The sequence below is a fragment of the Prionailurus viverrinus genome, chromosome C1 (assembly GCF_022837055.1).
Source record: "Prionailurus viverrinus isolate Anna chromosome C1, UM_Priviv_1.0, whole genome shotgun sequence".
Lineage (NCBI taxonomy): Eukaryota > Metazoa > Chordata > Mammalia > Carnivora > Felidae > Prionailurus > Prionailurus viverrinus.
Genome location: NC_062568.1, coordinates 209,112,496 through 210,216,048, shown reverse-complemented (window position 1 = coordinate 210,216,048; position 1,103,553 = coordinate 209,112,496). Strand labels below are relative to the sequence as shown.

Sequence of the window (1,103,553 nt, the reverse complement as noted above, 5' to 3'; positions counted from 1 at the left end):
TAAGGCTTGAACAAGTATAAGCTTTTTAGGTGACGTTTTTTCTTGGCGCACTTGTAAGTGACACGGGGCCAGACGCCAAGAATCTGCTCCACTGTGTTCCTGCAGGAGTTTCAAACTTGACTAACTCGGTCATTAACTTTCGTCAGCGTACAAGGCGCACTTCTGGTTGCCGATTCATAGAGACTCAGGCTCCAGAGCTGCCTTCTGAGGGCGCAGGCCCGCGCGGGCTCGACCCCCAGGCTCCTCGCCCCCTCTCCTGGAAACGGACGTGGGGAAGGCAGAAAACTTGAGGGTAGGAGACCGCCGTGAGAATGCAGAAGAACGTGCTATTAGGTTGAACAAAAGGCTCAAGTACCCGAAAATTATAATAATATAAATAATGTAAATAATTCCGGCGAAAGCAGCAGTTTTTCCCATTCCAGGAGAGGGGACGCTAGGGGCCTGGGGACACTGCCTTCAGCTCAAGGTCAGACAGGGGACTGCCTGAAAAACCAGGGATGTGGGCGTTCAGGAACGTCACAGTCACTTGTGGGGTGACTGTGAAGAAAGGAATCTTCCTTATTGTGGTTCCCGTGAATACAATACCAGGACTCCACTTTCAACGTAACTAGGTGAAAAAAATTCCCTCCCTTGGAAGCCATGTTTTTTCTTTAGCAGACGCTTTGCTCGGTTTTAGACAAGACTCCAGTCCTTTTGCTTCTCAGAAGAAACCTGGGTTTTTGTTATTTAGTAGCCCCCACCCATGCCCTGTGGGCCTCGCAGAAACATTCCTGGTGAACGCCTCACCCACGCGCCCACGTGTGTCCCAGGGCGGGCCAGGCACCCCGGGGTTGCTGTCATTTCTTGGTTCCAGCTGAGTGGGCACAACCTTTGGAGAAGACATCTTGTTTTTCCTCCATCTCTGAAATGCGAACTGCAGGCTTTCTCTTGTGCTTTGAATCTCACCATCTTGCCATGAGAATGTGTCTGGTCCAAATTTCAGCATGGGAAAGCACAGGCCTGAGTGAAAAAAAACATTCAGGTACCCAGGCGGCTGCGTGTTGCCCATAGATGGACTGTTCACACAGCTATTAACGGCAGCGGCAGCATTCCTGGGCCCAGGAGCCCGGCCAATAGCTTACTTGCACAGGCTTTGTGACAAGAGAGTCTGAGTAGCCAGGAAGTGGGATGTTTGTAGGGAAAAGTACTACACTCCCTCTGGGTCAGAACTTGTCCACCTTGCAGAAAGCAAAGCTTTCATGAATCAAATAACGTTGCTCTGGTGAAGGACGGAGTCCAGTTTTGTGTACTTAAACAAATCAGCCTTACTGTGAAGTCCTGAAGAAATAATGATGCATATATTTATTGGAATAAGATATTCGTGCTACAGTGTCGAGCAAAAAATCCGATTACCCGTAGTATGGCCCAGTTTGTTGTCTGTGTTCATATGCCCACAAAGCAATTGTGAAGGTAACACATTCTGAGGTGGCGAGGTTTCATTGTTTGTGCTTGCCTGTGTTTTTCTCTTTCTGTACTAGATAGACATACTCTGTTTGGTGAGATAATAGTTGAAAATACAATTAAGAATTCAGTTCTTGAGAAAAAAAGGTATATTATTAATATCCTGGACCTAAAAGGGGAGCGTTCGAAGCCATGTGTACATATCTAAGGCAACATAGGAATGTGGTTAGAAAATAAAGGAACAGATTTAGACCCATCAGCTGTGTTTGGAAATTTGAATCGCCCACTACCCCAGGCATGCTATCTAGTTCCTTTTCTCACTCATCTGATCAACCATAAGAGTTCAAGATGGGGGGGGGGGGGCACCTGGGTGGTTCAGTTGGTTAATAGACTCTGTTTTGGCTCAGGTCATGATCCCAAGGTTGTGGGATGGAGCCCCGTGTTGGGCTCCACGCTGAGTGTGGAAACTGCTTCACAATCTCTTTCTGCCCCTCTCCCCTGCTGGCTCTCTTGAAATTAATTTTTTTAAATGTTTATTTATTATTATTATTTTTAACGTTTATTTATTTTTGAGACAGAGAGAGATAGAGCATGAATGGGGGAGGGTCAGAGAGAGAGGGAGACACAGAATCTGAAACAGGCTCCAGGCTCTGAGCTGTCAGCCCAGAGCCCGACGTGGGGCTCGAACCCACAAACTGCGAGATCGTGACCTGAGCTGAAGTCGGATACTTAGTGGACTGAGCCACCCAGGCGCCCAATGTTTATTTATTATTGAGAGACAGAGAGACACAGAGCATGAGCATGGGAGGTGCAGAGAGAGGAGACACAGAATCCGAAGCAGGCTCCAGGCTCTGAGCTGTCAGCACAGAGCCCGACGTGGGGCTCGAACTCACAAACTGGGAGACCATGACCTGAGCCAAAGTCAGATACTTAACCGACTGAGCCACCCAGTGGCCCCTCTCTCGAAATTAAAAAAAAAAAAAGTTCAAGATGGGAAAGTGAGAAATTCATTCACTTAAGTATGACAATATATGATCGAGCCAGCAAATTCTTCCAATGTCATTCCACATCTGGGCACGGTAGAAACACTAGTGTTCAGTGAGAAAGGTGTTAACTCTAGTCAACAACCCATAGTTCGGGGGGAAATGTTTGTATTTAAAGATTAAACTTCTGGGGGGAGGCTGGTGAGGCAGGGGACACAGAAAAAAAAATTAAATTTCAACCATGAAAGTTTTTAAAATTTACCTCTTCCAATATCATGAAAATGGTCTTTGTCTGAGAAAGTAATGTGATTTAACAAATAATGGTACCATTTCATTTCTAAAAATTTAAACTATGCAATTTTGATATTTAAATTCTAATTTTAGGCAGACAGGACAAGAGGTCATGGAGATCATTTTATAAAAGCCGGTTATCCTGGGTTTTTTTTTTTTTTCCTTCAGGAACATTTAGAAGCACATACTTACACATTTATACCATTAAAAAGAGAGTATGCCTTTTCTCCTATTGTACACCCAATTCTTTACTGATTCTGAACCATCTCAAGTGTGATTTGTAATGAACTTACTAAACTTTCCTTTAAGGAACGCTATAATATTCTCTATTTATTAAGTACGTTATTATAAGTAAATGAGATACAGTAGGTAAAAACGTTTATTTTTATTATTAGTTTTTTAATGTTTATTTTTGAGAGAGAGAGAGAGCGCGGATGCCTATGAGTTGGGGAGGGGTAAGAGAGAGAGGGAGACACAGAATCTGAAGCAGGCTCCAGGCTCTGAGCTGTCAGCACAGAGCCCCACTCGGGGCTCAAACTCACGAAACCTGAGATCATGACCTGAGCTGAAGTCAGAGGCTTAGCCAACTGAGCCACCCAGGTGCCCCTGTAGGCAAAAACTTACGAACAATATCCAGCACAGTGTTAGCTATGAATCCTTGTATGAGAAGTTCATTTGACTTATTTGTGCATAAGTTATTTCCCTCGCTATATAAAGAGGTGACAATACATGGTATAAAAATTATTTATTAATGACTTAAGATTATTCACATGTATATATTCATACAGTGGTCAAGGTACTAAAAGTTAAAAACAAGATGATTTTGAGGAAGTTTTACTTTTTTTTTGGTCTCTTGGAGATGGAAGTCAGAAAAATCAGAAAACGGGATGGGAAAGATCCACATGAATCCCTAAGAATATTCTATTAAAGCTGAACCACCAAAAAGTCATTCTGGGAGAAAGAAACCTCTGGTTATGTTCATACCCACACTCAGGTACTGAGTTATAATGGTAGGCAGAAAGCTTTCCAGAATGTTCCCTAAATGAATGTGGTATAGCTGGGAGATTTAGAAAGGTGAAGCTATATTTGGTAACCCAATTAAAATAACTACATTCTCAAGTTACTTACTGGGAAACTATGGTATTCTTAGTATTTTAAAACTTGTCACAACCTGTGCTAACGTTGGCTTTTTTCTTCCTCTTTTCCAAATAACTGTAATAATCAGCAGGTATAATAATAATTTTTTTTCCCCTAAAGGCAGAAAACAAGGAATCACAGCCTCCAAGTATCTGGCTACTGTGGCTAATGCTCTTCATTAATCCTTGAATTCCAAATTTGCCCCCTGGAGCCCAGGAATAGTACCAGGACACCTGAGAAATAAATAGACAAACCAACTACATTACTTCAGTGTTTGTGCTTGCCTATATTTTCTGCCTTTCTGTACTAAATACACATAATCTGTGTATTGATGAGATAATACAAGTACATATTATGCTACTGACTTTGGGTCAATTATTGGTATTATAATCCTTCCTTGAGTCTAGGGAAGGGAAGGTAAATATTCATGTCTAAACCTCCTCCAGAGGGCTAAACTTCTAAGAGGAATCAAAGGAAGGAGACCAAGAAGGTCCTCCAGGAAGTTTTTGGGAGTGGCAGGCGGGGAAACAAGCAGACATCAGGAAGTACTGGTCATATCTGTGTACCAAGAACTACTGTTTGTTAATAAGTTATTCAAGAAGTATCTATCAAACACCTATTCTGAGCAAGAATAATCCCTGTTACATGACACAATTCAGGTTTGGAATTTTCTTTCCTTAATATGTCTGAGTGATTCCATTCAATATAGATCCCTGAATTCTAGGCTTTTGTCATCAAGTCCATTAATATTACCAACAAGTTCTTCACTTCAATTTCTTAATAGGAGGAGGATTTAATTAACATTTACTCTATGCATTTACTATGGGAATAATTAGCAGTTAAAAAAATTCCCTTTTCGTTTACTTGGACTTCACCTCCAATTAATACTCTTTTTGTCATTTACACTTTTAAACCAACAAAAGAATAATATCCCTTCCCGGCCCTTTTTAAAATTTTTTAGGTGTTTATTTATATTTGAGAGAGAGAGAGAGAGTGGGGAGGGGCAGAAAGCAAGGGAGACAGAGAATCCCAGGCAGGCTCCATGCTGTCAGTGCAGAGCCCCATGCAGGGCTCCAACTAACAATGGTGAGATGGTGACCCGAGCGGAAATCAAGAGTCAGACTGAGCCCCCCCAGGAGCCCCGGTCTTTTCTTATTCAGGCAAAACAGGTTGCTGCTGGTAATCTGACCCTGGAAAACACTGGCTAACCTCAGGACATTTGCTCTGGCCATAGTGATCAGTTAACATTCTAAATCCTGCTAAATCACCTGAATGTGACAACTGGGTAAGAAGCTGTTGATGATGTTTCCACAGGCCAAGTTCAACGTCTGTTTTTAATCTAACTTCCTAGATCACCTCATTTTGTTATCGCCGCTGTGGCTCTCTCCAATCCGGGAAGACATTGCTGAAATTACATTAAAAAATAACAGCAAAAATAGTAAACTATCATTTTTTGAGAAAGGAACTGTGATAAAAATTTTAGAATTTAGAAAACTGTGGTTCAGAAAAGCATTTCTAAGACAAACCCCGGTCCTTTACCTACTAGTTTCCTTCGGAATTATTTTAACAATCTCAATAGTGATAGTCAACCAACATAGTATTCACTCCCTCAGAAATAACCTCCAAGAGATTCTTCCAATCATCTTTTTCGATTTAGTGAGTCAAGGAGTCGTTTTTGTGATTCAAATTAAAAATTTTATGTCACTCCTCTTTAACACAGTTCCTTTGTCTTCGAAGCTACCAAACATGTTATTGAATCATCTATAGGCTTTTTTTTCTTTTAAATGCTTATCAAAAATGTTCAAGAACGATCAGGCCTCCTCTGGTAATTTTATCAGAGCGGTTAATTTTCAACTAAGTGTTCAGAGTCAATCAACCTTCAACATATAAAGTTGTAAAATACTCAGCGGTCCAGCGTTTAAACACCGCAAACTTCTCAATTAAATATCAATAAAATCAATGTCAATACCAAACATCTTTACTAGGTTTCTCCCTCACCTACTGTTGTAATCCTGTAAGAATATACTCAGAAGATAATGCCATTAAAGTAAGAAAGCAGGGGCAGTCCCAAGATGAGGCAGAGAGGAAAAAAGAAAAAAAAAAAAATCTAATTTAAGGCTAACATCTTCCAAAACATCGATGATGCTAGTACAGTTTCTAAAAACGCAGTAACTCGGCACCCCAAAGTGGATCCTACAGATACCAGGAGGTCCTCGGTCCCGCCGCCCCAGGACCCGTGGGACAGGAGGAGTGGGCCAGAATACCCCCACCGCGAAAACAAGTTCGCACCGCCGACCCGAGCCCAGGGGCGGCCGCGACGTCAGCGCCCGTCGCCCCCGCCGCCCCCAGTCCCGCCCGGGCCGCGGGGACCACGGTCCCACAAAGGGGCCCGAACCCCAAGTCCAAAAGGAGACGCCAGTCGCCGCCCCCGCCCTCCTGGTCCAAAGCCGTCAGCCCCGCCCCCACCCCACCCGCCGAGGCGACCCCCGCCCCCGCGGAGACCGCGGCGCTACCGCTCGCACCGCCCCTCCCCCACCGCCGAGCCGGAGCAAGCCTCCGCACCTCCCCCGCTCCGGCAGCCTCTGGTCCCGGAGACACCGCCCCCAGAAACCGGGCAGTCGCCGCGGAGCTCTATGGGGCTTGTAGTCCGTGAGGAGCCCTTTGTGCGCCTTAGAGGCGGAGCTGGGACCACTACTCCCACAACGCCCCGCGCCCGCCCCCGCGCCTTTGGCTTCCCGTCGCCCACAGACTACATCTCCCGACAGCCCTCGCGGCTCTCCCGCCCTCCCTCCCGAGACACGAGCCGAACTGGGCGTCAGGTCGGGGAGCGGGTCGGGTTCCCGCTCGCCGCCGCCACCGCCCCCCGCAGCGACTCTCCCGCCTCTCCCGCCGCGCCGGCCGCAGGAGCTGCATCGCCAACTCTGCTCGGCCGTGGAGCCGCCGGCCCGGGAGCACAGAGCCCGGGACGCAACACGCCGAACCCCTCATCACCTCCAGCCGGGGCGACCCCTCCCGGGTCCGCCCTCGTTCTGCGCTGCCGCCGGAGCCCCCAGCCCTGAGCGGCTCCGCGGCCCGGCGCCCGCACCCCGGCCCCTGCACTCCCGTAGCCGCCGCCCCCCACCCTGAACATGGACTCCGACTCTTGCGCCGCCGCCTTCCACCCGGAGGTGAGTGAGGGCTGCGTCCGGATCGCCCCTGACCACCCCCACTCCAGTCCTGGCGCTCCCCGCAGCCGGACCCCCGCCGGCCCAGCGCCGCCCTCCCCTCCCCCGGCCTTCCCTCGTCGCCCCCTTGGGCGCTCAACCCCGCCCCCCACTCGGGCCCGCGCCCGGTCCTCCCAGCCGGCCCTCGCCTCGGCGTCCCTCCCGCGGGCGTCCGCGTCTTCCCGGCGCCCGCTTCCCTCGGGTCGCCGCGCCCACCCCTCCCCGGCCTCGCGTAGCTCCGGGACCTGTCTGCGCCCCCGGCCCCTCCCCGCCGGCTTGGCTTACTCCTTCCCCGCCCCCGGGGACTCGGTCCCAGCCGCCGCCTCGCGTTCCCGCTTCTCGGACGAGCCCCCTGCCCCCCCTCCCGGAGGGGCTCGTGGTCCCCCTCGGACCGGGACTCCGCTCCGCGCGCCCCCGCCTGCTCCCTTAATCCCCAGGGCCCGGTAGTCCGCGCCCCGCCCCCTGACTCCCGCGCGGCCCCCGCCCCCTCCGGCTCCGGGGGCCTACTCCTGCCGGGTCCCCACCCCCGCAAACACCCGATTCGAGCCCCCCACCCTCCGCGCGCTCTCCTCCCCCTCCGGGGCCCCCGCCCCCCGGCCGCGGGCTCTCTCGCCCCGCCCCGGCTCCCCCTCCTTCCGGGGATCGGCCCTCGGTTCTCCCGGGCGGCCCCTCCGGCGCCCCCGCCTCGGTCCCCTCTCGCTCCCGAGGTCCGCCGGGCTCGGGTGCGGGTCCCGGCTCGAGCGGGTGGGGGAGGCGGCGGCGGGCGCGTTGGCTCGCCGCGCTGCCGCCTTGGGGGTTCGCGGGGCCCACCAGCCCCGGACCCCGAATCCTGCCCGGCCTCCCGCGCCCCCTCCCCCGCGGGATGGGCCCCGCACCTTCCGGGGCCGAGTGTCGGCGGGGGGCGGCTTCCGCGGAGGGCGGGGAGGGGGCCGCACCGCCATCTGCTTTTCCTAAAGGCGGCGGGGCGGCGAGGCAGGCGGGCGGGCGCGGTGGGGGCGGCGCGGGTCCCTCCGCCCCGGGCCCGAGGGCGCCGCCGCCTTGCGCTCCGCGTCCAGGCCCCTGACCCACTTTTGCGCGTTCCCCGCCGAAATAAAAGTTCGCCCCGAGAGTTTGAGGGCCGAGGGCCGCGGCCCTCCCACCGTGGCCGGAGCGCGGGCGGTCAGTGCTTCCCGGGGATGGGGGCAGGGTCTCTGCGCCGCAGGAAATGCCGGGTACCTCTCTGAGGCGGGTGCTCCGCCGACCTGCGCGCCCCTCGGGTCCCAGCGGCGGGGGGGGGGCGGGGGGGGGGAGGAAGGGGTCTGCTAGAACCAAGTTGAAAAAATACGCGGAGCCTTAGGAAGGAAACCTGCGGGCGGCGCGCCGGTGCCGCGCCGCTTTCTGGGCACTCCGTCCTGGGGAGGGGCTGGGCTGGGTCCAGGAACCCACCCCCCAGCTTCCTGTCCCGCTTTCACCCTAGCAGGGTAAGGGGGTCCCTGGGTTCTCGAAATGGGAGCTGAGCACGTAAGGATGGGGTTGGGATGGGTGCTAAAATGCCTGAAGGAAATCTCGGTAAATAAGCTAGCCGAATAAACCAAAATTAAGGAGAGTTGTTTTTCTTTTTAGCAAATAAAGGTTCTTTCTCCCCGAGCTGCTCTTTTTCGGGAGAAAACCCCTTCTTGTTAAGGACGTTTCTAGATTGAATGGAGACAGGACACACAAGCCAAAATCCTCTAGTATTTCATCCAGTATTTCTTCTCCCTGCAAGTTAAGCCTAGCAACAACGTTCCTGGTTTAATTTCTGAGTCGGGGAGCATTTGGGTGCTGGCCCCCTGGACGCTGGGTGTTGCAGCAGCGGAGGGCCGAGCGGAAGTGGCCTCTCCTGGAGGAGAGCGCCCAGGAGGAGGAGGAGTTCCTCCCTGGCTGGGGAGGGGTCAGACCTGAGTTGAGTTCTGAAGGGTAAGAAGTAGTTGACTTTGAAATCACTTAAAAATATTTGGATTATAGCTGCAGCTGGAGTTTATTTTCAAAATGGAAAATCTGTAGCAAAAACACCGTTATTAGAGCTCCTGATAGGCCTGCAGACAGTGATAATGTTGGAAAATGCCACAGGAGCACAAGAAATAGATTCTTGTGCATGTTGTTATCTGCCCACCAGTGCCCCAGTGTTTGCCCTTGGCAAAACACCACAATACCCTTCTTTCAGCCTCCTGAGTACAGTGCTATTTCTCGGACCCAAACCTACCTTATCTTGTTTCTGGAGTGTTTGTACATCTAGCCGTGTATTTTCAAGTGGTTGACGAGAACATCTCCAGCTGGCTTAGTTTTGTTTCTGTGGTTCCATCTCCAAGTGCCTACTTTCAAACACACCCCGTTTTCTCGCCTGCTAACAGGAGTGCTCCCCCAGTTACAAGAGGCGCAGGACTGTGGAGGATTTCAACAAATTCTGCACCTTTGTCTTGGCCTATGCTGGCTACATTCCTTATCCGAAGGAGGTAATCTTCAGGGCCACCCTTCTTGCTGGCAGTGAAGCCAGTGGCAGGGTGGGGGTCTGGAATGGGTGGGGTGGGGGGACTTTAGACGGCTGTCAGGTAGAAATCTTTCTAGGAAGCTTAGACCTGTCTGGGAGGTGGTTTCTAAAACTTGGATAGAAAACATAGGCTTGTCTAGAAATGATTTAATAAACTTTAAGCATTTGCTTGCAAATAACATGTTTCCTGTCCGCCCGCTCTGAATGTCCGGTGCAGATGCAGTGCCTACAGTGGCCGGGCGGCGTTCTTGGTCTTTATGATCTATGAGACAGGCGCTGTTATTTATCCCCATTTTAAAGACGAAGACGCTGGGGCACTCCTCGCCCTGGGTTCCAGGCTAATTACAGTGGCAGAGCCTGGGGTTCAGCCGGACGGTTAGGCCCGGTCTACACTGTTCTTCTGGTGAGCAGCTCTCCACTTGCTTTGCACACCATGTTACAGTGTCTTCAGGGACTTGTGGCCCAAATCCCCTGTGTTTTAAGGGATTTCTTTTCTCCTTGCTAAGTAACTAACGGGCAGAACTGAGGACCACCATGGTCATGGTGTTCAAGCTTGTATTAGGTCTCAAAAGAAAGGAAAGTTTATTAAGAGGTCAGAGTCCAGCATTGGCTTATCGTTTCTGTTTGCCGTGGACGTGGATAAGTGTGTCTTTTGTACCACGCAGAATGTTGCCACTGTTTGTAAATAAAATGCTTGACTGGTCTGAAGGAACCACAGAGATTAGCTCATGGCTTTGGGGCTATGATTACCTACTTTGATTTTGCAGTATTTGGGGGGATGTCTCCAGTTTTGAAGAAGAGTGTCAGCAAACTCCCAAAACTAATTTAAATTCACTTAATTAAAAGAAAAATACACCCCTTGGGAGGACAAACAGACAGGAGATATTACAATCTGGGAAAGATAAGGGGGTTTGAGAGGGTGTCCTTGGCACTTTTCTAGATACTTACTGGGCATCGAATGAGTTCCTGGCTCTGGTCCAGGGGCTGAGGGTTCAGCAAGAGAAGGTTTTCCTCCTTGGGGGTTAACATTCTATCTGGAAGGTCACGGTAGAGTGCTCATGACACCATTCCTAAAGAGTACTGCCTGTGAGAGCCGAGAAGGTCACGGTTCTGATAGCCCTGGTCTGTAGGCCTGACCTGGCTGCGACACTCTGCCTGTGGCTAGCTCTTGTTGCCGGGGACCGGCCGAAACACTCGGACCCCACGCCTGTGCTTCTGTCCTTTCAGGAGCTCCCTTTGAGGAGCAGCCCCAGCCCTGCCAACAGCACCGCTGGTACCATCGACAGTGACGGCTGGGACGCTGGTTTCACCGACATGGCGTCCGCGGTACCCTTGCCGGTCTCTGACCGCTGCTTTGGCCACCTGCAGCCGAGCCTCCTGCAGCGAGCCAAGCCCAGTAACTTCTTGCTGGACAGAAAGAAAACGGACAAGCTGAAGAAGAAGAAGAAGAGGAAGCGGAGGGACAGTGATGTGCCTGTGAAGGAGGGGTACATGGGGAGCTTGCTGAAGCTGGAAGCCGCTGACCCATATGTAGAGACCCCCACAAGTCCCGCCCTGCAGGATATCCCCCAGGCTCCCGGCGACCCCTGCTCGGGCTGGGACTCTGACACTCCTTCCAGTGGATCTTGTGTCACGGTGTCACCTGATCAGGTCAAAGAAATAAAGACTGAAGGCAAACGGACTATTGTCCGGCAGGGAAAGCAGGTGGTGTTCCGGGACGAGGACAGCACCGGCAATGATGAGGACATAATGGTGGATTCGGGTGAGTGGTCCCCGGAGGAGTGCCACGCGAGTGGCTGGTGGTCCGAAGAGCAGGGGATGTAGGCAGGAGTTTTGGAACGGTCCCTTCCTGGCAGTGTGACAGCAGAGTGTGCCCCGCCATCTCTAGGGAGGAAGGGAGAAGAAGGTGGACACTGAGATGTTTAGGAAGTGGTAGGGGAGGGGGTGGTTGCGGCTGGAGACAGCTGAGATTCCAGGACAGGCCTCCAAATACAAAAATAAGCTAGCTTCTAAGTCCACCTCTCGTGGTTAATTCCTGGTGCCACACATTTCAGTGGCTTCGTTCACGCATTTGCTCCGCTTTCGGAGAGGGGAGCACTTCCGAGGGCCCTGCCGGTCTGATAGCCCTGCCCTTCGTGCAAGTTGAAGTCCGTGCATTTGGTGAAGATCGGGCTTTACTGCAGCTCAGCTGCCTGGACCCACTGGAGGAGCGGGTGGGATGGGGAGGGGTCGCAGGAAGGTTCTTCCCCTCCCCTTACATGTGTCTCCCCTTTTCAGATGACGACTCCTGGGACCTCGTCACCTGCTTCTGCATGAAACCGTTCGCCGGCCGCCCTATGATTGAGTGTAACGAGTGCCACACCTGGATTCACCTGTCCTGTGCGAAAATCCGGAAATCCAATGTTCCGGAAGTGTTTGTCTGCCAGAAGTGCCGGGACTCCAAGTTCGACATCCGCCGCTCCAACCGTTCTCGGATGGGCTCACGGAAACTGTTTCTGGACTGACTGTCGGTGCGCGAGGAGACCATGGGCGAGGAATCGGAAGGGACGATGGGCTTTTTGGCCCGTCTCTTAGTTGAGCACAGAACTCTCAGCTCTGGTGCGGGCAGACCCCTGCCATTCAGGTGCCTAAGCAAAAGGACAGGCTGTCCAAGGTATACCCTGTATATAGCCAGTGACTGAATAAAATCCTCGTTGGCCAAAGCTGCTGCCAGAGCCGTGTTCTCTGCAGTGGAGGTGGACTCAACACTCAAGTACAGTGGGTTAGGTTCAGCTGAAAAGGAGGGTACGTGGTAGTGGTGAACCCTTGCTGTCATTTTGTTAACGAGCTCCCTCCGCTGGGAACGGGTGCGAGCTGTTACCCGCTTCCGCTGTCTCGGGAGAGGAGATGTTCGGTTTCCCGGGCCTGTTAGTGAACAGCCATACGTGTAAGCTTTCTCTCGAGTGTAAGTCTTTGACCATAAGTGTCTGTACAGCAACCATCAAGCTGCCCCAACCTTCGTGGTCTGCCCTCTCTCCCTGCTGTGGTTGCTGCTGTCCCCCCCTCACCCCCCCCCCCCCCCCACTGCTGGCTGCCAGCTAGAGTCCTCTGGTCTTGCTCTGGGAGGAGCCCTGGGGCAGAGGCCAGCTAACGATCCCTAGGTTTCCTTCTGTTTGTTAAAAGGGACAGTATGTGGCCACTTCTCGGTGGAAAAGGGGTTGGTTGGGGGGGTTGAGGTTGGCCCGTGTTCATAACTCAGTTTCCTGTTTTGCACGATGTAAAAAACCTGTCTTTTTGCACGATATAGCCAAAAGTATTGGCAGTTTTCTGCCTGGGTGCCCTTTTCAGTTGGTGGATGAGGTCCTGGGGTGCCCGGCAAGCTGTTCTCCAGCGAGAGGGCCCTTGGTTCCGGAGCTCCTCTTTCCCTCACCTTACTCCAGTAGCAGCAGGAAGGTTAGGCAGTCACTGGGGAATGGTGTTCCTCTACATAATGAGGTAAGGAAAACTTGAGGGGAGGCCTCTCCTGTGGTTGATTCTCAGTATGCTCTCACACAGGCTGGCCCGCTGGTTTCACGGGGCAAGGTTAGGATTTGAAGCCTTTTTTTTTTTTTTTTTTTGGTTTGAATTGGTGTGTGAGTGATAGGGCAACATTGGTCTCCAGGAATATACCATTGGACGGTGCAGACTTCCTTAGATCTGAATCAGGACCCTGGACTGGGGAGACTCCTGTGCAGGCCAGCTCTGGAGAAGCCAGGGAGTTTGCGCCTGCAGCTCCACAGGGCTCTGCTCAAGGGCAGGGGACACGGGTGGCTCTGGGGCCTGGAGGGAGAGGAAGGCTTCCGCTTTCTCTGAAGTTGACAGTGCTCTTGAGCAGTTCAAACACTCTTCTCAAAAATGTTTTTTTTTGGTAAATGGATGGGTGTGTTTTCATACACATTGTTTCTTGTGAAGCATGAAAAGGGAAGGATGCCCAGCTTGGTGGGTCATACTTACATTTACAGTGGGGGTGGACCCCCCCAGTCTCTCTGTGTGTGGGGGGGTTGTCTCCACGTGGCACCCTTGTGTGGGGCCACCACGGACGGGGACTCTTATTTGTATTCTCTCCCTTAGGCACAGTGGGGGGAGGTTGAACTCGAATTGGCTAATCAGAGCCCATTTTCTGTGCTAGTATCTTTCATGCTTCACCAGCCAACTGCCTTTTGTTTTGTTTTGTATTCTGTTGCGCATATTAACACAGAAATAGAAATAGTTTCTGAAACCTAGTTTATTGTGAAGATCCCCAAGGGGGAAGTTCTGCTGTAGAGAAAAATAGTGAGAAGCGGGCTTAGAACCAACCTTCTCCCCAGACAACTGTCTGGCTCTGATGAGGGCAAACGTCCAGGAAAAGTCGGAGAGGAATTTGCCAAAGATCTGCCCCATGACATTGCCTGTCCAGTGTCTTCACCATGAGAATAGCCAAAGTTCCAAAGTGTTTTTTTTTTTCTTTTTTTAAAACTCCACAAAGTTTTAAAAGTGCATTTAAGAATATGTGTGATTTTACAGTGGGACTACCAGCCTGGGCGACTGCTGTATTGCTTTTAGAAGGTTCAATGCCTGGTGACGCCTCTGGAAGGTACTTAATACTCATTTTGATCTGTTTCCTTCGTTTCCTTTTTGTTCTTTTAACAGATCGATCTATCCCTGTGGCTGGTGTCTAGGAAGTCAAGACACCTTGGTTTTTGTGTTAGGTTGAGCTGGGCAGCTGCAATCAGCTTTATGCAAATTAGGCATGGCCCATCTAGGGGCTCCTGGTTGGTGGCTGATAAAGGGAGGGGAGGGAAAGATGTCACCCCAAAAGTAAGCCCCTCGCATTGGCATTGGCCAGGCCAGACACTTAACATCGTTTACATGGTTCTGTGTAATTATAAAGTTTATGTGTATAAAGCGAAGCTGTTTCTGTGAAACTGTATATTTTGTAAATAAATATATTGCTACTTTGAGGTTCCTGACTACCTTCAGGTGTTTGTTTTCTGTGCTGAAGGGCGTAGCTGTGGCTGACCCCCGCCCCCCCCCCAACGGTGATCACACAGAGACTTGGGGAGGTGAAGCCTGAGTTTGGTTTGGCAGGATGAAAAGTGCCCACAACGCTTCATATACCTCTCTAGTAAATTCTCCAGAAACAAACCGCAGTATGAATAGCTTTCACCGTTTCATCACACCGTGTGCATCAGCCTGAATCCCCGTGAGTGATTACCTGCTTTGTAAAAACTGCAGCCTCCCGTGAGGTTCTGCAAGTGGGTTTGCAGTCTCCCAGGGGTGCTTGTCCTGCCCCTTTACGCTCTGGGGTCCCCATAGCCTGCTCCTTCTGTCCGCTGTGTCTGCCTACCTCTAACCTGAGACCCAACTGGTGGTCAACTAGTACCTCCAGTGACTTTGAGCAGCCCAAATCTACGTTATTAACACCTGTTAAAACCTTAGAAATGCTGGCCAGCTTGGGCCGCGAGCCCTTCTCTGGTTTCCAGGTGTCCAAGGCTGTTTGGTGGGTGTGTCGATTCTTCAAGGAGGTGAGGACCACGGGCTTTTCGCGAATGGGTGGAACTTGCACCCGCGGCGCTTTTGGGGTGTCGGGCCTGAGCTGGGTCCGGGCGCACCCCCTTAACGGGGCACCCCGGAGCCCACCTGACTCTAGCGAGGCGGGCGGCAGAGAGAGCTCGCGAGGCGGGCCCAGGAGCCGAACAGAGGCAGGCCCGCCTCCGCCTCCCGGCGGTCCCGCCCCGCTCCCTGGCTCCACCCCGCCCACAGCCCAGCTCTGGTCCGCGGGCCCGGCAGTGCCCTGGAGGCCCCGCCTCGCCACGGTCCCCTCGCTGCCCCCTGGCCCCGCCCCGCCCCGCCCGCAGGCCAGGCTTCGCCCCGCAGGCCCCGCCCCGCTCTCTGGCTCCGCCCCGCAGGCCCGACGCCGCCATCTTTGTTAGGGGCACCTGGGTCTGGTGTTTGGAGATGCCGAAGTCGTGCGCGGCCCGGCAGTGCTGCAACCGCTACAGCAGCCGCAGGAAGCAGCTCACCTTCCACCGGTGAGGGGCGGGGGCGCCGTGGGGCGCGGGGGCCCGGCCGCCGACACCCCTCGCCCGGCCGACCGGCCGCGACCCCCCGCCGGAGCCCAAGGCCTGGCGCGCTGGGCGGGGACGCCGGAGCCTCTGCCCGGCAGCCGGAGAGGCCCGAGGGCGTGTAGCGGGGCCCTTCGCAGAGGGGCCGGCGGCCTGGGGACCGGCGGGGTCACCGGCGGCCCTGTGCCGCCATAGCCGGCCTCGGCGCGTGGGGAGACTGTCGGAGAGGCTGAGCAACCTGCTGAGGGCGCATCGGGAAGGTCTCGAGCAGAGGGGTCCGGCGTGGGCCGCCCCTCCCCAGGCCGCGCCCCGCAGCCCCTAGCACCCTCTGCAGTTCTGGTGCCTGTCGTCCCCGGGTCTTGGTCTTGTTCGCGGGTGCATCCTGGAGCTTAGGTGCTCAGTGTGTACTGGCTGAATGCATTTCCAAATGAATGAGTGATGGTGACGGCCATCGGGTTTGCCTTGAGCTGGCCCCTTCTTAGCCCTGGCCAGACCTCCTGTCGTGAAGGGAGGGTGGCGTGCAGGAGTGAGAACGCTCCAGGGTGTCGGGGGAGTGGGGTCTGTCGCCGCGCTCGCAGCATGTCGGGCCTGGTGGGGTACCGGCTTTCTGCCCAAGAGAGCTCAGGTTCCAGCCACTGCCCGTGTTTGTGCTGCCTTTCGACGACCCCGGGGCCAGCTGGGCACACTCTGCCCCCACTTCCTTTCCTATTATCATTTTCCTTTTCAAAGTAAATCTTTTTATTGAAGCGTAAGACCTACAGAAAAGCGCACAAATCCTCCGCAGTCCGGCCGTTTCCACGAAGTGAACGTGGCGTCACTGCTGTGATTCATAATCTCACCAGCCCCTAGGGAACCCCCAGCCGCACCCCCTCCCTCCCCTCCTTCCCTCTCATCCCCAGGGATGACCCATATCCTGCCATCTGTCAGCGTGGGGCGCTTTGGGCTGTTTTGAACTTCACACGTGGACTCCACTGTGCTTTTCTTGTGTCTCCTGCTCTGCTTGCCGCTGGCTGTGAGCCGCCCGCATGGAGCGCGGTGCCTTCCTCTCCGTCTGGAGCAGCGCTCCGCTGAACGAATATACCAGAATTGACCTGTTCTACAATGAAGGGCATTTGGGTGCCTCCGGTTTTTGGCCATTTCAAGCACGTCACCGTAGACGTTGCCGGGACAGGTCTTCCCCGTGCCCGTATCTGTTCCTTTCAGCCGGGCTTACGCCTGGAGTGGACTTGCTCCGATTCTCTCTCCAACTCATTCAGGCTCTTGCCGCGGCCACTCCCACAAAAGTGCCCTGCCAGGTCCCCAGTAGCCCTTGGTGGCGGCCATCCTCATCTGCAGCATTTGGCCCAGCTGACCACTGACCCCCGTGACACTCTCCCACTTGGCTTCTAGGGCACCCCATGACCTCTTCCTCTGTCACAGTGTCCCTTTTCAGACTCCTTTGCTGGGTCCTCCTCGTTTCCAACACTAGCCTTGGAGCCCTTCGGGGTGAGGGCCGTGGTCTTGTACCCTCCCCATTCCCTCTTACTCCCCAGGGCTCCGATCTCTCCCAGGCTTATGGCTTTACCACCCTTTACATAGGGATGGCCCCCACATTGACATACATCTTCTGACACGTGTCCCCACCACTCCAGCGGGGACATGTAAGAGGTGCCTCACGTTTAACAGTTAACATAGAGAACCAAAATTCTGGTCCCCCAAACCTGCCCCCTCCCCCTCTACAGTACCTCCCTCTCCCATCTTAATCCATGAAACTCCTTCCTTCTCTTTTATTTTATGGCCCACAGGCAACCTTTGCCACACAGCTTTCAAAATACATCCCAGCTCTGCCTGCCTGTCACCCCTCTGCTGACATCCTGGTCCCGGTCACCAGGTGCCCTCCCTCTGCCATCACCCTCTGCCCACAGCCCCCACCCCCCTCCCACCAACTGCCCACCTGCCAGCCAAGCCTGCCTCTGACCACGGCCCCATTCCGGTGCCTTTGCTCTTAGCCCTTCCCTCAGATATCCACGGGCTCACGCTCCTGCTTCCTTCCGCTTCTGCTCAAAGGCCGCACGGTGAGGACCTTCCCAGGGCTGGGTGGCCGCTGTGTTACATTCAGACCTTATCCTTTTTTTTTAAGTCGATTTTGAGGCGGAGCGAGGGGCAGAGAGTGAGAGGGAGAGAGAGAATCCCAGCCGAGCTCTGTTCAGCACAGAGACAAATGCGGGGCTCGAACTCATGAACCGTGAGATCATGCCCTCAGCCAGAATCAAGAGTCAGGTGCTGAACCGACTGAGCCACGCAGGTGCCCCTCGACCTAGTCCTTTCCTTCCGAGTGGCCAGCCGGGGCCTGAGAGCTGTGGTCAAGGCCCCGGGGGCTGTGCCGCTGCCGCTCAGGGCCCACTCCGCGCCGGCTGAGAGCTCTGGCCAGGGCAGCGACGGTGGCCGCAGGTGCAGCGGCGGAGGGGGTCAGGGGCTGTGTGGGCAGAGATGTAGAGAGAGAGGACAGGGGCACGCTCACGAACAGCATCAGCTCACGTCTTAGGAAGCCTTCCTGACCACTTCCTACTCTTTATTCCTACACAGTCCAGATCTGTTTGGTTTACCGTCTGTTTTCCTATTCTCGAAGGTTGGCTCTATGAGGGTGGGACTGTCCTATTCATTCCTCCCTCCCAGTGCCTGGGGCAGGGCCGCACGTGGCAGGCTCCTGAGGGAGCTCACACGGGCTCACCCTGCAAGTATACCGTCAGAAGGTTTTCTGGCCACGTTCATGGCCCCAGGTTTCCTAATGATGCCATAACCGGCCCTGACAGAAGCCTCCAGAAATTGGATGTGGTTTAACAGAGTGAGATTACGGGAGTTTCCAAGCTGTCTGCTAAAATACCTCGTGGGATTTTTCAGAGTTCAGAAGTCTACAGGGCCCACATCAGCTTTGCAAGTTCCTTCCTGTCTCCCTCCTTTGCCTCCTAGGTTCCCGTTCAGCCGCCCGGAGCTGCTGAAGGAATGGGTGCTGAACATTGGCCGGGGCAACTTCAAGCCCAAGCAGCACACGGTCATCTGCTCCGAGCACTTCCGACCTGAGTGCTTCAGCGCCTTTGGAAACCGCAAAAACCTGAAGCAGAATGCTGTGCCCACAGTGTTTGCCTTTCAAGACGCCGCACAGGTGAGCACACGGGGGACCGCCCAGCACGCGGGGTGGGGGCGTTTGTAGGGACAGCAAAGGTGGAGGCTGAGAACGAGCGAGCACAGTGCTGTCAGGCCTCCAGGGTTCAGAGCCCAGGGGCCCCACTGGCCGTGACCTTTGCTTTAGGTAATTTGCAGTTTGGAGCCCCTTTAAAAATGGATCACGCTTGGGGCGCCTGGGTGGCCGAGTTGGTCAGGCGTCCGCCTTCGGCTCAGGTTGTGATCTCATGACCTGTGGGTTTGAGCCCCCACATCGGGCTCTGCAGTGAGCGTGGAGCCTGCCTGGGATTCTCTCTCCCCCTCTCTCTCTCTGCCCCTCCCCCGCTCTTGCTTTCTGTCTCTCAAAAATAAATAAAAACTTAAAAACAAATATATATATATATATTTTTGCGACCAGAAGCTGTTGAAGCAGCTAACTGGTGGGTGTGCCAAAAAGCTTGGTCCTCGATGCGTTTCACGTGTGCTGGGCTTGAGGCTGCACGGTGAGGACCTTCCCAGGACTGGGTGGCCGCTGTGTTACATTCAGACCTCACCCTTTTGTTTTTTTTTTTTTTAAGTTGATTTTGAGGCGGGGCGAGGGGCAGAGAGTGAGAGGGAGAGAGAGAATCCCAGCCGAGCTCTGTTCAGCACAGAGACAGATGCGGGGCTCGAACTCATGAACCGTGAGATCACGCCCTCAGCCAGAATCAAGAGTCAGATGCTGAACCGACTGAGCCACGCAGGTGCCCCTCGACCTAGTCCTTTCCTTCCGAGTGGCCAGCCGGGGCCTGAGAGCTGTGGTCAAGGCCCTGGGGGCAGTGCCGCTGCCGCTCAGGGCCCCCCCCCCCCCCCCGCGCCGGCTGAGAGCTCTGGCCAGGGCACCGACGGTGGCCGCAGATGCAGTGGCGGAGGGGGTCAGGGGCTGTGTGGGCGGAGACGTAGAGAGAGAGGGACTGGGGGGCACGCTCGCGAACAGCATCAGCTCGGGCCGGTCGGGGGGTGGCAGGGGCTGGATGGTGCCGGGCCTGGATAGACCGTGGCTTGTTGGGGGAGGCGAGTGGGGACGCGGCTGTGGCAGGCTCCCTCCGGCCGGGGCCTGTGGTGTCGCAGGAAGGTGCAGGTGGTCGCCAGAGCATGTGGACTCTGCAGACCAGGAGGTGGGGCGGGGGGAGGGCAGTGCTTGCCGAGCCCCTGGAGGGTGGGGCTCCCGGATGAGGCGGGCCCCGTGCACCCAGAGTTTGATTTCCCGGCGAGACACCGAAGGGCCGTGCCTGGTGGCGCCGGACGTGCAGGTTCGGCTCAGGAGAGAGCTCGAGGACCTTGGGACGTCGAGGCCTCGAGGGGGATTATACTGAACTTCGTAAATCCCAGAGGTGTCCCGAGTCCTGGAGTGTGGGCCGCACAGCGGGCACCCGTGTGAACCGGGAAGGCAGGGTCGTGGCGGAGCAGAGCCGAGGCCGACCCACCCGACTGCTACGCGTGCAGCGGCTGCTCCTGGGAGCGAGAGGGAAGGGAGTTACGGGGTGAGGACGCGTGAACCCGTGTGCGGCCGTGTGCCCGGCAAGCCCCGCGTCGGGGCCTCTGCCCTCACGTGCCCTGGAGGGACCTCCCGGCCGCCGTGTCCCTTGCCCCCCACTGGCCTTCCTTCCCTTTGGGCTGACTCCCTCGGGCACCACCACCAGCTGCCGCACTCGGCTGAGGGCAGGGATTTGTTTCACCAAGACTGTGGCCTGAACAGACTAGGTTCCTTCTTTCTTCTTTCTTTCTCTTTTTCTTTCTCTTTCTTTCTTTCTTTCTTTCTCTTTCTCTCTCTTTCTCTCTCTCTCTTTTTCTCTCTTTCTCTTTCTCTCTCTTTCTTTCTTTCCTTTCTTCCTTCCTTTCTTTCCTTCCTTCCTTCCTTCCTTCCTCTCTCTTTCTCTCTCTTTCTTTCAAGTTTATTTTGAGAGAGAGCGAGAGTGCAAGCTGGCATGAGCGGGGGGGTGGAGGTGGGGAGGGAATCCCAAGCAGGCCCCGGGCTCATCACGGAGCTGACGCGGGGCTCGAACTCACGAACCCCGAGGTCATGACCTGAGCCAAAACGAAGAGGCAGACACTTAACCGACTGGGCCACCCAGGCGCCCCACAAAGTAGGTTCTCCATGCGTGTCTGTTTTTTTGTTATTTCAGCATGGAAGGCCGTTTATTTTTGTTTGATATATATTCAATTTTGACTGGTAAGAACACTTAATGTGTGATCTACTCTCTTGACAGACGTAAAAAAAATTTTTTTTTTTTAACGTTTATTTAATTTTGAGACAGAGAGAGAGCACAAGCAGGGGGAGGTGCAGAGAGAGAGGGAGACATAGAATCCAAAGTAGGTGCCAGGCTCCGAAGTGTCAGCACAGAGCCCGATGTGGGGCTCGAACCCACGAAGTATGAGATCACGACCTGAGCTGAAGTCGGACGCTTAGCCAACTCAGTCACCCAGGCGCCCCTTGGACAAACTTTTGAATGTACAACAGAGTACTGTTAACCACGGCACCATGTTTGTGCAGCAGAGGCCAGAATTTTGTCATTTTGCTTGACCCAAACTTTGTGCCCTCTGATCAGTCACCTTCTCCGTCAGTGCGTGTCGCTGATGGGAGTTTGACAGCTTCGCACGCGTTCGTGGTAAAAGGTTTGCCCCTGAAGTGACATTACAGTTTAAAGCTCGGGGGACGTCTGTGAGCCTGCCCCTGGGTGCTGTCCAGGCCCGGGGCCGGAAGCTAGCGTGGGCAGCTGGTTCTGGCCCCGTGGCCGGTGGCTCGGCTCCGTGGATGCCCCGGGACTGGCCGCAGGCCCTGAGTTGGATGTTGTCTCCTACGTGGCTGCCACTCAATGAGCCAAATGTGAGTCACCTACTACCACGCGCCTAGCATGTCAGGCCCTGGGGTGACACGTAGGAATTCGGTCTGTGGCTTCACAGGGCCTGTCCATGGGCCTCTGACCTAAGATTCGGGGAGAGAGAGAGACAGATGTGGTGATGACAGCTGGGCCGGGTTCAGAGCGTCGTTTGAACACTCAGGGCTGAGCAGTGGGGACAGATGCATGCGGCCGGGCACCCAGTGGGGTTCTCGGGGTCTCCTTGGCCTCCCAGGAGCAGAGTCCGGGGCCTGTGTCCACTGCTCTGTCTCTTGCAGCTGGTGAGGGAGAACACGGACCCGGCCGGTGGGGGTGCAGATGCGGACCCAGAGAAGGAGGAGGTGAGTCCGCGCTGGCACCCCCAAGTCAGGACCCCGGCCTCGACAGGGACACTGCGCAGCAGCACCTGCCCCCGGGCTGGCCTGCAGGGGTCTGTCGCGCGCTCCGCAGAAGCCAGGGTTGAGGATTCCAGGTTCTCCTAGGCCTCCTTCCTGTCTCACTGCGAGCATGGCGATTTCCGAGGGCCCGAGTCCAGGCCCCGAAGGGCAGGCTGGCTGTTAACTGTTTGCACCGGTCCCCTGGCCGCGGCCGTCCCCCGGGACGGCGTGAGGGGATCCCGGGTGTGCTGCCCGCTTCCGCCCTGCTGTCCCTAGGTGGTCTCCGAGGCGGGGCCCGCGGAGTGTGGCCTGGGGAGGAAGACGGACGCCGCCCTCGAAGCACTGCCCCCACACGCCGGCAGCCCCGTAGAACAGGTAAGATGCGGGGCCCGGGTACGAAGGCAGCATGTGGTCGCTCGGGCTCCACACGGGGGTGGGGGCTCCCTACAAACAGAATGAAGCAATCCGGTGCCCAAGTGGGAGCCCCACAGCCCGTGGCCCCGATCTCGGACCCTCCGAGTAGAACGGGCAGGTGGGGACGTCAGGGGTGCTGTGGCATCGAGGGCCGGGCCGGGCCGTGTCCCCGCCCGCCACGGCCCTGGCTCTCGGCCCTGGGCCCCGCCTCGCCTTCACGCGCTGTGTCCTCAGGTCTCGCCGCAGAGACCGCAGGCAAGCCAGGCGCCTGGTCAGCCGGCCAGCCCCGCACAGCCGTCCGATCACAGCTACGCCCTTTTGGACTTAGATGCCCTAAAAAAAAAACTCTTCCTGACTCTGAAGGAAAATGAGAAGCTCCGAAAACGCTTGAAGGCTCAGAGGCTGGTGATACAGAGGATGTCCAGCCGCCTCCGCGCCCACAGAGCGGGCCAGCCGGGACTCCAGGCCAGGCCGTCGCCAGAGCAGCAGAGCTGAGCCGCACGGCCAGGCTTTCCTGTCGGAGCCTCTCTGGGGGGTGGGACGGTGGCTCTGGGGCGCTGGCCGCGTACCTTTCAGTCCTGCCGCTGACAGGCAAAGGGACAGTGAGGCGTGCCGGGTCAAGCCCGTGGTGAGGAGCCCGGGCCACTTCAGGGGAAGTTTAGTGGCATCAGCCCCAGGACAGGGCCGGACCGTGATCAAGAGGAGCTCGGTGCTCCCGGAGGTGACAGCTGTCCTTTTGACAAAAGCTTGGGCGGGGGTCTTCAGAGCCACTGCACGGGGCGCCCCCGCTGGGGAGGAAGTGCACTTCCTGGCGGGGCAGCTGGGCCCAGGCCCTGGGTCACCTGGAGGACGGCGGCTCCGAGTGGCTGGGCCCAGCCTCCGAGATCAGGCGTGCCTCCTTCCCCCCTTCCCCGGCCCAGTCTGAGCGAAAGACATAATAAAGCGTCTTCCTACGCCACCGGTTTTCCTTCTTTACTTGAAAACCAGTGTAGGAGTTCTGTTTCTCGAGAGCCTGGGTTACACCGTTTGCTTTCACAGTCGACCTGCATCAGTACCTGCTTTCGCTAACCTAAAGAGGTCGGAGGAGGATTTCCACTCTCGCGAGAAAAGGCGAAAAGCAGAACCAGCAACCGGTGTTGGTTCTGCACCGGGCACTGCCGGGCCCCTTCCCGGGAGCGAAGCTCGGCTTCGAGCCGCCGAGCGCCCAGCTGTCTGCGAGCCTCTGTGCTTCAGCTCGATTTTATGTGTCCGTTAGTAAGATGTGGCCTAAAGTATCTGAAAAACCTGGGATGGTTTTTTTGGACCTGGGAATGCTCAGAACGTTTCCATACAAACGAACAGTAATTGCCTCTTCGCTTTATGCCATTGTGGCTTAGGGAAGGTTTCACAGGAGGGCTCTGTGTTCAGAGCGGTGGGAAGAGACCTGGAGGCACTGGCTGGAGGCCCTCTCTCCTCCCGTCCTTTGTGGCTGCTGAGAAGACTGACTTCGTGTTTCCTGTGGAAGCGCAGGAAGGGCAGGGCATGACCACCTTTGGCTATGATAAAGGTGACTTTAATAAAAACAAAACCAAACAAAAACAACCAACGGGAAAACGATCCTAAGTGATGTCCTGACTCCCGTTTCCTGGGCAAATGTCTAATGTGTAAAACTGAATCATGGCTTCAAGTTCGGCCTCACGGTTAAAAAAGTAGTTAAAGGGGTACCTGGGTGGCTCAGCAGGTTAAGCATCCAACTCTTGATTTTGGTTCAGGTCATGATCTCACGGTTTGTGGGATTTTCCCTCTTGCTCTCTCTCTGCCCCTCCCTGGCTCTTTCAAAATAAAAAAGAACTGTTAAAAATGTGGTTTAAATAACAAAGAATAAAGGATGGAATGAGGCCTGGGGGGGGGGGCACTTACTTTATTTTGCCCATCCCTGAAAATGAACACACAAGATGCATTAAAACACTATCCCGTTTTCAGGAAAGATTTATTACGATAAGAGAGCGCCTTCCGTACAGTCCGTTTCAAACAAAATTGCGAGAATCGGTGCCCTGACGAGCCACCTGCCGCGGAGGGAGCGCACGGCCGCGCCCCAAAGTCCGATGTTTCACACCACGCTTATTGCACGATTTACATTCAGAGCAGCAGCTCAGAGGAAAACTTTTTGAGAGAGAGATAAATATTACAGAATTGGATAACCTGAACTGTTTTTGAAAACTGGAGGAGAGGGGTGTTAGCGATTACTCCGGTACCGGCGCTGGGGAGTGAAGCCTGACTTCAGCGACAGCTGCAGGGGGCTGTCACGGCCACCACCGTCCAGGGGGGCCTCTTTGCTCAGCGGTGACTCTTGGTCAACACTCCGGGCTGTTCAGGAGCATCCCGGCTCCTAAGTATTCTGCCTCCACAGAGCGAACCGAGTGAGGGAAGAGGACCCAGGGGGGCGGACACCGGACCCCATGAGGAGGTGTGGGAGCAGCAGCGCCACCTGCTGGCTGTGAGTGAGAGAGCAAGCGAGGCCCGCCTGGCTCTCCCGGCGCTTGGGATTTGGCACGTACCTGGGCCAGGGTCTCCGCCCGGGCTCCCCCTCTCCTCCCCGCTCCGGTGCTCCAGTGTGGGGGGCAAAGGCAGGTCAGGCTGAACCGTGGGGGGCAGGGAGTGGGGGGGGCAGGCTGAGAGGGATGGCGGATGGCTTAGCTCGCACCTGCCTCTCTCCACAAGGACACGGGTGGCTCCTGGGAGGAAGTGACCTGTGACAGGGATGGACCCTGGGACCGGGGGTTATACCGCTCTGTCCCAAGCCATCTGCCAGTGGAATGATTCGAGAAGTTCTGGGAGGGGGGAAAAAAGACACTAATTTCCAAAACCATTCGTTCTGAGATAAAAAGCAGATTTATAAACCCACACATTCCTCTCCAGATTCACTGAATGATATTTCAGCAGGAAAAAGTGGTTTTGGGGAAGTTGACCGGACAGACGCTCACTTGTTCTGGAGGCCTCTGCTCGTGAGACTCATGAGAACACCTTCCTTCTTTTCCATTTTGTTTTCCATGCTCTGTGGATGTTAGGAAAAGTAGTTCACAGTCCTATGTGTGAGGCAGGACATTTCATAAATACCTCAAGACAGACTGAGAGCTACTGGGTGGCTGCAGTCAGCCCTCGGGCTCAGGAACCTGGGGATGGGCTGGGGTGGGGGCCGAGGGCCCTTCCCTCCGGGGACATGATCCTTGGGAAAACAGCCACAGGCCACGCTGCGGCTCTGGTCCAGGTGGGGCTGCCCGAGTCCTACCTACAGCACCCATGAAAGCGGGGTGTCTGTGTGTCCCTCCACATAATTGATACGGTACCACCTTCTATAGGAGTAATATAAAATAAACACATCTGATGTCTGGGTTTTTTCCCTGCTTCCGAATTTGTAGACTCCCGGGAAAAGATTTTTTGCAGCCTCTTGGAAATCTGGTTTCTCAAGCAGTTTATCCGTCTGTATCAATCCTGTGAGCTGTAAGAGACAAACTGAATGTATCAAAAGGCAACTGTCCCCACGCCCTCCTTCCACTGGGGGCTCTGCCATCCGCTGCCCAGAGGCCGCCTGGCCTCCTGCTGAGCAGCGTGCAAGGCGCTCGACAATCAACCGGTTCCGGAGCACAGGAGCAGCTAGGTTTGCTTCCTACCCGGCCACCCAGGCTGCAGCTTCCAGGCCACGGGCTCACTCAGACCCCCCCCCCGGGGAAGGGCCGCCACCCCTCCGCCGGGCAGCGCGTCCCAGGCTCTGACAAGTCATCGCTCCCAGGCGGATAACAGAGGGAAGGTGGCTGTCATCCACCTCGATGTCCCGGTCCCCATCAGTGGCTGAGGGCCTCTCCCTGGCCCGCGCCGGCCAAGGCGCAGCTACTCACACTGCTTTGGTATCCTAAGCGCCTCGCTGTCTGGCGCCATGACCTGGTGCAGGACGCCGCGGAATTGGTAAAGCACTTTGAGGTTCTTCTCCTCACCTACACACGGGTCATAGAACCCGGGCAGCCCGGCCTGTAACAGACACAGTCTCACTCGAGTTGACTTGAGGTGGTCATTTAAAACCCAGCACCGTGGCTGTCCGCTGCCACCTGAAGGCGCAGTGTGGACGGGCCTGGACTTTCCCTCAGGAGCCGCCCACGCAAGAGGCAAACTTTGGTGCCTGAGAATGTCAGAAAGCAGCCTACGTGGGCCTAGACTTCTCTCTCAACACAGACCCCCTGTCCCACGCTAGCTCTCCCGTCTGGCCGGAGCTAATTGCATTTTAATTTGCCTTTACTGTCCCCGTCCCGGGCTCCAGGGTGAGTGTCAAACGTGCCACAGGAGAGCTCACGCTCCTTCTGGAAAAAGGCAAGGGGCACGCAGAACGTAGGCATGAAGGCAGGACGTAGATTTTGTTCACTGCTCTACCTGCCACATGGTAGGTGCTCCATAAACACTAATAGACACTTGCTGCGTGAACGAACGAAGGAATTAGCTCCAGTGTAAACAGAACCTGGGCGTGGGCCGCACCCCGCACAGCAAGTGCCAGCAGCACGAGGGATTCCGCTGCGATGGAACGGCCGCTCCGAGGCGCCAGGCTGGGCCCCCTCCCCAAAGGCCCTTCCTGACCGAACCCCATGGGCGCGTGCTGTACCTTGGAGGCCTCCGTGAGGATGAGCTTCGAGTCCTTCACCAGGCACTGGAGGGGCACAGTCACGTCGATCACCTTCACCTTCTCACTCTTCTTGCTCTTGTCGTTGACGAATTTGCCGTACCAGGCGTTGACGATGATGAGCCCTGAGGACGGGCTCAGTCTGAGCAGAGGCAGGTCTCGGCCGGGCACCCCTCGCACAGCTGGACCGTGAGAACACGGTGCTCCTTCGAGACCCCCGGCGCCCACCCTGCCCCGAGAGAGGCCACGCCTTCTCACCCATTCTGGACTCCTCCGCCTCAATTATTCTTCGGACAGATTCTTGCATCAACCGGACCTGCAAAGAACAAGGATGGCCACCGTCAGCGCCCTCCCCGGGCCCTGCGTCCCTGTGCAGAGCTATAGTCCCGGGCCTGGCTGCGCTTCAGCCCCTCCTCTGCTCTCGGAGAACCCGACGGTACCCCTACACTTAGGCTGGGAATCTCTGTGAGGTCACATAGAAACAATTCACGTACAGGGAAGAAAAGGAAGACAGTACCTTCCAGTTCTTAGAAAACCTTGTTATGCCTTTTGAGGGCAAGTGCATCTAATCTGTAGGACAGGGACTGAAGTTCCCGGCAGTGCGTCCCATAAGCAATACAGAGACTAAAATGACCAGTGAAGCCGTTGGCCCTGGAGGCCCACACGCAGAGCGTGAGGTGATCCCGGAGCCCGGGTCCTAGGCGTGCGGGCCGGCAAAGGGAGCGGGGCCCGCAGCGCGGTCTGCTCTGTGCGGCAGCGCGGCGACATCCGGAGGCCCCTGGAGCAGGAGGACTTCCGGCTCGTGTCTCTACGGCACTTACGGCAGCTTCCGCCTCTTGTTTCTTCTGGAGAATGTCAGTGGCTGTGCTTTCCCTTTGCTTTTCCAACTCCCTCAAGTGAGAAAAACACAAGGCACATGTTAGCGTGGAGGGAGGCAGGAGAGCCCCTGGCTGGCCCGGTGCCCAGCGAACAGTCGGAGATCTTCCTGCACGCCTCGTTCCGGAGACTTAGAAAATGTTTCCAAGACAGTCTCAGGCAAGTCTGTTCATTTTAGGCCTCTGCAGCTTCCCCTTCTTTCGTCCCTGGACGGCTCTGCCCGCCCTCCGCACCGGAGCGCCCGGGAAGCCCACTGCTGTGCGAAGAGGCCCCCACCCAACAAGAATCTCAGCACAGTGAGCGGCCAGAGAGGCAAGGGCCACGGGGGATGCTGCCTTCTGGACTGCTACGTAACGCTCTGGGCGGGACAATACTTACTGCTTTGGATACAAAATATACTTTCTTGCAGCAAAGCACAGGTAGCATACACCCGTCCCCTCAGAAGACTGGACCCCACACGATCTTTGCTCGAGGAACCTCCTGGGGAATCAGGGCCCCGAACTCCAGTGATTCAAATGCTAAGAGGGGCCCCACAGAGGAGAATCTCTAAGCTCAATGACTTACTACCTCAGACTGGTGTAAGTTACGAGTCTACACCACCTCTCAGACTGGGTGTAATGTTCCAGTGGGTTATCTACAAGCAACTGCAAAACAAATAAACGTTTCTGTAACTTCAGAGACTCTGGTCAATGTGCGCCTATATGTAAGAACGCAAACCCACTCCTCCTGAACTCAGTGCCACGAAAAGATGGGGACCGGTGGCTCTGTCTCCTGTGCTGGTGGTGCACAGTCTGCACAATTTTGTAAACCAGCTTCCCTTTCTGGAAGTAGGAAGGAGGAGCGATGGGCCCGTGGCAGCAGTACCGCCGTGAGAAGAGCCAGTACTGAGCACTTACTACGGACCGGACACCATGCTGGGCCTTTACACGGATTAGTTAATGGAATTTTCCTAACAACCCTCTGAGTAGGTTCTAGTATCATCATCTCCGTCTAAAAGGCAGGAAAACCGAAGCACAGAGTTGTCTACGGACGTGCCCGTGACATGCTCTGAACTCACTTCTCTTTTTGAGCCCTGAGGTACGGCTTGATGACCAGGCGGTGAAGAGCGAAGTAGACTACGAGTGGCCCCACGGTGGCATAGAACACGGCGCTGGGAAGGAGCTGGTCCGTCAAATGAATAGGGAAGAAGTAAGTCTGACTGGCCCTGTTTAACCTGAAAACAAAAACAAAACAGAACGCTCAGGAGGAGTCACGTTTCCAGGGCAGGGTTACGGAGACCGCAGTCACGGAAAGAGACGCACTGAACACCACCAGTTATAAGGAACCCGGGGCCCACTGGCTTCGTGAGCGACACACCTTCTGCTCTCGATTTGGAATCTGTGACAGAAGAAAGGTCACACTATCTACTAACCTCAAGGGCAAAGCAACGACAACCACGTGACCAGAGTGAAGGTGGCCCGAGAAGACGGGAGCGCGCACCTCCAGGGGTCCTGGAGGCAGGGTCATCTCAGCCCTCAATTTATCGAAGTGAGAGAAGCTTGTGAAGATTTCTAAAGGTGGCAAGTTCAAGAGCTTCCGCGTCCAGTAACGGTCAAGTAGCGCCTCTGGGAGCAGTCACCCCACAGGGAACCCATGCGAACTCCGGCCACTAACAAGATCTCTGGGCAGAGCGGTGGGGACACAGGACCCTGAAAGTCTAGAGCAAGGAAGAGCACTGGGAAATTTCCCGGTTTTCGTTAACAGCTTTTAGCCTGAGGACAGGTCTCGGCGGGCTACCGGTGGCCAGGTAACATTGGAAAGAACTCTGTGGTTCTAGGAGATTGCAGACCCAGCGCTCAGAGTTTGGAGGCAACCACAGCAGATGGGAAGAGAGGCCCTCCAACAAGGGGAATCAGAGATGGGGAACCCCAAATTCTTGGTATATATGTGGCACAAACCCCCAGCGGTCCCTGGTCTATCCATGGCCTTAGCGGACAGTGAAATAATTGTGCTGGCCTAGCTGCTGCCACACATGCGAGTCCCAGTTTGCAGTCTGACTTCAGCCAAATTAATTACCTTAAAAAGGAAAAATTAACGCTTCTTTGGGAATCATAATAGACTACAGAGTCTCTACCATGTACTGTTCACAATACCCACAGTGTATTTGTATTTGTTTTTAATGTTTTAATTAATTTTTTAAATTTTATTTATTTATTTTTAATTTATTTTTAAGAGACAGAGACAGGGACAGACAGAGTGTGAGTTGGGGAGGGGCAGAGAGAGAGGGAGACACAGAATCTGAATCAGGCTCCAGGCTCTGAGCTGTCAGCACAGGGCCCGACGCGGGGCTTGAACCCACGAACCGTGAGATCATGACCTGAGCTGAACTTGGCCGCTTAACCGACTGAGCCACCCAGGCGGCCCTACCCACAATAATATAAACCACTCTATACATCTAGATATACAAGAGAAAGAGATAATGAACTAAGACCAAACCCAGACGACCCAGATGCTGGAACTAGCAGATAAGTATTTTATTGTTTTAAAACGTTGTTTATTTTTGAGAGAGAGGCAGTGTGCAAGCAGGGGAGGGGCAGAGAGTGAGAGGGAGACATGGAATCTGAAGCAGGCTCTGGGGTCTGAGCTGTCAGCACAGAACCCGACGTGGGTCTCAAACTCACGAACCATGAGATCACGACCTGAGCCGAAGTTGGATGCTTAACCGACTAAGCCCCCCAGGTGCCCCTGGATAAGGATTTTAGAAAGCAGCTTCTTTATGCTCAAAGACAATATTCAGTGCATGGCCTGAACAGCAGACTGCAGAGGACAGACATCTGTGAACTTGTAGACAGATCAACAGAAATTATCCAATACAAAGAACAAAGAGAAAAAAAAATACTGAAGACTAATGGGCAGAGCCTCAAGAGGTTTAGAGTTTAAGTAATTAGGGTCCCAGAAAGAGAGTGGGGCAGGAATAAATATTTGAAGAATTAATGGCCTAAAAGTTCCAAATTTCACGTAGGAATAAATTTACAGATGCAAGAGGTTTAGCAAACCGCAAGCAGCATAAATATAGCAAAAACACATGTAGGTACATTTTAGGTGTGGACTGTTGAAGAACAAAAGTGAAAAACAAACAACAAAAAAACAGAACAGAAAGGTGAATAGCCAGAAAAAAAAAAAAAAAAAGACATCACATGCAGGGGGATAATGATTCAGATGACCACTGATGTGTCATCAGAAAGAATGGAGGCCAGAAACCAGTAGAATAACATCTTCAGAGCACTGAAAGAACAAATCTGTTAAAGGACAACATCCTTCGGAAGAAACGCAACTCCAGAATTGACGAAGAACAGGCAAAAAAAAAAAAAAAAAAACCCGAAAAAAAAAAAAAAGAGACCAAACAACCCGAAAACAGACAAAAGATCTGAATGAAGACTTTGCTTAAAAGAAAAAGAAAAAGAAAAAAAGGACGGATGGCAAACAAGCACCTGGAGATGCCCAGCATTGTGGGGGTCAGGCAGACACTCATACACCTGCTGCAGCAGCGAGTGCTCGCAAGGCGAGCGGCCCAGGCGGCGAGGGTGCGGAGCGGCCGGAGCGCGCTCTCTCTCTCTCTCTCTCTCTCTCTCACTCTCTCACTCTCATGGCAGGCCACTGCTGGGGAAGTAACATGAAGCCACCACCTGGAAAGTAGCTGGCTACTTTCTCACCAAGTGGAACACACACCTACTTTCGGCTCAGTGGGTGTGCTCCGAGGTGTTCACCCAAGAGAGATGGAACCTTCTGTTCACACAAAACCTGCATCTGAAGGTCCGCTGGCTTTATTTGCAGTTGGTAAAAATTGGAAACAAATGAAATATGTTTATTAAAAAAAACCCTTTTTTTAATGTTTGTTAATATTTGAGAGAGACTAAGAGTATGAGCGGGGGAGGGGCAGGGAGAGAGGGAGACCTTGAATCTGAAGCAGGCTCCAGGCTCCAGGTGTTAGCACGGAGCCCCACGCAGGGCTCGAACTCACGAACTATGAGATCATGACCTGAGCTGAAGTTGGATGCGTAACCGACTGAGGAACTCAGGCGCCCCCAAATGAAGTATCTTTAAACTGATAAGCAGATAAACTGTGGTACATCAACAATGTCATTCCAAACAGCGATAAAAATAAAGGACACACTACTGACGTATGCAACAGTAAGGGCAGGGGCGCCTGGGTGGCTCAGCTAGTTAAGTGTCTGACTCTTGGTTTTGGCTCAGGTCACGATCTCACGGTTCTTGAGTTCGAGCCCTGCACTGGGCTCCATGCTGAGTCCCAAACGGGACAGACCCTGTTTGGGATTTCTCTCTTTCTCTCTGCCCCTCACTGGCTTGCTCTCTTTCTCTCTCTCTCTCAAAAAGTAAATAAACATTTGGGGCGCCTGGGTGGCTCAGTCGGTTAAGCGTCCGACTTCAGCTCAGGTCATGATCTCGCGGTCCATGAGTTCGAGCCCCGCGTCGGGCTCTGGGCTGATGGCTCAGAGCCTGGAGCCTGTTTCTGATTCTGTGTCTCCCTCTCTCTCTGCCCCTCCCCCGTTCATGCTCTCTCTCTGTCTCAAAAATAAATAAACGTTAAAAAAAAAATTATAAAAAAATAAAAAGAAAGATAAAAAAAGTAAACATTAAAAAAAAAGAGAGGGATTCATTAAAAAAACAAACAGGACAATGTCAAAAGCACTATACTCACGGCAGAAGCACAAAAAGCTTCACACTGTATGGATCCAATCTATGACATTTTGAAAAAGGCGAAAATATAGGCAGTGGAAACAGAGCAGTGGTTGCCAGGGCCTGGGAGACCACACAAAGACCAAGAGGCAATTTCTGGACACGATGGAAATGTTCTAGGTCTTGACTGTGATGGTGGTTCCAAAGAGCGCTGCTCGAGATAAAATACACAAAGCCAAAACTGACTGGGGAAGAAACCGAGGATTCCACACTCATAGCAGGACATTTTAACACTTTCTTAGCACCTGATAGAAATCTGCCCAAATCCGTGAAGTCCTAGAACTTCTGATTTCTGGCGAATGTTGTCAACCCCCCTGACCCACGGGTATTTAAAGAATGCTGCATCCAACTACAGCAGAATACACGTTCTCTTCGAGTGCACATGATCACCAAGGTCAATTACATGGTGGGGCATGAAACAAGTCTCCATATATTTAAAATGACTGGAACCATACAGAATATTCTCTGACCAGAACATTCTCTGACCAAAATAAGATTAAACTGAAATCACTAATCGGATATACAGAAAAACCCAAATATTTAGAAATTAAGCAATACATTTCTAAAAGTAAAATTAGAAAACAGTTTGAACTGAATGATAACGATACAGCATATCCAAATTTGTGGCATGGAGCAAAGCAGTGTGTGAAGCCTCAAAAGTTTATATGAGAAAAGAAGGAAGATGTCAGATTAGTAACGTAAGGCTGGGCTTTAAAAAGCTGGAAAAAGCAGCAATGTGAAACCAAAATACGTAGAAAAAATAATAACGAATAAAGAAATAGAAGACAGATAAACAATAGAGAATATTAACAAAGCCAAAGCTGGTTCTTTGAAAGTTAAATGCCCCGGCCAGACTGGTTACAAAAAAGGTAGAAAGAACACAAATTACCAACGTGAGGAATGAAGGCTCATCTACGGAGAACTACAGACATTAAAAGGATAAGGGCATATTATGAGCAACTTCATGCTAAGAAATTCACCGGCTGAATTCACCGACAAATTCTGAAAAACACAGTGACAAAGCTGACATGAGATGAAAGAGAAAACTGGAAAAGCCCCAGATTTATTAAAGGTACTGAATCCATTCTCAGAAACCTCCCTACAAAGGTTCCCTACAAAGAACCTTCAGTCTCTGCTCATTCCTCTAGTGAATTCTAGGAAACCTAAGGAATAAAGCATTCTTACACAAGCCCTCCCGGAAAACAGAGGAAGAAGGAACACTTCCTAAGTGAAGTGTGACACTTCCTAAGTAAAGTGAAGGAACACTTCATTTTATCAGGCTGCCATAACTCATCCTAAAACCTGAGAAACACATAACAGAAAAAGAAAATTACCATCAGTGTCCCTTAACATAGATACAGCGGTGCCTGGGTGGCTCAGGTCACGATCTTGCGATTTGTGGGTTCGAGCTCTGCATTGGGCTCTGGGCTGACAGCTCAGAGCCTGGAGCCTGCTTCGGATTCTGTGTCTCCCTCTCTCTCTGCCCACCCCCCCGCTCCCCCCCCCTCCCCGGCTCACACTCTTTGTCTCAAAAATAAATAAACATTAAAAAAAACTTACAAAAAAAAAAACATAGAAAAATCCTTAGTAAGATATTAGTAAACCAAATCAAGCAATATATAAAAAGTATTATATCGTGATCATTATGATATCATTATGATATCAAGAATTTTCCTCAGGAATGTAAGGTTGGTTTAACATTCAAAAATTATTGTCATTCACCAAATAAACAGAACATAAGAGAAGAGTTAGCAAAGTCAGATCACATGTTATTGCTGAACTCCAGGGCCTTCTGGAAAACTTTGGTTTATACAACAATACAGTCTGGACATTTCAGCCTGCTGACACGGGGAACTCAGCTGAAACAAAATGAAAATGTTTCTTTCCGAGAGGCAGAGCGGCACTCTTGGGATGAGAATTCAGATTGTGTCATGTAATACCTGCATGGGACACATGTTTAAAAACAGAAACGGAATCAGAGAACTGTCTCGTCAGCGGTCCCAATTTGAGAATAAAATTCTGTCAGCTCTCTGTGTGCTCTTTATTAAGTCTCAGGGGGCCTCAGATCGCTGAGAGGAGAGAGGCCCGACGCGGCTCTGATACTGGTGGCCCGCTGTGGCTCTCCTCTCCCACACCGCGATGAGGTATATGATCTGCTTCCTGTCTGTCTGTCTCTCTCTTGCAGAGTTTCTCTCGAGTGCCAGGCTGTGTTCTAGGCTCTAGGAGTACCGTACAGAATACAACAAAGTTAAAGAGGTCCTGATGAGGGCCGGCGAGGTGGACGGCTGATCAGAGGGAGGTGGTGCAGTGGAGGACAGACAGGGTTAAACGGAAAAGGTCTGCCTGGGGCAAAGTGAGGGGTACAGCTCTTACAGGGTGATGAGGGATGGTTTTGCCCAGGTGACCTCTGGGCAGAGCCCCGAGGGAATCAAAGGATCCAGCCGTGCTGGCATCTGGGGACCAAGGAAGAGCAACTCACAGTCTGGTTGCAGGAGTGGGCTTGCTGTTCTCTGGAGCGGCGCGGGGACCAGGGCGGCTGGAGTGGAGAAGGGGTATATGGGAGAGGAGGGGTCAGCAGGAAGTGAGGGCCTGATCACGGAGAGTCCTGAAGGACTCTAGCTTTGGCCAGGGATTGAGGGAATCACTGACGGTTTGAGCAGCGAGTGACAGACACTGACCTACATGCTCTGCCCGTGTGGAGAGCAGGGTCACCAGGGGGTGAAGGACGTGGGCCAGGAGGACAGAGCAATAACTCAGACACGAGACAGTGGGAGCAGAGAGCATGTGAGGAACGGCCCCACTCAGGAGATGCTTCCCGAGGACAGCCCAGGTGGGTTTTGAGATACATTAACTTTGGAGTGTGGGGAAAAAGAGCGGCCAAGGCCAACTCCAAGGTTTCGCACAGAACACCTCGAAGGCTGGGGCTCTCACGACCGGCACAGGGAGGCTCTGGGCAGAGCAGCTTTGGAAGCATCGAGAGTCGAGACAGGATGTCCGGGGGATGCGAGCAGTGATCTGGGATATAGGGGCTGCGGGTGTGGGGGAGGGCCAGGCTGGGGCTGCAAACATGAGCTGTCAGTGCAGGAAGGTATGCGGCCACCTGCGGAGGGAGTCTGCACAGACGGAGCCTGGGGTCCCCCCCCCCCCCCCCCCCCCCGCCGACGCTGCCATTTAGCAGCAGCCAGCCGGTCAGGTGACCGAGGCGGCAGGGAGAGGCTGGAAGGAGCGCCACCGGAGCAGCGGTGAAGGGTGTGGGCAGGCGGCAGTGCTCCGGTACCGAGGGAGACGCGGTGCCGCATCCGCTGATGGCGACCCTGTACGTGTCACACGTGTGACCTGTCGACGAGTGGGCGGGTGGGGCCAGCACGGGGGCCTCCGGGGAGGGAGAGATGCAGGCGGGCCACGGAGCACGTGGACGGTCCCTGACCACAGACTCAGACCCTGAGCGACTCCCTGACGTTTGCTTACCCGCCCGAGACAGAAGCAACCGTCTCTCTAAGAACATAATCACAAAGCAAAGTCTCTTTCATCCTTAAGGTGGGTGAAGCCCAGGTGAGTTACAAGTTGCCAGATAAGCCTGGGCCAGAAAGATCCAGTTCAACTTACTTGACTTTGAGAGACACGCCCTGAGGGACTCCCACGCTGACAGCCGCGCCCAGGACGCTGTGCCTGGAGATTTTCCTCTCCGCTCCGTACTCCACCACCGTCCCGAAGAAGCCGGCCCTGCAGGGAGCATGCGGCCTGAGCAAGTCGGGCCCCTCGAGGCCACCCCACCCCCTCCTGTCCTTCCCTCTCGCCTTCCCCACCCCCACCCGGAGGGGATCACGAGTGACACCCAGGGGCGCAGTTCTTCCACGAGACTCAAGTTCCTCAGGGCGGGGACCGCGGGATGGTCATGTCCGGCCCGCCATTTGGAAGCCCCCGTACCAGGCCTGCTTCCGGTCAGCCAGGCCAGGACTTACTTCAGGGATCCTTTCACGCGAGTCTGATCATCATCCTGGAATTTGTGCTGATAGCTGATCAGTGCAAAGGAGTGAGGAATTCCCAGCTGGGAAGACACAGGGAGAGAAGGCAGGGCTAGCGGCCGCGACTCTGCGGGAAGGTGGGTATTGTGCGCACACCGGCCGCGGAGCTCCCTTCCCGGGCAGCCTCTCAGGCAGGGGCCGCGGTCTGAGTGTGATTTATTAGAGGCCAATATTTAAAAGCTGGGCAGTTCACTTAAAAACCCAGTTTCCCGACTTCTCACGGAAAGAAAACGTTCTGCGACCAGGAGCCTGCATTCTTACACGGCAGCAGGTGGTGAGCGCTGAGGGGGGGCGGGTCCTCTCACACCCTGTGCCCCTGCCCACCACAGTGGCATCTGAGTGCATAACTCTGCTGCTCTGGGGGGTCGCTTCCTAACCTGTGCTCTCTCTCACCCTGATTCTGTGGGCTTCTCCTACTAGAAGATGTGAAAAGGGCATTTTGCTTTAGGGTAACTGGAACACAGTTACCCTGGGAGCCTGAGAACAACAACAGCATTTCGACACTGAGTGCGTGTGAACAGAACTTGCCCCCCAGGGCCCCCACGGGTGCTCAGATCCGGGTGAGGGACGTAAGGGACACACGAGGGGGCGGCTCTGTCCTCACCTGCAGGGCCACTGTGAAGTGGCTGGTTTTGGTGTCCCGGACGATGCTAGTGTTCATGGCCGACTGGATACCCCACCGCCACTGCAGGTAGCCCACAGTGTTCTTGTCCAGGTTCCGGGCCAGGACGGTGGTAAGGCCAGGCCGGATCCCACGGGAGGAGAACTGCAGAGCACAGTTTGTCGTCACAAAGCTGGGGGGACACACAGATCGAAAGGGTCCTGGATGACACACCTGGTTCTCAGCCGTTCTTGGTCCCTTCCTCTCTGCCAGGCTAAGACCCTGCTCACCCTCCCGTCCATGAATCCCCGAGCCAGTGGCCCAAAGGAAAGCAGGACACTGAGCCTGTCCTTGAGAGAGAGAGAGAGCGAGAAGACGCCTTGCTGTAATCTTCCTAGTAACCCTCCCTGCTGATGTGTACTGCCCGCCCCATCCTATGCTGTCTGTAACTGCAGCCAAAGAGTCCCCTGAATGTCCGCGTTCTGAAAACCAGTGGGTCTAATCTGACTGCAACTGAGAATCATGTCAGGGCGGGAGCAGGGGAAGCGGAGGCCGGGGCGGGCGGGCAGGTCCCACAGCTGGCTACACACTGGAATCACCTGGCCAATCTAAAAAGTACTGATGGTCAGCTCCCATGCCCCAGGGAGCTGATTTACAGGCCTGGAGTGTTTTTAAAGCTTGCCAAGTGATTCTAATGTGCAGCAAAGTTAGAGGACCCCTTACCCAGAGACCACCCCAGACCAATGAGGTCAGAGTTTTGGGGTGGGGGACCAGGCATCAGTGTATTTTTTCCAAGACTGCCCATGTGACTCCTGTGTCCACCCATGGCCGTGCACATGAGAAGCCAGTACAGGAAACGACTTGCCCTGAAAGGCCTCGGAAGTTGGTTTCCAAAGGAGTCAGCCCCATCTTCTGGTTAAAAAAAGGTATTTCATTTCAAAAACAAAGGAATTCACACTTTACCCAAAGCATTAAAAGGTGAGCAAACAGCCGTTCGACTCAGTAAACAGCCCAGTATCTACCAGATTGCCAAAGTCTCTTTCCTAAGCTTGCAAGGCGTCACTGTTGCATTAAGTAATAATAAACGTGACAGCTGTGATCACAGTGTTCTTGCAAACTTTCAGTAACCGCTCATGCCCAAATGAATTAAGAACCTACTCCTCCTCTCTACAGGGCCCCTAATCCAAACTTTCCCTGGCTTCTCTCAAGTCACACCAGGTGACAGCTGTGTTATTCTGCTTCAGCCACAGCGGGGTCAGGGGAGGCAAACGGGGAGGAGACAGACTAAAGCCTAAAACAGTGACAATTAAAAGAATCAAACTGTAGGGGTGCCTGGGTGGCTCAGTCGGTTAAGCGTCCAACTTCGGCTCAGATCACGATCTCATGGTTCGTGAGTTCGAACCCCACGTCGGGCTCTGTGCTGCTAGCTCGAGGCCTGGAGCCTGGTCTGTGTCTCCCTCTCTCTCTGCCCCTACCCGGCTCATGCTCTGTTTCTCTCAAAAATAAATAAATGTTTTAAAAAAATTAAAAAAAAAAAAATAGAAGAATCAAACTGTAAAGACTGAGATTCCTGTTTAATTAAAGTAATACGATTTAGTATTTTTATCCAGCACGTCCTACACAGAGAGACCAATTCGAGACAGAGAACGGCCAGGCAGGCAGGCAGGCAGGCAGGCACTGGGAGATGGAAAATACTCCACAGGCCGTCTGCCTTTTCGGGGCTGATTCTACACCCCAAACCAACCTTCTGATCGCTAGTCTGGACTGCAAATAGCCCGACCCTAGGATCAGGGCACCCTGAAGAGCAGACACTGCATCAACGCCCTGGTATCCCTGTCTACACATTTGCATTCTCAAGTCTCATAAACTACTGGGCACTATGATGAAATTTAGTTTCCAAACCTGTAACGGCTGGTAACCAGCCAGCCCTAGCCCCCCTCCCTGGCGACCACTCACTCTGAGGCTCAACCAGAATGAGATGGCCAACAGATTTCCCTCAGTGAAGTGTCTCCTAAGTGCGTCTGATGACCTGGGTGCTTGATAAAAGTACAGATTCCTAGGCCTCTCAGAGGACCTGACTGGTGTGAAGGGTGGGGGCAGGAATCTGTGCTCTGGGTTGGCATCAGGGGTGACAGAATTATGCAGACAAGCTTAGGACGGGTCTTCCCCTGAAGAACCTGGTGGGTGTGCAGATAGACACCCGACTGCAAGTAAAAACCTTGCTTTGCAAACACAGACTATCTATCTCAGGGCTCCTTTAAAAAAATTTTTTTTTAATGTTTAGTTTTTGACAAAGAGAGACAGAGTGAGCGGGGGAGGGGCAGACAGAGAGGGAGACACAGAATCCCAAGCAGGATCCAGGCTCTGAGCTGTCACCACAGGGCCCGATGTGGGGTTCAAACTCACGAACCGTTAAATCATGACTTGAGTGGAAGTCGGATGCTTAACTGACTGAGCCATCCAGGCGCCCCTATCTCAGGGCTCCTTTAACTGTTTTCTCCTCCAGAAGAAAGAGGTTTTATTTCACCTTCCACCCAATTCTTTTATCTGAGCTCACACAGGTGGGAAATAAGGACATCTCTGTGGTTCTAGAAGGGGAGTGATGTACAGTTCTACGAGTGGGCCTTAAAGTGCCAGCATGTGCACATCTCACTGACTGCCAGGCAGTCTCACAAGTGCTCAGTGTTTTGTTCTGAGACAGTGAGACAGAGTGAGAGAGACAGAGACAGGGAGAGAGAATCTTAAGCACACTCAGTGCAGAGCCCAATGAGGGGCTTGATCTTACGACCCTGAAATTAAGACCGGAGCTGAAATCAAGAGTCTGATGCATAACCAACTGAGCCACCGAGACGCCCTCTCACTGTTTAATAAAGACCCTTTTCAGAACTTGAAACATTCTCAGGACAAAGAAACGATCCCCACAAGTTCATAAATATTTCAGGCCACTGGCCAACTTCCCCATGAATATGCTTTCCCTCCAGTCTCTCTCTCCCGGTCCTCAGTGCCCCTGGTGCGTAGGCAGGGGCCTCATCCCCACAGAGGAGGAAACCTCGGAGCATGGAGTGTTAGCCTGGCCCGGATGGGGACGAGCAGCAGACGACCCCTCCCCGCGCCGGCCAACCCAGAGCTCTCTGCAACAGGTACCCTGCCTTGGTCCCACGCCAGGGCCACAGGGTCTGCCCCCCGGTGACTTTGTATGACAGAAAAGCGAAGTCCGGATGACCTTGGCAAAAAGAACACACAGGTTCTAGTCTCCTAATCCACAAGGACCAACAAAGAGGATTTCTCTCTTTATATTTACCATCTTGGTGTGAGATTACGGAACAGCTTCAGACCAAATAAAGGTCCCTGCAGATCCCCTGCTCCAAATTCTAACTGTTCAAAAGAGAAAAAGAGAAGGTGTTAGTGTTTTCTCTCACAGCAGCAACCCAGGTCTCAGGTAAGCACCTCTGGTTATAATTCCTTTTCATTCACTGCCATCGGCCTTTGCCAGGGCTCTAAGAGTAGGAGCTGGAAGACTCTTAACACCTCTTCCTCACCTTTGCCAAATGGAGGACTGTTTCCACAGATCCAAAGGAGGCACGTTTCAGAAAGGAGCCCCTCTAATGAAAACGCTGCAGGCCTCTGCTGGTCACAAGGGGAGACTGGCTCCCTGTGGCCCTCACGGCCATCTGCACAGCTGCCCACGGCGGTCGGATGCGGGGGAGCCCCCACCCCTTGCGTTCCCGGTCTGCTCTGCTTCACTGCCTGAGGGTCTCCTGGGTGACTGGAGAGAGCCCTCAGGTGTCTGGAGCTAAGTCATCAGTGGTCCCTCACTCAGCCCTGGAGGTCCAGCCGATTCTGGCTGCCTCATTTACTTGTCTGGGTGACTTTCAAGGCAACTCTTCAGTGTTCATTTGGCACAGCTCAATGTGCTCAGCAAAGCTGGCTGTTAAATGACCGCCAATCAGTGGAGCAGAGCATGGACACAGCACCTGCCTTCTGAACTGGGCAGGGGGCGGGAAGACCCTACAGGTTTCTGCCAGAAGGGAACAGAGATGCTGAGTTTCTCGAGGCTGGATTTCTGTAAGGTGGCATCTCAAGGGAGATCTTGCTGCTCTGTCCTACCTCTGAGCTGTCCAGCAGACAGAGGATTCCTTCTCAGGCACGAGACAGACTTTTCTCTTGGGGACAGTCAACTCATGCAAGTTTGACATCCACCTTTTATACAATGATGAAACCAACCCAGGTCTTTTTGAGGGTTGGCATTTAGAGTATACATGTTCAGAAATAAGACTTTGCAGTGGACAACATGATCCCGCCAGTCAACATTCTTACCTCTCCCCATCCCTTTGCGGAAGTGACTCGTCTAAGTGCGAAGTTAATGGAACCCCCTCCATTTCCATTCTGGGTTGAGAGGCTTCCGGAGAGGATGGCTGTGTCTGTAGCTGTCAAGGGTGCCTAGGAAGTGAGATTTGCTGGTAACGAATGAATCAAAGCACTAGGAAGCACAAGGACGGCAGCCTAATGAATACGCTATATCTGCCTGGCCAAAGGTGCAAGTGACCTACAGCTCAAGTGTACAGGGATGCACGGTATGACCTCAGCTGGTTCACTTCTCTCCCACTTTGCCATCTGAACTGCACGTGGCCACCGAGGTAATGTTTTACAAAAGTGTTAATGGGCAAATTAGAAATAAAACCAGGGAAAGACAGGGCTACATCCTGGTTCCCGGTGTACCGATGGCATCAGACTGCACAGTGACTGCCTCATGTGTCTCTCCTCCCATCGTGGGATGTCTGCACCTCTCCAGGTCTTGCTCACCACCGGCACCATGGAAAGGACTGAATCCAGGGCTGTACTAACCCTGGAAGCTCCACCAGAGGGGCCGGTTTCCCAGAGTTAGGACTTCATGTGATGCACTTGAGGATAAACATAGGAGTTGAGGGGGCAGAGAGACCTACTGTTACCCTCAGCAGACTGGCCCACCAGTGCCACATCCAAATCGTGGGTAGAAAGACGACATTTTAGTGACCCTGGGTTTAGCTGAATATTGCGTTTTCTGCACACAATAGAGTGTGCGTTAAAACTAAAACTGGTTCTTGGAATCCCATGGAGGTCTGTTTTCTCGCCCCGAATCATCCTGAATTTGGCCGCTACTTCTTTTAGACTGCTCGCATTTCTGCTGGGGGAGCCCTACGACCTTGGAAGCTAAGCGTCCCCTGGCACTCATGTTGCTAACACGTCAGCAAAGCAGTAACAAACAAGGTTGTGCCTGGAACTCTCTCTCTCTCTCTCTTTTTTTAAGTGGCTAATTACATCCTTTCATAAATAAAGATGAGAAAAACCACAGCTGCGCAGTACGTTGTGCCTCGTTAACCTGAGCCTCACTGCACTGGGGGGCGGGATGGGAGTGGGGGGAGTCTGGGCTTTACCTCAATGGACTGGGATATGTGCATCTTGTTAATTTCAATCTGCGGAAAGCCACTTCCGGACACATCTTCGTACTCTTCCTCGTAGCGATCAAAAAGGTCAGTGGCATCGATGCCAACACTGATGGTCCCCTGGGGCAGAAAAACAAGCAGTCAGCAGCAGGGGTGGTATTTGTGGAACGAAAGACAATCTACGCTTTGGCACCCGGCGGTTCACTGAGTGTGGGCAGGACTCCACCAGGAGGCCCGCAGAGCATGAATGTCACAGTTCACACCAACCAGCAGCACAGCTCCACCGAATGCGAGGGTCAGAAAAAGGAAAACAGTCTACACAATTTGATTTTTAGAGCCCAAACAGGACCCACTTCATGGCTCTAATTTTAGATCATCTCTAGATTTAACCCATGGATGCAGAAACCTAGACATAAGCCACGTGGACCGAGCATGTTCATGTTTGAGTCTAGACACTCTTAAATCATACAACTACCTCAAAACTCTTTAAAACTTAAAAATAACTTCAGAGATGGGGTGCCTGTGGGGCTCAGTCACTTAAGCGTCTGACTCTTGGTTTCGGCTCAGGTCATGATCTCACGGTTTGTGAGTTTGGGTCCCATGTTGGGCTCTGTGCTGACAGCCTGCTTGGGATGTTCTCTCTCAAAATAAATAAACTAAAAAAAAAAAAAAAAAAAAAAAAAAAAAAAAGTGCACACAAAATCAATTGTGGACAAACGGGAGATTGAAAAACTCTTCCCACCTTCTAAATCAGGTTTTGTTTTGTTTTGTTTTTCCAGAGCTAGAGAGAGTGAACAGGGGAGGGGCAGAGGAAGGGAGAGAAAGAGAAAGAGAATCCCAAGCAGGCTCCGTGATCAGTGTAGAGCCTCATGCGAGGCTCCATCCCACGACCCCTGGGATCATGACCTGAGATGGAATCAAGAGCCAGATGCTTAACCACTGAACCACCCAGGTGCCCTTCACTTTCTAAAATTAATCTGAGAATTAAGTTATGAGAAGTGGAACACCATATTCTCTCAAGTAATGTGAAGCTAAAATTTGCTGACTGATATAAAATGCTCCACACTCAGAAAATCAATGTTTATTATTTTATTGTCATAAGATTTTTCAAATGGGCATATTTCTTAATCCCACATATAAATATCTGACCATGCACACGTTTTTATTCAGTTCCCTGCAGCCCATTAAAAAAAAAAAAAAACTGTTTTGAGGTTTTCTTTAAAAAAATGTTTATTTATTTTGAGACAGAGGGTGCGAGCAGGGTAGGAGCAGAGAGAGAGAGAGAGAGAGAGAGGGAGAGAGACACAAAGACAGAGACAGACACACAATCCCAAGCAGGCTCTGCACCATCAGCACAGAGCCCAATACAGGGCTCGAACTCCTAAACCGTGAGATCACGACCACGACCGGAGCCAAAGGCAGGTGCTCAACCGTCTGAGCCACCCAGGCGCCCCCCCCCCACCCCCCGCCACTGAGGTTTCATTTACATATAATAACATAAACTGCACCCGCCCAAAGTGCGTAGCTCAGTGAGTTCTGACAGACATATAGACTCGCAAAACCACCTCCACAATCACGACCCAGAACACCTACCACCCCCGAAATAGCGTGGGAGCATGTGTTTCTGTCCCTGAGAAGGGGACATGCGAACAAAGGCGGGAGAGGGGAACGAGGGAGGACGACGCTGGAGCACTAACAGCACAAGGCTTGGGAGGAGCTGGGGTTGCTGCCTGTGGCTGATCTGTGGACATCACGGGGAGGGAGCGGGGAGATCCAGGAGACGACCAGCCGAATCCTGCAGCTTTGCTGGTTTGGCAGTTATCCCAGATTTTCACGTTTACATAACGTACTACCATCACCATCACTAGTATTCTCCTCGTCAGTGGTTGACTTAAACTAAGAAGCCAGACTGGGTTTGGTGGACAGGCCTTCACTCTCCACTCCTGACATCTGCCACAGTCCCCTCTAGGGGCGTGTGGGGTGCACGGTGCGCTCCCCGTCTCAGTGTGGGTGTGAGCCGTAGGAGACACAGGCAGGTGGCTTGTGCCTTGGCCCGGGACATGCGTGAAGCTGCGGTCAGCCGTGTGCCTGGACAGCGGCAGGTGCATGTGAACACGGGCGGAGACAGGCGGCCAGTCCTGCGGTCCTGCTACGTGGAGAATTTATCAAAAAAGAAAGTATCACCTCCCGCAAAATAACAAAACCCCTGCATATTTACATCAGATGGCAGCCTGAATACTCTCGCCAGTGTTTTCCTCCTACTGAGTGGTATAATCAGGCGGTGGCATACTTTCAGTGAAGGGCCACGGTGACTATTTTAGGTGTTGTGGATCCTACGGTCACTGTTGTAGAGGAGAACAGCCCACACCCAGCTGACCCCGGCTGTGCTCCGGTTCCAGTAAAACTCTCTTCATTCACCTTGAAATCTGAATTTCATACATTTTTCATGTCTCAAAATATAACTTTTTCTTTTGATTTTTTTTGATCATAAAAAATATAAAAACCATTCCTAGTTCATAAGTCACTTAAAACTGGGCAACTCCTGATTCGGTAAATACGCAGGGGTTTTGTTGTTTTGGGGGGGGATAATTCTTTCTTGACAAATTCTTCAGGCAGCAATAAAATTAAACATAGTGTATATTTAACAACAAAAACAAGCACTCAATTTCCATTTTCTCAGTAAGTCGATGAATTTGTAACTTGTATGAAATGTTTTTCAACATCGACCATCCATCCATAGTGCTAACTCAGACCACATGAAAATTAAGTCTAAACTCCAGTGTCTCCTTTAATAGTTAGTTCATTGTTCTTTAAAGACCATGCCCAGAAGTGAAGGGTAGCAGCAGCAGGGATTTAGAGATTTCACTATTTTTCCATTCTAAGGTTTGTAATGCACACATGAAAGATAAAGCCATAGCTGTATGTGTGTTCGTTCTAGTAGCAAAAGAACCTCTCAGCTGCTAATGATGCCACTTTTATGTGAGTGTTAACCAGATGCTTCAAATAGAAAATCAGTTAGTTAATAATTGTTTGATTAGAATTATAAATGTACAATGCTGTGAATTATAAGAAATGTATATTTGGTCATCTGAATGACTAAATGTATTATTGGTCTTCATCCACAAGGTTCCAGGCTCACAGCTCCAGAAACCCTAGAAATTTCTGGTGACGAGGGCGATAAAAGTGTCTTCTATTATGTTAATGAAGGCGACTTGTGGTCTCCACCCAAGGGGGGGGGGGGGGAAGCCAGAGGCTGAATCAGCCAATGGCCAATGACTTAGGTCAGTCTGACTACGCAATGAGGCCTCCATAAAAATCCAAAAGGACTGGGTTCTGAGAGCTTCGGGTTGGTGAACACAGCGGAGGTACAGGGAGAGTAGGGTGTCTGGAGAAGGCACAGAAGCCCCCGTACCCATTCCCCAGACCCTGCTCTGGCTGCTGATTTGTAAACTGAAGTGTTTTCCTGAGTTCTGCAAGCCCCTCTAGAGAATTAAAAGAACCCAAGGGGGCGGGTGTTGGAATCTGCAGCCCTCAGTCATAGGCCTTGGGCTCGGGACTGGCATCTGAAGTCGGGGGTGGGAGCAGTGTTGGAGGACTGAACCCCTAACCTGTGCAATCTGATGCCGTCTCCAGGTAGACGGTGTCAGAATGGAGTTGGATTCTCGGACGCCCTGTCGCTGTCCAAGATTTGCTGGTTGTGTGCTGCCCTCATCCTCGGTGTGGGAATTGGGGGAACTCTATGAGAAAATGTTACTGTAAACTCCAGTCAGAATGTTCCACTATGAATGTAAAATTTTGTTTTTGTGGTGACACTCAAATACCAGTTTTGGTAAAGTACAGCGTTACAGTACAAGTATCTTATTGAATCAAGAGACCTATGGAGTAGAAACAGTCTTGGATTAGTTACAATGCACACAGATGCATAACCGTGTCAAAACCTGGGTAGCTCAGTCGGTTAGGCCTCTGACTCTTGATTTCAGCTCAGATCAGGATCTTGAGGTTGGGGAGTTCGAGCCCCGTGTTGGGCTCTGAGCTGACAGCAGGGAGCCTGCTTGGGATATTCTCTCTCTCATTCTGTCCTCCGCTGCTCGTGCTCTCCCTCTTCTCTCTCAAAATACATAAACAAACTTAAAAAATAAAATAAAATAAAACAGACAAAAAAAAAAAGCTGTGATAGTCTACTTATGGAAAAAAAGCTAAAGTTGTCAAAATGTACAAATATTTTTGTGTATGCAGAGTACCAGCAATTTTTTTTTTGTGAAGCTGATTCTGAACACAAAAAAATGTGGCGTGCCAGTGCATTAAAAATTGAATATTAGGAATGTCTGAGTCTTTAAAGGACTCCTTTTTAAAATGGCACAATAAACCCTGTAGCTTTTAAAATATTTAAGAAATTGCAATCACTGGAATTAAGCACGTAACTCTGAAATTGAGTTCCTGAGGAAGGACAGACTGCATAAGAGAGCCCCAACAGTTTTTTTCATTTAGAAATTCCATAATGGTATTTTGGAATATCTCAATTTTTGGTAAGAATCGTTGGGTGGAGCTGTCATCTTTAATTAGTTAAATTTATCTTCTATCCTGGAATGGAACGAAAAGGCCTTGCCTGCAGCTTTGTGGCTGGCATGTAAATTTGATGAAGCAGTCAAAAGATCATAAATAAAGACAGTTTATACAAAAAAAAAAAATGTGTCAAAGAAAAATATTCCAAATGGAGGCAAAAAGACAATATCTATGAAAATACTTGGGCCAAAATATATGCTCCACAAGGTAGAAATTTAGAATTTAGACTATTTTCTTCTCAATTAAGAATACTATAGTATACAGAGAAGAATCAAATATGTTAAAAATTTCAAATTTACTAAATACAAGTGTAGAAGATGGTAGGCAATGTCATGAAAGAAAAAAAAAAACCACTAAAGGTACATTCTTCGGAAAAACAGTGGTGCCACAGTGAGGGAGTAAGAATCCAAAGAAGGCCTCCCAGTGGGTCCTGCCTGCTGGCATGTGACCCTTGCACAGAGCCCTCTCCTTGATTCTGCACAGGACTGCGACTTGCTTTTGTCCAACAGAGTGCAGTGGGTGTGAAGGTGTCGCCTTCAGAGCTAGGTCACAGGAAGACTCGAAGCTTCTTTCAGGCCTTTGGAGGTGCTTTCTGGGGAAGCTCACTAACACAGGACAATCTATGTCCCCTGAGACTGCTATGCCGTGAGGAAGCCCAAGCCAGCCGGGGTTAGGGGGAGAAGAAGCAGAGCCACCTGGGAGGCACAAGAGTGCAAACGTCATCTTCAATGTGACCCAGCTGCCACTGGACTTCACCCATATGAGGAGACCCCCCCAGGGAGAACCATCCAGCTGAGTCTGGTCAACCACAGGACCAGGAGAGAAAACCCAATTGTTCACGCGAGCCACTAAGTTTTGGTGTGATTGGTTATGCACTGATACATAACCAGAATGCAGACTATCAGAGACAAACACAGCTGATATACGTATGTGAATGTGTGCCAAAAATGATTCTGCTTCTGCTACTTTTATTTATTTTTTTAAGTAGGCTCGACATCCAACGTGGGGCTTGAACTCACGATCCTGAAATCAAGAGTCGCATGCTCTACCAGCTGAGCCAGCCAGGCGCCCCGCTTCTGCCACTTTCATGTTCACATAATCAATATAATTTTTAAAATCTGCTTTAATATACACAGGTATGTGTTTTTTTACAGGAAATATTTTATTTTTGAAAATAGGTTTTAAATAAACCATTTCATAGTTTCTCCAATATAATAAAATCAGTGTTGATCAATAAACATTTCAAAAAGCTGTAAAATTTTAATTATTTTAAGTACCTCTTTTTCTCTCTCAAAAACGTCCTGGGGTTTGGATGGGGAATGATGGTCACCCTATACGGGCCACTGTCAGGATGCTGGCTCATAATGAATGATATAAGCCACTGGAGCGCCTCAGGCAGGATGGCGTGGTCCCACCCTAGTTTTGCAGGCTCAATCGGGCTGCTGTGCTGAGGCGAGGAAGGAGGCGGGGAGAACGGTCAGGGGAGCCTCTTTGGTGGTCCGTGCGGCAGGAACGGTGGCAACCACGGTCTTATCTCTGGGGGTTTCCTGACGGGCCGCCTCATTCAACTTGTTGGTCTTGGCAGGTTTCAGTTGGTTCTCTAAGGACAGGCAATCATATCCTACACAAAAAACTACAGCCCTTTCAATATTTATTTACATCTCCTTTATTATCTGTCTAATTGCATTGGGTGAAAACTTCCAGAATGTTAAGTATGGTTTTCTTTCCTTTCCCAAAGAAAAATTTTAGAATGATACATCTTTGTGTTAACTTCACACTGACAATCAGCCTGTGTACCAAAGGGTAGAAGAGCCCTTAAAAGCCAAAAATATTGCCCAAGTCATCAGTTTTTCAACTATTTTGTTGTTTCTTTCCTTTTAATTTAAAAATTTTTAATGTTTATTTTAGAGACAGAGAGAGATCGAGGGAGACAGACAGACAGAGTGTGAGTGGGGTAGGCGCAGAGAGACAGAGACAGAGGGAGACACAGAATCCGAAGCAGGCTCCAGACTCCGAGCTGCCAGCACAGACCCCAACGTGGGGTGTGAACCCACCAATTGTGAGAGCATGACCTGGGCTGAAGTCAGACGTTTAACCGACAGAGCCACCACCCACGCGCCTGAGCGGTGACTTCTGAGATTCAACAGGCTTTGGTCTGAGTCTATGGAAAAGGACTCACCCAGAAAGGTCAAGAGAGCCACTGTACGGGATGTTAGGCTCAAGAGCCAGCCACACCCGATGAAACAGACTGTCCCAGAGCATGAATGATCACATCATTCTGGGTGTACAAGGACATGTCTCTTAATATTTTCAAGAGTGGTTTGGATGTCTGCCTTCTGCTGTTCTCCCATTTCAAGGCGATAACCTTTTGAAAATGGGCTGGTCACAGTACCAGAACCGGATAGCTTTCTTCTCCGTGTGCTAATGAGGTATTTGGTGGCAACTTACCAACTCACTTTCAGGAACTTTCAAGACAATATGCTTTTATATGAGAAGTCACAACTTTGAGGGGTGAAACATCTGAATTCTGACAGAAGATCAAAAAGATCAAGGAAAAGAGAAAGATAAAATAGATCTAATGCCGGGTAAATTAATGAGCCAGCGCTTTCCCAACAACTTTTCATCCAATGTATGGAGGTTTGTGTCCTTTTATTATTAAATTGTAATTAAATCACACTTTTCAAATAAAAAGAGTTTACAAAGGAAAATACTTGCACACTTCACTTTAGTTTTCTAGAGCAGGGTCATCGAACTTTTTCTGTCAAGGGCTAGATCACATTTTAGGTTTTGTAGATGGTTATGGCTGAAACCACTCAGTCTGTGCTGTTACTGAAAGCACAAAAAAGCCACGGGTCATACTTAAATGAATGAGCTTTGCTGTATTCCAATAAAACTTTATTTCAGAATACTGAAATTCAAGTTTCATTTTTATTTTTGACAGAGAGCGAGAGAGAGAGAGAGCGAGAGCGAGCTCGAGCAGGGGGCAGGGCACAGAGAAAAGGACACAGAATCCAAAGCAGGCTCCAGGCTCTGAGCTGTCAGCACAGAGCCCGGCTCAGGGCTTGAACCTATGGACTGTACGACCATTAACTTAGCTGAAGTTGGACGCTTAACCGACTGAGCCACCCAGGCACCCCAAGTTTCATATCATTTTTATGTGTCACAAATCCTTCTTCTTCCTTTTTTCTTTTTTTTTAAAGTAGGCTAAATGCCCAGCATGGAGTCCAGTGAGGGGCCTGAACCCATGACCTGGAGATCAAGACCTGAGCTGAGATTAAGAGCCAGATGCTCAACCAACTGAGCCATCCAGATGCCCCTCTTGTGATTTTTTAAAAACCATTAAAGATGTAATAAAAACCATTCTTAGCTCACGGGCTGAAGAAACCTAGACAGTGGGCCACGGTTGGCTGAGCCTTGTGTTAGGGTACTCAATTCTGCCATCACAGTATAAAAAGAACACGATGGTAGTTATAAAGTCCTTTACATGCATTCATGATACCGATGAAACACTGTCAGTGGGACAGGCAGCAGCTACAGATTCCCAACTAAGACCTCTGTGATCTGTTCTGGAGATGGAAGAATCAGTCTGTCGCGTAGGGCAGTTTCCGCTGCCCAGACCAGAAGCGACTGGGCTCCAGGGAGGACACTCCCCGTGGTTTCAAACCATCTTCAATCAGGCCACGGTAGTGAGAATATAGCACGACTTAGCAAATGAATCTGATTTACTAGTTTCTCAGGTTTTGAACTACTTAATAAAAATCACCAACTCTTAAGATTCAAAGGTTCAGGGAGGTAAACATAGGAGGAAGAGATCACCTTTTAAGCATCTATTCCAACCTCTAAACTACAACCACACTGGACCACCAAATGAACCATTCTTAAGTCAACCCTGTTTTCTTTAACCATGAAATAAAAATAAGCACTGTGAGCAAGATAGCTTTTTGCCCTCACGCCTGCAGACTACTGCAGCAGCTCCAAGTCAGCCGCCATCTGACCTCCCTGGGAGCCTGCTAGTTTAGATGCAGAGTCCCCGGGAGCAGCCTGACAGACTCCTGTGCAGCTCCTCTGAGAATCTGCAGTTAAAAAACAGTTTTTTTTAGTGTTTATTTTTGAGAGAGAGAAAGACGGAGAGTGAGCAGGAGAGGGGCGGAGGGAGGGAGACGCAGAATCCGAAACAGGCTCTGGGCTCCGAGCTGTCGGTGCAGAGCCCGATGTGGGGCTGGAACTCACGAATCCCGAGATCACGACCTGAGCTGAAGTCAGATACCTATCCAATTGAGCCACCCAGGCGCCCCTCTTCCCGACAGACTTTCAAACGAAGAAGCTGTGGTTGACAGAGCTGTGGCTATTTTCTTTTTTTTTTTTCTTTTGTTCTTCTATCTCGATGATGACGGACAAACCAAAGGCTTCTGGTACAATTACGTCCAATAACCAATGTGGATTTTTGGTTAAACCAATAGTATTGTTGTCTTGAAACCCTCCTGCCTCCCAAAGTGAGGCTCAAGGAATAACAGAGGTGATAGAGAAGAGGTGCTAACCAAGCCTTAGAAACTGGAAAAGGATGGAGATGGTCACTGAGCTGAGGAAGCTGAAACCAGGCCTCTGCTGGTTGAGGCACTGGAGGGACCAGGCATCCCAGGAGTTGCCTGCTTACTAAGGGGACAAGTGACAGAGGCCTGATCTTTGAAGACATCAAGGGAAGGCATGCCAGGTCTGGCGGGAGGGGTGGGGCAGGCCCTGGAAACAGGGTCATCTCCCAGCCCGCTCCCCCCACGCCCCTACCGCAGCTAGGCCAGAGACTGGGGGTTTCCTCTCCAGAGAGCAACCACCCGCTGAGTAGAAGAGGCCTTTCAACACTAAGCTCCGTCGAGGATGGAGGGAGTTAAGGCCGCGAGTGACAAACCCTGCCAAGCCTGGGCTTTTCTGCCTCCCTCCTCGGGAGCAGACAGCCAGAGATTATTACCACACGTTCGAGGGAAATCTCCAACACGGAAGTCGGAAACCAAGTAAAGATCAGAAAGAAGGAGAAAGAAGCAGAGAATACAAACGCCAAAGAAAATGGCAAACAACCTGTAAGGAATATCCTTAGAAAAATAAGAGATGTTGCGTTAATCATAAAAAACAGCGTGGTGAACGCTATGTGTCAGGGACTCTCCCAAGTGTTCAACACGTGTTCCGCTTCAGCTTTTCACTGACGACACCGCCACTGTCTCCACTTCACAGATGAACACGCCGAGGAACAAAGAGGCGAAGTGTCTGAGATGGGATGTGAACGCAGGGCGTCTGTCTCTACAGCTCAAAGCACCAGAGCCCCACTTTGCACCTTCCCATGAATTAGAAAAACAACACATCTGAGAAGAGGAAACTTCGTGGATGTTAAAACATAGAGCAGGAATATTCACGTTAAATATGAAGCTGTAACTAAATAGTGAGGTAGACTCACTTCATAACACGTGTCTCGACACACGTATACTGTCCAACGTATGCACACACACGCTTTATACTTAGCTGAGGATAAAGATACAACCAAGACTTTCTGAGGTATGCAGAGTCTGGAAAGCAAGGTGGCGACATCTCTTAAGAGCTGAACATCAATTTTATATCTAGGTGTTCGTGGACACCCCTGCACGTGTGTGCACGAGGAGACAAGCACGAGAACACGCGGAATGTTCTTTAACAGCAAAACCCCGGAAACGAGGGTGGGTGAGCTGGTTTACAGCAACGACAATGAACGAGCCACAGCCTCACGAGAAGCACACAGACTCCAAAAGAGTATGAGGTGTGGGTAGAAAACAAGTCCCAGAGGACTACTGATAGCATGGTAGCATTTTTATAAAGCTGAAAAATAAGACCCCAAACAGTGTATTACTTAAGCCTACATCCTTTTTTTTTTTTTTTTTTTTGCTTATTTATTTATTTTTAGGAGAGAGAGAGAGAGAGAGAGAGAGAGAGAGCGCGCACGAGCGGGGGAGAGGCAGAGAGACAGGAAGACAGAGGATCCCAAGCAGGCTCTGCAAAGTCAGGAGAGAGCCCAGTGTGGGGCTCGAACCTTGAGATCAATGACCCGGGCCGAAGCCGGACACTTAACCGACTGAGCCATCCAGGCCGCCCCAAGCATACACACAATTTATGGCAAAATTTAAAAAGCAACACAAGGATGGCCATTTGGATTGTGTTTCCTTCTGGCAGGGAGGTGGGGCAGGCGGGGGCCATGGAAGCGGATGCAAGGTGTGGGCAGTACTCTTGTCCTGGGGTCAGGCGGTGGAGTCCTACATGTTCCTCACTCCTGTTACGGTTTATACATTACACGTAATCCTTTGTATGTGTATATATGCGTAGTCCTTACGTTATTTTTTCTTTTAAAAGACTTAGAGCAGAAAAAAAAGGACAAAGAAATTTGCCTTCCAGGCATCTTTTATAATGAGCTACTGGAGGATGCCCAAAAAAGGATCAATCAGGAAGACAGGGAGGCGGAAAGCCAACCCAGGAAAGGGTTGGGCCTCCGAGCTCCTCGAGGACAGGGAGGTTCTGTTTGGTGCAGCTCAGGATGTTGACTGAACGAAAAGGCATTCCTAGGAAGCTGGTGAGGAAAGTCCTGGGGCCCCAGCTGTACGCAGTCCTGGAAAGCAGGGTCCAGACTGGAATGGGAGCAGGGAGGATGAAGCGGGGATCCTGGGGGCAGGGGGTGCCACCAGGATGGGTGAGAGTATCTAAGGAGTGTGATGGAAGGAGGAAGGTTGAATCCAACAGTCTGGAAACAAGTAGTGACAGATTTATAGAAAGCTCGTCAAAGGAACCTAGGGAGAGAGAGAGTTACTAACACCGTAAGGAAAAGGCCTTTCGAGAAAGGTCTGGTAGTCGTGGTACACCCGCCTGGCTCAGCTGAGCATTTATTTGGTGAACCTTCACTTAACCCCAAGGGCGATTATAACCGCGCTGGGTGGACAAGGATGCTGGGGAACTGCATCCTTATCTTTACTGACCGGGGGAAACCGGAAAAACAGAACAGTGTAAATGTGCAACTCAGGAATACAGAAGAAACGTCTCAAGCAAGAGCTCAGGGGGCAGCAGAGGCACGTCCCTCCTGGGTCAGGTGGGGTGGGGGCAGGAGTCAGGTGGGAAAGACGGGTGCTGGGAGGGGCGGCTGCTTGTTTCTGCAGTAAGCCTGGTACCCGACTCGTAAACTACTTACGCGTATTACTCTGACCACAAAAACCTGCAAAAAATTTCCCCACACCTTAGACTGCAAAACTAGCATCTACTTAAAAATGATTAAAATCTTAGAAAGGTCTTACATGCATATTTAAAAATCCGTCGACTTCTTGTGCCGCGGAGTCTCAGAGGCCTCCTCTTCAGGAGGAGCTAACATAACCAAGGGACACCACGACTCCCAGGCAGGGCCTGGAGACCGCCAGAGGTCATCAAAGCGCTCCAGCCGGGACGGAGCACCACCCGCCGGCCTGGCACCCACTCCCACACTGGCTCTGTGAACAGCCGGGAAAACTTATTTTTATCTTAATTATATAACTGCCCCCCTTCCCCCCACTTGGAAGACGCAGGTCCCTGCTGCTCTGTGTTTGGGACGAGATGGTGGATGAAAGTGCGGTTTCCTTCAGCCCCCAGCAGCCCACCTCGTTCACTGCTCCTTAGACGGAGCCAAAATCATCTCTGTGCTGTCGGTTCTGTTCTCTCGAACTGTCACAAATTAAGGCCAGTTGCTGCTTTTCAACAGGGAAATGGAGATGTGCCTCTTGGCCCTCAGCTGCTAATAATTTCCACCATCACTGTTCCAGACACACTGGTCTCTTTGCCTCTATTCGAACATACCAGATCCAGTATCCCTCTGCACTGGCTGCTCCCTCCATCCAGAAGGCTCTTCCCCGATATCCACATGGATAACTTGTCTCATCTTTGTTCCAATGTTATCCTCTCAGCAAGGCCTGACCACCCTATTTCAAATTGCTTTCCTCCCCCCGGACCTTGACCTAGCTTCCCGCCATAGCACGGTCACGTTCTAACGTATTATATGCTTGATGCATTGTGTTTATTGTCTCTCTCGGCTAGTACCCAAGAGGGCAGGGTCTTGTCTGTTATTCTCTGCTGCACGTCCACATCTGGCACAGGATCTGGCTCCTCACAGGCACCCAATTTAAACTGCTTTGTGAATAAATGAATCATCTTTATCGTACTCATTCCTAACCTGCAAAATACTCTAAACTGTTGTTAACACTGAGTCAAATAAAGACCACCATTTCCTCGTCTCCCCTTCTCTTAGCTAGCACGTCTAACCTTGCCATTCTAGTTCACTGGGATCTTTTAGAATCTTGGTTTTGTCCTTCGGCCTTGGGTCACCTGTGAATATGACAAACACATCTTCACTGACATCATTCACAGAAATTCTGAGCATGACAAGTTACAGCCTTTCTCCCATGAGGAGAAGCTTCTCACCAGGATGGGGATGATGCATTAATCAACCCTCTTTGAGTAGAATCAGGTGTCCATTCAGCCAGGAATGTTTCATTCTGAATTATTTTCATGTTTGTATTTTATCTGGCCATAAGGATAATGTGAGAAATTTCTGTCAAATGCATTCTCAATTACTAACTGAAAATTCCACCCAAAGAGGCAATTGCTTTAAGAGGCACTGTGCAGTTTGCCTGTTTTATAGCTGACGAGCCCATGGTGGCTCTTGTGAGATGGTCTCTGCAGATTCATTCTGGGATCAAAGTCAGAACCCATGTTCTCTCATGTTGGAGGATCAATCTCAAACTTACCAGAGTTTCCAAGGACGCCACCCCCCTGGGCCGCCCTCCCTGCATAAACTGAAGTCTAATTCTGACACCTTGTTTCTAAGTGGTTATGCCACCAGGATGGGGACAGCAGCCGGCCCTTCTCTTCTGCAAAAGCTCTGCTTTATCCAACAGCCTTCTCGGACTCGGTCCCCTCTTCCGTGCCAACTTCCCAATTTCTTCACTCTCGACAGCTGCCCATTTCTGCACACATTACGTCGCCCCTTCCTGACATTGAGCGCAACCAACATATGGGCTCGAACAGCTTTTCTTCTGTACGACTTTCCTGTCAGCGAAGCCGAGTCAGTTTATGACATCAGAGTCATTTCCACCGAACAGACTGAAGTCATAGCCACAGGCTCATTCGGATGCCTATAATCATTAGCCATGGCAAGTGAAACACGGCTTTTCAAAAACCCTTTAAAAATAATTGAGTAATGTAATCCTGTGTCTTTATGAAAACACGCTGGGATTTAAAAATATTTTTACTGTTATAGGTCTTCCTTGATACATTTTTTAAATGTTTCCTGATACAGCTGGATTCTATTTTTAAGCTATTACAGGAACCAAACCAATAAGCTGGCCTTTCTAAAATCAGAAAGGAGGTCTTGCCAGGGAGTTTACGTTAAGCTCTGTACAGCGAAAGGAGAACGGAAGGTCCAGGAAATAATGTGCCGATCTCCAGGAACTGTTATGTAAAGGGGTCAGAAAGCAAGCAGTCCATACCCCCAGAGGCAGATAGTGACAGCCCCCCAACATTCTTTGACTTAACAGTGTGCTTCACACGGGATGGGAACAAGTTCATTAGGAGGCAGTAACAAAGTCCCGACTGCGCTGCCTGAGACCTGTCATCTTTAGACTCCCAGAGTGGCTGCCGTCAGAGAGACAGAAGGTTTATGGCCATTAACAAAGAAAGGAATAAAAATAATCAGTATGAAGTGAACATGGCACAGAACAACCCTACTGCATCATCTTAAGTCTCTGAAAGTCAAGACGTGTCGATGGATAAGCAAATAAAACCAAGATCTTGAAGAGGGAGGGAGGATGGCCATGGCGGTCCAGTCAGAGTCCAGTCACGCACGGCGCACTCGGTGTGGAGGAGCCTCATCGTCTGGCCGGCCGCAAACTACCCCCTACGCCTGCTCAGTGTGAGGGCCTGGGAGATCCCAGGACACCAGCAACCCAAGCCTCGCGTTTTCCAGCAGGGAACACGACTCTACTCTCACGCAGCAAAGACAGAAAACAGGGGCAATTAGACTAAGGACTTTGGAGTCTCTTGACCCCAAGCAGTGGGCTTTGTGGCAAACCTTTCATTTCACCCAAGAGGAAACAGAGCGAAGACTGGAGAAGTGACCTGACCTCGGGCCCAGAACAAGAGGGTGGAATCAGAATCCCAGTGCAGGGCTCCGGACTCCAGGTGGAAAGCGCTACCGTGCTGCCTCTGGCGTCTGGGCGTGTGTGAGTGTGCGTGTGCACGCGTGCCATCGGTGGCTCCCACGCGGGAACTGGGGATTCTGCTCATCGTTTCTAAGCACCACTGTGCTTTCCAAAGCTCATTTCACACAAACCAAGACTCACAGGTAGCTGGCCACACCGAGACACCACAAGGCCAAGACCACGGGAGAAGGCTGACGGTGTTGTCAGAGGGCCACTTTGAAATCCCAACTGCCAGACCCCATCCAAACCCAAATGGGCCCAGAACTACCTGACCAAACCAAGTATTTCCCACGCAGTGCTGGAGGAGACACAAAAACAAAAGTTCTTAACCTCGATGGTACCTAATGAGTACCACTTTGCATCGACCCAGCACGTTTGTCTGTTTCCAATAAATTAACACCTATTTCCTATTGTTTCAATCATTTCCCAACTTCGCACGGTAGTCAGGAAGGTCAGGCGGCTTCGTTTTACAGATGAGAAAACTAAACACAGGTCACGCGCTTTGCTTCGGGTCCCGCATCACCGTGTCGGAATATTTCCCATCTACCATTTTTTCCCACCTGACCTCTTTGCCCGTTCTCATACATACATCCCACCGGCAGATCCCTGCCCAACAAACTCTTACTGGTAACAACGGAGAGAAATGCCCATCCAAGTCTCAGACAGCAGTGCCACAAATGTGCTCGCCTGCCAGTCCCCTGTGACAACAGGTCGGTGCTGAGCCCGATGGTCATCGGCAGTGTCCTTCCCCTGTGGCCTTAAGAGAGGAGATCTCCCCTTTCTTAGGATGAGAACATCCCAAACCTTTCCACTCATCATGAAAAGCAAAACCCTCAGAAATGGAATAAAAGCTCTCCTCAAAATGCGGCATGGCCAAACATCTGGTTATCACTCACTATTTCTGGATAGAAAATGTCTTATTTATTTGGAAGCAGTTTATGGAAGTAGCAAAGTATTAGGAATTTTACAATAACTCGCACGCTTGTGTGAAATGGTCACAGCTGTGCTCTCTCATTCCACGGAAACATGGCCCGGAGACACGTTTCCACAGAATCCCAATAAGCAATCACTGCGCGCACCCAGATGGCCAATTTTATCGCAGGACACGGAGGCTCAGGCTACTGTGACGTTCTCTTTCCCCTTCATTGCTCGGAATGCAGCATAACTCCAGCCAGAACGGCAAAGATTCCACAGCAACAGCTTGCTCCCGCCAGGCCCCACCCCGTCTCCTCAACCCTCACTCCATCTGCCGACACCGACTTTCAAACCAGACCTCCCGCGGCGCGTGGCCCTGAGCACTGGCTCCGCGAAGGGAACCCCCGAGCACGGCTCAGGGCGCCGCAGAGACCTTTGGTGCTCCCCACCGTGTCACCCGCCCCGAGTCGGTTCAGCCAGCGTTTCGATTCTCTGCTCTCCTACGACCGTAAGACGGCCCCGCACCACTGACGCCATCATCTGCTGCAGGGAGGCTGGGCAGGAAGGAGAGGTGTCGGCATTTATAAATATACTTTGAAATGCAGGCTTCAAATAGATGGGAGTGTTCTGAAGATACGGTCCTCTAAACGCTGTAGGAGTCTTGAAAAAAAATTCCCCTTTCTAGAATGTACTTGATCAGAAGTTCATATTATCACAATGCCCGGGCTGTAAGCCAGCCTCTGTTCTTTCTCTTTAGGAGATCTCAGGCTGCCTGCCAGGCCATCGGGCCACACTGAGGGAGTCCGGCTGCTGAGGGCCCTTGTCAAGTGCAGCCGAACAGGACACCGGGGCCACATTCGACTAGACATTCACACAACCGGCACCTCAAGTTGACGGAGACACCCCATTTGCCACGGGGCTGGCGCGTGCACTCTGGACAATCTGCTTCTCTAACAGATCAGAGGAAAAGGTATCATCCACAGGACCGAAAAGTAGCTCTCAGACTCGGGCCCGTCACTAGGTCACGGGACTCAAAGTCCCTTGGGGACTTGATGTTGTTAAAGGGGGTCACCTCGTTGCCAGAACAGCCTGGTGACTGGTGTTCACGGCACCGGTGTCCAGGCAGATCAGAGCCGGGGCCCCACGTAAGGCAGTTTGGAAACGTCCCACACCCCCAGTGCTGCAGGGAGTCCTGCTGCTTCGGAGCAGGGTCAGGTGGCTGCTGACAGTGTCCCTTGACTGTCACCAAGGGCTTGGGCGGCACGACTGCAGGAAAGGGTCTCAGGGACCTTGCCTGTGCTGCCGCCTGGGAAGTCTCCTCGGCTCGGGATTGGTTTGGTCTTCCCTGCACACGGTTCAAGGGTTCAAGACACTTTTCTCCAGGTCCTGAGCCGAAAGCCACCAGGAGCTGCTCTCCCGAAAGAGGCTGCTCTGAGATAAAATACGCACGATTTTGTTCCACCAATTCGGTCCGCTCTCACCACTGAACTCAGGCCTGCCGCCTGGCAATGAGGCCTACGCCATCCTCACCGCCGCGGGCCCGGCTTACCTTGGGGTTGGTGCGCTGCTGCAGCCTCCTGTCCTCCCTCTCTCTCTGCAGCCGCTCAAACTCTTCCCTGATTTCAGCTGGCGTTCTCCTCCTCTCCACAACCTGCAGGCACAGTCAGGAGGAAGAGGCAGTTAAGGACCCAGAAAGCGAGGAAAACATACACCAAGAGTGGACATTGCTAACGCGGCGCATTCGCGTGGCCCAGGTCCGGCTGTTCCTCGCCCTGGGATTCTGAGAGCAGCAATGACACCCCGACAAGCCTTTCTCCCACAGACCCAGGCCCTGGTGAGCTCAGGCTCAGGGTCGTATCCGCTCAGCTCTGCCCTCCGGTCATCCCCAAGGCGATGCTTCCCCTCAGCTCTCCAGAGAGACGTAAGCGTGGTTTCCTTCGTTTCGGGAAACTTCTCTCTGACGCTGCAGGAATCTTACAGAGAATACGTCGCCTTAAGTCTCGTGGTCTAAATTTCCTAATGAGTCCCAGCCCAGTAATAAACGTTGAAGATGAAAGCAGAGGACGAAGGTGCTCACAACTGCCCTGTCATCTCTCCCCAGGGTGCTGGAGCCATCGCTAGAGATGCCTTCTGAGCTTCAGCCATCAGGCCTGGGCGTTTTTACACCGTGGGACTCCTCCCCCTTCAATATGATACGACCCTGAGAATGTATGATGCCAGATGGGCCTTAGCATAAAACAGTACTCAGGTACCAAAAGGCAGTCCACAATACTACTCAGGGATGCACAATGACAAGTCTATGAGAAAATAAGGCGTTCCGTTTTGGCTTTTCTTAGCTCATCACAAAATGGAGATTTCAAAGAGGCAGGAAAAGGCCACCGTGGGCCTCAGGCCCCACATCTCTGAAAGAGGGAACTGCACCACATGATTTCTAGGGGTCCAGGATGCCATGGCCTGGGAGAAACACCGAGAGTGGGGGCAGGCCGACAAAGTCATGAGATGGGTGGGGGACAAACCCAGAGAGCACATTCCTTGTATCAGTGGGAGAAACACAGAGGCGCCTCGAGAGGCTGCTCACAGAACAGCTAAAAAGGGAGGTGATGTGAGAAGAAGCAATCCTGGAAATCACAAGTTTAAAAAATTGTTTAAAAAAAATACATGCTTACAGCAAAAAATCAAAATAGTACAGAAGGATATAAAGGAAAAAAGTACAATTGGCCTATAGCTCACTCCCTCTTCTCCGCCATCCTCCTTTTCCCAGGCTGACATCTAGTTTTTAATGCATCTTCCTGGATACCCTCTGTGCATACACGTATGTGTGTGTGCATTCTCACATAAACCGGGTCACGTTCTAGGTTCTGTGTCCCTTTATTTTATCATTCAGCAATATAGAAAAATAAATACAAAAACTGGCTTAGCCAAAAGCATACTGAGAAATGTGTTTACTATGCTTTCAGGAAGTAAAGAGGAAAAAATAAGGAAAACAGCATTTCCACCTCTAATAACCAGATGTAATCAATAATTCTAAAATAAAAACACGGGGCGCCCGAGTGGCTCAGCTGGTTAAGCGTCTGACTCTTGATTTCGGCTCAGGTCATGATCTCACAGTTCATTAGATCAAGCCCCGAGTCGGGCTCTGTGTTGACAGTGCGGAGCCTGCTTGGGATTCTCTCTCTCTCTCTGCCCCCGCCCCAGTCATGTGTGCACTCGCTCTCTCTCAAATGAATAAACTTCAAAAATAAAATAGAACACTTAAAAACCATCCAAGAACAAATGAAAGTCCTAAATGGCACGCCAGTGACTGCTTCATTACCTCACAACAACACCCTTGGTTGTATTTAACTGACTCACCTACTTCTCCAAAGATGAGGGCGTGAGGCACCCACCCACCTGAAGTCCCTGCCCTGGACAGAGCGGAAGTGAGGCTCAGTGCTTCAGTTTCCAGCCCCCCCCCCCCCCCCCCCCCCGCCGCCCCCGCGTCCTGTCAGCCTCTCCCTTCATCACAGAAAATAAAGACAAGAGAGCTTCAGGGAAATATAAGTAATCAACTATTCCATTTAACCGTGAAGGTCAAGATGGATCAGGAAAAAAGGATTTAAAATATTTTAGGAATTCTTTGTGACCTTGGGACCCAGATTCGGTGGGCCTGTGACTATGGAACCTACCAGTGGCGACCTACGTGACGCATTACCACGGCCAAGGGGGTCTGGCTGGGAAGCGGAAGAGCCCCCTCCACGGGTCCTGGAGCAACTGGGCTGTTCTATCTGGACGAAAAGGCTTCACGCGGAGTAGTCTGCCCAATGGGACGCTGGTGTTGAGAGTGCAGACTGAGCACGAGTCTGACCAGCCAGACTTACCCAGCGACACTGACTCCGTGTATGTGGTGTATGTGCCTCTATGCTGTTTTTTTTTTTTAAGTTTATTTATTTATTTAGAGAGAGTGCGAGTGGGGGAGGGGCAAAGAGCGAGGGAGAAAGAATCCCAAGCAGGTTCTGCGCTGTCAGCACGGAGCCCAATGCAGGGCTTCAACTCACGAAACCGGTGGAGAGATCGTGACCTGAGCCGAAACCAAGAGTTGGATGCTTAACCGACTGCGCCACCCAGGCGCCCCTATATTGGTATTTTTAAAATAGATTCGTAAGATTCCAGGAATTAAGACCAGAAAGTGTCAGGCTCCACAGAGGCCAGAGCAGAACAAGATTTGTTTTCAAAAACTCTATAGCTGCCTCACCTCTGCTGGCTGGATCAATAGGTACAAATCCCTTTCCCTCTCCCACACTCCCTGGTGAACTGAAGAGGCAGATGCTCTACAGGGGTTAAGTCATCCCATTTCTAGTCAATTTTACAGGAGTTTTGGCAAAGAGCTGGCGCATAATCAGAGCTAACTGCAAAGTCAGGACGGCTGGCACCTCCCGAGCAGTGAGGGGCCGGGCAGGGCGTCTCGCTCCAGCTTCCAAGGCCCCCGGCCTTTATGCTCTCCTTCACACGGTGTGCACTCTGGTGGGGACGGAGGAAGACCAGGCTAGGGGCAGGTCACCGTCTTCCATCTTGGTCACCCTCAGACATGTGCCCTCCTGTACACCCAGGAGCACACCTTCCTGAATGGCACTACAGCTGGTAAATACCAGACGTTCTCGATGACAGAGCGTATCATGTGCAGCCCGTGAATCCACACACCTGGACTGTTCGCCTTAACCATCCATTCACCAACTAGTTCTGTCCCTGCGTTAGCCAGGAAGACTGACTTCCCTTGTGGGAGAGGGGACAGGGACCCTGAAAAGCAAGGCAGCCTGGCGAAAAGCGGGCTGTCCCACACTGCCTCTAACCTCCTGGTGGCCTCAGCGGGGGTCCCCTGATCTCTCACTTCAGATCCCTGCTATAAACTACAGGATTCCCGAGGTACCGTCTGGTCTGAAAATTCTGATTCTAGCTACCTGACTTTTGTTTTGGAATAATTCTAGAAGATTACTTAGAACTTTAGAAAAACGACAAAGATAGTACAGAAAGTTCCTGTACACCCTTCACCCAGCTTCTCCCGATGTTCACACCTTACGTAACCACGGGACGGCTGCCAAATCTCAAAACCAACCTTGGTGCGCTACCGTGAACTGAACTCAGACTTTCTGGATTTTACCAGTTTTTCCACTCGCATCCCTTGTCTGTTCGGGGATCCGGTCTAGGCTCTGGGACTGCATTCAGTCATCCTGTCTCCTTGGTCTGTGAGAGCTTTCAAGCCTTTGTTTTCATGATCTTGGCCACCCTGCAGCTCTTGGTAATGCAGGTTACCTTCTTAGACACGGTAAGACTGACGTCTAAGAGAGCGGAAGCAGTGAAATAAGAACAAAGTAAGGGGCTGCAGACAAAAGTAGACAGTGAACGGTCTGGGCCAAAGGACACGATGGACTGTCTTGCCAGGGCTACTGAGGCATGTGCTCTCCATTCCGCTGGCGAGCTGTTAGCAGACTGAGCACCACCAAGCGTTCCCAGCTCAGGGTGAGCCTTGCCACTCTGAAGCCAATCTCATTTCCAACGTGGGTATCCACACAAACCCGCTAACCAACTTGGAAAACTGAAAGGGCTGGCTTTGCATGTGGGTGTGCCTGAACCTCTGCATCTCGTTCCCGTGGAATCCTGCCGGAGAATGACAAAGCCTCTTGAAGGTTGAAAGACAAAAACAAGGGGGGGGCGCCTGGGTGACTCAGTCAGTTGAGTGTCCGACTTCGGCTCAGGTCATGATCCGTGGTTTCTGAGTTCGAGCCCTGCCTCGGGCTGCTTCGGATTCTGTCTCCTCCTCTCTCTGCCCCTCCCATGCTCATGCTCATGCTCTGTCTCTCAATAGTAAATAAACATTAAGAAAAAGACAAAAACAAGGAATGAAAACTTACCTAATGACTGAATGCAGGGTACTTAGTGCAGCCCGAACAAGCTCCCATTTGCTCCCCAGCGGCCACCAAAAGAAGGGGGTGACCCCTCTGCTGGACAGGGAGTGGCCACTACGCCTGGGGTGGGCTCTTACATCTCTGGACTGAAGGCGCTAGGATTCTGACAGCACCCTTTGGCGACTACCCCATCTGTTCAGACTAACAGATGTGGGGCAAATGGATACCATCAGCAATTAGAAAATAACACCAGCAACAGCATGAAGGGAACTCAGCTTCCTCCCTGGGGAAGCAGCTCTGACTGATGCAGGAGAGTCCTTGTGTGAACCAGCCAGCAGCGGGAGGGGTCTCCTCTTAGGAGTGGCGATGCCAGCCCCACAGAGTGCTCCAGAGTTCACTGAGACTCTTCATTCACAGCCTGAATGAGGGGCTCAATTTTCCCCTCATGTGTTAGACACGGATACATCTCTTAGTGCACATCTGGGAGGGGATCTTCAGGTGTTCTTCCTTGAAGTCATTTTTATATTCAGTGAAGGCTTAGAATCAATGCAAAAAAAGCCAATTCTGATCGATGAGAACTTGATTTTCTTAAAGTAGCTTACTAAAATATATGCATATAAAAACTTACCCATTCACCATCCATGACTGCCTACATACTTGTATAATCACTACTGTGCATGCGGTTTTGCTTTGTTGCTAATAGGGAGATAATTTGGTTTGGTGATAGGAAACCACACAATATTTTGCCAGGAAGATGTTACCCCACCGCTCCATTAGTTGGGATGATGCTGCTGGGAATGAACAACCCTGACTCTGAAGGGAGGGGCATGTAAGAGAAGTCTGCAGCCTTTCTGCGGCGCTGACTGCTACCACGAAACACTATAACCGACCCACGTCTTCAAAAAACAAGGGAGCTTGAACGTGGTGGACACAAGGTGAGGAGAAAGTCAGTAAATACAACAAGATTCTATTTTCCTTTTAGGATGAAAAAATGCTTAGCTATTAGACCTAACGCTTTGCTACGATGAGCTAATGTGACCTGAAGCACTGCTATTTCCATCAAACCAAAGGCCAGAAATCGACTGCCTGCTGGAGCCAGGCAGGACACGCGGATGAAGGGCAGGCCCGATGTAAGACCACGGGAGGTGCTAAGTGTCGGGAGGGCCGACGGCACAGCCTTGCCCATAGGGCAGAGGCTCAGGAGATCTGGTGGACTGCTGTTCCTCGCAGGGGAAGTCAGATACACTGCTACCAGATTTTCTGATTTTTCCAAGAGAAGACAGACAACCGGACTTTTATGCAAAATGTCCCGAGTTTTAAATGATAGCGACTACAATTTGTTGCGTGGGCAACCAAAACATGGCCGCGGGTGGAACATGGCCCACAAGCCACCAATATTAAGCAGCAGTGGAAAGGGAACCAGAAGCTGTCTCGCTTCTCTTGTACTCTTTATCCCACGGTCTGTAGAAGGTTTTAATGCTAGTTAGAGGAGACAGGCTTACAGGCTTGAGATTCAATACCACAAGAACATCAGGGGTAATTTATACAGTGATGAGAAAGAAATCAACAATGGCCAATTTAACATTAACAGCCTCCTACAATTTCTGGGGCGTCAAAACCCAAGTTTCTTTAATGAAATTAAGTACTAACACCTATATGTTCTTACAGCAACTTAAGGGTTTTCCCCCTGGTTTTCGTATTCATCTTCCCCTATCTTCCCATCTGATCCTCGTGCTGCCCCTCCCCCTCCCCGCACTCGTAACATGGACCTGCTCGAGGCTCTGTGACTAGTCAGCGACAGAGCAAAGGGAGAACGGAAGCTTGCGTGAATGTGAGTAACTGTTTTTACACAGCATGGCTGCCAGGGGAACATTTTTCCTCCTGGGCAATTCAATCCAGTAGTTGTCAACTTTTCTGTGTTTCCATTTGCTCACACGTACAGCACATTACCAACACAAACATGTCCCAAATGCAGTCACTCGTAACCTGGGGCAGAGGGAGCGGCACAGAACGGTGGAGGGTGGCAGGAAATGCGTGTGGAGACAGAACCGCACCCCTACGGAAACTGTCTTCCATCAGACCCCCAACCAGCCTGTTCCCTCCCGGGGGTTAGAAAATACTGGTACAGCCTATGCCCCTGGCTTTTTACCTGACAGGTTAGGAAACAGAGGACAAGCTGGATGGCTGACCTGCTTGAGCACACGGAGGTACGCAGAGGCATAGCCAAGCCTAGAAGTCATCTCTTACACCGAAATATGAAGCCAGGAAGGGACTCTCGCGGCTTCCAGTATTCTCAAGCACGTGGTCCCAGGCTGTGGGATCAGGGGGTTGGTGCTCTGCAGATGTTTAAAGACTTTCCTGGGACGCCAGATGCACAGGTTCTCTTACCTCCCATCCTTCCATCTCCAGGCCTCTCTTCCCATAGATGTCATAGATGGCCCTGGTCTGGGGGTCGCTGAGCACTGCAAATTAAAAATCACACGTTTACAAAGCACGGAATTCACCTTTCAGAGCTGGAAACAACGTCGTCAGGTAAATCCACCTCCTCCCCTTCCTCCCTGTCCAAGCACAATCTCACCGAGAGGCACTCTTCACCCCTGTGCATCTTTCCCCCTAACTGCCTATCTGATCTGGTCCAGGATGTGCTTAAAGGTGGGACACAAATGAGAAATGTCGGATTTTTTGTGTCCGAGCAATTCTTCATTGTGAGGTGCACCTGGTAGGAAGCTGCACTCTCAGGCCACTGGAGAACAGTTATTTTTTAACAAATTTGGTTAAGTTTCTGCCACAGTCTATATAGTAGCTGGGGATGAAAGAGTTAATTTCAGGAGTCGAAGAAACGAAACAGATGAACACAGAGGAAGGGAAGGAAAAATAAGATAAAAACAGAGAGGGAAGCAAATCTTATGAAACTCTCAAAGACACAGAACAAACTGAGGGTTGCTGGAGGGGAGGTGGGTAGGGGGACGGGCATTAAGAAGGGCACTTGTTGGGATGAACACTGGGTGTCACAGGTAAGTGGTGAATCACTGGGTTCTACTCCTGAAACCATTACTGCACTATATGTTAACTAACTTGGATTTAAATAAAGAAATAAGCAAAAAAAAAAAAAAAAAATACAGTAAGCAAACAAACTAAAAGAAAGAAAGAGTTAATTCCAGTTTCTAAAGCTTATTCAGACAGGCTCTGATCGTAAAATCAGATTTTTCTACAATCAGAGCCTGTCTGAATAAGCTTTATATATATACCTGTCACCTGTCACCACGGTGGCTGCCACATCACCTAAATAAGTACATCAGAAAAAGATTTTTCAGCGAGGGACAGAGCTACTGGAAGGACATCCGAACAGAATGCAAGTGTCAGGAAAGCCAGTGGTCGCTCCCTTCCTCACCTCCTCTGCCAGTTTCTGTGCAAGACCTTCGAAACTTCTCTCCCTCGAGACTTCCCATGTATTTTTAGGCCTAATTAAAAAAACGATGTAAATGATTGTATCCATACGCAAATCCAACGGGGAAGAAAGAAGTGCTGACCACTGGAAGACGTGGGAGGCAGACTTCTTGGGCTAATCTGTAGGATTTCGTAGGGACTTATCTGTTCACGGCTTTCCCTTGGTCTCCCCATGAGGCTGAGCATGGGGGCGGCTCTGCTGCCACAGCACTTCCTCAAGAACCGTTCGGGTTTTCTGTTAACTCTTCCCTGAATCTCCAGGACAACACAAGCTGGCTACGGGGGTAATTTAGACAATGGTAAAATTCACACAGCCATTCAGACAACAGGATTCGATAAAAGGAACAGGCTTCTGAGCAGGAGTTAAATCTGCTAAAGACCCAATGCTGACCACAGACGTGGATCGCGCACTGCAGCCCGAGTTTTCCTCATCAGTAAAATCCAATTTTTTGATAAAACCATAAAGTGAAATATGGCATATGCTTTTATGTCTGTAACAAAAAGTCTTTAAAATAGATTAAAAAACATTTTTTTTAATGTTGGGGCACCTGGGTGGCTCAGTCGGTTAAGCGTCCGACTCCGGCTCAGGTCATGATCTCATGGTTCACGGGTTCCGACCCTGCATTGAGCTCTGTGCTGACAGCTCAAGAGCCTGGAGCCTGCTTTGGGTTCTGTGTCTCCCTCTCTCTCTGCTCCTCCCCCACTCACGCTCTGTCTCTCAAAAATAAATTAAAAAAACCCAAAAGTTAAAAAAATTGCTTAAAAATTTTTTTAATGTTTATTTTTGAGAGAGAGGGAAGGAGGGAGAGAGGGAGATAAAGAGACAGAGCACAAGTGGCAGAGGGGCAGAGAAAGAGAGGGAGACACACGATCTGAAGCAGGCTCCAGGCTCTGAGCTGTTAGCACAGAGCCCAATGGGGGACTTAAACCTACAAACCGTGAGATCATGATCCGACACTAAGACGGATGCTTAACCGACTGAGCCACCCAGGCACCCAACAACGAGAAGTCTTTATTTCATAAAGAAACACATTATCTAATTTTTGGTCTGTTCAACTAAGGAGCAAATCACCAATCTGTTCCGGAATGAATAACTTATTTTACTTGGCATATATTCTAAGAGTGCATTAATATTTTTAAATTTTTATTTATAAACCTGTGGCAGAATATGCATAACATAAAATTGATTTCAGCCACTTTTAAGTGTATACTTCAGCAGCATTAGGTGCATGCAGTGTCGTGTAACCATCACTGTTATGTTGCTAGAGCTTTTCCACCATCTCCAACAGAAACTGGACCCATCAGTTACTTTAACATTTAAAAAATTTTTTTAATGTTTATTCTTGATTTTATATATATAGAGAGAGAGCACAAGCAGGGGAGGGGCAGAGAGAGAGAGGGAGACACAGAATCGGAAGTAGGCTCCAGGCTCGGAGCTGTCAGTACAGAGCCCGATGCAGAGCTCGAACTCATGAACCTGAGCTGAAGTTGGACACTTAACTGGCTGAACCACCCAGGCGCCCCGACTTCAATATTTTATACACAGCTACGTCACAAAATTTTCCTTCTGAAGTACCTAAGATGTAAGTATAAAAACCTGAATTACTTGATTCTACTTCCTGTTGGCCTTCCTAACATCATTTTCTTCCTTTTGTTAGAACCTTTCCTTAACCAAATGCTCCGGAGCCAATAAAATGATGTCCAAGTAAAAAAAAACATTCTTGTGAATGTTCTCATAAAAAAAGAGAACAAAGAGGGCCTGTCTGAAGCGATCAGCCTTTTACCTGGAAGAGCTCCCTTTAGAAGAAAGCCAGTGAGCGATTTAGAGCCTGAGTGCTCCCTGCAGCCCGGCCCCCGTCTGCTCTGCTCACACTCTCATGTCCCACTGACCGGACACATTGATTCCAGGGCAAACTACCACTCTTTCAAAGGACCTGTCAGTAAAAAAGCACTAACCTAACCTCCTCTCTCATGCACCTCTAAGGACTCTCTTTCTGTCCTCTACAAATCAAGCCTCTTAAAAATCGAGCAGCTGCTTTCCAGGGCATGTGCGCGAGGCCTAGCCCTTTGCTGACCTTCATAAGCCTGGTGCACAAGGTTAAACAGCCGCTCCGCCTGGGACTTGAGCTCCGGGTCCCGGTGCTTGTCGGGATGGTAAAGCATGCACAGCCGCCGGTAGGCAGCTTTCAGCTCTTCCGAGGAGGCCTACGGAGAGAAAAATCCAGTTAGAGAACAATCAATGCTGCTTGAATATTATCGTGATCAGAATCAGCCTTGAAACGGGAACCTGTCAGCCACTCTCCAATGTGTTTGCTTTCTACATTCTGGACATAATGAAGTTATGCTTTATGGCTTCAATAAGGCTTCTTTTTTCCACAGTTAATAAAGTGATCAATTATGTACATCAACAGCAATTGTGTTTTGCTGGGAAATGCTGCTATCAGATGCGTCTCTATACTGGCTCAATGTGCTCTGAGCTGAAACTAAAAACGTCACAGAGACCCGCTTACTTTCTAACCCAAGTTATTTGAAATAAATCACGCGGAGGCACTCTCAACAGAAAACTGGTTCAGACAGGAAAAAAGCTATCTACCATCAGACAGAAAGGCCATGCATTTATCCAGTTTTCTGACAAAGGAACCTTGATGAAGATTTACCCATAAAAACCACAAATAAAATTGTAAAACCAACACAAGCCTCCGATTCAATCTCTGATTCTAAAAGGGAGCACAGAAAGTGGGCAAAAATGCGTTGCTATCCTATAGAAACAAAAGCCCTCCCCCACAAACCCAGAAGACCTCCCCCCAAGCATTCAGCTCCCCAGTCCTCACATGTCCTCAGTTTGAGGGAAAACATGCACCATGGGAAGAACAGATGATACCAAGTAAGTACAATGGACTGAGTGTATTTTAGCCGCACAGAAGGTGGGGGGGGGAGGGGCAGGGAGGATAAAACCCACACTCTGCTTTGCCTGCCGCACAGCCACCAAGATGTCCTCAGACACAAACTCCCTCAGAGGCCCTAGGAACACCGAGCCACCAACCTGGCCAGCCCCTTGGCTCTATTTTGGGGAAACATTCTGTGTGATTTCATATCAGCCTCCGGGACCGTTTGGGTCTATTCGAGGTGATGCTGAACAGGCAGCTCTATCCAGATGACCGGTCAAGTAAAGAACATTTTGTTTTTGGGAGGCAACCCCCTCACCATTTTGACAATAGAAGCCCACTTCTGGGTTGCCGATGACACACCAGAGGGACCAAAAAACCAGCCATGCGGGCAGAGAACGGGACCAGGTCCCTGGTGAGAATGCCAGGGCCGACAGTGCACTAGGAACAGGCCTCAGAACACGTGTCCCCAAGGAGAACCAGTACAGGGACTGATCAAGGGATCAAGGTTACAAGGGAAAACGTTTGACCACATTTTTCTAGAATTTCCACAACTTTTCATTACCTTCCAGTTCCAGGACTAATGAGTTTTTTCACTAAGGAAAAAAGGAAAAACTTTACTGTACTTTAGTAATAACTTTTCGGCATGAAATTTATTTTTATTTTTTTAAGTTTATTTAGAGAAAGAGCATGAAGCGGGGAAGGGGAAGAGAGAGAGAGGGAGAGAGAGAGGGAGAGAGAGAATCCCAAGCAGGCTCTGCGCTGTCACGAACCGTGAGATCGTGACTTGAGCAGAAATCAAGAGTCAGATGCTTAACCGACTGAGCCACCCAGAGGCTCCAGGCACAAAATTTAAACACTTTATGCAAAACTAAGTTCTTCAGATGTTAGAAAACCAGCAACGTTGGGCAGGTTCCCTAGAGGTTTTAAACAAGGAGTTCTGAAGCACTCCAAAAGAAAGACACTCCATGTGACTGGTAAGATGTCAGTCACACGTGCCCGAGAGGAGAGGCCATGGGGAGGCCTGGTGCCCGTCGGTGCCATCAGGACGATGCCTTCACCTCCGGGCCCTCGGCTTCTTTGTCTGGGCGGGGAGGTGGCTGGCTGGCTGACCTCTACAAGCCCTACTAGCTCTGACTTCACATGATCTGTTACCCGGAAAAGAAATACCTACTATACCCGAGACACTCCGCCTGTCCTTTAAACCAGACACAGACCATTGCTGCTTGTTTGGACAGAGGCTCATTTGCACACAGTTTTACATCAGCAGCTTCTTGGAAGGGGGTCAAAGACTTGGCTGACCGAGCAGCCCCTTGCCAGGCAGATGTCTGCCCTGTTCCAGCACCAGTCTTCCGCCCTCCCTTTGGGGCAGCCCCTGAGCGTTACACTGTTGAACAACTTGTAGCCGGCTGCCTTCCTTCCTTCTCTCCACTGGCCTCCGAGGTCAGTGGTGAAGAACATGGGCTGGGGGCAAATGAGCTTTCGGACCCTTAGCTCGTTCATCTGCAAAGTCTCAGGGATGGGGAGACAACGAGGGGAGAGCAGACCCTACGGTGCCTGCTTACAAAGGGTGGCTCTTGTAAAACCTTTTCCTCGTTTTCTCAACTTGAAACCGCGGACTGCGGGACCTCCCTCCTCAAAGTTACTGTGAGGAGTAAATGAAGTAGGACCTGTAGAGCACTCAACAATGCTGTGTATTCCGAAGGGGTCCGGGTCCTTGGCTGTCCTGTCACAAGTGAAGCTCGACATTCCCGTGGCATCACGCACACTGAGACCGGAACAGGACACGGGGTACTGGCATAGGGTAACAGGAGTGCTCATCCAGGAAGCAGTTCATTTCTGAAAATTCACTTAGGACACGTGCCCTTTGCTAGATGGGCACTCCGTTTCAGTAAGGACCATGAGACCCCATAGCAGAGATGTGCCTCAACAGTCCCAACTCTGCAGCTCTTTCTTCTTTCTCCTACCACAGGCTTCTTTCCTGGCCGACATCAAGCATGCGACGCATTTCTTGCCACATTTACCAATATGCCACCTGTACCAAACCTCACTGTTTTAAGCAAATAAGTAATGGTTAACTAAATAAAATAGATCTTCTCCAGGTAGGTTTACTTATGTAATGATGTAAAAGGGGCTTGTTCCTTCCAAGACAGCAACTACAGATTATTTTCTTTCTGCAAATTGTAAGTGTTCTTTCCAGTATCTCATAAAAGTTACAGGCGCATGATTAGACAGATCTGGCTGACTCTAGCTTAGACTGCTGTTTCCTGGTTGTTAAACTAGATGACAAGGGGGCAGAATATCTAATCCGCAAGACCTTCTGTAATCATATTAATAAATGGCTTAATGTGTTATTGATTAAGTAATAGAAACGAGGAGTTTCATTTTTAATAAATAGCATGTTCAATAAAAGGTTAGATTGGGCCTTTCATCATATCTGAATAGCTAAGGTCACTGGTTCAATATTTCACAAATGATAAACTCTTTATCATAAAAATACTGGTATCATTTCAAAATCTGCTATCATTAAAAATGAAACCTACAGTTGCACACTTGTTTCTAAAATCCTATATAAAGTAAGGAGATGTACTGTGCCTTAAGTCTGAAAAGTTCCAGCATGTCAATCATCTGGTTATATTTCTAATTAAAGTAAATTTATTATAAATCCAGCCTTAGTGATCATAACATTCACAGTGGAAAGGTCCTTTGTGACCTGACTGTAGAGTTTAGTGGTCTGTTGAAATGGTTGGATTCATCGATGCTATACAAGACAAAAATGAAATTCCTGTGGTAAGGCACAAAACTAAAAGGCATACAGATTACAAGGGAGAAGGTTAAACTTTCTGCATTTGCAGATATCACCTATGTGGGAAATCATAAAGCACCTACAAAATGGCTGCTAAGTGACATTAGTGAGGTCACGGGATATGGGGTCAATATGCAAATATCAATTTTTTTCCTACATTACTAAAAACTAAAATTTAAAAAGACAATGCACTTAGAGTACCATCACAAACACGAACTGCTTAGGGATGGACGGGACGAGTGCGTGCAGGACGTGTCCATGGGCAGCCACAACACAACTCTGACAGTGAAAACGATGGAGGGACAAACCATTTTCGTGCATCGGAAGAGTCAACATTATTAAGATGCCACATTCTCCCAAAGCATGCTACAGATACCACGCAACCCAAAACCCCACCAGGCCTTTTTCTGTAGAAACAGACAAGCCAATTCTAAAATTCATGTGGAAAAACAAAGGCTATGGAACAAAAAGGTATGTTACTTTCCTAGTTGTTTTATCAGCCAGAATAGCTGAAAAACAACTGGCAGACTTATGTGGCTGGATTTTAAGACTTAGTACAAGGCTATGGGAATCGAGACAGTGTGGTACAGGGGAAAGAACCAATGTAAAAGTCAACGGCACGGTAGTGAGCCCACAAAGCGACCCCTACATACATATGGCCACGTGATCTCCGACAAAGAGGTCAAGATGGTTCAAGGGGGAAAAGATAGTCTCTAATACATGATGCTGAAAGAGGGGAACATCCACATACAGAAAGGAGAACCTGGACCCTTATCTTGCATCAGACAAGAGGTCACGCAAAGACCTCCGGATAAACAAAAGCGGATACACAGAAGCCAAGGGAGTTCATTACCACTAAACCTGCCCTGCAAGCGAGCTCCAGGGAGTCCTGTGGAGTGAAATGAAAGACTGCAACTCAAAGCCATATGAGGAAATATAGGTCTCAGTAAAGGTTAAAGACAAGTGCAAGTATAAAAGCTAGTGTTAACCGCAAAAACAGATCCTAACTCCACATTTTGTTTTCTTAATAATTTAAGTGACTAACACATTAAAAAAGCCTGTCAGACTAAAAGCTAGTCCTTTGTAACTTTGGCTTGTAACTTCACATTTTGTTTCTACATCATGTAAGAGGCTAATGCATTAGGGAAAACAGTTATCAGGTTATTTTTTGGAGACGCAACAGATAAAGATGTAATTCTATGACCTCGATCACTGAAAGGCATGGGAAAGAGTTTTTGTATGTTATAGAAGTTAAGCTGGTATAAATTCAATTAGAGTAGTAGGAAGTTAAACGTAGTTTAACACACTAAACCACAAAGAAAACAGAATACATGTGAAAAATGAGGGAAGAATTAAAACGTTTCACTATTAAAAAATGGCTAAACACAAAAGACCCTAATTTGGAAATTAAAGGACAAAAACAGATACAGGGCATAGAAAGGAAATAGCAAAACAGCAGAAATAAGGCCCGCCTTATCAATAATTACTTTAAACTCAACGGGTTGAATTCTCCAATCAAAAGAGATTAGCAGGATGAATTAAAAAAACAAACAAACCACGACCCAACTATTTGCTCTCTATAGGAGACTAGCTTTAGAACCAAAGACACTAATATGTGAAAAGTAAAGGGATGGAAAAAGATTCCCTGCAAATAGTAACAGAGAGAGTAGGGTGGCTCCACTAATATCAGACAAAATAGACACTAAATCAAAAAAGGTTGCAAGAAACAAAGAAGGACAATATATATTCATAGGAGGTCCAATATAGAAAGAACATATTAATAATTATAACTATTTGTTACCTAATAACAGACCGTCAAAATATATGAAGCAAAAATTGACAGAATTGAAAGGAGAAATAGACAGTCCTACAATAATGGTTGGAAATTGCACTATCTTGCTTCAATTATGTAGAGAATAACCAGGCAGAAATAAAGAAACAGGACCGGGACAACACAGTAAACCAAGTAGATCTAACAGACATATGTAGAATATTCTACTGTGACACCAGAACACACTTTGGGATGTGTGCAGATGGGATGTCATGTATGTAGGAAATCATAAAGAACCTGCATAAAAGCTACTAAAGGCTCTTAGCAAGGTGATGGGATTGGGGTATCAACAAAAGGTTCAATACAGCAAGATATATATTAAGCCACCAATGAAGTCTCAATAGACTTTAAAAGAGATAACCTAAGTATCTTCTCCAACTACAATGGGATGGAGTTAGAAATCAGTAACAGAAAGAAAACTGGAAAATTCACACATTTGTGGAAATTAAACAACACATTCTTAAATAACCAAGAAGAAACCACAAGGGAAATTAGAAAACAGATGAATGAAAAGAAACAAAATATACTGAAACTTCTAGGATGCAGTGAAAGCAGTGCTGAGGGGGAAATTTACAACCATAAATGTTTGCATTAAAAAACAGGAAAGGGGAGCCTGGGTGGCTCACTCTGCGGAGTGTCTGACTTCTGCTCAGGTCATGATCTCACAATTCGTGAGTTCAAGCCCCACGTCGGGCTCTGTGCTGACAGCTCAGGGCCTGGAGCCTGCTTCCAATCCTCTTGTCTCTCTCTTTCTCTCTCTCTGCCCCTCCCCTGCTTGCACTCTTTTTCTCAAAAATAAAGAAACATTTAAAAAACAAAACAAACAAACAAACAAACAAACAAACAGGAAAGATCACAAATCAATGCCCTAATATATAACTAAGAAACTAGAAAAAGAACACACTAAACTCAAAGCTGGCTAGCAGAAGGAAATAATAAAGACCAGAGCAGAGATGAATAAAATAGACAATACAAAAGCAATAGAATGAATGAAACCAAAAGTTGGTTCTCAAAAACAAACAAACAAACAAACAAAAAAACACACACACACAAAACACAAAAAACACAAAAAACAAACAAAAAAAAATCAACAAAACTGACAAATCTCTAGCTAGACTGCCTAAGGAAAAAAGGAGAGAAAATTCAAATTATTAAATTCAGAAATTAAAGTAGGGATAACATGACTGATTCTATAGAAACAAAAGGATTATAAAGGAATACTATGAACACTTAATTGTCCACCAACAAGCTGGAAAATCTAGATAAAATGGACAAACTTCTGGAAATTCAAAACCTACCAAGATTAAATCATGAAGAAACAAAATCTGCATAGACCTATAATTAGTAAGGAGGTTCAATTACTAATCAAAGACTTCTTGACAAAGGAAAAAAAGCCCTGGACCTACCTGCTTCATTGGTGAATTCTATCAGAAATTTAAAGAACTAGTATCAATCCTTCTCCAACTTTCCCAAAACATCAAGGAGGGAACACTTCCAAACGCATACCAAATCTGGACAAAGACACCAAGAGAAAACTAGAGACCAATACACCTTATGAATACCAATGCAAAAATTCTAAACAAAACACTAGCAAATAAAAATTTCACATTCTAAAAGGATTATTACACATCATGACCAAGTATAATTTATTTCTGAAATGCAAGGAAGGATAGTTCAACAAAAATCAATCAATATAATAATATACTACACTAAGAGAATTAAAGAAAAACAAAGCACCCCACACGATCATCTCAATTGATGAGGAAAGAGCATGTGACAAAATTCAACACCCTTGAGTATAAACACACTCAACAAACTAGGAACAGAAGGAAACTACCTCAGCATAATAAAAGGCATAAAGAGCTCTTACAACTGAAGACAGACCTACGGTGAACATCACTCAATGGTGAAAGACTGAAACAACTTCCTCTAAGATCAGGACCAAGGCAAGGATGTCTGCTTTGGCCACTTCTATTCTATACTCCTGGAAGTCCAAGCTAGAGCAATTAGGTAAGAAAAAGAAATAAATGGTATCAAAATTGGAAAGAAGGAGTAAAATAATCTCTTTTCCCAGATTGTATGATCTTGTATGAAGAAAACTAAAGATTCCACACACACAAAAACTGTTGGAATTAATAAATGAATTCAACAAAGCTGGAGGATACAAAGTCAACACACACAAATTAGCTGCATTTCTAGACACTAAAAATAAGCATTCTGAAAAGGAAATGAAGAAAAACAGTCCATTTACTATAGCATAAAAAAAACCAGTAACGGAACTAAGGAGGCAAAGGATTTTTATAACGAAAACTATGAAACACTGCTGAGAGAATTAAAGAAGACATAAAAAAATGGAAAGACATTCCACATCAACACACTGGAAGACTCAGTATTATTAAGATGTCAATACTACCCAAAGCAACTAAAAGATTCAAGGCAATCCCTATCAAAATCCCAAAGACAGTTTTTGCAGAAATAGAAAAATCCACCCTAGAAGTCACATGGAATCTCAAAGGCTCCCAAAGAGCCAAAACAATCCAGAAAAAGAACAAAGTTGGAGGATGCATATTTCTTTATTTCAAAGCTTACTGCAGAGCTACAGTAATCAGAACAGTGTGGCACTAGCATAAAGACAGGCATACGGACCAACAGAATAGGACACAGGACCCAGAAATACAAATTCACATATACGTCAAATAATTTTTGACAAGGTGTCAAGACTACTCAATAGGAAAAAGACAGCTCTTCCAACAAATGGTGCTTGGGGAAACTGGATGTTCATATGTAAAAGAATGAAGTAAGACCCTTATTTCACACCATATATAAAAGTTGATGCAACTGATTTTGTATGTTGACTTCACATCCTGCAACTTTGCTGGATTCATTTATTAGTTTACCCACTAAAAATAGATGGGTGCTCTAAACATAAGAGCTATGAGTGTAAAACTCTTAGAAGAACACATAGGGCAAAAGCTTCATTACATTGGACTTGGCAATGATTTCCTGGATATAACATCAAAGGCACAGGCAATAAAGGAAAAAATAGACAAACTGAACTCAAGAACTTTTGTAAATCAAGGGATACTATCATGAAAATGAAAAAAACCACCAAAGAATGAGAGAAAATATTTGCAAATCATATCTTTAATAAAGGATTAATATCCAGAATATATGAGGAACCCCTAAAACTCACCAAAAATAACCAACCTAATTCAAAAATTGACAAAGGACTTGAATAGACATTTCCCCAAAGAAGATACAAGAGTAGCCAATAAGCACAAGAAAGGATGCTTGATATCACTAATCATTAGGGAAATGCAAATCAAGGCCACAATGAGCTATCTATCACTTCACACCCATTAGGATGCTATTATAAACCAAACTGACAATAACAAGTGTTAGCAAGGACGCGAAGAAATTGGAATCCATGTACACTGTTGGTGGGAATGTAAAGTGGTATAGCTCTTGTGGAAAACAGTATGGCAGTTCCTCAAAAAACTAAAAATAGATTTATCATATAATCCAGCAATTCCACTTCTGGGCATATACCCAAAAGAACCGGAAGCAGGGTCTCAAACAGATTATTTGTAAACCCGGTTCACAGCAATATTATTCACAACAGCTAAAATATGGAAGCGGCCCAAGTGTCCATCAACAGAGGATTGCTCAGCAACAAAATGTGGTAAAAACATACAATGGAATACTAAGCCTTAAAAAGGTAGGGAACGTTGACATATGCTACACCAGGGGTGAACCTTGAAAATATCATGCTAAGTGAAATAAGCCAGTCACAAAATGATAAATACAATGTGATTCTAGTTAGCTGAGGTACCTAGAGTAGTCAAAAAATCACAGGAAAGTTGAATAATACTTGCCGGGGAGCAGGGGAGGGGGAGTAGAGAGTTACTGTGTGATGGGTAGAATTTCAGTTTTGCAAGATGAAAAGACTTTAGAAGATAGGTGGTGGCAATGGTTACACAACAATATGTATGCACTTACCACCACTGAACTGTACACTTAAAAACGGGTAAGATGGTAACATTTTATGTTATTTGTATTTTACAGTTTAAACAATTGAAAAAAAAAACACCTCAAAAATGGAAAAAAAAAACCCCACCTAAATGTGAAAGCTAAAACCATAAAACTTCTAAAAAGAAAACATAGGAGATCATTTTTGTAACCTTGAGTTAAAGATTTCCTGTCAGAACAATAAAAGAAAAATATTTGTAAAACATGTATTCAATAGACTCGTATCCAGAATATACAAAGAGCTCTTACAACTAAAGAAGAAAACCCAATAAAATAATGAGTAAAAGATTTAAACAGAAACTTCAACCAAAGGTGATACAGTAATGGCTAAAAAGTACATGAAAAGACATTCAATATTATTAGTCATTATGGAAGTGCAAATTACAAACAAAAGTAGGTATCACTACACAACCGTGAGAATATCTAAAATGACAAAGACTGAGAATATTAAGTCTGGGTGAGGATATGAAGCAAAATAAACACCAAATTCAAAAATATGAACAAAAGCTTTGTCATCAGCATAGAGATAAAAGTGGCCATCAATTCTTCTGGTCAAAATAGGCTAAAGAAATGAGTCAAGTGCTAGGTTTTTCCCAGTTGAATTACCTTTAAAAAACCTTTATTCTTATTAGAAAAGTATACATACTCATCATGGATAAAATGAAAAGTACATAGCACCAGGCTGGCTCAGTTGGTGGCAAGTGTGACTCCTGATCTACGGGCTGAGTTTGAGCTCCACATACAGCTTACTTAAAAAAAACAAAAAACAAAAAACAACCTAAAAAAATAAAAATAAAAATAAAAATGAAAATGAAAATAAAAATAAAAATATGGGGCGCCTGGGTGGCTTGGTCGGTTAAGCGTCCGACTTCGGCTCAGGTCATGATCTCATGGTCCATGAGTTCGAGCCCCACGTCGGGCTCTGTGCTGACAGCTCGGAGCCTGGAGCCTGTTTCAGATTCTGTGTCTCCCTCTCTCTCTGCCCCTCCCCTGTTCATGCTCTGTCTCTCTCTGTCTCAAAAATAAATAAACGTTAAAAAATAAAATAAATAAAATAAAATAAATAAATAAAAATAAAAATAAAAATAGGGGCACCTGGGTGGCTCAGTCAGTTAAGTGTCCAGCTCCTGGTTTCAGTTCAGGTCATGATCACAGTTCCTAAGTCTGAGTCCTGCGTTGTGTTTGCGCTGACAGTGCAGAATCTGCTTGGGATCCTCTCACTCCCTCTCTTTTTGCCCCTCCCCTGCTCACATGCACTCTCCCTCTCGAAATAAATAAACTTTTAAAAATAAAAGAAAAAAATTGTAGACAAAATATTTGTTTTTCTATAATTTTGTCTTTTTTTTTCTGTTTAAAGGTCTTTATGAGGTTTTGTTTTTGTGACTTTTATTGGTCTTTAAGTATTTTCCACATCATTTCAATTTTTTTTTAATTTTGAGAGAGAGTGCACAGGCATGTAAGTGGGGGAGAGAGAGAGAGAATCTCAAGCAGGCTCCACACCCAGCGAGGAGCCTGACCTGGGGCTAGGCCTCACAACCATGAGATAATGACCTGAGCCAAAATCAAGACATTGAACTCACTGAGCCATCCAGGTACCCTGAAACTTAATTTAATTTTTATTATGACTATGAAAATATAGCTCAAAGCTGAATGAACCAGATACTATGACTGTTATTTCTTTTCCTGAACTACTTTTAATTTTTCCTGGAGTTAGTAACTGCCTAACTTTTTTCCATTTGCTTTAGCTTTCTAGGTATCTATCACAGATTCTTCTCCAACTCCTCATAGTAAAGCACTTATAAGTAGAGACTTCTAATACTCTTCTCACTACAAAAATACAAAATAGTTTACCAAGTCCAAGTTTTTCTTTTTTCCTAAGAGGTATCCCTCCCAGAGATCTCTGCATTGTGTCCAATGTTAGGCCTGCTAGACAAACTTCATCCTAGGATTTCCTGTCACCATCCTCCAGGGTATCTTCTTGAGTCAGTCTCTTGTGTTCTGTATCCTACACCCTTTCTCTTTCCTGGTTTTCTTCTTTATTTTAGTAAAGCTCAACCTCCAGTAGTTTCCTTTACAAAGGTTGGCTAGGAGGAAAAATATTTTAGACTTTGCAGATCTCAAAAAAAAATTTTTGGAGGGACGCCTGGGTGGCTCAGTTGGTTAGGCAACCGACTTCGGCTCAGGTCATGATCTCACAGTCCGTGAATTTGAGCCCCACGTCGAGCTCTGTGCTGATGGCTCAGAGCCTGGAGCCTACTTCAGATTCTGCGTCTCCTCCTCTCTCTACCCCTCCCCTGCTCACACTCTGTGTCTCTCTGTCTCTCAAAAATAATTAAACATTAAAAAATTTTAAAAAAATTTTTTTAAGTAAGCTACACCCATCATGTGGCTTGAACTCAGAGCCTTGAGATCAAGAGATGCACGCTCTACTGGCTGAACCAGCCAGGCACCCCAAAATGTTCTTATATTCTGCCTTTATATTTGATAAGTAGTTAGCTGAGGCTAGAATTCTTGCCCAGAAATATTTTTTCCCTCAGAACTCTTACTGTATTGTTTCATTGTCTTCTAGTTTACAGTACCACTGCCGAGATTGGTTAATGTCATTCCAATTTCCAATACTTTGTGATCTATTTGGAAACTTTTAGGATGCTCTCTTTAACCTATGATTACCCTCAGCACAGGTCTTTTTTCTTCCACCCACGGTGCTAGTTACTTCATTGGCCCTTTCCATCTAGAGTCTCATACTTTTTGGTTCTGAGAATCTTTCCGATAATAATTGTTTAATACTGTCTTCCCCTTTTTACTGCCTAAGAGTTGGTCTTCTAAGTTTTAAATTTTACTTTCAAGGAGATTTCCTCATCTTCCAGCCCTCTATAGAGTTTTAACTTCTATCTTATTTTTAAGTTCTGAGAGTTTCTTCATTTGTATATATTTCTTTTAAAAGTATCACCTTGTTCTTATTTCTTACACGTAGTATCTTATCTCTCTGAAGACCATCTAGTTTTCAAACTCGCTGCACTGCTTCTTTCATTCTCTTCTCTGCATGATCTTAGAATTTCAGACTGGAGCATTCCTTCAAATATTTGATGGTTCCTTAATATCAATGTATATGTGACAGTAAGATACTAAGAAAGTATTTGGAAGCCCTATGTGAATAGGCCTTGTCATCTGATGAGCCTCTCTGTGGAATGGCTGGGAGAGGACCAGGAAGGGAAGTTTCACTTGGCAGTGTTTTCTTTTTGATAGGTTAGTTTTTTCAGGAAAGAGCACAGAGAACAAATGGGAAAAGCTGTAAGTCTCACCATGCGGGATACAATCGCTTATGTATTCCCTGCTTTTGTAAGGGTGCCACTCTCGCCCTCCACTGCGTCGAGGTCTAGGCTCTGAAGCTTTCCTGGTTCAATTTCTCCAGGGAATAAACGTCACGTCTTCTGGCTGGGGGGGGGGCCAGCAGACCCAGCATATCAGCACTGAATGTTACCATAAGAAAGGAAACAATCTTTGTCTATCTGGCAGACAAAAACGGGTACCCTGTTTTAAATTACATGTTTGTTTACATTAAAAAAGGGGGGGGGGACCTGGGTGGCTCAGTCAGTAAAGCATCCAACTTCGGCTCAGGTCATGGTCTCGTGGTTCAGGAGTTCGAGTCCTGTGTTGGGCTCTCTGCTGGCAGCACAGAGCCTGCTTCAGATCCTCTGTCTCCCGTTCTCTCTGCCCCTCCCCCACTTGCTCTCTCTCTCAAAAATAAACATTAAAAAAATTGCACGTTTGTTTACTATTGAGGGTGGATATTTTTCCATGTATTTATTTGCATTTTAGATTTCTTCTTTTATGAAATAACCTATTTGTTTCCTTTGTTTTGTGTTCCTATTGGGGCATTTATCCCTTTTTTTTTTTTTTTTTTTTTTTTTTTTTGCTTAACTTCCAAGAGTTCTTTATATACATTGGAAATAGATGAATTGTTGATCAAATAAATATACTGTATACTCCTTTTGAGTTTTTAAATTGTGTTATGGGTTGTTTTTTTTTTAGGTTTTGGTTTTTTGTCTTTAGCAAACACAGAAGTTCTCCACTTTTACAAAACCAAACCTATACATTGTCTCTCTTCTGATCTCTGCTGTGGCATCATCCTCAGAAAAGTCTCGGACTCCAGTTTCATCCTATTTGCTTCTGTTGAATAACGAAGCCACTGAAGAAGCTACTACTACCTCCACCTACCCAAAGTCTAGGGAAGACCATCTCTGGAATCAATGTGATGCACACACTCAAAGAGCATACTGCCACTCTGCTTCTGTTTTCTATTTTCATTTAACGAAGCAAGTGGAAATGGGTGAGGAACACCCGGATGTCTGAACGGAGACCTTATCGGTCATGATCGGGGAGGGCAGCGGTTCTCGGGGTGTGGCGTGGGGCCCCCTGGGGGTCTGAAAACTAGTTTCAATAAAACTAAGCTACCGCTTGCCTTTTTCTCACCGTGTCATGCATACAGTGGAATTTACTTAAGGCCAAATGATATGTGATGACATCACTGTTTTGATGGTTAACAAAATGTGTACTTGTGTATTGTGTTTGCTAGTAATTTCTAAGGTGGTAGTTTTACAGCACAAATATAAGAGATTTCAGAGATTCGTTCAACTGGCTCTCAGTTATTTCACTGTGTAGTTACTAGATATTTTTCATTTTATCTGCTGTGATGTCTGTATCTCTGTAATTTCATTACTTTTCAATACACAGCTATTTTGAAATCCTTCAGTCTTCCTGTGCCTTACTGAAATACTAGTACACTTTATGTCTCCTTTTATATTTTATTAATTGAGCTTTAATTTCTTCTTTTTTAAGTTTATTTATTCTGAGAGAGAGAGAGAGAGAGAGACAGAGACAGAGACAGAGAGGGAGAGAGAGAGAGTGCGCACTCATGTGCAGGAGGGGCAGAGAGGGAGAGAGAGAGAATGCCAACGCAGGGCTCAGACCCATGAACAACGAGATCACGACCTGAGCTGAAACCAAGAGTCGGATGCTTAACCGACTGAGCCACTGTGGTGCCCCTGAACCACTGCCAGTCTCTAAGGCAGAGGGAAGGGCAAGAGACAGAGACTCTCTGGCTCTCACACCAGCATTTAAACCCCTCAGCCTGAGCAGGACCCACATCGCTTCCACTCATATCATTGGCTAGAACTAGTCACAGGGCCTCGCTCAACCACTAGGGGACCAGGAAGCGTAGTCCTGGCCGGCAAGCAAAGAACCAATAAACGGCATGCAGCACTTAAAACTAACGCAATGACGATATTTAATTCAATACTTTGAAGCACGTAAGCGGCAACTTACACCTCACCACGCTCATTTTAGGAAAAGGAAAGCCACTAGGTCTTTAGTTGCTGAAGCCTATACTTTCCAGCCCAAACCTCCAGGCTGCATCTATGTTGCTGTACTTCCGGAAGGAATTCTCCACAAACTATGTTCTATTGGATTTTGGGAAGTTTGCCTAATTACCACAATTGAAGATTCATTATTGTCCATAGGTTCCATGACAATCTGATTGAAATCAACTGCATCAGCTAATAAAACCTGTAATTTTTTTATGATACTTGGTGCTCATACAACTTAAAGGAAAAAGCAGATTTCAGAGCTAAGTGACACCAAGAGAGTCTGGGTTCTTTGTGCTGAGTAAGAGCTGCTTCATGGAGGAGGGCTGTTCCAGATCACTCGGTGTCACTGAGGAGAGCAAGTCACGTCCTCACCAAAGCACTACACCGGACTTGGAAAAATGTCCTACTTCATTTTGCAAAGGTTCCCACTACGTAGCCCGAAACTCCACACAATAAAACCACGCTCACACACAGTCCTGCCATCTTCTACTGTCATCCGCCCCACTCAACACAGCCTTCTACATTTTCATTTGGAGGGTCTGGAAACAAGCTGGGGTTCATCCGCAAACAGCAAGACTCCAACGGCGCACGCGGACTCACCCTCAATCTCAGCCGTGGTGCAGACTCATTCTGCCTGGCCCACCTTTACAAGAGCGTCTCAAGCAGAACAGGATCTCAAGGGAGACTAAACCCGTGTTGTCCATCCTGAAAACTGAGCTCTGACAAAAGAAACTACAATCGAATCCACCTGAAACGTATTTACTTTTACCAATATCATCGCTGACGCCAGTGCAAGAGATGAGAAAGAAGTAACCGGTTCCCCCTGCAATAAACAGAAGAGGAACAGGGTGTCTCCCAGGTGAAAAAGCACCAGCCCAGCAGGACAAGCCCTCGTTCCTCTCCCGGCCTGGTACCCAGTCTCCGCAGGGAGTGAGCTCCAAGGCCTGCATTTCAATTTGCTCTCTTCCTCCTGCATCTGACTTTGAGCAGTTTTTATCAGTGAAAATTTAGAAATGCCAAGCTGATAACTGATAAACTCCTTCCAAAAAATTCCTCTAGAGCGGTTTGTTGCCAAAACCGCAACGTGATCTTCGACACAGGTTTTCCACAAAGTAAAACGTGTCTAGACACGTGAATACGATGTTAGTAAATACTGACCTCTTCGAGTCAGTCCACTGATCGAGTGTCAGCCCTGTCCTAAGTACCACAGGAGGTACAACAGAAATATATTAAGGAGTTTACAAACTAGGTGTGCGTGTGGATGTGCGCTTCCCCTAAAAAAAACCCCACATGTGTGGATTTAACTAAACGATACAAGACAGAAATGCTAACATTAGCTGGGGGGAAGTAAGTTCGGGGCAGTGAGAATGCGAAGAAAACTTCATGGAGGTGGAGGGACCCAAATGGGAATGCAAAAAGGTGGACTGTGATTTGCTTTGGTATCTAGGACGGGCTGGGGCATTTCAGAGGAAAAGAACATCCTGACGAACAGGCCAGTGTTGGGGACAGAGACAGAACACTGACCAAACTGACAAGAGCTAAGCAGTATAAGCAGGAGGCTGGCAGGAAGTGAACTTGGACATCCATCCACTTGCTCGTTCATTCAGTAAACATTGGTAGGTACTTATCATATACCCACACTGTCCAAAGGGATATAACGGGGAATCAGACAGCTGTGGTCCCAAACCACATGACGCTTACTTTGCAGTGGAGAAAAGCAGAACATCACCATACGGTAGGCAAAAAAACATAAAACATCTAATTTATAAGGTGCTTTAAAACAGAGCTGAGAGTTTGACCCTGACCCGATAAACAATGGGAGGTCATGAGAGGTTTCTGGGCAGGGAAATAATGCGATTGGTACTGTTTGTTGATATCAGTTTGGTACAGTCTGACTAGAACTGACAAAAATCAAAATCAGAGAGACCTAAGGAAAAGTGCAGCAGAACCACAGGGTTGAGGTTAGAGGGTTGGTTGGGAGCCCAGAAGTCAGAGTGGAAATGAAGGATCAGAGTTGGCAGGGGGTCAAGGGGAGGCTTTATGAGCTGAATGCATTTGTGGGACAATTAAAAGGGGCTCAATACCATAAGGAGAAACAGACCAAAAAGCACTCCAGGAGTTCTGGCTCAGATGCATGGGTTGGGGAAAATTGGAAGCATCGGGCTGGGGGGGGAAGGTGAATCTGACCACCACGTACAGCCCAGAAGGCACACAGAGATGCAGGAGAAGCAAGAGATTTTAAAAAGAGCCAAGCTCACGAGGCCCAAACCTGGGGGAATTCTCAGGACGGAGAATGAGCACCTGGCAAGGTAAGAAAGGAGGACAAAGGGAGCATCAGAGGAGCCAAAGCCGAAGGGGACTTCAAGGTGGCACACAGGCACACACGTGGTGCACACACACACTTGCACAAAACACTCCCACTGGTATTTCCTCATTTGGTGCTTTAATACTCACAGAACACCTTGGGGCGCCTGGGTGACTCAGTCGATTGGGTGTCCGGCTTTGGCTCAGGTCATGATCTCACCGTTTGAGAGCTCGAGCCCCGCATCGATTGGACTTGCTGCTGTCAGTACAGACCCCACTTCAGATCCTCTGTCCCCCACTCTCTGCCCCTCCCTCATTCGCAGTCTCTCTCTCAAAAATAAATAAACATTAAAAAAAATACTCACAGAACACCTTGAGATTGGTATTGGGACCTCCATTTAAAAGGAGGTAGGGGCGCCTGGGTGGCGCGGTCGGTTAAGCGTCCGACTTCAACCAGGTCACGATCTCGCGGTCCGTGAGTTCGAGCCCCGCGTCAGGCTCTCGGCTGATGGCTCAGAGCCTGGAGCCTGTTTCGGATTCTGTGTCTCCCTCTCTCTCTGCCCCTCCCCCGTTCATGCTCTGTCTCTCTCTGTCCCAAAAATAAATAAACGTTGAAAAAAAAATTTTTTTAAAGGAGGTAAACACAATGAGGATCAGAAAGATTTAAAAGTGTGATCTGAGGTGGAGAAGGAGTTTCCCTGACCTTGGACCCCTGACCCAAAAGCTGGCTAGAGAGTAAGCGCCCGTGCACCCTGGCCGGGACCACACTGTGGTTCATGAGAGTGAAAAGCTGCAGAGCGGGGACAGGTATTTACAAAACATCAATCACACAGCAGGCTCATCCAAACTGTGTGAGGAACTCTGACAAATCAATAAGCACATTCCTTGTTAACTTTTATGCTCACGATACTAATAACAACATATTGACATTTACTTTACATAATAACATGCCCATTACTATGCTGAGCACTTACATGCATTCTTGCTTAATTTTCCCCAAAGCCCTAGGACAGTGAAATTATTGTCTGGAGTTTATGGGTGAAGAGAGAGGCTCAGAGAGGCTAACCGGCTTGCCCCAGATAAGGCTGCTACAAAGTCAAACTCAAATCTGAGTTCAAGGACTTCATCTTTCGAAGCTCCACCACCATCTCTGCCTTTTCAAATCATCACCGACAAATGTGCACAGGGGCTTTCCATGGAAGGTGCTGGGCTCAGTGGCCCCAACTGTCCTTCTCTTGAACCCCTGAACACGGCCACAGCTTTGTAGAGCACAGGGGGCAGGTGGATACAGTCCATGTCATGGGATTTTGAAGAGTCAACCTCCTACACCCATCTTAGATGCTGCTTCGGGAAGGTGGGCTTCAGAGAGAGAGAACAGAATCACGAATAAGTCAGAAAAGTTAAACGGGGGGTTGATCAAGTAACTCCAAGACCTAAGTTGTCTTACACAGAAGGAAAACACTTACAAAATCTACACAACTCATTCCCCCCAAGATGGCAATATAAATTCAAAAACAGAATAGGCGGTCAGTAATGACAGAAGTCTACATACTAACAAAGAAAAAGCAAGCCCCTGGTCACCTTCAAGGTTCATGGGGCGGGGGCGGGGGCGGGGGGAGGGGCTTTCCTCCAAGCCCACCTCTACAGACCACGGAATGTGAGGACAAAGGAGCCAGTGGAGCAGAAAGTTCGATTCCTGACCAGAGGTCATTCCAAGGGCTGAGGGGAGATTTTTCTGACCGCTGTACAATTTGGTGCTCATTTCTCTTCCCGGTCATGTCCATATGCGGTTTTGGTGCCCTTGAGACACAACAGGAAATAAAGGCCAGCGTCTTAGAGAAATGAGCTCCGGTTCCTTTCTGGGTCAGGAGTGATGGTTCGGATCCTGTCTTTGCATCAAGAGCTTGGCTTATTTTTCCCTAAAAGCCTGACCTTCTACTTGCTTTCTCCGTGTCCATCTGTTAAATCCTGCCCACTCACGCAGACTTCTTGTGGTTGATGTCTGCTGGCATTTTACCACTGGAGAATGTTCTGGCTCTTCCAAACGAGGGAGGGAACACTGTGCACTCGTCGCATGCAGATATGGTTCTAACGGTACAAGAGCCAAACGGGAGCCGGCCGTCAGGCTATGAACTTGGAGGAGGCTCCAAGCTCCGAGCTCCTTCAAGGGAAAAAGGGACCTTGATAACTCTGATGATAAGGCGGCAGTGTTCCCGACGGTCTTTCTCCCAGTGGGGCCCCCTTTTAAACTCTTATGCCCTTGTATTTATTCATTCCTGTTAGTTGTCTTAAATCCTTTCTTGAACAAGGTAGGGTATAAATAAAATAAAAGTCAAAGTTTAATAAAAGTTAAACACTAAAATTCCACAGCCAAGGGAAACGCGAAAACATGTTGCTCCCTTGTCCTGTATTCTCTTATCCACTGTTTTACTACTGAACTCACAGCAAATATAAAAGCTTTCAACTGAATTCTCCTTAGCAAAGAAAAAAAAGAGAGGTATTTTGGTAGATAATGCAGAACTAAGCATTAAAATTTCAAGAAGCAATTGTTTGAAATGCCTGAAGCAGAAAGGTAATAACTAGCCTGTGGTTCATTAAAGAAAACACGTTTTAAAATTTAACCTCACGGTGTTTGCTAATCATATTATGACACTGGAACCAACTGGGTATCCTAAGAGCTCCCTCTGCACCCAGAAGCCTCTCTGAACTCTAGCTGGGAACTCTCCTGACCCCAGTGCTCTGTCTTCTGATCAGGGAGGTCCTCCCCTTCCTGCCTGGGCCCTTAAAGGCCGACAGCTCACGACAGTTATATTTTTGGGTCCCTCTGCGCCTTTACCACAGATACTGTCTTTCTGGATTATCCCTTTCACCCTACTCCCACACTTGGCTCCACCTTCTGGGAACCCCTCCCCACTCAAACTCATGACTTTGCAGGAAGCAGAGTTCAGAGGGATAACTGTCTTTTGAAGAGAAGAAACTTAGTATTTTGAACAGAAAGAGAAAAGAAAACTTTGGGAATTCATAACCTAACACTGAGCACAAATCCTGGCACTGTGTTTTTTATTTTATCAATATAACAGACGAATAGCAAACTTAGCCAGGATGAAGCATATCGAAGCTTTTCTATGTTCACGCATGTCCTTTTTTTAAAAAAAAAAAAAAATTTTTTTTTTTAACCTTTATTTATTTTTGAGACAGAGAGAGACAGAGCATGAACGGGGGAGGGTCAGAGAGAGGGAGACACAGAATCCGAAACAGGCTCCAGGCTCTGAGCTGTCAGCACAGAGCCCGATGCGGGGCTCGAACTCACATACCACGAGATCGTGACCTGAGCCGAAGTCGGACGCCCAACCGACCGAGCCACCCAGGCGCCCCACGTATGTCCTTTTAAAATAAGCAAAACCTCATGCTTTATCAAAATTCAAGAAATAACAATAAATATTAAATGAACATCCACCTGTACAAAGGCACTGTGTGCATATCCTCATTACCTTGCCAAACTCCAGTATATGGCATGCTGGCTCACAGTAAGTTCCTAATAAATTATTGCCTGTCACCTACATTTCAACATCAAAGAAAATGGGAAGCAGGAAGAGTAAACTATTGGCCCAGAGGCAGGAACCCGCTCCTGCCAATAGGAAAATGGGGATTCGAACACAGGACATTCTGGCTGCAAAGCTACAGTGTTGCCTCTTTCTACTCAATAACTCTGAAGTACTATAGCACATGAGTAAATGGGACACTTTAAGAGATTAAATGACTTGTTAAAAAAAAAAAAAGAGGTTAAATGACTTGTCACTCAGGGGCAATGTGGGCTGAGACTCCAGTTTCTAATGACCTTCCTCCTCAGCCTCTTACAGGTGACCTTAGGGATGTGATCATGTGGATAAGACAGGTTTTTGGACAACCAAGGCTTAACACTACTTCCTGAATGCACATGTTTTAAGCAGAGTCACGATTACAAAGTATGGTAACTTTGAACATAGGAACAACCTTCTCAGACCTATCTTGATATCCCTCCTTAAGACTAAATTAGCTGCTCATCACAAAGTTAGATAAGCAACGGATGAGTAAACAACACCTCCCTGCTTCGAGGACTGGAGTGTGCGCCTGGCTGAGCCCACACCACCACACTCCACTTTCTAGACGGCCAGCCAAGCCATCCTGTTGGGTTGCGTGACATCCCTCTAGGTCAATCCGGACAGTGGCCAGTAAACCTTCCTCTCCTGCTCTAGCCCTTTCTTCCCATCTGCAGTCCAAACTTGAATGTTTAGCCCCACTCTGTGACTCTCATCTCCAGCCAGAGAAACCCGGACAACCAAAAACTTTGGAAAGAACAGCGTGCTCTAAACCAGGGAACGAAAAAAAGTGCAGGGACTCCGGGGAAACTTTTTATTGGTAGGTGACAGTTTTGCAATTATAGTTTCAAGGCTAGTGTAGAAGACTGACCTCCATGGGTGGATTAGCAAGGAAAAAAAACTTTTTCACGTAAGTTTATTTTTTTCCTTAACTGTCTTTTTAAAAAGTGTTTAAAACTTGAGAAGGAGATTAGCCCCTTGAAAGCTAAATTGATTGGGATCAAAGATCTTAAAATGGGTTAGGAACACTGCTGAAAGGCATGCGTAAAAATGACAGAGCTTCTTTTAATGGTAATGCCACATTGATAAAGCAGGAATTTCAGTCACTTACTTAGAAATAAATTCAGCTTAAAAAAAGGCATAAATTCAGTGTAGAATGTGTCAGTTAAAATGTCTATAAAATGTATAAAGATCAAAAAAAGTTCACTGATTGGTCAGGAATTCTTTCTCCAAATTAAGTCCTGGAAAGTCATCCCAGAAACCTCAGATCAGTTAGATTTTAGGCACATGATGACACATTTGACTACACTAAACCAAAGATGCCAATCTGGTTTCAGAGTGCCGGGTTAATGATAAATTACTCCCTCCTCAGTGTGATAATGGCTCTACTCTGCAAACAGGAAATCCAGAACACTGGAGAAAAGGGAATCATTAAAGATCACAGAAGTCTTGTTTAGAGAAGAATCTGGTCCTGTCTAGCTGCCTGCTTCACTCTCTGAAATACAATACAAGTGGATATTTTGAAGTTTAAAACCTGGAAAAAGAGATTTGTAAGCTGGTTTTTGACATTTCTGTATACTCCAATTTTAACTATGTATCAGGCTTGTAATTTTTCAAATTTTAAATAGAATTCCCCGGTTTTGGGTCAGGTTGCTTCCATTTGAGGTTTCTAGGGAAAAGTCTCTGAACTTCCTGAACACAGAGTGTTGAAGGTACTCTCTGGAAGGTACTCTGAATAACTGGTGGGAAGAGGACCTTGCCTCCTACAGGTATATTTAAATGGCGTCAAGCTGCAGAACTGACAGCAAATAAACAGGTGTTATTCTCTCCTTCCAACCACACATGTAAGAGTTCAGATTACTTCTATTTTCCTCTAACTCTCCAACGAAATCATGCTATTTCAACTTCAGGTTGATTTCTGATTTCACAAAACAAATCCTAGTAAATATCAAGTCCAGAGATCACCTTCAGAGCTTCTCTTCCAGTAGAATCTTCAGAGATAAAATCTGCACACACTCGGTAACATTTTACACAGAGCTTGTGGACACAGGGAACACAAAGTGACTCTAGCAAGAGAACATGTTTCACAGGAATTTCACCTACAGCCATAAATATGAAAAGTGCCTGAACTCATTGGGAAAGATAAGACTTTTTTTTTTTTTTTAAGAAATAAATATTTGGTTCCCACTCATCAGTCCAATAACAATGACAAGTCCTAAGACCCCAGCATTTTTAAGGTATACCTCTGACAAATGCCCACCAAAGACTCTGGCCAAGTCTATTATTCTAGATCTTTTTGATCAACTGCAGCTGCCTAAGATTCAGTAAGCCTGGAAAATGGGATACATTGTTGCTCAATTACTGATAAGGCCGACTATAAACCAGTGGTAAGAAAGGCTGGTTTCAGAAAAGCTGGTTTCATATACTGCTTTGCTTCTAAGAACTGGAGAAAACTTAGTAACTAGCCAAACGCTTCATTCAAAGGGAAAGAAACCCAAGGCCAAAGAAGTGATTCACCCCAAGCTTTACTGTTTATGACTTATGAGAACCTCCAGGTGCCTATGGCAGATGATAACATGACTTGCAGTTCCCCCCAGACAGTTCATTGTTCATAATGCATGGTGGCTAACACATTTGGGGGGGTTTTTTGTGGGTGCCCAGGCTCACAGTACCAGAACTAGCAGCTCTGTAGTCTGACTAGTCACGACCGCAGAGCGGAAGCTCCGCACGGACTTCCCAGGGATGAATTCAGGCTCTCGCACTTTCTACTGATGTGACTCTGGGCAAGTCACTTAACCTCTCTCTGCCTCAGTTTTCTGAGCTGTAAGTCAAGGATTATCATAACATTTCCCTTAGGGGCTGGGGTGAGAAATGAACAAGATAATGTAACATAAAGTGTTCACTGGGCACGGGGCCCTGCACAAAAGCAGTACTCAAAAAATGTTGGCTATTACCGACAGACACGATGCACACCAACATTTACGCACGACACACATTTGACTGGTTTTGTCTAGAACTTTGTCAAACTTGGCTAATTACGATCGCTGGGAAAAATGAGAGAGGGAATTAACGGTTCTCTAGCAGGGCTGGGAAGACCGAACCCGGCAGCTTAGAGATAAAAGATCCACCTTATGACCTGACCTTGGAAGCCTTCCTGCCCTTCACGCTGATGTCAACGGGGCTGGTCAACAAGAAATGAAACTTCCTGGGCCCCTACTACGTGCCAGGCACAGCGTGAGACCCTATCTCTTACTGGGTGAGGAAACAGGGTGCAAACACTCGGCGTGTGGAAAGCGGCGCGCGTGCTGAGGCCGTGCTTGGGGCACCGCCTGCTTTTCCTGGCTTTACGGCTTCTTCCTAAACTGAGGCCTCCGAATTGAGGCTGTAGGTACGGGAGGCTCTTCCTTCAATTTCGGGACAGCAGCTCAGGGGACAGGAGGGCACAAGCCACGTGCCTCGGGGCCTGAATTCACTTCAGAAGCCGGACGTCCCCATGGATACTCGGGAACCGGACAGACCCCCGTGGGAAGGTTTGCTGGTGGCTTTGACCTTGGTGCCTGAGACTCAGTTTCCCATTCTGCCGGCCGGGGGCGATGACCTAGCCCCTCAGCCAAGGTGAGTTTGTGAGCCGGACGAGGCACCGGGTCCTGGAGGGCCGGGAACCCCACTCCAAGAGCCTCCACCTCGGGGAGCCTTCTTCCTCCTGCGGGTACCGGGGCCTCTGGCTTTGCCAGGACGCGGCGCCCCGGCCGCCGAGAGCAGGGGCAGAGGCCGGCGGGACACCCCCAGTGCAAGGGTCGGGGCAGTGGGGACCGCCCGGTCGGCGGCCGGTCGCGCATGTCGGACGGGGTCACGCGGCCTCCCCCGCCGGGTCCCGGCCGCCCGTGGCGGGGACGGAGCGGTGGCCGCCAGCCCGGCCCTCCCGAGCCACCGGGCGCGGCCTCCGCCCAGACGGCGTCCCGCCGCAGGCCTCACCTCCCTGCGCACGTTCAGCAACGAGTAATAGTCTTCATTGTCCAGCTCCTCCTCGCTCAAGGCCGTCGCCATCTTCGCAACCTTTCACCCCGCCAAACCGGCAAGGCCGTGCCCAAGAGGGACCGGCGAGCCGCGGCCCCAACAGCGCGGGCCAGCCCGCCTGCGCCACAGCGGCCCCTGGCGGACCGGAGTGGCGTCGCCGCCGCCCGCGCATTGCGGCAGCGCGCCTGCGCCCTGCGCCCCCGCGCGGCTGAGGGCGGGACGCGGCGCCGGGGGCCAGCCACGTGCTGCTAGCGATCCTGAAGCCAGCCCGGCTCAGCGGGGACCGGACCGGGACGTTGCGGTCACACCTGGGGACTCCCTGTGTGCCCCACGACCTCTCCCTTGTCTCACCACCCCCTCCTCCCGCCGGCTATCGGTGCGGCGAGCATCCTGTCCCAAACAGCCCCACCGAGGCCACCCCCGTGAGGCCACCCCGGCCCGAGACTCCTCGAGGCCCCACTTGCTGGCTCGTCTTTGCACAGGAAACCCCCAGAACGGGATTGGCTCCTGCCTCCGTTGTTCTTTGTCTTTTCTCGCGGCCGTCCAGAACCCTGCCCAGAGGACCAGCCTCCTCATTATCGTTTTTTATTATTGCCCTATATTTAGGAGCACCTGACCATTTTTTCTGCTTCTTAACTGACGAGGCAATACCCATTTGGTTCCTAACATAATTGTCTCTGGCAGGCATATATACCTTCAGTCCCTATCCCAGAGCCGTCCTCTTGTAAATTTCTACCTTATAATTTAGCGGTGGAGTCTAATTGATTTCAACCTGGTGCCTGCTGTTTGGTGCATTATTAAAGACGTCTCGGTTACAGTCATCTAAATAATTTAAATGTCTTCGAAAGGATGCAATTATCAAGAGAAGGTGGACAGCAGAGCTCCCATACTCTTGCCACCTGTTTGGTTCATGCGGACCTGTATCCATTCCTCATTATTTCTCAGGAATGTGTGTCGTTCCTTAACTAAGGATCAGTTTAGAACCATCCCTGTCGCCCTTCCTAAGCAGGTCCCCTGGGAAGCCCCAAACACCTGTCTGTGGATTTGAGAAGTTGATTTCTTTCTCTTTCTAATTTTTGGCCAGATGTTCACCACCTGGGCCTGTGTGTGGTCCCTTCCAAGTCGCCCACACCTCTCAGGGTCTTTTGGCATGAGACACATAGGTGTGCTGAGGCAGGTTTATTGAGTCAGTCTGGAGCCGACCTCTGCCCCTGGGCTGCAAAGGAAGAGCTGTTTCTCTAGCTGTGTGAGGCTTCTCCGCAATAGCTTCCGCAGACCCTCACGTTCCGCAAGCGATCACAGCGATTTTTTACGGTCTTTCTTTTTTTCTCCTTTGCAGAACAGTGATTAGGGCTAAGCTGCTTGCTGACATTTGCTGGTCTTTAAGAATTTCTTACAGAGAGGCTGGGGGGAAAAAAAAGCTACAATGTTGAGACATTCCTTTTTTCCTTAGGTTTGTAGACGTTAATTGGGCCATAATGCTCAGTTGGGTAGAGAAATTCCTTGCTATCCTTCTTCTGCTTTGGAAAACACCGCCTCTAGGAATTATATAAACAGAACCTAACATATGTTTCAGAACGTTCAGGTCTGCGTTTCTATGATTGAGGATGACCTGGTTTTTATCATCACCCGAACAAAATAAATAGTGACTCGGGGATGCTCTGTGTTTGTCCTCTCTCGGGCCCATGATGCTTTGTAGTATGGTTACTTGGAAAGTGGTTGTGACAAATGGAAAATAACTTAGATACACCACAGGCCTGAGAGTAAATTTATTTCGGAGGTTGGCTGTTTTGTTTCTCCCTCCAAAAATCCTAATCTCTGATGGGCAAAATAATGGAAACCAGGAACAGCACAAATTGATAAGTTACCACACCCATTCAACCGTTACTCATGCCAGAGCAACGGACGAAACTCAGCCACATTAACTCATTGCCTTGCATTTTTTTAACTTTATTTATTTATATGAGACAGAGACAGAGAGAGCAAGTGGGGGAGGAGCAGAGAGAGAGAGAATCCCGAGTAGGCTCCATGCTGAGAGTGCTGATGCAAGGCTCAAACTCGAACTGTGAGATGATGGCCTGAGCTGAAATCAAGAGTGAGGCATTTGAGGTGCACCTGGGTGGCTGAGTCCGTGAAGTGTCTGACTCTTGGTTTTGGCTCAGGTCACGACCTCATGTTTTTTTGTTTTTGTTTTTAAATTTTTTTAACATTTATTTTTTACTGAGAGACAGAGAGAGACAGAGCATGAGCAGGGGAGAGGCAGAGAGAGGAGGAGACACAGAATCCAAAGCAGGCTCCAGGCTCTGAAGCTGTCAGCACAGATCCAATACGGGGCTCGAACTCACGGACGGCGAGAGCATGACCTGAGCTGAAGTCGGACACTTAACCGACCGAGCCACCCAGGTGCCCCATCGGGTTTTTTTTTTAAAGAGTCAGGCACTTGCCTGAGCCACCCAGGTGCCCCACTGCCTTGCATTTTTGTTTTCTCTTTATTGGGTAAAGCCACAAACCAGTTTGTAATTTAGCTGCAAAGCCCAGCCTGGTATACTTATGTAATATATTTATATATACATGTGTATGTATTATATATGTATATATAATCATTTTTGAATTCTCTTAGCTATATTTTAAAAAAACACTTTTTTTTTTTAAACATTTATTCATTTTTGAGAGACAGAGAGAGACAGAGAATGAGTGGGGAAGGGGCAGAGACAGGGAGACACAGAATCTGAGGCAGGCTCCAGGCTCTGAGCTGTCAGCACAGAGCCCGACGCGGGGCTCGAACTCACAAACTGCGAGATCATGACCTAAGCCGAAGTCGGATGCTTAACTGACTGAGCCACCCAGGCGCCCCAAATTCCCTTAGCTTTAAATAGAAAAGATAAAAACCTTGACCTTCACCACCATTTGTTTTTTATTTTTAATTTTTTTTAATGTGTTTTATTTATTTTTGAGACAGAGACAGAGCATGAGCAGGGGAGGGGCAGAGAGACAGAGAGGGAGACACAGAATCTGAAGCAGGCTCCAGGCTCTGAGCTGTCAGCACAGAGCCTAACGCAGGGCTCGAACTCACAGACTGTGAGATCATGACCTGAGCTGAAGTCGGATGCTTAACCGACTGAGCCACCCAGGCGCCCCTAACCTTTACCACCATTCGTATTCAGAATGACCCGGAACATGTGGCCTTCCCAGGACTGCCTATCGGGAAGCTTCCTCTGTTTAATGGCTCTATCTAGTGCTGGGGCCCTCCTTTCTAGCACTAAATACAGGACTCAGTTAGATTTGAATTTCAGATATGCAGTGAATAATTGTTAGGATAAGTATACTAATATTGCATGGGGCGTATGCATATGCTAAAGAAATCCATTGTGTGTCTGAAATTCATTTGGACTGGGAGCCCCGTGATTTTACTTCCTGCTCGCGGCATCCCCCAACTGGAACCCCTTCACTCCTTCCCCCTTTTCCTGAGTAGGACTCCTGAGAGATGAGGTTAGCAGCCTGACCCAACCCTGCACAGCTGGTCTGGATCCACACCCTTTCTCTATAATTCAGGAGGAAAAAATTACCTCTAATCTTTTTTATTATTCTCTTGTCACTGTGTCCAGATTGGGACTCAGTGCCTGTTTGCCATTCATAGCCTGTTCTCTCTTTTCCTCCTGAACTCTGATAACCCTGTTAAGAGGAGTTAGGGGGAAAATATTCCTTAGCTAAAGAAAAGAAGGGAAAGTCTGCAGGCACTCAAGGATTAAATTTTCTTGATGGTATCTCCCCCCTTAGCATTTCAGGGACGTGTCATTTACATCTTTAGCCAAGATGACAATTGCAGAAGGGTTGAGTCGGCCAGAGGAAGGGCCACTCCTGCAAGAACTGAGACAGTCCCACACCCCAGAGGCAGCCTGTGGGGGGAGGTGGGGGGGAGGGTCTGGCAGCAGTGCAGGGACGGACAGGGGGTGGGGAGGTGGGGTCACGCCTCACCAGGTTTAGACCTCACCATCCCGACGAAGTGTGCCTCTCCCCAGTCTCCGATTCAGAGCTCCTGCCTTTGGAACTCAGCATTTCACCTGCAAGGTGATCCATCCATTGTGCCAAGGGTACCGGTTTCCCTGCCGTTTGCAACTTTAGGTCCCTGGTCCCTGTGTGTTAATCCATCCTAATCCGTCAGCACTCAGCTGGGGTCCTTTCCGAGCTGCTTTCTTGGTCATTCAGCGATATCAAAAATCCTTTGACCTTTGGCTCTGTCCACCACATCCATTCTCCGGTTGGTTCTCTCCCTTTTTGCGCCTCTCCCGGGCTGTCGGGAGTAGCTGGGGAAAGTCTTGGAAAACACACAGTTGATGCTATCTGACTTCAACGAGCCCCCAGTGTTACTTGGTAAACCTATTGCATTCACCTCTTATTAAGCCTCTGTGAATTCCCCCACAGTGTCTCCTCAGCTTATCTTTAAGTTGGAAGGCAACATCCAGGAAAGGGCACTGGCGGTTCAGCAATTCACGAGAAGGACATGTTTTCTGTTTTAGTGGAATTAACCCTCCAAGGGGACCGGGCAGGGAAGTGGAGACAATAAACCAGTTACTTAATAAACAAGATAATTTCTTGGGGCGCCTGGGTGGCGCAGTCGGTTAAGCATCCGACTTCAGCCAGGTCACGACCTCGCAGTCCGCGAGTTCGAGCCCCGCGTCGGGCTCTGGGCTGATGGCTCAGAGCCTGGAGCCTGTTTCCGATTCTGTGTCTCCCTCTCTCTCTGCCCCTGCCCCATTCATACTCTGTCTCTCTCTGTCTCAAAAATAAATAAACGTTAAAAAAAAATTAAAAAAAAAATAAACAAGATAATTTCAGATGCTGAGTGCTGTATGGAAAATAAAACACACTGATGTAACGGTGGGACATCGCAGGTGGGGGGAGTTCACGTTAAGTTGGTTGGTCATGAAAGATCTATCTGAGGAGGTAATTTTGAACTGAATGACGGGAAGGATCCAGCTTGCAAGACCTCGGGGAAGAACGTTCTGGTGCAAAGGCTCAGAGACAGGAAGAAGTTTGGTGTGCTCCAGGAACAGGGAGGGTGAAGCATAAGACTGATCGTTCAGTGAGCATGAAGCGTATCAGGTGGGGGCGGGGGTGGGGGTGGGGGTGGGGAGGAAGCGGTAGGAAAAGGTGTTAGAGAAGCTCGGTTAGGGCTCATGGAGGGCAGTGTTCAAGAATTCAAATTTTATTCCAACCACGATGGGGAGCATGGAAGGATTTTAAGCAGGGAGGTGACATGGTCCTATTTCCACCCCCCCCTCCGAAGGATTATTCCAGGGGGATGAGGCTAGAGGGAGCAAGAATGGGAGCAGCCCCTCCCCTCCTCCCCTGTTAGAGGCTATCACAGTGTTCTGGAAAGAGAGGGAGGTGGGCTTGCACTAAGACAGACGGGGGCTGCACGGGGCTGGCAAGCATGGACCACTGGTTGCACTGGGGTCAACAGGAAGTGACGATAGGTTGGGTCTGGAGGGGGTGGGGGTGGAAGAGTGGAATCGGTGGGTAGCTACTCCTCCATTTTGGTTTGCGGTGCCACGGGGTGAGGCCATCTGTGCTCCCGAGGAAGCTAGGGAAGCGGCAGGGTTTGGAGGGAGTAACAAAAAGTTCTACTTCGGAGAAGTAGACCTAAGTCTTTCTGAGACCTCCACGTAGAGGAGGTACCTGCTGCTTCTGCTTCCTTTCCGCTCACTCTTTCCCTTCTTGCCATCAGACCCTCATTCCCATCCTTCACTAGAATTCCCTCCTCAAAGTTTCCAGTGACTTCTTGAGCCCCAGAGCCAATGGCATCTGTTTCCTCGCCATTGGCCTGGACCCCAGGCAGCATTAACGGCGTTGCCTTCTTTTTCATTATAAGCTCTCCATCCTCCACTGCTCCCCTTTCTCTCTCTCTCGACCTCCATGTAGCTCTGTATCCATCGTCCTTACTTCCTCCTGCTGGTATTCAGGACCCGTGTGATCTAGGTTCACTCATCTTTCAGCCTTATAGCTCCTGACTTTCTTCATGGAGCTTTGGTTCTAGCCAGAAAAAAATTTTTTTAAATCTCTGAACCATTCTTGAACTTGGTTCTGAACCTTTCTTGCATCTCTGAGCTTCCATGAAGGGTCATTGACCTTCAGCTTAAACAAACACCGTGTGGAATTTTTTTGAGTATGGGGTCTGCTGTTGAACAATGCTCTCAACTTTTGTTTATCTGAAAAGATCTTTATCTGTCTTTATTAATATTAAGGGATTTTTTTTTTTCCGCTCAGGGTAGAGGAATCTAGTTTGACAGTTCTTTTGTTTTCCAGCACGTTGTTCCCAATATGGTTTCACTTCCTTTAGATGTCTGGGATTACTGCCGTGACATGATTCTCTTGTTTCTTTGGGGATCTCAATTAAGCGTGTTAGACCCTCTCAGTGTATTCTGTATGCTTTTTATTCTCTTTTGTATCTTCCTTCTTTTTGTCTCTATGGCTTCTTTGTGGATAGTTCTCCATGACCTGTCTTCTACTTCTCTATACTTATCTCATTTTCCTAAAAAAATTTTTTTGCTACTTTATTGGAATATAGTTGACGTGCAATAAAACGCGCATGTTTAAAGTGAAAAATTTTATGAGTTTGACACATGTATGTGCCTGTGAATCCATTACAGTAAATAAGATGATGAACTGCCAATCCGCTACTTATCATTGTAGATTAGTCTGCGTTTTCTAGAATTTTATATATGGAACATACAGCCTGTCCCACAGCTGTCATCTTGCATCTTCCCTAGACTGTCACTGTAGGATGACCCACCCATTCCCTGTCTTCACTGTTGGCACCCCTGTTCCTGAGTGCCCTATTTCCTATTTGTTTGTTTCATTCCCCCTTTTTTTTTTTAATGTTTATTTTTGAAAGAGAGAGACAGAGCATGAGCAGGGGAAGGTACAGAGAGGCACACACACAGAATCCAAAGCAGGCTCCAGGTTCTGTGCTGATGCAGGGCTCGAACCCATGAACGATGAGATCATGACCTGAGCCAAGGTCGGACGTTTAACCAACTGAGCCACCCGGGCACCCCTCCTTGTCTTTAATGGAGTAAATCTTTCCAGGTTTTTGAGAACTTGGATACCCTTATCCTACCTTTATATTTGATAGTGAGTTTGCTAGGTGGATAGTTTGACTGGGTACAAAAGTCTAGGTTCTAAAGATTTTTCCTCATAATTTTGAAGGCATTGGTTTACAACCTCAGTTTCCCAATGTTGCTGGCAATAAGATGGACCCTGTTCTAGTTCCTATGGCTTTGTAACTGTTTTTTTTCTTCTTTCTTTGGAAACATTGTTTTTATTCCTGGTTTTCTGAAATTACATGATGATGTACCTTGTATAGATCTTCTAAAATGGATTGTGCTATGCATTCAGTGGGTTCATTTCTGTCCATTGGAGAAATATATTCGTTTGTTTGTTTGTCTGTTTGTTTTGAGAGGGGGGAGGGGCAGAGGGAGAGAGAGAATCTAAAGCAGGCTCCACACTCAGCACAGAGCCCAACATGGGGCTCGAACTCACAAACAGTGAGATCATGACCTGAACTGAAATCAAGAGTTGGACACTTAACTGACCGAGTCACTCAGTCAGAAATATCTTAGACTGATATATCTGGATATATCTGATATATCTGGAGAAATATCTTAGACTGATAACTTAATTCCACTTAATTGGTTTTTTTGGTTTATTCTTATTGGAGCTATGTTTATTGTGATGCCAGACCTCCTGGACTGATTCCCACATGCTTTTATTTCCATCCTTTTGTTCTTTTAGTCTTTGTTGGAGATGCAACTATATCTATCAGTTCTTCTATTGATTTTTGAAAAATACTTGTCATAATATATTTTTTAAAAATTTCCAGGGGCACCTGGGTGGCTCAGTCAGTTAAGCGTCTGACTTTGGCTCAGGTCATGATCTCGTGGTTCGTGCGTTTGAGCCCTGTGTCAAGCTCTGTGCTGACAGCTCAGAGCCTGGAGCCTATTTCAGATTCTGTGTGTCCTTCTCTCTCTGCCCCTCCCCCGCTCACACTGTGTGTGTGTGTGTCTCTGTCTCTTGCTCTCAAAAATAAGTAAACATTAAAAAAATTTTTTTTAATTTTCCAGAGCTCTTTCTTGTTCTTTGATTATTTTATCTTTAAAATAGGTTTGTATATGCAACTTGTTCTCTTGTATTTCTGAGAACGTATTTAAGTTTTATTCTACCTTTTCACTTTTTGTTTTTCCTCCTAGTTATTTTTCCTCCTGTTTGTTTTGGCCTTTGTGGGTATGTGTGGGTGGGTGGAAGGGACTTTTCTCAAAACTCTGGTGATCCTTGGCTGTCTATTCATGGGAGCTCCGTGTACATGTTCAAGACTACTCTTCAGGGGGGCTCTTAGAGAGTTGTCAGGTAAGGTCCCCCACATGTCAGATCTGTAGGTCTTTTCTCTTGGGTGTATTGGTTTTCCCAGGGAGGAGTCCTACTTTTCCCTCTGCCTGGGGTAGGTAAAAGCTCTGTAGGAAAGGGGACGGGAATAGCATTTCATTACAATATCTGCTATCTAGCTTTGCTTTGTTATCTAGACTCCAGGGCCTTTCCTGTCGAGCCTCAGCAGATAATAAACCCCCTACAGGGTGCAGGTGGGGCTGTAGTTGCCTGACTGGCTAGATTGGGGAAAGAGTTGGGGTTCTAAACTATCTGCACATAGACTAGCAACATGCATGTCCAGCCTCCAATTCCTGAATCACTCCTGGATCCTGTAGCACAAACCAGCCCACTTTTCAGTTGTCTTCCCTGACCTCACAAGCATTTAGCCAAGTGGAGAAAGCTGTAACCCAAGTTTGTTACAAAGGGCCCCTCCATTTTCCGTCTTCCAAATTTTTGTCGCATCTTTTGTCCAATGTTGTCTCTTACATGCATTGTGTCCTGTGTATTTATACTTAGTTCCTTTGTTATCCTTTCATTGGGATTTCTGGAGGGAGCAAAGACAACCTCCTATCTGTGTCTCATCAGGTTTAATCTCAGTCCTTTTGTACAACGTAATGTCCATTCGTACCACTTATATTCCACTGACAAATTTCCATCATTTACACGTTTATTTCCTCTGTTAGACTGTAAGCTCTGGAGGCAAGTGCTTGAAATAGTTTGTATTTTATTTCCAACAGCGTTGTGTGTCTGCGTGTATTAAGAGCTTAACGTACATGAGTGTATTTAACGTGCACTGAAACCAAGAGGAAAGAGAGCTCGAAGCAAAAGATGATGGAAGTGGGGAAGCAGAGAGATGTTTTCATCCACTGATAGGCAGGGCGACAGAGCTCAGGCTGAGGTGCCAGGGACCCCAGGAGCCTAGCAGAGAGCCAAGGGAAACTCTAAGCCTTTCTGAATTGGGGTCGGTCAGCCTTCTTCACAAACATCCCTGATCTCAGGAAATACGTGGTTCTGTAGTGTGATAAGCTGCCCAGCTCCCTTACCCGTCGTTTCTTGGGAACCCCAAGGAGAGACAGGTGGAGGTGGCTTTGTCACAGAGGGGACCCGCTTTGACCATAGAGTCACGCCGGGTTTGAAGAAATGTCTTCTTTTTAAACTTATTTGCTTTTTTGAGAGAGAGAGCACAAGTGGGGGAGAGGGGCAGAGGGAGAGTGAAAGAGAGAACCTCAAGCAGGTTCCATGCTCAGCACAGAGCCCAATGTGGGGCTCAATCTCAAGACCCTGGGATCATGACCTGAGCCAAAATCAAGAGTTGGACACTCAACTGACTGGACCACCCAGGTGCCCCAAAGAGATGTCTTCTTTTGAATTAAGTGCCAACTTTGAAGAAAAACCTATGGGTATTTTGTTGGTTGGCTGGTTATTTTAATTTGTTTTTACATGTTTTCTCCCTGAAACAGAAGTTATTATCTAGCAAGAAGCCAGGGGGTTCCAGAAGTAGATAGATCAGCAGCTCAATGATACCAAGGAAGAAGGCACTTTCCAAGTTGTCTCTGGCATTCTTGGGATTTGTGTCTGCTTAGGCTAGATCCTCTTACAGTGCCTGGATGGCTGCTGTAGGTCATCAAAAAAAACACACATGAGTATTTTATCTTACAGAGATAGCAGGAGTCCTTGTAGGGAGGGGAGATGAAGAGTTGTTTAATGGGTGTAGAGTTATAGAGTTTCAGTTTTGCAAGATGGAAAGCGCTCTGGAGATTGGTCACACAACAACGTAAATGTACTTACTCTATTGATCGGTATACTTAAAAATGCTTTAGGTGGGGGCACCTGGGTGGTTTGGTCAGTTGAGCATCTGACTCTTGATTTCAGCTCAGGTCACGATCTCATGGTTCATGAGTTCAAGCCCCCCCTAGGGCTCTGCACCGTCACAGAGCCTGCTTGAGATTCTCTCTCTCCTTCTCTCTCTCTTCCCCTCCCCTGCTCTCGCTCTCTCTCAAAATAAACAAATAAATGACAAAAAATGGTTTAGGTGGTAAATTTTATGTTATGTGTATTTTATTACAATTAAAAATTTTTTAAAAATATATTGGGAGTCTTGATCTCTTGACTTTGGGTGGCTTTTAAATCCAGAAGATTTTATCCTTGATTCTTGATTCCACTGTTGTCAGGAAAGCCAAGCAGTTAGCAGAAATGTTGCCTGCCAGAGATTGAAAGTTCTAGAACTCAGGGGCGCCCGGGTGGCTCAGTCGGTTGAGTGTCCGACTTTGGCTCAGGTCATGATCTCACGGTTTGTGAGTTCGAGCTCTGCGTCAGGCTCTGTGCTGACAGCTCAGAGCCTGGAGCCTGCTTCGGATTCTGTCTCCCTCTCTCTCTGCCCCTCTCCTGCTCACGTGCCCTCCCCTCAGAAAAAAAAAAACATTAAAAAAAAAAAAAACTCAAGACGCTTCTAGAAAGGTCAGAGCAGGGTGTCCAACCTCAGTGCTATCAGCATTTGGTGCTGGGTAATTATGGGGCTGTCCTGTGTGCTGTAAGGAGCTTAGCACTACCCTGACCTCTACCCCCTCGATGCCGGTAGTACCCGTCCCCAGCCGCAACAACCAAAAATGTCTCCAGATATTGCCAGAAGTCCCTTAGGGGACAAAATCACCCTAGTCAAGAACTCTGGGTTAGAGGTGAGGACACCGGTCATGAACCACAAGGTCATGAACCCCTCTTCTCTGACATTGGCTTCTCCTACTTTCCGCGCGCAGGAGAAAGATTTTCCAGCTTCTAGAATTAAATGGATTGAAAAAGGAAAATATTTAGACTACCATTTATAGAATAGTTGCCATGTGCCAGACACTGTGCTAACGGATTCCTCTCATTTAATTTTCCAATGTAATTACTGATAGCTTCACTTGACAGAGGAGGCAGCTGGGCTCAGGCAGGTTCTCGTCCCAGCCCTCAGAGCTCGTAAACCTCAAAACGGATTCAGACGCAGGTCTGTCTCCTTTTAGGACTGCCTTTACGTTCAATCGTTATTTCGCTCTTAGACTGATTTGTATAATGATGTTTCAGAGGACCTTGAGCCGTACGTGTGGTGACGTCAGTTTTGTCTTCTCCTTCCCTCGGACACGTGGTGTGTGAAGATGTTATCAGGGACCCGCGAGGGCGGGGAATGTTCTCTTGCCCACTTAACAGCTCTGACTCCAACATGAAGTGTCTGCGAGTGAGGACACCTTGCATCCCCTGGCCAGGCAGGTGGCTAAGGGACCCAACATCATCCCCTTCCCAGTCAGAACGCTGCTCGAATGTCCCTTAACCAGCAGAGGGCAGACCTGTGGTCCCGATCGGCACAAGTGGGCAAAGAAAATTGTTCTTGAAGGTTTGGAACGGAGGGGGAGACGTTTCAGGAAAATGGCAGCTGCAGCCCTCGCTTGTCCAGAGGCGGGGCTGTTTTTCTATTTTTGTGGACAATGTATTTAGTCGTCCTGTGCTCTCAAAAATGCATAACCTCCTTCGGTAAAGATAACGTAAAGTTGCCAGACCACCTCGACTTTGCTTTCCTACTCCTGACTCCTCACTAGTACGCTGATCTTGGTCTGGAGTGTGGTGTTATAGGAGCGAGAATTGCCTCTGCTGTGAAACACCATTAAGAAGGAGGGGGTTTTCCTCCGCATCCTCCTATCTGGTAGGCTCTCCAGAGGGCTCACTGGGGCCATGTGTTCAAGCCCCAGCACGCTCCCCCCGGCAGGACGCTGAATCCAGAAGGGGACGGATGCATTGAAAGAGTTCATGAGAAAGGAAATTACCCACAGGACCTTTTGCCAAAATTCTATCCGGGCTGAAACTCTGACGAATCCCCCCAAATCTTCATTTTTACAAGCTCGCCTGCGCGAAAACCGCAGGAAGGGTAAACAACAACTTCTCCAAGTTGGTGCAGTTCCCCGGAGAAGCGGGCTTTCACCCGCTGCCTGGCCCTTCTGCTCCGTGCCTGGCAGAGCCGTATGAATCATGTTCATGCAGAGGCTTTTCCCTTCCCGTCCCTGTGACCACCCGCATTTCTGGGGGGTCGAACGTTTTCAGAATCTCTTTTGCACTGGCAGGGTGGGACGTGGTGAGGGTGAGGAGGAGCATTTATTTCCCCTTCCCACTGGGCTGTTCTCCTCACTCCCAGATGCGTCCGATTACGATGTGCCTGATTATGTTCAACGTTGTGACTGAGACTAGTACAACGGTCGTCTGGGAAAAATCCAAAGAATGTCACAGATTCTGCTTGTCTGATGAGGGGAGAGGAAGGTCCCCACTCTGAGCAATGACTTTCCTGCAGAAACACTCCACCTCTCACATTCCTGTGCTTCCAGCGAAGCTTCAGTAATTAGTTCCTTGCGAACAATGCAAAAGGACAAAAGTTTCAAGGTGTGGGATCACCATGGCAACGACGCAGCTTCCCCGCCGGGCCCGGGTCTCAGAATGATAGGAACTGGTCATGGCATTCCTCTGAAATTGGCCAAAGCCTCAAGACCCGCAGGATCGCCAATTCGGGGCCGAGAATGTGAATCTGCATCTCCCCGGGCACAGTGGGTGTTGCTGGGTGGCACAGAGGCCCCCAGAAAGGTACGTCCACGTCTTCATTCCTGTGAATGTGACCTTACTTGGAAACAGGGTCTTTGCAGATGTCATTAAGGATCTCGAAATGAGATCATCCTGGATTTGGGGTGAGCCCTAAATCCAAAGGCAGGTGTTCTTACGAGAAAACGTAGAGGGAGATTTGAGACACAGACACGTGCCTCCACGTGAAGACGGAGGCAGAGGCTGGAACCACGTGTCTGCAAGCCAAGGGACGCCAGGAGCCCCCAGAGGCTGCAAGAGGTAGGAAGGTTTCTTTCTCCCCTAGAGTCTTCAGAGGGAGCGTGGCTCTACCCATATCCGGATTTCAGACTTCGGCCTCCAGGACTGTGAGAGAATAAATTTCGAGTCTCGAAACCCCCCCCCCCCCCCCCCGTTTGTGGTACTTTGTGACCGTAGCCACAGGAAACTGATACCATGGGTGATTTCTGCTCCCTCCATCCCACACCTTCCTATGCTTGAGTTACAGCAAAGAGCCCTTTCCCACCCACTGTAGAACACGCTTTTTGCATTAGAAAAGAAGAGGAAAAAGTAAAGCAGATTCGGGCTGGGACATGTAGCCGGCCAGGTCATCAGAACCAACTCTGGGGTCTGTGGGCTCTACTCGGGCTACCAGTGCTCATCCTGGGGACCCCGAGAGTGCTGCTCTCCCTCTAGTACGGCTCCATGGCTTTTCCTGTCCTTCCCTCTGCCACAGGCTTACTGGAAAGCTAGTTTTCAGGGCTGCTACTCCTGTCTCGCTCTGGTCAGAATCCCCATTTCCGTGTGTGTGGCATCATGAATGGTTTCCATGGAAACGAAAGGTTGAGCTAGAGCGGTGCCAACGCGCATCTAAACTTCAGAACTGAACAGGGGCTATTGTTTTTGCCAGCCATGGGGTTTCATTCCTTCTGAAGATGTCACGGGGGATTTTGGAATGTGCGCCCATGACTTCCTGGTTTTCTCTCCTTTTCCAGCCCACCTGGCTAACGAAACATGGAGTGACTGACGCGGGAGCGCCTCGGATCCTCACGTTCCTAGCTCTTCAGGCTCTCCCTTAGTTTTGCATGTGCATGTAAATGGTGACGAGTAAGGTGAGATTTGCTGTAAATAACCAGATGGTCCCCACAGGGTAGGCTGCAGGTGAGATGGAAATTCTAGCAGGAGATCTCACAGCCCAAACTTTGCCAATCTAAACTCATCTTTGGTTTAGCGTATCAGAACCAGCAAACAGAAGGGGAAAGTGGACCCAAAGCTCTGTGCTTGCCCTCATGACCCTGAGGACAGGGGCTGTGAGTTGACACCTGCTTCCTGTCAGTACCAGAGGCGTGGCCTCCGATGGGCACAGACCTTTCCTCCTCGGGTTAGTCACGGGGAGAAGCAGACCATCCCCAGCCCTCTAACTGGCTCCCGGTAACTGGTGGAGGAGCCCAGGTACGGACTGTGTGGATCACTGAAGCTCCGCACCCCTGCTTTACAGGAGACGCCACCTGGTAATTCTTACTGCAGAGTAAGTAAGCGTGGAGTGGGGGGTAGGTAGGGTGACCATATTGTCAAAGTGGAGTGCGTTTCAGAATTTAAGGAGCTGCTGTTAATCATCTCAGACCCACAGGCACAATCTGGACTGTCCCTGGAAGAGAGAGCCATCAGGTAACCCTACCTTTAGGCTAACCTGTACCCCACTCCACTAAAGATCTCAGTGTCGAAGTGCCCTGTGACTCAGTGCTTGGACCTCTTTTTCCTTTTATTTATTTATTTTTAATGTTTATTTGTTTTTGAGAGAGAGAGAGACAGAGAGAGAGAGAGCAGAGGAGGAGCAGAGGCAGAGGGAGACACAGAATCGGAAGGAGGCTCCAGGCTCTGAGCTGTCGGCACAGAGCCCAATGCGGGGCTCGAGCTCACAGACTGCGAGATCATGACCTGAGCCGAAGTCGGACGCTTAACCGTCTGAGCCACCCAGGCGCCCCCCCCCCCACCCCCTTTTAAAAAAAATCTTACATAGTCCCCATACCGGTGCTGTCCAGTGGAATTGCAATGAGGAAAATGCTCCACATCCGTACTGTCCAATATAATAGCCACTAGTCAAATGTAGCTGTCGAGTACTTGAAATGCAGCTGATGTAACTGAGTAAGTCAACTTTAAGTTTTACTTAATTACATTAATTAATTAATTAATATACATTTAAATGGCCGCATCTGGCTAGTGGTTACTATCCCGGACAGTGCAGACCCAAATAATTTTTTTTTTTTTCCCAGCCGGGCTCATGGCTTTAAGTACCACCCACAGATCCTGACCCCCAAATCTGTCTAGCCACCCCAACCTCTCCCCTCACATCCAGATCCATATATCCAATTTGATGTATTTACTTGGATGTCTAATAGGCATTTCAAACTTAACACAGGCAAAACTAACCTTCTGATCACAATATGATACCACTTCAAGCCCATTTAGTAGTGCTATTAAAAAACAAACAAAGAGAAAGCAGCAAGTGTTGGCAAGGACTCCTGCACACTGCTAATGGGAATGTAAAATGGTGCAGCTGCTGTGGAAAATGATAGGGCAGTTCTTAAAAAATGTAGACAGAATTATCATATCATTGAAGCATTCTACTCCCAGGTATCTGTCCCAAAGAACCGAAAGCAGGGACTCGAACAGACATTTGTACGCCCGTGTTCAGAGTAGCGTTATTCACGATGGCGGAAAGGTGGAAGAAGGCCAAGTGTCCATCCACGGACGAGCGTGGTCCATACACACAATGGAATATTGTTCGGCCTTAAACAAGAAGGGGATTCCGACATGCTATAACGTGGATGCACCTTGAAGTTCATCCGTGATGCTGAGTGAAGTAAGCCGGTCGCAAAAGAACAAACACTGTGAGAGCCCACTGACGTGAGGTTCCTAGAGCAGTCAACTCACAGAGACAGAGTAAGGCTGGTGATCGCCAGGAGCTGGGGAGCAGTGGGGGTGTTTAAGGAGGTCAGCGTACCTGTGGGGAAGATGTAAACATTCTCGACATGGATGGTGGTGATGGAGGCACAACACACGTATCAGGTGCCCCAGAGCCGTAGCATTAAAAGGTGGTCAAAATGGTAAATTTTGTCACGTAAAACACCCGAGTCTTCTCATTCCAGTAATTCCTGATCTCGCTTCTGATATTTCCTTCATACCTGCTCCTTATGCAGACTTCTCGTCCCCCTTAATACCACCTCGATTTTTCCATTGGCGGGAGCCAAAGACCCCTTTTTTCTCTTCCAGGCCACCTCCGGCCCACCACTAAAGCTCAGCTGCGCCTTCAGATATGCGCTCAGAACCTCGCCACAGGCCCTGTCACCCACCATGCTGGGCCAGGGGTCATCCCTCCACACACGTGTCCGCTGATTTTTCGTGTCACCAGGAGCGCCAGCATGTCTTTGCTAGGACCCGGAAGCCCCGCCTTATCTGTCCTGTTGCACAAGCCTCTTCCTGTTCCTCACACATCCCAGGAATGTCCCTGCCTGCAAGGTCTTTGCTCCAAATCTTTGCGGCCCAGCCCCCAGCCCCAACTTCTTAGGTGTGTACCCATATCTCAGTGAGCCCTTCCCAGGCCACCCTGTCGAAAATTCCAGCACCTCTCCTGCCAACGCTTCCTGTCCTCCTTGCTCGCTTTCGTCTTGCGCTCATCCCCTTTCATCAATATCTAAACATATTATATGTTTTATTCATCTTGTTTATTTTCAGCCTCCCCGCTAAAATGTATGATGTTTAAGGCAGGGGTTTCAAAATCTCTTTCGTCCTCTGCTTCTCTCACCGTGCCCAGTAAATGCGTGTTACATTAATGAAGGAATGCAGACGTTTAGGGGACTCCTCAGGACCCATCTCTTTCAGGGACTCTTCTTTGATTGACATAGAACTACCCTCAGCTCTTTAGGGTTCAGTCTGCATGAAGCACCTTCATAAGCTTGGTTTACATTTCACTGAAGTCATTGGTCCTCTCAGGGCGACGTTGCCCCCTCAGGGGACCTTCGGCAGAGTCAGGAGACACTTTTGGTCGTCAAAAGGGGCAGGAGGTAGCTACCTGTACCTCTAGTTGGTAGAGGACAGGGATTTTGCTGAACATCCTGCAATACACAGGACAAAGAATTACCCGAACACGATGTTACTTGTGCAGAGGTCAAGAACCCCTAATTCAACCCAATCGTATGACAAGTTATCTAGTCTGTGTGTAATAAGAGATGAATTCCTTGAGGGCTGTTTTAGGCTGAGTTGTGCCCTCCAAAAAAGATACGTGGAAGTCCCAATCCCTAATACTTCACAATGTGACCTTACTTGGCAATAGGGTCTTTAAGTTGAGGTCACGAAGATGACTTGGCAAGAGGTCATCAAGTTGAGATGAGGTCATTAGGGTGGGTCCTAATCCAATGTGACTGGCGTCCTTATGGAAAAGGGAAACCTGGACACAGACATGCAGCCAGGAAAGACCACATGAAGACAGAGGGAGGGGTGGCCGTGCGACTGGAGCCCTGTAGCTACAAGCCTAGGGTCACCAAGGACATCCGTCTGCCATTGAAGCTGGAAGCTACAGAGAAGGATCCTCCCGCCCCCCCCCCCCCCCCCAAGGTCCTCAGGTAGAGCTCAGGCCTGCTGACTGTGAGAGAAGAAATTTCTGTTGCTTTAAGCCACCTAGTTTTTGGCACTTTGTTAGGGCAGCCCCAGAAAGCTAATACAAGGTCAGAGCCAGTGCTAAATCCGAACCTGATACTAATGGGGTTTATACCCTGTGACAATTAAATTAGTGTCTTGGAAAAATGAGAGAGTTCACCAGGATGGTGGTTAGATTCTCATACGGGAGGAGAGACAAGGATATTTAGTCTTTTGGGTATTATGAAACTCATGACCTAGAGTTGGCCAAGAGCACTTGGATGATAGATGTTCAAAGCCACCAGTCGCCAAAGCCTTTCATGGGAAAATTACCCTAGCACAAAGTGCTTTTTGCTAATATTAACTTTGGTTCCATTTCAGATCAATGGAGGCAAAAAACCAGGAGATCCCATAAATCCCGTCGAGCTCGTCACAGCTGCCAAATTATGCCCTGATAAAGCTTTTGGTGGCTAACGATATGGCCGTTCACCCGGAGTGGATGCGGCTGGGAGGGAGGTTTCTGGAGAGCGTCTGGCCCACGGTGGAGACACTTGTCATGAAGCGTTATCTGAAGGCCCTCTGGCCCTAATGAAGGGTGAAGCTTTGAACGTGATTATTTCTAAACAAATAAATAATAAGGATAACTTAAAAATAAACAGAGATCTCGATTTAAAGGCTACTTATTGTCTCAGGACCAAGATTAACAGTGAGTGGCAAGTTTTTGTGAGAGATAATGTCTTTTCACATATAAAAGATCCTATTGATTTCCTGTTGGTATTATCCCGAGAATGTGCAGTGTGCATCTATGGAGCAGAGACAATCTTCCATCACTTGCTTTATGGGAAGAGAATGGTTATTGTATCTCTTCCCATAAAATATAATCTCTTTTCCTCTTCCCCCCCCCCAAAAAAAAAAAATCTACCTGTTCCTCTGGGAATTTCCAGTTGTAATCTGGGGAAGTGAATTGATTTTTTTTTTCTTTTCTTTTGCATGTGCCAGGATTTTTATATTTGGCTTCTTTGCATTTTCTCATTGTTCTCTGGAGTCTGGCTTTTCCAGATTGTTATTTGAGCCCGTCTAAAAATTCCTTTAAAATCAGTGCCATTGCAACACACGTGATGGTAGATGTCAGGTTCCCTGTGACTTGCTTAGAAGGGGTGCCCCTCCTTTATCCTCCAACCAGGGGCTGGTGTGAGTGCCTGGGAGGGCTTTGGAGGCAGTGAGAACTTGCCTAGTGTGTTGCAACAGGATAAAAATGCAAAAAAAAAAAAAAAAAAAAAAAGAACCCAAAACCAAAACAAAACCCAAAACCCAATCACTGAAGGAAGGAAGTGTTCTTCCTGAGGATGGGGGCTCTCGGCATCACCTCCGGGCATGTCTTCAGGATCAATGCAGATGTCAGGGCAAAGTCCTTCCTACTTAAATATCGTGCTCTGAGAAGCAGTGGCTTCCTAAGCTAATGAGTGTGGCTATGTCCAGACCTCACACATGGAGGTCTGCGAACTGTACAGGCAGCTGCAGAGCCTGTCCTGTGGCTCTGCCTTCGCCTCTTTATTAACGCAGACCCTCCCCTCATTGGCCTAGCCCAGCCCTGCCCACCCTTCCAGGGTCAAGTCCCGCACAAATGCCCGCCACACTTTCTGCCCTCTATACTGTTCTTCCTCTCTTGCCTGAACTCCTGTGGTGCTCTGGAATGCATCCTCCCGCGGGCACCAGATGACAGCCACCTCGCCTTGTACCTGCGCTGGGGTGCAGCTCAGCCACGGGGGCTCAGAGCCTGGAGCCTGTTTCAGATTCTGTGCCTCCCTCTCTGTCTCCGCCCCTCCCCCACTCATGCTCTGTCTCTCTGTCTGTCTGTCTCTCAAAAATAAACAAACATTAAAAAATTAAAAATAAAAGAGAGAGAGAGTGTGTGTGTGTGCTTTACATTATAAATCTCAATGTTATGGGCTGAAATGTGTTCCCCCAAATTCGTACGTTGAACCCCTAACCCCCAGCACCTCAGAATGTGACTGTATTTGGAGATGGGGGACTTTGAAGAGGTGATGAAGTCAAATAATGAGATCATTAGGGTGGGCCCTGACCCAGCGTGGCTGTTATCCTTCTCAGAAGAGAGGAGACACACACAGAGGGCTGACCGTGTGAGGGAGAAGGTGGCCATCCATAAGCCAAGCAGAGAGGCCTCAGAAGAAATCAGCCTGCCAACACTTTGCTCTCAGACTTCCAGCTTCCAGAACTGTGAGGAAATAAATTCCTGTTGTTTAAGCCCCCCAGTCTGTGGATCTTTGTTATGGGAGCCTTAGGGAACTAGTCTAATCAACTAGTCACAGAGCCTAGTGACACAGGACAAAGGCCAGATTGCTTAGCTTGGTATTCAAGACCCTTTATAACCTTGTCTCCTCCCAAATTCCCAATCTGTCTTCTTCCTTCCTATCGTATCATCCCAGGCACCATCTCTGGGTGACTCCCAGGCTCCTTCCGCCCCAGATTCCCTCCCATCCCTGCCCCTGGCCCTCAGTGCATTCTCTTCCCAGACAGCTTTCTCCTGGGCCAGCCCATGCAGACCCAAACCAAGGCCAACCCAAGCCCAAATCCTCTGGAAGCTTCAGTGATAGTCCATTAACTGGGAAAGAATCGTGGAGCTCCATTGTGGATTGTGCAGTGGTTTTCAAACTGTGCTCCCCAGGATCCCCCCAGGGGCTACTGTGTGTAACAGCGGGGGCAGGGGTGAAAAGGGTCAGCCCCTCCTAGCCATTCACCAAGCAGAGAGCCGCCTTTCTTCTGGGTGATTTCCAGATATTTCCATAGATTACTTTAAAAAATAAAGGGGGGTTCTGTGGGGTGCAAACGGTGCTGGAGAACGCCACTGAACATCTTATTCTGGATGTAATGACAACAAAATGTCCAAAAAAGTGATACAGAGCTAACGGTCCTTGTTCAGGAAATACTTAGGCAAACAGAGCCCGTAACACTTTTATCTAGATTTCCTAGAACTGTACTCATCACAAGGGATAAACTCAATTATCAAAACTCATTGACTCCGAAAATGTAAGTTCCATATACTTCTGCCCATTCCAATTCATCAGACCGGCAGCTGTCGTGTTGTTAATGTGATCGTGACTTGCCTTGTTATTAATCTATTTTCTAAGTACGAAAGGATGGCACTTTGGATTCTCTGATACAGATGTGGACATTTGCCAGGTCACATCTGGCCAGGGGTTTGTTGAACCATGACTTCATGAGAAATCAATTCCCGTCCCCTTCGGCTGACCTTAGGGCGGTCTTCTCAGGCTCGCTTTTCTCTCTTGTAATCTAAAAATTAAACTTCAGTCTTTATGATTTATGCGGTGCGATTTCTTTCAGATTTTAACAGCACATCCTGTTATGTTAAGGAGGTCTCAATGAGGCAAGGAAGGGGAAAGTCTGTAATTCTGTCCCTCAGAGAATTAAGCTAATGTCCCCCTCCAAAGTTTGGAGCAAATTTCCTTGGACCTCTTTGCTTCAGAGTTCTGACCGCAAGATTTTTCACCCACGGGACCTAAGGCTTTCTTAAACCAGCCTTTCAATATCAAATATCAGTCCGTGAACGTGCAGTGGGTTTATTGAATGCCTGTAGGATAAGTGAATCAGGAAAGTGTGGCTCAATTTTCCCCACAAAAATAGGCAAGTTCTTCCTCATGCCCCATCCCCAGCCGGCACCAACCTGCCAATACGCACGCAATATCCCTGGATATTTTCAGAGAGAAAGGCGAGTCCCTTGGAATCAAGGTGAGGTTATTTATTCTGACGTAGATGGATGTTGTGTTGAGAAGCGAACCCCCTTCCTTCTCCCTCCTCTTCTTTTTCTCATAAAATTCCGTAACTAGATTCATAAGTCACTATCATCCATCTGATTACTCTGTCTCATCAGAGATTCCTATGTCATAGATTTCCTATGTTTCTGATCAGTTACCATGGATATGGTTTTGGTTATCAGCGTTCTCAGTATCTGCAAGCCGTACTTTTGCGGGCTTTACCCACTGCAAGGACTAATCTGTGCAAAGCTCTCTGGATAAACCTTGGTTATTTGTTTTTAATTCTTTTTCATGGAAGTGGAAGGATTACAGATCCAGGGGAAACAGTGGGGAGGGGAACCGGAGAAATTTGCCATATGCTTGTTTTTTACTCAATATTTCCATCTCACGCTGGCTCAGAGCATCCATTTCGAACGTGGTTTAAGCTTTGGGGACACTTCCCTCAGAGAAGGAGGAGTCTGGGGACTCTGAGTCATTTCCTTCCTCTCCCTATCATCGCACCACAGGGTAATCACTTGCTCACCTGTCTTGTCCCCTCCCCCAAGGCCACACCGAGGTCCTTGAGAGGACCGGCCGCCCATAGCGTCCCCAAAGCCTGGCAGAGTGCTTGGCTTGGAGTTCTCGGTGCGTGTTGAATGAATGAAGGGCTCTTTTCTTGTATGTCTCTCCTCTTAGCTGAAAAGTGCAGTTAAACCTAAGATCCTTGTTTGAAGCAGGACTCTTCTGGTTGTGAGAAAACCTACTGAGCGAATAGAGGAGAAGAACGAGGAGGGCTGGCGAGGCTGGGCAACGCCACCAGAGGCTGGACTGCGCTCAGGCCCTCGGGAGCAGGACTCTGTGGGCTTCACTCTGGGGCTCCGCCAGGCTACTCGGGGCCTCCGTTCCCCCACTCTCCTGCTTCTCACCTTTTGCTCAAGATCTCTACCCTATGGCTTCTGCTGGACCCGGATCTTGTTCATGATTTTGGTAGCACGAGACCCTCTGTGGCCTCCCTGACTTCTTTTCATGTCGTAATGTTTAAACTTCAGTTTTGAACATTAACTGGTCCTCCTTCTCTCTGAGTCCTATGGTTTCTTCCTTCAAATGCCCAGAGCAACAATCTGGTCTAATCCATCTTTCTATACAGGTCAATATACAACCGATCGGTTGTTGGTCCTCAGGTTGGGGCACCCGTGTCCCAAATAGATATGGCTCGAGGTCAATGTCATATGCTAGAGAACATGGCAGCTCATGACAGCTTTCACCAAGGAATGTGGGCAGGGCACTGGTGCAGTCATGTGGATTTGTCTCTGCAACACCCAGCGCAGCAGCAAGGTGGTCTGGGGGCTGAGCTCAGCTGGATGGGGAGGGGGCTGTAGCCCCCTTTCTTGCTAGTTCTTGGTCAAAGAATCCAAAGTTGGGTCGGTGCACGGCATGTTGTGCACAGTTGGGGGGGCCCCGATGTGCAGCCATTCTTGCTTCCAACCTGAGGATGATGTCATTACCCAAGAGGGCAGAACCCAGAGCAAGGCAGGGAAACTGAGTCACAGCCAGTGCATTAGGGACGTCCCAAAGCCCAAGCTTTCTCTTGACTCTCAGTCATGGCACCCCGTCCATTTCCTTGTTGCTTAAGCCAGTTTGCTTTGGGTGTTTGTACTTCGCAGCTGGAAGCACATGGCAGGGGGTGAGGGGGAGGCGGGCATGGGAGACAATGGGTGGTACCTATGCCTCAAATGGTAAATTCTAAATCTCGCAGGAGCAGGGCTACTTACACAGGTGGCTGACCCGGGCAGCCACAGAGCGTCCTGGGCTTGGCTTAATGTTCTGTGGTTGCCATCTTCAAACTCTTAAAAATTAAAAAAAAAATTTTTTTTTAATGTTTACTCATTTTTGAGAGACAGAGACAGAGCATGAGCTGGGGAGGGTCAGAGAGAGAGAGAGACACAGAATCCGAAGCGGGCTCCAGGCTCCGATCTGTCAGCACAGAGCCCGACACAGGGCTCAAACTCAAGAACCGCAAGATCATGACCTGAGCCGAAGTCGGACGTTTAACCGACTGAGCTACCCAGGCGCCCCAAAATTCCTAAAAATGTTTAAATGGGGCCTGTACCAGCCCCACAAATTATATTAGCCAGTCCTGGGCAGGCGATACAATGAACGGAAAAGGAGTTGTAAACTGGAAAGCACTATACAAAACATTCTTTTTATTATGTATGAGCCTCCTGTCCTTCCTCCCAGGGACAACAGTGACTGTGTGGACCTCCTAGGTCCAGTGACCGGTCTTCCTGCCAGGAAACCTTCTGTTCGACAACCCTACTCTCTGCTACCAGGCCCCCGATCACCTGCAGGGGCGGTGGGTGGGCTCAGACCCTCTGGGCTCCCTTGGGAACATGGAGAGAAAGGTCGGCAATGATTGCTGATAGAAATTTCTTTTCCATTTCTAGAAGTTTGGGGAAGCATATGGCCAAAGGTGAACTGATTGTTTAGCTGCTAAACAAACAAGCAAACATATACACACATGCACACGTGCACAATTGCACACGCACGTGCACACACGCACACACACATTAGCTTTGCTGGGCCTGCATTAAGTCACCTGCCCCGTGTACAATCTTCCCCCGCCCTGCGGTGACCTATGTTGGACCCACAGGCCGAACCGTCCTGTCCCACCCTCCGCGTGTGCACATACGTGTATGTGCTCACGTGTCTCAGGTAGGAGGATTGGCTGACTGGCCCAGCCTGCCCTTTCATCCTGCTGATGTTGTTACTGAGCGAGTGTTACTTTGGAGATAATTAATGCGCCCCATTTTAGTGCAAAAATATACCTTGTCTCAGGTCACATGACAAATGTAACCATAAAAAGTTTAAAATGCTATTATTTAAAATTTATTTTCTCGTAAAAAAATGGTTCCTGAAATGATCATAATTTGAATAACTTACTCCATAGTTACGATCCATTACACCCTGGCCCGGGGCCAGGTTTGGTAATCTGGGAGCCGCGTGCGATCTCAAGGGCTGTGGCCACGGTCTCCATCATCAAGTCCTTCCTGGGAGGCTCAGTTCTGTGTCTGCCCCATTTTGCATCAACCTGAAACTCAAGCTGCACATCATCCATTTTATACTCTTTCCTCCCCACCCTAAAATGGCATTTCTTTGTGAAATTATTGTGGAGGTATACAGATTTTTACAAAGTGGGCTTTAATCCTTAGGTGAAAGGAAAGTGCGTGATGCTGGCTGGAACCCTCAGGACTGAGGTCCTCTTTGCTTCATCTGTGATTCTAAAGCCTTCGCTTTGGGGATCCTTCTCCGCCAAGCTTGTCTGACCTCTAGGCATCGGAGGTGCTTGGAAGCAGGAAGTCCAGGGTCACCACTTAGTAATGACCTCCCTGCTCCTGGCCAGGCTGAGGGTGGAACATGAGCGTCCCCCACCCCCACCAACAGCTGCAGCTGCCTGAGTGCCTGGCACCGTGCTAGGAGCTGCTTACGCAGTTTCATGAATCTTTACAAACTTCCTGTAGAAAAGCGTATTTGTTTCCTATGATTGCTGTCACAAATTACTGCATATTTGGTGGCCTAAAACAACAGCAGGTTGTTGTCTTACAGTTCTGGAGGAAATGGGTTGTGTGGGGTTAAAATCAAGGTGTGGACAGACTTCTGTTCCTTCCTGAGGCCCTGGGGGTGGGGAGTGGGAGAGTCCGTTTTCTTCCTCTTCCTTCCCTTTTCAGCTTCTAGAGCCTGCCTGCATCCCTTAGCTTGTGGGTCCTGTCTCCCCCACTCTGAGCCAGGAGCATAGCACCTTCAAATCTCTCTCCCTGACCTCTACTGTCCTCACTGTGTCTTCTTGTCTGACTGAGCCTCCTGTCTCCCTCTTAAGACTGGTGATGACTTTGGACCTACCTGGATAATCCAGGACCTTCTCCATAGGTCAAAGTTTATTTATTATTTTGAAAATGTTTATTTATTTTGAGAGAGAGGGAGAGCGAGCAAGCAAGGGAGAGGCAGAGAGACAAAGAGAGAGAGAGAGGGAATCCGAAGCAGGCTCCACACCATCAGCATGGAGCCCGATGTGGGACTCGAACCCATGAACTGTGAGATCGTGACCTGAGCCAAAATCAAGAGTCGGATGTTTAAAATTTTTTTTTTTCAACGTTTATTCATTTTTGGGACAGAGAGAGACAGAGCATGAACGGGGGAGGGGCAGAGAGAGAGGGAGACACAGAATGGGAAACAGGCTCCAGGCTCCGAGCCATCAGCCCAGAGCCCGATGCGGGGCTCGAACTCCCGGACCGCGAGATCGTGACCTGGCTGAAGTCGGACGCTTAACCGACTGCGCCACCCAGGCGCCCCAAGAGTCGGATGTTTAACCGACTGAGCCACCCAGGCGCCCCAAGCCACAGTCTTTAACCATAGCTGGGAACACCCTTTAGCCATGTAAGGTCCCACAGTCTCAGGTTCTGGGGATTAGGATACCTACTTCTTTGGGGGCCATTGTGCTGTCTACCACAGAAAGGTACCATTATTCTCCCCATCTTATTTTATTTTATTAAAAAAAATATTTTTAGTCTTTATTTTTGAGAGAGAGAGAGAGAGAGAGACAGAGTGAGAGCAGGGGATGAACAGAGAGAGAGGGAGACACGGAATCCGAAGCAGGCTCCAGGCTCCGAGCTGTCAGCACAGAGCCGGATGCGGGGCTCGAACCCACGAACCGTGAGATCGTGACCTGAGCCGAAGTCGGACGCTCAACCGACTGAGCCACCCAGGCGCCCCCCTCACCCCATTTTATAGATAAGGAGACTGAGGCTCAGAATGGCTTGCCCAGGGTCATGCAGCTGAGGTAGAACATCTGGGGCTTGAACCCCTCTGTCACACTCCTTGACTTTCCCAATCGGATCAGCGTGTACCCTCTCTGCAGTGACACTCTTCCCCTAGTGGATAGTGGGTGCTTGCACCCTCCAAACCCACAGGGGTCCCCAGCAGTGCCTACGCTGAGGGAAATTCTCACATGTGCTGGATACAAAATCATGGGCCTTCGGCTCCAATGTCGACCTGCACGGACAAGGTCAGGATTTAGAAAACATTCACCTTCCAAAGCAGGAGCTCACCACACCTGAGTAACCTACCGCCATTAGCTTCACCCCCCCAACCCCACCCCTGTTTGCTCTCTCTGCCTGGTGGCCTTTCCTTTCATTCTTGGTCTCTGAGCCAGCGGCGGCCGCATACCTGAGCACCTGTTAGAAGTCAGGATCTCTGGCCCCGCTCAGACCTGCTGAATCAGAGCTGCGTTTTAACCAGCTCCCCCCGCTGAACACAGGCAGACTGAAGTTTGAGAAGCACGGGTCTCCAGGGCCAGACCCCTTTTGGGCCACCCCCTCACACACCTTCATTTCCTTCCCACCCACGCCCTGTGCAGGTGTCTGGGGCTTGGACTCCAGCAGCTTGGAGGAAGCATCAGGGAAACGTCTGTGTTGCTCTTTCTGTCTCAGCTTCTGTGAGTTGGCAAGCAGAAAAGGCACCGCCTGGCAGGGCTCAGCGAACCCTGCAGCTGGGTGGGAGCGGGGACTGCGGCCGGCCTGCCAGTTGGGGGGGGCATTCGTCCTGCACCTCCTCTCTCCTGGGCAGCGGCTCCGGGCAGCTGGCTGGGGCGGTGCTGGGCGCCTGGTCCCTCCTCCTGCGCCCCAGGCTCTCGAGAGGCAAGAGGCGAGGGGAAGGTGTGAAATGACTTTGACCTTCGTGTCTAGTCCTATCCCTCGCGCTCTGAAAGTGCTTCTTCTTCATGTTGGCCTGGTACGTTCTGAGCGCTGTGGAGTTTTGGCAGGGTGTCCGATAAGTATTTTTAGTTCCTTCCTCCTTAATGTTTGCCAGAAAACCACAGTCATTACTCATGAGCAGGAAAAATTTCTTCCCTCCAGGTCTCCAGAAGAGTTTGGGTCTGCCCTGCGATGCCCACGGAGGGTCCCCCACCCTGGCTTCTAAAGCCGCCTCTGAGATCAGCATGAAGCTAACACCTAGCAGAAAGCACAACGCTGTGCTATTTTTTTTTTTTTTGCTAGAATGAGCCCTAACTTAACGTATTTTTGAAAATCGTAGTAAATATATGTAACGTAAAAATGACCATTCTAACCATTTTAAGTGTATGCGGTTGGCATGAAGTACATTCAGAATGTGGTGCAGTCATCACCACCGTCCGTCTCCGGAACTTTCTCACCCTCCCAAACTGAAACTTTGTTCCCGTGAAACGCTAACCCCCCGCCCCCGTCCCCCAGCCTCTGGCGCCCGCCCTTCTTCTCTCTGTGTCTGTGAGTCTGACTCCCCGAGGGACCCCACAGCGTGGATCCCACCGTATTTATCCTCCTGTGGCCGGCACTTTCCAGTGAATAAATGTTTTCAAGGTTCATCCACGTCCAGCATCCTAAGCTTTTAAATGAATCACTCATCTAATAAGATAATGCTAAATGAAAGCACAACTCCATTTTTTGTTTTAAGCAAGTAGTTTCTTTCTTTCTTTTTTTTTTTTTACATTTGTTTATTTTTGAGAAACAGACAAAGCGTGAGCGGGGGAGGGGCAGAGAGAGAAGGAGACACAGAATCCGAAGCAGGCTCCAGGGCTCTGAGCAAGCGGTCAGCATAGAGCCCGATGTAGGGCCAGAACGCACGAACTGTGAGATCATGACCTGAGCCGAAGTCGGACGCTCAACCGACTGAGCCACCCAGGCGCCTCTAAGCAAATAGTTTCTGATCAGCCCTCACCCGTGTCTGCTAAGACAGGGCAGCTCTGCGTTTAGGAAAGGGATAGCAAACGAGGAGGATGCCAGACGCAGACCACCCTTGGGCTCCTTCGTGGGAATGGTCTGGGGAAAGCTGGCTTGGCCCCATCAAAGTCTACAGGATTAGGGCTCAGATCTTTCCACAAATGCCAGGATGCCAGTTACCTCTGCCAAGGGGAAAGTGTCTGAATCCTCAGCATCTTCAATTCTGGTTCCCCATGTGGATCTTATTTTAATGGCAGTACCTTCCAGACCACAAGGGACAAGGCTCCCTCAGAAAAATCTCACCATTGGTGGAGGGATAATGGCCCTAAGGATCTAGTTCAGTAAACACAGGATTCTTTGTGATGCACTTTCCAAATGAAGCGCACACTTTGGGATTAATTAAACTCTTTTCTAGCTGCCTGCCAGTGTAACCTTTCTTTTATGCTTCTTAGGGGGGCACACGATGTAAAAAGTCAAATCTATTATGTTCATGACTCGGAGGGAAAGATCTGGGACAAAATTACCTTACACTCTGTTATGTTTTTTTTTTTTTTTTTTCACCCCCGAGCGTGGGATCAAATGGAGAACTCTCTGAGCTGTGTGGTAGCTGAACAACAGGTTTGACCCAGAAGAAGAGTGACTTGGAATGAAAGCCATAGAGACCACCGGTGACAGTGTGAACCCCCAATTTGCTGGCACACTTGGGGGGCTGTTCAAGAGATTGGAGCGCTAGCTGCTTGAGCCACAGCCACGTTCTTGTTCCACTCTGGCTGCGATTCTGATGCATGACATTCAATTAATTTGACAGCTAATTCTTTTCACTGTTCCTTCTTTGATGGTGTCACTGTCTGATCTCTCAGCTGGTTGGGAAAAGTCTGTATCAGTCATTACCCTTGCTGGAGCCCAGACAGGGTCATCTGGCCGCAGCGGGAGGCCGCAAGGAGCAACAGCAGGTGTGCGGCAGAGACGAGATTTCAGCACGAGGACGGTTCCTGGAAGAAGCTCGGTCCAGAAGCTCCACCTCCGTGTCCAATGAGTACCTTGCAAAGCTTCCCTTTCCCTGGCCTCGATCTCCAAGAGCTTTGAAAAAAAAAATGCTTGCATTTTTAAGATTTTTTTTCTGTTGTGTCAAAATCACACACACACATACATACACGCAGACAGCAACAAATAAGTAGAAAAGAGATAACGTGGCAAAGCAGCTTTCTTCTCCAACACTTCCCAGCCCTCTCCCAAAAGTGACTTTACGTTCCTTGTTTTAATTCTTCCAGAGCTTCCTGTGCTGTGCTAGGGTCACACCTCTACTGTTTGATTTATCATTTTGGGGCTCTTACCTTTTGACTCCTAACTGGAAAGATAAGGCTTTAGTTCATCATTTTCCCTTTGCTGTCTTCTTTTTTTTTTTTTAAGTTTATCTATTTATTTTGAGAGAGAGAGAGAGAGTGAGCACATGAGCAGGCGTGCACACACACACACACACACACGCACACAGGGGAGGGGCACAGAGAGAGAGGGACAACATCCCAAGCAGCTGACAGCACAGAGCCCGACATGGGACTCGAGCTCATGAACCGAGAGATTAAGCCTTGAGCCAAAATCAAGAGCAGGACGCTTAACCGACTGAGCCACTCAGGTGCTCCCCCCTTCTGTCTTTTATGTTTATAACTGCTTTCTTGAGCTAGCATTCACATACCATAAAATTTACCCTGTTTAAGTGCGCGGTTGAGTGGATTCTTAGCGTGCTCACAAAGTTGTGCAACCACGTTTAAAGCCGGAACATTTTGTCCCCCGCGAAGAACCCCCATATCCATTAGCAGTCAGCCCTCATTCTTCCCTCCTCCCAGCCCCTGGCAACTGCTCATTTCTCCACATCCTCACCAACACAAGATATTTTTGTCTGTCTTTTTTCTCATGGTCATTCCAGTGGATGTGAAGTGGTTTGTGACTGTGGTTTTTGTCTTGTATTTTCCCTAATTACTAATAATTCCGAGCGCCTTTTCATGAGTTTACTGGCCATTCATAGATCTTCTTTGAAGAAATGTCTATGCAAGTCTTTTGTCTTTTTAAATTGGATTACTTGTTTATTGTTGAGGTGGCAGAATTCCTTATGTATTCTGAGTAACTAGATCCTTATCAGATATATGATTTGCAAATATTTTTTTCCCCACTTTGTGGGTTGTCTTTTCACTTTCCTGATGGTGTCCTTTGAATCACAAATATTTTACATTTTCACAGTGACCGATGCAACTATTTTTTGTTGTTATTGTTCATATTTTTGGTGTCATATCTGAGAAATAATTGCCTAATCCAAGGTCAGGAAGACGTACTCCTACATTTTCTTCTAAGATTTTTATAGTCTCAGCTCTTGCGTTTAGGTCTGTGGGGGATTGTGTTGAATCTGTGGGCCGGTTTGGGGAGTTGCCATTTTCACGGTTAACTCTTCTAGTCCATAAACAAGGACTCCATCTTTTTCAGTCTTCCTTAATTTCTTGCAATAATATTCTGTGGCTTTCAGCTTTTGATGTCGTTGTAAGTGGAATTGTTAATTTCATTTTCAGGTTGTTCATTGTTAGTGTATGAAAATATAATTGATTTTTATATATTGATTTTGTATCCTGTAGCCTTGTTGATCTTGTTTACTGGTTCTGATAGTGTATGTCTGTGTGTGTATGTGTATGTGTGTATTCCTTAGAATTTCCTATATATAAGAGCATAACATCTGTGAATTGTTTTACTTCTGTTTTCCCAAACTAGATGCTTTTTTTTTTTTTTTTGCCTAATTGCCCTGCATAGAACTTTCGGTTCCATATTGAATAGAAATGGTGAGAATGGTCATCCTTGGGGCGCCTGGGTGGCTCGGTCGGTTAAGAGTCCGACTCTGGCTCAGGTCATGATCTCATGGTTCATGAGTTCGAGCCCCGCATCGGGCTCTGTGCTGATGGTGCAGAGCCTGCTTGGGATTCTCTCTTTCTCCCTCTATCTCTGCCCCTTCCCTCACTTACTCTCTCTCTTTCAAAATAAATGAACCAAACCAATTTGACAATAAACTTCATATTAAAAAAAATAATAAATGAACCAAAAAAAAAAAAAAGAGAAGAAGAAGAAGAAGAAGAAGAAGAAGAAGAAAGAATAGCCACCCTTGTCTTATGCTGATCGTAGAGGGGAAGTGTTCAGTTTTTCATCATGAAGTATGCTGTTAACTGTGGGCTTTATATAGATACCTTCATCAGGTTGAGGAAGTTTCCTTCTTTTCCTAGTTTGTTAAGTGCTAGTAATGTGATGGAGTATTGAATTTGGTTAGTTGCTTCTTCTGTGTCTATTGAAGTGCTTATGTAGTTTTGTCCTTTACTCTATTTTTTTATTAAAAATTTTTTGTAATGTTTTATTTGTTTTTGAGAGACAGAGAGAGACAGAGCATGAGCTGGGGAGGGGCAGAGAGAGAGGAAGACACAGGATCTGAAGCAGGCTCCAGGCTCTGAGCTGTCAGCACAGAGCCCAATGCAGGGCTCGACCTCAGGAACCATGAGATCATGACCTGAGCCAAAGTTGGACGTTCAACCAACCGAGCCACCCAGGCACCCCTGTCCTTTACTCTATTAACATGGTATATGACATTGGTTGATTTTCATATGTTAAACCAACAGTGCATTTCTGGGAGAAATCCCACATGGTCATATAATCCTTTTTATATGTTGCTGGATTTTATTTGTGAATACTTTGTTGAGGATTTTTGCATTTCTCTTCGAAAAGGATGTTGGTATGTGATTTTGGGGGTGATGCATTTACCCAGTTTTGGTATCAGGGAATGCTTGCCTCAGAATGGGTTGGGAACTGTTTCCCTCTTGCTTTATTTTTGGGAAGAGTTTGTGAAGGGTTGGTATTAATTCTTGTTTAAGCATTTGGTGTAACTCACCAGCGAAGCCATGTAGGTTGGCTTGTAGGGGTGGTGGGGGGTAGTTTTTGATTACTAATTTAGTCTCTTATAGGTCTGTTCATATTTTCTATTTCTTCTTGAGTCCCTTCTTGAGTTTTCCCTCTTCTCTTAATGTTTGACATTTACATTATTATTAAATCTTCTAAAATTTTCCTAACTTTAAATAATGGGCTTATGGCTTGATTTCTTGTGTATCAACTGTCCATAATTTCGTTTGATCCTTCACTTTGTCAGGTAAGGATATTTATACCCACCCTTTCCTTCCTCCTTCCTTGTTACAACTATTAACTACATTTCACAACATCAAAGTTGGTAATATTTGCATTCTGACAACACAACCAAATCTTGGATGCTATGTCTACAGTTTGAATTGAAAGGCTAAAAACCAATGAGTGGCTTTACATTAAAACGACATCCCCGGGCACGTTTGATGCTAAGAGCAAACTCTGTGCCATTTTCCCAAATATTTAAAAAAATCATATGTTATATTCCATGGACGACTTAAATTTATGACACATCTTGCTTGCTTCTTTTTCTTACTTTCTGTTGTTTCTCCCTGAAGGTCTAATTGCCTGCCCTTCTCTCTTTCTTTCTTTCGAGTGTGTGACTTGTCTTCACCCTACTCTCAACTCCTTTTCAAGCTCTCAGTTATTCCATTTATTTTCACCAGAGATCTTCTTCCTGGAGCTCCCTGCTTTCCTGCTCCGAACCGGATGGTTGCTAGATTCCCAGCAGCTTTTGAAAGCAGTTTTCTGCTCCAGCCCTAACCATGTGGACCTCCTTCTCTTTGCCAGGTAATGTCAGCTCCTCTGATCTCTGCCTCTTCCCTCCTTCCTAGTTAAGCCCTTCCTGAATCATTTCTTCCTCTGATTTTTCATCCTGTCACCATGGAACTTTGCTCTAACTTGGTTTTCCTGTCTCTAAAAGGAAAAGTCTAGATCTTTCTAGAATATGACTTCAGCAGAATTTAGAAGAAGGAAATGAGCTCATATTGAAAATCTGCCTCAGAATGCCCAGGAGAAAGAGGCGTGACACAAAATCAAGGAATTGATTTCATTGTTAATTTCTTGTGACTTTTTCCCTGCTTTTGACTAATTATCCATCCTGCAGGCTAGATTAATTTTTGAATTTAATATCATTGTATAGCGTTCAATCAGAAAAAGGGATAATCAAGGTTAAAATTGTTATACAATTAAGTCATAGGTTTCCTTTCCTCCTAAAATGGAAAGATTCAGAATTTACTTCTTTAACATTAAAATTAAGCCCGGTATTGATAAGTCTATCAGCAAGTTTTTGAGGAAGATAATTTAATGCATAATCCTTGCTGAGTACTTATTAAACACAAGACTGCCTACTTTACTGGGCAGAATTTGTATTTGAATCAGGTGCTTCACTGGAAATTTTTTGGCTAACTTCAACACGTTTTTTAAAAGGAAGAAACAAATTGGATGTGCAACTCTTCTTTGTAAGAAGACGGAGAAATCATTTTATTGTGAGCAGTACATCAAGAAATCAAGCTTACACCTATGAGCTGTAGGGGTAGGCTGAGCGGACACTCCAATTCTGACAGACCTCATGGTATCTCGCTTCATATTATAAAGCAAATGGCAGTGATCAAGTTTTTCAGCTTGCATGAAAAATTCAGGCCAGAAACAAATCAAGGTAAACTGGAGAACATCAAAATCGTATAGAAATTAAGATATTCGAGACCACATGTGACTTTGAAGATTTTTGCAAGGTACTTTTGCCTTCGTCAACACAAACCTTTGGGCAACCATTAGATCAGACGTGCAAGTATAAGAAAAATTGCCAACTCGTAAAATGTTTTCCTCGCGTGCCAATCCCTCACGTGGTAAACAAGGGGGCAAATCTTATCTTTTGCCACCTTCCCGGCCAAAACAGTTAAAAGTTCTAGGCAGGTGGGTCAGCTGCTGTTTGTGAAGCAGATTTGAACAGATGCCATCCCAGAGATAATGCAGGTCACTTAGGACTTGAAATTGACACAGCGTAGGTTTCCCCCCTTAATTTATAGTGCAATAAAAGTGGTAATAAATGTAGGTGCACTCCACCTTTGCGAAGAGTTACCATTTTTACGATTTTGACAAGTTCACACTCCTGGCTTTACCCTCACACTGTCCTAGGTTCAAGTATTTAATATTTAACCATCTGTATTCTATAAATAATAGATGTGCCTGTCTTCACAACTGAATATCAGCAGCAGATTTTATTGTTGACAAGAGTGATAATGTTCTTTCACCTTCTTAACTTTCTATATTACTGTTAATTTTCCCTTTGTGGCACAGAGTTGAGGGAGGGCCTGGGTCATTCTGCAGGAAAATGAGCAGTTATAATGCAGTTGGAACTGAGCACCAGGGGAAGCTTGGGTAACCCCACAGCCGTTTCAGTGCTTTGACATCACAGACACAAGCACGGGTCTCGTGGAAACGGAAGGCACCCCAGCCGTCATCCACCGCCTCCCCACTATAGGGAGGCAACCCAGAGTTTCATGTAACACATGCTGGGCTCAAGCTTACTAAGCGTAAAGAAGATTCTGTGGGACAGTCGACGGTGAAGGAATTTGGTCAAGGTCATATGGCTAATATTGGAAGAGTGGATGAAATTCAATTCACTTCAATAAATGGTTGGAAACTATTGGGAACAAAATCTTGACTTTGCAAAAGTTTAGATCATATGATCTCCCCTGCTGAAAATACTACAAATAGAGCTTCTACTACACATAGAATAAAATCCAAACTCCTCCTCAGGGGGCCCAACAAATACCCTTCAGTTCCGGCTCCTTCCTTCCCTGTCTGGTGTTCCTATCAGTTCCTCAGACCAAGCTCATTCTCTCCTCAGGGCGATTGCACAGACTATTCCGTGTGCCTGATATGCATTTCTTCCAGAGAGTCACAGCTCCGGTCCATCCGCTGTCCTGCACACCCAGGGAGGTCTTCCCTGTCCCATTTCCCTGATTTGTTGACTTTTGGAGCACCTGTCACATAGCACACCACCTTGTTTTTTCTTTTGTTGTCCATCTTGTTCTGTAAGGGCAGGACATGGTCTCTGTCCTTTCCCACTGTATCCTTAGGGCCAAGAACAGTGCCCGAGCTCGCACAGAAACACAAATATTGTGGGGTCAATGAATGACAACAGAGAGAGGCAACCTTTCTGAGAGCAATCACGATGCTGTGGGATGGTGATGCCCATTCAGCCTTCAAGGCCCATCTTGGTCAGCCCTCTCCTGTAAGGTGGCCCTGGTGTCCTCCATGGAGGTGATCTCTCCTTTGTTCTCCCCAGCACTTAGTGTGATATTCCTTGGAATCCTTATGTCGTAAAACCATTTAGTGACTTTGATAGTTAATTTTACATGTCAACTTGACTGGGCCAGGGTGTGCCCAGATTATACGTTATTTCTGGTGGTGTCTGGGGCGGAGGCAGGTGTATTTCCAAGTGACAAGAGCATTTGAATGGGAGGACTCAGGAACACAGGTTAATTCCTCAGTGTGGGTGTATGCCATCATCCTTGGAAGGCTGGAATAGAATCAAAGGCAGAGCAAGGAGGCCTTCGCCCCTTTTTGCTTCCTGCCTGCCTGCTTCAGTTGGGACAGCTGATTTCATCTTTTCCATTGCTCGCACTGGGATTTAAACCATCAGATCCCTCATTCTCAGGCCTTTGGACTCAGTCTGAATTACACCACTGGCTTTCCTGAGTCACCAGCTTGTGGAAGGCAGATCATATGACTTCTCAGTTTCCATAATCACACGAGCCAATTCCCATAATAAATGTCTCTGTCTTGGGGCACCTGGGTGGCTCAGTCAGTTAAGCGTCTGACTCTTAGTTTTGGCTCACGTCATGATCTCATGTGCTTGAGTTCTAGCCCCGTGTAGGGCTCTTCACTGACAGCATGGAGTCTGCTTGGAATTCTCTGTCTCCCTCTCTCTCTGCCCCTCCCCCATTCGTACTGTCGCTGTCGCTCTCAAAATAAATAAATACGTAAATAAATAAATTTAAAGAAAAATAAAGAAAGAAAATGACTGGCTGGACAGACACCCGCTGCAGATCTGTAAGCGATAGAGAGCAGATGGTAACTGTTGTGCCTTCCATTTGTATGAAATATCTTGCATTTTATTTTTTTATAATTTTTTTTTTAATTAAAAAAATTTTTTTTCAACGTTTTTTATTTATTTTTGGGACAGAGAGAGACAGAGCATGAACGGGGGAGGGGCAGAGAGAGAGGGAGACACAGAATGGGAAACAGGCTCCAGGCTCCGAGCCATCAGCCCAGAGCCCGACGCGGGGCTCGAACTCCCGGACCGCGAGATCGTGACCTGGCTGAAGTTGGACGCTTAACCGACTGCGCCACCCAGGCGCCCCTATTTTTTTATAATTTTTTTTAATGTTTATTGATATGAGAGAGAGAGAGAGAGAGAGAGAGACAGAGTGTGAGCAGGAGAGGGGCAGAGAGAGAGGGAGACACAGAATCCGAAGCAGGCTCCAGGCTCTGAGCTGTCAGCACAGAGCCCGACGCGGGGCTTGAACCCACGAACCGCGAGATCATGACCTGAGCCAGAGTCGGATGCTCAACGAACTGAGCCACCCGGGTGCCCCAGAAATATCTTGCATTTTAAAATAGAGTTTATTTTTGAGTAATCTCTATGCCCAACATGGGGCTCGAACTCACAATCCCGAGGTCAAGAGTCACATGCTCTACCAACTGAGCCAGTCCAGGTGCCCCTGAAATAGCTTTAATTTTCCGAAAACCTTGTACAGATACTCTCTGACACTCACGACAGGTCACGGTGTGCCACAGTAGGCACCATGCACGTTTTCGGACGAGGAAACCGAAGCTCACAGAAGCCATGTGACTTGCCCAGTGCCGCTGTGTCATTTTGGCTGAGTCAGGCCATTGGTCCGGGCCCCTTTCTCGGATGCGCCCAAGTTGCAAAGCGGTGCTGGGAACAGTAAGGGAAACCAAGGACTTCTGTCGATACCCAATCCTGATGGCCCAAGAGGAGTTTGGAAGCAGACTCCCTCGAATTTTCTCTCCATTTCCTTTCCAGTCTTGCGCATTTACTGCTAACTATGTGATGGTTTGAAGAATTGCACTTGGTGGAGGTTCCAGCCTGTCTTGTTAGATAATCCTCTGTAGCATTTCATGGTGTCTTTGGGGAGGCCCGGGTGCAAAGCGGGCAGGTGCCCGAGGCCAGGGTCGTGCAGGTGCAGGGCTGGTGTCTCTCTTGCTTCCCCTTCTTCCTGGGTCTGGCTTTGGGTGCCCATTCGGCTCGCTGCTGGAGGCATGCTGGGAGGGACAACACTGTCCCCGAGCATCAACATTTTAGGCTCTGGGAGGCTCATCCACATCGCCCCTTGGTATGGGCGGAACCAGAACCGGGACCAGCCTCAATTTGTCCCTTGATGAGGAAGAGCTCTGACAGAGGCCTCCCCCCACCTCTTCCCAAAGCTGGTCATAACTCAGGACTATTTTTACCTACAGAAAGTATTCGCTGAGGAATGGCATGGAAAACAAGGGAATTTTCCCCTTGCCTTTGACACAGACTCTCCGTGTGCACTGGGACAGGCTGACTCTCCTTCCCATGCAGGGCTTCTGGCTCCGGAAGGTGGGAAATAATCCGGTGACTTGTCTCATCAGGCTGGTAGGAAAATATACACCAAATCAACGCTGACTCAGCACCTACTGCTCATATAAAATTCCTGGCATAGCTGTTTTCCTTCAGAACCCAAGAATGTATCAGCGAATGGTAAGACAGTCAGGTTAGATGGATGGGCCACCAGACTGAGGGGCTGTAAAAAGGGATAGGAGCCCCACCCCACCCCCGCCGTGGTTCTGAACCTCTTTTTGGTAAACTTGGCGGGGTCTCCCGGATTGCTGTAAGGACTCAAGCTTCTATTACAACGAAGAAACAGGACCATTTGTTATGCGTTGCAGACTGCAAGGTAGGCTGGTTTACCAGGGTTTCCCCTATACCCTATTTAGAAAGAGCGGTACATGAGAAGATGCTAGCCAAAAGAACAGTTGGTTTTATCCTGATCACGCAAACATTGAAAAAGTGAGCCTCATGTTTGACTAGCGTTTGAAAAACAACATCATTTGGCATTTTTACCACTGTTTTCCTCTGCAGAGAAACTTTGTAACTGGCAAAAGGTTTCAACATTGCCCCGCGTACAGGGAGGAATTGGAGAAGTCATCTGGTTGTGTTAGGCTTGCCAGAGCAACTGGGCACATAGGTGTGCGTGTGTGTGTGTGTGTGTGTGTGTGTGTGTGGTTGAGTGCCCATGACGAAATAACTGGATGTGGTCCCCGCTGCTTACATGTGCGCGTCTTAAATAAGCAGAGACCATCTATAAAGAAAACTCCAGATAGGGAACCCAGAAGCTAAAGGCATAAAGAAAAGTCTCTCTCTTCTTGTTCCGACTTCCCAATGTCTACCCCTCCCGAAGGCAGGGATTAAAGGGGAAGGGGGGTGTGGTCGTCTGGAAAATGCTTCTCAAGGCTCAGCGCCCCTCAGAATCATCTGGGGAAGGGGCACCTATGTGACTCAGTCAGTGAAGCGTCCGCCTTTTGGATTCGGCTCAGGTCTTGATTTTGCTGTTTGTGGGTTCGAGCTTCACATTGGGCTCTGCATCGACAGCATAGAGCCTGCTTGGGATCCTCTGTCTCCTCTCTCTCTCTCTGCCCCTCCCCTGCCCGTGTGTTCCCGCTCTCTCTCTCAAAGTAAATAAATAAACTTTAAAAAAATATATTTAAAAAATCACCTGGGCGGGGGGGTTTGTTAAGACACAGAGCACTGGGCTCCTCTTTTCTAGGATTTTCTGACTCTGTGGGTCTCGAATAGTACCCCAGGATCTGCATTTCTCCCAGTTTCCCAGAAAATTATGGACGCAGCTTATCCAGGGACCCCCACCTTGAGGACCACGGATCCAGAGGTGTGCCCTGCCAGAAAAGGGCGTGCATTACTCACTCGGGGACACACCCACTGCTAACACCCCTGACTTCTCAGTACTCTGAAGGTAGGCAGGTTTTTACAGAACCGTCCACGTTTAACAAAGAAACGTGGAAATCAATCTTTTACTCTCCTGACGCGTATGCCACATCGATGGTGACTCTGATAACCAAGAAATGACAGGGCTGTGATTTGGCTGCATTCTGGTTCTCTAGGAAAAGGAACGGGCTACCCAATCAGTCACATCTTATTCTTAAATTATTAACATTTGTAACAGGTTCATTCTCCACCTGGCAGGATAGATGGGAAGTAAACTCTGGGTTACGAGTTTTGCCACATAGTAGAGAAACTCCAAGCTCACATGTCTTAGGTGAAGCCTTTGGGATGGTGTTGGGAAGGAGCTAGTGGGGCCAAAGTCCTAATGTTGGTAGCAAAGCCACACCATCAGATCTGCTTGCTCACGTCTTTAAACGCTGAGCACATCTCCCACTGTTTTCCTGTGCTCACTCAAGTGCAACAGTTTACCCTCTTGTTCTTCCTCCAATCCACAAGGGAAATGCCTGCCTCAGGGCCTTTGCACTGACTCTCCCTCCTGCCTGGGATGCTCTTCCCCCAGAGACCCACAGGGCTTTTCCTCATCTGCTTCGATTTTTGCTCAAATATCACCCTGAGGCTTGCTTTCCCCGATTGCCCTTTTGGAAATTGAAATTCCATTCCTCACTCATGCTCTCTCTTTTCCCTATTTCAGGACTTTTTTTTTTTCCTATAGCATTAACACTATCTCACATATATACTTAACTTTTAAACTTTGTTATCCGTCTCCCGCTGCAAGAATGTTAAAATCCACAAGCAGAAAGGCCCTTCCGTGCCTTGCTTCAGGGGATGCAACATGGCAGGTGCTAATGAACAATGTGTTGAGTGAATTCTGATGTCAAGTGTAAGGGTAGGTGGACCGTGGCATGGGAGCATTGGGAAGACCGCACGGGGGAGGAGGAGGGGATCGAACATAAGTCTGCGGAGGGGAGGTGCTAGAAAGCGCATTCCCCTTGTTGGTCTCAGCCAGTAAGGAGCCGCACATGGGCTCTGAGACCCCAGGAAACATGTGCACTAGGTGATGTCTTCTGATGGTTTTCTCCTTCCCCTTCTTCAGGTAGGTAGCTGGCTGTGCATTTCATTGCCTCTGACAAGCTCTGGGACTAGCAGATTGTGGGGGGAGCTGCAAGACGCTGGCCCTCGTTTCTGAAAGCCTGAACCGTAAGAAAACTGAAGAGTGTTCACAACGGAGGGGAAGGGAGGAGCAGGCTGGCTTGGAAGAGGCCAGAGGGTCCCTCGGAGTGGGCACGGACAGCCTCCCCCTCCTACCTCGGCCCCAGCAGTGATCCTGGAGCCCAGGCCTGTCCAAGGGAGCAGAAAAGTCCAGGGAGGGCTGAGAATGCGCCCCCCCCCCCACTCCTTAGCCGCCACCCCACCTTTCTGCCACCTTCTATGGGCGCCCTGTCAGAGTCTTCCTGTCCTATGCTCTCTCATTTGGCTTCTACCCTTTTGCCTTCCCAGACGCCGCGCTCATCGAAATCCCTGGTAACTGCCCGGCTGGACTCACACCCATCCTGTAACTGGATGTTTTTGTTGCGGTGGCAAAACACACGTGACGTGAAATCTGCCATGTTAACCAGCAGTTCAGGGGACATCAAGTACATCCTCGTTGCTGAGCAGCGGTCCCACCGTCCACCTGCAGAACTTTCTTTCTCACGTTTCCCAGCTGGAACTGCCCTCGTGAAACACTAATGCCCCAGGCTCACCACCCCCCGCCTTGTATTACACAACCTCTGTTCCACTCTCTGTCTCCTCGAACTTGACTACTCCAGGGGCCTCACGGAAGTGGAATCGTACACTATTTGTTCCTGCGTGACTGGCTTATTTGCGACGTCGCATATCGTCTTCAAGATGCGTTCGTGCGGCAGCAAGGTCAGAACTTCATTCCTTTTTAGAGCTGAATGACATCCCGTTGCGCGAATACCACAGTTTGGTTATCCGTTCATCCAGGGATGGCCCTTTGGGTTGCTTTCACCTCTCCCTATTGTGCATGATGTTTCTACAAACGTGTGTGTACGAATGCGTGTGAGTCTCTGCTTTGAGGTCTTCAGGGTGTAGGCCTGAGTGTAGGAGCGCTGGGTCATAGGGTCATTCTATGCTTAATTGTTTCAGGAATCGCCACACTGTTTCCCCAGCAAGAGCCATCCTCCAAGCCCCCTAGCAGCAGCGCCCAGGGTTCCGATTCCTCCATCCCATCCTGACACTTGTTACTCTGTTGTATTTTATTTTTCTTTCGATGGTAGTCGTCCTAGTGGGTGTGAATTGGTTTTGACTTGGCTTCTCTGTGGCCTTCTTCGATTCCTCCTTCTCTTTTCTGCTTTTATGGTTGTTTCTTTCTTTCTTTTTTTTTTTTGCTCAGTCTCCAATCCAATCACTTCATCAATGTTAGCATTGCCCAGGGTTGCATCCAAGGTGTCTCACCCTGAATATTCACAAACTCCATATATTCGTTACTCTATATATTCACGTACCCAAATACTCTATATAACTCATATGGTTCATATAGCCACATATTCATGGAACTCATATAGTTCATATACTCATATACTCCACGTAACTCTGATGACTATCATCTGAATAACGATAATGCATTAATTTTAAAATAGGAACTGTGGCTTTTAAAAACAATGCGTTTTAAAAAACAGGTACTCCATATATGTTTTGAAAAATCGGGTCATACAGGAAGGTTCATGGTGAGAGGTCTCCTTCCCATCCCTGTCTCCCAGGGCCCCAGGTCTTTATCTCCGAGGTAACCCCGTTACGGGTTTCCTTGTATGACTCCAAAGTGTGCTTGGCATTCACGAGCATTTATAAATACCCACACGCCCCCTGCTTTTTTTTAAACAAATGGTAACACCTTGTTCTGCACCTGGATTTTTTCACTTTGTAATATATCTTGGCAATTGTTCCCTATCAGTACCTGGAGAGCGGCCTCATACATCTTCATGGCATACTAGCACTGCTCCAACTCCCCCCTCCCCACCCCAGTACCCGGGACGACAGAAACACATAGGCAGCAGCAAGGACACATTTTATTTGAAATCTTCAGTTTTATTTGCGTTTCATGCCAATTTTTTTGTTCTGCTTCCTAATGCATCTGTGCTTATTTTAATATAACGATCATATTTTAAAACAGATGCTCTAGAAAGCTGGACTTGTTTATTCTGAGATTTATACACCTCGGCGGGCACATGTAGCCGGTTGGACACATAAACATGACATTGTGAGATCATCACAGTGATACTGTGAGGCAGGCAGGGCAGGGACGATCGGGCCCCTCCTGCAGATGAGGGGGCCCTCAGCAACGTCGAGACACCTGCCAGGCAACAGCCTGCATGGGCAGAGCCAGGAGGCCACCGGCACCTGCTGACATATCATGCTGCCTCTCAGGATACGGACGAAAGAAGAGAGGAAGGAAACCAGGATCTTAAAAGACAAAAGTACATCAGGGTTTACACTGAAGGGATACTTGCATAACATGTTTTGGATGAAAGGCCTGGAGAATGTAGCCCCAGCTAACAGGGCAGGAAAGGAGACCAGTGCTCTTTTGCATTAAGAAGCACCAACGTATTGGGGGCGCCTGGGTGACTCCGTCTGTGAAGTGTCCAACTGCGGCTCAGGTCATGGTCTTACGGTTCGTGAGTTCAAGCCCCATATCAGAGTTTTTGCTGTCAGCACAGAGCCCGTTTCAGATCCCTGCACCCTCTCTCTGTCCACTCCCTGCTGTGCTCTCTCTCTCTCTCTCTCTCTCTCAAATATCAATAGACATTTTAAAAAGTAAGTAAATAGGGGCGCCTGGGTGGTGCAGTCGGTTAAGCGTCCGACTTCAGCCAGGTCACGATCTCGCGGTCCGTGAGTTCGAGCCCCGCATCGGGCTCTGGGCTGATGGCTCGGAGCCTGGAGCCTGTTTCCCATTCTGTGTCTCCCTCTCTCTCTGCCCCTCCCCCGTTCATGCTCTGTCTCTCTCTGTCCCAAAAATAAATAAACGTTGAAAAAAAAATAATTAATTAATTAAAAAAATAAAATCATTATTAAAAAAAAATAAATAAATAAACGTTGAAAAAAAAAAAGTAAGTAAATAAAAAAAAGATTGGTACCTTGAAGCCCTAACCCTTGGTGCCTCAGAATGTGACTATATTTGGAGACAGGACCTTGTAAAGGGTGGTTCTATTAAAATGAGCTCAATAGGGTGGGTCCTAATTGAGTAGGGCCGGCTTCCTTCTAAGAAGTGGAAATTGGGACTCACAGAGACACCAAGAATGCTTGTGTGCAGAGGCAAGATCTTGCAAGGGCACACTGGAGGAGACAGCCATTTACAAACCAGAGAGAGAGGCCTCAGGAAGCACGAAACCTGCCGACCCCTGCTCTGTGACATCCAGCCTCCAGAATTGTGAGAAAGTAACTTCTGTTATGTAAGCCCCACCCTGTCGATGGCACAGGGTTATGGCTGCTGGAGCAGATTAGCACAGCATCCACTCAAGGGCTACCTTTCCTGCCTCTCTATGTGAATTTCCTGCCCCCGAAACAATGTGGTTCCTCTGGATAGGGCTGGGCTATTCATTCATTCATTCATTCACTCATTCTTCATTCATTACTTATTGCTCAGGTCCCTGAGCAACGGGATGTGATGAGCCCCTGTTATCCTGGACTTCCCCACTAGTCTCCCATCTCCAGAACAATCCGCGTTCCAGCTTCCTCCCCGGGTGAGACACTATAAACATGTACCAGGGAACAGGGAGAAGGAGGTGACATGAAAAGTAAAGGAAATGTCCCAGATGGATCCAAATGTTTGTTTGTTTGTGTTTGCTTTCCCATGGAAGTGTCTCTTGTAGATTGCCTTGCTGAACATGGGTGTGGAGGACAAAGTAGCTGAGGTGGGATCATGGTTCGGCTTCTTCTCATTTCGAAAGTGGTTCAAAGCGCCCAGCTCAGCCAGTTTGGAGGCTGGGAGCTCTGACAATGCTCAGAGCTATTAATTTCCTTGCGTGTGTTTGTGTGTCTCCAGAAACCACCCAGATTCAGAGAAGAGCTAGGATTCCCCCGGCACCGGTGAGGATCGTTTCGGCTGCTGGCGGAGGAGACGAGGGGTAAGATGGGACGGCCAACCTGTGGGTCAGCCTCTCTCGCCAACGGGGGTCCCACCAGCTTCCTGGGCCCTTTGTGCCACTGGGCGCCAGAAAGAGCTGGCGTCACCGCAAAGCCCGGCCGTGACTCATCCACCTCCCCAACTTCGCTCTTAAAATGCGCTCTCTGGACTTTTCCAGGAAAGCCTGAGTGGCTCATTGCAGACACCCATCATTAACGTGCCTTTCACGCTTCTTAATTCCCTCCCGGGCTTTAACAATCATTGCAAACACGAGCAGGGGATTCTTCTCAGAGAAAGACATTCATCATGACTGTACCCAACCTCCGTCTCCAATGCAGGAATTACGGCAATCGCCAGTGGGGAAAGGGAGCCAACAGGTATTTTTAAAGAGGCTCTATCCACTGGAGGATCGAAAAGAAAATATCCCCTTTGAGCATTTAGTCACACACATCAAAGGAAACAACACTTTCAATCTTCATTTGCATCGTACAGGCATTAGATGTGGTCCAGTTACACTGAGCTCCGCTTGAAAAGGCAGAAGTGCCAGTCCTTTCCAAGCCTTGACGGAGACAGAGAGAAAATGCAGCCAGGCAAATAATATATCACCCTGCCAAGGCATTTTCCATTTTTAAAAGGACAGAACAATTTTACATTATTTCTGGAGCCTCTTTGCAGCAAATATCCCTTGACATTTATTCTAGCACCCTGGCCGGCTGGCCTAAAAGCCTGGCTGCTCTCGGCCTGCTGTTCCTGTGCGCTGGGCACCGCATTCTGCCTCTTGGGCTTGAAGCTCCAGACGTGAGAAGGGCAAGTGGCCCGGGTTTTTGAGCACAGGCAGGAGGAGGTTGGCTCTGCAGGAGGGGCCTGTGAAGGCTCCAGCCTGGTGGCAAGATCATGGCGTTTCAGGTCACTCGAAGACAGTGAATGGAGAACCAGCATTCAGGGCTCAGAGCCTCCGGGTTGAAACCCCACAAGGCAGGCTTGGGGTTTGTCACTGATAAAACAATGAAGTGTGCTTGCACTTGAGGGGGAGGCCCCTTGGGGAAGTGGAGAACAGGCCACCAGTTCTAGAATAATTAGCACCAAATGACTTCTAGTTAGGGTGACAAATGAGCACATTTTCCAGATCTGGAGAATCAGGACTGGGCTATTTATTAGGTGAAATTTTCCCAACCGTTTTTCTCTTTAAAAAAAAAAAACAGGGGCACCTGGGTGGCGCAGTCGGTTAAGCGTCCAACTTCAGCCAGGTCACGATCTCGCGGTCTGTGAGTTCGAGCCCCGCATCAGGCTCTGGGCTGATGGCTCGGAGCCTGGAGCCTGTTTCTGATTCTGTGTCTCCCTCTCTCTCTGCCCCTCCCCCGTTCATGCTCTGTCTCTCTCTGTCCCAAAAATAAATAAAAAACGTTGAAAAAAAAAATTAAAAAAAAAACAAACCAAAAAAAAAACCCAAAACTTTTTTAACGTTTATTTATTTTTGAGAGAGTTGGAGCACAAGTGGGAGTGGGGCAGAGAGAAAGGGAGACACAGAATCTGAGGCTCCAGGCTCTGAGTTGTTAGCACAGAGCCCGACGTGGAGCCCGAACTCATGAACCGGCTCATGACCTGAGCTGAAGTCGGATGCCCAAACGACTGAGCCACCCAGGCGCCCCTTTTTTTCTTTTTTTAAAAAATTTTCTTTTTTAAAAAAAATTTTTTTTCAACGTTTATTTATTTTTGGGACAGAGAGAGACAGAGCATGAACGGGGGAGGGGCAGAGAGAGAGGGAGACACAGAATGGGAAACAGGCTCCAGGCTCCGAGCCATCAGCCCAGAGCCCGACGCGGGGCTCGAACTCCCGGACCGCGAGATCGTGACCTGGCTGAAGTCGGACGCTTAACCGACTGCGCCACCCAGGCGCCCCTAAAAAATTTTCTTATGTTTATTTTTATTTTTGAGAGACAGAGTGCAAGTGGGGGAGGGGCAGAGAGAGGAAGACACCAAATCCAAAGCAGGCTCCAGTCTTTGAGCTGTCAGCACAGAGCCCGATGCGGGGCTCGAACTCACGAGCTGTCGTGACCCGAGCCGAAGTCAGATGCTCAACTGACTGAGCCCCCCAGACACCCCCAAACTGTTGTTTTCTAAGGTGGTTTGTGGTCCACTCCTTGCCAAGTGTGAGGTCCTTTGTCAGAGGGTGAACTGTGGATTTTATTGTTTCGAATCCTCAGCCCCGGCTGGCCTGAAAAATCTCAGGGTGCTGAATGATTAATTCCAACCTGCCCTAGAAAACGTTAGTCAGCTGGCAAAAGGAAATAGCCCAACACGAAGGCAAAAAGAGCAAATTGACTTTATCTGTGAGTGATTATGTTTGACAAGATGAAAAAGAAAGAAATCTTTTGTCACAGAAGAAAATTGTGCTGTGAGAAAGCTTTGCCCAGGTCTTGAGGCTCTGCTTTACAGTTTGAATTAAAATGGAAATAATCCCAGCACCGCCCCCCACCCCCAACACCAACAGAGAACAGAGAAACGAAACTTCATTTTTCTACGTTTACTATCGCAGAGTTTTAGAAACCACATCAGGAGTTCCGGGTCTACTCCAGAGCAGTGCTTCCATTAACCAGCAAATTCTCTTTCGAGAAACCTATGTTTGAATTGCTATTTACTACTAAAAGTTTAATTTTTCCTCTAAGTATTTGTCACACATGCAGTCAAATTCTTTGTGGGTGGGAGAGCAAGGCAGATGGGACTCCTCTCCAATGAGAAAGAAGAGCCAATTTTCACTCTGAAAAGGGCGAAGAGATCAGGACTGTTAGAATCATCTTTCTGATTTAGCATTTATCTTGTACCCACGGCATCACAGTCTGCTTAGAATCGGAAAGAAGGCGTCGCCGGCAGGGAAACAAACTGTTTTGGCTCAATCTATGACTCAAATTTTACTGCTTACATTTTTTTCCTTCACTAATTAAAAACAAAATTAACCTTCTTTTTTAAAAATTCCAAATATGGGGCTCCTGGGTGGCTCAGTCGGTTGAGCGTCCGACTTCGGCTCAGGTTGTGATCTCTCACCGTTCACGGGTTGGAGCCCCGCGTTGGGCTCTGTGCTGACAGCTCAGAGACTGGAGCCTGCTTTGGATTCGGTGTCTTCCTCTCTCTGCCCCTTCCCTGCTCATGCTCTGTCTCTGTCTTTCAAAAATGAATAAACGTTAAAAAAATTAAAAAAAATTCCAAGTGCTTTTTGTCTTTTAAGCAAACTTCTCCCTGATATCCATGAGGTTAACTACCTCAGCTCTTTCAACTCTTTGCCCAAATGTCAATTAAAAAAATTTTGTTAATGTTTATTTATTTTTGAGAGAGAGAGAGAGAGAGAGCAGGGGAGGGGCAGAGAGAGAGGGAGACACAGAATCCGAAGCAGGCTCCAGGCTCCGAGCTGTCAGCACAGAGCCCGATGCGAGGGCTCAAACTCACAGAGTGTGAGATCATGACCTGAGTGGAAGTCGGACACTAAAGTGACTGAGCCATCCAGGTGCCCCGAATGTCAATTTTTTAAAATTTATGTATGTATGTATGTATGTACGTATGTATGTATGTAATCTCTACACCCAGCATGGGGCTCAAACCCATAACCCTGAGATCAAGAGTCCCATGCCCCACCGACTGAGCCAGGCAGACTCCCCACTCGTCCTGCCAAGGTCAAGTTCACGATGATATCTACCCTGACGCTTTCTGTCAGCACCCTGATCTAACCTGCTGAGCTAATTGGCCTTTGACCTGACCATTTCTATTTCAAACTACATCTCCCCAACTCTGGTCCTCCTGATCCCCTCTGACCTGCTCCACTTTTTTTTTTTTTCTGTACCATTTATGGACTTCTCACATACTATAGATTTTCTTTATTATGTTTGTTGCCTTCCCTAGAAGGTGAGCATCAGGAAAGCAGAAATATGTGTTTTCTGTTCAGTGATGTACTTTCATTGCATTGAATGGTGCCTGTCACTTAGTAGGTGCTCAATAAATGTGGAATCACAGGAACAGGAAAGGTTGTCCAAGATTTGGAAATGAGCAAGATTGTCCTTTTAGCAAAGCCTTGGGCATTGCCTGGGGGACCCTCTGGGGAGGGTGTGATTCTACCGGAGTGAGCACCTTCATAAAAAAATGTTTATTTTGAGAGGGGGAGAGGGGCAGAGAGAGAGAGAGAGAGAGAGAGAGAGAGAGACAGTCCCAAGCAGGCTCCCCACCATCAGCACAGAGCCCAGTGTGGGGTTCTATTCCACCAACCGTGAGATCATGACCTGAGGCTGAGATCAAGAGTCAGATACTTAACTGACTGAGGCACCCCTGGAGTGAACACATTTAACTGCCTTTCTGTGGACCTGGTAGGAGCAGAAATCTGTGAAGAATACAGAAGATTCTTACCCATAGACACAACTGAGTTCTGCCCTCAGGAAAACATGACACTTCATTGCGCCATAGGATATGAACCACTTTTGCATCTTGGACCACGCATTCCTGCTTGCCTATAAACATACCTCTCTTCTTCAAATTCTTCTTCCAACTGGTGTCAGTATCTTACTGGTTCCCCCATAACCTAAGGAGCTAGAGACAATTCTTGACACGCACTCACTGTATCTTTGTGTGAGGGTCATAATTTTTTTAAAGCTTATTTATTTTGAGAGAGAGAGAGAGAACTGGGGAAGTCAGAGAGAGAGGGAGACAGAGTATCCCAAGCAGGCTCAGCATTGTCAGCTCAGAGCCTGATGTGGGGCTCGATCTCACGAACCGTGAAATCATGACCTGAGCTGAAACCAAGAGTTGAATGCTTAAGTGACTGAGCCGCCCAGGCGCCCAGAGAGTCATGATTTTTATAAGCTTTTTGAAAATGATGAGTAAGAGAGTAAATTATACTCCCAATGCCCTAGGAAACCTTCATCAGTCCCATGGTCTTAGATGCCATTGGATGCTGATTGCTCCCCAATTTGTATCTCCAGCCACAACCTCTCTGTGCCTCACATGCATATATCTGGTCGTCTTCTTGATGTCTCCACCTGGATATCTGATATGCATTTCAGAATTAACATGTCCTAAATGGAATTCTGGATGCCTCTCCTAAACTTGCTTCTCCCCAATCTTTAAGTGGCAACACTTACCAACTCAATTGCTGAGGCCAATATCCTAGGAGCCAAACCTTGGCCCAAAGCACTTCTTTCCTTTATCCTTCATATCCTATGCTTTAGCAAAACCCAAGCAATATCTCCACCTTCAATACATATTCCAAATCCACCTCTCTCTTAAGTCCCCCATCTTGGTCTATGACCTGCCTCCTGTTTTTGTAAATAAAGTTCATTTGGAACATAGCCATGGCCATTTGTTTAGATATTGTCCATGGTTGCTTTTGCACTGCCACAGCAGGTGTAACAGTTGAGTAGTTATGACAGAGATTACAGGGTTTGCAAAGCTTAAATATTTACTATCTGGTCCTTTATTGAAAAAAAAATGTTTTTTTGCTAACCCTTGGACTGAACAATGGCCTCCAAAGATATCAGGTCATAATCCCTGGAACCCGTAAATGTTACCTTATTTCGAAAAAGGGTCTTTGCCAACATGGTTAAGGATCTTGAGATGGATGGGGCGCCTGGGTGGCCCAGTTGGTTAAGTGACCCACTCTTGATTTTGGTTCAGGTTATGATCTCATGGTTCGGGAGTTCAAGCCCTGCATTTGGCTCTGTTCTGACAGTGTGGAGCCTGCTTGGGATTCCTTCCCTCTCTCCTCTCTCTCCCTCCCTTTCATGTTCTCTCTGTCTCTCAAAATAAACAGACAAACAAACAAACTTTACAAAAAGGATCTTAAGATGAGTGAGATGGTCCTGGATTATCTGGGTGGTCTCTAAATGCCATTATAACTGTCCTTTTAAGAGAGAGGCAGAGGGAGATTCTGTTTCTCTGTCTGTCTCACACACACACACACACACACACACACACACACACACACAAGAACAATGTGGAGATGAGGCAGAGAGAGTTTTGAAGATGCTGGCCTTGAAGATTGGAGTGATGTGGCCATCAGCCAGTTAGAAGCTGGAAGAGGCAAGGAATGGATTTTCCCTGGAGCCTTCAGAGGGAGCACAGCCCTGCCAACACCTTAAATTTGGCCCAATGTAACAGATTTTGGACTTTTGGCCTCCAGAATTGTAAAAGAATAAATTTCTGTTGTTCTAAATCACTAAGGTAATTTGTTACAGCAGCCACAGGAAACTAATACACCTTGTTTGAGCCACCATCAGATCCTGACTGTAATAACCGCCTGCTGAGTGTCTCTGCTTCCTCTCTTACCCCCTTAGAGCCTATTCTCCACCTCATGTCAGAGTGATTTAGTTATTTAATTAAAAAAATGTTTATTTTTGAGAGACAGAGCACGAGCTGGGGAGGGGCAGAGAGTGAGGGAGACAGAATCCGAAGCAGGCTCCAGGCTCCAAGCTGTGAGCACAGAGCCCAACGCAGGACTTGAACCCACGGGAGATCACGACCTGAGCCACCCCGGTGCCCCAGAGTGATTTTTCTAAAAACACCACTGAAGTATACTCCCAGCTCAGTGCTCTCCATAGACTTTCTAGGACCCTCGGAATAAAGTCCAAACCTTTTACCATGGATTCAAAGTCCTGTGGGATCTGGCCTCAGATTCCTCTTTGGATTCAAGTCCTGCCCTCTTCCCGAATGGCCTCATTACAGTCTCTGTGACACACCAGGCGTGCATTTGCCACAGGGCTTTTGCACCTTTGGGTTTCTTCTGCTTGGGATGTTCTTCTACCTGGTAACTGCATGGCTCACTCTTACTTTCTTCGGGGACATCGCCCTATCTAAAACAGCCCCCTCCAGGGGCGCCTGGGTGGCGCAGTCGGTTAAGCGTCCGACTTCAGCCAGGTCACGATCTCGCGGTCCGTGAGTTCGAGCCCCGCGTCGGACTCTGGGCTGATGGCTCGGAGCCTGGAGCCTGTTTCCGATTCTGTGTCTCCCTCTCTCTCTGCCCCTCCCCCGTTCATGCTCTGTCTCTCTCTGTCCCAAAAATAAATAAACGTTGAAAAAAAAAATTTAAAAAAAAAAAAAAAAAAAAAAAATAAAACAGCCCCCTCTTGTCCTACTTCATTTTTCTGTAAGCATCTATCATTCTCTAACCTTTGATCATGTATTTGCTTATCATCTGTCTTTCCTCCCTCGGTGCCAGCTCCACGAAGGCAGGGGTTTTGTCTGTTTTGTTCACTGCGGTATCCCCACACCTAGAATCAGTAGCTGGTATATCGTAGGCACCCAATAAATATTTGTTGGGTAGATGCACATGGTAAGAAAGACTTAAACCATATCAAGTGAAGAGTAAGCCATCTTTCTTTTTTCTGTTTTACTCCCAAAGGAAAATTTAGGTAGTACTTAGGTTTCTTGTTACCCTTCCAGAAATGTTTTCTGTACATGCTAGAATATGTGCAATATTCTATGTACAATAGATGTTATGATTGTGTGGTATGAGAGCAGTATACATCATGCCCTGTGTCTTGCTTTGCTCCAATTCAACAGCTAAGCTGGAGAAACTTACGTGGCAGTACCATTTATTTATTTATTTAGAGCATGAGCACAAGCTGGGGAGAGGGGCAGAGGGAGACAGAGAAGAGAGACAGAGAATTCCAAGCAGGCTCCACGCTCAGCATGGCGTCCCCCACGGGGCTCGATCCCATGAAACTGGGATCATGATCTGATACAAAATCAAGAGTGGGACGTCCAACCGACTGAGCCACCCGTACACTGCTACCCCCATCTTTTTAATGGCTGCATAATATCCCACAGCTTAATACTTAAAGAAAAAGAAATCGGTGACTTCATTCAAAAAATGGAGAAGTTCATGACAGTTAAATGCCTGTGAGTCCATGCTGTGCTTATGGGCTCTGGTAGATGGCAGCAGGCTGATTTTTCTTGGGTGCGCCTCAGTGCCCATCAGAGACAACAGTACTGATAGGTAATCAGGAGCTTTCTCCTTCATGTGTTTTGACAGGTCACTTTATTTTCAACAACTAATTAAAGTTTCCTTGGAAGACTGAAAGGCAAAATAAATTACAATGGAAAGTGTTGAGGCAAATAAGAAAACAAACAAAACCTAGGAACCTTCCAGATACTCTCACCAGCCTTCAGTGGTGGCCAGAGGGTGATGAGCAGCCCTACCGTCTCTATTTGCCTCCTGGAACCATACAAATAGACAATGAATGTGTAAGTGGGGGTTGCAGGGCAGATACTAAGTACTTTCGCCCCTCCCTCCAATTAGACTGCTGCCCACAAGTCCTTGCTCTACAGAGAGTCTGGGGGCGCCACTGATATCTCGATGGGTTCCAGAAAGCAGAGGTAGCTTCCTGGTCTCCTAAGTCTGTTAGCTTCTGAAGTCGTTAAGTTCTTTGCGTATGTACCCTTCTGAACCAGCAAAGCCTGTCTCTTTAACCATTTCCCTCTTTAAAAAAAAGTAGCCATTTCTTTGATCCTGAGTTCAAATTCAATAACAATGGATTAGGCCGTAATACCAGGAAGCTCAAGAAGGAGGGAAGAGACTTTAGTTTGAATGAATGAATGAATGAATGAATTTAGAAGATTTTATTTTTTACTTAAAATTTTTTTTTAATGTTTATTTTTGAGGGGGGGAAGGGGCAGAGAGAGAGGGAGACACAGAATCCGAAGCAGGCTCCAGCTGTCAGCACAGAGCCTGACTCGGGGCTCAAATTCATGAACCGTGAGATCATGACCTGAGCTGAAGTCAGATACTTAACCGACTGAACCACCCAGGCACCCCTAAAAGATTTTATTTATTTAAAAAAATTTTTTTTTCAACTTTTTTCATTTTTATTTTTTTATCTTTGGGACAGAGAGAGACAGAGCATGAACGGGGGAGGGGCAGAGAGAGAGGGAGACACAGAATGGGAAACAGGCTCCAGGCTCCGAGCCATCAGCCCAGAGCCCGACGCGGGGCTCGAACCCACGGACCGCGAGATCGTGACCTGGCTGAAGTCGGACGCTTAACCGACTGCGCCACCCAGGTGCCCCAAAGATTTTATTTTTAAGTAATGTCTACACCCAACGTGGGGCTCGAACGTACAGCTGCAAGATCGAGTCACATGCTCCACGGACTGAGCCAGACAGGTGCCCCAAGACTCTAGTTTTAAAGGGAAAGTCTAGAAAAAACTGGATTGATTTTTTAAGTAGGGCATGACGATGACAGACATCCTGTCAAAGGCACTTAGCTGTTAAGTCCAAGGAGGGTCCGTGGAGAGCGGGTGCACTCAGGCCTGTTTTATGCAATAGCTGGGTGATGTGGAAAGGTCCCCCCACCCCCGCCAACTTTTATTTAAATTCTAGTTAGTTGTGGGAAGGTTTTGCAATTAAAGCTGTCGTTTAGATAACATCTCTTGGAACCACTATCACAAGGATTATGTTCTATTCTGGGTTCTAATACTAAAAGGAAAACAAACCCACCAGAAGTGGTGTGGTTGGTCCTTAGCCTTAGAGATCCGGCCCCTGCTGACTTGGCTGTACTTTAGTAAAGGAAATAAAAAGAAAATGTTCAAAATTTCAACAGATTCTTTGTCGACAGAGCAGGACTTTTATGTTCAAATTACATTTCAAATGAGCTGAAATTTAGCCCTACTAGGCCTAAAGAGCTCATTATGTGTGGACTGACAAGCCTGTACTTTGCTCACCGAGAGCAGACTTTTCCAGATGACAACGGCTGACATTCTGTGCGTGGAGGCAGGCAGGTTGTAGAAAGGAGGAAAGATGGGGGTTTGCAGGATTGGAAAAACGGGATATCTAGGGAAAAAGGTTTCTTCTGCTAAAGCTCACAAGTTTTCATTATGTTTTGTCTTAAAAAGGCAAGGGGGTACAGGATCTCTTGTATTTTTTCTTACAACTGCTTGCAAAGCTGTAGTGATCTCGAAATAAAAAAAAATAATTAAAGAGAAAGCAAGGGGAGAAACTTTTTTGGAAGTAGAACTTTAGGACAATATTACTTTGAACAATGTAGCCCTTTCAAAGCTAAGGAGTCATGGGTAGAACAACTCAACTCTTCCTTGTCCTGGGTTGGGAAAGAGTGAGCAGGAGTCTTTAAGCCTCTGAAGTGGGTTCAGTATATGCTTTCCTGTGTCAAATCCAGTAACTTCCAGTTTAAGGAAGCAAGTCCTGCCACTCTTTTTTTTTTTAAAAAATTATTTATTATTATTTCTTTTGAATTTATACCCAAGTTAGTTAGATATAGTGCAATAATAATTTCAGGAGTAGAATCCAGTGATTCATTCCCTACGTAGAACACCCAGTGTTCATCCCAAGAAGTGTCTTCCCTAATGTTCCTTGCCCATTTAGCCCATCCTCCCTCCCACAACCCCTCCAGCAGGCCTCAGTTTGTTCACTATATTTGTCTTTTATGGTTTGTCCCCTTCCCTGGTGTTATATTTTTTGCTTCCCTTCCCTTATGTTCATCTGTTTTGTATCTTACATTCCACATATGAGTGAAGTCATGTATTTGCCTTTGACTAATTTCGCTTAGCATAGTACATTCTAGTTCTATCCACATTGTTGCAAATGGCAAGATTCCATTCTTTTTGATTGCTGAGTAATACTTCATTGTGTGTATATACACACACACACACACACACACACACACATATACATACATACCATAACTGCTTTACCCATTCATCTGTCAATGGACATTTGGGCTCTTTCCATACATTGCCTATTGTTGATAGTGCTGCTATAAACATTGGGGTGCATGTGACCCTTCAAAACAGCACATCTGTATCCTTTAGATAAATAACAGTAGTGCAGTTGCTGGGTCGTAGGGTAGTTCTATTTTTAATTTTTTGAGGAACCTCCATATTGTTTTTTTTTAAATTTTTTTTAATGTTTATTTATTTTTGAGACAGAGAGAGACAGAGCATGAACGGGGGAGGGGCAAAGAGAGAGGGAGACACAGAATTAGAAGCAGGCTCCAGGCTCTGAGCCATCAGCCCAGAGCCCGACGCGGGGCTTGAACTCACAGACCACGAGATGGTGACCTGAGTTGAAGTCGGAGGCCCAACCGACTGAGCCACCCAGGCGCCCCCCTCCATATTGTTTTTCAGAGTGGCTGCACCAGTTTGCATTCCCACCAGCGGTGCAAAAGAGATCCTCTTTCTCCACATCCTCCCCAACATCTGTTGTTGCCTTAGTTGTTAATTTTAGCCATTCTGACTGGTGTGAGGTGGTATCTCATTGTGGTTTTGATTTGTCTTTCTGTGATGATGAGTGATATTGAGCATCTTTTCATGTGTCCGTTAGCCATTTGAATGTCTTCTTCTGGAAAAGAGTCTATTCATGTCTTTTGCCCATTTCTTCACTGTATGATTTTTTGGGTGTTGAGTTTGATAAGTTCTTTATAGCTTTTGGATACTAATCCTTTATCTGATATGTCCTTTGAAAATATCTTCTCCCATTCTGTTGGTTGCCTTTTAGTTTTGCTGATTGTTTCCTTCACCGTGTGGAAGCTTTTAATTTTGATGAGGTCCCAGTAGTTCATTTTTGCTTTTGTTTCCCTTGCCTCTGGAGACGTGTTGAGTAAGAAGTTGCTGTGGCCGAGGTCAAAGAGGTTTTTGCCTGCTTTCTCCTCTAGGATTTTGATGGCTTCCTGTCTTACATTTAGGTGTTTCATCCATTTTGAGTTTATTTTTATGCATGGTGTAAGAAAGTGGTCCAGTTTCAATCTTCTGCATGTCTCTGTCCAGGTTTCCCAACACTATTTGCTGAGGAGACTGTCTTTATTTCATTGGCTATTCTTCTCCTGCTTTGTTAAAGATTAGTTGGCCATATGTTTGTGGGTCCATTTCTGGGTTCTCTATTCAATTCCACTGATCTAAGTGTCTGTTTTTGTGCCAGTACCATACTGTCTTGATGATTACAACTTTGTACTACACCCTGAAGTCTGGAATTGTGATGCCTCCAGCTTTGGTTTTCTTTTTCAAGATTTCTTTGGCTATTCGGGGTCTTTTCTGGTTCCATACAAGTTTTAGGATTGTTTGTTGTGGCTCTATGAAGACTCCTGGTGTTATTTTGATAGGGATTGCATTGAATATGTAGATTGCTTTGGGTGTGTTGACATTTTGACAATATTTGTTCTTCCTATCCATGAGCATGGAATATTTTTCCATTTTTTAGTGCCTTCTTCAATTTCTTTCATAAGCTTTCTATAGTTTTCAGTGTATAGATTTTCCTCCTCTTTGGTTGGGTTTATTCCTAGGTATTTTATGGTTTTTGGTGCAATTGTAAATGGGATCGATTCCTTGATTTCTCTTTCTGCTGCTTCATTATTGGTGTATAGAAATGCAACCAATTTCTGTGCATTGATTTTATATCCTGAGACTTTGATGAATTTATGGATCTGTTCTAGCAGCTTTTCGGTGGACTCTTTTGGGTTTTCCATATAGAGTATCATGTTGTCTGCAAAGAGTGAAAGTTTGACTTCCTGCTTGCCAATTTGGATGTCTTTTATTTCTTTTTGTCGTCTGATTCCTGAGGCTAGGATTTCCAATACTATGTTCAAGTCCTGGCACTCTTATCTTCATCACCTGTCACGATACACAATCACTGTAATTATGCTGACCAGGAAAGAACACTCTTTTAGAATGATTTTTGAGATGAGAAAGCGATCATTTAATATTCCCCTTATTTACCTATGTTCATCTGTTCCTGGACAGTAGAATTCTTTCCTTGAAGAACATTGGGGCCAAAATGGGCAAGGATTCATAGGGTAGGGTGTCCAGCATTTCTCCCGACTCCTCTCCTTTATAAATGGGCTCATTTAGCCACTTTCTAAGTGGCTTCCCAGACTGGAAATGCCCACCTCTTGGTAACCTCTCAAGCAAAGACAAACACCAGCTGTTATGGACTGAATATTTTTGTCCCTCCCCACCCCCCAGTTTGTATGTTGGAGCCTGCCAGTCATGTGATGGTATTAAGATGTGGGGCTATGGGGAGATGATGAGTATTGGATGAAGCTATGAAGGTGGGGCCCCATGATGGCATTAGTGCCCTTTTAAGAGTCATGAGGGGACTTGCTTCCCCTCTCTGGTTTCCATAGTGGGAGGAGGCACCCTGATCTCAGACCTCTAATCTGTGGGAAATCAATTTCAGTTGTTACAAGCCACTGTTCCTGGTCCCTTGTTACAGCAGCCTGAACTCACCTAGACGACAGCACAGCCAACCAGCCACAGCCTACCCCCAACATCTCATCCTCTGGGCCAGCCGTTCTCAAACCCATTGATCTCGGATCTCTTTACACTCTGAAAAATTATTAAGGACCCCAAAGAGCTTTTTGTTTGTGTTATGTTTATTTATCACGTATATACTCTACAGCAATTTAAAAAAAAATGTATGAGCTCATTAAAAAAAATAAAACATTACATGTTAACATACATATTTTTTAGTAACTAAGTTTTCCAAAATGAAAAAGTTAGTGATAAGAACAGCATTGTTTTATGGTTCTGCAAATCTCTTTAATATGTCACTTAATAAGAGACAACTAGATTCTCCTAGCTGCTTCTGCCCTCAGTCTGTTTTGACGTCATGTATTATGTGACTTCTGGAAAACTCCACCGTACATGCGTAAGAGACTGACGTAGTATTGTTAGGAAGACGGTTTTGACCTTGTCGACCCACAGAAAGAGTCCCAAGGATCCTGTCACTTCCCCAAGGTTTCCAGGTTGCACTTTGAAAACTGCCATTTCTGCCCGAGTCTAAGAAGCTTCCCCACAGGTGCTTTCTGCTATGACAGCCTTGCTTATTTCAAGTTCTGGTGACATTCATGACCTCCATGTCGTCCCCACTGCAGCTTGACTTGTGACCTGTTGTTTGTGTTTGTTAGCCCCTGCTAGGCTGCGAGACCTGTGGAGGGAGACGCTCAACTTTATTCACCTTTACATCCTCAGAACCTAACAGTGTCTGGCCTCCATTAGGCACTGGATAAAATCCTGTTTTAATTTCAATACATGTTTCAATTATAAAAGCTGTATAGTTAGGACATGTTATAGATAACAGAGACAATTAAAAAACAACCCCATTCCTCATCGCCTGAATGTTATTTCTTTAGTGTATTTTGTATTAACCTTTTTACAAAATCCAGTTTTTTTGTTTTTTTTTTTAAACTAGAAACACATCATATGATAAATGAACAGTTTCCCCCTCACCTAGCAATGGGTAAACTATTCTGAGGTCTGTGACTACCATAATGCTCCATTGTGTGGATATAAAACAATGTACTTACTAAATACCCAACATTATTAGCATGTTTAGGATGCTTCCAAGTTTTTGTTGTAATAAATACAGTGATCCTATGACGAATACCTTCACACATATAGCTTTTTTGGCATTTAGTGTTATTTCCTTAGAATAGATTCCCAGAAGTAAGATTACTGGGTCAACAGATGCAGACGTTTTTTATGGCTTTTAATACGTACAGTAAAATTGCTTTTCAAAAGGGTTATACTAATTTTCAATGCCACCAGCACTTTTAAGGACGTTTCACTACTCAAATTGTCAACATAGGTACTATTAAGAATGCCGATCGATAAAATATTGCACCCTAGTTGTTAAATTTTTGCATTTTTTTTGAGGTTCATAAAATTAAGGTTTGTTGAAGAACGAGTGTCTAATACAAAGCATTCTTTTGGGACATCTTTATTCCTGGCAAACTTAAATTTTTACTTGTGAACACCACAAGAACGCATGTTAGGCTTGGCACAGAATTCACTTTGGCAGTCAAATCCGAACGTCAAAATTCTCGAACGAGGACCTTTCGCTGATTCTGCTAGTCGTCTTCAACGGTAGGAAGGGGGAAAAAACCTAACATCTGAGGAATGAAATGTTCCCACTGCAAGCCACGCAAGATCCACACAGAGGGGTTGGAGCTCTGCTTTCCGTTCAACTTTTCTTCCTTTTTCTCTTAAACTTGGAGGGCTCAGCCCTTTCTTTGTTTCCGGTATCACCTGCCCACGTGCGCCAGTGCCGATTTCCCTGGGAGGGGGCACTCCGGACCCCGCCACCCCCGGTGGCGCCGGTCCCCCGCGTGCGCACAGCCCTCCGGAGCGGCCGCGGCGGCGCGCGTGTCCCCCGCGGGGTGCTCCTGACCTGTTTCCAGGCTGGCCTCCCACCCCGCACGCAGCGCGGGCGCTGGAACATTCGCTGCGAAGAACCACGACCCTACACCCAGGACCGAAGGAAACTTGGCCTGCCTCGCCCTCCGGGCGGGCGCGCCGCGGCGTAGCGCTCCTCCAAGGTTTCCTTCGGCGGCCTCATCCTGGGACAGGCAGTTATGAGTCATCGGCTCTGTGGGTCACATGGCCAACGTGACCAAAATAAAGTTTCAGTATTTTAAGCCGCCAGAAAGGGGGACAACGGAGCGCACCGGGGGTGGGGAACGAAAGGCGGGCACCGGCGGGCACGGGCGGACCGGGCACCCGCGCGAGGGGCCGCGGCTGCGCGGGCGCCCGGGCGTGGGGGGGGGGGGGAGGGGCGGAGCGCCGGGGGGGGGGAGGGGAAGGGGCGGGGTTTGGCGGGAGGCGCGCCCCTCCCCCACGGCCGGCAGCGACGCCCGGGCTCCCGGGCCGACCGGGCTCCGGAGCGCGGCGCCCGGCCGACCCCGGCCCCGAGGCCCCGGGCCGCGGTGTCCCCCGGCAGCGGCAGGCCGCGGGATTCCGGAGATCCCGCCGCGTCCTCCACTGCCACCGGGACCCCACGCGCCGGCAGCGGCTTCCCCGGGAACGTCCTTCAGCCCCGGGAGCACGCGGGAAAAGCCCCAGCGCGCCAATGAGAGAGCGCCTTCCTCCTGACGGTCACGCTCGGGGGCGGGGCTTCCCTTCGCCGCTCCCGAGTTCCGGGAACCCCCTTTGATTGGTCTGGACGGCCTGGGAAACACTGTAGTAACGCCCAATCAAAGCGCCACGTCTCGGCCTCGAGGAAATATTCGGTGTCGGCCGGGTCCTGACTGGGCAGTTCTTTCCGACTCTGACCACTGGGAAGCTTTGTTTAGGTCCGGAAGGCGGGCTTTCCTGGGAGTGGGTGGGGAGGGGGCGTTGATTCTTGACCAATCCTTTCATTCCGTTGGGTGGTGACCAGCCAATGGGCCGGGCGGATAGGACGCTCCTCCCGGAGAGTAGTGAGACCCCTGGTGCGGGGCGATTGGTGGCGGGCACTATGAGTGGCAGCCGCGCGGCCCAACGGGCGCAGTGCGTGGGCCGCGGGGCGGGGCCAGGGCGGGTGCGCGGCGGCGGCGGGGTGGCTGGGCCGGCGGCGGCGGCGGTACGAGGCGCGCGCTCGGGGTCCCGGTCGCGAGGAGGAGGAGGATGTGGCGCGCGGAGGGGAAATGGCTGCCGAAAACAAGCCGGAAGGTAAGAGCCGGCGCGTGAGGGGCCGGGGGTGGCGCGGCGGGCGGCGGGACCCGGCCCCGCCGGACATCCCGGGCATCGGCGGCGCCGGGCGGGAGCGCGGGGGCGCGGCGGCGGCGGGCGGGCGGGCGCCCCGGGCCGGGGAGGGGGCGGCGGGTGGGGGGGCGGAGCGCGGCCGGGTCCTGAGGTGACTCGCCGGGCGGCGGAGCGCGGCGCCGCACACCCCCACCCGGGGGCGGGCTGGGGCCGGAGGGGCGGGGGGCCGGCGGGCGGGGGCCGGGCCCAGCGAGGAGGAGGAGCCGGCGGAGGGAGGGCCGGCGCCTCCCCCACCCGGACCGGGCATCCCCGCCGCTCCCGGGCCCGCGGCGCGGCCCCCCGCCCCCCGCGCCGGGCCCGGTGGGGGCCGCGGGGCGGAAAGTTTATCCGCCTCGGGCCCCCTCCGGCCCCGCGCCCCGCTGCCCCGGGCCGGTCCCTGTCGGGGGCACGGTCGGCGCTCAGCCCCGCCGCCCCTGGCTCTCGGGCGGCAGGGCCAGGCGGACTCCGTCCAGCATCACCCTCGAGCCCCGTGGGCGCCTCCCAGAGCCGGCGGGGGTCCCCGTGCTTCTCCCCGCCAGGGGGACCCCCTCCTGCTGAGCGTCCCCGGGCCGAAGGGCCTCGTGTGACCCCTCCCCCTTCCCTTCCTGGGAAGGGGGCCTGCGCAGCATCCCCGCCCCTAGCAGTCGTTCCCATCCTACTCCTGCCCTTGCACCCCTCGCAGCCAGGAGGGTGGGGTCTCCGTTTCTATGGCAAGTGAGGATCTCCATACTCCTTGCCCTTTACCTTCTGTGACCCTGATCCTTCTTTGGCAGAGGGGTCTGTCTCAACCTCTCATCTTCTCTGGAAGCTTTTGGGGCCTCTGCACACCGTCTAGTGACCCTTTTGCCAGGACAAGGGGACTCGGGCTCCCCATGTTCTTCTTCCCTCCTCACCCAGTGGGTAGTGGGGGCCTGTGCAGCTCTGAAGTCATTTCTAAATAGGAAAGCAGATACTTCTTACAGATTATGCATACTCTCTGCTCACTTTCCTGGTTTAGGGTGAGCTCATTTCCTGAATACCCTTTGAGTTGCCCTCTTTTTCTTAGGGGAGAAACTGGACGTTCCAGAGCTCCTTTCCCCATTTGGCTGTCTCCCCTAGCGTGTTCTCTCTCCTCAGAGTTTCTTGTGTGGGTGTTGGTGGGGGCCCGGGATCAGATGTAGGGCAGGGCTTCCATTGTGCCTGGAACCTGAGTAAGAAGGGGTCACGGTGATTACTCCTCTGTGTCTGAGCAGAACCAGGTCTGTTTTTGCTTCCGGCCTACTCTTGCCTCCTAGGCGGGGGCAGCGCTCACCAGTTGACACCACCCCACCCGCAACATGGTCACGTGCCCTTGTTTTTGGCGGTCCCGTTACTGTCTTCTGTGCAGTAAGAACCTGACTTTGTGCATTCTGCGTTCAAGAGTTTTTGAACCTTCCCTGGAAATAAACTTCCCATTTCTTTTTTAGGAGAGCCCATATCCTTGCGGCTTCGGTTTCCCCGTCAGCCATATTTAGTGAGCCTGTTACCTTGACTTTTTCTGATTTTTCTTAAATTGTATTCATGTTGGCTGGGTAAGAAGAAGCCATATGCCTTTCCATCTAGAAAAGGGAGTGTAGACACTCATGTCGCCCACGTGCCATTCGGGAAGGGGTTGCTAGTGTGCTTCTTGTTGTACTAGAACCTTCCTTTGGCCTCGTGTTGTCTCTCATGGGATCTGAACATTTTTTTTTTTTTTTTTTTTTTTTGATAGTGTAGCCTTCAGGTGAAGGGGAAATTTGGATGCTTTCTATTTTTTTACTGCTCTGGTTCTCTTTTTGCGAAAAACATGATGCCATGCATTTGTTTATACGTACACACGTGTACGTATGCATTCAGACAGAGTCACATCTGCTACGTGTACGCGGTAAGTTGGAAGGGTTAGATGGCTAGCTGTGCGTTCTGCGTGTAGGTGGGGACCTTGATGTGTACAGATAGGGACATACGTTACTGTTGTCGGTAACTCTCTAACCTTAGAGGAATCAGAAAACTCACTGATAAATGGCCAGTTCTTACCACTCTTTCATCTATCATTTGTACTGTATGGAGTAAGCAGAGTGGCATCCTGAGCGTTCACCAAGTCCCCGAGTGCATGAAGTGTAGAGTGCTTGCTGATGCACACTGAAACTTAGGCATTCTGAATTTAGGGGTAGTAACCTCTGCCTGATTCTTTGTAGGGTGAAAGGTTCTCATCTTGACCTCTTCACTGCTGTGTAGGGGACAGAGATTTCGTGTATTTGGGGCATTGAGAGGAGGGGGTGAGAATATGTGTTTCTGTGACAGAACTAGGAATGAGCAGCCGTAAATATGTCGCTGTTTTATTTTGGCCATTTAAATAATTGAGAGAGGTTGTGCACATTAGGAAAAGGTACCTTTGGGAAGGCCGGTGACACTTCATCATCGGGTGGGAGGGACTGTTGTCCATGTTTGTCCTGAGTATCACAGTCTGCCCATTTGGCTCTGGGGCAGGGCGATGGTGGAGCCGCCTCTGGCGCCCCCAGTCCCTTCCCTCCCTGAGCTGGGAATGGCTGCTGGCTGCTGTCACTCAGCAGCAAAGTCTCACTTTTTGACAGGCTTAGTGTGGAGCCTGATCCTCCCCAACAAGCTCTGTCAGACTCTGAGCATTTGGACCTTTAAGCGTTTTTCTCGCAAGGACACTCTCCCTGCCCGGGTTACTGAGGAAGGAGGCAGGGTGATCTGGAAGATTGGGCCAGCGCTAGGCTTTGACTTCGAGACTTTGCCCTTCAGGTCACATGGAGTTACCCGGTGGGCACAATACCCGCTGCCCCAGAGTAGCACTTTTTATCTCCATTTCCAGTTTTTTAAAAAAGTTCTCATGCTGTTGTCATTCTGTCTGTATTTATACTCAGCTTGATGGAATTGTGTATTTTTAGGGTGTGGTATTAACGAGCCTTGGAAAGCGAGAGTTGAGTGCCTGCTGTAGATGTTGGGGTGTGCCCAGGAGAGTGAGCGTTCCCATCTCACTTCCAGTGGTGGATCCCTTCCTGTCCTGCCTACCACCGACTGCCTTCCCAGGTCTCCTGCTAATCGGGGTGCTCCGTACTGTGGGCAGCGGAAGGAAAATGGTAAGGGTTGGAGGAGCACACTTGAGGTTAGCGTGTAAAGTTGGGCTCTTTGAGTTCAAATGCAGTTGTGCTCTGTGTGGCTCGTCCACTTAGATGATGGGAAGTCCACTTTTCCCTTACTCTGCCAGTGGACAGTGTTCTCTTGCAGCTAGTCAGGCTAGACGGGTTCCCTGAAGGACTTTTCTTTCTCACATCTTCTTGTTAGAACATCCCTCTGTCCTCCCCCTCAGCGCTGCCGCCCCAGCTCTTCGGACAGGGTTGGGTGATTCATGGGACATCTCTTCCCTTGTCTTCCTGAAGACTTACCTTGCTGTTAAATGTTGGGTTTCTCCATCTCCTCATTCAGTGGATTTGGAGTGCGGATGCGTGGATAGCATCCTCTGCTCAAGGTCAGATTGGTTCGGGTTTTCCTTTCCAAAAGAGTAGGGTTGCTCTTGTGTGTTCCTGGAGATGTATTCATATGTCCTGCTTACCTGTGTTTTTCCATCTTGTTAGTTTTAGGCTTTTTCTCTAAAATAGCCAATTCTTTAGTGTCAGGTGGTGTTATTTTAATTCTCTGTTTATGCTGGGTCTCGCCCATGTGCCTGGTGGGATTAGACTTTTTTTCTGATTTTGAGGGAGCCCATTTTGTAGGTTAACTTTTTTTTTTTTTTTTTTTTAACTCTTCCTTCATTGCTTTGGGCCATTCTTCATTTCCCATTTCCCTAGGTTCCCTAGGTTCCGGGAAATCCTCGTCGTGTGCAGTTGTACTTCTTCCTGATTTCCTTATGGAAAAAGCAACAAAAGGTGATTCTCCTGCTCTCTTTCTTTCCCCTCGTGGTTGTGTCTGTTGCCTCCTTTGTGGGACCTTTGAATTTGTCCTTCGCAGAGGAGTTGTTTTTGCATCCATGTTCCCATCACTGAGTGCGTGCATTCTGGAGACATTCACTGAGCTTCAGGGATCTGTGGGTTATGTGACTGTGCTTGAGACCTTTTAGTATGAATGACATTTCAATGAGTCTTGTGTTTATCTTTTTCTATATTCTTTCAAGGAATTCTTTTCTGGGTTTTCATTGTTTGGATTGTAGTCTTACAAAAATATACTCTGAATAGTGTACTATCCCCCAGAACTCTTACCCGCTCCCTGCAGGAGTGGGGGTGTGGGAGAGGGTGGAGGGCAGCTTTCCCTCAGACTGTGTGCAGGGTATGTGTAGAAAAAAGTAAGGTCAGTCTTCTATTTAAATGGGTAGGCGTAACTTTTAGGTCACTTAGATACATGGTTGGTGGGAATGCTTGTTTAACGCTTGAACAGCAGCCTACCAGGTATAGTATAGAACATACTAGGTCTTGTATAGTACAGAAAATCAAATGCATCCTTTGTAGAAAGAAGGGGCAGAAAACTAATTTCCTCTTATGACTGACTGGTATCTTTCATGTCCTCAGATGGTAAGAACTGTATGAGATGCTGTTACACTTTTGCTGCCAGAACGTGTTCTATGTAAATTTAATGCTCAATCGTGGTGACCATTCTTAGGCTAGATACCTGATATAAATTACCACTACTCTTGTTTGTTTCGTGACTTTGAAGATTTTATACTTTTTCAATAGTACTTTTATTTGTGTCTTGTCTTTATTTTTTTTTTAAATTTTTTTTTTCTTCAACGTTTTTATTTATTTTTGGGACAGAGAGAGACAGAGCATGAACGGGGGAGGGGCAGAGAGAGAGGGAGACACAGAATTGGAAACAGGCTCCAGGCTCCGAGCCATCAGCCCGGAGCCTGACGCGGGGCTCGAACTCACGGACCTCGAGATCGTGACCTGGCTGAAGTCGGACGCTTAACCGACTGCGCCACCCAGGCGCCCCATGTGTCTTGTCTTTAAAAAAAATTTTTTTTAATGTTTGTTTATTTTTGAGAGAGAGAGAGAGAGAGAGAGAGAGAGAGAGAGTGAGTGAGGGAGGGGCAGAGAGAGAGGGAGACACAGAATCCGAAGCAGGCTCCAGGTTCTGAGCTGTCAGTACAGAGCCGGACGCGGGGCTCGAACCTACAAGCTGTGAGATCATGACCTGAGCTGAAGTGTGATGCCTAAACCGACTGAGCCACCCAGGTGCCCCTTTTGGGTGAATAATAGTCTCTGATTGTTTTTGGATGTAGGATTGGTATACAGAATGATGACAGTAAGAGTAAAGAAGTAACCTGACATGCACTCTTTTTTCCATTCTACATTAAATCAGATTTCCCCATTACAATGTCTGTAGAAACCAGTTCTGCTGGTATTTCACTCTTAAGAACTCTTGTTTAGGGTTGTTGTGTGTGGTTTGGCAGTGTCCTTTATTCACGTGAATATGTGACTGAAGAATTTTTGAGGTGACAGGTGATGTGTGTTTCCATTATAACAGATCATTTTCTAAAGTGTTCCGTATCTTCTAGAATCACTTATCATGCCAGTTTTTGATGTTCTAGATGACCTAAGGCCTACCTCCCTTTCCTTCCCACGTGAAGAAGTTTCCTTATTGCCCTTGTCGTTGTCATAAAGAGGTATTTGCAGATCTACTGTGTTTGTAGCCTTTCGGTTTTTAGTTAAGGGGGGCGCCCACCATTCCTCTCATCCTGTAGCGAGAGGCAGTATCCCTTCTGTCTCCCGAGGGACAGAGGGATAAAACGGGCTTCAGGCCACAAGGCTGGGGTGATAGTAGTATTTGTAAGTGGAGACCGAGCCCGGGTGAAACACTGTGTCCTTCTGGCGTCTGGGACTCCTCACGTAGGATTTTGGAAATTTGTTTTTGCTGCATTTAGCCAGCTTCCTTCTGTCTCTTTGGCTTGGTAATGGTAAAATTCTTTGGGCAGAGCCAACAAATATACTACGTTTGGGACCTTGTTCACAAGGAGGTGGGGTCTTGTCATGTTACTGTCATGCTAGCTATGGTCCTTTGTGTGTTTAGGGGTGAGAGTAGGGAGTGTTCTTGTGCTCTGCTTCTTTGGCCACATAACACGAATAGGGCCGCATGGTCATTCACTCTCCTTTCCAGGGTATAGTGTGTCATCTGTCGTTCTCTTTCTTCTTCTTTTCTTTTTCCTTTTTCTTTTTTGCACCCCACATCAGGTTCAGGATACAGGTTGACCAGACACTATCCAACCCCCGTATTTTGTGCCGTCCTCGGATGTAGTGCCCTTCTCCTGTGATTAAGATGCGTTGCCATTCTGTCAAACGCGTGCTCGTCTTCCATTCCGTGATATTTGTCCCGTATTGGTAAGGAGAGCGTTTCCCTGTATCTATTGAGAATGGACACCAGTCCCTGATTTTTCATATGGTGGGACGAAGTAAAAGGTGGTGTTTTTTTCCCCCCATCAGTATGCTGGCTGTGTATTTCTCAGGTTGCATTGCATCTTTCTGCTTTGAGCGCCATTGCTTGTAGAAGGTCATGGGCCTCCTTGTGTAAAGATTGGTAATGCTTCCTGAGCATTTTTTAGCTCATTACCCTGGACTAAAAAAGAAATATTATGTACCCCACTGCAAAGAGAAGCCAAGTGTCAGCCACATTACTTTCCACTTAAAAAAAAAATTTTTTTTTTTTAGACGATTGTTTGTTTACTTTCAACTGATGTTCGCGTCATAAGATGGAATGACCGGAGGTATTTTTTGAATAGCTCTTCTACATTCACCCCAGTATTTTGCTCCAGTAGAGTTGCATGTTCTCTTATACACGAGTCCTTTCCCCCTTTTTGGAAAAGTGCAGTCACATTTTATTTATTTATTTTTTTCCGATTTAGCCAAGCCTTTCAAGTCACATAAGGTATCCCTGCCTGAGACTTCGCAGAAAGGCTGGGGGGAGGATGCGCAGGAGTGGGGCTGTGTTCCTCACTCTGCTGTGTGCAGTGTGGTCTTGTAGTTACCAGGGGACAGAGTAACATACTTTGAAAGAGATGTTTGGATCTGAGTTCTTAATGGTTTTAAACTTCTTACTGCTTGGAGACTAATTGAGTAGCATTACTCTCACCACTAATTTTACTTCTAATGTCATCTGGAGTATCTCCCTCTACCTTCTCTGAAAAGGAAAAAAAAGTCCCCAAACAGCAATTACAACAAAACCCCAAAAGCGAACCGTGAAGGCGGGCTCTGACTGTCCCTATTCTGCAGTTCAGTCACCAGTTTGCACGTGTTGCTTAATTGATACTTTTTATGTGCACAGTATTCACTGGGGTGGACATGTGAAAAGCCTTTGGAACACATAGCATTCGGTCATCTAGCGGACCCCGCATCGTGTCTTTTCGTTTTTCCTTCTAGGTTACCACAAGGTAAGATTGTGTACTGAGTTTCTTAAAAACACTTGCAAAGTGGGTCGTTTTTCCTCCTTCATTTCTATCTAACCATTGGAGTGAAAACTGGGGTTTGCTTCTCATAAGAATAGTAAGTTACCGTGTTCCTACTTTCATGTTCAGCATCTACGAGAAAACGGGGAGTCAGCTCCCGGTAATGGCAGTGCGACTAGTCAGGACTCAGACTTTCTCTCTGTAGCCTGTACGTTATTGTGGAGGTGGTTTGTATACTTTAAGCTAAATCTGGTGTCTGTAACACGTGATAAACCAGATGTTTAAGTTTATTTAGTCTTTTTTACAGTATGCATTTAACAAGACGTATCTGTGTTTTATTAGAATTCTACGCAGATACAACCAGAGGTAGTCCTGCAACTAAAAACAAAGAGAAAAACAAAGCCTTTCTTTCTAGTTTTGAAAAACAGGTGTTATCTGTTTTCCTTCATTGGGCTTGATTGAGATTGCCAGGACGCATTTCTGAAGGTATAGTAATACGATCAAGAATTAATATTTTTGAAATTTAGATTTGGTTTTTAATCCTCGTCTGAAAAGTTATTTCTGAGGATGTACGTGTACGTGCCCCATTGGTTTTCTGGGGCACTTGGATATCGAACCATTCGGAAGCCATAAAAAGAGATTGGTATGAAGTGTGAAATTATCAAGTAGAAAAAAGATGCAACAGTGAAGAAAATAGCCATTTATTATTGAAGCTAATCTAAAGTGGTGATTGGGAGTGTAAAGTCAGATATTCTGAGGAAGAACGGAATGCTGGTGGGGTTACCACGTTGAAATTGGCTCACATAGCTATTGTCTAAAGGACACTCCCCAACATGGAGATGCTTGGAAGATGAAGAAGCCTATGGGATTGATTATTTTAAAATGTTAAGTGTTTCTTCTCTTTTTGAAAAGTAATTGGAATAAAATAACCCTTCTTAGTGAAGAAAATGTAAACTTTAATGGAAGTTCAGAATGAAATATTTAAAAAGTGAACATAAAAGATAAGGATTTTTTATTGCAAATCCACAAGGGGGTAGTGATGTTCTATCAAAGATATTTGTGGTGGAAATGTGAGATGATCTCTTTGAACGTTTTAGATTTACAGATAAAACCGGTATGTTTGCATTTTAACTTAATAAGATCTTCTTTTTAAAATGTTTATTGGCAAAATTGTTTATTGCTTAAATTAAAAAAAAAATCCCATTTTGGGTGAATGGCTATTTAAGCCGTATGAATGGTAAAGAAGAGACGATGTCCTTGTAGTGTTGGGCTCTGGAGCAAGGTTACCAGGGATTCTGGGGGTCGCTGATTTTCTAAGGATGCAATAATCTTAAATTTCCTGGGAAGCATTGGGCATCTAGGAACCAGTTCCTTAAGTGTCCTTCGTGAAAGGATTTTAGGAAATTGTGTCTAAACTTTACAGAAGTTTGTATCGCGGGTTGTATTTTCAGCCCTGGCAAGAGATGAAAAATGTGAACAGTCCACACCACCAGCCGCTTTTAATAGTTCTAAGTAAATCAAATTTTTATAATCTCTTTTTTTATTAGTTTATATTACATCATTAGATAAAAGCATTTTTTCCCCTTGCACATAAAAACTCCAGTAGCTTGCCTGAGGTCATTGAGTCCCACCCCATTGTATTCAGAATTGCTTAAAATTAGGTGGGGTATGTGTGGCAGTGCCAGGTAGTTTTCAGGAAGAACTAAAACTGTATTATGTGCTCTTTTTTTGAACGTGATGGCATGTGGTAGGAGGAAGATTGAAGGTGGGAATAGGACTATATTCTACTTACTTAGAGATGCACTAACTGTATCTTTAAAAAATACTACTTTTAACGGTACCATGAAACAGTTCCATGGTTTAGGAGTTACGCTTGTTGGTGGCATACGCATCGTGTATTTTTCATTTTTGGTCTAAGGAAAAGGTTAATCCAGCCTCTTCTCTTTCTCTTTTTTTTTTTTTTTTCCACCCTCCCGGTTCTGAGCCAGGGCCTTTTCTGTTTTATCTCCTTTACTAAATGGCTGGCGATTTACCATCCCAAAAGGTACACTGTTTCTTCACAGACTACCCTGAGCTCTGCCGGGAGCTGAACTATGACGTCAGCACTTTCATTCATGAATTTGCTCTTCTAACTCTCTTTTCTCCTTCTGTATTCCTGAACTGACTTCTGGCACAGGCACAAATCAGTTTACCATTAGTCAGCCCATAAATCAGCGATAAAAGGTAAAACAAAAGATAAGATGCTGGGGTTGTTTCGATAGAGCTGTAGTTGCTCATGCTGATTTGCATCAGTGTCGTTTGGACAGGATTTCTGGTGAAACAGATTGAAACCTAAAAACAGTCCGTTTGATTACTTCATGATTTTGCGGACTGAGCGGTGTTGCACGCATATCGACGCCACGGCTTTGCTCCTCCATGAAGTTCAGAGCCCTCTGCTGCAGTTCCTTTGTCATAAAGTCGCATTTTGGTTGCAGTTTGACTAAAGTGGAGGAGCTCCTGTAAATTTGGAGAGGTGAGGCCTGGATATTAGGTTATGTTCCACACAAATTGCTTTTGGAATGCTTTTGGATTTCTTTCTTTTTTGGGGGGGCGGGGCATTGTGTTGGCCTTGAAATATTTTCAATAACTGTTGCTTGAGACTTCTGTTTTCAGTAGGTGGTAGTTAACTGTCCTGTAAGGAGCGTGCTGCCCCCCCACTTGCTGCTACCTGTGTCTGAGCAGGTTTTCTGTCCCCCCCCAACCCGCCCCTCAGCTGGATGGCGCAGGCCCCTCCAGTGTCCTCTCTGTAGCCCTGAACACCCGTTTCTCCTGCAGGGAGGTCACTGCAGGGAGGTCACCGCTTGTAATTTAGTACTGCGTGAGAGCAGTTCTGGAAGAAATCTTATTTGGAGTTTTCCTCTGCAGGGCCGAGTTTGAGGCTGAGCCTCCGGCGTGTGGCATCTTTCAAGCCTCCTGTAGTTGATGAATGGTGAGCTTTAAAAAAGTTCATTTTCTCTGCTTTCTCGGGGGTGTGTTGACTTTCTAGATATTTAATTGCCAAGAAACATTTAGAGATAAAGTGTGTTATATTTAGAAATCATTTTAGCGCAGCTACAATTTATGGTGAGAGTAGACGATTCGAACTGCAGCCATTTTGATTGATAGCCAGTGTTGCTCCTGAGATGACTTTTTAAACCTCCTGGCAACTCGGAGAGACCGTCTCCTCCCGTCCTGAGTGAAATGAGAGCTTCGCGTTCCTCTTGTTCCCCAGAGAAGCGTGTGGTCTCTCGCTTCTCTTTGCCCTCCAACTGGGTGCTCTGTGAACAAAAATAAGAGCAAGTAGATGTGAATAAGCGTTGGAAGATGACTTAAGTGATGTTTGTTATTTTCTCTGAGAACTAGGTCGTTTTAAAATTGTTTAAACGTAACTTCTAGGAAGGAACCTAATCGTAAATACTACCGAAGAAAGGAATATTTAGTGGTGGAGGGTCTCTGAACATTTGCTCACTTTCAGAACTGTGTTCCACTTCAGATTTATGAAGAGTTACGGGTTTTGATCTCGGATTGCAAAACATTGGGAAGACTTGCTGTGGTTTTGTCATCTGACCCAAACAGTGTAATATTCGTCCTCTGGCTCGAAGGCTTAGGTTTCCTACGTGGCTTTTAGCACAAGCCCACTGTGACCCCCTGCTCCTGCTCCTCTCTCTTAGAGCCAGGAACCTGGCAGGTAGGACCCAAGGACTCCAGCTAGCGGTGTATTTGCTGCCGTCCTTGCTGCCATGTCTGTGCCACGTGCTAGAAGCCTCTTCCCTGGGCCTCTGCAGCCTTCTCTTCTTACCAGATTCTTCTTCATCACTCTTGGTTCTGGCCCACTTCCCGTCCTGCTTTCCCTCGACTTTGGGTCTTGTGTACTGAGTTAGCTGGTGATAATTTTGAGATGATTCATGTGTTGGGTAAAGGGTTGTCCTAGTGATGATCTCTGAAGTTCCTTCGCATCCTCACTTAGGATGGACAGAAAGTGAAATTGAATGTATGGAATATGTTTTATGGCTCCTTTGCTGGTTTGCAGCTCTTCTGTGTAACTTCATCTCTTCTTTTTGAGGTACTTGCTCCAGGTCAAGAATTAGTATTTTTGGCTCAAGCTGTGCAGGAGGAGTTTGAACTATAGTTACTGATGTCCTTCTTCCGGGTGTACGAAGAGAACTTAATTTTTTAGGTCTAACACCTGTCATGAGTATTTACTTTAAAAGATGTAAAACATTATTAAAGTTGTTAAAGATGCGCAGCACAGAGATGTTCCCTATGCCACATTTCAGCTCTTTATTCTGATGTGGAGGAGAGCTCCCAGTGGTGGAGAAATAGACTGACATATCGTACGAGTACAGATGAAGATGTGGCTGCTAACCTCAGACTTTTTGTGTTTAAGGTAGTCTTACTTATATTCATTTAGTTGTGTTTTCTGGAGTTGGTTGATACGACGTTTGTGAGTATGTATAGATTGCTAGTAGTTCAGTAAATAGGACTCTTCCTATTAAGAAACTCATGGATTTGGGGTGCCTGGGTGGCTCAGTCAGTTAAGTGTCTGACTCTTGATTTCGGCTCGGGTTATGATCTCACAGTTCATGAGATTGAGCCCCACGTTGGGCTCTGCACTGACAGCACAGAGCCTGCTTGGGATTCTCTGTCTCCTTCTCTCTTTGCTTCTCCGCCCACTTATACTCTATCTCTCTCTCACAAAATAAATAAACATTAAACAAAAAACCTCGTGGATTGGGGAGTTAGTTTCACTAACTGATCACGTAGGATCTTCTCTTGGGCATGCTCCCCCATATGCTACAGATACGGCATTTGGAGAGGCCTTGAATGTGATTTGTATTTTAAACTTTTTTTCATATTCAGAGGTACTGAGGGGAACGTTCAAGTTTCTGGTCTTCTTGTCAACATTCTTTGCCCTATCCTTTCTGTCTCTGCTGTTAAGAAATGTGCTGGTCGGATCATTTGCTTTGACAGAGTTTCTGATGGAGGTTTCTTCCTGATTTAATTTTATCGATAGATGCCATTGTGCTTAAAGAGAAAGCTAATCATGAGCCGAAGGTGGTGCGTGGGCACCCAACATTTTTGAAGTACTTGTTTTTCTTCCTAGGGGTCCTCCAGAAATTGACCATAGATTGCTTGGCCAGATTCAAGGTCCAGAGATTTATTCCAGGCATCCTGGGAGGCAAGGCACATCAGTCTTTCTCCACTGAATCTGATTATTCTACATGTGACCCATTGCCGCCTGTCCAGGTGTCTTCTGATGCAAATCTGGTGATAGTGGCAACCTTTCTAACTGGCTGAGTATCCTTGACAGCTGTTATCTATCCTGTCCAGGTATTTTTAGTCTCTAGCCTCTGTGGCCACGTCTAGAGGAACCGAGGATGAATTTAGTTGCTCTGGGGCTGCTCCAAGCTGTTGGATGTTCTCGGCTACCTGCCTCACCAGCCTGCTCAGTACCACCTCAGTGAGGTTCTTTGCCCTTAGCATTTGATGAAGGAGCATAAACAGAAATCACCTGTTTAATAAGAATGGAAAATTCCTGATTTTCAGGATGCTTTTCAAAATAAACAATAGCGGGATGCTTGGGTGGCTCCGCCGGTTAAGAGTGTGACTCTTGATTTCGGCTCAGGTTATGATCTCCTGGTTGGTGAGGTCGAGCCCCATGTTGGGCTCCGCACTGACAGTGATTGGGATTCTCTGTCTCCCTTGCCCTGTGCTCCTCCCCTCTGCGTGTGCATGCGCACGCTTTCTCTCTCAAAATAAATAAACTTGAAAACACCCAGACAGGGGTGCCTGGGTGGCTCAGTCGGTTGAATGGCTGACTTTGGCTCAGGTCATAATCTCACAGTTTGTGAGTTCGAGCCTTTGTGAGTTCGAGCCCCGTGGTGGGCTCTGTTGTCAGTGCAGAGCCCACTTCGGATCCTCCGTCTGCCCTTCTGCTCCTCCCCTCTTGTGCTTCCTCTCTCTCTCTCAAAAATAAATAAGAAACATTAAAAAAAAAAAACCCAAAATAAAAACAAACAATGGTGAGTGATGACGTCGTACAACAATGAATGTGCTTAATGCCCCGTATCGTATACTCAAAGTCATTTGGTAAATTTTGTGTTCTGTATATTTTACCACACACTCCAGATGGATTTAAAACCTAATGGAAAGAGTAGTTATAAGGTCTTAAACAATAAATATTTGACAATATTTTTATTACCCCAAGGTGAGAGATTGTGCCTTAAATAGTGTGTCAAAATCTCTCGCACGCAAACATGCACCATAAATAAATGATGGTAGTCAGGCCCTGAGGTTTATTTCTATAAGAAAGTAGATGCTATGACACTTGAGGTCGGGGAGAGTAACAGGCCCTACTTTAGTTAGAGCAGTTTTTAAAAAGTAAAAAAAATTTTTTTTAATGTTTGTTTATTTTTTTTTTAATTTTTTTTTTCAACATTTATTTATTTTTTGGGGGACAGAGAGAGACAGAGCATGAACGGGGGAGGGGCAGAGAGAGAGGGAGACACAGAATCAGAAACAGGCTCCAGGCTCCGAGCCATCAGCCCAGAGCCTGACGCGGGGCTCGAACTCACGGACCACGAGATCGTGACCTGGCTGAAGTCGGACGCTTAACCGACTGCGCCACCCAGGTGCCCCAATGTTTGTTTATTTTTGACAGCATGCGAGAGAGACAGCATGAGTGGGGGAGGGTCAGAGAGAGGGAGACACAGAATCAGAAGCAGGCTCCAGGCTCTGAGCTGTCAGCTCAGAGCCCGACGCGGGGCTCGAACTCACGGACTGTGAGATCGTGACCTGAGCCGAAGTCGGACGCTCGACTGACTGAGCCACCCAGGCGCCCCTTAGTTAGAGCGGTTTTGATGGCAAGGGACACAAGCCATTCAGGTTGGTTCGGTGACGGTGGTTTATGTATAAGAAGAGCTAGAAGCACTCTCCAGCCTCCCAGGACACACTGAAGTGCAGCTAGACGGTCTGGGAACTGCACCTGGAGACTCTGAGGTAGTAGACTTTTCTTCTAGAGACGCCTTGGGCTGAGCCGGGGTCTCTTCTGTGACACCACATGTCCCAGCTCTGCTGTTACCTGTGTTTCTCCTTGCAGATGAGATTTCTTTACTTCTGTGTGGCTTCCTCGTTCCACCGTAGCCTGCCACGGCCACCGGCGTGGCTCCTGTATATCCTCGCTCTGGTCCTGGTGCTCGCCATTGAATGGCTCTGGCCCCGAAGGCTCGTATTTGGAATACTTCAGACAATTGGACTGACTGCTCTCGGCCAGGTGTTCATCCTGGTCTAGTCGACAGCGAAGGAGGGTTGGTTACGGTCCATGGACCTGCTGACCGTTCAGAGGGGGCAGAGGGAATCGTGTGAGAAGGGTTCGGTAGCGTGGGGTCTTGGCATCTTATACTCTGCCTCCGATAGTGCGAGAGAAGGATTGACTCCACCGTGGACTTACGTTCGGTTGCCCTAGGGAGTAAACTGCAGAGGAAGTGTTCACTGTAGCTACAGGTAGGAGGCCAGGTGTCCTTGGCTGGCCAGCCTAGGTGTGCACAGAGGAAGTCAGCAGTGTGAATGAGTGACTGCCCCAGGGCTTGTGCTCTGAGCGTTGGTGATGCAGGCAGGACACGCTGGAACGAGATGGTCTCTGCAGTGTTTGCCGTGTGTGGTTCTCAGGTAGAATAAGGCAGTTTGGGGATGCCATTGGCATCTGAGGTTTTCCACAGTTAGGATACTTGGGTGGGTTTCCTTAATTTTCTTGTTGCTGTGGAACTTGGTAAGTTGGAAACACACATCCTAAGTAAGAAGAGGTGGTGTGCGGTGAAGAAAACAGCAAATAGCCTCTGTTGAAGTGCATGTGGCCACGGGTAGGCACGCTTGTTTGGCTTTTCCTTGGTATGTCCTTCTTGCCTCTACTCTGGTTTTTCTTGATTTTACAGGGTAGGCAGGTGGAGGTAGGTGAAAGGCCAGTAGATTGGGGGTACTGTGTAAAGGGCTGATCGTCTGCACAATGAATTTTCTGAATACACAGCACTTTAGTGATTGATGTTTTGTAGTGGTGACCCTCGAGCATATGGAGAAAAGCAACATTTAGTGTGTTCTGCTTAACAAGAGAGTAAAGAATATAACATTTTAAAGAAACACAACCAACCATCAAAGTGGTTTTTAGGAGTTAAAGCGATTAGATACATTAGATACGTTTCTTTTGTAGTAACAGCTTTATTGAGATGTAATTCATATACCATAAAATTCAGCTTTTAAAATATACAATTCAGTGGTTTTTATTATATTCACACAGTTGTGCAACTCTCACTACTGTCTGATTCCAGAATGTCTTCCTCACTCCCAAAAGAAACCCCTACCCGTTAGTAGCCACTCTGTGTTCCTCCCTCCTCCCAGCTCTAGGCCATCAGTAATCTACTTTATGTATTTGCCTTTTCTGGACATTTCTTAGAAATGGAATCCTACGATGTGTGGCCTTTTGTGACAGCCTTCTTTCCCTAAGCAAAATGGTTTCAAGGTTCATCTGTGTTGTAGTATGTATCAGAACTTTAGTCCTTTTATGGGGAATAATACTATACTATATAGATACGCTACATTTTGTTTATGCATCAATTGATGGGCATTTGAGTTATTTCTACTTTTTGGCTATTGTGAATAATTTCACTATGAACATTTGTGTTCAGGTTTTTGTGTGGACATGTTTTCAGTTTTCTTGGGTATATACCCAGGAGTGGAATTACAGGGTCATGTGGTAACTCTGTGTTTAACTTTTTCAGGAACTGCCAGACTGTTTTCCAAAGTGGCTGCATCATATTACATTGCCGCCAGCAATGTTTGAAGGTTCTAATTTCTTCACATCGTTGCTAATACTTGTTATTATCTGTCTTTTTGATGATAGCCATTCTTGTGGATGTGGAGTCGTATCTTACTGTGGTTTTGATTTGCATTTCCCTAATGACTGGTGATGCCTATCATCTTTTCCTGTGCTTAGTGGCCACTTGTGTGTCTGCTTTGGAGAAATGTCTGTTGAAGTCCTCTGTCCATTTTTAAATTGTTTGTTGTTTGGCTGTTGGGTTGTAGCTGTTCTTTGTATATACTGGATATCAGTCCTTTATCAGATGTGCGATGTGCAGATGTTTTCTCCCATTCTGTGGATTGTTTTTTCATTTTCTTGATAGTGGCCTTTGAAGCACAAAAGCTTTAAGTTTCAAGTTCAATTTATCTGTTTTTTGTTGCTTGTGCTTCTGCTGTCATAAGCAAGAAACTACTGCCTAATCCAAGGTCATGAAGATTTATATCTATGTTTTCTTAAAAATTTCTTTTTTAACATTTATTCATTTTTGAGAGTGAGAGAGACAGAGCGTGAGCAGGGGAGGGGCAGAGAGAGAGGGAGACACAGAATCAGAAGCAGGCTCCAGGCTCCGAGCTGTCAGCACAGGGCCCGACATGGGGCTCGACCTCATGGACTGCAAAATCATGACCTGAGCCGAAGTCGGATGCTCAACCAACTGAGCCACCCAGGCGCCCTGTATACCTGTGTTTTCTTAAAAGAGGTTTGTAGTCTGAGCTCTTACATGTAGGTCTCTGATTCATTTTGAGTTAATTTTTGTAATTTTGTGACATATGTAGGCTGCCAACTTCATTCTTCTGTATGTGGATATCCAGTTGTCCCAGCCCCATTTGTCGAAAAGAGCATACTTTCTCCATTTTAAGTTTCTTGAGATCCTTGTCAAAAATCAATTTGCCATGAGTGTGTGGGTTTAATTTTGGAGTCTCAATTCTGATCCATTGATGTGTATGTCTCCCCTTACGCCAATACCACACTGTCTTGATTACTGGTTAAGTTATAGTTAACTCTGCAGTTATGTTTTGAAATTGGGCAGTGTCTCCCTCCCAACCCTGTTCTTCTTTTTCAAAATGGTTCTGGCTGTTCTGAGTCCCTTGAATTTCCATATGAATATTAGGATTGGCTTGTCAGTTTCTACAAAAAAGGCAGTTCTGATATCAATAGGGATTATGTTAAATCTGTGGATCAACTTGGGGAGGTTAAATCCTTTTTATGAATCCGGATCTGCTGTTTGCTTTGGGAACGACTGGTAACTCAAGCAGCCAAGCATCTTACCTTAAAAGGAATATTGTTGTTTTAATTTATTAATATAGTAGGCTGCTTTGGTTGAAACACTGTAATTCACTTTTAGGCTGGAATTGGACTTCCCAGGTTCCAAGAGAGCAAATAGCTATTCGTATATCCTGTAGTTTGGTTTGTGGTGTGTGTTCTTCCGACGTGAAAGTTTGCTGGTACCATGCTTGTTTGCAAAACATGTGGTATTCTGCTTAACACTGGTTCTGATTAATAAAGAATTAACAGATTCCACGTATGAATATTTAATTGTCAAAGAGAATGCGTTACTATGAAATTGTGATGTTAAAATTCATGTAATTGTTATTGTCAGATGTGTCAGAAGAGAGTTTAGGGTCTTGTATTCCTGTGGGGGCCCTGTGACTATCAGTTATTGTTAATACCCTAAAGTCGGGTCATTTACGTGACAAGTAATAATAAAGTGCCAGGCACAGAGAAGGAAAGACACTGCCCCTGTCCTCATGGAGCTGACTGGGAAACTGACAGTAAAAGTGCCACGTGCCACGCAGGGCTCTGTGTCGTGAAGGCGAGTGCATGATGAAGGGATTGACTGACCCTGTGGGGCTGGGGGAGGCCTCTTGAGCTGAGCTCTGAAGCAAAGTGGGAATTAATTGAGAGAAGAGTGAGGAAAATGTTTCAGGTAATCGGATGAGCTGGTTAGTGAGATGTGCGGGGATGCTCTGGTTATAGTCTGGCTTTTTAAAGCTTCTGAGAAAAAGGATGTGAAGTGACGACTTCACATGGCTCTGATCTTTACTCTGCCCCTTAAGTGCCCTGTGACTTTGCACAAGTAACTTTTCTGAGCTTATTTACTTAATGTCTTTTAATCTTATGAAGCAGTGCATAACATTTTTACTTAGAGGTATTTCTATGAAAATGTAAATCTAGGCTTTTGATTGATTGTATTTATAGAATTCAAAAGTAATTACTTTTTCATGATCTCCCATGGTTGGTTACTTAGGAATGCAGTACTGGTAAACTGAATATTTTCCTGAACATTTTTCCTAGTCTTTGGAATTGGGATTCACTTCAGTTCATACACACCCCAGAAGCTTCCAGTCTACAGAGCAGCAGATACGGATGTGACTCATTCAAGGCAGGTCATAGAAAATGCTTTCAGCAGGCACTGGGGGGACCTGAGAAGACTTCTTAAAGGAGGTAGAATTTGACCTGGCATCACTGGTTTGCAAACATGGTAGTTGGAGGAGAAATTCCAAGCAGAGGGAATGGAACAAAGAAAGGCACAGAGCCAGGAGAGTACAAGGTGGCTGGAATTCTGGGCGCATGTGGGTAGATGAGCCTGGAGAAGTAGGTAGGGGTCAGGTTGCAGGGGCTCGGAAAGTCAAGACCGAGGAGTCTGGATTTTATTTTGTCTGCTCTGGGACAGAGGCATTTACAGCCTTATTATTTTTCCTTAGCATAGGAGTGGGATTGACTGGATAAAGTCACTTCTCCTTGAAGGTGCTAAGAAGGGCCACCTGCTTACGTTTCCAGCTTCTTCTCCATTCTCCAGCCGTGTTGAATTTTTCTAGATTCCGATTGGCAGGAGCACCATGCTTTCTCTTGGTTTTAGGGCTTGTACCTTGCCACTGCCTCCGCTTAGAAGGTGCACCTCCCTCTAGAACACATGCATAAATCCCCTTATGTGTGCTCTGCTTTACTGACGCTCCTTGTCCTCTGGGCTTCACTCTAAATGAGACTTGTCCAAGAAGCCTTGTTGACCTTGCCTCTCTTTTCAGACTGGAATGTATGCCCTTCCTGTGTGCACCCACAGCACTTTATGGTTTTCCACGTTTAGGCATATTTAAGTTTGTATGGGAGTTGCTTGTTTATTTCTTTTTCTCTCTCCATTAGGTGTACAATCTAGAGTCAGAGACTTGAGTACCTGGCGCTTCGGATGGGCTTAGTAAATGTTTGTTGGTTGAATGAGTGAATGAACGAAGATGAGGGACTGGAGTAGGGAGGAAGAAGCTTCTGGCAAGAATGTGTGTAGAAGTGGATTGGATAAAGGAGTGAGCGTGACTGAGTCTGTGTGTGTGAGAGAGACACAGTGTCGTGGGCCTTGAAGGATGAGCATAGTTGAAGATGACTCCTAGCTTTTGAACCTCCACAGCTGAGGTTAGGGAAGGCTGCTAACCGGGATAGGCAGTCCAGGAGGATGTGTTTTGGAGACTGGATGCAAATGTGTCGGTTGTCTTTTAGACTTAATACCTGTACAATATGGCATTCCAAATATGGGTCAGAAATTAGGGGAGTCATTCTTGTCCCTGTGTTTTTTTCTTTTTCATTGGGTACTTTCAGAGGGCAAGTGGGCTGTGGTGATGGGAGTCCTTAGAGAGTAGCCTCGTTGGCACAGGGCAGGGTGGGAGCAGGGTAGTGAGTAGACCTGGAGGGGTAAACAGAGATACGTTTGCAGGGCCTCTGGTAGAGCATGCAAGCTTCATGAAAGTAGGGACCTTGTTTGTCTTGTTTATTGTTAATATCTCTGCCCAGAACAGTGCCAGTTGGTTGAATGAATGAATCAGCTCAAAAGAATTGGAAGACGTAGTAGTGAGTAAAATTGTCATGGGAGAAGAGAAGGGGCATGAGGATGGAAATGTGTCACCAGAGAGCAGAGGACCAGTGCACACTGAGAAAGAATGGTCAGGGGTAGTAGAATAAGAAGAATGTAAATGCAGAGGGTTGCAAGGAGGTTATCAGTTGTGATGCTGCAGAGAGTTTGGGCAGAATGAAGACTGAGAAGAAGCTATTGATTTTGTCAGTTTGGTAGTGAGTTGAGAGAATGAAAAAGAGGTGGTAGGAGAGCAGATAATTCCTTCAAGGACTGTGGTGATAAGTGCAGAGTGCTGGTGAACACGGTAGCGACATGATGATTGAAGTCTCTGCTGAGAAGAGAGGTCACTGGGACCTGATGGACTGTGGGTGTGCTTGTTATCGGTTGCTGCTGTAACAGTTACCATGTACTTAGTGGCTTAGAACAGGATATTGTTATTATCTGATCCTGTGGGTCAGGAGTTTAGTTAGGGCTTTGCTAGGTCCTCTGCTTCAGGGCCTCACAAGCCTGCAGCCAAGGTGTTTGGCCAGGGTCGGGGTCTCATTTGAAGGCTCGACTGGGGAAGGATACTCTTCCAAGCTCACGCAGTTCGAAGGATTCACTTCTCTGTGGGTGGTTGGACTGAGGGCCTCAGTTCCCGGCCTCACGGGCCTCTCCAGCACAGCAGCCCGCGTCGTCACAGCCAGCAAGGGAGAGAGTCTGCGAGCAAGACAGAAGGCACGACTGTATCACCTGATGATGGAAGTGACATCCTGTGACCTGTGCCATGTCCTGTAGGGCGGGAGCAGGTCACTAGGTCTGGCGCACACCCACGGGGAGGAGTTACACAAGGGTGTCTTAAGTGTTAACATCAAGAGATGGGGTCATGGAGCATCCGCTCATAGAGTTTGTCTTCACAGAGGAGAGTGACGATGGCAGTGGAAGGCATAGGACTGTTCTTCAGAAAGAGACCCTGTAGGATGCAAATGACAGAATGGGAACTTTTAAAGAGGGAAGTTTTGGAGGTGAAGTTCCAGGTGAGGGTTCAGATCTAGTCGCGTTGGTGACATTTCTCAGGCAACCTTCCCTGGCCTCTTTCTTCGCCCCCTGACAAGGTGGGCAGGTGCCTCTTGAAGTGCTCATTCCTGTTAAACCAGTTAACAGACTGTATTATGATTGCCATTGACAAACCCTTCTGCCTTGCTAAAATTGAATTATGTACCAGCAAATTTTTGGTCAGTGGATATATCTGTCTTGTTTGCCTTAGGATGTTGCTGAGGACCAAATGAGGTAATTGCTGTGCAGGTATTTTTTTGAATGTAAACTGGTGTGCAAACAAAGGTATTAAATTGTGTGTCCTCTCCCTTGCCCCCACGTTCAGTAGAAAATGTGGACTTTAATGTACATTTTACTTGTTAATGTGGGTTTATTATGTTGTACCTAAGTTACTGAACTGGGCTTTATTTAATACGGTGCTATTTTTAGGGCCTTTTGAGTAGTGTTTGCTTTTATGATGAATGACCCCAAACTGCTGTACCTTTCAAGCCCTTGTATCCAGTTTTTATTGTGTGTAAAAAAAAAAAAAAAAATCTGTTCTTGCTGTCCCTTGTCACTCTTGCTTCTCCTGACCTGTCAATTGCTAGCTATCCTTTCTCCTTCTGATTTGTTTCTGATCTTCCATGGGCTTGGCAACCTGATAATTAAGCTTATTGGAACTGTGAGTAGTTTAATAGTAATCAAGCTTAGGAATATGGATCAGAGAGTCCTCCTCACAGTGAAGTATGGGAGCTTTTGTGCATGGACTTTGTAAAAAATCTGTTTTGGCCTCGGAGCATGTCTTGGCTTCCTTCCTGGCTCTGGCTGTGTGTGGATTAGGTGAGGTTCCCACGTAGCCTGGTTCCATCCGGGGGAGTGTGGCTGCCATTTTCTTGGCCTATGCCTCATTGCTGTGTTACGAGACACGGTGTCATTCTCCCCTTTGGTTTTGATGAGGTTTTAGTCCTTGGGCAGTAGCAAGTAGTGACAGGTGATGGGTGGTCTGTAGTTCACGGACCAGAAAATGTTTGAGAAGCCCAGAAAATCTTCCCACCAGATCAACGTCTAGGCCTGTGTGGTAGCCTTGCAATATCCTTGTTAGCCTTTTCCTTCAGGATGCTGAGCTCCCAGCCCAGGTACTCGATATTCCTGGATCTCCCTCAGTGTCCGCACTTGCTTTGGCTTTTCCGTCAGACTGCCTGGTCTACTTGCTCTGCCCGAACTTTTCCGTGCTGTGTCTTCGTGGAGCAGTGTTCTGCCATCATCGGGGAGAGCGCCTTTGAGCTCTTCTGGAGACCACATGGGCGTGTGTGGGAAGACCTGCTCCTGGGTCTTGCTCTGCTCCTTTTTGGCCAATGGCCTTGTCAAGCGTCTACCCGTGCTGTGGTGTCTCCCTTTCTAGAAGAGGCGTCGTGTCTTCTCTGCTACCTGCTGGGACCAAAATAGGATTTTAGGTATGAAAGTGCTTGTTACGTGTGCATAGTATCAAATAGAATGCCTAGGGGCGCCTGGGTGGCTCAGTCGGGTAAGCGTCCGACTTCGGCTCAAGTCATGATCTCATGGTTTGTGAGTTAGAGCCCTGCGTCGGGCTCCCTGTGTCAGCAAAGAGCCTGGGCCTGCATCGGATTCTGTGCCTCCCGCTCTCTTTGCCCCTCCCCACTCGTGTTTTTGTCTCTCTTCCTCTCTCAAAAATAAACAAACATTGAAAAAATAAAAAAACCCAAATAGAATGCCTAGTTTATCGGGCTGATTTTGTTGATATTTTATAGTGCTCTGTCTTTGAAGAGTTAAAAACCATTGTTATCATTAGTGCTAGTAATAAGTGCAAGTAAAACAATGTAATTTTAAATTTCATACAGTTTCTTTCCGGATGTGTTCTGCTAGAATCTATTTGTGCAGATGTGGACATTTAATAAGCGCTCTTTGATTATTTTCAGAATATTGAGTATACTGGCTTCCTAGCCAAATTAAATTTATGAAAATTCTAATGATACTGTGATTCATATCTAGAAAGGATAATTTTTTTTTCATTCTGAAATCACTTTAAATACGCTTTACATGAATCTCTGGTAATAGCGAATCAATTAATGTGATTTCTCAGGTCATAAATCAGGCTTGATATATTGTTCCTCTGTAAGCTTCTTAGGACTTCAGCTGTTTTGTGGTCTGTTTTAGCTAGTTGTTTGCTTTTGAACTCAATTCTGGGTGTTGAACTCAATTTGAGAGCCTAAAATGGTTTGTGCCCCAATTACCTTGGAGGTTACCACTTCACTTTTTTATTGAGCCTGCCTTGGTAGTAGGGAGTCAACCACCTATCAGCCGGTTTTCCTTTTAACTTGAGTACATACTTTAATTTTGTCTCTGTCCCATAGGAATGTTGGGAAGGTTATTATAGTAGTGCCTATGGTATATTTTAAACTTCTTGAAAAGAGGTAATATGTGAGCACAAAAAATTTTTGTACTGTACCGCCTAATTTTTTTCTCCACTAACCTTTTGTGGTTCAGAAAGAAAAAGGATAAAGTTACTTGTGTTTAGGGGTACACTCTCAGAGATCATTAGCCCGATTTTACGGAGCGTCTCCAGAGCATGCCTTCGCCAGACCTCGTGTTCCTTTTTGTTCAGCAGACCTGTGCTCTCGCCAGAAATGTTAAGCATCGGGCCTCTTGGTGTCTTGTGAACGCTGTTGAGTATTTTTACCCCTTAGTTCTTCTGAGTTGGTCTAAAGTAGCTTTCGTCTTACTGCTTGCTCGTCATGGGACCAGAGGATGGGTGGCTACTCAGGGCAGCATTAGGGGAGGGAGAGAGGGTCTTAAAAAGGCCGATGGCTACAGTAAATCCCACCCACACCGTCATAAGACATGGGGCCACTCTCTTTTCTTTTCCACAAGCTCCCGGGAATGTCATTCATCTGGGAATTCAACAAACATTTGCGCTTCTGTTGTGTGTTAGACATTAAGTATTAAGTACTGGAGATACCGGGAATAAGGAGCCTGACATCCCTTTAAGGATGCCCTTGAGATCATCTTATTTTGAGTATATTAGAAAAATATTTGTCAGAGAAGAAAAGCTACTAGATTGGTTTTAGATGCTGGATAGCCTTAGGGATTGAAGGTGGAGTTGTAGGTTAACAGAAGACATTTCTGAAAGGAGTGATTCTTCTGTAATTAAAAACACACACACAAATGGCATTGTTCAAGGGACTGGTAGCTGATCAAGAAATCCATCTCCTCTTCCTGGGCAGGTAGCCAGACCACATTTCCCAGCCTCTCTTGCAATTAGGCGTGGCTTTGTGGCCAAAGTCTAGCCAATGGAACGAGAGCAGGGAAGTGTGCCACTTCCAGGCTGGCCCGTAAAACCCTCCAGGCATGGTTATCCGGGAGCTTGCCCTCTTTGCTGGCTGAGGCAGAAGAGCCCAGTGACCTGGGAGGGCGCCTGCCACGGGATGGAAGGAGCCCGGGTGCCAGAGCCGCTGCTGGTAGGGGAGCCCTCTACTGATCAGGATCACCCGTTTTGGACTTTACACCAGCAAGAAGTAAATATTTATAGTATTTGAGCCATGGTACGGTTTGCTCTGAGTAGCCTCCCTAACTGATCCAGGCGTACTGCCTGGAACGCTAGGCAACACTGGTGAGTTGAGCAAAGGTGCTGAGAACTTCGGACTGCGCTTTCATTTCCATCACTTGTATGTCATGTTATGTGAAATGACCAGCTAATTTGCAGAATCGATGTGAGTCATGCTAAAATATGTGGCAAAAGTTTTTTAATGTATCGTTTCTAATTGATGCAAGTGGTTTATTGCGTTCAGTGTGGCCTCTCTCCTTTGATTTAATGAGCTGTGTGGGGCCTCAGCTGGCTTTAAAGGGACTCTATGGAGACTTAAATATTCTGAGTCCTTATTTCAAAGAACTTTAAATACAGTTTTCATCATGCAACTTCTCTGTTCAAAAGCCTGTAATCACTTCTTATATAGCATTTTGCTTAATTTATTCCAGCATCCAAAAAGTATGTGTCACACCCTGACCTAGGTTCTCTCCAGGGAGCCCATGCCTCCAAAGACCTTGTGCTTGGTACACAGAGAGTTACTGAGTTTCTGTACTGCCACCATCTGCTCATTTTAGCCCTTAATAAATCATGTATTATTTTTTCATTACATTTTTTTAGTATCATCTGCAACTTGATAGAGTACTTTCTGAAGTCAGGGAATACATTTTATAGAGCTTCTGTGTCTCCCCTCTTGGGTACTTCTGGAGATGCCGGACACTATCCCTGTAGTTTCTTTTAATTGTCTTGCTTGGATTTACTGGGATGGTTTTTTATTATAGTTTGTGTTAACAGACAGGCATGCTTTTTTAGTCTGTTGGGAATTCATAGAATTCTGGAGGAACGTTAGGACTGGAAGGATCTTTTCAAGCCAATTCCTGATCTTTTAGACCATCTGCTTCCTGATACTCAAGGTATGGCCCTGAATCATGGCATGGGCATTGCCTGGGGGCCTCTTAGAAGCACAGTGTCACAGGGCCACACTCAGACCTGTGAATCAGAACCTGCATTTTAACAAGGCCCTCAGGTGACCTGCGTGCACATGAGAGTTGGAGATGCTCTGTTGAAGGTCAACCCCCTTTTTGCTCCTGAGGAAGCTGATTAAAGTAGTGAGTTGCCCAGAGTCACATTGCTGGTTTATCTCAGTGGTTCCCATCCTTGCATACATCTTGGGATCACTTGGGAACCTTCAGAAAATACTGATGCCTAGGTCCCAGCCCTACATGTTCCAACGTAACCTGGTCAGGGTTACAGCCTGTGTATCAGCATTCAGAAACTCTCCCTGGACTACCGACATGCAGTCATGCTAAGAGCCGCTCGTCTGGTTGTTGAGAGAAGCCAGCTTTCCTGATGCTTCAGTCAAGGAGGCCTTGTACTCCACGTATGGATGCACGTTCAGAAATGGTCTTTTCCCTACCTGATTTCTCACTGTAGCACACCATCCATTTTATATCCATGACATTTACCACACTACCCCCCCTCCCCCCTTCCCCCACGGGCTGGTACCCCACAAGGGTAGGACCTTTGTCTTTGTCTGTCTTGTTCACTGCTAGGTCCCAGCTCCTAGGACAATGTCTGGTACACATTAGGTGCTCCTTTAATAATTGTAGAACAGGTAGAAGGAGTTACAGAGAGGGAAACGCGGGCTGCTCGGATGGCACCGGCAAGGCTGCCTAACTCGGTCATTGGAAGGCTTCTTGACGGTTGAGCTGGAGTCAGCCAGGAAGGGCAGCATGGAGACGGGCAGCTGAGGGCGGACTTGGACCCAGATCCGTCTGCCCTTGAACTTGTGGTTTTGCACTTAGAGCATTGTCCTGGGGACAGAGAGGCCAGCCGTTTGCTTTGGACCTCAGCAGTTTGTGGGACTGGGGTACAGTCAGACCCTCAGACCGGTGCTCCTTCCTCCCAGAGCCACCTCTGGCTTTGTGCTGTGAACAGGCTTTAGAAATCCTTGTAAGGGTCCGTGGAATGAAAGTGCCTCGCCTGGAGTCTGGCCTGTGGGTCTTCAGTGTCAGGTAGCCATTTCTCATGGAAGTTTTCTTGTGATTTAGCTTCTTTCCCTTGAGCACCCAGCGTTTTTGAGGATAGAATGACTTGATTTCACTCTCAGTGTTTGTGAAGGAGTTTCTTTTCTGGTTAACTATTAAGACTTCATTATGCCAGTGCTGAAGAGAAATCATGGTTGACTGTTCGTGGTATTTCTGTTACTTTTTCCTTTTTTAGTGTTTAGTTTTTCTTATTAGTTATTTGGTACATTTTACCGCTCATTTACCTATTGTCGAACTTTGAAGTTAGGTGCATGTAAAAGCCCTTTTTTATGAAGCCATTCATTAGTGCATCCCACTGTACATTAGTAATTTTTGGATCTTTTGACACTCAGACCGTTGTTAAGGTGTCTTGTTAAGTGTAAACTTATACTATCTGTTTTTGGTAACAGGAAGCCAGAAAATGTTAAGCTTTGAGTGTAAGGCATTCTTTTTAACATATAAAATTTCAAGTTTCCATTCTGAAACATTAAGATGAGAGGTTGCGTTATGTGGTTAGAAGGCTGTGGCTGGCGGCTCTTGCAGACGTTACTCGAAGTCAGACTGCTGCTGGCTTTTACATCAGCCACTCCTTATAATGCCCTGTAATTCCACAGTCACAGTCACGGGAAGAGATGAATGTTGGTTTTTCCAAAGGATGCGTGAATTCTGAGCTTAGTTGATAGTGTATGGGGAGAATCCCTGTGTTACCACAGGTTGCTAATCAGTAGGTACCATTGTTGATTAAATCAAACAGAGGAAGGGACGGTAAAAGTCCTGGATCGAGAATTTTCTAGAAACAGTAAAGTAGGGAGCTGATGGTTATTCTGTTTGCTAGCAGTCACACTGTGGAGAAAGACCTTATCTCTGGTGAACCATTTGATCATTGGTATAAGGAGAGAAATTGAAAATTCACAGAGGTCAAGTTTAGTCAGATTTCAACGCTCTCTTTGGCCCCCCCCCCCCCCACAATTGAGGCAACTGGTCAGTTCTTAGAAAGTGTTAACATTGTTACAGATTATTCTTACTAAACACGGAAACAATAGCGCTCCATATTTGTGTCGTAGTTTTGAATTTAAAGCCCTTTTGTATGCATCACCCCATGTAAGTTTCCCGGGCAACCCTGCGAGAGAGGTGAGAGGCTCCGTCACTGCCCTTTGTGATGAGGTCATGCAGACGTTAGTTTACTTTCCCAAGGGTAGCTGGCAAGTGAGAGAACTGAGCTTTTCACATTTTAAATATAAGATGTTAAGGGTGGTTGCTGAACTTATAAACTGTCCTTGGTTTTCTAAGTATATAAATATGCGGTTTATAATGCAGGATGAATAATCTAAAAACTTATTTAATACTGTAACCGAAGAAGGATATTTTTAGGACCCAAATAATTGACTGGCAAGACTCACAGAAATTTTTTCCTTTTTAAAAAGTTACTGTTATATAGTTTTCCTTACATGAAAACTGTAATTTTATCTACATGAAGCAGCCTGAGAGCAGAGACCTGGTCTTCCAACTTCCTCCTGACTCACTGCACCTGCCACACTGTTAGTTGGACTCCTTAGGTCCTTCCAAATGAGTTGGGGGTCGGGCTCACTGTTGGGAGATGGTTCGCATTGTAACTGCAAAATAGATATGGCATTGGTTCTTCTTAGCAAACGTTTCCTGTCTGTGCAGCACATATGGTCCCTATTAAAAAAGTTATACACATAGTGTGTGCTCACCAGCCTGTATCTTTTTTTACACACGTGTAATTTAAATTTTGAAACACTCTTAAGCCTACAGAAAAATTGCAGGTGTAGTGCAAAAGAGCTCTTTTCCCCCTGAACTGTGTGAGAATAAGTTGCTGATGCGTTTCATCATCCTCAAATACTTGCTTCTGTGTTTTCTGCAAATGAGCGCATTCTCCTCTGTAACCACTATGTAGTGATCAAAATCAGGAAATTAACACTGGGACATTTCTACCCTCTGATCCTCAGATGCTCCTGCAGCTGTCCCAGGTGACCCTGCAGTGACCCTTGTAGAGAAAGGTCCAGTCCGAACCCTGGTCCATACTGTGTTGTCTCCTCAGACCCGTTTGCTACAGAACAGTTCTCAGTCCTTTCTGACTCTCATGACCTTGACACTCTTGAAGATTACAGGCCAGTCATTTTGTGGAATGTTCCTCAATTTGGATTTGTTTGATGTTTCCTCATGATTAGATTCAGGTTTTGCATCTTTGGCAGGAATATCACAGAAGAGCCAGTATATATCTTTTTCAAAGATTAGTTTTACATTTTATTTTCTGTTTCCTTAGAGCGTTTCCCAAAGTGTATTCTGCGGAACTAGCACCTACTGTGTTCTCAACACCGTGCCACCTCTAGAAGGTAGGATTCGAAAAGCTTTTGACTTACAGGAAGGGGTGGGCTTGGCAGTGAGAGTGATTCCATCCTCGTAGTGCAGTGGAAATAGCCTGTGACCAGGCCTTGGGAGACCTGGGTTCTGCCTTTAACTTGCTGTGTGATCTTAGATGAGTTACTTAATCCTTCTGGGGGTAGCAAAACAGTACTCCCTTCGTAAAGTTTCTGTGGGGGTTCAAAAAGGCAAAGGGTTTAATCACATGGGAAGTTCAAAACACTCTGCAAATGTTAGGTACTAATACAACAGTTTTAGAATTCTAGTGTCCATTTCCCGTGACTTCGAGTAGCTGCGTGCTACTGTGGGAAAAGCCACACTGAGTCACTCACTAGCTGCGGCTCCTGGGCAAGCTAATCTGAACCTTGGGTTCTTCATCTGGAAAATGGGAGTAATTATGCCCTGGTGGGTCATTGTGGAAATTAAATGAGAGAACACAATGTAAAATTCTTTCTGACGTAGAGTCCCACAAATGTTTACTTCTGAATAAATAGTAGAAAATAAGTTTATTTGATCACATGTAGCTCAAATTGAAATGAAATGAAATGAAATGGAATGGAATGAAGCAGGAGAGAATGCCCCAAAACCCAAATTGAAGCAGTTGATTGCAAGCCTCCGTTTGCATATTTTTAAATGGAAAATGTAAATGCAGCTGAATAGTGAGAAGTTTATTGAACCCGAGTTAGGAGTTGACCTAAACCTGGACCAGAGATTTTGGTAGTGTGATTGACAGGGAGAGGGTAAATCTGGGCCGCCTAAAAAAAGAAAGGGTAAGATGTGATGATCACACACTTGAAGAAGAGGAATGGGGTTGTTAAATAGCAACATTAGGTATGTTTTCTTCAAAACAAAACAAAACTTTATTGTTTTTTTTCAACTTTAGAAAGTCTTTCGGATAATTACAACTGAGTTCAGTTCATTTTGGAGAATTTCTTTTAGAGAGATATCATACCGATGCTTGGCACATAATTAAGCACATTGGTGCTTAATTAATATTTATTTTGGATGAGTAATGATTTGAAGGTCTTAGGTTACTAACGGTGGTATTTGCTACTGTGAGCGCTGTGCTGACTTGAATATAACAATATGTGCTTATGTTTTCTGGAATCAGTTCCTTTCCTACTAATTAAATCTAAGCACATAATAATTAGAGCAGAACAGAAACATTGTAGAGCTTCCTTTTAATTTTACCACTCCAAGTTGTTGATCAAATATATTCCCAATAAGATTTAGGAATTGGGTTCACTGTTATACCAACTAATTTTGAACAGTTTGGTCTAGAGGTTGAGAGATTAATCATAATCAACTTGATTGAATAACTGTGTTCATAATTATTCACCAAAATTATTTAATTTTTATTAATTATGAATCAAAATAAAATGGATATTATCATTTCCAGGTTAGAGTTAATGTAGTTATAATTTCCCTTGCAGAGGCCAAAATGTGTTCCAAGGAGAGAGTTCAAATACATATCTTTGGAAAGGATTTGGTGATGTGACTTTCAGCTTTTAGAAATAAAACATGAAAACAAGAATTCCACTTTTTGCCTAATTAAGCGAATGAGCATTTTCGCACATTTTAGAGAGTTTTAGTTAAATTATACTGTGCCTCTAAAATTATTGTTTGGAAAATATTTGAAGGTTGTCTGGAAAAGATGGTTCATTCTCTAGAATTATAGCTGTCAGCCAGGCACATCATCTGTCAATTTCAAGAGCTTCACTAGTTATTTTTATTGTGAAGTAGGTTAGAAAATTATTTTGCGAAGTCATATATCATACACGCATATTTTGCCAGATAATGATAATGAAATGTTGTACCGTATTTGGTTGACACTTCCATTTTGCAGTGTCAAAGTTTAACGATTTGGATTAAATGCTGAGATGGAGCTGAAACCGGTGTAAACCTTACTTTTACCGTTAACTCAAGATTCTGTTACAGTCTTAGTACTGACGTGGAGATTTGAAAACTGGCACATGTATTTATCTAATTATTGTATCCTGCATAGGCATTCCAAACACACTAAAAAGCCGCTTTTAATTGAAAAACACAGTTATACAGTTTAGCCACGTGAGCAGTTCTTTTCCTGTAAAAGCAGTTACTCTTCATCACACTATAACCGGAAAAAACGAAATTTGAAAATATGAGTTTCAAGATTCTGCCTATTTGAGTTCCTAATATTCTTTACCCAGTATTAAAATTGCCATCTTCATAATGCACAGTGGGAAAATTTACCCATTGTTGTGTTTCTAAAAAACATCCAATTTATATTCGGCAGGAACCTAAAATTCTGGAAATAGCACAGTTTAAAAACTGATTAAGGGGAACCCATTGGCCTGTCATACTCCTCTTCCTTTTGAACCCATGGCTGCACATCCCCATAAAATGCTATATTTGGAATCGTGATTGAGACCATGCTTACACAGCCATTCTCCTTTTCCTCTTTAAAAGCCTTTGGGCCGATTCACCGCTGCCTGATTTGGTATCAGAGTGGAAGACAGAAGCGTTTTCTGTGGCAGTTAGTTGTGCTGTTGAGAAGAGTATCTCTTTTCTCTCATCCCACGTGTATGCACACACACGTGTGTATACCTACATGTGTGGACGGACACACATGTACACGCAGGCAGCAGCACACACCTGTCTGTGTGTACATGCATGTGTATACACATAGGTAGGAGCGTGCACACACACACACACACACACACACACACACACACACTCATATGTTTTATAGCCATAGGACAGCTGGGTCCCTCAAGGAGGCTTAAAAGAATAGATAATTAACCTCAGGTTGTGATCACAAACATAAAAATAGAAGCCGGGGTTTGATACTATGTTCATTATTGTTCAGAATTATCCTTTAAATAATAGTTTTCTCAGAGATACAACTAGTCCCATACAGTTCAGAGTAAGCCTGCTGATTGAGCACTGAGGGTAGTACTGTTTGCATAAAAGGCATCCGATAAATGGGGACTATTTGAATTGAGTATAGATTTTAGAATTTCACTTCTGCTTTCAGAATTGTACACATCATGGGAGATTTTTTTAGAAAACGAGAATAAAACCACTTTAGGGGAAGAGAGAAGGGAGGTGAAGGCTCATGTGATTTGGTATTCTGCGCTTTAAAGTTTTATGGCCCATGGTGCCTCCCTCGGGAGGATGAAGTGCAGGGAGCATGCATAAGCGCATAGCATTACACCGGTTTATAGTGGGTAATTAATACAGAACTTTCTATGAACATTCTCTCAGTCGAACACTTCGTTTTCTGATTTCATAGCAAGATTTTTTTAAAGTTTAATTTTATTTTGCTCTTAAAATTTTGGATTCTTAAAAGCCGTCAGCTTTTAAGTTTTTCAAGCTTTTATACTGCTTATAGAAATAGAGGATTGGGCATTATAATTCAATTGGTTGTGTAGTTCATGGACCAAAAAAGATTTAGTACGCTAAAATTCTCTTAAGTTCCTCCCTTTAAAATATTTCCATGTGATGTAGTAAATTTTTTCAAATTCTTTCTGTGCCCAATATTTTTCTGTTAAGATCTTTTCCTTGAGAAGAAATGTCTTAATCAGATGAAAAATGTTTGGAGAGGATTTTATTGTGACGGTGGAAAGTTTTTTATTCTTTTATGGTTTTGACGTGTTCAAAAAATAGGCTATGCTAAACAGAATTACAGGAAATGACTGGAAAAATATATTGGTGTATTTCACTTTTAATATTATTAACTAGTTCCTGTATGCCTATATAAAGTTTTTTAGTTGTAAGGCATTTAAATTTATTGAATGACAGTAAATTTCCTAGGGATTTATGCCTGGAGGAGAATTGGAGATTACTTAATTCTCCTTGATTTAGAAAACCAATGATATTAAGTAACTTACCCAAGGTCACACAATTAGAAAGTAGCAGAACTGGGTCAGAATTCTGGACTCTTGATTTGGAGTTCAGTTTATACCTTTTAGTATCAGAATAAGTTATTTTAACTATGACTTTCTGGAGCAAATTCAGTCTTTAGTATTTTAATGTATTGCTCCTAGTACCTGGTTATGCATTGCACTCTTTGGATATTGGGGCTTCCATTTTGCATTAAAAAAACAAAAAACAAAAAACAGAAACCAGACTGGGTAATTTGAAACTTTGACCTAAATGTGCCAGAATGGGCAAGAAATTTTGAGCCAGGTGAAGAGACTTTTGTTACGGGAATGAAACAAGAAATGATCTGTGAATGAATGAATGAATGAATGAAATAATACATAAAGGAAATGATCTCTTCTATAAAGTATCTGGGAGACTGATTATCAGATAGTCAGACATACCGTCTTGTCTGAAAGTAATGAACTTTTCTATCACTGATTTAGAAGAGTTACTTTTTGATGAAAGACATTAATTAAATAGATATATATATGTAAATCAAGTTAATTAAGATGGTATGTTTTTAGATTTAGGCTAGAAGGACCAGCCTCTGTATTTACCTAGGTAGCTAACTGTAGCTTAGAGTCTTTATATTGATAAGATTTGTAATTTGCTTTTGAAAGGATAAGTCTCATTTGTATTCAAGGGGATGAAATAGTATTAGTTTATGAATAAAATAGTCATATTTTATTCTAATTCCTCTTCCCTAAAACACTTAAAACTTTTTCAACTGGTTAGTAGAAGTTTTCAGGGTTTTGTGAGGTTAACTCCTTTTGCAATTTGGATGTACTTCATGGAAACCTGGTGGGAGAACCTTTAAAAGTAATGTTCTGGTTATGGGCAGCTGCTGGGATATTCCCTGTTTCTTCGCTTGTCACAGAGCAAAAGCTCGATCTTACGTTAGAGCCTCTTGACCAGATTCCTGCTGCCACCTATCTGATCAGTGTGTAAATGAGCGTTGCTAACCAAGAGGGATGGTGCTCTTGGTCTCACAGTGACCAAACTAAGCTGCCATTTCTGACCTTGCCAGTATACTTAAAAGGAGATTTTCTCTATTATTTTCTCTGAATCTATTGTTTTCTTCTTTATAGATGATCATGGGAACAGCAATAGTAGTCATGTAAAAATCTTTTTACCGAAAAAGCTGCTTGAATGTCTGCCGAAATGTTCAAGTTTACCCAAAGAGAGGCACCGTTGGAACACTAATGAGGTAGATAAATTTCTATTTTTAGGGGTATAATTATATTAAGGGCAAAATTGTTAGGTCATTTTGCATAGTACTACTTTTTATTAGCTTTAAAATCAAAATACTGAACTAGGAAGTTGTAAATGAGAAGAATATTTTATCTGGGTTTAACAGAAACCAACATGTTTCTTGAACGGTCTCTAATCTGCTTGGCTTGTGTTGAAAAATCTAACGTGCACGCTGACTTACTAAGTAAGGTAGCACGAGCTACTGTATTTGTGTTTTCTTGCATTTTGGCGGCTTTTGCATTTGGTGGTTAACTCTGCTTGCATCTCAGTTAAACACTAGTTCTTATGTCGTCATGCATTAATAAAGATACAGCCCCAGTGTTCCATAGAACATGCAGTGTCTTGACAATGTGAAGTTTCTGTGGGAAGGGCAGGTTTCTTATTAGCAAAACAGCTCCCAGTCCTCTGTGATGAAGGGTTTGCATGGAGAATTAATGGGTTTACCTTAATGATAGGAATTCTTATTGAGAACGGAGGCCGTATGGTAGATTGTATATTTGGCATCCAATTAGAAGATTTGGTAAAGGAGGATGAATGAAAGGATCTTCTCGGAAGAGGTTTCTTTTTTTGGTGAATCTTGTCTGGGAGTCTTGATATTAGGCATGGATCCCTTTGTCATCTTTCTTATTTTGAAATCCGAGTATTTCAATTTAGGTAGGGTAATACCCATTCATTGTTACTGGATGAGAGCTGGGTATGTGTCCCTCAGTTTGGGAATTCTATTCCTTTGATTCAGATGGCTGTGATTACTCGTTTTCCAACCTTGCTCTAAGTCAGTTTGTGTTGCTGGTTCGGCGTTCACTTCCAAGTTAAGTTAAATACGCACCCTCTGTATTGGGCTCTCGGTTTTGTTAAAAGACATAAGACAAATAGTGCTGCCTGTTTACCTTATTTTTGCAAGATTATTTTGCTCTAACTTCTTGACCCAGAGTGCTTTTATTTTGAGTTTTAAGAGGTTCTGTGGGTGAGAGTCTCTCTACTTACTCCAGTTTACAGATTTAAATACTCGCTAGACCCTCATAGCTTTGTTTCCTTGTCTCCACTGATTTTAAATTTCTTTTGAGGTACGTATATTTTGATTATTTGCATAAATTATATTTCCCCCTTAGACAGAACACTGTTACCTTGACAAACATTAGCCAGTTTAGAGGCCTGTTGTTTTAATCAGTCATTGATTAACTATTGTAAATGTGAAAACGAAGTAAATATGCTGAAAATTAGTCTTAATCATAGATCATTACTCTCTAAACAAAATAGTATGATTTGGGAACTGTTCAGTAGGTCATAACTAGGTCATGAATTATTTAAAACCTCAGTATGTTTCTTAGTTCTCCCTGCAACATGGATCTGCTACCATACCATTATACATTATCTCCAGTTTATTTAGAAATGAAATAAAACATGTAATTGGTATGTATTTCTTCCATATTACGTTTTACGTGAAATTGGCAATTTATTTTTAATTACGTTTTGAAATTATATTTGAAACCAGAACCAGCAAGTGCTTAATTAAAATTCGTGGTCTTAAGGGTCTTCTGAAACTGGAGTCATGGTAGCCAAAGCCCACTTGGTAGACTGGATCTGTGCACAGGCCTTCACTTTCATGTTTATTTACCTCCGGTGGTTGACACATTCCACTCGACTCTTACTTCAGATCCGTTATAAAATACCTAACAAACAATTTTTGTCGATGATGAGCTTAAAAGGAAAATACAGAGCTCTTCTGTATTTCCTTCTAGGACGCTGGCCCCCATTGCTCCTCAGAGACCACAGTGTTGTGAAAGTCCGCGTCTAGCGGGGAGACCATGGTCCCCTCTCTGGTGAAACATACACCTGGGGCTCTGAGACCCGCGGATGGTTCACGCACGCTGTCACTGCTGCTGAAAACATCAGTGAACAAAGCGTGGTCCCAAGGGTGGCTGGAGGCAGCAGGGGTGGCTCAGCCCACAGGGGTCGAGGCGCGCACCCTCTTCCCTCGTGACCCATTGTTCTCTCAGTTCTGTGTCAGCTCAACACCGACAAACACTCTTACGAGAGAACGGACTTTAAAGGTTGGCCCATATTTCATTTCAATGCAGAGGACATCGGCTTTCTTTCTTGTTTATTTTTGGCTTTGGGAAAAATAGGGGAATCTTGGAGTGACAGCTGAAGTCTTAGGAGTCCTTAATTCTGCAGTGTTATGTGGGGATGGTAACCTGCCTTTTTTTTTTTTTTTTTTTTTTTTTTAACTGGCTTGGCTGATAGGAACAAAACAGTCAGTACTTGTGTTAAAGCGCCTCCTTTGATCTAGCTGGGTACTGGCATTTCCCTATGCTCTTCAGCCTGCCAGCCTGCACGCTGACACTGGACCCGATGGAGGTGTACTTTGTGGACTTGACTCTCATTGGGGCTGTAGGCCCTGTGTACGGCAGAGGCACGCTTAGTCAGAATTGCCCTTGGGGCCTCTCGAGTCGCTCATAAAGTGTAGCCATCCTGCCATTAGCAGGGGCCCGTTTCCCTCTGGGGTTGGAATAGGTTGCTGTGTTTTGGTGGACGACTCAGTGAAGAAGCTTGTATTTAGGAGTGGTATTGTACAAAAACTGCTTTAGATCCCCCTTGCCTGGGATGAAGCGCCCCCACTGGGAGAGGCTGGAGGGAGGGAGAGTGGCGGCCTGTTTTCCAGGTACCTGCGCGGCCCGTGTGCACGGCAGCCTGGCGGCCGGAGTTGCCTGTACCAGGTGTCTCTGTCGCCCACGCTTGCTCTCTGCTGGGTGTGTGCAGTGCACGTCCTGGGCATGATGGGACTCCTCCGTACTTTTGAGAGATTCCTTTACTCACGTCGGTGTTGCAATATTGGTGATTATTTGATCAAACCCAACTTCTGTACTGTGTGCCGCGTATTTGTTGCGAGAGGGAGAGTAAGGTTGTGCCCATTCAGATGTTGCCATTTATCGAGCCTGTGTTCCTTGCTGGTGGCCGGCACTGTGTGTAATTATTTCTAAGCCGTATAATAACATTACAAGATATGCAGTATTTCCTTTTACCGTTGAGGGTATGTTGGTAAAAAGTGGTTGACTAATTTGGTCAAGCTAGCACACTTGCAAGGGCCCATCTCTCTCCGAGCTTAATTTCTTGTATATTGTTTACTAATTCGTAGGAATGTTAATTCTGTTGTGTGTTGTCTTGGCTTTTACTCAAAGACCCATGACTCTTAACCACATTAGTGTACTTGGCAAATCCATTCTGTAATTTACTTTTGGAGTAAAAAGAGTTAACATAGGATTCATCTTGTGGGTTCATGTGCAAATATTTGTGAAGTGAAAGTCACTAAAAAGGAAGACTACCAGAAGGTAGGGAGGTCCAACTAAGCTACTTTAACCTTTCTTACTGCATTGGAATAGGTAAAAGCTCCTGCCCTTCTTGAATGTTACTTGCAATTGCAAAACAAATGTTGTGTCTAAAAACAAATCAGTTTTGGACTATGCTTTCTCAGCCACACACACCCTTTGCTCAGGTTCTTACAGGTGACAGAGGAGGGATGATGATGATGATGATGATGGTGGCAGTAATTATGGCAACCAGCATTGAGCCAGCATCTATCGTGTGCGAGGCACTGGTGGGTCCTTGATGTGAATAATCGCATTTACTCCTTGAATTCATCCTGTGAGGCAGGTTATGTGATTATCCTTATGGTATCGATGAGGAGATTTGAGCCACAGAGATGTTAAGTAATGTGCCCAAGAGTGGTGGACTTGGGAAGTTAACCTTGCAGCCTGCTTTCAGAGCCTGTTCTGTCTACAGTTTGGTCCCAAAGAATAATTTCAAATAGACTTTCTCAAGATCTTGCGAGCTGTTTAGTGACTTCTAATCTTCTTGTTTTCTAAAATTGTTTGGCTTCTTTATTTACATCTTTAAGTATTATATATAAACTCAATGTGTGTTTGTATGAAGTTTTTTTTTTTTTTAAATAGCACCCCTTTCCTAGGGAAGTAGTTTTGAGTCTTAATGAATATTAATATGTAGGCTCCGGATAATGGAAAAAAATATTAGAAGTAGAAATTTTGAATCTGTGTGTAACTTGAGGGTTAGGTTTGATTTTTATATCCAGGGCAGGAGAGAAGGAATGCATTTAAACAGAGCAAATTTGTTAAAGAACCAGCTCTTATTTCATAATCAGTTTTGGTATTCACATCTTCATTAGGTGCGCTATTATAAGGTTTCTACATTTTAAGTTAATATTTTTAAGGCCCAGAGCCAGAAATAATTATGCTAATGTAACTTTCTGATTGCACAAATGACTATTCGTAATTACACATATTAGTACTCTGTGTATGTTGTCCAGACTGAAATTTCTTTTGTTTAGTCATTAATTAGCTGTTTGACTTAAAATATAACTACTGCATCCCCCCCCGGCCCGTCGCTGGATCTGGATTTCAGATGGCATTCTTCCAAAGCCAAACTAATGCCACACCAACAAACCTTTTATAATGAGAATGTTCTCCTTAAATGTTCAAACCGCTTTTGGTTGGTACTATTTTTGAACTATTAATGCTCTTTCTTTTGTTTTTCCTCTAATGCAGAGTTTCTCTAGAGTAAGCAAAGTGGAGTTCTAGTTTGTACTGATCTTAAAGTTGCATCGAAGGTTTTTAAGTTGGTGGTAGCTTCAGAGATCTTCATATAAAACGCGTCTTCTTTAATCCTAAAATGTCGGTAGAGAGCCTATAGCTACAGACTGGTGCATTCTAACTCAGGCCAAGGAACCTGAGGGTCCCTGTATAGGGAGAGAATGACACTTTTAAGTCCTGAGTATTTTTTGTTTCCTTCAATTTTTTATATTCAGGTCAGGAAAATAGGCTTTAAGACTGAGATTTATGATCTACTTCATTTCAGTTGTTTTATTTTAATTAGAAGCCACCTTTTCAAAATTCCTTTGCTCATTTTTTTTGTGTTTGCATATATTCTTGAGTGTTTTTTGTATTTTAATTTTTCTTTTGTATACCTTATAGAATCATACATTTAGGGCTGTAATTTTTGCAATGATTGGTTTTCCTAGTGAATATATATGTTGTTTTTTTGAAATATAGATCCACATTTTGGGGGGTGGGGGATCATTGAGCACCCTTCAGACTTCCATGATGGGAGCTCAAAGGAAAAGCATTAGCCTTAGGAAAGTGAGTGAGGTATTCATCGATGACTCAGAAGGCTAGTTAACCTGAGCTTGGCCTTTGTTTTGTGTAGCTTTTGGCTGTGTGAACAGTTCAAATGTTCTCAGGTTATTCTCTGAGGCCAGGCAGGGCCCTCCTGGTTAATATGCAGATAGGCAAGTGCAGATGTGACCATGACAGAGAGTGAAGTTTGAAGAGGGAAGCCATTGAATTTTGAATACAATGTATGGCATCAGATGTCAAATTAAATGTGACAATTTTGTAGCAGTTGGGCTAACTATAATTCCTCTGTTTAACTTAGTAGTATGAGGTGAGATGAATGGATACCAGAATCCAAATGAGCGTGCAAATCAGTCAGCCTGTATCAGTTTAGCATTGGGAGTAGCAGAGGGAGATTGGATGTGCTGAAATGCTGGGGGCAGATGTCCTTCCACATCTGTGGGGCACGACAGGTGAGGAGAGGTCAAAGCAGGCGGGTTTGGCTCTGAGGAACGGCAGGAGAAGCAGCTCTTCCATGCAGAGAGTTAGAGTAATGTTTATGATATTTGGATAAGATGTTAAAGAAGTTTTTTTAATTTATTTTTTATTTATTTATTTATTTATTTTTAAAAATTTTTTTTTTTCAACGTTTTTATTTATTTTTGGGACAGAGAGAGACAGAGCATGAACGGGGGAGGGGCAGAGAGAGAGGGAGACACAGACGGAAACAGGCTCCAGGCTCCGAGCCATCAGCCCAGAGCCTGACGCGGGGCTCGAACTCACGGACCGCGAGATCGTGACCTGGCTGAAGTCGGACGCTTAACCGACTGCGCCACCCAGGCGCCCCGAAGTTTTTTTTTAAAGGAAGGAAATTCCTGCAGACCTACCTTAGTTTTCATCCAAATGATTTTTATTATATAATATTATTTCAAAATGTAGCATTTAGGAGAATACTTGGCTCATAGTCTGTACAATAAGTATTTGTTGAATGAATGAAATGGGTAAAAACGCAAAAAACTCAGTATAAATTTGTGAACTCTTGGAGTTCTTATGCAGATATAAAACTCATATATATACGTATGTGTATATATATATACATATATACGTATATATATATATACACATATATATATACATATGTACACACACACACACACACACAAAGTCTCTTGCAACATGAATGTAAGAGTGAGTGTTCTCAGGCAGGGTCTTTTGAATTTGGCACGTGGCACTATCATGTGCCCTGCAGTGACCCCATCCCTCTCTCCGTTGAACTATTTAGAAACTGATTTTTGCTCAGCAAGCATTTCTAGAAGTCTCTTGTTAGGCCTTGGTACAAATACATGATTTAGTCTGAAGTTCACTTCTGCTTTTTCTCATTAGCCTGAGAACATCTTAAATGGCTACCCAGGCAGTTGTAATTATAGACCACGAACTTGAGCAGTGGATCTGTGTGGTAGAAAGATTTTTTTTTTTAAATGTTTTATTTATTTTTGAGACAGAGAGAGACAGAGCATGAGCAGGGGAGGGGCAGAGAGAGAAGGAAACACAGAATCCGAAGCAGGCTCCAGGCTCTGAGCTGTCAGCACAGAGCCCGACGCGGGACTTGAACTCACAAACCGCAAGATCATGACCTGAGCCGAAGTCGGATGCTTAACTGACTGAGCCACCCAGGCGCCCCAAGATTTTTTTTTTAATGTTTCTTAATTTATTTTTGAGACAGAGAGAGACAAAGCGTGAGCAGGGGAGGGGCAGAGAGAGAGAGAGCAAGACACAGAATCGGAAGCAGGCTCCAGGCTCTGAGCTGTCAGCACAGAGCCCGATGTGGGGCTTGAACTCACAAACCGCGAGATCATGACCTGAGCCGAAGTCGGACGCTTAACCAACTGAGCCACCAGGCGCCCCAGAAAAATTGGTTTTTAGGTTTTATTTTTTTCAGGTTATATTAAATTAAGATGTGAAATGAAAACTTTCGTAGTGAACTCAAGGACCACTGATACCTGGAAAGGGTACAGAACTGACAGTCAGGAACTGGTTCTATCTAGTCTAGTCTTGACTCTGCCACCTGTTAGCTGAGTGCTGGGTGAGCCACCTGCTTGGCCTCTATTCAGTCTTCACGAACGTGCTAAGTCACCTTCTAGGATACGTTGCAAGCCCAGTTCTCCAGTTTTGGAGGCTCAATCACTGTTGCTTTCAGAGTTGTTTGGGAGTGGAGGACGTTCAAGGCAGGCTTGGGTCCAGCTGGGGTATGTGTTTATTTATTTTTTTCTGTTAATCATCCTTTATTTTTAAAACATATGGTTCAGTGACTTTTACTTTTTTAATTTATTTTTTTAAATGTTTTTATTTATTTTGAGAGGGAGAATGTGCACTTACGCACACACGTGCATGCACACAAGCTGGGGAGGGGCAGAGAGAGGGAGAGAGAGAGAATGCCAAGCAGGTTCTGCGCTGTCAGCACAGAGACCAACACGGGGCTCCATCTCACAAACCCTGAGATCATAACCTGAGGCGAAATCAAGAGCCGGATACTTAACTGACTGAGCCACCCAGGCGCCCTGGTTCAGAGGTTTTTAGTATAGTATATACACAGTTGTGCAGCCGTCACCACCGTGTAATTCTGTAACATATTCTTCACCCCAACAGCTTAGGGGTTTTCCATCTCCCTGGACTTAGTGGAGTTAGCACCCTCAAGGTTCTTCTTTGGTATCTCCTCCCAAGCTTTGATACCTGTCTGGCACTGGAGCTGAAATTTGAATAGATTGTCCTTTTGCACAGGTCTTAACACACAGCTGTTTCCTGAGATTTTTAAAATGTTCAAGTACCAGTGAGGATCCAGTTGGGGCCATGTTTTTCTGAGGGAAGAAGAGGGCTTGAGTAGAGTTTTCAGTTGCATTGAAACTCTGTATACTCTGTGCACTCCGAGCAGTGGGTCTCATGGGGATAAACTGCCCTGCGCTATGTAGTAACGGTGGGAGACTTTGGTGGTGATGACTTCCCATAAGGGAAGCTGAGTCCTGCTGGAAAACCAGCTGAGATGGAAAAGGGAAGGATACATGGAGAGGTGGGCATTCTTTTTAGCTCCGTTGTATTCAAGCTGAGCTGGCATCAGAATCACCTGGGGGGCTTGTTAAAAACACAGATTGCTTGGCTCCACCCCCAGTTTCTGCTCCAGTAGGTTCGGGGTGGGGCTTAAGAATGTGCATTTCTAACAAGTTCTGGGTAGAAACTTAACCTAGATGAAGAATCTCAGCCCCCTAGAAGTGTATTCTGATTAATTTCACTTGACTTGAGTCCTAGCTCTGCTGCCCTTATACCTCTCAGGTATATTTTGGTGTACTTTGGCTTCATGGGATACAATTGAGCTTTCTAGAATCTTTTTCTCTTGTACCTAGAAGTAAGAGAATGCAGTTTGTGTTTTGGTATTTATCTAAAGCATCTGTTAATATCTTGTTATATAGGAAGCCCTTTTAAAGTACAGGTGGTCAGGGGGGCCTGAGGGGCTCCGTTGGTTAAGCATCTGACTTTCGGTTAAGCATCTGACTTTGGCTCAGGTCATGACCTCATGGTTCGTGGGTTCGAGCCCTGTACCGGGCTCTGTGTTGGTGGTATGGCGCCTACTTGGGATTCTCTGTCTCCCCCACTCTCTCTCTGCCCCTTCCCCACTTGCACTCTGTCTCAAAATAAATAAATAAACTAAAAAAAAAAAAAAGTACAGGTGGCAGTAGGAGTTATGTGGAGGCATATTCTAATTTTTGTGACCTTGTTCTGAAGAGGTAGCTTGAAGGATCATCTCCACTCTCTTTCTTTCCCATCTCCATTTGGCCCAAATAGCTGAAAACAGCAGATTCCTAAAGCTGAACCTCATAACACCTACTTACCTACCTGTCTGTCCACCTTCCAGTCTTTTTAATACTACCTACCAAATGTTTCTAATGATAAATTCTGTATTCTTGGTGATTATGAAGTTCTGTTGAAGATTTTAAGAGAAGTTCCTAAAATATAACCCAAGTTTTCCAATTTTAATGCTTTTAGAAAGCTGGAAAAAAAAAGGAAAAAGAAAAAACACACAAAGAAATCCTTTCTAGATGGCTGAGAAACCACAGATGGGCTGGGGTGGATGTGATGAAGATACATTTGTGTTTGGGAGAGTGTTTTCTCTGTAGGGGAGAGTATTATGGGCAGGATGTGTGGATTTCTTGAGGCTTTCTCATATGCTTTGGTGCTTGTGTGTTCTCTGGTCTGGTGAAGGGTGTAGAGTTGAAATAAATGTGAAACTCAGCCAACCTGTTGTTTATGCCTGGGGAGAAAGGAGGAGAGGGGAAGGGGCTGCGGCTCTGGGGAGTTGGGCAGGACTGAGCAGGGGTGCGTGCGCACGTCTAGGTGGAATTCTGAGTTCTTAACCTTGAGTTCGTTCTTTTTGGATTCCCAAGGAGTTTCTGGGGAAAAAAAGAGAAGGTTCCATGTCCAAGAAAACAGGAAGCTGAGAGGTAGCTTGACCTGGTCTAGAAAGTAGAGCCTCTTGTGCTTGAAGTCAGAGGGAGCTTATGATGGAGGGCATGGCCACCAGAGATGCTGCAACAGGAGCCCTTGAACCCAGGCCACCCATTCTACCTTTTCTGTTATGGAAAAAAAAATGTTTTTAAATTAAGGTTTAAATTTTTTTAGAGCAGTTTCAGGTTCATAGCAGATTGAGAGGAAGGCACAGGGAGTTTTCTCATACAACAACCCCTGCCCGCAAACATGAATAGCCTCCCCAACTACCAGTGCCCCCCACCAGAGTGGTACCTCTCTTACAACTGACATACCATCATCACCCAGAGTCCCTCGTTCCCATTATGGTGCACTCTTGGTGTGAAAATGTCATTTCATGGCTTGGTAGCTCTTTTCTTTTTAGTGATGACTAATATTCCACTGTCTGGATGGACCATGGTTTGTCTGTTGATGTACTAAAGGCCATCTTAGTTGCTTCTAAGTTTTGGCAATTATGAATAAAGCTGGTATAAACATCCGCAGGGTTTTGTGTGGACATAAGTTTTCAACTCCTTGGAGTGTGGTGGCTGGGTCCTATGGTAAGAGTATGATTAGTTTTATGAGAGACTGTCAAACTGTCTTCCAAAGTGCCTGTCCTGTTGGCATTCCCAGCAACACTGAGAGCTCCTGTTGTTCCTTGTCTTTCTGGCATTTGCTGGTGTTGGTGTTCTGGATTTCGGCTGTTCTAATAGGTGTGTAAGGGTATCTCCTTGTTTTAATTTGCATTTCCCTGATGACTGATACATGGAGCATCTTTTCATATGCTTGTTTGCCATCTATATCTCTTCTTTGGTCTGTTAAAATCTTTAGCCCATTTTTTAATCAGGTTGTTTGCTTTCTTACTGTTGAGTGTTACGAATTCTCTGTATATTTCGGAGAGTTATCCTTTATGACATGTGCTTTTGCAAATATTTTCTCCCAGTCGTTCTCTTGACTTTGTCTTTCACAGGACAGAGATTTCAATTTTTTTTAAGTCCAGCTTAACAGTTACTTCTTTCATGGGTCCTGGTGGATCGTGCCTTTGGTGTAGTAACACTATGCCCAAGGGCATCAAGGTTTTCTCCTGTGTTATTTTCTAGGGGTTTTATAGTTTTGCATTTCACATTTAGGTCTGGAATCATTTTACTTGATTTTTTTGTGAAGGATGTGTGATCTAGATTCTTTTTTTTTTTGCATGTGGATGTCCAGTTCCAACACCATTTGCCTTTTTTATTTAAAAAAAAAAAAATTTTTTTTTAACGTTTATTTATTTTTGAGACAGAGAGAGACAGAGCATGAACGGGGGAGGGTCAGAGAGAGGGAGACACAGAATCCGAAACAGGCTCCAGGCTCTGAGCTGTCAGCACAGAGCCCGACGCGGGGCTCGAACTCATGGACCGCGAGATCATGACCTGAGCCGAAGTCGGACGCTTAACTGACCGAGCCACCCAGGCACCCCCCATTTGCCTTTTTAAAAAAATTATTTATCTTTTATTTTTAATTTAAATTCGTGTTAGTTAACATAGTGTAGTATTGGTTTCAGGAGTAAAATTAATGATTCATCTGTTACATATGACACCCAGTGCTCATCCCAATAAGTGCTCTCCTAATGCCCATCCATCACCCATGTGGCCCACCTCCACCCCCTGCCCCCTTTTCCTCCGTCGACCCTCAGTTTGTCTCTGTAATAGCCTCTTTGGTCTGCCTCCCTCTCTTTTTTATCTTACTTTATTTTTCCTTCCCTTCCCCTATGTTCATCTGTTTTGTTCCTTAAATTCCACCTACGAGCCAACACCATTTGTTGAAAAGACTGTCTTTGCTCCATTGTATTGCTTTTGCTCTTTTGTCAAAGATGAGTTGACTGTATTCATGTGGGTCTATTTCTGGGTTCTCTGTTTACATTGATTTGTCTGTTTTGGCAATACCACACTGTTTTTTGTGTGTTTTTTTTAAGTTTGTTTATTTTGAGAGAGACAGGATGAGCGGGTGAGAGGCAGAGAAAGAGAGGGAGAGGGAGAATCCTAAGCAGGCTCCTTGCTCTCAGTGCAGAGCCCAATGTGGGGCTTGAGCTCACGAGATCATGACCTGAGCTAAAATCAAGAATCTGGACACTTAACCGTTGGAGCCACCCAGGCACCACCCACCTCTGACTTTGATCTTGTCCTTCAGTATTGACTTGGCTATTCTGGGTCTTTTGCCTCTCTGTATAAACTTTAGAATCATTTTGTTGCTGGGATTTAGATTGGGATTACATTGGATCTGTAGATCAAGTTTAAAAGAATGGACATATGGACATCTTCAAAATAAGTCTCCCTATCTGTGTATATAGACTATGTCTCCGTTTATTTACATAATTATTTGATTTTATTCATCAGAGTTTTATAGTTTTTTTCATACAGACCTAGTACGTATTTTGTTGGATTTATGCATAGTTATTTCACTTTTTGGGGGAGGAGGTGCTAATATTGTATTTTAAAATTCAAATTCTACTTGTTCATTACTGGTATATAGGAAGGTGATAGACTTTGTATAATTGCTTATTAGTTCTAGGGTTTTTCTTTTTTTTTTATTTTCTTTTATTTTTTTTCAACGTTTATTTATTTTTGGGATAGAGACAGAGCATGAACGGGGGAGGGGCAGAGAGAGGGAGACACAGAATCAGAAACAGGCTCCAGGCTCCGAGCCATCAGCCCAGAGCCTGACGCGGGGCTTGAACTCACGGACCGCGAGATCGTGACCTGGCTGAAGTCGGACGCTTAACCGACTGCGCCACCCAGGCGCCCCAGTTCTAGGGTTTTTCAAAAGGCCTAACATCTGCAGAGCAGACACCTGTCCTGTTTACTGATGGATCCATAGAACTTAAAACAGTGGCACATAGTGGGTCTTCAGTGACCAAAAGCCTTTGGAAAAAGAGGGACCATTATTCTGTGTGTAACTCACTTGTGAAGTAGTTCCCTTTTAAAGAAAGGGTGGGTAGCACTTCAGGAAAGGGGGAAAGTCCCAACCGAAGGTTAAGGACAGAGTGAGAGAGGCCACACCCTCTTCACGTTCCTGGTCCCCGACAGGACGAATTCAGAGAAGCTGGCCAAGAAGAAAGCTATCCTGTTGGAAGCTGCGTTCTTATTTAGAAAGGGCTTCAAAAGCTGCTTTCTCAGAAAGAGCAGGGGAAAAAACACTTAAATATATTTACCTTTTTAAACGTTAAGAAAGATTTGAAAGGGACAGTGCCATTTGCTTCCCATTTCTGAGAAAGGATACATTAAAAAAGCTTGAAATTAAGCAGGATCTATAAAATTGAGGTCAGAGTAGAGTCATTTCCCATTTTTCCTGTGTTTAAACCATGTAGCGACAGCACCCCTTTCCTGGCATCAGAAGACAGTTGTTAATGTGAATGCTAGAATGCTAGAATTTTACTTTATTTTTGTGCTGTTGAACAACATTTCGACTCCCTAACTCTAATTGTTTTAAGAATTAGTTTTGTTAGATGCTTTAGTCATTATTAATCACAATTTTTGTATTTATGCATTTTCCAGTAATTTTTAACAATCAGTTTCTCAAGCAATTCAGAGAACCTGCTGTGGGGTGATTATGTATTTTTTGTTTTGCGAATGAAGATGGTATGAGATCTAAGTGTTCTAGAATTAGCATGTGACATCGTCTCATAGACTGTATAATTTACTTCTTATCGTGTGTTGTCCGGCTGCCCCTGCTAGACTATAAGGTCTAGGCGGATGGGAGTCTTCCTCTGCCCTGTTTACTGGATCCAAAGAGTTTAAAACAGCGCCTGGCACATCGTGGGTGTTCAGTGACCAACTGACACGGTTTATACTTTGTCTCTGAACTATCCAGCCTGGGCTGGTATTGGTGATTGGTAGTGACAAACACATCCATGGGAGTTACCCCTGAAAAAATTCTGACATGGGAGAGAAGAGCAGAAAGTGTGCTGCCTGTGTGCGAGCTCCAGTTCCCAAACCCATGGAAGGAAGGAGCCAGGCAGGCACACTCAGTTCTTTATCTCAAACTCAGCAGTGAGATAAGTCACTCCTGTCCAGAGTGGGAGCAGGGTTGAGGTGGGAAGCCAAGTCTCTGCTTTGTGGAGTAGCTCTTGCCTTATGGAAAATGAAACTGGAGGGAGGGACAACCCACTCACCACCACCTCCCTGCCGTCAGTTCCCACAGCACGCGGCACAGGTAGAAAGGTGGGCAAATCTCCCCAAAGTCTACCATCCGGAAGAAACAGTTGATTTTTTGGGGCACCTGGATGGCTCGGTCAGTTGAGCATCCAACTTCGGTCATGATCTCGTGGTCCGTGAGCTCGAGCCCCACGTCAGGCTCACTGCTGTCAGCCTCACTGCTGTCAGCCTGTCAACGCACAGCCTGCTTCAGATCCTCTGTCCTCCTCTCTCTGCCCCTCCCCTGTGTGCACTTTCCCAATAAATAAATATTTAAAAAAAAAAAAAAAGAAAAGAAACAGTTGACTTTTTGATAGATGTCTCCTCAGACATTTTTCTGTGCTGATGTAGCTGTATATTATATTTATTAACTCAGAATAGATATACTGTGTATGTAGTTTTGTAATCTGGCTTTTTCTTGCTATGCTGTGTGTATCTTAGGACTTTGACAGTGATCCACAGCATCATATTTACTGACTGCATAGTAGTATTCCATTGCATTTTATGCTCTCATTTATGCTTAGCAATGTTTTTGAGGGCCTCATGTGTGCCATGCACTGGTTGAAGATGATGAGGATAACAGACAGATAAGTTTGTGTTCTCATGGAGTTTAGAAGGAAAGACAATACCCAAGTAGACAAGTAGACAAGAATTTCAGAGAGTGCCTAGAAGAAAATACAGCAGGATACTGAGGTATGAGTACTTTACTTGGGTGGTTTGACTTTCCCTTTTTTTTTTTAAATTTTTTTAAAGTTTATTTAATTTTGGGGGGTGGGGAGAGGCAGAAAGAGAGGGAGAGATAGAATCCCAAGCAGGCTTGCACTGTCAGCACAGAGCATGATGTGGGGCTTGAACTCACGAGCCGTGAGATCGTGACCTGAGCCGAAACCAAGAGTCAGACGCCCAGCCGACTGAGCCACCCAGGCTCCCCAGTGGCAGTTTGGCTTTGTTAGGAAGTGACCTTTGAACTGAGACCCGAATGATAAAAGAGGGCTTGCTGCTTGAGGATCTAGGAGAAGAATGTTTTAGACAGAGGGAGTAGCAAGGCCGGGAGGTAGAAATGCATTTGGTTTGAGGAACAATAAAAAAGACCTCCTGGCTGGAGCAGAGTGAGCCTCTGGAAGGTGAGATAGGGTAGGCAGGGGCTAGCTCTCAGTGTCTGGTAGGCAGAAAGACTTGGAATTTTATTTTAAGAGTAACAGTAAGTCACTGGAGGATAAGCTCTCAGGAAGTGAGTGACATAATATGGATTTTTTTTTTTATTTTCAAAGTCTTTCTCTGGCTGCTCTGTGGCCAACAGGGGAAGCAGAGAGACCAGTGAGGAGGCTGTCGTAATAACTGGAGATCTTGGGAAGATCTTGGGAAGAGGAGAGGTTGAAAAGTGGGATGCGTTTTGGAGGTGGAGGTGTTAGGACTCGTGGGACTGGACATAGGAGGTAGGAGAAAGGAGAAGTCGAGAACGATCGCCAGTGTGTGGCCTCAGCCACGACCTCCTTGCTGGTGTTCATAACAGAGACAAAGGAGACGGAGGCGAAGGGAGGGTAGGGCTGGACGTATTGATTCTGCGATGGCTGTCAGACCCTGAAGTGGCAGCTGTCTGGGAGTGAGAGAGAGGAGTCCTGTCTGGAGATACAAATTGGAGAGCCATTAGACTAGATGAGATCCCCCTGGGGGCAAACGATATTTAGGAGAAGGGACAGGGACGAGATAAGCCCTGAGTGGAGCGGGAGGCAGCAGAGCCGGCGGAGTCGTGGTAAACCACGCAAGTGTGCGGTGGAAGCCCCGGGAAGAATGGGTTTCAAGGAGGGTGTAGCAGTTTCCTTTTTGCTGCTGTAACAAATTACCACAAACTTGGCAGCTTAAAACAGCCCAGCTTTATTATCTTAGAGTTCTGTGGGTCAGACGTTCGCCGCTGGGCTCACTGGGCTAAAATCTAGGCGGAGACAGGGTTGTGCTCCGTTCTGTAGGTGGCTAGAGGAGAATCTGTTTCCTGGCCTGATCTACTTTCTAGAGGCCGCTCACATTCCTTGGCTGTGGCCCCTTCCTCCATCTTCAGAGCCATCAACCTAGCGTGTCTCTGACCCTGCTTCCGTCGCCACGCGCCTCTCTCTGACTCTGACCTCCCCTGCGTCCTGCTTCCAGTTTTAGGGACTCTTATGATTACATTGGTTCCATCGGATAATTCAGGATAATCTCCCGGTTTTTAAGCTCAGCTGATTAGCAGTCTTAATTCTTAATTCCACCTGCAACTTTGCCATGTTAACACAACATATTTCCAGGTTCTGGGGATTAGGATGTGGCTATCTTTGCTGGACCACTAATCTTCCTACTGCAGAGGGTATAATCAGAGGCCACTGAGAAGTTGAGTAAAGTGAGGATGAAGTCACCATTGGGTTTGGGCCCCTGGAGGCCCTTAGTAACCCCGATGAGTGGTTTCAGCAGCGTGGTGGGCGCCGAGGCCCGATGGAATGGGAGGACTCAGGGCAAATGGGTGAGGATGTGGGGGCTGCAAGTGTTAGTGACTCTTGGTGGGAGTTTTGCTGCGAAGGAAAGGGAATTGTGGTTCATTTTACAAGGCAAGCACAGATCCCAGCGCCAGGAGAGTGAAGTGGGGGCCGTCTTCGGTGCAGAGATTCAGGGAAGACCTCTAAGGAAGGGGCTGAGTCTACTGTCAGCTGGAATGGGTTCCCTGAGCCAGGAACCTAGAGCAAGACCAGGAAACAGTTTATAGACTTGGAGATACCCAGAGAAAGAATTAACATGGTTATTTACAATAAAGCAGAGTGTACTGATGACTCATCTGGATGCCCCCAGGTCCGTGGACAGAACTTTTGTCAGCAGCCACTACAGGGTCCGCACCCACCACCTTGTCAGATGCTGTCGTCATCCTGTCGGTGGTTGGCCAGATCTCTGAAGTCCAGGTAGAACATCTGCCTTTCATTCCCCGGGGACCTGCTGCGGTCTGGCCACAACTCGGTGCCACGGTGGAGAGTGCGTCCTGCATACAGCACAGAGCTCAGCCCTTTCCTGCCTCGGTTTTTCCTTCACTTCATTGCGTTTTAATAACAGTCATACACAGCGGTATTTATGGAATGCTAGGCTCTGGGCACAATAGGCATGAACCGAACGGATCCCTGCCTTGTGGAGCTTGCATTCTAGAGGACCCATCTCATAACTGACAGGTGCATCCAAAGCTGTCATTTCCAGGAGGCAAGGCACTGAGTTTATGAGCTCCACTCTTCTGGGGCCCTCGGAGGTCACTTGCCAGCCAGCTGGTGGACCGTCCGTGGTCACTTGCCAGCGGGCCAGCATTTCCTGCCGTTGGCAGAGTTCCTCTCCTCACCCACAGCTGCCCACAGTTCCCCTCACTTCCCTAGCGTGTGACCTTCGTGCCGCTCACACACGCCCTCCTCGGAGGGGCCTTCCCTGCACCTCATCTGCATGCGTCCTCTCTTCCCTTCTTGTTTTCCCATCCATACTCCATAGTCCATAGTCACTCTCCTACAGATGCCCTTAACTTTCCTGCCCTTCTCTCCTGCTGTCACACCCAACTGGACAAATCCCTGTTCCCGGTGAACCCTACCTATCTCCTGGCTTGTGTGTGCCCACACCCAAGCAGCTCAGTGTTGCCAGAGAAAAACAGGATAAAGAATCAGACTTCTGTCTCTGTTAATTCTGATTACCAAGTGAGCACTTCTCACCACCCACAGTTTTCTAGGATTCTCCACCGGCCCAGCCTGTTCCGGCTTCATGACCACTTCATACTTTCTGCGTGTTTCTCACTAGACCAACACCCCCGCCTCTCAGCTGCTGAGCTGCTTCTCCGGATCTTTCCACCATTAAACTGTGTCTTCCTTCCCTCTGTCAGAGGCCAGTCTGGTCACAGGAGGTCTGGACGCCAACCCCTCTCTCCTGCAAAGGGCTGGAGTCCGGCAGTCGTCCTGCATTCTCCTGCATCCTTGGTCCCTCCATTTTACCAGATCGTCCGGATTAATGTCCACAAAACCCAGCTTCCCTTTCCATCAACAGCCCCGTTTTTAAATCCTCCACGTTAAAATTTCTCAAGCAAGCGATCCGCTTATTTCCTCTACATTCTGACTTTCCAGTTACTCTTCAGTTCCTGCCTGCACCCTCCACCGCTGCTCCAGTGAAACTGCCCGTCTTTTCCAGTATCATACAAGTTGCCAAACCCGGCAGACGCTCTGCAGCCTCTTAACAGCTTTCAACATCGGTGCCCTTCCTCCCCCAGACGCTTCTCTGTGCTCGCGATCGAGCGTCTTCTGGGGTGCACTTTCCTCTAGGGCCACTGCCTCTCGGCCCCCGGGCACCTCTTTCTGCTCATCCAGCCTGTCAAGGGTCAGCCTCCCCCAGGCTCTGCCCTGCAGTCTCTGTTCACACGCTGCGCTGTCCCATGTAGCGATGAGTATTCTCATCTGGCGATGCAGCTCAAGATAGCACGTATGTCCCAAGCTGTGGGCCCCGACTTTTCCTCGGACACCTACTCAGATGCTTTTAGGCACCTCAGGCAACTTGTCCGGAGCCGAACTCTGGATCTTTCCCCAAATCTGCTGCCCCTGTAGTAGTCTTTATTTTTACTCGCTCTCACCCCCTGAGATCACCAGGCCTTACCGACTCACCCCCCGCCCAGGGGTTTCTTGGGGTTTTTTTTGTAGCAAAGAAGCCAGTGGATACTTTCTCAGAACGATGTTTCATTTTTATTTTTTTAAATGTTTATTTCTGAGAGAGAGAGAGAGTGCATGCGTGTGAGCGAGTGGGGGAGGGACAGAGGATCCGAAGTGGGCTCCATGCTGACAGCAGTGAGCCTGACATGGGACTCGAACTCACAAACCATGAGATCACGACCTGAGCTGAAGTTGGACGCTTAACTGACTGAGCCACCCAGGCGCCCCTCAGAATGATGTTTTTAAAGCAAACCATTTCTGGGATTACAAAGGAAACCAGTGTACTGAAATAGTTATCAAAGTCTTAATATATCGCAGATGGGACTTGTGGCAGGACAACATATGTACTTCTTAAATGTCCTTAAATAACAAGATCTAGTGGTGGGTCGGTAACTACCATAAATTTGAAGAAATGATAAACACAAGTGCTACTTTGGATCATGACATGGGTGATGGGGATGAAAACCATCTGCGATTTACAAGTCACAGGTGCAGCCTGTGTTGCTGAGGTTTGCTGCTCTGCTCACAGTTAGACACAATACTGCATTTCACTTGGAGTTTAGGGAAATGAGGATGTAGTTCTCTCATCCCACCTCATGAGCCCGGTTCCGTCTTCACTGTGACCCTTCCATTTTCCCAGCGCTGCCATCACCGCTGCTTTCCTGGACCCCACAGGAGCCTCCTGTGTGCCTCCCTTGCCTCTGTTTTGAATCTCCTCCGGTTCATTCTCCCCACAGCAGTCAGAGTTACCCTCTTAAAATAGAAAATGCGAATCAAATCATGTTTTTCCTAGCTTTACACTCTGCAGGGGCTTTCCACTGTGTTCTGGATAGAAATTGAAACACGTTAAGATGGCCGACCTGCTCCCTGCTCCCTGCTCAGCCTCGCCGCTCCCTCTCTCCAGCCTCATCTCAGGCCCGCATCCCCGCTTTGGTTGAGCTTCAGCCATGTTCTTCCAGCTCTTCGGTTGTGCCTTGCTCTTCTCACTGCAGGACCACGGAGTGTGCTGTTTCTGTCCTTTGTTTCACACTGTGTGTGACCATGTTACCATATGCGTCGTGCCTTTAAACACCATACAGTTCCTGTCTCGTAGTTTTTGTGGGTCCAGTGTCCAGGCAAGGCTTAGCCGGGGCCTCTGCTCTAAGGTCTCCTGAGGCTGCATTCAGGGTTTTGGTCAGGATTCTCATCTGAGGGCTTGATTGTGGAAGAATCCTCTTCCTGGCTAATGGGATTGTTGGCAGCATTCAGTTCCTGGTGAGCTGTTGGACTGCGGGCCTCAGTTTTTTGCTGGTTAGCAGCTAAAGACAGCTGTCAGCTCCTCGTTACTTGTGCCTTCCTAACATGGCTATTTGGCTCAAAGGCGGCAAGGGAGAGACAGTCCTAATGCTGTAGTCTTAACTGATGTTATCACACGTGTGATCAGCCGCATCCCATCATGTGGTTGTGTTTTTTTGCTTAGAAGCAACTCTCGGGTCCCCCGGTGGGTCCTCCTGCCCACACTCAAAGGGAAGAGGTTTACACTGGAGGCCAGGATGGCGGGAGCCATCCTAGAGCTCGCTGGTCACCCCGCTCCCATGTCACCCTCCAACCCAGGCACATATCCTTGAAAGAAGAAACAAAATTTCCACATGCCTCTCAGAGGACTGCCTCTCAGACAGAATGCCCTGTGGTCACGGTGCGCCATGCCACCCATGACGTGTCAGAGCTGAGTCTACCTCTTTGCAAATGTAGACTCAGCTCCTGTGTGCCCTGTGTTTCTCAGTTGAATACTAGTACTTTGGAACGGGAAGGTCTGGCAGTTTTCAAACCTAAAAAATGTCTTTATAACAGCTGAACCATTTTTTTCAAACATAAACTTGTGGGGAACCTAAATGTAGAAAATAGACGAAAGTAGAGATGGTTTGGGTGAAGCTGGGGGGCAGGACTGCACTCTGCCTGCTCAGGCTTCTAGCCTCTACAGGCAGCTGCCACAGTGAGGCCTGGGAGCCCAGGGTGTCGGAAGCAAGTTAGAGCGTGTCGGACCAGACCCGTGGCTCAGGAAACTGATGCCCAGAGGGGTGGACCCAAGTTAGCGCAGACCAGACACGTTCATTTTCTGGGCCAGTGGCCCTCACGTGGGGCTGGTACTGACACTTTAAAGGGTATTTAGAAATAGGGGGGAGCGCTTTTTGGGTGTCATGGTGAGTGTATATGTGGGTCTTCTCTGATTCTGTACAAAATGGTAAAAATGCCCTCATGGAGAAGCTCAGACAAACCGGTCCCTGCTCTTTCTCCCAGTGCTCATTCTTTATGTTGGTGGTTCTCACCCCTGGCTGAATATTAGAGTCATCTGGACAGCTTTTTAAATATATCAGGGCCTGGGTCCCCCCCCCCCCCCCCCCATCCACTTAAATAGAGGTCTCTGGGATGAGCCCCAGGCTGGGGATTTTTAAAAGCTCCCTGGGAGAGTCTAAGTGCAGCCAGGGTTGAGAATCACCACCTCAACTGTACTGTTGACTGCTTTCAGAAGAAGCCTTCGTTGTAATTAAACACACTGTGGTTAAAAGTAAGCAGAAGGAAATCTGGAGGGGAACATTTGTAATAGTCAAGTGGACTTTATGAAATGTGCAATTACATTATTAGAACACAGATCATTGGGACCAGCTGACACTCCCGAATTTGGACTAAGACTCAAGCAGTGGATAACATTCAGAGTCTGGTGTCTGTTTGGACAGAGGTGATCTGTTTCTGCTTTTCCTGTCGCCTTCTTTATCCTTTTTCTTTTCTGAATATTTTAGCCTAATGTGATGAAGCATTTGCTTGTAACAAATTATTCTTTCTACTTTTCTTCCCATAGCCCGTCTCCATCAGTTAGCTACTGTTCTCTGTCTATACCGAAAGGCTCTTCAGTGTTCCATTTTCCATCTAATCCCAGAGCACTGTGACAGTGAGCCTTCCAGATAAAGTGCCCGCCCAGCCAGTTTGGAAAGACACCATATTTTATAAGATGATCAGTTTTTGAGAAACTTCGGTTGTCAGAAGACTGATGTTGTTGGCTTCGTCAGGGAAAGATCTGGAAAAAAGATCCAAGAGGTTAGTTCAAACCTTATGTAGGGAGTTCTCAGGGTAGGTACTACCTACTGATGGTCTCTCGTAATTGTTCCATTGCGGGCAGTCTTACTGGTGTGAGAGTAAGTACAGCCATCTGCACTGTGTATTTCCACATTTCCTTCACTGTACTGTTCGTCTCTGACACTGACATAAGTGCACCATGACAACAAATTCGTATGGCTTTCAAAATACTTTACTAATATGTAGTGAAGATTAATCTCACTTGGCTTTCTTTTACCAAAATAGTTGTTTTCTTTCAAACCCACTCATTAATTTTCAGTTTTCTTACTGTTTGATTTTTTTTTTTTTTTTGCATTATTCCTCTTTACCACTAAATTATCTACTTGTGATTTTCTGTGAATTGATGCTGGTGTTATTGGTTTAGCCCTGTATCTTCTCTTTCTTTCATGAGATTGCATTGGAAATACAATTTAGTCTTCAGCCAGGTTGACTTCTTTAGTTTTGGAATGTGGACTAGAAACGTTATGTGTGTGTGAATAACTGTTACATGTATGTTATGTACGTGTATGTGTGTTCTGTGCACATGGGTATTGTTACATATATGTGTATGGGTCAGTGTTTATGTCTGTGTATGTAGGTAAATGTTATATGTATGTGTACATGCCTGTGTTCTATTTATGTGGGTAAATTTTATAGGTCTGTGTGTATATATTCTGTGTATGTGGATGAATGTTTACATATATGTGCTATGTATGTGGGTAAATGTTAATAGGTGTGATGTATGCGTGTGTAACACGTGTTCCCTGTGTGTGGCCGAACGTTATGTGTGTGTGTATGTGTGTGTGCTATGTATGAGGATTAGGTATGGTTTGAAGAGCGCTCTTGGTACAAGTTGTTTATTATACGATGCTAAGGTTATACGAGGTGGCTGGATCTGGCAGCCTCCTGTTCTCCTGTTGAGTGCACCTCCAGCACCCTGTGCCTCCAGGATGATCCTACTTACTTTTTTTTTTCCAGGTTTTTTTTTTTTTTTAACGTTTATTCATTTTTTAGAGACAGAGACACAGTGCGAGCGGGGGAGGGGCAGAGAGAGAGGGAGACCCGGAATCCGAAGCAGGCTCCAGGCTCCGAGCTGTCGGCACAGAGCCCGACGTGGGGCTCAAACCCACAGACTGTGAGATCGTGACCTGAGCTGATGTCGGGTGCTCAACCGACTCAGCCACCCGGGTTCCCTGTGATCCTACTTACTTTTTAAGAATGGTTTGGAGGATCCCAGGAGTTAACAGATACAACAGCTAGTAACATAATACGTTATAAAACATTAGTTCAGTTGCTTGTATTTAAATAAATACTAAATAAAATACAAAAAGCACTTAACTTTATGTAAAATAAAAGGTTGAAATGTTGGATTACATTGGAAGAACTGTTTATCAAAAGACACCATCAAGTACATGAAAAGTCAGGCCATAGACTAGGGTTGGCCAACAGAGGCCTGTAATCAGAATATTTTGAGGAAAAGACTGACAAACCCAATAGAAAATGAGCCAGAGACTTGAACAGGCACTTCACAGATGGTCAGCATACATAGGTCCTCAACAGTCATTGGGGAAAAAGTAACTAAATCCGTGGCACCGTGCCATCATACGCCCAAATGACTAAGTTAAAAACAGCATCAGGTGCTGGGAGGGAACAGAGCAGTGGGAACTTTCGTACACTGCTGAAGGGCATCTACGTTAGTGTTGGAAAACTAGAATTACCTATCAGAGTGCAAGACACGCACGCCACGTGTCTCGGCAGCTCTCCTGCTTATGCATATTCCCAGCCGAAATGCGCGTATGTATACCAAAGATACGTACAAGAACGTTCTCAGGAGTGTGATTCCAGATTCCCCCAAACCAGAAATAGCCCAAATGCTCACCAACAACAGAATGGAAAAATTAATTGTGTTATATTCATATAATGTAAAATTGTGCAGCAATGAAAATGAATGAGCTTATTCTATATTCAGGCAGTGGATAACTCGCAAAGTGTGGTATGAAGGAAACCAGACTCTCAAATTATATTGTATATATTGTATGCTTCTGGATACAAGTTCAAAACATTTCAGAAGCAGGAAAATGAACTTACAGGTTGGATGTCAGAAGTAGGTACCTTTGGAGAGTAGGGGAGCCAGTAATGTTCTGTTTTTGATTATGGATGTGATACGTGTACACGGACACATACGAATATACTTGTGATTTGTGTTTTTTTTGTTTGTATATAATATTTCGATAAAAAGTTTGTTGAAGTGGCATATAGTATAAAATAGGTTATTAAAGAACAATGAGAAATGAGCAAAATACAGCTCCATGCGGTGGCAGGGAGGAATCTCGAAATGTAATGTTTGATTCTGTTTGTGTGAAGTTTGAAAAGAGCCAGTGCTCAGCCAGTGTCAAGGAAGACACGTAACTCTGGGCGCTAGTCAGGGCAGCAGAAGCACCATGAGTGTTACGGAATAAGGGATTTATTTGTTGGAAGAATAGACTGTATGCACCTGTGGGAGAAGCTAGAGCAGGAAGAGCCCAGAGGGAGAATTAGGTTAGAGAAACATCGAGAAGCCCCTCCTGAATCTCTGGTTTGGGGGTCAGGGGCAGCCTGCAGGGTGCTGGGAAGCCAGGCAGGAAATGCTGTCACCTCTGGCCAGCTGCTGCCTGGCATGTAGGCGTAGGTGGAGCCGGAGGTGGGGCCGGGAAGTTCAGGAGGCAGAGTGTCTTTTCTTGGTCATCAGGGCTAGCCATTGGGGAACAAAGCTAGTGTCCCAAGAGGAAGCAAGTAGACAAGCTGGAATCCTCTGGCCCCCGTTTCTGTCTGCCCCCACTTTCTGAGAGCTGAGGCTGTTCCGCTTCCACCTTTAAAAATTTTTTTTTTTTCTTAACGTTTATTTATTTTTGAGACAGAGAGACACAGAGCATGAACAGGGGAGGGGCAGAGAGAGAGGGAGACACAGAATCAGAAGCAGGCTCCAGGCTCTGAGCCATCAGCCCAGAGCCTGACGCGGGGCTCGAACTCACGAACCGCGAGATCGTGACCTGAGCTGAAGTCGGACACCCAACCGACTGAGCCACCCAGGCGCCCCTCGCTTCCGCCTTTTAAATCTCAGGCGGACTCAGAGAGGGATCCTGGGAAAGTCCAGCTTGACCAAATCCATAGAGGTAAAAACGGCCACAGCGATGTTTGCACAACCTTGTGAATATCCTAAAATACTCTTTATTGTATGTGAATGAATGATATCTCTGTAAAGCTGATATTTAAACAAAGACTGCAATAGGTTGAAAATCCCAAAGAAAAGCAAGGGAATAATGAGGCCAAAAATCTGGGTAGTAGTTACCTTTGGGAGAGAAAGGAGATTTTGGAGATTAGGAATTCTTTCTTGCTACGGGTGAGGCCTCCACAAGTGTTTGCTTCACGAGTGCTCAGTCTTCCGTGGGTACGTGTGGCAACACGCACACACAGGAGACGGAAATTCACAGCCAAGTGCAGTAGGTGGGGAGTCTGCGGTTTATCAAGTTGTGGGGGCTCAGTGTGCTCTAGTCTTTGATTTCTAGCTTTTTAATGATTAGAAGATGTTAAGGTGGATGATTTAAATGTCCCGGCTTGGGATCTGGAAGTCTGAGGGTAGTCTTCCGCGTCCATGTAACTGTGAGGCGTTATTCCCGGGGATGCAGGGATGGGCATCGAGGCCTCCAGGGCTCCTGAAAAGAAACATCCATGAGTAAGTTTTGAAAATAGGCTAATGGGATATTTCTATCACTTTTTACTGCATATGTTTGATTTTAAAATTTCAACTAATATTTCTTTGTACTTAAAGTGAGCATTCGTAACAGATCTGTTCTGATAATGAGAAATCAAAACATTCTCATCATCTAAAACTTACTTTATCTACTCTTCATTTTACATGGAGCCATTTTTTTATTTGAATGTTTGTTATGGTTCTTTTTATCCTCTTTGTAATGAGGAAGCAATTGCCCAAATAAAGAAAGCTCTGCAGCTTTCCTGCCTGGGGCTGTAGTTGTACCAGAGTGAGGAAATGGGTGTGAAGGTTTTTACAGAAGTTCAGAAACAAAGAGTATCTTGTACCCTTCCTATGTAAAGGCCAGATAATTTTCTGCTGTAGTTATGTACACTTTTAGCTTTATGTTCTTTTGGTGTAAGGCATACATAGCCAGTTTTTTGAATGACCCATTTTAACTCCTTAGCTAACCGAAGTCCCTTAACCATGATTTCTACGTGGGTTAAATTTCTTTCTTCTTCTTCTTTTTCTTTTAAAGTTTATTTATTTTGAGAGACAGAGATTTTGCGTGTGTGAACAGCAGGAGGGACAAAGAGAGGGGAGAGAATCCGAAGCAGGCTCCTTGCTGTCAGTGCGCAGCGCCCTGTGGGACTTAAACTCACAAACCGTGAGGTTATGACCTGACCTGAAATCCAAGAGTTGGCCTGACGAAGCCACTCAGGTGCCCCTAAATTTCTAATATAGAACCTTGTTACTGTTACTTATAGTGCCTCTGGACTATTTGCGAAACTTCAGAGATACATTTGTTAAATAATGAGACTCTTAGGGTTTTATTTTGAATCAAATGTCACTCTATAGTTTTCCATTAAAGAAATAACATTTTTGCTGGGGGGCCTGGGTGGCTCAGTTGGTTGGCATCTGACTCGTGATCTCTGCGTAGGTCTTGATCTCAGGGTCATGAGTTTAAGTCCTGTGTTGGGCTCTGCTCTGGGTGTGGAGCCTACTTAAAAAACAACAACAGCAGCAACACTTTTGGTAATTTCTCTAAGCTAGTTAGTTGAGCATTTTGTCTGTTAATCTATTTGTTCAGCGATCATTTTGAGTGCCAGTTGTGTGCCCCAAACTCTGAGATAAGTCTAGCCATTTGGAAGGAAGGGAAAGGTGGTCACAGTCATGTAGAAAGACATAGATAAAAAGTAATTGCAGTATGGTGCAATAAAGCATATAATGAAATTATGAAGTATGTATGTACAAGGTAAATTTGAGGCATATAAACGGTGGCCGTTGTATAAAAAGTGCAGATGAAGTTTTGAAGATGGTTAGGAGTTTGCTAGGCAACGAGAATCAGCAAGAAAACTTTCCAGGCAGAAGGAACTACTTGTGTAAAGGAGTGAAAGCAGGAGTGACGTGGGTGATCAGGAATGGCTGGCACAGGGTTTGAGGAGAGTGATGGAGGCGGTAAGGTTAGAGAGACTAGTGGCAGCCTGCTCACAGAAAGCCTCGTGTGACGCTGGGTTTACATTTTTATCTCATAAGTAGTAGGGATCAACTGAGAGATTTTAATCAGAAAAGTAAAATGATCAGGTTTTCATTTTATACAGCCACTCCTTGGACAGTTTAGAGAATGGTTTGGAGGGAAGCTGGAAATCTGGGGAGGAATCCATACCGGGGACAATGAAGACCTGTCTCTAGGCCATGGCAGCAGAGAAGGAGCTGACCTAGAATCAGTAGGATTTGTCGTGATCTCTGAGATGTGATGGCGAAGCAGAGGAGAAGTGACTAAGACTGTAGTTTGAATGACAGTGGTACTGTAGATAATGGAATATGGAGAGAAGAGCGAGTTTCAAGACATTGAACTTGATATTTGTAGAGTTGTGCTTAGAGCATCTGTGGAACATCTAGATAGAGATCCTAGAAGGCAGTTGTGTATAGATCTGGGTGCTCGGGAGAGAGCCTGAAGAAACTGATGTTATAGGTGACACGTCCCAAGGAGAGTAGGGAGAATCAGGAAAGGGGGAGGTTTGAGAAATGAACCATTTTCCCTCATCCTGTCTGGAAAGTAAGAGAATGAGGGGAATAGGACGGAAATTGAGCTTATGAAGGAGACTCAGAAGGAATAGCTGGAGAGGAAGGGAATTGGGAGGATCACAGAAAGCAAGGGAGGACAGCGTAGCAGGGAGAATGAGCAGGAGGGATCAGCAGAACCACACTGCAAAGAAAACTCCTATAAATATTAAGACATTGTTTTTTAATTTTTGTGTGATTGAGGTATCATTTAGAGGAGGAAATGGAGGGTTATTTATGTAAATGGAATTTGGACAATTGGCTTACCAATTAAAAGATAGATAAGGTTAGGTCTGTCCCTTATACCTGATACAAAATGACTCTAAAAATTAGGTGTAAAAAACAGAGATAATAAAAATACTAGCCCCCTGTTGGACTCCGTGCTGACAGCACGGAGCCTGCTTGGGATTCTCTCTCTCCTTTCTCTCTGCTCCTCCTCCTGCACGCTCTGTCTCTCTCATCTCTCAAAATAAATAAACATTAAAAAGATAAAACAAAAATACTGGAAGAAAATATGGGTCCATATTTACACAGTGTTCAGTGTTCTTAATGACACCAAAATTAGGAAAAGGCTATAAATTGGACTGCATATAAATTCGCCATTTCTGTGTGCTAAAAATACCGTAAAATTAAAATATAAATGGCAAACTGGGAGAAGTATTTGCCACATATTTGACAGTGGTTTAATATCCTTAATATATAGAAGATCTATTAATAAAATGAGTAACCGGAGATAACTGGTTAAGCAGTTAGTCATTGAAGTGGATTTATCTCTACTTCCTTCCAAAAGTTTGATAAAATGATAGAAGAGAATCACAAGAGGTATAAACTCCGAAAGATAGAAAATATGGGAGTGGAGAAATGGTAGATTAAGTGGTTTGACCCTCTTTCTTCCAAGTAGAAAAGTTGGACACAGCTTACGAAGGTAATGGGGAGCTAGAAGATGGTGAAGATTTATTTGTGAGGCCAAGGTCTGTGGGAGGAGGGCAGCTCTAATAGATATGCAACCAGATTTGAATCTATTCCTGCCCTAGAGGAACTTGCTAATTCAAGAAGAGGGAGGCAAACAAGAAGCTGAAAAACTGAACAGAAATTTTGATGGACTCAAGGGATTGGAGGGTGGAGGACAAAAATGATACTTTGATACAGATCAGGGAGGAGGGACCCTGGAAAACTTCTTAGGCTGTGAGCCGAGGTCTCAAAGGCCTGCATGCTAGGAATAGCAGTCTCTCAGAAGTGCTGAAGTTTAACTTCAAATCCTCTTAATTTTTGACTGGATCAAGGTGATCTTGATAGAAATAAATGTAAATCCTTTCTGGAAGAAGATAACATTACCCAGAACCTCAAATGATATCTGCATTTATTTACAACTGGCACTCATCCGATAGATGAGATTTTGACACTTTGGCTGAAACCAAGAGAAACAACAGACTGTGGAAGAGGAGCCACAGGGTTCCAGATAATGACATTTTAGAAAAGGGTGATATACACAATATGTTTAAAGAAATGAAAGACAAGGGGCGCCTGGGTAGCTCTGTTGGTTGAGCTTCCGACTTGGGCTCAGGTCGTGATCTCGCTGTCTGTGAGTTCAAGCCCCGCGTTGGGCTCTGTGCTGACAGCTCGGAGTCTGGAGCCTGTTTCAGATTCTGTGTCTCCCTTTCTCTTTGCCCCTCTCCCACTCATGCTCTGTCTCTGTCAAAAATAAATAAACATAAAAAAAATAAAAATAAATAGAAATCAAAGACAAGATGAAGAATCAGGGAACAGGAAATTTTAAAAAAAGGAAAAAAAAAGATAGAACCAGATGTAAATTCTAGATTGAAGGATTGTAACTGAATTGAAATGCAGAGGTTAATTGATGGACTTAACAGTAGATTAGTAGTAGCAATAAATTGAAAAGAAATATTCAGAACGATGAGAAATATGGAGAAAGATGGATAGGAAATACATCAGAGAATGTATGTATGATGTGAGTCAGTGAAAATGTTGAATGAGCACGTATTTGAAATCCAGTAAGAGAGGAAGGAGGAATGGTACCGAAGCAGTATTTGGAGAGAGAATGGCCGAGAATTGTCTATAACAGACAAAAGCATCGGATCACAAATTCAAGAAATACCGTAGACCCTAAGCTAGATAGATAAATTCAGATAAAATCTCGCTGAAACATAAGATTGCTGAAAACCAGAGATAACAAGAAAATCTTAAAAGTAGCCAAAGAAAAATCACACATTACATTCAAAAGAGCAGTAAGACTGACAGCTAATTTCTCAAAAGAAGCAGAAGTCAAAGACGACGGAATATTTTAGAAATACAAACAAGAAGGTGAACTGCTGGCCTAGAATTCTATACCCAGCAAAAAAACTTTTAAAAGTGAAGACAAAATACCATCTTTTTTTTATCAACAAAAAATGGAAAGAAGTGATCCCACCAGACGTGCACTGGAGGAAGTAATAGTAAAGATTTTTCTTTAGGCAGAAAGAAAATGATCCTGCATGAGAGCTTTAAGGTGCAGGCAAAGTGAAGAACAAAGCAAGGGTGGATGCAAATGAATCGATGTATAGGACAGCAGTAGTGTCTTGCATGGTTTATGATATACATAGAATTAAATATATATAGTAACGGCATATAAGTTGTGGGGATGTAAATAGAGTTAGCAGCCTGTGGTTGTGCATTGTCCAGGAGGTGGCAAAAATATTAATTTACTTAAGACTGATAAATCAAGGATGCATGTTGTAATCTCTATGTATTCGTTAAAAGAATAGTAAGAGAATATATACCTATCAGACTGACAGAGGGGAAATAGAGAGGAGGAGGAGTTGTCATCAAGTAAAACTTGGTTAATCCGAAAGGAGGCAGGAAGACAGAAGAAGAAACATAGAACATTTGGGACAGACAGGGAGCAAACAGTAAGAAGGCAAATTTAAACCTGTGATATTAGTAATTATATGAAAGAAAAATGAACTACAGTTTTCATTAAAAATACAAAAATTGACAGAGCAGTTTAAAAAATAAAGTGGAGCATAACTTCATGCTGCTTACAAGGATGCAGATAGGTAGACACTATCTGAAAGGAAGCTTGATTAGATTAATAAAGTAGAACTTCGGGCAGAGAAGCATTGCTAGGGAGAAGGAGAGACATTTCATAATGATAAAATAGTCAGCTCAACAGATCTGCATCTGTATGTACCTGAAAATAAAGTCTCAACATACGCAAGGCAAAAATTGACAAAATTAACAAAGAATAGACAAATCCAAAATCACAGTGGGAAATTTTAATGCATTTTATTAACTGATAAAGAATCAGGGTATAAAATATCTCAATTACACAATTAAAAACTTGAGTTAATTGATCTTACTGGGTTTACTAGTAGATTAGACCCGGTGGGACAGAGAACAAGTAATCTGAAATAATAAATATTAAAAATGAATAAAATGAAATATGAAATAAATAGGACACTGCATCCAATATCTAGAAACTGTATGTATTTTTTATACAGTCATGGAACATTTATCAAAATTGCTGATCCCCAAAGTAATTCTTGACAGATTTCAAAAGGTTGAACTCAGACTTCTAAAGATAGGCTTCCTGTTTGAAAAATCATTATAAATCACCAAGTTAATAAAGTAAAGCAGAAAAATAATGTGATAATGTCAATAGATACAAAAATTGCTTTTGATAAAATTGAGCATCCATTTAAAATGAAATCCTACAACACATCATGACTAAATCGTAACAGTCCTTAATTTGATAGAGATTATGTAGCAAACATCATGTTTAATAGTGAAATGTTGGAAATTTTCTTTCTGAGCTGGGGAAGAAATTAAGTTACTTTTACTGTTACCATTTTTAATCATTATTTTACTAGAAGTCCTACTTAGTTTAATAAGACCAGAAAAATAAAAAGCACAAGTGTCTGAAAGTAAAGAATAAAACTGATTTTGTAGATGACATAATTGTGTACGAAGAAAATCCAGAATATTTCCTTATAAGTTAATTATGATTAATAAGTAAGGTTGCAAGATTTAAGGTAATGCTGGACACAGTCTCAATTTTATATACCAACAACTAACAAAATGTAATAAAAATATCACTTGAAATAACATCAAACTTTTCAGAATTAATCTGTAGAAACATGAGGTATCTATACAGAAAACAAATATTGAGAAAAGTTAAAGATCTAAATAGAGAGATATACCATGTTCATGGATTAGAAGACTCAATATTGTAAGATGTTGATTCTTCTCAAATTCATCTATGCATTAAAATTTTTTTTTTAAATTTTATTTACTATTTTTTAGAGGGGGGGGGGCGGCAGAGGGAGAGAGAGAATCCTAAGCAGGCTCCATGCTCTGCGTGGAGCCTGACAGGGGGGCTCAATTCCATGACCTTGGGATCCTGACCTGAGCTGATACAGAGTCAGACACTTCTCCAGCTGAGTCGCCCAGGCGCCCTCATCTATGCATTTAATATGATACCATTGAAAATGCCAGCAGTTTTTTTTTTTTTTTTTTGGTGGAACTTGACAAACTGATGTTAAAGTATACATGGAATTGTAAACAGCAAGGAATCGCCAGAATAATTTTGAAGAACACCCTGAGCAGACTTACTGTCCTGAATAGTGGGACTGATTATCAAGCTATGGTAATGAAAAGAATGTTGTGTAGACAGGTAGATCAAATGACCAAACGAGTTCAGATACAGATCCGCTTGATCTGGAAATTTGATTTATTGCACAGCAGGCACTCCTGAATAGTAGAGAAAGGACAGTCTTTTGAATAGATGGTAATCTAGATATTCATGTGGGAAAGAAAAGAAATGTGACGCCCTACCGTACAAACATACAAATTAATTCCAAATCCATATCAGTCTGGATCCAGTCAAGAGAAGTCAAACAGTAAGTTGAAAGAAAAAGTTTACTATGAAGAATTTTTAACTGTAACAGGGAATTGAAGTAGCCAGAGATGGGCTAGCAAGAAGTAAAGAGAACTTGAAAGAAGCTTAGAGTAGCAGATACGCAGAGCTGCTGCTGCCTCTAGGGCTGAGAGAGAGAGCTCCTAGGGGAAATGCCCCTGGCCCCCAGGAATGAGACCCGGACCTTGTCCTGAGGGCACGCTATGGCTTACCGCAAGGCCGAGAGGTGGCTGAGGTGGCTTTTGGCCTCGTGCTGGTGGAGCTTGGTAGGAATCTATCCTCTGAGACTTGGCCGAAGTGGCTCTCTAGTACATCCTAGGAAAGCTTTTTTGTGGGGAGCTCTCTTACTGGGGATACCCTGCTGCAAATTCCCCCAAGGTGGCGGTGCCGGGGGAAGCTGCTGGCCGCCAGGCGTTGCTGGCCTCTGTGTGCCACATTGTCTGGAGGCCAGAGAAGCTGCTGGTTGGGTGCTGGGAACTGCACGTGCTGCAGGAACTGGATGTTGGAGAAGCCAATCCATGTTGCAGTGCTTAAGTGAAAACATCTGGAAGGCTGTATAGATTAAGATGCCAAGATGATGCCGGTGTTTTTTTTTTCCCTTGGCAAATAAGACTATGGTGTCTCCCCTTCTTTGTATGTGTTCAGCATTTATTTAATACATGTTGTTAACCATTCTGTCCATGCCAGACATAGAAATGTGCATGTTACCAGATAGTTGAGTGGACAAAATAGACACTGAAGCCTAGTAGGATAGCCCACCATTCTGTCAGGCAGGAGCTCCTCCTGAATCAGGCACTGCTCCAGTCCCTGGGGATGGGTGTGTTCAGTGGTGATAAAGACACCCTTTGCCTTCAAAGGGAAACAGCCATTTAAGCAAATAGTCATAAGAATATGCACATATTTACAAAGTCCAATAAAGGGGTAATGAAGGGAAAGTGCAGGCTGCCATAGGAGAGGAGGGTCTAATTTAGATTGGAAGCCGGGAAGACTTTCTTACGAAGTGATATTTTGTTCTTTTCATGACTTGAGACAGGAGAATGAGGAAGAGTTAGCTTGATGAGGTCAGTGATCAGAGAGGAGGTTCTGGACTGAGGGCAGAAGAGCCCTGGGGTGTGTGAAGAAGTGGGCAGGGAGGCAGGGAGTGGCTGGGGATGAGACAAGTTCGAGCCCCCAGGCCCCCAGGCCCCCAGGCCCCCAGGCCCCCAGGTCCCCAGGTGGAGTGCAGACCACAGCATACTGCAGTTCTGTAATTGCTGTTAACTTGAAGCTTGGCTGTAAAGCGGAAGGTGGGGGTAGGGTGTAGAGCCGGGAACCTTGTGTTTTGTTTTACAGAGGTTGGGAGAAGGGGGGGACAAGTGATTTGTGTTGGGAGGGAGAGACCATAGAGAGAAGGCAGTCAGGTAAACAAATATTGGAATGTCTTACACCAGGCAGTATTCTCCACTCTTGGAATACACATAAAACCAAAAAAGAAATCTGTCTTCAGGGGGCTTACATTCTAATGGAGAAGACTGAACGTAAACAAAGTAAGGTGCTAAATGTATTGTAAAAAGGAAAACAAATAGAACCTATTAACAGGGAGACATAGGAGCTGAGGTAGGGTGGGCAGTGGGATGTAGTTTTAAGTGGTACGGGCAGCGTTGATGGATTGGATGTCACTGGAATGCAGGATACACCAGGGTAGAGATTTTTGTTTTATTCACTGCTGTACCCCTAGAGGTTGGAGTGGTGCGCGGCGCATAGTAGGTGCTCAGTAAATGTGTGAACGATGAATGAGACAGGATCCTGGGGATCGGAAGGAAGGAGTTGCGGAAAAACTCAGTCCTCCTGTGTCCCCCTAAAATGCTCACACCCCGGCCATGCTCCTAGCGCTTCTGACACTGGATGTCGGAGGCGTTCTTTGCAGCACCAGCTGGGTGTCCTACAGTTGAACTCCATTCTGAAGCTGTGTACCTGGAGATAGCATCAGATACCTCCGGTTAAAGGCTCAGCCCCACAAGACCACTCCCATCTCATCTGATGCCAGTGGCAAGTCCAGGTTCTCACCTGTACTTCTGATGGGCCACAGATCTGAGGTTCCCATGACACCCTCCTCGGGTTTGATTAATTTGCTAGAGCAGCTCACAGAACTCAGGAGAGTTCTTGTAGAAAGGAAAACTTGTGTCTATCAGTTTATTAAAGGACATGATAAGTTTCTTTTTTTTTTAACCTTTATTTATTTTTGAGAGACAGAGAAACAGAGTGTGAGCAGGGGAGGGGCAGAGAGAGAGGGAGACACAGAATCCGAAGGAGGCTCCAGGCTCTGAGCTGTCAGCACAGAGCCCGATGCGGGGCTCAGACTCATGAACCACAAGTTCATGACCTGAGCCGAAGTCGGATGCTCAATCGACTGAGCCTCCCAGGTTTCCCTATTAAAGGACACGATAAAGGGTACAGGTGAATAGCCAGATGAAGAGATACATAGGGCAAGGTCTGGGAGGGTCCAGAGCTTCTGTCCCTGTGGAGGTGGGGTAGGTCACCTGCCATGTATGGATGTATTTGCCAGCCTGGAAGCTCCCTGAACCCCATACTGTTGGGGATTTGTGGAGGCTTCCTCGTTATCAGTTGTTAACTCCCATTTCCAGCCCCTGTTCCCTCTCTGGAGGGTGGAGTGGGGCTGAAAATTCCAAGCTTCTGATCGTGGCTTGGTTTTTCTGGTGACCAGCACCTTTCAGGAACCATCCAGGAGGCAATGTGAAGTTGCCTCATAAGAACAAAAGATGCTTCAAGTGCTCTTGTCGTTTAGGAATAGACAAGGATTTTAGGAGCCCTGTGTCACAGATAGGGTTGAATGCTAAATATCGGAACAAAAGATAATCTTACCATTTAGGAGAATTATAAGGGTTTGGGAGCTTTGTGACATGCATGGGGCCAGAGACTAATATACATTTTCTATTATCTCACATTGAGGGGCCAAGACGAGATTAGTCGTGGATGAAGATACATTGTAGGGAGGGTCTGCATATTGTAGGGGGATAATTGCTGATACCCCCAATTCAGATTACAGCAGTCACCCCTTAACTGTGGTTTGCTGTTTGCGGTATCACCTAACACACAATCGGATGTGGTCTGGTAGCAGATGATCCTCCTCCTGACATTGTCAGAGGTCAGTAGTAGCCAAACGCTCTGTCATGGTGCCTGTGTCGTTCCTCTCACTTTATGTCATGGTGTAGGCATTTTGTCATCTTACATCATCACAGCAAGAAGGGTGAGTACAGTACAGTAAGATATTTTGAGAGAAAGGCCACATTCACGTAACTTTTATTGCAGTATATTGTTACAGTTCAATTTTATTATTAGTTATTAATCCCTTAACGTATATATTAAGCATTATCAGAGAACATATACATAGGAAAAAACACAGTCTGTAGAGGGCTCAGTTCTCTCTGTGGTTTCAGGCATCCACCGAGGGTGTTCCTCGCAGATAAGGGGGGACTACTGTAAATTATATTTGCTTTTAGAGGATTTAACTATATTTTTAGAGGGCTTAATTATATTTTGAATTCTTTGAGTTAACTTTGTTTCATGACATTAGTTTTGTCCACTGTATGTTTCTCAGTTATATTAATAAAAATTTACATATCTCCTCATCCTCCGGGGTATTACCCAGGTGAAAGGTGGCTGTTTCTAGTAATTTAAAAATCAAATTGGTAGTATATATTGATTTATATATTGAAATTCTTTTACAACCTGTCTTGCTCCCTTAAAGTGGTGGTGCTGGTGGTGTGTGTGTGTGTGTGTGTGTGTGTGTGTGTGTGTGCGCGCGCGCGCGCGCGCGCGCGCGTGTATGTGTACGTGTGCGGTGGCAGTTTTATGCCAGTTAAACCAGTTTAGCTAGAGTTCAGCTGCAGCGCTTATGTATTGAGTTTAAAGTTACACTCCTTGCCGTTATTCTTCCGATCAGTTAACTGGACCCATCCTTCAGTGAGTGTTTCATGTAGCCTTTGCTAAGTTTCGCCTTGTGGTGATCTTTTGTTTGCTTGAAATCGTATTGACAGACCATAACTCCTTCTTCTCATTTAGGTATGCATGAAGATTGCCCTTTATTTGTCAAGTCTTAGGCTTTTTATTTGAAGATTCCAATGCCATATATAATGTTGTCCTAGCTCAAGAAGATGTAACTTCTGACTGATGAGTGTAGGGCATTCCTTTGTTGAAAAGAATTTGATACAGATGTTTTAAGACCATTCGGTCATAGCTGGAAGCTGGCTTATATTCAGAGGACTGTGAATGAGGAACAGGGAGCATACTAAATCGCCTACATCCTTTTTGCCATAGGTAATCTACCCCTCCCAATGAAATCACTTTATTAGATTTCTATTATAAATGTATACAAACATATATTTAATTACCAAGTTAATCAGTGATCATTGGAAGCATGCTAACAACAAAGGAGTGTAGAGATTAAAAACTGAAACTTTTTCTTAAAATTTACACCTCAGGAGATTACCATTGTCAACAATTTGATTTATATCCTTCCCTGAACGTTAAAGGTGCATATGTAAATCATGTATGGGTGTGTAATGAATATGCATACATATGTGTGTGTGTGTTTACGTGTATATGTATACGTGAGAACATACATCCCCCTTCTCCCACACACACACAGGAGGAATCACGCATGCCTCTTGCCTGGCCATTCTTTTGCCCATGCCACTCTCTGTTGTGCTCATTTCCCACGCCAGAGCCATAGCCAGGGATGTTTTGTAAAAATTTAAAGGAATCCCTTATGGATTGTCCCAGCATTTGGCTCATGTAATCAATGATGCACTTAACATTCTTGTTCTCATATTTTTGCACACTTCTCCAGTTATTTCCATAGGAGAGAGGCCTGCCAGTAGTTATTCATCCGAGAGTGTAAACATTTGTCATGTGCCCTCTAGAAAGGCTGTACCAATTTGTATTCTCAGTAGTTGAGTATGAGTGTCCATTTCTTCAAACCCTAACCAACACTTGGTTTTGAAATTCTTTTCTCAGGTGAAAAATTACGTGTCTGTTAATTTGCATTTCTTTGTATGTTCCTAAGATTTGGCATGTTTTGGCTACTTGTATTACTTTTTTGACTTTTCTGATCATTCTTCTGCCCTTTTCTTCATCTTTTTCTTTCTGGTTTCTTCGTTTTTCTGTAAACAAGTGTGTGTATCATTTTTCCGTGGCTGGTCACCTGTATTTCAGTCTTAATTTTCTGAACTCGTTATACATCCCCTGGCAGTCCTATGTGTCATGCACTCATGACTCTTTCTGGCCTTGATAGTGTGCCTGGGACAGTCTCCCCACCTCAGTTACGTAGTGTTTTCCCTAGATTTTCTTCCCTGTTTTGTGCTTTTATCCTTAGATGTTTAATACAAATAAACGTGTTCTGTAAATGGGTAGATAGGTTGAGGTAGATCGCTAGTTTCATCCCCCCCATGCATGCTTATTATTGAATCCCTGAGCCTTTCATACTGATTGAAATGTTGCCTGATTACCTTGTGCTAAGTTTCCACAAGCACGTGGTTCTTTATCGTGATGCCCCCTGTTCATTGAGCTCTTTATTGTGTCTTCATCAGACCCACACTGTGTGCTCTTCTTTCCTTACACACTTACTTAATTTTGATCGGTCTGATGTATCATGATTATTATTACTCGTATCTGTTCTCAGAGATCTTTCAGAAACCGGAGTGTGACTTCATTGGCTTCTCTGAATGATCTGAACACCAGTTTCTGTAAGCTGAGGTCACAATCTCTTTTTGCTTTTGGCAGCAAATGTTGTGGGTTGATGAAGAAAATGAATTAAAGCGACTTTTCTTGCCCCTGAGAGTAGAATTGAAATGATCGCTAACCTTCATTTCTCTAGCTGTTGATTCCCAGCTTTCCTCCCATCTGGGAACACATCCAAAAATAATAGTATTTCCAGGGTATGCTGGGTTAGTGGGTGAGTTCTCTTGAGGTCACAGCCCACCGGGCAGGGCTCTGGGTGGCCTGGGCCCCTTGCAGAGCCTGAAGGGCTCAGTGCCTGTTACCCGTGTATCATGGGTGGCATGTCATGAGGGAGTGCTGACCTAGGCTAAGGTGTTCCAGCGTTAAGTAGTTTTCATCATAGGTCATCATAGCTTCATATGGATTCAGCATTCTGAGAGCCAGACTTGTTTTTAAAACATTTTAATCATGGTAGATATATAGAACATAAAATGTATCATCTTAGCTCCATTTTTAAGTATACAGTTCTTTGGCATTACCTATATTCACGTTGTTGTGTACCTGTCCCCAGCATCTAGCTCCTGAACTCTTTCCTCTTGTGGAACTGAAACTCTGTTCCCATTAAAAAAATTTTTTTTTTAATGTTTCATTTATTTTTGAGACAGACAGCGTGAGCACGGGAGGCGCCCCCCTCTGTTCCCATTAAACAGTAACTCCCATTCTCTCCTGCCCCCCAGCCTCTGGCAAACCTCTGTTCCCCTCTCTGTCTCTGTGAATTTGACTACTAAGTTCTTCATAGAAGTGGAATGATGCAATGTTTGTCTTTTTGTGTTTGGCTTGTTTCACTTAGTATAACGTTCTCAAGGTTCATCCATGTTGTAGCAGGTGTCAGAATGTCCTTCCTTTTTATAGGCTGAGTGATACTCTGTTACGTACACACTGCACCTAATTTCTCCATCCGTCTGCTGATGGACACCTGGCTTGCCTCCACTGTTGGGTGTTGTGATTATATTGCTGTGAACAGGGTGTGCAGGTCTGAGAGCCAGACTTCTTAGAAGAGTTGTCTTTCCCCCCACTTTTGCCTCTGATTCAAATACTCCAGTCTGATTTTAGCTTCCATTATTCTGCTGAAACTTCTTTCTTAGGTCACCAGTAATCTCAGAGTTGTTTAATATAAGGAGCATTTTTTTGGGCTTATCCGATTAGGTTTCTCAGATATAGTCAAGCAAGTTGAACACGCCTTTTCCCTTGGCCTCTGGGATGGTGTCTGCTCCTTGGCTTTCCTCTTGATCTCTACTCAGCATCTGAAGGTGGAATTTCCTCGGGGCTTGACAGTAGACCTTTCCTGTGTGACTGTTAAGTGTGGATTATTTCTGGGAATCTGAGGGCCTTTACATCTTGATTTCCATTCTTTATCTCAGTGACACCTCCCTGCCTGCCCCCGCCCGTCCATTCCACAGATTCGGGCCCATCCAGGCTCCTGTTTGTTTTTTTTTTTTTAATTTTTTTTTTCAACGTTTATTTATTTTTGGGACAGAGAGAGACAGAGCATGAATGGGGGAGGGGCAGAGAGAGAGGGAGACACAGAATCGGAAACAGGCTCCAGGCTCCGAGCCATCAGCACAGAGCCCGACGCGGGGCTCGAACTCACATACCATGAGATCGTGACCTGAGCTGAAGTCGGACGCTTAACCGACTGCGCCACCCAGGCGCCCCTCCTGTTTGTTTTTGAGCCCAGCGCTCTCTGCCGAGCTCCACGCCAGAGCTGCCTACCTGATGTCTCTGCTGGAGGGTCTGACGAGCTTCTGCTTCGTGTGTCTGAAAAAGAATTGATTGTCTTCCTCTCTGTCTCTCCTGTCTCAATAAAGGGCTCCAGTCAGACCTGGGGCAGGGGGGCAGTTTTAAAATAAACTTCTGCAGTCTCACAGTAGGTTTAGATGTGCAGAAAAGTTGCAAGAATATTTCAGAGGGTTTCTGTGTACCCCCTGCTCAGTTTCTCTCTTAATGTTACTTTGGTACACTGGTCCCATCCAATCTGTACTGATGCATTATTATAAACTAAACTCCACCCATTATCCAGATTACCTTGGTTTTCCCCTAAAGTCCGTTTCTGTTCCAGGACTCCATCCAGGATGCCACATTACATTCAGTCAGGTCTCCATAGGCTCCTCTGGACTGTGACAGCTTCTCAGACTTCCCTTGTTTTTGTTGGCCTTGACAGATCACATATTTTGTATGTCCTTCAGTTGGGTGTGTCTGCTCTTTTCCTCACCACTAGGCTGGGGTTATGGGTTTGGGGAAGGCAGACCCCAGAGGTACACTGCCATCCTCGTCACGTCCTATCAAGGGGTGCCTGCTGTCAACATGACTCATCACTGACGGTGTTAACCTTGATCACCTAGCTGAGGTGGTGTTGATCAGGTTTCTCCTCTGTGCGTTACTATTTTTCCCCCCTCAGAGGCCGTTTTGCCTCCTCTTCCTCCTTTTACTCCAGCCTGAATTCATACCTCCTGGTTCTGTTTGCAGATAAATTTCCTTTCTGTCCAAATCACTTTTTACAGCCACCACTGCCGTCTAAGCCACCATCACCTGGGCCCAGACTGCTTTGAGGGATCTCCTGGCTCCTGTCCCTACTTGTACCCTTGCCTCCTCCCGACCCAGTCTCCACCCAGACACCAGAGTGGTCTTTTAAACATGCAGCAGGGTTACAGTACCCCTTTTCTCAGTCCTCTAGTTGATTTCCTGTTGTACTGGAGATGTCATCCCAACTACTCAACATGGTCTGTGAGGCCTGTGCGATCTGTCACCCTCCAGCCTCCGGCCAAGCCCCTCTCCCCTTGATTCCTGTTCCGTCCCCTGTTTCTTTTCCCTGAGTCTCTCCTTCTGCACTGTCAGCTGCTTCCTGCTCTGCTGCCTTTTACATGTCACTTCCGCTGCTTAAAAGATGGTCACTCTCCACCTTGTCCTTCGCATCTCTGCTGTATGTTATTTCCTTAGGGGAAACTTGCAGGCCCCCTTGAGAGCTGCAGGGACACCCCTGCAGGGGTCTGCACACGGCCTTGCACTCCTTCACTCTGCGTGGTGCCCTGTGTGTGGGAGTCCTCACTCGCAGGCTGAGGCCTCTCTGCCCTTCACTGTGTGCCCCTGGCACCTCTTGTACTGAGCCCGCCCCAGAGTTAGGTACTCAGTAAGTATTTGTTGAATAAATGGATCTGTCTGCTATTAAAATTAAAAAAAAAATTTTTTTATGTTTATTCATTTTTGAAAGACAGAGAGACAGAGCACAAGCAGGGGTGGGGTGGAGAGAGAGGGGCACACAGAATCTGAAGCAGGCTCCAGGCTTTGAGCTGTCAGCACAGAGTGCGATGTGGGGCTCAAACTCACGAGCCGTGAGATCATGACCTGAGCCGAACTCAGACGCTCAACCAACTGAGCCACCCAGAAGCCCCTAAAAAAATTTTTTTTTTACTGTTTATTTTTGACAGAGAGAGACAGAGTGTGAGCGGGGGAGGGGCAGAGAGAGACAGGGAGACACAGAATCCGAAGTAGGCTCCAGGCTCCAAGCTGTCCGGCCCAGAGCCAGACATGGGGCTCAAGCCCACGAACTGTGAGATCATGAGCCGATCCAAAGTTGTATGCTTAACCGACTGAGCCACCCAGGCACCCCAAGATCTGTCATTTATTTACAATAGTGGGTAGAACTGCAGAGTGGAAAACAGGTTTATCTTCCTTTTTTCAAACATGCAAATATGCAAATAAGCCTTTGAATTTAATGCTATCATTCCACTGCTGTAAATCCTATCTGTATCCTTTAATATTTTTTAATGTTTATTTTTATTTGAGAGAGAGACAGAGACAGAGAGACAGTGCATGAGCTGGGGAGGGGCAGAGAGAGACCAGAATCTGATGCTGGCTCCAGGCTCTGAGCTGTCAACACAGAGCCCAATGCGGGGCTCGAACCTACCGGCCATGAAATATGACCTGATCTGAAGTTGGATGCTTAACCAACTGAGCCACCCAGGTGCCCCCCTACCTGTATCCTTTTGCATTTTGTAAGGTCCTGTGATGGGTACAGCAGTGGATCTGGAAGCATGTATTCACCTGAAGGACCTACCTATTCATTTATTGCCTTTCCTAACATGTGCAGAGCCCTGGATGGGGTAGGGCCAGTGGGAACCTTCCATACCCTCTGGTGCTAAGTCATGGAGTAGGGCAGATCTGGACAGATTGTAGTTTGAATTCCAGCTCTACCTTTTTAAGGTCTATATCTTGAACTTAACCTTTTCTGCCTGCAGAAATGGGAACCTTTTCCGCCTGCAGAATTGTAAACCTTGGAAAGAATGAGATAAGAAAAAGGATATAAGATGATCAGGATCATAATCGTTGCAATCACACAGCTAATGTTGATTGCTTTGTAGGTCCTAAGCACTATACTAAGCAGTTTATATTACTTACTGTCACTCTCACAGTAACCCTATGAAGTGGGGGTGTCATTATCTTCATGTTGTCAATGAAGAGAGTGAGACTCAGTGAAAATTTAAATAATTTGTCCAAGGTCATGGAAGTATTAAGTGGTAGAACTGTTACTGGGAGCTAGAACCACGTGACCTGGTTTCAGAGCCCGGGAAGGACTGACTTCGCTGTGTCTTGTGAAGCCACCGACCTTTCAGTGTAGCTTCTTCATTCTTTTGGGTTTTAAAGACTTTTTAGGGATCAGTTGGCATTTTAAAAATGTTAATAGTTTTGGGAGGGAGGACTGCCTTAAAGCTGTTATCAGCTGGAATTTGTTCCTTAACTGTCCACTTTGGCAGCTCTGACATGGTGACTGACACCTGCCTGTAGGAGGCAGGTCATGTGTGGGGCTGGAGGGGGTGGTTGGACCTACCTGGGCCCTGTTTCTTACAGTGATGATTGTGACTGTTCTGGTCCGACTCTCCTGGTGCTTTTACCAAAACTGCAGTCTGTGTAGTTCCTCGTTTGACGCACTGGGTTGTAATCTCCCTGTGACAGGACTTGGGAAACCATTTTTACAAATGACTTGGTTTAAAGAAATAAGACTTACTGAGTTTGAAGTCTGAGCATCAGTGAAAAGAGGAGAAGGCAAAGGTCGGAGTCTTAATGATCCTGATTATCGTGCAGGAAGCCATGGAGCAGTTAAAGGGAGCGTGGGCATGCTCGATCAGTAAACTGAGGAACAAGTAAGATACAAGTAAGGTACGCAGTGGACCAGCCTGTTTCCCTTTTGTTTTATTTCTTATAAATTTGTATTTGGGGGAATTTGGCATATGTTGTGTTGCTCTTTTTCCCTAGTGGGATAGTATCAGAAAGGAATGGGTGTTGGCTACGGCAAGTTGACGTAAATTTCAAATCTGAAGAAAAAAATGTGAGAATATTCGGTGAATTTACATGTCATTTGCAAAGCTAGGAGTATGTCTAAAGCTGATTTCATCATTTCGGAGAAACGGTCAGGGTTCTCTGATTTTCCATTTAGAAAATGTGGTTCTAGAGTTGGGGTCCAGCGGCTCAGCAATAAGTGGTTCCCCCACACTCCCCCTTGGCTCTCAGCCTTCTCTGCACGGGGGCCACAGCACGGCCATGTGGCTCAAAGGGTGTAGGGGTGGGCAGAGTCTCTGTCTTGCATACCCCCTCATTCTTAAGTAGCTTTTTCGAGGTTTAATTGGCATGTAATAAATGGCACGGACTTAAGTGTGCAGTGAAGGGTGTGCACGTGCCCACACCGCACGGCCGTGCTCCACCGTAATGAACATATTCATCACTCTGAAGAGTTCCTGGGGGCTCTTTGCTGTCCCTTCCTCCCACGCTCTTCATTCTTTCCTGAAACCTTTGAAGCTGTTGGGGGGGAGGTGGGTGGGAATGACATTGTTGAGGGTAAAATCATAGGTTAGAAAGTATTTAACCTGTAGTGTCGGCCTTTATTTTCTTTCCGAGGACTAGTGGAAGTAAGGTGATGATCGTAGGTATCGGTTGCTCTGTCACTGATAGAAAGTTTGGAGAAAAAGACACACAAATCTCTTTGAACAGACTATCTTTGAGAAGCTTGGCAGAGCTGTATTTCCGGAGAAGTTGAAGAAATGGTAGAGATGGTGACTGTTGTCGGAAGGGCACAGAAGACCAAATGCTTTTTGTTCTCTTAGTTTCTCAGTAGATGGTATTTCTAACAAACCCTATCATGGAAAGGCGATAGGAATATAATCCCCACTTAACTGAAGGATATACTTAGCTCAAGTGCATTTTATTTCAGTCTGTTTTATTGAATGACATGTTGGTGATTTATTCCTTGTATTTATAGGTAAAGATTTGTTTTTTGTTTTTGTTTTGGCTCACACTGTAAACTTTTGGCTGGCCATTTCTCTTTTTCATCTCTGAACATACTTGCTGAGGTTAGTTTCTGTTGTAGAAAGCATTGTACTGTTGAGTTACTAGACATTTTGTAAAGAAGTAAGATAGGGCTCTACTGTCATTTGTTGCCAGCTGTCTCCTAGCGTCCTGACTCTGCATTTTCTCGGCTCTTTATTTTTCATTTCTTTTTGGTTCTTCCATGTGTTTTATTTTGTAAGTAATATGCTTGAGGTGAATGAAAATGGCAGCATTTGTGTTATGATTTAATTAACCTCATTAGAAAAGATGTTCTTTGTCCTGTGTTTATTTAGTTGAGAAACGAGCCAATTCTCTGTGCCTATAAATGCTGGCTGGTCCTTGGCAAAAATAAGTAAATAAGTAAAAATTAACTAGAATACAAAGTGTGTTGGAAAACACGTCTCTCTAAAAAGTGGTCCAGACATTGAGAGCTTAATTAATATAGGTGAGGGTTTCCCTGCAAAAAGTATTCTTCACCAGAACTCTGATGACCTGATGGTCTTATGAAAATGAAGCTTGGTTGTTTATTTATTTATTTTTTTTGATGTTATTACTCTGCACTATGGCAGCATAGTTTTCCAGTTTATGGATGTCTTTTTTTTTTTTTTTTTAATACTTATTTATTTTTGACAGTGAAAGAGACAGCACTAGCAGGGAAGGGGCAGATAGAGAAGGAGACACAGAGTCTGAAGCAGGCTCCAGGCTCCGAGCTGTCAGCACAGAGCCTGATGTGGGCCTCGAACTCACGAGCCATGATATCATGACCTGAGTTGAAGTTGTCCGTTTAACTGACTGAGCACCCAGGCCCCCCAAGTTTTCCAGTTTAGATTGAGAATAGCGTACATGTTAGTTATACCCCTCAAGTTTTAGGAGGTAGTAGGATTTTTGAGCATTTGTTGTTGAATTCAGTTACTGGTAATCATTTTGGAAGGGAACTGTCTTGTAGTAGATGAGCCCTCTGTGTGCCCCTTGGTGGAAAAATGCCAATTCTACCAACGAGAGATTTGTTTTGGGTTGAAGAAGCCCCCTTAGTCTTTGCATGCACCGGTTTGTATAAATTCAGTCCGTTTGTTGTCAGCCAGTAAACGGCCTCAGGGAAGAAAAGGGGGTTCCTGGAGGAGATCTGAGGATGGTAATTGGTTCCTGAGCCACTCTGTCTGGGGTCCAGGAAGGGGGCTGGGAAGATCTTCCTATCCATCAGGTTTTGGCTTGGGCCAGTCCTTTGAACAAAAAATAAAAAGCTGCTCAGGCCCCATAGCTTCTGGAATTCTGAGCCAGCCTGTCGCTTCACCAGATTTCAGGTCAAGTAGACAGTTGCCAGATTGTTTCTGTGGGAAAATGTCTGTGTGCTCCAAGTGCCTGGCTCAGCAAAGGGGCTCTGGTGACAATGTGTGCCCTGCCCCTGAGCCCTCCTTTTACACATGAAAGTATGTTCCAGGACCCTTGGGTACTAGGGATGTGCTGACTCCTGGTGGCCTTTATTCTCCTCCACCCCAATTAAAATCATTTGAAAAACATTAGCTCAGGTCCTTCATAGATTTCTTGAATCACCCAGAATTTTATTTATTGGCACAGACTTACTCAGAGGCGCTTGTTTGTCAGAGCTTGCAAGTATTTAGCTGGGGAGAGTTCTGTTTGTGTTTGTTACTTAGGCTGTGATCATATCTGTGGGAAAGTGCTTGGTTGTAGCGAGAGCAGTTCCTTGCTCCTGGGCGTCTGTCATGTTGGAATGGGTTGGTGTGTCTGCAGCTTTGGCAGGGCTTAAACTGGTAGAAAATTTGGGCTAACGTATTTTTGTGAGTTGGTGAATTTTAGAAGTGATTTAGAAGACTTTAGGAAAAGTCTCTATAAGGACTCCATCCTCTAGTTTTAAGAGGAAATTAGTTAATAAATGCACGTGTCTTGGTGATGAAGGGGTAGATGCAGATACTTGATCAGAGTAGATGCACCCTTTGTCACTTTATTTATTTAAAATATTTTTTTAACATTTATTTTTATTTTTGAGACAGAGAGAGACAAAGCGTGAATGGGGGAGGGTCAGAGAGAGAGGGAGACACAGCATCTGAAACAGCTGTCAGCACAGAGCCTGACGCGGGGCTCGAGCTCATGGACCGCGAGATCGTGACCTGAGCCGAAGTCGGACACTCAACCGACCGAGCCACCCAGGCACCCCACTTTATTTATTTTTTATTTATTTATTTTTAGAGAGAGAGAGAGAGAGAGAGAGAGAGAGAGAGCAAGGGAGGGGCAGAGAGAGAGAAAGAGAGACTCCCAAGCACGCTTCGAGGTGTCAGCACAGAGTCCGACCCAGGGCTGGAGTTGAACGCCTGAACTGCGAGATCATGACCTGACCTGAGCCCCAGTTGGAAGCTTAACTGACTGAGCCACCCAGGCCCCCCACTTATTTTTGTCATTTTAATAGATCTTCTAGTAAAACAAACTTGACACAGCGCTGGCTTCTAGCCTTCTCCCGCAAACCTGAGCACCAGCCCCTAGAACAACACACGCCTGTGTTTGATAGGCTATCGATTCCTGCTGCAGGGCTCCCAGTCGCCTGCATGCCTCCCAGCAGCAAATACATATGTGACAGACTTTCCATGAGATGAGCATTCCAGAGAAATGAAATGCTAGTTTACTTTTCAGTAGCTATGGAACTTAAAAAAATCGTGTTTTTAGAATCGTGGCCTTAAGGCACTAACACACTGGTGTCTGGTGCATGCAGCTCTCTGCACGTCCTTTGTAACAGAATCTAATCGGGGGAACCGAAATCTGATGTTTATGGAGTTTGTTTAGTTATTGATTGCTCTCAGCCATCAGAAAGCATATGCCGTTCCTTTTGATAAAATCCTTTCGGGCAGTTGTCTGTATTTTAATATGTAAGTGTCTTTGGAATTTGATTTGAACAAGGTAAACTCAGAATGTCAGATACTGTGGGGTGCAATGCAACTAGGGGCCTGGAAGAAGGGCGGTGCTGGCATCAGGTCCTTTGTGGCTCCCCACGGAGCCTGTCACTTACCCTGGAGCCACTGTTTGCACCGCCTGCCAGAGCCTGCTGTCCAGGAGGTGCTGTGGACTGTGGGTCCTGAAATCAGGGAGTGTTCCCTGTTAGAGAGCAGACGATCTCGATCATGGTTGTGTTCACTTCCTTCAGTAGTGACAGGAGTATGGGAATTACTTGCTGTAAGTGTTAATTGTCATGCTTGCTGTTGCCGCAAAGTGGGTTTGTGGTGACTCAGGTGGTAGCCGCGTGTTGCAAAACAGAACCTTAGCTCTTGCTGTCCTTTTTAAAGCCGATGGTTCTAATCTGTTAATGAGGAAGATGAGTAAATAATAACAAAAAATTGAAGCCTAACCTGTCAGGTACTTTTTTTTTTTTTCATTGTCAGATACTTCTCTTGTCCAGCTTCTACTAATTCTGTGTAAATCCATGAGAACTAGCAAGTTATTTTGCCTAAAATGTGTTTTCTCCCCTCGGTGCAGTGAAAGTCGAATGTGAGAACAGATCTTAATAGATGGAGTTGCACAGTTTATTTCATCATGTATCACTTTATTGCTATCTTCTAGAACATTGTTACACTAAATGTTCCAATAATGGAAATTTTATGCAGCTACTTCAAATGAAACAAATTTGCAAAAACTCAATTTTGGAACTCATTCCTTGAGGAGAGGAAAAAAACCTCACCACACTGTGACCAAATTAGATTTCTGATCTATTGGCAACTTATCAAACACTGTAATTTCCAGAAAACAGGGTCTGGGGTCCAGTGGAAATGTCAGTACTTCACAGTCACTTATGATCGGAGATGTTTTGGGTTTTAATGTTACACGGTTAAATGTCTGCAAAAATTTTGTTGGTAACAGGTAATTGAAATTTGGTTTTGTGCCTACATAAAAATGGCTCTACACGGAATCAGGAATGACTTGTATTCAATTACAGGGGAGTCTTCTTTTCAAGAACTTGATTTTAAATTCTCAGAGATACTAGTTTTACTTACTAGAGCTCCTTTGTTTTGCAGAGATCATGATGCAGCCGTCCTTTTGGATTTCTTTTTAATAATGTGTGACCCTTCACCTTTGATCCCCTGACCTGCATTACCTTGGTAACCATTTCATTTTTTAATTTAATTTCATTTTTTAATTTTGGTGTACAAGCTGTAACATTTCATCTCTCAAAGTGTAACACGCTGATTTCCTCAAATAGAGATACCCCTTTGAGCGATAAATTTGCAAAATGCTGTCTTCATTTTCTGTATTAAAATTCATTTCAGTTTTTAAAATAAAGTGTAATCTGTGTTTTCATCCTTCTAAAATTTAAGTTTAGTGAGTGCCTCTCCCCGTACAATATTATCTCCTTTTCTATTCGTGTTTTGCAATAGCTAAGTTAACTTGGTGATCACACATAACTCACATATGCAGCAGCCAGCCACCACCTCCTCGTTCCACATACACCCCTTCCCCATCAGCACATACCCCACCCTTTGCAGATTACCTCCTCTGTCTTTCAGAAATAGTGGCGACTTGAATTTACTAGTCTTAGTTGCCACATTCTACAACCTCAGATTACATTTTATGTTCTCAAGTATTATTGGGTCAGAAAATTGAGCCCCTTAGTTCCATGTATGGGCTAGAAGATAAGAAAGTCGTCTTTTTCCCAAAATGTACCTTTCCCCTCCTTTAATACTTATGTCATTATTTGAGGCGTAAGTTGAGAACAAGCAACATTTTTAACATGATCAGAAATGTCCTTTTGTCTCTGCTGAAGCCTGGGTGGTCAGCTGCAGTGGTCTGTATACCTGATTGCTTTATGACATATGCTATTTGGTGACTGTTGTTCAGACATTTTTAACTGTATTCTGTTTTTCAGAAAATTCTTACTCAGAAGCAAAACAAACCAAAGGCTAAAAATAAAAGTCAAACTTGAGTTAATTCTTTGAACTGGCAGGATATTCCTAAGAAATCATGTTCCTTAAAAAAAAAAAAAAAAAAAAAATCATGTGAAATTTCTTAGCCTGGCCTGCTGAAGCACAGATTATTTTTTAAGTGTCTCATTATTTTATTCTCTAACATTTAATGCTGATGCTTTAATGGCACACAGCTGAAGCTGCTAAATGAGCACTGAAATGGATTTAAGTCCTCTCTGAGCTTTGTCGATACCTATAAAAGTTTATGTCATTCATTAGAACCACAAGTTAAAATTAGTTGTAGTGAGCTGTTCATTGGAGATTGGAACTCTCATGAACACTTCTTCAGGCTTACTGGCTTGTTTTTGTCTGTTACACTTACATACCTGTAAAACTGCCTGTGACCTTGGCTGTCTTTTCACAGAATTGCAAAATACCAGAGCTGAGAAATATAAATCTTGTGATTACAAAGCCAGGAAGTGCATGGAATGAACGTCCCAATAGTTGTGAGCAACTTATTTGTCGCCTTGCATTTTAAGGTGTTGTTGTTGTTTTTAAATGAGAATGCTTTCAAAGTTGTGTAGGAATGTTTTCCAGATCCTACCCATTACTCGTTCCTCTGATGTGACATCCTTCCCGCACCGCAGGAGTTGTGCCCGGCTGGAGTTTACCCCACGGAGACTCTCAGGGCTGAAAGGGGCCGTGTGGCCCTCACAGCCACCCAGCCCCTGTGGGGAGCGGGCTGCTGGTCCCCAGAGGGTCACATGCTCCCTGTTGACAGAATCAGGGCCTCTTGACATCTTCCCCGTAGGCTGCCATGTCTCCTAGAGACAGTCAGATAGTTTATTCATAAGTCCAGTAGGAGCTGGAGAGGCATACATAGGTGCCCAAGAGAAATGCTTTATTGTGATATTTTGTTTTGCAATTAGGTCAGTTAGATTTTCTTTAAAGTTTTCTGCTAAGTGCATTTTAAGATAACTTCATTTTTCAAAGAGAGCTAGTGTATGGACATATTTATGATTTATTTTTAATAAGCGCTTATTTGCGTAGTATTTAGGAATTCTAGTAAGTTGTAAGCCGCACGGATGTGGTTTTTTAAAGCATGATTAGAGAAGACTCTAGTCTGGAAGTCAGGAAAACCTGCTTTTGACTAGCAGGGTATGTGGATGTGCCGTTCTTGTCTTTTAAGGTAGTTGTACAAAACTAAAGAACTGGAGTAGAAAGACTTCAAAGACTTTGATGTGATGTTATTAAAAACAGTGAAATCAGTTGTTCGGCTTAACGGTGTAGGAGTTTCTGAAACATTATGTGGATTCTACTTCAGTTTCCTTTTATGTGAAATGTAGATGTTGTTATGTCTCCTACTTGCTTTTTAGGGTGGTTGGCAGGATAAATGAAACACTGTATGCTGGCCGCACTGGGAATCCGGGAGGAAGGTGCTTTGAACTTAAACTTCATCCTGTGGCTGTCCTATTGGCCGCAGCCATCGTCATGCTGAGAGGCGGGTGGAGTGGATTCTGTACTGAGTGGCTGGGAGCACGGGCTCTGGGGCCAGGTTGCCTTGGGTCCAGTGCCACTTCCCACCTGGGTCCCTTAGGGTGGTTTGACATGTCTGTGCCTCAGTTTCCTCCTCTTTGAAATGGAGATGATAGGAATAGCTACCTACTCAGAGGGTCATGATGCATCTCTGGGGAGTTGATGTCTGCACAGTACTTAGAGCAGGGGTGGCAGGCAGGGTGGCAGTGGCTGTGGCATCCAGGCCAGATTCTGCACGCCAGGAGAACCCCAGGCAGGATGGGGTCTCAGTGACACGGAATTCTGAGGGGAGCACACACCTTGCAGGAAGCGAAGCTTCAGAGAGCTTCCCCGTTAGTCTTCTGACTGAGAGAGCTGGACGTGCTCCCAGGGAGGGGAGCCGGGACGGGACGCTTACGGTTATGAGGCGCCTCTAAAGCAGGTGCCGGTTCAGGTGCATAAAGGTACCTCTGGGCCCCTGACCTTTAGGAAGAAAAGTTTAGATGATTCAGAGCACTTAATCCTTTGTTGATAGGTCCCTTTGAGTTAGCGGTTTTTGGCTGTGGAGATACAAGAAAAGAGACCCCTCATCTTTCACTTAGTTTGGCACGGATTCCTTCTCCTTTAGCTTCGACAAGCTGTCCGGTGGGCTCCCAAGGAGTCAGAAAACCGTATGAGGCTTCAGTGCTTCCTTCTAAGTCGAAAAAGTGGAGGCAGTCACTGTTTGGGGGTGGGGGGAGGGTGTCACATGTATTTTCGGGTCACTTCCATGCATTTTAATCATCTACATTTTTCTGAGGTGGGTGATGGTTTGCACCAGAGAACACTGATGCTCAGGCGGTTGGATCCGCCTTCACGGGTCATACTCCTTGGAAATCACAGACCAGGGACTTAAATTCCAGGTGCTGTCCTCCTGGCACCTGCTTCCTTGGGTTTCCTGGCAAACGTGGCTGCACCCTGACCAGAAATAGTTCTGCTGTTTGGTCACAGGGGACTCAGCTGTGTGCATTACTGTCCCTCAGCCATCAGCAGCCCTGACTTAGTAAGGACTCCGGTGACCTGCCTCCACCATTGCCGGGAAGACTCCATCACATGTGTGGTCCTCACAGGGGCTCCCCAGCAGTGGCTTCCACTCCATCTTGGCTGCACATCCAGGATCACCTGTTAGCTTTATAAAGTACGGAGCCCTGGCCGTGTCCCAGCCTCTGATCTGGCCTTTCTAGCTGAGAGCCATTGATCGCTGGGTTCAGCAGTCTAGGGAGTTTATGTTATAGACAGAAAATAATGTAAATAATTTGTGCACGTATAGACTCATGCTTCCAGAACATGGCCCAGTGCTATTCTATAGTTAGCTATTTTGTAAGTTAAATGGGCCTTTGTGGGCCAATTTAGTAATTCAGCCATCTGTAATCAGCACCCTTTCTGTGGGAAAAGTCCCAGCCGTCCACTCCACAGACTGTAGTTCTCTGGAAGTGGGCGTCTGACCATCCCCAAAACCAGGTTTGAAGTTAATCACAGAACTGAATGCAGTTAGGGGGCTCTGCCTTCTTCCTCTCTCACTTCTCCTTTTTTCTCCCATTTTGTATCTTTATTTTCCCCTCCTTTCCTCTGGCTCCCAACTCCTCCTCCTCCTGTCCTTCCTCTTTTTTTTTTCCTCCATCCATCGTCCACATGCCTCTGGGCATTTCTGTCGTCAGACGGCAAAGCACTGGCAGTCGTCCAGGGGGCGTAGCACCAAGTAGGTGTTCACATCGACATTCCTTAATTTGTCTTCACATCGATCTTTCTGAGGAGTAGGCACTACCCTTCATTAGCCTGAACACGGTCAGCTTTTGTTTGTGATTCACTGAGTAGGACAGAGTGTGGGATACTAGGATGGACTTGACCGTTGTCGAGGCACCGGTATCAGGCTTTTAGTGTATTTGCTGCATAGTTTCCAGAGCTGGACACGAGCGGATTCCACAGGCGGAGCGCTCTGAGGGCGAGCAGTGGGCCTCCTCGTGGCCCCCATCCGGCCGCTGAGGAGCCGTTCTGACGGAGATTAGCCCTTCTTCAGGCATTGAGGAGGCCAGGGAACGCTTGGGACAAGGATGAGATGTTCCTGCCATTCCTCAGTGGCCGTCGGCCGTAGCCAGAGAGGGGCTAGCGAAAGAGAGGCGGTGGCGGTGCGGCTGCACCGTTCGGGAAGTCACGGGAAACCTCTCCTGTTAGCTCTAGTCTTTGCTTCTGGTTTCCCTGCGAAACGGGCCACGGTTACCGTGGCTCCGTGTGACATGCTTCGGAACCATAGGATTTAGACCAGACTTGCCACTCTCCTCATGAATCTTTCCCCTGGGTCACCAGTACACGGCGTGAGGACACATAGCACATCCGCCCGCCTCAGGACTGCGGTGAGTCGGGTTCGATTGTCCAGTGCTTTTGCTCTCATCTGCGCTGATCCTTGTAAATACTTGACCCCCTTCGCCCTTCACTTTTCCAAGGAGAATCCTGAGTGTTTCACTTCTCTCGTTATGGTGGCAAGAGGACGGGCGGGGAGGGCTGGAACTCTGGGCTGGGCCGTTTGACCCGGCACTGCCTGCTCGTGTGATGCCACAGCGTCCGGCCCGGGGGCTCGCGCATAGTAGACGCTCAGCAAACACTCCTTCTGTTCTCATTAGCGCAGGTAATTAAGAGCAGGAGCTGATAGACTGCACGTATCTGTGCAGAGATATATCTGTAATTAAAGTTTTAATTAAAGAAACACCAGACCAGGCAGATGGTTCTTATGCCTGTATCCTGTAAACCAGGCAGTCATGGCTTTTCGATCTTGCAAACAAGCAAAGCAGAGACCCGCATCACTCGTGGACGGCACGGGAGGGGAGGGGTACTCTTATTAACCAGCCATAATCTAATCTTGGCAGTACTCTGTGTGATGCCAAATCCAGGGATGATCGTTGCAGTTTGAAATGGAAATACAATACATCAAAGTTCTGTCCCTACCAAAGCTTTTAAGCCTCCAGTCAAGGGCATTACCACAGCCCAGCTGGTATATCACAAGGCATGTGGTTTTGTGCTAGATCACAAAAGCTGACAAAGGGTTATGTAGGATCGTCAGCTAAATACAGTATTAAATTAGAGTGCTATCATCCTGAGCTTTCGGGTTTTGCCACCGTATAGCAGTGCAGCGTTGGGATATGGGACGTGTGCCTGCCTGGCTCGTGCAGGCCCTCTGTGTTGTTTATGTCACAGTGACCTTAATGGCCAAGTGCAGAATTTAAAAAGCACGACAGCCACCGGGGATAACCGAAAAAAACTTACCTCGGGTCTTATCACTTAGAAAAACCTCTGCCCAGGGAGCCCCATTCGTTTGTTCAGGTCAGGCCACTGTCAGTAGGAGGCCCGAGCAGTGCAGAAAAGAGGCTTTGGGAGGTCCGTGCCAGTTCACCTTGACCTCTTGGGATGCATCCTCTTGTTAGCCCCCGGTTTCTTGCCCTTCCTCGTATCGTTCGCCCATAATGCTCGTCTGGCATTGCTGCACTGCCCGTGGGGTTCTGCAGCTGAATTATATGCCAGCCAATAAAGGTGTGTTTTTACCGCCTACGTCTCCCTCATGTTTGTCTGTTTGGTAGAACCACTGCTGAAGATGTTCGCTTTCCATCTCGTGGTGAAACATGGTAGTTTTGAGGGTTAGGAGAGTTGTTTCTACTTTGCTTAACTATAGGTGACCTTGTCCCTGTTTCTTTTACTTATTATTTTTTTAATGTTTATTCATTTACAGAGAGAGCGAGAGCGTGCACGAGCAGGGGAGGGGCAGAGAGAGAGAGAGGGAAAGAGAGAAACCTAAGCAGGCCCTGTGCTCAGTGTAGAGCCTGACGGGGACTTGATGTCACGAACCATGAGATCATGGCCTGAACTGAAATCAAGAGTCGGAGGCTTAACCTGGTGAGCCACCCAGTCACTCCAACCCCTATTTCTTTGAAAGGAAGTAGGGCTCTCACCTGAAAAAATTCGTGTCATACCAGGATGTATAGGTATCTTCCTATCAAAGACCATGTCACAAAATAGTAGAAACCAGAACTACTTTATTTATTTATTTTTTAACGTTTTATTTACTTATTTTGAGGGAGGGGGAGAGAGAGGGAGAGAGAGCGAGCAAGCAGGGAAGGGCTGAAAGAGAGGGAAAGAGAGAAAGGATCCCAAGCAGGCTCCATGCTACCAGCATAGAGCCCAATGTGGGGCTCAAACCCACAAACTGTGAGATCATGACCTGAGCTGAAACCAACTCAGCCACCCAGGCGCCCCAACCCAGGAGTACTTTTTAACTCGTCTTCATACCATCTGTAAATCAGAACTCAGTAATTCTAGCAGAAGTGCCAAATCCACGGACCTGTGATGCACGCTGAGTAGCGCATGTGTCTGACAGGTAGAGATGTTTTTTCACCATCTTTTTGCTTGGGGAAGACTTTCGCTATTTGGCAAGATAGTCTTTGTTTCTAGAAAAAGCCAGTTGGGGGCGCCTAGGTGGCTCAGTCGGTTAAGCATCCGACTTCAGCTCAGGTCATGATCTCGAGGTTTGTGAGTTTGAGCCCTGCGTCGGGCTCTGTGCTGACAACTCAGAGCCTGGAGCCTGCTTCGGATTCATTCTCTCTCTCTCTCTCTCTCTCTCTCTCTCTCTCTCTCTCTCTGTCCCTCCCCTACTTGTGCACTCGCACGGTCTCTCTCTCCAAAGTAAATACACATTAAAGAAAAAATGAAGCCAGTTAAATGTAAGCTTTGAATAAATGGTCTTTGATGCTTGTGTCCAGGAATTCTCTTGGGACCTCTCTCTCTCTCTCTCTCTCTCTCTCTCTCTCTCTCTCTCTCTATATATATATATATATATATATATATATATATAAAACTGTGCTCCTAGGTAGTAAGGTGCCATATCATATGCAGAATTTGAACCTGACCGGCTGTGACATCTGTTTATTGTCTCATTTGGCTGGAGATGTGAGCATGTAACCCAGGCGTATGCAGCACAGTGTGTAGGAGGCTTCCTGGGAGGTGACGTGTTGCTACCCCGAGGTTGGCAGGGGTGCCTTCCTTCGGGGTCTCAGTTGTTTCCCCACCTCCTCAAACATACCCGCCCGGAGTAGGAGATTATCCATTTCATTCTGTGCTGGGTTTGAAGAGAGCTTTTGCTCTCCCTGGTGTCAGTGTATGGCTGGAGCAGGGGGTAGAGTGTTGTCTACCCTCAAATGACTTAAACTCAAACGCTCATTTGCTGAGTATATATTGTATTGAATGTCCGGTAGCAGATGTCGTCCTCGTTATCAGGAATAACCAGGAATAACCAGTAAACAAAGAAGGCCATTCACCTCAAAAAGCTTATTTTCTGGCTGGAGGGAGCTGTCACAACCAATAAGTAAACAAAAAAACCAGCAATGGGACACTTGGATGGCTCAGTCAGTTAAGGGTCTGACTCTTTGACTTCAGCTCAGTTCATGATCTCATGGTTTGTGGGATTGAACCCGTGTTGGGCTCTGCACTGACAGTGTGGAGCCTACTTGGGATTCTCTCTCTCCCTGTCTCTCTGCCCCTCCCCTGCTCGCTCTCGCTCTCCCTCTCTCTTTCAAAATAAACATGAAAAAATTTTAAATGGTTAAAATGGCAAATTAAAAAAAACAAGTACCAGTAATTGATTGATTATATGTACCTTACCTGTTATTACATTTATTAGCTATTTACTCCTCAGAACACCGAGGAAGTGGGTGCTCTTGTTATCCTCGTTTTGCAGGGGAGGAACAGAGTGGTGACTATAACCACCCAGTGTCACGTAGCAGGACGTGGTGCTGTGGGTCTTTCCCCCCAGGTAACCTGCCTGCTGGTTTCCTGCTCTTACACACCCTGTGACTTTCTCTTTTAAAAACGGCCTGTTGTGTTTATTTCTACATAAACCATGGAAACGTTGATGACAGTAAGTGTGATGAGGAGCCAGGAAGCAAAGTAAACCATTTAGAGGGTTCCTGGATGTCGGCCCGGGTGGGTGCATGTGTGTGCTATTTAGCAAGTGTGACTTGAGCCGGTGTCTTTCCTGTACGGTGATTTGAAGGAAGTGACACAGTGATCCAGGTAGTATCTGGAGTAAGACTGTTCCAAACAGCAGAAGCAAAGGCCTGAAGGTGGATGTGAGTTTGGCAGGAGCAGGAGAGAAGCCAGGAGAATAGTGAGGAAGCCAGTGTGGTCACACTGAGTGAGGGTTGGAGCAGAGGAAGACGAGGTAGCCAGGAGCTGGATCCCGCAGGGCCTGACAGGTCATGGTAAAGTCTTTTGATTTTAGTGAATGAGAAAGGAAGGCATCTGAGAATTTTGGAGCAGGGAGACGACCTGATGTAAAGGATCACTCTGAATGTAGCGCAGAGAACAGTCTAGGGCGGGGGTTGGCAAATGGCCACCCGCAGGCCAAATCCAGCCAGCCACCTGTTTTGTGCAGCCCGCAAAACTAAGATGCTTTTTACATTTCTAAATGGTTGAAAAAAATAAGGTGAATAATAATAATTTGTGATACATGAGAATTCTGTGTAATTCAGATTTCAGTGTCCATTTGAGTTCTAGTTTTATTGGAATCGAGCCACGCTCATTCGTTTGCATATTGTCTGAGTCTGCTTTTGAGCTGCAACAGCCAAGTTGAGTGGTTGCGACAGAGACCATCTGGCCCACAAAGCCTAAAATATTTACTATCTGGCCCTTTAAGAAAAAGTTTGCAGCTCCCTGGTTTAGGGTGGTAGGAATGGAAATAAGGAGACCAGTGAGACCGTCCAGGGCTGAGGGTGGCCTGGACGAGGGTGTTGAGAAGCGGTCAGATGCTGGATGTGTTTCAGAGGAAGAGCTGACAGGTTGTGTGCAAATATGAGGAGTCGGGGTTGATGCCAATGTTTTTGCACTGAGCAGCTGGAAGAATGCAGTTTCTCTTTGCTGAGATTGGGAAGCCCGTGGGAGCTGCAGGTTGGGGAGAAAGGGTGAGGAGAAAGCAAGAGTTGTGTTTTGGACGTGTTAATTCCAGGATGCCAAGTGGAGGTGTTGACTAGGGAGTCACATAGAGGAGTTGTAATCTAGAGGAGGAGAGGCCTAGGCTCAAGCCAGACTTTGCAGTCTTTGTAGCATATAGAAGGTTCTTACAGCTCTGGGACATGTGAAATCCTGAAGGGGGTATGGGTAGGGAGAGGCGTTCAAACACGGAGCGCTGGGGTGTTAAGAGGAGGAAAGAGAAGGAAGCAAAGAAGAATGGAAAGGAACAACCAGAGAAGGAAAACCAGGAGAGTGGGGTCTCCTGGAAGAATGTGTTTCAAAGCAGAGTGATCATCGATGTCAGATGCTGCTAAAGGTCAGGTCAGATGCAGACTGAGAATTGACCGTGGCTCTAGCGGCATGGAGGTCATCGGTGACTTTGATAAGAGCTGGTGGAGTGAAGTGGGGAGACAAAAGCCCGATTCCAGCTGGCTCGAGTGAAAACGGGAAGGACAGGAAGCAGAGCTGGTGCCTTCAAAGAGTTCTGCTTTCTGCTGCCTAGATGCAGGCTGTGAGAGGGCAGAGAGGAGGATTGAGCCCGGGGTTGGGATTTTGCCGGGGGAGTATCCTGGTAGGGAAGGGGCAAGGGAGCTGAGTGCTGGGGTGATGATGGACCCCATGCTCTAAGCTAGGCGGGTAGCACAAGGGAAGCAAGAGGGAAATGAGGGCAGCAGGAGGCCATGGTGTCAGTGGGATTCAAGGAGTAGGATCAGGAATGGTTGGAGTAGAGATCGTCAACTAGAGGGATGCTTGGATTTGATACGGAAGGGGTACAGTGTGGGTTGACGTCAAGGCCTAGGGCAGTGCAGTCCAAGAGAAGTATAATGTGAGCCACGTGTGTGATTGCTAATGTTTTAGAAGCCATATTTGAAGAAAGTAAGGAGAAACAAATGAAATTAATTTCAGTGATATATATTTATATTATTTTTTATTTATATTTAATGAATGTAAAACTTATTGAGATATTTTACATTTATTTTGTACTGAGTCTTTGAAATCCGATATGGATTTTATACTTCCAGCACCTCTTCATTCAGACCCGACACAATTTCAAGTTCTCGGTCTCCACACCTGGCTCACGGCCACCATCTCGAACAGGTTGGGGATGACCTTGGGGAAGTATGGTTCAAGGTTATTAGACAGGAATGGGTCAAGGAACAGGCCAGTGTTTAGGAAGAAGGATTGTCTCCATGGATCTGAAACTGCTTATGACTCCTGATGAGAGTAACAGAGGTTGGAGAGGCAGAAGGGGGGTGCTGTGGCTGTTAGTAGAATCTGTACCTCAGTGGCCGCGACTCTAACCTTCCCCCACCAAGGAGCATTTCCTGACCCCGATCCTGCCCTGCTTCTCAAAGCATCTGTGAGGTTCTGAGGGATCGTTCTTGCCTCATTTCAAATCCAGGTGGTACCTCCTTGGAATCAAGATTTCTGAGTCACAGTAAAATATCAGAATACAGAACCATAATTTTGACAAGTTCTTCCCAAAGTGGCAGCTTTTCACTTGGTTTTTATTTTCATCCAGAAGGCTTTTCGCTGAGTCGCTAATGAAAATGTTAACTCCATGTGGGCAACTCATTACAGTCGTTTTTTTTGCCCCCAGGAAAAAAGTATCCTTTGGAATATTATCTTTATTTTGTCCTGTCTTTTAGATTTCGATCTTTATTTTGGCATAAACCTCGACTACCTCAAATTCGGCTCCTAAATGTATTTGAATTCCTACAGAAGCCAGCATTTAGTAGCTTCGAGGCGGTCCCATGTGGTGCAGGGAGCAGCATACAAGCCCTGCCTGTCCTCACCCGATGCTTTTGAAAGGGTGGGCACGGTCAGCCTTTTACCACGCGGTAGATTTTTACATGTCTGGTCCCCGTGCACACTCTTTGTCTTACCTGTATACACAGAATAACTTCTGCAGATAAGTTCGTGTATTTGGCTTTGATCCACAGTGTGTCTTTAAAGATTAGTAAAAAGTGATGATGAAGTCAGAAGCTGTTTTTTTTTGTTTTTTTTTTTTTTTTTTTTTGTTTTTTAGCCTTGTAGCCCAGGAAAATCAAACTAGTTTGAAAGGGTGAACAGGAATGCCTCCTGCGCTCACGTGCTCTTGCTGCTTTCCATACCCACAACGAGCCCCAGGGAAAGAGGTGCGCAGACTCCCTCAGTCTGGGCCTAAATGACTTCGGATCCTTTTGTTTGTTTCCTCTTCTGTTAAGATTAACAATAGCAACAACAAAAATCCCACCAGTCCCCATATTCAGGAAGAGTCTGGAGCCATGTATTTGTCAATTTCTTGTTCTTGGATGGCTTCTGTTTTGAAGGAGTAATTGCTTGTTCATTTCGTGTGAACTAATGTCAGGAGAATGTGGGCTGTAGTTAGTTAACATCCAGACTTTAGTAATCCCATAAGAGTGTCCTAGAGTCCACTTGGTCACTAACTGTGCACCCTCTTAAAAATAATGTCCTTCTGATGCCATTGTATTCATGTAAGAGAAAACTCAGTAAACACAATTTAGTGATAATGAAAGCTTCTTATGTAAGTTTTCTTAAACTCTCTTTATTCTAATTAAAATGTTTCCATCTAATGGGAAAGTGGGTGAATATCAAGAACTGGAAGTTAAGCAAGAAATTGAAAGAACATTGATGGCTTTATTGCAATTTGTTTGGAGGTTTTGCTCTCCACTAAATGGTGTTTTGCCTATAAAGTCACTCCTTCACGTGTAAATCTTTATGACGAATGGCCTGGAATTTCAGCAAAAGAAGAGCGATTTTATGATGCCACGTGTAAATGATAACACATGTTATATAAGAGAACCGAAGCGTTAGCTTTTAAAAAGCATTGTTAGTGTGATTACTTAATTCGGTCCACACGCAATGTTGGTTTCTTGGAAAGTGAAGGTCAGTGTGTCTAGGAGACTAGGAAACTGAGCATTTTGACACTTGTTCATTGTTTCTTACTTAGATCTGGGTCACTAGCATGCTCTTGTTGTAATTCTTGCCTCAAAAAAACCCCGAAGCATAACATTTAAACTTGTACTTTATTCCTTCAGAAATTCACTGCTGACACTGAAACTTGATCCAGTGTGGCCAGCATAACCCTAACGAAAGCAGATGCTTGGCCTTCAGTGGGCAAGCACTTGGCCTCCCTTGGCCTCCCTTGGCCTCCCTTGGCCTCCCTTGGCCTCCCTTGGCCTCCCTTGGCCTCAGGGTGCATAGAACTCCCATGCATGCCAGCTCTCTGTAGGCTTCTCTGTGTTGTCATTTGGATTTGCCTTTACTAATAAAGTATTCACGAACTGCAGACACCCATCTCTGCATGTCGCTGTAGGTGGAGGGAGGTATTTATGGGCGAATACAACCTGCCTCGCCGGCTCCCTGCCACCGTCCTCCTTCTCTGCTCCTCCCTTCCTGGTTTTGTGCCTGGCAGACAGGGTCTTTCTGGAGGCCAGCCTGGATGTCACTTCTCCATACACCCTTTCTACATGGCCTGTCCTGCTGGCTCCCTTTTAATGAGCCCTTCTTTCCATGTCTGTCTGAGGACCCTTGTCACAGCATATTGTAACTTGTCTCTTTATTGGTGTTTTGAATCCCCTAAACCGTGAGCTCCTCGGGGCAGGTGTGAGGCCTCACCTGTTTCTCTTTCCCCAGAGCCCAGCCCAGCCTGTGCATGTGGCTGAGTAAAGGAATATGGGTGGATGAAAGGGGAGGGGACAGTGAGGTAATGTACCTCCAAGCCAAAATGGTAAACTTAATCATTGTTTTTGGGGGAAGGGAATAAATATACTGTGTTGGTTTATATAGGTCTGAAGATTTAGGTAGCGGAAAGCACATGTGCACAGGGCAATGAAGTCAGAAGCTGCGGTCTGATTCCACAGAGACAGTCCTGATTCATGTTAAAGAACGTAGTTTGCATTTGTTTTTGTTTTTTTTTAATTTTTTTTTAAATGTTTATTTATTTTTGAGACAGAGACAGAGCATGAACGGGGGAGGGTCAGAGAGAGAGGGAGACACAGAATCCGAAGCAGGCTCCAGGCTCTGAGCTGTCAGCACACAGCCCGACGCGGGGCTCGAACTCACAGACCGGGAGATCATGACCTCAGCCGAAGTCAGATGCTTAACCGACTGAGGCACCCAGGCGCCCCCGTAATTTGCATTTGATTGCCTCAAAATCTTCAGTTTGTTGTTCTGGGGTCTTAATTAACTGATTATTTAACTGAGTAACAACTAGGGAAGTAGGTCATAAATGTGAGGACTTTCCTTGTAAGAAGCTCACAGCTCTTTTTTTCCGTGATGTGTCCTTTCTAGCACCATCCTCTTGGCCCGTGAAGCCGACCTGCCTCTCTGCACTGGACACATGCTTGAGTATGTTGGCTCTTTCATAAGTACCTGGCTCCATGGGAATTCACTAGTTACGCTTCTACTCAGTCGATGAGAGGTTTGGTTTGGAAATCATCCCCAAAGTAGAAAAACAACGCAGCATCACAACCCTTCCCCTGCCACGGGCTCACACCTTGCCCTCAAAGACTCATTAGCGTGGTGTTCAGTGTTTTACCCCAAATCACTCACTTTATGGTTCTTCCCCTCCAGTAGCACCTAAAGCAAGGGGAGGGGAGTGAGATCAGAAAGAACAGACCTCCTGTGGCTTCCTTCGGCGTCAGGATGCGTTTGGTGGTTTCAGGGCCACTGTGGAAGTCACCTGTAGCTTATTAGGATCTTCCATCGTTAAGGAAATGTTGGTTCTACTCCTCATTCAGTATCGCTTCGAAATACGGCATTCCTGTAGCACATGACGCTGTTTGAAAGTAACGCGTGTTGGTGCTGGGGATGAAATCCGAGGGGTCCACCTTCTCAGGCCTGTGCTTCACCGGATGGTGTCTAGCAGGGGAGCCTCTCGAAGCATTGTGTTCTGTTGCGTCAATGTGTACTTAGACACGCTAATCTGAATTAGAGAGCTGATTGTACATAATGACTCCTTGGGGATGCTATGTTAGAAAAAAAGAAAACAAAAACTTGAGTAGTTTACTGAATATGCATAGTCAGTAAAAAAATTCTTCTAAAATTAGTGTTAATTGAATCTCAACCTTGATCATTTTGAACCGTTAATTTTTAATTTGATCCTTTAAAAAACTCCTGTGGCCTCTTAAAGATACATCCTACGACCGATAAAAGTTATGTTGTGAGGATTGTATAAAGGCTGATTGTAAAAGACCCACTTTTGAGTTACCGTAGGCAAGTGAGTCACTTGTGTGTGTATGTATGTGGTACATTTATATGTGTCCACATACACGCAGGTGTTGAATGTATCATGTAGTTTGGCTTTATTCAGATGTGTGTGGTGCATTTATATGTGTACATACACATACATTTTATGTATTGTAGTTTGTCCCAATTCAGCTGTGTGTGTGGGGTACATTTCTACATGTACACACACGTGTGTGTTTAGTGTATACTGTAGTTTGTCTTTATTCAGATGTCTCCTTCTCTCTCTGCCTCTGGAAATGGGGCACATTTTCTTCAGTTAAAAACAGAAATAGAAGCGATGGTCTTGACCCATTTTACACTTATTTATTTCAGGCTCTCGCCACACACTTGTTCATGGGCGCTGCAAGACGAGGGACCCACAGAGCTGGAGCCGGGAGGGCTGGCACATTGGACTGAGGGCTGGCAGAACTCTTAGGGGGATCTTGCCATCCCGCAGCCCCACGTCTGGCTCCAGGAGAATTCCGTTAGTGAAGTGATTGCACTTAAAACCCAAAATTAACTTGAACTGAATGTTACTGAAAATGAAATAGGTTAAAGTGCCCCGCTCCTGCTTCATCCGCAGTCATTATGAAGGAGATCCACGGTCTGACCTAGCTTTGGGAGAGCGGGTCTGTATCCACATGCCCCCTGGTCACAGAGGTCTCCGTGATCATCCTCATGCCCAGATGCCACTCTTGATCCCCTTCACAAGCTTCTCTTTTTATAAGAGCACTCACCTCCAGAGCAGTGATACAGTTACGTGTTGGTCACTGTCTTGTCTCCTACGAGAATGGAAGCTCCACGAGGGCAGGACCTCCATCCTGTTCATCCTCGTGTTTCCAGGGCCTGGCACCGTGTACAGTCTAAATAAATGCTGCTGAGTGAATGAATGGATCAACTGGCATTGCATCCTTTCTGAATGTTTCCTTTTAATTTGTCTTTTACATATAACTTTTAAAAATGATAAACAGCGAAACTTGGTAAATATAAAAAATTTGTTGTGATTGCAGTGAGTGGCACAGCATGTTTATGAGATGCCAGAGAGAATCAGGACTTTAGAATTAGGAATTACACATTCATCCTCTGTTCCGGTATCCATGCCTCCTGATGAAGACGTAGAGGATAGAGATGTAGGAGAGACGTGAGCCACATCTGTGGAATACAGTCACACCTCAGAGATCTTGCAGTTCTGGTTTCAGATCATTGCAATAAAACGAGTATCACAACAAAGCGGGTCCAATGAATGTTTCTGTTTCTGGTGCGCATAAAAGTTAAGTTTATACTGTGGTCTCCTAAATGCATAATAGCCTTGTGTCTAAAAAAAAAAAATGTACGTGTCTTAATTAAAGAATACTGCTGAAAAATGCTAACCATCATTTGAACTTGTAGCAAATCATAATCCCTTTGCTGGTCTTGGAGGGTCTTGCCTCGATGTCATGGCTGCTGACTGATCAGAGTGGTGGTTGCTGAAGGTTGGGGTGGCTGTGGCAATTTCTTAAGAAAATGGTGAAGTTTGCTGCGTTGATTAACTCTTTCTTTCATGACTGATTTTCTCTAGCATGTGATGCTGTTTGATAGCATTTTACCCACAGTAGAGCCTTTTTCACAAATAGAGTCAGTCCCCTCAAACTCTGCCACTGCTTTGTTGACTAAGTTTATGGAATGTTCTAGATCCTTTGTTGTCATTTCAACAGTCTTCACCAGGAGCAGATTCCATCTCAAGAGGCTCGTCTCTAAGAAGCAACTCCACATCTGTTCAAGTTGTATCCTGAGATGGCAGCCATTCAGTCCCATCTTCAGGCTCCAGTTCCAATTCCAGTTCTCCTGCTGTTTCCACCACATCTGCAGTGACTTCCTGTACTGGAGTCTTGAACGCCTCACAGTCATCCATGAGGGTGGGAATACGCTTCTTCCAGACTCTTGCTCATGTCGATATTTTGATTTCTTGTTCCAAGGAATCATGAATGCTTTTTAATGACCTCTAGAAAGGTAAATCCTTTCCGGAGATTTTCAGTTTACTTTGCCCAGATCCATCAGAGGAATCACTGCTTATGGCAGTGATGGCCTTATGAAATGTATTTCTTAAATTACAAGTCTTGAAAGTCAAAATTACTCAGGATGGGCTGCAGGATGGATGTGGTGTTAGCAGGCACGGAAACAACATTAATCCTGTCATCCCATCAGAGCTCTTGGCTGACCACGTGCATTGTCAACGAACAGTACTACTTACAAAGGGATCTTTTTTCCCCGAGCAGTAGTTCTCAACAGGGAGCTTAAAATATTCAGCAAACCATGTTGTAAACAGATGTGCTGTCACCCAGGCTTTGTTGTTCCATTTATAGGGCACAGGCAGAGTAAATTTAGCAGAGTTCTTCGGGGCCCTGGAATTTTCACAATGGTAAATGAGCATTGGCTTCAGCTTAAAATCACTGGCTGCGTTAGCCCTTAACGAGGGAGTCAGCCTGTCCTTTGAAGCTTTGAAGCCAGGCATTGACTTCTCCTCTCTAGCTATGAAAACCCTTGACGACAGCCGCTGTTGCGTGCGGCCGCCTTTGTGAATTCTACATCCGCTCCTGCGGCTTCACCTTGTGTTTTCACGTCATGGAGACGGCTTTCCTTAAACTTCACGAACTAATCTCTGCCGGCCTCAGACTCTGCTTCTGCGGCTTCCTGGCGTCTCTCAGCCTTCAAGAATTGAAGAGAGTTGGGCTTGCTCCAGATTAGGCTTGGCTTAAGGGAATGTTGAGGCTGGTTTGATCTTCTGTCCAGACCACTCAGACTTTCTCCATGTCGGCAAGAAGGCTGTCTGGCTCTCTTATCAGGCCTGTGTTCACTGGAGAAGCACTTTTAATTTCCTTCGAGAACTCTCCTTTGAACTCACCACTTGGCTGTTTGGCGCAAGAGGCCTGGCTTTCGACCTGTCTCGGTTTCCAATGTGCTTTCCTCACCGAGCTTGGTCATTTCTGGCTCTTGATTTAAAGTGAGGGGTGTAGGACTCTTCCTGTCACTTGCACACTTAGAGGCCATCGTAGGGTTATTAATTGGCCTCATTTCAATCCTGTCAGGTCTCCGGGGCCAGGGAAGCCTGAGGAGAGGGAGAGAGACGGGGCAGCGGCCGGTCAGTGGAGCAGTCAGGACATGCGCAACATTTATCCGTTAAGTTTGCCGTCTTACGTGGATGTGGTTCCTGGCGTCCCAAAGTAATGACAATCGTGACATCAAAGATCGCTGACCACAGATCACTATGAAAATATACTAAGGACAAAGTTGGAAATACGGTGAGAATGACCCAGATGTGACCCAGAGGCCTGAAGTGAGCAAATGGTGTTGGTGCCGACGGGCATGCTGACGGGCATGCTTGGCACAGGGTTGCCACAGACCTCCAGTTTGTAAAAACTCAGGTCCTGTGAATCACGGTAAAGCAATAAAACAAGCTCTCCTTTATTTTAATATCAAGATGTCTAGTGAGAGTCTAGAAAGAAGCAATGAGAAATAATAAATAGGTAGAGAGTGGACATACGTAACTTTTCTTAATGTTTAATAATTTAAAATTGTAGATTTTGGCATCAAGTAAATAAGAGAAACCAAAATATTTCCTAGATCGGAGAGGCAGGAACGAAGGCATAGAAGGAGCTTGGAGGCAGTTATTCAGATGGTACTAACAAAAGTGCTTTTGTTCCAGAATACCTAGACGTCGCAGCTGCTCTGTCTTTGTTCCTTGTGTGCTGGCACAGTCCAGAATACCCACATGTTCTTGAAACCTTGGAGGAGGATTGCTGGTTTTGTTTTTAACACAAAGGTCAAAAACAAAATCTGAAACGGATGTGACGTAGGCCGTGTGTCACGAGTTTACGGGGGCAGTAACTTGTAACGAATTGTGTAAAGAACCAAAACTTCTCGGGGTGATGCATTGCATTTGTCAACTTTTCTTCATCTCATTGGGAACTTCAGTTATTTCTTGGACGCTGAAAGAATCCACTAAAACCAGGAAAACCAAAAACCCAGTCGAGCTGGAATTCTGTTTCACCTAGAGAAGCAACCAACGTTTCTGATCGAATCAGTAAATATGTTTCACTTCCTTTTAAATAAAGTGTGAAAAGCCAAGAGCAGATTTTTATGTACCACAAAGCAAAACAAAAAAACCTTTCAGGGCATAATGCATTTTCATTAAACTTCCCGCTGAACTATTTTGATTATGTAATGTCATCCTCCCCATGGAAGTATGAGAAGTGTGAATTCTGGGGTGAAGAAATAATTGCAGAAGGTGGTTAATGAGGCAGAACTCACAAATCTGCATTTATAGTTTTGTGGGCAAATAAATCATCAGTGGAGGATACAAATGTAAAGAAAAATTCTTGATTGCGTTCAAGAAATGCAAGGTTGAACTTTTTACAAAAATAGAATTTTGCAGCCTCTCAAAGGAATGTTGTAAGTATGAAATAAGTATGTTGTGCTCAGAATAGCAGCCCAGGGCACAGTGAGCCCAAGCAAATGTGTGCTCTTTATTTCTTAGAAGGATTTTAGTAAAAAAGGCTAAATCATATTTTAATCATGCATAATAAACTGCTGTAATTTAATGTGGTGAATGTCCACTTTAACTCCGTCCAGAGTAGCTTTAAAAGCAAGGGGGATCCAGAGATGTTTTTCTTGGGGCTCTTGGGCGCGACGTGCACAAGCCACCGGGATGGGTGACCCACACGACAGCCCCAGAGCCAAGAGAAGCAGGAGCAAGTGTGTAGCTCTCAGTTTTATTTTGAAATACATTATTTTCATAAATCTGAAGACTTGGTTGACTTATTTTTTTTAGCACACCCTGTTGCTGTGTGTGTACGCCTAAGTTTTATGGAATTAAATGGAGATTTATGACCGGCAAATGCTCAAAGCCACTGTCAAAATTACATACCCAGCCCTTCATTGCTTTGAAATCCAGCTTTCATTCAACATTCCTGCAGTTTAAAATGTGACCTAAGTGTTTCAAGAGTGATTCCATGAGTTAGTGCCCTCTGGTGGCACGCAGAGGACATCAGGCTGAGAGGGATGACCCATGAGCCTTCAGATAGCTCTTGAGGAGGGGCTGCCTCGTAACTGCTTGTTTTCTTTCTTTTTTATTTTCAGTTATTTATGAGAGAGCGATATATATGTGAGAGTTATATATGTGTGTGTGTGAGAGAGAGAGAGAGCACGTGTGGGCAAGCGGGAGACAGGCAGGGGGGAGAGAGAGAATTTTAAGCGGGTTCCAGGCCCAGCACACAGCCCGACATGGGGCTCGAACTCACGAACCGTGAGACGATGACCAGAGCTGAAATCAGGAGTCGGATGCTTAACTGACGGAACCCCCCCAGGTGCCACGTAACTGGTTCTTTTCTGAGTGGGTTTTGAAAAGGCCCATGGTGGTTGGTTTGTGCCTGTCTGTCACTTACTGTTCACGTGTCGGGTGCTTGGCAGTGGCCTCCTCCGGTGAGGCATGGCCCGGGAGTTGACTGGGAACAGCTAAGCTTACACGGAGTCGTCTTTAGCAGCCTAGGTTATGATGCATTTCTGGGTGAGAGGACTTTCAGGCGAACTCACTGTGAGGTTTACCAACGTTGAGATTCTCCGAGGGGGATGCATCTCTTAATTTGCCTTTTGGAGAGGAGACTGTGTCACTTGGTGGATTGCTGGCCTTTGGCTGACTCACTGGTACCCTCGAGACGAACCTGGCCGGTGGGTTAGAAGTCAGTGGGCCCTCCTCGTCCATTTTAATCCTCCCTAGAGGGCAGCCCCGCCTTTCCCACCTGGGTCCTTCGGCCACACCGGGTTCCTCGTCGGGCGTTGGGGTCAGGCAGACCAGGTATAGCATCCCACCTCCACCTCTGAAAAGCTGTGGGACCCTGGGACAGTGGCTCCATCTTTTAGGAGTTTCTTTAGCCGTGAAATAGTGCTGCTGCTGCTTCGAACCTACTGTCAGGAGATAGTTGTGGCGTGGAAACGAGTTTCTATGTGAGAAAGTCTTAAACTTTGTGCAGGTTGCAATCACGTAACATGTTCCTTTCTTTCTCTTCCCCCAAAGCAAGCTCCTTCCCTCCCTTTTAATGGAAAAGATAATTTAAAAGATAAACTTTTAATCTTGGAGTAATTTTAGAGTATCAGCTAAGTTGCAGAGGTGGTACAGAGGTCGCGTGTTCCCCGTATCTGGTTTCTCCTGCGAGCCTCGCTTTGACACTCTTGAGTTTTCCTGATAACTTTTCATATATGATCCCTGTGAACTTTGATCACATTTGGCTTTAAGTGCCAATTTAGCACGTGGCTAAAGCTGAGATGTTTGCCTCGAGTCCCCGAATTCCACTGTAGATGTGGCCTTTGCTTCTAGATCATCCTTCTGTTTTTACTTTGGTCCCTGTCTGTGGCCACTGGACACTGGAGTGGTCTTTGATTTTCCAGGATCTTAACACCTAGATAGTTCCCTGTTTAACGAGCTGTGCACCCACAGGGGAGAAGAGGCAGGCCGTTGGTGTCGGTATGTCACCGAGACGCGTTGACACTCTGAGCCACGTCTCCCACCGTCACAGTTTACGTCAAGGTAGAAGCATGTCCATTTCCCAGAAAACTCCCAAATTCCAACAACTCTTCTTACATTTAGAAATACAGAAAGAACTGACTAGACTTTCTACTTAAAAGCCCACCGGCTGGTTTTAATATAGACACAGCCTATATTTAGCATATGAAAACTAGTAGCCGCTCACGTCATATATGCCTTTACAGTTTAAGAAAATGATTTCACAGACACGTCTCATTTAGTTTCTTAACCACCCCGAGAGATAGGCAGGGAGGGCTTTGTCACTCCCTTTTCATGAAACTGGGTAAAGTCAGGGAGGCCAGGGCGGGACCTGATGGAGGCCACCTAGGAAGAGTGAGAACCCGAGTGCATTAGAGCCTTTCTGCAGGCTGCTGAACCCCTCTCGCCCGGACCCTCCCCCAGCACTCGTGCAGTAATGTGGCTTTGGAAATGCTTTTTTCCCTCCTTTATGTTGGCTAAATTCTACCCCAGTTAGCCTATTTGTGTTTCTAACACGCACAATGCTTTTTCTGATGCCTAATTGACAATTTTCATATTTTGCTTCAACCCAGATCCTTCCTGGATGTGATCAGATCAGCATTGTTAGGCTTGATTTAACAGAATCTCCCCATCCGGTGCCTTCAGGGGCAGTCCCTGTCTGTGCAGAGAGCGAGCATCCTCTGGCTCTGGTGTACCTGTAGCCCCCCCTGAGGTGGCGTCCTGTTTGTGATCTTGGGGCTGCTTATCTTGCTGGAGGTAACCTTGGCATTCAAGACACATGGGACGTTTTTGTTTTTACAAGAGCCATGGAGATATTTGAGCAACAAGACGATATAGTTTGAAGCAGTAGTCAACGGACCAGGTTCTTGAAAAGCCAACAGTACATATTATTTAAACATTTAGATCTAATCAGAAAATAGAAATGAGTCTCCTAAGAAGAACATTTGGCAGATATGGTGGGAGTAGATACTTTTATATAAATTCTAATTTCTGTTTCTGTGGTATAAAATTTAATTTTGTTGTCATTTGGGTTTTGGTTAGGTCTCTATTTCCAACAGCACCTCGTTTAACCTCTCTGACGCCATGAGTTTAGAGGAACCCGGGTGCTGGTGGCTGTAGTGGCAGTCACTCCTGGGCAGTTAAGTCTCACCACTTCGGTGACTTTGGTGGGTAGTTTTTCTTTTGTGTTGTCGTCATTTTAATCAATAGCCTAGACCAAACTACAAAGCCAAAGTCAGGTTAATTCTTACGAATTAAGATATATTTTAATCTTTTCAAGTTCTAAGAGTCTCATTAAAGAACCATCTTTGAGTGGTTGTGGTGCTCCCTTACAGCAGTTCCAGATGTCACGTGGGAGAAATCTTTGCTGTTGTTTTGGTTGTCCTCTTGAACTTGGCGCTTTTGAGGGAGTAGTAAAACAGATGGGGCTGTCCGGCTGGACAGAGAGGTTGGGTGATCCTCGATCTGAGGTCGTCGTCCCTGCTGATACGTTAGCAGAATTGAAGATGAAGTTTTAGCTTTGTGGGCACGTCGTGGGGGAGTGGACTGTCACACCAGGCCATGTCCCGTCAGGGGGAGTGCCGTGGGACCGGATCCCGAGAAGGTTAGACTGGGGGCTGCAGGGCTTTCCCCTGCTGATGGGCTTGGCTGTGGGTCGCCCGAGATGCTTACCACTCGACCTTCTCTGTGAGTGGTGGGTCTGTAACCTGGGCCGCCAGTCTGAGAAGGGGACGTTTTGTGTTCACTCGTGGTTTTCTGACATTGACTAGAAAGAAGAGTGAGACTTTGGTTGTATAATTTACAATAATGACCAAAAACATGAAGCCCGCCCCCCACAAACCATCCCGTCATCCAAATATTTATTCAGATTATAAGTTTCTTTCAGCCATAGGGCACTTCTTTCCTTGTCTCTCTCCGTCCTCTTTTCTTTCCCCACCAGATAGATTTACAGTGAAAAATCAGACAGGCTCCTGTCTTTGAAGGAGTTGTTGAAAGTTAAGATCCGCGCCCAGAGGCACCTCGTGCTAAACTCAGGGAAGGAAGTGGAGAACTGGGGCAGTTGTTTATTCGAAGGCTGTGGTTGCGACATACGAATGAGCCCATCTTTTTAATACCCACCCATCTGTCTGGGGCTGAAACTGCCATTTGGAGTAGGTTTTGTATCTTAAGTTCAATTTTCAGAACCACCCGTTCGCAGTGAATGCGAAGTTGCCGGGAAGTTTGTTTCAGAGATGATGCCACCCTCTATTTCTGTGAGCCCAATAAAAATAGCATGGAATAAAATTTAATTATGCTATACTGAATATTTCATGTGGAATTAAGGGGCAAGAGTTGCCTTTACAAAGCATTAAGTTTGGAAAGAATAAAGGCTTTGCAGGTTCTTAGGAAGATACTATAATTAAAAGATTTGCTCAAATGTATTTTTCCCTTTTTGAAGAGTTTAAAGAAATCCCTCCCTCCCTTCCTAAATTGATTACCTCTCAGACATCAGCCCAGCTTGGCAGTAAATGCGGGGAAGCCGCTGTTGCTCTGCTGATTTGACGGCTTCTTTCTGTTAAATGTGAAATAGGTTTTTAATCTTCTGATTTAGATGTTTAATAGAAAGTAAATGTTTGACTTGCTTTGGTTTCGGCTGAACCTGTATTTAAATCCACACAAACAGTTTGAATAAAGTGAAAACATCACTGGACTAGCTATTTTAAACATTTCAGGATGTAAGAATGCTAAATGGGGTTCCCTTTTAAAAATAGAAATGGCTGCTTGCATTTACATAATTACTGCTAACTAGCACAACATTTTAAATGGTGACAAACTCCGGGTAGAAAAAGTATCTGTTTAAAAAAGCCTGGTGAAAGGAAGCTGAAATGCTCTGTGAGCAGCTGCTTCAGATGGAGGGAGGGCCTTTGCAAAGCCAGGAAAATGAAACCTTTCAGTAGGGAGGGTGATGTCACGGGAGGAGGCAGGTAGCTCACGCGGCTGCTTATAGACGCTCGTCAGCTGTCCCTTCGGCCGAACTTAACAGACCTTGCGGTCGGAAGCAGGGTTGTAAGTATTCGTCTCTAAATCGGCTTCCCAGTTTTAGAGAAGGTACAGTGTTCTCTGTCCACTTATAAAGGTGTCTGGGGAGGTCGAAGTTCAGTGTCGGTGAAAAGAGCGTGGAAGGATATTTGTGAGAATAAAGACCAGCGATGCCTCGTACGAGTTGAGCAGTACATCAAGCCAGAAGCTCAGGCGTGTCCTTGATTCTGCCCTTCTTTCTCTGCCAGACGTGGAATCCACCTGTAAGTTCTTTCCACCTTCTAAGGTGGATCCTGCTGTAGTCATCTCTACAGCTACCTCCAGAGTCCGGGCTGCCCTCGTTTTCTTTGCCCGCACATCCATCACCCCTTCCTGTTTGGACTCCTGTCGCCAGTCTTGCTCCCTGTGCAGGGGCCAGGGTGATCTAGTAAAGAGATAACTGGGGTGAGCTCACTAGCTTGCTTAAAAACCCTACAGTGACCCTCTATCCATTTGGAGTACCCACACGGAGTGCCGTGTGTTCTGGTCCCTGCCGTGCTCGGTCCCTACCGTTTGCTTTTCCTTCTGGACACATCAACCCTTCCCGTAGCTGGAACACACCAGGCGTGCTTCTTTGCGTGAGCAGTTTCCTCTGCGTGGAGTGCTGTCCCCTCCTACCCCACGTTTGTGTGCTGGCTTCTCCATGCCACTCAGGTCTTAACCTCAGACGTCGTCTCCTCGGGGAGGTCCTTCCCAGACAGCCAACCCCTAGTAGCTCTGTCACCTGGTTATTTATTTATTTTTTTCATAGCCTGTCTTACAGTCTGAAATTTTCTGTTTCTTCCTTTCCCTTTTCCTGGTCTCCTCCCCGCCCTACTGGGATGTGAACTCTTTTAGGGCAGGGACCTTGTCCGTCTCTCCAGCTGTATTCTCAGCAGCTACAAGTGCCCGTGAGTGTACAGATTGTCACTGATTGCAGGAGAGGAGCCCTGGAGAGCTCTCCTGTCCAAGGAGAAGGCCACACACTGGTGGGACTGGGCACCTAGAAGGCCAGTCCTGACGTCCTTGTCCCCGGGTGGTTTTGGGAGCTGTTTGGGAAACACCTGTCTAAACCGTGCACTTTGGCATCGGAAGTTGACATTTGGGAGATTCCGAGAATGGCTGTATTTAAACAGAATCAGCCCGTGTCCCAGGACGTTCAGGGCCCTCACTCGCATGGCTCCCTGAGTGAGATGGAAAGTCAGTGTCCCCAGTGTCCTTGGTTCAGTGGGAGCCCAGCAGTAATGGTTTTCCTCCTGGCCTGGGGAGGGGCACAGCACTGGCGGACTTTGCCAGAGACCGAATTTGAATTCCCCCACACCCGCTTGAGAACCAGACCTCATTTTCTGTGATTGCTCCTGTGGCATCTTTCTTATGAGCACTTTCTACGTTCAACGTTCTTTTTGGGGTTAGGGACAGATCTCCTAAGGCACCAGCGTTTGCAGAAGTCTAGACTTTGGTGAGTAGCTTTTAGCTTCCTTGGTTTTCCTCTTGGCTGTACCTCAGGTTTTTAGGAGGTAAATGTAGGGAGGCTACGGATACCTGGGAAGTTGATGAGAGAAGTAGTTCATTGAACCTTGTGCGTTCAGCTTTCTTAGAGAAGAAAAGAATCTCATTTCCAACTCGTGGCATCTCAGACATCATCTGCCACTGAAGCCGTCTGTCAAAGTATTTCCTTTGGTCTCAGATATGCCAGCTGGGGACTGGGTTGTAGACCTCGGGAGACCTGTCTGCTTAGCAAACGCTCCCCTGTGCAACTTTCCATTCTTGCCGCTGTCTTTACTGGGACGTTATTACAGTGTTGGATTGTTGTAGTAAAAACACTAACTTCTCAGTGATTTTATCGTGAAATGGACCTTCTTACAACTGAGACCGAGGGACAGAGCGCTTGAGCTGGAGCTTTTACATTGCTTCTGATTGAGCATCAGCTCGTTAGATTGGAACTAAGTGAATCCCTTCTTCTCGTGCGTGACTGGAGCGTAGTGCCAGCCACGCAAGGTGCCTTGACGGCCTGGTCCCCTGCCTGCCTGGGTAGAGAACAGGCTTGAGCTAGAGGGAACAAACAGAATGAGGCCAGGCAGAGTCCAGAAAGGGTCTGGGCCGCTCAAGAGTGACATGTGTGAAATGGAGGTGGCAAGACAGGGCTGGAAAAGAGGTTTGGACCTGTTTACGGAGGGTCCCGTACGTAAGACGTGGGCAACCACAGCAGGGCAACCACGGCACAACCCGTGCTGCCGAGCTGGTGGACCAGTGCATGCGTGGGAGAAGGTACCAGTCATTGGTTTCCTAGTTACTGGAACTCATAAGCCTGTCTTTACTGGGAGCCATTTTCCTCCAGAACAGACCCTGTGAGAGGCTACCGCGTACCCCTGAATTGTATCACTTTTCTGATTGGGCCCTTTTGGTCGATTGCTTTTGAAGTTAAGGTGCTGGCTTAGTCAGCTGAATATTCTAAACATACTCCCCTACATCTCTGGCTGCTAGTGGCCAATGTTGCTGGTAAGTATTTGAAGAGTGATGACTTTCCCATGTGGATTATTAGAAATCCGTGTGTGCAGCCACATGACAGTGTGTGTGACACCCACTCGGTGTAGATGGTGGTCGTTATTTAATTGTTTGGGAGTGAAACAGGGTGCCCCGGTCCAGCCCCGGGAAGCGAGGTTGCCCCTCTGGAAGGGCATCCTGGCTGTGCTTTACTGGCACCGCGTGTCAGCAAGGGAAAAGCACCCATTTACTATGGCTCCCGTCTCCTTTCCCAGCCTTAAGAAAGCAAGAAGGGTTTCCTGCCCACAAACTGCTTGGTTTTCTTTTTCTGGTCTTTCTTTCACGGCCAAGGTATTTGCAGAAACTTCTGGCCAACCGGCTGTCCATAACTTCCCTCTGCATTGCAGACCATCGCTAGTGGTACCTGAAGAGCCCCACAAATCCAGTTGTTGCCCTGGGAAAGTTGAGATTCCAGGGGTTCACCCGCTGAAGCGCAGTTTTAAATTCCTTGTCTGATGGTGTTGGACTCATCCAGTGTTTCGAGTTGGTTGAGAAACTTAAATATTTGTTAAATTTCATTGTGTCCTGACTTAGAGAAAACTAATTACTATGTATACTTTATAAGATTCACGTTTTTGCCCATTCCTTGGGTTGTAGTGATGGCAGGAGAGGCTTATACATTATGTCCTTTAGCAGTCAAGTTAAAGCTTGTAGATGGTGAGAGAAGGCGCTAGGAGTTGGGAGTGGTCCCCCCCCGGGTGGCACTGGGCTTGCGAGCCAGCCCCTCAGGATGGTACACACAGTCTCCAGGGAAGAGTGCGGGAAAGACACTGGAAAGGGATTTTCCTAACTCTCGTCTCAAGTGGAATCTCCTTTTTTGCTTCAGCTGGCCAAGCTTAGCTGGCTCAGCCGGCTTGATTCCCAGAAGGACTTCTAAGCCTCTCGTCACATAGCGGACCTCCAAACAGGCACCTGGTTGACATGGATCCCCTGGTTTGTTTGAACTGTCTCTTTATAACGGAGAAGCGGTTGACCTGGACCGGGCACCAAGGTTCTCCTGCCTTCCATCCCCTTCCTGTGCCTAGGTGCCCACAGCTTGCCCTCACCTGGATATGTAGGGCCAACCGGGTAGTCCTATAGGGCCCGAGAGGTCATCGGCACTGTGGGTGCTTCTCCAGGGTCGGGGAGCGTTTGCTGTCACCACGGAAGGGTGCCCAGCATGCCTATCCGTCTGTGATGCACCCCGGATGATGAATAATAATCACAGCAATATGATGGCTGAGAGGCAGACTCCAGCCAGCCTGTGCTGGGTTCTAGTGTTTTCCTGATGGATGGAGCCTATTCTGGGAAGCAGCTTATTGTCTCACGTGAACAGGCTTTCGAAAATAAATGACTGCTTTCTTAATATTTTGAATCATTTTCTTCAGCACATGTTTTGTAGCTGTGGTTTGAAAGCTTGCCAAATATATGCCTTCGCACAACTCCCTGTAGGGCTGGATATACAACCAGACCAAACAGTGTGATTTAAGGTTGAACATAATTGGGAACTCAGCAATCACTTGCCTTGCATTTGATAGAATGGCAGCAGAGTGCTCTGGATTTATTTCTCTGTTAAAAAATTATATATATATATATATATACATATATATATATATATATATATATATATAAAACACACACACACACACACACACACACACACACACACACAAACGCACACTCATATGTGGTTTCACCACCTCCTAATAAAGAAGTCGTGTCGGAAACCACTGGCCGGAAACAGTAGTGTGAAAATTATTACTTGGCTTTTGTGATGGAGGCAGGAACAAGCTTCAAACTGATCCTAGCAGTCGATCCCACAGATGTGCCTGTGGACCTTAGTCAAATTACAGAAAGTTACAGGACGGAGAAAAATCAGATGGTGGCAGAAGTACATTTTATTTTTTTATTTTTTATTAAAAAAAAATTTTTTTTTAACGTTTATTTTTGAGACAGAGAGAGACAGAGCATGAACGGGGGGGGGGGGGGGGGGGTCAGAGAGAGAGAGGGAGACACAGAATCTGAAACAGGCTCCAGGCTCTGAGCTGTCAGCACAGAGCCTGACGCAGGGCTTGAACTCACGGACCGTGAGATCATGACCTGAGCCAAAGTCAGATGCTTAACCGACCGAGCCACTCAGGCGCTCCCAGAAGTACATTTTAAACGCAAGCCCCTGTCAAGACTTTCATCAGGTGATCTGTTCCTTGTTTCTGTGTACTTCAGTAATTGAGCCATGAACTTGGAGAACTTGGTGCTGCCTCCCCGTTAAACCAGGGGCTTTGGGTGTTGCATTGCAGGCCCTGTTTCGTGTTTGGTATTGTCGGACTGTCGGTGTCCTGCAATTGAGACCTTTTCGTGTGCCTCTTGTGCGCTGGGAAAAATGCTATTTGCAGCCCCACTTCCCGGAGCTCTTTCAAAGACGGAATCGAGTACCCTTTGAAAAGTCACAGGTGGAACCCCAAGTCTGCTTACCAGGCCGGGAGAGAGCGTACTGGCAGCGGGCTGCGGGGACTCTCCGGATGACAGAGGGCGGAGACGCACGGGAAGGCCGCTTCCCTCCCTGGCCCACTGGCTCCTTCGGGCGAGCCGTCAGCCCTGGTGCCGCGCCGGAGGAGGTGTGTGGGGAGGGGAGCTGTGTCTGTCACCGCCACTGTGGTCCCCTGATGGGGACTCCGCCACCCCTTGTAAGAGGGTATGAGGTAAAAATGCTGTCCTCTGAACTTGTGCAGTTAAAGGGAATTTCTTGCAGGTTCCCCCCGACCCCCCCGAAAGTTTGGGCACTTTCTAATCATTGAAAGGCACCTATCTTCTAGAGTCTCAGTCAGGTTAACCTAACTCCAGAAGTTAACTTTTATTTGTAAACAGTATGATTATGAAAAAGATCCACCTATAAGAATATGTGAATTCAACAAGATACAAGATACAGAGTCAACTGTATTTCTGTATAGGAGCAAAAGGTGACGTTAAAAAATTAGTATCATCGGCAGTAGCTTTAGAAACACCCAGTGCAAAACACCAAGAATGCGTGTCCGACTTCTGCCCTGAAAGCCGGCACATGGGGCTGAGGGAAGTGAGAGATGCCCTGAGCGGATGGAGGCCGTACTGTGGCTTGAAAGACTCGATATTGTTAAGATGCCTGCCTGTTTTCCCTAAGCTGAAGTAGGGATTCAGCGCCATCCTAGTCAAAATGTAGACAAGGTGATTGTAAGGTTTACGTGGAAATGCAGAGGACCTAGAATAAGCCAAATCGGTGTTAAAAAAGAAAAATACTACAAGATTTCATTGTCCGGTTTTCTTGAAAGTCAGAAAAGCTTCTTATAAAGCTACAAGAATCAATCCGTGGGGTATGCAAAGAGATAGACACACAGAGCAGTGGGGCAGAAGAGAGAGGCCAGAAATAGACCCACGCGTACAGGGGCAGTTGATTTTTGACAAGGGCACAAGGCAAGTCATTGGAGAAAGGATGGTCTTTTAAACAAATGGCAATCGGAACCAACTGGACATCTATGTAAACAACGTGAACCTTGGCCCGTACCTGGTCCCATGTACAAAAATTCACTCAAAATGGATGATAGATCTAAGTTTAGAGTCTAACACATTTATAAAACTTCTAGAAGAAAACACAGGAGAAAGTTTTTGTGACCCTGGAATAAGCAGAGATTACTTACATACTAAAAGCACAATCTATGAGAGAAAACATATTTTCATACTTTATCAAAATTTTAAATGTTCTTGGGGCGCCTGGGTGGCGCAGTCGGTTAAGTGTCCGACTTCAGCCAGGTCACGATCTCGCGGTCCGTGAGTTTGAGCCCCGTGTCAGGCTCTGGGCTGATGGCTTGGAGCCTGGAGCCTGTTTCCGATTCTGTGTCTCCCTCTCTCTCTGCCCCTCCCCCATTCATGCTCTGTCTCTCTCTGTCCCAAAAATAAATAAAAATGTTGAAAAAAAAATTAAAAAAAAATTTTAAACGTTCTGTTCTTCTGGGGCGCCTGGGTGGCTCAGTCAGTTGAGCGTCCAACTTTGGCTCAGGTCATGATCTCTCAGCTGGTGAGTTCGAGCCCTGCGTCGGGCTCTGTGCTGACAGCTCAGCTCAGCTGCCTGCTTCAGATTCTGTTTCTCCCTCTCTATCTGCTCCCGCCCCCCCCCCCCCCCCCCCCCGCTCATGTACACTCTCTCTCCGTTAAATATAAATAAACGTTAAAAAAATATTAAAAAACACACAAAAGTTCTGTTCTTCCAAAGACACTGATAAGAGAATGATACTGCAGGCCACAGACGGGGAGGATGTGTATGCACGGCATATGTCTAATAAAGAACTCGCATCCTGAATGTATGAAGAACATTTAAAACTCAGTACCGTGAGTCCTTAAAATGGCCAACCTAAAAACCTGCAAGAGATTTGAGTAGACACGTTAAGATACACAGATGACAGCTGAGCATGTGAAATACATTTGGGGTCACAGTTACCAGGGAAATGAAGGTACAAGCTGCGGTGAGATACTAGTCCACACCTATTAGAATGTTTTCCAAACAACAAAAACCTTGGTAATTCCAGCCCTCCTACCTTGCCGGTGGGAGGGCAGAATGATGCAGACATTTTGGAAAGAAATTTGGTAGTTTTCTCTAAATCTGCACTTAGAAGTCTTCAATCCGTACTTCCAGTCTGACCCAGAAGTTTCACTTGGAGGCATTTACCTAAGAGAATGAGAGGCTATGTCCATACACAACCTTGTGTGTGAGCGGTGGCTTTATTCATGACATCCCAGAGTGGGAAACCCAGCGTCGCTCCATGGTCACAGTGCTCCGTGAGCTCGATGGAGCACTACTCAGCAGTGGGAAGAAGCAAACTGATACAGGGTGGATGAATCCCGCTTGCCTAATGCTTAGTGAAAAGCGACTCAGAAGGCTGCATACCGCCTGATGCCGTTTATAGGACATTCTGGAAGAGGTACAAGTACGTGGAAAGAGAACAGTTCAGTGGTTGCTGGGGTTGGAAGTGGGGCTGAGTTGACTATGGATGGGCAAAGGGAACTTTCCTCTGTCTCGATGACGTGGTCGTGGTTGCACAACTGTACATGTTTGTCAGAATATGTAGACCGGGACGCTTAGAACGGGGTCCTTCACGAGAGAAGGTCTATGAATGGCCGGTTAACATATGGAGAGGTGCTTAACACCCCCGCCCTCGGAAGGGAGGCACAAATTCACACCATTAGGTGCCACGTCGTACGTTGCTGGTGGGTGCATGACACGGCACAGCTTCTTTGGACACCCGTGTGGCATTTAGTATGAAATTGAACATCTGTGTTGTGAACCGGCAGTTCCGCCCTTGAGTATTTTTACCTTAGAGAAATGAAAATGCAGTAATCCTCCCTTACTCGAGGATTGCTTTCTGCAGTTTCAGTTACTGGGAACAGATGACCCTCGTCATCTGATGCTTACATCAGAGGGTCAGTAGTAGCCTAACACGTTGTCCCCTGCCCACGCCATTCACCTCCTTCATCTCCCATCATCCAGGAAGAAGGGGGAGTACAGTGAGAGGGAGACCACAGTCCCCTAACTTTTATTACAGTATATTGTTATAATCGTTCTATTTTCTTAGTTATTGTTGTCAGTCTCTTACTGTGCCTGATGTACACACTTTATCACAGGTATGTATTTATAGGAAAAAACATAGTGTATGTCAGGTTCAGTACTGTCCGTGGTTTCAGGCATCCACCGGGGATCTTGAAACGAATCTCCCGTGGATAAGAGGGTGCTTCCGGATATGTTCACAAAAGGACTTGTACAAGAATGTTTACATAAAGCCCCAAACTAGAAAGAGCCCCAGCACCCGTCTTCTGAAAAACGGATGAACACATTGTTATCACGGCGGAGTACTCCTGAACAGTAAAAAGAGTGAAGTGCTGATAACAACCGTATGGTTAGATCTCGAGAACAAAAGAAGTACGTACTTTATGAAACCACTCTGTGGTGATGGACAGTGGTTCTTGAGTGCACAGCGTGGGGGAGGGAACTGGAAAGAAAGCAAGGAAACTTTGTAGGGTGACGGAAGAACCCTAACCCCCAACGTAGGGTGTGATTGTGTGGGCACATGTCATCGTTAAGACGTTAAACAGATTCAGATCCGTACATTTTATTGGATGTTAATTATACTGAATAAAATTCTCTAAACTCTGTTTTATAGACATGTTGTTGAATCCTTTTTTTTTACACTACTGTTTCTGTTTGGTCGTCACTGCGTGCATTTTGCATAGCACACGTTTCTATGTGGTCCGTGTTGTTGACATGATGCGGTATCCCGCTGGTGTGGGGGGAAAGGTTCAGCTTCCGACTGCATGGTTTGACAGGCTCAGAGCTTCAGAATGTCAAAGAGACAGGTAAGTAACCCCATGTTTTTTGGCTCTGTGTCCTGCAGGGTCTGCTTTTATTTACCAGCTCACCATTTATCGGCCCTCAGTGTGGAGGAGAACTTGAAGACTTCCCACGTGCCTTCCTCATAAGGAGCCCCATCTGGAAGCTAATGTGGCTGGAATCACAGCCCCGTGGGCTGAGCTGGATGCGTGGAACTAGGTGTTGGAAAAGAGCTCTAGCTTGCTTCAGACATCGGGGCTCTTGCTTTGGTCTTTCTTCTCTTGTTCCACTCTCCGTGGGCAGTGTCGTCTGTGGGCATGGTTTCTGCCATCTCCAGTCTGTTGATAATTCCAAGATGACCTGTGGCTTGTGCTCTTCTTCTGGGTCAGAAGTATCTGAATATCCCTTCTGTGTTGTTCTCCTCTCTGCCCATAAATGTGCCGTTACTCACATTTTGTATAAAGTTTCTCTCAAGCCTTTCCTGCAACTCTTTCTGCGTTTCGCCTCCCACCTCTCGTCAACCACAGAAGTTGGGCACCCCCACCCCCATCCCGTTCAGTAGACTCTCATGTTGGGGTTCACGGAGGATGCTTATTACTAACTCCTGTGGCCGGGTTTCCATCCTCATCCTTCCTAGGATCAACATTCGTTGAAGTCGACTTTCTTTTTCTTCTTGGAAAAAAAGAAGCCTTTCTCTCCCATGGCTGCGGACACATTTCTCTCCTGCTTTGCTGCCCAGCCCTTGCTGTCCTCCTGGCCATCTTTTGAGATTTCAGTGCCGCAGATTTGTGTCCTTGGCCCTCTTTTCCTCCGTAAAAGAACTCTGGCCTGTGTTGTGTTCCGATGGCTTAGATGTCCACTTCTACACCCATGGCAGGCACCACATCTGGGTCGTCAGGCCCTACCCCTCTCTTGAGTTTCATGTCGCATACCGAACACTTCAAAGTCACTGCATCCCAAGCCAGATCTATCATTTTACCCCTACTGATCCTTTGTTTTGGGGTGTCCCCTGAGACCACTGGCTCAGGCTCATGGCTCTGGCATCTTCCTCGATGCCCGCTGGTGCGCCCTGGAATCTGAATGGCAGGTTCTGTCTGTCTTTTCTGTCTCTCCCAACCAACTACTGCCCCACGAGGTCATGGCGCTCATAACCCCTGGACTATTCCTGGGTCTCCCTGCCTTGATCTCCCTTTCCCTGCAAACCACTTGTGCCTTCATCCGAAGGCAGTTACTGCTATTCTTCAGGATGAAGCCTCAGCTCCTTAGGATGACGTCCTTCCTGCACCTGGGTAGTGGGAACATCCATAAGTTAAATTCTCCCTCCTCTCTGTATTGTCCCCGTACCTCAGCAGGATGACGCGTTCCCTCTTCTGGGTTTGTGTGGCGCTTCGCATATTTCTTTCTTAGTTTGTGAATGTGTCTGTCTCTCCACATTTTGGGGATCCTACCTGGATCTCTCACGTGTGTGCTCTGGTGCCAGACAGCCTTTCTATCCCTGCCCTGGACCTGTGCGCCCACACACTCTCCCTGCTCCTCCAGGTGCCCCAGGGGAGGCGGGGCTGAATGCCGACGCTCTGGCCACAGGAGCCCGTTCCCTGCTTGGGAGTGTGGGCCGAAATGGCCCACGGTTTCTTCAGACCAGCCAGGAGGGACCACTCTGTGACCTGGAAGCTGACCAGTGCTGTGCCAAGAAGAGGGATTTCCTCTTCCATGTCCTGTCCAAATGGTTCTGGTGATCTGGCTCTCCCAGGGCTCTCCTGTTCCTGGGGAGGGGTGGGAGGAAGCGGGGGAGAAGCCTACGGCCTAGGGTCTTTCTACAGGAGACGGAGCTGCCGGGCGCCTAGCGGAGGACCGTGTCTGCCGTGCCGGATACGCGCGCTGTGTCTGGGCTGCTGATGCTGATTGTAGATGGCAAAAAGGCTGATCCAGCCTCCTCACTCCCAGCAGGGCTGTGGGTGGGCGGCGATCCCTCTGCTGACCTTAAATCAAGTGGCATGTGGACCCAGAGCAGAGGCTTTATTCTGGACCGGTTCTACCCCACTGACACAGAAAAAAAGGGTGGCGGCAGGTGCCGCAGGCGGGGCGGGAGACGTGCCAGGGACGGCGGCCATGGGGACGGCAGAGTTGGGCATCTTTAATTGATGCCTTTAATAATTACTGTTTAAGCAACAGAAGGCAAAGTGAGATTGCTTCAAAGGCAAATCACAGCAGCACGAGTTTTGGGAAGTTGGCTCAGAAATGCATGCATCCCATCGCTGCTCTGTGGCTGTTATTTAAATATATTTTTTATTTAATTTTCCCTCCCCCTCACTTTTGAGTGCAGCAGTCCTTTCCCTAAAGGGAGTGAGAGAGGAAGGTGCTGTATGAAATACTCTCCTGCAGTTGCTATTTGCCTGGGGCCAGTGCAAGTTTCTTCGGCAAATCAAAATACTCCTTTTAGCGAAGTTGAAAACCTTGCTGCCTGAGCCGCTGCGGGCAGCTGAGGACCCACCTGGGAGGCAGTTGCTGGTGCCGTCTGTGCCTGTGACACGGCCTCGCTGTTGTCCAGCAGGGTCCCTTGGGTCTGAAGAGGAAATGGAGATCCAGGGTCAAGATAGACTTCAGTTTCGGGCCTCGATATTTAAATATTTGTGATTTGTCTGTTCTAATTGCTTTTCAGTTTGTTTGCTTTTTAAAAATCCGGTGTGTGGTTTCCACTGTGTCCTTGAATTGGTGAGACAGTAAGAGTTCTAGGGTGTCCTGGAGCTCGAGCAGCATCGTCAACAGTCACTATTTGCTGAGTCGCCAGACATCTGGGCTCTGGGACAGATACAGGGACGTGGTCCCCGGCCTGCGGGGACTCTTGCTGTCAGGGCACACGACGGGCTGGCCCTGCAGGCTCGGCGGCCCCCTCGTACCTTCCCACATCCCCATGTTTCTGGGAGGGGTGCAGAGATTTCAAAGGACAAGAGTCCGTCTCGGCAGCGTGGTTAAGGAGCTCTTCCTGAGTAAGGCGGGGCCGCAGAAGGGAACTGAGGGGGTCCTGGCTTCCTTCCAAAGAGCCGCGCCGGGACCCTCACGCCAGGGCACCTCCCAGGGCTCACGCCTCCTGCTGTACAGCGAGCTTGTACTGTCCCTGGGTTTGACAGTCTCTTCCTGGTGAGACACCGAAGGGTCTGTGAGGCCAGCCCAACAGGGCGGTGTGGGTGGCCACCCTAGGGGCTGGAGCCGTCCTTTTGTCTGGGCAGAGGGAGCTGGGAGTGTCCTCAACTGCCCCAGGGCTGCCCTCGGGCACGTGGTTCCTGGCTTGTCAGAGCTCTCCTGGGGACCGGCTGAGCGGCCAGCCCCTCTGCTCAGACCCCGTCACGCTTCCAGTAAAGTCCAGAGACCACCGGTAACTTCCAGGCCTCAGGCGGTCTGGCTCACAGCTCCCCCGTACCCCGTGCCTGTGTACTTCGTGTTCTTTCTCCCTGGAACCCCAGACTGTTCTCACCCGTTTCTCCCCTCAGCTGTGCTCAGATGCACCGTTCGCGTGGCTTCTGCCCCCACCCTCTCTGACGAGCACCCTCACTCTCCCTGCTGCCGCCGCTGTGTACCCTCTGTCTCCCCTGTGGCAGGAAGGAGGGGCTTTTGCCGTCTCCATTACTGTGGCCCCTGGCCCTCCAAGCCCGGTGCAGAGTGGGCACCCGTGCCCGCCGACGATGCCCTGCCGCCCTGGTTGGCGTGCAGACCAATGGCCAGGCCTCCGTCTTGCACCCCCCAGCCAGGCCTTCCACCCACAGCTTATCTGTTTCCTGGCACAGGAGACGCTGTTCACTGCTCATTGCAGATGCTAAGCTAGAATATTCAAGAAGCGTATTTAAAGTAAAAGTTTAGTGTGTTTTTCCCAAGAAAAGGTTTTTGTGTCAGCAATTTGGCAACTGGCTCACCTCCTGATTCTCCTCCATAAATCCAGGCCTCTCAGGACAGTGGCCCTGTCCCCCTGCTCCAGATTGGGCATGGGGTTCATAATTGTGAACCATAGTCCTCAGTCATTTTATTTTCTTGGGGTGGAGAATCGGAAGGTGGACCTAAAATTTAAAAAAATACACTGATTCAACGTTGCCAAAATCCTGTTTATGAGGCGCTGGGGGTCCGGTATCGTGAGAGCAAACTGCACAGCTGGCTGGGGCTTGTGTGCCAAGGTGTCCCTTGCTTTGCAAGCCCCCCCCCCCCCCGCCCCCGCACTGCTCAGTGGGACAGTCTTCGCCCGGTTCCTGAGTGTGCAGTTTTTCACAGGAGTCGTTATTGACAGGTAAGTGTGCAATAGTAATTTAGCCAGATTCCGTCATTTTCAGAATCGCACATGAGCATTGAGAAATCATTACTGAAACTGCTCAATCAATTTAAATTTAATTAAAAGGCGTTGAATCAAAAAATAACATGGTAAAGTACAATCATAACCACAAGCATCCTGGTCATTTTAGATCATAATCCTTTTCCCATTTTTTCAATGGAGGCAGGTAGGATTAAGCAGGCTGACTCACCACATTCTTTTTTACTCTTCAGGAAAACAAAGATTGCCTTGCCTTAGGAGAAAACTCAATTTATTTGTCTGCTTTGGTCATCTGAAATGTTAGATGCAGACTGGAGAATTCTTGGGACTTTTAATAATTTAGAGGAAAGGGCACACGAAGTAAAGTCACCTAATATTCTGTATTTGGATAGAGTATTTTTGAATTAATTCAAAAAACACGTGAAAGGTCAGTTTCGCCTCCTGTTCTGGCTGCGTTTGGAAAAAAACCCTAGAGCTGTTCTTTCTAAGCAAAATCATAGTTGTTTCATTCTGGGGCACTCCCCAAAAAACAACACACAAGGAAATGCTCCTGGCCCCTTAGGGTGGGTTGGGAATAGGCATCATCTGGAAATTTGTAGCCAGAAAAAGGCCCATCTCCGGACTGCTGGGTCTCAAGGGATCTCCAGCGGCGGGGTGTGTGGGGGGCGGGTTGTCACGTGAATGGGGTCCCCACCCTGAGGTGAGCCCCAGAGCAGACCCTGGGGCTGGTTGACATGTCTAAGGGGTTGGGCTCTATGTGGCAGGGGCGTACATGTGTGGGAGAGGGAGAGAGCACGTGGGGTGGAGAAGGTTCTAGTCTAAAAAGCTGGTGAGGCTGGAGTGATCTCTGAGTATGAGCAGGTAAGCTTAATCCGTGTGCACAAAAAGACTTGTGAAAACCACCCCTCAGTGAACTTTCCAGGTCCTATTTTCAGGCTCAGCTCTTGAGAGAATGGCACTAACTTAGCACCTTTCTTGTGCCAGCGGCCTAGACCAACCCCCAACCCATGGCCTCTCTCAGTGCGCCATGGTGGATTCTGCAGTGGTCCCATTTTGGCCTTTGGCCTTACCTGCACATTGATGAGATCGTGGGGTCCACAGGCCCTTGCTGCACACGTGCCTTGTGTTACCTGTTGGAGGGCCCAGGTGGTTGTGTAGTGGCTGAAGGGGTCACTTTGTTTATCTTCCCTATGTGGGGTCATAAGTAAGTTTACAACCCAGATGGTTCCAAAGCTGCCATGGCTTTCCAGAGGTGACCTCTGGGTAGGAAAGAAGAGCTGCGATCTCAGAACTCCAGGATGGCAACATTTCCCCCCTGGCTGCCTTCCAGCTTCTGCATGGGTCATCGCCTGGGTGGCCCAAAACCTGTGTGTGTCTCTCTTGACCCAGGCCAGAGCATCACTCTGCAGGGTTAACCCTCTCTACGAAATGTTTCTGCAACATCAGAGGTTTGCAAGAAAAAGCAAGCTTTTTTTTTTTTTTTTACAATGCTGGGCTTGTTTTTTTGAAGGGAAAATGCTAATATGACTTGATGTGTGCTTGAGCTGTTGAAAACAGCTCTCTGCATGCCTTGTGTGCCTCCGACATGTCACGATTTGGGAAGGTCATCATGTCCTCACAGCCCATCTTGTGCCTTCTGTGTTTACAGAGCGCAGCAAACAGGGTCAGGAACCCCTGCTGAATGTCGAGTGAGGAGATGCCTAAAAGAGGGAGGTGGGTTCTCCTGTCACCTGCTAGGTCTCTGTGTGGGAAACTGTGGTTGCCGAATCCGAGGTGCTCTGGACCTGGCTCCTGGGCTGCCGGCCTTTCCAGCGCTGGCTTCCGGCCGCTCGGAACCTTCTGCTGGGAGCACTTTGTAATTGCCCAACAGTGAGGAAATTGAAGTGGCGGGCGAGGCACGGACCTGAAGGGAGCTGTGTGTCCCCATTGCTGTCCTCCAGGATGTCATGCTAAATTGCTGTACATCTGCTAATGAGGAGACAAGGCGTTACCTTCCGTTTGGAGCAGCTGCATTAATTACATCCTCGCAGACATCCCCTGTGCCTACCACTCCTGGCCAGCTTCCTGTGCTTTAAATTAATAGACCAAATTAGAGGGAATTGGGGAGGGTGTCCCTGGAGGCCAGATGCCCTCTGCTCCCTGGATGTGGATGATGACTCCTGCTCAGGACCAGGACCTGCGGTCCAGCTCTGTGAGGCGGTCCTAGGAGGGACTTGAGGAGCCCAGGAGGCCACTTTGTATGAAGGTGCCCCATTTGAGCTGGAGAGGACACTGCCTGTTGTCATTTCCTTTGACTTTTCATGCCAGTCGTCCTGCCCGTTGGCAATTCTTGTCCATCCGGAGAAGGAGACATGAGTAACAAGTCTAGAAGCCAGAGAACAAAGGCCCTCTGCTCGGTGTCTTCACAGGTGCCCTGTTGTCTCCAGGTACCACAGGGGCGGCCAGGCCCCTCCCTTTGCCGTGCCCCTGCCTCCAGCGGCCTGGAGAGGCAGGTGAGTCCGTGGTCCTGAGCTGCTGAAGGCAGTTAACTTCCCTGAGTGTTTTCGTCTGGAAAGTGGGCACAGTGGCCCTGCCTCTTGGGTCTGTCGTGAACATAAATTCACAGCTTCATTATTTCCCTCCACTTCCTTGTTTGAGGTCTGCATGCTCCCTGCCCTGAGCCGGGTGTCGGGCTCGTTCCTGGCACACACTGGGAGCCTGGTACATATTTGTTGAGCAAATGAATGAGGCAACGATTTGCACAATGATAGCTAAGGACATCCCATCCCCCGTCTTCCTCATTTCCTGCCCCCCACCGCCGATGGCCCAGATTTCAGAATGCCCGGGTTGGTGGGGGGCTGTACTGTGCCAGGCCTGGAGAGCCGAGCCGTATGAGCCTGGCTTAAGAAGAGTAAGGAAGGTTTTGCCTCCTTCAGCTCAACAGGTTGGCTCTCGATCCCAGATTAGCAGGTTTCGTAGGAGGCACCCAGAAGTCTTGCACTCTTGAGTTCATTGTGTCGGGTAGCCATAGCCCTGAAGGTCAAGTCCTTTCTGACTGGCTGCCTCAGGATACTTAGCAGGCCGGCAGGGTAAGCAGCAGTTGTGTCCCCGTTTGTTTCTGAATGAGACATGATTCCCAAGAAGTCACCAAGTGTGAAAACGTGTGTTGTCTTGCTAATGGGACACTAATGAAATATTAAAGCGTGTCTCTCTTCCTGTCTCCTGGGGGCCACTCTGGCCTCTTGACTTTAGTTATCTTTACATAAAGAGCCCCCGGGAATTAACATTTCTTAGTACTTTTCAGAATAACCTTGGTATTTCTGCTGCCATAGGAGAGAAACTTATAATGTACATTCGATGAGTGGCTGCGCTGAGGCTCTCTCCCTCTGCATGGTGTGGGGGCTCGGGGGCGGGGAGTGCGGGGGGATATACCTGGGGAGGGTTCTTCTGGTGGTTCTACCCGGGGCTTGTCTCCCCCCACCCAGGCTGACCCCTTCTTTCACCTTCCATATATCCCACCTCTGCCTCCTTTCCTTTCCTTTCCTTTCCTTTCCTTTCCTTTCCTTTCCTTTCCTTTCCTTTCCTTTCTTTTTTAAGTTTATTTGTTTATTTTGAGACAGAGTGGGAGAGGGGCAGAGAGACAGAGAATGGGATTCTGCTTGGGAGTGCAGAGCCCAACGTGGGGCTTGAACTCAGGAGCCGAGGGATCATGACCTGAGCTGAGATCAAGAGTCTCTTAACCGACTGAGCCACCCAGGTGCCCCCTGCCTCCTTTTCAATAGAAGACTCGACCCCAGTTCACGGGGGATACTCTGTCCTAGCTGCTCTGGACTGAACCGGGCCCACTGCTGGTCATCACGCGTGTGTCACAGAATCCTCCCAACTACCCAGTTGGGCAGCTGGGGAGGTGTTTCTGTTCCCACTTTGCAGGGGAGGAAGTTTGGGTTCAGTGGGGTTGTGTGGTCTGTCTGTGGCACGGCCCTGGTAAATCACAGAGGCGGGATCTGAACCCAGCCCAAGTGCCATGAGTGCCAATGCCTGGGCTCAGAGCCACCTCCTGTCCCCAGCCACAGACCCGACCTCCCCGGGTGGCCATCGGTGCTGTGGCCTTGAGTGAGTCACCTTCAGGTGCCCTCTGTGAAGGGACCCAGGTGCGGTCCTTCCTCTCATGTATGTGAACCCTCCTGAGGACAAAGCGCACTGAGGAAAAGGACTAGTTTCAGGGACTAGTTTCTCCCGTCGTGCTCTAGATCTGTGCCATCATCTTTGCCGCGGCTGCCATTGCTTGGCCCCGCTCCCCCACCTACCCTGCCCCCGGCCTGGGTGCCGGGAGGGTCGAATTAGCCACCCCGTGTGGCTGCGAGCTCCCCTCTCACACCCGTACTCCTGTGACTTCCACATGCCGGTCACCGGCTCTGTCAGGTTGTTCAGTGCTCTGCTGAGGGGCCTGTGGAGTCCTGCTTCTATGGTTGCCCATCCCTCCAGCTGCATTGGGGTGCCCTCCCCAGAAGAGCACTGTCATAGCACGGGAGTCATCCTGCCTGGCCCCCGAGAGCTCTTGGCCAGGCCCTGACCCCTGCTTCGTGTACCTTGCTTCCCTCCCTCCCCCGACCTCAGCTTCCTCCACCCGAGACGCAGATGGGCTTCTTCCTGGAAGCTTTCTGGCAATCAGCTGGGTTTTTTTGCACTGAAGTTTGCACTCTTCTCTTCCTGAGTGTTTGTGCGTGGCTGAGCATTTCTGTGCCGGGCCAGGCTGTGCACTCAGTGCCCGGGCCGGCAGAGGAGAGAGGTGGTGGGGAGAGGACCAGGGGGAGCTCACAAAGGAGCTGGTGTGGAGCCGGGCTCCAAAGGCGGAGTGGGCTGCTTGAGAGAGAGGGATGAGGGCCTCCCTGGTGGGAGAGGCAGCGCAAATGCGGGCATGGGAGCAGGCAAGGATGGATACGGAGGCACATGGATAGTCCATTTTGCCCGAGGCATGGGGCTCGTCAGCATTCTGAGAAGGAGGCAGAGAGGCTGTAGGAGGGCGAGGGTCTCTGCTCACATGGTCTCATACCGCTTTTGGGGTGCTAAGCACAATAACATTTCTGAGGGGTTCAGAACTGCCTCCCCCAGTTGAATGTAGGTTGCACAAAGGGTCCACGTCTGACCTTCTCACTGACCTTCTCTCTGATGTTAAGACAGCGCCTGATATATATGCAGGTGCTGCATGAAAGCTCGTGGATGAGTGGGTATGCGCGCGAGTGAAGGTGAAGTTGCACACAGAGCTACACAACGCCCCAGCTGGTGGCCGCCCATGGCCATTGTGGCCCCTGAGCGGTGGGCGGGCTGTCTGGCCACTGTCTACCCTTTCTCAGGTTCTGGTCCCAGACAGGCCCGTGGGGGGCGCTGGCACACGGGTGCCGTTGGGTCACGGACCTTTCCCTCTTTGAGATGCAGCCAGGTTAGACTCGGCTGGAAGAGTTGGGGCTTTTAGCTCATCAGGTCTGAGGAAATGGGGAGCCCGTGGTGTCAGCGGCCACAAAGTCTGGGGCACGGTTCCGCCCTCTCTCCTCTCCCCAGGAACACATTCTTGTCTCCATCTCACCAGCTTTTTATCTTAATTTACGAGCCTGCTGTAGCACCAATGAAGACATACTGTACTGCTGAAAAAAACACAGTGGAATTCTAATTCTGTACGATGCAGAAGCATGCCTTTGGCTAGCCCTGCTTCAGAAATAAGAGAAGCAGGAGACACGGCCTTGCTCCCACTTTCTGGGCTTGTCAGGGGCTTCATCCTGGCGGCCTCTCATTGGCCTGGGGCTTAATTAAGCCTTCTGATTTCGTTTTCAATTCATTATTTTTTGAAAAAAGAAAAGCTGCTTTAATGGAAGCTTTTAAAATCCCAGAGCTTTGGATTTCTCTACTTTGTCAGGCAAAAGTGGATTCATTTAAGTAGTTTTGTAAAAAAAAAAAAAAAAAAAAAAAGAAAGAAAATGCATATATTTATGAAGATTTCAAAAATTAGATGTTTTACTCCTTCCACTCCAGGAACCTTAAAATCAAACTTGGAAAATAATTTTTGCAATGGGGTATGTGCATTCACTCAGCCAAGAAATACAGCAATTTTATAAGATCTCTGAATTTCTGTGTTTCATCATTCGGCCTGTCCAGTCCTCGTGGGGACTTGGCCTTGAACTCCCTCCCCACCCGGCCTCCTGACTGGGGCTCCCGTTTGAGAAGTTTCACAGAGAGGTGAAGAAGAACAACCCAGTGGGAAGAGTTTTGGTAAAGCCAAATAAACCTTAATTTTCCAGATGGGAGAGATCAGTGCAGCCTGCAAGGAAAGGGAGGGGTCAGAGAAGTGGTCTAAAAGGAGAGGCTGGCTGGAGGAGGGTCTGCAGGGTGGAGCAGGGCCAGGGTCAGGGTCAGGAGGAGGCGCCCAGGAGGTCCACATGGTGAATCACGAGAGAAGCAGCAGCTGGCCTCTGGCCACCAGCTTCAGCGGCCATGGCGACCTGGCATGGTTGGAGCCACGGGTTTGAGAAGGAAGATGGAGTCAGTGATGTTCACGGTCGCTAAGAAAGGGAGCATCCAGCCCTGCTGCTGACCAAGCCTGGGGTCTGGAGGCAGGGATGGCCCCTGGCTACTCCCAGACCCTCTGCCCTACAACCGAAGGTCTGATCCCACCATCAGGCCCGCTCCAGACGCTGGCACCGGACTGGTCGCTGGTCTGTGCGTTCCGACTCTTCGGGTGTGGGTCCTTCACGCTGGACGTGGGCAGTGGAGCCCCAGGGTCTCCAGGGCACGCCCCGTGAACACCTCCTCTCCCCAGATCCAGATGCCTCGGAGAGGTCAGGAGGGGAGCCAGGGCACACAATGTCTGTGTTCTTCCTCCGCGCTTCTCCCTGCCCCGGGGGGAATCCTCCTGGCTGGACCGCATCCGGTTCCCCCAGCTGTCAGCACAGAGCCTGGGCCTTCCCCAGACCTCACAGAGCAAAGAGCCCATCCATTTTCCAAGCAAGGACGCTAAGAGAGGTGGCCAAATTGAGTTAGGAGTGCCAGGAATCCAGATCTGCGAGCAGCGCCGAGTTCCTGTAAGGCCCGCCCTGCCCCTGAATTACAGCTGCTTCGGAGCGTCTGCAGGGAAGCCGGGCAGCTCTCACCCTGCCTTTCACAATGGCTTGATTTACAGGCCTGCATGTTGGCTGCACACTTCACATCAATTCTCTCTCCTTCTTTAAACTTTTAAGCCTTTGCCTTATGAACGAGGCCACTGGTTTTCTGGGTTCCCTGTGCTTTTATGAGGCTGTTTCCTTTCTTCTTTCCTAGTTTCTCCATAAACCTGTTCTGAACAGGTCTTGCTCTGCGCGAGACCATGGCAGGCTCCCCAGGGGTGCAGAGATAAAGTCGGGGAGGTTGCATTCTCAGAAGGGATGGGAAGAAGCCCAGTGGGCAGATAAGTTCTCTGCTCGGTGCAGCCGCTGTGAAGCTGTGTGACAGAATCTTACTCTATGCTGACGCCGTGGGAGGTGCCGGGGCCGCCGTGAGGACGGAGGCCGGTGTGGACCCTGAGCTCACCCTGGGGGGAAGGGAGAGGTGTGTCAAGACGTAGGAGGGCAGAGTCACAGGCTGCTCCCGGAGCCCACAGCAGAGAACCACAGGTGTGGTTCGGGTTGGGTGCATCGGGGAAGTTTCTCTGAGCGAGTGATATTTAAGCTGACACTTGGGGGACAGGTTAGCCAGCTGAAGGGGGCTGAGAGAGGGAAGATTGTTCGAGGCAGGGGGAGCTGCCCCGTGAAGCTGTGTCCAGGGAGCACGGCGTGTCCAACAACTGTAGGAAGGCCGGCGAGTGTGCGGCTTGGGGAGCGAGGGCGACGTCTGCCCGGGACGGGGCTGGGGCTGTCTGTAGGTGCCCGGTGGTGCAGAGTCTGGTCAGCTGTGGTGGAGCATTTACGTGACACGCCTAGGAAAGCCCTGGAAGGCCCAGGGGCGGCTGACAAGAGCTCTCGGAGGGGAAGGCCAGGCTGGATGCGTGGAGAGCTGTTTAGAGACTGTGAACTTGCTGTGATCAGGTGACCTTTGGGCCGAAATGGGGCAGTAGAGCTGGAGTGACAGGTCCGGAGGTTGTTAAGGAAAGGAATCTGTGGGAGCTGGTCATCGATTGGAAACGGTGGATGAGGCCAGAGAGGAGTCCGTGGTGGCTCCAGGGCTTCTGTGCTGGCCAGCTGGGCCAGAGGAGACCAGATTGGGCCGTGCGGGGCCCAGGGGAGTACAGAAGACTGCATTCGGAGGCCCCCAGGAGACACCCGTGAACAGTGGGGTCTGAGAGCGTGAAACTCAGATGGGTCTGGAGAACACAGGTTTGGGAGTCCTCAGTGGCTGAAGCCCTGGAGATGGATGGAAACCCCAAGGGGGAAATGGAGCGAGAGGGAAGACAGCCTTGCAGAGCCCCAGAAGGCATAGCACTTAAAGGCAGTTCAGAGGCAGGGCCACAAAGTAGGATCAGGGAGGTCTTCATCAAGGAGACATTTGCACCCCTTTGTGGTGTTGAACGGTGGCGGTTCCTAGCGGGTGGAGACCATGGGCGGCTGGGGAAGGCGGTCCAAGTCACTGGACTAGCACGCAAGGCACAGAAGGAGGGAAGCCTCTGTCTGCCTGGGACCTGGGCTACGTGGGGCCCCACGTGCCGAGGCCTTGGGCCTTGCTCTCTTGGCTCTAACTTTCCTGCCGTGGCTCCCGGTGCCGAAGGCCTTCTTGGCTTCTGTTTGCTAAGTTAGGTGATTATTCTCAGCAGCCCTGACGCTGAAGAGCAAAAACATGTTGAAGAAGGAGAAAGCTTTCACCCAATCCCGAGCTGCTACTGGAGAGTACTGCGGAAGAATAATATTTTTTTAATCTAAGAGAACTTTACATTTATGCCTGACTGAAGCTCAGACCACATTTGTCCTGGGAGCCAATGGGAAGGCCGGGTTTGGGTAATCTATGCAAAGGCCCCTCAGCTGCCCTGCATCCATCATCCCAAGTGACAGAATTTACATCATTAATCATCGGCGGTAATAGAAAAGTCATTGGAATAGAATGTTGTCACAGGATAAATGTCTCCCAATTGCATAGAAATGTCTGGGCTTTACTATACTGTTTGTGCTCAAGAAATACTGTGGCTTCACAACGGTATTTATCTGGCATCGGGAAACCATCAGCGCTCACCGGCCGTGCCCCGCAGCCTCTGCCGGGGAGGCCCAGGGGCATTGCACACACCCCTGTGCCCACACGGGCTGGGCGGAGGGCGGGGGCCGGGCTCTTGGGTGCCCTTTGGTGGACAGTGGGGGAAGCCAGATAGGCTCAGGTTCAGGGACCCCACCGTGTTAACCCACGAGGTTTCCCTGAGCTGCAGAGATCTGCACCCTCCTCCTCCGTGGCCTCGGACCGCTTGCTGCAGAGGAGACAAGGCGGAGACCGTGGCCCAGCCTCGCCCCGGAGCTGTGGTGGCTCCAGAGGACCGCAGGCCGCAGGGAGGCCAGGTGAGACCCCGCGAGCCAGAAGCCAATGAACGAAACATTTCAGGCCGCTTTACCATTTTAGAAATGAAGTCCACAGCATTTTTTGGCTGGCGTCTTTCTGTTCCGTGACCTGAAAACACTCCGTTTTTGGAAAGTGCAGATCTGCTGACACCTTTTTCCGGAGGTTTGTTGTGTTTCTGTGGCGAGCTGCCCTGCCTCGGACGGGCCAGATGCTGCTGGAAGAGGCACTCGGCTCATGAAGCCAGGCGTTCCGTGCTGGGGTCTGGAGGGGTTGTTTCTGCCCGAGCCTCAAGCTCTCCACCTGCTCGGTGGCCCCGGGGCCTGGTGGGGCCCAGCAGGAGGAGTGGGTGCCGTAAGTGGAAGCCGGGGCAGGCCGGCCGGAGGCTGGTGCCTTCGGGGGACTGGTTTGCGGCAGCCTGTGAAGGACCTGTCACATGACCCACGAGCTGGGTGAAAGCAGAGCCAGGTGTCTGAGCTGATAAGCCCTGGCAGGGCTTTGTAGAGTGTGTCTGGTGTGAGAAGAGGTAGCTCCCTCTTCCCTGTAGGGAATTTCATAAATCACGGCCTATCAGATGCGGAAGTGATCTGAGGCCAGCTAGCCAGGTGGGTTCCCTGACGTTGGCCGTCCCAGACTGGTTCATATTTTAAAAACCTATAATTCGACCAGTGAGGCCATTAAAAGCCAATCACCAGCGACTCGATCTTCATTTCGTAGAAGGAAGAATATTTTAACACCACTAACAGAAGAAGGATGTGATTTCAGGATAAAGAATATTTCTTCGGATGGGATGAATTTTTACCTTTAGGAAGAATTTGTTCCACTGTCCTTGTTCTTGGTTTTTTCTTCTTTTTTCTCTCTTTCTTTTAAAGGCTGACAAAAATCGGTTCCTGGTCCCCAATTCCCTCACTTCCGACGAGTAAGGCCCCGCAGCCAGCGAGGTCTGTGTATCGTCCCAGCAGTCTGGTTTCATACCAGATCACAGATGAGGCAGAACCATCTCTTGGTATCACTTCCGCCGGTTGTGCAGGCTGGCTGGGCGTCACCAGGTGGCTCTCGTTTGGGGTCTCGTGCCATAGTGCCGTTGCAGCCAGAGGGCAGCCAGGCGCCTCATCCCGGGTCTGGGAAGATGCATATTGCTAGGCACACTGGTGGGGGCTCCTTGGGCTCCCCTCCCCAACCATGGTCTCCATGGCCACTTCTAGACAACCAGATCACACATGGGCACCGGAGGTGCGTGTCCTGAGAGAACTAGGTGGACCCTTGCAAGAGCCATTATTTCAAGCAGAGGGGACTTACACTCCTGATGGGAGGGATCCAACGGCTTTGCAGACATGTTTTGAAAGCAGTGCATGGCTCCCCATGTCCTTGGAAAGCTGGGTTTTAATCTGGGGCGCTGGGATCTTGGGAGACCCCCTCCCCTTCTTAACGTGTTTCCGGAACAAGTCAGGTGGAGGATAAAGCAGGTGGCTCTCTGGTGATGTGTGAGCGAGCTCTGCCTGCTGGTCCCTGCTTGTCCTTCCCTGGAGTAATAAATTCCATAGGTAAGGTAGATGCCATCAAATGAGTGTCAATTAAGCTCTTTTATGATCATAACCAAGATGATGAATTAAAGTGAATCTAGAGAAATAACCGGTAAAGGAGACTTCAGGAATCAGGCGTGACCCCAAGCACGCACGCACTCACTCTAAGAAGGCAGGCTTCGGCGCTGGTTGAGCACCTGCTGTGGGCAAAACACTGGACTAGTATGTGGGGGTCCAGTGGTGTGCCCAGGCGGGGCAAGTACAGTCCATGGTCAGATTGGGAATGTCCCTGCGTCACCCCATCAGCACCAGAGTGCAGGAGGGGCTCTGCTTGGTGTGGCTAGTGGGCTAGCTGGCTCACTCAGAGGTGCTCTGGAGGTTCCCCCCATTTCAGGAGGTTTAATGTAAGGGTCCTGAGAAGGGGAGGAGGGATAACAGGCCATCCCCACCAGCCACATCCTCCCGTGGGATGGCCCATGGCCCGGTCCTCAGCATGGCGCTGGGAGCCCTCACTGGTCTCTGTCACAAGGCCCGGACTGTTCAAGGTCGAAGGTGTGAAATGGGGCAGGGAAATAGGTTTCAACCAGCCTGGGAAGGGTCTCGTATGCAAGAAGTGGGCGACTACACGGTTGCTTCCCGTGGTGATGAGCTGGCCCCCTGGGGTGTGTGTAGGGTCAGCTGGGGCCGGAAGAAGAGTGGGAGCACATGCCAGTCATTGGCTTCCTGGTGACTGGAAACCAGGGGCCTCCCCGTGGGTCTGGCCCAACATCCTGCCCCCATGGTGGTCCAGGCTTCCCTGCTGCTAGCTACCTTCTCTCCTCCTCTGGCCGCCCAGCTTCTGTGTGAAGCCTCCTTGAGTGTCCCTCACCTCTGCCCCACTGGCTGTGTCTGCCCCACATGCCTCCCTCCCTGTGTGGCAGAACCCTGGAGACTTTGATGCTTTGAAATGTCTGAGGGAAACTTCTGGTTCCCGCAGGGTGACAAGCCCCATCCCTGCGGGGCCTCCAGAGCTGGCCCTTCTCTGTATTTCCTGTGGTTCTTTGGGAAAATCGAGCAGGGAGCCTTTGCATTTCTGCCCTGCCCACAGCCCCTCTGAGAACATTCTTCTGGAGCAGTGGGTCGGCTACGGACCCTCAGGACCCCCAGGACCGCCTGGCCAGACACCCACCAGTGGCTCTGCTGCGGGTGCCCATTCATGGATAGTGATGGAGCACCTGTCATGTGCCAGGCACTCTTCTCTGTCCTAGGGACAGAGCAGTGGACAGCCACTCTTCCCTTCCCCATAGGACTGCCCAGAAGGACTGTTCCTTCTCTGAGTTGGCCAGAACTGCCGAGTTTGGTGGGTAATTGTTTTATGCCACAGCTGCTGCCAAAAGGAAGGGGGAAAATGAGCTCCCTAAGGTATAGAATTCATCAGAAACAGGGACTCCCTCCATTGTGACCAGACAGACTGGCCTGCAGCCTCTCAAATGAAGGGGTGACCTGCCCACCTGTAATCGGTAACAGTGCTTCGAACATAGGCTAAGTCAGGCCTGGCCACACAGGCACAAGCCTGTGCATCTGATCAATGTTGACTTATCATGTGCCAGGCCCCGTTCTGGGGATTGGGTGTGAGTAGTGGGCCCAGAGGGAGCTTTGCTTCCAGCTGGGGAGCTGGGGAGATGTGTGAAAAAGCCAGCTGCTGGGGAGGGGAGTGGGTCGGGGAGAGCTAAGTGACACTTAGCTAGAGAGCCCGGAGTCGGGGCCTGTCCCCCTCCAGAGCTGGGACACGGGCTCGACGGCGGTCACCTGCCCGCCACCCTGGCCCTCTGAAGTGTGGGAAGGTAGCTGGGGACCGCCCCTCCCGGGCTGGCTTCTCCCTCCTTCAGCACCTGGGTGTCGACTCTGTTTTTCTGATGTGGGTGCCTGTGAGAAGGGGATATATATTTAGGCTCTTCTGTACTTTCCGTGGTAACAGGCGCTTTATTCCTGGTGAAGAATGAGGAAAATAGGTCGGCTGTATTTACTAAGAAGCGCGTTCCAGCTTCTTTTCCGAGGCTATTTATAAACTTTAAAAAATGTGAGCTAAGTTTTTACATCTTATTGGAAGCCAGAGCGCCTATGAATACCCTTTCTATTACTATACCGGGGAGTCTAGCCCTTCGGAACTGAAATGATTCGAGCAGGGCAGATAGAAATCTGGCAAATAGTGATTCTGATGAACTCTGGCAGCCTGGGTTTGCCTCTTAGTCCAACTTCTCTGGGCGTTTTCTTCATGTAACACAGTCTAGTGTGCTTGGGTGTGGTGGGGGCCCTGCACGGCACTGCAAATATCAGACCCAGGCCATGCTGGGCCCTTGGTGGCCACAGCCGGAGGGCAGGGTGGGCTCCCGAAGCCTGAGGACTTGGGGAAGCCATTTCGGAACCTGCTTCTTGCGTTCCTCTGTGGAACGGGGCCACTGGGCTGCTCCGAGGCAGGTCCTGCTGGCTCAGCCTACCGCTCCCTTTCTCCCTCATCCCTCACCTTCGATGCCTTGCCCGGTATGTCATGGGGTCACATGGTCACTCACATGTGCCTCTGTGCAGAGAACAGGTAGTTCTTTCTAAGTGGCCTGAGCTGGCTTGTGAGAGAGGAGGGTAGGGTCCTGGATTTGGGGTTCACTCTGGTGAGTTTATTCAAATGGCTTGCCGCAGCCCCTTGCGTTACTGTCTCTGCCTGGCTGTGTTGGGCCCACGTTCATTCTTTCTGAGTGTCTCTCAGAGGCTCCCTCTGTACCCTGGGGTATGGGGAGCAGTGTGTCCTTGGGACCTGGTAGGAGCTGAGGACGAGGGTCCCTTCTGCAGAGAGCTGCACTGTTGAGCCCCAGGAGCACTGGACATTGGGGGAGGACTCCTCGTAGGTCTTAATCTTCTCCAAAGGGGCCTTTCCATCCTGACCATCAGAGGCCTCAGCCTTTCTGCATCCTCTCAACAAGGCATTCAGCTGTCCTTAGCCGATCTGTCCCCTCGGGGATGGTGCGTGGGGGAAGGGGCAAGCTGTGGACACTGCTCCCCTCACCAGCTGTATAGCCGTGGGGACCTTCCTTCCCCTCTGTGCCCCGCCTCCAACAGATGTCATGTTGACAATAAAAGTCATAAGAATATAATTGTGATGACAGTCGTTTTTGACTGACCTCTCATTCTGTGGCAGGCTGTGGTCTGCACTTCTGCAGCCAGCCAGTCACTTAGTACAACACCTGATGTGTTCGGTGGCAATGACTACTCATTATTGTCCATCCACCTGCTCTGTGTTGGGTCAAGTCACTCCCCCCACTCCCCGGAGCAGAAGTTCCCAAACTTTCTTGGTTCTTGGCCCCCCAAGTGCCTCAGTGTTTCCCTGGGCCGCAAGAAATAGCTCACAGTTCTGCTTATTGAGTAGTTAGATCCAAAAACCGTAATAAATATTTGTGTCCTTAACAACTTAATAGCTGCTTGAAAATATAGTACTCATAATTTTTTTATTTCATTCTTAAATAACCATATTAGTTACTAATGGAGTACGTGCCCATCGGGTGCTGGACAACTTCAAATCCTCGAATTGGTCTGGGTGCCACCACCCTTGTTCTATACGGATTTTGTGAGGCACTTGCCTCTTTTTTTTTTTTTTTTTTTTTAATTCATGCTAGTTAACATATAGGATAGTCTTGGCTTCAGGAGCAGGACCCAGTGATTTACCTCTTACATATGACACCCAGTGCTCCTCCCAACAAGTGCCCTCCTTAATGCCCATCACCCATTTAGCCCATCCCCCCACCACCTCCCCTCCAGCAACCCTCAGTTTGTTCTCTGTATTTAAGATTCTCTTATGGTTTGCCTCCCTCTCTGTTTTTATTGTATTTTTCCTTCCCTTCCCCTAGGTTCATGTGTTGTGTTTCTTAAATTCCACATATGAGTGAAATCATATATGTGTCTTTCTCTGACTTATTTCGCTTAGCATAATACCCTCCAGTGCCATCCACATGGTTGCAAATGGCAAGGTTTCATTCTTCTTGATCGCCAAGTAGTCCATTATATCCATTGTGTATAAACCACAATTTCTTTATCCTTTCATCAGTCAGTGGACATCTGGGCTCTTTCCATACTTTGGCTATTGCTGATAGCATTGCTATAAACATTGGGGTGCATGTGCCCCTTCCAATCAGCATTTCTGTATCCTTTGGATAAATACCTAGCAGAGCAATTGCTGGGTCGTAGGGTAGCTCTATTTTTAATTTTTTGAGGAACCTCCATACTGTTTTCCAGAGTGGCTGCCCCAGTTTGCATTCCCACCAGGCTGTTGTCTCTGCAAGCACTGGAAACCCAGGTCTGCAATGAAATCACTTGCTCAAAAGGGATGTAGGGTGATCTGTGGGGGAAAGTGGAAACCACCCCAAGCTATAGTTCCAACAGTTTTCTGCCAGATACTTAGTATTGCCCAGTACCTGGAGATATCCTGTTGGCCTTCTGGGAGTTTACTGAGGCTCCCCAGGGTGCCTCGGTGCACACTTTGGGAACAACATTTCTAGAACCTGTGACTTTCTTCAGATCATTAGCCCTCGGGCTCTCAGAGTCCTACATACCTCTCTGGGGGTGGTGTGGAGAGAGGCTGAGGATGTCACGTCCCACCTTCTTCCTCTGCCTCCCCCCCCCCCCGCCCCCCACCTCTCAGGACAGGCAGGGGTGGGTCCCACACTCTTGCTCCGTCTGCTCCTGTTCTCCTGCCTTGGGCAGCAGCTGTGGGGGGCGGGGGGGGGGTATGGAAAGGCATCTTCTCCATGCTCATGGAAGGACCTGATGATCTGCATCCTCCAGGATATGAATTCAGAAAACCCTCCCTCTCAACAAAATGCTTTCCAGTCTGTGGCCATGCTGCTGATACTAACAAAAACTACCCTTGCCATTCAGAGCTGACACTAGTTTTGGTGCGTACGTGGTCTTGGCCTGAAATACTGAAATCTGTTGCTTCAGTGGGCGGGGAGCCCCCCAAACTGCTAGATTTACAAACAGGGAGTCTGAAAAGGTTTTTAAGTTGCTGTGCCCACTATACAAGTATCAGACCGGGAACCAGAGGTTCTTCAGCAGGCACCTGTGTCTTAGGTACAGACCGATTATAAACCCAGGTGGGCAGGGCCATGTTGTGTTAAACAGGTGCTTCACCCAAAGGCCTTTGTTTCTTCTCTTCTGGTCCTCACACAGCCTTCTTTTCTACCTTTGCTCCCCTCTGAACCCTCCTGAGGGAAGAGTTCATTACCTCTGTCTGCCCTGGGAAGATGCCTCTGGCTGTCTTGTTCCCAGACAGGCCTTTACCTGTGGTTCCAGCCGAGTGCCACTGCACTGTCTCTTCCTCACTGGCCAGACCAGATCTGTCTGGTCTAAGATCTTACCCCAGGACCTTTGCACTTGCCACCCCCCCTCCTCTCCCCACCCCTACCTGGGACCCTCTGTCTTTTGCCCTTCCCATGGCTGGCCCCAGCTTATCTTCCAGGTCTCATTTCACACGTCACTTTTCAAAAAGGCCGTCCGTGAGGACCTTGTCTCAAGAAGACCCCCAGGCCAACTGTTTACTCCTACCAGCCTTTTGAACACGAGCTCTATGCAGGCATAGGCTCTGTCGGCACCTGTGTCTGTATTGTTCACTGTTGTTTTGTCCACACCACCTCTCAGGCCTGGCCCATCAGGGGCACCGAGCAGGCACATCTTGCTGAGTGAATGTTTTCACATAGCCGTGTGTTTGTTTTTTTTAATGGGAGGGACTTACAGGATCATCACATTTAATTTTGCCAAGGAGGACTTAGAAAAAGTCTAGTGTGTATCATTAACATTTCCTGAAAGAAAAGTTGGAAGGATATATAGTCTCACAATAACGGACAGTTCTTTAACTGGAGTAAATTTAGCTTTTATTGACAGTGTGCTGCATTGTCCTTTTTCTCATCTCGTGGAGGATGGATGAAAACCCTCATGAAAGATGGAAGTCCATCAGTGAGCACCTGGGGGATGCCACGTCCACCCCTTGGGGACCTCAGCGACCACCCCCACGCCCCTTTCATCTAGCTCTCATGGCATGTGTATCTCCTTCACCAAGTTGTAAACTCCCTGCTGGGTGAAACCACTTTTAGACTTAAGCTGACTTTGCACTTGCTTCAAATGCCCTCGTCGACCCCTGGAGACGTCCAGATTCTGCCCAGATGCTCTCTCCAGAAGCTTTGTGGGACAGGCCTCACTTTCTCTCGCTCCAGATATCCTGTGACGTTGTCCTCCTCTGTCTGCACACCTGTCTCCTGGGTGGGGGGCGAGCGCCCCAGCACAAGGTGCAGGTCTCCCTCCCTCTTGTAGCTGGGGCCTGGTGGGCTGTGTTCCTCGCTGTGTGTGCACGGATTCAGTACGTGGAAGGAGGAACTGGCGGTGACCACGTACAAGTGTGTAGCAGGGACTGACCTCGGGCCACAGTCCAGGGGTCCGTGACACAGAGCTTTCTCCCTCTCCCTCTCCCTCCCCCCACCCTCTCTAACTGAATTTAATTGCTATTTCAATCCTTCATTCCACCAGGCCACAGGAACATAATCTCACTTAGTTCTGGGGGTTCTAAGTCAATTTAAAGCTTCCCTTAATCCATTACTGGGTCTGTTGGTATGAGAGGAGGGCATGCGGGCCACGGGGTCCTCAGTTGCCTCGGGTCCCTGGCTGGCACCCCACACGGATCGCTGCTGTGCCTCTGACCCCAGGCAAGGCCTCTTTAGGGCCAGGTCCTTTTCCGCTTCTTCTGCACCCCTTTTGGGGGGGTGAGGAACCCTTGCCTGCCCTGTGCCTCCAGCAGCCATCTCTGTTCTTTGGGGCGCAGGGTGAATGCTGTCAGCTCCCCTTGAGGGAAGAGGCCCCTGCAGGGAGCGTGGGCCTCTGTGAGATTCTTGCTTCACCCCTCACGAGGGCGGGGAGGAGGTGGGATCTGTGCCCCACATGTCCAGCCCTCACTGTCCCTCCAGCTTGGCTTTGGGCAGGAAGAGATCCCCGCAGTGGGGGGGGGGGGGGGGGGGGGAGGGGCGGGTACCCTGCCCCTCTTATGCATGTGTCTAGGCCTTGGCTTCTGAAACCCAGAAGTCGTGGCTTTGATTCTTCGATTCTCCGTTCCACATAGCAGCCCTTTCCCCGGGCGTAGATGCCCTCAGTCTGGTCAGAGTAAAAGGCTGCAAGAAATGGGGGTGAAGGGAAGCCTGTAGTCCCACCTCCGACTGCTGCAGGTGAAGGTTCTGATCTGGGCTCTTGCATGTGTGTGGGAAGGGCTTCTAGGAGGCCTGAGGAAGGGGAGAGGGTGGGGGCTCAGAACCCACGGGGAGCTTGCCATTAAAGCGTGCCCCAGTAAATACGGCTTTCCAGCTCACTTGTTCATTTGTGTATTTGTATTTACTCAAAACTTTCAGTTTTCAAGGGAATACAGGAGCGGTGAGGAAAAGTAAGGAAATAGAGAAAAGCAGATAGAGTCCGAGTCATTTATCTCAGCCCCCGGAGACCTCTTTCTATCTTGGTGTATGTCTCTACAGATAGTGTAGTGATACAAGTAGAGATAATTCTAGCATGAAATGTGGCTCACGCTGACTGAGTGCTTACAATGTGCCAGGCAGCCTTCTAAGAATCTAAGAAGATGTAATTTTGTTAAATCATAACAACTCCTTGAAGTGGATGATACTGTTATCCTTCTGTTAGAGGTGAGGAAACCGAGGCACAGAGCACTCGTGTAATTTGCTCAGTCAGCTCAGTCAGCTGGGAGCCTGGCTGTGTGCTCACCTCGCACACCTGCGCGGATCTATCTTATGGCTACGATAGAGAACAGCCAGGGTTCCCATCCTAATTTCCTTCAGGAGAGTGACCCTATCTCTCTGTGTGTCCTCAGGGCTCGGGACACCCGTTTACTGAATGAGTGAGTGAATGAACGAATGAACGAATGAGACGGGATGTTTTGAATTCTAACGCAAGCTCTTTCACTAGTCAAGGGCAAATCACTGTTCCTTCTGTGGACGTGTTTTCTTTTCTCTCCTGGGCTCGTGGCACCTGCACATCCTGGGCCTCCTTGCACAGCCGCGGGGGCACCGTTCACATGCCGGTCTCTGTCTACAAGCAGTGTCATTGAGCCGTAATTGACATAGGCTACACTGTGCATATTGAAGATGTTCAACTTGGTGGGTTTTGGCATCACCATCGCTAACTCAAGAGAGTCAGCGTGTCCGGCCCCGACTCTAGAAGTGTCTTCGAGCTCCTTCATAATCCCTCCCTCTGGGCCCGCCCTGCCTCCCGCCCCCAGGCAGCCGCTGTTCTGCTTTCTGTCACTAGCGTTAGTTTGCATTTTCTGGAGTTTTACATAATTGGAATCGTACAGTCTGTACTCTTTTTTTGGTCTGCCTTCTTTCACTCTGCACGATTATTTTGTGACTCATCCGCGTTGCGTGTGTCAGTTCATTTCTTTTTATTGCTGAGTAGTGTTCCACTGTGTGGATATGACAAAATTCGTCCATTCACCTGTTGATGGACTTTTGGGTTGTTTCCAGATTTTGACTGTTAAAAAGCTGCTATGAACATTTGTGTACAGATCTTTGTAAGGACATACGCTTTCTTTTCTCTTGCGTGAATACCTTGGAGTGGAATGGCCAGATCCTATGAAAGCTGCTAACCTGCTTTTCGAAGTGGTTGCCCCATTCTACGTTCCCGCCGTCAGGGTCTGAGAGTTCCAGGTCCTCTGCGCTCTCCCCGGCCTTTTGCGTCGTCATTCATTTTAATTTTAGCCGTTCTACTAGGTATGAGGTTGCACCTGGTTGTGGTTTCAATGTACATTTCCCTAATAACTAATGACCTCCATATACTTACTGGCCTCGTCTGTATCATCCTGGTGAAATGTCTGTTCAAATCCTTTGTCCATTTCAAAAAAAAATTTGGGTTATTTGTGTTCTGATTATTGAGTTTTGAAAGTGCTTTATATATGTTCCGGGTAGTCCTTTAGCAGACAAATGTTTCACAAAGATTTTCTTCCAGCCTGTGGCTTCTCTGCTCATTCTCTTAGCACTACCTTTTGAGGACCTGGAGTGAATTTTGATGAAGTGCAATTTGTATATACTTTTGTTTTGAAAGGTGGTACTTTTGGTGTCATGCCTTTGCCTAATAGAGGGCCGTAGGTATTTTCCCTTATGTTTTCTTCCAAAGTGTTACAGGCTTTACACTTGGGTCTTTACCCCATTTTGAGTTAATTTTTGTATATGGTGTGAGGTAGGAGGTAAGGCCCACTTTAATTTTTGTTGCCTGTAGATGGCTAGTCATTCCAGCACTATTTGTTGAAAGGCCTCCCCCTTTCTTCACTGAATTGCCTTTTGCTGCTTCATAAAAATCATTTGTCTGTATACATGAGGGTCTGTTTCTGGACTCTGTTCTGTTTTGTGGTTCCGGTTGTCTATCTCTACGCCAGCACCGTGCTGTCTTGACTACTATAGCTTTATAACAAGTCTCGAAACCCTTTGAATCAAAGCAGAATCAGCTCTCCGACTTCATTCTTCTCTTTTAGATTGTTTTGGATACTCTGGGTCCTTGGCGTTCCCATATGGGTGTTAGAATTGGCTCTCCGATTTCTGAAACAAAGCCTGCTGGGATTGAGATTGGGATCCAGCCTCAGATTGTATTCTCTGTGGGTCCTCTGTTCTGGAGTTGTCACCTGGCAGCACCCCACACCAGGCAGCTGCGGGGTCGAACGGGTGACTGGATGAGAAGGCGCTCGTAGTCCGTGAAAGGGGAGGATATTTGTATTTATAATTGGAGGCCCTTTGTATTGACCTTAGGGTGTTGGGATTTGGGTGGGTTTTTTTTTTTTGTTTTGTTTTTTGTTTTTTTGGCTGAGCCCAGGTCCCTGCTGAGGAAGGCAGAGCTGACAAATTCAAACATGCTTGTGGAAGTTTCCATTGCTCATGATCCTGGGTCAAGGCTTGGCAAGGAAGCTGCCCTTCCTTCAGGAAAGTGTGAGTGGAGCTCTTTTTCTTTATTCTGCCCGAGTCATCTGCCTTTGGCCTTAGGGCGTGAGGTTCTATAGGTGTGAACGCATGTTGACCCTGTGTGGAGCCTCAGGTGACCCTGATAGTGGGCACTGGGCAACGCTTTCCTTTCCAGAACATTCCTTGGAGAAGGAAAGAGAAGACGACTTGGCTACTCGTGGCCCTGCCCGGGCTGGTCATGTGTCTGTGTGTGCTCCTGACCGTTAATGTGTGCCGTGGAGTCCCTCACCTCCTTCCAGGGGTGCTTTGTGGCTGGCGGGAGCCGTCTGAGGCCCCACGGCAGGTGCCCTGGCTTCGCCCAGACCTGCTTTTCAGTGAAGGTATTTTGCAAGAGATATGTTGTCGGAGAGGAAGGAAAGGCTCTGAAGAAACTCTGATGTGCCTTTTCAGTGGGCTTTTCTGAGGACCGCTCACTGGAGGCCGCCCCTGGGGAGAAGGGGCTGTTAAATTGTCAAAATAAAAAGTCAACCAAACTCCTTAGGCCAATTGAAAGCACTTAACTCAGACAACAGGCAACAAAGACACCAGATTTCCCTTCAGTGGGTTACAGGGGTGGGGTGGGGTGAGGGGAGAAGGCTATTGAGGAATTTAAAGAATGGAGGAAAAGTTTCTAAAATATGGGAATATACCTAGTCAATAATACATTAAATTTGGGATTCATAAAAAGAAATAGTGGTGAAAATCTCCCCAAATAAGTTTTTATTCTAGAATTTGATGACAAATCTCCTGGAGCACTGGTTATCCCGTAGGTGTGGTATTCTGAAATACAACCCGAGGCATATATATTGTCAAATAATAAAGTATTATGAAACCAATCAGCTGTGAGCTCCCCACTTGGCAGTTTGGAAGTAAAACCCTTTCTCCTTTACAAGGCCAAGTGACTCTTAATTCCTCCCGGGAGATTTCACGTTCAAATGTGTTCACTGCCAGCTGACAAAAGAGGCGAGTCCAGATTTATTACCCTGGCACCTGCAGCAAAAAATGACGGATGATGAAAATATATTTAATTATCATTCCATGCCACATCTCTGCCTGCTCCAGTCGCGGGGCTGCAGCTGTTGGCACACACTTTATTTTAAAGTCAATGTGCTTATCTGGAGCGAAGGCTGCTCTCCCTGAGTAAACTGACTTGTGGGAGGAAGGGAATGGCGATCTCCTCTAGACCCAGCTGAACAAATGCAGATTTGTATTCCGCGTGCCTGCTTTAATTGTCTAATCCGCCCCACATCATATTAGCTTTGGGATTTGGCTTTTGTAAAGAAAACATTTGCAAGAAGTAAACTTTTCCGTGGCCTTTCTGAGCTGAAATGAATGATTTTCCTTCCTGGATTGTGAAATGCCACCTGACGGTGGACGCTCACGTTTCTGCCGTGGCCGTGGAAATCACCGTTGGTTGCATCTCAGAGGGGAAGGGCCCTAGATAGCCCCTCGCTGGGCCTTCTCTGTCACCAGGTGGGGACCCCGCAGACCCTAGAGGGCGGGCTCGGGGCCTCAGCGGGTAGGAGGCCTGGTGTGGAAGCCGCTGTGTTTTTGTGACCTGGGGCTGTGGGCCTTCTGGCCGCTTGGGGTGATGAGCGTCAGCCTGGAGGATGACCCCACAAAACTGCCCTCCTAGTTGTCTTGCATTAAAACCTTCCGGAAAGCAAAACCCTGGACAGAGCAGCGGCACTCTGACTCGGCAGAGTGCATTGGATTTCGTGGAGTGAAGGCCGTGGGGAGTCTGCCCTGGCCGCTAGGAGTCTGTGCCGTTAGCTCGCGCCTAAGATGATGCAGTTTTCAACAAAAATAGCCCAGATAATAGGCAGTATCTAATGTGGCAATTTTCCTGCTGTATCTCTTCTTATCAGTAGAAGCCACTCGATGTTTTGTATACGGTGGGATTTAGTACAAAGTGATGGAATTTCCACTGCAAGTAAAATACAATAACTGGCTTAGCAGTTGGGATCCAGGGAGCGATGATGCTGAGTGTTTCTGAAGGTGCCGGGTGCTGCCGGTGGCCGGAGGCGGATGCCTGTGGATGGGGCGGAGGGGATGAGGTTTCTGTGAATGTGAGCTGGCACGGGGAGGGGCTCATTTCCTCTGACCTTCCCTTTGATGAATAAGGATGCACGATCGCATCTGCTGAGGCTGCAGGACCTGGGGCTTGGGGGAGGAAGGAGAGCTCTGGCTTACGGGTTGGGGCGGTGAGCAGAGCTCGCTGCAAGGTGTTGCCTGCAACGCAGAGAGAGGGGTCTGCCTCCATCACGGCCACCAGTGTCTCCGCGATGGCATCGCCACATTCGTCATCACACCGGGCCCTTGGCTGAGTCCGCTGAAGGCATCCTCTCCTTTAACCACCCCCTGCCCCGCCCTCCCCACGCCCAGGTAGATATTATTCTGTCTGTTTTGCAGATGAGGAGACCCGAGTTCAGTGAGTGGCGGAGCTGGGCCCCGGAGCTCGCTCTCTCAGTCACATGTAATACATGTACACATACATTTAATTTTGTAGGGGTAAAGGAAGGAGCGAGAAAGCCAACTCTGTTCTTACCCAGGAAACAGTTTGAGGATGTCAGCAGTCTCGAGTTTGAAGACTAGTACTCAGGGATTCCTCTTCTCAAGTGGCTGACACCCTCTTAGCATCGGGGACCAGGGCCCCTGAGACCACCGAGAGCTTCGAGGGGTCCCCGACGATTTGCTGCGGGGTCCCGGCCGCAGGACCAGGGCAGAGTTGCAGCTGGCTGCGGGGTGCCTCCGGGGACGTGTGGCCTCTGCTCCATCCTGGCAGCACTGGGGCCACTGCCACTGGGGTAGGATGGGGACGGGGCCTCGCAGGCTTCGCTGGCAGGCCTTGGGCACAGACACTCAGCCATGCCATCCTCCCAGGTCTCCTGAGAGGTCCCCCGCCACCCCTCACAGCAGTGTGGTCCTGACCTTTGTATTTCTGGTCTTTCGTGCCCTCCTCTGGCACCCAGCGGCCCACTGGGGCCCTAGCTTTGATGCCTGACTGTGGTGCCGGCTGGCCGGGGTTGCATGCAGCCACACACACTCCCCGCTCTGCCGCCACAGCCCCATACTCACGGCAGGATCTCGGGGCTTCCCCTGGCTCCCCGCGACCCCTGGGCCTGCCTGCTCTGAGTCTCTCAGTGAAGAGCTTTCAGCAAACAGTAACAAACAGAGTCTGCTGCATGCCAGGGAGCTGTGGTGGCCGGCCGCCGTGTGCACGCGTGTCATTACCAGACCCGGGGGCCATCAGGACTTGAGGTCACTGCCGGAGGAGCAGGTGTCTCCCACGTGGGTCATATCAAAGGTCGAAGTGATGAGCCACGTCACCACTAGCTTATCAGGGAAACTATGGGCAAAGAAATTAATACCGATTTTATTTCCAAGTGAGGCTGATGACTCTCTTTCCGCATTAATTTTTATTAAGCATTTTACGTATTATTCCAAAGCCACAGAGTGTGCACAGACAGTTTAGAACACATTATGGGCTGTGCGTTTTGTAATTATCATATGGCCTTAGTCCAGAATGTAGAAGAGAAAATAAACACGATTGTTTCCCGATGGAAGGGAATCACCATGGTGATGTATGTGTGGGTGTCGGAGCCAACAGCGCCGCCCGCAGGCTGGGCTCAGGACCCAGTGCCACCCCCCCCCCCCCCCCCCCCCCGCAGGGAATGTGGAGCTACCCCCCTCCTGGAGCAGTGCCTGCCCCCTCCCAGCCCCCCGCCCCCGCCCCCGCCCCCGCGGGAAGGCCCTCCCGCCTGGCCCTCTGCTGTCCACGACTCTGATTCTCTGTCACTGGACACACTGTACTGGCTGCTCAGGCCTCCCCTCAGGGAAGCCTTCCTACCTGCCCAAAGCAGGGTAATCCCGCTCACTCTGGATCACTTCACCAGGTTTCGTTTTCGAACCTTGGCCCTCACGTACTCTCCGAGGGTTTTTCTTCGTACTTGTCTCCTCACTCGCACGTGGGCTCCAGGGGATCAGGAAGCTTACCTGCTCCTCCCAGGGTCTCTGACGAACAGTGCGCAGCGTGCAGCAGGCGTGCAACGAATATTTGTTGAATGGGTGGGTGGATGGAGGAATAAGTGTCTCCTCCCCTGAACCGTCAGCTCCTCAAGGGCCGGGAGCAGCCCCACATCAGCCATGTGGTCAGTGCCAAGCATCCCGGTGGCTTCACCTATGTCTGTATGGGGCCTTCGACATTCCAACCGGAAGGTGGGACGGAGGCCTGTTCGGGGCCTGTGCTGGCCTAGGGGCTGTGGTTGCTGAGTATAAAGAAGGGATGGGCTTTCTGGGGAGCCAGGGGTCCAGAACGAGTAACAATCCAAGGTCTCCAGAGGCAGTGGAAATCAGGGGTTTGGCAGTGGGCTGTGGATCATGGCAGGGAGGACAGAGAAGGCCACAGCAGGTGTCCACTCTGCAAGTGTCACTATCGGTTTTGTCTCCCTCGTCAGTCACCGTCATCACTCCTGCCTGCCAGGGGCATCTGTGGGACATCCTGACAAGTGGGAGTGGTTTGTCTCACTCTCCTGCTGTGGGGCCTACTGGGCCAGTGAGTGCAGGGCGGGGAGAATTCTAGAGCCTTCTCCTGCATCCGTTCCCTGCTGCCTCTCTGGGTGCATCCTTCCAGGGGGTGTCTCACAACTGTATGGGGGCTCCCAGGAGCCCCTCCCAAGCCGGCGTCCATTGGTGTCCATGGACACTGGGCGCTGATGTGCGTGAAGCCACAGGATGCCTTTGGGAGACGGTGGTGTCCCCACGAGAAAGATGCCTGCCAGCCCCTAGGCCCTCCCGGATTGCACTCGTGCCCAGCTCTCCAGCAGCTCTTCCCTGACCCCTGTCCCTCAGGGATCAGATGCTGGTGTCTATTCCATACCTGGAGAGAGTACAGGGACTTGGTGCCTTCATGTGGCTCCCCTCGAAGCTGACCATGAGGCACAGATTTGGTGCTTTTTGGAAGGTAAGCAGGTATCACTGAGCTCAGAGATGGTGGGAGCACAGCACAGAGCAGCTCCAGTGGGGGGATGACAAAGCCAGGGCATTGGTCCACCAGCTCATGTCTCTCCTAGGCTGAGAGTCACTCCTAGGGCGTTAGTGGCTCGGCACTTGCGGGCAGGCCTGCAGGCCGACTGAGCCCAGTCTGAGAGCGGTGATCAGAGGCTCAGAGTGGTCTGTGGGTGACCCCCTGGTGGGTGGAGGCAATCCTGGTGGGCCACATGGCTCTGTAACCTTGCCCAGCCAGGAGATGCCTGGGATGGGCCAGAAGCCAGGCGTGGCCATTCTGTACGTGGCCAGGGCTCTCTCCCAAGACTCCAGACGGAGAGCAGGGAGGCTTGCATCATGGTAAATTCATGCCACTAGAGAGCCTGAAGAGGCGGGAGGCATGTGAATGAGCGAGGGCAGAAGCCAGCCTCACGGCCACAGGGTGCAGATGGGGCCGTGCTGCCCTCCTGGGGGCTTTATCCATGCGGTTCAGCGTGTGAATCCATGGCTGCACGAAAGTCTGCCTCTGTGCTCTGATTCTCTGTTCACCTGTGTGTGTGTGTGTGTGTGTGTGTGTGTGTGTTTTAAAGAAATCTCATTTTACAAATGGTCTTCTGCATATTACAGTGCTGCTCACAGTGCTTACACCCTGTTTCATAATTGGCCCATACAATACACCCTGTTCAGAATTTTTAATCAATTCTGGCAAGTTGCCCCGGCAATTTAAATAAAAAGTATATAAATGAATTTAGTATTTTAATATTACAGTGACATTAGCCTTATATATGTACTTAGCAATTTCATGCAGTATTACAATTTTATAAAATATTCCTCCTCATTTGGCTGGTGGATAAACCTCAGAGTTAAAACCAGGGGCTCTTTGTGCAACCAGCAGAGAAGGGAGTGAGCTCAGAAGGCAGAGTGCAGTCTGTAGGCTGTACCGTCCCCAGAGGCCCAACGGCTGCCCCTTTCCCAGTGATGCCAGCCTGCCCACCTGGCGTGGGGCCGCAGGGGGCAGGTGCTGCGTGTGCTGGTAGGTGGATGACAACTGGGTGGTCTTGGGCCTGTCCTGCCTCAGAGTCATGCCGACGGCCAGACTCCACCAGGGACGCTGCCAGGAAGCACCTAAGCGGCCTGCTCCGCGCTGGCCGGGCCCGAGATGCGCCCCGCGGCAGACCGAGAACGTTAATGCAGGGGGCCCAGCCCTCCCACCTTCCGGTAATTTCCGCGGAGGCCCTCCGTGTGCTGGGCAATGTGCTGACCACTCTGCAGGTGTTAGTCCTTGTCAAGGTCACGGCGACCTGTCCGTGGCCGATGCAGTGGCTCGTCCTTGTGTCACTTGACCCGCCAGAGCACTTGACACAGCTGATTCCTCCCTCACCGCCAGAGTAGCAGTGGCCCTGCCTGGCCAGCAGGTTACCTCTCGCCTTGCTGGCGGCCACTCCCTGGTCTCCTCTGGGGGCCTCGGGGCTCAGCTCTGGCCCCCTTCTCTCCCGCTGACTCCCTCTGGGCCGCCACACACTGAAACGTGGCTGCTCCCAAGGTGGAGGGGAAGAGGCCAGAGGACATCGAACGCAGGTGACACCTACCCGCGGAGGGCACCTCTTCAGACTCAGCCCGGCAGCCAGAGCGACTCTTTTGTTAACGTTGTGTTTAATTGTGGAAAAATACGTGTCATGTAAAAGTTACCATTTTAAGTGTGCAGCTCGGTGGCGTTGAGTACTTTCGCCTTGTTCTGCGGCCACCCCCGCCATCCGTCTTCAGAACTTTCTGTCTTGCAAAACTGGGGGGCTGCCGCCATGGAACACTAAGTCCCCTCCCCTCCCCCAGCCTCCACACCCACTGTTCCACTTTCCGCCTCTGAATTTGACTCCTCTCTGTTCGTCATATAAGTAGGATCTTTCGGTATTTGTCTTCTTGTGACTGGTTTATATCCCTGAGCGTAATGGTGTCCTCACTGTTCATCCATTTGTAGCAGGTGTCAGAACTTCCTCCCCTTTAAGGCCAAGGTCACAGCCCATTGCATGGATCTACCACATCTGGCTTCTCTATCAACGGACGCTTGGGTTGTTTCCACCACTTGGCTGTTGTGAATAATGTTCTGTGAACACGGGTGTACAGATATGGAGTGATTCTTTTAAGACACGTCAGACCATTGGGGCACCTGGGTGGCTCAGTTGGTTAAGCTTTGGACTCTTGGTTTCAGCTCAGGCCAGGATCTCACGGTGTCGTGAGTTTGAGCCCTGTGCCCGGCTCTGCACTGGCAGGGCGGAGCCTGCCTGGGATTCTCCGTCTCCCTCTCTTGGCCCCGCTTCTGCTCATACTGTCTCTGTCTCTTTCAAAATAAATAAACTCAAAAAAAAAAAACAAAACACAACAAAACAAGTCAGACCATGACAGTCCTCTGCTCAACTGTGGCCTTCTAATTCTTGCTGAGGAGCCCATGCCCCATATATGAGGGCACGTGAGGACCCATCTGGCCTGCCTCTCTTACCCCATCCTCAGTCCACGGTGGCCTGCAGCCGCAATGAGCTCTCCTTTCTTCCTGAAACACACGGGCTCACTCCTGCCTTGTGGCCCAGGCACGGGCTGTTCTCTCTGTGCCCTCTGCCTGGGGCGCTCTTCCCTGAGAGCTTCTTGGCTTCCTCGGGCATCTCCCTCAAGTCTTTGTTCCAATGACACACGCGCCCAGATCACCCTGCTTCATGTTGTGTCATACACCCCTCCTCTGCACTTCAGATCCTCCTGGCCCACATAAAATAGCATTTATCACCTTCTACCGTACCACATGATTTACTTTATTATGTTAATTTTCTGTCTCCTACTCTCAGGGGAGAGGGATCTTTTCTGTTTTGTTCGCTGATGTTTCCTGAGCACCTAGAACAGTGCTTCGGACATCATAGGTACTCAATAAATACTTGTCGAATGAATACATGCTTCCTTTTTTGGAAACAGCTTTATCGTGATATAATTCATATAGCACATGGCTCACTCATTAGTCATGGTTCAGTAGGTTTAGCATAGTCACACAGTGGTGTAACCACCAGCACTGCCGGTGTTTGGACACTTCCATCCAAAAGAAACGTCCGAAGAAACCCTTTAGCTGTCGCTCCCCAATCTCCCTGGCCCCATGTTCTATCTGTATAGATTATGCTATCCTGGACATGTCACAGAAATGGAGTCATGTAACGTATGGTCTTCTGTGACGGGCTTCTTTCCCTTAGCATACTGTTTTCAAGGCTCATCCTTGTTGTATTGTAGCCTGTTTCAATGCTTCATTCCTTCCTGTTGCTGGATATATCATATTTTGTTTATCATTCATCAGTTGTGGACGTTTGGGTTGTTTCCACTTTTTGACTATTATGAATAATGCTGCTGTGAGCATTCATGCACAGTCTTGGTTTGTGTGGACGTATGTTTTCATTTCTCTTGGGTATATAGCTAGGGGTGGAATTGCTGGGTCATGGGCAACTCTATGTTTAACCATTTGAGGAGCTGCCAGATTGCTTTACATTCCTGCCAGCTGTATAAGAGAATTCCAGTTTCTCTACATCCTCACCAATGTTATCTTTCTTTGTGATTATAGTCACCCTGTTGGGTGTGCGTTTTGATTTACATTTCTCTGATGACTAATGATTTTGAACATCTTCCATTTGCATATTTGTATGTCTTACATTCGATTATCTTTTTTTTAAAGAACTGTCTATTCAGGTCCTTTGCTCATTTTTAAAAAAATCCATTTATTTTGAGAGACAGAGAGAGAGAGAACATGAGCATGAGTGGGGGAGGGGCAGAGAGAGAGGGAGAGAGGGGATCCTAAACAGGCTCTGTGCTGTTAGCGTGGAGCCCAGCATGGGGCTAGAACTCACAAACCATGAGATCATGACCCGAGCCCAACTCAAGAGTTGGACTCTTAACCGAGTGAGCCACCCAAGTGCCCCTCCTTTGCTCATTTTTAATTTTAAATTTTCATTAAAATTTTAAATTTTAGATTAACTTATTTGTCTTGTATTACATTTAGGCCTTTGATCCATTTTGAGTTATTTTTGTATATGGTGTGAGGTAGGAGTCCAACTTCATTCTTTTGTGGATATCTGGTTGCCCTAGCACTATTTGTTGAAAAGACTATTCTTTCCCCATTGAATGATCTTGGCACCCGTGTTGAAAGTCAATTGACCATAAATGGGAGGGTTTGTTTCTGCACTCTCTGTTCTATTCCATTGATCTATCGATCTGTCTTTCCGCCAGTACCACACTGTCGTGCTTACTATAGCTTTGTAGTAAATTTCCAAATTGGAAAGTATGATACTTCCAACTTCGTTCTTCTTTTTCAAGATTGTCTTGGCTATTCTGAATTCCTCTATTTCCATATGAATTTTAGAATCAGCTTGTTAATTTCTGCAAAGAAGCCACTTGGTATTTTGATACAAATTGTGTTGAATTTGTAGATCAGTTTGGGGGAATATTGTCATCTTAACACTGTTGAGTCTTCTGCGCCATGAGCATGGATGTCTGTTTATTTATATCTTTAATGCCTTTCAACAGTGTTCTGTAGTTTTCAGAGTATACATTTTGTACTACTTTTGTTGAATTTATTCGTAAGTATTTTATCCTTTTTGATGCTATCACAAATGGAACTGTGTTTTTAATTTCATTTTTGGACTTGTTCATTGCAAGTGTATAGAAATGCAATTGATTTTTGTATATTGATCTTGTATCCTGCAACCTTGCTGAACTTGTTTATTAGTTCTAATAGTTTTGTTTTTTTCCCCTGTATGTTGATTCCTTAGGATTTCCTATATCTAAGAGCATCTCATCTGCAAATAGAGATAGTTTTACTTCTCACTTTCCAATCTGGATATCTTTTATTTTATTTTCTAGCCTAATTTCCCTGGCTAGAACCTCAAGTAAAACATTGAATGGAAGGAATAAATGAATATTAATTAATGCTCACATCACTCCAGTATAGTAATGATAATGCTTATTCCCATTTGACAGATAGGCAAACTGAGGCTTTAGAGAGATTAAGAAAATTGAGGTTACACAGCTGACAAGCGATAGAGCTTGGGACTGGCCCAGAATTGCTCCCTATAGTTCACTTGTTAGAGTCCTTTCTCATCCAGTTGTGTCATCCCTGTATATGGTGGCCACTTGGAGACAGACCAGGGCCAACCTGGCTGATGACATTCAGATGGTTCAATAACAAGCTTCCCTCACTAAGCTCCTCTCTGTGTGCTGGGTACTCCCCATAGGTACCGGTATAGGCCAGACAGCAAAATGGAAACTGTAGTATGTATACATTCTACGGAAGGCTTCCTCTTCTAGTATCTCACTTCAGTTTCTAGCAGCCCTGGTAGATAGCAGGGATGAGTCTTAGTGTTCCCGTTTTACTGATGAGGCCTGGTACTCAGAAAGCTCGGGTGACTTGCCTGGGCCCTGGGAAGTGTTGGTACGGTAGGGGTGGGGTGGGATGTCCTGTGGATTGAACATCTTCCATGTGCCAGACACTATGCTGGACGCTTTACATACAATGTTCTATTTAATCCTCACTCAATATCACTACTTGCTATTGCTCAGAAAATTGATGGTTACAGGGGCTAAGTGGCTCCGCGCACACCTCTCATAAATAGCAAGATCTCCCCTCAAACCCAGGCGTTTGACCCCAGGAATTGTACCTGCTGTTTCTGCACCAGAAGACCTGAAATGATTAAGGAAATTCATTAAAGGGAAACAAACATGGAAAAAGCAGGATCCCCAGAAGGCCAGCCTTGCCAGGTCTCATCACTTCTGGAGACGCGGCCCCTTGCTGTGGCACCTTCTCTCCCCTCCCCCCTTTGGCCTAGCTGCTGCCAAGAGAGGCTGGATAATCTTGCAGGGAAAAGCAGAGACCTGTTCACACAAACTCCGGCCTTTTCTGAGAGAAGTCTGACTAATCCAGTCCCTGTGACTAATCCACTCCCCGACTTTATCTTTAGAACTGATGATTAACCGGAATGGGTTAAGTCCTTCCCATTTCAGCCCCGCACCTGGGTGTTTCCTGCAGGGGGCGGGTCGGGGTGCGGTGGGGATCTGTGACCCGTTGGGGTCCCAACGGTTCCGGCAGGCAGGGCTGGGGCCGGGTCCCATGTGGCACCACAGCCTCTTCTGCTGGCGTCGCGGGTGATCCCTTCTGGATGCTCGGGGCAGTGCCAGCTACCATGGGGTCAGGTGTATGGAGGGTGGTCCCCTCTGTAGAGACCTCGTGGATGGTGTTGTGGGTGGGAGTTCTGGGGAGAGGAGGCTGCCTCTTCGTGACTTTCCTTTCCCACTTTATTCCAAGAGGCAACCTTTTGCTCCCAGATCATAGAACTCCCTGAAGGCAGGGACAGAGTTGCCGAAGCCGGTAAGTGCTGTAGCGCAGTGAGGTGCCGCTGGAGGCCTATCCAGCCCTCCCTGCAGACCCTGCTGTCTGGAGCCCTAGATCGGGGCGGGCAGAGCCTGGATGTTGGAGTCCGAGCCCTGACAGCCTGCTCTCTGTATGACCTCTAGCACATGATTTAGTATTTTCCATCCACAATTTTCTCATTTTAGAGCTCACTTAGTCCAAGCTCATTTTTCAAAAGAGGGCACTGAATTTTGGAATTATCCCCGAGGCCACACAGAGGGAAGGGCAGCGACGCGTGCCGATCGCATGTACATCAGGCATCTGGTTCTCACCACCAGCCTCCGAAAGGCTGGTGCGACCCTTTTCCGCTTGACGGGCACAGTTCCTCTGCTGAGACCACACGGCAGAAACGTGGCAGAGCCGGACCGGAACCCATGTGTGCCTGACTCCAGGCCCCACAAAGCCAAAAAATGGATGAGTCCTTGGACCTTTCTGCTGGCTGGCTCTCAGGTTAGCCACGGGCCATTGCCTCTTGAATGCTGAGCTGGGGCCTCATCTGCGCAGGGGTGGAGGGACAGCGTCGGCTGTGGGAGCCTAGGGAGGAGGAAGTAAGGAAGGGGATGACCTTCTGCTCCCAGACTACCAGACTCCCTTTGCATATAAGCCTAATTGCTAAGAAGATTCTGGGGCCCGTGGAGGCTGTCAGGTCCTGTGACATCTTGGCAGCTTCCTATCTTGATGGGGTCTTATGTATTATATATTTAAGTTACAGGTAGTGAGGTATTTCCTTGGATTCCAAGGCTGAGAGCTTTGGGACTTTGAACAGTGAAAAAGGAACCCAGTGCCTCCCGAGCCAGGCTTTCTCCAAACTGCATATTGGAATAGACTGTGGGGACAGCGGCCCCCAAGTCTCAGTGACTTGAAACAGCAGCAGGTGACTTGGCACTTTTGCCTCCGGCTCGCTGCAGGTGGGCAGGGGCTGGACTCATCGGGGCCACTCAGGGGGTGCTGGCTGATGGAGCATTCCCTCTCTCAAGCATGTTGGTCACTATGCAGGAGGGAAAGCAAGAGCCTTGGGGTCTTAACCTGGGTATTAAATGTTTCGGCCAGAAGTGATGTGCTACCTCGAAGCTCACTGGCCACACAGAACCAGTCCCAGGGCCTGCGCTGCCCCCCCTCCCCCACCAGGGTAGAACAGAGGGGCAGTCCTGCCACATGCTGCCAGGGGGGAGAGTGGGTCCCAGCAGTGGTCACAGTGGAGGAGGGGAAGGTGGGGTCAGAGCTCTTCAAGGTGGAGGGAGGGGTTTCCTGCCGTGGGGTTGTCCAGCAAGCAGGGGCGTCTAGCGGTGCCCCCGAGGCCCGTGCTGACTCCTGCAGGCTCTGCACTGCCTCCGCCGGGGGAGAGCCTACACACAGGGACCTGGCCTTTATCCTGGAGCAGAAGGAAGAGGCTACAGAGCCATCTTCATCTTGTTTTGCCTTATGGCTGTGGGCTGGGAGTTGCAGACACTTTTTCTGGAGCTGGTTTGGGGTCAGGAGTCCTGATAGAGCCCAAGGACAAGGCCCCAGAGGAGGGAGGTGTGTTTGTTCCCATGTTTCTGTGGGGCCAAACAGGAGACGGGCTTGGGAGTCAGAATGTAAACAGGAGTGTGACAGCTGCCTGTAGCGGAGGCTGCAGGGCCCGGACCTGGATCAGATGGGCCCATCCGTCTGTCAGTCCATCCATCCATTACTGAATGTTAACTTTGCATCTTACTAACTGTGTGCCTTTAGGTAAGTCACTTAACCTCTCTGAGCCTTGGCTTTCTCACCTCTACATTCTGGGACCAATTCCCTACCTTGGAGGGGGATTGTGAGGATTCAGTGTGATATGCACAGCAATCCCCGATATAGACCTGGCACACACTGGATGCAGTGGATTCCAGTTGAAGGAACAAATATCAGTTTTCTGGCCTGTGAAATGGGTGTCATAAGAGGCATCTTTACCTCACGGGACTGTTAGGAAGACCGAAAGAGACAATCTCTGCAAAGTCCCAGCCTGGTGTAGGCACTTGGGGGACCTTAATCTCCTCCCCAGCCCTCACTGGGCCTTCCTGGGCCCGTCCTTCGGTACTGTGGCCCCGGCAGAGAGTCTAGCCCTGTCCTGGGAACCGCCTCTTCCCCTGTTGTGAGCCTGGGAGGGTCCAGGGTGAGGGTGTCTTGCAAACCGCGGAGTGCCAGTGGCGGTGGAGCGATGTCATTGCCCGTGTCCGGGCTGGCTTCTCCCCCCCCCCACCCCGCCCCTGTAGCACTCTGCTGCTCTCCTGAACCACCTGTCCAGCCTCTTTCCAGCGGACCCCCACTGCTGTGCGCACCCTCTGGTGCCTTCTGTCTGTGGGGACAGCTGTACAGAAAAGGAAAACCTGGGGCATCAGAGTGGAGTGGCTCACTCAGTTAAATGTCTGACTCCTGAGCTCAGCTCAGGTCTTAATCTCAGGGTCATGAGTTCAAACCCAGCACCGGGCCCCATGCTGGGAGTGAAGCCTACTTAAAAAAAGAAAAAGAAAAGGAAAACGTAACATGGGGCTATTTAGGTGTCTCTGGCACCAAATGGGATAAAATGGTGAGTTTTCTTTGGGAAGGAATATCATTTAAATATTTATTTTACCATAATCAAGCCCTATTAGAAAAATAATTATTCATGGCAGAGAATTTAGAAAATACAGAAAAGAATTTGGAGGAAAATGGGGGTCACGCCCAGATCTCCCCTCCCAGAGGCCACAACTGTTGACCTTAGGGTGTTTCCCTCCAGCCCCCTCCTGTCTAGACATGCATTTATTTCATCTCATAAAACTGGGGTCACATTTTTGGTAGCTTACTTTTTAATTGAACAACCTATTGCGAGCTTGTCCCCTAGTCATTAAATGTTCTTTGCAAACACGACTTTTAATGTTTGCCTAATAGCCCATCCTGCGGCCGCCCCATTGTTTTCTCTCTACATCGCTGTTCTAGCTTCTAGGAATTCAGCATACGTTCCCTATTTGGAGTTGCGCCTGTCTGAGAGGGAGAAAGATTCTAGAAACTGTCAAGAACGGTCTCCCTTTGCCATGCTTGTGGCTGGCCCTTAGGGGCTGTGCAGAGACCCGGAGAATGTGGAGGGGCCGGGGTCCAGCCTTGGGAATTTGGTCAAGACCTCAGCGGTCCATGTCACGTGTCCTCAGTCCCTGGCCCTGCACAGCAGCCTCTTCCTCAGGCAAGCCACTCTCTGCCCTGGCAGGGGCACCGTCACCATCATACCCGGAGGCTGTAGCTTCACAGACCACATGCCTGGAGAACCAGATCCCTCCCAGCGACAAGTCCTTCCTGGCTCAGGGCCCACTGCCTCATGGGGGACAGGCTCAGGACCTAAGCCTGTGCCCAACGGTGCCCACAGGGAGCCAGCTTGCTCTGGAATTTCCCATCTCCCTGACCTTGGAATCTACTTTTCTTACCTCCTTGTCACCTCCTTATGCCCAGAGTCTGCTTTGATTGAGGAACTCTCTAATACAAGATGGAAAAAACCCAAGGGTATGAAAGTCACTGCACTTTATAGCCTGTTAAGGGCCTTTTAAAAACAATGTTCATTCAATTTTTTTCTTTTTTCTTTTTTTTATGAGCTTTTTGGTACACACAGTGCATAATCCCACATAAAATGGCTGAGCATTATACTGGCATAAAAACCCAGCGCTGATGTGAAAGTCCGTGAAGATACGGGCTGGCTTCTGAGGGAGAAGCTCCGGTCCTCCGGTTCTGAGGATGTTCTGGATTTCAGGGCCGAGGCTTGCCCTCACTGACCTCGGCGGTTGGGGCCTTGGGGTGGGAGGCCCAGGCCCTTTCCTGGGGAATGACGCCGATGTGGCTTGAACCCTGACCTGCAGAGTCGGCCACACACACTGTATTTATCGTACTTGTCTATTTTCTCATCATTTCGTGGAAAGTCAGCTAGCCAGGGAGAGCCAGTCTCATGTTGCAGCTTTTTGAATGTCAATTTGACGGCTGACCAGCGCATAGGCCAGAAAGGGGTGATGTCTGTCTGTAGAGGTGCTGGGTGCCATGTGGGTAGATGAGTACCGGCTTGGTCCCGGGCCCCAGATGGTCGTGGGGTTGGAGGGCATTTACTTGGTGCCCAGTGCAGGGGAGAAGGGGTCTCCCACTCATGTCCAAGGTGGGATGTGGGTGGGGGGGAGCCCCAGTGTTATTTGTCCTCAGACCCCTGACTATGTATTCTCATAAACCACAGCTCTGTCTTACCTGTGCCAACATTTCGTTACCCAAAGTGGATCCCCCACATCACCTCTTGAACCCCCCAGTGAGTATTTTGTGACAGGTATGTTGTTGGATTCTGAGGTCTGAGTTGTGCTTTGCAGAATAGGAACGGGAGTTCTGTTCATGGCAGGGCCGCTGTGTGCCCGACCTGTATCTGGTACAGAGCAGCAGCCCAGCGGTGGGGACTCTACCAATGAGTCTGTGAGAAACAGAGACATTATGTCACTCGTCCAATGCCACACAGGTGACAGGCTCTGAGCTCGGCAGCCGAGCCCCTAAGGAACATGAGCCTCTTTCAAAGTCCAGCGGGGCCCCCAGGCAGCTGGGAGTTGGAACAGCACCAGCGGGCACCTGTTTCTGAGCACATGGGGCTGGGACTGTGCCACCTTCTGTCTCTTTGCCTGGAGCAGGGCGGTTCCTGGCTGGGGTGGGCTTCAGGGAGCAGGCTCCTGGGCTCCGACCCTGCCCTTTCTCCGTCTGCACCTGCTTTCCTGGTCGCTGTTTCGATGCCTCTTCACTTCATGGTCTTTATTTTCCTCCGCTACAAGGGCTTTGTGTTTATTGATTGTTGTCTCCAGACCTTCAATTTTTCTCTGCGGCTCCGGCAATCTGGAAATGAGTCTTCCAGCCTCGTTAGCCACCGGATTCTGCAGAGCATCCGACCTTTCCCTAATCAGCTCCCACTAATCATGGCCAGTGGCTTTGAGTGAGCTGGGGTGGGGGGGGCAGGGTGGACAGTGCCCACGGGACCTCCCCAGGGGGTAGATGACACCAGGCACCAGGTACTGCACATCTTTCCACCTCTTATGTCATCTCCATGCCTCCTCTGACCTGGGGTCCAAAGGCACCTGTGCCTTCACATGTTGGGGGGGGTGCTGCCCTGGTTCAGAGTCAGACACGGGGCTGGGGAGAGAAGCTGTCGCTCATTGGCAGCCCCGGGCCAGGTCCAGATGGCACACGGGATGGGGCCAGGGCTTCGGGGTCAGCTAGATCTGGGTGGGGGCCTGGCCTTGTGGCCCCAGATGAGCCACTTAGTTTCTTTAGACCCTGGGGAGAGTCAGAGCCCCCGGGGCTGCTGCTGCTGTGGGGGTAGCCTTCACGATTACATTCTTGTCACTGTGGTCATGCAATGGGAACTGGCTTCTCCAAGGGCCCTGCCTGGACCACGTGTGTGCCTCCAACCCTTGTTCCACATCGGGATCGTGCTTCACTGAGCCCTTCCATGCTCTGATCGGGGCCTGAGGCTTCCTGTTTGGCTGCTTGTGGGGCAGAAGTGGTTTGGGTTGGGCAGAGCTTGGCTGCCAGGACTGTGGGCTCTCACCTCGGTGGCCAGTGGGAGGAGACCAGAGCACTCCGAGAGGTTTGCTCCAGGGGGGGGTCTTTCTGTGCAAATAATCTTGCGGGCAACAGCCAGGAGGGAAGCCACGCATCAGAGGAAGCAAGGTTCAGTGCTGCTTCTGTCGTATCCCCCCCTCCCTGTGCAGCAGCATCTTCTGGTATTTTCTGTTTGAGAAGGTGCTGCAGCGGGGTCTCATTTGGGGACCCACAGCGCGTTGTGGCTTGAGCACCCACTCTGTTCCAGGCACTCTACCTGGAGCTCCCCACCCCCAAGTCCAGAACCATCCTGGGTCTTGCCGAGTTCTGGCTCTCGCAGGCCTGCCAGAGCCCCAGACCTGGCAGGAATTTGGGAGGCAGGCGGGACTCCACCCCTCACCTCTGCCAGGTGCTCACTCAGGTGCACACCGCGGTCAACCTGAGGGCCAGCCGGGTCAGCGTGGGCTCTCCGGGGTCCCAGGTGACGTTCCTCCCTCTGCCTTGCCCAGTCCACAGTGTTTTAGCGCTCCCTTTGGCTGGCCCTCCTCCTGCTCTGTTTACCGTTCGCTGTTAACAGCAGTAATTACAGTACAGTTGTGAGATGAAAACATGACTAAATTATGACACTGCTTGTGTAACAATCTCTTAAAACTGACTCAGAAGGCAACAGCTGCACAATCAGGCCATAAATTCTCCTAAATGAACTTGTCGGTGGCAACGGTACCTGTGTGGCAGTGCTGTGCGCGAGATAACTAGGCTGTAATGGGCTTGGAGAGGGAGCACCAAGGATGGCCTCGTAAAGAAGGAAACTTTGTTCTTTGTCATGAACCACTTGTTCTCTTATAAAAACGAAGGGCCCAGTGTTGGCCCATTAACTCCCTCTGTCGTCGGGGACCTGACGGCAGAGCATCCGTGTGACAGGCTGACGTCAGGGATCCTGTCCTGCCCGAGGCGTGGCCTTCTATGAGTCCAGGCAGAGGCAGCGCGCCAGGGGTGGGGTGGGGATTAAGTCATTAGTAAGTAGCGTCCAGTGAGGGTGGCCTTGGAGGGGCCCAGGGGTCCTTCTGCCGTCCTCCAGGGCGGGCCAGCACGGTCTGCCACTCTTCGGCTCAACGCACGCAAAGACGAAATCCGAGGCAGGACACGGTGGATGTGGGCCTGGGAAGCCTCGAAGCCACACGTGGCTGGGTGGAGTTGACGGAGGCTTGCTTCCAGCTCGCTCTCTGGAAGAAAACCAGAAGTGTACCAGAAGTCCCAGAAGAAGGACAGAGACTGGTAGGTGGGTTGTTAAATGTGTTTGCCACCTGCCCCGCTGTTGGCAGCCTGACGGGGTGACGCTTTCTCCGGGGGGCCCTGATGCCCGTCTGCAGACCAGCACTCAGCACTGTACTTCCTGCCTGTTGCTGCCAAAACAGATGACCACAGACTTGCGGCTTAAAACAACACGGATGTATTATCTTACAGCTCCCAAGTCAGAAGTCTGACACCAGTCTCAGTGGGCTAACATCAAGGTGTGGGCAGGGCGGCTTCTAGGAAGGGCGTGGATTCCTTGCCTGCGGGCCCTTCTCCATGTTCAAGGCCAGCAATGGCGGGTGGAGTCCTTCTCACGTCACGTCACGGCTCTCTGACCCACTCTTCTGCCTTCTTTCTCTTCCATTCTTGAGGACTTGTGTGGATGACACTGGGCACATCCGGGTAGTCTTCCCGTCTCAGGATCAGCTGATCAGCAACCTTCACTGCATCTGTAGTCTTGCTTCCCTTTTGCCACGTGACATGACACATTCGCAGGTTCTGAGGATTGGGACGTGGGCATCTTCAGATCTTCAGGGGGACGTTACTTGCCTGACCAGAGGCAGGTGAGGAGCAGGGTGGTGGGCAGGCCTGACCTTTGTCACCTCTGAGTGAGGCACAGGTGGGGCTCAGACTTGAGGAGGGATTGTTGAGCTGGTCCTACAGGAAACGAGAAAGAGAAGGAAGCCTGGCTGGATCGATAGCATGGCCTGTCCGGGCAGGTGACAAGCCCTACCCCGATGATGGGGCTTGTGGTTTCTAGGAACTCCAGATCAGAGACAGTGTGGACTTGTGGGAACAGAACCCGGGAGCAGACTGTTGGAATCTTCCTGAACGCAAATCACAGATGGGGGTTGTCAGCGCTAACCTGTCCCTCCTAGACCACCTCCCCAGAGAAGGTGCAAATCAGGAAGCTAGCCTTAAAAGACGAAGTTCAGTGCTAACAGTTTTCAAAATAAATGAACAACACGCAAAACCCAGACATCGCACAGACCCATTGGCAGGGGGCGCGATAACGTTCTCCATTTGGGGACTGCAAAGCCTTTCACCCATAGCCCGGACCAACCGGCCGCCTCCACCCTTTCCCACTGCGGCCTGGATAGGAGGCAGCTGGAGTCCCTCTTCGACAGCTTTTTCGTGATGATTTGCAGGCATCTCCCTGGACCTGTCCGCACAACAGATTTCTGGAGCGCGTCCTCAGGGACCTCCAGCTCCAGGCCTATTACTGAAGTCCGTCACCCAGAAAATCTGTTGACGGAACCGTTCTCTCTGAACTGCAAGCAAATTGGGAAATTTGAATGTGATGCAACAAGCCTGCAATAAAACAGAGCCTCCAAGAAGTGCATGGAGTGTGTCCCCTCCCAGCCCCAGTCCACCGCGCCTCTGCCTCTTCCTGAGCTGTCATCCTCGAGGGTGGCCACATACAGTATTTATTTTTTTTAATTAAGCCGTGTTGCTGTGTGGCTCACCCTCCACAGATGCCTTATAAGTTTCTGGGAGTTTTTATTTTTTTTAAGCAGATAGTAAAATTAAGCAGTTATTAGTATTCACGAAAAATGCTCGTGGCAGGCTTTGCACACGTAATGAGAAGCCACCTGCAGTTCAAAGCAGTACTTGATAATGCTGTAATTAGATTTGAGATGCAAAAAAGCTCATTAAAATTAAATAACATATTTGTCACTGTTTTAAGAGGTACAGATTGCCTAGGACCATGCTGGTCTCTTGACCTTGAGTATTTTGGTGGAGTCCTTGCTGCCAACAATGGGAAAATAACATCAGCAATTCTGCAGAGAGTCCTGAAAACATGTTCATCCTCGGTTCGGTTTGTGCTGGAAAAAATTATATAGATATCCAGGGGAAATTACAGATTTGTACACAGTGTGTTCTGGGAGAAAAGGGTGACCAGAATCCCCTTCCAACAGGCATTTGAAGTAACGCTGAGGAGAGACGAGTGTGTGGGGCGGGTGGGGAGTCCCAGGACGTGGGGACGTTGTGACAGGGTCTGCATGCAGTGGGGGGGGGGGGGGGGAGGGGGGGACCATCGGGCACTGCTGCTCACCTGTCGGGCCCCCCAGGGCTCTGAGAGCCAGACTCTTGGCAGTACGTACCAGTGAGATGTGCCCTGGACTTCCAGCAGGTCACAGTCTGGTCTGGGAGACAAGGCGCAGAAAAGTCAGGTGCCAGGAAAGGGAGCATAGGTCATAAAAGAAGCTAATGCTTACCGAGAGCGTCTCGCATACCAGGTGTGAAGTGCGGGTTGTGCGTTATCTTAGTAATCCTCTCCATTGGGCCCACTGTCGCCTAGATGCTGTTGTGAAAACCTCACGTCTCTGGGTCATTTCATCCCCACAGCAACTCTGTCGTTCCATTTTATGGATGTGGCAACTGAGGCCCGAGAAATTAAATAACCAGCCCCAGGTCACCAGGTAGTTTGTGGCGGAGCTGGGATGAAGCTGTGGCCTTGACAGATACTCTGTGTTCCTTCTCTCTTGAAACCTGTAACGCATGCTACAAAAGTAGGATGTGATTTAAAAGCAATCGTGATTGATTAATTTCGTTCTCGGAGGAAGGAAATGCAAGTTGCATTCAAGACGTGGAGACTGGGGGAGTTCGCCTGGACAGAGAGCTCTTACCTGGAGGTGAGCGGACACCTGGACGTGGGAAAAGACGGCAGTTTATACACAGAGGCCTGGCCCCGCATCCAGGGAGAGTCTGGGCTCTCACAGCCTGGGGGAGCCGAGGCCCTGTCTGTCCTTGTCCTGGGGGCAGGGAGCCTGTGGGAAGTCAGCCTGTGGCCGACTGCCCTTCCCCCGGTGGCTGGATTGATTTCCGAGGCCGACTCTCTTGGCACCCGGTCCAGATTTAGTTCTGTGGAGAGCTCGTCTTTCAAAGTCCAGCTCAAATGTCACCTCCTCTGCAAAGACTCCCCCAGCCCCTGAAGCAAAATTAATCACCCCTCCTCTGTGTTCCCACAGCACTGTGTTGATACCTCCAGAATAGTCTTATCACATCGGACTCGGATTTATGTGTTTATGGGTCTCTCTCCCCAGCTGACAGGGACTTCTCGAGGGCAGGTTCCCTGCCTCTCTGCCTTCGTGTCCTTGCACCTGGGGCAACGGGTGCATGCAGTGGGTGCTCGATAAATGATGAATGAGTAAATGACGGACTGTTAGGGGATTGCATTTGATTTAATTCAGCAGATACTTACAGAGCACTTATGACATGGAGGTCTTCCCTGGAGCCCTTCACATACCTAGATGAACTTACTTAGTCTCCGTGACGGCCCTCTGAGATCTGTTATTACCTCCATTTTATAGGTGAGGAAACTGAGGCCCAGAGAAGTTTTGTAATTTCTCCATCTCATGCAGCTAGCAAGTGGTAGAGCCCGGATTTTAAATCCCGGGTAGTCAAGGGTGGACACAGCTGCTGAACGCAGCCTTACAGATAAGTCCATTCTGATTGTGAGTAGTGATTCTTACTAGGGGAATCTCTGGCATTAATTCTTTTTTCACTTTTTTTTTTTTTAACTTGTCTGAGTTTAGGAAGGTTTGGAAAAAGTGTTTGGGCTGTGATGCAGTGAAGTTTCCTTCGTTGTAAGCCCCAGAACCCAACTCTGGCTACATTAAGCAAAAGTGGATTGTACTGTGGACCCACTGGCCGGAAGAGCTTTGGGGAGCGGGGACCCAGGCCGCAGGAGCCGAAGGGCGGGCCTGCCGGTGCGCCTACCCATCTTTAGTCTTCCTGTCACCCCACCCCCACCCCAGGTTCCTTGGCCCCGTGATCCATTGCCATCCTGACTGTGCAGTGAACAGGGCGAAGACCCACACAAAACGGGGGGCTGCTGGGACTGTGACTGAGGGTGGGTGCTGGTGGGCAAGAAGGTCTTCCAGACTTTGCCAGAAGCTGCCCGTTTGCTTGCTGCGAGTCGCTGCTCTTCAGGCACTTTCGGTCACCTGGCCACCTACCCTCCCTCCCCCCCACGGTGCCCACTCCCTATGGTCACGGCAGGAGCACGAGGGCTCCAGGCTCACAGGCATGTGTCCTTGAGACCTATTTCTGGAGTTGGGGGTGGGGTGAGCAGGATGATTCTTCCTGAAAGGAATATTCACTGGCAGTGACCTTTCTCAGGTTTTTAACATTTTGAGGGGATTGATTGAATTGATCCAAGCCCATTCATCCTGGGCCTCCAAGGGACAGGAGTACCACAGGCCAGCCCAGCTTGGAGGTTTGGACACAGGCATGAACTGGGGTTAAGACTGTCCCTCTCACTGGGATGGCACCAGACTCTAGAACAGGGACGTGGGGGCTGGCTGGGTGTCCCCGGAGAGAGGGGCAGGCAGAGAGGACCTTTCTCAAGGTCATTGCGGGTTGTTGCCCTGGTACAAGGCAGGGTGGGGGCCCTTCTTACGGGGGGGGGGGGTGGGAGAGCAGGTGGCTGGGCATGGCTCCCCAACAGCCAGTCCAGCGTCTTCCGGGATGGGAATCATCTTGCCTTTTTTTGTTTTGTTTTGTTTTGTGAGATCCAAGCCCTCAGCCTCAGTTGGCCCTCTCCATTGTCCCACTGAGGCACCTCCCCCGGCCTGCCCTGGGCTCCGGGGTGTTTCTCTGCGGTGTCTGCTATACTGAGCGTCCGCTATACGGAGCATCAGCGTCTCCTGGTCTGATGGCCTCCCCGCCTCTCCCAGGCACTCTTATGTATTCAGTACACAAATACGCTCACACAGGCGTTTGTCTGCTCGGTGTTGGGCACACAGCACAGTGGGAACAGGGCACACAGGGTCTCTGCTCGGACACAGACGGGTGCCACCTTCTCCCCCATTGTCTGCCTGCCAGCCCCTCCCCAAACCCTCTTCTGAGGCCGCCTCACTTCGCTCGGCCAAGGTCAGCTCTCCCTGGCTGGTAGGTGGGCCTCGATGTGAGCGTCTTAGGTCCCAGGCCCAGGAGCCGGTACAGGGGCGCCTGCCCCCTCCCCGCCTGTGCGGTCCGCGCTTCTCCTCCCCTCCTGCCGGTCCGTCCGGGCCCGGCCCCTCCCTCCCTCCCTCTTTGCCCCGCCCCTTCTGTGGGGTCCTGCCCTCCCCACCCTGCCGGGCCCCTCCCTCTCTCGGGCGCCGCCCCTCCCGCCCCCCTCCCCTCCGCCGGCGCCCCCATCACGCCCGCAGGAGGCGGCGTGATTTATAAGGCAGCCTGAGCGGTGACCTATAAACCCTTTTCTTCAGAGGGTGCCTGTTCTCGGATTAAATGCCTCTGAAAGAAGCCTCTGCCTCAGAAGTGTCATGTAGAATGTTTCCGCTGACGGAGAACATGACCTTTAAAACCCCCAGTAAAGGAATCGGAGCTGCCAGGAGGAGAAGAATGGGGCAAGGGGGCGCTGTACTGGGCTCCACCTGCCCGCGGGGTTGAGGAGCCCCCGACCGGGTTGGGCGGGGGGCCGCGGACCCCGGCCGGGTGTAGGGGCCGCGGGGCGCTGGCGGGCCCTTTGGGGATGGGACGCAGCGACTTGTACCCTGACGGTCACCAGTCCCGGGTGGGGGTGGGGGAATCGAGCGAGCGGAAACGTGCCCGCCGCGATCTGGGCCCCTGATGGCTTTAGTAGGGAGAGAGGGTCGCCTGGGGGACGGGGCGATGCTTGCAAAGGCGGGGTGCGGGAGACTGCCCCGGGTAGGGCGCGACGTCCCGATTCCCCGGGCGGGGGCACTGCATCTGCCTGTGCGGTGTGTTCCTCCCGCACGTCGTCGCGGAGCCTGGAGCATCACTGTACCCACGTTTCGTCAGAGACTTCAGGTCTGTGTTGCTTGGGCAGAAAACGTGGTGGTCCTGACCACTTTTCCTCCCCTGTTGGCCTCCCTGTACTCTTGGCAGTGGCCGCTCGTGGGTCCACAAAGGCAGTTTACACTAAGGAGGCTGCATTTTCTCATCTTGCTGCTCCCATTGGCAAAGGGTCATAAATAGGAAGGTGACTGATTCACCCACTCCTTTCTACATATTTGTAAGACACCGTTTTGCTTTGGTCCCTGTGCAGTGCATGGAGGGGTGGCTGGATTCTTCTCTCCAAGGGACCCCTTGGTGGAAGCAGCCAGTGTGTCTTGCTTGTGGGATGCCACCAGGAATTCTCTGGAAGGAGGATTAGAAGGCTTCTGCAGAGATAAGTCCATTGTAGGACTGCAGGCCTTTGTGGCTGAAAGCAGGGGACGGCCTTCCATCATGTCATCTTGTGTCAGGGCTCTGGGAGGGGAGGCCGGGTCAGCTGGGGGAAGGAGTTGTCTCCTATTGGAGAGGTTTGAGGCCTCTTCCAAGGATCTCAGAGTGGCAGGTGGAGATTTATTTGTGTTCTCACACAGGGAGAGTTTTGGAGACCTGCCCACTCCTCTCTGACCTGGGTGCACGGTGCTGGGCTGGAAGAGAGGCAGGCTTCATTCACCACCAAGGCACAGAAAGGCAGGGTCTAGCTGGGAGGGCCTGGCTGTGCCCTTTCCTGTGGGATGAATGTGACATTTAGTGCTTTGGGAAAAGCAGCGTGATGTGTGTGTGGTGTGTGTGTGTGTGTGTGTGTGTCTGTGTGCATGCATGCCTATGTGTGTTCGAGTGCCCTTGTGTGCGTGCCCCTGTGTACTTGTGTGTGTGTGTGTTCATATGTCCTTGCATGAGAGTGTGTGTGTGTGTGCGTGTGTATGGCACGGAGCCACGTCTAACCCGGGGAACAGAGGTGTTCTGTTGTTATAAATAAGGCTGATTTTTATATTCCCACTTGAGCAGGGAGTGCAACCAGCAGACCAAAGGTAATGCATTTCAGCCGCCCGTTGGGGAAGGTAAATGTGGTTTATAAGCCCCTTTAGCTCAGAGGGGGCTGGGCAGCGGAGGCAGCTGAAGCAAGGCGCGCTCCAGATGGAGGGAGGGGACAGGTTGGCGATTGTGTGCCCTGGTTTCTCTAAAGGAAAAAAAATGACGTGCCGCCTGTTAGCTAATCAACAGTGAGGAGAAAGTCCTGACAACAAGTAAAGAAAACTTAGCTGGCAGTAAAATAAGGGACTTTTTATGGCGGTTTTTATGGGAACATTTTCACTTTGGGAGTTATTAGAGTTAGTGCCGGTTGTGACAAAAGCCGCATTTGCATATCGCCCGTGATGGAGGCTGGATGGAGCCTGAATGCGGCATTAACTGCATATCAGAGACCCTTTCAGAAGCCAAACAGGATGACATTTATTGCAAGCTCGATGCCGCGTGTCTGGCATTAGTTACTGCTTGTTGTGTCCTGTGGAATGTAGATTTTCCGTCTTGGGATCTTCCTGGGACTTGTCGCGGCAGCTTCCTGTGTCAAGAGTAAGCTAGAACTTTTGGAGTTGGGGAGGGTCGGGGCGGGGAGTGGGGCAGCCCCCAGAGAGGCTCTGCGGGGTCACCCTCTGCCTAGGCGCCTGTTGGAGGCTGACCTGGGGGACACTGCCATTCCAAGATTCAGGCCCCATTCCAGGAGAAACAGGAATTTCTCCCAAATGCTTTTTTTTTTTAAATTGAGATTTAATTCACATACCATACGATTCACTCCTTTAAAATGCACAACTCAAGGAGCACCTGGGTGGTTCAGTCGGTCGAGCCTCCGACTTCGGCTCAGGTCATGATTTCACAGTTCGTGGATTTGAGCCCCACGTGGGGCTCTGTGTTGACAGCTCAGGGCCTGGACCCTGCTTGAGTTCTGTGTCTCCCTCTCTCTCTGCCCCTCCCCTGCTCACACTCTGTCTCTATCTCTCAAAAATTAATAAACTTAAAAAAAAATTTTAAAAGAGCACAACCCAATGGTTTTTAGTGTATTCACAAAATTGTGCTGCCATCACCACAGTTAATTGTGGAAGGTTTTCATCATCCCCAAAAGAAACCCTTCATTCCTTGGCCATCACCCCAAACCCCTGACCCCTTCCAGCCCTAAAAGACTGCTAACCCACCTTCTGTCTCTATGGATTTGCCTACTCTGGACATTTCATATCTATGGAGTCATACGCATGGCCTTTGTGTCTCGTTTCTGTCACTCAGCATCATGTTCTCAAGGTGCATCCACATTGTACCATGGCCGTGCATCTGTCACTCCTTCTTATGGCCAAGTAATATTCCAGTGTATGGGTGGAGCACATTTTGTTGGTTTTCATTAGTAGATTTCCCCCACGTTTAAAATCTCTTTTGGATCTCTATTGGAACAAACTCTTGAGTTTTCCTGATGGAAAATGGAGTTCTAGATGGAGGAAGAAGTGGAGGTTGTGAGGAGACCCTGGGTGGCAGGTCCTGTTGAAAAGACAGGGGTGATCCTTTGCCTTCTGGCCTGTTGAGGGGCTCACTCAGTGGGAGGTCAGTTGCCTCTGACCCGGAATTGATGTTGGGTCCCGGGGGCACTTTGCTGGTCTTCTTTCTGTATCCAAGGGGACCCTCGGCCTCTCGGAGGATTTTCTGAGGAACGTCAGTGTGGCGAGGGCTCTGGAGCAGCCTGGATTGGGGGCGTGGAATGATTATGTGTTCCTGCCTCCTCTCCACAGAGTCTAGCCATGCCGCACTGGGTAACCATCAATTTGAAGGTCTAGGCTGAGTCTGCTAAGAAGAGGCAGCGATTATGCACTTCAGAGATGGTCTGTCTTCTGCTGATGGCAGAGGGTGATTCCAGGGGAGGCACAGTGGGCTTCTGCTGGCCCAGATTTAGTGGGGTGTCTCCCCCCACTAATCTTATAGAGATGCAGCGTGTAGGGGGTGGGGTCTTTGGGCAGGGTGTAAAGACAGAACGTCCTATTTTTTCCTCTCCCAGAAAGTCAGTAGGATCCCTCCGTGACTCAGCTCTGAGTCTTAATTATGCTGCTATGTAAATATTTCTGAGGTCTCTTGGTTTTCTCAGTTGGCATTATATCACCGTTAATAACTAGAGGGCACATTATAAATATGCAAACTCATAATAATGCATTAACTCGAAGAACATCGACGAATTGCCAAACTGAGCCTGAAGCATTGGGCAGCTTTCTGTCTTCACTGCTGAGACCACCCCCATCACCTGAATCATGGAGTCCAAGAATTCCCTTGGCTCACCCTGCCCCAGATGGCACCTTTAGGAGCGGCCCATCGCCTGCTTTGTGTGCTGAGCAAACTGCTTTCAGCCTGGCCTTGGACGTGTTGCCCCGGATCCCAAAGTCTCCTGAGAGTGTCCTGGCTTACACCCTGCTTCCGTCTGTGCTGGGACAAGATCAGCTGAGGGACTGCCCTTGCCCTTCTCCCATCCTTGGCTAGGTTGGAAAGATCAAAGCCACTGCTTTGGTTCCCATCCCAGCTCCCCACTGGTGAACGTGGCCTTGGGAAGTCATGTCAGCTCCTTTGTCTGAAATTCATTAATTTGACAAGTATTTACTGCATACCTACTTCATGCCAGATGATGTGCTGGGCAGTGCAGATGGTCCTTGCCGTCCTGCAGCTGATGGTCTGCTGGGGTAGAGAGACAGGCAAGCAGGCAGTGATAGGAATACGATCGACGTGTGGATTAGAAGCATGGGGGGTGACTACAGCACCTGTTTAGGATAGTCAATCTAGTCCTGGTGGGTCAGGGAAAAGTCTCATGTGAAGGGCTAAGTCGAGACCTGAGGATGAGTTGTGGAGACACTCTGGCAAGGGGAGGTGGTGGATAGAGAAGTAGAGATGGAGAGTGGGGTACAGGGAAGAGTGTGCGAGGCAGAGGGAACAGAATGTGAAGTGGCTTCGAGGAGAGAATGCAGGGTGTGAGTGTGGCCGCAGGATGGAGCAGGTGGCAGAGAGGTGTGGGAAGGTGGGCTATAGAGGCAAGCCAAGGTCAGCCTTCAAGGGCCTTGTCCATCTGCCCAGGTTGGGGGGGGGGGGATACATAAAGGATTTATCCCGAATGAGAGAGGAGCCACTGCGGAGGGCCGCCCTGTTGCCTTAGAGAAGCTCCTGGCTGCGTGTCGGTGAGTGGGTCAAAGGGGACAAGAATGGGAGCTGAGATACATGGGGGTGGGGACAGGGGTCCTTGCTTGACCACCCTGAGCATTCACAGCGAGGGCTAAGCTAGTGGCTTCATCCACTGCCAAGTGCACCGTTCCCATTAACCTGCGCCACGCTAAATTAGGCAGCTTATGGACAGGATGCAGGTTACGGGCCGGAACTTGGAGTCTGGGCAGGAAGCAGGTGGTGTGTGTGGTCTTTGGAGGCAGCAGCCAGACGCATGTGACCTCGGGCTCGGCGCTGCAGAGGTGAGGTGGCCCGGTGGGGGGGTGCGTCGGGCCTGGCAGGCAGAGTTCTGGATTCCGGGTGCTGTGTCGTGACTCCCCCCACCACCTGGCTGGGCTCCTCACCTGAAAACAAGGGTAATCACACCTGCTTTGTGACTGGGCTGGGGGGCCACGTGATGTGCTGGGCAGAAGCGGCCCCCACCTGGGACAAGCTTTGGAGGGCCGACTGCGGACAGATGGGCTTGTTCTAGCTCTGGGCGCCCGTTCCGCCTCAGCGTGCTCAGCCATCACACGGCCACTTGCCTTCTGCGTTTCTTCGGGGGCCGACGCAGAAGGAGAGTGTGCGCTCTTTTGGTCTTCCTGTTTATGAGGCAAAGGTGGGACGGGTGTTTGTTGGCCTTAAAAACCACCCTAGGCCCACGGTTTCGGCTTCATCTGCATTTTTCCGCATTAGATGTGGACCATAGTTAGAGCTATTTTAAACTTTCTATTTTGAAATCATTATAAAATCACAGGAAGTTTTCAAGATGGCACAGAGAGGCCCCGTGTGCCTTTGGCCCAGCTGCCCCGGTGGCTGATGTCAGCCAGCTGTACCGCCAGGTCACAACGGTGGTACCGTGTGGGTATGTGGTCACTTTGCGGCATGTGTATGGATCCGTGTGACCCCCACTGCAGTCAGGATCTGGACCTGGCTCCCCAACACAAAGCTCTCCCACCACCCTGCTCTGTCACCGCGCTCCCTCTCGTCTCCAGCCCCAGGTGACCACTGGTTTGTGCTGCATCTCTGTAAGATTATTGTTATTATTTTTAAAAGTTTTTTCATTTATTTTGAGAGAGAGAGACAGAGAGAGAATTCCAAGCAGGGTCCAAGCTGTCAGCACAGAGCCCAATGTGGGGCTTGAACTCGTGAACCATGAGATCATGACTTGAACCGAGATCAACAGTCGGATGCTTAACCGATGAGCCACTCAGGTGCCCCTAAGATCATTTTAAATTAAGTTATGGATTTATTTATTTGTGTTGTAGTGATATATAATAATATTCCAGAAATTTAGGAACATGAACAGAAGAATAGTCCCATTATTCTGCCGTGCTCAGACAGCCACCGTCTTCATTTCACTGTACGTCCTCTGTGCCCTTTTTCAAACATACACAAATACTTAATATGTTTGTAATCCTTTTCTGAAAGTTTATTTATTTTGAGAGACAGAGAGAGAGAGAGAGCGCGCACATGTGCTGAAGCAGGGGAGGGGCAGAGAGAGAGAGAGAGAGAGAGGGAGGGAGAAGGAGAGAGAGAATCCCAAGCAGGCTGCGCACTGTCAGCTCAGAGCCCCATGAGGACCTTGAACCCATGCGCTGTGAGATCATGACCTGAGCTGAGATCAAGAGCTGGACGCTTAACTGACTGAAGCACCCAGGGGCCCCGACATATGTAGGATCCTAACATACGTGGGGTTCCATACCCTGCTTTTCTGCCTGACCTACCATGCACGCCCTCCATACGCATTGGATGGAGTGAGGTTGAGCCATATCCCAGGGAGTGGAATGGGGCAAGGCTGGGCAGGGAACCGGGCGTCAGTGAAGAGGCTGTGGGGGCCTTCGCAGCCCTTCCTGCTGTCCTCGTGAGGGCCACAAAGCCCCTTTGCTTTCTAGGGCAGTCCAGCTGCCCGTCATCCGGGGGCTGACTCGCCTGTTCTAGGACTGTCACCGAACATAAAGCAGAAACGGAGAAAACCTTGAAAGTCATTAATAGAGCGGGCACATGAAGTTCCCGAAGAAGAAAAGCATGTAATGGGTCCTCTGTCTTTCCTCATCCTCCTGACTCTGTGAGTAATTCCGTGTGGGTGTCTGGGGTGGGAGGATTTATAGCAACGCCTCTTTCGCCGGAGTGTTGCGATTCCTCCTTTGTGGCATCATGCTTTTGAAAAGGTAATCAAATAGCAGCATGTGCGATCGTATCCACATCCACTTCGTATCTTTCTGCTGCAACTTTAATTAGGATTGCAAGTAAATAGAAAACAAAAAACTTGAAATTGTAACATCCCGAAGAGTTTGTACGCGTGTCGGCGGTGGGTGGGTGGCGGTTCTCTTCCTTCCGCTCTTACTACAGACTTTACGCTGTTGTCTGCTACGCTGCACGGCGGCAGGAGCACCTTCTGGGTAGATCTGTAACTGAGGAAGAGATCCACAGGCAGGCCTGTTCTTAAAAAGGTGTTTGATAACTTTTACATCTTTGCTGCATTAGAGCTGATTTGGTGCGGGATAATGGTGTTTGTGGCCAGGATCAAAACACCCATGACCATTCTCTGTCATTATGAGGTGAATGAGGGGCACTGATCTCCTGCTCTCTGAAGAAGAAAGGAAGAAAGGAGAGGACAGGACAGGGCTGCCTTGGAGAAGTAGGTGGGCTTGTCCGTGCGGGCTCCAGGGTGTCCTGATGGCACCATTGCTGCCACCCAGGCGTGACTCAGCGTGCTCTGCCATTAGTGCCGACTTGCCACCTGCTGCCCCCAGCTTCCTGGTGGAGCTGCTGGCTGCTCTTTCCAGGGGACACTTTTATATGTCCAGGATAGGCTGAGGGCAAGAGGCGGGTCCTCCTGGCGACGGGTGCAGAAGGGCAGGGCTCTGCAGAGACAGCTCCGATGCTGCCCCATTCCTGGCCTTGTGAAGAGGGAGAAAAGCAGGGGGAGCCCAGTGAGGGCTCCGGGAGATGCCCAGTGAGGGCTCCAGGAGGAGCACAGTGAGGGCTCCAGGATGTGTGCAGTGAGGACTCCACGAGGAGCATAGTGAGGGCTCCATGAGGAGTACAGTGAGGGCTCCAGGAGGAACATAGTGAGGGCTTCCGGAGGAACGCAGTGAGGGCCTTAGGAGGTGCACAGTGAGGGCTCCAGGAGATGTGCAGTGAGGGTTCCAGGAGGAGCACAGTGAGGGCCTTAGGAAGAACATAGTGAGAGCTCCAGGAGGAGCACAGTGAGGGCTCCAGGAGGAGCACAGTGAGGGCTCCAGGAGGAGCGGGGTGAGGACTCAAGGAGGAACCTGGTGAGGACTCCAGGAGATGCACGGTGAGGGCTCCAGGAGGAGCAGAGTGAGGGCTCCAGGAGGAGCAGAGTGAGGGCTCCAGGAGGTGCACAGTGAGGGCTCCAGGAGGAGCACAGTGAGGGCTCCAGGAGGTGTGCAGTGAGGGCTCCAGGAAGGGCACAGTGAGGTCTCCAGGAGGGGCGCAGTGAAGGCTCCAGGAGGGGCGCAGTGAAGGCTCCAGGAGGGGCACAGTGGGGGGCTCCAGGAAGAGCGGGGTGAGGGCTCCATGAGGAGCGGGGTGAGGGCTCCAGGAGGAGCTGGGTCAGGGCTCCAGGAGGAACATGGTGAGGACTCCAGGAGATGCACAGTGAAGGCTCCAGGAGGGGCACAGTGAGGGCTTCAGGAGGGACTCAGTGAGGGCTCCAGGAGGAGCACAGTGAGGGCTCCAGGAGGAGCATTTCGCTGGATATCTCCTGTGCCTCCTCTGTACCTCTCGACAAGGACCATCTGTGGGGAGGACGTTTGCTAAGGTGGGGTCCTGTGCAGAGAAGGAGGTGACCGCTCCAGTGCTCTGATTTCTAGAATGTCTAAAGAGTATAGGCTTCCGTAGATTGCACGGAAGACTAATAAGCAACTTGAAAGGAAATCCTACGTGCACTCTTAGTGACACACGTGGTCATTTGTCTTTAATAAGGATAAAAAAGCCTTGTTTAAGACATTTACTCATGCCCTTGAGTAAATTAATATTGATTTGACGTTCGACAAGGGTTTGAATTTTTACTTTTCCTGCATTTGGAGCAAGGATCCATGGTTAGTAAGCACTTTCTTGTGCCAGCGTCTGCAACGAGCCTTTATTCATCCCATCTGATTCCTCTGGGTGCCCGCTGTGTGCCTGACTGCTCTTGTTGGAATTAGGGTGGCTAACCAGGTGGCCCTGCCTTCATCGAGCTGATATTCTGAGGCAAATGCTGTCAGGGGGAAGAGGGGAGTCCTGCCCAGTTGTCTTATGGGCTGGCGATTGGCCAGCGAAATTTTGATTAAAGGGCCCGCCTTAGTGCATTTGGGTTACTATAACAAAGTACCGTTGACTGAGTGGCTTGTAAACAACAGATGTTTATTTCTCACTATTCTAAAAGCTGGGAAGTTGCTCTCTGGGGTCCCTTTATAAGGGCACTCATCCTGTTCATGAGGGCACTGCCCTCATGACCTAATCACTCCCAAAGCTCCCCCGCCCCCCCTGCAATACAGTCACACCAGGGGTTAGGATTTCAACATGTGAATTTTGGGGGGACACAAACATTCAGACTATCACAGGGGCTGAAATTGGAGGGCAGAAGCGGGCAGGCTAGACTTCAATCTCTGTATCCTCACACAATCTTGACATTGGGCACATTTCTTAGCCTGTCTGGTCTCCTCCCCTGCCGGACCACACCTGGCTTACAGCGTTGTGTTCTCAAACACTCAGTCACGTCTGGACCGTGGCAGTCACTTACGAGTGACGGCTGTTCCTGTGGCCGTTGGAGTGAATGAGGATTCACTTCCTTTTACTTCTCCTGTGGCCGGTGGGAAGCCTGAGCGGGACATTCTGCCTGCCACACCTGGGACATCTGGCTGGGGAAGGAACTTCCCCTTTTCCAAAGCTCAGAGCCGAAATGAACTCCCCAGGTCTCGCTTGAAATCCGGTGGTCCCAAATCCAGCTTGCAGCTGTGGTTGCTTTTTGTGGGGTTCGCATTATTAAAACCTGGCCTAGAAATGGCATTCTGGTCCGAAGGAAGAAGCTGGAGCTAATGGGGTCCCCATCATAGTACACAGAGCGACTCAGGACCCTGCGGCTTGGTTTGGGCCCTTCTGATGGGGAGCTCGTCTGTAATATATATTGTTCTTCATGCCAGGAGCCACAAGCATCTCAGGTGGGGGACCAGGAGAAGAGGGGTCGGGTAACAGGAGGGGAACACAGGAGCCAAGAATCCAATTTTTCATATGGTAACAAAACAATACAGTTGTGTATTCCCATAATATCCCTTCAGTTTCTTGGGGTCTGAGTTGCATCTATTTTTAAAAACCCTTGGACCAATAATTCTGCTTTACGCAGACCAACTGGAGGGTCTCTGGCTTGGAGATTTAACGTAAAATAAACCCTAAATGGGGTGGTACACAGCACGGCGGCCAGCAGTTGTAGGCAAGTAATTTTTTTTAAAACAAGCTGAGAGCATGATGGAAATAGTCGCCGTGTTGGGTTTTGTCCCAGAGCGAAGGCTTTCTGGGAGCTGGGAGTTGGTCGGTGGCTGGGGAGATGGAAAGGGGAAACTTGTCTGATGTCCTCCTGTCTGCACTCCATGCCAGCAGACGTCTTGCTGGGGCTCTGGAAGGCAGGCGGCTCCCAGCGGGAAGACTTTGAGGAAGCTGGACTCCTTTCACGTGGCTGGATGTCTTGGAGAATACTCTAGGCATCAGAACTGTGGTTTCTTGGCACTTTGGAACTGGTCACAGAAGGCTGAAGTTTGGCAAAGAAGTGCTGTGTTTTGCAGATTTGTCTGAAGCAGGACTGGGGCTGATTGTGGAGCCACATCAGATTGGAATATTTTTCTGTGTCAATCTCTCATGAGTTTAGAGCCCCACATTTTGCTGTCCACAACCTATATGGTTCTGGAAAAGCTGCTTTCACGGAGATCCATAGCCACCTGCCTAAACCCTGGCAACTGAAATGATGTGTCCCTGGGACCCCTGCCTACAGGGCTCCCAGCCATAGTCTGTCCTCAGGATCGTCTTAATCTTCTTAGAGTTCAATGTCATTAATCAGCAAGTCATTAGTGAGCGCCTTACCTTTTGTTCCAATAGCTCTGTTGAGAGTAGCAAGAATCTTGCTCATTCATTGATAATAGGGTATCCACTCTCTTCTGTTCCCAGCCTTTTTTCTTGAACATTCTATTAGAAGTTGGTCCCAAATCTGGAGTTCTCAGGGCTCCCCACTCTGGGGCGGTATGAGAGTCCAGAAGAGCCCCCTGTGCCTGGCTGCCATGGCTTGCCTAGGTCTGCCAAGGCCAGCAGAGGCCCCTGGGCGTTGGGTGGCCCCACACTTGGCCAAGACACGAGCCTTGTTTAGGCGTCTGGTCTTCACAGATATCTCCCCTCTGTCTGAAGTCCTGCTACCTCAGAGTTGCTGTGTCCCATCAAGCTCAGGTCCCTGCACCCTGAGACGCTCCACCTGTGTCCTCTTCAGACCATGGAAGAGCCAACGTCCCCGGGGCCAGGCCTGCTCTGAACAGCCTCCAGCTCTCTCCCATCTCAGGAGTCAGCTTAGAGACTTTAGAAATACAAAGCTCTCTGTCCCGGGATATTCCTTCAGGGCAACTTCTCCAGCCAACTTCTCCCAGCCCTGAAACATAAGAGAGTTATTAACTTCCCTGTGGGGGTAAGTAATAATTAAAAAAAAATCATCCATCCATCCAACAAATACCGAGTATGTGTTGGAATAAATAAAAGGCTTACCATCTTCTTGGGAGAAGGGGAAAATACCTTTCTTTCACTTCTGAGGAGTCTACAAGATACAAGTTGATTTTTCAACGGATTATCCTGATATTAAATTCTCAATAAATCAGCCTGCTGCACACGGCTCTCCTTGTGAAGGAGGCGCCATCACTGTTTTCCAGGGGACACTGTGGGACCGAGGTGAAGCGTCACACAGTCAATGGAGCCGGAAGTGGTCCCGGGTCTTCCCAAGCCAACTCCAGCACTCACTGCACCCACCACCCATCGTGTGACCTTTGGAGAAGTACAGAACATTGTCCCTGCCCTTGGGGGGCTTGGGGTCTTCTCAAGAGGAGCAAGGCTAACACCCGAGAGTTTAGTAAGAAAATTAAGGAGCAAGAGAGTGGTATGGTTTGCATCACTACACTGTGATCGTCCTTTTGCTTGCTTTTCTGTTTGTTTGTTTTTCATTAGACTGCGGGGGCCTCGGGAGCAGGGACTGCATCTTGTTTGCTCCCGGATGCCCGGTAGTGCAAAGTCGTTTGTTGGATACTTGCACGAATGAATGAATGCTGTAGGAATTTGAGGAGCTGGACCTTGAGGGTGGGTATTCGTAGTTAGGCTGAAGGGAGTGACAAACACTGGCTCAGGTTGGTGGGCAGTATGGTGGGTGAGAAGGGAGGGGTCCTGATTGAGCGTAAAAACAGCTTTATTGAGATAGAATTCATACACGATATAGTTCACCCGTTTAGGGGGTACAACTCAGTGGTTTTCAATGTAGTCACAGAGTTGTGCAGTCTTCACTACCTTCAACCTTAGGACATATTCATCCCCCAAGAAGAAACCTACACACCTCACCTGTCATTCCAAAGCCCCCCATTTTCCCGCAGCCCCTGGCAACATGGAACATTTCACGTAAGTGGAATCCTACAACATGTGACCTTTTGTGCCTGGCTTCTTCCACTTAGCACAATGTTTCCAAGGTTGGTCCATGTTGTAGCGTGCATCAGGGTTTCCTAACTCTTGCTGAATGACACTCCCTGACGTGGATACGGACTGGAGCATCTGGAACGCAGCTCGCGTTAGGCTCCGGGATGTCTAAACTGAAGCTATTGGAGCAGGAGTTTGACCTAATCAGATGGGAGTTTTGAGAAGCTCAGTCGGACAGCAGAATCAGATGATACGGGGGTGTCTGGAGGCACAGATGAGCACGGAGCTTTTCTTGGGTTTCTTGGTAGGAGGTGAGGACAGTCAGGACCAGGGAACGAGAAAGAGAAGCATGTGTGGAAGGGACCTAGGAGGGAGATGTGCATTTTTGGCTGGGATGCTGGGGCCTGGGGCATGAACTGTGTGGTGTTGGATGAGAAAGGGAGAGGTGAGTCTCTACTTACACCCCACCTTTTGCAGATGGCATGGTGCAGGGTTCAGTTGGCTGGGGGGCTGTGGGAGGACCTGAGAGACAAAGGCTCCTCTTTTAAGGAAAATACCTTTGAGAGGACAGGTGTGCCTGCAAGTCAGGTCCTTTGGCACAGGTAGCACCTGTGTGAATCAGGAGCCAAGCTCTCCCCGCGGGATGGATGGATGAGCCGTATACAGGCAGAGAAGAAAGAAGGGAATATCCAGATCCAAGCAGGCAAGTAGCAGGACGGGGCACCGGATGGGAGAGAGGTAGTGCGGGTCTGGCCCTAGGTTGGCATCAGCAACCCGCAGAGAACATCGGAGAACAAGCCAGGCAGGCAGGTATCAACATGACAGAGGAGTACGGCCTATTCTATGCTCCAAGCACCGGGCTGACTTTTTTATGTTACTCTTTACGACAACCCACAGACAGGTTTTATTCTTATTGCTACTTTACTAATATTTAGAAAAAGTAAGAGTTTACCCTCAATCACACATCTGAAAAAGTTTTCATCTGGGCGGAAACAGAAGGAAGTAAAAATTGCAACATGTTTTAGACTGGACGGACGTATCGTAGCACTCGACTTACTTCTAGAAATGAGATTTCAGTTCAACAAACGCTAATGGAGGGCTGGCTGTTTGGGATACAAAGTCACGTAGGACATACCCCTGACCCCAGGAGTGTCCCTGACAAGCAGAGCACGGACACACTTACACACGCATGTCTGCCCGTGTCTCTCCGTGGCTCCGTCTTTCTGGAGCCGCTTGTTGAACTGGTGTATTCAGTGCACTAGCAGGAGTTGACCTGGGACACACGTTCCCTCTCCCAGCTGGTGGGGTGGGCGTCTGAAAGCGTGGAGCGAGGCCCGGGACCCGGTGGTCCGGAGCGACTGGAGGAGGGTGTGCGGTAGGCAGGGTGGGGACAAGCAGGAAAAGAGCTAGAGTGTGATGGACTCACAACGTGGTAGGGCAGCATCTGTCTCCTCTGAGGAGGTTTCTGGAAAACTCCCTGCCTCTCTCCACCCCCAAGCCCCCAAAATGCTCCAGGCCACCTCCCCAGCTCCCAGCCTGCTTCTAGAGGGCAGGGCCATTCAGTTCTGCGTGGAGGCGCTAAATGGGTTTCCAACAGCTCCAGAGAAAGAGATCCATTTAAACTGTGGGTCCTGGGGAGGAGGCTCAGGAAGAGGAGCCCTCATGGAGTTCCCGCATTTTTCAGCCTTCTGGAACAAGAGCAGCTTTTAGAATTTCAAGCCACAATTTGTATTCAAATGAAGGTCATTTGAAAGGTGTAACATAGTAAACAGCCATTATTTCATTTTGATGGTGGCACTAAAATTATAGTGTTGGTTGAATTATTTTAGTGTAGGACCATTACCATCTTCCTAAAACACTTAGAGGGGTTCTTAGAACGCTGCTCCAATCCTAAAATTAGAAGAAAATTAAAAATCACAAAGCTGTGGTGGTGGCGGTATAATTTGGGGGAGAGAACCCCTGGGGTGTGGGACACTTTCTCTGTCCTGCTCACACACCCACTGAGCGCTCCTGGCACAGCACAGCTGTGGGAAGGGTCCTCTAAGTGCCTGTGAAGAAGGGGGTGTTGTAGTGCTTTGAATTGTGGGCCATAAAGGAGCAGCCCTCCCCCCCCCTCCCCCCCCCTCCCGCCAGTCACTCAAGTCCTCAAAATCCCACTCCTGCGACTTTACTCCCTTGGGCTTTTCTTCCAGAGGAACACCCTTGGTGGGAGCCCCTTGGAGAGGCAGCTTTTGAACCCCTTCTGCTGTCTTTCTGCCAGGAGCACTCGCTGGAGAAGGGCAGTCCCTTGGCTCACCCGCAGTGGTGCTGAGGGCTTGCCCATCAGGTGCCTGCAAGTTCAGGGTGGGATCCAGGGCGGCCGCTCTCTTCTCCGCTGATGGGCAGTCGCCGTAGGCTGAAGAGATGGGTCCCCTTTTGGAACTTGTTGCAGTGACACCAGAAATCGGGAGTGTGTAGAAAGGCAGACCCAGGAGAGGGCTCGGGTCTTCCTACTTCATGGAGCACATCTAGAAACAGAGGCCCCAGAGTGATGTGACTCCCCTAAGATCCTCAGCCTGGAATCTTGGGCTTCCTCTGCTGTCACTGGCTGTGTGTTCTGAATTTCCGCTCCTCTATGCGAAACCCTTCAAGTCACTTGTTTGCAGAAATCAGGATCCTTTGGGTTCCGGATGAATAATACAGTGCATATGGGGTGCCACCTCAGTGGCTTTGGGACAACACCTTTCAAACAAACACATGGATAGTTCTGCAGCACAACATACGAATGTTCACACTAAGTGGGGTGAATAAGGACTAGAAGCTGTGTCAGCTCAGGTTAAGTCTTGCCACTACATGGTGCCAAATTTAAGAAAAACCCTTGGGATTTCCTAAGTCTTTCGGATTTGAGAAATTTCCAAGAAAAGACAGGGCCACGTCTCCTAGCAGTGCGTGCTCCTCGAGAAGAAGTTGAAAGGTTCAAAATAGTACCCGTAGAAGGAGATGGCGATTGCTCCCAATTTTACTGATTTGTAGACTTAAAAGAAGTTTATTTTATTAAGATAGAATTGATATGTAACATTATATTAGCTTCAGGTGTACAACATAATGATTCGATACTTGCACGTACTGCAAAATGATCACCACAGTTAAGTCTGGTTAACATTTGTCACTAGACAGAGTTGCAAAGCTTTTTTTCTTGTGATGAGGACTTTTAAGATCTCTTAGCAACTTTCAGGGCACCTGGGTGGCTCAGTCGCTTAAGTGTTTAACTCTTGACTTGGGCTCAGATCATGATCTCGTTGTTTGTGTGTGTGAGCCCCGCATCGGGCTCTGCGTTGACAATGCGGAGACTGCTTGGGATTTTCTCTCTCTTCCTCTCTCCCTAAATCAATCAATCAATCAATCAATCAATCAATAAACGAGCTTTAAAAAATAAGATCTCTTGGGGTGCCTCGGTGGCTCAGTCGGTTAAGTGACTTTGGCTCAGGTCATGATCTCACAGCTCGTGAGTCTGAGCCCTGTGTCGGGCTCTGAGCTGACAGCTCAGAGCCTGGAGCCTGCTTCGGATTCTGTGTCTCCCCCTCTCTCTGCTCCTGCCCACTCATGCTCTGTCTGTCTCTGTCCATCTCTGTCTGTCTCTGTCTTTCAAAAATAAATAAACATTAAAAAAAATTTTTAAAAGATCTCTTAGCAACTTTCAAATATGCACTACGATATCATTAACTGGAGTCACCATACTGTACATGACATCCCTGTGACATTTATTTCATAGCTGGAAGTTTGTGCCCTGCGACCCCCTCCACCCATTTTGCCCACCCCTCACCCCCCCCCCCCCCCCCCCCCCCCCCCGGTCAGGAACCAACCAGTCTGCTCTCTGTCTCTGTGAGCTTGGTTGGCTGGTTGTTTGTTTTTTTAGATTCCACATGGAACCAAATTCTAGACTTTTGCCTGTGTATTTTCACATAGCTGGATTCTTCCTCTGTACAATTTAGTACTTTACTTTTCTCACTTCATGTTACATAAGAAACACTTTTCTGTGTTTCTGAACACTGAAGCCTTTTTGATGGTTACACAGTTGCTAGAAGCCCGTGTCTCAACTCTCAGCCTGGCGCTTTTCTCCCACCAGCACACACTGCCTCTCCACCAGTCAGACTGTAAGCCACCCCCAGGGCCCCCCAGCACCCGGGAGCCCCTGGGAATGGCTCCCGCTGAGACCTCCAGGAGCCTTGTGGGGCAGGGGGAGCAGTCTTCTGGGCAGAGCTGAGGGGCTGTTTCCAGGATGTTTCCTGTTCTGTGCGGGCCACAGGTCTCGGAGAGGTGGCTCTGCGTTTGTCCACACTGTGGAGGGCAGGAGGAGAGGCAGAGTGGGTGTCTGCATCAGAGTCCCCACGCGGGTGGGAGGCACAGCCCTTGAAGCAAGTATTTCCTGCCTGCACTTGACACTCAAGAGCCCCTTCTTTTGCTCCCTTAGTGTCCCAAGCTCCCATGACCCAGGGTCCCTGCTCAGAATTGCCACCAACATCACCCTGGCACCAGCTCCTTGTCCCCAGGAAGGTGGCAGAGAGTGGCCCCAGGCTCTAGGTCCTTGAGGAGACCTCTGGCCACTCACCTTCACCCAAGGGACCTCCTTCAACTCTCTGGGCAGTGGCCCTGGGGCATGTGCTAGCCCTGGGAGTGCCTGGGGTGGGGAGAGACAGGGGCGGCCCCTGCCTCAGTGGTGCTCTGCCTCCCTCTCCTGCACAGATTTGCCTTCTGACTCGGGGCTTGGTGGGAAGCAGGCCATTGGAGATGACCGACCCTGCTTTCAGGTTTCCTGTCACACTCCCATGAAATGGGGGCATGGGGTAGGGGTAGTGATTTTGGACTACGTGACCTTGAAGTCCTTTCTGGGTTGGGGGGGCCTCTGAGCTGCCCTGTTTATACTTTTCTAGATGGTTCTTGGGGTTTGGGAACAGCCACTAGGGCTTACCGAATGTACTGGGTGTTGGTCCTGTTTGCTGTCTTTATCCCATGTTACTGTCCCCGAGGAAGGTTGTGCAAGTGTGAGTTCCAGGAAGAAACCCAGAGTGTGTGTGGGGAACCTGCATTCCCAGAAACTCTTCCCATTGATGCTGTGTTCTTAGAACAATAATTGTTATCATAAAGGGCTAGGTTTTGGGGCCTGTGTAACCCCTCGGCCTTGCCCCACCCTTCCCTCCACCACATTCTAGCTATGCCGGCTGCCTTTCAGTTCCAAGGCCTCGGGTACACACTTCCTCTGTTTTCCCTGCCTCACCTGCTTGCTAACTCTTGCTAAGTCTCAGCTTAAGTCCCAACCCTCCAAACCTACCAGGCACCTCTGTCACTATCTGTCATCACACTCATGCTTTTTCTTTGGAATATTTATCACAACTTGTCTTTATAGATTTATTTTAGTGTTTTGTTTTATTTCATATTTATTTTCTCTACAAAGCTTCATGGAGACAAGTTCCACAACTAATTTGTTCAGTACTATAGCCAAGTGCCTGGCATATGGTAGGCAGTCAATACATAGATCTGTTGGATGGGTGGATGAATGAATGGATGGGTGGATGGATGGATGAATAGGTGAATAGATGGGTGGAAGTGTGGATGTATGGATGGATGTATGGATGGATGTGTGGATGGATGGATAGATGGATGGGTAGATGGATGGATGAATAGGCGAATAGATGGGTGGAAGGGTGGATGGATGGATGGATGGATGGATGGATGGATGGGTGGATGGATGGATGGATGGATGGATGGATGACTAGGCGAATAGATGGGTGGAAGGGTGGATGGATGGATGGATGGATGGATGGATGGATGGATAGATGGATGGATGAATAGGCGAATAGATGGGTGGAAGGGTGGATGGATGGATGGATGGATGGGTGGATGGATGGATGGATGGATGGATAGATAGATGGATGGGTAGGTGGATGGATGGGTAGATGCACACCATTGGGTGAATGGATGTGTAGATGGGTGAGTAGTTGGATGAGTAGTTGGGTGGGGGGAACTACTTTTGGGGCATTCCATGAAAAGTAAGCTAAGAATCTCAAAATGTCCCTAGGCTCACACTATAGTAGCCAACTATATTCTGACTCTTTTGTCACAAGTATGGAAAAATTCAAGCCAGCTTGAGAAACAAGGGAAATTATTGTGAGGGTATAGGAATGTCTCATGGGGAAAACCAAGCTCAGGTAGCAACTGGAACAGGGAATGGGAAGGCTATCCAGACTCTTTGTCCAACTTGTGCCTCTCTGCTCATCGCACTGTTTTCTCTTGGCAGACTGGCTTGGTTCTGTCCTCCGTCGTGTGGTGGGACACTGGTGGCCTCAGTCCTGAGTTTACATGTTATCAGGTCAGCCACATGAAGAGGTGACTGGCAGGCCCTTCAATCCAATCCCAGATTCCTAGGGAAGAGAGCCCGGAGTCATTACTCCTGGGGGGACCAGGGTCACACATTTGGACTGCTTGGTCATGCCCTGGTGATGTGTAGGTGTCAGTTCCCAGAGAAAGGGATCGTGGTACCTAACACACTGGTTTTACTTAGCCTATCCTGTGCATCTTGTTTCCAGTTTTGGCTAAAGGTCTCTTCCATCCATTTGACCGGCACCTGGTCCTATGTGTTAGGTCCTGGGCCTAGAATCCTGCATTGATTAAAAGGCTCTCCCCTCAGCTGCCAGCCCAGGAAACTTGCCCATGTGGAGCTCTGAGCACAGGGGAGTGGGGCTCACCTGCAGAGCTGAGATCAGCTCTGCCAGGCCTTCCTGGTTTTGGGGAGAGGATGGTCGCCATAGCTGTAGTGGCCCCCCAGTACAAGTGTCATGGGTTTTCCCAAGTGAGATGCTCCTGGGGTCCATCAGACACCCACCACGAAACAGGAAGGAGCTGCGTCTGAGCTCTTCAGATGAGTCCTGCTCTTCTCCCGCACTCCAGTTCTACAACAGGCAGCGTGCTGCCATTTCAGACTAGAAATTTTCTCCGTGAAAAGAAGGAAACCTCTTTATGCACTTTTGCGATGCAGAGTCTAATTTAGGTTTCAATAAGGGAAGGGACCATTATATCACCCTACTTCAGTGCTTCTTGTCATTATGTTATATTTTTAAAAATACTTTCATCGGGGGCCCTATATACACTTACAATCTCTCTGCATTTATTTTCCTTTAAGAACACATATAATAAAACTCAAAGTTAATAGCACGAAAATAATTTCTACAATAACAGTTGTAGCAAATCTTAGAATTGCCAGGGTGAAGGTGGCTAGACAGAGTGAGGCAATTACGTCTATTATTAGCAGTGCACGGGAAGGATTGATGTACAGTGGGCTGCGTGTAAGCAGAAGCCTCCAGACGTGAACTACATTTTAATAGTGAAATTCTCATAGATTATAACTCCCTTCATTAACATTTTCACACATCGCTGACTAACAAATGAGGAGAGAGGCCTTCTGCATGCCCAGATTTATCACGCTCCGGATGCTCTCTGCACCTCTGTGTATGGGCAGGAGCTTCATCTTCTAACCTCTGACTACTGGAGGATTAACTCTTCCCGGGCTGACCTGTTTCCTTCAGGAATGGGAGAACATTCTGGAAACACACGTTCTACACTTTCAGACTTTGAAGAGGCTGGGCGTGGGTCCAGGCTTGCTGGGACTTTCTCTGCATCCCCTGGCAGCACCTGCAGGTGGCTGGTCGAGGGTGGAGGGTCTGAGGGGAACGGGCATCCTGCCATGGACCACCTCTTAATAAACCAGCGCTGCTCAGGTTCTCGAGTCACCCCCCTGGGGTGGGGTGTGCTCTCCGCATGAGGGAACGGCCGGTGGGGAGAGTCTACATCTCCTCTTAGCAAGAGGGGTAAAGTGGCCTTCTGTCCCAGCCGAGGCGGAGCATGCAGTCCGAGATGTGACAGAGGGAGTTGAGGAGGGCTCACTGGGCAGAGCGGGTCCCAGAGAGGAAGGCGGACCCTTTGGGCACGGTCAGGGTGGACAGGCTGCCCGTGTGCACAGCCTTGCCCCGGGAGAGGCCGAATGTTTACAAAGGACTTGGACGCCACAGTGCCTCCTGATCTGAGAGAGACAATATGGAGGAAGGGACAGTGTTCTTGGGTTGCTCACCAACAGCCCTCCGCAGATGCGTACAAGATGAGGTGAGGGCTGAGGCATGCAGAGAAAGGCTGTGTGTGGTCACCCCGTGAACCGGGAGGCTTCCTGGAAGGGTCCGCAGGTAGAGGGATCCCAGGAAGGTGGTCCCCTGCCTGGCACCAGGTAGGTTGGAAGAATGCCAGGGATGCAAATTCATGCACAGAGAACAGCTCCCCGCCGGCAGAGCAGTGGGGGTGAGTTTTCAGCCCAACTTCTGGTGGAAGTACCCCTGCCGCTTTCTTTTGGGACATGAGCTCTTGGTGTCTCTGGTGCCAATATTTATAAACTGGCTCTTGGGCCGATTTTGTGATTTGACTTGGCCCATAATGGCATCTGAGAGCCCTGGGGTCAGTTTGCTCCCGGTGTTCTTTTGTGTGTCTCTTGGGGTGAGTGTTTTGATGAACTTTTCAAAGATGATCTGACCCAGGCGTTCTTGGCCCTGTCTGCACATCGTCCTCACCTAGGGGAACTTTGGAAAACTACTGGTGCCAGGGCCCATCCTCAGAGACTTTATTTTAAACGATCTGGGGAGGGGCTCAGTCTCCCTAAATGATTCTAAGATGCAACCCAGATTGAGGACCCAGAGACCATTCAGGCAGGAGACCTGGCCTCAGGTGATTTAGCTGGAAGAACACAGGTCCGATCAGAACAAACAAGTAAGCTGTGGACAAAAGGCCATCTGCCTGTAAAGGCCCTCACTCTTCCTTTCTCTCCTTTGACAACCTGCAGATATTCATGGCCGCTGACACAGTGCGGGGTGCACGGGACCAATTCCTCTAGGCCATTATGAAAAAGGCCCACCTAGCCCTTGGTGCCGGGAATCCAGGTTCCCCTCTTCCCGTCACTCCTTCCTTCCCGCTTGCGTTCTCAGCCTGTGCCACGTGGTACCCACCCCAGCCTCACGGTCCCTGGACGAGCGTCCTGGGCAGCAGGAGCTGGCTTCTGTGAGCTTTGATCTCCCCGCTGCAACTGTGGGACTCAGCCGCCCTGCTTGAGTCCAGTGCTGCACCGTCAGCAGGGGCTGCTCTGTCTCCCATCCCTCCTCTCTGGGAACATTATCCCTTAACTAAAATCAATAGGCCCAGGACATGCTTGGAATCTGGAAGCTAATCGCTCACAAGCTCCATTTTCCTGTCAGGGTGCTCCTAGCGGCCATCCTGGGCAGGGTGGTGGGGGCTCGGAGACCCTGCTGGGACAAGGACCGGGGTGCTCTGAAGGCCGGTGCTGGGCTTCCTTCCCTGAACAGGGCTCCATCCTGCATCCTGGCTCCCCATCAAGTGTTAAGGAGCTCAGGAGCCAAACCTAATGAAAACCCAGCCTCATTTTGCATAATCAGGCGCTACTGAAATGATCCTTTCAGTGCTGCATGTTGCAAATTAACAATCTGACTTATATACAATAAAAACCCGAGTATTGTACCAAGCGATACTTCTTAGGTGGTGGAGACACAGATGGAAATTCATTTAATGAACTACAAGTCCCCAAATGGATCCTAAACTTCTTGTAATTACCCTGGAAAAAACCCCAGTAGAAACCGAAAAAAGCTTTTTGTGTTCCTCCACCCATGCTTCATGGCAGCCAGCATCCTCCAACTTTAAGGTGGCCTTATAGGACACGAGTATCTTCGCGTGAAGAGTTCTCCGGGGCCTGGCCAGCAGTAGGGCTGGGCCGATGCGAGTTAGACGATTCCATGCCCCCCCCCCCCCCCCACCTCCAGATTCTGAAAATAGCATGATTTTCGAAGACTGTGGCGCGGAGCAAAATGTGACTCAAATGGTATTGTGAAAAGTTTCACCCACAACCCTCACGTCAGCCCCCAAACGGTCTGGCTGGCTGCCCGTAGGATCCGGGAGATCTGGTCTTTGAGGCAATGAGCTGAGAGGATCTGGCCATCCTAGGCGGGCGACCCAAACCTCGTGCTGGTAGTTTTCCTTGAAAGATGTTGTCTCAGCGTGGGAGGCCATCAGGAGCTTTCACTAGGCCACCAGTTGAGCCGGGAGGGGCAGGGGGACAGAGGGTTGGAGCCAAGGACCAGCCCTCCGGTGAGCCCTCCCCCACCTCCTGCCGGCAGGGGCTTGGTGCAGGGGGAGCCACGCAGGATGAGGGGCTTCTTCTGGGGGGGGGGAGCCCGGGGGGGGGCTGGGAGCAGATGTGGCACCCACCAGGAGTGCCACACTCCATGAGTATCAGAACCTGTTCCATATTTATTATGGGCAACAATTTGACTAACGGAGAATTTAGATTAATAACATTCAGGCCGGAGAAGTAATTTCCTTTGAGAAAGCGATTTACATGCACTCTGCCAGAAAGAGCCGTCACTGCTCTCTTGTCGTGTCAGCTCAAATAATGAAGTTGAAAATAACACGGGAGGTTAATAGGTCCAGCTTATCTCCTTAGAACTGAAAAGGAAGATTTACAGTGTGGAGGCTGTTTTGCATATTTCCACTGGGAATTGAAAGGTTTTCTCCCCAAACAAGATTTATGAGAACCCGTGGTTCAAGGTATCTGCACTGTTACTGCTCCTAAGTGAGGCAGTAAACCTCTTCATTTCGGTGGGTGCCCTCCGGCTTTAAAAAGAGCATCACGCTGGCCGGGGCCCCGCGTGGCGAGCGGGTGCCGCTGCGGGGTTTACTCCGAAAGCAGAGCCATCTGCCTTTGACTCTGGACTGCCGCGTCATGTGTTTGCCAGGAGGTGGAAGCGTTGAAAAATGTATTTTGTCATCGTTTGGTGGCCTGCCCTGGTCTGGAAGAACATAGGGGCACAGAGCGACGCGGGGGCGAAGCAGAGCGCGGGAGTCGGAGCGCAGTAGGGCTGCAGGATTCCAGGCAGGAAGTGAACGGAGGAGGGCCGGCCAGCTCTGTGCCAGCTTCCCAACTGGCTTTGCCGGGAGGCCCACCTGGCCGCTCCTGGTGACGTCTCTTTGGCCACCTCGCTCTGCAGGGAGCGAGCGCTGGAAGGGGCCATCTTTCACCCAGTGCTTCCTTGCCCCTGGTAAAAACCCAGCCGTGCTGCTTAGGGAGAAAGGGAGAAGGGGTATGGGTCTGCCACCATCAGTGTTTGGCACAAATGCTTGGTGCGTTTATTTTGAGTGCTTCGCGTGTTCATCGGTCCATCTTAGGTTTTGGTGACTTTCATGGCAAATTGCAGAGAAGAGTGTGTTACCTTAAATAGTGCAGACTGCATATTGTGAACTGTTTATTTACTTTTAAGGGAAACTTTATATATAGTGAAATGCATAATTTTAAGAGTACCACGTAATAAGTTTTGACAAATGTGTACACTTAATGTAATCCAAATTCCTATTAAGATACATTTTTTTATTAAACATTTTTTCTTTAATGTTTATTTATTTTTGAGAGAGAGGGAGAGACAGAGCACAAGCAGGGGGAGGGCCAGAGAGAGAGTGGGGGACACAGAATCCCCAGCAGACTCCAGGCTCTGAGCTGTCAACACAGAGCCTGATGTGGGACTTGAACCCATGAACTGTGAGATATGACCCGAGCCGAAGTTGGACACTTAACTGACTGAGCCAGCCAGGCACCCCTAAGATACAGACATTTTAATCACCCCAGAAGGTTCCTTTTTGCCTCCTCCTCGTCAATGCACCCCTCCCACCGACCACCCTTGTTGGGATTTTTCTCACCATACATTATTTCTGCTGGTTCTAGAACTGCACATAAATGAATCCATATATAATGTGTACTCTTTTGGGCAAGGCTTCCTTCAGTTGGCATGTTTTTGAGATTCATCTGTTGTTGCAAGTATCAGTAGCCCCCCCCCTTTCTATTGATGAGTAGTATTCTATTGTATGAATGTACCAGAATTTGTTTATGCATTTGTTAATGGACATCTGGTGTGTTTCCAGTTTTTGGCTGTTATGAATAAAATTCCTGTGAATATTTTGTACAAGTCTTTTTTGGGGAAGTGTGTTTTTATATCTCTGGAATAAATGCCTAGGAGAGAATTGTTGGATGCTATTTTTGTCTTTTAAGGGAAACCGACAGATTTTTTTCCTAAAGCGATCACACTATTTCACATTTCTGCCAACAATGTATGATGATTCTAGCTGCTTCACATACTCACCAACATTTAACATTGTCAGTCTTCCTAATTTTAGCCATCCTAGTGGGCGTGTAGTGAATCTCCCTGTGGTTTTAATTTACATTTCCCTGATGACTAATGGTTTTTTGTCATGTGCTTATTGGCCATTCATGTATCTTCCTTGATGAAATGTCTGTTCCAGTCTTTTTCCCATTAAAAAATTTGGGTTTCCTTTTTTATTATTGGCTTGTAGAAGTACTTCATGTAGTCTGGATACAAGTCCTTCCTCAGCCATATGTTTTGAAAATATCGTCTCCTAGTTTGTGGCCTGGTTATTCATTTTTATAATGGCATCTTTTGGGGAGCAGAAGTTTTAAATTTTGCTGAAGTTTAATTTATCACTTTCCCTCCCCTCCCCCCCACTTTTATGGCTATTGCTGTCCTCTCTAAAAAACCTTTGCTTATTACTACCTTGTTGTGAAGATATTCTCCCGTTTCCTTTTGGAAGCTCTTTTATAATTTTAGCTTTTAAATGGTCTGCTTTCCGTATTAAATTAATTTTGTGTATGGTGTAAGGCAGGAGGCAATACTTCTGAATTTCTACATTGCTGTCCGGTTGTGTCAGCACAATGAGGAAAGGAATCCTTTCCTCATTGGACTGTTTTGGTACCTTTGCCCGACCAATATCGGTTGACTCCGTAAGAGTGGGTCTAATCTGTCTCCACGTTAGCACCTCACTGTCTTGACTGCTGTAGCTTTATGGTGAATCTTAAAGGCAGTCGTCCAGCTGAATTGTTCTTCGCGGTAGCTTTGACTCTTCTGTTTTCTTTGCATCTCCCACTTGAACTGTACAATCAGCTTGTCAATCTCTACAAAAAAAATATGCTGCAGGTATTTTCAATGGAAGAGTGTTAAAAGATGTAGATCAATTTGGAGACAATTGCCATCTTTAAAATATTGACTCTTCCAATCTATAAATATGGAATATCTCTTCATTTAGGTCTTTAATTTTTCCCTCAGCAATGTTTTATAGTTTTTAGCGCAGAGGTTTTGCACATCATTTGTTAACGTGTTCCTAGGTATTTTATGGTTTTTGGACGCTGTTAAAATCTCCAATTCAGGTAATAGCTTTCTTTCTTTCTTTCTTTCTTTCTTTCTTTCTTTCTTTCTTTTTCTTTCTTTCTTTCTTTTCTTCCTTTCTTTCAGTTTTTCTTCTTATTTTTAAAGTCCTGTTATCGAGCATATTCTTATTTATTTATTTATTCATTTATTTATTTATTATTTTATTTTTAGAGAGAAAGAGTGTGAGCAGGGAGGGGCAGAGAGAGAGAGAGACAGAGACAGAGACAGAGACAGAGAGAATTTTAAATAGGTCCCATGCTCAGTGCAGAGACTGACTCAGGGCTCAATCTCATGACCCTGGGATCATGACCTGAGCCGAAAATCAAGGGTTGGACATTGAACAGGCTGTTCCCCCCGGGCTCCCCCAGCATATTCCTACTTAGTTGTAATGTCTCCCAGATTAATTACCCCACTTATCATTATGGAATATTCCAGTTTTGGTAACACTCTTTATCTTGAAGACAACTTTATATACCCACTTCAGCTTTTTTATGCTGAGAGTTTGCATGATATTTCTTTTCTCATGTATTACTTTATTTGACTTTATATTTGAAGTATGCTTCACGTAGATAGCATATACGACTATTTTATAGACAGTTAGGTCTTGGTTTTTTAAACTATTCTGACAACATCTGCTTTTTAATTGGAGTCTTTATTCTATTTACATTTAATGTAATTATGGATATGGTTGGATTTAGGTCTACCATGTTGATATTTGATTTCTGTTTTTTCATTTTTTTTTATTGCTCTTTGGGTTAATTAACTATTTTAAAAGAATTTCAATTTAATTTCCCTATTGGCTTTTTAGCTTTGCTCTTTGCATGTTTTGCATTTTTTGGTGGTTGCTCTAGGGAATATAATACATATTTTGAACTTTTTATAGTCTACTTATAGTTAGTATTTGTACCACTTCATGTGAATTATAAAAATCTTACAGCTATGTACCTTCACTTCTTCATGCTATACTTGTTATATGTATTATATCTGTGTATGCTGCAAGCCCCATAATACTTTTTTTTTTTTTTTTGCTTTAAGCAGTCACATGTTACTTTGGAAAATGAGAGAATAAAATGATATCTTTTATAGTCATCCACATTCCTGAGGATCTTCATTCCTTTCTGAAATCAGAGTTCCCATTTGTATCACTTCCCTTCAGCCTGAAGAATTTAATTTTTTTTCATAGGGAATACTTTTCTGCTGGTGAGTTTTCTTATATTTTATTTTATGTTTTTAGAGTGAGAGAGAGCACGAGTGGGGGAGGAGGCAGGGAGAGAGAGAGAGAGAGAATGAATCTTAAGCAGGCCCCACACTCAGCATGGAGTCCCATGCAGGGCTCCATCCTATGACCCTGGATCATGACCTGAGCCGAACTCAAGAGTCAGATGCCCAACCCAAATGAGCCACCCTGGCACCCTGTATTTTATTTTTCTCAATGTGGCTTTATTTGCCTTCAGTATTGGTGGATCTTTTCATTGTGTATAGAATTCTTGGCTGACGGTATTTCTTTTTAGCACATGAAAGTTGATGTTCTCTCTTCTGGTTGATTGTTTCGATAAGAAGTTATTCAGCATTTATTTATTTATCTACTTTATCTAATGTGTTGTTTGTATCTGGCTGTCTTCAGGATTTTCTCTTTTTTTAAAAAAAAATTTTTTTTTCAACGTTTATTTATTTTTGGGACAGAGAGAGACAGAGCATGAACGGGGGAGGGGCAGAGGCAGAGGGAGACACAGAATCGGAAACAGGCTCCAGGCTCCAAACCATCAGCCCAGAGCCTGACGCGGGGCTCGAACTCCCAGACCGCGAGATCGTGACCTGGCTGAAGTCGGACGCTTAACCGACTGCGCCACCCAGGCGCCCCAGGATTTTCTCTTAATCTTTGGTGTTATTCACTTTGACCATGACGTGCCTAGGTATTTTTGACTATGTTTTGTTTATCTTGTTTGGTGTTTGCTGAGTTTCTTGAATCCGAAAATCTATGCCTTTCGACATACTTGGGAAAATGTTGTCCGTTATTCCTTCAAATATTTTTTCTGCCCTATTTTTATTCTCTTCTTCTGGGGCTCCAATTATATGTATATTTGACCTTGCATTATTTTCCCACTTTTTGAAACCATTTTTGTTTTTCAGATAGAACAGGATTATCAATCTCGGCATGATTGACATTTGGGGCCCGATCGTTATTTGTTGCCTGTGGAAAAGGTTTCCTGTGCATGTAGGACATTAGCAGAGTATCCTTCACCTCTACCACTAGATGCCAGTGGCGTAGCCTCCAATTTGTGACAATCCAAAGTGTCTGCAGACATTTCTAAATGTCCCTTGGGGGATGAAATCACCTCCAGTTGAAAATTAGGGACATAAATCAGCAGAAATTGTCCAGTCTTCAGGTTCACTAGCTCTTTCTTCTGTTATCTCCAATTTAGTGAATATATTTTGATATTTTGTTTTTCAGTTATAGAAATTTCATTTGGCTCTTTTTTTTGTGGGTTTTACCTTTCTACTGAGATGACCCATCTGTTTATTCATTACAGAGGCATTTTCCTTTCCTCACTTGAGCACAGCTATAATAGCCCCTTTAAAATCTCTGTCTTCTAATTTCAACCGTGTCTTAAAATGTAGGCCTTACTATTATTCAGGTATGGTGAGACCAACAGGTTGGAGAATGGTAACCATTGAAAATGTAATTTGTTACTCATAGTTCTCAAGAACATGGGGTACAGCATGTCAGAGTGGGCCAAACAGGGAGGCACAGCGCTGTTTTGGAGGCAGAAGGAATGAGGGGAAAATGTGGACAAGAGCCTTTACTGTGGTTTTTCAGGGAAGGACAAGGGAAGGCAGGGTAAGCAGGGATAAGATTGGCTAGTTTGGATAATTTCTGTGGGCTCTAGGGTATAGGGACTGTCCCCGGGTGTCTGGTAGCTGGCCCTGGGGTGACTGGGGCATGGGGATCATGGTCTGTTTGTAAGAGGCTTGTGAGAGCCCAACAAAAGAGATTATTGGGGCTTGGGCTTCAGGTTGGTTGGCTTGAATATGAAAGGTACACTCCTTGTTGAAGCTGTTGTCTCTGTCTAGGAATGAGGTGTGTGGGGGGGGGCACAGTTTCTTCCAGTGTCACAAGGCCTCAAGATGTCAGAGCATCAGAATAAAAAGACTTGCTTTTTGTTTATCCAACATTTGTGTCATCTGAGAGTTAGTCCACACTGATTGCCTTTTCTCTTGAGTCTGGGCCCCCATTTTCCTGCTCATATATTTTGTAATTTGGGATTGTATTCTGGATCTTGTGGATGATATGTTGGAGGGACTGGGATTCTGTTATGTTTTTCTTTTCTTTTTAAAAAATTTTTTAGGGGCACCTGGGTGGCTCAGTCGGTTAAGAGGCCGACTTCAGCTCAGGTCATGATCTCGTGGTCTGTGAGTTCAAGCCCCGCGTCAGGCTCTGTGCTGACAGCTCAGAGCCTGGAGCCTGTTTCAGATTCTGTGTCTCCCTCTCTCTCTGCCCCTCCTCCGTTCATGCTCTGTCTCTCTCTGTCTCAAAAATAAATAAATGTTTAAAAAAAATTAAAAAAAATTTTTTTAAAATCTTTATTTATTTTGGAGAGAGAGAGAGAGAGAGAGAGAGAGAGAGACAGAGTACGAGCAGGGGAGGAACAGAGAGAGGGGGAGACATAGAATCCAAAGCAGGCTCCAGGCCCTGAGCTGTCAGCACAGAGCCTGATGCGGGGCTCAAACTCACGAACCACAAGATCATGACCTGAGCCGAAGGCAGACGCCCAACTGACTGAACCACCCAGGCGCCCCATGTTATGTTTTTCTAAACAACATTGAACCTTTGTTTTAGTACACTTTGCTGAATTCAAACTCCAAGCTGTCTCTGCTGTGTTGGGCAGCAGAGATCTCTGTCCAGGTCTTACAGCGTTAGTGGGGCTGCTGGGAGTCAGCTCCGTGCACATGAAATTCAGGGGTCCGCTGGAGATTTGGGCAGAATTTATGCACAGAATTTGGAATGCTTGCTTTGTAGTTCTCTCCTTTTTGGGATTTCCTCTTTCATTTTCTAGCTACTGTGGTCACCTGCACTCTGTCCTCTGATTCTACAACCAATCAGACTGCAAGCTTCTCTCTGAATATTAGCTGCTCTATGACAGGGGTCTGCCTCAAGCAAAAAGCTATAAAAAACAGAAATGCTCAGAAACTCGCCCAGTGGCATCATCTTCTTCCAGGTGCCCAAACTTCTCCACTTTCTGCCTGCTTTTTGTCTCTGTCTGGTGTCTTCAGATTAAAAATATATAGAGTTTAAACGTGGAGGGTTGATCCAACGTGAGCTACTCCACCATTACTGGAAGTGGAATTTCTTGTATCCCATAAAATTTGACATATTGTGATTTTACTCAGTGTTCCAAGTATTTTAAATTTCGCCTACAATTTTTCCTTTAACAAGGAGCAACAGAATGTTTTTTACTTCCCAGGTGTTTGGATTTGCAATCAATCCTTTTATTAATATTTAAAATTTTTATTATGTTATGGTCTCAAACATAGTATGTATAACATCGATTGTTTGGTCCTTCCTGAATCTTCCTTTCCAGACTAGTGCCTGTTTAACTTTTGGGAAGGATTTTTGTGTGCTCAGAAAGGATGTGTATTCTCTGCTGGGTGAGTTCTGAGTATATTTATTAGTTCAACTTTAATAAATCTCTTTATTTTTGTATATTGCTTTTCGTGTGTCTGGGCCATCAATTTCCGAGAGGGGTGTGTTAAAGTCGCCAACCAAATCTCTTGCTTTATTTATTTCCCTTTGTAGCTCTGGTAGCTGTTACTCTGCATTTTTTTTGAGGCCACATTCTTAGGTGTGTATCTTCTCACGATCATTATATCATCTTGAGTTATTGTTCCTTTCAGAAGCAGCTACTATTCCTCTCTCTCTCTCTTATCTGTCCTTTGGCACTCTGCGCATGCTTCTAGTGTGAGGTGTTTACGTCTCTCTTTAATTCGGGGAGGTTCTTGGTTATTAGTTCTTCATTAGTTTCCCCCTCTGTTTGTGTCTCTGCTCTTCTGGGGCTCTTAGAATGTGGGTGTCGGCAGGTCTGCTTCTGCTCCCCATGTTGCCTATCACTTATCTACTCAAAAAATATTTCCCGGGGCGCCTGGGTGGCTCAGTTGGTTGAACATCCAACTCCTGATTTTGGCTCCGATCATGATCCCAGGGTCATGGAATTGAGCCCTGCATCGGGCTCTGTGCTGACAGCTCGGAGCCTGCTTGGAATTCTCTCTCTCTGCCCCTCTCCCCTGCTCTCTCTCTCTCAAGTAATAATAATAAAAATGTAGAACTGTCTTTATATAAAAAAAACCATTTCCCATCTTTTTATCTGTTTTTGGTGCTTTCCAGGGAAGTTTCCTGATGTGATCTTCCAGCTCACAAAATGATTCTTTAGCTATTTGTTGAATGTTTTATTTTGGGAATAAAATACGGCAAGCCTGACGCTCTGACCACTTTCAGCCCCTCATTTGAGTCCAGAGGTAGGGGTGGGGCTTTGAGTACTCTTGGCCCCACCCCCAGCTCACCTGTGCCCTGGCCACCACTCTCCACCCTTTGTCGTCAGTCGACATGAGGAGCCTGGACTCCCAGGGCCCCTTCCCACCTTCCCAGTGTCCTCACCATCTCGTTTGGAGTCCACTCCCATCCGCTTCCCCTGTCACCACTTACTAGAAACTGCATTTTATTTCTTTATCTAATTTTGTGTCTCTCCTGCCAGAACGTAAGGGCCAGGCAGGTAGTGCCTTCTGTGTGTTTTGTGCTCTTGTATTTCCCCAGCATCCAGCACAGTGTCTGGCATGTAGTAGATGTTCAATAAACATTTGCTAAGTGAACCAATGATTACACTGTATTCTTATTTCGCCTATTATTAATATTGTCGTTACTTTGTAAGAGCTCCCTTTTATTGGACATCTTCTTTGTTCCAGAAACCGTGCTAGGATCTTTACATTCATGGTATTATTTAAATTCATTTTATGTTTTTATGGTGGTAAAATATACTTAATATAAAAGTTATTGTTTTAACCCCTCTAAAGTGGACAGTTCATTGACACAAAATACTTGCAGGTTACTGTGCAGCCATTCCTAGCCTCCATCTCCAGACCTTTTTCATCTTCCCGAGAGGAAACTCTGTCCCCATTAAACTAAAGTTTAATGTGTTTCATACCCAGTGTTTCCAGTTCGTTCTTCTTTACAATTGCCTGTTCCTACTTTATATTCCCAATTATCTTCCCTTATCTCCTTGAAGATATTTTTTTGCTTAGTTTGGATTCTTGTTGTGTTTTATCTATTAATTCTGCTTTATGGACAGATACAGGGTGTCTGTCGTCTTTCTTCAGCAGGGTGGCTGCTCTCCTGAGAAGTCTTGCTATTTTTCCCTGGGAGCCACAGCTGTCTTGACACCTTGGAGAAAGGTCATGCCCAGACCCCCACTTGGGCTCTTCCTGGGGAGTTTTGGAGAATGGGCAGGGGCAGGGGTGCTTACAGGGTGGACAACTTGGATGCTAGTCTGGGCTTGATCATATCCTGATTTTAGGTGCCCCTGGCTTCCCCACTGGCCAGCCTGACTCTGACATCTCTTTTCTGGGAGCTGTTAGCCTTTGCTGCAACCCCCTTGCCCATGGGGTGGAGTGCTTGGGGGCCCCCCGTGGCCCATTCCCATTGTCACAGACTTCCCACCTTCTCCAGGTCCTGCCATCAAAGCTGGTACTGGGTGAGGGGCTGGTGCTTCTGCTCTTTGGCGGTTCTTACTCTAGTGACGGGGTGGGAAGGGACCATCCAGGGCAAGATGGGGTAGAGACACGGGCCACTGGAAAGTTCCCTTGCAGCCCTGCTTATTATGGAGCTGGCTCCTCTCCCACTGCCTAGTTCTGCAGATCCCTGCATGGGGCTCTGCGTCTCTTTTCCTAAGAACTTCGCAGTGTCTGCCTCTTGCTCAGGGACGTCTCCAAAGCATGGAGAGCCAGTACCTGTGTCAGCTCCCCTCTTGTGAGCTTCCTGTCTCTGCAGGTGCTTTGCTCTGACAGTTGCTGGGCAGGAATGTTGCCTTCAAGTGGCTGTGCTTGGGGGGCAGTTGCAGAGGAGGGACAGCGATGAATTGAGGAGCACGTTTTGTGAGGGAGGGACCCAGAGCAGGCCGGGCCTAAGGGGTTCAGTCCTGCCAGAGAGCAGAGGGCTGGGCAGGTGCCTGGAGGCCCTTCCCTTGGGGCCTCTGCCCCTGGGGACTTGAGGTTCTGGGTTATGTGGCTTCTCTTGGCTGTGACCTTGGGTGTGTCCGACCTGTTAACTACATGAGTTTACTTTCAAATTCATTTCTTTTCTTTCGCACCCTTATCTGTTAACCTCCCCCATTCCTGCTCCTTCTGTTGCCTCGTGGGCTGCCAAAGACCCTGGTTCTCTGCTCGTGTTGTAAAGTGGTGAGGCTTGTTTCAGAAAGAGAGTGTGTGGGAAGCCACAGACATGTTTTTATAGAATTCCAGTGTCTTTGGGCAGGAAGGGACTTTGGAAGTGACAAGTCTCATTGATTTCAGATGATCTTACATTTGACTCACTAATGACCCATTTAAGGGACCCAGATCCCATGCCCATAGAAACCCCCACGCCCCCACTTTCTTTTAGCTGCACACTTAAATAGTTATTTGTTGTTATATTTGTAGTTTGTTTTCGTTTTTTAACGTTAATTTATTTTTGAGAGAGAGAGAGTGTGAGCTGGGGAGGGGTGGAGAGAAAGGAGGACAGAGGATCTGAAGCAGGCTCTGCATTGACAGCCGAGAGCCTAACGCAGGGCTGGAACTCATGAACTGCAAGAATGTAACCTGAGTTGAAGTCAGGTGCTTAACTGACTGAGCCATTGGGCACCCCACATTTGTAGTTTCTTTAAGTTAAGAAAATTTTTTTTAATGTGTATTTAATTTTGAGAGAGAGAGAGAGAGACAGAGGGCAAGTGGGGGAGGGGCAGAGAGAGAGAGAGGGAGACACAGAATCTGAAGCAGGCCTTAGGCTCTGAACTGTCAGCATAGAGCCTGACGTGGGGCTTGAACACACGAACCGTGAGATCATGACCTGCGCCTAAGTTGGATGCTTAACCAACTGAGCCACCCAGGTGCCCCAGTTTCTTTAAGTTTTAAGGACCTGCATATCGGAGGAATAGTGCAGGCAAAAAATTTGGCTGGAAGTCCTTAGTTGTGAAAGCCTCGTGTCTCTGTGGCACTGCCTGCTGTCCCCTAATCGTGGACTCTCAACCCCACGAGTACAGGATTTTGTCTTTCGTTCACCGCTAGCTCCCCTAGCTCCTGGGATGGTGTTCTCGGTACGTATTTGCTGACTGAACAAATGACATAGGTAGTAACCCTACTCTGGACCCCTCCTCTGGGCTCCAACCTGAGCTTGAACACATTTGGAGCTGGAGGGCTCACCTCCGGGCAAGGTGACCTGCCTGCCATTTCTGAGCGGGATGCGTACTTAGGAAGTTCTTGTGTCTGTTGAGCTTAGATTATTCCCCCTGAATATACGTTCTTCTTGCTTCTGTCCTCTAGAGCCACAGCGAATAGCATGCATTCCTCTTGTCCATGACAGTCCCTCTTCTGCCGTTGAAGACCGCCACGGTGGGCACCCTGGGGCGCCTCTCACAAGTGTTCCCTGTTCTTCCCATCTTCTTCATAGGGCTTGACGTCGATACTCTCCTCCATCTTAATTGTCCTCCACTGAGGGAGATCTTGTTTTCACGACTGCTCGTAAATGCGGTAGCCAGACCAGCACTAAACCACGAGCGTGGCGGCTGATCAGAGCAGAGTAATGGTGCTGCTGCCTTCCTTGCAAGAGCGCGGCCAAATTAATACCTTTAAAGTTTGCTTAACTAAACCCCTTTTCCAACGGACTCTCTCCCTGGTTCTGGACTCTAGCCAGGAGAGGCTTTGAACCTAAGTGCAGGCTCAACCCCTCAGCAAGGTAGGGGATAAAAAGGAGCTGGGCTGGGACTCAGGGGACCCGCCCACACTATGGACTGGCGATCCAATGGTCGCGATCCAATGAAACAGCCCAGTGTGAAAGTGCTTTGAAAACCATAAGGATGTCTAAGGCCCCCTGTTATTGTGCTGTAGCTGGCTTATTCTATTGAAAACCCATTGAAGTCTGTTTGAATTGTGCTCAGCCCTCCAGAATATCAGCATCCTTCTCTAAGTTGTTATTCACAGGATGTCCTAGGACCTTTCTAAGACTTTGCGAAGCCATTGATAGAAATGTCGCACATGATAGGACTGAGGGCAAAGCCCGTCGCAGACCACTGGAGGCCTCTACCCACTGGATGGTAGTAGCACTCACCTTCAGCTGTGACGACCAAAAAATGTTTCTAGACATTGCCAAATGCTCCTTGGGTGGGTGGCCAGGGGGAGTGCTCTGCTGAAAAACCATTGTTCTGACTAAAGGAGAGAAGGGCAGAAATATCTAGAACAGTGATACCTACCATCACCACCACCACCACCAGATTTTCTGAACTTAGCTTCAGTATATGTTTGCTGTTCTATTTGTATTTTGCAAAGATTTGTACTAAAATGGGTCCATATGCTTTGATTTTGCTCTGTCAGCATAGAGCAATGTGGTCTAAAAGCATGTTTGGTGCCGGAGTGCGAGCAGGGGCTGGGGGGAAAGCAGGTTGGGAATAATCCCTGGGGCTTAGATAGCTGGTAAGGGGTGGTCCGTGACAGAACGTGCGGAATTAGACATGTGTCTTGGGGAAGACGTCGATGGACTCCCAGATCTAGTCCATGCGTGCCTGGAGCAGAGGTGCCTTGGGGCTTTATTACTGTGGTTGGGGGCAGCAAAACCAAATAGAGGGGGGTTTTCTAAGTTTCTTTGGTGTTAAGTAACCACTCATACAGGTAGGTTGGCGGTCAGATGAGGCCACACAGGTACTTTGTTCAGAAGTTATTATTTCCATTTGAAAGGGTAATAATTTTCATACAGCAGTCAGAACAAACTCATGTTGCCACAGGTTGAGGAGAATAATGGAGAACCTCCAGTTTTACCAAAGTACCTGGTTTATGCCCTGGGAGGTAATAGCAGTTGAGAGCAGTTGAGAGAGGTGAGTCAGAGCCTGTCATTTCCTGTCAAACAGGAGATTATTCATCATTATTATTTTTATTTTGGAAATTAACTCCCCAAAGGGGCCAGGCTGTGCTATGCTTCTCTAAGGGATACTCCCACTTTAAAATGTAAGCTGTTTTGAGATGATCAGAGCACAAGAACACATCCGGTTACAGAGAATGATTTCCCTAGCTTTTCCCGAAATAAAAAATAGCCCAACGTGCTTAGGAAATGGGAATTATGGTGGACACTACATTATTTTCTAGATGGATCACCTTATAAACTAAAGCCCCGTCATCCAGTTAATGGTGAAAAATTGTCTATTTGAAGAGAATAATTGCCAAAGAGCAGAGAGGCCGAGTCTGATCTTTTCTTCAACAAGAGGGGTCTGACATCAATTGTATTTGGACTCTGTATGAGGCAGCGGGACCTCAGCTGGAGAGCTCGGGTGGGGAATCCAAAACTGGGCTGGGAAGGAGAGGCAGCCGCCTTGCACGGACTTCTGGAATCGGACCTGAGGGCTTGGCCAGTCAGCTGGACAGAGCTCAGGTGGTCCCATCTTACGGCTGGGACGTGCTCATGAGCCTTCAGAGATGTTATTTGTGGGGCGCCTGAGTGGTTCAGTTGGTTAAGCGTCCGTCTCTTGATTTCAGCTCAGGTCATGATCTCACGGTTCATGAGTTCGAGCCCTGCGTCAGGCTCTGTGCTGACAGGGTGGAGCCTGCTTGGGATTCTGTCTCTCTTGCTCTCTGCTCCTCCCCCGCTTGCTCTCTCTCTCTCTCTCTCTCTCTCTCTCAAAATAAATAAAAATAGACTTAAGAAAAAAAAGAAATGTTGTTTGCTTTAAAAACTTTTTTTTATTAAATATATTGTCAAATTGGTTTCCATACAACATCCAGTGCTCATCCCAACAGGTGCCCTCTGCTTTTAAAAATTGTTTAAGTCTTTCTATTGTGATATGAAGTGCATCTACAAAAAAGTGACCTAAACAAAACATTGCAGGTCAGTGAAAGTGTGAAAGCCGTCTGTTTCAGGAATATAACGCGCCAACGCCCCAGAAGCCCATTCCTCCACTGTCCCAACCTCAAAGACAATCACTATCCTGACTTCCAGCACTGTAACTTAGCTTTGCCTGTTTTCTCAGTTTTTGACTTTGAGAAGTTTAAACCTATATAGAAATTGCAAGAAGAGTCGTGGTCACCTGTCCACCCTTCACCTACACGGACCGATTGTGACCATTTTACCACGTCTCCCTTTTCTTACCTGAGAAATTGTTAGATAGCAACCTCAGAGCCAGGCTTTTGGGTCAGATTCAGACCGGTTTATATTCAGGCCAGTTTTCCAGATTACTCTATTACAGGTACCGCATTTGTCAAAACCTGACCAATGCGAAGTGCCCATTTGAAGGCTCCTGGCCAAAGGAAGAGGGTGGCGTCTCTTTGGAGCCTCTGAGGGGCCAGGTTCAGTTAGCTGGGAAAATGACCAATCAAGCCATCCATGAGTTAATTCGTTAAACTCTTCCTCTCTTTCTTTTTCTCCTTTCTTCTCCCTTTGAACAAATATTTTCTGAATGCTATAATCATCTGTGCTAGGTGCTGGGGTACGCTGATTGGCAAATGGGTCTCTGGTCTTTGCCTTCACGGATCGTATCTGCTGGGTGTGAGGGAAAGCCTGATCGATACACAGATAATGACAAAAAGTGGTGTGTAGGAGGGACAGGATGGAGGAGAGGGCACAAACCCTGTCTCTGGGGGCCAAGGAAGCTTCCTACAGGCAGGGACCTCAAAACAGAAGGAGGAGACCCTGATGTGGACTGAATGGTGTCCCCCAATTCAACGTTGAAGCTCTAATTGCCAGTATATCAGGGGGTGGGGCCTTTGGGAGGTGACCAGGGTTAGGTGGGGTCCTGAGGGTGGAGTCCTCACGAGGAGAACTTCTAAGAAGGGCAAGAGGCTGGAGTTTCCTCTTCTGCCACGTGAGGACACAGCGAGAGGGCAGCTGTCTGCAAGTCAGGAAGAGAGCTTCACCGGACCCTGAAACCTGCCGAACCTTGAGCTTGAATCTTCCAGTCTCCAGAACCGTGAGCAGTTTCTCTTGTTTGAGCTACTCAGTCTATGGTGTTTTGTTATAGCAGCCTGAGCAGTCTAAGCCTGACAGCATCATGCAGGAAAGAAAGGGGGGAAAGATGTTTCCAGCGAGGGCTACCAAGAGTCCTATGTACACAGGGTCCTGTTAGCCCACCGGGTGGGTTAAGCACACAACCATTCACAGAATCCATGCAACAGAGCACGGGGTCTGGAGGGACGCAGCCCGGTGAGCAGCGGATGGTGCGGGACAGAGGGGGGCAGGGTGTGTGCTGCAGGAAGAGCTCAGGGGGACCCGGGGGACTGAGGGGGAACAGTGGCTGGTTGGCCGGCAGCATTTGGAAGGATGCGGAGTGGGGGTCATGCCAGGGCTGTGTTCTGGGCTTAGCTAGACTTGGAGAAGAACTGGGGACTGTTTCTTAGTCCAGGCCACGGTATTTGGGCTTGGAAACTCCCCAGATTTAAATCTAGTCTTGCCTCAGGCAGCGGGAGGTCTTCTGATTCTCCTGACTCTGTTCTTAAAACCTTGCATGGTGAGATCTAGTGAGCAAAGAGATCATTAAGAACAGAGTTTACTTTTTCTGGTTATAGGCTAACATATGCTTATTACAGAAAAGTCCAAGAGTTACAGAAAGGTAGAAAGGAGAAAGAAAATAAATGATGGTATTTTACCAGAGTGTAGTATTGGTTTTAGAAATTCTGTTGAATGGAAGGTGGCAGGCTTTATTACTTTTATTGTTTATCTGGTGAACTCAACAACAAAACCCTTTACTCCTTTCAGAATTATCCTGAGGTCCAGGCACAGAAAATTAGTTTAGTACATACAAGGAAAATGATGATGCAGCAGCTCACCCAACCCTGAGGCAAACTTGGGAACGTAGTCGAGGGGGATGAGATAGTGGTGACCTTCTCCAAAGCTGGATGAGGCATCCCTTGAGCCACCACTGGTGCTGGGCAGCTGCCCATCACCTGTCACAGAGAGGGTCTGCACCTGACACGTCCGGGCTCACCTCCACAGCCGAGGGCAGGACTCGGTCTCCACCTGGGTCACAAGACCTCTCTTTCCTTCGTCACCTGCATGCACATTCCATAATTTCTCATTTAACCTCTTCGTGAAGTCAAACTGGAAACACTGTATAATTTTTAGGTTGTTTTCTTTTTCCTGGTTGGAGGACTTATCTATTTACAGATGGTCCCTGACTTCTGGTGGTTCCACTTTATGATGGTGTGAAAGTGATACGCATCTCCTAGAAACTGTACTTGGAAGTTTGAATCTTGAGCTTTTCCGGGGCTGGCGATACGCCTTACGATCCTCTCTCGTCATGCTGCCGGGTGGCGGCAGCGGGCTCCCAGTCAGCTGCACGGTCTGGAGGGTGAGCGGCCGGTACACTGACAACCACCGCTTGTCAGTTTCAGTAGTGTGTCCAGTAAGTTACATGAGTGAGCCAACTCTGTATTATCAAATAGGCTTCGCGGTAGGTGATCTTGCCCGACTGTAGGCTGATGTAAGTGTTCGCAGCACGGTTGAGGGAGGCGAGGCTGAGCCCTGGTGTTCGCGAAGTTAGGTGTATTAAATGCATTCTCAACTTACAGTATTTTCAACTTATGATGGGTTTATTAGGATGTAACCCTGTTGTAAGTTAAAGATCTGTACTTTGGTTTACACCCTGTTTGCTTCCAGGAAGGATTTGTGATGGCTTATAGTAAAATTCACTTTTCCGACCAGGCTGCCAGATAGAAGTAAAAAATTAAAAAAAAAAACCCCTCATATTCATAACATTATTAAAATAGGCTTTATACATTTAGCTACAAGAGCCTGGTAGTCAGGGGCAGGACGGCAAGTGGCTGTTGGGGTGCGTAAGTATTTGTTTGGAAGGAAAAGACCAACTCTGAGATGAGGACCACTGTTTTGCTAAATCCTTCAAGGAGCTAATCGCATAGGATCTTACTTGGACATGGGTTAGAGAAAGGGCCTCGTTGTCCCAGTGGCCTCGGGCCCCCGTACTTAGGGCAAGTGACAGCAGTTAAAAGGCTTAGGCATGTGAGTGCTTCCGCTCTTAATCCAGTCTGAGGCCTAACAGAAGAGGACTCAAGAAGTGAGGGTCTGACGTGGGGACCCTGCTAGGGACGCCAGTCTACTGAGTGTCCAGTGGCCGAGCTGACGCAGCTTCCTGTCTAGTCAGGGAGATGGAACGTCACTCCTGGCTCCTTTCCTTGCCTCAACCCTCCCAAGGCTATTCCCACTTCCCACAGGAAATAGTTGAAACTCCTTAGGACTCCTTTCACGGTCCTAAAGATCTGGTCTCAGTTTACCTTCCTGCATTTAGTTCCAACCCACCTCCTCCCGCCCCACCCTTTACAGCTTCCTTCAGGCCACCTGCTGCTTCCCGAATTCCTGCTGCCCTGGGATGCCTGGCTCTACCTGGCGACAGGTGCTGCCTCTTCCGGGAAGGCCCCTTGGGGCTCCCAGCATCCTGCCTCTTAGAGCACTGATCTCACCTGCCTACAGTTCTCTGAGATCATCTGCGGACCCTCCTTACAGGGTAACCAGCTCTGTGAAGGGAGAGAGACCAGTGGCTCATTTCACGTGCACCCCACCCTCCAAGGCCTTTGTGCGTAAGTACTTCATGCTTGTTGATTCAAGGAACTTACAAAACACCTAGCGTTTGTAAGACCTGGCCAACAGCATCCTGCACGGTCAGTATACGTGGTCCTGCGTGCGGAAGGGCACCTGGAGCAGCAGAAGGCAGGCCTGGGGTGAGCACGCTTCCTCACTCGGGAGCAGGACAGGACAGCTGTGCAGGGAACATGTGCAGCTTTGCCTCCATCTTGGCAGTGGGATTCGGAGCGCAGGGGTGATTGGAGGCTGACCTTGTGGTCACTGCTGTCTGGGGCACTCTGCCGGGCAGAGAGGGATGTGGAAAGGGAGCCAACGTCTGAAGAAACCTTAATTCCTGTCTGGGGCCTCAGATTTCTTCTGGTGAGATGCTCCTAGAACCACACCTGGGGGTACAAGTGTGGGGTAAGTGACTCAGAGGAACCGTATGTGGCTAATGAGACAAGGCAGAGAACTCTGGGCAGCGGCTGTCAGTGGAGGTGTGAGTGGGCCCTGATGGTGACAGGAGTGTGATGGGGACAGAGGCAGTCATGGTGCCTTGCACACGGCATGTGCCGCATCAAAGCCGCGTGGCTTGCTGGTTTCTTGTTCTCATTGACATGAACAGGCTACCAGGTGGGAGAATCTGGGAGAATCTGGACAGGCCAGCCGTGAGTTTGGCTTTGCCAGAAGCTTTCTGGAGAAGGGAGGAGTTGGGTCTGGGCAGCTAGTGAGCCCAGGTGGCTGGGCCTCCAGCACCTTCTGCAGAGGACTCTTCCTGGGACCAGGGGAGCACTTCTCACCCCATGTCTATGCCAGATTGGTAGAACTTTTGCAAGTTGATGGCTTCATCTCGATTGTTAAATTTCATAAGACACCGGGACCCCTCACAAGCGGCTCTAAAGGAATTAGATTGCTAATAAATGCAAACTGTAAAATATTCATTTAAGATGATTATTTCATATTATTAGGTAGAATTAACTTTCTGCTCTCTTATGGTAGAATCCATAACTATCTGAGCTATTTAGTGAATGAAATATTTAACCTGATCTGTATGCTTTAAGTGACCTAAGGATAAATGTTATGTTTTTAGTGCTGGAGACAAAAACCAAGGGAAACAGATGCTTTAGGCCTCCTGCCAGCCTTCCTGGGTGAGGAGCCCTTGGGAGGCTCCGGCACTTTCCGCCCCTCCCCGTTGGGTCAGCAGGGGCTCTCATCCACTGGTCCTTGGCAAGGGAGCCCAGGGGCATGTCTTCTTCCTGTGTTTCTGCCTTTTCCCCAGTGGCAGCAGCTCCCGGGTGGCAGAGAATCGAGGGAGCCGGAAGGTTGCTTTTGAGCTGTGTGACCTTGCTTGAGGTCACATTCCTGACCAGGTCTCAGCCTCCCCATCCACAGTGGGGCCGTGGAGATCGCTGAGTACGGTGTAGCCTGTGGAGTGCAGCACAGGAGGGGCAGCCCTTGGAATTCTCTGCCCCAGGACAGGGTCACAGGGGCCATTCCCACGGAATTCAGAGCTCCCTGGACTCTCTGGGCGGCTCAGTTTCTCCTGCCTTTTTCTGGGCTGGCTTCGCTCTTTCCCCTTCTTTTCCCCTTTTCTTCCTTCCACCTGCCCCATCCCCTTCTGTCCCAGCTCTGCACCCAGCCCAAGGGAGGGGGCTTGGCCAGGACTGGCTGAGGGAACTCTCCTGTGTCCCCTCCTCACCCCTGAGCCCTCAGAACCCAGACAGCTCTGGGATAGAGCCAGGTTGGTGTCCCCAGGGCCTGGTGGGAAGGAAGCTGTGGCGGGGGGCGGGGGGGGCGCTGGGGGACTGGCCATGAGGAGCAAGGAAGCTCTATGGCCTTTTTGGGGCAGGCTGCTCTGTCTGCAGGGACAGGCCAGAGCTTTGGCATGTGCATGTGCACGCGCAGGGAGGGAGAGGGTGAGGGAGAAAGGAAATGAGAGAAGCAAGCTTGCAGGTGACAAACTGGTCAACGGAACCCACCCTTCCCTTTCCCTGGGGTCCGTGAGCTCCGCCTTCCCTGCCATGGTGCCAGCTGATTGCAGCAGAGTTACCTAGGTGGCTTGATGAAGCGGATTTGGGGGCCTCGTCCCTGGGGTTTGGATGCACAGCTCTAGTCGTAGGGCCTGGAGTTAGCATTGGCCCCAGCCCTCTGCCCCCAGGGGCTGGGGAGGGCACCTCTGTTTGCCTCTCAGTGCGCTGCAGGCTCGTACCGGGACCCCGGGGCTCGTTCAGCCTCAGTGTTCGGGCTGGGAGGTTTCTCCTTCGGGTCCGAGGGGCAGCAGTTAGGATGGCTGCCTTTCCTCGCCCGCTTCCCTCCTGTATGGACAGGTAGGAAACTTGGGACCCAAGTCCTCTTGGGGGCTATTTGGTTCCAAGACCGGGGTCCAGCCCGTGGCCTGAGGAAAGCCCCTGCCTGTCCCTCTCTGTGCTTCTGTGTCCCTGGCTGAGGGGCTCACTGACTGCTTCCCGCCTCTGCGTTCCGTTTTCTACACCATCCGCATTGTCCAGGCTGCCAGGCACATTTTGCTGCCGGGCACCTGTCCCTGGAGGTGGCCGGCCGCAGCCTCAGGAAGGAGCAAGTTTCGCGCTGTGCTTGAGGCTCTGGAACCCACCCCTCCAGGAAGCTGGGGGTGAGCCTGTCAGCTACACCTGCCCCCCGCTGCGCTGCATGGAGCCGGGACCCCTGATCTGGGCTGAGCTCACTCACGAGCTTGCCTCAAGGCCAAGACAGGGGCCACCACTCAGCTGGTTGGCGCAGACCCTCTGAGCCACCTCTGACTGACGGGTCTGCCTTTCACCCAGGGCTGAAGGTGTAGGTGCTGGGTGAGCTCTGGGACTTCTGCTTTCTCTGGGTCTGTCCCGGGGCAGACGTCCTCGGGTATAACCGTGAACCGCTGGCCTGCCCCTGGGAGGCTCTCAGGATCTTGGGAAAGCTGAGGTGCAGGTAATGGAGAGGATCTGGCTGCAGAGGCCACCAGGGAGTGTGGGAATTAGGGCCCGCCTCTGGCTCCCTGGTGCGCAGGTCTTGCGTCCGAGCTCAGGCCCGTCAGCTCTTGCCTGCAGGTTGCCTGAGCTCCACTCTGCTTGGCAGACATGGGCCCCGGGCACCACCTCCTCCAGGAGCCCCCTGGACACTCCCAGGCTGGGTGAGCCCTGAGGGTGCCAGGAGACCCTTTCTGGAAACAGCCTGCCTGCCTCCTGATTTTGTTAGCTTAGCTGTTTGACAAGCGGACCCTGGAGCGGGAAAGACCCAAGTTCAGATCTCGTCTCGCCTGCTTGCTACTGGGTGGCGTGAGTCCCTGTTTCGTTGTCTCTAAAATGGAAAGTGATACTGGGCCCAAGAGTCCACGAGACAGCGCATGGAAGGCACAGATGATCTGTGGGTGTTCCTGGACCCCACGCCCACCAGCCTCCTTTCTACACCTTTCTGAGTGGTTAGAATCATTGCTAACGGCGTCTTGCACTTGGCCTCCCAATCAGCTTCTCTTCCATTTCAGCCAAACCCTCTGGGTGGAGTGAGCAGTGGACAGAGCTCAGTGGCACCTGTGACGTGGTCAGTGGCTGGGCTTGGTCGTCATGTGGACTGGGTCCAGGTGTAGGTGTTGTCCGATTCTGATTGTTGGGGCAAAAATTCTAACCCCAAACATCCCAACAGCCGTCCGTTTGGACACCTCCTGGTTTGGTACCACTGTCGTGCGTGGGAGCTCCTTCCTGATTTCTGCCTTGGCCCCGTCGCTTCAGAAGGAAGCCACCACAGACTTGGCGGCTGGTCTTACTAACGGTGTGGTTGCCTCGGGATTACATGTTCCAGTTTGGATTGGTTAGTTTGCCGTGAACTCTTCAGATGCTGCCATTGTCTGTAGAAGAAGCTTCTGGAGCTCCCCTCATGGCCTGCAGACCCCTTCCCGCCTTCCCAGCATCACCGCTGACCACTCCCATTGCTCTCTGTTCTGCAGGTACCTGGGCCTTCTCTCAGTACCGTGCACGTGCCTGGTCCCTTCCCATCACTCAGGTCTCCTCCTCAGGAGGTGACCCGGGCACTCACTTTTTTTTTTAAGTAGGCTTTGTGCCGGCACGGAGCCCAATGCGGAGCTCGAACTCACGACCCTGAGATCAAGACCGGGGCCAAGATCTACAGGCGGGCGCTTAACTGAGCCGCCCCAGCACCTCTACGCTCTTTACGGAAGCCCCTCCCCCAGCTCGGAGCTGGCTTCCGTCCTTTATGACATTTATTGCAATTCGTAGCTCTTTTATTTTTTTTGTTCCTTTCCTATCTGGTCCACGTCCCCCACTGGAATGTAAGCTCTTTGAGGTCCTGTCCCTCGGCGGCTGGCAGGTGGAGACACTCATTAATACACGTTGTCTGTGACTTTGTCCCCACCGGTAGCGACACACCTCCGAGCTCCCTGGTGGCCCTGGGACTGCAGACCACTGATGCCCAGGGACCTGTTCCCGTCCTTGTCCTTCCTTGCTCCCTCCCTCCTGGACTGAGTGTCACCAGTCCCTCTCCCGACCCAGGCCCCGTTCTCACTTCATCGCACTCCCTTGGTGAAATTGCAACCCCGGTTAAGTCAGCTCTCGGCCGTGGGGAGCTGCCGTGGGACTGGAGAGGGAGCCGCCAGTGCCCGGGGCTCCACGGCCACGGTTCTGTGACCCCACCCCACGGCCCCTGTGGTCCCCCGTCCGCTCTTCTCCCTCCTCGAGCCCCCAGCGCCGCCTGCCCTCCCTTGGCTGACGACCTTGCTAGGCAGAGATCGTAACAGAGAACTTCTCAGGCTCCTTCTGCCAAACGGTCCAGCCCCTGCACCTGTGCCCATGAACGACCTTCTTTGCGGTTACCGGGAGGCCTTGGCTCTGTCCTCCGCGGCTGTTCCTGATCCCGGTCCCCCGCCTCCCCAAGCGTCTATTTCTCTCCCTTTCCCGGATCTTCCGGCAGCATTCAGACACACCATCACTTCTTCCACCTTAAAAATATCCCTCTCGGTGTGGGGAATCAGAACCCTCGTGCACCGTTGGTGGGGATGTAAAATGGTACAGCTGCTGTGGAAAACAGTGTGACTGCTCCTCGACAAATTAAAAATAGAATGACCATATGATCCCTCAGTTCCACTCCTGGGTTCACACCCGAGAGAGCTGAAAGCAACGTCTTGAAGAGATACTTGCACACGCGTGTTCGCAGCGGCGCTGTTCACAATCGCCGGAGTCACTTGGGATGAACGGATAAGCCAAATATGGCCCAACCACACAGTGGAATATCATTCCACCTTAAAAAGGAAGGAGATCCCAACCCGGACGAGCCTGGAGGACGTTATGCTAAGTGAGATAAGCCAGTCACCGAAAGACAGAGCTGCCTGGGTTGCAGAGGAGTCAAAATCATAGGGCAGAAAGTAGAACGGATGTTGTGGGGGGCTGCCCGGGGGAAGGAGAGGGCATTAGTGTTTCCCGGGGACAGAGTTTCCGTTGGGGGACGATGCGAAAGTCCCGGAGACGGGTGGCGGCGATGGTCGCACAGCGTTGTGAACGTCCTTCACGCCACTCAAAGGGTGAAGATGGTAGGTTGTGTTGTGCGTATTTTGCCACAATAAGAAACGTGAAAAGTAGTGTCCAGAAACTCGGGAAGTTTAGAATGGTGTGAAGGAGAAGTAAGAGCCACCCCTCCAGCCACCCGCCGGGAGAGCTGCCGAGACCGTCACCGTGCGCCCCGACGGTCACCCCGGCACCGGCCACCCACCGTCAGTCCTGACCTCCTGCCCCACCCGGGCGCCCGGCTCCCCCTCCCTGCCGCGCCGCCCCGGCTTCCCTCCGCTACTGTTCTCGCGCTTTCCGCTGCCGGCTCTGCTCGCCCGCTGCTCCGAGTTTCATGGCCCCAGCTCTGTCCGTGGATTCCCTGTTTGCCACTCACGCTTCTAAATGGAACGCCTGCCTAGGGGCCCGTGGCCCGGGCTTCCCTCCAGAGCCCCAGACTCGCCTTTCCAGCCACTCCTCTGATGCCTGCACGGGTCAGCGGCCCAAACCCAGCCAGCTGCTCTTGCGTCTCCCCAGACCCCAGCTTCTGACCCGCTTTCCTGCCACCTTCATCCTCCCAGCGTCTCGGGCCGGAAGCCTCACGATGATCTTTGAGCCGCCGCACTTCCGTCTCCACGTAGCCCGTCCGTGCACACACCCTGTCCGCTCTCCCTTCGAAACATGGGCATCCCGCTGCCTCTAACGTGCCCGCCTCCCCAGCGCCCTCACGCACCTGCCCCTGCGCCGCTGCCCTGGCCTTCACGCTTTCCCCACGCCTGCAGCCAGGGCGCTTCCACAAGATGAGGGCCACTCCGTGCTCAGACCCTCCGTGGCTCCCGCGGCACCAAGAGCGAGAGGAGACCCCCTTCCAGGAACCACCCGCTGCCTCTCTGGGCTGCGGCCCTGTTGCTCTCCTCCCCGCCCTCTGCTCCACCGAGGCTGCCGAGCCCCGTCTTCCTGCATGGGGGCACCCCCACACCCAGCGTGGCTATTCGCTTTGGCCACCCTTCCTTTTCTGGCTTCTGGAAATGCTCTTCCCCAACTCTCGCATTGCCAGCTCCCACTTTCCTTTAGTGGCTTAACAGGAGACCGTGTTTCATTATCTGCAGAATGAGAAAATACAGTCCGGTTCCACGAGACGGCGCGTGGAAAACTCATAGGACAGGACCTGACTGAGACTCGATGCTCTTCCCACGTGAGCTGGTCTCGATTGTTCCTCCCCATTGTCACCTCTTCAGGGAGCCGCCAGTGAGGGTTCCAGCCCCTCCCCTCACACACCTCCCATCCCCATCCCGCGTTCTCGGCACCACCACTGGGCACTGTCACTAAGAGACCACAGGTGGCAGGTGCTCACTTACCCCGCGTTATTTTCTTCCTCCCCATTAGAACAGAAGTTCCACGAGCACGGGGATCCTTGTCTTTTCCCGTCAGTGTGTCCCAGCACCTAGAACACTGGCTTCCATGCACCGGGTGTTTGATGAACACTCGAATGCATTTACTGGGCTGTGAGCATCTGAGCACAGGCATGGAAATAAGATAATATACAGTGTGGCTTAGGATCCAGCTGACGTTCTGGTGGTTCCTGGAGGGCCCAGTTTTGAGGGGGAGACTAGAAATGCCGCCTTCAATCAGGTTGTCTTTTTTTTTTTTTTTAATTCTATTGTTTAAAAAAATATTTTTAAAATTTATTTTGAAAGAGAGAGGGGGAGAGAGAGCGTGTGGAGGAGGGGCAGAGAGAGAGAGACAGAGAATCCCAAGCAGGCTCCGCACTGTCAGCATAGAGCCCGATGCGGAGCTCGGTCTCACGAACCCTGAGATCATGACCTGAGCCGAAATCAAGAGTCGGACCCTTAACCGACTGAGCCACCCAGGCACCCCTTTTGTAAAAAAAAGTTGTGGTAAAATGTACATAACATTAAATCTCCCATTTTAACCATTTTAAAGTATACAGGTGGGTGGTATTAAGTACAGTCACCACCATCCTTCCTCAGAACTTTATTACCCCAAACTGAAACTGTCCACACTAAGCGCTACTTGCCAAGCCCCCCCCGCCCCCCCACTGCCAGGCCCCAGGGATCGCTATTCTGCTTTCTGTGTCTATGAATTTGTCTATTCTAGGTACCTTTATAAATGGAATCATAGAATAGTCGCCTTTTTTTTTTTTCTGGTCTAGCCCGTTTCACTAAGCACAATGTCTTCAAGATTCACCCACATTGTGGCTCGCGTCAGAATTTCCTTCCTTTTTAAGGCCCAATAATATTCCATCGTATGGATACGTCGCTTTTTGTTTATCCATTTACATTCGTCTGTCCGTGGACCATTTGGGTTTTTCCATCTTTTGTCTGCTGTGAATAATGCTTCTCTGAACGTTGCCTACAGACGTCTGCTTGGGTCCCTGCTTTCAGTTCTTTTGGGTTTATACTCAGAAGTAGGATTGCTGGGTCCTACGGTAGTTCTGTTTAGTTTCTCAGGGAAGAGTTGTACTGTTTTCCAGAGTGGCTGCACCATTTTACGTTCCTTCAGGCAACGTGCAAGGGTTCCCATTGTTCCGCATCCTCACCAACACTTGTTATTTTCTGGGTTTTTTTGTTTGCTTGTTTGTTTTGATAATAACCACCCTAATGCATGTGAAGTGGTGTCTCACCGTGGTCTTGATTTGCATTTCCCTAATGCCTAGTGATGCTGAGCGTCTTTTCCCGTGCTTGCTGGCCATCTGTATCACACTGTGGAAATGACTATTCAAGTCCTTTGCCCAGTTTTGAATGGAGTTGTTTGTTTCATCGTTGCTGAGTTGGAGGAAGTTTCGAATGAGCCTGGTCTGCCTGTGAGGCTAAGGAGCCGTGTTGTCTCCTGGGGAGCACGGAGAGATGTGGAAGGCTTCTGAGCAAGTGGGGCTTCTCGGGGTGGTAACATGGGGACGGAGTGGGCCAGGGAGAGACTCGAGGGAGAGACGGTGTTGGATGGTGGGCAGGAGGGCCTGGCTGAGGGCGACGATGAAGGGAGCACCCCAGCTAGGGCCGCATCCCAGACAGCTCCGCCAGCCTGGGTGTGGTGTGGAGGAGGAGGCCAAGGGGAGGGCTTCCTGGAGCCCCCGGGGTCTTCCCCACCATCCGATGATCCTCGGGGCATCCTGAGATGATAACAGAACTGCCTGCCCTCGAGTGAGTCACCGGGACTAAACAGTTCCATCGCTTCATCCCACTGGTGCACAACGACCCCAGGAGGTAGGCCTGGCCATCCTCACCTCGAGTGCAGGTGAGCCGTGTGGCCCAGAGGTGTTCCGCACCTGGCTGCAGATAACCCAGGTGCTCAGAGTTGGACTCTGGGCTCCCCGACTTGCCGCCTCCTCCGCGTGGACAGGGCCTTTCACATTTTGTTAGTTCTTTGTACGTTCTTGGCGGGAAGGGAGAGGATGCCTTTGCAATTCTCGGCTCCCAAGACCTGGTAGAACTTTTGCCTCTACTCCTCCAGGCCCCAACCACCTCCTGATGCTGCTGTCCTCCTCCCCGAGACTCCTCTTATTTAAAGCCCAAACCGCAAACAGCCGGCTGAAAGCGACCTCCAAAGTCAGGCACAGGAGGCCTGGCAGGACGGCTGCTGCCGCCAGAGTCGAGGCCGTGACCTTGGAACATAGAAACCCAGCGCATTTGCTTGTCCTAAAAATACAGCTCTTAAAATAGACCCGTCCGCGTGGGAGCCGGGAGCCTGCCCAACATGCAGGTTCTGTGGGGCCGCCCTGCGCAGGGTACAGGGCCTGCCGGGCAGCTGCGCCCTCAGAAGGCTCCCGGGGCTGGCACCCTCGGCCCTGTCCCCACGGTGAGGCAGGCCCAGGTTTGGCTCCCAGATGCGCAAGTTCGGAGGTGCCCCCTCCGGCCCTTGTTCTTGAAACCCCAGCTGCTACCTGCTCCTAGGCGGCACAAGGAAATCTGAGTTGAAGTGGAGCCCGGGGCCGGGCCTGGGAAAAGCTGCAAACAACAGTTTGTGTTTTGGGTGTGAGGCTATAAATAGCCCAGGAGGCCTGAGGGGGTTGGAGATTGAGTCAACTGTGAACGAGCTGGAGACAGGCTCCTTTTCCCGGGAATCCCAACGCCCTCTAGAAATGTGAGCTCATCTTTGCTCCCTACACCAGCTAGCCCCGCAGTGACAGAGCTGGTGGCTGTAGGGACCCGCCCTGCGGTAACTAAAGCCCGACAAAGGCACCTAGAGATATCCCGGCTGCCCTTTTACTTATATCTGTTTATTTATGTTTAATGTTTATTTATTTTTGAGAGAGACTGGAGGGTGAGCGGAGGAGGGGTAGAGAGAGGGAGACACGGCATCCGAAGCGGGCTCCAGGCCCCGAGCTGTCAGCACAGAGCCCGATGCGGGGCTCGAACTTACGAACGGCGAGATCACGACCTGAGCCGAAGTCAGATGCTTAACCCCCAGGCACCCCCAGCTGCCATTTTAATGCAGCAAGACAGTGTGTGAGCTCTGTTCCTTGTCCCCCGGCCTTGAATTACTTCTAGTCACTCAACATTTGACTCAGTTCTCAAAAGGAACCATGTTCTGTTTGATGCCATTTCCAGGATCCTTGGAATAGGTGGGACCGGGCCAGGTTGGGTGGGCTGGAGATCACACATTCTGTGTGAGACTCACGACCTGGGGAAGCCCGGGCCTTCGTGGTCGTGTCTGAGGATCTTCACTTGGCACTTGTGGACAGCCTGAGGGCCCGGTGTGCCCAGGGTGGGTGTCAGGGAGTTTAGGGATGTCTGACAATCATTTGCATGATTAGGTCTCTTTGTCTTCCGGAGAAAGCATATGGATGGAGCTTTCCCTCAGATTCTTGAAGGCTCCCTGACCGAGCAACCGCACACTAAATGTACATTTTGTTCCCATCTCTGACCGCCTCTGATCCTGTTATTCCAAGTGAAGACACTGTAAAAGTTATAGGATAGAATTCTGTCTCAGCACAGATGCCAGGAATTTGGAAGTTTCCATTCCTAGTGCCGCACTGGGTTTTGCTAGGTGGACCAGCACCTTGGAATGTGCAAGCCCGCAAAGAGGCTCTCATCTCCTATCCCCGTGAGTGCGTTGTCCTCACGGCACGATAACTGTTTCTCTGGACGGAGTGGAGGTGGTCAGACTCCAGGCACTGGCTGGGTTTCTCACTGCATCTCCCCTGTCCCTCCCGCCACATTCCTCACCGCCCGCAGAACCAGCCCCTTCCCATTGGTCTGCGACACAGCCCCACCTGGCACCTTTGCCTGGCTTGTTCTCTGCCTGAAAGGTTCCACTGGCCCCCCGGCCTCCGCCCCAATCCTGGCAGCCTTCAGGGTCTGATGAGATGTCCTCCCAGGGACCTGCAGCCTCTTCTCTGATGCACACGGTGTTCCTTGTTTTCAATTTAAAACATTTTTATATTATTTTTATTTTTTATTTGAGAGAGAGTGAGTAGGGGAAAGGGGCAGGGAGAGAGAGAGTGAGTGAGAGAGAGAATCGCCAGCAGGCTCCATGCTTAGTGGAGGCTGACGCCGGGCTCGATCTCAGAAACCGTGAGATTGTGACCTGAGCCGAAATAGATGTGCAACCGACTGAGCCACCCAGACAACACAAAATATTTTAGTTTTTTAAACGTTCATACTGTAAAATTGTGGGGTTTTTTTGGGGGGGATATGCATTTCTGTGAACTTTAGCAGATACATTAGGTACAGAACAGCTCCATCACCCAAAATACTCCCTGGTGTTGCCCCTTGGGCCCCTTCCTGCTCTCGCCTGACCCACACAGTCACTGAGCTGCTCTCTGACACTGTGATCTGTCCTTCTCGCGAATGTTCCTTGAGCCTGGCTTCTTCACTCTGCCTAGTGCCTCTGACACTCATCCAAGTTGTGCACATCAGTAGCTGGTTCCTTCTGTTGCTGGTATGGATCCATTCCCACAGTGCTTTCTTTGCGTCCTGTCTCGGTGAACTTTACCTTCTTTTGTCCTATGTCACTGGAGCAGGATGGCAGGGTCAGTGCCTGGTTTGTTTTTATAACCTTCCGAGCGTGATGCAAACAGCAGGCATTCGGCCGTCCAGTGGTGGAGTGAGCTGCAGGGAGTGACATGAATGTGAAATTGATCTACAGAACTTTGGCATTTCCTCTGTCCTAAATAAATCTCTACTAAACATAACTGTCAGGTTCCTGAATTAAAGCAATTGATCCCCCCTGCTTCCTGTTAGTAGGGAGATGGGAGAAAAGAAATCAGGGTAACCTGTGACTGGGATTTCCTCCTAGCTGTGCACCCACTTTCCTACCTCTCCTCGATACATACCCCCTAGGCTGTGACCAGGGTCCCTGCGCATCCCTTAGCAGTTCACACGTCGAGGGAAAATGCTGTACTCTCGGAAGGTCCCGAACAGGCCTGAGACCCCGTGGTTGGCTCTCTGACCCTCCCCGGGGCAGGTAGGCACAGCAACGGAATGAAGTGGGCTCAGCCCGGAAACGGGGATGATGCGCTATGGTCTCACCCTGCCATTCCCAGCTCTGTGACCTCACGGAGGCTGCCCCCACCTCTGGTCTTTAGTTTCTTCATTCTGAACACATCTGCTAAATGACGAAGCTGAAACACGTGTTTCAGCTCTTCAACAATGTGACTTTGTGACCGGGTGATCTCGGTGCCCACGTTTCTGTGGATATACCAACACAAGCAAGGGGGCTTTCGTTTACTGTAAAATAGAAGTTCCCTGCTTATTAAAGTGCATAGGCTCCCCTGGCAAGTATTTATTAGGTGCCCCCATGTGTCACTTTGAACTTGAGAGTTTTAATGTTTGCAAGATTTGAAAACACTGTCTGATGTCTTCGTGTTTGTTCTTTAAATGAAGAGAGGGCAGGAAACAGTAGGTCTGTGTTGTCGTGACCCCGTCTAATTTCTATGGGTCATTCTTTTTTCTTCTGCCTCCTTTTCTGGGGTCACCAGATTCTGGCTGGTGTCCTACAGATGAATGTCCAAGTGCCCCAGAAACGTGGGCTAGCGTGGATGGCGCCCGGGGCCACCCCTGCCCGCCCTCCGCGCACTGTTCACTTTGCCCCCCAGCAGAAGGGCTGAGGGAGGAATCGCTTTCCTCCAGAAGGGATCTGGTGCAGAAGTGGATGCAGCGAGGTTCCTCCTGGGAACCACTGGGCTTGCTCCTCCCGGCCTTGATCGCTGAGGCAGTCCCGGGACCACCCTCTGTTGAGGATTCCTACAATAGCCCCTCTTCTTTGCTCTGCCCTCAATGGTTCCTGAAGCCCCGCATTCACCACTCTCTGGTCCTCCTGCCCCCCGAGGCCCTGTCAGCTCACACAGGTGGTGGGTGGAGCTGGGCTGTTCGCAGCCAACTCCCTGCTCCTAGATCAGAAAGCGCCTCCACTGAGCAAACTTTTTTAAGGCCTCAAGTGGGGTTAGCACAAAAGACGTCATGGAGGCAACGAATAAGACCAACCGAAGCCAACAAGAGAGGCGTGGACCTGCCTCTGGTTAACGGTGCTTGTGGCATGGAGAGTACAGGCGTTTTTCTGTCCCCAGTGGGCTTGCCCTGAGGAGGGACAGCATTTTACCATTATCTTTATCCCAGAAAGAACAGGTAGGGATGAGATTCATGTAGGACTCTCTTTTCCCCATCTGGAAAACTCCATGGCAATTTTACAAACGTTCTCTATCCTTCTAACCCTCCCCTCCCCACCCAAATTTATACTGCCAATTATACGAGACTAGCAAAAGGAAACTCTCTGCGGAAAATGCTGGTTTTATAGATATCTTCTCAATAGCTAACATATGGTCTCAGTAACAAACAGTAGACCCCACCCCCCTTCCAGCCCCAGAACCATGGTCATCACAGAGCATGCACATGCGAGGGAAGATTTATTTCTTGTCGTTGGGGTCAATACCATTTTTGGAGCCGTTTCTTGTTTTTAATGCCCCTCCTTTTCCTGCCCAGTTCTTAAAGCTTCTAGTCTCTTCTGGCATCATTTTACCCTGAGAGAAGCCAGCTCTCTGTCTTGACCCCGTGCTCTGGCTCTGTTGTCTGTGCTCAGCATCAGAGAGGCAGTCTGGGGACCCAGAAGAGAGGGCACTGGGGACGCGGAAAGACTGTCCCTCCTGGGACCAGAGCGTCTGTTCCAATTCCGGCTCTGTGGGCCGCCGCCCTGGCATGAAGGCTGTGGCGGGCTGAGCGGATGCTGGCATGCCTCTGGTGCCCTGGCCGTGAGGTGGGCCTGGTCCGGGAGCGGTCCGGTAACGCTTCAGAGCCGCTGACGTCTCACGTGACTTGAGCGCAGTCCTGCTCCTGAGCCAGGGCCCAGTTGGGTTCTCAGGAGTCAGCCTGCCTCGAGACAGAGACAGGTTGGACAAACCTCCTGAAGGGTCTTTCTGGTCCAAGCCTTTGCTGTCAACTTGGACAGTTTCTGTAAAGCCAGCTGGTGACATTTGGGAAACGTTCCCTCTGAACAACGGCCTGCTTGTTGGCTAGCAAGGCCTTCCAAAGGAGTGAGTTCGGCCTGGGGGGCGGGATTAGGCTTTGTGTGTAAATTGTACAAGGTACCCTGTGTGTGAGGGGAGAGTGGGCCAGGGCAGCCAGGCGGGGCAGGGCGGGGGACAGAGCCCCAAACTGAGGAGTGAAGTTTAGAGGGGAGCCCCTCTTGGAAGAACTCTGGATCCGCACCAGAAGCCCCCTCAGCTCCCCAGAGGGGATAGTGTCTCACGGTCAGGGATGCCGTAGGGCCCTCGGGGTACAAGACATCAGCCCCGTACAAGGTAGACGGGAAGCCAGAGTCAACTTGTTCTGCTACTATGTAAGCTCAGTAAAAACTTCCATCGAGACAGAACACGAGGGTGCAGAAGACCGTGGACCCTTTGCCTTCGGCCCTGAAACCAAGCTCTGTCTGGGAGAAACCCACTGATGTGTCCTTGCCCCTGCGGCCAGCCCCTTCTCTGCTGGCTCTGCTCCCCGGGACCCTCCCTAACTCCACTGTTTTGCAACAGTCTGAAAATCAACGGCTCCCTTTCCTCCGCTTTCCCAAGCATGGGGCTTGTGATTCCAGAAACAAATTAGGCCCAAACCCCAGAGGGGTGGGCATTGATGGCCTCTCGTTCAGGGGACTCTTTGGGGGTTGGCGTGACTGGCTGCCAGCTATTTGAGGAGGGCCGTGATGGCAGGATCAGCTGCTGAATGACTTTCCGTCTTTCAGAGGAGGCAGTTCTGTTCTGAGTTCTGAAGGAGAGCGAGTTGGAGCCTGTTAGGGCTGGGAGTATATTCCAAAATGTATACGGGCAAAAACTAAGTAGATGAAGAAAAAATTTTCTATCACCGGGTGCCCAAGGCTTAGGAGTTAGGGCCCTCTAAGGGCACTGGGGTGTGCGCCCTGCATCTGTCGCAGTGCTGGGGCTTGGTCTTGAGCGGTGTCCTGAGGCAGCATGACGGTCAGGGCCAGACGCAGTGCCGTCGACAGGCGGGGCCGACCCAAGCAGCGGGCAGTGGCGGGGGCGTCCTCCCCTGTCGGGGCCTGAGCTTGGAGCTTGCTTTCACAGGCTGTCACACAGAGCTGGGTGGATCTCCTCCTTTGTGCCCAGCCCTCCCCTGTCCCTGCACCAGCTTCTTGGATTCTGGGCTCAGGCCATGGGTGTTGCATCCTGAGGAGGCGTGGGACGCCCGGGGCCTGGCCACCGTCCGCTCTTACCCCTTCCCTGTGCTTAGGGCTCAAGAGCAAGCCCACGGACCGCCCAGATGCCAGCCGTCTTGGCCGACGCAGACCAGACGGTGTCGGCAATCAAGCCCTTGCCAGGTGGAATCACTTCGTGTTTACGGGGGTAGTTTCCGAACGTGGCCGTGATGAATTGTGCTGTAGCAGGGCCTTGACAATGAAAAATGGGGCCACGCGATGGGGCGCGACGGCGCGGGGTCCCCGCTGAGCTGCAGCCCCGCACCTGAGTGGGGCATCTTGAGCCACTGGGGGCAGTGGGTGCCTCCCCCGGCTCCCAGAGAGGAAGTGGACAGATGTGCACTCCTGTCCTCAGCTCCTCTCTTGTCTCTGTTCCTTGCACACACACACGCTTTTTCTCAGTTTTCCCTCTGTCTCTCCAGGCCATAATGTGGCCATCAAACACCTGCTCTCCTGCTCTCTTGCCTTCCCTGTGTGTGTGTGCTGTCTCCCCCTTCCTTTCCGTTTCTCTTTCTGCTCCTTTCTTATTAGATTTTTGTGTTGTAATCCAACCCTACCCGTGGGACAGAGTGAGCAGGGACACGAGGGACCTTTTGGGGATGACGGATATGTTCTCTGTCTCGATTTGGTGACGGTTCCACAGGTGTAGACGTGCGTCAGAACTGATCAGTCGTGTATGCAGTTTACTGTATGTCAGTTCTACGTCAGTAAAGCTGTTTTTGAAAGCCTCACTCATTTGCAGTGGGAGGGCAGTGAGGGTATGTTTTTGAATATTTGGCTTTTAGAAAAGCCTGTATTCTGTTTCCCTGTAAACTAGAAGGAAGCTAAAACCCAGCCTGGGGCAATTTATTTCTGCGGTTTGGGTGCTCTAACATCATTATTAGCAGCATCAACAACTGCTGTGTTTGGCAAACGGTTTAATTCTGCGTGACAAGGCTGAGAAATAGCTCTTGTGTTTGTCCCCAGAGACTCAGGGGAAGTGAAGTGACCCACCCGGGGCCACAAGGTCAATCGCAAGGGCCTGCATCACGCCAGGTCTCCAGAGTGTGACCTCTCCTTCACCACCAGTCATGGGATGGGACAAAAGTGCAACTTAGAACAATTACCAGAGGGTGTTGGAAATTGCCTGGCACCTACCCTTGAGATTTTTTTAAATTATTTAAATTCAAGTTAGTTAACATATGGTGTAGTTAGTTTCAGGAGTAGAACCGAGTGATTCATCCTTACCTATGACACCCAGTGCTCATCCCAACCAGTGCCCTCCTTAATGCCCATCACCCGTCTAGCCCCTCCCCCCACAACACCCCACCAGCAACCCTCAGTTCATTCTCTGTATTTAAGAGTCTCTTATGGCTTGCCTCCCTCTCTGTTTTTATCTAATTTTTCCTTCCCTTCCCCTAGGTTCATGTGTTGTGTTTCTTAAAGTCCTCATATGAGTGAAGTCATATATTTGTCTTTCTCTGACTAATTTCGCTTAGCATAATACCCTCCAGTTCCATCCACATGGTTGCAAATGGCAAGGTTTCATTCTTTTTCATCGCTGAATAGTATTCCATTGTGTGTGTGTGTGTGTGTGTGTGTGTGTGTGTATATATATATATATATATATATATATATATATACCACATCTTCTTTATCCATTCATCAGTCGATGGACATTTGGGCTCTTTCCATACTTTGGCTATTGCTGATAGTGTTGCTATAAACATTGGGGTGCATGTGCCCCTTTGAATCAGCATTTTTGTATCCTTTGGGTAAATACCTAGCAGTGCAATTGCTGAGTCGTAGGGTAGTTCTATTTTTAATTTTTGAGGAACCTCCATACCGTTTTCCAGAGTGGCTGCACCAGTTTGCATTCCCACCAGCAGTGAAAGAGGGTTCTCCTTTCTCCACAGCCTCGCCAACATCTGTCGTTGCCTGAGTTGTTAATGTGAGCCATTCTGACAGGTGTGAGGTGGTATCTCATTGTGGTTTTGATTTGTATTTCCCTGATGAGGAATGACGTTGAGCATCTTTTCATGTGTTGGTTGGCCATCTGGATGTCTTCTTTGGAGAAGTGTCTATTCATGTCTTTTGCCCATTTCTTCACTGGATTATTGGTTTTTTGGGTGTTGAGTTTGATAACTTCTTTATAGATTTTGGACACTAACCCTTGATCTGATGTCACCTACTCTTGAGATTTGGTTTGAGTTTAAAGAGAAGATGGTCCCCTTCTCTTGCTCGCAGGTATCACCTGTTTGCCTCTCCCTGCCACGTCCCCATTCCTATCAACGTGCCATCTGTGCTAGGGGGCAGACTCCTTATTATCCTTTCTGTCCACTGACTGGCTGGCTGTTGGGAGAGGCCTACAGAGAGGGCCTGGAATGGCCCTGACAAGCACTGGGGAGCCCCACTGTGTGGCTGGTTGTGGAACAAGGGGAGTGGGCCTCTTATCTTGATTTCACCTCCCTAATCGGTCTAGGGTGACACAAAACAGCCTCTCTTTAAAAAAGTCAGATGTGGTCAGATCTTGGTTTCCAGGTTTTTGGAACATCCAGGAAAAATTGTCTTGGCAGCTTCTGAAGTCCTAGGAATGTAAGTTGGCCCCAAATGCTGGGTGGCATTTTTTTTTTTTTTTTTTTTTGCCATTCTCTCTATCGGATTGGATGATACTTACTGGCCACATGCCTGAGGCATTTGAAGGAGGGCTAGCTAGGGTCTATGGTTTGGCATGTTCTTGGTGAATATTAGGCAAGAGTCTAGTCCCTCAGGGTGGGGGGATGCAGGTGACTTACAGTCAAGACAGACTGCCTCTGTGGGGCTCACCCCTCCAACTCTGTTCTCAGATAAAGATTGGGTTAGATACCACTATAGCACAACAGCCTAATTCCAAGGAGAGATGGGACAGTTTGTGGGTGCCAGCGATGAAGAGGAGATTTGGGCTTGGAGCTGAGTTTTCGGGGTTCTCACAGGTCCCAGGAAGATGGGGCTCCACCTCCTGCATGAAACTGGGAGCAAGAAGGGGCCGTCCTTTCTGTCAGTGAAAACTGGAAAGATTCTGCCCATCGGCCCAGGGGCATAGTGTGCCCCCACCCCCAAGCTATAGGTATTACCAGAGTCTCCTGCGAGATAGAGGGGTACCAAGCCTACAGTGTATATAGATGTGAGAACAAATCGTGCACTGTCCGTGCAGGGCAGAAATGCTGAGCTGAGAACCTAACATAACGTTTGGTCCAGACCTAGTGAGACCCTTGGGCTTTGTCAGGTGTGAATGTAAAACTGCCCTGCGGGGATTATTCCTCAGCATAGGGCAGGCATGAGACTCCCATGGAAGGGAGAATGGCGGGCTCCCAGTGTAGATAAGCTCTTAGACAAGGGTTATAAGGCAAAGAAGAAAATCTGCCGCCACAAGAGATAATCCACAGATGCCATGAAAGGAGGAGTCACGCATCAGGAACCACAGATCACAGAGCAGTCCGAGAAGGATGTTAGACCACATATGTTTAAAATGTTTGAAGAGATGGAGTAAGAAATAAAATCCACAAGAACTTGAATATGAGATAACGGGGGAATTTTCAAAAAAGAATCAATTAGATGTTCTAGAAATAAAAATATCTAGACTGAAAAAAAAAAAAAGCCCTCCCCCAAAGAAACCAATTCCTGATAGGCAGGGCGAACAGACAGACACATGGCGAAAGAGAGAGCAAAGCATATTGTCACATCCTGAGGAGGTCATCCAGACGCTGGCTCAGGAAGGTTCAGATAGTGGCTGTGGATGACAAGGTCCAGCTTGTATCTAATGGGGTCTCAGAAGGACAAGACAGAATGAGAGGGAGGTGCGCTTGGGAGAAATATAGCTGGAGGAATAAAGAAAGACACAAACCCTCCTATTGAAAATGAACACAGGGTCCCCAGCGTAATAAATAAAAGCACAGATTCACATGTGGACAGATCATGGTGGAAAGAGTGAACACCAGAGATTAAGGAGGCATTTCAACCCCCCCCCCCCCCCCCCAGGAAAACAGCCACAGTAAGATCTCACTAATTTGGATAAATATAAAATGGGGAAACCGCAGGACAGGGGCTGCTTTCTACATTTTAGTGTGTCTTACTAGGGAAATTACAGGGAAAAACGTGCTTCAGTCAGTCTCCACTAGCAATGCTGGCCTTTGGAAGCAGAAGGGTCCTCGTGTGTCTGCGCCTGGTGCTCTGTGAGGTATTGTTTTCCTGATGTGTTGCTGGTGTGGTGTCTGCCCCATGAATACCTTTCGGGGAGAAACCTTCAAATATGGGCTGTGGGCCTGGGATCCCCTTGACAGGTGCTGCCGAGAACGAAAATGTGATCATTCCAGGGTGCTTACCTCCTATTAATAAAGGAAAAAAAAGCAAACTGAATTAATCTTGGGAAGTAAAGTGCCATATGAATCAGCTTTCCTCACTCTGAAAATAACTTGCAAAGAATTTATAGATCCCCTAAGTTCTGCTGATTTTTTATATTGTTTACTTTCCTCTCCAAAATATCAAATAACTCACAGGTGGTAGGTATGGTGGCTGCATGGATAATTTGCAATGAGAAATGGACAGCAAGAGAAATTTCCTTCTAGGGGGTCAGTGCTAGGGTGACTCCCTAAGACTAATGGCGTTGGATTAATAACCCGGGTCTGCTTCAATATTCATAGCCTGTTCCCTCTGAAGGCTGGGATATTTCCCACTTTTATGTCCTGCACAAAACTGTAAAGCAAAGATGGTTTCATTGCAGCTCTGTGCGTAATGAGATGCGCGAGAGCCGCTCCTGGCCATTAATCAGCGTTTGGGGGAGGCTTCTGGAAGCCTGACCTATTGCCGCGGCAGCTGATCTGAATGCAATGACTTTCCCCTGTGGGAGTCGATGCCGCAGGACCCGAGAGCTGGCTCCCGAGGCCCGGGGGTCCTGGCCGTGCTGTTGTGCTGACGTTCCAACCTTTAGCTGGCCCAGGCGAATAGAGGGGGTCTCTTAAACCGAGGCACCGCGGGGTGTTGTGCTAATGTGCAGTTTGCAGTATAGCCGCCTGCTTCTGGGGTCACCTCGTCAGCCCCTCTGGCCGTGGTGGGGTGGGGGTGTTCGAGGAGGAGGGGCACAGCTGCGTTTGTCAGGAATTGGAGCGTGTCTCCGTGCGGGGCTCTGGGCTAGGTGCTGGGGGGACACGTAAAGAATTAAGACATTGCCTCTGCTTTCAAGGTGCTCCCAGGGGAGTGGGAAGAGCAGACACCCAGACAGATGATTTCAGTGGAGCAGACTGGTGAAGTGATAGGGATCTGATCAAGGCCCAGATGACCACTGCTGACCCGCTGTGAAACTCGGGGGTGGCAGAGGGGGACTGGCTTTGGGAAGGCTTCCTGGAGAAGTAGCATTGGAGCCAAATGGAAGGAGTAAGTGGGATTTGACCGGGGACGGGTGAGGGGGGGACCACGGGGGCGAAGGCCCAGAAGGGAGACATGCTGTCACAGCAAGCACGTGGTTGGTGGGGGCATGTTCGTGTTTATATTTAGGCAGGCGTGTGTGGCACCACCAATGCGTGATTCCGGGGAATGGATCTTGGGGGACAGGAAACTGGATGGAGCGGGGACAGCAGTTCCAGGTTTCTTGCTGCCCTGAGGGTCCTCTTGCCAGAGTTCGGGTATAAGCGAGAACCAGATAATTAGTTTCGAAAGGTTTTAGGGACCTTCACGGGTGGTTTCCAATAACGGGGGAGGAGGGCATCTCTCCAACTTGTGACCCAGCAATTAAGGTTTGCTCGGGGTCCACCTTCTCTGCCACAGACCTTTCCCGGCCACCTCGATAGGTCTTATCCCTGTGCTGGTGGCTTTCTCTGAGAGGTGGCAGAACTGAGTTTGGGGTGGATCCTTGGTCTTGGGATTCCTTTGAGCTGTGGCTGGTGGAGGTTGGTGCTTTAGGAAGTTTCCAACTTCTGAAGCCTAGAAAAGGGGGTGGGGGGAAAACAACCCAAGGGCAATGCTGCAGCATTTTCTTTCCCAGCGCTTGGGGATAAAGCAAAAATCAAACAAAACCCCCCACCTCTCCTGTTTGTATGTGGACACACACACCTCACTCACTAGCTGCTGGGAGTCATGATAACATCGTGAATATCAGCATTAAGAGGCTGCTTTGAGGATCAATGGCAATACTTGTGCTGCATTTAAACACCAGCAATTAAGGCTGAAGACTGAAAGCACCACCCCAGGGAGCCCCACTGGACCTGGGGGAGGGGACGAGTTGAGCCTTTGTCATATATTTCAGTGGCCTGCAGATCCATATATGCCAGGTTACATTTTCTTGTCTGTTCTTTAAATCTCGGTGCTCGCATGGGCCCATGTTTTCAGTGCACTCAGTCAGCCTGGTGTTTTTGGTGGCAGATGCGGTGACTCTGTGGCTTTTCATTTGTTCCCTTTGGTGGTAAGGCCTGGATGTACATTTCCCGTCGACCAGAGATACTCTTTAGCCTTTCTCTTCCTGACACTTTTCTGGGTCCAGGTTTATGGCAGAAACGAAGCTGGAGAGAAGTGTGTAATGTGGGGCAGCAGCCAGGGACACGGCTGTCAGGCATTGCGGGGTCTTCCTTCTGGAATTGCCAGGATTGGTGCCCGCGGCGAGGTGGAGATGGGGGGTCCGGGTGGTGGGGCTGGTGGTCACAGTGAATCTTTGGCCGAAAATCGCGGCATGAGCCAGTGAGAGCCGCCAACTACACTGAGCCCTTTGGTCTTCCAACCTGAGACGCTGTCTGAGACACAACTGTCCCCTCCAGCCACGTCCCACCCCTCTTCATTTCGGCTCCTGTCCAGGAATCTGAGTCCCACTCTTCAGGCTGTCCTTCCTTCCAGCGTTTCTGTGGTCATCCTAACCCTTGGCCGTCATGCCTGGCTCTGGACAGCCTGAAGCACTTGTCCGTGGACATCCCCACGGGGCTCCAAGAGGCACTCAGGTACAGACATTCCTTGCTTTGTGTCCCCACCCATCCCCCCGCCCCCGGCTTAGAGGTCCATGGTCTTCTTGCCCTTTTGGGTCCAGGGCATTGCGCGCTAACTTTTGTGTGCTGAGTGAGTGTTTGGGCTGTTGGGGGTGAAGAAACGTGCACTCATGTTCCTTCTGGCTTGGCCCTCAAAGTCCTGAAGGTAGGAGTTTTAATAGCTTTAAAGAACCTCGAACAAATTAAAGACTGAATGCCTAGCCCCCAATCTCTCCCCCTCCTAGGTCCGGCTGACAACCCACACTCCACCCACGTTTCCCCAAAACTTAAAAAAAGGCCTCTGTCCTAAGATCTGGGGACTGAACACTAGCTCAAAGCCAGAGGACTTCTCCTGGAGCCTCAAGACTTGGAGGAAACAGCTATCTGGAGCTTGATCTCTCCTTGCATAAAATGGCAGGGGGCGGGGGGCACATCCCTGCCCTTATCCACTGTATGCACACCTCAAACCCCATAGAACTTTTTTATGTAAAAATTGATGAGGGTGACAACAATGTCAGTGCAACCAGAGCACTAAGCACCGTGGATTACAGGGTGGGTTATTACCACGGTCATTCATTCTTTCACCCATTCGGCAAATACTTACTGGCCGTCTGCCATGATGTCCCAGGGTCTGCTCTAGATTTTGGGGTATGGGAGGACAGACCTAAACCTCAGAATCTAATGGGGCAGAAAGAGACAATACATGAATGCTACGAGCCGTGTTCTTAGGCAAGTGTGGAGAAGGACAGTAGAACAGAGGAAAAGGACAGCAGATCATGGCCGTTTTCAGAGAAATTTGAATGTGGGAGGTGTTATTGGTTTGGAATCAGATCTAGATAAAAACCTGACTCCATCTTCTAGAGCAACTAATTTAACCCCCTGAAACCTCAGTCCCTGTGTCCATCACATGTGAAGGGTATTCATTTTCCAAGGCTGTTGTGTACCAAGGATTTCATTTTGAGGAAACAGCCCGCATGCAGTAGGACTTAATACACGGGAGCCTTCGTTGCTACTTTGATCATCATTACTATTACTCTAAAATCAAGAGCTCTATTAGTTGTCTGTGTTGAACAGTCTGTGGCTTAGCTTAGACTCTCCTAGTGATTTTGCAAACATTTAGAAACATCTTTTTTTTTGCATAGCCCACGACCGAGCAATCAACTTCTCTAGAGCAATGGCTCTTGAACTTTTTGTTTTAGGAGCTCTTCACACTCTTAAAAGATTATTGAGGACCTCCAAAGTTATCTTTTGTTCATGGATGAAATCTATAATATTTAATGCATTAGAAAGAAAAGCAAGTTATTAAAATCTGTATTCATTAAAACAACAATAATAAACTCATTTCATGTTCACATAAATAGCATGTTATTTAATGAAAAGTAACTATATTTTCCAACACCAACAAAATTTAGTGAGAGGAATAACATTATTTTATAGTTTTGCAAATTTACTCCAGCTTCATGAAAGACTATTGAATTCTTGTATCTTTTTCTGTGTTCAATCTGTTACATTTGAAATGTGTGACGAGATTTAGCCTTCTATAGATGTGTAATTTAAAAGAGGAAGAAGTTTTTTAACTGCCTTTTCAAAGAATTGTGAATATTCTTCTTTGATACTATACCAAAACTTGACAAGTGGTACTTTTTAGATGTTAATTGCAGAGTGGAATCTGAAACTCTATCACTGAATGATTTTTGTACTCTGCTACATTAAAATCCATTGGCCTATACTTTTTCTGAGGGGGGCTATCTTTTAATTTTTAAAAAATGTTTATTTATTTTTGAGAGAGAGAGAGAGAGAGAGAGAGAGAGAGAGAGAGAGAGAGAGAACAAATGGGGGAGGGGCAGAGAGAGAGACGCACAGAACCCAAAGCAGGCTCCAGGCTCTGAGCTGTCAGCACAGAGCCCAATGCTGGGCTGGAACTCACAAACTGTGGATCATGACCTGAACTGAAGTTGGACGCTTAACCAGCTGAGCCACCCAGGCAGAGGCGGGCTATCTTTTAACATGGGTCTTTGAAAAGATCGACCCAGGCATGGTTTTGTAAAATTACAGTGGTCATTTTGAAAATATTGGTTCACTGAGCTATGCAGATCTTCCAGAAGTTGGCGTAATTCATTACACAGTACACGAAAGTTTACCTTTGTTGATATCATTACTGATGGGGGTCATTAGCAAAGTCTTTGTTTTGCAAGCTGTCAAGTTCACAGTGGTGAATGCAAGTTTTCCCAGATTCTCATTTTTACTTGAAAATTCCAGTTTTGTCTTTGGCAGCATATATAGTGAATAGAAGTGAGTCTTACTATGTTCATTTAAAAAAGTCTGTCAAATGCTTGTTTGTTGTTCATTTCTAATTTTTTCCCAATATGGTCAGAGAACATAATTGTAGGACTTAATTCCTTAAATACTTTTGAATTTATCGAGACCTGTTGCATGGCTCAGAATATGATCTACCCTGGTATGTTCCGTGTGAGCTTGAAAGCAATGTGCATCCTGCTGTTGTTAGTGGGGATGTTCCACAAATGTGAACTGAGTCAGGCTGGTTGATAGTGTTGTGCAAGTCTTCTACATACTTACTGTTTTTATGTCTACTTGTTTTCCCAACTAAGGGAGGAGTATAGAAATCCCTAACTAAAATTGTGGATTTGTCCATTTCTCCTTTCATTTCTATTAGTTTTTCCTTCATAGATATGTGTTAAATCTCTCTTGTTTGGTGCCTAAACTTTATTTATTTATTTATTTATTTATTTATTTATTTACTTACTTATTTATTTATTGGCTACTGGGTGTTTTAATTTTATTTATTTAAAAATTTTTATTTGAGTATAGTTGATACACAATGTTAGAAGATATTTGCAAATGATCTGTCTCATCGGGGTTAATATCCAAAATATATAAAGAACTTACACAACAACACCAAAAAAAAACCAAAACAGAAACAACTCAATTAAAAAATGGGTTAAGGACCCGAATAGACATTTTTCCAAAGAAGGCAGATAGCCCCTCAGACCCATGAAAAGGTGCCTAAACGTTTATGACTATAATGTCCTTTTGATTAAATGATGCATTTATTATTGTGAAATGAGCCTTTATACCCCTGGTAGTATTTTTTGTTGTTGTTGTTCTGAAATACTTTGTGCGATAGTCAAACCAGATTTCTTTTGATTAGTGTTGGCATGGTATGGCTCCTTCCATTCATTTGTTTTTAGTCTACTTTTCATCTTTATGTTTAAAGTGGGCACCTTGTAGACAGTATATAGTTGAATCTTGCTTTGAGACCCAATCTTAAAATCTCTGTCTTTTATTGGAAGTATTTAGACTATTTATATTTAATGTGATTATCACTATGTTTGGGTTTCCACTTGATTTCTGTTTTTTCCATCTGCTTTTTGTTTCCCTTTTCTTTTTTTCCTACCTTCTGTTGAATTAACTGAGAGTGTTTTTTCATTATTGCATCTCATTTGCTTTGTTGGCTTGTTAGCTATAACTCTTTGTTATTTTGGTGTTGTTTTAGTGTTCTTAGTACACATCTTTCACTTACCACAGTGCACTAACCATGGCATATATAGTGTAAGGAGCATATGATAGTATAGTTCCATTTCTCCCTTCAATCCTTTTACCATTCTTCTCATACATTTTCTTTAAATATCTTATAAACCTCCAAATTCATTGTTATTATTTTTGCTTTGAATAGTTGATTGTCTTTTAAAGAGATTTAAGCAATATAAAGGCATTTATATTTATCCACATATTTACTGTTTCTGGTGTTCTCATTTCGTTCTGTAGATATGGGTTTCTGTCTGGTATCATTTTCCTTCTGCCTGAATGACTGCCCTCAACATTTCATGTTTGTGCATGTCTGCCGGTCATGGGTTCATTCAGCTTTTGTAGCTCTGAAAAAAGTCTTTATTTTTGAACGACATTTTCATTGGGGGAAGAATTCTAGGTTGATAGTTTTTCCTTTCAGAACTTTACAGTGGGTGCTCTATGCCTTCTGGCTCATTTGCCTTGTTTCTGGTGAAAGATCTGCAGGTCCCCACATCTTTGTTTCTCCATGTACAATGTGTCCTTTTTCTGTGGCTGTTTTTAAGATTTTATCTTTGTCACTAGTTTTAAGCAAGTTGATTACAATGTGCCTTGGTATAGTTTTCTTCTTTGGTGTGCGCGTGTGCTTGGGCTCATCAAGCTTCTTGGGTCTGTGGATTTATAATTTTTAGTAAATTTCGATATTTTTGGCCATTATTTTTTCAAAATTCCTTCTGTCCCTTCTCCTTTGTGAACCTTATGCGTATTAAACTGCTTGGAGTTGTCACTGATGCTCTGTTCATTTTTTCTTCTCTCTCTCATTTTGGATAATTTTTATTGTCACGTCTTCAAGTTCACTAATAACTTCTTTGGAGATGTCTAATTTTCTGTGAATCCTGTCCAGTGCGTTTTTCATCTCATATTGCATCTTAGGTTTTCACTGTAGTTTTCTTCCTTAGAAGTTTTACTTGGGTCTGTTTAAAATCTCCATGCCTCTCCCTAATGTGTTCAATCTAATCTAATTTTTTCATTGTATAATTTTTGGTTTTGTTGCGGTTGATTTTTCTTTTCATTATGAGTAATGTTTTCTTGCTTCTTTACATGGTTGGAAAATTTCTGTTTGCTCCCAGACATATGAATTTCACCTTGTTGGGTAGTGCATACATTTTCATTTCTATAAATATTCTTGAGCTTTGCCCGGGAGCTTTGTTAGGCGATCCACAACAGCCTTGAGTCTAGGGCTAATTTTTCCCCACGCCTGAGGTAAAATTCTACTAAAGACTCTACTCCGTGCCCTAGGTATTATGTTTTTCACTCTTGTTGGTGCGAATAGGCCTTTATCTAGGCCCAAGTGTGGATGATGGCAACTGTTATAATTCTTTTGGGTGCTTCATTACATGACCTCAGATAGTTTCCTCACATGTATGCACTGATCTATATTTATCTGAATACTTGGCGGGGGCGAGCCTCTGTATAATTCTGGAGTTCTCTGTGTGGCTTCCTCTGGTACTCTGCCCCGTGACCTTCTCCTGCCTTGGCCTCCTTGGATTCCTAGTCCTTCTCTCCAACTCAGGGAAGTTGCCGGGCTCTGCCTGGGTCCCCTTCACGTGCTATGGCCTGTCGACTTTCTAGTAAGCAGCGTGAGCAGCCACGGGTCTCCGTTTGCTTACTTCCCTTCTCTCAGGGATCATTGTCCTTCATTGCCTGATGTCCAATGTCTAGAAAACTGGTGTCTCCTATATGTTGCCCAGCTTTGTCCCCGCAGGAGGGTATAGCCAACCCCTGCTATTCCATCTTGGCCAGAAGAAGTCTTGCCAAATACGCAAGTTTGAATAACTGTGGTTTGTCAGTCATTCCTTCAAGTAAAAGTGGAGTTCCATGGGACAAGTAGCTAGTTTAGCTCAACAATCACACATATCTTTTCTCCAAGACAGTCATCTTACATACTGTAGTTGGCAGCAGAAATGCTTTAGGTATACTTCCATTTTGTCACACAGAATACTTAAAAGACATAAAACCAAAGACCGAGGTTTTGGAAGTAACCCAAGTGATTTTGGAAGTAACCCAAGTGCTCATCAGTAGATGAATAAAGAAGATATTTCATATATATATATATATATATATATATATATATATATATGATGGAATACTATATATATATATATATATATATATATATATATATATATGATGGAATACTACTCAGCAATAAAAAAGAGTGAGATCTTGTTATGGACAACAATATGGACGGATCCAGAGGGTATTAGGCTAAGTGAAGTATAAGTCAGACAGAGAAAGATAAATATCATACATATACCATATTCCACTCATGTGGAATTTAACAAACAAAACAAATGAACAAGCAAAGAAAAAAGAGGCATACAAAAAACCAGATTTTCAAATACAGAAAATAAACTGGCGGTTACCAGAGGGGAGGTGGGTAGGGGGATGAGTGAGACAGATAAAGAGGTACAAACTTCTAGTTACAAAATAAATAAGTCACAGACGTGGAAAGCCCAGCATAGGGAATATAGTCAATAAGATGGTAATAACATTAGTTGGTGACAGATACTTATCATGGTTAGCACTGAGTAATGTATAGAAGTGTTGAATTATTATGTTGTACACCTGAAACTAATATAACACTGTATGTTAATTATACTTCAATAAAAAAAGAAAAAAGAAAGCCCATCATTTTTTACTGTTTCATTAAGGAATTCTTAAGTAAAGCTGGGGTGTGTTTCAGCAAGTGCACGCTGATGAGGAATAGGACTGCTGGTATAGTTCGTTGCTACTGCCTTTATCTGTACTGAGGCCCCAACAGTTTCACCCATTACTTTTGCTCTGGCAGTGCAGATGTCAACACAGTGAAAAAAGGCAAGTAAAGTTCTTAGTATTTGACCTCACAGTCCCCTAGAAGGGTCTTGGGGGTGTCCCAAGGGTCCACAGACCGTACTTGGAGAACTGTTACCTCTGCAGACAGTCTTGTACCTGTGTATGGAGATATACGTACAAGAATGTTCTTTGTAGCCTTGTTGACACTAATACAAATTTGAAAACAGTTAAGTGGTCATGGGCGGTAGAATGGATAAATGGATTGTAGTATATTTACATCATGAAAACTATGTAGCAATTAGCATGAATAAACTGAATCTATATGTATCTATGTGTATAAAGATCAAAACAACTGAGTAGGAAAAGAAGACAGATTGCAGAAAGAGATGTCCTGTGTGATACCATTTATATAAACTTAAAATGTAATGTGTTCAGGGATACCTACATATGGTTTATAGGAAATAAAAACGAAGTGGAAACTCGTGGCTGCCTCTTGGAGGGAGGAGAGCGAGATGCGCTAGGTGGCCGGAACCCTAGTTATATCTCTAATTCTTAGTTTTCATTGCTAAGAAATATATCTGATGTCAGACAGAGGACATCAGCAGGGCAGGAAAACTTGAAAGCATGGTTGGTCGGCAGGGAGGTTTTTGTGATATTCTCTAGTTTGGGGAAAGTTTGAAATTCTTCAGTCATCATCGTCATCCTCCTCATGGAGAAACACACAAAGAGAAGATGTGTCAACACATCTTGTTCTGTGGGAACAAGGCCCGGTGAGCGCTAGCTGGCAAAGTCACCATGGGGTTATCTTGGTGCCAGCAGCTGTCATTCACCAGGGGCTGCAGGACCCGACCGAGCGTCACGTTCAGCTTCACGATCACCTATGAAATGGGATTATTGTCCTAATTCTGCAGCTGAGACCAGTGGCATTCTGAAATATGCAACTCACCCAAGGTCACGCAATTGGTCTGTTGTGAAGTCACGGTGGGAATCCAGGTCTTCTGGGTTCCAGGTCTACGCTTTGCCCCGTCTACAGATGGCTGAGGGAATTGGCATTTCACCTGAAGTTATTCTGTTTCTATTTCCCCTTAGGCTCTTCTTCCAACCCCCTCCCCCCACCCCACACACATTTTTTTTTTTTTTTGTAGTTTGTTATGTTTCTACTAAGTGAACCAGCTCGATCAATTACATTGTGTTTGTTGCTATAGCAACAATAATGCGCAGTGTTATTGGGTATTATTACTGTTTGGTTGCATTGTGAGATTCAGCCGGGCTGGTGCCCTGCTATTTGCAGAGGGCTCTTTCCAGTGGCTTCAGCTTTCTTGTCTTTGAAGCTGACTGCATCACGGCTGTGCTTTGCTTGGTGATGAGGCCTTGGAAGTTTGGGGCTGGTACTGCTGCTGCCTGCTCTAGAAGCCTCGATCAATTTTGTGATGGGATCATTTGTAGTGTTTTCGGTGACAAAACAAAAGAAACTTCGGAGGTTGTTGACAGTAATATCCCACCGACACATCAAGCGTTGTCTAAAGATTTATTTGAGTTAATTGAGTCGATGATGGAAAGAGATGATATACATACTCGTGTACTTTCTTCCACTTGCGGCTGTCTGATAAAGAAAAACGGAGGCAGTATCCTTGAGATTACGTTAATGCATCTGGGAAGACGGGTTGAGGATTTATAGAGTTTAAAAATACAAGTTTGAGAGTTTTGGAGGTGTGTTTACCTGCCAGCGTTTCTGCAGAAGCCGGAGAGGGTCTGTGCTGCAGAGAGGCGGTTACATTAGCACGGAGAGAATCCCGCGTGGAGGCTCCGCGTGAAGGTGGATCGTTACACCTTCCCCGGTGCCGCTGCACTAATTAACGAGGCATTCATTCCCTGCCGAAGCCATTGTGCTGCTTTCTCTGCGTGCTGGGGTCTTCGCATCTGTCTTCATGTATCTGGAAATATGGACAGCGTTTTCTTTACGTTTTAGATGAATTTGAAAACAACAACACAGTGGCTCTCAAACACTGTTGGTGGGGATATATATTGGTTTGATCTTTTTGGCTATCACCTGTAAGCATGGTGGTGAGAAGTACCGGCTCTGGAATCAGACTGCCACTTTCTGGCTGTAGGTCCTTGGGCAAGTCATTTAATCTCTCTGTGCCTCAGTTTCCTCAGCTGTAAAGTGAGGCTACATAATTGGTGATTAAGTACCTACTTAATTAGGTCGTCGGGAGTTGGAGAGACGGTGCATGGCAAGTGCTCACAAGGGTGTCTGCAGAGAAACCTGCAGAGGTGTTAGGTCTCGTTGTCACACGGCAGAAGTGAAAATGTGTGTTCTCTCTGACACAGCAAGTCCACGTTTAGGAATCTATCCTATGGAAAAGCTGTCATGAGCATTCAGAGACATATTTACACGGACGTTCTCTACAGCACTGTCAGGTAACCTAAGTGTCCATCAGTGAGGGATCGGTTAGCCATAACGTGGACTCTCATGTAGCTGTTAAAAGGGATAAAGAGATTTGAAGGTATTTGCGTGGAAAGAGATTGAGGCCATCTTATTAAATTAAATTTCTTTTTGCCGCTTCAGTGTGAAAATCTTAAACATCCAATAAAGTTGAAAGAACTTTGCAGTGAAAGCCATATCCTTACCAGCTAGCTTCCACCGCGAACGTTATATCCTGCTTGGTCCATCACGTATCCACTCCCCCGGTCAGCCAGCCTGCTTGACATTTCGATTCAGAGAAAGTTGCAGACATCAGGACACTGCCCTCCAAATACTTCAGCATGCATGTATTGATTAGAGTCCGTTATTTGTTTACAGTTCTTTTGAAAAATTAGTTTTGTAACGATGCAGGTAGTATATGAACGCGTTTATGCAGTCAACAAAGATGTTTCTATATGTGGGTCTACATGGACTTAGCAAAGCACTTTTGCTGGTCATCTGTTAGCAGCAGCAGTACTGAGCCGCGTACTCTGACTTACAGAGTTTGAACTCTACCATTTCACATAGCGCTGGAGCATGGCATTGTGGTTCCTCCTCCTCCTCCTCCTTCCTCCTCTGCTCCCCCCCTCCCCATCATCATCCTCCTCATCAAACATAGTTATAGAAAGCTTCTCTTGTAAAGGTACACCATACTCAGGCAACCCCCGCATTTCCTGCAACACAAGGAACAAAAAGGGGAGACTTTCCTCATTGCAGACACTTGTGTTGTCCTTAATGAAGTCTGGGGTCCTTTCTGGTACCTTCGTATGAGGACCCCGAATCAAAACTCGTCGCACTTCTGTAAACATCTGGGCTGTCATGTAAGAGCCTGATTTTAACGAAATATTGAAACACAAATGGAGATTTGTGGAAGATGTGTGGGTATGTGGGGTGATTTATCTCAAGGGGCGTTTTCTTCTGTGAAAGGCATGAAGCTAATTGGCATGTGTCACCTTGGCTAATGGGACTCGCTTTAAAGTCTGAAACCAAAGTTCTAAAAGGCAGAAAGATGAGGCTCTTAGTTAGATTTGTTGCAATTAGGTATCCAAGTGCTTAAACCCACTTGATAATTTTCTCTTCATGTCTGTGGGCTGTGGAGTGTGGGAGGAAAAATGGGGAACCATAGGGGAGTGGGGGGGTGTGAATGCAGACCTATATATAATTTACTTTCCTGGAAAGATACATAGTCAAGTCATTTCAATCGCTTTTTTTCTGGGGGCGTGTATCCTAAAGATCCTGCTTGGATTTGGGTGGCGTCCATTAGAAGTGGCAAAAACATTTTTTTTTTTTTATATGGAGAAATTCAGGAATTTTTAGAGCTTTGCACTGCATGTTTTTCAATATGTTAAGTGCTATCAGAGGGTTTGGATACTTCAATCTTCTTTAAATAAATGGATTTTACAATTGCAAAGTGGTGACTTACTCTTTTTTTGGGTTGCAACTCACAATAGCTCTACCTTTTAAGTGAAATTTTAGACACGGTGGGTTCCAAAATGCTAACTGTGAATTTTTTTTGGCTTTTAGCATTTTGGAATAGAGTTTAAAGTTTCAGAAGCAGCCAGCATATTTCAATTTAATCTACTGCTGCTGTATTGTCTCTTGTTGATAGCATAATGCCAGGGCCACAGAGATGTTTTCACGATGTAAATAATTTGTGTATTATAAGTTGTCTAAACACGGCGTGTGTGTGATAGGCTGCCATAAAATTGCCTGGATATGGTTTTACATGACGGACTGTAATCGTTGCTTTAGACTCATTAGAGCCCGGTATGTAAATAATCCGCATTTAAAATTGTCTTCAATGTGCTTAGACAATGGATGTGACTCCCTCCTCCAGATTCGTTAATTCCATCACGAATTCACAGTTTACAGCTGCCGAAGCCATCAGCCTGGTATGTCTCACACTGGTCTTCAGCAGTCTGCTTTGCCCATCTCGCAGATGTGTTTGTGAATAGGTATCGGGGTTCGCCCTGTTGGGTCGGGAACACAGCCAGGTAGAGCGCAGATTAAAATCTGGACCCTGTGGCTTTCTGCCTCTCCCTTCCATCTCTCTCCGTGTTTTATAAAGACAGGGACAAGTGGGAGCAGGGACATGGAGGTCCCTAATGTGGCGCCCCAGGGTTTGGAGGAGATGAGAGGAAGCTGAAAAAAGTGTTTCTTACTTAAGAAGTTGCCCCTGACACCTGGGTGGCTCAGTCGGTTACGTGCCGACTTTGGCTCAGGTCATGATCTCATGGTCCGTGAGTTCGAGCCCTGCGTCGGGCTCTGTGCTGACAGCTCGGAGCCTGGAGCCTGCTTCGGATTCTGTGTCTCCCTCTCTCTCTGCCCCTCCCCCGCTCATGCTCTGTCTCTCTCTCTCAAAAATAAATAAACATGAAAAAAAAAAAAAAAAAAAAGAAAAGAGGTTGCCTCTGAGCCAGCACGGGCAATAGCATCTCAGATACTCTGCTCATTTGATGCACACACCCTGGCTGGATTGGGAGTTAGCTCTCTGACCACAGGCCGGCCTGTCTGCCTTCTTCTCTGCTTCCTTTCTGGATGAGTAGAGACTGTCTGGTTAGACTTGTGGAGGCCCCCGGGTGTGGGGGCTACCAGTCCGTGCCCATCTATTGTTTAGGAGGGCCGGTTGAGCTCTCTCTTTGCAACACACACACAACATAACATAAATCAGAGCCAGGATCTTTTAACATTTACAGTTTTAAATGAAATTCCTGTTGAGAGTCTCTTAAGCTAGATTTATATCTGATTTTGCATTGAACTGTGTCGTTACGCGGGGCTGAGAAACTCTTACGAAATTAAGCATAATGCGAAAACATGCTGAAAAGACAGTTCTGTAGAAATGTGAAGCATTATTATGTTATAGAATATTGGAGTGAAGAAATATGCATAAAGGCCCGATTACCATGGACATTTTCCTTTTAATGATCCTTGTACAATCCTTGGCAGAAAGGTTTGCTGACGTCTTCTTGCAGATAGAGGAAAATTGAGATAATATTGATATCCTACATCCCTTTTGAGTTCCAGAGAATACCAGGATAGCAGACCAGTCTGTTTTCATGTTCCGAACAGAGGCCCAGCCTGTCCAAACTGATGCTTGCAGGGAACTTGGGAGAATCTGTTGATTTGTGTTTGGGGATTTGGCTGAAACCTACACGCCATGGATGGACCAGGAGGTTGAAACAACATATGGCAAGGTGAACTTTTGGATGCTCTGACCTGGAAGCTTCTAGAGGCTACTAGATTGGATGACTCGGAGGTCGTTTGGTCCTCTTCTCTGAAGAGTTTTTAGGATTGCAAAGCATCTGTCTGGGGTGGTTATGGGTGGTTAATAAGAGACTCTTAGCTTGGGCTAAGGTTCCCTGCTCTCTAGCCAAGGGCAGGGCTGTCTGTATTCCACATACCCACCATACTCCACCCACAGGGCGCCCTACTCAGCTTTGGTTCCGATGGAAGATTCCACCTGCCTCATCTCACCCCTCACCTGGGCTACCTTGGCCCCTTGGCAGGAGCCCAGTTCCCCATCTTGTTCCTGGCAGACCTCCTTTTGGCCGGTGACTCTGGTGGGGAAAGAGAGCACTGTTTCCCGTCCTCCCGGACTCAGTCCCCAGTCTCCGTCTGCTGGTAAGAGGCCCAGAGCAGCCGGAGCAGGGCTGGCTGGTGGCACTGAGGTCACAAGCCTTCTAGAAACCCTCCCTCCCTGTGGACCTGCTAGCGGGTCCCCTGGCAGGGTTGCAACTTTTCCAAAAATCCTTCCTGAGCCTGTGCCCTCTAAGCCTGGCGTTGAGATGCCACCTGCTGTGGGGGAGGGGAACAGAGGCTGAGCCGCGCCCGGGCTGGAGCTCAGGCGCCTCTCGCATTTGTGCTGGGTTAGACTCAGGTGACAGCTCACACCTTCGGCGGGGCTGGCGGCAGCTCTCAACCCTCACTCCTCTTTCTCCCGCTCTTCTTGGAAGCTCTGAAAGCTCCTCAAGGCGTTTGTTACTTGAAATTAAGCAACTGAATTCTAATTTGGGCCTGCAATGCCCCATTCTTGGCCACCAGAGGTCACTGTAATAAGGTGGAAAGCAGGTGTTTTAGAGAGTCTTAAGTTAGTAGTTGGCTCAAAAAAAGAAAATGAGACCAAACCAAAATCCCCCCAGTTTTCTAACTGGCCCGGGCGTGCAGTGTGCTCTGGGGTGTGGACCTACAGCCCTGCTTTCTTCTCACCTGGTCCGCCCCCCTGCGAAGCCTGGCAGGACCAGGGCAGGCGGCTGCTTGGGGTGTGCTCGGCTCTCCTCCCGCCCCATCCACCACACGTCCTGAGCTTCATCCTCCGAGTCCATTTCTTGCCGCAGTCTTGGGGTTAGGCTCCCTGAGGAGTGCGCGTGCGTGCACCTGCGCGTGTGCTTCCCCCTCTGTAACCTGGAGTCAGGAACAGCACTTCCTCCTAGGCTTGTTTGGCATCAAAAAGAGACGATGCAGAAAACTCAGCGCTCGGCTCACAGCTAGTGCTTGAAAAACGTCAGCCATAATAACACTCTTGTCGGGGCGGGGGACCGCCCGTGGGAGCGTCTACACCCCAAAGCGCGGCTTCAACGGTTTGCCGGGGGGTCGTGGTTCTCCCCTCCCTGCCCTCTCTGGCCATCCTGTCTAGATGTTGATGTTGTCGGGCGAAAGTCAGAATCGCCTGCCTTTGTTGGCCGCAGGGTCTGAGTGTGCGTTCCAGGGTAGGTGTTTGGTGTCTGGTGGGCGGCTGGCAGGAGAACCTCAGAGCTTTCGGTGGGAGGTTGGGGGGCCCGCATTTGGCAGACACTTGGGTCCTCTGGCTGCAGGCTTTGGGAGGTTTCTCCTGCACTCATTGCTTTTCCAGCTCCGAATGCCTGAGTTGCCCGAACACAGTGAAATTAGAGATGCGTGTGGATCCCTGCAAATAGCGAGGCAGCACGGGGGGAGGGCGGTTTTGGATGCAGGTGCTCACATTCCTCACTGGGAACATTTGGAGGATATATGGGTCTTGGGGAAGGTGAATGCATTACCTGGGTCCTCGGGAGGGCCGTTTGGGCTGCCAGTGGAGGAGGTCAGGAGCAGTGATCTACAGGACATGCTGCTGCCATCCGCCTTCAGCAGTAATTTCCCCTGGATGTCTCTGCGGAGGTGCCACACGCACACACACGCGCGCACACACACACACCCCCACGGAAAATCACTAGGGCTGCAGAGCCTGCAAGCTGGCAGCACGGACTGTGGGGCTGCAGCTGCTGGGCCTGTGATCCCAAGCCCACGGACTGGCCACAGGGCCTTACCCTGCCTGGCCAGGAAGGCGGGGAGACCCGGAGAGACAGAGCAGTGCTGTTGGGGGACCCTGCTGTTGCAGCGTGTGCCTTCTGGTGTGACGGGTGGCTCGAGTGTCGTGGGCTTCAGCCGGCCCAGAGAGATCTGAAGCTGGAAAGGCACAGGCGTGACTAGCCAGTGGTGATGGGCCTCCTGTGCACAGGTGCTGCAGCGGGTTCTGAGAGCGGAGGGCGCTCGCCGACCTTGAAGACGTGCCATTTAGAGCCCGAAAGAGCTGGAGGCAGGCAGTTCTTGGCCCTCCCTCGGCTCCCTGGGTGACCTTCTAACGCATCAGCCCTTTGCTCGCTTTGGAGAGGGCGCTTGGCCCTGGGTGTCGTCCTCTTACATCCCGCCTGGTGTGTCTTTCCTCCCAGTTGCTCCTCGTCTCTTCCCCGCCCCCCCCCCTTGCCCTCCCCTCCCCTCCCCTGCGTCTTCTTTCCTCTTCCTGTCTGCCAGCCATATCTCCTGTCCCTGTGTCGTCCTGCCATTTGGACTTAACAACAAAGCCTCAGGGGCACCCGGGTGGCCCAGTTGGTTAAGTGTCCGACTCTTGGTTTTCAGCTCAGGTCGTGGTCTCATGGTTCGTGGATGTCAGCTCTGCTCAGGTCACCATCTCGCGGTTGGGGAGTTGGAGCCCCGCATTGGGCTCTGCACTGATGGCAGAGCCTGCTTGGGGTTCTCTCTCTGTCCCTCTCTCTCTGCCCCCCCCCCACCCCCTCTCAAAATGAATAAAAAGGCAAAGCAAAGCAAAAGCCCCCAAACCATACATGTGAGGACTGCTTACACAGGTTCAGGAGCTTTCTGGAAGCAGCCCTCTTTGTAAGCCCAGTGAATAAATCTCTTCAATTGGTGATAACTCCTGCATGAGGAGACCTTGCAAAGTATAGCTCATGCCCCAAAACTCTGCACAGATGAGTCTATCCTGTTTTTAACTCTGTGCCAGACGCCGAGCAAATGTTTTATATGCTTATCTCTTTAATCCTCCTAAAACCCCAAGAAGCCAGTACTAATGCCATCCCCATTCTGTAGATGCAAAACAGAAGTTCAGAGCATTTAAAAGATAACTTGTCTGAGGTCACCCAGCTGGAAGGTGGCTGAACAGCGAAGCCTGTGCTCTCCACCCACTCGGACACGTTACCTCTGGGGACAGTGGCCAGCCTCTCCTGGGAAGGTCCTCGGCTGTCACCAGCCACACCTGCCTGTCTGACTCCCGTCTGCTGTAGTTGGAAACGTCTTTCCCGCTCCTGCTGCCCTCTGCTGAAACAGAAACAGCTGGTCTCCATCTTGCATGAAATCCCTTTCATGTATGTCTGACTAGTCATCACGTTACCTCCCCCTACCCCCCCCAGGCCAGCCTAGAACTCGTTAAACTTTTAAATGTATATCTACATCTGAAAGACTGTTTTTATTCCATTAGAACCACGCCATGCTTACTCCAGATGCCCTTGAGGGAAGAGGGTTTCTGGAAAGGGAACTAGAATGTGACTGTTATTACTGAGTCCTGGTTCTTTCAATCCGAGGTATGAAATTGGCTTTTCGAGCACACGGTGCCCGTGGAGCTGAATAAAACGATGTGAGCGGATTCCAGGAGTCTCCTCTCTGAAGATGTCCTCTAAGATCTGCTCTTGGATTGTGTGGCTGATAAGGGCTGGGGGTTACCACGGCCCTACCTGCTACTAGTAATCTCTTTCCATCAGAACATGTACATCCAGAGGCCTCAAATATGCCTGACTGAGACTTTTCCATACAGAAGACAGTGTTAATCAGGGCGTGTGGCAGTGATATGCTGCTTTTAAACCTGAATAAGAGAAAAGACAAGATTAAATGAATGGCTTAGATGCTTCTGTTCCTTCCTAAACTGCCTTTCCAGGTGCTCAGAACCCAGCTTCTCTGAAAGGCCTGGGTTCTTCCAGTGGGGCGCCTTGGTGGGGAGGAGACCCCTCGGTGAGGATCTCTGACCTCTGACCTCTCTTGGCAGAAGTACACAGAAAGTCCAATTTCAGATATGCTTCTGCATGTAAATAGCAGTATTACTTTTAAATTGAAAATTTCGTTTTTCCTGCCTTGTGTGTAAGCAAATAATTGAAACCTAATTTACTTTATTTAATAAGCCAGCAGCCAATGTGGAAAAGCCCACACTGATAAAATCTTGGGGGCATTGTTTACAGCCTCCCAGATTTTTCTGGCTGGCTTGGTAGGGTCTGAGCATGTCCTGTAGCGACAGGAGGCCAGGCCAGGAGACACCCCCTGCCCCCGCCCCCACCCAAGTCCCCTGAGAACTCCCAGGTGGCCTCCCAGGTGCACGAGGCATCACTTACAAGGTTAGTGACCACCACACGGGAACTGGCCTCGCGTGGTTCTCAGCGTGGGAGCTGGTGGGGCTCCGGGAGCTCACGGGGAAGGGCCACAGAGTCCTGGAGCCGTACGGCTTCGCTCACGTGTCCCTGGCACGGAACTGATGTCCTCATTCTGCAGACATTCTTGAGTGCCTGCCTCTCTGCTGGCCAGCTGGAGACGCACTGTTTTCCCCTTGAAGAGCTCATGGTCAAGTGGGAGAGACACTGGGAGACAGGAGAGAGTGACTGATTCCCTTTGAGAAGGAGCGTGGGATGGGGCAGGGCTGTGCATCTCGGACTCACACAGGACTGGTTTTGGAACACTGCTCTTTTCGCTTAGTAGACCTGTGTCACCTTGGTAAATAACTTCTTGGAGCCTTGGTCTCCTCATCTGTGAAGAATGCACATAGCGATGCTTTTCTCCCCGGGGTTGGCATATGGAGCGTCTGAAAAAGCAAACGCACAACCACCATGGGACGTTGCCCATCACAGCCCCTGGCCCGGGGTGGGAGTGCACGTCCCTCTCCCCTTTGAAGTTACGGGTGGCCTGGTTTTGGCGGGTGCCGGATGAGCAGAAGTGGCTTGTGTCTCTTCTGGGAAGAAGCTTCAAGAGCTAGTATGTGGTTTGCTACGTCCCCTTCCCCCTACTTGGCAACAAGTTCACGTAAGGAAGTCCACGTTAGGTGGCACCTCTGTCTGCCTGGGTCCCTGAGTGGCCACAAGGCACAGAGCACCCCCGCCCCCGCCGCCCTCCCCCCACTGTGCTTTGGATGTGTGAGGTGAGCGAGAAGCAGATCCTGTGTTTCAAGCCACTGAAATTTTAAGGTTGATCGTCACTGCAGGGTAACTTGGCACGGCCTGACTAAACGTTCGAGACGATCCATTTTCTCCCCTCAGTGAGAAGGAAAAGGTTACACTCAAGCCCGCTCTCCGGTCAGGACCCAGCACTTTCCAGGGGCACGAGGAGGAAAGGGAACTGCCCGTGGGGGACTCAGAACACCTGCAGGGCGGCGCCCCTGGCTCTGGAGAGCGGATGCCCATCTCCTCTGCGTGTTCCTCCTCTTCTCTCTTCCTTTCTTTTTTTCCCTATCTCATTCTCCACGCTCTACCCCTGTCTCCTCCCCTCCAGCATCTGCCTCCATTCTCTTGTCTTGCCAGGTGTCCCGGGGCTCAGTGACCCTGGGTCTCCAGCACGGTTGCCTGCCTTGGGACGTTGCAGGCTCACCTCTCCTGTGCCCCGAGCCTCTCACCACCGCCCCTCTCTCAGAGGTGACCAGGCTTAGAGAGGGAAGCACGGTCTGTGTGGGGATGGCAGGGAGGTGGCAGCCCGCTGGGCAGGAGGCATGTTTGAGGGGTGTCCCCTCCAGGAACTGAGCTCTTGTGACCTGGGTAGATGCCGTATGCAGCCTGGAATTTGTACTCCTGGGTGACTTTTGGTGGTTTTCGGTGACAGAGGTTTTAGGCTCTCCCTCACCCCTGCCGTCCAGTTCGTCCCTGGCTAGCAAGTTGGGGAATCCCGGGCTAAGTCACCCTGAGAGTGGGGAAGGTGGCCGGTCACGGCGGTACAGCTTGTCCAGGTCCGGGGACAGAGAGGGTTTTTGGGGAGGGAGGAAGTCTTCCCGGCCTAGTGAGGATAAAGACTTTGGCTGGATGGCACGCAGAGCTGTGCTTTATTAAGATAGTAATACGATCACTGTAGGAGCGGAGCCTATTAATTATCATGACAAGGAGAAATTTTTGAGTGTGGGGAAAAGGGAAGAGAGAGAGTCACTCCAAGGTAAAATAACACCGCACTTGGAAAGTCCAGGTAATTACGCGAGTGAGGCCAGCGCTAACTAGATAGTCACAGCGGGAGTCATTTGAAAAACAAAATACAATTAAAAGTTTAATATTTGATGGAATTAGTAAACTAAGACTTGCAGGAATGGGTCTTCTCGGGGGAGGGGAGAGTCTTCTGTGTGCTTCGGTGCAGCCTCGTGGCCAGGGCGTGGTGAGCCCTGCTCCTGCGTGGAGGGGCTCTTTCCAGGCCACCGGTGGGTTCTCACAGGCTTCGAGCTCTGTGAGCAAAGCGGTGATTCCCGCCCCCCCCCCCCCCCCCCGGGCTCTCTGAGTGGCCCCCCAGCAAGTTCTTGCCTTCCTCTTGCGCTCTCAGCTGCTCCCGAGTCACAAGGCGGCCGGTTCGCTTGTCGCTGGGACGCTGGCTTGCCTCACACACGGGCATATGTCCCGTGGGTGCGTGCACTTGCCGTCCTCGAACGGGCCTGTGTCTTCCTAGGGGGTTTGGCCAGTTGAAGCTGAGCTTTGCGATAAGGCCTTCCCCAAATGCATTTGAAAGTGTTCACGGGACTTTTGAGACTTTGCGATGATCCATCAGCCTGTGTTGCAAATCTCCTCCAGCTTTAGGAATTAGCTTAAAATTAAAGTTACGGAGAGGCCAAATCTCCCTAGACCCGAGCTGACTCAGGAACGTGCAACGCGTGGCTTCATTTTAACCAGCGGCTTCCTGACATCGTACGCAAGGAGACTGTCCTCGAATGTCGGTTGGCTAATTGACACCCCAAATCAGCCATCCCCCCGACTAGCAAGCACAGCACATTTGGAGTGTGTGTGTGTGTGGGGGGGGGGGGGCGGGCGGTCACACGTGCCCTGAGTGTTGGTTTCGAGTCTTGGCCTAAGCTGAAGATCCAGACGGGCTCAATGTCAACAGTCCAGAGGAAGGCTGTCTGGTCAGAAGGGCCAGTGTGCCATGAACCTGATGCTGAGGAGGCTGATTTAGGAAGGCCCGGCCCTCTGCTGGGCGCCCCCCAGCACCCCCACACAGGTCTTCGGTTCTGGGCAGTGTGATGACGCATCCCACAGTCACCCTTACACTCCATCTTTATTTCGCGTCCCTGGTTTTCAAAGAAACAATTAACAGCCAATAAGATGCGATTGGCTTTTCAAAGTGTTTACTTATCTCATGAATGCTTATTAAGCACTTAGTGTGGGCCAGGTGCTGTCCTGGGTGCTGGGACACAGCCGTTAAAACAGTCACAGACCTTTGCCTTCCTGGAGTTTATATTCTAGCACGAGGAGGGGTTCAGGCAGTCGGCAGGATGAGTAGGTGAGCTTGGGGATGTCTCAGAGGGTGGCCTGTGCCCTGAGAGGAGGTGAAGGGGTGGGGGGTACAGAGCATAGGAGAAGGGCAGCCGGGAAGGCTACATACTGTTTGGGGGGAGCCCCAGGAAGGGAGGGAGTGAGCCAGGCAGACATCTGGGGACTGACGGAGTAGCAGGTGCAGTGTCCCCGAGGGGGTCGTGGCTGGCAGCTTCGGAAGGGCAGCAGGGATTGGGAGGCTGGAGCTGGGTGAATGGGAGAGGGGAACGTGGAGGGACAACTGTGAGATCAGAGAAGGAACAGGACGGGCCGTGTGGGACTCTGGCTCCCTGGCGGTGGAGGAATGGGGTAGGACCGGAGCCTCCCTGTCTCATCTTACAGGGGAGATAGGACAGGACTCTGTCCCCTGGATCCTGATTTGGAAGCACAACCCCACAGAGTTTGTCTTCAACTCAAAGGCATAGTGGCCATGCTGCCCATGATTTGGGGGCATGATTTGGTTCCCTGTGCTCAAGGGACCGGCCCTCGAGTCAACTCTTTCTGTTTTGGGTGGTGAGGTGCTGGCACGAGGTGCCCAGAGACACGGAGAACAATGCCAGCATCCAGCGTGGGGATGGGACGGTTGGGTGGGAGGCCGATACTGCACCTTGGCTCCAAAAGTTTTCTCTGGTTGCCTATGAGCGGAAAATCTCAGAACTCAGGAGGGCGACTCCCCGTTCGTTCCGAACGCCGTGGGCTGGTGGGGAGCAGGCCAGGTGCTCTTGGTGATGGCACTGATGCAGGCTCGAAGGTGACCCGGTGAACCTCCAGCCCCAGAGAGAAGGGAGATCGCCCACCGTCCCTCCTGTCTCAGGGGACGCTTCCAAACCGGTCCTTCTGCTCAATCCTGTGTCTGTGTGGGGCTGAAGGGCAGAGCTGGGGTTTGGCCCTCCTGCCCCGGGTCACTCCAAGCTGCAGGCTCACTTCAGGTGCCCAGCCTGGGGGTTCAAGGTGGTTGGTGATGAGCTTGGGGACTCAGTTGGTGTTTGCTCTTTGAGGGAATGTCCTTTCTGAGGAAGACTCGCCTTGCCAGGACGGACTCAGAACATTCCTGAAACAGAGGCTGCTCTCTTTGGGTCCCTGTTCATTCTAATAGGTGGCCCCTTGGAGCTCCCAAATTGCCCTCTGTCCCCAGACTCTGATCCCCACACAGCTCGGTGCACCCCCTTTTCTGACCGCATGTCCCCACTCCCGCACCTCCTGGAACTTTCTGCTGCGCTCTCGGGAACTTGCGAGCTCCCCACTGCTGGTGCCCCCTTCCCCCCTGTGGGGGCCTCTAGCTCTCTCTCGTCCTGCAGCAGCTGCACCTCCTTCCTCCATGCCTCTTCCACATCACTGCCCCTCCCCCATTCTGTCTTTAGATGGTCCTGTTCCCCAGCACGCCTGGGGGTCATCTGGGGTCACTCTACCCCCCACTCGGCAGTGCCAGGCCTCTCCCGTCGTCGTGTGGTGTTTTCACGTCTACCGGTGACGATGTCCTCCCTCCCCAGGGCTGCTCCTCCTCCTCCCTGACTCACTCCCGGCGCGGGGATCTAGCATCCCTGACCTCCACCATCATGACCGCCATGTTCTGCACGCCCGTTCTCCTCGCCCCCACCGTGCTCTGCCACGCCAGCTCTCCCTACCCAGGGGTCCTGGTCACCCCTGTCATGGCCTCACACTCCTCCCAACTCCGCTCAGATGCCCTTCCATCTGGTCCCTCAGCCTGTCCCACTCCTCTGCCCCTAAGGGAACCTCAGGGCCTTTAGTTCCTCACCACCAACCTCAAGTGCATTCACGCTGCGGCCACCTCCTACGTGCTCCCCTCCCCCCTTCCTCCCCTTCCCTGCCCTTCCCACTCCTGCTCCCCCTCCCCTCCCCTCCCTTCCTCTTCCCACTCCTGCTCCCCCCTCCCCTCCCTACTCCTCTCCTCTCCTCCCCTCCCCTCTCCTCCAGCCTCCCTCCCTCCTGCCTGCCCCCTCACCAGGAAGGGAGGCATTCCTGGGTGGGGAACACTACCCACCCAGCTGCTCCCACTCCCAGAACTGAGGTGGTGGGGGTGTGGGGGGCAGTTAGGGGCAGAGGGGTAGGGTGGGCCCAGAGCAGGAGGGGATTAGGTGTAAGGAGGCCCGGACCTTGGCCAAGCATGTCTGATGAGGTGACAGGCCGAGGGACTGGATGGGGACGGCACAGAGTGATTTGCTGGGGCCCTTGGAAGGATGGGCTGGTCATGCTGTTCTCTGAGGACACCTTCACTGAACTCCATCCTGTTTTTCTGCCCTTGTCCTTCCTCCCTCCCACATGGCCGTGTCCTCTCCTGCCTTTCTTTTCCTTGCTTCCCCCTTCCCTGGTTCTTTGCCATCAGCACCCACATATGCTCCCATCATTAAAAAACACCCTCTAGACTCGTTTCCGCCTCCAGCTCTGACTCCATTTGTGCTGTCCCCTTTACATCAAACCTTCCGAGGGACAAGTTCTATACTCCCCGCCTCCAATTCTGCCGCCTCCTCGTGTTTACACACGAGAGCACGTGTCAGCAGCCTCCCACCAGCCTTTCTGTTGTGCGTCCGCCTGCTTGACCCCTGCTTTCCTCTAGTATGTTCTCAACACAGCTGTGCGAGGGATCTTGTTAGAACACATCCTTGCTCACAGCCTTCCCGTGGTCCCCTTCTCACTTGAGATGGCCCGGAGTCTACTACAACCAAGGCCTGATGGGACCTTCCCACACATGTCCCTCTGAGCTCACCGCTCCCCTCTCCACCTTGCTCACTCCACCTCAGAGATGCAGGCCTCTTTGCCACTTCTCACAGCAGGGCCTTTGCACGGGCTGTTCTTGCCTGCAGTGGTCTCCCCCCAATAAGTATCTCTGTATAGCTCCCTCTCACTCCCGCAGAGAGGGATTTCTATCTGTTTTGCTGTATCCCCAGCACCTACAATAGGGCCTGACAGGTGGTTGGTGCTCAGTGCATATTTGTGGAATGAATGAATGAATGAATGAATGAATGAATACTGCTGGCTCCTGATGGGATGGCTCTCAGCAATGCAGCATCCGGCACAGTCCCCTCCTGTGGGCCCTGCTAGCCTCTGTCCTCCCTGGCCTTGGAGATGTCTTCCCTGCTGGCCATGTGTTCCCACCGCCTTGACTGTGGGGAGTCCCTGGGGGGTCCCTGTGCTTGCTGTGTCGCCAGCTGTCCACCCTCCCCACTGAGTGAGTGACTGCTGGTGCACGACCTGCTTCCTTTCCTGCTCTTCTCACCCCAAGCTTATGCGGTGAGCCGGGGGCTCTCCTGCCGATCCACGGATGGTGCCCACATGAGTCTTGTCCACCCCGCTGGGCAGAAGGGCGGGAGGGGAGGCCACTGACCTGCATCTCTTGGTTCCTACGGCAAAGAGTGCTCCTCCCCGGGTTCCTCTGAGTTTGAGGTCCATTGGCAAGACCGGTGGGCGATCTCGGGGCCAGATGACATCACGTGCACATTCGTCTTCTACTTCTTCCTTTCCCCTGATTTGTCAGAAGCAACCAATGGGGCCACGTGGCGGCTTCTCTCCACTTGAAGACGGGCTGAGCTGGACCTGCGGTGGGGGGAGGGAGGGGTGGTGCCAGGCCTCTTGGAGAGCCCACCCCAGGCACAGGCCCAGCCCCAGCCCCTGCGTGGGCCCCAGGTCAGGCCAACGTAGACTCCAGTCCCTACGCTACCGGTTCCTAGTTCCGTGAGGCGGGAAAAGGCAGCCTCTCTGGCCTCCGTGTTCTCATCTGTCGAATGGGGTAGTGACAGCACCTAGCCTGTTGGGTGGTGTGAGAGTGGATGGGAATGTGTGACTACATTACCTGGTAGCTCTTCTTATTTTAGGCAAAGTCCTAGACTTGAGAACCAGACACTTCCCCTTACAACGGCGTTAGAAACCTCAAAGCCCTGGGACGGTTCTGCTCTGCCTTTCAGTGGCTCCGGCGGGACTCAGTGTCCCTGAGCACCCCCTTCCTCGGGGATGAAATGAGACACAGATGAGAGAACAATCGAGAAGGGGCTCTGAACTCCAACACACCACACACACATTAGGGACTGTTGGTATCTATTACTACCTACCTGCACAGCACACATTCATCGCGCCCTTGTTTCGGATGCCGTGGGAGGTGGCGGCCACCCCACGTGGAGGCCTGCTGCGTGGTGGCCCACTGCCCCGTGACACCTGTATCCGGATGGCTCCATCTTTGTCCAGGGGCTGTGGCGGCTTCACGGGGGAGGCCGGTGTCCCCCATTGGCAGACCCCAGGCCGCTCGCTTAGTCTGTCCCACCCTGGGCTTCACCTGCCTGGACCCGCTCAGGCACTCAGAGGCTGTGTGCTTTGGTCTCTGCCATCAGTCCTGATTGGAAGGATGTCGGGGCTCAACAACCCCAGTGGGGATCAACTTCTGGTCTGAGGTGCCTTCCTGGGGAGCGCTCCAACTCCGGTCATGTCCCTCCTCCTCACTCCGTATAAGGGGGACCGTTTTCCTTTGCCCCCATGGTTCCTGTCCCTCCGGCCAATGTCTGCATGATCCCACGTGGGTTCTGCACCTCCTACAAAGCTTCGGTGAGCGTCTGAGGTGAGTATTAACACACAAAGATGCAGAGCTGGTCCCTAGGGCCCAGAGGCTGCCCAGGGGTGTCAGCTCAGGGGCCTTTGGGTCACATATCTTCAGGATCATTCTTCACCTGGGGACAGCCAGGAAATGGCATTTCACAGTCATGCAGGGTTTGGTGACCTCTTTTGATGTTACGGAGGTGCTTTTGAATATCTACATTTATGGTTTCGGTAATTTATTTTTAACCGCTCGAGTAACTGAACCTGCAATTAGAACGCACTGCCGCCAGGGGGGGAAGGGGAGTGTGATCTGACCTATTTGCTTGAGCTGTGTATGATTATCTGAAAGGCGTTGTGCAGGAATGTCTTTTCCAGCTTTTTTAATTTTTTAAAATAAAAAAAGTACTCTGTGAAAACAGCCAGCCACACACACGAAATACTGCAGAACACCAGACGTAAGCTCTCATGGGCGGCCGGACTGAGCCCACGTTTACTGAACGCCTTTCAAATACAGGCCATTCATCGGTGCTGGGGATGAAGCTGTGGGGTGATGTGGCCTCTTTGCTGAGGGAGGAGCTCAGAGTCTGTGGACGGGGAGGCAGATCTCCGAGGAGCACCTGACAGGTGCTGGAAAGGAGGTGGGAGCAGGGGAGGGGCTTGGAGAAGGGCCTGCGGTGCCAGGAGAGGCCTGGGGAACCGGAGCCCTGTGATCTTTAGGGGAGTGGACCCCGGCAGGTGTGTGTCCTTCCCTCCCAAAGCTATAGGACCAGGAGAGCAAATCCTGCCCTTCTTGGAGGTTCCACGGCCGGGGGGTGGTGGGAGTCTCAGTCTCTCTGCTTTTGCCCACCAGGCCGGAGACAGGCTCTGCGCTCTGGGCTCCTGGCCCTCTTCTGCTCTTTGCAATTCAAGGTCCTTCTGGAAGTTCGCCTGTTGGGAAGATGAAGGCAATCCCCATTTTCGCCCTTGAGTTTCTCGGCTGGGAAATGGAAATGTGTGCCTGGGGCTCCCTGCCCCAGTTCCCTAGCATCCTGCACTGCGTGTAAACCCTCTTACACACTGTCTGCTTTAGCAGGAGTGGTCCTGGGGATCGATCTTTGAAAGAGCTTATATCTCTGCCAGAACAAAGTGTTTAGAAAGGCCAACTTTACAGGTATTTAAACACAGATTTCAGGTGGATTTTACGATACCTCTATGCGGCAGGCTCGGCAAATCTCGGGTTGGCGGGACGGCTCTGGCTGCGTTCAGGCTGTGCTCTGCTTAGGCTACGTCTCCCCTCCTCCAGGAAAAGGGGCCAGGATTCCAGGGGCCGCCTTAGGTGCTTGGGAAGGTGTCCAGCTGCCACTGGACTATTCTGACCCGGGAGGGTGAAATCCCGTCCGGGTCAAGGGCAGGGCTGTGGTTTTGTTGACACTTGCATGAGGCTTCTCTTGAAACCATCTTGGCAGGTTGTTTTGGTAACATCCCGACTGAAATACAGATGAGGGTTTAGTGTAGTGGGTCCCCCGACTCTGGTATAGTCACACTTGTCATTAGTCCTGCATTGAGGCCTCTACTCTGACCATAAAGCCTTCCCCTCTGAGCTGGAGCAGACCCAGTGACCTCTCAGAGCCGGGACTAGGTGGAGGGTTTCCTGCGGGAAGATATGCCTTCACTGGACCCCGGAGCCCGGAAGCCCAGCCAGGGCAGGCTGTTTGGTCGTGGCAGAAGTGGGAGGAACAAGGGCGGCTCTCCACTCCACAGGCAGGGAGGGGACACTTCCAGCAAGATCAGGCTTTCTTGGAGGTGACCCCCTGCTGAGGTCGGCATCGTCCAGGGTATGATTCCACGAGCTTGGCTGATATTCCCTGTGGGGTGTCCCTGCAGGGGAGTGTTCCTCACCCCTTCCCCTCACACCACGTGGAAACAGCCCTGCAGTCACCCAGCTCTGGCTGCCTGGGCCGCTTCCTCTGGGATTGCCCCGTGTTGTGATCCCTCTGGAGTGGCCCAGAAGAGATGTCCCCCGACCCCGATCTGCAGCCCCCTGCCCTCTTGTCTCTGCAGCTGGGAGAGAGAGTTTCTGGCCTTGCTGATTTACTTCACACTCAGCCTGTGCTCCTTGGCCAGGGGTGGCCGGGGTTTTCTCATTTCTGTCCCAGGCCTGATCTTTTGCTGGGAAAAGGGGAGGAAGACACCCAGGCATGGGCCCCTGGCCTGCCTGGACAGCGCCCCCTGCCCGGAAGGCTTGCTTCTGGGTGGGCAGAAGCTAAACTTCATCGCCACAGAGATGGCCCTACTGCCCGGAGCGAGCTTGGAGATCACATGATCACACGGTCTTTCCGCTAGTGGTGATGCCCGGCAGAGGTTTGTGGGGTAAATGAATAGGCGGAGGATGAGTGAGCGATGTTGAGCGAGTCGAGAGGTGACAGGTGCATCTGTGGTTGTTGGGGTGCTGCCGGTGACGGGACCCCTGGAGCTGGGCTCTCCTTTTCAGATGTGACGTCTGGACAGATAGAATCACCCAAGTTCTAAGGGTCTGAATGTAGAGGCTAGGGCTTATGAAAACCCCCTCTTTTCCTTAACCTAGTGTCATTCAGATGTCATCGTGGCTCCCTGGAAGGCTAAGAAGTATTTCCGATAAATCGGACAGTTTCTAGTGGCTAAAGCTATTGTAGAGAATGGCACGTGCTCTCCACCTCTTTCCTGTTGGGTGCTCCAGGCCATGTCTGGAGGCTCTGTAAGCTGTGTTCTTCTAGACTCAGGGCATGAGTTCACGGGCCGGGGAGTTACACACCTGGGTCCCCCCGGGCCTCCCTGGGTGTCCAGCATCACCGCTCGGTTCCTGTGCTCTCGTCGTCAGCGCCTGGACCTCCCCGGGTGCCCCCAGCATCCTCTCTGTCTCACCTGTCCCACCCCTGGGGGTGGCTCTCTCTAGACAGACTTGGGAGGGGCCCCGGTGAGCTCCTTGCTTCCTTCCTTACTGACCCCAGAGACTCGAGTGTGGTTCTGTTTAAGATGCCATCAAGTAGGTGGTGGGGTGGAAGGGGCGATGTTGGCAGATCCAGAAGAATTTAAGAAATCTTCTGGGTTGGTTAGCACCCTGGCGCCCTGTGTTCACTCTTCCTCAAATGGCAGCTCGTTTCTTCCTGTTTTATTCTCAGGGGAACTTCTTCCCGGTCCTTATGCCTGATGCCATCTGAGTGGAATCGTGTGTGTTGAGAAGGACTGAAAACAGAATATAATGAGTGGACTTTATTGAGCTTTCCGTTGTTCTGGGCACTTATGCTTAGTGCTTTAAAAATGCGATTGGATCTAAATCTCTCAAACACACTAAGAAGCAGATGCTATTATTACCCCTTTTAGACCAGCCGCCCGAGGCCCAGGTGACAGCAAATACGCTGAAGAACCAGGGTTTGAATCCGAGTCACGGGCCCTCAGCCTGCAGCTGCCCCCAGCCCAGGCTCCAGGGCCTCCCGGACTGTTCGCCTACCTCCCATGGGCATAGTCTGTGGTGCCCGCGCATTTTCAGGGGAAAATTTGTGAGCCGGGAACCTTAAGATTGTGGATTCCCTTTCTAGGGGGCTGTGCTCGTCTGTTTGGACAGCCATAGCAAAGTACCCCAGACTGTGCGGCTCAACCCACAGAAGTTAATTTTCTGATAGACCCGGAGCCTGGAAATCTAAGGTCAGGTGGGGGCAGGTTGGGTCTCTCCTGAGGCCCCTCTCCTTGGCTCGCAGATGGCCGCTACTTGCTGGGTCGTCACGTGGTCTTTCCTCCCCACACACATCCCTGGTGTCTCTCTCTCCTGAGGACACCGGCCCAGTTGGATTAGGGCCCACGGATATGACCTTGTTTTACCTTAACCACCTGTTTGAAGGCCCCATCTCTAAATGCAGTTACACGCTGAGGTTCTGGGGGTCTGGGAGGACAGGGGCCTTCTGCTTCACATTGGCGGGGTCTCCTTGGGGTGCCCACCTTTCTACCTGGGGTGCCCACCTTTCTACCTGGGGTGCCCACCTTTCTACCTGGGGTGCACGTGTCTCCAGACGCCAGGGGAAACCAGCGGGCTGCAGGCCATGGGCACGCTGGAGGTGGTTACGGCCCCAAGCCCTCATGCCCCTCGATTTTATGTTCCATCCAAAACAGCATACATTTGCTCCAGACTGTGGAAAGTTTTGTGGCCTCTTGTATAATACAAGACAAGCCTTCTGCATTGAAATTGTTCGAGAATTGGGTTCCAATTTCCCAGGAGCACGTAAAGTGTTGCCAGAAAAGCAGAATTGTTGGAGATTTATGTCGGTTTTTCTGACATAAGGAAGATTTCCTTTTGTTTCTTGGAACTGACTGGAGTATGCTTGCCAAAAGAGCGGCCTCAGAAGGAGCAGATCATTTTCTCTTGTTCTTCCTTCTTCTTTTTTTATTCCCTCTCAATTTATTTTCAGGTCAGAGCTTCATGAGGTCGCTGAGGCTGTGAAATCTGACAGACTCACCATCTGAGCAAACAGACTGTCCAGGAACAGGTTTTATTTGGCTCACCGAGGCGATGTGACAGTCTGGGAAAATCCCCAGTCTTTCCATTTTGTCTTTGCCTGGAAGAGTTTGGTTCAGTTCAGCAAATATTAATTGAGTGACTCCTTTGTGCCAGGTATGATGTCAGGTGCCAAGGCTGTAAAACTGGGTAAAATCCAGTCCTGTCCTGAGCAGGGCAGACGTGTAAACACTCACATATTCTCAAGGTGCCTCCCACACGGCCCAGAATGTACTTTTGGCTCACAGGCTAGGAACCTATCGAAACAATTTTGTAACTATCGTTAAAGAAGGTGCCGCTCGAGCTCCCTGAGGGCCCCTGCTGCCCTGGCCGATGTCCGTTCTGAGTAGTGGTGTCTGTGCCAGACCATTTGGTAAATATTTTGAATGTCACCCCGTGGAGGGCACGTGGATAGGAGGGGTTGAGTGGAGTGCTAGGTGCTGGGAAAAGTGTTTTGGAGGAGGTGAAGGCTAGGTCAGATCTTGAGTAGAAGTGGAAAAGATAGGTTGGGGAGGGCAGGAGGAAGGCCATTCTAAGTAGGTGACATAGGCTGTGCAAAGGCTCTGAGGCAGTAAGTGGCATGGCGGGCTTTGCACGGTGCTGACTGAGCAGGGGTGGGGCAGAGACAGAAGCACTGGTCTGGAGGGTGGGGATGGGGTGGGTGCAGCGCCGGGGCAGGGGGTGATAGCTGGGTAGAGGATAGCGCTGGGAGAAGGACCTGGAAAGAAGAGCCCCATCCAGATAACACAGGGGTTTGAATGTCATGCCACAGCACCAGGGGCCATGAGGATGAGTGAGGAAAGGTTTATTGTGACGATTTATATGGTCCCATTATGTTTTCAGAAGTTTTTGGTTTTCTTCATGTTTACTTATTTTTGGGGGGGGGGCAGAGAGAGGGAGACACAGAATTTGAAGCAGGTTCCAGGTTCTGAGCTGTCAGCGTCAGAGCCCGACACGGGGCTCGAACCCACGAGTCGTGAGATCATGACCTGAGCTGAAGTTGACGCTTAACCGACTGAGCCACCCAGGTGCCCGCTGCATTTTTAAAATGGATATATTTTAATATTCTACCTTGTTCCAGAAAGGATTTAGGTTCCTGACACCTAGCTAATGTTCAATAAATAGTTGTGTAACAGATTATATATCTAAGGTAAATAACAAAGAAACACAAAGTACAGTCAGTCAGTTAAACACTTTTGGGACAAAAAGTGAGGAAAGGAAGAGAAGAGGCAGGACTAAATCGTGGAGTGCATGACATGGAACCATCTATCAGATGCACTGATAAGGTCTGCACATCCAGGGACAGGGGAGATGCCATGGTTGAGAGTCAAGTGAGGGTGTGTGGAAAGGACCAGGGAAGGCCGCAGGAGGAGGCTCATGCCCGGGCTGTGTGGTGGGAGGCGTGTGGGCCCAGGTGTGAAGGGCAGGCTCTGGAAAGCCCGGCACCTGTGCCCTGAGGCTGGCAGGTGTGTGAGTTTCTCATGGCTGCTCTAACCAATCCCATAAGCTGGGCAGCTTAAAGCAACAGACGTTCGTTCCCTCACACTTCCAGAGGCCGGGGTCCACAAGCAAGGTGCCCGCAGGGCCAGCACATGGAGACTTGCCTCTTCCTCCTCCTCACTTTCGGGGAAGGTGGCCGATTCTTAGCGTTCCCTCCCTGCAGCTGCGTCCCTCTGGTCTCTGCCTCCGCGGCCTCCTCCCCGTGCATCTGTCTTTACATGGCCGGACGTGTTGGGACAGCTGTCCCGTCTGGAGGGCCCACCCCACCCCATTACGACCTTGCCTTAACTTGATTACATCTGCAAAGACCCTGTTTCCAAATATGCTCATATTCACAGGTACCAGGGCAGGACCTGAGCATGTCTTTGGGGGGACACGATTCACACCTCAACAGATCTGGTCTGGAAGTGCCGGCAGAAAGAAAGTTAAAAGGACATCTGTACAGCAAGGCCTCTCAGACACGTCCATGTGCTGAGGCACAGCCTCCCCAGGGGGGAATTATCTGGAGCATTTCACTAACTTGCTTGACCACAAGCACCTTTCCACCTGCCCGCACCCCCGCCCCATCCCCATCGCTCTCCCGTTATTTTGGGAGAACATCTGTGGAGAGAATGTTCTGGGGCGCGTACCTTAGAAGACGCTGGTTTAGCGCACGGCAGACCGGAGGCAGGGGCAGACAGAACCTTCCCACTCTTGCAGTGAAAGACTTCCTCTGAAGAAACATCGCTGCATGACCCCCTCCTCCCTTTTTGTGGCTTTGAAGCTATTTTGGATCTGAAATGCATCCTGGCTCTAATTTGCATTTGCGTTTGGATTTAAAGCAGTAGACGTTTTCTTCTCATAAAGGACAGCAAGTTGTAGACGCAAACTGGGAGCCAGTGCAGCAGTCAAAGCTTTTGGGCTCCCGTGGTGTGTCCGGCCTCCTGCTACCGAGGGGCAGCAAACACAATGGTGGATCCGCCGGAGACATTTTCTGCCTCTTTGCGGTTGGTATTGTAGTGACGGAGGGAGGAAAGTAAACCCGCGCATCAATTAGCTCGGCTGCTGTAACAAATACCATGAAACAGGCAGCTTAGACGAGACGTGTATTTCTCCCAGTTCTCAAGGCCGGGAAGCCCAGGTTCAAGGTGCTGGCCAGTTTGGGGTTTGATGAGAGCCTGTGTGCTGGCCTGCCTGCCTTCCCACTGTGTCCTCCCACGGCAGGGAGAGCTCTTATCAAGCCACGAATCCCATCATGAGGGAGACGCCTCAAGAGCTCACCTGACCCTCCTCACTTCCCAAACACCATCACAGGGGGAGCTGGGACTTCAACATGAACTTGTTGGGGATGCAATTCAGCCCATAGCCATCAGTGAATAGAGAGAGTTAAGACCCTGTCCTTGGTGAGAAGTGCTGGGGAAGGGAGTAGCGGTCTGGGGAGGATGCTGTGGGGACCAGTCCCTGAGAAGCTGGGATGGGAAAGGGCTCTTTGTGGTCTGGGGCCTAGGGAGGGCTGGCTTCTGGAACCCTGAGATCCCAGAGGGGAAGGCGGTGCTACCAGGGGCGGGGTGGGGGGGGGGGAGTAGCGGGGATCGCTGAGACGTGGCAGGATGTGCTCAGGGGCAAGCAGGTGTTGAGCAGATGAGACCAGAGGGGCCTGGCAGTGGCCATGAGGGGCAGGGCACAGCTCTGAGACACCCCTTAGAGCGAGAACCAAAGAATTTGTGGGTTTTCAACTTGAGTAACCAGGCGATGAGCAGTGCAGTGTGTCAAGAGGGTGAAGCAGAGGAGAAACAGGTTTAAGGAGACAAAACAAAGTGAGGCAAAACTATTTTCGACATGTGAAAAGTGAGATGTTTATTATACGTCCAAGGAGGCAGTTGGATACAGGAATCCAGAGCTCAGAAAGTAAGCTTCTCCATCAACAAGTAGCTGGCGTTCCCAGCCACAAGCCTGGCGAGGCTGCCCCGGGAGGGTGTGGGCATGGGAGTGAGGAGGGCAGGCAGTGTCCTGCAGGGCTCATCCCCCGGGTCGGGAGATGGGAGGAGATGGGGACAGCAGGGGTGAGGGGAAGGGCCGGCGGGCATGGGAACTTGGGTCAGCTCCATGCAAGGCCACTGGGAAGCTGACATGGGAAAGAGGCCGCACTGGGTTTGGTGGTCTGCAAGTTGACCGTGGAGAAGTTTCGTGGTAATACGGAGGAGACAGAAGCAGTGGGAGTGGAATAAACCAGCCAAGAGGGTCGGAGGGAGGAGGGGAGGGGAATTTGGATTGATGGATGGTGCAGAAGGAAGAAAACTTGAGAAGGTGAGAGGAGATGAGGTGCGGGGCAGACTTGGGGGCCCGACGTGCTTCGGGCACGGTGCTTCTCCGCGGCAACAAGAGGGAGGGCATCAGCTCATTGGGAGGGATCCAGGAGAGAGAGTGGGCTGGTGGTCACGTGGAAGTCCTGAGTCTGAATGTGGAAGAGACCAAGCAGGAAAATCTCTTCTCTTCCAACCTGGCGATGGCTTTTCCTCCTTTCAGAGAGCAGGTGGCCTCAGTCAGGCATGTTTATGTGGCCACCCCCTGCTACACTGGAAAGTGTGGCAGTACTGAGACTGAGTAAGAAGTAGAGAGGAACGTAGGATTTGCTTGACCTCGTCGAGGGTGTCTGCCCTGGCTGGAGCGACTCGGCGTCACGTGTCTTGGAGGAAGAAAGGAAGCCTGTGGCGCCCATCACAGGACAGGCTGGCGTTTGTGGGCGAGGCCGAGGCCACTGACCTTGACTTCACTCTGGTTCGGGTTGTAACTGCTGGCTTCCTGTCCAGCCCGTTTATGGGCCCCACCTTTGCCTGGGGTCCTCTCTCTCTCTCTCTGGCCTTTTGCTGCGCCCCAAATGCATCCTTCTTCCCAGCTGGTCCCTCTTCATCAGCGTTGTCCTTGGCTCCACCCCCCGCGTCTTGTCTTGGGAGGGCTTCTGTGAGCCTCCCCGTGTGCTCCTGAACATGGAAGGCAGATCCGTCTGTGTGTGCACACTCACTTTTTATTGAAAAACAGGGCATGTTACTGGAAATAGTTGGGACAGACTTTTCTGGTCTCTCAGCAACACTTTGACTCAGTTGCCTGTAGACCCGACTTTACTGCTTTCAAGGTAAACATGCGTACTTTTGGTACATGGCTCCAGTAACGTCTACAAATGCTTCCCACTGTCTGGTTGGTTGGGGTAGAATTAGCTTCAGACTGCATGTGCAGGAAGTTGACCCTGAAGTCCTAGTTTGAAAAAAAAAAAAAAGAGCAAACGAGTTAAAGGTCCGTTTGTCCACTTGAATAAACGGTTGCGTTCTTTGGAAATCTTGATGCTGACAACATCTGGGGCCACATGGCAGTCACCTTCCCAAATGGCCACGTTAGCCCGGCAAGGTCTCTGGGTGAACCTCCGGGGCTGGGGTGCGCCTGAATAATAGGTGAAATTAAGAGAAAGCAAGTTTTAGCTCCTTGCTGGACTAAATTGTCATCTGGGAAGTGACATGGGTTCACAGTTTAGGGGGACACATCAGTGTCCTTTACCTTCGTGATCGTATTTGCTGCCCTGATTCCCTGAGACCTGACTGGGGGTTTGAGTGTTCTCTATTCTATTTCCAGATAGTACCTCGATTACTTCCAGCATTCTTTCATTCCTTTATCAAATATTTGAGTGGCTGCTGCATGCCGGGCCCTGTGCAACTCACAAAGGAAACGGGAAGAACAACGTGGACAGAGTCCCCTGCTTATGTGTGCGTATATTTTAGCCGCTTAATGCCAAACGTCAATTTCACCAGGAGGGGCCACTTTTGATTGTTTGCTCACCAGCAGCCCCCTCTTCTTTCTTGCCAACAGGTGTCCATGGCCAGATTCTTCTGGAGAGGCCAGGTTGGGAGTAAAACTGGGTCAGTCTAACCCATCAGGCCAAGTGGTTGGGTTAGGGGCATCGTGTGACTTAGTCATTGCCAGTGGGGTATATAGGAGTGCCCGCAGAAATTTCTGACTCTTTCAGGGGGGGAGTGAGAGTTCTCTCTTCTGGGGCACCTGGGTGTCTCAGTTGGTTGAGTGTTTGACTCTTGGTTTTGGCTCTGGTCATGATGTTACAGTTTGTGAGTTCTAGCCCCACATCAGACTCTATGCTGACAGCACAGAATCTGTTGGGATTTTCTCTCTCCCTCTCTCTTTGCCCCTCCCTTTCTCTCCCTCTCTCTCAAAAATTAATGAACAAACATCAAAAAAAAAAAAAAAGAATTCTCTCTTCTGGGTGTTGGGGATGTGAGGATTGGAGAGAGCTGCTGTGACCCCGAGGTCAGGGTGTCCGAGCCAAAAGAACAAACACCGGGTCCTGACGATGTCGTTGATGTCACCTGTCCCTCTAACCTCTTGGGATGTGAGATAATACATTTTACTTCTTGTTTAAGGCTTAGGTTCGATTTTCTGTAATCTTGCAGCCAGAAGTATCCTTGTTGATTCAGACCCTTCACTCCTCTGTCAACGTCAGCCGCGTTGTAACCCTTTCCAAGGTTCCCTGTGTCGTACTCAGTTTTGTGCACAAGCACTTTCTTCCCTAAACTGCCAGATGCTTGGGGAAATCTCTGCTTCTGTCTTCCATTTATTTGCTCTCTCCGGCATAGCACCCGCCTCGCCTAGTGTTCTGCACGGAGTAGGTTATCAGTAAGTGCTTATAGGGTTGAGTTGGAGGTTTGACGACAGGACTTTAAATTTAGTGAGTGCCCATGGGCTTCTGAGAAATGACGGAAAGCTGATCAGTGGCCTGAGGGGAGGATGGGCTGATCAAGGCAGGTACGACTGGGCCAGGCTGGTGGCAGTGGGGATGCAAGGGCCTCGAGGGACGTGCCGGCGAAAATCCATCATGCGTCCTCAGCTCTGTTTTTTATTGGAAAATCCATTTATAAATAATCTGGACAAATAAAGTAAAAGGCACTTTATTGGGATTCAGAGAAATTCATGGGTATGGAACATCGGCCCAGGGTGGCTCCCCAGCTCCTCTCCACCACAGGGGACCCTCCTGGCCGCCCCGGGCACTGCCCAGGATGGAGTCTCTTATTTCGTAGCATGCTGGGCGTGACTGTCTTCTTCTTTTCACATGCCTAGCATGTGTGGGGTGTTTTGGCTGAGTGGAATTATCGCCCTGTTTTCATGGAGATAACTCACGGCGAGGGAGGACAGACCCTCTGTGTGGTCCCTCATCGTTTTCTTGCCAGAGAACCCCTGGTGCCTCGGGCCTGGCCCCTGTACAGCCGTGAAGCAGGAAAGGCGGGTTTCAGACCCCCGCTGTCCTCCCGGGGCCCTGCTAGGCCCCCAGCGTCCTATGGGTATCTTCCCGTTTCATGTAACGTCTTTATTTGATGAGTGTTCCCTTGACCCAAAGGCCCCTGGGGAAGGCTGTCAACACGAGCCCCGAAGGAGTGGTCATCGTTTGCCAAGCGCCTGCTCTGTGCCACGCGCCGTGCAGAGGGCCTCCACGCCTCGTCTCCCCTCGGCCTCACAGAGACCCTCTGAGGACAGGAAGGAGACTCTGCGATGTTCAGGGGCTGCCCAGGGTCACCTAGCTTGGGAGCCGTGGGGCCGGCATCGGAATCTGCGGTTTTCTTTTTTGGAGCCTCACTTCCTTCCACGGGGATCGCAGGGACCATATTTTCCAAACCAAAAATTGGATGCAGACTGCCTGGCACAGAGTAAGGAGGCAATAAATAGTTGTCGAAGGCGCAAACAAATGAACCGGCTCACCGGCCAGCCAGGAGGATGGATCGTGCACCGGTGGCCGGGGGGGGAGCAGCCAAGGAGAGCCTGGCCAGCAGTGTTGCTGGGGACGCGGGGAAAGGGGCCGGCGGCCGGGCACTCGCACGCGGCTGCCGGACCAGGTGGATTTGCCAGGCCCGACATGTCTGGAGCTGAGTGAGACTCCAGACTTACTCTGGGCCCAGCTTGGGAAGATATCACACGGTACAAAATAAAATTAAACAGTATTAACCACAGGCCCAAATTGCACCTATATTTTAAAAAGCATCGTGCAGCTGAGACTTATAAAGCCTCGCGCCAGCGTGAGGCCGTCTTGCTTAATGAGAGCCTCTGCCGCTTCCTGCTCCCTTCCCCGGCCTCCCCCGGTCTTGCTCGTTCATCCTCTTGTGACGCTCTTGCTCCTTGGGGCCGGAGCGCGGCTCCCTGGGAGGATGTGCCTTTTGCTCTCTGGAGGAAGAGGGCTGTGCTGCAGGCGGGCCTGGAAGCGCCTGGAAGCGTCTGGAACCTCCAGCTCCGGGGTGTGACAGCTTCAGGGGCTGCAGGAGCACTGCTTCCTGTGTCAACAAAAAGGAAGAGCAGAATCAGTGCGGCTCACACGGGGGGGATTCTCACGAAGGCTCCGCGGGCTCTCTGATGTCACGGCCAGGAAGCTTCTGGAAGGGAGATGTGTGTGTTGCGCCAGATTTTCTAGACTTTCGTGAAAGAGCACGGATATTAAGTAGCCACTCCTGGCCTTATTTCAGCTTCCTCTTTAAACCATGTTGGGTTCTGAAGTAAATAATTTTCATTCAGTGACGTGGTTTCCCTCACTTGAGACATGGGTGTGAGTCCGGTCACTGCTGGCTCCCTGTTGCTCTAGAGGGAGCCTCTGGGGTCCTTCATTTCCCTTTCCTTGGGCTTTGCACAGCAGATGCCTTTTGAGAACCTGGCTTTATCTCTGATGTTCAGATCATACCTAGTGCGCGCCAGGGGTGGCCACAAAAGCAGTGGTCAGCACAGACCCAGGCCTGGGCCCAGACCCCTGTCTCTACGCTGGCCCCAGTGCATCCATCACTGGGCAGTGGCACTCTCTGTTGGTGGCAGGAGGGGGACAAGGAGAAGTGTCTTCCCCCCGTTGCCTCCACCCTCATGCCATTTTGTACCCCAACCACAGAAATCGTCTGTGTCTGTATGTGTTTTAATTCCAGAAAAAATCACTCAGGCACGGTAAAGACTTGGTAAGTAACTTGCTTTGGTGCAAGAGAATGGGGAGCAGATGTGCTTTCTTTGGCTCTGAGCACCCAGGTGAGACGCACCTCAGAAGGGGAGGACTGCCTGGTGTGTGTTTCTGGACAAGAGGAGGTTTAGAGAGGGATAGTCCGAGCTCCAGACTCTGGCCGGAGTGACTCGTGCTCCCACACAGAGGCACCTGGGCTGGCTGAGCACGAGAAGGGAGGGCACGTCAGTCAGAGCCCACAGGCCCATGGCTCGTGCAGGAGTGTGGGGTGGGATGGTGCCCCCCTTCCTTTCCCCTCTTCGAGCAAGGTCACCAATGACAGATGAACAGGAGTTGGCGAAGGTGGATTGGGTAGGATTTGGACGTGTCTCTGCTGACCTTGATGGGGCCGTGTCCCTCCTATTTGTAATCTTGGGCTAGAACAACTGACAAATGGTCTGATAGGAAACAAAGCAAACAATAGACTCACTTGAAAGATACAGTGAATAGAATTTAATTGAATTTTTTTTTTTTTTTGGTACAGACATTGATTTGACCCTGTAAGATGTAGAGAGTAAATCATTAGGAGAATTAGTATACATTAAAATGTGGTTTATTATCATGGAACTTTTATTGTGCTTGTAGTCGTGTTTTTAATTATTATTTTAATGACTTTCTGTATTTCAAATCGTGATGAATCTATTTTATTTTTTAAAAATAAACGGACTATAGTTTTACAAGGTGATGTGTAGTGTAGAGCTGTTGATGAGTCTTCCTCCTCCATTAATGAGAACGAACATATTACAAAGACTGAAAATGGACCGATTTACACACTTAAAAAAAAGCCAATTAATATGTAACCATTAAACACAAATGCTGTAGATTGGTCTCACTATCTTATCTATTCTCTGGGCTCCTACTGGATTATGCAGAGATTGACTTTTTAAGCCCAATAAGTGACAGAAGCTCTAAAAGTGGAAGTGCCTAGGACCAATGAAAGCAAAGGATTTGGGACGTAATGTGGTGCAAAAACCCTATACGTATCATCCTGCCTGGGGTCGTCATTAAATGATCAGTGAGGTTGGAGGTGACGGTCAATGCAGTCTCTGGGGGATGAAACTGAGGCTTGTGGATCTGTTGGTAGGATCAGGGTTTGGGGCTGTTTCTCTGGTGGTCAAGATGGACTTGTGCTGGCCCATCTGCCTTGCACCTTCTGAGCTTTCTCGAGGTCAAGGGTAAATCCTTGTTACATACTTGCCGGGGCTTTGTATGCAGTCTGGTCTACCTGGGGATCAGCTCCCTGACCACTCTGTCAACACTGAACTCATCCACACTGCATTACACATTGCACGGTATGAATGTCATGATCACGTGTCCTAAATTTTCTAGTACAAATCTCTTATTTCAAGTATTTGGTCCTATTAGCCACATGGGGGCTCACACCGACTTTCTCCCTGGCTGCATCCTGGTTGGATGTTTCTGACTTTGCAAGGTTGTCAGGCAACATGTCTCGGCAACCAGGGGCAGGAGAATGTAGATGGGATGTGTGTGGGCTCTGGAGACACAAGGTCAAGGTCTGAAACCTGCCACCAGAATTTATTAGCCAGATGGCTTTGAACAGGCTTATTTGTTTGTTTGCTTGTTCATTCAATAAATATTTATTGAATCTGGGTCAAGCGTGTTCTAGGAGCTGTGATCAAAATGGAGAAAATCTCTGCATTTGAGTGGGGGTGGTATTAAGGATCAGAGAGGGACAATGAAAAAGACAGTATAGTAGCATGCATAGTATATTGCAGAAGATCAGTTGGGAATATATACCATGGGAAGAAGTCACGTGGGTGAGGAGGACAAGGAGTGCATAATGGGATGTTGCTATTTTATATAGTGATTAGGGAAGGACTTACTGATGAGGGGACATTTGGGTTGAGACCCAGAGGAAATGAGGAAATGAACCCAGTGGAATTCTGAGAGAAGGGTCTCCTCTAGGTTCAGGGAAATGCAAATGCAAAGGCCCTGGGGCAGGAGCATGCTGATCTGTCCAGGAAGTAGTGAGGGAGCAGCATGGCTGCAGCAGAGTGGTAGGGAATAGATCAGAGAGGGAGTGGGGCCGGATCATGCAGGGCTGGTTGACTGATGTCAGGACCTTGGCTTTGTCTCTGAGTGAAGTGGGAGCCATCTTAAAGGAAGCCCTTCATTGGTATAAACCAAGAGACCAGCTAAGAGGCTATTGTTGTCCTCCGGTGGGAGGTGCTGGCAGCTGGAACCAAGGAAGGTGAGAGAAGTGTTGGTTTTTGGACATGTTTTGAAAGTAGAATGAACATTTGCACGTGGATTTGTGAGCAGAAGTGACAAGGAGGGCTCTCAGGTGTTTTTTCTGGAGCTGCTGGAAGAGATGGGGAAACTATGAGAGAAGGAAGTTTTTGTGTGGGTGGGGAGGGGTGTTCAAGAGTTCACATGTGAGGCATGTGAAGTTTAAAACACCTAACAGGTATTCAGGTGGAGTTATTTAATAGGCAGCTGGATATATGAGTCTGGAGTTCAGGGTAGAAGTCCAGACTGAAAGTATAAATTTTGGGATAGATAGTCAATGTGGAAATGATGTTTGGAGCTGAGTGACATCACCATCAGGTGACAGGGGCAGGGGGAGGGGGGAGATGGATGAGAGGTCCAGGGATTGAACTGTGGAGCATTTCAGCATTTAGAGGGCAGGATGAGGAGGAACGGGTGAACAATATTGAGACTAAGAGCCAGAGAAGCAGAAGAAAGACCGAGAGAGAGAGAGATGTGGTCTGAGAGACTGAGTGAAGAGAGTGTTTCCACAAGGAAGGAGCTGATTGGGCAAGCGAGAAGGCTCAGAATTACCACTGGCTTGGGCAGGGTGGAAGCCATTGATGATGAGTGCTGTCTTGGTAGAATGGTGGGCGGAAGCCGTGATAGGAGCGGGCCTAAGAAAGGGTGAGAGGAGAGAAGTGGGAAGCAGCTAGCCTGGACACTCTTTAAAGAGAGTCTGCCCTGAAGGGAAGCATAGGATGAAACGGTAATGCTGCGTTTTAAAAACTTCAGCTTCCTTGTCTGTAAGAAGGGACAATGGTAATACCTGCATCATAGAGCTGTTGGGAAAGATTAAAGGAGGTGTTGTTGGACTCCCAGTGCTTGGCACGTGGTAGGGCTCCTGGCTGTTTGCAAGTGCCATTACCAGGCCTCCGTGGCTGAGGTGTGGGCAGGGGGACTCCAGCTGGTGTGTCTGCATCCGAGATTGTTTCAGATAATCTCTGTTACTTTGCCCTATTGGGGTTGGGCGGAAATCAAAAGTTCAGGTAAATTCCCCATTTTCAGCAGTTGTGAAGTGTCACAGGAAGATCATAAAGTCAGGAGCACCTTAGTCTTGCGAAGTGGTTGGCTTACCTGCGTGAAATGGAACGTGTTGCTTTGTTCACTCCTATATTCTGTTTTATCGCCTGCTTTGCAGAATGGCACATTTTAAGATGAAAGCCATTTGGACTCTGAGCTAGAGTCTCTGAAGTATAGGTTTTTCTTTTCTGATTATAAAAAACACATACTAATTATAGAAAAAAATGGAAAGTTGAAGGAAATGTACAAAAGAGAATTTTATCTAAGACCTTACACCCAAATCCAACTGCTGTTAACATTTTAGTAATTTTTCTTCCAATATTTTTATGAACTCTTTTAAAACATAATTGAGATTGTTATAGTGCTTAATGTGTAAAACACATCTGAAATTGTATACCGTTACATAGCTTTGTTCCTTGGTTTTTCTCCTCAATATTGTATTTTAGGTATTAAATTCTCATGCATGTTTTTTTTTTAAAATTTTTTTTCAACGTTTATTTTTGGGACAGAGAGAGACAGAGCATGAACGGGGGAGGGGCAGAGAGAGAGGGAGACACAGAATCGGAAACAGGCTCCAGGCTCTGAGCTATCAGCCCAGAGCCTGACGCGGGGCTCGAACTCACGGACCGCGAGATCGTGACCTGGCTGAAGTCGGACGCTTAACCGACTGCGCCACCCAGGCGCCCCCTCATGCATGTTTTTAATGGCTGTGTAGTATGAAATCTTTGAGTTTACAACCTTAAACATATATCAAAGTAAGTGATAATAATAGTTAACCCTTATATTGGATTCCAGGCTTGGTTTTAAGTATTTGGCATAAATTAACTCATTCAATCCTCATCGCCACCTTCTGACACAGGTACAGCCATTGTTCCCAGTTTACAGTAAAGCCTTTAGTGCTGAGCTAAAGCCTTTTGTTGAGTGTAAGGGACACAGATGAGGGAGCTGACAGTGAAACAGCCAGTGTTGCTGTGTTCGCCATGCAGCTGCCTTCTTTTTGAAACCCCTGAAGTGTAGAGGTGGGAGACATGCCTTTTACTTCAGCAATCCCAGCAATTTGGGTAACTCGTGTGAAAACATCAAAAGTCTTTCCCCTTCCTTTCCCTTCAAATCTCTTAGTACTTGTGGTCTTCTATTTCTTTCTTTCTCTTGATTTGCATCCTGTGTTCTTTTCTAACACTGCTTCTTAGTTGCAGCTTCCATCAGAATTCCTGGGGACAGGAGCTTCATGTTCAAGAATGGAAAGAAACAACTGTACCCTAGAGCAGTGATTTCCCAAGTTTGTCCTTGACATCCAGAAATACATTTCATGTCATGACCCAGAACACACAAACACACACACACACACACACACACACACACACACACACACACACATTCATTTGTGATGAAATGCCTGAACAGAAGTTTTAAGGAACAAAGCTACCTGTGGTGTACTCTGATATTTTTCATTCCATTCCCCTCTACTCCACTCCATCCATTCCATTCTGCTGTACTCCATAGGATTCTATTCTACTTCACTCCACTCCACTTTACTCCATTCCATTCCATTTCACTCCATTCCATCCATTCCACTCTACTTCACTCCATTCTACTCTACTTCATTCCATTCCATTCCATTCCATTCCATTCCATTCCATTCCATTCATTCCATTCCACCCATTCCATTCCATTCCATTCCATTCCATTCCATTCCATTCCACCCATTCCATTCCATTCCAAAGAAATATTTGTTCCGACCGTAGATTGATCTAGAACTCACTAATGGGTTAATGTTTTATGACATGCAATAAGGCATTGCTGTCCTGAAACACAAGGTTGGTTCAGAACCAAGGACAGCAGCCCTTTGCTCTCCTTTCCCTGCCATCCCATCTTGGTTTTTTATTCTGACTCCTCCAGCTTGTGTTGACTTGCCTCTTTCTGGACTTCCCATAGCCCACTTTGGATCTTAGTGGTCTCAGAGTCCCACGCCACTTTCTGTGTAGGTTTCTAGACTTTCAAGATCATAAGCTTTGTTTGTTTGTTTGTTTTTTTAATGTTTTATTTATTTTTGAGAGAGAGAGAGAGAGAGAGAGAGAGAGAGAGAACGAATGAGCAGGGGAGGGGCAGAGAGAGAGGGAAACACAGAATCCATGAATCCACAAAGCAGGCTCCAGGCTCTGAGCTGTCAGCACAGAGCCTGACGTGGGACTCGAACCCACGAACCACGAGATCATGACCTGAACTGAAGTCAGACACTTAACTGACTAAGCCACCCAGGTGCCCCAAGATCATAAGCTTTTTGAAGAGAGGGCCTAGGTCTTCTCCATGGCTTCTACCCCCCCATAATGACTGACCCAGATTTCCAAGGAATTAATGGAGCTCAACAAATGAAGATTAAAATATTGCATCAAGGCTGATCCCTTGGGGGTGCATCTGGCTTCAGACCCACTGGGAATGACTTTGTAGACCATTATCACGTTGGACAGTGAAGGCCTCCCTTTACTGGAATCCTTTTCCTTTTCATGTGACCACAAAAAACAGCGATTTCAGTCCTTTTCCTGATATTGCCATATTATGACCCTTTGAAAAGTAAGCTCCCTTTTAATAAAACTTTGACATTATGTGCATCATCACATCACAAGCTCCTCAGAAAGATATATTTGATTGACCGTGTTTTCTGCCCTACGGCTCATACTGCTCTTCAAATGACACAATATGATGCTTTTGGACTCCTTATCGTTTGTCTTACTGCTTGATATTATCAAGAAACAAGAGAAGGGGAAGATCTCTTTTTTCCTTCTAAAGCAATCTGAGGCTCTGAAGGTAGGGCCCACTTGGTCAAAGGGAAGCCTGATCCAGACTTGTCAATGGTCAGTTTTTGGATTCCACTTCCATTTGTAGTTTTAATTAAGGCCTTATGTGGACCTATGCTAGTGCCTTTGGGAATAAAGTCTGCATGATTGATTGGTAATATCTGCAGGTCGGAGCCTGGTCCTGCTCTGCTTTCCCAAAGGGATTCCTGCTGAAGCAGTGTAGCAGTGGGCCTTTTGGGTTGAGTGTCAGCCAGGGAGGCTATGTTCATGCATGTATTAACGTCTTCCGAGACCAGACTCAACTGCTCTTCAAAGCAGAGTAGAACAATTACCTCTAGAAAATTCATGAATTCTCCTCCTGTTTACTCTTCAATTCCAAAAGCTCAAAGCTGGGGTGCTTGTTTGCCATGTGGGATTCATGATCACAGGTGTTAGCAAATGGAGGTGGTGACTAAGCTTAACTTCTTTTATGAAGGCGGGTTATGAAATCCAAACACTATTGAAATCCAAACACCTTTCATCTATTAATGGCCACCAGTGGCCTATAATCAAGTCACACTCTGTTAGCTACACAATTAACTTGTTTGTTTGAAGTGTGAATTAAGGATTTGAGGCATTTGCTAATTAATCTTACTTGCTCCCTCCTTTAGCTGAAATCCCTGTATTTTCCAAATTCAGGCGATTCTGGAGTTTAAGGACAGATATTTGTTGACTCAATTTGCTTCCTACATGAAATGAGCTTGTTTTGCTTTTGCACAGATGGAAAGAAGTAGGCTCTCAAGCCTTCCTTCCCCACTGGACTCTTCCTTAATTTCCTTCTCAGTTCTGTAACTTATGGCAAGTGCCTCCTCCTTGCTGCAGTTCTAATGGCTCTCTCAGCTTGAGTGTCATACCCCTCCTATGGGAGCAGAGGCGAGCGCCGGAGTCTCCCCCTTTGCCTGCCTCCTTTGATTCTCTCTTTGTTTGTGGCTCTCTTCTGGAACGAGTTTCCTTTGTAGATAATGGGATTCCATTATGGGGTGTTAGGGCTGCTCTGGAACTGTCGGCTGTGAGGGAAGATAGGAGGTTTTGATCAATGGTTTCTGCTTGTATCTTGGATGTGTTAATTTTAAGATGGCTTGCTTCTGTTTTTATTAGTTTTATTGGATTTGGGGTGGGGGAGGGGTTAGGATGAGTGTTAGTGTTTGTTCTGCAAGGAAATTTAGTTGTTCAGAGTTAAGTGGCTCTGCTTTGCTTGGAGGCAGAAAGGGCCAAGAGCAAGTCAAAATGCTCACCTCTACTCTGTCCCTCTAGGCACTGGAACCATTGTCTGCTACCTTCACATCCTTTTCTGACTCTTTTGAATGATTTAAGACCCATTTCCAAAGGGCTCTATTGGTTAATGTTGGAGCAGAGGTAGATATTTTAGTGCTGTGAGTAGGGTTATTTATTGGTAGGAAGAGAACACACACACGCACGCATGCACGCACATATACATACCCTGATATAAATTCCTGATTTTCATAGCTAGGGATTCAGAATTTATCTTAAAGAGAGGTGGCTACACAGAGACCAGCAGATGCAGGATATTTTTACATAGCTTGTCCCTTGTCCCTAGTTCTTAATGGGAGTTGGCAGTGTGTGGCTGTCAGTGACACTTTCTGTGCAGATAGAATCCTGCCAAGGTTGAAAAAGAAGCCAAATTCTTGCAACACTGCTTCTGTTTTATATTCAGGTTTATATCACTATTCTGGAAGGACTTATAACAACAATCTGTGCTCTTTTAGGCTCTTCTGATTCTTGAACCGAATCTGTCAGATCAGCAAGTCTATATCTTCATCCAAGGGTAGAAGTGTAGGGTGGGTGCTGTTAAAACAGAATCAGGATTCAGTTGTTCCTGGACATTATCTTTCCCTCCCACTTTTTGATATTGGAGAAGCCCAGGTCCCCATAGCCTTTAGGGCAATGTCTCTCTGAGGCAACAATGGTACCCTTGAAGTTTGAACCCTGTCTATGTCCTTTATTCAAAGATTGCTGCTATCTCAAAGAATAAAGTGCAAATCTAAAAATCTAAAAATTCATGGCAAGACTTTTGCTGCTGTCCATGATGGAGTAACTGGGAGCAGACTTGTCCTCTTGCCATAAACAATATAAAACTGGACAAAATATATGGAATCATATTTTCAGATGTTATGCAATAGTCAGGGTAGGACTTTGGTTCCCAAGAGGATATTATTAGTCCTACAACCGCTTGGTATTTCTGCTTGGAGGCATTTCAAATGTGATTTGAGGGAGGTTATCCCAAGCAGGGTATATGCATCTTGCTGAGTTGAGGAGACACATATCAGAGTTTGGGGAGATTGAGATGGCCAGATATCAGAAGGTAGAATGTCACAGAGGAGAAAAACCTTATGGAGAAAGTGCTCCAGAAATCTGCATGGGTCTTCTGGAAGTTTCTACTGGATATTGAACTGTTGGAATTCCACAAGGTTGAGCTAATAGCACCTAAGGCTATAAGATGAAAAATTCCCAGAGCTCACACAGGACTGGAGGTGTTCAAATTCTGACCAGCCAAATTGAGCAAATGGGACATGTAGTACAGAAGGGAAAAAAATAATAGTGGGGCTAAGACATTTCTAGAGTAAGAGGTACTGTAGACCCACCTAAGATTAAGAGTAAGTCTTCAGAGGATCACGTTGATGTACAAGTAACTCAAATGCCTGTCAGAGCAAAGCCTAACACTCTTTATTTAAAGATGTAACGGCTGACAGTTTTCCAAATTTGATGAAAATTATAAACCCAGTGATCCAAGAAGCTCAACACACCCCAAACAAGATAAATACAAAGAAAACCGCAGCAAGGCACACTGTAATCAAATTGCTTCAAATCAGTGATAAAGAGGAAATCTTAAAGTCAACCAGAGGCTGGGGGAAGACCCATTACAGTAGACAAAGATAAGAATTTATGCAGATTTCTCATCAGAAACCATGCAAACCAGAAGACAGTGGAGTAAAATCTCTTATGTGCTGAAAGAGAAAAAGACCTGTCAGCCTGGAATGCTATATTCAGTGAAATTATCCTTAAAAAAAGAAAGTGAACTAAAGATGCTTTCCAGTAGACACACACACACACACACACACACACACACACACACACACGGATACACACACACACAGACTCAGACGTATACGCACAGACACATGCACATCAGAGAATTCATTGCTTGCAGACCTGTAAGAAATGTTAAAAGAAGGTCATGTGAGGAAGGATGACAGCAGGTGAACACTTGGAGCTATACAAAACAACATGGAGTGCTAAAAATGGTAAACTGTGTAGGTAAATAGAAGATATTTTTCTTCACTATTAATTTCTTTAAAAGGTAATCAATTGTTTAAATCACTGCATTGGGGGTCTAGAACATATCTGGAAGTAAAGTTTATGACAGCAGACAATACCAAGAATGAAAGAAGGGGCAAAGTGGAAGTATACTGTTCAGGTTTGCAATTTACATGAGTATATCTAGTGTTATTTGAAGGTAGATTCTGTTAAGTTAAAGATGCATAACGTAAATCATCGAGCAACCACAAATGAAACAGAGGCAAACCTAATAAGATAATATGGAGATAAAATGGAATACTAAAAAAAAAAAAAAAAATCAGTTAATCCAACAGAAGGCAAAAAAAAAAAAAAAAAAAGAGGAAAAAGGAACAAAGAACAAATGGAACAAACAGGAAGCACAAAGCATGGCTGTAAATTTAGCCCCAACCACATTGATAATTACACTAAATACAGTCTAAACGTTCCCAAAAGAAAGCAGACAAGTTGGAGTAGACGCAGATTTCTTAAAGTGAGCAAGAAAAGAAAAAAAATGATAAATTGAACTACCCAAGTTAAAAACTTCTGCTCTTTGAAATGAAAAAGTAGACCAGAGATGGGAAGAAAACACTCATAGTGTACAAACCTTATTATGAAGGACTCCTATCCAAAATACAAACTGAACCATTATAATTCAGCAATAAAAAGGCACACAACGCTATTAAAAATTGGGCGTAAATTAAAACAGACTTTCCAAAAGAAAATAGACACAGGGTCAATAAGCACATAAAAAAAATGTTACATATCATTATTTATTGGGCAAAAGCAAGTTGAAACTGCACTGAGATAGCCATATATGCTCTCCAGTGGCTAAAATTGGAAACATGGACGGTGCCAAGTGTTGACACAGAGGTGCAGCAGCTTTAATTTGCACACATTCCTGATGGAAGTATAAAATAGAGCAACCCCTTCGGGAACCAGTTTGGCAGTTTCATACTTACCATATGACCAAGCAATTCCATGCCCTAAGTTTTTACCAAAGAGAAATGGAGACACGTGCCCACACAAAGACTTGCGAACCAATGTTAATTCCTTATGAATTTTTATTCATAACAGCTCACAAATGGGTACAACACAAATGTCCATCAACATTTGAATGAATAGGCAAATTATGACAAATCTATACAGAGGAATAATATTTTGCAATAAAAAGGAATGGATTACTACTGATACGCACAACAGGAATCAATCTCAGAAACATTATCTCAAATGAAGGAAGCCAGACACAAAAAGAATACATACCGTATGATTTCATTTACATAGAATTCTAGAGCAGGCAAAACTAATCTCTAATGACAGAAGGCAGATCAATGGTTGCTTTGAGGCTGGAGGTATGATGGAGATGGACTGAAAAGGGGTATGAAAGAAATTTCATGGTGCCGGAAACATTTTCTATCTTAAATGTGGTGGGAGATACATGATGTATTTGTTAGCATTTATTGAACCATACATTTAAAATGAATTGAAACGGTCTGATCATGAAATGGATGGAGGTCACCCAAATAGACATTTTTTTCAAAGAAAACATACCCATGACCAACAGTCACACGAAAAGATGCTCAACATCACTCATCATCAGGGAAATGCAAATCAAAACTGAAACGAGATGTTACCTCACACCGGTCAGAATGGCTAATATCAAGAAGAAAAGAAATAACGAATGTTGGCGAGGATGTGGACAAGAGAGAATCCTCACGCACCATTGGTGGGAATGAAAATTGGTGCAGCCGCTGTGGAAAATGCTATGGAACTTCCTCAAAAAGTTAAAAACAGAAGTACCCTATTACCCAGTCATTCCACTTTCGGGTATTGGCCTGAGGAAAACAGAAAGACTGATAAGAAAAGATATATGCACAGTACTATTTATCACAGTACTATTTATACATTTATCACAGTACTATTTATAATAGCCAGGATATGGAAACAATCCAATAGCCAGGATATGTCCATCCATAGATGAAAGGATAAGGAAGAGATGGTGAATATATATAGTGGAATATTACTCAGCCATAAAAAGAATGAAATACCACCATTTACAACCACATGGATGGACCTAGAGGTTACTATACTAAGTGAAATAAGTCAGAGAAAGACAAATACCATATGATTACACTTGTATATGTGTACATATACAAAGAGAAATTTACCAAAGAGATTGTATATGGAATCTAAGATTGTATATGGAATCTAAGAAACGAGTGGCAAGTACCAAAGTACCAAAGTACCAAAGAGATTGTATATGGAATCTAAGAAACGAAACCAATGAACAAACAAACAAACAAACAAACAGAAACATACTCAAATCCAGAGAATAAACTCGTGGTTGCCAGAGGGGAGAGGTGTGGGGAGGATGGGCAAAGTGGATGAATGGGATTAAGAAGTAAGGACTTCCAGTTATGAAACAAATAAGTCACAGGGATGAAACGTTACAACATAGGGAGTATAGTCAATAATATTGTAATAACTTTAGATGGTAGGTGGTAACTATATAAACTTATCATGGTGAGCACTGCATAATGTATATAAATGTCGAATCGCTATACTCCATACCTGAAATTAATGTAACATTGTATGTCAACTAAACTTCAATTAAAAAAATATATTGCCATAGAAAAACATCAGAAGGAATTTCTACCAAAATGAATGAATGAATGAATAAATAAGTTGCATTTTACTGTATGTAAATTATACCTCAGTGGAGCCGATTAAAGACATTTTAGACCAGTGATCTACTGTGTACTTAGAGTCTGCATATATTACACCATGAAATGCGGTTGTGTTGTCCCATAGTTCAGGTGAGGAAATGTCAAGTCACTTGACCCAAATCACAAAGTCAGAGGGAGATGGAGAGCGACTTTTTCCCAGTCTGCAAGAAACTCTTATCTTCCACAAAAGGCGGATGAGCTATTTTCACAACTTAAGGGCACACATCATTCCATTGCCTTTCAAACTACCGTGTGGCTGGAGTCTGGGAGACTTGGTACAGAGTTCTCACCGGGACTTGAATATTTCCCCCAACACATGCTTCTTCTCCTTTAGGTGTCTTTTCATTTCCCTATGCTTTTTAGTATGTCTTCTGTGATGACACAGCAGTGAGTTATCAGTATCCTCAGGGAGGTGGGTGATTCTTTTGTCAGTCAGGGTCCAGTCAGGACATAGAAACTACATTAGTTATTCAAGCAGGGGACATTTAATAGAAAGAATTGTTAACTAGGAAAGGGTCGTTGACTACCAACAGGGATAAAGACAATTCTGAGGATTGTGGAAGTGCCAGGTGCTTCTGGGACAACTACCTGTGCGTTGAGGAAGAGTAGACCATAAAAAATCTAAGGACTAGAAGAGTTCCTTCCACCCCATGGGCTGAAATTCAGACCTTTTCAGAGCACCCGGCCGACGCAGGAACATGCTGGCTGCTAATGGTGTAAGCTGTAGCTGGTCTGCAGAGGTGACTCGGTGTTGCTTTTGGGCTTTGGGAGGACCAGAGCGGCAGGCTGCCAGTGAGGGAAGGCGCTGTGGGGTGCCGCTAGGGCTCCTGCGCGTGGCTCCTGGGCTCCTGCTGTGAATAATAGTGATGCTGACAATCATAGTGATAGAGGGCAGAGACCAGAAGGGAGACATCTTGCCACCGTCATCTTGCATGGTGACTTCATGCTCTCTGTTGACGAAGCTGAACATTTCGCTAGGCTGGCCCAGGAGAAATGTTTACAGGGCCCATTGTCAGTGTCATAAAGCAGGACAAATAAGGGTGCAGTTGGAGCCAAAGGATAATCAATTGACAACTGGCACAATATTGAAATAGAAGGTGGGGCAATCTCGGGTCCAGATTAATCAGCAAATATCGTATTGAGGGGCGATGACTGCTCTAGCCAGCATATCTCTCTCCTAAAATCTATCGCTCGAAATGTATTTCTTTCTGGATAACCTAGATGATTTATGTCTCACGATCCACTTCATTTTCAATGCCAGAAACCTCCGAGCAGGAGGCCCAAAGTCATGTGCCTGCAAGGTCCGAGCAGATGTTGTGAGCGGAGAGAGCCAGCCAGGTGGGGAAGGCGGCCGTCTGAGAGCTCTCGCCCTTCCAGAGGGGCAGCCGCTCCTCAGCTCCAACCAGCGATGCTGCAGGAACGTGGCCTGGAGCAGCCAGATCTTATTTTTCAAGAGAAGCTGGCAATGGCCACCTCCCCATCCTGGAGTGTCGGCAAATATACTGAACGGGAAAAAATTCCGTGGGCATCCACACCGGCGCTTCTCTCGGGGCTTCCTGTCCTTTGGAGACGCCCTCCCTGCCTTGTTTGCTCCAGCCAATTGGCTTTCAAGCCCACTTACTTCACTTCTGAAAACATTCAACTTCGCTCCACTTTTCCACTCCCACATTGTAGTTCAGGGTCCCAGCCTGTCCTCTCTGCCACCGCACCGTCCGAGTGCTCTCCTTGTGCCTCCCCTGCGCACGAAGGCTCTCGACGGCTCCCCTGGCTCTTGTGGAGAAAACTCCGTTCACTGGTCATCTTCACTCCCCCCCAGTCTGGTGCCTCCTTACCCTTCCAGCTTTGGCTTCTGTCACTCCTTGCGCCCTGCAGATTCTCCCTACTTCCCGTTAATCCAAGTTCCCCAAACACAGGTGCTTCTTCCAGCTCCCTGCTCTCGCACTTGTGGTTTCCTTTCCCTCACGCCTTTACCATGCCCGCCTGGCAGCCCCCTACTCATTCTTCAAGACCCAGTTTACATGTTAGCTCCTTGGTGAAACCTCCATTTCTCTTCTCAGCATGGACACATGATCTGTGCTGCTCGTGTGGCCTCACCATCTGTGTCGTGGGCACACAGTAGCCCTGGATCCTGCAGCCCCACCTGTCTTCCCAGCTGCATTTCTCAGGATCATTACTCCTACGTCTGTATCATTAGGGCCTTGCGTGGTGCCTGGCGTATAGTAGGTGCTCAATGATTCACCAAATGATTGAACCAATGAGTGGACAATGAAACTAATCGAACACTCGGTGGATTGCTTCTGCACCGAATCTTTCTCTGAATATTTTTATGATGGCTCATTGTCTCTGCTCAGATTGGCACTTTTTAAAAATGTTTACTCATTTTTTGAGAGAGAGAGAGAGAGAGAGAGAGAGAGAGACAGGGAGGGAGACACAGAATCTGAAGCAGGCTCCAGGCTCCGAGCTGTCAGCATAGAGCCCGACGCGGGGCTCAAACCCATGGACTGTGAGATCATGACCTAAGCTGAAGTCGGACACTTAACGGACTGAGTCACCCAGGTGCCCCTTGCATTGGCACTTTGATGGCCATAACTGTGCTTTACCACATCTAAATAAGGCAGCCAACTGGTCCAGGCTTTATTGCAGAAGTCTGGGATGTTAGGAATTTATCCTGAATTGCTACTTACCATTTTGTGGAAAGTCCTCCAGATGTCTTTGGATCCCTGAGATCTTAATCACCACCTTTCTCATAAAGTGTCAGTGTAGGGCTATGCTACCACTCATACATAATATATATATATATATATATATATATATATATATATATATAAACCATTATTCTATATGCTAGTTGTCTATAAGAGCTGGTCATTTTGAAAGCATGATTCAGGGTGGTGTTTTTGATTTGTGGGTAGGGACCCAGAGCATCCTGTAGAGGGAGTTGCCTTGGCCAGCTGGGTGCTTGGGAAGTACATCAGTGGATGGGGACAGGGATGTATGGAGAAAGGGCATTGCACTGTTGGACCCAGGGTCAGAATGTTTGTCATGGAGAAGGAGACCCACCAGCTTTATGCATGGGGTGCCCTGCAGGTGGGAGATGCCCCTAGGAGGGGGTTACGGAATGGTTATTTATTTAAATTAAGGCCAATTATTTTTTGTGAAGTGCAGTGAGCAGTGGGTTCTGGGAAAATGTGCCTCCACTGTAAACATGTTGGTTAGAAGTCATTAATATGACATTCACACATCCCTAATAAAGTACATAACACAGAGATCTGGCACCATTGAAATACCCAGAGGACATTAAGCATGAGTCTTAAAACCAAGAGTATTGGAAACAAGATATTTTTACTTCTCGTTTGGGAGTAATATAATTGCATTTTGTGGCTCCAGCAGATGCTGGGGCCAGCTGCTAGGAGAGTCCTGGCTTCCCCTCCCCCCCCCCCCCCCCCAGCTTTGGTCCCTTACAGATAAAACCCTTGTGCAGAACTCTCATAAAAAACAAACTTTAAAAATTATCCCTTGGTTGAAGATTCATTTTTTTGGTGTGCAAAGTATCTGAGATTATGTAGACCACAGATATTTTTATTGCTTGGATTCGGGAGTATAAAAAAACCCACATCTCGATACAGTTTGTTGTTTTTGTCTATTTAATTTGTCCCAAGAGGCACCAAAGGCCCCTTGAGACTGACCCTACTCTCTCCCAGACACTGTACCCGTGTCTTGAAGACAGATCGAGGGCGGACTGTCCCCGGGAGATCTGAGGGCAGCTTCACACGACATTGTTGAAGGGGAGGCTGGTTCCTCTGGGCTGGATGATTCTGTGGGGTCTCTGCAGCAGGAGGCTCCTTCTGGAGAGGGAATGGAAGTAACAGCCAGCTTGGGCCGAGAGAAGGAGTGAATTCAGCCTCTCAGAGAATCCCGCGTCGTCTCCCCAGCAGACGCGGCTTCCCCGCACGCCAGAAGCAGGGGACGCGGCTCCTCACCTCTGGGGTGGGCCTGTGGGGCCGAGCCCTGCTTCAGGGGAAGTGTTTGCTGTGGCTGCCTCCGCATTCACGCCCGGGTTCCAGGTCTGGCTTTAGGAGGCATATTGTTTTTTGCAGATTCCTCTGATATCCGTATCCGGGGCAGCATGTCCAGTGTGGCAGCCGCACGTGGCCGTCGAGCGCTTGAAAGATGGTCGCTCCAAACTGAGCTGGGCCGTCGTGGAAAATGCACACCAGAGCTTGAGAACTCAGTATGAAAAAGAGTGCCAAATAGCTCGTGACTACTTTCTCGAAATTGGCGAGATAATCATTTGGAGCTCCTGGGTTAAAATGGACAACGTGTTGACAAAATATATGCTTAAAATTAATCTCTCCCGTTTGTTTCTGCTTTTTTGAAAACGTAGCCTCTGGGAATTTTGAAGTCGCACCCGTGGCTCGCTCGCCTTTGTGGCTCATGTTCTGTTTCTAGCGGACAGGGCTGTTGGGGTGCTGGCGGCCTGGCCGGGGGCTGCCTCTCGGGTGCTCTGCGCTGAGCGGAACGTTTCTGTAGCGCCTCTGCACGCAGGGCCCCCGAGCCTCCGTGGCACCTGTGCCTTTGTCCCTTCACCTCCACAACCTCCACGGCTCCGACGTGGGCTCCTTCTGTCCGCGTCCTTTAGAAGAGACTGGGTGTTCTTTCATCCCACCGCCGCCAGGTCTGCAGTTGGCTCTGGATACAGAATTGTTTGGGACCGTAAGGTGTGGTCGGAGCTGAGACTCAGACCCTCCCCAGATGCTGCAAAGCCGGGAGGGGAGAACCACCAGGGGCAGACATGCGAGCACCAGCAGGGACTGTGTGCTGGGAGGCCAGGAGTGGGGTAGCCATTACTGAGAAGGTCACGGAAGCTGGAGTTCATTGGAGTGAAGCAGCAGGGAGGACTCCCTGGAGGAGGTGGGCTGTGAACAGGGTCAGGCAGGTGGCACGGGGGCTGAGGTGGGAAGGGCCAGAAGAGCCAGTCTCAGGGAAGCCGCTGTGGGTGACCGCAGCCTGCTGGCCACCAAGAGGGGCTTTGCGGTCCTCCATCGGACCCCATCAGCCCCGGGGGGGCAGGCAGGCCTGGCCTGGTGATCGGACGGTGAGTGGTCAGCATGCCTTTGGTGGTGGAGATTCACGACCCCACAGCGGGGACGAGGCAGCGTCGCCAAGTGCGGGGCTCTGCCACTCCTGGGCCCCGCCCTCGCTGCCCCCCTGGAAGGGGCTGGGTCAGTGCTTAGGGGAGGGGCCCGCCCACCTTCCTGGTCTGCAGGGACGGGACCTGGTGGCGGGCAGACGCAGGGGCCCGTGGGACCCAATGGCAGCCTGTTCCCCGAGCCCCTGCCACACAAGGACGCCACACCTTGGCGGCAGCTTTTGTTTGAACGTCCAAAGGACAAAGTGAACATTTAAAACCTGCAAGCTGGACAGTCTTTGCTTTGGAGCCTGCAGTGAGCTCCCTCATCTTGACAGCCGGCTCATTCTTCTCAGCGATGCTGCAGCACCGAGGCTCCAAGAAGAAGGTGACACCGAGGGAGCCAGGAGGCTGGAGAAAGCCTGTGGGTGCAAGTCCACCGCAGTGGTGCTGGCACCTTCCGCATTCCAGTGCCACACCTTGCTGGATGTCTACCCCTTCTTCTTGATCTTTTCTTTTTTTCAATTTTTTAATGTTTATTTTTGAGAGAGAGAGAGAGAGAGAGAGAGAGAGAGAGAGAGAGAACATGAGTGGGGGAGGGGCAGAGAGCAAGAGGGAGTCACAGAACCCGAAACAGCTTCCAGGCTCTGAGTGGTCAGCAGAGCCCGACACAGGGCTCGAATTCACAAACCTCGAGATCATGACCTGGGCCGAAGTCGGACCGACTGAGCCACCAGGCACCCCTTGTTCTTTCTTTTTTTAGCCGCTGGTGGCACTTAGTACATTCACAGTTTGGGGTAACCTTCACCACCATTTAGTTCTGGGCGACTTTGTCCCCGCAAAAGGAAACTGCATACCCAGTAGCAGTCACCCCTCATTCTTCTCTTCGTCCAGCCCCTGGCAGCTGCCAATCCTATGGATCTGTCTGTCCTGAACATTTAATACCAATGGAATCCTACAGTATGTGGCCTTTGCCCCTGGCTTCTTTCCCTCGGCAAGTTTTCAAGGTTCATCCGTGTATCAGACCTTTATTCCTTTTTATGACTGAGCAGCCTTCTGCGGTGTGGACGTCTCACATTTTGTTTATCCATCCATATTGTGATGGGCGTTGGGGTGCTTCCGCCTTTTGGTGATCGTGCATAATGCTGCTTTGAACATTCACGTATACAATTTCGTTTGAGCTCCTGTTTTCACTTCTCTGGGGCAAGCTCTCTTCTTGGTGAGTGCTCCGTGAATTTCCTGGGCCAGATTTGAGTTTGAGAGCCAACGAGACCATGCACGCACCGTGAGTGAGGAGGCCTGGTTCCCAGCGTGGCTCAGCCACAGACGTTGACCTTGGGGAAGTCGCTTCCCTTCTCTGTGCCTTAGTTTCCTGCTCTGTAAAAATGAGGTAGACCGTATCTGTTTCCACTTGCCTAGGTTGATGGAGCTTTGGGGAAAGAGGGAAAGGCCAGATAGTTGGGCTGAAGATCTTTTTTTTTTAAACCTCTTTCCTCAGCTTTGAATGTCTCTCTTCTTGCCTGTTGGCTTTCTCTGCATTGTAAGATATTTTAAGTCAATAGTGTCCGAATATAAGGGATTCTCACTGTCAATTAAGTATAGATGGTCCCATGAATCATACAAGGGTTTTTGGGTGGAAATGAACCTGATCGTGCTGGAAGGAGAGAATCCCACTAATGGATGTTCAGCCTGGCTTCCCCTGGTCCTCCGAAGGGTGGTGGGGCTGTGAAGTGCCTTCAGGTCATTGGGGAGCAGGAGGCTGTAAACCATGTTGGAGAAAATGTGACTCTCCGCATGCAGGCTTCCTTTTTTCCTGAACACATCGTAAGAAATTCAGAACAGCAGTGGAGAGTGTAGGCTCTGGAACCATTCTACATTGGTTTGGGTTCTCGTTCCACAGAGACTAGCCATGTGACCTCGGGCAAGCCACTTAACTGCTCGGTGCCTCAGTTTTCTGACCTATAAAATGGGTATGGTTCCTGCTTCATGGTTTGTTATGAAGGTTAAGTGAGGTTCTCCCCCACAAAGTCCTAGAGCAGTACCTGGCCTCAGACATCATTCTACTAACGTTAGCCATTGTGATGATAGTAACGATGCTGCTGACGAGAAGCCTCTGTTTCCCCCCCAAACCATCCCCTGCCCTGGCCGAGCTGACTGTCCTTACTCTGAATTTTGATGGTTCTTTCTTTGCTCTATACTCTTTAGCACCTACTATTCTGTGCACTTCTTTGGCATATGCACATCCATTTCCCCAAGATGTTCTTAGCTTTGGGACAGTGAGTCTGCCCCCATGGTCTTCCCATTTGGTGATGAGATGGACCAAGACCTGGGCCAGGGAAATGGGCTATGCCACTAGGCAGCATGGGACTGGGAGTAGACAGGTAACTCAGACACGCCCAGTCCAGCTGGAAGCCAGACAGCAACACGGTGACATTCGTTGGTGGCTGAGTTCAGCTCCAGTGCCTGGCCACTTGAGCACCACAGAGGCAAGTACCTGGGTCTAGGCATTCAGTTTCCTTTGCTCAGAAAGGCTAACCTTAAGTGGGACGAATGCTCCACCAAGGGGCTCTGTGTGGGAGGTACTGTTGTCTTGGGGTGGAGGAAGCAGTGGCCTGTGCTCAAAGGTAGTTCATAAATCACTGTGACTTCCTATGGCTTGGCTTGCTTTCATAGCAGCTCAGTAGACCTGAGATGGTCTACAGGGAGCCCCCGCTGGGTCTGGCTACAGACTTGACTGGACAGGTGACTCTGCAATGGTGCTGATGCTGCCCCATCATGTTGACTTATCTCTGTCATCTACCTGACCATGAGTTCTTCAAGAGTAGGCTTCAGGGGGCTCCTGGGTGGCTCAGTCGGTTAAGCGTCCGACTGTTGATTTTGGCTCAGGTCGTGATCTCCTGGTTCATAGGATCAAGCCCCAACTTGGGTTCTGTGCTGATACTGCAGAGCCTACTTGGGATTCTCTCTTTCCCTCTCTCTCTGCCCCCCCTCAACTTGTGTTCTCTCTCTCTCTCTTTCAAAATAAATAAATAAATAAACAAACAAACAAACAAATAAATAAATAAATATATTTTTTTTAAAGAGCAGGGTTCAGAGTGGTCTTGTTCACTGACTGGTGCACAACAGATGCTCAGTAAATATTTGTAGAGTAAATGTTGAAGGCAATAAGTGGTCCAAGGAGTTTATTTCTTTGAAGGACAGTAGCAGTAGGGGCAGCCCTGCCGGATTGGGGTGAGTGTTGGCCAAGAGATGTTCACGAAGGTCTTCTTTGGGTGTCTGCGTCTGTGGAACACTGTGGTAAGTCTCCAGGTGGTTGGGATGCACCGTGCCCCCATCCCTTCTGGGCCAGTAGGGGACACTTAGCTCTCAGCATGGTCCTGGGTAGGGACGTGGATCCCAGGGGTATTCCAGTTGGCACAGGCTAGTTTTCTGGATGCCAAGTTTTCTGAAATTCAGGTAGTTGGGCTGATGCTCATAAGCGGTTCAATTTATCCATTCATTGACTCCGGCCACTGTCTGCTGTCCGTGTTTTGTGAAACCAAGTGGACACCCATAGATAAATGGAGGGGTCAGCTCCAACTAACTCTCAACAGTCCCTGTGATGCTATCATTCCTGCGGGCATAGGGGGTGGAGAAGGATGGAGGGTGTACATCGATGAAGGTAAGTCCAGCAGTGCTGGCAGCTTCCAAGCTGGACCATTTTGGTACCTGCTACCTCATCAGGGGCCTCTAGATGGGCAGCTCACATCATGTCGATCTTATCATGATACTAATGGTAGCTGTGGTTCTGGGGCATTGCTATATGCTAGTCAGTGTATTAAGAATTGTTGCTTCATGAGGTGGTATTACCTCAGTTTCATAGAAAACTGCTTCTACAGGGTAAGCAACGTTCTCAAGATCAGACAGCTAACAAGTGTCAGAGCCAGCACCCAAAGCCAGGTCTGGGTGCTTCCGTAGCTTAACTACAGCACACCTTCCTCCTGTGGCTTGCAGCTAATTAAAGCCAGGTAAAGGTTCACTTGGGAACTGCTGCGTTTTGCTGTTTTTAAGCTATCGCTTCACCTAGTAATAAACCCATACAGACACACAACACACTCAGAAGTTGTGCACACAGACACACGTCCTCACTTCTACATGCACGCTTATTTCCATCATGCCCCCCCCCTTCTTCCTTCCCTCCCATCTCCCCACCCGTCCATCCATCTGCCTAATAAACGTTTGTCAGGACACTGTTAGGTCCTGGGGATACATCAGTGATGACATATTCCTTGCCCTTGAGGAGCTCATGATCCAGTGGGGGATGCTATTCAAGTAAACAAGTAATTAGGATGCCAAGCGATAAATCATATGCAATGGAGGATGGTGTGGTGCCATGGGAGAGCACGGGATGGGCAACCGACCCTGCCATGAATAGTTAGGAGGGCCAAAGGGAGTGGTGTTTGCTCTGGTGAGGCCTCATAGGTGTTTTCTAAGGAGAGGAAATGGAGCATGGAACAGAGCAGGCTCAGAGATGAGAGAGAAGCACGTGCTGGTTGGTCAGCGTCTTTAGCTGCCCTCAATGACAGGAACACGGGCAATGAGGTAGCTCTCTTTTGTCCATGGGTTTCCACTTCCCAGGTGCTTGGTGAAAGGTCCAGGGTTCCAGAGCGAGGTGGTGTGGACTCTGGGTTACCAGTCACTGGCCACCTGGTGGTAGTGGCTGATGTCCATGATCTATGAGACCCTGATCTCCACCTGAGTCTGTGGCCTTCAAACCGCATGCCGTGGGTGGCGTTTTCTACTTTAACCTGCTCTGCTAACAGTTTTGTTGAGTCTTTTCTTTTTCTTCAAGGGTGGGTTTAGCATGTCTGGTCACAGGTGTCAGCCCCGTTATATCCAGGCCCAGAGGAGGCTAACTACAGAGGAAGGGTGTGAGCCTCTGGCTGGCTGGGCTGTTGCATCATCACGAGCCCTCTGGGAACCCTGGCTGCAGAGAAATTCGAGATGAAGACTCCCTCTCTGCATGTTTTCATTGTCGGGGGCCGCAGCTCCGTGCTGTCTCATCACCAAGATCAAGGGAAATGTGTACTAGTCCAGCCTTAATTTAACTTCCAATCCCTGCCAATTTCATGTTAGCAGATCTGTTTGGAGCTGGAAGTAATGGGCCATATCATGCCCCAGAGCCAGAGCAATGACTTATGTTGATGTCACCCACTGGCTTTTTATGGAAATTATTAATAAATCAGTAATTCTATCTGCAGTGATGTTGTTGTGTTTATAAATATTTAATTTACCTTTAGGTGCCCACATTTTCTCCATCTTTGCCTTAAACTCTGCTGACATAGCTCTTCTCTCTGAAGCGCCGCTCAATAGATTAAGTTATCAGTAGAGGGAAAGGTTAACCTCTCTCTCTCTTTCTCTGGCATATGGCTTTATCTTTTCTTTTTAATCTTTGTGTGATTTGGCTCGGGGCTGGGGGTGGGGGTGGGAATCAAGCTGAGAGAACCTGACGTCTCTCGTGACAATGATGAAAGATTAGTACGGCTTCGGAAGGAGGCAGACGAAACTCTCCAATGATGACCTTGTATGAGTGCAGACCTGTTGTTGGGCATGTGTTTGTCCCTCCTTCAAATTAATGACATTCCGTATCTGAAATGGTGTCTGATGTTTCGCTCCCACAGAGAAATATCTTTGTCCTTGTCACCGACTCATCTTTTGAAACCCAGTGCTTTGATTATTATTGTATGGCAGGTTGAATGGAACGAAATCAAAATAGAAGCACCATCCGAGTCAAGTGTTTTCCAGCAGAGATGGTGGGGGGGAGGGTGCAGCCTCACCAGGGAGGCAGCAGCTGGGAAGCAACAAGAACTTTCTTACCTCTCAGGAGCCGATGTGAGCTAATTGTTGTTATTATTTTTTTATTTTTCTGTTGCAGGAAATTGCAGCTTATTTAATAACATTTGAGAAACACGAAGAATGGCTAACCACATCCCCTAAGACAAGGTAACGTCCCAGATCTTGCAGTTTTTCGGCTATGTACAGTGAGTGGATTGATTTTCATTGATTACCTGGTTTGGCCAGTCAGTTCATGGGCAAGTTGAACATACCCCGTTGCCTTTGGTAGCTTGTGACACTGAGGTCTCGTTAATTGACCTAAGATCGTGGCAGTGGACGCAATCCGCTAAAAGCACGGCTGCCGTCAGACAGAGTTGGAACTTTTAACCTGATGGCTGAACGCCGTGTCCCCCCAGCCGGCGGCTTTGAAGGCCTCGGCAGGCGGGAACATCAGGGGAAGTTTATTTTGGGAAAGTGCCCACCTGCCACCACTGTTCTCTAGAAACTCGCTCTCTAAAAGGGAAACTACCTTAACTGTCCACTCTCATCTCAACATGTCTTACAAACTGAGAGTCGAGCTATTCTTGGCAGTGGTAAGAAGATCTCCCAGATCAGAAGCAATGACTAGGTTTGCAGTGTGTTGCGTAGTAAATGTGCTTGAACCTACCGACTGCCACAGATGCCGAACTTCCTCGCCACTTGGGGACGGGGAATTGGTGGAGACTCAGCTGCTCTGTGTTCTGCAGCACAGGTGATAACTGCTTTGTGGAGAACAGTGAAGTTGGGGCGCCGGGTCGTTTAAAAGGGAGGCTCTTCTTTCCTGCTCTCTCAGTTTTTCTTTTTGGTACGTTACAGTGTAGAGCTTTGGGAATATGTGGCCACCAGCTGCCACCCCTGTTCCATCAGCGGTGACGGGGCCGGGCGTTTGTCAGAGTGATGAGTGTTAGCCAGAGTGTGGCTCACACGGTGGCTGGGCTCTGGGTTCGGCTGAAGAGGCAGAAGGCTCAGTCTGTTTCACTTTGGGCAGAAGCACCAGATTCTGCAGGAAAGTTAACAGACCAGGGAAAGGGGCAGAGGTGTGTCCTTTGTCCCCTCGGCCGGTTCCTTGATATTCTTGTTTCTGAGCCATGGAGGAAAGAGGGTCTTATCCTCTAGAACGTTTACTCATTCTAGAAGGTACTTTAAGCTATTACTTTATTAGGATTAGGTTTTACCGCTTAGCATCATTTAGATGAGGACAAAAATGTCCATTTTGGAGGAGGTCAGAGGATGCAGAGGGGAGAGGTTAGTTCTGAGATTCGTGTCTCCACAGGTGGGGCTAGAAGTTGGCTCTGATTTTTTTTTTCTCACCTTTCAGCCTGAATCCCCCTGCAGGATGTCCTCAACTGCTCAGCTTTCCGGGGCTGTGATTTCCTTTGCTATAAAATTAAATGGTTTGCATCAGTCAGCTTTTGCTGGGATCATGCTATCTGAGAAATAATCTCCAAACTTAGTGACTTGGAACAACAGACTGGTTTTTTTTTTTTTCCTGCTTATGGGTCTGTGGGTTGGCTGTGGCTTTGGTTGGGTTTAGGACGGCTCCATGTGTCCTTCTGTTCCAGGCCCCGGGCTGAGGAAGCATCCACAGTCTGGGACGTATGGTCATGGGGTGTGGCAGAGCCTTGAAAGCCTAAGGCAATCCATGTGGGCAGACTGACGATCTCTGTTGGGTGTGGTATCATACGTCACGGATCCCTGAGCCAAGGCCATTTCCATGGCCAAGCCCAATAAGAACAGGGTCAGGGAGGACATCCTTGCATGGAGCGTGGGTGGGGGCAGAGAGGAGACTGAACGGGGCACAGTCTACTGTTTGGTGAGCGTAGCCATGTCCCCAGCTGTGGAAAGCTGGGAACGCTCATCTATCCTTTCTTCTGGGGGCATCTTTTGGGCAGACATTCCCAAACTTGAGAGGGCACCGGAATCAGCCGGAGAGCTTGCTAAAAAATCCATGCGCTAGGACCCAATCCCCAGAGTTTCTGACTCCATAGCCCTGGTGTGGGGCCTGGGGACCTGTTACTTGTAACAGGCTGCCAGGTGATGGGATGCAGCCAGTCTGGGGCCCCACTTTGAGAAGCACTGCCCTAGTTTCTTTGGGGGGGAAGGAAGCCTGTCCGATTTCTGTCTCTGCACCGTTTCCTGACCCCAGACAGTGCCCTCATCTCAAGCAACCTGCAGCTTCCCTGCGCGCCCTTCATCCCTCAGCGAAACCCTCCTTGAACGTAAGTGGAAGGAAAGAAAGAGCTTCTCTTTAGCCAGAGAGTGAGATCCTCTGGAACGCGTCCCGGGCCAGACATCTGATTTCAGATCCGCAGACACGTGCTGTGCTTCAGAACACCCTGTGACGGCAGATCAGTAGAACATTTCAAGCGGGGAGTTTGCCTCGTGCTTCAGCCTTCGGAGTTTGGGTTTCAGTTGAGAAGTGACTGTCACTCACGGTCGTGCCTGACTCACTTGACTTTCTGGAGTATAAATAGAGCCAGGAGACTTCCCATCCCCAGGCACACGGGGCGTGCATGCAGCAGGGAGGGAATGTGGGTTTCAGATATTGACAAATTTGGCTTTGAGTCCTGGCCCTGTCACTCAGTCACTTGGTGACTTTTAGAAAGTCATTTTAGCCCCTCATTAAAAGCTCCACTTTCCTTCTTCACGTGCGAAATGGAGTCGATGGTGGTCCTGTCATCACTGGGCCATCACGAGGATCTCATGGGCTCATGTTTGTGATCCCGCCTGCCGTGAGCCTCAGTGTCGATGCACAGGGACATCACTGTCCCTCTTGTCTGTGAGGGGCGCTCCCCGGGCCTGCTGGAGGCCACAACTTCAGGAGACATCTGCCAGCATTTCTCCGGGCTTTGGAAAGATGAATTTATTTCCTAAAGGCAGAGGGTGCAGACAGAACGTTTCCTATTAGTATTATAATCTCCACTCCGTGTTTACACTTGAAAGCTTCTCGTCCCAGGAGGAGGAAGAGTTGCTGTGGTTGTTTGAGGACTTTCCTAAATTAGTTGTTGAGTTGAGTTTGGATCCCCCCCCTCCCATCTCCAGTATTGAAATTAATTGGTGCAGTTAACTGCTGAGTTCATACAAACCGGCCTCCTGGTACTGAGGAATTAATGACACCAATACTCCGCCGAATGAGAAGGCAATGCAACTCCTGTTTGCCACCGCGGCCGCCACTGCTAATTTCATTTTAGAAAATTAATAAAAATGAATTGCACCACTGACATTTATAGAGTTTCCTAATAAAATGATACATTGTTTGTGTGGAGGAATCCCTATTAAATTAATTGTTGTAATCAGTTCACATATAGATGTTGGTATAGGAGCTGCACGGGGACCCGCTCCCTGTCTCCGTGGCTTGCCGACGGCTGGGGGTTATAAATATAGCCCTTGCTTCGATCCTGCCCTAATTACAGAGAAGGTCCCAGGAGCCCCGCTCACCTGTTTCGTAATGAGGTGTGCTACAAGGAGGCTCCCAGGGTTGGGGGCCTCGGGGGTGGCAGCGGCACGATGACAGGGTTGAGCGTTGCATGTTTAAACAGCCCATATTGTATTATCAGCAACTGGGACCTTCTGGAAATGGCAGTTTGAAAAATCACCCTTCAGGACGTCTTTATTTGGCCCTTGCTGTGTGCTCAGCACTATAATAATACCATTTGGAGGCCCCGGGGAACGCCGCACTCCCCACCCCACCAGGTGAATTCGGAGTCTTGGAGTTAAGAGCCTCCTCCCTCGGTCTAGAATGTTCTTCCAGCTCCTCCTTCTGGCCTTGATTTGGTGTCACTTTCTCTGTGAGGTCTCCCCTGAACACACTATTTAAAATCACACCCCTCCCATTCAGCCAGACCTCCTTTCCTTTCTTCTTGTTTTATGTCTCTCTAGAGCACTTACCACCATCTGACACACGATGTGTCTCACCTAGTTATTTGTTTAATTCATTTATCCATGAACTGACCTCGTCTCGCCCAAAATGAAAATACCGCGATGTGCTGGTGTGTTCATGGGGTAGCCCTAGGGCCTGGAACGGCGCCAGACACACGGCAGGAGCTCAGCGAACATTTGTGGCGTGAACGAGAGAGGCAGAAGACGCATCTGAGCGTGTGAAGGAAGAGATCTGGGTGTTCTCTGTTCTATTTTTGTCTTCTGTGTCTCCCCAGGACCAGCTAATTGACCCAGTGCTGTGCTTTTAAGCCCTTTCGCAGCTCCGCCAGGCAGCGAGGTGCAGAGAGGGTACGTGAGCTGTCCAAGATGGCACAGCAAATGTTAGACCTGGAACTTGAGCCCAGGGTTATCGTACTGCAAAGCTCGTGATCTTGGCTTCTCTGCAGTACCGCCGTGTGGGTGTGGGGTTTGAAGAAGGCCCAGTAAATAGCTGTGCTACATCCTCCCACCTCCCATCTCCAAGAATCCCGAGCCACCTGGGAGAACCAGGCACCGGGCAAAGCCTTCTTTTGTTGGCGAGTGTGGCTAAGGTGGTTCAGCCAGGTGTGTTTCTGTATTGCCCTCCTGAGTCGGATTTTGACTCCCCGGCCCCCCCGCCCACATAGTGCAGAATGCAGAGTCGAGCAGGGCACAGGGAGGCAGGCTGCAAAATTTAGCAATCCCAAGAATTTATTGCTTTTCCCCCCAGGAAGCATGCACCTTCCCTGGAAGCCGGGGACATGCAGATCTCAAGATGGAATTGGAAGAATTCCCTCCCAGGAATCCTGTGTACCCGGTTAGAAGGAGGCTGGAAGATGCTATTAATTACCTAATTAATTAATTAGATTTATATAGATAGCACCTAACACTGAAGCACTAAAGGTCTAGTAATAGAATTTTCCTATAATGAGCACTAAATGCCTCTTGGTCAATAAGCAGTAAAACAGCCAAGTACGGAGGGCGTCTGGAAGGAAAGGGGAAGAAAAGCGAGACCTGAGTTTCAAGAGCATCCAAGTGACTCCAAGTGAGCCACCCCCACCCTCCCTCTCTGTTCTCTCTGGACCCTGCCTGTCCGGTGCTTCTTGTGCTCCTGGTGAAGGCTGGGCAGGAGGGGGACACCAGGTCCTCGGGGCTCTGTTCTTTCTCACCGCGTCCTTCCTCCCAGGGCTCTTGTTCCCTGGATGGAATTAACCAGTGACTCTGCCAGTGTCCCAGACTGTGATCCGCGTCCTCATTCGCCCACGTTCAGCCCTCACCTCACCCCCGGTGTCACGCTTGGATTAGGGAGCCGCCCTCACTGCTCTTCCCTCTCTGGCTGGACCCCTTTCTCCGCACCAGCTGCCCTACAGTCACCTTTGTTGCATCACTGTGCCCCTCAAACGCCTCAGAGACTTCCTCTGAGGTGAGTCCCTCTCCAGTGTCCCATTTAAGGTCGTTCTTGTACCTCAGCCCTTCTTCCTCAGTATTTCCCTTTGACTCCCACCTCGAAGAACCTACTACTGTTAGGGGGCCGCTTCCTGCTCTCCAAACACATCTTCCGTGTCCCCCTACTTTTGCCTTCAGTTCTCGAGCCCTCCGTGTCCCGCCCAGTCTGCCTGTCCTTTGTGTGTTACCTCTTTCCAGGAGCCCTCCCCCAAACACACCAGCCTGTGGTGAGCCCTCTTTGCCGTCAGCCTCCGTGGCCCACATTCACTGTATCGTTGACTGTTGGACCGTTTAACTCTCCCCACCATGTAAGTCTAGCCTCCCCAGTGAGATGTGGGCCCCCCTGCCCTCGGGTCAGGCTGTGTCTTTTGTCTCTGAATGGCTGGTGTACCCAGGAGCTTCGGTGGGGTGCAGGGCGGTATGCAGACTCGGGGCAGAGCAGCCGGTTTGCACCGGCACAGGCCGGTAGAGCGGGGGCCCGTGTGGGCACAGGCTCCCCCCGGAAAGCCCACCTGATCAGGTCACAGGCTGGTGCCTGTAAGTGGCACATGGGGGTGACCTGTTGGCCACAGGCAGGGCCTCTGCTCGCTGGGACAGCCCCTGTTCCTGGGGAGGCTGCTTGAGAGACCAGAATGGGATTGCAAAAATCACACGGCGATCCCATTCAGGTCATTAAAAGATTCCCAGAACCAAAATGCAGTTCTGACAGATGCGGCAACGTGGCTGACGCTTGAGGACACCTGCTCCCTGGAAAGCGCCAGTCACGGGAGGACAATACGGTGGGGTCCACGCTGCGGGGTCCCCCGGGGAGTCAGACTCAGACACAGAGAGAAGCCCCCACCGGGGGCTGGGGGCCGGGGGTGGGGACTTCGTGTTTCAGGGGGACAGAGTTTCAGTTTGGGAGGATGAACAAGTTCTGGAGACGATGGTCGTGATGGCTGCACGACACGGCGAGCGTACTTAATGCTACTGCACCGCACCCTTAAAAGTGGTAAAAACGGTAAACTTTGTGTTACTTGTATTTGACAACGATCAAACAAAAGATTCTCACGGCTACTTCTATAGCTCTTTCTGTGCCCAGTTGGGCAGAGCGGGGGTCAGGGATTGGCTCTGTGTGTGTGTGTGTGTGTGTGTGTGTGTAGGGAGTTCCACTGGAGGATGGAGTCTGAGAGGGCGGCTCTTCTACCTGCATCATTTCAAGGACTGTTCTTTGCAGCTGCAAAGAAAAAAATAAACCGGGTCAGCAGTCATTTCGATGTGGTGACCTTTGCATTCTGCTGAATTGGGGACCTGCTATCAAATTAACATAATGATGTGTCATGTTACATCCATCGCAGTATTTGCCTAACGTATTGAGCAAATCCTTGACGAAGTGCAAACTCCCATCATTAACCAAAGAGCAAGTGTAGTGTGAGCGGGTTCGCAGGTGTGGCGTCTGCTGGCTGAGGACTTGTGAGCGGCCGCATCGCCCATGGACCTTCCCCGGAAGGCATCTGCCTCAGGGTCCTGTAGTGCTGATACGTTTCCCAACGAGGCAGGGAATTAGCCGTGACCTGGATCCCGACAAAGTGTCTGATGTCTCGACGGTGGTGGGGAAATCCCTAGCCTCTGTGTCGAGGCGGGTCTGCCCCAGATTCCAGTTCATTATCAAGGATCACAGATGGCAGAAGAGACGGTGCAGGAGGGGCCAGCCGACGCCACCTCTCTGGACCCGCCGTGTGTGTCCCCGTGCCCTCCCCTGGGAGCTTTCCAGTGCTGCTCTCTCTGGGGGTGGGCGGGGGGGGGGGGGTGGCGTGTGTCCTCCTCTGTGCTTAGCAGCTTGTTGAAATGGCACCAGCAGCCAAGCCAGCTTGCATCAAGTCTCTCCTCACTTCAGGAACCAGGGGAGCAAGTCCTGGGCCTCCTCCTGGAGGAGCCGAGAGAGGGAGTGGAGGTTTATGTCTCCCCGTCTCCCTGGGCCGTGCAGCTGCCAGCTCCTGGTTCCCGCCTCCACTTTCTTTCCCTAGTTTTATTTTTATCAAAAATACCCGTGCGCATAGTTTAAGAAGTCAAACGGTCCTGAAGGGCTTGTGCGAAGGAACAGCAGACCTCTGCCCTGCAGCTCAATCCTGCGTCCCCGGAGTGACCACTTGAGATTCTTTCAGTTCTGAAATTTACCTCTGGACTTCTTGATGTGTTATTCTGCTGTTTCTTGCCTTGTCAAGTTTCGATGGTTATCTTTTGACTTCCTCGTATGCTCAACGAGGATTCAGTTCTCTATCTGACGCTCTTGTTTTCCTTACCTGGAGGAAGGGCTTGGGCTGTGGGATTCTGAGATTCAGCATCTCTGGATGCCGACGTCTGGAGGTAACAGCCGGGTTCTCCCGGATGCTGCCTGGTGGTCTGAGCTGGCTTGGCTGCCAGTGATCTGGGAACCAGGCAGGGAAGGGGCTTGGAATGTCACTGTTAATTAGTTAATTCTCCTGGCTTACATCTTGTTTCCTGCCTTTCCTCTGCAGCCTTCAAGTGTGGAGTCTTTCAGGGTCTCTTTCTCCAGAGAATAAATGTGTCTCCACTAGGGGCAGAGGCCAGGTGGTTGCCTGGTCACTCGGGGTAGACGGAGGGTCCTGAGAGGGGCTGACTGCTCCCTGCACAGACCTCTCCTTGCCTCCCACCTCATTTCAAACCTCTGTCATGTCTGGCACCTAATTCTTACAATGTACCAGTCTTTCTGGGCTCTGCAGACAAGTGGACTTGTTCCCAGGGTCCCTCTGGGGCACGTGGCTTCTACTCTGCTGGAACGCGTTGACATCTCTGTTCACTCCCATCTCTGCTCCTGTCACCCTGTCCTTGCGGGTCTGCCCCTGTTTGCCTTCCCCGCCGGTTGGCCCTGCATATCTACTGGCCCCATTTCTGCTGCTCTCGCTCACGCTGTCTTACGTGCTGTTTTTCTCTTTATCTCGTTTACAGGCAGAAAAGCCTTGCAATGCAGTTTTGAGGTTTCTAAACGCACAACCTGCTCAGGGCCCAGGAAATCCCATTGCCAAGATGCACACACCCCTTGTGTGCAAGGTTGCACCCCAAAGGCGTGCTGACACCACACCTCCAAGATTCACCTCCTCACCTTCTTCAACATACCACCCTTGGTTTAGAGCCTTTCCTGGGCACAAGGGGTGTGGCATGGCCTCTCCCTGGGCAGAGTTTCGAGGGCTTCGGGGACTGCTGGGGGGCCATCTGGTATGCCGTGCCTGTCACCTGACTGTGTGTCTCAGTGCCTTCTACCTCTACATGGTTATGAAGGTGTCTTCCTTGGCTTGTGCAGAAGTCTTACATGGCAGGTGCTGACACCAGGGCTCCCGCGGTGCAAGCTGAGGTGCCGGGCCACCTGTGGGGACTGCCAGGAGGCTCCTGCCGGTGTGTCTAGGCAGGACGGCCGGGCAGCGATGACGGTTTCAGTCTTGCTGGCATTGTGCTCACGCACACCGATGGCATCTCCGCTCCGTGTCAGTGCCCAGTCCCTGCGATCTTGTTTCGTTCCTGCTCCCGCCAGTTCTTTCTCACTGTCTTCATTCCCTTCCTGGATTTGGAAAATGAGGACTGTCTGGTATTTCTGTAATGGGCCCGGGCTGGTGTCTGTGGTATTTCCTCCAGATCAATTCTGATCTAATAAATCGTTGCTGGCTGCAGGAAAAGGGAGCTGCCCGCGCGCCTAGCGGCACTGCAAGGTGGGAAGGTATGTTCTCGGGAGAGGCCATTCTTTGCAATTCATGGTCTTTTGCACGATGAGTAATTCCCGAATTAGCTGGGTATTCTGGGCTGGAGATCCTTCCACTGTTCTCAGTCTGGTTAGGAGCTATTGCTGTCTTTGCTGTTCTTAGATTCCCCACAGTCCTTTATTATGGGGCTTTAAAAAAATTGAAAATAACCAAAAACAAAGGAAGAAAAGTTTCCCTGGTTCTCCAGCTCTACTGAACGTCCCACGTTCCATGTGAGCTTTTGCTTTGTGTGATGTGTGTGCTTACAGGCATGCACACGTGTACACGCACAGACATGGTACACACACGCACACCTGTAGGCACACACACACATATGCACATTCACAGGTGCAGGTACACACGCACATACACATAATATACACATATGTGGACATACATATACACAGACACACACAGACGTGTATGTACAGACACACGTTTACATGTGCACACCTGCGGAAACACACACACGTACTTATGCGTGCAACATATACAAATACACAACCCCCACCTACACGCAGGTACGTGTACAGACACACACATGCACCCTGTCCTTCTCATTGTTCTCTTTTGTAAGAACAGTATTTCTGGGGAAAATTTCCTTCTTTTCATTCGATGATTTAATAAGATGGGACGAAATAAATAAAATTTCTCCTAAAAGAAGAAATAAATTTTTCTGTGGTGGCTGTCCTGACCTCGCCTGGTAGGGAACTTATCATTGATTGAGCTGCTCAGTTTCAGGGGACACCGGGTGTGAAAGGGACGCAGGCCCAGGGTGGGGGGCAGTGGACAAGAGGTGGGGGCGGGGGTCCTGACTGAGCCGAGGGGGCGGCCCTCACCGCTTCCAGGCCATGTTGTGATTCCCATCAGCGGCCTAACGAGGTCTGCAGGAATTTGGGAGTAGGTGTTGGTGGGAATCCTTCAGGCACAGGAAACGTTTTGCCTGTGGCAGATTCGTGTGGATGGGTTTGTGTGTAAAAGGCAGGTGGCGCCTGGCTAGGGTGGAGGGAAGTCAGACCACTGCCAGGTTTAAGGGGAACGTTGTGGAGAAAGGCAGTGAAATTAGGGAAAAAACAAAACTATGTGCAGTGACGTAGGAGAGAAACCAAATGAGGCACGTCCGCTTCTGTCCAGGAGCACAGCCCAGCCCGCCTGGAAATGTGCATTTCCACGTATTTCTCCACAGGCAGACCCGTGGCCCCCCTGCCCCCTTGTCACCGGCTCACTGTAATCAGTCCCGTCCACCAACTTTGGGGGGTGCTGCCCCCCGATCTGGGGCTTGAAGGGGCTCCACTGGAAGACACATGGTCTCCCGTGGAGCTACGAGTGAGCCCTTTTGCTCCTGAACCACACCACACCACACTACGTTGCCACCCCTTGTCATTGTCGGTCTGCTTCTGTTCGTGTGTTTATTCGGTGAATACTTTTGGATCGCCCTCGGTGTGCCGGGCGCTGGGCTGGGCTCTGGGGATGTGGCAGTGGATAAGACAGATAACGTGAAAGGGTGGCAGTTTGGAGGAGCTATGAGGGACCAGTGTGGTGAAGGGCTGTCCCCCCACTGGGGGGTGGAGAGGTGATGGGTGGGCTGCCTTCCGGAAAGGCCAAACTTTGGGCAGAGACCGGACGGATGAGTGTGTGTGTGTGTGTGTGTGTGTGCGCGCGTGTGTGTGTGCATGTGCGCATGTGAGTGCACGTGTGTCATTGTGTGCACATGTGTGGGTGCATGTGTCCATATGAGCATCTGTATGCATGTGTGTGAGCACATGTGTGTGAGCATCTGTGCATGTGAGTGAGCGTGCAGGAGTGCCCATGAGTGTGCATGTGTGTGAGCGCACGTGTGTGAGCATCTGTGCGTGTGAGTGAGCGTGCAGGAGTGCCCATGAGTGTGCATGTGTGTGAGCGCATGCGTATGTGTGAGTGTCCATGTGCATGTGTGTGAGTGAGTGTGTGTGCATGTTGGGGGTGGTGTTGTGGGAGTGTGAGCCTGGACAGAAAGTCCTTGCCCCGGAGGTAGTGAGGGTGGGGAGAGCAGAGAGCCCAGTGGTGGTGCTGGAGGGGCAGGTAGGGCTGAGGTTGGGGAGGGCCATGGAGACCAGGCAAAGATTTGGGGATAATGCGGGACCCTGCGGGAACTCCTGGGGGAGGGTTTTGAGCAGGGCAGGTAAATGAGCAGATACCATTAACAGCCTCACCCTGGTCGCCCTGGAAGTGGAGAATGAACGGGAAAGACAAGAAAGGAAGTGCAGAGAAACGGCAGCTCTCACTTGCCTCTGAAGGTACCCATTTTAGTGATGGAAAGACCGTCTATCGGAAGGTGCCAGATCCTGTTAGCCATATCCACTTGGAAAGAGCAGTATGACCTGGTCTGACGAGTTTAGAGAGTCAGAAGGACCCTCAGCTGCTCTGAGTGAATTGGGGGCTCAGTAGCTCAGAGCCCAAAGCTTTGCTTCCCTTACAATGTCTGTAGCTCAGCACCGGCTGCTGTCACAAACCCCCTTGTCCCTCGGTCCCCCTGCCTTCTGCGTTCCTCCTTACCTTCCTCCCTCCTCTTCAGATTGGGGTCCTGACTGAGCCTCCAGGGGAGGCCATGGGCTCCAGGGGCTTTGCTGGGTGTGATAGCTTCACGTTAGAAAAATATCGATGACAACGTGATAGTGACGGATGACAGAGGGAGCACAGCCAATCTTGGAGCTCTTTTTTGGCTGTGGTAGAGAATTCCAAGCTGAGAAGAAGATCCACCCTTCAACTTTAGTGTAAGTGGTTTGCTTCTGCTCATTGTAGAAAACTTGCAGCCTTAGCTCCTCTATCCTATTAGCTTATGTCTGGAATCATCCACAGTTCCCCCATTTCTCCAGTGCCACAGGGTCTGCAAGGGAACGTCAGAGTTTTGCAGTTTATTAATTTTGCATTAAATAATTAATAGTAAAGTTAATTGATGAATTATTCAATTTTCAGGTAAAATGGGATGATAAATATTCATAACTTATTTTATTAAGGGAATTTCCATTTCATATGCCATTAAATCTAGATTAACGAAGGCTGATTTCAAACAAAGATTGAAAACAATTGTGCTTTGGAATTAATTTACTAAGTTAAGGTCATTGCTTAGTGAGTTTACCCCCTGCCAGAAAGTTAGGGCTTCATCACCTGGATAAGTGTCTGAATTCACAGAAGTAACATTGCCATTAGTTTAGGAACATTCCGCGGGTCCGCTGGGGATTTCTCCTACAGCATTACCAGTTTCTGAAGGGCACAGAGAGGAGGAGCACAGCGAAGTGTGGGTGCAGAGAGAGCAGATCTGAGGTCCCTTCCAGGCAGCATCTGGCTGTTGCTGTGAGCTGTTTGTTGTTTGTTCAGGAACTACAGCACAGTTTAATATGGGCCCAAACCAAATGTGATGAAGGGTGTACATTCTGGTAAATGACTGGTAGATGCATGCATCTCGAAGTCGATTTTAGGAGAACTGGGTTTTCCCGTGGAGTCTTCAGAGGTTTGTGCTGTGACTTCTTATCTATCGATGCTCTCAACCAACGGTTGACTGCAGCTTCAGTTTTCATTTGTGTTTTCTAGCGATCTGATTTCTTGTAGACCTGGTTTGGGCCCACGCATGAAACTGCTTCGAGCATCGATTCACAGACCAGCACTGGAGGCTTCTCAGTACCTCATAGGCTGTCATAACTTCAAATTGGGGACCTCAAGCCTTGCGACAGCCCTGCAAAGTGGGGAGTGCCTGCAGGGTACAGATGGACAGAGCGAGGGAGAGAGGCACAGACAGAGAGAAAGGGAAGGGGGGAGTGGGAAAGAGAGAGCACAAGTCCTTCTCTCTTTTGCCTTGTCACCTCCCCTCTGCTCAAGGTTGAGGAAACAGAGTCTTAGTGATTGTGGTACCCGCCCGGGGTCACTCGGCGTAAAGGCGCAGATGTGGAGACCATGGCCCGGGTCCTTCTGACTCAGATTTGAGTGCTTTTTTTCAACCTTAGCACCTTAGTACTGTAAAGTAACTTTTTTAACCACCCTGAGTAGTGGAGCACTTGGGAGTATTTTTAACCCGATGGAACGGTTTTCTCTGCATCACCAAGCGTTCATTATAATTTTCCAGCAAAACTTGTTTGCTCTGAGGAAGTTGATCCTACAGTAAGCCTTCATTTCAGAGGAGAGCATTTGATGTTACATCTCATGAACCTGCTCTCCTAAAAATTATCCCTAATTGGCTTGGAAAGTGGCTTCCGACAGGCAGATGGCTTAATATCTCGACTTTCTGGTTGTGGCTCTGGGAGGCTCCGGGGTTCTTTCTGGTTCGGGATAGTGGTCTTGTTAACTTGGTGGGTAAGACCCTATCGCTAACGTGCGGGTTGAAGTCCTGCCTCAGGGAGATGGTGTGGAAACCGCCAGGGGCAGCCTGTCTCATCAGGGATGTTGGATGGCAGGTGGGGCAGGGCAGGGGTTGTTGAAATGCAATTCTACAATGTCTAGCATTCATCAACAAGCCTTTATTGAGTGCCCGCTGTGTGCATAGGTTTGTACTGGGCACTGTGTGGTTACAAAGGCAGTGGAAAACATGGCCTCTGATCCAATTGGAGAGATAAGTCATGCATATCTGAGATAACTGGAGAGTAATTCCCAGACGGCACACACAGGAGAGCCTCGTGTACGTGTGTGCGTGCACGCATGCGCTCATGCACCCACAGAGCTGTAGGAGGAATGCAAAACGGGGCCAAGATCAATTGGATTCAATTGATTTCATTGGGAAAAACAGCACAGCAACATTTGTAAGGGTGAATTTCAAGTAGAAAACCGTGAACTTTGGTGTGTGTGTGGGGGGGGGGGATGGTGCACCCTGATGGCGGACAGGAGGACAACACTTGGACTTTGCTCATCCTGAAACCACGGAGAGAGCAGATTAATTGGTGGCTTTGGCATAAGTGATTGGAAGGCTCTAGAAGCCATGGAACGCACTCCGATGGAAGGAAAGCCCTGGAAGAATAGCTTCATGGAGGGAAGGGATGCCACTGGGTTGTCTTCATTTGTGTTCAGTCTGTGGGAAGCTTGGTGGAGGCCGAATATGGAGGTGACGCTGCCCACAAAACTGAGGGGTTGCTCTGGAGGACACAGCCACGCCCCCTTGATGGAGCGTCTGTGTGGGCACCGGGAGGTTAGAAGGCCTTCCCAAGCTGGGATTCACACCCATCTAAGTCGGAAGCCTCTGTTTTTTCCCTCTGCTCCCGCACAACCCACAGGACTGTGAGCTGAACCATTTGCAAGGTGACCCTGGTGGGCCACCGGGATCCCACCGGCTTCTTCATATACTTGAGAGCCGTTCTTATCAACTGGGGATGGTTTTGGCGTTCCTATTCCCCTTCCCCCTGGGAGTTTTGACAATACCTGGAGGCGTAAATATGTTACATATCGGTGGGCACAACAGGAGGAGACTTGCTACTGGCATCTCCTGGTAGAGGCTGCTGACGCTGGTGGACATCCTGTAGTGTGCAGGGCAGCGCCTGCCAGCAGAGAATTAGGTAGCCCTCCATGTCAGCAGTGCTGAGGTTGAGAAACCCCGACATCAGCGAAGAGAAGGCATGCTGAAGTGCGTGGTGGTCATGAGGCAGACTGGATCTGGATCCCATTTCTGCCGCTTATTAGCGGCAGGTCACCTACCCCCATGCCTCGGTTTTCTCATCCATATGATAGGAATTATGACAGTATCTACTGTTGTGGGGAGTAACTGAGTAGAGCATGTAGGACACAGTGTTGATGTCTTTAGTATGATCACCTTGCCAGGAATCTATTCACAACACAGTCCCATATGGCCCTGGGCTCTGTACACGCACAGGCAAGTTGTTCCCTGCTTCTGTTTTTGTGCATGCACGGAATGATTGCCTGAAGACTCCTGTCCTTCTCAACTACCAATAACGATCCTTGGGATAGACAAGTTTCTGAGAGGAGAGAGTATTACTGGAGTTCATGTCACAACATTCAACAGAGAAGGGCATTTTATTTTATTTATTTATTAAAAAAATTTTTTTTTCAACGTTTATTTTTGGGACAGAGAGAGACAGAGCATGAGTGGGCGAGGGGCAGAGAGAGAGGGAGACACAGAATCGGAAACAGGCTCCAGGCTCTGAGCCATCAGCCCAGAGCCTGACGCGGGGCTCGAACTCACGGACCGCGAGATCGTGACCTGGCTGAAGTCGGACGCTTAACCGACTGTGCCACACAGGCGCCCCAGAGAAGGGCATTTTAAATGGGAGGTGGTTGCCAGGAGAGTCAGAGTTACACAGGAGGCCAAACTCAGAGCCCCAAACTCATTGATTATCTGTGCAAAAGGTGTTCATTGAGCACTAAGGTAGTTACCTATTGCTGTGTAACAAATTACCTCAAACTTGGTGGCTGAAAATAATAAATATTTATCATTTCTGTGGGTCAGCAATGCAGGACAGCTTAGCTGTATGCCTCTGCCTCAGGGCCTCTCACAGGGCTGCAGCCGGGGTGTCAGTGGGGGCTGCAGACTCATCTGAAGACTCGAGTGTGGCAGGATTCACTTCCAAGCTCAGGCATATAGTTTTTGGAGGATTTGGTTTTTCATTGGCTTTGGGCCAAAGGCTCAGCTCCTCCTCGGCTGTCACAGCCAAAGCCACCCTGGTCCCTTGCTACATGGGCCTTTCCAAAATGGCAGCGTGCTTCATCAAGTAGAGCGGGTGAGCAAGACCAAAGCCAGAGTCTCTTTGGAATCTGATCTCATAAATGACATCCGATCACTTATGTTGAACTCTGCTTCTTAGAAGTGAGCTACTAGGTCCATTTCACTTGGGGGAAGGCATCACACAAGGGAATGAATTCCAGGAGGCAGAGATCACCAGGGACTAACTGAGACGCTGCCTACCACAATCACATATCACATGGAGACCAATAAGAAAGGCATAGTGTGACTAGGGAGCTAATCATGACCTTAACACTCAATTTCTGCGTGACCTTGGGAAAAGTGCTTTTGCCTCTCTGGGACCCAGTTTCCTTCTTCTTAAAATGGCTGAATTGGGTTCAGGGATGGCTAATATGTGTGATCCATCCTTGAATCTGATTCAGCTGTTTGAAGGAGCAGGGCGGGCGTTACTAATCATGACTCCATATTCTTGAGAGCTAGATTTAGCCTCAGAAGCCTTCTTACCATGACCCTCGTTTCGGCAGGCCACTACCAGTGACGGTGACGTCCATTGCCATCACCCAGTGATACAAAAAGGATACTCTGTGGTAATGGCACTGCAGACCGCCCGTCAAGATGTCGCAGTATTTTAAGCAGGGAAGTGGGCTTTCCTCCCATTAGCCAGAGTGAGGATGCTGACTGCTTAGTGTTTGGGAACAATGGGAGGCCCGACCCCTCTGCTGCCCGGTCCTCCCTTCTCATCTGACACCCGGACTCCAGGTAAGGGATGCGGAGAGGACACCAGCTGAGGTGCCTTGGGGTCTGAGACCCAGTGTGGGGTTGGCTGGGCCCAGCCTTTTCATTGGTGTGGTGGGCGTCTGTGGCTGCTCGTGGGGGCAGATCTGGCCTCAGTGACTCTCATGCCTGTGGCAGCCTGGAAAGGGAGCACAGGTCATTCTGGAAATGAGCTCGAGGTGGCCTGCGGTGTTTCTCCATTCAATTTATCTGACTTCCAAGTGATTCATTCTGTTCCTTCCTGGAACATGCTCCTGGGCTCCAGGTGTTGGCTTAATTTCCCTCTGAGATCTTGCTACCACCCATTCATTGCTTCGGGCAGCTGCTGGGGCATTCTGTTAACAAGGAGCAGAGCACATTTTCTGGGCCATGTAACCCTTTATCCCAACCCATTAGAATTTTCAGCCCCCCTCCCCTTATTTTAAAGTTTCTTTTCCTGAAGGGCTGGAATGTTCAGAGGCAGTTTAATAGACATCGATTTGCAATGATTTTTAGGCACTGTGCTTCAGGAGAGCCGAGAAGCCAATAATTAATCCTTTCAACAGCTCATCCCTTTTGTTTTAAAATGACCTAATGGCGGCATTGCTTGAGCAGAGGCCGGGCCAGCCTGACCCAGTTCAGATCCATGCCTTCTGCACCATTCAAATCAGCCCGCTATGAATTATTCAGCCCTTCTGCAGGGGCATGTGGGTCCTCTTGTTGTAATATTTAATCAGCAACCTGGAGACCAGTGCCGTTTTTACAGACAGCTGCTGCTCACTTGTGGCAGATGAATGGGTGTTCTTCGAAGGGCTGGATCCCCGCCTTTTCAAGGAGGTTGGTTTGTCCTCTGATCCCAGAGGGACAGTGCTGATGATCCTTGGGGCCTCTCTGTGCTCCCACTGGGGTGGTCTTCCTTCCGCGCCAGCATGCAGTGACTCTGGGCCTCTCCCAACCTAGGGACTCTTGGGTGACCGCTGTCCCCACGCACATCCCTTCTGTAGTAGTGACCTATCGCCTCCAGAACAAATCACCACGATCTTGTGGCTTAAAACAACACATTCATCATCCCACAGTTCTGTAGGTCAGATGTGCAACACGGTCTCCCTGGGCTAAAACCCAGGTGTCAGCAAGGCTGTGCTCCTTTTGGAGGCTGCCCCGAGGGGAGCCTGTTTCCCTGCTTGCCCCGGCTGCTGGAGGCATCTGTGGGTATCTGCCAGCGGCCCTTTCCTCCATCTTAAGGGCCAGCCTTGTGGCAGCGCTCCGACCCTGTCTCTGCTCTCCTCTCTGCCTCCCTCTTCCGCTTTTAAGGATCCCTATGATTGTATACGGTCCACCCAGATGATCCAGGCAACTCACCCCCATCAAGGTCAGCAGACCAAGGTCAGGTTCCACCTGCAACCTTAACTCCCCCTTGCCACATAGCCCCATGCACTGACAGGTTTCTGGGATGGGGACATGGTCGTCTTTGAGGAACAGTGTTCTGCCTCCCACACCTATGTTGCCCTGACTCTATTGTTCCTGGCTTGCAGGAAATTTCTATTGTGAAGAAAGCCTCGAAGAGCTCCCCTGAGTAGGCAGGCTAGTGTGATTTCAAGAGTGGGGGCTTGGGAGACAGAGCTGGGGCCCATTTTAACTTTCCCATCTGTGAGCTAGAGAACGGTGTTGGACATTCGATAGCTAATGAACAGTGGACAAGCTGCTTCAGCTCTCTGAGCCCAGTTGTTTGTCCTGTAAAATGGGTTTATTTATGAAGACCCATCTGCAGGGTTATTGCAAAGGCTGAATGAGATAATATGAAAGGCGATCCGGAGATGGGGCCATTGCTGCCATCATCACAGCTCTCTGTCTGTAGTCTGAGTGTGTGGGCACCTCTCTGCTGGGAGGTTTGTATCTTGTTAACGGCAGCCTGGACCCTGCATGGGGACGGCTGTGCGGGGTTGCTTGGGGGCGTCTGTATGACTCAGAGCCGGTGCGTCTACCGCGCAGAACTGCCGGTTGCTGGTTCCCTTTGTCTGGCTCTCGAGTCTGGCTTCTTTCAGACCTTGTCTTACTTTTAGGATCTGGGGCCGTGTGTCCCTCAGGGCACTGATGGACTGGCTTTTTCTTTGTCTCTCTCAAGGTACCTGTCGATCATCTCGACAATGGCCACCTTTGCGTTTAGTTCTGTCGCATGCCTCACGGGCCTCTTGGTTGGTGCACTGACTTGGTCCCTCCTGCTTTTTCCACCGGACTCCCAGCTCACCCCAGGAAGGTGTAGCGTCAGCAAGAGAAGCCGCAACTTTCTGAAATGCAATGTGTGCAAATAAATTATTCAGTGAACCTCAGTCTAACTTTATTAAGGCCGGAGCCATCCTTTTCTGTCAGAAGCCACGGATGGGGGCAGGAGCCACGGGAGGCCCTGGGACTTGATGGCTCGGGGTGCCAGGGGGATGGCGCTGGCTGTGGGCTGAGCACCCGCGAGTGGGCTCCAGCTGGGGGTTCCTGGGGGGCCTCGTGCTCAAACGCTCCCCCGTGGCCCCTTTAACAAGCTGGGGCTGCCTGGGGGAGAGAGGAGCCGGACGAAGAGCAGTCCTGACCCGAACCCCTGGGTCTGGAGAAGAGAGGATCTGGGGCAGGGACGGCTTCAGGTCAGAGCATCAGGAGGACGGAGAGAGGAGGAGGGTTGCAGGCAGATGTCCAGCCCGGAGAGCACGGCAGCACGTGTGTGCTCGTGGTGTTTCGCGTCGTAATAAAGTTAGGGCGTCTGTGGCATTTTAAATGCTCTCCAGATTAATTCATATTCTAACATGGTAATGAGGAAGCAGCTTTTGTCCAAGAGGTGAGATATGCAAAAATAACCTTTAAGTTTCTCATAATTAACCTTTAATGATATTCTCTCACTTTAGCAATATATTTTATGCTACAAAAATGTAATAGAAAGAAGTGAGTGCTTCTTGCATCCAGATGCCTGGCAGAAGTGAAGTCACGTAGATGTAGGAGTTTCTACTTCTCAGTACTTTTGCTCACGCTAGCTGGGAGGGTGAAATGGTGACATAACCAGAGGAGCCCTTTGCCTTGTGGCCAGATGGGCCTGTCTTTTGCCCAGTCCACGACACTGTTTCCGCTCTTCGCTGCTGGTTCTTGCTCCTTACAGCCTCTCTCACTGTGGCTGTAACCAACCAACATGCCCAGTGCAGGGACCTTTCCTCCGTCCTCATTCGCCTTGACTTACGCAGTATTTGACCCCATGGACTGATTGACCGTCTGTCAAAATCCTCTCTAGTTAATTCTGGGGAGCATCTAACGCATGCCAAGTGCTATGAATAAGGCTCTTATCAACCCTCGGATCTCAGATCTAGCCGGGGGCGGCACACCCCCAGACCACAGTGACTGAGGGGCAGGACAGTGTGGTGATGGAGGTGAGCGGGAGGTGGGTGGGGAGAGTCCCAGAGGGGGTGGTCACAGAAGGCTCCTCTGCTCAGTGCCAGTTGTTGTCTGTATCAGTCAGGGCTCTCCAGAGACAGAGCCAGTAGGGTGTGTGTGTGTGTGTGTGTGTGTGTGTGTGTGTGTGTGTATGTAAAGAGATTTATTATAAGGAATTGGCTCCTGTAACTATGGAGGCTGACAAGTTCCAAGACCCGCAGTCGGTGAGCTGGGGAGAGCAATGTGTTTTACTCAGTCTGCTGTTTCAAATGTTAATTTCAGCCAAACACGTCCTTGTGGACACACTCAAAATACTGTGTGGACAGCCATCTGGGAGTGCCATGGCACAGGCAAGTTTCATGTGCAGCTAACCTCTGTAGACCCTCCTCTCAGAGCACTCTTTCCCGTCACATTTGCTGACCCTTCCCTCTGTATTTTGTTCCTTGTCTTCTCCCATGTCTTCAACCATCGTCTCTGGCGAGTGACTTCCAGGGCTTGGCTCCTGACCCAGCTGGGTTGAGTCATTAATCAGCTAATTCATAAAAATTACTTAAAGGGAGGTATTGACTTACCAATCTTTTGAGTTGGGGTCAAGGTGTTTTTGGCTTTCCCTAGTGAGGAGCCTGCTGTTTGTGGGTGAGTTCAATCATCTTTGACAGATCACCTGCGATTTCCAGTTTAGATTTCTTCAGAGTGGAGGGGAGACTGAAGGACACATGTGAAGCAGTCTGGGTACAAAATCCTTCTAGAGTTTTCTGACCACCCCACCAATATCTTATAGCTGAATCGGTCCCCTCCAACTTGGCAGATTCTTCAAACAACTTACTTCTACTGAATCTTTCTAAGTTGACTTACTTTTCACAGAAAAAACCATCTTTCTTTTTATTCTTGTGTTTCGTTATTCTGCACGTGATGAAAAGTATAGTCAGCACGAACGGGCTTGGAAATAAACGTCGCTGACTCTCAGTACACATGCAGGGTCAACTGATGGGTCAGGAAATGCATGGCACCCCAGAGCATAGTTCCTTCCTGTGGGAAACGAGCTGACAGATGATCCGCGATTGGGGGCGGCGTGGGGTGGGGGGGTTGCTACCTTGTGACATCTGCCGATTTCCATTGGCGTAAACACTCCCACCATGCTGGTCTCAGTGTGCAGGTGGTTTCACCTGCTAGATCAGAGCCCCCTGAAAGGTAGCGACTGGCTCTCCTGAGTGGGCACAAAATGACTTCACACACCGTCCACTGCCCTTCAGTCCTGGGCAGGGGATGGGCTTTAGGCATCAGGCCAATCAAGGGAGCTTTCACTGTGCCTAAAAATCAGCATATCTCAGCCCTTATCATCTTCACTCAGTCACCAGCCACCCCCCTCGTGTTTATGACCCCCGGTTGCCCCCTTCTTCATAGTGGGCTCTCCTCTAGGCTCTTTGTGCCGCTGTTCTGTTTTCCATCACCCCTACTGGGCCCGCCCTCCTCAGATGGCCCTTCGTGCTTTCCTGCCTCTTTACTCTTCTGACAAAACTCTTCTGTTCTGTGTCCCAGCCCCTGAGGGTCCTAGTAGGCAGTTGGCTGATTAATTTAACAGCATTTTCGGCCAAGGCGTTGGCCTAAAAAAGCTTGATGTACTTTTCGGGCCTGGATGGCCGGCTGACTCACATAGGTGAGTCAGGCCCTGGGGCATCACTCAAATCTCCCTGTGCCAGCAAGTGTCTCCACTGATGGATACATCCATCTCTGATTGCTTGGAACCCATTTTCGGAGTCTTTCCACTCTGCCTCCAGTCACCTGGAAGGTCCTAGGGCTTCCTAGTTCAGGAACAGGATAGAGTCAGAATTAGACCTCAAATTCTTGACATCCCACTTAGGGCTCTGACGCTTTTGATTCTAATCAAAAGGTGGTTTTTGGAATCAGAACTGTTGATGCCTGTGTATTCACACATTGTTTGACATTTTTCCTTGTGGGAAAAAATGCATGTTGCCGTGTGTTAGGTAAATGGCCTTTTATTCGCTTTTGCAAACGTGCACTAAACATCAGAAGTGGGGGCTTTGGTTTGGTCGCACCAGAACCATCTGTATGTCAGGGACGGAGGCGGCGGGAGACCTTGACTGAAGAGCTAACGTGAGGGAGAACCTGCTATTCAGGCTTGCTGAATACAGGCCCATTTGTATAACAAGCTGTATTTGTTAGGAGATGAGCTGACTTCAGAAGCTGATTTTTATGCTGAAGAGCAGAGAGTGGCATGTGTAATGAACAGAGTTTATCTTTGTGTGGAATGAGAAATAATTTGCTAAGCCAGTAACTTCTGTATTTCCCAGATACCCATGCAATTCACACACAGCCTGGGGTCTGGAGTGCAGGAGATCACCTTACCTGACAGAGCTCTTAAAGGATCCCTGATGTCAGTTCAAATTTCAGACATTAAAGGGTTAAGTGCTTTCTGTTTTCTCTATGTCCCCCCACCCTCAAATCAGTCAAGAGCTGCCATGGCACTTCCCAAACCCCACCTTTAGGTCAAGCTGTTGTGTGGGACCCCAAGCTGGGACCCCGAGGAAGACCAGTGCGGTGGGTATTGGAGGTGCTGTTCAGAGACAAACGTGTACAGACCCACAGCATTAAACATGAGAGACAAACCACCAGAGCTCTGACCTCTCCACTCCTGCTCTCCTTTCCAGACCTAATCCTTGGAAAAGCATGGCAATTGACGGAGGCACCATTATTTATGTCCTGCCATGTTTGTGTCCCGGAAAGTTAACATGGTGAACCCCTGAGCGCAAAACATAGGAGAACATGCTTGCTATTGGCAAGAAACATTGCTGTCATTACATCACCCTGAGGTCTGTCTTCTGGACTAATCGGTGGCTACGGTAGACAGTGGTTTCTGCAGCAGGAAGAAGGGGGCTCCGGAGAGGCCCCTTGATTGCCAGAGCTGACATCGTGAAGCTCCACCTTTGGAGAATGAGGGCATCCGATGTCATACACAACAGTAATGAAAGATAAAGCTGCTGTTCACTGGGTCCTGGCAGCCTTTCTTACCCGGGGTTCCATGAGAGGCTTGAGCCATACAGAAAATGATGTGTGTGGCTTTTTCTCAATTCTTTCAAGGACTGTACTAGTTAGTACCATTCTGATGCACAGGAGGGAAGTAAATTTCTTATGCTCTGCAGGTGCATGTGGGCACCAAGGCTTGACCCTTCAGGGAACCCTCACTGAGAATAGCTGACTTAAAGAATGCTAACCCCTTTTTATGCTTTGTCTCATTTCATCTTTATCGTCACCCATTGAGATAGGTATGATTTTCATTACCGTTTTACAGGTGAAAAACTGAGGCTTGGTGACAGAGAGTAATGTGCTTATCTGAGATCACAGATAGTAAATGGCAGACCAGGAATCAGAACCCAGATCTGTCTGACTCCGTGTTAGTTATCTGCTGCTGCGTCACGCATGACCACACACGTAGCGGCTCACCAAAGCACACGCTAGTTTCTGTGAGCAACTGGAGAAAGGCACTGCTTAGCTGAGTCCTCTGCGCTGGGGTCTCTTGTGGGGCCACAGTCTCATATGGTGACTCAGCCGGGGCCGGTCTGCTTCCAAGCTCATGCCGTCATTGTCAGGATTCAATTCCTCACAGGCTCGTGGGCAGACGCCCTCAGTTCCTTGACACTGGGCCACTCTGGGAGGGCTGCTGGCTTTGTCAGAGCATGACGGTTAGGAAAGAAAGAGTCTTGGCAAGATAGGGGTTACGACTTTAGGTGAGTGAACCATCACCTTTGCTGTGTTAGGAGTTAGAGGCGAAGCACACCTCCTCACACTCAAGGGGAGGGGGTCACACAAGGGTGACCCCCCCACGAGGCAGGGGTAACTGGGGACATTGGAGAGTCTGTCCACCACAGAGTCTAGAACTGTGCCCAGGCCCTGCCACCCGCTTTGTGGAGTGGAGAAGACCCGACTGGAGATAGTTTGGAGATGCCCCATCTGGGTCCTGAGATTTAATTGAACTGTCTGCTCTCAGGTGATATGGTTTCCATTGTTTTCTATCAGGAACAGAATTAAAATCTCAGAGCCACGCTTTTGATTAATGTATGAGATGCAATATTGCACATTTCGTAAAATTATCTTTCAAAGAAAGGGAATCTGCTTCCAGGAGAGATGTCAAGGGCATGGGTTGTTTTGCAGACACCCTCTTGCTTTTGGCAGCTGAGGAAAGCTGGCGATTCTGCCAGAAGTGTCAAGTTCCAGACGGCTCCTAAGGACCTCGTGTCCACAATTGGAGGGAAAAATCCTTCAAGAGAAGCCACATCCATCACAGTGCCCGGAGAATCGGGTGCAGTGGAAGCAAAGGTCTGTGTGCATTTCTGTGCCACTGAGTCACTCTGGCTTTGTTCCTGGGGCTGGCCCAGGCCTGAGTTTAAGCGGAAAAGAGCAGGCTGAGCTACGTTTGTAAAGAGACCCACTGGGGACTCAGTAGGACATCCTGGCAGATACTGTAGAGAGACATGAAAAATAAGCAATGATTTCCCACACGCAGTTGGTGAATAAGGTGGGTTAGATAAAGTTCCAGCAATGTTAGAAATTAGATGTTCCCATTAATGGAATGTTCTAGTTACTAGAGATCAACCTTTTCCCCACAGAAACGGTCAGTGTTGAATGAATTCGAAAACTCTTAGAGTCACGAGCATATTTCATGGGAGAAAATGTGCATGAGGGCCAGGATAATCGACCATTAATTCACTTCTTTCTGATGATTCACTGGCACTGGTGGGTATGTCCTTACTGCTGGATGATTTTGGAATCTCCCAAAGTACTCTGCTGGGTTACTGGATTGTTAGGTCCAGTCGGTCCTGCAGGGGCCACAAGATTGAAGAACAAGACACAATCCTTCTCTTCCACTCTGCTGGCTGGGGTGGGGCAGTGTTGACAAAGCACCACAACTGAGCAGCTGACACGATGGGAATTCATTGTCTCACAGTTTGGAGGCCAGAAGTCTGGCTCCCTCCAAGGCTTTAAGGGGAATCCATTCCCTGCTCCTCTCCTGGCCACTGGTGCCCTCAGGCATTCCTTGGCTTCCATCCATCCATCCATCCATCCATCCATCCATCCATTTTTCCATCTGATGCTGATTGAGCCTCTCTCTGTATTCTAGATGCCCAGAATGGACAGGATCTGTCCCTGTGACAGGAAAGGTCAGAGTGATTGAGTGTCAGCCAGAAGGATACTGTATTCAAGGTTAGCATAGAGTCCCATGGTGGCACATATGGTGGCCACTTGCCCATCCCAGATGCCTTCCTAGAGCCGGTGACATCTAAGCTGAGATCCCAAGGAGGGGCAGGGAGTTGTCCAGGCTAGTGGGAAGGGGAGGAGTGTGAAGGGCATTTCAGGTGGGAAGTTGCATTGAAAGGTATAGGGGCTTGAGAGCCAGCCTGAGGTGACTGGGGGGCACGGGGTTCAGTAGGACCAGAAGATAGGGTTAGAGGGGGTAGAGGTTGAGAGAACAGGCCCTGGAAGGCCTCATATGTCACCCAAGCTAAGGAATTTCAGCTTCAGCCCAAAGTCAGGTCATGTGGGAGAAGTTCCAGGCAACCCTTCTCCCCTCCCTCCCTCCCAAAGCCCGGCCAATCCACAGACGCTGGACAAATGCCTTCCTGTCTTGTGGCCAGCTGGTCTTGAGGCCAACTCAGCCTGGGAGCCCGGCACAGGTTTCCCCACCCACTCCGCCAGACCCCTCCCCAAGTTGATCTGCCACGGGCCTCTGTTCAGGCAGCTAATGACACAGAGTGGTGTTTAATTCTGAACTCTGCAAACTTAAAAGATTAAATAATGGATTTTGTGATCCGCTGAGCTCTTTCCCGGATAGAATGATAAGATGTCAATTGGAGAAATTTAAATATTGATGGGATTTAACTTTGTATTGATTGGGCAGTGACATATTTTGAATAATGATTCGCATTAAAAATACAAGGATTCATATTGATCATGCAGTATCTGGCTATATTAAAATAATTGAGTAATCCTTAGAACTTAGTATGCTTTAAAAAATTTGTTTCTTCTAATAGCTAAAGACCCAACCAATGCATAACTTTGCAACGAATATTTGAAATCCCCACCTCTCTCTTCTGTTGCCCTGTAGGGTTGCTATTTTCAAGGCTCTGGGCAGTCTGTGCTCTTGGAGGGCCCTGTATGCAGGAATGTAGGAGCCAGTAGATGTGGGAACCCCAGGGGAATTCTCAGACTGTTCAGCTTTTCCTAGGCGTCTGCATCTCTGGGGGTGAAGGAAAGGCCAGAGGGAGTTTGGGGTTATTCTGTTTTTCTTTTTTGTTGAGCTTGAATCTGTTCCCTTAGGGTCTGAGATGGGTCTTCAACCGCTGGGCCCAGGGGCTTTGCTCATATTCCTTGAAATCACCCTCGCCCTTCTTGTTGCGACTTTGGCCATGGCATCTTAAAATTCCCGGCCTGTCTTTTGTCTTTTGCTTGTGGCCCCTGATTCTGCACACACACCCCCCGCCCCCCACTTCCCGGGACTCTCACAGAGGCTCAAGAATCAAGCATTTAACAGAAGAGCATTACCATGTGCTGGTCTTGATTATGTGCCCGTCACTTTGCTAGACTATGTTCATCCATTCTTCATTCATTCATTCAACACATATTTATTAAACTCGAACTCTGTGCCAAGCACGCCCTTACGGAACTTACAGCCCAAAGGGGAAACAGACATTGAACACATTATTTACACAAATAGTTTACACATGACTCAATCAGTTTGAGAGGCTGTGAAGGAAACAGGCACAGAGACTCAGCCTAGTGTGGGGTGGTGTGCAGGAAAGAGCTAGCCTAGTGAGCCCGCTGGGCACCCTCAGACAGGCTTGCTTGTGGCGTTGGTTCTTGGCTGGTGTCTGGGAAGTGGATTGGGAAACAGTTCTCTATTCGGGCATAAACATTACCTTAAATGGCAAGAGTGGCTCACTGTGCCTGAACCGTTTGTACAAACAGTGTGGTTCATGCTGAGCACCTGGTTTCCTTCCTGGGTCTGGGATTTTGATGTGTGTGAGGCAGAGGACCGGCCTCCAATGAAGCCTGGGTGCTGAGACTGCGATGAGCTTCCCTGGAGGACGACACTTTGATATGTGGTTACAACCTGCCGCTGGAGGAGCTAAGTGTGTCCTGAGTGTGGAATTGAGCGTGGGCTCCACTGGGAGCGCACCCTTGGAAGCTTGTCCCTAGTTTTCCCCAGACTTCACCCCCACACACCTTTCCCTTTGCCGATTTTTCTTTGCATCTTTTTGTTGAAAGGAAGCTTAGCTACGAATATGTTGGATCCTCTGAGTCCACAAACTCGGAGTGGTCTTAGAATCCCTGAACAGAGGGAGTCAGGGAAGGCCTCCTGGAGAGGTGACATTTAGCAAAGATCTTGAAGAACAGTAGGGGTGAGACGGTGTGTTGGAAAGCACCGTGGGCAAACTCGAGGGCTTGCGCAAAGGCCCTGAGGTAGGAACTGAAACAGGTTAGTGTGGATACAGGTGTTCCCTGGAGGATACAATGCGACACGGGCCCAGAGACGGAAGTATAAAATCCTAGGTTATGGTGGACCTTTTAGCCACATTACAGAATTTGGACTTTACCCTATTTCTGATTCTACAGCAACCCTACAGAATAGAAAAGATTAGCCCTATTTTTAAAAGTTTATTTATTTATTTTGAGAGAGAGACCAGGGGAGGTGCAGGGAAAGAGAATCCTTGAGGGCCTAATCCCACGACCATGAGATCATGACCTAGGCTGAAATCAAGAGTCAGAGGCTTAACTGACTGAGCCGCCCAAGCTCAGTCCCATTTTATTTATTTTATTTTTATTTATTTTTATTTATTTTTATTTATTTTTATTTATATTTATTTATATTTATTTATTTATTTATTTATTTATTTATTTATTTATTTATATAGTTTATTGTCAAATTGGTTTCCATACAACACCCAGTGCTCATCCCAACAGGTGCCCTCTTCAATGCCCATCACCCTCTTTCCCCTCTCCCCCACCCCCCATCAACCCTCAGTTTGTTCACAGTATTTAAGAGTCTCTTATGGTTTGCCTCCCTCCCTCTCTGTAATTCCCCCCTCTCCCCCATGGTCTTCTATTAAGTTTCTCAGGATCCACATATGAGTGAAAACATACGGTATCTGTCTTTCTCTGCCTGACTTATTTCACTTAGCATAATAAGTTCCATCCACATTGCTACAAAGGGCCAGATTTCATTCTTTCTCATTGAAAGTAGTATTCCATTGTATAGATAAACCGCAACTTCTTTATCCATTCGTCAGTTGATGGACATTTAGGCTCTGTCCATAATTTGGCTATTGTTGAAAGTGCTGCTATAAGCATTGGGGTACAAGTGCCCCTCTGCATCAGCACTCCTGGATCCCTTGGGTAAATTCCTAGCAGTGCTATTGCTGGGTCATAGGGTAGATCTATTTTTATTTTTTGAGGAACCTCCACACTGTTTTCCAGAGCGGCTGCACCAGTTTGCATTCCCACCAACAGTGCAAGAGGGTTCCCGTTTCTCCACATGCTCTCCAGCATCTATAGTCTCCTGATTTGTTCATTTTAGCCACTCTGACTGGTGTGAGGTGGCATCTCAGTGTGGTTTTGATTTTTATTTCCCTGATGAGGAGTGACGTTGAGCATCTTTTCATGTGCCTGTTGGCCATCTGGATGTCTTCTTTGGAAAAGTGTCTATTCATGTATTTTGCCCATTTCTTCACTGGATTATTTTTTTTTCAGGTGTGGAGTTTGATGAGTTCTTTATAGATTTTGGATACTAGCCCTTTATCCGATATGTCATTTGCAAATAACTTTTCCCATTCCACAGTCCCATTTTATAAAGATAAAGAAGATAAGATCACTTGCCTGGCCTCCCACAGCCAGTATATGACAGAGCATGCCATGCATTTAGGTCTGTCTGGCTTCTAGAAAGCTTGGGTTCTCTCTGTCGGATCTTGGTACAGACAAGGGCAGGCCTTGAGTCTTTCTGGGGAAAGTTACTGAGAACAGTTAAGCCAGATTTCTGTTTTCTCTCCTTTCCCTCTGGATCTACGGTATCTCTAGGGCTCATTGCTTTGGAAGAGTACTGTGCAAAGTCACCTTTGGGGTGGGGAAGAGATTTGTGACCAAGAAAGTCCTGTCCCCGATGTGATAGGGTGTCTGTGCTGGAATGCCAACTGGGTAAGGCTTCTGCTTCATGCGATGTTCTTAATACCTTTGTGCCTCAGTTTCTGTATCTGCAAAATGGGGATAATAATAGTGCCTAATCAATAGGCTTGTTCATTTACAGTTCCACTGAAGTGTAATAGATGAACAATAAACTGTACATGTTTCAAGTGCACCGTTGCATAAGTTTTGACATACGTATATACCATGTGAACATTACCACAGTCAATATAATGAAAACATCCACCACTCAGAAGGTTTCCTTGTGCCCTTTTATAATCAGTCTTTCCTGTCCCTTTCCTATCTCCAGACAAACATTTATATGTGTCACTAGATTAGTTTACATTTTCTAGAACTTTATATAAATTGTACTTTTTTAGGTCTGGCTCCTTATGCTCAACAAAGTCATTATTTTGGTATTCATTCATGTTGCACGTATCAACATGCAGTATCATCGTTTCTATGCTGCACACCTGAAGCTAATATATTAACGCTGTATGTTAACTATACTGGAATTAAGATGAAAACTTAATAAAAAAGTTATTGAGCTGTATCCCGTTTTATAGATGTACCAGAAGAGATGTATAGAAGAGATATTCTTCCTATCTCTTCACCTGTTGCTGTGCAGGTTTGTTTCTAACTTTTGGCTATTACAAATAAAATTGCTATGAACATTCATGCATAGGTTTTTGTGTGGACATACACTTTTGTTTCTTTTGGGTAAATACCTAGAAGCGGGGTGGTTGGATGGCATAGTAGACATGTGTTTAATGTCATAAGAAACCACCAAACTGGTTTCCAAAGTAGCTGTATCATTTCACATTCCCACCAGCAGTGTGTGAGTTCCACTTGGTCTGCATCTTTGCCAACCCTTGGTATGGTCAGCTTATTTATTTACTTAAACTTTTTTTTTTCTTTTTATCTCATCTACTGGCTGTGTCATTGCATCCCTAATGATGATGTTGATCCTCTTTTCACGTGCCTAGTTATCACCCAGACATTTTCTGTGTATATTCAGACGTTTTGCCCATTTACAGTTAGATCGTGTTCCTATTATTGCGTTGCTGGAGTTCTTTATATATTGTGGATAACAAGTTATTTGTTGCATATACGTTTTACAAATATTTTTCTCTTAGCCTGTGACTTGCCTTTTTATTTTCATCACAGGATCATTTGAAGATACGAAGTTTTAAATTTAGATGAAGTCAAATTTGTTGACCATTTTGTGGCTCTTGCTTTTGTGTTATATTTAAGAAATCTTCGTCAAATCCAAGATCATTAAGATTTTCCTCTGTTTTCTTCTAGAAGTTTTATAGTTTACATCTTTTTTTTAAAAAAAAATTTTTTTTTCAACGTTTATTTATTTTTGGGACAGAGAGAGACAGAGCATGAACGGGGGAGGGGCAGAGAGAGAGGGAGACACAGAATGGGAAACAGGCTCCAGGCTCTGAGCCATCGGCCCAGAGCCCGACGCGGGGCGCGAACTCACGGACCGCGAGATCGTGACCTGGCTGAAGTCGGACGCTTAACCGACTGCGCCACCCAGGCGCCCCTAGTTTACATCTTATGTTCATTTAGGTCTATCATCTTTTCCAGGTACTTTCGTATGTGGTGTGAGATGAGGGTAAACGTTCTTTTCTTTTTCCCCACTGTGGCCACCTGATTGTTTCAACACTACTTGTTGAAATGGTCATCCTTTTCTCTTTGAACTATGTTGGTCCCTTTGCTGAAAATCAGTTGACCATGTAGGGTCTTTTCCTAAACTTTCTGTTCTGTTCCATTTTTTTCATATGTCTGTATTTGTGTCAATACCATACTTTATTAATACAGCTCTACAGGTATCTTCAAATCAGGTGGTATGAGTATTCCAATTTTGTTTATTTCCTAAGTTATTCTGGCTTTTCTGAGTAATTTTCATTTCCATGTACATTTTAGAATAAGTTTATCAAATTCTACAGAGAGCCTGCTAGGATTTTGATTAGAATTGCACTGAATGCGTAAATTTAGAGAGAATCAGCGACTTAAGAATACCCCGTTTTCCTTTCTCTGTTTATGTTTTCTTAGAGCAGTGTTTTATAGTTTTCACTGTATAGGTTTTGCACATATTTTGGTCATATTTATCCCTGTATTTAATATTTTTGATGCTATTGTAAATGGAATTAAAAAAAATTTAACTTTCTGTTGCTGATGCTAGTATACAGACATACAACTGATTTTTGCGCACTGCCCTTGCATCCTGAAAACTTACTAGCCTTGTCTTTTAGCTCTGTTCGTTCTATTTTTTAATTGATTCCGTAGTATTTTCTCCCTAAACAATTATTGTCTTCAGGGAGTTAAAACAAGTTTTATTTTTTCTTAATCCAATCTGTATGCCCTCAATTCTTTCTCTTGCCTTATTGCAATGGCTAGAAAATAAATATTGAAGAAGAAATCCCTGTGTCATTCTCCATACTGGCCAGGAAATCATGCAGTCTTTTATTATCACGTATATGAATGTCAGGTTGAGGCAGTTCCCTTCTATTTTAGTTTTCTGAGAGTATTTTGGGAGAGTAGATTGACTTATAATTTTGTTTCCCCTTCTTCTCACTTTCGTTCCCAGACCACTGTCATCCTGTCTTCCTTGCAAACTCTCCTTCCATGCTTCCAAAATCCTACCATCCCATATCCTTCCTTCTTGACAATCTGTACGGATCCCCTGAGTTGCTCTCTCTCTCATTCCTTGGAGATTCTGAAGCACATGGCTCACTGTCTCTTTCCAACACCACAGGCGTGATAATTCTTGGTGATTTTAATATCCATGTAGAGATCCTTTCAAAACCCAGGAGTATTAGCTACGGTAAGTAATGCTCTCTGCTCTTACAAACAAACCTCAACATCTCAGCGGCGTAATTTACCGGAAGACAATTTCTTGCTTATGCCACATCCCGCACACCTCCCTGATACCCACCTTGTAAATCCAGCTTTGTGCCTTCTGGAGGCTTGTATCTAAGCAGCCCAGCGTGGCTGGAGAAGAACACACACCAGGGCTAACTGGTTTCATTTTGTATCTATGGTCCCTCCCCAGGCCTTAGTGCTCCCCGGAGATTCTGTATGTGACTCCGTTCGTACCTGTGCCTGACTGTGTCAGCTTCCTCCCCTCTCTTCTCAGCACCTCTGCTTGCTCTTCAGTCTTTCCTCCTACTTCCCTGGACAACAGAATGAATCAGACGTGCCCATCAGCCCATCCACCTGTGTCTGTGTCCAGCCTCCCTCCGGTCCCCTCCAACAACCCGTCTGTGCTCCTCTGGGGCGGGCTGGATCCCATTCCTTCCCCCTGCTCAAGGGCGCTGTTCCTGTACTTGTTCCCTCTCTGTTGTTCAACCTGAGTGTTTTCCTCTGTCAGATCATTCCTATCACCCTAAAACTGTCTGTAGTATCTCTTAACTATTTTCCCTTTTTTGTTTAAAGTTTATTTATTTATTTAAAGGGGGAGGGACAGAGAGAGAGGGAGAGAGGGAATCCCAAGCAAGGCTCCGCACTGTCAGCGCAGAGCCCGACGCGGGGCTCGAGCCCACGGACCATGAGATCATGACCTGAGCTGAAACGCAGAGTCCAATGCTTAACCTAGAGCCCCATATAGTATCTTTTGTTAGAACAAGTGCCTCCTTGCAGCCACCGTCTCTGGGCTCCCCCTGCAGCAGACGGCTTGCACTGCCTTCTCATTCGTTCCTTCCAGCTCCTCCCCTCTGCTTTCTTGTAAGCTCAGCCCAGCTTTTGTCTACTTGGCTCTACCCGAAAACCCCTTGTTAAGGACCCCATATCCAGGGGCACCTGGGGAACTCAGTCCATTGAGCGTCCGACTTCGGCTTAGGTCACGATGTCACGGTTCTTGAGTTCGAGCCCCGCGTCAGGCTCTGTGCTGATGCCTCGGAGCCTGGAACCTACTTCGGATTCTGTGTCTCTCTCTCTCTCTGCCCCTCCCCCACTCACGCTCTCTCCCTGTCTCTCAAAAATAACAAATGTTACCAAAAAATTTGAAGAAAAGGACACATCCAGCGGCCATCCTCACCTTGCCGGCCTCTCAGTGGCACTGGACGTACCTGCTCAGCTCTTCCTCCAGAAACCACTGGCTCCGGGTGCCCCTGCGGCTCCTTTCCCATCTCCCTTGAGCGTCTCCGTGTCTCCCCAACCCCTGATGCCGGGGTGCCCAGCGCTCAGTTACCATATTCCCCGTTCCCCGCCCAAACGCTCCCCGGCGAGACCCTCCAGGCCCTCACCTTTACGTGCCATCCTCGTGCTGGTGACCCCAAATTTATCATTCCGGCCCCAACTCCACTCGTCACCTCCTAAAATGTTCACACCCTGAGACTTCCCACCTCCGGAAACGGCAACTCCAGCGTGCCTGGTGCGTGCGAGTCGCCCCGGACCCCTTTCTCTTCCTTTTCCCTCATCCAACCCATCAGCAGTCCTGCTGGCTCTGGATCCGGAGCCCAAGACATCTTCAGAGCCGTGACCCCTTTCCCTGTCGTCCACACCACCCTCACCTTCCTCCGGCACTACCACCGGAGCCCGCTTCCAGGGCATCCGCTGCTGCTCTGAAGCCCCCCGCCTCACCGCTGCTACTCAAGGGTCACCCAGTCCCGGCTGTCGCGGCCTCTGTGAACTCCTCTCCTTCCTGTCCTCTCTGCTGCGGCCTTGCTGCGTAAATGCCCCACGCGTGCCCCTGCCCCAGGGCTGCTGCTCGCTGTTTTCCTGGCTCGGGATGCCTTCCCCCCAGACGTCCTGGTAGCCCCCTCCCTCCCTTCCTCCACGTGTCTCCCAAGCATCACCTTCTCAGGGCAGTTGTCCTTGACCACGCTACCTAAAATAGCACCCTCGTCCCTCCTCTCTTCTTCCTTCCCCGCCTACCGCCTGGCTCTGGGTTTGCAGTACCCCCTCCGCCCCTCGGAGAATCCAGGGCAGGCGTTCTGACCCCTTGTTCAGTGCTCTGCCTCCTGGTGCCTCGAGAAGGGCCCACGCTGCCGTGGGGACCCCGTAGATCATTTCTAGAATGAATAAATTTCAACCCGTGTCCTCGATAATAAACAAAAATTCCACGTCCTCCTTTAATATTAATTTAAATTTTGGAAATTAAATGCAATGACTGAAAGGGAATAAAATCACTCAAAATTTGAATCTGCATTTTTATCATTAATAACGATTATAAAAAATTTATGCAAATTTTAAAGATTCAAACTGTACAGAAATGCATGATAAAAAGTGAAAGAGGATCCCTTCCACGTTTTCTCCCATTACTGTTTCTTCCCATAACACCTTCCCCAGTTCTACACCTCTGTCGACAGTTTTGTGTACATCGTGTGTCTGTGTGGATCACACGCACACAGACACACAAACTTTTTTTTAACGGTATCTTGTCCTTACCACATAGCTTTTTTTTTTCCACCTAAAAATGTACCAAAGATATTTTCCTTTGCTGATACCTCTAGACCTTCTGTGACTGTCTGACGCCCAGGGCTCTGTTTTTCCCCTTCCCTCCCTCCGGGGGCATGAACCACTTGTTAAGATCGCTGCTTATTCTTTCTGATTGCCAGGTAGTATTCCGTTGCATATATAAACCACATCTTCTTTACGAAATCCTGCCATCTGCAGCAACGTGGATGGAGCTGGAGGGTATTATGCAAAATGAAATAAGTCGGTCAGAGCAAGACAGATATCGTATGTTTTCACTCATGTGTGGAACTTGAGAAACTTAACAGAAGACCATGGGGCAGGGGAAGGAGAAAAAAATAGTTACAAACAGAGAGGGAGGGAGGGAGGGAGGCAAACCATAAGAGACTCTTAAATACAGAGAACGAACTGAGGGTTGAGTGGATGGGGTGTGGGGAGAGAGGGGGAAAATGGGGGATGGGCATTGAGGAGGGCACCTGTTGGGATGAGCTCTGGGCGTTGTACGTAAGTGATGAATCATGGGAATCTACCCCCCAAACCAAGAGCACGCTGTATACACTATATGTTAGCTAACTTGACAATAAACTATATTTAAAAAAAAAAAATCACTGTTGAAAAAAGTCCCTCCCTGGAAAGCCTAGAATCTCTGAATCGAGTGTGACATTTCCCACTTCAGGACCTTCCTGGCACTTTTCCCCATTGGTCTTCTGCCTATAGCGTGGCTACTTACTTCCCTGAGTCATTAGAGTACAAGTTCCCCCGGGGACCAGGCAGCGAGTATTTTCTGTATTTTTGTATCTTCTGTAGCTATGGGCTCAGTAGACCATTGGATGGATGGATGGGTGGGGAAGTGGAAAATGAAAAAAGTAGCTTCTCTTCCATTTTTTTTTTTCCTGACTAAAATACACCTTGAAACATTTTATAACACAAACCTTGCAGGTTTGCTGGCTGGGCCATGATCTTCCTTACTTTAGTCCATCAGGCTGAGACTGCTGGCATGCTCAGCCACGTGTGTGTGTAGCATTTTTAGAAACATACAGCAGTAACAATAACGGTAAAAATTACTTTTACCACTTAATCGCGTGCTTACTCTGTATGAGCACTGCGCTTGAATACTTTCTGCACATTGTCATCTTTAATTTTCCACAGTCTCTATGAATTAGATACCGTTATTATTTCCATTTTGTAGAATAGGCTCAGAAAGGTGAAGGCACCAGCTCAAGAATGCACAGCTCCCTGGTGACAGAGGCAGGATTCGAACCAGGGCTGTCTGAGCCACAGCCCAACCTTGCACCTCTCCGATGGAGAACCAGGTTTGCGTGGAATTGTTTCTTCCTGTTAGAGTGGATGGCCTCTCTGACCGCAGAGAACAACCCACCTGCGATTTCTAGGTTACTCTGGCCACTTTTTTTCCCTGAGAAAGTAGTTCTTTGATGTGCACGTAAAACTAATAGTGAAAAGGCTCCCCAGAAAAACCAACTCTACCCCCGCCTCCAAGAAAAAAATTCCCAGCGTGGCTCTAACAGTGTCAGCCTCAGCTTCCTGGCTACTTGATTTCCATGGCCACCTTTCTGCCTTAGCAAAGAGAAGATGAGCTGAGGAGTTAGACCCAGGAGAATAAACACTTAGGTCCCAAGTGGTTTGTTCTCTGAGCAGTAAACACTTTGGACAGCATCATCAACTGTTTGTCAAACTCTGGGTTCTACAAAACTGAGTTTAAAAGGAAAAAAAAAAGCTATCTGCAGAGATTTTGTTAAAGTTCCACTTGGTTAGCATGCTTGCAATTCACACTGTAACAAAGCTTTAATATAATTAAATTTTAAATTCCATGTAGAATCTAGTGGGTAGGCAGATGTACCGGTATGTTAAACTTTATGTCGCTTGAAAATGGTTTTCAAGTACATCAGAGGGAGACCATCCAGCTGTAAAATTATCTGCTTTATGATGCCACATCACAGCTCCGATCTTTTTCTTTTAATTAAAAATGCACCTTAAAGTTGAACCACCCCCACTCTCTGCTACCTTCTTGCCTCTTTCTTAAAATACAGCAACAGATGATGAAGTGGCATGAGCTTTCCATGAACCTTTGGGGATGTTTCCGCAGGAAATCACTTTTCCATTAAATATTGATTTTGTGGCTCTTGAGCTGGGCTCGGGCCCTCTCCGGGCCAGAGGGCAGCCTTCAGGTACCTGCTGTTGTCCAGCTGTGAGGCCTTTGGCTGATCCAACCTCTGGTAGCAGTTCCATGAATGGAGAGAGTAATAGAACTTCCCGAAGGTCCTGAGCTTGCCAACGTGTGGACAGCCTTAGAAGGCGTCTACCCTCAGAGTGGCCTGTCAGGGTCCCTCATAGGACCCTTTGCTCGTGCTCCACCCCCACCCCCCCAAAAAAAAGCCTTTCTGTGACTTTCTGATGTCTGATTTTTTTTTCTGCGAAAAGTTATCCCTTTAATTTCAGAGATGTTAATTACATAGATGTTTCATTGTCTGTTAAAATACAGACCACCTACAGACAAGTGGTTGGTCATCAGCCATTGACCCCTTGATATGGCTAAAGCTCCCAGATCCTTCACAGAAGACCATAAAGACGGTGGACATTGGTACGTAGGTAATGGCCTTTGCAGGGAGAAAAGGACACAGAAGGGCAGACTGGGGGCCGGAATCCTCCCCAAGCCTGGTTCTGGTGGTAGCTAATTAACAGCTGTAAATACACTCAGTGTTACTTTTTAAATGAGATCAGTCTTATAACACACCTATGATAGAGCCTTGTACACAGCAAGCCCTGAATAAATATTGGCTATTATTGAGATTATGAATATTTTATTCTTCTAATTATAATCAGATCCTGGTAGGCCCTCTTAAGGATCCTTCTGGAACCTACCAACAGGCAGAAAGAAAGGAAACAAGAAATGCCTTGCATGGCCCGGGAGAGCTGTCAGCCATCAGACAAGGCTGGTAACAGAGGGGTCATCTCGTTTCACATCCCAGGTTATCAGGACAGAGCACGGGGTCTCCTAGCCGAGAAGGCGCTCACGTAGATGCACAGTGAGCGGAGGTGGAGATGGTTTCCTGGACCCTCCACCCCATTCTCTCTGATAGCCTGGCTGCTTCCCTTCATCCCAGCTCGCTCTGTGTCAGCAAGGGCCCGGCTAAGCCTCAGGAGGTGGCTGTTCCTTGCAGCCCCTGTTAATTGCTGGGGTGGCTGCCCCGGTGCCCTTGCTGTCTTAGCCCTGCTGACCGCCCTCCCAGACTGTAGGCAGAATGGCTGACCACACAGGGTCTCCTTGGATGTTAAAGAACCTTCTGGTTTGCAGGGACCTCTCTGCTTTCTCACACCCCTACCGGGCATCTGTACCGTCCACACCCTGTTGCAAGATATGTGCTTCCTTCCCTTGCGCTGGGATGTGGCTGTGATGATGCTCTTGGAGAGCAGCGGTCTGGGCGCTGCAGCCCTCTAGGCACCGGGGGTTTGTGGGAGGTTTGCTAAGAGGGGGTCGGACTTGGAAGAAAGGGATTCTGCTCAGAGCTCCGTGTGGAATGGCTTCCTCTGGGGGCACAGGAGAAGCCAGCTTCCCCTTCCTCCTGGGACTTTCAGTTGACTGGCCTGGGAAATAGCCCACATGCATATGAATCCGGGGTAGGTGGTGGGGGCATCATCCACAGCTTGGGCCAGACTGTCACAGATGCTTCCAGACACAGCCAGGCTTCCTGGAAGATGTGGAACCTGAGACTGGGGAGGAGGAGGCCAGTGAGGCCCAGGTGGGGAGCCTTGCTGACTCAGTGTTGTGGGCCAGCCTCATGCACGGTGCTGAGTTTGGGGCTGGGGCGGCCACCGCTGGAGGAGAGAGTCGACCCAAGGCCAGCTGATGTTGGTGACAGGCTCGTGTCTCCCTTTGACTGACACTGGACAGGATGGGACGTGGTGACCAGGCTGCCTTGTAGCTCTTCTCACGCTTGCTGCCTTCTTGACCGAGGTGTTGTGCGGCTGCCCTTGTCAGGAGGTGGGTGACTTCAGGGTATAGTGACAGGAAGAGGGCCTGGCCCAGCGTGGCCTGCAGCTCTCTGATCACAGGCAAGTGACACCCCCTCTTTGAGCTTCAGGTTCCTTCCCTGGAAAATAAAGGGCTCAGACAGCTGTTTTCAAGGTCCCATCAGGCCACACATTGTGGATTCTGATTTTGGTGTTTTCATTTCTGCACCGGACTCGGTTTCCCTGGTGTAAGATCCACATGGGAGGTGTGGGTCTAGATCCCTCTCTCTCAGGTGGCCGGAAAAGAAGATGGACTGCTCATCTGACAGTGTGCCGGCCCCTCCAGGGGCTGTGGGGAGGAGCGCCAGGCCAGAGCTTGTGGAACCTCGGAGCTTCCCGCAGAGAAGGGCCTGGGTGTGGGCTCTGAGGCCCACAGCCCCCCGGAAGGGGGTGTCAGTGGCAAGGTGATAGGGGCCGTGACCCAGATGCGTTCCAGGGAGGGATGCTGTTGAGAGCCAGGCCCTTGGACTGTTGAGTAAGAGATGTCGGTCTCCACTCTAATCGTTATTACATAGTTTGAGTATCAGTCTCATCCTCGAGTGTTAGTCTCCATGAGAAGCAGAAACCTTCCTTGAGACGCTGCCAGATATTCCACAGTTAGCATCGTTCGGAGCCCCTTCAGATGTGCGAAAGCAGAATCAATTACGCTCCGCTCACCTCATCCAGCTCCTGAGGGTCAACAGTTGGCTTCCTCCGACTGCTTCTCTGGACGGAACTGGCTTTTCTGGTCTGATTATTTCGTTGGCGTGGGGTTTCCTCTTGGCTCCTTGGGGGGACCCTTTCCTGCGGCCACCTGTCAGCTCCCTTCCACGGCCACAGCCCCCATCGCCAGGCAACGGTGAGACTCTTTTCCTAAAGGAAGCAAGATGCCCTGGGTGTCAACTCGCCCAGTGTCATCACCCTCTCCCGAGAAGTCCCCACAGAGCAATGACTGCACAGGCCCGAAGAGGGGTAGCCCCAGCGCGAGGCAGACACCCCCTTTCCCAAAGGTAGGACAAAAGGGTGTTTTGGGTCACCCTGAAATACTGACTCTTAGAGATTTAGATAAACTAACTCAGATGTCGACGTACGTTACTTCCACTAATTTGGTTGTGTGAATATGTAGAAAATTATACGTATATGAACTAAGTTCTTTGTGGAAACGTGGCTTTTCCGTTCTTGAGTTGTGTGAAATGGTTTTTATTCACACTCTGCATGTGCATGTTGCCTGATCTCCCTGAATGTGAGCCTTCTCATCTACATGGCAGATAGGACACGCTTCTGCTGTTTGAGGCACCCCGTGTTTTGAATCTAGGCACGGTGCTATCCTGGACACGTTATCCCGCCTGTCTGTGTCAGCTCAAGGCCATCACAACGTACCTCGGCCTGGGCATTGCCAACCACAGACACTTATTCCCTCATAGATCTGGGGGCTGGAAGTCCAAGATCAGGATGCTGGCAGGGTCAGGTGCCTCTCTTCCTGGCTTATAGATGGCTGCCTTCTTGCAACGTCCTTGGGAGAGAGATCTTGTGAGGCCACAGCCCCATTGGATTAGGACCCTACCCTGATGACCTCCCTTAACCTTACTTACCCCCTAAAAGCCCTACCTCCAAACACAGTCACGCTGGGGGCTTTGACATGTGAATTTAGGGGGAGACACAGTTTAGTCCACAGCGCCAGGCCGTGAGGCCTGATAGATACAACATGAGGCGGGATTCTTACATTTGCCTTGTGGTTGCTGTGGTCTCCGTATTGTAAGGACTCACTCTTGTTGCAAGAGCTGTTCACAAGCCTCGTTTGTACAGACGTTAGAGCTTGTAATTGTGAAGTCACATCACTCAAAGTAATTCCTAAAACTGTGACGCATTTGTTTGTTACCTTTTCCAGTTTCTACCAGTTCCATCTGATGACCTCTGTGAGCATCCCAAACTAGTATCGACTGAGGCCGTAGCAAATGTGTCTCCTCCAAATAGTACTTCCTTACTCAAAGTGGAGCAACCATGAATGTCCCCTGTCATTTGAACAAGTGGAAGTTGTCAGCTAGAAGTTGGTCACTTGTACCTCATGACAAACCACGAGGTGACCCCTCGCTTATTTGTCCCATTTCACAAATGTAGAGCGAGACGTGGGACGGCTGGGCCCCTGGTTACAGCTGCGCGGCTAGACTTGAACCTGGATGGATTCTCTTTATGCCAGAGCCGTGTCCTTTTTGTCACATCCCTGGGCTCTCGGGGGCAAGTGATGGGAGGAGAGAGGGGGGTCCATGACACGGCTGAGACCTTCCAGGGGCTGAGTTTCAAAGACAGCCCTTTGTCAGGGCCCTTCTTGCCAAATCTCCTAAGAATCCACGTTCGCCCCCAGAGGCAAGGATGCGTCCTCCCCACTGGGGCCAGTCCTGGACCAGCCCTGGGCCCCCTGCCTTTCCCTTCCTGGGCTCCGGGCAGGGAGCGTCCCTTTCTCTGCTCCTCCGTGGCTTATGTGGGGCTCCGGGTCCTCCATCTTGCCTTAAGTAAGAATTTTAGTGGGCCGCCAGCTTTTTCCTCCACTGTGTTTATGGAAACCACTAAAAACTTCAAAAAAAGGTTCCATTCAATGTGAGGTTCTGTCTTTGAAGAAATTTGTTTAATAGCACAGGAAAAATTGGGCTCTCAATACGGGAGGAGCAGGTTTTCCCTGTGACTCAGACAGGCGGCGCGGCTGGAGAAGGGAGTGCTGGTGACGCCAGCGGGGTCTCAAGGAGGGCGATGGACACAGGGTGGGGCCGGGCCCAAGCGAGGGGCTCCCCAGGGAAGGCAGGGTGACAGGAAAGGACCGGCTCAGTGTCCGCTGAGCGTGGGGAGGAGGCCGGAGCCAGAGGCTGGGCCGCCAGGATGGGGTGGTAGTGATCCACGAGTTCGTGACCCCAAGGGGTCAGGGATCTCAGTCACTGGGGCACCTGCAAGCCCTACACCTGCATGCGGCCAGCCATCTGACGGTGGCTTCCTGGCTGGGCGTGTGACGTGTCTGATTAAGTAGAAGGAGACGCGGCTGTCAGGGGAAACTGGAGTGCTTTGTGGTGTGGAGGAGAGAGCTCTGGATTAGCACAGTCCTGGGTTCAAATTCCCCTCTGCTGCTTCGGAGCTGTATGGCCTGTGCCAGTTGCCTGATTGTCCCGACTGCCAGCCTCTGTCACGCAGCGGAGACAGTACCTACCCCTGGACTGATGCGTGCAGGGGTGTCGCTTCTATTTCCCGAGCTCATAGTGTGCGCGTGGCACGGCGCCATGTGCCTGAATCGGCTCCTTTTCTTTACACGAGATGTTTCTAAAGACCCTGCTGCTCAGTGAGGGCAGCCCCTTCTCCACCCCCAGGAGAACTGGCCGGCAGGTTATTCCAGAAGCAGCCCACAGGCCCGCCTCCCTCGTGGCTGCACGGATCGCCCGGGGCCTGGGAATATTAGATGTTCACTTTCACAGCCGTGGCAGGGGAAGGCTCACGTGCAAAAGGCGTGGACAGATAAGGACGAGTGGGAGGGTTATCTTTCAATTAAGAAGGGCGGTAATTCTTCCCGCCAGGAGTCTCGTCCGGGAATATCCGTTTCACTGGTTTGGTGAGGAGCCGTGTGGACGCTGCCTGGCAGGTTGCTGGCCTCCGTGGCCTTCCTTTCCCTCCAGGCTGGGCGCCCACAGCATTCTGAAGGTTCCTCCTGGAGCGAGCCCCAAGCAGGGCCCCGGGCATCTGTCCCTGGGTTCAGAGACCTGTCCTGTGTCGTGGGGCTGGATCCCCCCTGGACTGCTAGAAGGAGGGGTGGCTGAGGTGTCAGGTGCTGGGGGAAGGGTGGGCATCCCTCCCCCAACCCCAGCAGGGACCCAGGGGGCTTCTTTTTCTCCAGATGTCAGTCCTACTTCTTTTTCTTCCTTTTTAAAAATTAAAACTACTTCTTTAAAGCAGTTTTAGGTTCACAGTAAAAGTGAGGGAAGGTACAGGGAGTTTCCATATTCCGCCGCCCACCATACACAGCCTCCTGGGTTACCAACATCCCCACCAGAATGGGACTTTCCTTACAGCTGATGAACTTGTGTTGACACGGGGGCCACACTTCGTGTTGGACCTCCTGTGGCTTTGGGCGAATGTGCAATTGGCAGGGACCCATCACTGTCGTGTCATGCAGAGTATTTGCACTGCCCGGAAGTTCCTCTGTGCTTGGCCCGTTCATTCCTCTCCCCCTCCCCCAAACTCCTGGCAACCACTGATCCTTTTACTGTCTCCATAGTTGTGCTTTTTCCAGAATGTCACATGGTTGGAATCCTACACACTATGTGGCCTTTTCAGAGTGGCTCTTTTCACTTAGTAGTGAGCATATATAAGTTTCTTCCATGTCTTTTCATGGCTTGGTGGCTCATTTCTTGTTGGCCCTGGATCATATTCCATTGTCTGGATGGACCACCGTTTATCTGTCACCTGCTGAAGCACATCTTGGTTGCTTCCAAGTTGGGAGATTATGAATAAAGCTGCCATCAACATCCATGTGCCAGTTTTTGTGCGGACACAGGGTTTCAACTCCTCGGAGTAAGTACCAAGGAGTGTGATTGCCGGGTCGTATGGTAAGAGCATGTTTAGGCCTGAAAGAAACCACTTGTCTCCCACGGTGGCCGCACCATGGCGCATCCCACCAGCCATGAGTGAGGGTTCCGGCTGTTCTGCATCGTCCCAGTGTTTGCCGTTGTCGGTGTTCTGGGTTTCGGCCGTTCTAATAGGTGCGTAGTGCTGTCTCGTTGTTGTTTTAATTTGCATTTTCCTGATGACACGTGACATGGAGCGTTTTCTGATATGCTTACTTGCCATCTGCGTGTCTTCTTTGATGAGGCACGTTCCCTGCCTCTTCCGCTCACCCCCTGTAGGCCTGGCATCTGCACTCACTACCAGGCATCCTGGCCTGTCAGAGGCTGGAGTGGGTCCGATCCCAGCTCTGCCACCTTCCGGGTGTGCAGCCAGCCCGCCTGTTCAGTCCTGGGACACCCAGAAGTCCAGCATGTCACCTGGTCACCAGGTTCTAGCTCCTACCCCTAGGCCTCTGAGTGTGGCTGTCCCTGAGGTGGTCCCTACATAGCACAGACCTGCAGACATGACCGTACTTCTCGCTTGTCCAGCCCACTGTTGGGACATCTGGTCACTTGCTTCATTGCCCAGCTTGACTGTGGGTCCCCAAGGTCAGAGCCTGGCTTGCTGTGCCCAGGTCCGAGTGTCTGCTCAGGGCCAAGCACAGACAGGGACACAGAATTGTTTGTTGCCTTGTCCACAGATGTCAGAGGACATGTGTGCCCTGTGTGCACGTCTCTGAGGAACAGGAGGGACGGAAGTGGCCGGTGCTCTTGAGCACTTCTCCTGATGGCCTGGTACCTCCACATGTCACCAGCCCTGCCAGCTGACCAGAGATTGGGATGGGGCAGGGGCTCCTCTGGGGACTTGGGGTGGGGCAAGGTGATGCATGGGTCCCTTCTTGCTGGTCCCCAGCCAAGCCACAGTTGGGCTGAGAGGGTCAGCTTTCCCTACAGGAAACTGGAGTCCCTGGTGCCTCTGGTCTGGGCTTGGAAGGGGCAGGGCCTCCTGGGGGAGGGAGTGTTTGCGTCTGAACACATTGGCCTTTGTTTCTGAGCAGCAGAAGGGCTCCCTGGCAGAGAGGACAGTGGCCAACAAGCTGGAACCTAGAAGCGTCTGACCCTGAAAACAGGCTCCTGGGGCAACATGGTCAGGGCCGGACACCTCCCACCGAGTGAATCTGTTCATTCTCCGCCTCCCTATTGCGATCAAATGTAGCAGGAGAAATGCTTTCCCCTCTGCAGCCCTTCCTTAGCTGTAGAAATACTTCAGCCCAGGGTGATAGTTTGGTCACTTCACCTCTGTGTGGTCTAGGGCCAGCTGCTTAACCTCTCTGGGCCTGGCATCATAACAGCTATCTCCTAGGTCTGTTTGGAATATCAAATGAGTTAATGTCCATGAAGGCAGAGTGTCAGTTACATGGGTTATTTCTTGTTTGGGTCTGAACCCCAGGCTAGATTTCCCAGCTGGTCTCAGACCCAGTGGGTGCTTAGTTCTCAAGGGATGGCTGTTTCTGAGCTTTGGGGGGAAGGGACGCATCCAGGCTAATTCCCAGAATAACTTGTGCCTGGGCAGGTGGCCAGCAGGTCACAGCCAGGCCAGAGGTGCTGACTGTGCCCATGTGAGAGGAGGCGGGGAGACGGAGACGGATAGCAGGCAGCCCTTATGGGGCTAGAAATCTTGACAACAGTTCACCGGATAATGGTAGATCCTTCATTCCTTGGCTGTTCTCCAGAGCTTGTGATGCCAGGTGAGCTTCCGTATCGTTCATTTCGTTGTTGGGAGAGGGATCGCCCATGAGTCAAACGGGGAAACCGAGACTCGAGACATTCACTTGAACCAGGAGACGGTGGTGCCGGACTCCGGCAGCCGGACGGTTCTTACCCAGCAGTGCGGCAGCCTCTCCAGAGAAGTCCTCCTTTGATGCTGTCAGGCGGGGGAGGGGGCGACCGTGAACTCTGAGCGCTGTCCAAGGTCCGCGAGGAGGAAGGCAGATGTAGGCCGAGCGCTGGGGCCTCCCCCAGACCCCGGAAGCCGCCCGCCTCCTTCACGGCTGACCGCAGTCTTGCCCGGGAGGCCCTGGCTGGCTTTGCAGGTTGGCCCAGACAGACAGGTGGACACGGCGCCCATGGGGACTGGCTGGGAGCGGTTCACTGGGCAGGAACAGAGAGGCTTATCCAAGTGGAGGATGGCAGAGGGGAAGTCATGTAGCCATAGCGCATAACGAAGGAACGAACATCCCTGCTTCCTCCATTGTAGGGGACCGCGTCAGATCAGGCAGCGGAGATGTGTTCCTCGAGGGCACGAAAACCCTGCACCTGAGCTCCTCAACCTTGGTGCCATGGATGTCCTGGGTGGATAAGTCTTTGCGGTGGGGGCTGCCCTGTGCCCTGCAGGTATCTAGCAGCATCCTTGGTCCCTTCCCGCTAGATGCCAGTAGCACCCACCCTCATGCCCAGCTGGGACCCCCAAAAGTGTCCCAGACATTGCCCACTATCCCCTGCGGGGGGGGGGGGGGAGGGGAGAAACACTGCCCTACACAGTGCAAAGATCCAGATTCCTAGCATTTGGGGCACTGAATATTGGCATGTGCAAAAGTGTCGGATGTGGCGCCCAGATGCTGGGGTTGGGGTCATTCCTTCTGGATGCTCCGAGGGAAATGGCCTGGCTTGGGTCTTGGTGGGATGTGCAAGGGGGAAGTTTGTTTTCTTTCCGATATTGTCGCTGCTATCTGGTGCTGCAGACAGGCTTGGAAAGGGCTCTTTCGTTTCGCCTGAGCAAAGCAAGCAGGCATTGTGTGCTGTTCATATATTGATTGACTCATCAAATGATCTGCCTCAGCTGCCTGCATTTGTTTATAGGGTGAAAATTAATGCCACAGATGTTTACTGTATAATAGGATTTGAAATCTGTTGTGGGGAGCAACCGTTGAAACCATTGGGCCAAGAATGAGAAAAACGCTCCAGCATAAAGGAGGATTTGGTTCACTAAGTAACACACGGTTCTTGCTGTCAGATGCTAACGAGAAACACGGGCCTCCTCTCTCCCTTTTGGCCAGCATTGGCTGCCACGTCAGTCTCCTTGGCTTTCTTCTGCACTGTGCTTTGATGTGGCCCCTTCTAACGTGTTTCCATTATTGAGAGAGCTTCTCCCACAAGGGAGCACCCCAGCCTCATCATTCATCGTTAGCACGGGTGCAGGCCTGGGCCCACCTGTTCTCTTTCTGTTCCTCTCTTTCCAATGGGCGGCGAGCAGCTCTTACTGCCCAACGGGGCTGTCTGGACCTTGGGTGTGTGAGGATCCCCCTGGTGATGCCCCCTCTGGGCTCCGGCCACATCCCTGATCTCTGTTGTTTGAACCCAGATCTCTGGATATTACTGTCCTCTAAGATGTGAGCTCCTCTGTCTTACCAGAGCATCTAAACCACAAAACAGAGAGAGCTATGCAGTTGCAGCCGATTTCAAGGGCTTTTGTCATGGATCAGGGCAGATGGGGACCCCAGTGCTTTCTTAGTGGACTTTCCCCCCTTCCTCCTCTGGCTTTGGGGAGAGTCTCCCAGCCCGGAACGTCGTGGGTCGCTGGTGCTGTGCGGGTGACCACTGGAGAAAGGGAACCTCCTTTCTGGAAAGGCTTCTTCACATGGGCTCAGGAGCACACACTTCATTTGTATTTTCCCTTATGTTTTTTCTCTTCAACTGGCTCTGATTGGATTCACTACAGATTAACATTTTCCATTATATGTTATAATGTGTTTTTTTAAAACCAAATCTCCCTGCACAGATTGCTGTCTTTATAATATAGGAATTATTTCTCAGTCACTTTAAAAGTCCTGCTTCATTAGCTTGGTGACTGTTTGGTAATTTGCAAAGTCACTTTCACAAGTTTTAATACTGCCCGGTTGAGAATCACAGTCATAAATGTATTAGATCTTAATAGTGTTATGATTCTGTCTGAAGTGAAAAAAAATTAGAATCAGTAATTAGCTCTGACCTCCACACGAGCCTACGCTGTGCAGGAGATGATGTCCATTATGCCATCAAAGCGGCCAGAATCTTCCGGTGAGGCCTTGGAGCCCTTGGTCTGGGCTCTTTGCAGCAACACAAATGTGCATCTCCCCCTTCCTCCTTTGAGTGGCTCAGAGCCCTTCCTTCCATGTAAAGCATCTTCTAGACTCAGCCCTCCAGGGGAGTACGCAGGGGAAGTGTGGCTTCCAGCCCCTGGCCAACAGTCATGTTGAAGCCCCCAAACTCAGGCTCCCGCTCCAGCTTTCATTTTTGACAGGTGGTGCTACCCACTGGGAGGATGGGTCCAGAGGCTTCCATTTGGAATTTTGCTTTTGGTGTTGACACTTTTCTCCATCTTTCCATGTCGAGGCCACGCCTGAGTGGTGCTGAGAGAGGGGACAGTTGATAAGGGCGGTGATGTGGGTCCCTGCTCTGAGTTTCTGAGCCCCGGGCAGGGAGGTGGGGCGGGGTGCTCCGCGCCTGGGCAGGTCTTCTCTCTGCTTCGAGGTCAGCAGTGCCTCTGCCTACCTGGAGGTCTCTCAGGTCCCTGCTGGCTGCAAAGCCTGAGACCAGCTCCCGCTCAGGAGACAGGCTGGGTGGGTTGGGAGGAACCGAAGCCTCATGCTGCTTTGTCATGTTTCGTTTGCCCTGATTAATTTCTGTGCGAGCCAGAGGGAGTGGTGCTCACCCCAGCCTCTCACAGATGTTGCAGGCCAAGGTTTTCTGGCCAAATCGATTTTGACATTTTGATAAGAACCCATTCGCCGCATTCTGTATTTTGAATCTTTGACTCTAAGCTGTTCTGAAAACCAGCTGTGAACCTAAATCTTGTTTGTAAAATCTGCATACTGCATCAGCAGCAGAAACTGCAAGAACCCCGAGGTCATTTCATAGACACTTGAAGCGAGTTAGGCAGGATGGGTGATATTGGATCGCGGTAGTTTATCAGACTTCTGCCGCGGGAGGCACCGCGAGAGATGCATAATGAATGTCTCGAACCCACTTGTGTCTCTTGCGGTGTTTGGAATGCAAAAAAAAAAAAAAAAAAAAAAGTAGAGCTTTAATGGAAATATTTTGTATTCATGAAAAAGACAAAGTCCCTGCTCTTAGGAAACTTGGTTGCAGAGTAAAACTGGGCATTTGCACCAGGAGCCGGGAACCTTTCTCGCCTGGTTGAAGGAATAAAATGAAAAATGGGATTAGAAGCATGTTAGGCCACTGTTTGAAAGGCACACACCTTCCGTCCAGCTTGAGCTTCTCCTTCACAAGCGATATTTGAGCGAGCGAGAGAGGAGTGATTGGCCGCCATCCCCATCAGGGAGTGAGGCTCTGTCTCTCACTCCATCCTGGGTGACCCTTGGAGGAAATCACGTGACCTAAAGGAGGGAAGCAGTGTGCAAGGAGAAAGTCTTGGGCCAGGAGGGAGGGGAGGGGGCCAGAGGTGATGACGGACCAGCGCTCCTGTCTTCTCTCCCTTCTGGTAGACATTCCACGTGATGCATTTGATGGGTGGGAGGGAGTGAAGCCCCCCAGCCTCTATCCCCAGCCGGCCTCTTGCACAAGGGCACTGCTACTTCTTGGTCTTGGGCTCTATGACCATCTTCCTCTTCTCTTGGTTTGGGGTCCGCCCGTGTGAGAGGGAAGGATTCTGGGTCTGAGGTGCATTTCATGATTGACAATGCATGTGCCACAGAAGGCTGGAGTTACATGAAGCACCTAAGAAAGTGGTGTTGTGACATGTGACATGGAACTGGGAGCCACTGGGCCTGAGCTTCTGTAATGGCCCCACCACTGGCTTCCCATATGGCCCTGAGCACAGCAGATCCATCCTGGGGGCATCACATGTCCCAGATGTGCCTGGAGGTGTTGGGCTAGAAGATTAGCAAGGGCGCTGGAGATTGCATTTGCAAGCGAGTGAGCCCTTGCTTTCCCGCCACACAGATGTGCGTCGTCTTTATGTGGAGTGAGGTTGGGCTCATGGGAAGTCCTTTAAACCTCCTGTAGGAGAGAGCAGTGCAAAATGCAGGACTGCGGGCATCCAGATCCACTTATGTAGTTTAGGGGCACCCTTTCCCGGAGTCAGAAGATGAACGGACCAAACCCAGGAGTAACCCCCCACCTGAAACTCCTGTTGGTGGGTGTTGCAGTTCCACAGCCTGGCGCTGCCCAGCTCCAGGCTGCACGTCTCCCTGGTCCAGTTTCCATTCATTTCTCCATTCATTCAGTTCCGCAGGTATTAAGCACCTCTTGTAGGTCTAGCTCTGTGCCAAAAAGGAGATGCAAAGATGAATAAGAGATTGTCTCTGTCTTTAAGGAGCTCACGGTCGAGAGGAGGAGGCAGATGCATCACTAGTTCTTTGTAAGATATTGTGGGAAGGAAGAAATATGTATGTGGGGATGGAGAGAAAGGTGCCCAGCTGGCTTGGGGCCAGCAAGGGCTTGTCGATAAGGGGGTGACAGCTGAGCCGAATTCCCTTTAGCCTGAGCATCCTTTGACCCACACTGAGCAGTAGCTGAACCACAGATAGCACAGGGCACGGGCCTTGTTTGTGAGAGGCTGAACCAGGCCCCACAGTGAATACAAAATAGCATAAGCTGTTTTTCACAAGTTGCCCACAGCTTAGCCGAGCCCGATTGGGCTTTCTCGTCCCAAGACCAAGGCGATCCCAAGGTATCTGCACCAAGCATAACTGCTGCCCGTTGGGTGGTTTTATGGCCAGTGTCTACTTTCATGGCAAGGAGAACATTCACGATCTTCAGATCATCTGGACCAAGTCATATTTTCAACACCGTGAAGACAGCACGACCTCTATTGTTTGCATTATTCTTTCTTGGTGAGACCATGACTGCCATTCACTAGTTTCTCTTACTATTGCCATTGGCTTATGAACCTGCAGGAACCATGAGAGAGGAGAGAGGCATTTAAAGCAAAAATTCTCAATCATCTCCTTCGTTTTTCAGAGAACCATGAGTCAGAGAGAATTCCTACACAGAAAAAAAGTATTTGATAAAAATTAACACAAATTAATGATAAAAACTTTAAGCAAGTTAGAGGTAGAAAAGTCCCTTTCTCCGTGAGATGAAAGGTAAGTATAACTGTCAGAAATTTATAGTCCAGGGAATGCAAATGAAAACCACAGGTATACAATGCACTAACCACCTGGTTAGCCTTAAAGAAAAATGAAGTTATCAAAACTTGGCGAGTTTGGGGAATAATAGGAAGGGTCATACATTGTTGGTGGGTATACAAAGTGGAATGGCCAACTCTAGAAGAAAATCAGCATGTTCTTACTAGCTAAACGAAATACATGTCTACCCTATAACTCAGCAACTCCTCTCTTGGATATTTACCAAAAGAAATGAAGATATATGTTCACAAAAACACTTGCATAAGAATGTGCTTGGCAGTTTTGTTCATAATAACTCAAAACAGAAAGCAACTCAGGTGTCTACCAACACGTGAATGGATAAAGACAGGTGTATTCACACAGTGGAATGATACTTGGCAATAAAAAAGGACAAGTTACTGATATATAGCACATCATGGATGAATCTCAAAAACATCATGCTGAGTGAAAGAAGACAGACACAAAAGAGTGTGTATTTATGTGTCATTTACATGAAGGTGTAGATTGGGCAAAACTAACCTATGGTGAAAAAAAATTCACAGTAGTGGTTGCCTCTGTTGTGGGTGATGGTGTCTGCAGTTTTACTGGGAAGGGACATGAGAGAACTTTCTTGGGTTATAATAGTGTCCTATACCTTGACAGATGTTTGGGTTACAAAGATACGTGCATTTGTCAAAATTCATCCTGTGATGCAATGGTGATCTGTGCATTTATTTTACTCTGTAAATGTTCCCTAAAACAAAAACACAAAGAACACCTGCAAACAAATATTGAACTCTAGTTAATGACATACCTGAAGAAGGAGAGTAATGTCTGTAGTTTACTTTGAAATGCATCAGAAAATAATATAGATCGGGGTATGCATAGAAGGATGGCCTGATGGACATGGTTAGGAGGTGGAAAAACTATAGGAAAATGTTCATTGTAGGAGACAAGTGGTGAGAAAGAGGGTTTTCTTTGTGAAATTCTTTCAGCTTTTCTGTATGATAGTTTTCATACTAAAATGGCAGGAGGAAACTAAGCAAAGTATCTTTCATGGATTCATACATATCTGGTTAAATCAGATAAAAAATGAAGGGAATTTTAAGCACAAACATCGGGATAGTGGTTGCCTTTCTGGTTGGGCTTTTGAGAATGGGCTGAAGGAAAGGGCCACCATGGCTTTGTGTGGAATGTTCTAGTTTTTAAGTTGGGGGTGAGGTGGGGGTGGGTTAATGGGTCTTTTACTTAAGCTTTGTAATTTACACATACATAACATATCCTTTTATGTGTTAAGGATTACATGACAAAATTTTTAAAAAAATTTGTAAGGCTCTGAAAAAAGTTTTTTTTTTTTTTAAGGAAATAGTGAAATCTTAGAGGCAGGTGAGTTCAGTTTTAAATTGGTTTTAAATAGTTTGGGTCCAAGAAGGGCTGCATTCACTTCCAGGGTGAGCTGGAGTTCAGGGGAAGGAAGTGTTTTATGACTATATAGCAGGAATCCCACATGGGGTACAAGGTGATGTTTCCACAATTTTAGAAAGTGGCATTCAAATTTTGACTTTATTTGGTTGCAAAAATTCAAAGTGATGGGTATATTCAGTATGCTTATTTTTTAAAGATTTGAATCCTATGTTTGAATTCCTATGTTTAGTTAACATATAGTGTAATAATGATTTCAGGAATAGAAACCAGTGATTCATCATTTACTTATAACACCCAGTGCTCATCCCAACAAGAGTCCTCTTTAATACCCCTTGCCCGTTTAGCCCATCCCCCCCCCCCCACCTCCCCTCCACCAACCCTCAGTTTGGTCTCTGTATTTAAGAGTCTCTTTTTATTTTCCTCCCTCTCTGTTTTTATCTTATTTTTGCTTCCCTTCCCCTATGTTCATCTGTTTTGTTTCTTAAATTCCACATATGACTGAAATCATATGATATTTGTCTTTATCTGACTGACTTATTTTGCTTAGCATAATACACTCCAGTTCTATTCATGTTGTTGCAAATGGCGAGATTTCACTTCTTTTGATTGCCAACTAGTTTTCCATTGTGTATATACGTATATATATACACACATATGTATATATACATGTATACACACACCACATCTTCTTTATTCATTCATCAGTTGATGGAAATTTGGGCTCTTTCCATATTTTGGCTATTGTTGATAGTGTTTCTATAAACATTGGGGTGCCTGTGTCCTTTGAATCAGCACTCCTGTATCCTTTGGGTAAATACCTAGTAGTGCAATTGCTGTGTCGTAGGGTAGTTCTATTTTTGATTTTTTGAGAAACCTCCATATTGTTTTACAGAGTGACTGTACCAGTTTGAATTCTCACCAACAGTGCAAGAGGGTTTCCATTTCTCTTCATCCTTGGCAACATCTATTGTTTCTGGAGTTGTTAATTTTAGTCATTCTGACAGGTGTGAGGTGGTATCTCATTGTGGTTTCATTTGTATTTCCCTGATGATGAGTAATGTTGAGCATCTTATCATGTGTCTGTTGGCCATCTGGATGTCTTCTTTGGAAAAGTGTCTATTCATGTCTTTTGCCTGTTTCTTCACTGGATTATTTGTTCTATGGGTGTCAAGTTTGATAAGTTCTTTTTAGATTTTGCGTACTAACCCTTTATCTGATATGTCATATACAAATATCTTCTCCCATTCCATCGGTTGCCTTTTAGTTTTGCTGATTGTTTCCTTTGCTGTGCAGAAGCTTTTTATCTTGATGAGGTCCCAGTAGTTCATTTTTGCTTTTGTTTCCCTTGCCTCTGGAGACGTGTCAAGTAAGAAGTTGCTGTGGCTGAGGTCAAAGAGGTTGTTGCCTGCTCTCTCCTCTAGGATTTTGATGGCTTCTTGTCTTATATTTAGGTCTTTCATCCATTTGGAGTATTTTATGGATGGTGGAAGAAAGTGGTCCAGGTTCATTCTTCTGCATGTCGCTGTCCGGTTTTCCCAACACCATTTGCTGAAGAGGTTGTCTTTTTACCATTGGCTATTCTTTTCCTGCTTTGTCAAAGATTAGTTGGCCATATGTTTGTGGATCCATTTCTGGGTTCTCTATTCTGTTCCATTGATCTATGTGTCTGTTTTTGTTTCAGTCCCATACTGTCTTGATGATTACAGTTTTGTAATACAGCTTGAAATCCAGGATTGTGATGCCTCCAAATTTGTTTTTCTTTTTCAACATTACTTTGGCTATCTGAGGTCTTTTCTGGTTCCATACAAAGTTTAGAATTGTTTGTTCTAGCTCTGTGAAGAATGCTGGTGTTATTTTGATAGGGATTGCAGTATGCTTATTTTTAAATGTTAGTGGAAAAATCTAGAAACCGATATAGCTGGGATTCAAACTCTGGTAAGTCAGACCTCAAATCCAATGACCTTTCCTCCTCACTCTCAGTAGGTGATCTCACTTCCTACTTCTCCAACCAAAACAGAAGACACGAATTAGTATTTTTATAATCTTTGGACAAATACCTAGGAGTGCAATTGCTGGGTGGTAGGGTCATTCTATTTTTGACTTTTTGAGGAAGCTCCATACTGATCTCCAGAGCAGCTGAACCAGTTTGCATCCCCACCAACAGTGCATGAGGGTTCCCCTTTGTCCGCATCCTCACCAACATCTGTTGTTTCCCGAGTTGTTAACTTTAGTCACTCTGACAGATGTGAGGTTGTACCTCATCATGGGTTTGATTTGTGTTTCCCTGATAATCAATGATGTTGAGCATCTTTTCATGTGTCTGTTGGCCATCTGGATGTCTTCTTCTGGATAAATGTGGGGATGGCCTCGCCTCCCTGTGCCTCCTTCATGGTGTTGTTTCCTAAAGATGAAAAAGGTCAGTATTCCTATAGTGCTCAGAATGGTGCCTGGCACATGGCACAAATTGAGTAAATGTGAGTTATTAGTTTTATTTTGCTGACTTAACTCTACCCATTATGCCTCCTTTCTATATCGCCTATAAAATTTATATGTAATCTCACCCTCCGCTTCTGCCCCTCACCCAGGTGTCTTGAAGTCATTTCCCATTGGCTGTGTCTATCCTGTAGTCCCTGAAAGTGTTCCTACCAATGGCTTTCCTGGTTTCTCAGTCCTCATATCTTGGGATACCTCTCTGAACCACATTTATTTCTTCAGATAGACGCCCTCTGGCTTCCCTTCTAACTCTCACTGCCTTCTCTCTTAATCTTATCTTATGCCTGCCTATCCCTTAAAGGTTGGTGGCCCTCAAGACTTGGCCACACTCTCTGTTTTCCTTATTCAAAAAACTTTACTTGGGGAATTTCATCTGCGTTTGTGGCTTTGATTCCAGTGATGACAGCCAAGTCCTCATGCACAGCCCAGTAGCTCTCCTGGCTGTCAGAACACTGGTCAGTCTGTGGGACCGTGGACACTTCCGCCCGGATGCCCCGTGCCCGTTCCCCTGCCTGGGGAGGTACACTCACCCGAGTTCTGTCACAGGGTATGGTGCCACCCTTGAGTTCTTGTTTCTCAGCTCCCACATCCATCGGTCACCACTGGTGTCAGCTCCACCTGCTGATGCCTGGGGTGAGAGCTTTCTCTCTGTCCTTGCTGCACTCCTCCTGGTTCGGGCGTCCACCGTCTCCCTCCTGGAGGTAGGGAGCCTTATTCTTCTTCTCCCTGTTCCTTCTCTTGTCCTCCTTCAATCCATTCTCTCTACCCCAACCAGAAGAACTTCCTGAACCTCAATTTTGGTGATGGCAACCCCTACTTAAAACATCATGGGACCTCCCTGCCACTCCTTAACAAGATCCACAAGGCAGTGCCTAGTCTGGTCCCAGGCTGCCATCCAGCCCCTTCTCCCACCGTCCCTTCTGTCGTTCAGGTCCTCGAACTGCCATGCAGTCTTTCCCAGCAGACTTTCCATCTTGTTCTTTCTTCCTGAGACACTCCTTCTCTCCCTGTCCACTTGGATGCCTCCCCCATCCTCCAGTGCTCAGCTAAGCTGCCACTTCCCCCAGGAAGCCTCCTCTGATCTCTTGCCTTCATTCATGCAACAATACTCATTGAGTGCTTACTCCATCCAGGTGCTGAGGATGGAGTCCCAAGGAAGAGAGGCAAGGCTCTTACCCTCACAGAGCTGACCTCTCTTGGGGGGAAAGACAGCAAGTGAATACATGATCAATATGGTAAGTTCCAGCGGTGATAATGGCATTGAAGAAGGTAGAACAGGTAATGCAATACAAGGTCAGAAACATCAAAGGATCTGGTCCTGGTGACATTTGGGATTTTACCTGAAGGAGTTGAAGAAAGCAGTCATGCGAAGGTCAGAGGGAAGGACAGCAGGCAGAAGAAACAAGTCAGGAGGCCCCAAGAGGGGGCTTCTCGATCTGTTGACCGGGGTTTCTAGGGCAGAACGAGCCCCGGGGAGAGCGGGAAGGTATCAGGCCCCTGTGACTCACTGGGGGAAGACCACTTGTCTCTTGTAGGTCACAGGAAGGAGCTTGGATTTTATGTTTAGTGCAGTCGAAGCCATTGGAGGGTTTTAACCAAGGGAGTGATACAACCTGATACAGTTTTTAAAGAAAGTAACAACCATATTGAGACAATTCGCATTCAATATAATCCACCCACTTGAAGTGCACAAGTCAACGATTTTTAGTGGCTCACAGAGTGGTACAGCTACCACTACAGTCAATTTTCGAACCATGATCAGTGTTCATTACCCTAAAAAGAAACCCTGTACCCATGAGCAGTCCCTCTCCATTTGCCCCCAACCCCTCCAGCCCAAGACAGTCAGGGATGTACTGTCTCTCTGTATAGACCTTTTCTGGGCATTTTATATAAATTAAATGATACAGCCTGTAGTCTCTCGCGACTGGCCTCTTGTTCTTAGCATACTGTTTTCAAGGTTACTAACGTTGTAGCAGGTATCAGCATTTCATACCTTTTATGGCCAAATAATATTCCACCGTATGGATAGACCACACTGTGCTGGTCCATTGTCAGCTGATGGACGTTTGGGTTGTTTCCACTTTTGGCTTCTGTGAACGTTCAGTTCATGTACAGGCTTTTCCACGGACATATGTTTCCCGCTCTCTTGGGCACATACGTGGGAGTGAAATTGCTGGTTCGTGTGGCAAGTCTGCATCCAGTCTTTTGAGGAACTGTCGGACTGTTTTCTAGAGCGGCTGCACCATTTTCTTTCCACACCAGGGATTTAGTCTGAAAGGTTTAAAATGTTCAGTTCTGTCCTGCCGTGGAGAATGGGTTAGGGGAAAAGAGTAGCCGCAGAAAGCCCTGTCGGGAGGTGGCTGCAGGACTCCGAGGGGGAAGAGCTGGTCCTCTGCTGTGGGGTTTTGTGCTGGAGACGCAGGCAGGTGGACAGGTCAGGGTGCATCTTGGAGGTGTTGCCGGGAGGGCCCCTGGGGCGATGTGTGCAGGGAGGGCGGGGTGGGTCAGGAGGGCTTTCCAAGGTAGGAGGGTGGGGGTGTGTGCCACCTGGCGAGGTCAGGGGGACTGGGATGTAAACCAGGTGCCCTCCTGAGTATAAATTAAGTTTCAAACACCTGCTGGGCTTTCCCAGAAGAGGCATGGAGAAGGTATGGATACAGGAGCACCCAGGTTAGGGCTGGAGAGTCACATTTGGGACCATCAGCTTAGAGATATATTTAAAGTCTGAGGATGTTACTTAACCTGCAGAGGGACTGAAGGCAGAGAAGTGGGTCTAGGATTGAGCAGCAGAGTATTCCAGCATTTAGGGGGTAAGCAGAGAAGATTCCACTGCAGGAACCTGAAAATGACCTCCAGTGAGTGAGGAGAAACCTCAGGAGACCATGGAAGGTTTCATGAAGCAGAAGGGGGGTATCGCGTGCTCTTGGAAGTCACGGTTATTTGAAGGCTGAGAAGTGATCATTATGTGTGGCCCATGTAATTTGGGTGGTGTGGAGGGTCTGTTGAGGTGGCCTGAGGGCATGAAGGAGAGAAAGGGGGTCAGTGAGTTGCGACTATGAAACCTCTCCAGTCAGTTTTGACTAGACTCTGACAATTTGGAGGAGAGAGGATTATTGGAGGAGAAAAGTCCTTGTGGGCAAGAGGGGCTAGACCAAGCCCAGGAGGAAAGTGGCCCCTGGTGGGAGTGCTGGACAGGAAGGAAGGGAGGGAGGACAGTGGATTGTGGAGGGAGAGTGGGGTTAGTTCATGACCGAGCATTCCTGTTTTCTCAGAGGAGTATAAAGAAAGTCATCATCTGGGCAGTGGGGGACAGGAGAGATGCTGGCTGTTTGAGGGGTGGGGACGGGTGACAGCCCTCCGAGTGTGGCTGAGTGGGCTTTCAGGGAAGGGAAGGATGGTGTGTGTTCATGAATTTCACCTGAGACTTGTCAGCTCAGTTGGCTGGGCCATTCCCAGAGTGGAGTTCGATAGTTGCTTCCTTCCTTCCCTCCCTCCTTCCTCCTTCTCTTCTTCCTCCCCTCCCTCCTCTCCTCCCTCTTTCCCTTCCTTCCTTCTTCCTTCTTTCCTCTGCTCCTCCCCTTTCCCTCCTTCCTTCCCTCTCTCCCCCTCCTTCCTTCCTTCTTTCCTTCCTTCTGTCCTTCCTCCCCTCTCTCCCTCCTTCCCTCCTGCCTTCCCTCTCTTTCCTTCCCTCCCTCCTTCCTTCCTTTCCTTCCTTCCTTTCCTTCCTTCCTTCCTTCCTTCCTTCCTTCCTTCCTTCCTCTCCTCCTCACTTTCTTCTTCTTCCTCTTCTCCTTCTTCCTCCTCTGCTTCTTTTTCCAGTCCAGTGCAGGGAAAGGGGCCAGGTGATCAGGGTGTCTAGGAGGAGATGTGACCACAGGCCCCACAACCCAGGTGAGGACAACGGTGAGGCTGGGAGGGAACAATGGAGAATGACAAAGCAGGGTGACTGGAAGTCATCTTTAACCTGAGAACGATTGGGTGTCAGCCCTTGTCCAGGAGAACTGGAGGGTTAGGAGGTGCTCCTGGTCAGAGAAGGGACGTGTGCAATGGCAATTTCAGAGTGGAGGAGCAGGTGGCCAGAATTGGGGGTGAGGGGAGGATGTTGAGGAGCTGAGGGGCCAGGGGGAGGGGTGGGTCATCACGTAGATGTTGAGGTCACCTGGAATGATGGCAGAGGCCAGATTGGAGAGGAAGAGAACGATTGGGTGTCACAGAGCAACACGAGGGACGACCAGGAGGTCTGTGATGGCAGAGATGAGAAGGAAAGGCCAGGTGGCAGAAGGTCGTGGCATCAGCTTTAAAGGAACTGTGGTTTGAAGGAGGAAGCAGGAAAAATATTTGGGGGCTGGCAATAGGGAATGAGAGGGGCACTCTCATTCCCTAATGGGCAGCTTCCCCATTAGGCTCTGTGGTGCTTGGAGTGTGAAAGAGTGGCATCTGGGGAGGCCTAAGGGAACACCCTTGGGGAGCACCCACAGTTTCATCTGGGGCCGGACCTGAAAACAGATCAGCACCTTTGGCGTAACTGTGCCCCTTTGGACTGTGCGCTCTGTTTTACAGTCTTCACCTTTCCCTGCTGTTTCTCCGGTTTCTGGCACAGGGCTTAGCACCTAGTAGGTGCGCAGGAATATTTCTTGATGGACTGAGAGACTGGTGGAGACTCTTCCTATCGTGCGGCTATAGTGCGGGCACAGCGGCCGGCTGAGGGCCCCGGAGGCGGGCCTGGGACATTGGAGGCTTTCCTGTCCCCGTCCCTGGGGTTTGTCCACATTCTGCCCCTCGTGTTGAAGTCAAGTCTGCCCTGCATCCCGTCGCGGATTTTTTTTGGCAAATAACAAGGCATAAGATACTGACTTAGAGCTACAAGGATCCCACAGGCCCTAGCTGGCCCCATTACTAGCTATTTGGAAGTTGAGGCAGACAGATTGGATTGGGTTGTTGAAGGAGTTTGCCAGTTTGTGGTGGGAATCGAGTTGGATTTATTATCATTTTTGCCAGCAGTGCTTTGCCAAATATTTGTTTAATCTGAGGATTCTAGAGAAGTGCTAGGGGTTTGATGGGCAGGCGGCTGGCTGCCAGCGTGGCCCGCGTTTGAGCTGGCATCCCTCACTCTGCCTGGCGCTTTATTAATTCCGAAGCTATGGAGGCTGCACCAGGTAGCAGCCGGAGTCCCGGCTCCCGTGCCCGGGACTGGCTCCGCACTGCCATGTGCTGGGATGGGCTTGAGGTCAGACCCCACAGGAAGTGCTGAACTCATCCCATTTGCACCTTGGGAAGCCAGCGAGAAATGGAAATGGACAGATTGCTTGAAAATTAAAATGACTCCTTGCTTGCCTTTCCAGCATTTCCGCCAGTGAGGTTTATTCCCCCTTTATAAAGGATAATTAATTGAGCTAAGAGAAGAGCTTTCCTCTGATTGGGTGTGAGCATACTTAGGGCCAAGGGCCCGGCAACGCCTGCAATTACTGAAATGCCAGGAGAGATGAGGCAGACAAGTATTTGTGCCCTCTTGGACAGTCCAGTGGCAGAAACATCAATAGCGATGCTGTCCTTTTCGGGAGACAGTGGTTGTCCCTCCATCCCTTTTGGAACTGTCACTTTTTGAAAAAGTGTTGGAAGAGCTGCTTAAATATGAGACAGTTGAAACCACTGAAATTATGATGTAATCACGTACACAGCACTGACTAAAAGGAAAATCTATTTTTAGAAGAGAAAATGAAATGAAATTCTGTCAGATCAGTTAAAATTGGTTAAGATGACAAAATCACCCGAGAATGGACAAAAGTTGCCAATACGTAAACTAGTGGTTGGAGATCTCTGTTCAAAACGGGCTATCAGCTGCTTCGTAATGTGATACCTACGGGCAAATAGAGAGAAATAATGCAATTACACCTGTGTATGTACCACCCAGCTTTAGCAAATCTTGACCTTTGCCCCTGTTCGTCTGCTATTTTTGAGAAGACATAAAGCATAACATCCACATCCTGAGCCTACTTCCCACCCTCAGGCATGGTGTGTTTTATTCTCATGCACATTTCTTTTATACTTTTATCACATATTTACATCCTCATTAATAATACATAGCGTTGTTTTGTAGATTTTAAAACTTTATATAAATGAGACCATCTGATATCCTCTTACAAACATTGTCTTCAGTTTTATCCGTACTGATATACATATCTATCATTATATCATATATTTATGTATATATTTATATATATATATATTTATGTCACACATATACATATAGGATTCTAGTTCATTTATTTTAGCTGCTGTATAGAGTTTCATTGCGTTGGCATGTATGTGCTTGTGTTTCTCTAAGGTGCATGCGCACACGTGTGTGTGTGTGTGTGTGTGTGTGTGTGTTTATTTAGATATTCTCATATTCCTAAAAGTGGGACGGCTTGCTGGTGGAGTATATACATCCCCAGCCTCACCAGATACTGTCATATTTCTCTCCAAAGTGACTGCACTGACTTAGGCTCCCAGCGACCAGTATGTGAAAGTTCCCATTTCTCCACATTCCCAGTCCAGACTTTAACAGTTTTACCACCTGGAAGACCATGAAGTATCCCATTATGTGCTTGCTAACAGTGAGGCTAAGCTTCATTTGTGTTATCTGATGTTTGGCAGAGAGAGGGAAAGAGAGAGGATCCCAAGCGGGTTCTGTGCTGACAGCACGGTGCCTGACGTGGGGCTCGAGCTCACGAACTGTGAGATCATGGCCTGAGCTGAAATCAAGAGTATGATGCTTAACTGACTGAGCCACTCAGGCGCCCCTATCGATCTTATTTTTTATGGTTCATGCCTTTTTATTCTTGTTTAATAAATCTTTTCCCACCCCAAATCATAAGTATTATCTTCTAAAAGTTTTATGTTTTTGGCTTTCATGTTTCAGTTTTAATCCATCTGGAATTCACTTTGCATAGGAAAGTTCTTATTTTTTTCTGTGTTGGAAATCAGTTGTTCCCATCCCATTTACTGAGCAGTTCACCCTATGCCAGGATCTGCCCATACTGAGGTCCTGCATATGACTTCTTTCTTATGCCAAGTAGTCCTTGTGTGGGTGGTTGTGTTTCTAGGCTCTGAGTTCCACTGTGGTGGCCAGTTATTCCTATCCCAGTACTCACTGTCTTTTTTTTTTTTTAACATTTATTTATTATTGAGAGACAGAGAGACAGAGCATGAGCCTGGGAGGGGCAGAGAGAGAGAGGGAGACACAGAATCTGAAGCAGGCTCCAGGCTCCAAGCTGTCAGCACAGAGCCTGACATGGGACTCGAACTCACAAACTGTGAGATCATGACCTGAGCCGAAGTCGGACGCTCAACCGACTGAGCCACCCAGGTGCCCCCTCACTGTCTTAATTGTGGAAGTTCACTATAACTTCACAGTGAGTCTTGGTAAGTGGAGGTTGTCCCCACCCCCCAACCCCATGTTCTGTGGGTCCCTCGGATGTGTCTTGCCTATTCTTAGCCTTTGCTATCCCATGAGCATTATGGAAGACAGTCTTCTCTAGATCATCAAATTCCTGTGGAGATTTGGATTGGAATCACAGTGAATCTTACTGATCAGTTTGGTAAGAATTGACCTTTTCATTGAGCCTTTTATCTTTGGACGTGGTGTACCTCTCTCCACATACGTAGTAGACCTTCTTTAATATATTCCTATAACGTTTTACGTTTTATGCATCAGTTTATTCTTAAGAACTTTATATATTTTTTAATTGCAATTATAAATGGAATCTTTTAAATTATATTTTCTGTTTGTTGTTGTTGTATAGAAAAGTGATTTTTTTGGTATGTTGACCTCATATCCAGCCACTCTGGTAAAATCTTTTATTAACTTAATACCTTGTCTGTAACATTCTTTTGGATTCTATGTAACATCATTTGAATGTTGAGCGTTTTTACTTTCCAAACCTTACTTCCCAAACCTTCTATTTCTTGTTCTTGCATCACTGTGCGGATGAGGACTTCTAGAACAGTGTTGAGTGGAAATGGTAATGGTAGGAACACTCCTGCTTCCTGTCTGACACGAAAGGAAATTCTGTTACTGTTTCATGGTTAATGGTGATGTTTGCTGTAATTTACCTTTTATTTTATTTATTTTTTTATTAAGTTTTTTTTCCAATTCCAATATAATTCAAATACAGTGTTATATTAGTTTCAGGTGTACAATATAGTGATTCAACAGTTCTATACATTACTCACTCAGTGCTCATCAGTATTTAAATAACTCTCATCACCTATTTCACTCATTCCCAACCCCCCCACACCCACTCCTCTGGTTACCATCAGTTGGTTCTCGGTATTTAAAAGTCTATTTTTTGTCTCTCTCTCTTTTCCTTTGTTTATTTGTTTTGTTTCTTAAATTCCACGTATGAGTGAAATCATATGGTATTTGTCTTTCTCTGACACCTATTTCACTTAGCATAATACCCTCCAGATCCATCCATGTTGTTGCAAATGCCCATTGTATATACACACCACATCTTCTATGTCCATTCATCTATCAGTGGACACTTGGGCTGCTTCCATAGCTTGGCTATTGTAAATAATACTGCAAAACTATTAGGTCAAGTAAGTTTTCTTCTAGTCCTAGTGTACAAAGAGTTTTGATCACAGGTAGATGTTAAATATTATTGGCTGCTTTTAATGCAGCTATTAAGAACAATTATATAATTCTTTCCTATAATCTGTTAATATGACGAGCTGTATTTATTTATCTTATAATGTAAGCTAATTCTGTAATCCTAGAATAAATCCAACGTGCTCCTGACATATTATCATTTTTATACATTGCTGGATTTGGCTTTTTAAGGTTTCATTTAGAAGTTTTGCATTTATGCCATGGTGATATCGGCCTCTACATTTCTTAAAATTTTTTTTAATGTGTTATTTATTTTTGAGAGAGAGAGAGAGAGAGAGACATGAGTGTGAGTAGGGGAGGGTAGAGAGAGAGAGGAGAGAGAGAATTCCAAGCAGGCTCCACGCTGGTAGCACAGAGCCCGATGCAGGGCTCAAACTCACAAGCCAAAGTTGGATGTGTAAGATTGAAATTATTTGTTACCTGAATATTTAATGGAATGGGTTAAATGCTACAGCCATTGGGGCCTTGTGTTTTCCTCTACTGCTTGAAGTTTTCGTGTGTTTATAAGAATACTCACATTTATATCTTCTTGAGGCCGTTTTGATACTTTTTTTTGGTCTTGTAGTTTGTCCATTTCATGTAAGTTTCCAATTTTATCATCAGGAGAGCACCATATAGCCTCTCAATAATGTTTTGATCTTTGAAACTTCCTGGTTCTGTTCTTTTCTCCTGATCCCAGGGTCCTTATCCATCAGGATTTTGTTAATGGGGTTGTTCTTTTCAAAGTACCAACTTTTCACTTTGCTGTTCATATCTTTTTCATATATGTTTCCTACCTTATTAATTTTTCTTTTATATTTATTTCCTCCTTTCTACATTCTTTGAATGTATTCTACTTTCCAGTGTTAGGTTGGCTCATTAACTTTGAGCCTTCCGTCTCTTCTATATGAGCATTTGAATGCATAGATTCCCCTCTAACTATGTTTTAGCCATGCCCTGTACATCTTAATATGTAGTATTTTATTTATCATTCAGTTGTAAATATTTTATAACTTTTATTATGTCTTACTTTTTGAGTTGTTTAGAGCTGGTTTACTAATTTCCAAACTTATAGGGATATTTCTAGCATCTTTTTGTTACTGATTTCTAATTGAATTTTCAGTGTCTACTAAAATTAATTGTTATTTGGAGAACATGATCTATATGATACTAGTCCTTTTGAAATTTTTGAGACCCAGTATTGGTTCCAGTGAATGTGGAACATGCAATATGTATTTTCTCTTCAATGGGTGCAATGTTCCAAATATGTCTTTGGGTCAAGCTTGTTAATTGTGTCCTTCAAATTTTCTCTCTCCTTATGATTTTTGTTGTTATTTGATCTACAAATAACTAAGAAAACTGTGCTTAAAAACTTATATTTATAATGGTGGATTTGTCAGTTTCTCCTTGTCTTTCTGTCAAAGCCTTCTTTTATTGACTACCTCACTTCTCGATAAATTTGTTTTCAACTCGTTCTCCTGGAACCAGAGGAAAATACAGCTTGTTCCTCATTTCATTTGTCCAGTGATCAGTTCGAGGAAGGTTGGAAGCACATCTATCATTTTCAGCAGCAGTGAGCTGTTACAAATACGTTCCATTGTGCTAATTTAGAAACATGGCCACATGCATTCATGACTCTGTGCCTTCACTTGTGCTGTTCCCTCTGCCCAGAATGCCTGTCACCATCCCTTTTCTCCACCCTTTGATCCAGGGCGAACTTTGTATCTCCCAAGATATGGTCTGTTAGGCTCGCTTCTACTCCCATGTCCTCCATGGTCACCTATGTTAGACACAGGGCTGACAGTGAATAAGTGGGCAGCAGGTATTGATTGTACTGAAATAATTTCCACCCTTAGGATCTCTTTCCTCTGAATGATTCCCTCCTCCTCCAGTCAAATGCATCCCTTAAAATTTTTAATTGGGGTGAAATTCACATAACATAAAATTAACCATTTTAAATACAATTAAGTATAATTGATCACATTCACAATGTTGTACAACCATGTCTGTCTAGTTCTAACCATGTTCATCACTCCAAAGTAAAAACCCCAGGCCCATGAACCAGTCACTTCCCATTCCCTCTCTCCCCAGGCCCTGGAGACCCTCATCTGATTTCTGTCTCCAAAGATTTGCCTACTTTGGACATTTCGTGGAAATGGAATCACAGAATGTGTGACTTTAGGTCTGGCTTCTTCTACTTGGCATAATGTTTCAAATCATCCAGGTTGTACCATGTGGCAGAATATCATTCTGCTGACTAATATTCCATTGTATGGATGTGCTACCTTTTATTTACCTGTCCATCCCGTTGATGGGTATTTGGATTGATATTTTTTCCTTTTCTCTCACTCTGCCTGCTCACCCAACGTTTTGTTTTTCACTGTCTGGGAGAGGTTCAGGTTGAAGCCAACGGAGGTGGATTTCTCTGTTGCATCTTAATCCAGACGAGCTTTTGGTGGAACAAGGGTATGGGGCATGTCAGCAGGCAGCATGACGGGTCTGTAGAAGGAGGAAGCCGCTGAACTCTGAATTATCCCAGAGCTCAGCATGGTAGGCCAGAGTACTGGGGGAGTTAATCAGCACACCAGAGCCTGGATTTCTGTGTGTGTGCTTCAGGTGAGGGGGAACCAGCTTTGGGATTTCTCCTTGGTCTCTAAACAACTGTCTCACCAGGCTGCCACGCCTTTGTCAGCCCGTGGCTTCATTCTCTCCAGGCCTTCCCTGGGCGGTGGCCGGACACTTGTACTCAGCAGCAGGAAGGACATTTGTTCCCTGGGACAGCACCCATGAGTGGCTGACATCCCTGGGGCCCTGGGCAGTGAGGTGTGAGGGACGGTGGTGCAATCACGCCGACCCCTTACATCATGGGTCTTTGCAGACTCTCCGGCTGTGATCCCCTAGGTTGGGAACAGCCAAGTGTTTAATGATCTTCTTCTGCACTAGCAATTTCAGGCTCTGTGAGCTAAAATTAGATTCCTTCCCCAGTGCCTGGGGGAGGATGGGCCAGCTCTGTCCATCCATCCTGTGCCAAAGTGCGGCTGGTGACAGCCTGTGCGGGAGAGGACTCAGGGGCGAGACTCAGAATCACCAGCTTCAGGACGCTGCCCCTTCATTCCCTTCAGCTTCTGCTGTCCTTACAGGTGGCAGAAACAATACTTTCCTGCCCGGTGTCCTCCTGAGGGTCCGCGTCTGAATCCCAGTTACTCCCCTTCCCAGACCTGTGACCCTAGGCGCATTTGCCAAAACTGAAGAATTGAAATCCCTACATCGTGGAGTTGTGCAGATTAAATAAGATAAAAAGTGCCTGGCAATAGGTTCTCCATTAATGTCAGGCCCCTTTCATCTTCATGCCCGTGCAAGACAGCAGAGAATAAATTTTAAAATGTATTTGTCTCTGGACTTCTTTATGTGATCCTCCCTTTGGTAGGGAGGAAGGTAAGAGTAGACTTTCCTTCCTGCAAAACCCAGGAGGGCCCGGCAGAACCCAGCAGGACCCAGAGGGACCCAGCCTTACTGTGAGTCACCTTGGTCACTGAAGTTTCCTCACTCCCACCCTCCAGGGTGCATCTGGGTGCTCTGTTTGTCCCTGGGTCCCCTTCCTTGTGATTGTGACCGTCAGACCCTCTAGTCAGTTGACAGGAGAGCCACTCTGCTTTTATTCCTGGCTCCCCATCTCCTGCTACTGAGGATTCATGGGAAGGAGTCTGTCCAGGCCCTCTGTCCCCTGAAGGAGCTGTTCTGTACCGAGTAGTGAAAATGGTAGTACTATTATTCTTCTTCTGCAGAACTTCTTGGATTAGAAACTCAGTAGAAACAGCCCCAGCTGCAACCGCTGTACAAAGTCACTATCAACAAGGAAAATTTATGCCTTAAAAAAAAAAAAGCTCAAGTGCATTAGTCAGTGTGGGGAAATGTTCACAAGAAGGGTTTGTTCTTCAAGAAAACAGCTACAGTGGAATTATAATCAAATTTCTTAATTATTTCCATAAATCCTGGGTACATAAAAACACACAAGACCCTTTTTCAAAAAGTCCCCGTTTACAAGTGCCCTGGGTGAGGGAGGAGGTAACCTGGAGAGCCCTGCGTGTGACTGGAAGTTTCCAGAGGGAAAGCCACGAGCCGGTGCTGATGGCACACTGCCACCTCCCAGACCGGGAGCGTGAGGGGCACCTGGCCTGACGCTCGGGCCACCACTCCTGAGAGGACACCAAGAGAACTGGGGAAATGGGGAGCAGACCCGGGACCCCGGTTCAGATGATTCTGGCTGCTCCTGTGGGGGCCAAGCGGAAGGAGGCTGGTTCTCTGTGGCTTTTTCAGCGGAGCGTCTCCCTGTGTGCGGGGAGCCGTGGGAGGGCACGAGTGGCAGGGAGTGTGGAGTCCGGGAGGGACCAATGTGGTGCTGGGGATGCTTTCCTCTGGCCCCCAGGGGCATCGGCGCACGGAGGGAGCCACGGGGGACATGCGAACAGCCTCGCATCTGTGGCTCTCCAGCTCTCTCCAGAAAATCAGAAAGAATTTCACACATTGTAACTGTACAGTAATTTGGAAAAACTCTATCAATGATGCTGACGCTTCCTGGCGTGCGTGTGTGCGTGCGTGTGTGTGTCACAGGGAGGGAGGAGAGAGCGGGAAAGAGACCCACACTCTGGCCTGGGTGACGAAGCACATGCCTACATGTTGGCACCTGTCACGGGTCCAGGTGTCCCCTGTTATCCCTGTGGACACCCCTGGAAGACCAACAATAGGGTCGTTGACATCTGGCTGTGATGCTGGGAGTGGTTTTAGTGCCACAGAATGTGTGATGGGGACATTAGCTGCATGTCAGGAAAACAATGGCAGTGTTTTTCTCGGGGCATAAATGTCCTGTACCGGAATCACCAGTCCTCTGTTTTCTGTTCTCCCCCCGCTGCTTGGCTCTCCAAGAAAGCCAGAGAGAGCGTCTTGTTTGAACAGTTGGCCACACATGTGCGTGATAATCCAATTCCATTAAAATGTTCATACATTCAGCAGAAAGGCACCACGCCAAATGGTCTATGTGTCGTATTAAGCCGTAATCAGAATTAAAATGCGGAATCCCAGCCTTTCCAAAATGTGCTTTCCTTTAGAAGGCGGAGTGAATGGGGTACCCTGGGGGGTTGCCTGCTCTTCTCTCAGGCCCATGAGGCTGCAGCAGAGGCCGGCTGCCAGGCTGGAGGACCCTGCCCCGGGGGCACCCGCTCCCAGGCTCAGTTTCCCTTTGTCCTCAGCACAGACCTGGGGGGAGGCACCGCTGTCTGGTCCAGGTGGAGGCTGAAGTCGCAGGGCTAGGATCCAGGTCTGGGCTGTGTGCATGTGCATGTGTGTGTGTGTGTGTGTGCGTGCACATGCACACTGCAGAGCCCTCCTCCGCTGTCCTAGATCTCCCTTCACTGGCCCCTGTTGCCCCTTGGTGCCCTGCCGTTCTGGGTTCCTACGGGCATCTCGTCCTGCATGTGGTGACATTTACTTGTCTGAGTTGTATTCAACTTAGTATTTTGGGAGCCCATCACGTAGTGGGTGCTTAATAAATGCTTGTCGATGGATGTATATTTGGAGGCACTGTGTCAGGGATATGACTATCTTAAATATGAAAACACCGAGGCCTGCCAAGGTAAAATGCATTTCTCAAGCTCATGCTGCTACGTGGAAAAACGGGGCTTTGCCCAGACGTATCCTTGCCGCTAAATCCATGGATTTCAGTGGGCTCCGTGGCAGGACCCAAGCACTGCTGGTGTTGCTCCGGGCAAGGGAGGGGTGGAGGGGTGACCCTGTACCTGCCTCAGTGTCACTCAGAGAGACCCTCTTCTGTCTGGTGAGGTTTCCTTTGCAGAAGCAACTCTCTGCTGAGCCCAAAGCTGGAAGCCGCTGGGATGTGTCACACAGCCACCCGTGTCCTGAGTCAGGCTCCGAGTTACGCCACGGTTGATGGGATGCCGCCTTAGTGCAAACCCTGTTTGCAAACCGACTAGGGTCCTCCAGTGCAGCTGGAAGCCATTGTAGCCAGGGTAGCCAGCTGACGGGAGCAAACGGGGTCCTGCATTTGCATGCTCTGGACTGGCAAGCTGTACTTAAATGCCGTCATGGTTTCAGAAAGCTAGGCGTCAGGGAAAGCTTTTTCTCACCGACAAACACTATGATTCCTAAATATATTACTTTCCTTTTTATTGGTCTTGTCAGTCTTTCCCCAACACTTTGGTATTAGTTTCTCTGCTCCCTTCCTTGTGTGATTAATGATCTATGGGCAAACCCTGGGATGGACCCAGAGGGCCACTCCCTGAAGAGCTGCCCTTGGCCTGAGGGGAACTCGACCCTCCCTCCTGGGGCCATAGCTCCTGCCACCAGACCTTAGGTGTGCACACCCTCCTTTGTCTGTTCCGACTTCAGATTCCCTCTCTCTGGACACAGGGGTAGGGTGGGGATTATGGAAAATTATGGAATCCTTTTATAATGTCAGCCACCCCTGCTGCATTTTATTAGATGAGATTTTTGCAGCAAGGATTCTCTTTTTTTAAAATTTCATCTTAAGCCTAGTATAGTTAACATGTGGTGTTATACAGTAAAACCTTGGATCACGAGTAACTTGTTCTGCAAGTGTTCGGCAAGATGAGCCAACATTTCTCATAAATTTTAACTTGATAAACGAGTGATGTCTTGCAATACAAGTCGTACGTGACGCTGAATGTCACGCGATCACAACCGAACCAGTGGTTCTTGAAATCCGCGTTGATAAACAAATGCTTTGGATTACAAGCATGTTTCTGGAATGAATTACTCTCGCAAACCAAGGTTTTACTGTATTAGTTTCAGGTGTACAATGTAGTGATTCAATGCTTCCGTACATCACCTGGTGCTCATCACAAGTGCCCTCCTGAACCCCCATCCCCTCTTTGACCCATCCCCCCTGCCGCCTTCTCCTCTGGGAACCATCAGCTTGTTCTCCGCAGTTAAGAGTCTGTTGGTTGGAGTGAGATGTGCCTGGCACGGGCGTTGTCTGCCACAGCAGGGGACAGGTGTAGGGGAAGAACCAAAGGGAAGAAAAACCCAAACCCAGGGGCATTTGGAGTTCTGTGGTAACAGAAGAATGCCCCTGGGGTCACCTAGAGGACCTTGGGAGCTGCAAAACCCCAGGGGGGTGCTGCTAACTCCTGCCCCTTGCTTGGAGTCTATGTGAGGGGCCTCTTTGGAGGGACTGGTGCTTTCGTGCTCTGGATGAGCCAAGGTGGCTTTGGGAGATGCAGTGCTTGCTCTAGAGTGCCTCGGAGAGCCTGCATGGTCATGTAGAGGCATCCTTGGGCCTCGGGTCAGGGTGCACATGTGGGAGCCCAAGTGCCCTTGGAGTCCAGCCACTGTGGGTGCCTGTTCCAGCTACTTTTTTTTTAATGTTCTTTATTTATGTTAGAGAGAGAGAGAGAGAGAGAGGGTGGGGGGAGAGGGAGAGAGCGAGCAGGGGAGAAGCAGAGAGAGAGAGAGAGAGACAGACAGACAGACAGAGAGGCAGAGAATCTGAAGCAGGCTCTGTGCTGGCAGCAGTGAGCCCGATGCGGGCTCGAACCCACAAACCATGGGATCATGGCCTGGGCTGAAACCAAGAGTTGGACGGTTACCTGACTAAGCCACCCAGGTGCCCCTGTTCCAGCTACTTGAGTTGATAGCTTGTTTGCCCTTTTGCCTCATCGGCCTGGGTCAGGAGTGGGGACAAGCTGATCCTGAGGCTGACTATCCACAACCTGTCTCTGGGTGTCTACTCTGGGCACTAGATCCTGGCATACATATTTAATAGAAAGCTTTGGGAGGACGGATGAACCGAGAAGTAGCATAGTATGGTGATAAAAATGTGAACTGGGGGCACCTGAGTGGCTCAGTTGGTTGAGTGTCCAACTCTTGATTTTGGCTCAGGTCATGATCTCATGGTTTGTGGTTTTGAGCCCCACATCGGGCTTCACATTGAGCGTGGCGCCTGCTTGGGGTTCCCTCTCCCTCTGCCCTTCTCCCACACTCACGCACTCATGCTTTCTCTCTCTCTCTCTCTCTCTCTCTCAAAATAAGTTAAAAAAAAGAGTCTGTGAAAAAATAAGTGTGAACCGTAGCAACAGTCAGGTCACTTCAAGTCTCCCGTGAGGTACCCTGAACTCAGTGTCCTCACCTCTCAGGTGAAGATCATAAAAATCCCCACCTGAAATTGAAAACAGGAAATCCACAGAGACAATCAAAGAAATAAATGGTTCTTTGAGAAGATCAATAAAATTGATAAACCTTAGCTAGGCTAAGAAAGAAAGAACATACCAATTACTAATACCAGAAAAGAAAGAGGGAACATCACTGCTGATCCCATGGAATTAAAAGGATAATAAAGGAATATTAGGAGCAGCTTTATGACCACAAATTTGATAATCTAGATGAAATGAACCAAATCCTTGAATGACGCAATCTGATAAGACTCACACAAGAAGAAATAGGCACTCTGAATAGGCCTATTGCTATTAAAGAAATTGAATAAAAAATTAATAACCTTCCCAAACAGAAAACACCAGGCCCATATGGGTCCACTGGTGAATTCTACCAAACATTTAAGGAAGAAATTATACCAATTCGTTACAGTCTTTGTCAAAAGATAGAAACAGAGGGACCACTTTCTAACTCATTTTATAAAAATATTCACCTTAGTGCTGCTGAGGATTGAGTGAAATGTGCATGTTACACATTGAGCGTGCGTCTGATGACGATTGAAGACACAGTGAAACTTTTTAAACATCAACTTTGTTTTTTTTTTGTTTTTGTTTTTTTTTTTTTTCAACGTTTATTTATTTTTGGGACAGAGAGAGACAGAGCATGAACGGGGGAGGGGCAGAGAGAGTGGGAGACACAGAATCGGAAACAGGCTCCAGGCTCTGAGCCATCAGCCCAGAGCCCGACGCGGGGCTCGAACTCACGGACCGCGAGATCGTGACCTGGCTGAAGTCGGACGCTTAACCGACTGCGCCACCCAGGCGCCCCCATCAACTTTGTTTTTTAGATCAGTTTCAGGTTTATGGAAAAGCTGTTGGGCTCATACAGTGAGTCACCGAATACCACTCTGTTTCCCCTGTTGTTAACATCCTACAACAGAATGGTGAATTTGTTATAACTGATGGACTGATACTGATACATTATCATTAGCTCAAGTTCATACTTTATCCAGATTTCCTTAGTAAAAATGTCCTTTCCTGTCCTAAGGTCCCATTCAGGACACCACGTTGCATTCACTCGTCTTGTCTCCTTAGGCTCTTAGCTGTGACAGTTTCTCAGAGTTTCCTTGGTTTTGATGACCTGGACTGTTTTGAGGAGGACTAGTCAGGGATCTTGTGAAACATCCCTCAGTTGGGATTTGCCGGCTATTTTTCTCCTGGTTACTAGGTGGACCTGTTTGGGGAGGAACCACAGGTACGGTGCCCTTCTCATCACATCATAGCAAGGGTGCCTGCTATCAATGTGACTCACCACTGTTGATGTGCCCTCGGTCACCTGGCTGAGGTGGTGTTTGCCAGGTGTCTGTGCCGTAAGTCCCTCTTTGTCACCTGCCCCCTCCATACTCTCCTCTTGGCGGCAGGGGAGTCACTCTGCAGCCTGGACTTAAGGCCCCGGGTCCTTTCTTCTGAAGGATCGGAGGCCCTACCCCTTCAGGAAGGAGTATTGACATAAATTATTTGGAATTCTTCTGCATGGGAGATTTGCCTCCTTGTTTATGTATTTGTTTGTTTATCCACTCAGTCTCTTATTTGTATCCATGTGAACTTACAGATTTCCGTGTTAGGCGTTGGGTGCGTGGCATTCATTGCCACTTATTTTGTTGCTCACGTTGTTCCGTCCCCGGGCCACCTTCCAGCTGTCTCCTGGGGCCACGCTGACGTATCCACGTCACTGAGGAATTTTCTTAGCACTTTCTTACTTAGTACTTCTTACTTCCGGGAGGCCCCAGCTCCTCTTGTGTCATTGCTGCCCCAGCCCTAGAATCAGTCATTTCTTGGTGGGGCCCTGGTTCCTTTCACTGCAAAATGGTGTTAGGAACTCAGACCTGGTCACTCAGTCAATTTCTACCATCACGGTGACTGGACTATCACCACAGCCCCTCTTGGGGGGACTATTGCACGTGTAACTGGTTCGAGTGGTTTCCGCTCTGTCCAAGACTTTTTGTAAAGGGAACGTGCGTGAATAAGTGAATCCAGGTAGGTTAACTGTGGTAGCAACCCTCAAATCTCAGGGCCTTCATGTAATAAAACCTGTATTGTTTGTTCCTTAGTCCAGAGGCTAATACAGTTTTTCTGTAAAGGGCCAGGTAGTAAATATGTTCAGCTGTGTGGGCCGTAAGTTCTCTGCCTTTGTACCGTGAAAGCGGCCATCGACAGTACATCGACAAATGCTGTGTTCCAGTAAAACGTTGTTTACGAAACGGGTGGTGGGCCGGATCTGACTTGCAGGCTGTGGTGTGCTGACCTCTGCCCTAGTCCAATGCAGTTGTTGGCGTGGGGGCTGCACCACGCAGTCACTGAGGCTCACGGTGCCATTAAGTTCGGGGCCGAGCTCAACCTCATTGCAGGAGGGCAAATGAAGGTGGACAATTCACCAGGGAGAAATTGTTACCGACGAGGCCTAGAAGTGGCATCCATCACTTAACCGCACGTTCTGTCGGCCAGAGGTCAGTCCGGTGAGTGCACAACTGCAAAGGGGTGGGAAGTACTGTTTGGCAGCCCAGGAAGAAGAGAGGGAAAACAGTGGTGAGCATCTGCACAATGGACACCTCGGACAGGCAAGGCAATAGGCTAGGATCTACCCGCACACAGAGACCACCCCCCCCCCCACACCCGACAGAAGCTCCTCCCACACATAGAAGCTCCTCCCACACAGAGACTCCCTCCCCACAGAAGCTCCTCCTGCACACTGAAGCTCTCTCACACACAGAGGCCCCTCCCACATATGAAAGCTCCTCCCCCCACAGAAACTCCTCCCCTACACTGAGGCTCCTCCCCCACACTGACTCCCTTCTCTTCTTGTGAGGTCCCACCTGAGGAGTCTTGAACACTTCAAAAAACGAGAGTCTGTTCTCTCTCCAGTGGCTTTGCTCCTCTCTGTGCCCAGGCTTACTGAGCTGGTACAGAGTGTGGGTGGACAGGAAAGATCCTTCTCTCCACCCGTGCCCCTGGGTAGGCTGTATCTCCGCTAACATTGGTAAAAGGCTCTTTGGAAAGGTTGTGGACAGGTATCCCCTGTTTGTGTCTCTGCCCTGATTTCTATTCTAGTGACTATTAATTGCCTACCAAATGAAAGCTCAGCATTTGTAATTAGGCTGGAAAATTCTACATAACATTTTTGACTGTGTGCTGGGGCAAGGAGGGAGCATGTGTTAATGGCATTGAACTAAGCCACACCTCCTCCCCTAGCCTGCTGATTAACCCCCGGTTCACTTGGGGCTGTCTGGTACTCGGCTAATCAATGAAGTCGCTGGCTCTCTTTGCATTTACATCCTGACTTGACTCTTAGCCAAGGGCTGCTGGCTTTGGTTCCAAAATGCTTTCTGTGCTCAAAGAGGGTACCTCTCTGCTTTGCCACTTCTACAAAGAGAGGTGGCTCCCTGAGTGGGCAGGGAGGGTGTTCCTTAAAGAGGCAAAGGGAAAGGGTCCTGCAGAGGAGCCAGGGTGCAGGGAGCTCCCTGCAGTTATTTTGGAGCACGCAGGAGGAAGCTCCTCTCGGTTTCCTCATAAGAAGTCTTGCCACAATTCAGCTCCACGGGTCATGGTGCTGTGTCAAGAATCCTAACCTTGGAGGTTTCTTTGGTTCGTGTTGTAGTAATCTTTTAAAAACACAATTGGACTGCAAGCATCCATTTTCAGCCCCAGTAGGTTGCTTGGCTTTGTCTGTGGAAGTGCTCTCCAGCATGCTGGCTGAGTGGACAGGTGTGACTAGACGACCAACCTTGAGTTCTTTCTAGAACAGTTGAGGAAAGAGCAAAGGAAGGTGCCCTAAGTGAGGAACACCTGTGCTGTAGCCTCAGGGTATCTTCATGACCAAGGCCAGGCATTTCTGTGTCCCTCTGTGGCCACTGCTCCCAGGTATGTGGAAGAAAAAATGACAGTATGGATATTACCTTGTGCATCACAGGTGCTTAATTCACCCATCCAGGAAAAAGGGGGCTCATAACAATTCAAAATAGAGATATAACGGTTGTGAATATGCACAAAGTAACATAGAAACCATCACTATAAAGCAGAAAGTACAAAGAAACAAGGATACTTAGATAGAAACATGCTAATAATGGGAGATTTTAACATAACCACACTCAGCACAGTACAGATCAAGTGAACAAAAACAACATAATTAATGAAGCAGATCTTATGGAGGTATGTATATATATGTGTGAGTTTATGCTATCGTGATATAGACTATACTTTTTTCTTAAGTGCATATGGAACATCTGCAAACAATGTGTCATATATTACGTTGCAAAGAAAACTTCAGTGCATCCTATAAAGTAGAATATCACAATACTTTGATCACAATGCACTAAAACTGGACATTAACAAAAAGCAAAACCTAAAGGCCCTTTCATCTGGAAGTTTTAAAAACTTTCTATTGAATAAGCAAGTGGGAAAATAATACATTGAAAATAAAAAAGAAATAATGATAATGAACAGACTACCTAGCAGAATTTATAGGATACGCTTAGATCAGATGAAAAGTCATATCCCCAAACACTTTTTTAATCAATAAAAAAGAGAAATGAACTGAATTCTCAGTTCAAAATCTAGGAAAAGAATCACAAAGTAAAGAAAAAGAAAGCACAAGAAAGAAAATAATAAAGCACAGAACAGAGAAATAGTAGAGGTAATTAATAACTCAAAAATATAGTTGGAAATATTCACAAAGTGGACAAAACAGTTGCCAACAATAAAAAATGGGGAGAAGGCACAAATGTACAAAATAAGAAACGAAAAGGGGGGCATAGCATTGAAATAGAAGCAACTGAGTCCATTATGAGACTTTTGCAGACCTCTATAAAAATAAATATGGAAACCTAGGTAAAGTACCAAAATTAGCTCTTTCTGTTCCATGAAGCTTAACTAAACCAATTTTCATAAAATATCCAGAGAGGATCACTCAAGAACTACTCCACCATAAAAATACCAGACCTATATGCTCCTCTCTGTGCCATAGGGGAATTCTACCAAACTTCCAAAAAACTAGATATTCTCCATTCTCTTTGAATTGTTTCAGAGTATTGAAAATAAAGGCATACATTCTAGGGATTTTTTTTGAAAGCAAGTATAACATTGATACTTAAATTTTTCAAAAGCAAGTAAAAAACATGAAATTACAGAACAGCATCACTTATGAATATAGAAGCAAAAGTGCTAGACAAAGTATTCATAAACTGAACCCCGTACAACATTAAGAAATCGATACACCATGAACAAATGGTATTTTATTTTCAGGAATGCAAGGTTGGTTCAACATGAGGAAATCTATTGATATAATAATACGCATAAGGGGAAAAATCATATGATTATCTCCATAGATGCTGAAAAACCTTTTCTAGCATTCAACACCCATTGCCTTATGTATCACTTAAGAAAACAAGGATAGATGGATACTTCTTAACAGGGTAAAATATTTTATAGACCTGAATTCGATAGTTGGCATCTTATTTGATGGGGAAACACTAGAAGCATTTCCACAAAGATCAGTATCAAGGCAAGGATGCCCATTATCTCCACTGCTATCACACAGTTGTACTGTAGGTATTAGAAATTGGATAAGAGGAACCAATTAGAGGCATGGGTTTTGGAAAGGAAGAATCAAAATTATTTTAGCTTGCACATAATATGATAATATACTGGGAAAGCCCTCTAGAGAGTCAGTAGTCAAAGTAAATCAAATGATAAAATCACTCAGGTAGCAGGATGAAAAGTTGACATATAGAAATCAATAGCTTTTTTATACGTAAATAAGAAGCAGTTAGAAGACACAATAGCAACAGAGAGGACAAAATACTTAGAAATAAACTTAGCAAGAAGGGGCAAAGCCTCCATCAGGAACACTTTAAAACACTTTGGAAAGACACAAAAGTAGCTTTGAGCAAACAGAAAGGCATCCTGTGGACTTGGGTGCGATGACTTCACATCGTAAAAAAGCCAGTTTTTTCAAAGTTAATTTATGACTTGACCCAATCCCAGTGAAAACACCAATAAGCTTTTTTTTATAGAGCTAGACAGTTGATGCTCCAGTTCATATGAAAAAGCAAACATGCAATACCCATGAAAATCTTGAAAAATAAAAGCTACTAGGGGGAATAGCTCTGCCACACATTAAAATGAACTATAAAGCCTCTATAATTAAACTAGTGTGGTACTGTTGTGCGAGCAGGTGAAACAGTGGTAGAACTGAAAGCCGAGTCTAGAAGTAGAGCCCTCAACACAGAGCAATTTAGTATTGGTAAAGGTGGCAACTCACATCATGGGAGCAGACAAAGTTCAGTGCATTGTGCTGGGACTACTGGCTAGCTCCTTGGAAAAAGAGAAGATTAGATGTCTGTCTCACACTGTACACAAGAACAAACTCCAAATGGGATCTGAGATCCAAATATAAAAAATGAAATTGTGAAAGTACTGCAGGAAAACCTGAGCAAATTTCCCAATAACATGGGTTGGTAGGGAAAGGCTTTCTGACTACGGCTCAACTTCTAGATTTACTAGAAGAGATTGAAACATCTGATTATGTAAACCTGGATGCTTTTGACATGCCCCAACCCCCAAATCAGACCACCATCAGCAGAGTCAAAATGTAAATGACCAAGTGCGAGAAAACATTTACAACATACATCAGATTGTATAGGGTTAATATCTTGACTATAGAAAGAGCTGTTAAAACTGGGGAAAGGGGAACGAACGTGAGAGAAAAATGGGCAGGAGATGTGAAAAGATAACTCGTAGATACAGAGAGCTGATTCGTGGTTGTCAGAGGCGGGCGTGGGCGGCGGGGAAATGGGCGAACTGAGTTTCTGTGAGTTTTGTTGTTGTTCTAGTTTAAATTGAATTTTAAGAAATTGGAAAAAGATAATTCACATAAAAGAATGCAGGTGGCCTTGAAACATATGACAAGATGTTCAACTTCACTTATAATTAGAGAAATACAAATTAAACGGACTCCGAGAAACCATTTTTCACCCGTCAATTTGGCAAACGAGAAAAAACTCAACCACACATCTGTTGGCAAAGCTGTGGGGGAACGAGCCCTCACATGTATTGCTGTGGGGATGAAAATGGGTACAGCCCTGTCGAAGGGGAATTTGGCAGTATTTACACCACTACCCATGCATTTACATCTTGACCCAGACATCCTACTTCTTCATTTAAATTATTATTATTATTTTTAATGTTTATTTATTTTTGAGAGAGAGAGCGCGTGAGAGACAGAGCGTAAGCAGGGGAGGGGCAGAGAGAGAGGGAGACACAGAATCAGAAGCAGGCTCCAGGCTCTGAGCTGTCAGCACAGAGCCCGACATGGGCCTCGAACTAACAAACTAGGAGATCGTGACTTGAGCCCAAGTCGCACGCTCGATCGACTGAGCCACGCAAGTGCTCTGAAGACATCCTACTTCTAAGAGTTAACCCTGAAGATATACCTCAAAAGAATGAAAATACTCATGCATAAGATTATTCATTCCAGAATTATTTGTAATTGCAAGATACTGGCAGCAGTCTGATGTCCAAACATGAAGGAGTGGTTGAATAATCATTGGTATGTACATACAATGGAGACTATGCACTTGTCAAAGGAAAGAGGAAGGTATCTGTCAACTGACTTGGGGGACTTCCAGGATATAGTGGTAAGTGATGAAACCAAGTGAGGAAGAGTGTCTTTATGAGGGGTGGGAGCAGCGATTGAATGCAGATGAACACAAGAGTACTTGTGTGTGGGGGTGATAGAGTGATATGAAACTGGATGGTGGTGATAGTTGCACACTATATACTTTTGTTAAAACTCACCAGACTGTACAACTACAGCGAGTGAATTTTATGGTATAAAAAATATACCTAAACAAAGCCACTAAAAGAACACTCTGCATATGCTACTACTGGGTAATGAAGGTCAAACAAGAAAATATATACATATCCATGTGCTTTGGCAAAAAATAATTCTAGGAAGGGTGAACAAGCATCTGATGAGATTGATTACCTAGGTAGGTGGTTGGCCCGGGGTTGTAATGATAGGTGGATGGCAGAGGGACAGAAGGGAGGAGAGATGAGATTCTCAGAGATATATTTTATCTACTTGTGACATTGATAAACATGTCAATATTTCACATGGATAATAAACCATACTGAAGGTGAGGAAACTCCCCAAGTGACTTTTGGATTCAGTATTTTGACCAAATGCCCTGAGGCTAATAACAAAAAATAAATGTAAATAAGTATATTGTTACTCTAATTGGGAGGTTTGTTTCTTAAGGTCATGTGGATTAGCAGTTCTGAAATTATTTATATTCAAGATATAGGAACTATGTAAATGTATTGGGAGTAATGGGAGGCACTTTTCTCCAAGTCAGTGAAGGAGGTTACTCACATAGAAGGGTGGATGGCGACATTAGTCCTGTGGTGTTGGACTGGAATAGGAGGGGTCCATATGAACATGTACATACGTAGACAGAGCTACCTAACAATATAGATGGATGTAACGATGTACCTGTCTGCTGAGAACCCCTAAAAGCAGTGACACCTCAGTAACAAATCTAGCCCCCTGATCTGGTTTTCTAAATAATTTCTCTACTAAAAGATGCCAGAAATCTTTGGAAATATGGTTAATTCCAGTGCTGGGGCAGATAGTACACGATGAGCCTGAACAGTCTGGACCAGAAAGTAAGAAAGTGCTCAAAGAATGATGGAGATGTGGTAAAAGACATATGAGCCAGACTCTCAGGGGTCAAATCTGGGGCAAATGAGCAAATTATCATCAAATACATACAAGTAAAGAAGTAGAGAAGAAAGAAAAGTATTTCTTTATTGTAAATTGCTAGCGTAGAAGGAATTTATGAAGTCCCAACATATCCACAAAACTCTCATTAATTTCAAAGGGAAAATTCTAATTTTACAGTGGAGAAATACAGCAGACCCTACCTTAGTCAAGTGATCAAAGTTAACGTCACTAATAATGGGAAGTAGCCATCCTGTGGATGTCCTCTGGATATGATGCACTGAGGAGGACACAGCATCATTTCTGTGGTCTTTCTGCCAAAAAGGTACAACCTGGATCTTATGAGGAAATAGCAGGCAGACTGAAATCGAAGGACTTCTGCAGAATAATTGGACAGTACTCTAAAATGTCAAGGTCACAAAAGAAAAAACCCAGAGGAACTGATACAGATTAAAGAAGGACTAACAGAGATAAAAGTAGATGTTAGTGTGATACTGGACTGGATCCTGAACCAGATGAAGTTTTGTTCTTTTCTTTTGCTCTACAGGACATAGAGGACAGTTGACATTTGAAGGCCTGTAGATGAGATAATAGTTTTGTGCCAATGTTGATGTTCTGATTTCTAGGAAATACACAATAAAGTATTTAGAGGTAAAGGGGCATTGTGGCTTCATCTTACTCTCCCACAGTTCAGAAACTGTGCGTGCGTGCGTGTGTGTGTGTGTGTGTGTGTGTGTGTGTGTGTGTCTGTGTGTGTCTACAAAGAGTGAGAGCGAGAAAGAGAGGGAAAGCAGATGAGGTATATGTTAACATTTTGGGTATCTGGGTAAAGGATAAACATGGATGTTCTATTTTTGCAAATTTTCTGTAGGTCTTAAAATGTTTCAAAGTAAACATCAATAAAAATGTGTTTGAAATATGCCTTCCCTGCTAGTGATGGAGAATTAAATGAGATAATACATGTAAGTGCTTACTGCTGGGCCTCAGACAGAATCACCAAGGACATGTTAGCTCTTACTATCACGATGGCAGTGCTGCTCAGAGGCTGACCTTTGTCACTGGCAGATGGCGGATAACAGCCTCACTTATGGCTCAATATCCACCCACCGTGTGACTACAAGTTGGTAGTACCTACTTAAGCCATCATTTTGGGGGAGCTATCTTCCTGATAGACCTACTTTAGAATAAGGCTAAGTCATTCATTATTTAATTTATTCACTATAAACATCAATCATTGAAAATGAGGTAGCAGGCACCATTCCTTGCAAGAAGCCAGCTCCTGGGGGGAATGAACACTGCAGTTTGAAAGAAAGAAATACACAAAAGAACACAGTGGAGAAACACAACTTGGTACATATTTCCTGGTGGCCATATTGAGAGTCTCCCTGTTGGGTATAATTTGGGATTATTTCTGGTGGGCGTATTCAGAGTTTCCTTGGTGGGTATACTCAGAAGTCTCCCTGGTGGGTATATTTAGAGACTCCTTGGTGAGTATATTGCAAGTCTCCCTAATGGGTGTATTCAGGAGTCTTCCTGGTGGGGGTATTGAGAATCTCCCTGATGGGGGTATTCAGTCGTCTCCCTGGTGGGGGTACTCAGGCATCTCCCTGCTGGAGGTATTCAGTCGTCTCCCTGGTGGGGGTATTCAGGCATCTCCCTGGTGGGGGTATTCAGGCGTCTCCCTGCTGGAGGTATTCAGTCGTCTCCCTAGTGGGGGTATTCAGGCATCTCCCTGGTGGGGGTATTCACGAGTCTTCCTGGGGAATTTATTCTAGTGGATCTGGGAGGAGGAATGGAGGTGCTCCCCTGGGAGAGAAGAATGTAGGACAGTGGGTAGAGCTGTGCTTGGGACAGTTTGGGAGAGAGGCTGGAGCACCGGGTAGGAGGAGTGCAGGGAGGGAGGAGCGCTTGGGGCATTGGAGCTGACTTTGGAGATGACTCTGGGTTTTCAGGTGAGGAACGTGGGCTAGGGTGGGGGTCCCAAATCTAGGAACCTGACAGTTGCCGGCCTCTGGAGAAGTTCACACTGGTCAATGGCAAAATGCAGGAAATTACGGCAACGTGGTGTGTGACCAATGATATTGGGAATGGTTGCCAACTTCCCTTTCTTGGGAAGGACAGTCTTTTATGTTCAAGCTCATTTTTTTAACATAAAATATGCCTTCTTTTGTGAATAATACTGAAAGCAGATGGCAATTGTTTTAGTGTCCTTACTCGGCAAAATAAAAAGTTGTCAGTCCTCGATTTGTATCTGCATTACATTTTAAAAAACTGGATCATAAAATTGAAACATCTGGGAACCTGGGCACCTAGATTTCCTAAATAGGGTTTCCTGGCACTTTCCAGTTTAAAAAATGTATTTATTATTGTTGTCATAAGATATTTTAAACATATAGAAAATTACAGAGAATAAGAGGAACATTGGTTCACCTGCCCTCTGGATTTCAGGAAAGCCCACACTCCTTTGTATCAGCAGTGTTTTTGCAATTTTTATTGTCATTGATGGTTTGTTTACCTGCTCCTTCCCTCCTACAATCCATTGATGTGATACACTCAGAGGCAGGGGTCTTCCAGATCTTATCCAGGCACATGCCATTCGGTGCAGCTCTTTTCACAGTTCTTTGGGAGCTATTTTTTTGAAGCGACCGTTTTGATGCAGGGATGTTTGGACCACACCTAAAATAAACCGTTACAGCTTTAAAACATTGTGGTAAAACCTGCATACCAAAACATTGCCGTCTTAACCATTTTCGCATGTACAATTCAGTGGCATTAAGTACATTCACGTTACTGTGCAACCGTCACCAACATTTATCTACAGAATGGCCTCATCTTCCCCAGATGAAACTCTGTCCCCATTAAATGCTGCTGGGTCGTTCCCCTGCCCCAGCGCCTGGCACTCACCCTCCTGCTCTTCTTGTCTCTATGACTTTGGCTACTCTATGTGCCTCTTATAAGCAAGATCACACAGCATTTGTCATTTTGCGTCTGGCTTATTTCACTTAGCATAATGTCTTCAAGTTTTGTCCATGTTGTAGCACGTGCCAGAATTTCCTTCCTTTTTAAGGTTGATACTCCGTTGTATGCACATAGCCCGGTTTGTTAACCCATTCATCTGTCTATGTAAATCTGGGTTGTTTCTACCTTTTGGCTACTTTGAATAATGCTGCTGTGCACATGGGTGTGCAAATACTTCTTCAAGTGCCTGCTTTTAGTTTTGGGGGGGAGGTATACGCCCAGAAGTGGAATTCCTAGATCATATGATAATTCTACATTTACTTTTTGGAGGAACCACCATACTCTTTTCCACAACAGGTGCACCATTTTGCTTTCCCACCAACGGTGCCTAGGGGTTCCAATTTTTCCACTGGTTATGTTCCTGTTTTAATAGTGATAGCCAACCTAGTGGGTGTAAAGTGGTATCGAGCCAGTACACCTTAAACTTTATATTTTTATTACTAAATAATATGCAAAGCAGATGTCCACCTTCTGTCCCTGACTCTCGTCCTCTCAGGACCATCATCCTCCCCACCATCGCTCATTGTGGTTGTCTTGTGCTCAAGTCTGTACGTGAAAGAGTAGTCTTTGCGGTATGCGTCTTAGAGAGGAAATGCTGGAGAAACCGTAAATGCCCATTAGTAAAGGAAAGGTTAATATATGCCACAAGCAAATCATGAACACCTATGCAGCAATGAAAAAGAATGAGTTGTATCTGTGAGTCTGACATAGAATGAGGTCTATGATGTATTGTTAAGGGAAAAAAGCAAGCCAGAGGATAACATACGAAAAACGACACGTGTGAGTGGCTCTGTGTGGAAGTGTGTATGATTGTGTATATGTGTGTAAGATGCATTGTATGTGGTATAAATTATTCTTATATTTGTATCCATAAGTGACAGGTAATAGAAATATATATATGCCTTTTATATGCACACACTTAGAAAGTTCTGGGGAGATATGTATGAGGTTGTTGACCATGATTACCTCTGGGAATTAGACTGAAGTTGGGGGGGAGGATTTCAGATTTCAGACGTTATTTGTCATACTTCCAATTGTTTGAGTATCTTGCTTTCTTTTCTTTTTTTTTTTTTTATAAGAATGTATCACTTTTGTAATTTAAAATTAGGAAGAAAGCGGAAAAAAAAAAACAAATACAGTGACCCTGAGGTGCAATTCATGAAGCACAAACCGTCAATCATGGTACTGCATATATTTAGGTCCACATAATGGTGAAGGTCAATGTTATTCACGTGCTTACTGAGCCAGGTTCCGTTCTGTGCAGTTAGATGCACTCACTCGTTTATCCTCACGGAGTCCTAGGATGAAGGTTGTCCATGTTTTCCACATGTGCAAAGAAGCTCAGAGAGGTGAAATCACTTACCTAAAGTTGCATAGGTAGTGAGTGGCACCTAATTCTTTGATGGCAAGACAGTTTTCTCTAGATAGGTACACAGGTGATTTTTAAAAGTCTGGATTTTAACTTCTGATTTATCTTTTTAAAGTAAGGAGATGCCACATATTGTCCTTGTAAGAGTCAAGAACCATTTGGGTCCACTTTTTGTTTGTTTGTTTTGTTTTGTTTGTTTGTTTTTGTTTTTGCTTTGGCTTCATTCAAACACAGCTCTGTTCTTAAGAGCCCTTGATCATTTTGAGTTCAGTATGTAAAAAGGGTATCAGCAACTTGTCAGCAGCCTCCATCAGAAACAAAAGGTTCTGTGTTTCTATTTTAAATAAGAAGAATACTAGGTAGGGCCACTCATACCTAACTGTGAGTAGATAGTTGACAGGTTATTGTAAGTTGCGAGTGAATGGGGTGCCTGGGTGGCTCAGTCGGTTGAGCATCCAACTCTTGATCAGGTCATGATCCCACAGTCATGGGATCGGGCCTCGAGTCGGGCTCCACACTGAGCATGATTCTCTCTCTCTCTCTCTCTCTCTCTCTCTTTCTTCTTCTGCCCCTCTCCCACTGCCACCCTCTCTGTCTCTCTCTCTGTCTCTGTCTGTCTCTCTCTCATTACCAGTGAAGTCTCTAATTCTGGATAGAAGTGTCTCATTAGTTTACCTCTGTATAACCACCTTGTATAAACTGTTCCTATAGCCTAAGTGGCGGGTATAGCATCCCACCGTGCACCGTGTTATCAATAATTGTGCATTTTTGAGAAGCATTATTTTGCTATTTTAAAAATCATCCTTTTCTTTGAAGGAGGATTTCTTGGGTGGCATCATGCCTTCTGCACCTAAATGAGCAGCTTCCACAACAAAGATTTCCAAGTGCATCATTTTGTTAAACTCTTAAAACTGTTAAATTAATAAAATCAGCTTAACAGAACCCTGATTAGTTTAAAATTGCTTTAAATTTGGTCATTAAGTTTCAGGGAACATGTAATTTTCTCCACATCTGGTACAGCTGCAAGGCATGAGGGATGGGGACAGAAGTGGCAATAAGAAATGCAAAGGATGGCGAGAAACACTTTGTCATTGACGGTTTCTGCACCGCTAGTCTGCACCCCCCAGGAATATGCTTCCCGGTGAAACATTAGCCCCTGCATAATGTCTCCAGGAACATTCTCTTCCTGTGGTGAGGACGGCACAGAACAGCTGGGCATCAAGGAGCTGGGCTCACTTCCTGAGAACCCTGGGAATGTGCTCTGTCACCCTGGATATGTGTTCCTGCTTCTCTGTGACTCGACATCCCCACCTGTGAAATGGGCCGATGCCCGTGGTGTCCGGTCCCCTCAGCATGTTTTAAGAGCTGGTGGGGTATTTGTGCCATATTTTATTAGGAACTGTTAGAAAGATCTGAGGCTCATTAATTTGAATAATCACACGTCAATATGCATTTACTGTCGTCTGTGTTCAGGACCAGATACGTAAGACACGCACCGGTGTTGGACTAGTGTTAGCGGCTAGCCCCGTCGTCTGCATTTTTTGTCACCTTGGGGCTAGGCTTTCACCAACCTGGGAGCTCACTTCGTGCTGTGTGGTGTCTAACCTGGCCCAGGGCTTTGGCACTTGGCCTTCAGCTAAGAAGGCATCACTTTATTCACCGTTGGTGGCTGCAACCTCCAGAAGGTTTTATGTTTTCTCGAGGCACATGCGAGTCCTTTGGGGCAAATCCCAGTTTGAGAAGGGGCTGAAACCGGACAGCGTGATGGGGGAAATATAGTCATTATAGGATGGGGTGCCTGGGATCACGCATTTGGGGATTCTTGAGTTAGAGCTGGCACCCGATGCCACGGGCCGCTCAGATGGAACGTCGGTGCGTGTGACTGATGCTCACCCTTGAGGTGAGCGCCCTTCCCTGGACCGGTGGTGTCTCTAGTAAAGACCTGGTCTGAGTGCCTGCTCCCTGCCAGGCGTGGTGCGGGCGGCTCTCTGAGCATCGTGGCCCCTTCCCCACCTTCCAGCTGAGGCCCACGACTCCTCTTCTACAGGGAAGAAGCGAGGCTCAGTGGGGTTACGTGACGCGCCAGAAGTTGCACCCTGGGTCTCTGGCGGGCCTAGGGTCTGAACCCGGGGGTGGGTAGGTAGTAAGTGTGGACTTCCCCGCAGGAGCAAGAGCTGGCAATGTGAGCGCGATCTGCGTTGGGCGAGCACGAGAGCGAGGTCCTGAGTCACGCTCTGAGAGCTCCGTGCGAGCCACCCGATTTCATCACGCAGACAGAGCTTGGGTTCAGGCCACACCTGGGCAGGGCTCCGCTCGAGGCGCCAGACCCCGGAGTCCGGCATCTCCCGCTGGTCCTTTAAAAACGGTCGTTTGCTCTCTCAAGAGTGTGTCATTTTTCAAGTCACACATCGCCCATGAAAACCAAGCACCTTCTGGAATTTATGGTACTTAAGTAGGTTACTGCAGCCCAATTGCAGCTGTTTCTTGGAAACCGTTGACGTTTCTGATAATGGTAGATAAGATGCGTGGGACTCCAGCTGCCGCAGGAGGGGACGGTCTGGGAGGAGAGGTGAAGGGCACAGACGCTGGAGACATGAATTCCACCCGTGGGTGCCCGTCCGGGGGAGAGTGAGGCAGGAGCTTGGGCCAAGCGCGGGGAGCCGAGGCAGAGGCTCTTCTGAATGCGGTGCCACTTGACAGAATCGGAGCCCGGAATTCTGCAAGCATGCAGCAGCAGAGGAGTGCGGGGCCTGGAAAATCATTTTCTCTGGGTACTCCCGCAGGTTTTCAGACAGATTTTCTAGAAGAGGCTCCTGGCTTGAAGTTGTCACCAGCTGTCAGATTTCCATTAGCGATTTCCACAATCTCTGATGCTGAACTGACAGGGCCCTTGAAGACGGCAACAGAGCATAGTGGTAACCTATATTTTACTGAAACTCTCTCATGCCCTCAGCACCAAATCTCATCGATAGGTAGACAGATGCGCATGAACGGAAGCATCGTGTACATTTACATACGCGTATGTGCGCCTCAAATGTGGAGGCTGCATTTTAAATACAGACTTGAACCTAACAATATGAAGTATTGTTAACTCCTGAAATGCGGTCTTTAGAAGTATGACATGAAAAAGAATAAAAGAGTATTTTTACTAAGTTCTCTCCTTCTGCAGTTGCCTTCTCTCTTCAAAATCCAGTGAAAATACAGCCGCTTTTCTGGTCACGTCAGTTTTAAAAAACAGCCCTGTCTTCTAAACGCATGGCAAAGTTTTCTCGCCGATGTGTTTTGATACTTTCCAGTATTCTTGGAGTTGTCTAGCTTTGAATGCAGTTGGAAGAGATCTGTGCAGAGGATATATTTGGACAGGTATTGAATATAATAAACTATATTTAAATATTTATATATGGAATTATTTTTTTTATAGTGCTGTTCTTTAAATCATTAAATAAGGCCCTATCATTTCTCCAAAAGATCTATGGGCCCTGTCTTTCAGCATATAGATCATCTTTGCCTTTGAACGCTATCTCAACTTAAAAATGATTTCTAACCGATGATCTTTTACATACATTTGTTATTGTGGTGAACGTTACATCCTGCTGTGTTACAGCAATACTTGGAGGATTTCTTCTGAAAATAGCTCTTTTTTCGTGCAAAACCGGAAGGGGAGAGGGCAAGGAGGATAACTCACTGTGTTTCATCTACCTGGAGCCCCACAAGGAGAACTGGGGGTCTGAGCAGTGCGCCCCCACACCCCGAGCTCTTGTGAAAAGCGTCTCCGCGCTATGAAGAGGGTTTGGCTTTTCTCTTTTGTGAAGAGTCTTAGGATCCTAGGATTTTTATTTTCCACTCACGCCTCCAAGGCCTCCACCCCTCCCTCACTCCTTCTTCTTTGTCAATTTGAAGAGCTCTCTTTCTATTCCTAGTAGTTACCTAAATAACAACCATTTGTTTTTAAGATTGATTCGGATAAAGAGTGTGTTAGGCATCTCAAGGGCTACAGTGTGGCAAAATGTCAGACTCTTCAGAGTAGAAAGATGCCTGCTGGCCAGGCAGAACGTTCCTGGCTTTATGGTGAACACACATGCACACATGTGCCCACGCGCCCACGCGCACACATATGAGCGCGCGCACACACACACACACACACACACACACACACACACACCAGCGATGATCGCATCTTGCCCACACGAGGGAATCGTCGGGTAGCATGGTCACCATCAGCCAGAAGCTGTCCACCTTCCGGGCATACGTGATGGGCTTCCCCTTCCTCCGGGCTTTTGATGTTTGGGGTGACCATGTCACTTTCTTTGGCCGGTGACATGTGAGTAGAAATGACATGTGTCACTTCAAAGCACCAATTTGAAGATGCAGGGATGAGCCTCCACCAGCTTAGTTCCCTGGGTGAGGACCGCGTGCGACCGAGCCCGGAACTGAGCCAGAACGGCTGTGTGGTGTGAGCAAGGAGATAAGCCCTCATCATACTTCCAGCACAGTCTAACCTGCCCTGGCTGGCACAGGTGGGGCCGAGCACACAGCCTCCATTGCACACAGTGTGCTCACACTCGTCCACACGCTGTGCCTCTTCCACAGCCAACTCTGATCCCGTGAGGAAGCTGGCTTGTCAACCCGCTGAAATGTAGCCAATCAGTGTCTGCAGAGGAAGGTGAAGGAGCGTCTGATGGAGTGTGTGTGTGTGTGTGTGTGTGTGTGTGTGTGTGTAGAAAACCTAAGTTTCTTTACACACCCATCTGCCTCCTCCGTGGGGCTTTCCTGGGGGCGGAGGAGAGGAGGACGTGCCTGTCCCCGTCCCTGGGAGAGAGGGCAGGCTGATGCTCAGTGCCGCCGGAGGAAAGCACTCGGACCAGGCTTCAGTGCACTAGCAGATTTTGGAGTGATTTATACGAAAACAGTTTAAAGCATTTACTAGCTGTAAGAACTAATTTCCAATAAATCAGACAGGATTCCCTTTGGAACCAGAAATAAATGAGGGCAAAAGAAATTGCCAGGGGTTGTTGAGCAATAAAGAGATGGGTTCTAGATATCTCGAAATGATATTTAAATGGGCAAAGTTGATTTAACTGTCTTTTTTTCACGTCTAGGAGTAAGATTTAAGTCTATAGCGTGCCATTATAACCAGGAATTATTCACCAGGAGATTCTCAGCATTTCATGCACATTCCACTGAATGGCAATTTTAATATTCCAGTTTCAGTCCTAAATTGTAATGAAAAGGCATTAATTGCTTGGTTCCCTGCAAAGTCCATGAAAAAAAAAGTGTTTCTAGAAGAAGTTCGAGTTTGGTCCATGAGGCAGAACTTTCATTATCAAATTCTAGTCATTTTTTCTAATTAAAAAATTTAAATGAATATATATTTTATTACCTTCAAGTCCATAAGTACCTATTATTCACATACTGGTAGTCTGGCACTGTGCCATGAGCCTTGGAAAATGCAGAAAGAATAGAATATGTATGTGGTTCTTGAACTCCAGAAGTATGAAATTCATGGGAAAGTTAACCAGGGAAACCATCTGAGAACTGGAAGCCGCTCGTGGACCCTTGCCAAAACACGGGGACACGAGGTTGACCGAGGCTGGTGGGCGCAAACACGGCCTCGGAAAAGATGTGAGATGTGGAGTCCAGAAACGCTGACTAGATTTGGCCGAGGCAAGGCGGGGTCCACTGTCTGGGATAGGGGTTAGCTGCGTCCAGAACTGTGTGCAGGAAGGAATTTTCAGGGTCCCAAAGACAGGTAGAGGCTTCCCAGTGGTGCAGGCTGCATTCTGGAGATGTCTGATTCCACTGGGTGTGGGCATTTTCACGCCAAGATTTAGCATCATTTCCCAAGATACCATGGGCTTCCAGCTCCTTGAGACTTGAGAGGTAGCTGGTCTTTTTAGGAACTAGAGCGTGGGATGTCCTTGGGGGAGAAGAAAGTAGGAAGGGGCAGAGAACGCTTGTGATAACCGCCCCTCTGTAGCAGGCCCTGTATGTGCTTAAACAATTTTTTTTTAAATCTCCTTGACTTGTGTCAACAACCAGAGTATTTTTACTCCATTTTCATAGATGAGGAGACAGACTTCCAGAGGTTGGAAATCTTGCTTAAGGTCACTTAGCCAGAAGACTGACTGCAGGAGAGGTCTTTGACTCCTGGCCATGCCCCTTTTCAGGATACAGAAAGCGTTCCAAAGAATAGCAGGCCAAGGCCTAGCTTCTCAGTAAGTTCTAGAGTATCAAGGTGCCCCCAGACCCAAGAATCCAGGCTGTTGTCTTGCATGAAAGGCAGATGTGTTTAAGCGTGTGGCTCTCCCCCCATGGGCCCTGCTCAGTGCTCTTAGCAGGGCCGAGACCCTCAGGTGCTGACCCTGTGTTCCAGGACCCCCAGAGGAGCACCTCCTGACAGTTTGCACCCTAGGTAGCTCACCCCTGCACCCCCAGTCCCAACTCTGACTTCTTACAGGAAGCAACACGATGAGAGGCAAATGAGAAGCCCATTTGCAAGGTCAGGTGCTGACCCAGCATGCACCCTGGTGGCCCCCTCGGACTGTGGTGGCTGCAAACACTTGACAAGTCTTCGGAAACCTGTCACTTTGCTCTGAAGCCTCTAGCACTCCTCACGTAGCCTTGAGCAAACTCACAGCCGACCAGGACCCCAGTGACCCAGCGGTCTCAATGTCATTCATGCTATTGGCCGTGTCGGCCACTGCTTCTGGGACCCAGCAAGAGGCAGAAGGCCGGCTTCTGCTTGGGGTCATGGTCTGGAACTGCCTTTCCCCTTACCCACTGACTTCCTACCTATTTCTCGTTCCTCATCTTTTCTCTGAGGTCCTCCAGGGAGGACAGAGGCTGCTATCTGTTTCCCCCACTTCTCTCTGAGAGCCTGGAGGACTGCATGGCTTGTGGTAGGTGCCCTCTCCATCTTGTTGGCTGGCTCTGCACTTGACATGTTGCTCAGAGGGCAGGTGGAGACCTGTCCCCAGCCCTGCTGTGGGGCTTGGGTTCCAGCTGGCACTCCCTCCTCTGCCAGTGCTGGCCTTCCTGCCCATACGGGCCTCCTCCAGACCGACTGTCAGGGAAGCCAATGGAGGTCAGCAGCGTGCTCCCGGTCCAGAGGGCCATTTGTGATTCAGGCGGATGCCACTTCCTTTACCACCACAGTCCGGGCGTGGTGTGGTATTAGGGAGGACAGCGCCCTGCCGGCTCGGTATCTTTGGGAATGCCTGCTTCTGCAGTCAGCAGTGGGACCCCAGACTGCTCCCCAGACCTTGGTGCACCTGCCAGGCTCCTCCCTGAGGCCAGGAAGCCATCTGCCCCTGAGGCTCCAAACACCCCTATTCCTGGTGCAGAGGCTTCCCCTCCCCTGTCCTGTGCAAAAGTTTCCAGCTGCTTGCCGTCTGGTAAGCCGTCTTCCTTTCTGCTGCGGCAAATGACGTGTGTGTGAGGCTCTCTGTCCCGGGTCTCTTTCTCCAGGGAATCCCTCCCCTGTGTGCAGTAAGAATTTCTCGGTGCTATTGCAATACATCTGGGGGCAAGAGGGAACCGGCTGTGCTACGAGGCCCCGCATTGCCGGAGGCCGGGAGTGCTGGATGGGTGAAGGGAGAGGAGTGGGGTGTTTTTAATAAAAAAACTAGTATTCAATATTTTAGCTATACAAAAATATAAATAATAACTGCATGGTCCCACCCCACCGTTACCTTGAGAAGCAAAACACAGCTATTCTGTACACCGCGCTCTTTCTTAGAGCCACTGTCATGAATGTTTCTGTATTCCTGCTCTGCATGCATGTGTTCTTAATGAGTAACTTCCTTCCACGTTTTGAAACTTTATATAAATTGCTGCATGTACTGCAAACACTTTCCAAATTAAATTTTTGTACTTGAAATGAGGTTGAAAAGTTGCAAAAAATAATACAAATGTCACTTGTGTATCATTCTCCAGATTCCACAGTTGTTAACATTATAGTACATATGCGTAATCACTTCTCCTCTCTGGAAACGCACGCAGACCCAACCCTCCCACACGTGTGCGCGCGCGTGCGCACACACACACACACACACACACACACACAGATCTGAAATTGTGTATATAGGTAACATTTTACTTTTTTCCTGGAACACCTGAGGTAAGTTGGAGATGCTCCTTTACCTCTAAATACTTGAGGGCATGTGTCCTAGGACCAGGGGTGTTCTTTTATGGGAGCAGAAGTATCAAAATGAGGAAATTAGCATTGATTCTGTGCTGTCATCTGGCCCTCAGACGCTATAGAAATTTCAGCGGTTGTGCCACTGATGTTCTTTATGGCGGAAGCAAACCAAATGGGTTTTGGGTTTGGCCTGGGACCTGACGCGGGAGGGCTCCGTGTCATTGTCCTGACTCTTCCGTCTGTTCTCACCGGGAGCAGCTCCTCAGTCTGTTTCCTTTCGTTCTTGCGTGTGGCAGGTTTTCAAAGGACAGGCCTGGTAGTTTGCTGCTGCCCCTTCAGTTCTGGTTTGTCTGATGTTTCCTCATCGTTAGACTAAGATGCACGGTTTTGTCCGAAGCACGACAGAAGTGATGCTATGGCCTCCTCCAGGCATCTTATGGGAGCCACACGATGCCCGTCTGTCTCGTTGCCAGTGGTGTTACCTGATCGTATGGTTCAAGTGGGCTCTGCCTGGTTTCTTTTACAGGAGCGTAAGCTATTTTCCTTTTTGTAATTGATGAGTGTTTCATGAGGTGGCCCTTGGGTACTGTGTGAAAATCTTGTTTCTCAACAAATTGAAAAAAATTTTTAGATGTCTAAAAACAGCTTTATTGAGATGCCTGGGTGGCTCCGTTGGTTAAGCATCCAGCTCTTGACATTGGCTCAGGTCATGGTCTCATGGTTCCTGAGTTTGAGCCCTGTGTCGGGCTCTCTGCTGTGTGCAGAGCCTGCTTCGGATCCTCTCTCTCTCTCCCTCTTTTTCTCTGGCTCTCAAAAATAAATCAACACTAAAAAAAATAAAAATAAGTAAAAACAGATTTATTATGATATAACTCACATACTATACAATTTACCCATTTCAAGTATATACTTCAATAGCTTTTAGTATGGTCACACATATGTGCCACCATTAATTTTAAGCATATTGATCACCTCAAAGAATCCCCATATCATTTAGCTATAAATCCGTTGTCTCCTTCTCTTCCTGTCCCTGCCCCCTTGGCCCCACGCAACCCATGGATCCACTGTCACGGTCTACAGATTTCTTTCTTCTGGACTGTCATGTGAACGAAATCACATAACACACGGACTTTCATGCCTGGCTTCTTTCACACATTCTAGTGTTTTCAGTGTTCATTCAAGTTGTTCATTCAAGTCAGTGCTTCATTCCTTTTGATGACCAGATAGTATTCCACCACACATTTTGTTTACCCATTTGTCTGTTGATGGACGTTTGGGTTGTTTCTATTTGTGGTTATTATGTTGTAAGGTTATTATGAATAAAGATGCTATTTGTGTACCATTTTTTTGTGTAGACATAGTTTTCATTTCTTTTGGGTGTATACCTAGTAGTGGAAGTCCTGGGTCATATGGTCACTCTAATCATTTGAGAAACTGCCAGAAACAGCCCATTTCCCAAAGGGGCAGCAACTTTTTACCTTCCCACCAGCAGTGGATGAAGGTTCCAGTTTCTCTGTCAACACTTGTTGCCATCTGACTTTTTGATTCTAGACATCACAGTGGATGGGAAGTGGTATCTCACTGTAGTTTTGATGTACATATTCCTGGTGACTAATGTGTATGTTTGAATGTCTTCCATTTACTTGGCTTTTTATTATTAGGTTGTAAGAGTTCTTTACGTATTCTACATACAAGTCCCTTACCAGATATGTCGTTTGCAAATATTTCCTCCCATTCTGTGGGTTGTCTCTTCACTTTTTTGATGGTGTCCTTTGAAGCACAAAAATGTTAAATTTTGATTAAGTCCAATTTATCTATTTTTTCTTTTGTTGCTCATGCTTTTGGTGTCCTATCCACATGCTTTGTGGACTTCTAGGTCATGAAGATGTACTTCTGTGTTTTATTCTAAGAATTTTATAGTTTTAGCACTTATGTTTAGTGCTCTGATTCACCAATTTTGGGTTAGTATGTGTGTGTGTGTGTGTGTGTGTGTGTGTGTGTGTGGTGTGAGGTAAGGGTCCATTTTCATCCCTTTGTATGTAGCTGTCCAGTTGTCCCAGCACCATTTGTTGAAAACACTTTTCTTTCCTTATTGAATGGTCCTGGTGCTTTTTTTGAACATCAACTGACAGTAGATGTATGGGTTTCTTTCTGACTCTCAATTCTATTCTCTTGAGCAATATGTCTGTCTTTATTCCAGTACCACACTGTCTTGATTGCCATTGCTCTGTAGTGAATTTTGAATATGGGAGGTGAGGGTCCTCCTACTTTGTTCTTTTTAAAGGATTATTTTGGTCTATTCTGTGTCTCTTGTAAATTCCATATGAATTTTAGAATCAAGTTGTCAATATCTACAAAGAAGTCAGGTAGAATTCTTGTGTTGAATCTGTAGATTCAGTTTGGGGAGTATTGCTCTTAACATTAAGACTTTGAACCCATGAACATTGATTTTTTTCCATTAATTTAGGTCTGTTTCTTACTGTTTCTTCCAACAGTGTTTTGTAGGTTTCACAGCGTAGTTTTGTACTTCTCTTGTTAAATTTATGTCTAAGTTTTTATTCTTTTTGATGGCTTAGGGAATGGAATTGCTTTTTAAATTTTATTTTCAGATTGTTCATTGCCAAGTGTATACAAATACAATTGATTTTGTTTATTGACCTTGTATCCTGCAACTTTGTTGGACTTGTTCATTAGTTCTAATAGGTTTTCTTAGCGGATTCCTTAGGATTTTTTATATACAAGATCATCTCATCTGTGAACAGAGATATTTTTATTTCTTCCTTTCCAATCTGGATGTCTTATGTTTCTGTTTCTTACCTAGCTAGCTTCCCTGTCTAGAACTTCCAGTGCAAATGCTGAATGGAAGTGGTGAGAGGTGACATCCTTATTTGTTCTTGATCTTAGGGGAAACGTCTAGTCTTTCACCATTAATTATGATAATGTGAATCTTCTGTAGATGCTCTTTATCAGGTTAAGGAAATTCTCTTCTAATTTGTTGAGTTGGTTTTTTTTTTTATCATGAAAGGGTGTTGGATTTTATCAAAAGTTTGTTCTGTGTCTTTTGAGATGATCATGTGATTTTGTTTTTTGATCTATTTATATGATGTATTACTTTGTTGCTTTTCAGATGCTGAACAAATCTTAATTCCTGTTATAAATCTCACTTGGTCATAATGTACAATTCTTTTAATGTAGTAATCCTCACTTATCTATGGGGAATTTGTTCCATTATGTTGGTGGATTCAGTTTGCTAGTATTTTGCTGAAGATTAAAAAAAACTTTTTAACACTTATTTCAGAGAGAGAGAGGGAGAGAGAAACTGAAGCAGGCTCCAGGCTTTAAGCTGTCAGCACAGAGCCCAGTGTGGGGCTCGAACTCCCTAGCTGTGGTATCATGACCCGAGTCGAAGTCAGATGCTTAACTGACTGAGCCACCCAGGCACCCCTATTTTGCTGAAGATTTTTGCATGCATATTCCTAGAAGTTATTGGCGAGTAGTTGCTTTTCTTGTTATGTCCTGGTCTGGTTTTTGTATCAGGGTAATACTGGTTTTATAAAATGAATTGAACAGTGTTCTCTCTCCTCTTACAGTTTTTGGAAGGGTTTGTGAAGAAAGAATTGTAAAGGATTAATTATTCTTTAAATGTCTGGTAGAATTCAGTGGTGAAGCCAACTCAGTCTGGGATTTTCGTTGTGGGTAATTTTTTGATTACTAATTCAGTCTCTTTACTTGTTACAGGTATATTCAGATTGTCCATTTCTTCTTGTGTCTGTTTTAGTAGTTCCTGGCTTTCTAGAAATTTCCTTATCTTATATAAGTTATCTAATTTGTTGGTTTACAGTTGCTTATAGGATTCCTTCCTAATCCTTTTCCTTTCTATAGGGTCAGAGCAATGTCCTCTCTTTCATTTCTGGCTCTAGTAATTCAAATCTTCTCTTTTCTTCTTGGTCAATGTAGCTAAAGATTTGTCAATTTTGTTGTTCTTTTCAAAGAGCCTGCTTTTTGTTTTACTGATTTTCTCTGTGTTTTTCAGTTCTCTATTAGGTTCCACTGTAACGTTTATTCCTTCCTTCCTTCTTCTTGTTTTAGGGTTTACTCTGCCCTTTTTTTTAAATTAATGTTTATTTATTTTTGAGAGAGAGAGTGAGAGAGCAAGCAGAGGAGGACAGAGAGAGAGGGAGACACAGAATCTGAAGTGGGCTCCAGGCTCTGAGCTGTCAGCCCAGAGACCAGCTGTCAGCACAGAGACCATGAGCTGTGAGATCATGACCCCAGCCGAAGTCAGATGCTTAACCAACTGAGCCACCCAGGTGACCCACTCTTCTTCCCCACACCCCCAATCTTAAGGTGGAAGGTTAGGTTTTTGACTTGAGATTTTTTTCTTTTATATTTTTCTCTCTAAGCACTGCTCTTGCTGTTTCCCATGTTTTAGTATCTTGTGTTTCCATTTTCATTTATCTCAATGTATTTTCTGATGTACCATTGAAATTATTTAGCCAATTGGTTATTTAGGAGTGCCTTGTATAATTTACACATAGTTATGAGTTTCCCCCAAGTTTTTTGTGCTATTGATGATTTCTAATTTCATTTCAATGTAATTAGAGAACATGCTTTGTATCATTTCTATCCTTTTATGTGTACTGGGGTTTGTTTTATAGCCTAGCATGTGGTCTGTGTTAGAGAATATGCCTGTGCCCTTGAGAGGAATGTACATTCTATTGTTGGGTGGAGTGTTCTAAAGATGTCTGGTAGGTAAACAGGCTTATAGTCTTCCAGGTCTTCCATTTACTTGTTGATAGTCTACCTACTCATTCTATCCATTATTGGAAGTAGGATATTGAAGTCTTTAAATATTGTGGAAGAATTGTCTATTTCTACCTTCACCTGTCAGTGTTTCTTTGGTGCATCTGTGCTTGTAATTGTTATATTTCTTGATGCATTGAGACCTTCATCATCATGAAATGTTCTTCTTTATCTTTGTTTAAATTCTATTTTGTCTGATATTCACATAGTCACTCCAACTTTCTTGTGGTTGTTTGCATGATACATTTTGCCCATAATCTTATTTCCAGCCTGTTTGTATCTTTGAATCTAAAGTGTGTCTCGTGTGCAAAATGTTTTATTTTATGTAGTCAGATTTATCAATCTTTTATTATGTCTGTATTTTTGAATCATAGTAATAAAATATCTCCCTATACTCGGCTCATAAAGGAATTTACCCACATTTTCTTCTAATAATTCTGTGGGTTCATTTTCTATATTTACATCTTTGATACATTTGGAACTTTTTCTTATGTTTGATGTGAGATGGGGATATAATTTTATCTTTTTCCAAATTGTTAGCCAGTTGTCCCAACAACACTTATTAAAAAATCTTTTTTCCTTCAGTGATTTTAGAGGCCATCTTTAATTTTTTTGTAATGTTTATTTATTTATTTATTTATTTATTTATTTAGAGAGGCAGCCTGCAAGTGGGGGAGGGGCAGAGAGAGAGGGAGAGACTGAATCTGAAGCAGGCTCCAGGCTCTGAGCTGTCAGCACAGAGCCCGACACAGGGCTCGAACCCACGAACTCTGAGGTCGTTACCTGAGCCGAAGTCGGACGCTCAACAGACTGAGCCACCCAGGCACCCCCAGAGGCCATCTTTAAAATATACAAAATTTCCAAATATAGCTGCATCTGTATCTGAACTTCCTCATCTACTTCATTTCTATGTCTGTTCTGCACACCAGCGCTACATTGTTTTAATTGTGGATACTTTGTAGTATTTTTAATGTCTGGTAGGGTTTACTTCCCCTTCAGGCTTTTCTTTCTCAGTGTTTTCCTGGCTATTCTCAAAGGTTTATTTTTTCACATGAACTTTAATATCAATTTGTCTAGCTCCATTAATATCATTAAACTTATAAATTAACTTAGGGAGAACTGATGTCTTTATAATATCAAATTGTCCTATCCAAGAAAAACTTGCATCTTCCCATTTGTTCAACAAGGCTTTTGTGTTTTGTGTTAGTTTAAAAAGTTTCCTTATAGCAGTTTTGTATATCCCTTGCTAAGTTTATTCCTGCATATTTTATCTTGTTGCCATTTTGAATAGGATTTTCCCTCTGCTATTGATTTCTGAATGTCGATTTCATATTCTACTACTTTATTGAATCCTTTTTTTGATTTGGGTTATAAATGTGGGGTTTTTCCCCAGCATATTTCTTTTCTTGAGATTTATCTGTGTGGATGCCTGTCATTCTAGCTTATTTATTTTCACTGCTGTATTCTGTTCCATTGTGTGAATATACCATGGATAAATATTTATATGTTGGATGGACGTTTAGAATGTTTCCTATTTGTCAGAATTGCCGAGTGGTTTTCCAAAGTTGTTCTATCACTTCTCACTCTCATCTCTAGTGTGTGAGTTTGTTGCTTCATGGTTTTGCCAGCATTAGCCATGGTCAATCCTTAAATTTGGCCAATCTGATGGGTAGCAAATGGCAGAGAAATATGGTTTTTAATGACTGTTCTTAAGCGCTTGGTTCTAAATTCTGACCCAGATGATCCCTCCCGCAAGGACACAGACTGTGTGGGTTGCAGCCCTAATACCTCCTCCTCTCAGCGCCCTCCTCTCACTGAGAAGTGTTTAGCTCGATAAGAATTGGGAGCTATGATGACTCTTTCATACCTTTGAGGGAAAGGCACTTCTATAAAATTAAATGTACAATTCATTAGATGAGGACAGCCTCAGGTCAGGCCTCCGAGTGGAATTTCTTTGCTGAGTTCATTGTATTTATTAGTGCTATAAGATTATCAACAACCGGCTGAGTAACAGCCTGAATCTGGCCCTTTGCTAGGCTCTGTACAGGATTTAGTGATGAATTAGGCCCACTTCCCACCTTTCGGGGGCTTACAACCTAATTGGAAGAGAAGACATGTTTACCTTAGAAGATACCATAGATAACACCAACGAGACCCCCTGAGGATATTATGGGCCAGGTTGCTGATGCAGACAGAAAGGTTTGCATACAATGAATGTAAAAAGAAAAGGGCATATTTCTTTCTTCGCATCATATTACAAATTCAGTAGGAAAGGCTGTCATGGAATTTCTTCGTGCTTTAAACAGGCTAAATTCATCCTAGTAAAAATGCATACAACACCAAAGACACCTCCCCTGTCTTTCTAATCTGTACAATCATGGACAACTTAAATTTCACCTTAGAGGCCGGGTCACCTAGTGGAACTTCCATCTGAATTCCACCTACTTCCTGTCCAGCAGAATCAACCTTCCTCCTAAGCGGGCACATTTCAGGATCCTCTGTCATGAGATGCGGTGGCCGCTCCAGTTGTGACCTAGCGCCAGCTGCCTCGCCTTTGTTTCTCATGACCAGACCACTGGCTCTGTGCTTCTCCCCATGCTGTAGTTTATGCTGAGCCCCTGGTGCCCCCAGGGTTGGAGCCCTGCTCCAGTCTTTTCGGCCTTTCTGAGAGTGGCGCTCTTGCTTTCCTCTTGGTGTCTCGGCCCTGCTACCTCTCCCGGACTTCTCAAAGCTGAGTGCCTACATACCCAGGTTCAGGTGTTTCCTTAATTAGCAATTCCCTCATTCTGCTGCCAGCCAGAACCGGGTGTGTGACTAAGCTTTGGTCATACCATATGGGTAAGAAGTTTCCATGCTCAACAGAGTGCCACCTCATCCACTTTACGTAAGGGTTACATGTCCCTTCAGAGTTGGAAGCGTCTTTCACTCTTGCCTGGTCCTGCCATGGCCCACAGCGCACCCTTGAGGCAGCTGGGCGGCACTGCAGGTGTAGACAGTTCATGCCAAGCAGTGCTGGAGGGGGAAGCCAGCTGGTCTGTGTGGACATCTCGTCCACAGCCTTACGAGGCCCACTTGCTAAGGCTATCAAGCACACTGGCCCAGTTCATCCTAGTTGGCTTTATTCTTTCATTTCGCTTATTCATTCATTGATTTGTTAAACACATACTGTGGGCTTCACTAAAAGTTCTATAATTATCCCGTCAGCTGAAATACCCACAGGTGCAAAGAGCCCCCCCGACCCCCGCCTCCTTACCCCACAGAGCAGTGGGTGTGTGAGCATCTGAGAGCTTGTGGGGTTGTTGCCAGAACTTATCCGTTTGTCTAGCCCGGTGCCTAGGTCAGGGGCATGACTTGTGAAACCGTGTGGTTCTTTGAGGGTGCAAATAGAGCCAGCCCACATGAAGTAATGGGTGAACACGTGCCCCTCTGTGTTTTGCTGTCGTCGTTTGGACGAGAGGGGCTTATAGTACTCAGTGTTCACTGAGGGCTGGGGTGGTTTAGGACTGCTTCCTAAAACTTGAAGCCCTAAAGAATGGGTAAACTCTACACAGATTCTGGGGAACGGCATCGTACTTGGGGAGAATAACCTGAATGTGCTCAGAATGAGCATAGTGGGTTCCAGAGATATGGAAGAGACCAGCCTGATGATACGTGTTAGATGTTTCATGGGTCATCTCCTTGGGAACGCTTACTCAATTCGATTAGCACTTGGGAGCTTTGTATAGGAAGCTGTGTCCTGGAGTGGCCAGTGCTGGGCAGAACTGGCTGGCGTGGGGCTGCGGTTGACCGTCTGCCCTGAGCAGGGCCACGGAGGTTCCATAGCCTAGCCCTGGTATGGCCATGACACAGAAATAGCCTTCTTCCATGAGTCAAGCCTCCCATCCTTCTCCTGTGTGACTGCTGTTTGAACACTTTTATTTTTTGTTGTTGTTCAAGCTGTAGGGTAATTACCCTTGTCCTTAATAATTGCATTAGTTTCCTTGATGAGCAGAGATGCTCTAGAGTGTGTGCTGTTAAAAAGAGGTTAGGATTAAGGTTTTCAACCTGCTGCTGGTGTGAGAAGGATATCTCCATGCCAATTACCGTCTCCTTGATAGGATTAGTCACTGTGTTAATTGCTACTCAGAAAAAACGCCAAGTTTGTTGTTTTAGACTTTGGCTTTTAAAATATTGCAGATGTCATCTTAAATGCAAATTGTATTTGGTATTAGAGATAACTGTTGATCTATTAACACTTTGGGGCTGATTGGTATCCGAGGCTGTGTGAGACAGAGGAGTCTTGCCCTTGGATTATTAATTGCATCTTTGATGGTGGTTCCAGAACCAGGAGGGGGAGGCAGCTGTCAAGCCTGTTCCTTGGCACTGTCTTTGAAAGAACTCAGGGCTCCGTCAGCCACAGTCTGTTGGAAGCGGCCAGAACAATGTATAAAACGGCCTCGCTCCTCAACCCAAGAGCATTGCCTGTCTACTCTGCAGGTCACCTTGGTTGGGTGGCTTCTGGTTTGTACCTTGAACGTTGTGTCTCTTCAGTGAGTGTCAAATGACCATAGCAGCTCAGTCTTTGGAAATTTCTGAAGAGGTGGCTTCATTTCTTCATGTTGGACCAGGAGAGACCAGTCAAAACCAGAGCAACCTCTGTTATATAGCATCTTCTTTTTAGTTTATATTTAAAAACTTTTCATTTTGAAATAATCTCAAAGTTTCAGAAAAGTTGTCAGAATAGTGCAAAGAAATCTATGCCCTGCACCCAGATTCCCCAACTGTTGACATTTTTATCATTTTTGCTTTATCATTCTCTATGGGTGTGCGTGTACATTTTTTTCTGAACCACTTGAAAGCAAGTTTCAGACAAGATGCCCCATTAGTCCTAAACACTTTACTGCACATTTCCTAAGAACTAGGACATTCTCCTGCATAACTCAGTACTGTGATCCAAATCAGGAAAACAGCACTGATAGGATACGATTATCCAGTCTAGATTTCATTCCTGCAACCAGCTATGTTCCAGTAGTGTCCTTTAGAGCGAAATGTAATCACCACTACCACCACCACCATCATCATCACCATCACCATCATCTGGTCTAAGATCCCATCTAAAATCTCATATTTATTCCCGTGTCTTTAATCTCCAACAATCTGGAACAGTCCCTCCGTCCTTCTTTGTCTTTCATGACCCTGACATTTTTTGAAGAACACAGGCCAGGTAGTTATTTTGAACAGTGTCTTTCGACTTGGGTCTCTCTGATGTTTCTTCACTAGATTCAGGCCATGCATTTTTGGCAGGAAGACCAGAGATGTGATGTTGGGTCCTTCTCAGTGCATCATATTAAAAGGTACATGGTACTAGCTATCCCATTCCTGGAGCTGTTAACTCTGATCCTGGGTTAAGGTGCTATCTGCTACATTTCTCTGGTGTGAAGTTATTGTTTTTTCCTTTGTAATTAATTAGTGTTTGTGAGGAGATATTTTATGTATATGTAAATATCTTATTACTCATGGAACTTTTACCTACTTGTTTTAGCATCCACTGATGATGCTTGTCTGGATCAATTATTATTATAATCTTTGCCAGATGGTATTTTTTCCTAAATTTATTTATTGCTTAGCACTTTCTACTGTATTCAAGAGCTTTTGCTTTCTTACATTTATTTACTTACTCATTTATTTATTTATAGCCATAACGTACTCATGTATTCCCATTTTAGTCAATGAGTTACATTGACCAGGTTACATTCAGTGGGTAATATATTTGCCCAATAGTTTGTAATCTAGTTGTTTTGATGGTTAAATTGTCACAGATTTGGTCACTGGGAGCCTCTTCAATTTGGCTGCTGTGTCCTTGTGACACATTCTCATCATATGTTTTACATTTTATTATGAAAAATTTCAGACACACAGAAAGTTAAAAGATTTTTTTTTGGTGAACACCCATGTACTTATCACCTGCATTCTTTAATTAACATTTTACTGTGCTTGCTTTATTATATATCTAACCATTATCCATCCAGCAATCCTTCTTCTTTTTACATTGCATTTCAAAGTAGTTGTAGCCATCAGTACCCTTCATTCTTAAGCCTTTTGGCAGATGTGATATTGTCTAGAGTTCCAAATTTGTTTATAGTTCATTTTTTAGGTACTACTTACATACAGTGCAATGTACAAATATTAAGCGGACCACTTGATGAATTTTGATCAATACGTTCACCTAAGAGACTTAAACCCCTATCAAGACATAGAATACTGCCATCACCTCCCAAGAAGGTTTTTCAAGTATCTTTCTAGTCATTCCTTGAGCCCGTCTTCCTCAGGAGCTACCACTGTTCTAGCAACATAGATTAGATTCCATTCTAGAGTTTTATATAAATGGAGCATGTATGGTACATATTCTCTTGTGTGAGGATAATTCTCACCATAGTGACTTTTCAGATTCATCCATGCTGTTGATTATATTGGCCATTCATTTGTCCCTCTTTTTTTTTTCTTTTTAGCCCTTCCTTATTTTCTGGCACAACAAAATGCTCCTTCAAGGTTGCCTTATACTTTTCTTGCATAAGCCCTGGGATTAGCTCTCTCTTCAAGGATCCCTGGCTCCTTTTAGCACAGAACAGTTTTTGAATTCCAGGTGCATTCATTGGTATTGATACTTTTATTCGCGCATGTGCCATTGCTTCCAGGTGCTCCCTCTCTTAATAGAAAAAGATAAGAAACATGTGTGAGTATACACTTATAAATACACAAACACATATATGTCTACATCTATTTCATATGTGTTCATGTGTGTGTGTATGTATGTAAAACCACACGTTCATAATGATTCCAATTCCAATCCAACACCATTGGGTATTGGATTCATTCATCTTTCCAAATATGGAACTTCCTTCTCCAATGTGGGAGAAATTTTTCTGAATATATTTATTCATTTTATGAATCCTAAAATGATATATAAGGTAGTTAAATAAGAATTAACCTATACCATGGAAGAAAACAAATCTACTAAATAGGGTTCAATTTGTGCATAGCACTTTTTGTCTTTAGTTTGAGGGCATGTGGTTGAAATACTATGTTCAAGAGTCTTGGATTAGTCTCCCTCTCCCTACTTCTGGGTTTATATTTACTTTGGCTTGTATAATTTTGGGTTTGTGTTTCGTTTGTGTTTGATTTTAGGGATCTTCTCCATCCTTGTTGATTTTCTTTTAGTAGGTAAAACACTAGCATGTAGCAAAAGGTAAAACCATGCAAAAGAGCCAACCCCAGAGAAATGTCACTGTCTCCATCCCTCTCATCAGGTAGGTAACCAGTCTGTTTTCTCTTTATCTGTCCTGTGTTTCTTTTGCTACAATAAGCAAGTACAGGTATATTTTCTTATTTTCTCCCTTTTTCTTACACAAAAGGAAAGTGTTACTTTTTAAAAATTAAACATTTTATTTTGAGATACTTGTTGATTCACATACAATTGTAAGAAATAATTGAGAGATCCACATCCCTGTACCCTTTAAACAGTTTCCCTAATAGTAACATCTTGAACACTGTAGTACATTATTAGGAGCAGGATATTGACACTGATACAGTCAAGGCAGAACGTTTCCATCACCACCCAGGATGCGGGGGTCCTGGCTGTTGCCCCTTTTAGCCACACCTATTTCCATCTCATTCCTACCCCTCTTTAATTCTTTCAACCACTCTCATCTCTTCTCCATGCCTATAATGTTATCATTTCAAGAATGTTACCTAAATGGAATCACACAGTAAGTAGACTTTGGGAATTGGCTGTTTTCTCAGAAAATAATTCTCTGGGGAGTCCTGTAGTTGTTGTGTGTATCCGTCTTTCCTTCCTCCGTATTGCTGAGTGGTCCGCGGGGTGGCTGGACCACGTTTGTTTAGCCATTTACCAATCAAAGGACATCCGCGTGTTTCCAGGTTTTTGGCTATTACGTATAAAGTTGCAATAAACATTTGTGTACAGATTTTTGTATGACCGTAAGTTTCTGTTCCTCTGGGATAAAGGCCCAGGAGTCCAGCTTCTGGGTGGTATGGTAGTTAGATGTTTAGCTTTCAAAGAATCTGCCAAAGTGTTTTTCAGAGTAGCTGGACTTAGCCTTCCCAAAAGAAATGGACAAGTGATCCCATTTCTCCATATCCTTGTCAGCATTTGGTGTTGTCACTAATTTTTATCTTACCCACCCTGATAGATGTGTACTGATAATCTCCTTGGGATTTTAACGTGTATTTCTGTAATGGCTAATGAGGCAGAACATCTTTTCATGTGTTTGTTTGCCATTGAATATGCTCTTTGGTGAAGCATGTTTCTACCTTTGTCCATTTGCTAACTGAATTATTTTATTTTATTTTTTTTTACTTTTGAGTTTTGAGGGTCCTTTGTATATTTTAGATACTAGTCCCTTGTCTGACATGTGGTTTGCAAGATTTCCCCCGATCTGTATCTTGTCTTTTTGCCCTCTTAGCAGCGTCTTTGAACAAAGATTTTTAATTTTGATGACGTCCACTTAGTCATTTTTTCCTTTTATGGATTGTGCTTTTGGTATTAATTTTAAGAATTCTTTGCCTAGCCTTAGATCCCCAAGTTTTCGCTATGTAAAGTCCATCATTTATTTTGAGTTAATTTTTATAGGTGTAGAATGGAGTTAGGTTGAGCAAAGTCCTCCCTCCTTCTCTCCCTCGCTCCCTCTTTCCCTCTCTCCTATCCTCCCTCCCTCCCTCCTTTCCTTCCTTCCTTCCTTCCTTCCTTCCTTCCTTCCTTCCTTCCACCTATGGATGTCCAATTACTCTAACACCAGTTGTTCAAGGCTAGTCTGCTTTCTTCCACTGACTTAATTTTACACATTTGTCATAAATCAGTTTGGCATATTTGTGTGGGTCTATTTCTGGATTCTCTATTCCTTTCCACTGATCATGTGCTTCTCTTCCTCTGCTAACAGCAGACAGTTTTGATAACTGAAGCTGGATGAGTCTTCTTCTGTCCTGATATTTCCTGCCCCTTTGTCACTCTTATTTTGCATATTTGTGCTTTCTCATTCTTTGGTTAAGTTTAGCTACTAGTTACCCTATTTTGTTGATTTTTTGGGGGGAAAATCCAGAATTTTGACTTTATTGGTTTAATCTACCTCATTAATTTCTTTTTTTCCCTAATTTTTTAATGTTCATTTATTTTTGAGAGAGAGAGAGAGAGAGCAAGCAGGGGAGGGGCAGAGAGAGGGAGAGGGATACCCAGAATCTGAAGCAGGCCCCAGGTTCTGAGCTGTCAGCACAGAGCCCGATGTGGGGCTGGAACCTACAGACCCGGAGATCATGACCTGAGCTGAGATCAAGAGTCGGACGTTTAACCGACTGAGCCACCCAGGGGTCCCTACCTCATTTTCTACATGTAACTTTCTTTTTCCTTCCTTGTGCTTTTGTTGTTGTTCTTCTTCTAGGTTTTTGAGTTTGGCATTAAGACTTTTTAATTCCTCCATTTTTACTGAAATAAGTGTTGAAGGCTATGAATATTTTTACCTAATCACTGTTTTTTTTTCATATGTCCCATAAACGCTGCTTTGAATATGTCCCATGTACTCTGATATGTTGTGTTTTAATCACATATATATATTTGGAATTTCTATTATTTTAGTTTTAGATTTTGAAAATTAATTTCTAGCTTTATCATACCATGATCAGAAACTATTCTTTGTCATCTTTCTACTTCATGAAACATTGATTAATTGTCACCTAATACATGATCAATTTTTGTGGATATTCTATGTATATTTAAGCACATTCTCCCATGTCAGATATGTAAATCTCTCTGTATGGCCTGTCTCATTGATTATGGTGTTTAGGACACTGTGTGTGTTCTCACTTACTTTTTGTCTAATTGGTCTCTTTTGTGCTGAAAGAGGTATGCTATGGTGTCCTGTGTTAGTGTGTTTCCATCTGGATTTCTATCATTTTCTACAATTTCTACTTCAAATTGTAGTTGTAGTTTTGCTTGGTGCATTGACATTCATTACTATTTATTTTTATTGTGCAATGTGGGTTTTTTCCCGTTTTTTTAGCATTAGGAAGTGTCTGTCACAAAGCTCTTTCCTCAAAGTCCACTTACTCTACTTTGTCCGATATCAAGATTGTAATACTTATTTTGTTATTATTTCCATCTGCCTCATATAGCTTTGCTTATCTCTTTATTTTTAGCTTCCTGAATCCCTTTTAAAAAGTGTGCCTCAAGTGTCCAACATATAGTTGGATCTTGTTTTTTTAAGCCAATAGAAAGTTGGTTTCTTTTCATAGGCGATTTAAGCCCGCTCACAGTTATTTATAGGTCCAATATTTATATGATTGTTATACTTGGTCTTAACATTTTCATAGTATTTTATATAATAAGTACTATGTATTACATCCTATTGATTGTAATGATGACATTTTCTTTGATCATTTAATTTATTTTGATATTTAATTTTTGTTTTCTTTTTTTTTTTATTATGAATGTGATTTATTGTCAAATTGGCTTCCATACAACACCCAGTGCTCATCCCAACATGGTGCCCACCTCAGTGCCCATCATCCACTTTCCCCTCTCCCCCGCCCCCCCACCCACACTTAGTTTATTCTCTGTATTTAAGAGTCTCTTGTGGTTTGTCTCCCTCCCTCTTTGTTTGTAACTATTTTTTCCCCTTCCCTTCCCCCATGGTCTTCTCTTAAGTTTCTCAAGATCCACAAAAGAGTGAAAACATATGGTATCTGTCTTTCTCTGCCTGATTTATTTCACTCAGCATAATACCCTCCAGTTCCATCCACATTGTTGCAAATGGCGGGATTTGATTCTTTCTCATTGCCAAGTACTATTCCGTTGTATACATAGACCACATAAGAAGTTTTCATTTTTGTTTGAATGGTTACCTTTGTCCTTACTGCCTTTTAACAATTCCCTCGGTCCCTGGAGACTTGTACTGTTTGGTTTGTCAGTTGCAGATGGATCCTTTGAGCTCCTTGTATAGCCATCATTATGTCCAGTGTCCTCCACAGCCAGCATGGAGCTTATCCTGGCCTCCTCTTGCCGTCTACCATTTCGTAGTGGCAGTATTTTCACTTTGACCTAACATGTAACATCTCCGTTATTCTTTTCCCTTACTGCCACATAACTTAGATCTGTTACCGAATATATTAAATGTTTCCCATATGTCCCTTTGCCAAAAAGAGTACCCCACTCCTCCCCTCAGTAGCTGAAGTGACTTCTCCGGTAGATTCCTTAAGAATGGCTCGTGGGTACATTCCTCCCTCAACTCTTACATGTTTAAGACTCTTTCCCTACAGCTCTGATGTTTGAAGGTTCTGCTTTGCTGGATCTACACCTTTCAGTTCACACCTTTCTTTCTTTGACTTTCATGGAAATACGGCTCCATCACTGCCCTGCCCTTCCAAAGGTGCTTTTGCAAAGTCCAATGAGGGTCTAAGTCTCTTGTCCTCATAACTTACCTGGTCTCTTGGTTCGCAGGCTGTGAGGATAGTTTCTCAAATGCTTCTTTGGGGTCTTTGATTACAATTGCATTGCTCTGTTTCAGTTTCAGTGCTTTGTGCTTGTGTTTTTGGAGGAACTTTCATCGGCTGAAGTATTTGGATGCTCTCGTTTTTATTTTCCTTCCTGTAGCAGGCGCCTTTATATGGATGAGGCTGTTCTCACCTCTGCGGTCCACCGGCTGGCTGGCTGGCTGCCTTGCGAGCCGTTGATGTGATTTCTGGTTCAACAGCCCCCTCTTCTGTCAGTGCAGCAGAGCACAGCCCCTTGAAAGGTTGGCTTTTGCGGCAGCGGCAGGTGGGCAGAGGCGTGTGCCCTGAGATTTATTTTATTACTATTTTTGCTTCGCGGATCCCCAAGTGTCCACCTCTTGCTGTCCCCCCTTCCCTGTGGCTTCCGGAGTGGTGCCCACCCCGTTTCTCGCTGTCTCCTTCCCTTCCCGAGTGGCCTCTGGGGGCCCGTGCCCACCGTTAAGCCCCTGGCCTCTGGTCAATGTTTTGGTCTCTCTGCACCCTTCCTCAGCGTTTTCGCACTTGGGGTGCACCTCCTCTCTCCTCGGGTGACTTTAGTTTACTCCTAAGCCCTAAGCCTTCTCTACCTGGGGGTTGTGTGTGGTTTTATGGCTTCTTCTTGTTGACCTGTGTCATTTTTGGAGCGGGTGTTGGGAGATTGGGATTTCTGTGGCCGTCATTACCTTGGCTGCCGGGAAGACCCCAATGTAGCATTTAAGAGATTGTGCAGTTAACTCAATTCTGAGTGCAATGGTAGCCCAAGCCCATTATTAACATAGTATATTCATGTTAATGGTACGCAAATGAATCCTGAGGACATGCTTGAGGAAGTATGCTCTCTTAAGAAGGTTAAGCATCTCCCCGCTAAGTGTCACCCCATCTGTTGAGCCAGCCTGTTCTCACAGATACTGCGGGCGAGTATCGGGGAGCTAGGGGTTTCTGGGCCAGGGGTCGGACTCAGGGGGACTTTTACTGCTGGCATGATGCATCGAAGGGGGCATTGCCATTCTGTTGCTGGAGGTGGGCATGAGCCAGTGGCTGTGATGTGCACATGTGTGCAGGTCTCTATCAAGGAGAGACTGCTCACCATCCCACCGTGTTCTTACAGGGGTTTTGTGCAAGGCCCCAAAGCAGAGTGTGATTCTGCTCTGCATGGCTGGGGGAAGGGGGGACTTAGCATGTTTCTGGAAGGAGCAAATTGAGTTATCTTTGTTCTGAAAATAGACCATTTCTGAGTTACTATAGTAGAAAAACCCAGGCCTGCTCACAGGAGAGGGAAAGCTGGTAGGGGCCCTATTCCTGGGCCCCAGAGGAGTGGTGGAGAGAGCTGGGGTGTGCTGAAAGGCTCCATTCACAAACCCACTTCCGAAGGGAGCTTCGCTGCGCTGCAGGCCGGGTCACCGTCTCACCCTCCCATGGGCACGTGGGTGGGTCCCGGTCTGCCCATTGTCTCTTTGGATCAGTACCCTTCTTCCTGGCACAGCGAATGCTCCCAGGAGCACCGAGATCGCTGGGAACAGTTTCTGCCTCCTCGGAGACCACTGATAGGTTTGGTCCTTTGAGGGCCTCAGGATGCTGCCCCATGTCTCCTCTTCTTCTTGCTGGGTTCCAGAAGAGGGGGCCACCTCAGCTCCATGCGGACCCCTCCCCAGGAGGCACCGGTACCTCAAGCAGCCTCTCTGAAAGCACACCCGTTAAGCCTGAGCAGCATTTTCAAAATGGGAGGCGATGTGAAGCTGAGTTGGACAGGAAAGAAGGAGTTCTCCCTGAGGAGGGACCTGTGACTCCTGCCACCAGACGCTGGGTCGGGTAACGAATTTGTGTTCCAGTGTCCACATGGGCCCTTCCACCCCTCAGGCCTGACACCCCCGTTCCACCCCCAAACACCCAGGAGACGGGGGAACCAGTCAAGACTAGGAGGCCGTGTGATGGGGCAGGTCTCTGAGGAAGAGTTGTTTCTGTCCTTTAGGCCTCTGACTCAGCTTCCCCAGTCCTCCGACCGGACCAGCCCTCCTCTCTCATGTCTTGCCAGTTGGCACCACAGTGAGCCCTGGCCGGGTGGGAGAGCCAGAGGCGGGGGGCCCCAGGAGCCCTCATGGCGCAGCATGTGGTGATGGTACAGTTACTTGATGGTACGCCTTCCTCAGAATCCATCGTGTGGAACGTTGGAGGCAGCTGAGGAAGGTCTGTGCTCTCTGAGAAGCGGTAGGTGATACAGCAGGGTGACGCTGTGGCTATTTCTCCCAGAGCCTTACTTTTAAACAAATCTTTAGACAGAACTGTCATTCATGGTTCTTATTGTTTGTTCACTCGCTCGCTCGCTCACTCGCTCATTCACTCGCTCACTCGCTCACACATTGACCGACCATCACATTCCCCTGCCTTGTGCCCAGCCCTGTGCTAGATACTGAGAATCCAAGACAGGCTCAGAGCCCTTGCCTTCAGGAGCTGTGACAGGAGTGTGACTGGCGTCACTTTGGGGGATCAAGTCTTGCTAGCTTTGGAAGGAGGAAGCTCATCCATAATCAAACCTGTTCAGTTTTGCTAACTGAAAAAATTGCGAGTCTCTTCGGCTGTGGACTCTACGCTTCCATATGGTGGAGCCGCCAGGGCCGTGGACGTGCTGTGCACCACCACTCGGGGCCGTTGGGGGGGGTGGGCAACACCAGGGTCATGGTCAAGAGCATGGACTTGCGTGTAGACAGACCTGGGTTCGAATTCGGCTCTGCTGCTCTTAGCCAAGGGTTTGGGATAACATGAACCTCACTAGACTTTGGTTTTCTCACAAGCAGTTTGGGGATAATGATTCTTGGCCCTGTGGGAGGGTTACATAAGGTAAAGGGATTGGTGAGGTTTACACCATGGTCGGGAAGGATGGTTATGGCTTTGTGTCATCTGGTAGCCCCTGCCCCCCTCTCCAAGGCACACACATGCACACAACAGGTGTACACACACACACACACACACACACACACACACACAACACAGGCTTTCCACAATCCTGGCCTGGGAGGCAGCAGGGACTTTGCCTTTTAGAAGTTGTCTGATCCGTCGGCCCCTCAGACGGGGGTTGCAGGAGTCTGACTCACTCCACTGGGTTACTAAACTGGTTTGTTGCCAGGCGCGACGTGCGGGGCTCTTATAATGGTGGTTAGATCTGGGAAATGGACCAAGCATGATTTCCAGCTAAATGGAACACTTCGGGGCCATCAGCTAAATAGACGATGCTTCTCAGAAAGTCCCTTGAGTGTTATGTCAGACAGGCGCTGGGACCCTAGGAGCCATGGTGCGTGGCCGGGCCAGCTCCTCGGGTGCTGCTGGCTGTGAGGGCCTCCATATCCTGTCTCACGTGCGGCTTGCAGGGAGCAGAGATCTGACCCGTTTGGAACACCTGACCCTCTGCACTGCCCTCTCTTCCTCTCATTCTTGTCCCCTTTCTCCCTCCCTGTTGTCTGAGACTCTGGCAACTACATAATATCATTTAGAGAAGTCATATTGCCTCCCTAGCCCATTCTACTCCCTCTGTGAAACAGGGACTGTGTCTGGAGGGAGAAGGAGCTCGGGCTTTTGTGGAAAGGGAGGGGGTCATGCATCCTGGGCCCTCCCTGGAGAGCCTCGACACTTTGCTGTTTGCTGTGAGGGGCCTGGCCACCATCTCTGTGCCCTCTGCAGAGAAACCTTACAGATAACTCTTCATAACACAGTCTCACAATAGACCAGGAAATGCCCCTTAGCCTTCCTGCATCATGGAGGGAGCTTATGTTAGGCTAGCTACATGGTCTCTGATCCTGGCTCCACCATGTGCTGGCTCTGCAGTGCCCAGGGTCCTGCAGCTCAGTGTCCTGCTGAGTCCAGTTTCTTTCTGCATGGGGGAAAAATACCTTCCTCCAACGTGGTGTGAGGAGGCATTCTGATGCTTATGAGGTGTCCAGTACATGGCATGGCACAGAAGAAGGGATCAGAAAATATCGACTCACTTCCCGTGCCAAATATTTTCTTTTCCTTAAGATCTGAGAGTGATTTCCTTCTAGATCTTCTTTCCTTGCTGACCAATACCCTCACTCCTCCCTGCCCTTGCCGGTTGCCCACTTGGTACTTTTTATCATGGGCCACAGCCTAGGCTTTTCTATTGTCTTTTCTTACCTATTCATCCATCCACCCATCTATCTACCCGTCCACCCATTCATCCATACACCTATCCATCTACTCATCCTTCCACTCATCCACCCATGCACCCATTCACTTATCCATCCATCCATCCATCCATCCATCCATCCATCCATCCACTCTTCCTTCTACCCACCCACCCATCCACCCACCTACCCATTCATGCATGCATCCATGCACCTACCCACCCACCCAACCACTTGTCTATGCACCCACCTACCCACCCATCTATCCATTATCCCATCTATCCATCAATCCATCCATCCATCCATCCATCCATCCATCCATCCATCCATCCTTCCACCCACTCTTCCTTCTACCCACCTACCCATCCACCCATCCATCCATTCATTTATCTATCCATCCACCCATTCATACACTTATCTACCTACCCCATCCATCCATTATCCCCTTATCCATCCATCCATCCATCCATCCATCCATCCATCCATCCATCCATCCACTCTTCCTTCTACCCACCCAACCTTCCACCCACCTACCCATTCATGTATGCATCCATCCATCCACCCACCACCCAACCACTTATCTATGTACCCACCTACCCACCCATCTATCCATTATCCTCCACCATCCATCCATCCATCTCTTCTTCTACCCACACAGCCATCCATCCAGCTACCCATTCATCCACCCATCCACCCACCCACCTATCTATCCATTATCCCATCCATCCATCCATCCATCCATCCATCCATCCATCCATTTTTCCTTCTACCCACACAGCCATCCATCCAGCTACCCCTTCATCCACCCATCCACCCATCCACCCACCCATCCCCATGCCGTTTCTTCTATGTAGATGCCAGACTGTAGGGAGTGAAGTGGATTAGCCTCCACTTTCACTAAGCTTAAGTCCAGCAGAGGATAGGGATGTGAAATAGGTGTCTGTGCACACATGAATGTGTGTGTGCATGTGGTGGGGCTGGGTACTAGGCAGTAAGAGTAAAGGCTGCTTGGGAAATGCATACAAGGATCACCATACAGAGCCCAGCAGGGTCAGGAAAGCTTCATAGAGGAAGTGACTCTCCTTGACCATACATCAGCAACTTGGAGACAGGGGTTGTCCTAAGGTTGGACCTTAGAAAAGCAGCTGTGTCAGTAGGTTGAGTGTCTGTTATTTATGTGAGGTACTGGGGTTACAAAGAGGGATGAAAATGCGAAATAAATAGTCATACAAAGTAATGGTTAATAAATTCTTGTTCAATGGATACATGGGTGAGTGTGCCTTTGCCAGCTTTATTTGCTAAGAAATGCTCCCAGCACAGGTTAAATCTGTGACTCCCTGCGAATAAGAAGCTTAAGAAGGGCTCATCTGAGTTTTCATCTGATTCATGAATATGTAAGCAAGCTTCCTTTTAATTTCAAATTTTATTTTATTAGATGTATTTTCATGTATTTATTAGACCTAAGTTTTTCGTTTGGATATATGAGAAACTTAATGAAGGCACCATCCCATCTTCCATGAGATGAGTAGAGGGTAGATGATGAGGTGGTCAACCGAGCGATGCCCTGGCTTCAGCAAGATTCCCGAATACCTGATGCTCAGGAAGCTGAGCGCAGACTAGTCATAATTACAATCCCTACTGTGAATCATAAGTGTTTCTGCGGTACCTTGACTTGTGCTGCACCTTTCCATAAAGCCAGAGAGCTCAGACATTCTCGCTGCTCCCCGAGTGGGAGAGAAGCCGGCTCCCTGCCAGGTGGGGCCATAGGTCTTGCCGGCCTCATTTTCCAGCAGGAGAGACTGTGGGTTTGGTTGGAAATGTAATAGCTGCTCAAGGTCAGGCTGCAAGCCCGTGGCTGAGGCCCTTGATGAGTTTTCCGAGGGATGGCCTAAATTTGCATCAGTCTGCAGGCTCCCATCCCAGGGGCACCACCGGGGGGGTGGCTCAGCTTCTACCTGGGGGGGAAGAAGGGAAACCAGCAGCTGGAGAATCCAGTGTGTTCGCACTCCCAATGAAGTCCATGATAGAAATGCTTTTTAAAGCGATTTCCCACTTGCTAAAATTGATTTTTTCAGGAAATCTGTTGTATACTGGTTTATCTTTAGACATCATCATCATTCTGGACAGAAGCACAAAACTCTCAAGGTCTCCTGCCCTCCTCTTCTGCCGCTCGAGTGGGCTCCTAAAGCCCCGTCAGCAGGTTGGAGGCATGGAGGGAAGGGTCCTCTCCCCCACTGTCAGGAGATTGTCCAGGGCAAGGTTCCAGGGCCAGTGAGGCACTGGATGAGGCTCCCTTCGGGCTCTTGTGTGGGAGTGTTTGGTAGACACATGTCCCCTGCTGGCCCTGCTGCCCAAGGCCTACCTGCTACTCCATGTCATCTGTACAGATGGATGGCACCCTGCCTGCCACATTGCAGGCTCATTTGCTGCCTGTCTACACAGGCCGCTGCTGTGATGAGTCCTGGTTTATACCACGTGCATTGCCATCAGCCTGTAGCCAGTGGAATGGCTAGAAGTGCCTTGACCTGCCGCAGCCCACAGGGAGGTTGGAGGAGAGTCTAGAAGTGTCAGGAAGGAGCCCAAGGGTGCCAGGTAGATGGAGCGCCTCAGACTGGTGCAGTGCCCACTAACAGCCAAGTCTCTGATTCCTCCTCAAAGCCCCTGCTCTCCCACTACCCTCTCCGCTCCCCCACCAGCAATTTCCCAAGAACTTCTCTGACCAGGAGTGGGAATTCATTTTCTAAGGCTCTGGATTTCTGGAGCTTGGAACAACTCAGGAAGTTGGGTCATGCAGAGGAGTGACGAGGTTGGCACCCGTGTGACATGATGGGTGGCTGATAACTACCCAGAGAAATTCAGAGGATTCTCAGGATATTCAGCTCCATTTCTGGGGTTCACTTCTCTGTCTGGGTCTCTGGAAAAGGTCACAGTCAGATGCTCAGATTTACAGTGGGCTCTTGAGTCCTCTCCAGTGGAGAAGTCTGAGGTCCACTCTCCCGGAGGAATGCTCTGTTCCCTGTTAGATGGTAGCAGGCGAGCCCCCCCACCCCCATTTTTGAGTGTTGCCTTGCCCCTCACCTCCTGATGGGCTTTTGGGAATCCACCCCTTTCATATGTGAGGTTGCTCAAATGTGGGACCAGTGTCCCTGGGAACTTTCTCAGCTTCCTAAATTGGGAATTATAATCGCCTGTGACAAGGGGCACCATGAGGTGGCCAAGAAAACCTAGGGGTTTTCTCCTGCTTCAACAAGACTATATGCTGCGTGAGGACAGGAGCCACTGTTTTTGTCTAATCTGACCCTCGCCCCCTCCACAGGAGTCCTTGCTCAGCGTCCGCACACAGTGGGCCGAGGGCCACCACGGGCTGCCAGGGAAGAAGGGCCCAATGTAGGAGCCCCAAGATAGAGCTCTGCCCTAAGGTCATCGCCGGGCTTTTTACCTCGTGCTCTCAGCCACCTAGCTCCCCTGGCAGTGAAACATCGTTTTCTATTAAATGATGTGTCTGACATTTACCAAATTTTTATGTGACAATTTAGAAGGAACCAGTTGCATTAAACAGCCTTATTAATATTGCAGTAACATGATTAGGGGAACATCATGGCCGTTAGACCATAGGGCCAGATTTACGAGCTCTGGAGAGAGGAGGCAAAGAGGTCTCTATTGACCAAAACACCTTCAGCACAATCCACGTTATAATTAATGAAAGTCAGAGACGAATCCCCCTGATAACGCAGCCCTGCAATGTGAAGAAAGACGGGATGGTGCATTTCCATCTGGGGAGCGTGCGTGTCTGACTTGCAGCATTTAGCACTGAGGGGTGTTTAGACTGCTCAGAGAGCTACTTCTGGTCGGGTCCAAGGTAGACTAAATAGACCCTTTCCGATCACTCTGCTGGTTTTGGTGGCATTCTGAGTCTCTGTGCACATTGTAACCATCTCCTGATGGCGGGGAGGGGGCAGCATAGGACAGTGGTCAAAACATGTGCCTGGAGTGAGACCCGCCCACACAGAATGCTGGTGTCACCCATAACTGCTGTGTGGGGCTTGGGCAAATTGTCTAGCCTCTCTGAACCTCGGTGGCCCCTTCTGAAAAGGAATGACCACATGACCTGCTGCACAGGATTACTGCGCATCAGATGGGCTCACACATGTAGGTCTCCAGCACGGTGCCAAACCCTTACTTCCTGCTCAGTACCTGTTGGCTCCTGCTGGCGTTTGAGGAGCTCTTTACAGATCACCTCTGCTCCCGGTCCTAGGTAGGAACCCTGGACCTACCTATGGAGATATTTTGGGAGACCCAACATAGTTAAGACCCCCTACTGGGTCTATAGGAGACATCAAATAAAGGGATATGGCTCCTTCCCAAGGGTTTCCAGTCTTCTGGGGAAGCAGACATGTGGAACTAACTGGAACCAAACAGGAATCGCTGCAGGGAGGGTCTAGATTGAGGGACTGGTGTTGTGCTATGGAAGGGTAGAGCAGGTGATATTTAATTTCATGGAGGGAGGTGGTAATGGTATCATTTGAGATAGGCCTTGAGGAACTCAACAGGATTTTGGCTTTGGCCAGGGGAGAAAGAAAGGGCTAAGGTGATACCCTGCACAGTGACACAGAGCCCCAAGGATACACGTTGTGCAGATGACCCACTGGGGCTGAGTCCCTGGTGCATAAGGCTATGTGTGGAAAAGGGCAGCAAAGCAGGCTGAGCCCAGCTGGTGGAAGGCTCTGGTTGCCAGGCTAATTCACAGTGTACTAATGGGACTTGTGTCCCTGTGCGTGGGGAAGGCCACCCTGGAGCAGGCGGGGCTGATGAGGTTCTGTCCCAGGGTGGGCAGCTCTGAGGCCTGGAGCAGAAAAGGGAGGGTATGTAGAGGCAGGAGGTGAGAGCAGTGGGGGGGGACTTGGGGGTGGTGATCAGTGATAGAGCATCATCTCCCTGTTTATGCCTCGGTCACCTGCGGAAGCCCGATGCTCACAGAGTGGGGTTTTACGGAAGTCCACAGAGGTTGGTGACACATGGCCTCCATTCTCAAGGGCCCAAGAGGGCAAGACTAGGAGCACGAAACCCTTAAGTGCCAGAGGATGGGGCAGGGTGAGGAGCAGGGGCCGCGGGGGGGCGGGGTGGGGAGAGGGTCCAGTGGGTGGGTGAAGAAGGGGAGAGGAGGGAAGGGGCAGGAGTGTGGACCTAGAGAGGTGCAGAGCCTATGCAAAGGTGGCAGGGAACAGCTTAAGCCTCCCCCCAAATTAAACTTTTCAATGACAAGAGTTTCCTTTTCTGTCTTACTGTGAAACAGTATACGTTTACTGTAGACGAATTGGAAATAGAGGTAGGTGAGAGGAAGAAAACAGGCCACCACTAAGTGCTGATAAAGATGGGGCACTGGTATTTGGCCTTGCTTTCATCCAAGTATTTCTCATGGGGCCTTTGAGCTGGTTGGGGCCCAAAGAATGACCCTCTGAGGCCCCAGTAGATAATGCCCAGGGGCCCTTCAATTTCAGGGACTGGACCTGTGCAGCCAGGCGGGAAGGCGCCCGAGGTGTGAGCCTATGGAAGATTCTGAAGCTGGGGGCCCAGAAGGAGGGTGCCCTCCCTCCAACCTGGGGAAAGCATCACCTGGTACTCTTGTGCCCCCAGAACTCTGGTTTGGAGGTAGCAGTTTCATGATTCATGAACTTTTGGGCTTTGGTTGCAGAGCCTTGGGAGACCACCCAGAGGAGCCCTGGCCAATTAAAGGGCGCTTCTGGGAAGCAGGAAAGAGGGTTAGGGGCAGGGATGCGGGGTGGCGGGGAGGAAGATACCTTTGAGGGAACCTCGCAGGTTCTACTCTGGCCCCAGACACTCGGGGATGCTTAGCATCCCTGTGTCCCCACTGACAGCTCCTCTGGGCCCACCCCGCTTCCCCGCAGCCCTCCCCGGGCTGGCGGTTGCTCATGGAAAAGCGCCTTCACTGCCTGTCTCCTGCCATCTGGAACATCCCCCTGAATCTCTCTGCCTCATCACCCCTCCATCTGCACCAAAGGTCATTTCCCTGATTCTGTTATTAATCCCAGCAGCGCTTACTGGGGTCTGTGGTCTTCTGTGTGGGAGAAAATCATCGTTTGTGTCGGGATGGAGGTGGCAGCCACAGGTCCTGGCCTTGGGTGGAGGTTATCACCCAGGCTTCTCTGCCTGGGAGCCTGAGCTGCAGAGACCGGGGAGAAAGTCATCATTTCTCAGCCCAGGTGAAGGGCAGCTAAGATGATTTCGGGAGGCACCCGCAGCCCCTGGGCTCCACGTCAGTTGGGCACAGAGAGCTGGTGCCTGTGACTTCTTTAAGAGCCCAGGGCTATGGCCACGAAGGCCTGTCCCGTGGGCAGACAGCATCTCTCCTTCTCGAAGTTTCCTCTCTGAGCTCAGAATGACTTGACTCCATGCCTACTTCTGGTGGGGCTTCAGCAACAGGACAGGAGGGACCTTTTAGTGCCTGTCATGTGGCAGGCCGAATAGGAGCCAGCCCTGTGTCCCTAGGCATCTGCACTCAAAATGAAGAGGCAGATTTGGTCATGTGGCAGGGAGGGGCTCCCAACTCAGGGTGTCCTAGAGTCTGCTGTCGAGTGAGAGCCTCCAAGGGTGCCCCCTCTGGGCGGGTCAGGCAGCCTCAACTCAGGCCCTCTCGGGGATCTGAGCAGGCCACATCTCCACCCTGTGAGGGTGGGTTTGAATTCGGGAGGTAGCAAAAGCTGTCTGGGCTGGGTCTGGAGAGGGAGGGCAGGCAGGAGAGAGGAAGACAGGGGGCCAGCCGGCTGGGTGGGGAGGGTCTCAGGCCTCATGGGCCCCCGGCGGTCATCACGCATTCAGCTGACGCAAGGGCAGTGTGCAGTTTTCAGTCAGGGTCAGCGGTGTGACTGCTGAGTGACGAGATGGGTCGGGGAGGCAGTGGTGGCTCCCCTCCGAATCTGACAGACCAGGGGCTGGCTAGGGTCTCCAGCTGGCAGCTCTGTGACCTGGAGGCTTTTGTCACCTCTCAGATGTGGTCTCTTCCTCTGCAAAATGGGAAGCTAATGTCAGCTACCCGACAGGATTGTGTGGGTGAAAGGAGCTGCTTCTGTAGCTCGAACAGACCAGCAGGACCCCTGCCCTCACGGAGGCTCCGGGAGCAGGGACAGCTCAGCCTGCCAGGGGTCACAGTGGGTGACACACAGGGTGCTGGCAGAAGGTGTGTTCGGGCCGGCACTGTGAGGAGACAACTCCCCCGTGGTGGTTGGCCCCGCAGACAGAGCAGGGCCCGTTGAAGGCCTCTGGGTCTCAGTGCTGTTTCCCTTGGCCCCCGCCTGCCGGCCAAAGTTGACCTGCTCCTGTAGGGATGCTCTCCTCAGTTCCATTTGTGGCATCTGAGCCAGAGCACCTGGGACCCCGGTCCCTGGTCGCACCCGTGCTGGATGGTGCGGTTAGCCTGGGCAGGGCTGGCCCTGGGCTCCCTGGTTATTCCTGCCCCGCTCCCACTGGCGGGAGAAACCAGCCTTCACCCCGGCCATTCTGTTTGCTTTGGAGCCAGAAACATGATTTACTCTAGAGAGCATTTTTATGTTTTCCACCAAAGATTAAAAAAAAAAAAGTTACTAGACAAAACAATTCTATTTTAATGCACAGCATTTCTATCTTGGGTTCTTTTCTGTAGAACACTTGTCTGTTATTAGTTTGTTTATTGATGGATTCCCTTGCTAGACTATAAGCTCCCTGAGGACCAGGACATGCCTGTCAGTGGATCCTGAGAGCTGACAGCAGTGCCTGGCAGGAGGGAGCCCCAGGAAGCGTGTGGAGAGCAGGAGAGACCAGTGTTTACAGTGACCTCTTTGGATGTCCCTGGAAGGTGGCCCTGCCTGGTGTTTACACAGCTCCCCCTTGGCGGATCTTCTGTCTGCCCATCTTTCTCTTAATAGTTATGGATTATGGAAAAGAAGAACAAAGCCCATTAAGAGGTTCCCCTACATTTGATTTGAGGAAGTTTTCATCAGAACGGCTCCATTTATTGGCCTTTAGCGTACAGCCTTATTCCCTTCTCACAAAATGAATATTGCCTTGTCTCCTTGAGAAAAATTGATTTCACCCAGGAAGGAGAAGAGCAAACTCCCTCCTCCTGCTTTTCTTCTTTTTTTTTTCCTCCCATCGAGACAGAATTTATCTCCTAGGTAGGTGGGGGGAAAAACAGGAATAATTGGACCAGAAGCTAATTCCCAGAGATTCATTGTCTCGAACGCTCCCACCAGAATGTGGGACGCTTGCCTTGAATTGCATGCTAATGATAAATGACAACTCTAACAGACCGTCACATTGAGATGTTTAGTCCTTCCTGCTAGGAGGTGACACATTAATTTTCTCTCAGATTTACATTGGATTATTAATAAAATATCGGTGTTGGAATGTGACAAGTGAGGGTCTGTAGAAGTGCCAGGCTCTATTTAGGGGCACGGATTTTAGCCAAATGAGATGTCAGTGGGGTCAAACATGACCCAGATGCCGGTGGCTTTTGAGCGATAGTCTTTTTGCTTCACTGGGCTCAGGCTCCCGTAACCTGGGCTGCACCAGGTAGCAGGGATGGAAGGTTCTCTTTCTTTCCAGCAGTGTTGAACCCAAAGAAAGGTGACTCCGTATGTTCTGTCTTCCCTTTATCTTCTGCTTCGTCATTGACCCAACACTTGAAATGTAAGTGGTGCTTTCTGTGTGTTTTTAAGACAAAGGAGAAGACTTCCTTTGTTCTAGCCACTGAGTTCCTTGATTAACTCACTCGTTTGAGGGAGCATTTACAGAGCGTTCACTCTTTACATGTCGCTGTGGCAGGTGGAGAAGGTAGAGGCGGTCCGGGTGAGCCTGGCACACCAAGGCCAAGTGACCACCCTGCTTCTCTGCTCAGAGCCCTTTCGTCGCTTCCCGTCCCTGCGAAGGTGAAGTTCAGAATTCTCAGAGGGGGTGGGGGCTGGGGTTTGGGGCACCTCCCCGCCAACTGCCCCAACCTAGACGAAGCCTCCCTACGTGGGCCCTGTGCTGTTTCTTCGCTGTTTGCTGCAGCTGCGTTGATGGAGTTGCTTTATGTTGTCTCATGCCTCGTGCCATGCTTGTGTGACCATCCAGGCTCCTCACTTCTTCGTTGCCATTGATGTCATCCTACTACGTGCTTCATTTGTGTCTTTCATTCCCACTTAGAGCAAAATCCATGCTCCCTCGACCCAGGCCTGCCAGGCTCTTGGGCCTCACCCCCTGCCTGCACCCCCACCTACTCTCTGCCTGCCAGTATGCTTCTCGGGCCACTGACCTTGCTGCTGTCGCTTTCCCGGGAGCCTTCCTGGCTGAGCCCCGGCCTTCGCCTCTACGCTTCTGTTCAGATGCCACGTCTGGGAGAGAGGTCTCCGGGCTGGCCCGTCCCACATCACAGCCAGCTGTTACAGGACATGCTCCCATGTCGCCTCCTGTCCCGCCCACCGGAGCATGGTTTTCTGAAGCCCCCAAGTGCCTCCTTCTACCTCCCCGACCTGACAGCAGGCCTTACACAGGCAGCGCTTTGGACGCTTCTGTTCACAACAGCACCTACGGCGCCTTGCACCAATGCTTGGCCCGTAATAGCTGCTCAATAAATACTAATTGAATAAATCACTGAATGTCATAATGGAATTTCAAGCCGAGTGCCCTGGGAGCTCTAGGAAGGGAGCCATTAATGAGTGCCTGCAGACTTTCTGGGTAGTGATTCCTGGTCATATGGGCTGTATCTTCTCGGTGACCGCCAGCCTCAGCTGATACAAACAAACCTATGGTTAGGAGGCTGCATTTAGTGAATTGGCTTCTGCCTCCGAGTTCTGGCAGCCTGAGCTGTCCCTCACCCTGCTTTCAGACCCCCACAGAGGCGTCCTGGCCTGTGGACATGACAGTCCGGTGCCCATCCCCCGAGGTTGCCCTGGCCTGGCCCGTCCTCGGGTTTAGGGGGGCCTGCCGGAGACGGGTGGCACCCAGTACTCACTGCTGGGCAGTGCTGGTGCTGTTTCCGCCTTTATTCCGGAGAAGCACCCTCAAACGGAGGCCCTGGGGGTCTGCTCCTGTAGAACAGCACCAGCAGGTGCTGGCACTGACGCCCCGTGGCGGACGGGGGCTTCTGGGCACACGAATCTACCCAATCGTTTGTTTCTTGATAAGAAAGCCTCTTTTACGATTTTTCAATTTGCCCTTATTTTAATGAAAAGAAGCTGGGGTTGGACCGCCCAAGAAAGAGCTAATCAAATAAAGCAAATTGGTGTTCCCTTCTCCCGGTCCCTATTATTTCTATGGCTCCAGCTGGAATTTATTATGAAAAGCAATTGGTTTTCATATCTGGCAGATAGCAGCCTGGGCCGGGCCTGACAGCCCTTTCTTCCCTATCATTCCATAAATGGCTTGCAGTGGCCAGGCTTGGGGGGGGGGGTACGGAGGAGGGGAGGACATGGAGTGCTCCCCACCAGCTTTCCTGCTCCTTGTCCCCCAAATCGTACAGACCCTATAAATAAGTCAGAAGAAAACACCAGATTGAAAGTTAATAAAGCAGCTCCTGTCCGTGAGATTTGGGCTGTCGCCGTGGCTTCTTGGGGTTCCGTTTGGCATCCTATCAACCTTGCTGTGCTCCAGCCATCAATTACCACTCTCGCTGGGTCTGTGTGCAAGGGAGATAAGCAGGGGAGACATTCCTTTTCCAGATTCCTTTCCTCTCCTTGCAACAAAAGGAAGGGCTAAAGGAACATTTTAAATCAGGCTCAAATGATCCTCCCTTTATATGAAATGTTCTGCTGTGAGAGGAAACGTGGGCTCTGAAAGTGCCCTGGGTTGCTCCTAGAGAAGGAGAGAGGGTACACTGGGGCATGTGCCAGGGATTTGTAGCAAAATGCCAGGAAGGGGGGGACAGGGGGCTGGTTCACTGGTTCTGTCCTTACCAGCTGTGTGACCTTGGGAAAGTTAATTCCCTTCTCTGTGTACTTCTCATTTGTAAGATGACGACAAGAGTATTCACCTACTATAGTTGTTGTGGGATTAAAATGAGAAGTGGGAGGGAAGGGCTTTGCCTGCATCTGACATTCGAAAATGCCAGAGACGTGGCCACTCTTGTCATAGCAGTTGTTGTCATGCTTATTATGGGCATTTTGAACTAGGCCATGCACTTTTTTTTTTTTTTTAATAATTTTTTAAAACATTTATTTTTGAGACAGAGGGAGACAGAGCGCGAGTGGGGAAGGGACAGAGAGAGAGGGAGACACAGAATCCGAAACAGGCTCCAGGCTCTGAGCTGTCAGCACAGAGCCCAACGTGGGGCTCGAACCCATGAACCGTGGGATCATGACCCGAGCCGACATTGGATACTCAACTGACTGAGCCACCCAGGGGCCCCTAGGCCACACACTTCTAATGGTGCATTTCAATCAGGTCATTCTGTGTTGGAAAGATCAGAAGGAAAGTTGTGGGTACGCGTGTGTAAGCGGCAGTGAAGAGTGGTGTTTCTCTTAAGTGCCCACTGGAACGGAGATTCCACGCTGGCCTCGGGAACAGCATTCCTGCTCTAGGACACTACACGTTGTGCCTTGTCACAGGAGCCCATTTCACATTTGGGGTCAGGTTTGGAGGCCATTGGAACTGCAGGAATTGCATTTCCCTCCACCTGGGCCCTTCTCTATGCCTCCTGGTGTGAGGGTTGGGACCAAGGGCAATGAATAGAAGGGGAGGAGAAAGGGGGAACCTACCCAGGTTTGGGTTCTAGCTGCAAAAAGGGACTCTCTGGAGATGCTCACTGTTTAGAAGCCATCCAGACACTGCTTATGGAGTCTTACTGGGAATGAGGACATCATCCATTCTCTTCTCCAAGGGAAGCCACAGGGACATATTGTATGACTTCAGTGGGACAGTAGACAGTCAGCCAGAACAGAGCTGACAGCACAAAGTCAGCTGCCACTAGGCCAGGCCAGAAAGGGGCTGACGAGAGACCTGAGGAAGCCCATGGATGCTGGGGTAGCGGGCTGGTTCTCAGTTGTCTGCATGGAATTTCAGGTGGCTGTCAAGGTCCTGGAAGTGATCTGTTAGTGATAGGGGAAGGGAGGGTTCTAGGAGGAAGGGCCATGGACCTGAGCTGTTTAGGGGACACTGATTTCTAAAGTTAGACTCAAGCACTGGAAAGAGTATCTAGACCATTCCTTTTGTAGGATTAACCTAGCGTTGGCTGCAGCCCCCTGTGGCTCCATAAATTCCTCTTTAACATCCACACACGAAACCTCTCAAGAACATATCCCCCCTCTGATCTTCATTTACTGATTGTCTTCAATGTACCTAATTTGAAAAATGTTTTTTGCCTTAAAGTGGCGGACGAGTATGTGTGCCTCAGTGCTTACAGACAGACAGCCTCTCCCCTGGGTGAATTTTCCAGCTGCACCCTACAACGTGCCATTTCATTACACCCTAAATCCCTCCATCATTGTCCCTGGCAGAGGCCCCTACAAAAAGGGGCCACATTTGTTATCGTTATTAGTCATGAAGAACACATATTACGTGGTGGGTGGCATGCCGGGCACCTCTCATACATTATGTCTGCTACAGCAGAGGGATCAAGTAATTTGTTCAAGGTCACACAGCTCATAAGGAGTTGAGCCAAGCTTTAAGATGTAACCTAGAGCTCACTTCAAATCCCATGATCATCTTTTTTTTTTTTTAACTTCCTATTATGGAAAATTTCAAACATCTACAAATATAGACAGGCTAGTGTAATAAACTCCTATATACTTATCATCCACTTTCAACTGTAGTCAACACATGGCCAGTCTTGTTTCATTCACGTTTCCTCCTCCCACCACACACATTGTCATGAAGCATATTGTAGACACTATGCAATTTCATCAGTAAATGTTTTAGTATATATCTCTAAAATATAAGGTCTCTTTTTAAAAACATACTCCTGCACTACAATTATCACTTAAAAATTACTAATTCTAGATATCGTTAAACATCCAATCACTGTTCCAGTTGTTTCACAAATGCTGTATTTTTTTTTTTTGTTTTTTACAGATTGTGACTGGTTGACACATCTCTTGTCTCTTTTAATCTATATATTCCTACTCTAGCATTTTCTTACTCTCTTTTTCACTGAATTCATTGAAGAATCCAGGTCATCTATCTGCCCTGTGGTTTCCCACAGTCTGGATTTTGCTGACAGCATCCCCATGGTTCCCTTTACCATGTTCTTCTGTCCTCCGTGGACCTTATAAAGTGGTAGATCAGGAGGTCTGAATAATTTTAAATTCCTTTTTAAAAAACTTTTTTTTTCCCCTACAGCAAAGTATTCTTCTATCAGGGACACATTCTATCTGGTTGTTTCTCTTTTGTGATGTCAGTCATTAATTGATGATTCATTAATTATTAGGGGTTGCAAAATGGTGATGTTTTAATTCTCTCACTTCTTCATTTATTGGCGGGAATACTTTTATAGAGAAAGTCCTCTCTTTTGCAATTTGCTAACTCAAAGGAACAGTTTATACAGGAAAGGTAAGATAAATGCCTGATTCTTCCTCCTTATACTTCTTCAGTTTTCAAAATAATGTATTAGGTCAGGAGCCTCCTCCAACAATGATCAATTAGTTTTTTGTTTGTGTGCTTTAGGTTCATTATGAACTCATGGATTTAAACATATTTAACGTTTTTTAAGTCAAAGCAGTTGCTATTCTTATTGATGCTTAAATTGGCCCATTTTTGGTCAGTAGGAGCTTCTTCAAGTTGATTCCCAAGTCTTTTTTTTTTTTTTTTAAGTAGGCTTCACACCTAGTGTGGAGCCCAACAGGGGGCTTGAACTCACAACTGTGAGATCAAGACCTGAGCTGAGATCAAGAGTCCGACACTTAACTGACTGAGCCACCCAGGCCCCCTGCCCCCACCCCTGTGTACTTTTTATATGATTTAAAATCTTTGACACAGCTCACATCATACTTCATGGTGAAACTGGTTGTTTTCCTCCTAAGATGAGGAGCAAGACAGGGTTGTTTATTCTCACCATTTCTATTCAACATTGTACTGGAGGTTCTAGCCAGTGCAATAAGGGAAGAAAAAGAAAAGGCATCTAGAATGGAAAGGAGGAAGCAAAACTCTATTCAAAGGTGACTTGATTATAAATGTAAAAGATCCTAAATAATCTGCAAAAAAATTTTACTAGAACTAATACACGAATTTATCAAGGTCACAGAATACAGGTTCAGCGTACAAAAATCAACTGTGTATCTATATGTAAGTTGAAATGTGTAAATGAGCAATCAAAAAATGAAACTTAAAGTAAACAATTCCAGTGCTCACTTTGGCAGCACATATACTAAAATTGGAATGACACAGAGAAGATCAGCATGGCCCCTATGCAAGGATGACACACAAATTCGTGAAGCGTTCCATATTTAAACAAACAAAAACATCAAACAGTTCCATTTACAGTAGCATCAAAAAGGATAAAGGACTTAGATAATTTAATTTATAAAGTGTGAAACCTGTACTATGAAGTCTTACTGAGAGAAATTAAAGATTTATATAAACGGAGAAGCACTCCATGTTCTGTGATTGGAAGTGATTAGAAGACTTGATATTGTTAAGATGGCAGTTCTTTCCAAATATATTTTTAGACTCACTGAAACCTCTATCAAAATCCCAGCAGGCATTTTTATTGTTGTTCTTGTTGTTGGTATTGCAGAAATTGTCAAACTTACCTTAGAAGTTTTTATAGGAATACAAAGGACCTTGAATAGCCAAGACAGTTTTGGAGAATAAGGGCAAGGTTGGAAGACATATAGTTCCTGACTTCAGAATTTACTACAGAGCTGTAGCAATCAAGACAGTATAGTATTGGCATAAGGACAGAAAACAGAGAAAAATATGAAGTCCAGAAATAAAGTCTTATGTTTATGGTCAATTTATTTTAATCAAACATGCAAGCATACTTCAATGGGGAAAAGGATAGCCTTTTTTTAAAGCAACAGCAAAAACAAACAAACAAAAATAGTGCTGGGACAATTGGATATCCATGTGCCAAAAATCACCTTAGGCCCTTACCTCACACCATACACAAAAGCTAACTTAAAATGCACCGTAGACTTAAATGTGAAAGCTAAGACTGTGAAGCTCAGAAGAAAACACAAGAAAAGATTTCTGTGACCTCAGGTTAGGTGAAAAATAATCCTAGATATGATACTGAAAGCATGATTCATAAAAGAAAAAAATTGATAAATTGGGACTTTACCAAAATTAAAACCTTTTGCTCTTTAAAAGAAACCCATAAAGAAAAGGAAAGCCATGGGCCAAGAGAAAACATTTGCAAATCCATTATCTGATAAAAGACTTCTATCCAGATTTTATCGAAATAGCTCTTACAACTCAAAAAGAAGAACACAACTCAATTAAAAATGGGCAAAAGATTCAAATAGACATTTCACCAAAGAACTTATATGAATGGCTAATGAGGACATGAAAAGATGCTCAATATCATTAATCATTAGGGAGATGCAAATTAAAACGCTGCCACACACCCAGTAGGATGGCCATAATCCAAGAGATGAGACAATGCCAAATGCTGGAAAGGATGTGATGTTGGAACTCTCGTTCATTTCTAGTCAGAAAGCAAAATGGTGCTGCCACGTTGGAGAACATGCTGCCAGTTTTATGTTTATGTTCTCTGTTGTACCTGTCTTTCACCTGTTGTTGCTGCGTTTTTAATCATGCTTAGGAAGTTTTCTCCACTTTCAGGTTATAGAGAAATTCGCCTATGTTTTCTCCTATAGTAGTGTGTGATTTTATTTACAACATTTGAATCTCAGGTCCATTTGGAATTCATTCTGCTCTACAGTGTGGGGAATAGATCCAATTTTATCTTTTTCCATATGCCAATATCACTTATTAAAAAGTCAGTCCCCTTCCTCCACTGATTTGTGATGTCTCCTTTAGAGCATATTAATTTGCGGGGTGCCTGGGTGGCTCAGTTGGTTAAGTGTCTGACTTCGACTCAGGTCATGATCTCGCGGTTTTGTGTTCGAGCCCCATGTCGGGCTCTGTGCTGACAGCTTGGAGCCTGGAGCCTGCTTCGGATTCTGTGTCTCCTTCTCTCTCTGCCCCTCCCCTGCTTGTGCTCTGTGTCTCTCTGTCTCTCAATAATAAATAAACATTAAAAAAATTATAAAGTATATTAATTTGCATGTGGAAGTGGGAATATTTCTGGATTTTCTCTTCTGTTCCCTTGGTCTTTCTATGTATTCACATGTCAATTCCATACTTCTTTAAATATAGAGGTTTTATAGAATGTGTTAATAATCTATAGGGCTAGCCTCTACACTTTGGTTCTCTTTATTAAAGTTTTTTTGGCTATCACTGGTGTTTTTTCCTTCCTCATAAATTTTGTAATAAGATTCTCTAGATCCAGAAAAAAAAAACAAGAATGGGATTCTTGTTGTCATTACATTTTGTTTATAGATTAATTTTTGGAAGACTGACATTTTTATGATTTTTGCTTTTCCTAATCAAGAACATGTTATGTTTTTGCATTTACTGAAACCTATTTTGTCCTTTAGATTTTTATAGTTTTTCTCCTTGTGCTTTGGGAATGTCTTATTAAATTTATGCCTAAGTATTTAGTTTTCTTTTTTCTTGATAGCATTTACTGTATGATGTAAGACATACAGTATATATATGAAGAAGTCACCCATCATTCCTTCTGTCTCATTTGTGTGTGTGTGCAGTGTGTGAGTGTGTGTGTATCACACACAGACTGCACACACACACACACACACAAACTTGATTATGTATCTTAACTTTATACCTGCTGGTTTACTTTTGTAATTTTCAGTAGCTTTTCCATTGATCCCATGATCTTTTCACCATATTGCATGAGTGTTACTGGTTTTGCCAGCCATTCGTGTCTCAGATAAAAAGGTTATTTGGCTAGAAGCCTCCCTCTAGAAGCATCCCTAATGCTCACAGTTTTTTCTTGATATTTCTCTGGCTGCTGCCTTGGAGGTCTCGGGTTGTTTCCCTGAGGATCTCTTAGATGGTCAGCTTCAGTCGGGTTCCCCCAGGGGACCCTGAGATAGATAGACTCCGGTACAGCTTATTTGAGAGGCAGTCTTGGGAAGCACCAGTAGGGGGCATGAAGGTGAGAGAGGAAGGGGAGGAATACAAATAAAGGGCTCATGGGTGCGTCTGGGTGGCTCAGTTGGTTAAGCTTCAGACTCTTGGTTTCAGACCAGGTCAGGATCTCACTGTTCATGCGTTCGAGCCCCACATCAGGCTGTATGCTGACAGCATGAGCCTGCTTGGGATTCTCTCTGTCCCCTCTCTGCCCCTCTCCTGCTTGGTCACTCTCTCTCTCAAAATAAATAAATACATTTTTTAAAAATTAAAAAAATCCCACAACAAATAGAGGGCTCTTGTCCAGCAGGTCTCCATCTGGGCAACTGGCACTTAGGCTCTAGAAGATCATATAGAACACCCAGAGTCATCCTGAGTGTGGGGTAAGGAGGCCTGGAATTGCCTCAGAGATATCCCAGTTGTGGAGTGAGGGGGCCAGGACTTCATCCACCAAATCCCCACCCCCTGGGTGAGGCGTGCTTTCAGGGTGTTAAATCACCCAGTCAGGGGAGCAAACCAGGACTGGCCCCACCCACAATCTATGCTAAACCAGTAGACTTGGGGGAGATACTGGAGTCACCCTGAGTCCGAGTGAATCCTGCTCAGACACTCTGTGGCTACAAGGGGCTTGGTTTTCTCATCTGTTGGGAGTGATGATCTTACCTCATCATGTTGTGGTGAGAATGCAAATAGCCTGGATAAAGGCACAGATACAGGTGTAGCTACGGATGTCGACGTAGGTGCCGATGTCAACATCGATACACACGTGTGGTTGCAGATGTAGATAGACATGCAGACAGACATAGACGCAGGTACAGGTGTAGACCTACAGACAGAGACACAGGTGTAGACACAGGTACAGACACGCACGTGGCCTGCTCCTCCCACACCAGACACTGACTGGGACTTGGTGGGATCGTTAAATGGAAGGACTTCCGTCCCTCTTACCTGACTCTCTGTTGCCACCGCCATCTGTCCTCAGCTCCATTTCCATTTCCCTGCTCTCCTCAGGGCGGGGGGGGGGGGGTGCTGCCTTTATGCTGCCGTGAGATGTAGTAAAGCCCTCCCCTGGCTGGACCCCTCTTGTGGGGCTTAGTCCACCCATCCCTCCTTCCCTGGACCCCTGCCCACCAGCTCCGACTTGTTCTTGATTATATTCTGGGTTGGCAGCTCAGCCTCATTTTCTTCACGTTGTGGGGCCCCTCTGCGGTCTGTTTTTCTCTTTGCCATTCTTAGGACCCGAGAACTATGGAGGGAGGGACCTACCCGCATCACACAGAGCAGAAGCAAGTTCTAATACAATCAGAGTGCTGGATTAAACACCATTAGGTTGCTCATTATTGCAAGTTAAAATGACGACTCCATTTATTAAGGCCATTTAAGTTGGCCACTTGGGCTCCCTGCGGGATTATGTCCAGCTCAAAGTGTCGGATGACAGGGCCATTCTCACGTTCTCAGAATGCAAAGGGCAGGTCACCAGGGGAAAATGGGTTTCCTAAGGTGGGAACAGTTGTGGTTCTGACTGTGGACGTGACAGTATTCTGGGAAGTTCACTCTCTTTGGGTCATACCAGTCACGATCTGAGAACAGTTGGCCTGAACGCTCTGCTGAGGTTTGCCGATCATGTCTAGAAAGAGTGGGGCTGTGGAGCAGCTCTGCGTGTAGCTGTCTTGGCTCACGAGAAGCTGGACTGGATTAATGTTGTGTCTTCCTCAGCAGATGGGGTTCCTTGCACGCTCCCGTGGATGTCTTCATTCCTGTGTGGAGGGGGCGGGACAAATGCAGCACCGTCTATTTGATCAGATGTGTTCCTTTGCTTATTCCCAAGGCACTGGCCCTGAGCATAGTAGTTGGACTTTGGGGCCCTTCCAATGGTTTGGGTACCATGAGCAGGGCCGGAGTGGAGAGAGGCAGGCCCAGGTGGCCCCATATTCCAGCCTCCCTGCTATCTAGAAATGGATGAATACTGTAAGGTTTTCAGTGCAGACTCGTAAGTGCGAGACAAACGGTCAGGTGACAGCATTGTGACAAGCCTGTGAAGCTATTTCCCAATTGTTTTAGTCGGCCACACTCAGGGAGGAAACCAGCACTGACATAAACCAATTGCACCATGATCGGCAAACAATGAAGTGTTGGGAGTCGCTGTTGAAAGTCTATAATTTCCAATGGAATTGCTGTTCAGTCAGCTCGCTGCTGAATGACACAGCCCGTCTGGGTGGGAACTACAGTTAGCCTCTGTCACCCTGGCGTGACTCCCACCCCCTGCCCCAGACAATGTAGTAAGACGTCACTAGCCAGTGTTCTGTGCCTGACTGTGAAATGGCCCTTTGTTGGGGGAGGAGGAAGGAAAGACTGGGATACAGGCTCCTGCCCCAGGCCACAAGGAACCACTGTCGCAAAGACACAGACGCCCACTTGCATTGGAAGAAACCACCTCCTTTGCCTTGTATGTGTAAGGAGCTCTCACACCAAGGCTAGGAGTGAGATGTGCCTGTGCTGGTCTGCTGGACACATAGACTCATTTGTGACCTTCCTGTGCTGAGGTCTCAGCCGGGGGTAGCATGGCCATGGGGAGTGAGTGACGTACTCTTTGCTTTCGGGGGGAGCCTCAGTCTTCCTTGAAGGTTGAATCTGCCCACACCTGCTGCTGGTTCACTCTGGAAGCGGCTTGCCACAGCACATGCTGCCAGAGGAATTTAGTTGTTTCTCTCCTTGGCGTTTCCAAACCAAAGTGTGTGCCCTCTGTAGCTGCAGAGGTGCACGTGAACATCCTCTGCTCTCTTCGGTTGGTTCGTGACTTCTTTTAGGACAATTCACAGTTCTTTTCTGTTTGTTCTTTTGGAATGGCACAAGAGTGGCCATCCCCTCTCAGCGTTTGGCGAGCGGGAAGCCAGCGATTTTCCTAAGGTACGGTGGTCGTGGACCAAATAGACAAATTTACCTGACAGGGCTGAGCCTTCTGACAGCCGAAGCCCAAATGTGAAAGAATCAGGTACTTAGCTGGCTTGAGAAGAAGCGCTATAGATGTTCCTCTGAATCTTGCAGTGATCTAAACGCACGCAATGAATCAAGAGCGTTTGGCCTGGGCGACTAGTTCTTCCATTGGTCTGTTCTTAACATAGTCATCTAGCGTCTGCGTTAAACTTATTTATTTCCTAATGCTGGGTGATGGATTAAAAGATGTGCAGAAAATCTTTCTACAAGAGATAAGATATTGCAGTCTGCCACGACACCCCCGGCTCTTTTTGCTTTCTCTTGCTGTTTTTCTACTTTTCAGCACGGAGCTCAGGCCCCCACGTCGTATATCTTGATTAGATGGTGGATATTACTAAGGGGATGTTTTTTAAGCCTATCATTGACACATTTAATTCATTAGGTACCAAATCCACAAGCAAATTTTGGCTGGCCATAAAACATGGTTAATCCAGGGAGCTGCAATAAAAGGTGAAAAATTATGTTCCGGCAAATGTGGAATATTGCTTTTCTGTAGAGACTTTTCCTGGTCCACGATATCTTTCTTCATAAATTTTTCTTCTGCTTGGTTCTCTTGGTAACTTAACCATTTGTTGTTTCCAGACCACAGAATGGCTCAATGATCCTCTACAACAGGAAGAAGGTGAAATACAGGAAGGATGGGTATTGCTGGAAAAAGAGGAAAGACGGGAAAACGACCAGAGAGGACCACATGAAACTCAAGGTCCAGGGAGTGGAGGTAAAGGGCAGAAAGGCTCTCTTGTTCCACAAATGTTGTTTCTGGGCTGCAATGACACGGGATCGCTTTGGAGTAATTTGCTGCCAGTCACCTCTGTCAAAAGCATTTCTGTTTGCCAAGCCCCCCCGTTTGCTGTTTTGTTTTTTTTTTCTTCCTTTTTACCCAATAGCCTCCGTTCAAGTTTTCCGTAAAGCCAGATTTAACTAAAGCAGTCCTGTTTCTTGGGAGTCCTTGGTGCATAGACTGGGATTTGCAAGGTTCCTGCAGAACCCTGTGTTGTATCTATCACGGAGAAGGCTGCAGGTGCATTGAGAGTCTGCAGGTGTGAGGGAAGAAGGAGCCGCGTGAAGTGTCTCCCCGTCCAGGTGGCCTGGACCTGCCTTTGCTGAGTGGGTCCCTTGGGATCTGGTGATCTCCAACCAGAGCCTGGCTTTACTCCCTCTGCTGGCAGCCTCTTCCATTTCCTTCTGGGCATTTCAACCTCAGAGAGCTCGGAGGTGTTAAAGATGAACAGCTGGGGTTCTTGTGGCTGGGGTGGAGGTGGGCGCTGCTGGGCACATCTTGGGATCTGTGCACACTTCGATTTGGATCCTGGGGGAAGGCAAGGTGCAGTGTGGTGGTTTTGCTATTGTTCTGAGACCACAGGCTCCGACTCTCGGGTGGCCATGGAGACTTTCTCCTGGGGTCCTTTCATTGTTGGAAGGCCTAAGCTGTGTGTCACAGCGGTAGAGGGAGAGGGTATGAATCGTGGTACATTCGTGGCTGCTAGTTAGCGAGCACACACTTCGTTGCATTGCTTGATCCTTGTAAAATATCTTCCCCGCGAGGATGGTGCTGTCTTGGGTCAGGAGCCGAGAAGGTGGCTTGTGATCCACCTGGCAATTCACGCGGGTCAAAGAGAGAGATCCTGGAGTCCGCTGGTGTGTTGGGTCCCCTAGCATGCCAGGATTGATCACCTGGACGATAAGCCCTCTTGAGTTCAACGGCTCACACTCCAGGCCGACATTCTCCATGACACACTTTATCATTATGACTTTTTCTGTATTAATCATGTGCTTTTATGGCTGTTAAAAATAGCATCCGGTGGCTTTTATTATATTACCCCACAGAGAGAGATAACTTCTGTTTTATGTTTTTGTGGTTGTTTTTTTAAACACCCAATAACAATGCTTTATGATGATGAGCAAAGAAAAGCCCCAATATGAGAAATCCCACTTTTCCTATGTTCTCCTGTGTTCAGTGTTTGCATAGTGTGGCTTAATCAACTCACGAGACATTAAAATGCGGATCGCCCTGAATGCACTCCTATGGACCCCGGTCTAGGACCGATTGGTGATGGGGCCAGCAGGTCAGCCCTCGAGGGGCCTGAGGGCACGGGGGCTGGGCCGGGTGGGCAGAAAGTGAGAAGCGTGGTTGCGACCCGCACAGGACTCTTTCCAGGACTACCAGGGTCTGTGGGAACTCACACCAGAGCTGCAGCAGACGGCCCCTGGGCCTGCAGCTCTCTGGCACAGTTCGTCTTCAATAACACGTAAATCAGGAACTTTGGGTTGTAAGTAGCAGTGGGGTGGAATTCTTCCTCAGCAGCAGCTCAAAAGCCTGGGGCAAAACAAAACAAAACAAAACAAAAATCCACAGTGCTCATTTTCTTCCCATGTTATAAATTAGAATTGTCACTGGATGGAATCAGAATGATTGGTGGTTATTTGTAGACCATATTTGTGTTTGGAGTTCTTTGTGGCTCACGCTTGCAGTCTCGGGTTCAGACACCTGTATGGGGGAGATCGGGACCCTCGGAACGCAAGGGCAGGGAACGGGCCAGACAGCGAGGGGTCTCCGAAACTTGCCGAGCATCAGTGGCAGTGGGGAGTGGGGATGGGAGACGGGCTTAGAGACCCTTGGTCAGCAACACGAGGTGTGTGCTCTCCGGCTCTTGGAGAGTGAGGCCACTCCAGGCAGGCACGTGGTGTGGTGGCCTCTTCCACTCAGCTTGCAGAGTTGTCCCGTTGAGTCAGTCACTGAGCACTGACTGCGGCCCTACTCTGTACAGGGCCCTGTAGTGTCCACAGGGAAAACAGAAGCCATGTTTTCTGCCTCAGAGTCTCATGGTCAAATTAAAGAGGCAGACAAACCTGAAAGTCACTGGCGGCTGAGAAGAACAGAAGCCTGAGCCTTTAGGACAAGTGTCCAGAGGATCCCAAATGGACTGGGATGACCAGAGAGGCTTCCTAGTGAGGTGGGTGATCAGCCAAGCTCTTGAAGTTGGGTAGGACTGTGTGCGTTACTTACATAGTCTATCTGGACACCCCCTTTTCACTTGGCGTGGTGGTCTGAGCTCCATCTTTGTTGACACTCACCCCTCATCCCTTTTAACTGCTCTATAGTTTTCCACTGCAGGAGCATTCGAGCCACGCCCTAGTCAGTGCCTTTTTAGACTCTGTCCAGCTTTTCAGCATCACAGTGCTTTCAGGAGACATGTTCATACAGGTCTGCTTGTACACGTGTGCAGCCCTGGCCTGCCGGAATTGGTGGGTGTGAGGCCTTAGTGTCTTTCATTTTACTGGACACTGTGAAATTGCTCCCAAGTGGCTGTGCCAATTACATGCCCAGCAGCACTGAGAATTCCCATCTCTTCTGTGCCCCCCTGTACACGGATGGATGAAAGACGGTGCCCTGTTCAGTCTGAACGGAGTCTGTCTTAATTGTTTGTGGGGATGAGCACATTCTCATGCGAGCAGGTGTCCTTCGTGATGGATTGTCTACCACAGGGCATGGTTTTCAAACATCCCCAGAGAAAGACCTCTTTAGCAAGGGCTGCCCTCACCTCACTGCACATTTCCTACATTTGTCCTGGTCTGGACCAATGGCCAGGAGGCCCAGAGGTCATGCGGGGACAGTGGGCAGGTGGTCCTTTCCAGCCAGGGAATTGCCATGTGGACACACATGAAGCTTTGCGTCTCACGGATCTTGGAGCTGTGATTTTCTACCACCTCAGCTGGTTTCCTCAGTTCAAGGGCATGATAAAGATATTTGGATCTACCGTTTAACATATCACTTGCTATAAGCCTTCCCTCAGGCCAGGAAAACTGCCAGCCCTGTCCATGGAACCGCTCAGCAGTCCGGCTTCTTTTGTTCTCGGAGGCTGGGGCCCTAGGAACACACGGCAACTCAAAAGCACATTGATTTTCTCAGCCAGGCACAGGATGGGGGCAGCCGCTTTTGAAGCTGACGAGCTGTTAAGTCCACGATTAGTTGTCTTGTCTGTAAGCCACGGAGAAGCCAGCTCGATAAGGTTTCCAGGGACGACAAAGGTTGGCAGGGAGGAAAAAGAAGGTGGTTGTGATGTGATGTCAGCGTTTCAGGAGATGAAATCTTAGCAGGCCTGAGGTTGGCTCTGCCCCCCAGGGACATTCGTGCCTGCTTATCTGGAGCCTTGATGAGGGTGGGAGCTGTGGGGGTAGGAGACTCCCTGAGAGCAGAGGGGGAGATCTGACCTGTCCCCTGCCTCCAGTATTGCCACACCCCGGGTTAGGTGAGGTGGGTGGAGTCTTTGGGCCAAGCTGGAAGAGTACACGTACTTTTCAAGATCCCAGAGCTGTCCTCTGGTCCCAGAAGCTTATGGTGCTGTCTTCTGCCTGGTGTTCACACCTCTCTCCTGAGAGTGCCGGGTATAGAACCCAGGCCAGCGCTTGGCTGTCTACCCCCCGACTCCTTAGCTGCTAGGGTTCCACAACAGACAGGAGCCACACATACTTAGTATAGCAATGGCCGCTGGCTTATGAATCTCCTCCATACACACCAGCTACACTATCCCATTCAACCCCCATCGAAACATCTGTCTAAAGTACGTATTATTATCCCCATATCATAGATGAAAAAATTGAGCCTCAGACAGAGTTGCTCCCTCCTCGTATCCTGCCACAAATCAGTGTGGAGGTGGGACTTGAGCCAAGGTTCCCCTGGTTCTGTGGCAAAAGTGTTTGCCCGGACATCAGTTGCTCCTGGGCATTCCTGGGGGGATTTGTGTTTTTTTCAGATCAAGTCAGCACAGACCGTCCATCTGTCAGCCAGCTGTCCGGTGCTTTCTCCCCCATTGTGACAGGTACTGAAGGCGCAGTGACGTGAACATGAACATTCCCGATCTCACGGCAGGACACAAAATCAAGTGTGCTACTCTAACACCAGGTCACCAGGAGTGTGCTGGGAGTCCTTGCGTGGAACCTACGGGAAGGGCACCTGAGGCAGACTTGGTCGTAAAGAGGAGACATAAACATGGGGCACGAGGCACTGGTGGGAGCTAGATAGTAACAGGTTGGGGTGGGACATAGCAAGGGGCAGTGACAGGGTCTGTTGAAAAATAGCTAATGTGATTTAAAGCAACAGGTGGCCAGAATTGCGACATGTCAGAATCTCTCCCAGCCCTGTGCAGACCAGATGTTCGCCTCCCGGAGACCAGGCCTTCTCTGCTCTGATCACGAGGCACGCCTCGCCACAGACGTCCTGCCTTTGGAACCAGTGGGTGGCACTGCACAGAGGCCGTTGGCTCAACTGTGGGTAGCATGGACAAAGGCATCCTTCCCCACTGAGCCGGTGCTGTGGTGGACAGGAACCCCCGGCCTGGACCATCTGCCTGGCAGAAATGTCAGTCATCCCCTCTGATTGGAATTTTCGGCAGTGAACAGAAAGTTTAGTTTTGCTGACACGTTTGTACCGTGTCCAAGAAGGAAGAGTTGCTTTGACTTCCCGACGAACTGCCTGGAAGCCGGAAGCCTGTTGTGAGCACAGCAGAGGCGGTAACAAGGTTATGTTTTTGGACTCAGCCTCATTAGAAGTGATGTTCTTTATTTGGACACTTAGGCCACATATTAAAAAGAAAAAAAAAAAAGCACCTCTTTCAGAAGTAGGAATGATATTGTAGTTACCGCATTAGGAATTAACAGGGCATGAGATAACGGGCTGCCTCATGGCGATGCCAGATCGTTCCAGCCCTGCTGGCAGCCTTAAGATAAATAGATATCTCGCTTGCAGTCGATGGAGTATATTTAAAATAGCCAGCCGCAAACATGTATGGAGCCCAGATCAAGTTTGGAAAGCAGCAGCGCAGAGACAAGGAGGAGGTCAGCTGGCTCATGAAACGGCCGAGCAGCTGAAGCTCTCAGGGGGCCAGGCGAGTCGGTGTGTTGCCGCCTTGTGTTTTTGATAGAATCAATGCTTCTTGCTTTTCGTGGATGATCGTGTGGCTCTGGTGCGTGGACATGCTGCCTCACTCTGCTCCCCCCCAGACTCGCCATGCGCCCGCCAGTCTGTACGGTGCGGCGTTTCTGGCTCAGAACCCACGTTCTCCCACATCGACGTTGAGGTCATGGTAGCCTTGTAACTTTGGAAACTTCCAGGAGCGTCTTCCCTGGCCTCCCCCGGCCGGCAGTAGTCATTCCCTCCCTTTAATTTGTGTACCTTCCTTCAGGAAGCGTTCTCTCTGACTTTCCACTAGCCCTGTCCGGTTCGATAAACACGTATTAAGTATCCAGTATCTTCTAGATGTGAGAAGGTCTGTATCTGGTATCCAGGCACTCGATGGCCTATTAAGGGCAGAATAGGGAGAGGCAGGTAGGACACAGCATCGTACTTGAGAAACTTACAGAAACACGTATCAGGTCATTTCAGTGAGGTGTGGTAACCGGTAACCACAGAGGCTTTGGAGGGTTGGAATGGGCTTGTTTCCCCTCCGAGGACAGGGTCTGCACTGGCCACCCAGAGGCTCATGCCATGAGTGGTGGATATGCTGCATGAGCAGCTCCTTTCATGGGTGTCCTCTCATCTGAGCCTCACCCAACCCTGTGGTTCAGTCGTGTGAGTCGGGTGTGTTTATCCCCACGGGGACTCACCCTCGGCTCTTCGATTTCCAAACCTGCCACCCCCTCTCTTGTGTCCGGCACTGGTGGTTGAGGTGTCCTGGTCTCATGATGCCTCCAGTGGAGCGAGCCAGCCTGTCCGGCGGACCTTGGAGGATCTCCCCGAGCTCTCTTCTGACTTTTAATCATCTGAGTTTTTGTGCAGCGTTCTGCTGGCATGCTTGCACGTTAAAACTCAATTTCCTGTTACCTGGATGTGTTTTGGTAGAATCAATTCAGGAACTCAAATCCATAGTCTTTCTTTAATTTCTAATTACTTAGCATCCCTGGTGACATGTCCCTACCCAACTCGTATAATTAAATTTTAACTAATAAATAACATTAAACTAGCTACGCTTTGAAATGGTAATAGCCTCTGTTCACCTTCTGCTGAGCTCATGGAGGCCTGGCCACGGTGGTGGTTTTGCTTCTTTTTCTTAAGGCTCTGCCTTCCCTGACCAAAGGCAGTTAACAACAGCAATGACAACTATGGCATCATTCATCGAACACCTACTGAATACCTGTTCCTGTCCCCATCGCTTTATGGGTGCCATCTTGTCCAATGACTTGGCAACATTCCCATTTAGCAGGCCATGCCATTTTCCTCATTCTTGCAGAAGATGTACTTAATTTTTAGAAGATTAAGAAATATATCTAAGGATGCCCAGCTGGTCTGTAACAGAGTCAACACACTACCCCGGGTCTGTCTGATTGCAAATCCCCAGTTTCCTCATCGCCATACCGCTTCGGCTTTCAGAACACCCGATACTCCGGAGATGTGTGCTAAGACCAGGGAGGTCTAGGAGCACGGGCTTCAAGATGCAGCATGGGGCACCCACGCACGAGTCTCAAGTGAGATGGGGGGATGAGGAAGGTCTTTCGGTACAAGTGGTGGTCCCCTTCCAATCACTGGGCCTCCCTTCTTTATAACCCCAGAGAGTCAAAAGAGCAAGAGCCCCTCCCTGACTGTTCCCCAAGCCCAGGAACCTGGCGCCCTCGGGTCCCCGGGGACTTCAGGAAGAAGACGTGGGGGCCTTTTGCCATCCACTTCAGTGGCTGCGAGTTTGTCCTCCAACACTCTGAATACCTACAGGGCCTGTTGTCACTCCTTGGCTCTCATTTCACCCAGGTCCTGTAGGAGCTTTTTCTATCCCCATGTCAGCCTTAATTGAGAGACAACAAGTTGTGTTTATCCATCCCACTATGAATTGCCAGTTTCTATCCATCCCGAAGCTACAGCTCTCAAGCTTCCAGGACACGTTGACTTTGGCACGCGGGGTCCGAGTGTTCACTCTCCCTATGCAGGGTTGCCAGATTTAGTGCACTCCCATGTAGGTACACACACACACACACACACACACACACACACGTGCACATAATGTCCTGTGAAATTTGAATGTCAGATAAGCAATACATAACTTTTCAGTACAAGTATGGCCCGTGTAATTATCTGGGACATACTTATGCTGAGGTCTTATTTGCTGCTTGTCTGAAACGCATATTGGGCTGGGTATCCCGTATTTTATCTGGCCACCCTCTGACCATCGGAGCAGTTTCCTTGGAGTCTTTGCAGACAGAGATTTGGCTGCTTGGGTATTGGTCTCGTTGAGGACTTGAGGAAGTGAGTTGGTTTATCTCCAGACACATAATCGATGCAGGAACCATAAAAACCAGGAAGGACGCTGGCCACCGCTGAGAAGAGACGGCACTCGTGGCAGTGTGACAGCAAACCCAAGGGCCGCCGGGCCCGGGGACCCTCTTATTCTCTCTGAAAAAAGACTCTGGGGGCCACTTGGACCGCTGGCAGCCCAGGCCTTGCCCTTCGAGGCTGCTCCCCCAAGGAAGCAGGACCCTGGCAGTGGTGAAGAGGTGCCAGGAAGATGTTGAAGGAAATGGGTTTGTAGTTTCTGCCTTCCTCACGTCTCTGGTAGATTACAGTCTGTAAAATATTTTGCGATTTCCTTTTTTAAACTTGATTTGAGCCTTATTGAGCTAGAAACTCCCTGTCGAAGGTAGAGCAGCAAGACATCAACTTGGTATGCTGAACTTGTACTTAATTATTATCATAACAGTCCCTTAACATGATTGCAGATTAGCCCACAAGGACATGAATGGGAATTTTAGCATATTCAATTACAATGGAAACTCTTGAACACCACTGTCAAAATTCACCCCAGGGCCTTTCTATTTGGGCCCCAACATACAGCAGGCACAAAGTTAGATGTTACTCAGGACACATAACCTTGATTTTTGTAAGCATAATTTACGGCCTCATCCAGAAGCTGGGGATGCCTTTTAAGAACGTGATATATATTCCACCCACCTCGGTAAATGACCAGATACAGCTGCTTGGGTTGGGTAAAGAATATCTCTGGCCTTCACTTGACCGAATAGTAAATTATTGATCTTCTCCACATCTTTCAATGCCCTGACATTGCTGGGGAAATTTACTCCTGTCATCTGCAGCTGTGGCCTCTCTCCGTGTGGTGCTCTCCGTGCTCAGAGGGCACGAATCTCCAGCCCATCCTAGGACAGTCATGCCTGACCCCTGTAGTTGACATGGGTTAGTCACTGACACAGGGAAGGCGTATGATTTGCAAACTAATGAGGCCCAAGTTTCTGTGTCTGTTTCCCACAGACCAGCAAAAATCACGGGGAAGACAGAGGCGTGACGGAGGGCTTCTGCGCACCCAGTAGGAATGGCAGAGGAAGGCGTCGGTGCATAAAGGCAAGAAGGGAACAGCTCTTCCCACAGCACTAGGGCAGAGACCGCTTTGGCGGTGGGCTGGCTCCGGTCTCCTTGTTTCTTCTGCACACGCGTTGGGGTTCTGGCTGCTAAGCCGCCCTCTGCTTGCCCTTCCTGGATGCAAACCCACACCATAGATGGAAAGCTGGTGATTTCCTGAAAGCACCTTTCTGGCTCTTGTTTTCCTCCAGGACAGGTGGAGTGACCTTCCATTTCCTCTTTGCGCATCTGAATTCCAACACCTTGTAATGCTTTCTGCTCTTCAGGACGTGCCTGTACACTCGTATCTCACTCATGCAAAACCCGGGGGCCACGCGGGCACGTACACAGCCATGTTGCCACTTGCTACCTGCAGTGTGGCCCACTGGTCAGCCCGGTCAACCTCACCTGGGAGCTCACGAGGACGGCACACTCTCAGAACCCAACCCGATCTCCTGAATCAAGATCCGCCTTTTAGGAAGATACTAAAAGTATCGTAGGCACTGGAAGGGATTGACCCTCACCTTCTCTTTTCTTCCCTTGGTCACTTGGCCGTAGGCTCGTAGGTGTTGTGTTTTTTAATCTTATGTTAAGAAAAATATCCAAAGGAAAATTTCACAAGTTGGTCTGGTAATTTATTACTTGACTCCCAGCACCTTTTGAAAACTTGTAAGTGAAATCTCTGATCAGACGGTTTGAGCCTACCACTCTTTATTCTGCCCTTGGCCATGAAGGAGAGAGAAGAGTGGGTTTCTCTCCGACAGTGGAGCTTGCCAGCGGGCGCTGACTGAGTGGCTCCCTCGCCCTCTTCCCCGGGTGGACGAGCCCTGTTCCTGCTTTGTTTGTCTCCACCCAGCAGGGCACGTTCGTCCCCTGCCGAGCCCAGCACTTGGCATGGTACCTGGTGCATATTTGGTGCCCAATAAACATTTTTTGAGTGAATGGATAAGGTGATGGACTTCCACGAAGGGTCAGACAGTAAATAGTTTCAATTTTGCTGGCCAGATGGTCTTGTCACACTGCTGCAGTATGAAAGCAACCGTAGACAATAGTTAAAGAACGGATGTGACTGTGTTCCAATAAAACTTTATTTACAAAAATAGACTGAGGGCCGGATTTGGACTGGTCAACTCCTGTTCTCAATTATGGCAGCAGGTTCTAGAAGGATCAGGGTGCAATGGGAACCAGTGAGAGATTGATGGGGGATGATTAGGGACTTGCCTCTCACACGTGAGCACTGCCATGTTTTTAGACTTACGTTTGCAGCCTGACAGTGTTCAGGCTCGGCTTATAATTCTGTAAGGAATCAACACTTAAAATTTTCTTTTTTTTTTTTATTTTAGAGAGAGAGAAAGGTAGCATGAGCAGGGGAGAAGGGCAGAGGGAGAGAGAGAGATTCTTAAGCAGGCTCCATGCTCAGCACTGGGCTCTATGCAGGGTTTGCTCCCCTGACCCTCGGGATCATGACCTGAGCCAAAATCTAGAGTTGGACGCTCAACTGACTGAGCCACCCAGGTGCCCTAGGAATTAACACTTCTGTTCATGACACACTGTCACATCAGACAGTGTTGTTCATCACAACGCTGTTCCGGTGGAGTTAGGATGTCTTCTTTCTCTTTCTTTGTAGTGGTAACATGCCCATGTGGCATGGGTTTATTTGTTCTCAGTCTGAAGAAGGTAGGAGACGTCCTTGCAAGGGCAGTTGGGTCCCGTTTCTCCCACAAGCCGGGGACATTTCTCCATAGTGCTGTGGAGAGGGCAGGGCAGGTCCCCAGGATGCACTCTGAGCTCCAGGGATCTGTTCAGGGACAGCAGAGCCAAAGGAATATGACCTTGGTGTGACCGGGTGGGTCAAAGGATCAGGCTTTCATGGCAGGAGGGAAAGGCTGAACCCCATGCATCTTCGGGCCTGAAGTGCTTTGAAAGTAGCCTGGCCGCGTTTGATGTGACAACGTCCCCCTAAAATAGAGGCCGTAGGGAGGGTACAGATGTTATTCGTCCGTGTTTAAGTATTTACATGACAGCACGAGAAACCTGGGCATTTTCTCTTTCATCTTTGCTGCCACAATTTATGTACAGTTTTATGATGGATGCGAGAGGTAGACATTTATTACAAAAGTGTAAGAGATGTTGACTCTTCACGAATTGATTATTTAGAATTTATTTTATTAAATATTCTAGGTGGCGTGTGATAAACTGAACCTCTGCTGGTTTGCAGCTTAATGATTCATGTATCTGCGGCAGTGATAAGGAAATCAAGGACTGCGTTTGCCATTTCGGGGGAAGAATGTGGACTATTATTAAATCTGGAATGGGCCTCTCGAGAAGCCCTCCTTAAGGGAGCACACGTATCAATAATTTCTTCTCCATACGAGAATCCTAATGTTTCACTTATGGAAACATAAATTCTGAGCAAGTGGCTGTGGTTTTTCCCCTCCCTTTGGCTCCTAATATCCTGTACTCATGGCTGACCAGCTCCTACTCCTCAGTTACTGTCTAGTGTCCAGAGTCCTTCAGTCTCTGTGTCTTCATCCTCCGATTTCTAGTTTTTCATGCTCTTACAAAGCTCTGCTGAGGTCAATGCATTTCAGCAACTGAGATGCTGGCAGAGACCAGGAGAGTGTCCCTTTTGTTTGAAACGTCCTGAAAGATATGTTGAAGTCTTGGAGGAGATGACGAGTGACTGGGACATCTCAGAAGTCTGATGGAAGTGTGGTCAGCCCATGTAGGATCTAGGCTGCTGCCCTGAACCCATTCGTGTGGCAAAGCCTGTCTGGTGAGTTGCGTCTGTACCGAGGACAGCTGATGGGAGCACCCTGGAGCTGTGCCCATTCTCAGGGGACACGGAGCCCGGGAAACTTAGCAGGTGTGGCTGTCCTGTCACCTTGGGACAGAGGGCAGGCAGAGCTCCTGGGGGACACCTAACGAGAATGACAAATCTGCGTGCCTCATGGTGACATTTTGAAGGTATCAGGGTTGTCTGGTAGCTTGAATTGCAAAATACTCCCTGACTTCTTCCTCTTTCCACAACACTGGACGGGTGGCTAAATGCTGTAGTCTTTACTGTAGGAGTCTGTGGGAAGCTAGGTTGGGGAACCCCAAGACTTCCTGTTTCTGCCCAGGTTCCTTACTCATCCACGCGTGGAGCAGCCCAGTCGCACACTCAGTCCTTCCATGGTGTGATGCCCCGACACCGATATTGTACTTGAATCCCTCATTTTGTTGCGAACATGGAATTAGACCTACTTGTCAGCATCGTGCCATTTTAGGTTCCGTTTCCCCGAAGAATGCACACGGAACTGTTCACAGTTATTCCTCACAAGTGGAACCTGCTTGGCTCTTGTCAGGACAGGGAAGTCCAGGAGGAAGTGAGCTCGCTCCTGAGCTTTCGTTCTTTCGTGGCTCTGAGGTAGTTGTTAGAGTCTACACTGCAGTCCCCACATACAGGTGGGCATAAGAGCGGCTCCCTCGGCCAGTACAGGGTTGTGTTTGGTTGTTGTGCTCTCATGGAATTCATTGTCCCTTGACGGCCAGCTCTCAGAGCCCCCAGAACAGGCAGTGGGTTTGGACACGCTCCCATTTTCTTGTTTGCTTGGTCCGCTTCTGTCTCACCAACACTGAACACGGGAGGGACTCAGTTTCTGTTTGTGGGACGCCTGAACGAGTGTGTGGAGAGCTGGCCCATCAGGGTTTCGAGTGCCTGATGGCAAGCCGGGTCCCGGGACCCTGGAGCGGAGCCATGCAAGGCGTGTGTGCTCGGACACCTGCCGTGACTGGGGACAGCCCCCTCCTGTGTGCGGAACCCCCTCGCTTGCCTTTTCCTGGGAGGCAGCAAAGTAAGCCTCATGGAAGCAGCTTCCTTTCCCAATTAATGAACACTCTCAGACATGATATGAAATGTTTGGAAACGAGATGCAGCACAGTATTTTGCCCGTATTTTTTTTTTTTTTTTCGTTTCACAACACCTGGCAATAAAATTGCCGGGCTAAATACCAGATGAGTGTGCGCCTCATTATGTATAGTAACTTCGTCTATAACTTTTTTAAGCCCTCCAGATGGAAGCACGGTATAAATGTGGAGAGCTTGAGAGGGGAAATGAAAATAAATGCACTAAGAAATAAAGAATCTGTTTTTTATACTTTCTTTTGCAAATAGTGCTTGCAATGACATATTGTGAATGGACTGAATTATAACAAAAACGGAAATGAAACAGAGCTCGGGGGTAGAAAGAGCAATTGTTACACTCACTTTAACTGATATACTGCAGAGCAACGCTTTTTACACTCAATTAGTTTGTACATTGTGTTGGACACAAACCAGAATGTAGAACATTTTTGGGTTTTGTTTTTACATGATTAAGGGAGATGAGATGAAATAAATTCAGTGAATTACCCTGCGTTCCTTTTCGGTCGGAGATACTTTTGTTTTGTTTTTCCTCACCCCTGGTATTGAATGAGCAAGGCTGGTTCCTCCAGCGGCGACCTCTGTTCCCAAACAAGGTACTCCTCCCAGAGATCAATGGACCTTCGATAGAGTTCCTTTCTCTGCCTCAGGGCCATCTTTTGCTGCACAAACAAGGTTAGGAATCGGGGCTATTTACATTTGGTATTTGACCGTATCTTGTGGCTTGAATATCAGGAGAGGATAGCAAGTGTGATAGCAGCTCACAGATGTTTGCAAGCATTTAGGCAATGAAACTATTTCCAAGGCTGTGTATTTCAAGATCCTTATTTAATTTATTCTGCTTAATTATCCTTTCTTGCATTTTTAATGCTCCTAATATGATAATATTAAGAATTGCAGTGTGTGATTGCGTATTGCTCGTCTGAATACGTGCTAGATGTGAGAGGAAATGTGGGTTGACGCTGTGAGCCGGGACCCAGCCCCGTGCCCTCTCGTGTGCGGCTCTGTCTCCCGCAGGAGGGTCTGGGAAGGGACCGGGTCTTCACCATCCAGAGGATGGAGCATTTCTCAAACTTTACTGTGCATGCAAAGCCCCCTGGGGATGCTGATTCAGGGGTTCTGAGTGGAGCCTGAGCTGCTGACTTCAGAGCGAGTGGCCGGGAGCTGCCGACGCTGCTTTGAGTAGTGCAGTCACTTTGATGCGCGCCCTGAAAAGTGAACACGGGAAACCACTAGCGAGTGGCAATGACATCAGCTGGATCCCCCGGGGCTGTGTCAACTAACTAGTACCCCTTACCAGCCAAAAAGAACCAACAAATGCTGACCAAGCCATGCCCGTGGTGCCTGGCATGTGTCCTTTCTTTCTGGAGCCGAGGTTGTGGTCAGGGGTCTGACGCTGGTCTGGTTGAAAAGATCATCCTCGTTTTCCTACATGCAGAAGGAAAGCCACACCTGTGGTGCTCTCAGACGTCCTGTGTTTTCCGCTCAAAACCACAAATACTAATAAGAAAACCATGGGAGAAACCTGTTAGGTATAATGCCCAATTACAATTATTTTTTACTCCAAAAGGCACGTCAAATAAATAATGCAGTTTATGTTACTTCTAGAAAATGCAGCAGCATTAGTTAATTTACATAAATTATACAACTCATTATCTTTGTTTATAAAAAGCCTTAGCAATATTTTGGCTTATGTTCCGAAAATGGAAAAAACCCCAGATTTCACTTCAGTGTAATTTTCCTTTCCTGCAGTCACCTTTTTATTTATTTACAGAAAGAGCGTCTGTTTGACAGATCCCCTTAGGATTACTGCCCTTTCCTCATGATGAATGGAATGCATTAAGTCTGACTTTTGTTTATAAAAAGCCAAATAAATACAAGTGAAGGAATCCAAGCACCCGGAGCTCTGAGCTGCCATGGCGGCTTCCCCTGCCGGCTTTCCCTGCTGCCCGAGGTGGGCGCCAACGTGCGCAGGGTGGGGAAGAGGCTGCGGGGACCAGGAAACTGGTTTTTCCTCCCTTCCTTCTTCCATGCAAGTCCGCAGGCAGCTCGGGTTAGGTGCTGTGTTGTCTCGTCCTGACGCACCACCTGTAAGCAGACCGACTGGTCCCATGCTGTCCAAAGACAGCGGCCGCGAGCCACGTGTCATTATGGAGGCCCGCATTGTGCCCACTCTGACTTGCGAGGTGCCAGAAGTATAAAATACACACCACATTTCATAGCCCTACTAGGAAAAAGAAGCCCTGTTAAATAACCCGTTAATATTTGTACTGATTACATGTTGAGGTATTTTAAATACATTCACTAAATAAAATAGATCATTAAAATCAGTCTCACCTGTTTCTTTTTCCTTCTTTACTGTCGCTGCTAGGAATTTTAAAATGTGGCTTCGTGTTTTGCTTACACTGAATAGCACTGGGACTGTACCATGCTAACCAAGAGGCTGAAGGCCTGGATTACTTTTAAGCGTGCCCATAATTTAGACTCTGATTCTAATTCCTCTACTGGCCCGGCATGAGGATCTGACTCATAATCGGAAACTTACGATGCAGTGCACTTGCAAGGGCAGGTCCTGTCGGATGCTGTGGTTGGAGATTTGAAGGGCCCATAGGAGAATAACATGGTATGAGAAAATGGAGCTCTTATCCCTCAATAGCGCTTGGCTGGTGCTTCCAGCTTGAATATTAAAGTCTGCCTATGAATGGCGAGACCCAACTCCCGGGTTATTTCAGAGTGGAAACTGGTGAATCCTAAACGCTCCTTCATCATGTACCCATTTGAATGGCACGAGAAAAGCGCTGCCCCGTGGCAGGTCTGCAGAGCTGAGGTGTGCTTATTAAAGCAGGGAATGGCGGACATGATTCCTTTTGTAGGGAAACCTGTGCTCTGCCACGTGCCAGGGTATCTGGGCTTTTGATATCAATGTGTTCAAAATGGAAGCTAAGGCCAGCAGATCTTCTGTCTGGGAGAGCATAGCCTGAGACCCCAAACCCCCTGGGGTGCACCCCGGAAGGGAACATGGCCTTTACTCGTCAGTTCTGCCGGGTCCAGGTGGAGCTCTTTGCTCTCATGGCACTTGGCACATTAGAGACAGTGATTTCTGTCACTCTTTAGTTGTCAATTAGTCATTTCTTTACTTCTCCCATCCATCCATCCATCCATCCATCCATCTGTCCGTCTGTCCATCCATCCATCCATCCATCCATCCAAGAAACATTATGATGAGCTCACTGCATGCCAGGCACTTTGCTAGGCATTAGAGATACAGTGATGCACAAAACGGATCCATTGTCTGCTCTCTTGAAACTCTCCACTGAGTGGGATGGGGACAGACAGGGATAAGCAGCAAGTGCCTGAGGACCTTTGAGAGAAGTGCTGAGGGTGATGAGCAAGGCACATGCCCAGACCGAGAACAATAGCCAGACATTGGGCTTTGGTGCTCTAGGAGAGCCTGAACGAGGCAGGAACATTCTACCTGAGACTCCAAGGACGAAGATCTGGGATAGGCCATTCTCAGTAAACAGGACAGAGTGAGTCTTTCAGGCAGCAAGGATCTTGGTTTCTGCTGATGGAATGGGCCCAGTGTGCCTGGGAAACAGGGACAAGGACAGGGTTGTGGGAGGTGTGACTGGTAGGGCCTGGAGCCAGGTCATGTGGGGGCACAGATGGGGTAAGGATTTTGGATTCTCTTCTAAGGGATTTTAGGAAGGGTCTTAGGGATGGTGGAGAATGTTCTGGATGAGTAACTTGGCCCTGGGCCGATCGTTACTGGGCATGTCACTTAATCCCTTGGGGTGTTGGCTTCCTCATCTGTGAAGTGGAATGGCTGGGGGAGAGAAGCTAGCCAGAACGTTCTTCAAGGTTTTTTTTTTTTTTTTTTTTCTATGATTCAGAGAGAGTTCAGTGTCTTCTCCTTTTGGATCAGGTAACTTTCATGTCCCTTGAGGCTGGTTCTGGGTGGCTTATAAGGGTGGCATGTGAAGTCTTCAACCTTGATATTTGTGAGTTCTTTGGCCTCATAAATTATGAGAAGACAGAGTGATCTTTGGCAGTGCATCAGAATCACTGTGAGCTGCTGGGGTTCTAAAGTGTATTCTGGGGTAGGACGTGGGCATCTGTAATTTTTTTTAAAGAGCTCCCCAGGTGATTAATTCTGTGTATTGGCTAGGTTGGAGATCCCCTGGGGATTGTGCCTTTATGAGGGGACAAGGATGGTCCTTGTGGCCAGAGGTTGTCTGTGTAATAGTATGTCAGATGCCTGAGGCACACAGGGTCCCTTGGGACCCTTCCAAGTCCAAATGTGTAGGCCTCCCATTAGATCAAGGGTCTTCGTTCAGAAATTATGATTACCTCACTTTGCACAAAGGGATCTAGTACAACCCACAGAATAAATCCATGGTAGATTGAGGGGCTTTCTGGTAGGTTTTTGTTATACTGACAAATTATTTGCTGTGAAGGCAAAGGGATTGGTTGTCATGAGTGCCGCTAATGATCTTGGGTTTTGGGGGTTATGACACGTCTGGTGAGGAGCATTTCTGATGCACCTTCCTACCATCCCCCAGCCACCCTCCACTGCCATGAGTAAGCCAGTTGAGTATCTGCAAAAATCTTAAGAACCCAAGGACAGAGCGAAGTGCTAATCCCATTCCCTCTTGTACATCTCTAAAAATACCCAGAGACCTCTCATAGCAATGACAAAGTAATTGGTAGCAAACTTAGCATTCTACCAAAACCTACTAGAACTCTGGAAAAAAATATGTGAAATGACTGTTGTTAGTTGTTGGGCAACAGGCAGTGCAGGAATCTGATATCTGAGAAGAGTAAACAACAAGGTGAGTTCTGGCTTTCAGGCTGGAGACTTCGTTCCAGTAGCATGGAGACAGGTAAGCAAAGAGAACATGGCAGTCTAGCTGAGCTGAGGAGATCTAGATCAGAGTTTGGGATGGCCAAGGCAATTGGAATTTATAGGGAAGAATACTGGAAAGAAGGGACATAAACAGAGGAAGAGATCCAGAAATCTGCATAGTAGGTCTCCTTGAGTCTTTGGCTAAATACTAAGCTGAGTGTGTATAAGGTGAAGCTCCATGAGGTTGGTCAAGGAAAACAACCACTGAGGGCTGTAACTAAAAATTCTCAGAATTCACACACAACTTGGAGATGTTCAAGTTTGGAAGCTAAGTTGTGTGAAGAGATATTACTGGACTCCGAGGGTATTTATTAGAGACCTCAGAAGGGCCATACCTTAAGAATAGGACTAAACTCAGAGCACCTGGGTGGCTCAGTTGTTTAGGCATCCCACTTCGGCTCAGATCATGATCTCATGGTTCATGAGTTCAAGCTCTGCATCAGGCTCTGTGCTACCTGCTGAGAGCCTTGAGCCTGCTTTGGATTCTGTGTCTCCCTCTCTCTCTGCCCCTCCCCTGCTTGCATTCTGTCTGTCTCTCTCTCAAAAATAAATAAATATTTTTAAAAAAATTTTTTAAAAGAATAGGACTAAACTCTCCCTGGAGTAAAGACTAATCTAGACTCACCCTAGCAAAGCACAAAAACAAACCTCACAATGAGCAAGCTAATCTGAAAGTAATGCAAATGCCTGATATAACAAAATGCAACATTCTTTAAAGTAAGACAGCAAAAGTCTACACTCAACAATGTATCATGCATAGTACCCTGTATTCAATAAAAAATAATGATTCATGTAAAAAATAAAAGCGGAGAAGGAAATGTGACCTATATCCAGGATAAAAATCATTGGTAAAAATGGAGCCCCAGATAAAGTAGATATAAAATTAGAAGACAAAGACTTTAAAACAGCTATTATAAAATCTTCAGTGATTTAAAGGAAAAGATGAACAGTGCAAGGAGAGGATTATAAAAAAAATAACCAAATAAAACTTTTAGAATTTCAAAATATGATATCTAAAGCGAAGATTTCACCAGCAGAGTATATTAGTCATCGACTGATATGTACAAAATTACCACAAATTTAGAGCTCTAAACAACATTTATTTATTAGCTCACAACTTCTGAGAGTTGGGAATCCATATGTGGTTTAGCTGGATCCTCTGTTTCAGGGTCTATCACGAGGCTGGTTCAATCAACATGTCAGCCAGGACTGATGGCTCATCTGAAAGCTCACCTGAAGAGAATCTACTTCTAAGCTTTCTTAGTTGCTGCAGGAATTCAGCTCCTTGAAAGATGTTGGGCTGAGGGCTTCAAGTTCCTACCTGGCTTTTAGCCAGAGGCTGCCTTCAGTTTCTTACCATATGGACCTCTCCAACATGGCAGCTTAATTTGTCAAAGTATATAAGCCAAAAAGATAATAAAGAGTTTGCTAGAAAAGCAGAAGTCACAATGTCTTGGAACCTAATCATAGGTGTGATACCCCAACATCTTTAATGTACCCTATTGATTAGAAGCAAGTCACCAATGTGCCCATGAAAAAAAGAAGTGGAGATGACACAAGGGTATGAATAATAGGAGGTCAAGGCCATTGGGGCCATCTTGGAGGCTAACTATCACAATGGGCATAATAGTGGGTTAGGCACTAAAAAAACAAGTCAATAAACTTGAAGATATAGCAATAGAAACAGCCCAAAATAAAGCACCCAGAGAAGGAAAGATGAAAAAAATAACAGAAGAATAATAGAGACTCAGTAAACTTGAAACAATATCAAATAATTTGACATACATATAATTGGAGGCCCAGACCATGGTCAGGTGAGGATAGGAGCAGCAGAAAAATACTGAAGAAGTAATGGTCAAGATTATTCCAAATCTGATGAAAACTATAAAATCATAACTCTAAAACACTCAGTGAATCTAAACATGGGGCAGGATAAATACATAGACAAGAACACAAAGAATTATCATAATCAAATTGCTGAAAACCAGCAACAAGGAAGTAATCTTTTAATTAGACACAGGAAAAAAAAAAGACAAATCACAAAGATAAGAATTACTACTGATTTCTCATCATTAACACTGAAAGCTAGAAGACAATGAAGCCCCAACCTAGAATTCTTTATTAAAGGAACATATTCTTCAAAACATGAAGGTGAGCAATGCTTGGGTGGCTCAGTCAGGTGAGCGTCCGACTTCAGCTCAGGTCATGATCTCGCGGTCTGTGAGTTCGACCCCCTCGTTGGGCTCTGTGCTGACAGCTCGGAGCCTGGAGGCTCCGATAATTGACCAAAACTTATAAACTTATAACTCTTAATGCCTACAACAAAAAAAGAAGGAAGATGCAAAACAATAACCTAACCTTCCAGCTCAGAAAATTAAAGAAAAGCAAATGGCACTTGGAGTGTTTAGAAGGAAGGAAATAAACAATCCACTTAAATGAAACAGAATAGAAAACTAATGGAAAAAATTGATAATACCAAAATTGGTTCTTTGAAATGATCAACAAAATTGTTGTACCTGTAGCTAGACTGACAAAGATAGATGATAGATAGATAGATAAAGATAGATAGGTGGGTAGATGATATACAGATTGATAGAAGACCCAAGGGACTAAAATCAGGAATGGAGGGGACATCACTACTGAATTTATAGAAATAAAAACTATTATAAAAGAATACTATGAACACCTATATGCCAACAAATTAGATAATTTCAATTAAATGGGCACATTCCTGGAAAGATATAATTACTGAAATTGACTCAAGAAGATATTGAGAATCTGTATAGACCCTAAAACAAGTAGAGATATTAATTTAAAGATCTTCTGACAAAGGGGCTCCTGGGTGGCTCAGTCAGTTAAGCATCCAACTTTGGCTCAGGTCATGATCTCATGGTTTGTGAGTTTAAGCCCATATTGGGCTGTGTGCAGATGGCTCAGAGCCTGGAGCATGCTTCGGATTCTGTGTCTCCCTCTCTCTCTGCCCCTCCCCGGATCATGCTGTATCTTGCTGTCTCTCAAGAAGAAATAAACATTAAAAAAATTTTAAAAATATCTTTGACAAAGAAAAGCCAAGAGTCAGATAGATTCACTAGTGAACACTACCAAGCATTTAAAGAATAGTTAACACAAGTCATTCACATGATATTCCAGAATATAGAAGAGGAGAGAACACTTCAAAATACCAATTTTATCTCTATACACTAGCAATAAATAATTTGAAAATCAAATTAGGAAAAAATCAAATTAAGAAAACAATTCCAGTTTATAATAGCATCAAAAGAATAAAATACTTAGGAAAAAATTAAAAAAAATTTTTTCAATGTTTATTTTTGAGAGAGACAGAGTGCCAATGGGGGAGGGGCAGGGAGAGAGAGACACAGAATTTGAAGCAGGCTGCAGGCTCTGAGCTGTCAGCACAGAGACCGACACAGGGCTCGAACCCACAAACACAAGATCATAACCTGAGCTGAAGTCAGACACTTAACCGACTGAGCCATTCAGGAGCCCCTTCGAAATAAATATTTTAAGAGAGGTACAAGACTTGTAAATTGAATAGTACAAACCATTTTAAATGAAATTAAAGAATACATAAATAAATGGAAAGACATTCCATGCTGATGCATCAGAAAACTTACTATTAAGGTGGCAACAATTCCCAAACTGATGTACAGAATCAATGCAATCCCTAACAAAACCTCAGCTAAGAGTTTTTTTTTTTTTTCAGAAATTGATAAACTGAACCTAAACAGAAATGCAAGGGACCCAGAGTAGTCAAAACAATGCTGAGAGAGAAGAACAAAGTTGGAGGACTCAAAATTCTCAATTTAAACACTTATTATATGGGGCGCCTGGGTGGCTCAGTCGGTTGAGTGTCCAGCTTTGGCTCAGGTCATGATCTCATGGCTCGTGAGTTCGAGCTCCATGTGCTGACAGCTCTGTGCTGACAGCTCAGAGCCTGGAGCCTGCTTTGGTTTCTGTGTCTCCCTCTCTCTCTCTGCCCCTCCCCTGCTTGTGCTCTGACTTCTCTCTCTCTCTCTCAAAATAAATAGAAATTTTTAAAAAAATTTAAAAAAACTTACGATAAAGCTACAGTAATCAAGTGTGGTTATGGCATAAGGATGGAATATAGATCAATGAAATAAAACTGAGAGTCCAGTGGCGCCTGGGTGGCTCAGTTGGTCAGGTGTCCAACTTCAGCTCAGGTCATGATCTCACAGTTGGTGAGTTCAAGCCCTGTGTTGGGCTCTGTGCTGACAGCTCAGAGCCTGGAGCCTGCTTCAGATATGTTTCCCTCTCTCTCTGCCCCTCCCCTGCTTGTGCTTTCTCTCTCTCTCTCTCTCTCTCTCTCTCTCTCTCTCTCTCTCCTAAAAATAAAACTAAAAAAAAATTATAAAAATTGAGAGTCCAGAAATAAACCTTAACAGTTTTGATCAATTGATTTTCAACAAAGGGGCCAAGACTATTTAATCAAGATAGAACAGTCTTTTTAGTAAATGGTTATGGGACAACTGGATATACACAGCAAAAGGAGGACTATGGGCTCCATCCTTGTATTATACACAAAAACTAACTCAAAGTATAACATAGACCTAAATGTAAGAGCTAAAAATATCAAAGTCTTAGAAAAAAACATAGGAATAAATTTTCGTAATTTTAGGTTGGAAAATGATTTCTTAGTTATAATAACAAAAGCATAGGTGATTAAAGAGAGGATTGATAGATTGGACTTCATTGAAATTAAAAGCTTTTGTGTTTCAAAAGGTTCTACTAAGAAGTCAAAAGGTATCCAACAGTATAGGAGAAAAATTTTTGCAAATTATAAAGCTGACTTGTATCTAGAATATGTGAAGAGTTCTTACAACTTAATAATGAGAAGAAAAATAACTCATTTAAAATGGGCAAAGAATTTGAATAGAAATTTTCTCCAAAAAAATATATATGACTATCCAGTAGGTCCATGAAAAGATGTTCAACAAGATCATTAATCATCAGGGAAATCAAAGCCATGATGAGATACCAGTTCACGCCTACTAGGATAAATATAATAGAAAAGACAGATAATAACAAATGTTGACAAGGATGTGGAAAAATTAGAACCCTCATACATTGCTGATGGGGCTGTAAATGGTGCTGCTGCTGTGGAAAACAGTTTGTCAGCTCCTTAAATGTTGAACATAGAATTACCATATGACCTAGCAATTGCACGCCTAGGTATATACCCAAAAGAAAGGAAAACATATGTTTATGGAAAAACTTGTATACAAATGTTCATAGCAGCATTATTCATAATAGACAATAAATGGAAACAGCTAAATGTCAATCAATTGATGAATGAATAAACAGAATGTGGTATATCCATGCAATGAAATATTACTGGTAAAAATAAATGAGGTGCCAATACATGATACAACATGGATGAACCACTAAATATTATTCTTAATGAAAGAGGCCAGTACCAAAGACCACATATTACATGATACTGTTTATATGAAATGCTCAGAATAGGGCAATCTATAGACACAGAGAGTAGATTAGTAGTTGCCTAGGGCTAAAGGCATGTGTGCTGGCTGGAGATGGGGAGTGACAGGTAATGGGTATAAGGTTTCTTTCTGGAATGATGAAAATGTTCTGAAATAATATTATGATGATGATCACACAAGACTGTAAATATACTAAAACTGTTGAGTGACACCTTAAATGTGGGAACTTTATGGTGTGTAAATTACATATCAATAAAATGTTAAAAACAAGATGATTGTCTAAAGCAAAAATAATAGTATATAGAGGCAAAATGCATGACAATGATAATACAAAGGAAAGCAGTGGGAAATGGAAATGCATTGTTGAAAGGTTCTTACAGTACTGATGAAGTGCTATAATTATTTGAAGTTACAATACTGTGATTAAAGACACACATTGAAAATCCCAGAGCAACCACTGAAAGCTAAGAGAAATAGCCAGCAAGCCAATTGTGGAGATAAAGTGGAATACTGAAAAAAATGAAGCCAGGAAAAAAGGAAAATGAAACAGGACAAGTAGAAAACAAATAGCTAGCTGGTAGAGATAAACCCAACTATATACATTATTACAGCAACTATAAATGGCTTAAACATTCCACTTAAAAGCTAGAGATTATCAGAGTGGACAAAAAAGCAACACCCAACTATATGCTCTCTACAAGAAATACAATTTAATAATAATGACACAGATAAGTCTGAAGTAAAAAGATGGATAAAAGATATAGTGTGCAAACCATATCTGTATGTCTATATCTAAGCTATAGTGTACAAACTAAGATAACAGTGTGCAAACTATGAGAAAGCTAAAGTGACTATTATCAAGCAAAGTAGACTTCAGGACAAGGACTGCTAATAAAAATATAGATGTTTCACAATGATAAAAGGGTCAGTCCATCAAGAAGACATAATGGTCCTAAATGTGTGCACACCTAATTACATGACTTCAAAATACAGGCCAAGTGACAGAACTGAAAGGAGGAGCAGAGAAATTCACAATTACAGTGGGACATGTCAACATTCCTTTCTCAGTAATGAATAAAATAGACAGGAATTCAGTAAGGACTTCAAACCTTGAATAATGCTATCAACCAACTTATCTAATTGACATTTTTGAAACAAAATAGAGGAAAATACATTTTTTACAACTGCACATAGAACATTTACTAGGCTAGGTGCTATGCTATAAAACCAGTCTCATTAAATTTAAAAGGATTACTATTTCTCTGGCAATCACTGAATTAATTTAGAATTTCGGATGTAAGATATATATCTGAAGAATGTCCAAATATTTGGAAATTAAACAACACATCTCTAGGGATAAAAAGAAAAAATCATGAAGGAAACTAAAAGATATTTTTGAAATGAATAAAAATTAAAACACAACTTATAAAATTTGTGTTATGCACCTAAAGCAAATCTTAGAAGGACATTTATTCTTTTAAGTCTTATATTAAATGCTTATCTGGTATTTACATTTGAAAAGGATAAATGCAATTCATATTAACAAAGGTTTACAAGATGGTCTAAGCTTTCACATTAAGAAGCTAGAAAATGAAGAGCCAATAAAAACCAAAGTAGAAAAAGGTAATAGTAAAGATTAAAGGGAAATCAATGAAACAGAAAATAAGACAATTTGTAAATAGACAAATAAAACAAAAACTGGCTCTTTGCAAAGATCAATAAAATGATAACCTATAGCTAGACTGATCAAGAAACAAATGAGAGAGAACACAAGTTATTAATATCATGAATGAAAAAGGATTCATTATTCCAGATGCTACACACATTAAAGGTAAAACCAAGGAATATCATGAACAACTTTATAGTGATAAATTTGGCAACTTAGATGAAATGGACAAATTTCTTGAAAGACAAAAAGTATTAAAATTGACACAAAAAGAAATGGAAAATCTGAAGGGCTCTGTTTTTGTTAAAAGAAATTGAACTTGTAATTAAAAATCTTCCCATGGAGAAAACTCCTTCAAACTGTATTTAATCAAATGTTTAAGTGAAATATAATGCTAATCTTACCAAACATTTTCAGAAAAGATAAGAGATTGGAACACTTTTCAGTTCATTTTATGATACCATAACTAGACAATGACATTACAAGGAAAGAAAACTGCAGACCATTATCTGTCATGAGCATAAATGTACAATATAGAATATTTTAGCAAATTGAACACAGCTCTATGTAAAAAGGACAATATACCGTGATTAGTGGGGTCAATTGCTGGTACGCAAGGTTGGTTTAACATTTGAAAATCAATCCGTGTAATTCACCATATCAAAATAGCAAAGGATATTAACCATATAATCATGTAATTCTCTCAACAGATACAGAAAAAGTATTAGATATAATTCAATATTCACTCATGATTTAAAAAAAAAAAACCTCTCGGCAAGGTAGGAATAGAAGGGAATTTCCTCAGTCTGATAAAGGGCGTCTATAAAAAGCCTACACCTGATATCATACTTGATAGTATATTATTATACTTCCCCTTAAGATTGGAAAATGGCCAATATGTCCACTCTTACCACTTCTATTCTGGAGGTCTGAGACAGGACAATAAGGCAAGAAAAAGAAAGAAAAGGCATGCAGATGGGAAAGAAAGAAGTAAAACTTTTTTTATTTGCCGACAACATACATATATTTTATATATATGTATATAAAATTATAAGGAATTTATGGGAAAAAACTACAGGAAATAATAAATAAATTTAAGAAGTCCACAGGGAACAAGATCAGTATATGAAAAACAAGTGTCTTTCCATATATTAGCCATGGACAATTGGAAAACAAATTGAAGTTAAAGAAATGCGCAAGTTAGGATAGCATAAAAAACTTGAAATATTTTAAGCTAAAATTAGCAAAGTATGTGGAAACTGAAATGTATACAACATTTCAGTGAGAAATTAAAGAATACTTAAGTAAATGGAGAGATATGGTTTATGCATGAATTAGAGGATTCAGTGTTGTTCGTATGGCAATTTCCTCCAAATTGGTCTACAGCCCTAATGGAATCCCAATCAAAATCCCATCAGGCTTTTTTTTTTTTTTTAAGAAATTGATAAGCTGATTCTAAAATTTATATAAAACACAAAATAGACCTCACATAGCTAAAAGAATTCATAAAAATAAAGCTTAAAAGTTGCACTACTTGATTTTAATACTTAATGTAAAGCTACAGTAAGCAAGACAGTGTGGGATTGGTATCATTGGGTAGATTGATGTCTCAGACAGGCAGATTTCAGGTCTCAGTTTCTGGACTTTCCTTGGAGACAAACTGGAGAACTAACTTAATCTTCCCTGGCAATGATGGTGTGTGTGTTTGTGTGTGAGAGAGAAAGAGAGGGAGAGAGAGACAGAGACAGAGAGATGGTGTTTTGTATTCTTTTATGTAATGGTCAGTCTGGGGCGTCCACAAGAAGGGACACAGGAGAGGCTCAGGAAGAGAGTTGATTATACTCAGAGGTCCTAGGAACAGGGGATGTGACACACCACACAGGGTCACAAGAGGAGAAACCCGTGTGGTCACGTGACAGAAGAGGCCCTAATGAGGGGAGGAGAGATACCTAGGCCATGGCCTTTATTGGAATCTGCATAGGAAAGCAGGACTGGACAGGATAAACAGTTTAGGATTGGGTAGTTGGATAGTCCCTAGTGCCTGGCGCCAGGCCCTGGGATGATTAAGGCAGAGGAATATTGCCTCCTAGGATTAAGGGCCAGGCAGAGGTAAATCTCTGGGTTAGTTTGCATATCAAAGGCAAGCTCCTGGCTGAGCCCTTTGCTATCTCTGTAAATTGGCTAGCCCCAGAGGGCAGTCTCTCCCCAGTCAGAAAGGTTTTTGAGTTTCAGTAATGCAAGATAAGTAAATTCTGGAGATTTACAATAAAGCATCGTGCTTAGAGCCAACAATACTGTATTGTAGATTTAAAATTTGCTAAGAGGGTAGATTTTATGTTGTGTTCTTACTACACACACATAATAATGATGATGATGATGTTGATGACATAAATAGTACTAATACTGGGGGCGGGAGGAAGCCTTGAGAGGTGACGGATATGTGTATGGCTTTGATGGTGGTGATGTTTTCATGGGTATACGTTTATCTCCAAGCTCATTGAGTTGTGTTTCTTAAATATGTACAGCTTTTTACATGTGAATCACACCTCAATAAAGTAGTTTGAAAGTACATGTCAGAACATCATAATATGCAGAAAATAAAAAGTATATAAACAATACAGCTCCTTCCTGCACTGCCTCACAGACTGACATCTCAAGAAGCCCCTCAGAGGCAGAGAGAATATGCCATTTTTTTCTTCTGTCTCCTCCTTCTCAAAATAAAACACCTTCTCCTTTTGTACAGTTTCAAAATGAATATATACCCACTGTAAAAATTAAAAAGAGTCAGGCAGTTTAGAAAAGCGGGTAAGAAATTAGATTCACCCTAAATCCCATTGATAAAACTGCCCATGATGTACATACACCCTTCTGAATGTTTTTCACACACATGCTTTTACCAAAATGGGGGATTATAGTATACACACTATTTTGCACTTGCTTTTTTCCACTTGATTCCACATTAAGTGATTTACATCATTTTTAACAGCTCTGTGTGGTACCGTTTATTTAACCTGTTCACTGCCATTGGACACTGAGAACATTACTACTGTTTGCCATTAGGAATCACGCTGTGTCCTTGTGTTATTCGGGATTCCTTCCACAAATATTTGGGGACTTACTATGAGCCAGGCTTTTCACACTTTTCCAGTTGTGTTCTTGGGTATATTCCTAGAAATGGAATGTAATGCTAGGTCGAAGGGTGTATCCGCCTAAACATTTGATGCATATAGCTAGATGGTCCTTTGGCAAGATTGCGTTAACTTAGGAATACAGTGGCAGTGACCTCCAGGCTCTGCCTCTTAAACAAACAGGCCTGCCTCCCCGGGCTTGGCACAGGGAGGGCACACATTCCGTGCCGGCTATTATTAACGGAGTTAGTAATTATCGACAGATGGGAGAACCTTTTGTTTTGCAAACACCCTTTGTAGCACATCATTACAGGTGTGTGCGTCCTGGCTTCTTGTAGCTTAGAGAGGAAGGAAAGAGTCCATCCCGTCCATGTTGGTTCGGTGTGGACTCCACCTCTGCGGTGAGCTTTCCAACCCGCCATTCAGCCATGTGATAACAACGATGAAAATAATGGAAGCTATCATGGATGATGCTGAGGGCTTTCCATACCTTGTCTTAAATCCACAACTCTGGATGTTTCACAGATGAGAAACCGAGGCTTGGTGAGGTTGAACAATGGCAGGGGCCCTCAGCTAGTGAGCCGCAGTGCCACTCAAGCTCAGACTTGAACTCCACTCATGGATTTTGGACTTGAACTTGTCTTTCTTTTCCTAATAGCTTTGGCTTTGGAGTTCATCCATTCCAGAAATATTTACTGAGCACCTTCCAAGGGCCAGGAGAGAATATAGTGGACAAGGTCTGGGCCCCCATGGAGCTTCCAGCCAGATAGAGGAGACATAATTTTATCACCTAATTGTGTGAAAGGCACTATGATCAGTGCCATGAAGGAAAAGCGAGGGACTTTCTAAGAGCTTCCGGAAGAGGCATCTGATCTACTCTGAAGATCCAGGAAGGCAGCTCTGAAGAAGTATGTTCCCCAGACATTGTTAGTGAGTGGGGCTGAAGAGCGCATCGAGGGCACTGAGGAGAAGCATTCCAGCAGAGTTGGAGCCTGTGCAAAGGCCCTGAGGCATGATGGAGGGCGGTGTGCTAGAGAAAAGGCATAAGGCCCGTTAGCGTACACAGAGCTCAGCGTCTGAAGGAGCAGCAGGGAGGAGAGTGGGAACCGAGCCCCGCAGAGTCTCCCGAGCTGTGTCAAGACGTTTAGAGTTTAGTATTGGATCAGTGGGAGCCACTGGAAGGTTAGAACCAGGGGAGTGGTGTCCTTTTACTGTTTTAAAAACATCGCGTAGGTGGTTATAATGGAGGGCTGACAGGGGCGGGGAGCAGGTTCAAACAGGAGGGACTTCTCTTTCCTCTGTTCCCAGCAGGAGGTCCAGCTGCTCTCTCTCTCTCTTTTTTTTTTCTTTCTCCTTCTTCTTTTTCTGTTTTGATTAGTTTCTTCTCCCTTTTCTGTTTTACCATTCTGGGCCTCAGGCTTCAGAAGTGAGAGGCTACAGATGGCTCGGGTCTTGGAGCAGTGGAGCCAGGGGACTGGCGGCCCCGAAAGCTGTCATATGTCACACAGGTCATCTTTCCAGAGCTGCAGCTACCTTCCCGGCAGAATGTCAAGCAGCTCGGTACGAGGAGCATCTGCTCTGAGCGGCTCTGAGCACTGTCGGAACACCATAAACAAAACGGTCAGGTTTCTGCAGATAGCCTCCTGGCCTCCACCACCACACTTCGCCGCGCTGTGGGCCGGCTTTCTCCGCCGGCATCTGTCTTCCGTACTTCCAAAGCCCACAGCGCAGGACTTTGGGACTGGGGCTTGGGGATGTTGTACAGTCTGCATGCTAAAATGCCAAGGCTGAGGCAGGAGCAGGACTCTGAGAGCCGCCCTCAGTGCGTCTGATCTCTGGAACGAAAGGCAAACTCAGTTACCACTGCGGGGCGGGGGGCGGGGGTCCCCCGGACCAGAGAGGAAGGATGTGCCCAGCAGGATCCTTATCCCAGAGTCCTCCAGGTAGGAAGGGAGAGCAGGCAGGCCCAGGGGGAGAAAGAGCACTGCGTCCGGGGAAGGAGCCCTTGGTTGCCATAGAAACCTTGCAGCATCTGTAAAGGCCACTCAGCCCTCCTTAGACACCTTTATTCCTGTAAATGTCAGAAATACCTGGCCTCAAAACAACACAAAAAACAAAAACAAACAAAAAAACCCCCACGAAAACCAGCAACCATGGTCTTCCCAGCCTGATGCATATCCGTGTGTCTCTTGCCCACCCAGGTGCTTGGCCCCACTCAAATCTCCTCCACCCGCCTGGCTGGCCCGTCATCAGAAGGCCTCTGGTTTTCTGAATTGTGGTCACCAGCAAAGAACACTGAAGGATTCATCTAGATAGCTTCACCTTGGCTCACGTGAGGGAGCATGGAATGGGTCCCAAGCGCCCCGCTTACATGGTAAAACCCTCCTGCCAAGGATGAAAGTCCGTGACTCTCAGAAGGGCCTCCTGTGCAGACAGCCTCCTTGTGGATGCTTGGTGGCAGCCCACGAAGGGCAGGTTCTTGCTGCTCGTGGGCGTCCAGGAGAGTGATCAAGGGCGGGCTCTTCTCGGGGAGGCAGCATTCTAGTTGCCGAGTGGCCCAGCTCTGCGGTAACTGTTCAGGTAGCTGCTTTGTAACTGACTGCGTCACCTTCTTCCTGGTTAATAAATAGCATGAATAAAACCAACCTGCATGTGGTGGGATTGTAATTCAAATTCCATTGACTATGGCTGCACATTTTTCATTTAGCATCTAAAGGCAGTTTCTATGTAAATTATTTCCAAAGGTTCTCCATGGACTAATGACATTAGCATCTGGGTGGATTGAAATTGTCTGAGTAATTGACACTACAACTGCGTGGGGCATCTTGGAGAAAGGAATTGTACACTTTTCTTTTATTATTATTATTATTAAAGCCAAATTAGGAGAGAACTGAGAAGCTAAAACAAGTATTTCATCAATAAGAATCCAAAATGTGACACATTTGTTTTGACTTAATGAGCCAAATTCTTTACAAACAGAATTAATGGTTCTATTGATAAACTTTCTGGCAAACACAGGAATGCCCCCTTTCTCCTGAGCCTTTTAGCCAGTCCCCCTCCTAAGTTCAGGGCCCCTCTGCTTCCAGCCCCCCTACTGGCGGCAGAAATTCTATTGAAGACACTCATTCACTTTTGAAAACACAGACTCGTACCTTTTTCTATTTATAACTAGGCGGAATATTAATCCTGCAAACTAATTCAGGAGTCTCTTTTAAAAATGGCCTTCCAGGCTTGAAGTTTGTACATAGATATTTCATAAATTGAAATGCTTTATGGCTAATTGTCAAAGGCCTGGTCTGCCACATGGAGAAAATAATTGTTGTAGAAACAAGAGTAAAACCTTGTTGCCAGGTAGGTAAATGTCCTGAAAAATTGGATTCCATCCCGTTGAGTAGGAATCCCTTGCGAATTAAACATTCCAGCAAGGAGCCGTCAAAGAAACAAAGCAGAAAAACAATCAAAAACTTGAAAACGAGTATGTTCTTAAAGGAAAGAATTAATCATGCTAAATTAGAAAAAGATTTAAAATAGTTTAGATTAATGCAGGCTGTGAATATCAATATAATTGCAGCAACTTAATTTGGCATAAAAACATCTAATGAAATATTTTAATATCACTGTCCATTCAGTTTACCAGCTTGAATTTCACGGGGGTGTTAAGTGGTTCTTAAATTCTCATTGCAAAACCTTCCAAATCCATGTGGGGCTTTTGTTGTTGTTGTTGTTTATGGAAGGAGTGAGAAATACGTGTGTGTGTGTGTGTGTGTGTGTGTGTGTGTGTGTTTATGGAGTCGAAACCCAAGTTCCTACTTTGTAGCATTGGTGAGAACCGGTCCCTCATTCTTGTCAACTGTGCCCGGAATCAGCATGTCTCCACGTTAGGAGCCTTTGTCCCTGCGGGGCCAGAGCTCTGTGTCATCCTGAGAAATGCCCAGTTCAGCCATCCACGTCAGCCCTTTATTTTGTAATCGAGGCCGACGATGGCCCCATGGTTACAGGTAAGGAGTTTTAAGGAGGCTCACTTCCTGTGGCTTCTCTGACTCACAGAGCGAGATGGAAACAGCCAGTCCACTGGAGAGAGACTCCAGCTGGTGATGGCCTAAGCATGCTGCGGTCCCCACCCCTGTGTCTCCTGGCCCAGTACTTCTCTGGCTTTCGGGAGCTTGGAGGCCGGTCTGCTCCACACATACTGTAGGCTCTTACCCTTGTGCTCGAGTGTGGCCATGTCTGTCCCTGTAAACATCCATCTCAGTCTCTGTGGCTCTGGCCTCTCTGACACTGGCCCCAGGTCCGCACGAGAAAATCCTCTGGGGCAGCAGGTGCACAGCGTCCTTCACTCCACTCAACTAGAGGGTGTTCATCTCGCGTCTTGGGAATCCTTGGTAGCATTTGATAACGGCTCACGTCGGCCTCCATAAAACTCTTCTTTCTTGGCCTTCTTGGCCCAGAAATCCAGGCTTGGTGCCTCTCTGTCACTGCTCCTTCCTCATTCAGGCTTTGGTCTGGGGCTTGAAAGCAGCTTGCTTGAAGGCCGAGTAAAGAAGGACATGCAGGAAAGGAAGATCGGCTTGGCATTTAGATATCACAGGGGTGCAGAGAGATTTGGTTTGGTTGCCTCGGGCCGCAGGGAACGAGTGAAGTTTTGAGCAGGAGAAAAATATGACAAGTGTCCGCAAGATTTATGCACAACGACACTCATTACAGCAGCATCGATAAGTGTGGGAATTGGAAGAACCTAACTCTCCAACCATAAGGAACCCGTTAAATAAATCACGGTGCTCTGTAAATATTTGTTGAATAAATGATTATGTAGAAGAGCGTAAAGAAGAACAAAGGCAAAAATAAATCATCTCTAAGCCTCTCCCCTGATATCACCACTGGCAGGGGTTCTGTGTGCGCCCCGCCCCCAGCCACCACACGAGACACATACGTGTCATCCCACCTGCATGATAGGCCACGTGTGCTTCTCCTGTGGCTTCTCTGCTGAACGGTATGTCGTGAGCAGGGTCTGCCGTCCTCGCCCATCCCTTGTGGTCCCGACTCGGAACGGATATACATCGCTCGGGGCTGTGGCGCTCCCTCGAGTGTGGACGGACGCATTCCCTCCCCACTCCCCACTTTCTCCTCCATGTCTGACGGCTCCATGAGCGCCTGCCCACAGGTGACTGGAACTTCTCTGCTTCCCCTGCCCCCCAGACCTCTTCTCTGAGCTTGAGCCAGGACAGTGAGCAGCCCCCCTTTGGCCTCTTCCGTCAGACCCAGCATGTCTAAACCATACTCTTGACCTTTGTCTTCATGTGTCTCTGTTTTAGTGAAGGGAAACACCAGCCAGCCAGCCCTCCGAGCCAAAAGGAGGAGTGATTCTCCACATACTCCTCTCTGCCAGTCCCTTCTCCAAATTAACTCGAATCCCTTTACCTCCTGAAGCGTATAAACCCATCCCTTTCTTGCCATCCCTTCAGCCATCGCACTGGCCCAAGATACCACCAGGTGGACTTAGTGCTATCCTTCCAAGTGGTCCTTCCGGGTGGGCTCTGACCCCCTGTGCATTCTCCGTGCCGCCGCTGAGGCTCTCTCCACCGTGATAACCCTCCTTTGCTCTCAGGAGGAGATTTGGAACTCCTGGTTGGAAACAGACTTTGGGTCTAGACTGCCCAGGTTGCCTCTCCGTCCTCCCTCCTGCTCCCTGTGGGCCTTTTGTGTTTTACGTACATTGTCCCATGCTCATTTTCTCATCTTCTGTAAGGACTCGGTGAGCCAGTCACAGTGTTCCTAGTTGAGCCCTGGCACGGAGAAAGGCTATTTCAATATTTGCTGTTATTATTATTCTGCTGTTGTTGTCTGTAAAGAAGGACTGTAGTAAGAAAGTTGTGAGCTAACATGGACGTGCTGACCACGGAATAAGCCCTTGGTTAACGTTAGTGGCTGTTTTTGTGTCGCCAGCCTCCTCCTGTGCCGTATGCTTCTTCCGGCCCTGCACCCCACACGGCTCCCGCCTACAGTTCTTCGTGCCCACTCACCACAGGGCCTTTGCACATGCCGCACTGCCCAGCACACTTCCCTCTCCTCTTCTCCTAATTAACGTATCCTCAGGTCTTAGCTTAACTGCTGCTTCCTGGACTCACTGACCAGACCATGTCTCCCTGATTTGGGGTACCCCTGCCTAGAGAGTCCAGAGAATGTGTCTGAGGTGGGATGGCGTTGTGGACTAGAGCTCTCAGCGATCTAGTGCCCTGTGTGGGGGAAGATGCAACTCAAGCAGCCCTCTTGGGAGCCTGTTGCTCCCATGAGTCTCTCCCAGAGTGTTCCAGTGGCCTCTGGTGGTGACCCGCCATCCCAGGGCTCCATCTGGCCAGGTGGCCCCAGAGAGAGCAGCCGTCTAACCTGAGCTGGAGAGAGCCACGGGTGTGCCCAGCAGACAACAGCTCACTTCCCCATCACCCCTGCCCCCATAGGCACAGCCACTGGTGAGAAAATGGATCTTGAGCATCAATGGGAACTAATTTCCTATTGTTTGCTTTCTCTTAATTTGAGAGAAGGCAGAAGGAACCTCGTCAGGGAATTACATCCCAGAGGGAAAGTGTTGGAACAACTTTCCAGCCGAGGCCGTGCCTCACACCGCGTCCCGTGCTGGATCATTCTGACACGTGTCCAGGTAGCTCTGTGACGTGCAGGCTGCCCCCGCCTGCCGTGTCACCTCTGGGAGTACCTTGCCTCTGGTGTCACTGACTTCTGACTCGAGGATCGTCCATGACTCTCTGCAGCCCTGAGACGGGAGTCACCAGTGCCTTGACCCTCTGAAGGCAGTTCTTCCAAATAGACACCAAAGGCTTCTTTTCTCTTTCTGAAAGACAGGCCACACATACGACGGCTTATGAACAGCTGAGCTATTTCAAGGATGTTGGTGCGATGGGACTGTCTCACCTAAACGCCATGTACAGGGAAACCAGAGCTCAGGTGACCAACTCCCGGACCTGCGTCCTCCTCACCCCACCCCACCCCCACTTTAAAACCAGAGATTCACACATGCTCCTTTTCAGGAGAAGGCAGGGTCCCCGGAAGGACCAGGCAGCCCCATCTGAAACTTGGTGACGAGCACCTGGCAGTGACTGTAATTAGGCCTCACTTGTTCCAAGCTGCCCTAATGGCTGAGATCCCTACGATGGAATGCTGGGGCCAGCAGGAGACTCGTGATGCAGGTGGCCATGGACATTTCTAAATCGTTTACAAATTCACGGGCCACGTGTGTCCTCTTCTCACAGTGGAAAGGCCAGGAAGGAGACCTGCTTCTTTCTCCAGCATGTGTTCTCCAAAGCGGCCCTTTCTGATGCTTCCACCATTGCGCTGAGGGAACCCACCGCATACCAGGAGCTATGCCACATGGTCTCTGCCCTCAGGGTGCCCACAGCCTGAGTGCTAACTGGGTGGGGGGGGGGTCTGGGACAGGGGCAGGGAAGGCCTCACAGGGAGATTGGTGTTGTTTGGAGCCCCAAAGGGTGAGGAGGAGCGAATCAGGTAGATCCCAGCATCAGGCAGGGGTAACAATCTGGGTGTGGGGACAAACGTGCTGCAGCGTGCCACATGCTTTTAAAAGGGCGAGGGCAGTGATTCCAGATCTGGGATCTCAGGCTGATCACTGAAGATAGTCACGGGGGCTTCTGCTCTTTGTAACATTTCAAGAACCCAGAGATCTTCCACAATAAGGTATGTCTGTGGCCATCATGTCCAGTCTCTTCTCTTTGGCTGGAATTACATCCATGCAGAGTGGTTAACACTGCCAGTGCCCCGAGAAGCACTGATGGGTAATGGAAGTGACCGCCACATCAGTCGGCCTTTTGGTAGCCAACGTTTTTGTACGTGGGGTGGAGACTTTGGGAACGACCAGGCTAGAGTGCTGGCTCTCAAATATCAAAGTATGTCAGGCTCACGTGGTGAAGGGTCTTACATGACCTCAGATATTCCTGTATGACCGGCGACAAGTATTGGGGGAGCTCTGGAGGCTGAGTGCAAAGAGAATAGGCCTGAGTGAAAATCCCCGCTCCACACTGGCCAGCGGTGAGCCCTCAGGCATGTGAATTCACCTTTCTCAGCCTCAGTCTTCCCCTCTGAAAATGAGGACACAGGAGCTCCAAGGACTCCAGGTGGTGTGGCTGGTTTCACTCATTGTTACTACTCCTGCCCCTATTACTATAAGTGTCAGAAATTGCTGTGACTATCACCATAAGACACCCAAATCAGTATAAATTAACTCGACCTGATTCTTTCTAGCTGTGATCAGCCTGCCTGAGATTTTTGGGGGGAGATCAGAGAAGGATGGGAAGCAAAGTTATTTTTATCACGAAACATTTGGCAGGGAGAACGGGCTTGGGGGTGGAGGGAGGGAGCTGCTACAGGGGGGCTTTGGGCCGTCAGGAGCAGCTTGAGTGTGGTGAGCAACCAGTGAGAAGGAGTGGGCCCGGCATCCTGCTAAAGGTACCTGTGTCCGCTGAGTGCATGAATTGTGAGTAAGGCGGAACACAATCATCACCATTCATTTGTTTCAGAACTCACATTGGGTCTTATCTCATTATGATGGTGCGGACACAGCCACTGCTGTCATCAGAGGATGTCTAGTCTCATGAGATTGTTAACTTGTCTGTACAGACTGCTTTTAGGACTCTGGGCTATTCTGACCAAGGGCCTCCACCTTCTTTATCATGATCATAGCTAGTATTTTTATATGGTGTATTGGTCAGGATAGGCTAGGCCAAGCCCTGGTAACAAATAAACCCTACAATCCCAGGGGCTTAATAGGATACAGTTTACTTCTCACATTATAACCCTGGCAGGGTCAGATACCTCTCCAGAGTAGCTCTCTGGGCAGTGACCCAGGGATCCCAGCTCCTTCCGTTTTATGGCTCTACCGTCGTAGAGTCTCTACCTCACAGCTCTGAGGACAGAAAAGAGAGAGAAGGTGCTTTAGGAGCCAGGCCTGGGCTGGGAGCAGTATACATCACTTTTACCCTCATTTTATTGGCAAGAACTCTGTTACGTGATCAATCTAAGTGCAAGGAAGGCCCGGAAATGTAGTCTCTCTTTGCCCGGGAGGAAGATGAACACTGGCTAGTCTCTACGATGTGTATATTATCTCGCTTAATTTTCCAGAGACCCGCCAAGACTTTGTACCCCATTTATATGTGTGGAACCTAAAATACAGAGAATACCTGACTTACCTTGGTAAGTGGTGGAACCAGGATTCAGGAATAGGAATGTGGGACTCTAAAGCCTATACTCTTACAGGAACACTCAACACAGTTCAAGCCCACACGAAGAGCTTAACATTTAGAGTGCTTTCCTGACAGAAAGGGGTTGCTTTTTGCCCTAAACCCCCAGAGCACCTTACCTCTATTTTACTTTGTACTTATTCAAGTGTCTTCCCTACTAGGTTTTAAGTTTGGGGATCAATGTCAGATATGCATCTCAGCCTTGTCCATAGCCTAACAGAAACTTAGCAAGCACTAAATAGAGTCATTATCATGTGGGTCATTAAGTCAGCAGAGAGTCTGGAGTCATGGGTGTGGAAGGGAAGGGGCAGGACCAGAAGAATTGTGGATAAAGACCCAGAGGAAGGGCAAGGTTCTGAATGCAGGAAGGCCAAGGGTGGATCAAGGGTTGAGAAGGAGGAGTTGACGCACTGTGTTCGGCAAAAGCAAGAAGGGGAAGACATTGGAAGAGAACAGTAACCAAGGCGTCACTGGTGCCCTTGGAAAGCACAACAAATGATGGGCAGAAGCCAGGATGCCAAGGACTGAGTGAGAGTGGGAAGTGGTGAAGGCGGTGAGTTAGTACAGGCTGCTCTTGTGAGATGTTTGGTGTGAACAGGACAGATGGGCAGGACAGTCAAAGTCGGGCTGAGGTTGGCAGTCTTCCCCGTGTATCTGGGTGAGGGAAAATGAGCAGGAGGGGCAGGAGTGAAGGAGAGTCAAGGAAGAGTGTTGGTTTTGAGATCCAGTCCCAGAGGACAGAGGAAGGCAAGAGGCGAAGAGCTGACCTTGGAGAGGAAGGAACATTCTTTCCTCTGAGACAGGTGACAAAGAGGAACAAGGGTCCAGGTTCCTCACCTACAAAACGAGGGTGCTCTTCTCCCTGTACCTCTTGCCTTCTCAGCTATCAGGAGCATGTTGGGTTAAATAGTGTCCCCCAAAAGTTACGTCCACTCAGAACCCCAGGATGTGACCTTATTTGGAAACAGGACTTGACAGATGTAATTAATCAAGTCAAGACGAGGTCATACTCGAATAGGGTGAGCCTCATCCAGTGATGGTTTTCCTTATAAGAGGGAAGCTTGGACACAGATACTCAGAGGAGAAGACCATGTGACACAGAGACGGAGACTGGGAGATGCGGCCACGAGCCAAGGACCGCCAAGGAATTCGGCAGCACTGAAGCGGGAGAGGCAAAGAAGCATCCTCCCCGGAGCCTTCGGAGGGAGCATGGCCCTGCCGACACCTTGACTTTGGACTTCTGGCCTCTGGGACAGAGGGGATAAATTTCTGTTGTTTTAGGACATGCGGGTGTAGTAATTTGTACAGGATCCCCGGGAAGCTGATACAGTGTGGAACATAGAGATGCATTCAAAAGTAGCGGGAGATGTACAATTGCCGTGAAATGTGCGGCATTTTCAGCAGAGTCATCATAAGAGGGAAGGTGGTGGACATGGCCTGGCAGAGGTGAGGGGGTGGATGGCAGAGAACTCAAGGTTTCCGCCTTGGAAAGTGCTTTCCCTTGGCTTGGAGGCTTTCTCCTGCATTATCCGCAGTCTCTCCAGATTTAGGTGATTAAAAAAACATGGTTTCTCCTTTTACTGGTTGCCTGCCATCTCACTAGAACAGTTCACCCGCTTCAGTTTTAGACCAGGAAAGAGCCGTAGGTGGGGTGCTCTTTGCCTCCCTTCTGATTTTGGGGGTGGGAGGGGAGTGTGATGTCTGGGAGAGTGTGCCACACCCCCCAGCTGCGTCTGGCCATTTTGCACCCATGTACTTGCTGCTTTAATCTTCCAGCTTGTATTGAAATAAATCTTACATATTTTCTCCACATTAAAGAAGGCTGTCTTCAGCCTTCTTGTGTCCACAGAAACCCTTCTCATCCATTATATTATTGTCCCTGTCATCAGCATTGCTGTTGTCGTCACCATCGGTATCATTTCGGAGAATCAGTGCGACGTCTCCCGCCTGCCCCTGTCTGACAGAAGAGAGCGGAATGATGCTCCCCGTCACTGGAAAGCCCCCAACCGCTTTCAGTTGGTGCTTTTTTGCCGACATGTTCTTTGAGGTTCCTTTTGACTTCCCTGTTCTGGAATCTCCCTTGGTTTAGGAGATAAGGAAGCAGACTCACACGTGGAGTGACTCCTCCAGGATCGCCCAGCTCTCAAAAGCAGGGTGGGAACCAGCCCCCCGGCTCATGGGTGCTGAATGCACGATACAGGTCCCCACGTCCGCCTTCATGTTCTTCTGAGTCTGCGGGAACCCAAGGGGGTCATGTGCCGGGGAATGGGGTGCTGAATGCAGGGTCTGCTTTCCTCGTGCTGCACCCGCTGAAAGCCCCGTGTGGGTCATCACTTGAGAAGCAGTGACAGTGGCCCAGGGCTGGGGGAGGTGGAGATGAGAACAGGCTGAGAAGTGTAGGGACAGGTGCACTGGGGCAGGACCATCCCTCGTGCTGGAGCAGGGATGCAGCAGACCCGTGCCCGACAGGGAGAGTGCTGTGCTGGTAGGGAGCACCTGGGCTGTGGAGCCAGTGTGGCCTCATTCTGCCGTGGAGTCGTGACGCAACAACAGTGGACCTCTCTGAACCTCAGTTTCCTCATCTAAAATGGACTCAATGATGCAAGACCCCTGGGAGTTGTTGAGAGGAGGTGCGTGTGAAGGCCGGTTCCCGGCGGGCCGACTCTTCCTCCGAGGGCACCCTCCCTACCACTCCTAGCAAATGGTCTGCTTGTCTTCCGGGCTCTGGGCATTTCCTAGCAATGAGTTAGCCGCTGCTGGAGGGACGCTCACTGGAGCTACTTCAGCTGCCTGGACAGCTCTGGCACACGCTGGGCTTTGTGCGTCACCCAAGCAGAGGTGACCAGCGTGGACGGGACGGCCAGCCTGGCTCCATTCCCCATGCGGCATTACCTCCAGACGTTTTTGCTCGTCACCCAAATTTGGCCTCTTAGTTGGAACTCTCGAGGTGCGTTCTTCTCCCCAACAACTGTCTGGAAGCAGAAAGCGGTGCAGGGAAGAGAGCCAGACGCCAGCCTCCCCCACTGTTTTGACTGGGCCCTGTAGATGGAAACATTAGAGAACGCCGTCCAAGGGCACACGTGCCCGTCTCAAAGCTGGCGCGTGCGTCGTGGGGAGGATGTATGGTGCAAACACACTGTGGCGTTCGTATTGAATATTTTGGCCTGCCGAAATTCAAAATTAAATATACCTTCCACCTACACTAAGAGAAATCCATTTACAGAAACCAAATCAAATTGGAGATCTAAGGAGCGGTGGTCAGAAATGAAATATTTCAAAAACAAAATACATGGACATCGAATTGCTGAGCGGTGGCTTGCTCTGGGGCTTCCCAGGATGTGAGCTGGGGGGAGGCCTGTTGGACAGAGCCTTCTCTGGGGATCAATTCCGAACTACTCTTACATCCTGGCAGTTTGAAAAGGAAAAAAAAAAAAGTTCTTTGAAAGAACTTACTTAGCAGCCGAGCCAATATTCTGTGTTTTCTGGAAGCCACCTTGTATTTCAGCTCTGGCGAATGTGTGTGTATCTCTCGTGGATCTTTGTGGGAATTGTTTGAACACTCTGGAGAGGCTGGGGGCTGCGTTAACGCCCCCCCCCCCATCCCCAGCCTCTGCTACCCCAGCCTTGCCGTTCATCCTGAGGACTTAATTATCCTCTGAAAGAGGATACATACTGGTACTGCTGCTTTCTGCTGCAACCCCCTCTCCGTCCTCTGGAGAGAGAAGCTCAAACTCAGCTCTGGCGTACATGTCTGAAGTGTTCCCCGACTGAATTCCTTCTGAAGAGACCTCTCCCCAGCCCTTTAACACACTCGAGGGCTGCGGTCTCTGCCCCTCCTGCTAGGGGCTCCCGCGACCTGGCGCGTGTTTGTGTGCTACACTGCACCCACGGACGCATCTGAGCAAACTCAGCCACTTTGCCCGAGCGAGTTGATGTCGCTGCCCTTCATGTCCCCAGCTCCCTTCGAGAGGAAACTCCTAATTCCAAGCCAAGTTGTTTTCTGCAGCCTTGGGTTCGTCTTTAGGAAATAGGCAGCGGAATTCCTGCAGAGCACTGCCCCCCCACCCCCATCCCACCTCCCGTCTCCCAACAGACAGACATCGGGAGGGATCTCTTGGAAAGCCAGTCCTCCCCCGTTCTCCTGGGGAGCCGGGGGAAGAACCACGCTCAGAAGCAGCAAGCGCTTGGCAGGCTGTCCAACTCCCTACTGGGCTGCTGGGACTTGTAAAGCCCCGATAATTTCCATGTCGTTTTTTCTGCTGCATCCCACCCGTTTACTGCTTTCCAGCAGACAGGGAAGAGACTGGGCTGGGGAAGCTGTGGGGGCTGGCAAAGGATGGAGGGCTCATGCACAACTCGTCCCGGCGATGAGAGACCCCCATCTTCAGAAGCCGCAGCCGGAGGCCTGCGGTGCCGGGGATGACGTGTGCTGGCAGGCGGCCGGCCGCAGAGAATCATTCCCTCCTGCACCTGGAGGCCATTCCGGGGCTGGCGTTTCTCTGGCACTCGGTGCGAGCAGAGCCCATGTGGTCGTTTGTCAGCCAAGACAGAAGAGTCACGATGAGCCGATTTATAGAGCATACAGAGTGTTGTGGGGTGAAGGCCCAGATTGTTCTGTGATCCATGTGCGCACCTTCCTGTTTTGGTTGGTTTGTCATTTGCTTTCTTGCCATCCACCGGGAAACGTATTTATCACCCCTGCTTTCGGAATGCGGCGGTCTGGTTTCATCTGCTACGATGAAAATGCTCCTGTTTCAATGTGGTTGAAGCGGGGCGGCTGAAATGGACTGCGTCCCACTTAGGACTCTCCATGGGGGAGTCTAGACGTGAATTACCCCGGCTTAATGCCTCAGGGGACGCAGGTTCCCTTGTGGATGAGGACTGGGAGCGTCTTCCCCGCTTCTTGTAATACTGCTGCCACCCGATGGCTGCCCAGGGTCCCGAGCTCTGCCGTGCCCCCTACCTCCCTCCAAAAACTCAGAAGCACCCCATGGGGCCTCTCTGGAGCCTGTCGGAGTATTTGGCTCTTGTAATTCTTTTTTTTTTTCCTTCTCTATGCCAGCACTCTCCCACTTTCCACCTGTGAAAGCTTGCACCGATATCGTGGGCAGGCATTTCCCCAGGGGGAACACAGCTGAGCCCCAGGTCCAGAGTAATCCAGGCTTTCCTCGTTTCTGTGCAGAGGCCATCGGGTAATCCTGGGTGCCCGTGGGAGGAGGTGCCAGAGAAGGTCACCCCAGAACAAGCTCTCCCAGACGTACAAATGCCTACAGTGCTCAGGCGGAGGCAGGGAGAGGCAGGGAGAGGCAGGTGGAGGCCAGCTCCAGGTAACAGGAGGCTCCCTGTTACAGCGGATGGGGCTGTTCTCTTCAGCCAGGTCTGACCCTTCTAAGGATTATACTGTTCACCGCTTGCTGAGGGTCAGTATCTGGGGCTACCCTGAGCTTCTTCCAAGAGCAGGCAACATGGGAAACTCAACAGCTCTAAACAGTAATTATGCAACTGCAGAGACATGCAGTCACCTTAAAAAGACAGTGGCTCTGAGATCCCCAGGACTGGACTGTACCTGATGGACGGTGTCCGTGGGACAAGGAAGAGTCTCGGAGAAGCAGCATTCAGGGGACAGGCAGCCTCAACCAGCAGCCAGCTCATACCTGGTCTCTGGTGAGGCCAGCCCCGAGGAGAAAGGGCTGCCTTGGCCACGTTGCCCACAGCCTTGAACATGGAAACCACTCACCTATTCTCTTGGGGCTTCCCAGAGGCAATGCTCTAACTCACAGAACTTTCTGGTCCCTGGCACAGGGATTTCCTGCCAGACGCTAATAAATAGGCATTTTCATTTTATCCTTGTGCTTTATGAACTTGGTTGAGAGGAAGACGGTCAGTCTCAGACCCTGCAATCACACGAGGCCTCTGAACCTGCAGGTGAGGACCAGCCCTGCCCAGGGCACCATCACCGGGCAGCGACTCTTGCCAGAGTCCTTCCCCTGCTGGGCTGTGAGGCCATGGCCCTTGGTCGCAGGTCTTCCCCGCAGCTTCCTGCCACACTGGATCTCGTCTCCAAGGTCATTCTGGCGTGGACTTCCCTGCCCGCAGACCCTGCCACGCTGTGGAAGGGGCACTCGCCTCCTTCTTGCTGCCTGGCCAGTTGTCACCGGGTGGCCAGGGGCACCGGCTCACAGTCAGGTGTCAGGTGTTCAGATACCAGGTCCGGGCAGCAAGTGCGCCCTGACCGGGGTAGTGCCAGCGTGTCTGTGCTCAGCGTTGTCGGGACCCATTCCCGCCGCGCCTCTCTGTGCGCCCGAGCAGTGTGGTCTTTCAGGCAGCGCCCCGGAAGGGGAACTACAGCGCTCGACTGGCCTCCGAGAGCTGAGTCCTCCCTTCGACTGGACTGTAACTCCTGGAGGGGCAGGAGTGCTGTGTGTGTTTCCTCTCCGTCTGCACAGAGGCTCCTAGCAGAGTTCTGGGCACGTGTGCTGATTGAGTGGTTGATGATACAGCGAGCCTGGGAGTGTAGATTAAGAAGTCCGTCCCAAGTTACTTCCAGGTGCTCATCATTTCAGCATCACACAGCCACGCGGGAGAAGGCCCACTATGTGATATTTATTCATCTATTCAACAAATATTTATTGAGTGCTTTCTGTGGAACAGCTCTAATTCCTGGGGACTCAGAAATGAATCAGACAGATAATATCCATGCCCTCGCGTAGCTTACCTGGCAGCAGGGGAGACTGACAAGGGACAGATACAACCCGGGAGGTGACGAGTGCCACAAAGAAGACAGGGTGGATTAGTTCTCTATCTCTGTGTAACAAATTACCCCCAAATGTGGCGCCTTACGGGAACACACCTTTATTATCTAGCCATTTGTGCGGGCTGGGGACCTGGGCACAGCTTAGCTGGGCCCTCCAGCTCAGACCGTGTCACAAGACCAGTCGAGTGGCAGCCAGGACTGTGGACGTCTCAAGGTGTGACCGGACCAAGACCCTCTCCCAAGCTCCCCCATGTGGAGGAGCCTTGCCACGTGGGCCTCTCCAGGTACCTCACATCACAGCCGTTGGCTTCATCAGAGAGAAGAGAGCCAGCCTGCCGGGGCTCTCGACTCACACAGCCGTTTGTTCTAGTCTTCTGAGTGATGTGGGTGCTATTAGGAACCCCACTTTACAGATGGGAGATGAGCCCAAGATTATGCAGCTGGCAAGTGGCAGAGCTAGCACCTGCTGTCCCACCTGCCGCACGACACCACTGCTCTTTTTGTCTTCCAACGAGAGAAGATGGTGTCTCAGCTGCTTTTGCTGCAGTAGACGTGGTGAGATATGAGCTGACTTGGGATCCATGTTGGTAGGACTTCTCGACAAGTTGGAAGTGAGGATAAGGGGAGAAGAAAGACACGAAAGATGATTCCAAAGATGGGGCCTAAGAAGCCGGATGAAGGGCGGTGCCATTAGCTGGCTCGGAGAGTTACAGGAAGGAGTGGGTGTGGGGGAGAGCATCGAGAGTGATATTTTGACCATGGTAATGTGATGGCGGTATGGATGTCGAGGAGGCTACCGAGTATAGGAGTCCAGAGATCAAGGGAGTGGTCAGGTCAGAGATACAGACTTTTGTACGCATTGGCCCTGGGTGAGTACCCGGGGAGAGAGAAGAGGAGAGAAAATGGCCGAGGATGGAGACTCCGTGGTACCTGAGACGTTTAGCAGTCTGGCAGGAAAGGGAGAGCCAGCAAAGGAGGTGGAGACAAAGGGACCCATGTGGCAGCAGGAAAGCCAGCAAAGTGTGGTGACCTGGAAGCCCAGTGGGGAGGGACTTGAAGAGGGAGGGAGTTGGGAGCTGTGCCAGATGCCTGGCGAGCGTTATTGGGGGGGTGGGATGGGAATGCTGCAAAACTATGTTCAGAAAGACCCTAATTTGGTAAAGACAGCTTCTCTTCCTTGTGGGAAAAGCTCCTTTTCATTATGATTGTTAAATCTCTAGACCAATTTTAATCCATGAACATGGTATATTTAGATATTAGGGAAGATGGGTCTGGATTATTTTATTTTCAAACACCAGAAAAGGGTGTTGTGTTTTGTTCTGACAGGGAGTTAAATTGCTGGCAGCTTCTCTTGGTCTGGTCAGACTTGGTTTTAATCTTTGTTTGGGCTCATCTGTTTTGGTTTTGCCCTTTGAGGTAGGTGTTGGTCCTTACTCAAGGGCATGGTTATTACTCTAACACCTGGACTTTCTAGAGTCTTAAATGAATGCACCAGGCACTCAGCAAGGCTTCTCCCCTCTGGCAGGGCCAGATCTCAGAGGTCCCCCAGCCCTGCGTGACCTCCATTGTCTCTGAGTAGCTGTCCCCACCACAGCAGCCATGGAGTCTTGCCTTTTATTTATTTATTTTTTTATGAAATTTATTGACAAATTGGTTTCCATACAACACCCAGTGCTCATCCCAAAAGGTGCCCTCCTCAATACCCATCACCCACCCTCTCCTCCCTTCCACCCCCCATCAACCCTCAGTTTGTTCTCAGTTTTTAACAGTCTCTTATGCTTTGGCTCTCTCCCATTCTAACCTCTTTTTTTTTTTTTTTTCCTTCCCCTCCCCCATGGGTTCCTGTTAAGTTTCTCAGGATCCACATAAGAGTGAAACCATATGGTATCTGTCTTTCTCTGTATGGCTTATTTCACTTAGCATCACACTCTCCAGTTCCATCCACGTTGCTACAAAAGGCCATATTTCATTTTTTCTCATTGCCACGTAATATTCCATTGTGTATATAAACCACAATTTCTTTATCCATTCATCAGTTGATGGACATTTAGGCTCTTTCCATAATTTGGCTATTGTTGAGAGTGCTGCTATGAACATTGGGGTATACGTGGCCCTATGCATCAGTGCTCCTATATCCCTTGGATAAATTCCTAGCAGTGCTATTGCTGGGTCATAGGGTAGGTCTATTTTTAATTTTCTGAGGAACCTCCACACTGCTGTCCAGAGCGGCTGCACCAATTTGCATTCCCACCAACAGTGCAAGAGGGTTCCCGTTTCTCCACATCCTCTCCAGCATCTATAGTCTCCTGATTTGTTCATTTTGGCCACTCTGACTGGCGTGAGGTGATACCTGAGTGTGGTTTTGATTTGTATTTCCCTGATAAGGAGCGACGCTGAACATCTTTTCATGTGCCTGTTGGCCATCCGGATGTCTTCTTTAGAGAAGTGTCTATTCATGTTTTCTGCCCATTTCTTCACTGGGTTATTTGTTTTTTGGGTGTGGAGTTTGGTGAGCTCTTTATAGATTTTGGATACTAGCCCTTTGTCCGATATGTCATTTGCAAATATCTTTTCCCATTCCGTTGGTTGCCTTTTAGTTTTGTTGGTTGTTTCCTTTGCTGTGCAGAAGCTTTTTATCTTCATAAGGTCCCAGTAATTCACTTTTGCTTTTAATTCCCTTGCCTTTGGGGATGTGTCGAGTAAGAGATTACTACGGCTGAGGTCAGAGAGGTCTTTTCCTGCTTTGAGTCTTGCCTTTTAACCCAGTACTCCCAGGGAACCCCCAAGCAGAGTTCTGAAGCCTGCCTTCTGCACATCTCCCTTCTCTCAGGAATCCAGACCTGCACATTCTGGCTGTTCTCTGGTTTTTGCCTTCTCCAGCCAGGGAGGCAGCCGTGTCCAGCTTGGACCCCACCTTCCTGTCCAATGGTCCAGAAAGCCAGGCAGACATAGGGCTCATCCTGTGGGGTTTTTTTTCCACAGGATCACAGCCCTGAACTGCCTGTTGTCCAGTGCCCAAAAAGAGTAGCCTCAGATATTTTTGTCTAGTTTTATGGCTGTTTGTAGCAGGAGGGCAGGTCCAGGGCTAGTCCCTTCTTTGTGGTTGGAAGCCAAGACTCCGATAGAAAGTTTATAGTTTCTTTCTATTCCCAGCACCAGACCATCACCCTTATTGGTGACAGTTTTATGTTTTATGTGATATGGAACAGTTCTTTTGGATGAAATAAAATCAAGTGAAACAATCTGTCATCTGAAATGAACAAAGACCATTGCAAAGACCGCAGTTACGCTTGTAGGGCTGGTGTCTGTAGGGAACTCCCAGGGAAGGGTTCCCTGGGAACGCTCAATAGGACATTCTTGGACAGAGAGCCATAGGACTGAGTATTGGGGTGGGCTTCCTGGGGGACGGGTGCAGGGCCAAGGACTACAGGAAACATGGCAGGGGGGCCGGGGGGTAGCAGTGGGGGCTGAATTCCTCTTCAACCTTCCCCAGAGATGCATGGTCCCCTCAGGGTATCCGGGTGTGGGACAACTCCCTTGTTCCTTCCATCAAAGATTCTTTTCTGCTCTAGAAAAGCCACTGACAGGTTCTGCCCAACCCCTGGGGTCCCCAGGAATGTATTTTCTGCTTGAAGGGACAGTGATTATCTTTTCTCTGACGGTGAATTGAAATGGGGCCCTGAGCTCTCTCTGACCTGATGTATCTGGCCCTCTCTCCTGGGAGTCTGTTCACATAGGTACATTCCCCCATCCGCAGGCTTGGAACTCCTGTCACGTGCTAGAGGGGAAATTCTATAGTTTTATGCCTTAATTGCCCTGGGTTACCAAAGTCTATTGTTTCACTTCTGTCTGGGGGATTATTTGTGTATTTATCAATTCATTCTATAACGTATTTACTAAATTGTTTATGCAGCAAATTTTATTAAGCACCTAAGATATGCCAGGCATTGTGCTAGGTTCTGGAGCCTCTAAATTCCCAACCCAAGGCTTTGGAAATGCACTGAAGAACCATTTCCGAGAGATGGTGGCCACCAAAATGTTCAGGACTGAGCACTCGTACGCAATCGGCCTTTTGGCCTCCCTTGCCCTCTCCTGCATTGCTAATGAGGCTCAGGGTTTCTGGATGCAAGGAGGTCGCGGGCTTTAATGAATGGGGCTAATATAATAGGGTCGGATGTCTTGAGTTTGCACCTTGCCTCTCCACTGACTTGCTGTGTGACCTTAAGCAAGTGCCTTCCCCTTTCTGGGCCTGGTTCCTCCTCTTCACAATATCTGAAAATTCTGATTTAAAATATAAGCAGGAGGTGCAGAGACCTGGCCTGGCGCCTTCTGTGTTGCAGATTGGTCATCAGGAAGACGAGTAGTACAACTGCTCTTCAAGGTTCAGCATATGAAGCAATGACTTGATCTCTTTATATTAAAGGCACTTCGTGCATCTAGAAATATTATTAAGATCATTTTGGTTCCTGGTCAAGAGCTTCAGTTTTGTTTCTGCAACAGCGTTGTCAGCAATCTGTCCCCTCGTGAGCACCCTGCGTGTGACTCGACAGGGCTGGGGGCGGTGGGGGGGGGGGGAAGGAGGGGCGGAGGGGGTGTCTGGCCCACCCACTAATCCACAGTTTCTCCGGAATTCTCCCACTTGTTTCCAGTCTGGGCAATTTGCCTCCTGCTGCCGCATGACTCAGAGAGCTTCCGACCTCGCCCTGAGCCGGCAGCTGGCCATTGTGTCTCAGTCTCCTGGAACCTTCAGATAAAGTCCTCCGTCCCAGTCTCCTCTCCGGTCACCTTCAGGCAGCAGCGGCCCCAGGGCCACGTCCCTAGAGAGGCCTGGGACCTCAAGAGGTCACTGCCCCACGGTGGGGCAGGATTTCCAGCTCCTCTTCTGGGTTTGTTTTGTTTTGCTTTGAAATCTAAGTTTATTTCTGATCAGGGGCAGATCCCAACTTTATGGGCTGAAGCCGATACTGTGGGGGACCCCTGTATAGGAATAAACAACACAAAATAACCAACACAATATTAGGCCCGCATCTTAGAAGGGGTCCACACAACACAAGGGGTCCCAACGCCTAAACGCCGTTAGCCTCATGGTAAACCTGACCATTGTTCTGATTCACTTAAGATCCGGAATAACTGAGCCCTGCACCGTAAATAAATTTTAATTAGAATAAAAGAAGAGAATTGCTTGCTGCATATTTATTTTAGAATCCAGCCGCCACTGCGTAATTCGGATTTGAGATAACATTCTTTAAAAAAAAAAAAAAAAACATTTCCTTCACATTAAAGCAACAGATTGAATGTCCAATGAGTCACGAATGCCCTTCTGAAAACAGCTGCATTAGAGGGGCTCACCCAGAAAACATCATTTTCTTTCTTCCAAGGCCGCCTTCAGCCCTCCAGCATCTCCCTCAGACCCTGGCACAGAATCACCTTACGCCTCCTCTTCTCTTCTTCCCCTCCTGCCCCATCCCTGTTCAAGCAGCCAGCTCACCAGACACCTTCCACATTTAGTTACGTCCCATCTAACACCAGTGTTTTTAACTACAGTAATTGTTTAGAAAATTGTATAGAAATCGATCGAACCAGACAATGGAAAGATTGTAAGTAATTGGTGGGCAATAGGGGAAGCGAATTCAAATCCCGATGTCAGTCGGTGACATTTTCAGGCTCTCCTGGTTTAAAGTGATTCCAGAGCAACTTTATTTGAATAGTCTGTGTTGCACTCAAAGTAAATATTAATTCCATTATGCCATAAACTTGTATTTATCATGACAGCAAGTTATAAAGTTCTCTTACTAGAATACAGCTTCCAAATTGCATATCATAGATGAGATACAGCGCGCACATTGGATGTTTGCGGCAATTACCAACATGCTTTATGCAAGTCGGTATTAAATGCACTTTCTAAATACGAGTCGCCGCCTGAGCTTATGCGGAAAATCTTCCGTGGCTATTATCCAGGAGCCCAGAAATATGAGGAGAGGGTGACAGAGAAGTCACAGCGGGCAGGGGCCAGTCACCAGGATCAAAGTGCACCACGTCACCAGGCCGTAATTCATTTGAAGTGTTCTTTGCATATTATGGGTCTGACTTTTTAAATTACATAAATTGCTCATTAGAAGCGTCGTGTAATTGCTTTACTCTGTGGTATTGCGAGAAGTGTAGGTTTTAATTATTCTTTTTTGATTTGTAGTGTGGTTTGACTTGTTCAGGGCGATGGTTGGAAAATATGGATCGCTTTAATTGTTGCACTAAGTGAAAATAGATGACTCTGTTTATCAAATTCCTTGACTTTGCATTTGGGGAGCACAAGGGGGTCTTATGGTTTCTCAGCCTTTGTTGGTAACCGTAGGGTGTTGGCCAGATGAGGTCTGGGGAGAATCCTTCTAAGCCTGTAGGTGGCACTTTGGGCTCTGCCTGACCCTTGGGTGACCTGAATGGAGCCTGGCAGAGCTTCGCCTGTGGATAGATTTCATGACATCTGCCCGCAAGTCCGCACGTCTCTTGCTCACAGTGTGGCCGGGATGGGAAAAGCCAAAGCTGGCTTGTCGTCCTTGGCGAGCGGGGCGGGGACAACGGGTACTCCTGGGATGCCTGCTGCAAGGCCACCATTCTCTCCTGTCCCTTTTGCAAGGGCAGCCAGCACCATGGCGCCCAGCCAGCTCCACCTCCCGCAGCACCGAGGCCCCGGCCTTCCCAGCCCCACCCGCAGCTGAGCTGTTCTAGCTGCATAACAGGCTGCAGGCATTCCGGCCCCTGGGCCCGGCCCCTTGTCATCCAGCGCACGGAATTGATGAGTTGTGAGACCAGAGCCGTGGCTTCGGGGGTAAACTTCCAGGACCCGCTCTGGCTCATCTGCAGCCGCTGATGAATAAAAACTTGATTAGGACGCTGGTCTTTGAAAGGCAGCTATTTTAGGACTCACTTTTGGAAAGGCAGGGGATTTCTTTTTCCAAGATAAAATATGCATTTGTCAATACAGCAATAGCATCAACCGCTTCCTCTTGGGGGTCTCTCGCCTTAATTATTCTCCGTCAGAAAGCTTTTCTCTTTGAAGCCTGGCTGGCAGTGGGCTTCAATGTGTCTGGCTCATTGAGAGATGCCCACACGTCTCCTTTTTGGAGCAGCTCAGCTCTCAGAAACAACAGAGGGGACAGTCTTTGTGAGTCTAGTCACCAAGCCCCTGGCCCATTCCTCCCCTTGTGTCGCCTGCTTTATGCATGCGCCATTCCGTTCCAGGCCAGGTTCCTGTGACATGAAAAATATACTAAATACGGGCTGCCACGGTAACTGTCATTAACCAACCACTAGTGGTGCCTTTATAAATTTTTACACACCGCTAAATTATAAATATGCAGTACTGAGAGCCATGTAACGTGTACCTATAACATCTGCAGTTTCGAGATCTGTAATTCCGTGTGCACACGCCACAAGTTGCGAGGGGTTGGGTGATCACCTGTTCCCTGGGTAGAGCCCACAGTGGGCTTCTCCCCCTGGGAGGCCCTCTGGAGGGTCGTTCCTCCCCAGGGGAGCCCCCGTGGAGAAGACCTCTCAGGTGCTGGGCTTCCCTGCTTGGTGCCTTTTCCTTTGTTTGACGTTAACGTGGGTTCGGTAAACAGGTTCGGTAGCGTCTGCCGTGTTTCAGAACTGTGCCAGACTCAAGATCCACATTTGAATTGGGCTTTGAAAACCTGCATCATCTGTCGGGGAGATGGACAGATTACCAAGTAATGACAGTCCTGGGTGAATGAGGTCCAGAGAGAGGGCTGGTTACCCAGGTGACTTGGGAGACTGGGATGACTTTGAACAAAGTCCGTGGCTCAGTTTCCTCCTGTGAGTGGAACATATCCCTGTTTCCCTCTTGTGTTGTTAGGGGCGTTATACAGGTTACTGCGCATAAAAGCATTTATTTAGAGCAGTTCCTGGTGCAAATTAAGCAAATGTTAATATTATAACCACCTTTATTATTACTTGATTTCTTGCTATCTTATGCCCAAAATTAGTGGCTGAGATCATGGCAAGGGCACTTTCTTCCTTGTTAAAGAGCATGGCCTTCAGCATTGCAAGGTTTGAATGAGGCATTGTATGTTCTCACACGGAAGTGTATTTATTATCTTTGTTTTGATATCAAAAGCAATCTGTTGTAAAAATGCAAACAGTAAAACTCTCCCCTAAATCCAGTGCAAACACACACACATTTTTGCACACACATACAAAAGTATAATTTTTCTTCTATTTTTATTTTATTTTTAAAGAGATTTTTTAAAGTTTGTTTATTTTGAAAGAGAGAGAGAAAGAGAGAGAGGCAGAGAGAAAGGGAGAGAGAAAATCCCAAGCGGGATCCATGCTGCCAGTGCAGAGCCCAACGTGGGGCTTGAACCCATGAACCACAAAAGCATGACCGGAATGGAAACCAAGAGCCAATCAACTGACTGAGCAACCCAGGCTCCCCCAAAAGTATCATTTTTAACCAGCACTCTACTCTGAGCTTTATTTAAATCAATACAAATTTTAAAAAATCAATACAAATAAATACCTTTTATGACCTGCATGGTAGTCCGTTGCGGGGACCTACTCTATTGTTAAATAGGTTGTTTCTAGACTGTTTTCCTATCCATACTTCTAGAAATATCCTTGAACATGGTTTTGTATGCTTGTCTGCTTATTGCCTTATGATAAATTTCTAGATTAGCATTGTGGATTAAAGGGCTTTCGTATTTTTAAAATTATGCATTTTTAAACTCTATGCAAACTTTGAGGGAATAATACATGATAAATAATTCAAAAGATGGAAAAAGATATACAGTAAAAAGTAAGTCTGCCTCCCATTTCTCCTCCTCCACCCCCTGTCCCCAGAGGCCACCATATTACCGTTTTCTCATTGATCCTTCTAGAGGTGGACACTTCTTTTCCTTACCTTTGTGCAAATGCAGGATACTTCACACATGTATTGCACCTTGCTTTTTAAACTTAACACTATGACATGTACATCGGCTTCTGTTCGTACATGTAGTGCTGCCTCATTCTTAGTAAGAAGTACCACTGAGCAGCTACTCTGTGTCCAGCATTTTTCTAGGTGTCAAAGACACAGGCGCCCTTGTCGACACACATTGTAGAGAGGGGAGATGGGCAGTAAATAATGAAAAAATACATGGCAGTGGGCATCATTTAAGAAAAATAAAACAGAGAAAAGGCATGGGAAGCAGGTACAATTGTCAACTGGGAGGTCGGAGAAGACTCCATTGAGGAAGGGACGTGAGGGCCAAGAACTGAAGGGTCAGGGAGCCCCGGGGAAATCTGGGGGAGAAGCTTTCCTGTTATGATAGCAAGTGAAAGGGCTTGAGTTGGGAGTTGGTATTCAACAGAATGAATGTACCAAAGTTAATGGAATCGACACTCTGTTAATGGGTGGATGCTGAATTAAATTACATTCCAACCAACATTATATATCTGTTTCCTCACATCCTTGCCAAAACATCAAGTTATCATACTGTTTTGTGTGGCTCTTACATGTGTGAACAGTTATCTTGTGGTTGGACTTTGCAATTATCATACTGTTAAGAAGTTGAGCATTTTTTGTTATGAACTGCGTATTCTCATATTTGTAAAATTGTGTATTAGATTATTAGTATTTTTCTTATTGGCTAGGAGAAGCTTTTTATATATTACAGAAATTGGCCTTTCTTCCATAATATATATCATAAATAATTTCTAAGTTTTTTGATTACATTTTTTTTTCTACGTGTTCAAAAAAAGTTTTAAGTAGTGCAATTTAACAGTTGTTTCTTTCACGGTTTCCAACATGTGTGGCATAGTGAAAGAAGCCTTTTCTTCCTCCAAAGTTATACAAAACCTCACCTTATCCTAGTACTTGAATGGTTTCATTCTGTTCTTAATTTAAATCTTTGACTGATCTAGAATTTATTAAAGTCAGTGTATACTTTCCCCCTCCCCCAGATAGCTATTCAAATGCCTCCAAACTATTTATTGAATTAATCTGTCTTTTTTTTTTTTTATCTATTGATTATCATGCACCTTCTCTATTGTATACTAAAGTCCCAATTGTATTTTGATCTATTTTTGGCCATTCTATACTGTTTCCATGATTTGTCTGCTCACACTCTATTGCCACACTCTCTTTGTTATTGTATTTATAGAGGATACATTTCTGTACACGTGGAATGAGTCTCCTTTTATTACTCCTCTTTTCCAGAATGTTCTTAGCTACTCTTGCTTGTTCATTTTTCGAATGAACTTTAGAACAAGTGCCCAGACCTAAAAGTAAGCCCTGGCTGGTATTTTTATTGTAGTCACACTCTTACCCCACCCTGAAACTGGCAGCCACTGATCTGATCTCCATCCCCATGGTTTTGTTCTTTCCACAGTGTCTTATAAATGGAATCATACAGTGTGCAACCTTTGAGACTGGCTTCTTTCATTCAGCTGAATGCCTCTGTGATTCATCCAAGTTGTTATGCTCAGTAGTATTCCACTGTGTGGATATACTACCATTCACCTACTCGTTCACTGAATAAACTCATTTTTGGTGATTATGAATAGAGCTGCTACAAACATTTGTGTATAGGTTTTGGTGTGAACATGAGTTTTTATTTCTCCATGGTAAATACTCAGGAGTGGGATTATTGTGTCATATGGTAAATATTTAATTAATCTTATTTTTTTTACTTTATTTTTTGATGTTTTTAATGAACTATTCTGATAGATGTAGACTGGCATTTCATTGTGGTTTTAATTTGCATTTCTTTAATGGACAGTGATGTTTAACAACTTTTCATGTGCTTAGTTTCCATTCCTATATCCTCTTTAAGTGAAGTGTCTAGGGTTTTCTTTCCATTAAAATTTTTTTTTACTATTGAGTTGTAAATGCGATTTGCCAATATTTTTTCCCAGTCTATAGCTTGACTTTTCATTATCTTAAGGGTGCCTTTCACAGAATGAAAATCCTTAAAATTTTGAGGCAGTCCAATTTATCAATTTGTAATGTTTATTTATATTTGAGAGAGAGAGAGAGAGAGTATGAGAGCAGGGAGGGGGCAGAAAGAGATGGAGACAGAATCCAAAGAAGGCTCCAGGCTCTGAGCTGTCAGCACAGAGCCTGACACAGGGCTCAAACTCAATGAGCTGTGAGATCATGACCTGAGCCAAAGTTGGACGCTCCAACGACTGAGCCACCCAGGCGCCCCCAATTTATTAATTTTTAAAAAGGATCTTGCTTTTGGAGTTATGTCAAGGAAATCTTCTTAGCCCCAGGTCATGATTCTTTTCCCACTTCTTTCTAAAACTTGTATGATATTTTAAATTGCATTTAGATATATGATCTATTTTCAAGGTTTAGGTCAAGATTCTTTTTTTTTCCTTTTGTGTATATGGATGCCCAATTGTTACACTACCACTTGTTGAAAGAAAACATGATCCTTTCTTTTTTAAATTGCCTTTGCACCTTTGTTGAATCATTGAGGGTCTATTTTTGGACTTTACATCCTGTCCATTGACCTATATGTCTATCACTTCACTAATACTACAGTGTCTTGATTACATGGTTTATAATAAGTCTTTGAATTATGTAATGAAATTTCTCCAACTTGTTTTCTTTTTCAGAATCATTTGGCTGTCTTAGTTCCTTTGCCTTTTGATGTGAATTTATGAATCAGCTTGTCTATACCTACAAAAATTCCTGCTAGATTTGGACTGATATTGCATTAAATCTGTATATCACTTTGGAGAAAACTTTACTATGCTGAGTCTTCTAATTCATGACTGTGATAGATGTCCCCATTTATTTAGGTCTGCTTTGATTTCTTTCACCAGTATTTTGTAGTTTTCAGTACACAGATCCTGTAAAAAAATGCTCAGATTTAGTCCTAAGTATTTCAAATTTTGGGATCTATTGTAAATGGTATTTAAACTTGTTTGTTTGTTTGCTTCTAATGGTTCATTGCTAGCATATAGGAATACAACTGATTTTTTTTGTGTGTTGACCTTGTACCTGTAACCTTGCTAAGCTCACCTGAGATCTAAGAGTGTTAATTTTGGGGGTAGATTTCTTGGAAATTTCTACATAGATGATCATGTTGTCTGAAAACAGTGACCATTTTACTTCTTCTTTTCCAATTTACATGACTTTTATTTCTTTTTCTTTTCTTATTGCATTGGCTAAGACTTCCATATAATGCTGAATAGGAGTTTTGAGAGTTGTGAGAGTCCTTGACCTGAACAAGTCTTAGAGGGAAAGCTTTCAGCCTGTCAACATTAAGGATAATATTAGTTGTGGGTTTGTTTGTTTGTTTGTTTGTTTGTTTACAAGTGTCCTTCATTTGGAGAGGAAGTTTCCTTCTATTCCTATTTGGCTGAGACTTTTTTTATGAATGGATGAAGAATTTTTTCAAATGTTCTTTCTTCATCAATTGATATAACCATATGGATTTGCTTCTTTAAACTGTTAATATGGTGGATTACATTGATTCATGGATATTGAACCAGCTTTACATTCCCAGAATAACATCCATTGAGTCATAGTATATTACTCTACTTATATATTGCTGAATTTCATTTCATAATATTCTTTTGAGGGTTTTTGCATCCATATTCCAGAGGAAAACTGATCTGTAGTTTTCTTTTGTTATACTATCTTTGTCTGGTTTTGGTATCGAAGTAATGCTGGTCTCATAAAATGAATCCAGAAGAATGTTCTTTTCTCTTCTGTTTTCTAGAAAAGATTGTGAAGAATCAGGTTTTTGTTTTTGGGGTTTTTTTTTGTTTTTGTTTTTGTTTGTTTTGTTTTGTTTTGTTTGTTTTAACATTTGGTAGAATTTGCCAGTGAAACCATCTAGGCCTACAGAATTATTTTTTCAGAAGTTTTTAAATTACAAGTTCAACTTATTTGATGGTTATAGAACTATTCAGGTTACCTATTTCTTTTTGAGTTAATTTTGGTAGTTTGTAATTTTCAAGAAATTGGGTCATTTCATCCAACTTATTGAATTTATGTATGCAGAGTTGTTAGTTGTTTCCTTTATTGCTTTTTTCATGTCTGTAGGGTCTGTAGTGATAACTCTTCTCTCATTCCTGTGTCTTTTTTCTTTTTTCTTTGTTAATCATTGATCTTTCTTTTATTTATTTTTCAGTTAACCAGCTTTTGCTTTCATTTAGTTTATCTCTTGTTTTCATGTTTATATTTATTATCTTTTTCTTTTGGCCTACTTTGGGCTTAATTTGCTCTCATTTTGCTGGTTTCTTAAGGTAGAGGCTTACATTACTGATTTGAGATCTTTCTCTTTTTTTCCTACTATAAGCATTTAATGCTATGAATTTATTTTTAAGTACTGCTTTAGCTGCACCCTACAGGTTTTAATATGCTATGTTTTAATTGTTTATGTAGTTTAATGTATTTTATATTATATTATGAGCCTTCTTGAGACTTTCTTATTCACCTATAGGTTATTTAAAAGAGTTGTCTTTTTAATTCCCAAGTATTTGCAGATGTTTCCATTATCTTTCTGTTATTGACTTCTGATTTAAGTCCATTGTCATCAGGGAACATACTTCATATTATTTCAGTTCTTTTACATTTTAAGATTTGTTTTATGACAAATTATAAGATCTTTGTTGTGAATGTTTCATGAACACTTAAAAAGAGTGCATTCTGCTGTTGGTGAGTGGAATGTCCTATAAATATCAATTAGATTTGGTTGGTTCACGGTGTAATTCAGTTTTGATTAATGTCCTTGCTGATTTTATGTCTACTTATTCTTTTATTACTGAGAGAAAAGTATTAAAGCCTCTAATGGAGTTGTGGGTTTTTGTGTTTTTCCCTTTATTTCTTTTGAGTTTTGCTTCATGTATTCTGAAGCTTTTTTGTTAGGTGCATACGCATTTAGGTTTGTCATGTCTTGGTTCTTCTTTATATTCTCTATTTATTTTCTGAGACTCTTTATGTTTACATTTTGAAAGAGTGTTTTACCTTTACTTCTTGGAATATCTTTTTATTTAAAAAATTTTTTAATCTTTATTTATTTTTAAATTATTATTTTATTTTTTTTATTTTTTTTCCAACGTTTATTTATTTTTGGGACAGAGAGAGACAGAGCATGAACGGGAGAGGGGCAGAGAGAGAGGGAGACACAGAATCGGAAACAGGCTCCAGGCTCTGAGCCATCAGCCCAGAGCCTGACGCGGGGCTCGAACTCACGGACCGTGAGATCGTGACCTGGCTGAAGTCGGACACTTAACCGACTGCGCCACCCAGGCGCCCCTTAAATTATTATTTAAAAAAAATTTTTTAACATTTATTTATTTTGAGGGAGAGAATGACAGAGTGTAAGGGAGGGAGTGGCAGAGAGAGAGACACACACACACAGAAGCCAAAGCAGGCTCCAGGCTCTGAGCTGTCGTCACAGAGCCCGATGCAGGGCTCGAACTCATGAACTGCAAGATCATGACCTGAGCCAAAGTTGGATGCTTAACCAAGTGAGCCACCCAGGTGCCCCTAACCTTTATTTATTTTTGAGATAGAGAGATAAATAAAGAGAGAGGGAGACACAGAATCCAAAGCAAGCTCCAGGCTCTGAGCTGTCAGCATAGAGCCCGACACGGGGCTAGAACTCATAAACTGTGAGTTTGTGACCTGAGCCAAAGTTGGATGCTTAACCAACTGAGCCCCCCAGGTGCCCCTGGAATATTTTTATAATAATTGATTTTAAGTCTTGGTCAGGTAATTCCAACATTTATGTATCTTTTCCATGAAAGTTGAAATTTTTCTTGTTCTAGTCTCCCACATTCAGTTTTCTGGACCAGCCTGTGAGTCCTGACAGTTCCGTGGTATCTGTCTATGAATCCTGTTTCCATTTCCAAATACAAACTAGTAGGTTTTGTGCCTCAGGACATATGCTCTTTTCTGTAATGAGCTATGCTCTGCAGGCTTTGCCTGATATTCAGGTGTAGACATCCTCTTTGAGCATCTTCCCATACCCTGGTTAGATCTTACTGCATTCTTCGGACACTGTTGTATAAGAGTAGAGAGATTTTTCTGGCTATCAAGCCTAGAGTTTGTATTTGTCTTGTTCTCTTGAGTGTTTGGGAGTGATTTCCGAGAATAGGAGTGAGTGACATCATATTTACTCTACTGTATTACAACCAGAGCTTGGGTAGGTTTATTTTGATACATATTATCAAAATATGTATCAATTTTTGATACATACTGTCAGATTGCCTTCAAGAATCTTAGATGTCCTTAAAATTGTGTTTACAAATTTAACTTGATATATACTAGGGAAGAAGGGTATGTGGGAGACAATATATGAAAAAGCAGGAGGACAGGCTAGGAGGATGAGCCAGTTCATTGTAGCCATTCATCATCTTTGGGTAGGCAGTTAGAAAGCAGGGCAGAGGGTCATGTGAGGGCAGAAGGAGCTGTCACAGGCACTACAGGGCCACTTAATTAAAGAATTCCATGTTTTGGGAGCTCCTGGGGGGCTCAGTCAATTAAGCGTCTGACTTTGGCTCAGGTTATGATCTTGCGGTTCGTGAGTTCGAGCCCCATGTCGGGCTCTGTGCTGATGACTCAGAGCCTGGAGCCTGCTTCAGATTCTGTGTCTCCCTCTCTCTCTCTGCCACTCTTCCTCTCACACTCTGTCTCTCTTTCAAAAATAAAATAAAAACATAAAAAAAATTAAAAAAAAAGAGTTCCATGTTATGAAGGCATTTTTGATGTCAGGAATCTGAACTCCCACTCAGGGCAAGCCGAGCAGCCCACCCCATTTTTCCCAAGAGGTGGTTGTTTGCAGTGAGTGGAAGCCCATTCCATTGAGAAGATCCACTCAAGGGCTGAACAGCTCAGTTCCTGGCAAGTTCTTACAGAGACCTGAAGTCAGCCTTCCAGCTACTTGTATCCCTTGGTGCTATTCTTTAGCTGGGAGCCCCGTGAATCTTCCTTCCCCCAGGTGTGGCAGCTGTTCCACTACTAGGAGGTGTATCCTTCAACAGAAGGTTTTCCCAACAGCAGCTCCTTGTGTGCCAGTTCTGGAGAGGACAGCAGTCTCTGGGGCTGTTTGTACACAACCCTGCCTGGGTCAAAAACTGTAGCTCCCACTGCCAGACAGGGATGGAGTCCTGGGGAGCTGGTCTGTGCCCAGCAGAAGTGTATCTGTGGTGCTGTCCGTGGTCCTCAACCACTATCTCCAGATGAGGCTTTGTTGCTTCTTTTAATTATGGAACCTCGGTGTCTTTTAAGTATTGGATCCCAATAATTCTCAAATGAATGTGTTAGTAGGCTGTGATGGGAGGAGAAAAGGAAAGCAGAGGAAGAGAGCTGTACTGTTACATCATCATATAACAAATGGAATTGTGACTTAGATTTCACAATTTAGGCAACTGATTCCATGTGCCATTGATGAATCTTTCATGTTTCTGACAGTTATAGATTTCTGCCTCTGGAATATAACTCCCCTGCCCCCAATTCTATATTTATGTGGCTGAGCTTCAGGCAGAAAGCCTAAAGTACTTTGCTGTACATCTGAGATCTAATAGTAACAGCCTCTGACCCCCAGGGAACCTGCCCTCCTTCCAAGTCTCAGAGAGAATCCCCAAGTTTTAATCATCCTGAAACTCTCTGGCTGAAGGGCAGACACAACCCTGAGACATCCACAAGATGTATGATTAGATTCAGAGAAAGAGAGGCCAGGGGTGAGGATGTTGAAGGGGTTTTGGACCTGCAGGTCACTGATGGGTGTCAGCAAGCCCAGAGAGTGAATGAGAACATGCTCGAAGGTTCAATTTCATTGCTCCTTCTCCTGGAAAGCAATTGTCAGCTGTTGACTTTCAGAGCAGCACTGGGGCTGAGGTTCATGTCGGATGTCTACCCACACACCTTAGGACTCTGAGCTTCCCAAGAGGGGGACATTCAGGGCTTGGAGCCGCAGACACATTATCACTGTTGTCAGTTCAAGACATTTCTCTGTGTATGAAGTGTAGGGTTTGGCCTGGGCCCGTGTGTTGGGGAGGCAGAATTTGGTTCTGTTTTTCTTTTCTGTGTAAAGCACTTGAGACGTACAAACCAAGGAGGAGGACGGTTGCCTTTTCACTTCTTCCTGCCAGTGTAGATCAGTTCAACAGTTCAGAGTGGTTCTTGGGGAGCAGCCAGATCTGGCTTTGACCCTGGTTTGTCACTTACTAGCTGGGCAAACTTGGAAAACTAGGGAAAACCTTTCTGAACTTTGAATGCCTTCCCTGCCAGATGTGGGCATTCTACCCCTTAGGATGTGGTATTTATTTCCGAGGACTGCCATAACAAATTACCATGAACTGGGGGTTTTAAAACAACAGAAACTTATTCTCTTGCAGTTCCGGAGGCCAGAAGTCCAAATCAAGGTTCAACAGGACCATGCTCTTTGAAGGTTCTAGTTCAGGACCCTTTCTTGACTTTTCCACTCTACTCTCTGCCTTTGGCTTTTCCCTGTGTATTTCTCTCATTACATTGTCTCCTCCTCTGTGTCCTCACATGGCCTTCTTCTAATGACACTGGTCATTGGACTCTAGGCCCACCCTGCACTGACGAGACCTCAACTAATTACATCTACACGTACCCTATTTCCAAATAAGGTCACATTAGAAGTTCAGTGTGGACGTAAATTTGGGGGAGATGCTGTTCAACCCAGTACACACACTTTAGGGATTAAATGATATAACGCATGTGAAGTTTTTAGCATAATGTCCGACACACAATAAGTGCTTAATAAATGGTATCTATTAATGTTGCTTATACCATTTATAGAGCACTTACTGAATGGCTTTACTATTACCTCATGTATCAGTAACAATTCTGTTCATTCATTTAGTCGCAGATCTTTATATAGCAGACATTTGCTTGTTTGGCTGAAGGATGCAGAAATGAAAGACGTGGCCTTCTGGCTGTTCAAAGAACAGGCCATGTTCCTCCCAACAAGGCAGGAAGCTCCCATTTCCAGAAGAGGTGCACACATGCCTATAGCAAGAACCGCAATGGATAAGGGTGTGCGCACCTGAAGGGCAGGGGAGAAGCCGCCCTCAGGCCCCCTCGGGGAATCGGGGAAATCCTCAGAGGCGGTGGCTTTTGAGATGAGACTTGGGGCGGAAGGGATTGTCCCAAAACAACTGAGGGAGCAGCAGTATGGGAAAGCTGGGAGAAGGGAAGAGTCGTTTGTTCATTTGGCTGCAGCATGGGGCTCCAAGCCCCGCAGAGTCTGTCCTGTCGCTGGGAGTACAAGGGGTGGAAGAGAAACACATGACAGATATGTGGACCCCGGTCCTGGGAGAACCTGCACCTTCCATGGGGAGCGTGGTCCTTCTTCTCCTTCCACCTGGGACCGAGCCTGTGGGAAGGGAAGCAGCCCCTTGCTGGGGGCACAGGGGCAGGGAGGCCTCAGATTGGGAAGGGATAGGAACAGGCATGCAGGAGTAGAAAGGAGGTCCAGGTGGGCTCCTGAGGTGGTGCTTGGCCCAAGGAAGCTGAGCTCAGAGCGTCTGTTCACCCTGCTCACCCTGCCTCAGCCTGGAGCCCAGAATCTTGGAGCTGCCTAGGTCAGCTTGGAAGGATGCATGATCTCTGATGGATCTGTGTGACCTTTCAGAGGTTAGTTGCCCTCTCTGTAGGAACCTGTCCGCGTCTGCACAACGGGAATGACGTGAGTATCAGCGCGAAGGTCATATACATGAAAACAGGTACGCCACTTAGGACAGTGCCTGGCACACACTGAACCTGTCCACAGCTTTGCTCATATTGCCTCTGGTAGACCGCCCAGTCAAAGGGGCCTTTAAGTGAGTTGAAAGAGCAGTTTGCCGGTGTCTCTTAATTGTGATTTCAAACCCAGGAGGTGGAGGAGACCTCAAAGGGCTGAAAGCAGTGGAGGTGAATGGCATCCATGTGGCAGGTGTCACATCTGAGCCTGCTCTCTTGCTCGATGACAACCTCTCCTGGGTGGCCAACCAGTATATCCCGAATGGAGCACACCATTGCACAACTTAACCATGAGGCAGAGGGCAGCAGGTTCACAACTCTTTCGGGGAATATTTATGAGAGACCCTGAACATAGGTTAAAGAAGAATGTCTTGTGACCAGAGCTAAGTTTTATTGGTTTTTCTCTGTTTCTGCCCAACCTTGGACAGATCTGTTTTAAAGCCCTGGGTGGAGGCAAATGCTTTTCTTCATGGAGGCCTTTTCTTCAGGAGGCCCTGCTGGCTGCTGCACCACCTGCCTGGCATAGGGTGGGAGGAAGCTCTGGCAGATGAGCAGGTGTGTGGAGCTCGCATGTTTGAAAGGGAAAGGAAGCATGTGCACGGCAATGTCAGAGCCCAGTGCTCCCGGGAAGTGCCAAGGGGCCCCTTCCCTGGCTTGGAACATACTGCTATTCAAAGAACAGGCCATGTTCCTCCCAACAAGGCAGAAATTACATGGCAGTGATTCAGGGAAGCACAACACCTTCCTCACATTGAGTGGGTTGGTAGAGGCTTCACTGGGGGATGTGAACTTTGTCAGTGACATCCTGGCCAGGAGCCTCCCATGGGGAGGGGACCCCCTCCCAGGGGGTCATTGGTATACCCTGAATGAAACGCAACACTGGGCAAACTTATTGGGAGGAGGGCAGTGAATTTCATGACCATTTTAGGGGGATATTTATGAGAGACACTTACTTTGGTTAAAGAAAAATGTAATGTGACCAGAGCTAAGTATTATTGATTTCTCTCCTCCATTTTGGTATTAAATGAATCACAGCTAGTGCGAGCTCTGACTGTATTAATGGGGTTTCCTTCGATGACTGCTCACCCGAGAGAGCTACCAAATTGGAATTCCGTGGGAGAGGATTATTGGACGTGACAAATAGGAGAGGAGGAATGTTTTTCCTCAGCTATTTTGGGGGTTACATGAAGTGTGTAAAAAGGGAGAACCCTTCTCTTCCCTGCTGTTCTGCTGTGACCCCGCCTGCTACCGATGAAGACCATCCCTTGGGTGCAGAGTGCCTTACCACTGCATCCCTGGGTCCCAGCAAGCACCTGGCATAGGCAGGTGTCCCGGAATACATTGGCTGAGTGAGTGAGTGAATGAATGGTGACTGGTGAAGACTGGAGGAAAACTGGGAGAGATGAGACAACACAAAGTCATGTGTGTTGTTGGATGGGTGGAAATGGGGGCTGAAGAGACTCAGGAGCACTATTGAATCTCAGACAAGTTTGATTCATTAAATTAGTCAGTCAAAGAATATGGTGGGGGGGCTCCTTGTGCCCAGTACATTTCCTGTCCTCTTGGGATCTACACTCCAGTGAGGAAGGCCGATGTTGAGCAGTTAACAGTTCATTACTTAAGTACCATTGTGGGGGGGGCACTTGGAAAGAGAAGTTACAAACACATGACAACCTAATGTGGTGCAGGTTGAGGGAAGGTTTATCCAAGGAAGTGACATGAAGATCTATTAGACAGTAAAGAGGGAAAATATAATGGGTGTCACATACACATATTCATTCAGCGCATAATTATCAAGCGCCCATTGTGTCTCAGGCATGTTCCAAGTGCTGGGGACATTCACCAGTGAGCAAAATCAGATCCTTGTCTTAAATGAGATTAAAACAAACTGCAAAGTTTTGGGTATCTTTTGTCAGGCAGGTGATATTTTTGATGCTGCCCTGAATCTTATCTTTCAGAATTTTGTTTTGTGTGATTCTATGGCTGCTGACACAGACAAATGCAATTCATTTTTGTATATTGACTTTATTTATATCCGGCTAAACTCTTTCATTCAATCTAATAGCTAAAATGTAGAATCTTTTGCATTCTTTCATATGTGTACATTATCATGTCATCTGCAAATAATAAACGTTTTATCCCTTCCTTTCTGATCTTTATACCTTTGATTTTTTTCCCCTGCCTTATTATGCTGGCTAGGACCTCCAGTATAATATCAAAGAGAAATGGTGATTGCAGACATCCTTGTCTTGCTGATATCAGAGGGAAATTTTTCAATAATTCATCTTTAATTATAATATTTGCTATAAAGTTTTGAAATACATTCTTTATCAGATTAAGGAAGTTCCCCAGTTTGCTGAGAGATTTTGTTTGTTGTAAATGAATACTGTTATCTATTCCATGTGAATGAAAACCTTTTCTGGTCTTTTCTGATTGAGATAGAAAAGAACACAGTCACAAATTCAGTCACCCTATGCCATGTCTCTGAGGCCACAATAATCTGTTCTAGGAAAGGCATCTGAAATGATAGCTGTGGATCAGCTGGGGCTGCCACTCAGTTGAGTTTGCAGTAGCCTATGGTCATAGTTCAGGATCCATCTGGTTTCTGCAGGAGGTACACTACTGAATTAAGTAACGACATAAAGGCGGGGTGCCTGGGTGGCTCAGTCAGCTAAGTGTTCAACTTCGGTTCAGGTCATGATCTTGTGGTTCTTGAGTTTGAGCCCTGCGTTGGGCTTAGGGTCTGGAGCCTGCTTCAGATTCTGTGTCTCCCTCTCCCTCTGCCCCTCCCCTGCTCATGCTCTGTATTTCTCTCTCTCTCTCAAGAATAAACCTTAAAAATATATTTTAAAAAAAGTAACGACATAAAGGAGACAACCACCCCTGCTTCCTTTAGATCCTTAAGGATGATACTTGTCTCCGCCATCCCCCTAGGATGTAATACTGCTCTTAGTTTGCTGTCTTAGTTAGCACGAGGAGGGAGATAGTTTCAGAGACTTCCACTTGGCCTCCCCCCATTGTACCTCATAGACCAAGAGCCCACTGTGGGGCTACACCAACTTCCAAGTAGGTTAATCCTGATTACACATTTGAGGATGGGGGAAACGACCATCAGATAGGTCACAGACCCAGCAGACCCACTTTGGGTGGACTTTGAGCAGGAGTCTAATGAGGGGGGAACATAATGACACTTGGGGTCTCTGAGTCTCGATATTAACTCAGACTCTGTTTCCAGCAACAGTCCTCAAACTTCTGATTATACACAGTGGGTGCACAGATAACCTTAAAAATGGCAGGAGGAAGGACTGAGGAGGATCATCCCAGTGTATATTCTTGCTGTGGAATGGCAGAGTCTGTTTTCTTGGATACCTGGCCATCTCTTCTTCTAGTGGGTTCCAGGTATAAAAGCTAGCTCAGATCTACAGACTGGGTAAGGGATTATGACTTTTTATAGGGGTAATTGCCCTGCCTTCAGCTCCCCAGGCATCCATCACTGAGTTCTTCTGTTGAATAGCCTTGCCAGCCTCCCATCTTTCTTGCTCTGTGTTTTAGTGACCTTCTCTGTAACGCTCTGCACATCTTTGGCTGTTCCTCTGATCTTCAATAATTGTGACCCCTGGCTTCTGGTGGTTGGGTGTTGCCACCTCTACTGCTTTGACATCCTATCACCCCATTGCTGTCAGCACGCCAAATTCTCTATCAGCCTGCCCTTCTTTCAGCGCTCCAGTCCTGGTCTGCAAAGGGGACATGGCCACTACTGAACTTTGTAGTGATGCTGGACACCCTTCACTGGCACATTCCTTACGACCTTAGAGGACAGTGTGTCCTCTGGTCCTTCCCATGGAGCAGCCTCATCGGCATATGTTCTGGCCACAGGTGGTGGGTCCATTCTAGCATGCCTGCTTCCTGGGCCCTTTTATTCCTTCCTCTGCCATTGACCGGGGCATTCCTGGCATTTAGACTTTTCTTTCTTTTTGCATATTTTTAGAAGCCATTCCAGTAGAGAGTTTACACCATCTCCGAGGGTCTTTGCCAGTGTGTTAGATCTCAGAAGAGAGCCCCTAGGTCTGCATGCTCTTCATTATTCAACTTTATGGTCAGGCCTCTTTGAGCAAGCACCCTCATCAGAATCCACCCACCATGTCTTTCCTCCTTCCCTCCAGTACTTCTTGGCCAGGACTTGGAGTAAATTTGCGGTATAATCCCTGTCCTTCCTTATCCCCCTTGGCTTATGCCAGTCCTAACCCTAGTCGTAGGCCCAGTAGTAGGGAACATATCCTGAGTTGTGGGATTTGCATTATTTTTCCAGCAACATGGGGGCACTGGCTCTACCTAGGGAAGGGTGGGCACTCCTACAGGCTTGGGAGATTCCGAGTTGTCTTGGAGAATCAAAATCTTTGGGGGCATGTCTCCAGATGCCTCCTTCCCATGTGTCAGAATTCCCAATTTTCTCGGCTTGGCCCCTGACCCTGGCATAACAAACACGCGTTGGCTGGGCATCTAATTGGCTCTGTGGTTCAGTTACTTACTTATTAGATCCTAAGCTTGATCTGCCCTGCAGCCAGAAGACTGTCTGGCCTTCATACTTAGCTTTCAGTTGCCTATTACTTGCCCTCAGCTTTTCGTTGTCTTCCTCTAAATCAGGGGTCAGCAAATTTTTTCTTAAAAATTTTAGTAAATTTTAGGCCTCTAGTAAATTTTTTAGTAAAAAATATTCAGTAAATATTTTAGGCTTCTGGGCCACACAGTGGGTCTCTGCTGCAGCTACTCAATTCCACTTTTGTGAAAGCAGCCATAAATGAATGGGCATGGCTGTGTGCCAATAAAACTTTATTTACAAAAACAAGTGGCTGCCTACAGGCACTTGTCTGCCCACCTCTATTGCGGAGCACCTGTGGCAATAGCCATGCAATCCCTTGGTCCCGACTAGAACGCTTTGACCCTGCTGGGGGACATGTCACATGGTACAGCCACTTTGTGTTTCTTTCTGAGTCACACTCAGTTATTTGCATTTTTCTAGCCAATTCATCCATTTCACCCCAGTTTTCAAACTCGCTGGCATAAAGGTGTTTGCGGCATTCTCTGGCGTGCCTGTTTAGTTCCTAATATTGTTTAAATGTACTTTCCCTCTTTTCCTCTTGACAATTGCCAGAGGTTTGTCAAAGAATCACCTTTTGATTTCATCGATCCCCTGTATTGTATATTCATTTCCACATCATAAATCCTGCCTCTGCTTTGTAGTGTTTTCTTCTTTCTGCTTTCTTTGTGTTGATTTTTTTTCCCTTTGTGTTCACTCTTTTCTCTCCGATTACTTAATACATTATTTTCACTCATTCTTCCTTTTTAAGAAAATAACCCTTAATGTATCTGGACTTTTTCCTCCAAGTGCTATTTTAGGTGTACCCACATGTTTTGATCAGTAAGTAACCTGTCTGCTGGCATGTAATTCAGTGTATTTTATAATTTTCACTTTTATTTCTTCCATAAGACTCATGGCTTGTTTGGAGTATTTTAAAGTTCCCAGATACATGGGGAGGGTGAAGATTCCTGTGATATTCTACCTGGAAAGCTCTTCCTCCAGAGATCCACATGGTTTGCTCCCCATTCGCTTCAGAGCTTTGCTCCACATTCCTCTTCTCAGGAATTGGTGTATATCCCCTTGAATTGAATCCTTCATCAATATGTAGTGATTCTCTTTATTGCTAGTAATGATTTTGGCCTTAAAGTCTATTTTATCCATTTTGTTGATTAGTATTTGGTGGATATCTTTCTGTCTTTTTACTTTGAACAGTTCACTCCCTTATGTTTTAGCTATGCCAGGTTTAAATAGCGTTTCGCAAGATTTTATTTTTAATCCAGGCTGGCAGTCTCTTCTTTTAACTTGAAAATTGAGTCTATTTATATTGGCTGTAATTATTGATCAGTTTGAACTCATATTTACCATCTAGTACATTCCATTTGTTCTGGGGGTTTTTGTGTGTGTGTGTGTGTGTGTGTGTGTGTGTGTGTGTGCGCGCGCTTCTTTTTATTCTCCTTTTTGCCGTGTTTTCAATTGATTGAGCTTTGTGTTTTTCCCTTCTCCATCCTTAAAATTTTTTCATGGTTTGGAAGTCATATCCTCTATTTCTGTAATGGTTACCTTATAAATTTCACAGAGCTATTTGACCTACCTGAGTCTCAAGGTAATCAAGAGTTTGACCATCCTCTCAAACAACACAAGAAATGCAAGGAACTTGGCCATGACCAACCCCTACCCACACCCTCCTCATCCACCTGATATATTCTTGCTGTGAAGGTGGTGAGCATATCTCGATTATTTTATACCCTGCTAGATAGACATTATTATCATTATCATTTACACAGCTAACATTTTCATTCTTTGCTTCGACAGATGCGTATTGAACACTGTGTGCCAGGCACTGTTCTAGGCACTTGGGATACACAGTGGTTGGAGCAGAGGAAGGTTCCCACCCTGTGGGCTTTGCATTCCAGCTGGAGGGATGGCAGGTTGTAAACTGGGAACATAATCCATGTGATTTAATTATGTGAGAGATTAGAAAGGAATAACCCCTGGGAAAATGGAAGAACAGGATGCGGGAGAGAGAAGGGCAAAGCACGGGTGTCTAGGGTTGGGGTGGTCAGCGTTGGCCTCCGGGAGGCCGAGAGATCTGAGTGAAGGCTGAAGGGCCGAGGGAGGGAGATGTGTCCACTGGAGGAGGAACACGGAAGTGGTGAGGTGGGAACACCCATGGCATGTTCAATGATAGCAGGGAGACCACTGGGGCTGGGCAGAGTGAGTGAGGAAAGCAGAGCAGAGAGAGAGGTGGAGGGCCAGGTCCCAGCAGGCCTTGTGGGCTGTGCAGGGCAGGGGCTTTGGCTTCTACCCTGAGTGTAGAGCCACTGGATGGGTCTGAGCCTACCGACAGTGGGGTCTGCCTTGTATTTGCCGCTATGTTGACCGCAGACTGTGCGGGGAGAAAGAAGGATGGGAACAGGGTGTCTTAGTTTGGGCTGCTATAACAAAGGACCATAGATGGGATGGATTCTAAATTTTAAATTCCTCTCAGCTGTGGTGGCTGGAGGTCCGTGATCAGTATTATCATCATGGTCTGGTGAGACCACGGTCATTCTTGCAGGTTGCAGACTGCTGACTTTTTAACGTATCCTCACACATGGTGGGAGTGGTGAGGGGGCTCTCTGAGGCCCCCTTGTAAGGACACTTGTCCCGTTTGTGAGGGCTTGGCTGTTATGACCTAATCATCCCCCAGAGGCCCCATCTCTGACTACCATCAGATCAGGGGTAAGGATCCCAACATATGAACGGAGGGTACAAACATTCACTCCACTGCATGGGGTTGGGGGCACTTAGGAGGTTAGTGTAATAATCCAGGCAAGAGATGGCAGGGACCAGGGCCAGGGTGTAGCCAGGGAGATGGCAAGAAGGGGTCCAATACTGGGTTCAATCTGCAGATGGCATAAATAGGTTTCTTCAAGGATCAGGTGTGAGGGGAGTCAGGTATGTCTCAGAGGGTTTCGTCCTGAGCAGTTAGAAGATGGAATACCCATCCACTGAGATGGGTAAGCTATAGGAGGAGCAGGGGCAGGTGTGGGGGCAAGAATGGGAGTTTCATTTTATACATACTGAACTTGAGACATCTTGAAATTCAGCCAGGCAGTTGGATACCCAAGTCTGGGGTTTCAAAGGCAAAATCCAGGCATTTGTTGTTGGCCTGAAGCTTATACAATTTTAAGGGCCTTCTTTAAGAAGAAAATGCAAAAGTATATCAAAAGCAGATACAAGACAGGCCCAGAAACTTCTGCTCTAATTAAGTCTACAGAGGACTGCCTTTTTGGGGGCTGGGGGGGGGGGTGGAGTCCATGTTGGAGTTTTAAATGTGTATGTCATCAGCACAGACGTGGTGTTTCTAGTTGTGAAGTGTTCAAGTCCTAATCCCTAGTACCTGTGAACATGACCTAATATGGAAATAAGGCCTTGTCCGATGTCGTCGAGTTAGGATGAGGTCGTGGTGAAGTAAGATGGGCCCTGGAGCCAATATGACTGGTGTCCTTTCTAAGAAGAGGAAGGATGGACACACATGCAAAGAACGGTGTGGGGTGATGAGAGGGAAGATTGGAGAGATGCCGTCAGGCCAGGGCGGCCAGGCTTTCCCAGCAAACACCGGGCACGGGGAAGAACCAGGAAGGACCCTTCCCTGGAGCCTTCACGGAGAACCCGGGCCCGCCAGCACCTCAGCTCAGCCGTCCGGCCCCCGCAGTCGAGAGAGGATACCTGTCTGTCGGCATGAGTCGTCCCACCGTGTGGTGCTTTGTTACGGCAAACCCAGGAACCCAGTTCAGTGAGGGGCAGGGCGGGGGTGGGGAGGTGTGAAAGAAGAACCCCAGGATCCGCCCTGAGGCTCGTCGGGGAAGGCTGAGGCCTCCTTGAGGAGGTGAGGAGCAAAGGAGCCTTCCCCCCCTTTCTGTGGCACCTCTGGGCCCTTCCTTCTGGGCTCGTTACCCCTCGGCCTGAAGCCCATCCTCGAGGAGCCTCCTTAATAGAGTCTTGCCGGGAGTGAACCGACTCGGGTTTGGTTTGGTGTTTGTTTTGCTGCCGAAAATGTCTTCATTTCATCCTCCTCCTTGAAAGACTTTTTTTGCCGGATGCACGATTTTACGTTGACCGCTATTCTCTCTCAGCACTTGAAAATATTGGGCCCGTGTCTCCTGGGACTTACTGTTGCAGTTGAGAGATCAGCCGTCGGGGTAACTGTAGTTTCTCCTCTTCTGCCACTGCTGCGGAGGCCCTCCCTTTCTGCGGTCCTTCTGAGTGTGCAAACGTCCTGGGGCGAGCTGGGCCCCGCTGCCTCCTTCCCCTTCTCCCTCCTGAACTCAGACCCAGAGCCACGGTCCCCTCCCCACACCTCCGCCTCTGTATCCCCTGTCCAGGTATCTTTGTGACATCTTCTCATTTATCTTTCAGTTCGCCACCTCTCTCTGTGACTGTCTGATATTTCCTTTACGTTGACTTGTAAATGTTGATTATTGTGTTTTTGTTTCGAGACGTTCCCTTTTTTCCCTTTTTCTTCAGATCTGCCTTGTCAGTTTTGAGTTTCTCTCCTTCCCTCCTCATGCTTATATTTATTCCCACCCCCCCCCCCCGCCCCGTCTCTTTCTGTGAGCAGACTAAACAAAGATAGTTTTGTATTCTGCTTCTGATCGTCCCTGTGTCTGAGGCTTTGCAGTTTGGATTTTTAACTTGATTTTGTCCGCGCTGGGTTCTCGCTTGCAGAGGGTTGTTTCTTCTTGTGTTCGGTGGTTTTATTTTCTTAAAACCTCATGCTCCCGGAGTGGCACCAGCAATAACATCGAAAGGCAGTGACACCACTTACCGTGTCCCCATCCTTCCTGCCTGTGCCCTTACGACCCCTAGCAGTGTGATGATCTTCCCTACACTCTGGGCTGCAGGGGCATCAAATCAAAGAAGTTAAAGTAACGTTTTGAAAAAAAAGAAAAAAGAAAAAAAAAACAACAAAACCCGGAGCGCTAAATTAACAATGTAATGTAATTTCTAATTATGTTGGGGTCTTAAAATCTCCTTCCCTAGATGAACATAAGCTGTGACTAAATATTTTCTAAATAATTAAATTTAATATTTTTAATAATTAGGACATTGCAGTTGAATTCATAATTAATCATTTTTTCCCTTCATGTGAGACCTTTTTCATTAATGGAAAGAGATTGCAGAATTTTAAACGAAACTTAGAGCCAAGCAATGCTTAGATTACCTTTGTAAAATGTTGCCACTTCCTGATGCCCAGTCGTCCCGCCTTTGACCAACACGTTTGGTTCCCCAGACTTTCATTTTCTGACTTGGGAAACTCCTTTGATTTGGCCCCATGTCTATTCTCTCTGGAATCGCAGACCTGAGAGCTGGAGGGGGTTTGGGGGGGTCCATCCCTACCTAAAGCTGAAGCATCCAGAAAATGTATTTTCCAACAAATACCCTGTATGTTTGTGGTGGTAATGGGACGGGGAAAGAGTCCCTTTGATAACAGAAGCGATGCACTGTGCTTCTATGTGTGAGTCCAAATTCACTGCTACTGAGGTTATATAATGCCCAGTCTTGCAGAAATGTCACTTTAATAGACAATGAAACATATTCTCACTTAATGATGATTATCCCAATAGGAAGACAGGTTTTCCCTTTTTTATTATTATGAAAACGCTCACACAGCTGGTACAAATACATGCAGTACAGAAGGATATGCAATAAAAAGTCTCTCTCCCGGCGCCTCCTCCAGACCCGTGCTCAGAGGGAACGATGGTCACAAATGGCTTTCAGGCCGGTGGCGGGGAGTCCTCCCTCCCTCCTTCCCCATGCTTTCTCTTCTGGCGTCTAGGCAGGCAGCAGACACGGAGACAGGACTGGTGGTTGTGAGGTTCAGTGTTGGGCCATTTCTGCCGGAGGGAAGGGAGAATTCACACGAACTGAGCACCGACTGTTTCCCAGGCACGAGGCTGAGACTCTGCTCAAATCTCCTCTTCTCAGAGCTCCTCAGAGAGGGAGATCTATTATCTCTGTTTTACAGAGAAGGGACTAGGGATCCAAGACAGCAAATGGTCAGGCACAGCCACATGGCAGGCGGTCATCAGAAGAGCCTCAGGCTCCGTGTCACGACCACTCCAGGAGGAGGGGCCTCAAGGCGCAGAGAGGTGGGTCCCTTCCCTGCCCCATGCTCCCTCAGTCGCTTAGCCCCTCCACCGTGGCTGGGAGACAGCGTGAGCTCTTCTGAGGATCCTTCAGGCCCAGAAGTGAGCTGGGACCAGAAGTGAAACCCGCAGTGCCTGCATGAGCCATGGGTGACCCCAGCAGGATCTGGGCGTTTGGTCCCATTAGATAGACCTTTCACTGCATACCCAGTCTGATGTGCCTGAATTCTAAGGGAACACCTTAACCCAGGACAGCGGGTATGCAGTAGAAAATATAAATACAAATGTAAATGTAAATGTAAATATAAATATAAATGTAAATGTAAATATAAATATATGGATATAGATATAAATATAAATATAAATGTAAATGTAAATATAAATATAAATATAAATATAAATATAAATATGATCCAATCACACTTACTGGTACCAATTGGCTGTTGAGCTGTAAGAGGAAAGAGTAAATGCCAAGAGGCTCCCCTGCCCTTGTTCCCTCTTGGATGTGCTGGCTGTACAGACAAGGCTGGTCGCACAGGAGCTGCGTTCATCACTCTGCCTGATGCTGGGGGAAGACAGTGGGGGGCGGTGCCTCTGGTGCCCACGAACACCCCCTGGGGGCCGGCTGAGCTTGTCACAGGGATTTTGGAGGTAGGGTTGTATTTGGCTCGTCAGGCTAAAGTTAAAACTCAGTGAGGTCCCCCACGCAGGGTTCCGGGGAAGCGTGAGCACATGGGCACAGGTCTTGGGACTTCTCGACACTCTTAAAATTCAATGAGGCTCTCAAGGCGCTTTAGGTTTGGGGTCACCTCTCTTGATATTCAACGTATTTGAGTTAAAACTGAAGGAATTTTGGAGGGCACTTGTCTTGATGAGGACCAGGCGATGTGTGGGAGTGTTGAATCACTCCCTGTGCACCTGAAATGAATATAACACTGTATGTTAACTATACTGGAATTAAATTAAAACTTAATTTAAAAAAACTGAAGGACTTTTGAAACCTAAAATACACAAGCATTGCATATTCCACGAGCTGTCATCATCACGTCATGGAGCCTCTGGAAAACACTGCTATCCCCCAGAGGCGAATCATGTCTTAGGGTCATTACGAGGGCAGGGTGGGTGCCCGGACCACTCTTGGAGAACTTCAGCCCAAGGCACACCCTGGAGAGCTAACCAGAGGGAGCTCTGGTCCACACCACAAGCCCGGCACGACCAGAGGCCACCTCACGCTGCAGTCGGCAGTCTCTCTGGGTCTTTTGCCCCTTTGGCTGTCTTATCGGCAGTAAATTGGGACAAGGAGAAGGTCGGCCATCGATGGCTGCCAACTTTATCTGAACAGCTTACCTGTCCCCAGTCTTCTCTTGTTCGGGCAGTTTTGCGGAACTCTCTGGCGACCTCCATAGTTTGGCAGCAAGGAGCACATTGCAAGCTCTTTGGGATTCGCGACTTACAGGCCTCTCCCTGGCTCATTTGTGCAGAAAGATTGGCTTTCCCCACATTGGAAATGTCCCTCCTGAAACGCTGTAACTCCGTCCTGATTACACGGTTCAAGAAAGACTCTGGAATTGTGTTCTGCGGTTGCTGTTCGGGGAGCAAATGGCAGTGCAGCGTGAGGGCCTGGAACGGGGGCTGCTGGGTTGGGGTCTCGGAGTGGGGGGCCCCGCTCTGTCATCCCTCGTTCACTGTCAGGAGACTCTCATAAAGAAGCCTTCCAAGGACTGAGAACACATGTTTATTTTATGAATGACTTCAGGGAAAGAGGAAAAAACATCATCCAGAATGTCATCCAGGAGGCTGTGTTCTTTTTATTATGTTTTGTCGGTAAACAAAAAAAATTGCCACATTTAATACTTACACCGGTCCTATGGGATTTCTCTGACTAATGTAAAATGACAGTTGTCGCAACATTCTATATAAATACAAGTCTGTTTGCAGGAGCCTGTTCTATTTTTAATGTAAACCACACCTAACTTGCTCTGAAGAATTGTACCCTTGGAATTTAGAGTCCTGTCTGTTGTCTATTCATGGTACTGCATTGTCCTAGGAGCCGCCTGGAAGAAACCAAAGGCATCCCAAACTTTTTAGTTTAATGTGAGAATTATTCACCTAATTTCCCTGCAGCGATTGTGTTACTTAATTTATTGTTGTGCGTAGCTGCGAGATGATGTGGCTAATGAGTGACACAGTGTACTTGGTGAGCCAATCTATAATTTAGGAGGCGGCTGATGATCTTTGTGCTGTCTGCAGTCTGAGCAAAGCAGGCAGTAAAAATAAAGAATACACTCACAGATTATATAAATATGCGCAAATCCACAGACTCACGCACACAATACCTATTAGTTGGCTTGTGGCCCCGTTGGTTGCACAAAACGTGGACTTAGCCTCCCATGATGAATGGGGAGCACTGTGCTTTGTAAGTTTCCGACAGACTCTTTGGCCAGCCCCTTCAGGGACTGTGAGCTTCTGGAGGGCAGGAGGGACCGGGGCCAGCATGCTGACCTTGACTCTCTGTTCCCTCTCATTTCTCAACCGCTTCTTCCCGCACCACTTTGAGGGACTCTGGCAGCAGGGTCCCCCTTGCTCTAGCAGTGGGGTTACTAGCTGGCATGGAGGAGCTGAACTTGAACCTGTAAGAAACTTGAAGATGGCCCCCCCTCATGGTTTTCAGACAGGGCTGGCAGACGCATGTCAGATTTTGACCCTAGCGGTGATGGGCTTCCCCCCGCGAGGCTGGACTCTTGGCAGTTACTACCGAGCCATGGGAATTGGCACCGGTGGGATCTACCTGTCACTCTTGAGCCGGAGGAAGAGACCTGTGGACGGCCCTCTGATCCAACACTGGACCCCCGGCCGAGGGAGAGCAACCAAATCGGGGCACCTTCATTCAAGGTCACACCTGGAAAAAAGCATCCTGAATGGGTGCGGATAGAACACGCCGTTCTTTCTGCTCTGAAATTCCCTTTTCATCGGGAGATTTCCGGGCAGAGGTCCCATATCTTGTCAGTGAGAAACGTCCTGGGGCTCCTGCCTCGCACAGCCATGGGCATCAGGATCTTTGTGTCTGATTCAGACGGCTCACAAAGGGAAAGGCCGCGCCTGCATCTCTGCAGGGTGGCCCCCCCGACACCACGTTGCAGATTTTCCAGTAAATACGTAGATTCTCCACAAACCCCTTAGAAACAGGGAGCCGGGCATATTTACATGCTATGTACTAGGTTTAAAAGTCAACTTTAGATTTGGTTTGCCTTTCGCAGTCTCTTGAATAAAGCATTTTTGTAGCCTACTCAAAATCCTCTCTCTGTGTTTACATTTTAATGGGCATTCCAGTGAAATGGAGGAATTTTTTCATTGCTTTTACATTTATCAGGGGAGGAGGTAGGGATGGAAGCAGCCAAATGGTGGGGCTGCCTCCCTTTAGACCGCTGGCTTCTCTCTTCGTCAGTGGGCTACAGTCTGATGTGGGCTAAGCGTGCAATTTAGCCGGGCAAGCAGCAAGGAGAGGAAAGGCTATTTTTATGTGGGTTTAAAATATCTATCCCTGAGAGTTTGTAGAATTTTAAAATAGTGCTTTAGATCTCAAACATCACTGAAAGAAATGAACATGTGTAAGGAGAATATTAAATCTCATTGACCTGTGTGGAAAGTAAAATCTGTTTTATTTAAGAGAGGTACCATTCAAGAATTGTCCTTGCCGGAAAAGAGAAGGAGGGGAAAAAAAAAATCAACCTCCCTGGCAGGGCAGAGAAGCCATTGACTGGTTCCTTGTCGCAGATGCTCTTGGCAAAGGAGGCCTGAGGTGACCTCAACTCCTTGGGGGGATTTCAGGGACAGATTTGGTTTCTGTGGCTGTGTAAGGGGAACCCCACTAGGGGTCTTGATGCACAAAAGCTACTTTCTGAAGGCAGTAGGTTCTTCAGAGTGTGGAAACAAATTTCTGCTTATGCCAGCATATAGCTGATGTTAAGACCCTCTTATGCAAAGAGCTCCCTTATCACCGTGGATCCTACAGTACAATAAAATTGGGCCAGGACAGCTTCCGGGACTTTTATTCAGTGGAACTGCCAATGTCTTAATAATCTTCCTCTGGGGAATGTCTCTCTCTTTCCTCCCCTGACATTCCCGGGAGATCCCTAATTAAAGCTACAGATATGGTTTAAAAGTACACTCACCAGATGTTAGTTTAAAATGACCTATAACTGGCAGCAGACATAGGAGAGGCTAACCGTGTCTGAGGCCTTCCGGTGTCTTTTCCTCCACTGTCATTCGGTATGCAAATGAAGCCCAGCAGAATCTCAAAGCCAGCCTTGCCAAGCCATAAAACCAACTGCTTTGAAAGCAATGCATCAGTAATTCTTATCACCTGGCATCTGGAGTGCAGGAGCGCTCAGTTCCTAAGTAGAACATGTCATAGTGTGACTTAGGAGGAAGCTCCGGTTTTGCACTCCGCAGACAGTTTAGACTGATGGATCTGCTTGCCGAAGCCCATGCCGTTCCCTTTAGGACGGACCAATTTTTTTCTAAAAACCGAATCCAGGCTCCGAGAGGCACCTGCCTTGGTTTGCCTGTACACAAACGCCATGGAGGAGAAGGCTCGTCAGGTGCCCACAACACCAGAGACCAACACGGAGGCCTGGGCAGGTCGGACCCAGTGGCCACCCTTCTCGGGCTGTGCTTTGATTTTTCCATGAAAGTTACTATTACGTTGTAAGTGAGTTAGGTCTCAGACTCTTAGTGGTCCTGGTTTGCCCTGCAAAGCCAAGGGTTGAGGAATGCAGTATTCGGGAATCAATATCGTGGGAATGAAGAGACTCTTTCCCGGAGGACTGAAATTTATAGGCAGCATGCTCCTATCGGCACATTTATCAGAGTAAACATATAGGTTAAATTACAGTTTACCCAGCAGCCACCTGTCGGTTCCTTGGGACACCTGCAGTCCCCGAGACGCCCATCCAAACAGCCAAACGCTCTCAGCTCCGATCATCGGCAGCTTCCCAGCCTGATGCCCTTGAGCTGGGGCTCCAGCTAGAGGCTCCCTGGTGCTCGGGATAAAAAGAAAAGATGATCTTGCACCTGAGAGTCATATCCATCTCACTCTGGGGAGAAAACCAAGGTCAGGCCTTCACACGGAGGCCAAGATTTGGATTCAGGACAGGCAAAGAGTACCCACGTGCCTGCCCTCCTGGCTGAGCATGCCAGATTGAGTCCAGGGCAGGGATGTTGCCAGTCAGCAGAAGCAGATGTGTTCATAGATAGTGTCGAAAACAAGACCTCTGCAACCTTGGTGGTTCAGACACAGACTCCAGTTTATGTAATAAGTAAAGTGTGATTAAATAACCTGTGGGTGGCAGAGAAGAGAGCCTGTAAGGCAGACTGGGGGCTTCAAAGGCATAATTATATTTATCAGCTAATTAAAATGTAACCACTGGCTCCCCAACCCCAACAACAGGGCTGTCTTGCCCAAGAAGTAGCCCTTTGGTGAGCACCTACAATTTTTTTCCCGTTCATTAGCCCACAGGGACACACAACAAAAGCCCAGACTGGTCATCTGGAGTGGCCACTCCCACCATCTGCATGGCTATTACCTCCCTGGACTGGGTTCTGGACTGGAATACCTGGAATGGTCATCAAATCGGGGCCTGGGGAGGGTGTGGGGGGCCAGTTGGCCTCCAATGAAACTGCATTGAGTTGAGTTGAGTTGAGTTGAGTTGAGTTGAGTTGAGTTGAGTTGCCTTCCTGGCTTGCAGCCCAGGGGTGGGTATGGAAGAGTGCACATGTGGTTGTCTGGGCTGGAGGTCGAGGCCATTCACACAGCCCACAGTTGGGCACCTGGCTTGGGAAGCCAGCCTTGTTAGGAGGGCACGTGGACCAAGAAAAGCTAACTGACTCTCAGGCACAGGCTTGTCTATTAAACTACTTGGGAATGTCAAAGAGGTTCAGAAAGCTCTTGTTGAAAAATGAAAGGCAGAGAGAGTGAGGTCGACGAGGCTAGGGCGACACACCACATATGTGGCCTCGGTTTATCACATTTCTTTTTTTTAATGTTTTTATTTATTTTTGAGAGAGAGACAGAGACAGAGCATGAGCAGCGGAGGGGCAGAGAGAGAGGGAGACACAGAATCCGAAGCAGGCTCCAGGCTCTGAGCTGTCGGTACAGAGCCCAACGCAGGGCTCGAACTCACGGACCGCGAGATCATAACCTGAGCCGAAGTTGGACGCTTAACTGACTGAGCCACCCAGGTGCCCCAGCATGAACGGGGGGAGGGCCAGAGAGAGAGGGAGACACAGAATCCGAAGCAGGCTCCAGGCTCGGAGCTGTCAGCACAGAGCCTGACACGGGGCTCAAATTCACAGACTGTGAGATCATAACCTGAGCTGAAGTCTGACGCTTAACCGACTGAGCCACCCCAGTGCCCCAGTTTATCACATTTCTATGCTTCACATCCTAAGAAATGCAGGATGGCTGAGAATATCCCTTCTAAGGCTTGGTGCTGGGCCTGGTTCACGAAGCTCCCAGAGCCAGCCCCGGGCCTAAGCCAGATCCTTCTCTCTTCCCATCCTCCTGAGTCCCCATATGTGCCCCAAAGAACCTGAGGCCTCTATTCACATCTTGCTCCAAGTGATAGCTTCCATCCAGGAAGAAAGACGATGTTGGTAACAGGGCTCAGAAGCCAGTTTTCTGTTTGGCTTATGGTCCTGAGGCCACAGAGGCAACAACCAATGAATGACTAAGGATTTGACCTCTCTGGGGAGCATCTTATGCAGATGGAGGCAGATCACTGAGCACAAAGCTGGTGAGTCCACAGTCACCCAGCTGTTCTGGGAGGCCTGGCCTGCAGCTAGTTGATCAGTGTCTGTTGCCTCATGACAGGGTGGGCACTAGGGGCCTATGTCCTCTCTACAGCCCTTACCAGGTGTCTGCTCTGTCTGCCCCTTTGCCCTCTTCCTTTGCAAGGGGGTGAAAAGGACTTGAAAAGTAGGGAAGGACATGTGCAGTTGGGAATTATGATGGTGAATTTTATATGTCAATTTGGCTGGGCTATGGTGCCCAAGTTTTGGTCAAACACCGGTTGCTGTGAAGGCATTTTGTAGGCTTTGAGTGAAGTAGGTTAGCCTCCATCATGTGGGTGGGCCTCGTCCAGTCAGCTGAAGGCCTTGGTTTCCCCGAAGAAGAAGGAATTCTGCCTGCCAGAGTTTCTGTCCTGCTGCCCTGTGGAATTCAGATGCAAGGCTGCAACTTTCACCTGAATTGCCAGCCTCCATAATCAAGTGAGGCAATTCCTTAAAAGAAAGCTCTCTCTCCCTGTATGTGGTTCTGTTTCTCTGGAGAATCCTCACCAATACAAGGATGGCAGTGCCACTCTTCCTCCAGAACTTTGGAGGTTCTGCTCTTGATTCTGCCACTCACCCTCCTGCTTGGCTGCCCATCCAGCCCCCAGCCCTCTGTTAGGTCCCACAAGGAAGGACCAGGAGCAATTACAAGGGCACGCCACCTGCTGTGGAAACAAGTGTATGCAAATGACCACTCTGCTTATAGATTTGTGCCAGGTGATGAGGGGTGAAGGACGCTCACAGGGGCCAGGGATGCTGCACAAAGGCATTGGTGCAATTCTGGTTGGTTTGGAACTGGCCGCCTTTATGTGGATACGGACTCTGCTCCTGGAACATCCCTGAGTCTTTACAGAAAGGATGCCCTGTACACAGTAATGGACTCAGCAGATTGACCAGCACTCAGTCATTGATTTGAATATTTATTGAGCACCTGCTGTGTCCCTAATGTTCTTTCAAGTGTTGGGGACAAGCAGTGAACAAGACTGAGTCCTGCCCTCATGGAGCTTACAAGGGAAAGACATCTAATAAATAATAAAACATAAGCAATGATGTATTTTCAGGTGGACATAAGGCCACGAGAAACAAAATGAAGCATGAGAAACAGACAGATCCATGGTGGCAATAATTAGAAACAGTGGGAATGACAGGGAGGCTGGTGGCTCAGGTGGTTAGGCATCCAACTTTGGCTCAGGTCATGATCTTACGGTTTGTGAGTTTGAGCCCCGTGTCGGGCTGTGTGCTGACAGCTCAGAGCCTGGAGCCTGCTTTGGATTCTGTGTCTCCCTCTCTCTCTCTGACCATTCCCCACTCACGCTCTCTCTCTCTCTGTCTCTCAAAAATAAATAAGTGTTGAAAAAAAAAGAAGACAGTGGGAATGTACTTAATGCCACTGAGCTGAACACTTAAAAATGGGCAAGATGGTACATTTGAGGTTAGGTGTAATTTCCCTCAATTTAAAAAATAGTTTAAAAATGTTCTAAAATTTCTTGTGCTGATGATTGCACAAGTATATGAATAAACTACAAAGCTCTGAATTGTATGCTTTAAGTGGGTGAATTGTATGGCATGTGAACTGTATCTCAGTAAAGCTATTTTTTAAAAAAGAAAGGTAGAGCCAGGTGAGGGCAGATCATTTCAGATATAGAGGTCAGGGAAGACCTCGCTGAAAAGGTGACATCTGGTGGGAACTTCTGTCATCATTTTTCAGAGGGGTCTGAAGCAGGCCTAGTGACTTGCCCAGAGTGGCAGGTCTATGTGGCAAGCACGGGCCTGCCTGCCTCCAGATCCTGTCCTGCTCTGCGTGTCCTTTGGGGTTCGGCCTGCCTTTCCCCTTCTCAGACCACTTGCTTACTCCCCAGGTAACTCTCCCCTCTTCTAGGCGTCCTTATTCTCTTTTTTTCCCCAGAAGACAGAAGCAGATGTTCAGGGTCTCACCGAGGGTCTCACAGCCAACGATAAGGCTCCAATACCCCATCCTGGGAGTCAGCAGACTTGTAAGGGGCCAGTCAGTAAATACTACAGACTCTGCGGACCATATGGTCTCTGTCGCAACGCCTCAACTTTGCTGCGATAGCACAAAAGCAGCCATAGATGCGTAAACAAGTGGATGTGGCTGTGTTCCAATAAAGCTTTACAGAAACAGGCAGCAGGCTGGATCTGGCCCAGGGAGCATCGTTTGCCAGCTCTGGCTCTGGCTGTCATTTCCTCTTCTCTGGAAGGACTTCCTGAAGAAGATGAGATTGGAGGGAGGCCTGGTGTTCTCTGTCTCTCTCTTCCATTTGTGTCCAGGAAAAGGTATGTGAGGTGTTTCACCCAGCTGGATTCCCCCAGAGCAACAAGATGAAGCAGGAGCCCTGTCCAACACACAGACATGTCTCTGTGGAGAGGCCCAGGAAACTGTCCTCTCTGGATAGTTGCTTCCTCCCATGGGCCACTCATGAGGTGTCATCCTTTCATTGGTCTGTCTGCCTGTATCTGCATACATTCTTCCTTCTATCTGTCTGTCCATCCATCCATCCATCCATCCATCCACTCATCTACCCACCCACCCACCCATCTATCCATCCACCCATCTATCCATCCATCCATCCATCCACTCATCTATCCACCCATCCATCCACTCATCCATTCACTCATCCATCCATCCATCCATCCATGCTTCCATCCACTCATCTACCCACCCATGCATATATCCATCCATCCATCCATCTATCCATCCATCCATCCATCCATCCACTGATCTACCCACCCATCTATCCATCCATCCATCCATCCATCCATCCATCCACTCATATATTCATCCATCCACCCACCTATCCATCCATCCATCTATCCATCCATCCATCCATCCATCCATCCACTCATCTATCTATATCCATCCATCCATCCATCCATCCATGCCTCCATCCACTCATCTACCCACCCACCCATCTACCCACATCCATCCATCCATCCATCCATCCATCCACTCATCTATCCATCTATCCACCCACCTATCCATCCATCCATCCATCCATCCATCCACCCATCCATCCATCCATCTCTGCCTCCATGCATCTAACCATACACACACACACACACACACACACACACACACACACATACATATACATATCTACATTATTCCTTCTGTCTATCCACCCACCCATTCACTCCTCCCTCAACATATATACATACATACATACATACATACATACATACATGCATTCTTCCTTCCATCCATCCATCCATCCATCATATCCATGCAGTGCTTCATTCACAAACATGTCCTCAGATCCTACTTCGCACCAGGCCATGAATTAGGCCACAGGGCTTCCATGGGGAACAGGACACAGTTTGTGCTCTCAAGGAGCTCACTCCATAAACAAACTTGCATAGTCTGTAAACCAGTCAAGTGAATGCCATGATAAAGATATGGCAGGCAGTAGCCTGGGGGGTTGGCCAGAGCCCTTATCACTCTGGAAGCCCTTCCTTCTCAGGTCAAGCTGAGACTCACTCTTGTCTGTAGCCTGTCACACTTTCTCAGGACACCAGCTCTTTGACCCCAAAGGATCTCTGAGGTCAAACTTTTCCTCCAGGGCTCTGGGCCAGCCTGCACCCTGAGCTCTGGATCATGCAGAGGCCTGCCTTTCGGCTCTGCGGGTCCTCGGCTGCCCTGAGACTTGGAGTGGGAAGGAGAGCTAGTTCCCAAGGACACACAGACTGTGCCGAGGAGTGTCTGGCAGTTGGGGGGGGCGGTGGTCATGAGGAAGAGAAGCAAAGTCACCTCTGTCCTCTCACCCATGGAAACAGGTGACCAGCAAATGTCTGCTGAGCAGAATGGGACACCCTCTAGGAGGTGGGGAGCAGCTGTCGTCGTGTCCAGTGAAATGAAAATATTCCCTTTCTCTTTGTTATCTAGGAGCAAACAAAGTAGGCTGGAGATTGTTTTCGGGAACAAAGAATAGGCCGAGCTCTCTTGTCAGGGGAGTCCATTTCTCCCTCTGAATTGAGCTGTCGCCCAGTGTGGCGCTGGCTCCCCGCAAAGGACGCTGAGAGCGGCCCCGGCTGGCATTTGCCAGCCTGGTTTTCCCGCGGCTGCCACCAGCCTAATGTCTGCGTGATTGTTCTGCTGTAAACATCATCTGTGTGTGCGTTATCTACAGACAGGCTGGGCTCGGCAGGCTGGCCAGGGTCCAGTGCTTTCTCTCCACAGAACTCAGATTCGTGACTGTCTCGTCCCCGTGGGATAAATGAGACGTGGTGTCTACACCCCGGGCGGGAAGCAGAATTGAAGGGGGAATTTGGGAAGGAGCACTGGGCTGGCTTCCTGGGGGTTGTGAGGGCGAGCGGGGCAGGCCAGCCCCCGTGTCCTCTGCTTCGGGCAACCCCAGCGCCCACCGTGCTGGAGAGAGGGTAACAGGTACAACCGTTGTAGATATTGCCGGAAGCACACCCGTGATGGCGTGTTTGCGCTGTCCCAGGAGCTGTTTCACGCACAGTCCTCGTTTCTTCTTCACCCTAACCCTGCGAGCAAGGTGCCGTGGGCAGCTCTGTTTTAAAATGAGGAAACTGAGGCATACGGCAGTTCCTCCCTCAGGAAAATGGGCCTGGGCTCCAAGTCTGCTCCCAGGTGCTATTGGAGCCACATTGGGGGCCTCTCTGGAGTGGCCACAGGCCTCACACGGCCTGGTGTGGGGGGCAGGGTGCCGCAGCCGGGTGACCTCAGAGGACCTCTAGGCCCCGTGACCTGTCCAGAGGCAGCGAGGTGGATGCAAAGCCGGGGGGTCCTCTGGGCTTCTTGGGGTGGGGGGCAGTCTACCTTCCCAGCACCGACCCAGCCAGCTACTCCCCCTGCAGGCTCTGGACTTGCCCTGGTGAGTCATCCCAGTGTCAGGACAACAGAATTAGAGTTCTGTCCCTGCAGAACTGTCACTTGCATGGCCCTGCCTTGTAACCTGCTCAGTGTGTGCTTGGAGGAGTGAGGCTTGGGCCACGGGGAAGAGGTGGGGCTCGAGAGCTCTGAGGGCCGGGATGGGAAGAAATGACTCACCACGCTCATGGCCCGGGTGCTCCTGGTGACCCTGGAAGAATGTTCCTCATTTCTTACACACCCACAACACTTAGAATCCCACAACATAGGGCTGGAGCCACATTAGGAAGCAGCCAATTCAGCCTGTGTTGGAAACAGGAGGATATCAGGGAAGAAGGACCTGGAGAGGAGGGAAGACGCTGTCCGACTCACCCAGCAGGTCACTGGAGGGACTAGACACTCAGGTCACTTGAAGACAGAGCCGTCTCGGGCCCGAGCACTCCCGGCCCTACTTGGCCAGTGGGCAGACCGTCCACCTCCCCGGTTGTTTCCACAAGCCCGTGCCTGTCTTTCAAGAGGCATCTCCCACATTCACTGGGACCATCCGTCAGACGCCGGTCCCCTCTCTCCGGTGAGGGTCCGGAGCGGGTGCCCTCCACGCTCTGTGGGCACCGTCTCCACGGCCGCGCCTCACACGGCTCGGGTCCTCGGTTCCTTCTCCCTGACCCCGCGCGCCGCTAAAATATTGTCCTGTGGATAGGAAATGAAAAGGGTACAACCTTATTTCTTCAATGATCGCCCAATCTAGCCCAGAGGTATCATAAAACCCCAAACTTTCCTTTCAGGAATCATCTTTTATAAGTAATATCTTTCCACGTTAAGTGTAGGCACACAGTTGTGAAATAAAACACAAGGCTCGGTGGCTCCAGGTGGCTCTGGGGTGCATGCCGAAGGGCTGCCTTTCGCGGTGGTGAGTTTCCAGTGAGCCAGCCTTCCTGGATTGGGGTGCATGGCACCTGGGGGTGATTGGTAACTTATGCTCTGTCACCCAAGGCTAGATCCCTGCCTGGGCCATCTTGGCCATCCCCCTGTGGTCATGTAGGACTGGAGCCTTGGTTGTCTGTCTTAGTGGAAGATTTGCTTTTAAAGCAGAAGTGAATTCGAGTAACTGGGTTATTATCTTATTTCACGACATTGTTATTGTTTACTTTAGAGCATTTGTTTAACCGCTATGACAACGGATGCATCTGCTTTTGTGCTCGGTGGGGGACACGCCGTCTCTCCCCCACCTCTCCATCTCCCACAGATAATCATGTTCCTGAATTGTGCTTCTCTTTCCTTACCTGTTGTTTTAGCCTTATCACTATGTGTATCCCTTCATAACATGTGCAATAGCTTTGCCTGTTCGTATTTTTTTTAGTTTTGCCCGTTTTTGAACTTGGTGTCACCCAAGACCCGCTTATGTTGGTGCATAGCTATGGCTCATACATTTTCGTAGCTGTATAATATTCTACCTGGAGTCTCTGCCTCAATTCGCTTCACTCTTCCCCTGCCCATGGGCATTAGTTGTTCTAGTTCAGCACTGCCCAGAGTGGCCATGTGTGTGTCTGTGTGTCTCCTGGTATGCTTGGACAGGAGTTCTGGGCTGGGGGACCCCTCTCTACTGCTGAGGCACAAACCACCCCACTGTCCCACACAGCCACGCTGTGCATGCTGCTCGCAGGGGTCAGAGGGGGTGGCCTGAGTGGTTGGGGCTGGCCTGCACCTCTGTCTCCCTGGAGTCCAGGACCTCTCCTCATGGGCTTCTCACCTTGCCGTCTCCTGGCAAAGGTTTTCCCCAGGTGCTGCTTATGGTCAGCCCCAGAGTCTCCGACGGGAATCCCACCATGCTGTATCGGGGGAGCAAGGCACTGGGTCAGCTGGGACACTCATCTTTGCAAATTAACCCAGGTTGGTTTCGGAAAGCGACTGTATCATCCACAGCCCCTCTAGCAATGCACAAGTGATTCCCAGGGTCTCCACCCTCTGCAGACCTTGTCAGATTCTTAGTTGGTGTCAGTCGAGTGGTCATAAGACGGGACCTGGCCATGACCTTATCTGCATTTCCCTGATCGTGAGCAAAGTGGGTCATCTCCTCATGCAATTATTGGCCATGTGTTTCTCCTCTTTCCTTTTCAAATCTTCTTCTCTTTTTTTCTATTCAGTTGCCTCTTTGAATTATAAGCATCAATTATATTTTCTTCATAGGAATTCTTTTTCCTTACGTGTCGCAAATACCTTTTGTTTTCCGGTTTGTAGCTTTTTGGTTTAGTTAAGGTATCTTTTGATAAACAGAAGTCCTGGCTTTTGATACAGGCACATTTGCCAATATTTTATTTTCTAGTTAACCCTTTTTAATCTTCCTTAAGAAAGAAATCCTTTCCTATCTCAAAGTCAGAAAGACGTTCACCACAATTTTCCTTGCACTTTTGAAGTTTGGATGTTGACAGTTAATTCCTGGCCGCCGTCATCTGTATGCTGACCTCAAGCATTGGCAGCAGGCGCTCTGGCTGTGCCGTTGTAACGGACGCCCCTGTCTTCTGCGCCCGAGCACATGCAGACACGCCCACTGCGTGTGTGGAAAGTCGGGGGAGAGAGAATCATCAGGACTGCGGGGTCCTGAGCAGGCATGTAGGGCGTGCAGGGAGGTTCCCTGCTGGAGTCTTCCCCTCGTGGTCAGCCACGGTGAATGTGGGGCTGGCTTTTAGTGAGTTTAGCGGTCTTAGGGATCGAAAGCCTCTGTGGTGAGTCAGTCTGTCTTCTCCAAGCATCAGAACTGTTTCCCTGGGAGCCGGGAATTGAGAAAAGGGCACTGAAGCCCTGGATTCTGGTCCCAGGTCCACCTCTCCTTGCTGTGTGACCTTAGGCCATTCTCCCTCTCTGATCTGCACGTTACTTCCCTTTAGAATGGAGGGGGCCGTCCATGGCCTGGACGGTCTCCCGGGCCCTCCTCTTGCCGACGGTCTCCAGATCTTTGCCAGAAGCTGGTGTTTGCTGATGCTGTCCTGCATCCTGCTGAGGACATGGAACCAGAGCAAGAAAAGCCCGAAAGTGGGCTTGACATGTCAGCAGCTCAAAGCTTTTCTTCTTCTCCTCCTCCTTCTTCTTCTTTTCTTTTTTCTTTTTTTGGCATTTATTTATTTATTTATTCTGAAAGGTGGGGAGGGGCAAAAAGAGGGAGGGGGAGAATCCCAAGCAGGCTCTACACTGTCAGCACAGAGCCCGACTCGGGGTTCAGACTCACGAACCGTGAGACCGTGACCTGAGCCGAGGTCAAGAGCCAGATGCTTAACCAGTGAGTGAGCCACCCAGGGGCCCCAACCCTGAAATCTTTTTTAAATGGGATGATGGCGGAAGACAGTGGCCAGTGAGGCGGGGGCCTGTGAGATGGAGGTGGGCTCACTCCGGGGAGACAGCTCCTCCTGCCCACTCCCTCCCTGGTGGGTGGCGGCTCTCTCAGAGCTCCGACTTCCCTCTGAGGACACCGAGACCCACGCCTCTTAGGGACCCGGGGGTTTTCCTGGGTGCCGCTGGGAGCGGCGTCCTGGTTCCACTCCCGAGCTGTGACTCACGGAAGCACAGAGTGGATGGGGCAGGTGGCACGGGCGTGTTCGCCCTCCACCTCCGCGGGGTGACCTGGCCTGTGCAGATCAGCCGCACGGGGACGGCCCCTGAGTGGCCGCACGCACCCCTCTCCAACTTGGAGCGATCTGGGTGAGGAGATTCGGAGCTACTTCCCTGCTGAGTCTGAGTAACGCTCCTCCAAGAGGAGAGTGGCAATTGGTGCTAAAAAATAGCTGGGCATTTTTGTCCCCTGCAGCATTGGCCTGTCCCCATTCAGCCTCTTCCGTAGAAATCTACGGTGAGGGCTGGACTGTTCTGCCAGGAAGGGGCTTCGAGGCTCATCCTCCATTTTCTAAGGCGGGAGCTGAGCCGCACTGAGGGAAAGACCGCAGGGGGCATAGCACGCAGGCAGATGTGGGGCCGGGTCCCCCGGTCTCTGCTGTCACACCCACCCTCTGGGTGTTGGCCAGAAACTTATGTTTTAAAAAAAGCGTCCTTTTTGTTACGAGGAGCCACAACGTGCTCAGACCGCTTGTATTCATTTCTCCAGAAAATTACCACAAACTGGGTGATTTAAAACAACAGAAATTTTTTCTCTCTCTGTTTAAGGGGCCGGAAGTCCGCAATCAGGGTGCGGGAGGGGTTGGTTCCTTCCAGAAGCTCTGAGGAGAATCTGTTCCCTGCCTGTCTTCTGGCCTCTCTCCTCGCACCTGCCAGCAACATCTGGTGACCTGATGTCACCCGGTCTCTGCCTCCGTCTTCCCCTGACTTCTCTGTGTCTCTAAGTGTCCTTTTCTGTCCCTTATAAGGACGTGCTCCTTGTGTTGAGGAGCCATCCTAATCCAGCCTGTCATCTCAGTCCCTGCCTACGTCTGCAGAGACCCTCGTCCCAAGCAAGGTCACAGCCACAGAGTCTGAGAGTTAGGACACGGCCACCTTAGGAGGATCTCGCAGCCAGACAGCGGGACGGGGGCAGCATTGGCAGGGGCGGCCTCTCAGGGTCCCTGCGTCCACGGGGCAGGCCCGCTTCTCTGTCCTCTCACTGCCACCAGCCTCTGCGTTCCCTCCCAGTACTTCTCCTGCCTCCCGCTTCCTGCTCCTCGCGTGTCCTGGCCTCAGGCTGAGCAACTTCTCTGCCCCAGTTTCTCCTCCTAATTGCTTCCTCTTGTGCCTTTTCCCAGTCTGACCCTGAGGGAGGAAGTCCTGCTGGGTGTGCCTGTCTTTCACATCAGCACAGGGCATGGGCCAGGCCGGCCTGCTGGCTGTGTGTCCCAGCCCATGTTCCCACTCTCGGGCCAGCGGCAGGAGGGGCTGGGGTCCCGAGCAAGGCCACCGCGGGCTGCCCTCAGAAGGGGTAGAGGGCGGGATGCCCACAGGGTGCAGAGTGGCCGCACGCTCGTGCACGAGAACCCCCGGGGTACTGGGATCCGCAAGGTGGGACTGTCAAACCGTCTGTTACCTGACACATTTTCAGTTTTACTCCCATCCGAGGGAGAGAGAAGTAGGTAACAGGAACCTGAAAAAAGCAAGCACAGGGAATGTTCTAGCACCAGCCAGGGTGTCGTTCATTCCTTAGATTCAGAACGGTGATTTCCAGGATTCCATGGTCCTCTAAGCATCCAAGAAAGGTGGAGCCGCATTCCCCGAGGGCAGGAAAGGGTGTCCGTGATTGAGGACAGACTCTCCAGCGACATCCCTGGGGCACCCATCAGTCGCCCACTCATTTCCTGCCTCTCGGGTCCTCTTTGGGCTTTCCCGGAGCCCCCTGTGCCGTCTCGGTGCCACGTGCAGCTGGGTGGCAGTGAGTCATTCTTCTTACCTCCAGTCCTACCGTTGTCTGCAAGAGACGCCGTCCCGGGGACTATCGGGTCCCTGTGCTGTGGGCTTAAGACGGCGAATCCGCGCCGATATAAACGTAAAAGTCATTACCATTCTCCTCGAGTGTATGTTAATGACACCACGGAATAGTGATAATTAGATGAAGCATCATTTCACACCATCACCAGCGTGCTTTACATTTATTTATCACCATTTCTTTCTCCAAAGTCAGCAAAATGGAGGCTGGCACAGTATCCCAAAGCATCCGAGGAGAGGAGATTCCTGCGACTGTTAATTACTGCCTTATGAGCCCATCATTCCTGACATTCACCTCCAGCCTTCCCGGGGATCTAAGGAAAACTCACCGTCCTGCCTGTCTCCTCCGTCCCTTCCCATCCCAGGCCCCGTGCGACATTGGCGTGTGCCCTCGGAACAGCCGCTGAGAGTGGCCGTAGCAGCCTGCTCCGGCTGCCAGGGCACAGCCCCACAGACCGTGGGGCTTAAACAGCGGAGATGGGTTTTCCCACCGTTCTGGAAGCCGGATGTCTGAGATCAAGGTGTGGGTGTCAGGTGGGGGGTGGGGCCTTCTGGGGTCTCTGTCCCTGGCATTGCAGATGGCCATCCTCTCCCAGCGCCTTCACACAGCCGTCCCTCTGTGTGTGCCTGCGTCCTGATCTCCTCTTCTAAAAGCACACCAGCCCTGTTGGGTTAGGACTCGCCCACAGGACCTCATTTTACCCTAATCACCCCTTTAAACGCTCTGTCTCCAGGGGCGCCTGGGTGGCGCAGTCGGTTAGGCGGCCGACTTCGGCCAGGTCACGATCTCGCGGTCCGTGAGTTCGAGCCCCGCGTCGGGCTCTGTGCTGACGGCTCGGAGCCTGGAGCCTGCTTCCGATTCTGTGTCTCCCTCTCTCTGACCCTCCCCCACTCATGCTGTCTCTCTCGCGTGCTGTCAAAAATAAACAAACATTGGGGCGCCTGGGTGGCGCAGTCGGTTAGGCGGCCGACTTCGGCCAGGTCACGATCTCGCGGTCCGTGAGTTCGAGCCCCGCGTCGGGCTCTGGGCTGATGGCTCGGAGCCTGGAGCCTGCTTCCGATGCTGTGTCTCCCTCTCTCTCTGCCCCTCCCCCGTTCATGCGCTGTCTCTCTCTGTCCCAAAAATAAATAAACGTTTAAACACTCTGTCTCCAAATCCAGTCATGCCGTGTGGCACTGGGCTTTACGACTTCAACAGAGGAATTTGGGAGAACACAATTCAGCCCATCGCACACACCAAGTTCCCACGGGCCTGGTGGCAGCCTTTGCTGAGCAAGTGTGACTGTCTGTGAGCTGTTTTGTTCTGGGGGCTCTGAACTCTCCAGCGGAGTCTGCAGACCCCCACCTAATGGCTGATCCCGCCCCCGTTCATCTCAAAAGTATTTTATTTAGGCAGGACATCACATGGTCCCTCTTCTTCTGGGTGGTGTTTGTTCTCCATAGTTAAGAGTCTGGTTGTTGGTTTGTCTCTCTCTCTCTCTCTCTCTCTCTCTCTCTCTCTCTGCCTTTGCTTGTTTGTCTGTTGGCTTTTGCTTTAGTTTCCTGTGGCTGCCATAACAAAGCGCCACAAACTCGGTGGCTTAAATGACGGGACTCTCTCGTCTCACCCTTGTGCAGGCCAGAGTCTGAAATCAAGGTCGTTAGGACGGTTCCTCTGGAGGCTGCAGGGGTGAATCTGTCCTAGGCTTCTCTCAACTCCCGGTGGCCTCGGGCTCTTCTGGGCTAGTAGATGGGCTTCTGTCTGTGTCTTCACATCATCTTTTTTCTGTACGTGTCTTCCTCTGTGTCTGGACTTCCCCTTTTTATAAGGACATCGATCGTATCGGAATACGGCATAATGATCCGATCTTAACTAGATCGTCTGCAGACTCTGTTTCTAACTAAGGTCACGATCACAGGTACCGGGGGCTACAAATTCCGCATCTTTGGGGGAGCATGGTGGACCCCAGAGTAGCACTGGAACGAGAGGCACATTCGCCTCCACTTTCAAGTCGGCAACGGTGAGCCGTGTGCCTTCTGGGCCTCTCAGCCGTGGTCCGGCAGGCCCGCTCCTGGGCAGGACCTTTGGATGCCAGTGTCTGTACGCGTTGACCCTTCTGTACAACCCCTCTGTACAACGCTTCGGGTCAGAGGGAAGCGGTGTGGCATTTCAGTGTGGGCTTGCCCTGGAGTCCGCCTCAGGGGTGGGGGACACCTTTCCAAGCGAATCCTTCAGAAACTTGCCCTCCCCTTCGGCTGGTCCCGTGACCCTTGGCAAGGCCCCAGCACAGCCTTCTGGGGAGGATGGGTGCTCTCTCCCACGTGCTCCCTGAGCCCCCACTGCCCGCTGCCCTAGCACCCTCCCTCCCCCTACCTGTCTCCCCACACGGCGTGCAACTCAGCGCCAGGAGCTGTGCGTTGCACACTCGGCCTGGAGCCCAGAGAGGGTGACTGTGCTGGGTGTTAAATGCTGGTGCTGCTTTGCACACAGTCCCCCGACCGCCCGTTCCCCAGGCCCCGAGCCCCCGCGCTTCTCTGAGTCCCTATCAACGCAGTCACGCGATCGCTGACCTGGGAGAGACCTGGAATCTCGCCTTTTATTTGATTCGTCGTACCCTCCCTTGTGCCAGGAAAGATCTAAGGTGGGAAAAGTGTACTCTAATCGGCTCCGTGACGTCACCAATAGACGCTGGCGTCCGGCCTTTGTCTGAAAACCTCCTGTGATTACTGCTCGTTACTCTTCGCTGCAGCCTGTTCCCGCGCTGGGCAGCCCCAGCTGTCGGAAAATGTCCTTTATCCTCTTTATATGGAGCTAAAAATCCATTTCCCAGGATGCCAGCCTTCGTAGCAAACCACTGATATGGAATTGGGGGTGGGGGTGGGGCCCTACAAAGGAAATCCTATTGATGTGTGTGCACGCGTGCGAACGTGTGGGCGTGGGTGTAAGCACAGCACACGCGAGCGTTGAACAAGGCAGAGAACTTGTTGGAATCGCGTCTCTGTCCCACCAGGCTCTGCCAGAGCCCGTTCTCTCCCTTGGGCGGAGGTGGGAGCTGCTGCCATGCAAAGCCACCCTGCTGGGTCCTCCGGGCCCGTGTGGGAAGGGCCCCTGCAGCCCCGCGGACCGTCCTAGGACCCCCAGGGACTGGGGGCCCGGGCAGCATGTCCTCCGGGACTCGACGCAGATGGGGCCACCTGCCAAAGGGAGCATTTTCTCAGGGAGAGAGTCCAAGTGGCCCGGTGCTTTTCCCAGGCACTTTCCTGATGTCTGAAGGATTGCTTTCATTTGGGGAATGTGCAGAGCTGGTGAAGCGTTCTGCCTTCTAATCTTAGCGCTGCGCCAGGCGCTCAGAGAGCTGGAAACAGCCAGGTAGGAACTTCTAGCAGAACGAAGGCCAGACGTGCCTCCAGGCTCCCGACCCAGCTGAAGTGCAGGCTGCGTGGACGAGGCTGCTCTGTTCAAAAGGGCCGTAGCACCTTCAAACTCAGAGGTCCCTCAGCAGAGAGGGAGCGAGTCCCGCCATCCAGGAAAGTTTCCTCCTGCAGAGACAGCCCGGGTGGCCTCTGCTTAGTCTGCGGTGGATGGGGATGCCCCGTGGCTGTGCCCGGAACCCACCTCCCAGGGCACGCAGGCTGATCGGGTTGTGGGGCTGGAAACTGACTGGGGGAGCGGTCCATCCGGTCAGCGTGTCACGCCCTTCTGCCCACCTTCCCGCTCAGGTGGGTCTGCCAGGGGGGCTTTGAAGGGGCAGTAGTCATTTGGGAAGTCTTGTAACTCTGCATTTGGAGCTGTGCATAAATCCCAGAGTTGCAGGATAAGACTCGATTGCGGTATATTATTTGGGCTTGACATTTATGGCAAGTATAAACAGAGCGTTATTACTACCAAATCATGAGCCTCCGACCAAGGGGAAGGCAGTGAGCTGAGAGCGCACGCAAGCGAGAGGGAAGTTTTTATACAAAAGAGAACAAAGTGACGTGCTCCCACTTTTAATACTACTGCTATAAAACAGGGAAGCGAAGAACAGAAAATTGAAACCATCAGGAAAGTGTCAGGTCCGGGGCAGCCAAGACAGAAGTCTGCGACGCTGATGAAATTAGTGAGCTGGCTCGGCTTCCGAGGGGTCGCTGGGTGCCAGGAGAGGGGAAAGAGAAGGATGGAGAAAGTCAGAAGAGACAGGAGGCAGAGGGATCACTACGGAGGGAGGAGAGGAAAGGGTTTCATGCGGTCACTGCATTGATGTTTTTTCTGTGGTCACTACCCGCCTGGGCTTACTAGTTCCTTCCAGGGGAAGGGGACATCCCTTTTGTCACCTAGGAGGCTTGCCCGTGTGCGTGTCCTGACACCTCCTATAAAGGACCATTGAAATGATTCCTCAGGCTGTGGGCTCCAAAAACCAGGTGCACTGTGGACATCGCCAAGTGTGCTTGACCTCTGCCTGCACACCCCCCTGGATGCTGACCTCTGTTGGGACATTACCGGGGGCAGAGTAGCCAAGGCGATGCCCGTTCCCAGCTCCAGGGAGGTGGCGTTTGTTTCAGAAGCCGTCCTTGCTGACTCCCTCTCCGAGAAGATTCCTCAGTCATTGGCCAGTGGTCCCCTTCCCATGAAAGGAATTTTTAAACCAGGCATGATGACACATATCTTCAGGGGCTCTTGGCCTTGGTCCAGCAGGATTGCTCCTGGGCAGGCCCTTTGCGGGCAGGTAGACCTTCTGGTTGGAGGGACGCGGTATGGGGTCTCAGCGTGGGCTTGCCCTGAAGTCCAACTCAGGGGTGGGGGGACACTTTTCCAAATGCCTCACTCATGGATCCTTGGGGGACTGTACTTCCTTTCTGGTGGAACCATGACCTGCGGCAAGGCCCCGATCTTGAGAGAGAAAGCCAGGAAGCTGGTGTAAAGGTCTCTTTCCCCTCTGAGCCAGCCGGCCTCTCTGAGGAAGAGAGAGGGGCGTCCAGGGCGACCCTGCCCCACACCCCACCCCGGGTTAGCACAGTATGTCAAGCTGGCCACAGGTGTTTGTGGAGCCTCAGTAGGTTCTAGGCACCGATGAGACACTCAGGGCCACCACCTTGCCCACCTGGGGAAAGGGATGGGCACAGGAAACTCAGTGGCCATGAACTAGGGGGTCAGCCTGGGTCATGATATGACCTTAGTCCTTTTGAAGCTACGGTTTGTTACCTGTTCACCATTGCTAGCACTGTGTCTGGCCCAATGATGCACCCAATGTCACCTGTGTGCTGCTACCCCCCAGTTTACTTCTCCAGCTCTGACCTCTCTCCTGAACCCCAGGCTCCTACACCCGGTACGTTTCCTCCTGGGCATCTAGCAGGCCCCTCAGATTTAATCCAACCAAACAGAACTCTTTCGAAATTTCCACCAAACTCATTTCTTCTGGATCTTCTTCCATCCATCCGCCCATCCATTTTCTCCAAAAACCAAGGAGGCATCCTGGATCTTGACCTTCCCTCCTCTTCCCTGAAAACTCTGTCCCCAGCCACCCCCTTCTTCCCACCGTGGCTGCCGAGTCTTCTGCCATCCATTCTCTACTCCGAGAGATCAGCTCATGACTCTTCCCTCTCAAAATGCTCCGGTGGCTCACGTGGCTAGAATGAAATCCAGACCCCTTCCTGTGACCTTCCTCCCTTTGTCGGTCAGCCCTGCACTTCAGGCTCATCTCCCACCAGGCTGCCTCTTGCTCCCTTGGCCCCAGCCTTGCTGGTCCTCAGGGTTGACACACTTAGCCACCCCCCAGGGCCTTTCCCTCTGCCTGGAACACTCTCACTCCGGATTTTGTGCAATTGGCTGCACTCATCCAGGGTGAGGTATGAATGTCTCCGTCCTTCCCCCCACTCCGGGAGGATCTGAGGTGGCCTCACTGTGCAGGGCCCAGGACAGAAAGGTTCCCTCACCATCCAGAAGGCTGGAGAGAGCTCAAGCAGAGACCGCAAAATAATGGAGGCTCCATGTCAGGGCTGCTGTGGGAGGGATGGTTGGCCCCGTTTGGAAGCGATGGATGTCAAGGTCCGAGGGTGCCTGACTTCAGCAAGCTTCTTCCTTTTAGTTGCGTTTCCTGCATGACTAAGAGTCATGCCTAGAAGAAGTGGATGCACCTTCCAGGCAGTTCCTGGGGCCTCCATGGAGGCTGTGGGCCAGGGCCCATGTGCCCTTCAGGCCAGGCACTATAGTGCACCACACCTGCACACCCACTGTGGAATTTTCTGGTGTCATTTTGGCTCCATGCTGAGTTGATCTTGAGTGAGACCCGCTTCTGGAAGCAAGTTCTCCTAGAGCCTCAGGGCCTCTTCCTCCTCAAGATACGTGTGAAATCTACAGATGGTTTGAGGGAGCCTGCAAACGTGCATGAACACCTTCTACCATCTCCTCCTCAAAGCCCCAAAGTGAGGGCGAGCCCCAAACCTCTGGGCCACCAGGCAGGCTGCCTGTCCACAGGGGTCCCTCCAGCGTGCCAGGGCTCAGCCCTGCAGGTCCCCAGGCTGCCCCGCCCCTGGTGGCTGCTTTTATGGGGAAATGGCAAAACATTGGCTAGGAACAGGGCCCTGGGAGTCATATAGCCCCAGGTTCAGATCCCACCCTTTCGCTCACAAGATCAAGGACAAGTTAACCTCTCTGAGCCTTAGTCTCCTCCTCCGTGACGGGGTTGAAGCAGTGCCTGCCTCCTGGGGTAGGACGGGCCCCAAGTTCACATCACCTGCTGCCATGGTCTTCCACGCTCTGCCCGTCTCCATCTTTGTGATGGCAATGCCCTCCAACATCCCCACCTCGGCCTCCAGCCAGTTGACAGTTGATGCAGGCTCCCTGGAGTCCATCTGTTCTGGCATCTTCTGGGTCCGGGTGAAGGATGTGGCTGTACACAGACCCTGTGTGCTTTGGTGGGTTTCTTGGCTCGTGGGGCATTTGGAGATAAAATGAAAGTCCCGTGATGTTGTCCAGGGTCATGGAGCATCCAGCCACGGAGGAGAGAACACATCTGTGGATTCTCCTGCCTCCCTTTCTTTCCACCCCGAATGCTGCAGGGGGCAGCAGCTCCCAGGAGCCCGAGACCCCACCTCCTTTCCCAAGCTTTGTCCCTTTGGTTCATGAGGGGCCATCCAGGGCTCCTCGTGAGAAGGAGGGGGTGGTCTGGTGGAGGGGAGCAGCACGAGAGAGAGGAACTCAGTTGCCTAGATGCTCAGGCTTGGCATTGCCCCTCGCTGCTGGGTGACCTCGGGCAAGTCACTTAACCTCTCTGGGCCCCAGTTCCCTTGTTTGTAAAGGGGGGATAATGATTCCCACCCGGGGGATGTTCAGTCCTTTGGTTTCACACACGTGAGAGGGTGGTGGTGAGGCCCGGATGAGGGGGTCTAAGGGCCATCTCCACCGTCCTGAAGCTTTCACCCCTTATCCTGAGGCCTCAGGAAAGCCGGAGAGCTGTTTTGGTTTGTTTGTTTTCACTGTTTTTATGAATAGCGTCAGTCTGTGCTTCTGAGAGGCAGAATGAGACACATGCACAGCATTTAGCACAGGGCTCCTCCGCACGCGGGAAGTGCTGGATGGTCCTAACTCCGACCATCGTGCTCATGGTAGCGCTTGTGGTGACACGAGCGGCCGGTCTTCGTGACTGGAGCCGCGGGCCCCAGCTCAGCAACTCTGCTTCAGAGGTGATGTCTGTGTCTCTGGGGGCAGGCCCTTGGGCCACCTCTGCCCAAGGAACTGAGGTCCGAGGAGGTGCCTTGAATAGCGTTCAGTTGGGTCAGAGAGAGTGTGGGGGCTTCTCCGGGGCTGGGGGGTCCGGCGTGCCTGGTGGAGGGAGGGCACGAGGGTCCCAGGGTGAATCAGGCTCACGTGCTGCACCATGGCCCGGGCCTGCCCCAGTGCGGGGACCCATCTCTGGGCTCAGAAAACACGACCGGTCCTTTGCACAGTCACTGCGTCTCGATGTGGCCAGGTTACCAGTTTCGTGTAATCAACCTGAGAGCAGTTGGCGCTCCAAGGAAGGGAATTGAAATTTTATTCATTCCTTAGCTCTGCTGTTGGATTTTTAACAAAGTCGTTTTTAGTTCGAGGCCACCATTCTTCTTCGGCGTCTCCTGTTGTGTCCTGTCTGTCCTCCACTCACACTTCTTGTCCTTCCGGCTCCTTCCGGCAGGAAGCGTGGCTGGGACACCTGCCCGCCTCTGTGGCCATAGTTATCGGCCACACCACCGACCTGGGTCTTCTGTTTCTTTCTTTTCCTTCTTCTCTTTTTAATTGCTCTTTCCTTCCTTCTTTCTCCCTTCTCTTCTTTGACTCTCCCTCTGGTCTGTGTCTCCCTTCCTCTCCCCTTCTCGCCCCCTGCTCCCTCGCTGGCAGGGGTTAAGCACAGGTTCGAGCCAAGGAGATGCGAACTTGAGTACCAACTCTGCAGCCTATTGGCTGGGCTGGGTGACCTTGGGCCGATGACCAAACCCCTCCACCCCTGGGCTCCCACAGCCCACAAATGGGAGCAAGTGTCAGAATTCTTGCCTGCTGGACTCAGCAAGAAGACTGAGTGGAAAACATCTGGTGCCATTGCTTGCTCAGTAAATAGAAATGTTATTGTTCAGAAGTAGCTTCATGAGGCCTCTGTGCACCACCTCCATTTGTGACCGCTCTTGGTGGTCAAACCGAGAGTTACACTTCATTTTGGATGACAGTAGATTGGGCACATGTCCCGGCCAGGAGACAGGGATACTGGCGAAGCCATGCAGAGAGCATTGTTCCGGCCACAGGACACCTCACCTTCCCTCCCTCCCCTCAAGAGTGGCTCTTACTTGAAATTCACGTGTCGCCTCCCAGGGTCTTGGGAGTTATGCTTCTGGACCTTTCTATGGACATGCTCCCTTTAATTTGGAGAAATCCCTGGGTAGGTTTTCATTCAGTGTCTAAGCGGGGTGCCTGCCCCTCAGGCTCCCGTCCCCACCCTGACACCAGCTGGGAGATCATCCATCATCTTCCCTGGAAGGCTATTCTCATCTTGGTGCCTCTTTGGATGACTGCAAACAGGATCCACTATTTTCTAGGCTGTGCCAAGGCTGTTTGCGTGCTGGGGGTGATGAAGGAGTTTGGGGGCTCGTCTTCAGAGTGAAGGTCCAAGCCCAGATCTTTGGGGGGCTGATGGACACAGAAAACATCCCTCTTTCCAGGCTTCTCTGCAACCCTCTGTTTGCCACTAAAGGTGTCGGTAACACCGACCGGGCTCTGGTCGGTGGTCACTGGGAACAAGACAGCCCTCGTCCTGGTGTTTCTGTTCTCTGGCGGAGGAGGTGGGATCTCCGGTTGCTTTTCTGAATCTGTAGCTAAAAACTTTGACTTGATAAATGAGATGTGACCTTGAAGTAAATTTGCCTATTATCTAGAAGTCATGGAAGCAGATATTAAAAATGGACTCCATTTATTTTACGAGGAGTTGGAGCACGTCAAGCCTCTCATAATTAGTAATAAACTCATCTCTGCTTGATGACTTTTTACACTGTTTGTGTTTTTTATTGATGTAGTCACGCTCAGGTGGCCATCACTTACGGCAGGCTGTGATGGGGCTGCTTACGGTGCAGAGTTTTATTTCCCCCCAGGGTACCCGGTGGTCCCTCTGCACCCAGAGCCGCCCTTCCCCACTTTCCCTCGTCTGCTTCTTCTTCGCCGCGCTCAGACTCACCTCTTCAGGCTTGGCTACCTCTGTGAGCTTGCAGAGAGAGAGATCCTAGGCGCTGGATAGAAATACATTCTCCTTCCTGTTGGCGTAGCTGGCCACCCTCCTGCGGCATGGTCGGCACATGGTCAGGGGAAATACTGCCGTCGCCAGACCACACGAGGCCTTGCCGCGGAACGTGCTGGTTACGGGCACGCGGGTCACCCTGGCTGTGTCTCTCCAGCCCCGTGGCGAGAGCGTGTCTCTGGCTGGAGTTAACAGCTGGGAAGGGGATAGAGTTGCTGTGAGCCCCGGGGACCTGTAGCCTGGCGGCTTTGGCTGTGAGATCTCACCCTTCAGCAACTTGAAAGGCACAGAAGGGAGTGGGGACCTGCCTGGAATGTTCTGGGAGGCATGCCCTGCCCTCGGAGCCCGGGTGGGCACGCTCACTTGTATGCCAGAGGGGTGGTGTCTCTGGGCTTCTCTGCTCCTACTCCACCTCTACAGCCCCGTTCCCAGTGGTGGGGCCAGGCGATCCCTTTCCGGTGAACTCTGGGGTCAGGAGGTGGCCAGCCTTGCCTCATCCCTGTGCCGTGTGCGGGGGCATGGAAGGCACACACCGTAGGGACCACGGTGAGTGCCAGGCTTCGGGGAGTTGCCGGGCAGCTACATAGCCCCATTCCCAGGAGGAGGAGGTAGTTGCTGGCCTCACCGAACTGCGTTCTGGAAGAGGCTGGAGAGCCCTGCGTTTCTGGTGCCCCCTCGGTCCTCCTCATGGGGACCCAGCCAACCAGGATGAGCCGGACGCAGGCAGCCCAGCCTTGCAGACTGAGTCTCAGAACCGTCTTCATCCGTCTGCACGCGGCTCCCCCCTCCTTGCAACCTTGGTCAAGTCCATTCACTCCTTCCCTCTCCTGCTCTCCTTCTGCAGTCGGCTTCCAGCTCTCTTCTGTGGCAAGAAACGTTCTTGACCGTTGTCATTTGCAGAGGCAAGGCATGTTGCAGATGGACCAGTGGGCCATGCCCAAAGGTAGCATTTTCTTTAGGGCTTCAGGGGACGTGGCCTGTTCTTGGAACGTAAGCCCCGGAAGGGAAGAGAGCAGGGTGTGTGCGTGACAAGCAGGGAAGAGAAAACACCCACTTTCAGAGGTGGGTGTGGGTGGGCTTTCTCAGAGCAGGTGTCTCAGCTGGCCAGGGGTGCTGTGACAAAGCAGCACAGACGGAGGGGCTTAGACCCCACACATTTACCCCCTCCCAGCTCGGGAGGCTACAAGTCCAAGATCAAGGTGTTGGCAGGACTGGGTCCTTCTAAGGCCATGAGGGAGACTCTGTTCCAGGCTTTGCCTCAGCTTCTGGTAGTTTCCTGGCATTTTGGCTCATAGAAGCATCGTCCTGATCTCTGCCTTCCTCTTCACACGGCATTGTCTCAGCGGGCATGTCTGTGTCCAAATTTCCCATTTTTATAAGGACACCAGTCATAATGGATTCAGGCCCATCCTAATGACCTCATCTTACCTTGATTACTTCTGTAAAGACCCTGTCTCCAATTAGGCAAGATTCCAAGAAGCTGGGGGTTAGGGATCTAACATAAGAATTTGGGAGGGGATATAATCGAATCTGTAACAGCCGAAAAAGAGAAAATGCACCCTGTTGACACGGAGGCTGGAATTCACTGAAGAGGCAGGCTCAGGAGGTGATTCCACTAAGGATGAGCCCAACAGGCCCCCTGTGCTCAGTCAGTGGAATATGTGGGGTGAAGGAGACAGGCTCGTGTAAACCACACTTCAAGCCTCAGGTCTACTGTTTACCAGCCTGTGACCTCTGTCAGGTGACATAACTCCTCCAAAGCTGTTTCTTGTTTGTAAATTGGGGATAACAACCCCCTTTCAGGACTGACCTGGGGGCCAGCCGACATAACAGATAAAACATCTTTGTGCACCCACTCAGCCGGGGGCACGGCAGATGCTCACAGATTTTGTGCGTGTTTCCCTCCCCCGACCCTGAGCGAATGGGCCTGGAGGGGCTTCCTTCTCTCCCTCCCATTCCCCCTTAGCCTCGTCCTCCCCGGGCCTGGCGACGTGGTCAGGCAGTGCTGGCCGGTGCAGGTTCAGAGATCTGCAGCGAGGGAGGACGTGTGAGCGAAAGCCAAGAGGCCACCCCCTCCTGCCACGCCAGCCACCTTCTCTCCGCCAGATCTGTCCACAGCCACTTGGCAGTCAGGGCACACCACGGCTTGGTTGAAGGGAGTTTACTGCTGAACTTAATAGGGTCGTTTTCTGCAGCACATAAATCTGTCTGTGCTCGGCTGAAGTTCCCTGGCGGCTGGTGCCCAGCCATTGTTAATGGGACTTACCCTGGAAAACGGGGCTGTGGGTGTTAGTGCATCACCCTGGAGGTTTCCTTCTCGGGAGGGATTATAGCTAATGGGGAGATTTAGCAATAGGAGCTCAGTTTGACCCCTTGGCTGCTGCCTACCACTGGGCCAAGGGGTTGCCTTTATCAGGAAAAAGGAGGGACACTGTGTTTGTAAAAATTCGTGGCCCCCCGTGGTAAGAAATTGCCACCGTTGGGTTGAACAGAAGGGGTGGTCGCATAGACCTCTCTGAACATTCACTCATTCGTTTGTTCAACAAAACTCCTCTGAGCTCCTAGCTTGGGCCAGGCCTGTCCCCAGTGCTCCGGATACAAAGGTGAACAGGATAGATGTGGACTCCAGCTCCTCGGGACTAGAACAAAGCAGAGAACCTCCAGGGGGTGGGGTGGTGGTTGCCTCCCCAGGGGAGGAAAAGCTTCTGTGACGAAGTGCCTTTTGGCTGATGCCTGATGGGTGAACCAGAACTGGCCAGTCCGAGATGGAAGGCTGCAGGACCCGAGACCCCTGAGGAATGGTGTTCTCTTCCTTCAAGGACTTCTGTGATTCTCACTGTTTACTTCACAGAAGGAACTGGAATATACAGGTCCTATGTACCCAGTCACCCAAGTGACTTTTCCACGGCACGCCTCTTTAAAAAGTCAAGGTGAATCTCATTTCATGCAATAAATATTAACCTGGAAGGTTGGGGGTACATTAAACTTTTATACATCACGATCAATTTCTTATGCAAGAGAGAACTTGCTACTAGTTAAAAGAACCTGGGGTGCAAATTCCCCTGGTAGGAGTCATCCCACCCCTCTCCTCCGTCTCTGATACTCCATTCCCTTTCCTTGCTTTCTGTGGTTCTGACCTGATTCCCAATGCCCTGGGGCTGCCTTGTACCTTGGCTGTTCTTTGAGGAAGAGTCCCCAGTATCCACTAACTAGGAGTTTAATATTCCTGAAACACATAGGCCATGATCCACCTGTCTCAGAAGATCAACCACAAAACTTTTCTCCATATTTGGGCAGGGCTCCGTGGCCCTTTGCAAATAGTCACATCTATTTCCAAATGGCCCAGTTTCCTCACAGGGTCATATACCTGTCCCTTATCTGCTTCATGCCCCAGTCACATAATGTTGTAGCTTCCACTCACTCTGTCTCATTAGCCTTCCTCTGATGGTTGGTGGGCATGAGTGGAGTTGGTGGGCATGGGTATTTGGGGCAGATGGTTGGTGGAACATGACACGAGGAACATGACTGTTTTTGCCAGCCGACCTAGACGAGGAAGGCTCTCCTAGAGGAGAAAACGGGCAGCAACCTCTTTGGCCTTGGCTGCAGTAATTTCTTACTAGACATGTCTCTGGAGGCCGGGGAAACAAAAGCAAAAATGAACTACTGGGACCTCATCAAGATAAAAAGCTTCCGCACAGCGAAGGAAACAATCAACAAAACTAAAAGGCAACTAAAAGACGGAATGGGAGAAGATATTTGCAAATGACATATTGGATAAAGGGTTAGTATCCAAACTCTGTAAAGAACTTATCAAACTCAACACCCAAAAGACAAATAATCCAGTGAAGAAATGGACAGACGACATGAATAGACATTTTTCCAAAGAAGACATCCAGATGGCCAACAGACACGTGAAAAGATGCTCAGCATCACTCATCATCAGGGAAATACAAATCAAAACCACGATGAGATACCAACTCACACCTGTCAGAATGGCTAAAATTAACAACTCAGGAAACAACAGATGTTGGTGAGGATGTGAAGAAAGGGGAACCCTCTTTCACTGCTGGTGGGAATGCAAACTGGTGCAGCCGCTCTGGAAAACGGTATGGATGTTCCTCAAAAAATTAAAAATAGAACTACCCTATGACCCAGAAATTGCCCTACTATGATTTTATCCAAAGAATATAAAAAATGCTGATTTGAAGGGGCACACACACCCCAATATTTATAGCAGTGCTATCAACAACAGCCCAATTATAGAAAGAGCCCAAATTTCCATCAAATGATGAATAAAGATATAGTATATACATATACAATGGAGTATTACTCGGCAATCAAAAAGAATGAAATCTTGCCGCTTACAACAACGTGGAGGGAGCCAGAGTGTATTATGCTAAGCGAAATAAGTCAGTGGGAGAAAAACAAATATCACATGATTTCACTCCTCTGTAGAATTGAAGAAACACAACAGATGAACATAGGAAAAATAAGATAAAAACAGAGAGGGAGGCAAACCATTAGAGACTCTTAAATACAGAGAACAAACTGAGGGTTGCTGGAGGGGGGAGGGGGGAGGGGCTAAATGGGCGATGGGCATTAAGGAGGGCACCTGTTGGGATGAGCACTGGGTGGTGTATGTAATTAACGAGTCACTGGGTTCTACTCCTGACACTAACTACACTGTATGTTAACTAACTTGAATTTAAATAAATTAATTTTAAAAAAGAAGGTGGAGCGTTTTTAGGAAATCTTTTAGTGCAGACATATGACAAGTTGGAAACTTGTGGGATGTGTGTGGTGTGCCACACGTTGTCTGACCCAAGGGCTAAATCAACAGGGATGTGGCTCACTCATCGTTCTCCTCATGGACTTGGGCTGGGCTGTTTTCCTTACATTTCTTATGTCCTTTTCACTTGGTGATTAATATCTTTTTTAATGTTCAGCTGCAATGAATTCTTAATAAATTATTTTGTAACACATTGAAATCACTTTGTAAGCTTTTTGTTAACACCTTTAAGAGGTCTGTGGCTATAAAATATTACTTCATCATTCTCCTGTGCCGGACATTTGATGTAATGCTCATGTCCGGGAGGTTGTTAGTAAGTAATGAATGGAGGAATGATCTGGGGGGTGACCTTTTGTAGAACATCATCTGTCAGCCGAACTTCACTTAATCCTTCCTTTCTTTCACGCTGTCTTCTGGCTTTCAGGGTACGGCAGTTTGTAGTGTAGGTGGTTCGGTTCCTGCTGGTGAATGGTATTCCCACAGGGTGGGTGATGCAACACTGGACAGTTGCCTTGTCCCTGGGATCAGAACGCGGCTCAGGCTCTGTGACAGCAGGTCTATTTGGGGCCAGCCAGTGTGAGAGGGAGGCAGTCTCATGTCTGCCTACTCAAGGTGGGGACAAAGTCCCACCGACCCCAACAGGGGTTCTCTGGAGTATGGTGGCCCCACAGTCAGCCAGCCAGAGGTGAATGTCTCTCGAATGAGCTTCTGTGAACAGGTGCTCTGCTCAATCTCTTATGCCTTGCTAGCCTTTCTCAAAGGCACAACAAGCCAGAACATCACAAGGACCAGGACACCTGGGGACAGAGCCCAGGGGAGAGTTGCAGAACTGTAAAGTCACTGAAGTTTAAAGCCAGAAAAATCCAAAATGTTCATGTAGTGCAGCCCCATCAGCTTAGAGTGGAGCTGTAGTTCAAAACAGCTGAGGGCCTTTCCCAAGGTCATACGTGGGTCTAACTGATTTTCCACCTGAATCTTGAACTCTGGCCCCGTGACGAGACGGCTGTAGATTTATTTCACTCGTTTGTGAATGTTTTTCAAGTGCCAACTCGATGTAGTTGCCTCCTATGTGGCATCCTGGCGACCTCGGAGAGTGGAAGCCAGACGGGGGAGGGGGGTGCTGCCCTCCTGCTCTCCTGGAAGATAACTATTAAACCGGGAGCAAATGGTGAGCATCATAGCTCTGGTGTGTGCTGTTAAGAGGAGCGGAGGCTGGTCTGACAGCACACATCGGGGAAAGGGCGTGACGGAGGGGTTCCCTGAGCATGGAATATCGAAGGTGAGACCTGAGACGTGAGTAGGACATTCTGCGGGCTGTGGGAGAAGGGCCTCCTGCTGGCTTGTGCACCCAGGCTGCAGAGATGAGCTCACCCATCTGTGGTTCTTGGATTGCCCAGTGGAAACATCACTTCCAACATCTGCCAGAGTCCCTGGCACCAAGCAGAGGCTCTGTAGGGATCTGCGGAATGTATGAATGAGCGAATGAGCCTCCTACCAAACAGTGATTTCTCTGATCAGGCGGGCACGGGGTGCTGGTGGTGAGGGTGTCTATTTGGACCACCTCTGGTCTGGGCGTAGAGGATGCAGGACTGAGTTGTGCCACAGGGTGACCTTCTCCAGGCCTCCAAGCTGAGGGGGCAGTGGTGACATCCAGCTAGCCCACACTGGCTTTGAGGCAGAGCCCCACAAGGGCTGGCCCAGGGGAGGGGGCCGTGGTCCCCAGAGATCTCAGGGAAGGAGGCCCTTGGTGGACGCCACCTTCCCCACTGTCAGGAGGCTTGGCTTCGAGCACTTGGCTGCCCCCTCCTGTGGGGGAGTTTAATGGCCTGAACCTGTAACACCAATTCAGGCATCTGAAAATCACCCTAAAAATTATCTCTAGAGTTTTATTTCTTCAAATCCTGAATAGATCACATTTTATTGTTGAATACTGAAATCTCATTACTTTCGGAAGTGCTATTACGAGGCTATTACTTGAAAGGAATTCCTCTCTCCTGTTCTGATTAAAACCTCCCGTTCATATTTAAAAAATAATTTCAGGCCTTTCTATTTTTTTTTATGCTTCTAGAAGTCTAAATGTGCAGAGAAGCTTCTCTCCCAGGGCCTTATGCCCGGGTACGGCCTCGTCTGGGTTAGGTGGGCAGGGGAAGCTCTACAGGGGCTGGGATGCCAGGCCTGCTGCTGATGCCCCTGCCTGGTGACAACGGTGCCCTGTTCTCCCTCTGCCTTGCTGGCTTCGCAAGACTGTAATCCTGTCCAGCAATTGGGCATAAGATTCTCATTGCAGTTCTGGCCCAAACGGCAGCCCCCCCACCCCCACCCCAACCCCTTGTCACTGGTTTGAGCCAGCTCTGGAGTGATTTGCCAGGAAGACAATTCTGGGAAAGCTAGCTGTAGACTCTGGTATTTGGCCTTTCCGATGACTGATGAACCCAGGGCAGCTGGCTCAGCCCCCTTGAGGGAAGTCAGGTCCTAGGGCAAGGGGGAGCCTTGGAAAATGCTCATCTTCTTTCTTGCGGAATCAGCATCAGCACCCACGTGGGTTTGGGGAGGGATTCTTCTGAGGGGTGGCCTTAGGACCTCTTTGGGGCAGAGGCGATGTTTCCGGCACACGTGGGCCTCCCAGGCCAAACACATCCAGCTTGGTAAATTCCAGCACACCTGCTATGCTCTGTTGTCTCCTTTTGTTCTTGGCTGGCTCCCCTGATCCCCCGGTCCAGACCTGGAGGTGTGCTTCCCAGCGGGTACAAATCCTAGGGATGCAGCCTGTGGTAGAGACCTCGTGGCCAAGTCGGCCTGGAGGGTTACGGGTGGGGGAAGGAAATGCCTGTCCGTGGCTGGTGCGAGCCTGGTGGGAAAGCCTCCCCCTCCCCTCAGGGGCTGCTGGAAAGCTCAGAATAGCCCCGTGGCCCCCACATAGGCACTGCTCGGATGCACATGCGGCTGGAATTCTTTTCTAGACTCTCGGCAGATGGAATTATTTACAGCCACCAGGGCCAAGATTTCCCTGCTCCGCAGATGAGCTGCGGCGGGGAAGTCAATGCTGTCTCCCTGCAGAGGGCTAAGGCGACGCTTCCGCCTCCCACCCCCCCTCGTCCTCGGGGGTGTGGCCGTGGACACTTATTTCCCGGGCAGGTTGGCATCCGAGCATTGCAGCGAACGCGCTCAGACCACGAGAGGCAGAGGCAGAGGCGCCAGCCTCTTGTGCTGACTGAGGCCCACCAGCCCGGCTGCCCGCGTGCCCTCGCAGCCTCCCTCCCTGCATCGGACTAGGGGCGGCACCCTATTCCTGATATGACCCATCCGTCTGGGTCACTGGTTCCAGAAGCTAGTTTTCCACGGAGCCCCACAGTCATCTCGCTTCTGGCTGTGCAGAACCTGACCTCTGTCCTCATGTCTGGGTCCCTTCCCTTCTCCTCACCCCCCACGCTGCCTGCTTCATCTCTGGGCCATTCTTCCCTCTGAAAAAAAATCCTGCTGACAGGAGCTTTCTTACTTGTCATTTTGGAGATCATCAACAAATTCTATAGAGAGGTGACCTCCATTATGAGAAAGAATCGGGGAGTTGGACGGGACCCAAGCTGAGGAGCTGGCACTCTCCTGACTGGCAAGGTGACATTGCGTGTCATATCAGCATTCATGGCCAGCGCTCTTCTCCTCGGAGAGTAATTATTTCTTTCAGAGCGAAAGGTCCAATTTGCTGTAAAGAACAGAGCCCCAGGTAAAACGGAAGAGCTTGCTCTAAGCTCCCTTGACATAAAGGGACCCGACCTGCCCCCGTCCCAGATCCGCTTCAGACCCTACATCAGAGTGACCGTTCGGCCACATTTATTATGTTTATTTGTACTTCCTTCCCGCCATAGCACATTAGGGCAGCCGCACCGTCCTTTGGTGAGGCCAACCTGGCCGCTGGCACGGGCTCCTCAGGCCGCATGGCTGTGGGCAGGTGCCGAGATGGCACTTCGGGGGGACGCTGGGAGGCCCGTCTCGTGCTGTGCTCTGCTGCTGTCTCCCCGATCCCCGGCCAGGGCGGGGAGAATAGGCAGACCAAGTCTAGGGCCTCGGGCGACCCCATTCACTGAGCGCTCCGACCCAGCCCTCGGCACTCACTGTCACCTTGGGTCCAGACCACCGGCCCGTGAAGCAGCCTTCCAAGCCCATTCTATGGATGGCAATGTGAGGTGACAGCTGGCAAAGCCTGGCAGCCCCCCAGCCCCCACGAGGACGGGGCCTCCCGCTGTGTGCTCTCACGCCACCTACCCCGGGGCAGCACTTGTCACGTGAAGCCTTCACCTTGGCGCCCGACACCGCGCCCAGCCCACACAGGCGCTCTGCGCACTTCTGTTGACGATTGGTTGAACGTGAAGTAAGACGACTTCTGGCTCAGAGGGGCCCAGCCGGTGAAACACAGGCCTGGGTTTGGCCTGAGCTGTCACACTGTCGAGCCCATGCCACAACCACTCCTTTTTCTTGGTTTCCCATCACACCACAGCAGTCACGCTGCACCCGGACACGCCAGCCCTCCGCCTCCCCTCAACTTGCCTCTGTTTTGGAGGTTCAGTCAAAGCTGACATGTTGCTCAAGACTACAGGTGCCCAAAGGGGCTCCACCAGGTCCCGGGTTGGGCGAGCTGCTTCCTGCCCCTCCTCCACCCCATCACGGGGACCTAGAGGACGTTGGGTGGTGTCTTTGGTGAGCAGCCTGGGGCCCAGGAGCAGAGGGTGGACCCCCATTTGTCATGCTGGGTGAAGCCAGGATGGTGTCTAAGTGCAGCTGACCCGCACCCCGCATGTAAGGCTGCCTGGCCGGCGAGTGTCAGAAAGACAGAGCTTGAACTTGGGACTCCTGATTGGTGCTCTTTCCACTGCACCCCAACACCCACGTGTGAGAAGTAGGGGGACAGTCCAAGACCACCCTGACTCTGACACCACCCGCAAGTTCTCCTCACTCGTACGTCGTCGCCCCTCTCCCTCGGGGCTCCCAGCAGCGACAGCCCCCACCTAGTCCTCGGCTGGAGGGGGGCAGCAGGGACTGGTCCACACAGGAACCACATCACAATCCTCACCTCTGGCTGCGGCAACAACTTTATTTGATTTGATGTATATGAAAGAAATAAAACTCAGAAGCCAATTGACTTAAACATGGAACAAAGGCAGCTTGGTTATTATGGTGTATGCTAAATTTTAATGGCATTTAGAAAGCGTTTTGTGGGGTAGAAAATAGAAGCAAACCCATCAAACCTCAACTATGCTCCATGTTTTATAGCGCAGAACATTTTTCTGCTACAATCCAAAGACTTTAAAATGTAATAAGGTACATTTGAACCCAAGGGTTTTAAAATATACGTAAGAAACATGCGTACCCAGAAATGGAGTAAAATAATCCATTATGATCCAGGTCGGATTCGAGGGAAGACACACATTACTGGAAACGCTTTTAACATTTCATGTCCCGCAGACTGTTATTTATTGACACGTGTTACTGGGCGGGGATTAACATATTGCCGAGCGAGAAGCAAAAGCGATGCCGGGGAGGGGCTTTCACACCCCACGTCGTTGGGCTTCTTGCTGTGTGTTAATGTGTTTGCTCATATATGTTTAAAATCAAATGCCACATAAATTAATGTATCAGTCGAGAAATTATGCCAATTTTCCATTCTCACGTTTCATCAAAAATTTATTCCGATTCCCGCGTGGATCTTCAACGCGTGTGGTCCACACCCCGGCTCGGTTTTCCTTGCTCTGGGTGCTCTGTGTGTTTCACCACCCCATCTTGTCACGTCTCCTGGTCACCCTCACCAAACCCGCTCTAAAAGGACCTGGGGAAATCTCCAGGAATAGGCCCTGCCTCTGTTGTCAGTAAAGCTGTTACCTGCAGAAATCTGTTCGCATCTGAAATAGGAATCTGTTTCCATGGTCTTCAGATCTGGGGGCTGAAGAAACCCTGGACATCCTCTGACTCAGCGGTTCCCCCCAGGGGAGTGATTTGGCCCCTAGGGACATCTGGCAATGTCGGAGACATTTTTGGCTGTCACGTCTGGACTGAGGGCGGTGTGTGTGTGTGGGGGGGTGGCTCCTGGCACCTGGTGACATCCGAGATGTGTGAAGCTTTTGTGTCTTCTTCGATCACACAACCAGCTAGTGGTCGAGACTGGCAAGACGATCCTGGAGTCCACCTGCTCCTTTCCACATCTTTGACCAGACCTCAGCTGCCAATCTGGGGAAGTCCCTGTCTCCTTTGTTGGGGCGGGGGGGCGGGCCCTGCTCTGGTCTGTCCCCAGAATGCCTGCTGGTGGTGGTGTGGTTTGTTTCCATGGGATCAAGAAGGGCCCAGGTCCGCCAGGGCCAAGCCTGGGGTGGGGGGGCGCCACCGTCCTCTCTTAAGTCCCTCCCGGTCTCCCTGCATCTCTAACCACTGCCAGGGCCAATTGATGCCCTGGGCTGGCCTCTCCCCTGCTCCACTCCTGGTGCTGCCTCCCGGTGCCATCCTGGTGAGGCCACTGCAGACTCCTTCCTGGGCAGCAGGACCTGCTTGATCGCAGGCAAAAAAATCTGGATGAGACCAAACACTTGTTCTCACTCTAAAAATGTTGATGACTTTTTATGAACATTCCTGCTGGTGTGTTTATGTAATTTTTTTTTTATGTTATTAGCATGTGATTTCTTCTTCAAAAGACAGCAAATATCCAGGACCCTGCCTCCTAGCCCACCATCTAGTAACAGCAGGCGCCTATCTTTCCTGGTCGGGGTCTGTCACAGGCTCATTCCTGAGGAGTTAGAGATGTAACAGACACACGATTTGGTGCCTCATTTTCTTACTTAGCCTTAAACACGAGCACGTCTCTGTGTCTCTCAGTCAACGCCATCATCGTCAGTGTTAATAATTATAACAGCCTACGGTTATTGAGCGCTGTTGTAAGTGCTTGCACGTAAGCTAATTCAGGGCCCACCAGCAGCCCTCTGCGGCAGATGTGTGCGGATCCCCCCCACCGTGTGGGAATGAAGCTCAGGGAGATTAAACACGCAGCTTCAGGTCACAGAGCCGGTCAGCAGCAGGGCCGGAATCTGCGCCCAGAGATGCTGCCCAGAGCCCGTCTTCTCCGCCCCCACCCTCCAAGGCTTCTCAGAGGCCGTGCCCTCACCCTGCCGTATGGGCCCTGCTGAAATGGCCCCGGGCTGCGTGGTGGTTCTTCTGTCTGCTGTTAAGGCTCCAGAGTTTCGTAACCAGCCCAGGGACCCAGGCGGACACTCCTCAGGCCCTTGCCGGCTTCTTGCAGCCCACGCTTAGCCGGCAGGGGAAAGGCAAGAGGGACGTGCTAATTCAGACTTTCTCAACCTTGGCCCTAGCGTTTTGGACCGGATCGTCCTGTGCTGTGGGGCTGTCCTGCGCATCATGGGATCCTTGGGAGCATCCCTGGATGCACGCACCAGAGTATCTCTACCCAGTGGCAACTCGCCCACCCCAAACTATGACCACCAACATCTCTCCGGGCCTTGCTGAATGGCCCCGGGGGTACAAAACCTCTGGGGTTGGGGAGGCCTGCAGCGTAAGGAAGACATTTGCCCAAGTGCCAGATTTGACGATCTGGGGCTGTCCGTTCCCCTCACTACTCCGTGACCCTGAGTTGACTGCCGCTGGTTGCAGTGAGGCCCAGGCATGGAGGCTGCACACGGGCGGGCAGGTAGGAACGCTCTGCCTCCAGCCACCGCCCCTCCCCTGGGCTGTAACCCGCCCCTGTACAGGGAGGAGAGTGTTGCATCCAGACCCCACCAGAGCCCAGGAGAACAGAGGAGCCAAGAGATGGCAGGAAACCCCAAAAAACGATCACCTGCTTCCAGACAACTTTGCTTTTTTGCCTTGTGGGGAAACTTATAAATTATTTGGAGAGCAATATTAGTCTTTTTGCTTCTGGAAAAGGTTCTGCATCTTTAATAGAGCCTGGTTTTGAAACATAACTCACAGAGTTGTACAAATACCCCATCAATAGTGCAGTGGCTCATTTCATTGTCCTCAGCGCATGGAATCTTCATTATTTGCACTGTTGATAAAAGGCAGCATTTTCAGCAGATCTGCACTACTCCATTTAACTGAGAACAATGATTTATTCCTCCCTCACTATTGGACATCCTCAATTTCCTTGGGTAATAAAGAACGCTCCCACGGATGGGATGAACGGGGACAGCCGGCTGCTCTGAGCCAGCCAAAGTCAAGAGGAGCTGGAAGGGGTCCTGACTGGTGACACTGCGGAGGGAGAAGTCCCCAGCGTCCGCCTCCAGGCCCGCGCCGGCCACGGCAGCCTCTGGCAGAAGCCCAGAGTTAGCGCGTGTCATTGACAAATTGCTAGGAAGCAGCCGGGTCCCTGATGGAAAACCGCCCATCTCAGCACAGACAGCCGGCGAGCGCCCTGCCCGAACCTCTCCTTCCTCCGCAGAGACGAACGAACGTCTCCTAGAGCCTTGATGCAATCCCACAACCCAGGGACACGCAAAGTTGTGAATACGTGTGCATTTGCCTGTGCGTTGTCTTCTCCGTGTTAGAAAATTCACGGACTGCGGAGAGGGGAGATCAGAGTAATGGCCTCAAACCGGAAATGGAGGAACCTTCATACTGCACACAAAGGGGACGGTTGCAATGCTAGGACACGCAGGGAGAGAGCCGGCTGCTCAGCAGGGGTGAAGGTGTGGAGAGAGAAGTTGGGGGGCCGCGGACACGGACGACGACAAAACAGTCCTGAAGAGCCGCTTCTCCTGAACACAGATGATGCAATTTGCTGTATCTCAGCGTCGCGTGGGTGGAGGGGAAGAAGGTCCGAGGAGTCTTTCGGCAATCCCTGGGATGCAGAATAGCTCTAGAACACCACGCCAATTACTGGCAGGCCAGCTTTAGAAGTAGCTGGATGGCAGGGGAGGGGGTGGTGGGTTCCCATGCTCACCAGACACCAGGGCGATCGAGGGTCCTAGGAGGGAAGGGGAGGGCTCTGGCCCCAGGCACTCGGCCACTGTTCATGCTAAAAGAGCTGGCAGGTTGGGGCACCTGGGTGGCTCAGTCGGTTAAGCATCCGACTTCGGCTCAGGTCATGATCTCACGGTTCGTGGGTTTGAGCCCCGAGTCGGGCTCTGTGCTGACAGCTCTGAGCCTGGAGCCTGCTTTGGATTCCAGGTCTCCCTGGCTCTGCACCCCTCCCCTGCTCACGCTCTGTCTCTCTCCCTCTCAAAAATAAACAAACATTTAAAAAAATTTTTTTAAGTACCTGGCAGGTAGCCGTAGCCCAGCCGGTGGGCTAGAGATGGAACAATGCTTGGCAGAACTGTGTATTAGTGGAAGGTTCTGGAAGCAGACGACTAAGGAGTTTGCGGCCTGAGTCCTTTTCACTGGGCACTGAGAAAGCCAAGATGACCTTCTGTGAGAAAGGACACCTTGGGGCCCATTTAGAGGAGACACCAGTGCTGGCATGGCCATGACCCTCAGTCTCCAACAGACCACCAAGGGGTCACTCAGCCTGGTCCCGGGCAGCCCCGCGGCCTCCCCCCGCCATCGACCACACCATGTGGACCTCAGCCGGACACTCGGGCCACCTTGCCCAGAGGAGGAAGCAAAATCCTGTTTCCAAGAGTACTTGCTGCTGGGGCAGCCTGGCTCTGACTTGCCCGTTGCTGCTGGGGGTCTGAGGCAGACGCACGTAATCGGCATGTTGGCGAAGGAAGGAAGCGGGCCCGCGGGGACAGGCGAGGTGTTGAGCCCCATGCCACATCTTCCCCCTGGGCGGCGGTGGGCAGGGTCTTTCCCCTCTGCAGGCCTGGCTTTGTGTCACCCTCCTAAACACTGGGGACCCGGTCCAGGCCAGAGACACGAAACCAGGTTTGTGTATGAATTTGAGAATCAGGTGTTTCCCACCGTAACGGCCTGTCCCTTGATTAAGGCAAATATAAAAGCTTTATGGAGTCGGCTCCACGTGCCCCTTTGTGGGCAAAGACAGGGGAGTGCCAGCAGAGCCAGGAACCACCTTCTGCCATCCCATGTCGGCCCTCCCTGTGGGGAGCAGCCCTACCAAGGGGCCTCCCGGCTGCCTCACCCCCTTGCCGGCCTTGGACTAGCAGCCCGTGTGAGTCCTCAGCTTTGAGAGCGCTAATGAGGAGGTCGAGTAAATATTTCAAGGTCACCCAAGGTGTCCCTCGGGTCTTGTTTACTTCCAGCATCCCGGCCACCTCAGTCTAGAAATGCGTCGGATTGCAGACGTATGCACAGTAAGAACGCAACTCTTTATTTATTTATTTGATTATGAATGTACATATTTTTGCTGCCTCCGCCACCTGGCCGGGTCTGGGCATAAGTGGGCAGCGAGAGGCTCCGCTCTGGCTGGTCCTGTGCTTGTCTGGTGTCAACAGCTGCCCGCCTGCTTGGGGAGCAGCTAAGTGGAAACCGTGCATTGCTTTCAGTGCTGGACGTGGAGAAGGAAGCCAGCTCGGTCCAGGGGACTCGGGAGGACGACGCACTACCGCCATATCTGAGCATGAGCCAAGCTGTGCTGTTGTCTGGGTGACCCTGGCCCAGAACCTGGGACTAGTCCACAAAAACAGTGCCCAATAGGGGCAGGCAGCATGCCCGAGTGACCCGGTCCTTCTGCAGCAGGGAGCTCGCAGGGGCCCTTCCTCCTAGATGCCGATGTCCTCCTACAACGTAGGAGTTGGTATACCTGCTTTGTAGTCCAGGCCAGAGGAGGACAAAGTTGTAGCCCCAGGGCAGGTACCTGGGGGACCGTGGGAGTAAGGCTCGACTCCAGGTCCCCCTGACTGTAAACACCCCCTCCAGCCTCGACCTGGGACTGGTTTTGTCCCGGACGTGGGGGCCGATACCCTGTGTGCCCAACACCGGTTACCGTTTGTCCCTTCCCCTGCCCACGTGTGCAAAACCACCTCTCAGACGGGTGCTGCCCCCCCCACCCCCAGGGCCGCTTTGCCCCGAGCCCATGTCGGAAGGCTCTCGTGAATGAGATCGCAGACTGGATCACAGATCTGGATCGATCTGGGGGTGCTGGCCCCCGCCGCGTGGCCATTCTGAAGAGGACTGCTGTGACAGAACAGCACTTCCAGCAAGCCCCCAACCCCAATCCCAGCACATGGAGAGCACCGGGCTGGCGGGTTCACAAGGGAGCCTGAGCTGTTCTGGCTCCTTCATCTGTCCTTTCTGTACCCGCTACCCCAGAAGGGAGCTGAAAAACTCAAGAGTTCATTCATTTGGCAAATTTTTAAGGACCTAAACAGTGCTAGGCATTAGGAATACGGCAGTTAACACAACCCTCGTGATGGGGAGACAGACAAGTAATAAATGTGTAAGGGTAATACATAGGTTAGGCAGTGAAATCCCAGATAAAGAGGGACTTCAGGCATGGCCTGATCAAGATTCTGGCCCTCGCTCTGTGATGCTTTTCATGCTTCCCTCCTCCTTGGGGCTTTCTTATCCTCAGCTGGCTTCCCTCGTGTTAACAAAATGAGCGTAGGTGTTTCAGACCTTACAGACACAGAGTCCACTTGCCAAAAGAAGAGAGAACCTCTCATTTCCCGACCATTGAGCAAAAAGCCGTGGGCTGCACTCTGATTGGATCAGTGTGGGTCATCTGACCACGTGGAACTAAACACCGTGGCTGGGAGGATGCAGTTAGTTTTGACTAAGGGTGGACAAACCCTGGCCTATGGACCAAACCCAGCCTGCTTCTGCTTCTGTAAATAAAGTTTTATCGAAACACGGCCTTACCCATGTGTTTACGTATCGTGCACGACTGCAGAATCAAGAAGGCGAACAGACAGACTTCAAACAGACAGACTTTACTGCCTACAAAGCCAAAACACATGTGCTGCCTGAGCTTTTACGGAAAAAGTTTGCCAACCTTTGGCTTAAACACACCTGAGTCCATACCGGAAGTTGGTGGTACAGTAAATTCCCTCCACTTCTGCGAGTGTGACGTCATGGGGTTGGGGGGGGGGGGTTCAAATGCGGGGAAGCATCCACGTTCGTGCCTCCTGTTCATTTATTCATTCTGCAGATGAAGCTTGGCCAGCTCAGGTGGGACTGACCCCCTTTGCCCCGCAGGAAGAGCCCAATTCAGAGGAAGAGAGCAAAGCCCCGTTACATAATCAGAACAGCCAAAAGGTGGAAGCAAGTCAAATGTCCCTCCACTGAAGAATGGATAAACAGAAGTGGTGTATCCAGAGAGCGGAACATTACTCATTCGTAAAAGGAAACGAGCTACTGACGTGAGCTACAACGGAGATGAGCCTCAAGAGCATGAGTGAAAGAAGCCGGGCACTAAGGTCATGCTGCGTGATCCCATATCTACGAAATATCCGGAACAGATAAATCCCCGGAGACAGAATGCAGACCGGAGGCTGCCAGGGGCTGGCGGGAAGGGGACACGGGGACCAACCTCTTCATACCTAGACTCGGGGTTTCCTCTTGGGGCGACGGACGGACGTGCCTAGTGGTGACGGTGTGCTGATGCCACGGAACTGTACCCTTTAAAACGGTGGGTTTTAGGTGACATGAATTGTATCTCGATTTAAAAAGATCAGAGCCTGAGTCAGCATTTAAACTGCACGGGAAGGCTTGTGGGCTCCGTAGGTGTTCAGAGGGGGACCCGCAGGGCCAAGGCCTGGTTTCCTGGCACAACTTTATTCTCGCTTTTCCTGAGCTCGTGTCTCACACAGGCTCCCCGCCGGCACCCCGTGTGCCCACGCAGCCCCTGCTCTCAGACCCGCAGAGGCGCTCCGAGAGAGGCCTGCATGCCTTGGGGGGCACCACGGGCGCCCCCCTCGCCCGGCTCTCTTTAGCACCCTGAAGGTGACGTGCCACATTGCATGACAGGGTTTATAAATTTGCCTGCAGGTTTGGCATTTATGTTTGCCACCTTTGTAAAAATATTATTTCCCATTGCTACCCGGTTTTTATAATGTCAGTATACTAAGATCTACCTCTCGGTATTATTACATTTTATACACAATGCCGCTTTCTTTATACCCTGGAGCACATGTGTTTTTCTAACTTGGCTTTCAAAAATAGTTGGTTTTCAAAGAGGTGTCACCGGAGACTTGCTCTTGGCAGAGTGAAGTAAGTTTTGTGGGTTTTTGTGTGTGTGTGTGTGTGTGTGTGTGTGTGTGTGTGGTCTGGAGCAAAATGCGTGATGGAACCCTTCATTGAAATTCACCTTTCACATTCAAGTTATATTTTTATTACAATTTGAAATCTGTTGTGAGGGATCGTTATCTGCAGGGATTCGTTTCCTTTGGGATGTCTCGTCCTTGGTGGTGTAATTTAAATCCAGGGAGCCAGGAACAAACACCGATGTCAGAAAAGGCTGCTGGTGGCAGAAAAGGCTGCTGGTGTGGGTGCCCAGGAAACATAAAACAAAGCTCCATCTCTGTGGATCTTCTGGTTGGGGTCTCTTCAGGGCATTCTGGGACGCTTCTGTGCTCTTCCACTGGCAGAATTCTCCAGAAGGCAAGGGCAGTGGCCGCCTGGAAGCAGCAGGCAGGATTGAAAGGGGATTGAACTTCTTTCTCTGCATCTGACTCCTCACTTTGATCTTTCAGCCTGCCCAACTGCCTCTCCACACCTCCGTCTTTCTAAGGAAACGTTTCCTTGTGTTTTCATTTTTCAAGCCCTACACCTTCGGGGGCGGGACAAAGCCCGTCTGCACCTGTGCGCCTGCATTCTCTAGCACAGACTCGGTGAGGCCAGGCTGAAATAGGACTGCCACAGTGACGGGGTGGGAAAGGCAATTCTTAATCAGCAGTCACCACTTTGGGAAATGTGATGGCAATTTAATTAATTGCCCAATGCCAGTGCTCAGGACAGTCTGCAAGAGCTTCTCTAGAATTTGAGGAAATTATTACCAATTGTGCATTCAACTCTTAGGATGAATACCAAAATCCAGACATCATATGTTTCGACATGTCTATTATTTATATGCAAATATGGCTCTTGCAAAAGGATTTCCCAAGAGACCCGTCGGGTTAGTTTTCCTGCAAGGCTCAGAAAGCAACTGTCCATCAGCCTGGAGTGTCCCTCTCCTTGGGTGTCCTCAAAACGGTTGTCTGGTTAGATCAGATCTCACTGCTTCTGGCCACTCTTCTGCTGGGGCTGCTGAGCTGAAAAATGTCTCCCTCTTTGTAGCATCATTCCATCATGCCGACGTCAGACTCTGGCATAAATAGGTGATTGGTGCAAATAGTTTGAAGACTCTTTCTGGAGACGAAATAACAGTCCTCTCTTCCTGCCAGGCAGGGGTGGGCACTCTGGGCTTTATGAAAACAGCCCTGCCCGCCCACCTAGTTGATCAGGTCATTTTGAATTCTAGGCAAAGCTGTCAGGGTGGCACATGTTTGCAAATAGCAGTGGCAGTAGCCACAGAGCGATGAAAACAGTGGCTAGTTAGCATTTATTGAGCATTCATCTGGACCAGGCACCGTGCCAAGGGCTCTATCGTAATGTCCTAAGGTCTTGGAAGGTTGATGAAGATAAGCTGCTTTCTGAAGAAAGCGGTTAAGAAAATGTGCTCTGGAGATAGATAGACTGTATCAGTTCGAATAGAATGCAAGTGACCAAAACCCCAAAACAGCAGGGGCTTAAATAGGATAGTTTGATTTCTCTGCCGTAGAAAAGATTGCTTAGGGGATCCAGAGCCAGCATGGCAGCTGGCGGCTGATCAGAGTCCCAGCTTGCCATCACGCAGGATCACTATTCTCAATTTATAGCTTCTACCTCATGGCACAAGATGGCTGCTTGCGCTCAAACCATAGTGCCTGCATTCTAGCAAGAAGAAGGGGGGCGGGGGCGGACAACATTTCTGCCTATATCCCATATCCCATATCCCGTTGGCCACATCAGTTATAGCCACATCTAGCTGCAGAAGATGCTGGGAAACATAGTCTTTCTTTTGGGTGGCCACGTACCCAACTAGTACTCAAAGAAGAAGAGATTGGGTAAAGGGGTTCAGAAGCTGTCTCTGCCATGGACACCTAGGTGTAAGCTACTTGTTTGCCTTAGCTGAATTAGGATCTGCCTTCAGAATATCATGTCTTTTTCTGTAAAATCTATAAAACCAGGTATTCGAAGGACTGTTGTAGAGACTACACGAGACAGTCACTCTACAATGTGTAGTGTAGTGCCTGGAAAACAGTGGGGCCTGGAAGACAGTGAGAGTTACCAACACTCCCCAGGACAGGCACAACCCTTGGTTCCTCAGTCTGAGGCCAGGCTCCATCGCTAGGGGAATTGGAAAGTTCCTGTGGGGAACTGGTAAACTGGATCATTTGTTTTACACCGTGTAGGTTACACAACACGTCTTTACACTTTGCCACATGCGCATTCCGTATTATCCCAGTGTGTAGGTGTTCTCACCCCCACGGTAGTGAGGCCGGTCCAAGAACTCAGACCCATCGCTCAAGATGTCAAATCCAGTGCTGTTTTCATTTCTGCCTACATTTTGCACCTTTCTGCACGTGGGACAAATAACAGGAGACATTTGACATAAAGCATTAAGGGCATGCCACTTTGTTGCAGCGGTTTATTAGCTCAAACACACACAGGTGCGCGCGCACACACGCACACACACACACACACACACAGACCTATGGGTAAACAGACAGGACACACAGACATAGGAATTTATACACATAAATATAAATACATATATACATAAATGGCTCAGATAGGAATATACATTATATATGTTATGTAACGGTGGCGTCTAAGAAATCGGAGGGGAACTGCGTCCCTTTCTGCTGTTAGTTCATTTATTTGCACAACCGGTAGCTATTTCCTAAGCAGCTCCTCCGTGCCAGCTACCGTGCTAAGCACTGGGAATATTGTGATGAACGAACAGACCACGTCTGTGCTTTTGTGGAGCTCAGGGTTCTGTGCGGGTCAGAAACGAGATGATCACATCATCCCAAACCAAGGACACACTTACTTATAAATGGCACGGCAGAAACAGCGTGGTGCCCGGAGAGTGTGGGTCCCAACCCCAATTCATCGACCAACTGAGATCTTTGCCACAGTAAATGAAGGAGGAGGGCCCAGACGGGTATTGCTGCCTAATGTAAATAGTGGGGAAAAGCCTCCTTTATTCCCTGGGGCTCCTTGACGGTCACTGAACACTCACCCGTGTGCGCATTCAACAAACACAGTGTGGTATAGTGATCTAGAACATGGACTCTGGAGATCGATTCAAACCGGTTAAAATCCTGGCTGTGTCTCTTACTAGCCTAGTAACTAACCTCTTTGTGCCTCAGTCTCCTAATCTGTGAAATGAGGGTAAATGATCGTAGGCCTACTTCATGGGGTTGTCGGGAGCAAGTTATTACATCCCAAGCACTTAGAACAACCTATGGCACAGGGCCAGCCCTATGTAAACGCTGGCTCAGGGGGACGGGGGTGTTAGTGATGCTGCTGCCGATGGTGTGGAAGAGGAGGAGGAGGGGAGGATACTGGTGATGATGAAGATGATGACATTGATAATGAGGAGGATGGTGATGACATGACAGTGATGGTGGGGAGGACAGTGATGAAGAGGAAGAGGACGGCGACATGAATGATGAGGAGGCTGGTGATCAGGAGGAGGAGGAGGAGGAGGACGTTGGTGATGCTGGCCACTGCAGGGGATCGGTAAGCCCCCGCCCTGTGCCGGCCACTCCCCTGGTTCTGGGTGTGCAGAGAGGAGCACGGAGAGCCTCTGGCTCCAGAGCAGGGGTTGCGCAGGCCCAGAGCCGGCCGCCGGGCAGCACAAGTGCAGCAGAGCCTGCGGGGCAGAGGAAGGCACGGCACTCTCTCCAGAGCTGCCCCCCGCTCCCACTCGAGGCCACTCTGGGAAGGCAGAGGAGTCGTGGGGAGGCAGTGGCTTCCCTTTCAGGAAAGCTCCATGGGGAGGCTTCGATGCAGGCTGTGGGCACTCGGGACAACGGATAGAACGGAGGCCACAGCTGCATTCGGCCGGCTGGAAATGCCACCTGCAACACAGCTTGTACTCACTGCTTCTCACGGGGCTTTGGAAGTGGCCCGGGCCCTCGAGGGCCACGAACCTCCCCTGGGGCTAGTCCCACATGCCCGGGGCCAGTTCCCCTCCGCTACGGTGCCGCCCAGCCCTGTATGTGAGGCACTGGATGTGCGTACCAGCACTGTATGCGATGACCCACACATGGACGTTCTGGCGTCTGAGAGCCTCCTCTGAATCCACTGCTAAATTTTGGGCATGGGAGTAGCTCAAATGCCCAATATTTCCTTTTATTTCACTCAGAGTTAAAGGGAGTTTGTGCCCATCTAAGCAGCAAGGGCACACGTTAGATAAATCAGTAAATCTTTGCCATTTTGTCGCTCTTAATTTTTTGTTAATTTAATTAGGATAGAGATGGTCAAGTCTAGGTGTGCTAAATCACAGACCATAAAAGTCTGTAAATCACTTCAGCCTGTCACTGGGTGTGCGGTGTGGTTGTTAATCAGGAGGGGTGGGGCGGTGCCTGTTCTGGCAGGGACCGCACGTCGGCTTGTCCTCCAGTTCAGTTGGCTTGTTCTCCGGTTCCGGGAGGCACCCCCGGCCCCAGACACCCACCTCCCTCCCCAGACTGCAGCGTGCCTTAGAGCTGTTTGCCCCAGGGAGGTCTAGCACCCCCTACTGCTTAGTGGGGGGATGCCCCCTTCCCAAGGCCATTCTGAAGACTTGAGCAGACCTGAGGCCAAGCTGCCTTTGTGTTGGGGGGGGGGCTTCCTTCCCAGTGGGGGCCACACTTAACAGTATCCCTGCCTGACTCTTCCCTTGGAGGCTGCAGCCTTAATTTCCAACTTGAGGCCCCATGGGACCCCGGGGGCCTGGGTGTGAGGCAGGCCACCCAGAAGGCTATTACGAGACTGTCAGGACCGGGCAGCCCCTGGACATCGGCTGCTCGCTTGGTCCCAGGAGAGGTGGTTGGTGCTGGATCACACCCACAGGTGTCCTGTGCGTGTGTCCCACTGATGCCCTCAGCCTCACGAATCATGGCCATCATGCAGCTGGGCTGCTCAGCACGGAGAGGGACCCGGTGTCTGAAGGCCCCAATGCGAGCCCTGCCTCCTGGGAGGCTGCAGGCTCTGAGTCACCCCCGATGATGAGGCAGTGGCCATTCCAATAGTGCCGAGGGTCCCACAGCCCCGATGTGTGGTTTCCAGCTGTGGCCGGATCCTCAGCTCTGCTCCCGGAGCCTCTCCTCCTCTCCGATGGCTGCATCCAGTTCCCAGCCCCCTCGCCTCTCCTGAAGACCCGAGAGGCCCCCTCCTGCTCAGTGACACCCCCTCCTCCCCTTCTGCCTGACAGGAACACGCTCTTTGACACAGGACACCCATGCAACCTGCAGTAAGTAGCTTAATGCCAGCTGACCTCACCCCTGCCTCACGGGAAGGGAACAGCCACGTTCCCTGCGACACAGTGTTCAGGGGTCGAGATAATTCGTGGAAAACACCGTGCTCACTCCTGTGGCCCCTTCCTGCCGCTCAGACACTCACACGGGCCACTGAAAGGGCTCTGAGAAAGCCCCGATGCCAGGTCTGCTGGCTTCTGCGTCCTGCTGGTGTCTCTTTCCTGTGATGCCCGGTGATGCCACCTGCTCTCGTTGCCATGGTTTCTGTGATGCTATGTCTCAGGCCCCTCTGATCTTACTAAACTTTTGGTTCCCAGGCTCCTTTGCTGGCTTCTGCTGCAGGTCACAACCCCCCAGAATCCTGCCCTCGGCCTCCTTGCTTCCCAGAGTGCCAGCTTTCTACCCTGGGTGGACCTCATCCCTTCTTACGAGTGCAGCCTCCCCTCCCCGCACGCACGCCTCCCCCGTGCGTGCCTTTGGCCTCGCTCATTGAATTTGTTCAGGCCGGAGCCTCCCTGCCACCCAGCCCCACCAGCACTGCCAAACGTCCAGCTTCTCTTTCTCCTGCAGTCACAGCGACATCAGCGTCCACACAGTCCCCGCTTCGGGAGGCCCCACAATCCGAATTTCTGCTTGCCCTCCGCATCCCCAGGCCCACCCCTTACTAAGCTCCATTCTCTTCTCCCAGCTGCTCTGTTTCTGCCCGAGTCAGGCCATGGGGCGTCTGAGCCCCGCAGCTGCAGCCACCTTTGTGGCAGTCAGGGTCCCCACTCCTCTGGCCCAGCCCGGGGGCTTCCTCCTTCCCTGCGAGCCTGAGGCCTCACATGCATCTCTGCTCGTCTTAAAGCTAGAGGTGGCATCCTCAACTAATGCATGTAGAGAGAAAGCTGCAAAATAGATTTTAAATTGTGCATGGTATAAAAATGATAGCAGGAGATTGGACACAGATGGGTAGGAGGTTATGATGGAAAAGAATTTTGCTTAATCTTGGAATGAAAAATACTCTGATCCTGGCAGAGTCCAGTCAGAAGGAATTTCCAGCAAGATCTGTCTTCCTGCCACATTGTCTTCAACACAATTGATCTTTGCTTTTATTGCTTTTCTCCTCCCTTCCCCTCTCTTGGCTTTTTTTTTTTTTTTTTTTTTTTTTTTTTGGTGCAGATGATGCACAGAGAGCCCTTTCTGTTGTTGGAGCCACTCCCCAGGCGTCCCCTGTCCCCTCGCCTGGTGCTGCCTCCTCCAACCCCCTGGGCTCGGGAGAGGAGCCTGTCTGTCTGTGACCTGCTGACTGGGGGTTCAACCCCAGCCTCAGGCAAATTGCCTTTCTAAGGATCATTAACTCACCGGAAACGGGGCCGTAGTGCTGCTCTCACAGGGCTGCTTGGAAAACACTCAGCATCAGGGGCGCTTCCGTGGCCGCTTCCGTGGACGCTTCCGTGGGTGCTTCCGTGGGCACTGGCTCTCCTGTTGGTCCTGTCGCCCCCACCACCATGGCCACGACCGAGGGAAGAGCCGAGTACATGCCTCTGCGACCTCCGCCCACTGGCCCCATCACTAGGCTGCTGCAGGGAGAGGAGGCAGAGACATCCTGTCCCTGGGGAGCCAGTCAAAGGGAGTGTCTCCTTGCGTTTGTCCAAGCTGCCTTCTGACCACGAGCCGTCGGGTGCTGTCGGATGCGCCCGGAAGGCGTGGCTAGGTGCACACCTCCAAGTCGCCTTCCTCGCTAATTTTGAGCCTCCCTGCAATCACATGGGGAGTGCTTAACACCCTCTCTTCCTGGAGGGGGCGGCCGGAGGGCTGCCGTCAGAAGGCGGAAGGGGAGGCGGCCCGGCCTTGGAGCCCAGCCGTGGCTGGGGACACTGTTCTCGGGCCATGGGCTTCTGAATCGAGGGGTTTGGGCCAACAGCCTGCCTCTCCCTGCCTCTCCCTGCCCAGCGCTGGGAGAGCCGCTCCCACTGAGGATGTGCCTCCTGGGAAACGCTCTTTCCCTTCTGAGGCTGGGAGTCAGGTGAGCCTGTAGCTGCCATTGCCAACCCACAGAGCCCTGTGCTTTAGTCGGCCCAGAGGTAAGACCCAGGCTGGGGGCCTCGGGCCTCAGCACCGCCCTCCAACCAGAGCAGGGGCTTCGGCCGCCTCTCCCCGGGTCGGGGTGGCCCTCTGCCTGTGCTGGCTGCTCTTTCTGCCTGGGCCTGTCTCCCTGCTGGATGGGCGCCACCAGGGCAGGGCCCCGACTGTCTCCTACTGTATCCCCAGGATCACGCACAGGGCCTCGCAGGGCTAAGGAGGTGTGAAGTGAAAGGCGGGGAAGGAGAGAGGAAGGCAGGAAGGACCGAAGGAGGGGAGGGGCTCCGAGTGGCTGCTCGCCCTTGGTCCTCGGCTCTACCTGGCAGGAAGTTTCTCCGGTCTTCTCTGAGACGTGCTGGCCCCCAGCCCCACGCCCTCTCCCCTTGGCCTGTGGCTCCCAGCTCTATCCTTTCTAGCGCATCCCACTGGGACTGTTCTTTGGTCCTGGGCTCTGCCACTGCTCGCTCCTGCAGCCCCTGCCAGGGCTCTTTGAGCACCAGACCTCTCACACATGCCCAGCGGGTTCCCTCAGCAGACCCGGATACAAGCTGAAAGGAGGGGCCTCCAGACCCGCCCCGTCCCAGGCTTAGCAGGAAGGCAGGTTCCATCAAAGGGCCTCTGGCCCAGCAGGCCCAGCTTCTCTGCTCATTTGCCTTGACCCGTTCCTTAAAAAGATCCTGGCAGCCACGAGGCCAAACGAGCCTCCAGTGTGATGCTGATGAGCGGACTGGGGGTGGGTAGTTGATCTTAGCGCTGGGGGTGTGAGAGCCGGAGTGGGAAAGCCCTGTCTCTGGGACAAGAGCCCCTCGTGCTGCTCTAGGTGGGAAAGGATGGAGTCCCCAGGGGGGCAGGTGAGGCCGGGGGAGGGGGAGACACAGGCGGGGGAACCTCGTGGGCCTCTGAAGCATTGGCGAAGACAGAGTCATCCCGGATGGGGGTGGGGGTGGTCGGGACGGGCTCAGTCGAGGCTGCAGTTGGGGGTCTAAGGGCTGCAGGGAGGCTTGCTCTCCAAGTCCAGGAACTAAGTTAGCACATGGGCACTTTTATCACTAGCCACTAGTTTAGCATCTGCAGTGTAACTTTTTATTTTAAGTTTATTTATTTATTTTGAGAGAGAGAGAGAGAGAGGGTGCACGAGCAGGGGAGGGGCAGGGGGAGAGGGAGAGAGAAGCCTAAGCAGGCCCCAAGCTCAGCATGGAGCCTGATGTGGGGCTTGATCCCATGACCCTGGGATCATGACCTGAGCTGAAATCAAGAGTTGAATGGACCCTTAACTGACGGAGTCCCACAGGCGCCCCTGCACAGGAACTTCTGTAAACTTACCTGCTGCCCAGCCTGCGGTCCTGAATCAGTGACTAACCTTTACCCATTGGTTCCTGCGGTGCAGATCTGGGTGCAGGAGAGGAGGCTGAGCAGAGCCAGGAGCCCGAGCATGTTGAGGGCTGACCCGCTCCACTCCTGTCCTGGCACCCTGAGAACCCCGGAGAAACCCAGCTGAGGTCTGAGCCTCTGGGAGCTACTGGACTCCCACGTCTAAAGTCAGGGTTCACTGGGTAGGGCAGGAGGGTGACACAGGCTAACCCAGGGGCCTGCTTTCTCCAAGCATCCAGCATGATGCAGGGACCTTCTGTGCTGGGGCTCATTCCAGGGGGGCACCCTAGCTCCGTGCTCCAGGCGAGCCTTCCCCGGAGCTCCACCTGGACCTGGGTGGTGGGGGCCATTGCCTGTGTGACACCCCACATCTGTCCATGGGGCCAGCTGCAAGCGCCAATACCAGCTTTGGGAGGCAGACAGACCACTGCTCCAAGAATGTCCCCGGGACTTACTAGCCCTGGGAGCCTGCATCTGATTTCTCCTCTCTGGGCCTGTTTCACCTGCATAAAGTGGGGATGATAAGAGTCTCCATGCAGACACCATTTTAAAATGTGCCCAGGACGTTTCTTTCAGGGCACCTGGGTGGCTCAGTCACTCAAGTGTCTGATTCTTGACTTCGGCTCAGGTCATGATCGCGCGGTTCGTGAGTTCAAGCCCTGCGTCAGGCTCTTGGAGCCTGCTTGGGATTCTCTGTCTCCTCTCTCTCTACCCCTCCCCGATTCGTGTTCTCTCTCTCCTCGTTCTCTCTCAAAAATAAGTAAACTTTAAAAAATAAAATAAAAACATAAAATGTACCTAGGACCTCTTTCAACCGGGTATGGTAAGTCACCAGACCTGCCAATGACTGTCATAGAGAAGCTTATGCGTGTGGATCCCTAGAATCAGGATGCCACGCAGGGCCACATGGGGAAGGAAGCAGGAGTCATGCAGGAGGTGGAGAGAGCCAGACAAAAATGTGGGCAAGAGCCTTTATTGTGGTTTCCGTCGGAAGGAGTGGGCAAGGCAGGGTAAATGGGCTTAGGACTGGGCAGTTTCAATAATTTCATTGGACTCTGGGGGGTAGGGACTGTTCCATGCTGTTTATGCTGTCTAGTGCCGGGCCCTGGGATGATTAGGGCCAGGGGAGTATTGCTTCCTGGGGTATAAGAGAGATGGAGTAGTGCTTCTGTGTGCGGGCTCTGGATTGGTTGGTTTGCGTACGAAAGGGATGCTCTCCGGTGAGTCGTTCGCCATCTCTAGGAACTAGCTAGCTAGAGGAGGGGGAGGGGACAGAGGCTCCCAGGGCAGGTCAGCAAGACCTCAGATGCCAGGGCGTCAAAAATACCAAAGATAACAAAATACAATTAATACAGACACCCCATGTATGAGAAGCTCCTGGCCCCTATGGTAAGCACTCCATTCCACAGGAGGAACAAGGGATATGCCCCTGACGTCAACACGCCGCCTCTGAGAGCGTCTGCCTGGGCTTGGGGCAGCCATCTCCACGCTGCCCGACGTGTCTCTCGAGCTGGTCATTTTTGCACTCACTCCTGGGAAGGAGGTCCCCTCTCTGTCAAAGGGGCTGGGTGGCGTGTCCAGCCGGGTCCCTGGTTCTGGGACAGTTTCCTGTGTCCAAATATCTGGGTGCCTCGTGTGACCCTTCACGTAGAGCCCAGAGGCACGCTTCAGTATCCCCTTTGTACAGATCAAGGAACTGCTGCTCAGAGAGACTTGAGTCACCTGCCCCAGGTCACGTGGCTAGTAGCTTCTTGGTCTCCAGCACTATTCGAGGTGCAATTAACACACAGTAAAACGCCCCCTTGTGTGTCTGGTTCTGAGAGTCTTGGCAAAAGCATGGAGTCGTGTGATCACCACCAGACTCCAGATACAGAACATTTTGGGGGTCAAAAGGTACAATCTTTCAGTTATAAAATAAATGAGTCATGGGGGTGTCATGTGCACCATGGCGACTGTACTTAATAATACTCTACTGCATATGTGAAAGTTGCTAGGAGAGTAGATCCTAAATGTCCTCATCGCAGGGAAAAAAAGGTTTGTTTTTTTTTTTTGTAACTGTGTACGGTGACAGATGTTAACTAGGGTTTAAAAAAAGCTAAAGAACATTTCCATCAGCTCAAAACATTTCCCTGTATTCCTTTGTCATCAGGTCCTCCCCACACCCCAATCCCTGGCAACCCTGATCTGCTTCCAGTCCTTATAGCTTTGCCCTTTCCAGAATGTCATATAAGTGGGTCATACGGTATGGAACCTTTTGAGTCTGCCTTCTTTCACTGAGCACAGTGATAGCGAGGTTCACCCACATTGTCCCATACAGCGAACATGCCTTCCTTTGTATCGGTGAATAGTATTCTGCTGTGGAGATATAGTGCAGCTTGTATAACCATCCACCTGCTGAAGGACATCTGGGCCATTACCAGTTTGGGGCTGTTATAAGTAAAGGACTATAAACATTCACGTACAGGTTTTTGTGTGCGTGTGAGTTTTTATTTCTCTGGAAGAAGTTCCTAGGAGTGAAATTGCTGGGTTACCTGGTAAATTTGTTTATAAGAAACAGCCAAAGTGGTTTCCGAAGAGACGGCGCCATTTTGCGCTTCCATCGACAACGTGCAGGAGTTCCGATTGCTCCACATCATTGCCAGCGTTTGCTATCGTCACTTTTAGGTCATCCTAATAGGTGTTCAGCAGCGTTCATGGCATTTTTCATTTGCATTTCCCTAGTGACTAAGGCTGTTGAGCATCTTTTTTATGTGCTTATATACCATCTGTATATCTGCTTCGGGGGAATGTCTGTTCAAATTGGTATTGCCCCTTTTCCATTGGCTGTTTGTTTTCTTGTTATTTCCTATTGTTGAGTTTTGAGAGTTCTTTATACATTCTAGCTACAAGCCCTTGATCATACCTGTGACTTCCAAATATTTTCTCCAAATGTGTAGCCTCTCGTTTTATTCCCTTAATAGCCTCTTTCAGAGAACAGATGTTCTGATTTTGATGAAATCGGATTTCTCATTTGTTCTTTCACGAACATGCTTTTGACGTTGTCCCTAAGCAGTCTTTGCCTGACTCAAGATCACAAAGACTTGCTATGCTTTTTCTAGATTTAGATTTTACGTTTATGCCTGTGACCTGTTTTGTGTGAATATTTGTATGTGGCATGAGGCATGGATCGAAGCTCTTTTTTTTTTGCATGTGGATGTCCAATTTTTCCAGCACCGTTTATTGGAACGATTATCCTTTCCCCGTTGATTTGCCGTTGCTCTCTTGTTGAATATCGATTGGCCATGTACATATGGTTCCATTTCTGGACTCTGTTTTATTGACATCCCCTCCTTTGCCAGCTCCATGCTGTCTCGATTGCTGTAGTTTTGTGCTAAGTTTCAAAATCTGTTAGTGCAAGTCTTCCAACTTTGTCTTTCTCTTTCAAAATTGTTTGGGCAATTCTACTTTTTTGCCCTTCCTTCTCAATTTTTTTTTTAAGTTCATTTACTTACTGTGTGTGTGAGAGACAGAAAAAGAATCCCAAGCAGCCAGATGTGGGGCTTGATCCTGCGAACCATGAGACCGTGACCTAAGCCGACATCAAAAGTCAGAGGCTTAACGGACTGAGCCCCCCAGGCTCCCTTCCATATCAATTTTAGAATTAGTTTGTTGATTTCTCCAAAATAAAAATCCCGCTGGGATTTTGATTGGAATTGCATTGAATCTATAGCTCAGTTCGGGAGAATTAACAGCTTACCACTCCTGAGCTCATCAACGTGGCACATGCCTGTATTTAGGTCTTCCTTGATTTCTTTCATCAGTGTTTTATAGTTTCTAGCATACAGATCTTACACGTATTTTGTTAGATTTATTCCTAACGTTTTTTGTAGTTTTTTGCTGCTATCACAAATGATACTTTTTTTTTTCCCCATTTCCCATTGTCACTGCAGTTACGGAGAGATACGATTGATTTCTCTTGTGTATTGAGTGGAGTTCCGGGTCTTTCGCGCTCCACATCCAGCACCCCCTGTCCCGCCCTGCCCCCGGGCTGTCTCTCTGGCACCAGGAGCAGGGTCTTGGAACTGGGTTACCGGGTTATGGCCCCAGCACCTGACTCTGAGTCGCCAGCCTCTGGCTGTAGATTTTCTCTCTAACACAAGGATTGAGCCACCTCTCCTCCATGGCTCCCAGGAATGTTAAAGATGGGCAACGGGGGCAGCAAGGGCCTCAGCGCTCTGACATGAGTAGTTTGACATGGTTGAGCTCCAGTCTTTTTTTTTTTCCAATCCAGGGGTTCTCATTGGCATCTCGGGGAAAGTGGACGTGGGAGGATGGATGAGTCAGGAGACAGGTGCTCGCGCTCCGCAGGTCTCAGCTGCCGCCCACCACTCTCTCGCGCTGGCTCAGCAGACCCGGGGGCTTCCCTTGCGTGAGCCCACCCCTGACCCGAGAGCACCTTCTCCTCTCACCTTTTCCTCCCACCCCTCGGGGAGACCCAGGTGAGCCTCCCATCCTCGCCCTCTGCCGCAGCACGCCATTGCCGTGCACCTGCCGTTACCCCTAAGGCAGTGACCGATGGTACTCTGTCCTCCCTGGGGTTGGTTTTCCGACCCATGCCCCATGCCGTGGGCATCAAATTCATTTCTGTGGCCCATCGCTGCCCCAGTCACGGTGGGGGCTCAGTGATACTGAGCGATGCCCGGCCTCTCTCGGGGGTTCCAGCTTCTTCCTCTCTTCTTGTCGTGCTTTGCAGTCGCCTTGGGGGACACTTCCGTTGGGTTGGCAGCAAGCACCAGCAAGCAAAGCTAGCAGGGACCCTGGCAGGAGGAGGTGGCCAGAAGAAACTGGGGGAGGTGCGGAAGGGAAGTCCGGAGCTCAGCACATCAGCCTCAGGCGTGGCCCCCGCTCAGACAGCACCCTCGCCCGGACCCTGCCGGCTGGAAGTGTCCTCGTCCACCGTGGGGACGCAACAGGCCCACTGGCACCCATTCATTATTCTTTCATTCACAGAACAGTGCCGGTCCCGAGTCAGTGCTCGCAGAATATATGATGAATGAGTGAATGAATGAATGAATGACCACGTTTACGTAGCAGGCTAGGTATCTGGCATACTGATGGGTGGGAAACAGTGTTGACCCTCAACAAGCGCACGGCCTCGTGAGGGAAGCAGTCAGTGTGGGTAAGTCGAATGACAGAGATCTCTCCAGGTGTATGTAGGGAGCAGAGAGAGAAAGCTCCCAGGTGGCTTTCGGGAGGAGGGGGCACCAGGCCATCAGTGATGCGTAGGAGCTGGTCAGGTGTTGGGGGAGGGGAAGGGGAGGAGGGAAGGGTAGAGCTCCAGCCCGGGCACGGGAGCGGTGTGGAGCTTTGGCCGAGCTACAGGCGGGTGGGCGAGGTCTGTCGGTGCCCGATCCCTCGGTGGCCAAGGCCACCCACCAGCCACGTGACTGCGGGTCGGCACTGCAGACTGGGGCGGTCAGTGAGACCTCCTTGGTTGTCCACGGAAGGGGCTATCGGGAGTCACCATGTCCAGCCTCTTTGTGGGGCGCCTGGGGTGCTCCTCACTGAATCTTCCCCACACCCCCTGGGGCAGACACTGGCATTATTCCACCGTACAGAGGTGGGGTGACTTCCCCAAGGTCTCTGGCTTCTCAGCGCTGACACACTGTGGGGTCCTGTTTAGTGGCTGTGCATTGTGTTGTGTGGGATCTCTGATCTCATTCGTCCTCCCAAACCTGCTGGTGGCTGGTGCATCTGCATTGCATAGATGAAAACACTGAAGCTCAAAAGGTTACCTGCCGTCCTCAAGGTCGCAAGGCGGGATTTGTCCTCTGGGCCGTGACCCCAGAGCTCCCGTCCTCACGTCATCTGGCCAGCCCTTTATGCTATCAGAGAGAAAGGCCTCTGGGGGCCGGTGACTGCCTGTGATCACACGTGGCCTTGTGACGACAGCAGGGCCAGGGGTCCGCACCGTCCAGGGGCTTCCACCAGGGCTGCTGCCCGGGCTGTGCCTCAGCTCTCACGGTAACTGAAACGTCGCACCCACATCCACGATGCTCTTCCTTCCCCATTCATGATGGCCCGGGCCCTCTGGGTCCCTCCTCAGCCCTGGGCCATTCCACTACTGACCCCTTCGCCTGGGCCGTGGCCGCCCTGCTCCATCCACAGACCTGAGCAGCCCAGACCCGACTCTAGATGCTGCTTTCACCAGGGCTCCCTTCAGCCACGCCCACTGGGCTCCCAACCTCCCCAGAGAGCTGGCCACATTCAGCGGCCCCTCCCACTGCAGCACCGTGAGCCATACTGGCGTTTCTAAAGAGGGTCTGGGAAGGACCGCCCCATGGGCACCTTCTAGGCTGGGCCAGACTGTGAGTCACTCGGTATTGTCCCTAGCTGTCAGCAGGCCCTCCAGGCAGCCTTTCAAAAGCTGTATGGCTGAATGAAGTGCCATTTATAACTCTGCGGTCCACAAACTCACTTCTGGATTAACTCTGGCCCCACATGCCAAGTGGCCTTGGGGTTTGAGAGCTGTTAATAGGACAAGATTGTTTCTGAGGACCAGTCTCCACCCAGGGGAGCTCTTAGCTAGGGTATCCAGACTCCTTGCTCTTGACCTGGATGGTGAGGCTAGGGCATGCCAGCAAGCTGGGTACCTGGTCAACTTTGACCCCAGGATCTCTCACCGTCAGTGATGTCCCAAGTCAGACCAGCGGGACTAGCCAAAAAATGTCTTCCTGATGTTTTCAGTGCCATTTCTTAAAATTCGTAATCGTATTAGTTTCTTACTGCTGCCCTAACAGATTACCCAAAACCTAGTGGCTTAATACAACACACATTTGTTATCTTACAGACATCTGACATGGGTCTCACTGCGCTAAAATCGAGGTGTGGGTAGGGCCGCGTCCCCTCTGCAGGCTCTAGGGGAGAATCCACTGCCTTACATTCCCCAGCTTCTAGAGACGCCTGTGTTCCTTGGCTTGTGGCCCGTCTCCCATCTTCAAAGTCAGCAATGTGGCATCTCTGACCTTCCTTCTACCGTCATATCTCCCTCTGACCACGGTCAGGGAAGGGCTTCTGCTCCTAGAGATGCATGGGCTTACATTGGGCCCACCTGGACTGTCCAGAACAACCTTCCCACCTCAAGGCAGGTGACCTAATCACGTCTGCAAAACCTCTTTGCTGGGAAAGACCACATAGTCACAGGCCACGATTCTGCCTAACACACTAATATGTTCTTTGAACACGGTTCAAAGAACAAGGTGAAATTTTTAAGAGGTGTACTCACATTAAGTTCTTTTGCGTTTTTCCAGTGTTGGTCCAAATGCCCGTACACGTTCACACTTTCCCCACTTTTCCTACTTCTTATCTACTTCTTTACTCATGATTGTGAACTTTTGCCCTTGTCATTCAGGGATGTGTCCCAGAAAGTGTTTCCCATGGTATCTCAAGAATTTCCTTGTGCTTCTTTTCCCTTTCATTCCTTCTAATAGGCGTGATGTTCCGCTGGGCAGTCGTACCGTAATTTATTATTGTTCCCAGTATTTTGCTCTGATGTCCATTCTCGTGGGAGATAATTCTGTGTTGTCATTTAGTGCCTGTGAAAGTGTGTCTGTGGGATAAATTCCAGCAGTGAGCTCGCTGGGGCAGAGGGTAATTAGGCATTTGTCATTTCTCTACTCTATGATGACGACTTATCTCGGTTAGGTCTTCTGCATCCTTCCGTAATTCTGTCCACTTTATCTGGGACAGAGAAAGGGAATGAAAAGTGCCGATCGTTGGCCCGCTTCTATTTTTCCATCCATCCTCTTTTAACTTCTGCTTTATGAAGGCGGCTGTTACTTATCTGGTCCCTGACAGTTTCCTGCACACTTTAGCATCATAAAGTGTCCTTTTGGACTCCTTGCTTTGCTTATTGACCCCAAGTCTACCTTATCTGATGTCGCAGTTGTGACCCCGTCCCCAATGCCCCCAGTGCTCTTGTCCTACCTACGGCATCCCTGGCCCCATTTCCGAGCCCACCCTCATGCAGTTCCCTACTCCCAAAAATCCCCTCCACCCTCAGTTTTCCCATGTGGGCCTCATCTTCTACATGTGCCTCTCCCAACTCCCCTGCAATGGCTCCCACTGTACTTTGAACAGTTTCCACCTGTATTTAGAGACCGGCTCTCGATGTGCCCTGGTGTTGATCACTCTCTGGTGTCCCCGGGAAAATGGTGGGTGCCCTAAGGTGGAGGCTGCCCTTTTGAGCCGCTCACCCGTGAGGTTAGCCTGTTGCCAAGCACGAGGCTGATGAAAAACATGGGCTCCTGGGTCGGAGACCCGCGTCCTCAGTGTGGTCTGGTCAGTGGAGACCTCTGTGCCCCGGGACTCTCAGGGATCCCAACCTTAGCTTGAGCTGCAGGCTCGATGTCACCCCCTGGGCCCTGGCTCCCCAAGGGCTCTCCCAGGAGTCTTATTGGGGGGGGGGGGCTGCCAAAAGGTAGGTTCAGAGACACGTAGGGAGCCCTCAGCTGCCAGACCCCTCCTACAAGAGAGAGCAGGCCTCCCTTCCTTTGACTGAAAAACAATTTAAAACACATTTTGAAAAAGTCAGCCCCTGCAGAACAAGGAGATTGATATAAGCAATTTCAGGTCTCTCTATAACCAAAGTGGAGTATGAAGCCTCCCTAGTTAATGATCAGCATAAAATAAAGGTCTTTTTAGTATAACAATAAGTTCACCGTTAATTTTACAGTTGAGCGGAGGTGAAAATGTCACGAATGTGGGGGCCACGTGAAACTTTCCACCTATCGTGAGAGGCGATGGTTGCTCCTGGGGGCTGGTCTCCAGGGGAGAAGGAGTTCTGGGGTCCTCCTTCTCACTCACCTGCCGCAGGTCAGTACAATGTGCCCTCCAGGAAGCTTCTACGTCAGCTGGCACCACCTCCTGACCCGACGGTGGACTCAGGTGTCCCTGGAAGGGTCCCAGACTTGGGGCCCACGGACGGGTCTCAAAGCCTGGTGCCTCACTTACAATAAGCTTTGATGCTGCACGTGTGAGTGATTTTTGTGGAGCCTCAGTTTCCTGATCTATAAATGGGGACAACACCACACTCTTCATGCGTGGCTTCCGTGAACAGTAGGACGATACTTAGTAGCCCGGGGAGGGCCGTGGAGCCTAACGCGTGTGGCTCCACGTTGAATGAGAAGCGGTGCTGACTGGGACAGTCCGCCCCACTGTGAGGGGCCAGAGGGAGCTCCATTCGCACATGGCCGCCCTGTTGTTGCTCTTGGGAGGTTTTGCCCTTGATGGTGATCTCTCTCGTTCCGCTCCTGGTCCAGACCTGCGGTGGGTGGTTAGGAGAGCCGTCGGGCAGGTGCTCCCCTGTAAGGACAGAGGGTCCTGCCTGAGTGCGGAACTGGGGCTTCTGCAGCTGCACAGGCTTGGTGGGGTCTGTTCCTCCCGTGAGAAATAAATCCTGTCCAATCTCCAGGTTCCTTTGGACCAGGAGAACGGAAGGGGAACCCCAGGAGGGGTCCACACAGAGTCCCTGGGTGTGGCGGGGAGAGGGGTAAGGTGACCCAGGGAGCATGGACCAGCATTCACAGCACCTGAGCATTAGAAGCCCCAAGCCCCAGACTCAGGCAAGGAAGGAGGAGGCAGTCTGCTAACTGTCAGTGAGGGTTCCTGAAAGACGGTACATGAGGCCAGGTGCCATGATGCAGGGCGATTCTCAAAGTCAGACACGCAGCCAGGAACGGGGAGAGTTTTGAAAAGGCTCTTTCTACAATGGGCGCCGGGAGGATGTCCTTGACTTGCCAGAAGTGCCCTTGGCTTTGCCTTTTCCCTCCATCTTAGTGCTCACGTGCACGTGTACACGGTCACACGCATGCAGAGGCACGCACACACAGGGGACACATCCTGGCCTCCTGTACCCAGGGCAGTGGCGGCTCTGCCCCGAAGGGACCGTGTCCTCGTGCCCCCGGCAGCCCTACTGCCCAAGCACTGGACATAGTTATGTGGGCTTTTCAGGAAACCTCGCTGAGTTTCTATCCGTTTTAGTTCTTGTGCAGAAACTGCTCCCTTGGCAGGTGCGCCCCACCAAGATGGGGAGGTTTGGGCTGGATTAAATCAGAGGGAGGCCCTTGTCAGCTCCATATCTGCCCCCCGACTAGCCCGGCTTCAGTAACACTTTAAACCCAGTGCCCCCAGCCCAGCTGGGCAAGCCTTTGCACTTGGCGAGACGGTTACTATATGGTTGGCTGAGCAAACCTGCTAAAGTGGGTTTTGGTGACACTTCTGCACAGTCCCATGCATGGGTTTTCAATACTCGCCCCTACCTAATTACCTTATAAACACCTGTCAGCGGGTAGGGTTGCTGGAGAGGCTGACGCGGGGGGCTTTGGGCTGCCAAGTAGTAACCTGGGGAGAGGTGAACGGATGCTGTCAGAGCTGGGCTTGGCCATGGGGGGTCTGATACGCGGCCTGAGGCCCAGGTGCGTATCTGGACAGGACACTGGGGCCAGGGAAAGGGAGGGAGTCAAGACCGTCTTGATCAAAGTCCCATTTTTGCCTTGGGTCACCCCTGCATTCGGGACAGATGGTCGTACCTCGCAAGGAAGGACTTAACCTTCATCTGTAGAGAACCCTGGACTTCCTGACACAGTGATGCCTGCAAGGAGCCGGCCAAAGCCTCTGGCCCTTAACGAAGGTCAGCAAGCCTGGTGCCCAGGCTGTGGGGCAGCTCCTCATAGAGACCACCCCACAGCCTGCTCTGAGGGGTGCTGCCCTGTCCAGGAGGCCAGCTGAGTGAGGGGTACAGCTCACACTCTCCTCTGGCCCATCTCGGGTCCCATTAAACCAGGCCGTAGCCAGCCGCCCACCAGCCTGCTTTAGTTCTCTCTTGCCCTGGCCGCTGCCCACATCAGCAGTCCTCATGCTGTGTGCACCCCAGGGCCCCGCATGGGAGCCTCACAGGAGGGCACGCGGGGGTAGGGGAGGAGGAAGCTGCCTAGGCAGCACCCAGCTGGCGTCTCCCCCGTGAGACAGCCCCACAGTCAGCTTTCACCTTCAGTGATGGGCCCGGGCACGTATGTGCAGCCACAGCCTTCTGGGCGTTAATGTCTGAAGAGCGTCCTAGGGGACCGGCGGCCTTCCTGGCTCCCAGCCCTCTATGACTGCCCCGTGTCAGAGCCGGGAGCACTTAGTGACCTTCTAGTCTGCCTCTGGGAGTTGGCATATGGGGAAACTGAGGCCCGGAGCTGCGCCCCCCCCCGCCCCCAGCAGCGCCTCTGCCGCAGCTCCTAGCCCCAGTGCCTGGAGTCCAGCTGCCTCCTTGCTCCTCCCAGCCCACGGAGGCAATGGGGCCCAGAGTCTGCCCTGGGATCATCTGGCTATTTCCCTGGCTCTCAGCGGAGAGTAATTAGGAACTCTTAAGGACTTGCCCGTGGCCTTTGCTCCAAGGCATTATGACGGCGGCCTGGGAAAAGTTGCTGAGCCCAGTGAGCCTGCCCTTGCAGCGATGAGCCACCTGGAGCAGCGGATCTGCTACCCGGAAGGAAGACGGGCCCGTCTACTGATGGGCTGCAGCCTGGGTTCGGCTCTGCACGTGCTGAGCATCCCCTGGTGGAGAGACAGATGACAGAGGGGACCACGGAGAGCTCGGAGGGAAAGACACGGCAGCTTGTTGTCTGGAGGCTTCCTTCTGTCTGGGGCCTGCCATCGATCCGAGACATCTGGAGATGCCTGGCCTCGCTGTGCTTCTCTGGGAAAGGCTGCCAGCCCCAGCCTCGCGGCCACCAACCACTAGTCCCTTCGCCCCACAGGCTGGTAGAGGACCCGGCCAGGCTGCCCTTGAGTGAAAGAAAGGAACAAGAGGGCCTCACCTGCTGAGGTCCAGGCGCCTCCCTGGCCATAGCAACGCTAAGGGCTGACACCTGGTGACCGTGCCTCATGCCAGGCACTGTGCGTGGCACTTCTGCACAAGGACACCGACCCCTCCCAGCAAGCCCACTAGGGAGGGTGATGGCCGTCTCCTTGGGAAGAAACAGGCTCAGGGAGGCTACCTCAGCACCCAAGGTCATGTGCTAGTGCATGAGGTTGGAAGTTAAGCCTTTTGACCAGGACCAGAGACAAATTCCTCATTTAGCTTTCAAATGAAAATAAGCTGTTTTTGTTTTAAGAGGGGAAACACCCAAGTTCCCCCACCCCTCTTTCTCTCCAGGGTGCCTCGGGAAGGGGGAGTGACACCCAAGCTCTTTTAGTGTCAGAGAAATCTGCACACAGCGTTTTGAGCTCAGAGAAATTTCCCCGTCAGTCCAAGGACCCAGGCCTGGCCCTGGCCATGAATGAGGGGTCAGATGAGCCACCAAGCAGGAAGGAGCCCCTGCCCTGTGATTGTGGGCTCAGCCGCTGCCTTGGGACAAGGAGCTTTGAAGGGACTAGAAGCTTTGTGCGTCAGCAAAGGGCAGAGGACGCGGAAGATCTGGCTGGAGCTCAGCATCTCTCTGCTCTGTCCTCAAAGGAGAGCAGAAAGCATCCGTTACCGTTGATGATTTTCAGGAAACAGGAAACACAGTAAACTTCCTTTGCCTGGCAGGACTGGATAAAGCCAGGACTGGGGTTTCGTTCCATACAGACCGGACCAAGGCAGCAGAGACAGCGTGGAGAAGGAAGAGCCGAGGTCCCCAGATGCGGCCCCTGGAAAACCTCTTGCCCGTGTGGCTGAACAGGGCTGCAGCAGATGTGGTCACCGACAGCGGCTGAGTGAGGGTCTCGACCACCACAGCCCCCTGGCTCCAGCCTCTGGATAGTCAGGAGCCCACGGAGGCTGCAAAGTGACACTCAGAGTCAGGCAGATGGCTTGGTGTTAGAGCAGACTAAGCCACGGGCCCTGACTCCACAACATCTTCAGAGATCTGCTAACCCTCAAAACCGTAACTCCCTAGGAAAACAACAACAGTGGCAACAACAACGTCACCCATGGAGGACGAGGAAGTCCTAGCAAATATGTGTGATCAGGGACCACGGGCTTCTGAACGTGCTTGCTTTGGCTCAGGTTGAGGAATTGACTGACCACCTGAGCATCCTGCCATGGGGACCACTTGAGGACATCCCCACTGCCCACACGGCAGGGCTGGGACACCCAGCCCTCAGATTGCAGGCTACACGACATGTCAGAAAATAGATGCCGTGTCAAACCTGGGGTGTTCCAGACCCAGACAAAGTGATCTGCTGAGAGATACTTGCTGGCTGTGTCACACGCTTGGTTCAAACGAGGATTTCTCTAGGGCCCCGCAGGAGTTTCTGATCGCAGTGGGCACGGAGGGTGGGCGTGTGCGTGCGTGCGTGTGTGTCTTGGCGACTTTCGGGAAAATCAAGCAGATTGTCATATTCCCACCACTGCAAGCTTGGTTCCCCAGGAGGCAAAGCTCGTCCTCTTCCTCAGGACGAGGGGCCAGCTGGTTTGGAACACAGCTGTCCACACCTTGCTCCTTGTGACCAATCAGTGTTGGGGAGGGGCTGTGTTGGGTCCTGGGACAGCAGTTTCAGCCACTTCAAAGCCACCCTGGCCCTCATTGCTCTGGCACACAAATGTGGGTTTCCTCTATGACATAGGGGCTTGAGTGGGTCTGAGAATTGGTGCAGGGATGGGTCTGGGCCTTCTCAGCCCTGACCCCATCTGTTCTGCACTCAGGAGGTCCACTCGAGCTCCGTTCCTTGGGCGACACGTCTCCACTGTGTTGTCGTCCGTGCCCTGGCCAACCGAGGCAGCTCACCGACTCTGTGGGAATCACTGACCTTTAAAGAATTAGAATCAGATTAAATTAAAGACCTGAAGCAACACCACCTGGAAGGGGACCTTTCTTTGGATGGTGATTCGGAAGGCTGAGGCCATCCTTGACAGTAGCTGATCTCACTGGTCTTTGATTAGTTAAGAGCATCTTGGCCCATTTGGGGACTCAACGAGTGTCGTTGAATGAGTGAACAATTGGCACAGAGTCAAGCCAGCTTTTTGCCATGCAAGACCTAGGCCCTTCCTCCTGTCCCAACCCCCAACCCCCTCGTCCCTTTTGTGGTTCCTCGGCCAGTCCTGGGAGCCTTGGCCCACGGACTTCTCTTGACCCTCTGTTGAGACGTGGTCTTCAGGACACCATTTTCCTGACCTTCCCCTCACCCCACGGGCTGCTCTTTCTCAAGATCCCCCCTCCCCAGTCTGAACCGTGTGTTCCCCTGGTCTTCTTCCTGCTCCGTTGACACTTACTTCCTGCTTGTCTTCTGCCCCACGACCCAGAATGCTGTCTCTCTGCCTCCCAGACTTTTATGCCCCACTCGGACCTGTCTCCCACATGTCACGTACGGTCATCCAGCTGTTCGCCTCACGTCTGCCCTTGGCTGTGTAATAAATGTCTCGCACGTTGTACATCCTGACTTCCCCCTCCCCAAACCAACCTGCTCAGCCTTCGCCTTCCCAGCTTACTTGGTGGCAGCCCATCATTCTGGGAACCAGCCCAAGCACCTTGGAGCCATCCCTGGCGCCCCCCCTTGTGCTCCCCTCTGCCCCCCAAGTCAGTAGGTCCTGTCGGCTTTTCACTTCCATCGGTGCCTGGCTCTGAGCCACCATCTTCCTTTCTTGGACCCCCGCGGCAGCCCCCCAGCTGGTACAGGCGCCCCCACCCTTGTGCCTCACATCAGTTCTCAGCCTGCAGCCAGACTGATCTTCAGACAGGTCAGATGGGGTCACAGCTCTTCTCGAAGCCCTGCAGCGGCTCCCATCTGTGGGTCACCGGCGGCCTCTGTATCTCCGAACTCAGAGCTCCGACTCCTTCTGATCTCTCACTGTCTGCAGGCCTCCACCCAGCTCGCACGGTCGTCACGCTTCAAACGCCTCCTTCATCTGGTTCCCGAGACTCCACGATCTCTTGTCTGTCCTCCTGCCTTGCTGGCCACCCCTTCTCAGTCTCCTTGACTTGTTTCACCAAACCATTCCTGCCTTGTAAATATTCGAGTCCCCGAGGCTCCCTTCCTGGACCTGCTCTCTGTCTATGCACGCTTCCTCTGTGAGCTCACTCTGTTTTGTGGTTCTAAACGTCATATGTAAGCTGGGGACCCCCAAGCGCACACTGAGGGCCTGGACTTCACCCCTGAAATCTAGATTCAGAAACCTACGTGGGTGCTCAGTCTCCCCACTGGACGCTTACGAATCTGGCTCACATGGCGAACACTGAGTCCCCGCCTCCGCCCTGCCCCCCCTCCCCACCTATTATGTTCTCTCCCTCACAGCCTACAGAGTAGAGTCGGGAAATGGGGACTCTAGCCATTCGGTCACTGGGCCAGAAATGTGGGCATCGGCCCTGACCCCTCCCATCACCTCCAGGCCCTCAGCGCACCTGCCGGCCCTGTTTCACGGGGCTTCACCCTTCCCTCTGCCACGTGACCTGTGTCACTCCGGGTCACCGTGCTGCCATGTTTCTCTGGACTACCCTCCCAGCTCTGGCGCCCCTCGCCTATTTGTGACCCGGCAGCCATCAGCTCATGTCACTTCTCTGCTCAGAAGTCACCAGATGGCAGCTCAGGACAAGGGCCCTCCCCACGGTGGGGGACTCCACCATCTTCTCCATGACCTCTCCGGGCACGCCCGCCCTTAGGGCCTTCACACTGGCCGCCCTGTCTACCTGGAACGCCCGTCCCGTTCTTCCCCTTCCCCTTCCTTCCTGTGTCTGCTCGGACGTCCCCGCTGGAGAGGCTTTCCCTGCTTCTGCACCAAACGAGCGACCGTCCCGGCCCAGCCACCCAGCACGTCCCACCCCCTTGCCCATCTTACGCGTCTCTGGAATACCCTGTCTAGTCGTTTGTCTGTGTCTGCCTGTCCACGAGATCGGAGCTTCATGGGGCGTAGATACGTTCGTCACTGTAAGCCCAGGGCTACAGCGGCACCTGGCACTTGTGAAACAACGTCTCGCGAGCCAACGAGCGAGGACGTGGGCCGGGGAGGGCTTCCCCTGCACTTGTGCCTGGCTTGCATGGACCCCAGAGCCCCCAGCCCGGCCTGCTTCTCCATGGACGCCGCGTTTGCTCTGTCAACAAGTCTCCTCTCCATGCTCAGTCTCCTGGAAACCCACGCACATGACCTCACAGATCAAATATTAGCAGCGTTCTGAGCCAGATCAGCGTATTCTTTGAGCCTCCAAGTCGGTGGCGAAGCGGTCAGAACATTCAAGTACAAATCTATCTGCAGGGCCTCTGAGAAGAGCACCCGGCCAGGCGGGCAGCCAGCTCCCGAGGGCGGCCGTCCTGGCCACAGGTCCAAGCATCCCCCTGGCCTGGGCCAAAAGTTCTCCAGGGCCCCCGGGAGCACTTCACAGGGGAAGTCAGGACACGCGTTCAAATGTGCCTCCCTGGGGACCAAGTCGCAACTGCCTTGTGCCCTCACCTGCGAAAACCAGCTTGTTCTTGTTCGTCCCTGCTTTCTGGCCTTCATCCAAGGGACTCTCAGTATCTCTCCCTTGGGATCGGGGCCGGGTGCCCAGATGTCGTGTGCGTGTTGGCTGAGTGTGTTTCGGCAGAGGGCGTGCGGCAGAGTGGCTGAGCAGGAGCGCTAGGGCTGTGCCTCACAGGTAGGGTCACTGGGCAAATGACTTGGTGTCTCTGGGCCTCAGTTTCCCCATCATGAACTGGAGATAATAGCACCCCCTGGTCTGCGGTGATAGAACACAGCAGGGCCCCAGGCGCCGGAGCCTTTTGTTGTCACTGTGCTGGTGGCACCAGGAAGTGGCATCTTGGGGTGGAGGATGGGAAGGTGAGGACCGACGAGGCAGGAGGCTGCCCTCGCAGGGCTGGGCATCCGTGGTCACCTGGCACAGTGGGCCCTACGCTCATGACCGAACAGGCCTCGCTCAGCACAGGACGCCTCCTCCTGTGACTTTGTTTACCATCCCACCTCCGCGCTTAGAGATGGCGAGTCACGGCGCTCCCTCAGTGAGGGATGACTACGTCAGCGGACGGGCGCCCTGGTCTCCAGAGCGTTCCCGGCACCCTCCTCAAGGCCCCCAGATATGTGCAGTCAGCCTAGGGGAGACGCATATTGTGTTTCACAAGCCACGGCAGCACAAAGTTGCCAAAATCCAGGTGCCAGCTGGCGGGTGAGTGAAGTACGGGGCGGGGCAGACAGCCGTGGGTCCTACACGCAGGTGGGGGCCCCGCCTTCAACACACTCAGTTCCAAAGGGCAGCCACAGATAGGCGGGCACATAATTGGGGCTCAAGGGGGACAGAGAGCCACACAGGAAGAGAGGGTCAAGGGAGGGTCAGGGGTTCCAAAGAGCGCCCGATCTTTGCTCCTGGTGGTGACACGAAAGAGGGTCTCAGGACGGCTGCCCTAGAGGAGACATTGCATCTGGGCCTCTGTCTCTGCTCAGGCTGCACGACAGATGCCACCAACTGGGCGGCTTAACACGCACTTATTTTCTCATAGTTCTGGAGACTGGAAGTCCAAGATCAGGGTGCCGGCAGGGGTTCCGGTGAGGGCTCTCCTCGCAGACATCTGCCTTCTCACTGGGTCCTCACGTTGCAGCACAGGGGGCGGGGAGAGAGACAGAGAGACAGAGAGAGAGAGGGAGGTTGAGAGAGATAGGGAGAGAGAGATATAGAGAGAGGTAGTTGACAGATTGAGAGAGGAGAGAGAGAGGGAGATTGAAAGAGGGAAGGGAGAGATAGGGAGAGGGAGACAGAGAGATTGAGAGACAGGGAGAGAGAGCACGTATGCTCTCCGGGGTCTCTTCTGTCAGGGCACTGACCCCAACCTGGGGACCCCACCTCGTGACCTCTTCTAAACCTAACTCTCTCCTGAAGGCCACGCCTCCAAGCACCATGCATTGAGGCTTAGAGCTTCGACATACAAATTTTTTGCTTTGAATTTTTTAAATACTGCTGGAAATGTGTGTCGCCTTGACTGTGGTGATGGTAAAATGAGATGTACAACATGTCCAAAGTCACCAAATTGTGCCCACTAATTATACTTCAGCAATAAAGCTGGGGAGCGGGGAGAAGGGGCCCCTCCAGTCCCTCCTTCCAGCTCTCGGGGATGCAGACATCACGGCAGCAGCTCAAATGAACTCTCACTTGGGGAATCTTCCGTCGCGTGCAGTTGAGTCTAATAGTGGCTGCTGAAATAGCGACTTCGGAATTTGCCGACAGCTTCGTGTGGTTCTTTCTGGTGCCAACGTGGGTTCTCCTAACACAACAACTCCCCACCTCTGAAATACAGGAATTCTGGAGGGATGCAGGCATTCAGTCCATAATGGCCTTTGAGCTGGGACGGAAGGAGGACCAGCCAGCCGACCTCCTCTGCCCCCGGGCCGTGCCGCTGTCCCAGCAGCCCGGCAGGGCACAGGGCACCACGGAGAAGATGCACCTTTTAGACGATGGACTAAAAATATAAGAGTGAGAAAAACAAGTGTTTTAACGTCCCTCTTTTACGGATAAGGAAAGTGGGGGCTGGAGAGGGTAAGACCACAGCCGGGCCGGGCCCGGGACCTGCCTCGCCCCAAAGCACCAAGCTGAAGACAGACGTTCCCTCTGGCTCTCGGGGGCCGGCGGGCAGGCATGGGCGCCCCTCTGCAAGCCTTCCACGGACGGTGCCCAAAGGGCAATAAGCACTTTTCACAGGTTGCCCTCCAAGACTCGTTTCCAGAACACAGATTAATGGAAGTGCATGTTTAAGTGCCTTGAAAATATTTTCGCTCTCCATCTCGATGGGAAGCCGATTACTACCAATAAGGCTAATGAAGATACAGCACGAGGGAGGCAGCGTCCCGGAGTCTCAGCCCCAGCCGGGGCCTGACCCGAGTAGTTCAGAAGCCGGGCACCAACAGCGCCCGCTGCACCCTTTCCTGGCTGGGCTCACTTTGCTGAAAACCACCTGGAAGTGTGGCTACAGGAGTGGGAGCAAGCCACACGCCCCCTCTCGGAGCACCCCGGCCATGAACACCCTGGGGGATCCCCTCAGCCCATTCCTGTGGTTCTTAGACAACATGACACTGCGCATTACACTTTCTTCCCTGTGTTTGCCGATGACCACGAATTCCGTGGTGGTCAAACCGTTTACTCTGCCTGCCTTAGTTTCCTTATCAATGAAATGGGCTGCTGCCCTCCTTGCCAGCCTCTTAGGGCTATTATTCGAGTCGGTTGTGATAATAGGGGTGAAGGCTTTATGAAGCCAGGTGTCGTATGCTTCCAGAGTTTTGTGGGGGCTTCTTCAAATTCATTCATTTATTCATCGGGCAAATCGCTCTAACACATCAGGGAGAGGAAGTGCTCTGGAGAAAAAATAGAGTCGGGTATGGGAGGAGAGAGTCACAGGGGTAGGAAGGGAAGGGACTCTGAACACTTTTCGTCTTTATCCACCAGGCGAACTTTTTTATTCATCCTTCAAGATTTTGCCCCAAACCACCTCCTCCTCATGGCTTCAGGGAGCACCGTGTTTGGTAACACTGTCCCCCCCAGCACCAGGCGGTGACTTTTTGGGCTGAGCACCCCGCCCTCCTCACCTCCACACTCTTAGCGGAGTGGGGCTGCGGGAGTGGGGGCGCTGTGTCGGGGCGTTGAAACAGCTGAGGCTTGAAAGCACAAGAGGGCAGGTCCCCCCACACTCTCCTCTAGGCTTGGGAACCCCCCCCCCCCGTGTGCCCGAGGACCTCCCGTGGGGCAGGGCCCTGCACACTTCGCTCAGCTGGGAGCACAAGCAGCAGGGCTCATGTAACTGGCCCACGTCCCAGGTGAGGACACGAGGGCCCACCTGGCCTCCGGGTCCCCCCTTGCACTCTGGACTCGGGCCTCACCGCAGAGTGAGAGGCACACAGTGTGGCTCCAGCCTCCCCATCTCTGCCCCAGGCAGCTGTTGGTGGCCACAGTTCAGGCTTCCGTTCATTGAATATGCCATTTATTTACTGAGTGCCTATTCTGGCCAGGCCTGATGCCCGGGAGGAGGCCACAGTGACTATTAAGCCCTTCCTAACCTCAAGAACGGGTGAGCTCTGGGCCTGGGAAAATGTGGCAAGGTCAGGGGGCTCTCAGCATCTGTACGGTGCCTCCCACCTTCCCCCGGCCCCAGCATCCACACCCCCCGCAAGCACTCATGAGTGGGTTACCTTTCTAGCGTGACATCTAAACACTGGGGCGCCCGGATGGCTCAGTCGGTTGAGCATCCGACTTCAGCTCAGGTCATGATCTCGAGGTTTGTGAGTTCAAGTCCCACATTGGGCTCTGTGCTGCCAGCTCAGAGCCTGGAACCTGCTTCGGATTCTGGGTCTCCCTCTCTCTCTGCCCCTCCCCCACTCATGCTCTGTCTCTCTGTCTCTGAAAAATGAATAAACCTTAAGAAAAAAAAATTTTTTAAGCTGAATGAGGTAAAGGGCACCTCCTACAGGCCTTGCATTTTAGCTATATAGCCAGGCACCCAGCACGGAGCTCCGGCATCCTCCGTAGCGTCTCACCATTCCTCAGTTTCCCTGGGTACCTGCCTTTGGCGGGGGCTGGGGCCAGGAAGGGGCAGGCTGGCTGGGGGCAGCGTCGACTCCCGTCTTGATGCTGATAGAGGGCCGGCAAAAGCCATCTCCCCCAAGAACTGCCGACCTGGGGTTTCCAGCTTGCAGCCCATTATCTGCTAAATAACTGCATCGATTCGATTGATACTATTTGTTAGATAAAGCAGAGGGTCCTGGATGGGGCCAGGAAGGCCCGATCTGCATGGAGATCATTTAAAAGATTAACTTTAGTGAAAGCCTCAAGGTTTGGCAAATCCATAATTAATCAGCATGGCTCAGAGCTTCTGTAATTGGGGGCTGGAGACAACTCTGCAAAAAAAGAGCAGGGCTGGAAAAATGGGTAGAGAAAACTCCTTCGCTGGCCACATTCGGGGAGGAGGAGCCTGAGAGGTGGGGAAGTGCGGGTTCTGAATTGGATCATTTTGTGCTTCCATTCAGCATATTCCCTGCCTGTGACTTATAAATAAGGGCCATCGTAAAAGTTGCAAAGCCAGAGTTAGAAAGACCTGCACAGTTGTCCTCCTGGGAGACAGGGTGAGATTAAATTTGGTCCTTAAATCTGGCCTGTGTTTTTGGTAATTTGTCAGCGCACCACTAAGGCCTTTTTCCTTAGCGATGATGGCCTTTAGAATCGCATTTTCCTTACTCAACATCCCCGGGCGTCGTCCCTCTTAAGCTGTCCCGGATGAGTGTCCAGAGCAGCGACTCCGAGGTTTGAAGAGGTGGTGTCCCCGTCCCCGGGGAACAGTGAGAATGCCGGCAGGTGGGGGACAGGAGGTGTCCGAGTCAAGAAGGGCTGCTTATTGCTGTCCTGAAAATGAGCTGGGCCATCTTGGGTAAAAAATTCATACTGAGACAACGTCAACCTTTTGACTGCTTCCTGAGTGGCCCGTGAATGTCAGAAAAACTCCGTTCCTGTCTGCGTTGTGAATTCCAGCACACCGAGTCACCAGTCTGAAGGGATTAATGCTCAGCTGTTTGGGTGTGGGGAACACAAATGCGATATTTACAGGCTGACTGTGGGAGATCCCCCCTCGGTATTTCTACAGCAGTGGGTCTAGAAAGGCCTTCTCAAGCACTGGCCGATTGGCATGCTTGCCAGTGGCTTGGCCAACCTCCAGGACGGACTGCAGAGTCTAAATCAGAATGTGAAGATTTAGTACTGGCCTACACAATAATTTGCTTTAAGCTGTATAAATAGTATTTTATTTGGGAATTCATCAAAAGGAAGTTTTGAAGGTCAAACCCTTCCCTGCATTGAGTGCATATGTATTTAATGTTCAATCTCTGGTCTCTTTTATAATCCTGAGTGGCTTGGCTTCAGATATATTTTTAGCGATGGGAAATTGAATGTCAATTTGAGAAAGACTTCCCCAGGATGGCCCCTCAGCCCTCTGCACACATCCCTCGGCCTCGAGAAGGGTTCTAATCCCAGAAGTTCCTCTGGGAGGGAGCTGGGTACTGCTGGCCAGTGGTCCTCCCCGGCATGCTCCAGGATCAGCCCGGAGGTAGAACTAGCTGTGGGTTCCAGTGTGTTCTCCAGGGTCTTGCCACTCCTCCTTTCTTTGAAGGCTACTCTCCTCGGGTGCTACAGAGATGAGCTAGGAGCTAGAGAAAGGACCCAAGGCAGAGGGAGGGAGGGCGCCGTGACTTGTCATAGCCCACCCCCCACTCACCCAGCACGGCCTCCCCTTCCAACTCGCTTGGACCTGAAACAAGTCCACATTGGAGTTGGTGTCTATGGAAAACATGACGTCTGTAAAAGGTTACGTCTAGCACACAGGTGGGCTGTCTGGGGAAAAGGTGAGGACAGTGAGGCCACTAGGCACCTGTCAGGCCCTGGGCAGTTGTGGCGACATCCGTGCTGCTGGGAAGGATGGACTGGAGCAGGGCCTTGGTCAGGTGGTCTGTGCGTGGCAAGGTGGATCGCTAGAGAGCAGAGCTTGAATGGCTTCTTCACCCTTCAACCCCAGCGCCTGGAGCAGTGTCCAGGGTGGATTAGGGAGGACATGTTAATGGGTGCTTTAAGGTGGAGTTCAGGAAGAGGGGAGGAGACAGAAGCCCGTTTGAGGCATAGTTAGCTGCCTCTAGGACTTTGCCAAGGGCCTGTCACAATTCAAGGACTGGGACCCTCATCACCTTGCCCTGCTTAGTTGCCTTGGTTGTTTTTACATTCCTTGAAAGAGTCAGGTCCCCAGCCCCTCCCCCTCGCACCCCTACCATGTAGCACAGGTCAGGGCTCTGCTGTGGAGCCACCAGGACCTCCCCACACATCCTCCTGAGAATCCTATTCTGAACTCATCCGGAACTCTTGGCTATTCCTCTACTTTCCCACACTGCCTTCTCCACTGAGATGACTTCTTCCTGGCCCATATCCACCTGGGGAAATTGTATCTGTCCTTCAAAGTCAAGTTCAAGTGCCTCCTTTTTCATAAACACTGCCTCCCACTCCACCTCTATGCCAAATTAGAAGGATCCCCTTCATCCCGTGTCTTGTGTTGCATGGCCTTTGCATACTGGATTTAGATGCTGGTTGTCTCTACACCTGATTCCTTCAGCTAGCCCCAGTGCCTGGCACACTGCAGAGACTGAGTGGGTGTTTATCAAGTGGACTCTCCTCTGGTCAGGTAACGGTGATGGCATAAGTCATCTCTGCCCTGAGTTTATATACACTCAGCTCAAAGAAGATTCCTCGCCATCCTTAGATTGTTTGGAGTGCTTTCGGGTTTCATGAAAGCTTTTCCATTTGAGACAAGTGTTGTCAGAACTTAGAGCCAGAAGGATCCGGGTTCCATTTTAAGCTCCACACAGGGTGTGTCCTTGAATGAGCTCTAAATCTCTTTGAACATCAGTGTCCATATGTGGTAAACTTAAGAATAGCTCACACGAGGGGCGCCTGGGTGGCTCCGTAGGTTGAGCGTCCGACTTCGGCTCAGGTCATGATCTCGCGGCCTGTGAGTTCAAGCCCCGTATCAGGCTTTGAGCTGACAGCTCAGAGCCTGGAGCCTGCTTCCGATTCTGTGTCTCCCTCTCGCTCTGCCTCTCCCCCGCTCATGCTCTGTCTCTCTCTCTGTGCCAAAAGTAAATAAGCATTAAAAAAATTTAAAAAACAAGAGTAGTTCACATGACTATCGTGAGGTTGAAATGTAGCAATTTATGTAAATCCCATAGCGTAGTGCATGGCACATTGTAAGTGCTCAACAAATGGAAACTGTTGACGTGGTGATGATGGTGGTGACGGTGATGATGGTGATGATTGTGTTGATGTCAATGGTGACGATAGGGATGGCAGAGGTGGCGACGATGACAGATGACGGTGACGATGACAGTGGTGGTGAAGATGATAATGATGAGGATGGGGCTGAAGATGAGGAGGAGGAGGAGGGTGGGGATGGGGAAGGTGATAATGGGAATAATGGAAACAACGGGCATGGAGACAGTGGTGACGGGCGTAATGAAGATGACGCTGGGCATGGTGGTGACGTTTCTGCTGGTTTGGGGCTCAGCGAACCTCCGTGGCCTTCAGGGCTTTGTAAACCTGTCTGATACGTGACATGCCAGGCCCCGATCAGGCACGCAGACCGCCCTGCCCTCACCCCTCCCCTCCTCTGTGTGTTTACCCACAGGAAAGGCTGCTTTCGAGGCCTCTCTTTCTGTCCTGTGGGCTAGTAAAGGCACCAAGTCAAGCCTTTGCTAAATCCCTGCTCTTCCCGGGCCCATGAGCTGTTTCCTATTAGAGTTTCATGCATCCCTTTGACATATTTTTATTGTCAGGTTAGAAGAAAATATTCCACTTGTTTGCAACATTCTCATTATATTCCCTTTATAACAATTTCTAAAAGAGAATAAATATAAAATATTTCTCTGTATTGTGGCAATATTTCAGCCTGACTTTAATATGCTGCATGGTTTTCCAACTCACAATTCTCCTAACCTTGTGATGACAGTTAAGAAATCTTCAGGCCTGGGAAAACATGTGGATCAATGAGTTAGTGGAAGCTCAGGACACTTTACGAGGATTCGGGGAGAGCAGCTTTCTGCCGACTCAGAGGTACCGTCTCAGCCTCGTGAGAATACACCTCCCCGCACCCGAGGTCTCCTTCCCCTGGGCCGTTTCTGAGAACTCAGAGACGTCTCCTTTGGGACCGATCAGCAGCCAGGCACCTTAGGAGCCCAGCTGGGAAGCTTGGTCTGGAGTAGGGACACGGGGAGCCCTTGACCATGGCCTCTGAGCCTGGCTACCTCCAGGTGGCCGTCACAGCCTGCCCCAGAGGATAGTCACTTGGGCATGCAGATTTCCAGTTTCCACCTAGAGCAAATCTCCTACTGTACCTTCAGTCTCAGACACCTGGTGGGCCTCGATCCCGCCTGTCCCTGAAGTGGACTCAGTGCCACACTGGGCAGCCCGCTGGGTAGATGGAGGAAGAGTTACTTGGACAGCTGGACAGACAGCCACGTTGGGGTGAAGGCTTTACTTCAGCCTGCCTCTGTATCTCTCGACTGGCCCCAGCCCATCTGCAGACTGGGACCCCTTGGGTGAATTCCTGCCCCTGCACCCCTGTTCAGGGCTCCCCCATGCCCAGAATGTCCATCCCTCTCGCTCAGACTGCGCCCGTCCCTCCTGATCTTTGAGACCCAGCTCTGTAAAGTCTTTTCTGACACCTGAGCTCCTGGAGACACCCTCTCCTCCCCGACCCACCACGATGACTCCCCAGAGCCCTTCTGTCCGGGGGCTCTCCGCACGTGCAGCCTCAGATGCGGTTCACCCCCCAGACTCTGGGACTCCAGAGGGCAGCCACTCTGTGTGTATGCTGGTTGCCCACCTCCCTCCAATGGCGAGATGGTGGAGGGCGCCCAGCGTGTAGCAGGCACTCAGGCAATCTGTGGATTTTGGTGCTGGGGGAACACCTGAGCCCTCAACCGGGCAAAGGTAGCTGGGTCTTCGTGAAGCCTGCGGTCAGTTCTGGAGAACAAGGCCTAAACGTGGGGAAGTGACGGAACAGTCCTTATAAATCAGCCTAGAGCGAGGCTGAGCAGTGGGGGAGCTGAGAGGACTCCAGACAGAGCTGGGGCCACCGGAACCATCGTTTGTTGAGCATGGGCTAGGTTATCTGTCTTTAGCCTCACGTCTACCTTGTGGACTAGGCATAACATCCCCGTTGAACAGAGGAGACGTAGGCCCAGAGAGGGAGAGTGACCTCCCCAAGGTCACACAGCCAGCAAGTGTGGAAGCCATGATTTGGACCTGACTGCAAATTGGGGTCCAGGTCTGGGGGTGTTCTGTGTGTAATGCGGAGGACGAGCAAAGGCTCTCACCTGGGGGAGGAGGCCTCCTGGCAGGGTCCGTGGCTGGGCTAGGATGGCAGGAGCTGGTGGCATCATTCTGCCTCCATCTGGGCAAGGATGCCAGGCCAAGAACAGGGCTAGGCCTTGGGCACAGTGATAGCCCCCACCAAACACGGTCCTGGAAAATGCAGCTGGCTCCTTCCCGTTAGTAGCTGACTTCTGTTGTCTGAGTTCCACACAGTCGAGCAAAATTTGCTGTCCCCCTTGTGGCCCTGCACCTCCTGTTATCTCTATCCAGGGCCTCTCTGTCTTCCAGCTTCACCAGGAGGGAAGTATTTATGGCCTTGTTTACTCCTCTCTCAGCTGGAAATGCCTGGGCCGAGCCCCACCGGGAGACAGGTAGCAGTGAGTCTGGTGACCCAAACGGGGGCCAGGCCCAGGAGGGTCTCCAGACCCAATAGCCCCCCAAAAGGAAACAGGAACCTTTCTCCAGTGGTTGGGCCATGTGCTGGCCCCCAGCCCCCATGGTCCCTTAGACCACAGGCTGCCTGCCTCCTGGCTTCTGGGTCATGGACCAGCCTCAGGCCCTAACAGGCTGGTGGTGGCTATCAGAAAAGGAAGGGGGGGCAGGCAGAGGAAAGGCTGTTCTGCCCACCTCCACCATCCACCTCTGTCTAAGCCTCCCTCCCAGCAACCGGGGCCAGATCCTCTTTCCTCCTGGGTGGGCTCTGTGACACCTCATTCCCTTTTCCCAGAGGCTCTTCAGAGGGGACATTTGCATCCAGGGGCTTCTGAAAGCTACTTGGCCTGTGCAGTTGCCCGCTCGAGAGCCCAGGTCCACCCCTGCACCTGTGAGGTCTCCGAGAGGACCACGCGGCAGCTTCCTGATGTAGGGTCCCTCCAGGTGCCTCCTTTGCAGGGAAGGGCAGTCCCAGCACAGCCAGTGGCAAGCAGGGGCCGGTGGTAGGTAACTCACTGATTAGGGGGAAAAAGGGACAAACGCCAGCATCTCCAGAGGAAGTCGCTGAGTGCAAAAGGCCAACTCCAAGGGCTGCATGCTCTACGATTCCATTTCCATAACACTGTTGAAATGACACAATTACAGAAATGGAGAACAGATGAGTGGCTTCCAGTAGGTAGGAGGGGGGTAGGGCAGGAGGCAGGGAGGTTTGGCCTAGAAGGGCAGCAGTAGGGGCCCCTGTGGGCACAGAGAAGTTCTGTCTTGACTGTGTCCATGTCAACAGCTGGTTGTGAAGGAAAGGAGACCGTGCTAGTCCCAGGACAGCAGCGGCCCTGCTCTCAGCCCCAAAGATAGGGGTGTGGGCTCAGCCCTCCTCCTGCAGGGAACACGGGCCCTGGTGGAAGGGAAGCGGGGCAGCTGTGGGCCAGCCTTGAGCTCCACGCCTCGTGTGATCTCTTCCCTTTAGGGTCCCCGGGTGCCCTTGCCCTCAGCTCTCTCTCCTTTCCTTTCCAAGCTCGCTCTCAGAAAAGAGGAGGCCCGTCCTTCACAGCTCTGAGCACCTACAGTGCGTTCTGCTCTTTCTCAAGGGATCAGCTCCCTGTGCCAGCCATGACCTTGTCCCCTTCAAGGTCTGTGGGAGTGCAGAAGCCACAGGAGCAGGGCTAAGCCCAGATGCACGGCAGGGACATCGGCCTTCTCCACCTCAGCCAGGGGCAGAGTTGGGAGGAATGAACCATTCATTCATTCATTCATTCGGCAAATATCCCCAGATTCCCAATATGTTCTAGGACCCTCCTTAGGTACCAGGTGTTCTGAAATGAGTCTGACATCAGCTTGCCTGCCCCATAAGCTCAGCCTTGTGCAGACAGCAGGCCCCAGGACTCCACTGGCAGGGGCTAGCCAAGGCCAGGATTCTATAATGCTAAGACATGGTCCCTATTTGGGACTACAGTGTGTTTCATACGGGATCCTGGCCCTGCTGCCATTCGTATTTTAAAGCAGAATCTTACTGTTTTCCAGGAAGGCAGTCCTTGTGCCCAGGAAGGCAGGCAACAATAGACCCTAGGCCTGCAGCATGCCCTGCCTGGCAGAGTGTGGAGGCCACAGAGTGCACCCTGTGCCCTGGGGGTGCACCGTCACACTGGTGCGAAGGCTGACCTGTGTGGCGTGGGGGTGGTCCAGGCAGGAGACCTCCCAGATGACATCTCCCAGGGGAACAGCACCCCTCCTCCTTCACTCTTGGCTTCCGATGGGGCCTGGAAGGAACAGGGCTAACGGCATTCAACCCGGGGTCCCCGCCATGCTGCACCCAGCAGAAGCTTCTTCCTCAGCCAGCAGAGGCTCCCAGGGAGCAGGAGAGGGAGCTGGGAAGCACCCCACCACCCCCCACCACAGGAGACCTGCAGATTTGCAAGCAGGAGAGGGAAGCCATGGCCTTCTTCACCCAATATTTATTGAGTAGATTCTCAGCTTCCCAGCAGCTCAGGCGTCAGTCTGGTGTGAATACTGATTGGAGATGTGCCCTCCCCTTGTCCCTGAGGCCTGGGGCTGCCAGGGGGCTCTCTGAGCAGGGAAGGCAAGAGAGGAGCCAGGCAGGGGAGACGATGCCCCAGCAGGAGAGCGCTTGAAGCCGGCAAGTCTCCCCGCACTGCTGTCCTCAGGACCAGATGGCACGCTGGCCTGGAGACTGGTTTCCTGTGTGCATTGGTGAGGCGTCCCCCCCCCCCCCCCCGGGGCCCACCGGAAGGAATCCCCCAGGATTCCTCAGTGCCTTTGATGAGTTCCGAAGTTGTGTCTCACGGGCCCAGCAAAGGGTTGGGCTGCAGACACTTCTTGTCAAGCCGCAGGCTGGCATCCTCCTGGCCTCCGTCGCCTGCAGATCACAGGGCCTTCCTGGCCAGGCCTGGCCCTTTATCTCCTGCTTCCCACCCTGGACGGCCAGGCAGTTGATGGGATTCCTGGAACCTGCCCTTTCTGCCCACAGGCCTGCGGCATCAGAGTTGACTCCAGGGCAGTTGATTCTTATGAACTTGCAAGCCCCAACTTTAGACCCGCGAAGGCTTTGGGGCTGGGTCCCTGTGGGCAGACAGTGGGGGTGGGGTGTGGAATGTGGCAGGCAGCTGAGGAACCTGCTGTCCCACTGGGGGACCTAGAGAGGCTGGAGGCCTCCGTGCCAGGCACAGGGGAAGGATGTGTGCAAACCTGGTCCCTGTCAGGGAAGTGATAGGACAGATCTCATTCTAGAACCATCTGTCTAATCCCCAGTCTCAGCCTGTCTGGGCACAGGTGGAAGGCTTGGCAGGTGGAGTCAAGAACAGAAAAGGGAAGCAGGCAGTTGTAGGCAGAGGGGGCTGCCCAGCAAAGGCCCGTCCACACCCCAGTCCACCCCCTCACAGGCCCCTGGTCTGAGGCCCATCTCTGGCAGGTCAGCCACTGGCCCGGCCCCTCCTTGGCCTGCAGCCTCTGGATATCATGGCATCCCCGTAAGGATGCATTCGCTCAGGCCGCCTGACAGAGCACCGTGGGCTGGGGGCTTCAACCACCGTTCTCAAGGGACCTCTCCCAGCTCTGGAGGCTGGAAGTCCAAGATCAAGGTGTTGGCAGGCCTGGTTCCTCCTGAGGCCGTGAGGGAGAATCTGTTGTTGCTTCGCCCCAGCTTCTGGTATTTTGCTGGCAGTCGTTGGCATTCCTTGGCTTACAGATGTACCACCCCAACCCCTGCCTTTGTCTTCACACGGTATTCTCCCTGTGTGGGTCTGTGTCTAATTTTCCCTTTCCCTAAGAGACCTCAGTCTCTGCATCTCAAGAGAGGACTATGGCTGTGGGCTGGCTGGAGGGCCCTGACAGGGCTCTCTGCATCCCCAGAGGGCCCCTGTAGGTAAGTCTGGGGCCAGCAGGATTTATTCATTCATTCGTTCATTCAACAAGCATTTACTGGCACCTGCTCCTTGGGGGCACTGTCCTTAGACTTGGGGTATAGCAGGGAGAAAAATGGGCAAGATTCTGCCACCTGGGCCTTACTTTCTAGGTGGAGTTAGACCAAAAAGAGAAAAAGTCAACAAATATAAAAAAATCATCCCAAGTGGGCATAAGAGCTCGTAGGCATGAAGTAAAATGGTAACATGAGAGAAGATGGCAAAAGAACAGAGGGCCTTGCTGACAGACCGGTGTTTGAGCTGAAATCTGAATGAAGATTTGAAGAACCATGGACAGGTCACAGGTTTCGGACTGATAGATTCAAAGGCCAGAGGCAGAAGGGAGGATGAGGACTGGGGGAACAGGTGCCAGCTCTCGTGGGTCATGGCCCTCGTGGCTCATCACTCCAGGCAGGCGGGCAGGGTCCGGGCCAGAGGCCTCCGGCCTTGTGTAAGGGGCAGCTGGACACTTCATGGCAGTGAGGCACTTTCCAAGGGGCATGTTTGCATGATGGAATCTCGGTGGAGAAAGACTTTGTTCCAGGGAAAGCCCTGCTAGCGCTTTATGTGCAGTCTTTCAGAACCGTCTGGAAAGAAGCGGAAGCAATGAACAAGCCAGGTGGCCGGGGAATAAGGAGCTGGGAGGGATGTGACGGGGAGATTGTCTCAGTCACTCTTGGCAACCATCTTTGCGGAGGCAGAAGGCTCCCCCCCCTAGGGCACGGGCTCAGTTATGAGTCCCCATCCTCACTCCAAGGACTGAAGCCTGGCCCCTGGGTCCCGGGGGTGGGGGTGGGGGCCGGGGAGGCGGCCAGGGCCCCCTCACACAGGACCTGTCTTCTCACTGGGCGCTTCAGCTGCAACCACAGCCCCACCTGCAAAGGGGCCAGAGACAGGCAGAGGCGGGGGAGCGGGCTCCATCCTGGCACATGATGCCACCCTGAATCAGATGGACTTTAGAATGGAGAGGGCTGCAGATGTCCTGGCGGGAAGAAGGAACATGGACTTTGGAGGCAGGAAGGCCTTGCCTAGTATGACAGACCAGGGTCTGACGCGAGACAACTGATGGCCTGTCCTCCGCCTCAGCTTTCTGATCTGTGAGCCGCACAGCCGCCTCGGTTTCCATAAGGGCCGGACGGGGACACTTAGCTCAGGGCCTGCAGGTGACAAGTGTCTGAGAAGCCCCTCTGCCTCACCGGGGCTGTTCAGTCTATCGGGTGCTGGCGAGGAGGCCTTGGTGCTGGGATCTGCAGAGCTTGGCCAGCCGCCCCGCAGAGCCTCCCGACTCCAGAGCCCATTCCTGGACGTCTAGAGAGGGGAGGCCCCCGGGGGTGCAGGTGTGGGTGGGAGAGGAAGGGAGAGGGCTGAGTGCCACCCTGACAGGAGGGAACCCTGGGGGCCGGGGCTTTCAGGCCGCAGGGCGTGGAGCACCTGGCCCACGCACACTCTGTGACACACACGGGCAAAGCTGCTTGGCCCTTTGGCCTTGGCTTCCCCGTTTGCAAAACAAGGAGGCCTGAGTTCCCTTCGTGGGAAACCTCTGGAATTCCGTGAGGCCGTGTGGGGGGAGGCCCAGTGGGCCCGTCTCGGTGGCACAGGAGGGAGGCTGCCCCGGGAAAATGGGCAGACCCCACAGACACCTGCCCCAGACATCGCACCTGCCCCACGTACCCCGTGCCTCAGCCCATGGCATAGACGTCATTGTTCCCATTGCACCGGAGGAAACAGGGGCTCCGGACCCCTCCCACAGGCACTCAGGCTCTCTGTGCCCACCACCTGGCGGGGAGAGGTTTCCAGTTCAAGGCCCGAGGCACGCGCAGCCCTGAGTGCTCTAAGGAGTGGGGAGCAGGGAGCCAACGTGGCTGCAATTCTGACTTTGCAGCCGCTCCCGATGAGTAAGCAAACGGGAAGCGGCCTCCCAGTGCTCAGGGGCGCCTGGAGAGGCCAAGGCACAAGCCTCCAGGGGGCAGAGCCACGACAGCCCCAGGGGAAAGGAGGCCTGGGCAGGCCTGGACCGCGGCCCGGGAAGGAGCCGGCAGGTTGCCAGGAGAGCCCAGAGCACGGGGCGCATCTGCATCTGGAGGGCCTGATTGATCGTGCCGCTCAGAGTGGATATATTTTTTAATAATCTGTTTCCAAAATTAGCCTTCCTCTGTATAGCAGCGATCACAAACAGCATGAGACGCATTTTTTTTTTTAACCTGTCCGTGGTAGATATTTGCTTGCCTTCAAGAGAGAAGCAGATGAAGGTGCTGGTCCCCGGACCCCTGCAGCCTGGGGGCTGGGGAGCGCCTGGCCCGCCTCCAGTCCAGAGCTCACGGACCAGAGGAGATGCAGGGAGGCCACGCCCACCTGACTCAGGGCTCCTCCCTCCCTCTCCCCCGTCTGCCATCAGCTCTCTGCACCTTGGTGTCCTTGGCCACGAGATGGCGGTGGTTGTGGGTTTTTTATGTGGGGTTAAAATAAATGTGGAGTTAAACATAGTAGATGCTCGTTAAACATTCAGGGAACACTAGCTTCATCCCCCCGTCTTTGTCCTCCTGGTGGCTTTGGAGCACTGATTCCTTCGTGGTTTTACAGGCCCTGCTGGTGCCAGATTGTAAATGCTCATTTTTAACTCAGGCCCCCTTTGGATGCAGGTGACCAGTGGGCCCCCTTCTGCTCTTGCTGGTGCCTTCTTCGGGGAGCTCCCGGCTGTCTCTACCAGTCAGGGTGTTCCGCTGCTGGGTGTTCCGTTTCCGCTTTTCTTAATTCAAAACAGTAGCTTCTCCCTGCATTCCCTGGATAGAAACGGTGTCGGGGCCGATACGCTCGCCTTGATCTGCTCCTCCAAGGGCACGTACCCTTGACTCCTACTGGAAGACTGCCAGTGAGCGCCCGTGTCTCGATGGCTCGCGTGTAAAAGCTGCTGGTGTTACGCTAAGTGCCTGCTGCGTGCCCTCCCGTGCTGGGCTGGGCGAGAACAGTGTCAGGGCGGCCCCGGTCCCCCGCCACCCGCCCCGAGAGCCCCTCTCTGGAGGAGGAAGGGAGTGAGGGGAAAACACAGGCCATAGTGCAATGGCCGCTGGTGTGGGGCGGGCTGCGGGCAGGGGCCGTAGGAGCTTGGGAAAGGAAAGACGTAGTTAGTGTCGGCTCTCTGGAAGACAGGGTCCCGAGCTGAGCCTCAAAAGATGACAGAGTTGGGACTGGCTGAGAGGAAGGGACAGGAGTCAGCACCTGAAGCGAGGCCTCCAGATGGGGCTGAGCTGGGCAGCCAGCGGCAAACGGCTCCGAGCCCTTGCTTGCCTCGTTCGGGAATCAGGCATTAAGTCCCTGGGGTGCTGCGGTGTGGCTGGTGGGACCCCCCTGGCTGAGGCGCGGCGGCCGGTCACCCCTGCTTCTCCCTGCTCCTGGGCCAAGGCGGGCTCCGCCTGAGCCCGCCTGCTCCCATCGGGGTAGCCCCGGCCTCTGTGCAGAACCGGGGCCAGGAGGCCTTGATTCCGGAAGTTTCAGAGGACCGCTCCACGACTGCGCCAGCCAGCAGCCCTCTCTCAAGAGCCCCCGCCGCCGGCTTCCGGGGACCCCCCAGGACTTTCCCAGCACGGCCCTCATCCCTCGCGTTTCCGGGGAGTAGTGCTGACTGCTCGGTTTCCCCTCTCATTTCTTTCTGGAATTCATCTACATCAAAGCGAGATCCCTTATGCTCAGCGCTCAACAAGGCTGTGGTGATTAAGCACTTAAATTGATTAATCAAATTTCCTGTGATGAGAAGTACTGTCATTCATTAATCTGAGCGGGATTATAAATAAGAGATGGCAGATACAGGAGACGAACGTGTTGACAGATGGAGGCGACGGCCTGAATCACAAGCAGGCGCCTGCTTCCTGAGGGCTCGAGCTGCAGGCAGCCCGGGGACAGAGCTTCCCTAAAGACAAAATTAGACCGAGATTAAAGTATCCCCATTTTAATAAAGAAATATGCATAGATGAGCGGGCGGCCGGGGAGGGGAGGGTGCAGGTTTGCATACCAATGGCCAGACTGTGTTCAGGGACGCGGTGACAGGGCTGCTGGAGGGATGCGGCTCGGCCCGGAGCGGACCCCACAGCCTTGCACACCAGTTGAGAACGTGGGTTTTGGAGTCAGACCAGGCCGGGTTCAAATCCCGCCTCCACGGCTGCTCAGTCGCCGCGTGACTCGGCTGAGGTTCTTACTCTCTCTTGAGCCTCTGTCCCCCGCTGGTGAGATGCAGGTGACATGTACCCTCCTCAGGGCGTCGTTAGGATTAGATGAGGCGGTGTCTGTGAGGCACTGTGTACGCATACCACAAATATTGATTGAGCGCCTACTGGATGCCCGTACCGTGCCACCATTTAAAGATTTACAAGGAAAAGGATGGACATGGTCCCCGCCCCTCTTAGGGCTGGCGTTCCTGCAGAGAACAGATATGACACACGGGCCCCGCTTCACGGCTCCATTCCGGTGGCGGCGAGGAGGAGGAGCGCAGGGTCGGGGAGGGCGGGTAGTAACGGGGGAGCCTGACCTCTCTCGGGGCACGGCAACCACCTTGAGGAAGGAGCAACAGGGCTGAGCTCTGAGCAAGGCCTAGGGCTGCGGTGTGAAGAGGTGGGGCGTGGAGAGAGGCCACAGAACCGCTCCACGGGGAGAGAAGAGTGTGAGAGGGGGCCCTGGCAACAGGAAGGGGCAGGCCCAGAGGGGCGCCGTCCAGGGCCCAGGGGGGGCAGACGCACAGCAAGCCAGGAGGGCTGCAGCCGCGGGTAAGGCTGGACACGGGCAACCAGTACCCAGAGCTTCGGGCCGTGTTGAGGATTCGGGTTTTAGGCATCAGTAACCCCAGGTGGAGGCTTTGTGAGGGGCTTGGGGGAGGCGGCGGGGTCTCCCCACCAAGGTGCAGAAGGGAGCGGCCAGCCACCACCCTGGACTCCCCAGGTGCCGCGTTCTCGGTTGACCTCGTGGACACACACGTCCCCTGGTCTACCCACGTGTGGTTCCTGCCCCCCGGGGACACTGTCCCTGACTCATGGCCACACTGATGCTAATGGAACTTCAGTTCCCAGCTCAAGTATGTGGCTTTCCCAAGAGGTCAAAGCCCCAGGGACAGCGCTCCCACCCCGAGCGTTGAGGCCTCTTGTTGGTGACCCAGTCTCAGATTTGACCCACCCCTCGTATGTGCCTGACGCCTATGGCCCGGCTCACGCCATCAGTCGGCACCAGGACGCAGGGACCACAGCGGCTCTGGTCCCCAGCGCGTCGTCAGAACGTGCGGGGGCCTGCCACATCAGCATATGTGCGTGGAGTTCACAGATGCTGAGTCGGGGTGGCCTTGGAAGCATCACAGAGACAGTGGTGGCCGTGCCAGGGAGAGTGGGCAGGGTAGAGAACCGCCCAGCCCTGACATGCACATCAGCGTCTTCTGGGTATCGGGGCCCGGACCACGTCAGCACAATGACATTTACTGAGCTCCTGCTTGGGGTATGGCCCTGCTGAGGCACTGGGAACCCATTCTTGCCTTCCAGGAACATTGAGTAGGACAGGGGAGGCGGGCCAGTGAAGAGATAATCGCGATGCACTGAGGTTAGGGTCCCACAGAGGGAAGCCCAGGACAGGGGAAGGGGACTTTCTAGGATGGGCGGATGCCAGGGCTGGGATTCGTCAGAGATGTAGGAGGTGGGAGAAGTGCAAATGGGGGTTCGAGGCAGAGGGGTGGACACTCCTGGCACCCTTTTCTGTCTGTTTTTTTACTTCCTGACGTCCCGGTCAGAGTCTCCAGGCAGCCTCTGCAGGGGCCCTGGCTCCTCAGGCCCCAGGGGCCCCGGCCTCACCTGCTCCTCTGCCCCAACACAAGGACCCGGAAAGGTCATTCTCAGGCTGCTGGGCTCACGCACTGCGATCAACCAGCAAGCCCTGTGAGCCCTCCCTGGGCCCCCTGGGAAGAATCTGCAAGAGTTTGAGGGGGTGGGGAGACGGGAGAAGCCGAACTCCCTCGCTTGTAGGAAACCCACTGGTGCTCAGTGAGATGAAAACTATCACTCCTGGCTGAATTGGCCCCTTCCACTGTTTCGCTAAATAATTAAAGACTCCTTATTAAAAGAGTTACCGTCTTAAAGATGTCAGCCCTTCATCTCTCATGTCCCGCCTCTGGAGTGTGGCCTCGGGGCCGTGTGCAAGCACCCCTGCCGAGGATAACCTTTGCCCTGGAACCCAAGAGCATCTCAAGTAGATTTTGAAGACCCACTGTGTGCCTGGCACCGTGAGGTGCGTAGATGTCTGTCAGCTCAGCCTGGGCCTCTCCTGCCACAGTGGCTTCTACAGTATAACTTAGGGCTGGCACAGGCCTTAACGGGTCTCAGAATACAAGGGGGACACGGCAGGGTGGGCTCCCGTCCATCTTCCATGACGGACTTCCTTTGTGCTGCCCACGCCTACGTGCTGCTTCCCTCCTCCCCGGGCACCAGGCTGGCGGGGGCAGGCAAGCTACGGAGGGCCCCGTTTCTGCCATTGAGGTGTGCCCACCGGGGGAGGGAGGGGGCTGGGAAGCAGAGGAAGGACCACCCAGCGCTGCCAGGGAGAGTCAGAGCCTGGATCAGAGGAGCAGTGAGTGTTCGCACGGCACCCTGAGGGACAAATGCAAGTTCACGGAGCCTGGAAACAGGGCTTTCCCCAACACTTCAAAAACAAAGCACGGCAGATGAAAGACAGAGAGAGGTCTGAAAGTGTGTGGCACGCTCAGGGATTCATTCCACAAACAAACGAGTGCCTACTGTCTGCCAGAAACGATGCCAGGTGCTGAGAATACAGAAGTGAGTGTGACAGGAACCCACCCCACATACGGTTTGCAGGCTGGCAGGGGGGGCGGGCTAGAAGCAGCCTCTGATGCTTCGTGAAATGTGCTCCAATGAAAGCATCCTCCAGGGCCGCCTGGGTGGCGCAGTCGGTTAAGCGTCCGACTTCAGCCAGGTCACGATCTCGCGGTCCGTGAGTTCGAGCCCCGCGTCGGGCTCTGGGCTGATGGCTCAGAGCCTGGAGCCTGTTTCCGATTCTGTGTCTCCCTCTCTCTCTGCCCCTCCCCCGTTCATGCTCTGTCTCTCTCTGTCCCAAAAATAAATAAACGTTGAAAAAAAATTAAAAAAAAAAATAATAATTAAAAAAAAAAAGAAAGCATCCTCCACCCACCTCTGTAGCACCAAGGAAAGAGTGATTACCTCGATGGCTTCCAGGAGGAGGTGTGTCCAGGCAGGTTGGGAGGGAGACTCAGAATTCGCTCAGATGCAGGTGGCCTGAACAGATGGGGCACGGAGGGAGGTGTCGACGGATGAGACCAAGGAAGGACTGAGGAGCAGAGGGGAGAGGCGGGGGTCTCCCGTGTGGGAGATCCGGAGTGCTGGGAAGGGGGAGGAGGAGAGATTGCAGAAAATCTCACAGAAAGGAGGTGGTGGCAGAGTTGGAAAGAGCGGCGAGCCCACGGGAGCCGTGGTTTGAGCAGAGTCTAAACGGATCGTCAGCAGAGTGGCCCGCAAGGAGCTGGGAAGTGGGGCTGGGGGTCCTGCAAGGTGTGAGCGCCCAGCCACAGCAGAAGTGCCTTCCCGGGGTGACCCTGGACCCGGGCGAGTCTCCCCCGGGGGTTGTCTCAAGACCCCTCACAAGCTGGAAGGACTCTGTTGACCTCAGAACTGGAAGGCCCAGGCTACCTGATGCCGGAGGAATCCGGGGGCAGGACAAGGACTTGACCTCCATCGGGGGCTCCACCTTCATCACATCTACCCTCACGTTAGTAGCGTCTTGGCGCTTGGTTGGAATTTTTCTTCTGAGATGATCTGTGGTCACCTCCTAAGTGGTGAAAATCTCAATTTGCTGCAATTAGTAATGGCCGGAGGTGACAGGACCCAGGCTTGGAAGTGTCACCTGATGTGAGTCCCACTGGGTGGAGGCTGGACCTTGACTTGGGCATTCAGGAGTCCAGATGGTGTCATGGATGGACCTGGGCTGCCGACGCCCGGCCCCACCTAGGAGCGACCTGACTTTCTTCATTTCCATTTCCTAGAAAATGAGGGACTGGGGCTGGTGTGCAGATGATCCCTTTCAGCTCCAAACAGTTTCCAACTCGATGCGTCTCCCACCCACCCGCTCACCTTGCTGTCGGCAAGAGTTAAGTTTTAATGAGAAAAGAATTCCTCTCCGGAATATTGAGTATAATTAAAACTCTGCTGTGAAAAAAAAAAAAAAATTAAAAATTAAAAAAAAAAAAGTCCAGCAAACACGGAGCGTACTAGAGGAAGTGAAAATGTTAAAACACAACCCCCATTTCCCTCTCCCTACGACATGGATTATTAAGTCAGGTTTGAAAAAGTTCCTATTAAATATTTAAATATTGCATTAAATATTCATCATCTCAAAAATTGCTTCCTAACCGATCCTTAGGTAAATATAACAATATTTGATCACAAAAGCTGCACAGCCTGACAGGCTCAGAGAGGGTGAGAATCTGTCTGCGGCTGGGTTCCCACGGGTGCGGGGAATCCCGCTCGGGGCGGGGGGGGGGGGGGGGGGGGGGAGGCCGGGAGGGCAGGACGGAGGAGAGCCTCAGGGCCGCGGAGGTGCCGCTGAGACCTGAGCCCGCTGGCGGGGCTCCCCTCCAGGGCTGCCTCCCCCCTAGGGCCGGGTAAGGGGTGTTTCTCCAGGGTCCCCCCCACCCAGACCGTGCACATGGCTCTGCCCTTCCTTGTGTGGGCATCTGGTCTACCGAAGACCAGTATAACCAGCCGTCTGCGGGCAGCACCGGTAGAGGGCCCCCATTGCAGCCTCCCAGGTGTAGGGGTTCAGTCGGCAGAGGCCCTACAGCAGCACTCCCCCACCTCAGTGTTGTTGACTGGATCACCATTTCTGGCACTGCAGGTGCACCGCCCGGCCTCCACTGCAGCGGCCACGCCCGTGTGAAATGGCCCCCGACGCCTCGCAGTGTCCTCTGGGTGCAAAACCACCCCCCGTTGAGAACTCCGCTCTCAGGAAAGGCAGTAAATACCTGCTGGGTGCTGGCCGGAGGGAGGGGAAGTCAAGCCAGGCGTAGTACGGGGCCAGTTTCACACGGGCGTGGGTGCGGCGGCTGGGGACTGCTGAGCCCCGGCCGCGAGCGGTCACGGGGCCAGCTCGAGGTTCCCACGTGGCACCTTCCCCGAAGGCCTCAGAGCTGGTGGCCTCCATCCATCTGCTGCCCCATTCCGGACCTCCCCCACCGGGGCCCCAACCTCATCGCCACAGAGCCCCTCCCGCATCCAGCCGCAAGACAGCCTCCTCCCTCGAGGCCCACCCTGGGCCTCCTTCTGCACCCAGGCTCCCCGGCCTCCTGTAGCCCCTTCCCAGCCCTGCCCTCTCCGGGCCCCCTCGGCTGCCTTCCCACACTCGAGGGGCAATGAGGTGACCAGCCCACCGATTGCCCGGATCACTGTCGCTGGTAGGTGAGCGGACCCCCACCTCTGCCACCAGCTCTCCTTGCCCCCCTCGCGCCAGTCCTGGGTGTTGGCAGAGCAGAAAGTCCGGTGCCACAGCCTCCCCCACCTCCATCCTCCTTCCCTGGGCAGGTCCCGGGGTGGGGAGGAGGCCACAAGTGTTGAGGGGCTCCCCCCACCAGCAGCCGGCATGGGCATGGGGGCGAGGGCTCTCCTGGGCAGAGTTCCGATGACTGACTGTCAGCGCTAGCTCCCTGGGTTGGCAGACAGGAGGGTGTGAAACCCCACACTTCAGTGCATCTGGAATGTTCTTGGAGGGAGGACTGTGTGCCAGGAGAGAGTCTGCTGTCCCGTTGGACGGGCACCTCCCCACCCCATTTGGTCTGCCGCAGAGGCTCAGGCTGTTTTGCACGCAAAGATAGAAGGGCGTTCCAAGGTGGAGAAGCGGAACATTTCCCACAATGATCAGTAATCTCCTGTGAGTAGTGATCCCAACATGGCCTGTCTGGGCACTTTGGGGTGAGAGGTGGCAGGGAGAGTGAGCCAGAGGCTCAGAGCGGCTAGGAGCCACTGCTGAGTAGGAAAGGTGGCCGGCTGACACATCTTTAATGAAGACAGCAGGGGCCGACCCCGGGAGTATGGGGCATGCCCTGGACGGGCCACAGAGCTGCTGAGCCAGTGGGACACCGGCCTGGACCCCTCTGCAGGGTGGGTCCGGGGTTTCCTAACCCGCAGCTGTCCCCGGGGTAGGACGCAGGGACCCCCTGGCATTTTCCTGAGATGAGGCCCCCGAGGACAGGCGTGGCCACCCCCTCCCCCCACCCCCCAGTCTGAGGTCCTGAACCCACCTTCATGGCCACGGCCTCAGCGTCTTCTCCTAGAAGACAGGCCAAGGTAAATGCTGGCTCTTCTCTCTTCTCAAAGCAGCATCCCAGCGAGAAAGCCTTGGCTCAACGGAACAGTGGGTCTGGGTTCGAGTTCTGACCCCGCCATCACATTACCCTGACGGCTCAGTGTCCTGTGTGGGGAGGTGGGACAAAGGGTGAGGTCCTGAGGACAGAGGGAGGATGCGTGCCAAGCAGCCAGGGTGCGGCCCCACGTCCGTAGACAACTTTGGCCAGACGCACGGAAAAGCCCGGGGAGGTGACCCAGGTAGCCGAGCTTCCTGCAGAACACGGGACGTGTGGCGTCACACAGGAGGTCTCTGTTAGCAGCCGCGGCCAGGGGCAAAGCAGGGCCCTCAAGGCCGCGGCCCACCTCTGGTGAGCAGGTGCAAGGGGGGGAGGGATGGAACCGCGGCGCGCGCTGGCCTCGTAAGCGGCACAGACGCGGACCCCGAGACGGGTGGGACCGAGTTTTCCACAGGCGCCCGGGGCCGTGAGCTGCCACTTCGCCACGCCGCCTGCAAGATCCAATACTGCGTCTTGCAGGTTAGCAGCGTATTGGATTCCGACGACTCGTGTTTTAAGGCTGCCGAATAGTTGCAGGCGACAGAAAACCTGTTTCTTTCCCATTTTATACATCCAGGAGATTTGTACCACATGCAGCCGGCATGTCATTACACACTTCAAAATGCTGCATTCTCCCTTTCCAGAACCTGCGGATCTACCGCGAGGCGGATAGAATGCGGGGCTGAGGGTGAGGGCCCTTCCGCCGGGGCCCGAGAAAGCAGCTAAGTGGAGGGTGCCTGCCTCTTGGCATTAAGAATCCAGCCCACCGCCTCCACCCCCGGGGAGGCGCATCTCCTGGCGGCTGCAGGACAATCTGTTATTTCCCCAGGGAGGCTGGGGAACGTGCTCGAGGGGGAGATGCGGGTGTAATTACAGAGGCCCAGGCAGGGCACTGCTTTAATGGATGTAGGGTCCGCTGCCTGACTTAAGTACACCTTGCTGAGCCCCGAGACTGCGCCCTGCACTCTCACTGTGCCCAAGCTCCTGGCCCGGGGAGACCGCCCCCCCACCTCGTCCCCCCCCACCTGCCTCCCCCACCTGCCCCGCCCCCCACCCGGCCCTGTTAGTGTGGAACCAGCCCCTTCTCCAGTTGAGAGCCATTTGTGTTATGATCTCCTTTGCAGATGGGACGTCTCAGGACCTATGGGGGTAGGTTTTGGAAAGTGGGTTTCCGGAACTTCAGATCTCAGCATGCAGAGCGGCTACAGTTGCCTAGATGGCAGTGAGCGGCTCAGGCTCTGGTCCCCACCCTGCACAGGGCCTCTCTTCCTGCCTGCTCTGGGGATACAGAGCACAGTAAACTGGAAACTCGGGCTCCGTCTCTCCTGTGCCAACTTTCCTCCTTTGGCCCAACTAGCTTTTCCAGAACTTCAGTGCCAGGGGAGACACAGAGGAACATGGGTCCAAACCTCCTTGAGAAGCTTTTCAATGGGGAGGGAGGCCCTCTTTCCTTTCTTCCTCCTCAGTGTAGGCTCCTTGCAAGGCCTGGGGTAGACCATTGAGTGTGGGCAGAGCCTCTGCCCACGAAGCTCTAACAGCACAAGTCATTGCCAGCCCACTCAGATGGCCCTTCGGCCCGCTGCCCTTGGCAATCCCGCCTTCTTCTGCTGGGTCCCAACACCATGCCATTCCCAAATACCTCCTCTGGGCTGGGCCTTGTGCAGACCTGGGGTTGAGGGGGGGATGTCAGCAGAGGGAAAGGGTCAAGCCCATGCCCATGGGGAGTGGACAGGCTCACTGAGAAGATAAGACCCTCAGAAAAGTGCACGGAACGGGGTTGCCAAGAGCCAGGGCAGCTCCTCCTTAAGGGCTGAGATTTAGACAGCAGGTGCACTAGGCGGGAAGCCCGGCAAGGAGGGTGGGTCAGCCCTGCCCTGAGATGTGAGCCCCCGAGGCCAGGGTCAGCTTTGTCTGGTTCCCCATCAAAGTGCCAGCATCTTGAAAGGGCCTACCGCATGATAGCTGCTCAGTAGGCGTACCTCAGCTGAATAGGTGGGCTTGTAGGTGGGCGTCTGTCTCCTGGGTCCTTTCGAGTTCCTGGAGCTGAGGTAGCTTCTCCAGGGACAGGGGGCAGCGGGACCCCTGTCCCTGGTTTGTGCCTGGGCCACAGTTTTGTTTTGTTTTTAGTTGAGGTGAAGTTCACATAACATAAAATTAACCCTTTTAAAGCAAGCAATTCAGTGGTTTCTGGAACATTCACAAGGTTGTGCAGCCATCACTTTATCTCCTTCCAAAACCTTTCCGTCCCCCACAAAAGAAACCCTGTTCTACTACACAGCTCCTCCCTTGCCCCCCCCCCCCCGCCCCCGCCCCAAGTAAATCTGCTTTCTGACTCTGTGCATTTGCTTACTCTGGACATTTCATATATAGGAATCACACAATACGTGGCCTTTCGGGTCCGGCTTCTTTCACTCCGTGGAGTGTTTTCAAGGTTCACACATGTTGGAGTGTGTGTCGTGTCTCATTCCTTCTTCTGGCCCGACAATGTCCCATTGTGTGGCTGTGGCTCATTCTGTTTACCCATCCGGCCGTTGACGGCCGTGTGGGCCGCTTCTGTCTTTTGTGAAGAGCTGAGCGTGCGCGGGTGTGCGAGCCGCTTTGAGGGGCTGTTTTTCATTCTTTGGGAGTTGCTAGGTCATATGGTAATTCTGTGTTTAACTTTCGGAGGGGTGGGCCAACAGCTTCTCCAAAGGTTCAAAAGAGATTTTTGAATAGGCTTCCAGGCTCTAAGGAAGCAGAGGCCCCCACCATTCAGGGGAGGGAGGTTGGAGGGGGCACTGCATGTGTTGGGGAGCAGGAGAGGGAGTGGGGCAGAGAGCTCGCACCCCAGCCCTGGGGACGGGATCCGTGGTAGAGAAGGGGTGTCCTCACTGGAGGGTGGGGAGCACCATCCTCCTGTGCTGGGAGCAGGGTGTATCTGGGGAAACTGAGGAAGCACGTGTTAATGGAAGACCGCCTGTGCTCTGGTCATCGAAGACATGTGGGCATATCATCTTCCTTCAATCTAACAAACCTGCAAGGTCTAGGGCATCAGCTCCCCGCCCTCTGCTAATAAGGACGTTGAGGTTCAAGGAGACCAAACTCCTCTGCATACACGACCTTCCCAGTCCTTAGTGCTTTAAAGTGCCCGTGAGTTTCCAGCTCAGGCCTGGCTCCAGTGCCCACATGCTGGCCGCAGGGGCAGATCAGGAAGGGCAGGGAGGGGCTCTGCCCCCCAACTCAGTTCTCCTCCAGAGGTGCCCGGGCCTGGACACAAACACCCTGTCTGAGGGTCTGGCTCCTTGGGGACGTTCTCGCCTCCCCCTGCTCTCCCACGGGGCCAGCATCCCTCGCGCCCTATATTCAAAGGACGGGAGGCCTCTCGTTCAAGGTCATGGAGACCTCCGAGTGCCAGCCCTTCCTCCTGCAAACTCCTGGTACCTCCTTGGGTGGCCATTACTGTTCAAGCCTCACTCCTGTTAATTTCCATTCTACAGACGAAGACGTAAGACATCGAAGCTCAGGGCCCTGAGTGACTTCGGTTCAGTCCCTAAGTGTCAGCAGGCTCACGGGGGCGTCCGATGTGCTCAGGCACTTGCAGGCACCGAGAGCAGGGCCTGGTGAGGGTGGGACGTCCCCACGTGGTTCCAGCACATGTGTTTCTAGGGGAAGGGGTGCGGCTCAGTACTTCCTGAGGTTCCCAAGACAGCCGGACTTGCCACCCACCAGCATCTCTCTGTGGCCGGGGCCGGCCAGCGGCATGATCCCGTTTGGGTGTGTTTCCGACACAGGCCCCCAGATCGATCGCCTGCCGCCGGGGACGCTCCCTTCACCGGAGGGTGCTTCCCTGCCGCCCTCTCTCTTTGTGGTGATGTTTTTGTGAACTTGAGAAAAAATCAGGAAAAGGCCGATTCCCTCTGTCCAGCCCATTAATTCTGCATGCTCAGGCCCAAATTAACCTTGGCAAGGCTTCGAGAGGAGAGAGTAATTCTAACCTTAAAAATCTGCTGATTAAAGCTGGTTTCAGGAATTCGATTCCACTTAATGTCTTGGCAGGGAGCCCAGCCTCACATTAACACGGCCACAGACTCGGGTCCTGGCATTTCCCTCCACCTTCTTAATAAACAAAACCCCGTTGCCTGTTTGAAGCGAGAATTCCTTTCCCAGACTCCCTTGCTGCACGAAGCTGTGTGTGTGCCTTGCAGAGCACCGTGGGCACCCGGGTGGTGTCACAGGTGCCCGGGAGGGGCGGCGCTGAGAGCTGGGGGCAGGCGTCAGAGCAGGGGCTCCTTTCTGGGCAGCCCCCTGCCTTCCGTGCCGCCTACAACGGCCCTCTGGGGACTTTAGGAGCCCGAGTGCCGGTGTTTGCACATCTCCCAAGCCCCTGCACCTTCTGGGAACAGGGACCAAGGGATGGGTCATGAGTAAAGACAAGGGCCAGCTACCTGGAACATACACATACACCGAAAACCCTCAGCACCAAAAGACACGGCCGCTGGCCTCCTATAGAGACTCCGTGTTCCCCACTAGCAGTCACTGGGGCTAAAATGTGCAAAGCGTTGCTAAGGCGTGTCAGCCTCAACAGGCCACCTGGCAAGGGGAGCACCAGAGCAAGAGCTACTCGTGGGAGTCCCTTTCCCCCTCAGAGTCCGTCCATAGGACAGGGCTGTCTGGTACACAGCAGAGGGCTGAGCAGCTGTTGGTGGAAGGAGGGGAGGAGGGGAGGAGGGGAGGCCACGACCGGCAGAAGCCACTTTCTAGATCAGTTCCAGCCCCTTGGCAGGGCACCAAGAAACAGGTCTCAGCAATACACTTTGATGAGAGAAACGAAATTTCACTTTACTTATTATTTGTGCCCGGTACTTTTAGGAAGTATTTGAGATAGAAACAGCCCAGATATGTTGCAATAGGCTCAAAGAACAAGAATGCGAGTGTGGGGAGAGAGCTGAGTCAGGGGACGTGGGTATGTACATAGAGGGACAGAGATAGAGAGACGGAGGGAGGGAGAGACAGAAGGAGAGAGGATAGTTTCCCCGCCCAGCACACCGGGCGAGGAGGGGCAGGGTGGGATGGACCCCCTCCGAGGGCCCTGGGGGACCAAGTGCCCCAAGGGATTTCCGAGATGTGGAAATGCCCCCGGAGGCCTGGCTTCTGCAGCTGTTTGGCAAGCGTGGGGGGTGGGCAGGAGCCCACACCCGCCTGGCTGAAGGTGGCAAGGGTGGGAAGGCGGGCAGGTATGGGCCACCAGGTGCCTGGACTGGACCCCTGGCAGGAGCCCAGAACAGGGCCCTCAGGCCAACCAGGATGACTGCAGAGTTGAGCCCGCGGCCCCCACTCCTGCCCCGCCTGCTCTGCGGGAGAGCCAGGGCTCGGAACCCCTCCTTCCCTAAATCTAAATTTACCTCATTATCAATTTTTAGCTATTACTCCATTTTATACCCACTAATTTATTAATCCTGGAACCCCCCAAAAACAATAAAACTGAAGCTCCAGGAATTTTATTTATATCTTTAAACATGATTTTTATGCCTTTTTATCTAGAAATTCATTTAATCTTTATTGCTGTCCTCACTCATGTCATGGTTAGGCTGTGGAAGCTCTGCTCGGATGTGCTGTCCTGGGGACGCTGTCCCTTGGCGGGGGGGGGGGGGGCCCAGGTGAGCAGAGGCGGGGGGAGGGGCACAGGGGGGCCAGCGCGAGGCCATACCTGGCGGGGCCTGATGTTCTACAGTGGCCCTGGGGCAGGACGTCACCTCCCTGGTCCCTGGAAAAGGCTGGCGGTGAGAGGCATCTCGTTGCTCATGCTGTCCCCTGATCTCTGCCCTTTAGTTCCCCTTCGGGTCCTTTTTCCAGAGACCTAAAGGGCCCATGTGCTATAAAGATGGTCTAGAATTTTCTATGGAGATGTTGGGGAGCCTCCAGCATGAGGCCCCCTCTCTTGACCCACCCATAGCACCTCTTAGTGCTTCTCCCCACTCCTCATCCAGACCCAGAGGCACTGAAGGCCTCCCAGGGACACCAGAAACCCCTCCTGGAGAGTCTCTTTGGCTCTCTCTGCTTGCCCAAGGTGCCGCTACCCCTGCGCACCCCCTCCCCCAAGCTCCTGCCGATGCCGGTCCCCAGGGTCTGGGGGTGCACAGGACTGTCTGCAGGGCAGTGGGGTGGGGCGCACATGTGTCCTAGGCCTGCCGGGCTCTGCCCCATTCTGGCTCTGTCCCTTGCACACCGCTGGTCTGTGGGGACGGGGCAGAGAGCTGCCAGCCTTCCATAGTTTGCTGCCCCATCCCTTTCTCTCTGCCCCTCAATTCCTCCGGCTCTGGGGACCTGACCTCCACAGCCAAGCTAGGCCACCTGGTCCCCAGTGTCCCTTTGGTGTGTGCACCACAACTTCTGCCCATAAGCTGGGGGTGAATTCCCAGAGCTCAGATTCCAGCTTTAACGCGTCCCTGTGTCCTTGGGTTAGACACTACTCTCTCTGAGCCCCAGCTCCCACATCTGCAGAGAGGGCATCATACCACCCTCTTCCGGGATAACGGAGAGGACCCCGGTCTCTTCCCCATCTCCTGGGTCACCTGTGGCACCAAGCACAGGGGAGACACTCGATTAATTGGCAGAAAGACCAGTTATTGTAATGTCCTGGAAAAGCAGGCCACCAGGATACCAGGCCTGGAGGTAGCCAGTCTCAGGGAGGGCGAGTTCCTTGAGGTTCTGGAGAATGAATCTTTGGGAGCCTGCCCACCCCAGCCCAGAGACGCCCCCCCAAGAAAATACAGGCCCAGGCCAGCCCCCTTGTCCTCTAGCCTCAGTCCCCCGCTGTGGCAAGCCTGGGCTGCATTGGGAGATGCCTTTGCTGATTGTCTTAGGAGACAGGCCAGGATGGAGACCCGGTCAATGATGATCTAATATTCCAGATCTCTCCTGTCACCCAACCCAGAGGCCGGATCAGACTGCAATCCATTTAGCTCAAACTAATTTTAAAGCAATTCACTATTTAACAAGTTCTGAGGCCCAGTGCTTTTGCAGGCAGCATGCGAATTGAATCATTTGGTCTAATCTTAGATTAATACGAACCAAATCCTTCAGTGAGGACGGTCCTGGGAGCAGCTTGGGACTTCACCCCTTTGTCTTTGCCGCAGGCAGGCCCTGCAGAAAGCCTGACCCTCAGCCACTGGCCTGGACGCCTGAGCGATGCTGCCAGGGGCTGGCCCGCTGGGCAGGGTCAGACAGGGTGGGTCTGTGTTCCCCTCTGCCTCTTCCTAGCCCAGGTGGCCTTGGACAAACTGCTAGCTTGTCCAGCCTCAGCCTTCCCCAGGATGTCTCTGTGCGGGGCAACGTAGAGCTAGAGACAAGAGAAAGTCCACGTCACCCCACCAGTGCCCCTACGCGAGACCTTCTAGTGCCTCTGGGGATGTGCCCTGGCTTCCGGGGGGCCCCAGGGAGCATCAGGCTGTGTACCATGCAGCAGCAGCTGCTGGTCTGGGGAGATCTGGAAGGTGCTTGTGGGTTTTCCCTTCACTTGCTCCTTGGAGAGCATCTGCTTCTCCCAGGATGTCAAAGCTTTGGCAGCAAAGGAACCGTGTTTACCCCCTTCCATGAGCCCTGCAGCTCTGTCTGCCCAGGTGTCTTCCTGCCCCCCCAGGAGTCCCAGGGCCGGCTCACAGCTCAGGCAGGCGAGACACTTTGGTGCCTCTGGGGTCACCCTGGAAGGATGGGGCTCTCATGGGAGAGAAGAAAGCACCAGGAAGACATAGGGCAACGAGAGGCGGAGACAGCGGCTGGGAGGGAAAGCTGGGGGAATCAGATCCAGAGTTCTGATTCTGCACCTGCACTTGTTCCTCAAATCCCCAGAGCCCCCCAGTCCTTCCAGGAAACCTGCTTCAACAAGCAGGGTCTGGACCAGTGCCGCAGGGCAGAGCCATAAGAACCACAGGGCCTTTGCTTCCATGCAAGGCTGTCCGCCGACCGCTCATCACTGGTCTCATGGGGGTTCAGCAGAACGGTCTGTGGGTTCACAGACTCGGCCACCCAACATCAGGACCAATCCTCTGTGGTCCCTTGCAGAGGATTCAGATGGGAAACCTGGGAAGAAGGCGACATCCTTGCCCATGCCCATCCTTCTGCCTAGAAACTGCCTAGAAACCTAGAAGTTTCTGCCTAGAAACTTCTCTCGTCCACCTGACCTGGTCTTTTCCACCTGTTGTCCCCTGGCCCGCTGCTCCTCATCACAAATGTCACTTCCTCTTCAGCACGGCAAAGACTCTTCCCTCCCCCGGCCTCCCTTGCACTTAGCATCAGCCCTGTTTCGATCTGGTTTTGTTGGTTTGCTTGTCTCTTTCTCCCACAGGGGAGACTGGGGGGTCACAGAGGACTGGGGCTAGGGACAGGCACGGAGTCGACAACAGTGAGAACTTTTTTACCACAGAGCCAGGGCCCAGCCCGGCCCCAGGTGCCCTTTTTCAGAGGGGGTGGCTGTCACTCCATCCACTAGGGGAAGTGCCTCTCACCTGCCCCTGCCCAGGATCTTCTGAACAAGTGGCCCCTTACCCCTTCATCACTTCAGGGCAGGATTAAATTGTTATCTTCTGGGTGGATTCTCCCTTCCCTTCTATTATCTCTTTGTCTTCTGTCTCCTTTATACCAGAACGCATTTTTTAAACTATTCATCTTTGTCACGTAAACATCAGATTCAAGTGTGTGAGAGAAGCTAGGCCCCTAAAAACCTGCTTTCACTCTGATTGCCGCTGTGCGGACGGTCACCTTCCCGATGGGAGGGTGGTGAGGCCGGGCCACAGGGGGAGCACAGGGGCCGCCGCCAGAAGCCTAACCCAGCTCTCAGGGTTCTAAGCGGAGATGTGCCATAAACACCCTAGTCTGAGGACACAGCAGGTATCGTCCCTGCATTGGAGAAGGCTTTGGGCATGGGAGAGGCAGGGAGCGGGCTTTCTGTCACAGCACAGGGGGCTCTGGGAGACACTGGCTGACTGATTCAAGATGTGGAATGGCACTTACCAACCTGCAGGCATACCAGCTTCCCAGAGTGGAGCCAACGTCCAAAAGCCCAACCTCCGTGTTCTGTCTTGCCCCAAACCCTGGTTCCCCCAAATCCCAGCTATTGGGGTTTTAGGCTCCAAGAGTCTCAGCCAAACATCTCTACCCTGGGTGTCCACTCTCATCGTCTAGAGCCACAGTGTCCAATTGGAGCTTTCTGCGATGATGGAATGTTCCATCCCATCAAACCCAGGAGCCACCAGCTACCAGCTGTTGAACGCTGGAAGTGAGGCTAGTAGACTGGGGAACCGAAGTTTCGATTTGATTTCATTCTACTAAATTTGAATTTGAACAGCCACACGTGGCTGGTAGCTGCCATGTTAGAAACCGCCACGCTGGAGAGGCCTGGGCAATGCACTTTGCAGCAATCCGTGGAGTAAGAGGCCGGGCTCACACTTTCCCAGAGATGAAGGTCAACAGCAAACCTTGGCTTTGCAGGTTGTGGGAGGTGGCCCCAGGAAACAGAATGAAATGTTTGCTCCAGAGAAGCGATTTCGCTGGCAGCCGAGGCCGTAGAGGTGTTTTGTTCCTCTAAAGGAAAGGGCCAAAGCACCCATACATCCCCAATAGCACACTGGCTACTTTCAGCTTTCTGTGCCTTACATCACTGAATGCTGCTCAGTTAATAAATAAGGTGCTTGACCGGTAGAGGAAGCCATGTGTTCACTGAGTACCTACTACATGCCAAGAAGCCCTCTGGTCCAAGTACTGGGCCTGAGTGTTGGCTAATCTCGCGAGAGGCATCGAGGGTGACGTGCAACATACTCAGGCCCAGGAAACAAACACCCGGAATCAGGTCCAATTGGAAAGACATCAGAGCCCTGTGAAAGCTTCCATGGACAGGATGGAAGCTGTGATCTGTTCGATACTGTCCTGTGTCACGCGCATTTGTTAAATGAGCAAACTGTCGCTCCCACGCGTTTAGGCCTGTGCTGCTCCTGCTTTGGCCTGCTTAGATACTCACATCACGTGGAAGTCAAGCACAGTTTCCTGAGCACCTGCTCTGTGGAAAGCACCGTGGGGAATTTTACAAAGGACAATACAATTCGCGTTCTTGCCAATCTGATGAGACTTGTGCCCATAAGCTGGGGGTGAATTCCCAGAGCTCAGATTCCAGCTTTAACGCGTCCCTGTGTCCTTGGGTTAGACACTACTCTCTCTGAGCCCCAGCTCCCACATCTGCAGAGAGGGCATCATACCACCCCCTGCCGAGATAACGGAGAGGACCCCGGTCTCTTCCCCATCTCCTGGGTCACCTGTGGCACCAAGCACAGGGGAGACACTCGATTAGCCAGGACTGTGGGCAAACTATGCCCACAGGCTGGATGTGGCCCACCACCTAGTTTTGCACAAGCTGAGCTCGGATGGTGTTTACATTTTATAATGGTTGATTGGGGGAAAAATCAATAGAAGAAGAATGTTCATGACACGTGAAATTCTGCCCAATTCAAGCGACAAAATCCACGAATGAGGTTTTGTTGGGACACGGCCACACCCATTTGTTTACCTATGGTCCAAAGCTACTTCTGCCCTATAAAGTCAGGGTTGAGCAGTTGTAACAGTGACCGTCTGACCCACAGGCTGAGAATATTTACTCTCTGGCCCTTTACAGAAAGTGCCAGCCCCTGTGAGACAGGAGGCAGGAGTGCAGATGTGCGAAGCCTACATGATGGTGGTGGTGAATAGCATGCCTGAGGCAGAATCCACACCCTCGTGGCTGCCCTTGACCCTGGGAGGCCCTTTCCGGGGACCGCTTCCACTGGCCGGGTCAGGAAGGGCTTCCTGGGAGACGGAGGCCCTGGATGGACTCGGGCTGAGTGGGGTTTGCACTGACAGTGGGACCCCACGAGGGGAATTGTAGGAACAGGAGCCACAAGGCCTGCCTGGGGACAGTGAGCCAGCCGTGTTCTGTAGCCCTAGCTGAAAGGGGAAAACAGAGGGCTGGGCTTTTGGTGGGGGGCAGGGAAGGGAAGGAAAGTGGGGAAGGGACACAGAGGCAGGGAAGGAGGGAGGAAGGGAGGAAGAGGGGGAAAGAGACGAGGGAAGTAGGGAGGAAGAGGTAGAGAGAGAGGTGGAGAATCAGCTGGTCACAGAAGCCATCGAGGGCTGGACAGAAAGGAAAGGCACCTGGTGATGTCCCAATATCACAACCAGTAAACTTGGCTCATCACACAGAGATGTCCCCCTCTTTCATCCACTGAAGCCATCGGGTGTTGAGCCTTGGCAGACGGTCTGGCAGGTGGGGGACCTCTCTCCCCCGGCGGCTGAGTCTGTGGGGAGAAATCCACTGGAGGAGATTTGCAGCCAAGGTGCCCTCTCTTTGTAGGAAGAGTTTATCTTGACTTGAAGGCAGCTCCCGTTTACTATTGGTTTTCCTGTAAATTTATCTTTCCTTTTTATTTAAGAAGGGGGAGAAAAGCCCCATAGTGTCACATAAGCAATTTTGAGTATTTAAGAAAAACTCCTTCCCTGCTCAGCTGTCATGTTCACAGGAAGCTGTCAGGCCTTAATTCCGCAAATATAACGATTTTGAAAGTTGCTTCCAGCTAGGGGTGAGGTTCTCCCGAATTTCCTATAAATAGCTAGTTGCTTTCTCTTTTTCCTTCTTTGTACACACACATCAACCAGGGACTCACGGCACGCTTTCCCCCACACACCCCCACACGCGTGTGCACGTGCACCTCACGCTTACGTGCACACGCACACAGCTCGTCCACCAGCTCTGGAAGACGACTCTCCCCCCAACCGCATCATGGCTCCTAGATGAAAAACTCCACCCACGGAGCCCCCAGGGGAGCCCCAAGCCTGATCAAAAAGCACCAGGAGTTTGTAAAACACAGATCGCCACCGACAGACTTGATTGCTTTTTTGATTAGTGAAAGAATGGATTTGATACACTGCCTCGTCCGATAACGTGCAGTTAATCCCCAGTTGTCATATGGGCTAGAAGTGGGCCAAGAGCTGCCAGGTGATGACGTGGCGACAAAGGCACCCGGGAAGAGAGGGTGGCACCGGGGCTGTGGGCTGGCTGGGGGTGCCCTGTGAACAGAAGGGGAGAGGACCAGGGCGTGGAGCACGTGGCGAGGCAGGCCGGTCACATGCTGAGCCTCATCAGGTTCACGCCTCCCCTGCTCCATCCGCCTGCAGGCTGGGCTGCGTGTTGCAAAAGCCAGCCTGAGGGGACACTCGCTCCCGGGCATCTCTGTTTCCTTCCCACGCCATCCCTGTGCCCGGATTGTGGTTTCCAGCCCAGACTGAGCACCATTCTGTGCATTCTGTGTCTCTACTAGCTTGTCTTCCAAACTCCTTGAACTCGCCAGGTAGGAATCTGAAACCAGCCTCTCCCCCAGCAGGCTGCTGCACCCCCAGGGTTTTCTGTCCCGGTGCCTGGGACCCCTTGTCCCCCCCACGCTTGTCTGAACAGGTGCACGGGCGTTGTCCTCGCACCTGGCGAGCATGGCCACTTCTCCACACCTGCACGGCCGCCACCATCCAGTGCCAGGGCGGCTCCCGACTCACAGGACTGGCCCCAGTGCCCTCACCTCCCTTGGCTGTCTTCCCTGGCCACACCGTGCCGCGGTGAGCTTCCGAAAGGCAGACCTGGTCATGACATCCGGGGGCAAAGTCAAGCTCCTGGCTGTGGCCCCCATGGCTTGTTGTCACCTGACCTACTTCGTCTCCCCCACCTGGACCCTTGTCATGCTTGGCCTTGCATCCAGGGTCCTATGGTTCCTCAAGCCAGCCTCTGCCTCACCTCCTGTCCCCACCTGCTTTTCCTGCTGCTGGGATGATGATCCGCCCCCCCCCCCCGACTCTTCCCTCAGCCGCGCAGTCCCTCCAATGCCCTCTCCCACTGTCCTCTGGGACTGTTCTGGGCATCAGCTCTTGACCCTCACAGCCACCCAGGAGACAGGAGGAGGAAGGTGCCCACATCACAGCCTAGAAGGACAAGGACCCTCCTAGCAGGTCTCGTACCCCAAGCAGGACCCGTCTCTCCAGAAGCCCCTCTTTGCTGACTCCAGCTCACCAAGGGTGGATTCTGGGAAGCCTCTTCCCCCACAGGGACAGTAAACCAGCTACTCAACATGAGTCAGATTTCCCTGAAACTGAAGCTGAGCGTTTTAAGCATTCATTGTGGAGCCATTTTCCAGGATGGTTTTCTAGTATGTCGTTTAAAGTCCCAAGCCTTTGGAATACCACAAGCAAAAATGAACCATTTATTGCCTTCAGGTCCTGTACCCTATACTGGGCTGTGGAGACCGGTGGGACACTTGTTGGCCACCGTCATTCAGAGGGTCTGAGGCTCCCTGCCTCACCCTGGAGCTTCCAGTCCCGGGAGTACAGATGGGCAGTGAGCCATGGGAGGGACCCAGCGTGCTGGGCAAGGCAACACGGGGAGGGGGGCATGCCCTTGGGGTCCTTGAGTCCTTGGGGTTCTAGAGGGGGCTTCCCTTCCTCCCTCGATGCTACTTGACATGGTTCGCTCTCGTCAGGGGTCCGCTGTCCCTCTCTCCAGCCTTCATCGATGATGCCTCTCATCTGTGGAGACCAGAGACATCAGATCACCAGGGTGGTTAGAGTAATATCTAAAAATAGAGTAACTAGGTTCTGAGTGAGGCCCTGAGGGTTCCTCTGATTAAAATGCATGAGCCTTGATGTAGAAACGGCGATTTTTCTTTTTAACGCCATCCTGCTCATTGGATGGTTCTGGACACTTCTGGGCAGGTGAGGTTGCCCACAGGTGCTAGGGAGGCCCAGGGGAGGGGGGGGGGGCGTGCTTTCTACTTCCTGTGGACTCTCAGAAGGGACACACAGTAGGTGTTGGAGTCCCAGGGAGTCCTCGTGTGTAGTTCAAAGATGCTGCAGCCCGGCCCACACAGATCAGCAGTGAACTTGAGGGGGGGCGGGGAATGGAGGCGCAAATCAACCACATTCTTTTCAAGTTCGAGAGAAAGCAGTGGAAGGAGAAGGAGACAGGTGAAGAGGGGAAGTCGGCAAACCCTCAAGAGGAATGAACAGTGAGAAAAAGTGGATGCCTGGCCTTTTATTTCAAAGAGACAGGAGAGAGTTCTTCTGTCAACAATTTATGTCTCTCTCCATTTGGCTCATTACGTGAGCCAAAGTAATGAAACTTCCCACGAGAATGTGCAAAGTCCAAAGGAAAAGAACTGATAAAAGTCGCAGGGTGGGCTGCTCGTTCATGGCAAACGAGAGCTCACAGGAAATGTCCAAACAGGCGCCTCTCTCAGCAAGGAGGAGTGAGTTATCAAAAATAACAGTAAAAAAAGAAACACGGCGTATTAAAAAACAGAAGAGTCAGGAAAGTATATTGCCTTCTTAATAATAAATACGTTTCGTGGGCAAGAATTGCAAGGGAATCGTTTAAATTAATTTCCGCTTTGTTTGGTTGGTTTATACAGGGTTTGGTCCCAGCTGACAGCAATCTGTAAAAGTTCTAACATATTGGAAATCTGATTTTCTTACAGCCAGAGTCCCGTAGTCCAAACTGATTTCTCTTTCAACTCTGCTAATCAGACAGGGCTCAAATGGATTCCTGGTAGAACCGAATCGCACTTGGTCTTTTGGGGGCACATTAAAAAATTTCTGGTATAAGCTTTAAATGCAGAGAGAGCTGCTGGCCAGTTGTCACTGCAGTGTGGTGTGAGGGGCGGGGGGGGGGGGGCAGGGGGTGGCAATGGCCATGGCTCGGATGAGCAACGAGGGGCCCAGGGAAGACCTTGCCCATCCCCGGCCTGCAAGGCTCTGGTGCCCTGCCTTCTCTTTCTGCCCCACTGATTGTGGAGCAGGTGTTTGGGAAGCCAGGGAAACACGGCAGGAGAGGGAAGGAGAGAGTTCTGGTTTGAAGGCAAAACCCTGGCCACCCCAAGACTCACATAATTGGGTTCTGAGAGGACCCTAGAGGACTGTCCTCCTCACCAGGCCCCGCTCTCCCCCTCCGCCTGCAAGCCCGTCCCCACTGCTGGCCCTGACTGTCCCCTGTCTCCGGGTCCTAGCGTCCCTCCTCACTGTCCGCCCCCCCCCCCAAACCAAATCCATCTGTGAAAGATGCAGGCTTCACCTTAGAACAAACGCAAATGTGATTGAACAGACTAAATAGAAGCCAGCAAGTGGGGTATGCACGAGGGGCCTCTCGGTTTCTGGAGGTCAGTCCTAGGAAGTGCCACCCCCAGCCTCAGAAGTCCTGCCATCCAGGGCTGCCCCGCTCACCCGGTGTGATACCCTTGACCAGGAAAGGTCTGGAGAGTGTGTGTGTGTGTGTGTGTGTGTGTGTGTGTGTGTCTGAATCAATCCCACACACGTTCAGCCCCTCCCCGTACACCAAGGGGTCTTAACCTAGGCTCTGTGAATGAACTTCAGGGTAACCCCCAGCCCCTACAATTATGGGCAAAACGCACACGAATGTGCATTCCCGCGTCCCCACCTCTTCTGGGTTCTCACGTGCCTCCATGGCCCCTAAAAGGGAACGCACCCAGCTGTCCGCCCGGGTTTGCCTGCTGCCTCGCCCACTGCGCTTCTTAGATTCCGACCCGGACCTCGGTCCCGGCCCCGGAGCCAGGCGCACGGGCACCGGCCCTCGGCCTTCCAGGGTGCCGGTGGCGTCCGCGGCCCTTTCTCGCTCCTTCTCTGTGGCGCCGTCTCTCTCTCTCCCTTCCTTCCCTCTTTCCAACTGAATTCTCGTTTTTCCTCTCTCCCTAGTGCTTGTACGGCTGCTATGTGCATTCCTCCATCATCCCCACCTTCCACCGGAGGTGCTACTGGCTCCTTCAGGTAGGTGGCTGGGACTGTATTCTTCTTCCGTCTCTGGCGCTGCGGAGGGTCTGCGGAGGGAGCTGCGCGGGCGTGCGGTCCGGCGTGCGGCGGTTTGGGGCGGGGGTGCCCCGGCCAGAGCTCCTGGGGGCATTGGCGTGTGGTGCTGAGGCCAGGTGTGTGGCCGGCCTGCTGTGCTGTGCGATGCCAGGAAGGGGAGCGCCCTGGGGTGGGGGGTGGGGGGGGCCGTCCTTCCGCCCCATGAGAGTAAAGCCCCACCGGGTGCTTCCAGGGTGGCTCGGTTTCCTCTTGATGAGGACGGAGAGAAGGCTGAGTGTCTGGCCGACTGCAGAATGCCCGTTGGCCGAAAGCTGTGCGTTCACATTCTCTTGTGGGTTAGTCAGTCGTTGGCACTCGTGGAAAATCGGCTCTCAGAGGCATGCCAGCGGCAGCCGGATTGATCGGAAGGGTTGTTGGGAGAGCGGGGGCCCACGGCTCAGCGGGAAGGAGCCCAGGAATCGATCTGTGATGTCTGCCATGCAGGGGGACGGAGAAAGGGGCGGAGGAGCGCCCCGGCCACCCTCGCTCCACAAGGGTGACCTGGCTCCCAGCTCTGTGTCCATGGTGCCCGTGCACAGCCTCACGGAGTCGGGCCCGGCTCGGGGCCGCGGCCGCCCAGCCTCTTGCCTGTTGGTGGTCAGTGGCGGTCAGAGAGCCCGGCAGAGGGTGCCGCCGTGTGAGTGGGAGGGTCCGAGGGACCCATCAGCGAGGCTCGACCTGGTCCTTTGCAAAGCTTGTCCCCGATCGGCAGCCGCTCTCTGTGGGCCCAGGCATTGCTGCCTCTGACCTTTCCCACTGTGGTTCTAACCATCTGCACCCGCAGCAGTTCAAGTGAGCCCGCCCCTGGCCCCGGCGGCCGGAGGAGCTCCCTGGCTTGGGGAGTACGGTCAGGAGGGGTCTGGCAGATTAGAAAGCAAGCCCCTGACACCATGGTGTGTATTCAGAGAGCTGAGGCCTCACGTGCCAGAGCGCAGAGGGGCCACTGGTCCCAGGGAAGGTGGCCTGGAAAGCATCTGCGGGGCCCAGAGCCATCTTGGTGTGGACGCCGAGGCTCTGCCTGGACAAGGCTCTCGGTCTGTCGGCTGTGCCCAGCCCCTGCCTCCTTGCCTTTCTCCCTCAGTTCCAGAAATAATTGTCTGCGGTTCAGCAAGTTCATTAGCAGATGACGCCTGAGACTGTCCAAGGATATGCTGATTTGCAAAGACACGGCTTCCCTGACATCTTGCCCTGTTGTCATTTTTCGGGTTCCTCTCCCTGGGAGGCTGGGCTGGTGGCAGTGGGGGTTTCTAACTGCTCGGCCCTGCTTCCTTGTGAAAGGGGCCTCCAGCGTGGTCACGGGATGATACTTCTCGTCTTGTTAACGCAAAAGGTTCTCTTTTCCGCCTGGCGCAGGAGTGGAGTGTGGGACCCCCACCTCAAGAGCAGGGATCTGGTACAGCAGGGGCCATGTCCTTGTGCCCTAGGGTCACGCTCTGGCTGCTGAGAGGTATTTTCACCTTGAGCAGCCTGTGGCCCTGTGAACTCCTCCCTGGCCTCTGAAGGCCCCGGGGCCTGTTTTGGCTTTTTTCCTTTTCAGTTTCATGCCCCATCCAAACGCCTCTTGAGCACGCTCTCCCGATTCCAGGCCTGACCACTGGCCTGTTGGAGCAGCGCCCCGGAAGTCGGCTTCCTGCCAGCCAGGCGCTCCTGCACCCACGCCATCGCCTGTCTCCTCTTGTCCCATCACGTGCTTGTGGCTCTTTGATTCCACTAAGTTTACTTTCCTAGACTCAGACACCATCGGGCAGCCATGGTGGGGGTGGGGTGGGGTGAGCTTATCAGCCCCCCAGACTGGATTCTACTCACTCAGATTTGGCTCCTCCTGCCTTGTTCCAGGCGAGAAGTGGGAGGGCTCCGCTGTCCCAGCCCTCCCCACGCCCAAGCTTCTGTCCTGGCCACGGTGGGCCGGAAACATATGTGGAGTGATTCGTGTCTGCCCGGGGTGGTCACTTCTAGCTGGCGGGGGAGCCCGTTCGCCCCCCCCCCCCAGGTCCAGTGTCACAGGAACTGGTTTCTTAAGGGCAGATCTGGGCCCCTTTATCTTCTCCTCCCAGCCCCACAGTCTTCCCTCCACCTGCTATCCACTGCATCCTGGAGCATCACCCTTGTTTCCGTGAGCAGGTGACAGGGGGGGACGCATGCAGGGGCAGGAGTTCCCACTCCCCAGTGTGTGCTGGGCAGGGGCAGGTTAAGGAGCCAAGGCCAAAGCAATTAGCGCGGTGCACGTCCCGCACGAGCCCGAGAGCCACCGCGGCAGCCGGCACCGCTCAGGGCAATTTGTTCCGGTGCTAATTACAACACCAGGATAATGACGGTGTGGCCAGGCTTAATTTCTCTGATATTAAATAGGAAAGAAGCCACGAGACACCGGCCCAGATGGAAATTGGCCCAGGTCTGTCTCTGACACCAATTATCAGGAAAAAGGATTGGGTGGGAGAGAAGGTGTCAGGGTGGTGACCGAGGCAAGAGCCGAGGAAGGAGGCGGCTCCCACGGCCACCAGTCACCACCGGCTCCCCGGGGAAGCCAGCCTGGTGGTCCCTGGAAGTCCGCAGTGGCTGTCGGCCACGCCCCTTACAGCAGAGAGGTGCCAGGGGCTGGGGGGCAAGGGGAGCCTTGCTGAAAGGAAAGGGGCAGGGAGGAAAGGAGGGCTTCTGGATAAAGGAGAGTTCATTCCAGCAGTGGCCCCACCGCCCCCACCCACTGCAGAGCGTGGCCGGCCGTGGTGGCCATTGGGGTCCCAAACTGATGCCACTCGCCCCAAGGCCACTTAGCACAGCAGGAACCTCTGCCCACGCAGGCCTGGTTTTCCCCTGCGCCCAGACTATAAGGTCCCTGAGGTGGGGGGGAGCTGCGCGCCTCTGTCTCTCCCAGCACAGAGCCTCAGCCGGACAGGGAGGGGCCGGCCTGCCCTGGAGGCCTCAGCTCTGCTCAGAGGGCCTGCCGCCCCAGGACAGGGAGGGAGAGAGGGTGTCAGACCTGGGGGAGGAGGTCAGCACCCCTTCCAGAAGCGGAGGATCAGGGAGAGGAGGGGGACCAGAACTGACACAGCACTTAAAAGTTCCCTAGTGACCTGATTTTCAGGGGAGGGAGCGACCCTGCCCCCTCTCTGTTGCTACTAAATGTTTTATTAGGATGTGAGTAGGGAGACAAGTGAGGAACCAGAGCCTTTCCCGGGAGTGGAGGGGACTGAAGCCCCAAGTACATAAGGGCATTGTCATGACCGGTGTGCACCCCATGAAGCCATCTGCCCAGCTGGGTCAGGGCCTTCGGGGGATCCGTCCTGGGACTTGAGAAGCCACCACCACTGGCTGGCACACGTACTCCTCCGTCACATCATCTGTACGTAGGGGCCTCCATGTGTCACAGCTGGCGGGGCCCTTAGGCTCCACAGAACTCAGCTGCTGCATTTCCTAGATAGACGCTGAAGCCCAGAGGGGACAGGGGCAGACCCAGGGTCACCCAGCCAGTCAGCGATGGCACCCTTGCCTCTGCCTCCCGGGGCCCGAGCGTGGTTGTCACTGCAGCCACCTTGGCCCTGAGCCTTGCTGGGGACGGGAGGGGGTGTGGCCAGTCCTGCCGCTGGGCTGCTCCACGGGTAGCCAGACCCCAGGGGCCTCACCCTCCGTCCTGCGGCCACGGCCTCTCCTGCTTGGGATTTTCTGGTGCTCAGGCTCAGGGCCTCCCTGCTGCCCTCTGCATCCCCGTCCCGGGCCCCCACGTTCCATCCTGTGGGGCCCTTCTCCCAATAAGCCCAAAGAGAACAGGCCCCCATTTCAGGCCAGACTTTCCAGCAGCTTCTGTATGGCTCATTTGGAAACTATTTCTGCTTCTAATGAGTGTTTTTCTTTGTGCCCTTGTCCTCTAAAATGCTTAATGAATGTTTTCTGTGCTCGAGCGAAGTGGGGGGTGTGTCCCTGTGTGTCTGCCACCGCCATGCGGGGGGCTGTTAGGCTGCTGGGGCGGAGACAGCCAGGAGCTCCTTCCCGACCCACAGAGGCCCGTGGGCTCGCAAGCACTGCCGAGCAGACACGGGGACCCTGTGGCTTTGGGGGTTCCCGGGGCTGGGGGCTCCTGACGGCTGGAGGATGGCAGGTGTTTGGGCTCCACGGAGGAGCCAGGTTCTAGCTCTTCCCTGGCAACCCTGAGCATCGGAAGCTGTGACCGTACAGCCAGGCACCACGGGCACTGAGTCCTGGCCAGACGGTGCCCCGGACCCTCACCACGGGCCCCGTGTCCCCCAAGAGAAGGCCAGGCTCTCAGGAGGCCCATGGTCACCCGGCCAGTGGAGGGCACCCCTTGCAGCCCCATCTGCCTCCCGGAAGCACCAGTGTCACCTGCTCTTATAGGGAGGGGCTACCTGGTCCCAGATCTTACGGCAGAGAGGGGGCACTCCGGGCCTTTCACCCCACACTCTCTCCTTCCTGCCTGCCCCTGAGCTCAGCTGGTCCCGCCCCCCCCCCAGAAGTAGGGTGCTTTCTGCACCAAGTACCACGGCAAAGAGACCTTCACAGAGCCAGCCCAGAGGAGGGTAGGGCATCGGGGGCTAGTTCTAGGCTGCCCCGGCCCCACTAAAGCCCCCAGCCCAGGAGCAGAGGGAGGCCTCAACCACACGTCTCCCTGCCTTGTAGGAAAGGAGGGAGACCCCCATCTTTGCTTGGGCAGAGCTCCAGTCTCCCCTCGCAAGTGCTCCTGGGAACCATGTTTGCCCACCCGGTTGGTAAGGCCTGGGGTGGAGCTGAAGCCTTACATCCCTCCGTCGGGTTGTGGGCTCACAGCTGGCGTCACATCCTCAAGAGAGCGTCTCTCCTGCCAGGAGGAGCCGTCGAGGAGAGGGGGGAGCCAGCAGCCAGCATCCCCACGCTGACGCAGGGCTCTGCAGCCTTGCAGACGGGGCCCCAGAGAGGCACCTGTGCTCACATTCTGGGGACATCCCAGTGAACAACTCCATTTCAGCTTCTACACCAGACACAGGCCTCGACCCCAGTGTGTCCCGAGGGAGCCCGGCCTCCTTCCTCCGGGGCCTCTTTACTCAGAGCAAGCGGGGGAGGGGGGTGTACAGAGTCCCAGGCCTCCCCAGCCGGCCAGGGAGGGAGCAGGCCGTTGGGGAGGGGACGGGCCTCCTCACCCGGCACTCAGACTGTGGCACCCCTGGGGGCATCTCTCTGCGCTGCCTCTGGCTCTCCAGGAAGGGTCCTCAGAGCTCACCGCTACCCTAAAGTGGCAAAGTCGGGCACGGTTGGGTCATGTGGAGGCATCCTGCGGGCTCGTGGACCGCTTGTTCCCAGCATATCGCCCGGAAGGCTGCCCTTTGGGGCACCCACTTGGCCCAGAGTGGGTGACTGAGCACCGCGGGCCCTCTGGGATGGTGTTTATTTCAACCCCTTAAAATAGTAAGGTTGGATCACCCAGGGGAGCACCTTTTAGCAGTTTGCCTCTGGGCAGTTTACCGAATTTCTCGGAGCCTCGGTGTCTTCATCAGTAAATGGTGACAATAATAGGGTCACTGCACAGGGCTGCCTTTGGGAATGAATCTAAATGCAACATGGTGCGTGCACAAACGGCAGATGTGCTCCTGGCACACGGCAAGCGCTCACTGCCGCAAGCGTCAGGTTGGACCCGCAAGCTGGTCTCCCGCTGCCCCTGAGAAAGCTCCGGTGAGCCCCCGGGCCGCATCGCCCCTTTATCCTGCACCGCAAGGCTGCAGGGGGCTGGGGCTGCCCCTCAACGTGTGAGCTGGTCAGGACAGGCTGGCCAGGGCGTCTCTCCTCCTTCACACCACCCTCCTCTGCAGCGGGACACAGCGGTGGCACTGTCTTCACTATAGACACCCTCCCCGCCCTCCCCCCACAAGAGACTTGAAATGATCACTTCTTTTGCAATTTGTGACCCAAGTGCCCCCCTACCTGACATCCACTCACTCTTTCTGGAAGCAAGGACCCACCTGGGACCCACCTGGGTCCATGCCTCCAGCCCTCAGGGTCGCCCTGTAGGTGAGCTAGGTCACAGAAGGGACCAGAAGCCCCAGCGTGGCTACGGGAGCACCTCCACACTCACCCCTCCGTCCTCAGGCTCGTCCTAGTGGTGGGGACATCTCTACTCAGAGTGAGCCAGATCCCAAGAGGCAGGAGACAGTCCACCACTGCCAGGCCTCCCTCCCTCCCTCCCTCCCTCCCCCCTTTCCTTCCCTCTTTCCTTCCTTCCCTTTCCTCCCTGTCTTCCCTCCTTCCTTCTCTCCTTCCCTCTTTCCTTCTTTCCCTCCCTCCTTCCTTTTTCCTTCCTTCCCCTCTCCCTTCCTTCCTTCCTTCCTTCCTTCCTTCCTTCCTTCGCTCTTTCCACCTCCTCTCTCTTTCATCTTTTTTAAGTGGAAGATATTATAGCTTCATAAAAAATACTCCAGGCTTCTTGCTCAGTAACCGTTTTTATGTTTCACTGGAGTGAAATAGAAGCGGCTGGGAAATAAAGCGTTGAGGAGCCTGCTCTGTATGTGGGCCCTTGAACAGTGTCCTGCATTACTCAGATGGAGATGCCATAGGGCTTGCCATGAAAGGAGGCTTTGATGGGGCTTAGAGCAACAGGAGGCATTGTCATCAGGCTGACTCTCTCCCAAAGGGGGCATTTTTTAAAGTTTATTTATTTTGAGAGAAGCGGGGGGGAGGAGCAGAGAGAGAGAGAGAGAGAGAGAGAATCCCAAGCAGCTTCGTGATGTCAGCACAGAGCCTGACATGGGGCTTGAACCCACAAACTGAGATTATGACTTGAGCCCAAGTCAAGAGTCAACTGAGCCACCCAGGCGTCCCCCAGAAGGGACATTTTGACCCACATGCTTCAAGGAAGAGAAATGAGTTGGTGCCTCAGGATCCCTGTCCCCCCAGGCCTGGGTTGGCGGGGAGCCGAGGGTGCCTCACGGAAGCCGGACCCTCTGGGCACATCCCACGGGCACTAGGCCGTGAAAGCCAGGAGCTCAGCCCAGCCCTGGTGTCCCACCCTCAGCCACAGGGAGTGGAGGACGGACCAGGTACGGGCTGAGTGGGGCAGAGGGACCTCTGACAGTGCACGTGGCTCACAGATGCCACAGCCCCAGTGCCAGGTGGCCCCCAGCACTTGGTGGGGACCAGTGTCTTTGGTTCTCACAGCTGTCCTTGCAGGGAGCCAGGGCTGGGTGAATTCTCCCTGATTTTCACAGACAAAGAAACTGAAGGTCCAGGGGAATGAGGGGGCCCCAGAGACCGAGCAGACAGGGCTGAGTCCAGGCTCCTGAGGCCAGGAGCAACACGGGGACAAGAACAGCTGGGCCCCAAGTGTTCGGAGAGGGCTCCTGTGTGAAGAGACAGGTGAAGGACCCCACGGCATCACAGTCACTTTTCCAACCCTGAATTTCCACGCCCAGGGCACCTTGCTGGCCTAGTGGGTGCACCTGAAGCCGGTCGATGAGATAAATCCAGAGAAGGGGCCATAGAGTGGGCTGGGTGGTCAGGGGAAGCTTCCTGGAGGAGGAGGCGAGCTCAGGATGGAAGGCAGTAGGATGTTCTTCCCTGCCTTTCTGACATGTGGCAGGCGTGGGCCACGGAGCACAGAGACAGGAAGGACCAACAAGGCCACGTGGGGTCCGAGCTCCACCGGCTTCAGTCTCACAGACCAGGCACCCACAGTCTGGGGAGCCCTCAGGACAAGTGTCCCAGGCCCTGGTGTCAGTCAAGTGACTTGGAGGGAGTGTGTGGGAGGCTACCCCCCCCCCCCATGTGGGCTTGGGGCCAGGAGAGGAGAGCAGGAGAGACGGGGCCTGCCCACCAGAGGTTACAGGTTCGATGCCGCCGTGGGGTCTCCTCCAGGCTGTCAAAGGTGGTTATCATCATCGGTATTGGTAAGAGTAACAGTAGCCATCGTAGGTTGTGGGCTCCCATGCCCCAGGTGCTACGAAGCCCCGTGCGTGCCCGTGAGGCCGGTACTTTGTCACCCCCAGGTAGAAATGCGGCTGGGGCACCCGGGGAACATGCTTCAAGGAGGCCCGTCGGGAAAGAGGAGCCCCCGGCAAATGGCCCTGTTGGTAGCTCATTGCAGCGGCCGGCAGAGTCTGGAAAGAAGCACCAGGTCTGTGGGGAATAGGACAGGGCTGCAGAAGGTGTCGGCGCTGAAGGAGAAGTGAGTGGAGGGAGCCGCACGAAGCAGGGGTGGCGTAGGGGAGGAGAGGAGAGGGCAGCGGCCTCCTGGGCGCCCGGATGGGAGGGGAGAGGCTGCAGGTCAGGGTAATAGAACAAAGCCCGTCTTACAAGCTCCCCGGGTGGGCGGGTGGGCGTTTCCTCTGCGGGAGCACAGCAGAGACCAGCGAGCCGGGGAAGGAGCAGGTGCAGAGAAGACAGCTAAGGCTGAACCGTGGGATCAGAGGGATCACTCCCGAGCTGCCTCCTCGTGCTGGTTCTATCCCGACCAGCAGCTTCCACTTCGTCCTCCATTAATGTGCCTTGAATAACATGATGCGAAGATAAGGTAGACACTAGGAATTTACGGTGCTATGCAAAAAATTGCTCAATTCCATTAAGATTTCAGGATCTTTGCCAGGCTGCACAGCAGCCCCAGTATTATTTCCTTCTTAGACATCTTTGCTTGATTGCAATTTATGATGCCGAGGCCCCTGCTGCACCCACCTAAAGCCTCCAGAAAAATATGGCCATCCCCCCAACGCAGCCATTATTCCCTCTGAGGAAAGTCACTGGGTATTTTCCAGAAGATTCCCTCATCCTGATCTCCTTCTCTGGGGGCAGCGGGGAGCAACCTGTAATCAGGTCTCCGCTGCTGGACCTTCACCTTGCAAATTTCAGCGGCCAGGGCAGCCGGAGTCCTCGGGGGAGGCGGCACCCTCTGCCCCCACCTTGTGGATGAGGAGGGTGTTGAGCTGAGTGGGGAGACCCCCTCCCCAGGCGCACGGTTTAAATTCAGCTCCGCACTTTCCGAGCCACGGACTCTGGCCAAGTGAATGATCCTCTTTGAATCTCATCCCTTCCTCTGTCTGCGAAATAGGCACGCGGGACGTCTCTCACGAGGTCACTGGGAGGAAGAACTGAGCTAAGGCCCACAAAGGTGTTCATGTCCTGCTTGGCCATGGTGGCTCTGTTCATCACCTCCCATGACAATGTGCGGCAGCTCCTGCTCTACGGGATTGTGTGTGTGGCTGTCGTCGGGGAGGGGGCCTCTGAGAGGGTCTCATCCGGACCACCTTTCATGTGGCAAAATGCTGTCCCTCCCATGTGCCTGTGTGACAACGGGCCCCATTTGCTAATTCACCCACAGCGTGGCGCTCACTTAGTGAGATGGAACTTTCACATCCCAGCCATCGGTAGGCTGCTCGCTCCCCCGCCACCGTGTCCCCTCGGCCCCCTGCCCTGCTGCAACCGGCCAGCACCTACCCTGGCCTGGCCTGCAAAGCCTCCTGTGTCCTTCCGCCCTCAGAGGGCTGAACTGCCTGGACCAGGCTGGAAGGCAGAGCAGGAAGGAGGCTGCCGCTCCTTGGAGATGGAAATTATTAATTAGCCTTATTATCCAGGACTTGTCAGTCTCTTAATCCTTCCGTCTGCAGAGGGTTTATGCCTCCGCGGTGTGTGTTGTCAGCTTGGCTAAGCAATTGCTTTTAATAGAAAGGCAGAACAATAGACGATACAGTTTGGTTACTATCTCTATTTATCGAGCCAAACAATCCCTGCTCCCCTTCCACAGAACATCCTTCAAAGACGGGAAGGAGGCAAAAGCTGCTTAATTTCCCCTCTAGATGGCTTCTAATGCGGGGCCTCTGTTTAATTAGCCTTCTCATGTAATCTTCAGTGGACACTCTGTCCTCAATATCCTAATCTCCTCTGGAGCAAAGGGGAAAAGGGGGTTTCCAAAGCGAAAGACAAAAGTTTGCCTGAAGGAAACACTTTTCCATCTTGCTTCTGAAGAAGACTCAAAGGGCCAAGAGTGAAACGCAGACGTCATTTGATAGAGTCGATGGGCAAGTCTTCGGTGACGAGCTCCATGTGTGAAGGTCAGGGGCTCTCTCGGGGCCCCAGGCGGGACCCCAGCTGGCGAAGCTGGCCGGCCCCGGCATGGGACACGCTCTGGTCCACGACAGGCCATCGTGGCTGCTTTTATCACTGTTAAGAGTGCAGTGGCCCTCAGGAGAGAGCGATTCCCACGCAAGACAGTACACACTCCAGACTCAGGGGGGTGCACAGGCGAGCACACGCCTCCCTGCTCTTCACTCCTCCCTTCCTGGCTCTCCTGCTCTTCTCCCTGTAAAGGGCTCTGGGAAGCCCGAAGGAGACTTCTCGCCATCCCCACCACCACTCCCACACTGGGCAGGACATCCTGGGGGCTTTCCGCTCCCCTGTTCCAGAGTCCTCCCTGGTGACGGGGAGTATTAGCGGGGACCGTACCTTCCCGGCCACATGGCTACCAGGGGATGACGGCCGTGCGCCTGCTCCTGCCTAACGCAGGTCCTCGTCGGGCCCGAAGCGAGAGGCACAGCGTGGCAGGGCGGCCCCTGTGGAAGTCTCTGGCACCGGCTGGCCTCACACAGTCCTTGTCCTCAGCAGTCCCGTCTGTGTCTTTCTTTGCTCGTCCTGCGGCCCTGCCCCCTTGCTTCTCCCTCGCCCCTGTCTGCCCCATTGGGTCATCCCCGTCAACTGCTGGCACAAAATGCTGCGGGAGTCCTCAGATACGCGCCCCGCCCGCTCTCCCCTCGCCCTGCCCCTCCTGCTCTTCCTCCCTCCCGTGCCACGTGCCACACCGAGGCCAGCTGGGGCTCACCCACGGCCTCCAAAACGTGAAATCCAAAGGTCGTGTCGCCGCATCCTCTTTCCTGACCCCCCCAACGGCAACTACCACGTTGGCCGCTCACTCCTTCCGGAATGTTCTCCCCTCCTGCCGCAGAGGCCCTCCCTGGCCGTCTCCCCCGCTGCCTGTTCTCCGCAGACTCCTCCCCTCCGCTTCCACCCCTCGATGTTAGCAGGCCCCTGATCCACCCACACTGCCTGCCTGAGTCTTCTCACCCACTCTCACGGCCTCACACGCCAGCTCCAGGCTGAAGACGCCCACACTTGCACCTGCACCCTGACCTCACCGCGAAGCACCAGACTTTCACGTCCAGCCGTCCGCTCGGCATCCCGCCCAAATGCGGAATCGGCATCTCAGCCTTCCCGCAGCCGAAGCGGAATCTGATCTCTTGCGCTCACCTTCCTGCCGCAGCGCTGCTCCCCGGGACTTGGGCCCACCATTCTCGACCCCACTTTTCCCCGCTGCCCTCCTCCCGTCAAAAATATGTCTCAGCTGTATCCCCACCTCCCTCTCTACCGCTGCTACCGAGTTAGAGCCACAACTTTATTCTGCACCAGTGTGAGTCGCTCCTGCACGTGTGGCCCATTCTCCACAAAGGAACACAAAGGGCCACTCCCATCCCAAACCTCACCAAGGTTCCTGCTTTCAACCAGCTTAGTAAGGCGCATGGCACTTAAAGTAACGGCCAAACCCTTACCAGGCCACCGAGGGCCTGCACCCCTGACCTTTACCCTCCTCTCCCACAGCGCTCTCCGGCCTTGCCGACTTCTTCCTGCCCCTCACCTGAGCCAAGCTTGCTGGCCCCAGGACCTTTGCACCTGCTCTTCCTGCTGCCTGGAGGCCACCCTGGGCTTCCATAGTTGACGCTAAGATTCAGGTCTCCGCTCAACCGTCAGCTCCCGAGTGGGGTCCTCCTGACACATCATCTAACTTTCCCTGGCTCTCTGGCAAACCGCTCTGTTCCCATCACCAACATCATATCATGAAATATTAAGATATACAGAAAAGTTGAGGGAATTTTACAAACACCCTAGACCTACCACCCAGATTCTACCGTTAACATGTTATGTTGTTTTATCAGTTCAAGTCCTTCCATCCATCTGATGCATTTTCCATGCATTTCAAACCAAGTTACAGACAACGGTAACACAAGCATGTCAGCACAGGTATCGTTATCATTCGCCCGAGTTCGGTGTACCTACAGTTCTCCTCTTATTTGTGAGGTAAAATTCGCACACAACGAAACAACTGAATGCACAAATGTCGAAGTCCTAGTTGAGGAGTTGTGATCAATGCGTGAACAGAACCCAAGCCCGCAGCAAGCTTTAGAATGTTACCGTCACCCCAGGAACTCCCCCCATGTGCCTTCCCAGCCGGCTCCCACACCGTGGGCTAGGGTCACCACTGTCCCGACGACCGTCTCCCAGGGACTCGTCTTTCCTGCTCGAGAACTTCATATAAATGGACTCCTACCGCACGTCCTCTTAGGCGAGGTTTCTTTCACTCAGCAAAATCTCTTGTAATTCACGCACGTTGTTACAACCCCAGCGTTAGTCATTTCTTGTGTCTCCTCCGCCCCCGCCCCCCCCCCGCCCCCGGCCCCATCCTTCAGAAGCGAGCGCCGTAAGAGCAGGGACACCGAATCGTGTCTGTCGCTAACTCTTCGGCGTCTAGAACCGTGCCCGGCACGTGGGTCTGTATCTGTTGGGTGGGTGTGAAGGGTGTGGATCCCCAGCCAGAAGGCAGGCTTCCTGGGGATGCTCCCCCGCTCTCCCGCAGCCGTGCTGGGGCCCAGCTGCGCCCCGCAGGAACAGGCATCAGCACTGGGTAAAGACAGCGGGATGGACTCGCTCTTCAACAGCCCGCCCCTCCTCCCTTCCCGCCTTCCTCCGTCCTCCCCGCCGAAGAGGGAGCACGTTTGCTCTTCAGAAATGCAGTTCAACTGGCCATGGTATGGGGAGAGGATGGGAACCCCTGAGTCACCCAGGAGAGGTGATTCTGGGGACGTGAGGCTCGAGACTTCTCCGTGAGGTTAGCTTGGAGGATTGAGAAGGAAATCCAGAGTAGAAAGGTTTGGTGATCCCTACCTGCTAAGAGATTTCTTAATTTGGACACAAAGTTCTCAGAAAGACGCTGTCGGTTCCAAAGATGTGGGGCCCCGTGGGTCTCAGCTTGCTCTCTTTCTCTCCGCTCTCCCATTTCTCTGCTGGAAGGAGGGAGAGGTTCAGGAAGCTCCTGTGCAAAGTCCCCAGCCCAGGTTCAAATCCAAGGACAGGTAGCAGGACACAGGTGCTCCGGGAGCCCACGTCCCCCTTTCATGTGGGGAGATCTACACTATAAATGGGCACCTGCAGTCACCCTGGGGCAACTTTGGGCACGGATGGAGCCCTCACTGGCCTTGGGGGCCCACCTGACAGCCTGACGGGGCCTCATCGCTCTGAGACAGGAGATAGAACCATGCCCATAGCAGCTACAGGCGGCCATCGCACACAGTCACTCTGATGCAAAAGCTAGGCTCCACTCGGTGTGGTCTGGCACCTCGTATGTAGTGAGTATTCAGTTGGGGGCTGAAATCCCAGACCCCAGCCCTTTCTGCAGTGTGACCAAGCGGAAGAGATAATAAAGCCCAGTCACTCGCGGACCCTGGCCTCAGTGTACCAGGGCCATCGCCAGCTCCCCGGTCCTGGGCCAGGTCGTGTGGGTGAGCACCAGGCATCGTGGGTGCCGGCCTCAGGGCCCATCCCTCTGCCCCGTCAAGAGGACCTGGAGAGGCCCTTCACTCAGGAAAGGGTCACCAGGCTCGCTCAAACCGGCCCACAGTCCCAGGAGGCAGAGAGGCAGAGAGCCTCTGCCCCAGGGAGGCCTGGAAAGGGCCGGGAACATCCCACGGTGAGCATGAACCCGGGTTCTGCCAGCGTCCCCAGCTGGGGGTGCCAGAAACAGAGGCTTGGCCCAGGCTGTGCAGGAGACTCTGGGGATGGTCCCAGGTGGGAAGGACCCAGGACCAGGGCCTGTGGGGCCCAGCCCTGGGTTTGTGACAGCACGGCAGTCATGATAACGATTATCATGACACAATTCCCTGAGCGCGTGCCTGGGTCAGACCCGATGCAAAACACTTTAAAATCTCCTTGAATGCTTGCGACAGCACTGCACCACTTTATGACTGAGGAAACTGAGCCCCAGGTATGGGTTCATTAGCCCAGGGTGACAAGCTGCTTTAGAAATTAGAACCCAGATTAGGGGCGCCTGGGTGGCTCAGTCTGTTAAACATCCGACTTCAGCTCAGGTCATGATCTCACGGCTCGTGAGTTCGAGCTCCGTGTCGGGCTCTGTGCTGACAGCTCAGAGCCTGGAGCCTGCTTCGGATTCTGTGTCTCCCTCTCGCTCTCTCCCCCTCCTCCACTCATGTTCTGTCTCTCTCTGTCTCAAAAATAAATAAACATTAAAAAAATTAAAAAAAAAAAAAAAAGGAAACAGGATTAGAACCCAGATCAGTAGAACCACTCAGACCCCAACAGCACCACCCACTCCCAGCTGGGCCCTGCAGAGCCCCGGTCATGGGTCCTTCCCCCCAGCCCCCAGCCCCCAGCCATCCCCAGAGTCTCCTGCTGTGCCTCGGCCAAGCCTCTGCTTCTGACAGTCACAGCCGAAGAGGCTGGCCAGGCCTGGGTGCATGCCTACCGGAGGACACGCCTGGCCCCGCTGACTCCAGCAAAGTCCCCAGGGCTACCCAGACTCGAACAGGCTCTATCTGTTGCCTCCAATAAGCTAGCGTTTAGAAATTCTGCCCCAAGTTCTCAGCCACCTGTTCCCTGAGCTCAAGGCCACCCCACGGCCCCACCCTCTCCTGACCCGTGCCCTTCTGCACTGCTGACCTCTCACCAAAAGCGCCACCCCTGTGGGCACGCGTCAGGCAACTGCAGCCTGTGTGTCACCCATGTCTCCGTCACACCCCTCTCTCCAGGGTGTAGAGCAGTCAGCTCCACTGCCCCAGGGGAGAGGGGGAAGGAGGCCTGTCTCCGCCAGCCCTCCTGGCAGGCATCACCGTGCTGACAGCCGCCGTGATGCTTCCTGACGCACGGCTGCTCTCTGCTTCCTGGGAGCAGCTGGGGAGGAGATGGGCAAGCCGGGCCCACGAATGGCATGGCGCCTCTTCAGACCCCTAAGCCTATAAGGTTCAGTTGTTCGGGCAGAGAGCTGCCGTCGAGGGAGGGTCCCCGGGGGCTGCGGGGCTGGCCAGGTTCTGCTGTCTCTGGTCCGTGTCACTGGCAGGCTCCTCGTTGCTGGGACCCTCCGAGGCTCTGGGTTGAGAGAGGTCCAGAGGAGTCCCCCTGCTGAGTCCGGGATCCCCCCCACCCCACCCCGACCAGCCCCAGCCCCAGCCCTGGTTGATTTGGCAGATTCAGCTTCATTGGCAACAGAGCCCGAAGGGACCCTGGCCCAACCCCCGGTTTGCACAGGGAAGCTGTCACCCAGGGAGTTGAGTGGCTTTCCTGGGGTCCCTGAGTTACAGGAAGAGCTGGGCTTGAATCCTTCTTCCTGATGTCCAGGCAGCCTTGGGGGACCCCCTTGGCGGTGGAGCCCGTGGGCGGTGGAGCCTCCCCGGCCTCCCAGCGTGCAGCTCAGCACAGCCTTGGTGTGCGATCAGAGTGCAGGCTCACATCGGCCCGGGTCGGGCTTAATTAGATCAAAGACGACTCTGCCGCCAGAGACAGAGCGTGTGTTCAGCCCCAGAAACAACGCTGGAATTTAGCCACTGCCGGGGTGCTGATTGCCTCTTTGTGGAAGAGCCACGCCATCACCCGTCCACTGCTGTGGCCGCTTGAGACGTGGCCAGGCTTTTGTAGGTGTGAAGATATTGTCTGCGACAGGGCGGCGTGCTGGTAAATGCTTAGCATCTAGGAAAAGCCAAACCACCTGGTGGGTAGCGGCCGCCAGTTTCCGTGGTGTAAATAATTCCCACCTTAGCTGGTTTCAAGAGGCTGATTTGACTTCGGTTGGCTCTGCCGCATTCCCGAATAGTTAACCCGCAGCCCTCATGAGCCAGGACAAGCCGGCTCCCTCGTGCCCCTGCTTTATAGTTTCGGCGGAGCACATAGACATGGTAGCTGAAGTTGCAGGACTTGTCTGGGCCTTTCCACTCCTTGCCCAAGACTGAGGCTCCTGCAGGGAGTAAGCTGCTACCATGGAGCTTTCTAAGACCAACTGGGGCCTGCTTTGGGCATCTGAGACCTGACCTCCAAGGCGGTCTCTGTCCCCTTTATGAGTCTGTCACCCAACACTCCTACAGCAGCTGATGAGCTCAGCACCCCCAGACTTTTCAGGGTCATGCCAAATGAACCCAGTCCTCCCTGCCGTCTCCCCCCGCCCAGGGCAGCACCTTCCCAAGGCAAGGTCCTGCCTCTGAAAATCCTATCACTGGTCTCACCTGAGCGGGGAGCTGGGCCTTCCAGGCCCGCCTTCCCAGCACACCCAAGCTGGGGCTGTGGATCCCAGCTCTGTCCTCACTCCCTTGGGGAGTAACTTAACCTCTCCCTCAGGGCATTGTTGAGAGGAACAAAGACCCTAAGACTTGGGAGACTCTCAGCACATTGTGTGGCACCTAGTAAGTGCTCAATAAACGGGAGCTCGTAGAAAAGGCTGTATCACGACCCACAGCCACTGTACCTCCGGCATTCCTCACTTCCTGTAGCGCGTGCGTGTGTGCCGAGGCTCCTCAGCAATTATTGGCTGTTCGTCAACTCCAGGCCACGCCAAGCCACAGCAGAGCCTTCAGGCAAAAGGAGAAATTGGTGATACTGCTCTTGTCTTTCTTTAAAATTCTGATATTTGGTTCATCATGGGTTTTTGCCTTAATTGTGACTTTTTTTCAAAGTTGGCATTACAATAGCGTTTGTCTTGTTGGCGGAGAGTCTGGGTGCCCCTTTCCATTGCCACCCGAGGTGAGTGCCCGTGGTCTCACCTTCGTCCCAGTCCTGTCTGGGACGTGCACTGAGGGCCAGCTTGTACTCACAAGCATCCCTAACAGGATGATTCAAGAAAACTCAGGAGAAGAAACCGAATTCAGATACTGGAGCTCGAGTGGCCCAGAGGACGCATGAAGACAGGATCTTCCAGGCACAGGGCCTGGCCCAGAGTGGGTCTCCACCCCATGAGTAAGGAGCTCTGGGGTGCTCATAGCTACGCCCCAGAGGAGGGGCCCAGGCCCTGGCCTGTCCCTGGTCCTGACACTGGCCTCCTGCGTGCCGCCCGTCCCTGCTCTCTGCTCCGTCTCAGCCAGAATCTTCGCAATGGCCTGCACGTCCCATTTTCACACCCAGACCCGGCTCAGGGGTCTCAAAGCCATTTCCTCGAGCTGTGATCACTTCCCATTACCTCCCACACCTCCCCCAGGGAAATAAAACCCCGACAGCCTATGAAAAGAGAGTTTCCCCTTTTCTCTGGGACTCCGCCATCCACCATCTGACTCTGGATGCTCATCATTCAGCCCGGGGGCCCACTCAGGTGACCAGGGGCTTCCCACAGTCAGATCTGGAGGTCAGCTGCTCCCAGCAGGCTGGGCCCACGTGCTGGCTGTGACCTGGCAGGATGGGGCGGGGGGCCTGCAGAGGCCGAGGGGGGACCTGGTCCAGCTCTTCACCCTCCAAAGAACCTACATCACCCTACACTTCCTTCCTCAAGCCTCCAGGACCAAAGGGACGTGAGGCGAGGTTTGAACCAGGGCCTGCACCTTGGCCTTGTCCACCCAGCCTTTTCTTTCTGCCCATTTCATCACACACACACACAGACACACACACACACACACAGACATATACAGACACACACACAGACACACATACATATATGGACGCATAGACAGACACGCACATATACAGACAGTCACATACAGGTACAGACACATGCACATACAGAGACACAAACACAGACACATACAGACACACCCTGCCCCCCAGCGGAGCCTGACACCCCTGCAGAAGGCCCCAGCCACAGGACACTTCGTCTCATCTCCACGGAGATGGGGGGAGGGGAAGAGGCCCAGGGAAGTCCCGCCTCAGAGACGAAAACACCCCACGGAACGAGTGCCTCCTCTCTGAGATTTGCATGCATTATTTATCAACACCTAGGCTGCGCGTTTCTCAGAAACTAGCAAGAAAGGCCAACACGAGTGGAGAGGTTGCCGGTTCTGAAGGGAGAGCTGCCGCTAAGTGGCTCCCAAAAGCCCGGCTCCATCCCCGCCCCCCCCTCCGCCAGCTCTCCCTGGTTCCACACCACCCACGCCCGGGGTTTTTGGTCCCTACTGACAACCCACCGCCTGCTGCGGGGAGGAGGCCGGCCGTGAACACGAGCGAACCGGACGGAGCGAACGGGCTGCTGCTTCGGTACTTTGACCACCAGCAAGACACAATCCTTCCTAGGGCGGAAAACATGCTTCTGAAGGCTCAAAATCAGGCCCGGCTCCGCAAAGTCAAGCGGAAGGTTTGAGTGTCTAGAGCAGACAACATTCACGGGGGACTGGGGCCCGGGCAGCCCCAGAGAGGAAGCTGGTCCCATCTGAGAGCGCCGAGGTCCCCACTCAGCTCTCGGGCTCCGTGGCTGGCACGAAGGACGAGGTCAATGGGAGGTGTGGGGCCCGCAGGGAAGCCTCCGGCTTGCTCGCCCCCAGGAGCACCCGTGGAAATCACAAGCTTTGCGGAGGTGGTGAGAGGCGACCGGGAAGATGCAAGAAAACCCCTCTCCTCCCGCGGCCCCCGGAGCACAGGGATGCCCTTCTGTGGTGGACGATGGAGCCCCGAGGGGCTGGGCCCGCCGGGAGCGCACAGCCTCTCCTCCACAGCCAGGCAGAGCCTGGGCCGCATGCCTGCTCCCCCGTGCAGCGCCCCATCCTGAAGGCCATCCACCTTTGCCGGGTCCTGTTTGCTCCCCAGCGTCCTGTGAAGTCCTCGGCCTCCTCTCCGGAAGAAGCAGGGAAACGGAAAGGCTGCCAGGACTCTGCCCTCGGCCTGGCCTGGGCCTCCCTGATTGCCTTTGTTTTTCTAGGCAGCCTCCTCCTCTCCATCCTGCCACGAACGGCTCCCAAACTGCTCCTGCCGAGGCCTTTACGGAAACCAGAAAATGGTTCCCAGTCGAACACGAGTTCCCAGTCCGCAAACCCGAGAGTTCCCGTGTGCACGTCAGGGCTAGTTTCCCCTGAGTAGCGGCTCTCAACCGCCACATTTACAGCCCGGGGTGGGGGCCTCCCCGATGGCCATATGATACTGCTGTCCCCTCCGTGACACTCACCCAGCCTCAGAAGGAATGTGTCCAGGTGACTAAAGGGACCCCGGGAAGGCTTGGTCCTGGAGAGTTGATCACGCACGTGACCAGCTCTCCTGACGGTTGCTGGAAATCAGGCCCAGGTGGACCCTGGAGACCTCTTAGTGGGTGTGGGGATTCCCCGTATTCAAAGCTCTGGGCTTGAGGAATAAAGTCACGCCAGCAGAAGGGCCAGAATGGGCTCCAGCTTTCCTGAGGCTCCGGGCTGGTGGTCTTCCGTCCTCACGCATTCATTCGTCTGTTCATTCGCTCGTTCAGGGGGAGTACCTGTTATTTTGCGTTCCTGCAGTCAGCTCACCGTGCGCCTGCCTGCGTTCTGGCCGCCCACGCTGTAGATGTGTTCCGCGCGGGCCCCGGGGGGCGCACACGGTGCTGGTCTCCCCACTGTGTGCACGCTGCGGGATCGAGTGAAGGAGCTGCTGTCCATCTCCTGGGGGCCGGGAAGGGAGGGTGCGGCAGTGTGCAGTTCAGACACCAGGCCACCGGCTGCTTCCTGACCGTTTTCCACCACCGACCTCATTCCTTTGTCACCCAAGCCATGTGGCTTTGGGCATGTTTCTTAATCTCTTGGATCTTTGGCTTCCCTGTCTACAAATGCGTGACGCAGGGACCTTAGAATTCATGAAATCGCTCCCGTAGAGCTCGGCACACAGTAAATGTTGGGTTCCTTTTTCCTCTGTCTGCCTGACCTTGGGGAAGCCTCTCCCCTTCTCTGGGCCTCAGTTTCCTCACCTGAGAAAAAAAGATATGGATCCAAAGCAGTGTAAACCTGGGGCACCTGGGTGGCTCAGTCGGTTGAGCGTCCGATTTGGGCTCAGGTCATGATTTCACATTTCGTGAGTTCGAGCCCCACGTCGGGCTCTGTGCTGACAGCTCAGAGCCTGGAGCCTGCTTCGGATTCCGTGTCTCCTTGTCTCTGTCTTCCCCTTCCTGCTCACACTCTGTCTCTCTCTCCTTCAAAAATAAATAAACGTTAAAAGCAGCGTAAGCCTGACCCCCCCTCAGTTCTGAAGTCTGAAGGCCTGCCTCCCTCCTCTTCCTCTTCTGTGCTAAGTTCTGCCCCCACCTCCCCAAGCTGCCAAATCTGCCCTCTCTGTCCTTGCAGGAACAGCCCATGGGCTCCCGTGCACACAGGAGAAGCCTATTGGCTGGGCCCCCTCAGTGATGGGGCCGGCCTGGGGGTGGGCGGTGACACCCTGCTGTCCCCAAGGCATGCTCCTGTTTGTTCTGTTCAGCTCTTCAGATGCCGTGTTATACAGCGCTTTCCAGAAGGGTTCAGATAGACTCACAGGTCTTTCATGGGGGCTTTGTAGGGAAGGAAAGAGCCGGTGGGCCTGGTGGGACTGGTTTGAGGCAGCTCTCCAGCAGAAAGCTGCAGCTAGAGGATGCACAGGCCAGTCCCTCGCATGGTGGTGAGGCGCCCCGGGGGCTCTGAGATCCTGTGTGAAATGTGCTAGAGAACCCCACATTTGGCATCAGCATTGGTGCAAATACAAGGGGTCAGGCCCTGGGCCAGGTGCTGGGGATGCAGAGAGGGACCAGGCAGGTGGTGGCCCTGCCCTGGGGGGCTTACAGCACACACACTCATGGGGGCCCAGAACGGAGCGCTTTGCAGAAACAATTGCCCTGGAGTTTTCCATTTTACTCATGTAGACTGTCGTGTAGAGAGACTCTGAATCAGCACACGGCTTCCTAAGGCTATTGTGGCAGAGGGCGACCCCCCGCCCTGCCAGTCCAGCCGTACACATCCCACGGGGCTGGAGCCCCTGCCGGGCAGGGCGGCTCCCAAGCCTGTGCCCCTCAGCTGACATCCCGTGACCTAGAAGAGGTGGGGACCCATCCCCGCACACAGCCCAAGCCTGATCCCCTGAGTGGGAGGGACGTCAGGCACTGGCGTCATCAGCTTGCTCCCGGCTGCTCAGCACATGGGGGGACTGTCAGTGGGTACAGGAGGGCACGCGGGTCCCCGTGAAAAGCCCACACCGGCGGGTGCCAAGCCTCACAGGCCAGCCCCGCTGTGCATCTGAAGGTGACGCCCGCCCCAGGTGACTGTTCTCATCTAGAGGTGCCCCGGGCTTTCTGGGAAATGTCAGAGTGTGCCAGAAGCACATCGCTCTTTTCCCCCCAGACCCCGAAACACACTGTCCTCATAGAAGATCTGAGGCCACGCTTCCCTCACGGCATTTCCTCGCCTCATATCCACTCTTGGGGCAGTTTTCGGGGCTTGGTTTTGTGCGTGCTAAGAGTGGGCAGTCACTGTCTCGGGTGGTCCTCCAGGAAGCACATCAGTTAGCCCCCAGTGACACCAGGACCGAAGGTTCCGTGCCAAAGTGGATCCATTTCCTGCTGGGGTCATACAGGAAGCCACTGCCCTCAGGTGCTGCTGATCTAGTCCTGAGCACCAAGTACCCGCTTCCCGAGCCGGGTGTTCAGACGTGGAGGTGGCCTCCTTGGACACTGCAGGCTGGACAAGTCGCCCTCCCTGGGTGAGACGCTCACCCCGGGGAGACCCTGAGCCCTCCGGGCAGCACTGTGACCCGAGAGCAAGTCAGGCCTTCTTGGTTTTAGTAGCAAAGACACTTTGTTCCCTCTGTGCACGTGCCTCTGACCTGATTGAGCGAGAACCCATCCATTCAGCCTCATTCAACCAACCCAGGCTTCCCTTCTGGGAAGTCATTTATTTTGGGGTTTTTTGTTTGTTTGCAAATAACCTAATGAAAACTCCTTTTTTTTTCTTTCCGAAACAAAAAAGGAGACTGTAACACATGTCCCACCTACACATCTGAAATCCTCCAAGCATTTCTTTTACATACAGCGCTTCTGTCTGCACGGCACCCTGAGAGATTGCCCTGGCCACCCCCGCCTTTGCCTGCACCGCTCTGCACTTGACCGGCCCCAGGAAGAGGCAGACTGACTCTGTCCGCCATCTTTCCTGTTCATAAAGACATTTCGAGGAGGGTCTCCCAGTGCCTGTTCATCTTAAGGGCAGAGGTGAGCTCCCACTCGAGCTCGGGACTTTCACAGACACAAAGCAAGAGAGGTGAAGGACGTCTCCGGCCCTTGCTGGGAACTGCCGAAAATAGGCCTCGATCTCCCGTGTTTGGGCTTGGAGTGGACGCAGGGAGAAAACGGCCCCTGGCGTGTGCTCTACTGAACGTCCCATTCCGCTGTTTGATATAGGACCTGCATGTGCGTTGTTTTGGTCATTAGTTAACGTATCTGGGTGTGGAGAAAGCGAGAGAGCTAAATAATTACAAACACTTCAGAGATGTGGTTTTTGTTTTTTTTTTTCCCACTGACTAAGGTTAAAATGAATAGTGTTGATCCGTTGCCCAGGCAGTAGGCTTGTTAAAGGAAATGGTATTTAAAATGATTTTTGAGCCAAAGCAATTTGGCTGCTCCGAGGCGTCCTTTATCTTTTGCTTTCAAGAGGATAATAATGTTTAAAAACGAAGTCACTCATACCATTTCCTGTCGGGAAGCCAGCTCAGTGATGGGCAGCTCTTCCTTGGGTTTGTTTACTTGCTTCATGATGGAAAATGCAAACTTAATGGGCTTCCTTCTGGAGAGCCCTCGGTGTTCCGACAAAACAGAGACCGATGCTGTGGTTGAATCCGTGTCTTCCACTGAAGTCTCTTTCCTACATTGTTGCTGTGGGACTTCCCCCCAGCTTGGTTTGAGCTTGCGAGCTAGAGGCTCATGGCCACTAGCTGGTTCCAGGGATTAAGTGGAGGGCTCTGTCTGGATGGAGCACTCTCCCATTTGGCTATGGGGCTCCCTCCCCAAAGAGAACATGGTGGGTCACCCCCATTGAAAGGTGCTAAGCAAGTCTTCTTGGGTGGGGGTATTTCCTGTGTATCACTGGATTGGGTACAGCTGGAGCATAGGCACAGATAAGCTGACTTCACCATGAGCTTGGGTAAAGGGAAGGAGATGTTCCAGTAGACCCGCTCTGCCCTGGGCTGGGCTGGGCAGGGCTTACGTGGGTAGTGTGGCTTCTGAAGTCCCAGGATTCTCTGCTCAGGTGTGCACATGACCAGGTGCAGTCTGCCCGCCTGCCTCTGGCTCACAGAAGCCTAAGGCAGCTCGGGAGGCAGGAAATGGGATGGAAAGAACTTTCCATGGCAGTAAAATGGGGAGGAAAACACCTGCTCCTCGGTGTTGCCCAGCACCTGGCACACGATAGCGGATCTATTGTTCGAAGTCATTCTCTGACCTTTGTTTTATTACTGGAAAGCGTAGCCTCCATTCTCCGAGGAATGGCTGGGGAAGAGTTTATCCTCTTGGCCACTTCCTGATCTAAGTCTGGCTACAGAAGGAGCCCGTAAAATGTAGGAATGTGATATGAGGGTGTTTTGGGGAGTCTGCGGTCTTGCTGTGTGTGCTCTTTGCTCAGCTTTGGGGTCACGTGGCACCTGAATGGGGGGAGGGTTGCTGCTGAGGCCACGGCCGTGGCAGGTGGGCCAGTGGAGACACGTGGCTTCGCCCCCGTGGCTTTGCACAGCACCTACCGGCCTCTCCTTCTCTGTCTCATAGGGATCCTGGCAACCTCTACCATCCTGAGGCTGAGTGGGGTAATTTAGGACGGCCGCTGCTCCCTTGGTGCATTTTAAACACACTTCCAAACTCTGTTCATTTTGCCTTTGATGGGGAGGTGGCCTTCTGGGTTTTTCTTTCAAGAGATGCAGATTTAATGGACTGTGATTTTTCTCCAGATCTGCTGTTTAAAAAAAAAAAAAAGGCAGCATTAAAAAAGCAACTCAGAATTTCTATTTACTCAGGGAAAAAAAAAAACCTGCTTGCTATTCAGGCCCTAGATTTTCCTGGGAGATTAGTGTACTTGCCTGCCAAGATGTTAGCTAAAGGAAAACACATTTGCTATAGATCAGAAATATTTATCCTTTTCTGGGCAGGAGATCCGAAGAAGAACTTCATCTGAATGTATAGCACCTGGAAATATGAATGAATTCAATCTCCTGAGCTGTGGGCATCCTCCAGAAAGGCCAGTCACTGAGCAGGGGTGTGCAGGGGGAACAGGCAGTCTGTGGGAAGTCGAAGCCATGAGAGGGGTCGAGCAAAGCTGCTGGGCTGGGGGAGGGGTGAGGTCAAGGGTCGAGAGGCCCCAGTCCCAGATGAGAGGTGGGGGACTCAGCTAGAAGGACAGCGGTGAGGATCCCAGAGCCTGGCAGCCTTGACTGGCCAGCTTGCTTTGTCCTGGGACAGAGGGCGTTGAGCCTGCCCTGCTTTGTATGTTCTTGGAGGGGGGTTGGGGGCCAAGGTTGGTAGGTGACTTGGGCCAATCCCACTCTTGCTTCTTGACAAGAGAGAAGGAACCCCAGCTTCTGTTGAGCTCCGTGCTGTCTTCCCAAAAAGGAGAGCCCCCATCCTTCAAAGTCTTCTAAACTTACCAGATTCTTCTTTGGTTGCTGCGGAAGAGTGAGAGACCTGAGCTCATCAATGATAAAAAATCAAATCATTATTTCCACCCAGACGGCAAGCCTCCTGGTGAGAGACGGGGGACAGAAGTGCGCCCACAGAGTGTCAGTTAGCAAGTTTTCACCTCTGGCTCTCTCGCTCGTTGGTCCTTATGATTAGGATTCATTTGACTCCTGCAGCTGTGCTCTGGGTTCTTTGAGGGGAGGGTCAAGTTCAGGGTGTGGGGGCAGGGAGGAGCAACAAATTCCCTGTGATGTCAGAGTCCCTTCTAAGATCTTTGGTGTCTGGGACCCCGGTTTCCATTCCTAGAAGTGATTTGCCCTGACCACCAGCCAGTACCCACCCTGCTTGAGCAGAGCAGGGCTTGAGTCCAAGGCTGTAGGGCCCTGGACACGTGGCCTGTCACTCCGAGGGCCGGCATGGTCTGGCGGCAGGGCAGGGGTGGATCATTGGCTCCTTCCAGGCAGAGAAGGATCCTCTCTGGTCTCCAGGGGCCCCTGGCCAGGCGGGGAGTAAAGATTCGAGGATCTGCGCTGGGGGGTTTCTGCTAACAAGCGTTCTGTTAACCAGAAGCCCATACCCTTTCACACGGAGCCCCTAGATCTCTTTCAAACAGAATTACTCCCAGAGCTTCTCAAGGATAAAGCAGTCCAGGAAAGACTGCAAATCCTGGGAATTTATAGTAGGGCTGCATGTTTTCAGTTATCTAGTTTGGTCCTGTTCAGAGGTGCCTCCTGGCTATAATTTAATCTCAGGTAGATGAAAGCTCTTTTCCTCTCCCTCCAAAGGAGGAGCGACTTCCTCCCTCTCTCGTGGGCCGGGGCCAGCTCTCTGAGACTCCCCAGGAGCCAGCGGGGCGTGGCCCGAGCAGAGCTGGCCATCCGGACCTGCGGGGACGACTCAGAGCAAATGCGTGGTCCTCGTCTTTGTTCAAGGTCAGCCTCAGACAGTTTGCCTGAATAGTCTGGGGCGTCTTTGTACTTGAAAAGCAGCCCCACGTATGGAAAGGTCCACCGGAGAGAGAAAGAGGTGTGTGTGAGCCGGTATCGGGCTCCCTGTAGAACAGGGCCGTATGCGGGACACGAGAGCTTGTGTGCGTGACTTTCTGGGCGTGGAGCAGCCTGCAGACAGGAGCTCTGAGTGGAGGTGAGGGCATGGGTGTGAGTGTGTCAGCCCCAAAGAGTACACGGAAGGAAGGTGTGGCATACGTCAACTGGGACCGTGAGCCCAGCACAGCCTGCACCGGCTGCTGCATTTGGTTCCACGTGTGTTGACACACGTGTCCGGTCTCCCTGCAGCAGACAGGGCGGACGTGGGCACAGTGATGCAACACCCACTTGATACCGCAGTGATGGCCACCCGGCTAAGTGTCACAGCCACCGCGACATTTCCCTGGAGACCGGCCACCAGCGTCTCATTCATCTAGTATCAGCCGTAATTAAAAAGTAGTGGCTCAGGGCGCCTGGCTGGCTCGGTCGATTATGCATCCGACTCTTGGTTACAGTTCAGATCATGATCTCACAGTTCGTGGGATCGAGCCCCGTGTCAGGCTCCACGCTAAGCACAGACCTGCTTGGGATTCTCTCTCTCTGCCCCTCCCCTACTCGCTCTATCTCGCTCTCCGTCAAAATAAAGAAATAAACACTTAAAAAAAAAAAAAAAGTAGGTGGCTCCGAAAATAAAGGTGGAGAGAGAGAGTGGCATCCTCTCCCCAACCTGTTGTCTCCTTTAGAGGAAGATGCTGGGGACGGGAGGCGGGGCGGTGGTCATGCCATCCATCCTTCGGCCTCCCAGAGCCTGTGGTCCAGCTTTCTGACGAGCATGCTGACCCCGGCCCCACCTCCCAAGGCTGCTGGTCGCCGACATGGCCAGGTTGGTACCCTCGATGTGGATGCAGTCCAGGACTCTCCATGCTGGGGATCTGCAGAAACAGTCTCTTCCTGGGTACGGCCTGAGGAGAGAAGTCATACTGGGCACCACCCCCGGGGCATCTAGGGCCAGGACACATAGCCAAGCCCACCAAGGCCACTCTCTTTCATTGCACTGAACAGTAAATGCGTTGCCTAAGATATTCATAAAGAAGAGTGCGGCAGGCTTGCCCGAGGCAACTCACCTGAAGGGCTCCCCGTAGGGCTTATCTGGCTGCAGTAGCTGCTGGGGCCCCTGCCCCCTGGAGGATGGAGCCCCTTCAGGCTGCACTCCCCACCCCATCAGCCCTGATGCTGGCCATGGGCGCTGTCCTGTCGTTGAGCGACGTCTGGAGCTGGGGGCCACCACCCCACTGCTTGTCAACAGTGCACCCAGGGACAAGAGCCCAGCCCCGTCCGCCCCGATTCTGAACCATTACTCTGCCCCTCACTCATCAGGGAAGCTCAGACGGTCATAGCCCATCCCTCAGAGTGAGAAGGACAGCCCTGTCCCTCCATGACCGTCCACGGTGCCGTGCCCACCGATAACCTTCTGCGGGTTCACCCCGGCACGTTGCTGGTATGATGCTGGAGCCGTCACCTCCCACCTCGTGCGGGCCTGCCATTCACACTTCTATTTCGTGAACATCATCACGTGCGTTTTCTCACTGCACCTTATCTCAAGGGGCTTATCTCTCTGGGGACCCAACCACGCAAAGTCAGAGCCCAGAAGGGAAATATGTTCCGCTCATTATTGGGGGTATACTTACACTGAACGTGGAATTTCTATCTGAGATTCCGCCTTAGCTGGTGTCATGGTCTTGTCTGGGAAGCTCTCTGCTGTGGGCTCTGCTTTTGTGCCTCTTCTTGCCTTTCCATCCGTTTCGGCCCTGAGTACGAGTTTGGCGATTATGTGATGGGTGAACACCCAGTAGAACCCAAATGCCTCAGCTGCCCGTAGCTCCGTGGGGGTCCCCGTGTCCTGCAGAATCTTCCCTGAGCCCCTCGGGCCTCCAGCGCAGGGTCTCCTGTGCTGGCAGCCAGCCTGTGCCTCTGGAGGCTGCAGAGGGGGCTGGGAGGAAGCCAAGTGATCCCAAGCCCCTGGGGAGGAGACTGCCAGCGAGGCGGCCCGGTGGGTTTCAGCTCTGGGTGAGGACACGGGGAGCCACACTGCAGAGACTGCAGGTTACTAGGACAAGTCCAAGGTCAATAGAAGCCTCAGAGGGAGGCTGCTAGGATTCACACAGCAGTCTCCATCCTCCCCATTGCCAGATGGAAGGAAAAAGCCTGGCCCCCTAGAGCCCTAGCTCTCGGCTTCCCTCTGGCCCCCAGCCAAGGACAAGCCCAAGCCCGCCTCTGTGCAAAGAAGTGGCCTTTGAGAAAGTGTGTCCTCTGCCCTGGGAAGGAACATTTGCAGTCAAGTCTGTGCATGGAATTTTTATTGCTCTAATACAGCCTGGGCAGGATTTAGTACACAAGTTCTCCAGAGGAAATGCATTCAATAAAAATTTGATGGGCTCCGGCAGCTCAGCAGAATCTCCTTACGAATTCCAAGTGTTTGTTTGGTCCCTGGCTTAGGCAAGAGCCCTGCTACGGCCTGCAAATGGCCTCTTTAGATGGGGGCCCTTGGAGCAGGACATGTCCCCAGTGCCTTGCTTCCTCAGGTTGGAGAGTGGGGAGCCTCTCCGAGAAGGAGCTAAGCCCCCAGGGCTCTGGGAGCTCAGGGAATTGCTCACCAGGAGATGAGGGCCTTGGACACTCGCTGGGGGCCTGATGCAGATGGGAGCCTCAAGTCGGTTAAGGAATAGAAATGAATTGCTGCGAATAGTTGGGGGAGTGTAGTAACTGTTCATTTATTGTCTTCTGACACTTCTCATGGCTCAGCTGAAGGCTAAAGGGCTGAAGACAGGTGCGTGTGGTCCCTGCCCGGGTGTCCCGTGGGAAATGTGTGCTGGAAGCCAAGCTTGCTGAGGGCGACATGGGGTTCGACCCACCTCTGTATTCTCGGCTCTTAGCCCAGGGCCTGGCACAGAGGGTGAGGCCAGCGAGTGCCAGGTGGCGTTGGAGAGAGGTCGGCCGCACCGTGGGCCCTCAGAGATGGAGGAGCCTGCTGGTCACCCTCTAGAAAACTCCAACCACAACCCCGTACACCTTCGTCCTGGCGAAACGGGGCCGGGTCACTGGAAAAGTGCCCCCAGGCTCAGCAGCCACTGCAGGGACCAGAGCAAACGCCCACGGCGCGGAGAGCCTTCCTGCCTGGGCCTCTGCTGCAGAAAATGTAGCTGGAGACGGGGAAATAGCAAACCAGAGAGTGTGCTTGCAAAGTGGCTCTCAGGCCCCAGTGCAGAGTGATTCCCCTGCAGTGCCCAGCGTCGTGTCCTGGAGAATACAACCAGCCCAGGTAGCAGCCAGGAGGGTTGGCCTTCGTGTGCCCTTGGCCCAGCCCCGGCCGCCGCCCTCACCCACGGCTCCCAGAGGGTGGACCCTGGGGGCAGCTCATGGCAAGGACACAGAAGTAGGGTCTAATCTCAGATCCGGCATTTACAGGGCAGCTCCCGGCAAAGAACTTGACTCCCCTTAGCCCATCTACACATCTGTGCACATCCCGGGGGACCACATTTGCCAAGACTTAGCTCGGAGCCCTGTTTTTAAGCCATACTGGGTGGTAAGCAGAACCCAAATCCATAGGCCTTCCCCGGCTTTCCTTCTGGTCTGGGGAGCCATGCCAGCTTTTCCTCTCGTGGTGGTTTCCCCTCTCTCCCAGGGTCCCATGTGGCTCCCGGTCACTTAGGCATGCAGCCATCAGAAGGCGGGGGAGGCTGCCACCCCCCCCCCCCCCCGTCTGCAGTTTGAATCACCCCGGCAACACCTTCGTCCTCGTGCCCTGCAGATGTGACACATCCAGGCCTTTTCAGGCTCCATCCCCAAAGCCGCCTCCGTCTGCTCCTCTTTGTGTCTGGGGCGCAGAGCCGTGCGGGGGACAGTCGTGTTAGCTGTGGCAGGAAGGGCTGAGAGGAGGCCGGAGCCCGGGGGCCCATGAAGGAAAACAGCAGGTGACGTGATGGTGACATGGGAGGGAGCTGCCTGACCCCAGAGGGCTTGAGGATTTCCAGGCACAGCCAGAGGGGGTCTCCTGGGCAGAAGAGGACTGTCCCCACTGCCCACGTCAGTCATGACCGCTTAACCCGAACCCGGAGGAAGGAGCCCGTGTCCCCACCCAGACTTCGGGTAGCAACATGCACTGCTGTCGGGGCCCCACGCACGGGGACACCAGCGCGGGTGGAGTGAGGGGGTCCGCTTCCCGGGGTCCGCAGGGCTCTGCTGCCCAGGAGGCCTCAGCTGAAGTAGGATCCTGTGGCCACAGCTTCTCTGGCCCGAGGAGCCCCCAGGTGTAGCTCCTGGACACCCAAGTGCAGGGCGTGCACTGCTTCCAGCCCTCCCGCCCCCTGTTACCCGGGCTTGACCTCCACCTTCACTGCTGCACGGGGCTCTGGCTTCCCTCTGGCGTCCAGGTAACGAGATGAGCCGGGCAGACCTGGGTCAGAGAGGAAGGGGACCCAGATCGGACCGCTCAGCCTCCGTCAGACAGTACAGGCCCCACAGGCCCCTGCGTGCAGTTTCCTTCCGAAATTTACCTGGTCTCTCTGCTAACTAACTCCAGCCTCCAGACCCTCGGGCTCCCAGAAGTGTTGGCAAGACAACCTGGGAATGTCCTTGGGGCCACAGAGGGGGGGATCCCACAGCTTGCCAAGCTGCTTCCTGCCCTTCCCAGCCTGGGGCCAGTTCCGTCCACCAGGCCCCTACCTACATCCATTCCTGGGGGTCCAAATAGGCCGGAGGCACGTCCCAGTCCCTCTGCCATGGTGCTCAGGGTCCCCTGGGTCGGCAGGAGGCAGGGTACGTGTAAGGTGGTGACGGGCATGTGAAGGGCAGCAGTGAGTGCTGGCTGAGGTCCTGCCAGGCACACCAGGCCCTGTGGGCACTTCCCCTGCATGACCCCCTCTGACCCTCCCCACCCGGTGAGGATTCTCAGGTGACAGGATCTGCCAGCCGCCTGGCTAGCCTCCATGCTCCAGAGTAGAGGAGGGGCGGGCGGGCAGGGCCAGGTCGGGTCATGTGGGGGGAAGGGGGGAAGGAGGAAAACCACAGAAGAGAAAACTCCATTAGACGCCTGTGGCCTCCTTGGCCTTCACGGTCAGGATTTGGGGCAGGAATGGAATGAACGTTCCCGAAACCAAAGACAATACTCCCAGGGCTTTGAGGGAGAGTGGGGGTGGGGACCGAGTCCCTGGTGAATAGGGTCCTGAGCCAGCGTCAGCCCGCCCTGAGTGCCCGGCTCCCCACTGGGGTCCCCGAGACACACACTCACACCGGCTCACCCTACGCACGCACACGCGCACAGACACGCGCACGCCCACCCCCGCGGTCACGTGCTACTCCCACACCTGCACGCGTTGCCTTTCACACTCGCTCTTGTGTGCGCACACACAGTCTCACACTTACACACGCGCGTTTTAGTTGCCTTCGCACTCACATCCACACACCCATTGCCTTCCACATGCCGTGCACACACTCACACGCGCCCCCAAGCCCTCAGGCCCCTGCTCTCCTGAGCAGCTCCTGCACAGTGCCCGAGGGCCCGGCTCTGGGTCTGGCGAAGCCAGTGGCTCCTCTAAGCGGCACTTAGCTCTACTTCCTTTTTCTCTCTCCTTTGGCGCCTGGAAAACCCCAAACATTCCCACGAGGGAAAACAGGCGCTTTATTACCTCGCGGGCTCAGAACACCGCATCGCAGTAATTGAAAGTGGCTTGACTCAAATTGCATTTTCTGAGGAGCCGGGAGAGACAGGCATGCGGGAGGGAGGGAGGTGGGGGTGGAGGGATGCTTGGAAGGCTGGCACCGAGCAGGCACGGAGTTCTGCGCCCGGGGCCCCAAAGGCCTCCCCCGGGCCACCACCCCCACACCAGGCCAGAGCACACCCCACAAATGGGATCCAAGCTCTGGGAGGGCAGACACGCCTGCCACCTGCACCGGCCTCCAAACAAGCCTCGCCCTGGGAAGGGGCCTCATGATCTCCCTGCAGGTCACCCGATGGCACCCAGCAGCCATTCGGCAAGAGTTTGTTGACCGAGTGGCCCCCTGGACCCCCGCGGACCCCTGTCCTGGCCTTGGTAGCCCCTCGTGGGTGCCAGCAGCAGGGAGAGGGCCCTCCTTTTCTGTGAGTCCTCTGGAAGCGGGGATGGGGGCTGCTGTGGTCTGAAAAAGCGTCCGCAAGGCGTCCGTGACTTTGACTTGCTGTTCGTCGTTACGGTGACTTCAAAATTGCACGTGGCATTTAAGAAGAATAGGCCAAAGGGGCTTAACATGGGTGGGAAATGCTGCTTCAATGCCTCTATTCATCCACAAGCATGACTCCCCACAAAACCTACACTCCCTGAGTCATCCGCGTGTCCCCGGCAGCCAGCACTGAGCCCAGCTTGTGGCAGATGCTTGCCGAATGGAATTAATGAATGAAGAAGGAAGGAAGGAAGGCAGGAAGGCAGGAAGGCAGGAAGGAAGGAAGGAAGGAAGGAAGGTTGGGAGGTTGGGAGGGAGAGTCCCAGGACCCGAGGGAGTAGGAATGTCAGAGAACATCCATCCCCAGCCCTTGAGGAAGGGAGGAGGCTGCCACAGTGTGGTGATCCCCAGGGCCCCTGTCTCTATCCTGATTTCTGCACCGTGCTCAGCCAATGAGTAAGAAAGTGAGGGCCCTTCCAAAGGATCAGCAGAGTCCTGGAAAACATGTGGATAGATGGCCTTGGCCTAAGACAGGAGCCAAGTGCTGGCTGGGATTGGGGGGGGGGGGGGGGGGGGGGGCGGGGACCAAGCAGGACTGTCCTTTACTCGGCCCATCACAGGCTCCTGGATGTCCTGCTGCGGGGCCCTCCCAGGCAGGACAGAGGAGAGAGGCCTGCGAGTGAGGCTTGTCCAGGGGCTGCTGAGCCCAGCTGAACGGGTGACCTCACAACCATTTAGTGATGAACTCGTGCCTCTGGTGAGCAAGCAGTTTACTCCCCGTGGCACTATTTGAGTTTACATGGGAGTGCGTTGGAACCTTCCTACACACACGTCTGTTCCATCAAACCAAATGGGGGGCACTTTCTGCCCCCCATTCCGCTCTATCCAGGCCTCACGCTAAAACTCGGCCGGGAGACAAACAGAGTGGCATCCGGCCAGAGGACAGGGCCACACGCCTCCTCCGGGGCTGGGTGTCACTCGGGGGCGGGGGTGGGGGCGGCGCACCAGGATTCAGGGTAGAGACCAAACATTGTGACAGCGATTTGATTTCTGAACCGCTGGCCTCAACTGACTTTATAGTCTGCGGACACTTGTACCATTTTTTCTCCTCCTGGTTTACTCTGTTTCTGGATTATTGTCTGTAAGTTTCAAAATGGCCCAGGATCCCTGAGTGGTTTATAAATTAGGGCCGTATCCTGGGAGCACCCAGTAGTACTGATATATTTTAGGTGGTGTCAGAGTTTCTATTATAAACCCCATTTCTCAGAGGTTTACAACTTGGCCATAAAAATGCACAGAGGCCGGAGGCTGATGCCGCTGCCTGAGTCCCTCCCAGGTCCCCAGCAGGGACATCCAGCAGGTGGGCCACAGAACAAAGGCTGGGGTGGGAGGGCTCCACACCCGCACCCGCAGCATGAAGGGATGTGAAGACGGGGCCTCCCTCCTGCTGGCCCACAAGCTGTGAGCTCCATCCAAACAGCCTCACAGAAAGGAATGTCACAAGCTAGCAAGGCCAGTCCTGAGGGCAGGAGGGCCACCAATGGGGAAAAACGTGTGTCTGCCGGTGAGTCTCTCTTACAGTCTCTGACTGTCCTTCTTAGGTCACTCTGCCCCTCTGGGGCCATTGGCTTCCCTTTCAGCAAGCCTACTGACCCAGAGACCTGATACATACCTTTCCGACCGATTTCCACACTAGGAAGCGTCTCCACGCTCCATACCTTAGGGCTTGATGTGACGCTCCCGTTTTCAATAAAGCGCTGGTGATCGGGTTGCCCGTTTTGGAGAGCAGAGGAATAAAGACTGGCAGTTCTTAGGCCCAGGGAGCTTGTGAAAGAATGCCAGCACCTGCTCCCCACCCCAGGAATTGATTGGCTGGGTATGGGGCTTCCCAAACAGTCAACAGTCCTCAGGCCAAGTCCCAGGCTGGTGTCAGGGAAAGGCCCAGCCCTGGAGTCAGACGCCGAAAGTCTGATGATGTTTCCACAAGCCTCTATCCCCAGAACCTGGCCAGGCCCCTTCTTGTCACTGGGGCCCTGGGCACCTGGGACGTATACTGAGACTGGGAGCCCGGCGGCTGTCCCAGTCCCAGAGCACAGCTTCACAGAGGGAACCCCTTCTAAATCTTCTCCCCAGAGCCACAGGGACAGAGCCCAGGCTGTAGGGAGCCCCTCTTGTTTTCTCCAATTTCTTCTGAGGCTCTGGGATTTCTGGCCCAGACTTGGGAGTCACAGGCTTGCCTGGGTAAGCAGAACCACATCCCAGGGTTGCCCAGCTCTGGGCCCGGCTGCTACGCAGGGACTCCTGCCTGCAAAGAGCCAAGGTCTTTCCTTGGTGGAATGCCAGCTGTCCACCCATGAGCACACTTTTCATTCATTCACTCAAAAATGCTCACTGAGCACCTGTTGCCTGTGATTGCTGTCCTGGGGCATCTGGAATGTGCTGGAGACCACAGCAGACCAAGGGCCCTGCCCTCCTGGGCTTAACCTCCAAGCAAGGGAGAGGACACAAAACAATAGACATGATAAGTGAATTAAATTATGTAGATAGCCAGTGCTGTGGGAAAGAAACAGCAACGTGGAATAAGGAAGCGATGAGGGGTGTCCGGAAGGAAGACACGTTGTGAGGTCCCGTGGGTGGCGAGGACAGAGAGTCAGTCAGCTTTGCTGAAGTGCTGCTGTGTGACAAACATCCCGGGAGTCTCTGGGGCTGGCAGGAACAGATGATCATTCCTCACTTCCATCATAGTGGCTGTGGTGGCTCCGCGCGGGCTGAGGGGCATGTTCTGTGGCCCTTCCTCTGGGCCCTGGTCCAAGTGGTGGCTTACTGGGGAGTCACGTCTGCCCCTGCTGCACTGGCCAGAACAAGTCCCACGGCGGGGATGACAGCAGTGGAGGGGGAAATGGAGAGGGGAGAGGGGGATTTTTGCTGAACAAAAGTGCAATCTCCCCATCGCAACATGACAACGAGCCACTCAGGGGAGGCTTCTCCACGTGAACAAAGCCTGGGAGGCCAGGAGGGAGGGGCCAGCGGACACAGGAAGAGCACGCAGGAAAAGGGAACAGACTGTGCCAAGGCCTCAAGGGTGCCTGGCCTCTTCCTGGCAGTGAGCAGCACCCCAGGGTGGGAGGAAGGTTCTAGAAGCGAAGATGGTGGCAGCCCCGTGAGCCCCATTGCTGAGAGAGATGGGACTACTGTGGGCTTTGAGTGACTTACACTCTAACACCACCCACTGGTCTCTTCATCAGAGGGAGACTGGGGGACAAGGATGTGGACACAGGAGGCCAGGTCAGGGGCACTTTCAACGACCCAAGCGTGAGAAAATGACAGGTCTGAGGTGGAGCTGTGGGGTAGAGAGAAGGGGCCAGATTCCAGACGGATTCCGAGGAGGAGCCGTGGGGCCCACTGGCCAACCAGATGTGGGGTTAGAGATGGAGAAGCTTCCAGCTGCATGTAGGGGTCTTGCCAGCCATGATGGAGGCTGTGAGGGCCAGGGGTGCTGCTAGGACGCAAGGTGCAGAAGCCCGTAGTCGTGTGTATTAGCTCCCTGGGCCTGCTGTCACAGAACCACAGACTGGTAGGCCGGAACAATGGGGAGTTGTGCCCTCACAGTGCTGGAAGCTGGCCACCAAGATGGAGGTGACCGTGGGGCTGGTTCCACCTGCGGGCTGTGAGGGAGAGACTGCTCCGGGCGTCTCTCTAGCTTCTGGTGCTTCGCTGACCATCTCTGGTGTCCCTCGGCTTGTGAAAGATCACCTCGACCTCCGTCCCCATCTTCCCTGGCCTTCTCCTTGCGTGCATCCGTGCCCAGATTTCTCCTTTTATGAAGACACATCGGGTCAGGGGCCCATCCTAGTCTAGTATGACTTCATCTTCACTCAATCGGTGACCTCTGCAGTGACCCTATTTCCTAATAAGGTCATGCCATGGACTGAATGATGGGGTCTCCCCCAAATTCCTATATTAAAGCCCTAATGCGATGGTATTTGGAGGTGGGGCGCCGGGGGGGGTAATTAGGGTTCGATGACGTCAGGATCCCATGATGGGATTAGTGCCCTTAGAAGAAGAGGAAGAGCCACAAGATCTCTCTCCACCGTGTGGGGTCCTCACCAGGAACCCGATTTTGCCAGCCCCCATCTCGGACACCCAGCTTCCAGAACGGTGAGAAATGCACGTCTGCTCCTTAGGCCCCCAGCCTGCGGTATGTTGTTACAGCAGCCTGAGCTACCAAGTGAGTCCCATCCTGAAATGCTGGTGACTTTGACATATGGTTTAGGGGGTGGGGCACATCCAAATGAGTCACATCTGGCTCCCCTCCCCAGGCCTGGGGGGCCTCTTCCCAGCTCCCTGGGCAAGGGAGGGGGCTTGGGAATCTCCTTGGACTGGACGCTCACTCTTCAAGCCAGCCCCCAGCCCCCAGCCCCCGGAAGGAGCACCACAGGCAGGCGGGCGGCTCTGGAAAGGACGTGCACCCGGTAGAGGCCGCTATTCTCCCGTTGTTTCTGCTGTGTGAACACTGAACACCTGCTGTGTGCCTTGCACCCCGGAGAATTTGAGGGTGCATCAGAGAGAGCCCTAGGGTCTAGGAAAAGGCTGGAGGGTGGCCGCTGGAAAGACTTTGAAGGACAGACGGATTGTGGAAAAGAGGATGGGGGTAGAAAAGGGCCCTTTGCTTAGAAACAAGGGTTTGGGGAGCACACGTGGGCAGAGCCCTGGTGCACAAGCTGCATGGTGCAGCCCCCAGGGGGCAAAGAGCTGTCACCAGAGACGGGGCTGCAAAGGGACACGAGGTAGAAGGCAGCCGTTGTCCCACAGGGGCACCCATGTGCAGATCCAACAGGGTCTGGGGCCGAGTCCTGGGGCTTCTGGAGCTGTTCCACGCGGGACTCTGGGGTTCACCAGTTGAGGTGCATGACAGAGATCCAAGACAATCTTGGAGGAAACGCCAAAAGACATGACGTCTGTTGCTTTCTGCTTGACTTGGAGAGCCCAGACGGGTCCTCTCGGGGCCCCTGCACCAGAGACGGCGTCTCCTATGGCATCACTCACGGGTGTTTTGTATCTAGCTCTACGGTTCCTTGCTCTTGTGAGGAGGGATTCCTTACGACATTAGAGAAAGCAGGCCATGAGAAGGAGCAGCATCTAAAGCACAGACTGTGACACCAGGAGGCCCGAGCTTCAGCTGGGCACTGCCGCCTTCCTGCTGCGTGACTTTGGGTGAGACACTTAACCTCTCTGTGCCGCCGTGTCCTCCTGGGTTACATATGTGAGCACAGAGCACAGAACCGGGCACCTATCTCCAGGGCTCCGACGGGGCTCTGCGCTCCAGGGCCCTTGCCGGCAGGTCATACTGGCCCTAAGCAAGGGTGACGACTTCTGTGTGCCCAGTTCCACCCCAACCAACTCATCTTTTTTTTCTTTTTTCTTTATCTTGAGAGAGTGCACAAGTCGGGGAGGGGCAGAGAGAGAGGGAGAGAGAATCCCAAGAAGGCTCCGTGCTGCTCTCACAGAGCCCGATGCGGGGCTCAATCTCACGAACCGTGAGATCATGACATGACCTGAGCCAAAACCAAGAGTCAGACACTTAACCGACTTGAGCCACCAGGCACGCCCCGCCCCTCAGCCAGCCCATTCTGAAGTGAGAGGCACGAGTGAGTGACAAGCAACTGCCAAGTGACTCCTCCTTCGCCCCCTGCCCAGCTGCCCCTCGTGGGAACCTCAGACAGGCCTCGCTTCACTTTTGCCCGGGATCTGCAGGTCTGCTAAGTGACCCCAGGCTCTATTCCTTGAGACTTAACGGGCCCAGAGAGCAGCAGGTCGGAGGAGCACAGGCCCCAGCTCACTGTCTGCCTGATCCCAGCCTCTGGGCGGGAACAGCCCGCGTGGAGAGATGGCGAGGCCCGGAGGCGCAGACCCAGGGGCTCAGCCTCCCCACGGGAGCCCCTGCCTCTAGAGGCCTGGAAAACCCCCTCGCTCTGCCTCCCGGTACACGGGGAGTGTGTCTGCCACTTAACACAGAGTTGCCGTCGTCCCCACAGAGGGGTTTTGTTTGGATCTTAAAACACTTGCTCAAATTAATGACCAAAAATGTCAGATGTGTCCACAGCTAATTATTCATTAGATGCTTAATTAGTGTGGGATGATCATGACATTTTAATGTTATTAATTTTTATACTGTAATAGGATTTAAATTGTTCTGCTGTCCTGAAACCTCCTGTTAGCGTCACCCTGGAATTGGGGGCTGGGAGGAGGTAGGGGCCGTGAGGGCAGCCAGTGGTGGCCAGTGGTGCCCTGGGCAGCATCCAGAGCCCGCATACACCTCTTCGGGCCTTGGAGAAGCTTCCTCCGGTCTGCAGCACAGCCTCTCCAGAGCTGGATCCTTCTGATGGTCGGGCTGGCAGTGGAAGCTGCTGGAATGGGGAGAAAGGGTAAACCAGATGGCTCCCCAATGCTCCTTCCTGCTCACATGTTTCCAGAGCCTGTGTTCCTCCTTCCGTCACCCTGAGACAGAAGGGGATCCAGGGAGAGGGAAGGGGACCAAGGCTGTCTCACCCCCAGGGGCAGCAGAGGACCCGTCGGTCCTCAGTCGGTCACAGACCTGCTGCCATCCTCCACGGTCCAGAGAATGGGGCCCACTTGAAGGAGATGTTGTGTGTTTCAGACAAATTAAAAGAGGCCCTCTCTGCCGCTGAAGGGCGTCCCTGTGCGGGACACTCAGTGGTCTCTTCTCAGTAGCGGGGACATGGCTCTACTATTAGCTTTTAATTACGAAAATTATCTGTGCCCGTGCTTTAAAATCCAACAATGGGAGGGCCGCCTGGGTGGCTCAGTCAGTTGAGTCTCTGACTTTTTTTTTTAATTTTTTAACATTTTATTTATTTTTGAGACAGGGAGAGACAGAGCATGAACAGGGGAGGGTCAGAGAGAGGGAGACACAGAATCTGAAACAGGCTCCAGGCTCTGAGCCGTCAGCACAGAGCCCAACGTAGGGCTCAAACTCACGGACCGCGAGATCATGACCTGAGCCAAAGTCGGCCGCTTAACCGACTGAGCTACCCAGGCGCCCCGAGTCTCTGACTTTTGATTTTGGCTCAGGTCATGATCCCAGGGTTGTGCGATCGAGCCCCATGTCAGGCTCCATACTGAGCATGGAACTGCTTAAGATTCTCTCTTTCCCTTTGCACAACAGCCCCCACACATGCGCGCTCTCTCTCTCTAAAAGAAAAAGTAAATTAATTAGTTCCATTTTAAAAATCCAACAATAGTTAAAGTAAAAAACTAATAGAAATCATATGAAATCCCACCGTGTGGGATGGTGGTATAATAAATCATAATATTTTTTGCATATGAACTTGCAAGCTCTTTTCAGGCACATAACTGTGTGGACTTTTACAAGAAATATACTCGTATTATATCGTGCTGTCTTGTCATCTGCTCTGTCCCCCCACTAAACAACATCTCGTGAGCATCTTGTCAGGCTAATAATGGATACAGATCTGCATGAAACTTTTTAGTGGCCATGTTATGTACCAATCCACAAATACGCCATGATTTCTTTAACGGGTCTCTGGTAGTGGGCCATTTCATTATACGCGATCATTTGTAATTTCTCAAATTTAACTACCAGGGCTCCTACGAGAATGCTTTCTCTGTTGGCCTGGCTGTACCCTCGGGACGGATTCCTAGAGGTAAAATCAATGGGTCCCACTGGTACTTCTTGATGGTAGGAAAAGTTCACGTCTTCCTGTGACCTGACCAAGTGTTTTCATTTCCCCAAAGCTGTTCTCCCACCTGTAAAGTGGGTACAATAGTACTGTTCTTCTGAGTTGTGGTGAAGGACCCAGCACAGGGCCTGGTGCTTACTAGGTGCTGCTAAAGATTAGCTTCTGTTCTGCAGTCCTTAATGCACCGACTCTCGGTTTACAAAACACTGAAGTGTATATTACCTCTTCGAATCGAATTATCTGAAGGGAAGAATAAGGCGGGCTTGGCTAAGTTTGGGCTGGTAGGGAGAACAGGTGATGTCTGGGGTTTGCCCTTAAGCTTGCAAGGTCAGAGGTGCCTAGGGGGACCGGTGCATGTTCCCATCTGCCAGATCTATCCCACCCCCAGTCAGAGAGGGATACGGTATCCATTCACTCCTGAGTCCCGCTTTGTATTGATGAGACCCATCATGAAATGGATAGGAGAGTCCAAGCAGAGGCTTGAGCCAAGATCCTATGAAAAGACATCAGCCGTGGAAGGTTGTGGTCCCCCAAGGTGGCCTGGAAGACCTTCCTGCACCCAGCTCTGAGTGCCCCCGTGGCTCTGCTCTGACACCGGGGCCATTCTGTGGTTGAGCCCCTTCGAGATACTCTCAATGTCTGGCCCAGAGCAGAGGGCTGGGGTGCAGAGAAGCTTCTCTGGGGGCAGGAGAAGGCATCGGGTGGCCACAGGGAGTCAGGTGATACTTAGAAAGATCATGTCGGGGCGCCTGGGTGGCTCAGTCGGTTAAGCGGCCGGCTTCGGCTCAGGTCACGATCTCACGGTCCGTGAGTTCGAGCCCCGCATCGGGCTCTGTGCAGACAGCTCAGAGCCTGGAGCCTGTTTCGGATTCTGTGTCTCCCTCTCTCTGACCCTCCCCGTTCATGCTCTGTCTCTCTCTGTCTCAAAAATAAATAAACGTTTAAAAAAAAAAAAAAGAAAGAAAGAAAGATCATGTCAGCCATGGGGGACCATCAGCAATTCCCAGGGCCGGGCCGGGTGTAGACTCTTATGCAATTTGAAAAAAAAAAAAAAAATACGTGGCAAAATGAAGCTGGCAGTAAGTCCCCCCACCCCAGGCCTCCAGGAGCCCCCTCCAGAGGTGTGGCTGGACCGCCTAGAGGCTGAGTCATCCCCCTGCCTCAAATGCTTCATCCCTCTTTTCCATGGGCCTCTCTATTCTGGGCCTGAACTTCGCCCGTGTCAGCCTGGATTAGGAGCCCAAATGACCGCCCCAGTGTCGGTGATGAGGTACAAGGATGGAGAGATCCACGTAGGTGAAGTCCCCTCAGGGCAGCTGCCTGTGAGAGAGGCACCCCCGGCCCACCCCGTAGAAGTCAGCCCAATAAATGGAGCATGAGGTCGGGCAGCCTGGTGGGTAGGGAGCCGGGTCCCTCTCACCCGCCCTCAGGGAGACGGGCCTTCGCCCAGCGAGAGCTGATTCTGCAGAAGGGGCCAGGCTGACGGAGCTTAGTGAGGACGGCCTGCCTGACAGCTCCCTTTAGTTGACTCTTCCGGAAATGGAGAGGACCTCCATGGGCACAGGGAGCCTGGTGAATACTACTCTCCCTTCTGAGGTTGAATACCCCGATTAAGTACTCCAACATAACAGCCCGTGATGCCCGCATGCCTGCCGGCCTGTGTGCGTGGGGATGCCCAGGTGCTGGGGGGAGGGGCCCTGGCCCGGTGCCAGGAATGAAGTGCCCCCCCCACCCCAGAGAAGAGGAAGGAGGTCCCCGAGGAGATCTCTCGGCTTTCCTCCCACCCACCACTGCAGACAGCCTGTTGCAGAAGAAGGGAAAGACCGAAGAAGAAATGTTAATATGCAGTTGAAGCTAAGATAATAAACAGATGCTCTAATTAGAAGTCTTCTCAAATCATCAAAAGCTCATTTACAAGGGGAGATGGCAGAGGGATTCTGGTGCCAGGGTGGAGCTCCGTGCTGGTGAGGTGTCTGCAGGGGATCCTCACCTGTCATCTGGTGACGTTGGCAGGTGGGCAGGGGGCAGGAGAGGCGGGAGGGGTGGGAGCCATCCTCAGGAGGGCAGGCCCTGCTCATGGCGCTCCGCAGGTGGCTCTCCTGCACAGCCACCGCCCGGGGCTTCTTGGCAGAGAAAGCTCTCCACACCTGGAGCCCTCGTGTGCAGGTGGCAGCCCAGAACCTCCCCTTCCAGAATCCTTGGAGCCAGAGACAGGGTTTCTGCCTGCTTCGTGAGTCCCCCTCCCACATTCCTCAGCCAGGACCTTCCCCGTCCCCCCCGCCACCCCGCCCCCATGCATCAGTCTGAGCCTGCTGTACCACTTCTGGAACCTGGGCCCCCGATGCCCGGGCCTTTGTCTCCAGCCTCGAGCCACCCCTGGGCTGCAGAACTACGTATCTGCAGACATTCGCTAAGGCACCCACAGACCTTGGCCAGTCCTCTGGTCCCACCTTACTCCCCCTCGGCCCCCTCTCTCACCCCACCACAGACACCTCAGATCTGTCAGTTCTATCCCAAACCTTTCCCCGGTCTGCCCCTGCCTCTCTACCTGCGTGGCCAGCCCCCCCCCCCCCCCAGCTTTTTCACCTCCGCCCTTGACTTTGGCACCATCTTTGCTCATCTTGGGGACATCAGCTGTCATTTGCTACTCCGTGGGCCACAGTGCCATGGGTGGTAATCTCATCCCCCATCCAGAAGTCTTCAAAGGCCCTTGTTCGGGAGGCTAAAACGCACCCCACACACAGAGCTCCCTCTGCCCTTCGTGGACTCCAGCACCCGGCTCTGTCTCTAGGAGCAATGGACTTTGCTCCTTCTCCTTTTCCCATTCCTCCTTTGTCAAGAAACACCTCAAAACCAAAAGACAGCCCACTGTGGGCAGGCACCCTGAACCTGCTCCCCCCGGGGCTCCTGTGGGGTCCACGGACCACTGTATCAGAAGCACTTGGGGGCTCATTAAAAAGACTGAGCCCCGGGCCCACCAAGGTCATATGGGATCAGAGCCTCTGCAGGGAGTGGCCAGAATCAGCCCTTCCTATAGCTATCCCCGCTGCGTTCAGAAATCCCCATCCTACGCAATCATTGGGTGTTAATGAACTATAAGTTTATTCAGGGCCAAGAAGGTGGTCTTTGTCCTCCGTGTCTTAGCATCGAATGCAGGTTGTGTTCATTGTGTTTAACCTTCTTTAAGGGCTTACGGTCTCCTACACCGTGTTAACCTCTTTGCCCCAATGAAATCATGTCATTTTCAAGACCCTAGGAGGCAGTGCTGTTGGCATCTTGATTTCACAGATAAGGAAACAAGGCCCTGAGAGGTTGAGTGACTTCCTCAATTCACAGCCAGGAATCCGGTGTGGATCTGGGATTCCAACCCAGTGCTGTTCGCCACTCTGAGGGATTCCCTTCCAGTGCCTGGGACGTAGTGGATGCTGACGGGTGGAGGGGTGAATTCACAGGGGGCCACTTACCAGATGAAGGAGCACTGTGCTTAGGAAATGCGCTCAGCTCTAGCTTCTGAGCCAAGTGCGGTCACCCCTGCAAGATGGCTGCTTTGTTTGGGAACCCGGGCAGCAGGCACCTTGCTGGCCGAGGACACCTCGGTCCCGTTCACTGTCATCGTGCCTGCCCATCAATCCACCTGAGGACAGTGAGTGCGGGGCCTTGGCCACACAACAGTCCCCTCAAGGAAAGTCCCGGTGAAGGCATGCCCTGTATTCAGGGTGGGCTGGAGTCTGTCGGCATACCTCCAGCAGACACAGGCTGATGGCGGCCTTCACCAGGGACCCTCCTCTATAAAGCTCTGCTAACATAGTTCCTGGAGCTGGCTGGGCGTCATCTGATTCCTGGCCAAAGGGGATAACCTAGAGCTGAAAGTTAGTCAGTCAGTGGCCAGGCACTGGGAAGTGCTGAGTGCGAGCTTCCTGGCAGGGAGGTGGGGCAAGCCGGGCACAGCACGGCTTCCAGTCTCAGGAGTCATCAGTCACTGGTGTCACAGGGCAGACGTGGATCCACCCCAGGGAAGGGCCAGCTGGAAGGGATCCCGCTCCCCGCAGCTAGAGAGAAGCACATGGGGACAGGTGTCCTGCCTGCCGGCCTTGCTGGGGCCAGCACTCAAGAGGACTACAGGGCATGTCACCGGGCACCATGCTGGGCAGCACTCCACCCCTGCCATCCGGGCTCCCAGGCTGGGAACCCAAAGAGCCACATAACCTTCTGCATCTTGCTGCAGACCGTGGCAAGACGGCGCTGCTGCAGGTGGGCGCACACATTCGCACCACCTTCCAAATAGTATCTGGCGAGCCGATACTTAGTATCAGTGGTTCCCAAATGCTAGTCTTCAGTATTTTGTAGCTTAGGATGAAGTTCTTATCGGTCCATAAGAATGAGACAAATACGAAAAATGTGGCGAGCTTCTCATAAGCTAAATGTTCATTCGGAAAGGACTATCTTTTATTCTGAGGCTGTGGCCTTCCTGCTTTTTTTTATGCTTAAAACGTCCTTTCTCTTAGGATGGTGACAGTAAAAGAGGTGATTGTTTTTTAAGGACTTATCTGGCAACATCCCTGTGGGTTCCCCCATCTTTAAAATTTTTACAAAGATGATTATAGATTCATATGCGTTTGTCAAGAAATGACACAGAGAGGTCTCATACCCTTTACCTAGTTTCCTCCGATGGTAACATTTTGCAAAGTGCTGGTACATTACCATGGGAGAATAGTGACATTGTTACAATCCACCAATCTTAGTTTTCTGCAGTTTTACTTTTTCTTATTTGCACGCGTGTGTGTGTGTGTGTGTGTGTGTGTGTCCGCGCTCGCGCACGCACAGGCATATAGTTCTGTACAATTTCATCACGTGTGTACATTAGTAGACCTACCACCACAATCAGGATATTGACTGGAAATTCATCCACGTTGTGGTAATAGCAACAGTTCACTCCTGTTCATTGCCGAGTAGCATTCTCTGGTACCGAGGTAACAAACAGGCTTGCTCAACCATGCACCACTGAAGGGCATCTGGGTGTTTCCAGCTTGGGGCTACATACAAGAGTTGCTATGAACATCACGTGCAGGTGTTTATGTGAATGTAAGTATTTCTTTGGGATGAATGCCCAAGAGTGTGATTGCTGGTCCACATGGTAACTCGTGGTCAGCTTCACAAGCAACTGCCAAACTTTTCCAGAGGGGCTGTTGACTCTTGCGAGTTTCCACCGGCAGCGTCTGAGAGATCCTCTGTCTCCACTTCCTCACCAGCTTTCGATGTTGTCAATACTTTTTATGTGAGCCACTCGGATGGGTATGTAGTAATGTCTCATTACAGTTTTAATTTACATTTCTTTGGAACTAATGATGGTGCACATCTTTTTATGGGCGTACTTGCCGTCTGTATATCATCGTCAGTGAAATGTCGACTCACGTCTTTTGCCTGTTTTCTATCTAGATTACTCGATGGCTTTTACTGCTGAATTTTAAGAGTGTCTTTACACGTTCCGGATAGTACTCCCATGTGGGACGTGTGGTTTGCAAATACCGTCTCCCAGCCCGGAGTGTCTTTTCAAGTAGGCTTTTCAAGCCTCTTCAAGTAGGCTTTTGCAGAATAAAAGTTTTTAATTTGGAGGAGGTCCACTTCATTCATTTTTCCTTTTTTGAGCCATGCTTTTAGTATCAACTTGAAGAACTGTTTGCCTAGCTGTCAATCCCAAATATTTTCTCTTGTGTATGTGTGTGTGTGTGTGTTTTTTTCTAAAAGTTTTATAGTTGTACATTTTACGGTGAGGCCCATGCTCCACTATTGGTGAATTTCTGTATAAAGTGTGAGACTTCACTCAAGGTTTTTGTTTGTTGTGGCCTCTGGGATGTCTGACTGCTCCAGCATCATGTGTTGGAAAGATTATCCTTCCTCTGTTTGATCGCTTTTATGCCATTGTCAAAGAACAATTATGTATATTTGCATGGGGCTTTTTCTGGGTTCTGTGTTATGTTCTATTGACTTGCGTGTCTATCCTTCCTTCAACATTATACTGTCTTGATTTTGTAAGTGTATTTATAGTATATGTATAGTATACACGTGTGGGTGTGGGTGTGTATACATATATATAGTTGACCCTCAGTATCAGGTAGAGTGATTCCTCCTACTTTATTCTTTGTCAAGATTGTGTTAGCTATTCTAGGACCCATGCCTTTCCATATAAATCATAGAATACATTTGTCTATGACAATAAAAATATTGCAGGGCACTGGGTGGCTCAGTCAGTTCAGCATCCGGCTCCTGATTTCCGCTCGGGTCATGATCTCACAGTTCATGGGATCGAGCCCTGCACTGGGCTCTGTGCCGACAGCAAGGAGCCTGCTTGGGATTCTCTCTCTCCCTCTCTCTCTGCCCCTCCCCTGTGTGCGCTCGCTCTCTCAAAACAAATAAACAACACTAAAATATTGCTACAATTTTAGTAGGGATTGTATTAAACCTATAGATAAATTTTGAGAGAATAGGCATGTTCACGATGGTGAGTCTTCCAACCTGTGAGCAAGGTGTGCGTCTTCATTCACTAGATCTTTGATTTTGTTTCTCAGCGTTTTGTAATTTTCAACATCTAGATCTTGTACATGTTTTGTGAAACACATGCTTAAGAATTTTTCTTGGAGCTATTGTAAATGGTATTGTGTTTTTAATTTCGGTTTCCACAGGTTCATTATTAGTTTGTAGAAATGTGATTGCTTTTTCTGCATTGATCTTGTATCCCATGACTTTAGTGCACTCACTTATTAGTTCTAGGAGCTTTTTTTTTTTCCTTTGGTAGATTTTAAAGATTCCTATATAGGAATTATATTTTCTTTACAGACACTCATGTCATCTGCAAACAGAGACCATTTTATTTTCTTCTGGCCAATCTGGGCTTTTATTTCTCTTTCTGGCCTTATTGCCATAGAATCTCCTGTACTGTGTTAGGGAAGTTCCTCTTCAGGATTGTTCATAATCTAGAGGCAAAGCGTTCAGTCTAACCATTAAATATCATGCAGGCTGTGGGCTCTCTGTAGATGCATTTTACCGAGCTGAGATCATTTCCTTGTATTCCCAGTTCGCCAAGAGCGTTCCTCCACTTGTTAAACTCTGCTGTCCTTCAAATCGGAAACCTTGGGAACCCCCAGTCTGTACCAAGCACGTGCTGTACCTCCCAGCCGGTCTCTCCTCCCACTTCAGGGCTCACAGTGGCAGGTGAGGGTCCAGGGCTCTCGCTCAGCTTTTGACTCTAAATCCTGTGTTTTACCCCGTCTGTTCCTGTCTCCTCTGCCAAGGCCCCTCTTCCGGTGCCGTGTTCCCAGCCAGAGGGGGGCCACCCACTCACTTCATCTCCTCACCCCCTCATTCATTCAGCAAGCCCTGACCCCCCAGACCCCGGACCGTGGGGTACAGGAATGAAGGGGTACATACTGGGCCCTTGAGAAACTCAGTCTAATACATGACGTCCATTTCCTGCACTTGGCTCCTAACACTCTCTGTATGATTAGCCATCTCCTTGCTCCCCTGGGGTTGGCCAAGGCTGTGGCTCCACTGGTTTCCCTCTGCCATTTTCTTTTTCTGGGAAGCACATAACCCAAACAGCCCCACGAAGCCTGACTCCCCAGCTGCCCTGCCCCTGACTGTGAGCAGCAGCTGGCCATTGCCCACCCGCCCCCCCCCCCCCCCCCCCGCTTTGCCACCCACTACTGCACAACCAGAGCCTCCAGACCCCAGCAGGCCGAGGACAGACAAGCCTTCTGGTGCCGCTGGAAACTTCTGCAGAGACATGGACTGCCTTACTCCCCATAGTCACTGGATGATGTACAATTGATGCTCTTGGTTGTTTTTTTTTTTTTTTTAATCAAGGGAACAATTTCTCTATATGCAAATCTCTTCAATAATAATAATAATGTTATTATCAGTGTGGCCTCAGGCAGAGTCTGGCTGAATTGGAGAGTAGCTGAGTTTATGGTTTTTAGCATTATCATGCTGGCTCCTGGGAGCAGAAGGAGGCTCATTTCCCCTTGAACAGTCCCAGCCAGGAAGATATCAAGTATCAAGAGATACCTGGCTATTACGTTCTCATTTGAATATCTGAGAAATCGCCCTTCCCTGCTCTCCACACTGCCCCTCCTCTGCCTCAGGCCATGGCCAAGGCTAGGGCAGCCCAGAGCCTGGCCCTCCCTCCCTGAGCATTTACTGAGCACCCACGAACCATAAGCCAATTGCTGCCCAGGCCAGGTGGGCAGAGGTGGGGATGATGGCAGCTCACAGTCTGAAAGGGGAGGCTGGCGGGACAGCGCAGGATCCACGGCCAGTCCCACAGCCCCACAAGCCCAGCGCCTGTGGGAGCCCCCCGACCCAGACTCAGGAGGCCCGGCAAGGCCAGGACAATGGTGAGAGAGGGAGGCGCTCCCCTTGGGCACAAAATTCAATGGTTCTAAAAATCAAAATGAATGCAAAAAATCCACGATAGACAAAATATCAAACTTGTAAAATAAAGACAGAAAACCCACTGGAAGGCTCTCCAGAGAGGGGATGTCTTCACTGCATGCGGAAGAAATACAAACAGGACAAGAGAAACACGGGGAAAGGGAGCAGTGGGAGGAGCCCGGGGCCGGCCACCCGCACCCCACGCTGGCATGACCAGAGCTGACCCACGCCATCTGCCCTGAGCCCATCCTGCTGAGGAGCCCCCCGCCCACTTCCGCCGTGTCCACTCACGAGCTGTCCATACACGAACCTCCCCCAGCCTGGGCTTCCTCCTCTGTTCAATGGGGTGAACAACATCTGCTTCCCAAGGTCATAGAGAGGCGACATGAGATTCTTTTTTTTTAATGTTTATTTATTTAGAGAGAGAGAGTGAGAGCACGAGTGTGAGCAGTGGGGGGGGGGGGGGAGGGGTGTGCAGAGAGAGAGGGAAAGAGAGAGAATCCTAAGCAGGTCCTGAGCTGTCAGTGTGGTTCCCAATGCGGGGCTGGATCCCACAAACTGTGTGATCATGACCTGAGCCGAAATCGGGAGTCCGAGGCTTAACCGACTGAGCCACCCAGTGGCCCTCTCTCGGTGACATGAGATTCTGCACACGATGGGGCCCAGCAGAGGGCCTGGCACACAGTAGGTGTGTTTAGCCAACAGTAATGAGCGTGAGGATGATATTCTGACACACTGTGAGCCGCCTTCCCTGTCCCTGCTCCGCCATCCCAGCTCCATCCCTGGGTCACCCGAGATGGGGCGTTAGTCTCCGATGCCACCAGCCTTGCTGTGACAAAGTCACTGGCTCATTGGTAGTGGCCAATACCGCCATCGGAACAGCCCAGGGTCAAAGTGGCTAATGCCGCTAGGTCCCTCGGCTTCCGACCACGCGATGCCTATCGGGAAACAGCCTGCATGAGCTTCCCGCGGCTGCTCTAACAAATCACCACAAGTTGTGTGCTTAGAACAACACAGATTTATTATCTTGCAGCTCTGGAGGTCAGACGTCCAAAACAGGTCTCTGCAAGCTAAAATCAAGGTGTGAGCAGGGCCTCAGTCCTTCTGGAGGCTCTAGGGAAGAATCTGTTCCCTCGCCTTTCCAGCTTCTAGAAACTGCTTTCATTCCTTGTCTTGGGGCCTCACATCACTCCGGCCTCACTGTCAAATCACCTTCTCCAACTCTGACCCTCCGGACTCCCTCTTACAGGGACCCCTGTGGTTCCATTGAGCCCACCAGGATAATCCAGAATAACCTCCCCATCTCAAGGTCCTTAACTTAACCACATCTGTGATGTCTCTTTTACCATGTGAGGTCACAGTCAGAGATACAAGAGATTAGGACGGGGACTTTTGGAGGGGGAGCATTATATGGTCCATCACTCTACCCCACCTTCCATGTGGTCACCTCCCTGACACCTCCAGCTCCCGGGCCGGGTGCTCTGGGAGCCCCAGCTAGTTGAGGCAGGGAGGGGAGGGTGCTCTGAAATAAAGAGCCTTCTTCCTTTAATTGATTGGGGCATAAAGCTACAGCTGGAGCCTCAGCAGCCTGGCTCCGGGGAAAGACACCTTCTTCTAGTGACTTCTAAGAGGAAGTGTACCAGACAAGATAAGATGAGGCGGGACAAGCCGGCAAGTAACCACTGGGGTGTGGGGTCGTGGGGCGGGGCGGGGGGGGAGGCAGTTTCCACCTGGGCTGGCTGTCCGGGCATGATTCACAGCAGCGAGGACCCCTGTACCTCCCAGCAAGGCAGGATAGGATCTGCCCCTCGCTTGGAGAATTCCAGCCTGGTTCTGGAAGTAAGCCATCTGGCCATCCTCAGGGCCTCCCAGGGCCGGGCCAGGGCTGCCCAGAAGGCCCAGCTGAAACAGGGGCGGGGGGCATGTCTGTCCCATCCTCGAGCTCCAGCCGCATGATGGAGCTGGAACCTAGCCCCTGCCGAGCCTGGCCACTTCCAGGAGCTCTGGATAATCAACCCTGTTTGCATCACTGGGCATCAAACCACTTTCCTCCTTGCTCAGCTGCTGGGGCCTGTGTTTCCCAGAAACCAGCCTTTCAAAAAGGGGCCTCGAGTGCCAGGAATGTCTGCCCACCCCCAGGGCTGTCATCAGGCTCTGGCAGGCCTGCCTTCTCCTGCCTCCGGCCAGCTGGCTCTCACCCCTGCTAGGAGCAATGTCCCAGGCCTGCCGACTCCACATCACTGACCCCGGCCCCCACGTCAGCCTGGCAGATGATGATCTTTGTGAGTCTCACGATGTCCCCCTGAAGGAGATGTGACTGTTTTCAGAGGGGGAAACTGAGGCTCAGAATGTCATTGGCCTAACTTGCCTGTTAGGGAGGGGTCGGGATCTGAATGGAGTCATGCTCTCAAGCCATGAGCCATCATCCCCTGTTGGTGCACGAGACTCTTCCTCAAGCAGGAAGATGGGCGACCCTGGGTCAACCTCTGGCCTCAAAACACAGAGAAGCTTCCCGAGTTAGTTCACTGGAACACTGAGACACCTGAACTCACTCCTAGAACAGGAGAGCTTTACAGCCTGCTGGGACCAGAGCCAAGGACATGGCACAGAGCCTGGGGCCTGACCTTGAAGAGGTGTTCTGGATGGAGAAGGTCAAAGGAGGTGGCAGGGAAAAATAACACCATTGTGGTGAGGCCCTCTTTTGGGGTATGAAAAAAGGCCAAAACTCTGATCTGTCCTTTTGGAAGTCACTAGAAGGTGCTGCACCCAGAACCAGAGCTCTGAGTGTCCAGCCCTGAGCTTCATGCCCCAATCAGTTAAGGGGAGAGGGCTGTTCCTGAGAGCCCCACTACTGGCTGGGGTTCTCAGGCCCCACACGTTTACTTTGCAGACAAAGTGCTTGTCTGTCCCACGCAGATCCCTCTCCTCCAAACCCCTCTCTTTCTGAAAATGGCCAGAGATTGGGGCAAACAGCAACACCAGTACTGTAGATATGGCTCGCACAGGATGGGGAAGCTTTGCAGGGCACAGACAGCAGGGGCCCTGGAGGGAAGGGTACCCACATCCACTGCCCCCTGCCGCACGGGCCCTTGCATCCCACACCCTGGACAAACAGCCCACACCTGCACCCTCTTTCAGCAACACCGCCACGGAGCTTCCCGGGGGACTGTGCACCCTGTCCGCTGCAGGGCAGAAAGCAAGTCTGCTCACCTTCCTGGAGCCAAGGACTCCCCACCTGCTCCAGGAAAACCTGACCTGAGTCTCTCCACGCCCTCCCTAGGCCTCACCATGGAAGGTGTGGAACTTAACGGCTATGGGCAGCGCCCAAACCTCCCAGCTGCAGATCCTGGCCAGGCAGGAGAGCTGGAAGACCAGCCCTCCCGGGATTTCCTGCTGGAGACTATCTGGGTCATTAGCATTTCCACCTGCTCCCTCTTCCTTTTTCAGCAACGGGGGGGGGGGGGGAAAAAAACCAAGTCAGGACTCGAGACTTAGCCCTCAAGGAAAATGGCCTGGGGGGGTTCAGTTTCAGTCCCTTGATTATCTTTTTTTTTTTTTTTTTTTTTAATGACACTGGAAATCCTTGTTCCTTGATGAAATTTTAGCAACTACAGATAGACAGACAGGACTGGGGGTGCCTGGGGGGACTCAGTTGGTTAAGCGTCCAAGTTCGGCTCAGGTTATGATCTCAGCTTGTGAGTTCGAGCCCCGCGTCGGGCTCTGTGCTGACAGCTCAGAGCCTGGAACCTGCTTCCAATTCTGTGTCTCCCTCTCTCTCTGCCCCTCCCTTGCTTGTGCTGTCTCTGTCTCTGTCTTTCAAAACTAAATAAACATTTAAAAAAAATTTTTTTTTAAACCAGACAGGACTAATTTTAAACTAGCTTCAAAGCCTGACGCTCAAAGATAAACGCAGTTATATTTTTGTAAAAGTTGTTTCCTTGTAAAGAAGAGTATAACTAGGGATCTCCTTTATGGCCCCAGCGAGCTAGCCTCCTTTCCAAGAGCTCAGGTCACTCTCCTCTGAGTCAGATTTGTATTTGACATCTTGCCATCAAGTGCCTGCCTGGATCCAGGCAAGGAGCTTACCTATGGGGCATGGCCTGTGCCCTCACAGTGGTCCTGGAAGGGGTGGTGCCATACCCCTTCTAGGTCGAAGTGGAACACGTTACAGGGATCCCGGGTGATTCTTGGGGTGCAGAGGACCAGGGGCGGCATGAATCAGTGGGCCGGTGGGTATTGCCCCATGCTGGGGAGGCACCGGGGCAGAGACAGGCAGAGACAGCTTTGCCCCAGGTCACCATGACTTTGGATGTGCCTACACCTGCCTCCCAGTGTGAGGTGGGCTCCTTCTGGATCCCTCTTCCTCCTTCTACGTGAGCTGGGGCCCAACAGCCCCCCCACTCCCTCCCTGTGTGGAGATGTGGAGTGATAAGGTAGAGAAAGTGTGCACACAGATGGAACTCTGGGCAGGACTGTAATGGCTCACCTTGACCTCATGCCAACCTTGTTTAGACACTGTCAACCTAGTCCACATAGCACCCTTCAAGGCAGATGCCATTATTGCCGCTCCCATTTTATAGATGAGGGACTTGGGGCACAGAGTGCCTTAATAACTCACCTGAGGTCACACGGCGAGTACGTAAAAAGGCTGGGATTTGAACGGTGCAGTCAGGCCTGGAGTCCGTGCTGCTCACTGCTCTGAGATACTTCCTCTGTGCAAACAGATGTTCACTTATGGGTCCTACTGGCCTGGATGTAAGCCCCAGATCTCTAGATATGACCTGTTAGCCTTGCATAAGCTACCTCAATTTCTGTATCTGTAAATTGGGGAAAACAGTCCCTTCATAAAGACGCTGTTGGGTTTTTTTGATGGAACGGCAAAGCATAAAGCCCAGCACGCAGTAGACGTTCAATAAATGGCAGCCTTGGTTAGGATGGACCCCGGAAGTGAGCTGTCCTGGGGCCACGTGCTGGGAATGTGTCCAGAACGGGCTGGGCGTGAAGTCTGAAGCACAGAGGGCATCCGCCAGGGTGAACCCTCCTGCCTGCGGCCACTGCCCACGGAACGGTCCTGGCTTGCCCTGCTCTGCCCATGCACAGCCTGGGCATGCCGATGCCCTGGCCTCTCGGGGCTCAGCTCATCCCTCTCCCTCCCTGTTCCACACTGAACCAGAGCTTCATGAAAGGAACCGGGGCTAATAATTTAAGAAGTAATTTGTTATTAGCATGGCACTGATGGATTGAGCTGACCGAAGTGCCTTTCAGCGGATTATTATTAAATATTAAGTCTATTGATTCGGTGCGGAGGGGCGCTCTGGTTGGTCCCTAGCAGCCAGGGACATGCGTTTATTTCTGTGATTTATGGAAACCAAGCCCCCTCCAGGGAGCTCTGCAGTCTCACAAATGGTACCAACCTAAGTCCCCTCCCAGCAGCACTTGGAGGTGCGTTCCAGATGTATTCCCTGTGTGGGTGCCATTAGGCAGATGAGGATCTGGGAGTCGGAGAAATTAAGAAACTTGCCCAACGCCACACGGCTAGTAGGTGGGAAAACCAGAATTTAAACTTGCGTCTGAGTCTAGTGTCTGCCACTTCGAAGCTGAGTATCAGGCGCACGGTAGGGACTGATTAAATGTGCATTACTATTTCCTCCCAAATGTAAGCTGTGTATCCATGAGAACACGACATGGATTTTTTAAAAAATGTTTATTTTTGAGAGCGAGATCACGAGCAGGGGAGGGGCAGAGAGAGAGGGAAACAGAATCCCAAGCAGGCTCCACATTGTCAGTTAGCATAGAGCCCAACGTGGGGCTCAAACTCACAAACTGTGAGATCACGACCTGAGCCAAAAATCAAGAGTCAGCTGCTTGAATGACTGAACCATCGAGGTGCCCCAGGACATGGATTTTTTTTTATTATTATTATTCCCTAAAGTATCTCCAGCAGAGTCTGAATTCTTAACACGTTCAATAAATGCTGAGATGAAAGGATGGATGAGTGGAAGGAAGGAAGGATGGAAGGACGGAAGGAAAGAAGGAAGGAAGGAAGGAAGGAAGGACGGAAGGAAGGAAGGACGGAAGGAAGGAAGGAAAGGAGGTCCTGGTCAAAGTACCCAGCAGAGTGGTAGTTTTGATGCATAGTAGCATCAAGTTATCTATAAATTATCTATAAAATGGGGTGAGGAATCATAGCACTCACCTCATAGGGTCTCTGGAAAGACTAAATGAGCTAATGCATGTAAGATACACCTAGTGCAGCCACAGAATGGCCATTGGTATTATGCCGCAAGTCCACACAGAGGTTTGAGGTTCCGGGGGCCCCAGGAGAGGAACCACAGGTCTAGCAGGAGGTGAACCCTGGCCCGCCAGAGCTCCAGACCAGAAGCAGGCCCGGGAGAGGTGTGCCCAGGTCCCCTGAGCTAGGGGGAAGGGAGAAGAGGGGCTCCCTCTGGCCTGGCCCCAAGACGCAGACTGATCAGGGCTTGTCTGCCTCTTTGTTCCTGACAGTTTTGAGGCTGAGCTGCCTCAGAGCAAAGGATTTCTTAGAACAGCACCCCAGAACAAGCAAGGACTTCCGTGCTGTTCCTGCAGGCAGCGGGGCCCCAAGATTCAGGGGACTCTGACGGGTGGGTCACCCTGTGAGCTGAGCGTCTATCTGGAGCAGCCACAGAAACTTTGAGCAGGACGCTGACTTCAGAGTGGACGCAAAGGTTTTTGTGGTCCACCTACAAAATGCCCCCAAACTCCTGGCACTTCTGTGGCTTCTAATGACGCTAGTGTCTTAGGTGTCTGATGTCAGCAGAGACATGGGAGCAGTGGAAGGGAAGAAGGGGCATGAAGGGAGCAGAGGAAGAGGGGTCAGGTGCCCACCAGAAATGGAAGCTCTGAGGGGGGGCCCCTCTGAGGCTCTGGGGAGCCGGCTGGTGGGGAGCCTTCAGCCCTAGGCAGCGTCCCGAGGGGCCAGCTTCAGAATCTCAGTGGGGAGGCCTGCTTGCACACTCGTTCGCCCCCAACGAGACTGCCCGAGACACCCCATTCCGGCCCACCTTCTCAGCGTCTTTCTCAGACCATTGCTCAGTTGGCAAGGCTCAGCCAGTGCCAAAAACTGCCAACTCGCATGAGGCTCGGTAACTTCACCTTCTTGCTGGGGTTCTGGAAGGCAGCACCTCCCCCGCCCCTCCCCAGCTGCCCAGCGAGCCTAGCACAGACTGGGGATAGTGGGCGCCATCGACACCTGGAGAGTGAGCGAGGAATGAACAGATGTGTGATACATGTTGGAGAAGAAAGGACAGAATGACGGAAAGAAAAAGTAGCCTGCAGCGTGGAGGGAACAGGGTAAAGCTGACTCAGACCCCAGGAATCCTACGGGGCCAGGATGGGCGGCTCTTTAGGGCAGGAGGGAGTGCGTCTGGAACGCCCATGGGAGGCTGGGGATAACCAGCCCCCGTTCTCCCCTCTGAACCCCTTGGTTGAAACAAAAAAATAAGGCAGGTAGTGATGCCCACCTGGCTTTATTCCTGACAGAGCTGTTGTGCCCAGGTGTGGGGCAGCAGTAGGTGGGTGGGGGTACCCTTCATGCACCTGCACTGCCCTCACACGCCTGAGTCCGGAGACTCCCTCCTAGGCTGTGAGTGAGCCAAGGACCTCGAAGGGGGCTAGAGGTCTCTCTCATCCCCTATAGCTTCCTCCTCAAGGAAGGAGAGCAGGAGAGGAGCCAGGGCCCCCAAAAGGCATGCACAGGTGGCAGGAACCCCTGAGTCCAGCCCTGTCCCAGTAGGTGAGGCCAGGTTGGGGTGTGTGTGAACAGACGGGGACAGAGGGTCCCTGGACCTTACCAGCTGTCTGAGGCGTTAGGGAACGTCCACACCACACTCCCCTGAAGCGGGAGGGCCTTTCCAGAGGCCTGGTGGCCAAGCCCAGGGGAGCCTAACTGCACTGGGCCTCCAGCTTCGTGCTGACCTGGTGCCCCCGCCCCTCTCACCCCCTCCCTGCCCTCCCTTGGCTGGAGCCCCAGGAGCCCCCTGGACCCCTCAGCCACACAGAGGCCCTGAGGACCCCGCCCCACTGACCGTCCCCCGCCTCACCCCGCCCTCCACAGCCTCATATCTGCCAATACAAAGCCATACATCTTGGTGTGTGACAAATCACTTTTTAATTGCCTCAAGGAAGAAACCCATTAGTCTTTCCTTTACGTGAGAGTCATCATAATATTGGGCAAAGCCCTGCTGGCTGGAGGCCGAGGCTGGGGGCCGCGGGGCTATTTTTGGTTTGCACCGACATCCTACTCCAACATTCATTCTAGAGAGGGAGGAATTAAATCTTCCCTGACACCCCAGTGCCTCTCTGCCCACACCAGGAGAGCTCGCTACCCACCCAAGAGGGGGAGGCCGGCAAGCAAGAGCAGCAGCTTAAAATGGTGTGTTATTTGTCCAAATAAATTTTTGTCACGTTTCATGCAAAATCCATTTCCCCTTAAACAAGTTCCAGTCACCAGCCTCCCAAGCACTGAACAGACCTGAGGCAAGACCCTGTGGGGTGCTGCCCGCCCCGCCCCCACCACCCATGCCCGCCATCTTCTTTCTGTGGCGGCCCAGTGGCCGCAGCCCCAGCGGGGCCTCCTCCCTCCCTCCCTTCCTCCCCCCACCCCCCTCCCAGACCCCAGAATGCCACAGGTGGCTGAGCCAGGGCCTGGGAGGCCTATCTGGGGCTCCAGCAGCCCTCAGCTTTGGAGAGAGGTCAGCAGAAAGCATTATTTATGGCTCATCCTGGGGGTTGCCTCAGGGACATATAAAGCAGGCCTGACTTTGCCCGTTACAGACTACTCTGCCTTCGTTTCGGAAGAGATAAAGAAAGAAAAGCAAGGAGGAGAGAGACAGAGAGAGAGAGAGAGAGAGAGAGAAAGGGAAGGAAGTGGAGGTGGCTGCTGGAGCTACAGGCCAGCCCCCCGCCCCCTCTAAGGGCCAACTACCCACAGGCCTTTGACACAACCAAAGCTGCCAGTCCATGCCAGCGACTGGGGCTGGGGCCAAAGGGGGCGCTCCGTGAATTTTAATGCATCAGTTAACTAATGAGTGTGGTACACTGGGCTCTGATTGGCTGGCACAAGGCACCCCAGCCCCTTGTAAGATGATGCCTGCTGAGGGGTCCCTCTGAGGGCTGGGGTCACAGGAAGGGTGCCCCTGGTTCTCACAGGCCAGTCTTGTCTCCACGGAAGCTTGCTGCTTTGCAACAGCAGCTGACTTTTGAGTCGGGGATGGCTCAGTCACCCAGTAGAGGTGAGCAAAGCCTCCAAGGTACAGGACTGGAGAGGACTCACCATGTGCAAGTTGAAGAAGTCCTCGGGATGTATTCCTGATGTGAACAAACTCAGTGCCTGGGGAAGCCGACCCTGCAGGTTAGACAAACGGCCACCTCCCTCTGGCCACAGCCCCGGAGCCCAGGAGGTGACGCCCCAGCCAGCCAGCCACTGGTTCTTTGAGACCCAGGGGCATCACGCAAAGAGGCGCTACGCCACGAGAGAACCCAGCCACTGGCAGGTGTGGAAATGCCAGGTCTCGGCAAGGGCGGTTCTCACGTGCTCTGGGCGCCAGTTTTTTTAATCAGAACAAAGAGCGCTTGACTCGTTTCTGTGCATGCGGTGCAAGGTTCCCGAGTTTAGGTTACACCTGATGCTAATAACCTTAATTGTAAATCCTTTATTTATAGACTTGGCCTATAACAACCTCCGCCTGGCTTTAAACTGAACGCTGACTAAGGGAGAGGTGGGCTGAACATCCCTGGCGGCCCCAGAGCTCAGATTCCAGCCCCCAACGACTCTGTGTATTAAGTGACAGGGCTCATAAAACCCCATGGCTCCCTCCCCACCGCTGTCTGGCTCCCAGGGGGCAGATAGTTGGAGATTCTCATGCAAAATAAATTGCACTGCATTTTCATTAAAAAACAACTGCACCTGACTCAGCACTTCGGGGGTGGACAGTGAGGAGGGGCTTTGCGGCAGGATCCAAGGACAAGAGGAGGCGTCAAGGCCCCTGCGTGCACTCTGACCCCCCCCCCCCCCCCCACACACACACACACAGCTGGCTGGCTCCTGGCCTCTGCTCTGGCCCTGGCTCCCGGGCTCTATAGCTCACACTCTGTCACAGGCCATCGGGTGTCCTGAGAGAGGCAGCTGGAGGTCACAGAATTAGGATCTGGTTTTACTGGAGCTGGGCAGTCCTTGGGAGGGGGATCCCAGCCTTCCCGGAGGGCAGGGTTGTTAGGGGCAGGGCCAGTGCTGGGATGTAGCTCCTGGCCCCTCCAGCCTCGCTCTTCTGCGGCCAAGCATGTGAAGGGCTGTCTCTGTGGGACACGAGGGCAGGTTCGTGTCTGGATCTCCGGGCACATGCTCACAGGGGCACAGATTTCTGGGCATCGGCTGAATGCTCTTTCTAAATAGCAGGTCCGCTCCAGGCCTAGACTAGTCCCCCAGGGGCTGCCCGTCAACCCACAGCTTGAAACCCTAACCCCTAGAGGGCCCTGAGCTCAGGTCAGAGCCTCGCTCACTCCTAGGTCTCAGCTCCTCAATGCTCTCCTCCCCCCTCCTCTGTTGAGTCCCTCCCGGTCCCTCTTGGACACACTGCCCCCTGCTCCTTGGCATCCAGCCGGTGGCCCTCAGCCCCAGCCTCCCTCCCTGCGGCCTCACAGCGTGGGCGCAAGCTCCTGGTCCAGCCGCTCGTGGTCGCGTAGCTGGGGCCCGGGAACACGCAGGGGTGACATTCCGCAGCAGCGGCAGGCTGCACGCCTCCTCCCCTCCCCCCTCCCCCCTTCCCCCTCCGCCAACAAACGCAGCCACCGCAGAGCCGAGGCATATGGCCTGACCAGGAGGGACACGTTGCCCCACGGTTTATGGGGCGAAGCGTGATTAAGTGGATGGGACGTCAGGGCTGTCTTTGAAGAGCACACTCTTCCCGTGACCCTTTGCCTGTTGGGTAGCAGGTCCCAACCAGCTGAGCCCCAGCGCCAGCGGAGAGCAGAGCGCCGCCCACCCTCCCCTGAAGGATGCTTTGAGCCCTAAACCCCTGGGCTCCCACCACCTCAGAGAGTAGCCAGCAGACACGTGGAGCCCGGCTTCCTAGGGGCCCCGGCGAGCACAGAGAGGCCCCGCCCCAGCGGCGCACAGCACAGCCCTGGCTAAGGACAGAAATCCCGACAGCCCTTTTCCTAAAGGCGCCTGCGTGCGCCAGGGTGGCATTTCTGCTCTCCAGCCCAAGCTCGGCTTCCGCCATCCCGAATGGGTCAGGGCTGAGCCCGGGAGGCTGTCGCCAAGCCCAGGGACACATCCGGGTGCGCTGGCACCCGGCCCAGCTTCCCGGGCGGTGCCCCCCCCCCGCCCGCCCCGCTCCGCTGAAAGCCATCGAGACACAGGGAGCCCCAGCAACGCTTTCCCCAGAAGCTTCTCAGCCTGTCCCAGCAGATGAATCTCTTCCCTGAAAATGAATTTCACTCCTTTAGTCCCAGACAAATAGACACACTCTCCAGCCCCTTGAAAGAAATGAGATTTTAATTTGGGATGATTTTATTCAGCAAATGCCCCCAAACCATGCGCTTTTCAAAGGGAAACTCCGGGTTCCATGGAGCCTTTTGGGAATCAAAGAAGGACTTTTCTCTCTCACTCTGTCTCCCACCCCCACCCCCCCCCCCCAGCTCAAACAGAGAAGGGAAAACCTTTTCTTCTCAGAAGGATCTTTTCCTATTTTCTTCTATTGTAGGGGGGAAAAATCTTCCTCTTTTTTTGATAGCATCGCCCTGGTGTTTTTTTTCCCCCTTCATCCTTCAGTGGATTCCTGCCTAATAAATACCTATGGTCAGAGGCAGATTTACCATCATGCGTACCAGCTTTAAGCCCCTCATTTGGACTTGGTGGGCTGGCAAATATTGACCACTATGGCTCGCTGTGGGGGGAGGCCTGCCTTGTACCACTGGCCGGCTTTCATGGAGTAAATACTCCCACCATGGCCCATTTCAAGCCAGCAACCTCATGTCTCTGAGTGCAGTTAGGAAGAAGTACGTATAATTGGCTCTCGTGAGTAGGTACAAGCCACGTCCAGCACCACCGTACGGACTCTCTCTCTCTCTCGCCTGCATCATGTGCTCTCTGTCCTAACAAAGGCCTCCCAGGTTGTGTAAACCTCAGACCCCAACGCGCGGAGTCTGCCCCTCGTGATGATGGAGAGGAGCGGTCTCTCGAAAAGGTAGTGCGAGAGCCCAGAGGGTCCCCCAGGGATGGCTGTGTGCCAGGCTGTCCTCACACCACACATCACGGAGCTGGCAGGTGAGGGTTCTACTCTGACGCTGGGGACGATGGGGTTCCCAGGCCGCCAGTCTTTTGAGCCTCCCGAAGATGTACCGACCGAAGCCCTGAAAAGCCACACTTCTTAGCAAGTCCCACTTAGAAGGGTCTGAACCCTGGGTCCCCAGCCTGCTTTATACCCTGCCAGCCTCCTCACTGCTCATGCATAAGCCTGTATCCTCCAGGGCCGGGGTTGCAAACCTGGAGCCCTCAGGCCTCCCACTGTGTTTGGCTTACCCGATGTTTTATAAAGGTTTGAGCCAACATTTGCAAATCTGGGGATTTCACACAAAAACTTTCTGACTTTTCTTGAACCCCCCAGAAGACCTAGCCTTGTTAGCCCAGATTCCCTAAGGGCTGAGCAGCCTGAGAGACAGGATGGGGACAGGCCACACCCTCCACGCTGTCCCCTTCCCAGCCCCCCACGCCTGGGCCGACAAGCAGCTGCCATTTCTCAGGGCACCCGCCCTGTGGTTTTCCTTAGAGAAATATTTCCCTCTACCCAGGTTTCTTTCAAAAGTGGGAAATGAAAGATAGAACAAACTGTCCATGCATTTCAAGAGAAATGTGGATGGCATATTTCTTTGTGGGAGAGAAGAATATTCCTCTTGGGGCCTTTGCACTGCACCATCCAGGGGACACAGTCACGTCGAAACTTGTGGGAATGGCGCCCCCTGGTTGTGCACCACGCAGCCTACACAGCCTGTAATTAACGTGCAAAGTGGAATGGTGTTGAAATTATTCTGCTTCTGATGCCGTTGTTCCTGCACATAGTTGGCCTACTTCACTCATGCGTGTGTCTTCATGGCAGAGCGGGCCCTCCAAGTTCTCATGGAAATTCTGGCAAGGCACGGTGAGAGCAGGCATGGGAGAGCAGGGACCAGAGACCGGTAGCCCCAGTGTGGAAGTTCCCTGCCCCAGTGACCTGAGAAGGGCCTGGAAGGCAAGAGAGAGCCGAGGTTCCAGGAAGGGGACCAAGCAGCCTCCTCCGCAAGGTGCATCCTTGCCCAGCAATCTTCTGTGCCTCCTGTGGAAGCCAGCGAGGATGTTGCCTCCTCTGGGAAGCATGACCTTCCAATCATGCCCTCCTTGGGGCTGCCTCTGAATCCTGTATATGCCCAACAAACACTGCATGCTCCTCTGTGTGCTTCGATTCTGTTGACATGATCTGGCTCACTGTTTTGTTCATGTGCCTGGTCCAGGATTATGTCCCCAGTGCCTAGGACATAGGCTGGTACATAGTTGGGATTCAGTGAATAGTTGTTAATCGGATGGATGGGTGAGTGGATAGATGGATGGATGGATGGATGGATGGATAAATGGATGGATGGGTGGATGGATGGAAGGAAGGATGGATGGGATGGATGGATAGAGAACACATAGGAACCCCAGGCCTGGAGGCTCAGGCCAGGGCCTGGCATTGGAACTAGAGTATAAGCGGGGCTTAGGGTAGGTTCATTTCTGGAACAAGATTTTACCAGAAGAGTGACTAACTCTGAGTCTTGCCACTAACTCTGTGAGTTCTTAGCCGAGAGTTCTTGTATGCTAAACCCCCACCCGCCCACCCAAAACAGTGGCGCCAGCTTGGAGGAGCAGGGCTGGAAGGTAGCGGTCCTGCTTCCCAGACATCCGCTCTGCTCTCTGGCCATGTGTTCAGACGATTTCTATTCTCAGGGACACGTATAATTGGTGCGGGCAGTACGATGCGGCTTCATCTTTGCAAGACAGCTGCATTAGGCCATTCCTTCCCGCCTCTGTTTCTCACACACGCCAACCTAGACACTCGGGTCTAATTGCGGGGCCTTCCTAGCGTGCAGGTGGGAACTCGCAGGCCAGCTGAAGATGAAAAAAAAATGCAGGAAGTTAAAGGCTTCTGAGGGATAGTTACACAGTCAAAGAAAGGTCAAGAAAACTATTGCTAAGATCCAAACACCAAGTGAAACTCTGGTCCTTGATTAATTGACTAAATCATAGAGGCTTTGACCTACCTCTCTGAAGTTTAATGAATTAGTTGATGAGTTGCACAAAGTTGCTTCGCCGCCCGGAGGAGGGACTAGGTCACTGGTCTTCGGCTAATGGCATGCCCCATTGAGTTGCTCCCAACCGCCCTGCAGCATTGACCCGGAGACCTGCAGGTGCCGGGCCCTCCCGCACTCCGCTGCTCACCAGCAAAGATGCAGGGGCTGTGCCGCGCAGGACAAGGTGACCTGCCTTTGCTGCCCTAGTTGTTTGCGGCCCAGATTTCCTGCTCTTCTTCCTCCCCCCTTCTTCCCTCCTTCTGCTTGTCCCGTCACTTGCCTCCTCCCTCCCTCCCTTTCTTCCCTCTTCCCTGTGCAGCTCTGTTCGGAACCTGCTTCCCGACCCCCTGCCTCCCCCTCCCCAGCTCCCCGAAGGGAGAGGAAAACTGATACCCCCCAGATAGATCTCATCATCGGTGCCGTCGGGCTCAGGGGAAAGAATCACCACCTTTGTCATGATTATTGATGTGGACTGGATTCGCTGAGTTAGAGGATGGGAGAAAGGTTGGTATTATGGGCACAGGACTTGCTTTGGTCAATAAAGCAAATTGGTTTAGGTGAAAATAAAGCAGCGTGCGCAAGTGTATTAAAAGAATAAAGTAATTACTGTCCAAGGTGCACAGAATATAAATCTGTGTGCTTGAAATTATTACAATGTGGTATTGATTACCTAGAGCCTGCCATTGCTTTTTAAGTTATAGCTTATTAAAGGGCGATATGCCTAACAAATAACTTCCCCGGTGTGTACTCTTGAAGCACACAGGAGTCCCATGGGCTCCTTGTCCCCTAGCCCACCGGTAACCGCAGGCTCGCCCCTCCAGGCTCAGCGTGCCAGCACCTACGCCTGCCTGCCGGGGCTCCTGCTCCACTCTGGGATCTCCCTGGACCCCGGGCAGAGGTCCGTGGAAAGCCCCAGAGTGCATTTTGCCTCACCAATGAGATGATAATCCCATGGAGTCAGGTATCGTCTGTCCTTCTAAACGCTTCCTCTGCGTTCCTCCAGAACCAAGCATCATGCCGGGACAGAGTTCGCATTCCATTAATACCGGTTGGATGGGAATGAATGGCCTTGTTTTAAACTTTACTCTTTATTAAGTTTTTTTAATTACAAAAGCAAACAGGCTCGCTATAACAAATGAATAAATTATTTTTAAATATTTGCAAGTATTTTTCTAATTGTAAAAATTAGATAGGCTCCTGGTAGAACATTTATAAGATATGGAAAGGTATTAAAAAGATAATAAACATCACCTATAATCCCGTCACCTAGAGATAACCTTTGTCCACATGTTGGTAGCATTCTTGTCAGTCTTTATATACTTTATATATATAGTCTATATATACTCACATATATCAATTGTTATAAAATTTGTAATGTGATATATGTGCATTTTCACATTTTATACTTTCCCATTTGTGATTATATCAACAGGATCTTCCCGTCATGCAATATTCCTTAAAACATTGTTTTCTTTTTTCTCATTTTTTTAATGCTCATTTATTTTTGAGAGAGAGAGACAGGGTACAAGTGGGGGAGGGGCAGAGAGAGAGAGGGAGACACAAAATCCGAAGCAGGCTCCAGGCTCTGAGCTGTCAGCACAGAGCCCGACGCGGGGCTTAAACCCACGAACCGCGAGATCGTGACCCGAGCCGAAGTTGGGCGCTTAACCAACTGAGTCACCCAGGCGCCCCCTTAAAACATTGTTTTTAATGGTTGCATAATATTCCATCTTACGGACATACTATAATCTGTTAGTCATTGTCTTTGGCTGGACATTCATGATGCTTCCAGTGTTGAGCGTTATAAATAATACTCTGGTGCACATTCTTATTTATAAGAATTTTATATATAAATAAGAAACATAATATAAATAAGAAATATAATATAAATAAGAGATTTGTATCTTTCATCTCATGCCTGAGTTTTACAAAAGGTCAAGCTCTTAATGCAACAGCCAGTGGTGAATGTTCCTGAAAGAGCCAGTTGGGACGTGTGCCCCACACTTGGTTTGTTGAATGCTCTGCTGTCACATCTTTGAAATTCTTAACAATTTTTCAGCAAGGGACCCCACATTTTCATTTTGCACCGGGCTCCACAAATGATGGAGCCAATCCCGGTTATGGAACATCATTTCCCGCTGAGGTCGAGGAGTCAGGGCCATCTCTAACCATCCAGGGCCTTTGTGCAGTCTCGCCTTTCGTTTCAGTGAAAGCCAAAGGTCAGTGTGCGATCTCCTCGTGGGCTCAGCTTTACCCGAGACTGACAACTGCTGCATCAGAACTTTCCATGGAGCCGACATTTACCCTTCAAACACCAAAATGTACATGTCACTGTGGCCATTTGTGTCTCGTTGTATCTTGCTTTTTATTTGAACCGTAAGTTGCCCATGCGGTATTTTGTTTGTGCTCTTCGAGATTTCTACTTGTCCTTTCTTAAATTGTCTCGAAACCATCACAAACCGACTAAAAAGTTGAAAGGACCGTTCAAAGAATTTTTTTCTGAGCTAGTTGAAGGTTGTCAACCGGATGCCCCATCACCTGAGAGCACTCCTGTGTATGTTCCTCCCCTGCCCAAATAAGAACATTCTCCTACATAACCATAGCAGAGCTCTCAAAATCAGAAATGAACATATATCACACTACTGCCTAATCCTCAGTAATCTTACCAGTTGTCCCGACGATATCAGCATCACAGGTCTTAGCACATTAGTGGTCATGTCCTGCAGTCCAGAGCAGTCCTTCCTTCTGTCCCTGACTTCCATGATCTTGCCACTATGGGAGAATACAGACCAGTTCTTTGTAGACCGACTCTCAGTCTGGGTGTGTCTGATGTTTCCTCGTGAGTAGATTCAGGTTGTGCATCTTTGGCAGGAATCTCCCGGAAGGGATACTGCAATCTGTCAGGTGGTCCAGGATTTCTGTTTGCCTAGTCCTCGTGTTCACTGAGATCACTTGAGTAAAGTGGTTTCTGCAAGGCTTCCCCACTGCAAAGCTACTTTTTTCCCCTTTGTAATTAATAAGTATTTTGTGGGGAGGTACATCAAGCCTACCATAGATACGCTATTCCTCTTCAAACTTTTAGTTTATTTGTTTATTTATCTACAATTTCATAGACTCATAATTTCATTATTCCATGGGTTCTATCATTATTTATTTCGATGGTTGGTGGATGCCCAGTCAGGCTGGCTTTGGTGCCATTTCACATAAGGATGGCATCCTCTGAGCACTTCCTTGCGTTCTGAACAAGACGTTTCAGGCACATCTTGATATCTCCTGGAATCAGCATCTCTCCAAAGAAGGCTGGTTCCTTCTAGTGGGAGATGGTATTTAGAAGCCACGATCTGGGTCTAAGTGTGCTCATTGTTATTGGGATGTCACTGCTCCCAAGCCCTCTCAGTGGATAGTGCCGGGGAATATATGTTATCATGTGAATATATGCACACATTTACATCTGTATTTCTACATAGGGAGGTAGATAGTTTGAAAACTATTAGTTTACTCTGGCATAGCAATTCCAGTATACCACCAGGGAATTGATTCTTACTTTCTCCCTTTTGACATATTTAGCTATCTCCTCCAATAGTAAGATACCTGTCTCCTATTATTCTTAAATATGCTTGCACATTTGGTCCATCTCCCTGAATACAACCAGTCTCACATCTCTGCCACCATCTCCTCCCCAACATGGACACTCTCCTCTCCCATCGATATGCCCTTAATGCTGTTGTAAGAAGGATTCTGAAGCTTCCAGGGAAGTTTGTAGGCTCAGGGGAAAGAGTGATGTCATTGATGATATTAATCAGGTGATCATATGATTTTGAGAGAGAAGTAATAATAATCGCAGTTAATAAAAATTGATAATGACACTGGGCAGCAGGTATCAGCCAGGTCGTCCGGTCATCCTATGTATTGGATGTACTAGGAAAGCACAGTTCTGAGTCTGCTCTTGTGATCTTTGACCTTCTTTGTCAGGGTCACACTTAAACTCTATAGGTCACACTATGGCGCCCTCACTGGTTTCTTTCCAGCTCTCTGCCCCTCTTGTGTAGACTGAGAAGGTCCCTAACAAGGCTTGTTAAGAGCGAAGGTGACCCTGCCAGGTTGCTGTATCTTCTACCCTCTCTCATCCGGACCCTTCCTTCCCAGGCCCATCAACTGCAGGTGGAGCTCTTGTCTCACCCAGAAGGAACCAGACCCTTTCTGCCCCCCTCCCTGTGACGAACCTTCTTTGGCTTCCTTCACAGAGTCTGAAGGAAGGAAAACATCTTCCCGCTAAAGGAGCCCACAGGGCGAAGCACCGTCAGTTCATTTAGTGGGTTCTTGTCAAATTACTGACTGGAACAGGTGCAAGCCCTGTCTGTGCCTGGGTGTTTCACTGAACATTCTGGACAAGAGCAGACTGACCTGGCAAGGCCAGATGTGACTTTCACCCTCTCACAGAGAGACACGTCTGGGTTCCCTCCCCTTCTCTCTACCCCAGGCCGTCCTGCCTCCCTCACCGGACACCCCCACCCCGACAGAAGGGGAAAAGGCGGAAGGGGAAAAGGTGGTCATCACATTCTGAAGCCAAGCTGGGACAGAGGCTGCAGGGCGTGTGCACCCGTGTGTGTGAGTGTGTGCGTGTGCATGTGTTGTGTTTGTGTGTGGTGTGTGTGAGTGTGTGTGAGTATGTGCATGCGTGTGTGTGCATGTGTCTGCCTATGTGGTATGTGTGGGGTGTGCATGTGTGCATGTGTGGGTGTGTACCCGTGTGCACGCGCACGTGTGTTGGTGGGGGAGGGACAGGCGCCCAGGCCCTGAGTAGCCCTCCGTTCACCACAGGACGTGCCGACGCAGCGCCCAGCACCTTCCCCGTAACTGTTGGGTGGGCCCTCAGCCCAGGCTCCCAGCGGCCCCTCCCCTACTTGGAGGCCTCAGGCTCTGGAAGCCTCCTGACCCTCTAGAGGGGGAGTTACAGCAGCCCGAACATCGTTCCAGGGCCTCCTCCCTCACAGCCTCGGCCACATCCCCAGCACAGGCCCTGCTTCCAGCCCAGCTCCCAGACCGGCTGACTGCAGCCGGCTGGTCTCTTCTCAGGGGGTGGGACCACCTCTTAGGCTTCTGGGTAGGCCCGGCAGCCCATGCATGGAACCGAGCTCGGGAAAAACCCTGAGGAAGGAGAGTCACACAGGCCTGGGACTCCGGTGTAGACCCTGGCAGTCCTCACCCCAATCCTAGAAGTAGGACCGTCTTCCATACGTGGGGTAGGAATAGCTCAGAGAGGTTCGAAGACTAGCCAGGGGTCACCCAGCCAGGAGATGATGCAGCTTGGATTTAAACCCTGACCCCAGCGCGTGCCCTTCCACAGAGCAGGGCCGATGGCCGGAAGCACAGCCCTGACTCTTAGCACGGAGCCTTCCCAAGGCTGTCACAGGGCCCCGGGGCCTCCAGCCTAGCTTTGGAGCCGAGGGAATGATGCTTTTGCCACCTGAGACAACATCTCTGGACTCCTGACCCCTGACCTCACTCAACCTTCTTCGAAGTTTGGCCAAACATGCAGAGCACCGGGCAAAGGGCCAGGCAAATGACAGCTCCATGTCTCGATCCTCTGAAGTTCAGTTGCTAGTGTTGTGTACTTGGAACAGTGGCCACACAAGCCCTGGCCAGACCCCAGGAGGGAAGCAGTGTTGGATGACCATCCTATGTGCACTGGACACCTGGGACAGGGCCGCAGCCGAGCATTGGCCTGCAGGAGGGGCCACGGGAGGAGGTTCAATAGCTGGCCACCCCCCTGGCCCAGTCCTCTGAGTCCCATCCGCCCTGGGTTATCATCCACACAGTCCAGTGGGTTTCTCATTTAAACAGAGCAGGTCAGGTCTGGCCCTCCTGCTTCTGTTCAAAGTCTCTGGGTTCTGGAAAAGGCTGTTGGCTCCCCAATGATGCAATGCACAAAACGGGAGTGGGGTGACCGAGCAAGGACCAGCGAGGCCCCCATGATAGGCCTCCAACGTGGAACCACACAGCCGAAGAGGAGCCAGGAGGTGGCTGTCCAGTGAATGCAGAGGGCGCCAGGGCCTCTGGGCCGTCATAGGACGGAGGGGCCACGTGGGCTGGGGGGGACCGGCCAGTCTAGCCCTTATCAGAGTGGCGAGCTGCTCAGGAGCAGGGCCAGCACACGGGAAGGGCTTGCAGAAAGGCGCAGGTGAATGAGTGGATGTGTGAAGTCCAGGTCCCATGGTGGATGAGAAGGGCATGGTGGCAGGGAGGGACAGAGACCAAAGCCATCCATTCAGGACAGCCGTCCATCCAGAGTGCCGCTGTGCCCAGCGCTGACCACCCAGGGGCTCTCGCACCAGCGGGGGCTTGCAGCTGGTCCACAGAAGGGTGAGGGTGGGAGAGGGCCAAAGCTCTATGCCCCTGCTCTGTCTGCTGCCCTCTGAGCCCCTTCGTGTCCCCCATCCCTGCAAAAAGCCTGGCTCAGGGCTGGCTTTCCAGGAGCTTCTTGGAAGCCCAGAAGCTGGGAGAAACTTCTTCCCTGGTTTAAGCCTCAGGAAAAGGAAAGGCAGCTCCCAGGAGAATCCAGGGAAAGTGCCAGGACCCTGGAGAGAAAGAGATTCTGCAATAAGGAGCTTGGTGTGTGCTCCGAGAAGGAAGGGCCCTTTCTGCAGTGAGTGGGAGTAGGTCTGAGCCAGCGCCTCAGCAGTGGGGGCAGAAGTGACAAAGGACAGAAGTAGGCCTGTGCCTGCCGAGCTCTGGGACTGGGAAGCGTGTCCTCGGGTCCTCCAGTCTGGCACACGGTGACCAGTTCTGTGCTCTGAATCCCCGGGACATGTCCTCTGTTTTGGGAGTCTGCAAGGAGAGAGAGGGACGTTAGCTTCGAGGATGCGTGCCCTGGGTGGTGGTACCCCAAAAACACTCAACAAAAAGGAAGGGCCAGGAGGCCTTCCTGGGTGCCCTTCGCTCTGACAGGACCGTGTCCCCCATGCTGGCCTGGAGCTTAGGAACCCCCCAGATGTGGTCTGTCCCCTCGGGCTCCACCCTGTGGCACTCAGTCGGTCATTGGCGGATGTCTGCAGAGACCTGCAATTCGCTTCCAGCGAGCCCAGCATTTCCTTCGGGTATCTTCTGCCACTTGAGCCCCACATTCCAGGGGCCACCTAAAAGGACATGCTGGAAGGCAGCACCACTGCCTCCTGTCCCCATTCGGAACCACTTGCCTTAAAGCCAGAGACAACAAATCTGCCGGCCATCGCCTTCCCATCCCGTGCCCTGGGCAGACATTACTAATGGATCCCAGCACTGTTTCCCCGCTCAGCCTGCGTGCAGTCTTAGAATCCCTCTCAACCTGGCCCTGCGGCGGTTGCTAGAAGCTGGGAATGAGATGGAAGCAATTGGCTCTCCCTGCTCCCATGCCCTCCTGTCACTGTCACCAGCCCTCTGGTCTCTGGCCCCTTGCTCTGTCTCCCGTCTCCAGCCTCACTGGAGCTGTCCCTCCCAAGTCTCCTTGGCAGCCCCCTTTCACCACCACTTGGGGCTGGGGGCAGTGGGGGTGGGGGAGAGAGAGAGAGAGAGAGAGAGAGAGAGAGAGTGTGTGTGTGTGTGTGTGTGTGTGTGTGTGTCCTCCTCCTCCCCTGGGACTTCAGCTTCCATGACCTCTGGACTCACCGCAGCTCCCAGGACCCCTTTCCTTGTCTCGCTCAAACCCCAAGAACAGGAGCCACACCTCTTTTGGGACAGAAACAGAACCCAGCTGATTTCCCAAGGCAGATGGTGGGGACTCACATCTGAGAGCTGAATTTTTCAGATTTTTTGTTCAAGCAATCTGCTAATGGAGGCGAGAACAAGCCTCGCAGAGTCCTCAGATGCCTCTATCAACATTGGGTAATGATGTGCGAAAGCTGGCACCCCACAGTAAACTGTGAACCTCCAGATATTCCCAAGCACGTGCAGCCGGGTCGCCCTCCGGCGAAGGGGGCCGAGCCCCGGCCGCGCCCCGGCCGCGCCCCGAGAGCCCTGCAGCAGGGCGGGGCTGCTCCGAGAGCGGGATGGGACCGCAGCTTTGGAAATCTATTTATGGGCCCCGCAAAGCTCTCCCTTATTTAGAACCGCAGAAAACTGACAGCTTCGACTGACAGAAAGCACCACAAAAAGCAAGGAAGCGTTTGTTTCCATTTTTAAAGCAGTGACGCTTTTCGGGGCGTGCACGTGGGCAGGACCCTGGAGGGCAGCTGGGACCAGAGCCTCTCCGGGCCTCTCTGTCCCTCCTCCTTCCCCGGGGGCCAGCGCAGCCTCTCAGACCACCACCCGGCTGTGACCCCCTGCAGGCGGACGCTGCCATTCCCCCCCCCCCGACATGTTGGCCAAGCCCCCGGACATGTCCCCCCAAACCGGGCCTGAACCCCCGAAGTCTGCCATTCCCCTCTCACTCCCTGCACCAGCTCACCACCAGGTCGGTCCATCTACCGCCACCCCCCCCCCCCCACTTAAGCTCCAATCAAGCTGCTTTCGGCAGCGCCCTGCCAGCCCCAATCCAAGCTGCCATGACCCTTCTGTTTTCCAATGTAGATTTTATTAATATTCGGGTGTGGTGAGGCATGTGGAGACGCTTGCCATTGAAAAGAGTTTGTTACCCACAGTTCCCAAGGGGGTCAGGACACGCGGGGGCTGAGGGAGGATGTACCGGGGTGGGTCAGGAGGCAGAGGGAGTGAGGGGAATGTGGGCCAGTCTTTAGTGTGGTTTTTGTGGGAAGAACAGGCGAGGCAGGGTAAGAATTGGCTGATTTGAAAATTGTCAGTGGGTTCTGGGGCATAGAGGCTCCTTTGTTGTCTGTATCTGGTGCTGGGCCATATCTGGCAAGGTTGCTGGCCCTAACTAGGACAGGGGAATGGCGGCCCAGAGTGTGAGAGCTGATAGAGGAGGTGCTGGGGGTGTGGGCTCTCCACTGGCTGGTTTCATATGACACATGGGCCCCAAGTTAGTCATCTGCCACCTCTAGGATTGGCTGACCCTGGGAGGAATGGTCTCTCCAGGGTCGGCAGGGCCCCCGATGTCAGAGCATCAGAAACACAGAAAGTAAACAGGCCTGACAGGAACACCTTCACCTGGGCCCTCGCCAAGATCTGACCCTTCCAAACTTCTCTACACAATAACCGACAATGGAAGAAACACTAACCCAAGCATTTCGGGCACACACACACATACACGTGCACATACCCCCTTGCTGATTAAGAACCTTCCCTTTGTTCTAAGGTTAAAGACCATCGTGACTCTTCCTGCTTTCTAGCCTCGTCTCCGGCCATGCACCCCCTCCCCACTCCCCAAACAGCCCAGCCTCTCACAGGGTCTCCAGTGTGCTCCGTGGGGATGTGCACACGCACGTGCTCCCTGGACAAATGCTCCACTGGCCCGGGCCTCGCCCCCACCCGTCAGCCTGCTCACACCTGCTCAGCCTTCTAATCCCTGCAGAATGATGCTCAGAGACCCAGGCTCCCTGTGCCTTGGTGTGGGCCTACATCCCAGGTCCCCAGCAGACTGTGCACCCCCAGGGCACCCCCAGCATCTATCACAGGGCACGGCTCACAGCAGATATGTGCAAAAGGGCTTTCTAAACCTGTTGTCAACCCTAAGAGATAGGTATTCCTGCTTCTCCCCATTCTTCAGATGAGCAGTTGAGTCCTGGGAGATTTAATGGTTTCCAGGTCATGTGGTTAGAAAGGGATAGAGTCTGGGTTCCAGGTGAGGCTGCTGGTACTTCAAAGCCCCTGACCTTTCTATGTGCCCCCTCACTGCTCTCACCCCCAGGAGTTATCCTTTTGGGGGACAATCAAGGCCCATCCTCCCGGGGAGACTAGGTGGTGCCCTGAACCCGCCTGCTAGGCTCCTGTATTCTGTTTTGGACAATGGAAAAAACGCATCAGCAGGTGGGGGTGGCAGGATCTGACGGACTGGCTTTTTCCCTGCCAAATGTTGGTAGCAAGTATATTAGTGACCTTAGGCTGCTGTAGTGAAGTCCCACAAACTAGGGGGCTTAAAACAATGGAAACATCTCCTCACAGTTCTGGGGGCTGCAAGTTTGAGCTCGAGGCCCCAGCAGCGGCCACGCTCCCTCTGAAGGCTCTAAGGAAGGTCCTTCCTTCCTTCTTCCAGCTCCTGGTGGCTGTAGGAGGTCCTTGCTTTGTAGACATGTCTCTGCCTCCCTCATCAGGCCTTTTCCCTGTGTGTCTCAGGACCTACCCTAGTCCGGTATTGCCTCATCTTAATTTGCTGATTAGATCCTCGAAGACCCTTTAACCAAGTCAGTTCCTGTTCTGAGGTTCTGAGTGGACATGAATTTGGGGGCGGACACAGTCCACCCCAGGCCAGGGGGATTTTCTTTTTTTCCTGTCCTGTCTTCTGAATGCGCCCCCAGGACCCGGGGGAGCAAATGGCCTTGACCTAAGCCCCATCAGATCCTGCCATGCCCCAAACGGGCAGGTAATAGCACATAAAGGCCTTCGCTGGGGGTCTGGGGCCCTGCCAAGCAGCAGAACCAGCCCCACCCACCCCCACCGCCCCCCTGGCAGACAGTGAAGATTGAACCAGGCATCGTCCCCAGCTGTGATGTTCTAGGGTCCAGAATGATCCATAGCCTCTTTCTTCATAAGTCTTTTTAGGAAAGCAAATGAAAGATAGAGTTGCCATTGCTTTAAAAAATCCCTAGGTGCCTGGGTGGCTCAGTAGGTTGAGCATCTGACTCGATTTTGGCTCAGGTCATGATCCCAGGGTTGTGGGATGGAGCCCCGCATCAGGCTCTGAGTGTGGAGCCTGCTTGAGATTCTCTCTCTCTCCCTCTCTGTCTGTCTAAAATAATTTTTTTTTAACAAATCCCCAGTGCAGTGACACACATTCAGGGTCAAGATGGTAGGAGCCAAGTGGGAAAGCCCATTTCTCACCATGGCTCCTTCCGATCAGTTATTCGGTCACCACGTATTTCTTGAGCACCTGTGTGACAGCTTCTGGCCTAGACACAGGAGGAGGGGTGAATGAGACAGATGCTGTCTCTGCCCTCAGGGCGCTTGCAGCCACAGCTCCTCATGTTCTTGTGGGCGGAAGCCATAGCAAGGCACTGCCGGCTCAGGGAGGGCCTCCTCTGTGAGCATCTGGAGGGGGAACAGGCCAGGAGAGCTGCCCCGGGGCGCAGGGGTGGGCGGCTGGGAGGAGGGGGTACATGAGCCTGAAGAGCTGCTCTGTGAGTGTTTCTCCCCTGGAGTCACCACGTCACTGGGGGCCTCCAGGCCTCAGACACTCTCTGCCTGTCTTTCTGGGGAGTCCTGAGGCTAAGTGATAACCAGGACTCCTGCATGCTTGGCTCCCCCGGCCGCCCTCCTGAGACTCAGATCTCCAGGCCCACAGCTGCCTCTTATCTCCTGCTTCCCAGAGCCCTGCTCCCCCCCCCCCCCCACCCCCACCAACCTGCCTCTCCCTCTGCCTCGGCCCAGGCCTGCAGCCTCTGTTCCGGGAATGGCTGGCACTTCCGACTGGCCTCGGCAGGAAGAGTGGGATCAAAGCCCCAGGGGTTGAAGAGGGGGACCGGCAGGAGCCCCTCTGTACAGGGCTCTCCACATGGAGGCCCTGGGGGCCCAGGAGGGAGCACTCAAGCCCCCTCCGTCCACCCAGAGCAGGAGAGCCTGCAGGGTCTAGGCCTCTGCACCCCTGGCCTGGAGCAGAGAGGAGGGCACTCTTTCCCTCGGTGGAAAATTATTTAAACACATTTAGGTACCCACCGTTGTCCCTTCCAAAGTTGCCTCACAGCCAGCAGGGCTGACAGGCAATGACTATGGTCCCCGAGATGGAAGGGGAAGGGGCGCCCCAGCTCCAGGACACGCGGGGCTCAGCTCCTGTGTGGAGGCTGGGGGGCAGGGGAAAGCAGGGGCTCCCGGGTTAGCCCCCCGCCCGCCCTGTGTCTGCAGGCCATTCGGCCCCCTCTCCAGAGAGGCCCCATCCTGCCGCTGTGGCAGGAGGCCACCCGAATTAGAGAAGGATTTCGGCAGCTGTAGTCATTAAGATAAAAGTCGCGCTAATGACTCGAGTGTTATTCAGTTCTGATATCTTAATTTAATTGGATTTTTTTAATTAAGAAAAAGACCCATAATCCTGCCAGCACCGGGCTGGTGCTGCCTTTTCACAAGTTAACCTTGGGGGCTGGGCCCCAGAACCTCCGTCCCTCCTGGCTGAGGCCAGGGTCACTTTGGGGAGAGGGACCAGGGCCTGAGGGTCTGGGCCAGGAAGGAAGTGAGAGGTGGCTCAGAGACAAAGGCTGGCGTTTACTCCGATGTGTGCAGCTCAGAAAAGAGGCAGTAGCTGACGTTGATGGCACTTTCGCCCGCGAGGCCGGACACGAGCATTGCCGTCACCCTGCTGACACGGGCCCTGAGAGGTGGCTCTCGGGAGCCGTGGGCCATCCTCCGCCCCCAGACAAGGGCTTTCTGCCTTCCATCTGTCCCCCAGCAGCTCTGTCCTTCTCAAGGTCATACCAGCCATCAGGAGCCCAGGGCTCTGCCCTGGGGAGGGGGCTTGTAGCCCTGGCCCCCTGCCCTCCCTGCTACCCTCCCCCGCTGGGCTGCCAAAGCCAGAGGCTGCTTGGTGACGGTGATTGATGGTTTACCAATAGGAGTGGAATGAAGTTTTAATAGTCTCAGATTAAAGGATCAGGGAGCAGGGAGCCTGGCTGCGGCATTCCTATCTTCTGAGCAGAGCCTAGAGCTGAGCAGAGGGCCTGTTAAAGTCACAGGCCGGTCCAGCAGGCGGGGGCTCTGCGTTGGAGGGTTCCTGAGCCGTCTCTGGCACATGGGAGGTGTGGGGGGCGCCCCTGGTCCCCTGGGGGTCCAGGGGCAGAGCCCCATGAGCTTGGCGCCCTCCCTGAAGCACGAGCACCCACACATGGGTCTAGGCTGAACATCCAGCCTTTGGGAGGACACAGAGACTCGGAAGAGAGTTCCAGAAGGAAGCACAGGTCAGACTCCAGTGAGTTTCAGAACATGTCTGGGTTCTTGGATGAGAGCTTAGTTCTCTGCTCTTCATAGGAAAATGCAGTTTTTCTGTCATTCAGAGGATTTTTTGTCAAATAAATGCACATTCCCTCCGAAATCATCCGTGACTGTGGGAGCCGAGGCCCAGGCTGACAGTGGATCTCAATGGGACCTGACGTCCAGCTGCACCGGGTACTTTCTCTCTTCTGCCTTCTGTGGGGCTATCGTTCACACCCTGGTCCCTGAGCCCCAGGGAGAGGGTAGGGAGCAGGGCCTGGGTCCCTGCATGGGGACCTGCCACCATGCCCTTGCACCCCCACTGCCCCTTATGTCCCTTCACGTCCCCTGACAGAGGGGCACTGGGGACACGTGTGCAGACACCCTGCAGCCCGGGCCCCCAGCGCTGAGCCCACAGGGGTGAGAGGCCCGGCAGAACCTTACAGTGACCTGCGGCTCACCCACGTGGTGTGGCAGGGAGCCAGGGTCCAGGACACGAGGTATCCTTGTCCCCTCTGACTTTCAGCCCCGTCTTCTGTGAATGAGCTGGTGCACGAGACGGAGTTGGCCGTGTCTCCATCAGGCCCCAAGGAGACCCTGCCATCTGGGCTACAAGAGAGGCCCGGACTCCCAAGAGCAGCCATTAAGGTCGGATGGGGCCGGCTGGTCGAGCGGTGTGAGCCAGAGCGTGATCCGATGATTAGTTTTAAGGTCACCAAGCGGATATGCATTTCAGCTGGTTTAAGACAGTGTCACCCACCATCAGCTCGCTAATGGAACCGCTGGGTTTGCTCCGGCCGGCCGGCCCGGCAGTGCCCTCGGCAGAGAGCGGCCGGAGCCTGGGGCCCGGGCTGGGTGGGGGCAGGCAGGGCCAGAGGTTGCCGGAAGGAGAGGTGGGGTGCTGACCTCACTACAGCCGCCCAAGAGGCCCCGGGTCAGGAGTAGCAACTATGGCCAATGCAAGCCGTGAAGGACAGGGTGTGCACCGAAAATCCCTACCCTCCGCTCTCGGGGCCGAGCAAGGCATTTCCTACCTGCTAAGGTTCCTCTTCTTTGTGTACATCCTAGGCGCAGCCAGGTGCTGGCTGAGGGGGACAGGTGGGCGGGCAAAGGGCTCCCCTCCCCACCACCCCCAGCAGCACCTGAAGGTTGCCCTTCTCAGGCCCCTCTGCCATCTACGCAGCCACTGGGGCTGGGGTCAGCCCTCCTAGAGGAGGCTCCAGAGGCCGTGGAGGTGATGGGCGAACAGAGGGACAGGCGTTGGCGGTGGGGGGGGGGGGTCTTCTTATGGCTCGCAGACCCCACGGGGCACACACCACCTGCAGGAACACACTGCATCTTGCAAGATGAGCAGAACCTTCCCTGAGAGGTCACCCCAGGCCCAGGGAGGGAGGGATTGGGGAGAGGAGAGGAGACAGTGGGGGGGGGGGGCTCCCTCCCCCGCACAGAGCACTGGAAGGCAGAGCTGGCTCCGCGCGCGGGACCCCTCATATGCCGCTGCCCATCAGAGACCACCCACCCCCCTCCCAGGACCCCGAGGCCGCAGTCCTAGAATGACTCCTCCCTAGTTCCCAGAGGCAGAAATGGCTTGTGGATCGGGGAGACTGAGCCTAAGCCCTGCTCGCGCCCTGGCCTGACAGGGGAAGCCGGCATCAGTGCGGCCGTCACAAGCATGGGTCACCAGCCACCCAGCTTCTGAGGTTCCATCGCTTCTGTGGTCTGCCTGGGGCTGTGTCCTGGCTCAGAAGGGTAGGCCAAGTCTCTGGAGAGAGCGCTAGGGGAGGGTTATTCAGATTTTCCCCCATCCAAGCCTGCGTCCCGGATGGTGGCTCAGAGATGGGACTCAGATGAAGCTCTCGTGCCCGAGGAGTGGGTGCCCGAGGCCCCCCTGCCGGCCCCTGTTTGTGCCGAGAGGCCGGGCCGCAGCTGTCCCCACACACCCAGGGCTTTGGCCCCTCCAGAACCTGCTACTGTAGCCACAAAAATAAACTTTCAGGAATGTGCGTTAGACAACTGTTACTCAGCATATTTTATGGTGTTTGCCTCGGCTTGAATATGTAAAGGCGCTAAGCTGTTTAATTCAGCATTTTCCTGCAGAGTTTAGAGGCATAACTCAGTTTGATGTCAGCGGCTTGGAGCAGCAGACGGGGAAGGCCAGGCACTTCGGGTAATTTAAGCTTTGTTTGCCCCGGCGCTGGAACTTCTGCTCCCCCTCTGCGTCCTTCCCAGTTGTTGGCCGAACCGCTGTGCGGGGAGCCCCTCCCGCGCCCCCTCACAGCTACCTGGACCCCCTGACAGGTTGTCGTAACTCCGCTGTCACGCTACCTGCACTTCCCAGAGATGTTATCTCCTCTTTTTCGGACATGTCACCCACTGCCGTTTGAAAAGACACCTGAGTTGTTGCAGGATGTTGCTCTGATGGTTCACCCAACTCAGGCTGGCTCCTGGAGAAGGTCTGGTTTCCTGCATCTCGTGTTAACCCTCGCAAAGCCGGCCAGTTGGCTGCCCGGCCCTGTTTTCTGCTCCCTATGACCACGTCCAAGGGAGGCAACCACTGGCCCTTTAAGCCCCAGCACACCTACCTACAGACCCACAGTCACTTGCTTCCCCAAATCTCCTCCGTGCCTCCTGCTCCAGATTTAGCCAGGTCTCAGGGTCCACCCACTCAGCTGGGGCTTTATTCTATATATATATAATTTATTATCAAATTGGTTTCCATACAACACCCAGTGCTCATCCCAACAGGTGCCCTCCTCAATATTCATCATCCACTTTCCCCTCCCCCCCACCCCCATCAACCCTCAGTTTGTTCTCAGTATTTAAGAGTCTCTTATGGTTTGCCTCCTTCCCCCTCTGTAACTTTTTTTCCCCCTTCCCCTCCCCCATGGTCTTCTGTTAAGTTTCTCAGGATCCACATATGAGTGAAAACATATGGTATCTGTCTTTCTCTGTATGACTTATTTCACTTAGCATAACACTCTCCAGTTCCAACCATGTTCCTACAAAAGGCTAGATTTCATTCTTTCTCATTGCCAAGTAGTATTCCATTGTATAGATAAACCACAACTTCTTTATCCATTCATCAGTTGATGGACGTTTGGGCTCTTTCCATAATTTGGCTATTGTTGAAAGTGCTGCTATAAGCATTGGGGTACAAGTGCCCCTCTGCATCAGCACTCCTATATCCCTTGGGTAAATTCCTAGCAGTGCTATTGCTGGGTCATAGGGTAGATCTATTTTTAATTTTTTGAGGAACCTCCACACTGTTTTCCAGAGCGGCTGCACCAGTTTGCATTCCCACCAACAGTGCAAGAGGGTTCCCGTTTCTCCACATCCTCTCCAACATCTATCGTCTCCTGATTTGTTCATTTTAGCCACTCTGACCGGCGTGAGGTGGTATCTCAGTGTGGTTTTGATTTGTATTTCCCTGATGAGGAGTGACGTTGAGCATCTTTTCATGTGCCTGTTGACCATCTGGATGTCTTCTTTGGAAAAGTGTCTATTCATGTCTTCTGCCCATTTCTTCACTGGATTATGTGTTTTTCGGGTGTGGAATTTGGTGAGTACTTTATAGATTTTGGATACTAACCCTTCATCCAATATGTCATTTGCAAATATCTTTTCCCATTCCATCGGCTGCCTTTTAGTTTTGTTGATTGTTTCCTTTGTAGTGCAGACGCTTTTTATCTTGATGAGGTCCCAATAGTTCATTTTTGCTTTTAATTCCCTTGCCTTTGGGGATGTGTTAAACAAGAAATTTCTGAGGCTGAGGTCAGAGAGGTTTTTTCCTGCTTTCTCCTCCAGGGTTTTGATGGTTTCCTGTCTCACATTCAGGTCCTTCATCCATTTTGAGTTTATTTTTGTGAGTGGTGTGAGAAAGTGGTCTAGTTTCATTCTTTTGCATGTTGCTGTCCAGTTCTCCCAGCACCATTTGCTGAAGAGACTGTCTTCTTTCCATTGGATATTCTTGCCTGCTTTGCAAAGATTAGTTGGCCATACATTTGTGGGTCTAATTCTGGAGTCTCTAACCTATTCCATTGGTCTATGTGTCTGTTTTTGTGCCAAGACCATACTGTCTTGATGATTACAACTTTGTAGTAGAGGCTAAAGTCTGGGATTGTGATGCCTCCTGCTTTGATTTTCTTCTTCAGTATTACTTTGGCTATTCGGGGTCTTTTGTGGTTCCATACAAATTTTAGGATTGCTTGTTCTAGCTTCAAGAAGAACACTGGTGCAATTTTGATTGGGATTGCATTGAATGTGTAGATTGCTTTGGGTAGTATTGACATTTTAACAATATTTATCCTTCCAATACATGAACATGGAATGCTTTTCCATTTCTTTGTATCTTCTTCAATTTCCTTCATAAGCTTTCTATAGTTTTCAGCATACAGATCTTTTACATCTTTGGTTAGGTTTATTCCTAGGTATTTTATGATTCTTGGTGCAATTGTGAATGGGATCACCCAACAAACTCCACCAAAAGTCTCCTAGAACTAACACAAGAATTCAGCAAAGTTGCAAGATACAAAATTAATGTGCAGAAATCAGTTGCATTGTTATACACCAATAATGAAGCAACAGAAAGAGAAATAAAGAAACTGATCCCATTTACAGTTGCATCAGCTGGGCTTTAAATCCTGATAAGGTCTGGGGTTACCAGGCCCACTACAGAAATGTTTTCGGTGCCCCCTCCCTGCCTTCCAGAAAGACCTCTCTCGACTGTCCTGCTGAGGCCCCTGAAAACATCCTGTCCCACCCCCACACTCCAGCGTGACCTCAGCCCCAAACCGGTATGTCCCGATCACCTCTCCAAGGACATCATCGCCCCCAGGGCACCGTCCCCATTCCCTCCTGGACAGTGGCCAGAATCAGCATGGACCCTCGACCCAGCCAAACCAGCAGCTCCTAAGTCCACGTGAGGGTCTCTTGCAGGGCCCCGCTGCCCAGTGAACCCGTTCGCAGCCCGGCCCAACTCTCTACCAAGGCACAGGGGTCAGAGGCGACGTCTTGGAGCCAGGCTGCATTTACAGGTGGCTGTTTCAGGGGACAGGCAAGACTGGGGCCGGCACGGTGGCCGACCTGACTCTCCTTGGGCCCCCTGCCCCCACCCAGACCCAGCTACAGTGTCATGTCCAGGCCCACGCTCAGTCCCCCCACGTGGGGAGGAGCTTTGCTCCTGTGCCCGTAGCGAGTTTTGTCTTCAGCAAAGTGGGTCAGGGTATCAGAAGCCCTTGGTTTGGGTTTGGGTCAAAATGCCATCCTGAGACTGGACGGCAGATAGTGAGCCACACGTGGTTCACAAGGTCCAAGTTGAAGGGCTGGCCGCGATGCTCATACATTTGGAGTGACCACAGCATCCTGGGACCAAATCTATTTTTATTATGCCCGTCAGGGAAACCAAGACCTTGGGAGATTCAGGGACTTGCTGAGCAAGAAGAGGCCTCATTCACTCCCTCGACAAACAGTTATTTTGTGCCTACTGTGTGCCGGCAGTTAGAGCAAAGCAGACCCTGCCCCACAGAGCTGACGTCCTAGAGAAAGATGCTTGAGGAAGCAGAGAAGTGGGCAGAAAGTGCCCGATGATAATGAGAGCCCGTAAAGTAAGGTGGAGGACAGGTCGGCAGTGTCTGAGGGTGGAGGCTGGGCTTTCAGATGGAGGAGGTGGGCTACAAAATTTTCCATTCTGAGAATTCAGATGAGGAGAACCAAACCTAAGTTAATCCTGCCCTACAGACATGCCATTCTGTCTGATGGGCCTGTGGGGCAGCTGGATCCCACAGCTTGTCAGGGTGGCCAGGACCCACTGCCCCATGGGCACCCCAGCCTGCCCTTGGGTCATCCCGGGCCTTCCTGGCGAGGAACCTCTGCTTGAGGCCGGGGGAGGGGGGGGCGCGGCGGGGGGGGGGGGTGGGGGGGTGGGAACTAGCCCTTGTCACTCCCCTATGGGGCGGGCCTGCCTCTGAGGCAACGGCCCTCCCTGGAAGGAGAGGCTGGCTCGGCTTTAATGGGCCCGTCCCGGAGATGGCACCCTGCACGGACTATGACCGCTGATGTGCGAGGACAGCGGAGGCCGTGGCGGGGACAGCCGCCTCAGGCTGGGCTTACGGCAGGCTCTGCCCGAGAGCATCCCCCTTCGCCTTCCGTTTCCCAGGATGGCCGGTGCACCAAGCACAAGGTGGAACAGATTCGCGAGTCGTGGGTATGCGTGCATGCACGTGTGCGTGTGGTCTCCCCAGGCCAGAATGCCCTCCCGCCCCTCCGCCCCCCATGTCTCATGTGGGGAGAAGAGCTCAAAGACAAATCTTGGCAGGTCTGCGGGGGGGGGGGGGGGGGCGAAGGGGAACAGTGCACAAAGAAAACCGGTGTGAACGAAACACAGAGGTGGGGGAGAGAGAGAAAGGAGCCGAGCTGGAGATAGAGTGATGATCAGAAGTGGCAGAGAGGGGGGAGGCAGAGGGAAGGGAGGAGAGGAAAGGAAGCAGGGGAAGGAGGGGCTGATGGGCACCAGCAGGAAGACAGGGAGCCAAGGCCCCCAGGTAGCGTGAGTCCCCGAAGCAGGAAGCAGCCGCTGCTCCAGTCAGGTGACCCTGTGCTTCCTGGGCCCGCCCCTGACCCTTCACTTACAGGGAGACCCTGGGGCAAAAGGTGGGGACATCTTGTTATTTGTCTTGGTTCCCCCACAGAACCCAGAGTGAGGCCCTGGGCCAGGGTGCAGGTCTGGGGACGCACAAGGGGGCCCTGTCTTAGACAACCTGGCCCCCAGACCACCTTACAGGGTCAAGAGGCCAGAGCAGAGGGCTGGGCTGGGCATCCACATCAGGAGCTGGATCTGCCCCAGCGGATGCCCAGCTGGGCACAGAAATGCCATCCTGCCAGGGACAGGGCAGGCCGGCAGAGCCTGGGACCCACTTCTCCCTCTGTCACTGTTTGGATGCACCTGGCAGAGACCCCAGCGGCCCCGGAGGCTGCGGGACCTTAGCCATTCTGTGAAGCTCCTCCAGTAAAAGAATTCCTGGGTGTTTTCTGTGGGCTGTTTTGCCCTTGAGGCCACTTTTAAAGAAAGACGGAGGCTTTCTGCTTTCCCTCAAGACTGGAGACAGGGGCTCTGGGCCAAGCTGGTCTGGGCCCCTGTGTGACCGTGGGCACTCTCTGCCCCTCTCTGGGCCTTCCCCTCCATTTATAAACCACAAGGAGTCCACCCTACCTCCAGAGGATACTGCAAGAGATAATTAAGTTTCTCTCTAAGTATGTAAACTGGTCTTTAGAGACAGGCCTGGTACAAACAAGGTTGGTTTTGTCCACAGTAAACATTTGTTAAGCACCCACCAAGTTCCAGGCATGGCACAATATAGCAAAGAAACGCTGGCCCAGCTCCTGCCAAATTTCCCGTCTGCCCCCTTCTTGCCTCCCTGCCTCCCTGTAGCTGAGACCAGGGCCTCAGCAACAAACAGGCAGGCACAGCTCCAAGATCCCATGGCCACGGCTCTGCACACCTGGTTGGAACAGATGTGCCACCCAGACCTCAGCCCAGCCAGGCCATGGAGCCTTCCACGGGGCCGGAGACCTGCGTCCTCTTGGACCGAGTCACGCTTGGTCTCTTCCCTCTCAGCCTCGGTCCCTCACAGACAGGAGGGAAGGGTTGTTAAGATGCTCACCTGCCCTTCCATGTCCAGGAGGCCCTGTTCTGGGTGGGAACAGGGACGGGTAAGACCAGTCCAAGCCTCAAATCTGCAGAGTTGGTACAGGGAGGGCTTCATATGCTCTGTCATTCCCCAGACAGACTTCCCCAGGGCCCCTCCGAGCCCACACAAGGCTTCCGCTGCAGATACAAAAGTGGCCATGTCTTCATGAGCCTTACATGCCAGTGGGAAAGACCACAAACAAGCAAGTGATAGCAGAGACCCATGCAAACGGGCTCCGTGTGGCTCCCTGCATGTCCCAGCACCTGTGATGGAGGACGCATTGAGCACAGAGCTGCTTATAGGTAAATGAGGCCAGCCTAGTGGCCATGTGTGATGGGGACCACGAGGGGAAAGAATAAGTTAGGGGACAGGAGCTCGCTCGCAATAGGGTGGTCCAGGAAGGCCCCTTGTGACATTTCAGGTGACCTGATGGAGAAGGAACGAGCCAGTGTCAACTGGGGAAGGGCATTCACACTGGGAGCATCAGGGCCACACTGTGAGGTCAGGAAGGCTGACGGCTTTCCAGAAACCAGACAGTCACAGCCACATGGGAAGTGGCTGTGGTGTGGATGGAGGGTGGGCAGGGCCAGTGATGGGGAGCCTGCAGGCTTGTGGACAGCAAGAGGCTGGGGGTAGAGGTCACCTACAGAAGGATTACTTAACCAGACGTGCAGGTTCAGAAACTCACTCTGGCTACTGAGTGGCAGGCAGAGGCTGTGACAGGGGACCAGATCCTAGGATTCAGGAGCTCCCGGCAAAGCTACTGCAGCGGGACAAAAGGATAGGGTCAACACAGATGGTGACTGGAGAGAGGGGAAAGCATGGATGGACGGGAGATATGCCTTGGAGATAGACCAATAGGCTCCCGGTCCTCCGTGGGAACATGACTTCCTGGCAGTCGTTGGCACTGGTGCTTCCCCACCAAGGTCCTGGGTTGGCTGCATCGGAATCACCTAAGGAGCTTCTGAAGAATGCACATCCCCAGGTTCCAGTGCAGAGAGACTGGCAGGAGCTCTGGAGTCTGTATTCTCACCAGCTACTTGGGGGATTACCATGGGCATCTGGGTCTGTGAGCCTCGAGGCTGTGTATGCATTTACCCTGGCTTCCATCGTCGTCCACCGAAAGGTGAAAAGGAGAAATCCGGTCCCACACAAAGCGTCTAGGATCACAGCTGAACTCTGCCACCGTTACCTAGGTGGCCTCGGGTATGGTGCCTAACCTCTCGACTAAATTGGAGATAATACTATTACCTTCCTAATAGGGTTGTTGCAAGGATGAAGTGAGTTAATATATGAAACCTTCTTCAAATATCGCCTGACAGATCTAAAGTGGTCAGTAAATGTTGATGATTCTCACTGCCACCATCATCACCATCACCCTCGTCATCATGGCACCATCTAGGTGCAGACAATGTGCCCCAGATCCCAGACCCCAGAGCCATAATGCCCAGGTCCCCTCAGTCAGGAAACACTCCCAGGATGAGCTTGCCACTCAGCTAACTACCCTGCTTCATCCTTTTAACTCAGTGGAAAAGTTTCTAAAATCATGTGTCCATTGCTCTACTTTGATTAAAGGCAATATATTGATTAAAAATGACTTTTACTTTGATAATTAGGCATCCTAGGAGACACCAGAGCCACCTTGTTTAATCCCACTCAGAACTCTGATGGGAGAACAGAGCTCTCCAGGTGGGCACGGTGTGGATTCTGAGGCTCTCTGCAGGACCCAGTGGCCCTCACTCTGCCTCCTTCCTCTGACCCAGTTCTGAAATTCATCCAGGAGAGCTTCTTTGCCCCAGCTTCTGGCTGTGGTTTTAGATGAGATATAACCCTCCTTGACAGGACTCCCACTTTCTACTGTGGTATCACTTAGGGCCCTTTTGCAGAGATCTGGGAGAGCTTAGTATTTAGGGAATGTGGAGGTGGAGAGAGGAAGCACAGGGGTGGGGGTGGGGAAAGCTGGGGGCTCACTCTTGCCCATCTGTGCCAAGTGTCCAGGGCCAGCCTGAGACATCAGCCGTCAACGGCAGGGTGGGAGTTTGGCTGCACGTGACCTCAGCCGGGGACCTGGACACTGTTCTGATATTAGTGTTTAATTAAGGAGATTTCTTTAGCACCATTAAGCTTTGTCCTGAGAGTGGGAGTCGGGAGGCACCTTGATGATCAGCTAATCAGGTCTGTGCTCTGAGCCTGGCTCTGCCCTATTCACCAAGGCCAAGTACGGGTGGGGTCTGCTGGGTCAGCACAGCCCCTGCCCGGGAAGCCCACTTCCCCAGGCCCAGGCCCTGGCAGGTTTGATGGGCCATGCCGCTGCTTTCCACCCCTCCCAGTCTGAGAGAGAAAATAACATTGTCGGGGTCCACAGAGTGGAGAGAGCCTGGGAGTCCCAAGGGAGGATTCAACCCAGCTCCCCCATGAAGTGGGTGGGTGAGGTCAGGAGACCCCTTTACCTGTCTGAGCCTCAGTTTCCTCAACTGCAGAACAGGGGTGGTCTTTCTGGCCTCACTAGTGGTGTGCCTTAGTCCGCTCGGGGTGCCGTAACCAAATACCATAGACTGGGGGACTTCAGCCACAGATATGTATTTCTTCCGGCTCTGGAGTCGGGGGAGGTGGGGGACACAAACGTCCAGTTCACGGCCTGTCGTGAGAACTCAGTGAGATGGAAGACGTGCAGTGTCCCTCCCAGAGCCAGGCCTGTGGCTCACCCCCTCCACCATCTCCCCGCCTCACCCCTTCCACCATCTCCAAAGGGAAGGGAGTTTACCAAAGACAGAAGGGAAAGGAAAGACAAAATCAAAGGCCATGGGGGGCCAAGGGCTCAGTCTGATGAGAAAGCAAGTCTGTGCTCCAGCTATCTGTGCAGATGCCTCCCTCCCGGCCCCAGCTCTTCTGGCGAACAAGGCAGCTGGTGCCTGAACTCATCACTGCCTGACTCCTGGCCCGTGTTCTGCTAGGAAGCAACGTCTTAATTTTAAGGCGTATTCATGTTTCTGTTTCTGAGGGTCCTCCCTGGGCCAGGCCTCAAATCCTGGCATCAGAGAAGAGCCTAGTGGAGTAGCATGCAGGAACAGGGGTTAGTGCCCTGCAGGCAGATGGAAACTGAACAGGAAAGTCGGCCAGGCACCCCGCTGACCCCTCAGAGTTCGGGCCGACCCACCCACCCCCCCTTCCCACGGCCAGTGCCCTTCAAGTTGGGCTGCACAGCAGACTTGACCAAGCACTTTCACTGGGACAGGCAAGGCCCTCCATGAGAACAGATTATTGTTCCCATTTTAGGGTCAGGGAAACCGAGGCCTTGAGAGTAAACCGTCTCATCAGCTGCAGCTTGGGGCGGGGCCGGGGTGGGGGGCGGTTCTGCCTTTGCTCCAGGGCCATGATGGCTTCCCTGCCATCCTGGCATGGGCTTTGGGGAGTTTCCAGGAGGGGGACTTTGACCCCCAGCTGCCATAACAAAGTACCACGGATGGGGCAGAGGGTGGGGATTGAAAACAGCAGAAACGTATTGCCTCCCAGGGGAGGAGGCCAGAGGTGTGGAGTCAAGGTATTGGCAGGTGGTTTCCTTCTGGAGGCTCTGAGAGAGAATGCTTCCCAGCCCCGCTCCGTCTTCCGGTGGCTCTGGCAATCCCTGGCGCCCCCTGGCTTCTCACTGCACCTCTACGCCTTGCCTCTGTCTTCAAAAGGCCTTCTCCTTGTCTGTCTCTGCTCTTCTAAGGACACCGGCCACTGGACCTAAGCCTCACCCTAATCGAGTATGACTTCACCTTAACTAATTACATCAGCAAAGACCCTACTCCCAAGTGAGGTCACATTCTGAGGTTCCGGGTAGACGTGAATTTTGTGGGGACGCTGTTCAACCCCACGCACCATCTGCGTCGCTGTCGGTGAGGGCCCCAAGGGAAGACGAAAGCTGAAGGAACTCGGCTTGGATTTTCTGCACCTGCCAGGGAGGTGCTTCACGAAGGACGGGAACACGGGTTGTGTCCAGTGTCCTCAGGAGATGAGCCACTGGTGTGGTCTTCACCCCTATCCCCACGGCATGGGAGCCCACCCGGGGCCAGAGGCCGGGTCTGACCACTGCCAGGACCCAGAGAGGACTCAGGGCACACAGGCAGGTGCCCACCCAACACCAGGAGCAGGGCCACCTAGGTAATGACGGGAGGGGACACAATGTCGCATGCTGAGCTCTGAGCCTTGGGCTGGGGCCTGCGAGCTGGTCTCGTAAACCTATGAAACAGGCCTTCAAAGCAGGCTTTTCCCAGAGTTAGTAATTACCAGGGGACCCGGTGCGGTATCTGAACAGGACAGAACGGCAGCCCCCACCCACTCCCAGGGTTCAGGCACCTGGTGAGTGAGCCACAGTGTTGGGGACACGCAGGCCTCATTTGCACAGCCCTGGATGTGCCGGGGATGCTCCCCGGCCAGCTGAGTGGAAAAATAAATTACCTGAGGGGCTGACTCAAGCCAGTCATTTCGCCAATGAAGCTCTGATAAGTCGCACTGGACACGGCCCCCGATCGATAACGCCTCTATTTTTAACTCTGGGATCAGCAGGGTCATTTTCCAGAGAGGGAGGGCTGTTTACTCAGCTCCCTGTCCATGCGACGGAGGCTCCCTGGCCAGCTCTGGCCCTCACCCCAGCCACCCCCCTGCCTCGACCCTCTCCACCTTCCTGGGAAAGGTTGCTGGATTTCAGGGCTCAGCAGAAAGGGGCCAGGGATGAGACTGGCAGAGATGGGGCATGGTTTCCAGCTTCCCCCAGCTCTGCTTTGCCAAGTACAGTCAACTTGGTGTCCAGCTCCAGCGTCATTTCTGTCTCCAGCTCTTGGCTTACTCTGAGGCCAGTGCTTAGAGGCCCCTGGGAAGGACCTAAGAACAGACCCAACTCTTAGTACCGATCTCAGCAGCACTCACATGTTTGCTCTCTGGGCTGCTGCTTCATGCACATTCCCTGCTTCTCCATGCACGTATTCTCTGACCCATCAAATTCTGTGCCTCTGCGGTCTCGTCTGTAAAATGGGTTCATACTATCGCCTCAGAGGGCAGGGGGAAGCACATGAAATATCTCACGTGGAGGGTTCGGCTCTCTGTTCCTGGCCGGTGGTAGGTGCTTAATAAATGTCAGCTGACATCTTTTGAGTATTTGTTGCTAAGCCTTACAACCCCGGGAGCTGGGCCTCAAGCCCAAGGTGGGATGTAAGCCTGACTCAGTAGCTGGGCGGTGGCTCTGTCTGCACTTCACTCCTCCATCCCATGCTGCCCCAGTGAGCCCCTCCGGAGAGATGCCTCCTTATTTTTAGTGCATTAGAATCATACCCACCAAGCAGACAAGTAGGTGGGTTGGGCCTCATCCCAGGAGCACGGACTCCTTACAGGGCTAAGTCCCTCCCACTTGTTTGAGGCAGGATCCTATTGACAGAACATAGATCCAGAGTTTGCAGACGGCCTGTGGTGTGCAGAGCACTGGGCCAGGAGGAGGGAAAAGAGAGATCTAAGCCTGGTTCTGCCTCAAGTGGCCATGTGATCTTGGGCCAGTCACTTCCCCTCCCCGGGCCTCAGTTTCCACCCCAGCGAAACAACGGCAAATCGGGTTTTAATATCACTTTTAATAACATTTGTCCAAGAGAGTCTGAGTTGTGGCTCAGACAGAAAGAGTGCTGTGATCAACCAGCAATGTCTGGCACAGGCAGAGGCAGGGGAAGACGAGCGTACTTACTGCATAATTGTCATGACCATTCTCCACGGTTGCTAAAGGCCCTGCTGGTTCCTGCCTCCCCGGGTGCATCAGGGAGGGAGGTGACAGAGGAGAGTGATCAAGGCGGTGGCGGAGCAGGCAGATGGGCCTGACTGCAGGGAGGCTCCGCACTGGGGGACGGGCAATATGAAGCACCTTAATGTGCAGAATCGGGCCGTGTTATTTATGGAGAGCGGTTTAGAGGAGCAGCACTGGGGAGCCAGTGACAATCCCTGAGAAGGGGCGTGACACTAAAAGTCATATTTTAGAGATTAGTCTAGCGGGGGTGTATAGAGACCACCAGAGCAGGGAGGTGGGAGGATGAGGGACCGTCAGTTGCGAATATTGGTCACATGCTGACAAGGGTCTGACTCAGAGCCCTGAAAGCAGAGAGTGGGGCCAAATGTAAGGGTAGTAAGAATGTACCAGTCCCGGGACTGACCAACATGAAGACTCAACGAGGCCAGCACCCTGTGTCCTCTACTGGGAGATTAGAGGCCTGGTGGGGATGGTCCTCAGAGCCCTGTCACCTCCCACCGTCTAGGACCATGGCCTCCCCAGGTGCTCCAGAAGCACATCTGGTGTGTAGAGCGTGGCGTGTCCAAGGGCTCAGAAGTCCCCCACCCCTGGCGGTGTTTATTATTTATTTTCAGATTAATGAGCTTGGAGGAGAAACCCCAGCCTCTCCCAGCTGGTGCTTATGCTTCACCAGCCTGCCTCACCCAGAGGGAAACAGGGCCATGGCACCACAGCTCCTTGTCACCAACACAAGCCAGGGAGCCCCCTAATGCCTGGCTGTGACAAGGCAGGGATTTCGCCAGCTCTGGCCATTCTATCCGCCCACTGGACACCTGAGCCCAGACACAAGCTCAGGAATACGAGATGCATTGTTTTTAGCATCAGATTTCCTTCCTCGCTGGAAATGCTTCTGGCGGTATAAAAGCGGATTGATAGTCTTCATACCCACACAGCCTGCATTTCTTTAAAACGGTCTCCTAAGGCCTTGGTCTAAAGCAAAGGTCAGCAAACTTCTTAAAAGGTGAAACAGTCAGTCTCTTCTGCTTCACGATCTCTATCACCACTACCCTGCTCTGCTTTGTATCAGGAAAGCTGCTGCAAACCGTACAAGCGGGAATGAATGGGCTGGCTGTGTTGCGATAAAACTTTATACGCCAAAGCAGGTGCTGGGCTGGATGTGGCCTCTGGGCTACCGTTTGCCAGCCCCTGGGCTAGAGCATCATTTCCGAAGCTGTACTGCAAGGTCATTCTTCTTTGCTGTTCCATAAAGACAGGGCTCCCTGATCAGGTGACTTTGGGAAACATTGGATAGAGCAAAGTTTGTCAGGTTTTCCCAGAAATCTGTTAACATCACACTGAGAATCCCCAAGTGGGGTAAGAGACATGCTCCCCACACTCATCTGACTGTGGATCTTTGTTTCTTCTTTTCTGACACACATCTGGTAACATCTGTCTTGACACAGTTTAGGGAAGATGGGTACAGGAGTGGAAGGTCCCATCACACCCGACACGCCCGGCTCCGGGGACGAGGGAACATGACCTGCTGCAGAGCTCTTTCTCACAAGGAGAAAGCTAAGGCCCTGGGTCCTCCAAGGACCCGGGAGCACCAAGGACTGAACTGAGTGTGCCTGTCCCGCCCCGTGTCCCCAGCCCCAAGCTCTCCCAGTGAGCTGTGTCAGGAAGGCTCCTCGCCCGGCAACCTGGGTCTCCCAGCCACTGCTGGGGAAAGGCCGGCCCACCCGCCCTCATCCATCGCTGACAAGGTGCCCAGCACACAGACGCGTGGACACCAGTTGCTCCCGTTTCCATGGAAACAGATGGCCATGCCCCCACGAAGGAGGGCCGCTGTGGTAGGGGCTTTTCCACCACCCACCGTGCCCCCCAGGAGTGCAGCCAACAGGTTTTGCCCAAGCTTCTGACTACGGTGAGCACAGAGCCTCAGCTCAACGAAGCGTGGCAGGAAAAGGGAGGGAGGGGACCACGGTGGCTGAGGTGGGAATTGTGAAGGCCCTTGCCCAGGGGTAACTGGACCTATTCTGGGGGCACCTGAGCTGGCACAGGACAGGGAAAGGGCAGCCGGCCCTGAATGCGGACCCTCAGACCCGACCGGTACATGGCTGATAATCCCTCACCTGGCCTGGAGAAACCCTAACAGCTTCCAGAAAGAAAGCGGGGCCAGGCCACCCCAACACAACAGTCTTCAGGCAATGGGGTCAATGGGGCCTGGACTTCACAGAGTGCGCTGGCACAGCCTCCCAACAGCCCTGGAGGAGGTGCAATTATCTGCCATTGTATACCAAGAAAGCCAGGGTGGAGTCTCAGGAATCTTCCAAGCTCCCGGCACTCAGAGGCAGCAGAGCAAAGATCCCCATTTTGGTTGGTTTGACTCCAGAGTCCTTTTTTTAAACAATTTCTGGACAAAGCCCTGGAAAAATACAGACTTCTTTGTCATCACTGGCCTTGGTGCAGTTGTTGGGGCCTGGGACGTGGCACCCAGGCAGTGCCATTTACTGTGAGAGGCGGCGACACCATAGATTCTGGGCTGCTTGGCCACCTCTCCCCGTGTCCAGCTAGCTCGCAGGCCGACCTCTGAGCCAGGCACTGGCCGGGAACTGGGGCTTCCTGGGCCAGAAGAGTCTGTCCCTGCCCTGGGGAGTGGGATGGGGGTGGGGCTGGAAATCCAAGAGAAGAGACAGGGGTGCAAGCTCAGGCAGCAGAAGTTTCTGGAAGAAGGATGTCTGTTCCGACCGGATGGGCTGCCTGAGTGGTGTCAACCTGGAGGTGACATCTGGGCTTTGGGAGCTTTACAGGGGGCGAGTGGAGAAGAGGGAAGAGCCTTCCAGACAGGGAGCCTTGTGAGGTGGGGGAGTCTGGGGGAAGGAGGTGAGGCAAGGCAGCAAAGGGGCTCGTAGGGGCTGAGCTCCAGGCGAGGGGGGCCATGGTGAGGTCACAGAGGCAGCAGACACCATGGGGGCCACAGAGACACAGGGGCCAGGGGGACACCCACACATGGAGCCGCCACTGACAAGTGTGGACCCCGTGTGGGTCACACAGGTGGCCGGTGAGGGTCACCTTTGGGAATCACACGGGCTCCCCTTGGACTGCAGAAATCCCCGGGTGCAGAGATATGCGGGGAGCAGACGCATGACCAAAGGTGGGAATGAGGAGAGGAAGGGTTCAGGGGAAGGAGGCGGCAGGGCGGAGGTGGGGGGCCCCGGAGTGCCAGGCGAGGGAGCTGGGATTTGTGTCTTGACCCTGCTTTTGGCCTCATTCATCATGGACCCAACAGCCTCCAAAGTGCCTTCCTTACAGGCACTTTGTCCGGGCAGGGCAGGACACAGGCTCACGCCAGCTCTAGGGTGGTCTTGTCAGAGATCCATAATATCACTTATTCTTGGTGACGCCAAAGTCTACCACGCCTACGGGTCAAATGTCCCCAGCACCTCGATCTGAGGACTGACTCTGGACCAGGCACAGAACCCCTCGCACGCTTCGTCTCCCTCAGTTAGGCTGCCGGTTGGAGGTAAATGTGGGATTTGGTTCTTTGCCTTGGGACAGTCTGGACAACCCCTCCCCAACCAAGATCCGCCCAACCCCGTGCTTCCGGCAAGACTTCTACACAGAGACCCTAAAATACCATGTTCTGACCATGTGACCTTGGAAAGCCACAAATCTTTGCCAGGCCTCAGTTTCCTCATCCATAAAATGGGGATAATAATAGAAACTACCTCGAAAGGTTATTGAGGAAAGGGGATGTGCGGCGCTTATAAAATGCAGTGATACAGAATGTAATTCTCGATGCCTCAGTGCCCAGGGTGCTAGGGAGACATGGGAGGTGTGGGAGCAGAAGTCAGGGGCCTGAAGCGGTTCACTGTGTTTCCATACGCAGTACTGAGGGTGCAGGCACCCTGGCAGGGCAGTGCTGGGCTGGGGTTTCTAGGCCCATGGAAAGCAGGTACCCGCTTTTTCTATAAGGCATCAGGCAGCCCAAGAAGGTCACAGGGGCCTCCCCTGAGCGTCATCGGTGCCGATGTGGGGACTCAGCACTGTCTGTCCAAGGGGGCTCCCGCTCCACCTTGCTGGGTGCCGTGAGGCAAAGTGATGGGTCTGCAGGGATTTCTCCTGGAAACAGCCCTCCTTCCTTGGCTCCAGTTGTTGGGCCGGGAGAATGTTAAGTTTGGTTGTCATTCTAATATGGCTCAAACCCCAGCAACTTTTGTAGCCTTTATGGCTGCCTCCAAGAGCCTGCAGTAATGTTCTTTGAATTGCTAAGCAACGCAGCCCTTTCTCTCACATGGAGAAAATTGAAACATTGATTTATCTATTTGTTTTGCAACTAGCACTAGCAGCTTCATTACTCCATTCCCCGGGGACACCCTCCCACACACTCGAATTGAAAATTAACTCTTTTTACCTAGGAAGGGGCAGCAATGGGTTTTTAATTTGGAGAAAGTACAGGAACAATGGCTGGGCCAGGCGCCAGAAAACAGGAGGCAGGGCCGACCCGAGGCGGGTGCCCGGGAGAGACGCGGAAAGGGCCACTCGCCCTCTGCCAGCCCCTGGGGAGAGGGGACAGTCTGAGAACAGCCAGGGCCTCCTCTGGACGAGCCCCCCGCGGGCCACGCCCCGTCTGTGGGCCTCTGCCTCCGTCGCGGCTCCGGCACTAGGAGTGTATCAGCATCCTCTTGCTGATTTTGTCTCAGGCCTGATTCCCAACTCAGTACTGGGGTTTGGAGCAGCTCCTTTAAGCCGTGCCTCGGTTTCCTCATCTGCCGCAAGAGGACAGGAATCCCCGCCCCCTGCCCCCCTGAGCTTCTCACAGTGTTGCCGGGCCTAAGCAAAGCCACAGAGCCCAGGACGGCAGTTTGGCACATAGAACAGTCCAGCGGGCTTCCTGCCAGTCTTGGACTTTGTGTTACAGCTGGCTTTCTGGGGATGCTCTCTCCCGGAGGGCCGAAGGCTACATTTGTTGCTTCTGTGACTCTCAGCAACAGGGTGGAGCTGATTCTGGTCCCCAAAAGTAGGGGTCTGCATTGGGGAAAGCAGAGAACTCTGCTAGGAAGTGGCCAGTCCCATAAAGGATCGACCACGCTCCCGTCCGTTTGCCGTGGGCTCTCTGTCCTTCCGATAATTCAGAGTTTGAACTGGCGTGAGTTCTTAATTCCCCTCCCCCTGGAACCCCTAAGGGCCTCACCTTCCTGACCTTCACCAGCCTCCTGCCTGGCACCCTTGGGCGATTGATTATCTCCAGCAGAAAGTTCTGCTCAGGCTCTGGATTTGTTGGGTTCCATTCAGCTGCTGAGTGGCAGAAAATGTAGGCTAACAGAGGCTCAGATGCTAAAGGTTCATTTCTCTGTAAACAAGAGTCAGTCAAGGTCTCGTATGGTAGCCACAATTTCCAAGCGACCCAGGCTCCTTCTATCTTGTTGCTCTGCTCTCCATTCCAGAGGCTTCTGGTCCAACATGGCTGCTCTAACTCCAGCCACCGTGTCTGTATCCCAGCCGTCAGGAAGAATACTTCCTGGGACTTGCACACACCCCTTTCACTTACACCCCCTTGGCTAGAGCTTAGTCACGTGATCATGCCTAGCTGCACAGGAATCTGGGAAAAGTCATTTGAGTCCAGGAGGCTGGCTGCGCACTGAGAGGAAGTAGGAAATGGACACTGGGGACAACCATGGCCTCTGTCATGGACTCCTTGTCTATGTCCCAGACAGAGGCACCTTTACCCCCACCCACCCCTATGCACCCAGTATCACCTGCTTGTGGGCCCCCATCTGCTGGATGTTAAAAAGCCCCACCCAGGCTTTGAGCTCACACTCTCCAGAACCTTCCAGTGGAAATCAGCTAAGAAGGAATCTGAAGGTGAGGCCAAGGATCGAGCACCTTCTTGGTGGAGAGTGGCTGGGCTTTGTCTTTAGCAAGAAGTCTGGTCTCTTCTGAAGTGGGTCTCCTCCCACACCCACCCAAGGCCCTGGGGGAACAGGGATCAATTCCGTATTGTGGGGGAGTGTGGGGGCTAAATAGAAGCCTCAGATGAAAGAAAGGTAACCTCCCCTGGAGAGTGAAAGGAGTCCTGTTAATGCAGAGACTAAAACTGGGACCCTCCTGGGAAAAGTAAAAATATCGGTGGCCCCGTATGGATGTGAAATGAGGGAGCCTGAGAACTCCAGAAACATTGTTGTGGGCAGGGAGCATTGGTCTGGGTGCCCCAGGAGGGGATGAGCTCCCCATCACCGGGGGTAAGTCAGCAGAGGCTGAACTATCACTGGACAGAGATGCCGGTAGGACTCAGTAACCTTTCGCACCTGAGCACTTTTTATCGGGACAAAAACCAGAGACCACAGCTTGCCAAGGACCCCTATCCCTGACCCTCACTCCCTCCTCAACCTGTCCGTGATCTCACTGGTGATCTGCAGGCTCTGGCTCCTCACAAGTCAGCAAGGCCTGATCCACAAGGCCTTTCGTAGCCCAAACCTGTTCCAGGTACACAAGAAGATAAAGGGAAGTCGACTCTGTACAGTAAATGGGTATATAGCCCTTTAAAGGCACTGTCTCTCAAGATGTGGGCAAGGGTCATTGTCCCCACTCTAGAGATCAATGGCTTGAGGCCAGCAATGTCCAGACTTCTCAGGGGCGGTGGGGTCAAGTGCAGGAGCTGGGCACCCCCCGGGGGGCCCAACCCTTAGGGGTACTACTGAACCCCTGGTGACGAGCCAGGGTGGAAGGTGGGTTGTCCACTGCACCTGCTGGGGGGTGGGGGTGGGGGTGCACATCTGAAAGGTATTCTGATAAACCCGTGAGATGGACCCCAGAAGGACCGTAGAATCCTTTCTTCCTTTATGCGACAATTATTTATTAAGTGCCAACCCTGCAACAGACACCCCTCTAGGTACTGGGAATACTTCAGAGCACAGAACGAATCTAATTTCTGTCCCCATGGTATTCACATCCCATAAAAGTAAGCACATAGGACAGGGGTCCACCCCTCACCCGAAAGCCCTAAGGCCAGACATACTGCAGCCGACAGTCCTCAACTGGGGCAGTTCGGCATGTCCAGAGAGATTTTTGTTTGTCACAGCTGGAGGGACAGCTACTGGCACGCAGAGGGTAGAGGCCAGCGTTGCTGCCCAGAACCCTCCAGTGTACAGGACCATCCTCTGGAGCAAAGAATTACCAAGCCCCCACAGCCAGCAGTGCTGAGGTTTAGGAACCTGGTCTTGGCATTCAGACTTTGCATTTTCGAAACGTAATACGGTGCACAGACCGTATATTATGTAACGTCCCCAGCGGGGTGTGGAGTAACACCCCGTAATCAAACGCATTAATATTTCTGCAGCAAAATGTATGAATATTCACACTAAGAGGGATGAACCAAGACTATAAATAGCCTCACGTCAGTTCGGATCACGTTTTGCCACCAAATGAGTTATGAACAAGCTTTTGGTTTTCAGAGCTTTATGGATTTTGGAATTGGATTGTGGGCCTGTAATATAATTTCAGATCGTGATAAATGCTATAACAAAAACAAAGGAGAAGCAAGGGAAAGGGTAACGCAGGGCTTTAGATAGAGCAGCCGAGAAGAGACTCTGTGGAGGTGACATTTGAGCAGAGGCTTGAGGAAATGGACCGTGAGTGCGTCCGGGGGAAACGCGCTCCCAGCAGAGAGGCTCTCACGTGTTGGGGAGCTTGGACGGTCTGAGGACCAGCCAGGAGGCCAGCGCACCCCCAGTCGATGAGCAGGGAGGAGACGAGTGGGCAGCGAGGCTGCAGGGGTGACCACAGAGCGAGCTCAGCTCGCTGCCTTGGAAGGAGTCGGGGTTTCGCTGTAAGTGAGGAGGGAAACCCAGGAGAGAGTGAATGCGAGGCCATGCAGGCTGCAGGGTGGATGATGGGCTGCAGGAGGGTGGGAGCAGACCTCACGGGACAAACAGGATGTCCAGGACCCGGAGCACCCCAGCTCGTGCATCCTGGGTGGGGAGCACGCTTCAGATCGATACTCTGGACCTGAGACAGGCCAGCAGACACAGCTCATCAGTCCCGAACCCACCGGGACTTTGCTCAAGTCAGCCCCCGACTAGCCCACCCTGTCAGCTCAGCCTTACAGCCAGCCCAGCCCATGTGTCCCATCTGGGGATATCCGTGTGTCTGGTTCTGCAGCCGGGCCCCACGGCCTGGAGGACCAGGCCGAGCCTTCAACGTCTGTGTCTCCCAGTACTCCAGGCACAGAGCTCCCGGAAGAGCTCATGGAGACAGGGAACAGAGTTCACACCAGATATCCCTAAAGACATTTAGAAAAGGCAAGGTGGTCAGAGAAGTTCCAGGAAAAGGCAGTGGGGACCAGGGAGAAGGAGCCAGAACAAGGACAGAAGATGTTTGCAAAAGTAAAGGGGAAGTTTAGGAAGGGTCTCCTATCTCCAGCCTGGGCCCTCTTCTGCCATAGGCATGTTTTGTGTCCTTCCCTCAGACCCCGGACCCCCAGCAGCATGGACAGTGCCTTCCTGCAGCTGCACCTCAGGGCCAGGTCATGGGTTCCAGCAGCTTGCAGTAGGGCATGTGATGACAGTGGACACACTCTGAAGATGACCCCCCAGAAATTAGCGAAGTGTCCTTGGTTCAAACCCAAGTCCTCCCCTTTATTGGAAAAAGATCTTTATCTGGACTCCCCTGGGCCCGAGACAGAGCTCGTGCAGCCCCGAGGGCCACCCAGGGCCCTGTGTAGCCTCCAGGCTGCAGTTCTAAACCCTGGGTCCATGTTAAAGCCACCTGGGAGCTTTCAAACATTACCAGCACCACCTGAGAACCCAGGAGAGGCCCAGGCACAGACTGAGTATTTCTGAAAGCCCCAGACAGATCAGGCAGCGGCTCCGAACCCCTGCCCCAAGCCCCGGCCCTAACTGGCCCCTCGCCAGTACCTGTTGGCCCCAAAGCCTGCCTCCCATGTCGCCGCTCTGCCCTGGGCTTCTCAGGCCGAAACACCCGAGAAGGAGAGAAGGCTGCCCCCTCCTGGTCGCGCTGGCCGGCACTGTCTCCTTGGGGGAACGTCCCACTCAATCCTCACATCACTGAGGTATCTCAGCACCCCCAGCGTTACAGAGAAGGCCACACCGGCTCAGAGGGGCTCAGTGCTGTGGCCAGCAGGTGGCTGAGCCAGGAATAAGTATTCTGCCGCCTGGGCTCCCTGGTGGGTGGAGAAGAACAAGATTAATGCAGGCTGGGGTTTCCTCCCATCCTGCCGTTGGGGGAGGGGGACGCATCGCTCCAGGAGGTGGCCCAGATATTTCAGGTAGCGACCTGTGATGTCCCTGAGATACCCCCATTGTAGTTCACCTTGTGTCGCTACCCACACACCCAGCTCCGCGAAGAGCCCCACGCAGCCACCACCAGCTCCCGGGAGAGGGGAGCTGTCCCCGGGCCACTCTGCCTGCACGCCTCCCTCCTCCCAGCCCCCCAGATCCAGGTGAGAAAGAAGAGGCTTCCACAGCGGGACCAGGGGAGAGGAGCCCGGGGCGGGGCCGGGAGGGGGGTTCAGAGCCTGCAGCCGGCACAGGCCAAGCCTGTCCAGCACCTAGCCTGACTCCTGCAGGCAGGCCTGCTGTGCCCCGCAGAGGCCCCGGGCAGGCTCTGGTCAGGAGGAGGCCCCTCCGGGTCCCCCTTCTGGCACGGGTGAGCCTCTCCTCCCTGGAGTGCCCCCCCCCCCCGAGGATGCATCTGAATCCGATTACCCCACTGGAGTGTGCGTCTGCAGGGGGCTTTGCCGAACACCCTGAGCTCTAACCGCCTGTGATCTCAGAGCTGAATATCTTTCAGAGTTATTTAAGAGGTTCTTCCCTTTTTTCCCATTTTGATGATATGTTTCTAAATTATACATTAAACTTATCAGGGTGAGTAATACCTCACAGCTTCCCCGTGTCAGGCCTAATGTTACTTACTCGTCTGCCGCTCCGTGTTTACATGGTTGAGGGGGAAATGCTCCTTTCGGATCCATTTATCTTCACATTAAGTGTTTAGAGATGAGAACCTCAGACAGGTTCGAGACACCTGGCTCCCCAGGCGCTTGGCTTCCGCGCAAACCTCTCCAGCTTCAGCGTGCTGGGGCCAGGGTCCCGTTGCCAGGCAGGCCGGGACCTGGAGGCGCCCCCTCCCCAGGGAAGGGTCCCAGGGGGCAGAGAAGCCCCCAGAGGGAGCAGTGATGGGAGTGAGGCTCAGAGATTGTCCTGGAAGGGGAGGGCCACCAGGGAACTTAATAGGCACCAGCACCTCTAGGCTCCTCCCTTGTCCCAGGCACCTGCAGCTTCTGGGGGGACAGAACCTCAATCCTCTGTTCATGCCTGTCTCTCGATTCATTCATTCATTCATTCATTCACGCACACGTGCATGTGTTCAAGTAGTAGTGGCAGCCTCCGCCGTGCTGAGTAGGCGCTGGGCTACGGGTCACTACCCTGGGTCCCCCGGGTATTGGGAGGCCCCTTGAGGCCGGGGCCCAGTGGAAAGGCACAGCCTCAGCCCATTCAGGGGTCTGCTGGCAAGAGACCTTCTTGTCCTCCCAGCCAGGAGAAACCCTATTCCTAGGACCAGCCCCAAATCAGCCACAGGCCAGGAGGCCGGGCAGGGAGTGCAGCCCCCACCCCAGTCCTGCCACCCCCTAACACACATAGCTGCCACCAGCCTGCGGTGGGACTCAGGCCCTGCCAGGCTCGGGGGCAGGGGCCTCCACCGTCTGGAGCACGCAGCTCTCTGCACAGAAGGTCTGGGCTGAGGACTGGAAGGGGGAGATGGTTCCCCGGGGCCAGGGGGAGCTGAAGGCTCTGTAGTCTTCATGGCTTTCCGGGGTTTGAGTGCTTCAGCCACACTAACGGCTCTGCAGGGTCGTTTTATGTAACCCTCACGACCACCTTCACTACCTGGCGTGTCCACGATCGCCTAGGAGAGGGAGGGGTGGGGCAGGGGTTTGAACCCAGGCCCCGGGAGACCCAGGCCGTGGACTCTCACACCCCACGCAGCACAGACGGGGAGATCTGAGCACACCCTGGCCAAAACGACCCTGTAGTTCGTTCCCTGCGAGGTAACCCAGGGCCTGAACCCAGGGCTCAGATGGGCCACTGGGTGCCCCCCCCCCAGCCCCCAGAGCCAGGCCAACAGCCTCCGGGCAGGAGATTCACCCAAAGGGAAGTGTCGGGACCATTTATCATCTCAATAAACTTGCTTAAGGCGCTCTCTGTCTTCCCATAATGAAATGGGGATGCGATCCCAACATGTTATTGGGCACCAGGGCAAGTCCGCATCAGACGCTTATTATTTCCTGCCACTATCAGGGAAGACTGATCGTGCTTGGGGAAGTGCAGCTTAAAATTGAAAACCAAGCAATTTACCTTCAATCGCTTCTCAGAATTTTGTGCAGCCAGAGACAGTTAAGGAGAAATAGACTCCCTTTCCATTTTAAGTGTTTGCCATTAACATTTGTTTCCTCCCTGAGATTGGGTTTGGTGGGGGGAGGGGGTGGCATCTCCCTCCTGCCTCCTCCAGGAGATTGCCTTCGGGCGCCTCTTTTTGGGTTAAGGGTGTTGGGGTCACCTCCCTCCCTCCTGGCAAGGCTGTCTTCTGCGTTAATTCTGCCCGTCCTCACGTCACTGGGTCGCTCACTCAGCCGGGCACTGGGCAGAGCACGTGTGTGCCTGCAGAGGTGAAGCCCTCAGGTGTGGCAGAGAGAGGGTGCCCACACAGGGGAGGGCCGTGCCCTCTTCCTGGGGGCTCTGCACCCCTCTGCCCTCCAGGCCAGGCTCCCTGCGTTCCTCCCCCCACATTCGTTCAGGCTTTCAGGCACAGGTGTTCTCAAGCCAATCTCCTAGGGTATTTATGTCTCCTTCCCAACTGAGGAACAGAGGTTGACTTTGGGACGTGTGGCCTATGAGAAGGCAGAGTCCCTTGGTGAGTGCAGAGTCCGGGCTTGTGGCGTTGACGGTGGAGAGCTGTCTGTGACAGCGGTGACAGCTGTTTGTGTGTCCTTGTGCAGGCCACGTGCAGGCCGCTGACTCCTGGCTGGTGATGGGTCTCTGCACCCAGCTCCCAAGCCCTTCCCGCCCACTCCCTACCCCCTCCCCTCACCCCAGGGCCTCTGCCACACAGCTTCTGCAGGGAGAGTCCTTGGAGGCTTTGCTCAAAATTCCAGGAAAGAAATCCTTGCTCTGGTGGTGTTGACAATGGGACGGCAAAGCAAGGCCTTGGGACGGACCCCCCAAAGCCCTTGCCTGCCTTCTTTTATTCCAGGGATAATAAGAGGGGCTTTTGCTGAGATGTAAATGGCTCCCTGCTTGTAAATTTAAGTTACCTCCCGAGGCCCCTCCATCAATGTGGCAAGACAAACTATTGTGATAGTCTCAAACCCCAGCTGCCCTCCTGGCTGTGTGGCTTCAGCCCCGGCCTCGTCTTGTTTGATCAGCCTCCCCGGTTGCTGGCTGCATAAGCCGGGCTGTGTGCAAATGGGATTTGCCAGCCCTGTGCACACCTCGGGCTTGGCACGATCACGCTGAGTGCGCTCTGGAAACAGGAATTTGTAGGCCAAGCCCTGAGTTAGACGCTGGTCCTGGAAGTCTCCCCCGGAACCCTGAGGTCCCTGGTGGCCCCTTGCAGACCATCCACCTCCCAGGGGTGTGAGCAAGGGGTGGGGGGTGGGGGGTCACTGGAACAGAAGCCACCATCACCACCCTGAACACTAAAACGCTGCCGGCAGGACTTGCACACGTCCCACGGTCACAGAGCCTTGCTGGGTGCCGGGCCGGGGCTGCCTTGGGCCACTCACGTGGGAGTGCTGAGCTGAGAAGGGAAGTTCCAGGCACCCAGAGCAGCACATTCCACAGGGGCAGAGCAGGGTTTAGGCACAAGCTGAGGCCACTTGGATGGATGCTGGGGCTCCCACCTCCCACCCCCAGTATTGCCGGAGAAGTCTGGTTCTCGAGAACTAAGCTCAAAGGCGGCCAGGACCCTGCAGGAGCCCCCCTACTCTGGCTTCTCTGCACGCAGGCCCATGATTTGGGGCAGTCTGGCCTCGACACTCACATCTTGGAGGCGGCTCATGAGGGCTTCACGAGGAGGTGTCCTCCCACAGCTCCCCCAACAGCCCCCACACTCTCTCCCCCTCTACCAGTCAGGACTAATTTTGGAGGGGACCCAAAGGAGTCCCAAGCACGGCTCCAGTTACTTGATGGTCCTGCTTTCAAAGTGACCAGCACTTCTGCACACCCCCCAGGGCGTGACATTGAGTGTCAGCTTCTGGAGGCATCAGGGAGGAGGGCTGCCTCTATCCAGACCACTTAGCACACATTCTGGGGCTCCCTCAGGAAGCAGTCGGAGAATCAAGGCCACAAGACGCAGACTCTCTAAGCTTTTTACATAGTTTTACTTTTCTTTTTTCTTGTCATACATACTGGAGATACAGGAAAACGTACATATGAGGAGCTGGAAAAATCATCGTAAGGCATGTGACCACAAGGCGGGACAAGAAAAAGAACACTATTCGCGTAGGTTGGTTCTCTGAAGCTTCCCCTTCCCCGTAACGGAGAGAGTAACCTGGAACCAGGACCCCCCCCCAAAATGCAATGTTTCCGGGCCCTTCTGGGGCCATGCAGCAAACCTTGTGCTCACCGTGGATTCTGTCCCCTGCCTGGCCCCGGAGAGAAAGGGCTGCTCCAAAGATGACAGGATTCAAGAGAGATTAATTTGTTATTTTAGACTTTTAGAAAGTGCACTTGCGCAGAAACGGAGTCCCTGGGTCGTAAGGAAGTTCAGATCAATTAAAACAATTTACTTTGCTGCTAATGATTTCAGACCATTGTAATTTATTGGTAAGTAAATGACTTCAAAAGCACATTCCTTTGGTGGCTGCACAGAGGGAATTTTAACAAGTTCTTGGATAAATTAAGTCTGGAATTTGTTAACAGACCATTATTGTAAAACATTGAAAGTAGGCCTTTCACACCGCTCCAAGGCCTTAAAGTTTCCAGAAACAATTAAAACTTCTAATCAGTTCTTCACTGTTTAAGCAAATCAAATGGCAAGAAAGGGCTCCTGATAACAGGTGGGAAACCCAGGCCCCACCACGACATCCAAGGGCCCCCCGACCCCACCACTAGAGTCCCTTCAGTGACGCCTGCTCTCAGAGATAAATCCAAATTCCCAGTCTGCCCAAGATACGCCCTGCACTGTGGGGTTTCCACCTGCCCCTCCAGCCACGTCTCCTGCTTCTCTGCCTTCAGTCGGCCCCAGCCGTAGCTGCAGCTGTGGTCTCCTGAGTTGACCTCTCTTGCATAACCCCCCCGGCCAGCACAGCCCCCGGGCTCAGCATCTGCATTCACCAGCACCTTGCAGCAGAGGACCCTGCTCCTAATGGGAATATGTGTGATTGCGCTGTGACCACTCCAGGCATGTGATGTGGGTTGTGTCCCCCCTGGAATGAAAGGGATGTCCAGAGCAGGGACTCAAGGGCACAGGGTTATGTGGGAGGGCTGGCGGTCCTTTGAGCTGCCCGCCAGTGCAGGACGAGGTGGTGGGCATCCAGGCATCGCCGTGCAGACTGCCTCTGGGGGCTTTGGATCAGGTCAGAAGGACCCTCAGGGGCGCCTGCGTGGCTCAGTAGGCTAGCTGAGCATCTGACTTTGTCTCAGGTCATGATCTCACGGTTGGTGGTTTCAAGCCCCACATCAGGCTCTGTGCCAACAGCTCGGAGCCTGGAGCCTGCTTTGGACTCTGTGTCTCCTTATCTCTCTGCCCCTACCCTGCTCACACGCTGTCTCACTTCGTCTCTCAAAGATAAATAAATGTAAAAAAAAAATTAAAAAAAAAAAAGAAGCACGCTTGTCTGTGCCCAGATCCCTAGAGGCCAGCAGGGATCTCCTATGGCCTTGTCCTTGGAAAATGAGGATTCTCCATGACTTCTTCCCAACCCCCAAGCCCCTGGGCTCTTGTCAATGGGAGCAGTAAAAATGACAGCTGCAGCTATTTGTGAAGCATGTGGGCAGGAAGAGGCTCCACTCACCAGAGAAACAAGGCCGTGAGGTAGGGATTGCCCTGCCGAGGGCCAGACCAATGCTTGGAAGTTAAGGAACCTGGACTTCAGATGCCTGTGTTCTAAAATCCATCCGTGCCTTGTCACGATGCTTAATGCCACTCTCGCTGTAGGGCCAGCGACTCCTCAGCCAGGCCCACTATCATGAGCGAGCCTCCAGGCAGGTCCTGTCAGGATCCCACTAGGTGGACCAGGCGGTGACCAGACGCTCACTGCCTGGTCCATTGCAGGCAGGTGGGGGATAGCCTGGGACCCTTCCTACTTCTTACTTTTTCATTGATCAGGATATATTTATTCAAGGGTGTGTGTTGGGCCCAGGTACTCAGAGTCCTGGAGTCCCCGCTCCCACAGAGGGGGCGGGGGGTCCTATGGGAGGAAGCAGAGACAGCGAGCAAATGAACAGGAGAATGTTGAATGTGTAGAAGGTCTAGGGTCTTACTGACCTGGGGTCAGAAAGGAGGGGACACTTGAGCTCTGGCAGAGTAATACAGAAGAATGTTCCAGGCAGAGGGACCTGCCAGTGCAAAGGCACTGAGGCTGAGAAGACGGAAAAAGACAGAAAGCATGGGTGGTAGCGAGGAGGACGGAACAGGAGGGCTGCCACAGGTGGCCGGGATGACCTCCAGGCCCTGGACAAAGGGTAGAGTGTGGATCTCACTCAGGACAGGGGCAGGGGCAGGTTTGGGGCATTTTAGGCAGGGCACTGACATGATCTGATTGATGCGTTTTAAGAGCTTCCTGTGGTTGCTAAAGGCAAAATGGATGTTTGTAAAGAGGCGAGAGTGGAGCTTCCAGACCAGCCAGAAGGCTCTGGCGGGGGCCCCATGAGGGGAAGGTGGCATAAACCAAAGCGGAAGGGTGAGGAGGGAGAGAAGGACAGAGGTCTGGGATCCACCTTGAGGTGAGGCTGACAACACTGGCTAATGGTTCGGATGTGAGGTCGAGGCACAGACAGGAAGCAGGGTGATGGATGGATTCAGAGCTGGAAAACCCGTATGGGTGGCCGTGCCATGTACTCAGAAGAGAAGACCCCTCTGGGAGCACTATGCTTCTCTGACCATTTTGCGATCAAGGTGCCTGTGGACGCCCCGATAGGTTTGTTGTCTTGGTCAGCTGGGGCTGCCATCACAAGGTGCCACAGACCGGGGGACTTGGACAAGGGACATGTGTTTCTCACAGCTCTGGAGGCTGGACGTCCCTGATCAAGGCGCTGGCAGATCTGGTGTCTGGTGAGGCCCTGCGTCCCGGTTCATAGAAAGCTGTCCCCTGCCTGTGTCTTCACATGGCAGAGAGAGAGAGACCTCTGGTTTCATCATGTTCATAGAAGGACACCAATCCCATCGTGGAGGCCCCACCCTCATGACCTCATCGAACCCTAATTACCTTCCAAAGGCCCCACCTCCTAATACCATCACACTGGGGTCAGAGCTTCCCCACGTGGATTCTGGGGGAGACAGACATTCAGTCCAAAGCACGTGCCAATCGGCAGCAGGTGCCGTTGGCTCGGAACTGGGTGGAGAAGTCATGACCCTAGTCAGGAATTAGGAACCAGAGTGGGAGGCTGGAGGTCGAGCCCAGAGACACCCAACACTTACAGGTCACGGGAGGGGGCAGGGCAGAGGGTGCCGGGAGAGAACTGTCCTGGGTGGGTCCCATCCTCTAAGAAGAGAGTCTTTCAGGAAGGAGCCCATGGGGGCCAAGGCAGGTCTGCAAACAAAGACGCCCTTCCATGAGGTTCTAGATCATCTCACTGGGCAAAATGAGCACCTGTGTTTCAGATCCAATGTGATCCGTTTTTAGATGATGGGAGGCAAGTTGGCAAACCCTTTGGGAGCCAATGTAGACTACATGTTCATAATTTTCATAGTATTTTTGGCAGCCGCAGAAACTCCAAGGCATGGCAGAGAACCTTTCAATGGAGCATTGAAACGCAGTTTTTAAAAATACCTTTCAGAAAGCTATTTAAATTCTCCTGTCTGCAGCAAAGCTAATGTATAAACTTAGCGCTTTAATTTGGCTCTTCTTTAAACAAAAGAGGTGGGAAGCTGTTTCCTCCCCCGGTTCTGCTGAATCTGGAGGCTGGTTCTCACTGTCTCTGAGCCCGGACACTTCCCCGGCCGCCCTGGCAGAGGCAGGCCCAGCCTGTGCCTTAATCACTAATTCTTCACAACAGTGTTGTGAGGGGAGACTGGTGAGATGAATTCTCCCATTTTAGAAGTGGGGAGGCCGAGGCCCAAACTGGCTAATAAGCTGAGGAGGTTTGGCCTTGTTTTAGAGGTGAGGCAATGAGGGAAGCTTGCCCAAGATGTCAGGGCTCAGGGGCACCAGGCGAGGCCCTAATGGGCTGCACGCTGAAAGCTCGGCTGGTCATCTCCTTGGAGCTTCCCCACCTGCTGGGCACCACAGGCACCTGGCGCCTCCCCAGGTCGGTGGGAGGGGGTGCAGCCTGGTTTGGAGCCACCGCAAGAGCCTGGCTACGGTGATTCTCCCCATCAGCACCCCCTCGGAGTGCCCAGTAAGTGCGAGAGCTCCCCAAGTTACTGGGGGTTCGTGGTGCTTCCAGGGTGATTCTGACACTCAGCAAAGTTTGAGGCACCCTGCCCCTAGCTCTCCTGCCCCCCAAAAGGTGCCATCCCATGTCCAAAGAATCTGGGGGAAGCCATCACCCCTCTCTCTGCAGATGAGGAATCTGACACCGAGGGGAGGAACTTCCCCACTCACAGTTCTGCAGAACCCAGGCTCCTGAACTCCCCTGGCAGGGTCTCCTCCTCACAGACACCCCTCCCTGGCCCTGGCCAGCCTCCAGTCGGCCTTCCAGAGAGGCAAACTGCCCCAAAAAGGTGTCGTTTGCAGAGAAAAAGAGGAGATTGGTGTCCTGGTGAACCGTGGCTGAAGGCCTGGCTACCCTCTGGTGGTGTTCTCCCTGTCTTCCCAGGTCCCCAGCCCAGCAGTTTCACCTGAACTCTCCCAGCACCTCCCTGTATCCTTGTGGGCCACTGTGGGCCACTGAAGAAGTGACAAGGCCTGGACGCCTGGAGGTGGGGTGAAGGGGACAGAGCTCAGTGGTCTGTGCAGGTGGGCTGACAGCATTTAGGAGCCACCTGGGCGGGGAAGCAGGAGGGCTCTCTGGGTCCACGGAGGCTGGTGGCCTGCTGTCTTAGAACAAACCTCATCAGGGCTCTTGGGTCCTCAGCCCAGAATTTTCCTCGCCTCTCCCCAAGCCCCATGCCTGGTCGTACATACCCACACGTGTGTCATGAGCTGACCACACGCACCCACCTCTCATCCGTAAGATTCGTGTCCACCTGTAGCTATATGCCATGGCCTGTCCTCCCCTGGGGCCATGGCTGGGGCCTGCTCCCGCACAGACCGACAAGGGCCCATTCTTCAGATGAGCAGCGAGGCCAGGTTTCTCAGGGTCACTCTCTTCCTGGCCACTTGACTGCAACTTCTATTTTACTCTGTGGTTGAATTGGCCGTCACCTGCCAGGGACAGCCAGATCTGTCAAGCCCCACACCACTTGCTTTTATAGGTTCTCCTGGCTTTATTGCCTTTCTTGGAGCAGCGAGGGGCAGCCAGCTGCTAAAGAATCATTCAGGATGACATAGCTTTTTAGATTTCATTTCCCCGCTGCCCGCCCCCACCCATGTCTCCATCTGTGGGAGAGAGTGACAAGGTGATGGCACTTAGAACTCCCGACATGAGCCAAAGTAATGCTCCCCGGGCTCCCCAGTAAATACCAGGACGAGAACCCATCTCATGGGCAAAGGCCTTAGACGAAGCTAGATTCGAGTCTGGGCTCCACCAACTACTGGCTGCGCTTGACCTTGGGCAAGATGCTGGACCTCTCTGACCATCCATTTCCTCTGCTTCCAGATGGGAGTGATGATAGTACTTACCTCCCAGGGTCGGGGTGCAGACACAGGTTAATGTTTGGCATAGGACAAATGCTCAACAAGGAGCAGGAAGCACTGTGATTTTCTCTTATCGTGGACTGGTTGATCGATTGTTAACTCTGGCCCCAAGACCTGCACAGGAAGGAAGAGCTAGACTGGCCTGAGCTGGGCAGCCTCTGAGAATCTGATGGGGTTGATGGAGTAGAGCATGAGCTTCCTAGGGGGGGGGGGGTTTCCAGAGAAACATTACCCATAGGAGCGTGTGTGTGTGTGTGTGTGTACATACATCCAGAGAGAGAGACACACACACAGAGAAATTGATTTTAAGGAATTGGCTCACAATTGTGGAGCTGGCAAGTCCAAATTCTACAGGGCAGACTAGCAGCCTGGAGATCAGGGAAGAGTTGATGTTGCAGTCCTGAGTCCTGAGTCCAAAGTCAGTCTCTAGGCAGAATTTCTTCTTCCTTTCCTTGGGTAACCTGGGTTTTCCTCTTAAGACCTTCAACTGGTTGGACCTTTAACATTATGCAGGGTACTCTACCCAAAATCTACTGACTTAAATGTTAACTTTATCTTAAAAAAATACCTTCACAGCCACATCTAGACTGGCCTTTGACCTCATATCTGGGTACACATGAGATTAACCTGGTCAAGTTGACACATGAGATTCACCATCACAGGGAGGAACAACCAAGTGCCCTCGGCCATCCTCTGCTGACACCATTGGTCCCTTGGACGTGGTGGCCCTACCCCTGCCTGGTCTGCATCTCTCCCACCCCTGACCTCACCCTTTTGGGAGGTAGCTTGTGGGAGGGCTTCAGCAAAGGACAGGTTCCACACCAGAAGGCCAGTGCCCTCTGAATCATGTGGCCCAGGCAAGGTCCCTCGGCAGAGAATAAGGAGGTTGCCCTGGTTGGTTTGGGAGGAGAGAAGCCAGTTGGCAATGGGACAGGCCCCCGAGTGGTGGTTCTAAATTAAGATCTCACTCAGGTCCAGAGCCCCAGGCCCCTGCAACCGGGCTGAGGCTGACCAGTTCCTCTGTGAGACCCTTAGGAAGCAGAAAAAGGATGCCAGGCAACCACAACCTCTCCAGAGGACTGTTGGGGGAAGAGCCTGAGACCCAACAGCTGCCTTCCAGGACACAATCCAGGCCAGGAAATGGCTCCTTTAAGACCGAACTTGGATGCCAGCAATACACGGCACTTCCACAATAGAGACTCAGATCAATTCTCTTTTATCTTTTCTGGAGGCTCAGCATGATGAAAAGTGGCCTATATCTATGGCTGATAAATAACTAGAAACTTGCTGTATCTGCTTTCATTTGATTTTCTTGAACAATTACTGCTAGCGTGCCTTACATTCAGAGGCTGAAATTTTAAGTGGCCAAAAGAACTTCCCAACTGAGCCCGCCAGGGACTCATTTGAAATGTTCTTTGGTGCATCGAAAAGCGACCAGACAATGATCTATGAAGGAGCTTGGAAGAGTGTTTCAGGTTAATGGCACAAACATTTCCTCCTCTCCAGGGGATGAAACGTGGGAAGACATTCCCACCCCCAGTTCCAGGAGAGACTGCCCTGACAGACCCTCTGCACTGAAGGACCACCCACAGGCTCAGGCCTGGTCTGTTCACACAGAGTCTAGAGCAGATAGCTCCCAGCACAGTTGCAGACACTGAGCTTGAACAGGATGGTGTCTAGACTGGGAGTCATCTAGAGAAGGTTGATAAGGATGAGGAGGGCTCTGGAGTCCTCAGGATTATCAGAGGAGGAAAGTGGGCATGCTGGGCTACAGACATCTTCCATGCTAGTTTCATTGCTCTCATCTAGCACTCATGTCATAGTGTGATTCTGGTTACATGTCTGCCTCAGCACCAGGAGAATAAGCTCCAGGAGGCCAGAAACTGTATCTCTCAATACCCAGAGTGGTGTCAGCATTTAACAGGTCCTCAGTACATGTTAAATAGAAGGGTGGATGGGTAGATGGTTAGATGAATCGGTGACTAGATGGACGGAAGATGGGTAGATTAGTAGCTGGTTGTGAATGGATAGTTGAGTGGATGGATGGATGGATGGATGGATGAGTGAATGGGTGGATGGAAGGAAGGATGGATGGATGGATGGGCAGATGGATGAGTGTATGGGTGGGTGGATGGATGGATGGATGGATGGCATGAATCTGTCTTCACATCTTTGAAGGACTATCACAGTCCTGAAGAGTAGAGTCCTGTTTTCTATGGATCCAGAAGCTAAAATCATAGCAGATTCTTTAGGGTAGCAGATTTGGCTTCAGATTAAGAAAGAAAGACTCAAATTGCTTTTGGTGGCATAGAGGGTTGGGGAGGGAGCAAGCCCCCATCCTTGGAAGTGTTTAAGAGGAGGGACTGGTCAGTATAGTAGAAGGTGTTCTTGTGCCAGTGGGAGACAGGGCTGGATGACCTCAGAGGGTCTTTCCAGCTCTGAGCTGTGTGAGTCCTCTTGAGCCCATGCCCTCTGCTGGGTTAGGGACCTAATTTCTCTAGGTCAGGCCTTGGCCTCTGTGGGGGCCCTGTACTCTGCCTTTGCTGCTGCTGGCCCATGGCTGGGCACTGTCTCCTGGCTGCAGACCCTCCCATGCCTCAGACACTGCACTGGAGCTTGCCCCAGCAGGCCTGGTTGAAAGTGATCTGCAGAGAGAACAGAAAGCATGTGGTGACCATGCAGGCTGGCCTCTGATAGAGGAATGGGAGACAGGGGGGAGCTGCTGGAAAGGTCCCTGCAGGGATGGGGGAAACGGACCCAGGACCAAGGCAAGTCTTAGTGTCTGGAGGTCCCTCTTCTGGGGGCAGGCATGTGTCTCTATCACCTCATTAATAAGAACCAGTGGGAGAAGACCTAGTGGGACCCACGAATGAGGACTCATCCCTTCAGGGATGGGCAGCAGGGCTCCATGAGAGGCTGGTGGCAGGGAAGGGGGCCAGCACCCCACCCCCAGCAGCACATCCCCTTTGGCCTGTGTCCATCCCCTCAGCCTCCCTTTCTCTTTAGAAAATCTAATTGCTTGTAGCTTCCACTCTGGCCATCAATTTGATCTGCACTCAAGGGTGCAGCCGAGGTTCACCTTGTTCTGCTTAAATAATGCAGGTAGTGAGGCTATTGACAACCTGTCATCGGCTAGAAAGCGGCTGCGACATGGCCAGGCGTGTGGGGGGCCCGGGGCCTTGGCCAGCCACAGGTCCAGCCAGGGGAGCAGGAGGGCGGCATGGTCCAGGGTGGACAGACAGGAGTTGGAGGCCTCCATGGCCTTTTCCAGAAGGCCGATCTGTTGGGAAATTCTATGAGAAAACAAGGGCAGGAGCTCTTTGGCTGAGAGGAGGTTCACGGTGCAGCGTGGGCCCATGCGGGGCTGGGGGCAATGCTGAGTCACTTCCTGCCAGAGAACTGTCCTGCTTCCCCGCCTCCTGGCCCCACCGCCCGATGAGGGTTTGCGATGAGTCTGCTGCTCTCCCTGAGTCTGGGTTGGTTTTTTTATTTTTTCTAATGTTTAAAAATTCCCAGCAGCTTGGCAGGTGCCCGGCTGCTGGGTCACCCCATCGGCTGTGGTGCCATCAGACATCATGTTTACCCGTCAGACACTGTTTCCCTGACACCCAACACTCAAAATAATGATCTAGTTGGAGTACCTTCATGAATGATTCATGAGACTCCGCTCAACTTTGGGTGTTAACAGCAAATCAAAGCCCCTCTGAGTGAGAGCCTGGCAGCAGCAGGAAGGGAGCCCTGACCCTGGCCTCCAGCCCCCACAGGATCCCCAGGGGTCCCCGGCCCACCCTCAAACCTCCTTTCCCCCAGCCCCAGCCCAGCCCTGCAGAAGGCCACGTGAAAATGGGAAGAGGAGTAGGGTTCTAGGAGCAGAGCACGGGGTGGGTCCCCATGGTCACCTGGTGGCCCCGTAACCCTGCTGAGAATGTCAGAGCTCAAGGCCCAGCTGGATGGCTACCACGGATAGGCCATGTGACCTTGAGCAGGTCACTTGGCTTCTCCCAGCTTCCCTTTCCTGCCTGTGAAGCCAGGGGAGGGCTGTCTCTCCCACAGGGCAGCAGGGAACAGGAATGAGCTCCTGGGTGCTGTTCCCAGCGTGTGGGAACAGTCAAAACCACGGTAACTGTGATTATTCACTACTTTGGCCTTGCCTCCCCCAGCCTTTCCTTTGTCATCTTCCCATCTGTAAAACGAGAGGTTTGAGCTCGGTGCCCCCAAGCCTCCTCACCCGGAGCACAGCACGGCTCTCTACAGCTCTGAGAGTGAGCTGCAGGAAGGAGCCGAGTGCCCTCTGCCTGGCAAACAGGTTCTTGGGGGGCATTTCTTAACAAAACACTGGCATGGGGAACCTCAGGGACACTGACCCAGCCCCACCTTCCCAGAGAGCACAGTCCGGCAAGGGATTGTATATGCGCACACAGACACACGCACATGCACACATACACGTGCACGTGCATGTGCACACACAGGGGCACATGGACACATACACATACGCACACGCACATATACATGCATGCACATACACAGAGGCACATGCACACATACACATGTGGGCATGCACATACACAGAAGCATATGCACACACGTGTGCACATGCATACATACACAGGCACATACACACATGCACATGCACACACAGAGGCACATGCACATACACAGAGGCACATCACACACATGTGCCCTGTACACATACACATGTGCACATGCACATATGTGTGCATATGCACACAGGCAAATACCCACACGTGCATATGCACACACAGAGGCACATACACACATGCACACGCACATATACATGCATGCACATGGACATGCACAGAGGCACATGCACACATACACACGTGGGCATGCACATATGTGTGCACATGCACACAGGCACATACACACGTGTGCATATGCACACACAGGGGCACATGCACATGTACATGCACACATATGTGCACATGCACACATACACACATGCACACACAGAGGCACACGCTCACAGATGCACGCACATGCACACACACGGAGGCACATGCACATGCACGCACGCACACATACACAAACAGCAGCAACAGACAAGCATGAGCACTTCTTGAATACCCACATAGCTAGTTCAGCACAGTGACTCCAAGGGAGGAGAGGACGTATCTGGGTTCTGTTCCTTCCCCACTCGGCCCATCTTCCCTTCCCCACAGTCAGCTCTCTGTGGGAAGAGCAGGGTCCGCCTCGATCACCACTCCCTCCACGTCCTACTCATGTACACACAGTGCCACACACCAAATTTATGGTTAATAAATATTGGTCAAATGAAGGGAATTTATAGATATATATTGAGTACTGGGGACCCAGCAGTGAACAAGATCGATTTGGTACAATTAGCCATGACCTTCCACCCCACCCTAGTTTCTTTCTCCTGTAGAACGAAGGCAGTAGACCAGAGAGTGATATCTCCAACACTTCAAGTGGTCTGTTTTCTGTCATTCAAAGCGATGGAGAGTGACCCCTCCCGCAAAGTCTGTCAGCAATGGCTGCAGGAGGGCAGGGGGACAAAAGAGCCCATGCGTCACTCTGACCTGGAGGAAGGAAGGTACTGGAGCCACACCTAGACCCTGCATGAACCAGAGCTGATCTCTGCCCCTCCTCAGAAGCAAGATTCAGTCCCGGCTGGGAAAGCCTGCAGTGTCAATGCCTACGAGCAGAATGCCAGAAAGGTGCATAGTCTCACTGCTGACCCGAGTCTCCAGGAGAAGAGGAAGGTTCCCCAGCCCAGGGCCTTCAGCCCGGGGATGGTGCTATAATAGAGCATGAGGCCAGCTGTGCCCCACATTGGAACAAGACAGAAGGCCCCGGGGTGGCCTGGCCGCAGCAGAGCCCGATTCACTAATGAGAGTCTGACAAGAGCTGCATGTGGCTGAAGGCTCATCCCGTCCCCACTTGCCAGATGCCCTTTCCCAGCTGCACTGGTGTTCAGGGGCAGGGCGAGGACTGCTGTTGCCTCAGGCTTCCCCCCCCCGCCCCTGCCTCGCCCCTGTGGCCTGCCCTGGTATGGCCACTGGTCCTCACGACCCTGTGCCTTGCCTGTGCCCTGCCTGGGCCTGTGACCATGATAGGCCCACCTGCTCAGAGCTCACCGGGGGCGTATGGAGGGATGCCTGCCAGCCAGAGCCAGTCTGACATTTTGGGAGACCGTGGACTGTGCGGAGGCCAGACTCTAAGCACGGCCAGTGCTCAAAGGGCTGGAGCTGCCCTGCAGGGGCCCGTGGAGGACGTGACTGCCCTTTGCAAGTTAATAAGGCATTTATTAAGAGGGAGCATGCGCATTGGGCAGTTATGTCCGATCCATGGGCAACCCGGGGCTGGACACGAAATGGGGGTCTGGCCACATAGTCATTTTCACCTTAGAAGTGTGAGGCAGAGCCAAGCCCCAGGTCCTAGCAGATCCCCTGCAAAGTGCTACCATGCATCTGCTCATTTCTTCAGGACCCACTGTGTGCCCCATGCTGTGCCAGGACGAGCAGACAAGGAGGGAGGAGGGTCCTGAGAAGTGGGTGCAACGATGTTCGGCCCAGGCTGGTCCCAGCGCACACGGGAGGGGTCCCAGCCTGGCCAGGGTGGTTCCTAGGAGGCGGTCAGCCGTTGCTGAGGCGTGGGGAACAGGCAGTGGTTTTCCCTGCTGGAAGGAAGGGAGAGGATGCATGGGGGAAAAGGAACAGCAGCGGCCAGCCTTTTGGGGAACTGCAGAAGCAAATATGATATGGTCCTTGCCCACGAGGAGGTGGTGACAAATTGGGGACAAGCTAAATAGAACAAGATTTAAGCCCCGTTGCCAAGTGGGGATGGGAGAGCGGTGGCAGGGGAAAGCATGTGATTAAGTGCCAGATGAATCACACCCACCGCACTGGCTCTGGGTCAGAGCAGAGTGATGGGTGGTGGTGGCAGGCTGGGCTCTGAGGGGTGGACAGGCAGGGAGGGGACTTTAGCAGGAGAAATGGCTGTGTGAGCAAAAGCCTGGGGCCCAAAGCTGCAAACTGCATCCAGGGAACAGTCTGAGGAGCAGATGAATTGGGGTCAAAGGTGTGTGAAGGGGTGACTCTCTGGTCCTGAGTGGCCCATCTATCCCCCTTCCCTCCATGAGGGCTCATTCCACATCCCTCTCTGCCTTTGTAGCTCTGACGTGGAATGTCCCATTCCAGCCTGAGCCCCCTATTTACGTCCATCTTCTGCTCACACAAAACCAGACCCCAGAGACAAACAGGGAGACATAAAACGGAGAGAAGATGAAGATTCATTGACGCCAGAACCGACTCCATTCTGGAAAATTGAAATATTTTGTACATAATGACAATCGAGTCACCGGGCGACCTTCCCAGAATAACTTCCCAGATATATGACAGCGACAACAGCAGCCCCATTGGCACTGACACGCTGAAGGCTCCCCAAAGCCACCATTTAAAAAATGCCTCCTGTGTTATTAGCATTCCTCACTTGGAGATATTTATGGCTCGTCACTGTTATCAACAGTAACAAATTTCAAGAACCTATAAATGACACCACCCCCAGAGACAGAGCCTGGAACAACCCGCCATCAGTTTGCCCGGCCCCAGCTAGACTGTGCACGTAAACTCAGGCTTATCTGATGGACCCCTGTGCCACCTTCCCCCCGAGTTTTCCACTGCCCTCACTCACCTTGAACCCTGGAAGCTCTGGGCCCAGCTGCCTGCGCTTCACCTTGGCCATCAGGGGCTGTCAGCACTGCAGAAGGGATGCTGCAAGGGGGGTAAGCCAGGGCAGGTGTTACATTTCAGGGCCGCTGCTGTCCTTTTGCTGCATTGCCCCCCTCTGCACACCTGCAGAGTCAGGACTCTTCCTCATCCATTCATTTATGCATCCATTCATGCAACAGCATGTTGCGTCAATGACCGGGCCATGTGTGGGGTACAGCACAGTGACTTCCCATCCTGAAGGGCATCATGCCAGGCAGGGGGGCAGCCTCAGGACCTGGTCCCACTCCAGGAGCTGCCCAAAAGAGGGAAAGAGCCTGGCCGGTCACAGGAAGGGCAAAGCAGGCTGCCTAAGCCACCCAAGTCCCCCCACCTCGATTGATGCTAAAAACTGCCCTCAAAGAGAAACAGAAAATGCGTGGCGTGGCGATGGGGGAGCTCAGGCTTTGGAGCAGGCTGCCCAAGTGTGGATATTGCCTTAACACTGACTAGCTGTGATCTTGTGAACATCAGTTTTCTTAGCTATAAAAGGGAACTAAAACCATTCTCAGAGTTGTTAAGAAGGTCAGATGAAACAGTGCACATCAGCGATCTAGCACACTTCTTGGCACAAAGTAAATGTTCCATAGATGAAGACTTGCTAATTTTAAGGATTTTCTCCCTTTGCTTTGGGTTGCAATTCCCCTCAACAGGCAGAAGCCCCAGTGAGGAGTTCAAGTGGCACCTCCATGTACAGAAACCCTCTGGTGGTTGCTGGCAGACACGGAAGGGGCACAAGTCAGGACGCAGCCTGCTAGAAAACGTGGCTGGCGTGGCTACCTCCCGGCCTTGGCCCACCTTGCACAGCTCTGCCACCTTGGAGTGACCTTGGGCCAGTCACTTACACACCCTCAGCCTCAGTTTCTCCATGGGTCAAGCAGGCTTCCTCAGCCTCGCCATTCATATGTAGCACCTACAATAGCTATTTGTGGAACATTCTATGCAGGATTGCTGTGAAAATCTAACAAGATAATGAATGTGAGCGGGCTTTGAAAATACCCAGTGTTTTGTAAATGTAAGAGATTATTATTCCCATTTACCACCCTTTTAAAAGGATGTTTTCCCTCAATTCAGCCAAATTTAACTTGGATGATGAAGAACCAAGCCCGGGAGTCCCCAGCTATAATTTTCCTGCTTCCTTGTGCCTCTGAATATTAAAACACAAAGACTCCCATTGCCGAGGGAAACCAAAACAGCAGCACATTAGAGGCGCGACTGCACAAACAGAATTCAAAGTGATATTTCAAGCGGGGTGTTCTGTTTATATAAACCTGGAGAGCCCTCGAATGTCAGCAGAACTTTGAAATTAAAATGGCTTCTTTCTTCATGCACTTGCCAGTCTGTAATGGAGCCTGTGTCTTGGGGTTGCAGAAGGTCAGAAACCACTTGGGGTTTACTTTGTAGTGTTGAAATGCTAAGAGATGAGGCAGGGAGGCAGCTAAGGCGGCTCCATAGAAGTCAGCCCAGCCCAAGCCTGTCAAGGGGACAATGCCGGGTGCTGTCCGTGGTGCTGAAAAAGAGAAACAGGCCCTGGGAAGTGACTGGAGGGTGTTTGGTTGAGGGGTCCTTCCCCACTGGCACATTCCTGTTGCTCCCTAGAATCCTAGAGGAAGGGAGGAGGACCCTGGGGAGACCAAGCCCCTTAGCTAGTGGGGGTGGGGCACTAGAAGGCAGAAGGAAAAGCATGAAAGGGAGGGGAGACAGGGCCCACCAGAGTGACAGCTGCAGTGGAAATGAGAAGAGAGAGGTGAGCACAGAAGCGAGAGGAACTGGAAAATAAAGTAATAAAATAGAGAGATATACCAGGTGACAGCGGGGAGATAAATGGCACAAGTTATATGAAGGGCTCATTTTTGTGCAAATATTTGGGGCTCTATAAAATAAGGCTGTTTATTATAAATCTGTTGCCTGAATAAGTCTTGCCATCCCACAGGTGTCCCCTGCAGTGGAATTTTCTCTCTCAGAAATGGAGGGTTGAGCTCTTGGGGTGAAGTATGGCCAAAACTGCTCCTTCTGTTTTATAAATAGCCCTTCCCACAGGGGAAGTGTGGCTGCTAGGAGTCAAGAGAAGGAGCTGGGCATGAGGCCAGGGCCTCCTCTGGTCTCAGCTATGGGCTGCTGTTGTGGCCTTGAGCTTCGTCTCCAGCCAACAGACTACTGGGGCTCTTTGGCCTGCATCCAGGTGACGGAGATACCTGGGTCATGGAAGGTCCACCCTTGGCTGGGAGTCACTCGGTTCTATCTTTAAATATCAGGAGAACATGCCTGCTGGGCCTCTCCCCACCTCCAGTGGGGGAGAAGGTACCAGAGCCCAAAAACATAGCAGCAATCAGGTGAGACATGAGGAAAACTTCAGGGGCTTATCAACCACCCCCTCCTCCCCGTACAGACTTTTGAAACTGTGAACATTCGTCTGCCTGAAGTGACTCATGTCAAACCTGCCTAGGACCAAGGGAAGGATTGGAAGACTTTGGGACCTTGGGGAAATTCCCAGAAGGACCTGAGTCCTCTACCCTCAGGTTGTCAGGCCAGCATATCAGCAGAGGAAATATGGGCTCCAAGCTGATTGGTACTCAGATCTTGGAGTGGCCTCTTGCTCTGCTAATCAGACACCCAGATACCCAGAAAGACACAGGCAGGAATGGTAAATGTCCCACTTGGAGAATTCACCTTTAAGATGTTGGTCAGCATACACACACACACATACACACACACACACACACACACATACACACACAATTAATGTCTAAGGCACTATTTCCCCAGGACCAGGATTTATTTCCTCAAAGAAATTTGTTCTCATATGTCAATTTTTTCAATGGTGAAACAATCCAACAAATAAAGAATCAAGAATCTCAACCGTTCATACAGCCAGTGTTGGAGCCAGGCTGGTCAGAATGAAATGAGATTGCTCGGGGTTCTAGTGCAGGAAACTCTAACAGGAAACTGTGACCAGAAACAGGTTCTCTCACTGCTCGGAGCCCATTTCCTCAGCTCTAAAGTGGAATTAATCCTAATAATAGTTCCTGATAAGATTCTTGGGAAGATTCAGTGCAGGAAGTCACATAAAGCCTGCAGCCAGGGACCATCTAGCACAGATAAACACTAGCTTTCATTTACCATTGACTGGGCAGGAACTCAGCCCTGCTGCAAGCACAGAGTAGGTGCACCCAAATTGCTCAGATGGACTTAAGTCTGCTTCTGAGATGCGATGCTCCCCTAGCAGCCCAGGTATTACTCCATTGTGGCCATCACCACTATCATTCCTTATTGTCATCTCGGCTGACCTTGATTCCATCAGACTGTATGGTTAACACATCGCCTGTCTGTCCCACTGGGATGCCGTGGACAGGGACTTGCTCTCCCATCGCCATACCTCCAGTGCCTGGCACATAGGAACTCAAGAAAGTGTTCACTGAGTGGTAAATGGAAAGAGTGCGTCTCTGCCCAAGTTGCCTCTTGAGCCAGTACCAAGCCTGAGCACATCCCCACAGGAGAGGACCACTTTCTAGGAGGGGGGCAGCCCTCCCCATTCTGCAGCCTCCTGCCATCTTGCTTTGTGTGTGGCTCCAGAATTGCTGCTCTGCACCTTTAGAAGCAACATCCTGCTTTCTCCCCTGGCCAGGGAGCCTCCACCCCTGGAACTGGCTTAATGCTGTTTATGTCTCCCTAATTTTCAAGGCTTTTGGCTAGAAATTTGGCTTCTTGTGGTTGATCCCAGTCGGTTTTGATGATATTTTACAGCGCCTTCCTAATTTACTGCCCTTTTATGACTATAGTAAAAGGCCACACGTCAGGGAACGCCATCAAACAGGAAGGAGCGTCTCCTCTCCTTGTCAACTCAAGTTGAGCATTGTAATTTACAGGGAAACCTTGTGGCTTAGGGTGTTTACCTCCCACAGAACCAGTTTCTTCTTCCATTATGAGAACGAGATAATTAAAATACTTCCCTGTTCCTTTGATATTGAATTAGGTTCGCTCAGCCCAATTGCAAATGCCAGTTTGAAAGCTGTTATGTTATTTGGGTTTCAATTTAGAGCCATCCGTTTCTTCCAGAAAGGGCTTTTTTTTCCTCTCTCTCTCTCTCTCTCCCCCTCTCTTCACCTGATCTTGGATTAGACATCAGGAAGGGAAATAAGGGACTTATTCAAATGTAGTTAGGAAATTTGCATCTCAAACTGATGCATATCTTGGCTGCAGATTTTAGGGAGGCTGGGATGGAGGGAGACACTGAAGCTATGCAGCCTCCCCTCAACACAGCAGACCTCACAGCTTGGCCAACAGGAGAGAGCATGAAGAGGTGGACCAAGAGATCTGGTTTTTTAGGAGGAAAGTCACAATCTAGCTTCTCTCCCCCACAAAAACCTTTTCCATCTTTAACAAATGACTGAATGGCCAGATATTCCTGTCCCAGGGAACTATGAGGAAAGTTGAAGGGAGCGCAGGCTGAGGCTAGAGAGTTCAGAGGCTTGGCCATGTCACCAAGGACCTAGGTTCTTTCCAACTCTTTGCTCAGCCATCTTCAACGGTGGCTTCATGTTCTTGCTGAGAGTAAGATGGCAGCAACAAGTCCAAGGTCACACCCACACAAACCATGTTAGGAGGAAGATGAAGGTCTTACCAATGGGAAACCCTCTTGTGGAAGCTCACACTTCTCTTGCCTCATTAGCCAGAACTGGGTCATAGATTCATTCTTGAGTAATCCTCATAGAAGGGGATGGGAGAACACTTGGCCAGTCAGGGCCCGCCTTACCCACCCATCCCCACCCAAGCTCCTGGCTGCATGGGAGTGGGGGGAGGGATTATGATGGGGATCAAATGCTAGTAGAAAATCCAACAACATCCACCATAAAGCTATGTAACATTCTCAGTAAACGGTGAACCCAAAAGAATGTATATGTAAGAAACCGAAGTAATGATAAAATGAACCCCAGAATCGACCAGAACTAGCCTCGGCACCTTTAAACTCCCTCCAAGAACAGTCTTACTCTCCTCATCCCTTTTGAAATCTCAAAAGTTGAACAGCATGGTACCTGGAGAGTAAGTGGAACCTGGGGTCATTGTGTAGCCCAGTGGTTCTCAACTGAGCCATATTTGGCTTCCCAGGGGACATTTGACAATGTCTAGAGACATTTTTGGTTGTCATCATTCTAAGATGCTACTGGCATTTAATATTAGAGACCACGGATGCTTCTAAATATTCCACAATGCACAGGGCAGCCTCCATAACAAAGAAATACCCAACCCCAAATGTTTGCAGTTGTGAGGTTGAGAAGCTTTGTTTAAACTTGGCTTGAATCCAGGATATGCCCATGGTGCTTTGCTCCCAGGGGGGAGGGGAGAGAGGAGGATGGCTTCCCAACTAGATGTGACTGGAAGCTGGAAAACACAGGACCAGGCATTGCCTCTTCTTCCCTTCTCCCACAGAACCTTCCTCTGTCTTTGTGGAAGAATAAATATTTCACTCTGCCATGTTCCACATGTGTGCTCCCAAGAGACTGTAAGCATTTAGGGAGCAGACTCCTGTATATCTGTCCCTATCTCCATGTCAGCACTCACATAGTAGGTACTCCACAAACATGGGCTGGAAGGAGGGAGGAAAAGGAGAGACAGGTGGGAGGGAATGTCTGGGACTGAGTAGAGAGGAGAGGATTTAGAAGCCAAGGTCCTCGAGGCAAACCTTGGCTGGTGCCGAGATCAGCCGGTTCTTCACTAGGGTACAAAGACATTCGAGAGCTGGTCAGAGAGATTCAAAGGTTTTGCTGGAGAAATTGAACCTGACTGTTCTGACTAAGCCAAAGAGTCCCCTGACGAGAGAAGGTGGGAAGGAGAGATGAGCAGGTGAGAAGGTCAGAGGAGGCGGCTTCAAGGACAGGGGCAAGATGAACGGGGCTGGAGCAGTTGGAGCGAGGGGGAGAGGGAAAGAACCAAAGAAGGTCACAGAGTCAGAAATGGGGCCTGTCAAAGTTTCATCTCGAGATGGAAGGAACAGGGCCAGGAGTGGAGAGAGGCAGAAGCCCAGGGGAGGCAACAGAGCCCTGATTGGAGGCTGGAGAATGGAGGGAGCAGGGCAGGGACCAACTGGAGGAAAGCGGGCCTCTCATGGGGCAGCCAGAGGGAGGTGGCCACAAGGAGAGGGGCCGCAGGTCTGAGGGCAGAGCCCACCATGACAGGTGCAGGAGAGCCCCAGGACCCCTCCATTTCATGGCATCAGAACACAGCAGGAATGTCTTGTCACTGCCACCTGTCAGCACCAGCAGAATTGTCACTGGGGGCCATGGTCTCAGATGCCGAGATTTTCTGTTCCCTCCTGAGACATTTGCTAAGCCGGGGACCAGCATGAGAAGGTGGCAAGAGAGGCTGTGCGTCATGCTTTGCTGCCAATCTCCAATATTAAAATTGCTGGGAGCCCTGGTCAAGCCTGTCCTGGTGGCGTTGCTCAATAGAGATACTCCGCGCAAAGTTAATAAGAAGCTAAGAAATTAATTTCCTGTCAGGTGCCTCCGCCCGGCAGTGACAGCTCAACGCTCTCCATCATCTGGGGCGTATTTAAGTAGCAAGGAGAGTGGGATGGGGGGTGCTGAGTGCTATGCTGGCCCTTCTGGAAGTTTACTGGGTAAGGGATGGAAAAGTCTGTGCAATCCTGAGCAGGGCAGCGGAGCCCTGCAACACAGCCTGGCCTGTGGGACCGTCGCTTCCGGGAAGGTCACATTGATTTTTCACCTGGCCTTGGCTTGTTGCAAAATTCCAGGCACCAGCTCAGGTCCACCACATCTTGGCTCCCCTACGCCTCTCGGGAGACTGCTGCAAACAAAGCGAGGCAACTTCTTAGGGGTGACCTTGACATTAAAGTCAAACTTTTGGTTTTGGAGAAACAACAGTCAAATCGGGAGTTACTTGCCTCCGAAGGCACAGCAGAACTGACCTGTTTCCGTTCATGACCCTGGAGGCATGAAGGGCAGAGGGCACAGAGATTTGGATTTGTTTGTGAGTTCACTAACCAATGGCTGTGTGCCTACTTGCCGGGAACTGCGTTGGGGGCCCGTTGCTGTTTTCTCACTTGACCCCCACAGTAGCCCTGTCAGGTGGGCGTGATGACCCTCGTTTTAGAGGTGAGGGGATAAGAGGCCAAGAGGGGTTAAGTAACTTGGCCAAGATCACACAGCCTTTGAAGTGGCCCAGGTGGGGCCTGAGCCAAGGTCCGATTCCACGTCCAAGTTCTTCCCATCATCTGGCTGCAGGCAAGATAACAGATTGGTGCACTTTTTCTGTCTCCTTTTAGTTCCAAAGTTAGTACCCGCTACTGAACACAGCTGACGTAATTATAACCCATCTTTCATGCCTTCGTTCAACAAATGGCCAACAAAACAGATTGTTTTTTCAGAACAAACCTTAAACAAGTTAAACTTTGCTAACTTTCTCACGGATAGGTAAAACTGTGTATTTCATCTTGTGCTGTATCTTGGCTGCCAGTAGAGCCTTCCCCAGTGATTTTGTCTTACAAAGGAAGGGCGGGTTTCCTTCCACGGAGAGATTGAGTCTTGGGTTCAAGGCGGAGGTTCATTTAACACGGACGCATTCCTGGGCCGTTTTGCGTGTTTATCAGATACTGACCCAGCCCGGCTCTGGGCCAGGCACTGGGCTGATCGTGGACCAACAGACAGATGCAGAACCCCTGCCATGGAAGGTGGCCCTCATCAGCCCCGGTGTTCTCTCAGGCGGAACCTCCATTCCTTCAGCTCATGGCTTTTTTCCGGAATGTTCCCTGGGGGGCCCAAGGCTGCCCTAAGCGCTTCCTTCACATCTGCCTGTGCCTGAACCCTTCCTTCCCCCAGATCTTCCCCGGCCTGGATTCTTACTTCAGACTCCTGAAGGTCCCCTCCTCAGGGATTTTCCCCGGCTTCCCTGGCTAAACTCCCTCTCACCCCACCCTCGGTCACCTGTCACCTATCTCTCTATGCTCATAACACCTAGCCCTTCCAAAATCACCTTTTACTTGCTGCAAATGTGCCCCGTTTGTCTTTTCTGTGCTCTTTGAGAACAACTTCGTCTTGCTCACTGTAGACTCTGAACCCAGACCAGTCCCTGGCACATCATGGCTATGGGTAGATAGCTGGTGAATGAGTGAGTGAGTGAGTGAGTGAATGAATGAGCACCCTGTGAAGTGAGTACTACAGTTATCCCCACGTTGAAGAGGGGAAGCTGTTCCTCCAGGAGGCTGGGCATTTTACCCAGGAACACCCAGCTAGGGAGCAGGTGAGCTGGGACCCCCCCCACACCCCTCTCTCAGGTCAACTAAGAGAAAAGAAAGCCTTGAGCACATCCAGCCTTTCTCCTAGACAGCGAGCGAAGCATAAGGATAGAGCTAAGAAAGTCACCTTGCTCCCGTGTGTCTAAAACCCTCAATCAGAAGAGGTATTTTTTCAACTTTTACCTTTCAGCGTCCCCGTTCCCATCGGCTTTGTCCAAAAGGAGCTGCCTGATCATTTTACCAGCAGCCACTAGAATTAATTGCCGACCCTGGGTAGCTAGCTTCTCTTAACAGCTCCATGGCAACAGTGGTTCGCAAATGCCAGCAAGTGTCTTTCTGAAGGGACTCTGCCCCTTACACAAAATAGAACATTTTGAGCGAAATTTAAACACAGTTTTTGAACGGCGCTGTTCTGATTTCTTCACACTTCACAAATGCTTTCTTTGCAAACATGGGCGTCCCAGTTACCCTGGGCTGGTGCCAAGGCCCTCGGCCCAGCGTCTGTCTTCTCAGTTTGAAGGCAGCCGTGGTGGGACCTGAAAACAAACAAGGAGAGAGAGAGCTTCGAGCCTCACAGCTGAGGGGTGTGTGTGTGTGTGTGTGTGTGCGTGTGCGTGCACACAAGCTCACGCGCACGGAAAGTCCAATCAGCTCAGATGCAGAAGCACCCAGAAAGGCCCATGCAGCTTCATTCGCTCTACCTTGGCGATGGCAGGAGAGAGGAAAGGAGAGGGTGCCGGGCAGATGGAGGTTACATGAGCCACCAACTGGCCGGCAAGCTCGCTTTCCTCTGAAGGCATAGCCCAGCCCCCAGCGACCAGTCCAGGCTGGGTGTCCCACTTCACCACCACCCCAAAGGCAGATGTGGTCAACCAGCCGTTGATTCGACCAGTACTTGTTGGCCGCCTACCAGGGAATGAATTTCCTTCTGATGTAGACTCTGCTGTCGGGAAGCCTGGGGTCTAAAGGAGGAATGTAGACCTGAGCCCAAAGATCAGTGAAAGAAGACAGGACCGGCCAAGTGGTGCAAGGGAGTTCAGGAGGCTGCCCAGGGATGTGAGGAGGGTACGTGGAGGTGTCGTCGGCAGGGATCTGGCCCATCGTGGAAGACTTTGGTATCAGGAGCAGGTTGCATTCATGGGAAGTGAAGACTTGTGGAAGGTCGGCAGCAGGTGGCGCATTGGGTGCTGGGACCTGGGAATATGGGCCTGAGAGTCAGATGGGACCCATCAGAAGGCTGATGCCAGGTTGCATGTGTGAGACGGTGGGGACCAGACTGGGGCAGTGGCCTCGAGGACAGAGAGAAAGCCTCACGGATGCCACGTTTCGACCCTCCTTCCGCTCTGTGGCACTAGCCATGCCTTAGATTTGAGTGCCACGAGAGCCGCGGCCACACGAGCCCTCTGGAATTTCCCTGGCCTGTGGCTCAGTTCTGCCCCCACTGGCAGGTGTGGGTCTTGCTGTCCAAGCATGAAGCTTGGAGATTCCGCCCCGGGAGGGGTGGGGGGGCGCTGGAGGAGGCCCCGTCTCTCTGTCACACCACCCAAAGAGGAGTGGGGTCATCCGTTCCTGGCGGCCACAGCACCCCCACACACCCCCACTGGGGCCTTTGGCATCTGCCAGGAGAGGGGGACCTTTCCAGGAGGCATCAGGGTCGGTGAGCTCACTCTCCTCTGCCATTTGCACGCGCCCGGCGCTCAGCTCCAGGCCGTGGTTCAGTACGAAGTGGCAGAGACCAGGCCTTGACCGGTGTTGGTATTCAGGATGTCAAGCGCCACCGGTTTGGGGGACAAGTCGGCACTGCCTGCAAGGGCACGGGCTCTGGGGAAGGGGTGGGCCTGCCGCAGCAGCTCTGCAGAGGAGGCGGCCCCCGGATTTGCCTGTGCCATTAGTACGGCCGGTTCCCTTATTACCCGAGGAGGCTTACAGGTTATCAGCTGGCTCCAGGAGCCACTGGAGAAAGGAGGAAGATAAAGAGGGATTTAAAAAGAAAATAACAAAAAGAAAAACTGTAATTTCTAATCCAAACCTCGCCCTGCAGTGGCTTTGTTAACCCCCAGTCACTCTTTCAAGACATAAACTGTTGAGTGCCACAATTACTTCAGTGATTACGCTTTATCTTGTCCTACCAAGGTATTAAAGAGGAACTGGGGAACACATTAAAAAAAACATACAGCCCAATTTAATCATGATTCCCTCTAAAACAATTGCTAGAATCTCACCGTTACAGTTGCCAGAGCATAAAAATCCTATAGATGCTTCGTGGGCCGGGCACAATTCATCCTCCGCTGCCTCCACCGTCGGCCCGTTTGTCAGTCAGGGGAGAGCCTCGGGGTTTATGTCTTTCACAGGATTGAGTCGAGGGGCTCCCCAGATGCTCCCCCAGAGCAGAGGGAGGGTGGCCCAGGCTCCAGCCACCCAGACTTCCCTGCTCAGAACACCTGCCCCACCAGGAAGAGGCTGAACGGAAAACATGATCTCTGAGAGCTAAGCACAGCGCCCCCTGTCCGGCCCACTGGGGATCTTGGGAGCCTATTCACAGTCAAGGTTGCAACGTAGAGCATTGGCCTGGAAGCCGGCCTCACGGTGAATGCCACACCGGGTGAATGTCACCCAGCTCTGCCCTTCGGTAGCTTCTCCCTGCAAAGCAAGGGAAATGTAATCACTGCTTTGGGGTGGTTCTGAACCCCAGGAGGGGGCAAAACTAGGAAGCCAGCAGGGGGTGGGAAGTTGGGTTTGGCTCCCTGACCTCGCTCTCTCCCTGTCCGCTGGGTGGCATTGGAAGTCATAGCCTCTCTTGGTTCAGTGTTCCCACCTGGAAGTGGAAGGCGATGGATAAGTTGGCCTGGACAACCCCTAAGTTTCTTCCCACCTCAAGCATCTCTGTTCCGAGAGAAATACACAGAAGAGTCCAGGAGGCCCTTAAGGATCTTTCATGCACAAACGGAAGTGTATAAAGCATCCAGATGAAGAGCTGAGCAATAATTATCAGAGAAGAATTTGAAAGACCTGAGGTCATCTGGCATGGGTTTTATCCGGCTGAGGTCTAGAGATGACCCCTGTGGCCAAGGAGAATCCCATAGATTCTGACCGTGTGACAGGATGTGGGTGGGGTGGGTATCTCTTTGAATTCATGGGCACTTAAATCACAGGATGTTTTTTGAGAAATGTAGATTTATTTTCTTCCAGCACTTGGAAGATAGTCATGACTGGACAAGAATGACCCGGGTTTAGCTCATCAAAACCCCTCCAGAGGCTTGAGTGCCCCCTGGCGCTTAATGATGCCTCCTCAGGGTCTGAGAAGAATTTCCTAACTTTGCCTCGATGGGCTCCTATCTTAGAGAATTACACCTCCCAAATAAGAAATGTCAGAGTCCATTTGGTCCTGCTCCACCTGCAAGTTCTGTGAGATCTTGGGGAAAGTTTGTCTGTAGCCGTACCGAGAGACCAAGTCATGCTGGCTTAAGAGGTCATCGTGACCATACCTGGCAGTTTGGACCAGCCAGCTGTTATTCAAATGCCTTATCTCTTTCACTCTGTGCAGCAACCTCATGGGGCGGGTGCATTACCGCCTTCCCCCCTTTTATAGGTGAGAAAACTGAGGCACAGAGATGGGCTTGCCCAAGGTCCACAGCTAGGAAGTAGCTGAGCCCAGACTTAAACCCAGGCAGGCACGATCAGAGCACACCTCTGGGTCGCCCTGCCTCACCATCGCCTTCAGCATCAGATGGACCTGGGTTCAAGGCGGCGCTTTGGTGGGAAACCTAATTATTTTCAGTTCATGTTCCTTGTGTGTAGAGATGGTGACAACTAGTCCTTGCCTCGGGGGGTTGTGGGGAGGATCAAGTGAGTTAAGGCTAAGTTCTGAAGCACTTAGCACCCGGCGCCTGAACATACACAGTGTTGAATAAATGGTAGCTCTTGGCAATCATAGTGATGGCTGTTGCTATAGTAACCAGAGGACAGTCTGAACTGTATAATGCAGAGAGGCGTGGCTTAGCAAAAGGAAGGCGTATCTGTCTAGGAGTTAAGGTTCTTGGTTGATGCAATGGAAAATTCAGTTTGAACTGGCTTCGGGATGAAAGAAAATTTGGGGGTTTGAGTTACTGAAAAGTCTTGAGGTGCGCTGGCTTCAAGCATGACTTGATCAAGGAGCCCAATCAATAACATGGAGGTTTGGTGCCTCCTTCCCTCAGCTCTGCCTCCACATCAGCTTTCTTCTTGGCCTCCACACGCCGGCAGCAAGCGATGGCTTCCAGGAGCGTGAGGCTTCATTATCCCAGGCTCGGGTCCAGCAGGAAAGAGCAGCCCTGCCCCCTAGAGGCTCCAGCCAAGTCCAGGGATCAGCTTGATCGCCTCTTGTTGGGACTCCTGGACAGTCCTCGTGACCCAGAGAGGGCAGGGCTCCAGCTGGCCAGCCCCCGTCACATGTTCCATCCCTGGACTGAGTCAGAACGAGGTGGTTTGTTCCCTAAAGAACATTTGGATACTTTTATCGCAAGAACACCAAAGCAGTAGAGTTCTATTCAGCTCTGCCTCCCATTAGCCGTGTAGCTCTGATCAGATCATGTGGCCAGTGGGGATGGTGTCACATGCCCAGCGTCCTCCAGAGCCATTGTGGAGAGCAGATGGACAGGAAAGGCTCCAGAGCACGTCACATGCCTGGATGATTGTTTGGTGCCATTGTCATCTGATGGGGTTGACTCACTGCCTAATGGGGCACGGTTCTGAGCAGACACACCAGCCCTGGGAGCAAGACTGAGGCACGTGTCCTTGGAGAGGAAGGGACAGAGAGGGGAGGGCAGTGGGTTTGGCTTCCAAGTCTTCCAGGAGCACATGGCCAAGTCTCAGCCAGAGGCTGGTGAGAAGGGGATCGTGTGGCTCCAGTGAGCAGGAAGCTGTGTGGCCCGTGGATATGGCTTCTGGAGGGGGAGAAGTGGGAGGGGTGGGGACGGCAGCCCTCGAGACCTGAGCACCAGGCATCCATGCCACCAGCCCCCCTGCTTCCCCCATGGGCCCCACTGGAACCAGGGCCACAAACCCCAAGCAGGACCCCTGCCCTAGAGTTCTGTGTCCCAGCAAAAGGTCCCAGGCATCTTACCTCAGGGCCGGCTAGAGGGGTTCTTGCTGTGACTTTTAATAAATCAAAAAGGAGTTCAAGGTGAGAGCAAGAGAAAAACCAGCGATCTCATTCAAGCTCGGGCCTTGCCAACGGCAGTGTGACAGCTGCCTGCATCCCTGGCAAGTGTGAACTGACCGGCACATTGAGCACTCCACCGACACTCTCAGCCCTGGACACACCTGGTGGGTGCCCCCTGGGTCTGGGTCCCAGAGAGATGACCCCCAACATTCGGGTCTCCTGCCATAACCCACCCAGGAGCTAATATCACCCGTTTAAAAAAAATCTATTTCTACTTTTCAGCCCATGTCCCCCTTGGGATAATGAGTCTCATCCGTTAACTGCCCGCTGTGCGGAGTTTGTGCTAAAATTACCTTCCTGAGCTCCAGGGGGAACCCTTATTCTTAGCATTTGGGGATCTGGTGGAAAAAAAACACACAATCCACACATTTACCTTCTCCCCTTTCTGACCTAAGAGATTGAAACCGCATTTCCTCTTGGCTCTTGTCTTTCTGGCCAGAAAAATCCTCACCTTTGTTTTCCTGTGGCCACTGCTCTTCCTCCCTCGCCCCTGCACCCACTGTTCCAGATCACGAAGAGCCTTTGCTGCCCCTGCTCCTGCTCCGCGGTGTGTCCAGCTCACCAGGCTTGGTCATTTTGTCCCAGCAATGACTTTGGACAGTGGCGTCCGCGAGCCCCAGGGGTCTCCCTGGGTTTGCCGAGGGCACTCGGGCCCGCCAGCCTCCACGGCCGATTTGTTTTACTCTTCCCGAGCTCATGGCTTTGCACTTCACCCACAGTGGGCTCCATCTGTCACTCTGCACCCACTAATACAACCTCGCAAGATCCTCTCAGGACCAATCACAAACTTGGGGTACTTTACGGGCACTCGGTCACCCATAAAAGCTTAGTGTCATCTGCCGATGAGATTTTGTGGAGCTCCTTCCCTCAAGTCATTTGTAACGACTTTAAATAAGGCAAGGCCGGGCCTCGGGCTAGTGTGAATCTCGTGGCTTCTACGCGTCCAAAAACCTGCCCACACACCCCACCGCACGGGTACAGTCAGCAGTCAGGTCTTGCTGCACAATAGAATGTTCTCCACGGCAGTAGCCAGCCAGGATGGCTGGACCTTCTAGGGGCCTGTGGGGCAAACCTTCTCAGAAGCTTCCGGAAAGTCAGGGCAGGTGGCAACCCTGGCGCCTCTCGAAGCACACACACACACACACACACAAACACACACACACACACACACATCTTTATCTGCCCCCGGGGAGAATGGGAAGTCGTCTCCCTGTCCGAGTCCCCCAGGTGTTCAGGATGTGGCCAGGTCCGTGCCAGGCCCGAGTTCCCACCCACGGTGTGTTTCCTCTACGTCACCTGCAGACTGAAGGGGGCAGCACAGGCCGGCCCCTTAGCCAGCGCGGTTCCAGGAACTGCGCACCAGGTGGAAATTGTTTAAGTCTATTCCCACGACTGGAAAATTCTGGTAATTGTGTAATAACAACAGCAGCAGCAGCAGCACTCAGCAATTACCCAGGGTTTTTCATCTTCAGATCACTTTACCCACATTAACTAATTAAGTCTCCCAGCCTCCCTCCGAAGCAGGGAAGGGCTGCGGCCGCAGACTCCCCCCCCCCCCCGCCCCCGTGCGCGCGCTGGCTTAATGAGGGCAGCCTAGCTGAAGGGGCGCGGGGCTCCCCCAGGGCCGCCGGCCTCTGCCCCCACTTGGAGCAGGATCGGAGGCCCCACGTGGGCCCTCCTCGCTGGGCATCACCCCAGGTCCCCCCGCCCTGCCGAGCCCTAGCAAGGAAGCAGAGAGCTCGGCTGTGTCCACCCCCCGCCCCCCCCCACCGCCGACGCAGCGCTGATGCGGGGCCTGGCCCCCCCAGAAGTGCAGCCGACAGTTGGTTTCACCTGTTCCTGGGCACCAAGGCCCCTCTTTCTGTTCCTACTCCCCCAACTTTCTCTGTTTTTGTGTCTTCAGCCACCCCCAACTTTGGGGACCTGCGTCTTCCCCCAGTCACCAAGTGCTCAGCTCCTTACCGTCCCCCTGCCCCACCTCTCACCTCTGCCTGAATACAGTGCGTGTGCTGTGGAGGCTCTTGATGTGCAGACAGGGACTCTGCTGCCTTGGCCCTGCCCTGAGAAGCTCACAGACCAGCTCAGGAGCTAGGACTTCCAGCCTCACCCCTGTTCCCACCAGCTCCCGGCACCCTGCATGACCCAGTCAGGCTCCCTGGACTCGTGTGTGCTATGTCGTGGACAATAAGCGGGCAGCTCCCGCCCGGGGCACTGAGGCTGTATGCACAGCCCTCCACATACACCCCCACCCCCGCCTCTGGCCAGTCCCCTTGGAGCCCAGGGGCCAGGCTGAGAGGAGGCGTAGGACTCAGGGCTCGGTTGAGCTACAGCATCCTGAGCAGTGACCGTCTGCATCCGTGGGTTGTTGAAGGATCAACCCAACCGTGGGGCTTGAAGGTGGGGTCCCACACACAGCTGATGCTCCGAAAGCCATCTTTACAAACAGAGGTGCCCACTGGGCGGTGTGTGCTTGGGGGTACGGGCACGTTCCCGCCTCCCGAGGAGCAGAGATGATGTAAAGTGTAGCAGTTCTGCACACGAGGGTTCTCTGCAGCAGGGAGGAGGGAACCGGAAGGGAGGGAGCAGCCGGCAGGAGACCCGGGCAGCCAGGGCCCGCCCACCCTGGCCCTTTCTTGGGGAGCACACTTAGTGCACGTCTTCCAGACGGCATGGCCCTCACCCCGCATGCTGGCAGCCCTCGGCGGGGAACGGAGAGGGTAGGACGGGAGCCCGCCCAGGGCCCCATGACTGGCCTCCCTTCTGATGGGGACACGGCTTTATCCAGAGCAGAGGACAGGTGCCAGGCTGCCCAGGGCCGCCGGAGCACGGGCGAGAGAGGATTTTTCTCTGCCTTGCGGTGTGGTGACACCCCCAGCCCTGAGCTGCCTGGCGTCATCATTTATTCATTCCCTGATAAATCCTGCCCTTCTTTCTGCCGGCTTTGCACTCCTGTTTTATGGGCATCTACCCTCGTTCACTAAGCACCCAGGTACAGGGAAGGCTCTGCCTCTTAAGATCAGGCTCGTGGGGCTCTCCGGACCCGCCTGAACGGTGCTAACAGGACAGACGCAGCCCTAGAATGGGCTTGTGGTGCGCACGGTGCTGATTTACTCTCTGCCCCCGCCCCGGGGCTGGCAGCGCGCGGGTCCACCCCCCGAGCACCAGCGGCAAGTGGGGAGGTGTGTGGCACTATTACATGCTATTATGACTTTCTGGGTAATGTACACATTTTCACTATCACACAGCCTCTCTCCTTCATTTTTCATGAGAACTGGCACGAGATTAATGACTGAGCCACAGAAGAAACGGAATGCCATGCCACTCTGATTTATCGACCACTTAGCGTTGATGAAGCTGCAAACAAGAGTCAAACAGATGTTGCGGCTGCATTTTTCCTTATCAAAACCAACAGCTTTTTGCATTTTTAACCACTTCTTGCGCTGCTGTCCTGCTTACTCCACAGAAGGGGGTGGTGGCTCCGGGCCTCCCCCTTCCCATGGTGGTGGAGGAGCCCGGGCGGGAGCTGGGTGGGGGACCTCCTGGCACCCGACAGTGGATAGAGTCCAGCGGTGGCCGAGAGGAGGACAGGAGACCCCCCTGGGGCTCTGGCTCTGGGCAGCGTGGGGCCCCGAGGTGGGCCTCTGGCAGAAAGCTCATCGCTGCCCCTTCAGCCCATTCCAGGGCCTGTCATACAAACGGGGTTCCGCGTGCAGCAGAGCAGCTCAGCTTCCCCCTGCAGACGGGACCCCACCTCCATCCTGAGCCCGGAGCAGATTACTGAACCCCCTCACCACCCGCCCCCTTCAAATCGGCAATGTCGGTGTCCTTGCATGTGAACACTGGCTGTGGGTCAGGCCCATCCTGATCTCCTTAGGGCCTCGCCTCTCTTGACCAACAAGGTCAAGTCCAGTCACACTCCTCCCCCATCCTAAAGGGCAGACGCAGAGGTTCAGCCAGGTCAAGTGCTGGCCCATGCTGGACACCCATCCCTGTACCCTACCTTGTACCTCTCAGAAGCCAGAAGCCACGCAGCCGTGGGGCTCTGGCTCCAGGTTGGGTGTGGGAGCTCTCTGAGGACTGGGAGAAAGTTTGGCACCCCTCCCCAATCGCTGCACCACCCCACCCACCCATGGCTGCCACCAGCTTGAGCCTCCCACGTGTCTGCTGTGCCTCCTGGTCTGTTTTTCTCTTTCCCTCTTCCTCCCCTCCTCTGCCTCTCCCTCCTGCCTCCAGCCCTGGCCTGAGGTCCAGTCCTCCACAGCAGGGAAGTCGGCTTCTCCCTGGCAGAGTCTCCACTAGGGAAGCCTGTGGGTGTCATCAATGAGGCATGGCCCACCTCCATCTGCTCGCCCCGGGGAATGAGGGTCCAGAAAGCTGTAGTTGCCGCAGGGGCTGCTGCAGATTAATCTGGATCACAAGGGTCACTGCTGGCACCCTGCTGAATAGCGGCCACCCGCACAGGGGGAGCGGGGACGCTTTCTTGTCCAAAGCGGTCTCCCTCTCTCTAATCCCATCACCAGGCATTAAGAAGATTAAACAGGCAGTCATGCTTTCTCCCCACTGCCCGTCCAGCATCTCCCGCCTGCCTCTCCCCCCAGGACGCCAGTGGCCCAGTGGCCCAGGTTCAGGAGGGATTGAGCCCATGTTTGAAGGGGACACACAATCTCCCACCCTGGCCCCCCTTCTGCCCCAGTCTTTCCAAAAGGAGGCCCCACCCCGGGTTGAGAGAAGAACTTTGGCCATGGTGACTGGGCGGGGGGAGAGCTACACACACAGGGTGCCAAATCGGGGCAGGGATTCGTCAGTAACTCGGTGGTCAGGTGAAAGCAGTTCAAATGCCAGATGAGCCTCGGGCCAGGCCAGGGATGGCACCCAGGGGGAAGGGGGCAGTTCTTGGGCATCTGAAGCCCCAGTGCCCCAGAGACTCAAGCAACTGGGGGCCGGGGGACTGTCTTCAGTAGCTGCTGACAGTCATTTCCTCTGGGTTTGAACTCTATCAGTGGCTCCCCAACTGCGTTCCTGAGAGCACTAGGGTCTCAAGAGGGGCCCAGGCTGATGCTCAAATAAGCTTGGAAAGCCTGTTTACTGCAACACCTATGAGGCTCTTCTACTCAGGGTGCCGTAAAGACTCTGACAAGTCCTGCAGTAAAGAAACCTGTGTGACTTTGGCAAAGCTTTCCCTTTTCAGAACATTTTCAGATAAAAACAGGAGTGGCACTGGGTCCAGAGGCCAAGGGCTCCTGGGCCCCTTCAGGTGCTGCCATCCCACTTCCAAGAGGGCGGACTCCTCCTCCTCCTCATCCCCAAACTCCTCCTCCTCCTCCCCCTCCATCTGTGTGTCCCTCAGGAAGACACGCATGGGGGTCTCCTGGGTAGGTCCCAAATGCTGAGTCACCAAGGAAGAGACAGCTGCCCTCTGAGCCCCGGGGGCAGTTCAGCTGCCCCGCACCCTCAGCACACGGCAGGTAGTGCCAGAGCACCTGCTGATTGCCAGCCCCACTCCGGGCTCGTTCACGCCAGCCACGAACGAGGGAGCCCGGCCAGCAGAGCTCACCCATCAGGCCAAGCCATCGTTGCTCAGAGATGAGACATGGGGGCGGGCACTGAGCAAGAAGTGGAAGTGGTGAGGCGTGCCGAGACAGTGGGGGTGGGGCACTCGTTTGATGGGGTCGCAGAGTAAGGTGTCCGCGAGGAGGTGGCGTTGAGACTTCCAGGACGTGAGGCACGGACCGGAGGGAGAAGAGCCGGGGCGAGAATAGGCCATCTGGGGAGTGTGCGGCCGGGACTCATGCTGTAACCATGTCAGGGACATGGGCTTCCTTCACTGGGCCAGGGAGCTGCCTGGATTGCAGAAGCATGGCCGCTGGCATCAGAGAGTGGGTGGGGAGGGAGGCCAGAGGGGGAGTGAGGAGGCCTGGGAGGGCCCACGTGGCCGGGGGAGCAGGGTGGGTGGGAGAAGTGACAGAGCTCGCTGACCCGCCAGCTGTGGAGGGGGGAGGAGGTAAGGAGAAAGAATGATCCCCCGGGGTTTCCACCTGCACCACTGCAGGAGGGCAGGGCCCGAGTGGGCCAGGTGTGGCCCGTGGATGCGGGGCTCCGCCACGTGAGCCGGGGGTGTTTTGGAAGCCCCGACAGGGCAGTCGGGCAGGTGGGCCCGGAACCAAGCAGAGAGGCGGGGCTGGGGAGAGAAATCCAGAATCCTCGCAACACGACGCTTGTGGGGCCGTGAAGCAGGAAGAGGTCACTAAGAAGGGAGGGGACAAGGACCCCGCTGGGAGGCCCGTGGAGGAAGGGGAGTCCCCGTGCGCCGGGAGGAAAATGAGGACAGAGGGGGCTGCCACAGAGGAGACGTGCGTTTTAAGTGGACAGATGCCCGCAGCGGCACTCTGGTCAACCCTGCCGGGAGATGTCACAGTTTGGTTCGGTGTGGGGTCTGCTCTGGCGGCCCTTGGTAGTTAGCAGAGCAGGACTTCCGTCCGCCCAAATGGGACTTCAAACCTCTCCGAGGCCCCTGTGGGGGCTCGGCAGCAGCCTGGCCGGCAGGGCAGGGGCACTGTTTCCACGTGCAGGTGAGGAGCTCGAGGCATCCCCAGGAAGGGATGGGCTCACCTAGTCCACTGCGCTTTCCAAAAGCTTCTGGAACTTCTCTGAGACTCTTACTTATCCTCAGCTTTCCCCTCCACAGACACAGACCACACCCATAGGGCTGCCTTCCCCAGGCCTCTGACATTTGGGAAGGGAGGACGTCTTCAGGGTCATGCTCTCTCTGGGGGGACCGGCCTCAAGCACCCTCATGGGAGTTCTGTAGCCCAAGGAGGAGCCTCTGGACAGGACCCCCGACCCACACGACCTGACCTGGGTGGTAAACCCCCAGGAAACATGCATGCAGCCCAGTAAGACGAAGGCAGGCTGGCTCCACATCGGTCCAGAACCCAGAGTCCTGGGGGGGGAAAGGGGGGGTCCCAGAGCCAGGGTGTGTCCTCGGCGGGTCCCCCACCCCGAGCCGGGCATGGCTGAGCGCTTCTCCAGCCTACCCTGTGTGGCCAGCGAGCCGCTCTCGGCCAGGATGTGACACTGTTATGAGCACTCCATGAAGCTGATGCATTGGGACTCTATGGCTAATATATTTTTCTGCCAAAACCGCCCAATAAAATGTACAACTAATGAATAAAATCGCAATGTTGCCAAGAAGCGATGTGTGCCCCAAATTTCCAAAAATACTTCAATCACTCTCTGTCTTAAAACCAGCCCACGCCAGGAAGTCGTCACTTAGAATTCAGGGCAGCAGATTCAGCAGCAGGAACCCCAGGCCCTAGGATAGAATCTGTGCTGAAGACACAGACGGTAATGCTGCCTGCTTCCCGTCCCCTATTCCCGAACCCAGACGCCTTGAACCTTCAGGGGCTGGTACTTTCTCCCCAGCTGTATCAGGGCCACTGAGAAGCACAGGCCCAGAGCAAAGGCTCCCAGGAAGGGGACCTACACGTTGGGCATATTCCTTGATCCAACGGGAGCCATGGTGGATCTAGAATCCCTAAGCCGGTAGTTACAGATGTGGGGTGCGGGGACCACTGGGTCTGCGAACCCCTGAAATGCAGGGCTGATGTGCCTTGGGCAGTGTTTGAAGCTGGAAGTGGAATGCCCACAGCCTTCCTCAAATTCTCAAAGAGGTCGGGGCGCCTGGGGGCTCAGTCGGCTGAGAGTCCGACTTCGGCTCAGGTCATGATCTCACGGTTCATGGGTTTGAGCCCCGCGTCGGGCTCTGTGCTGACAGCTCGGGGCCTGGAGCCCGCTTTCGGATTCTGTGTCTCCCTCTCTCTCTGCCCCTCCCCTGCCAGTGCTCTGCCTCTCTCTCTCTCTCAAAAATAAACTTTGGGGAAAACAATTTTTCTTTTTTGTAATTCTCAAAGAGGCCTCAGACCCAGGAACAGGGAAGGACCAGTCTTGCCTCTTAGCCTCCTCGGAATGCATTTTGGGAAAGACTTCTCTGCCCTTTGTAGACCCAGAAAACTGGAGCCAGATGTCGATGGGACACAAGTCTGGGAAGACTGTCCCAAGACAGCCTGATTCAATTCTACAAATGATAAATGAACACCAGTCATTGCCGGATATTATCTGTGTGGTTGAGGAGATGAAGGAGGGGGCAAGGGCACACAGACCATGAAGGCACAAACCTCTATCTGTAGAGGTACAGAGGGCAAGGTATCAGGGAGTGCTTCCTGGAGGAGGAGGTGATCCTCGTGCCTGTCCTCAGAGAACAGATGGAAGCTGGTTTTGCAGAAAGGCAGCTGGGGCCTGAAGAAGAGACAGAGATTCCTGAAAGTGGAAGTCCCAGGCAGTCTAGCACCCAAGCTTGGGCTTTGGATGCAGGGTGAGAGCCGCCCTTTGTTCCCCAAGCCCCTGCCTGCCTGCCCTCCCGCCGCCTTGGCCCCCCACGGCCTCCCCCAGGCACCCAGGCTGAGCTCAGCGGGGCTGTGGGGCAGGAAGCCGCGGCCCTTTCATCTCGCAGGTGGCTGGCATCCTGGCTCCCTCCCGCGGGGACCAGCTCCTGTTCCAGGGCTGGGATCAGAGGAGGCCCTGGGTGGCCTGCCGACCCCTGCAGACTTTTGATCCTTCCCCTTTTGCTCAGTGGCGGGAGCTGCCACCTGGCCAGGCACAGGCTCAGGCAGCAGCCCCTCGTCCAGACACGACCGTGGGGAGCCAGTGTGTCGATAGGAAGAACACAGGGCAGGGACTTGAGTGTATCACCCCGTTTCTCCTTGGCTACCCCATTCCGGTGATAAGCATAACATATCTACCCAACCCACCCACCTCGTGGGCGTATGGCAAGCATAAAGTGAAATATGAAGTGGGAAAGCACTTAGCCCCGGCAAAAAAGAGGCCACCAGATGTCTTGGCAGGACCTGATTTTGGAGTCAGAGCCCTGGCTTCCAGCCCGGGCTCTGTCCCTCGCCAAGCGCAGGGCTTTGGGCAAGTCACAACTTTGCTCCAGTCTGCTCATTGTAGACGGAGGGCGCCCTGCCCAGCCTTGCCCAGCCCAGCCCGGCGGGCCAGCCTCCCCGGCTAGCACGGGCACCAAATGAGATAATGGCTGGAAAGTGCTCTGAAAAGAATAAAGTGCCGTGCCGATGTCAGGGATTATCATTATTATTAAGGAGCATGATTACCGCAATCCAGAAAAGCTGCCATTAACGAGAAGGCTCCTGTTCGTGTTGATTTAATTTCCTGGTTAACTGAGCGTTGGCAAGAAAAAAACTCTATGTTTCAACCCTTATTGAAAATCTTTTTAAATTATGCCAGTCTATTCTGTTGCCCTGGTCATGGTGCAGTCTTGGGTCTTTATTCATGAATGCATTGATTGAGTCACACATTTATTACTCTCTCTGACCATATCCAAAAAGGCAGCCACAGACCCAGCCTCCTCCGTGCCTGGGGTCCCAGGACTTGTGGCCGGGTGTCCCTCGGAAAAGAGCAGAGGAGACAGGTCTGGGGAAAAGCATGGGATGGAACCTTCCACGTGGCTTTTTCCCTGGTTCCCTGGGGCATCTTAATATATTGTCATAGATTTCCTTACGGTGTAAGCGATACTTTCTGATTGGGGTAGAAGGAATTTCTGGATTTATCCAGATGCATTACCAAGCGATATGATTGGGTTGTTCTTTTCTTTTCTTTTCTTTTCTTTTCTTTTCTTTTCTTTTCTCTTCTTTTTAACAAACCTGTCAGGCCTGATGTGCCCAAATAAATGGCCTTGCCTTCTGGAAGGCCACAGAAAGCCATGGAAGGCACATGCTCTTTGCAGAGAAGAGCAAGTCCCCACCAAGTCCCCTCAGTGTGTCACTATCAGAGCCGGTGGTGGGCAGAAAGGGACCGAGGGCGTTTTGAATAGACTCTCATGGGAAGAGGCTGACCCATTTCCATAGAACCATCTGGGGACAAAGTGAGCCCTTCACACGCAGAGTTCTTTCTGTTCTTAAGGCTTCGCAGGAGGAGTTTCCAGAGGCTCTCCTGGTGCCCAGAAGTAATGTGCTGAGGGGGCTTCTCGTCCAGGGAGAAGCCCACAGGCTGAAGGGCACAGGGGCGTCTGGGAACTCTGTTTCCCCCGGGGAAGAAGGGGGTAATGATGCCTGTTGGGGTGGACGTCCAGCACGCTGTGATGAGGAGATGCGTGTAAAGCACAGAACAGGGGTCAGTGCTCCTGGGCAGCTGTTGGCATAAAGTCCCAGATGTCAGACGAGAGATATGTGTGGCCTTGTGTGTGGTCCTTGGTTACACACAAATCAGCCCATGTGGTTCTCATTGGGGGTGGTTTTGTCCCTCAGGGGACAACGGGTCATGTCTGGAGGCACTTGTAGTTGTCACAACTGGAGAGGGGGCAGGGTTTAAAAGCATCCAGTGGGTGGAAGCCAGTGCATAGGACAGCCCCACCCCAGAGAATGATCCGGTTCCAAATGTCAGCAGTGCCCAGGTTGAGAAAGCCTGGTGTCGGGATGCTCAGCCTGTCTGCACCTGCTGGGGGGCACCCTTGGATGGGCTCCATGCCTCCTTCATGCTGCCAGTCTCTGTGCTCTCCCCGCAGAACCCCGACATCGTCCTGGTGCACTATCTGAACGTCCCAGCCATCGAGGACTGCGGGAAGCCGTGTGGCCCCATCCTCTGCTCCATCAACACCGACAAGAAGGAGTGGGCGAAATGGACGAAAGAGGAGCTCATTGGGCAGCTGAAACCCATGTGTGAGTAGCTGTGGCCCACCTGGCCCAGGGCCCTGCGCTGGAGGCCAGGCCGGCACCCAGCAGGTGGGGCAGAGGTCCCCGGGGGCCGTCCTGCTCGGGCGACAGCGAACGTAGCTTTTCATAAGCGTCACCCCCAGCCTACTCTCGCTTGATCCTCTAAGCCCCCTACACGGTGGCCAGGGCACAGAAGGTCAGCCCCACGTTGCAGATGACAAAAGCGAGGTTCAGAGGCACAAGGCCCCATAAGCAAGGAACAGGGCCACGGGAGCCCTGCACTGCGGCCTCTTGGGCCACAGACGGGGGAGCAGTGGCTGTCCGGGGACAGACAGAGGAGGGGCTGGCCAGAGCTGGCCTGCCTCCAGCCCCCAGCCCATCTGCTCCTGGACACGGCGAGGCTCCGGCCCCAGCTCCCAGACTCGGTGGCATGCAGATGACCGGAATTAGCTGGGTTTCATTTTGTCAGCAAAGTGATGTTCTCTGAAGCATCTGTCAGGTGCAGATCACTGAATGCGGAACACCAAGTGAGTCTGGAGAGCTGGGCAGGGGCTGCTGTCTCGTTTCCATGGGCAGCCGCTGGGGGCTCTCGCTGGCCTCTCCTGCCGCCTGGACTCAGGAAGCACAGACACAGGTCTGCCAGACCCGCGAAGGCCCGTCCAGAGCACAGGGCCCAGGGCTCTGGGACACCGACCTCTGAGGCTCAATGCAAAGATGGGTCACCATACGGGACCTCAGAGAAGGGGTCACCAGGTCCCTCAGAATCTGTGCTACCCTTGGAAGGGGGGCTGCAGGGAAGAAGCCGATGGACACCATACACAGAGAGCAACTGAGGTGTCCTCTGCTGGGGGGCCGTGAGTGTCCCATCACTAGGAGTATCCAAGCCGAGGCACGATAGCATCCGCAGTGACCAGCTAACCCTGAGAGTCCCTCAGCGCTCAGATTGGGGGGTCACCCCCCATTCTCAAAGTGGGCCGGAGACAGGAGATAAAGGGAAGGGAGACCCCCAACAGGCCGATGGCCCAGCCGCCCAGGCCCTGCTCCCTGCTGCCAGGAATCTAGAACTAGGAGGCCCAGGGGCTTCCAGGGCTCAGGCTGCATCCCATGGAACCCTCCGGAACTGCAGGTGTAACACACCCGTCTTGTTTAAACTTCCCGGTGTCCCCAGGGTGGGGGGCTCTCCCCACCCTCCTCTGCTCACCTCACCTTATCCGCATGCAGTCAGCATACACGTCGCCTCTTCCGCAGGCCCTGCCTCCCACTACTGGCCCGGCCTCACACCCCACCCCCACCACCCAGCTTCCTCGGGACCTCCCGGAAGACATCAGACTGAAGTCAGCCTCCCACGCTTAACCAGAAGGGGCCGCTCTAACCCCTTCAGTATTCTGCACAACACCCAGAAACTTGAAGGACGCAGCAGCTAATCCCCAGGAATCGTTCCTGTTCTCACCATCCCTCGGGGCCCTGCACAGTGCCGGGCACGTGAAAGGCCCCCTGTAAATATTTGTGGGATGGTTCAGTGGAAAGCGTCTGGGCCCAGCTTTGGGCCACTCCCCACAGGGACCTGAGCAATGGACAGAGGCCCCCCAGTGTCCAGGCCTGGGGAGCCAGAGCTGTTCCCAGATGCCCTCCAAGGCCAGCCTGGGGGTCCGGGGAGTCAGGGCAACGGCACCAGGGGTCCTCGCCTCAGACCGGCCTGTCCACCCCTTCCAATTCAATACTGAGGCGACGTCTACATGTGCTTGTACTTAACATTGGGTTTCCTCTCCCAGGGCCCATTCACGCCTCCTCTCTGACAGAGAATCGGCGGGGCCTGAGCAAAGGCTCCGGTAACAGTGGGCACCAGTGCCACCTGGGCAGGGCAGTGCGGTCCTAGCCGGGGAACCGGGAGGTGGACACGTCCTGGTTCTGTGACGGCTTCACTATGGGACCTCAGGCCCGTCACCCTCCACACCCCAGTCCCTTCTACAAAGTGGGAGGAAAAATCCAGAGTCTCTGCACCAAGATCCACAGTACCCAGCCCGCTCCGCCGGGCCCAGCTCAGCTCCCGGGCCTCTGCAGGCTGGGGCCACTGTTTCCTACCGGTTCCCGGGAGGTTCCGGAGACCACCTTAGCCAGAGGGCAGCCAAGGGCACATTCCCGGGGAAACGGATGCCATTCAAGGTGGCCAGCACAGTCAGAACCTCTGGCCTGGGTTCTCCCAAATGCCTCTTAGCACACGCAGACGGTCCTTCTCCTGGAAGCCACCCCACTGCCACTGTCCCCCTTCTCCTGTTCCGTCTGCTCCCTTTTCCTCTCCTCATTGCCTCGACCTGCCCCGCAACACCCCCCATACAGGAGCCTGCCCGTGTCAGACAGGAACACCACGTCCCTAGGGGCAAAGGGATTAAGCTCCATGAACTCCAGGGGGTGCAAAGCAGACCCGAGTCAGCCTCTGATGCTTAACTGGAGGGAGCCATGGATGCCTGCTTGGAAGTCTGCAGTGCATCGAGAAAATTATGTACAACTACAACAAACTCCCCATAAATCTAATAACACTTGGCTCGCTGGTGTGTCTGGGGGCGGGGAGCAGAGCCGCGCGCAATTACCAAGCGTGCATGTGTGTGCGTGGCTGTGGTTACAGATGCGCACGGCCTGGAAACACAGCCCTGGAAGTCAGGCTCCAGCCGAAGCCTTGCACGCGATGAGTCTTGGAACACACGTAGGGCACCGCGTTCGGGGGGAGCAGTGGTGCGTGGGGAGCCAAGAAGGCATCAGATTCGGCTCCAAAATCAGGCGTGCCACCCGACGCTGGAGCCAAACACATTAGCTTCATCACATTTTCACATAAATCACATTCCTTCAAAGACTTCACAGTTTGATTTCCTGATGTTTCCAAATTTCTCTGCCCTGCGGCAGAACTGTCAGTGGTTTAATCAAAATGTTGTGCTTCTCGGTGGTGAAGGGACACTCTGATCCGCAGCCTTCGCCCCACCTGTTGCGACACGGGGGGCTCATTGTTCCCGGACCCCGGGAACCTCACAAATGCTGGCCTCTAAGCCAGACTGATGCTGGGAACCCTACCTGGATTCTCGCAATTGTGCCGTTTGGTCTCATGGGGACTTTTCCCATCCATCTGCCAGATGAGGGATGCCTCTTACAGAATTAAAGAAAAAGGAAAAAAAAAAGAAGAAGAAGAAGACAGGGGTGGGGGCGAAAATTAAGGTATCCGATAGGAATTCCCAGTATGTTTCCCATCTTTTGCAATCCCTCCTGTGGCAATTAGAATATGGGTGCCACCATGACAAAGACCAAAAGAACGGTGGCGTAAACAAAAGAGAAGGCTATTTCACGTGCACATAGCAGTTCAAGGTAGGTATGGCAACGATGCAGTGTTGGGGATCAGCCACCTGGGCTCCCTGCGGCCAGTTGCTCTGCCAACCAGGTGTTGCCCTCTTTTTCATGGTCCAAGATGGCTGCTCCAGCTCCTGCCATTGCAACTGCGTCCCGACCAGTGGGAAGCAGAGAAGACAAAGTCGAGGGCAAGCTTCTTCCTTTCAAGAACAGGGCCCAGAGGTTGCACACAATACTCCCACTCATATGTCATGGGTCAGAATTCGGTCATACGGTTACCCTTGGTTGCAAAGGAGTCTGGGAAGTGTAGTCTCTTGCTAAGCGCTACCATCCCAACATACTTTGGGGAACAGGGTTCTGCGTGTGAGTCATTCGGAGCTGAGTGGAGCTGAGCTCAGCCTGAGGTGTCCCTGCAGGGCCTCAACCGAGAATCGCTCATCTTAGGTCAAGGCCCGGGAGTGATTGCCTCGGGTCCCGTCTGAGGGTTGGTGTTTATAGAAGTCTAGTGAACATGACCTAAAGCCCAGCATGTCTCCTCCTGGAAATTCTGGGGTCTGTTCCAGTGCAGCTGGTCTGAGGGAGCACCAGCTTGGGACTGGCAGTCTGCCACAGTGTGAGCAAAGGGCCGGGCAGGTGGAAGTCTGTCCTCCCGGGTCAACTTGGAGTGGAGAAGAACGGGCACTCTGTGCCACAGTCCCGCCAACCCAGTGGGGAGCCTGCTCGGTGATCCTTGGCCGCCCAGAACCACAGTGGTTCTGAACCGCTGTGCCCTGGACCTTCCACTCTCGGCTCTACTTGAGCTGCAGGGAGTCAGATGGGGCCCTTGGAGGGATCCTCTCCTCGGAGCATCGGTGGCTCTCTGCCTGGTCCCACTCCTTGGCAGCCTGGGAGGGGACAGGCCTGCCGGCCACTTCCCAGCTAGCAGTAAATGAGGTTATGCCATCCAGAGTGAGGGATGAGGGCATGAGTTTTATGCCACACTCACAGCCCTACCCTAAGAGGGATCGTGCCCCAGCTGTCCCGTTCAGGCGAGCACCCTGGCCGGCCAGGTGGCCCTGCATCACCAAGCACGGCTCGGACCTTCCTGCAGACCTCCATGGCCTCAGGGATCATCAGGCGGCTCCACCAGCCACCTCTGGGTCTGGCTCTACTCGGACTGCCTTCCCAGGGTCCCAAGACCTCTGGGTGGACAAGAGGAGGGCTAGCTGGGGAGCCTGCATAGCCCCAGGGCCTGCACCCACACGACGTGCGCGGCAAGTCCCCAGGACCCAGCGAAGGCAAGAGTGGCTGGAGACAGGGAACCCCATACCACTGAGGAGTAGCTGATCCGGAAGAGAGGCTGGAGGACAGTGGGCTCATTAGCAGGCACCCACCTCTCCCAGGGACTCCTCACCCCCACCCCCACTTGAAGCCGAAAGAACCCTCAATGTCCAGAACCCCCCCCCTCACCCCTTTCCCCACCTGTCCGAGTGGCTCTGCTGTTTCAACACCCAAGCCTTGGTTGTAGAATCAGTGCATCTGTTGTTTTCTCATAATTTTCCAGACAAAGACCAAAGATCCAGTAAGAGGGGTGGTGTTTATTTGTTTTGCTTTTTTGCTTAGATTGTAATCCTGGTGATTATAGAATATCAAGAAGTAAAATCAACAAAGGCTTTCCTTTCCTGGCCCTGCACGGATCCCCTTTCCTGGTCGATTAGCGCCACCTGGTGGCCCCTGGTAGCAGAGCGGCTCAGAGACGCTAGTCCTCTGCAGTAGCCAGACCCACCCACCCCCCTCCCCGCGCGCAGCAGGTGTCAGGCGCCTGGGGACGTGGGGGCACTGTGCCGCCCTGCCTGTGGACCTAGTGTCTGGGATGTGATGGGAGGCCATCTGGGGCCTGCTCCGTGATCCAGGAGCGCTGGGCTCTGGATGAGGCTGGAGCGAGCAGAAGGGGCCCCAGGGAGAAGCACATCGACTGCCTTTCCTCTCTGACTCAGTCTATCCTGATGAGACATCACCAGCTGGAGCAAGACCAAAGGGCTGGAAGCTTCTCCCTGACAAGGGAAGCACCCCCCAAGTCTTGGCCAGAGTCTGTGGGTGTTGAGTCAGTTAGCAAAGTAAGTCACATAGGTGCTGCCCCCACGTAGCTGCGGGCAGGGGCACCGAGATGGGAGAGAGGCAGGGGAACAGCCAGGGGAAGGGGGTCTGTTGCAAGAAAGGGTTGGAGGATTTCTTTCTGGTGAGAAATGTTCGCTTGGAAGCACTTTTGTCCCTGCTCTAAAGTTACTCTCTCAGGATAGGAGCGAGGGACCAGGAGTCCGGAATGAGCTTGGGCACGGCCAGGCTGACTGCCGCTGGGGCTCAGGGGAGCCAGAGCTCCCTGGCTCCCCACTCTCCCATGGCTCCCCACTCTCCCATGGCTCCCCACACGATGCTCCAAGGCCCGCAAAGCCTGCGCAGAGATGTTGGCTCGGTGCCGGGAGCAGCGGTCGACATAGAGACTACCTGGGCAGATTGATCAAAGGCAGGCTCCTGTCCAACCCCCCACCCCAGCCCCTCGGACTTTCTGATTCCACAGGTCTGGATAAGATTCTCATGCTTTTTGAGAGATCCTAAAGCAGGCTCCAGCGAGAGGCCCACCGAGGATCCTTGTTGTGGAGATCAGGGTCAGACCCCTGCTGGGGTCGTGGCCCTCTTTGAGCATTAGTTGGTTCTCCAATCCTTGTGGGAGGGAAGCGGGCGCTGGAGACAGTGCCTGTCTTGAACTTGCACAAAGGATTGGGTGTATAAGTAGTCCTGTGAAGTCTTCCCATAGACTCTTGGTCGAGATATGCTACCCTAGAAGTTTCCTTGGGTTGAATTTCATGTTGGAGCCAGGTACATAATGGGGTCTTGCCAGACGTTCGTGGACTTGAACTCATGAGATACGTGGGGATGCCATGAATGGAAGCACATCTGTGTCCCCATGGCAGGCCCAGGCCCTAGGATGGCAGTTCTGTCCCTAAGAGCAGGGACACTCATCGGTGGATGGAACTGTGAGATCTGGAAGGTTCTGCCCTGCTCCCTGCCTGTGTCCACAGGATTTGGAGTCACTGGGGGAGGTGAAGACAGTACAGAAAGGCCTGGAAAAGATTTTCCTGCCCATTTTGCTATCCCTTTGGTTAGCAGCCACTGGCACGGGGAGTGGGCAGAGTGGGTCCCCTTATGTCCCCAGCTCCTGCCAGCGCGCCTTCCTGGCATCTCCCACCCCGAGGCAGAGGAGAGCAGACAGGGGGCATCAAAGGCAAGCGGGTTTGGGTTTGCTTCCTTTCCTTGCTCTGCTCAGAGGATCCGGGCTTGTTTTGCAAATGTGCCTCTCTCCCTCAGGCTAAATTGTGTTTAGCTGACCTGGCCCCCAAGTAGGAAAACTGAAAGAGAAATACTTCGTTTGATTTCCTGTCTCTCCCTGGCTGCTTGGGCACCTCACACCCCCTGCTGCTGCAGAATCCTGGCTCTGTCCTCACCAGCCCCTAATTCCGTGTGCGCGGATGGAGTGTATTCTGTGCCCGTGTTGAGGACACAGCAGCCCCACCCGCATCCCGCGCCTGGCTGCCACCCTGCGCTGACAGAGCCTTGCTCGGGGCCGGGGGCTGGTTTTGTGAAACTTAGAATTCACTGCCAATATTAAAATCTCCAGATTTTCGGCTTCTCTTTGAATCTCGAAGGTTCTGGTCCACCCAGTCAGGAGCCAAGAGGCAGCTAGCCTTTTAGCGGCACCTGCCGTCCTGCGAGCAGGTACCACCTCCGGACGTGAGGAGGAGGCATGTGATTCCAGGATTCCTACAAGCCCAGGGTCTCGAAAGCCGCGAGACGGAAGCTGTCTGGAATCCCACGTGGTCCCCGCCCCCACTGCCAGTGGCCTGGAGGAGGCACCGCTGGGCCGGTCACTCCTACCATCTCTGCCACTGAGTGGGGCCTTGGGAGATGGTCTGCTGTTACCCCCGAACAGGGGGAGAGAAGGTTCCAGAGCCCACTTGGCTCCCTGGATGTGGGACAACAGCTGGAGCTTCTCTCCTGGCCAGCTGGGCTTCGACATCGCTACACAACCAGGGCAGCGGGCATGTTCACCTCTTAGCGGGGCGCAGACTTCCCCGCCTCGGCAACAATGGCACTTAGCAAATCGGGAGTCTGAGAGCCTCCCGCCAGCTCCTCAATGCCGCCCCCTGGACCCACTTAGCAAGGAAACACTCGGCCCGGGCTGCTTTTGGGGACATGGGGGGCCCCCAGGAGATCAGAGGTCGTCCGGGAGGCTAAGGGCTCAGGAGCCCGTCCCTATGTGGCCCGGACAGCTCAGACCGGCTCCCGGTCCCTCCCACCCAGAAGAAGCGGTACGTTCTCAGGCCCCCTGCCCTTCTCCACGGCGTGTCTACGGTCGGAACAAGGTGCCCCCGCCATAGAAGATGAAAGGGGAGGGGTCTTGAAGCCCCACGTCCCCAGACTTCCAGAACCAGGAATTACAAGCTCCCTGGGGACTCAGCACTTGCGTCCCTGCGTGTGCACGCCGTCCTGCCCCCGCGCAGCCCCTGCACTCCTCCCAGTGAGATTCTGGAAATGTCCTCAGGCCCAGTAGGAGAAGACAGTTGAGGGTGAAATGGGGCAAGGGAACAGCATGTGTGTGTCTGGATATGAGACGTCAAATCTAATGAAGATTTTATCCAGTTGAACCCGGGAATCAGAAGGAGGGCCTTTATTCCCGTCAATAAGAACACAGTCAAGACGAAACTCTCAGAGCCTGCTAGTTCCCATTGACCTTGTTGCCATGGAAACAGCCTTAGTGTCAACAACTCGCAGGAATCGAAACGGGCTCATTCAGGCAAGAGGCACGTGGCCCCGGCCTCGATCACGTGGTTCCTAAGTATGGTGACCATACGTCCAGGGTTGCCTGGGAACAGGCCGGTTTATACCATTGTGCAGCCAGATGATCCCAGCACCCCGTCAAGCCTCCAAGGTGACCGGTCTGGACAGCAGGCTAAACGGCCACCCTATTTATGGGTCTTTACTGAGTGTTGAGTACCTGGGCAGGAGTAGGGGATGAGCCCAGGCTGATGGGGAAGGAGGAAGGAACAACCCCCCCCCCCACCACCACCACCAGGCCTCTGTTTGGGGGGGGGGGGGGGCAGGTTTGGTTATCTTTGTCACCAACATTCCATTTGTCACCTGTATGCCATATACCAAGAAATCTCCTCCTGTGCAGAGAAGGCCAAATGTTGGCTCCAGCAGGCACTGTCTGTGGAGTTGCTGTAGTGACCCAAGCTCCAGCCAGAGTGCCCTGTCACACCTGTAGAAGTTTCTGCCCCACAGAGCAAACAGGGACAGGCGGCTAGCTCTCACCAGCTCCTGGAGTCACTATGGGATTAAGGGGGGAAGGGGGGCGGGGCTTTCCACGTTCTCGTTTCTGACTCTGTCCAGCTCCTCTCCGAAGTGTTCCAGGCTTGATGTTTCAGAGCAGAAAGGAGGTCTCAGAGCCCTCCGCCCTGGCCCGCCTCAGAGCTTCTAGTGACACCGTCGAATCAGAATCCTGGGTGTGGGTCTCACGTATGTGTCTCTGAAGTCCCTTGGGGACAGTGACGGGCAGTCAGGTAAAGCATACCTCTTACACGTGAGGCAACTGAGGCCATGAGAAATCAAAGATCCTCCCAGGCCACACGTATGTGAGGAAAGCAGCTGGAGCCCCTGCCCCCAGGCCAGCATGTCCCAGCCTGTCCCCACAGGCTCTTCTTTCTATACAGCTAGCTGGGACATTGAGCTCAATGGTTCGCTCTGCCCTTCCCGAAGTTTCACGGCTGCTTAGGGTAGCCATGTCAGGAATGGACGTTTGTGGTTTCTGCGGGTACCCCCGGGACCCCCGGTCAGTGAGTCCCCTCCCACCCCACCCCCAGTGACTGGAAATCCAGGTGAGGAACCCCTGTCTCAGACCCAGTCACTGTCCTCACAAATACCTCATTCTCCGGGAGGGAGTGTTTCTTTGAATTCCTGTCTTCTGTAGAAACGTCCCCTAAGCGCACCCCGGTGTGCCAAGAGAACCCAGGCCAAGCAAGCTTCTGGGGACCCTGGCAGCCCAGGGGTAGATGCAGGGATGGGCTCCTCACACAGGACCCCCTCCCTCTCTTGCTGACATCCATTCCAAGAGCAGGTCCATGGCAAGTCCCACCTCCCACTTCCTGCCCTGGGTTGATGGCCCTGCCCGGGTGCCCACCTGGCCCCCTCCACGGCCAGGGTGGGCAGCGGGCTGGGGGACCACACCTGGCCCAGCCACAGGTCCCAGCGTCTCCTGCATGGTCACCACCTGGGGAATTGGACACCCTGTCCCTCAGAAATGAGTCCAGCTGTGATTGGAAGGGAAGTTCAGTTTCCTAAGGAGTAGCTCTCTCTCCTCCAGCCATTAATTAACCTTCCTGCCGTTCTTTGGTCCCCAGAGGGTTGCAGGCTCGGGAGGCCCTGGGAGGCAGGTGGCTTAATGGGAAGAGCTAGACACCGCAACCGCTCCCCACCCCCACTTATCTGCTGTGTGACCTTGGGCAAGTCATGCGACTTTCCTGTCTTGGTCTTCATGTTAATGAAATGGGACGAGAATCCTGCCTCAAAGGATTGTTGAGGGATTAGAGACATAACCTCTAGACCAGTGGGTCTCAAACTTGAGCCACCGTCGAATCCCTGGGGGGCTTGTTAAGACCCAGACCTAAGTCCCATCAGCAGAATTTCTTATTCGATAGGTCTGGGTAGGGCCTGGGGATGAGCATTTCTAACAGGATCCCAGGTGGTCAGACTGCTTCTGGGACCACAGCCTGAGACCCGCTGCCCAATGCCCTGTCCACATTAATGCCCCGGAGGGGACGGATAATATTGTTACTCGTGTCCTTTTGCAACGTAGTCAACATATAAAGAGCCTAGCGCAGTGCCGGGTTCTGGAAAGTCCCTGATCTCAGGGCCTCTTGAACGTGCACACACATATACACACACTAAGTGTGCAGTGTGCACAAGGCAGGATTGGGTCTCTCCTGGGGGCTTCTAGGGCTCCCGCCAGTAAGCTCTTGGGGCTTCCACAACAGAACACCACAGACTGGGGAATTTCGGCCATGGAAATTAATGTCCTCGCAGTTTGGAAGCTACAGTCCAAGATCAAGGTGTCAGTGGGGTTGATTTGTGGTGAGGCCTCTCTTCCTGGCTTGCAGACGGCTGTCCCTCACCATGCCCTCACATGGCCTCCGCGGTGTGCACACACATTCCTGGCATCTCTCTTCTTCCTACAAGGACATGAGTCCTATCAGGTCAGGTCCGCACCCTTATGACCTCATTTCACCTCAGTGACCTCCTGAAAGGCCCTATCTCCAAACACAGTCGGATTGTGGTTAGGGCTTCAACTTAAGAATTTGGGGGCACGCGATTCTGTCCTTACAGGGCGTGACAGGCCTAGCCTGCCTCGCCAAAGCTCCGCCCCACCCCCCACCCCCAAGGCTGGACCGGAGCAACCGTAACCCACGAGGCCATGGCTAGCCGCCAGCACCACGTGGCCATGAGCCCCCTCCCCGTCCCTAGCCCCCTCTCCTAGATCCCAATGACTCTCTTCCCAGTGGTTGGCCGCCTCTTGGGTAAATTGTTCATCAGAAGATACTCTCCAAAGCATGGCCACATGCTGCTGTCATTGATTTCATTTTGATTATTCATATTAGTGGGTTTGTAGCTGCCTAGCCATGGGTGGTAATTAGGGTAAGTGTTGAATACAGGCCAGGTCGGCACCAGAGTGGGCTGGGGGTTCCTGTGACAGCCACCCCGGCCCCTGTTCTGCAGGCCAGTCTTCGTGCAGGATATGCTGCAGGCAGACTGGCCAGAGCCATGGCTGGTCCCAGGGCAGCAGCGGGACCCCTGCGGGGGGAGGGGGGGTGGCACAGGAGTACCCCGAATACCCCAGTTTCCAGTGGAAAGTGGGGCCCTCCTGGCCACTCCAGGCTTGGCCCAGCCATACCTGCCTTCTGCCCCAGTGGTACCCTCCCCTGCCCAGCCTTCCAGGGGCCACCCCCCAGGGTTGTGCGTGGGAGACCCCCCCTCCCTGGGATTCTGTACAAGCTGCACTCCTCCCACTTGAGGTGGCCGCAGATGGATGGGGGGCTGATGGCTGGGGAACTGGGAGCCCGGTGCCCTCCACCAAGACTTAGCAAACAGAGGGGACAAACGTGACCCAGAGCCACCAGGAGGTTATTTTGCTGGGAATTCCCTTTTCTCCCCTGCCCGCCTCCCTCCCCACCCCCCCAGGTCATGACCTTACATTTAATCAAGTGTATTTTTAATGCAGTTTCCATTTTGCTGCTTTTGCAAAGAGGGAAGGGCTGGAGACAGAAGGCCAGCGCACGTGTTCATTAACCTTCCCTCCATAAAACGCTCTTTTCCCATAGAAATCTCCTTTCCCACTGATTCATTACGTGTCGGGAAGCAGAGCATATGACATGTTAAAAGCCGTCTTGATAGTATTTGATATTCAGTACTAACAACTCACCAGCTCCGAGGAGGGGGCTTCTCTCCCAGCCCCCACTGGAGGGGGAGGGACGCAATCTGCATATTGAATGTGCCAAGACAGTAGGCAATTTGCATTAAGCATCCAGAAATTCTCCGCTTGCAATCTGTCACCCTTCACTGGGTTTTCATTTTATAACCTTAACAACAGAAGGAGGAGAGCAAGAGGCAGAAAGAACACTGTAAGTGCGCCCGCATGGCAGGGCTGGAGAGGAAGCCTGGGACAAGCCGGCCGCTGTCAGCGCAGAGCGGGGCTCAGAAATGACAGAAGACTCCAGCAGGGGTGCCTGCCACTCACTCGAGGGATAAAACAGCCCACCCCACCCCACCCCCAGACCCACAACTGGGCTGCCTGTAGGATGCCCTACAGTTCCTCTCTCCAGAGAGCCAAGCTCAGACCCAGGTGGGGTTTTTCCTGAGAACACCTTGGTCTGCCTTTGCAGTGAGCATCTGCTCTGAGTCCTTCCCAGAGGTAGGAGAGGCCATGCTGTTTCTGGAAGGTCTTCTGCTCTCTCCCAGACCTGCAGGTAAAAATTCAGGCTGAGGACAGAGCTGTGTGTTCACCACCCTGACTGCCCGTGAGGAACTCCTGGGAGCTTTAAAAAAACAAAACAAAACAAAAACCTGGCAGGGCACCTGGGTGGCTCAATTAGTTAAGTGTCCAACTTCGGCTCAGGTCATGACCTCAAGGTCCGTGGGTTCGAGTTCTGCGTCGGGCTCTATGCTGACAGCTCGGAGCCTGGAGCTTGCTTCGGATGCTGTGTCTCCCTTCCTCTGCCCCTCCCCTGCTTGCACTCTGTCTCTCTGTCTCTCTCTCTCTGTCTCTCTCTCTCAAAAATAAATTTAAAAATGTTTAAAAAATTTTTTTAATTAAAAAAAAAAAAGCCTGGCAACACCCCAGACCAAGGATATCATAATCTCTGGGCTGGGGCAGGGGTCGGGACATGCTCTGCCCACCCCCCACCCCAGCCTCTGCTTTCCTGTCTATAAAATGAGGAGTCTAGAAAAGATCCTCAGCCAAGAGGTCCCGGGCACGAGGCCAGGCCAGTGGACCCCGGCCTTCACTCCTGCCTTGACCAGGCTCCTTCTGCTGTTATCTGTCTTCCATATTGGATTTCCAGGCAGAGGTTTATTTGAGAAAAGGGTCCCACAGCTGTAATGAGGTCTGCAAAGCCCTGGCCTGGGCCTTCCCTTTCGGCTGCCGGGGGACAAGCTGGGGCCTGAGCCAGCAGGATCACAGACCTCCTGGGGCTGCCGAAGAGCTCCCCAAGGGATCCCAAGGCAGCGAAAAGTAGGCCGGAAACCCCAGCACTGCCCCCGGCTGCACATGCCCATCACGCAGCACTCTGAACAGGCACCCAGGACCGCAACTCCAGGCAGCTCAGCTGGCTCAGGGACAGAAGCCACTCAGCAAGCCCCCATCCCCTCGTGATGACCCACCAGAATCCAGGGCCCTCTGGGAGCAGGGCCACGGGCCTCATCAGAACCAGACAAATACCTGGGGCAGGTGCACGGACAAGGAAAGCAGCACCTGGCGGGATTCCCAGCACATCAGAACCCACACACGAGGGGTTTTCTCTGAAGAACGACTGGAGCCCTACATACAGGTGCTGACAAGGAACGGCAGCCATGGAGCTCTCTGCAGGGTGTCCCAAGGCAGAGCCACCGGCGGCTGTCACAGCAAGCAGCTTCCTCCCCCAAGCCCAGTTCCCACGGGCATCAGCCAGGCCGTGGAACGAGGCCGGCATTATCGTCGTCATTAACGGTCAGCACAACAGTACCGGGCAGATGGATGCACTTTCCTCCTGGCCGCCCCATGAGGCACACGCTAGCCTATTCCCATTTTCCAGGTGAGGAAACTGAGGATCAGACAGGTTTAGAGACTTACCCAAATTCACACAGCAAGACTGCAACCTGGACTCAAATCCAGATCTGAATCTGACCCAGCTCCTACTCTCTGTGTAGACCCTCTGCCTCCTGGAGCCTCACACAGCCAGGGCAGACACTGGGCATTGTGACCGTTCTTCCCCTGGACTCCGTGTGAGAGGAGCTCCGCCAGGGGAGAAAGGAAGTTGTCTTTGCGTTGGCAAAGCCACTGGCCTCTGCCTAGCATGACCCTGCCCTGCTCCTCTTCCCGGACCACCCGCTCCCACTCGCCCCGTTTCACAGCGAGCCGGGTCCCTCTGAGAGCCCTGGGCACTGGCTCCAACCCCAGGGCTATGGATTCCCCCTGCCTCTGGAACCTGGCCCACCAGCAGCCACCAGAGAGGGCCGGGCTGTGCCCTGTACCCGACACACCACCTCTCAGCCGGGTCTGCTCCTGGTGAGACCACAGAGCAGTGGGTGTGAAATCCATCAGTCCGCAGGCCCAGTTGGCAAGTCAGTTTTAGACTGTCGGCCCCTATCCTGCCAGGCAGGCGTGCTCAGGGTGGGCTCTACCCTCAGTCATTCTGTGGACCCACCCCGATGGCAGGGACAACAGAGTTCCAGGGCTGGCCATCCAGGTGGCTGGTCGTCGGTAGGCATCCACTGTCCGGGTCATGTGGGCCCTGCAGTCCTGCCCCCTGTGCCCCCACAGCCTGGCCTGCAGCCCCTGAGGCCGAGAAGTCCTGTGAGAAGAATCAGAAGCACCCCTCCAGGGGGGGTGGGGTATCCAGCCCAGCATGTAGCCTCCATATCCTCCGCAAATCTCCACTACCTGCAGCTGGGGGTGGGGGAGGGCCCTCAGAGGCCCAGCCCTCCCTCCCTTGAAGAAACGCTTTGGTGCACTTGGACTTTGGGAAAACAGAAGCAAATCTCTAGGTCGTCCGCTCCCCAGGGTGCACCGTAGGGAAGGGAGGAGGGGAGGCAGAGGAAGAGCACAGAGCTCCCAGTGGGAGTAGGGGTCTCATGGGGCAGCCTGGCCCTCCCTCCTCCATCCTCCCTCCTCCCCCCCATGTGTATCACTTCACCCCTAGAGCCAGCCTCCCAGCAGAGAGGGGGCTATGCTCTGGGAGGGCCCAGGTCCCGCCCCTCCCAGGCCCTGCCCCTGCACCCCGTGACCTCTGACCGCCCCCCTGCCCCTCTCTGTCCACAGTCCACGGCATCAAGTGGACCTGCAGCAACGGAAACAGCAGCTCAGGCTTCTCCGTGGAGCAGCTGGTGCAGCAGATTCTCGACAGTCACCAGACCAAGCCGCAGCCTCGGACCCACAACTGCCTCTGCACCGGCAGCTTGGGTGAGTGGGGCTCCCAGGGGCAGGGGGCAGGGGGGGCAGGGGGGGCAGCTGGGCAGGGGGGGCTCTGCAGGCAGAGGGTGAGGCTCTCCTCCTCAGGGGTGGCCTGGATGTCCAGTGGGTGGGGCGGGGTCAGCCCGGAGCCAGGGGACAGCGCAGGACGGCACCCAGGACTGACTCACCATCGTCCTGCCCACTTGGGGCAGGAGAGAGCAGTTTCCAGAGAGGCAGGTCCCTCTAGGAATGGGGGCAGCAGAGTTGGGGAGTGCAAGGCTTTGGGGCTCCAGGCCTCATGGACACACAGCAGGTACCCTCCGGGCCCCACCATCTTGGGTATCGTCGTCAGGAAGCCCAGGGGCCCGGGCACAGGGCTGAGACGGGCTTTTCCGGGAGGTCAGCCCTGAGTCAATGGGACCACTCGAGCTGAACCTCTTTCCTTAACCTCTGTCCCCTCCAAGGATATAAAGCGTCCCGCACTCCCTGTCCTAATGTGCCTGTTTTTCTGATAATGATATTTGCTCTTAGGAATGTGCATTCTCCATTTCCTTCTCTGCCTTAATTAGATATTTCCATTAGAGGGTCATGTCACTTCCCTGAGAAGTCTTTGCGCACTTAGGAATAATGGTGGTGAGGCTATAATAGGCGCAGGGGAGAAGTCACCCTTTTATCAAAAGCGAGGTGACCCTTATCAGCTGGAATGAAAATAATGGCAGAGGGGAGAGAAGAGAGAAGAGCCGACCTGGCCACTGCGTGCAGAGCCCTGGGGAGACTGGCCAGAGTCCAGAGACCCTCGGCCTAGAGCTTCTCCCTCTCTGCCACTGAGCTGGGGTCGGGGGGAGGGGTTAAGGCATTGCCTTTGCTTGGGTCTTAGAGGGACTTTGACCCACGAAGAGCTGAGGACACAACCCAGGCTGGCCAAATGGGGCAGGGGGGCAGATACCTTTCTGCCTCTGGAGCAAAGTCTAGAACCCTCTTTGGTCCTGGGGCCCGAGAGCGAATGCAGAGAGAGTGCATTTGCTCTCTGCAAAGAAACACTGCGCAGCCTGAACAGGCATGCCCGGTTTGGGGCAGGGGAGAGGGACGCGGCCTCCGTTCTGGGCTGAACCGCCCACCCTGGCCGGCAAGAGCTGTTTCGGTAAATGGTGTCTGTCTCTGAAGGCGGCAAGGGTTTTCCTGGAGGATGACAGACTCTCCCCCTTGTCCTTCCCAACCGCCTATGTCCTGAGGCGCTATCACTAGCATTGGAAAAGCGCATCAAGGAAAAAGCCCCGCCCCCCCCACCCCCTTCTGGAGGGCGGTTCCATAGGGCACGTGCGAGACCCCGCGACCCTGCGCGTGGGTGACGCGCCAGCCCCAGGGGTCAGCGGCCTGCCTGGGCCCCCGGCCGCTCAGGGGCACGATCGACGGGGGCCCCGGCTCTGACTCTCTGTTTGCACGTGCGTGCGTGGACGTGTGTGTGCGTGTGCGCGCGCATGCGTGTGTCGTGTGCCTCTCGTTCCGCAGGAGCGGGCAGCAGCGCTCACCACAAGTGCAACAGTGCCAAACACCGGATCATCTCGCCGAAGGTAGAGCCGCGGACAGGGGGGTACGGGAGCCACTCGGAGGTGCAGCACAATGACGTGTCCGAGGGCAAGCACGAGCACAGCCACAGCAAGGGCCCGAGCCGCGAGAAGAGGAATGGCAAGGTGGCCAAGCCCGTGCTGCTGCACCAAAACAGCACGGAGGTCTCGTCCACCAACCAGGTGGAGGTCCCCGACACCACCCAGAGCTCCCCCGTGTCCATCAGCAGTGGGCTCAACAGCGACCCGGACATGGTGGACAGCCCTGCGGTCACGGGCGTGTCCAGCATGGCCGTGGCGTCCGTGATGGGGAGCTTGTCCCAGAGCGCCACGGTGTTCATGTCCGAGGTCACCAACGAGGCCGTGTACACCATGTCCCCCACCACCGGCCCCAACCACCACCTCCTCTCGCCCGACGCCTCTCAGGGCCTCGTCCTGGCCGTGAGCTCCGACGGCCACAAGTTCGCCTTCCCCACCACGGGCGGCTCGGAAAGCCTGTCGATGCTGCCCACCAACGTGTCCGAAGAGCTGGTCCTCTCCACCACCCTCGACGGTGGCCGGAAGATCCCAGAAACCACCATGAACTTCGACCCTGACTGCTTCCTCAATAACCCAAAGCAGGGCCAGACGTACGGGGGCGGAGGCCTGAAAGCGGAGATGGTCAGCACCAACGTGCGGCACTCGCCACCAGTGGAGAGGGGCTTCAGCTTCACCACCGTCCTCGCCAAGGAGATTAAGACCGAGGACACGTCCTTCGAGCAGCAGATGGCCAAAGAAGCGTACTCCTCCTCGGCGGCAGCCGCGGCCTCCAGCTCCCTCACCCTGAGCGCCGGCTCCAGCCTCCTTCCGTCGGGCGGTGGCCTGAGTCCCAGCACCACCCTGGAGCAGATGGATTTCAGTGCAATAGACTCCAACAAGGACTACGCGTCCGGCTTCAGCCAGACGGGCCGCAGCCCCCACGTCCACCAGACCCCTTCCCCGAGCTTCTTCCTGCAGGACGCCAGCAAGCCCCTCCCCATCGAGCAGAACGCCCACAGCAGCCTGAGCGAGTCCGGGGGCACTTTTGTGATGCCCACGGTGAAAACGGAGGCCTCGTCACAAACCAGCTCCTGCAGCGGCCACGTGGAGACACGGATAGAGTCTGCTTCCTCCCTCCACCTCATGCAGTTCCAGGCCAACTTCCAGGCCATGGCTGCGGAAGGGGAGGTCACCATGGAGACCTCGCAGGTGGCCGAAGGGGGCGAGGGCCTCATCAAGTCTGGGGAGCTGCAGGCCTGTAGCTCCGAACACTACCTGCAGCCCGAGACCACCGGGGTGATCCGCAGCGCCGGCGGGGTCCCCATGCTCCCGGGCGGCGTGGTGCAGGGACTCTACCCGGTGGCGCAGCCGGGCCTCGCCAACGCCTCCAGCATGGAGCTCAGCCTGGACCACTTTGACATCTCCTTCAGCGGCCAGTTCTCCGACCTGATCAACGACTTCATCTCCGTGGAGGGGGGCGGCGGCACCATCTATGGGCACCAGCTGGTGTCGGGGGACGGCGCGGCGCTCTCCCAGTCGGAAGACGGGGCCCGCGCCCCCTTCGCCCAGGCGGAGATGTGCATGCCCTGCTGTAGCCCCCAGCAGGGGAGCCTGCAGCTGACCAGTGCCGAGGGCGGGGCTGGCACCATGGCCTACATGCACGTGGCTGAGGTGGTCTCCACCACCCCAGCGCAGGGCACCCTGGGGATGCTGCAGCACAGCGGACGGGTGTTCATGGTGACCGACTACTCCCCGGAGTGGTCTTACCCAGAGGTAAGCTGGGGCCGCCCGTGGCCTCCCCCACCCGCCCACCGGCGCCCTCGCTCGGCTCAGGGAGGCTCATTTGCATGCGGCTGCCCTTTGGAGGAAGCTGTGGACCATACAAAGCTGTCCCCTTCCTCTGTCCCCGCGGCCTTTGTCCAGCACCGGCTCTCAGACTCCACTTGAAGGCCAAGGGTCTCCTGGGGGCCAGGTGGCCCTCCCGCTCCCGCCAGAATAAGAGTCTGCTGTGAACCTGGCTTGCGGATTAGGATTCCACGGACAGTTTTGCTTTGCTTTATGCCTGTTTTGAAAAAACGTCCTAGGGCTGCAAAAACAAAACAAAACAAAGCAAATTCAGAAAGCACCACCATAGATCATCCATGTCCATTACTCCCGATTTGCTTCGCTAAACAAAACAAAACATAAACAAATCCCCATCAAATTGAGGAGAAGGGTATAGTCCCGTAAAGCCAGCCGTGAAACGTTTTCGGGTAAATCGGGCCTCTACGACCTCAAAGGCATGTTACGTGACCCGGGATCTCCCACCACCTGTGGCCTCCCCCTCCCAGCCCCGGCCTACTGCCCCCCCCACCTCAGTTCCTTCAGGCTGACCTCTGACACTGAGCATCACTGCTCCAAAGCCCAGGACCGCCGGAATCCCGCCCCACCCCCAGAAAACCCAGGTCTTGCCACAGTGGCACAGTGTTTAAGGAAGAAATCTTGGCTTTCTCTCTGAGATAGAATGGCACAGGAAGGGGACAGAGAGTGGCCTGAGCTTTCCCGAATGCCCTGTTGCACACTGGGGCACACTCCCTGACTCCTCCCAGCCCGCCTGCCAGGTGCTTGGGGAGCGGCCCAGTCACCACGGGGCCCAGGTCGGCACTTTCTCCCAGGAAGGTGGCTGCCCACAGCTCCTTGGTCCCACTGCCACATCCCCTGGGCACCAGGGTCAGGGGCTGCTGTCCACCACACCGAGAGAAGGGCGCTCCCGAAAGACTGTGACTCTCATGGGGCATCAAGGCAGGAATACAGATGCCACAGAAGGTTCTCCAGGTACGAGCAGTGCAGACACGCTGGCCAGAACCTGTGCACGTTACAGACCCACGTGCTTGAGGGGCTCCCCGGGGTGATGCCTGAGTCAGGACCAGACTAAGGGGTTCCTGGGTCTGGGTCCAGATGGCATGTGCCCCACGCTTACTAGCCAGTGGCCTTGGGCAAGGTGGCTGCCTTTCTTGTCTCTAAACCGGGCCATGGCGGCTCTTACCTCACTGGGTTGTTGTTAAGGACCGAGTAAAAGACTCAGGCAGCACCTGCCTCTTCTGTCCACCTCCATTTGCCCCTCCCCCAAGAGGGAGAATCCGGAAAATTCTGACCAGGCCTCCTCTTGGTTTGGCTCAGTTTGACCCTGTCAGCGATGCTGAGCTCAGTGGCACCACGTGTCACCCCCACCCCGGGTGACAGATCAGCTCTGCCCAGCAGCCTGCCCCCCACAGGGCTTAAGAAAGTGACTCGGGGGACAGGGAGGGGATGTCACAAGGGGTCAGCTGGGCGACCTAGCTGCCTGGGCCTCAGTTTCCTCTTCTGCAAATGGCCGAGAGGGGTAGCCTGGAGGCCCTGCAGGTCTTAGGCCTGGGAGGTTTGGCCCTCAGGACCCTGAAAGGCTGCCTGGAGCCCGAGTCCTACAGGGACCTGTCGGGAGGGGAGAGGAACCCTCTTTCCCCAGCCTCGACCTGTGCACGCCAGCCCCCAGCATGTGTGCAGGCCCGCAGTCCGGCCTCCATGGACCTGGGGGCACTAGTGAGGGGCTATTAGCAGACCTGGTCCCCTGTTCTGCACCCCAGTACCGGCAGGTGCCCACATTGTACCTCAGGGAAAATCAGTTCAGCAGCCTGCCACGCGAGGGCAGCACAGGAGCGGGAAAGAATGTGGGTCCGGTCACCTCCGAGAAGGAGCGTCCAGCCCTGGTTTTCCAGAAGCCCTCGAGGCTTCCAGGAAACAAGAGCAACTCAAATTCAATTTGATTTGGAAAATGCACAGATGCCCCCCAGCTGGTCCCTTTGGAACCCAGTGGCCGCACGACCGAGGCCTCTGCAGAGGCCCCAGTGGCTGTCGGCTCGGGCGCGCTTCCTAGGCTGTGTGAGCTTGAGCTCAACAGCCTCTGGGCACCCTGGCCCAGCTCTAAAATCCACTCTGCAGGAAGGCTAAGGCCAGGCCACCTTGCCGTCTCTTCCGGGAGTGCTCCTCCCTCCCACCTCCCAGATCCACCTCTTCCCCTGCAGCCACAGCTGGTCACCAACACACACACACACACACACACACACACACACACACACAGACTGGAGGTGCCCCTGGGCCCCAGGATCTGCCCTGGGTGCATCTGAAGTCTGGGTCCTTTATCTCAGGACTCCCAGGGCACAGAGACCCCAGATGGCATTTGCTGCCCGCCCCTCCCCCAAGCCCTCTGCGTCACGTTCCTCCATTGGCTGCACCAGGCAGAGGAAGCTGCAATTAGAGCCGTCAGGTGCCTGCGTCACGGCAGATCAAGCGCAGCCAGGCGAGCGTTGCCATGGGAACCACCCCCTGAACTGATGGACGCAGAGCCCATCCTACAGCGGTTTCCATGGAGAAGGTCCCGATGTTCTCCAGTAATTTCTACAGTTCTTTGTTCCTCACAGCGGTCCTAGCTTCACGCCAGGAACTATTGATTGGGGTTATTTTTTTTTTCCCCTTTTTTCTCACATGGTAACTGTCTGTGGCTTTTTGAAGCCACTGCTCTTCCGCTTCCTAGGATCCAAGGAGGATCCTGCCCTGGGCTGGCCCGCGGTTCTACCTGTGCCGTATGGCACACCTCCCAGCCGGCACCCAGCCCCCAGCCCGTGAGCCCGAGAATGCCACCTGACAACTCCAGATCTCCCTATGGAGCCATATATCAGAACCGAGGAATGTTAAGGCCAGAAGGGCCACCAGAGAGGTTGGGCCACTTGGCTGAGGACACACAGCTACTGAGGGCCAGGGGCAGGCCTCCTGCTTTTGGGCTCCGGGCCTGAGCTATCTCCACTGCCCCCAGCCTTTGGTGGCCCAGCATTAATGTGACTTCTCCAAAACCATCCCAGCCCATCCCAGAGCACAGGTGGAATACCTGCCCATCCAGGACAGCCCCTTCTGTGCTGGGCTGAGGGAGAGACACCCTCACCTCATCCCTGGAAACACCCCCTCCTGCTGCTGATGCCCAAGGCCAGCCCTGGGCCAGCTCTGGGTTCCAGGAGCATTGTGGGTAGCCCACGGGGAAGCCTTGTGTTGATGCTGGGGGTCCCTCCGGGGCAGGGATGGGCCAGTGCCCAGGAGAGTCCACGCAAGAACTGGTGACTGCGTGGCAGAGTGTCTCATTGGCAGGGGCCAGAAGTGGGAGAGCTGGGATCTGGCCTCTTTGACCTGGAGAGGTGGGGGAAATGGGGGCCTCAGGCCTGCACCCAGCAGCCCCTCCACTGCCAGTCTCAAGTAGGTATGTCGCTCAGTCTTCTGCAGCCTGGACACCAGGTGGCGCTCTCAACCCTGTCCTGCCACGTTCCCGGCCCCCTGCTGGGAAAAGTGGCCAAAGCCTGGGGAGGCCCACCCAGGGAGAGCCAGAGAGGCCAGCATCCCCAGCCTCCAGCGCTAAGCCCCTCTCTGGCTCAGGACAGTCTCTGAGCTCCTCCAACTCTGAGCCCTCCTCCCCCATTTTTCTATCTCTGCAGCCATTCTCATTCATGTCCCCGACCTCCCATCCCTGCCCCACCGCCCCATCCCTGGGGATCCTGAGATTTCCTTGTTTCCCCACCAGAACTCCCTGTCCCTGGGGTGACACTAACATGCTCAGGCCTGGTTTCGAAACTCGGGGCTCCAGAAACCTGTCCACAAGTAAATGACAGAAAAAGCCCTCCCTCCACTGCCCTCCGGGGCTCCCCGCCTGCCTGGCCACTTCTCAGATGTACCCTACACTGAAAATGTTTGAAAAACTCTGTGCTCCCTTCTGCCTAGAACAGAAAGTCACATGGGAGAGGGTCAGGGGTCAGAACTGCTGGCCCCCATGCTGGATGCCAGCTGAGGAAGGCAAGGAGCATCCGGGGGTCCCCTCCGCCCCCGCCCCGAGAGGCTTCCTCCTCCCGCTGCCGTCCTGACACAGTGGTTCCCAAAAGCCAGGCATGCCGGAATCCAGAATCTGCATGTTCACCAAACACGTGGGGCAGGGGCGCAGACCACCCTCTCAGCCTGGAAGACCTGCGTCCCTGTCCCTTCCTCCGGCTGATGTTCCTTTCTGCTCCTCTCTGTTCCCTCAGGGAGGAGTGAAGGTTCTCATCACAGGCCCATGGCAAGAAGCCAGCAATAACTACAGCTGCCTGTTTGACCAGATCTCAGTGCCTGCGTCCTTGATTCAGCCCGGGGTCCTACGCTGCTACTGCCCAGGTGAGGAGGCGGTGCCCCTACCGAGGGGGTGGGCCCCCCCGCCCCGAGCGCCGGGTGCAGGGGCAGCCTGGGAGCGACGCTGGACAAGTCACGTCACTACTCTGGGCCTCGCTTTCCTCTGCCGTGATGAAGGGGTCCCGGATCCACTAGTCTAATGTCATTGGTTGAGGATCAAAGGGGTATGAAGCCTGCTCAGCTGGGATTTTGAAGTTCATGAACATGATGGGGGTTGTTGGGACAACCAGTGACTGGGTTGACACACCCAGGACTGGGCACAGCAGGAGACCAGAGCCACCCTCAGCCTGAAAGTTTCCAGGAGCTGGTGGTAAGAGCCGGGCCGGTGGAGGGGCCTGACGGGGGCCACACCTGAGGTCAGAGCAGCCAGGCAGCTCTCTCTCCTCTGGCCCGTGCCTCTCGCAGCTCCCGCCAACCAGAAGCCACAAGAATGAGAGAGCCCAAGCTGTGTGGTCCACACGGCCAGTCCCCCAGGGCACTGAGCAGATCAGAGAGGGATGGAGAAGGCCTGGCGGGCAGCAGGGGAGGACCTGTCAAACTGATAATAATCTGCACGGACTCCCTTGAGAAAGTGAAGCCATCTGCCCTGCCCCCGGAAAAAGGTGCAGGCACAGAATTTTCTTCCAGTTTCAGGGGCAGGAGCGCCTCTGCCCTTCCTGTGGCTCTGACCTTCTCCATCCCTCACTCAGGGCTTCATCGTCATCTATTGGGCTTGACGTCCCTGTCTGGTCAACTTCTTGACCTCTGGCCATTGCTATCTCCCCGCTGGCCCGCCAGCTCCATTTGTCAGGGTCTGTGTCTTTCCTGGTCACCGTGTGGCCCCAGGGCCTACAAGTGTCTGACATATCACAAGAAGGAGATCAGTATTTGTGAAGGAATCCGTTTCTAGAGCTCCTGTTTTCTGACCTCTGTGCTGGTTCTGGGAAGACCCGTTGGCTGACATGAGCTCAGGGACGGCCTGTCCAGGTTGCCCAGGCAGTGAATGGAGAGAGAGACCATGTTATCTGAAGCCAAGGGATCTACAGAAGGACAGAGTGCTCCCTGTGGAGGCCCAAGGTTAGAGAGAGAAGTGAGGACAGGGGCCTTGGGCCACCCCAGCTGTCTGTCTCCCCCCACACCATCCCCCCAGCCTGGAGCTTCTGAGTCCACATGGAACATTCTTTCTTCTCTCTCTCCATTCCCTGTGCAGCCAGCCAGGCCAGAATGCTCCAGGACTGGGTTCACATGCTCGGCCCTCCCCTACCCCACTCCCTGAACCCAGCACCTCCTTCACCACAAATATCCCAGGGAGCCAGGGATGCTGCCCAAGTTGGCCTCCCCCCTGTTGGCCCTGCTCCAGGGGACCCATTCAGCCCCCTTTGCTCCCAGCAGCCTTGTTTGTTCGGGAGCACAGTCATCAGGATGCCAGCCCAGACTGGGTCAGCCTATCACAGCTCAGTGCCACATGGCTAATGCAGCCATCACTCCCCGCCCCCCCCCCCAACCTCTACCCCGGGGTGGGGGTGGGTAGGGGGACAGGGCAGCGTGTTATTACACTGTCCACTTACCACCTGCTGCTGGAACAGGACTTGCCCGGCCTCTAAATAGAAGCCACTTCCTGTACCTGGCTCTTGCCTGGCTGAGGACCCGGACCTTGCCTGTCCCAGGTTATCTGACCCCTCCACAGAAAAGGCTGGCCTTTGCACGCCCTCTGGCTTCTGTCCCAGGCCACGACCTGGCGAATCCCGGGTGCTGGATCCGTCACACCACAGCACATCCCGGATCAGCCAGTTACCACTTGGTGACTTTAGCTCTCAGTCCTTGACCTCTCCGGGCCTCGGCTTCTATATCTGAAAAACCAGCTGCCAGATGGGTAAGAGCAGAGTTGAAGGACGGTCCATAAAGCACTTGGTTCACAGGCTCAAGTCGTGAAGGGGCTCCACTAGCGAAGCCTTAGCTCTTCCTGCTTCGAGGGGAAGAGGGGATCCACTCTGTTCCATCTCTCAGCAGGCGGCTGTCCTGGTCCCTGAGCATTCCTGGGTCCCCAAAGCTGGCAGCCACCGTGTCTCCCAGTGGTTCAGGATCCTCTAACACAGCACATCTTGGACCCGGGGGGGAGAAGCCACAGGTTCAGGCAGAGACTGGGAGCCAAGGCCTCGCTGCTAGAGCACCGACTTGTTCTGCAGCTGACCGCAAAGAGAGGGTCCCCTTTGGACACGTCTGCTTTGAGGCCCAAATTAAAACCCGTCACCCTGTAAGACGGTGCTGGATGTACGCATGCATTCCTTCACGCACCGAATCGTTCACCAGGCGCTGGTACACATCTAGAATGGAGCAAAACTCGGGGCGCCTGGGTGGCGCAGTCGGTTAAGCGTCCGACTTCAGCCAGGTCACGATCTCGTGGTCCGTGAGTTCGAGCCCCGCGTCGGGCTCTGGGCTGAGGGCTCAGAGCCTGGAGCCTGTTTCCGATTCTGTGTCTCCCTCTCTCTCTGCCCCTCCCCCGTTCATGCTCTGTCTCTCTCTGTCCCAAAAATAAATAAACGTTGAAAAAAAAGTTTAAAAAAAAAAAAAAAAAAAAAAAGAATGGAGCAAAACTCAAGACTCAGCCCCTTGGCCCAACTCCGTCCCCAAGGGGCAATCAGTCCAGGGAGGAGTCAGTCACACAAACAAGCCACTGCCCTGGGGGGTGATACTGGCTGCTCGGAGACCTCTTCCCTGAGTCTTCAAGGGAGCAGGGAAATGGGCTGATCTGGAAGAAGGGACACCTAAAGGCAGAGCCAAGCTGGCCTCGCCCAAAACAAGGGCCCAGAGGCCTGTGAGCACAAGCCAAGCGACCTCAGGAGCTGGGAATGACATGGGAAGAAGGGACACAGGGAGTGCATGTGGCCACTAGTCACCAGCCTGACACCCGACGAGGAGACTGGACCCTGACCAGGAGCACGGTCCCCCACTGTCACTGGCCACAGATGATGACACACAGCACGGAGTCTGTCTCCTACAAGATGGCAGTCGTGCTCCAAGAGCGGGAGAGAGACAACCAAGTCAGGGCACTGAGCCCAGGGTGAAGGGGTGGTGAAGGGGACTTCAGGAAAGTTCCTCCCTCCCCCCCACCTTGGGCTCAGGAGGAGACAGCAGTAGCCACCAACCAGAAGACTTGTTTTGGCCACAGCCCCACCCCGGGTTCCTGGGCAGTCACCAAAGGCAAAGGGTGAAATTCAAAATGAGGTGGGCAAGGGCACTGAGATTTGAAGCAATTCATTCAACAAACGGTTGAGTGGCCACCCCATGCATGCCAGGTACTGACCTTGGCCCCGGGCATGCAGACGTGATCAGGACAGACCTGTGCCCCACTCTCACGGAGCTTACATTTTACTGCCGGAGACAGAAAGAAACAAGGAGGCAAAGAAATAGCGGGGCAAGTTGGGGGGGATATGGGTGGGGGTGGGAGAATTGAACATGGCAGGGTTGGAGAAGATGGCAGGGACCAATGTCCGTCCTTCTGAGGGACCCAGGATGTCCGTCCTTCTGAGTCATGGGAAGGAGTTTGATTTGGTTTTATTTGCAATAGGAAGCCATTAGTTTTAAGGAGGGAAGCGAAGTGATCTAAATTATGTCTTTCAAAGATGATTCTGGGTGTGGGAGAACAGATTGTAGGAAGGAAGAACAGAAACAGGGAAACCGGAGGAAGCGGGCAGAGGGGTGATCTTTCCTGACTTAAGGAGGAGAGCTCCCTGGGCAACATATTCCCGTCAGTTTCACGTAGGAGCTTTGGAATGTGGCCCCCCAACCTCATCCCAGCAGGAAACAGGTAGGTCTCCAGTATACTGTGCTTGCCCTCAGCAGGTGGCTAATGCAGGAGTCTAGGCGGGAGATGATGGCAGCTTGGACCACAGTGGTGGCAGTGGAGACAGAGAGGTGGAGGGACCGGGACTCGCCGATGGACTCAAGGAGGGGGAGGGAGAAGGCCAAGGAAGTGTCCCTGTGTGCACCACGCTGCTGGTCTGGGACCCAGGAGACTATGCAAGGTCCTCTCTGTCTGTCTCTCTGGGGAAGGATGGGATGCTTTCAATCAGCCACATTCCAGCATCACTGCAGGCTGTACAAGTGCTGGGAGGTGCTGGACAAGAGGGGCACCCTCGGCCCAGAACACGTGTCACAGAGCAGCCTTGGGCTCCCCAGCGCCAGCCGAGGCCAGGTGGCTTGCTACCGAGCGCAGAGCTGAGCGGGCTCAGATGGGGTGTGTGCTGTCCTTTCTTCCTGTTGGTAAACCAGGCAAATCTCTAGGGAAGATGAGTGACCATGAACTTGGAAGTCGGCCTGGGGACACTATCAAGGCCTCAGGAGGTTCTGGACTTGTCTGGGAACCCCTTGTCCAGAGAGACACCACAGGAGGTCCCCTGGAACCCCCACCCTCCATGGAGCCAGTTGGCTCAGCTTGTAGTCTGGAGCTGAGAGACCACCCCAGGGTGGAAGCAGAGGGGAAAAACCCACTTGTCACCCTTGGGCAGTGACTTCCTGAAGACCCTTGCTCTGGGGACAGTGGCATAATACAAACCTGGGATGAACAGAGGCCACAGGACTTGGTTTTCCCCTGGGAAGTAAGGTCTGCACTTACTCTGCCCTGGGGAGCAGCTGACTTGGACAGCTTTCTCGAGTCTGTAAACTTCTGAAAGCCAAGAGCCCAAACAGTAACACGATCCCTATGTGCGTCCTCCCTGGAAATCTGTCCCGGGGAGGCCCTGGGCACTGGTATCTGGTGTTCCAAAAAAGCAGGGCAGGGAGCACACAACCCTGATGTCTACCGGGGGACGAGACCTGGCAGGGTAGAGCAGACTACATACCTACTCTGACCCCCGGGGCCATCTCGGTGGGCCACAGCCCCCCATATTTCAACAAGAGCCACACAAAGCCTTAACCCCAGACATGAAGCAGGTTTCCGCCAGGGGTGGGCTCTCTTCTTGCTGACGGTACAAATGTCCCAGTCTTTATACATCCAATAAATACATTGAGCCCTGTGTTGAGGACAGAGCAGTGAATGAGCCCCACAGGGGCCTGTCTTCCCAAAGGCCACTGTCTAGGCATTGGAGGGGAGGTGCAGGCTTCAGGCTGGCACTCCCAGCCTGGCACCCATGGGCCCAGAGTCACAGGCACAGATGAACCTCCTGCTCTCATCAGGGAGGCAGAGGAAGTTCTGAAAATACTTGGAAGGCCATGATAAGTGCCTCAGGACAAGCTTGTAGAATAAGATGAAAGGGGGAAGTAAAAACACAAAGACTCCAAAGCAAATGCTTTCCCAGGATCCCATTTGGGTGGATGAGATGGGGGAGAAGTCAGGCAGCCACGGGACAGGGTTGGGGACCATTCATCCATTCACTCAGCAAATCTGCACCGAGTTCCTGGTACCTGCCCTCGCCGGGTGCAGGAGTGATCGCGGGGCTCCTGGCTGAGTCTGGGGTCTAGAGAAGGTTCCTGGGAGAAGAAGCACTACGTCTAGGCCTTGAGGAATGGGCAGGCGGAGGCTGGGGTTACCCCGTGAAGGGGAGTGGGGAGGGGGCACTCCAGGTTCTTGTGTAGTACGTCAAGGTGAAGGGCGCCCACCCCCGCCCCTCGCCCTGACCTCTCTTTCTTTTGCTTTCAGCCCATGACACTGGTCTTGTGACCCTACAAGTTGCCTTCAACAACCAGATCATCTCCAACTCAGTGGTGTTTGAGTACAAAGCCCGGGCCCTGCCCACGCTCCCTTCCTCCCAGCATGACTGGCTGTCACTGGACGGTAAGAACAGCGCTCGGGTCACCTTGCCAGGTGCTGAGGAAGAGGGGCACTTGGGGACCCTGTGCACAGGGTGTGAAAAAGAAGGAAACATTTGGATTCCCTTACTTTTGCTTGGAGTGAAAGTCTCCACCACGGAAGGACCCACTGAGTCCCTGCCCTTAACCTTGATCTCTCCCCTGGCACAGAATGAAGTTTGTGGGTTTGGGCCTTCGGCTGTCACTCCTGCCAGGGGATGTGAGTGGCCAGACAAGCCCCCGAGTTGCTAAGAGGTTCCTCTCTGGACAGACCTTGAGCAGTGGGGTCTGTCCATCCTCTGCCACTGCCCCCCCCCACGCCAATTTCTAGGATGTCCTTGAAGAGAGAGCCCCCAGAGGCCGTCACCAAGCCCCGAGCCTCTAAGAGATGAAAGCAATGTGGGAAGCTGGGTGGAGGGAGCTCTGGCTTGGCTCCTTTCCTGATCTAAGGCCTGGACAGGACGGCTTTGCGGGGGCGGGGGCGGGGGAGGGGGCGGGAGAGGGTGCTGTGTATTAAGTGCTTTTGCTTTTTATGGGTAACAAACCAAACCTCATGGAAAGCCCTCAAACACCTGTCACCCCCTGCTTCTAGGCTGTTTTTACTTTAGCCTGTGCCCTGTAGAGCATCTGAAACAAGCCCAGGATCATCCTCATGGCTGAGGGTGGAGGGCCAGAGAGCCCCAAAAGGCTCAAATGGAGGAGACAGGACCTGCTGTCCAAGCACGGCTCTCTGAGAGCCACCGGCCTTGAACATGAGTGAGTGCTGGTACCAGAGCCTCTGCAGAGAAGAGCTGGCAAAGACAGGTGGGGGGTGCTAAGGTCAGAGGCTGCCCTTCCCAGCCTGGGCATGCCCAGCAAAAGCCCCGGAAGTGGCGTGGGGAGCCGAACTGGCAGTCTGCTCTCTGCCCCCAGACAGAGTGGGAGGAATGGCTGCACACGCATCAGTATCAGGGCGGCTAGCGGAAGGGCCTGTCCGTGGGGTGCTGGCCAAAGACCTCCATCAGCCTGCGGTGTGGGCCTTGCCCAAGCTGATCCTGGGCCCTCCGTAAGCACCTCTCTCCTGTGCACAGCAGCCCTTGGCCTTCTCACCTCCCAGACTTCCCCTTGCTGCTGGCTGCCGGGGGATTTCTGGGCTTGGGCACGTGCCCTGGGCAGCTTTCCTGAACCCAGTGTGCAAATATCAGCCTCATCCCAGCCCGGCTCCAGCAATGACAGGGTGCCTGGCGGCCACCCTGGCCGCCGAACCCTCTGAGCTGTTCCCAGAGGTGGCCTTGGGTCAGCAGGCATCTGCACCCTGGCAGTAGCTGCGTGGGAGCACCGGGCTGGCCTTGGCAGCCACCCTGGGCAAGACTGGAGCCAGCCAGAGCTGTGACGATGTCCTGCAGGATGTAACAGAGAAGGGCAGGGTGACCAGGGGCTCCCGTTCAGGAAATCCGGTTTCAGCCTTGCAGAACAAATGGGAAATGGAACAGGCTAGTCTGCAGAGTCCTGGCTCTCCCTGAGTGACCAGGTCACCTCGCCAGGACAGGCCGAAGGATACTGGGACCAGCGCAGGACCTGCCTGGGAGCTGGAGCCCTTCAGAGAGCCAAGTCTCAGCCAGGCGGTACCTCGGAGCGCAGGAAACATCAGCCAGCCCCCCGGAAGCCAGAGAGCAAGCTGTAGCAGGGAGGCTGTGAGGCAGACCATGGGCAAGGAGAATCATCTTTGTCTCATTACAGACACACTTCTGAGCCCTCCGCCACACCAGGTCCCTTGGGCGATAAGCCTGCTACCAAGCTGGACACCTGCTCCCCAGCAGCCACCTCCAGAGGGGACCTGGAGCTCTGACCTCCACAGGCCTCCAGTTGAGATAAGCATCCTTCAGGCCCTGGAGAGATGACAGGAGTTGGGGGAAGGACGTGGCAGGCCCACCCCGGCCCAGAGAACAGATCAGGGCCCCCGCAAGATCTCAGGAATCCCTCTCCCTTTGGTCTCGACCAGGTGTCCTTTCAAGTAATAGGAAGGGAGGGGTGGCCACTGCAGAGGAACCCTAAGACCCCTTCCCTAAACGAGTGCAAGTGCCTTATCCACGGAAGGAAAATTTTCCCAGCATTTCACCAGACTGATAAATAATAACCGTGCGGGGAGGTGGGGGGGGGGGGGGGAGCAGAACCGCAGCGCGAGGGCTTAATCTGCCCAGTGCAAAGGGGACAGCTGGGACAGCCCCGAGGGTAGCGGTCTGCGGGGCCTCTGGCCGACCCCGCGGCCTGGCAGAGAACTTGGTGTGGGGGAAGATGCTGCAGGGGCCAGGCTGGCGGAAGCCTTCCCCTCCGCGCCCCTCCCCTCCCGCCCCCGCGGTTACCGGGCAGATTCGCCCCGGGAGCTGCTGGGAGGTGGGGACGCGCGCGCCGCGGCGGCGAGGGGGAGGAGAGGCGGTGCAAAGGGGAGGGGGCGAAGGACCGCAGCGCCGAGCAAACTGGGGCGCGGCGGCCGGGGGGCGCGCGTGCACACACACGCGCGCACGCACACGCACGCACACGCGCGCACGCCTGTCCGCCCGCCCGCCCCGCCGGCCCTCCGCAATGCAGGGGCGCTTCGCCGGCCGGCCGCCTTCGCCTCCCCTCGCGCCCGCCGGGACTGCGGCAAGGCCCCGCGCCTCTCCCCAGCCCTGCGGGACCCGCGAGGCGCGGGGAGCCCCGCGGCTGCGCCCGCGCGCGGTGGTTTTCCCCGCACCCGTCGCCCTGCTCCCGATCGTGGGGGCGCGCTTTGCCCCCTCCACCATCCCAGTGGGGGAGAAATGTTTGGGAAGAGGATTTGTGCCTTCATTTCATTTTTAAAATGGATTTGTTTTGCCAGACGAAAGGCCGCGTGGGGGCCCGAGCGTGGAGCGCAGCGAACCCGCACGCGCGGGCGGCGGCGGTGGCGCAGCCTTTGTCTGAGCCGCCCGGCCCGGGTCGGGGGCGATCGTCTCCGACGAGGTGCTTGGGCACCTAGTCCCCAAAATCCCAGCTGAGCGCAGCCCTCACCCGACGCGGAGACCGCGGAAGGAGGGAGAAGGGGGGGGGGGGGTGCGCGCTGTCGCCGCCACTTAGCTGGCTCGGGGCAGACTTTAGGAAGCGCATCACGTGGGTCCCAGGAGCTGCAGCTCCTCCCCCAGATCTAGGGGGCTTCTCCTCCCTTGCCCACCCCCCCCAGCCGGGTCTGCCTGGACCCCCACTGCCTAGCGCGGGCTGGCAGGTTGCAGGCCGCAGTATGTAATTGTGCTATAAACTCATGTGTGAGTAAATGAGTGCCCACCGGACACATCAAAAGAGTTTAATCCAGCCCAGTGGTCAGGAAGGCTTCCCAGACCTAAAACATCAAATCTGAGCAGGCATCCGCTAAACCGAGAGGGATGAAAAGGAGTATCTTGGGGCGGGGCGCAGCGAGCGCTGAAGGGATGAATGACACCGTGGCTGCCTCCGGCCAGGCCACTCTGGGAGCTACCATTTTCACCATTTCACGCCAAAGGTGCAAATCCAGAACAGGTTTCCCCATGCCTGACCCCAGGCCGTTTGCCAGGAGCCCCCAGAATGGTCTGGGGCAAGCCGCTAGCTGTGTCTTTGGGAAGACAATGGCACCTCTTCCAGGCTAGAGACAGTGAGGCAGTGAGTTTACCCTGGAGACATTTTGGGAGGGGCTCTGGGAAATGTCTCTCCTGCCCGCTGCGGGTCCTGGAGATACACACAGCCAGGGCTCTGCCGTGCACGGGGAGGATGTGCAGTCCGTTTAGATGGTCTGGCCTGTGCTTGTGTTTGCGAAGAGAATAAACCCAGGCCACTTGACACTGCGGCTCTGGAGCTGGGGGGGTGGGGCTCACATCTAACCAAGGGCACTGGGACACCTTTAAGTGACTCCTGTCCCTGGAAGAGGAAATGAGTAGAACTTCTGGGTGCCCTGTTCTTTCTCTTGCCCTGTTCTTCCTCCCCAAGGCCAGGTCGAGAAGCCCCCGCGGTCCCTCCGGCCCCACGGCAACCCCAGCGGCCCCCTTCTTGGAAGCCCACTAAGCCGCTTATACGTAGACTCTATTTTCAGTTGCTCCTCAGGCAGCTGAGCCTCTGCCTGGGCAAGAGGATTGGGGGGAGGCCCGGATGCAGCTTTCTGGGGCTCATCAGCTGGCCATCTGGGCAGGCCTCCTGCTGACCCTCGGGGGCAGGAGAGGGACCCTGTCCTCTCCAGCAGGGTGGGGAGCAGGGGCTACAGCTGTCTTTATCATCTTCCTGCATAGGAAGACTCGGGGCAAGGTGGACACTCCCCAGGGCCCAGGGGGCCACCCAGGAGGCCGCCCCCCAGGGCAGCCTGCATCGGGTCAGATGTCTGGGATGACCGAGAGCAGTAGGGAGAGGTCCTCCCTACTGAGGAGGTGGAGAGAAGGAAAAGTGAGATTTGGTCCCGGGGTTTGGCTTTCTGCTCTGACCAAACCCTCTATGCTAACAGAAGGAAGAAGGAAGACTCGTGGCTGGGGTGGTCCCAAGCCCCGCCTCCCACCTCTAGGCTGCCTGTGGCCATGGTCCTGCCAGCCTTTCCCCTGAGAGCTGGTTTCTAAAGGCAGCCTCCCCCCACCAGGAGCCAGAGGCCATACACTGACCTAGAGACCACAGGGGGTAGCCCAGTGGCAACAGGCTGGCCATTCCAGCTGTGAGACTGCCCCCTCCCCCCTCCCCCTCCCCCCCCCCAAGCCTCTGGATGTTTTTTTCCCTCCCCTAGTGATACTCCAGGGTGTCAGCTGCTCCTGGCCCCACTCCCTCCCTCCTGGAGACTAACAGCCCATCTCCCAGTCCCTCTCTCCTGTGCCTATTGTGTGACGCCGAACTGTCCACATGAGAGGACATGCCCAGAGCCAAACCATTATTTAAATAAGTAATTTGGGTGTAAATAATTGAAAATGTCACAGTTTTACTAAAAGTAAGTTTTACCTAAAATTTTATGGAGTAGGATACAAAATTCACGTGCGTTTTTAAGCTATGACGTAGAGCGAGAGTGAACTGTCTTAAGCTGGGAGAGCTGCCTTGAATTCCATCCATAGCCAGCGCCCGAGGGCCCACCCGCACCTGCCTCTGGGAGGACTTGGGAGGAGAAGCTTGAGGAGCTGGACACAGGGGTCCTCCCCGCAAGTAACAGTGGGCGCTACCAGGAGACTCTGGCATTCTTCTGGCATGGGTCAGCTCATGGTTCTCTGGTGCTTCTTTGCCGGAGCTAACCTGCTTCGTGGGCCCCAGGCTCCACTCCAGAGACAAGGTGACTGTAGACAAAGCTGGTTTGACCCAGTCTTCTACTTGGGACTTGAAGCTGAGTGGCAGGGATACCCCCTTCTCTGAGCTGCAGCCTGCCCAGCCAGTGCCTTGCATCAAAGCATGAGGGCCCTTCCCATAATCGGTCTCTGCGGGGTCCGTGTCGTTACAGACTGGGGATGGGTGTCGGTCCTTAGCCCTCCTTATTCAGGGCCCAAGGGGCCTGGTCCTCAGATGCCTCCTGGAGAAGTGATCTCCTGGCGTTAGCAACTGGGGCCACACCGTGTCACCATATAGATGAGTGTAGAGCTCCTCTGTGTGGCAGGGAATGGGTCACCTTGGAGCTGGGCCTCACCACCTCCGTGCGGCAGTGACAAATGGGGCCCTGCAGAGAAATGGCACTGAGGAGCCCAGCCTCTGCCGAGGCCAAGGAGGCAGCCTCAGCAAGTTCATCCTGGCTGTTGGGGTAGGAAACAAAGTTAAATCCATGGTGGGGGGCGGGGAGGCTCCAGGGCTTGGGCAGACGTGGGTGTTTTTGAAGCATCAGCTTCCCAGGCCGTCCGGTGGTCAGTATCAACCCGGTCGTCCTTGACCATTGCATTAGTTTCCTTGGCCCAACGTAACAAATGACGTAGACGCAGAGGCTTAGAACAGAGATGTATTCTTGGGATGCCTGGGTGGCTCAGTCGGTTAGGCGTCTGACTTCAGCTCAGGTCATGATCTTGCGTTTCGTGAATTCGAGCCCCACGTCGGGCTCTGTGCTGACGGCTCAGAGCCTGGAGCCTGCTTCGGATTCTGTGTCTCCCTCTCTGTCTTTCTCTCTCTCTCTCTCAAAAATAAATGGATATTCAAAAACTTTCTTTAAAAAACAGAAATGCATTCTCTTGCAGTTCTAGAGGCGGGAAGTTCAAAATCAAAGTGTCAGCAGGGCCGTTCTTTGAAAGCAATAGAGGAGCATCCTTTTTGCCTCTTTTAACTTCTAGTGGCTGCTGACAATCCTTGACGTTCCTTGGCTAGTGGTAACATGACTCCAATCTCTGCCTCCGTTGTCACATGGCACTTTGTCTCTGTGTGTATCTCTGTGTCCCCATTTTCTCTTCTTAGAAGGGTGCTATTCATTGGATTAGGGCCCGCTCATCCAGTATAAATTCGTTATAACTGCTTATCTCTTTAATTAACGAATTACAAAGACTTTATTTCCAAATAAGGTCATATTCTGAGACAGAGGGAGAAGAGAGTGCCCCAGGATAAAGCAGGCTACACAGACATTAACAGAAGGTTCCAGAAGGAGCCCATGATAGAGACTGAGAAGGAGCAGTCAGGGGAGCTGGCGGAACCAGGAGAGGATGGAGTCTTAGCGCCTAGAGTCTAGAGGGCTTCACAGGAGGGTGGGGCAGTCAGTGGGGTCAGAGTTGCCAAGGGCCCACAAGTTGAATGACAGTGAGCGGACGATGGGGTGCTCTCTCCTGGGCCACTCTCTTCTCCCTGAGGGTTTGTCCTTACCCAGGGTGCCCTTTATGGTATATAAAGGTAAAGGTGCAGTGTCTCCTCCTTTGTGCCCCTTCTCAGATCCAGAACCATCCATTAACCGCCCCACCCCCACCCCCGGACAGGTCTGCTCAGATTTCTCTTGGGCAAAGTCAACACGTCGCAAAAGTTACTCACTGCTGTTCTTTTGTTGTCCCACCCACACCTCCATCTCCTAAACATCCCCCATCCTAGTGGGCAGTCCAACCACAGGAAGCCAGGAGTCACCCCGAGACCTCCCGCTCACCCCCTCCCCGCACCCCGTCACCAAAAACCTAGTGCTTTTCTCCCCCTGGCTTTTCTCGCTTCCCCGCATCCCCTGTCCGCCACCTTCGTGCGGCCCAGCATGACCTCACACGTGCAAACCAGTCTTCCCGCCTCTCCTCTTGCCTCCTTCCCCCAGGACCGTTGGTTCTTCATCTGCTGGGCACCAAATACTGCTCTAGGCTCGTAGAGTTTATATTCCAGTGGGAGAGAAAGACAACGAACAGATCACAAAGGGACACATCAGGGCACTTAAAAAGGGTGGCCTGGTAGAGGGTGCCAGGGTGGCTACTGTAGGCTGGGGGGGTCAGAGGAGGCCTCTCTGGGAAGACAGTATGACAGGAAAGGAGCCAGCCACAGTAAGCGCAGGGGAAGAACCTTCCACACTGAGGGAATATCAGGAACAAGCTCCTCAGAGAAAGAACAAACGAGCCTGGCGTGTCGGGGGAGCCGAGGAGATTTCTGTGGTTGAGCAGAGTAAGGGAAGGTGCAAGGGAACGAGATGGGTCCAGGGAGGTCAGGAGGGGCCAGGCCACGTGCAGCCCGTCAGCCAAGGCAGAGAGCTGGAGTTTTATCCTGAGGACAGTGGGGGCCACGGGAGGGTGAGTCGACACCCTCGGGTTTATGTTTTGAGACACCCCCAGCTGCCTCATGGAGACTGGACCGTGTCTTCACTTGCAAGGACACCACCTGACACTTGCATCAGTGCAGTCAAGAGATGATGGGGGCCCAGACAGGGCTGGTAACGATGCAGCCCGGGAGACACAGGTTGGGGTTTGGAGTAGAGTCAAGGCTTCTGCGGATGATTTGAACGTGAGGATGAGAGAGAATGACGGGTCGTCCCCAGGCTTGGGGCTTGAACATCTGGGGTACCGTGCATCATTCCCAGAGATGGAAGGGTTTGAAGAAGAAGCAGCAGGTGTGGGAGATGGGGAGTGAGAGTTTGGCCTCGGTCACGTTATGACTTGTTACTGCCTTGTTAGAGTTGCCCAGTGTGCACTTGAAAGTCTGCAGGCCAAGGAGAGACCCAGAACGGAGATAACATTTAGGCATCATGGGCTCATAGATGGAATTGAAAGTCATGAGTCTAAATGCCACTGTTCCATGAAAAGGTGTAGATAAGGGAGGAGGGGGGGGGGCGCAGGGTCCACCATAGGCTCCCCCAGACATCCGGATGTCAAACAGAAAGGAGCTGGCAAAGAGGCTGAGAGGAAGCAGCCAGGGAGTCAGGAAGAAGTTGAGAGGAGGTGATCCTCTCAAGGAAAAGGACATGGGCCGCCGTGTCACCTGCCAGGTGAAAGGTGGGGCAGAGCATTCCCAGCAGAGGAAGCCTCAGGTAGGAAGACCCTCAGGTGAGGGGGAACAGCGTGAGTTTAAAGAACCCAGACAAGGGGCTGAAAGTTCTGGATAAGATGGTGTCAGACCTGTCTCTGAGCTCAGAGCCATGGCCTTCCCCAGTCCAGGGCAAAAGAGGAAGGCCCAGGAGCCTCTCAGACTCCTACCTGGCCTAGGAGATCTTGCGCTTTCCATACCTCCCACAGCTCCCACACCTCCACCCACAGGCCTACGGGCCCTCAGGAACTCAGCTTCGCTGACCCTGGGCCCAGGGAGACATCCTGAACCCGCTCTGAGTCCCTGGGACAAACTCTCTCCCGCTTGTTCCCCATTGGGGTGCAGGGGCTGGGGGCAAGCCTCAATGCACAAACTGTGACTTACCATCAAAAGGCTTGTGGAAGTGGGTTTCTCAGCCCTGACCCCTGGTTGTTGCCAGAATGCAGGAATCCTCTAGATTCCAAAGACTGCCTGGCAGGCCCGCTCGGGCAACTGTACCCCCAGCTCCTCAGTTGATTGTATTGGGCTCCCTTTACCCTACCACATCATTAGAGTGTGGGTCAGCTGTGCTCCAGAAGCCGTAGCCTCAAAGAAAGCCCTCTTGGCAAACCTGGGACCCCAAAGAGACCGGCAAGCCTGGGGATACAGATGGTCAAGGCAGCATTTTGCGGCTTCCTCGGCCTTTCCTAGCAACTGGCTTCCAGAATCCATCTCCCTGGAAAAGAACGAAGATGTGGATCTATTTAGCCAGCAGTGGGGAGCAGTGATCCTAAGACTTTGACGCTCAGAGCGTCATCAGCAAGGAGAAAGAGGGCAAGGGCAGCACAGGAGCTGCTGTGGCCTCCTGGAGGAACTGAGTCCTGCAGGTCCCAGAGCCGGGTGAGGGGAGACACCTCCCTCCACTCCAGTCCCCCGCCCAAGACTGAGAAGGCAAAACAGCCTCTGGCCGGGGCTGAGAGCAAGGCCTCTCCTTTGAAAAGCTCCTAAAAATACACACACTTCTGATCCGTCTGAGCAGCCCGGCCGACCTTGTCCCCCGCCTGTGACAACAAGCCATCGAGAACAGTCTGACAGGCCGAAGACCAGCTTCCTCCCCTGCAGTAACCTGCTGACGCTCCACACTTGTGAACCCGAAGTCCTTTGTTTGAGAACAAAAAGTGACAGGCAAGGATGTGTCTGATGTTCTATCCTTAATAAGAATCACAGGAGACGTTTTAAAAATCAGTGGCAGAGCGGAGAAACAAACTTAGAATCTTCGGGAGTTAGAACCTGAAGGAAGCCCGGCCAACCACGTGGTCCAACCTGCTCGTCTTTCTGGAAGGAATCTGGGCCCAGAGAAGAGCTGTGATTTGCCCCAAACCCTTGCTGAAGCAGGACCAGACCCTGCACAGCCAGACCCACCCAGGCTCTGGGAGCCAGGACGAGAGGTCAGAGGGGAAATGAGCTGGCCCGAAGCCATGGGGGGCGTGGCGGATTGCGGTATCTTTGCCTTGGTCGGTGTTTGCTCAGGTGTCCCTGCTGAACGGGCTGGTGCTCTTTCCCATGATTCGCACCGACAAGAGAGAGGGACTAGCCCCCTGCACCCACCGTCTGCTCCAAGCCCCTCCTGCTGAGGGACTGCTTCTGACATCAGCACACGAGGGGGGTCCCCCAAGTGTCCTTTCTCCCGCCCAAGTCCGAGATGCGCTGGAGATGGGAGCAGAGAGCTCGCCCCCACCCCTGCCGCCCCATTCAGCAGCACCCGTGTTTAGAAGAGCTGGTGACAACTTGCGTCACTTCGATGGCATTAAGCTGCATCCATTGGTCCGGACACACCCGGGAGAGCTGGCTCTTTCTGCAAAACCTGCCTTTCAGCACAGAGCTGCCCACCCAGGGGTTACAGCGGTGACATCTGAGTGGCCACCACCTGCCAGGCCTGCCCAGGAAGGGTTTACATGTTACTCACCGAACTTGCCCGCAGCCTCGGAGACACAGACACAGCAGCAGGCCAATGACGCAGAGAGAATCATCCACAGGTGATCTGACTCCACCCACCTGCTCTTGACTTCCCTACAGCGACAGCCTTCCTCTGAGTCTCTTCCTACTCCAGTCCTGCTGCTTCTGACCTGGCGTCCAGAGCTAGAAGTATCCCTTGTCCCTGCTCCTCCCTTCCCACAATCCTCTCCCCCGCCAGCCAAGCCATTGACAACTTAGGACCTTCAAACCCACAGGGCTTCCTCCCCCTGGATCTATCACTCTCCTGTCTTAGGTTTTTCCCGTCCCAAACGTGGGGCAGGGCCTCCCAGCAGCCCTCCGCTTCTTTCCCTTCCCATCCATGCTACGTGCCACCATTACATTCAGAAGGGACGGACGGAGCACCCGCTGTGCGCCTGGCACCGTGCGAGGTGCTGTCCCCTGGGAGACAGACAAGAAAACCGGCAAACATAACCCCGTGTAGTGAGATCTGTTAGGGAGACAGGCACGGGGCTGGGGGCGGGGGGCACCTGTTGGGAGGGTGTGGTCATCTGCTCCCTAGGAAGGTCTGAATAAACTCACTCTCCAGCATGGGACGCAAACCCTTTGTGAGCTGACCCCAGCCTGGCTTCTCAGCTCATCAGCCCTCCCTCTCCCCTGCGTCATGCTTCACCCCTGCACGGCTCTACTGCAATACTCAGATTTCCACACACATGGTGTGCTATTTCCCGCCTCTGGATCTTCCCGCGTGCTTTCTGTCTGATCTCGCGGGTCTTTCCCTGTGGTCAGCGTGGAGAATGCCCGCTCTGTTGAAAACTTCTATTCTAACCCCCTTCTGCTATAAAAGCCAATTCCGCACCTCGTCCCTTTACCCCCCCCCCCCCCATGCCGGACGCCTTTTTACTTCACCTTCCCGTCGCACTTACAAATTCCTCCATTGGCCACTCTTTGGAATCATTTATTCACTACCTGTTCGGCGCCAGGCACTGGGCCGAGTGCTGGAATCCAAACAACTGGACAAAACCAGATGAGGTTCCTCCGCTCACTCAGCTTACCATCGGGTGCAGGAAAAATCAGACCCGACCACCATGCCTTCCCACAAACAAGAGCTTGGGGAACTTGGAGGGGTGGGGGACACCTCCTCACGAGGTCTGGGAGGGATTTCTGCTCCAAGCAATGAGCCTTGAGTTGAGATTGGAAGAAGGAGAGGTTAACTCCATGAAGAGGGGAGGCAAGAATATTCCAGGCAGAGGGGACAGCATGTACAGAGAGCTGCGCAGTGGGAAGGAGCCTCGTGGTGTTAGGGAGCATGTGAAGGCTGATGAGGTGGAAAAGGAAGCAAGGATCAGGCCAGAAAGGCCAGCGAGGTACTCAAGTACAGGGCTGTGTGGGCCAGGCTGAGGAGAGCTTACTTTATCCCCAAGGAGAGGGCAGGCACTGAGGGTTTGAGAGGCAGTGACATGAGCAGGTGTGCATTTCAAGAAGGGCTCTTGGCTGCTGTTTGGAGTACGAAGGAGGGTCAGAGCTGGTGAGGGTAGACTAGTTACTCCTCCAGTCTGGAGACCATGCTGGACTTGGTGGTTCTGGAGAGAAGGGACACAGTCAAGAGACATTCGGGAGGCGGCATCAGTATGAACTGCAGGTGGCTTGGATATGAGGGCTCTGTGTCATTTAGCCTGGAGAGGACCAGTCACAAGTTGGGCTGAGTTTGAAGGGCCTCTGGGACATCATGTGAAAAATCAATCGCGAGTGAGTGGATGTTGGCTCCAGAGCTCAAAGAAGCAGATGGGCAGGAGAGAGAAGTCTGTGACATGTCTGCATGGAGGTGGGCCAAGGGGTTTGGATGACATTGACAAAGGTGAGAATAGCCAAGGGCTTTTTGTCTTAATTATCATCATGCCCCAAGAGGCTGGGAACACAGTAGGTGCTCAATAAATGTTTCTTCGAAGGAACGGACAGATGGACGGGTGCATGGTTGGATGAGCAGATACACGGACAGATGGACAGCCAGTGGTGTTTTGTGCGCATCATCCTCACTGCTGATTAACCTTAGCTCTAGGCTGTAGCATCCCTGATGTCCTCCCTGATGTCAGAGCCAGGCTGGGGAGGGGGTACAGGACTGACCAGGCGCCATCGCCTCCTGAGAGGCACTCTGCTGGACGCAGGGTTTTACAAGTCAATTGTGCATGCGCCTGCCTCTGGGGGCTCACGGCCCAAGACAAGGCAAACCAGAGAACACAGTCGGTGTGATGAGTGCTCCATAGAGGCAGGTTCTGAGTGTTATGGGAGCATATGACAGAGCCAGGGGTATCCCTCTGTGCCCCCATCAGGAAGGGAATGTGTTTGACAGAGGCTGATCCTGTATGAAAACCGTAATATTTGTCTGCAGCCGTCTTCTTCGTATGCAGAAAGAATGGGAGAGCATTAACCAACCATGAGGTCAGAGGGCGCACAATCCATACAAGACCACCCTCAGCTCTGATACTAACTGCAAGTTCGGGGGTTCCCAAGTCCATGCTCAGGTTCGCTAATGCACTGAAAGGATTCACAGAACCCACAAAAGCCGTTATACTCAGCTACAGCTTATTACGTCAAAAGGATACAGATGAATGGGGCTCCTGGGTGGCTCAGCATGTTAAGCATCTGACTCTTGATCTCAGCTCAGGTCTTGATCTCGGGGTCATGGGTCCACACCAGCATGGAGCCCACTTAAAAAAAAGAAAAAAAGGATACATATTAAAACCAGCCAAGAGAAGAAATGCAAAGGACAGAGACGAGGAGGCCACCAAACAACCGGCTTCTGTTGTCTTCTCCCTGTAGACTTGTGGACAGTGCTACTCGCCCGGCATCAATGTGTGACCATACTCATGGAGTATCACCAACCAGGGATGCTCACTGGAGCCTTGGTGCCCAGAGCTTTTATTCGGGCTCCATCACGTGGACATGAGCAGTTGCCCACCCAGCTGACCTGTCCCCTGCCTCTCTAGAGTTGGCTGATACTGTCTGACCACAAGCCTCCATCCTAAATCACACCGTTGGTCCCTTTAGTGTTCAGTGTGGCCAACCCCACCCTACAAACGTCCCATGACCCACACTCGCCTTAAATCATATTTTTAGTCTATCCAACGACAAAGACACTCCCACGAGGCATAACATCCCAAGGGCTTACAGACCACCTTTCAAAGGCGAGGATGAAGGCCAGACTTCCTTTTGACCAAGGTTAGATTATGTGACTGAGCAGAACAACACCTCCTCCTCCTCTGTTCCCACCTGCCCTCCCCTGCCTCCCCTGCGCCTCCCCCCAGTTTCTTTGTGTCTTTGCTGAGAGAGGAAACGGTGAGCATCCAGTGTGTTTTCGGTAGTTTCCGCTGCTGTTGTTTTTAAAGCGGTGCCCCCACACAGCTCCTGGGGAGTCCTCAGCCATCCTTTGGGACTGAAGAGCGCATTTTATTAGGACAAAATGGTTTGGGTGGAGACTTTGTCTTCTGCAGAGTGGGTTGCCCAAGGTTCCAGGTTGCCTGGGCAGAAGATGCGGAAGTAAGTAGCTCGCAGATCAGTCCACCTACTTGTGGATTAAGTGAGAAATTCTAGGAACTTCTGATGGCTAAGCTTATTATTCTAACGTATTATTTCAATTACCTCTTTAAATTACTCACTTGTGCCACCACCTGTGCTGCTCTGTAAATGAACCCGCAGCCCATTTCCATCCTGCAGACGGCAGCCTGGCCCTAGCCGTGTTCTCTTCTCGCTCAAGTGTTCTCCAGATGGCTCCATTTGTTGCTGCAGGGTTATGAGCAGCTCCATTTGGAGCCGCCTGACCTCCCCTCCCCCCACCCCACCCCACCCCCCCCCCCCCGCCGCCGTGATGGGACCTGGGAGCCACGGAACCAGCACCCCTCTTCCCACACTGCTCCTTTTCCTTCTGCCAACACTGATGGGAATAGATCTGACCTTGCACATGGGGACCCGTGGGTGCAGATGGGGACTCCAGAGCCAGGGCGGGGCCCTAGGCAAGAGCATTCCTGTTCAGTAATACACCTCTGAGAGAAAGGGAAGACACAGGTTCAGCCTTCGGCCACCCGCTAGGATATTAACAATTCAGTGTGATTCTTAAGGCATAAGAAATGCATCAATGCTCTAATTTTATAAGCTCAGTGATTATGACACGGGAAGGCCTGGCCTGGGTCATTCGGGAGCAGTAAATGCCCATGGAGCTCCCTCAAGTAGTCCCAACACGGGAGGTCCCGCACGGAGGCGCTGTGGGGCCAACCCAGAACCATTGCAAGCACAGCCCCATGAGGCTGGGCCCCATGCATTCGAAGCCCCCTGTTCTCTGGAACGTGGAAATGGCTAACGCATTCATCACGAGTCTTTGGGCTCCTCACTTGAAAAGCAGCAGGAGAGAACAAGCTGTGAGCAGAAAGCAGATGTGCGGCAGGAAGTCTGACTCCAGGGCCTGACTGCACCTAAAGACATCATTCCTCCCCCTGACATTCCTGTGTTTGACACCCAGTAAGAAAGTGAGTGGGTGCACGTTGTACATTTCCTACATTACTTAAAAGTGAGTTAAAGCCAGGACGATCACTGAGTGGGGCTGCAGGCATCCAGGGCATTTCTCTTCGGAAACGGGTAGACGGTGCTCCTCAGGCCCGTGGGTAGCAGGGCCAAGCAAGGGACTGACCCACCTTGCTGATCCTGAAGGAGCTGGTGAGCGGCCGGACTGTGTGGGGTGGTGGCCGCACCACGAGGAGCCACAGCAGAAAGGTGACCCGGGGTGTCAAAGAGAGATGGGCTAGGGGTGGGGGTACACATGTGTGCGTGGGGGTACACCTCCGTGCTTGTCCCCGGTCACCTTTTTGTTTTTGTTTCTCTCGCTTTAACACCTAAGGGATCTAAAACTCTCCCCGAATCAATGTGTCAGTTCCACTTCCCTGAGATGCACCAGATTTAAAACGCACTTGCCTCTAATCGTGCCTTCCCTTTTGACTGCCTTTTTTCTTCTTTTGGTAACTCAGAACACGACGTGACGCGACAGCATCACCTGTGCCGTCCTGACCTCAGTAATTAGTATTCCCAGGCAGTAACTAGTTGCTTCCTTAAAAGGAGAACTTTCTAGCTCTTGTCTTCACTGGTGCATGAGCTTCGGGTTTGGGTAGGCAGCAACCGTCAGGATGCCGATGTCAAAGTGGTTTTCACCATAAATACACTGTATGGGTCTTCTGACTCAATTGCTGCCTGTTAGAGAATATTCTTTTCTCTTTAATCAGATTTCCACGTCAAAAAAGCACAGTGTTGACTTCGGGAGAAAGCACACTGTGGCAGTTTTAATAAGTGCATTCTGAGTGTAGCTTTAGGGGAAACAGCGCCTTTCACACACATGACGCCACTGGACGGTGGGTACCCAGAAGCCTCTTCTGGAGGGTCTCTAGTTCTCCTGCCTCAAGGAGAGGCCAGCGGCAGCAGCCCAGGGGGGCACCTGTGGAGCTCTCTCAGACTCTGAGGACCCGAGCTTCCTGAGCTCCTCTCCACAAGGATCCTGGGGGCTTGGGCCCCGATTTGGCAAGAGCGGCCTTGAAGGGGACCACGAACTCTGCACATGAGGGTCTGTAAGCCCTCAGGCAGGCAAAGAGATGCAGGGAGGGGCGGAGGACTGTGCGAAGAAGAGAGAGCTTATATCAGCTCAGGCAGCCATAACATAATACCACAGACTGGGCGGCTTAAAGCACAGAAATGTATTTTCTCACAGTTCTGGAGGCTGGAAGTCTGAGCTGAGGCTGTCGGCGGGTTTGGTCTCTGCTGAGGGCTCTCTCCTTGGCTTGCGGATGGCCGCCTTCTCGCTGCGTCCTCACAGGCTCTTTCCTGTACATGTTTGCATCCCTGGTATCTTTGTGTATCCTAATTTCCCCTGTTAAGGAAAGGACTCCGATGGATTAGATGAGAGCCTACCCTAACAGCCTCATCTTAACTTAACCACCTCTTTAAAGGCTCTGTCTCCAAATGCAGTCACGTTCTGAGGTATCGGGGGTCAGAGCGTCAACAAGTGAATTTGAGGGTGACACGATTCAGCCCCTTACAGAGTTATTCTCCAAAATGGGAAGTTCTGCCTGAAGGGGATTTCATCACTGCCATGAGGGCTCTTCTAAGACCCCAGGGCTCATGCTGGAGTTTTCTGACTATGTTGGCCAGGGCGTGGACTGGTTACCTTGCTCTATTGTTTAGCTAAGACAAAATGACAACACCTTTTGGGCACCAGGCTATGAGCTTCACAAATATCTGAGTCCTTACGATGACCCTGTGACCCACTATTACCATCCCCATTTTATAGATGAGCACATTGAGGCCTAGAGAACAGACCCTTTCCAAGGTGTCAGAGCTGGCAAATAGGCGTGCCCAGGCCCTTCTGACTCCTGAACGGAGCACTCACTGCTTGGAAGCTCTGCCTTCTAGGGGTTTTAGGCTTCTGGCTCAAATAAAGCCCAGGCCCAGACTGGCCTGACTGGCCCAGCTTAGAGGGCTCACAGCTCAGATGTGACCCTGCCTCTCTGAGCATCCCACCCCACCACCAGCACCAAAAGGTGGCCGTTGAGTTGACTGGCATGGCTTCAGGAAGGGTGCTCGGGGGTTGGGGGTGCAGCAGCTCTGTCAGCCAAGCGGCCAAGGCTGTCTTTTGATCAAGGAGGGGCCGTCACTCCCTGTCCTTGCCTCCTTGTTCCACCTGGTTGTACCTGTCCCTATTGCTGTCCCTCTGGCTCCCTGTGAGGCCCAACAGAGAAGCAGCTAAGAGCTCCAGCTCCAGCGTGTGGGATTTCAGGGGGCTCTGCTCCTCACTAGTGCACAGTCTGGGGCAGTTTACATAACCCTGCTGTGCCTCAGTTTCCTCCTGTGTAAGCTGTGGTAATAGTAGCACCTACTTCCCAGGCTTGCTATAAACATGGGAAGAAGAATGAATGTGGGTAAGGAGTGCAGTTGGGGCTCAGTGACTGTCATCCTGATGGTGACGACGACGACGATGATGATGAAGACGATGATGATGATGATGATGAAGATGACGACGATGATGAAGATGATGATGGTGACAATGATGAAGACGATAACGATGACGAAGACGATGAAGAGGATGACGAAGACGATGACGATGATGACCATGACAATGATGATGGTGACAATAATAACAATGATGATCATGACAATGATGACGATGATGATGATGTCGATGATGACAATGACAATGACTGTGACCATGACGACCATGATGATGACTGTGACGATGATGGTCATGGTGACAATGGCAGCTTCCGCCCCAAGAGGAAGAGTAAGCCTCTCCACTCCCCGGGTGGCATCTGCTCACTGGGCTCCCATCACTCTTCAGACTCACAGTGCTCTGCTGCTTTTCCATAAGGACCATGTTGCCCAGAGACCTAGAACAGATGGGACTCTGCTGAAGTGAAAGGAGGTGCATACTCAGGATGGCCTGGGAAGGACCCTTCAGCTATGCTGGCATGTGCTAAGGGGTTTGGATCATCTTGTCTTAGTTCCTCCTGAATGACTACGAAATAGGACTGGGCGAGAATGTCTCTTCTCCCTCTGTGTGTGACTACTGGCCATGCCTAAGGCATCCAGGCCAGCTCCCTCACCCAGCTACCGTGTGCTTAGGAAGGCAAGCTCATTTTAACAGCAGAGGGAGTAAATCACAGTGGGAAAGAATCCACCATTTCAAAAGATCCTACAATGTATCGCGAAGACAGTCCTAGTCCCCGAGCTCTCCTTGGGTGCCCACCAGGCTCCAGGTTATCCACTTTCCATTAATTATCCAATTTCATCCTCTCCGTGCTTTCAGGAGGTGTTCCTATCCCCATTGTACTGAAGAGGAACCTGAATCTCAGAGGGGTCAGGTGACTTCTCCGATGGCACACAGCTAGGGATTCAGACTCTGGGCTGTCAGACACTAAAGCATGTTGAGTGCTTTATCACCACACACTCCCACTTCCTGAATGCATGTTGGATTATCCACCTTTTTGACACTCTGTGCCCCTTAGAGCAAAGCATGTCTCTGCTGTGCCCCACCCTCACGGAGAGACTAGCCACGTATTTCATCATCTGGCATGCGTATAGTATACAGGGGGGAAGGGAGGGAACAGATGGGCCTGTATAAGCCTCTAGGGAGAAGGAGTTGGTGTTTTCACCCAGATTCTTTGGATTCTCTTTCTGGATTATGTCCTTTAAGAGAAATCCCCAAGTTCTCAGGCTGATGGTTAATGCGTCTCCTCCACTTTCCGGATTAGATCTGACAGACTTCCCAGGCTGATTTAAATCGTGGTAGCATGGTTTACCCTAGCAGAAAACACCTTTTCTCCCCACCGTCCCCTACAGTTATCTACTACTGCATAACAAACCACCCCAAAGCTTAGTGGCTGAAAACAACCGGCGTGAATTAGTTCTCATGATGCTGTGGGTTGCCTGGGCTCATGCGTGCAGCCGCATTCATAGGACTGGTGGTTTCAAATCCAGAATCCCTCCAGCTGGAGCACGGGAGATTGCTGTGTCGGGTCAGGTCAAGCTGGGCATACACCAGCACCACATCTATATGGTCTTTGACCTCATTTTGCAAAATAGGAAATCAAGGCACAGGAAGAGAAAAGAGTTTGCCACACAAGAAGTTAGTGGTGCAGGTGGAGCCAGAGCCCAGGCTGCTGACCCCAGGCCTGAGCCCTTCCCCCTACCCTCAGCGTTTCTCTCATATGGAAGGCTCAGGGGCCCTGACAAGGACATTTATAGTTCAGCTGGAGATGTTTGAGGCTCTCTGCAAAGCTTACCTTCACCCCTGAATCAGCCAACCATTGTGATGGAGAACCCCAACACACCAGGGAGTTCTTCAAAGGGAACCCCAAGTTCAGGACGCTATTCTCTCCAGGATCCTGAGCTGGTAAGGAGGCAACCACAGCAGGCAAGAATTTGACAGACTCAGCCCTGGCTCTTTTACAGCCCTTCAGAAGCACAATTAGAAATGGTCCCTCTTCTGACCTCCTTTTGCTCCTGGGTGTCACCATCACTGATTCCGTGCCTCCCCTTTGTCTGTCTTGTCTCCTCACTGAGCAGTCACCTGGCAGGGCCTCTCTGTGTGGATTCCCTACCTACATGTGTCCCACACTGGGCTGGACACAGAAGGCTTGGTGAGCAAGGGTGGACGGACTGTCTCTGAGGATAGGCCATCAGGCCCCCTGACCTTGGTCTTCCCCTTCGTATCTGTTAACTTCTTTTCCAAAGCTAATCCACTGATCCTTTTCTATATTTCATTCTTTTTCTCCTCTTATTGCGGGTGTTTTACAACTATGATTAACACGCCATACAATTCATCTATTTGAAGTGTACAATTCAAAAGTGTTTTAGTAGACTCACAGCGTAGTGCAGACATCACTACAGTCTAATTTTTGAACATGTTCATTCCTCCAAAAAAGAAAGCCCATACCCATTAGCAGTCATGCCCCATTCTCCCCAGCAAGCTCAAGGCAACTCTTCATCTCCTTCCAGTCTCTATCATTTTGCCTATTCTGGACGTTTCATATAAATGGAATCATATAATATGTGGTCTTTCGGGGCTGGCTTCTTTCATTTGGCCTGTCTTCAAGATCCATCCATGGTATAACGTGTCACCGCTCCATTCCGTTCTTATTGCCAAATGAATGTCCATGTGTACAGACATATGTTTTCATTTCTCATGGACATACCTAGGACTGGAACTGTGGAGTCATGTAGTAACTCTATGATTAACCTTTTGAAGAATTGCCAGACTGTTTACTAAAGCAGCTGTATGTTCCATGCCGGTCAACAGGGGATGAGGGTTTCAAGTGCTTCACATCTTCACCAGCACTTGTTATTATCCATCCTGCTTATTACATCCGTCCCAGTGGGTGTGAGGTAGTGTTTCTCTGGGGTTTTGATTTTCATTTGCCCAATGCCTAATGATGTTGAGCGTCCTTTCATATGCTATTGGCTATTTGTTTATCTTCTTGGGAGAACTATCTATTCAGATCCTTTGCCCACTTCTTAAAAAGTAGGCTATTTTTTTTATTATTCTCTTAACATTTATTTATTTTTGAGAGAGCATGAGAGGAGCAGAGGCAGAGGGAGAAGGAGACAGAGGATCCAAGGCGGGCTCTGCACTGACAGCAGAAAGCCCAACGCGGGGCTTAAACCCACAAACCGCAAGATCATGAACTGAGCCAAAGTTGGATGCTTAACTGAGCCACCCAGGCACCACAAAAGTAGGCTATTAAAAAATATATATTTGTAATTATTCTTTTTATGCTCTAGATACAAGTCCCTTATGACATACATGAGTTGCATTCAGTGAACTATATTTTTCACTTTCTTGATGGTGTCCTTTGAAGCACAGAAATTTTAAATCTGATGAAGCCCAATTTATCTATCACCACCCCCCTTGTGTCTCACACACACACACACACACACACACACACACACACACACCTTGGTTGCTTCTGCTTCTGATGTCAGATCTAAGAAACCATTGCCAAATCCAAGGACATGAAGATTGACCTCTGTGTTTTCTTCTATGCATTTTGTAGTTTTAGCTCTTACATTTAGGTTTTCAATCCATTTCGAGTTAATGTTTATATATGGTGTGAGGTAGGGGTCCAACTTCATTCTTTTGCATGGGGATATCCAGTTGTCCTAGCCTTATTTGTTGAAAAGACTCTTCTTTCTCCATCATGTCTTAGTGCCTTAAAGATACACTGAATATGCATCTTACACTTATTTTTAAATTGTCATCTAGTTTGAGAAGACTCCCATTTGGCTATTTTTTATTGGAAATAAATACATCTACTATATTTAGAAACAGATTTTATGTCTTATGAGATAGTCGAGACACAGTTATGCTGCACTAACAAACTACCCAATCTTAGTGCTTTATTTCTCACTTGTGCCCAAGTCCAGTGTCAGTTGGTAGGGCAAGGTCTCATCATCACAGTTACTCAGGGACCTGGCTGGGTAGAGTCTACATCTCTACATAAACAGGCTTTCACAGTTGCCAGGGCTGGGGAGAAGAAAGTGGTGGTTCTTAGAAATCTCCCAGGCTGCTTCTTAAACAAATGGTACCTAAATGGCAGCAAGAGATTTTAGGTATGTGGAGAACTATCAGAGAGAAGCAAAATGAATACAGGCTCAGAACCTAAAACCCTGATCTGCCGCTTACCATCTGTATGCCTTTAAGCAATTTATCAGACTTCTTAAGGCCTTTATTTTTACCTCTATACAATAGGCAACTTGCAGGAGAAAAAATGGCAGTGCATGTGAGTGGCCAGCATAATGGCAGGCTGATAACAGGGATCCAACAAACTGTAGTTCCTTTCTTCCTCATCTGCACCCGGATGCAGCCCCTTGGTTCATCATGAGATCCTCCTCAGAGGTTAGGGCTGAGATCCCTGCTTCAAGGGGCAATGATTGCACTTGGTCCCTGCCAAGGGACCACATCACTGAGAAAAGTTTTCTTTTTCCCTATTTTCAAAGACAACCCAGATGTACTCAAAGCCCCATAAAAATCTAGTGTAATATTTTGCCTCAAGCACACACATGCCTTACCCTGTCATTTCCTAACCTGCGAGAAAGGAACATGAATACCCACAAGGGAAGACAGCCTGTGGGTACTTGGTTCTAGCATGCTATCAGAGGTCCGGACTTGTTTCAGAAGCATCCAGCATACCCCACCCAGCGCCGTCTGACTTTCCACGAATGGGCCCAAAGAGGGCACTTGCTCTTGTGGCCTCCATCCTGAGACAGAAGTGCTGTGAGGAGTCAGAGTGACAGATCTTCCAGGAGAGTAATGGGCCCAGCAGAGGAATAGGGAAGGGACTTTGCTACTGCAGAAATGTCACTTCGGGAGCTCTCCTGCAAGGAGAGCTCCAGGCTGCTGACCCCAGCTGTATCACCAGGGCACAGCCAATGTGCTGAAGCATCGATGACTACATCAGGTACTCAGGACTTGGGGCTCCTGGAGGAAGGGTGAAGGGTCATGGGTTCCACCGAGGCCCCTCCTCAGGCAACTGGGATGTCTAGGGTCGAACCTCTGCCTTTTTGAAACAAACCCAAGAAAAAAATACCCCTGCCTGAAAGACAGAGAAGACTGGAGGCATCTTCTCTTTAGCAGGGTCCAAGTGCCTGAGCCTGGATCCTGATTACCCTGGGGTCACCGGGCATTGTCGAGTTGAAGGGCAGGCATTGCCCCTCGTGGTCCCACCTCCCTATTCTCTTGCTCACAGTCCATTCAGAGCAATTCAGCGACTATCACCTGACTACTTACAGTGTGCCCGGCATTGCATAAGGTGCCAGGATAAGCTTAAGACTTTGTTCCTGGTCTCCAGGAGATTAGAACTGTCTCGGTCTCAGCTAGTAACAACCAGCTTTTTAAAGCACTTCTTATTAATGTATAATATATGGGGTGCCTGGGTGGCTCAGTCTGTTAGGTGGAGGACTTTTGGTTTCAGCTCAGGTCATGATTTCACGGCTCGTGGTCTGGAGCCCCGCGTCGGGCTCCTTGCTGACAGTACTGACAGCCGGAGAGTCTCTCTCCCTCTCTCTGCCCCTCCCCTGCTCGTATTCTCCGTCTCTCTCTCTCAAAAATAAATAAGCTTATTCATGTATAATATACATATGGAAAAGTGCACATTATCGTAAGTATGTGAAACTCAGCTCATCCAGTTTTCAAACCAAAACTAGTGCCCACGTCAAGAATAGAACGTTATCAGAAGCCCAGAAGCCCTCCCCTCCCCTTTCCAGTCACTCACTACTCACCACCCTAAGATAACCTGACTTCTAGTATTGAGTATTGAGTGTGCCTTACGCACCAGGCGCTGGCATAAGAACATCGACTGGCTCATTTAACTCTCACCCATAGATACGAAGGGACCACAAGTGGAGCACACAGCTAGCACTTGGGAGAGTCTAACTTTGAACCCAGATGGTTTGTCTCCAGAGCCCTCTTCCTTGACTACTGGCCCTGACATTGCCTCTCCTGGAAGCAAGTAGATCCCACCCAGGAAGCGCTGTGATAGCAATGCTGGGGATGAGGGGGCTGGAGCCAGGCCTTAAGGAATGCATGGGGTGCCCCTAGCAGATAAAGGGAGTAGGGAAGCAGAGTCAGGAAGTGCAGGGGTCCTGTGCGGTGAAAGCAGGGTGAATGGAGGCAGGTGAGGGCGGGCACACGAAAGGCTTGTTGGAGCAGGATTCTGAACAGCATCGGGTGTTGTGACTTTGCCAGGGCAGGGAGGGACTTGCTGCAGACAGGGTCAGCCCCCAGGAGTCAGGCTGCACACGACCTGCTTGCTTCCCTGGCTCAGAAGCGTGGCGCAGAATAGGACCCAGACTCACCAGGAGCGTCCTGGGCTTGGCCTCTAGCCAGTTATGCATTTTTGATTGTGGAAGCTTAAGGGCTATGCATAATATTGTGGTTGTTTTCGCGCGTGTTTGGATAGGATTAAAAAAAAAGAAAAAAGTCCGTTCCCACGTTTTGAGATTCTTTTTAACCCAGATGTCAGGAAAGGGAAATAATCAATCTCACAGATAATTGACAACATGGAGGATAAAAAGAGAAGATAGCCTCACGGAAAGTCTGCGTGGGTCAAGCGCTTTCTATGTGCAAGACCGTAGGTGGGTGCGGGGGCGGCAGCACTCGAATAGCAGCAGCAGGGCGACGAATGTAGGCAAAGGAGAAGGGGTGGTGGTGTCCACTTGGGATGCCTAGGAAGGCTGCTAGGAGACGGTGAGCCTTGATGGAGAGGTGTGACTCGGACATGGGGCAGGAGGCGAGGCGAGAGGTCGTCAGGCAGAAGTATCCAAGTGAGAAAGCCAAGCCGCAGCCAGAACTTTTGGACACCAGGGTTAGACCCCGAGGAGTGGGCGGAGGCCCTGGAACTCCAGCTAAGGATGTGGGGCCCTGCGCCGCCGGCCAGGGAGTCCCGGACGCTCCTGAACTCCCAGGGGACCCGCCATCCACCGTCCCTAGCAGACATCCTCGGCCGCGCCCTGGCCGACGCCCGTGCACCTCTGCACTGCCGCCCGAGGACTTGCCCCGCGCCCTCGCGGCCTGGGCGGGCTCGCCGCGCCCCGCGCCCCTCCTTCCCGCCCAGCCTTCCGCGCTCCCCCGCTCGCCGCTCAGCGCAGCGCCGGCTCCTCCCGCGGCTGCATTGCAGACGCCGCCGCCGCCGCAGGGCGCGCCGGGGCCGCGCCGGGAGCCGAGCCCGGGTAAGCTGGGCCCCTGGGCGCGGGTCCCGCGCGCGGACCCGACGGCGCCGCGCGGCCGGGAGTCGGCGGGCCGGCCGCGCGGCGGCTCCGCCGGGCCTTGCAAGCGCGGCCCGATCGCCCCCGCCGCGCGGGGCCCGGAGGAAGCCTCTCGGGGCCGTGGGCACGGGGGAGCGGGCGCGGCCGTCGGGCTCGGGGCCGTCCCTGCCTTCGAGGGGACCGCGGCCCACCCCCTAGCGGACCTCCCCGACTCAGGGCGCGGGGCAGGCGGCGGCGTCGCGAGGGGCCGTGGCCCGCCAGGGCCCCGAGTGCGGGCGCCCGGGGCCGCGGGGCCGCGCTCCGCCCGCACCCTCCGGGCCCGGCCGCCCGCCGTCCAGCGCGGCGCCGCGCGGCTCCGGCGCAGTTCCGGCGCAGTCCCCGCGCCGAGCGGCTCCGCGCCCCACACCTGCCTCTGCCCGGCTCCGGGTGACGTGGCGCCCTCCGATTGGCGCGCGCGGCCTGGAGGGCGGGGCCGCGGCCGGTGAGCTCACCGCCGCGCCCCGCCATTGGCCCGGGCGGCGCACTCGGGCTGTGGCGGGGAGACAGCGGTACCCGGAGCCCGAGTCGTTCCAGCTGCGGCGTGTGGAGCTGAGCGGGTCGGGGCCGGGCTAGGCTGTCGGGGCCGGGCCGGGCGGGGCCGCGCGGGAGAGGAGGAGGAACGCAGAGGCGGCTCGGCGCCAGCGCGACCGAGGGGTGGCCGTGCTCTCCAAGTCCGAGTGAGTGTGCGTGCGGCCGAGGGGAGAGTCGGCCGGGCGCGTGCGGGGCGAGGGCGGCGGCCGGCGGGGGCGCGCGGGGCGGCGGGGGCGCGCGGGGGCGGGGCCGGGGGCGGGCGCGCGCGGCGGCCGGGGCGTGGGGGGCGCGCGTGTTCGCGTGAGGGGGCGCGGGGCGTGTGCGGGCAGCGGGTGCGAGGACACGCGCGGCGGCGGAGGGGGAGGGAGCGCGAGGGGCGCGCGAGCTCACGCGAGCGGGCAGTGTTTTGGCGCGTGAGTGTGCGTGGGTCCCGCGTGTGTTTACGGCGCGGGAGCGAGGGCGGGGGTGTTTGGCCGAGCGTGAGCGGCGCGTGTTGATGGAGCGGGTGTGCGAACACGCGCGTCTGCGGAGCGAGTGGGGAGGAAGCGCTCGTGGGGATGGAGAGCGCGAGGGGACCGGGCGTGTTTGGACGCGTGAGTGCGCGGGGCCGGCGTGGGAGCGAGCGTGTCCGTGAGGAGGTGGGTTGGGGAGTGGGCGTGAGATCACGCGTGTTCCTGGGGCGCGTGGGGGTGTGGGGGAACGTGAGGAGCGAGGCCGAGCGCGCGCGTGTCGATGCGAGGCAGCGAGGGCGGGAGCGGGTGTGAGGACACGCGTGTGTGCGCGAGGGAGTGGAGTGTTTGGGTGAGTGGCGGTCTGGGGGCGCGCGTGCGGGGAGTGGCCGCGGCGGGCGGGGGCGGCGGGGCGCGAGCCGCGCGGGCGCCCACGGGGCCGCCGACTGGTTTTTGTCTGCGAGGCGCAGCTCGGCGGCGGGCTTTTCGGATCCAGAGCCCTCTCCCGCGGCTGGGCGCGGGGAGAGGGCGGGGGATAGGGGCCCCTCGGCGGGAAGTTGGGGGGGGCAGACAGGTACCCCTCGGCGGGGAGAGGGCGGGGGACAGGTGCCCCTTGGCGGCGGGGGAGGGCAGGTGCCCCCTCTGCGAGCAGCGGGGACAGGTGCTCTGCCCCTCGGCGGGGAGGAGGGGGAGACAGGTGCCCACTCAGCGGGGCGCGGGGAGAAGGCGGAGAACAGGTGCTACTTGCAAGGCGGGGACTGTGGGGTACTGGTACCCCTCGGTGGGGAGAGTTGGGGCAGGTGCCCCCTCGGCAGGGAGAGAGGCGGGGGAAGGGGACGGGATAGGTTCCGTTTCTGCAGGGGGTAGGGGGGGGGGGGAAGGGAGAGGGCCCAAGACTGGTGTCCCCTCCGCGGGAAGAGAAGATCCGGAAAGGAGCCCCTTTCGCGGGGAGAAGAGAGAAGTCTCGGTCGGGACGTGTGGCCCTTCCGCGGGGCGCTGGGAAAGGGGCCGGGACAGCACCGAGCTCGGCCCCAGGCGCCTCTGCGGGACTAGGCGGTTGGAGGCTGCCTCTCCTAAGCAAGCCAATGGAGTGAATGAACGTCTTATTAATCTGTGCGTAGAACCGGCGGGGAAAGTTGGTTGAGTTCAGAGACTAAGAGGTTTGGAAGAGCTCGCGAGTTTGGCTTAACCTGCAGACCAGGACAGGAGAGGCACAGTGACCCTTGCTTCCACCAGCCACTCTCAGATGGGCTGGAATACAGACCCCGTGTGGCCTTCTTGCACTTAGAGGATCTCCCGTGGTTTGAATTAGGTAGTGCACAACTTTAAGAGGTGGCTGTGATGGCATTCAAATGTTGAGACTTTTTCAATCTCTATAGGTCTCTGTAGGCATCAAAACAAATTTCCGAAACTGCAGTGCTCTTGCAAAGCGTCTTCTTAAATCAACTCGTTCACCAGGGAATGATGACAATTTTAGTCTATTTTATATTTTGTCCACTATTGCTTGGTGTGATTTCTGCTGATTAACCTGAAGTGTCTAATTAGCAAAGCAGATTCAGTGAACGTGAGAAGTGCTTTTAAATATCACAGAAGAGCCTCACGTATTTGTTTGGTTGTGTGCATTCTGTTTCTTTCACCAGTGAAGCCAAACCCTGAAATTTTAAAATTGTGCTCCCCCCCCAGATTTTGTCATATGTGGTCAGGTGGCTCGCTGTGTGTAAAGGAGTTATTTTTTCTTTCTGCATGAAGGAATTTTACAGTTTTCCTAGAGAAACTGTGTTCCATGGAGAAACTACTGCCTGAGAACGTGATAGAAATACATTAAGCAGTAGCATTTTTCATGGTGTGTGTTTATGGGAAAATATTATTTTAAGACCAACATTAGACAATAGCAAATAAGCTTATGTGTATTCTTTTCCTTGTATAGATTTAGGGAGTAATAATGTTTAGTGTTCTAGAAAATAACACTTATTTACAAGATATGTGTTTCCCAAATAAATTTAGCCTAGGAGTGAAAAAGGGAAGGGGCACTGGTGTGAATATCTAAGGGACCTCTGTTCAGTCATCCTGATTAATTACTAATTCCCTTGCAAACAATCAAAGTGGAAACAGTATTTAATGCAGTGGTGAATAACAACAGTGTACTATTTAAAGAGTTGTTTAAATCAACTTTTCTGCTTCTGCCAGGCACACACATAGATACATGGTTGTTTTCTCTAGGACTCTGCTGGGCCATCTTGTCCATATTACCAGCTGTCCCTGCTGCCGTGTATTCATGTTGGACTGTTCTAGAGAGCATAGGCATAGAGAGCAGGTGGAACTGAGGATTTTTTTTACTTCGTGTCAGATAGTGATGTTAAAGAATCCGTTGACGTTGAGCACCTCCCCCCGCCCTCCACCCCAGTGAAAGATGTGAAGCCTATAGTGATGGCTAAGGTTCGGGTGCTCTCTCAAAGCCCTCATCTGGCAGTGCAGGGAATGTGCCTTTGGGGGATCTAGAGTTAGCTCTGGGCACCATCATAATTTTGCTGCTGTCTTAATCATTGCTGTTGGGAACTTCTGAAGCTGCAGAAATGTGCTTGTAGGCCGCCGTTTTTAAACGTTTAAGGCAGAATGGTTAGTACATTTATTTAAAACACAACTTTAGGAATCACCCAGAAAGGTCAGTAAAGACCATTTTGTTAAACTTGGCACAGTGCTCTCGCTGGTGCGGTGGTTTCTGGAAGTCCTTTATTCTTATTTCCCGCCCCTCTTCCAACTGTTCATTGTGTATCTGTCATGTCTTCTCACATTTAAAGGGCATTGCTTTCTCTGGCTTCCAGTGGCTTAATATTTGTACATCATCGATCTTTTCAAAAAGACTCTCTTAGTGGTGCCAAGTTTTCATTGTTAAATACCAACCACGGTATCCTGTCGCGGTATATAAGCCGACGATTTGGGAACTTATTTCAGTTATATATCGCTTTGCCAACATGTGATGCAGTTTGTGTAAACCTCACCTGTTTTTTTTTTTTTTCTTTTAAGTGATTTTAGGGAGCTTACAGAGACGCAGGCATACCTCACTCTGTTGTGCTGCTCTGTGTTACACGTCACTGATCAGGCACGTTTTACAAAGTGAAGGTTTGTGGCCACCCTGCTCAGGAAGGAGGGAGTCGTCAGCACCATTTTCCCAACAGCATTTGGTCCCTTCATGTCTCTGTCACGTTTTGGTAATTCTTGCAATTAAAACTTTTTTTTTTATCATTATTCTATTTGTTAATGGTGACCTGTGATCAGTGATTATGACTGGCTGAACGCTTAACTGATGGTTACCATTTTTTAGCAGCGATTTTTAATTAAGGTATACAGTTTTTTTAGACGTAATGCTATTGCACACTTAATAGACTATAGTGTGAAAATAACTTCTATGTGCAGTGAGTTTATCTGACTCGTTTGATGGCGATATTCACTTTATTGTGATGGTCTAGAACCAGACCCACAAGACCTCCAAGGTATGGCTGTCTATATTACACAGTGAAGCAAGATAAAAATGGATGAAATAAAGAAGGATGAGGCAAAAAGAAAGCGAGGCTTCAGGAAAGCGAAATGTGAAATGGGGGTTCTAATGAGGTTAGTAACATTCATTGCATCAAATCTCATGTACTTTCTGGAGGCAGGCCGTAAAGTGCATTCTGGGCTTTCTGGCAAGCACAGACATGATGTAGGGCTCACTTTGCCTTTCTCACACCTGACATGGATTTTCTTAAATTCCATGTAAGATCTGACAGCCCACCAAGACTTTTCTGTGGTGACGGGAGAAGCCCAGACGGGATGCACTGAATGACATTGAAGGCGGCGTGTCCCTATTAGTCACATTTAACAAGTGCCGGGGAGCCTGCTGTGGGTGTCAGCACCTAATAGCATGAAGATTGGAGATAGCTCATGATCGTGAAGACCATCACAGACGGTCTTGTCCCCATCCTGCGTGGATTGCCCTGAAGTCAAAGTCAAATGACGATCTTCCTTTGCTTTTCTCTGACACTGTCTGGGCAGGGGTTAACACACAGCAGGCAGGCAAGGAGATGCCTTTACTGTCAGGAAATAGTTACGCTCCCCCCCCACCCCCGCCCCAGGCAGTGTAGCACAGAGGCTTGTTATAACCATGGCACTATACTTTGTAAATAGTGTCTTTGCCCTTTTTTTTTTTTTTTAAACCATTGGGAGTGAGTGCGTTAACAATGCCTATATGATTTTCCTTGATGCTTTATTTCAGGAAAGTGCCTTTCGTGTGCTAACATGTTTTACTTTTGAAAATACCATGGTTCCTATAAGTCGTTTAATTTTACATTGTCTTGTCAAGCACCGAACGTAGAACATAGCGTTAGACATATGACGTATAGGAAGATCGATCAGTGAACACATTGTTTTAAAGTACCAGTTGTGTGTCAACTGTTAAGCAAATTATAACATTATTGTTACTTTGAAGAAGGTAAAGTATGGAAGGAATTTAATCAGAGTAAATGTTCATAGGAGTTAAGCTAGTGATGCTAAACTTCTGTAACATTTTTGTAATATTGAAAGTAATGGGAAATAACCTAAGTTCTTCCAAATACATTAAATTAACATTCATCAGCTGCCAGGACTAACTGGCCTCTCCATATCTGTCCCCTTTCTTCTGCCTGCCATTGACCAGCCTCCGAATCTGGTCCCACTCTCTTAGCCAGCCTTCCCGTGTGCCCTGACAACAACTCAATATTCTAAATTCTGTGAGCCTAACTCAAGTCTTACCTCATCAGACGCCTTTTCCCTCACCTCCCAGCCTAGATTATCGGCTCCTTGTGGGGGCAGGGAGGCACGTCAACTCGTCCCTTCCCTGCTCCACCTAGCATAACGAAGCCTGGGAGCTGGAGTTTCGTAACCACTGCCCGCTGACAAGCTGACACGTGTAGTGTGACTTATTGGATACGGCAGGGGGGATGTGATGAGGGTGTGTTTCCGAGAGCAAACCTGACTGTCACCCTGCTTCTCGCACCAGTTTAGTCGTGTCTGCTAGTCATTTGGACACAGGTGCCACAGGATCTCCCGTGCAGAGCCGTTCAAAGTCCCTAGGGGATTGGGGTTTTCATGTAAGGGGTCTTGGAGAGTCCTGGCCTGGACCCGTGTAGAATAGCTAGGTCTGACCCCTGCATCATCTTTCCGGCTTTCTTACGATCGGCCAGAAGCTTGCCATCTAGGAATGGGTATCGGTCACAGCTGTTTGCTTTAATATAATACAGTAGGATGAGTACCAGGGTGTTTTGTTTTGTTTTGTCTTTTCCAGCTCTGCCACTCAGTAAGTGAGAAATCTCAGGGAAGTCACCTTGGATCTCTGCATCAGGGCCTTACCTGTTTTCTAAACCTATGAGGAGCGATTCAGGAAATCAATGTAGTGGTCAGCATCCTCACTTTTTAAAATCAGAGTATCTGGTACGGGATTTGGGAAGTTTTTGTTTCAGGGGCACATGCACACATGCGTGTATGGGTGTGTGTGTGTGTGTGTGTGTGTGTGTGTGTGTGTGTGTGTGTACTGGGTTCTGATTCTTTCTCTGGGACAGAGTCAAAAACTACTGAAAGCCCCTGGACCAGAGAATTCCTGAGTTCTCTTTAAATCTTAGTGTTCTACAGCGATTCTCTTCCACGGGATGTGTCTGCTACAACAGTTGATTTGGCAGTAACCTAGGGCCGCGCGAGCGCAGATAACCGCCGTGGGTACAGAATTCAACGGCAGATGGTCTCCAGCGAGACTGGAGTGCAGAATTGTCTTTTTCTGATTTCTTCAGGTAATCGAAATGTTTCAAATAAGCATGACAGCTTATTTCCATCACAACTTTCCCCATGTTTTACAGAGAGATTCCAATGATACTTTTGCACTACTGAGGTCCAGGTGATTAATATTTGACTATTTTTTGTTTGTAAATGGGAGCAGACTTTCCCAGTATTCATTTAGTGAAAGGATCCACATTTCAGTTAGTAGAGTCACCTTACAGTCCTCTGTTAGCTGCAAGTAACAGAACTCCAGCTCAGACGGGCTAAAGTATAAAAGGGAATTGATTGACTTTTATGAGATCTGGTTTTGGAGTTATCTTCAGGTACAACTGGTTCCAGATGCTCAAGTGATGTCATCAGGGACCCATCTCCCCCTCTGTTGACTCTACTCTCTTCTATGTTGATTTGACTCTCATTGCCACAGCGTAGCGGGATGGACTCCTCAAAGCTCCAGGTTTATATTTTGCCAATTTAGCAAACGTGTCCGGGAAAACAGCGCATCTGTGTCAGTTGTTCCAGGAAATGTTCTGTTCTTGGCTCAGCTGGACTCATGTGTCCAATCACCAGAATAAGAGGAGGCCGTACTCTCGTTAGCAAGGCCTGACTCTCCCTCCCTGGGAACAAGCGTTGGGGTCAGCACCACCTGAACTCTGCAGAGGACAGGAGCATCTTCCAAAGGAGAAACAAGGGAGGCTAGCCAGGCATCTGGGAGGAAGCCGGGGCTTTCTGATGTTCAGCCTTGATGGTCACGTTCCTAAAGAAAGCACCATTCATCCTGAAATCACAGAAACTCGTCATCAGGCAGAGTCCGTGATTTTATCCTCATGGTCTCATCTTAAAGGAGAAGACACCAGAACCCTCACCTTTTATTAGGTGCTGACTAACAGTTCCTAGGACCGTTTTCAGAAAATGTGATTCAATTCAAGTCCTTAATATACAATACACTGTGGTTTGGATTAATCCACAAAGAATTCATTTAAATATCCTTTTGTTTTTTCTAATGAAAGAAACCATTCATTCTACTCCAGCCAGAATCCATCCCCTGGCGCGCGCGCGCGTGTGTGTGTGCGTGCGCGCGCGTGTGTGTGTGAAAGATGTTTTATCTAATAGTGTAAAAAAAATAGGAAGTGCCCAGCCTGAAACTGATGGTGTTCTAAAAACTTACAAGTCAATTGAATAATATTTCCCGGATAAACAGTACAACAAATGGTTAGTATGTTCCCAGGCTTGCCTGAGAAGGGAAACCTTTTGAACCCATGATAGATATTCAGCATTTATAGGAGAAAAATATTAAAATAATACACGTGCATGTATGTATCACATTATATACTGTAAAACACTGAACTGTATAATCTACATAATATATAGCCTACACTTACATGTTCCAAAATAGATGAGTGAACTTGATATTTTCATATTAAACGATGTCACTCAAATATACATGTAAAATAACTTCAGTAAATAGAACTTTTTTGCGAAGTTTTTTTTCTTAATTTTTCAAGTTTATGTACGTATTTTCAGAGAGCGTGTGAACAGGGAGGGGGCAGAGAGAGAGGGAGAGAGGGAATCCCAAGCAGGCTCCACTCTGTCAGCACAGAGCCTGACATAGGGCTTGAACTCACAAACTGTGAGATCATGACCTGAGCCGAAATCAAGAATCGATGCTTAACCGACTGAGCCACCCAGGCTCCCCTTTGGTGAAGATTCTTAATTTTTTAAAAATATTTGTTATTTGAGAAAGAGACAGAGAGCAAGCAGGGAAGGAGCGAGAGGGAGGGAGACACAGAATCTAAAGCAGGCTCCAGGCTCCGAGCTGCCAGCACAGAGCCCGATGCAGGGCTCGAACCCACAGACTGCGAGATCATGACCTGAGCCGAAGTTGGCCACCCAGCTGACTCAGCCACCCAGGCGCCCCAATGAAGATTCTTAATTCATAGGGTAGAACTCAGAATGGTCCTCTGAAATTACAAAGACTAGGTCTCCAACTTTTTGGAAGAATGAAATTTAAGTTTCTTGATAACATAACTCTGACGTTATTCTTATTATCAATTGTAATTGAAATCTTATTTTTACTCTCAAATGGCACGAAGAGAAGAGAGAGTTGAGAGAAGCCCTTCTGAGGTATCTTGAAGGCTGGAACAGCGGGAGGGACGGACGGTGTGGGTTGGGGAGGTGGTTGTGTGTGACAGAACGAACCGTCAGAGGAACGATCAGACCAGTTCCTGGGTGACACTCACCCTTGACCCACATAACTTTATCCAGGTCCGTGGCCGGTTGGCGTGGCGCCTGTGCCCTGCCTGGTGAGTGAAGAAGGAAGATGAAGAGTGTGGTCCAGGGACTTCCTCACCAGGGACCGACTGTATCGGGGTGCTCTTCAGGACTAGTGTCAGTCCCTAACCTCTTCTGTGGGAACATGAGTTACAGGAAATGCTTATAACAAGCTCTCCTCGCCCCATGCCGGAAGGTTCAGATACATTTAGGAAGCATGCCTACTGGCTCTCCGCCAGCAATTTCTAGCTCCTGTAAGCATGTTAGGGTTCAGAAAAAGTCCTACATTAACGAAATGCACATGTATTTAGTTGTGTTGAACCTAGGAATCCCAAAACATCCCGACACGGCATTTTGTCGCTGTGGTCTCCTGAGTGACCTCTCGTGGAAAATGTTCCACAGCACGCAGTTTGGGAAACGCTTCAGTGGACCATCCCCACAGCACCGTCCTGAGCCTGGAACCCACGCCCCCGCCCCGTGGGTCTGGGAGTCCCCTGATACTGAATGTACACTTTTATGCATGTGTACTTTTCTAGGAAAGGGTTTGTAGCTTTCATCACTGAGAGCCCGTGAACAAGAAGGGTAGGAACCATTGTTTCGGGTTCTTTTCTAACAAGGGAGGTCCAGCTTCTGTACATTTCGTGTCAGCCTAGGGACGTTACTCAGCAGGCACGGTGGGCACTCAGAGGTGGCTCAGGGACGCCGAGGGTGTCGTCTGGTAAGCAGGCGGCTGACTAGTCGATTATTAGGCTTATTGTCGAGTAGGTTTAAACAGCGGCAGCTACTCCCTTTCCAACGGGAATTGTGGAAAGAAATTACTTTTGCAGAGCACAGCCTTATCGTTACACTCCGGATTATTCCCAAACGAGACGACGTATTATTTCATTAGAGTAAAAAGGTTTGTTTGTTGTTTTTTTTTTTTTAAGTTAAGAGCCGCTGACCTGTAGAAGAGAAATCCGTTTAGAGCTCCTTAATGATAAACTACTAAAAACCAAATAAATGCAGAAAGCTTTTCCTTCAGGAAATTGAAAACCATCAACTCACCTACTTTTAGATATAAAAATCAGGATCATAAAATACTGTTCAGGGAAGAGTGAGCAGTAAGTAAGAGACATGCATGGAATAGTTGATGGAATTTCCCCTTGACTTAAATCATCAGAGAGCTGCGAAGTCAGACCACATTGGATCTTTGCGGAAGTGCTTCTGTGAAATAGTGTTTTGGGGTCTGTTAATACTAAACAGCAATAAACAATCCTGTCAAACCCAGTTGACTTTATTACAAGGATGTTGAAGTCTGTCCCATCACCTGCTATCCAAAACGACTGACGGGGATCTCGAAACTGCCTCCTGTCTTGTTTCATTTGCCGCGTTCAGCCAAATTTGGGGCTCACAATTAAGCATTTTGGAGAATCTCATATGTGTTTTCTGTACAATAGCTTTGTGTGAGTTTTACTTTTTGTGAACCTTGGTCTTAATCTGTTATTAATTGTAAGTATTTTTGTCAGCCACCTCAAACAGGCATACCTGGATCCAGGATTGATAGCAGTTAGGGGAGAACAGGGGAGGAAATAAAGACGTTGAGGAGGAATGGATTGAGACGGAAGGGAGATCGGGAAAATAAGGAAGAGGGGAGACCAGGAGATTGTAGGGATGTGTTAGGGGTTTGTGAGGGATGCTCCCCACGTTTGGCACCTGCTGTCCTTCGAGTTGGTTATTAACCTTTCTTCCATTATTTAACTGTTCCCTGAATCTTTCGACCAACTATGCTCTGAGTGGGGTGATTGAAGAAGCATGCTTTGGGGCTTCCATGAGGACAGTCAGGCAAGGCAACCCCCTCAGCTCTGTGAAATCATGTTGCATCCCCATTTCGTGGAAAGCACCATACCTCGTTAGCCTTCCCACCTAATCCAAGGGGTGTTTGGATACTGGCCTCAATCATACATTCATTTAGGCCTCAGTGATTGGGAATTTGCAGAAATTTGAAGGTTCCTCTGGTCCAGGGGTAGAATCTTAACAGGAGGTGTAGCGCACAGGTTACCACCTTCCAAACTCAACACGTCACGAGTGAGCGGCATAATACAGACACGGGAGAGCAGACCGTGGCACATCCTCGTGTGACGTGTAGCCAGACGACCCTGCAGGGATCGTGGCGCTTCCAAAGAGGAGCTTACTGGTTAAAATTTGTCCAACCCTTAGGTTTCCTCCCTCAGAGAAATACTTTTATTTCTGAATAAGATGTTTAAAATATTGTAACTTGAATTTTTTAAAATGTTTTATTCTCTATTGTCAGGCCTATGATAAATTGCAAAACAGTATTCTTAAATCATTTTGTCTATCAAGACCTACTTTGTAATGGGTCCGGTATTTTAAAGTAATACAGCTATTTCCTTTAAAATATATACATTTCTTTTAAATTTTAAAATACATACATACTTAAAATATATGCATAAAACAAATACATTTCCTTTAAAATATATACATTTCCATCTAGTAATCTGGAAAGGATGTCTTCACCTGTATTTGTTCTAGGTTTTTACAAAATCTCACGGCATTATGAAAAAGTGTTATCGGAGTTGATAAACTTTCAAGTTCTAGAACTGAAGTCTCTGTGGAGAATCCAGTGTTTACAAAAAAATACGTATGTTTGGAACATCTTGGGCTTGAACTCTCACGAGTAGGCAAGACAGTTGGGAAAGTCTGTGCAGATGGCATTCCTGCAGTTCTGAGAGCAAAGCATCGCCAGCAGCAGGCATCTAAATAATGTATGGAGGAGTTGGAAACAGAGAAGGACTCTTCCAGCTAGAATCCCAAATTCATGGCTTTTCAGATATTGAAAACCACCAGGAACTCAGGGCAAATAACATCTATTATGATTAGTAGCATTAGCTAGAAACAGCCAGGATTGTTTCTTCTTTTCTCTAGGTACCAGGTAGCACATCTTACTAGCAAAATTTTTCTTTCTTTTTTTTTCTTTCTTTTTTTTTTTTTTTTTAGGATTTTAATTTTTTTTAAGTCATCTCTACACCCCCAGTGTGGGGCTCGAACTCATGATCCCAAGATCAAGAGTTACATGCTCTACCAACTGAGCCAGCCAGGTGCCCCCCCCCAAAGTTTTCTTTTTTATGGAGTTTTCAATTCCCCTCCTTTCCCCCTTCTCCCCCCCCCCCCCCCGACCCCATCCCACCCCCACCGCCAACAATGTTTCCACCTGACCTGGTTCTGGGATGCTACTTCTGAGGTGAAAACCGCCAAATGTAAGAGTTATTGCTGTATACCGGTCTCAATTAGATATTTTGCCTGTTTTCGATTGCCTGGTCCCTGATACATTTGATGGGATTGATTAGGTAAAAGGTAGCCCCGTGAGAAGGGAAAGGACCACTTTCAATAACTTGGCTGGAGAAAAGTGCATCATAGAAATGACTAATGGAAACATATTTCGCTCTGCATGCTGCCCTTCGCCTTGTCCTTCTTAAAACTCACATTCCGGGGCGCCTGGGTGGCGCAGTCGGTTAAGCGTCCGACTTCAGCCAGGTCACGATCTCGCGGTCCGTGAGTTCGAGCCCCGCGTCGGGCTCTGGGCTGATGGCTCCGAGCCTGGAGCCTGTTTCCGATTCTGTGTCTCCCTCTCTCTCTGCCCCTCCCCCGTTCATGCTCTGTCTCTCTCTGTCCCAAAAATAAATAAATGTTGAAAAAAAAATTAAAAAAAAAACAACTCACATTCCATATTTCGAACAGATGAAATTAAGTCACTTATTCAGTAAATCCACGTTGAGAACCTCCTGTGTGCCGGCCATCCCGCTAGGCCTCGGGAGTATCGCAGTGAACAGAACGAGTGTAGCTTCATAGCGCTCACACGATTTCTCCTTACTTTTCTATCCGACTGAGCTTCTGGAGGTAGAGGCTCACACCTTCCTGGTTTTTGTGTCCCCGGCGGCCGCCACAACGTCTTGAGTTTTCTTGTTCGCTGTTACCTCTGCAGAACCGTGGCAGACCAGTGCCATGGTGGAGCCTTGGCGAGTAGAGCTTTGCGAACGACTCTGCTGTTCCGTAGCTCTTCCCAAAGGATTTTAGGTGTTGGGGAGTTTTTGTCGCTAAAGCCGAGCACCACAGATCAACCTGCTGGTGGCTAATTAAAGTATTCTTGCCTCCTGACACTTCCTGTGCATTTTCTGCGCTGTCAGCCCTTAGGTGTTAGGGTTGTCATTTCCCACTTAAACGCCATTCCACTGTCGCACCTTTTTCGCGTCCAGGTGAGGGACATTGTCGCTTGTCCCCGAGTCTCATTACGGCACTTTTTCTTTAAAAACCTCCTTAGTCTTAGTGGTGATATGCTCCCCAGGTCCCCATCCACTCTCCTCTTACTACTTTAGAACGTCTCCGTCTGTGCTTGCGAGATTTCCTCTTTCCACCGTGTGCTGAAACCGTTGAGGCGGTGTCCTCCAAATTTGTGGCTTTTTGAAGTCCGCAAGCCTAAAATGTTCTTCTCTTTCGGAGGCTGTGAAGGTAGGTATAGAATCTGATACAGTTTTACTACGTCGAACTCCAGCTGGGTTTGCTGCTTTACTGACCACACAGTCGGCTCCTGCATGGTTTGGGGTGCTCTTGCGTGCTTCCCACGTGTTGTGATATAGCTGAGCTCCTAGGGGATTCCGCTCAGCCTTAGCGTCCTTGGAGAATAGGTTTGACATCTCTGCCCTCCTGCGCCTCAAGCTCTGGCATCGAAAGAGTTCAAGGGAGAAATCGTGATGTTTGCTATGCCCCCCTTGTAACATTCCGTTTCCTAATCGCTGTTGTTTTAGCAGCATCCTAAACCATTTTCCTTGGCGCTTCCACGACCGAATAGCGTGAAACACAGACCGTGGAGAGGAACGACGAGTCCAAAGTCAGTGCAAATGAAGAAAGTCTAAGAAGAATTGCTAATTTCCCTTTGTCTTGGCATATAGAGTTGGGGAGTTTTTAAAAAGTGGAGTACGCAGGGTGGTGTTTTTTTTTTTTTCCCCTAAGGCTAAATTTAGCCATTGCTTTGGAAAATCAGAGTGGTACAGCCTGTGCCTTATCTCTGTCCGGCCCTTACCCTTCCCTCTGCACTTGGACATCTTAAATGGCTTGCTGGAGAGGACAGCTTAATGTGCTCTGGTGGCCCCATTTATTCTGGGAAGGAATTAAGTGACTTCATTTTCCCTGCCTTTCCGAGCTTCCTGAAAAATTTAGGAGACTTCCTAAGCAGCAGTCCCTACAGAAATAGTTCAAGTCATACCTCCTTTTGCTTCATGAGCTTCTCCTGCCAGCGTGGCCAAGAGCTGCAAATGGAATGAGAGACAGTCTCTCGTTCCCAGTCCAAATAGCAACAGGAGGGCACATGTGCACTTGAGCTACAAATAACGCGTTTTAAAATAGCAGGTGGTATTTGATGATTGCTCCTTCATTCATTTACCTGCCAAGGCGAAACTTTCTCTTCTACTCTGGCAACAAGGCCCTGGGTGACTCCGATCGAGCAATTGTGGCAGCAGGTTCTCGTGTTTGCAGGTATTATTTGTGAGCTGATTTTCAGGTGTTCAGGTCCACGCATACCTCACGAGGCTGTTCTAGAAAGTGTGTTGTTTTTTTGTTTAAGACACTAAAAATGTCCTGTTTATACAACTACCCAACCTGACAAACTTGGGAAGCGCTTTTGAAACAAACTACAGGCACCCCTTCCACAAGATGCGCGCCCAGCCCTTTGTGTCCCCGAGATCCCATTTGGCCAGGGGAAGGTAGGCACATATGAAAGAAGGGGGGGAGGGTCTGTATTCTTAACGTGAAGCTCAGTGGATAACGAGTGACGTTGCTATGAAATCCCAGTTTGTGTCTGTAAAGAAGTCAGCTGCGTCTCAGCTCTTCTGCCAGAGTCTCGCACCAACACACTGCAGTGACGTCACTTCCTCACCTGAGCCGAAAGGAAGCGGCAGCCAGCCAAGGAGACTCCTAGAGCTTTCTCGTGTGCGTTCAAGTCAGTTCCGTTGGGTTGTGATCATTCTGACCAGTCTGTCCACCGGACCAAGTGGTAGACTACTGATGGGTCCGCAGCCACCTGGAGTCCACTGGGGCTGACAGAGGTGGCTCAGAGCCCTTGCCCCAGAGTTTGGATGACGTCGTCAGTAAGTCAGCTTCCAGAAGAAGCTTGCATTAGAAGATAACAATTCTTTTCCACTGACGGAGCACCCACTCTATATCTGGTGCCAGGGATCCAAGCAAGCTCCCTGCTTTCAGAAAGCTCCCTCTGGTAGAAATGGCCCATCCAGGAAAACAACTCGGCATTCGTTTGCTAAGTACCATTAGGACCCAGGGCAAGAGAGGAAGGTTCACCGGGCACAGTGGAAAGAGCATGGATCTGGAGTCCTGCCTGTGTTCAAATCCCTGCCCTGATACTTACAAGCGGCATGACCTTGGGCAAGCAACACATGGCCGAGCTTCAGCTTCTTCGTCTGTAGAATGAAGAGGAAAAGATTTCTTTCATTTTTTTTTTTTTTTTGAGGACTAGAAACAATACATTTGCAACGGCCCACTGTGGATGTTCAGTAATAATACTGAAGTGATGTGTAAGCCACACTCTGAAGAACAGACAACTCACCAGGTGGACACGGGAAGAAGTCGGCATGCCCAAAGGTCCACAGGTCAAACTCACGGTGGACTGAAGAAGAGTGAGTGATGAGAGAGTCCCTGAAAAGTAACCCGAGACAGTCGGTAAAGCGTATTCTTTGCCATGCCAAAGATCTCCAATCTTATTTTGTAGGCCGAAGGGGCAGGATTTAAAACTAGATTATCGACATCATGTCAGAAACTTGCCCTAGGGTGTATTGCTCAATGCGGCCCAGAAAATTTGTTAGCTTCCAAGACTTACAGAGAGGTCATCTAGAGGAAACAGTAGGTACAGCTGAGTGCTAAGAGCCTGGGAAGTCTGGCCAGTAGCTGCTTTCCTGAAGTAGACACTTTCTTACATCAGATCCTCAAATACTTGGGATCCTCCACTTTTACAGAAGCAAGTGCCAAACTTTCTAAACTTAGAACACACTGTGGGAAGTCTGACTTCATCAAAGTTTCTCTGTCTTTAAAATTTTGGTATTGTTTTGGAACGTTTCATTCTTAGGGAAATATTAATTTGGGACATTTTAAAACAGGTCCCTTTGAGGGTTGGGAATCCCTGTCAAAGAAAGATGAAAAGATGACCCGTGACTGCTGCTGTGCCGTGTGACACAATGCTTAACCGCCCCTAAGGGGAGGCTGGGACACGGTGAACCCAGCATAGGAAAAGGGGATATGAAGCCTCAGCAAACCATTCAGTGACCCTCGGGCCAGTGACTGGCTGGAAATGTTCCTTCATCTTGACCTTTGTAATACTCAGAGCTGTTCTGGGATTATGAGTATTTTTTCTGTATGTTTTGTAATATTGTTGGGAAGCTCTAAGAACTGAAGTGTAACAGTCGTTGAATAAACTACTGTGATAGGTTCTGAACCTGTATTTTTGAGTTGTAGAAATCAGGCCTACAGGTTTCTTTTTTGTAGTTTAATACATCAGTAAAGATTTCAGTATTTAATACACGGGTTTATTATATCTAAGTAACCCCTAGTTATCTTACCTACGTTTAAAGTACCCCCCAGAAGGCTAGAATGGGCACCGCAGTGCTCCGTTAGAGGTAGGGATGTCCGTATGGACTCACATTCATTTTATTCCAGCATATTATAGATAGATTCAGAACAATTGTAGATGTGTGTGCATACATGGGTTGTACTTACGTGTGTTTCCTTGCTCTTTCCCCTGGGAGGGCCTAGCAGTGGTGAGACACCCCAGGAGCAGCGAGCACACCCAGCAGCCAGACCTTGGCCTCTAAATGCCATCCTCCAATAAAAGAAACCAGGGCTCCTTAGAGAAATTGCTGATTCTAGGGCTGGGTGAGGGACAAAAAAAGAGGAGTCCGGGCATCTTATAATGCCAGAAAGTAAGGAAGTACTCGAAAAAGAAGGGAAGAGGCTGGGGGTATGTCAGAGGGACACAGAAGCCAGCCTGAAGATCTCCCAGTGGCCAAAGCCGGGACAGTTTGAGCAATAAGCTAACCTAGTATTGGATTGTGACCAAAGTGTAAAGTGTTTGTGGATATAAATAAATGGCTTATATGGATACAAACAAACTCAGAAAGACAGATCTTCCTTATAGGAGCACTCCAAATAATGTATGTGGATACTCCCACATCCACAAGGTAGAGCTTTATTCCCTTTTCCTTGAGTGTGGGCTGGACTCACTGACGTACTTCCAAACAATAGAGTATGGAAACAGAAGAATTGTGACTTTATCAGAGCAAACCTGGCAGACCCTACCTTCCCCAAAGATCCGGGTCCGCATCAGCAGGACGTCAGACACTACCCGTGTCATATGATGAGCCCTTGCCTCTGTGATATTCTTCCTGAAAACTGATGACTCCCGTCCGATCAGTAGAAAACACATCAGACTACCTGAAAAGAGGGACATCTACAAAGCACGTGTCCGGTGTTCCTCAAAACCATGGACACTGTGAAAATAAGGGCCGTGGAGAAGATCGCCACACCCGAGGAGAGGAAGGAGGAGAGGAAGGGCGTGGAACAGCCAGAGGTGGCGTGGCGCCTGCAGCTGGATCCCAGAGCTGAAAAGGGGCGTTAACTGTCACGGCAAGTCTGTTTCAAGTCTGTAGCTGAGTTAGTCGTGACGTACCAGCGAGTGTCTGAGTTTTGACAGGTGCGCTGTGGATCCGTGAGATGTCGGTGTTAAGGGAAACCAGACAAAGGGTTTATGGGAGGCCTACTACTGCAACTCGTCTGTAAATTTAAAAGTATCCCACATTTTCAAAAATGCATTTTTTAGGGGCTCCTGGCAGGCTTGGCCAGTGGAGCATGCAACTCTTGATCTTGGGGGTGTGATTTCAAGTCCCACGTTGGGTGTGGAGGTTACTTAAAAATCTTTAAGATGCCTTTAAAAAAAAGGGGGGGGGGTCCCGTTGGTATAACTGGGTAAAGAAAGCCTTACCACTTTAAAAAATGTCCTATAGTAGTTTATCCCATCCCCACGAGGAACAAAAGGATGATGATATCTCCTCTTGCCACGAGAGAAAATTGAGGTGCAGAGTGGTCATTATTTGAAAGTCACGCGGCCGCAGGACTAACCCTGCAGCTCTCGGCTCTGTCCCGTGTTCCTTGCAGCCTGTCACAGCTGCTTGGTCTAAAAATGCCGCTTCTGCTAAAAGGGGTGCGGGACGGGCTCGTGAAGAGGCTGAATGAATCACGAGCCAGACTGTCGCTGCAGAGCCATCGGAACTCTTTACTTCCTGTCTGGGGCGCAGGCATGCATGTGCGTGTGTCTTGAATGTCGTGGGAAGGATCTGCGTGGCGCCGCAGAGTCCTCGTTCCCCGAAACCATGCAGGTAAACGGGCCGCTTTAGAGACCCGCAGGGCGCAGAGGCAGACCCGTGGGAAGACACCCCAGCTCGTCAGCCGGGAGAAGAAGAAAGCAGCGAGGAGGTAAGATTCGACAGGCGCGACAAAGTGGTGTCTGATGCGTTGCAGAGAGCGGCGCAGGTGGGCAGATTTTGAACAGTTTTCAAGTTCGGCCGGGTCGGACTCGGCTGTGCGCGTGAGAAGGGAGCGTGCGGCCCGGGTTGCCGACACAGCTCGTGCGGCCAGGCCTGGCGTCGTTCGCAGGAGCTCATGTCTCGTGCGGCCGGGCACGCAGGTGCACAGAGGGCTCGTTCTCGAGGAAGGAGGTGGGGGCTCAGAGCGGCGGCTCCCGAGGGTGGCCCCGGACCAGAAGCCTCAGCGTCACCTGGGAACATGCTAGACGCACAGCCCGACCTTCGAAGTAAAACAGACTCTGGGAACAGGGCCCACCCTTCTGTTTGAAGAAGCCCTCCTGGGGATTCTGATGGCACCTCGGGTGTGGGAACCGCTGGAGGGGCGGAAGCCTCCTGTGGGGCGGCATCCGCAGCGAGGGACGAGCACCGTGGGCAGCGCACACACCCTCCCCCACGGAGGGGACGCCCGCGCCACCCGGAGCTTCTCCCCCCGGGGAGGAGGGAGCTGCTGTGCGGACCTCGCCTTGCCCCAGTCTTCAGAGCCACGGGTTGTAACGTGACTTGTCCCCACTTCTCCAAGGGGTAGGGGGAAGGGTGGGAGAGCCTTCTGTGTAAGCAGCAGCTTGTTCTCTGGGCGAGGCAGACAGAGCCGTGACACTTCTAGACAAGAACTCAGAGCCGGGGGGCCGACCAGGCGGGAGCTCGCAGAACAGCCGGCTTTCCTCACCGGGACCCCCAGAGTCCACGGTGCTCGGGAAACAGGTGCTCTTGGCGTGCTGTCCCCGCAGCCTTGGGCTCACGGAGGACTAGTGGGGTCGCTTCGCTCAAACTGTCCTAAGGATGAGGGACTTGGAATCCCTCAAAGCTGAGTCACTGCTGGCTTTGTTCGAAACTTCATGGGAGAGAGCTGAGGCCAGCTTCATCAGCCCGCTAGAGCTATGCATTTTTTGTTTTCTCTCTTCTCACCCCTCCCTCCCACACGTTCGTTTAAAAATCCAGTCTATTCACATTGTGGAAATTACTCGTTAGCCAACAAATGAGGGCAGGGATGTGTTCACTAACGTTCACGTCACCCCCAGTGCTTGGTATGTGGTAGGTGCTCAGTAAATGTTCGTGCGCGTAAGTGAATCCCAAATCTACTTTTTTACTCTAACGTAATCAGAACTTTTTTTTTTTTTTTTTTTTTTTTTTTTTTGCCGCTAAGTAATTCTATTCCCTTTCTGCTGTGATCAATCATAATATACACTCCAGGCCATACGTATAGCTCTGCATTTGCCAAGTATCTTACAATACGGTTTCCACACCACCCCAAAACTGTGACACCAAAGCAAGGACAAAGTCGTTGCTTTTGACTTGCCAGTAATGGACCCGCGAAGGCCATCACTTCATCTACCGGGTAAGCTCTGTGGATGGAGCTCGGCGCTGGCCCTGCTCAGAGGAAAGGAAGTGTGATCAGAAGGTCTCTTCTGCGTCTCGGCCAACACAGTACAATCAGGTCTGTGCTCTACGGGCTGCCGGCTCAATCAGTCATTTCCATTCGAGGCTGTTTCTTATTATTAATTATCACTACCTTCCCCCTTTGGAGTTGAGAGGCTCAGAGATGCCATTATGTATGATATAATTTTGATAAGAGGCAAATAATTGCTTCTGAGTATCTTCACCAAGTGCTTCTTGGAGCAGCTTAATAACGTGAACGAGCTAACTGCATGGGGATGGCGCTGAGAACAGCCCAGGACAAAAGCACACAGGAACCTTGGTGGCGGTCACAGAGTCCCAGTGACTGTTAGTGTTTTGATCTGGAGACGCCGTGGTCTGTGTCCCGTGACCTCAGGGAGGGTCTGTCTCTGCAGGCTCCGTGCTGGGCAGGAGACGGGCGGGCACGAGAGGCTGACCTCACTGTGGCACTGCGGCCACCACAACAGAGCCGCCTCCATGGGGCCAGGTGGCCGGGCGAGCACCCCGCCAGGGCGGCCCACAGCTGGGCGCTGCTCCCTGTGCCCTTCTGCCCCTCTGCGTGACATGGCAGGTTGTTGTTGGCCACCAGGCTCCAAACAAGTGCTCGAAACAAATGAAATGGATTCTGAACACGCCTTTAACAGGTGCAAGTTATGTGGGCTTGCAGAAGAAACTGTCGGGAGGCGGCTGTGGACGCTTCCCCCGTTTCGGCGGGACGCCGAAGGATCTGCAGGTGGTTGAATGGAAGGCACGGCGGGGAATGTGCAGGGAGAGTTGATGCGAGCTCCCCAAGGAAAATGCGCTGTTCTCCTTGGAGTCCAGCTAATTGAAGGGGAAGATCCCTCATCCCCTTCATTTGGAAGGGCTCCAAATAAGAGAGTCCCTCATTCTGCAAAGTGTCCCTCTTCTAACGGAGAGGGCAGGCTGTTAGGACTCAGTCCCACCCCCGAAGGCATCTCGTGTCTTCCATTAGGGTCACAGGATGGCAACGACTGTGCAAGCGCATGCCGTGCCCACTTGGGGTCCCTGCCTGTTGGTGACTGGGCCACCGAGATGCTCAGCAGCAGGGGCCTTGGTGTTCATGGATCGTGTGTGTGTGTGTGTGTGTGTGTGTGTGTGTGTGAGTGCACACTTGGCACAAAGACGTCTGTCACTTTTAAAGGCGAAGGATTTTTCCTTTAGTGTTGTTCCTGGAAATAGCTTTATTAAAAAATAATGTCACGATTTTTTGAAAAGCAGTCTTCCCCTTCTGGCTTTGTGGTTTAGTAAAGTGGAACCAGGTTGACACCCGGTCCTGGAAATTTTCCTGTGAAACACGTATTTACTGCCTTGTTACTGCAAGAAAATGTTCTCTTCCCAGGGGTGAACCTGACTCCTGTGTATCTTCTCTTCCCACAAGGTCTCATACTCACGTCATGTAGTGGTTAAGCTCCGGGCCCCTGAGCCGGAGAGCCCCCCTCCCCGCCGCCTCAGTTTTCCCCTCTGTGAAAAGAGGGTAAGAACAGTACCGACCTCACGATTACTGTAGAGAGTAAATGGGTTAATATTTGTAGAGTGATGGAAACGGAGGCTGGCACTCTGTAAGTGTTAGCCCGCCCGCTGTTTTATTTCTTGTAGGATCAGTAAGCATCATTCACTGGCGTCGGGTTGTATAGTGAGGACGGCCAGGCACGCTGACCGAACACTTCTGGATTCTTCCTTTTCACGATTCGGATGGTTGTATTTTGGAAAACGGTTACGCCTTTAACAATTTGGGGGCCAAATAGGTTGTCACAGATGCTCAGTCAATTCCTAGAGAATTCATTTGCCCGAAGATGATGATGATGATGATGGCTAACACATGTATCTGGAACTTACATGATCTGAGCATTGGCAAATATTCATTTCATCCTCACGGCAAGCCTTCAGGTAAGTACAGTTACCATCCCCAGTTGAGAGGTGAGGAAACTGAGGCACTTAAGGTCTTGCTCAAAGTTGTACACTTCCTCTGTCAGGGTTCTTAAGTACATACTGTCTGGTCCTGGCCCCCCTCTTCGACTTCACCTTCTGCTCTCCTGTCTGTGGTGGTCCAGCCACTGGCTTCGGTTCCTTGAATGCCCTGCCTCGGGGCCTTTGCATTTGCTGGTAGTAACTCACTCCAGTTCTTGCAGACCTGGCTCCTTCTATTCTGGTGAAACTCAAGTGTCCCCTTTCCCGACTCCTATAAATTGTAGTCCCGCCCTATGGTTCCTCTTCACGTTATCCTGTTTGCTTCCCCTGCTAGAGCAGGAAGAGGCCTTTTTCTGACCGGTTTACTGCTATCTGGCACAGCATTATTTAAAATTTGTTGAATAGGGGCGCCTGGGTGGCGCAGTCGGTTAAGCGTCCGACTTCAGCCAGGTCACGATCTCGCGGTCCGGGAGTTCGAGCCCCGCGTCGGGCTCTGGGCTGATGGCTCGGAGCCTGGAGCCTGTTTCCGATTCTGTGTCTCCCTCTCTCTCTGCCCCTCCCCCGTTCATGCTCTGTCTCTTTCTGTCCCCCCCAAAATAAATAAACGTTAAAAAAAAATTTTTTTTTAATTAAAATTTGTTGAATAAATTTCGGTGCTCATGACTTTCATAATGGTCTTAGCTCCTTCTCGCGTGTTTGCATGCAGCCCAAATCGTGTGTCTGCGTGTGTGCACACAGGTGGGTATAAATGCGTGAATGGGGAGGGAGAGAGAGATTCTAATCTCAGTACTGTGGTACAGAATCACAGGCCTCTCTGAGTTACAGTCCTAGCTCCGACGGTGACGGCCTGATGGTTTTCTTAGGGGTGAAGCACCTAGTTGTGCTGGGCTCTGAAAATGCCGTCACGCGTTAAAGGACATGTGTAAGGGTCTCAGCCAGCAAATGATCAACAAATGAAATTTTTCTTTTTTTTTAATTTGGGTAAAACAGATACTACTCTAAAAAGTATATATATTTACGTACATGTATCTTTTATACACACACATCTCCCTCTCTTCCACTGATTTAAGTCGTATTCATTTCATTTATTTGTTCTAGGGGCCTCCCTATCAGATCTCTCCAAGGCTTCCGTTGGGGAATTTGGCAAAGAGATGGGGTGCCAGGAACCGGAAACCAGGACTTTGACAAAAAAGGGATTTTCTGTTCCTTTAGCTGAGAGCTTTGGGCTACCATAGATGCCGCAGGTCTTGGGTGAGGTGTGAGATTCACTGCCAGGTTGGAGAAATCTGGCCTGGACGGACCTGTGTGGTTTGGTTAGGCTGATGATGGTGTTTCGGATGCCGGTCCTGCAGCTTGACGAGGCCACGTGTTAACTGCTCTTCTGGAACACGACCTCACTATCACCTGTTCTGCCCTAGATAACCAGTTCAGGATGTCCATCCTAGAACGTCTGGAGCAGATGGAGAGGAGGATGGCGGAGATGACGGGGTCCCAGCAGCACAAACAGGGGAGCGGAGGAGGCAGCAGCGGAGGGGGAAACGGGAGCGGGAACGGAGGAAGCCAGGCTCAGGTACGGGCGTGCACTGACCATCACCTTTCACTCTGTGCTTTATTGATCACAAGTCCCTTGTCTGGTGCTGGTGTCATTCCTGGATTAGTCCCGGGGAGTGCTTTATAATCCCGTGCCCCTAAATTTTGAAATCTGTGTAATAACAGAAGCCTTGAACGGTGGGGCTTCTCGGTTGTTGACCTCCCTGAGCCTTAAATCATTGCTGCCGATCCCAGAATTCAATGCTGCTGCCTGGCGGTGTGGCTCGAGGACATCCACTTAGAAAACAGGCCCAGTGGCGACTCAGAGTTCAGTTGGACTCTATTTTGTATTGTGGATTCCATATCTATTTTAAATATAAATATAAAGCATGATCAAACTCGGCCATTCATAAGGCCTTTTATAAAGTCAAGAAGATCAATATCAGAAGCTCCCGGAGAAGCTGTTTCTGGAATTATTTGGTGTCGGACAACATTAGCCCTGCTATCCTGTTTCACATCTGCTTTCTCATAAATTCCAGGAAGCATTGGCCAAATGCAGGGACGTCACTAAATATTTTTTTAGAGTCCCATTAGTCTTGAAGGCTTTACATAAGTTTTATTTACGGGTCTCATTTTGAGAAATGGCCTGGGCAGAAATTATTTTTCAGGAGACCCTAGAGACAAATTTTCAAAGGATGGATAGCATTCCCCTCTCTCTCTCTCCTACTGAGTTATTATTCCCTGCAAACCCCGAGCACTTTCCCCTCTTTCTTCAAGATTAATGATGATTTCCTGCGAGCAATTACATTTTTAAGTGAAACCTTTGAGTTTTATGTTCCTTGTAAATATCAAGTGTTAATAATGTTTTAATACCAAATTTTAATATTTTGAAACCGAAGCATTTTATGGACCACACCCCAAAACCAAACAACCCCTTCTTCCCCGAATGTTCTTGTTTCTTACCTGCCTTCAGAAGTCCAAGGGAAGACTTGGTGCGCAGTAAAATATTATTAAGGCCACAACGGGCTTCTTTTTCACGTAGACCCCTACATTTTAGAAAAGAAGTAATCGTTGTTTGTTGTATCCCATGGCTCAAATCAGGGATTCCCACGAAAACCTTCTGTCACCAGACAGAGTCTGCATCAAGGGAAGGGAATATACTGTCATTTTACAGCTCAACCATCCGGTAACTGGCCTGCTACCACCTGATCCCATGTTAGCTGCTATTGAAGACTCTTCTGTCAATTTAAGGTGGCCTCGATACATATCTGGGTCCACCTTTCGTGATAAAAATGCAGCTCTTTTGGTGAATGCAAAAAAATTTCCCTCCCTGCTCACTAACCCGTAACTTTCACGTACTCATGAATATGTCTGTCTGATGCGTCGGGAGCAGCTCTTGCCTGTCCTTTCCGAGTCAAGGTCGTCCTTCCGCATGTTGGGATCACCCACCTTTAAGATGTTTTGACAGTCTAGCGAGGATGACATTGTATCGGTCACCCACCTTTTTATTTTTGCAAGGTGTTTTTCCAGACTTAAAAGAAGGAACAACAGTACTTCCATAGTAATTGAATTTTGTGGACTTTGTTGCTGGAAAAAAAGACTTTTTAAATAATACCAGAAATAAGAATCAGGCTAGAAGTATCCTTTACTTGGGGAGGATGTTCAGCGTAGAACTGCCGTCACAGAGACTCAGATAAACTGTTGAGGTTACTACATTCGATTTTCTGTTTCTTGCCTTACAACTGAATCGAGAGAAGAAAGCCATAGTTAAAATTAGTGAATTTCTCTTCCCCGTGTGCCTCTATCGTTATTAATATCACTTAGATTTGAAGATCCCTAAAGCTCTCCCCAAAGGATGGGATCGTCACTAGACTTTTTAAAGTGCTTCTTTGCGGGGGGGGGGGGGGAAGATCCCCATCTAAGTGACTTAATTCTCCTTCGGGAGGAGCAGGGAGGCAAGAATTGGGACAGCCACCCTGCTTTTCTCTCCTAGTAGTCTACGGTCCACAACGTGTACTTCAGCTGGAGGCTAGTGGCACTTCTTTAGCGGTGTATGCTTTCCCCGAAATGGATCAGCGTGATGTTCATAATCCGCGTGTCAGCTGTAGTGGACTCCGGTGTTCTCAGCATTACGGAAGGTCACCCCGTGCCACACGCGTGGATGCGTGCCGCCGAGCTGAACCTCGCACATTCTAGTCTGTTTCGCGATGCCCCTTTGTGCACGGTTTTGTGTCTCCTGTTCTGAGCGGCTAATCGTAAAGCATTTTGTTTCTCCTACATGAAAAGGTTGACTTGGCGGAGGGCCCTGGGTCCGCGGTGGTAACACACACTTCCTCCTCCTAGTGTGCCTCTGGCCCCGGGACGCTGGGCAGCTGCTTCGAGAGCCGTGTGGTTGTCGTGTGTGAGAAGATGATGAGCCGCGCCTGCTGGGCCAAGTCCAAGCACTTGATCCACTCAAAGACTTTCCGGGGAATGACCCTCTTGCACCTGGCTGCTGCCCAGGGCTACGCCACCCTCATCCAGACCCTCATCAAGTGGCGGTAAGGCCGGGGTGCGGACGGCTGGTGGGCACTCTTGCCCGTCAGCTCGCACCTTCCTCTTGGGCCATTCCACTGGTGGAGAGGAATCTGGCCATTCAGTGAGCTTGACAGCCTGTGAGCAAAGGGCTTTCTCGGAGGACAGTTCCCAAGGGAATCTTACACGAACTTCTGCCCAAGGCATGGCGAGCGAGACGTTGCACTCTCTGCTTTCCTCGGGGCTCATAATCCGAACCGCCCTGTGAAATTAGGGACTCTGTCTTCTTTACATCAGGGATGTTGGATGCCCACTTTGGTTTCATCTTTGTGGGTTTGATAACATTCTAGTATTTCTTGGACGTTGATTAATTGTGCGGTAATTTCTGGTACCATCCCTTACAGCACAAAGCACGCAGATAGCATCGATTTGGAGCTGGAAGTTGACCCCTTGAATGTGGACCACTTCTCCTGTACTCCTCTGGTAAGGCATGGGTTCATTTAATCCCTGAGCCGTTTTTCTAAACTGGCATGGGGATGTGGTAAGGTCTTACGGCCCCATGGAGATCGTCAGCAAGGACCAACTTGTCCATTGGCGGGAATAGCAAAAGCGGAGGATGTTTTTTTAACTTGTACTGAGAAAGCTTGCTGTTTTCCTTGTTTTAGATGTGGGCGTGTGCTCTCGGGCACTTAGAGGCTGCTGTCGTGCTGTACAAGTGGGACCGTCGGGCCATCTCCATTCCGGACTCTCTAGGAAGGCTGCCTTTGGGGATCGCCAGGTCGAGGGGTCATGTGAAATTAGCAGAGTGTCTGGAGCACTTGCAGAGAGATGAGCAGGCTCAGCTTGGACAGAACCCCAGAATCCACTGTCCTCCGAGCGAAGAGCCCAATACAGATAGCTGGATGACCCAGTGGCACAGTGAAGCCATCCACTCACCGGAAGTACCCAAAGGAGTCACCGTCATTGCAAGTACCAATCCAGGTAAAAATGCAAAATGATTACATCTCGGAACTTGGCACATTTCCCATTTGCTTTCGTGCAGCAACCCTCAGAAAAGTCCACAGGATATTCACATACGTTTAAGGGTTTGGTTTTTGGGGTTTTTTGGTGTTTTTTTTTATGTTTCCGATTTTTCTTTTAGCTGTAAGAATGCCTACTGCTTCCCCCCTACCCCTCCCAGAAATAAATGCAGAAAGTAGAAAAAAAAAATCTGTGTCCATTTAAGAAAGAAACACAGATTTTGGAGGACTGACTGAATACAGTATATGCTGCTGGGGAATATTTAAATGTTAGGGACGCATCTTGAGTTCCCGCTTTGCACTTTGTGTCTCTCAGGCAATAGAGAAAGTGTTAATTCTTTAGGGTTCCTAACTTTATCGCCTGTCCTGACTGTCCTTTCTACTGTACTTTTCAGAGCTGAGAAGACCTCGTTCTGAACCCTCTAATTACTACAGCAGTGAGAGCCACAAAGATTATCCAGCTCCCAAAAAGCATAAATTGAACCCTGAGTCCTTCCAGGCAAGGCAGCAGAAACTGCTCTCCACTGCACTGAGTCTGGAACAGCCAAATATCAGGAAGCAGAGCCCTAGTTCTAAGCAGTGTGTCCCTGAGACAATCAGCCCCAGTGAAGGAGTGAGGGACCGCGTCCGGGAAACCTCCCCTCCCGTTCCAGAGACTGCACGACTCCAAGCCTCTGGATCTCAGCCCGTAGTAAAGTGGAGTCCCAAAGATCTTTACATTGGTGTGTCTACAGTACAGGTGACTGGAAATCCGAAGGGGACCAGTGTAGGAAAGGATGCCGCACCTTCACAGGTGCGTCCACGGGAACCAATGAGTGTCCTGATGATGGCTAACAGAGAGGTGGTGAATACAGACATGGGGCCCTACCGTGATAGTGCAGAGAGCGAGGAGTGCACACAGCCCATGGATGACATCCAGGTAAGCACGGACCAGGTAAGCCCGCAGAGGCCGGGGTGGCCGTCAGAGCGCCCCCCACGTCTTCACAGCCGGTTCCCGCAGGTCGTGTGATTTGCTCACCAGCAGACGTTTGGAAGTGTGTTCTGACTCGTGAGAGTGTCGGGGTGTCTCCTCCGCTCGGGCCACGTTTTCATTCAGAGGATCCAGCGTCGTAAATGGGGCCTGAACGCCAGGGACCTGGCTCTCAGCAGAGCCCTCCCCCCTCCCACCAGCTCCTCAGAGCTCACCTGGGGCCCACCAGTCATCTTCCGATTCCCTCTGCATCCGGGGAGACTGGTTTCCTATTTAAGTACCGGTTTAATAGAGTCACAGCCCAGGAACGCCTAGAACAGGAGGCCTGTGGGTAGGATTTTTAAATGACCTAAGTGACATGAGCACAGCTGTGCTAAAAGCATATGTGGCATGAGGTGCAGCGAAATAGCCCGAGAGCCGGTAATTGGCCGTCCTTGTGGTAAGCCTAGAAACGCCAGGATCCCCGGGGCGCCTGGACGGCTCAGTCGGTGAACCGTCCGACTTCGGCTCCGGTCGTGATCTCACGGTTCGTGAGTTCAAGCCCCGTGTCGGGCTCTCTGCCATCAGCACAGAGCCCGCTTCGGATCCTCTGTTTCCCTCTCTCTCTGCCCACCGCCCCCTCAAAAATAAATAAACAAACAAAAAAAACAACACGTCCAGAATCCTCTTGGGGCATGAAGCTTGCAATAGATTAAGAGAATATTTAGTGAAGTAAACTTGAGGTTAAGCTATTAAGCAAGCTAATGCCCCTAAATAAAGTATTCCTTCTGTATTTTAGGGGAGGACCAAATGAGCAGCCTGAGCGGGAGTTTGGCCTCCTCTCTTTCCAAGTTCCTCTAGAACCCGAAACAAATGTCACAGGGAAAAACCCCCACGAGAAATTCAATAGGGCACCAGGCCTGTCGAAATGCCACAGGAGGGAGGGGCCTGGAGGTCCCCCGTCCTGGCCAGCATTCCTGGGGAGACGTCCAGCTGCTGAGCAGCTCCCCTCTGTCCCGCTGTGAGCACAGTGAAGAGCCTGTGTGTTCCCATTCCTCATGGGTGGGCCGGGGGTTCCACCACCGACCTGCCGACCCCTGCAGGTGTGGGAGGCTGCCTGAGAAATCAAAGAATTTTTTAGGTAAGGGGTTGGCAAGAGTTTTCCCGTAAGGGGCCAAATGGTAAATATTCTAGGCTTCGTGGACCCTCTAGACTGTCGTGACTATTTAATCTGCTTTTAGAGCACCAAGGCAGCCTTAGATAATATCAGAGTGTTGGGCACCTGGGTGGCTCAGTCAGTTGAGCGTCCGACTTCTGCTCAGGTCATGATCTCATGGCTCCTGAGTTCTAGGCCCGCCTTGGGCTCTGTGCTGACGGTGCAGAGCCTGCTTGGGATTCTCTCGCTCTCTCCCTCTGGTTCTGCCCCCTTTCCTCCACCCCCTCAAAGTAAATAAATAAACTTTAAATAAATAAATAAGAGTCAGTGTGGCTATGTGCCAATAAAACTTTATTTACACAACCAGCTGCTGGCTTTGGCTATACCGCGTATCAGTACTAAGCAGTCTAGGATAGTATTTATAAACATAAATGTAAACATAATAATAAATCAGCAGTGAAACTTGGCAGCTCAACCGTGTTGAGCGTCTAGAACAGTGCTGTTCACTGGAACTTTCTGCGGTAATGAAACGTTCTGTGTCTGTATGCCCCGTTACGGTAGCCCCTGGCCGGTTTGGTATGTAGTGCTGAAAATGTAGCTGGTGTGACTCAGGAACGGATTTCTGATTTTACATCATTTTAATGAACTTAAGTTTAATAGCCTTTGGGTACCAGAGCTCCTTGTGGCAGCTGGCCTTTGCTAAAGCAGAATTGATGCAGGAAATACAAAATAACCCGAGAAATTCTACTTTACATTTTCACTGAGTCTTGAGAGAATAATATTCTGCTAAATCAAGAGCATGTAGGGGCGCCTGGGTGGCGCAGTCGGTTAAGCGTCCGACTTCAGCCAGGTCACGATCTCGCGGTCCGGGAGTTCGAGCCCCGCGTCGGGCTCTGGGCTGATGGCTCAGAGCCTGGAGCCTGTTTCCGATTCTGTGTCTCCCTCTCTCTCTGCCCCTCCCCCGTTCATGCTCTGTCTCTCTCTGTCCCAAAAATAAATAAACATTGAAAAAAAAATTTAAAAAAAAGAGCATGTATCTACGAAAAAGCAACAGCCTCAAGAAGTATTCCGACCAAATGAAAAAATACCATTGAAAAATAATGAAGTAATTCAAGAAATGGCAAGGCAGAGTTCACGGAGGACTGAAAAATAAACCCAGTTAAAACTGATCCGCCTGAGTACTTAGCGATAACGTGACTGTGTGTACAAGGTACTTGTTGAGAAGGGATTCTTTACATAGAGGAGGAGTCATATTTTAAAACTAACCTATAACTAATACTCTGATTATTTTAACAACACCAGAGAGGTGGGGTGAAGGGTGTTGTAGCAGCTTTCTTGTTTAGGGAGGATCACAGATTTCGTTCCACTCGTGTTATTGATAGGTAAGTGGAGGCTGAAATACGCTTGTTAGGAACGTCAGCTTCCTAACGTCAGCTAGACTGCATAAAAACAAGTGACAGAATTTCTAAGTTATTGGAAGGGGGAACAAAGGAAATTGTGACCCACTTGGGGAAAAGTTCAGGAAAAACTGCAACAACAGAAATAAGCAGAAAGCATAAAATTACAGTAGTATTTTCAAACGCGATTCATTCCTCACTTTGCCAACTGACAATTCTATTAAAAGATTCTCAGTTTGGGTTAAAAAAAAAAAAAGAAGGCGGCAGAATATACTCTACTGTATGCTGTTTGTAAAAGACAGAACTACAATGAAATCACACAGGAAGATCATGAAAACAAAGCCATAAAGCCCAGAAGCCACTGACAAAGATATAAAAGACAAATGAGTATAAAAGGAAAAAAGACACAAAGCACAATTCAAGGTCCATAGTATGGAGGTACCTTTTGTTGGAGAAGATAAAACCCTTATGGTAGTGGACTGCTGTGTAACTAAGCACACAGCTTCTAGATGTTAAAGCAAAAACCAATAAATACAAAGAAATGTGGAAGCCTAGCCGTAATCGTAAGGTGCCACTCACCTTTGTCTCAGAATGTGTCAGATTAAGTAGATAGAGAAATGACGTAAAAACACGGAACTACACAATTAGAAAGCTGGCTTTCATATATAGATTTAATATATATGGATAGATTTCATGCAGGATATGCTTGCATGTAATTATGCAGATGTATGTAATTAATAAACATAGCAAACATATGTATATATTTATGTAAATAAAATTGTTCTTTTTACGTATCCCGGACACATTTGTGAAAATGGCTCATACTCTAGACCACAGCGAGAATTTGAGCAAAAACCCAAAGCTGCACATTTAAAGGCTATCTTTGACCACAGTACGAGAAATGTGGAATTGGATGACATGACTTTTTGGGTCCCGCTGCTTAGAACGTTATTATTTTGCTTAAAGTTATTTAAGTTTCCTTGCTTTTTGCAGCCCTCACGATAAAAAAAAAAAAAAAAAAAAAAAAAACGTGTCATGTGGCATCCCAGAGCGTGGCAGTCGTGGTGATGCTAAGATGTTCTTACACTGATATGTGTTTATAAAATGAAGGATTGTTGGGGGCGGTGACTACATGTAAAGTTACAACTTTGAGTCTCCAGAAATTCCACTTTGCTCGTAATAAAATACTCGAATACTTTCACGGAAAACGAATCAAGGTAGGACTTCTGCTGCTCAAGTCGCAAATGAAAGGCCAACATGGAAGGAAAGGCAAGGCAGTGATAGTTTTTCGTTTTTATTCCTATCACAAGAATTATTCTTGTTTATTGAAAACTTGGGAAATTACCCATATGCTTTTAACTCAACATCCCATAAAATCCGCCCCCTCCAAGTGCCCCGTGTGGCGAACCCGGCCCCATGTAGAGTACCTCCGTCACACCCAGAAAGTTTCCCGTGCCCATTGGCGGTCACCTCTGCTCCCCTCCGAGCCCCAAGCAACCACTGATCTGATTTCTATCCCCAGAGCTTTGCTTTTTCTGGAAATCTCATGTCAATGGCATCATAAAATATGCAGGCTTCTGTGTGTGGCTTCTTGCACCTTAGCGTACTGATTTTGAGGTTCATTCAGGTTGTCAGATAAGCATTTTATCACCTTTGTATGGGTCCCTGGAGAACACCTTAAAATCGCTTAAAACCGTAAACGGCCGTCTTCAATTTCCATTTTCAAGAGACGTGCAAGGAAATTTTTAAAAACAAGGCCATATCTCCAAGTCTGATCAGATACGTGGCAGCGCAGACTCTCAGTGAGGAGCCCTAATTGTATCTGTTAGGAATGTATTTGGGGTGCGAGTATCAGCAGCCTAATGATTTATTTTTCTCACATGACAAGAAATGCACAGGTTCATTTGCTCGGTGATGCCATCAGGGACCGAGATTTTCCCCTGAGCGCTCTGTCCTTTTTGGCGAAATTCCCCCTGGCGCATGTCGTTTCACGGTTACGACGTGGGTGCTGGAGCTTGTCTGTAGTCAAGGCAGGAAGAGGAGGGGACGAGCCCAGGGCGTTGATACTGTTCATCAGGAAAGCAGAAGCTTTGCCCCAAACCCCGCAGCAGATGTCTGGAGAGGCTCGTTGTCCAGAAGCGGGTCCCATGTCCTCCCTTCCGTTCACAGGAAGGTGGGAAATCAAGAAGAGGATCATCTAACTGGCTTAGGTCAACCATGAACTGTCCCCTCGGGTTGGCTCGGCGCTGCCCTCTAGAGGACTGGGGGTCTCTAGGCAAGGCCTTGCTGGGAGGTGGGGGGGGGGGGGCGGGGGGGGGCATCCCTTAGGTTACCCATAGAGTCACCAGATAACACGTACCCAGGGACAGTTCCATTAAGTGGTTGATCCTAGACGCGAGCAGAGAGTAGGCACAAGGCAGAAGTCCCCTAAGATTTGACTAAAGGTTTCAGGCCAGACTATGATTTGGAGAGAATCAGGCGTCCGCACACTCGGGTGAGTTGTGTAAAACCTTACAGTGATACCGGGGTCCAGCGGATGGAGGTGGAGGGCCGCCCTCCCTTCGTTTCTCTTCCCGTGGGTGGGCAGGGTCGGGGCTGGGGGGCTGGATAACATCTGCGGTTCCCTTTTAACATGAGTGTTTCTGTGACTTCCGGCTTCCAGGTGAACATGATGACCTTGGCAGAGCACATCATCGAAGCCACGCCTGATCGAATCAAGCAGGAGAGTTTTGTGCCCACGGAGCCCTCGGCTTTGGAAAGAACAGACACTGCCACCATCAGCAGTACCATGAGCTGGCTGGCCAGTTACCTGGCCGATGTCGATCGTCTGCCAAGCGCTGCCCAGATCAGGTCCGTGGAAGTCCGTGGGCCACTGACCAGCGTGAACTCCCGGGCTCAGAGAAGGGCACGGGGGGCTCATTCAGTCTGATGAATGCTGTGTGATACGAGACCTCCCGATGGAAGGAAGGAAACTTTCAGGTCCCTCTTCCCCACCTCTCCCGTGACTTCCCTCCCCTCGTGCGTGTGAGATCGTGTCCCACGATGTTTCTCTCCCCCCAGTTCAATTGAAGTTTCGTCAAGGGCAGGAAAATGTCTTCAGTGGGCTTAGTATTTAGCATCGTGCTAAACTCGTAGCAGGTACTCAGTAGGAACTCACTCACTGAAGGACAGTTACCAGTACAGAGGATGTTTAGCAACTCACTGCACTGAAGGAAGGCATATTCTTGCTGGTGCGCAGTGGCTCTTGTCTCTTTACTCAGTATGTAATGGGTCGTGCAGATCAGTCACCAGTCTCTCTCCCTTGTGTCTCCTCTTGTTTCAGAAGTGCATATAACGAGCCTCTAACCCCTTCTTCTAATACCAGCTTGAGCCCTGTCGGCTCCCCAGTCAGTGAAATAGCTTTCGAGAAACCCAGCCTTCCCTCAGCAGCAGATTGGTCTGAATTCCTGAGCGCGTCTACCAGTGAGAAGGTAGAGAACGAATTTGCTCAGCTGACTCTGTCTGATCACGAGCAGAGAGAACTCTATGAAGCTGCCAGGCTCGTCCAGACCGCTTTCCGGAAATACAAGGTAGAGTAGAAGAGAGCTCTGATGTTGTGACGTTTCGTAAGATGGGGGAGAATAGACGAAAGTCAGAATCATCCGAACTAAAACCTGATGCCATTTTGTTCTCCCACTGTATATTCTATAGAATCGTTATTTGGACTTATTATGTCACAGGAAATTAATAATTTTCAGAAGCCTCAGTGAAATAAAACCGATCAGTAGTGCGATGTCAGCATCTCAGTTTATTCTTGGCAGTGATAATGGATATTTATCCTTTAGTTAACATTGAGTAAGTTGACACCTCCACCGCAAAGAATTTATGACCCAAAAGCAGGGATTTCTAACTGGATGGAGGCCTGGGACTGACCGTAGGTGGCCCGTGAACTCCTAAAATTTTATGGTGAAGCTTGTGTGCGTGCATTTTTGGTGGGACAGGGTCCGTGGCCTTCCATATTCTCAAAGGAGCCTTTGACCACCCTGAATAGGTGTTAAAAGCCAATCATCATTGATCCCACAGTAGAGCAGCCGGGGTTAGGTTAGGAACGACGATGGAGATCTGGCAGAGCGCGTAAGGACAAATAGTGCAATACCTGACTCGTTAAATACCTGGCAAATGAAGACTTTTAGGCCTCCTAACATCCAACTGTTATAGTTCTATTTAGAAGCAGGAATGGGAGATCTATTCTGTAAATTCATTTTTTTCCTGATTTCTGCTTATAACTGATTATCACTGTATTTTGGTAAACCTGGGGTCTCGGAGAAAGTTATACGTGAGTGACAGGTCTGTGTAAGTCTTAAAAAAGTTGAAATTTCTTACACTAAATCGTGGTTTTGCTTCACTTTACCCTTAAGGGCCGACCCTTGCGAGAACAGCAAGAAGTGGCTGCTGCCGTCATTCAGCGTTGTTACAGGAAATACAAACAGGTAAACCACGGCTCTGGGTCACAGTAGGAAGTGCACCTTGTCCAAACAGCAGGCCCCTGAGGATGTTAGCATGTGGTTTGGCCTAAGAGTACTATGTCCAGTGCCCGATTCAAAGACCAACTTTGAATTATGTTGACCAAAAAAAACAAAACACAAAGGAAAATATTCCAGAGGGGGAAGGAAAAACCTACCCCCAAAACATTTGCAGTTAAGCTTATCCCACAGGGTAGTTTTTGTTCAGATGGTTGGCCTTCCGGTATGATCTCCCAGCTGAGACGTTGATCTGGCACAAAGGAAGTTATCTGCGTCTGAAGGGAGGATCTGTGTTCTAGTAATTTGGCTACAGCCTCCGTAGCCATTAACTCCACTAGGGAGTTTGGTGTGGTGGTCAGAGAAGGTGAACGGTGGCAGTTATCTTTGACCTTGAGTTGTATAAATTACATACTGTCCAGCCACTTTTCTTTTCCACTTCCTCCCATCCGTTTTCACACGAAGACTCGTAAAATTCTGAAGAAGCTCAGAACATCTTTAAACTGCTTTCGCATTCCTCAGTTAAGACGTGCAGGAAGAATTTCTAAGTGTTCTTTACACAGGGTTGCTGTTTCCAGAACAACCTGTAAGCTTACCTAACTGCCATCCCTTGGGAAAGGGAACTAACTAATGTGTACGGGGCCCCTAGGATGTACGAGATCTTTTGGGCACATCATCCCATCACGTGTGCTCTCTACAATGATTGGAAGTAAATAACTTTATTTCTGTTTTTCAACAAAGAAGCTGAGGCTCAGAGAAACTAAGTAAATATCAGACTTTCCTAACCACCTGGGTGGTTGGAAACCATACAAACTTGCCAAATTCAGTTTTGACTGGTCCATAGGATAAAGTTCAGGCCTGTCAGTAGATTCTAGAACCTTCTATGAGACTATGCCATACGGAGGTTTTAAATGCTTATGTAAGGAATAGTGAATGCTGAGAAGTGGAAGTGTGGTACTATGTTCTCTTGCTCCGATCCAGGGTTCACTTTGATTTCTGATATGGGTTGCCATTTTCTTGAGTTTCTCTAGGATTAGTGAAAGGGGGTGGGCTGGGAGGAGTCCTCGACTTATAGCCAATTGAGTTCATGATCCCAGAAAATGAAGGTTTATTGTGTAAACGCTGACACCACAGTCCCTGGAGCTCTGCAGCAGGGAGCCACGCTCACATTAGAACAGATGCCACACAGAATCCACGTGTCAGGTCTGTGATTAAAACAGGCGTTTATTCCAAAACATGAGTTCTGTTTTTGTTTTTTAAAACGCCGTCCCAGGGGCGCCTGGGTGGCTCAGTCGGTTGAGCATCCGATCTTCGGCTCAGGTCACGATCTCACGGTTCGTGGGCTCGAGCCCTGCGTCGGGCTCTGTGCTGACAGCTCGGAGCCTGGAGCCCGCTTCGGATTCTGTGTCTTCCTCTCTCTCTGCCCCTCCCCTGCTCACGCCCTCTCTTTTTCAAAAATAAGTTAAAAACAAAACAAAAACCAAACCAAACAAACAAAAAACCCTCCCAAAGAAGTATTGTCTACAGCCAGGAAGACAGAAGGCAATATTTTTTGAAATACTGGCAAGTAGAAGACAAATATTTTGGAAGACAGAAGGCATTAAGATAGCCAGATTGCCTTTTTCTTTTTTCTTTTTTTTTTTTTTCCGGTTGGGAGTTTTATTGGTTCTGGTTTTTAATTTCATTCTATTCAGCAGTCTAACATTAATCTTGTATTTTCTGTTTCTCCCCAAGCTGACATGGATAGCCTTGAAGGTAATGACACCCAAGTCCCTCTCACAAACCATTTCACCAGAGTCACAAACGTCACACCCATCACCAGCGATAAGAAGGGGCCATTAAGACGGCAGGGTCTTGAAATAGGCATACTCCCCTGGCCAGGCCGCCGAAGTACGGTGCATCTCTGGGGACCATGTGGCTATTCCGTTGCAGTGGGTTTTGGCATTAACAGTCATTGGACACTTTCTTGGCCATGTCCGTCTAGAGAATCCATCCGAGCCAATTACCGTGAGCCCCGCGAGCCCCAAAATGCACCACCCTGCTGCCCAGCGTGCTTCCCTGGGTTCCAGTAATTTCTGCATGTGCAGTATGCACAGGCCGAGTGGACGAAAGCCACAGGAGCCCTGCAGCATGCAGCGTTCTTGTCTTAGGAGATTTTGGGGCAAATGAAAACGGAAAGCAGGTCAGACAAGACCTGAGAGGATTCTTGCACAAGGGTCCTGTGTCTTGAACATTCTTGAGAGGTCAGTCCGTTCCCGGCCCTCAGTCCAGCTCATACAGGCAGGGATATCCTCAGGCACAGGGATTTTTCTCAGGGGTATTTTCCCCCAGGATGGTAAGTTGCCTTCTTGTAAGCAAAGTGCTTCCTTGTGACTTCTTGACCCCAGAGCCCTCCTCTTCTGTGTCTCATTAGAAGCTCGAACATCGCATTTTTGAAGTATGGAGAGCTCTGGGTTTTTAGTGCCTAGAGACCGAAATGGAAGAGAACTCCTTCTCCTGTGTGTAGTTCTGCAGCCGGCTGGGCGGAGGGTCACCGCTCCTGGCTTCTGGGGAAGTCCCTGGTTCCGTGACACTTTTCCAGGTTCCATGGCATTACCCCTGTGTCGGTCCTATGAGTGTTAATCTCTTGCAGGTTAAATGTCTTAAAGGTGTCAGCGTTTCATGATAAGCCTTGTATTTGGGACCTTGCAACTCAGACATGTGTCGTATGGAACGATAGTCAGGAATCGGAGGCTGACCGCTCCAAGTGGGCGTGTGTATGGTGGTGATTGGGATGCGTAAAAAAGGTTCTCTTAAAATGGGACAGTAAATATTAATCTTAAGCATGTAAATTATACCTTCTAAATGTGTTCTCATTATTCCTAAATGTCTAAGTGTATTGGTATCAAATGTGTTTCCAAGTAGGGCAAAATATTTGATACTGGGGGGGAAAAGCACATTTGAAGCAATACGTTGTCTGAAGGCAACCCTTAAACTAATACTTTGCATTTGGGAAAGGTAGGTGAAGAGGTTCCTAGTTTGCGTCCTTCATAATTGAACCCAAACCAGAGAATAGTAATAATAACAATAATAGTAATAGTAATAGTAATAATCATAATAAAGGGTCAAAGCATTTTCCTGCTCTCCCTTCCCCAGCAAACCCAAAGGACACATAGGCCCGGTGGCTACTGTTACTCTTCTGCTTGTTCTTGTCTCCCTGCAGTATGCACTTTATAAAAAGATGACACAGGCTGCCATCCTAATCCAGAGCAAATTCCGAAGTTACTACGAACAAAAAAAATTTCAGCAGAGCCGGCGTGCCGCGGTGCTGATCCAGAAGTATTACCGGAGTTATAAGAAATGTGGCAAAAGACGACAGGCTCGCCGAACAGCTGTAATTGTACAACAGAAACTCAGGTGGGTTGAGATTTCGTGGAGGCGAAGCTGTCTGGGGAAGAGAAGCTTTCGGCGTCGCCCAAAGAACGGCCCTGCCTGGACGTCGGGGGCCGAACGCGCGCGTTGCAGTGACTTTCTTTAGGGGCCATTCTAGATGCTGTGACTCTCTGTAGCGATACCGGAGCCGTTCACCGACCGTTGTATCTCTTTAGCCCCTCTCTCCACCCCGCCCCCACCCCCACCCAGTTATCGTGATGCTTGGGTGAGAATTTGGCAGGACCGAAGTTTCCTACTCAGGAGAGGGGCGCCCCCTACCCAAAGTGTGGCGTCGCTGCAGGGGAGACCTGGGGAGGCTAGCTAGAGGTGAGCTATAGTCCGTCTTACAGAAATGAAGACGGAGCACAGTAAAATCTGCCCATGGAAGTTCAGAACCCAACAGCCCAGAAGAGTAGCAGACTCGGGCAAACCAGCCTCTAGACTAAGCCTGTCTAGGGCCGGAAGGTCTTCTTCCGCAAAATGAGCTCATGAAGACTCGTGAAAGAACAGCCCGCTGTCACCGTATTTTCCATCTCGGCCCTGCTCCCCGCCCCCCCCCCACCCCCACCCCCACCCCCACCCTTTCCGGCCGGCCAGAGTGCCATCCGCGGCCTCCCCCCTTCTCTGCCGGCGACGCCCACACCCCGTGTGCCGAAGGCCGTACTGCGGGTGTGGTCGGGTTCGCCACGTCCTCTGTCCCCGCTCACCCGTTTTCAGCTTTTGCGCCTTAAGCGTGGCGGTACCCTTCCCGTGACAGTGATGTTCCGGCTTTTTCAGGAGCAGTTTGCTAACCAAAAAGCAGGACCAAGCTGCTCGAAAAATAATGAGGTTTCTACGCCGCTGCCGCCACAGGTAACATTAAGCCTCATCTAGACGGTTTACTCATCGAGAGCAATGAAACGACCCTGACCCTCCTAACCACTCACGAACTCCTGCGTAAAGCCAGTTCCCCGAAATTCATCAGAGTAAACGTCCCAAGTTGCAGTAGGAGAGCGGATCTCTAACTAGGGACCGAGTTGCTGCACTGGGAGCACCGGGAACTGCCTCACGGCACGTTGTAATGTTGAGCGGCAGAGATTCCTGCCGGGTCTCCTGTCTCAGTTTGGGTGCGAGGACAGCCTAGTGGGACTGGCTGTTGCTGCCTGTTTTCTCTTCAACCTCTTACTTGCACGCCACCCCGCAGCGTGCTTTCCACTCCGAGCCCCTCCTGTGCCAGCTTGTGTCCAGAGAACAAACAGAGTTCCTGTTCTCAGGGAAGAGGCAGAAAACCACCGACTCCGGGCAGGGTTTCCCACGGAGACTTTCTGCCACGTCGCGGGCGCCCCCTGCTGGACGTGTGCAGCCGAGGGAAGCCGTCTGCGCGGAGACGTGCGTTTTCCATCGGGAGAAAACAGGCCCCCGGAGACAAGGGCAGCTTCCCACCAGGCCAGCTAGAGGGGTTCCTCTTTGTTCCTTCAAATCTGAGGTTCCTTTGTGGACGGCAGGCTCTTTCCTTAGATTTGGGGACAGCCGGGGAGATTGTTTTGTTTTCCTGATGAGGTTAGGGTTCTGGGCTGACATCTGTGCCGGTGGCCTTCGGGGCTGCGTTTCGGTGACCCTGTGTGGTTTTGTGGCTTCCCTGTGCATCAGGAGCTGTGATCTCCAGCCAGAAACTAGCTCTCTGGCGTCTTCCTGCCTCTTCTTCTTTCACTGTGCCAAAACCCCGAGCATCTAGGTTCAGTTCGATCCCTCAGACGGTTCCTTTCACTTCAGTTTTTCTTACTCCTAAAACTTGCCAACTTCGAGAATGTTTGCGACTTGGAGACTTAGTAGGGGTCAACGGCCATCCGTGCTCCTCCTTCTGCTAACAAAAGAATTCTTTTCTGGCATGTTGAGAGGAAGTGTGCTCAGAGCCACACGTTCATCGTAATAAAAATTTTAAAGAGAACATCCTTCAGGCTGTATTTGGCATTCTCTAGCTGCGATGCTATTGGAAAGAGGCTGGCGCACACTTACCAGACCTCCGCAGCCCATCTGCCCTCTACCCTGCAGCACCTGGGGTCTCCTTCCCCGTGACCAGCTGGCCAATGAGATACCCGTATCGATACTCAAATGGGAAGTCTTGTTAGGAAATGCGTATCAAAACATGAAGCGCCTGTGACATAATTACGTTAGTTCTAGAATCCCTGCCGAGGTCAGTCCCTCTTCTCTCCCCCCTGGGCCGTACCTTTGGCAACGTGAGATTCTCTGTGTTTGGTCGACATGATCAGGGACTTCCCTCCGCCCTTTTCTGGACGTGCTCGCCTGTGCTCGCACTCCCTCCTTCCTTTCTCCCCTCCAGTTTGTCTCCCCCAGCCCTGCTGAGACTGGGGTTAACACTCTCACAACAGATTTCCTTTTCAAGGAAATTAGCTTTACGGGGCTCTTCTTTGGAGCCAGAATGTTTGGAAGTTGAATTTTCCTTGTTTCTCCTAGTCTTCACCTCAAACTTTGAAAATACGTGCGGGTAATGCGACCTTGGTCATTACGAGCAAACTCACATCAAGTCCCATGCTCCTTCTCTGTTTTTCTCGTCCAAAGCCATGCCCTGTGTCTGCATTGGGTGAGTTGAGAGGTTAAGACAGTTAGGCAAAACATCCGTGCCTAAAAGGCCGGCTCCCAGAGTAAGCTGAACAAAGGAACACTCTCATTCTTGTTTTCAAAGCTCTCTCTTTACAAGCTAGTTGAGAAGAATTTCGTGAGGACTTCACCTTTCTTAAGTTCGTGTTTCAACAAGTAATAACCTCCTGAGGGTGGCAAGAAGGTTTGTGGTGAGGAGAACATCAGATTATGGACTTGGAATTCCTATTCATTCTTTGGGATAAAATAATGACCCCTAGTGGCTCTTTTCCTGACTTGCCCCATAATGGTTTAGACGCTAGAAAAAAATGAGCAGGCAAATTTTGATGACTTTTGCATACCGACCGTATTCTCTTCCCATCCCTGAATCCTGAGAATCGGCAGAACCGAAAGCTCATGTTTTCCCTCGGATGAACGGAACCCTCTTTCCACGCTGGGGTACTGGGTCTTATTTTAAGAGAAACTGTCATGTGTCTTGTCCCTGCGAAGTATTAAAATAGAAAACCTCATATAACACCCTCTCAGAAAAGGTAGGTAGGTAATGGCTTCAGGAATCAATCAGGGTCCTGTCTCTTAAGAATTTTGCCAAGTCATGTGACGCCAGCGTTTTTAGACCTCACGATGAATTGGTGAATTTTCTACCTGCTCATTTCACATACCCCATCACCACTCTCCTTTTCTTTCTTTCCAAAAAAAAAAAAAAAAAAAAGGGGGAACCACTTTTTACTCTTTTTTTGTTGTTGAAATAAAGCTGTGTATAAGGTTTCTGTTGTGACCCTCACGTGCTAATAGCTCTTTGGTGTTGTTTTACTGTCTAAAGCCCCCTGGTGGACCATAGGCTGTACAAAAGGGTGAGTTTAGCTGCCTGCTAGCCAGTGTTTACCTTTATCTTCCATTTTCAATATTTTGCTTTTTGCTTGCTTGCATGGGGCTGCAGCCTAGGTATGCCAGTAAGTTTCACATCCATTTTGAATGAAATAAGACAAAATGAAAACTAACCCTAATTACTAACACTGCTACTTTATACAACATGAAACACAGTCACGTACAGCAGATGTACAAATGCATGAGTAAGCGAAAGGGAGGCCCTTCTGAAGCCGCCACAGGGCACGCTTAGAACTCGGTGGAGTTGGAACAAGGCTGCACTGGAAGAAAACGTCAAGCAGGTGGCTATTGGTGACTCAGATCATTGGCCACCATGCAATTCTCTCAACTACCGCTGTGTCCAAATTTCTAAAGCAAAAAAAGCTCACCAGGTGATACTGGCTTTTTTTTTTTTTTTTTTTAAACGAATCGATTTCTTGTTTAGAGTTACTACTTCCCCCATCACCCTGTTCCTGTAGTTTCGTTTTGTAAATCTCCCTTTCCCTGGTGCCATGAGGTAAGTCAGCACATGAAGGTGCCCTTTCAGAACCAATGCAGCGCATTCATTATTAAAGAGCGAGCAAACCCGACTTCCAGAATTTAATGGCAATGCTGAATAAAGACGGTGGGGTGGAAGGTGTGTTAAATCTGCATATTCTATATAGCAGTTAAGAGTGGACATTCCAATAGAATTTGTATTTTAAAGAAATGATGATGAAGAGGTAGGGTAGCCGATGGACACTGTTGGTGTCCTTGAGGTTTTAGACTATGATGCTGGTTTGTAGGTATACACAAGGGGCAGAAGTCTCTGCCAGAGGCGACTGCCACATGCGTGAAGGTAGAGGAAAGGATTTAGTGAGGAAATTGATTTAAAAGACAGGGATAGAATTCACCCAAAGCAGATCCGAATGTAGATTAATTTGACACCTTTTGTCCGATGGACTTAAGAGAAGATGCCCTTAAGCAAATAACAGGGGAGCAGGGGAGCCCCCACCCGTCAACTCCACTCCATTCGACACCCTCCCTTCTTAACCCCGACTCGAGTCATTTGTAAGATTTCTGAGAAGAGATTGTAATTCAAAAATTCTGAAACTTCTAATGTTTCTGAAGCTGGTATTTTTCATCTAAGTGCCTTTATGTCGATGCTGGTATTTATTCATTGTATTTTAAGTCAAAGATCGTCTAACTTCTTCTTAAAAGGCTTTCCAAAGAAAGTAAATATCTTAGGCTTTGTGGGCCACACAGTGTCTGTCACACCCATTCAGCTCTGCCATTGCAGCCTGCGAACAACAGTAGGTAATATGTAAATGAATGGTTATGGCTGTGTTCCAATAAAACTTTATTTACACAGATATTCGTTGGGCTAGATGTGGCCCCTGGACTGCAGTTTGCTGGCTTACGATGATAGGAGAATTGAGTTTTTATAAGTTCTTCCTAAAATAAGACCCAGCCCCTATATAAGATTTAAAGTCTCACGTGGTTAAAACCATGGGTGGTCACTGAAAGAAAATGTATGTAAAACAGAATAAAGCAGTTCCGCTGGTCTGTACATTTACTAGCTAGTCCTCTTGAGAATTAAGCAGTTGTTCCCAGTTGTCCCATGTGGTGGAACTGGCTCAGAGATGGCTGTGTTTGAAATTCAAAAAAGGGGACAAAAATCTCCACTTCTTTCTCTTTCCCTTCCCTTTCACTCTCTGCATACATAAACAATATTTGTTTCCACTTAAAAAAAAAACAAACAAACCCTGCAAAAGAGCAAATGCAGGCCCCAAGAGTCAGTTTAACAAAACAGTTGTAGTATCTTGCACGTGACGTGCAATTAACACAATCCCTGCAAGGAGCCAACATTTAGTAAAAGCGGTTGCCTACGCACTTCGGAAGCTTGCTAGCTTCTGGTACGTCAGTGATCGTTTTTAAGAGAACGTTTTCCAAAGGTGCTTCTCCATGTGAGAGTCCCTACCATAACTTCTTTAGCACCTGCTGCATCCATCATCACAGGCTCCTAAAACTCCTCCTCGGGCACGGAAAGTTGGAATTCCCTGACACCCCTGGGCCTCCCGGGCTTCAGGGACTTGGAGAGAGAGCAGCTGAGAAGCTCAGATTCCTTCTAGTATGGTCCTGTCTCTCTCCCTGTGTGGATGGAGGGCTAGCTTATCTGTGGCTTTGTCTAGTTACCGGCAAGATCTCACCCCCTCTTGGTTCGGTCAAGAGACGAGAGCAGAGACGTCAGTCACAGTGGCACTTCCTCCAACAGTCCCCAAGCTGAAATGACTCGTGGGGAGGGAGGGCATTCTCTGAGGAGAGTTCTTACTGGCGGAATTTGTGTCAAACGACTTAGCATACTTTTTTTTTTGTTAACGTACATACCATACTTAAGACATTTAAGCTTTCTGCATCAAAAGATGATATTTGATAACTTAAGGACCTCAGTTTTGTGGCGCAGTTTGCCAAACACCATTCAGCCGCACGTCCTCGATGGGTGAAGCGGAAGGGTATGCAGAAAGGCAGACGAGGTCAGTCATCGGAATTAAGGCACAGTACACCAGTCTTCACTTGGGGTTGGCTAAGAAAAAGCCCCCCGGTGCTCTCGGCCGAGAGTCCTCGTGTCTTCATGCAGCCTTCCCTCCAGGCTTAGCCCCTAATTCATCCAGGCTCTTAAAGTGGAGTTTCCAAATCCTCCAGCTTCTCCTAGGGATTTGATTTGTCTTGGGCACAACTACTGCCCTTTTAGGAGAAAACTTTTGTTGTGCACAGAGAGATATTTAAATCGGTAATCTTAATTATTTCTCTGAGTTAACTTAGGTGTTATACTACTTTCCAAACAGTGAGGATTGCTGAGGTTGAAGAGGTTTTTGAAGGGCACGTACTGAAAACATGACTCTCCGGCTGGGTTCCGATTAAATTGACCAGGATGTAACGTAGTGCCCTAGCAGAAACCCAAGATACCTCATACGTAAAGAAATAACAACTGAATTACGTGACAGATTCATCCTCCGGGTATTGAGACTAAAGAGGACAATGCCTCTTTCTCCAGTTAGAAAATGGTTTTTCCACTTCCCTCTTCAAGATATTTGGGGTTTTGTGGGTATCAGGAAGCGTTCTCATAGATTGGAGAGACTATTCTCTGAAGAGTGATTCCTGGACAAATCCTTTTTTCCCCTGAGATGTTATTTCTGTGACGGGGCATTATGACCTGTAACAGTCACTACAGGTATTATCAGAAACAGTGAGAATTCTGGTTTTCAAATAACCTATTTTTGGAAGTTGTTGGCCTAGTCCCCGTGTTCAGTAAAGGTGGGTGAAGCTATCCTCCTGGCATAAAAGAACCCTAATTGGGGGGGAAGAAGAGGTAACTCTTTCTGGTGACAAATGTTCAAGCAACAGATTTTCTCTCTGACTGACAACTGGGTTTCTAAACACTGAACTTTACCAGATGCTGCCAGTTTTCTTGGTAAGTAGCGATTTCAGCACTGACTCTGGACAGCAGTCCTGTGAGACACCTTCAGGGGGTCGTTGTCAAGTTCTGCGGGTTCCGTTCATACTTTGTGTTCTGTTGTATATACTTTAATCCGAGGGACAGTTCTCTAACGATGCCCGAAAGTATGTTGCTTGATTGAGAAGAGTGGACGGTGCTCTAGGTCAACAACGGTGCCATCACACTTTAGTTAAATTTGACACGAGGTGTAATTCCCAGGTGGCCTGATACACTTGGTGAGGAGTAGGAAATGAATGTGTGGGATGTGTCATCATGGCTGTAATTCAAATATCCAAAGTAATTTTGTCTTACTTGCCTCTTTTAGGAAATGAATATTTTTGGCACACAGTGGTGTGTGTTAAATTGCAGACAACATGCTCTGTGTCATTCTTATTGGGCCTCTCTGTCTTTTTTGTTTTGCAATCCAAATGAGATTTCTGGAAAATGGCAAGATCTCTCTTTTCCTAAATTCCCCACAAGCTATTGCAGCTCTCAGAGCAACAGGTAACTAATCAGAAAGCCGCATCTGGCTGCCCTGTATATTTTTGACGTCCAGCATTGCAAGAATATATCTGCTGAAATCCACTGACTCATGAAACATTTCTCTGGCTGAGCGTTACCAAGTAGATGTAATGAAGCGGCTTTGCCTTATGCTTTACCCATGGAGCCATTGTTTGCTACAAGTTTCGGAAGCAGGCCTACCTCATTTATTCGTGAATTCTCATTGGACGTCTGATGGAAACAAACCCTGTGTGGGCTTCTGCTGGCTTTCAGTGCTGTTGCTTTCCTACATCACTTCAGTACATTAGAATGCAACATTCGTTTTTATGTTTCCTCGTTTCTTTTTTTTCTTTCCTTCTTTCTTTCTTTCTTTCTTTCTTTCTTTTTTTTTTTGTTGTTGTTGTTGTCGTTGAGACCGCAGCAATACCCCAAAGTGGGGATTATCTTCAGCCTAGAACGCTTGGGCAAATCCCGGGGTTGTCTTCCATTTTCATAGCGGAATGGCTGCAGGGGAAAGTCGCGCTGCCCTGATTGCCTCCCCTCCCAGCCAGTCCCTGGAGGGCCCTTTCCCGAGGTACCGACTGGACTGACGCGCGCAGCTCAGAAACGTGCTCCCGGCGGCTCTCCTTGCGGCCGCGACAGCCTCGTAGCCACAGAAGCTGTGGTTTCTGCCCCCGGTCAATGGTCTTCAGAGCCCCAAGGAAGACTGCTTTGCCTGTCTTCTGTGCAGTGGAATTCAGAAGCAAGCATACACACTGTATACGGGGTTTGTTTTTAGGGGACCAGGACATCCTCAGGTTAGGCTGTTTCTTGGCCCTGAATGAATCCAGCAGGTGTAATCCCTTTAGAGAACCAAAGCCTCAGTAACCAGTAGCTGAGTTGGGACAGCACGTACAACGCAACGAGAGTTGATGGAACGCCTGTCTGTATTCTAAGTTCCGCAAATACCGCCACTGGATTTTCCAACGTAATTCCAGCTTCAAACAAACCCGGCCCACATTTACCAAGTTCGTGTGCCGAAAAAATAGGCTTAAAACACAGGTAATGCCAGCGACACCAGTTCAAACAGTTGGTATTGGTTTTGGACTATAGAATCAGTTTCTTTCTTTCTCCACTGAATTTTTCACTTGGTTTTTTGTGTCATGCGAATACAACATTGCTAGCCATAATGGATGGTGGGATGTAGTCATAACAGATGGATAGGAAAACATAAACTTCTTTTTCAACCTGGAGAATGATGAGCAGAAATAATTATTATGAAAGAAGTACACTCCTTGTAGTGCATTTTGGAAATACAAATAAGCAAGGAGAAAAACCCAGAGGTAATAACGACTAAACTTTCATTGTGACCCCTCTCGTGCTAGATGTGTGTTGACACGTGCCTGTTGGTGGCTGTTCATGTCCTAAGACAAGGCAACGACAAATTTCCGTAACTGTTGAAACTCTGATCTGAAACGTCTGGTTTTTTAGAATTGGCTAACAAAAATTCTAGTGTCAAATGCTCGAAAACTACTTTGGTGATGCAGTGAATTGTTTTGCGTTTCTCTAGAGGCAGTATAACATTCAAACGCTACTTTTTGTCCAGTTGACGTTTGACGTAAAACAGAAAGAAAACTAGGTACCCCTAGCCCATCCTAATAACCTGCCCTCAAGTGACTTAGAACTCGATTTACGGCTTCAGTAGGGCAGATTGTGAAAGTCTCCCAATTTCATCTCAACTTTGAGAGGTTAATTAACATCCACACAGTCTGCCAGTTGGAAATTGGAGGAGGCTAAAAATCTTCCACTTCCTTGATTCTTATTCCCACTTCTTTCACTTCTCAGATCTATTTTATAAAGTTGGTAGGTACATTTTATACGGAGGAAATTTTGTTCTGCAGAACACTGTAATGAAAGCAACATAAGGTCTTATAAGGGACAGCGTCTCAGAGCTGAGGAAATACAGTTGTTAGAAATACAGTTGTTAATTGTTACCAGGTTGCAACAATACACTCGTCTCGCACCATGGAGATGTTTCCAGAGGCCTTTGGAGAAACCAGTACAGTAATTGTTTTTTTTGTTGATTTATTTATTTTGAGAGAGAGCACCAGCAGGGGAGGAGGAGGAAAGAGAGAGAGAGAGAGAGAGAGAGAGAGAGAGAATCCCAAGCAGGCTCTATACTGTCAGCATGGAACCCGGCAAGAAGCTCAATCCCATGAACCGAACCTTGAGATCATGACCTGAGCCAAAACCGAGTCGGACGCTTAACCGACTGAGCCACCCAGGCGCCCCCAATAATTGTTTTTTTAATCGTTTTGTTGTCCTGAGGTATATCGGAGGCAGCAGGGTGGAGAGGTGAAAGGCAGACAGGCCTGGGCCCAAATCCCCGCTTGTTACCTGTATTGTTTGGGGCAGGTCGCTTCAGTGATGTAAATCTCAGGTTCTGCGTTTACAAACTGGAGATGATGGTGAAGTGTCTGGAGGCCTAAACAAGGTAACAAATGCTAAGTAGCCTGTACAGCTGTTGACACAGAAGGCCTCTCTTCCTCTTTCCCTAAATCCTCCTTGAGCAACTTTCTGTTAAAAAAAAAAAAAAAAAAAAAAAAAAAGCCTATGCCGTTGAAGCCATTCTGGTATCATTTATAATGCTAACGTTCTGTAAAACCTTCATCATGGAACTAAGAACTAAGCTCTCCACTGTAGCTCAGAAGCGATGCAAGCCTAGAAGACGCATCTTGAGACTGGGGCGTCTCGTTTTTCCATTACAGATGATCATCGTCACCTCTGTGTGTATGGACGTGTATCTCTCCTGCACCCAGAGCCGCGCGAGGCTACCGCCACTTCATAGCAGAGCATTTACATGGTGACCTTAAAACCTTATGGGAATTTATAGACTCTTTCATTAATTTCAAGAGAAATTGCAAAAAAAAAAAAAAAATCCTACAAAAACAAACGTGACCGTTATAATGAAAAGAAAAACGTTTAAGGTACAGGCCCCATGGCCAGCTGATTACAGCTTCTTCGGTATGAGACTGTAGAAAACGTTTCTGGTTTATAGTTCACCCTCCTTTTTCTCTCAGTGATGAACGTGATATTTTTATAGCATTCCTCTTCACTCTAGAAGAACTGTGGATGGATATCTGTGTTTATGCTGTCAGATTTTGAGTTCGGAATTCTTCAGATTCTAGAAAGCTCATCAGTGATGGAGTCACTGTTGCACATTTGTGAATGAGTTCTGTACTAGTGCAGAAACAAGATGTCGCATGTGAAGCAGCACGCACACTTTGCGGTGACTCAGCCACTAGGTCTGCACAAGTACAGACACTTTGCATGCCCGGAGCAAAGGGGGCATCAGTGCATGCCTGGCATTTTTCCAGCCAAAGGGCTGTTAGTATAGATACTGCATGTTTAAAAATTGAACACACGATACGGCATGTTTCAATTTTTAAAAAGCCATTTCTTTATCAAGTATGCATGTCCAAAATTAGGGACCTATGATGATGCACAATTCTGTACTGTGATATGATCCAAATTACCCTAAAATTTAATAATCCATGGTATATTTAATTATAAAATCGAAAACTGATACCGAGATCCAGTTAGGGACACAGCAATGCGTTCTAAACGTGCCTGTTAAGAAAGAAAGTTAACCGTTCTGAAGAGACCGTTTGATCAAGCTGGACCTGGCGTAGTTAGTAAATATATCAGACAAATCAGCAGGTTTCCGAACATGGTAATTCTTTTTAGTATTAATGATGATGGTAATAAAGCTTTTTTTCTGAGAGAGAGCAACTTCTCTCTGAAGAGAGTGCATCAACTTGGCAGAATATTCAGAAGTGATTCTGCTTGGAGGGGGTAAATATCCTGTTTTCTTAAATTGCTGTTAAGAGCGTGCGTGCAGGCCACTGAACCCTGGCCTGTGTGATACAGCAGTAACTCACTACTGGTTTTCAAAATGTTTTCTTCCCCCTGAGTGTTAACAAGAATCTATTTAGAAAGTAAACTGGCATTCGTTTTAAAATAGAATATACACACACTGGTATCACTTAATAGGAGACGCTTTATTCTTAGAGAATCAGAAAAGTGCGTTTGAGAATTCCCTCTGTAGAGAGAGGCCCATATGAGAAAAAGCCAATCAGACTTTTCCTTGTGCTGCTGAGACATAGGGCATACGCATCCTGAGCAACGGCCGCTTCTGTTCGGCTAAACTCCTTCTCCCGCCCCCATTTTTGGGAAACACGGGTCATGATGTGGTACGTAGAGCTGCAAACTGGGTGCCATATACAGCACATGCTGACTTTACTAGTAGACCCCGAAGTCACACTTGGCGTTGGATCTTTTTGCTCTTAAGGCAAGATCTGAATTCTTTTTCAATAAAACAAATAACCTTCCAACTTACAACCTGCTCCCCGGCACCCCATCCACATCGGGGGGTCGTATTCAAACCCCACGGCAAACAAATAATCCGATGCGGACTTTCCATGACTGTTGATAACCATTTCATTGAAATTTGTTGACTGCAACACGTTTGATAAATAGAACAGAGTACCTTACTGGTATGCATCTGGGAGCTGTTGCTGTCCATCTTGGGAGCACTGGGGGAAGTGACCTGAGCATCTTTTAAAGTTACAGTGTGGAATGGGAGGAAGGTAAGGAATTAACGAAAATCAGAAAGACTCCACGATACGTGAGCGCAGTAGCCCGGCTGTGCAGGTGCAAGGTCGGCTTCAAGATATCCAACAATCTGGAGTCTGTGAGCAAAGCAGTTCAGTCCCTGGGTGTATCCGAAGCTAAGTAGAGGCGTGTGCAGTTTCCCTAACTTGCCTCATGTGGAATTAATTGCAGGGCGTCACTGATGGTCCCAACAGGCTTCGAAGAAAGCTATGTGAAGAGCCAACCCTTTCTAAGATTGAGCACGTTCCTGTCACACGGGACTGAATGCAGCCGACTTCGGTTTTGCTTTGTGTTGAGAGCACTTGATAGCGAGCAGTTTCAGGAAGGGCCGTGTCTTCCTCCTTGAATATCTCCCCCAGCAGTTTAGCAGGAGTTTCTTTTGCCATCAGTCCTCCAAAGGGTTTTTGTCTTGGTTTTTTGTTGTTGTTGTTGTTGTTGTTTTTTGTTTTGTTTTTGGGGGTTTTTGTTTGTTTGTTTTTTTGTTTTTTTGTTTTTGCTTCAGAGGGATCGGTAATGCCCTTCCCTCCGTTTGGCCACAGTTTCACTAAACAGCTATCACCTGGTGTTCTGTTCTGTTTCTCTTCCAGAGTGAAAGAGTTGAGAAAGGCCAAGGAACTTGAAGACATACAGCAGCATCCCTTAGCAATGTGACATTGCTTTTCAGACTGTTTTCATTTCTGTTTTTAGCAGAGACATGCAAAACTACGACACACACACGCACGCACACACGCACACACACGCACACAATCCCTCTGCAGTTTTGGGGAGATCAGCTGCAGGATTTTAACAGGAATGTGTTGGTCATTGCATTTGCACTTTCATGGACAACTTTTAATTTGATCAGCAAGACATCTTGGAACTCAATCTTCTGTTGGATCATGGGAAAAACAAGACACCACGAGGAATCGAAAGAGGCTTCCTTTCCTTAGGAAGCAGCCGGTTTCCTTCTCATATAGGGCTGTACTCAAACATCGTGTGGAACTGTACAAATATTTATACCAAAAATATAGATAAGCAAAGGTGGGGATGCGCTAGCAACAAAAGAGAATGCTGCTCCTGCACCTGTCAGTTACTTCCAAGAAGCTGAATCTTTGGGATTGACTCTCAGTGGAGGGCTTAGACCATACAAATCTTCATTGGGTCCGTGTGTTCGCATTTCCTTCACTGGTTTTATTTTCTTTGAATTCGTGTTTGTTTTAATCTCTACAGCACACTTAATGCAACTTTTAAAATCTGCAGGTTTTTAATGTCTTGTGGAAATTTGCAGAGGGGCGGGTGTGTGGTAAACGGGGAATGCATGGGAATTAATGAGAAACAGCTCACAGAGTTTAACTTTATTTTCTTGTCCCCACCACCTCCCAGGAACCTGCGAGTGTAGTGACCATCTCGTCCCTTTTGTCATGCTCAGCACTTTCATTTGTGGGCCTTACTTTCATGTGCAATGAGATTTACTTAGAGAATTGGTACAGCATGTAGCTTTTCTTAGTAACCTTGGAAACTGTAGTCATTCTAAGGAATCATAAACCTTGCCTGGACATTTGCCACCTAAAAGATCAGTGTGGTGCTGCGTTCTGGCCAGTAAATTCCATATTTTTGGCTATAATCTCATCCAAACTGAGCAGTTTCTGTGTATATATAGAAGGTAGAAACGGAAAGCGAGAAAATATTTGAAAGGGATTATATTAATTGCTAAATATTTTATTCACAAAGGTCGATAACATGGCGAGATAAAATTATTTGTATAGTTTTGTCTGAATGAGCGAGAAAAATGTGGATGTATTGTTTGTATATATTGTATATATTAAAACAAAGAGATATGTGCATGAAATCAAGAAAAAAGAAATGAACAAAAGCAAAGCATTAGTGGCTATGGTCTGTAAAATGAAACAAAAAAAAACTTTATTTCACTATAAGAGTACTTTATTTTAAATGTTCTTTAGAAGAACATTTTGCTAAAGCATGACTAAACTGGAAAAAAAAAAAAGAGCTACTGTATTTAGACTTAGGATAAAAGGCAGAGTAACATTACTTAAAAAAAAAAAAAAAAGGATATGTTTACATTTAATTTTGGCTACCAGGAGTTTATTTTATTTAATTTAAAATTTTTTTGCCAATGGTGCCAAGTAATGTGAATGCTAATATTGCTTAAGAAAATTAAGTTACTTTCGCTAAACAGATAATCATAAGATGAATCCGTATATAGCTTAACACCATCCACTCACTCCAACAAAGAACACTTAGAACGATCAAAACCTGACAAAAGAAATCGTACGAAAGGTTGAAAAATGTCTCACGTTTTCACATCTCCTGCTGGAAATCAGAAAATGTAACAAAAATTGCACAAAAAAAATGACTACAAATTTAAAAGAGGCAAACTGGTCTTGCAAGGTTGTCATGGTCTATTACTCTTTCTACATAATGAGGAGCCAAAGAAATCTGATGCTTTTAAAAATTAAACTACTAACGTTAAATCGAGAGAATAAAGTTCGCACTTGCTGATGCCAGTTTAAAACTCCCAGGTTAAGTTTCAGGATCAGTTGGTGTAAAGCTGAGATTAACTAGTTTTGTTTTTTTTTCTTCTTCTTCTTGGTTCTGGCTGCCAACTGTACGTTAAAACTCAAGGCTTGTTGTGAAGCCTAAAAATATTCACAAATAAGCTTTTAAACTGGCGTCTCTAGAAGGAAGATAGGTACAAACATTGTGGTAAAAACTGGGGTCAGTGCTCTTGGTGCCTTTTCTATAATTGTACTTGTTTTTTAATTACTTCCTTTCACTGCCAACCTCGGATTACTGTAAAGTATATGTCTTACCGCTTGTGATCAGCTTTGACAACAGTTTCAGCCCCACAACTAGTAGCCACCTGTACATTTGTAAACTGACCTGGCTCCATTTTGTTTTTAAATGTGTGGGTTATGTTGCAGCTGTTGCACACACGCCCCCCCCCCCCGACCCCCAGATACCTATTATTTTACACGATTTGATCTACAGGAGGACACTGAGTAATTTACAAACACACAATTGTATTCATAAATGGGAACAGAAGGTGAGAGCCAGCTCTTTCAGAATATCGTATGTTAGTACTGAATTGAGATCGGTTTCTTCCATTTCTTATGGTACAAATAAGTGATCTTTTGACAAGAGTAATGACCTCAGTGGATTTGCTTTAATCCTCACATTTATGTATTCATTTATTTTTTTTAATGTCTCCCATGCTGCATTATTAGCTGAGTAAGTTAGAAACTTCTGGAAGATAAGGACTTACATAGAATTAGGAGGGTTCTTCTGGAGGGGATAGGAAGTAGGTTCAAAGCCTACCAGTGTAGCCTACCAGTACAACTGTGAATCCTGGGTGAGGTACAAATGCACTTCCACTGAAACGAAGCATTTCTGACCGCTTTTTCTTGATTGTGAATCTTGATTTTGACTATAAGATGATAGGTAAGCGCAGCTTTCTTGGATAATCTGAATTCCCAAGTGCCAGGAGTAGGATTTCATTATAAAATTAATAGCTAATCTTATTCTGTCTCCTGAAGATTTAATTGCTATTCTTGTTACCCATTTGAAATCAGCTGTACTGTGTGAACGAAATAAAGACAATAACTCGAACCCCTCTCTGGCTGCACGGGTCGCTTATGGCAGTTCCACACAGTAGTTGGCGCCCAATGGGGGGTCCCTGAGACTTGCATGTAAAACTAGTCTAGATGTCTTCTTTTTTGTAAGTTTTATTTTTGTAATTGTGCATGTAAAGCATCATTGAATCAATGGATCTGTTGAAGAACTCAGCTGCTGGAAACCATGCAAAATGTTTTGAATTGCCCTTAAAATATGGAAAATGTTTTCTGAATGCTTTATATTCTTTCTGCTGTAAATTAAAAATGAAGAAAATTTCCCCATACTATGTGTGTGCTTTGCTTTAACTTTACCTGCCGTTGAGATCCAGGGTGACCCAGGATGTCTCAAACCGTACGTTTCACGTGTGTCCTTAGATCCAGAGACAGTGTTGTGGCATCGACTATTACATAGTTTGGGACATGTCCGTGAAAAGGAAAAAAAATTAATATTTATTTATTTATTTATTTAGAGAGGGAGAGCACGAGTGGGGTAAGGGCAGAGAGAGAGGGAGACAAAGAATCCCAAGCAGGCTCCACACTGTCAGCATAGAGCCCGATGTGGGGCTCGAACTCCCGAGCCATGAGATCCTGACCTGAGCTGAAATCGAGTAGGACGTTTAACCGACTGAGCCAGGTGTCCCTGAAAGAAAAATTTCACTGTAAGCCACCGTCCCTAGAACCCTTGCTTTCCAACTGTTTTCTCAGGTGCCTCTCAACTGGCATACCGGTTACCTGAAACATAAAGACACCAATTTAAATTCACCTCTGCAGCCAAAATCCTCTGCGGTTTTCAAAAGGCATTTGCCAACTGACAACTACTATCTGTCTTCTTTTCTGAGAATTCTGCCATCCTCTCCTTCCCTTTCACTGCAGAGTGTCACCCTGTCTCCCTGGTAGTCCCTCTCCCAAGGAGTCCATTGCGGTGCTCCTGCCAGACCACATCTGCAGGGTTATCTCCCAGCTCCCCCAGGCCCCGGTGGTTTCTAGAGCCAACTGCATTTAAACGACATTTTCCTTTCTTGTTTATCCTCACTCTTTTATTGTCTTATTTCACCTGTGACCCAACCTGCCCCTTCTGGTTGGTTGGTGCAAACCTGTGCAAACCATTTCCATTTCCACGGTTGTCTTTGTTCATGTTTGTTCATCCCTTGCCTGGGAATTCTCTTCTTAGCTACTTACCCAACTCAAATCGCACCTCCTCTGGGACACTCTTCTTTCTCCTAATACACACTAGCATTTCCCTTTTCAAATTATTACACTGACAGAAAAGACAGTTCAGTATTTCAGTGTTTTATTTTTCCTTTCTCATCGGATCTCCAGGCGACCTGGCAGTGTTTTTCAGACTTTTGTTTGTTTAAGGGAGGCGTCGCCTACGTTGGTAGGAATATTTTCAATAACCGCTTTAAGTTCATTGCAGAGTAACTCTCCACCTGCAGCCTATCAAAAGCTGAGGACCTTCTCTGCCAGGGCCCGGGGAATACAGAAACGTAGACGCTAAACAGTGCCTGATGCCCAGGCTCCCGTCATGGTCTGTGCGGTGACAAGTATTTGAGTCACAAATGAACACGGAGAAAGGAGTCTAACCCAATCAACGCCCATGATAAATGCCCCAAACGGACTCCCTGACTCATGTTAACAAATCTTCGGGGGGAAGCGCGGTGTCTCCAGGACCACTGGGTTAACGTGAGACGTCACGCAGAAGCGCGCAGTCAACCCCCAGGACTGTCAAGGCCGAAGAATAACGTACCCGGGCCCACAATAACGTACCACGCCACGGCTCTTATTCACCTACACAGTCCCTTTCAGCGACCTGCGGCGTCACAAGGTTGGCGGCGGGCAGAGAGCTTGCAGCGCGACAGAGCCCAGCGCATCACGCCGCGCGGTCACCCCGCGCCGGGCGCCCAGCCCTTTCGGGTGGCCCCGCCCCCGTGACGCCCCGCCCCCTTCCGGCGCGCCCCTTCGCGGCCGCGGCCGGTGACGTCATCGGCCCCGCGCCTCCGCCCCGCCCGGCTCCCCGGCCTCCCGTCCCGCTGCGCCGCTCTGCCGACCGTCGCCCGCCGCCGCCAAAATGTGAGTGACGCGGCGGGACGCGGGGCGGCCTCGGGTGCCGGAGGGCGGCGGCCCGCGGCTGGGACCCTCCCCCGGCACGGTTCCCGCCGGCTGCCGCTCGGGCGTGAGCTCGCGCGGAAGCTCCCGAGGCCTAGGGGTGGGCGGCGGCCCCTGGGGTGCTGGCTGCAGGCGGGCCGACAGCCTCGCGGCCGTCGGGCGATCGCGGAAGGGACAGGGCGGGGTGGGGAAGCCAGGGGCTTCCCGGAGGTAGGAAACGCCCCCACCCCCGCCCCTACCGCAACCCCACCCCTTCTCCTCTTGCCTCACCCCCCCCCCCCCCCCCCCCCCCCGGCCCAAGGTCCCAGAGGGGATCGGTGGCCACTTCCTTACACCTGGAGCGCCTGCTCGCTGCCTGGTGCTGGGCTGGGCTCCGGAAGTTGCAAGGGAAGAGACCTCGGCCCTGTCTAGAGGCACCTATGATCAGAATGGACTCAGGGGCAGACCTGTGGACCTTCTCTGTTTAAGCAGAAGCCGTCTTGTTGTAGTGGCCCTTGAAAACGTGAAGTTTACCGTGGTAACATTGAGAGAAAACCGTCAAGAGTCACGAGGACCCTCTGTCCCCCTGCAACCTGTTCATTGCTCACCTACAGAGGAGCAAGGAATGGGTGCTTTCCCTGGGTTCCTTGTAGGAACTAAGGATCGCCACAGGAGTGTACCCGGCTGAGGCTGCTGGGCCAGTAAATTACAGTGGTGAAGATCTAGATCCATAGAATTCTGTGGAACCTGGTCTAAAGACAGACTCCACCGCAGCCAGCTGCGTTGACTTTCGTAACCCCGCTTTATGCATCTGTAAAATGGGGTTAATAGTAGTACCTCCCTCAAAGAGTCGTGAGAATTAAATGAGAAAACTCTTGGAGAAAACGTACCAGTACATGGCCCTTTGCGATTATCTGTCAGACGAAACGATAAATAAATAAACTGTAAGGGCAGGCACGGCATCTACTGCATCCCTGGTCTTTGACACCTGGTAGGTATAAATAACTTGAATCAATGGATGCATCAGTAGCTCTTGTATGCGAGACATGTGCCAGGTGCTGTCTTGGACAGGGGGACGAGACCTCTAAGGCACAGGAGTCCGTGATCTATTAGGAGAGCAAGACATTACTGATCACCTTTGAACAACATGGGTTTGAACTACACAGGTCCACTTACGGGTAGATTTTTCTCTGATAAATACAGTACGGGCTGTAAATGTATTTTCTCTTATGAGTTTCTTAACATTTTTTCTCTAGCTGACTTTATTATAAGAATACAGTATATGAGACACCTAACAAACAAAATATGTATTAATCAACCGTTTATGTTTTTGGTAAGGCCCCTGGTCAACAGCAGGCTGTTAGTAGTTAAACGTTTGGAGGAGTCAAAAGTTGCATGCAGATTTTCAACTGTGGAGGGGGCAGAAGAGGTCGGCGTCCCTTACCCCCACCTTGTTCAAGGGTCAACCGTGTGTGTGTGTGTGTGTGTGTGTGTGTGTGTGTGTGTGAGAGAGAGAGAGAGAGAGAGAGAGAGAGAGAGAGAGAGGAGAGAGAAATCAAAGTGTGACCAACCTAATAACGGAAGCAATGAGGAACTTCAAAGCCACAGTGGTCAAGAAAGATCTGGCTGGGGAGAAGTAAGGCATTCAGCAAGGATTTTAAGAGAGGAAGCACCACTTCACCTCATCTTTCCCACCCGCGCCACCCCTCCTACCTGCACCTCGCTGTTCCTGACCCCGTTTGTGTAAATACATTTCTCTGTAGTGGAAAAGTGGCATTCTGTAACTGTTTATAACTTTGAAAACCATTCTTACCGCAGTGAGAGAGCAGACGAGTACCGGCTGCATTTAAGTGGATGTGTGCCTTTAAACAATTATAAAAAAAAAAAAAAAATTGGAAGGTTGAGTTTCCCTATTGTAGGATCCCTGATCTTAAGATCAGGTGCTTCAGTGATGCAGAGTAGATCTTATTAAACCTGCACTTTAGACCCCGGTCACTTTTAATATGTGGATGAATCTTGAAGTTTATAGGGGAATCAGAAGATATGTCATTTAAACCTTTGTTTATTACTGTAGGAAGGATTTCTCTTTCTGCTTTAGTTCTACCAGTGAGGGTCTTGGAGTAATGTCTTCATATGTACAACGATGTAATATTTGGAATAATAATTTACTCACGCTTGTGCCTTTACACGTTTCAGGTCTACAGGTGCACCTGCAGGTTCGAGTGCTGCCTCTGGCAGTAACCGAAGACTTCAGCAGACACAAAATCAAGTGGATGAGGTATTGTTCTAAAATGTTGCCCACAGTGACTTTTAAACCAGCATGGGAACACTGGAAATAATTCTATTTAGAAAAAGTATCAGAAAAGCATGAATGGAAAGGAAACTTCGACCGTTTCATAAATGTAACAAAAATGTGTCCCCTCCTATTCTGAAAGCTCTGAGCTAAGCTCCTGAGAAGTTAGTCTCCAGATGTCATGCTGGTTTCCCTGTAACTGAACCACATATCTAAACCACAAACACTCCTCCTGAGAACATTCCTCCAGGGACCACCTTAAAGATATATTTTGCTGCCATTAAAAAAAAAAAAAAAGGAAAAAAAAAGAACTACTTTATAAAATAGGGTAATAGAGTTTTAGATTGTTCAAGCCAAGACCAATCCCTCTTAGCAGATTTTTCATCAAAATGCTTCTTACGGTAGCCTGACCACCTCGTTCCCAAGCTTGAGCAAGCCTCAAATTCAGTTCTGGTTGTCACCCATTCGTGTACAGAAGGCAGGTGCTAGCAACCTGCTCTAGCCCGACAAATCTGTATTTGTGGGCTTCTCAAGTCAGAGGACCCTCAGAGCATCTTTTGTTCTGCTCTGCGTTTGCAGACCCACAATGGAAGACTGTGTGAGATTCAGACTAGTATTTATGTGGCAATTCTGTATTTAGCTTTTTTGAAAAAAAAATTTTTTTTAACGTTTATTTATTTTTGAGACAGAGAGAGACAGAGCATGAACGGGGGAGGGTCAGAGAGAGGGAGACACAGAATCTGAAACAGGCTCCAGGCTCTGAGCCGTCAGCCCAGAGCCCGACGCGGGGCTCGAACTCACGGACCGCGAGATCGTGACCTGAGCCGAAGTCGGCCGCTTTACCGACTGAGCCACCCAGGCGCCCCTGTATTTAGCTTTTGGAGGAACTACCAAACTTTCCACAGTGGCTGTACCATTTTGCATCCTCAACAGTGACGTCCAGGGGTTCCTGCTTCTCCACATCCTCACCAACACTTGTCGTTTTCTGTTTTCTTGGAGTGTAGCTGTGCTAGTTAGTGAATATGGAAGTATTGCATTGTGATTTTGGTTTTCATTTCCTGAATGACCAGTGATGTTGAATATCTTTTTATGTGCTCTTTGGCCATTTGTACACATTCTTTGTAGAAATGTCTATTCAAGGGGCGCCTGGGTGGCGCAGTCGGTTAAGCGTCCGACGTCAGCCAGGTCACGATCTCACGGTCCGTGAGTTCGAGCCCCGCGTCGGGCTCTGGGCTGATGGCTCAGAGCCTGGAGCCTGTTTCCGATTCTGTGTCTCCCTCTCTCTCTGCCCTTCCCCCGTTCATGCTCTGTCTCTCTCTGTCCCAAAAATAAATAAACGTTGAAAAAAAAATTTTTTTTTAAAAAGAAATGTCTATTCAAGTCTATGGCCTGTTTTTTGATTGGGTAGTTTCTCGTTTTGTTGCTGGGTGGTAAGCGCTCTTCATATATTCTGGATATTACACCCTCTTTAGGTTAAAAATCATTTTAGGGTTAAATGATTTGCAAATATTTTCTTCCATTCTGTAGATTGTCTTTTCACAGCCTTGATAATAATGTCTTTTGATGCATAAAAGGTTTTAATTTTTATTAAGTTCAATTTATTTATTTTTGCTGTCGTTCTTGACTGGGTGTCCAATCTATAGCTAAATCTAAAGTTATGACGGGGGCGCCTGGGTGGCTCAGTCGGTTGAGCGTCTGACTTCAGCTCAGGTCATGATCTCGCGGTCTGTGAGTTCGAGCCCCGCGTCGGGCTCTGCTGTCAGCTCAGAGCCTGGAGCCTCCTTCACGTGTATCTCCTTCTCTGTCTGCCCCCACCCCTCCACTCTTTGTCTCTGTCTCTCTCTCTCAAAAATAAATAAACATTTTAAAAAAATAATAAAGTTATGACGATTTGCTCTTAGGTTTTCTTCTAAAAGTTTTATAGTTTTTAGCTCTCATATGTAGGTCATTCATCCATTCTGAGTTAATTTTTACGTATAGGGTGAGGTGTAGGGGTCCAGCCTCATTGTTTTGCCTGTGGCTGTCCCATTGTCCTAGTACCATTTGCTGAAGAGACTGCCCTTTTCCTCACTGAATGCTCTTGACAGCCTTGTCAAAAATCAATCAGCTGTAGATGTTTGGGTTGATTTCTGGATTCTCAGTTCTGTCCCACTGGTGTGCATGTCTGTCTTTGTCTGTCCCACTGGTGTGCATGTCCCACTGGTGGCATGTCATGCCAGAGGCACACACTTTGATCACTGTAACTTTGTTGTAAGGTTTTGAAATTGGAAAGTCGGAGTCCTCCAACATTTTCTTTTTCAGTATTGTTTTCAGCTATTCCGGTCCCTTGCAATTCCATAAAAATTTAAGGATCGGCTTTTCCGTTTCTGGGAGGAGGTTGTAGGGGGGAGAAGGACAGTGGAAGTTTCATACAGATTGTGTTGAATCTGTCTGCCTGTGCATTGCTTTGAGGCATCTCGCCATCTTAACAATATTAGGTGTTCCTATCTACGAACATGGAATGTCTTCCCTTATAATTAGGTCTTTAATTTCTTCCAGCAGTGTCATAGTTTTCATTGTGCAGATCTTTTGCCTCCTCGGTTTGAGTTATCCCCTAGGTATTTTATTCTTTTGGATGCTATTGTTTATGGAATTATTTTTTTAATTTCCTTTTTCTTTCTAGTATATGGACACATTCTGATTTCTGGGTGTTGATCTTGTAACCTGAACACTTACCGAATGTGTTTATTAACTCTAGCAGTGTGTGGATGCTTTGGGATTTTCTGTATGTGGAGTCATCTGCAAATACAGATTTTATTTATTTCTTTCCAATTTGGATGTCTTCTTTTTCTTTTCTTGCCTAATTACTCTGGCCAGAACTTCCAGTACGGCGTTGAACAGCATTAGTGAAAGTGGGCATCCTTATCTTGTTTCAGTCTTAGGGACAAACTCTGTCTTTCCCTTTCGTGTTGACCATGGATGTTCGTTGTGGGGTTTTCCATAAATGCCCTTTTTCTCGTTAGGGAAGTTCTCTTCTGCTCCTAGTTTGCTGAGTGTTTGTGTCACGAAAGAGTGAGCACCGCCCCCCTCCCATTTATAAATGGAAGTCTGGCCCAACGTAATCAAGTGCCGACCTGAAAGGAAACGTGCTGTTTACCTCACTGAGCGTTGTGTTTGTTCTTCCCTTCCTCTGTGTGTAACTCGGTGTGATCACGTTCGTTCAGGTGGTGGACATCATGAGAGTCAACGTGGATAAGGTGTTGGAAAGAGACCAGAAGCTCTCGGAATTAGATGATCGTGCAGACGCACTGCAGGCTGGAGCTTCCCAATTTGAAACAAGTGCCGCCAAGCTGAAGAGAAAATACTGGTGGAAGAATTGCAAGGTAACTTTCTTTTCACTGGTTTTTGCCTTAAGTCACCCTCTGCAGTCTCAGAGGGGCAACTAAGGCCCCAAGTATGGGACTTCTGTGAATGTTGGAGGTGAGTTGGACGTCCCGTACATGGAAATTTGGATTGACTCTGAGTCTAAGGCACTGACTGCCTGCCCTTTCCCTAGCCCCTCAGCTAGGAATTCTTCAGGTTCTGTGGCTGACCTTAAGAAGCACATAGAACAGGCAGGTCCAAAACCAATCATAAACAGAAGCCGCCTTCAACCCCCCACCCCCGCATCGCCCTGAACACAGACTGGCCAGAGAGGGCTGGGGTCGGTGGTCAGTTGGCATGTGGTTGAGTGCATGGCTCCAGTGTGATGAGAAAGGGCAGCTGGCAAGCCAGTGTGCCCCGCAGGAGCGAGGAGAACAGCCCCGCAAGGAGCGTAGCCCAGAGCAGATGTTCTGCAGCTACCAGGGCCCGGGTGGACCCCGCCCCCTTCCTGGGACAAAAGCGACGCTTCCGGACACACAGGACAAGTTAGCAGCCCTTCCTTACGTGAAGAACTTGTGTGCACAAAATAGATGCCTTCCTGGGGACCGCAGGCCATCTGACCGTCTTACAAAAAGATAAATACCTTCATGCCCCGAGTGAGAACAGGCAGTTTAGGCTTTAAAAACTGTGGATTATTTCAAATTGTAGTGCACCTTAATTCCTCTGCCAGCGACTAGAATGTGATGCTCCTCGGTGAGCACGTTGACCTCTGTGTTTGAAATGTGAAATGGTCTGTTTCACAGATGTGGGCGATAGGGATCGTCGTCGTGGTCATCATCATCATCATCATCATCGGTGAGTTCTCTGGCCTCAACTCCTCGTTCGGGTCTTCTCTGTATGTTCACAGCTGACCTCACGTACAAGAACTCAGAGTAAAAGTTCCCTCAGAGCCGGTAGTTTACTCCAGAGATTTTCGTTTTCTTCAGTAAATGTTTTAAATACTTGAGTGTTGTTTCGTCAAAGTCCAAGATTTTTTTCTATAAACATTGATCCTTTGAAGTTAGAGAAGATGCCTCCATTGTCACTGACCCACCCTGTAGGTCAGTGGTATCCTGTACCTCTGAGTACATTTTCTTTTTTTAATGTTTTTTTTATTTTTTTTTTTTAAATTTTTTTTTTTTCAATGTTTATTTATTTTGGGGACAGAGAGACAGAGCATGAACGGGGGAGGGGCAGAGAGAGAGGGAGACACAGAATCGGAAACAGGCTCCAGGCTCCGAGCCATCAGCCCAGAGCCCGACGTGGGGCTCGAACTCACGGACCGCGAGATCGTGACCTGGCTGAAGTCGGACGCTTAACCGACTGCGCCACCCAGGCGCCCCAGTTTTTTTTATTTTTGAGAGAGAGCGCGCGCACGCGCACGCGTGAGCAGGGGAGGGACCGAGAGAGAGGGGACAGGATCCCAAGCGGGTCCCGCGCTGGCAGCAGCGAGCTGAGACGGTGACCTGAGCTGAAGTCGAACGCTCGGCCGCCTGAACCCCCCCAGGGGCCCTCACCGAGCACCTTTTCGTCTGATCCTTCCTTTTACAAGAAACAGTGTGGTCTGCTGATGAAAAGCATGACTGCCTGTTCCCCGCCATGGCTCCACCACCATCAGCTGTGCGGCCTTAGACAAATCGTTGAACGTCTCTGAACCGCCGTCTCCTCATTTGTAGAGTGGGGATGATAATAGTACCTACCCCATATGTCTGTTACGAGGACACAACTGGCTGATCCGTAAAAAGCGAATAGGATGGCGTTTGGCGTTTAGTGGTGCCAGCTGTGTAAGTAAATAAATCCGTAGACACACCCACGCGCCCACAGAAGTATTAGTGACTGGCATTGCTGTTGCTACTGTTGTATCTCATCCCGGAACAAGCCGTCGGGGTTTTTAGCCCCATCCGTGGGAACCATTTGCAAAAGCAGTCCCTCCCATCCTTCCTTTTCACAGTGGCCGCGGGCCCTCGGCACAGTTGTGGAGGAGCCCCCCGTGCGAAATCGGCCAGATTGATTTTCGCGTTTAGACCGCGACATGCAGGGTCAGTTCTGGGTCCGCCCCGAAACACTAAACTGCTGTTTCCTCTGCTCTTTTTCCGTCTCCCCTGCTTGTTAGTGTGGAACGTGTCCCCGTGAAGAAACAGTGAAGCTCCGGCCTGCTGTTCGAGAAACCTCTTCAAGACGTTTGACTTAGAACCTGCTATACTCTCGAGCTCGCCTACTGTTCTGTCTAAAGTGAATATTTTCTGTTTGTTACTGTCAAGTTTAATTTCTGGGAAACGTGCCTTTGTTATCGTAAGCACTCCAAACTTGAAGTGCGGCCACCCGGCCCACACTTGGCCCGGCGCCTTCAGACTGCCGCGTGGCTGAGGAAGCGGACTTGAGTTCCAGAGTGTCGTAACCTGGAAGTCCCGCTGTGTGATTAATTGCCATTAATTTCAGTTAAGGGGATTCGTTCCCAGAGGCTCCCCCTGTCACACAGCATCTTCAGAACCACATTTTAAACCTTTAGGTAATCAGAATTCCAGTTTGTGCCTTCCAGAAAGAACACTACTGCCTAACACAAATCTGTAACCGTAACAGGTTGTGCCTTACTTTGCTATTTTTCTGATCCCCTGTAAGAGAACTCTGTACTGTTTATAAGCACTACTGACCCTTGCGCCGTATTTAAAAATAAGATTCTGACCAAGAGTTTTTGCTCTTACCGTAGATACGAAGATGTTTACTTTCCTGTTACTGTTTTGTATCACTTGCTAAAAATGTTATTTTCATCAGAAATAATCGCCTCTCGAAAACATTTTTACGGAGCTGAGGCCATGACCAAAGTTTCTATTTTGCCAAAAAGTTAAATGCCAGTACAGCGTCCTCAAGTCTGTTCCCGACAGATCAATTCAGAAAAGTGACAAATGGAACTTAAGGTGCCCTTCAGAATTAAAATGATAACATTACAGTGAACCTTCTACATCCTATCAGGCCTTTCTTGCCTTTGAGATGCTGTTTGTGGCGCAGCTCCCGCCTGCACCCCGCGCCCCCGCCCTGATTGAGCATTTCTCCCAGGGGTTAGAGAAGGTTTAAGCTAGACTCCAACCATCTCCTGCCCAGACGCCGATCTCTATCTACCCAGAGGTTTGCAGATTGTCGGCTCTGGACTCCAGTAGGTTTCTAATAATTACGTGAGCAGCAACTTTATAGCCTTCGAGTGAGACCCATCTGTGAACTGGTCATTAGGTGGCCCCGTCCCCATAGACGGTGGCTTTTTGGAGTTTGTTTCCTATTTTTATCCATATTCCACTTCCTAAATCTGTCTTCTAAATTATGCTTTCAGTGAGGCATCGGTCAAGGGTGGATGACTCTTCTCACGGAGAATAGCTAACCAGAGACACTTTCTTTTTTCGATGTCATAGACTGTCTGCACAAGATGCTGCTTTGGAAATAGCGTTGTCATCTGAGAGACTTGTGTATGTGAGACTCTCGTCATCAGGGTGTGTGGCTTAAGGATGAGAATTTAGGTAGGAATGACAACAGGCAAGGAGGCGCTGAGGGAGAAATACAGAGGGATCAACACTCTGGCCCGCTGTTACGGAGGATTCTAAAACTCCTGTTCACGTGCTAGCGTGTGACTTACAAAGCAACAACAGTTGAGGTGTGCAGGAACACGGGCTCCATTTCTTTAAGATCTGTTCCCCTGACATCACTGAAGTGATGCAGTGTTGAGGACACCCCGGCTGGGAGAAGGAAGCAGCGGTCAGCGTCGGGACATTGGCTCGCCCTCGGCTCAGGGTCCCTGGCCGTGTCTGACTCTGAAACCTTGGTGCTCCCTCCTTGCCTGATGCCCAGTCCCATGTAACCCGCCGGCTCCTGCATTAACCCAGGGGCGCCTCGCTTGTATCTGTGCATTTGGCTGGGAACTTGCCCACTATTATGAGCTGAATAAACTGTTTATAAACTTGATTCTGGTACCTGTGTGCTTGTAAGATAGCTACGCCCTGGTCCAGGTCTTCCCAGCGGCGTTCCTTGCTGCTGCCCCCACCTCTCACCTCCTGGTCCCCAGCCCTTCCCCGTCCCCTAGTGCACAGAAGCGAACCCCTCCCCTCGTGAGCAGTATAGGACGTGAGTGAGGAACTGACTTTTCCACGGTTACCGAAATGGTCAGGATCCGGCTTTAGAGTTTCTTAAATCTGTCATCTTTAAAGAGTGATGTGCAGGGCACCTGGGTGGCTCAGTCAGTTAAGCATCTGACTCTTGATTTCAGCTCAGGTCACAATCTCACGGTTCGTGAGTTTGAGCCCCGAGTCAGCCTCCACACTGGCAGCTCAGAGCCTGCTTGGGATTCTGTCTCTCCCACTCTCTCTATCCTTCCTGCATGCATGCTCTCGCTCTTTCAAAAATAAATAAATAAACTTAAAAAAAAAATAGTGATGTCCAGGCTGGCCGTGTCTATGGGAGAATAGATAGCCACCTATAGGACACAGGGGTAGCTAGTACCCAGATGGGTGACAGGCTTCTCCAAACACGTGGCTCGTTTTGACTCTGCATATCCTTCCCCTTGAAAACACTTTCACTCTTAATCTACAATCCCTAGGGAACAATATAAAATGGGTGGAAGTAGCCTTTGCTTATGTTTACAATAAAATGCCAGTTTCCGATGAAATCCTATTGAGAGAGAAGACATTGACTTCTTCCCAACGCCTTGGATAGATGGTCACTGCTTTTCTTGTCTGACCTACTATTATGTCCCAGGAAAGCACTAACAATAGAATTGTGCTGTTTGCTCAGAACCTTTCTATGATGAAATCTGTATGAATTTGGGTGCCATTTTCAAGATTTTGAAGGAAAACCTACCATCAATGGGCCCTTCTCTACCCCTCCCTTAATGTCAGGATTCCTTAGCCAGCTGGATCCCCCTCAGCCAACTTCTCTCTCCATCCTACTTACTCTCCCTGGGCAATCTTACCTATTCCCACATCTCTATCCATTAGTGTCCTGATGATTCCTGGCCTGGTACACACAGGCCTCTCAAACTCAAGGTGGACCAGACAGAATCAAGCATTCCCCTGCCTCACGCCCCTCCTCTTGCCATTAACAGTGTCTGTTCCAAAGAATGGCACCACCATCCTTCCAGGGTCCACACTAGACAAGTCCACTGGACTTGCTGATATATATAAATATATATATATACGTATATATATATAAATATATATATACGTATATATATAAATATATATACGTATATATATGTATATACATATATATATATATTTGAGAGAGAGAGCATGAGCAGGGGAAGAGCAGACAGAATGGGGGACAGAGGATCCCAAGCAAGCTCCGTGCTGACAGCTTAAAGCCCAACGCGGGGCCTCGAACTCACGGACTGGGAGATCACGACATGAGCCGAAGTCAGGCGCTCAACTGACCGAGCCACCCAGGTGCCCCTGGACTTGCTGATATTTTCGATCACCACACAGGTCACTCAGAATGTGCTGCAGGTGTGCTGTATAACAAACATTATAGATAAAAATCTCAACGGCTTAGAGTTCTTTCCTCACTCAGGGTACACGTCCAATGCCAGGCAGCAGGAAGCCCCTATCATCAGTGGCTCGGGGAGGGGCTTCCTGTAAACATTCGTTTCTGGTTCACTGTGTATCGCTGCGGCAGGAAGGGAACATCAGGGATTGCTCACTGGCTCTCCAAGCCTCTGTCTGGAAGTGGGGCTGACAGCTCTGCTCACATTTTACTGGCCGGAGCAGGTCACATGACCATGCCTAACCTCAGAGGGGGCAGAGAACACGTGTCACCGGAAGGATAAATGCAACGTGTTTATGAACATTTGCCTTCCTGGTGGCAATTGATTTCAGTCAAAGAATGGAGCAAACTCCTCTTGTCTCATAACTATTTTCTAATGAGTGATGAATCCTACATGATAAAGTCTGTATTTGCATCACTAACAAAATGTTTCTTAAAGTATGGTGATTTTTTTTAATTGGTTTTGAGTGAGGAGTGTTGCTTTAAAATTAACCAAACTGTTTTTGTGCATTTAAAAATAGCATCCTTGGGGCGCCTGGCTGGCTCAGTCAGTGGAGCGTGTGACTTGATCTCGGGGTTGTGAGGTCAAGCCCCACAATGGGTGTAGAGATTACTTTAAAAAAATTTTAAAATGAAAAAATAGCATCCTTATTTGCAACTGAGCTGCTTTTCAGGCAAGCAGAAAATTCAACCTGTTGAACTACAATGCACTAGATAAACCAATTATGGCATAGTTATTGGAAAATAACTGATTTTTTTTCTCATCCTTTTTTTAAAATATAATTTATTGACAAATTGGTTTCCACACAATACCCAGTGCTCATCCCAACAGGTGCCCTCCTCAGTGCCCATCGCCCACTTACCCCTCTCCACCACCCTCCCTCAACCCTCAGTCTGTTCCCATCCTTTAAATAGCAAGCTAAGTGCATTTCAAAATCTACTTGTCTTTATGCCCACAAGACCGTGGACAATCCCATTAACGCAGGTGCCTGCTTGTGGATTCCGAGCCTAAAGGAAGCCTCCCCTCCAGCAACTCCCTGTTGTCTGCAGCTTTCTCCCGCTTCTTCCCTTCTCGCTCCTAACCGAATAGCCCTGTCAGCCCCTAATCGTGATCCCCACATCCCTCCCTCCGAACACTTGTCTATAGCCCCACACAGCAAAATCCCTCCCCACGGCTCCCTGTTGTCACTGCCTCACACTGTGCTTCTCCTCCAGCCAACACTACTGAGACATCTTTAACCAAGGTCACCGACTTGGTGAAACACAACAGGAAATCCTCAGCCCTTGTCTTACTGAGTCACGAGCATTTGATACAGTTGATAGCTCTCTCCCTGAAATAGTTTATCTAGTGTCCACGACCCAACATTCTTCTGCTTTTCTTCCAACCCCATCTATGGCTCCTTGTTCTTCGCTTGGCTCTCTCTTTCTCTTTTTTTTTTTTAACTTTTTTTTTTTAAAGTTTGTTTATTTTTGAGAGAGAGACACACAGAGAGAATCCCAAGCAGGCTTTGCGCTGTCAGCGCAGAGCCTGACACGGGGCTCCAGCTCACAAACCATGAGATCATGACCTGAGCCGAAATCAAGAGTCAGGAGTCAGACGCTCAACCGACCGAGCCACCCAGATGTCCCTTCACTTGGTGTTCTGCTCGGCCTCTGAATCTCCATGTGCCCCCGGTCTTGGCCATTGGCCCTTTTCTTTCTGTCTGCACTCTAATGTCAACACCATTTCCCACATGACTGTAAACACCATAGGGCTCTTGCCTCTCCCAAATCTCCATCCTCGCTTTTCCCTTAAGTTCCAGGCTGGGAGATTCACTCGCCCATCTGACAATCCCACCTGCCTGTGTCATGTACATCTCAGACATAACATGTGGGAACCGAGTCTCCATTCTCCCTTCATCAAAACTTGCCATCCCCAGACTTGTCCATCTAAGTTGATGACCCACGAAACACAGCACTGCTTAAACCAAAGACCCAGGAGTCACCCTGGATCACGCTCTCTTCTCACAACATACATTCAACTCCTTGGCAAGTTTCCGTGCCCTGAACGCACCCCACGTCCAATGGCTCCTGTCACCATCCCTCCTGGTGCCACCCTAGTCTGAGCCGTCCTCAGCCTCTTCTCGTAATTAACAGCTTCCTGTTACCTGCTTCCTGTGTGGCATTCTGGTTGATACAGGTCACTGTTTTGCTTAAAATCCTCCCCTTCCCACTACCATTAGAAGAAAACCCAAGTTGTGTTCCCGAACTATAATCCGGCGCTTCCTAACTTGCTGACCTCCCCTCACACCATTCCTCCTCCATCTATTCTCCAGGCAAACTATATTGCCTTTCTGTTCCTTGACAGCACGCGTGCTGTCAGGTTTCAGCAGGTGCATTCTGCTCCCTCCCCCTCCGCCATACACAAACTCAGGTTTCAGTTCACCTTCTCAGAGAGGCTTCCCTAGTCACCAGGATAATGTGTCTCTTGCCTCCTTCACCCTCCATCCCTGTCCCAGCCACACTTCATCCCATTAGCTGGTTTCCTGTTCTACACAGTACTTTCCACTTTCTGACCCCCATGGACTTGCTCCTGTTTTACGCCTTCATAAAATGTAGGCACCCTGAATGGCAGGGACTTGTGCCACCAGGCGTTCTCAGGGACCGGAATCATCCCCGCCTAAATAATCCACTCAATAAATGTGCTTTCGAAAGCAGTTTGACAAAAACACAAGAGGACAGTGAGATCTGCCATCATCTGGGAAAATGAGGTGGATTATCCAATACATGATATAAACAATTGTCACACTTCACTCCCCGCCCCCGTTTCTATACAATTCCTTTCATTCATCCAATAAACACTGAAGATTTTTGATGTGCCAGGCACTGGAGAGGGGCGGAGCTCTGCCCTTGGGCTGAGTTAACACACATTCGAAAAAAACCATCAGACTGGTATTTTTGAAAAGGGTTTCTCTGCACCTTCCTTTTCTGACAGTGTTTTTTACATACACTTGTCCTCCCCCAGTTGCCAAATCAACCTGTCACCTAAAGAAGACCGGGGCAACGTGTGAAGTCCGTCGTCAAAATTCCGTTTCTGAAAAACGGCTTTGATCTTCCGGAGAGCTGCTTCACAGCCCGGGTCCTCCAAGCCTCAAGAGCTGAAAGGCGAGAAAGCAGGAAGGCTGAGCAAAACGCAAATAAGGGAACCCGAGAAGGCGCGAAAAAGGCTCGGACGACGAGAGCCTTCCACCCGCGCCCGGGTGGGGGTGGGGGTGAGGGTGGGGGCGGGGGTGGGGCCCGGGGGTGGGGCCCGCCCCGCCCCGCCCCCCAGGACTGTCCCCGACCCGGGCCCGCACCGCCTCGGCCACCTGCGCGCCCGACCGCCTGCCGGAACACCCGCCCCTCACGTGGAGGCCGGCCCACCCCGCCCGGGTCCCGCCCTCTCGTGATTGGCGGCTCGAGCGCCCTATCCCTGCCGTGCTGGCTCCAGCCGCCCCGCTGTTCTTTCCCTCCCACCCCACCTCCCCGCCCCGGTGCCGTGAAAGGGGCGGAGCGCTCGACTCTCCCGGCCCGGGCTCCACCCTCTGAGGGCCCCTCCCCCGCTGCCTACGCGCCCGCCTTCCGGATTGGCCGCGCACCACCCACTACCCGAACACCGGCGTTACGTAAAGGGCGTCGGCGCCTTTTCCCCGCCCACTCGCTTCGGGTTAAGTAACCGGGGCGCCCCGGCCGAGGCCCCGCCCCCGGGCCAATGGAGGCCCGCACAGCTGGCCGCGGCGGCCAATCGCGCGGCTGGGGGGCGGGGCCGCCTCACGTGGCGCGCAGGGGGCGCGGCGCCCGCGGCCACCCGGCACGCGGCGGGCCTCGGGACGGTTCGCGGCCCGGCCCCGCGCCGGGGAGCGGTGGCGGCAGTGGCTGCGGCAGCAGGTGAGTGCTCTGCCGGGGCAGGGAAGTCTCCCCCGAGGCCGCCCTGTGCCGTTGGGCCGGCGGCCGGGCGGTGCCGGGCCGGGAACCTGGGGGTCCGCAACTTTGCGCGGGAAGTTTCCCTGCCCGGGTCCGGTTTCTGCGGAGCCGTCGGCGCCGAGGGGCCTCCTGCAGTCCGGCTCCCGCAGCAGGCCGCCCGTTTCCCTGGACACTCGTGCCCTGTGTCGCCCCCAGGCTGCCTCCTGGAGCGGGGCCGTCGGAGACTGCATGGAGACCCCGCAGAGAAGACTTCCTCCAGGTGAGCGGGGGTCGGTGGCCGCCGGCTCCCGGTGACTTGGAGCTTTCCCTGCGGCGACCGCACGCGCCGAGATGAGGAATCCAGGTCTGCCGCTGCCCGCAGAGTGAGCGGCAGGCAACGGACTGAGGGCTGCCCCGCAAAAGATGGACCCCTGTGAAGATCTAGAAAAGTCCAGCCATAAGTCTCTGGACTCCAGGGAGACCGGGCCTCCGGAACTGGAAGGACCACGGGCCTGCGACCCTGAGGCCCTGGGGAAAGGACACGAGGAGATGTGGAGCCAGAAGTACCACCTGCAGAGCCCACGCGCGGAGAGCAGCAACAGGTGACACACCGTGATTCTTGCGTCGTTGTTCCTCGGGGAAGGAGGGCTGAAACCCTTGTATTCCTTTGTTTGTGAGCCTAGGAGAAGGTTTAGGGAGATACTGGACGACTCCGGGTGAAACACGTTGGGAAACTGAAGAATTCCCGAAGAGAACCACACGTACGGAAGGAGTGGTTAAGGATTTAGCTGGAGTGGGGGCTCAAGTGGGAATGAGAAGGAACAGAGAATGTTTGATGATCACCCCTTATTTCTTGGGCTGGGATCCCACACCCGTCAAACCAGAAACAGACCCATGAACTAAATGAGTTGATCCGTGGTGAGCACTTAGAAAGTTGCTGGGCACCTCGCCTGCCGTGCAGTGGACTAACTTTGGCTGTTCTCGTCATCCAAAGCTGCGTTGAGTTTCGTTTTTTAATCTTCCAGTGAACGGCAAGATGGAAACAGAGTTTCCGAAGAGCTTATGATGGTTGTCCAAGAAATGAAAAAATATTTCCCATCAGAGAGACCCAATAAGCCGAGCACTCTAGACGCCCTCAACTATGCCCTTCGTCGTGTGCACGGTGTGCAAGGTAAAACGAGACGGAGGGAAAGTCCAGTGGTGCAAGTGCATCATTTTGCTCGTAAACCTCAGCCGAGCAGGAAGAGTTGTCAGTGTGGTTCTAGTCCCTGAAATGTTTTGAGCTTTTTATGGTGCTGGATGGGTGAGGAGGAAGTCTACACTGATTCTAGTAGCGTGGTAGGTGTGCAAATTAGGAACATCAAGAGAAGGAACCTTTTTTGTGTAATGGTTTAGGAACTGCTGTTTAGTGCCCGTGCCATATTTTGTGATTTGCTGCAGGAGCGTACACTTGGGCACATTTTAAAGACTCACTTTAAAAAAGATGTTTTTTAATGTTTATTTATTTTTGAGAGAATGAGAGAGACAGAGCATGAGCGGGGGAGGGGCAGAGAGGGAGACACACAGAATCGGAAGCCAGCTCCAGGCTCCGAGCTGTCAGCACAGAGCCTGATGTGGGGCTCGAACCCTCAAACCGTGAAACCATGACTTGAGCCGAAGTCGGACGCTGAACCGACTGAGCCACCCAGGCGCCCCTGAAGACTCACTTTTTAAAGAATCATTGTCTTCTGGGGTGCCTGGGTGGCTCAGTCGGTCCAGCATCTGACTTCGGCTCAGGTCATGCTCTCACAGTTTGTGGGTTTGAGCCCCGCGTCAGGCTCTGTCTGTGCTGATAGCTCGGAGCCTCTGGAGCCTGCTTCAGATTCTGTGTCTCCCCGCCCTTTCTGCCCCTCCCATGCTCATGCTCTCTCTCTGTCTCTCAATAATAAATAAAAGTTAAAACTACTTTCTGTGAAACATTAAAAAAAAAATCATTGTCTTCTAAGGTTATTGGGGAAAAAATACATTTGAGAAAACGCAATTCCCCATTCGCTGTCATCCACATACTGTTCCGGTGCCTTCACGATATATCAGGAATCTACCAAATTAAAAATGAACAATTACAAACACCTTTTCCTTTTTATCTCTGACTTGTCGTTTGCAGGGATTTCATAAAGTACACATTTTCATTAGCATAAATCTCTGCGACTTCGTGTAGGACACACAGTTCTTGAGTACTGAAGTAATGTTTCTGCCATAAACATGTCACATGTATGTGTTCGCAATTTTTGGTTTTAGTACCTTCAGTGGGTCCTGCTCCTCGCAATGTGGCACATCAAAAAATCCTGAAACTCCAAGGCTTAGGTGTGTACAACTGTCAGTATTTTAGGTGCACATGATGCTGTGGTTTTGAGGAAAACACGCTGAGGTGTCCTCATCCTGAAAAACGAGCCAACTTGAACGGTAGTGAAACTTCCTTCCTGGAGATACTGTTGTCACTGGACCGCCTCTTTATTTTCTTGTGTTTCTTAGCAAACATTGAGTTTTTCCAGATTCTCCGTCCAGATGGAGCACCTCGAGCAGATGTGACCACATACAGTCTTGAGGAACTGAGCACGGTTGCTTCAGAACACGCTTCCAAAAACACAGTAAGGATTCCCAAGTTTTGCCGTATCAACCAGGGTGATTTTTCCTAACGACTTTATCTAGATGTAGATTTTTAAACCTAATAATTTGGAGTTGCAGAAACCACAATTTGAGGCTAGAAGGCAGATTACCATGGAGGTGTTGTGTAGTATACGGCCCTCGCCAGAGCGTGGACCTAAAACCAGGAGGCAGCACGCGAGCGGTGGTTCTCTGTGCTTTGGTTCTCAGGTGCCCCAACATCCTGAGCTTCCCTGAGTTTTCTGGAATTAAGAGGAAAAAAATAAACTGCAGAGCGGTTGCCCTCATTTTATTCTAAGCCCCGAATTGTTAATTTGTATTTATAACATTCTTAGTTCCAATATCTACTACGTTAAGTTGTAACAGCTGGATTTTATAGAACAGGTCAGTTGAGATGCTGTCATTTTTTGGGTAACGTTTGGAAGAGACATTTAGTGTATCTGTTTTGAATGTGTATCTCTTCATGTTGACTGAATAATTCAACCGCATCCTTTACTGACGCGATGGAGATTACTTCTTTTTTTAAATCTAAATCTTTTTTTTTTTTTTTCATTTTTTTTTTTTTTCCAACGTTTATTTATTTTTGGGACACAGAGAGACAGAGCATGAACAGGGGAGGGGCAGAGAGAGAGGGAGACACAGAATCGGAAACAGGCTCCAGGCTCTGAGCCATCAACCCAGAGCCCGATGCGGGGCTCGAACTCCCGGACCGCGAGATCGTGACCTGGCTGAAGTCGGACGCTTAACCGACTGCGCCACCCAGGCGCCCCAAGAGATTACTTCTTAATTCAAGTCATGTTTAGACTTCAGCGCGATTGTAACGTAACGATTTTGTCCTGTCAGAACATGAGCTGTGCTAAAACCACAGTAGCTTTTGTTTCACTGACCGAGGTGTTTATGGTACTGCTGCGGGTGTGGCCGAGATGCGATACACACTGAAAAGTTTAAGAAAACATTTCCCCTTTAAGATCTCCAAAATAAAGCCAGACAGGAAGGCATGCCGGTGCTAGAATTGCAGACACAAACTGTGGCCCGTTATAAACGTTCCAGATGTCTGATGGAACAAATCAGAGAAGTTATTCTTCTCTACTGACGGTGTCTCGAGGGAGGGGAATCTCGAGCCTGGTCCTAAAGCCTAGAGTTCTCCGTTGGTGAAGAGAGGACAGTCCCCCTGGTTTGCAAACGAGAAGGAGTCAGAAGCAGACGCGCCACATGCACGCTTAGTAGACATAGGAGGAGCTGGTGTATCCTTTGGCATAGAAATCAGACCTTCAGGAGGTAAAATGCAGGTTCTACGGTGATGGCTAAGCTGTATATTGGAGAATTACACGGCCATTGTGGGACATGTGTGCGTGTTTTAAGCTTTTGATCACGTTAGAAGTCTAGAAGTTTAGCTTTCAGGGAATATTGCTGTAAGGATCTCAGTGTTGGCATTCATCTCCAATGTTTTTTATAGGATACCTTTGTGGCAGTGTTTTCATTTCTGTCTGGAAGGTTAGTGCACGTTTCTGAACAGGCCACTTCGATCCTGAACTGTAAGAAGGATTTCTTGGAGTCCTCGCACTTTGTTGAACTGCTCGCCCCCCAAGATGTGAGGGTGTTCTGTGCACACACTGTCCACGCTCAGCTTCCCTTCTGGAACAGCTGGACCCAAAGAGGTAACGGGACCGATACTCAGATGTTTATCTTGCCTCGTAAAGATCAGTTTCATTCTTTGAGAGATAGGACCAAAATTGACACATTATTTTGAATCTGCAAACTGTATGGTTTTTCTTACCTCTTTATTTTAAAAAGTCAGAATGTGGAGTGCCTGGCTGACTCTATCAGAGGAGCACACAACTCTTAATCTCAGGGTCATGAGTTCAAGGCCCACGTTAGGCATAGGGATTACTAAAAATAAGTAAAACTTAAAAAAAAAATTAAACAGTAAATAAAAAGTCAATGTGATGAAAACAGCACTTTAAATGCTTCTCATGACAAAAAGTTCCAATCAATATGCTGTCATTTAGTCAAGTTGATTAACTATGTAGGTTATATATCATACACATGGTGTGATAGCCTGCGTAACTCAATAGCAGGTTAATTGTTATGAAGACTCTGTTCCCTCTAAGTTAATAAAATTAAATGTTTTTTTCTCTGAAATTGACTTCATTATTTCTTTGCTTTGTTTGGAGATAAACTTCTCACGGTCGGCTCCCATTCTAGTTTTGCTTCCCCCTAAAAGTTCACAAATCTCATTGCTTTGTTTTCCTTCTGAAATGCTTATTTGCCTGAACCTGGGATGCCTGTTCACAGTTTCCTCTGTGGCATTCAGTCCTGTGTGCTTTTTAAAATAAGTCGTTACTTCTTTTTACAGCCACCCGTTATTACTTATTTCATATTCTTTGTTAGTGTATCTCAAAGAGCGTGGTATATAGGTCAACTTTTTCCTCTTGATTCCAAGCCTTTTTCTCCATTTTTTAAATTTAAATCTGATTTATCATGGTAAAAAAAAAATAGCAAAATTTACCATCTTACCATTTTTAAGTGTGCAGTTTCATAGCATTAGGTACGTTGGCATGGTTGTGAAACACACATCCAGAACGTTCTCATCTTGCAAATCTAGGACTCTGTGCCCATTCCGATTTTTTAGTGCATACGTGGTCTAGTGGAGAACAGTCTTGCACTTACAGGCTCCTTTTTCCAGTGACAGACCTTTGCCCCATCTTTTGTGTACAGTTTGTATAAGCTTCAGGATGCACACCTGTCTTCCTCATTTCCTGTCACTCGAAAATGTGGATTTCATTTCTGTTCCTCTTTCGTGAACCTTTAATTGTCCACCTTTGTTTCTCTGCTTTTAGTGGTCATTCACCCACTCCGTGAACATGTATTCAACAAACACTGTGGGCCGGGAGGATGCAGGGTGTTGACACACAGCTGTGAACAGAGCAGGTGTCGGGCACTGTGTGCCAGTCCTCCCACTTACCCGATGCCGCTCCTCCAACTGGCCTCTCCAGTCTCTGTTCTTTTCAACCATGTTATCTTTGCATAATACTTGCTGCTGTGATATTTCCCCTCCGTGTGAAAACATAAATACGCCCTGAAATCGTCTTTTGGATCTAAAAGGTGGCTTCCTCCATGGAGAGACGGTGCCCATCTCAGTGACTAGCCACACGGTGCTTTGCCTCACACACCCAAGCGATTCCAACCCTTCTTGAGCCATTTCTGGGCTGGGCCTGTGTTGCCACCTCCTGTCCCCTCCTCTGATCTCCTGGAACGTTAAGGGGACAGAGGAAGCTATCAACTCAGCCGTCGTCCGCTTTTGGCCTGGCCTCTGAGCACATACCCACTTTGGTTTGCCGCGCGGCCCTCACAGAAGGCTCTGACCACTGTTCCTTCAGCGCACGCTTCCAAAAGCAAGAATTCACTGTGACAGCCGAGGTGTGGAAGTGATAACGGGCTCACATCTACTACCTGAGATCCTACAGTCGGGCTCTGTGTCCTACATGACCCCTAGAGAATGCAGTTACGTTCAGGTGCCTGGTGTTCCATATACGTAGTGCAAACGAGTCTGCCCTCCGGTAGAGTTCTAGTATTTCCCGTGTGTAAAGAATTTTAAGCAAAGAATCAGAAGGTCTGAGCTTTAAATCGAGTCCTGTCCCTTCGTGAACTGTGGAGGCCGGCTAGCTTCTCCCCGTGAAATGCTAGTTTCCTGGCAGCCTGTTAACTGACACAGGGCTGCCGGGAGACGCGAGCTCGCCCATGGTGGGGAAGGCAGCAGGTATTTGGAATGTTCTGCAGCATGAAGGGATCATCCTCATTGCTACCATCTGTGGAAAGGGACTCTCCTTCATGCTTCAGTGGGTTAACTAATCTCCACAAAAACCTTATGAGGTGTAGACACGGCCATTGTCCTCGCTTGACAGGTAAGCTAACTGTGTTAATTTGGGTCTGCTGGAAAGCAAACGTCAGGGCGGGGTCAGCTGTGTAAGAGACTTGCTGGGGGAGGGCGTGGGAGGAGGGCCCACAGCGCTCATCTGACACATGTGGAAAGAGCAGGAACAAGGACTGGGGAGGAGGAGGCTTGGCCAGGCAGTCAAAGGCAAGTCCAGGCCACAGGCACACGCCGGAGGAGCCGTGCGTCTCCGTGGACTGGTCCTGCCTCGGTCTCGCTCTGTGTGTAGGCGCTGTCTGGGAGCGGACATCGGATACGGGGCCCTGGGGACAGCAGCTGTGGCCTGTGGTCAGTACTGTCCCCTGACGCCGGGAGCTGCTCCCCTTCTTGGCCACTACGGTCATTGAGGCACAGAGCTAAGTGACTCACCTGAGGTCACCCTGCCAGTAAGCGTGGGGCCACATTTCTCCTTGGCGGTGTGAATCCAGAGTCCGTGCTCTGAACCACTGCCCCTCCTGACTGCCGAGTCCCTGTGGCTGTAACTTTAAAACAGGAGATCTGGGGGTGTGCCTAGGTGGCTCAGTCAGTTAAGTGTCCCAACTCCTGATTTCGGTCCAGGTCATGGTCGTTAGATTGAGCCCCCACATCAGGCTCCAGGCTGACAGTGTGGAGCCTGCTTGGGATTCTCTCTCTCTCTCTCTCTCTCTCTCTCTCTCCCTCCCCCCCCCCACCACTCTCCCTCTCTCTGCCCCCCACCCGCTTGCACTCCATCTCTGTCAAATAAATAAAACATTAAAAATAAAATGAGATCTGTAATCACACAAAAATGGGCATTCGAAAGTGGCATTAAGGAATGAGTCCTGTTCATAGAAATCATCTCAAAAAAATTGAGGATACTTTTGAAACATGTTATCTTGCTGTAATTTCTCCGTAAGTTCACCCGAGCCTTTGCTGAGGTAGTTTCTGTGGTAGGACAGTTAACATGTCTCAGAGGAATTAATTCAGTAAGCCTACCCGGTCAGCCCCCGCTTTCGTTCTTTCTCACAGACGTGCTGTGAGAACAGTGTTCTGGTTTCAGAATTCCGGGACTGGAACTTTCATAGTTTTCTGAATTCTAATACTTTGATCATCTGTGCCTTTTTATTTTATTTTTTATTTTTTTTAATGTTTATTTATTTTTGAAAGAGAGACAGAGTGAGAGGCAGAGGGGCAGAGAGAGGAGTCACAGAATCCGAAGCAGGCTCCAGGCTCCGAGCTGTCAGCACAGAGCCCGACACGGGACTTGAACTCACGGAGTGTAAGATCATGACCTGAGCTGAAGTCGGATGCTTAACCGACTGAGCCACCCAGGCGCCCCTCATCTGTGCCTTTTTAAAAGGAATTTGTGTGTGTGTGTGTGTGTGTGTGTGTGTGTGTGTGTTTAATCAAGTACATTTTCATTGATCATTCAAAAGCCCATTTTCTGACTCTTCCTATATTCTTCTGCTCAGAAGTGCAAAGATCTGGACCACTTTCAGTATTTTGGTTTCCTCTCTCTCTCTTTTTTAGAGAAGAGAGAAGGAGCACAAGGGGAGAAGAGGGAGAGGGAAAGAGAGAGAATCCTAAGCAGGCTCTACACTCAGCACGGAGCCCAGCACAGGGCTCGAACCCGCGACCCCGGGATCACAACCTGAGCCGAAATCAAGAGTCGAATGCTCAACCGACGGAACCACCCAGGAGTCCCAGTATTTTGGTTCTTTAGAGCTCTCACTGTGTGTGCTCCTTCAGTGTATCTTTTTAAAACATCTTGGTTTTAAGCATTTCCTCTGTTCCTATGAGTAAGGACTTTTCACCCCAGTGAGCGAATGTCCAAAAGATAAATTCAAGGAGCTGTAAGCAGAGGAGACGTAAATAGTCAGCAAACACCGGGGAGAAGGTTCAGCCCCTCGATCGAGGCAAACTTAGACGCTGCTGCACTGCCACTTCACAAACCAATAAAATTCATGCAGAGAGCAATAAAATTGGTGCGATCATTGGCAGGCGTGAGGATTGTGAGAAAATGCCCTTAGAGACACTGGACCAACTTGTGTAGATCAGTGGGACAGTACACAGTGAGACGCAGATGATCGTACCGCTTGGCCCAGGGGCCCGACTTCGGGGACTTTATTCCAGGCAAGAAACAAGTGAAAGACATGTATGTGTCATACACCTAAATGCCGTAAGTTGTCAAAGTCGACAATCCGTGAGGTGTGTCCAGACTATTACAGTGAAATAGAGTTTTATCACCAAAGTAAATGTGTCACCGGATTAGTGCAGTGATATCGGAGAGATGAGCACGGGCAGTTTCAGCGATAGAGGATTCACCACGGGAAGCAGTAAGGGACAGACCTCAGTCCAGTGCCCTCAGTCTGAGAGCCACTGCTAGAATAGGAAAGCCCCTGGAAGATCCTGGATGTGACTACATCTCAAGAGTATCTCCTCCTTTGTTTTTTTCTTATAATGTTTATTTATTTTTGAGAGAGGGAAAGGGCGTGTGTGAACATGGGAGGGGCAGAGGGAGAGGGGGACAGAGGATCCAAAGCAGGCTCTGCACTGAGAGCAGTGAGCCGGATGCGGGGCTCGAACTCACAAACTCTGAAATCACAACCTCAGCCGAAGTCGGACACTCAGTCAACTGAGCCACCAGGAGCCCCAAGGGTATCTCCTTTGAAAGAATTGTTTACTGTCTGGGGATAGTTCAAGTTTGTCTCACCGAGGAGGGGCTGCTCTACCCTGTTGCTCTGGGAGGGGGTGAGTAACACTTTGTCTTTATTTCCCGCAACATCTCAGTACGAATTCGCTCCGGTGAAATCCTTTTTCTGCAGGATCCGGTAAGTCTCGGGGCTTGTGGGGGCCGGAAATGGTGGGTTCTGTTCTGATTTTATTTGGTACTTTTTAGATTCTTCCGGATTCATCTAGGACTCCGATCTTGCCATCAGAAGTTTGTATATTGTTTATTTTTTTAGTGTGAGAGAGAGAGAGCAAGTGGGGGAGAGGGAGAGAGAGAATCCTAACTCAGCAGGCTCCATGCCGAGCACAGAACTCAACACGGGGCTCGATCTCACAACCCTGAGATCATGACCAGAGCCAAAATCAAGAGTCAGATGCTTAACCAGCTGAGCTATCCAGGCACCCCAAGAAGTTTGTATTTTGATTGGGAAGAGACATACATTCACAAAATGCCTACCTACATAAAAATGCAATCAGGAAAAAGGGCAAAGAGATTCTTGTTAGCCAGTGATGCAGGGAGGGGCATTGTCTCTCTCTCTCTCTCTCTCTCTCTCTCTCTCTACCACTGGATGGTAAGTTAACTGTCAAATGGCCATTGTTTTAGGTTCTTTTGTTTTTTGGTTTTGGGTTTGTTTTTTTTTTTTTGTTTTGTTTTTTTTTTGCTTTTTGTCCTTTGGTCATATTTAAAATTAATTTTTGAAATTTCTGTGCCTCCTGTGGGGCTTGAACTCACAACCCTGGGATCAGGAGTCACATGCTCTACCGACTGAGCCAGTCAAGTGCCCTGAATTTTTGAAATTTTCAATAACTTTAAAGGAAGATAAATCTGTTCAAGGGAAGGATTTAAAATGTCCAGACATAGTGAACCAGAAGAAAACAGACCAAAATTTTAATAGTAGTTGATTTCTGGTAGGAGTCATTAGTGATTTTTACTATAATTTGTTCCTGTTACTTTGTCAATAAAAAGAAAACGTGTTTCAACGATGTTATGATTCCCAGTATTAGTACTAAAATTCCTAAATGCTCCAGACGTGTGGAAAACTAAAGAGAACACGCCTTGTAATGGATTAGTCGGCCGCTCCGTGGGGTTGGGGGAACTTGAGCTAATGGTATTCCGGTGCTTGGGGGAGCGATACCCCGGGGAAGGTGTGCAGGAGGGAGGGCTGTGTTGGTTCATTCAGTCCTTTACAGAGGAGTTCTTATGAAGAGCTTAGAACAGTGCTTACCACATAGTAAGTGCTGTTTGTGTTTGTTTTATTAGTAAACATACCCGTGTGCCTTCTCTGAGCCAGGCGAGGCTACAGGTACAAAGTTCTTGCCCTCATGGACCTTACATTCTGTGTGTAGGGGGACCAATAATAAACAGGTGCCTGTGTGTGTGTCAGCTGGCGGTAAGTTCCGTGTAGAACAGTGCGAGAGAGTAAGGGAATTCTGGGCAGTGCAGAGATTACTAGTGTTCTCAGGGGGGTCAAGGAATCTTCTCTAACGAGAAGCCTGATTGGAGCCAGAGTCTGAAGGAGGTGAGAGAGTGAGCCACACCTCTCTGAGAGAAGAGTGTTCCAGATAAGTGCAAAGGCCCTGGGGCGGAGCATGCTTGGCCTGTGGGCGGAGTGACAAGGAAGCTAATGCTGCTGGAGCACAGGAGGGGGTGAGCAGGAAGGACAGGAAGAAACAGGGAGCTTTGACTTCTGAAGGAAACGTTTTGTTCAGGTCTATCATTTATTTGAAAACTTTAGTTTTGGAATTTGCAAAATAAAGGGAGGTAGAGGAGAAAGGACAGTGGACCGGTACGCACTTACCATTCCGCCTCGATAACTTTAACCCACGGCCAGTGGTCTGTCATCTCTGCCACCACCTGCTCCTCAGCCCGCCCTCCCCATGATTCTGAAGCAGAATCTCAGGTCGTGCATCATTTCCTCCATTGGCATCTCAGAATGGGATCTAAAAGATAAGGTTCCCATTAATGTCTGTGGTGCTCAAATTGTCCCGTCTGTGGCCAGCTGGGGATGGCGTGGGCACGACAGGCAGCAGGTGCACGGGGGGAGGGGATGCGGAAGTGTCTTGGATATCGTGGATAGATTTGTATGGGAGAGTTACTGGAGTTTATCCACGGACGAGGTTGGGGTGTGAAATAGAGGCTGAGTCGAGGTGGCGCAAGAGTCTTTGGCTCCAGTCGCCGTGTGCGGGGGCAAAGGAGACTAGGAAGGCAGCTTCCTGGAGCGGAGGGCAAGAGTACAAGTTAGGTTCGCCTTACCTGTTGGGAACCTACTCGTGGTGTTGAGCAGGCGTGGGTCCGTGAGTCTGGAGTTGCGGGAGAATTCCGGGCTAGAGACAGGGACTCATGTCGCCTGCACACACAGGGCATCGCAAACCCCATGGCGGGTGGGCCTGGGAGATGCACACACAGAAGTCGGAGGGAGCGGGAGACACAGGCTCAGCTCGTGGCTCAGGGTCCGGGGAAGGCCACCCCCTTCTCAGTGGCGGAAGCGGGTTCGTGGTGGAGAGTGGGGGCACTGGTGGAGGTGCCGGAGTCTGCAGAGAGGCGAATGAGCGAGGTGGGGGTGGGAGTGCGTGTGCACGTGGCCACGGACGGACGTGGAGCTTCTAGGCCACTACAGACTGTTTGACACCTATGTAAACGACGGTGGGAGAGGAGATGTGACTGGTAGAAACAAGGGAGTATGAATTCAGTTGTGGGCACATGGACACTAAGGGGACCGTCATATCCAAGGAGAAGTGTCCTCTGGGCAGCTGGAGCTGTGAAACAGGGTGACAGTCTTGGAGTCGAGCCGCCCCGACCCAGGGAGGCGCCCCGCAGCGGGGGTTGGGGCTTGGCCAGCAGGTTGCAGCCCTGCTTTCCGGCTCAGGCAGGCACGTAAGGAGTGTTCAACCGCACACAGGGCCCTGCGCCCATCAGGTGTGGCTGAAGCAGTAAGACTGAGTCAGTCCCCTGAGAGATAGAGGAAGGGACGGGGAAGAACTGGCTTTGGGGGCACGATCACAAGGAGCCCCGTTTTCTGTCATGTAGTACTTGGTTTAGACGCATGAGGTAAGATAGGTAGTTACACCTGTCCCTCTTGGAAGAAGCGGAAAGTCACATTGGGAAGTTAGGGTTTGGCGGTCAGAAGGAAAGTCGCAGGATGGCTGGTTCCAGTTTTAACTCACTAAGCTGGTTCTCCATAAAGCCTCTTTTTTTTTTTTATAAGTTTATTTTATTTTGAGAGAAAGAGAGCTGGGGAGGGGCAGAGAGAGAAGAGAGAGAGAGAGACAGAGGTGCCACACTGTCAGCGCAGAACCTGATGTGGGGCTCGAACTCAACAAACCACGAGATCATGACCTGAGCTAAAACCGAAAGTCAGATGCTTAACCCACTGAGCCACCCAGGCGGGCAGCTTTCCATAAGACCTCTTTATCTCTGAATAATGAATAAGTATAATTGCCTTTGGGTATTGAAAATATAAACTAATGTTTCTCTTCTCTTTCAAATAAACACGTTTAAACATTTTAGACTTGATCTGTCTCAGAAATTACCAATAAGACATTTCTCCTGCCTGGTTTCACGTTGGGCTAATTGAATGCGTGAGGACAGGCACTCACCATTTTTATTCTTTTCAGTGGAGGCGAAGTCAGAGAGCAAGAGAAGCGTTACTGCCCATTCCGGATTATTCCCAATTTGATGCACGTACGTGTCTCTACCCAGCAGGAACCTGAGTCGTGCTGTCTCACCCTGGTGGAGAAAGTTCGCTCTGGTTATGAAGGTGAGTCCGGAGTGTCTGCTTTTAGATCAGACGTAACCTGTCAGCACATCAGGTGGGAACACGTGAAAGCCTGTTTACTGAGCCGTGGAACCAGAAAAGAGCTCTCAAGGCTTCAGCTTGGCCCCGAACTCTGTGGGCATCTGTAGCATATAGCAGATCTTCCCTGATGTGTATTTACTACCCTTGACTTCTTGCGTGCTTGTCTCCTTCAAGGCAGCAGCACGGCCCATGGGTCTAAGCACAGACTTGGCCACAGATATGTGATCCTCTGACCCTTTCTGTACTGGGGACTGTCCTACGGCCTTTGCTTCTGCCCTGTGTGAAATAGCATAGAAAGTGTGGCACAGAAACATCACAAAAACGAGTTTGTGTTTTTTAAGTATTTTGAAATCCCTTGAGTAAAAACTATAGTTTATATCTTCTGATGGCAGAACTACATTTCTAAATTCATGCATTAGTACGGAAGTAGCTTACATTTATTATTTGCAATTACAGTCTGCTCTGCTGTAACCTGACATCTGCTTCCTTAAAAATTACTGTCCTGTGGGGGCGCCTGGGTGGCGCAGTCGGTTAAGCGTCCGACTTCGGCCAGGTCACGATCTCGCGGTCCGGGAGTTCGAGCCTCGCGTCGGGCTCTGGGCTGATGGCTCAGAGCCTGGAGCCTGTTTCCGATTCTGTGTCTCCCTCTCTCTCTGCCCCTCCCCCGTTCATGCTCTGTCTCTCTCTGTCCCAAAAATAAATAAACGTTGAAAAAAAAATTTAAAAAAAAAAATTACTGTCCTGTGCAAAATAAACCCCAAACACACATGCACAAAACCACAGGGCTTATGGGAAAAATGGGTTTTAGGGGCACAACACTCAAAACACTTAACTGCACATTAAAAATAAGACACGAATCTAATAAAAACAGTAACGGTTTTACACATTAAATGGTTAAGAAATACACAGTCGCTGCAGTAAATACGGCACCTCACCTTGAAAAAGCCCCGCGGTGGCTTGTGGCTGTGGGTGTTGGCACCTGCCGTGGCTCCTGAGTTACTGTGGAAGGAGGGGGGTGGAAGGAAGGTTGTCTGAAGTCAGACGTGGACGGGCATGGCTCGTAACACGCAGCGCACAGAGGTAGCCATAGGTGTTTGAGGGGTGTGCGTGTGTTTGTGTATTCGTGGGTGACTCCGTTCACCTCTCGTGTCTTGCAAATGAAACTGTGCGTGATTTCAAATCACTCCACTTGCAAAATGAATTACAGCAGAATTGGCCACACCAATTATATTACATAGATTTGAAATCTCCGAATCACGCCGACACCAAATCCAGGGTGCTCAGTTACACACAACCACCAAATACAGCCATGCTTTCTAGTCCTGACCTTTAATTTCCCCTTGCTTTGACTGTTGGATTCTTTGTGGTGAGTAAGCTTTTCGTGTACATAAATTACTTAAAATTAACTTTAGGAGGGCGCCTGGGTGGCTCAGTCAGTTGAGCATTCAACTTGGGCTCAGATCCTGATCTCACGGTTTGTGCGTTTAAGCCCCGCGTCGGGCTCTGTGCTGACAGCTCAGAGCCTGGAGCCTGCTTCGGATTCTGTGTCTCCCTCGCTCTCTGCCCCTCCCCTACTCGTGCTCTGTCTCTCAAAAATGAATAAACATTAAAAAAAAATAAAAAATTAAATTAACTTTAGGGGCACCTGAGTGGCTCAGTCAGTTAAGCTTCTGATTCTTGATCTCAGCTCAGGTTTTGATCTCAGGGTCGTGAGTTTGAGCCCTGCATTGGGCTCTGCACTGGGTGGGAAGCCTTAAAAAAAGAAAGAAAGAAAATTAAATTAACTTTATTAGGCATTGAATTTTGACTTAATTAAAATGGAGTTAATGAAAATTATAATTTAACCATAGCTTTGGCTACTTGAAAGACAGGTGCCCTAAGTGACATTTCTATCATTTCATATAGAGCTATTGTTTCCTTTTTAATGTAAGTGGTTAGTTAAGTAAATGACTAATTAGATATTTGCCTTTAGGTGAGTCTTTCTGTTTTTCATAGCTCCTCGAATCCCGATGGATAAAAGAATTTTTACCACAACACACACCCCAGGGTGTGTTTTTCTTGAAATAGACGAAAGGTAAGTACCTCTTTAAGCCTGAAAGACATCTGTTTCTGAAAATAGAGAAAAATGTGAGAACGTTTACATTATGTTTACATACTTCTACATTATGTAACAGACATCTATCCATTTGCCCATTTGATTTCTGTTAGTTTGCAGTTTATTTTTAATATAAGTAGTTTGCATATTCTACTTCTCAGATTTAAATTTGATTTCAGAGTTATGTTTGATTTCACAATAGTCTGCTTTAGGTAAGTCAGGACTTAATTATTGTTCTATTTCACACAAGAGGACAATGAACCTGGCCACATAGTATGTGATGTGTTTGAAATGGGACCAAAACTCTGGCCTCCTACTTCCTGTGCCAGAGTGATTTCCACCAGACGAGGGCTTCCCCAACCAGGCTTTGATGAAATGTTTATTAGTCTGAAGTGAGGGGGGAAACAAAGGAAAAATAAGAACAGGTTTTTTTTTTTTTTTTTGGTAAAGGTAAGTTTATTTAATTTAAAACATTATTACTTATTTTGAACTTACGTCCTTTCTACTTTTTTGGTATTAAAAGAGTCTTAAAGAAAAGTGATAGTAGATAGTAGTTGTTCCTTATTATTGGTTTTTAAATAAATTGATTTGGAAAAAGAAACATTGTTATCCCCTGATGAGTATCCTCTGTTTTCCCCCACATTTATTTTTAAATTTTACTTATTCATGAAATGTGAAAATCTGGGGATCGGTGCACCACGGCACACGTAAGCGTAGAGCAAAAGAGTCAGAAAAGCTGGCACGGTTATGATAGTTACTCGTTTTGATTTTTAAAAAATCTTAACATCTGAAAATAGGCTTATTTAATAGTAGACAGCCTGAAACTAAACAATAACAGTGAAATACTCTGTATAATGTCATCTGTAGAAAGTAAGAACATTTAGCTGGAGATATTTAATGGTTTACATTTATTGCATGAGAAAGTATTTGTGCATTTGTACACACAGAAAACATTTATGGGGTCGGGTCTTCCTAAGTCATCCTGAAGACTTTGAATTCACAGCTTTCCCATGAACCTGCATCCCGCCCACGTTTCTGCGTGCCGGTTGTCTGTCTGTCATCACCTTCTAGGCGACATTGCTTATGTACAGTCTTAACCATGCTGTGTAAATTTGTAGCCCCCCCATTCATTTGACATCATAAACATTTTTCTGCATTATGGTGTGATATTTGTAAACTTTTTTTAAGTAGGGGGGCATCAGAGACTCCTGAGGAACTTGCTAAAAATGCAGATTCCTGGTCTTACCCCAGCATCCCTGACTTAGCCTGTGGTGAGCCTGTGAATCGTCTTGTAGCAAGTTCCGTGGGTGATTTTGATGCACTCTGTCCAATGACCAGCATTTCTTAGATTGTGTAACCATTTCCCCAGTGTGGGCACTCGGGTGGTTTGCTCTTATAAATGCAGTAATGACATCTTCTGCGTACCTGTTTTTTCTTTCATATTTAGAATTAAGTAAAAAAGTATTTTTAAAAGTGTATAAAGTATGAAAATTGCTTGCTGCGTGTAACATGCTGCCCGTGCTGTGTGTGTCCCCAGAGCGGTGTCTCTGCTGGGTTACCTACCTCAGGATCTGCTGGGGACATCCATCTTAGCGTACGTGCACCCCGAAGACCATTCTCTCATGGTTGCCATACACCAAAAAGGTGAGGGCCTGCTTCTTTACAGGAGCAACCGCTCATCTGCTCCGACTCTCCATTTCATTTCATGTTAGAGCTCCTCTTAAGGTCTAATCACTACAGCTCACCCTTCAACAGGTAAGCAGTGTGTTGAAGCTGCCAAAACAGTTTCTTCTCTATTTGGACATTTCTGAAAACCTTACTAAATGCCTGGGAACAGCCATTTGCAATAAATACCTGCGTTAAATAAATTCTAATCTCGTCGTATTCTCTTATTTAGTCTTGAAGTATGCAGGCCACCCTCCCTTTGAACACTCACCCATTCGATTCCGTACCCAAAATGGAGATTACGTCATATTGGACTCCAGCTGGTCCAGCTTCGTGAACCCGTGGAGCCAGAAGGTTTCTTTCATCATCGGTCGGCATAAAGTTTGAACGTAAGTCCATCAGTGTTGGTGTTTTATAGAAGGACTTTTTTTTTTTACCAAATAATATTCTTCCACCCACTGACACCCTTTGAATCAATTGACACATAAACCGAATAAAGCACAGAATGTTTTTAAAGTGCTTTTGGAATACAGTGTGGCAGTACGCATCAAGAGCCTTAAAAGATTTCTACCACTTTGACCTCATGATTCCCTTATGGAAACAGTCTAAGGGAACATGCCTAAATACAGAAAAGCTTTACAAAGAAAAGACATCTTTTGCACCATTGTTCAATCATAATGACAGACTTAGAGCAGCTTATATGCCCATCATTAAGGAAGTTCTGGAATATTTGACATGCTGTATTATTGGTCAGTACAAATTTTTGCAAAGATTATATAACATGAGAAATTGATAATAGATTAGACTTAAAAAGCAGCATACAAAATTGCTGATGCCATATGGTCATAACATGTTCAAAAGACACACAAACATTGTAAAACAGGAAAAAGAAGAAGAAAGGTAATACATTAAAATACAGATTTTGGCTATGTGTCAGGTAATGGGGAGATAAGGGTTGTTTTTTTTTTTTTCTCTTCTGAATTTTAAAGTTCTCTTTACTGAGTGTGTAAAACTTTTTGTATCAGCTTCTGCTGTCAAATTCCACTTATTTGTGTCCATTTTATCAAATCTTTTTTTTTTAAGTTTATTTATTTTAAGAGAGAGAGTGTGTGTGTGGGAGGGGCAGAGAGAGAGGGGGAGACAGAGGATCCCAAGCAGGCTCTGCACTGTCAGCACAGAGCCTGATGTGGGGCTTGAACTCACGAACCGCGAGATCGTGACTTGAGCCTAAATCAAGAGTCAGACGCTTAACCCACTGAGCCACCCTGGCGCCCCTCAAATCTTTATTTTTTTTAAAAATTCCATGCTTTTTAGTTTTTATTTTCCTGCCCAGCACGGCTGACTCAAGCCTCTTTGATGGCTGCCGCTCGTCCGTGTGACAGGACCTTGTGAAATGGACCTGAAACAACTTGGCCCGCCATTCCTGTCCCCTAAAATACTCCGAGCCTCTTGACTTTTTGGTTTAAAATTTAAAACTGACCTGCAAGTTTCTCAGCTGGGCCGTAGGCTCTTCACAAAGACTGTGAAGTCTTTGTTTTTGAAGCACGGAAATTATACTTAACTCTTCAGGATCCTGCTGAGATTGAGAAATTAATTCTGTCTTCTGTGTTTTGTTGTACAGCTTTGTGCACATGAGCGCAAAACTGGGAGCAGTAGGTCTGCCGGTAAGACTTACTTTGGCGTGTCTTCATACTGTAATAGAGGGCACCTAGCCGTGGCAGGAAGAGGTCCCAAGGCCCTCCTGCGTCGGTGTATGTCTGGGTTCGGCCCTCGGCGGAGCAGATCTGGAACCCTAAGCAGAGAAGTGGGCTCCATGCCGCCCTCACTCATGAGACCAAATTTGTGCTAGGGAGCTAGTGTAATAATTAGGATAAGAAATATGACTGCCCAGTAAGTGTTATTCACGTTGGTCAGAAAGGACATTTTTTTTCCGGTAGGAAAACCTGTGGGGAAATGAAAATAAGCAGGTGGTTGCTTGGTATGACTGTGAGAAACCCCAGGGCAGGTATGATTGCTTTCGTGAGACATCTGTCTGTCTACTGGTCTGCGTACCCTCCCTGTCAGTGCCAGAGCCACGTCCCAGATGCCCCAAGTGTCCTTTCAGTTTTTTTATTATTAACTGATACCCAAGTGCTCCCCACGTCTGCAGATTAAAAAAGAAATTGTACCTGTGTCTGCATCTCAGTTTTCAGAATTATGTAAGGGAAGTAGTCAGAGTCTAGTAAGTATCAATCTTGTAATGTAATTGTAAGGTAATTGTCCATAGTGTTTATAAAATGATTTTAACGAGTGCTTAGAGATCCCTGGCTGTGTCAGGCATCATGCTAGACCCTGAGAACGAGATGGTAAACCAGACAGACGTCCCCTCTACCATCACAGGGCCCCTAGCGTAGCAGGAGAGCCAGGATACGGAGGTGGCACGGTCACCTGTGAGCAGAGCTTTGGAGAGTGTGGCAGTTGAAGCAGGAAGTAGATAGTTAGCAGGGACCCTAACTGTCTGTGGGCAGGCAGGTTATGTGCTGTTTCCTCTCATTCTACACTTAAAATCCGTGTTCGGCGAAAGAGTAACCCTGGCAGAGGTCACTGAGGGGAGGAAGTTGCAAAGTACAGACGAGAACCAGGTTTTCTCCCTGACTCCTCGTGCGCCTTCCTTCCATCCCTGGTGCTGCCCGGCATTTGCCGCTGCCCACAAAGGCCCTGTCTCTGCAGCCTCCACATTAATCGTCTTGAGTTATACGATTAGTGATTGAACATACAACTTCCCTTTGTAGAAAGTTTCACCAACAGGAATACGTAAATCTCATAATACAAAGCAGTCTGCCCTATTTCCATTTTGGAATTTCACTTGAAAAATAAAACCCAAACATTTTTGGAAGGTATTCAAGCTCGTAGTGGACGGATGCGTTGATCACAAATCAGATGTACTTTATTCAACCAGCCTGCCCCTTCACTGACGTATTCCTGCTTGTACGTGCCAGGCACTGTTGGAGGCACTGGAGAGGTGAACAAAATCGACCAGAGAGCCTCACCCCACAGTGCTCGTGTGGCAGCGGGAGGCACAGGCAACAGACCAATGGAGTGTCGCATACAGTGCGCCAGGCTGTGCGTTCCAGTACGGTTTGCCATTTACTGTACCACATGCGTGATGCTGTGCTGATAGGCATTGGTTGGCACCATCCACGGTGTGTGCACCGAGGGAGTCGACGTTGCCGGGGGGTGGGGGGGGGGGGTCTGGACAAAGAGGGAGGTGGTCTCCGGAGGCAGAGCTCTTCCTGACTGACGCTGCCGACATCCTGTGGTTTGTGGATAATTACTTCTGTCTTTGGGACAGCGTCTCAGTTTTTAGGGAATTGGGCTGTGTGTTTAAGTTGCGAGAAACAGTGGCTATGGCAGAATGGAAAAAGGAATGCGTTGACTTTGGAGTCAGGCATGCCGACTGGAACCCTGACTACTGCTTCTGCGTCAGGTGACTCGGCAAGGGTCCAGATCTCTCTGGCGTCATGATGATTCCTGCTTTGTAGGGTTTGGAGGACTCAGGAGATACATGCCTGACTCAGTAGATCATATCAGTGGTACCTTAGTTACTCAGGTACCAAGAGGCAGTACGCCACCGTAGCAAACGTGCACTCTGGAGCCCAGGCTCTGGTCCCTTTGTTAATACCTGCTTAGACTTCACCAGCTAGGTGACCTCGGGCAAGTTTTCAACTCTGGTGAAGGACGTAATACTTGCTAGAGCATCTGGAATGGTGCCTGGCGCGTCGGAAGGGCTTAGAAAATGTTATTCTTGCTGTGTGTTATAAAAGATACATAGAAGTCAGTTCCTGCATAGAAGTCAGTTCCTTCCCTTCTTCGCGATGATTTCTGCTGGCATTTCTGCCCCTGGCTGTGTTCAGGTAGTAGTTTTAAAAGGCTCTCGTATAGGGGTGCCTGGGTGGCGCAGTCGGTTAGGCGTCCGACTTCAGCCAGGTCACGATCTCGTGGTCCGGGAGTTCGAGCCCCGCGTCAGGCTCTGGGCTGATGGCTCAGAGCCTGGAGCCTGTTTCCGGTTCTGTGTCTCCCTCTCTCTCTGCCCCTCCCCCGTTCATGCTCTGTCTCTCTCTGTCCCAAAAATAAATAAACGTTGAAAAAAAAATTTTTTTTAAAAAAAGGCTCTCGTATAAACAAGACTAAGGGTACCATGACAGCCACGTTTTCACCAATAGGTGGGTGGCAGAACCACCTTTATAACATAACTGAAGTGCTTGGGTACGTTAAACATTAAATGTTGTTTGGCAGACCTAGGGTCTTAAAATTCCTAGCATAGGTTATTCAGTTAATGTTGAATTTTGAAACCAGTAGCTGGTGAAGATACTTTGGTAGGTAGAGAGGTTACTCGTCACTGATTTTAGGTTTCTACAAATTCAGTGCGGACACAATTGTGGAAAGAAAGATTAGAGCTCTAGACAAGCCAGAGAAGCCTCTTAATGTCTCATTTGTTTCTTAGTATTTTCTCTGCCTCCATAAATGGAATTTTAGCTTTATATTTTCTGTTTGAAGTTAGAAAGTTGCTTTGTGTAAGTATAGATTTATTATTTGAACATTCTGTTTAAAGGTCACCTTAGACATGGGGTGCCTGGGTAGCTTAGTTGGTTGAGTATCCAGCTTCTGCTCAGGTCATGATCTCACGGTTCGTGGGTTCGAGCCCCACATCGGGCTCTGTGCTGACAGCTCGGAGCCTGGAGCCTGCTTCCATTCTGTCTCCCTCTCTCTCTGCCCCTGAAAACGTTAAAAATTTTTTCTTAATTTTAAAAATTAAAAAAAAAATCACCTTAGACTTTATTGTAAATTCATTTTGAATTGCTTGACTCCATCTTTCACTTGGCACCTTGTAGGAGTCCGCTGAATGAGGATGTTTTCGTGACCCAAATAAAAAAGACGAACCATAATGACAAAGATGTAACAGAATTGCAAGAACAAATTCACAAACTTCTCTTACAGGTAAAGTGAGATTTTAAAAAGCAAACACAAAATTTCCATAGTCGTGTTTTATTTTAACATTTGCTCATAGTGAAGTCACTTCACAAAGGTACACCGCAAGGAGAGAAAAATCTTTACCGTCTGCGTTCCAGGAGTTTTTGTTTTCCTGGTTGTTTTTTAAATTCACTTTTATTAATCTTGTTACTGACTGAAACGCACAGAACATTCTTTTAAGATCCCATTCTGAGCAAATCGAGTCATAATAGGCAGGTAAGACAAGGAAGCTATTTCTAAATGAGAACATCTTTCTTGTATTTCCAACACTAGCCATGTGCTCAACTTCTGGGATCTGCCGTATTTTTTTAAACAATAATTCTAATTGTAAAGGATGGGGGCAGAGGGATGGCAGGTCTCAGCATCTCTGGTTACTCCAAAACAAACGTGGCAAAAACTACTTCTTGAAAGCAGATGCCAAAAATGATTTCTACTGGAGACCCAACTAATAATAAGCTTGTGAAGCGTTGACTGATGGTGTCACACAGAAAACCGTGCGCCCCGTAGCTTCCAAACCGTCTTTTGTAAAGTCTCCAGGGTTCGTGAAGGAAGTTCGTGGAAAAAAGTATGGTATTTAATTTGTTCCGTCTGTTCCAAACTCAGCATAAAGAACTACTAGAGTTCACTGTCCTATTTTGTGACCTCTCTTATAACCATGTGTGGCTTTGTAAAGACTTGTTGTTCTAGAAATGTCCACCGGGCTAGAGAACTAGACTTTGCCCTTGAGAGTTACCGAACGAGAGAGGAATGTCTTTTTTGTCAGCCTCGGGCCGGAAGCATGGAGCTTCACACACCGCACGTAGGATTTCGGAAGCGTTCAGCTTCGCGTTCGGTGATCTCAGACACACTCTCGGGTGCCAGCCGCTGTGCCTGTCCCCTGGCGGCCCCGCACCCCGTAACGCTGACACCCGGCCCCCTTTTCCCTTCAGCCGGTTCACAAGAGCGCCTCCGACAGCTATGGGAGCCCGGGCGGCAGCACCTCGCAGGAGCAGCGCGTCGGAGGCGCGTCGTCTGGTGAGGCCGGCGGGCCCCGCGCTGCGCACGCGCACCTGGAAGCCGGTATGTGCGCCACGTCGCGTCTGCGCAGGCGCGCCCTCCACCCTCTGCGTCCTCGGAGCCGCGTGCGCGCCGCTCCTGCTCCTTAGCGCCTGTGACTTCCTGTTAGAGATTCTGGACCTTACTCGATCGCAGACGCCCTGCTTACCCCATTTTGGTTTGAAACAATGGCTGTTAAAAGAAAATACCAGCTTTGGAAGGTGATATTTGGGTTTATTGTACGATTTCTAAAGATTACCGTATTGCGAATAGACGTGTGTGAAGTCTCATTTGTACTGGCCGTGCCGAGGCTCGGGGAGGAAAGTGAGTTAACGTGGTCACTGTGTTGTTCTCAGCCGCCCTGTCCTCAGAGAACCGGAAGTTACGTGTGTTTTGTGCGTGTATCTTTTAATGTACATGTTTATAATTTCTGAAGCACCTTCTCTCATTCTTTTCCCCCAGCTGACTTTGCAGCAGGTCTCCGCCAGTCTAAACAAAATTAAGAATCTCGGTCAGCAGCTCTACATTCAGTCAATGGCCAAGTCACCAGATAAGCAAGTGACGGCGATGCGCACAGGACGGCTTGGCGGTGAGTCAGGGGGGCAGCGCCCAGACCTCCTCCCACGGCTCTGCCCTCTCCTGGGGTGACGTGGGCGTGTGAGCAGAAAGCCACAGGCCGGTGCTGTCACCTTTCACCTTTCCTTGCCCGGGTGACGAGAGCAATAATGATAATGGCAGCAGCAGATACTGCTCAGGAAGCTAAATGGTATTAGAGTGTATTTCCGTGTATTTCCACTAAAGAATTAATGTTTTTGGTAACACCAGCAGATTCATAGATTCTTCCGAATAAGGTATCTATAAATCAAAAAAGTTAATTAAAATTTTTTTAATTTTTTTTTTTTTGGGGGGGGGGAAGAGAAACCGCGCAAGTGGGGGAGGGGCAGAGAAAGGGAGACCAAGAATCTGGGAAGCAAGCTTTGGGATCTGAGCTGTCAGCACAGAGCCGGAAGCAGGGCTCCAACTCACGAACTGTGAGATCATGACCTGAGCCCAAGTCCCACCTTAACAGACTGAGCCACCCTGATGCCCCAAAAGAGTTAATTTTAGAGTATGTTTCAGATTTTAGAAAGTACATTAACATAATAATTCTGTCCTTTAGAACAAATGAAGAATATTTATGACCTCAACTGAATGTAAAATTGGGGATTTTTTTTTAAATACATGTTTATGAAGTAAGGAATGTTCCTAAGGAATTGGATCAATCATGATGATTGACATTGTTTAGAAAAGTTAACCTACTGGCATTACATAGCAGAGGAAGGATCTGTCATATAACGTAGAGACCAAGTTTTATTAACTTTTTTAGTTTAGTTAGCTTTCCCTTCACTTGTCTTCCTGAATGTTAATATAACTTTGGAAGTCGTCATAGGTTTGGTCACCAGAATATTATTAATGGTCTCTATCCTTGTCAGATGTGGGTATTTACACAGTAGGGGTGAAATTTCTTCTCTAAAGTCAATAAGAATAAAAAATAATCATAGCTATATCCTTCAGTACTTGCCATGATTTACACAACAAAAACATCCAACCACTGCTCTTTCAGGTGGTATCACAGGGAGCCCTGAGGCTGCCCTCCTGATACAGCATGCCCAGTCCGTGGGTTTTTCTTGTTGCCTTGGTAGGAGGTTTAGCACTCTGCTTGTTTCTTTTGCTGTAGCTGTAAGGGCACGAGACAGAAACAACTTTTTTTTGTCCCTTGAAACCATCAGATTTCCTACCTTAAGTATCTGACTTGCTGTATGTTATTATCCCATGTCCTAGCATTGGGACTTCTTTAGGGAGATTTGACGGCTAAAATTTGTACATTTTTTCTTTATTTAAAGAAAGTGGTCCACTTTGTGCTGCTTACTGCTGCTTAGGCCTAGGACCTCATGTTAGGGCCACAGTTTTTTGTCCTGACCTCTATATTTCTTGTCAGAGTGGAAATCCTTTCTTACCTTCTGCTTTGTTCAGTTTTGTATCACCCACCATTGGCCTGGAAGTGCCATCACTATCATGGTTTAAAGGCTGTATTCAAGTTGTAGCTAATTCTGTGCATTTATGATGCTATTCTAGAAACTGACATTATCCTACTACTTAGCTATATGCTGTATTTGACTCTAACACACATAGGACGTGTCTTTTGGGTGAGAGGGGAGATCTGCCATTTGATAGAGCTTCGGAGAACTAATGTTACTTGGGCATCTTGATTTTATTAACATCTCAAGACCTACAAGTTTAAAGAGCTAGTAAAAAATCTTTATTACAACTTACTCAAAAGAAACAAGTATGCAGCTTCAAGATAATCTTATAATTTACATATTAGAAATTGAGTAGAAATAAGTCCAATCAAAAGGAAAATAGTAAGTAGTCATTGTGTACATAGCTTATGTACAGGGTGCCAGAGCCAACAAGAAGATAAGGTTTTAAGTTTATATTTTTGCTTTTCTTATGAGGGCAGATTAGGCTTTGAAATAGAGGAAGATGGGAAATTTTCAAAAGTTAATATGGAAAGCCAAGGACTAGCAAAGATATAAAGCCCTTTCATCAGCTTTATATACTGATGCCAGTTGCTAGAAGCAGCTAGAGAAATTGGGGAAAATGTTCCGGTTCTGGGGTGGTAGTGCTTGAGGGAGAGATACTGATCGATGAACTGAACTCATTCAGAGTGAGCGTGCTTTGGTTTCTGCTCAGGGAGAGATGGAAAGAGCATCATTCCAAACTGAGAAGGAAAAAAGCCATATGGCAGCAAATTCATGAGCTTTCTTGAACATGTCAGAGTACTGAGGCTACGTGGCAACCAACAGGCCTAAAATCTAAGGGAGAAACGTGCTTGCAGGGAGAAGTGAGATCAAGCCCTGGATACTGATGCACTAACTGACGGAACTGGTAACTCGCAAGAGACAGGCCTCCAAGGCATAGTACCAGGGGAAGACCACAGGCTGCAAGTGGAGCAGATATAGGAAAAAACCCAAAGCTCTGTTGCGCACCAGCCACCACGTAAGTACAAAATGTCACTAGAGGAATTGGAAAGCTATAACGACGTTGAATGGACCCATAGCAACGGCAGACCTTAGGCCTGGCCAACAAATTAGGTTAACTCGAACACAGACCCAGCAGAAGGAAAGGCATGCTAGTCTCCACTGTCCTACACAAGATACTCAGTTTTCAACATATGAAAAGGCAAGGAAAAAAACTCCCAAGAGATAAAGCAGCCATCTGAACAAGAGACAGATATGACACAGATGTTGGAACTACCCGACAGGGAATTTAATACATTAAAACCTATGGGACAGTGAGCAGCATGCAAAACCACATGGGTATCATAGCATAGAGATGGGACATAAAATAAAGGATCAAAAAGAAATACTAGAGTTGTAAATATGTCTTGGATGGGCACTCAACACACCCAAAAAAAGAATCCATAAACTTGAAGATCGATACATACAGGTTATGTCAACTGAAACACAAAGAGAAAGAAACATGTAGAATAGAGCCTCTAAGAACCTTAAGGCACTATCAAATGATCTAACATAAGAGTAATGGAATCCCAGAAGAAATACTGGAAATAACGACCAAGAATTTTCCATAGATAAGAAGAACACCAAGTAGCATAGATACAAAAAATAACCAAATAAAAACCAATCACAAGATAAAAACACCACATACTTGGGAAAAAAATACACCACGTACTTGGAAATATCATATTCCAATTGCCAGAAACAAAAGCAAAGAGGATATCTTGAAGGTAGCCAGAGGAACATAGACTACATACAGAAAAACAAGGATAAGAATTACAATAGGCATTTTTTTTTTTTTAAACTTTTTTTTCAACGTTTATTTATTTTTGGGACAGAGAGAGACAGAGCATGAACGGGGGAGGGGCAGAGAGAGAGGGAGACACAGAATCGGAAACAGGCTCCAGGCTCTGAGCCCTCAGCCCAGAGCCCGACGCGGGGCTCGAACTCACGGACCACGAGATCGTGACCTGGCTGAAGTCGGACGCTTAACCGACTGCGCCACCCAGGCGCCCCACAATAGGCATTTTTTTTAGATGCTGGGGACACTAGAAAACAAAATGTCTTAAGACGAGAAAATTGTTAGTGCAGAATTCCCTACGTGGTGGAAAGTATCTTTCAGAAATGAAGGAAATTGAAAGATTTCTTAAAAACTAGGCGGGGAGTGTATTGCCAGCAGATATAGTCTATAAGAAACGCTAAGGGAATTTCTAAAGGGGGAAGGAATATGGTACGGGACATAAAACTTGGATCTACACAAAGAAATGACAAGCACTGGAAATGGAGTTAATGAAGAAGTTTTATTTTTTACATATTTTTAATTGCCCTGGAAGGTAACCGACTAACGCAAAAATACTCTTCTGCTTTTGTGGTCTATGTTAAAATACTGCAAAGGATTGGGGGAGGCACTGGAAATGTGCTGCTGTGGAGGCCTTACATCAGAAGCAATATATTATTTGGAGGTAGAAACTGATTTCTAAAAGATGTATGTTGTGAAATTTAGAACAGCTATCAGAACTAGTTTCTAAAGAAGCAATAAATGTCATTTGACGAGATAAAGTGGAACTTAAAACATTTAAAGCAAAATGAGGCAGAAAAGAAACAAAAACCCAGATGGAACAAGTGGAAAACAGCTAGCAAAGTGGTATACTTTAATTCAGCTATATCCATAATCACATGAAATGTGAATGGCCTCAATATACCAGCTAGAAGACTGACATTGTCAGTGGGTGAAAAAACGAGAGGCATCTGGGTAGTATCTACAAGAACTCATTTTGCAAATAAAAATATAGGTTACGAGCAAAAGGTTACAAAAGATTCACATGCTAACAGAAATAAAAAGAAAGCCGGAAAGCTGTATTAATATCAACTAATGTAGACTTTAGGATCATGAACTTTATCAGGGAGGGTTTCAGAGGGATATTGCATGACAACAAAGTGGTTGATTCTCTGAGAGCATGTAACAGTCCTAAAAGGTTATGCACCTAACATCAGAGCTTCAAAATACACGAAGCAAAAACTGATAAAAACTTTGAGAAATAAACAAATCCTCAGTGGTAGAGACTGTAACAAACCTCTCTCTAATTGATAAAACAAGTGGACAGAAATTTAGCAAAAGTATAGAAGATCTGAACAACACCATCAACAAGATTGGCTTGAACATGTATGGAACATTCCAACCAACAACAACATACTTATTTTTCTGAAGGGCACATGGACCATTCATCAAGATAGACCTTATTCTAGGCCATAATACAAACCTTAACAATTTAAAAAATATATAAATCATACCAAGTATATTCTCTGACTTGATTAAACTAGAAATCAGTAACTGAAAGGTTTGTCTAGAAAATTCCCAAATGTTTGAAAATTAGAGAACACATATCTGAGTAACCTACAGGTCAAGGTCTTAAAGGGAAGTAAAATCATCTTGAAAGGAATGAGTTGAAAAGACAAAAAAAATTGTGGAATGAAGCTAAAGCAGCGCTTAAAGGGAAATTGATATAGCATTGATCGTATAAGAAAAAGAAAAAAGGTCTCCATCAGTAATCTAAGCTTTCTGCTAAGAAACGAGAGCAAGAAGAGAAAATTAAATCCAAGGTAGGCAGAAAGAAGGAAATCTTTAAAACCAGGTATCGATGGAATTGAAAATAGAAATAAGAGAAAATGAAATCAAAAGCTGATAAAAATAAAATTAACAATCTTTTGGCCATACTTAATCAGAAAAGAAGACAGAAATGGCCAATATTGGGAATGAAAGATCACACAGTTGTTAAAGTGACTACAAACAACTCTATCCCCCCAACTTTGGTCTGTTATTTGAAAGAAACAAGCTATCAGAACTCAGTGAAAATGGGGCACCTGGGTGGCTCAGTTGGTTAAGCATTCGACTTGAGCTCAAGTCATGATCTCACGGTTCATGGGTTTGAGCTCCGCATCTGCTCTGTGCAGACAGCTCAGAGCCTGGAGCCTGCTTTGGATTCTGTGTGTGTCTCTCTCCTCCCTCCCTGACTCATGCTGTCTGGCTCTCTCTCAAAAATAAATAAACATTAAAAAAAAAAAAAAGAACTCAGTGTAAAAGTAATAGGTAACTAGAATAGACTTCTGTCTACTACAGGTACTGAATTTGAAATTGAAAACCTTACAAATGAAAACTAGGCCCAGATGCTTTCACTGGAGAGTTCTGTCAAACATTCAAGGAAGTAATAATTCCAGTCTCTACATAATCTTTTTGTCAGAAAATTGAAGACAGAAAAAAAATAGAAGAAGGAAGTTTGGAAAGGAAACTCCCAAACTCATTTTATGAGCCCATTAGTACCGTAATACTGAAACAAGATAAAGACAATTCAAGAAAAGAGGATTATAGACCAGGATCCCTCATTAACATATTTGCAAAATCATCAAATCAAACTCAGCAAAGTATAAAAAAGGCAAATATATCACAATCAAATATGACTTATTCTAGGAATGCAAGGTTGGTTCAATATGTGAAAGTCAAGCACTTTAATTCTTCATGTTAACAATAAAAAAGACAAACCATCAGATTATTTTAGTAAATGGAGAAAAAGCATGTGACAAAATTCAACATCTACATATGATAAATATTCAAAAATGAGAAATAGAAAAAGAATTTCATTAACCTGACAAAAAGGCATCTACAAACACCTACAGCTAATGTTATGCTTGATGGGAAGAGAATGCTTTTACCCTAACCTAGAGAACAAGCCAAGGGTATCCGCTTACCATGTCTTAATATTAGACTGGAAGTCCTGTCCAATGTAGTAGGCAAGAGAAAGAAATAAAAGACATACAGGTTGGAAAGGAAGAAATAAAACACTTTCCATTCACAGATGACATGACTACATAGAAAAATTCTAAAGGATCTACAAAAAAAAAAAAAACAACTACTGATTTTAGCAAGGTTACAAGATACACAGTCCATGTGGAAGATCAGTTAAATTTCTGTGTACTAACAAGGAACAATTGGAAACAAATTTTTAAAAACTATGCAAAACTGAAATACTTAAATACAAAATCTAACAGAAGATATGAAATAATCCATATACAGAAAACTGTAAAACATTGATGAAAGAAAAACTTAAAAGTACTAGGTGAATGAAAAGATATATCAAATTCATGATTTAGAATACTCAATATTGTTAAGATGTCAGTTCTCTCCAGGTTGGTCTGTACATTCAATGTAATTCCAATTAAACTCTCAGCAGGATTTTTTTTTTTAGATATCATCAAGAGGATCCCCAAACTTATATGAAAAAATAAACTAAAATAGCCGAAACAATTTTGAAAAAGAAAAGCAATGTTGGAGGACTTACTCTATGTGATTTCAAAACTTACTAATTAAGGGGTGCCTGGGTGGCTCAGTCGGTTGGGCGTCCGACTTCGGCTCAGGTCATGATCTCGCGGTCTGTGAGTTCAAGCCCCGCGTCGGGCTCTGTGCTGAGAGCTCAGAGCCTGGAGCCTGTTTCAGATTCTGTGTCTCCCTCTCTCTCTGACCTTCCCCCGTTCATGCTCTGTCTCTCTCTGTCTCAAAAATGAATAAATGTTAAAAAAAAAATTAAAAAAAAACTTACTAATTAAGACAGTGTGATATTGGTGAAAAGATCAGTGGGACAGATTAGAGACAAAACAGACTTACACAAATGCAGTTTTTGACAGGTGCAAGGTCAAGTCAGTGGACAAAGGATAGTCTTTCCAACAGATGGTACTGAATGATTAGACATCCACATGTATTAAAAAACTGAACCTCAACACATAGCTCACATGCTATACAAAAGCTAATTCAAACTTGGTTATAGACCTAAATGTAAAACTTAAAACTATAAACTTCTAGAAAAAATCTTACGAGAAAATCTTTGTGATCTTGGGTTTGGCAAAGAGGTTTTAGATACAATATCAAAAGCATTTTTTCAAAAGAAAAAATGGATGAGACAGGCTGTATCAAAATTAAAAACTTCTCCTTGAAGGACATTAGTAAGACAATGAAAAGACAATATTTGCAAATTATAGGTACAATAAAAAAATTCCTATCCACAACACATAAAAAACTGTCAAAATTCGACAATAGGAAGATAAACAATCCAATCAGAAAATGGTCAGTGGGTGCCTGGGTGGCTCAGTTGGTTGAGCCTCTGACTCTTGATTTCGGCTTAGGTCATGATCTCATGGTTCGTGAGATTGAACCCTGTGTTGGGCTCTGCACTGATGGCACAGAGCCTGCTTGGGATTCTCTCTCCCTCTCTCTCTGTCCTTCACCTGTGCACATGGCACGCACACTCTCACTCCTCTCTCAAAATAAATAAATAAACTTTTTTTTTAGTGGTCAAGAGATCTGACACTTCCGCAGTGAAGTACACCCAGATGGCAAATAGCATAGGAAGCCATGCTCAATCTCAGTCATAAGGAAATGAAAACCACATGAGATACCATCACACACCAATTAGAATGGCTAAAAAGTAAAAGACAAAGTACTGACTATACCGAGTTGTGGCAAGAACTGTGAGCACTGGAGCTCTCAGTGCTGAAGGTAATGTCAAATTGTACAGCACTTTTGAGAAGTTTGGCAGTTTCTTACAAACTAAACATTCTCTCTTTTGTTATATGACCCAGCAATTCCATTCTTATTTACTCAAACAAAAGAAAAACTCGAGTTCACACGTAAACTTGTCTATGTGTTTATCACACTTCATTCACGTTCATCAAAAATTGGAAACAGCATAAGATGTCATTCACCATTTAGGTAAATGGTTAAACCGGTCCATCTACACAATGGAGTATTGCTCAGCAGTAAAAGGGAAGGGACTTGATTCCTACAGCAACATATATGGATCTAAAATGCATTTTACCAAGTGGAAGAAGTCAAAATCAAAAGGTTACGTATTCTACAATTCCATTCTAGAAAAGCATTCTTTCTGCATTGACCACAAAGGGACAGCTGAAGGGAAATTTCTGAGTGATGGAAACATTCTGTTTGTTACTCTGGCAGTAGAAACACAACTTTGTGTGCATTTGCTAAAAGTCATGGATCTGCATACCTCATCCCACCCAGAATGTAGAGGAAACCCAAAGTGATAGGAAGCCTGTGACAAATGAATCTAACTGCATCACAAATAAATGGCATTAAAATACTGAGGGTGTAAGGAAGAAAGGAGCTAAGTAACTTTGGAAATCAGTGTGTTAACTGGATACCCAAGGACTAAATACAAAATGCAAATGGACATGAACACTGTAATCAAGTTGATAAACTTGTTTCTTACCCGAGTATGGCTTAGCAATTCCAAAGGTAATTTAGACGTAGGGTAGGTTGAACAAACAGGTGTGTATGTTATAGATAACAATAGATTCCTCACTATGAGAGAAGGAACTTACAGATCAGCAAAGAGGGAATGTTAGAATTGACTCTTGGTGCTGGGTTGGAGTTGAAGGTGTCAGCATGAACTCGTGCCTTTCTATTTAATGGATGCATGGACAGATGGATAGACAAGGGTTAGCATACATGCATTATATTTACTGGTTTTCCCCATTGAAAGGATTTACAAGGAAGTCCTTGTAGAAATAGGAAATTGCTATCAGTGGTCATTATGCTGTACACCTTAAACTTACACATTGCTGTATGTCAGCTATATCTCAATAAATCTGAAAGGGGAAAAAACATTCACAGTAATAACTGCTGTGGGGAATATCCTCCAGTGAAAGCTGAAATTAATTGAAATATTTTTTAATTGTGGTATATATATATACGTATGTACATGTATACACATATACACATGTATGTATATATTTTTTCACCATTTTAAAATTTTTGGGCGGGGTCCTGGGTGGCTCAGTCGGTTAAACATCCGACTTCAGCTCAGGTTGTGATCTCACAGTTCGTGGGTTCGAGCCCCGTATCGGGCTCTGTGCTGACAGCTTAGAGCTTGGAGCCTGCTTTGGATTCTGTGTCTCCCTCTCTCTCTGCCCCTCTCCTGCTCACGGGCTCCCTCTGTCTCTCAAAAATAAATAAAAATGTTAAAAAAAATTTTTTAACATTTTTATTTATTTATTTTTTAAGTTATTTGAGGGGGAGAGAGAAAGAGAGAGCAGGTAAGGGGCAGCGATGGAGAGAGAGAGAATCCCAAGCAGGCTCTGCACCATCAGCACAGAGCCCGATGTGGGGCTCAAACTCATCAACCGTGAGATCATGACCTGAGCCAAAATCAAGAGTTGGAAGCTTAACCAACTGAGCCACCCAGGTGTTCCTTAACCATTTTTAAATGTGCAGTTTGGTGGCAGTAAGTCCATTCAAGGACTTTTCCAGGGAGAACTCTGGCAGACAGCAGCTTAACCAGTGATGAAGGCTGACAACACCCACAACAAAATATGTCAAGGTCATGTACCCCTGTGGTGTGGGGCACGGGGAAGGGCACAGCACCTCTGCAGGAACCCTCCCCAAGATGCATAACCTCAGCCTCATCATAGAGAACATCAGGGAAACTCACATTAAGGGGCAGATCAGGAGAGACCAGGAGAGACTGAGACATTGACACTTGATATCACTGTGAATCTCAGGTTGGATCCTGGAGCAGAAAATGACAGTTCATGGCACAGCAGGTGAAATCCAAATAGGCTGTGGTTGATTGGCAGTGTGCCACTGTGAATTCCTTAGTTTTGTTCATCCTGTTACAGTTCTGCAAGATGTTACATTAGTGGGTGCTGGGTAGAGGGTATTTGGGAACTCTACTTTTTTGTAGCCCTCTTCGAGTTTAAAATTATTAAAGAATTAAAAGTATAAACGTTCATAAATGAAAGTTAACAAGTCATCTTTCAGTTAATTCCCTCTAGAAATTGAGTGGTCTCTTCCAACGCAGCTCAGATGACCTTCATTAATAACAACAACAACCATGGCTAACCCAGCCCCTCAGCAGTACTGAACATAGTTACTCGTTCCTTGAACCAGTTTACCTTCTGGGTCTCTGTGACGCCATATTTGGCGGGCTCTCTCTTACCTGTCTCCATGCTCTTCTTCCATCTCCATTATTAGCTCATTGCTCTCTACACAAGGTTGAAGTTCTTCAGTGCTCCAGCCTGAGGCCGTGTGTCTTCCCTGTGTACCTCTGCTATCCAGTACGGCAGCTACTAGCCACATTGGCAATCTAAATTCAAATTCTTTACAAATAAATAAAACTTAAAATTTAGTTCCTCAGTTGCTGTGGCCGCATTTCAAGTGCTTAATTGTCGCATGAGGTGTTAGTGGCTACCATATTGGACAGTACAGATGAGGAACAGTTCTGTCATTGCAGGAAGTTCTGTTGGACACAGCATCTGCCTGGCAGCCCTTTACACTTCACGTTGTGTCTGGTTGCCCCCGTCCCGGTGAGGCCAGGATCAACCAGTTGGCAGGTAGTGTCAGCTCAGTATTGTAGAGTCTCCATCAGCCTTTTATCTAATAGCCTTATTCCTCGATAGTCTTTGCTGAAACATTTGTTTCACCCCTTTTTTGTAAAAAACAAAAGACAAATGTGATCATTTTGTGTGGATGCCTTTCTGTATCAGTGCATTTTTTTTTTTAGATCTGACCTTGTTTTTAATAGCTACAGAATGTTCTACTGAATGTACACATGCTAAAGGACCTGGTCTAATTTTGTGGGGTAAGTTCATAGGTATATTAATATTTTTAATTACACATCCTTTCCATTTCAGATGAGCAGAAGGTCTCTTCTGCCTTCCAGACGTTGAAAGACGATAGCATGCATGTGGAGTCTAGTGAAGATTGGAGGAAAGACCAGCATAGCCCATCTTATCAGCAAATAAACTGCATTGATAGTGTTATCAGGTGTGAGAACTGCCAAATTTTGAGAACATGCCAGTTTTTCCAAAAGCATACGTTGTCTCTGTAAGCACACACCTTCCATCGTACTTAATATCTATTGTCTTGATTGTTCACTATAAGTCAGTAAGTATTTATGGAGTACCTACCTACAGTTTATAATAAATTGAACATTTCAAGGGATGCCAAACAGGAAGATTGGTCCCTTCTTTGAGGGAGCCATGGCACAGTTGAGAAGACAAGACCTTGATGATAAAAATTAAACGAGCCAAGGTTTGGAGATCAATTCCAGGCCACAGTAAAAGAGATGTGACACTCCAGTGATTCAGGCTGGGAGAGTCAGGGAAGACTTCATCAAAGGAGAGTGTAGGGCATACCCACGCAAAAGTGCCGTGAGAAGAGCAGAAATGTGGGAAGTGGCAAAATTAGGGGCCAGGGAGGCACACGTGACCTAGTTATGTTGTTGCAGATACCTGAGGAGCTGCAACGTTCCGGCTTTGAAAAGGAAGAGCGCGTCCTCTTCATCCTCGGAAGACAGACAGAACCACAAGGCAAATGATGCCCAGACCTTGCACGGTAACGCGAGTGCCCTCCTAGCCAGCCAGAGGATGGGTACAGAGCCATCCCTTTCTGGTTTTCCTTCAAGGTTTGGTCTCTACTTATTTCGTGAATCACCAACAATCCTGGTTTCCTATTGCTCCTTAATGGCCAGTTATAAACACCTGCAAACTTGGTCTTTAACATAAATTTCCTTTGAGGATTTTTCTTTTCACTGTCGGTTTCTCTCATGCCCCCAGCTGTGCCTCAGACCCCAGCCACAGCTCACTTGGAGATGTCTACTGCCAGGCGGTCTGCAGACGCTGCAGGACACGCCCCCCGGAGCCTGTCCCCGGCGGCGCTGAGCCTGGGCTCTGGCACGAGCCAGTGTAGCTACGGCAGCACCGTTGTCCACGCCCCGCCGCCAGAGTCAGGTGCCACGTTTACCTCCTGCTCTAAAGAACACTCCTATGAAATTCGGGGTCGTGAGAAAACACGTCATTAATATCAGTTACTTAAGAATGACTTCTGGATTATAATTACGTCGTCTTTTCTTTAAATCAGTCCGTAGTTTTGGAAATACCACCTTTGTATCGGTTACATAGTTTGGACCGTATTTCTAAATCATTGTCATTTGTTGATCACATCAGCTGACACGTGGAAGGCACTTAGAACTAACAGAACCCAGTGACATAGTAGTAAGTCCTCAGCAAGTGTTAACTATCACTAATGAGGTTGTTTATGAGGCTGCCTTAGGTCACTTTGTTGTTGCCCTTGAGAGAAGGTGTCCTTGTCAGACTGACATTGGCCGTGACCAGATGGACCGTATACACATCCAGATTTTTATATTGGCCTGATAACAATGAGGAGAGTGTGTTCAAAACTCTCTTCCTTTTGAGCGCCTGTGAGGAGTTGGGGATGCCTGTCCCTGCTCCTTCAGACTCCACTGCCCACCCCCCAGGCTGGATGCCACGCCATGCCACAGTTCTTGTGGACGTTGGAAGGGGGCTACCCAGCGGCCATCGGGCGAGGTGTGCATGTGTGCATATGAGTGTGCCCCACGTTCTCAGTGGGGGGCGGGGCAGGTGGGAAACCCCTGAGGGCCTGTGGGGTGTTAAAAAGGGTTTTTAAGAAAACAAAGGAAAAAAATATCTCTTCCTTTTAACAACATAATGACTTGGTAAATTCTTCTGATGTCTACTTTTTGTTCCTTTTTACTGTCTCCTACCCTTTGACTTTGTCCTTACAACAATTTGGTGGATGAAGTAGTGGTGACAGAGGTGTTAAATCAGGTTTTTGGGTTATCTGACTTCTTGTTGCCGGTCTTCAGTGGCCCCTCAGGAAACGTGTTGAGCTCTTATGGTGTGCAGCCATCTGTCCTTAGTCTTTCATAGGAATTAACTCATCTAATCTTGACACTGACCCTTGGAGACGGAGAGTACAGTATTGACAGGCGGGCTGGGGGTCGGTGGGAAGAGACCAGAGACACAACCGTTGGAGCTTAGATTATGTTTCTAATGAACTGAAAATAGAGTTTTATTGGAGCTGAGCCAGTCCCCCGGGAAAGAGCAGCTGCACAATTTTTTAGTATACCTTTTCTTAATACTTTCGATTCCAGTGTGGACATAATAGCTGCCGGTGACTCAGCCCATACAAGGTGGGGTCTCCTCCAATGGGGAAAGATTTTGTGGTCATGCCACTATACTTTTTATAATCTGGTGTGTATTACCATTTTGAAAGATTGATAGTAAAGCCTGTAAGCTCTCACTGAAGGGAATTTATTGATAATTGTTCTGATCTTAAACCAATCTCAGCATCTGTGGGACCACATCTTTCTTCCAAGGAGAAGAAACAGAAGCACGGTCTCTGTAAAGTATCTGTATGTCTTTTGCTCTCTGAAAAGCCTGATTCGTGCAGTTTACACCCTGACTCTAATTAAACGATCGGGTCTGAGGACCATGACTCCAAATGCATTTCCCTGCAAGCTATGGCCTCCATTTCGTATACACAACAGTTAAGGCACAAAGGAGTTAAGTGACTTGGGCAAAGTTATGTAGCAAATGAGTGGCAGAGAAGGAAATCAGACATTAATAAGCAGTCTCCAGAAACCATTGCCGTTAACATATTTTTTAATCCATAACAGGGTCAAGATGGCCTGTGAAATAAAGCCAGGAGATAAGTTACAGTGTAATTTTAAGAAACACACAAATGATCCAAAAGAAGGGCAGAAAAGGAGGAATAGAGCAACAACCACCATCACCAGAGGGAACATGTCAAACCCATAATAATAGCTCTAAATCTAACTGTATCCCCTCCACTTAAAAGGCAGAAATTGTCAGAACAGATTAAAAAAAAAAATCAAGACCCAGCTATATACTGGCTGGAAAGTACAGTTTAAATATAATCCACCAAGGGATTGAGGATAAATGAATGAGAAAAGAGGCACAATGCAGATGACGAGCACAGGAGGACTGGCGTGCCAGTGGTGATAAACTAGAGTTCAAGACAGAGTCTTCCTAGAGATGGTTCATAGTGGTGAGCAGTTCACCAGGGAGACACAACAATCATAATACATTATGTGTATTCGCTAATAGCAGAGTTTCCAAGGTAGGAAGTAAAAATGGAAAGAGTTAGAAAAAAATAGACTTTCCATAACCATTGAAGAATGTAACACTGCTTCTGTGCAGTTAATAAAACATCTAGTTAAAAAAAACGAGTAAAGCAGTAGATTATCTGAGCAATGCTGTCATTTACATTCAGAGAACATAGCACCCAGTATGTGCACAATACGAGTTCTTTTCAAGCCTACACCGTGCATTCATTGAGGTATAAAATATGTTGGACTGTACTACGTCTCAAAGTTAAAATAACGTTGTACATACTATGCTCTCTGGCTAGAGCTAATTCAGTTAGAAATCAGTGAAGCCCTCTGGGGTTAGAGTTTTCTTGGCAAAGTTTTTAACTACAGATTCAGGGCTGTTCAGGTTTTCTACTTGTTGAGTGAACTTTGTTATTGCCTGCCTTTCAAAGACTTGGTCTGTTTTGTCTACATTGTCAAATTTATTGGAATAAACATGTGCATAATGTTCTCTTCTTTTGACACCAGTAAGATCTCTAATGATGTTCCATCTGTCATTTCGGAGGTTGTCACCTTCATGTCTTCTCCTTTTTCTCTGATCATTCTGGCTGGAGTTGATCGATTAGATTGGCCTTCTCAAAGCACCAGCTTACAGTTGCACTGGCTTGGTTCATTGTTTTCATATTTTCTATGTCACTGATTTCTCCTCTGATTTTTACTGTTTCCTTTCTTCCACTTTCGTTTTATCTTGCTCTTCTCTTTCCAGTCTCTCAACGTGGAAGCTGAATTGATTTTGGACATATTTCTTTCCTAATTGATTAAAAAAAGTTTTCTTAAACTTTATTTATCTTGAGAAAGAGAACGAGGAGGGGAGGGGCAGAGAGAGAGGGAGAGAGAGAGAGAGAGAGAGAGAGAGAGAGAGAATCTCAAGTAGGCTCCACACTATCAGAGCAGAACCTGATGTTGGAGCCCAAACTCATGAATCGTGAGACCATGACCTGAGCCAAAACCAAGAGTCGGATGCTTAACCAGCTGAGCCACCCAGGTGCCCCTCCTAATGGATTTTAATACAAATTTTCTTTTTTACCTCTAGCTGCGTTACACACATTTGGCTGTATTGTGTCATTTTCATGGTGTTCAAGTACCGGCTACTATCCCCTAACCATCTCCTTTGAAATCACTTATGTCATCATGTATCTATATTTGCTATCATATATTACTTCAGTACCACATATTTGGGGGCTTTCCACAGTTCTTTCTGTTACTGATTTCTAATTTAATCCCCTTGTGGTCCAAGAAAATACGAAACTCGAATTCTTCTGTATTTGTTGAGGCTTGTTTTATGGTCTGTGATGTGTTCTACCTTGATGGCTGTTCTTTGTGCACTGGGAAAGAAGGTTTATTCTTCTGCTGTTGGTTGAATATTTTCTCAGTGGAAACCAGGTCAGGTTGGTTGATACTGTTGTTCAGGTCTTGTCTGTCCTAACTAGTCCTCTCAGTATTTGTTCTGCTTCACAAGGAGTCCTGAAATCTCTGACCGTAATTATGCATTTGTCCATTTCTCCTTGTGGTAAAACTGGTTTTTGCTTCACGTGTTTTGAAAGAACTTTTTATTTTGTGCATAAATGTTTAGCCTTCTTCTGAATTGGCCCTTTTTTCATTGTGAAATGACCTTCTTTATCCCTTGTATAGTCTTGACTCTAAAATACACTCTGTCTCATATTAATATATTCACTCTAGCATTTTTTAAAATCAGTATTAGCATGTTCTATCTTTTCTGCCTTTTTGCTTTTAACCCAGGTATGTTTATGTTCAGAGTGAGCTTTACTTTCATGGCTGCTTAGGGACTTAGGGTATACATGTTCAATTGTTCATTGTCTACCTTCTGGAAATACTGTATCACTTCAGGTATAGCATAAAAATCCAAGAATAGTGTACTTCTGCTTCCCCCTTCTGGCCTTTGTCTGTTGGCATATGTCTTACTTCCACATATGTTATAAATCCCACCCCACGCTGCTGTTGCTCACGTGTAGGTACTGGTTATCTCTTCAACTATTTACCCATGTGGTTACCTCTAACAGTGCTCGTGGGGCTCAAACTCATAACTCCAAGATCAAGAGTCACATGCTCCTCTGCCTGAGCCAGCCAGGTGCCCCAGTACTATCAATTTTAAATCTAAAAAGACAACTCCAAGTCTGTCTACAGGTGTTTACTATAATAAGTTGTGGTATACACATAAAATGGAAGACTGTGATATGTAGACAATGTACAATGGCTGTCTTCGTGCTGGTAAAAGGGATGCTCCTGGGGCACCTGGGTGGCTCAGTCAGTTAAGTGTCCGACTCTTGATTTCAGCTCAGGCCATGATCTCACGGTCATGATTTCAAGCCGTGCATCAGGCTCTTGTGCTAGGCACGGAGCCTGCTTGGGATTCTTTCTCTCCCTCTGCCTCTGCCTTTCCCCTGTGTGTACACATTCTCTCTCTCTCAAAAAAAAAAAAAAAAAAAAGGCGGGGAGGGGATGTTGTTAAGTGAAAAAAACTGTAGAGAGTGTACATATTATATGCCTTTTGAGTAAAAATCGGGGTGGGGAATATGAATCTGTATTCATGCTTATTTATAGGTGCATGAAGAATCTGGACTGATATAGAAGGAAATAAAAGAAATGGAGTTTCTGTGGGGGAAATAAATGAGAACTAGATACATAGTAGACAGGAATGGGGAGCATTTACTAACTGCCTGTGTAATGCTTCTTGATTTTTGAACCACATGAATATACTACAGATTTTTAAAATTAATTCAAAGATAAAACATATTTGAAGAATTTAAGAAGGTAAAATACTTACAATAAGAAGATATTAATAAATGTGTATATGCACATTGAGTGTTACAACTCTGCAAAACGTATATGCGAGTGTACGAGGAGTTTAAAGAAAGGTAGAAAAAAATAAAACAACTTATTTGCTAGGTTGATGAAGTTTCTTATATTCCAGCTGTTGTAGTAATGGTTGTAAAAATTTATTGAGAAGCAGTTAGATTAGTGAAAATAAAATAAATGCAAATGATTGATAGCAATTAAAATTAAATCTGTCCCCTTCCACCTCAGCAGAAGCGACTCTGGCAGAGGATGCTGTCCCAGCGTGTGAGCCCTGGACGTCCGCGTACCTCAGAAGAATTTCAACAGGTAGGGCTCACAAAAGCCATGCTGTCAGCCCACGCACAGAAGGAGGAACAGAATCATGTTGATAAATTCCGAGAAAAGATCCTGTCATCGCCCTACAGAGCCTGTCTTCCGCAAGAAAGCAGAAGCAAAGCTAAACATTTGTACGTTCAAGGTAGTGACGTTTTAAAAACCGTGCCTCGGGGCGCCTGGGTGGCGCAGTCGGTTAGGCGTCCGACTTCAGCCAGGTCACGATCTCGCGGTCCGTGAGTTCGAGCCCCGCGTCGGGCTCTGGGCTGATGGCTCGGAGCCTGGAGCCTGTTTCCGATTCTGTGTCTCCCTCTCTCTCTGCCCCTCCCCCGTTCATGCTCTGTCTCTCTCTGTCCCAAAAATAAATAAACGTTGAAAAAAAAAAAAATTTAAAAAAAATAAATAAATAAAAATAAAAACCGTGCCTCGTTTATCAATTCCATAAATATGTGTAAGTACTGGGAGAGAGGAAGTGAGAATTGGAGGGTTGTTTTTAAGAAACACATGGGAGAGATGCTGAACGAAATTCCTGCCGACAGTTTGTTGTCTGGGATAACGATTTCTTAGATGCTGGATCTGAGAAGCTGATTTGATAAGAAAGTGATTGAGAGATTCTGAAGTAAGTTTATTTTCTAGCAGCAGCTTTTATCTGGGCTCTTGCTTCTCTTTTTAGTAGCCGTGGTAGTGGATGAGGTTCCTGTTGGCAGGTGTCGTGTCTTCTTCATCTGCTTACAATTACCTGTGAATGAATGGCGATCTTCTCTTTTTTGGTTCTAGTTTCCATAATATGCACCCCCCTTCATCCTTTCAGGAGGCTCCGCTTCCAAGCAGCGCAGCACGGCCGGCCGCAAGAAGGGGAAGCACAAGGGGAAGAAGCTGCCACAGCTGCCGGGCAGCAGTGGCACTAAGGACGCCTTCTGTCCCCACTTGCGAGGGGACGTCCAGGACACACAGCCCTGGGGCCCCTCCCCCGCCTCCTCTCCGTGGGCCTCCGGCCTGTCGTTCCCAGCTCCTTCCCCCATCCCGGCCCTGGCCCGTGGGGGAGGAGGTCACGTGGCAGCAGTGGCTCTGTTCGAATGTCTGTCTGAGCCACGTTTGCCCAACTGCTTGCAGTCTTTTCCTGCCCCCCCTCCTTAGATACTTAGATACTTTGATGACCATTTTCCTGCACGAACCCCCTGTCTGTCCCCTTTTGTCACCATCCTTCCCCCCATATCCCTTCTTGGGAGCACCAGACTCTTCCGAAATTCCACCCTCAGCATCAGCAGTGGCTGCCAGCCTGGAACCCCCGTGGTCGGTCCTCAGCCGAAGGCGAGCTGAGGGGAAATGGGAGACGCCGCGTGAAGAGCGCGCACTCACTACCTCGAGGAGCAGCTCACCACTGTGGCTCAACTTACTGCAGGAAGACACGCTCAGATCCCGCGAATCTTCAGATCAGATGAGAAGGGGTATTTGCCCAAAAGCCAAGGATGTAAATGACACTAACTTCTAGCATGTGAGTGAGAATATAAATGTGCGTCCTCTTATTAAAATTAAGGCACTCACACCGGGGCCCGACACTGAAGGCCGAGCAGGTAATCAGCATCATAGCTGTGGCTGAGACTGTGTGCTATGATTTGCACTGTATCCCCGTGACGCCATGTAACAAGCAAGAACTAAAGAGCCTGCTGAGTCCTGGTTCCTTAGATACTTGGTAGTATTTCCCAAAGTGCTGTCTTTCACATTTCCTATGTGAACCGGGCTGCCCGCCTTTAAATTTTTTTTTTTTAACATCTGTTTATTTTTGAGAGACAGAGTGAGACAGAGCATGAGTGAGGGAGGGTCAGAGAGGTGGGTACACAGAATCCAAAGCAGTCTCCAGGCTCCAAGCTGTCAGACAGAACCCGATGCGGGGCTTTAACCCATGAACCGCAAGATCATGATGTGAGCGGACGTCAGATGCTCAACCGACTGAGCCACCCAGGCGCCCCTCCCCCGCCTTTAAAATGTGATATCCAGTCATTTAATTTGACACAGTCATTGCCTACAAAATGTATTTTCTTCTTTACAACTGGGGTTGTGTTCTGGTAAGTTGGGAGTAAACCATACTGACAAGACCTGAACTGAGTGAGTGTGCCCTTGCAGGCGTGGTTGAGGGACCGAGGTGAGGTGTGTATGGAGAAGGGAGGGGCTGCTGTTTGTCATTGACTTATCACTAGAGTAGGCAGTTTCTAGTTGGATACTTACACACATCGTTTTCAAAACCAAAAATTGTGTGGGTCATTTTCCCTTAACTTTTTTATCTCTTTACCTAAAAAGCCGTTCTCAGATATATTTATCTGGCTAAACTTTGGAATCTGATGTTCCTATACTTAGGTGTAGGAATCAAGACAAGTGTCAGTATTTACAATTTTCTTTGGTCTTCCCTTCAAGATATGATACCATTGTTGGACAAATGCTCAAAATATGATGATCCAGATAGAGAAAATATGCTCAATTTTGAAAGCCTGATATTAGTGCACTTGCTAGAATCTCATGCAAGGCAGTGTATCCTAGTGAGCAGAGCCGGGCTGTGGAATAAGACGCGGAGTCAGACGCTCTGTCACTTGATCAGCCGGTTCGCTGAACCAAGTCAGTCAGCCTTCCTTTGCCTTTGTTCCTGACTTGAAAAATGAAGAGACGGAACCTTGATAGCTTATTCTGAGGATTAAGTGAAGTAATGTTTACGTAGTCCTTCTTCCCATGCCATATAAGCTCAGGGTAGCTGCAACTTTGTTTCATTCGCTATAATACTCGTTTTGGGAATAGTGCTAAGAACTGACAAAACGGTCGGGACATCCGGGATGACAAAACAGCAGAATTAAAGTGTACGACCGTATGGCGCCTCCCGTGCAGCAGGTGCAAACCCAGCCATATATGTAATGTTCCGTGCAAAGGGACTTCGACCAGTGTTGGGGACAGGCTGAACTGTTTGCTTGCCAGTTATGTATGTGCTTCATTCTGTTTAACGTGCGAACTTCAAGATCTGCCAGTTATTTTGTAATATGATGCCTGAGATGTTAAAAATCTCTTCTTGTGGCCTTCCCTTCCGCAGCGTGTCGTAGGCAACAGCGGGAATAAGAACAGTTACACGGCATTACTTCACGAGGAGTCTCCTTCCAGAACAGGTTCTGCAGCATCAGGTAGTGGAGCAAAATGATGAATTCCCCACACTCTGTTGCCAGGAGATCACTGTGTAATGGGCCATCTGGTTTGGGCCCTGGTGCGGGAGTAATTTGTCTTTGTTTATAAGTTTATTATTTAAACTTATTGTTTATTGGGGTGCGTTTACATACGATAGAATTCACCGGTTCTGACAAATGTATGCATTTGTGTAACCGGCACCGCAGTGACCGTACAGAGCATTTCCATCGCCTGGAAAAGTTCTTCTGTGACCCTTTATAGTCAGTCTCTGCCCTGATATTCCAGCTCCTGGCAACCGCTGATCTGTTCTCTGTCACTGTAGTTCTGATTTTTTATCATTTTATGTGAATTGAATCATCCAGTATACAGTCTTTTGTGTAGGGGTTCTTTCAGGTAAGCCAGTGCTGCTGAGATTGATCCTTACTGGTGTTCCTTCCTATTACCAAGTACAATTAAATTGTGCGGACATCCGTTCACCAGTTGATGGTTACTCAGTTGCATTATGAATAATGCTGCTATGAACATTGAGTGTGAGTCTTTGTACACATGTGTTTTCATTTCTCTTTGGTAGATACATAGGAATGAAATTGCTAGGTCATGCGGTAAATGAATGATTAGCTTTATTTATTTATTTTTATTATTAAAGTATTATTGATATACAACGTTATATTAGTTTCCAGTGTACAACATAGTGATTCAGCAATTCTATACATTATGTGCTGCTCACCATGAAGTGTAGTTACCATCTCTCACCGTATATTATGACAGTATTATTGATTGTATTCCCTGTGTGGTGCTTTTCATCTCCATTAACTTATTTGTCTATACCTGGAAGTTTGTACCTCTTAAGCCCTTCACCCATTTCGCCTAAACCCATCCCCTCCCCTCTGGCAACCAACCATCAGCATGTTCTTCATATTTATGAGTCTGTTTCTGGTTCATTTGTTCTTTTGTTTTTTAGATTCTCCTTGTAAGCAAAATCATATGGTATTTGTCTTTTTCCATCTGACGTATTTCACTTAACAAAATACCCTCTAGGTTCATCCATGTTGTTGCAAATGACAAGGTCTCATTCTTTTTTAAGACTGAGTAGTAGTCCAGTGTGTGTGTGTGTGTGTGTGTGTGTGTGTGTGTGTGACATCTTTTTTTTAGGTTTTTTATCTTAATTCTAGTGTCGTTAACAGACAGTTTTATATTTGTTTCCTGTACAATACGGTGATTCAGCAGTTCTGTACATCATTCAGTACTCATCATAAGTGTACTCTTTAATCCCCACCCCCTATTTCCCCTATCCTCCTATCCTCCTCCCCTCTGGTAACATTAGTTCTCTAGAGTTAAGGGTCTGTTTCTTGGTTTGTCTTTCTCTCTTTTTTCTCCCCTTTGTTCATTTGTTTTGTTTCTTAAATTCCACATATGTGTGAAATCATACGGTGTTTGTCTTTCACTGTTTCACTTAGCATGCACTCTAACTCCAGCCATGCTATCACAAATGGCGAGATTTCATCCCTTTTTATGGCTGAGTAATATTCCATTGTGTGTGTGTGTGTGTGTGTGTGTGTGTGTGTGTACACGCACATATATACATATATATGTAAATATATATATATGTGTGTGTATATATTTGTATATGTATATATACATACCACATTTTCTTTATCCATCCATCCGCCTATTTATGGACACAGGTTACTTCCATGTTTTGGCTACCGTAAATAATTGTGCTGTAACCATAGGGATGCATATATCTTTTCGTATTTGTATTTTTGTTTTCTTTGTATAAATATCCAGTAGTAGAATTATTGGATCGCATGGAATTTTATTTTTAATTTTTTTTAGGGAGGTGCATATTTTTTTTCACAGTGGTTGCACTAGTTTACGTTTCCACCAACAGTGCACAAGGATTCCCTTTTCTCCACATCCTCGCCAATACCTGTTGTTTCTTGTGTCATTGATTTTAGCCATTCTGACAGGTGTTAGGTGGTATCTCATTGTGGTTTTGATTTTAATTTCCCTGATGATGAGTGATGTTGAGCATCTTCTCATGTGTCTGTTGGTCATCTCTGTGTCTTCCGTGGAAAAATGTTCAGGTGCTCTGCCCATTTTTGTCATCAGATTGGTTTTTTTGGTGTTGAGTTGTATGAGTTCTGTATGTATTTTGTGTACTAGCCCTTTATCAGATACATCCTTTGCAAATATTTTCTCACATTCAGTAATTTGTCTTTTATTTTTTTTAATGTTTATTTTTGAAAGAGAGAGAATCCCAAGCGGGCTCCGCGCTGTCAGTGTAAAGCCTGACACAGGGCTCCATCTCACAAACTGCAGGATCATGACCTGCGCCGAAATCAAGTTGGACACTTAACCGATTGAGTCATCCAGGCACCCCTGCCTTTTCTTTTTTTGATGGCTTCCATTATTGTACACAAACTTTTTATTTCGGTGTAGTCCCAGTAGTTTGTTTTTGCTTTTGTTTCTCTTGCTTGAGTAGACATATCCTTAAATATGTTGTTAAGGCCAATGTCAAAAAAGATGACTACCTTTTTATGAATGAAGTTTTATGAATTCACATCTCAAATTTAGGTCTTTAATCCATTTTGAGTTTATTTTGGTGGCATCAGAAAGTGGTCCAGTTTTTCATGCTTTTGCATGTTGCTGTCCAATTTTTCTAATCCCATTTATTGAGGAGCCTGTCTTTTCCTCCTTTTACATTCTTCATCATAGATTAATTGACTATACGAGCATGGGTTTCTTTCTGGACTCTGTTCTGTTCCATTGATCTATGTGTTGGTTTTTGTACCAGTACCATACCATTTGGATTACTGTAGCCTTGTGGTATATATTAAAATCTGGGATTATGATACCTCCAGCTTTGTTCTCCATTTTCCAATTTGCTTTGGGTATTCAGAGTCTTTTGTAGTTCATACAGATTTTAGGATTATTTGTTCCACTCCTGTGAAAAATACTTTTGGTATTTTGCTAGGTATTGAATCTTTAGATTGCATTGGGTAGTATGGACATTTTAATGACTAATTCTTCCCATTCATGAGCACTAAATATCTTTCCATTTGTTTGTGTCTTCAGTTTTTTTCATCAGTGTCCTACAGTTTTCGGAATATAGGTCTTTTATCCCTTCGGTTTATTCCTAAGTACTTTTTTCCCTCATCAAAATTATTTATTAATATGTGCTGATAACACTTAGAAAAATATATGGAGTTTGGGTGACAAAATGGAATTATAGATCATAATTTTGACTATAGACAAGACAGTGAGAAGTAACATGACTAACATGCATTGTTTAACTTTTTTTTTTTTTTTAATATTCAAGTTAGTTAACATATAGTGTAATCTTGGCTTCAGGAGCAGAACCCAGTGATTCATCTCTTACATATGACACCCAGGGCTCATCCCAACAAGTGCCCTCCTTAATGCCCAGCACCCATTTAGCCCATCCCCCCACCACCTCCCCTCCAGCAACCCTCAGTTTGTTTTCTGTATTTAAGAGTCTCTTATGGTTTACCTCCCTGTTTTATCTTATTTTCCCTTCCCTTCCCCTGTGTTCATCAGTTGAGTTTCTCAAATTCTATATATGAGTGAAATCATATGATATCTGTCTTTCTCTGTATGACTTATTTTGCTTAGCATAATACGCTCTAGTTTCATCCACGTTGTTGCAAATGGCAAGATTTCATTCTTTTTCATCACCGAGTAGTGTTCCATTGTATATGTACCACATCTTCTTTATCCATTTATCAGTCAGTGGACATTTGGGCTCTTTTCATAATTTGGCTACTGTTGATAGTGCTACTGTAAACATCAGGGTACATATGCCCCTTCAAATCAGCACTCCTGTATCCTTCGGATAAATTCCTAGTAGTGCAATTGCTGGGTCGTAGGGTAGTTCTATTTTTAATTTTTTGAGGAACCTCCATACTGTTTTCCAGAGTGGCTGCACTAGTTTGCATTCCCACTGACAGTGCAAAAGTGTTCCCTTTTCTCCACATCCTCACCAACATCTATTGTTTCCTGAGTTGTTAATTTTAGCCATTCTGACCGGTGTGAGGTAGTATTTCATTGTGGTCTTGATTTGTATTTCCCTGATGATGAGTGACATTGAGCATCTTCTCATGTATCTGTTTGCCACCTGGTTGTCTTCTATGGAAAGTGTCTATTCATGTCTTCTGCCCATTTCTTCACTGTGTTATTTGCTTTTTCGATGTTAGTTTGGTAAGTTCCTTATTGATTTTGGATACTAGCCCTTTATCCGATATGTCATTTGCAAATATCTTCTGCCATTCTGTCGGTTGCCTTTTAGTTTTGTTGTTTCTTTTGCTGTGCAGAAGCTTTTATCTTGATGAAGTCCTAATAGTTCATTTTTTGCTTTCACTTCCTTTGCCCTGGAGACATGTCTACTAATAAGTTGTTGTAGCCGAGGTCAAAGAGGTTGCTTTGTGTTTTCCTCTGTAAGATTTTGATGGTTTCCTGTCTCACATTTAAATCTTTTATCCATTTTGAATTTATTTTTGTGAATGGTATTAGAAAGTGGTCCAGGTTCATTCTGGATGTTGCTGTCCAGTTCTCCCAGCACCATTTGCTAAAGAGACTGTATTTTTTCCATTGGATACTCTTTCCTGCTTTGTCAGAGATTAGTTGGCCATATATTTGTGGGTCCATTTCTGGGTTTTCTATTCTTTCCATTGATCTGTGTGTCTGTTTTTGTGCCAGTACCATACTGTCTTGATGATTACAGCTTGTAATACAGGTTGAAGTCTGGGATTGTGATGCCTCCAGCTTTGGTTTTCTTCTTCAACATTACTTTGGCTATTGGGGGTCTTTTGTGGTTCCATACAAATTTTAGGATTGTTTGTTCTGGCTCTGTGAAGAGTGCTGGTGTTATTTAGATAGGGATTGCATTGGATGTGTAGATTGATTTGGGTAGTATCAACATTGTAAAAATATTTGTTTTTCTAATCCATGAACATGGAATATTTTTCCATTTCTTTGTGTCTTCTTCAATTTCTTCCATAAGCTTTCTATAGTTTTCAGTGTAGAGATCTTTTACCTCTTTGGTTGGGTTTATTCCTAGGTATTTTGTGGGTTTTGGTGCCATTTTAAGTGGGATCGATTCCTTGATATCTTTTTCTGTTGCTTCATCATTGGTGTATAGAAATGCAACTGACTTCTGTACATTGATTTTATATCCTGCAACTTTGCTGAATTCATGTATCTGCTTTAGCAGTTTTTTTGGTGGAGTCTTTCCGGTTTTCCACGTAGAGTATCATGTAATCTGCAAAGAGTGAAAGTTTGACGTCTTTGCCAATTTGGATGTCTTTTATTTCATTTTGTTGTCTGATTGCTGAGGCTAGGACTTCAAGCACTATGTTGAATAACAGTGGTGAGAATGGACATCCTGTGGCATTCTGATCATAGTGGGAGAGCTCTCGGTTTTTCCCCATTGAGGATGATATTAGCCGTGGGCCTTTCATATATGGCTTTTATGGTGTTAAGGCGTGTTCCATCTGTCCCAACTTTCTTGAGGGTTTTTATCAAAAGATGCTGTATTTTGTCAAATGCTTTTTCTGCATCTATTGACAGGATCATATGGTTCTTATCCTTCCTTCTACTAATGTGGTATATAATGTTGATTGATTTGTGAATATTGAACCAGCCCTGCAGCCAAGGAATGAATCCCACTTGATCGTGATGGGTAATTCTTTTAAGGTACTGTTGAATTCAATTTGCTTGTGTTTTGTTGAGAATTTTGGCATCTGTGTTCATTAGGGATATTGGCCGGTAATTCTCCTTCTTAGTGGGTTCTTTGTCTGGTTTTGAATCAAGGTAATGCTGGCTTCATAGAATGAATTTGGAAGCTTTCCTTCCATTTCTATTTTTTGGAACTGTTTGAGAAGAATAGGTATTAACGTTGCTTTAAATGTCTGGTAGAATTCCCCTGGGAAGCCATTGGCCCAGGACTCTTATTTTTTGGGGAGATTTTTGATAACCCATTCAATTTTTTTGCTGGTTGTGAGTCTGTTCAAATTTTCTGTTTCTTCCATTTGAGTTTTGGTAGTCTGTGAGTGTCTAGGAATTTGTCCATTTCTTCCAGATTGTCCAGTTTGTTGGCATATTATTTCTCATAGTATATTCTCATAATTGTTTGTATTTTTGTGGTGTTAGTTATGATCTCTCCTCTTTGGTTTTTTATTTTATCTGTTTGGGTCTTCTTTTTGGGAAGTCTGGCTAGGGGGTTATTAATTTGTTTATTCTTTCAAAAAACCAGCTCTTAGCTTCATTGATCTGTTCTGGGTTGTTGTTTTTTTTTAATTCTGTATTGTTTATTTCTGTTCTCATCTTTATTATTTCCCTTCTGCTGGCTTTGGGCTTTATTTGCTGCTGCTTTTCCAGCTCCTTTATGTGTAAGGTATGGTTGTGTATTTGGGAACTTTCTTGCTTCTTGAGATAGCCCTGAATTGCAATGTATTTTCCTCTTAGGACTGCCTTTGCTGCATCCCAAAGGGTTTGGACTGTCGTGCTTTCATTTTCATTTGCTTCCATATATTTTTAAATTTTTTCTTTAATTTCCTGGTTAACCCATTCATTCTTTCGTAGGATGTTCTTTAACCTCCATGTATTTGGGGGCTTTCCACATTTTTTCTTGGAGTTGGTTTCAAGTTTCATAGTGTTGTGATGTGAAAATATGCATGGTATATTAGTCTTTTTGTACCTGTGAGTACTGTTTTGTGACCCAAAATGTGATCTGTTTTGGAGAATGTTCCATGTGCACCCGAGAAGAATGTGTATTCTGCTGCTTTAGGATGAAATGTTCTGAGTATATCTGTTAAGTCCATCTGGTCCAGAGTGTCATTCCGAACTGTTGTTTCATTATTGATTTTCTCCTTGGATGATCTGTCCATGCTGTAAGTGGAGTATTGTATTAAAGACTACTACGGTTATGGTATAATTATCAATAAGTTTGCTTATGTTTGTGATGAATTGATTTATATATTTGGGTGCTTTCATGTTGGGGGCATCAGTATTTATAAGTGTTGGCTCTTCTTGATGGATAGACCCCTTAATTATGATATAATGCCCTTCTTCATTTCTTGTTTCAGTATTTGTTTTAAAATCTAATTTGTCTTATATATAAGTGTGGCTACTCCAGCTTTCTTTTGATGTCCATTAGCATGATAGATGGTTCTCCATCCCCTCACTTCCAGTCTGCAGGTAGCATCTGGTCTAAAATGAGTCTCTTGTAGGCAGCATATAGATGGATCTTGTTTTTTTATCCATTCTGATACCCTATGTCTTTTGATTGGGGCATTTAGCCCATTTATATTCAGAGTGATTATTGAAAGATACGAATTTAAAATGTGTCATTGTGTTATCTGTAGATTTCATGTTTGTTGTGATGTCTCTGGTCGTTTGTAGTTTTTGCTACTTTCCACTCACAGAGTCCCACTTAGGATCTCTTGCAGGGCTGGTTTAGTGGCTACAAACTCCTTTAGTTTTTGTTTGTCTGGGAAAGTCTTTATCTCTCCTTCTATTCTGAATGACAGCATTACTGGATAAAGTATTCTTGGCTGCGTATTTTTCCTATTCATCACATTGAATATTTCCTGCCACTCCCTTCTGGCCTGCCAAGTTTCAGGTCTGCTACTAACCTTATGTGTCTACCCTTGTAGGTTAAGGACCTTTTGTCCCTAGCTGCTTTCAGAACTCTATCTTTATCTTTGTATTTTGCCGGTTTTGCTATAATACGTGATGGTGTTGACCTGTTTTTGTTGATTTAGAAGGGAGATCTCTGTGCCTCTTGGACTTGGATGCCTGTTTCTTTCCCCAGATTAGGGAAGTTCTCAGCTATAATTTGTTCAAGTAAGTCCTCTGCCCCTTTCTGTCTTCTTCTCCTGGAACTCCTATGGTACAGATATTATTTTGTTTCATTGAATCACTTAGGTCTCTCGTTCTCCCCTCGTGGTCTAGTAATTTCCTTTCCCTCTTTTTTTCCACTTCATCATTTTACATAATCATAATTTTGTCTTCTGTTTCAGCTATTCTCTTCTCTGCTTCTTCCATCCTTGCTGTCACTGTATCTGGTTTATTTTGTATCTGAGTTATAGCATTTTTTAATTCATTGTGACTAGTTCTCAGGTCTTTGATCTCTGCAGCAAGAGATTCTCTGGTGTCTTATGTGCTTTTCTCAAGCCCAGCTATTAGTCTTATGACTGTTACTCTAAATTCTTCTTCAGACATACTGTTTGTACCTGTTGTGAGCAATTATCTGGCTGTGATTTCTTCCTGAACTTTCTTTTGGGGATAATTCCTCCGTTTTGTCATTTTGGCTAAGTTTCTGTCTTTTGCGTGTTTTAAAAGCTTGTTATAGGTCCTGCATCTGCAAGAGCTACTGTAGTAAAAAGGGGTCATGCGCTGTCCAGGGCCTGACACTTCAGGAAGTATTTCTGGTGTCTGCTGTGTGCATGCGGTTCTTGTGTTTTGGCCGCTGTGTCCCACTGGTCAGCCCTCTGCAGAACTCTTTCTTGCTCGTAGTAGTGGAGTGTTTGGACCTTCAACCAGGTGTGCTTTGATTTGTTTACTGAAGTGACCCTGGGGGAAAAAAAAGGAAAGGGGGGTGGGGAAGCCTGGTCCCATAAAAAGAGAAAAATGAAAGAAGAGAAGACCAGAGAATCAAAAACTATAAGGCTAAATCCAGAGAAAGAGAAAGGAAGATAAAGAAGAAGAAACAGAAAAGGTATAAAAAGAATAGAATGAAAATGCCTAATCAAACATATATATACACACACATATATATATATATACAAATCAGAAACTATGAGCCCAATTCCAAAAGAAAAAAAGAAGAGGGTAGAAAGAAAAAAAAAGAAAAGAAAAAAAACAGTTGCCTGTTGGTGCCTGGGACCAGCGGCTGTGCTGGTTTGGGGGAGGGGCCCTCTGGTTTGCTCAGTGTCAGCCCCACTCCTGTAGATAAGCAGTTACCAGTCATGGAGGGGTGGGGTTTGGTGTAAGCAGGTCCCACTTCCACTGGGGGCCACTGTGCTGCTTCCTGAACCCCCACCCTGTTGATGATGGGGAGAAAAATGGCAACACCCCAGTCTCTGCTCCCCGGACCAGGTGTCTCAAACCATGCTATTCAAGCGGCCCTCACAGAGTAGCGTGGGCGGCAGGCTTGTCCTGCTCCACAGTCTCCCGTGCCTTCTAGGCCTTCCAGTGTCTTCAAGGACCCTGCACTGCCCAGGCCCTGTTCTGGAATAGCGCCACTCCGCCCTGCTGATAAAAGGCCTTTGGCTGGTATCTTCAGGGTCTTTTGTCCTTGGGGAGGCAATAATCCCTTTTCTCCAAGTATTCCAGGAAGGGGACTGTTCTCTCCCAGTGTGCCCCTGAGATGGCTACAGCGCACTCTGCACTCCGGCCGGCTTCCTACCTCCTGGGAGCATGGTCCGTGGCTCCCAGCTTTGCTCCAGCTTTGCTCCAGAGAAAGTCACATACTTCCAAACCTCCGAGTTTCAGCGCCTAAGGCTGTTTGCAAAACAGAAATTGGCACTCTCCGTTATTTCTGGGGTTCCCCATTCCGTGATCCAGAGACTTTTTCCTCTTGTGGTAACTTGAGGCCGACTTGTACAACTCCTCTTTCTCTCCCTTTTGTCTCTGCACAGAAGGGATTCCCTCCCCTCTGTGCCTATGCCGTTTTGCCTCCCCCAATTCACATACACACACCTCAGTCCTGCCAAACTGTCTCCCTCCAACTGTGGAGATCCTTCTGCCACTCTGCAGCTCGATTTCCTGGGTGTTCCAAGTGCTCTGACCTCAATACAGTTGTGTTTGAGGGATGAGGAAAATCCCGGTCCTCCCACTTCTCCACCATCTTCGCCCATGTACTTACTCTTTAAAAAATTAGAGAGGTACTTTTGTTTGCTTTGTTTTTGTTTTTGGGGGGGTCTTTTGGGTTTTTGTTTCAAAGTTGATGAGAAGGATCTAGAAGAGTCGATGTGAGTTAGGAAAGGAATGATTTGCAAGGCTCCATAGCAGCCATAAAGGAATGGGCCTTGGGATGGGTGGATACCTCTCTGTTGTAACAGGAGGAGGTGAGGAGAGAGTGCAGATATGAGTAAGCTTGTGTTTAGTGTCAGTAATGGCATTTTCAATAGGTGAGAGTCAGGGAACAGAGACGTGGAGAACAGTCATTGCCAGGATGGGCTGGCCAGAGACTGTAGCAGGATTACCCAGCTTTGTATGATCCTTTTGGTGATAATGGATCCGTGTACCCAATGATAAATGACTTTATCCCTATCTTTGGTTACTTGGGTTTACACAAGAACAGAACTGACTGTTGGCTTTATGAGAATTGACATTTTGATAGTGTGAAAAATGAGAGGGAAAAAGAAAGCTCAGGTGTTGTAAAGAGTGTGACTGAATGATGGACTGTGGGCTGAAGGGCCGGGGCACTTTGTAGTTGGCGCACTTGAACAAGCAGACGAGCAAGCAAAGCTGAGATGTTAGTGATTTTGGAGCTGACCTGGAGCATTTCCAGGTGATGGGAAGGAGTGAGGTGTGGCCTTGAGCGTGGACAGCTCAGGAGGAGTGAGAGGGACATCTAGGGAAGGCGGAGGAACCAAGGGGGTCACCTGGGACCACTGCTGGGTGATGGCGAAGACTGTCCGCTGGTTGCCACAGTGGGAAGAATGAGTTTGGTAAATCTGCCCCTAACAGTGTCTCCTAATCTGTAATTGTTGTTGATCTTTGATAGGAAGCAGTGACCACAGTATATGCTCCACTAGTGGTGATTATTCTTCTGAAATCACCTCAGAGGGACAGCAGTCTCAGGATGTACAGAAGAAAGAAACATTTCCCAATTTTGCTGAAGAGTCTGTGTGGAGAATGATAAAACAGACACCAGAGTGCATTCTAATGACATATCAGGTACCTGAGAGGTAAGAAAGCACTTTAAAAGACCCACTTTTATTTAAAGTTTATTTAGAGAGAGAGAGAGACAGAGCATGAGCAGGGGAGGGGCAGACAGAGGGGCACAGAGAATCCCAAGCAGGCTCTGCGCTTTCAGGAACTCAGTCTCACGATCTGTGAGATTATGACCTGAACCAGAGCCAACAGTCGGACGCTTAACCGACTGAGCCACCCAGGTGCCCTCAAGGACCCCCCTTTTAAATGGGGCTTTTTAAAGAAACTTTTATGGTTTTTTAAGTGTATTGTTTAATACCAAGTGATTTTTAACTTCTGTTTTTATAGATGTTCCTACAGAAATGTATTTTGACATTCATTCATTTGAAGTTAAATGATGAATGATCCCGGAACAGTGGCTGTAGTGGCAATGCCGTGCACACTCAGATCCAGACCGCACCAACGTGTGCATCATGAGACCAGAAAACAAAGACAGCACCGCTTCCCCAGATGGCACACACATACAAGAACTTTTCTCTTTAGACGCTGAATTTTTCACATTCTGAGAGAAGAGAGGAGCTGAGGGAAAGCTGTGTCTTGCGTCTGCCCCATTCAGGTGCTGGTACAGATGCTTTCTCCGAGAGAAGGAGCTCTCGCTTCACCAGCTTGACAAAGAGCCGATTCAGTTCTTTGTTTAATGGGCACGTTGTATATTAGCAAGAGATAGAAAGTATATCACAGACCCAAACAGAGCTGTTCATGGATCACACGAGAACCCTGTGCCTTATTCAGGACTGAGGTCGCTTGTCTGTCCACAGGGTGAAAGAGACCGTGCTGAAAGGGGACCTGGAGAGGCTGGCGGGCATGCGGCCGCGGCAACCCCGGTTTTCACGCGCGCAGAGGGAGGAGCTGGCCGAGGTGCACTCTTGGATTCAGAGTCAGACTGTCCCTCGAGAAATAGACATCCGGGTAGGCACAGTGACAACAGCTGTCATTCCTGGATGTTTTCCTGTGCCGGGTAGTGCTCGAGGCACTTAATACTCATTGCACGATCCCACCAAAAATTACAACCCTCACAGCTACTTTTGCAGTAGCTTTGCTATCCCTGCTTTACCAACAAACAACACAGTCATGTATACAGATGTTGGACACTTTACATATGGCTGGACAGTCCCTCTGATTTTGAATACAGGTCTCTTTGACTGCAAGTGTTTTTACCAGTTGGAATGTTCTGGGACACCTGCTTTGATACATGATTGGCAAGGGAGGAGAGGACCAAGGGACTTGCATTTCGTATATGCAGGTGTGTTTGAACAGAGTTAAAACTCAAGTTGTAAGATTCACACCAGAGGTAGTATTCATACCTGGCAGGAATTTCCGTGAGCCCCAGGTGCTCTTTTGTTGTTGTGAGATCTTCTCAGTGAGATCATATGTGAGCGGCCTAGACAGTGGAGTTTTGACTTGCTCGTGGTCCTGATCGTGGCTCCGTGGAATGATTGTGACAGTTGTAACGAGCTCTGTATTCCCACAAGTGTTGAGATGCAGGAGATGATAATGTGTGAAGTTAAAAATTATGGTAAGATAAAAAAAAAAATTTTTTTTAAAGGGCTCTGCACTAATAGTGTGGATCCTACTTGGGATTTTCTCTGTCTCTCTCGCTCTCTGCCCTTCCCCCACTCATTCATTTTCTCTCTTTCTCTCTCTCTCAAAATAAATAAACATCAGAAAAACTTAATTTAAAAACTATGATAAGAGGAGAAAGCTAAGCACTCAAAACACTGGTATTAGGGCTTCTGAAGTAAACAAGTGCCGGAACCTCCCCCGCCCCCCCCGCCCGTTTTTAAAGAAAGGAATGAGTGCCCGCAAAGTAAGGAAGGTTAGATACAGTAGTGCCAACAGCAGGAGCTGAGCTGGGCACTCCACGTGTCTTTGTTCGTAAGACAGTTTGTGGGTTCGAGCCCCGTGTTGGGCTCTGCGCTGACAGTGTGGAAGCCTGCTTGAGATTTTCTCTCTCTCTCTCTCTCTCTCTCTCCCTCTTTCTCTTTCTCTTTCTCTCTGCCCCTCCCCTGCTCTTGTGTGCATGCGCTCTCTCTCCCTCTCTCTCAAATAAACTTTAAAAACTAAAATACTATTTGTGTGCTTTTGAGTACAGTATACGAATGAGCTTCAAAATAAGCAAAAGTAGGTAAACAATTGTCATTTACCTTTTAATAATAAGGAACGACCTGTAATACAGACGATTCTTAGGCATGAATTGAATAAATTGGGGAATGAGATGTAGGGTGCTTGGCCAGCATTTTACTGATTGTAAGACTTTCCAGATGACATCATGTCCTCTTGCCTGCTCTTGTTCTCTCTTGGAGGGCTTTGTCACCTGCGAAAGCAAAGATTCCCTTGGTGACGCCGCAGAGTCCTGTGGTCAAGCTCCAGCAGCAAACGGCAGTTGAGTGGCCACGGAGATGGCACCTGCCGGACAAGCAGACCTCTTGGTGTGTCTCTTTAACACCTGACTCCTACATGGCCATGAAGCTATCAGTGAATGTGAAGGTTTTCCCTTCTGGACTTTTTAACAGGCATCATTTTTCTGAAACAGACGTTGTATATACCGTCTTTCATTCCTGTGTTCCTGGTGTATTAAAGCTGTCAGTCAGCTTCTCTTTCTGGTTGGCCGTCCTCTGAGCAGATTGGATGGCCTCTAGAGAGGTGTGTGCACAGCGAAACTTGACTTCGGGTGTCACCCAAAATGGATGGTAGTTAGAAGTATGGCTAGAAGTAGCCCCGAACGTTAGCCTCGTTTATTTCGTTCTGTTGTTACGTGGATCATTTTCCTGTGGGAGAACGTAGGACGTCCCACCTGCACGCCGTATACTGTTCGGAATGGTTTCCATAAATTGCGTACTTTCATGCGGCCTGTGCACAGCTTGGTGCTTCCCCCCGAGATTAAGAGGAGACGTCCCGCTTCCTCACGACACCAAGTCACTTCAGTATTTACCAGTGTTAGAAAATATCGCCCATCGGTACACTGGGAATAGCTGGCTTTTAGGTTTGGATTCTGAGCTTTATTCCTGTAGATGCCTTTCCTTTTAATTTTCTACCTTCCACTGAAATTCCCAAAGTCTTATCTTAAAAACCAGTCTACTTACAATGAGCTTATTCCTTGGAGTTAAGTTAGCTTTTTCATGTGTAACATTAAAACAGAAAGAGCTTTTCACTCAACCAGTGGCATTCTCCTTTTTAAGGTTCTGGTTTTTAAAATAACTATTGTAAAGAGTTTTAGAAGTCACGTAAGAAATAATCCTCTTCCTTTATGCCTATGTGTTAGAACGTTGTCTCACCAAAACTAACACTTAACTCTTTATTTCCAACCAATTTACACACAAGAGGTCTGTCCATCTTTGTCAGAGGTCTGTAAGTGCCGTGGTGGCTTCCCGGTGACAGCCACGGTTCACGGGAGCTCCGTGGTCCTCACGGGGGTGCAGCGTGGCCACCGATCAGTGCTTCCTACTCCGGCCCTGATTGTGTTTGTGAAGAAGTGAGTGGGTTGTTTACTTGCTAAGTCAGCTCCCTGTTCTTGAGGGAAATCCGTGATTCCTGCCCAGACTTGGAGGGACTCATGCGGTTCACACCCACACAGATCAGAAAGGAATAGGAGCAAAGGAGCAGGACCTTCTATCTTTTATATAACAGACTGGCTGATCTTTCGTGTTTTGTTGTTTTGTTTCAAGCAAACTCTCTTCCTCCCTCCAAGTTTGATACCTTTTGTAAAGTACATATAACTGATAATAATTAGGAGACTCGACCTCTTCATCCATGAGGACTGCGGAGCCCTGATTCTCAATTCCTGTAGCTCAGGTGTCCTTTCTAAAGTAGAGTTTTCTGGAGGGCGAGTCCATCTTAAGGTGTCAGAACCATTTGCAAATGCTAAGCAGTTCCATGCAAATATGGAACTGTCATTTTCTACTCCATCCTGATCATTCAGTGATTTCTGAGTCCTCGTCATCTTGGTCAAGTTGTGTGGCATTTTTACCCTTGGTGAAAAATCAAATTTAAAAAAACTAACCAGCCTGGATACTGTCCATCAGTGTAGTCATTGCGACCTTCTGTAGGGATAAAAGTTTTAATTTGTACAAATCAAAACTGATGTGTGGCTCTCAGGGGCCACTCTGCTTCATGCAGCCCGTTTGAAACCTTACGTTCTCTAATAATGGAAGCGCCTTTGTCTGGATGTTCGTTTTACCCGAGTTTGCTGATTTCTTTACCTTCGTACACATCTTACAGCACAAATATTATGCCAGATTTGATATGAAACCGGTGCTTGTTGTAGGCAGATCTGTAGTAGCGCTGTGTTTATAATTTTCATATGTTGACAAGTAGACTAGTTGGCGTATTCAGAGATTGCACCGCGATGCTCGCACTGCTGGAGGGGAGAGGGGACGCTCAGCAGTGACACTGCTGCCCCCCAGGGGGGCTCTGCCAACCTTTATACTTCGTTGTTCGGGTTTATTAACTTTTTGTATGAATAACTACAGAAATTGGTAATACACGTCTATACTATAGGCTTCGATGTTTACGTAAATGTTACCCAGAAGGTGATTATTTTCTTGGATATGAGGTCAAGATTTTTGAAAAACACAATGCTGTGGGAATGGAGTCATTTTGCAATTAAGTAAAAACTTCGTTATAACTCACAAGGTAAATTTAATCCAAATTGAAATTTTGTTTCAAGTGAACTTATAATTAATTGTGTGTATTTACTTGTTTTTAATGGTTATTAATATTTCAATCAGGTATCTTTTTTAAGGAAAAACATAAACTGTACATGCAGAACTGGAGACATTTTTTTGCACTGTGTCAATAAACCTTTGTACACACGCATTCACAGAGTGTAAGTTGGTGTGTGCACACACACATTAGCGGGTTTTAAAAATTAACAAATGGGCTCTTCCTTCCATTCTGTGATCCTAAACCCTCCTCAGCCTTCTTCCCTGTATAGGAGACGATCCCCGAGTCAGCGAGCTGCACATCTGCAGCTCACAGGAACCGAGAGCAAGCATGTGTCTCTGTTAAGAGTTTAAAGCTCAGGGACAGGGGATTTGAGCACGTGAACCTACCCCATCAGAAACTGAGGAGAATTCAGACCGCGCCCAGCCCGCATCTACACATCCTTCACTGTAGAGACTTTTCCACAACAAGATGCTGATTTTTTTTAAGTGATGATACCATGTGTCATTTTTAAGGGTTGAGGGGACACGCAGGAAAGGTAATGTTTAAGTGAGTTGTAGTTTAACTGTTTCAACTAAATTGCATTTTTGGGACTTTTCTGCTTAGTATTTGCTTCTGTTAATTTTATTAGCTTTACTTTTCAATTTTCAGAGAGTTCTTTATAAATTCACGAAGGGGTGCTGGGGTGGCTTAGTTGGTTAAGCGTCTAACTCTTGATTTCGACTCCAGTTATGATCTCACGGTTTGTGGGATTGAGCCCCATGTTGGACTCTGGGCTGACAGTGTGGAGCCTGCTTTCTCTCTCTCCTTCTTTCATGCACACTCTCTTTCTCAAAAATGAATAAATAGTTTTTTAAATAAATCGATAGAAAGAAAAATTATAAATGTTTAGGGCCTGTTTATAAATAAAATGACCACTCATGATATTTGCAAAACATAGAGGATTTATTTTTCCAAATAGTAATGAATGGGATGTAGTTTGCTTAGTTTTTTTCTATGCTGTTTTCAAGTCAGACATTTTTATTTTTAACTTTCTAAGGTGGTTGTTTTTGAGTTGACTAATAGATGTTCGTTTTACTTCAGACACAGTATTTCCAGAAGCATTCAGAGGGAGATCCACGTTTCTTATATTGTTTCCTGATTCTGGCCAAAAGCTGACTCAGGAAAATGTTAGGATCTTGTCCAAAGAAAGCTTGAAACTAAAACAATACACAAAAACAAACAAAAAACATAGGTTATCAATGAATTAAGACTGCTGCAAGAAAAAGGAACTGTAGTTAAGACATAGGACCTTTGAAAATTGTTTGCCGTTGTAATTGCAGTATGAACCCAGAGTATGGCTCTGGAAGGTCTCCCTGTGCCCAGCCAGGGGTCCACCAAGTCTGTGTAGCCCTCTGATGGCCATGAAGTTTCCTAAGCCCTCACTGACCTCTTTCTGTTTAATGTCAGTAACATGTTCTGTACAGTTACCATCTTCTGTGTAAAATAGGGCTTGTATTTCCCCTGAAATTTACCTATTTAAACATGGACCCTTCGGTTTGTTTTTATTGTAGAATTTCATGAGCAAATCCTCCTAATTACCTTTGTGGTTTTAGAGTCTTTAACCATAATCCTTCCACTCATAAACATCTGAATGATAACTTTTAGTTAGTCACATGCAGAAGCCACACCAGCCCCTTCTGGGGGGGTTCATCCCTGTTGGGACCTCGGGTGGTGAACACCACCTCCAGGATCGAGTGTTTCCAGTGTATTTTTATAAGGATGTTACTGGGCACTAAGCCAAAAAACAAAACAACAACAACAACAACAAAAATGGTCTCTGGTCAAATGTTTGGGGAGAGCTTGGTTAAAGTTGAGCACTGGATAAGGTCTGGTAGGCACATTTTATACACACCAAAATTTAGAAAAACATGCTCCAAGATAACACTTATTGGCCAGTTACTTGAAGGCATGATTTCTACCCCGAACGCTACCCAGTTCAAGAATGTAGGATCCTCTAAAGTCAAGGTGTAAAATGCCTCACCCAGCTCTCCTAAATATGGTCACTTACCTGTCTCATACCTCCTCGCGGGTTAGCAGTGCCAGTACCAAGACCTGGAAAACAGTATTTGAAAACCATTCATCATCAGATCTGTGGTTTCTATTTTATGCTTGTTTTATTTAAAACACACAAAATAGAGTACTACTGAGTCATGCCTAGTTTCTGATCTCCCTGTTTTCACTCTGCAGCAATATTTACCTGAAGGCTGCTGGGCAAGTACCCTTGTCCTTGTCTCTGATGGAGTTCACAGAGGGTGCTGTGTTCTCCCCAGTAGTCCACTCAAAACATTTTACGTGAATGGACTTCTATTAAACAGTGTCTATTAAAGTCCCCATTTTGTTTCCAAAATGTTTTGACCCTTGGTGTCATTGCTTAGTGGAATACAGTTGGAGAAACTAGTAAGAGCTAACATTTTGTCGATAACTGCGTGTGATTGTGGTGAGCCACTTGCATTTTCTCATTGACTTCACAAGAATCCCATGAGGTGGATATTTGTATGAATCCTGTTTACTGCTGATGAAACTGAGGTACCAGAAGATTAAGTAATTTGCATAAGATTTTAACAAGTAGGAACCCAGAATTTAAATTTGCACTTACTGGGCCCCACATCAGGCTCTGCGCCGACAGCACGGAGTTTGCTTAGGGTTCTCTTGTCCTCCCCTTCGCTCTGTCCCTCCCTTGTGTGCACATGCGTTCTCTCTCTCTCTCTCTCTCAAAATAAATAAACATTTTTAACAAAATAAATAGGGGCGCCTGGGTGGCTCAGTCAGTTAAGCGTCCGACTTCGGCTCAGGTCATGATCTCACGGTCCGTGAGTTTGAGCCGTTCGTTGGGCTCTGTGCTGACAGCTCAGAGCCTGGAGCCTGGTTCAGATTCTGTGTCTCCCTCTCTCTCTGCCCCTCCCCTGCTCATGCTCTGTCTCTCTCTGTCTCAAAAATAAATAAACGTTAAAAAGATTAAAAAAAATAAAATTGCACTTATTGGGAATGGATAACACTCTCCTTCCTCTCCAAAATAAATGTGTACAGAAAAAAAATGTAGATATGCTGAGGTACCAAGGAGAGCATGATGCTTGCAAGGAGTTGGTGAGAAAGAGAAAACACCAAATTGCAGAGGAGTCTTTACACCAGAAGTGGAGAGTGTTGGGCAGTTTATTAGCATGTTTTATAGAACAACTTTCTATTCCAAAACAGGTTTTTACCTCACATAGTGGATGAGAATAGGGAGTAATTCAGTGGCAATAAAATCAGACAGCCTGTACACGCATGAATTACTTTACCTGCTTTCCTAAGACTGTCGCCTCTCTCTGCCCCTAACATCTCCAGCATTTGTAGGAGGTACACTCTTTCCAGTTCATCCAAGGTTGATCTTGCGTCTCCATCAGGTGCTACACAGAGTAATAGAAGAGGTTAGTAGCTTGGTTCATCAATTATTTCTGTTCCCTGTTGTCTTTTGGGGGCTCGAGGATAGAGAGAGAACGCTAGAAATTCCCCAAATGCTAAGTTCGTGATTTGTCAGTGGTGTTTTAACAAAGAGGTGGAAATGCTGTGATCCGATTCGCAAGCTGGCAGGCCAGACAATCAAGAGGAGTGGATCTAATTCTGACTCTCTTCTGCCTTGTGTGACTTTGCCAAGCCGCTCGGCTGCCTTGAATAGGAGAGTGGAGCTGAGCCACAGGACCAGTTAACATTTCCACCGGGGTGCCAGGGTGGCTCAGTTGGTTAAGCATCCGACTTGGGCTCAGGTCATGATCTTGCAGTTCATGGGATCAAGCCCTGCGTTGGGCATCGTGCTGACAGCTCAAAGCCTGGAGCCTGCTTTGGATTTTGTGTCTCCCTCTCTGCCCCCACCCCCCGCTTGTGCTCTATCTTAAAAGTAAATAAACATTAAGAAAAATTTTTTTAATTTGAAGAATTTGTTAAAAAAGAGTTTCCACTTGAAAAAGTAGTTCTTGTTTGTTCCTATTTATCTACTGCCTATTGCCGCAATTATTGAATTATTATTATTATTGAATACAATAATAAGAAAGAACCTTAAAATACTCTTTAAATACTTCGATAGTAATAACATTTTTAATGTGAAATGTGGTCAGTTTAATGGCATGTAAGAGGTGCGGTATGTGTGTATCAGATGTGTAGGAATGTGCGTGGAAGGTGGGAGGTGTACTAAGCGGGCACTTGGCTCCCGGAAGGCTCTCTTGGCCGGCAGCCGCACTCTGAGATCAGAGGCTCCGGGAGTCCTGGAATACCCGCCTGCTGGCCACTTCCAGATGCTCAGCTACAACCTTGACTGGAAGACAATGCACTGAAACCATTATGACGGCATCTGAGCACATTCACAGCATTTCTGAAGATTATTCATGAAAATCTATAAAATTTGACCACGTGTAACTGTGTGTGTAAGGAAGGCTCATTTATGTCAAAACAAATACATTAGAAGAGTTCAGGCAAGAACTTGAAGGCAGGCTGCCACCTGTTTAGAATTTGAATACGATGCTACACTGATCTACATTTAAAAAAATCAGAATAGGGGCTCCTGGATGGCTCAGTCGGTTAAGCGTCTGACTTTGACTCAGGTCATGATCTCACATTTCATGGGTTCGAGCCCCGCATTGGGCTCTGTGCGGACAGCTCAGAGCCTGGAGCCTCTGTCAGATACTGTGTTTCCCTCTCTGTCTCTGCCCCTCCCCATACTGTGTCTCTCTCTGTCTCTCAAAAATAAATGTTAAATTTGTTTTTAAAAAATCATAATACATTTTTTAAATGTATGATTTTTAAAAATCTTAATACATAGTACATTTTTGAAGGGGACAGAACTCTCTGAATAGTCAGTCGTGATTTCATCCTGTGCTTGCTTTCCACTGTTCTTTTTAAATAGCAGAGATTCAGTAAAGTCAACGCCTGTTTTTTATTTTCATTTTTATTTATTTTTTTAGAACGTGAGCAGGGCAGAGGGGCAGAAGGAGAGAGAGAATCTCTAGGCAGGCTCCACATTCAGCACAGAGCCCAACACGGGGCCTGATCCCACGACCCTGAGATCAAGACCTGAGCCGAAATCAAGAGTCAGACACTCAACCAACTAAGCCTCCCAGGTGCCTCTCAATGCCTGTTTTTGACCATCGATGTGACTGACAGGAGGTCATGGGCTGCGCCAAATCATGGACACAGATGACTGACCAACAAGGCTTTTGCTGATTGTCAAAAAGCCTCTTGGGAGAAACCTTACAGACAAGAAATTATAAAATCAATGGTCCAGAAGGGTTTTCCTCTTCACTTAAAATTTTAAGTCTAAAAGTACCCCAAATGAAAGGCAAGATAAAATCCAGTTAAAGTTTTAGTGGAAACTAATAACCAAGCATCAGCCTTTTCATTTCTGAAACTAAATTAAGAGGAAATAGCAAAATAAGTATCTGCTTGACTGATTTTTTTTAAAAATTCAACTTACACTCGATCTGAATGGAACATAAATCAAAAGGACAAGATACTTGTACCTGGAAATCGGTGTCATCCCGAGCTCTAGATTGTCATTTTTGTATTTTTTAATAAATATTTTTGCTTCATATAACACATGTCAGGTGATTACTTTTTAACTTAATATAAATATAAAATAGTTTTAATCTACAATTGGAACAACCAAATTCTACATCCAACCAGTTCGTTTAAAATAGAAACTAAGAGTAATGATGTTTTCAATGTAGTACAGTTTTTAAAATTGGAAAAAAAAACAACCAAAACAACATTTTTGGGTTACAGAAGTGACATGAATTAAGCAAAGCCACCCTTTCGACCCCTATGTTTTAGAAAGAAAGTAAAAAACCTACAATGTGCCGTAAGGATCCTCTAGTATTCTATCCATAGCTAAGACTTAATTTAGCAAGACTCCTTCAAGAAAGAATTCCCGTCCTTATCTCCAGCTTTGCATATGAGACCCTCAAAGACTCTTCCAAGACTAACATAAAGGGGACAAATCCAGCTTACCTGAGAGCTTCAGAGCCTCTTCCCTGGAGTCAGGGACGGGCAGAGAGAAGAGAGGTTGTAAGCATCCTATGAAAAGCAGACAAGAAACCAGCTTGTGCATGCTTGGCAAGAGACAGAAGTCTTCCTTCTTGGCTTCTGTTGCTCAGAACTTTCAACTTGCTCCTCATTCTGTGATCGGCGATTATATATATGATCCTATGACTCATATCACTCCCCTCCAAAAAATTAAATTTATTGGCTATGGAGGCTAAAAGGCAATCACTTTGCATTGATGTAATTTTTCAAGGTTAACAACTCATAGACAATAAATTTGCTGTCATTGCCTAGTGTACAAAGTAGGCATTAGATAAAGACAGAACAGTTAGGTTTATAAATCTGGCCAAAAGAGTAACTGAGAGCAATAAATCATAAATTCAAGGAAGGGTAGCACCGGGGTTGAAGTGGCCAAGGTGAAGACATGGGTTGATGAGTCCCAGCAGGCATGATGCAGGCGTGACCTGGAATATGTTGCTCTCCCTTTTTGTAACCTCTCGAGAATGATAGATGAACTGTCTTGTTGTGTTGGGGGCTTCCATGCCCAAAGAATGACAATGTCCAGATTGAAACTTAAAATCAGTTCTTTACTTTAGTGAAGATAAGTTAAAATGCACAGCAAACATTTGGGCCCAAAGCAGCCTTAAATTACAATATTATCCATCAAGGAGGGATAGAGCACAAACCTGAAACCCTCTCTGATCAATATTCCCCGCGTCTGACTGTTGCCTTGCACTCCCACTCTGCCCCACCGGCATCCACACAGCACAGGGGTGCCTCTGACACACAAGTGTGATCATGTCAGGTCCTTGCTCAAAACCCTCGATGGACCTGAAATAAAAGCTAAAACTACAGAATGACTAGGGGAAAAAAAAAAAAAACAAAAAACAACCCATGAGCCCCTCCACAACCTTGGGGTAGACAGACATTTCTTAGCCGAGACACCAACCACATAAGCAAGAAATGGATAGACCCGACTGCACCAGGATTAGAAACATCTGCTCTTTGCCAGATGCTGGTAAGAAAATGAAACGAGCAGCCACTGCTGCAAGAAAATAGTCACAAAACGGGTCCCTGATGCAAGACTTCTCTGTAGATACAAAATGTGTATAAAGAATTGCAACTCAATAAGCCAGTAACCCAAGTAAAGGAGCGAACACATACTCCACAGCTGTACGTAGTATAAGAAGATGTATAAGGACATGAGGAAATAGCATTGATTCCATCAGAGAAATGCAAATGAAGATCACAGTGAGGGGCTACCATGCACCCACCATAGCAGCTGCAGCCGAGAAGGTGTTGGCGAAGGCGCAGGGCCCGTGGGGAGACAAAACAGCACAACCGGCAGGCTTGGGTGGTTCAGTCAGTTGAGCATCCGGCTCTTGATTTTGGCTCAGGTCACGATCTCCCAGCTTGTGAGTTCCAGCCCCGCGCTGGGCTCTGCACTGGAAGTGTGGAACTTGCGTGGGATTATTTCTCTCTCTCTCTCTCTGTTCCTCCCCTGCTAGTGCTCTCTCTCTCCCTCTCTAAATAAACAAACTTAAAAAAAAAAAAAAACGGCACAACCTCCCTGTTTGTAACTTTCTTGTAAAGTTAAGGATACATTAACGTGTGCAACCCAGAAAGCCCGCCGCTAGACTATGCTAGGTCTACAGATGCTCAAGTGAAATGAATACATAGACCCGAGGAATGCTTGTATGCAAACACGCACAGCCGCTTTGTTCGTAATAGCAGAAAACTGCAAACAATGCCGTGTCCATCCACAGACGCATGGACGAATAAACTGTGCTAAATCCTATGAGGAGGATTCTGCTTAACAACACAAGGGAACTGCCGATAAACACGACATGATGATAAAATCACAAAAATTTTATGCTGAGCAAACTAAGCCAGACCTCGGAGAGCACGTGCAGCATGATTCCACGTAAATGAAGTTCTAGAACTTGCAGCACACTCCAGTGGGAGGCGGAGGGTTGACTGTGCAGAGACTAGGGCACCCACTGGGGTAATGAAAAGGTTCTGTATCTTGACCAAGGCAACAGTTACATAGATATATATACATTGACCAAAACTCAGACTATATACTTAACGTGGGCGCATTTGATTGTATGTAAATGATACCTGAATAAGGGTGACTGCGTTTGAAATCTCCCTTGGCTCCAGGTTCATGTTTCACGTCTTCCAATACCACTCTCCCCTACAGCTAAACTCTACTGCTTCCTGAACACATTCCTGCCACAGGACCTTTGCAATGACTGCTGCCGACCTGAAACGGTCTTTGTTCCGACATGTGCCTGGTTCTCTTCCTCACCTCCTTCACGTGTTTCCTAGAACTACCTCCTACGTGAGTCCCTCCCTGACCCTGCTGCTTAAAAATTGCAACAAAGCTGCCCACAACCTTAACCATCTCCCGCCTCGCTCTATTTGTCCCATTGCACTAAGCGCCTTCCAGCACGGTTACATATTTTAGGCCGTTATTTGTACATGGTAGGCACTCAATAAATACCTATGAAATCAACGTGTGGGGCGCCAAAGTGTCAGGCCTTGTTTCAGGGGAAGGATGGTAAGTTTCTACTCTTGTGAACTTTCTAACTGGAGGCAACAGACAACAAAATGAATATTTGCCATGATAGTTTTTTGTTGCTATGATGAGGAGTAAAGCATAGTGGTGGCACCTGGGTGGCTCAGTTGGTTAAGCGTCTGACTCTTGATTTCGGTTCAGGTCATGATCACATGGTTCGTGAGTTCAAGCCCCACATTGGGCTCTGTGCTGGCAGTGTAGAGCCTGCTTGGGATTCTGTCTCTCCCTCCCTCCCTCCCTCTCTCTCTGCCCCTTTCCAGCTCATGCTGTCTCTGTCTCTCTGAAAATAAATAAAAACTTAAAAAAAAAAAAGAATAAAGCATAGCAGGGAGACCGTGCAGTGAGACAGGCAGTCAGGGAAGATGTTAGTTCAGACAGGACAGTTGGGTGGCCTCCAGGAAGGGGACATTTGAGCAGAGACCCAGACGGCATCAGGGAGCCATACATTTGGAGGACCTCCCAGCGGACGCAGAGGAGCACCTGGGGAAGGGGGTGGGGCACTAACAGAAGAGTCCCAGCACCGGCCAGAGAGGGGAGCATTCCACTAATGGGCAGGTACCGTGCAGCATGGACCCCTGGGATGGGCAGCATGGGGGTCATCAGTGCCTCAACAGGGACAGGGACAGTCGGGGCAATTTCACACGCTCCCAGGTCTGGTAGGGTGGAGGGTGGTCATCTTACTGCAGATTCATCTACATATTCAGACATCTCAGCACCTGCAATGTGCCTGCACTGCCAGGTGGGGGACACAGCCGTGGACCGAGAAGACAGCGGCTCCCAAGAACCTAATGGCCAAGTTGGCGCCCACAGAAACCACTGAGCTCCAGCTTAAGAAAACAAGTGTATTGGAACGACACAGGATAGCTTCTAGAATACAAGGGGCTGTGCAGTAAGTAGCAGAACCAGAAACCCACCAGGACCTAGAGTGACAGGAATTCCTGCTCCTTTGACCTCTGCCCTTTAGTGACTTGACTCACACTTAGTCCCTCCCTCCTTCTCTCTCTCTCTCTCTCTCTGTCTCTCTCTCTCTCTCTGTCTCTCTCTCTCTCTGGTTCTACATTTCCTTGCCTTGACATCTTTCTGTCCATTTTATCTCCTTCTTTCTCTTTGCAGAACTGATCTCTTTTCTTTTCCACGTGTGTTTGACCAAACATAAAGCCCACTGCCCAAAACATGCCTTTCTTCAGTTTAAGATCAACCCAGGGGCACCTGGGTGGCTCAGTCTATTGAGCCTCCGGGTTCAGCTCGGGCCATGATCTCACAGTTCATGAGTTCAAGCCCGAAAAGGGGGTGTCATTAAAGAGCCTGTTGGGATCCTCAGTTCCCCTCTCTCTACCCCTCTCCCACTTACACTCTCTCAAAAATAAATAAACATTAAAAAAAAAAAAAGATCAGCTCAGACACATTATCTTTACATCCCATTTGCAAATTCCTAGGAGAGAGGGTTTGGCCCAATGCAGCAGGGCTTTTGCTGAACAGCCCCGCGTGAGGGTGCCTGGGGCAGCTATTGTGCGAGAGAGGACATCCCAGATGGAATACAGTATGGCAGGAGCCAAAATATACTTACACCCGATAAACCTGCTTTCAGAAATCTACCCTACAGAAATGAAACAACAGAAGTAAAACATTGCCTGTAGTCATCTGCATCCTTGTCTGTGGAGGCAAAGGCATTAAATCAAAGGTTGCAGACTGAACAGCCTACAGAAATCAAGGAGTGATCATGTAAATGAGCGAGGCTGGCTTGGCGAAGGCAATAGGGAGTGGTGGGGACTGTGGCAAAGTGGAGAGCTTATGTTCTTTCTAGAGGTAGACTCCTGCTGCTAGTTGCCAACTCTCAATGTTAGAAATCTGAATTTTAAGGGCTATCCATGATTTGGCAACTAATTCAAATTAGAAAACAAGAATGATTGGGGAGCCTGGGTAGCTCAGTCAGTTGAGCATCCAGCTCTTGATTTCTGCTCAGGTCATGATCCCAGGATCCTGGGATTGAGCCCCGAGCCGGGCTCCAAGCTGAGCATAGAATCTGTTTAAGATTCTCTCTCTCCCTCTGCCCCTTTCCTGCTCATGTGCATGCACATGCTCTCTCTCTCTAAAAAAAAAATAAATAAAAAACAAGAATGACAAAAAATGCACTGTAAGACCACTCTTTGTCAAATAGTATACACCCACAAAGAGCTGTAATTCAACCTATAGGCACCAGGTTCTGGCCTAAATGCCCAAAATAAGTGTGTAAGTTAGAAGATCATAGAGCGTAGCAACACATAATTTTAGTAATCATTCAAATGATAACTAAAATATTACAGAAACTTGGAAAATAAAATAACATTAAGGAATTAGGATACAAGGTGATTGACACCATGTAATAAAAGGGGAGTATGTGGACAAGAACTGGTACGTAATACTGCGAAATCGAAAATACTGTGTAGGGTGAAGGGTTGTTTTTAAGTGCTATTTTATTTAAAAATATTTTTAACATTCAGTTTTGAGAGACAGAGCACGAGTAGGGGAGGGGCAGAGAGAGAGGGAGACACAGAATCGGAAGCAGGCTCCAGGCTCCGAGCTGTCAGCACAGAGCCCCATGTGGGGCTCGAACTCACAAACCACAAGATCATGACCTGAGCCAAAGTCGGATGCTTAACCAACTGACACACCCAGGTGCCCTTATTTTGTTATATATCACATACCTATGTGTTACATACACATATTACACGTGTATATGTAAAGCACTCCTGAAGGAAAGTCCTGCCGTGAGGTCCGGAAGCAGGCAGGCTGAGATTGGGGGACTGTTGGTGCCCCTTGAGGACATTTCTGAGAGGTGGGGTGAACTTTAGATGCTCCTCTCTATGGAAGAGGCTGTCTGCCAAGCTTTGTCATCCTCTGGTGACTCAGGGGCACTTCTGACAGTTATTAGTGATGATTTTACAGCATGGCCTAATTAAGTTACTACTACAGGCTTAAGCTTAAAAGAAAATTAGCTTCTTTCCTTCAACAGACCCTCAATGACAACGTCACCTTGTCCCAGAAATGTACTGACACATCATTCAATCCTCACGGTCCTTGGTAGGCAGAGCAGCTTCGTGTCTATGGCAGAACAGGTGTGAATGAGGAGCACCTTTCCTAAGAGGTGGGGTCCCTTTCGTTAGTTGCAAATTACCTTCTTAAACCAGAGGGGCGTTTTTTGTGTGTCTTGAAGAAGCAAAGAGTTAATATGACATATTTGGGGTGACTCGTGCCCATGGAGCACCAGCATCCATTGGCTAAATAGAAAAGTCACAAATCTCTTTTTGGTCTGTTCTGAAACAACTGTCGTCTCTACTCTTGTGTCATATGGGCAGAGTCCTCAGTTGGGAGGGCTCCCTAAGGAGAAGTTGATAGGGGTGACTTTGCCCAGTGTCTCAAGCCTGTTTAGGACTTTCTGAGGACTAATTGTCATAATCCAGGACGACCTATCAGGAGTGCGTTTGTGCTCCTCAGACACTGTCTCAGAAATGCAGTGTCTACACCATTTCTGAGACAGACCCGGGTCCCTGAAACCAGCACAGCTCACATTCAGATGACATCTCAGACATCATAGGGGTCCACTCTTATTTCTATTAGTGTAAAATCACAGGTTATAGACTCTCAGATACAGAGTTAATGTAGATTAATGAAAAACTTAATCTGTATTTGTTATAGGTTTAGTTTGGATTAATTTATATCTCAGATAACCATTTCGTGTAAATGGCCAGTGAATGCCGTCCTTGTCAACTGCACGATGGCAATAACTCTTGGGCATCGTAGCCCCACCTCGCCCCCCAGGAGAATCGGGGGGCTTCTCGGGAGAGGTGATTGGGGACCAGGTGAGAAAACAGCCTGAACCAAAGCCCAGAGGATGCGCTCAGTGTGTTTGCGAAAGGCTGGCACAGCTTGCTAAGACCAGAGAGGTATGTGGGGCTAGATCATATCACCAAGGTAAGGAATTTGGATTTGCGTCCTTTAATGGCAAAGAGGAGAGGCAATGAAGGGTTTTAAACAAGGGTTTTTAATGTGTCATTCACATCTGGGTATCAGGTGGCGATAAATGCCATGAAGAACTAGACTTAGGAAGGTGATGGGATGGAGAGGCTCTTTTAGGTAGGAGATCAGTATAGAAGGAAAGGAGGAGAGTGTTGTGTGGCTTTGTGAAAAAAAAGCATTCCAGGCAAAGGGGATAGAACTGCCAAGCCCCGGGGGTAGGACTGGGTCTTGCCTGCTTTCAGCAACACCCTGGGGGTCAGCATGGCTCCAGGAGAGTTGATCAAGGGGGGAGGACAGTGCAGGTTGCAGACAGAGAGACAGCAGAGGGACAGATCTAGGTTCTTGATGGCTATTTTAGGGACCTGGAGTTTTAAAGTGAGTAGGTTAGGAAGCCTGTGTGGAGCACAGGTATGGCAGAATGTGAATGGTGTTTTTAAAGGCTCACTCTGGCCACTGTGTGGGGAGGAGACTGCAAGGGGTGGGGCGTGGACAAGGCAGAAGAGGAGAGACTGCCCTCTAAAGGCTGGAACTGGGGGTAGTGATAATGGCTGGATATTGCACTTATTGTGGGCTTTTTAAAGTTTATTTATTTTGAGAGAGTGAAAGAAAGGGAGTGAGCATGAGCGGGGAGGGGCAGAGAGAGAGGATCCCAAGCAGGCTCACACTGTCAGCGCAGAGCCCAATGTGGGGCTCGATCTCACAGTTCATGACCTGAGCTGAAATCAAGAGTCGGATGCTCAACTGACTGAGCCACCCAGGCACCCCTGCAGCTATCTTGAAGGACAAACCACTAGGATTTTCTGGTGAATTGCCTCAAGAGAATGGCATTCAAGAGAATTGCCTCAAGAGAATTGCCCAATGTTCCTGACCTGAGAACCTGGAAGGGCTCCATCACCTGTAAGAAAATGTGGATATCCATGGGTAGAGCAGGTTTGCAGGGGGATTGTCGAGAGTGGTTTGGACATGTTGGTTGGAGACCTGCCAGGCAGAAGTCAAGAAGGAGCTGGAGGCACTCGAGATCAGGCAGAAGACCTGGGCTATCGATTAAACCTGAAGTCAGCAGATGGTGTGCAAAGGCATAGGGCTGCATGGGTCACCAAGGACTTGGGGATGGACAGGAAAGGAGAGCAGAGGAGATGAGGGCCCAGGAGGCCCACGGAGTCTTTGGCAAGAGCGGTTTGGTGGCATCGAGGGTTGAGAGGCTGATTAGAATGAGCTCTAGAAAGAATGGAGGAAAGCCTATGAGGCAGGACGCCTCCTCTATCAGTGGAATAATAACGTTAATGTCCATGCAGGTGTCCCAGACTCGGCATGTTGTGGGCACACGTACCGGAGTGTCCAGGGGGAGGGATGGAGCTAGGGCAACATCCCTGCTTTTCAGATGCTGGAAGGGAGGCTGCACGAAGCCCAGAAGCCTGCCAAGTTCCTGCAGCTTGTGAGCGCTGGGCCTGCTACAGGGACACATACCTGGCTGGGCTGATGGTTTCCCCGTCCTTGATATCCTTCGTGTGACCTGACAGTGTTGGAAGGTGGGAGCCCTGCCACCAGCCTTGGGTGCTTAGGGGCCCTTCCACAGCAGGGGTGCCTGAGAGGAGCCACGTTGTGGAACTGGATGAGTATGGCCCTGTCCACAACTCCCCGGAAGGGAGGTGACCACCTGAGAAAATGACAACGTGCCTAGTGATAACAGCCTTACTCAATGGGCCTAGATTTTTATAAAATACTTTTAAAAAGTGGTCTATCCATTGGCCTTAAAAATGCTGCCTTTCAGTGGAACCTTGTGGGCAGCCACAGATGGGCCGGATCTTCACTGCCAGGCATTATTTTTCCAGCAGAGACATCCATCCCCACCCCGGTGACCCAGAAGGCCACTTTTCAAAGAAGGATGAGCTGCCAAAGCAATGACACTCCAGGTCTGGACTTCATGCATCGGGGGATGCGTCACGCCTTGTGGATGACGAGGAGGGGGGGCGGGGAAGGGGGATGCCGGGTAAACATCCACTCTCTTTATTGATCTGATTCATCCAATTACACGGGAGCCTCATCTAGGCAACGTTCAAGGGATGACTCAAATGTCACCTGAATGATGCCTGAATGGCTTCGGCCAGGACTTTTCATCTTTCTGATGTCACAGAAGGCTTTTCGTTACAGAGAATATTAATTGCAACCGAGGGCTGGGCGCAGAGTTAAACGGAAATGAAAAGTCCCAACGTGGCTATGCCACCACGATGTATTTACCAGGAGGACGGGCACTGGGCCAAGCTGAGCCAGCTGGGTGACTTTATCGTGATTGTCATTTCTATGTCTCTTCCTTAACTCGTACGTGATGGAAGGCAGCCTGTATCCTTGATACTTCTTTGCCAATTCAGATCTAATCATCAAAACTCAATTCTACACAGTGCATCGGAGTCCCTGACTCACAGAGGTATTTGATATTTCAAGTGAGAAGACCCAGTTGTCCCCTGAAACAGTATCTAAGCTTTGATTTCCAAAGTTCCCCTGTATTTCTTGCAGGCCCTTTTTAAGATCAGAACTTAGCTTACCTGAATCCTCCAGTGTAAAGATGGAGAGGGTCTCTCAGGTTTCTAAACATATAGAATATCAAACTATTGTTTCTGTTAAAATCATTTCACTTTTGGGGCGCCTGGGTGGCTCAGTCGGTTAAGTGTCCGACTTCGGCTCAGGTCACGATCTTGTGGCTCGCGAGTTCGAGCCCCGCGTCGGGCTCTGTGCTGACAGCTTGGAGCCTGGGGCCTGCTTCCGATTCTGTGTCTCCCTCTCTCTCTGACCCTCCCCCCATTCATGCTCTGTCTCTCTCTGTCTCAAAAATAAATAAACGTTAAAAAAATTAAAAATCATTTCACTTTTATTACTACTTTTTTGTAATGTCTGCTAGCCAAAAAAAAAAAAAAAAAAAAAAACAAGGACACACCCAGAGCCAAACAAAGTTGGGTTTTTTGATGCGTTTCATAAAAACATGCATCATGGGGGACCATGTGGCGTCCCAGGAAGGAGTACTGTAAAGGACCTTAAGGAGTTGGGGTGGGTGATATGGTGGAGTGGGGGCTCCAAGAAGCAGGGCCGTGCTCTGGCTTGACTGCTGTCAGGAAGCAGAGATGATTCCACTCCTGGATCTCAATAGTTGTTATCCAGGAAGCAGGACAAACCATATGAGGTTAAAGTAGTGACTGGAAGAGAAGACGCCGTCTCTCGTGTTAGCCAGGTAGGGGATGTTGGATCGTTTTTGTGGTTCGAATGCGCTCCTGTTTTTGTCTGAGCAGACCTGATTACCAGCGCCGTTGTTTTTGCCTTGGTCCAGCACAGACACAGGGTGACCTGGCCTGATGGTTCAGTGAAATCAGTGTTCGGTAGGGCCAGGCCAGCCCCACCTGCCAGGGGCTGCTCTCTTCTCACCATTCGTCCATGTGCTTATCTCTCAAACACATAATACAGTGTGCTGTCTCTGTGACGGACACTCAGTGATTTACAAGCCCAAGTTCATTTAATCAGATGCCACCCTAGAACCCTCCCTCACCTCAGGTGCCGTGTCACCCTTGTCCTGGCTTCTCTCCGCAGCCTCCTACGGGCTGGTATCTGTGTGCTCCATGAGGACGGGGCCTTCTGGTTTTTTTGGCTGCGGTATCCTCATTGCCTGGAACCTAGCAGGTGCTCAAAAACTTTGTTGATGATGCTGACGTTTAATTAAAGAATGTGTTGTCTGTATGATACGTACATGCCCGGCCAAATCGCACCTGGTCTCTTCCAGTAGAAATTTTCCAAAGTTCTGATTCCCAGGGCCACTGTTCTAAAAGACAATTCGCGGTACTCCCATCCACCCCACCCCCCATTATCCATCCATCCATCCACTCATCCATCCATCCATCCACTTGCCCATCCATCCACCTCACCACCCACGCATCCATCCATCCATCCATCCACCCATCCATCCATCCATCCACCCATCCACCTGCACTAGTTTTTATTGGTTTGTACATAACTTATTCGAAAGTGAGTATCTTTAGAAAGTTTCCCCCAAATAAGTTTTCCTTTCTTGTTTTTCCTTCTCCGTGTGTTTACTGGGCTGCTATGTCAGGTGCTTTGCTAACACACACCTGGCTGGGCCCGTGGGTCCGGGAGGCAACACTGGCGTCCTGAGCGCGAGGTCCCTCCGCCCAGGAAGTGCAGGAGGCAGCCCGGCATAGGATGACCTGGGGTGGGGGGCTGTAGGGAGGGGAAGAGGACTTGGGATCCGCACAGGGGTACCGCGAGCCACACCAGCCACCGCCGCGACTACAGGACAGGAGGGGGCCGTACCTGGAGGGAGTGATGGGGCGGGGCTGGGCAGGGCCTGGCAAGGGGTGACGTGACTGACGTGGCGCAGCGAGAGGGCACAGGCGGAGGGGGCGTGGCCAATACGGGTGAGGGGCGGGGCTAGGCGGCCTGCAGTTTAGATTGGGCGAGGCCTCCGAGGATAGCGCGGGTGGAGCCAGGTGAGTGAGGTGGAAGTCCGGAGGGACGTAACCTGGAAGGACAAAAAGGGGCGTGTAGGACCGAGCCCCGGGAGGTGGGAGGGATTCGGAGCCCGGGGCTGAGGGAGGGGACGGAACCCGAAGCGGGTAGTTTTTGGCACTTGGATTGTTGTACTTGATCCCTATAAGCATTCCTATAATCAAGCCACCTGGTCTCGCGGGCCCTTCGGGAGTCACCTGTCCGCACCTGTTCCGAGTTATAAGGCATCCAAGGTGTCCACGTGTAAATTTCTGTACCGACCTGCGCGCTACCCGCGCTCCCGGACGACGACATGGGGAAGGTCTGACACAAACTGTCCGGCCGTCGCCGAGACTGCGGGGCCTCAGGGACTCCCAGGCCTCTGGCCCTTTCCTGCCTTCTGGATTGCTGGCTCCAAACCCATCTCCGCCCAGGCTGCGGGAACAGATGACAATTTGCCCCCAGTGACCCAAGTGATTAATATTTATCTACTGACACAAAGAAAGTACTACTTCCAGATAGCCCTATTCAGCTCACACAGGGATGCTTAAGATCGTGATCAAGCTAGTGTTAATTTGAAATACATATAAAAGAAATTGTTTTTAATGTTAATTCACAGGACTCAAACCCATGCTAGATCTGTCGGGGTATATCAGATTTAAGGCTGTGAACTGCCCTGTCACTTATTGGGATACCCAAAACAAAAGGAATTGGTTTTATAGGGTATCCCTATATCAGATGTTAAACTCCACACTTGTATCATAAACTTTTTAAAGAAATTAAATCAGTATTATTTAGCAAATTCTGAGGCCCATTTCTGGATTTTATAATAGAAGATAAGTGTTGTCATAATTGTACTCTATGGCTCATAATCAAAAGTAAATGAAAATGGATGAATTTCACAGAACTACAGGGGGATATATTTTTGCCTTATTAAGGATTTTTATACTTGATATTTAGTTGTATTTTTGCACATTATTAATGTTTTTGAGTCATCACCTGGGAATAAAAAATTATTTTGAGAAATTGCTAAAAAAATTTGGTTTTGCTTTTTGGTAAAGGGCACTGTTGTACTGTATTGTAAGGAATACATAACTTACAGAACATTCCCACTTACAAAATGCTGAAAAATATTTGTTCTTAATGTTCTGTACCACTCGATGGACTTTTGGCCACAGCTGCAAGTCAGTTAATGTTCATCCCTGTTGGGAAGACTTACATACACAATATTTCCCTGAACAAATGCACATCGATCTAATCTACAGCCTCTGGATTAAAAAAAAAAAAAATGACAGTCTAACAATAGTGTGGCAATCAAAGAACAAAACTCAAATACACTTTGATGTGATTGTCATTGTGATTGTGCTGAAGATGGAGTTGTCTGACGCTGTAGAAATCACTGCTGCAATGGACCTACACTTTACTCTATATTTTTATTTCAAGCACAGGGAAGGAATGCAGGGATTTCAGTAGCTCTCTTGGAATAAAAGGAAACCAAGGGGAAGAATCCAAAAATGGGAGCGTTCTGGAGAAAGAAATCGATTATGTACATGATTATGTACAAGGAAGACGGATATTGCCTTATTGAGCTTTCCAATATTTTTCTTCTGAAGAGAAATATCCTCTGACTTAAAAAAAAAAAAACTATTGACTGTTGTTGGCCATATCTTCATTTTTATAACATGATACAACACATTTATTTCCCTTCTTTATTCTATTTTACCAGACTAAAACAACAATGACAAAAGCGAATTTCCTCCAGTGTCCTTGATGTCGAAGTCTGCAATTCTACCATGTTTTGAACTGGACTGGTAGCTCAGATTGGACTCAGATGAGGACTGTGGATTCCATTGTTTTTTGTTTTTTGTTTTTTAACATTTTTAATTTAATTTGAACTTAATCATGCAGGGAAATGTACACTTTTTGCTAAACAGTGATAATCATATAACCACCACCATGATCAAGATGCAGAATAATTCTGTTCACCCCCCAAAATTCCCTCATGCTGACTCTTTGTGGTCTGTGCCTCCCCCTACACCCCTACACACATCCCTGACGATGCCCCCTCCATCCCTAAAGTTTTGTCTTTGCATGAATATCATATAAATGGAATCATCATACAGTATGTAACCTTTTGAGGCTGGCTTCTTTCATTTAGCATAATGCATTTGAAATTTACCTGAATCAATATTTCAGTTCTTTTTATTCTTTATATTCCATTTAGTGGTGTGTCACAATTTATCCATTCACCATTTGAAGGGCAGTCTCTGGCAATTATGAGTAATGTTGCGATACATGCCAGCATACAGATTCTGTATCACTTAAAAATTTTTTCATTTGGTTTCACAAGAACAGACACTCAGATCGGTGGGACAGAATAGAGAACCCAGAAATGAACCCACAAACGTATGACCAACTCATCTTTGACGAAGCAGGAAAGAATATCCAATGGAATAAAGACAGTCTCTTCAGCAAGTGGTGCTGAGAAAACTGGACAGCGACATGCAGAAAAATGAACCTGGACCACTTTCTTACACCAGACACAAAAATAAACTCAAAATGGATAAAAAAAAGTTTCACTTGGGAGTAGGATTATGGGTTTTGGTGCTATTAGAAATGGTCCTGTCTGTGTAATTCCTTTTTTTTTTTTAATTTATTACTTTTGAGAGAGCAGGAGGGGCAGAAAGAGAGGGAGAGATAGACAGTCCCAAGCAGGTTCCACACTGTCAGCACGGAGCCCAATGCGGGCTTGATCTCATGAACCGTGAAATTGTGACCTGAGCCAAAATCAAGAGTCAGATGCCCAATTGACTGAGCCACCCGGGTGCACCTGTAATTCCTATTTTTAATTGTTCACTGCTAGTACATAAAAATACACTTAATTTTTGTATATTACTTCATATTCTGTGACCTAGCTAAATTTACTTCTTAGTTCTAGAAACTATCTTGTAGATTCCTTCTAAGCACTGCTTTACCTGGAATCCACAAACTTTAATGTGTTCTATATTTTATCATTCAGTTCAAAATATTTTCTGATTTTTCTCATGACTTCTTTGACTCATAGGTTATTTAGAAGTGTCCTTTCTTATTTCACAATGTTTTGGTATATTCCAGATACCTTACTGTAATTGATTATTAGTTTCATTTCATTATAATTAGTAAATGTACTTTGCAAAATTTTAGTTATTTCAAGTTTGCTGATGTTTGTTTTATGACCCCCCAAAATGGCCTATTTTGATGAATGTCCCATGTGCACCTAAAAAGATTGTGTATTCTATTGTTTTGGATGGAATGTTTTCCAAATCTCAATTAGATGAAGTTGATTTATAATGTTCAGGTTTTGTATATTTTGCTGATTTTCTGCACTAGAAATTATTGGTTATTGAGAGAAGACTGCTGACATCGCCAGGAATAATTGTGAATTTTCTTCTTAATTCCATCATGATTTGCTCCATGGATTTTGAAGCTCTTTTGTTGTGCATGCACATTCAGGAATTGTATATCTTCTTGGTAAATTGATTCTTTTATTATAATGTCCTTTTGGATCCCCTTTTTATTGTTTCTTTTTCTGAAATCTACTTTGTCTATATTAATATAGCCCCTCCAGTTTCTTTTGACTAGTATTTTCATAGTGTATCTCTTTTTATCTTTTTGCTCTTAACCTAAGTCATTATATTTGTTTAAATATAGAATATATTTGGGTCTTGTGTTTTTA

General features: G+C 49.6%; 8 protein-coding genes and 1 non-coding gene across 19 annotated transcripts; 7 read left to right on the top strand and 2 right to left on the bottom strand.

The window, feature by feature from the left end:
• Window positions 1-5,993: 5,993 nt before the first annotated feature.
• Window positions 5,994-6,910, top strand: LOC125171801 (basic proline-rich protein-like). Its single transcript, XM_047868910.1, has 2 exons — window positions 5,994-5,999; window positions 6,083-6,910. The coding sequence occupies exons 1-2, from the start codon at window positions 5,994-5,996 to the stop codon at window positions 6,908-6,910; spliced, it is 834 nt and encodes a 277-aa protein (XP_047724866.1).
• Window positions 6,633-14,518, top strand: PHF13 (PHD finger protein 13). The gene is made up of 4 exons (XM_047873557.1): window positions 6,633-7,018; window positions 9,424-9,525; window positions 10,788-11,322; window positions 11,838-14,518. Exons 1-4 carry the CDS (start codon window positions 6,980-6,982, stop codon window positions 12,062-12,064), a joined length of 903 nt encoding a protein of 300 aa, XP_047729513.1. The 5' UTR covers window positions 6,633-6,979; the 3' UTR covers window positions 12,065-14,518.
• Window positions 14,519-15,473: 955 nt separating this feature from the next.
• THAP3 (THAP domain containing 3) lies at window positions 15,474-23,416 on the top strand. Of its 2 annotated transcripts, XM_047873558.1 has the most exons (5): window positions 15,474-15,589; window positions 18,572-18,764; window positions 21,921-21,983; window positions 22,296-22,394; window positions 22,668-23,416. In XM_047873558.1, the coding sequence occupies exons 1-5, from the start codon at window positions 15,516-15,518 to the stop codon at window positions 22,926-22,928; spliced, it is 690 nt and encodes a 229-aa protein (XP_047729514.1). In that variant the 5' UTR covers window positions 15,474-15,515; the 3' UTR covers window positions 22,929-23,416. The 2 variants fall into 2 exon arrangements, with proteins under 2 accessions (XP_047729514.1, XP_047729515.1); XM_047873559.1 differs by lacking the exon at window positions 21,921-21,983 and having other exon boundaries at window positions 15,492-15,589.
• Window positions 23,417-25,281: 1,865 nt separating this feature from the next.
• Window positions 25,282-94,662, bottom strand: DNAJC11 (DnaJ heat shock protein family (Hsp40) member C11). Its single transcript, XM_047873556.1, has 16 exons — window positions 94,545-94,662; window positions 69,846-69,975; window positions 66,712-66,785; window positions 59,994-60,095; window positions 42,732-42,860; window positions 41,635-41,757; window positions 40,619-40,692; window positions 37,321-37,510; window positions 36,654-36,739; window positions 36,298-36,414; window positions 29,012-29,167; window positions 27,900-27,969; window positions 27,337-27,394; window positions 27,061-27,203; window positions 26,309-26,438; window positions 25,282-25,911 (listed from the first exon to the last, which is right to left on the bottom strand). Exons 1-16 carry the CDS (start codon window positions 94,614-94,616, stop codon window positions 25,886-25,888), a joined length of 1,680 nt encoding a protein of 559 aa, XP_047729512.1. The 5' UTR covers window positions 94,617-94,662; the 3' UTR covers window positions 25,282-25,885.
• Window positions 94,663-154,955: 60,293 nt separating this feature from the next.
• On the top strand, window positions 154,956-1,005,944 carry CAMTA1 (calmodulin binding transcription activator 1). 10 transcript variants are annotated; one of them, XM_047869348.1, is made up of 24 exons: window positions 154,956-155,224; window positions 171,476-171,539; window positions 184,263-184,332; window positions 189,355-189,473; window positions 442,715-442,782; window positions 576,049-576,184; window positions 758,531-758,602; window positions 898,078-898,231; window positions 913,161-913,301; window positions 914,802-916,648; window positions 920,953-921,079; window positions 926,712-926,846; window positions 974,927-975,078; window positions 977,382-977,578; window positions 977,957-978,035; window positions 978,218-978,533; window positions 978,967-979,490; window positions 984,736-984,923; window positions 985,396-985,642; window positions 986,471-986,542; window positions 988,307-988,327; window positions 989,775-989,968; window positions 990,761-990,835; window positions 997,354-998,389. In XM_047869348.1, the coding sequence occupies exons 1-24, from the start codon at window positions 154,956-154,958 to the stop codon at window positions 997,430-997,432; spliced, it is 5,346 nt and encodes a 1,781-aa protein (XP_047725304.1). In that variant the 3' UTR covers window positions 997,433-998,389. The 10 variants fall into 10 exon arrangements, 4 of the variants coding, with proteins under 4 accessions (XP_047725304.1, XP_047725307.1, XP_047725306.1 ...); XM_047869351.1 differs by lacking the exons at window positions 154,956-155,224; window positions 171,476-171,539; window positions 184,263-184,332; ... (9 more) ...; window positions 988,307-988,327; window positions 997,354-998,389 and adding exons at window positions 952,116-952,194; window positions 1,002,662-1,005,944; XM_047869350.1 differs by lacking the exons at window positions 154,956-155,224; window positions 171,476-171,539; window positions 184,263-184,332; ... (9 more) ...; window positions 988,307-988,327; window positions 997,354-998,389 and adding exons at window positions 972,634-973,487; window positions 1,002,662-1,005,944 and having other exon boundaries at window positions 979,306-979,490.
• Window positions 569,657-569,763, top strand: LOC125174149 (U6 spliceosomal RNA). Its single transcript, XR_007155280.1, has one exon. It is a non-coding gene; the product is annotated as a U6 spliceosomal RNA (small nuclear RNA).
• A 1,698-nt stretch (window positions 1,005,945-1,007,642) lies between the features above and the next one.
• On the top strand, window positions 1,007,643-1,017,392 carry VAMP3 (vesicle associated membrane protein 3). Its single transcript, XM_047869352.1, has 5 exons — window positions 1,007,643-1,007,755; window positions 1,009,967-1,010,048; window positions 1,013,267-1,013,425; window positions 1,014,209-1,014,260; window positions 1,015,558-1,017,392. Coding segments are annotated over exons 1-5 (315 nt in total). The 5' UTR covers window positions 1,007,643-1,007,753; the 3' UTR covers window positions 1,015,578-1,017,392.
• A 5,375-nt stretch (window positions 1,017,393-1,022,767) lies between these two features.
• PER3 (period circadian regulator 3) lies at window positions 1,022,768-1,080,447 on the top strand. The gene is given in 26 exon segments (XM_047868907.1): window positions 1,022,768-1,022,870; window positions 1,023,102-1,023,487; window positions 1,023,911-1,024,056; window positions 1,025,397-1,025,512; window positions 1,026,985-1,027,186; window positions 1,032,203-1,032,251; window positions 1,035,766-1,035,908; window positions 1,037,943-1,038,021; window positions 1,039,580-1,039,686; window positions 1,039,940-1,040,096; window positions 1,044,579-1,044,684; window positions 1,045,647-1,045,749; window positions 1,046,189-1,046,341; window positions 1,047,356-1,047,358; window positions 1,057,506-1,057,638; window positions 1,058,102-1,058,358; window positions 1,058,391-1,058,603; window positions 1,063,859-1,063,901; window positions 1,063,903-1,064,084; window positions 1,064,751-1,065,067; window positions 1,065,069-1,065,427; window positions 1,066,898-1,066,901; window positions 1,067,010-1,067,097; window positions 1,077,852-1,078,035; window positions 1,078,819-1,078,969; window positions 1,080,364-1,080,447. Coding segments are annotated over 25 exon segments (3,558 nt in total). The 5' UTR covers window positions 1,022,768-1,022,870; window positions 1,023,102-1,023,308.
• A 3,260-nt stretch (window positions 1,080,448-1,083,707) lies between these two features.
• UTS2 (urotensin 2) lies at window positions 1,083,708-1,088,840 on the bottom strand. Its single transcript, XM_047872877.1, has 4 exons — window positions 1,088,741-1,088,840; window positions 1,086,043-1,086,150; window positions 1,084,773-1,084,816; window positions 1,083,708-1,083,921 (listed from the first exon to the last, which is right to left on the bottom strand). Exons 1-4 carry the CDS (start codon window positions 1,088,838-1,088,840, stop codon window positions 1,083,802-1,083,804), a joined length of 372 nt encoding a protein of 123 aa, XP_047728833.1. The 3' UTR covers window positions 1,083,708-1,083,801.
• Window positions 1,088,841-1,103,553: the final 14,713 nt, after the last annotated feature.

Bases quoted from the DNA above. Each gene is read 5' to 3' on its own strand.
- UTS2 (XM_047872877.1), bottom strand. From the start codon at position 1,088,840: ATGCACAAGCTGGTTTCTTGTCTGCTTTTCATAGGATGCTTACAACCT. The intron at 1,086,151-1,088,740 runs GTAAGCTGGATT...TACTCTGTGTAG, and splicing joins AGAGGCTCTGAAGCTCTCAG to CACCTGATGGAGACGCAAGA. The intron at 1,083,922-1,084,772 runs GTAAGTGACCAT...GTATTGTTTTAG, and splicing joins CGCGAGGAGGTATGAGACAG to TTTCAAGCTTTCTTTGGACA.
- VAMP3 (XM_047869352.1), top strand. The intron at 1,010,049-1,013,266 runs GTATTGTTCTAA...ACGTTCGTTCAG, and splicing joins CACAAAATCAAGTGGATGAG to GTGGTGGACATCATGAGAGT. The intron at 1,013,426-1,014,208 runs GTAACTTTCTTT...TCTGTTTCACAG, and splicing joins ACTGGTGGAAGAATTGCAAG to ATGTGGGCGATAGGGATCGT.
- PHF13 (XM_047873557.1), top strand. From the start codon at position 6,980: ATGGACTCCGACTCTTGCGCCGCCGCCTTCCACCCGGAG. The intron at 7,019-9,423 runs GTGAGTGAGGGC...GCCTGCTAACAG, and splicing joins CCGCCGCCTTCCACCCGGAG to GAGTGCTCCCCCAGTTACAA. The intron at 9,526-10,787 runs GTAATCTTCAGG...CTGTCCTTTCAG, and splicing joins ACATTCCTTATCCGAAGGAG to GAGCTCCCTTTGAGGAGCAG.
- THAP3 (XM_047873558.1), top strand. From the start codon at position 15,516: ATGCCGAAGTCGTGCGCGGCCCGGCAGTGCTGCAACCGCTACAGCAGC. The intron at 18,765-21,920 runs GTGAGCACACGG...TGTCTCTTGCAG, and splicing joins CCTTTCAAGACGCCGCACAG to CTGGTGAGGGAGAACACGGA. The intron at 22,395-22,667 runs GTAAGATGCGGG...CTGTGTCCTCAG, and splicing joins CCGGCAGCCCCGTAGAACAG to GTCTCGCCGCAGAGACCGCA.
- CAMTA1 (XM_047869348.1), top strand. From the start codon at position 154,956: ATGGGCCGGGCGGATAGGACGCTCCTCCCGGAGAGTAGTGAGACCCCT. The intron at 916,649-920,952 runs GTAAGCTGGGGC...CTGTTCCCTCAG, and splicing joins CGGAGTGGTCTTACCCAGAG to GGAGGAGTGAAGGTTCTCAT. The intron at 975,079-977,381 runs GTACGGGCGTGC...TCCTCCTCCTAG, and splicing joins ACGGAGGAAGCCAGGCTCAG to TGTGCCTCTGGCCCCGGGAC.
- DNAJC11 (XM_047873556.1), bottom strand. From the start codon at position 94,616: ATGGCGACGGCCTTGAGCGAGGAGGAGCTGGACAATGAAGACTATTAC. The intron at 40,693-41,634 runs GTAAGAATGTTG...TCTTTTGAACAG, and splicing joins CCGCAAAGGGATGGGGAGAG to TTAGAATTTGGAGCAGGGGA. The intron at 25,912-26,308 runs GTGAGTAGCTGC...TGTCTCTTACAG, and splicing joins GCTTAGGATACCAAAGCAGT to CTCACAGGATTGATACAGAC.